The sequence below is a fragment of the Stegodyphus dumicola genome, chromosome 7 (genome assembly GCF_044657685.1).
Source record: "Stegodyphus dumicola isolate Sdum_Otavi_A_Nest chromosome 7, ASM4465768v1".
NCBI lineage: Eukaryota > Metazoa > Arthropoda > Arachnida > Araneae > Eresidae > Stegodyphus > Stegodyphus dumicola.
The window spans coordinates 177,187,310-178,340,742 of record NC_140774.1 but is presented as its reverse complement, the minus strand read 5'-3'; the positions used below and the strand labels follow the sequence as shown (position 1 = coordinate 178,340,742).

General features: G+C 33.3%; 5 protein-coding genes, 1 long non-coding RNA gene and 2 other non-coding genes across 24 annotated transcripts; 5 read left to right on the top strand and 3 right to left on the bottom strand.

Moving 5' to 3' along the window:
* The first annotated feature begins 63,276 nt into the window (after positions 1-63,276).
* Positions 63,277-81,835, top strand: LOC118191228 (uncharacterized). Its single transcript, XR_004758542.2, has 2 exons — positions 63,277-63,562; positions 74,771-81,835. It is a non-coding gene; the product is annotated as an uncharacterized LOC118191228 (long non-coding RNA).
* A 30,237-nt stretch (positions 81,836-112,072) lies between these two features.
* On the top strand, positions 112,073-133,935 carry LOC118191227 (uncharacterized). 2 transcript variants are annotated; one of them, XM_035362029.2, is made up of 5 exons: positions 112,073-112,203; positions 124,118-124,238; positions 125,653-127,047; positions 129,659-129,748; positions 133,219-133,935. In XM_035362029.2, exons 3-5 carry the CDS (start codon positions 125,656-125,658, stop codon positions 133,561-133,563), a joined length of 1,827 nt encoding a protein of 608 aa, XP_035217920.2. In that variant the 5' UTR covers positions 112,073-112,203; positions 124,118-124,238; positions 125,653-125,655; the 3' UTR covers positions 133,564-133,935. The 2 variants fall into 2 exon arrangements, with proteins under 2 accessions (XP_035217920.2, XP_035217919.2); XM_035362028.2 differs by lacking the exon at positions 112,073-112,203 and adding an exon at positions 122,977-123,227.
* A 374-nt stretch (positions 133,936-134,309) lies between these two features.
* Positions 134,310-170,893, bottom strand: LOC146996583 (uncharacterized). 2 transcript variants are annotated; one of them, XM_085821110.1, is made up of 8 exons: positions 170,566-170,893; positions 149,851-149,956; positions 149,678-149,746; positions 148,719-148,783; positions 147,947-148,049; positions 143,427-143,554; positions 141,122-141,214; positions 134,310-135,650 (listed from the first exon to the last, which is right to left on the bottom strand). In XM_085821110.1, exons 1-8 carry the CDS (start codon positions 170,605-170,607, stop codon positions 135,309-135,311), a joined length of 948 nt encoding a protein of 315 aa, XP_085677236.1. In that variant the 5' UTR covers positions 170,608-170,893; the 3' UTR covers positions 134,310-135,308. The 2 variants fall into 2 exon arrangements, with proteins under 2 accessions (XP_085677236.1, XP_085677235.1); XM_085821109.1 differs by lacking the exon at positions 170,566-170,893 and adding an exon at positions 150,338-151,092.
* A 40,237-nt stretch (positions 170,894-211,130) lies between these two features.
* On the top strand, positions 211,131-250,846 carry LOC118185534 (cyclin-L1). The gene is made up of 10 exons (XM_035355406.2): positions 211,131-211,430; positions 215,137-215,211; positions 220,327-220,436; positions 221,879-221,999; positions 238,131-238,192; positions 242,163-242,262; positions 242,372-242,476; positions 246,342-246,468; positions 247,018-247,102; positions 247,834-250,846. The coding sequence occupies exons 1-10, from the start codon at positions 211,212-211,214 to the stop codon at positions 248,297-248,299; spliced, it is 1,470 nt and encodes a 489-aa protein (XP_035211297.1). The 5' UTR covers positions 211,131-211,211; the 3' UTR covers positions 248,300-250,846.
* An 84,679-nt stretch (positions 250,847-335,525) lies between these two features.
* LOC118191624 (exocyst complex component 4-like) lies at positions 335,526-1,120,897 on the top strand. Of its 15 annotated transcripts, none has more exons than XM_085821101.1 (10): positions 335,533-335,840; positions 340,946-341,031; positions 589,739-589,787; positions 710,832-710,888; positions 850,993-851,327; positions 1,057,822-1,058,044; positions 1,064,402-1,064,610; positions 1,087,163-1,087,298; positions 1,109,452-1,109,655; positions 1,118,717-1,120,894. In XM_085821101.1, exons 3-10 carry the CDS (start codon positions 589,745-589,747, stop codon positions 1,119,181-1,119,183), a joined length of 1,674 nt encoding a protein of 557 aa, XP_085677227.1. In that variant the 5' UTR covers positions 335,533-335,840; positions 340,946-341,031; positions 589,739-589,744; the 3' UTR covers positions 1,119,184-1,120,894. The 15 variants fall into 15 exon arrangements, with proteins under 15 accessions (XP_085677233.1, XP_085677227.1, XP_085677228.1 ...); XM_085821098.1 differs by lacking the exons at positions 335,533-335,840; positions 340,946-341,031 and adding exons at positions 418,673-420,121; positions 543,886-543,938; XM_085821107.1 differs by lacking the exon at positions 710,832-710,888 and having other exon boundaries at positions 335,526-335,840; positions 1,118,717-1,120,897.
* On the bottom strand, positions 453,978-454,049 carry TRNAT-CGU (transfer RNA threonine (anticodon CGU)). Its single transcript has one exon. It is a non-coding gene; the product is annotated as a tRNA-Thr (tRNA).
* On the bottom strand, positions 462,252-463,646 carry LOC118185536 (zinc finger BED domain-containing protein 5-like). The gene has a single exon (XM_035355410.2). It carries the CDS (start codon positions 463,644-463,646, stop codon positions 462,252-462,254), a length of 1,395 nt encoding a protein of 464 aa, XP_035211301.2.
* Positions 532,949-533,021, top strand: TRNAA-CGC (transfer RNA alanine (anticodon CGC)). The gene has a single exon. It is a non-coding gene; the product is annotated as a tRNA-Ala (tRNA).
* Positions 1,120,898-1,153,433: the final 32,536 nt, after the last annotated feature.

Genomic DNA, 1,153,433 nt, shown 5'->3' with positions numbered 1-1,153,433 from the left:
TAAAGAGATGACAGAATAATATAAAAATAATGGTTTTTCAAGCAAAGCACTGCATAAGCTATGAAACACAGGTCCGCATTTCCGAAATTTGAGTTGATATTCGTAAGAAGGCAGTAGAAGTTGTGATTACTATTGAAAGATTGTACACTGGTTACAAATGCATGGCATTTTTCTGTAAGTTATAAATCTTTTGTTAACGATTTCTTAAAGACTCAACCAAGAGTAAAAGTTTTATATCACCAGTTTTCTTCATTGTAGCACATACTAGACTAAAAAACTTGTAACCAAAGAAAATGATCAGTGTACATGTGCAAGGACTGACGACTCGGGTTATGCCTTTGAATGCAGACACATCCAATATGGCGCAATGAGTTTCATATATTCAAATAGCAATTAGTTTTATTTAAGGGGCGGGGTAGTTTGTGCGCCTAATTTCTCATTTACCATCAACGCCTTTGTGCTAACTTTCAAGACAGCAGTTGAATAGTTTAATTAATTAATGCCCACATTCATGGTCTGATTTCTCACTATTTTTGCAAGAACATTAGCGTTTTCTACTCGATAGACTTTGTACATTGTTTGTTCATCTTCAATAGCTTTCCTTTAGAAATTTTAGGTATTGAAATCTAAATTGTTGTGTTATATATACCTATACAGTTTATTTTCATTACATTTCATAATTTTATACAATTTATTTTCATTCTGCATTGCATAATTTTGTATTTTATTTCAGGTGTGACGTCACTCTTGTCTTTTGCTATTTTCCATTTGATCAGCTTCCTTGTTGTTCATGAGACAGTTCATGAGTCATATAAGCTGAACTTCATCAGTGTGTCATGTACTTTTGTGTACTTTTGTCGGACACTGCCGTGTCTTTCTCTTATTTAGTATTTCAATTTTTCATTTCGATGATGAGGAAGAAATTGTCATTTTATTACAAAGGTACTTCGTAAACAAAACGCCCTTCCCTTCTCTCTCTCTCTCTCTTCTTTCCCTTCTCTGTTTTGCCTCAGCTCCTCTGAAGCAAAAAGTCTGCTTTCGGAAACTTCATCTGCTAGCAGAGAAGAATAGGACTGGCTTGACTGGCACGGTCAATTTGCAAAAAGACGCCGGCATGTTTTTGCAAGTTGGCCATCTTTTGTCAAGACACAACGGATTAAGGCGTTTTGTTTACGAAGTACCTTTGTAATAAAATTACAATTACTTCCTCATCATCGAAATGAAAAATTGAAATACTAAATAAGAGAAAGACACGGCAGTGCCCGACAAAAAGTACACAAAAGTACACGACACTCTTATGAAGTTCAGCTTATATGACGAACACTACGGAGAAATGTAGTCTTCAAAATACCGAGACGCCATATGAAGGTCTTGGCGAATGTTTTTTGGGGGGCGAGGGTTCCATTAAATATTTTCTTTCAATGAATTTATTTATTTATTTTTTATGCCGCATTAATCCTGAAATTATGATTAATGTTTCATCCCTTTTTAAATCTGTGATGATGAGGCGATGCTACGGTCCACTGGCATCTCGAGAATTTTTCCGAATGACTCATCCACCTTCATCTATTAGTAGATCAAAGTCTCAAAGGTTTTAATTTTTCTCATAAAGTCTACATAAGCAAAATCATGGTGTACCAATCCATTTACAAGAAATGTTTTGCTCCTGAAGTAGAGGTAACATTGTCCAAGCGCCCTCAAAACCGATAGAGTTTCATTCAAAATCTACATTAAACTAAGGCTGCTGTTTCTTCTAATTTTAAAATGTAATAGCACCTAGATTAATTACAAATCAAACATTACAAGAAACTAACTGCTATGCTAACGTGTCTTCTTTCGTAACTAGAAAAGAAATGCTCAACAACTCCATTAATTTAAATAACTATGAAAATGCTCTGGGCCTAGGTTGCCAAAGTTGTCTTTCTCTCTCTCTAAACTTAGATTTTTCTCTATTATTTAGCTAAACTCATTTATTTTGCATTTTCTGATGTGTTTTATTAAAACAGTAAAAGGCCAGGAAAGATTCATCGTAAGAAATAACGTACCGTATTTACGCGAATCTAATGCGCATCGTTTTTGGCCAAATGTAGTACTCAAAATTGGGGTGCGCATTAGATTCGATGGCGCATTAGATTCGAGTGCAAAGTTCGCCGATGACGTCAGCAGTTCGCCGATGACGTCAACCAAATTTAAATCGTAACAATGGATTACTCGACTACATTTATGGTTGACACATTATTGCATAGAGGATACAAACTGCAGAGTACGTAGTCACGAAATGGAGGGCAAGCAGAGAAGAATGTCATATGACGCTACTTTCAAACGTAAAGTAATTCTTTATCCTGAAAGAAATGGCAATAGAAAGGCTGGGAGAGAGTTAAACGTAGCTGAGAGCAATGTTCGCTTGTGGCGGCAACAGAAATTGGCACTGTTTGCAACTAAAACTAGCAGAAAGAATTTCACTGGCCCTCGCAAAGGAAGACACCCTAAAATTGAAGAAAAAGTTTTGGAATTTGTACGTGAAAGGAGGAAGAATGGACAACCTGTGACTAGTAACACTATAAGAAATAAAGCAAAAGAGGAGGCTGAAGTTCTTGGAATACCGAAACCAGAGTTTAAAGCTAGCCGTGGATGAGTGGATCGGTTGATGAAGCGGATGGGCTTATCTCTAAGACGCCGTACATCAATATGCCAAAAGCTTCCTGCAGATTTTGAGGGAAAACTACTAACATTTTAGCGGTATGTCATCACACTTCGGAAGGAAAAGAATTTTTCAATGGGGCAAATTGGCAATGCTGACGAGACGCCAATTTGGTTTGATATGCCTCCTAACTACACCATTACGTAGAAGGGGACTAAGGAAGTTATCATCAAAATAGTGAATAAAGACGTTTACTATTAATCACTGATTGTAGAAACTGTGAGCTAGATAGAAATGTTACGATTTATTTCATGTTCATACTTTACGATATGTACCGTATATACGGTAGTGGTAATTAACAATGATTGTTTCACATAACAATAGCCCACTAATAGGTTAATTCTATGTTCTGCTACTTTATGTATAAATCCATTGTTGTATAAAATATGGTATCTAAATTTAAATAAAATTATCATACCATTGATTGATAGTTTATATACAAATCCATTGTTGTATAAAATAAGATTCAATAAATTCCTCATACCATTGATGCGCATTACATTCGCCGACAAAAAATTGTTTTATTATTTAAAGTTTTAAAATGGGGATGCGCATTAGATTCGCATAAATACGGTATTAATTAAAGTAAATCTTGCATCAAATCTTTTAAAAATTTCATGGGTTTCGAGGATTCGAAAACCTATTTAATGTCACTGGCTATTTAGATAATTTTATTCTTATTCATTCAATTTTAGAAACGTATTTAGATGTGTAAATGCGATTAACATGTACCTAAAAGACAAGTAAACAGAACAGTTTTGATTAAGAAATACATTTAGGAGAAATCAAAATAATGTGTTCCATTTATATTTCATTTATATTGCTGATTCTAGTGTCTTTATTGAAATACTGTTACTAACATTTTCACGGAAGAAATGCGAAGAAATACATTTACCAAAATGAAGTCACGTCAGAATTCTCAGCAAACTCGCTGTTACTGAACCCGCAGCTTGATGTTAAGCGTGCGTTGTCTTCTCATCAAGTCCAGTCACGTGTGAAAAAGGCCTTAAATATCATTTCGCGTGCTCGACAATGAAATCCAGATTCAAAGTGTCTTCCGTTTTAAATCAGCGATAAGCGATGCTGGTAGCAACCAGTGAATTCGACCGAAGTTTTCACTCAAAGTAATTTTCTTTCAGTTTAGCTCATCGGTGGCTCATACACTGCATTTCCTGCGTTCGACACTTAAATTTAATTAATTAGTTCTTTTTCATGTCACTTCCAATTCTGTCAATAGTAAGATATTGAACTTTTCTAGCTTTATACATCTTTCCAAATACCTATTTTTCGCAGAAAAATTCCTTATCTGATAGTTATTTTTCGTTAAGTTCATTCATTTTCTGATAGTTATTTTCGTTAAGTTTTCATAAGTTCTTTTCGAAAAATAAGCTTCCTGGATATCCTTCAATCAACTATATGCATCATAGAACCGTATTTAAAATTAATTAGTACATTTTATGTCAATTTCAGTGCTGTTCACATATAAATGTTGAACTTCTTCAGCTTTATAAACCTTTCCAAATTCACCTAAAAATTCTTCATTGGATAATTCTTCTTTGCTAACCATACGTATTATTATAAACTATTTAAAATTTTGTACTTCACTAAACTACGTTTTTCAATTTTCAGGTGAAGTGCAGTTGAAATGAAAGCCGAAACATTCTTTTACCAAACTATTGGTATTAGTGAAGTTTACATCTGCTAATAAAAATGTTTAAGATACTTTTATACTGAAACGTGATACTGCGTTAAAAATCAAGAATTGTCCAAGTCCGCACAAACCGGAAGCTGGTGAAATTACTTAATTAATAGATTAGCTTACGTTTATACACCGTGTCCGCAATGTCCTTATTTTCGCAACCGTTGCTCATACACATATCGTTCCAGTTACAAAGATGTTTTAAATGATGCAAATATTTCAATTTTGGCATTTCTAAATTTAAAGAAATAAATTTTATACAAATTGCAAAACTTTTTATACATTTTTTCAGTTTTTATTTAGGAAAATTTTGTACTTGTTATAGAAGAGAAAAACACAAACTAGTTCCTATAGTGACTACTATAGAAAAAAAACTGACCGAGATATTTGTTATTAATATTGCATGAGTACTGGTTCCTTATGGACTCAATGTACACAGAACTGATGATAGCTGATAGCTTGACAAAATTTACGTTACCAAAAGAAACTCTTTACAATTCTGGCACTTTTCACAAAAATACTCGTACAGCTCTTCGCAGTAACACAGAGCGCAATCAGTAATTACACTTCAAACTACTAAGAACGTTAAACAAAACACAGTGCAAAGCGCATCTAAAGAGCGAAGCTCACACGGAGATATCTCAATATACCGAATCGAAAATTCATAACATTAAAGTCGGCGATCATATTCAGGGACCGTACACAAAACGAAGTGCGAAATGTTTGTATTTCTACGAAACTAAAAAAAAAAAAAAAAAAATTATCGGCGTAGGAAAAGATTTCTGATGTTAATAGTTTAAGTGACAAGCATTCCCATGAGATTATTCTGAAAAATATTGACTAATATAAATTTTTCAAAATGGAGTTGTTATTCCTAGAATGTTATAGAATTCGTGTCCTAGAAAACAATAGCAGTCTTTGGTTAGTATCGCACTCTTATTAATTAAAAATTAAAAATATTTGTAGTTTCATTAATTCTTTTTTGTACGATTACCAGATTATGATTCTAAAATTTTAATACATCATGAAAATGTTGATAACGTAATTTTAGACTTATAATTTACTTGTGTGAAAATTCTTTCGTTTCTTCCAAATGAACAAAATTATAAATTAAAGACACAAGTAAATGACAAAAGAATATCACTGGATGGCATTTAAAAGAGGGGGTTCAACCTCGAGTATTCTAGTTTATTTGTTAACTGACTCTCAATAAAAACTAAAATTGACACCAAAATTGCAAAATTCGAATATAGAAATCTCGGTCAATTTTTGTCATACGGAAGAAAACTTTTTGTAATAAATAAAACAATTTCTTAATATCCGTAGTATAACAATAATAATAGTGTTCGGAGGAACGTATAAAAAGTTAGATTTTGTAATGTTTATAAAATTGACGTCTTTAAATTTAAAAATGCTAAAACATGAATATTTAAGCCATTTAAAATATTTTTGTAACCGAATACATATGCCTTTAACCAACGGTTGCAAAAACAAGTAATATAAAAAAAAAAATTAGTCAGTTTCCTACTTAGGTCAATAAAAAAAAAAAAGTTACTTTTTATTAACATTATTAACATTTTATTTAAACTTATTATACTCGGAAACCTTTTTGAATAAAAGTTTTTTTAGTAAAAATTTTGTAAGTTAAAATTTTTCTAAACTGTAAAAGCTGTATTAACATCAAGTATCATCGACTACACGTTTAAAAAAATGTATTTGAACTTGAGTGGATGAATAAAAAGTATTTTATTAACGATAGAAAATTTGAATAAGATATAGATAGAGTGTGAGCTAATAGTAGGAATTTAATAAAAACCGTGTATGGAATTATGCGAAAACGATGTATGTTTAACATATAAAATAATGCGTGTCTTTTTGTCTTTCACCGAACAAGTCAGTTATGAACAAATGGGAAATTTAGTCATTAGGAATAATATTATAAGGAATATCACATTAATCATTCTATTTTAATTCAAAACTTTTTATAGCATAGTATAAAACAAAGTTTCTTAAATTGTGGGTCTAGATTCCCATAAGGGTCGCGAGACCTACAGCAGGGGGTCGCCAAAAGTTTTAGCAGTTTTGATATTTCTTTAACTTATTATAATAATTTTACAATTACCTAATATTTTTACACGATGTATCTTAAAATACACTCATGTCCATAAATTAAGGATAATGCAAAATCGGGAAAAGGAAGAGTTAGAAGCAAAACAAATTTGACTTAGTTATAAAGCTTATTTATTAAACAAAAGGTAAAGAGCAAAAAAACATGTTATATGTTTGATATTATAAAAAAAAATTAGCGATTTTTTCTCCCTGGAGCAAATTACAAGAAACACCTATTTACAAAAAACCAATATTACATGGTTGGTATGATTGTTAATACATTGTATGTCTCCCAGACGATGCAATACAGTCCGTACAACGCCTAGGTATGCTGAGTATCAAATTACCGATCTGATCTTGGGGGGATATTACACCACTCAAAAAGCAATGCTCTCCGAAGTTGCGGTAGACATGTAGGAGAAGGTTGACGGGCTGCAACTCGTCGGTCAAGCATGTCCCACACGTCCTCTACTGGATTCAAGTCTGGTGAGAATGCTGGCGGGTGATATCCGGGTGATATCCTCCGATTGAAGGCATTCGCTTACGATGTTTGCGCGGTGAGGGCGGGCGTTGTCATCCCTAAACACAAATTGTGAGCCCATGGCGTCCCGAAACAAACGTACATGTTGTTCCAGAATGACGTCCCGATAGATTTGTCTTGTCATGATTCCAATTTGAACATGCAGGTCAGTTCTGGAACCCAGAATAATTCCACCCCAAACGAGCACTCCTGCACCACCGTAACGGTGTCGTTCAATGATGTTTTCTTGGTGGTAACGGGTACCTGGAGCTCTCCATATGAAAGTCGGCGAGAATCAGACTGCAAGCTAAACCTGAACTCGTCGGAAAACATCACACAAGCCCACTGTTGCGGTGTCCACAATGCATGCTCTCTACACTAGGCTAACCGCAGGCGACAGTGAGTTGCAGTAAGTGGAACGCATCTGACAGGTCTACGAGCATATAGACCAATCTGCCCTAAGCGTCTGTACACGGTCTGCCTTAAAATTGTCGTACCAGTGGCTGAAGAGAGCTGACGAGACTGGTCTGAGGCTGTGCTCCGCCTGTTTCTTTTGGCAGTATCTGCCAAATACCGGTTTTCATTCGGCGTTGTAACTCTGGGGCAACCTGCGCTATAATGTCTACTCACATTACCATCATCTTCGAATCGTTGCCAAAGCCTGGAGATGACACTCTGGGCAATTCCAAGTTCGTCTGATACTTCCAGTTGGGTTCGCCCACATTCCAGATGGCCGATAATTCTACCACGTAAAAAATCATCCAAATGCGTCCTTTGTGTCATAACTATTCGGTTATTGCACTGAAATGCTTATAAAGCGCCTGCGAACAATTTTACTTCTTTGCCTGTATTCCTTATATATCACTCTCTTACACTCTCGTAATTGTGACCGGTGTCTTCCGGTGTCTTCTCGTAATCGGTGTCTTCTGGTTACTTCCTGAAATTTGCATATGATTCTTGAAGATGTGTGTAGTGATTTTACAGGTGATATATTTATTTTAGAGTTCGATTTCCGCGTGATTCTCAATTATCCTTAATTTATGGACATGAGTGTAGATAAAGATAAGATAATACAAACAAAGGAAAAAACGAAAACGTTTCGACGCATTCTTTTTATAATATAAACGTTCATTTTCCTTGCTTTGCACGTGAAGCTGTCATTTCGTCTGTTACTTATTCAAAATTTTCGCATTGTTCTATGTCTTAAAATTAGAAATTAAAGTTAATGATCTAAAACTACAATGGTATATTAACAGTACAAGTGAAAAAACTGACCGTTTCACTCACGCGTGTGTCGGATTTGAGCAATTGCTTTGGGGTCCCACAAAATTTTCGTAAAAATTATGGGGTCCTGTGGTCGCGAAAAAATCTTAATGATAAAAGGGGGTCGCGACTGAAAAAAGTTTAAGAAGTCCTGGAAACAATGTTCAGAATTTTTGAAAATTGCAGCATATTCCTACCTAATATCATAATCATTATACATTTCTATGCGTCTATCTATAGCTCTTCGAAGGCTATTTTTTTAATCTTAATGTAATTTTAGATGAACAAATTCATACTGAGATCTCAAGGCTGAATAAGATTTCTTATAAATTGAAGTGATCCGCCATTATGATACACATGAGGAAAACCACTAAACTTTTATGCATTGTGCAGCCAGCCCATTTAGCCGCCGGTAACTGATGTCGAGGGAAATACCTATGATTATTATTTTTAACGATTGATGAGTACTATTCTTCACACGAACTGGACAGTTTGTAAATATTAACTTAGTATAGCAAATTCGTTGCTAGGTTGCGAATGAGGTTGCCAGATTTACTTGTATAAGCCGTTGAAGCTCTGTAGTCTATGGTATTACAAATTCGGAAATTTTCAGGTCCAATGTAATGTACTTGTAGTAAAAAGTTTTAAAAATAGACCATAAATGTAGTCATTCTAGATTTGCACATTAATGTAAAACAAAATTATACCCAAAACAATTAAAATTGTTTTTGTTCACCAAAGGTTATCAGTTTTCTTTGTTCCTGAATTTTTTCCCTCTGTAAAATTCGTTTTAGCTTATAAAATCTCATTCTTTTCTTAACTGTCAATTAAGAGTAGGAGGATCGCATGAAGATTTTTGGAGGATTTTATGCAGTGATGAGCCATGAAAATTTTAATAAAGGGCTCGCCCCTTTACCTCATAAAAGATATTAAATTCGAATTAGATTTTTTACTTTTTACAAAATAATAAAATACAAATAATTGTAGATGAACAAAAACGTTTTAAAATTTAAAAAAATCTGATATGGCCATCACATGACCTCCCGTGATTTGCATGTTTTAAATAACGACAGGCTTTAAATACAAAACCTAATTTATTGTTCCAATAAATAGGAAGGCCTGTAATACGAAATTTTGGATTATATTTTATTAGGTATAATTAATTGGCCCGGTCTAAAAAATGATTTTTCTAAATTTATATCAGCCTAATCAAATGCCGCTTTATTTCTTTATATTAAAAATTGTACCTTATTAGGCAGTTGAATGACAAATAATTTCGTTCGTTTTTAATTAAAGGAAATTAAGTGTTTATAATATATTTAAAATAAATATTTTGAAAAGAATGCCGTAATTTAATTTTCTTATATGCTATGTCTTCAGTATCAGCAAACTTAAATTCATTTTGATCTCTACGTATATCCAGGCGATATTTAGGTATCAGTAAACACTGCTCATTAGTTTTTGGAATGCCAGCTGAACAGTTTTTACCGTGTATTTCGGGATCAAGTTAGAATGAATTATTTTTGATTTGCTTGAATTTATTTGCTCTTGTGCCTCGTAATTATCAATTGTGCTAGAGAATAAGAAGTGCAATATTTTTTGGGGGGCGGCATAACCCCCCAAACAATTCGCCTGCATTCCAAGAATTTTGAAGTTCTGCAAATGCTACATTTCTTTCTACGACTTCATATAAATAAATACTATGCCCAGATATAATAGAAATAGCCTTAATATGTGCTGAATTAGTTTAGATCAAACTCTTATTTTAGTGATTGTGTGTTTTTCTATGCCAAATAACTCCAATTATCCGAATCAATTGGAAGTGGACTCCATTCGGATAATCGAAAATTCGGATAATTGAATTTTTTCCGAAGAAAGGGTCTACGCACATTTTAACTAATTACTGTATATACTGTATGCTGAAAATGGTAATTATTTAAAAAACTACTTTTAAAGAAAAAGATGCTTTTATTAATTAAAATGAAAAGGCAACACTACGTACATGTTACACAGCGTACTGTACATGACGTACAAGTGCAAAAAGTCAATGCTTGCTGAGCATCTCTGTCAAAATAAGCTGTCTGATGGACACCGTGTCTGCATTTAAAATTTCTTAGCCAGCCGTTACTTGTTTTATAGGATGAACAACTAAACTTTTGAGCTAAGATCTTAGCTTTTTCACAAAGAATCGGACCCGAAATTAAGTTTCCTATAGAACGTTGCTGCAAAAACCACTTGAAAACGTTATTTCTATATTTTTGTTTGTTGCTGCCTTCCTTGATTTTCTTGACGAACTTCCATTTTTGTTTTCAAGCAATGACACGAAGTTTAGAAGCGTAGGTTTGCCCTTATTAATGTCTGAAATCGTTGATTGTCCAACGCTTCGTTTCCGTCTTATTTTTTTCTTAAATTCTGAAAGCAATTCGGATAATCAGCGATTCGAACAGTCGGAGTTCGGATAATTGGAGTTATACTGTATAATGTTTTCATTAAAAGTTGTTGTGAGCTTCAATTAAAGTACCATTTCCTGCTGTTATTAAAAACTGCAATGGTCTTCAAGTAAAGTACGATTTCTGTTTGTCCAGTTATAACTTTCTAAGTAATTTAATGTTCTTGGCAACTATAACTTTGGGGGAGAGTCTAGCGACTATTCGTTGGTCTTCTTACAATGATAAAGACAAAGTCCAAGAAAGGGCTAAAATATCCTTTTATTCGCTCAAAGAAATGCTTCACAGATGACCCCTCTCGGACTTACAGTAAAGCCTCCAGTTGGGCTTAAGCTAGAAAATAAGAAACTAACTCTAACTAACTAAAACTTAGCCGAAGCTGCACAGAAATAACTAACCGAGTTGGCCCGTAATTAAATCTCACCGGCAAATACTAGCAGGCACGTAAGACTACGACCGAACGTAGTAAGATAGGCCTAAAGCAACCAAGATTCTTAGAAGAACCTTCTTCGGAGTTCTAAGTTCTTCTAAGACTTTGTAAAAAGCAAAGACGTGCCCGAAAGAAGTACACGCCGTACTGAGAACTTCCAACTTCTAAGCTCCCTACGAAAGTGACTGAACGTCCCAAATACTGGTTCCACCACATAACCATAAAACACGATAGTGAAAACTCATTCTGTAGGGTGTTGTAGGTGGGAAACAAGAATTTTAAAGGTGGGAAAGAATTTCAAAGTTAAAAATAATGGTTAGGATGTTAATATAAGTCCTACACAGTTTTACACAAAATCTAATCATCTCTTCATATGAATGCAGAAAAATATTTTTAAATATCCTACGATTTATACCTATTTAAGGGATGCGATTTACACAACCTAACTCTAGTTTATTTTTTTTAAGCAAACAAGAACAAGGAGTTCGAAAATTGGGGAGAAATTTAACTCGCGCGTGCTTCCGCGAGCCAGGCATAGCTATCCCTTGCTGTGTTGGAATATTCCGTTACATACATTAACAAAGAGGAGAAAAACTATTAGAACATTCTGGAAAAATCTTCTCAAGTGGACTCGAAAGAATCCATTTTTGAAACCTTTCAAGCATAGCATATATTTGGTGTACAATTTTTAAAAGTTTTCAGGTGAAGAAACTGTTGAACTGGGTAACAGATCGTCAAATGTCACTAGGATCCGGTAGATTCTAACCGGTTATATTGTGCTTTTCCTTGTGCTGTTTACATGTCTGTATGCAGAATTGTATATAAGAAATAATAAATAATTAAATAATGAAACTTCTGAAATTTAAGATTGTAATAAAATAGAATGAAAAACAAATTTTAAATGAATAAAAATAAATGCATAATAATACAAACCCTAACACTGTAGAGTCATTAGGTTTTCAGAAGTAGGAGATGTCAAAAATCTCAGTGCCATCGCTGGGACTCGAAACGTGGACCTCTTGAATACGCGCCGAGTGTGCTACCGTTACACCATGAAGGCCTGCTGGAAGGAGGGAGAAAATGCCTTATAACACACCCAAATACAAAAAACATAAGCAAATAAGTACATAAATGTACAGTACTATTGATATCGAGGACGTCTTTATCAAGGCAATAAGATTTTTTCCAACATGTGCTATATATATATAAAGTGACCACATTTTCATTGAGATAAAGCGGAACAAATGGAGTGAAATGAAAATTATAATTTAGCTATGAAAGCAGATCATCAGGAATTAAAAAAATATATTTTATTATATACACTGGTGTGCAAAAATTAAGGACGAAGTCGAAAAATTAGCATATCAGCTGAACAAAGAGGCAGAGCCGACAGAAAGAACAATCAGGAGATTAAGTAAGGTGATGTACGGTAGCACATGCGCAGATATGCAGGTAGACGTAATGGGGAAAAGTCTGAGTAGTATAAAGCATGTTGTCGGTGTAAGATCAGTATTTCTGGCAAAGAGATTGCACGCCGTATAGCAATTAAAATCACACCGAGTTGCTGCCTCAGCGAGAAATGGCGAATAATCAATCTGTTAGACGACATCTGGATGCTTTTACCCGAGGTCGAATCATTGGGAAGTTGGAGGAAGGCCGCAGTGTGACAAGTTTGGCTGCAGAGTTCGGAATTGCTCACAGCATCGTTTCACGACTTTGGAGACAATTTCAAACTACAGGAACAGCTATCCGGGGGTTTAATAGTGGTCGTCCACGAGGAACCACACCCGCAGATGACCGGTATATTGGCTAGAAGAAACAGGCGGCAGACAGCGGGAGAAATCGCTAGACACGACACAGGCGACTGGACGACCGATATTGCGTTTTACCGTGGCCAGAAGACTGCACGGTGGTGGTCTGTTTGCACGACGCCCTGTACGCTGTGTACCTCTAACGCCTGCCCATCGGAGAAGGCGTTCTCTGTGATGCCGGGAACACCGGAATTGGAGAGACAATGAATGGGGACGACTACTCTTTACAGATGAGAGCAGATTCAGTCTGAGTAGCGATTCTCATCGCATACTCATCTGGAGAGAGAGGGGAAGCCGCAAGCATCCCTCGAACATCATTGAAAGGGACAGGTATGGAGGTGGCGGTGTTCTCGTTTGGGAAGGCATCATGCTTGGTAGTCGTACAGACCTTCACATCTTCGACGCAGGTTCAGTCAACGGGACCCGTTATTGTAACGAGATTCTTCTTCCATATGTGCGTCTTTTTAGAGGCGCTATGGGTCCGCAGTTCCTTTTCATGCACCATGTCATAATGCACCATGTCATCGCACAGTAGCTGCCGAACAGCTCTTAGAGAGTGAGGATATTGAACGTATGGATTGGCCGGCACGATCTCCGGATCTCAATCCCATCGAGCATGTATGGGATTTTCTAGGCAGACGCTTGGCAGCTCGTACCTTACTACCAGTAACGATTCCGAAGCTTCGATTGGCGCTGCAAGACGAATGGGCAGCAATGGCTCAACAACTCATTGACACCCTCATTCTCAGCATGGGCAGACGCTGTGAAACCTGCCTAGCAGTCAGGGGAGATCATATCCCCTATTAAAGACCGGATGTTTCTTGCTGGACACCCATCACAGGGATGTTTCGGCCTTCAGTCGCATTGCGCTCCATGCTACTTTTTCAATAAAGCTTCTTTTTATCCCTCTGATTTCTCTTTTAGTAAGTGTTGCTTACATTACTCTAGTCCTTACGTATTGGGGATCTTACGGTATTAAATGTGTTGATTTGGAAAGCTTTTGTACAAAGTTATATTGAAAAAACCGTCTCGTAATTAATTTTTGCACACCAGTGTACATTCATATAGTACTTGTATATAAATATATACAAAAATATATTTATTATTAACAATAGGTAACTATAAAAATACTTGTAAAAAAAATAATTTGAATATTATGTTTTTAATTAATTTAATATTTTATTAAAAAAATTATGATCTTTCACGGTTATATTTTTTATCCGAGTGAATACTTTGCAATGATTCGGATCTTTTATTAAAATGTGAACTTTCTCACATGAATTGATCAAATTATATTTTAGACTTAAAACAGATTTTAAAGTTTTTATGTTCAACTGCGTTTTTTTTTTTTTTTCATTTGTCCATATTTTATTGATACTATAAAAAACACGTTCTGTTGCTGCATTTGTTCCTGGAAGGGAAAGCGTGACAATTTTCAAAATATATTCATAAGGAATATTATTCTGTTTAAAATGAAGGAATAATTCCGTCCATTTTTTGTCTGTTTCCACATTTGCAGACAACCAACATTTAATTTTTTTCATCAATAACGCAACTTTTTACCTGTGACACCTCATCAAAAAGATCATTTTCCCAAATATTATTTTTCGGAAAATAGTTACTAATATATTAAAAAGATTTTTCCACATATTCCCATAAAATCTCCTTTTTTAATGTCACCCAATGAAAGTTTTTAATATCCTCGAACTGAACTGTCCGTTCTTCAAGATATTCCAAGCTGCTATTATAAATATTTCTGACTTCTTTCAGAAAATCAGGTAGTCTAATATGGTACCTTGTTCTTCCAACCTAGTGATGTCCTTCCGAATAACTAAAGGAACGTAATCTTTATCAATTCTTTCTCGCAATTTTGTTTTTAAATTATTGATTTCATTTGACACTTCCGTAATTAAAATTTTGTCCCCTTCAAAAATTTTCCCAACATTGTGAAATAATGTAGCTTGGTTGTGAATGAGCTGAAGACAAATTTGTGATGTGTCATTTTCAAAAAACAGCTGCAATATTCTTGGACATTTATCTTGTGATAAAAAGTATGATTTTAATGGTTCGTATATTTTAAAAATATTTACGAGTACTACAGCTGGTAAAAGAACTAGCCATCGCGTTTTGCTATAACCAATAATTCTTTTATATTCGATTTCTGCGCTTTCACAAAAATCATTCAAACTTTCGACGCGCACAGTATATATATAAAAATACGAATAAATTTTTGAAATAATATTTTCAATATCCACTGGAAGTAAGTCAGATGCTGTTTGAATAGTATTGTGTAGAGTGTGCTCTGCACAACCTACTCGAATAAATTTTTGGTTCAAACGTTCGTTAAGTTTCGTAAAAACGTTATTGATGCCTCTTCTAGATTTTCCACCAAAGTTTGCATTAGTGTCATCAACAATAAAAATTACTTTTTTTAAATAGTACTTATTGAATCAATTATTTATGAAGTTTCACCCGGCAGCCGCCCAGACGGTACAGTGGTTAGGGAAGCCTGACTGCAATAGCGAAGGGCCTGGGTTCGAATCCAGGAGAAGGTGTGGTTGTAAACGTCTGTGCCTTCATAGAAGGCAATGGTGGCCCAACTATTAGGTGCCTCCATAATAAAGAGACCATCACGTCTGGCCTTAGTATAGATTAATGGACTCTGTTACAAAACTGAAACTGTTCACAATCTGTCATTGGGGGGAAAAAGGTTTCACCCAGCAATGAAACAAAATCTAATATTCTAATTTTAATTCCTGTTTCTGGATCAAAAAGTCTAACAATTGTGGGAAATAATTTTAAATCTTTGTGGTTGGAAACATCATAATATATGGACATAAAATGTGTATTTATCTAATTATTTCTGCAATTGTGAAAACGAATATGGTGGAAAAACATTACAAATAATTGCTTCGGTTTTTGCCCTTGCATGTGCAAATTTTTTGTCGTACAATGTTTTGATCATTTGCGACTTCATTCAATTGACCTGAAACTTTGATTGTGGTTTATGGTGTGAAACCAAATAGACCTTCAGCTAATGTTAGCTGTTCCATTCCTTGACGAGACGTAACGACAATGATCGAACACCGCCGAGTAAATCTAACTCGTTACATCGCCTAATTTAGTTTACTCTGCATGCATTTTATGTGTTTTTTTATTTCTTTATCTTCACTATAATAATTAATAAATAATAGGTAATATATTTTTACAGTGCATTTAAAATAAGAAATGCAGATGCTTTCTAAAAAGCGGGACATTTTAAAAAATAGGCGGAACATGGGACAGTCCTCCAAAAAGCGGGATTGTCCCGCCAAAATCGGGACATGTGGTCACTTTATATATATATCATGTTATCTGCCATAACATCTCTCTTAATAATTTTCTTCTTTATGACATCAAAGCCGTTCGAACTAATGCTGTTGACATGATGCTGAATTGAAACAAAAAATAATTTATTGATGTCAGAAGTGCCTTCAGAGAAATTACTGTACGAAGACTAGTACCAGAGCGGGAAACGAGGAGCCCTACATAGGCTTCTTCGTGGTAACCAGGTTCGTCTGGGCTGATTATGTCGGACAACATCCCTGGGGTTTACTGGTAGGAATTTCCGCAACCGACCATTTTATAAGAGGAGACCTGGGGTTCTGTCCAGTAAATGACTAAACCAATGTCTAGACAACTTCGACTTCTGGGGTAAATGAAGAGTCTTCACAGGACTAGAGCCATCGTTTATTCGGTGGTAGGTTCAGGCTTGGCAGGAACCGTATTGGTACTGTCTTGTTTGCCCCTTGGTTGTGGAGACGTTACATCGTCAGGTATTGGGTTGTGTGAGGAGGGTGGGCTTTCCTTGGTTAACACTTGGGGACGGACGGTGTCTGATTTTGTACGAGTCTTGACTTTGTTTATATAAGCGTTGTTTTAATTAACCCAGACTATAGATATTTGAAGTCCCCTTGGGTTGACCGAAGGGGCGGCCTCTGGAGGTTGGGGCGTTTTTAACCGTGTAAGGCGGCCGATATCAGCTTACTAGGTCTAGGAGCCCCTTGCTCCGGTTCTCAATATAATACAACAGCACGCTTAGAGGAATGCGATAATTCTTTAAATTCTCCTCCACTTAAAGGGCGATCGATTAGAGACACAGGTATACTTAAATATTATCACTTTGACCGTGAAAGAAGGCTAGCATTGAATCATAAAAGTTCGCGAAATGCTGCCAAAGTTGGGCCAATCGTTTCTTTGCTATTCTGTCTGCAACTTTTAAATAAAGCATTCATTCATCTCTTTGCACAACCCATCAAATAGCTACTGCTGCGAAAGTATTCAACCAGGTTCATTTTCGTAAAACAGCTTTCGTCAATTTCTACTGTTTTGTTAGGCCAGACTCTCTGTTTACTACGCTATGAATGCAGACTTTCCGCTATTCTAATCTAGTGGCTTAACTAGTGGCTATTCTAACCTTAGTGGCTATTCTTAATCTATTAATATTTTGTAGGTCCTATCCAGCTGTGCTATCTCCATTCAACTGATGCCAATTCTGCAGATCAGATGAATTAGAATGCCATTACAAATATAATTCTACGGCCCTCGAACAACACCACCTCCATCGCAAACTTAAGTGCGAAGAACATGATATTTAATAAATAAAGGTAACACACAAAACGTTAAAAAAGCACCCCTTTGGATGTAATTTAAAATCTGAAACCTTTCAGATTTTTTTTATTTAATTAAAATCATCACGTTAATTTTTGTTGTTTTTGTTTTGTTAGTTTTTGTTGGACTCGATTTACTAATTTTTTTTTTTTAATTTGTCTCTTATTTCGCAATTGTTTTGAATTTCTCTCCTTTTTTCCTTTTTTTGATGCTACAATTTCTGCACTGCTTACTTCGGCTTACATGGGATTGGACTCATAAAGGCACAGATTGCTTTAATGTTTTTCTAAGATTATTTTAAATTTTGATTTTTAATTTGTGTGCTTGTCAGTTTAGAAACAGGGTATTTTATTTATTTACTTCTCTCGTAGCACAACTCTAATGAAGATGCAACGAAAGATATAAATACGTTTTTCCATGTTTGGTTTTGGCATGTTGCGTTCTCTACTTCTTGAGGCCTGCAACTGCATTTCTGTTTTTGGTTTTTGCATTAAGTTTATTCCGAACTGAATATTCGAGGGATTTTAAAAATATTTATTTTTATTTTATTTTGCATTATTGCCACCACTTGTTGCTACTCTCAGCACAAAGTTCGATTGGGTTTTGAACTGATTTTTACTTTGTATTATATTATATGTTTATATATGTAAAATAAAGATTCATATTAAAATTAAGAATTAAGAGACTCTTGCAAAAAAATATGTATATGCATATATATATGTGTGTGTGTGTAAGATAAAAATATGTAAATTAAAATTATAATTTAAATTAGCAATAGCTACTTAATTTTTCATTTAATTTAAGTATTTCCATTCTCTATTCTAAAAATAGTAATAACTTTTTCTGGATTGCGCCATTTCAAAATTAATCCATATCATGTGACTTGTACATATGTTACATAACGATAATGATGTAGCTAATTCGGAACTTGAACTCAAAATTTCGAGAACCGAAATCTTTTCTCTTAATAACCTTCCGTATTGAATAACTACGCACTTTGCCTGCCTTCCACTCGCTATGCTAAGATGCGTTGTTTCATAGCTTTGTTCATCTTTCTTTGTATGATTTTCTTATAGATTTCAGCGCTATTGGCAAGAAAGGAGTTTAATGGCCTAACGGCCAATGTAACTGGCATTTGACAAATAAAATTCTTCTCTGTCTTAAAAAAATAGGATATGCTATGAAAACCTGTGGAGGGGAGGGGGGCTTGTCGCAATCATAGTGATGTTTAAACAAGAATATGTGTCCTCAGAATTAGTTATCAAGAAATAAAATTGTGTCTTGTTACCTACGTCAGCCGTCTATAAGTTTCTTCTTCTCCGTTATTTTGTCATTTTACTTTGTATCTGTTACCGTGAAAGACCGAAATTGGGGAATGTCGTCTTTCACCGGAGAATATCAGCATTCACCAAATACGTCCGTGAAAGACCGAATATTTCACTACATTCTTGTATATTCGGACCCTCACCGGTGTATGTCGACAATTACAGATATGCTCTGGTGAAAGTCGAAAAGAGAGGTCATAAAGTGCCATAATAGTTCAAGTTGTTGCAATAAATAAGATTTGAATGACATAATTTAGTAAGTTTTTTATTACTGTTATTTTATTTTCTCATTTAGAACGTACTGATTAATTAAGTAAGTTTTTAACTTCTATTATTTTCCTTTCACATTTTGAATGTATTGTGTGTTTTAGGTTCTCATGTTCTTAAGTTCTTATTTCAAGTCTCAAGTGCGTTTATTCGCGACTGAATAACGGAGAAGAAAATATAATATTGTGATATGTTCAACATTCACCATTGGTACATGGTGAATGTCGACATTGACCGGTGTAAGTCAGAAATAAGAGTATTTGGAAAATATTTCGGACATACATCGAGAGACTATGTGAATGTTGACATTCACCGGTGAAAGTCCACATTCTCAAGATTTCGGTGTTTCACCGTAACATATCTACTACACTCTCTGCTAGTCCTGAAGTAATGTACAGAATTATCGCAATTAATAGTTGGGATTATTTTGTTATAGTTATGTAATGATTTTATTACAAAATGTATGATGGAATGTGAAAGCATAAAAAGAATGCGTAAAATTTGTTTAATCATCGGCCTTTATAAGGAATATTATCTGATACTTGCCAAGATTATTTAGACGAATACTTAAACTCTAATACAGCCATCACAATGACGAAGTAATTGGCGCACACTTTGGAAATGTCTGGGATGTCACGTATTCATGTAGCAGTGATGCTAATTCTAGCGAAAAGATCTTCAGGCGAATCAATTGCTTCTCATAAAAGAGAATTGTCGTCATTGTGATGCAAATTGTTGATCGTTCGTTTGAATAGTTCTTGTAACATTAAACACTATTTTTTGTAACTACTCGTGATTAAAACGAGTTTTCTTCCTTTATGTTCTTACTTTATCTCCGCGTTTACATTTCACACTGCACCAGTCATTGTATTTCGAAAATTCTTACTTTTGTCATGTTCTATCCCTCTTTCAATTGTGACCATCATTTTGTTACACCCTGTATCTATGTAAGACTTGTAAAACATTTAAATAATCGTGTTTCCATAAAGGGCAATTTTGCGTATTTTTTAAAAATGACCTTTTGAAGTAGCAACAATGAGAAAATATTCTGTTGTTGTTGATGATGGTGTGATTGATCTAACTTCAGCATTAGAACCAACCCAAGAAATTCGTTTTTACAAGGAATCTAAAATTACGCCTATCGTTCGTCAGAGCCTTGGACTGGCGAACGATCGATGACATTACGATTTTGACCAGTTCCACCCCCCCCCCCAATTTTTAAGGGCAGCACCATGCGGATGGGTTCGAGGGTCTACCATCCCTCTTTCCCTACCACTAAACCACACGAGAGACTTTCGGCTCACCATATATTTAGAGTGCCCCCATGCTGAAAGACGCTATACATTTACAAACATCCATGCCTTCTCCGGGATTCGAACCCCTGCCCTTAGGCTCGGTTGTCAAAGTAACTAACCACTATACCGTTGTAGGAATAAGTCGGGTTTCAACCAGTATTTTTGCATGTTCATGCATTATTTATCAATCAGTTTTTTTTTTATGTTCATAACATAAAATGTTTATATTAATTAAGTGTTCATCGAATCAAAATGTTAATTTATTGCATTGGTTTAAGCAGACGTAATGAGATTCCATATAACTTAACAACATTTTTAACGTTTATAATATTAGAGTAATTTATAAAATAATTTCTAATGCCGTATGTTATTTACATCCGTTCCGGAACTTTAATCCGCTCCGGAACAAATTAAAATAAAACTTTACATTTAAAGAGTAGCTGTAAAAAGACCATTTCATTTCATTTTCAATTTTGATATTAAAACCAATATTTTATTATTCTCTTTCTGTAAATAGTACAATTCCTATATTAAATGCCTCTCTTAAGTATTATAGTTTCAGAATCAAAAATGGTTCTTAAGAGCAGTTCTTAACTACCTACCCTAAATCATTAAACAAGCACTTTTCTGATTACGCACCCAAAAAGCAAAATGCTTTGAAAATCAAAGCAAATACGGGTGTTTCCAGAAATGCGCATATTTTCAAGTTCGAGACAATAAAGGCATTATTTGTAAAAGAGGAAAAAAGGCATTCCACGGTCACATAAAAATCCTTCAAATAACTCAAACAAAAAGATAAATGGGAGATCCTTTCTCTCATTGTCAAAATATGTCCTTGTATTTATTTAGGATTATTTAGATTTCTTTGAAGCTATCGCGTGTTTTTAATCTTCATCGCTTGTTCTGAATCGCCATCAAGGACACAAACTATAATGCTTTGTAAACACTTTTTAACTTATCTCAGAGCAGTCGGTTAGCATAAATTTGGGAGAGGGGAACCCTTGCTGTTACGTTTTTAATTGAATCGTTAGACATTAAAGAACTTTATTAAAAATTACAATATTTCAACAACTTTAAGCTTTATATAACCTCGAGGCTCATTCTTACTGACGTATAGATTGTAGAAAAGAGGAAGGCATATTCGTAAAAATTTTTGGATTGGATTTATTAGATTGCACAAGGCATACTAGAGCAATCTGCTTAAAGAAAGTAATACTTTCATCGAGAATTTTCCATAGGAAACTGGTTCATATACACGTCGCCCCCAAGTAGAAGACCACGGAACGCTCATGCAGCCTCCTTGTTCGCCGAGATTTAAGCTTGGATCGAATTACCAGTGGTCAGTGGTCTTATCCGCTCGGCCATCGGTAGGCCAAAGCTGTTGAAGAAACATGATTTATGGGCATTGAGAGGTTTACACGTAGTGTTTGAAGAAAGTGGCGACAGGATTTAGTTCTTTAATACTGAACCTAAATATATGTTTCTATTTGCAAAAATTTTCAAAATTAGCCGCTTGTGTGGCCAGCTGCCTAAAAGAGTTATTATAAAAAAGGAAAAATATTATAAAAAGGAATTAAAAAGGAAAAATAAAATGATTTTAATGAATCTGGGTAATGTAATTTCACACGATCAGCTAGTAATTAATAATAATTAAAATGAATATGTTTTATTGTTTTTAAATCGCTTAATTTGTTAATTACTAACGGAATAAATATGAAAGAAAAATTAAATATTACCTGATGCTTTGCTTAACGACAACACACTGCTGCGTGGAAGATAAAAATATTTTAATTCGAACAGCGGCAACATATTTCTTTTAAATCGATGAATCTGTTGATTAAATTCGAAAGAGAATATTGAGTTTTGACAAGTGGCAACACACTTCTTTTATATTGCTGATATTTTTCTTTTTAATCTGAAGCATAAATATCTTATGCGTTGCAGATTGGCAATACGAAGCTTTTAAATCGCCGAGTTTTTTAATCAAAAGCTCATTAAATAAAATTTTAAAAAAATTAAAAATTCGGGTTTCCAGTTACACATCTCCGTAAGGAGGACTATTTACGTTCAAACTTTGGTGGCTCTAGGTGCCGCGATTTTGCCATGACAAGAGGACTATACATAGATACATACATACATGCATATAGACTCTTCATTGTTTAATAACAGAGATAAGGTACAGAATGGTCTTTGAACAGCTTTAGCTCTGTGGGTGGGAAGGCTGCATAAAAACAAAATATCTTATTATTATTATTGTTTGATTTATTTTTATTTATTAAGTATTTATATTTTATACAAGGAAAATTTACAGTTAATATACTATTTATTATGTTTAATGATATAAAAACAAAAATAAAATTTCATAACTTGAAAATTCGCAGAAATATTCTAAAATGTATTTCCTCAATTGGGTCTTTTTTCCATTTCTGTATCAGTCACACATTAATCTTGTACTTTGTTCTCCTTTCCTTCTTACTCATTTAGATATAAAAGTAAAGGATTCGATATTCTATTTTTCGAAGTACTATGACGTATTTTAAGTCAGGGAGAGAAAAATTAACGATCATTGCTGGCTCTTTAAGAATTATTTAAACTTTAGTTTCCTTAAAACTATCCGAAATTCTTCTTCGTTTGGAGAATTAAATTCCATAATCATAAATATATCATGATGTTTTCTTTCCAAAACTATCTGAAAGTTTTAACTCATAATTTCAACCTTAATTCCTGATAGCGTTCTTAATTGTTGTTTCTTCTTCCATTTTTTCCATTTTCTTCTGTTCAGTTGATGCACCTGACATTAAAATAGCTGGAAGTATTTTTTAATCTTTGAAGAAAAGGCATCGGCTCACATCAGATAGTCAAATTACGCGATTTTAATATTTAAGAGAAAGTATGCAGATTTGTTAACGGCTCCGCGTACTTCACCATCTGACCATGGAGCAGCAGTCCAATGTTTGATAGGTTGAGTAGGTTCTAGGTCCAAGGGACTAGATCTTTGTAGTGACGCCTACATAAAGTATCATCACTGGAGTGTAAAGAATTTCCTCTTCTTCCATCATTGCCCTTCACTAGGCACGTTCCATTCCAAATAAGAAGGGTACAAAGTGCAATGAGAGGTACCCTTAGTAAGAATCAAAACTGCCTGAGTCTCGTGACTGACTCGGAATAGCTCATTTGGCACAGAATCTGTTCGAAGATTGGGATATCTTAGATTCACAATCTGATTGAGCCAGACTGGAGTTTTAAGCACTGCACTCTTTCATGAATCCCCGAAGCCAAGTTTTCCTCCAATTTTTAAGGCGCTAGGTCATGCTTTTTAGGCCTCGCGAGGATTAGACCTTGAGTCTGAGCCCTGGTCTATACAACCTGTTTCTTCTCTTTTCCGTATTTGTTGGGACAAATCCATGAAGAATATTGATTGGGAGATGAATGTGTCTATCTTTTATCTTGCTGGAAGTAGTCACCAGCAGTGACAATATTAATTTGCCCAACACATATACATAAGGACGCTTTCGTCCTTATGTATTAATTTGCCCAACCACATAAGGACGCTTTCGGTAGATATATTTTTGAGGATCTTGTTGCGGTTACTTATGACAATCCGAGCACTTACTCTATTCAAATCTTTATTTGTCAGTGTGACAGTCACCTTTTCTAGCTACCATATTTCTAGGGAAAGGGAACTACACTAACTTTTCCAAAAAGATTTAATGCAAGCTCTTTATAAACGCATTCTCTGAAGATCTATTTTCTTTTTAAGGCCCAAGTCCTAATGCCAAGGAAACAATAGATTAGAAAATACAGTGAAATCGCTCCTGATGATTACATTCCTAAGACAACCGCCTCTGAAAATTATAATCTCTGTGATTAATAAATATCAATACTGGCTATGACTCTTCTAAGCCTCTTCGAACGTTTTTTCTGAAGACCAGAATCGTCTTAAACCGTAAGTGGTCATCAGACAGAGGTTTACTGTAATAAATATACATTTAAAAAATGCTTATTTTAGATTCACCAGTATAAGTTACATTTAGCAAATAGAAATGCTAAATATTTCAGCTAACTTGAAAAAAATCATATAGAATCTCAGAATTGTTAATCTCTGTGATCTTACAACATGAAGTTGTAGGGTTTTCTTTAGTTCAAATAACCAGTTATTCAAATTTTTATTATCTTTCCTGAACTCCTCAACTTCCCCTCGTATTTCCTTGCCAGGATGTTAAATTAAAGTTAAGTGAAGTGAATATTTAAACGGTCGAATCTTGGAGCTTATTGAGAGCATGTTTTCGTCAGCCAGCGCACGTTTCGTTTCTGACCTTGTTGTTACGCGGAGTTGCTGATACGCCTTTTGGCCATTTGAATAATTATCACGCCTGGTAGGTTGTCGAGTCAATCTAAGTAGCATAACTTAAGGTGCTAGTCCAGCGCTGCTCTTTTTAGACTTGAGTTGTGTAACAATGCTTAAGTTCCACCTCAAGTTATCAGTGATACTGGTAAAGCTCGAAGTACGTGCTTTTCTGTTCATAGTTGAAAATAATAAAGGATTATTTTCCCCCTTCTTTTGTGCTGGTATTATTGTGCGAGAAGTCGCCAGGTTCATTAGTAAGATCTAGATTAGTTTATGTGGCCAAAGAGAGTTTTATCCTATAAAGTGTGTTTATATCAAAGCAAAATAACAAGCGCTGTGCATAGAAGAGAGAAAATACTTGAAATGAGCCTGAAACTTCAAAATTACATTCTACAGTCTTGGTTTTCCCTTTGCCATAGTCTCTCAAGTATTATCTTTTAATTTAGAACACCTTTTTTTCGTGGTACTAGGAATTCATACAAGTACACTAAAGGAAGTAAATACTGCAGATTTTTTTTTTTAGTTATTAATGTACTTTTTATCTGCAAAAACAATCAAAATTTAGTTGTGATAACCTTTCGATTTTCATTCGTAATTTTTTATCCGGGGATATTTCAGGTTATTACTATTTTATTTTCAAAGTTTAAGTTCCTAGCAAGGAAATAATGCTAAATAACAATGAATTTTAAACCTAGCAAATGCGAGAAATTGTTCTCCGTTGCTGATTTTTAGTTCTAACACTTGTTCAGCAAAAATGGTTTAAACGATTCAGTGTAGTGAATAGTTCTAAGTGATGCAATGAAATTCTCACGCAGAATTTGAGATCAGCACGGAAATATTTCAAAGCATACATTTCTTATTTCATTTTTCCCATCAGTCATAATAGAAAAAGTCATTTTATTGAAAAAGCTACAGTTTCAGAAATTAGAGAGTATTAGAATGCTTGTTCATCGTCTTTGAAGAATTAAATGCTATTAGTTCAATCTTTCAAAAACATCTGTAAGATAATCAAAAATAGTAAATATCTGATCCATGAAATTCTCCAAACTGTTAAGTTTATTCCCACCAGAAATATTCTTATCTTCCATAAATCTTATTTAATCTCTTTAGATTTCATAAATAATCGTTTTATCTTATCAAAACTGCAATGCAGCCTTGCATCTCTTTTCGGGTGAAAGCCATTGTACCTCTGTAGGTAAAAACAGTTTATCATGGTCTAAGCTTATTTTATAACAGGATTTTAAGTCATCTGTTCAGTGACATTATTGCCTTGATAAGGTTTAGAACACACGCTTTCTCTTTTAAACATTAAATAACTTAACACTGAACGCGTTCCTCTGTTATAGCTTCTCTGTATCGTAGTGTGGTTAAATTCTGTTTGAGAAGCAGTCTCTGAAGCTGTTCCTAACACGTTTTTCAAATTCTCTACTAAAAACATTGCACCCTCAATACAAATCCATATGTATTTGGCTAAGGTTTCTATAAAAAAATTAGAAGTGAAAATCTTTTGAAGTCACTCTGTATGTGAGTGGCTCAAGTATCAAAGTATCTTGCACAATGCCCTAATTACAGCAATAACTTACTTATGATAAAAAGCTGAGCTAAATATATTTGATCCAACTGCAGTGCTAGTACTGTATTTTGCTTTACAAAGTGCAATATATGTGATTTTAAGCCACTGAATAATCGCTTGAGTTCGTGTGACAGGAAACAACAAGATAGAAGGGTAAAATAACCCTTTATTATTCCAATTAAAGTTTAACCAAACTCCGTCTTGGAGTTGTACAATGAAGCCGACACTCGGGCTTCAACTTAAGAGACTAAGAATTAAATTTAACTAATCTTAACTAAAGAGATATAGCCGAAGCTATCAAAATTCTAACAGAGTTAGCCCCTTAACGCTAAATGACTGCGAAGCTATCAAAGGCCTAGAGTACGGCCGAGCGTAATAATAGCTTACGAGAGAGTAGCCTAAAAAGGTGGGCGCGTGCAACCAGAATATCTAGTATCTCTCTCACTAAGACTGTAGAACTTCGCGGTTATATAAAGCTCTTCCTCATTAACATTCAGACGTAATTCTAAAACTACGTTTTGACCGGAAGTAGTAAGTTAAAGTAAGAATCGATAGGAAAGGAAGTTTAATTCAAAATTTAACTGTTAATAAAATTAGCTTAATTCTTACAACGCTTATTTTATTGACTTTTTTTTATAATGGAACAGTTTTAAAATGATTTCCATACTTTTTTTCCATTCACAGTAGAAGCCACTTTTACTGACGTATATAAGACGAGAGTTTCACCAGTGTTATGCAGTTTTACTACATTTGTAGTTAGGGAAGAAGCTCCTAACGAGATATCTTTAATGGTTTTGTGGAGTCAATTAAAGGAGTCTCAAAAATTCCTCGTTGAACAACTATGATGTAATCGTGTCCTTAAAAATTAAACATTCTTATTATAAACTAAGAGTGTTTTTGTTCGCTGTTGCCGTTTTGTAGGAGAGAGATCATTTTCTGTTTAAAGTAAGTTAAAAAAAAAAAAAATCCATAAGACTAAGGTTCTTTAACAATGCTTCCTGTAGAAATAGATAAGTTCTCGAACATCGCTATTGTGAAGACATTATTGATCAATTTTTTAAAAGCAGAAAATAAACGCGAAATGTTTAAATTTATAAAGCATGATTGGTGATTTGTTTAATGACTTTGTACAGTTATTGTTATTTAAATTAATCAGTTATTTATAATTTCAGCCTTTACTAGAACTTCTCTTTTGCATTTCCTCACCAGAATGCAAATCACTGAGATAGCATTTAAACTGAGATTTTTGGATTAGATAAAGCGTGTTTCTGTCTTCACTTTACGTTAGTTCTTCTGCAAATGTTAAATTAGTTTTGCAAGTTATAATAAGTTTGTTATTATTGAGCTTTGCGTTACTGCTGCCGATATTTTGAATTTGATGCGTCGGTTAGCAGTTCTGAGCCGGCTTAGATTTAAATTTAATTGTGTGGGCTTTGACTACTATGCTACGCTTAAAAATAAAATTTGACTGTATTTTAATTGATCACCAAGAGTTGTGGTCGATTATGTTAACACTTATATTCTAAATCCTGTTTAAATAAAAAGGTTTATTTAAATCTTTCCAAGCCTTTGTAGTTATTTTCTGACATAGCGTTGATTCGCATCACGTCTGTTAGGGCTTTTGGACTGATTAACTTTTACCAGAGAAGGAAAAGTCCTATAACTTGGCACACACTTTTCTTCATAGCGAAAATTATTTTTACACCATTATTTTTGTATTAGTGTCTTTATTCTTTATTATTATTGAAACTTTTAAGTGATTTGATATAAGATTTCACTAAAGAAGACTCGCACAAATGGGAAAATGACAGTTCCAGGACAGGTGTGATACACTTTTAACATAGCATTCCTGAAAACTGATTTTCGCACGGCACTCTCCCTTAAGACTTGCTTTTTACTACACTGTAGGCCACCGGTTCTCAAACTGTGGTACATGTACCACTGGTAGTACATTACAATATTTTTAGTGATACAATTTTTAAAGAACAAAAATTAAATGAATGTAAAATTGCACTAATTTTAACATTTTGTTTTAAATTTTATTATTTAGTTTTAAGTTATGACGACTTTTCCAAGATCTACGAACAATTTCCCGACGTTAGGATTTCCAAGAATCGCAGCGGCACTTCAGTATACTCTTAGTATACTTATTTATATTTTATTGTAATGTAAAAGTTTCATTTACGAATATAATCAAATAATATATATTTGAAGGGTTTTATTCTTTGATTATATACACTGCATTTATGATGCATTGATTTTTAATGGCGAAATGCTTTTATGATAGTACATATATTTTTGATTCATATTTATAAGGTACAAAATTTGGAAATTTTTTGAACGCATGCTGTAGGCTGTAACAATGGCGGGAAGGTGTATTTGCGATTTTTTTTTAGTCCAAAGGGGCTTTGTTCCTGAAAGAATATTGCTTTCGTTTTTCGATTTTGAGTTGAAAGCTTTAAAAAGCTATATCACTTTTCAAATCGTTGCCACCAAATACTATTGCCCTGTATTATATTTGAAGAAATTAAATAATGAAGAATCTGCATAAATGCATATATGTTTCTCGCATTGCGATAAAACAACGGTACCTAAAGCCATCGAATTTTGAATGACGTAATCCTACTGCGAATATGGTCATCTGAAAACCCAAATTTGAAATTTGGAATTTGTTTTATTATCGACTAGCAGCTTCGGTGCAAGCCTTCGTCTGGCTTTTAAATGTACCGGAAAATGTCTGAAGGGAACACCAAACGTTAAATTTAAAAACTGCGTAGAATTCTACTCTGCAGAACAACTTCATAAAAAAAGTTATTACGTATAACAAAATTACAATGAAATAAGCAATATCCCTTAATACAAATATTAATTATCCTAATAAATAAATTAACCAACTTCCCTTTGCAAAATCTTAAGAACTCAAATGATATAAAGGGAGTTAATAACTTTGTTTACTAAAAAAATCACTCGAAAATTTTCAATATCTTAAAAACAGTGAAATGAGCAATAAATAACATAAAAGAATACAAAAAGCAAAAAATTAACAAAGCAAAGTATAATTAATGATATTTTATCTTATATTTTCAAGAGAAAAAAAATTACAATGAAATAAGCTATATTCCTTAATACAAATATTAATTATCCTAATAAAAAAATTAACGAACTTTCCGTTGAAGAAAAAAATTCATGCGAAACTTTTCAATATCTTACAAACAGGGAAATAAGCAAAAAATAACATGAAAGCATCTCAAAAAACATAAAATTCAGGGCAGAATTTTACTCTGCAAAACAACTTTATCAAAAAAAAAAAAAAGAAATCAATAAAAATGACAATGAAATATGCAATCTGTTAAAAAGAGTGACATAAGAAATACGATGAAAAATTGTTGCCAAACCCATATTTATAAAAGAATGAAACTATTTAAAATGATGCAATTTCATCAAAAATCTATCAACAACATTAAGACAGGAAAATTGTTGCCAAAATCACATTTTTAAAGATGTGAGATGTGAGAAGTGTACTCGGAAGCTTCATTTAAAAATTTTTTTTAAAATACAAAATATTATCATTTTTCCAAAATTCTTTTTGTAAAAGCAGTCGCAATGATGAAAGTTTAACATGTCCAAAAATCAAAGAAAAATAAACTGTACACTTTTAAAAATAAACTTGTTTAGAAAAAATCCCGTTGAAAAAGTGTTAAGCTCCCTTTTTTAAATAAATTCGTATTGAATCGATTTATTGAAACACGAAATTTATTTTAAGTTCGTAAAATAGCTAATTGCGTACATTTCATGACGATGTGAAAATAGAGTGTATAGAGTAAAATCTCGCTTTCCTATAGCCCATTATGTCTCAAAATGACGCGATTTCGTCACAAAACATAAAATAAAAAAAATTCGAATTCGTATTTCGAAAAAATCGCTTCGAGGTGCACTGGTTCTTGTCTAGATGCACCTATGTACCAAATTTCGTAGCCGTGGGTCTATTAGCAGCGCGAACGAAAGACACACATAGACAGACTCTTTCTTTTATTATATGTAGAGATAGAGATTTCCTGTTTTGTAAAACTTTAAAGAATTTTGGATTAACAAACTCAAGGATTTCAAAGCGAGCGATGGCAACGTTGTACAGAAAAAAAAAACGTTTTTATTTGCAGCGCGTGAGACTGCGTATCGGAAATTCTAAAGATATGCTCAGTTTAAAATTATTTTGCTGCTGAATTTTGTGGTTTAAGTGCGAAGAACTTGATATTTAATAAATAAAGGTAACACACAAAATGTTAAAAGAACGCCCCTTTGGACGTAATTTTAAATCTGAAACCTTTCAGATTTTATTTTATTTTGTTTATTTATTTTTACAAGCATTATTTGAAAATGTAACTCTAAAGCGCGATACTTGTTCAAGTATGATCGATTTTTACGTCATAGGGATAGAATATTTTTTGTAAGTATTATTGATGCCTCCATTTTAATTTTATCTAAGACTCGCCAGAACTTAATCCAGCACTGTAGTAAATACAATGTCAGTTCAAAGTGGATAATGATAAAATATTGTCGAATAAAGTAAATAGGATGACAATATGTTATTTAAAAGTAATAAATAAAAAAATGCAGTTTCTATAAAAAAAAGCTTTTACTTAAAACTCATAAAATAATTAATGACCTAAAAGGAGAAAAATAATTTCTCATATAGTTTAATGGAAACAAGGGATTGAACAATTCTCTTCAGAAAATTCATCTACATTTTTATATCAGTAAAAGCGTACACGCTTTTATTGTTTATGATATAAAACTGCAAAAGATAATGGCTTATAATTTGGTGCTGCAATTGGATTGGTAAATTTCGTTATTTAGGCACCGGCGCTTGTATTATTCGTGATACAAAATTGTAGATGAATTTTGTAAAGAGAATTATTTAATCTGTTGCTCCCATTAAACATATAACAAGTTATTTTCTTCCTTTTAGTTCAGTAATTATTTTATAAATTTTAAATAAGAACTTCATATCAACTGGAAGCGATAATTAAAAAAAAAAAAAAAAAAGTTTAGATTTGGCTTCTTACTAAAATAATGGATCTAATCTCAGGCACTAGTGTAAAGTTAGAATTATATATTTAAAGACAATATTGGGCTTACTGCTTTAAGATCTATTTAAAGAACTTACCCTTTTGAAATCGTTGGATATAAAGATGATGTTGAATCAACAGGTACAGGTAGAAGCTAGTAAAAGTCGATAGTACCTCCGTAATACCACAGGTAAGTGAGGTATTGCTGAACCTAGCTAACTGTTAAACTTTCCACCCCAATTCTGAGGGTGAACACCCCGGGGGGGAGTCCAAGAATATCCCGTTCCTCTTTTTTTTACCATCAACCCCTTGAGAGGACTTTCTGAGATCACTGATTTCTGGTATTATTAGTGCACACAAATCATACCGAGAAAAGACTGTCCTTGAAAAGTACAACTGAGGCTTCCAAAAGTCTACATATATGAACAAATGTCCTTTCTAAAGCGGAAGGTTTAATAAGCAAGTCTTTGAAGCCTCAACATAGTTCAAAACTTATGAGAAGCAAAAGGAAAGAAAAAATGTAAAATAATTTTATGAGACAACCAAAATGATCTGCATATGCTCGTCAAATTAAAATCCTTACGAGACTGAAGTTGTAAAATTATTACTCGTTAAGAAATCGTAATAATGTACAGAATTTATACTTTAAGTATTAGTTATTTTATAAAGTAATTTATTTATTTACTTTTCAGAAAATAGTGACTTTAATGTAAAAATTTATGTAATTTAACATAAATTTTTAATTAAAGTCACTATCTTCTGTTAATTTAAATGTCTTTGAATTCAGTTAACTTAAGGTGGGAGAATGCTGGCTATCGATATATAACGCCACTGTTTCTTACTAGTATTTAGCCATCATAGATTGGCAACAGTATTAAATTTTCTAGTGAGTGATATATGACCAAAAATTCTTACGAACCTGCATCTCTTTATAAATAAAGTTATGCTTTTGTTGCTAAAAGCAATCAGTTCTTGACATTTTTAAACGTATCTGACTTTGTGTGAATAACTGGTGTTTTATATTTTCTACTATCATGGCTTTTGAGGAAAATCACGTTTGCAGTCAATGAAAAACAAATGCAAACTTCTTGTGCTTAAAAAAAGTCGCAGTAGAAAAACATTTAGTCTATTCGCACAGCCATCAAAGATAGGAAAATGCAAAACTCGAACCCGCGATACAAGTATACCTAGACACATCTGAAATTGATTTTCATCATGTTTGTGACTCCCGCGAAAGGGCGTCTTAGATAGGAAGCTAGTTTTCAAACTTTATCAGGAAACTGAACAGGCATCTGTGCTACTCTGAATCTAAGATAAAACGCTTTCGAAGCAAACGCTTTATCAATTAGGCAACAACAGCAACCTAAAATTATTGTAGATTTTATGTAAGATTCAAAATCCAGGATTTTGAAATCTATCACTATTTTCACTCTATAGCTTTAGATTGTGTATATAAGTTATCAACCATATCTCATTTAAGGTTCATAACTAAGACTTATTACTCTTAATAAACTCGAGAATTTTTTTAGATAATTTATTAAGATACTCTTTTAACTTATACATTTTTAATTATCATATGAAATTTTTATTAAGATTAGTCCATTTGACTTTATATTTCCTTCAAGAAGAATTTTTGAAATCATATTCATTTAAAAACTGTAACATAAACTGGACATTTGAAACGCGATATCTGAAACTGACGCGGGAAGCCATTAAAAAGTTGAAATTAAGTCAGTTCCCGTGGTCTCTGGTCGTCCGGAAAATACTTTGTCTGTAACTACTTAAATACTTTGTCTGTAAAAGTTACGAGTTTTAGATATTTTTGTCCGCTCCTGTTTTAGTACAAGGAGTGAAAAACATTCCTTCTGTAGGAGAAGATTAAAAACATTTGACACGCGTTGAGTGTTTTTTAACAGTGAATGTAATGTCTCAGTAAAAATGAGTTACTTGAATCGGTAGTCTGAAGCGCCATCGATAATCTAAAGGCGAGTCAAACGCGATCAGTTGTAGTGGAAGCGTTAGGAGATTTTCAAAGTGTCATTTCCAGACTATGGAACTGGTTTTTGGAAATTGGAAATGTTCGCCGAAGATCGGGACAAAAGTCATACGTCTGCAGCAACACAAAATGAGGATCATATTTCACACTAACAGCCAGACGAAACAGCATAATGAGCACCATCATTTTCTCACAACAGCGCCTTCAAAAGGCCACCGGCGCTAGAGTTTCGACTCAAACTGTTCGAAGACGACTTCACCATGTGGCTTTGTATGCTTGTAGACCGATGATTTGTGATTCGTTGATACAAGACCATCATGCTGCTCGCGGAAGGTTGCAAAGAAGAATCTCAAATGGTGACGAGATGAAATGCTTTTCACGGGAAAGTCCTGCTTTAGTGAGTGAGTGAGTGAGTGCACCGCTATGATGGCTTCCGACCACGGACATGAACCAAACGGAATTATATACCATCACGGCGGGAAAGACTCCAGAGTAACAAGGTTGAATATTATAAACTAATAATAGTTTTTACATATTGTTAACTGCAAGGCACTAAGCGTTATTCTGGTTATCTGCTTTAAGTTCTGAACTTTTGAAACATTATAATATTATCCACGGTTGTTTCTGCTTAGGCAGTGTTCTGAGATTTTCTCTATTTTATCAAGGGCTATTCTGTTTTTGAGTGTGTTAGTCGTCCACATTGCCCAGGCACAGTCCGCTGGTTTCTTCAAGTGCCAGGTTCTTGTATGTACACAATGGAAGTAATAATGGTCCATGTCGCCTTCCTCTCCGCATTCGCAGAAAGGAGTATCCCTAAGTTTGAATCTGTTCAGGTATACTGGGAATGGTCCATGACCTGTCAAGAACTGTGTTAGGCTAGCACAGTGGGTCTTTATTTCCATGTTAACTTTTGGCAGTAAGCGAAATGTCCTTCGTCCTACCTCTGCCTCTGTCCATCTACTTTGCCAATTTTGTAGAAGACTTGTCAAAGTTGTTCGCTTAATATGAGACCAAGGAAGTTTAGTTGGTCTTTCTAATATATCCGTACAGTTGGCTGCCTGCTTGGCCAGTAGGTCAGCGGCTTCATTGCCTTGAATCCCTGTGTGAGCGGAAACCCATTTTAAAGTGGGTCTTTGCAAAATAGGCATTGTCAGAAGCTGTTTCTGAATTCTGTATACCAATGGACTCCGGCTGCTTTGACTTGCGATAGCCGTCAGACTTGATGCCGAATCACTGAGTATGGAGAATTTCTCCTGTTGACATGTGTTCGCATATCTAATTGCAGCACTGATAGCTAGAAGCTCTGCTTGGTATACCGAGTTATTCAAGCCTAATTTCCTTTTCCACTCGAATGTTACAACTCCATTTTCTAGTCTACAGAAGGCGCTGCCCGTGCCGTTCTCAGTTTTGGAGCCATCTGTGAAAAGGTTATTACTGTACCTCTGAATTGGTTGGTCGTTTATACTGATACCGTCAGAGAGATTAAAAGCTGCTGGATGAAAGTTATTGCAGTTGTTTTGCTCCTCGTAGTCCGAGTGGTGATAACTATGACCCCAGAGTGTTGAAGTTTGACCCAGCCTGGTAACCCTTACGATAGCTGCCTCCCTTTCTACTATCAAATCTAAGGGAGGAATTCCTGCTAGTTGTTGTAGGGCTAGTGTTGACGTGGTACGGTAGGCCCTGCATACTTGAAGTAGCTGCTGTCTCTGAATAGAGAGCAGGGATCTTTTCATATGAGAGGTAAGTTCACCACCCCAGATTGCTGCTCCATAAGTTATTACTCTTTCTGTAATGGTTCTATGCCAAATTTTTAGTAGCTTAGATGAGATACCCCATTTATGTGAAGTCATGCGTCTCATGTTGTTGCTTAGGATGCTAATTCGAGTCTTAAGATTCCTGATATGTGGCATCCAAGAAAGTCTGTTGTCGAGTAATAGCCCAAGATATTTCAATTGGGGGAAACATTTTACCGGTATCCCATGGAGTTTAATGCTTGGGTTGCGTCTTAGCTGCCTGCTGCGTCCTATGAGCAAAGCTTTAGTTTTCTCTGCCGAAATTTGAAGCTTATGTGCTCTGGCCCATTGGGAGAACAGATCAAGACAGTATTGAGATCTCATTTCGAGGTTACTCCTTCCTGCCACAACTAGCATAAAATCGTCCGCGTAGGCTATGATTCGAGCGTATTCTACGCTCTCAAACTGACGAAATGCCGAGTTTGCTACTATATTCCACAGTGTTGGTCCAAGGCATGACCCCTGTGGGCATCCTCTAAAGACATTTTTGACATAAATGCCGCTGTCTGATGTTACTTGTACACTTCGATCTTGAAGGTACGAGCGAAGGATGGTAATAATGGCTGTTGGGCACGCCATGTTGTGCAGCAAATTTATTACGTCTGGCCACCAAAGGGAGTCAAAGGCTCCCTTGATATCAATGGCTATTGCCAGTGAGTGCAAATTGTTATCCTTGTTCTGTTTGATAGTGGCCATTAAGTCTTTTATGGCATGTTCAGTTGAGTTGCCCATTCGGAATCTATATTGGTTGGGATGCAGGGCGTTGTTCCTTTGCAGGAAGAAGTCCAATCTGTAAAGAATTACTCTTTCCAATACCTTACCGAGCGCTGGCAGTAGACAGACTGGCCTGTAAGATGTAGGTTCTGCCGGAGTTTTGCCTGATTTTAGGAATAACGCCACTTCTGCCAACTTCATATTTTTAGGAAAGTACTGATGTTTCCAGCAAGCTGAAATGACCGCAAGGAATAGTTTTGGGAATTCCCGGTGTATCTCTCTAATGATGATATTATCAATTCCATCCGGACCTGGAGCTTTTTTGGGTGCCAGAGTACGTATGATGTTATCCACTTCCATTTGCGTAGGAGGGAGTTCGTCTCTTCTGGTAACTTGGCGAAATTTCACACTGTAGGTTTTTCTCGCTTCCTCTTGCTCCTCTAAGAAATCCTCTTCATCATCATCAGGAAAAACTGCATTTATGATCTCACTGATTACTTCGATGTTGGATGAGGCAGTGCTATTCACCATAGGCGAAAGGGTCGTAGGACGAAACACCTTGTTACATGTTATCTTTTGAGTAGGTCCAAAGGCTTTAGTGACATTACTACAGTAAGTTCTCCATGAGATTAACTTGGCCTCTTTAATTTTTCTTTTATATAAAGCTCTGGCTTTATTGTATGTTATCATTTTGAGTTGCCGTAGATATGGATCTACCGTGGATTGTGCTTTTCTGCGAAGTGCTCGAACTCTGCTCCTCTCTGTGTTAAGCTCTGGTGACCACCAGGATATCGAGTGTTTTGCCTTTACAGATTTCAAACGATATGCTTTGTGGGCGGCTTGCACTATTTTTGTAACTAGTAAGTCGTAGAGATTATCTAAGGAGTTTCTGTCCTGGCAGTTGTTGAAATCTTTGATAAATTTCTCTACGTGCGCTCGAATGTGTTCCCGTAAAACGGAATGTCCTCCAAATGCCGTTTTGAATCTTTTCTTTATTGTGTAGTCTATAGGAGTATCCAGCCTGTAAGTAATAATTTTGTGATCACTGAGTGACGGCAGGTCACTCACTGTCCAATCTTGTATGTACGGAGTTGTATTGGGAGTTGATATTGTTAGATCTGGCCACCCTCGAGCTCTAGATGTTTCAAAGGCAGGCGGTGAGTCCTGAGCGTTGATGACAATGAAATGCTTACTGTCCAAGAATTCGAGTACCGCAATTCCCCTTCGGTTCTCCGAGTCAGCACCCCATAGTTGACTGGTGGCGTTAAAGTCTCCTGCTATGATACAGTGTGACGCCCCAGTTAGAAGGTTAGAATTAAGTTCCTCTAATAGAGAGGTAATATCTTCGCTCGGGGATAGATACGCAGCAATAATATCAATGCTGCAATTACTAGTGTCTAGCCTGATGGAGACTGTATGCTCTGTGATTTTCATTAGGAGAGGGGAGAGAGGGCCACTGTAAATAATCGCAGCTAGCCGATTCTTTGAGAGAAACGTTCTGCTGTGTGTTGGAACACCAGGAATCACTCCGTTGTGAACGTATGGCTCTTGGAAGATTCCGACATTGGCAGCAGTATGTGTCATTACTTGCAGCGTATTTATGGTTGCTGCATAGCACTTCTGCAAGTTACACTGTAAAAATCGAAGACCTGCTATATGTTTGTTTAGTGTCATCTTGGTTTAGTTCTTTGCAGTGGTCCTTCTCAGACTCTCGAAATGGGCTCCATACACTGGGCAGGAACTTGAAGTAGCTGGGTGATCTGTGCTGAAAGAGGTCCCCTTTTCAGAATTACTACTGCAGCAATTAGTGCAACTCACTTTTTCCGAGCTACACTCCTGCGTCGGGTGGCTGTTACCACACTTCGCGCAAACTGGAGCGTTTTTACAGTTCCTGCTATAGTGACCGAACTCCTGGCAGTTGTAACAGCGTATGATCCTAATGTACGGACGGAGAGGACAAGACTCAAAACCCACTAAAAGACGGCCTAGCTTAACTAGGTGTTCTGCTGACTTAGGGTCTATGTCTATCACCCAGTTTTTCCTTCCGCTTTGCCCGGAACGGCTTGCTCGTATTTGAAAAGCACTGGGATTGAAATTGGGCAGTTGGTCTACAAGTGCTGCTGTTAGATCTTCTTTTCCTAGATTCTCAGGTACTCCAAAAATAATTACACTTTCCCTTCTTGGCTTGGGCTCCCGAAATTCAAGTGTCTCTAGTAGTGCTGGCCTGTCCTCGATTGCCTGTTTCAGGCGTAGCAGGTGAGCTTTTTCTCGACACCGGATGAGAAGCTCTCTGGACCTTGTCGGCCGAATCTGCACTAAAGTGATCCCTAGCTAGGAGGGTTTCAAATCTGCCGAAAGTTGAGCTTTAATCCCTTCGGGTGTCCGTGTGGAGTTCTTTGACCTTAATAATAGAACGTGCTCCGATAGAACTGGAGAAGATCTTGAAGGTGGAGAAGTTTTCCGCTTCTTTCGTGTCACCTCAGTGAAGGAATATTCTTTTGTGGACTGTTCTTCTGGGGCTGAGGATTCCACTGCTTGATAAGACTCGGAATGTTGAGGATTCTCGTGAGATGGCTGTAAACTGTAAGCGAATTGCTGTTGTTGCAGAGCCAAGACTTGTCCCTGTAGCCGGGCGAGATAAACCTCTTGTTCCGTTAACGTTATGCGAACGGTGTTCACAAAAGATGTAAATTGCTTTCTTTCAGAAGCGTTTAGTCTGCGAGATTCCTTTGCTTGTAAGATGAATAACTGGAGTTGGTTACAGATGTGGTTAATTGTTTCCAACCTGGAGTTAGGTGTCGATGTGCTAGCAGGCCCTTTAACAGCAGGGGGAGAATGTTGAATATTATGCTCCGTGCCGGCTGGTGATGAGGAAGTATCCGAAGGCATAGTAAGTAAGAGAACACAATGAAGATGCTTTCAGAGCATAAAAAACGAATGATGAGATGAATGATCGATACACGTGCACCTGCAATATTCCAGGAATACTCAGTTTACGCGATAGCACTGTAAGGAAAGGTAGCGGAACACAATGAACACACTTCACGACGCTAAACTTGAATGAGAAGATGCACGATCAGATCGCATGCACTTGGGCTAGAGTACTAAGCATGTACCGTAGCAATAATAGATTAGATAGTTGCGAGAACACAATGTGTGCACTTTCACGGCACTAAAGAGGATGAGGTGATGTATAATGAAACCTCAGAAGCTAATAGACTTTCTTGTATATTGAGTATGGGCTGTAGCACTAAAAGAGGAAAATATATATATATATTTGTTTTATATAAAATGTGACGCACACACTTTAACCTTATATACTAAACAGTTCTAAGTAAGCACAGACTGATAATCACGCACACTATTACACAGCACTGAATAATAACAAAATGACTATTAGAACACGATGCACACACTTTCTAGGACTAAACTCGAAGGAGAAGATGCGCAATCAAATCACATAAACTGACAGTAAAGTATGCACTATAGCACTATAAGATGAGATAACTGCAAAAACACTATACTTTCACAGCACTGAAAATTTGATTAGGAGATGAATGAAGATATCTCACAAATAAATTATCTTGCATAAATATTGAGTTTGCGCTGTAGCACTATGAAAGAAAAGATTAAAAAAAAAAAAGAAAAAGAAAGAGCAATAGCGTATGCACACTCACGGTAAGCACTGAATAAAAATTACGCGCTTGATGAAGAAAAGATGAATACTTGAGCACAATACACGCACTTTTCACTGCACTAAGTAAGTACTGAATAATATTCACACGCACTATATCAAAGCACTGAATAATATGATTAATACTGGAGCTCTTCGTAGCATTAAACTTGAATGAGGAGATGTACAATCAAATCGCATACACTGCCGATAAAGTATGTACCGTACTGCGAGAACACGATGCACAAACTTCCGGTATTAATAATGAATAAGGAGATGTTTGGTGAAATTTCAAAAATCTTCTTTACATATATTGAGTATGTGCTATAGCCCTAGTTCGGACTGGGGTATGTAAGAGGTAAATACTTCGTAAGCGTTAAAATCTCTTTCAAAATAAGCAATGCACACACTTTCACAGATATGAACTTGATGAGGAATTTCACTGTAGTACTAATAGAGGAAAATACTGCTTGAGCTGAATGCAAATACGCACTTGGCACGAATGATGTGTAGTACTAATAAAAAAAAAAAAAACATCAAATACACTGACAGTCGTAAGATGATTACTACTCTTATGTGGCCAAAGATGGCGGTTGACAATCTTTTCCTTCTTGTTTGGAAGGGGTAGATTTAGAGTAGTATTCGATTACAAGCGCACCCCTGCGCTGCCTGTATCCGAGACTGAGAGGAGGGGAGAATGCTAAAGTTCCTTTTTCTTATCAGTAGAAGGAAGGAGGGTCGGGTAACCGCGTTACTGTGTTAAAGTAACAACGGTCAGGAACACAAGCCGGAACAGTAATACTTAGAAAATTAATTAAATAATCACTGAATAATGATGAAACTTACACTACTGAAGTCCTAGTGCTTTGCTGTAACTGCAGATACAAAAAAATCTCTTGTAAGGCTGAATATTCCGTTCACCGTGAAGCAAAATGTGGGAGCAAAATACATACGACCTCTTATCTCTGCGTATAGACGCGCTCCTTGTCCTGCTTTAGTGTTCAACCTGACAATAAGCAGAGTCTCATCCGAAGACAACCTGGTATATGGAATACTCCTGCATTTGAGCATAAGTGTCCGATTTGGCGGTGGCGAAGTATTGGTCTGGCCCAGGTTTCTATCAATGGCCCGCACATTATTAGGAATGGAGCACTAACGGCTGAGCGATATAGAAATGAGATCCTCAGATCTATTGTAGTCCTTTACGTGGCATCAATCAGGGATGAATTCATTCTTATGAATAATAACGTCAAGCCACATCGGGCTCAGATAATGGACAATTTTCTTTTCAACTAAGGAACCCTTATAAAGAACTGGCCAGCATGTTCAGGCCCGCGCCGACAATAGGTGCAAGGTCGTGCGGCGCACAACGGCGCCGAGTTAAAAAGGCACCGGTCGTCTCGCTGCCTGTCTGAACAAGAAAATTCTTGTCTTATTTAAACACCCCTCCGGGGGTCGACCCAGGAAAAACCTGGGAAGCTACTGATTAGGATCTGTACCTAGGCAGTATCGGCCACGGGTGTTTAAAATCGGTCTCCAAAAAACAGGAGGCATCGCTAGCGATAGCTGTTTCAGACTCGGCGGGGAACATATGGCGTTCTCGTCCGTTCCGTTGGTTGTGGTTCAGCTATATATAGTCAGATATTCATGGTTGTCAGACCAAAATGATCTGCATATGCTCATCAAATTAAAGTCTATGAATTATTACCATGAGGCAACCAAAATGATCTGCATATGCTCGTCAAATTAAAATCCTTACGAGACTGAAGTTGTAAAATTATTACTCGTTAAGAAATCGTAATAATGTACAGAATTTATACTTTAAGTATTAGTTATTTTATAAAGTAATTTATTTATTTACTTTTCAGAAAATAGTGACTTTAATGTAAAAATTTATGTAATCAACAACCATGAATTTCTGACTATACAGTCAGATATTCATGGTTGTCCGGGGTGAAACATCCCCCGTCAGTGGAATCGGCGAATTCAGCGAGCTTTTAAACTGCTTGAGGTTTCCAGTAAGCGCCTGAAGCCTCAAAATTGCATATTCATATCCTTCCATGGTTTCCCCCTGGGGGCGCCTATATCCGGCATCTGTATACCATGATGTAGGGTTATCAGGCCGGATTGGTGGCCTGGTCTGTCTGACAGTGTTTAGGTGATTTCGTTGATCCCTTGTTGATGGCAGATGTTTTTACCATTTCTCCAGAACGGGGACATTGAATGTGAGTTGCTGGATATTCTTGTCGACTCAGCTTAGTCTTTGCTCGTCGGCTCGACCGATAGGTTAGCGACCTCTTGGATCACCTCTAGGGGTTGGGGCGTTTAACTGTGTTAAAGCAGTCTCGAGATCGCCAGGTCTGAGTGCCCCTTCCTCCTAGCACGCTGTCTTATTTGACCGAAAGTTATAACCAGGACAGGAGTTTGTCTCTTCTTTCTTATTTGAACGTGAAAATACGTGATGCCGATGAGTATGTAAGACGCATTCGACAAATTGCTTAATCTTTATTTTGTGTCTACTATAGCAATAATAGTAATTTGTTGCAACATTTATCTTTTTTGTGATTGCTTATTGTTATAGTTTTTCTAAATAAAAAAGGAAAGTGCATAATTTTAATTTGGAAAATCAACGATTTGAGCATAATTACTCGAAAACACTTTACCTCTCATCTTTAAACCATTGTCGTATTCTTGGCTGCGTAAATTATTAATATCTAAACTATTTTCCTCTAAGTGTTTAAAAAGAATTTTGTTCGTTATTCATCGGTCGTATCTGTTGAAACATGAAATACTAAAAACCTTTCTTCAGTACGCATGTCTGTACTTTCTAAATTAAGATACCTCATACAAATTAATAACTGCTCTTGATGGCTGGCATCAGGGGTACAATCAAGTAAAATAGAAAAATACTTTGCCTGTTTGACCTTACTTAAAATAATTTGTTTTATATTATTTCCTAATAAGCTAATTGTTTCATTTTGAATTTTATCTTCAAGCATAAATTTTTAGTTTGAATTTTATTAATAATATAGAGACATGATAGGGTCAAATTTTGTGGTCATTTCTATACACTTTAAAAATTATTATTTCTTTCGAATAGCTTGTTACTGGAACCACGGAAAGGAGCGCAAGATACGCCTGTCGTTGGCAACAGCCTTGAGCACCTTACAGATGAGAGTGCGATTTAGCTCAGTTCCGCCCCCCAATTTTAATGAAGTGCATCCTGGGGGGACGGGTCCCCCCCCAGGAACTCCCTTCCCTCTTCCTCTACCACCAAACCTTCGAAAGGACTTTCGCCGCACATATTTAGAATGCCCCATGCCGCACGGACATTATACATTTATTTACAAACATCCATTACATTGTTTCCTTCTCCGAGATTCGAACCCGGGCTCTTCGGCACCGCAGACAGCAACGCTAACCACTATACCGGTTGGGCGAGTTTTTATACCATAAATGTATGTATAATTCTTCAATAAATATGTTTGAGTGTGGGTTTTAATAAAGCTCAAAATGTTTGCATATTTAGACAAAAAATAAAATGTAATTTTTTTTGTTTTGTTTTTCATATTATTATGTTCATAATGCTTCATTTTAAATGTTAACCAAAAGCAAAAGGCGTCACTGCATAAAGGCGCTCGCTAGACATTTGCACAATGGCGCCGATTAGGCTTGGCGCGGAACTGAGCATGTTTCCCAGATATGAACCCAGTAGAACATCGTTGGAACATTCTACTGAGTCTAGTCGCTTTTCACCCCCAGCAACAATTCAGCAGTTTGAAAGCTGTCTTTTACAGAAGTGGAACAAAATACCCCAGTCACGCATTGGTTCCATCCTAGTAGATGTGCGACATTGGTTTCAGTCAGCAAAAACCATACCCTTTATTGAAGCTCATTTGTATCCGAGAAATCACATTTTTTGTTTACTGTATAATATGCACTTTTTGTTTATCGAAAGATGTTTATCAGTAAAAATTAATTATTTCTTGTTCGCTGCTTCTTTTCCTTTTCTGATATCTTACAACACCTACACATCATCTATCAGTCACTAAAACATTTCCTCATCCGAAGTTTATATCCAGAATCACAATATCCCTTAACTGTTTTGAGCAGTTAGAAGAGATAAGTAAAAAACTTAGTATGGTGCCACAGCCCTTAACAACCTTGATCGAAACCTTTATAGACTTTACAAATAATAAAATGAAGACGGAAAACTAAAAAAATATATTATTTAGGATAAATAATAAAGATTCTACTCTAATCACTTATCATAAACATCAACTTATGATGTTTTACTTGTTGGATAATTACCTATTACGAAATATTAGACATTTTCCTCAAAATGAGGGAAACTTTGTCGAGTAGAAATTTCTAGACCTTACCAAGTTGAATTAACTGCTTTTTCTTCTCGCTCCGAAGAGCATGACGGAACATTGAATGCTGCCTTTGGAAACCAGATCAACAATTACTTAGAGACGATTATGTGCTTATAAGCAATTTAGGTATCTAAATTCAAGTGCGATAAATTGACAGTTAATAAATTTCATTCACGGACAATGCATTTACGACTTCGAACAAGATGACCTTAGAAATGTTATTGTAAACTGCGATGTAATCTATTGTGATGTCTTTATTTGCTAGAAAAGTTAATTATCCGTTAAAGTTAAATAGTGGTTGAATGAATTATCCTGAGTAATGAAGTTCTTTATGATGTGCTTAAACGATGATCTCAAAATCTGGACACAGTCATTAAGAAAATGAGAGAAATCTATCAAGAAAATTTTAATAAGATATTTCAAATGTAATTCTTAAATTGTCCGAGAGATGGCAGTAAATGTACTTACGGTTTTTTGTCTCGAATGTCCTGTCAATAAAGTGGTTGAAAGGTGGATTGCTTATTAAATGTCTCCTCTGTACTAAATTTGCTTTCATGCTGAAAGTGGTAATAATGCATTTTTTTATGTTAAATACAAACGAGATATTTTTTATCATTATAACTTCATAAGAAGGAACTCTTTTACTTAAGTATGCTGTTTTAAGAGATAAAAAATTTAAAGAACATGTATCATGAACTATGTGTGCTTATTACTGGTATGAAAAACTCATTAATCGAATGGAAAAAACATGAACCACTTTCTAAACTCGATTATTCGGAGAACATGATTTGCCATATTGAACTGGGATGCGATTAAAGGTTGAAAAACTGAAACACATTATTACTACTTTTGACATGAAAGGAAATTTAGTACAGAGAAGATATTTTAAAGAACTTGGCAATTTATTTCTGTGTATATCTTCTGTTTATTTTTGTAAAGATGAATTACACCGTACCTTTTCTTTTAAAGTCTTGCGGCTTCTCTTTTTATTTTATTTATTTATTTTTTTTTTTAAATATACGATAATATAACTAAAAACATAAACGATAAAATATTCATTTTTCCATTTATGCTTTTTATATTATCATGCATGGTGAAAATACAGACTAGTTTTCTTCTGAAAATTCTTCAACAAGGCATCTTTTTCGTTAGGCAGATAACCCTTGTGGTTCTTTGTCGTATTCAAAGAAACAAATCAAGTTTGAAATCAACAAAATAAAGTATGAATGCTATTAATCAAGCGTTTTCGAATTCATAATATATTGGAAAAATTTTCGTTCAAGATCCATCAGTTTATCCTCGCCGTTGAAGGTTGACCGAAGAAAAACTGGAAGTTACAGTGAACCTTTTCGTGGCTACAACCCAGGACTTAGAAGAGACTTTAACCCTGAACCCAGGCTACAACCTCTGAATGTAACCTGTATTTCCGAAAACATAAATAAACATAGATATTGAAGACTACCTGAGTCGAACCATCCCCTCTATAAGATATTTCTCCTGCCTTCTTAGTATGTCTTCGCGCTGTAATGGTCAGCACGCTCGCCTCGTATTCGAGAGGACCAAGGTTCGAGTCCCGGTGAGGGCACTGCTCATTTTTCACATCTCCTACTTTCAAAAAATACCTAATGACGCTACAGTGGCGCCCGAACTAAAAATGGTGCTGGGTGATGATTCTTTACTACCAGGATTTGGCGATTGGGTCCCCGAATCCCCAGTCGCTCTTTAAAAGGGAGAGTATGTAAGGTAGTTATCCCGCCTTCTTAAATGCCTTCGTGGTGTAATGATCAGCACGCTCGATGCGTATTAGAGATGTCCGAGGCTCGAGTCCGGTGAGAGCATTGCACATTTTTCCCGTCTCCTGCTTCGAAATAGCCTACTGTCTGTACACCTCTACAGAAGACCAAAATTCCACTTAATGAAAGATCACTATTTTTCTTTTCTTCCTATTAATCAAGATGCCTTTACACTCTTCTAATTTTGTAACTGAGATTAATGTATACCGTGAAATCTCCTTAAGATGACTGACTACGATTTCAGAGGATTTGGGTCTTCAATTTGTATGGTCACATATTAGAGATTATTAGTGATGTTTAATACCTTATTTAATTTAGAAATGCTAATCAGTTTCAGAAGCAGAGGTTTTAGAGAAATTTCTTTATTTATATACACAAACAGACCAATTCTTTGTAACGCACAAATATATATATATATATATATATATATGTAATATTTTGGCAGTCGGGCACATGAGTGAAGCTTTGCAATCTGGTCACATCAGAATTCCGGACATTGTTGCGGCTGAGTGTAATCCAATGACGACACAGAAGAATTTAACTTTATAGCTCCATATCTTTATTCAATTCAAACGGCAGATCATTATTCTTTTAGATTAAATTCTACAAAATTACATATTCAATATTGATTTACTAAATACGAGTAAGATTAAATTTGCTGTATCATACTATTCGAACACTAGAAGGCTACAAACAGGAGAGATGGGAGATGGATGGGAAGAGCGGCAGCAAAGGTCTGATAGCAGCAGAAGGAGAAAGCAGTCTCTGACGCAAAATGGCGCGAATTCTTCATTTATAGGAGCGGTTACGTAATATGCTTGAATGTTCTCGAAAATACTGTTCTAGGTGGAAGATCCTGAAATTGCGGAAAGTTAATTAGAGGTTGCTTGTTCGCGTAGAGCAAAGTCATCGTATTTTTTATATTTTACATATATATATATATATATATAGAGAGAGAGAGAGAGAGATTTTAAGTTACATTGTTAATTACAAATTAAGCTCCTGAGCTTAGGCTCAAAGAAAAATCCGTATACACATGGAATTTTATTTATTTTGGAAAGAATAATCCCATACTGTAGATATTATTAATTAAGCCTATGCCACTTTTAATCGCCCTGCAGAAAAGACATGTGCTAGGGAAGCTCTTTTAGCATGTCTGGTTTAAGCACTATGCTGTCATACAACAAATAGCGGGCCCTGCTTTGATTTGTGCAGGGATTCTAAGAACATTGACCTTCATTTGTGCCATTTGTCGGAAAACACTGTCACTAACAACTAAGCTGCGTAGATCAACAACCATGTGGTTCTTATGACCAAATACAGATAGCGCAACGGAACCGACAAGGTTTCAAAACCAACCGCAGTGCTACACCTGATAATCCCTGTAAGTCTGTCTCTAGTTAAGATGAATTTGAGCTTCCGAATGAAAGAAAAATAGTATTGTTTCAAGAAGATGAAGGAAGTTATCAAATATAGTTCTCCAACGAAACAAAACAGAAAAAAAAAATGGCCAGACATAAAACGATATAGCAGCGGCTGCGTCAGAATGGGTGTCTAGAAAAATACTAATGCGCAATAATTACCAGTTGTACTTTTCATGTCTTTTTTACAGTCGTGGTTATAAATGAATCTCTGCTACATTTGATATTACTTCTAATTCATGTGGTGAATACCTTGCTTATTCAAAATTCCCATACAGGTTGAAGTGCTGATTCACTTGCCTGTGTTTGCAGCCTAAATTGAGACTTCGAATGGCAAAGCAATATTCAAGATAGTACTTTTGGACTCATTTGATACCCGAACATCCACGCCTGCCATATCTAGGATGGGTAACGGGGTCTTCGCGATGAACCGCAATCCTTATAAACAAACCATCTTAAAATTTTTGATGGCGTGCTACTCCTCCGATCAGTGTTGTGAAAGTATAATACTTTGCGGCGAGTATAATCGTTATGCTTTCATGGATGTAAAGTTGCGCGCTTCCAACCTGCACGCAACAAAGTGGTGACTGCTGAGAACTGGAAATAGACCAAAGTCTTGAGAAGGGTTTAAATCCCTTTTTATTCAACTTTATAAATTACAAATGAGTGCACTTGACGCTCACAAACTACGCCGACCCGGCGGTAAAATAAAAATAAGAAACTAAGAAAAGAATAGTAACAAGTGACTAACTACGAGGCTCTCTAAACGTAACTAACCTCCCCGCGTTCTAAAATACCGCTGTTAATTCAGCAAACTCTGAATATTACGTTGAAAGATTAACAAACTGCCGATATTCTTCCACCATAGCGCGGCCTGTCCTCTTAGTGCAGATGTGGCGATGGCAACTTTTTGTCTTTCAGGCACAGGGTAGAGCTGGAAGTGATTGTCGAGGTTTTCTAGAAATATCGCCACCGAATTTTTTCCGTCGAAATTGACTTTGGCTTGATTGACGCTCTCAACGTCTGGACCAGGTGTCCAAATCCTTCCAATTGGCTTGCCATTTCTTGTTGTTGTCCAGCAACTTCCATCCAATTTTCGGCCATTTCAGTTCGACAAGTGTTCGGGCGGCAATGTAAAGTTGCGCGCTTCCAACCTGCACGCAACAAAGTGGTGATTGCTGAGAACTGGAAATAGACCAAAGTCTTGAGAAGGGTTTAAATCCCTTTTTATTCAACTTTATAAATTACAAATGCGTGCACCTGACGCTCACAAACTACGCCGACCCGGCGGTAAAATAAAAATAAGAAACTAAGAAAAGAATAGTAACAAGTGACTAACTACGAGGCTCTCTAAACGTAATTAACCTCCCCGCGTTCTAAAATACCGCTGTTAATTCAGCAAACTCTGAATATTACGTTGAAAGATTAACAAACCAAACTGCCGAGGCAAGCACACAGGCCGAAACGCATGGTTCTTCAATTTCTAACTAGCCACCTCCACGCTCGTGAAGTAAAAAAGCACACATTCGAACTCGTTTCCTTTCTATTTAACTCAGAATACTTCCGCTGATAATTTGAATCCTTGCGTGTTCTACTAAAATTTACATACTCTGGCATTGGCAATTCCAGGGGAAAGTAAGGCTTGACAGGAAAGATAGTTTAAACTTAAAATAAATGTTAGTTAAAATAAATATAAACCCTACATGGAGATGCCTGGTATTTTCCGTTCGTTTTAAATCTAGCTGAAAAAACCATTAGCGATACTGTTGGCCGCATGAAATAGTCGAATGGAGCTACCATTTCATAGATTTGGAAAGCCTAGACCCTGTGGTATTTAAGTTGCTCCAGAAGCTATGCTCTGAAGTTCTAACATGTATTATTCCAACCTAAGATAAAGGGCACGTGGATTAACCCTTCGAGAAGTATGGCGACTTTAAGTAAGTATAATTTTAATCACACGTGACAGAAATATGTCAGATATGTTCAAAATTCTTCTATAATCTGTCTGTGCACCAAAGCAATTCTTGGATGTCGATTTACGATATTTAGATGATGCTATGGACCTTTATAACTATCTACGTTTTTCTAACTAACCACTTCTTCCCATCTCATTTCGTTGCAGCGCTATATTTGATAACTTCCTTCTGTCTTCACTAGGGGTGCTACAATCAGTTTTATTCAATAGGGAACGACCAAATCAATAGAAATAGATCTAACGTGTACAGTGGGGAGTTTGAGCAGAAAGAGCAGAGCCGGATCTTTGATTTTTCCTGTTTATTAAACAAATTAAAACTCTAAAAAGTTTTAATTTGTTTAATAAACACAGAAATAGATAGGTTTCAAGTAAAACCCTAAGCTCCATTTTATGCTAAATTCCTTACGTGCCTTTTTTTTTTTTTTTTTTTTTTTTTTGTTAGAAAGGAAAAATATGTACCAAAGTTATATACTCGTAGTTAGAAAATCGTCCCCTCCTAGGAGAACCACCTTTCTAGTGAAGTTAATTTCGGATTCATTCCTAATCCTAACTCTAATCCTGAAGTGCTTCTAACCCTCCAGTCCTCGAAATCATTCGTTTTTCCGCTCTAGGGGGGGGGGAAGGAACATCTCCTAAGCTTCTCAATATTCCGTGTTATTGCATACTGGTTAAATCACGTTAGGTCAGATTATATGAATATGGCAAAGACAGGAGGGTTTTCTGCTTAGCGGAGAGGTGCTTTCGTATAGGAACATTTTAAAGGAAACTGGCTCGTATTAACGTTACACATGAGGAAATCCAAAAAACAAACCATGCAGCCAGCCCGTTCGCCTGGATTTGAACCCAGGCAAGGTCATTTTACCAGTATTCAGCTGTCTTAATAACTCGGCCACCGCTGAGGACATTTGTCTGATTATTTACTATGTGTTTCGCCATTAGGCACTGCATGGAAAAGGAGAAATGCCCCGTAGAAAGAAAATTGTTAAGGAAACTAGCCCTTATGTATGTTGCACACGAGGAAAATCACGGAAATGTTCATATAGCCAGCACATTCACATATACTTGACCCTCGGATCGAACTACTAGTGCTCAGCGGCTTTTATTTCTCAGCCACTAATTGCATAAAAAATGTGAGCTATTGCGGAAAGAAAAAATTCTGAAAAGATTATACAGAATATGGGCTATCATTCAGAGTATTCGTGCTTCCTGTCTTATTTTTTATACTTCCTATTTCATAAGTAATTTTAAGTTTTTACCTGCCTTAACGCTCTTAAAATCTCACGGAATTAGTAACGAAAAATAAAATTTTACTCTGTAAGCCTTTTGTTCTGCAAATAAGTGCATGGAATTGTCATAATTCGATCTGCGGTTTGATTTTCGGTTGCCAGAATTGCGAGACTTGATAAACGCTCCTGGCTCACCGATGATTCTAGATATTTTTTAATATGTTTTAATTTTCTGAAACTTCGATCTGAACAGGTTGAAAGTGTTCGCGATTTATCCTCAAACGGTTCATCAGATTTCTTTTTGTGCTGTGGAATTAGAGTAGACTCAACTGCAATTTTTTCGGCTACTCTTGTATCCAATATTCCATAGGATTTTTCTCTCATTTTTTACAATTCCTCAGTTTTGGTCAGTTCTTTCGTTAACTACACAGACCGCGGAAGACGAATTCCTTTTGAATTTCTATATTTACTCGATTGAATTCTGGAAAAATATTAGCTCAAATTTTCAGGTTGATAGTAAATTAAATTTTTCACAGCAAGTACCAGATGTCTTACCTCGTGCTTTGATTCCGCGTCAAGAGCAGTATCTTTTAATTTCTTATAAATATTTTAATATTTCCGGTAAATTGATTAGAAGGACTTTCACAGCCACATATTATGCCCACCATCTTGTCTATCTGCTTCCTTTTAAGTTGTATTTTGTACATTTTTTCATAATATACCATCGAGTAGTGCATCCGACAAAAAAGCGAAGTATTTTCTGAGTAATTCAAAACAGATTAATTGCTTCCTGGCACAAAGAAGCACAATGCACACCGACAAGATATGAGGAGTGATCCAAACATGGCACAAATTCCTCCAGCTTATTCATTTCTGTAATCCTATCTTGTACTGTTTTAGAAATGCCAGCCGTATTAGACCCGTTGTCCTAAGACTGACACCAACATAGTCCAATATTTAAACCATCAAGCGTCAATTAAGACACTACTTTTCTACAATGCATTGAGAAATACATTCTCCTATCTTTCCACCAACTTCAATGAAATCAGTTAAATTTTCCTTTATCTCACACACATCACCATACGTTTTTACATATTGAATCACCTGGTTAATTTTTTTCTGTATGAGACACATATGGAGTGCAATCGATCTAGTGTGTACTATTTGGCTTCTTTAATATCGTTTAAAATGCTACTTCAGACTGTTTTGCCTTTAAGTTAATATCTTCATTTTAAATTATCTTAGATAAATACGATTCCTTTACCTTTGTTTGGTGCTTTGACTGGTGCTTAAGAATTGAATTATGTTTGGCAAGCGGAGAGATTAAATTCAGAAAATTTCCTTCGCTAGGTCGAAGACACTTTCTGAACAGGCTATTTGGGATATCATCAGACCCAAGAAAAGAACGACAGTTTGTTGAAAGATACAGTACCGCATCCATGACTATAGAGAATTTCTCTAAATTTTTCTTTCTCTGTATAAATGAGTCGCTCAGTGTCGTGATCGATGCCTTGGCACGATTTCATTTGTTGTACTCGAATTTTCCACTTAATGATGCAGCTCTGTGGATTCCAGACGCTTCATGCTCAGTTAATTTTCCTAAAACTTTTTTCCAATCAATGAATCCTGTAGCATAGTGTAGCGTCAGCGCACCATGTTTCTGATAAATCTTGCAGAGTGTACAAAAAATTGCATTCTTGTTTTTAGAATATGTAAACCAAGACAGCCTAAGCTTTTCATTATTTACTAATGTTTTGTATTACATGTCAAATGTCTGCCATCACGTTCAATGGGACTGAGGTTTATGTTTTCTGGATGTTTACTGGCTAATAATACTGACTGACTGCTTAAGAAAGATTGTTGGTTATCTTTTATTTTTGTCTATGACCAGCTAACTGCATCGGTCCAAATTTTTAGTTTTTCGTCTTTCTGCTCCGTGCCCCCATCTAAATGAAAAGATCTTTATAAATCATGGTTTCATGTCCTCCAGCTATTCGTTTGATGTCGATGAAGAAGGTTGTTCTTTCAAATGCTGACTTGTAGATTGTTTGGGGATGATATAGGCAGTCATGTTTGGTCGTGCAAATTGCAAGAAATATTAATATCCTCTAGAATCTCAGCATAACCGGAATTGCGGCAGGGTCTGACGGTTTACTTCTTCCGTAAAGTTATTTTTTCATCTTACCTGAAATTTGTTTTCTCTGTTTGGCCTTATCTTTGGCTCGTTTTCCAGTATATTCCGCTTTTCTCCCCCTCAGCGCGCAAATGGTTTCTTTTAATCTAAATAAAATTCACTATGAATTGCCTTAATAAGAATTGACGTAATTACACTGAACAGTCCTAAATAAATGGTCGCGTCTCGCTAAATATAGCGCGGGCTATTAAAAGCAAGCATATTTAAAAAAAGGAAAAAAAAAAAAAAACCCGAAAGAGTACAGAAGAGACCTGAAAACTAAAAAATAACCATAAAAATAATAAATCTAGCTTTAAAATCCAAAATACGCTCCACTGTTCCGAGTCAAACCAAAGGGGAGCCTATGTTGCCGACTGGCTGCAAAGAAATCTAAATGCCTTGCTTCATCTTGAAGGCCCACCAGCGGCCGAGCGGTAACGTCGCTGAACACTGGTAGTTCGGTCCGAGGTTCGAATCCCGCGAACGGGCTGGCTGCATGGGTGTTTTCGTGGTTTTCCCCATGTGTAACGTGTATACGAGCCAGTTTCCTTTAAAAAGTCCTTCACGAAGGCATCCCTCCCTTAAGGCAGATAGCCCTCGAGTGCTTTGCCGTAATCTAATAAACCAAACCAAACCAAATTAATCATCTTGAAGACATAATGATGGTGTCTTGTATATACTCGATGACTATTAATTTGAATTATTTCATTTGGCCGGGATGGCCCAAGGTTAGTTTTTTTGGATTAGATCTTCGAAAATAGTTACAAGGCTTCTCCATTTCCCAGCAGACGTTGCTATGGAAACCAGGCGACTTCTTCAATAAGCTATCGTTCCTATTTCTCATTTGAATATACCCCGGCCAGACAGGAAACGATAGAGGGACTTTAGACGTTACTGATAGGGTCAGAATGACTCCTGGAGTCCCTCTATTTGCGTCTTTCTGATCTTATATTTATAGTTGTAATCGGCTGTACTTTATTTTAACTCATGTTCCTTTAAAAGGGTTCTTAGCATTTAATTATAAATCTTCTTAAAAGAGCTTTTCAAACTTACTCTTAAAACTTTTAATATTGTACTAAAATTAGAAAGCTGTTTTAGCGAACAACATACCAAATACGATCCAGCGTTATATATGAATTTGCCGCTCACGGGAGTTGCCGCCCGGGGCAAGAACCCCGGTTTGCCCCCGCTAGATCCGGGACTGAGAAAGAGATGCATATGAATTTAGTTTAACACTCTATGTAATACTGTATATAATTATGTAATATAATATGTTGAACATTTTAACATTTATCATGGCTTTACAGTTTAAAAAAATGCCTTTTACTGCTAATGCAAAATCTCCGAAAGAGCGCGCATTTAAAATATGAAATTATTGGCTTGTTTTCTGGAAGCTAGTTAGTGTGTTATAGAATATTGTGTACCATGAGGGGGAATTATTTATTGATCAAGATGTTAAATAAAAGGAAGTTCGCATATTTTAAAACTGTTACATTCTTTTAATTCTACTAATCCTAGGTTGCGAATTCCCCTGTGATTATCCAGGCATTATGTATATATGTATGTGTGTGTTAAATAAAGAATATATAAGATAAAACTCGAACTATAATGAATTAAATCCTTAAGTCTCAGTTTTAATTTGGTTACAACAGAAATAAATCTACGTAAATCCCATATTGTAACCACCTACGTATTCTTCTTCAGCGTCTGTATTCTGCTAACATATAATCCGATTCTTCTCTTTCTTTTTTTTTTTCCCTTCACACATAATGCAATGAATATCTGAAATATACGAATGCAATTATTGAAGAACGGAACAGCTTTTTTTCACTAATTGAGCTATATATTTTTAATTCAATTTGTCAATTATTAGCTTTACTGAGATTAAAGAAGTGTTCAACGGACAGTAACTGCAGATATATCATTATGCACCAGCTCCATGATCACTGTTTTGTATCATCCTGTCGAATCCTGTCATATAGATGTGCACCTCGTATCGTTGTTATTGCGGAGACACAAATATTATATATGTGTATAAAAGGAAGTATGTGTATATATATGTGTATAAAAGTATTAGTGTGTATTATATATGTGTATAAAAGGAGGTATATATATGTGTATATATACATATATATGGTCTTTTGTGAAAGTGGCTTTTGTGAAAATGATGCTGTAATGTCATTTATTTATGTTCTCGGAAATACGGATCCTTTCAGTGGTGGTCATTTATTTATGTTCTCGGAAATACGGTTCCTTTCAGTGGTGGTCATTTATGAAAAATGGTCACCACAAGAATGTGTACTGTATACGTTTATATATATTTATTTCAAATTGAATCTAAATCTAGAACTGTCAATGCATCGGTATCATATCAGTTTTTGAAATCATGCCAGTTGAATTACTAATCCTAGGAGTTTCAATTTAATTTGTTTTTTATTTTTGGCCTGCCTTCCAATGTTGCTGCCAACTAAAGCAAACTTTTATAAATACATTTTCTTGCTGACCACAAATTCTGTTATTGACATTGATTCATACTGCGGATTAAACTTGTTTTGGAAGAAACATTTGTAACCACATGTGATCTACACTCACCTACTTTTATTTAACATTCTCCTTTGTTCAGTTCATTTATTAAAAACACTTTTAGATCAAAACACCTAGCTTTGTTGATCCAGAAAGCGAGTGATAAAAAGCAAAATTTAGCACCTACAATTTCATATAGCTATTCCCTCGAAATATAATATTTACCGTCTCTTGATTGGCCATCAGTTTGTTTTATTTTGCGGAGCCATCTTTCTGTGGTTAAACAAAGAAAAGGCGGAAGATTTCCTAATGCGTTATCATGTGCTATGCGCGTTTCTTGCCCGGCGTTTCATGATTCTCAATCGTAAAATAGCACATGGTCATCCACGTGAGTCACAAAATAGTACGATGAGTCAGCTGTCGAGATATGACGTAATATCGTTCATACAAAGTGACGTCATAGATGGAATTGCGATTAAATCTGTAGCAAACCTACCGCAGTTTCATTCTACGGGTTGCATTTGTCTGCTCCGTTTTCATGCTTTGTGTTTTTTTCTGATAAAATGCACTACAAATGGGTTATTTACCTTTCAAATATCGCTGAGTAAATGATCGTTTTCAAATAGAGGGTAAATATTTCGCAAGTTCTTTCCAAGTAGCAGCACTATTTGCTTTTGCGAAGAAGTTTGTAAACGTTTTCACTCTTGTCAACAACAGGAATTCTTCGTGGAAAGATAATTGAATTCTATTTCCTATTAACTTCTATAAAGAGAACTAGTAGTTTGCTGTGTTTTTCGCAGAAATCTAGTTTCTTTGTGGTAAGAAGTTCAAAGCGAAGTTAACGTTTTTTGTAGAGAGTAGTTCAATGGCAGGGATGCAGAGTTCGATGGCATATTCTGTAATCTGCGGATCTCCGACACACATATTTACATTTCTACATCACAATTACTTTTCTAATTTTTTTTCCAAGCCATCTCTGGCTTTGCTTGTCTAAATGTTTTTCACGCAATTCTTTTTTAATTCTGTCGCTGTTAAAATTCTTTCTCTGAAATTATTTACAAATTCTTTATCAATATACGTATTTATAAATCTAACTGTCATTGTCATCAACAGTGACTTTTTTTTAGAGATTAAACATTATTTTTACTGTCATTTGAGTATTACATAAAACCAATTCATTTATTTTTACTGCATTAAACGTTTCCCTGTTAGCTTAAATAAAATGAGTATTTCAGTAAATTCAAAAGATTTGCGATTCTGCATAATAAAGAATCATCATACTATAACATTTCTACAATAAGATTTCCATTACTATAGTAGTTCCGTTTTTCTGAATATCTACGCAAAAAAAAATTGGCAAAAAGTAGTACCGTTAGAACATATTATCATTGCACTGAAAAGTGTTAACATCGACGTGCAAAAATACCTTATCATTTAATCCTTAAAAACTGAAGATTGAAAATGCAATAGATTTAAAAGAGACTCTATGTATTTTCTATTTTTATTAACGAAATCGATGGCACGAGACAATAATCGTTTTGTAATAATTTACACTAAAATAATCATTGATACATGTGTAGTACACTCATTACTTCTGTTTTCACACGAATCCATCTTTATACGAATGTGATTTAACACAAATTCAAAATGAGCATTTAATTCTTTTTTTACGCATGTAGGCTTGATTTAATATAAGTGGGCCAAGCCAATTTCTAAGATTTTTTAGCCCGAAGGAGCGTTAGCCCAGAAGAGCTATTAGTCTCGAAACGGCATTTTGTGCCGGTTCAATATAAGCGACGTATCATTTTTTAAATTATTGCCGCTAAATATTATCGCCCTGTATTATATTTAAATAAATTAAATAATGAAGAATCTACACGAATGCATGTATGTTTCTCGCAATGAGAAAAAACAACAGTACCTAGAGCCATCCAATTCTGAATAGCGTAATCCTCCACCCGAACATAGACACCTGGAAGCCCGAATTTTGAATTTCGAATTTGCATTATTAACAATTTCACATTTTGTAGAACTTTAGCGAATTTTTGATTAAGAAACTTGACGATTTCAAAACGAGCTATGCAACACTGTACAGAAAAAAACAATTTTATCTCCAGTGCCCGAGAATGTCTGTCGGAAAGACATGCTGTTTTTAAATACTTTGTCTTATTGCTGTTGAATTGAATTTTATGTGGTTTTAGTTCGAAGAACATGTTTAAGAAATAAAGGTAACACACAAAACGTTAATAAAAATGCCTCTTTGGGAGCTAAAAGTTCTTCTTTTTTTTTTTTTTTTTTTTTTTTATGTAAGGGGGAAAGTTTTCATTTGTGGCACAGAGTACGCACGAATAGACTCCACAACAGTTAACGGGAAAAAACTGAAGCTTCTCCTAATAGCGAGTAATAAGTCCATGACTAAATATATTAGTTTTTTCTTTTGTTTCCAAGGTGTGTGTATTTAGAATTTAGAACTCAAACCGAAGTCTTCGGAAGACATTTAGTATGTAACTCTCTTTAAAGCATAAAAAATGTATAGTGAAATTTGCGTACATATAAATTAATTAATTTTGCCAAAAGTCAATATATTGTAAGTTTTCAAATATTTCTTCATACCTTTTTTATTAGCAATAACTGAGATGTTTTTCGGTAGCCATATTATAATCTCATATACTTCGAAAGGAAAGCTATTTTTTGTTGGAAATTAACATTCAAATTTTAGATAATTTTGAAACTTGACAAGGCACTGTGTCTGAAGGAAAGCATTTTGGTGTACATGAAGCTACCGTAAGGTGGTGGTGGTAGTGGATTGGCAGAAAAGGTTAATGATTATATGCGCCGAAAACATGTGAAGTTACCGTAAGAATTATTATGTGAAATGAAGCTGCAATTAGGAAGTCAGAATGTTCTGGAAGGAAAGTAAGCATTAATTTATCATCATATACAAGAGATTTGGTCAAGGAAAAAAAATGGAAAAAGGTCTAGTATGGATGGAAGATGTCACAAAAATGAATACCAGTAGATAGAAATGCCTTCGCCTCGTTGAACTATGTCCATGTATTCGGGCTCCTGTGTCAAACCAATATCCCAATATAGCAGCATAATCTATTTTTCGAATGTTAAGCATAGCATGAGAATGGTATCAAAAGTAGCTTTGGAAGTTGATAGCAATTATTTGGCAGTAGTAGAATTTAGCGGAAGTGATAAGGCATATGTTGTGATAGAAACGCCATCAAGAAAACAGCATTACAAAATTTATAGATAGATGAAAGAAAAGGAGAGAAGCATATCATCTCAGTCTTCCATAGATATGTTATTTTTTTACACTTATCGAACAGGAACCTAACGTATCTATCGTGTAAAAACAGGATTAGGTGTATATATATGGTAGCAACATTTTAATGCAACATTGTGTACATTTGCTGAGGTTTGACTTCGTTCCTACTTTGCAAATTTATAAACTGAGAAAGAAATTCAGAAATATAGATTATTGCTTTCAAGATCGAGTGAAGAGAAATTGCAGTGCCGTGCCACAAACTGATAAAAGTCATACTTAAATTTAACTTAAGAGATGACGATGTTGTACTCTGTTTATCATTGACCGGAAAGCAAGTGCAAAAGATTCAGGTGGATATGGGAGATTAAGTATCACGTTTACTCACATTGTTACCTCCGGAGATATTACAATTAATAGCAAGAGAATCCTAAGAAAGTTTTGAGAACTATATGTATATTAAAGGTATTTTGTTTAAGAGATTTAAAATAAAATTGGAAAACTTTTGGAAAAACTGTTTAGCAATATCCTGAAAAATCATGAAGAAACTTTAATTACGAAATGATGAATCATTTCCAAAAGTAGGGCTAGAGATTAAAAGGCTTGAAAGATTCAATAATGACTGATCAAGTGAACAATCGAGCACCGGAGAAGGGAGCATTTTCTTAATGAATGGGCGAAGAGAATTTTCCCTACACAATTAGCAGACGAGCTCGATGAAGTGGTCGAACAAACTTTATAAAGGTGACTAGGACAATTCCAAAACAGAAGCATACCGAAAAATGGCGCTTTGGCTTACCTCTGAGAAAAAACCCATGAAAATATTAAAAATGCATTTCAGAATTAAAAATTTCAAACACCACTAGTTACTCAACCTACGAAATTGGAAGCACCGGGACAGACTACCAAACGTGTATGCTATTCATGATTCTCGATTTGTTCTACCAAAAATAATCAGAATCAAACTGTTCACAGCAATAATGTGAAAACCTCAACCTCAAATCCAGTTGATGAAGCTGAATTGTTGTGTAGCAAATTTAAATTAATTGCTATTAAGGCTTTTGTCTAAATAAATTTAGTTAGAAGTAGATTAGCAAGGCAGTTTGAAAACTTTCCTTACATTCAGTTCTTATTGTTAGTTTTCTAGTGTGTATTTTTTTTAATACCTGAACTGGAAGGGGGCTTAAATTACTTGGTCAGTGTTTCTCTAACGGATTTTCTTAGCAAGTTGTAAATAGGAGTTATAGTGTGAAAGAAGGTTACCTTGTTGCTATGCTTTCGTTTGATTAAAGTTTCAGTTTTGAAAATAAATTGCGCTTCGATGCTTCAAGGAGCCGCGGGCGGTTTGTTAGTGTCCGGGTGACAAAGAAATAAGTTTTGTTAAGTACAATTAAAAGGATAGGTTTGACTTTCCTTCTTTGTATTAAGATCTCTTTGATTTTGGAAGATAGCAAGGGTCGAATTTTGTTCTCACGAATATTGTGACTCATGAGGGTTTAGATGTTAGGCTATTGACAGCAGTTGTGTTTTCATTCGTTTCGGGGGGAAAAATGAAAAAAAAAAAAAAATGGAGTAAATTTATCCTACCTTGGTTAGATGTTATATTTACTTTCAGCGTTAATTTTATGTTTGCTTTCAGACTTTGGATGGTCGTGGGAAACGAGATTTCGTTTCAGCTTGTGCGAGAGCGCAATTCAGATTTAGTTTGAGAGCCACTGTTTTAAGAACTAATACAAAAAAGAGAAAGCAACCTCGTCCATTGCTGGCTTGTCAGCACTGTCTTTGGTAAATTCTAAAAATATGCTGTTTTAAAATATTTTTATTTCAAAGAGTCCAGGTTTGATTTCTTGTGTCGTGGTATACTGGTTTCGTATGTCGCTATAAAAGCGCCAGTGAAATTGCGTTGCAGTATATGGTGACCGGAAAAATGCTCACAGAATAATGCTTACAGGTATAAAAGCTCACAGGAAAAAAGCCCACAAGAAAATATGTCCACATAGAAAAAAGCTCACATGGAAAAATGCTCACTTAGAAATATGCTCACACAGAAAAAAGCTCACATGAAATATGTTCACATGCACAAATGCTCACATTAACCTTTTCAGCGGCGGTAAATAAAAGCATGAAAACTGTAGTAAAATTTTGCATGTACTGTAATATTTTATACCACTGCCCCTGTACGACATTTTTTCCTGTAACTGCCAATAATTAATTTTTGTTTCCCTACTCTATTTTTGATGTGTATCGATAGAAATTGATGTTTGAATGTAGTTATTGAAGTTTGGAGCCAAAAAAGTTGTAAAATTTCTGCAGAAATTAAAAAATTTAGAAATAAAATTAACATTTTTAGGCATTTTGATGATGCCTATCAGTTGAACGTTATGAAGCAGCCTTCGAAAAATCTAAGACTACAAATTGTTGCAAAGGCTCTCATAACGCACTAAATTCATTATTTAATTGTAGCCATTCCAGTATGTGGTTTTTATTTGACGGGCTGAAAAAAAGATTTAGCCTCTCTCAACGTTTGTTTATTAGCTAATGTAAATACAGGATGTACTGAAGTAAAAAGAAAGAAAACATGAAAACTTACATTTGGTAATCGTGAATCATGTAAGAAAATATGACAAAATCGATGATAAAATTAAATATTTTAAGTAATTTAAATAAAATAATCATTCTAAATTCTCATTCATTGTTCTTCTAAATGTTTATATTATAAAATGTGTAACTTATATTTATTACTAGGTGTACCCGCCCGGCGTTGCCCGTGCATTTAGAAAATGCAGATAAGTGAATAGCGCAGGAATAGTAGTGTAGGACATGTAGACTGTCTCTCTCTCTTCCCCCCCCCACAAGCTACAAAAAAGAAATGAATTGTAATTAATCGATTTAATGTATCGTCAAAACAGCAAACTAACGCTAGAATAAAGAAATCAATTGTTACAATCGAACGTTATTTGAAAACAAATAATAATATCAGTGAGTCAAAAAAACCGTGATTAATTAATTATAAATAATTTTTTAAAAATTTTTCTAATTCAAAAATCGAAAATCGGGCTTCGAGGTCTGGTGGCCAGCCCCTTTGTGCTTCCGTATAAAAAATTCCAGGTCCCTGCGTGCGATAGATTTGGCTGGAGAGCTCGGTCAGACAGACAGACAGACACATTACACTTGCTTTTATTATTATAGATTATTTTATTTTTTAACAATTAAAATTGTAATAATTTTTCACTGTATAATTCTGTTTCATATTTACTTCCTTTCTTCTCTTCTTTTCTTAATTCAAAACGGCCCATTTGTTAATCTTGTGTAACAACTGAATCTACACATAAATTATAAAATTTTTGAAATATATACCATAGATGTTATGGTAATTTAAATAATTTTTCTTTAGAAAATTCAAGTAGGTGAACGTTGTTCAAATCGATTAATTATTGATTTTTTAATGTAAGGATATTTCTATGTGAATTATTTATCAGTGGGCTTATTTCCATGTGAGCATACTTCTGTGTGAGCTTTTTCCCGTGTGAGTATATTTCTAAGTGAGCATTTTTCCATGTGAGCTTTTTTCTATGTGGGCATATTTCTGTGTGGACTTTTTTCCTGTGAGCATTTATACCTGTGAGCATTATTCTGTGAGCATTATTCCTATGAGCTTTTTTCCTGTGGGCTTTTTTCCTAGAACCGTAGTTTATTTATGTCCCAAGCATGAGCCACCGCAGTGGAAAGGTTAAAGATTCTTTTAATAAGTAATCATCCTGCGCATCACCGAAAGTTCAAAAAGTTGTTTAGTTAAAAAAATAATTTTAAGTATCACCAAAATAATTTAATCTCATATATCTTGAAAGTTATAGACATTTGAACCGTCGAGTCCCACTAATAATAAAAACAGTTTCGAGATATAAACAGTTGCATATTCTCGCTTTTTTCGCCACTCAAATCTTTCGAATCGCAGTCTAAAATCCTATTAAACACTTTAGCTCGAAATTTTGACAAAATTAATGTAGTAATAACTTCCTGTAGAAGCATTCATTAAAACAAGAATGTATTTGATGTAATTTTAGTGAACTTGAGTCACTAGTATCATTGCGCGCCGCTCTGAGTTTTACAGTTTGGATTTCTGAAAGAATTTAGCATTCCATATTTAGTATTTATGTGTATTCGGTTTTGAAATATTTTCAATCTCGACTTTAAACTTGCTTTAATTTAAAAAGAGGATGCAGAAAAAAAAAACTGATTTCTCATTTAAATATATTTAGTCACATTATTTTGAGAAAAGGAGCCTCACGACTTGAGAGTATTAATTATTTAGTTCTTTTACTGAGTTTGATTAATATCCCCTTAGCATATACTATAACAAAAAAATCTGTATCCTGAAATTTGTTTTTTTTTTTTTATTATTATTATATGCTATTTCAAATTTTGCTTTAATCAAAATTTTAAATTGCAAACAAACGTTTTTTATTCTTTTTATAATAAAAGATTCAATTGATTCAAAAATCTTTAAGGATTTGGTTTTTGAATTTGAGAAAATCAAGCATTCGTGCACTTTCTAAAAAAAAAAAAAAAAAAAAAAAAAAAAAAATTATTCATGCCCTGCAATAAAAATGCATTTTACTTGCTCGGAAGACTTTACTGCTTCTGGTCTATTTCAAAAATGTATATTTTTGCCTTATTTTTACCCTTATTTTCACCTATATTTTCCGATCGACCCTCGGACCAAATATAACCTGCTTGACGTCATTACTCCGTGGATTCAAACTTCCGCGTCCCGCTTCGTTCCAAGACCTCCTACAACGGAAGGGAACAATCAGCTGCCTTCTGAGAGAACGGAAAGAGACATCCTGAAGGTCGGAAATATTAAGAAACATTTCATTTCCTCTCCGGTCAAAACAAACAATAGCTCCTCGGAGATAAAACAACTTCATACTTGTTGCTTGCTCATTGTCTTTATTTTTGTTTTCATTCTAGACATCTCGCTCTGTCGCTCTAGCAGCTCCTAACAGAGTTTTGAGTTGATCTGCATTCGTACAATCAGGGCCGTCGGAAGTGGGCCTGCCCAGCAGGCGGGCGCCGTCCAGAAAGGGGCGCCAGTAGACGATCCCTTGACAACAACCAACGACGGTAATTTTTATTAATAATTATATATTTATAAACAGATATTTGGGAAAGAACTAATCTAAAAAAGTATATAATGATATGAGTTGTATTTAATACAAATATAACTCTTAAACATCTTTACGACGAAATTAAAACTTATTACATATATTTTTAAGTACAAAGAGAATATGCAATTAAAACTTTTGAGCTTACAAAGTGCAAAGTTACATTGCACTGAGCTGGCGAATTTTGATCTACTTATTTTGAAAAACCGCGACACGCTACACCACCTTATCATGTAATTTAACACAACGGCCTTGTATGAAATTCCTTGTGATTCAAATTCTGTTAATAAATTCATGGCTGATGGTGGTAAATCGCTATTAACAAAAATGTTTGCATTAAGGGAGTTGCAAGATTCTTAATTGAAAACCCATACCACCTACTCTCAAGAATCATTCAGCATTTGGTACTCTTCTACTATCGGGACAGGATTCATAAATGTATGATATCTGCACGTGTGAATGTATGTTTGTGCGTTATATGTGTATGTTACATACGACCGTACTTAAATACGTGCATACATGAACACACACATGCATACATACGTACATTTCTGAAGAAATTCGTAAGTGAATCCGGTTCAGATAATAGAAGAGTACCCAATTTTTGAGGTCTCTAAAATTAAAACCACTTTTAAATCAACTGCTATTCTTCGAACTCAATAAAAAAGGATTCTATTTTTACCTATGTTTACCTATGCTGAGTTTTGTGCCCTCCATAATTTTCACGAAACTGGCACTGTTGTTTGCCCTGCTGTTTCCATTTTAAGAATTTTGTATTCATGTCTTAAACCAAATGTTTAATAGCTAGATTTCCTTATTCAAGATTTACAAAATGTTATTTTTAAGAATTAAACTTTTTAAACTGAATAAGAATTGTGAGATTTTGCTAAAATTAATGATTTTGGTTTTTAAAGTGTAACATTATTAGAACATTAGATTTTTATAAAAGTACTTTTTATAAACATCAACATACTTTTATATTTAAATTTTAGTGTGAAACAAATTAATGAAGCAAAAAACGAAGTTGTTCGATTTTGAGAATCTGAAATATAAAGCCGAAAATGCAGCTGGCACAAAAAAACAATCAGGTGTGCTTAATAAGTTTATAAGGTATTTTTTCCTTCCTTTCTGCATATCTTCATGGTGTGACGGTAGCACACTCGGCGCGTATCCGAGAGGTCCAGATTCGAGTCCCAGCAAGGGCATTCCTCATTTTTCGTGTTTCCTACTTCGAAAATCCTAAGGACTCTACAAGAGCCCTGACTATATCTAATTTGAATTGCAGTTCAATTATAAAGCTTCGCCAGGGGCGATTACTGAAGATGAGATGTCTGAATCATGCTAATCAACGAAATTAAATGACAACATTACTACTGATAAGATTCATTCAGAATTAGTAAATTATTCACGACCTGAGGAAATGTTAGATGATTGGGAGTCATTAGTGATTTTAGATTTAGAAGGCTCAGCAAAATGGCCAAATACTGGTAACAAATTACGAATGTTATTAGAAATATTAGAAACGAAACTTGTTCGAAAGCAAAGATATAGTAGTACTTTTTTAATAAGATATAGTGACAGGAAAAACTTTACGCAGGCACATATTAGATCGACACATTTGAAAATTCTCAAAATTGAATGAATTAACGAAAAGTCTAAATATAAGATATATGGTGGCTAAGATAAATTATTCAGAGAAACGAGCTTCTCCTTTATCTACCCGACCGAGCGGTAAAGTCGCTGAACACTGGTAGTTCGGTCCGAGGTTCGAATCCCGCGAACGGGCTGGCTGCATGGGCGTTTTCGTGGTTTTCCCCATGTGTAACGTGTATACGAGCCAGTTTCCCTTAGAAAGTCTTCCACGAAGGCATCCCTCTTCTTAGGCAGATAGCCCTAGTGTGCTTTGCCATAATTAAGTAAACCAAACCAAACCAAACCTTCTTCTACCACTGAAGGATTCCTAGCAGAAATATGTTTGACTGGAACCGATGCGCCGGATAACTACAAGGGACATTTTACAATCGAAATGAAAATGTTTCATTCAAAGCTGTGTCCCTCGTAGCTTTTTTCCAAAGAACTGGTTTTTGCGTAAGTCAACCAATCAGATAGTTCGAAAAGGAAAAATTGCGAAAATATTTCTTTTGATGTGTTGTTGAAGATAAGTAGTGATTGTCATATTGGTTTTGCTAAACCAGATAACCCCCTGCTAACTATCTGCGAAATCAAGCTGAAACTTTCCCTTTCTACTCGCTAACAATGGTAATATGTTAAAAGTAATGGAGCGTTCAACACGAAGACTTTGCGAATGGCATAAGTGATAGCAATATAAACCGAACTTCGTTGGCGATAACTTTCAAGCTATAGCAAACAACACAGACAGCAGTTGCAGCAACATGAAGAATTTGAGACCTAGGGAGGAGTAGTGGATAACAATAAGAACAGAGGAGATTCGAGATACAGGGGGAAAAAGTGATGATAGCGTATTATGTATTGTAATGTTAATATTACTATGCATTCTTACTTGAACGAAAGTTTCTCTTGCATAAATAATATTGTGATTGTTTCTGGTAGTTTGCCTAAGAATGCGTTAAATTTATTATGTTTATACTGTAACTGCATCCTTCAAAAATTAAATTATTTGCGTAATTTTCCCCTCTCAATTTTCATACGATAAAATTAGTAAAAATGGGTAGAAATATGTGAGTAAATACGGTATTTCATATCTTAAGCTATTCAATAATAATCTTAGATTTCACACCAAATGGAAGTAGTGCAGAACAAATAACAATTATTATACAATAAAACAAATAGCAATTATTTTGTTGTTTGAAAAGATAGTGGAATTGAAACCGCAGAACTCTTCTGGGTGTTTTGGGAAGCAAATGACAGGTCGTTGTCAGTATAAAACGGTGACTGAATGTTTAGAGAAATGTAGCACTAGAAAATGAGAGGTCAGAGTAATAGTAGCAAAACAGCAAACATGAAAGGGAAAAGAAATGTACTTCAAATTTTGTCTTTAATAATAAATCCTAGGAGGTGTTATGTTGTATGTGTTTCTTGTATACTCAGTTAATATTGTCACAGGAAAAAGCCATAGTAGACATATTCATTCAGTTCATTTTGCAGTTGTTTACAATTTAATATTTTTAACTCTTCTTCATCAAAGCTTTAGTCAATTCTTTTATGAAATATAATCAATTTAGCATTGAAGCCGCTACTAAATACCCTGTAGTAAAATAAAGTGGAAGCGATTTGTTCTCTAGGGTAGCAGCTAGGAGAAATTTACGATGCTGTTTAAAAATTATGAACAGTGACAATGATGAAAATTATTTTCTAGGGTCCAAATTTAGAACAGTATTTGCTAAGGTCCTCGTGCAGAAGTAAACCAGGGATAGACCATGGCCCGACAAATATCGCATTAGGAAATCTCGTGTACTTTTGGTTTTGTTTGTCCACGTTTGGAAAGAACTCGTGGGTGCGATGGTATGTTATCGCTTCGTCCCACCCTTGTTGCCAGATATTTTATGTCCTCATATCTAGTATATTCTTTAGGTGAATCTTGGTAAACGGAACATCAAGGAATTCTCCTGTTTGCTTCTGTGTTACCTCCTTTACAAATATCCCATCTGCAGCGTTGTTACCTCCGCCTCCACTGTGGCCTTTTATCCTCATGATTGTAATTTTTGTACTTTGCATGTTTTATTAATATTGGTTAATTTCGAGCGCAATTTGGAGTTGACTGGGTTACAAAGTGTTAACACTGCCGCTGGCTTTCTGACTTAATTATGATATGGAGGGATTATTTGGTCATTTGCTATTTTCCATGATACTTTTATTGTCAAAAGTTCTACCTGATAAATGCTGTTATTGTTTTTTAAGTATCCTTGCTATTTTATACAATTGTTGAGGTTCTTTAGCATAAGAATATAGACTGCACACTAACTCTTCTACATATTTTGCGGCCGTTCGTGAATGCTGCAGTTTTGTTGTTGATGGACTCTGCTGTTTCTTGCTGAAATTTTATCCTTGTACGCGGTACAGCAGGATATCTGTTACAGGGAGGGGGAGGCCATTCATATTCTTCAGTTTTATAAAGATGGTCATTAATGAAAATGTTCTGTTTTAACTGCATGACTGTTGTATAAATATCTTCATCTGTTGCTTGTAGGTGTAAAGGGGTTGTTTTGGCTAGGATGTTGAGAGCAACACTTGAAGTTGTATGAAATCCACGTGTTATTTATATAAAGTAAACTATCTCTGATTTGAGGTTAGAATTCTCTTTTTGCGTTCAGTCGTAGATATGGATTTCTCATTCAGAAAGCTCTTTGTAAAGTCGAAGTTTGCACAGAATATCGTACCATGCCTCGAATAATAATAAGAAGAAATGCTTATCAACAAGTGTCGGAATTCCACAGAGGCAGGATCATTTCCTACAGAGAGTGTGGATTATCGTTCCGTGATATCGTCCGTCGCACTGATCTACACCCAATCACTGTCACGCGAATATGGAATCAATGGGTTGCATGAGGGTCATACTGAACGGATATGTAGGATCTCAACGCCCGAGAAAACAGACATATTGTGATGCCAGCCCTGCAAAACCGTACAACCACATCACTGACCATTAGTCTGGAAATGGGTATGTTTGTAGCACGCCCAGTATCCGCTCGTACGGTGCGTCGAGGTTTGCAGCAGCGCGGACTATCAGCACGGCGGCCATTACTTCGGATTCCCTTGACAATGCAGCATAGAGACAAACAGCGACTCTGGTGCTCCGAACAACAAAGCTGGATACAGTAGTGTCACAATGTCGTCTTTTCAGACGAGTCCGGGCTCTGCAGTAGGACGCAGATCGGTACATTTCTGACATCTTACGGTGAGTGGTTGTACCTTATCTTTGAGGCCTGCCAAACGCCATCTTCCAACAAGATAATGCAAGACCACACGTTGCAAGTCGTGTTCTGACCTTCCTCGACACATACGGTACTCGATTATACTCGATTCAGAGTCTCCAGATCTGTCACCCATTGAAAACATCCGGTCATGTGTTGCTGAGAGACTGACCATCCACTCCTCTCGAGTTAGTACATTGATGAAGTGGGGCATAGACTTGAATTAGCATGAAATGAGTTGACCGTTTTTGTCATCCAAACCCAGTTCGATTCCATGCCTAACCAGGAAAAGGCCGTTTTAGCTTCCAGGGGTGGCAGCAGCTTCTACTAATTTCGCACCCCCTATAAACCCCCAAAAGGCTTACAAATTTAATCAATTTGTGTTCATGCCATTCTGTTTGCGTGCAATAAATATATTTTTTTTTCAATTTGCTTTCCTTCATGGTGCTGCAATTTTAATGGCAGCAGTATATTTTCGAATATTTCAATTAAGGTTCTGTAGTTTTCTTGGAATATTGCATGTAAGTGGCCTTTTACAACAAATGCGATGTCGTCAGCAAACGTACTGATTTTGGAGTGGAACGGCCAGTCTGAATTAGTTATTTTGTTGAAAGCAAGTGTTCTAGAGGTCTGCACTCATGCAGGAGAAAAATGTTGCAATGAGAAATCCATATCTACGACTGAACGCAAAACGAGAATTCTAACCTCAAATCAGAGATAGTTTACTTTATATAAATAACACGTGGAAGGCATCCCCGTGTTTGTTTTCGGGAGATAAGAGTTGCTATTATACCAGATAATGCTAGTATGGTTGTTTAAGAAGTCATTTTATGATACTGAAAATATTGTTTGGATAGCTGATGTTCCGTAAGAAATGGAGAATAGAGGGCCACAATAGAGAGTCGAAAGCATGTTGGAGGTCTAGGCTAAGTGTTGCAGAGTGAAGTTGGTGGCATTCGTGAACTTGGTTAACCATTGCTTGGATTGCGTGGATGGTTGAAGATTGCTGTTTGAAGCTTTACTGATTACTATTAACAATTCCTTTACTGTTGAAGTGAAATCGGAGACGTCCACTTTCCAGTACCTTCCACACGGCTGGAAAAAGATTGATTGGTCTGTATGAATTGAGGTTATCAAACGGTATATTTCCTTCAAAAACAGTTTTGAGGCGGTCAGAGAAAATTTTGAGCTCTAAGCATTTATTGCTAAATTTGGCTTTTTCCTGTTTAAAGTTCGAATGATCTAGGAAATTTCTTGCACGTGAAGGATGGGTTGTTTTTGGAGTTCGGAGGGCTGATGTCATTGCAAATTATATTTTGTTCTTTGGTATCCTCAACTTCACTATGATTAGTAATAATGTGTCTGGTATGGCATTTGGGGTTGCTGCTGTTGCGTCTTCAAGGCAGTTGTTGCTGGTGTTCTGAGATAGGAGTGAGGTTGCGGTGGCCTGAATAGTTTGCTTGTCACCATTTTGTGCCCCCCCCCAGTGGACCATATATTTTTTGTTATCGTTTCACTATTCATGCCATGTTTTTAACTTTTCTTCGATGATTAGTTTCTTCATATTCAGCCTTTTTAAAAATTCTTGTAGACTTTTATCCTTTTCGTTTCAAAAGCTGCTGATTTTAGCTTCCTGCGAAGGTCTCGGATCTTATGCTTTTCCTAGCGCAGTTCCTTCATCCACCAGTTTATTTCTGAATTTAAAAACTAGATTCTTACCTTGAATGCTTCTTTGTAGGTGTTTTGAATATAGCTAATAAATCTTTCATTTATTATATTGATTTCTTCTTTTGTTTTGCAGCTTTCTATATTTCGTATTCCTGCTTAAGACTCTTTTGGAATTTCTTTGTGTTATTTTATTGACCTTATATCGAGTTATACTTCTGATAACTGTAGATTCTCATAGGTTAAATGAAATGTACTTATGATCAGATTCTGCATGTTCGTTTAAGGTGCTTCTGTCTTGAATCTGGTTAGCTAGATGGAAGATTGTAATTGTTAAATCGGTCTAACCTTTGCTTCGGACATTATCCGAAAATGGCGTATCTGCTGCTCTTTTGTATAGGATTAAATTATTTGAGTTGAGAAATTCTTCTAGTCGTTCCCCTCTTGTATTTTCCGACTTATATCCTCAGAGGGTTTTGTGGCAGTTGAAATCTCCATGATAATGTGAGCATTTAAATTTCTGTTAAAGGCTATTAATGATGTTGAGAGATTTACCTCTTCTTTCGGGAAGATATAGACCTTGTTAAGAAAAGTTGAGACATTTCATTTCGGCAGTTATAATATCTCTTTGGGTAATGACTGATGTGGGGTTCCATTTATTAATTTAAAATTTTAAACACATTTAATGAATATTAAAGTTATGTTAGATTTTTCAAATATGGCAAAGTCACAAGGACTATCTTCCCAAGATGAGAGATGCCTTCGTGGAGGACTTTCTAAGATAAACTGACTCGTATTCACGATACACGTGGAAAAAAAAAACCATGAAAACCAGCCATGCCTCCGTAATGAGGACGGGCGTACAGATTACGTCCGAAGAAAAATGTGTTTGATCTGCTATAACAAGGATCCGAATCTTCTCTTCTAAAGTATTGTATATTTACACATATTGCGTTTGCGTCGTTCAATTAGTTCGCAGTTAATTAGTTCAGTTAGTTTTAAAATGAAAGATAACGTTTTATGTTGCGCCGAATGGCAACGTTTCTGAGAACTTGCAATTTTCTAGACCACTTGGATGATAAAAGTTCTTTGACTCATACACTGGCAGAATGTGACGAGCTATGTGGATGGTAAATGCACTAGTAACGCAATAAAGCAGATGCACAACGCAGTCAATGCAATAAAGCAGAACTCGAAATAAAAAGACTTAAATCAGAAAGTTTTAAACTATTATTCGCCGGCTTTTGGGTTCCGCGAGGGATTTTTCAAAAACTGAAATTTAATTTAATTTGAAAAAAATTCATAAAAGTTTCATACAACCCAATTCACTGGATTTAAGGATCCAACAAAATGCATTCGTAGGAAAGAGATCCTCGTCTTCATGAAGTTATTCTCATTTAAAACATAAACGTCTGTAACTTTAATGTAATTCAAATATTACTTGCGTCATGGTTTCCTTGCGTGAAAATAATGGATACTTTTTAGGCGACACAATTTACATTGTCGTAGTTTGCAGATCACGTAACGATAACTGACTTAAACAGCTAAACTTGAAACACGATTGACCAAAATTAAAAGTGTAGATGTAGAAATTTGCATATGAGGACGATTAACACAGAATTATTGCAGACCCAACCTGAGATGAATCTAAATTCTTTGGTTCTTGAAAAAAATTGTTGTTTACAGGATATCCAGGTTAAAATTGTTTAAAACATTACAGTTTTCTTAAATCTTATAAGTGGCAAACGGAAATTAGAATTATGCGAATTTGTTGATGCATAGGTAACTGAAAAATCTATGAAAAATAACCTCTTCAAAGGTTTTAAATAAACGAAATACAATCTAGAGATTTAATTAATGATTAAATTAGTAATAACATTTATACAGATTTTTCAGATTTCCTTTCAGAATTATTTTAATTATTCGCATTAAATTACAGGTTCATTTTTCAAAGAAATTACTTTCTTTTTCCGGGGAAGGAAACATGACAAATTAATTGTATAAGGTATTTCTCCTGCCTTCCAGCATGCCTTCGTGGTGTAATGGCGCGTATTCGAGAGGTCAGAGATTTGAGTGCCGGGGACGGCATTGCTCATTTTTCACATCTCTTGCTTCAAAAAAATCGTTATGTCTCTACAACTGTAATTTCAAAGGTATTCGAACCAGAGATCTTCCACTGCTAACTAGATTGCTAACCATTTACCTCAATAAAGCATGCGCGTGAGGAATGCGATAATTCCTTACAGTCATTCAAAAAGAAATCTTCTTGAGGTAGATATCCTCCAATGCTTTATCCTGCTAGCACTCAAGGATACCTGCATTAGGTAGTGAATAATCTACTTTAACTTGGATGTTATTTCAAAGGACGGACATATGCAATTTAATGCATTCGTCGGGAAAAAATGATTCTGTGTCATTTAGTCATTTAGCCGTCCTGTCACTGAGAACGTTTCCTGGGGTGCACCATAGGAAACACCGAATTGCACCCCACAAGAAAGAAGAAACTGTGTTAAATTTTGACTGAGAACACCCTGGGGGGGTGAAGGGATGAGAAGTTATCCAACTCCTCTCCTCTTTTCACCAAATTTCTCAAGAGAACTTTTCGTTTTGTCAGTATTTTAAGTGCCCTTATGCCACACAAGCACTGTATACTTCCACACATTCAAACCTTTTCCAGGACTCGAGCTCTTGTTAAAGGATGCGACACCCAGCAGTGCTAGCCATTATATCCATCAGGGCGGCAACGTCGATGTAATTATATTTGTTTTTCGTTTTTAAATTATAACCTTGATAGTTTTTATATGTTAATAGTCTAATTCCTTAAAAGAAACATTAAACAAAAATATTAAGTATTTTTAAATAAAAATAATTGTATTTGTATTTGGCAGAATTAAAAATGCTCTTAAGATTTAGAGATTTTTACATTCAAATTCTTAAACGAAGTTATTCCTCAATTTAAATTTTTAAGCGCATAATTTTTTAATTTATAATATAAGAAATAAGTAACTTGAAATTTTATAAATAATTTCTCAAGTAAAACTTACAAAGCAAATAATTTTCTAAATTCTATTAATAATTTAAAAAAAATTTAAGCATGTTACGTATAATTTTCTTGAAGTGATATGTTACATGTCGTATTAACAACTCTTTTATTTAAGTTTCACTTATCGATTAAAATATCACTTATCGATATCAAATATCACTTATCGATTCAAGAAATAATTATAAAATTCAAGAAATCATTTAATTTTTCAATAATTTATATTTTACTATACAATTGTACAAACAGATTTTTTAGCCTTAAAAATTTATTTAAAACATCTATTCATTCCTTTTGAGTATGTTACTCATTACATGGGAATTTGTCTTTTGAATTCAGCTTTTTAAAACACATTAGTAACTTTGTTAAGAAAATGCAAAGCTGCAATGAACAATGATAGTTTGAATTACAATAGAAACCTGTTGATTCCAGCATTAATTAAGCTTAGTTCCTCATTCTGAGACGCAAATATGTGAATGTAAATACTCTTTTTCTTATTAGTCATGAACATTTTGACGTAGAAGGACAGGAATCGTAAAAATTCCTCTACGGAAAATGTAGTAGCTATTAGACTCATATTTCAGCACAATGATGGCCAAAAAATTGTTCATACTCCTTTTCCTTCTTTTTTCTTTTTCAGAATTCGGTATTAAAAGCATTGTTTTTATCATTTTATTAGAATGTCATTCAAATACCAATAATTACTCCTTTATCTAGAAATATTCTGGGCAGAAATCTTTCACTTAACGCGGTTTGGATTAGTGTCTTCGAATTAACCCTTTTTTATTGAATGCAACTTGTTACTTACTTAACACGGGGTGAACTTTACGTAACACAATCTAAATAATATTTTTATGAAGGTCACAGTTACAGTTGAATCACACATATTTCCAGTTTATGGGCTTTTGATCTTGTTACTGATATGTATCGAAGACTGCGGTCAGAGTCGCATTTTAGTTATTGTTTACATTATTAAAAGGAAAGCTTTAGTTCAATTTTCCGCTTTGAAAGATGTTAACAAAGCTGTAAACAGAAATGATTTTCTTGGCAACTCTGAGTGGTTTGAAAATGATTTAAAATGTGTACTGGATTTCATAATATGAGAATTCTAGGTGAATATTCAAATGCTGATGTAGAACTGGATCCCAATATGAAAAAAGTATTCATTTTCATAATATGGCTGATAATGCAATGAACTGCTGTAAGGAAAAGTAGGAAAGAATAGATGTTCAGATTGCTTTAGTATTTTTTTTTCAATTCGCGTGTAGCCTAATTTTTCACCCTTCAATGTCAGTGTTTTTCTAAAAAATACTGTGTTGAACTTTTTCTTGGAGCCACAGCTCCTAGTGACTTTTTGGCGAGCTTACTACAATTTATCTTCTTCTCGTTTCATTAATTTTGCAGCATATTGCGCAAAAAAGTTTTAGACCAAACTGGTCTTTTTTTTATATAGTACTTACTACCTAGCTTTTTAATTACATATATACAGAGAGAGAGAAAAATTAAGCTGTGCTTGTATTATAAAAGTTATAATTTGTTTGTGTCTTACGATACTTTTTTTTAATTTCAGGTGAGCAGTTAAAGAAATGCATAGGAAGGAAATGGTAAGAAATGCAGGTGCTCCGAAAAGCGTATACAGGCTTTGACCGCTGACCAATGCACTTAATTTTCCCTCCTGCGTCCTTCCTCCTTCATTCATTATTTCAGGTTGGTTTAACCAACTTGAAATAAGGAATGAAATTAGATAAAGTTCTGAGACAAGAAAATGCATGTTAAAAATGCTGTAAATTGGCAAATGCTGTTAAAGGTTGCAAAGATAGTATAGAGTTTCAGACAATTCCACCTATGCAGATTACCATCCCTCTTAGAAAAGTTTGAAGCTGATGGAACTGTTTAAAATGTCCTCAGAAGTGTTCTGGAAGATAGCAAATATCGAGAAGCCACAAAAGGATATATGTAATGTTAGTAGTGTTATAGAAAAAATGAAAAGTCCCACAAGGAGGGGAACAAAAACAAGTCCCACAAGGATGAACAGAAAATATCAACATGCCCCACAAGGATGAATGCAGTGTTATAGAAAAGTAATGGGGAGCCCCAAAAGGGCAAGGAACGGAAAAACAAATCCCAAAAGGATGAATAGAAAATGTCACAAGCCCCACGAGGATGTTCTGGAAGGTAGCAAATATCAATAAACCCCTCAAGAATGAAGAGCCCCACAAAGACAAAGAACGGAAAAACAAATCCCACAAGGATGAACAGAAAATATCACCAAGCCCCACGAGGATGTTCTGGAAGACTGCAAATATCAAGAAACTTATCAAGGATGAATGTAGTGTTATTGAAGAGAAATGAAAAGCTCCCCAAGAATGAGAAATACAAAAAAAAAAAAAAAAAAAAAATCCCACAAGGACGAATAGAAAATATCAATAAGCCTGACAAGTTATCTGGACAACAGCAAATATCAACAATTCCACAAGCTGATGGAAACATATCGACAGATTTGAAGAAAATCTGTGTCACAAGATGGAAATTCAAAAGCATGTGCTCATCGCATTTTCAGCTTTGATATTGAAAATACAAGACATTTCAAGACTAATTCATACTCCCATAGTGCAGATAACCCGGATCAACGAATACGGTTTATGCATGTGGTACGTGACAAGATGTAGACAGGACACAGTTTCCAAAGAAAAATGTATGGAGCGAGGAAGCTACATTTAAAAGTAGGTGTTGAAAAAAGAAATTATTCATTTTCTCAGATTATTTGGAAAATAAACCATATATTACTAACTGACTTTATGAGCATTCAACGGATATGAATAACGTTTTCGCATACTGTGCAGCTAAATGAATAGCATATGTACAGTTGTTCAAAAAAGTCATTACTAGACTTTTATTTTCACAACCGATGATCGTAGACATATACTTTCAAACACAGAAGTGTTTTAAATGATGCAAATATTCATGATGTGGCATTTTTTAAATTAAAAAACATCAGTTTTATAAAAATTACAAAATTTAACTTTTGCTACAATCTTCCGGATTTTTATATTTATATTTAGGAAAATTTTATGTCCATTATGAAAAATAAAACACAAAACTTTTGACTCTCGGACGACAAAAACTGACCCAGATATTTAATTTGAAAATTTGAGTATTTCCAATTTACGTTGAGAGGCTAGTTAATAAATATATCAGACAAATTTTAGATTTATTTTTTCCTTTAAATGACATTCACTGATATTCTTTTGAGATTTACTAATTTATTTTAAATTCCAATTTTTGCCTATAAATGATAGGTTAGGATACGTTATTTGAATATGGCAAAGTACCCGAGGGCTATCTGCTTAAGGAAAGGAATGCCTTCGCGAAGAACTTTCATGGCTCGTATTCTTCATGTTACACACGGTGAAACGATGAAAACCTACGACGCAGCCAACTTTTTCGCCTAATATTGAATCCAGATCGAACTACCAGTATTCAGCGATCTTAATAATTGAGCGTCTGCTGGGGACCTAGTCAAAAAAGGAAAGTTTTGGAGCATTTAAAAAAGTACCATTGTGTCTAGTTTTTAGAGTCAAAAATGAAAAAAGTAATGATGTGTATCCAGAAAAAAAAAAAAAAGAAAAAAAAAATAGTGTCATTTATATAGAAGCTTTACCTAAAATATGCTTTTTAAGTAATTATTATGATTATTATTATTAGTAGTGGTAATAGCAATATTGTTATTTCCAGATAACTTCAACAGATCAAGTTTATACGTTATCGACCTTTAATACTTTTTTTATAAAGTACCTTCCCTTCTCGTTACACACTTTCAGAAACGCAGAACCGTCTTGTATTTGGATTAATGTGGTATTCAAGCGAACATTACCCCGAGCCAATGTTTATAAGACAATATAGCACTCGGAAATGTAAATGTTGACTTCTTTAGTGCTGCTGATATTTATAAAAATTATCATTAGATGCATTATAAAATAATATAAATTATACATAAAAAGACTTTATTGTACATATTTGTACAGATTATTAAAAATCGTGCTGTTCTTTAAATAGTTTATTTTCTACACTGTGATGTGCTTTTACTATAATCTGATAAATCAAGGAAACCAAATAAAGTATATGTTAACTAATAAGCATACTTAATTTTCAAAACTCTGTTAATAATATTGCCTGATAAGCGGATTGTACGGATTATACACCTATTAAATTATACACATTTTTTGTTGCACGTTATTTAAACTTATTTCCTCGAATTTCATTAGAGACATATTTCTAACTCAATCAATTCAGTTCTCACTTCGCTGCAAAGCAAAAATACATAACAAGTCAATCTTCATTAAAAATTGTAAAATACAGAAGAATCTAAAAACACCAGATATAGTTAAAAACAGTTAAAAAAACAATATTTAAAATTAAAATTAAAGTTTTTTCGTAAAATTAAGCAACTCGGCCAGCGGGCAGGAAGATGTGTTTTTGGTGCACAAAATCTAAAGCTTTCTTTTGATCTCACTTGGCAAAAAGACATTGAAATTGGTGCACAAACTGACTTAATTCACTATTCTATTCTATTAAGAGTTTCAAAAGTAAACAAATGGTAACCTCTTTAGGTTTAGTGCCACATAAATTTTTAAATTGTTGATAATTTTACAACTATTGCATGCAGAATAACCAAAGGCTTTAAAACTTTAACCCGAACATAGGAACAACATAATTCATACACTTTTAGAGCAAAAAATGCACAATTTACCACATATAAGACTGATAAAACTGAGCTCTTCGAGTCCGTAACAGAGTCTGTATATATTTATATATGTTTGGTGCAGCTGATTACAACCAAAAAGGGAGATGCACAACTACAGATTATAGCAGTCCAATATACAAAATTTCATTATTCTGAGGTTTCTCTTGATTTATGCAAATTGTATACACACCTACGTCCGTAGTACCGATGTCAAGGAAAAATAGTCTCTTCTAAATCCATTTTACAAACAGTTTTCGAAAAAAAAATCCTTTATTCTGTCCGTACGTACGTACAGATATCGTACATACAAAACGTAGATATAAAAACATCGTTCAAATGGATTCGAGAGCGGTCAAAATAGATATTTTCGTTGAAATATCATTTTTCATCACTCGTGCTATAAAAATATCCTAATGACTCTACACTTTAAGAGACAACGTGAATGATAGATATTCTATAATGTAACACAACGTGAAGAATGAAAAAGTACAGATAGTATTATGAAGTTAAAAAATCGTTTTTATATTAATAACTACATTATTTAAATAATATAAAAAGGTATTTTATGAGTTAAATGTAATTTAAGAGTTTTATTATCTTTAATCAAAACTATTAATAACAAATAATCATCTTGGAATGTTTGTGCTTCAGATTTTGATATATAAAACATGTTTTAATATTTTATTTCCCATAAATATTTAAATTCCTGTTTCTAATTATTATAACTCGATTTTAGTTGTGAATTACACAAGACTTCTAGGTAAGCAAATATTTATTCCTTACCTATAATTTCCAAATGAAAATGTGTTTACTGAACGAAATGTAAAGCAAGTTAGAAAACACGTTGCCCTGCATGTGAAAACTTTCAAAATGTCACTCCTAAACGACTGATTAAAAAAGAATACATAGTTGAGTAATCTTTTCAAGGTAATTCTACGTACCTTACAACTACCTTTTTCAAAATCTTTTTCATTTTTATGGAATGTTCTGACACATTTTATTGTTACTGAATTATTGATACTAGACAATTCTAATTTTTTAAAACTTTTTTTTTTTTTTTTTTTACTTTCCACAATTGATTTTTGTTTATTTGTTTGTTTTTTATTTTTTTCCTGTTTCTTTATTTTTAAATGTGAATCCAAGAATACTTTTGGCACAGACGTTTTTCTAGGAAGACGAACTAATGAAGGTGGGAAAAAAAAGTCGTTTGTTTCCGTTTGAGAAATAAAAGTTTGTTTAGTCTTCCATGGCATATTATTAACTATCACAAATTAAATGTACTGTGTGAAGTAAGATAGCTGAAATATATGAATATAATGCGTTACATAGCAGAAACTTCTTATTTTTATTAAATGAAAACATTTAGCTATAATTCTCTGATTAAGAAAAGTTTTTGTACTAAGAATTTAACATTTTTTCCTGTACAAAGGTCGAAAATATTTCCCTCCTGATACAGCTTCCGTAAAATTTTATCATACAAAATTTAATCAAGATTAAATTTATTGCTTGTGTTTTTACGGTAAAAATAAAATTTAAAAAAAATCTGAAGGTTTTTCAGATAATTCCAAACGGACTTTTTTTAACGTTTTGTGTGTTACCTTTATTTAGTAAATATCATGTTCTTTGCACTTTATAAGTACCTTCTTCTTTGCACCTTCGTACCTTTTTGGCGTGCCTTCATAGTGTGGTGGTCTGCACACTGGGCCGGTATCCAAGAGGTCCAGGGTTCGATTCCCGGCGAAGACGTTGTTAATTTTTCATCTTTCCTGCTTCCAAAACACCTAATGTCTCTACAGTGGCGCCCGAACTAAAAGGGTTGTGGGTGATGACTCTTCACAGCCAGGATTCGGCGATTGCGTCCCCTAAAAACCACAGTCGTCCTTTGAAAGGGGGAGTATATAAGGTATTTCTCCCGCCTTCTTGGCGTGCCTTCGTGGTGTAGTGGTTCTGCACGCTGGGCCGGTATTTCCAAAGGTCCGTTGTTCGATTCCCGGCGAAGGCGGTTGCTAATTTTTCTTCTTTCCTGCTTCCAAAAAATCCTAATGTCTCTACAACTTAAACCATAAAATTCAAATCAACAGCAATACCACAAACTAATTTAAAAAGAGCATATCGTTAGAATTTCTGATACATAGTCTCGCGCGCTTTTTTTTTTTTTTTTTTTTCCATACAGTGTTGCCATTGCTCGCTTTGAAATCCTTGAGTTTCTTAATCAAAAACTCGTAAATGCTTTAGAAAATATAAAATAGATAATAAAACAAATCCCAAAATCGAAATTTGGGCTTCCAGATATCCACATTCGGGCGGAAAGGTACGTTATTCAAAATTTGATGGCTCTAGATACCGTCGTTTTGTCACAATGCGAGAAACATACATACATTTATGCAGATTCTTCATTATTTGATTTCTTTAAATATAATACAGGATGATAATATTTGGTAGCAACAATTTGAAAAGTGAAACGCCAAAAAATGCCAAAACGAAATTAATAGCCCTTTTGAGCTAATACCCTTTGGTCAGAAAGTAAAAAAAAAAAAAAAAAAAAAGCTAAGCAAAACTGCCAGCTGAATTTGTCGATAAAAACTAAAATTTCAGCAACAACTTATAGTTAGCAAAGTATTCATTCTATTAGGTAGTTTACACTAAGAACAGAGCGGATATTAATGTTGATCCTCAATCTGCACGGTCGCATTTTTATTTCCGTATCACGTTTTAAGTCAAAAGTCGATCGTACATGCACGTACAGTAATTGGCCAACCCTGTGCTGTAGAATCCATGTGGTTGTCAATTTCTGTGAACATTTAAATTTTACTTGTACGCAACTGTTACAAGGCATTATCGCCTTTTCTTATACGTGATGTTGTTAAGTAAGCAATTAGCATATCCAACTAGCAGGTCGAATACCCGTGGTTCGAATTCAGGTGAGGGAAAGGTTGGTTTTTCCCCAAGAATTCTACCATACTCTACCAGTTGCAGAATAATTTTTGTTTTAAATTTTTCTGGATCAATGCTAGAGATAAAACTATAAAACGACATTGACAGACGAAGGTTAGAATTATTTTATCAAATATTATCAAGCCATTATGGAAGAAAGAAATTTGGATCCCAAACTAAAGCTGAAACCCAGTCTTTGCAACTTTAGAAGGTTGAGAAATCAGCTTAGGTTTGCTTTAATGCAAGCGGTTAAAATTAGCAAAGTTTGTTTCGGGTGAAATGATATTTTTGACCACCTTGTCCGTAATCAGGAAAGATATTAATACTTCAGAAGTTTTTTAAATGATCTGAAATTATCCGTAACTGAACATGAAAGCTAAGTTACAAATATTTCTCTTTCTTTTCTTTTTTTCTTTTGCCTAAACGGTGAGCTGGAAATTTTAAACAACATGCATCAAGGAAACAAATATGGAAAAGGAAAACAGAGATGGCGAATCTGCTAATTAAATAACTGGTTTTTATATTGTGACGTTTCTATTTATTCGAATTTCTTTAGATTTTAAATTTACAATGTGTTATGTATTTTTAACAAGGATTAAGCCATGTAATACATATAAGACGCATTATGTTAAGTATCATCTAAAAAAGTCACTACCTATTTAAGAAATATAATACAATAAAATCTCCATTTACGAACTTAATCCATTCCTGAAGGCCGTTTGTCAACCGAAACATTGGAATTAACGTAAAACGGATTAAATTTCGTCTCTGGACTACATGTAATTGCTTATTTAAACTTTGCAATAATACTTTGTGCCTAAGCTCATAACCCAAAACCAGTTGAAATCTATTGTTGTGTTGTTTGTTGTTGTGACTTACCTCGGTTGTCTGAGAACAACATCAGAACAAGCCTACGAAATTTCTCATGGCAAGAAGTACAAAACTGCGCTTATTGTTGGCAAGAGCCTTGAGCACCATATAGGCGACAGTACGACTTTGCTCAGTTCTGACCCAGATTTTGATGCAGAGCAATCTGGAGAGCGGGTATGAGGGTCTCCTACTCCTATCTCCCTACCACAACCATACGAGAGGACTTTTGGCTCATTGAGTATTTAAAATGCCTACATGCCGCACAGACCCTATACATTTACAGACATCCATGCCTTCTCCGGGATTCACACCCGAGCCCATCGGCACTGCAATCAGCGTCGCTAACCACTATCCCGGTTTGGCTGTACCAACTGAAATTTTTAAATATTAAAAAAATGATAATCATATTATTAAACAGATAAAATAGACAAAAACTGAATTTAAATTTACTGTATGTGATACGAAGAATAATTAAATACAAAAGTAGAATTTTTTTTTGGGGGGGGACACCAGATCCTCTTCCATAAAAGTGTTAAGTGGTTTTCTTTAGAAGGGATCTTCTTTTATCTTTGTCTCTAAGTGTGTCTGTGCTTGAGATTCATGCTTCTCTGTTTCGCACGAGATTTATCGGATGTAATTTGTTGTTACCCACGTTTTAAAACATTTCTAAAGTGAAACAAAATAAGATTTGACATTGTCACCTGAAATGATTATGCTATAGTATGCTAATGCTTTATGAAAGTGAAAACTTTGCATTATCCCATTTTGCACAGATTTCGTGGATCAGACAACTTTCTTATTTTTCTTTTTTCCTCTTCTTTTGAAAACATTTCTTCATCAGTTTTCTGATTCTGAAGTTGTAGTTTTTTCTTGTTTAGCTGATTTTATTGTCCTTAGGTAACTTCTCTACACCTTCATTGTAAACATCCTAGTATATGGTTTTGCCTAGAGGCATAGCATCATAGAAAACAAAAAACGTTCTGAGTGTCAAAGTCTCTGCCTACGGGTCAATCTGGTTACAATGTCTTGCATGCAGAATTTATGGTCCTATAAATCGTTTGTTGCAAGGCTTTGTTAATGAGAGTTAAGCAGTGGAAGCTATCAAATCTAACTTTCCATTCCTGAATGTTAATTGTGGCATAGATTGCCTCAAAACACCTTTGAAAATCATATGTTACCGACTTCAGTGAACTCGAAATAAGCTTTGTCGTTGGAGGCTTTATTTGTTTGCGTAATTTGTTTATGAACCTAACTGTTCTTGATGCGAGACGTTCGTGATCATAGTTTCTACCGTACTAGTGTAACAATTATGTTATAACAGTGTTTAAACAAGTAGTTAGAAAATGATGATCATTACTAAAGAAATGTTTGTATCCTGTAAATGTGTGTCAAGAGTGTTCAGAAAGCGGCTAAGATTTTATTTGCATAAATATTAATCTCAATATCTCTTTCCAACTGCAGAGTTTCTTAATATAATGCAGAGAATTGTAAGGGAAAAATTCTCATGCTTGCTGGGTAGGAGATAAGAGTTTTGTAAATGCAAAAGACTAACTCTTTGTGTATTCCCTATAGAGCAAAAATTCCAATTATTAAAATCTGGAATACGAAAGGTTAACACCGGCTGAAAATTTGCATTCGCATTTGAAAACGAATTTACTGACGCAAATCACATTTCAGTGCTTATTATTTATGGAAATTTGACCAAATTTACGAATCAAATCACTCAACTAAATTTACGAATCAAATTATTCGTTTAGTCGATTAATATTTTCCTATTCGATAAAGCAGCATCAGCTGTTATCTTTATCTGGCACATAAAATCATTTATACTAATATCTCAATGAATTTTGCATTTAAATGCATGGAATTTTTTTATGTTAATACATAATGTAAAGTACACTAATTGGAGTCTTTGATCTATGTTTTGTGCTTGCAAAAACCTCCTTCCCACAGCCTTGTTTTGGCAAAATTTTCTAATTTATTTTGAGAAAATTTGTAATTGAATGTACACCGACTCATATCACTTCCGACGAAGATGGGCATGTATATAATCATCTTCTAAGTCGACCGAGTTTTATTCAAAAATTTTGTATATCTGAGTTTTCTTTTCTACTTTCTACTTTAAATTCTATATTGGCGTGTTTTTCTTCCAATTAGATTTTTTTTTCCAAATAAACCGGCAATTTCCAGAAATTTCTCGCAGTTTCCTACTTTGTTGCGCCATTTTGTCATTAGTGTCGTCATTTTAATTTGATTGTGAATATTTTCGTTCTCGGAAGCCGCTGAGGTTTTAATTTTCCATTTTTATTTTTCATTTTTATTAATCCCGCTTTGACATTCTAACATTTTGAAATTTTTGTAAACACTTCATTAATTTGCTTACTTTACAAATGGTCATTTGTCATTACTTTTTTTTAATCTTTCTGTCATGCTGAACGTTATTTTGTATGCCTTCCCCCGAAGTTTTTAATATTTCAACCATTTCCTTCTTTTCCCTTCTACTTCGAGCTTTTGGTGTCTGCTGCTCCATTTTGTGTTTTCTTCTTATTATTATTTTTATTTGTTTTGTTTAACATGCCATCAGAAAACAAACATTTTTATAAGTTATGACTAACTCTCCGAATTTTTTTAACTTTTTTTTTTTTTTTTTTTTTTTTTTTAATTTTAGGCAAGAGACAAATTTGACGGAGAAAAATGTTTTGCTCTCTTCAAATCGGTAAAGTTTTAATTAAAATCTAGGCGACGTTACAGTAATTTTTTTTGCCTAATTAAACCCTATAAATTAATAATATTTTGTGAATTTCTTTCTTCTTATGTTCGAAGTTCATGAACCATAGTTTATACTCCAAGTTAACAAACCACAGTTAAGAGTTTAAAACTTAATTTAAAATGAAAACAGAATTTATTTATTAGAAAACAGACTTAATCGTTGATACCTTCAAGCACATAAATATAAGTTAGATATATATATGTTACAGTGAAAGACCGAAATTGGAGAATGTCGACTTTCATCGGAAAATGTCAACATTCACCAAATACGTCGGTGAAAGATCGAATATTGCATTGCATTCTTGTACATTCGGACCCTCACCGGTGTATGCCGACAATCACAGATATGGTCTGGTGTAGGTCGAAAAGAGAGGTCATAAAGTGTCATAATAGTTTAAGTTGATGTAATAAATAAGATTTGGATCACATAATTTAGTAAGTTTTTTATTACTATTATTTTATTTTCTCATTTAGAACGTACTGTATAATTGTAAGTTTCAACTTCTATTATTTTCCTTTCTCATTTTGAATGTACTGTGTGTTTTAAGTTCTTATATACTTAAGTTCTTATTTTTAAGTCTCAAGTGCGGTTTTTCGCGACTGAATTACGGAGAAGAAAATATAATACTCTTATATGTTCAACATTCACCATTAGCCCATGGTGAATGTCGACATTTACTGGTGTAAGTCAAAAATAAGAGTATTTGGAAAATATTTCGGACATACACCAAGTGACTATGTGAATGTTGACATTCACCGGTGAAAGTCAACATTCTTTAGATTTCGATGTTTCACCGTTGCATATGTTTATAAATGTACTAATGCGTAAATTCATTTATATGAAATTCTAACTACTTTTTCGAAGGCGATAATATGTTAAATAATCTACTAAAAATTAAATTATTATTATTTTATTATTTTGTGGCTTTAGCGCAAGTATTAAGAACTTTCTTACAAATAATTAACAATTAACTTGTTTATTTAAATCATATATATATACGTCAAAAATGAGGAATATTTAATTAATGAAAATTTATTAATTCAACATCTTTCAAATCTTTCAATATTGATGTCGCGCAAAATGCTGAGGAATTAATTAATTAAGATAATGTATATAGAATTACTAACAACCAAGAGAAGTATTTATTGTTAAATCCATGTTATTTATTTTATGTCATTTATTTTATTTTATTTATTTATTTTAAATTATATCTTCCTATGGTAGCTAAATCTCTGATTTGAATTCTGATTTTGAGATTTCCTTTAATAATCTCACTGTAAATTAGGTTAGCTCCTTATTTACTTTTATCACTTCCCTGAGTTATTTTATTATTTATAGAAGTTATATTTTGATCGATTTTTTTATTATTTTCTTTTCTTATTCATTCAAATATAATTCAGAAACGTGGTTCTGATGATAATTCTTTTGGTTGCTCCTTGAAAAAGACCAAGGAATTCTCAGCTTTATTCCATATCAATTATTACTCAATATTTAATTATTATTATTTTATTTTTTTGTATTAATTTATTTTTATTTGCTTTGATTTCCATGTTTTTACGTCAGAACTTGCACCTTCCTGTTAGATAGTTTACCACTTTCAGTTGATATTAATTCTATATATGTTATCTTTTTCTTATGAGTGCGTGTATATAGATAGCTAGATAGATGTACACGCACACACTCATTTCTGCAAATGACTTTCGCTAAATATGATGTAATAGTGCATCTATTTATTTCAGATAAGATACAATAATAAACATTATTTTCTTGAATGTTATTCTTCATACATTATGCACAAAACTATTGATTACCGTCACGCCGCGTTTCAGAGACGCTGTCTTGCTCGCAAGAAATAATCTTCCTTTTTTCGCTTGAAGCGCTGTGTTGTTCTATTCGCGAAAACATTGCTTTTCACCTGCTCTGTTATTTCGCTTTCAATTCCTGGAGAAGGAAAAAAAAAAGACAGGGAACGTGATTGCGGTCATGCACATGGGATTCAACTCTGTAAGGTGTACGCGTTTATTTTCCTCTGTTTAATGAGGCTCGATTAATGATTTCTGTGGAGGAGAAAAACGTGTGCTCGAGCACGTACCAAGTTCGGATATTTAAAGGATAAGAAACAGCAATCCCAGAAGATGCTATTATTGTTGCCATCTTTTGTATGACATCATAAGTGGAATTTGTTGACTTTTTTTTTAGTATTTATCATTAATTCAAGAAATCGCTCCTCTTTACTTCTATTATATTAAATATTTGTTTTTTTTAACTTCTCTCTCTATCTCTATCTCTCTTTTTTTTTTTTTCCTTTGCCTCTTTTTTTTTTTTTAACTATTTTTTGCCAAATCTTCCTTTTGCTTCTGGCGTTAAAAATTCTAAAGGTTTTTCAATTCTTCGCGTCACGTTGCCGTAATGCTATCAAATCAGCATTCACTATCTTCGCGCTGCTCCACTCAGCTTGGATGTTGCTTATTCTGAGAGTCATAATAAAGTCTTTCGTTTACCTTTCCAGTCATAGCACAACAGTCAACTCCTGTTATATGTCTACATGTAATCAAGAGATAATAATTAAATCAAAATAACATAATGAAAGGAAGCAGCCTTCTTACAGGAAATACACATATCAAAATTAAAGTAAAACCAATTCAGTAAATTTAATAAAACAGTTCACGAAGACTAATAAAACTGATGCAAAATAATTTTTTTTTTTTTTTTTTTTTTTTTTTTTTTTTTTTTGAAAATTCCTTGGTCTTTTTCCAGAAGCAGCCGAAGAATTTTTAGCGGAGCCGCGTTTCTGAATCATATCTAGATAATTGCTAATTTTTTTTTAATTTATACATTTAGTTACACGAAATTAAAGCCATTAAATTTCCAGTTTGACGCTAAGTTAATATCCAGCATTCTCATTTTTCAGTTTTACAGACTATATCTTTGCACCTCAACTTGTTCTTATGTTTAGCTATTTCCAATTACTGCACTTTCCCAGATGCAGACCAACTCGACTTTTTCTTTGAGATAGCGATCCCGAGGGTTACTCGGTAAATACCTGGTTGTAACAAAAGTTTTCCGCCAAAAACCGTTCTTAAATATTAACACGATTTGTTACACAAACCAGTTTTTCTCTGGACCTTGTGATTCCCCAAAACGTAAATCATGATTATTTGATTATTTAATATGTTTCTGATTCCACAGAAACAGCTTCGTTGTCGCATGAAGTAGAACTGAAAAATTCACTAGGACTGTACTTACGACATCTCGGAATATCTATAGCAGAGGTTCTCACACTGTGCTCTCCGGAGCCCTAAAGGCTCCGCTTACATTTCCCAAGTGCTCCGAGGCGGAAAGAAAAGACAAAAGAAGAGTCAAAATAAGGAAATTATAATTTGCATTCTGGAACGAAAATCTGCCAAGTTGCATTTTGTGCCTTCTCTGGACGATGCTCAATCATTCTGCTGCCACATATTTCCGAATTATCGTAACATAAGTCTGACGGACAACAACAGAGCTCTCCCTAGCGTATTTTAATGATATCTCTTGAAGTGAATGTTAGAAAAGCACATTCAAAAAATTTCTCGCTTACTCTCAACGCTTTCAGAATTCTGTAATCCGCTCCAAATTTCTGCAAATTTAGCCCCACATGAATTCGGTTTGGCATCACTTCACAGTGAATTTAAATAACGAAAAATCTGTGATTTTTAGGATTTTCCAATCCATATGACCTTTTTGTGAGGTTTAGCTGTATAGTAACCAAATATTAAGGAATTTAATGTTTTGTGTATTCATACATTCGAATCTAATTAGTTCTATGCATTTTCGGTAGAAAAACGTTATGTTACTGAATTTCGAAGAATACCGATATCATGTTTGATGGAAGTGGCAGAGGTAGCAGCATTTTTTATTGGACCATAACGCTCTGCTGGCAACGGTTTTAGATGATGATGACTGTGGGCATAAATTGGTATATTTGGCTGAAAGCTTTAACAAAAATGAACGAAATGAATTTATCATTGCAAGGTAAAAATGCCACAGTTTTTGAAACGTCGTTGTCTTTTAGCAAGAAATTTAGACATTGTTATGCTTGAGAAAGGAAGATGTGGATTGTTTACGTGCTATAAAAAGCTTTCTCGGTGAAAATAACTCAAGATTAAAAAAATGTACGAAAAATATTCAGGCGAAGATCTGAAAGATTTACATGAACATTTTTCCTGAAAAGATTAGAGATTTGTTAGCGACATGAAGAGAAGAGGCTTGGTATCTTTAAATGGGAACTAATTGTGTTGAGTGTGAAAAAAAAAACAAAAAAAAATGTATCCAGCTTCAACTCAGCGAAAAAGGAAATCTTCATATACTGGATATTTCACATATTGAACTAAAAATCGCGTCTACTCAAATTTTGAATGGTTTATAAAATGAATGTAAACTCTTGCCTAAAAAAAAAAAAAAAAAAAATTAATATTGTTGCTTTTTCAACTACATATTTGAGAAGTGAGATGTTTTTCTGACACGTGTATTAAACAAAATAGAGAAGCCGTTTAAATTAAGAAACAGATATTTTTCTACCAGTATCAACGACTGACTCTAATAAAAGAAAATTGTACAAAAATACACTCACTGGTGTGTTTTATTTTATGTTATATCTTAAGTAAGGCCTGCTGTTGCACTTCAATGTATTCTAATTACCATATTACTAAGCAAAATTAAATTGGCATTTTATTCTATAATGAATAATAAAACTTTGAATAACAGTGAATGAAACTGGAAGAATTGAATTATACTGTAGGCTTTTTATTGTTGCTCTCACTAATAATGTAAAATCTATTGCTAGGCAAATGGTTGAACTTTGAATGAGCTTTTTGACAAAAATTTGGCCATTGAAAAATTTAACTGTATTTATAGTAACTGAAAATAAATTAAGGTATTATGGTAAGTTTTTCAATTAAAACTTTTTTATTTTTAAATTTTTAATTAAAAAATATTTTAATCTTTAAATTTTAATTTTGTTGCACGGACGGTACACATCTGTTTAGACAGTTTTTTAGTTTTCAATTCCTTTTACTATCGTTGCACACTTCATAACCCCCAGTAACATTACTACTTAACGTCATTAAATTACGACACAAGAGAGGCCTAAATGACCCAGAAATTGTCACTAAAAAGCTCTTTCTAGTCAAAATGTTTGGGAAACTTTGATCTAGAGAATGTGAAACAATTTTCAAAACATATTCTGAAGCCAGATACTGAATTAAAATACTTCACAATCCGTAGTGTCTGGTCACTTTATGATAAAAGTGTCACGACAAATAGTAGTTCCTTCACCAAAACCAAGAAATAAAACGGTGACACAATTGATTAATCTTTACCAACTAATCGATATTTCTAATTTATTTCTCAGCTGTATATTTATCAGAGCAACAGAAAGAGTTATGTATTTCTTAACTATGTTGATGATTGATGATTTTAAGTGACATTTTTGCTTTTATATATTATTTTTATAATATTGTGTACTGTTGTATTTTGTTATTTATTGCCTCAAATGGACGTTAGCCCACAGGGGCTATTAGTCTAGAAACGGTACTTTGCGCCGAATCACTTTAAATGTCCGAATCGCTTTTCAAATTGTTGCCACCAAATGTTATCGCCCTGTGCTATATTTAAAGAAACTAAATAATGAAGAATCTACCTGAACGTATGCATTAAAAAACAACGGTACCAAGAGCCATCAAATTTTGAATAACGTAATCCTCCATCCGAATATGAGTGCTTGGAAGCCCAAATTTGGAATTTGGTTTATTGTTTATTTCATATTTGGTAAAACTTTAACGAATTTTTGATTAAAAACCTCAGTAATTTCAAAGAGAGCAGTTGCAACACTGTACGGGATAAATTTACATAATACACTTTTATCTCCAGCGCGCAAGACTGTCGATCAGGAATACGTTTAGCATAATGTGGTGTTAGCACAAATGCTTTCGAAACATGTATGTGTCTGTAAATGCAAAAAGCGCCTGTTTGGGCGTAATGTAAGATCTGAAAACTTTCAAGATTTTTTTTTTTTTTTTAAATTTTTATTTTTGTATTTGTTACTTTAAAGATGAAGAATGTAAGATTTATTTCATACATAATTGAATTTTCGGCTTCATATTTTCCTAACTTTAAGTCTTTATTTCTTATATTTAAGTTTAGGCCTTTCAATCTTAGGCTCTTTGGCTTTTTCGAATGCTTTAGTTAGTCATGTCATTTGACGAGCAGAAGTGAGAGAAACGAAGGCATAAAGAGAGTAGGGAATAGCTACTTTTTGAGTAGTCTATAAGTCAACGACGTCAAGAAAGAGCAAACGTTATAGCATGGAAAAATTTTGTAGGTTATTTCGAAGCAGGAGAGGTGAAAAATGGGCAATGCCCTTGCCAGGACTCGAACCACGCATCTTTCGAATACGCGCCGAGTGTGGTGATCATTACACCACGAAGGCATGCTAAGAAGGCGGGAGAAATGCCTTATTTAAAATCCCTAGCATAGAGTAAATGCACTTATCAACAGTTTAAGAAACCTTCAAGAATTAATAAATCTAATAAAATACTTCTTTTAATTACAAAAAGGCGCATATTTGGAATTTCGAAATATTATACCACATCGCTCAGCCTGGAAAGAAATTGTCACATCCCTCTCCATGCGTGCTCTTGCAGCATATTCATTGGTAATTGGACGATCCGCGGTGAGCTAATTTCGGTGAGTACACAATTACACAAATTTCTTCAGCGGAAAATATCTGATACATCTACAAACATCTTTTTTTTTTTTTTTTTTTTTTCAAATAAAATTTCTGAGTTTAGTGTCAACTTTTGACAGAACTTTAGGGCAATATTATCACCATAAATATTGCTGCTCTAAAATAGTTATATATATATTAATGGATTTTAATGAGTTAGTCTAATTTTTTTACGACTTTAACTAGTAATTAATAATAATAATAATAATAATAATGAATGAACTATGTTTATTTTTTTATACCGCTTAACTTGGTAACCAATAATAGACAGATTAAATTTGAAAGAAACATTAAATATATTACGCTTTGTCGAATGTCAATATACTGGCGCGGTGGAAGATAAAAATATTTTATTTTGAGTAGTGACAACTCATTTCTCTTAAAACTCTGAGTTTTCTTTCTAAAATTGTAACTAAAATATCTGATACTTTGCCAAGTAGAAACATTGCTTTTAAATCGATGAGTTTTCTAATAAAATTTAAAACAAATAACTAAACAAATAACGTTTTACCTAGCGGCAACACATTACTTTGAAACTGTGGAATTTGTTAATCAAAAATTGCTAAATTCGCACAAAACATGAAAGAAATAAAATTTTAAAACAATTTTTGAAATTCAGCGTTCGAGCTTCGGAAGTGTATATGTTAGGGTGGAGGACTACTACGTGTGTTCAAAATTTGCCGCCGTTTTCTGTAATGCTAAAAACATATATTAACACATCCATCCAGATTCTTCATTAGTGAATAACAGAAATTACGTAAATAAAGATAAATTCGTAATTGTACCTCAGTTAATTAATTACGATACTTCTTTCTATAATAGTATAAATCATATCTGTTACTAAACACATAAATGATATAAATGTATAAATGATATCTGTTACTGAAAGAAATGATTTCAGTTATCAAACAGTTAAATCAAGAGCACTGATTCTGCTATAGCTGATTGATTTGCTATCTATCTATAGCTTTTGTTTGCAAAAATCTTTATTGCCAGACATGGAACTAAAATGCAGAACTGATAACATAACGAAGCAGACAAAAACACTTAACGAAAAGTGTCAAGGTTTATTTATAACCACATCCGTAAGTACATAATTAGTTATTATGAGATGACAGCTTAAGAGTGTACATTCTATTATTCCATGCCCTTTTTTTTTCCTCCTGTAATCTCTCAGCGATTATTTCAGTCAGAAAGTTCACAAATTATGCCTAAAATAAGGCTTTATTACACGCGCGATGATTTTTATTTTTGGTTGAGAAATGAAGGATCATGAAAAATTAAACTGTTTGGCTTTTTCCGCAAACGCATTTTGCGTAATGAGATCTGCCGCAGCTTTTTAAAACCAAGCGTGACCAATAGCGTAACGTCAAGGACACACTAAAAGAATAACACACATTTCGTATGAAGTAAACAGTATAGTTTTCCTTTGACGTTAATATGTACGTGATACTTACATATCGCGTTTTTATGGATGTGTTTACCATTTCGTTAATCTTTTCTTGTTCTACAGCCTTTTGGTTCGCTCTTCATTGTAGAAAATAGGGTATTAATTTTAAAATCGTTCCAGCTATTTCGAAGTATTGCCTTCCTACATCAGGGTTTTCAATCGGGAGAAAATTCAAATAGTTTCAGGAGGAATGCGGTCAACCTCACTATATCTGCTTCTTGCTGCACTGTTATAAAATTATCTGAAAAATAACTATACATGTAATTTTCGAGATTTTGAAAGGAAGGAAAGAAATGATCTTCTAGCAGTGGTGAAAGGGCTGAGTTAGTCAAAAAAGGTTCAGAACCACTATTTTATGTACAACTATTCTATTGAAACGCCGAATATAAAGGGAACAGAGGGTAACTTTGTTTAAAGCAAAGTTTCTCAACCTTTTCTTGCTTGCAGACCCCCTGAGTCCTAACTTTAAGTACGTGTACTCCCATGTACGCATATAGAATATTCCTAAATGAAGTGTTTATTTGTAGGATTCTGAAAGCTAATGATTAAACAGTTAAACAATTTTTAAATGAAATGCTTATTTGTAAGTTATTTAAAAATAATAATTAAATAATTCCAATATAATAAAAGAAACTGTAAAATAAAAGCTGTACTACATTAATAAAAGCTATATGTATATAATAATGTCCGTAACCCAAAGAGAGTACTAGTAAAATTAAACTTCAAATAGGTATACAAAACTTAAAATATAAAATAGAATAATAAACAAAAAATATGCATTAATCTCCTCTGTTTAACGCTTCAAACAGAAATTGTCAGTTGTCAAGGGAAGAGTGTTTTGAGGCCTTAAACCAAGTTGATTAATGAATTCCGAATACATGTTTCGTTCCTCTGAATCATTTGAGACTCAAAACCGCTATACTCATCTCTCTCTCTCTCTCTCTCTCTTCAGTTATTTTTTTTTTCAAGTTTTGTATACGTATTTAAAGTTTAATTTTACTAATACTCCTTTTTTGGGTTACGACTTTCAGTGAGAAAAAATTGTTTAGGGCCTTCACGGGGAAGAAATTTTATTCTATCATTTACGTTTCGACTTTTCCTTTTTATTTTATTAATTTTATATATGATAGTAATGATGTAGAAAAAGCATTGATAGCGTAGATGTAAAGACATTGCCTTTCGTAAATGCTGAAGATATTGATCGATTATAAACAGCAAAATCGGCAGCCGAGGCAAATTAAATATTCCTATTTCAGTAAGCATTTGCGGCAACAAATTGGGGCACTACTCATGCCTATTTCAAAACGTTTATATTTTTCATAGCTTTGCGATAGAGAAGCAGCAAGCAGCGGTCTATCTAGGTCAAAGCCCAGGAAGCAAGTGTCTTGCATTTAGGATGAAGTCTTAATTCAGAATGAATTAGTTTCGGCTTTCAATGCATTTGATTGGATAATTAATAATGCTGGTAAATTATTATTAGCTGTTTGAATTTTTTAGTTCCACTTATATCACCAGCGTTATGTAAGAGTCATATGAATTCACTGCTCCACGTTTTTCAACTTAATTACTGCTAACGTGGACCGAGAAATGATCTTGACAATTCACTCCTTCATTACAAACCGGACTTTTTGTGTTTGTGTGAACGGTGCTATCTCCTCGTCTAGAAATATCCATAGCGGTATTCCGCAAGGGTCAGTTCTAGGACCTTATATGTATCTATTTTATGCTGCTGACTTTCCTGAAGCATCTCAAAATAACGCTATTTTGGCCTGTTATGCAGACGACACTGCCCTGGCAGTAAAGTCTGTTAATATGAATCACGCCATCAAAAAACTACAAAATGTCATTCCTAGCATTGAACGATGGTGCGCGCAATGGAAAGTCCAAATAAACGCAGCCAAATCTCAACTTCTCCTCATACGCAGAAATAAAAGGAACATACCTGTCAAAAGAGGACTTTATCTATTTAACGAAATTGTTCCAATTGTTCCCCATGCCAAGTACCTCGGAGTGATTATAAATGATCGCTTAACGTGGACTAACCATATAAATTACGTCAGGGATAAGGCCTTACAAATTATCAAATGTCTCTTCCCAATTATTGGTAAATACTCCACTCTCGACCTGGGAAAAAAGCGGCTCATCTACACGTCTGCGATCAGACCGATCATGACTTACGCCTCGCCAGCGTAGGCCGCCCTGACCAAAACTGACCTCAATAAATTATGTGTTGTGCAGAACCGCTATCTCAGGATTATTACGAATGCTCATTATTTCGTGACAAATAATTGTCTACAAGATGACCTCAAGATCGACCCCTTAGATAAGTTCATCGCAAAGCAAAATCGGAATTTCTTCAGAGAAGCCCAGGACTGCAATCATATGCGTCAATTTAACCTCTATGAATATGAAATATTGCACGAAGACAGGCACCTTAGACCATTTACTGCATTTATCCTCAATGAAAATCAGAACTTTCCAACCTAAGTTTTTACCCTGTGTTTACTTGGAAAACTAAAATGCTTAAAGTTAAGCAGCCACTATCGGGGTCAAGGCACGGGAGGGTGACCTCCCACGGGACTACGAACTAAAGTCTTATACTGCTTACTGTAGATCTCTCACTGCTCCAATTGGTTTCAAATTTCTTTTATTTTATTTAATTTAACTTCTAGTTTACTGGAAAATATGTTTTTAATGTCTCTGCAATTGAATATTTTGTAAATAGCAAATTTTCATGATTTTCGCATACACGTCTCAACAGCCAGTCAAAAGACCTCTACTAAGCGATATCTTTGACTGCTTCTGCTGGACTCCCTGCGTAATTTTACTTTTGTATATAGTCTTTCTAATTGTGAGAAAAATGCACTTTGATGAGTTTATGCACTGACTATTTGTAAAAATGCACACTGTACCTGAAACTTGGACCAGCATCTCTCCAGCCTACCAGACGCCGCTATAGCCTCACGTGACAAAGTAGTCACACCTTCTTTCATTTTGCATCCTGTCCTCCGGACACACTAATGCATTTGCTATACCTGCAATGTACTTTTTAATTCATGACAGCCGGTATACAGCTTGCTATCAGCAAGCTACACACGGCAATAGTGGGAAAAGGAAAGGAACGTTTTTCAACGATGAAGTTAAAGACTCTTTAAATCCTAGCAAAGCATGAAAAGCCTTTGCATATAATACTACTTTGTAAACATCCTGTAAACATGTTTTTTTCTTTTCATTGCTTTTGTATTGTCTGTATCTTCCAACTGTAATTTTATCAATCAATTTGTTTGTCTTTGCAACATGTATTCTCCACCGCCCCTATCCTTTAACTTCCAGGTCAACTGTTCATTTTTTCTGAATAACTCTAATTGGCTCCACAGAAATTTGACGTCTCCCAATTTCTGCTTGCTCCTTCAACGTAGGTCACCAGCTCAAACCGCTCTAATCGCTAACGGCAGCGCACCTTAGGGCTTATTCTCCATACGCCACCATTTGTCTAGGAGCAAATAGAAAGATAGGTTAAAGCCCACAGTGGCTAAATACTTGGGCACCACATCGATCCACAATAGGTTAGTCTCGAAATGACGCAGTGCAGAGAAACGTAATATATTTTTTGGAATAAAAAGAGGAAATATCCAAATTAGAATTAAACATTAAGGGCCTATTGCTAATTTAAACTATAATCTACTTTACATATGTTTTATCATTCTTACATTTATATATAAATTTTAAAAGTATCTGAAATGCAATATTCTTTTTGAAAGTAAAAGGGTTCAGCTGCACTATTGCTCACACATAAAACCGCTACTGTAGGTACTTATGGAAACATAGTTTATAAGAACTTTGAGTAACACAAACAAATGTCACCACAAGAATACCGACTGCTTACGATAAAATGAAGCGACTATCTCTGATTGACTCATTGGTTCTAAATTAGTGGAGCTTAAATAATGATTTCTTCTTCAAGAATTTTCTATGGACAGTATTTTTTTTTTTCTAACTAAAGATAGTTCCAGAAAGTACAAGTATATTCTAATAGCGAATTTCACACGTTTACACTTCGTATTATTTTGCTTCATCATTATTATTAAATCATTTGATTAATGATATTTCATTACAAAACCCTTCGTTCGTATTATGGACCTCCGAAATACGATTTTTTTTTTCTTGGGGACCCTCTCAAAGTTTCTGTAGACCTCTGGAAGACCACGTGGACCCCGGTTAGAAAATGCTGGTTTAAAGTATAATTTTAATAACTGATTCAGCTAAATTTAGTTTAGTTTGATACTCTTTCAGTTGCTGGCATGATATGGTAAGACCATCCCATGGCTGTATACGATTTCTCTCTTCTGTGCAGATGGTCGTCTTCGAATATACGAGTGATGGTGGTGTTCAATACCTTCACTCAGATATTTATAAATAGCTTTTGTTTATGTTTTCAGAGATAACTGTTAAATTTTAGATTATATCGTCATGAGAGTTTCATTGCAATTATTATAGAAATACACTTCTGTTGTTTCTAGTGTTCTTATAGTTGCTCCCAGTAAGCGGAATTCAGTTATCCACATTACAGATTAAAGAAACATGACTGTTCTGATTCAGGGAAACAAACCTCTCTCCGTTTCGCTTGCTTTCAATTTTAGATTTGGACCAATATGTCATATTTCATGCATTTCATATCTTTCTGAATATTGTGGAATCTCGGTATGTCATTAATCCCTTTCAGAGCTTTGGATTTATACCAAACTGAACGTATAGTGGACGACTTTTTCGATAAGAAATAAAGGGAAAATAATTAATCTGTTCTCATAAAAAAGCATATTGCTTTTAGTATAACACTGTTTATTACTAAAATATAAATGCTATGTTTGAAATATATACTGTAGATTGGTGAAAATTTACCAAATTTATTCATTTCTTTTTTTTTTCTTTCTCTGCCTCTTTTCTTCTGCCAGATCCTTACTTGGGCCTGATGGTTGAGAATCATTGTGACCTTTAATAAAAATCTGTTCGAAGAACTTTGCTTCAGCTACCTCCTCAAGATGTTTCAGAAATGTGATATTTCTTGCTTTCAGGAAATGCTGTTACGGCTTGCTAGAGCTTTGTTGGGATGGTACTTCTCCGCAACGTTTTTGCAAAACGTCTCGGGATAGCATCAGTTTAATTTGGCAAAGATTTGGTATGCCGTATATGCTTATTACCCCCATTGAGCAAAATTGGTCGCAACTTTGTCTGAAAAGAGGTAAACAACGGTAACGCGTTAAGTCGTGACTCACCGAACACCATATTCCAAACGAATATCGTATACCAAACAAAAATCGAACTTATTCTAAAGTGGATGTGAGGTAACACTGTAAAATACTTTTTCGAATAATTTGTTTCGATAATTATCCTTTCAAACCAATAGTAATAAAAAGCACTTAATCCAAAACTTTCAATCAATCAATAGATACCAAGAGGAACCATAACTTCTCTGTTCTTAATGTAGTATCAATATCGTAATCTTCATATTTTTCATGCTTCTGTGAGCAGGTAATAAGACGTCCACCGCCTCTTTTCTGTCGCCCATTACGATTCTGTGAATATGGAAAAAAATGAATAATTATGGAATACTAAAAGCGCTTGTTTGGGCCATTTCGGTTATATGAGTTTCAAAAATGTTTTCTCGGCTATTAAAAAAATGTTTTACAGATCGTGGCCGCCTCTTTTGCATAGCCATCCAACTCCCCCCCCGGGGGTCGACGTAGAGAATTCTGCGAAGCTGATGGCTATGATCTGTGCCTAGGTAGTCTCGGCCACGGGAGGATAAAATGTATGAACCTAGTTGAGGCCCCAGAAAGATCACTCATTGGCAGGCTCCGTGATCTGGCGTGTCCTAAAGTGGAGTAGCTCTAGTAGCCCGGCGGTAGCGCCCCGGGTTCGCTGGGTAATGTTTGTGCGACAAGCAGCCCGAGCGACTAGCAGGTAGCAAACAAACGACTGGTGTCGCCGTATGGCGATCGGCACTAGCATTCTCGCGGTGCGGGGAAGGGGGTTGAACCCCCGGAATCGTTCCAGGGTTTGTTGGCCATGTAGTGCCGACCCATAGTGGAACGGCGGAACATGTAGTCCGCAAAATCAAACCATCCAGCTTTAATTATCGTCATTTATGACAGACTCAAAATTTTCATCACTAACGTATATGCCAGGGTTGGCCAAACTTCATGTCAGTAAGAGCCGCACGTTTGAATTCAGGAATGTTCGAGAGCCGCATCTAGATTTTCTAAAAGCCACAAGTTCATATTTACATCATTATAGAAGTATTATAGAAGTAGTGGAGGAGGTTTAAAATGGAAAGAAATCCCTGATAACTTTGTAGAAGGAGTCTAAACTAATTAATTACTTCTTTTTGGACACTGAATAGTTTTAGTTTACCATATTTCATACATATATTTTATATGCATGAGCTTCACAAATTGCCTGCGAGAGCCATATCAGGCTCGCAAGCTGCACTTTGGCCACCCCTGATATATGCGTATATTTGCATGTTGTTATTTAATAAGTTTCAGACAATAATTTTTAATTCGTAATATCACACCTATTTATAGCAATTTTTAATGATAGGTTTTATGTCTAGGAAAATGAAACATACAATACATATTTTTAAAATGGAAAAACAAAAATGAATAATTTAGTCAACTAATGTGAAAACAGTATGCTAATTTTTTATTTTTAAGATTCTTTTACTCCGCTTCCTCTTATAACGGGAAAACTGTGAAAAAAATGCGGGAAAGACCATCAATTTTCCAAATGAATTTGGATAATTTGTGTTCAATAGATTGAATAGTACCTATACATCTAAGACTTTTCTTAATGAAGATCTCATATTTTTTATTTCCTAGAAACGCATCTAGCGGCCATCTTTGAACCCGACCGAATATGCGTGAGATACTTTAAAACGCAATAGTTGCAGCCTGTCAAATGCCTTTCCAAGCTGTACCGGATTTGAAACTCTGCAGGATGCGCTTTCAAAAGAGTGGCGTGCAAATTCCACAAAACTTTCATGAACACTTTGGTATATTCTATGAAATCAAGATGGCAGGTTTACATTACCGTACGATATACGGTCAAAGAAAACGTTGTTACAAAATATTTTTTTGTCATTTAGGAACTTCGATAAATTTGATTTTAAATTCAAAATTTTGAGATTAATTAGCTAGCAAATTTGGTAATTTATGCTAAGTAATATTTTTGTACAAATTGTTAGCCTCAAAGGGCTATTAGTCTCAAAACGGCATGAATGTATGTATGCATGATGTATATATGCGTTGTGAAGAAACAACAGTACCTATAGCCATCAAATTTTGAATAACGTAGTCCTTCACAGGAATATGGGCACCTAGAAGCCCGAAAATTTGAATTTCGAATATGTTTTACTATCTATTTCATATTTTGTAACACTTTAACGAATTTTCGATTAAAAAACTCACCGATTTCAAAGCAAGCATTGCCAACACTGTAGAGAATAAAATATTTTTGGCTCCAGCGCTAGAAACTGCCTATCATAAATTCTAAAGATATGCTGTATTTAAATATTTTTAACCCAAAGAGGAATTACCCCAAATGTTCTCTAAATGTGTATGGGTGTTTAAATGAAAAAAACGCCCCTTTAGGCGTAATATAAAATTTGAACACTCAGATTTTTTTAATTAGTTTTTAATAAATAACAGTTAAGTTTTTATTTCTGTTAGACTCCTTTAATTTTGACGAGCAGTGCAGTTTGATGCATAACAAATATACATATATATATATAGTTCATAGATACAAAATTATGCTCACTTGAAATCAGGTCAATCATCTGCATTATATTTAAAGCTCTTAAAAGAACGCAAATATAGGTAACGTAAAACGATTTTTAGTAAAAAACGATAGTAGTAAAACGATTTAAAACAAAACTGCTTAGTTTATTTCATCCACTTATTCGACTATATTTTCGTTAGACTGATGTTCGTAATCTTCTGAACATTTCAGCGTAATTTGCGTTCATGTATGACGCCGACCTACAAAAATTTCATAAACCCCGTGACCTCCGTAGAGATTATACTCAACTTTTAATAGGTTAAAGTGATGGAAATAAAAATCTTTTACGAGCATTCTCCCATGTAAAATATGTAGATGTTACGTTTTATAATCCTCGATTATTGAATAATCAGTTTCATTAGAACTAATTTACATAACTCTGCATAACGTAATAACAAATTTGACAGTTTTTATTATTTTTGCTTAAAGAATTACTGTTTACAAAATGTATTACTAAACAAAACAAAAACGTTTTAAATCACGTTCTAAGCAGTAGCGAAGTGGTTTTTTTTTTTTTTTTTTTTTTTTTTTTTTTTTTTTCATTTCGTCATTCTAGATTTCAAAACTGATGTTATTCTAAATCAGTGTAAACAGAACTGGTGCAAGTCAAGGGATGCCTTATTTCAATGGTCTTCAAATTGCGTTCTGCTGAGCCTCGGTGGTTCAGACTCCGGGGTTCGGCAAGTCAAAATAAAAATTCGAAAAGAAATTTATGAAACACTCACATTATAAATCACATTATAAAGAGCTAGCTGACTAGTGTTTATTAACTAAAAAATCTGATGTGGTCACCACATAACTTCCTTGTATGGCCTATTAAATTATACTCATTTTATCCTGCATTTCATTTAAACTTACTTCCCCGAATTTCATTCGGATATATATATTCCTCATTCAATTAATTCAGTTCTCACTGCGCGGCAAAGCAAAATACATAAAAACTCAAAACACCTTCATTAAAAATTGTAAAATACAGAAAATCATAAAACACCAAATACAGTTAAAACAGTTAGAAACCACAAACAATTTTTTACAATTAAAAATAGAGTTTCTACGCAAAAACAAGCAAAAACTACCGGCCAGCAGATTTTTCGGTGCTCAAAACTCAAAGTTTACTTTTGGTCCCACTCGGCAAAAAGACATCGAAGGTGCAGAAACTGACATAATTCACTATTCGACTAAGTTTCAAATGTAAACAAATGGCGGTTCGTAATGCTTAACTCGCCAGTTAGAGTTTTAAATTGTTGATAATTATATAACAATTGCATGCAGATTAACTGAAGGCACAAAATCTTAACCGGAACATAAAAATTACATAATTCAATCCATTTTAAGCCAAAAAAATGCACAATTTACCAACATATAAGAATAGAAATTAAGGTCACCGAGAAAGGTAACAAAGTGGGAATACACAGAATATATATATTTTATACGATTGTTGCTGCCGATTGGTGCACAACTACGTACATGTTCTAACAGTGCCATACACAAAATTTCAACGTTCTACGGCGACTCGTTCTTGAGTTGTGCGAGGTACATACGTACAGAAGTCAAGAAAAAAATCTCTTCTGAATCCATTTTAAATCCATTTTACATTCCTTTTTTTGGCGGTTTTGACAGCGATTGAAACGGATATTTTCGTTGAGATGTGATGCGCGAAATTTTTTGCGATTACAATGCTTCCTTTACTTCGTACAAGGAAGTAAAAATATGATGCATTTAGTTACAGATTAGTTTTAAAGCTTAAACACGGGGTCAGCACATGTCAAAGAGGATGCGAAATGTTTTGCAAAACTAAACAGTTTTTTAATGAAATATGAATTGAATTTAGACGACAGCGTTAAAAAATATACTACAATGAGACACCTCTTTCAATAGAAGAAAAGTAATATTATGAGAGAATATTTTCCTGAAAAAAGAAAAAGAAAAAGAGAAAGAAAACTACTTATGACAGGATAAAAAAATCCTTTCGAGTACTACCATAAATCAGAAAATTTGCCAGTGAAAGAAAGGGAATAACTTACCAACATACAAATAAATTCAACGTTAAAATTGTAGGGTTTACTTTACTTTTCTAATAGTTATTTTTACTTTGGAACAAGCATTTCCTTTACCTTCTCGTTTCCCACCTAAGTTTTCCGGCTAGAATGTGTTTTCCTTATTTTGATTTATGTAAATGAGGTAGAAACAATTGAAGCCTGAGTCACTTCAAAGGAAGAGGGAAGGAGAGCGTGTTGTGCCTTTCAACCACGTTGTTGTTGCTAGTCTTAGTATTATTCGGCCGTATAGTTACGTGCCTGCTAGTATGCGCCGCTAATCTTAAATAAGGGAAGAACCTGTTAGTTAATTCTATGAAGCTTCAGCAGGTTTATTTTACTTAGTATTAGATTAGTTTTATATTTTCTATCTTGAGTTAAGCCCAAGTGGAGGCTTACTGTAAGCCCGAGAAGAGGCCATCTTTTCATTTATTTTGAATTGGAATAAGGGGTAAATTTAACCTTTCTTTGAAATTCTTACTTCCAAGAACTTTGCAAATAGTCACTACACAGCTCTTCAATGTTATAACTCTCAAGAAATTTCAATTTAACTAGGGTATTACAAAATATAAATTTATGCAAGCGTTGCTCCTAAAGTTTTGGTTGTAGATTCATGCAGAACACCTAGAAATTTCCCACACTACAAACATTTTAATGCCATTCGGAACAACGTATTTAAGTGAAAAACATCTCTCAACGTATGTTACAACAAAAACAAAATGTAGAAGCAAATTAAATGCAGAATGTGCAATGCGATGCAGATAACATAAACAGAGCTGGACTTCGACAGTTTGTGTCAAAAAATGCAAGCACACCGCTGTCACTCAATATAATGCTGGGGTAGGTGACATCCAGGCACGAGTTAATGCTATTTATGAGTAAATTACATTAATTTTATGTTACAATTTTTTAATAAAAAATACAATATTTTTTAACTGCTATGATATAAAGTACCTATAACATATTGATCTACTTTAAATATTATTTTAAGATATATTTTTCTAAGGATGGGATGAGGTTCCCGGACTCCTTTGAGTTCTAAGGATTCCGTGAGTCGCCAAAGTTTGAAGACCATTGCTTTATTTAAATGAAATACTGATTTAAAACCTTTTTTTACTGAATTTCCTGAATTTCCTTTATTAATAAGATTTTAGAAATTTATAGTTTAGAAAACACAGCTATTGCGTTAGTCATGTTCATTTGTAATGGAATACTTTTTTTCCCTCTACAATTTATAATATTAAGAAGGGAAAAAAAAAGAACGACTCTTTAAAATTTGAAATACTTGCCGCTTGTATGTCCAGGCTCCTAAAATAGCTGTTATAAAAAGAGAATATATGTAATGATTTTAATGAGTCCAGCTAATAGAATTTCACGAGCTCATTTAATTAACAATGGTGGAAATGAAGAACTCTTTTAAATCGCTTAGCTTGTTAATCATAACAGACAGGTTAAATTTGACAAAAGATTTAAATATATGGCAAAAATAATGCAGATATGTCTGGATTTAATGAAATATTTAAAAAATTTAAATGAATGAACTTCACTCAGCGTTTGTTAAAAAAGAATTTACAGATATAATTCTCATATTCAGCATACATCACTTAAATCCTGTAATAGTTTAATCAAAAATTTCCATGTTTTCTTGCGGATCTTTGCGAAAATCAATGATTCGGATAATGATTAGTACATCAGTTTACATCTTTCGCAACTTAATTGTATATTATTCTTGAAAATTTTTCTTATACCCGTTCCCGTTTTTTCAGTCCATTCCTCCCAGATTATAATGGTTTCTAAGAAAGTCTCCCTCTACCTTATTTGGAAACCTGCTAGCTCTGGTAGTCCTTTTTTCAATCAACGTTTAAAAAAGCTCATTGAATTCCTTTCTATCAAATGTGAAAAATTATTAATTATTTTCACCGAATCGGCAAAAAATATACTTGGTGTAAGCTATGATGTCAATAAACTGATATACACTGAAGTGACAAAAGTCATGGGATACCTCCTAATATTTTGTCGGTCCTCCTTTTGCCCGGCGAAGTGCAGCAACTCGACGTGGCATGGACTCAACAAGTCGTTGGAAGTCCCCTGCAGGAATATTGAGCCATGCTGCCTCTATAGACGTCCATAATTGTGAAAGTGTTGACGGTGCAGGGTTTTGGGCACGAACTGACCTCTCGATGATGTCCCATAAATGTTCGATGGGATTCATGTCGGGCGATCTAGGTGGCCAGATCATTCGCTGGAATTGTCCAGAATGTTCTTCTAACCAATCGCGAACAATTGTGGCCCGATGACATGGCGCATTGTCATCCATAAAAATCCCATCGTTGTTTGAGTACGTGAAGTCCATGAATGGCTGTAAGTGATCTCCAAGTACGAGTAGCTGAAGGTTTCCATTTCCAGTCAATGATCGGTTCAGTTGCACCAGAGGACCGAGTCCATGCCATGTAAAAACAGCCCAGACCATTATGGAACCACCACCAGCTTGAACAGTGCCTTGTTGACAACTTGGATCCATGGCTTCGTGGGGTCTGCGCCACACTCGAACCCTACCATCAGCTCTTACCAACTGAAATCGTGACTCATCTGACCAAGCCACGGTTTTCCATTCGTTTAGGGACCAACCGATATGCTCACGAGCCCACGAGAGTCGCTGCAGGCGATGTCGGGCTGTCAGTAAAGGCACTCGAGTCGGTCTTCTGCTGGCATAGCCCAAGGAAGACAAATTTCGCCGCACTGTCCTATCGGACACGTCCCTCGTACGTCCCACATTGATTTCTGCGGTTATTTGACGCAGTGTCGCTTGTCTGTGAACATTGACAACTCTACGCAGACGTCGCTGGTCTCGGTCGTTAAGTGCAGGTGGTCGGCCACTGCGCTGTCCATGGTGGGATGTTATGCCTGAAATTAGATACTCTCGGCACACTCTTGACACTGTGGATCTCGGAATGTTGAATTCCCTAACGATATCCGAAATGGAAATGACATGAATGACTTGAATACAAATGAAAGCCCTGTCAAAGCACTTCGCATTTATACATTTTCTACGCGATACTACTGCCATCTTTATATTTGCATATTGCTATCCCATGACTTTTGTCACTTTGTAGAGACATTAGGATATTTTTTGGAGGCCGGAGAGATGAAAAATTAACAACGCCTTCACCGGGAATCGAACCACGGACCTCTGGAATACCGGGCCAGCGTGCAGAACCACTACACCACGAAGGACGCTTGGAAAGCGGGAGAAATACCTTATATACTCCCCTTTTTAAAGGGCGACTAGGGTTTTAGGGGACCTAGTCTCCAAATCCTGGGTGTGAAGAATCATCATCCACAACCCTTTTAGTTCGGGTGCCACTGTAAAGACATTAGGATATTTTTTGGAGGCCGGAGAGATGAAAAATTAACAACGCCTTCGCCGGGAATCGAACCACGGACCTCTGGAATACCGGGTCAGCGTGGAGAACCACTACACCACGAAGGACGCTTGGAAAGCGGGAGAAATACCTTATAACTTCAGTGTATAAGCAGTTTATTGTACCTTTCATTTCGTATGGCTGTCGTGCTTGGGGACATGTTCTTGCAAAGAAGGTTAACAAAAGAAATCTAAGAAAGATTCAATGGAGAATTCTTTGCATTATTAGTGATTATAGAACCTTTAAATTATGAGACTACATCTGTTCTTTCAGGAGTTAAGCCTATTGATTTCGAAATCGAATATAAGAATAACATTTTCGAAGCATTGGCAACTGATACTTTGGAAGAATGCATAAATGGAAATGTCCCCTTCCTTGATCTTCCTCATCCAGCTACTTTAGAGCCTATAAATTTCTGCGATTATACAGAGACTACTGAAATGAGTTTTCATATTGGTTTCTTTACAGATGGCAGCAAAATAAACAACAAGTTTGGCCTTGCATTTGTTCTTTTTGAAGGCCATTCACAGGTTTATTATTTTAAAAACCGAATACGTAATGAATGCACAGTTTTTCAAACAGAACTTCTGTGTGTTTATCTTGCCGTCAATAGATCAAGGATAATGAAACAGCATCCTCAGGGTACCTTATTTGTTCTGATTCTCTTTCTTCTCTTCACCTTCTGAACTGTATTACGAACAGTGACAAATTAGTAATCGAAACCCTATTAACTATCAGATAGCTTAGAAACAGGAGAGTTGATATTCATTTTGCTTATGTACATGCTCATCACAGATTCTGTGGAAATGAAAGAGCTGATTTCTTAGCTAAAGATGCCTAAAATTTACCCATTGATATCAATATTAGCATTCCAAAGAGCTATTGGAAGTCTTTCATTATAAGAAGCTTTTGGTTAAGTGGAATGAGGAATATATTTTATCTTGTAATGCTCAGGGCACCAAAAAGTTCTTTCCTTCCATTCAGCACAGACTGCATTCCGAGTCTTTCATCTCTATTAATTTTAAAGTTTCTCATTTTTTATCTGGTTACGGTATAGGGTATGCGTGTATTCTTTGGGAGCATACACTCTTAAAACCCTATGCCAAAGACTAAGTAGCGAATTCTCACTATGTCTTTAAGAATAAATACTGCAGATGAAAAGTTTAAATAATCTTATAAAATATTTCTCTCACCTTCCTAGCGTGCTTTCGTGGTGTATTGGTTCTGCACGCTGGGCCGGTATTCCAGAGGTCCTTGGTTCGATTCCCGGCGAAGGCTTTGTTAATTTTTTATCTTACCTGCTTCTAAAAAATAACTAATGTCTCTAGAACCTTTTTATTTAAATCTAAATTAAAACAAATACACTTCTTGCTCACAAATCACCACCACTTGTGGCTACGTAATAGAAAAATAAGAATGTAACAATTCAATAGTAATTTAAGATAATCTAATGACTGGCTCCTTAGCTTACTTAACGCTAAATCGACCTGCACACAGCAAAGCCGAGCCGAGGAGTATCAATATAAACTGAAAGGTGTCGAACACCGAAATAGAGAACTAATTTTAAACTCGCGGCGTAAACATCGGAACTAAGTTCGTTACTATTCCCTTGAACTCTTGAAAGGCAGCTTAAATACTGCTTTTGAAACACGTTTAAAAATTTACATCTAAGTCAATAAAATTTACATTTCGACAGGAAACTGAAAAATCAGAAGAACCAGAAAAGTCAAACTAAAAATAACTGGTTAGAATAAAGTAAAACCTTACAACGGTAAATTTGCAATTCACCTGTTTCGGTTCAATCTAAGATCAAATAATTTATGTGAATGTTCAGAAAAGTACCTCAAGATGTGGAATATTTGATTTTTTTATGCCGTATCTTTGATGGCTCTATATTATACTTGCAGAACGATTTGAAAATGCTCGGCGTGACTTGGCGAGTGTCGTGACTGTTTTCGTGAAGTCAAGACAGCTGCTCTCTGTTTTTGTTTATTTTATTTATGCATGTAATATTTAATCTTTTGGTTAATTTTCTTTTATAAGTCCCGTGTTGTACATTTGTGGTGCACAGGGAAATTATGTGTGTTTAAAATTAAGGGGGAAAAAATAGCTGAATTCTATGTCCTTCACTAGTCTTCTGATCCACCCCTGTGATCACGTGACTTTCCTGACAAATCTATTTGCTACTACATCACTTACCTGACGGAATGAGTTACCATCGAAAACATACGATATGTCCTTATCTGATACGAACTTTATTTACCATTGTTACACGGGGTTAGGGCTGTAGTCAGGTACACTTTTACGTGGCCACACATCACCTGATGGAATGAGTTACCAGCAAAATCATACAACATGTTCTTATCTATAGCGAACTTTATTTACAAGTGTTATATATGGTTAGGGCTGTTCCCAGGTACCTTTTTAAGTGACCGGGCCTTGATCTGAGGCCGCCTAAGTAACAATAAAAAAATTAAATAACTGACACTTTCGAATGACAATATCCTGTTGCGTGGGAGATAAAAGTATTTTGTTTTGGGTAGTGGCAACACATTTCTTTTAAATCGATGACTTTGTTTCTTAACTTCGAAAAATAAGTATCTTGCGCTTTGCCGAGTGGCAACACATTTATTTTAAATCTAATTGTTAATCAAAAAATTCATTAAATGCGCACAAAATGGAAAATAAATGTATTTTTTTATTTACTATCAGATCAGCAGCTGCACCGCCTTTAAGACATTCACCTTTTATGCTCAACCGATAGAATCATCTACCAACTGTGTTGTTATATATAAAATACAATAAAATTTTAGAATTTTGATAATTACATAATAAAAATTAAATATCAATAAATAAATAAATAAATAATACAATAAACAATATACATAAATAGATATAATGAATGTAAAATAAATATAAAAATTCCAAATTCGGTCTTCCAGGTGCAAAATTTCTGGTGAAGAACTATTTGGCTCCTCAAAATTTTTGACTCTAAGTGCAGCCGTTTCCCCACAATGCAAGGAGCAAACATATACATACATACATGTTCTATACATACATATATGTTGTACAATCATTAGGTTTTCTTTTTAAGCAGGAGAAGTGAAAAATCTGCAACGAAACGAGCGACACGTTTCAGCAAGACCAGAGACAATATTTTTATCTTACGTACTGCACCCTCTTCAAGGAGAAAAGGGCTTGGTGATAGAAAAGCCTCTTTTAGAGATAAAGTAATAGAGCAGCAAAAGAAAACTATAATTTTGGAAAAAACCTATAAAATTTTCATCTAAATACTTTTTTTAAATAACAAAATTTTGTATATAGCATTTTTGACAATAAAGCTTTGGAGTCTAATTAAAATTTTCAGTCTAATTTTAGAAGTTTATGAGTTCGTTTTCTGTCAAAATAATAGTTCTTCAAATTATCTCCCCTAATATATTAAAACTGTATTAAATTTGAAGTCTTAAAATTTTCAAGAAATTATTGTCAAATTTCACAGTTCTTGAATACTTGCTTGAATATCATAACGTAATTTTTACAGTCCTTCTCCTTGAATGTCTTTTACAAAACTTTTGTATTCAATATAAAACCCGAAATTTTCTTTTACATAGTCACGAAATTCTGTTAGAAATGTGTTGTTTACTCAATAAAAACAATCCACATTTTTTTTTATTGTAAAACAGTGTAAAATGAACTTTAGAAATTAGTAAACATAGAAAAGTAACAAGACGTAGTACAATAATAGAATAATAGAATAAACTTTGGTTAGAAATACAGGTAAGTTCTGTAGGCGTGGCCAAAAACACGACAAAAATGGCAGAAAAACCTGAAGACGCGGCTGACGAAAAGACATAATTTATTGCTGGGCATAAAACTAATCCTGTAACATACATTATGTCTACTACTAACCCGCAGTTGAACTCCACTGTAACAAACACGGCTTATAACGAAGCCCGGATATACCGAACGAATTTTTTGGTCCCGCGCGGTTTCTGTAGCCTTAACGTTATTATTTTATATTGCTATAGCGAACTTTCATAGGTATGAAAATTGGATCTAGTGAACTGTATGAATATCTTAGATTAAAACTTTTTTTGTGTTTTTCATATTTTTTTCCAGAATTTCTGTAAGTTTAAATGAAAAAATTACTAACCCTTAAAATCATCCATGTTTAGGATGTTAGGATCTATAATCCATCCATGAAGGTAAAAGCATTACGTTGCCTGCCGTTGGCAACAGCCTTGGTCACCATGCATGCGACAGCGCGACTTTGCTCAGTTCTGCACCGAATTTTGAAGGAGAGCACCCCGGGGAGGGGCAAGTTCGAGGATCTCCGACCTCTCTTCCGATACCATCAATTTCGAGAGAGAAATTTTGGCTCGCCGCATATGTGGAATGCCCCAATGCCTCACAAACACTATACATTTATAAACATCCATGCCTTCTCCAGGCTTCGAAATCGGACTCTACGGTACGGCAGTCACAGTCATTAGCCACTATCCCGGTTGGGCGGCACGCACCGATTTAAAAATAGGAACCTTAAAAAAAAAAAAAAAAAAAACCCTTTCAAAACTACTCACAGTTTTTACTATAGTATTTAATATCATCAAAGCTCTTTTGGTTGTCATTTCTGGCTTGCTCTGGCGCAGCCCATAAAGAGACCATGGGGAGACGTGAAGTCTGCCAGGAGAATCGGGCTGCGCCCCACATCACATAACACCATCAAAGCTCTGGAAAGAGTTTAGATTTGCAAAAGAATGAACTTTATAATTGGCAATAAAACAATATTGGGAACTTTGAGTCCTTTTATTTTAATCGGTGTTTGGTGTACTGCGTTAACCACGAGCCCGATTATTATCGGCCAGGAGGGTTGAAGTGATTTCGTATATTACATTACATTACCATCAAAGCTCTATAATTTCAATTCAAAATCATGACTGCAAGAAAAGCACTCGTTCATAGCTTACAATAATTAGCATCATTTTAAGGTGGCATCTTACTTCCTCCATACAAAAAAATGTTTCAGTATTCTTTACGAATGTCCCATTGATGATTATTACTTCTAACTCTTGCAATAGAGTAGATCAGGTTATTTCCAGGAACTTCAAAATACTATATGCTCTTACGAATGCATTTGACCAATTTTTTTACCATGTTCTCATTTATTAAATAAGAATAACATTTTCTGGTGTTAGAAATTATTCTGGAGAAAATTAGCAAATTAGCATCCTGTTTTGATATGAAAAATGAATAAACAAACAAAAATAAATAAATAAATAAAATAAAAATAAAACTAATTTCCTCGAATTAAGATCTTGTTTTGTGAGCAAGTGATTAATAATTTTTTTTTTTTTTTTTTTTTTTTGCGTTATCGCTTGTAACAAGTGGATGATGTCAGTAACTAGCAGTGCGTTAAGAAGAAACCGCTTTAGTTGTTAAATGCATTCATAGAAAATATCGATTTCTCTAGACCGCTTCTCGGAATTTACCTGTACTTACACAAACGATTTTGAACTTCTCGTTGTAATAGAACGATCCATGCACTGCATAGAACAAGATGCCAGGAAACATCAGTATCTGTATTCGGGAAGTAGAGAAAGTAAAAGCTGCGCACAGCCACCAAGTAATAAAATGCGCGAAAAAAATATTTTAGCAATAAAACTTAGTTTACAAAAAAAAATCGTTCAAAGAGCTGTTAACAGATTAAGGCGACGAATGAGCTGGTGATCAGACTTTCATTTATTAAATTTTATAAGTTCCATTATCACTTGCGCTTTGACATCAGAACATAGCTCATTAATGGACTTATTTTACTTCGTTTGGTATCTACTCTACTGTGCAATAGAATAGTCATCAAAGAAATTTATAATTAATTTTTTTTAATTGTTTTCAATTATTTCGTCCAACACCAAAGGCGAACATTTCCTTCGTTTTTCCTATCGCTGTCTCTAAAAATTTATCAAAATGAATGAGTGCTAGTTTTTACACTGAGTTTAATTAGCTAGATGTCTTTATAAAATTTCATCTTTTTCATTTCTCATTTTTAGGAATCGTATATCTCATCGTACGCCTACGCAAATTGGACGACTAGAAGAAGAAAAAAGGTAGCAAAGGATAAATGTTGTCTTGGAGTAAATTAAAGCATGAACAAGATCCACTAGGAATTGTCGACCTTTCAGTAAGTAATAACATTTCATTTATAGTTACGTTTCAGAAGAGGAATATTAGGGTAAGGTTGTTCAGGTCGTACCTTTTAAATATGTTGTTGTGACTTATGGCACTTGTCTGGCAGTAACATCAGAACAAGCCCACGAAATTCATCGTGGCAAGGAAAGCAAGACTGCGCCTGTTATTAGCAAGAGCCTTGAGCACCATACTGGTGACAATATGACTTTACTCAGTCCCCCCGATTTTGAAGGAGAGCACCTCAGGGTGATGGGTCCTAGGGTCTTCATCCATCTTTCTTTACCATTAGCCACTCGAGAAGACTTTCGGCTCGCCATATATTTAGTGCCCCATGCCGCAAAAACACTATACATTTACAAACATTCATGTCTTCTCCGGGATTAGAACCCGGGTCCTTTGGTACTGCAGTAGGCTTCTATAACCACTATACCATCTGGGCTGCACCTTTTAAATATTTGGTTTGAAATCACTGCAACTGCGCCTCCTCCAGCAAAACTAGTTACCCTCGTCAACTAGTATATTGTTTCACATCGTGTTCGTCTCCCTGTAATATTTGTGACGAAGACCGCGAAGAGAATGTGATTAAATGCCTAAAATGCAAAGGACGGGGACACGGCTTATGGGCTGGAATTAATGAAAAAATATCTTTGTGATCATTGTTATAATTAATTGTATAAATAATTAAGAAAAAAAATTTATTATAATTGTATGACTTTAAAAATACGACTTAAGTCACAGGTGGTAGGCTTATAATATTGGCTGGCTAAGTCGCATTAAGTTCGTGCTCATAAATTTTATAATTTTATCCAAGAGAGTGCATAGAATTTTATTTTAAATATCAGCAACGACAACACAATATATTACTACCACAGATATTTTTTTAATTTTTTTCATAGATCCAATTTACAATATTTTATGTTTTTTCTTCTAAATTTTCCGTTATTTGTCTTTCTAATTAATTTTCATTTTATTAGCATAATTATATTAACAAAACGATATACTTTATTTTCACTTTACTGTTTTCTAAAACCCTCCAGGAGCCCTGAATAGGGTAAATCGATGATCTCCATCATCAAGACTCATCTCAAGAGGAATGCCTCCACCGATGACCAGCACTCACCAATGCCTGAGTGCATAAAGTCGTTGAACACTGGTAGTTCGACCTGTGCTCAAAATCCAGAGAATGAGATGCTGTATGGATGCTTTCCAAGATTTTCACATGCACAGCATGACTACGAGCTAATATTTCTTAAAAAGGCCCTCCATGAAATCATCTCTTCCTTAAGCAGATAGCTCTCGTATATTTTGCGATATTCATACAAACAAATTAACAGAAGATTAAAATCGTCTTGAACCATCAGTGGTAACCTTAGAAAGGATTTGCTGTAATTTTGAAACAATAATGAAAGTTTTTTTGGTTTGTTAGTAAATGAAGTGATAATTGTCAAACACACACGAGCTATTTGCTTAAGGGGAGAAATATCTTCGTATAGACTTTCTAGTGAAACTGAATCGTATTTTCATTATGCATAGAGCCAGCAGCAGAGCGGTAATGTCACTGAACACTCGTAGTTCGGTCCGAGGCTAGAATCCCGCGAACGAGATGGCTGCATGAGCGTTTTCGTGGTTTTTCCCCATGTATAACGTGTATACGAGCCAGCTCCCTTAGAAAGTCCTCTACGAAGGCATCCCTCCCCTTAGGAAGATAACCCTTGAGGCTTTGCCATAATCACATAAAACCAAACCGTTATACTTAGAGAAAACACAAACAATCAACCTCTGTCCAGAAGTTTTATTCGTTCTACTACTTTATAGATAAGCAATATCGTCAAATTCGACTAACTCTGAAAGTTGTAGACGGTAGCATTACACTATTTATTTAGAAACACATCGACAACCAACATGCAGAGCAGCAAATAAATGAAAAAGAAATTTCCTTGTGATATAAATAATAAGCAACAACGTTAAGGATTATAAATTTACAATAGTTATTTTACTTTATTTAATATGCCGATGTATTAATGTAGGAAATTAAATAATTATTTATAGCGTTCAGTATTATCTGTAACTTTCCCTAAATATGATACGTTTTTGAAGCATATTGGCCATGGATAAAGAGATTCTGCTGTATGTTACATGTCATTGCACAGAACAAATTTTTCAAAATAAATAAATCTTGATTTAAAAAAAAATAAATAAATAAATAAAAATTAAAAAAAAAAAAAAAAAAAAAAAAAAAAAAAAAAAAAAACATAAACGTAAAACTTTTAAGATTCGTAAGAGTAAAATAGATACGAAATTCCGTAAAAGGATTTTTATTTTATAAGCGATAATTATCAAGAGTTTCGCCTTAATATTTAAAATGTTTTAATCAGATTCGTGGGCTGTCGTTTAATGAGCTCACTCGAATTTTCCTGTAGGAATAGAGACATGAATTTTGCTGAGATTGACCGAAAATGCTTCTTAGCTGAATTAGCCATCCTTCGGTAGAATGAAAAAAAAAAAAAAAAAAAAAAACAGTCTTCTGAATTTTCAATGTGTTTTCCATATCTGACTACGCAAATAACACAAGGATTATAAAACTTTCGCCTAGCTGATTTTAGAATGATTATACATAATCGATGCATCGCATCATTGCCAATTTAGATCTTCATCCATCACTGACGCTTTCTTTATGCTTGCTGCTTGCTCAGGCAGTTCAAAGAAAGAGGTGTGATTTTTTCCACTAGCGAATGTTATCTTCTGTAAAACAGGCAACTAGCCAAACCTATGTGCTGGAACCCCTACGACAACTAGTCGTAGGAATGAAATACGAACGGATTAGCATAGAGCTCATATGCTCGTGGTGCCCCCGAGCGAGCAAGCACGCAGCAGGTCCATGCGTTAAGACGTCTCTGTCTATTTTATGCGCTTCTGATGCTTAAGCTTCTGATGCACATCAGCCAAATGGCCAACATGTACTGCTGACGTAAAACTTTTGATGCACGTGTACTACTGAAGACTTAACGACGTGTACTACTGACGTAAAACTTTTTGTACGATTTGAATGCAGTACTTATTTGAACGTTTCAATTCAGATACATCCTCCAAGCTTTTTGATGATTTGCTACAGCAACAACTGTAGATTTGAAACAGCAACTGTAGATTCCACTTCTTACATAACATAATTACACAGTTGTGTACCAATTAAAGTTCTGTGAATGCAAATTCTTTTGAAACAATGCAAATTGAAATAGTACGTGCTTGTAACTTCATTAACCCACGGAAAGTATAAATAACAAAAATGCGAATGAATGAAATACAAAAGTGCATTAGATTTTTTGTTTGTTTAATCCATTTTGGTATGCTACAGCTATTTGCTAAATAATGGGACGTCTTCGTAAAGAACATTTTCAGTGTAACTATCTCGCATTCCCGTGGCATATGCGAAAATTCACAAAAGCGCATATGCAAACAGCCCATTACGGCCAGCACATGAACTCAGGTTGAATAATTAGAGTTCAGCATTATACACACGGCAACATGGGACACAACACATGTTAAAATTCTCTTTATTTTCAAGCTGTAAGTGTATTTATGAAACAGGAAGCATTTAGAATATTGCTTAATGTTTTATCGACATCATTTAGACCAGTATTTCCCATAAGTCGCAGAATCTTTTTATTTTGTAGAGCCTCTTGAGTATTCTTATAAGAATGATATTAAAAACGAATGAATGTGAGCAAAATATTTCTTCATACAAAGTCAATGACTTTAATAGAAAGTTATCTTCTTTCTCTGGGGGTGGCGAGAAATGAACGTTTGAACGTTTTGTCCTCTTTCGATGACCCATGAATAAATGCAACCTCTCTGTATATTACCCTTTAAAGGAAAAAAATGGTTATGTTTACTCTTATTTAAATTATTATTATGATATCAAATACATTAAGCAAATAAACGGAATTTGAATAATTTATATTTTATGTGTTAAGGAAGTTTTTTACAAAGCGGATAATTGAAACGCTTAGGTTGAAAAAAAATATGAGCAGGTAAATCTAACATTTCCGAAAATTCTTTGTATGCAGCAGAACTTTATTCAGTAGGATACTTAATATAAACCGACTATCGTTCGTTAATTATTCCTACTGGCTACTCATACTACGATCAGTTTCAATTTGGAAGAAAATATTTTGGGACTAAACCAGTTTATTGTTATTAAGCCAGTTTCGCTTAGAAAGTCCGCCACGAAGATATTCCTCTTCTTAGGCAGATGGCCCTAGTGTGCTTAGCCATATTCCAATATTCCTACCTTTCAGTATCCCCCTAGTTGCAGGAAATTATGTATACCCAAACATCATCCATTACTCAGCATTTAATATTACACAATCGAACTATGAACAGGATTTCCTTTTGAAATAGATTTAGAATTTGATTTATTTGACTAATTCAAAAGATCTTTTTGAAAATGGTACTCATATTGTAGCAGTTCTCAAGCAGCAAAAAATAATTTTTCCTCCTCAAATATAATAATATTAGATGCGTTTTCTGTATAGTATACTTTTACAGTCAATTATATTACCCAATTAACTAATTCATCTTTTAATTTAAATCGTGTAGCTCATATTATCAATACAAAGCGAACACATTTTCTATGCTGAAAATGTTTGCCTTTCCTAAAGTTATTATTACACCATTTGTTGATTCGAATTCTGTTTCATAGTTTTCCATTTCTTCACTTTTAACATAGGTTAATACACTATTCTTTCACTCTGATAAGTCCTGTCCACTAATGGTTAAGTAAGCACTGTCGAAAACTGCTGGTAGATCGACATGGGTTCGAATTCCCATAAATGGGATCGCTGCATAAGTGTTTTCGTGATATTACTCATGCGTAACATAAATATGAGTCAGTTTCCCATATTCAGTACTCCATGAAGTACTACAATACTCCATGATGCTCTATGAAAATATCCCTTCCCGTAGTTAAACGGTCGCTTGTGCTTTGTCATATTCAAATAAAGGTTCAAAAAACGTATTCTAGAGATATTTTTTATTTCGAAACTTATTGCTAGGAATTAAACATTAAATTCTAAGCTTCTGGTATTTCTGTTAACATTTGTAACCTTCTATGACCGAGAGATTAAAACTTATGAATTCAAGTAGCTTATTCCAAATCCGGTTCCCTATTATCGGGTTGGTTGCATGAACGTTTTCCCCATTTGTATCATGAATGCAAGCCAGTTTCCTTTAGGAAGTTCTCGACGAAGCATTCCTTCTAAGTGATCCATTCTGGAGCAATTTTTGTTCAATTGAGGTTGGAAAATAATACTTTTAAACACGGCTTTATTGCTAATATGACTTAATATTCACTCATTTGTCCATTCACCATACGTCATTGATTCTTCCCGAAATGGCTAAAATGTAAAAAATTTTGTGAGTTTGATATGTAACTCGTGAATATTTTTTTATTCTAACCGTCAACTGAGAGAGCACACATTTATGTTCACCTAGTTTCTCTTTCTGCAAGTAATAATCTTTCGAAAATTGCAATATTTAAAACATCTTTAGCAAAATCACATTTATTTACAATATATTCTTTTACATCAGTTTAGCTTAAAACCAGCAGAAGGAAATTTTAGACTATGTTCTTTTATATGCATTACCTTAAAATTAGCGGAGTTGAGCTAAGCTTTTTAAAATAAATTACTTTTATACTAATTACCTTAGAATTAGCGGAATTGAGCTGAGCTTCTTAAAATAAACTATTTTTATACTAATTACCTTAGAATTAGCAGAACTGAGCTGAGCTTCTTAAACTATTTTATTATCAACTATCTTAGAAGTAGCAAGAACATTTATCTTAGTTTTTCCATGACAAAATTCAAAACTTTTCCTTTCCTTTTTGATACTGCACATTTTTTTTAAATTGATTCCTATAAAAAAACAGAACAATTCAGGAAAAGGAGAAATCATGCCTTACTTTGTCTCTTCATTTGCTAGTTGTTAAACATCTTCCATGCCGAGATGTATCTTCCAACTATTTGTAGTGGTTCTTCAATTAAAGTTTCCAGTGATTCTTCAGATGAAATTGCTATTTATAGCAATTTTAACTTAATTTTATTAAAAATTTTATCCTGCTCAATAATAACTCTTTGCAGAATTCTATCTTAAAATCTAATTATTGTTACATTCAATAAAATGTCGTTAGAATATCTTCTGTTGCCATTCTGAGTGATGCACAGTTATTTTTTCTGTACTCGTTAATTTGCAATATATCGTCTGCAATTTAAAATCCATGAAACAGTATATTATTAATCTCGAGAAAAAAAGGAAACTAAGGTGCGATTCTAAATCAAACAAGCAGTGTTTATGTAAGTTCTAGCAGTAATTATAAGTGTAGCTAACTGTATATGTTGAAAGAGGAATTAAATATATATACAACAGGACAAATTACTCAAACCATGAACCTTCTTCAACGATAAACTATTTTGGAAAAATTTGATGTGGGCACTGCATGATTTCTTAAATTATACACATTTTTTGCTACATTTCATTTAAACTTATTTCATCGAATTAATCTAAACTGAATCACCGATCGTTCAAAGCAAGTTGAAAATGACATAAAAAATTGCAAGCTTTGAAATTACTATCCCGGTCAGTTTTTGTCATTTTTTCATAGCAAATATATACATATATATATATATATCCAATTATAAGTATATGAACTAGGAGACCAAAAGCTAGATTTTACTATTTGTCGAATCTTTAACCTAAAGGGCGTTATCTCAAGCAGGGCTATTAATTTCCTTTTGGCATTTTGCGTCGAAAACTTTAAATGTCCGTTCGCTTTTCAAATTGTTGCCACCAAATATTATAACCCTGTGTTATATTTAAAGAAATTAAATAATGAAGAATCTGCATAATGCATGTTTATGTGTTTCTGTATGCATGTTTCTCGCATTGTGATAAAACAACGGTATTAAGAGCCATCAAATTTTGAATAACGTAATCCTCCACCGAATATTGGCATCTGGAAGCCCTAATTTGGAATTTGGAATTTGTTTTATTATCGATTTTATATTTTGTAAAACACTTCAACGAATTTTTGATTAGCAAACTCAACGACTTCAAAACGAGCAACGGGAACACTGTGCGGGAAAAAAAACACACTTTTATCTCCAGCGCGCGAGACAGTATATCGAAAATTCTAAAGACATGCTTGTTTTAAAATTATTTGGGAATATTGCTGTTAAATTGAATTTTATGGTTTAAGTGTAAAGAACATGATATTTAATAAATAAATGTAATGCACAAAACGTTAAAAAACGCATTTAGTATATTGAATTACCTTTAGTGTTATTGCAATCGGCAGTACCAGGCGTGTATATATAAATATATACATATATATATAAATATATACACGCCTGGTATTGCCGACTGCAATAAAAAAAGAGGGGCACAACTAGATGCTATAGCAGTCCGATGCACAAAATTTCAATGACGTTAATTCAATTAATATTTTTTTAGTTTGGGAGGATACATATAAATATACATACATACACACATACGTACGTTCGTACCCATAGAAGCCACCCCCCCCAAAAAAAAATTAATTTAAATCCATTTTACGATCCGTTTTGGAAATATATTCAACAATAGTTTTGAATGCAACTGTAAAAGTATAATCTCTTTGCATTTGATTTGATTAATAACAACTAGCTACGTTTTTTGCTGAGATTTAATAGCTATATTGAAAAAGAAACTCGCCAATGTAAAATTCGAAGCTGAGCAAAAAAGCATTCTTAGATTGAGCAGATTTTAAATAAAACTCTTTCGATATCAAAGACATTCAGATATAGGTCTCTCTTTTTCAGAAGCAGAAAATTTTTGCAAAGGTGTAAGGAACGACAACCATCAACCATTTAGCATGGAGATCAAAGGGCACAATGGATTTAATACCATTAACTAGAGACGATGAATGCTTGTGAATGTGAAAAGTTTAAAGCAAATCTGTTTCACATACTGAAGAGGCATTATGGATTATTTTCCCCGAACCAAATTCAAAATTATGATTAAGTTCCCAACTATGCTTAATTATCGAAGACTTGTTTATTTTGCCCTTTCGATCATAAGATACTTGTTTCTTGACATGTGAAATTTTAATGCTTTTTTAATTTGCCGATATTCGAATATCTAACCTCACTGACCAGATATGCTGTAAATTAAAGTTGCATCAATCTAAGGTTGTTTTCTGGCCTAGTTTTAAGCTTAACAGATAATCTATAGTTGAAAAATTGGAAGTCTAGTCAAGAAGCACAAATTCCATGAAGCAATCGGCGTTGATTATTTGAAATCCGGCGTTTTATGTAACAAAGTTTTAAGCAATAATTCTATGAAGCCATTCAAGCTGGAGGATCATCTGAGAAGGTATCACCTTGATAAAACAGGTAAAAATCTGAAACACTTTTAAACACTGAAAGAAAAACTTCCGAAGAGATCCACGGTGGATAGTATGTTCGCTAAGACGTTAAAAAGTGACGATGATGTTTTACAAACATCTTTACAATAACTCACTGTTTACAGCAAACTCAAGAAAGCCGCAAAGAATTGAAGAACAGCTAATTTTGCTAGCTATTGGACAGGTTTTAAAAACTGTTCTGCAAAAACCTGCATATGATATACTCAAAAGAATTCCGTTGAACAACAACATAGTTTAAGGAAGTATTGATGAAATTATAGTGATGACGTCGAAAGCTTCTTTGATAATTATCTGCAAATGACACATTTTTTCATTCAGCCGGATGAGTCAATTTTACCTGGTAATGAGTCATTATTATTGGCCTATGTTCGTTATGTTATCGCCTAAGAAACCCATGAAGAACTGCTCTTCGCAAGAAATTTGATAACAGATACTAAAAGTAATTCAATATTCAATGTTTCGAGGGTTTATTTCATGGAAAAAGCAACCTCATTATCAAAAATAACGTCAACAGCAGCAGATGGAACACCTGTCACGTTTGGGCATTTTTGTAGTTTTATAAGCTATTAAAAAACAAAATGTACCCGGGGTGTTTGCAGTTCTCTGTGACTTCCGTCGTCAACATTTAGTTGCTAATAATCTGAGTGGCATCAATATCTTCAATTCTTCCTAACCTTATTAAACAAAATTCGGTGCAACACTTTGAATTCTAGTTTATTTGCACAGTTGTGTGAAGAAAATGGCGATAATTTTCACCGCTTGAACTGGCCAGACGGTATAGTGGTTAGGAGAGCGGACTTTGATTCTCAAAGGTTCGGGTTCGAATCCCGGAGAAGGCATGAATGTTTGTAAATGTATAGTGTCCGTGCGGCATGCAGACACTCTAAATATACGGCGAACCGAAAGTCCTCTCGAGAGGGTTGGTAGTAGAGCAAGAGGGGTGGAAGACCCTCGGACCCGTCCCCGGCGGGATGCTCTCCGTCAAAAGTATGGACGGATCTGAGCTAAATCGCACTGTCACCTGTAAGGTGCTCAAGGCTGTTGCCAACGCCAGGCGTAAATATGCGTTCATTGCCACGCAGTGGCGTAGCGGGGGGGGGACAAGGGGGTGTATGATGCCCCTGGCACCGCTCGCAGAGGGGCGCCAAATGGTCTCCAAACAAGATTTTCATCACATCACTGCGTTTTTTCGGGGGGTGGGGCAAAAAAGTATTTTGCCCCGGCCGCCAGTTATGCTCGCTATTCCACTGCTGCCACGAGAAATTTCGTGCACTTGGGCTGACTATAGGTCAGACAACTGAGCATTATCAACAGCAACAACAAACAAAATCAACCATCAAAAAAATCTGACGCTGTAATTACATCCTGAACAAAAACAAAGAAATGCTACGCCTGCAAACTTTTCAGGTATTGGATGCTGTGAATGCACAGAAGTAGTATGCTATTCATGGCTATGCATGGCTGCTATTCATGTTGAAAGCAACATGAATAGTAGACATTTTCCCGTACGAAGTAGCCAACCAGCGACCGAGTGGTAAAGCCGCTAAACACTGGTAGTTCGACCTGAGTTCTATTTCAGGCGAACGGCCATAAGCGTTTTCGTGATAGTCCCCATATGTAACGTGAATACCAGTTTCAGTGTTCTTTAGAAAGCCCACCACGAAGGCATCCCTCCTCCTAGGCAGATAGCCAGATTTCTCGTAATTAAATTTAGCAGTGGGCTTTGCCACAGTAAATTAAACAGTTAACTTTAATACAAAACAAAGTGATTCATTATTTGAGAATGAAGTGATTTGATGATAAGCCCTGCATTTCTTAATAGATTTAATCATCTTCCAAGAATTACGCCAAGAATGTTTTAATGTAATAGTAAAGATGATTTAAAAGATTAAAATGAATAATAAAACGTTGGAGATGAAACAGCACAATGAAAGTAGATTAATTAATGAAAATAAGAAATCTACTAGTAGGATATTGAACTATGAGCCACAGTTTACTTCCCTAAGGGCAATTTTGACTCATCCCCAAAGACTGAAAGATTCCGTTAGCTGGCTTGTACCATACGAAGTAAACAAGCTAATAAATTTCTTCATCCGAAGATGGAAGAGTAGTGAGTTTTTTAACTGTATACAGACACATGGAATTACGAATAAGCCGGTTAAAGACCCAGAACCATTGGAGGAAAAGTGAATTTCTTAAAAGCGTATTAATATTTTGGGTAAAAGTCATTGCCGCTAGTCGCTCTAAATCCTCCTATTTTGTTGTCAGGCTGGCTGGCACAAGGCGTGAATAGAAGAAGGCCTAGCAGCCGATAAGAGCGCAGCTCGAACGTGATTGGTTACTTTAGCTCCTTTCGTCAACCCTGCTTTGTTGTCAAGGTCTTCAATCGGTTTCTACTTACCAGCTGTATAGTGCGCCAAGCGTAGAAATCCCCATCTAGTTCTGAGTTTCGGTAGAGAATATATTGTAGTTTTCAATTCTTTGAAATTGACGTTCTCTTAAATTGGCGTTATTAAAGGAGCATAATTTCTCCCTGACCAACCAAGTACAAAATTTTGGTGTGTATGAACGCAGTTGTCATAATTTGACGTAAAAGCTGATATTGCTCATCTTATAAAATGTTTGTTTGTAAGATGTTTTTATCAATAGTCACGTGGTATTTATTTTCAGTAAATGGTTACTTTTTTTTTTTTTTTTTTTTTTTTTTTACTGTGTCTTCTCTACTGAATTTGATAGTGTAATTGATTATTTTTCCAATTGTTGTACCGGACACTAGTATAACCAAAATGAGGGAATACGGTGGGAGGTGGATATCTTTCGTGGTTTAGCTAGTATCTAGTGGTTATTTACAAATTTTATATTTTTCATATAAATTTACTTTTACAATTATATTATTTATGTTTGCATTTCATAAAGTAACAGTTATTTAATCTTAATTTTAATTATTTGTATTACTCGTTTGTTTGATTTATTAAATAGATATTTTACTTGAGATATGTTTGCATTGCATGCTTTGATTCAACTTTTTAAAAGCCAGTTTAAAGTCTAGTTTCATGTGCCTTATATTTCAACTAAAATATTTTTTTAAATGTGTGTTAAAGGAAGAGTCATTAGATTTTTAGTATGCAGCAAAGGGCTCTTTAACTACATATAATTAACTCATTGCATCTTTAAAATTATAATTTTATGAAATATTATTATTTTATCCCATTTTAATACATATATATACATACTTGTATTTTTTTAATGAAAATATTAATATAAAAGCTTATTATCCAAACAAAATTTTCAGGTAAAAGCTGCTTTAAAATAATGTCTAGCATGTTGTGTGTACAATAGTAACTCAACAGTGTTGTTTTAGTAATAGCTAGTGAAAAATAACTGTATTTTCCAAATCTTAAGTCTTGTTCTTGCAAGGTGTGTAAGAAAGAAATTTTTGTTTCTATAGGTTCTTCAGATATGAATGTTGTCAAAACTTGTATACACATATATATGACATTCAACTTTGTTACATGACGTTTGATCCTGCCTGATTTGTTGCCTGTAGTTAAAGCTACCTGTTAAAGGCTGTAAGTAATCTTTCATTGTTTAATGTCTGGGTATTTTTTTCATATTTTGTATTTTTAACGTAAATAATTTAATCTTAAAAAAATCTCTTTTCCCAAGCTGTATTCAAGAGATAAAAGCAATTTTGCATCAAAAAATGAGCTTATTTTAGTAGTATATAAGAATTTTTTTAAATATATATATATCATTGTTACAGTTTGTATCAGTTTAATATTTTTAAGAGTGTCATTAAAATTTTATATTAACTATTTAGTTATACTGTACCAAAGGGCGCAGGTTTGAATACCGGAGAAGGCATGGATGTAAATTGTCTGTCCCAACATAGACAGCGACGGCCCACCTATTAAGTGCCTCTATAATAAAGTGACCACTGCTTGTGGCCTTAGTTAGTGGCCAGTGTCTGTGATAACTTTTGCCCGCCATTGATATGGGGCACTATTTAGTGATCATACTTTTGTATTTTAATAATCAGCACTTGTTGAGAGAACCTACTTGTTATTCATATGCTAAATAAAGGCTGCATTTAAAATTATATACTATAAAATTGATTACAATAATCATATAATATATACAATAAAAAAGTCATTTTAGAAAATTAAGGAGTGCAGCATTGTAAATATAATTAGTAACGTCCATTTTGGTGAGTAGTAAAGCCATTCTGCATATTTATTGCAAGTATGACAGTTAGAGTGGAAATAATTTCTAAATTCCAAAGAACAAATTGAATAATTTATTTTTATAACATAATTTTGCCATGTCTTTAAAAATTTAAATTTACGAACGTATGATATACTTGACTGTAGATATTTAAAATAACACATTAATTCTGCCTTCTTTCTAGAAACAAAAAAAAAAAAAAAAAAAAGGAAGACTAGGAGAAGGAGCCAAATCTTTTATGTTAGCTAAACTTTTACCTTCTTAATGATATTCAGAGAAGTTTTGTCATTTCAGTCATCATGTTAAATTTGATGCAAGATATATTCATAATGTTTAAGTATATGATTACCTTCTGTTTTTGTGAGTGAAATCTGGAAGTAAAATATTTATCCAGAAGTAAGCAATCAAGAGTCAATTTTCTTGAGTTTAATTTGGGAACTAGTGTGATTTTTTAAAAGGTTGCAACTTCTGTAAAATATTTAATTACTGTATTTATGAGACTCGTAATTTATTATAATTAAATTCTGATCTAAATTACCTAATCTCCATTTAAAATTTTGTAGTATTTTTTATGTAAATGAAATAATGTGTCATTAGCATTTCTGAAATTGCTTATTAATGAAAATAAATGTCATATAGCTGTCATTAAATTTAATAAATTCTTTTATCTGTATGTGTAACATAAATATCATAATTTTTAGAACTATCTGTTATTCTTGCAAAATTTTTATACTTATTTACTCAAAATATGTATTTTAGACTATGTGCAAACACAAATCAGGTGGAATGAGCAAGCCATCGGGAGCTACCTCTCAAGGTGGTCTCACTGAGAGAACAACTGCCTCATTTTCTAGTCATAATTGTCCTCAAAATGCTAGTGGAGCCTCAAGTTCCCAAGTTTCCAGTGCTACAAGTGTAAATACAGATTCATCATACAACTCTCAAATGAGGAATTTTACTGTGGTACCTGCTGCTTCAAACTCTAATGCTGAAAGCTGCAATATTTCTTGTGATACGCACATCTTTCTTCCAAATGATGAAGCACAACAGTGCTCTGGTGGGAAAAAATATGAAAATATTTCATTCATTCCAAATGTTCAAGAAGTGGATTGCCATGACTATGGGGAGTCGGATGAGGATGATACTGAACAGTCGCCCATGCTTATGAAAGAAACATGTGGAATGTATTGTACTCCTGCAGAAACCTGGACTCCTAATATGCTTTCTGAAATGGAATTCAATAAGGATATCTTGAAACCCAAGCATTTTAATCCATGTGATCCATATCCACATTCTAATACCGAAAGAAGAGACAGAAATAAAGCTATGAACTGTGATAATTTTTCATCTTACCATAACTTTCAGCCTCAAAGTACTTTTCAAGAGCCGATATCTTATTTATCGACACAACGTGGTGCAATGGCTTGTTCTAATTACTTTGAAAATGCAATTAGTGATTATGATGATTCTCAGGCAGCTGATTTAAGTGACTATACATATGCAACGAAGTCCAAGAAGAAGTGGTTTCTCAATCAAAAATGTAAAAGTGCAGATAGTGAACCTGATTCTTTTGCTGGTCGTATCCCTGCTATTTGCAGTCAAGCCATGCCTGCAATCAGTTACACATATGTTCAAGATCAAAGTACAAATATCCCTAGACCTCTCATGAGTGATAGTAATAATTATCTGAAACCCACTTATGTTAATGGCATTGATCCAGTTGCTGGACCATCTGGTATACAAAGACCTAGCAGTATCAATTGGGAAATTGGTACAAATAATAGAGATGGAGAATTCCGTAGTAGAAGTTACAGCCTCACACCTACAGTGAATTTTGCAGTGTTTGAATCTGAATCTTCCAGTGAAGCAGAAGATGTCCAAGAGCCCACCATATCTCAACCTGCAGATGTTCCTATGAGCAATGAACTCAGTATAAAAACTATGGATGATCCATTTGAATTATCCATGATGTCATTAGGAAAAGTAATTCCCATTTCCCCTTCAGCTGCTCAACTCAGCATAGCCAGTAGTTATGGAGAAAATGGATCTCCTATATGCAAGATCTGTCATATGACAGCAAGAGAAAATGATCCATTAATTTCTCCATGTAGATGTTCTGGTACAATGCAATACATTCATTGTGGCTGCCTTATGGTGAGCAGGGTGTTTTTTAGCTTATTTTAAAAATGATTGAAAAAGTAATGTGTTTGTTTCTGTTTATTTAAACTGCTTTATATAAATATTTAATATGACCAGTTAAATATTTCTGCATACTTTAAAACAATGCTCTCACAATTTTGCTATTAATATATTTCTGAATTTGAAATATTTAAATTTATTGCTTTTGATATTATTCTCTATATGTTTCTTTGATATATATGTTATGTATGTTTTTGAATTCTGAGCCATAATCCTTTGTGTATGAAAGCAGTTTGGTGACTTGTAAATTTGGCACATTTTGAATTTAAAACTGTAATGAAAAGTCCATTTGAGGAAAGAAAGGTGTTTGGAAAAATCAGTTATACAGCATTTTTTTTTTTTTTATAGTGTATATTTGAAAAATAGCAGAAAAATCTCAATTTTAATTTTTATGTGATGTTTTCTGATAAGGAAAAAGAGAGTATTGCATAAAGCTCTCATGATAAAAATCATAAATAAAAAATTTAAAATCGTATATAATTAATTCTGTTGACTCAATTTTGTTGCTTTATTATAGTTTATGTACAAAAAAAATTCTTTTAATTATTTGTTTTTTCAAAATTGTTTGTTTTTTTAAAAAAAGATCATGTTAGACTGTTATTGTATATGTCTTAATTTAAATTATGAAGTAAATTTTTGAATTTTTACATATCTTATTTTCTTGCTTATTATTTTCTATGTAAAAATTGTTCTGACAAATCGGTAACTTTCGTCAAAAATTCAGGTAACATGTAAATTCATATTTTATTTTTATATTTTTGCTAACTAACTAAACCTTTATAATATTTTTATAGTTTATTATGAAAATGGTACTTAATCAACTTTTCAGAAATGTGCTACAATTTAAGGCCACTCTACCAGTAAAATGATTAATACTGAAAGTTTATCTTAACAAAGCTAGTAAAATGTTTATTATTTAAGAATCCAGTGTGTAAGCAATAAATTCAAGTATAAATATCGCTGACTTATCTTCTCCAAGATCAGAAGTTATATAGTTTCAAATCAAGCCTATTACAATAGTTTTAGATTATCAAAGTGTGTATCCTCTTATTAGGATTCTATTGAAGAAGAAAAAATAAGCCTGCTATAAATATTAATTTCATGGTTTGATTCACATAAGTAATAATTATCAGTAAATATCAGGCAGGTAATGTTGCTGAGCGCTGTTCCTTATTAATAAAGAGAGTGCCTAATTACCGATCTGATCTTGGTTGAAGTGGACAATAATTTTGACAAAAACTGCCCAAAAAAATTACAGATATTTAGTTGAGTGCTGGAATTGTTGAATAATTGGGTAAAGTGCAGAATCGCACACTTATTTGTTTGGCGCTTTTTACAAGAGTAAGAAGAATTGGATTTTTGTCAATTTTCTTTGACTTTCTAAGTGAAAATAGATCGATGTGTACATGGATAAAGTCAAAGGAGAGTGCAATGCCATTTTTGTGCAATTCTGGAATGTTTTTTTAAGTGAAAATAGGTCGATGTGTACATGGATACCACATATGTGCAATTCTTAAAAACACACCAAGTAGTGGGTGATTTTACACTTTCCCAGAATAATTATTTGCTTATTCCATATAATAAGTATTAAGGAATTATTTTCTGAAAGTAATTCTCTAGAATAAATAAGTACTGTATTCAGATTACACTACCTTTAAGTATTCTGATGAAAAAGGAAAAGCTCTATCCAGAACTTCAGGTTTTCTTTTGTTAGAAGCATTTTGATACAGCTGTAATTCAGCCATCTGAATTAAGCTTTAGATTTTCTCTCTAACAAAATTATATTAATTGTTCTATAAAATTATTAAAAAGTTAGCTAAATCTTTGCAAAATGTTCCATGCAAAGGTAATATACTCATTTTAACCTGTGTGTTTTCTTAGTGAGTAATTCATATCAAAAGCATGTTGATTACAGGTTAATCATAGAGCAGGGTTCAAAGTATTTATTTATCTGTTAGACATTTAAGAAGCAAGCTGGTACTTTTCTGTTTCGCCGCCGCAAATCTCGCCAAGCAGACTTTATTGGCGATAACATACAGTGTACACATAAAAAATTTTAGTTCTTAGCATTTTTTATTTTGAAGGCATAAACATTTTAATACCGTTCAAAATTTTGTAAAAAGGCCAATAACACGATAAATTTGTAAAAAGATATTAATTTAAGAATTTACTATGCTTTCATGGTTCAACATCCTGATTCACCTTTTCATATCACGTGTATTTTCGGGTGAGCGGTGTGATTGCATCCTAATTAATTACCACAAAAGGCCTTACGGCATAAAATTGAACTATCTGGTAAAAATTCTATGTAATTGTATGCCAGTATTGCAGAAACAATCAAGCTGATAAGAAATGACTGTGATTTGTTTTGAAAATGAGGCATAAAAGGTTACCAGCAAGGATATTTTATTTGGCATCAATTGTACCATTATTGGCGACTTTAACACCTGCACCGGCAAAACGGAAAAGTACCAACAAGCTTAATAATTTTGATACTTTATTTCCACTTATTTTATAATATAAATTACATTTAAGTGATTAACGAATATTCACTTTTATGTTATAGAGGTGGTTAGAAGTATGTCATAAACGTGGCCGCAGACCTGCCAGTTGTGAACTTTGCCAGTATCAATATCATTGGCATAAAAAATTCAAGGTATGTATATTGTTTAAATTTATAATTTAAAAAAAGAGAAAAAAAGTCCTGCTCAATTCCTGCAAACCAAGATGTAGGGAGTTTATTTTAATCATCTGGTTGTGTATATCTTTTGTTTTGCCCAATAATCATAGTAAAAATATTTTTACCTCTTAATGGATGAAAAATTATAAAGATATTTTCCTACGTGTACAGGCTATACTTGTTAAAAAGGCAGAATTATGTTTGTGGTTTGCATTACATTTATGCTAATTATTATTCTGTTTAATTAAAATAGAACAAGAAACTTTTATAAAGAGCTTGATGTATTAGAAAAAGTTTTATTGCATAATTTCTTTCTAAAAAAATTTTTATGCAATACTTTATTGCATAAATTCTTTGCAAAATTCCAAAACAAATTATTCAATATGGATCATATCCTATTTATTTTTCTAATTTGCATTTAAGCGAAAAGTTTTGATCTTTTGATACCTGTAAACAAGAGGAAATTGGATACTGCAGTGTTGATATGCCATTTTTGTTTTATCACTTTCTGTTGTTTTCCACTTGTAATTTCTTCTGTTTAATGTTTTCTCTTTCTCTCTCTGTTTTTTTTTTTTTTTTTTTTTTTTTTTTTTTAAATCCCGCTCCGAAGGATTCTCTTTGAATTGAATGTATACTTTTCTCTCACATTCAGTTTGAGACTACAAAGTAATGTAATATAAAAATTTACACAGCATTCATATGTTACATAGAATAGAATACCATCCACTGTGTATAAACATACACAATATTTAAAATTTTATATCAAATCATCTATGATTGACGAATAAAAATGATTATTATAATTGTGCTTTGTCTGAAGACCAATTGATATGGAAAATTATTTCTGTAGAGATCACTGATATATGTCTTTGCCAAAAATTTTCGAATACCCTTAGAAAATGTGTATATATATATATATATATTATATGTAATAGGTTGAAGAAAGGTTTATTGCATTGTAATAAATTGAAAAAGCTTTTCTGGGTAAAAAGAAGAATGACACTGCAGACAGACTCAGCTGTAGATTCACATAATATTATTACTGTATAAAGCTCTTGAGATACATTCTGATTCACACATTGTTATGAGTGCAGTCTGCATCCAATTTTCATACCATTCTTTGAAATGTACACTGCGCAAAAAAAAGGGGGGGACAGCTCTATATCTTCTGTTCTACTGGGCCGATTGACGAAATTCAACTTGCGTTTTTCATGTCTCGAAAGCGCGAATTAGGATATGTATTAGATTTATATATAGCATTGTTCTAATATAGGTATTTTGACACAAACATTGGACGTTTTCTGAAATAACATACCATTTTTTTTCCATATTTCGATTCTACGACTCAAATTACGCCAAACTACCAAGTTTTGTAAAAATCACACATGTAGTTTTTAAAAAATTAGCTCTCAAAATTTTAGCTCCTCAATGTTAGAGTTTGGTATATGTTTATTAATCTCTCTTTTTTTTATTAAACTTATTTGATTCTTCCTTTCACATTTCAAAATTTAGGTTCATTCCAAATAAAATTCACCCATTTTTTATGATTTATTTTAAAAACTTGAATTTTTAAATAATTGTTATAAATTTTTCAAAAAATATTTGGAATTATAAAATATAAAATGTTTACCATCATCTTAAAGTAGACTTATTTCTAAGCACACCTGCAAAAAATTCCAGTTTTTTATTCAAAATTTCCAAAGATACATGTGAATTTATATATTGGTGCGTTTTGAAATTTGACATTATTTGTTGAAAGCAATAAAACGTCAAATGTGGTTTAGACACTTTTCTAAAATTATTTAGAAGTAGAAATGATGTGACTTTTTTTCCGCTCATGCACAATGTAAAAAGGTAGGAATAAGGTGACTTTTTTTCTGCTCATGCACAATGTAAAAAGGTAGGAATAAGGTGCCTTTTTTTCCGCTCATGCACTATGTAAAAAGGTAGGAATAAGGTGCCTTCTCCCCCCCCCTGGCTCTACGTAATGGAAGGTAAAGGAAAATTGATTGCCACATATTAAAAATTCCCCAAGTGAATTATTCTTGGTAAAAACTGAAAAAATTGTGCCAAGATAAATTTTTGAATTTCTCCTTAAATTTCACACCAAATTTTACAAAATTTAATATCTAGGCATAATTTGAGTTGTAGAACTGAAATATGGGGGGGGGGGGAATGATATGTTACAGAAAAAGTCCAATTTTGTGTCAAAATACCTATGTTAGAACAATGCTATATATAAATCAGCAAATGTGTTTATGCATGAAAGAAAACAAGTGAAAAGATGAAGGGAATTTTTAATTTGCGTAAAATATATGAAGGCATCAAATGTGGGTAGCTGAAAACAAACAAGATGTTCTTTAATAAAACTCATTCGCAGTACGTACAAATTTTACAGCGATTGCAAGTGCTTTCCATGAGGTGATCATCTATTGCAGATAAGGCAGCCCAGTAAAATGGGAAATATAGAACTGTCTCCCCATTTTTTCCCCACAGCGTGAATCCTAGCACACAGTAAGTAAAACTGAAAAATATATTACGCCTGGTACGCAGGGGTAGATTCGAAAGGTTTTGTTTCTCAACTGAAATCTTATTTAGGGATTGGATAAAAGGTATCTATATTACATTGTTACTTAAGGTTTTATGGTGTGTATTCATTTTGAAATGTTGCAGTTTAAATACATTAACTATTTTTAGGACAGAAATGGAAAGTACCATATTAAAATGAAAAAGTCAAGTTAGTAATTGCTTTCATATTTTATATCTTATCAATATAAATAAATAAATATAAATTGCAAGAGTTTAGATCTGAATTATCATGCATACTGAAAGTCGTGGCTTATTACTGCACTTTCACTAAAGCTGAGAGCAAGGATATAGCAATATGAGCTTTATCATTCATAAATGCTGCAAAATTTAATAGTCTTTAAAGTTAAGAATAATGTTATTTTTTAACAGATCAGCATAATGCTGAATATACACCAGGAATAATCCAAAAGCAGAGCAATATATTCAGAATTCCAATACCATCAATAAAGTTGCAATAAAAAGTTTACTATAATACTAATAAAACAAAGAAACAAACAACAACAACAAACAAACAAACAAACAAAAAAACCTACTCTGCTACACTTAAAAAAGTAGAATAGGCATTTGCGTACTAATTACTTTCCACATATTTGTAAATATACCAAAGAACAAGTTTCTTTAATATTTACTGACTTTAGAAATATAACTCTGTGCAGTTTATAATAGTAAAAACTTTTTACTTACTTTTAGATTACCTTGTTTATAAATTTATCCCTTCCCCTAATTATATTGCAATGCAGTAACTTGAATCAAACTTTCCCTTTGCAATGCAGTATTTTTTTTTGATATATTTTGGATCAAAAAGTTGCTTTTTAATATTGAATCTATATAATAATTCTTTTTCTTAACATTCATAGGTTCGACATTGGAAGTTACCACCATGTTCTAGAAAAGATAAAGTCCTTCATCTCTTATTTTTCTTGGCTGTTTTGCTGATGGTTACATGTGCATCCATAACAGTCTTATGTTTTAAGCAGGACAATGGGACCAAAATTGACCCTAATCGTACAGAACTGACTCATTCAGAGATAGTGACTCTTGTATGTGGAGTGTTATTTTTTCTTGCATTTTTTATTGCTATGTATGTGGAAGTAAAATCTCATGATACTTTATATCAATTGCTAGTCAAGTTTATACACATAAATCAACAATGGTACATTGATGAATATGAGAAAAAGGAAACTGCACCGGTAGCAGTTTGACATTAATGATAATATGAGAGCATTTCTTAGCTCTCATATTATCTACATAAAACTAGAGGAGCAGTATTCCTTTCAGAACTCCTCCAATTGAACTTGCTTAAGCATTTTATAAGAATTTCTCTAGAAATACATATTAAATGAATATTCATTTTTTCTATTTCTAGTTCTTTCTTGATCTCTTAAAAATTTTTTGCATCCAAAGTATACATTTGCATGTTAATAGTATTACTGTTGTATTACTTGAATGATGTACATATTTTTCAACTTAACCCTGTATTAGCTGATTGTAATTTTAGTACTTTCACGTCTTAGGAATTTGAAGTTATCAGCATTAATACAATAGTGTATAATAAAACTGAAATTTTTACAAAATGTTGTTTTCAGTGGGTTTTTTTTTTTTTTTTTTTTTTTTTTTTTTTTTTTAAATCCTGAAACTTTTAAAATGTGTTTTAACTGTATTTATTTGAATTCAGTTTCTGAAAAAAATTTCATACATCTGTGAAACAATCAAAATGCAGAAAAGAGAAGATGGGATGTATTCTAATTCATAGACTGATGTAAAAGTATTAGTCATTGCAATTAGACCTCAATTTAATGATTATCAAAGGATTACTGAAAATTATTGAGAAAGTGAGAAACTGTCTTAGTTTAATAATAAACTTCATATTCTAAACACACCCACATGGCAAAAGTATTTGGCCTATTTGCTATAATTTGACCATCACAAATGCAGTCGTGGCTGGCATTTTACCAAAACACAGACTTGTCCAAAAGGAACGTTATTACTTGCTTCAACATGAAAGTCTTCTCTTCTCAAGAAAGAGAGAATTTATATGCTGAAGGGAAAGAAAGTCACCATCTTTCTACCCTATTTTGAGAATAATTCAGTCCGAATGGCGCATGCGTGTTTGTGCACATTTGTGGTCATGGATTGAGGTGGTCGAACTATATCAGTTGGTTCATATGCGAGCCATATATTTAGCTTCCTTAACTCTCTGAGTGGCCTTGGTTTTAGGATCTGTCATGAAAACCTGTATTTAAATAGTCTTTATTAGCTAAATACATATATTTACTTATTTTAGTCTCTATTTTCATAAACTTAATTCATCAAGATTCATCATATGTGGAATAGTGGTAGTTCCTTTATAATTTTTAATTGAATCCCATAGTAAACTGCACTCATTAAGTAGTAAGCTATAAGAAGCTCCGATTCGTATTTATATTCTATAAGAAGTATATAGCTATAAGAAGCTCCGATTCGATTTATTGGTGCATGATCTTAGGTTTGTATTTATTGTTTAAATAACAATCATATTTTTGATTAAAACAATCTTGAATTTTCATACTGGAACTAATTTAGTATGTGTATTGCTACACAAAAATATACCATTGGTCTGGAGGAAACAGTACTCTTTCACACATTGATAGATTTACGAAACCTTTAATATAGGATAATTTTTGATTACTTTTATGCACTGAAAATAATTGTTAAATTAACAATATCATTAAACTGGAATTGAATTGCACATTCCATTACCTGGTTACCTGCATTTGCATTTCAGTGTGTATAAACAGCTTAATGGATTATTGATTTGTATGCATGCTCTGAAGAGGTCACTTGTAAAAGTCTAAATCTTCAAAATAGAGTCAAGTTTTAAAAAGGCATGCTACTAATTAACTGTATTTTGTCCATTTTTAATATTGATTTTGATCACAAAAGCTTATATTTAAGCAATATAAATACTTTATCCTTTACTAAAATAATTAAAATCAAGATTAAACAGTTTCTTTTTTTGGGGATGAGCTGTTTCAGATTTATTAAAACTGTTTTCTGCATTCGTGTGGGAATCTTTTGCATCTGTTTGAATATTAGTTCTTTTCAGTCGCTTTATTTGTGGAATAAAGTCATTTTTATCCAAAATATCTTCTGTAGAGGAATTGTGTACTTCAGCAGAATTCAGTAGGAGTCTATTTAAAGGTGCACTAGTTTTAGATTTCAATAATTTTATCTCCATCTGAAGATCTTCTATTTGTTTTCTAAGAGCAGATGATTCTTCCTTTGATTCTCTCTCTAGTTTTAAATATTTCTGTAAAAAATGCACAAATTTAAAAAAAATTGATTTTCAATTTTTACTCTGCTATATAATTAACATAGGCATCTTACTGTTTTTTTTTTTTTTTTTGTTAACTATGTCAAAATGTATTTTATACTGAAGTGTTAGTATCTATCCCAAGTATGAGCTGAAATTTTTAAAATTATTTGACATGGTTTGCCCATGACGCCAAATTGAAATTTTTATTATGCAATGTATATTATGTTGAATTATTATTTACAGAAAATAATGTGAGTTATATAATCGTGCTTAAAGCATTTTTTATGGGAGGGTCACCGGTGACCCCCAAGGCACTGTAGACCATTGTTGCGATTTAATTTTTGATTTATTATTCTTCAAACCATTATAGTAACAATGATACTATTTAAAAATTTATCAGTATCGATATTTACTCTACTTATGTATTTTACTATTGGTCGCGTCACCGGTGGCACTAACGGCCATGTAGCCAAGTCGAGTGCTGGTCACCGGTGACTCCCACGGTAGTCGACGTGTTAAGAAACTAACTCTAATTATTCTTCAAAGCAGATAAGTGTAATAATAAAGGAAGTTGCAAAATCTTGCTAAATGGTTATTAAAAACTTCTGCAGCTATAGAAATATTATAAAAAATATAAGCTAGGACTTCCCTTTTTAATATTGAATAAATGTCCCTTAACTCTGAAGCAAAGATATGAAAATTTTGAAAAGTTGTGTGTGTGGTAACAATGTAACTTGATAAAAATCATTAATCTGCAAATTTTATCAGGTTAGCTGTAAATTTTTATTGATAGGAAATATTGTAAGTGAATTTGAGATATTTTTAATAACATTAATACATTTTAAATAATTTTATATATAATTTTATCTGAAGTATTATGTTCTATATTACAGTAGACACTGTTTAATGTTATCATTTGGCTATTGTTATTTAATTATTGAAGTCCCATCCAGCTGTATATTAAAAAATGAGAAATACATCTCTTATTGTGATCAGCAATTTAATTAATATAATCTAAATGTTACAGAATAATTTTTCTAAATTGAAGAAAAATCGCAAATAAGTCAAAATAGATTAAAAAAATTAGGAAGCGATAGAGAAATGTCACCAAATTAGGGATTAAGTCTCCAAACAGCTTGGTTACAATTTTAATCAACCATTTAAAACTAGGCCCCCCCAAAAAAGGGCAATTTTTGTATGGCATAATTTTGAAGAAGTCTGCTGATTTTCAGGGAAGTCGGACACATCTCTCTTTTTCAAGAGAAAAAAAAAAAAAAATTCTGAAGAATATTTTTCCACCCTTTTATTACTCCTGGAGGAAGAAATATATCCATAAAGCATTTACTAAGGTTGATTTTTTTTTCTTTGCTTAATTTTAAATTTTACATTGGCATGTTCTTTTTCAACTAAGAATGCCCTCCCAGTATTAAGATTAGGGGTTCAGCATCAGTCAAATAATTTACAGAAATGTTATGAGGAGTTGAACAATACAGAAATGTTATGAGTTGATGAACATTTGCATGAAAAACATTGTGATCAGTCCACAAATAAATTTTTGCCTTTTCCTAATTAAAATGCAGTGAAGTATATATTTATGTGTTTTTGGTTATGTTAAAATAGTAAAAGTTCATTGCTATTTCGAAGGGTATTTTTTTTCTCGTAGTTTAATGTTATCAAAATAGCAGTGGACAAATATAATCACATTAAGCACTGCCTACTGTACATAGTCAGATATCACAATGGAATCGGAACTTTACTCCTACTGCTTTTTAGTCCTCCAAGCTCTTAATTCATCTTATAAATTAATTATCTGCTAGAGCTAAGAATTTCAATAGGAATTTTAGTGGAACATTGGAAACAATGTAATTTTTAAGACACAATAACACGCCGAATAAATAATAATTCAGAAGTCAAACAACAAAAATCAGCATTAATTTGCAAAATTTTCACAGGACTAGTTTCGATGGTTTTACCGAACCATCATCTTCAGCTGCAAAACCGCAAATGAACAAGATAGGAAATAATGTTTAGATAAGATAAGAAAGCCTGGACAAGAATAAGCAAGTGGCGCCATCTGTTGGCGAAACCAGAACTAAAACATAATTTCTCTAAAAGCCGAAGGCAAATTTGGATTGGAATTAGGATCGTTAACTAGAACAGAAAGATTTTTATGAATGTGAAATGCCTCTAGAAAATCCAGTTCTCCAATGGAAGATGTTTTTTGAATAATTTTGGCAGCAGAAAAATTGAAAGTGTGATTTTCGGACCAACAATGTTGAGCAACAGAAGACTTCTGTGTTTCCTTTTTTCTAACATATGCCTCATGTTCTTTGACGCGAAATTTTAAGGCTCTCTTAGTTTGGCCAATGTAAATTAAACCGCACTGGCAAGGAATCCTATAAATACCCCAAGAATTCATATCCGGAATGGGGTCCTTGAGTATAGAAGTTGGAATTTTATTGATGGGAGAGTAAACAACCCGAAAGTTAAATTTCTGCAAAATATGTGCAACTTTATAGCTAATTGATGGAAAGAAGGGAATGACAACAGACATTTTATAATCTCCTAAAATAAGAGTGTGGCTTTTAGTGTGTTGAGATGAGAATTTTTTAACTGCTTGATTAATAATGTTGGGTGAAAAGTTCCTGTCAATAGCTATTGCTTTTAAATAATTTAGTTCTTCATCAAGGGCTAGTTTGGAGGAGCAAACTTGAAGAGCACGGAAAACATAGGGATAAAATGAAGCTAACTTTTGTTTAGTCGGATGACATGATTTAAAGTGTGGTGGAAGGCAAACCGATGAAGGTTTACGGTAAACTGTAGTACTGAAGTTGGATGTGTTACGTGTGACCAGAATGTCGAGAAACGGAAGAGAATTGCAAGTCTCAAGTTCAAAAGTGAACTGAATAGCAGGATCAATAGAATTCATTGTTGAAAGAACTCTATTTAAATCATCTTTATTACCTTCAAACAGGGTAAAAGTATCGTCTACGTAGCGGAACCATGCCGGGAAGTTTAAAGTTTCAAACAATTTTGATTCATAATAATGCATGTAGATATCAGCCAGGATGGGACTGAGGGGGCTTCCCATGGCTAATCCCTCAGTTTGCTTGTAATATTTATTTTGGAAAACAAAATGTGTTTGTTTCAAACAGAGTTGAGTGAGAGAAATTAACATCAAGCCAATAGTTAATATTTCTAATGTTAGTCTTTCAGAAGAACAAGAGAGAATTCTAAAATATAATTTTAACTTCTCACAAACCTGTAAACCCTCGATTCCAAAGATTTTGGCTCCTATCGAAAAAGCTTTCAAGTTCAGTAAAGTTTCAGATTCACAGAAAGAAATGATTAGGCATCTTATCGCTCATAATGTGAAATTCAATAATAAACCTTTGAAACCAAATCTAACTGCGAGAGAAAGAGCTACAATGCGCAAGATTCATTCTAACCCGGATATTGTCATTTCAAAGGCCAACAAAGGTGGCCAGATAGTCGTCATGGATAAGAACACTTGCATCGATGGTGTCACTAAACTCTTAAACGAAGGACCATATAATCCGATCCCTAAAGATCCTTCACCTTCGGACTTATCCAAAATAAAAACTGCAATCAAATCTTCGCAAATCATTTCAAGCAACTTAAAACATTCGCTTATCCCATCTGTTGCGAATTGTGCCAGATTATATGCTCTTCCCAAAATTCATAAAAGTGGTATTCCTTTCCGCCCTATTGTATCAAATTTAGGTACTGCCTCGTATCCATTAGCTAAATATTTAGTTTCTAGATTTTCCACTCTATTAGACAATAACATTTACACCATAAAAAATTCAATAGAGTTTGTAAAAAAGGTTAAAAACATTTCTCCTCGTAATTTACTCATGGTTTCTTTTGATGTAAAATCATTATTCACCAATGTCCCAGTGGAGGGTGCATTAAGATGTCTAGAAACCAGACTTCGCGAATTTCATTTCTCTTGCATCGAAATTGATGAGCTAATTTCTCTCACTCAACTCTGTTTGAAACAAACACATTTTGTTTTCCAAAATAAATATTACAAGCAAACTGAGGGATTAGCCATGGGAAGCCCCCTCAGTCCCATCCTGGCTGATATCTACATGCATTATTATGAATCAAAATTGTTTGAAACTTTAAACTTCCCGGCATGGTTCCGCTACGTAGACGATACTTTTACCCTGTTTGAAGGTAATAAAGATGATTTAAATAGAGTTCTTTCAACAATGAATTCTATTGATCCTGCTATTCAGTTCACTTTTGAACTTGAGACTTGCAATTCTCTTCCGTTTCTCGACATTCTGGTCACACGTAACACATCCAACTTCAGTACTACAGTTTACCGTAAACCTTCATCGGTTTGCCTTCCACCACACTTTAAATCATGTCATCCGACTAAACAAAAGTTAGCTTCATTTTATCCCTATGTTTTCCGTGCTCTTCAAGTTTGCTCCTCCAAACTAGCCCTTGATGAAGAACTAAATTATTTAAAAGCAATAGCTATTGACAGGAACTTTTCACCCAACATTATTAATCAAGCAGTTAAAAAATTCTCATCTCAACACACTAAAAGCCACACTCTTATTTTAGGAGATTATAAAATGTCTGTTGTCATTCCCTTCTTTCCATCAATTAGCTATAAAGTTGCACATATTTTGCAGAAATTTAACTTTCGGGTTGTTTACTCTCCCATCAATAAAATTCCAACTTCTATACTCAAGGACCCCATTCCGGATATGAATTCTTGGGGTATTTATAGGATTCCTTGCCAGTGCGGTTTAATTTACATTGGCCAAACTAAGAGAGCCTTAAAATTTCGCGTCAAAGAACATGAGGCATATGTTAGAAAAAAGGAAACACAGAAGTCTTCTGTTGCTCAACATTGTTGGTCCGAAAATCACACTTTCAATTTTTCTGCTGCCAAAATTATTCAAAAAACATCTTCCATTGGAGAACTGGATTTTCTAGAGGCATTTCACATTCATAAAAATCTTTCTGTTCTAGTTAACGATCCTAATTCCAATCCAAATTTGCCTTCGGCTTTTAGAGAAATTATGTTTTAGTTCTGGTTTCGCCAACAGATGGCGCCACTTGCTTATTCTTGTTCAGGCTTTCTTATCTTATCTAAACATTATTTCCTATCTTGTTCATTTGCGGTTTTGCAGCTGAAGATGATGGTTCGGTAAAACCATCGAAACTAGTCCTGTGAAAATTTTGCAAATTAACGCTGATTTTTGTTGTTTGACTTCTGAAATGTAATTTTTATTAGAAGTTTTATGTTAACAAGGCCACATTAAGAAGTGCTGTGTCCGACAATTATTATTATTAAATAATAAAATAGAAAATAATGTAACACTTTTATTTCTAATCCAGTTTCATGAGTAATGGAAATAATTTTTGACTGAAATTACTATACATGTATAAGTAACTCAGGAATGAAAATATAAAATTACCTGTCTAAATATGTCATAAGTTTTATAGTTATCATTTAATGATATTTTTTGCCTAGGTAACTGTGCCTTTATTCTTCCTATTTTCTCTTCATACTGGAAAAAAAATACGGATTTGAAAGCTAATTGAAATGAAAGATTAAAAGCAAGAATTTATAATAGCATATTTATATGAAAGATGGTAATCCTTAAAAATATGATTATTAATGTTACATTTAGTATTTACTAGATAAATATAGGCAATAAAAATAATGATACTAATAGAATATGCTCAAGTTTTATTTGGAGGGGATGAGTATATTGATGCAAGATTAAAATACAAAGACTTTTAGTTTAATTAATATACTAAAATATTACTAATTGTATATTTTTTCTTTTGGCTATGGCATAGACAGTGTTACTTCCCTTCTCGTAGAATACCAAAATGCATTTTATGTAAAAAGAATTAATATAATAAAAAATTTAGCAATCTAATATCTAATCTAAATACAAGGTAACCAAAGAGCTCTTGCTCTTTCTGATATGACATTGGAAGAGCGAACCCCAACAAAAAATAGTTGCCAAACCTGCCGATGAAGTGGTTAGGATGGGAGTCCAGACACTGATCAAGAGTATAAAAGCGTGTTGTATAAGTAATTCAAATGTAACTCGCACGGCGACTGATTGAAATGGACACATCAAGGCGCTCGTTTCAGAGTTGTTTGCTGTGCGATTTTAAAGTGAGCCTGTAAGCAGCAGAACCAAGTTGCCGAAATTGCCAAGCCTTTGGAGATGATGTCATTAACAAACAGACTGCTAGGCAATGGTTCCAGCATTTCAGATCAGGCAATATGTCTTTTAGTGATGCACCACGTAGCAGTCGGCCACAAGCGCTGAAAGACGAGGCCTTGAGAGCAGCCATAGAGAGTGACTGTAGCCAAACATGTGAGCTTGCTGCACACTTCCAGGTATGTTACGAAATGATCAGGCTCCATTTGCACCGCATACAAGCTGAACAAGTGAGTACTCCACTCACTGATGCAAACAAGCAACAGCGTGTTACTGCCTGTTTGTCATTGCTTACTTGGCACTGCAATGCATCCATACCAGCGATGAAAAGTGGGTCCAGTATGACACACCCAGATGTTCCAAACATTGGTTGTCACCATGGACCCTGTGCCTCACACTGCAAGACCTCTCCACCCACGCAAGATCATGCTCTGTATCTGGTGGACTAGTGACCAAGTGGTGCACTGTGAGCTCCTGCCAGTGGGCCATACTATCATGGCAGGCCTGTATTCGCAGCACTCTGAACATGTATATCAGGCACTGATGCATAAAGAGCATTGGTCAATCGTAAGGGTGTACTCCTCCTCCATGAAAATGCAAGGCCACATGTGGCTCAGGAGGCCAGGGACACCATCCAGTGATTGGGCTGAGACACTGCCCATCTAACCATATTTCCCAGGCTTCATGCCAACACACTACCACTACCACCTTTTCCATTCCCTGGACAACCATCTTCGTGGGAAATTCTTTAACAACTGGCCAGACCTCGAAAAGCCTTCGCAGACTTCTTTGTGTCCACGACTCCTGAGTTTTACCATGATGGCATCGCACAGCTAGCCACTGGTTGGCAAAAGGCACTGGATGCTGATGCTGATTACTTTGAGGATTAGTGGGGATTATTATTTGTTTTATGAATTTTTCTTTCTGTCTGTCCAAAATGGCGAGAACTTTTTTGGTTACCTTGTACATTTTTTTTTTTTTTTTTTTTTAATTTTTGATAAAAATACAGACTTATGCACAAGTTACAGGAACAGTTAAAGAAAGTATACAGTTGCTTATTTAAAGAAACAATTTATTTAAATCCCTTGCGATGAGTGTAGCAGCACTCTGAAGCACTCTGAGAATGATTAAACTCATGGAGCTGGTACAAGCTTATTCTGATTCGATTGTGAAATTTACGCATAAATTTTCTTACATTATATAAAAATATTTTATTAATAATGAAGACCTAAACTATATTTTAGATCTGCATTACTTGTTATTAAATTGGCTGCAATACAGATGATTTTTTAGAGGGAAGGGGAGAAGTCAATATATCAGACATAAGCATTTCTGAGGAATAAAAAAATTGATTAAAGTAGTAATCAAATCATTCATATATTAGTATTTAAATTAATGATTTAAGAAAAATATATAAAATTACTAATAGGGTATTTGATACATTTGCTGCTATCTTATTCGCTAATTTAATGAATGTGAACATAAAGATACTATTAAAATTACATTGTGCCAATTATTTTATGGTTATTTAAGTGCTTACTTCAAGCTGAAGTTTCAGAATTTCTTCTTTCTTTTCCCTCCTTTCTCTGGATAATTCTTCTTCTAATTTTAATATATGATCATCCTTTTCTTTTATTGTTTTCAAATAACTATCAAGTTTGGATGATGCTGCATATGAGTACAAAATAGTAAATAAAAAGATTAAAAATAAGAATAGAATAGAATGTCTTAATAAAAGATACAACTAATGTTAGAGATTATTTTTTTTAAATATTGCATGAATTTTTTTAATTTGTTTGTTTATTTATTACTACTTTCACAGCAAGCTACCATGTTACTGAAAATGTACAAATTTGCATTCAGATTCATTTTTAGGATTCCACTCCAGATGTTAAGGACAGGTATATATTTCAATTAAATATTTAATATATTAAATACCATTTGGAATACCTTAAATAAAAATTATAAAGAACATGGGATCCCAACATTATAGGCAGAGCTTTCGCCATTCTTGTCAAAGGACACCCAAAATCTATGAAACAGGAAAAGAAAAATTAAATAAAAGTTTATTTTTTAAATAAAACTTTGATTCAACATTCTCAAGTACTATTTTTCTTGTTAGCAAAATCATCAGTGATATTCTAGATGTTTATTTTGTTGTTCTATAGATAGTAACTTCAGTGGTTGTTCTATAGATAGTACAGTAAGATACTCATTTTTAGGACTTAGTCTCCATTCACACGATCACATAATGGTCTTTTGGAAATAAAACTTGTAAGTCAAGCTTTGTTGCTAAGCAACCAGATCTTGCTACATCATTAAAACTGGTTTAAGGATTTTGCTTAAAAGTTCTAACTTTTCAAATTCATGCCATCTTGGTATAAGTATCATCCAGTCATACAAAGCAAACATGAACTGACATTTGCTCGACAGTTTCACAGAGTCAACTGCATATTTTCCCATTCACAACTTTACATTCCCTATTTGGCTGTGGCTTAAATCCTGTGAAACAGATGTGAGCAAGCATAAAGACTTTTATGTTTTAAACTACAAAAGCTTTTTGAGCAAAAGCTTTTATCTGAATGAAATCTTAGGTACTTCTGAACTAATTTGAATTTTAGCAGAATACTACCACAAAATTAATCCTACATTTTCACAATTTTAAATCATTTGCAATAAATTAAAAAAAAACTTTATGGAATTAGTTTGGATAAAGAAGCTTGGCAAAACTAAAAATTTTTTGCTTTTATAATTTGAATCTTCTTTTTAGAAAATATTCTTTATTTTAATGTTTTCTTACGAAAGCAAACATCATTAGAAACTCGCAGGTTAGTTATTGATTTGCATCAAAAGCAAGGGAAATCTATTAGAAAAATTGCTTATATACTTAATGTAAGTAATTCTGCAGTTTTGGGTATAATTAAGTTACAGGTTATAAGATACAAAATCGTAATCAAAACAAAAGAAGACCTGGAAGACCATCTGAGTTATCTCATGAAATAAAACGCTTTATTCTAAGGAATATTGAAAAGAATTCAAGACTGAGTGCTCCTAAACTTGTTGCAAAACTTCGTGAATTATATGGAATATATGTAAATCTAGAAACTGTAAGAAGAGTAATGCGATCTGCAGGATATCATCAGTGAGTAGCATGCAGAAAATTTTACGTCAGTTAAAAAAAACTGAAAACTTCGTCTCGCTTTCACAAAATCAATGAAACAAAGGACACCCGCCTACTGGAAAAAGTGTTGTTTGTTAATGAAAGCACATTTAACATCTTTGGCTCAGATGGACGAGTGTTGGTGTGGAGAAAACTAAAAGAGGAGTTTCGGAAGCAAAACTTAGTACGAAGTGTTAACATTGGCAGAGGAGGAGTTATGGTATTAGGATCTATGGCACATTCTGGTCTTGGTAATATGGAGTTTGTAGATGGTATAATGAATCAGTATAAATATCTTGACATCTTGAAGCGAAATTTGGCATTGTCAGCACAAAAACTTACTATACAAAATAGTTTTTAAATCTACCAGAACAATGATCCAAAGCATAGGCACCACCTCAATCACTAGATTTTAATCTCATTGAACATATTTGGCGGAAACTAGAATCGAAAATTCGAAAACAGAGTATATCTCTGCGACAGCAACTGAAAGCAATGATTCAAGAGGAGTGGCATAAAATAAGTCCAGAAATTTAAAAAAATAAAAAAAAAAAAAAAGAGAGAGAAACTTGTGGAATCAATGCCCAAAATATGAAATTGATAATATTGTTTATCAAAATTCATGATTCTGAACTTATTGAAACTGATATTTATTCAGCATTTAAGAACATTTATCTTTTTTTAGTAGAGTGTATATTAGTATATTATATGTTAATCATTAAAAAGTACATATTTAGGCAGCATAATAGTTTTATTTTTAACCATATTTACGAATACCACTATCATGCAGTGCTTAAATTGCACCGGAGCCTGGCTCCGGTACTTCTCAATTTTTAAGATAAATTACAATTTTAGCCGGAGCGCACTGGAGCCCTAAATAAGATGAGCTCAGGTACTTCTTTTTATAAAAACTGAATCACAATTTAAAGGGGAAAAAAATTAGAATTCCTAACGTTTTAGTTTAACAATAAGCAGACTTTGCAATACTCTATTTTCCTAGAAATACGAACTCATGAGAACATGAGACGTTCAAGTAAAGTCCCATCGCTCACATTTGGAAACCTTTCCCTTTAAGAAGGGCAATGAATTTGCGAGAGTTTGTTTAGGAACACGTAAATTGCTCGCCATACCATAGTATCTAGTGTATTGTTATCGATGGTTAGTTATCCTCGCAGGAAGGAAAATTTGTGTTAAGTGACAGCGAGTACAATAAGAGTAAAATACTGAGATAAACTGCTCAAGCACGTCCTATACATCATCCTCCCACAGTATCCACTAATGTGGGGAAAAGCGTAAATAGCGACTTTACATTCATCCTTGGGAGTCAGATTCAGCCCTGATACACATCTGCTTGATGGCTATAATTATATCAGCAGAGAGCCGCGGTCAAAGAGAACATTCTCTCTCAGTAAGATTCCCCTCATTTTTTGTTTCCACCCACTCATACCCTCATTTTGTTTTGCCCTGGAATGTTCATCAGCTATAAGTATGTTTAATTTTTGTGATGATAAAAGAACTTTTTCACCCCCCTACGATCTGAGCTTAAATTGGGCCGGAGCCCACTGGATATCGGTTCCAGTGCTTTTTAGTTTTGGTAATAAATCATGATTCTAGTCGGAACACACTGGAGCCCTGAATAAGAAAGATGCGGCACTTCTTTTATGTAATTGAATAACAATTTCAGTAGAAATTTTATCTCGAAAATTTTATTTTAACAATAAAATTATATTAAAAATTGCTTATTAAATTTCAATTTATCTCTTTACATTTTTTAAAATTTTAATTATTTAATTATTTCAATAAATAATAGTTAATTATCGATTAAATTATAATTAATTATTTATCTAATAATTATCAATTAAGTTATTAATAATTATTAATAAAATAACAATTTATAAACATTAATTAAATGTCTATTAATTAATTTGATAATAATTAACTGTTTAATTTTAAAATTATTAATGAGCTTAATAGTCATTTTATTTATTTATTCTTGTTCCTCTTTGCTGACGATCTTCCATAGGGCTCCGGCACTTCTAATCTTAGAAATTAAGCCCTGCTATCATGTGCATTCAAACTAGGAATGTCAGTGCTATGTTACACAAAAGATAAACCATAAAATGCATTCCTACAACTTGCTAATTTCAGGTATTTGACCCAAGGTTGACATGACAGTAGTTAGCCATCTTATTCATTTGGTCATTGGTATGATGAAGAATTATGAGATGCTCACATGAAACTGAATTGACAAGATAACTGTTTTTACATTGGAGAGAGTATTCAAAGAAATTACAAAGTTACCTTCCTTCTGGTAAACTCAATCTCAAAAAATAGAATTAATTAAAGTTAAAATTCATTTATTTTAAAATTATAACTCTGTCAGAACTGATGAATTATATTCATTGCAATCATATCATTCAACTCATTTTTGCAATATTCATTAACATTTTAATTCTACAGCCTCTTTATTTTACTTATAATATTTTTTTTTCTTGAAAATGAATTAAAATTTATGAATTTCGTAAAATGGTTGATACTCAAAATGCTTGGAAATTCATTTTATGTGAAAGAAATAAAGATTTATTCTGATATGCAATGTTAAATGTATAATTTCAATGAAGGTAATATATCTGAATGAATAACATTTAAAAAATTAGGACATTTTTAACTAAAAACTAATTGCTTCAATTCGACTTAAAACTTTTCTTCAAAAAGTTTCCAGCCCCCCCCCAAAGTACTTCCCATCTTTAAAAAATAAATAAAAATGTCAAAATTCATTAAAATAATAGTGTGTTTGAAGTTTAAGCTATTCAAATATTACATTCTATAATTATATACAGAGTATAATTTTTTAATGTTTAAATGCTGTTTTAATAATAAATAAAACAATATTGATTTACCTTCAGCTAAAGCTTGTTTTAAATTACTTTCTGTTTTCTCTCTCTGTATTATCTTTAAATTTTCTAGCTCTTTTATAATTTCATTAATCTGCTTTTGATATTGCTAAAATAATAAAAAAGATTTTGTTATTTAAATGTTAGTCTAATGCTTAAAGTTTTTGTTTCTGCATTAGATATTATTAGTATATCTCAAAGCATTTACTTAATCTGTATATGTAGGCTCATTCAACAGTTCATATTCAGATGGTATTAACTATTTTGTAAAAACTCCTAGAGTTATAATTCATCAGAATGTATAAACTGTTTCCTCCATGATAGTATCATAGAAAAAAAAATTAATCTTCACATGTTTATTTTTAATTTTTTTATTAATCAAGTAGCAAAATTTAGTGGAAACATCATTAAAATCAGTTTCATTTAAGATACTTTTTCTCCAAAGTTTCAAAGGCCCACCAGCGGCCGAGCGGTAAAGTCACTGAACACTGGTAGTTCGATCCGAGGTACAAATCCCTCAGACGGGCTGGCTACACAGGCGTTTTCATGGTTTTCCCCATGTGTAACGTGTATACAAGCCAGTTTCCCTTAGAAAGTCCTCCACGAAGGCATCCGTCCCCTTAGGCAGATAGCCCTAATGTGCTTTGCCATAATGAAATAAACCAAACCAAATCCAAAGTTTATATAAAACTAAGATCACTACCCATTTATATGTATTATGTGCATATGTGGTGTGTGTACATATATATTTTATCATAATTACAAGCATTTTATTTACCTTCTCTTGCTCTTCTAAAATCAATTTCAATTTATTTTTTTCTTCTTCCAAAGTTCTTTTTTCGGCTAAAAAGAGGTGTTTTCAGTAATTAAACTTTACAAAATGTAATGATAACAAACATATTAAATTTCTTATAATGCCCATTTGATAAGCAATTTTATGACTATCTAAGAAATTTTCAAATACAAATAAATATTTCATGTATGCTTAAAACATTTATTTGGCAAATGCATAATCAAATATGTTAATCTTTCATTTTTAGAACAGTGACAAAACTAATATAAATTAAATGTCATACAACCATTAATTTTACGGAGCTTCATTGTTCTGTGAGCATTTTTAACATAAGTCTAATTTTTAAGCATAATAATAAAACTGTTGAATCAGCAGTTTAGAAAGTCGATTTGTTCCAATTATCTTTCACAATGCTTCATAATGAAATTCTTATTTGAATTTAAAATTTTTTAAATTGCTTATTATACGTATATATAGAGAGAGAGAGTAAGAAATTTAAAACCAATTTTACACAAAGACCCAAAAGAAGTGAAATTCAATACCTATAGATTTCAAAATATCCTATAAATATGCAAAATAAGAATCAAAGAAATGCGAAACTAAAACCTAAAACTTAGAGTTTTACATTTCTTTAATTCTCATTTTGCATATTTATAAGATATTCTGAAATTTATTGGTATTAAATTTCACTTCTTTTGGGTCTTTGTGTAAAATTGGTCCTAAATTTCGTACTTTTTGTCTATAGTACTGATAAATTTTCAGCAGCATATTGCAGGGAAATACTTGGAATAATTGTTTTCAAATAAAATATTCTGTGATACTATACATATAGCAAACTATATTTGTAAAACTATGATTATAAATATAATTAGCATTTAAAACAAATTCCTTCTAAAATAACATTTATTTTTACTCCTATAGTCACTAAATGCATTAATCCATACCTTCATTTGCTTCTAATCTTGAAACAGAAATCTGTAGTGAAGAAACTGCACTATTAAACTGGGTAACTTCTAAAAAAATAATTAGTGATTTTACGATTTGAGCAAAGACACAGATTTGTGTATAAAATAGCAAGATACTTTAAACTTGTTCAGTTGAAAATATACATTCGTACCTTGTAATAAAGCTAATCGAATTCCTTCTAAAGTTTCATTCTGCTTATTTACCTGAAGTATTGTTTTCTTGAGCTTTTCTATTTCTTCATCTTTTTGTCTCAGTAACTGGAAATGAAATAAAAAAAAAAAAAAGCATCATTTTACAATATATGTATATATCATGTTATAACTTACAATACTTTACTTTTAGAAATATATATTATAATACAATACTTTTAGAAAGAAAAACTAATTTTTTCTCTTTTTTCTTTTCTTTTTTCTTTTTTTTTTTTTTTTACAAAATGGACTTTTAGAAAACAATAACAATGTAATTAAATTTGTTCCTTTAAAAATATGTTAACAGACAATAACTTCATCAAAAATGTAGAAAATTCTTTTTCAAACATAAATTTTATTCTGTCATTTTCAAGGACACAAAAAACGAAAATTAAATCCAAGAATAATTTTATTTAATCTAAAAAGAAGCAAAAACGAAAATTCGCATACATTTTTCCACGAATAAATTTCTTCTAATAAACCATTTAACGCAAGTGTCATACTATAAAAAGTCAAATATTTATTTGATAAAAGTGTTCTGCTAACGGAGCCAACAGATTCGGAATCTTTTAACAGAGTAATCATTTCGTAAATAAATCCGATTCAAGATCCAGTATGGAAAGCATGCATTGCTGTTGTCATTGGTTGTGGTATGTCATGTGATGTGTCTTTGACGTCATAGCTTTTTAGCCATGGAAAGGTCCATGTTTTTAACCACCTTATAAGACATAGACAAAGTGGGTGGGGCGCGCATCACCGACATGTCGGCAAGAAAGAGTACGGACGATCTGGTTTACTTTAACACTGAAACCTATGACGTTTGCATCACATAACTCTTTTTAATTATTAAATGTGATACGTTGTATAGTGATGAGATTTTGAAAGCCACAGTTTTTTCCAAATAGGATTTAATATATCTCATTAAAGCACATTTACTGCATTTCGCGCATTTTTTTCACGCGTAATTTTTGTACAAAAATCTTTACTTTGGTAAAACAGTAAAAACTCTAAGCACACAATTTATGAACTTAATTTTGCGTAAAAATAAAGTAAAATTAAATAAGATTGATAGTACGCGATGCTTTGAAATAAATAAGATAAAATTAAACAAGATCTGATAATTATTTTAAAATTTAATGAACATTTTCAGGCAGAGATTTTTCAAACTATAATAACATTACAAAACGATCACATTGATTATATGATCATTAAATTATTAACATTAAAGTGGATTAGTTATTTTAATAATTCATAAAATTCGGAGCATAAAATTTTCTGAGCGTAATGAAGGAAAAAAAAAAAAAAGATAAAATCTAGAAGCACTCTTTTTTTAAAGTTTTGTGTGTTACTTACATTTATTGAATATCATGTTCTTCGCCCGTAAACCACATACATTTGAAAACAGCATATCTTTAGAATTTCCGCACTGGTGCTAAAACTGTTATTTTCCGTACATAATTAAATACATTCCGTTAATAAATAAATAAAAAAATACATTCCGTTATTTTCCGCTCTGAACTCGTTGAGTTTGTTAATTAAAAATCCGTTAAAATTTTACAAAATATGAAATAGATTAAAAAACATTCGAAATTCGGCCCTCCAGATGCCTATGTTCGGGTGGAGGATTACATTATTCAAAATTTGATGTCTCTAGATACTGTCGTTTTTGTCACAGTGCGAGAAACATACATGCATTCATGCAGATTCTTTATTATTTGATTTCTTTACATATAATATTTGGTAACAACAATTTGCACGGTGACACTTACATTTATAGTAAAACAGCGTAAAATGCCGCTTCGAAACTAACAGCCTTTCTAGGCTACCATCGCTTTGGGCTAATAAATTAAATTAACAGTAAATAAAAAATAATCTTATAGAGAACTAAAAATAAACTTAAAAAAATAATCACTATAAAATACAAGCAAAATTAATTATTACGGTTAAATACAATTTTAATATTAGAATTAAATGCATAAAAATTATTAAGGAGTCAAAAGATTTTATTACTATGATGTATTATGAGATATAAGTGAAATAAAATTCCTTTATAGAAATTGTGCTAGAATATTCATCTATAATTTTAAAAAAGCAGCACAGTTTAGAATTTTAATGAAAACTTTCAAAAATTCGTTTTTAAATATTTTAGTATTTTTTAATTTTTTACACTAATAAAAAGCATAAAAATTGCAAGAGAAAATTGCTTGTTTGAAATTTTCTATAGTTCAGATTTAAAATATTATTTTCTAAAAGAAGTAGTTACAAATTTCCTTTACATACAGCATAGGAAAAGCTTAAAAAATATCCAGCCCTGAAAGCATGCAATAGCTTTATAATTATTTGGAACGTTAATTATGCTTGATAAATATGCTAAATTTTTAAAAATCAATCTCAATTTTAAAAAAAAAATTGTAAAATTTGTAAAATGAGGCACTACAACCAGCTTTTTCTTGACAATTATACACGCTGCAATAGGCAACCAATGTTAAATTTCTGCAAGTCGTCCCTACTCCTCCGGATGTGATCAAGGTGACAGCCGGCAACGCCTTAGACGAGGGAGAAAACCTGTTTGGGTTGGTCTATCTGGTATAAGGTTCATGTTTTTGGCCATGGACCTTGTAAGAGATAGACAAACCCAGTGGGCGGGGCGCGGGTCGCCGACATGTTCGCAAGAAAGAGTAGGGACGATCGTAAGGCGTTTGTATCACATAATTGTTTTTAATTATTAAATGTGATACGTTGTATAAGTGATGAGGTTATGAGAGTCATAGGTTTTTTAAATAAGATTTAATATATCTCTTTAAAGCAATTTTTACTGCATTTTGCGCATTCTTTTCACACGTAATTCTTGTATAAACATCTTTACTTTGGTAAAACAGTAAAAACTTTAAATAAAAAAAATTATGAACTTACTTTTGAGTACAAATAAAGTAAAATTTAATAAGAATGATAGTACGTGAAGCTTTGAAACAAATAAAGCAAAATTAAACAAGATCTGATAAATTTTAAAAAAAATTTACGAGAATTTTCAGGCAGTGATTTTTAAAATTATTATAACATTACAAGACGATCAGTTATTTGATCATATGATCATTAATTATTGACATCATAAGATGATTATTTATTTTAATAATTCCTAAAATTCGGAGCATAAACTTTTCTCAGCGTAATGAAAATAAATAAATAATATTTGGAAGCACTCAGATTTTTATGTTGCGCTCAAAGAGACGTTTTTTAAAGCTTTGTGTGTTACCTCTGTTTATTGAATATCTTGTTCTTCTCACGTACACTACACAAAATTCAATTCAACAGCAGTATCACAAAATATTTGAAAACAGCATATCTTTAGAATTTCCGCGCTGGAGATAAAAATGTTATTTTTCGTACGGTGTTGCCATTTCTCGCTTTGAACTCCTCGAAATTCTTAATAAAAAATTCATTAAAGTTTTACAAAATATGAAATGGATTAAAACAAATTCGAAATTCGGCTGTTCGGATAGAGGTTTACGTTACTCAAACTTTGATGGCTCTAGATACCGTCATTTTTTCACACTGCAAGAAACATACGTGTATTCATGCAGATTATTCATTATTAATTTTCTTTAAATATAATACAAGGCGATAATATTTGGTGGCAACAATTTGCAAAGTGAAACCAAGGAGGTTAGAATAGAAGGAGGGAGGGTTCGCAGTTTCCTCCACTATCGGGGAATGAAACTCCGCCGAACAAGCGGCGTCCATGTTTGTGACTTCAAAACATTGCATTACGGCAGTGATATGTACGTGTTTCTAAGCTGTTCTGTGCATTTATTTTCCAGTAAAAATATGTTAAATTTATAAAGAAATCCCTCGCTATTGTTGAATTTTTGTTTTAAAGTAATAAAGATGATATCCATAATTTACTATGTACAGCAAATTATTAAGAAATAGTTTGAAATCTAAATGCATGCGCATAACATTAAAGCCTTTAAAAAATGATGTTTCTGCATATTTCACGGATTTGCTTAGGTTAGAAAATAAATCTTAATAAAATAAAACAGATTTATGTGAATTCATTGATTTCAGTTTATGCGCATTTCATATTTATTAATCTCAAAGAAACTGCCTTTAATAAAGTTGAATTACAGAAATACACCTATATAAGTTTTTGGATACATCTTTCCACATGTTCAATGGTGTAAATATTTTACTTAATTTTATCACTATACTGCCCAGAAATTTGTAAGTTTATGCAAAAAATTTTTAACAACAGAACAGTTTATCTTAACTTAAAAAAATAAATAATAATTAATATATAAAGAAAAGCATTGCTTTATTTAACACCTTTACAATTAATAAAAATAGTAACAATTGATTTCTTACTTTTCATGAAAGTTATAAAACGAATTAACTAAAACGTTCAAATTATACAATTTAAATCCTACCATATAGCATTGTATCTTAAGGAACGAAGATACCAGCTATAAACAGAAACATTAAAATGTGTTTAATATATTTTGATTATAGTTATATTAAATAACCTATTTTAAGTCCTTTTTTTCACATCTGGAAAGAAAACCACATGACATTGTGATATTTTTTGACATAGTTGTCATATTACATAAAAAAAGAAAATTAATACTTACGTGTGAAAAATAATGCCCGGAATTTTTTTCGAGAATCTATTTTTGCATCCATATGCAATACAAGCTGACATGCTTCAAAAAGAAAAGAAGAAAATATTGCAATGACAGACTTCCTTGCACAAGTCACGGTGATAACAGGAAGATGGCCGCCAAGCTTCACCGTTTGAGTTGAACCTTCCCTCCTTCTGTTCTAACCTCCTTGAGTGAAACGGACCTTTATAATGAAACAGCGCAAAATGAAGTCCGTTACAATTATGCGACTACAAACGCTGACGGTTTACGGAAGTTAGCGGGTCTCACGTGACTGGTGGCAACATACGTCACAAACTATTTGTCTGGGTTACTATAATTGGCTGTTTTCCACTTTTTTATGTGAATTTCGAGAAGTTTAGTTTATAGAAAATCCTTAATATCATGATGTAAACAAACACCGATGGCAAAAAATTATTTGGTAACTACATCCATTACGTATTGATAAATGTTTCGACATGATTACATATAACTGCATTAATAACCAAATAAAACAAACTTAGATTACAAATGCGTTATGTAATGGAGCATGTAACTGAAACTTCAGAATTGTAGAATCCGGAAGATTTTTTTTCCAAGTTAGAAGTATAACAAAATACGAGCAGTGTTCTAATAATTTTTAAATCTTCATATTCTTTAATATTACTGCTGTTTTTGATAACATGATCATAACATAATTGATGATCATTTAAAATAAAATCTAATTTAAAATAAAATCTAGTAATTCTGCTGAATACTGCTTTTCATGAAAGCAGGAGAATATTTTAATGGGATTATTAAAGTATCTGTAATAAAGAAAAAAAAAAAAAAAAGTAGGTTAGGAATAAACAGTAAGTAAAAGGAAGATTACTAATAATATATATTAACTATTGTATATATGTGTAATTTTGTGAATTGTGAAATAATGATATTTGTTCATTTTATAATTTAATAAATAAAAATTGTGAAAAAATTATATTTGTTCAATTTATAATTTAATAAATAATATGAAAAAGCTACGTACTTTTTAAAAAATCATTTGCACTTGTTTTTCATTATTGCATTTAAGTTTTATTCATTATTTGAATCAATATATATAAGAATATAAGAGAATCGTATACATTTTACAAGTAAAATATTATATGCAGTATGAATGGAGATATGTTACTGTAAGATCCTAAAGTCTGGTAAATCCTAGGTTTTACCAGTAAAACCTAGCTTTTACCAAAGTAGCTTGTTAAAAGCTCGAAGTATGCTTTAATATGATTCCACTTCAGCCTTTGAGGTAAAACCGAGGAGTTACCAATGCCTTCTGGTAAAATCCTGAAACAAGGGATTTAAATCAACCTTGAATAAGCCTCCGCACACAAATTCCGTTATGACACTTTTCTGTTCCTGCCTCTCCTTATTTGCACCATTCGCAGTCTAACTTGGACATAATTTAAACAAGTGTAAGCAGCTACGATCTAAAAAAGAAGAAGTTTGGGCGCAAGTGCAGAATCGCCCACTTATCGATGTTCACATGGACAAAGTCAAGGGAGTGCGTAGTGCCAAGTTTGTGTAATTCTCTGATGTTATTTTAAGCAAAAATAGGTTGTTCTGTACATGGACACTGAGTTTGTGCAATTCTTAGACTTGTTATTTTCAAGTTGGCGATTTTGAGAAATGCGCTAAGCAGGGGTGATTCTGCACTTTCCCTGAAGTTTGTTTCCATTTTTACATACTTTGCTTTTTTTATTTTGCTGATGGGAAATGAGTGATGTTATGCGGAAAAGATTATGACATTTTGTCTGAATTTGTAAAAAATAAGCCTGATAACTGCTTTTATTTAACAAGTGAGAAATATGTGATGGAGAAACAAACAGTTCATTACAGAAGGTTGAAATGCTGTCGTATTCTAATTGGAGGAAAGGACAAACTTATAATATCACTATTTGCAAAAATCCTATATTATGTTACAACTGATGACGTCTTCAACACAGCACTCATTGCAATTGGCCATGGTGAAAGAACTTGCATGATTAAAGAACTGAATCGTAAGTACAAGAATGTAACAGTAGAACCTATTTTCACATATTTAAGACTATGCGAACCATGTCAGAAGAAACAAAAAACTGTGAAAGATGGGATTGTAATTAAATCAGTTGTGCATAGTGAAATGAATTCTCGATGCCAAGTCAACCTAATAGATATGCAGTCCAATACTGATCATGATATGAAATTCATTTGAGTGCATCAAGATCATCTTACACAATTTGTCTTACTCCGAAGTTTACACAGTAAAAGAATTGTTGAAGTAGCATATCACTTTCTGGATATTTTCATAGCTTTTGGAGTCCTGAGCATTTTTCATTCTGATAATAGGAGGGAATTTTGCAACCAAATCAAATCATAAACAGTTTATGTGAAATGTGGAGTGATATAAAAATAGCTCACTGAAAACCGAGACACAGTCAGTCACAAAGTTCTGTCAAACGGGTGAACCAAGATGTTGAGAACATGTTGGAAACAAATAAGATAGGAAATTGGTCAGAAGGATTAAAATTTGTTCAAAAATAAAAAACAAAGCATATCAGGAGGGATTCAAATGTTCATCTTAATGAAGCTATCCTGTGATATCCTGCAAAGTTGTCTTATGAAGCTAGGACTTGCTAACTCAGTTTTGGAACATAATTTGATTAGTAACATGACCACTGAACAGGATTTAGAAAAAAGTTATAAGTATGTATTACTAATGAACGTGTGGTTAATACAGAAAATGGGAAAACTAATCTCGAATCAACAGTTGATTTAGAATTGCAAGATAATAATAATGCATATGAAAAATAATCAGACATAACAATGGAAGCAGATACTAAAGTTTGAATTGAAATGAAAGAACCAGATATATGCTCTGACACAACGGGTGCAATTATCAAGAAAACTCAAAATGTGAAAGTGTTTCGAGAGACAGTTAAGGAAGGACTTCAGAAGCAGGTAAAGAAGATGAAGACTGTGTCTACTAAAAACTTTCCGAAACCTACATTTGGACAAATACTTTTGGAAAAATGTTAAAATAAAAGTACCTGATATTGATAAATCAAAAATGGATCCAAAATCAATAATAGCCGTTATTAGAGATATTTAAGATGATGAGTTTTTATGTTTTTGATAGTAAGTTCGGTAAATTAAAATCGTTGTAAACAGGAAAGCAGTTTATTTTTTGTAAAGAAAAATTTTTTGAACATTGAAGAAGTTGGTATAGAAGAAGTAAGTGTATGTGAAATAGTAAAAAAAAAGAAAAAAAAAAAAAAAATTCTTTAGTTGGGGGACAAGGACTTAGAAAATGTAGCTGTTAAAAGAAGTGTACTACGAACATCTGTTTGTGCAAATCAGCTGATCTACTTTGTAAATCCAAATGCCATAACAATCAAACTTGTTGTAACAGGTAATAAAATGTATTAAAGTAATAGTACTAAAGAAAAACATGCTACAGTTTTCTTATTTTTTTAGTTACATGCTTATTTAACTCTACCTTATATGTTGTGGTATTTCAATTCCTAGGTTTTTAATCTTTTTTTTTTTTTTTTTTCCCCTTGTTTTCAATCTTAGAACTTTGTATTTATCAAGTAATAAAACAGAAGCTGCTTACAGTATCATCTGTATTCAGGCTTACAGTACTGGATATTAAGATCCTTCAAGATTCAGTGTTATTCAAGTTTGGCATGTTTGATAGTGAATACAAGTAAAATATGTTACGAATAAGAAATATTTGAATTTCAGTTATTATACTTGATACTCAAGTCATAAAAATGTTATTTATTCCTTGTTAGTTGAAATCATATTTTAGGATATTATGAGTTAAATTTCGTAAACTATATACTTAAAAAGAAAAACCTTTGAAAATTTGTCCTTAGGTGATAAAACAATATTAAAATATAGCATATAAGCATAAAATTAGAATTCAATAGCCAAGCCAGAATTTAAATTACTAAAGTTTAAAATGCTAAATTTAAATTACTAAAGTTTAAAATAGTGTGAAAAAAGTCTCATGTTATTTCCAGCTTCCCAATTATGTTTAAGTAGAGAATTCTTTGTTAGAGCAGGACAAAGAAGGAGTGATCACTATCCATAAAGCCAGAATGGCAGAGATAATCAAGACTATTAAAAATTCCAGTCTTACTCATGTGGACAGCCCAGCAATGATATTCCACTGATCAAAACACAACTATTGTATCTTCACAAGGGCACCAGTCTAGTAAATCATCAAAATCCTTGAGTTTTTCCCTCAATGTAAATTAAACAAAACCCTGCTGAATTTTAAGCTTCGTGGCTCAAAGTTTATCTGAGACATCTATGAAAGTCTAAGAATGTTGTTGAAACTTGAGTTGGAAATTTGTATCTCATGAGACATGCACAGTTGTCCAGTTCAGTATAAAAGTAACTCTTAGGGTTGTTTTTTTCAATGCCAGTCAAGGCGAAGAATCTGATTTTGCATTTGTTCTCTAAATCCTCAAAGGCAGTTATTAATTGAGTGCTGGAATATTTCATAACAGTAAGTAGGTTTGTAAGTTGTAAATAAAGTGGAAGTCGCATATCCCCACCTTACTCCTGTTGTTTAATTACATTGAAAAAATTATTTATCCTTAACGTTAGTTCCTCCACCCATTAATTCCAAGACCAATTCCTATTTAAGACAATTACCATGTAGTTAAATGTTTAGAAACAATTATTTCAATGATAATTCCTCCAATCCATTAATTCCAAGACAAATTTCTATTTAAGACAATTCCCATTTAGTTAAAAGTTTAGTATTGAGGCACATGGATATTATTATATAAAACTCCTAGTTAAAAGGCTTGTGACACAATACAAAAGTTATACAGGCTTTTCTGTTTCTATGCATGTTATTTAATTGGCACCAAGTACTCAAGTCTTCATGACATCATTTAATTAACTATTTCAGTGTACCTTTTTTGAGGATGGAAGACCATGTCACCAAATTTTCAGCATACATCAATACATTTACATCCCTATCTTCTTACATAAATATAAGGTTGTTGACATGTATATTACAAAGAAACAGCTGAACATAGTATCCTAGGGAAGACGGGACTGAAGTTGCTTGTGATGAGATATGAGTAAAGTGTAATGCAATATGTTGTGTTATTCATAACACAGTGCATTTATTATAAGACAGATCATTTAAAAAAATCATTATTTGAGTTTTGCATTTCTATTTTTTATTTTATTTTCTATTACTTGATTCTTCCTTTAAAACAACTGTAATAATAGAGATACAAGACTGAAATAATGATTTTGTTTCTTACCTGCTTTAAAATGAACACACTGTATGTCAGTGTTAGACTAATATCAAATTATATGGAACTAGAAGCATATCTTCTGTCCTTCATTTCTTTCCAAATTCAGTACCAAGCATCATTTCATCATGTGGTGGAATATGCGAATTAAACTGTTGGTCATACAGGTATAATTCCACTGCGCTAATGCTGCAGCCATCCAAATTTTGATAGAGAACACCCCTGGGGATACATCTGAGTGTCTTCCATTCCTTCTTTCCAACAAGCTACTCTAATAATTTTGTGGTTCAAATGTTCGTTAAGTTCCTAAAAACGTTATTGATGCTTCTTCTAGCTTTTCCACCAAAATTTGCATTAGTGTTATCCTCACAATAGGCAATGATTTTATAGTTCAAATTATTATTTTTTAAAGTAGTACTTATTGAATCAAAAATTATTTCTGAAGTTTCACCCGGCAGTGAAATAAAATCTAATATTCTAATTTTAATTTCTGTTTCTAGATCAAAAAGTTTAACAATTGTGGAAAATAATTTAAAATTTTTGTGGTTGGAAGCATCATAATATATGGATATAAATGTGCATTTAAAATCTAATTGTTTCTGCAATTGTGAAAACGAATATAGTGAAAAAACATTACAAATAATTGCTTCAGTTTTTGTCATTGCTTCTGCAAATTTTTTGTCGTACAATGTTTTGATCATTTACGATGTACAATCAATTGATCTGAAACTTTGATTGTGGTTTATAGTGTGGAAAGCAAATAGCCCTTGAGCTAATGCTAGCTGTTCCTCCATTAACAATAGATATTCCTTGACGAGACGTAACGACAATGATCGAACACCACCGAGTAAATCTAACTCGTTACATCGCCTATTTTAGTGTACTCTGCATACATTTTATGTGTTTTTTTTTATTTATGTATTTTTTATTTCTTTATATTTACTATAATAATTAATAAATAATAGCTAATATATTTTAACAGTACATTTAAAATAAGAAATGCAGATGTTTTCTAAAAAAGCGGGACATTTTTAAAAATCTGTGGGGCACGGGATAGTCCTCCAAAAAGCAGGACTGTCCCACCAAAATCAGGACGTGTTATCCTAGTAATTTTGACATTAGTAATAATGAGAGCAATAATTGCATTGCTTTAGCATTTTTCTCTTCATAAAAGAAATTGAGTAATGTACTTCAACATTGATGTGATAAGATAGAATCCTTCTGTAAGTGATGCCAAAGAACTGAAAGATCTGCTAGAGAAAGGGGATAATTATTTTATTTTAGAAAATATTCACCAAATCATTGCATCAGGGACTTGAACAATGGAGATCATAATTAATTAATCATAGTGAAGAAAAAGACCATGCATTTTGCTTCTGTTTTAGCTGTTTTTCAGTAATAAAAAATCACTCTCTTATGATGCATATAAGGACTTGGAGCATTTACATCTGCCTCTGAAAAAAAATAAAGACGTCTAAAAACCACCTGAAACCTCATCAGAGCTGGCACTAGAATCTGTGCGGTCACACCAGATGACATTATTTAGAAATAGGGGCCCACCAGCGGCCGAGCGGTAAAGTCGCTGAACACTGGTAGTTTGGTCCAAGGTTCGAATCCCGCAAATGGGTTGGCTGCATGGCCGTTTTCGTGGTTTTACCCAAGTGTAACGTGTATACGAGCCAGTTTCCCTTAGAAAGTCCTCCACAAAGGCATCCCTCCCCTTAGGCAGATAGCCCTCAAGGCTTTGCCATAGTTAAATAACCTAACCTAACATTTAGAAATAGTTGAGATTACAACAAGTGGAAAAAAAATCTAGTGTTGAAAAGGCCTAATCGTGAATCCCATAAGAAATGATTCACTTGTAATCTAAAATAAGAGACAGTAGATTCGATGCAATAAAATTATTAAATGTAGGCTTTAGTGTACAAAAGCATAGCAAAACATGTAATGGCTACTTCCCAAAGTTCAGCTGAACTTTTATATCCAAATTGTTACTGAAAATATCTAAAAGACTACTTTAAATTATTTCAGAAAAAAACATTAAAGTAAGTTGGTTTATTTTATTTCTGGGACTAAATAAAAGAAAATAATTTATGCAGAAAAGCATTAAAATATAATGATTTATTTTGTTTCTGAGAAGATAAAACAGAAGAAAAGTTATGCAGTCAGGAATGCTAAGTAATGCGACATATTTTTAGATAATAGTCATTAAATGATATAAGCAAAATACATTATAAGGTTTCTTAATGTGGATGAAGGTATGTTCCATGTATAAAAATTTCTGAAAATTTCACATATGAAAATATATTCTGAAAATTCAATTTAAACTGAATATTTATATTAACAAACATTTATCAGATGCAAATATACTTGTCCCAAACATGTGTGCTCAAAGTCATGACAATAGATACCACATGAAAAGAATACATTTAGGAGTTCCATAAATAATGCATTAGGGATTTGAAGCACAGAGCTGATTTTTATATTATCTCTTTACGTTCTCTGAATCATAAGAACTGATTGAATTGGAAATAATGCCTCAATGTTTTCTGGTGAAAGGTCTAGAAATTATGTGTTTTTATAATTATAAATATCAATACATATTTTTGAGGTTACACTGAGGAATTTTTAAAACATATATTGCAATGCTGACTCTAACTAAGTAGAGCATTACGTAGATATTTTTTTGCCTTAAGCAGAGGCATACCCCTATGTTTATTGAAATTAATGATATTTATACGCTTTCATATTCATTGAAGATAAATATTTCAAATCACAACATTCTAACACTTATAATATGTTCAATCATAGCTTTATATATTCAGAAAAATTATGTTACAATTAATGATCTATATTTATAAACTGAGAAATGTTTAAAAAATAGCAAATATCAAAGAAACAGAATAGTAAAACAGAACAATGTAAAAAATGCTGTACTAATTATGTAATTTTATATACAGTCAAAAGTCGTTAATTCGGACACCCATAATCCGGAATGATCTATAATCCGGACCTCAAATCTACAAACTTTCTGCGCATGCGTCGTTTTGACGCATGCGCGTAAGACCTTTACGGCTGCGAATATGCGTGTGCGCATGCGCATAATACGTTTACGCAAGCGCGTTTAACGTATAACGGACGGTATAAGCTAAGCTAAAATTATCTAATTCAGGTAATGTTGCAGATTGCGTTGTTCCTTAATCTTCGAATTGGATCCGGCTTATTATTTTTTGCAGACTGTTACAGCAATTTTATAAAAGTAAGCTTGAACTTTCGATTATGTCAAATAGAATTTCCGATATATATTTACTAATATGTAAAGAATCTACAAAGCGAAAGTATGTTTCGAAGTCCATTAAACCAAAAGTGGAATTGCTGCAAAAAATGGATAAAGGCATATCCTTTGATTATCTAATCATTCCGAAATATGTTTATCAATTTCACGCTGCTCTGCGGGGTAAGGGAGACGACACGGCGCGCAATGAATTGGAAGTTGATCTGTCAGCACTATGCTTATCTTCAGGGCAGATGTTTTTATTTTATTTGTCTTATAATTCCTTACTAAATGTAGTATTTCATCTCGATATACTCCGTCTTTGATATGATTTAAATCAAATTCCTCGTCATTATAATTCGCTTCCGATAGTGAAGAAAGTGACGCAGAGGTTATTGAAAACGAAAAAATTTCGATTGACAAATTAGTCGTTATTCTCGACACAGCAATTATAGAACTTGAACAGCGGAGCTTTGTAACTGAAGAAGAAATTATGCCTGTTTATAGAATTAAAAAGAAAGTATTATCACATAAAACGAAGCAACTTAAACAACTTACATTGAAAGAAATGTTTAATAAAGTAAACAAATAAATATTAAGCTTTTTTTTTTTTTTTTTTTTTGTAAATATTGATACCCTTTAGATCACAAATGTTCTTTATTTCATAAATTACGGTTTCATATTTTTAATTTTATAACTTCTGCATGCCATCTTACCAGATTTAAACTGATGATCTATAATCTGGAAAAATCGATAATCCGGAATCGCCGAAGTCCCGACGAGTCCGGATTAAAGACTTTTGACTGTATATAATTTAATTCTCCTTACCTTTATAGAACAAAATCATCAATATTTTTTCCAGAAGGAATTTGATAGCTTAATTCATATTCTATACAGAGAATAGATGAGGATGTTTCATAATTTTTTGTTATTTTAAGATTATAGAAGCTTCTCTTACCATCAGCAACAGTAACTGGGAATATTAGCCTTATTTCAGCTTCAAATTTCATTATGATTGAACTAGGCTGTAATTAGAGAATTATCTTCAAAAGATTTAAAGCAGTCTTACTGTTCAAATAACTGGTTTTTAAAGCTAGAAAGTTGTGATGAAATTTTTATTTGTATATCATTTAGGTATTTAAATGCTAAATTATAAGCTTCTTCATTTGGATAGCTTAAATTTTATTAATGTTAATTTTTCACTGATTAGAAAATGAAAGTCAAAAGATAACTCGTTAAATTTACATATCTCAGTTTTTTTTTTTTTTTGTTTGTTTGTTTGTTGTTGTTGTAAGATTAAAACGTATATTACTTCTTTCATTTCTACTACGAGAATTCCCCCCCCTCCTACAAAATTAGTTCTTTTATCAATTTATTACATTTTCACCTTCTCTTCAGATTAGGTTACTTATATTTAAAGCTAAATATCAAATTTCTAAAAAATGTTTTCAGAAATAATTTTATGTCTTCATTCTAATCAATGACAATCCCTCTTTTTTATATTTATATAAATAATTCAATTCAGTTGTAGATTGTCAGGATTTCTTTGATATGGGAGATGTGAAAAATTAGCAATGCCTTCGCCGGGACTCGAACCTAGACCTCTCGAATACGCACCGAGTGTACTACCATTACACCACGAAAGCATGCAGAAAGGAGGGGGGGGAAATACCTTAGGGAACCCAATCGCCAAAACCTGATCGAAGAATCATCATCCACCATCTTTTAGGTCGGGGCCACTGTAGAGTCATTAGGTTATTTTCGAGCAAGAGGATATGGGAAATGAGAAATACCCTCGTCAGGACTCGAACCTCGTCCTTTCGAATACGAAACGAGTGTGCTAACCGTTACATCACGAAGGCATGCTGAAAGGAGGGAGAATAACAAAGCAAAATAAAGGAAATTTTCTCCTGGGAAATTCGAAATGAAATTTAGAATGCAAAAGTGGGCTATTGTGGTAATAATTGGCAATTAAGAAAGCATTTTTAGATTTGAATATAAGCTACCAGATTATAAATAAAGGTACAGCAGTGTAAATAAAAACTAAATAGTAGAGTAAAGCAGAAGAATTATTGCTGATTCCATGGACAGATCCCGACTTTTTAAGGGGAATCATAATAACATACATATATATTGGGTTTTAACGAAACTTTCCCGCCACCGCAAATACCGTCTTCGCAAACATAATACGCTGGCGTGTTTAATCATATTTTGTCAAATGGTTTTTGGCATTTGAAAAAAAGAGATTTGCTTTAGAACACTCATAGAGATATTAGGTATTTTTTGAAAGCAGAACAAGGGAAAAATTAGCAAACACCTTGGCCGGGAATCGAACCACAGACCTCTAGAATACTCGCCGAGTGTGCTGACCACTACACTACGAAGGCAGGAGAAATTCTTTATATACTCTCCCTTTTAAAGGGCGGCTGGGGTTTTAGGGAACCCAATCACCAAAACCTGGGTGTGGAGAATCATCATCAACCACCCTTTTAGTTCGGGCGCCACTGTAGAGATATTAGGTATGTTTTGGGAGCAGGAGAAGTTAAAAATGAGCAACACCTTCGCCGGTAATCGAACCACGGACCTATGGAATACGCGCCCAGCGTGCTGACCACTAAACTGCGAATGCATGCTAATAAGGCGGGAGAACTAGCTTATACACTGTGTTGTGAAATTTGTAAAAAATTATAGTTACTATTAAGTACAAGGTGTCTGAAATAGAACTATCACGCTACCAGATTAGAACCATCATTTACTTCCAATTCTGTTTCAAAAAATCAGCTACAAAATGTCACCAAATCATATGCTACAGCTTTAGGTACTAATGTCGTAACATATGACACTGTGAAGGTTTGGAACCGAAAGTTCAAAAACAAGGACTGGGCTCAAAAGCAGAGCGCTCTGGCAGGCCTACTGACGTTGATGAGGCCCGCTTGCGAGAACTTGTAGAAGAAAATCAGTATAGAACTCATCGAAAGCTTACTAAGGAGTTAGACGTTAGTACCATATCCATTAGCCGCGCTATACGTCGCATAAACTTGATGTATAAGTTCAATCGCTGGGTGCCACATGAACTGTCTAAAAAAAGATAAGGATATACGTGTTCGGGCCTGCACTAATCTGCTCGAATATCAACGCAAGGACAAAATTCTGGACCGGATCGTCACTTGTGATGAAAAGTGGATTTACTTCAATAACACAGGCCGAAACGAGGGTTGTTCTGTGGCCTGTGAGCCCGTTGGCAGCGTCGCAAAGCGCAATTTCACTAACAAAAAGATACCTTCCAGAATACGTTGGCTCATGCGAGCAGTGTGTGGTCGGGCGTTGTACTGCTGATAGCATTGGCCACTCCCTGAAGGTACAGAAGTGTCAGCAGCCGCAGCACATGATCCACGTATCATTGGGCCGTCATAGTGCCTTGAATACGAACTAGAGGTAACCTGGAATCGTAAGCAGTTGGCCCCCAAACCATGATGTCGCGCAGTGGAGCGTTCCACAATTGCTGCCGGGATTGAACCTGTCTCCACATCGACGCCACACTCGTACGCGGAGACTATGATTGGAGAAACAGAAGCTTGTTTCATCCTGAGAACACGACCTTTGTGCCATTCCGTCGTCCACATCGCTCGAGCACGGCACCATTGCAGACGTTGGAGTGTATGATGTGGGGTCAATTGCAGTTTCTTAGCGGACGCCACGAATGCAGGCCACTAGCCACCAATCGACGGCAAATAGCTCTGGTCGATATTGGAGCATGCAGGTTGTCTTGAACATGCTGCAGAATGGAGGTAGAAGTGACTTGCGAGTGCACCACCTCCTGTCGTCGAATGCGTCGGTCCATACGTGCTGAAGTCACTCTGGCTGCACCGGCACCCGTCGAACTTGGCACATTTCCTTGTTCCAACCATCGTTGCCACAGCTGGTACTGTGGACGCATCAAGGTGTGTGTCAGCTGAGATTTGCCGTATGGACCAACCTGCCTTTCTCAGTCCGATCACCATGCCCCTCTTAAATTCTGCTGTAACTGCCTCCGTTGACGGCCTGGCATTCTCTGCTATTAGACGCGTCCTCTAAGATAAGAACAGATTTTGTACGATGATTTCCCTAGCAGAAATAACGGCACTAAAGTTGAACATTCTGCAGGTTCCTTCCCTTATATCTTTTTCAACGTGCGTTGGAGAGCTGCACATCTCACATCATTCGCATAATTCGGTGAGGTGCGTCTACCCTGAAATTTGCGTAATTTTTAGGCCTGTCCTGCTTGGTGCTGCATTTTCCAATGTTGGGTAATGTATTTTCTCTCATATCCTTGTTTTAAACAGTGCAGAATTTCGATTTTTGTACCGTTAGATAGGACGAAAAATAATATTCCAAATCAAGAGTTTTTGGAACTTCTAAAGTAATTTACCAAATTTGTACTTTAAAAAAAAAAAATCATTCAGTTTTTATTATTATTATTATTATGGCGTTATTCTTGATTGTGACGAATTTATGATTCGAAATATTTGATCCTTCGTTTTTAGAAACGTACAGTTTCAAGTGATGGGCATTTAATTTGCATACAAGTAGCATGAAAATGACAGTTCTGCATCAGGAGGAGCTGAGGGCATGGTCAATGACATCACAGAGGGCGGGGCCAAAGGCAACGTCATCACACTAGGAGGCGTGGTCACGAGTAGAGTTGAGGTGTTCGTAGACTGCTGGTTGAGTTGTAGACCTCCTGCTTTTCATTTAAAGTTAGTTTTTTTTAATTTGGCAACGGAGTCATGGCGTCCTCTAGGGACGAAAAAAGAAAATAATGTATTTAGGAATTGCTTATGGCGTCCTCTAGGGACGAAAAAGTGAATTATATGTTTTAGAAATATATTTTTTAAGTCTGGTGTTAAAATTATTCAATGCGCGACTCTGAAAACAATGTAAAAGAAACAAATATAAAAAAGACTTTCCTTTAATGATAGTTCATCATGTCATGAAAATGAAATTACAAGATAATTTGTTTTTATTACTCAATTTTATTCTGATACTTTTATCCTTTCTAGTTTTAAATGAAACTTTAACTTATTTCTTAGGTTTTCTGTTCATAATAACATATTCATTTACTGTCATATTTTTTTAATACTTAACACGTTTCTAATTTGTAATATTTATTTAATTTCCACATACTATTTTTTTTTTCATACCTTTCATAAATTTCAGCATACCCTGATTTTTAACTTATATGTTATATTTCACAAACGTTCCCGCACATGCTGTTTATTTGTTACATTATTTAATTTTAGATGCAATTTAACACTTTTTTTAACGTTATAATGTTCAATATATTCTGAATTTTAACTTCATTTACTTTTTTAAACCACTCTAGTATTCTATACACACTCTAACTTAGTGGTATGAAATTGTATTTAAAAAGAAACGTTTATTTTTCGTGATCTTAGTTCTTTTACTAAATTTTCTACAGAATTTCTAATTTCTTTCACGTGTTTAACAATATCTTACTTACATTACCGAATATTTTTTAAAAAAACTTAAGTCTATAACTGTTAATTGCTTTTCTTACGTTCATGATTTCCCTTCTGTGTTTATATTTCTTAATTCTAGCTTAACTTATTTATTATAATGTTTTTATTTCTGTCTCATCACTCGTAATTCCAACATTTTATCCCTTTTTATTCATTTTAACGATATGGATTGTTTTCATTTACTCCATATTCAAATATTTCCTTACAATTTTTATAATACTTGTTTTATTCCTCGATCATAATAGATCATCTACAGGTTTTACTCAGAAATTTCCATTCACAACTTTACAGTTTAATACCATTTATATCTAAATGTATTTCTTTCTCATATAGTTTTATGGTCTTCAAAGTTTCTAACATCATATTTAGTTTTAAATCCCGATTACCTTTAAGTGTGTTGATAATTTTCATTTCTAATTTTACAACCACGTTCAGTGTTTCATCCACACATACCAAAATATTTCTTACATTTTCTGATATTTAGTCTATGTCATATTTCAGTACTTCAAATGAATTTACACTGCTCACACTATTATTTTTTCATGTTTTAGAGACACTAACTATACTAATTTTACTATTTTTCCTGCACTAATTGCATCTATGTCTGCTTTCATGTTAAACTAGCAATTGTTTTGCATCACATGCATAAAGAAATTCTTAAAACCAACTTTTTCAATATCGTACTCAAATTACTGTTTTCCAGATGGGAATTACCAGTATTCTTTGGTTTTACTCTGTTACATCTTTTTAAATTTTAACATCTAACTTTTAATTCTAACATACATCTTTTAAACAGTTTTTTCTTTTAATGATAGCCTTACCTTATTTGTTCAAATTAATTCTTTCATTCACCTTCTTTACTACCTTTCAGTACCTTCATAATTCACTATGCAAACGCAATGTCTTTCACTGACATTCTGTTTAATAATACCACAAGTTTCCTTAATTGACAAAAAGCGAATTATTTCTCATTTCAAAATAGAACTACTATATTTTTGCACAAACATTACCTTTATCCATTCAAGCCACCCCTTAACCTGTAACTGACGTAGCGATAGGAAAGGAGATTCTTATCATATGCTCTTTCGACATTTGAGGTTTCTAGAACTTCTTTGACAAGTATATCAATACCATCAGAAAATATACTTAACACTTTTACCCAGTTTAAAGGCAACATACTGTTATAAGAATGGTTTTAGTTAAATTTATAACACAAATAAACGCATTTTGTGCTAAATAGGCATAAACATTTAGATTCAGAATATTTCTTTTTAATCCGATGTAAGACTTGAATTTCATTCATGATACGGATTGTCTCTTGATTTTCTTTTTGTTTACCTTACACTAATAGAAAATTTTTATTTTACAAGTTCAGCTTTTAATGAAATAGAAATAAAAACTACGATACACCTGCTGTTTTTAAGAAAAGGAACTTTGATATATTTCTGGAAATGTAAATGCTTTTAGAGTTTTCTTTCAATAACGTTGATTTTCATTACTTTACTAACTTCAATAATTCTCTTATTAGCTAATATGAATGAAAGAAGATTGTCAAAAATGTGACACAGTATAATTCTTACGAACATATGTACCTTTACCAGCATACAGATATTACCGATTGAAATGAAGAAAGATACAGATATTTTACTCCAATCTACATTAAATTTTAAAAAAAATATTTAAACTTTCATACATTCCAAAGAATAAACGAAAACTCAATAGATATTGTCATGTTTGTATATATGAGATAAAAATTTTATGAATGGTATCTAAAGTAATGCTTAGAACTTCATAAAAGCGAACATTCACTATGTTAATACACATATCATCAGTTATTTACATTAATCAATGTAATATTAATCATTACATGTACTATATGCACATATATTTAAAGTTTAATTGTCTTACAATTGAATAATTAACTATTGAGAGAAAGAGGTTCATATCTTACACTATTTAATTCACATGGAACAAATTTTTCCATCAACCACATTGAACCACGTTTATTAAATTCGCCAAAGCTCTTTTATTTCTGCATTTTCACACTCACGACACATTTTAAATGTAACTATTGATTACCATTTCAAACACCGATATCATAACTCAGTGTAAAACTACATCATAACTCATTTTTTCCCTACTAACTACAATTTTATATATTCAAGAAGTACATCTAAGACATGATCATTTTCTATGTTCTAGCAAATCGATTCAATTGCGAACATACTATTAAGACTTGCGATTTTAGAAGACTTGCATGTATTAACGATGTCAACGTTTCTTCGTTTTTGTAAGATTCGTATCAAACCATGTCGCATTCGAATGTGGTGTAAGAGATCACTTTTTCTTTTAAACACTTGTAAACAATGGATACAATTTATAAGAAGAGAAGTATCATGCTGTTTCAAAACATCATCATCAGCATATTTCTGTTTCTTTTGACACCAGCAAAATTTAAAAAAAAAAAAAAAAAAAGGTTCGTGAGATTTTCTTCAAATTCTGTTTTACTTGAAAAAAATGTCCGAACATTCAATACGATGTAAAGATTCATATTGTTTTAAATTCTTATGCTCACTAAATATTTTTTATCACGATTTACTCTTAAAAGTAACTTTATAAGTTTTCATATCCTTTTTACATGGAAAGAACTTGTGATTATTCACTACAAAATTCTAAGACGAGAAGCTTCGCGACTTTTCAAACTACAAACTTAAATTTCTTAGAACATACACTACATCTGATGTTTCTTTCATGAGATTTCAAATATCTCTTCAGATTACTCGTATTCAAGAAACCTTACAAATATATCACATAAGTTCAGCGAATAATCGCTTCATAAACTCTTAAATTTTCAACACGAGTGAATCACTTGAAGCATATACTGCACTGTAAACATACAATACTTAAAAAAATTGTTATAAAAAATAAAAATACATTCATTTCACCAAGAAGCTTTTCTATTTAAATACATTTATTTATTTCCAAAGAACAAGTTTCTGTATTTTACATAAAATATACTTAGAATTTTCTTTCATTAGTTAATATCAAATTAACAACAATATCCATTTACTGATATTTGATATACATGTTTGCTTTAAAATTAAAACTAAAATTTCAATATATTTCTATTAAAAAAACATAATGAAAAAAAAAAATACTCATAACATCAACCAAAGATAGAAATTTAAATAGAATAGCTGTACTTATATTAGTGCATTTTTATAATCTTCATAACATTTCGATTCAAAAAACCTATTACAAAATAAATGAAACATTTTTTTCTGCCTTAAAGAATCTCTTATATTTTTAAAATTAATACATAAAAATATATCTTCACCAATATATTTAATTCTGTCCTCAACGCTTATTATAATGCAATCATGTCTTGTTTGTGAAGGATGATTTACAATGCAACCTTCGCATTTATATAGCTTTTTTATCACTGAATTAAATTCAGTTTTGATAGAGTTTATGAGTTCTTTAAAAAGTTCATCATCATCACTTACCATATCCGAACAATTGTTTTTACATTTGATTTGCAACGGTAAAATAATTTCAAAAATACTTTTATATAAAGTATTAGATACATCAGGAATAATTTCTTTCAATTTTTTTAAAATATCACAGTTTACTTTTAGGTATGTAGGTTTTAGTTTAAAAGAATTTTCATCTTGTTCAAAAACTTGTTGAAAAATACACTCACCTTCTTTGTTGAAAACTACCAACTCATTATTGCAAATGATGCTGGCACTCATATAGACAAGATTAAATTCATATATTTTTGAGGAAAATTCTTGCCATGTTGCAGGAGTTATAACAACACCGCGTGTAGTAGGGTATAATATTTTATTTTGTTCCACACATTCACGTAGATGAATGTTCATTCTGTTTTCAAACTGATTTATGGACACAAAATATCCCCAACCAAGAGTCCACTGTGCAATCAACTTCGAACTTTCTTTTTTCTGTTCTCGATTATTCGGCATGAAGATATTTTCAGGAACAGACTTCATATAGTGGGCAAACCAGTCATCCTCTGGAAGTTCATCCTCATTATCTTCCAAGCGTCGTTTTTTAATTTTCGAAATTTTTATGTTTCGGAATGTGATACTAATTCTAGGATCTTTAACGTCAGGTTGAGAGGGTATTCCGTGCATCCAAAATTGATTCGTTGGGTGTTTCATTACAAGGAGAGTTCCATGAGTTAAGTCCACGCTTCGAGATGTGAAATTTCGCCTGGTAAATACCATTTGACGTTTTGCACCTAAACTGATGATAGGTATATCACTTTCAGGTTCGAGACAAGTTTCATTGTCTTTATGCGTTGAAATTTTCGCCACTCCGTCAGGATAATAGTTCAATAAAGCAAAATTATATTTTTTGCCAGTTATCGTTTCAACATAATCTTTTACATTTAGAAGAGTTTGAGTCCATGGTTCTGCACAAATGCTCGTTCCAGAGAATTCGTAACTAAGTCTTTCATCACCAAAACCGAGTACTTTTCTTCGTGGAACATACTGAGTCCCATTAATTTCAAAACTAATATTTTTAAAATCATAATTTGATAGTTCATCTAGCAAAATATCAGCTTTATTTCGTGAATAAAATTCTTCGTATAATTCCACATTTAACTCTGTATCACATATATTCCTCATATTCGCTTTTGAATCTAACGACAATTCTGAATGATATAGAAATACGTAGCAGTCTTAAATAGCAAATTTATCTAAAACATACATTAACGAAATGATTTCATCAACACTTATCGTAATACATTCTTGTCATGTCTTGTTTGTGAAGCCAGTCTTTCCGGCGTCATATGTGTAAAAATAATCATGATAGGATAGTGGGAAAGAGTTATAGTGTCCTAATGTTGTTATTCTGAACCTCGATATTACATATATGCATAAGGAGAATCTTAAAAGCATCATCCACTTATCATGATAGAGTAATGGAAAATTTCTAAAACTCTGATAATCATACGCGAAAGAATGTATTATCTTAAGGTTGTTGTTGCTATTCCAAGTTTGACAATACATACAGAAGTGAAGGAAGACCCTTGATGAGTGCTGCACGTTATCATGATAACGTGAAGTCGACAGCGCTTATCAAGGATCTTCCTTCACTTCTGTATGTACTGTCAAATTTGGAATAGCAACAACAACCTTAAGATAATACATTCTTTCGCGTATGGTTATCAGAGTTTTAGAAATTTTCCATTACTCTATCATGATAAGTGGATGATGCTTTTAAGATTCTCCTTATGCATATATGTAATATCGAGGTTCAGAATAACAACATTAGGACACTATAACTCTTTCCCACTATCCTATCATGATTATTTTTACACATATGACGCCGGAAAGACTGGCTTCACAAACAAGACATGACAAGAATGTATTACGATAAGTGTTGATGAAATCATTTCGTTAATGTATGTTTTAGATAAATTTGCTATTTAAGAATGCTACGTATTTCTATATCATTCAGAATTGCCGTTAGATTCAAAAGCGAATATGAGGAATATATGTGATACAGAGTTAAATGTGGAATTATACGAAGAATTTTATTCACGAAATGAAGCTGATATTTTGCTAGATGAACTATCAAATTATGATTTTAAAAATATTAGTTTTGAAATTAATGGGACTCAGTATGTTCCACGAAGAAAAGTACTCGGTTTTGGTGCTGAAGGACTTAGTTACGAATTCTCTGGAACGAGCATTTGTGCAGAACCATGGACTCAAACTCTTCTAAATGTAAAAGATTATGTTGAAACGATAACTGGCAAAAAATATAATTTTGCTTTATTGAACTATTATCCTGACGGAGTGGCGAAAATTTCAACGCATAAAGACAATGAAACTTGTCTCGAACCTGAAAGTGATATACCTATCATCAGTTTAGGTGCAAAACGTCAAATGGTATTTACCAGGCGAAATTTCACATCTCGAAGCGTGGACTTAACTCATGGAACTCTCCTTGTAATGAAACACCCAACGAATCAATTTTGGATGCACGGAATACCCTCTCAACCTGACGTTAAAGATCCTAGAATTAGTATCACATTCCGAAACATAAAAATTTCGAAAATTAAAAAACGACGCTTGGAAGATAATGAGGATGAACTTCCAGAAAATGACTGGTTTGCCCACTATATGAAGTCTGTTCCTGAAAATATCTTCATGCCGAATAATCGAGAACAGAAAAAAGAAAGTTCGAAGTTGATTGCACAGTGGACTCTTGGTTGGGGATATTTTGTGTCCATAAATCAGTTTGAAAACAGAATGAACATTCATCTACGTGAATGTGTGGAACAAAATAAAATATTATACCCTACTACACGCGGTGTTGTTATAACTCCTGCAACATGGCAAGAATTTTCCTCAAAAATATATGAATTTAATCTTGTCTATATGAGTGCCAGCATCATTTGCAATAATGAGTTGGTAGTTTTCAACAAAGAAGGTGAGTGTATTTTTCAACAAGTTTTTGAACAAGATGAAAATTCTTTTAAACTAAAACCTACATACCTAAAAGTAAACTGTAATATTTTAAAAAAATTGAAAGAAATTATTCCTGATGTATCTAATACTTTATATAAAAGTATTTTTGAAATTATTTTACCGTTGCAAATCAAATGTAAAAACAATTATTCGGATATGGTAAGTGATGATGATGAACTTTTTAAAGAACTCATAAACTCTATCAAAACTGAATTTAATTCAGTGATAAAAAAGCTATATAAATGCGAAGGTTGCATTGTAAATCATCCTTCACAAACAAGACATGATTGCATTATAATAAGCGTTGAGGACAGAATTAAATATATTGGTGAAGATATATTTTTATGTATTAATTTTAAAAATATAAGAGATTCTTTAAGGCAGAAAAAAATGTTTCATTTATTTTGTAATAGGTTTTTTGAATCGAAATGTTATGAAGATTATAAAAATGCACTAATATAAGTACAGCTATTCTATTTAAATTTCTATCTTTGGTTGATGTTATGAGTATTTTTTTTTTTCATTATGTTTTTTTAATAGAAATATATTGAAATTTTAGTTTTAATTTTAAAGCAAACATGTATATCAAATATCAGTAAATGGATATTGTTGTTAATTTGATATTAACTAATGAAAGAAAATTCTAAGTATATTTTATGTAAAATACAGAAACTTGTTCTTTGGAAATAAATAAATGTATTTAAATAGAAAAGCTTCTTGGTGAAATGAATGTATTTTTATTTTTTATAACAATTTTTTTAAGTATTGTATGTTTACAGTGCAGTATATGCTTCAAGTGATTCACTCGTGTTGAAAATTTAAGAGTTTATGAAGCGATTATTCGCTGAACTTATGTGATATATTTGTAAGGTTTCTTGAATACGAGTAATCTGAAGAGATATTTGAAATCTCATGAAAGAAACATCAGATGTAGTGTATGTTCTAAGAAATTTAAGTTTGTAGTTTGAAAAGTCGCGAAGCTTCTCGTCTTAGAATTTTGTAGTGAATAATCACAAGTTCTTTTCATGTAAAAAGGATATGAAAACTTATAAAGTTACTTTTAAGAGTAAATCGTGATAAAAATATTTAGTGAGCATAAGAATTTAAAACAATATGAATCTTTACATCGTATTGAATGTTCGGACATTTTTTTCAAGTAAAACAGAATTTGAAGAAAATCTCACGAACCTTTTTTTTTTTTTTTTTAAATTTTGCTGGTGTCAAAAGAAACAGAAATATGCTGATGATGATGTTTTGAAACAGCATGATACTTCTCTTCTTATAAATTGTATCCATTGTTTACAAGTGTTTAAAAGAAAAAGTGATCTCTTACACCACATTCGAATGCGACATGGTTTGATACGAATCTTACAAAAACGAAGAAACGTTGACATCGTTAATACATGCAAGTCTTCTAAAATCGCAAGTCTTAATAGTATGTTCGCAATTGAATCGATTTGCTAGAACATAGAAAATGATCATGTCTTAGATGTACTTCTTGAATATATAAAATTGTAGTTAGTAGGGAAAAAATGAGTTATGATGTAGTTTTACACTGAGTTATGATATCGGTGTTTGAAATGGTAATCAATAGTTACATTTAAAATGTGTCGTGAGTGTGAAAATGCAGAAATAAAAGAGCTTTGGCGAATTTAATAAACGTGGTTCAATGTGGTTGATGGAAAAATTTGTTCCATGTGAATTAAATAGTGTAAGATATGAACCTCTTTCTCTCAATAGTTAATTATTCAATTGTAAGACAATTAAACTTTAAATATATATGTATATAGTACATGTAATGATTAATATTACATTGATTAATGTAAATAACTGATGATATGTGTATTAACATAGTGAATGTTCGCTTTTATGAAGTTCTAAGCATTACTTTAGATACCATTCATAAAATTTTTATCTCATATATACAAACATGACAATATCTATTGAGTTTTCGTTTATTCTTTGGAATGTATGAAAGTTTAAATATTTTTTTAAAATTTAATCTAGATTGGAGTAAAATATCTGTATCTTTCTTCATTTCAATCGGTAATATCTGTATGCTGGTAAAGGTACATATGTTCGTAAGAATTATACTGTGTCACATTTTTGACAATCTTCTTTCATTCATATTACCTAATAAGAGAATTATTGAAGTTAGTAAAGTAATGAAAATCAACGTTATTGAAAGAAAACTCTAAAAGCATTTACATTTCCAGAAATATATCAAAGTTCCTTTTCTTAAAAACAGCAGGTGTATCGTAGTTTTTATTTCTATTTCATTAAAAGCTGAACTTGTAAAATAAAAATTTTCTATTAGTGTAAGGTAAACAAAAAGAAAATCAAGAGACAATCCGTATCATGAATGAAATTCAAGTCTTACATCGGATTAAAAAGAAATATTCTGAATCTAAATGTTTATGCCTATTTAGCACAAAATGCGTTTATTTGTGTTATAAATTTAACTAAAACCATTCTTATAACAGTATGTTGCCTTTAAACTGGGTAAAAGTGTTAAGTATATTTTCTGATGGTATTGATATACTTGTCAAAGAAGTTCTAGAAACCTCAAATGTCGAAAGAGCATATGATAAGAATCTCCTTTCCTATCGCTACGTCAGTTACAGGTTAAGGGGTGGCTTGAATGGATAAAGGTAATGTTTGTGCAAAAATATAGTAGTTCTATTTTGAAATGAGAAATAATTCGCTTTTTGTCAATTAAGGAAACTTGTGGTATTATTAAACAGAATGTCAGTGAAAGACATTGCGTTTGCATAGTGAATTATGAAGGTACTGAAAGGTAGTAAAGAAGGTGAATGAAAGAATTAATTTGAACAAATAAGGTAAGGCTATCATTAAAAGAAAAAACTGTTTAAAAGATGTATGTTAGAATTAAAAGTTAGATGTTAAAATTTAAAAAGATGTAACAGAGTAAAACCAAAGAATACTGGTAATTCACATCTGGAAAACAGTAATTTGAGTACGATATTGAAAAAGTTGGTTTTAAGAATTTCTTTATGCATGTGATGCAAAACAATTGCTAGTTTAACATGAGTGCTGACATAGATGCAATTAGTGCAGGAAAAATAGTAAAATTAGTATAGTTAGTGTCTCTAAAACATGAAAAAATAATAGTGTGAGCAGTGTAAATTCATTTGAAGTACTGAAATATGACATAGACTAAATATCAGAAAATGTAAGAAATATTTTGGTATGTGTGGATGAAACACTGAACGTGGTTGTAAAATTAGAAATGAAAATTATCAACACACTTAAAGGTAATCGGGATTTAAAACTAAATATGATGTTAGAAACTTTGAAGACCATAAAACTATATGAGAAAGAAATACATTTAGATATAAATGGTATTAAACTGTAAAGTTGTGAATGGAAATTTCTGAGTAAAACCTGTAGATGATCTATTATGATCGAGGAATAAAACAAGTATTATAAAAATTGTAAGGAAATATTTGAATATGGAGTAAATGAAAACAATCCATATCGTTAAAATGAATAAAAAGGGATAAAATGTTGGAATTACGAGTGATGAGACAGAAATAAAAACATTATAATAAATAAGTTAAGCTAGAATTAAGAAATATAAACACAGAAGGGAAATCATGAACGTAAGAAAAGCAATTAACAGTTATAGACTTAAGTTTTTTTAAAAAATATTCGGTAATGTAAGTAAGATATTGTTAAACACGTGAAAGAAATTAGAAATTCTGTAGAAAATTTAGTAAAAGAACTAAGATCACGAAAAATAAACGTTTCTTTTTAAATACAATTTCATACCACTAAGTTAGAGTGTGTATAGAATACTAGAGTGGTTTAAAAAAGTAAATGAAGTTAAAATTCAGAATATATTGAACATTATAACGTTAAAAAAAGTGTTAAATTGCATCTAAAATTAAATAATGTAACAAATAAACAGCATGTGCGGGAACGTTTGTGAAATATAACATATAAGTTAAAAATCAGGGTATGCTGAAATTTATGAAAGGTATGAAAAAAAAAATAGTATGTGGAAATTAAATAAATATTACAAATTAGAAACGTGTTAAGTATTAAAAAAATATGACAGTAAATGAATATGTTATTATGAACAGAAAACCTAAGAAATAAGTTAAAGTTTCATTTAAAACTAGAAAGGATAAAAGTATCAGAATAAAATTGAGTAATAAAAACAAATTATCTTGTAATTTCATTTTCATGACATGATGAACTATCATTAAAGGAAAGTCTTTTTTATATTTGTTTCTTTTACATTGTTTTCAGAGTCGCGCATTGAATAATTTTAACACCAGACTTAAAAAATATATTTCTAAAACATATAATTCACTTTTTCGTCCCTAGAGGACGCCATAAGCAATTCCTAAATACATTATTTTCTTTTTTCGTCCCTAGAGGACGCCATGACTCCGTTGCCAAATTAAAAAAAACTAACTTTAAATGAAAAGCAGGAGGTCTACAACTCAACCAGCAGTCTACGAACACCTCAACTCTACTCGTGACCACGCCTCCTAGTGTGATGACGTTGCCTTTGGCCCCGCCCTCTGTGATGTCATTGACCACGCCCTCAGCTCCTCCTGATGCAGAACTGTCATTTTCATGCTACTCACACACATGTAGATTTCAGCAGGTAAATTAGGTGCTAATTATGTTAACAGATGCGGGCTTGGAAGAGTTTGCCGCGTTTTAAAATATTTTGAATTTTTGGAGAGAGATTATGTTGCAATAAGACATTTTTAATCATCAAAGCGTTCCCTCAAAGCTATCGGCAAATAATGTTTACTTCTTAAATTTTATTTGAAATAAAACAGAGCCTGGTATATAACGCAATTCAAAAAGGAAGAATTTCCATATTAAAAATTAAAGGGCCTGAAATAAAAATAGAATTTTTATCTTATACAAACATACACATATACAAAGTGATTAAAAAATATCAGCGAAAAATGAAAGGCAGATAGAGGGAATGAAATAAAGAAATTTTGTAATGGAATATGTGTGCTTTGAGGGGATACAGGCCGTTGTTGAGCAGTAAGTAAAAGCGTTTAGCTGGCGAAAATCATCGTTACTCTTGCAGATTTGGAGCGGCATGCATCCCTAAAAAAACACGAAATTCGGCGGTAAAGCTCAGAACCAAGGTTACTGCCTTGCGGGATACTGGATCTTATAGGTCTTGGAGTTGACTTTTCATTTCCTTGTGCAACGAAGAATGTACAGTTTTGCAAAAAGAAAAAGATCAGAAGTATAAGTTCTCTAGGAAGTCCTAGTTTGATAAGCTTGAAGATGAGCCTCTCATGGCAGAGGCGGTCAAATGCTTTTGCCACGTCCAGCATAAGGAACGCAACACTTATTGTGAAATGCAGATCCGACGAATTCAACAATTCTCACGAGTTGGCAAGTCATGCTAAGATTTTTTCTGAAGCCTTATTGATCGTTAGGTAAAAGATGAAAAATATGGCTCGATTCTTGTAAGTATAATTCGTTCCTAAATTTTTCCTAGGCTGGATAACAGACTGATAGGTCGATATCCGTCAGGTTTGGGGAGAAGAATGGTCTTTGCTTGATAACAGAGATCAGGAAAGTAATTTAGTGTGAAACAGGCGTTAAGTATGCTGGCAAATTTACTGATAATATTTCTGGGCAAGTTACGAAGCATTTTGTTGGTATCTTATAATGTCGTGAAAAAAAGGAGTGCCACTTAAAAACAAAGGCCATAAATTATTGATGGGTAATTTCTTTTCATCCCCCAAACTTTTTTAAAATTTATTAAATGAAAATAAAACAAATGCATATTGAACTATTATTCTGTATAGGAAGCATATCCGAAATGATATAAGGGAAAAAATATCTGAATAGAGGAGAAACGAACAGTGCGTTTCACAAATGGGATGACAACTCTACGCTGGAAAAATAAGCTTGACATTTTCATGTTGATTCATATGCATAATCTAGTGGTTATACACTGACTACCAATAAGTATTTGGACACCTATGCAAATGATGATATCTGCGGTCCTAAGGTACGTCACGGACTCCGCAGGTATATATCGTGTAGGAAACAGCATCGGCTTTAGTCGCGTGCAAGATGCCTCGCAGTTCGGAGCTCTCTGATTTCGAGAAAGGTATAATTATCGGGTATCACAAACGTGGCCGATCCTTAAGGGACATGTCTAATGATCTGAAGTACATTGACAGTGTCCTATGTGATTAAGAAGTGCAAGGTGTGCGATGATTGTCGGAATGTGCCCCGAGTCGGCAGACCAACGAAACTGGAAGATAGAGACCGACGAGTGCTGTCCAGAGGAATTCGGAAGAACCACACCCAACCAATGTCCCTCATCCGCGAGGAGTTTCTACAGGCATCCGGGAGTATTGTTTCATTGAATACCATCCGTAAGGAAGCACATTTGCTTGGTTTTAATGGTCGTGATGTTGCCCATAAGCCTTTGATCACGAAGTCCAACTGCGCTGTTCGGTTAATGTGGTGCAAAGCACATCGAAATTGGACCGTAGATCAGTGGAAACGGGTTCTTTGGAGTGACGAATCAAGGTTCACCCTTTACCGTTCGGATGGCAGGGTCCGGGTCTGGCGTCTACCTGAAGAACGTCTCCTGCCAGAATGCATTGTGCCAACAGTCAAGTTCGGCGGAGGTGGAATTATGGTCTGGGGGTGTTTCTCCTGGTATGGGCTGGGACCCTTGGTCCCCATTCATGGTAAGCTCAACTCCGATGCCTACTGCACTATTTTGGATGATAATGTGCTTCCTACGTTGTGGCAGTTTTACGGGTTGGACCCCTGTTACTTTCAGGACGACAATGCCAGTTGTCATGTTTCGACGTTAACCAAGGCTTGATATGGTGCCAATGGAGTTCATCGAATGGACTGTCCTGCCAAGAGTCCAGACCTGAACCCTATCGAAAACCTCTGGGACGAGTTGCATCGCCGAATTTAGGGGTGCAATACCCGTGCAAAATTGGCGAAGGAACTTCTATGTCTTCTCCAAGCCGAGTGGAAGAATATACCACTAGCTGTCATACAAAGACTTGTGAAAAGTATGCCCTGGAGGGTCCACGCTATAATTACCTCTCGTGGAGGCTCTACCAACTATTGATTTTGAATAAAGTTAGTTTTTCTTTTCTATCACAGGTGTCCAAATACTTATTGGTAGTCAGTGTAGCTGCTGGCAAGTCAAAACTCGAAATTGCAGCTTGTTGCTTTTCCCTCGTGTCTAACGTGATTTATAAGCCGCTTTCTCTCGAAGTCTTCGACGAATTTAAAAGTTAAATTAATTAATTAAAGAAATTCGAGGACTATCTGTGTGGGAAGAGATGCCATCGTAGAAGACTTCCTAAGGAAAGCAGGCACACATTCACGTTTTATATGAGGAAAGCCATGAAACCTTTCATGTTCGCCTGAATTTTAACCCCGGTTGACCTACCAGTGTTCAGCGATCTTACCACTCTTTCGCTGGTGGGTTCCTCCACAAAAGTATCCATATTTTAGGCAACTAGCAATGAACTTCTGAAAACTAATGAGCAGATTTTAACGAAATTTGCTATGAATATACATTTATAAAAGATAAAGAGATGTACTATTCAAAAATCATATATATGCGCGATTGTCAATAAAGTTCACGATGCAAGGATGTCGAAAATCCACGTTGTGATATCGAACTAAAAATAAGTGTAATATGGGCTATGTGTCCCTCTCACAGCCAGACAGGTCGCGCAAGGTGACGCCATACTGGACATGAGGCAGTTAAGGAATCCCTGTGTCCGGCGATCCCACTTCTACAGCAAGGCAGTTTTCAACTTCGCTTTAGTTCTTGGAGGGGGAAATGGCGAGATTAAACTGGACTACCAAAACCGTCGTCGAAGAGATGTTTTATAGGATTAAGGTGAGGACATCTAGCTGGCCAGTCTATGTTGACAAATATACTTACTTTACTTTACAAGTAATGGTTGACTAGCTGAGCCCTTTATAGACGACCGTTATCGTTTATTAACAGGAACCCACCACCAACTGCGCTCCTGGAAAGTCGAAAAGAGAACTCTAAGGTCTCTCTGTACCTTGTAATAGTCTGGAAGCATTTGTCAAACACATGCAGGGTGTGTGGCTATTCAACATAATGCCTGTTCAAACCATTACACTTCCACAACCATAATGATCTTTTTTCTGATGAAGAGGGGATGGTATCTTGTTGCATACTCTCTCCAGATAAAGATACGCTAAGAATCAGTGCCCCAGGATGAATCGCGGCTCACCTGTGAAAAAGCACGCTGCTCCGCTGAAATCTGGCTCAAGGCACGTGTCATCTATACTATGCTAAACATGCTCTCTTCCGTGCTGCAGTGAGCAGAACGCAACCAGAGATTTTCCTGGCATACAGCCCTATCTCACGAAGCTTTGAGGCAACTGTAGACCGTAAACCTCGAGTTACATTGACGGCACACATCTCACGTAACAGCTGTAGCGGTCCTGTGTCGCCACCCTGAATGTGCTAAATTATGATTCTTTCATCGTTTTAAATGTTTGTGGACCTTGTCCAGGTCTTCTTGATATAGATCCATTGTGTACTTCTCGGAAGTGCATATAAAATAGGAACGATATAGATCCATTTAGTGAAACTACTTCCGGAAATTGCAAATGACACTGGACTTTACATTGCAGCCATCTGCGCTTTTGACTGTCCTATCTCCAATCTACTGATAATCCCCCCCTTATTCCATCATCTATACATTCTTGGCTACTAATTTTACCTGATACGACATAAAATTTACCCCTACTCTTGCGAGAAACACAGCAAATGTTGTGAAGAAGTACAAGTACACAAATCGCCGAAAACCCTTCGTGCGGCCTAGATACCCTCCGCAGATATGCGTACGCTTTATATTCGACATGTTTCATCATAATTCTTTAGAGCCATAATTAGTATCTTTGGTTCAATACTTTTTGTAAAAATAGACATAATTTGCAAATTTTCTTAATTTTGCACTTCAGTGTAGTTATGCCAAAACCGTCTTAACGCATGTGTCCGCTGAGGAACACATGCGTAACCTCAAGTGCATACGCCCTATAGCCCCAAATGCGTACGGGCCCTATGCTTATGCGTTTATATTTATATTTCACTTACATTTCATTTTTCTGAGCAGTGGCTAGCAACATATCTCTTCAGGTGTCAAACTGATGTTACGAAATTTTAGAATGTTTTTCATTCTGTAAATTTTACTACTTTCATGGGGAGGGCACAAATAACCACTATAATGGTTTGGTTTATTAGATTACGGCAAAGCACTCGAGGGCTATCTGCCTTAAGGGAGGGATGCCTTCATGGAGGACTTTTTATGGGAAACTAGCTCGTATACACGTTACACATGGGGAAAACCACGAAAACGCCCATGCAGCCAGCCCGTTCACGGGATTCGAACCTCGGACCGAACTACCAGTGTTCAGCGGCGTTAGCGCTCGGCCGCTGGTGGGCCCCTGTAATGACTCTTCTCATTAGGGAACAGTAATAAAGGAGGGCAGAAAAGTGATTTGGATCGTGCCTTTCTAAAGGGCTTTACAACCTTTTTTTCGCTGTTCTAAATCATGTTTTCCACGAAAAAGCGCGAATTAGGGAACTCAACAACATGTTTCAGCTGTTTTTAGAATGATGTCTGTTTGTGTGTGAAAATTTTTTCATCAACAATAACGCTTGCTGGAACTTCCAAAAATTCCCATTTTCCATATTTAAGCTTTCTACATTCGTACATAAAGAGTTGATTAGATTTTGGGCAAAATTGGACAACTAGAAGTGGTACTTTGCTTGAAGCTCATAAGGCCTGTTTACACTACTTATACTCCAACCAAGAGCAAAACTTGTCAGCAGTCAATGTGCGAATGACATTTTTACAAATTTGAAAATGTGCATATAAAGCATATTTTTATTACCCATTTATTAATTTTTAATTAAATCATTAATTGTAATCCATTTAATTAGATTAGCTTAAAATATCTCTCTATATAAAATTGAATAAATAAATCTTATAAATTATATGCATATTTTATTAGAAATTTTCCTTTTATTAAAGCAGAAATATCAAAATTTACTAAAACATTATTGATGCAAATATTTTAAATCACAAATAATCATAGAGAAAATTAGAATCCATAAATCATATATATTTAGGTTTCTGAATTCTGATTTCTACAGAAAAATAAAATTAAAAAAAAATTGAATTTTAGATACAGAAGAATAGTACATATAATGATCATAAAATTATAATTTCTTTACAAATAATGAATATAAATATTTATAGTTAGCATGCTTAGTAAGATTAAGCTCTAAATTATGGAATTTTTTAAATAAAGTTTCTTTTCCCATTATATTTAACTTTTCAATTAGAACTGCTTCAAGAGTTTTATGCCTAAATATGGTTAAAATCCGGTCTTATCTTTTTTTTCTTTTAATGGAAAAAAAAATTCTTTTGCAAGCTGTATTGGAACTTAGTATAAAAAAAGATATAAAGTAAAAAAAAGATATGAATGGGTGCATTAAATACAAAGTAATGCTTTTTGCTTTAATAATAAGCAAAAACTACTACTTTGTATTTAACCACTTCACCGGCGAGCAAAACTTCTATATTTTGTACCATTTTTCTCTTCCAAAGGTAAACATTTTGTGTCTGAAATTTAGCTCAGTTAACGAGAGAAATATTTCCTTCCCCCTTCCACTACTTGTGAGGTCTATTGAGAAATTCTATTGAAATGAACCTGAACCCCGTACTTGTCACACTCAAGGACATCAGTGACAACCCCATAAAGGCGACCATCGAACACAAAAGCTGGTACCTCGTAGAGGAGATATCATCAGCTTTGACCACACTACCATTTAAGACCAAGCTATGTCCTCCCTGGAAATCTGTTTTTATAATTATTTTAAATATAGGAATAATTTTAAAGTGTAATATATCATACATCATTTTATAAATAATAAAACTATATTCGTACGAAATATTCCTAAATTAAAAATCTTACATAAAAATAAATAAAATATCTTAATATCTTATATAATATATATATTCTATCTTTTCAGATTATATATTATACCTTATATATAATATACAATCTGAAAAGTGAAACAGTCATCTAAAGTGATTCGACGCAATAAAGTGATTCAAAGCAAAAATTCCGAAACGAGACTAATAGCTCTTTTGGGCTAATAAATTTAGATTAAAAAAAAGTCTAATATGTATTAAAAAAAGAGCAAATAAAATAACATGCAAAATGATAATCCCAGATTGTGGATAACATCAAGTGATTAGAAGTCTTGTGGAAATCAAACTAAAATGATAGCTTGTGCAGCCTGATTTGAAAAGCGACCAGAGCCTGTTTTTTGCAGATGCAAGAATTTTTCTTTTTACTTTTTGCTTTTCCACAAGCAAAAAGATTCTAATCTTTCGATTTTATTCTTATTCTGGGATTATTAATTTTAATATGAGTTTATTTGCTGTTAGACATCTTTTTGTTTATATTTATTTACTCTATTTTTAATTATTTAATTGTACTTATGTACTTATTTATCACTTTTATATTAATCCTCTGCCCTCTTATTTCTCTTCTCAAGAGATATTAACCACTCTTTGCTGTAGTCCTAATAAAGAAGACTTAGACGCTCCAGAAGGATTAAAAGAAATTTTTTTTTATTATTATGGATACAAGAAGTAGTCATTTTAGTTCCCTCCCTACAAGTTTTCCAACTATTTTTTTTTTTTTTTTTTCTGAAATAATAACCAAAGAAGAATAAATTAAGATTTATTCTTTCCAAAAATAAGTTAAACTATTGACCAAAAAATGAAAACATCTCGTTTATTTTTGTGAGCCCACCAGCAACTGAGCGGTAAACTCGCTGAAAACTGGTAGTTTGGTCTGGGGTTCGAATCCCTGCGGAGAGGCTGGCTGCATGGGCGCTTTCGTTGTTTTCCGATTTGTAACATGTATACGAGCCAGTTTCCCTTACAAAGGCCTCTACGAAGGCATCCCTCCTCTTATGCAGATAGTCCTCGAATGCTTTGCCGTATACATCTAAACCAAACCGAAATACTTTGGGGAATGATCAAAAAGAATAAAAAAAAAAACTGATGTGAACACCACAAGACGACTTATTTACATCATACATATTTTTTCTGCGTTTCATTTAAACTTATTTTCTCGAATTATTCTAATTAACCGATCCCTCATGCAAGTTGAAAATGAGGTGAAAAATAGCACTGAATATCCCGGGAAATTTTTGTCGTGCAGATGTCAAGCTTCTTGTAACTTTTTTTTTTTTCATAACGAGTACAGAACTAGCCTAAATAGGCATGGGAACCTGAAGAACACATTGAAAGATAGATTTCAATATTTATCCAAATAATTTTTTTTCTTTTAATTTGACATTGTCAAAACATGCATATTTTCATCATTTATAATACTTTCATAATTGGATATACATGACTACCACCAAAGATTGAGAAAATAAAATAAAAGCCGTGTAAAAACATTTAAGCTGGTAAGGGGCAGTATATATATATTTGGTACTACTGCCGATTGCAATAAAAAAGAGAAGTGCACAACTAGATGTTATAGCTGCCCAACATACAAAATTTCATTGTTATAGGACTAATCGTTTTTGAGTTATGCGAGATACATACATACATATGTACGTACCATACAGATGTCAGGAAAAAAAATCTATTTTGAATCTATTTTACTGTTTAACTACCCATTTAAGAAAAAATTACTTTATTCTGTCCGTACGCACAGTTGGAAAAGGATTGTGAAAATGGATTTGGGAACGGGCAAAATGGATATTTCCGATGAAATATGAACCCCAAAAATTTTCGCGCTTATAAACTTCCTTTACTTCTCACAGTAATAAAATAAAACAAAAGCGAATACAATCACTTCAACTAAAAAACAGCCAAATAACATGAAAAAGTGGTACGTTTTCAAAGTGAATTCATTTCTCTACATTCAAAAAGTTTAAAAAAAAATTCTTCAAGGAATCAAAATTAAAACAGAAAATATTTTATTTATACTAAGTTAATCATGAAGGGGTAAGGGAATTATTTCTATGCGAAATTCTTATTACTTCAGAAAGAGTTCAGAGTATACAGTGTATGTACTCAAAAAAAAAAAAAAAAAAAAAAAAAAAAAAAAGCCACGTTCGGATTTGAAAGGATAGCATTTAAAACCTTCAGACTTGTTTGTCAGTTAATGGGAAGGTGTGTGAATTGTTGTGCATCTCTGGAAATCTGTGTTAAGGGGGATTATTCCCTCGGAAAAAGCGATCCCCCGTTGTTTGCTTTTCAGGTACAATCTGTGGAGTGAGTCTGGTCAATTAAGCCATCAATCACTTCTTTTCCTTTTCCACTGGTACTGAGGGGTAGGAAAAATAAGAAGCGTCGAATCTCTCTCGGGGGTCACGGTTCATGCCAAATTTCACCTCGACGATAGTCTGCCGTCGCTGACGGTTAAATAAACATTTCAAACTGACGATACTCTATCGGGGCAAACGGTGAAGTGGTTAATGCACCCATTCATATCTTTTTTAATTTTACAGATTTCTCCATACTATATCAAATCTGCATCTTCTTACTTTCCAGTTTTGGCATTTAAGACTTATATCAATGGGAACAACTAGATTTTTCTTAATATTAATACACTGGAAGTGATACTTTTAACACTTGGAACAAGCTTTTGTAAAAAGACAAGAGAAACTTCTGAAATTTGGTATTTAAAATAGGTATGTGATTGAGAACAACATATTATATTTATAAGCGTTAAATGTATTTTGGAATTGTGCTAACTGCTATGAGAATAAATTCATTATGAAGGAATTAAATGTATTAGCCTTAGTCCATAATTTCATATTTATTTCACTTTTCCAATAAAAATGCTTCCACCAAATGTTACTGTTATGTGTTATTTTTAAGGATACAATTTAGCAACTATACAAAGAAATGGACTGACATAGTTGACACTATATTGAGAATTCTAAAGATTTAAAAAAATATATGATTAAGTCATTGATTTGTGAATCCGAAACCATATATGACCACAGGATGACTTCATGTATCATTATTTTTTTTTTTTATATTTGATGGGAGGAATGAATACTAAAAAATGACTAGTGTTTATAATTAAGACTGAGCCATAAAGTTAACAAATTAATTAGATTTCATTTATAAATGATCAACTAGATACTGATAGTTCACTTAAAGCTCGTTACTATTCTGTCAATTCCACGTCTCAAAATGGTTAGAGATGTGCTGGCCACATTTCTTAAATCTGAGGAATATTTAGTTGCAATATTTGAAAATAACAGAAATCTGGAATAAAAACAAGTGAAACATATCATCCATCTTCTGTGAAATATACCATCTGCTTTTTTAACAATTAACAAGAATTCAAATGTAACTTTACCAGATGTTCTTTAAATTCTATATGGGGAACATATTTTTATATGTCCTAAAAGCAATTATTTTCTGAAAGCTTTACAAATATATTGCACAGTCAATCACAAAAACAATTGCCATTGGGACTTAATCTCTTCTTATACTGGCATGGCATCCATCCATCCATATAAGAGATCATTCAGCTACCATGCAACTAAAAAAAAAAATTATTTCAACAAAAAAGTGTTTTAAAGCATAAAAAAATATGTTACATAAAGACAATAAAACTTAAATTTATAATTTCACTTTTAATGTTACACAAAATTTAAATCCTTAATAACAGCACAATCAAGATTAAATATCCTGTTACATTAAAAACTTCATTAATATCTAATTCATCAATCATCTGTATATTTTGTATGTAATCAGCCTTTATGAAACCAGTCATACAAGAAGAAATTCCCAATAAGTTACCGAAAAATAGAAATCTGGTTTCCATATAAAAAGCAGGAAATTATGCTTAATTCTTTTCAGTCATTTCCTAAATTATATTTGAAAATTCCAGAACAAGTTAAAATAGGTTCCCGGATAAAAGACCACTGGACAAATCCCATTGTGATACTTGCCCGTGCAACAAATACCTATGTGGATAGCAGCCAGTGACACACTTATGAATATAATTTACTTAAATAATTATTAAATACAGCAATATTATATATCCATAACACTTAAATGTTAAAATACAGTAAAAGCTGGACTATCAACTAACTGGAAAATTTTTAATTTCAGAAAATTTAAGTGACATATAAAGCAGGGACAGGCCTCCAGAAATCCTGCTGATAACTTCTAAATTGTGAACAGATTTACATTTACACACCTTTCTTACATTCCCTCTTCCCCACTGTTATATCCATCATACTGTTCTAAGAATTCCTCCAGAGAATAGGCCTCACCCAAGGCTAACAGTAACTATAATAGTCCTTATTGTTGGCTCTGATTCTGATTCTTCTCACCAATTGTGGGAAGTTACACAGTTCAGTTCCCATTAGAAGTCCTTTGTTACTACTAGAGGGGAACATAGATTTCTTGTGGTGAGCAAAAAGGACCATGGTCACTCCATAGAGTGGAATTTGGAAGTGCACTTGAACACAGGTGTTCTATCAGAAATTGTTTTCACTTGTTTTACTAACAGATTTTTCATTAAATTGGTCCTCAAGTTGAATAGGCTATAGGTAACAATTTCTAAACATCTTTTAGTGTGACAGGAAATTAATATTGTATGTATTTTGATTAATTATCCATCTACTGACTGAAAATCTTTGCCAGAACTTGACTGCAAAAATGGAAGATTCTTCAACATATAAAAAACAAAATAATAGTTTTGAAAAAGGTGAAAACAAGCAAAATTTAATGAAAGACTTTAGCATCGGATTAATTATAATTTATGACATTAAACTGGGAAAAAATAAATGAACAATGGGGATACAAAGTGCAAAATTATCATACAAAATTTAAGTTTTTGATATGCTATATCCTTAACTTGAATCATGATATTAAATAAAAATTGGCCACTTTCTTTAAGCTCCCACTGGAATGAATGGTGCAAATTTGGCAACATCTCCTTTAATTTTCATGATGACATTTAATAAGAAGATATTTTAATTTCATATGCCAAAAGCATAGCAAATACATACAAATTTATGTGTGAAGTTTTTTTTAAACGTTACATAATTTAATTGTAGGCTTTTGATTAGAAGCTGATAACAAATAAGAAGACAGTTTTTATAGTATTAGACCTGAAATTTCTTTCTCCATTAACAGGACTTTTTGCCAATTGCATTTTATATATTATTATCTGGAAATTTTATTTATCAAGAATTTGCATATCCCAAGCATTTCATAGTCCATCTCTTACTGTGTAATATATACAAGAGTCAAAATATGTATTATTATAGTAGTAAATGTGCTAATGAAATAGCAATAAAATCATAAACTTAATTACTGCAGTTAAACCGATTTTTACCATTTCATTGAAATTTTATTATCATTTTCACATATTCCTTTAGTTAAATTTTTTTTTTTTTTTTTTTTTTTTTTGTTCCTTAGTTAGGGATAGATAAAAGAGAAATCTTAAAAATTGCATCCCTGACGCTTACTGAATATACAAATTTTTAGTAAATGTGCAAATAAAATAGCAATAAAATCATACAAACTTAATTACTGCAGTTAAACCAAATTTTACCATTTCACTGAAATTTAATTATTTTCACAAAATATTTTAGTTAGGGAGAGATTTTTTTTGTTGCCTACATAAAAGAGAAAGCTTAAAAATTACATCCCTGATGCTTATTGAATATACAAATTTTATTTCATTTATGTACTGAATTTTTTGATATTTCAATCTTCACTTAAGTTACATACTCAGATTTATTTTGAAAAAATAATTTTACATTTTATTCAAGTTGGCTCAATCTTGAAGGAAATAATTCTTAATATTTCTTCTTTATTACCTATTGCTATTTAAGAAGCGTTTTTTTGCGATTCTTATTTTAAAGTTATTTGGGAAAATGCTTTCAGTTTACTTACACAGAGCATATTTCTTCATACCCTATGTATACATGAACTGATTTATTAGCTTAAAAACTGATCCAATATACATTCTTCCACTTATGGAATTTTTCAAAATAAGATGAAGACTGACTCCAAGACATTGAGGATTTTGATTAAAAAAATAACTTTTTCTATAGCTCCCAGAGAGAAAAACCTCCAATCAGCAAAATATGCACTGATCTGTTAAAAAAAATTCTATCTATGTTCGAACTCTGCGAAAGTTAATGTTTAATTGATTAACAGAACAGGGCATTGTAACGGCTTAAGCTATTGTATCGACCACCACAACATTCTGAGAAAAAGAATGGCGGCTTTGAAAGTTCCCATGGACAGAGCATTTCTTAACGAATTCTCAGAAAGAAAGTGACCAGCAACCACAAAACAAACTCAAGTTTTTGTTCCTCTTATAGTTGTCCGAAGAAAGACATTGTTCTGTTCCCTTTCATCAGTTTATAGGTGCGTTGTCTCAGACCACATGGTTTGAGTCCCCAGGCTGTCTTCATTATATCCGGTTTTTAATCAAGGTTCTCTTGCCAGTCAAGAGGCACTTTTAAAATTACGAACAAATGAGGATCCTCAATATTTTTTCAACATGCCCAGGACAACTGGAACAAAATCACGGAATACAGTTTTAGAGAAGGAGTGAGAGTGAGTTACAGTAAGTGAAGAGAGAAACCTTATCTTGGTTTTTCCAGCTTGGCTATGCGCAAATTTTATTTCGCTCTGCGTAGAGTGACATTAGTATCTCTGCCAAGAGTTTACAGTGAGGTAGCCGGGCTCGTGTTACCTTACCAGACAGCATCCAATTCAGTCCAGGAACCACTGACTTAATGGCGATTAATTCTAAACAGCCTCATCTTGAATTATTTTGAAACAAGAGCTTTTATCTAGAATCAGTGCTAAATGGAAACTTTATTCACAATGTCTGGTTGTTATAGTTCTCCCCCCCTCACCCTACAGTGAGTTTATTTATTTTTGCATATAGCCTAGAAAGAACCTCAATAAATTTATTTACACTACCTGTTGCCTTCTGAATTCGTCACAGCATGGAGGACTTCATAAAGACTGGCTCATATTTACATACACAGTATGAGCAAAGCTATAAAAGCAGTGTGAAACTAGCCTCTTTGCCAGCATTCAAACCTTTGTTAAGTGATAAAAGTTTAGAGCTGTTTTATTCACTTAGCCACAGGTAAAACTGATAGGTTCAACTACCCTCAGGATGTTTGTGACAGCAGTCGTATGCTTTTTTTTAAAATCAATTAACTGAATATTAAGAAGTTTTTATTGTGAAAATAGTACTTATTACAAACTAAGAGTCATCCTTTTTGAAAGTCGAATTCCTTGAACTAAAATTTTTGGTAAGCTGGCCCTTTCCCGAATTGCTTTACAACTGTTTTCTTACCTTCCTTTCTTGCTAAGTCAAAATCAGACAATATCCTTTTGCATTAGAGGTCATATAATGTCCTTTGTGAAATTTTGAATTACGAAATAGTTTATCTTGTGATCTTTTTAAGAGAAGCTGCATGCCTTCTTGTGGCAAATTCAAAAATGTATTAAAAGGTAGTTTTATAAATACAATCTACATTTCCTCCATTTGGAACACCATGAAAATTAACTATTTTAAATCTGCATTTTTATCCTAAGCTCTAAAACATTAATGCCCTAATTGCCAAATTTTTTATCTTGATGATAATCCCCAACTCTATGCAAATACGAATACCTTATTGTATTTTATTAAAATTAAAACATTTAAAAGTTGTGTTTTAGCTTCACACTGCTGGCAGTTGCTGTTTAACTCTACAGATAGCTACTGATAAACATATATTCGATTACCTGCTGGTTTTAATGGTTCATTTAAAACAGAAAATTTGAAACTAGTATATGCACTTCTGATATATAGCTATAAATAATAGATTTGATTAACAACTTGTCTTAATTTAAAAATGTCAATGAAATAACATCTGCTAATGAGTAAAGAAAGTATATCTGACAAGTGAAAAATTAAGACTACTCAGTCAGTTTAGGACCACCGTTGACTCTCCCAATATTAGTAATAATAAAAATTAAATTGAGATATTACGAATTTTCTCAGGGGGATTATCGAATACATTTTCTTTTTTGAAAAATAAAAATAGAATTATATTAAAAGAAATGAATTTACTCATTAACATATTTAAAATGGAATTAAAAGCGAAGTGCAATCAACAAACCAAGTAATTATTGTCCTGACCAGAAATTAGTTGACTTTTATAATTAATAGATGCGAAAGAGTTTCGTCTTTTTCTCCAGTAAAAATCAAGATTTAAAAAGCTGTTTAGTAAAATTATTCAAATTGCTCATAAAAGAACAGAAACTGGTCATTCTATCAAACTTGAAATGTAATCTTCAAATCGGAATAAATAATTCTTATAAGAGCAAGTTTTATTTTCTTACCTGAAAAAATTGCTTTATGACACTTCTGCCTTTGATTATTTAAAAACAATGCAAACTTTGTAAAAACAAGTGTACAAAAACATATTCTCATAAGACAAAAATGAAAATTTAACATTAAGAATGTATGAAAAAGAAATTTTACATGTACATTAAATATATTTATGTAAATAAAATTTAAAAAGTAAATTCTTCTAGCTATTGCCTATGAGCTAAAGTGATACTTTGGTTCCTTTGCTAAGTAGCATAAACACAAAGTAAAGATTCAATTCTAATTCAAAAAGTAAAAACATAAAATATATGAAATAATAGTTAAGAAAATTAGAAAGCTTAACTTGATTTAAACTTAAAAGTTAATATGTAGAATAAAGCTATCTCAAAACACATTAGAAAAAATACTACCCCCCCCAAAAAAAAAACTACAGCTAAGCAGCGTCGCCTTGCATTTTCCCATTTACCGCTGCTTAGTAGTAGTTTTTCTTTTTCAACATTTTTTGTAGTATTTTTTCTAATATGTTTTGAGATAGCTTAAACTTTATTCTACATACATATAAACTTTTAACTTTGAATCAAGTTAAGCTTTCACCATTTTCTAATTTTCTTAATTAGTATTTCATATATTTGAGTTTTTACTTTTTGAATTACAATTGGATCTTTACTTTGTGTCTATACTACTTTGCAAAGGAACCGAAGTATCACTTTAGATCATAGGCAATAGCTAGAAGAATTTACTTTTGTCGCATAGGCAATAACCACAGTGGGTTTATTTTTGGTGCTTTTATCCTTCTGTCACTGTTAAAAGGTTATAGTACTAGAAAAGCATAAAAACAGTATTTTAACACATAACACATTGTGAAAATCTAACTTAAGCATTAACTATAAAGAATACTTAAAATTTTTTTTTTCAAATCCATTGAGACAATATAAAAATACACAGGTTTCCATGCCACCCAAGAGGTACTGTGCAAGCTCGTTACCATGCTGGTTCCCCTAAACTAACATTTTTACATAGCTGTTCTTTTGGTAACGTCAATTCTGAACATTCAAAGAAAATTATATCAGTTAGTTGAAAGAAAAATGATAATTTAAGGCCTATATAAAAACTATGTTACAAGGCTTTAAACAGCCAATTTTGAAGCTAAGTACCATCAAGTGTTACTAAAAATAAGACAAGACCAATTTAATACGGGAAATACATTTCGGAATTAAATTTTACAAACACTCAATTCAATGTTTAAAGCAAGGAAAAAGAAAATTCATACTAAATGCAGTCTTTGAATTTACAAGTTACGACAGTAAAATATATAAAAAAGCTTAGAGCACAGGAAACAGAAGATAAAATACTACCTACGTGAGTTTAATCAGAAAACAAAAATTAAATAATATTTAAAACAAATGAATTATATATTTAACATCTATATTTTCACAATCTCTCCACCTAATTGTGTAAAAATAAACTTCCTAAATTCATATGAATTGAAAGCCTGTTTAACATCTAAATTTCTGCTAATCCGATAGGCATAATAACAAATGAATACTCCACAACTCATGCCATCATTCTGAATAGCGTGATTGGGAAACGAACAATACCAATTATCACATATATCTCTAAAACATTATTAAGGATACTTTGCCACAAATGAATTAATGAATACACAGAATTTTGAACGGCATTAAAACCAAGTGGATCATAAAACTGAAACTTTCTATCTTTAATCTTTGCAACAAGTAAAACACAATGATTATTATTGATAAGAGATGGAATAAAAAAGAGTGTATGGTAACATTTGGCAGCTATGGAAGAAGTATTATGAAGAATGGTAAAAAAAAAAAAAAAAAAAAAAAAAAGCATCAATAATATTGTCAGTAAGCCAGCCAAGCTGAAAATTATTATTTACAGCCTTCAGGGCTAAAATTTCTTCATTTGAAATATAAGTATCAAGAGATTTTATATCGAGAAATGTTAGAAGTGTTTCCCCAGCTCGCAGAACACATTTTGAAGTATCGGATACATTAAGCTCAGAGGTAAAAGAATTACATTTAAGTAAATTGCTACCCTTAACCTTAATTGTGGTATCCTGTGATGATTTATGATCATTCACATTAATATTATTTGATAACCCTAACAAACCTTCCTTGACATTTTTTTTTTTTATTATAAGTATCGGGATAATCTAGAATTTTACGTTTTATACCTTTCACAGATGTTGTACGAAACAGAGTTTGACGTGATAATTTTAAATTTGGAGCAACCTGAGTAAACGGCATTTTATCAGAAAAATCTTTCAAATGGTTTGATTTTATTGCACCTTTACAATTAGAAACTATATCTTTTAATTTCTTTGTTATACTAGGTATTAATATCTTTTGGATTGTCGGATGTGGCAACATAACTAATAATTCAGACATTAAAGTCTTACAAGTGTTAATTTTAGGTTCAGTGACACACAACAATATCTGAAATAGCATTAGATTTTTTAATCAATTCTAGAGGGGAGGAGTTTTCTGCTTTAAGGATATCTGTTGCAATTACAGAAGGACTTGGTTGCCTGCATGTAATTGAGTGTATTTTATGTACGTGTTTACATAGTGTGCTGAAGTCTGGACAATTACAATTATATAAATGATGACACAGATTTAGACAGGAGAGGTTAATACACTTTGAATAACGATGATCTGTTTCTGAACATAGTTCATGCAACCGCTTAACTGTATATTGAATATTTTTATGTGTCTGTGATTTTATAGACCACAAACAAGGACGTGTTTCTGTTACATCACTATCAGGTATTTTCATTCCAGATTCATGTCATTTATTATAAGTTGGCTGGTAGATGCTCTCTTTACAGTTAATTTCAACTTTATACTTATAAGCCATGTAAATATCTTCTTCAATTTTTAAAAGCACATTAATTAAATTATTGAGGCATCTGTTAAATTTGCGTTTTAAGTACATAGTTTTCAATTTATTGTGAAATGACTCGCAATACATGTTAGTATCTGTGAATGCATGAGGGAAGTTTCTGTATGCCATTGACCACAGACTTGCTCGGCAATAATAATACTCCTCAAAATAATTTACAAATGATGGTACAACAGCTCGAAACTTTTGAAGAAAATTATCCATCATAGAAATAAATAAAGAATTAGTTTCTTCAAGCAATATAACTAAATTAAAATAAATTTCATCCCTAAGTTTTTGACGTGAAACCATTCGAAATAAACTACGTTGCCATGCACGATGTACATGCCATTTACATAGTATATGTTTAATACCTGGACCAAATGGTTTTTCAAATGCAGGATGTGTAGTTTTATCATCATCTGTCATTAAACAATTAATATTAAGCTCAGGTATTACACATTTGATACTAAGAAATAAATTGTACATCGTATCCTGATCCAACTGATTTGAAATAAAATGTGCTACGGGGTAACTACTACCAAATTCATCTGGGACAATTAAATTTAGCAAATAAAAATCATACTGATTTGTTTTGTGAGTAGAATCTTTACATAAAATCCTGCTACAACCTTTAATCATCATTTCTTTTTGCTCCTTTGTCTGCAATCCTAGTGCAAAAGACAGTGTGTCAAGGCCTTTCATACCATACAATGTTGGTTTTCCTTGAGGTTTGTAAATAAGAATAGGGTCATACGATTCCTGCCTAAGTTTCTCAACTATGGCAGCAACAGAAAGTGAATCATCACTAAGAGAAGAAATCATTACATGCTTTACATAGTAATTTATAGTCCTACATATTACAAAATTATCTTTAATACTTAAGCTCTCTCTATTATCACGTGATCCACTTCCATCTCAGATAAATTCTTGAATTTGATCGATGGAAACACCTAACTGAGCATAAGTTTTGATTTGATCACGACAATTCTGACTAAGCTGTTGAAATTTGGTATTTTCAAACGACAGCTCATGATTGTGACCTGAATAAAAAATAGCCGTCGCAAGATCTTGTTCCTCAGAAACTAAAATTCTGGATGGACATCTGAAGCCTAATGGTAAAGAACCTTTAAGATTTTTTCTACTTGAAATTGGCACTGGTTTTTTTTGTGTTACAGTGAAGTGACAACAATAATAATGGTATGCTTTATTAACTTTATGTTTACTCCCAGAACACTTCTTAAAAGAACTGAATGTTTCCTTAGAATGACATTCTAACCACAGCTGAAACTCCACCATTGATGAAAATGTAAGCTCCTTCACATCCATCTCAGAATTGTGAAATTCAGCCAAATGTTTATTATGATCACTAATAAACTGGAAGGATGCCTTGCAGTCAGGAAAAACACACGGTTTACGAATATTTAAATTATTTTTAGAACAGCAAAACTCCTTATGATGAAAAAGGTTACTGCAGGTTTTACAGTCTATTTCACAGTTGTCACAAATATACGATTTTGAATCAATTTCAGAAGACACAGATTTACACCTTTTTTTATGATTAAAAAATGACTGTCTTGAAGCACGTGACGGCTTAATCCTAGTATCCGGTGCATACGGGATTTGGCTACTTTATGATGAGCAGTAAAAACGAAACATATACGATGAGTAGTAAACGGGTCATTCAAAGAATGTATATAGTTATACATAGTTACATAGTATGTACTATGTAGTGATAGTGTATAATATATACATAGACGTTCTTTGGGTCATTTTTGGTGTTGGCGATAATTTTCAAAATCGCGCCAAGGCTGCACCATATACTAGGATTTTACCCATATGACTTCATGCATACCTCGCACGTTCTTGGATATTTATTTTCTATTTCATCATTCTTTATGGTAGTACCTAAATTATCCTTATTTAAAATTTTACAGTTACGTTTGTGTCTTGATAAAGTTTCTTTACAAGAGAAATCTTTCTCACAACATGGACAAATTATAGTCTTTATATTTGGGTTAACAGAGGTAATAACTTTGCAGTTTTCTTCAACATACCCATTTTCAGATTTCTGTACATTACTTTTACCCTGATTAGAATCATTTGCACCCCCAAACTTAATGTTAGAACATTCTGAATAATTTTTAAGAATAGAAAACTTGTTAAAATGAAAATATGGATGGTAAGAATTAAAATTTGCACAAGAACCAACAACTGATGGGCAAGTATTGGAATTGGTGACAAGCTGAGTAGATGAAATAGAGCCTCAAAAGCCAGTAGGCTGAGAAGTGACTAACGACATAAAAGAAAATTTAGATACAGATATAGTAGCCTTCTGCAAATCTGAATCAGAGCAAACAAATGAACTCTTAAAAACTGGAAAATTCGACATGGAAGTACAAGAATTGAAACTGATACCAAGATGAGATGATGATGAATTGGAATTCGAAGAGCCTGCAGGTTGAGAATTAAGACACTGAATTTCCAGGAAGTTCAGAAATAGCTGCAGTATCAGGATGTTGAGATCCAGTAGAATTTAAAACACCTGATGTAGTGTGGACAGTACATTCGAGAGCTGGAAAATCCAATACATCCAAAACACTGGAACTGCTATCCAAAATCATACTAGAAAATCCATGTTTTAAAACATCTGAGTAAAGTGGCTTAGGAGGTGGATCCAAAAATTTACACTAGTGCCAAGTGAATATTCAAGAAGTGGAAAATCTGATAAACTCGGAATACTGGGATTAGTATTCAAAACAGAGCTAGTAAAACAATCATGCTTTAAAACATCTGAATAAAGCGGTTTAGAAGAAGAAACATGGCACAAAAAGTCTCTAGAATTACAAACCCGAACACTGGAAACTAAAGAACGTTTCACAACATCTGAAAAGAGTGGTTTGGAAACAGAAGCACCAAGATTACTACCCAAATGAGTACTCAGAGCAGAAGGAATACTGGTTAATGCTGGGAAACTGCTAAGGGATGTAGAACAAAATGGTGCACTTACCTCTGCAACGGTCAAACTTATCCTGATATCTTTTACAAAAATTTTCCCCAGCTGCTGATTACCTCTCCGATTTAGGTGTAAACCGTCTCTGGATAAACAAGTACTCCAAGAATAGTCAAAAGAGCTGCAAAAGAAAAACCCATCTTTACCTTCGTATGTTGCGAGAAATCTTGAATTTATGTTTAGTATCTTCCTATGATGATACGTGTTACAATCTCGATATAAATCCGGGCATCGTGGGAGAACATCTGAAAACAGAATGACCTTCGAATTTAATCGTTCAATTCCCTTATATAGACAACCAAATTTACGATGAATTTCATCTAAATCGTCATTTGAATTATTGGTACCAACGTGGACAAAAACTAAATGAAAATGGTTGTTCATAAAAGCAATCTCACGTGTCAACCCTTCAATCCTAGCTCCTGGAAAGCAAAGAAAATCAACTTCGTAATCAGGTAAATTCGCAGACAAATATTCTTGTAAATATTTAATCTTAATCTTAATCATAGACTCCACGATTATGAGTATTTTCATCTTTTTGGATTGCTTAGACAAACACATAACTAAAATAAGATAATTAAAACACAAAATATCAGCGCTAATACTACGTACCTTGCTTGCCCCACAGCAGCACGTGCAAGCAAAATGGCGAAAACGTGTATTGCTTACTTCGAAAAATTACATTTGGCTTCATTTTTCAATTTTGGCGCAAATTACGGTAACCTCTTAGTGTTGCCATCGGTCACGTGAGACCCGCTAACTTCCGTAAACTCTCAGCGTTTGTCGTCGCATATATCTGCAAACCTCCGCAAAATGCCGTTTACAAACTAATAGCCTTTCTGGGTTACCGCCCCTTTGGGCTAATAAATTAAATTCACAGTAAATAAAAAAATCTTATGCAGAACTAGAATTGAATTTAAGAAAATAATCACTGTGTGTAAGAAAATGTTAGCACAATTAACTATTACAGTTTACAATTTTGACATTAGAATTATATAATTGAAATAAAACTCCTTTACAAAAAATATGCTATAATATTCACCTATAATCTTAAAGAAGTAGCACAACTTAGAATTTTATGCAAAAACGTTCATTTGCAGGTACTTTAGTATTTTTTATTTATTTACCCCAATAAAAATGATAAGAGAAAATTCTTTGTTTGAAATTTTCTGTTAGTTCAGATTTAAAATATTATTTTCTAAAAGTAGTAGTTACAAATTTCCTTACAGCATAGGAAAAGCTAAAAAAATAGCCAGGCCTAAAGCATCCAAGAGCTTTATAATTATTTGGAACGTTAATTATTCTTGATAAATATGCTAAATTATTAAAAATAAATCCCTGTTTCAAAAATAAAAATATCTAAAATTTCTAATTTGTGAAATGAGGTGCTACAACCAACTTTTTCTTGACAATTATACACACTGCAATGGCCAGCTATTGTAAGTTTCTGCAAGTAGTCCCTACTCCTCCGGGTGTGGTCAAGGTGACAGCCGGGAATGCGTCAGAAGAGTGAGAAAAGCCATTTGGGTTGGTCGAGAAGGCTCATGGGAAGCATACTTTATAGAATAGAATCTCGTTTCTCGGAATGGTCCCGTCTAGCCGCGCGCGTCCCTTACGTCTGTCCAGTCTGGGCATAGTCAACACCCTCTTTAACACTCTTCTGTGTAAGAAGGTGTTGGCATAGTCCTGCAACTCTAGGAGAAAAAGAATACAAAAGGCACAGAACTGTGTTTTGCGTCAGATTTCTTACGTGCGCAATAATAAAATTCATGAGAAATTTAAAGTTGATCAACTCCGTGCTTGTTATTATTGTCTAGCCAAAACCCTACACGATACTGAACTGAATAACTACGATTACAGGTAGTTACAGGCAGTACTGCTAATAACAGAAGACCTGTGGCAATAACCGCACCGTAATGAAATATACTGACTTACAAATTTATTTCACTTTATTATATTGTGTACTCTGTAAATATTATGTATTTTTTTCTGACATCAAGTAATTCATGCTTATCTGGTCTATTTATGCATTCAACTTTTCAGACTCATACCTTACATTTAAATATAAATATAATATATATATTTAGATACCTTGTAAAAATATATAAATTTAGTGAACCAGATATTCTTGAAAATCTCTTTAAAAACTTGAGTTCTGTTCGATATAAGTTAGGGCTTCGCCCCCCCCGGACGCATATAAGCAAAATGTACACTGCTAGGACAACAGCTTAAGGTTGGCCAATGACAATCCAGATAAGGGTCACCATTAACTCCGCCCACATGAGGATGTCACATTTCTGACGTTTGCATTCTGTTATTCGGCGTTACGAAGTGCGTTGTTTGAATGAAAAACATTTTTACTTTGCAACGTAAATTTGTTCTAGTGACACTATTTTTAAAATTTTCTTTAAAGTATTATTTCCTTACTGTTCCAGAAAGAATATAAATTTATGTCTCAAACATTACAAAATTTCTCACTATATGCGTGAGTGTGTATACACACGCATGCTCACATACATATATTTTCAATATATAATTAATCATATGCTGAATTATATCTATCAATATGTTTGTGTTTTATGCATATAAATATGAGTGAGTGTGTGTGTATGCGTGTATTCATTTTTCAGAATGTCAGATTTCCTAGCAAATAGTCTACAAAGCTCTTTTCTCTTAATTTTTCCCATCTTCACATTCAGTTTTTTAAATAATTAAGATTAATGTATTCATATTTAATATTTCTGCACAACTTGATTTATCAATTAAAAATGAATTTATTTAATTTTCGATAAAGTGAGATGTTAATTCCAGTAGTATATGATTTTTAATAGTAGAATAATTTCTCTAAAGAAGCTTTTGTTTGTTTTTATTTTTTAATTCCTTTATAAGAAAATTACTTAATAATATTAGAAATAATTAATCTGTTACTCCTTACACATGTCTGATATATGTTAACAGAAAATTTTCATTCAATAGCTTTATAAATTTATTTTAAGCAGTATTTTAATTTAATAAGAACTACTGTTGATAAGTGAATTTCCATTGCTTTCTTTATACATTTAGTTTAAAATTCAGTTTTCAGTGCATGTAATTATTTTCCTTCACGGCCCTCGAGCCCAACAGCGCGAGCGGTAAAGTCGCTGAAAATTGGTAATTCGGTCCAAGGTTTGAATCCCGTGAGTGGGCTGGCAGCATGGGCGTTTTTGTGGTTTTCCCCATGTGTAACATGTATACGAGCCAGTTTCCCTTAGAAAGTCCTCCACGAAGGCATCCCTCCCCTTTGGCAGTTAGCCTTCGAGGCTTTCCCGTAATTAAATAACCTAACCCTTCATGGCCCTCCCCACACAGCCCAACAGCGGCTGAGTGGTAAAGTGACTGGAATGCTGATAGTTTGATTTCAGTTGGACAGGCTGGCTACATGAGCACTTACCTGGTTTTCCTATGCGTAACATGGATATGAGAGATTTCCTTAGAAAATCCTCCACAAAGACATCCCTCCCACATAGACCTTGTATGCTTTCCATAATCAAACAAACTAAACCAACCCTCCAAGAAAAACAGCTCCTCAAAAGAAATTCTTCATATCTGTCAAGCAAATGACATTCGTTAATGTAATAAACTGTAATCATACATACTAAATTAAACTCGGAAGTTGTTATTAATTATGCTTACAAAGTACTTAATACCAGATTTTGTTGATTAATTTGCATTTTTAGAAATAGTTGAATACATTTCTGACCTTTAATAAATACAGTGAACCCTCTCTATGATGACCACCAGCAGTTCTACATGATTTTAATTTTGTGTAAATCTTGTCATTTCAAAAAGAAGATGTTCAGTACCAGAATTTGTATATTGAGGAGAAGTAGTGTTTCAGAAGTGATCACAAAGAAAAAGTTTATTGTGTTAAAATGATAATCTGTTCCTAACCGTTTTCAGGGTTTGATTTGGTTTGTGTGATTTATAGCAATTTATAGCTATCTGCCTAAGCAGAGGGATGCCTTCATGAAGGACTTTCTAAGGGAAACTGGCTTGTATACATGGGGAAAACCATGAAAACATGCATGCAGCTAGCCTGTTCGCGGGATTCGAACCTCAGACCGAACTACCAGTGTTCAGCGACTTAACCGCTTGACGCTGGTGGGCCCCTTTTTTTGTAGGGAAGGAAGTGTAGGACATAACATATCTAAATAGTCCATGTTAAGATTTAATCTAGGAAATGAATAATGTTGAAGCTGAAATTAAAATTATATAAATTTGAATATCATGTAGTGTTAATTTCAAATTTCGTTTCCTGTGATGTGGTTTTTTTTTAATGTAAAGATCAGGCTCTGGTTTATTGATATATATATATAAACTTTAAATATAGTATGAAGTCTTATATTTGAGTATAATACTGAAAAAGGTTCGACATATGAGAAAATAAATATATGTTTTCTTCACATGTTATGGAATATTCATCCTTGACTTAAGGGAACATGAAGTTACACAGTTTTAAATTAAAGTTTACAGAAAAATGTATGATAGTCACAAGTTTGACAAAAGATCCTTTGCTCAAATGATAAAAGGCTTTGGGGAACATAGATGCTAATTAGAAATGTGTGCTAAATATAAGCAATTGGCATCCACAAAATTGCAGTGTATTAATTTTAATACTGTTTTAGGTTCTTACATTATCCCTTTGACCGGCCAAGTAGCATGATTTAGTGCCCTTGATTTAGTGATTTTTTTGCCCTCGGTTTGGTTTGGTTTATTTAATTATGCAAAGCACTCGAGTGCTATCTGCTTTTAACAGGAGGGATGCTTGTATGGAAGACTTTCAAAGGGAAACTGGCTCTTAAACACATTACACTTGAGGAAAACCATGAAAGCACCCATGCATTCGGCAAAATTGGAACCCTGGGCTAAATATCTAGTATTCACTGACTTTACCACTCAGGTGCTGGTGGCCTGGCCTCGGTTCTATTAAACTAAAATTCATCTATATTTATAAACAGCTTATCAAAAAAATGCACACACTTTAATAATAAAAGAAAATTCGGTTAATCTTCGGATTATGGTAACTTGGTGAAAATTTGGCGACCAACTCTGCTACCTACAGCAACTTGCTAGTTTTTTTGGGGGGGGGGGAGACGCCATTTCGTTTTCACAAAGTAAATGCTTTTTTTTTTTTTTTTTTAACTCAACATTTTTTTCTAACAATCTGCTAGCCGAATTACGCTTATGCTAGAACTTTTATGGAACAAAAGTGCTTAATCATGACGAAGATTAGGTGCGAAATTGGGAAAAAGTGCAGAATCGCTTGCCGCGTTTTTAAGAATTGCACATACACGGTATCCATGTACACGTCGACCTATTTTCACTTAAAAAAACATCCCAGAATTACACAAAAATGGCATTGACTTTATCCATGTACACTGCTAAAGTCCTAGCTAGTAACATTTATCACCTTACCAAAATGTCGCCAAACTACCTGTTACCATATTCCAAAGATTAGCCAAAAATTTTTGTGCTTTAGTATTGAACTTAATTATAATTAAATCATACATATCAGAGGCTATGTTAGGTTTAATAAAAATATTTATGAATATGTACCTGTACTGTTACTTAGATTGCTCAGTCACAGCGGTAGCCATTAACAGCTAGAGTTATAGCACAATACTGAGCAGCTATTTGAACAATGTTTAGTCGATGTGTCTGAGGCGACTGCTGCACATTCTGCCATAATTTTTTGATGAAGGACCTCTAGCCTAACTGATTTCTTGTACTACACAACATCCCTCAGAGTCCTCCAAATCCATTTTGATTCACTGTCATGTATTACATATATGCGAGAGTACGAACATGTTAAGGAAATATCATACTACATATTATAAAGATAATTCAACTTAGAAACCAATATATAGATATCATCTATTAAAGTTTCTATGTATTTTTCTGACAGATCCTGTATGTGAAGTTGTACATTTCATTAGTTTCACCTATTAATTAACTTAGGTATTTATTGTATGGAATATCTATGAAACTGAACTGATAAATTTTCATATCTGTTCATTTGTTTGCTTTTCATATATTTTTTAATAGTTTTATTTTTTATGTTGCTTTACATGACGTCAATTTAAACATAAGAAAGCAGAGAAGAAAAGAAATTCACACTGAAACTAAATTTAAAATTAGTCTGAAGATTACTGATGTAAAATGAATAGTGTCTAATTTATCAAAATTACATAAGAGGGCAAATAAATAATTAGCATATTCAGATATTTATTATAAGCAAAAACTCTAGCAACCATGCTCATAACAATCCTTTAATAGAACAATGTTGCCATTTTTGTATACATTCTTTGTGTTGTATTTCAAGTTTCAACATTTTTTATGAACAAATTGTGATATTTTTTGCCTTAATTTTAAAATATGCTCTTTGGAATTTATCAACAATGGAAAAAACTACAGTGGAAACTCTACAGGAATACAAAATTTCTAAAAGAAAGAAAAAGGAAATGCATTTGGTAGATAGCCAATGCTGCTGAAGTTTGTGTAATGCTGAGTCTCAGAAATTATTTAATTTTTTTTCCAAGCAAAAACAAACCACTTGGGGAAAAGAATAGGGCAAACCAATTACAGAAAGATTTGGAGATGAACATGCTTTATTTCCTAATTTAATAATTAAAATTTATATTTCAAATTCTAAAGTATGTTTTCTTTTCATAATTTGATAATCTTAGCCAACTTATGATAGATATCAATAATTTGGGTATCTATTTAAGAAAAGTTGTGAAAACCATCAACTTGCACCCAATGAATAATTTTTACATTTTCATGTGTTAAATCCAAATTGAGCTAAGGTGGTTGTGTTAATCTGTAGGTATCATTAATTTTACAGGCAATACACTGTATTCTTTTATATACTGTAATATTTAGTTTGTGCTGAAATTATGTAGTGGCAATAATTTTACTTAAGAGAGAAATTTTTCAATATTACAAGTTTACATTTTGGTTAATTTTTTTATGTGATAAAAAGCAGCATGTTAAAAGTTGGAGTTCTTAAATTTTGTAATAGTACTAAGTATTATATTTTAAATTACTCAATGACTAATCCAGAAATAAATAATTTAATTCTGTATACTCGAAGAAAATCATTTCTGACTGGCATAAAAATCAGAATTTTGAAACAGTAGTAGGAAAATCATTAAAAATACTTAGTTTTAAAACTCGAATGCAATAAAAACAGGTTAGCATGAAATGTCTGAATAAAAGATAACTTGTTATCATTATGTATATGTTACCGTGAAAGACCGAAATTGGAGAATGTCAACATTCACCAAATGCGTTGGTGAAAGATCGAATATTGCACTACATTCTTGTACTTTCAGACCCTCACCGGTGTATGTCGACAATCACAGATATGCTCTGGTGTAGGTCAAAAAGAGAGGAGTATATGTACATGCTGTCATTGCAAAAGAAAGTGTTCCATAAATAAATGCAGTTGTAAAAGCAAGGACCTCTTGTGCAATTCAAAGGGTAATAATAGTTTATGTTGTTGCAATAAATAAGATTGGAATCACATAATTTATAAAGTTTTTAACTTCTATTATTTTCCTTTCTCATTTTGAACGTACTGTGTGTTTTAAGTTCTTATTTTAAGTCTCAAGTGCGTTTTTTCGAGACTGAATTACGGAAGAAAATATAATATTCTTATATGTTCAACATTCACCATTGGCACATGGTGAATGTCGACATTTACCGGTGTAAGTCAGGAATAAGAGTATTTGCAAAATATTTCGGACATACACCAAGCGACTATGTTGACATTCACCGGTGAATGTCGACATTCTCCAGATTTTGGTGTTTCACCGTAACACATATACAGTCATTCTTATGTAAAATAAATGTTACACGATTTCTGTGTAGTAAATAAATAAGTTTTAATAAATATGTTATAGATGTCAATATGTTTGTTTTTTGTAACATATACTTTGAACATTTTAATTAAATAATTTTTCAATAATCACATCAATAATGTGTGCATATATTTTACTTATGATGAAGAGAAATTAACATTTAAAAAAGGAATTATAGACTGAAAGTATTTTGTAAAAGAAGATATTGGAAAAGGAAATTATTGCAATTCATAGAACTTGTAAATGAATAAATGTAATAATTAGTATCATATTGTTCTTATTTATTAAGAATGGATATTAAATTATTGATAATAGAATGGACTTATAAATGTGAAGCACTTATGCGAACAATAATACTAATTCATAACATTCTGATCTTGATTTCAGTACTTAATGTAAAGCATTATTGACAGCTTAGTGGAACTCATATTAAATAGTTACAGTGCAATCTTAAGTCCAGTGTATTTATTACAAGATAATGAAATTATAGTCTGGATTTTAATTCAAAACTCTTTTCGAAATCTTTAAAAGCCCAATTTTAACTGGTACTTTTCTGTTATCGGGACAGGATTCAGACATGTAATGTATGTATCCATGAGTGGTTTGGGTTTCATTTTAGTTTAGTATGGCAAAGTACACTAGGTCTATCTGCCTGTGGGAAGGGATGCCTTTGTGGAGGACTTTCTAAAGGAAACTGGCTGGTATACACTTTACAAATGGAGAAAACCACGAAAACGCGCATGAAGCCAAAGAATTTGCCTGGATTCGAATTCAGCGTTCAAAGATTTTACCACTCTGCCACTGGTGAGCCTATGCACGTGTGTATAAGTGTGTGTGCATACACACACGTAACATGAATACATCCATCCATCCATACAAAATTTGGTTCCGAAAATAAAATAGTACCTTTTAACCATATATCTTACAGTTTTAATTAATTTTATGTACTGTCATCAATAATACATCTTATTAGATACATCAATGCATCTTATTATCATTAATTTCTTACTAACAATTCAATTTCAATTGCCATGAGTTAATGCATGACTCGTACATATATAATATATAAGTTGTTTCAATATCAAGATCACAATATAAGTTACATAGCATATTTACAATAATTATTTATTACTCATACATGTAATGTATAAAATAAGGCAATAAATTGTAAAAAAATACTTTTAATGAAATTGGAAATAAATGAAAATATAATAATTTGCATGTGATTACAATTTTTAAATGCACAAACTTCACAGTTAAAAATACATACTAATGTAAGAAAATCAATATTAAATGCTTTTTCTCAAAAGAAAATAAAATTTTTGCCTGTTCAAGACATATTTTATCAAGTCCAACCATCAGTGGAAACCCAGGTAATCAGTCTTTAATATGACAAAATGTAAAATTTGAAATACAACTTTAAGTTATTTTTTTTAATCCATTCAGTTTTGACTTAACTAGATGTAAAGAACTGTAAACACACATTCACACAATTCACTTGAAGGTATGTTTCCAGGAAATAAAAGTATACTTATTGAAATCAATTCAACATTACACCTTAGAACATGTAATGATACCTCATTGTTAGGCATTTTTGATACTCTTGAAATAGCATAACATATCTTTCTAAATTCAGTTCTTGTTAAATTATGTTCAGCATTATTTAGCATTTGCAGTTTTATAACTAAATTAGATTTCAGTAGGTCTATTACACTAAGCACTTACAGTTATTCAATATTATTTTCTTTACATTTCAGAAAAACAATGAACTTCCTTTCTATGATTCCAAATATGATATATGCTTTACCAGAACCATAATTTGTCAGTTAATAGTGATTTAATCTTCATAGATAAGCATATCCAACAGTCTTGAAATATCAGAGCTGGTAGCATATCTTAAATATATTCAGTTCTTATTAAATAACATGTTCATCATTTAACTTCAGTAGTTTCACAGCTAAATTACATTCCAATATGTTCATTAGAGTGGACACAATTTTTCATCTTTTATACTTTCAACATTCTAATAATGAAATGCAGTTTATTTCTAAGAAAGCATATTGAATCCTGTAAAGCATATTGATTTCTTAATCAAAGCACAATGAATGTTGTAAATATTCAGATAGATATATGTGAAATGTATTTTAAGGATTTCTTGACACACATATGTCAATTCATTGCAATAGTTACTGGTGGCATTTTGATTCAAAATATTTACTGCATTAATTACTGATACAAAATAGCACTTGGATTCACTAACTTAACATTAACTTCACTTGGTTTAATTCCCGCAGGTACATTTTATATAGTAGATGATTTAAGTCATTATCACTTAAAAGTTTCTGATTATCAATATGCAGAATAATTTGTAAACCACACTTTACATGCATCTTCCAGCCATTAATAACTTCTATCTGACTAGACCTAATTTTGTATTGGAAGAGTAGAATAATCCTTAATATTCCGAAACAAACATTAAATCGATTTAATACAAATATATACGAATATATATACACTTTTATTCCGAAAAACTAAATGTACATTCAAAAAACGCACTTCGTAACTCTGAACAGTAGAATGTAAACAAACGTCAGAAATATGACGTCACTCATGTGGGCGGAGTTAATGAAACCCTCATCTGGACTGTCATTGGCCAAATTCAAGCCGTTGTCCTAGCAGTGTACATTTTGCTTATATGCCCCCCGGACACCTTGGCGCTGAGTGCTGTTCAAATACAGGAGAAGAAGAAGCTTCTAGTTAATCGACGCACTACAACTTCTTCTCGACTTGTGTCGTGTTTGTGAAAATGGCTGCTCTTCAGACAGGAGTTGTAAATGATGTTGATAAAAATAAATATCAATATTCTAAAGTTAGTTTATCATTGGAAAATTGTATTTTACCACCTGAGAAACTTTCTCCATCGCCATCCCAGCTGGATGGTCTTGAGCGTGAAGCAGAAATTGAGTTACGGATATTAGGATGTGAGCTGATACAAACTTCAGGGATTCTTCTCAGATTACCTCAGGTAACTACTACTACGAATATTATATAGAGTATTTGTATAAGTGTATGTAAATCATTTTGAAGAATATTGCATTCGAGTATTTTTAACAAATGTATAAATTATTGATGAGTATTTCGTGTTCCTAACCTTTAACGTGATTTACTCTTCCCTTTATTAGGCTTAATTGCACCTACCCATGTAACGACTTAAAACAAGTACTGAAATCTGTTGCAGAGAAAATAAATACTTGAAATCTTTCGTATTTAAAAAATTTAAAAGTAAAAAATATTTAATTCTGTAATTATTGTGTATAAAGTCTTATTTCGTAATAAGCACTGTTGATTAAAAATTGTGTACCATTGTGTTGATCAGATATATAAAATTCTGATAAAAATAATTTAACGGAATTGCTACTTTTCTGTTATCTAATCGGATGAAACGTTTCGTAAACTTTTTGGTCTTCGTTTAGAATTTATACATAACTATTGTTTAAGAAATTTCAATAAATAAAATAAGCGGGATGCATTCTGACCTTTTTGTAAAAAGTAATTTATTTAATTTCAGCATCTAAACAAGCATCATTTTGAATGTCTGGAATTGTACGAATTGTGCATAGAAATGAAGTCGTTTAACATCTCTTATTTTACCTATAATCTAATCTAGTTCCCCAAAGTAATTTTCTTAGGCTTGAAGTGCTTTAATAGCATAACTTAACAAATTTTGTAATATCTTTTTTCCTTACCTCTTGTAGTGTATTTTGAACGTAAGCGCAAACTAAAAGGGGTACAAGCATATAATTTGCTAAAGATTTTAATTCAGTTAATGACTAGAATTTTACTAAATTTTGTATATTCCAGTGCATTACCGTTTGATTAGAACTTTCCAGTAGCCAAGTGCAGTAAATTGTTAGTGATAATGAAATCTTAATTTAATGTTAAAAATGTGACACCATGAAAGAATTGTCGGAAATAAATTTATTCCATATATTGCTGATAGTGGTACAAATAAACAATCAAATTTACAAGACAAAAAGAAGTGAACATCGGAAGTCAGTAACTTTGTGTGTCCACCACGCTAAGTGATGAGAGCACCATGGCATTGAATCATACAGGTTCTGAACATAATGATGCGGAATGGCATTCCACATGGCTTCAACTAATGCCAAAGTTCAGTCTTAGTGTGTGGCCTACTAACTGTACTAGCGAATCGCCAACTAATGAAGTCCCAGACGCACAAGTCTGACACAAAACTTCATATGCGATATAACTTTACCAGCACTGCTAAAAATGAAAACTTCCCCAAACTGGAAGGCTTTGAAACTAAAACTGTAGGAAAGTGATCTTCAAAAGGGAAAACCGTGCAGATCACTTACTGGAGTATTTTTTATTTCGGCATGAAATGATGGCCGAGATTCATTACATGTATTGTAAATGCTTAACTGCTGTCTTGAGTAATTTTTTTAACAGTATAGTTTTTTGGAGGACAGATCCTTTTTAGAGCCATACAAATTTAATAATAAAGAATGAAATATTGTTATACATAAGTATTACTATGTATAATTCTTTTGCAATAATAGAATTAATCAGAAATCTAGTTCAATAAGAATATCAATATTTACTTTATTTTTTATCTTCTGCTAACTTCGATTTAACTAAGTATCAGATGTATACTAAATCTGATGAGGATTAACCAACTAATTTTTATATGTGTAATATTATCTTCAGTCCTGCTAACTTTATATGTGTTAAATATCATGTTTAACCAGCTAATTTTACTTCCATATGCTTAATATCTGATAACATAACTGTACACTGATAAAATCATGGCTGGTTGGCCATTTTGGTGAATAAAAAATGCATTACTGTTAACAAGTTCTTTGTGGTTTTAAATTCGAAAAATGTATTGAATGAGGGTTTGTTAGGAGTTTGGGAGGCGTGACATTTTAGAGAACTTCTAATTGTGCACTCATTCACTTTGAATATAGATGGTTGCCACACATAAAGGGGTTTCGCATTTGTTTATCGGCACTTTTATTTTTAAAATTTATTTGCATAGATCTTGTACTGAATATTGAAATATAGATTTCAATTTTTTCTCGTGTTTTATTACCTTGCTTGTTGTGGGGTGGGAATTGAAATATTTCTTGTATTGAAGTAATTGGTTCAATTTTGTTAATCAGTAACTCGCATAATATTCAGACATTCCAAATTTTTGTTGAGTAATGTTTTTAGTAATCTTGAGTCAGATGAGTAATGTTTTGTTAAAATCAGCGGGCATCTTATGTGTTGCCAAAGCCTCTGTATGCAGTGTGTGGATATGAACATTTAGGGCAACAGTTTGAATTCTTGCAATGAGTCCGTTATTATTTCCAACTGTACGTTTTGCTCCGTCTTATTCCAACAGATCTATTTCAATCAATTTTGTTCTGTTGCGTAAATTAATTCATAACATTGAAGATATTTTCTCCTGTTGTGTGACCTAATAAAGGCAGGCAAAATAAAAAGTCGTCATGAATTTCTCAATTTTTTTCGCATCTAATAAATGCCGTAAGATTTGCGATATCAGTTGAATCATCGATTTGCAGTGCATAATAAAGACTTTGAGAAATGTCAGATAACATCTGTTTGATATTATTAGACATATCAATAATTCGTTGATGAACTGTTTTATTTGAGAGAGAAACGTGGTCAAAAGTTTGTTTCGCTCTATGTTCTATCAGTACTACCATTATCTTGGCTGCAGGATTGATTAAAATTTCGCCAGCGTTTTCCGCTGCACTACCCTTTGAAGTCAAAAGTGACACGAAGTTTCTAGTATTTTTTGTTTGTCACATCCTGTCAAATTCCCCATTACTTTTCAACACTGATTTAAATCCTTAAGTTTATTTTCAAAACAACTATGGGTTTATCTTTGTACTGATTCTATCTCAAAATCGCACTTTTAAGTTGGATGGTTTCATAAGTGGAATAGGCTCATTTTCATCTCCAGTGCATGAAATTCAAATTTAGGATATTCTTGTACTTGCAAGTTTTCCTTGCTTTTTTCTTAACAGGTTCATTTAAAATTGAAATTGATTCGTCGTTAATTTCAGTATTTCGTGTTAGTTGATTGCTACTAGAATCATTATTTTCTTTCGGTGTAGTAGTTCAAGATTTTAACCAGTGATCCATAACCTATGTTAAGGATAAAAATTATATTTTATAAAAATAATTAAAATCAGTTGGACTTAACTAAAGCATATAACAGACATTTTCTGTAAGAAAAATCGCACAAAATCTTAAAATACACAGGTGCCTGAAGAAGCTACTAACTAATAACGAAGTAAGTTGTCTGTAAGGAAGTGTGGTATATTTCCGCCGAGTCACACCAAACCAGCTCCTGCCTCGCAAGACTTTCTTGACTTGCCTCGTGAGAACGTAGAATTCGGTGCAGTGCACCAAACTCTGGTGCAGTGTGTACCCCTGGGGGGTACACTACCACACTTTGGGAAACAATGGTGTAGATAATCGAGTAGAACTCATCTAAAAAGGATCAAATCTACCTCTAAAAAGCCGAAATGTCCAAAACTGTATTTATAATGTGCAAATAAGATATTTTTTGTCTTACTTTCGTCAAGTAATAATGAAAATAAATTAGTTATATAAACTTGCATAGTACTGGAACAATAAACAAGGAATTGTGCTGTAGGTACACTTAATTCTCATTTGAATTTTTTCGTATTTTGTAGGTAGCAATGGCTACAGGGCAGGTCCTGTTTCAGAGGTTTTACTATTCGAAGTCTTTTGTCCGTCATACAATGGAGGTAATAAATTTAGTTTATCTTCTGTGATATGTATTTTGTATTATTGTTTATTTTATTTTTCTATATTTACTAGATACTTTCCATTATTTTATCTTTCACTTATGTAAGTCATTTTATAATCTGTTATTTTATATTTACTCTGTACTTGCACCTTTACTTCTTTTTAAGCATTTACCAAAAACATAGTAATTAGTGATTAGTATTCTGAGTTATTAGGCTGATGTGTTCTAAGGGGTCAGAAACGAGAGGGCTGCTACCTGCCCTCTGAAACTTCAGTGCTGCAGTTCTTATAAATGAATGTTCATATATAATATACTAGCTTGTAAAGTAATACTGGCATGCATAAAAAGAATATTGTCTTGGTTAGCTTTGCGCTTTTGTTCTAGATTTGATGATTAATGGCAAAACTGCAGGAAGTTTTAATATTTTCTTCATTTGAAACATAAATATTGTATTTTTTTTGTATTGTGAGAGCTTTTACCTTCAAATAGAATGTTGCATGCATTTTCAGCAGAGAATCATGCAGTGGAAACTGTTAAAATGCATTAACACATTACCGACCATTAGCCTATTAATCGGCTTTTTATTGTCAACGCCTACCAACCAATAGCCTATTAATTGGCTTTTCATCACCAATGTCTACCGATCAATCGCCTATTAATCGGCTTTTTTAGGCACCGCCTGCCAACCGATAGCCTATTAATCGGCTTTTTTCGCCAACACCTATCGACCGATAGCCTATTAATCGCTTTTTTCTCGGGTCTACCTAAAAATAGCCTATCAGATGGTAGCCATGGCGATAAGCAGTTGCCATTTGCTATATCATCTGCATTTTATTATTAGTTATCGAGGTGCATCGCTCACTTGCGTTAAGTGCGTTGCTTCGTAAACTCCCACATTTTCACACTGTTTTGAGCGAAAAAAATGGTTCTGGAGAGTTTTATTTAGACGATTTATCGGATTGTTCTGACAGTTATTTAGAATATGAAGAATCTGTGGCTGAGCGACCAGTCGGACCTGCATATGCTGTTGAACCGCTAGCGGTCGGTAAAGTGTTAACATGATTTATGTAAAATCTCGTAATCATGGTAGTGGTATGATTAAATTGCCTTCTAGTTTTCTTTCAGAAATCAGTTATTCTTTACCTTTCTGTATTTTTGAGAAGAAATTCCAACATAGAGATCAAAATACGATTGGATCTTTCCTCATTAAAATTTTTTTATTAATGTCAAGATCTGTTTACCAGTTGATAACTGTAGCATTTTTAGGTGTGGGTAATATATAAGTTCTAGTATTTTTTTAATAGCTTGAGTAAATTATGAGTATATGTGTATTATGTTATTAAAGGAAAGATAACTAATTCTGCAGAGTTATAATATAAAGTTATAAATAATATGCTCTATTTATACACTCTTTTGCAAAAAAATCGAAGCACCAAGGGGTTGATCTTTAGATTATGGTAACTTGGCGAAAATCTGGCGACCAACTCTCCTATAGCAACCCTCTATTTTTTTTTCCCGCCGGTTTCTTTTCTTTTTATCTACTGAACACTTCTTCCAACAATCTACTAGCCGAATTACACTTATGCTAGAAATTTTATCTAACAAAACTGCTTAATCATGACAAATATTCATTGCAAAATTGGGAAAAAGTGCACAATACCATACTCCTTACGCGTTTTTCAAAATAACACATACACGTAAACCATGTATACGTCAACTTATTTTTACTTAAAAAAAATCCCAGAATTACACAAAAATGGCATTGTGCACACTCTTCACTATATCCATGTACACTGCTTTTTTCTCATAAATTAAAAAAATTTCACGAAAATACATGACAATTTTCTGAATCTTTAATCATATATGTTCTTTTTACCGGGTGGTAAAAAGAACATATATGAAATTACCTGATCGCGAAAAAGTATATACCCTTTCCAAATATGAACATTTTCACATATAAAATAAATAAAATATCCAAAAACTTTTACCTCTAAATCATCTATTATATTATAAACGTCACCAACGAATTCATACCGCAAGCATACAAATACTTAGTGTCAAATATTTAAATTATTTCCATGCACGTTTACTTCAACTAAAATGTATACCAAATTCCTACAAACATAAAATTCACAAAATAACTATCATTTAATTAAAATATCACTAGACCATGTACACGTCGACTTATTTTTACTTAAAAAAAAATCCCAGAATTGCACAAAAATGGCATTGCGCACACTCTTCACCATATCCATGTACACTCCTTTTTTCTCATAAATTAGAAAAATTTCACGAAAATGCATGACAATTTTCTGAATCTTTAAACCCGTTAAAAAGAACATATGTGAAATTACCTAATAACGAAAAAGTATATACCCTTTCCAAATATGAACATTTCCACATATAAAATAAATAAAATATCCAAAAACTTTTACCTCTAAATTATCTATTATATTATAAACGTCGCCAACGAAATCATTCCTCAAACATTACAAATACTTAGTGTCAAATATTTAAATTATTTCCATGCACGTTTACTTCAACTAAAATGTATACCAAATTCCTACAAACATAAAATTCACAAAATAACTATCATTTAATTAAAATATAATTAAATTCAAAAACACTACTTAAAATATAAATAAGCACATATATTAAATTAATAAAAATTAGCTTACAATCCTAATTACTTTAAACTAAATCATTGCTAATAACAATTTTCTCAATAATACCAAATTACTTTACTTCCACCTTACATTTAAAACAATGCATAAAAATAATATCCTCAAATAATTAAAAATACTAACTTACCTAATCTTCTTCAGAATCTTGATTACGTGTCCGATAAACTTTTCTTATTTCTGTTTCAGGATCTTTAAAATCATACTTATAATTCACAGCAAGGTACCAGGTAAAATAAATAACTTAATAAAACATCTTTACTTCTATCTCGCACAACCTTAAAGAAACACTTATTACTACCCCTTTCAATCCCACTAAATACCCCTTTCGAATTCACTTTAGTTAGGGCCATGGGATCCAAAAATTAACGAACACTTTCACACAACACAGAATATAGCCAAATACAAAATTTCCAGATTTTTTTCTGATTAAAGAACCGTAATTCGTCCATTAATATCACATGACATATCCCATGATCTCTCATTTCTCTCACACAAAATAATGCGTAATCGGAACTGAGTACTGCTCACATTATTACCAGGTAGGTACATTATTACCAAGTCCCAGGTAGTAACATTTATCGCCTCCAAAATGTCGCCAAACTACCAGTTACCATATTCTAAAGATCAGCCCACCAAGGACTTCTGCGATCATAACAAAATTTGGTATGCAAAAGCATCTTGATCGAACATGCAAATGATCAAAGTTTCAAGGCAAATGAACAGGAATTGTGAGCATAGCGTACATTTCTAATGTGCAATTTGCAAAGTATGAAACCAGTAATAGAGGCAGAAAATTTATCTTTTTTTGTTGCTGCCATTGTAATTCTGTAAAGAAGCAACTAATGATGCCATTACGACGATATCAAAGACCTTGCAGACAACCAAAACGAATTTGAACTTGGGCATACTGTAGGTTTGCGTGAAGCTAGGTGGTCATACCAAGCAATAGGTGAGATACTGCTGTGCAAAGATGTTGGCTGCAATGGTTGCTACAAGGAAATTGCCGGCAAAATGAAGGCTCTGGAGAGCCAAGGCAAAGAATGTCTATGTAAAGAAGGAAAGGCTCCATAGACACAATGTGAACTAGTTTGTCTTCTATGCCACTAGAAAGAAGGAAAATTCAAGGGATTTGATAACAGAACCTGTTGGCGAGAATTTTCCTCATTGTGATGTACTGGACCTGGCCGACATTTTCCTCCTCTGCGACGTGTACAGGAAATTAAGGAACACAGGTTAAGATGAATAAGAAAATTGGGTGAGGTTTCACTTTCACTGGCTGTTGAACTTGCATTATCAATATTGCAGTTTGATGTCTGATTTTATATCCATCAATATGGAGGGAAAAAATGGAGTCACACAGCTTTAAACTCTTGATAAATGTGACCATTGAACCTGTTCGAATTTCGACATCAGCTTCGAGCTTTGATGCCTTTTGGCGACAGATGTTTCATGCACGCGCAGCTGTTTCCCTTTTCGTTCGTAGGGAGACACTCCTGCTGCTGCGAAGTTTTCCTTCTTAACGATACATATTCTTTTGCCAGGGATCACAAATGCGAAGCAAGATAGGATGTTTGTTCGCCAGGCCCGAACCGTCTCCCAACGGTATCATTGTCGACTATTCAACGCACTGTACCACGTCTATACCTCCCATGGATCCTCCGTACATCTTTAACAGCTCAACAATATGTTGATACCATCCTGCGAATGGTTGCATTATTCTTCATGGCATGTTATCCTGGGGCCATTTTCCAACAAGATAATGCCAGGCCGCATATCTCTGGACTGTCTCCGTGCGGTTGATACTCTTCCTTGGCCAGCAAGGTCGCCAGACCATTCAACAATCAAGCATTTGTAGACATAGTAGGCCGCCAGATTCTGGCATCACAAAATATTGCAGATCTGGAGCAACAACTGATGAATGCCTAGCAGAATGACATTAGGAACCTCTACCACACTTTGACTCGACAGGCAGTTCGACCAACTACTAATTTGAATGCTTAGTGGGTAATGGTGAGCCGTAAACAGGTACTATGACCTTGATTTTTTAATTATTATATTATCTATGTAGGAGTTATACACATATTCAGTTTCATCAAAAACAACCACTTCCTTCATGATGCTTCGATTTTTTTTTGCAAAAGAATGTAGTATGTCAACTGTTTTGCCTTTTAAAACTGAATTAAATCTGTCAATACCGGACTAAATTATATTATATGTTAAGGAAGTTAGAATTTTTTATTTGTAAATTTTAACCTCTTCCTGCTGATCGTACCTTTCTAGCCCTTTTTTTTTTTTTTTTTTTTTTTAAGTCCATATGGAGATATTTTTTTTGTGAAATCAAATTGTAAAAGTTCATTTGTTTAAGAAAATAAGTTTGGGAATAGTTGTTAAAATTCATATGTTAAAATTACTTTTTATTCATTTTCCAGATCGTAGCTATGGCCTGTATCACTTTAGCATCTAAAATTGAAGAAGCACCACGTAGAATAAGAGATGTTGTCAATGTGTTTCATCACATAAAACAAGTCAGGGGAGGAAAGTAAGTAAATCATGCATTTATAACATTGATGCTTAATTAGAGGGGGGGAAAAGCAGATTTTTTCATGTATGTAGGCCAAAGGTGGAAAGAATCCATTAAATAAATATTGCAATAAAAATCATAACTTTAGGGTATTTGCTGTTAATTAAAGCATTGTTTTGTTTCATAAATGTTTTCATTTTACTAGCCAGAAATTTATGGTTTAAATTTTTTCATAGAAAGTATTGTTCTAATTAAATTCTGTCTTGTGCTGTTATTTTAATATTGTCTGTTGATATGAACCAACTTTTGAATAACTAGTAAAAAGTTGTTATATTATTCAGGTTAGAGCAAAATATTTTTGAGTTGATTAGATTTTGTGCCATAGTTCATATTTTATAAAGTATGGATCTGTTTATCTCATTTTAATAGTGCACAAATTTGATGTTTTTTAGATTATGTAGGGATTAATTATCTCATTACTCTGAAGTCAGTGTACAAGATCTTTTATCTATCTGCAGAATTGTAAAAGTGTGGTACTCATCAATGAAACAAAATTAATTCTTTAAAGATCTTAAACTTTGTAACAACATTTTATAATTACTTATTTCACTACAAGTTGCATAAATAAAATATGTTTCTAACATTCAGTAAGAGTTGCAAAATACCTTTGTGTACATCATCTTCTGCATTGAGAGTAAAATCTGATAATTATAATCAAAGATTGTTGCAACATAAAGTTTGCAAGCTGTCCAAATTGTAGAACATTTTGTATATTTTTGTATTTATACGATTTTATGTTTAAAAAATGCGGACAATTTTAAAATAGAATACGAATTATTTATTCAGAATTTTAAAATGTTTCAACTTACAAAAGTTAATTTTAGCAGTAAAAAGTTTTAGTTTAGTAGGTATTTTGAATTAAGAAGAAAAGTAAAATACTTATATAATTTCTGTATTTTAAAAATTTTTTGTTCAATGTTTGAGGTCTTAAAATAATTTTTTTTTCAAACATTCCAAAACGTTTATCCAAATCATGTTATTGTGTTATTTTTGCCAAGAATATGATTGATTAATGAAATGTTTCTGCAAAATTATTGAAATTCAGATGTTGGTTTGCAAAATATCAAGTAATATGGATTTCATGAAAGCCATGAGTTTTGTACTGGATTTTAAAATTAGGCAGGTTTCAATATATTAGTTTTATTTATGCATCTTGAAAAAGATAAATTTGTTTTATTTTCTCGGAATCCAGTGAGCTCAGTAAAACTGATGTCAGTTTGCCCAGTTTTAATATTTAATGTTGGTGTGCTTCTTATCTGATAAGTGCTTTTTCATTTAAATACAGTTTCATGCCTATATATGTGAATAGAAATTTTCTGAAATAAAGAAATTAAACGACCAGCGAAATGAGATTATTATATATTTAGTTCAATTTTATTAATTTCGTATTGTATTTTTAGAACGATTCAGCCTCTTATACTGGATCAAAATTATATTAATTTGAAAAATCAAGTTATAAAAGCTGAGAGAAGGGTTTTAAAGGAACTTGGTTTCTGCGTTCATGTTAAGCATCCTCATAAGGTAAGCTTGATTTTATAAGTATATATTTTGAGTTTTAAATCATTGTGAAATTCAGTTTACAGTAATTGCTTTTTAAATTCTGATATATTGCATTTTTAATACTACTACTTTATTACTTTCAATTATTGTAAACTGAATTCACAGCTACTTTCACATGTATTATTTTGAAAATATTTTGATAAATGTATGAAAAGTGTGTCGTCGATATATTACTTTCGGCTATCCTTGAGCCCTGTTTTATTATTTATTACCATGATAAATGACAAGTGAATTTCTAATCTTTCCAAAAGAATGCTGTGATAGCTTATAGCCATTTGAAAAGATCTAGTAAGTCTTTTTTAAAATAATCTAGTAATCTGAATTTAGTTACGGAGGTCTGATGCTCAACTATTAAATTAATGCTCACTAAATGAAAAAAAAAAAATATTCAACTTAATGTGGAACATGAATGACTGCTGTTAAACTTGTACAAAAACATCATTAAGCATCTGTAGCAGCTTATGAAGATTATTGTAACATTTTATTTCCCATGAAGATTGACTGGTATGTAATCGCATTTCATTTATTTGTCTAAGGATTAATTTGGGATTTGTGCTAAATGTGTATTGTAAATGACATTTCCATATATTTTCTAGTAAGGCCCTTTGCATTTAAGAAACTTGCTGATTGTGATTGTTATTTATTCTACAGGAACATTGGATGAAGACAACAGACTATTTGAATGTTCTGCTCTCACTCATCAGGAGATCTGATTGTCTTCAGAATCATCCTTCTGATTACACTTCTTAAAATTTTCATGTTTTTTATTTTATCACAGGTCCTGTATGATAAGGATTAAAAGCATATTTTTTACAAGTATGGCTTTGACCTATGACATCTGCTTTTAATTGAAACATTTGTCTAATTTCTGGCAAATGTATCTTCTCAGAGAATTAATATTATTGAGTGGCCTTATTTAATTATAAGTGTTAATATATCATGCTATTATTGCATGCATGTATTAAGTGTTGGGTTTTAAGGAAAAGGAATATTAATTGGTGTATTTGTAAAACATAATTAAAATAGTAAGTTTTTTAGAATTTTAGTGTAGTGATGTTTGGATAAAAGTAAGTATTAACTATGAGTTACAAGAGAATCCTAAGATATTTGTATATATTTATGTAAGCAATAGCTATATATTATTTCAGTTTTCCAATTATGATGTGAAATATTGAGGTTTTAAAAAATCACATCATTCCATGTATTTGTTTCTTACAAGAGGATTAAACAGCATGCTGAATATGTTGGCCATAGAAGTTTAGTTGGCTATCAAATGATATTTGTTTTCTTATAGTTAAGGTTTACTCTGTGTGTAGTCTGCTACATTAGAATTGGTGTTTCCAGGTAATTTCTCCTGGCTTGCTTTATGTAACCCTGGTAGCAGTGGCTGCAAAAAAAGGGTGGAATTCTTTTTTTGCTAAAATCGCCTGGTCTTCTGTTCGATGATAATCATAAATGAGAGAGGTGTTTATAAACCTGAAATGACTATAATATTGTAACTCAGTGGTCTCAAACTGGTATCCCTGATGCCCATTTCAGTTCTGTATTTTTTGTAAACACAGTTTTGCAAAAATTTCAAGATTTTAGTTATTTGAAGTCTGAGTTTATATCATTTTCATTTTTATTAAAAACAAATAGGAATAATGAACTAGAAAATTTTTGAACACTGCTAATTTTTAATCTGATTAAATCTTATTCCAAGATTTAAAGATATAGATTTGATTCACTTTTATTTATGCTTGTCAAAAAATGAGTACTCAGTTATGAATTTTTGCACTAAGAATATTTTCTTTGTTTAGTAGTACATTTATATGTGCACAGCTTTTTTTTTTTTCCATTTGGGGGGGTTCAGATTTACTGATGAACAACTAGTCTGTAAGGATAATTTTTAATAATTTCTCTTCAAGGCAGCAAACTTTATCAGAATCGAAACGGCTTCAGGTGTGAAGCTATAAGAAATAAATTAGTTTATAATTATTGCATACAAATGTGAATTTTTATGTATGCATCACAGAAAAATTTAATAAATAAGAGAAAGAGGCTAGGTTGTCATTTATTTTTTCTCACTTAATAAATTTTCTCAGAAAACTTAAAAAAATTTGTTTATTTTTAGATTAACTTATTAAATTGTAAATTAAACATGTTAGAATTATTTGAAAGAAGAAAAAATTTTAAAATTTGCTATTTTTTAATTTAAATTAAAGAAACTTCTTAAATCAGTAATTAAATATGTTAGAATTATTTGTAAGAATTTAATATTTAAATGTTACTATATTTGGATTCTCAAGTTACTATATTTGGATTCTCAAGTATAACCAGCAAAAATATCCTGGAAGTACCCAACTTTCAGATAGAAAATGAATGTAAATTTGAATTTTTTCTTACATTTGTGCTATGGTTGACGTTTGTTTTAATAAATATTTAATAAGCAAAATTTTTAAAAATGTGTAAATTTTTTTTTATTTTGTTAATAAAATTTGTCATTTTGTTAAAGAAAAGTTCTGGCCTGTAAGGCTGCTATTACACATCCGTTTGTTTCCAAAGAACAGCCATGTGGAACATTTTTTCTGCTTTGTTACAGCAGCCAATCACAACAGATTACATTCGGGTTAACATTTAAGGGGAAACTGGTTCTCCATTACAAACAAGCTGGTAGCTAATTGGTTGAAAATGGAACAACTTGCAGTTTTTTTCGAAAGGAAGGAAAAAATCGTGCATCTTTCTTTCAATAGTAAACCAGGCAAAAAAATTGTCCGAAACAGTTTTTCATATGAAACAAATGCATGTGTGATTTGGGCCTAAAATGAACAACTTGCAATTTTTTTAAAAAGGTAACAAATGCACATGTGATATGTATCTAAGCTATTTTCGTATTGTATATTCGATATACTTGCAGTTTATATGAGACCACTGATGTAACTGCTTAGTTGTCAAAATAGGGATATTATAGGTGTGAGGGGGTTGCTTTTGAGTTAGATTGTATTAGGGGAAAAAAAAAAACTGGCCTGTATTTTTTTTCACAAGGAAAACCTGCATGAAGCCAGTGTGAACCCTTTCTGTCGGACTCTGGAATAAAACTTGAGTTGACATTACTTGTGTTTGGCATGCTTATCTACTCGGCTGCTGCAAGTCTATTACAGAATAAGATTACATGTTATACATAATTTCCTCCAATGCTGTCTGAATAAGTTTATTGTCAACTTTGAAAGCATACATATTGGAAAATATACACATGCTTTATCATTATGCCACCATATCTAAAAAATATTGTGCATTATTTTAGTATTTAATTTTTTTAAAAGTATCATAATTAGCAGCTTATATGCATAAGTTATCTTAACTCTCTAAAAAGGAGAAAATGTGCTGATATTGAATCATGTCTACTCTGATTTAGAGTAGGCCTAGTGGATATTTAATGTTGACTTATTTTAAGAAAACAGGTTCTTGCAAAGAGCATTTCCAGTAGTACTCTAAGTTAAACTGTTCTGGCGTGAAAATAAAATTAAGAGTATTTCTTTAAAGTATTATATGTAATTGTTATATTTTCTATACTCCAGTTTTAAACATCAGCCCCTTTTTAAATAATAGATAATCAGTAATTAATGCTATTTTTCTTAAGGAAACTGTATAATGTGCAAGACATATTGAATAGGAATCAGTTCCAAATTTTTGCTACTGATAAGTGTGAATATATTCAAAATTTAATAATCTTTAGTTTTGTGTAATGTTAACTATGAATTAGCTTTTTGTCTAAATGCATTTTAAAAATTAACTGATGTTTTTAAAATTGACCACTTCTGCCTTTCCTTAGAAAATACATTATTTATCGATTAATGAGGTGCCAGTCAGTACCAAGTATAAACGACGGTGCAAAATCTAACTTGTTGGCAGAAACTCTAATGTTGCATAAAGCCTTAAGAAAAGATAATTATCTTGTATATGTAATGAATATCATATCATATTCATATACAGTGCAAAGTCTTTAATCTGGACTCGTCGGGACTTTAGCGAGCAGAAATAATAAAATTAAAAATATGAAACCGTAATTTATGAAATAAAGAGCAATTATGATCTAAAGGGTATTAATTTACAAAAAAAAAAGCTTAATATTTATTTGTTTACTTTATTAAACATTTCTTTTAATGTAAGTTGTTTAAGTTGCTTTGTTTTATGTGCTAATACTTTCTCTTTAATTCTATAAGACATAATTTCTTGTTCAATTACTAAGTTCCACTGTTCAAGTCCTGTAATTGCTGTGCCGAGAATACCAACTAACTTGTCAGTCGAAATTTTTTCGTTTTCGCTAACCTCTCTGTCACTTTCTTCATGCCTTTATCCATTTTTTGCAGCAATTCCACTTTTTGTTTAATGGACATCGAAACATGCTTTCGCTTTGTAGATCCTTTGGCAGCTCCGAAATCGGAAACTCTTTTTGACATAATCGAAAGTTCAAGCTTACTTTTTATAAAATTGCTGTAACAGTCTGCAAAAAATAAGCTGGATCCAATTAAAAGATTATGCGTAAAGGCTACGCATGCGCAAAAAGTTTGTAGCTTTGAGGTCCGGATTAAAGACTTTGTACTGTATATATACATATATATATATATATTAATTAAGATGACCTTGGAGTAAGCTGCAACAGTTTGATGATGTTTCTCTGCATTATCAGTGTTGTGCAGTTCATGCAAGATGGATTTATATAGAAATGACGCAATCCAGAGAACCTATTGTTATTTTTAGAATAGAGAGGGAGAATTGTGGGGTTAGCATTAATTTAAATTATAATTTTGATTTACATATTCTTACACACACACACACACACACATATATATAGATAGATAGATAGATAGATTGTTGCATTCTACGGGTTCATGGATTTGAAGTAATTGATGACAACACTTCATGAAGAAACGAAATACAATTTATTTACCAGTATTACTCAGGACAGTTTCAAAAACACATTTGCAATCGTCAAAGAGACTATGTTAAGCTCACTGAATCTATTTGCAGCATAGCCTAGGCTATGACGCTGAAGACAGATTCACGTCAAAGCACTAAAGTGCAGCTCTCGACTCGGTTCCATCGCTCTCAAGCTAATCTCAAAACACTACTATTGAACTCAACACACTTGACTACTACTCAAGATACTCTTGCAATACACTCCTACTTCACGTACAGGCTGGGTATTTATAACTTTTGACCTGTCTTCGAGACCATTTTAGAAAAAAACGTAAAAATTCGTTCTACAATGTTTTCGCTCTGTCTATGACATATCGCCAATTTTGTCGCCAACTGGATGATTTCGTGCCATATCGGGTAACCCTAAACTCACTTTGCAGGGAAGCTATCTCACACCAGTTGGGCATTTTGCAGCAATATGTGTGTATGTAATGCATTCATATGTATAACATTTATATGCGCAGATTAAACATTATACATATGTATATGTATATATATAATAATGTGCACCTATTCATGATAAGATATAATAAGGTTGCCACCTTGTTGACTGGTACCCTTTGAATAGTAAAGCACTAAAAATATTGTCACCTTTTATAGTGTGGCATTCATTAAAACATGTTCTGTTTTACAGCTGAACAAAGCATTACAAATTGTACTCCCTGGAAAATAAAACTTTATACTATTCCATAAGGTTTTGTAAAAATGTGACGTGACTGAAGAGGCAAGATGTACTTATGCATTTGCTTCCCCCTTTTTATTTATTGTGCTGACTGAAGTACAGCCTTTGTTTACTATAAAAGGAAAATTTCCCCATTTGAAATCTCGTATTACTCTGATTTATTTGCAGGTGTCATTAATTTATTTATCTTAATAAGATGGTCTAAATTTGCATTTAAACCTATTCTGAAATATATATGTCTATTTAGTTCTGAATAATATGCATTAAAATATTTTTAGCTGTTCTGTTGAGCAGAAAATTAAAAGACAGTTAACTTTTATGTAGGTGTTATTTAAATCTTTCAAATATGAATAGCCATTACTTGAATTTTAAGCTGTTATTTGAGAATCCTAGCTTTAAATTGAGCATTTATGTTACTTCGTTGAAAAGAATTTTAAAGTTTCTATGATTCATAAACTCATTTTCATTTGAACTTAGAGAACAAGAAGTTTTTATCTAATTACATGTAATTTTTTTTTTGTTAATTAAAATTCTCAAGTTATATAGTAGACAGTTTTATTTCTTCAATGTGTATTTCTGTTGCAGAATGTTATTTAAATGCTGTAATGCATTTCAGTGTAACATTTTTTTTTTGGGAACGAGTTTAAGACCTATTTTCAAGTAACATTCCATAGCCTAGGGAATTTGTTGTAAATAAGGGTTTTCTGTAACATAAAAGTTATGCAAGAATCTTTAATTAGCAAGTTTTTTTAAATATATAATATGCAATTATATTTTAGCTGTTGCAGATTTGGATCCAAAGTTACATAAGTCAGTTTAATGATTAATTTGTATAATTTTAGTTTGAATATTTTATTGCAATAAAAGTTAAGGTACACTTTGAATTCCAGTACTGACTATGTATAAGTATATCAAGATTTTATTGAATGTTATTCAAAATGTTGAGTCTAGCATTTCTTTTCAAATACAATATATAAAAGCTTCCTGATGCACTTAATAGATTTAATCCCCTGCTGCTGTGTTAGTATGGTTTAAATTTTTCTTCCTTGTGTGCTTTCATTTATATGCATAATTTACTGCACTGAATGCCGTTTAGGATAGAATTTTATAAATTAGCAGATTGCTAGTCATTAATAATTAATAAAAGACAACTGATATTTTTTGATTAATTTGTGTTACTACATCCCATTATATAGAATTTAAATTGATAGGAATCCATGTAAACAGGTTTTAAACTGGGTCTTGAAATTTTTATCACAAAATATTTACTTAGGGCAGTGGTCTCAAACTCGCAGCCTACACATTTGCAAATGTGATGCTTATAATTTGCGAGAGATGAAGTGAAGAGACTGAGCTTATGTGCAAGACTGCTGTTGAAGAAAAAAGAATGAATAGTTTGGGATTTAATTTTAGTTTATGAATATAAAAAACTAAAGTTTTTGGTATTTTATTAACATTTTCTGTACTTGTTTATGATGCACATTAAAAAAAATTAATTTAAACAAATGAATGTATTTGATATGATTTGATAAACAAATGGTTGAATTTTAGATCAAGAGATGGATGGTTGTCAAGCAGTAATGAAAGGGATGCTTGGAGCCAAAAAAGGGTGGGGGTCGAGAACCGCTAGTTTAGACTTCAGATAAAAATTAATTTAAATTTAAATTTTTCTTTTGTGTTATTATTAATATATATTTTGATAAATGTTAAAAGTGAAATTTAAAAATCATTTAGTTGTCTTTTGCGAAATAAAAAATTCTGACCTGTCAGCTGTTTTCAGGTAGAGAATTTCAGAAGATCTGCGTACAATTTGACCTCTCATTTAAGGTGCATGTCTAATTAGCATAAAATAGCAGTTTCTCAGATATCAGTAAGCTTGTTACTGAAGATTTTTTAATCAAAAATGAATTATTATCTATTTTAATGTTCTACTGGAGATTAATGCTCAGTTAAATTTGTGTGTGAATTCTGTAGTCCTATGTTAGTTTAAAAACATCCATTGGTCTTTTTTTAAACGTTTTTGAAAAAAGTTCTGCATTATATTATATAGTTATATAAATGGCGAAATTGACTCCCCCAATTATGAGTATATTAGAATCAGTTTAGAGTTTTACAGCATCTGTCTTACTAATAATATCTTCTAAGTTTTCTGAGAATGAATGTATAGGATTGTTAAAATAGATGAATGATAGCTAAAAAGAGTTAATATTTCATATGGAATTAATATTTATATTACTATTTAATTGTAACATTTCATATACAATTAATGTATATTTTGCTGTTTAATTCTAAGCTCTTAAAAATATATAGACAATGATACATAATGATTTTAATGCAGGGGATAACATTTTTTTATGGGAATGTTATTTTTATTGAGCATGACGTGAACTCCAAAAATGCTTCAATTTTTAATTCATTACTCAGAAATAAAATTCTTGTTAATTATAAGTTCCCTTCTGCCTTAAAAGCTTCAGTGTAATGTTATATTGGGTGGAACAAATTAATTGAATTATCTGAATAACTTTACAGCAGATTTGCTCTGAATTTATTCTGTGTAATTTTCCCCTTAAATAAGATAACCTAAATAATGTACTAATGTGTCAAATGCATTTGGCTTTATTCATCTGTCATTTATTACTTTTTTAATAAATTTTACTTCCTAGAAATCCGTATTTAAATTTAAATGTTTGGACAAAGTAAGTATTCACCCAAGAAGATAATGGTTAGAGATGTTTTTAGGATTTTGAATTATTTGAACAATGATTACAAGCTCTTTGATTATCGAATTAAAATCTGTGCAGTATGAAAATAATAGTTTGTAACTTAAGTAATATATTTCTGTAATAAAATATTACCCATCTTTATGATTTATAGTTTTCCTTTATAATCTGTATGGTGTTTTTTATTCAGCTTTAAATATTTTTATAATAAAGTGTATTAAATTTTAAAATTTTGTTATATATTATTTGAAGTCATTTACATATTTCGTAAATAATGTCACTGTATTGTTGGAAAATTTCTGTAAATTGTGTCATGAAAATATTGAGGATTAATTACATAAATACATATGTATTCAGTGATGCATTGTCATTTATTCGTGTTATTTAAATGATAAAATAGTGTATGCCAAGGATAGCCTTTTCACAAAAAACAGTTTGCACATTATTTTAACTTTAAAATTTAGTTTTCTTTTTAAAATTAGCAATTTAATTTCTATATATTTTGTACTTATTAGTATATGTATGCATGTATCTAATAAGCATAAAATCAAGTGTTCATGGTTAAATAAGAATGCAGATTTGAAATTTTAAAATTAGTTTTTAAAAGGTGTTATTTCTAAAATCTTTTCTTGAAATTATTAGAATTTTACATTTGTGTACATTCTGTGTGGAAATCATGGCTGTTGTGAGGCATCAGTTATACAGGCTTGCAGTGTACCTCACTCTAGTTAGAATTTTTTGTACTTGTAATAACTAATTTTCTTACCTATTGTAAGCAGTTTTCTCTTTGTGTTTTTTAAATGCATTTATAATTTAAAATTTTTAAATATTAGATGCCAGTTATTTTAATATTCGTCATCTTCACAAGTCTCCTAGAAATTTCCTTGCATGAGAAAAATTTTAGATTTTTCTCTGGATTTGATTTCTTATTTATGATGTAATCTCATGCAGGATGACCAATTTTTTTCCATTATTTTAATGCTGGGTAAGTTGAATTTAATCTAAGTAATTTACTGCATTTTTTGAAAAAAAGCTGTGACATAGTACCATTTCAACACCAGATTTTTCCGCATTTTTTTTTGTACATTAATAACATTTTAACACTAAATTTTTTCATAAGTTTTTAAAAGTTGTTGCATTATTTGATGAAAATTTATCAGTACAGTCGTCCCCTAGATAAATATCAATCAAGTTTTATTAAATGTTTTATGCAAGCTTATTAGCCTGTTACTGAATATAATAAATGCATTTTTGTATGCTTATGTGTAAAGTATGATTTACAACTAATGAAACTTAAGTATATGTAAATGAATAAATTAGTTATTTAATGTATAAATGTAGTAGATTATCTTAAGGAAAATGTATTATTTAAATGGCTACATAGCTCCTAATTGTCATTGAAAAAAGCACAGTAAGCTTTTCCAGATGGAATGTTTGTTGTCGATTGCCTTTATTTCTGAAACACCACATTAGCAATATTTTTGAAGCTGCATGCTATTTTAATATTTTTAGAAGACATCCTTTTCAAACAATTCTGTCAATGCATTATTATAAACGAAGTCATTTTTCACCATCGCTTTAAATAAAACACTGCAGTTTTTGCAGATTTTCATAAATTGCATTAGTATATAACATTATTTTGTTAAATTATTCATGGATATTGAAGTAAAATTTAGATTATGAATTTGTTGTTGGTTTTTTTATTTTTAATATTTGTGAGAGTTAATGCTAAAAGATATTTTCTGCAATCTGCACGTTTGTTAAAATCCAAATTCAGAAAAGGATGTAATAAAACTTTCCTGTAGTGTTTTTTTACAGACCAACTTAGCAACATTGAACTGTTAATATTCAGATAGTAAATAACACCTGTCTTCCTTCTGTACAATTATTGCATTGCTTTTCAGTAAGACAGAGATTAAAAAAATGCTTAATGCTTCTTTAATTTTAATGAAAAATCAGTGAAATTTAGACAATATGAAGAATTAAATAAATGCCTTCGTATATTTGTTGAATTTAAAACTGTGCTTGCAAGGTTTCTTAGATATTTCCGATTACATGCATGAGTCTTTTTACTATTATACTTTTCACTAAAATGAATAAATAATTTCTTAAACAATAATATATATTTCCAATTATTTTTATTAATTTGCTTTTTCTAAACATTTCTCAAAATTTTAGCAATGTATAGTCTTAATTTTAAATATTAGGGACGACTGTATTTTAGATGTTACTGTTCTAAGAGGACATTTAAAAGAAACTTGTATTTGCTGCATACCAAATTTTGATTCTAATGTAAAATTTTGAAATTGAAAATGGAGCTTCTTAAAAAAAACACATTTGTTAAAGATAAAGAATTTTTGCTAATTGAAATAAATTCATGGCAGTGATTTGTACAGCTGAAAAATTTTATTATGTTTGAGTTAAAATATTTGCTACAGACTAATCAAATCCAAAATAAAATAGAATTAAAATTTGGAAGCTTTGCAGTAAAATTGTACTAGATAATTATCCATGGTATCCATGGATTTTTCAAATTTTTCATAGCGTACGCTATGAAAAATTTGCTTTGTTGTAAATAATTATTAAATCTATGTAACTAACTGATTTTATTATGATTAGAAGCCTTTAGTGCCAAGTCTCCTCTTATCCATGTAGAAGCAATCTCTTTCATTCCTGCTTAATATCCCAATTTTCTTCAGTGTTCAGATGAGTGATAATCTTGTAATTAAAAGGTACGTGCATAGAATTTTTGACGTCAATGCCTAAAATTATTTTTTACAGATTATGTAATTATTATGGAGACACTAAAGATTGTATTGCCGATCTGTAATTTGTCGTCAAAACTATTTTTTAATCTTCTGTCAACATACATTTGAGTTATCATTTGAATCCAGCCTTTAGAATCAAAAACAAGTTCTTTCCCCCACCCTTTTTTAAGACTAGATTTTGTGCAAAAATTTCCATGATTTGTGTATCGCGCAACAGTTTTTAGCACAAAATAATAACAATCTTTTAAGTTGTTTTGGAGACATATTAAAATGAAGTATTTTTATTTCTTGTCATGTTTTTAAATGACTTATCTGTTTAGGAGTTTTGAATATTTGGATTCTAAAATTTGACTGAGGATAATAAATGCTACGAAACACAACTTTATGCAACAACAACAGAATTACTTTTTATAGCAAATGTTAATGAATTTATGGGGGGAAAATTTATTCCCTAACTCATTACATAATCTAAGAATAGAACGCCTAGTGGGCATACGTGGAGAATATATGTGTCTCATTTACATATATGTATGTAAAAATATGGTCTGAGAGTTGCAGGTAACTTTCAGAGGAGGTAATTTTACGGAAGCTGTAGCTGTGTGAGGGTAAAATGTGACATCCAAAAAAAGTCAAAGTATGACTTTCATAAAGATCATGCTTCTACCCTCCATTATTGGCGACTCCAGAAATTCTTCAGTAGTGTTTTGGAGAAAAAACATAGGCACTTTGAAAAATGGGAAAAAGTATTATAAAACCTAAATCTGGGAAGGGCATGGTTAGTTTTAACTGTAGCAGAGTCGCAAAGAAGGGACCATATATGCATCTGCCAGCTTTTATAGATTTTTCAGAACGCTTATGAAATTTGTTCTAACTTCATATTGTGCATAAAATAGATTTATGATTTTTTAGTTTTATAAAGGCACTACAAAGAGCCAGATTGATTGTCCATTATAGGTATTTAATTTGCAAACTCTTTTCAGACATTTGGTTTATTGTTTAAATTACTCTACATTATAAAACACACAGGCCATACCTCCTAAAAATCTTTCCCCCTTTTTTAAACACGAATGGGATTGTTACATATGGTAGTGTGTCAACATATTAACTACTTTAAGATCAAGTTGTGTACATAATTTTTGATTTCAGAGTTTCTGAGCATAAACATAACATTAGCATAGTTCAATTTTAATAGGTCATAAATGCCTTGATTCTGAAGATAAACAAGTAAAAGTTATCAAGCATAATTTTAAAATCACTTTTTCTGAAAGAAAAAAAAACTGCTGTAATTATTTTAAAATTACATGATTACTGTTTTCCCATCTGTAATTGTTTCAAGATAATCAGATGGATTTCTGTAGTAAATTCACTCCTCCCTGATTCCCACCCCCAAAATCAATTTTATAAAGTTGGCAGATATGACTGAGAGTTAACTGTTAAGGCAGTTTTTCTCTGAGGTTCTAGGCTGCATTCATATGAAAGCAAGACTTGTTATTTCACTGTTTGGAGCATTTTTTTGTAAAAAGCAGTTAAAGTTATTTGAATTTTCTTTGTTAAATTCCATCAGTGTAAGATATCAGACATATTTTCTTTGTCTTCTCTTCTGTTATGTTTTCTTAACGCACAAGCAAGAAAAATAAAAAAGTGGTTTTTCACATGGATAAAATCACATAGATAAGATATTTCTATGTTAATAGGCATTCAACTAACCAGAAGTAGAAATTTAGACTCCTGTTAAAAAGTAGGCAAATGAGAGACTTGTAAGGCCATCATAAAGAATGTGCAGGGTATTTTTGCCAGACAGTGGATAAGCATGTTGCCTCAGCACAGTCGTAAGATCTTCACCCTGGTTTAATGTATACCGTTTTATTCTCAATAAGCCAGTTTAGTTTATATCAAGAAATTAACAGCATTCTGAGGAGTTTTTTTAAGTTATGTAGTCCTGATATCAAGAAAAGTATCCGTTAATAGATACAATATGTGAACAGTGTGGATACCACTTGTAAAAATTATAAGCATGTTTGATTTTCTGTAATGCTGTCTGTAACTGTAGTTTAAGCAAAGAGCAAATGATCTGTTCATTTAAATTTCTACTAGAATGATTGGTGCAAATTTAGCAGCATTTCCACCAACTTTGATGGCTGGATTTCATTAACTGATGAGATGTTTTAATTTTCATGTCAGTTTTTATGTCTGAAATGTTCCTATAAGTAGCTTCCGTTGGCAGGCATTTGTGATCTATACAGCTTTAATGCTTGGATTACATAGTGGGCAGTGGCTTGTTCCACATTTCCTCTCCAATCAATCTCTATTGCTGCTAGTGTCTTATACCATTACAACCATGTCAACATTCTGCACAGCACTTGTAGCCCAGCTTCCCATGAAGATTGCATTAATTTTCACTACCTCTCCTTTTCAGTACTGCACAGGTATAAAGAGAATGTAAATTTTTGATAGTTACTAAGAGGACTTTATAGTTTTAGATCAGAAATTTTATCTTCCATTTATTTTTAGCTTTTTTGATAGTTACTAAGATGACTTTATAGTTTTAGATCAGAACTTTTATCTCCCATTTATTTTTAGCTTTTCTGCGATAAACTGTAATTTTTATGTACTCAGATATCTGGAATTTTCACTTATACGTCATTTGACATTTCCCAAGTTTCCCGGATAGTCTTTAAAAGTTTTTTTGGAGGGTTATTAATGATAAGTAAATCTCTTGAAATACGTGTAATTGTAGTGTTTAATGTAAATATTTAAAAACATTTTATTTCTAATGTTAACTATTTGATAATTTTTAGAGTTCATTTTATTTGTAGAATGGTATTATGTAAATGAAGTTGGTTGTCCAGAAAGTTGGTTTGGTATATTCAAGTCCCATTTGGTGATTTGTCCTTTAATTCTTTTTCCATTGATGGTCCGTGAATATTTTAAATTTCTCTGTGCAAGTATGTGTACGACTACTTGTATGCATTAGGATAACGCCATTTCAGTGATACTTAAGTATCACTGTAACCTTTATACTAGTGGTTCTAATGAACTCTTGATTTTCATTGTGACCCTTAATACCACCTGTTTTATAGGTATCTTTGTTTTGAGTTGTAAATCTGACCCGTGTCTCGTCCAACTTAATAGTATAGCATAAAAAACCTTGCTTATAGTCCTCCAAATGAGTTCTAATTATTTCTGCTTTTCCGACAGCACCACTATTCATGTTTTAAAAGCAGCTTATGTACAGTTATGGTTGATTGTAATTTTGTTTTTAATATTTCTGGATATTTCTTTTTCAGAAGTATATTTTGCTGGCCTTCTTTTTTCTAAAGAGTTATTTTTTAAATTCTAATTGTTTTCTAATTCTGCTTTGGAATTACTTTTTTTATAAACAACTTGCGCAAGAAAATAGTATAAAATAATGGGACTAAGTAATATCTAGGAACAGTTTTTATTGAATTATATGTTTCATAGTGCTGCGTATTCTCTTCAACATTTCAATGCAAATATTGCTCAGAATTAAGCCATTTTGGCGTAAAAAAAACTGTTTATTAAAGGTCTTAGCTGTCTTTGCGAGAGATTCTGGATAAAAGAATCAAATTTTTCATTGCATTTTAAATGTTTTGTGAAGAAACCATTTGCTCTTGTTTTGAGAAAATGAATTTTAAGCTTCATGACAACAATATCCAAAAGATTCACTTTTGTCGTAAACCTTTCTTTTTGTAAAATTAATATATATAATTTCAGTTTATTATTGCTTAATACATGTCTGTTGAAAAGCAAATATTTTATTTATATGGCCTTTCTTTTGTGTGCTTGAAATTTTGTCCTTATGAGGGGGAAAATACAAATATAATTTATTTATACACATTTGAAGTTTTTTCACTGTTTTGAAAATTGTTTGGAAGATGATTATTTTCACCGAGTCATCACATTTGTGTCATTTGAAATACTTCCGTTTTCCCCTTCCTCGTTTTTAAGGATTCTAGTATCATACTAATAAAGGAAATCTAGCTAATAAAAGCTGTGCTGCTGAGAAGATAAACTTGCCTGCATATTTGAGTTGTTTTAGGAAAAGTATTGAAAACTAAAGTTCTTAGGTATAAAAACAAAGTTTGGTAATAAGCTGTGCCAAAGGGGGAGGTCTAAAATTATAATTTAATGTATGTGTTAAATGTAGTTCTTTGTTTTTAAATAATTCCTTGGGAAAAGGGGAATATTATATAAGGTGAAACTTGAAAGAAAACATGTTAGAAAGATTTAAATATTATAGGTGAAAAGCCTAACCCCATATGATGTGTTATTTTAAAAATTTAAACATTTTTTACCAACTCCATGGCTGTTAGAATTTAGTTAAAAAGAAACAGGTATTCACATAACAGATTTTGGTCCTTGTTTTTATTGATTGCATTAAACATTTTAGAGAATTATTTAAGATCTTCTGATGTTATCTTTTACATGCATAACATAATGTGTTTGATTGTTATTGACAGGCCTCCAAGTCGATTTTTAGCTCTTTGAATTACTGATGATGAAAATAGAACTGTTTATATGTTCTTGGGGATTGGTGTCACAGGTGAGATATCTTGATATAATATCTAAAATTGAATGTGGTTGTGATTTAAATTATTGTCATCTGGAAACATCTGGTGTCTTGGTACTGTGTTTTGTAAGTCTTTTAACTATGTTCTCATTCTGAAAGCATATACGTCAGTAAAACTTTTGAAACAAAGATATTGTGAAGCTTTTTCCCTTTATATAATTGGTAAGTCATTCTTTACTTCTATTTTTTCAGTCTGCTTTTATTATTATCTACCAAGTTTTCATTTTTTAGATCATAAATTTTAGCTTTCCTAATACAAACGGAGCTAATAGCATTTATTAACAAGCAGTTTGGCCTGTTGGGAATGCTTTACAGCAGCCCTTTTCCACACTAAAATTAAATTATGTGTATAATTATTTCCAAATATTGCAGATTATTGTGACTTTGTTGGAAGTTCTGAAAGTGAAGAATAAGAAATTAATGCAAACGGCTTGGTAAGTGTATTTTGCATACATTTTATTATTAAATAATGCATAGAATATTAATGCAGTAATGCTCTCATAGCTTCAGGTAATAATTCTGTGTATATATATATATTACATGATACACAACATTTCAGATTATATGGGATACTGTGTTATTTGTTGATATATATTATATAGTGTTTGCATAATATATAACCTAACTACAGGGTGTCATAAAAAAAAGTTCGCTAATATATGATCCCCTAGCAGCATATTCCGCTGAGCGAATGAAAATGAAATTTTAGGTATTGCTATTTGAAGGTATGCACTTGAGATTGTGATTATTTAAAATAAGAAAACTCTCACAGTTAGTCACAGAAAAAAATTTCGAAACTTTCGAATGGAAATGCCGATTTTTTTCCCTGTGCAAATTGAGCAGCGCATTTGAGAAACCTTAAAATGGCATTAGAATGATACTCATATTAACAAAAATTACTTGCATAAAACATTTCATATGAAAGTAAAGGATTTTTATTTTGTCATATTCTCAAAAAATACATTGAAAGGTATTGTGCCTGAGCTGTATATTTTAAGTTATCATACCTGTGCTGCAAGCAAGAGTAACAGGGCAATAATTGTAATATATTGTAATTCCATAAAGAGTGAAATAGTTGCTTTTTTTATCACTGAATGGATATTCGTTGACTTCATATATTAAATTTTCATATATTAAATTTTGTTGATTATATATTAAATTATATAAACATATATTAAATTTTGTTGATTTAGATATTTAAAATGCTGTATTCCACTCTGGTCCACGTCTTAAGAGTTGTCATTTTTTCTGGTTAAGAACCGGAATATTTGTCTGAAGTCCATTTGAGAAACTGGGACATTTTTCTTACTGTAATGGTATTTTATTTGGTCAATAAAGGCAATAAAATAGCTCACCTAATTGTAACTTGTATGCTTTTGCCTCGGTGCAGTACTGAATTGTTGACAGAATGGTTGGGTGGAGTGATGGAATTGTTATACCTGATGAATATCTTGAAGTATCAAAGGGTGCCAGACCAGTCATACACAAGAAAGGTAACAGACACTGACATGGACATGTGAAAAGTAGCACCCAACAAAAGCAAAATTTGGTGAGAAAGCAGTTTTTCCAACTAGAAATCGGGAATGAAGAATCTATCCTATTTCCTGTTCCATCTTGTAAATTTTCGTATGAGGGAGAGAAGCAGGGGCCAACATATTTGGGGGGTGGAGAACATTATTTCGAGACATTGAAAACTATTATCAAAACTGGGACGTCCACCAGTATTTTCTGTAGTTACTTGTATTTAACTTACTAATTTATTTTTCATTTTCCAGAAAATGAAGAAACAGTAAACTTTTCAAATGGAGGAATAGCTATTAGATTTTGAAAATACAAATAGTACTAATCTTTAGAGTAACATGTAAATGATAAATGAATTTAGGTCTGAAATAGGCTCTGAGGAAATAAATTATATCTATTAGATATTTGGGAGAAAAATAGCCTATTTAGTCATTCACCTTGCTGTTTCACCTATTTTCATTATATACAAATGATGAGGGTACTTTAGTTCATTAAGTATAATAATAAGGAAGAAAAATCCCATATAGGTAAGAACCTGATATGCAAATCTTGTGATCAAATAAATGTGGAATTTCTTCTTGTGTAAATCACATTTGTAATTTGTTGATAAGCAGTGAATTCTTATACCCCATTAATCTTAAATATAGCATGCAAAAGATTTTGTAGTTTAAAGATTGGGCATAGGACAAAATAATGAATAGTTTGAGGCTGACTGCTTGATTAACTACTGCTGTTAACTCGGTGCTGTGCATTTGACTTGGTTGTATGTGTGGTACCTCACCTCCCTGCATGTGAGTGTAATATTGGTTACATATGTAATGTACTTTAGCCAGTATTCTTGATGATAAGGCTGCTGAATATGTGATTTATTCAGATGTTATTCCCAAAAAATGCTTAAATATTAAGTGTTCAACCATTAAAATTTAATAAGAAACATTAAAATACTATAATGAATGTAAATTTTAATTGTAAATTTCTTTTCATTATTAATAATAAATTTACATATTACAAAATTTATGTGATGCAATTTTTGCTAAAGAAACTGATGTTTATAAAATAGTGTCAGATGAGTGCTCATTTAGTGTTGGTTATTTTTTGGGGGGTAGGGGGAAACATATTTGTGGCTCGTTTTCTATGCAGTACAAGACTATGATTTCTTCACAACATAAAAACAACTCGAAATAGCTTGCAGTAAATCTTTTATCTCTATATTTGTCAGTATCCTAAACATTGCATAATTCATATGCTTAAATCTTTAGAAAGGTAGTCATAAGCTTAATCAAGAATACACACATGTCCAACACTAACGGAGCCATAAAGATGCATGTACATGAATAAAGACAATTTTCAGATATTAGGTAACAAACAACTTGCTAGATATAATAAATCAAAGTAATGGTAGTTATATATCAGAGCTAAGCATAGATGAAAGTTGGAAGCATAGTATTTACTAAAGTCCACACAGTTTCACTTAACTATTGAGTAGAGATTATATCTATTTCAGACTTTGATGGAGCAAATCACAGTGTCATGGCATGTTCAGGAGTTACCAAGTGGTTTAGAAGCTCAGGGACAGACTGTTCTGCTTCTCTTTCAGAGCATAGCTTGGTCTTGGTCGCTTTTTGATGTATGTCTGTGAGTACTGTTCCATCTGTTTATAACGTGCTGATGGGTGTCGAAATGCTTAGTTGGGGACTCAAATCTGGGTAATGCACAGGCTAATCAGTTCAAAGGATATGCTCCAGATTTTTCTTTACTGTGGTTCGATGTGGCATTGCTTTATCATCCCTAAAAGGAAATGTTTCATCAACATCAGAAGACATAAACATGGGCCTTAGGGTATCTGCTCACAGTAGTGTCATCTCCTGTGGTAGCTGAGTATATTTATCAGTTACGAAGCCATCCACTCCATTATCCCAGCACTACCATAGTAATATCATTCTTTTAATAATTTCTTACCATTATGCTTTAGTCTTTTCATATTATATGAAGTAATGTCAATAGAGAATAGAAGAGTAGCGTTTATTACATTTAGTTGTGTACATTGTTGTCTAGTACAGTTACATAAGAAATGTGACTGGTAGTGTACCTGAAATACATTTTCATCATTTGAATCATTTGAAGCAAAAAACCCAAAAGACAACACCTTATGATTCCAAACTTTTAATTTTGGAGCATCAACTCATATAATCCTTTCATGTGTAAAATTGAAATCTCTCTGAGCCATGTTACAAATTTTGCATTTGTAGATTTATTTTGTAATCTAAATTACTCGCAAACAGTGTTCACTGGTAATGCTGATTTTTATTTCTTTAAAATTGGCTTGTGCCCATATCGCATATTTACCAGCTTTCTACTGTGCATAATTTAATTATATAAACTGCAGTAAATTCAAATTATTTAGATAATGCAAACTTTTTAAACCACTTAAATTATGCAAAATTCATCATTTAATTATGTAAACTGCAGTAACTTCAAATTCTACAGTAATAATTTTGTAAAGGTGATGCATTTTTGATCATATGGGTATAAATTTTCTCTCTATATAGATATGTTTTCATATGGATATAAATTTTTTATTACTGCAAAAATATTCAGATTTGTGAAGTGACAAAAACTCAGTTTAATTAGTTCTGCACGTGAAAGAAAAGAGCAGCTGCGGTAACCTGAATGTAATTTTAAAATGTTTTTTATGCAAATAAATGAAAGTGATGCATATTTTACATAATTTGCAGTAATTGCAAATCTTGCAAGTTCTAGAAAAAATAATGTAAAAACAATATTGCTACTGGTTCATTTTTAAATGTAGAAGTGTTTGTGAATGCTAAAAATATAAAACTTTGTTAAAAATTTCAATTTTCTTTTCTTCCACTCTCTGTCTAGGAATTACATGAATGATAGTTTAAGAACTGAAGTATTTGTTCGTTATGATCCTGAAACAATTGCTTGTGGCTGTATTTATCTTAGTGCAAGGTTGCTACAGGTTTGTAGATTTGGTTATTTTATTGTCATTTGTTTTTTCTATTTAAAATTGTTTGTTTTTCATTTTTTATTGTCTCACTTTTAAATTTTGCATTTTTCATCCTTTTCAGATACCATTGCCAAATAAACCAGCTTGGTATCTTGTTTTTGGTGTTGCTGAACAAGATATTCATGAAATTTCTTACATAATTCTATCCTTGTATACTAGAAGAAAGGTAATAAATTTCTACTGCTTTCTGTTTAATTTAAGTGTTAAAAATATTTCTTAAACATATCACTGCTTTATAATAAATGGAAAATTTTTGACTAAAAATTTAAGTTTTTAATTTTGCAATGAAAAATGAAGAAAACTTAAATTCTATTTTATCAGTTCCTTTACAAAATTTATGCTCTGGTAAATGCAAAGGTAATATGCAAAACATGTATATACAGGGTGTCTCGTAAATGCTGCAACAAACTTCTGGGGGAGGTAGGGCACATCATAAGTATTAAGAATTGCATAGAAACCCATGCCCAGAAATGTCATTGTATGCCGTCAGGGTGTGCTGTACAGGAGAGTGCTCGTGAAAAGTGAAGATTGCCTTGAGTGGTATGTACAATACAAAGAGCATGGAATGTTATATGAACCAGGAACTTACAGACACGTATTTACTGTATAGAATAGCTGAGGGTAATGGACGAACCGCTGCACGCATTTATCAATAAAGCTTCTCCGACAGACACCAACCATACCACAGCTTGCACGTCTACATCAAAATATGTGCGGTTGCGGGTCATTAAGAAGTGACACATTTTCGACTGGATGTCCATAGCCATTTGAACAGATCATTCCCACATCAATGGATTAGGTGTGAAGAACCAGTTCCCTAGCTCACCAGATTTATAGAGCCTTGATTTCTTTTTGTGGGAAGCCATCACAATCCTGTTGTATCTGAAATGGGTCTCATGGCGAGACTCTCCTGCACAGCTACTACAATCAAAGAAAGTCTGGTGTGTTTAACATGTCTGGCAATCAATGGTCCGTCGGTGTCTGGCATGTTTGCCATCTGTTGTAACAGTCAAGCTGTCGTACACCATTTGTATTCATGTCCAATAAATGTTTCAAATTAGTCACTCTTGTTTCTTTTATCATCTTTTACTTCAGCTATTTACCCCTGACATTTCTGGGCATGGTTCCTATGGAATTTTTAATCCGTATGATGTGCCATACCTGCCCCAGAAGTTTTTCGCAACATTTACAGGACACCCTGTATATGTGTTCAGAACATCATTTAGAGCCTGGAAGTCAGATTTGTGTAGCAGGCATGTTTCAGTTAGGCATTTAATTTTTGTTGATTTGAAACTTCCAGTAGTAGGCTTTTTAAAAGTGGAGGAGCTGATTTTTAAGGGAACCACAAGATTTCTGTTAAATCTTTTCACGAATGGAGAGAGTATTTATTTATTTTTTTTTTTTTATGTTTACAAATTTGAAATAAATAGTGTATTAAACCAGAATTTCTTCTTGAGTATTAGTTGGTAGAATATTTGTTTCAAATAAGGTGGTAAAGAACTTTACAAGACATTAAGCTGAACAGTAACTGTACAGTTGCTATTAGCATATAAGAGGTAGAGTGAATATGTAAAGCTACTTTGCTTATAGGGTATTTCCAATGTTCTGGCAATTAAGATCTAGTTCAGTAGACCAGAGAACAAGTTTCTAGAACAAGTTGCCAGATAGGTTTTGACATGTTTATGCAGGATTATTTATGCCTATTCATTTGACTGCACAGGCACATTTTTGTAAGCATGAGAGATGAAGCAATCATTTTCTTTTTATGGAAAGAGGGTGTAAAAACTTCAGAAAATGTTCAGTGTCTGCAAGGAGTATTCTATTCACACACCTGTTCTTGCATTTGGGATTGGATTATTTAATTATGACAAAGCACACGAGGGCTATCTACCTAAAGGGAGGGATGCCTTTGTGGAGGACTTTCTAAGAGAAACTGGCTCGTGTATACGTTGCACATGGGGAAAACCACAAAAACGTCAATGCAGCCAGCCTGTTCGCGGGGCTCGAATCTCGGACTGAACTACCAGTGTTCAGCGTCTTTACTGCTCGGCCGCTGGTGGGTACTCTTGCATTTAGGAAAAACTTGCAGTGTTTTTTGATTTAATAATTTAGCCGTGCCATAAATAATGGGTTGATGAGATACCAAAAAGTTCTTTGAGAAAGACTTAAAAATTCCTTTTCCATTGGGATTCAATTAATTAGAGATGTTGAAAAACTGCATTGTAATATTGATGAAAATTGACAAAATAAAAATATACCTAGAGCTTTGGTTATTGTACACTCACTTCCAAAAGTTAAGCACAAAGATGTAAAATGGGGGGAGGGAAACAACAACAACAAATACTGCTTTGATTGACACAAAATTCGGCAGGAAAGTAACGTATATATTTATGCATAAAACAAAATCAATACTTATATACAGAAATGAAAACAATATTAAATTTTTGCAAGTTATCAGATAATGACATACTGGAGACTTAAATAGAATTATGTATAAAGGGAAAATAAACAGCATAAAATGAAAAAAAAAGGACATTATATTTGCCTCTCATCAGTATGCAAAGTGTGCACCTTGTGACATTGCTTTCAATTAGGTGGTGGTCAACCACCGCAGAATTAAGCAATCGGTATTCTTCTTGTAAAGCAGTTTCCAGCTCAATAAGAGTGGCTGGAGGTGGGAAACGGGAAGCTATAGCACGGCCGAGAGCATCCCAAAGATTTTCAATGGGATTAAGGTCGAGCGTATATGATGGCCATGCCATACGTGCAATCTCTTCACTCTCCAGGTAGTCTTCGATGATGTCAGCTCTATGGGGACGTGCATTATCGTCCATTAAAACAAAAGTAGGGCCAACTGCTGCAGCGTACAATCTCACAATGGGTTCTAGGACTTCATCTCGATACCGGACAGCCGTCAAAGAACCCCGTCTAAAGATGTGCAGGTCGGTGTGGTACCTAATGAAATCCATGCCCACACCATAATGCTTCCGCCTCGGAATGTGTGATGTTTTGGGACTGATTGCATGTTCATTGTTCATGCCATATCCTTATACACTTGTCATCTGGCTCCAGAGCAAATTTTGACTCATCAGCAAACATGTCATTGCCCCAGTCAGACGCATTCCAATTGACATGTTCCCGCCACCACTGTAGTTGCGCCCATCTTGATTGGACAAATAGAGGAACACAAACTCAAGGTACCTGGGCATACAGTACGCTCATATGTAATCTGCTTACAGTAACTGCAGATGTTGCCTTACCAATGGACGCTGTAATCATGGATGTCACCCGTTTGGAGGTCGCTGTGCGATTCCACTTGGCTAATATAGCAATATATCGATCTTCCGCGGGGGTTGTAACCATTGGGCGACCGGCTACGGGCCGTCGGACAACTGTCTGCAGGGTTTATAATTGTTTCTATAAACGTAAAATTGCAGAATAATAACTGCGAAGAAAAGAGCAACATCTGTGATCTACGAAAGTTTTAAACGCCTTCTATCAGCACTTATAATTAACTTCTGTAACCCTTCATAAAGACTGCCTTTTTTGCATATTTCTTGACATAAAAGCCCGATTGTCTGTTACCTAACATATTTGCATACTTCCATCTACTTCTGCAGCGAATTGCATCCTCTTCAATTCTGACTGGCTTCCGGAAAACAGCATTTTCCTCTCCGTGCTTAACTTTTGAAAGGGAATGTATTTACAGCGCTTTTAAACATGAAATAATTACTTTTAATAAATTAAAAATATGAATAAACTATTCCTGTAAATTTCTTGCTTCTAAAGTGTAGTCCTAGTAATTATTAATATGTTGAGTAAAGTATTGCTATTGGTGCTTATTATTTTATTTAAATGTATAGTTGTGGTAAGGTTACATTGTTGTTTTTCTGTGTAAAAAATAAACAACTAGCAGATGTTGTCCATTTTTTTTCCAGAATTTTTCTTTTAGTGTATCTATTACTGGTAAACCTTTGTTTTAATTATTATTTGCATTAATCTTTTATAATATTGTATATTTTTGTCTGCAGCCTGATCCAGAAAAACTGGAGAAGATAGTCGAAGAGCTACGAAAAACACACCAAGAAGCTAAATTGAAAGCAAAAGGAATTTCAGCTATAAATAATCTAACTAATTTATCTCCTGCATCACAGCCATGTAAGTATTGTCTTGTTTCATATTTTTATAGATGGAAGATCATCTTCCGGGAAGTGAATTAGTGAATTTCATTTTTGGTTTTGGCATTTGTATTGTACATTTTTAATATATTAAAGTAAATTTTTACTCAAATTCTTTTGCCATTTTAATCAAAATATTTTGGAATATTATTGAAGGGGGAAGACAATAATAGTCAGACTTGTGAGCATATATGGAAATTTTTTAGCAGGTTTGTTTTTGGGCAGGGAGAAGGGCAGCTGCTGCATTTAGGTGTATCACATTGGACGTTTATTGAGATCAAAAAGTCGAATTACTCATAGCCATATTATAAATTATATAAAAGCTATATTATAAATTATTATAAAATTTTTGTGAGTTGGAGGTATTTTTCTGTAAATCTAATAAATTTATTCAGCATATGTCTGTTGAGATTTATTAAATCGTGGCATACTTTTTCTGGATATCTTAGTTTGATGAACTGAAAATTTTATGTAGTTTTACTGTATCATATAATTTATTTGCTGTTTGGTAATTGATTTTTTTTAACAGGTTCACCTAGTAATGGCACAAGAGCTTCCCCAACTGATTCTAAGAAAGAGAAGAGTGATATAAAGCACAATAATATTAGTCCAAAGTATGTAGATACGTTTGAATCTTTCCTTAATAAGTCTTTTGTGTTTTGAAGATGTTTGTGTTTGAGAATGTGCTTTCTGGAGTATGAGAATAATTATATATTGTGGATTTTACTTATTGATAGAAATATCTGAATCCTCTTACAAGTTAGTGAATCAAGTTACAAGTTGACTTTATTTTATAATTCACATATTGTTATATTTTAAGGTTTTTAAATTTACTTCTCTATATTAAGATTTTAAAAGCAAAGTTTCTTTTTCATTTCGTTGAACTTATTAAATTAGAATCTTGGTTTTCTGGAACATTAATTTCATGCTTCCTGTATATTTCTCATTTGTAAGATGCATGCCTGTCAAGACAGGAGTAATGTACTCAAAGATTTGTAGATCCCCATACGCTGTGAAAACATTTTCATGTGCAGTTAATGGTTTGACCAAAATCATAAAAGAGATGAAATACTAATTTCATAATAAACATTAAGAAAATTAGAATAATTTTTTATATATTACAGAAAATTTACAATAAAATTATAAATCATTGTGGAATTAACTGTAATTGACTTTGATGAAAAAGCATGACTTCTTTTAGAAATACAGATGTCAAAGCAGAGTCTACTGTAGTAGCTTGAGTAAATTTTAGAGTTAGTAGATTGAAATTCATGCCTCTAGAATATGAGAATTTATGCAAGCATTTTTTTTTTATATATATATATATATATATATATATATATAGATTTAAGGAGTTGAATCACAGGAAGCGTAGAAGTCCTTCACCTTTGGAGGATGGTTACCAGAGTCCAAACGGTAAGAAGAGGGCCAAGACAAGCTCATCAGGTAGTGGAACAAGCCGTAGTCCTAGCCCAAAGCGAAAGCAGAAAACTCCTCCAAGAGGTTTTAAAGAATCACATCGATCACGCTCACGCTCCAGGTCTAAAACAAGGAACTCTAAAAAACCAAAGCATCGTTCATCGCACAAAAGGAAACATAGTCACAGTGTTTCTCCAGGAACCTCGCCAAGTCATCACAGTAGCAAAAAGGCTTACAAAAGTAAGCATTCTGAAAAAACTCACCACAATAGATCTCGCTCTCGATCTCATGAGCGTAATCATCATTCAGTTTCCTTGCATGAAAAAACGCACAAATCTCGCAAAGATAGAGCAAAAGAAAATCATCATTCCAGGGATAAGAAAAGAAGGTGATAGCTTATATATTAGATAGATTTTTTAATATATTTCACTTCATTTGTACATATATTGTATGATACCTTCAGGGTGGATGTAAATATTTTCATGGAGATGAAGCATAGAAGTGAAATGAACTTAATCTGTTTCATTGATGCATATTTGTCAAAATTCTCAAATATAATTTTTTTTTTTTTTTTTTTTTTTTTTTTTGGATAATTTGGCAAAGAGTTGCATGTATTCTGTCATCCTTATTTCTGGTATTTATGCAAATAGAGAAAATGAAAAATGTGCCATAGCTTTAATAATTATTTATTTTTCATGCCTCATACTAGAGAACCTCTTGTGGTTTCGCTATTTGTGAAATATATAGTACTTATATAGTAGTTAAATCATTTGGTGTTTCATTTTAATCTAAAATAGCATAAATATATGTTAGATCAAAATGGTAATTTTAACACAGTGGCAATAATTCATTTGTGTTACAAAAGTGCATTTAATTGTGATTTTCAGTTTTCAACAGCATCTCAGAAAATGTACAGGTCAGTTTACTTCAAAAAATTTTCTTTTAAAAAAAGCTTCATTATGTTCCATAGTAATGTGTTTTAAGATTTTATTGATTTGTAGTAATGAATGCAGAAATATTAGTTCCCTTTTCATTTTTTCATCTTAAAAATTTCTGTTATAGAATAAATGTGCTAAAATTAGTCAATTATTTCTTAAGCATGTTTCTATAGTATTATGCACTGCCATAAAATAACTTATTTTTTTATTTCCGTTTGAGTCTCTAATAAGATGCCCTCTCTCCAGCTTCTTCTAAATAACGTGTACCAGAATTTCATGTAAAGCATGTCAGATGCTTAAAACAAGGTCTGGCACAACAAACAATCATGCTAACACAATTATAAAATAGGACTAAAATTTATTTTATTCTGATTTAATCATTGACTGAAGAATTATGAATTAAATTTCTTATAAACTTGCTGCTATTTATGATATATAAATTACTTATAAGCAGAACAGTTAATTGAGCAATGACCATATGTATCTATGCATAGGCTGTCAACATATGTCTAGCTGAACTATTGCATTTGTTGTTTAGCATTGATTTTTAATTACAGTGTCAAATTTTGAGTTTTTATTATTTTGTTAGTAGGAATAATGGCCTAATAATTATTCTAAGTAAATCGTATGTTCTACTTTTTGTTTGTACTTGTTTAAATGCTTCTGAAGTGAATAAATACTGAGGAATTTAAATATAAGAAAGCTTAAAAGTATTGACAAAAAATAAATAAAAGTGTGCTGCCTGTATCATAATAGTAGCTATTAAAATGTGTTTAACATTTTTTATGAAGTCTGTCTGGAAGAAAATGAAATTAGTGCATATAACACAGCTAAATTGCATATATATATGAAGAAATGAAAAATGTAGGTAGATAATGAATAATGTGTAAATGTCATTTTAAAAGGAAATAAAAATCAAATGAAAATGTGAAGAATACTGATTATCAATATATTTTGACTAATTCAGTAATAAAACATTAAAGTACACACTGTACTTTCATAAAAAAGTAATTCCATTATTATACAGCTTGTCAGCATGAAAGGCCTAAGTATTAAGCTTAATTTATTGCATACATGATATTTCTGTTTTGAAATATATACAGCATGATCACTAAAAATTCTGATAATCTTAGTTACTGCTTAATTTTTTTTAAGGATACAAAACAGTTTTAATAAGCATTTAGCAACTGCTTTAAACACTTAGAAACTATAAAGTGCAGCAAATATTTTGCCAGACTGTATTAACAGTGATTGAATGTTATGAACTCTCTATAAAGTACATACATACACAGATATTTATTTGGTATATATACTTTTATCTTCCACACAAAAGAATAGTTTCATCTTAGGATAGCTTTGGTTTGCTTTGCTCACAGAACTCTGAGAAGGTAGTCAGTGAAACCTTGCACCTTACTTACACATTTTTGATATTCAGTGCATTTTTTATTTCTAGAAAAATGCGAAAAGGTCTGTATCTGCCATAGTTTTTAAAATGTCAAGATTTTTGTTTTTTAATTAAAAGGTTTGAACAGTAAGTTTATGTAGCAGAAATGATTGTTACATACCATAAACAAATCTGAAATAGGCATTCTAATTGTTCACCAAAATTTACCAGAATTCTCAGTCAGTTTTCGAAAAATTCCAGACCTCTACATTGCTTATCCCCCTCATATTGTCATTCTCTTCCAGAACAGTGACATGTAACTCCCTCATTATTTTTTATGTTGATAAATAAATAAAATGGAGAAAGGTAATGAAATTTCTGAAAATATGAAGTTTTGAATAAGATTTAGAAATCACGAAAAGGTATGGAGATTCGTGTCAGGTGCAAAAATTATTTAATTTTGCATATTTTAGTGTTTTAAATTGTTTGAATGTACACTGCTAGCATTTTCCTGGTTTATCTCTGGATATGTTTTCTCAAAATGTCTGATTTAAGAATTTAAACCCTATGGGTTTTGTAAATAATTCTTTTATGAAATAAATGATTTTCACTCTTTATTTTGTTTGTTATCTGCTGTGTTCATTTGATAGTGTCTGTTTTACATACTTGTTTTGTATTTGGCTAAATAGGAAATTGAAATAGGCATTCTAATGGTTCACCAAGAGAAAGTTGACATGTTATTGCTAAATCATGCGAATACTCACTAACCCTTCTTCATTTTTTAAAACTGAAAGCAACATATTAAAATCATGTGCTATTTATAAAAATTTGGTACTTCAGTGTGTGTTAAGCTTGATTATTCTAGTATACATGAAAAATGTTAACTGAACAGTTTCTTGCATATAAAATATGGTTTCCTAATTCTTGATGTCTAGGAATTTTTAGAGTGCAGAAGTCAAATTGTTACTATGGCATTAGTGTTAAAAGGTGGATTTATGGAATTAGTGAACCCATCTCTTCTTTTTATCATACTTAGTCTTCATAAATCATAACTTCATAAAAATAATGTATATAACTTAACCTTTTCATGGGGCTCTAGAAACTGAATTTTTATGTATTAAAGCCATTAGTCAATCAGCAACACAAGGAAAAAGAAATAGTCTCCCATTTTCTGTCTTACATTAAGTTAAAAAAAAAAAAAAAATTAACCTCATTTAATATAGTACATGCACAAGATATGTATGTCTCAGCCATCTGGAATAATTTTGAGCAAAGTGTCATTCATATGCAAAAGTATCTAGAGCATCTCAGTTTAGTTTGTATCAAAGTACAGAATTTTTTTTCTTTTTCTTTCTGTACTGCCATCCTCTAAATTTAGAATTAGATTTCGTTAAAAAATTTCAACTGGATTTGAGCTATGTATAGTCAGGGCAAGGTTCTTTAATATACTAAGGTTAGGCCAGGAACGGAAAAGCGTGCCATTGGTTGCTGGTAGTGACGTCACCCGGGAGACAAGATGCATCGGCCGACGCGTCTGCTACATGATTTTGGTACTGGAAAAAGTGTAAACTAAAGCAAAATGATCATTTTATATGTGGTAGATACACCGGAAATACCGGGTATATACTTTCCGATTAAGTATTTTGTTAAAGAAAATGTTTATTTTATGCACAGAATTCGTATGAATGCTGAAAATAATTGTAAACATTAAATTCTTTTCGTAAAGGAAAGCATTAGAAAATGAAAAACGATATTTAAGTTAATTAAGGGAAATAAATATTGTAAAACAAGGTATTTTTCAATATTTTTTCGTAGTATTGTTTGCACTAAATAAATCTTGTTGAACAGAACACATGATAGCATAACTGCTAAGACCATGGTAAAAACATAATCAAAAAGTATTATTCTATTTATTTTCATTGCTCATGCACTTTTTTTAATACAAATGAACTTTGACATTCCATGAGAAATATATGATCGTGATTTCAGTTTAAATTACATATCTCAAGCAAAAATATATATAAAAAGATTTGACTTAACAAATTCATATTTAAATACTATAAAATTCTACAAATTTCTTAATATCCGTCATTATACTTTTAAATAGTATACTTATCTCATTCTTTTTAAAGTGAAAAGTCACTTCATACTGATTCACTTCAGATTTTAGCAGAAGTGCGTATATTTTCAGTATAATCTAAAAGTACTCTTATAATCCCTTACACTCAACAAGATTTCTATATAACATTTATCCTGACGTGATTATTTGCTATAGTAAATAATCTTCGATATTGGCATCCTATTCTTCCTTCCATACATTAAAAATGGAACAATTAAAATACATTTTCTTACACATATACGCACAATTATAATAATAATAAACTTGCCCTACATCTTAGTTTCGGCCCACCAGCGGCCGAGCGGTAAAGTCGATGAACACTGGTAGTTCGGTCCGAATCCCGCAAACGGGCTGGCTGCATGGGTGTTTTCGTGGTTTCCTCATGCGTAACGTGTATATGAGCCAGTTTCCCTGAAAAAGTCCTCCACGAAGGCATCACACCTATTATGCAGATAGCCCTAGTGTGCTTTGCCATAATTAAATACACCACCACATCTTAATTTCAATTCAGCCTGTACACAAATTAAATATTTTTAATTACTAATGTATTTTTATCAGGTTATTTCTTAAAATACTTTTGTTATACTCGAAATATGTGTTCAATATTGAATTATTTTTCTTTCTCTTATAATTAAAAACAAGTTATATGGAATCAAAATTAAAACATATGCAGCAGTTAAATAACACTGAACCGAATATCTTACTTACTCTTTCGCTATTTGTATTCTGGCATTATACACAGATTTGTTTTCCTTCAGGTTCAAGCATGTGTAAGTTATATCAATTAAATTACATCACACATACCTGTATGCATCAGTTAAATAACACTGAAGGAAATATGTCACTCACTCATTCGATGTTTGCATCATAGTGTGGTCGAGAAATTGTTCTTTCCTCACGGTGAGGCATGTATCAGTTTACTTAGTTCGCAAAGCTTAACCCAGACGCTGCTTCAATACATAGAATTACGTTTGGGATGTAAAGAAAGTAACCAAAACATGTGAATGAAGTTGGATATGCGAATTTATTAACTAATCATTCAGGTACTCAGTATTGGTAAACATGACACTGAGTTTAAATATCTCACTATGATGTAAGTCTCATACACAAAATGAAGATTATGATAAAAAATGATTTAAAATGAGAAATTTTTCAATTTAAATGTAAAATAGCAGTAAAATGAAAAATAAATGTAAAATTATATCACATTTATGTATGAAAATTACATAAATTCATTTCGCTGTTTTCATTTTGGCAATAGTTTTACAATATTTTAAATCTGAAAAATAAACAAGGTATAATGCTATAAAGCACAATTTATGAAACAGCTTTTAGCAAAAGCAAAATTAGCTATGTAGATAATTAACCCTCTAAGTGGCAAGGTCGTATATATACGTCCTAGAATATATTTTGTGATATCTGTAAGAACATATATATATGTGCATATTAAAATATGTCTAAGAAATTAAGGCAATATATCAAAAGAAAACAAATCCAGGTATGAAATACCAAGAGAGTTTTCACATTAAAATAAAAAAAAAAAAAAAAAGTTTGTTCTCATGGTAGTTTTGGGAAATTTGTGCTTTCTTAGAGAAAACCCTGGCTGCTGAGAGGGTTAAAAATGTCTTGTTTTTAATTTTTTCATAGTAAGAGTTTTTCCCATGTAATTGTCTCAGAATATTCAAAATTCTCAGTTTTCTCTATAAAATTAATTTTATACTTTTTTCCAAAATATTTCTGCCTTTTTTCTGTTACAGAAATGGTAGGGATAATTTTTCTTTAGGATTTTAGATATTGCAGCTTGGAAAGTTTAGAAGGATTTGAAGGCAAGATGTATAGACCCACGATTCTAGAAGATTCGAGAAATACGTGATAAAATGAAAAATATCTCCATGGTATCAACACGTAGTGGATGTATTTTACAGAAAGTTTGCAATGAATTTCTTAATTTTGTGAGAACATCTGGAAGAACAATGAAAACATAATATTTGAATATTACTTCTGATGCTAGAATTTTAGCATGTTTATCTTCTGTTTATTTTCTCTACTTTTCACTAGACAGAAGCATGGAAAATATCAAAAATGCTTCTGATCTTATCACTTGAGAAGGCATTATAGAAAGGGATTTTTTTTATTAATAAAGAAATTGAAAACTTACAGTTTAAAAGATTCATCTAATATTTCTTAATGCATAGCTGGCACTAAACATTTTCCCACCTGATGCAATCTCTGTGCATCCTAAATTCTGTTTCCAGTGCTTGCTCTAAATTCTAAAAGTTTTGCCATTTCTAGATTTTGTTGTTCAGTGTGTCACTAAATTCTAGAAATACTGCCACATCAGCTCTGTAACTGTCCTTTACTATATATATTTCATATTGCTACTGAATGTTCATATTACTAAAGAAATAAAATTAGCCGCTTTTTCTGTACATTCTAAATGCATTTAGTGTTTTTTAGAATTAACGGAAATCCTTAATTAAATCCAAAAATTCTAAATGAAAAGGAAACGTGTTGAAGAAAGAAACTGAGTACATAAAGGAAATTATTCTTCAAAGATATGTGCAGTTATTATTATGTAAATTGCCCAAATGTTTATGATTTCAACCTTTACTATAATTTCCCATTTCTATTTCCTCATATGATAGTTATTGAGCCACATTAAATTAAATTGTATAATCTTTGACGACTAGTCCACATTTTTAGTTTGAATTTGACTGTTCTTGTTTAATTACATCACCGTAAGCTGTAATTGATTTTTTAGCGTAAGAACATGACTTTATGTTTTAAATAATCTTTTTAAATAAGAGGCTTATTTAAACCTTTGTCTGATATTGTAGTTACTTTGAGATGTAGCGATAATATGCTTCACGTCTGTCAGGGTTTTAGACTATTTAATTTTTACCAGATCAATTAAACCCTCATAGGTACATTATGGAGAGGTTGACAAGTTAGGAGATGAAGCACGCAGAAACTAGTGAGAGCATTGGTTTGCATATTGAGATAAGTCTCTAATTGTTAGGAAAGATGCTTAAAAGAGAAGGAAATTGATATAAATGGTCAAATAGGACCAACTATCATAAGTGTAAAATATTTATTGCTATTTGATAAATTGCATAGTTTATTTTATTCTCAAACTTATTAACAAATATGTTAATTCATGTTTAGTAATAATGTGTACTACTTAGGGATCTATTTTATTTTTAGGATGGTATTACAAAAGTGAAATTCAGGCATAGATAATATCTTCAATTGAATTTATTCGGTTCCCGTTTGCTCATAGGTGCCTAATTTTTTTCCTTAATGGTCCTTAAAAGTACTTAATTTCCGTGTACAGAAATGTGTACGAACCCTGATAGAGTCTTGTAGCAAACTCAGCTATGTGCAGTTGTAATACTCATTCTTAAAATGGTTAAAATATTTCTTTTTTACTCGGAACAAACCATTTATTTTTTCATACAGAATTAATAAAATTTCCTTCAGCAGCTTAAAATGAGAATTTAGAGCTATATTCATGTTTAGGATTTGCATTTTATGGCAAAGCCTGTGAGAACTAACTGCCTAAGGAAAGGGATGGCTTCATTTAATGCAATTTAAGTAAAACTCGTTCATGTTAGACAGGAAAAAAACCACAAACATTCCTATACAGTTGGCCCGTGTATGGGGATTTGAATTTGGGTCAAATTGCTAGTGGTCCGCGACTTTACTGCTTGCTCTTGGCCTTAAATTTATATAGCAAGGGTACGTTATTAAATGTTCTTCTTATCTGCCATTATGTAAATTCGATTACATCCATATACAAAATTTATTGTTAAATAATGCATAAATTTTAAAATTGAGTAAGTCGATGGCTCTCCAAATTTTCATAAATACACTTTAGTCCTGCTAAGTTGTAGCATATAAACAAGATAAAATTTCACCACAGATTTTTTAAAAGCCGTTTTATGAGTTAAATGAGCTCATATCATTTGAAAAAAATGTAGATTTCATGTTGGTCTGTTGACGGTAATGAAAACTAGGTAACAAGATTAAAATATATTTTACTGTGCAAGGAAAATGGAAATTATTATTGGAGAATTTGCATTTATGTAAACCAGTGGCATTATGCCAAAAACATGAATCAGCAAAATTGAGAGTAAATTTGGCCAATGCTTCATTTTTGAAAAAAACTGAGTAGCAAGCTCGATATTTTTCTATTTTGTTAAATGAGTTAATCACATGTGAATTATGTGATGTTGTCGAATTTTCTGTAAATAAAAAATGCTATATTCTTGTTATACTTTTCCAAATGTCTACTGACAGTTGCATGATTTTTACTTTCTACAAACACTTTTATAAAATTATTTTCATGTGACATGTTAAAAAATATTCTACTGTCAGGAGTCTATTGTCTATCAACTCTGAGCATTTTGTGTTTATATGCTATACTGTGTGGTTTTCTTATTAGAAGTGTCTGAATTAAGGATTATTCAAACAATAAGCACTTCTTCCACCTTTCTTTGAAGTATAATTTTTTTTTATTTATTGAGGGTTCGAGTTTCTGATTAGATCAATTCATAACTAAAATGGATATCAGATAGGGCAAAAGAGATTATCATACAATGTATATCAGCGTCCTTAGTTGTAAGGCCAGGTAGTGAGAATGTGAACATCATCAGAGGTAAATGTCATCAATCTTGAAGTGAATCACACTTCCAAACTTGAGTATGGTGAGCAGAGAAATGGCATTGCCTGGTGTATGTAATTCTTCTTTAGGATGTGATTATTATAGTTATCCTTCATTTGTTAGTATAGATAGATTAAGCATAATTTTTGTCATCAGTGGTGGCTTTTATGTGACATGCAACTAGATTAAATTAAGAGTATTCAGTGCAAACTTATTTGAAATGAATACTACAAGATACATAATTATAATTAATAGCAATAGGTATTTATTATTTCAGAACTTATTTCTGATTGGTAAATGTAATATTGTAGTCTGCAATCCCAAATCGTATTAGCTCTCGAATGTGCAGGAGTTGGTCGCAATTGGTTATTATTGTAACATCGCTGAACTCCTGATGGGATGGAAGACATTTCAACAGGCTGTCTTTTTAGATTTATTTTGAAATTTAACAAGTCAATTCTAGGCTAAAACAAGGTTTGAATTAGCATACAAAAGTAACAGTTTATAGCAATACTATTATAGAAGTAAAAGACAAAGGCTTCCCTGATACAAGACATCTTACCCTAGTGACATTTTCCAGATGATGCTTGTCCTTTTAATGCAAAATGATAAAACGGATACACAGAAAAGGTGTAGTTAAAATGTATTCTTTGATTAGTTTCACACATCCAATATTTAGGTAGGTGGAAGTGCCAGGGTTTGATAATAGGAAATTGGTGATTTGCAAGCACATTCACACGTATAGAATTTTTCAGCTATGCATACCTAAAGTGCATAAATAGCAAGGGCTTCAATAATTACTGTAAATTTATCATTTATCTACCAGTGATTGAGTAGCTAAAGCTACAAAGCATTTGTATGTAGTTATACAGTTTAATATCCATTAATGGAATGGACTTGCTACATACATGTATTCATGCTATTTTCCTACACTTACCTTTCTAGTCCAAGATTCTTGAGAAAAATGACTATGGCATTTTTTGCCAGAATTAATACATAATTAGTTGCCAAGAGTAATTGCATGAAAGCTATAACCTATGTTATCAAACATCCTATTTGTGAAATTGTCACTCTGGCCTTAATACTTATTTACCATCCGATTGAATATTGAGTATTAAAATAATTTGTCAGATTAAATATAAGCAAAAAAGAAAGGCTTAACTTTCCAAGAAAAAAATGAATGCAATTGCAGAGCATATACTGGTATTCAAAATAATTTTCATATGAATAAAAATAACGATATTTCATGAATAATCAATCAGTGTAGTTTACTTTCTCAGAATAAAAATCAAACTAAATTATCGTCATCCAACCTCATTTGATAGATCTTTTTCTGAAATGCAACTACAGTAAGCGTCACTTAATCGGGGTTCGTACGGTCCTTTAGAGTCCTTAGATTTTTGGTCCTTAAAAGTTCTTAATTTCGGCCAAAATCAGCAGAAGGTCCTTAATTTTAATCATCTGAAATTTCTGTCTGTTTTTATGACTACCATTTTGGAGGAATATTTTTGGCAGTTCACTGACATGTATGGTTATCTTTTGAATGGGTTCATGGGTTATAATTTGTTTCTATTTCTAATATAAATGATGGGATACTTAAGTTTCTAAGCAAGAAGTGAAATATAAACATTTCGAAATTCATTTTTTCTAATAAAGAGCTCTTAAACAATTTTTTGTATTTGGGGATGTGAATTCTTTTATTAAATGGTTCTAAATTTGGCGACTTTTCAACATTTTGGCGATTTTAAGCTTAGTTTCTATAGAAACATTTTAATTCCGAGATCTGAGGATTTTTCGACGATTTTTTTTTAAAACATCGTAACATTGATAAACTTCATTATGGTAATATATTGAAATTATATTTAAAAAATAACATTGAAATAAAACATTTTTATTTTTCGGTGTCGTATTATAAAGTTTCGTTTTGGCAACTTAGTATACAATATTTTGAATCTGAAAAATAAACAAGGTATAATGCTATAAAGCACAATTTATGAAACAGCTCTTAGGAAAAGCAAAATTAGCTATGTAATTAATTAAAAATGTCTTGTTTTTAATTTTTTCTTAGAGTTTTCCCCATGTATCTCAGAATGTGCATCAGTTTTCTCTATAAAATGAATTTTATAATTTTTCCCTCCTTTTTTTTAAAAAAAAATATTTCTGACTTTTTGCTGTTACAGAAATGGTAGGGATAATTTTTCTTTAGGATTTTAGACATTGCATGATTCTAGAAGATTTGAGAAATATGTGACAAAATGAAAAATGTCTCCATGGTATCAACACGTAATGGATGTATTTTAGAGAAAGTTTGCAATGAATTTTTTACTTTTTGGAGAAGTAATGAATGAAGTTTTTAAATGTTTTACTTGTGATACTAAAATTTTAACATGTTTATCTTCCCTTTATTTTCTCTACTTTTCACTAGACACAAGCATGGAAAATATCAAAAATGCTTCTAATCTTATGACATGGGCAAGCATTATAGAAAGGAACTTTTTTATTAATAAGGAAATTGAAAACTGACAATTTAAAAGATTCATCTAATATGTCGTAATGCATCATACACACAGCTGGCACTAGATATTTTCCCACCTGATGCAATCTCTGTGGATCTTAAATTTTGCTGCCTAGTGCCTTTCTAAATTCTGCTTCCAATGCCTGCTCTAAATTCTAAAAGTTCTGCCATTTCTAGATATTGTTCTTTGGTGTGTCACTAAATGCTAAAAGTTCTGCCACAGCAGCTCTGTAACTGGCCATATATATTTCATATTTCTTCTGAATGTTCATATTACTAAAGAAATAAAATTAAAAGCTTTTCCTATACATTCTAAATGCATTTAGTGTTTTTTAGAATGACAGAAATCCTTAATTAAATCAAAATTTTTAAATGAAAAGGAAACCTGTTGAAGAAAGAAACTGAATACATAAAGAAAATTATTCTTCAAAGATATGTGCAGTTATTATGTAAATTACCCAATTGTTTATGATTTCAGCCTTTACTATAATTTCCCATTTCTATTTCCTCATATGATAAAGTTACTGAGCCAGATTAAATTAAAATTAAATTGTATAATCTTTGACCACTAGTCCACATTTTTAGTTTTAATTTGACTGTTTTTGTTTAATTATGTCACCATGAGCTGTAATTGCTTATGTTAGCATCAGAACATGCCTTTATGTTATAAGTTCTTTTTCAGGGTTCATACGGTCTTTAAGAGTCCTTAAATTTTTTGGAATCGATTTTTGGTCCTTAAAAGTCCTTAATTTTGGCCAAAATCAGCAGAAGGTCCTTAATTTTAATCATCTGAAATTTCTGTCTGTTTTTATGACTGCCATTTTGAGTGTGAATCAGCATTTTGGAGGAATATTTTTGGCTATTTGGAGGAATATTATGGTTATCTCTTGAATGGGTTCATGGGTATGAATTTGTTTCTATTTCTAATATAAATGATGGGATACTCGAGTTTCTAAGCAAGAAGTGAAACATAAGCATTTCGAAATTCATTTTTGTAATAAAGAGCTCTTAAACAATTTTCGCTTTTGGGGATGGGAATTCTTTTATTAAACGGTTCCAAATTTCGCGATTAGTCAACATTTTGGTGATTTTAAGATCAGTTTCTATAGGCAACTTTTTAATTCCGAAATCTGAGAATTTTTCGACGATTTTTTTAAAACATCATAACATCATAAATTTCATTAAAATAATGGTAATATAAACAAAATATAATAGATAATATTTTCAATTGAATTCAGTTCCCATTTGCTCATAGGTCCTTAATTTTTTTCACTAATGGTCCTTAAAAGTACTTAATTTCCGTGTGCAGAAATGTGTACGAACTCTGTTAATGTGATCACATTTGTCCATATCTATTTTGTTACTTTGCAAATTTTACAATTTATAATAAACTTAACCAAATGATGACATGAAATGAAAAAATATTCAAACCAGCAATAGAATTTAACTAGTTTAATATTATATAAATACAAAAAAAATGTAACTAAGAGCATGCGAATGTAAAATTTAAAATTGGGCCAAAAAATTTTAGCATAAGCGGGTTTATTTATTTATTTTTCTTCTAAAGAAGAGAGACCTGTGTCTGATTATCCTTAAGATTTAAGCCAAATAAAGTTGCTTTTTTTTCATAAGTTTAAATGAAAATTGGAAATAAGCATTTTAGCAATGATATATCTTACTTGGCGACATTTTTCTAATTCTTTGTAATTTGTTGTCACCTTTTTTGATGACTCTTATTCAGAAACTATATTTAAGTTTAAAAAATGATTATATTAACTGAATTTTGATCACAGTAAGTAATGCATTTACCTTTTGGGGCGGTCTTACAAATGGGCAGACTTCATCAGTTCAATAATAATATCCAAATGATAACATAATCACAATCACATTAAGCACCGTCTACTTTAATAGCTAGTAATTTATGGTGCCGAAAGTTCTGAGGTAAAAAGCTGTTAGCCCTCCCTTTTTCTCTCGTGTGTATATATATATATATATACTATATATATATATATATATATAATCTGGGCAGACAATAGGAGTGGCAATATAGCTGACTGTTTGAAGATCGTCTGCCTTCTTTCTGATAATAATATAAATAAACTGAAAATATTAAGATTCCTTGTTGTTAGAGAGTTTGTGTATTTTGAGTCTTAACCTTTGTTGTGCTATTTTTTAGGGTTTTTGAAACATTTGGGGACTGAACTAGATTTTGTATTGCACCATATTCGCATATTATAATTGTACAAAATGTACAAAGTAGGGGAAGCTTCTATGTTCAGATTCCCCCATACTCCTGTATAACATACTTTGTTTATTCAGGACCTTTTAACAAGGCTGTAGGGAAAAATGGTCTTTAAAAGTACTTAATTTCCGTGTGCAGAAATGTGTACGAACTCTGTTAATGTAATCACATTTGTCCATATCTATTTTGTTACTTTGCAAATTTTACAATTTATAATAAACTTATAATAAACTTAACCAAATGATGAAATGAAAAAATATTCAAACCAGCAATAGAATTTAACTAGTTTAATATTATATAAATACAAAAAAATATAACTAAGAGCATGCGAATGTAAAATTTAAAATTGGGCCAAAAAATTTTAGCATAAGCGGGTTTATTTATTTATTTTTCTTCTAAAGAAGAGAGACCTGTGTCTGATTATCCTTAAGATTTAAGCCAAATAAAGTTGCTTTTTTTTCATAAGTTTAAATGAAAATTGGAAATAAGCATTTTAGCAATGATATATCTTACTTGGCGACATTTTTCTAATTCTCTGTAATTTGTTTTCACCTTTTTTGGTGACTCTTATTCAGAAACTATATTTAAGTTTAAAAAATGATTATATTAACTGAATTTTGATATATATATATATAATCTGGGCAGACAATAGGAGTGGCAATATAGCTGACTGTTTGAAGATCGTCTGCCTTCTTTCTGATAATAATATAAATAAACTGAAAATATTAAGATTCCTTGTTGTTAGAGAGTTTGTGTATTTTGAGTCTTAACCTTTGTTGTGCTATTTTTTAGGGTTTTTGAAACATTTGGGGACTGAACTAGATTTTGTATTGCACCGTATTCGCATATTATAATTGTACAAAATGTACAAAGTAGGGGAAGCTTCTATGTTCAGATTCCCCCATACTCCTGTATAACATACTTTGTTTATTCAGGACCTTTTAACAAGGCTGTAGGGAAAAAACATCAGTTTTCCAAGATCCTTTTTGCTTATCACTGCATGACTGAGCCTGAGGTCTAGTGTAAGACAAAATCAATAAATTTGGTTTTTATTTATTTAATACACTTTTTGAATAGCACATTTGAAAAAAATAGGTTATGAGGAACATGGACATGAAAGCTTTTCCTGCTTTGTATTTGATACAGTTTATATGCAAATATAGTGCAGTATAAGATTGCTTCAGTATCTGCAGTTTTCAAAACCCTAAAAAATAAGAACAGAGGTTAAGATTCTAGATACACAAAATATGAGGGCATTTCGAAAAGTAAAGATACAATGGCTCGCATTTCTTTAAAAAAAGTAAAAAAACATTTATTTAGAAAACGTTAGTTACATCTTATTATCTGGATTATTTATTATTTTTCGACATAATCACCCCCATTATCCAAACATTTGTCAAGCCGGTGTACAAGCTTTTATATCCCACACTCATAGAAGGTTGCCGCCTGTTGGAAACCAGCGCGTACACAATTTCCTGTACCCTAACTTGACAGTCACAACTTAATAAAGTTGTCATTGATACTTCCGGTATGATCTGATGCCATTCTTTCAATTTGAGACGTCTATTTGCACGAATTGCTTTCTCTGTTCTCTGAAGACTGGTTTGATTTATTTAATTATGAAAAAGCACACTAGGGATATCTGCCTAAGGGTAGGGATGCCTTCGTGGAGGACTTTCTAAGGAAACTGGCTCGTACGTTACACATGGGTAAAACCACGAAAACGCCCATGCAGCCGGCCCGTTCGCGGGACTCGGACCGAACTACCAGCGTTCAGTGATTTTTACCACTCGGCCGCTGGCGGGCCTGTTCTCTGAAGAAAGGCAACTTCTTGCAAAGTTCCGGGTTCGTAAAGCTACACTTGCCCCCTTAATTGCCCGGAACAGCGTTCTCTCTATTGATAACAAATTACTCATTTATAAAGCCATGTTGCGTTCCATCATCACTTATGCCTGCCCTGTCTGGGGGTATACATATGACACTCATATACAAAAACTGCAAGTGTTACAGAATATTGTGCTAAGACAAGCGGCGGGTTGTCCGTGGTTTATCAGAAACGCGGCAATCCACATCCACCGCGAATTTAACATACCATATGTAAAGGAATATGTGGCCACTCTGGCCCTCAGATTTTATCAAAAAATCCCCACTGTCTGTAATCCCACCATACCTGTATTGAATTATAATTATAACAGCCAGGCCTTCAAAAAAAGGCCTCTGGCCGTACTGAGACATCTTATATAACCTGTTGTTTCCAACTAATGTTTTCTTTATGTACAATGCTTTGTATTGTAAATATTTAAATTCACAAATTACCACCGTGTTTATTATATTATACTATTTTTTTTCATTTCTGCCTGTATGTACTCAATTTCTCGCTATGCTTATAATTTTGTGTGTTGTAAACTATGTGTATCACACTGGACTCTATGGACTTGGTTGCAAAAGGCGTCTCTTTTTCTTACTCCGCACTTGCCCTCGCCCGATGGGGCGTGTTAGCCACCGCGGTGGCCAGTCTCTTTGGGATCTTCACCAGATTATGCCATCTTCACGTATGATCATACCTGCGCCAAATTAGGAACTGTATTTGATCGAAAATCGCTTAGTCAGATATACTAGGGTAGCGCTTCACGCGCGGGTACCTGACTGCAACGTACTAACGTACTGTCGCTTGATCCGAAGAAAGGCATCAGAGATCACAGATGGCCGACCTGTTCTTTGTTGGTCATGAACATCGGCCCTGCCTTCAGAGAAATGACGACAGCATTTCGTTACATTTTGTCGATTCATAACGTTCGCATAAACAGAAACAATTTCTTTGTGAATATCCGCTGATCGCTGACCTTTTGCATAAAGAAAACGTATGACGGAGCGCACTTCACATTTGGCGGGATTCTGAACCGGCGCAGCCATTTTAACACAACCTACTCCAACCAGAACCAATGTTGAAATGCCGAACGACCGCGAGGAGAAAGCTAACGGTTCAAGGTTAGCACCTGTGTTGCCAACTTGCTCACCAAAACTTTTCTTTTCCTCTGGCGTATGGTGTATCTTTACTTTTTGAAATGCCCTCGTATCTTCAATCAATAAGAAATAGATCAGTTGCTCAACAGATGGTTTGAGATACTCAGCTGTTAAAAAGCTACTATGAACAGTAGATTCTATGAAGAAACTGATTCAACAAAAGTAGACAGCTGCCAACAATGCCTGTTGGTGATGATTTATTTTTTCGGGTGCTACTTTGGTAGACGGTTGCACGGATTTTGGCGAGCGATATGATTTATGGTAAACCCATTGCTACACAAGTTATTTATGGTAACCGATATTTTGTCATTTTATTAAAAAAATAATGCGTTTTATTATGCATAAATTGAGTGTTTTAAATATTATTTATGGCTTCTAAATATTAAAAATCAGTTTAATTTTGCATTTTTATTTGAAATAAAATATTTTTTGTTTATAATATTTTACGGAATTTTATGTTGTGGATGATGTAATGAATGACGTCACATTACTTTAAAAGTAATTGGTTTTAATATCTATATAAATCTAATCTAATGTTTAAACATTATTTATGGCTGATAAATATTATAATACAATTTAATTTTGCATTTTTTAAATGATTTTATTATGTATGATTATTTAAATAATTTAAATTCTATTCGTGATGTAATCAGCTCCCTGATTGGTTACAGAATATTTGTGCATTAACGAGTTGTAATCAGCTCCCTAATTGGTTACTGAATATTTGTACATTGCCGCGCTATTTTAAAATTTTATTATTCATCTCTTCGAATTCCTTATATTACATTTTTAAAATTTTTTTTCATTGATATCTAAATTATGATTCGGAGTTTTTTATGGTACTTATCAATATATGACAGGTTAAATGCTAAAAAAAAATGTAAGTACATATTTTTCTTTTACTTTATAATTGTATACTTCAATTTTTATTTAAAAAAATAATACACTGTTTTCAAAAATTGACGATATATTTATTGCCACATATGTTTTAATGTTAAATAATTATATCCTATAAAACTCATTTTAAAGGATTTGAATTAATGTTTTGAATACTTTACTATGCGTAAAATACGTAAAAACAGCGTTTTTCAAGATGGCTGACGATTGTAAATACCGCGCCAACGTAAATCGCCAAAAATTCGTGCAACCGTCTACCAAAGTAACACCTTTTTTCGTCCCTTTGCAATGAAATACCAAATTGCTGCAAGTTACTAAGACACAAAACTCATACGGAAAACACAGACTGATATGCATATCGAAGAATTGCTAGGAGTCTAAAAAAGTAAATGAAGGCGAGCAGCAATTCAATGGGTGGAAGGAGAGTTAGTTACATGAAGCAAGGACTGCTTATTCTAGACGGAAGAGTGGTGCCTGATCATTTACCCTTCGTAGTCTTCTACCCCCGTTATTGGACAGATAGTCAATCGCAGGTTGATTGAAGAACTGGCCTCATACTACGAGAGACAAAAGCTCCCAAGTACTGATCAAAGCTAGAGGTGTTTGTGTGTGTTGCCATTAGTAACTTATTCCATGTTGTATGATTGTTAGTTCGAATTCTATTAAGCAGTTAAACAATATTTAAACCTTTCCATAGATTGTCTTCATCCATAAGATAATGCAATCCTCTAGTGAGATCTTCAGAGTTACATATTGGAAAATTCCACCAATGCTTGACTGTCATAATCAGATTACGGGCATTTGACTGTGCTCCAGATTTTCAATATTTCAATGCAGCTGAGCACTTGAAATATATTTTCCAGAAACAGCTGCAGAAACCTAAATTCCAAGAACCAGTTGAAGGTTTTTATTCTTTTTTAAGCTTTTGCATTTGATTGTCTCCTCTAAGGGAACATCGTAAATCTGGCTTACTATTCGGATGTCCCCTCCAGGTCCGGATATAATCGAATTCAAGATTTTTTAATTCCTTAAATTCGAATTTATGAAATGTAGACTTATGGTCTTTCTCAAATTTAGTTTAGAATGAATATATCATTAATTTTTAGACTATGCAGCGGCTCACATTTGGTCTTGGACACTTTCATTTTTCAAATTTATTTGCGAATATCGATTACTGAACATTACTGAACGGCTTTATTTTTCTTTCACATATGCTACTGATAATTTTTTTTTAATCTGCTTATTTTGAAAGGAGTTATTCTAAACGATTTGGGGGGGGGCGAAACATAATTTATTGAAAATGTTCTCAAAGTGAACTCACATAAGTATTTGGACACTTGAAAACAACAGGTTATATTTAATAAAAACATGAAAATAACAAAGCAATCAATATTTCATTGGATAATCCTTTAGCTAAAATTACATTTTTTATGCACTTTGTCATTGATGCCACTAATTTTTTTTCATTCCTCAATAAGAATTGCTTTTTAGTAGAGCTTTAGAAGAAATATCATGTTTCATTAATCTTCCTTTAATTCATTCCATACATGTTCGATAGGATTTAACTCCGGAAAATACGGAAGACTGCATATTTGGTACCTGGCAGAAGAATTTTGAGTTTAAATATTACTGAACAATTCAGGCGTTTCAGCCAAGAATATTTTATTGAAACACTTTTGATTACACAGAAAACTTGTTAAAATTCTTCTGGACGAGATGGAAATGTGAATATCTTATGAACCTACAATCGATCAATTTTTCTCCAAATTTGACAACAAATTTAAAAAAAAAAAAAAAAAAAAAAAAGGAAAAAAGAAAAAGAAAAAATTTAGTCGCCAAATCCATTACCAGCTTAGCGATATCTCCCCAGTTTAAGGAACTCAATGTAAATTCGGCTTGCCCGTGTCGTCTTATTTTTTTTTTTTTTGGCGGACCTTCTTCTCTTTTAAGCATTTTATGTTACATTGTACAAAAAGTATTACAATTTCACAGATAATTTCGTTAAAACTATATATATATATATAAAATTCATAAGGATACTTTAAGTTATAATGTAATGCTTAAAGGGTACTTTTCCGTTTCGCTGGCGCAAATTTCGCCATCCCTCCCCTTAGGCAGATAGCCCTAGTGTGCTTTGCCATAAGTAAATACACACACATGAAAAATGGGTACTTTTCTGTTTCGCCGGCGCAAATCTCGCCAAGCAGACTTTGTTGGCGACAACATACAGTATACACATAAAAAATGTTAATTCTAAGAATTTTTTTTTTATTGTGAAGGCATAAACATTTTAATATGGTTTAAAATTTTGTAAAAAGCCAATAAATAAAGACAATAAATTTGTAAAAAGACATTAATTTAAGAATTTACTATGATTTCATGGTTCAAAATCCTGATTCGCCGGTTCGTATCACGTGACCCCAAGTGATCTCATCTCACGTAAACTACGCTACTAAAATTTAATTCGCTCAGTAATAATCTACATTAATTTTAAGTTAAATCTTAATTTGGAATACAAGTTTAAATGCAAGAATTATTTCAATTCGTACGAATAGCTTACTCAGAAATTATGTAAAACCGCAGTGGTTTACTTCGCTAGTGCATTCTCATTAGAATTGATGAATTTAACACTTGATTTCGCCTTCGGATGAGCGGTGTAATTGCGTTCTAATTGACTTAATTACCGTGAATTGTCTTAGGGGATAAAATTTAAATATCGTGTAAAAATTCTATATTATTGTATGCCAGTATTGAAAGAAACAATCTGATAAGAAATGGCTTCAACTTGTTTTGAAACTGAGGCGTAAAAGGTTACCAGCGAAGATATTCCGTCTGGCATCAGTTAAACCATTATTGGCGACTTTATCGTTTGCGCCGGCAAAACGGAAAAGTACCGAAAAATGTTAGCAAATGTTAGTTCTAAGAAATTTTTATTTTGAAGGCATAAACATTTTAATATCGTTTAAAATTTTGTAAAAAGACAATAAATGGAACAGCTTCAGTATAGCCCACCTTCAATGTTTGGCGAAATTTTTTTTGACGCCAAAGCGCGTCAAATGCGTTGTTTTGAAAAATGGCTACCACCGAGATTTTCGACGAAGCTCCGTTTTTCAAAAATGCCGGCCATCTTGATTTCACCAGAAATCGTGGATAATAGAAATAAATTTAAGACTATTTTACACGATTTTAAAAGAAAAAAAAAAAAAAAAAAAATGTTAAGGAATGATTAATGAAAATGATTAAGGATGTAATTTTAAAAACAATGCCGGAAAATCTCACCTTTGCTTAGCTATCCTAAATACACACACATGAAAAGATACCAAGGTATCTTACATTTTTCACAACAAGTTTTACGCTTCAATAATCCACAATCCATCAAAAATCCTCTAAAAAGGTCATACCCTCTTGTTAATTCATACATAAAATATCTATTTGGAATGCCTGACTTTCCCAAACTTTTACACTTGTTTGAAAACTCCCACCTTAAATTTTCCTTTAAAATCTCCTGATACTTAATTACAACATCACTAACAGTAGGTTTAAAGCAATCCATAACTAAATGCAAAAATCTTAGCTCCAAAACATTATTCTGCACAATATCTGAGCGTTAAACAATCGCCGAAAATAGTGTTACGAATTTTGTGTTTAGATAGTTAATTTTAGTAGAATTTTAATTAAAAAGTTTATCTACCCGTGCAATGCAGCGCGAGATAAATTTTAAGAAAGGTATGCCGAAAAAGTAAGAATACAGGGGCACGTGCATTTAACTGTGAGTAAATGGATATCTCGGTAATTTTTATTGAAATTTAATAAATGTTATTGACCACTATGTTAGCTGTAACCGTAATTCCATCCTCTTTAGAAATCAGAAATTTACGGTTGTTTACATTGCCTTTGCCGTATAGAATGGGTTACCACATGCTCGTAAACCGGTGTGGATTGCCACATCATATCATTAATCGCCATTCTTGGCGATATTTTTTGGTTAAAATTCTGGGTGCGCTATACTAAAGCTGTTTCCAATAAACAAAAACGATAAATTTCTTAAAAGACATTAGTTTAAGAATTTGCTATGCTTTCATGGTATAACATCCTGATTCTCCGTTTCATATCACGTGACTCAAAGTGATCTGATCTCACGTAAACTACGCTATAAAAATCTAATTATCTCAGTAAATATCTACATTAATTTCAAGTTAAATCTTAATTTGGAATAGAAGTTTAAATGCAAGAATTATTTCAATGCGTTCGAATAACTTACTCAGAAATTATGTAAAACCGCAGTGCTATTTCGCTAGTGCATTCTCATTAGAACTGATGAATTTAACCCTTGACTTTGCCTTTTCTATATTTTCGCCTTCGGGTGAGCAGTGTGATTGCATCCTAATTGACTTAATTACCGCGAATGGCCTTAGAGCATAAAATTGAACTATCTGGTAAAAATTCTATGTAATTGTATGTCGGTATTGAAAGAAACAATCAATCTGATACGAAATGGCTGCGACATGTTTTGCAAATGAGGAGTAAAAGGTTACCAGCGAGGATATTCCGTTTGGCATCGGTTGTACCATTTTTGGCAACTTTATCGCTTGCGCCGGCAAAATGGAAAAGTACCGGTTAAAGGTTTAAATGGGAAGCCATTGTCTACATTAAACTCTTGCTGATCACACTGCTGTATCAAATTATCTTGTTGATCAACAGTTAAGATCATTGTTTGCTCTTAACTGTTAACTATATTTGAAAAGATAGACAAGCAAGTCTAAAGCTAATAACCTGAAAGAAAGTTTTCAAAGCTGAATCCAGTTTGCGTTGATGTATATATGTATATTACGGTATAAATAAAGTCCTAGACTAAGTTTTATATTTTTGATTAATTTTTTTCTGTAATTTCGAAATTTTCAATCTACAAATTCGCGTTTAAGCCTCATCGAGTTGTTGCTAGGTCAGCTGCGAAAAGTGCACGTGATTAACACGCGTGAAATGTCACTATTTCGCGATAGCCTTGCCATGCATTACTGAAATCGATGCCTAAACAAATTACCGACGTATATGTTTCAAAAGGAAGTTCCAGCAAATTGGCGGATAAAACTTGCGTGCACATAAATATGTTGTCTCAACTTTTAGAATGAATTATACTTCCCGACATATACTGAAAAGCCCGCTGAAGATTTCGCAGCTTTTGTTATTAGCTAATGGAATACCTTATTTATTAAACAAGCTTGCTCACAATATAGCAAGCTAAATATATGACGCGCGTACATTTTTTTTGCGAAAAGGAATTGTTGAATTGATACCATAAGAATAAAATACTGATTGTGGTTTGAAATTAATGCTACAGGTTAAAAATAAATAAATAAATAAAAATATGAGCTCTTTCAGATTTTATATTACTCCCAAAGGAACTTTTTTTTTTAACGTTTTGTGTGTTGCCTTTTTTATTTATTAAATATCATGTTCTTTGCACTTTAACCACTTAAAATTCAATTCAACAGCACTACCTCAAAATATTTAAAAACAAAGCATCTTTAGAATTTCCGACAGACAGTCTCGCGCGCTGGTGATAAAAAAGGTTTTTTCCGTACGGTGTTGCCATTGCTCGCTTTGGAATCGCTGAGTTTGTTAATCAAAAATGCGTTAAAGTTTTACAAAATATAAAATAATAAAAGAAATTCGGGTGTTCGAGTGGAGGATTATGTTATTAGCATTTTGATGTCTCTAGATATTGTCAATTTTTCACAATGTGAAAAACATTCATGCATGTTCTTCATTGTTTAATTTCTTTAAATATAATACAGGGGATAATATTTGTTGGCAACAATTTAAAAAGTGACTCGCCGTTTATACTGAAACTCCATAAAATGCCGTTATGAGACAAATAGCCCTTTGGGCCAAAAAAATTAAAAAAAAAAAAAATTCTTATACGAGAACGTGGATGTAATTAAGTCATTGGATATAACTATAATGCCAAGATGATATGACTTTTTGCGAATCTGCTTTAATAACTTCACTTTTGGCACACTGCACAAAATGGATGTAGTAAAAAATGGATGTCTTTGTTGTAAAAATATGTGCAATTTATCCAAATTTTTTAATACATTTGATAAAATAGGCTCTAGAAGAAATTAATGGTGCTTTTCAGTTGTCCATTCATAATGCAAGACCTCAGAAATTTTGTCTTTTTGAAATATCTATCATTTTAGTCTGTCAGTCAATTGCGCAAATCTGAGGCATCGAATAAATAATCGCAATAACATTGCATGCTATTAGGTGCTGACAGTTTAAATTGCATATTGTTCTTCTTAGTAGAAATAGTGTAAACATAATTTAGCAGCTCGTATTTTAAAAGCCAGATTGACAGGTGACAGAATGCACAAATTATTAGAATTCGCATAGATTTTTTAAAAGGTTATGCATGGAAAAAGAGAGACAGGCTGAGTGGGTAACTGACAGTAACATTTTTGTTCTGAGGAAGCTTGAAAGCTAATTCTAAAAGTCTGTAATATTGCTGAGTGACAGCAGATGAGCGTATCTAGAACTAAATTTACATATGAATCTATTCGCGAATTTAAGTGTATGGAAAGCTATATGTAGTTCTCTAAAGAAAGACCTAACATACAAAATACATAAGCATTTCATCTATAAGTTAGTATTATCAGCAGTTTCAGCTATAAGTTAATAAGTTAGTGGCATCAGAAATGCTTTTAGGAAATGCTACAACGTTTGAGTATGTTTAAAAAATATTCCAAACGAGAGAGAAAAAAAAATTGATTACGAAAGAACCATGGAATCATATTCGTTCTAAATTTTCATTTACATGAACCCAGATTTATCATATTTTCCCCTCCTTTTCATTTTTGGAAATAAATAAATAAAAACTCTAAAATGTTTCAGATTTTAAATTACGTCCAAAGGCGCGTTTTTTTAACTTTTTGTGTGTTACTTTTATTTATTAAATATCATGTTCTACGTACTCAAACCATAAAATTCAGTTCAACAGCAGTATCACAAAATAATTTAAAAAGAATCAGCATATTTTTAGAATTTCCAATACACAGTCTCACGCGCTGGTAATAAATTTTTTTCCCTTTTTTTGTGTACAACGTTGCTATTGCTCGCTTTGAAACCCTTTAGTTTGTTAATCAAAAGTTCGTTAAAGTTTCACAAAATATGAAATAGATAATAAAACAAATTACAAATTTCAGATTTGGGCTTCCACATGCCCATATTCGCAGTAGGATTACGTCATTCAAAATTGGATGGCTCTAGGTACCGTTGTTTTATCACAATGCGAGAAACTTACATACATTTATGCATATTTTTCATTATTTAATTTCTTCAAATATAATACAGGGCGATAAAATTTGGTGGCAACAGTTTGAAAAGTGAAACGGACATTCAGAGTGATTCGACGCAAAATCGCAAAACGATAACAATAGTACCTCAGGGAGAAAGCCCCTTCGGATTAAAAATCTTAAAAGAGTTCAGATTTTAAGAATCGCCCAAAAGAATTTTATTTGTTAAGGTTTTTTTACGCTCTCGCTGAGCTCGCAGTCTATCAGTCTGCCGTTACACTCACTTCTGATATTGTTAAGCAACACTTTCTTCGCACTTACGCCGTATACGATTCAACAGCAAAATTACAAAAATTTTAAAAGCAGCATATGTTTAGAATTCCCGTTGGAGTGTTAAGTCCTGGGATACGTTTTTTCTATTTTTTCAGTCTTTTCTCAGTTTCCTTTATCAATCCTCAGATTTCTTAGTAAGATGGTTTACAAAACATTTTTGTGTGTGTTTTTATATTATTAACGTTTTATTTAAGACACAATAACACGCCGAACAAATACTAATTCAGAAGTCAAACGACAAAAATCAGTGTAATATTTTCAAATTTTCACAGGACTAGTTTCGATGGTTTTGCCGAACCACCATCCTCAGCTGCAAAAGCGCAAATGAACGAGATAGGATATGATGATTAGATAAGATAAGAAAGCCTGGATAGCTAGTGGCGCCATCTGTTGATGAAACCAGAACTAAAACATAATTTCTTTAAAGGCCGAAGGCAAAGATCTAGAGGCATTTCACATTCAAAAAAATCTTCCCGTTCTAGTTAACGATTCTAATTACAATCCATCTTTGCCTTCGGCCTTTAAAGAAATTATGTTCCAGGCTTTGTTATCTTATCTAATCATTATATCCTATCTCGTTCATTTGAGCTTTTGGAGCTGAGGATGGTGGTTCGGTAAAACCATCGAAACTAGTCCTGTGAAAATTTGAAAATATAACGCTGATTTTTGTTGTTTGACTTCTGAATTAACGTTTTATTTGTTAGATATCACGTTCTTTGCAATAACGTCATATAAACTTGAATTCAACAGCAGAGTCATAAAATATTTTAAAATCTTTAGAATTTCCAATAGACAGTCTGGCGATCTGGAGATAAAAATATTTTATTTCGTTCAATGCTGCCACTGCTCGCTTTCAAATCGTTGAATTTGTTAATCAAAAGTTCATTAAAGTTTTACCAAATATGAAACATAAAATTCGGAGTTCAAAATTCGCCCTTCCATGTGCCCATGTTTGGGTGGAGGATTATATAATTCAAAATTTAATCCTCTAGGTACCGTTGGTTTTTAATAACGCGAGGAACATGCGTACACGCAGATTTTTCATTATTTAATTTCTTTGAAGATAATACGGGCGGTAGTATTTTGTGGCAACAATCTGAAAAGTGATTAACCGTTTAATAGCGGACAACACAAAACCCCCTTTCGAGACTATGAGGACGAACGTCCTTTTGGTTAAAAATTCCTAGACATATCAGGGTAACAATATATTTTAATATAATGGTGTGAAATAAATTCTGAAGGAGAATGGAATTAAGCGTTTAAGGAGAAGAAGCGTATGTTGATAAAGAATGTAAATTCCTGCAAAAGCTTTGTTCAGTTCAGAGGCTTCTAAAAATTGTAGAAAAATACAAAAAATTAATACTACTGAAGGAACTATTAATTAAATGTCAAATATTCAAAGAAGAAAAACAAGAAAATTTTCTGTTCAAAGAATAAAAATTTTCAGTAGTAATGATTCAGTTTTGAAACTGTGCGAAAAATTAGTGTGAATTCTGCAACGAATCCAGGCCTCTCACATCATTATCAAAGATTAATTATATCAATTTTCTTAAAAAAAACATTGAGTTTATAATTTTTAAGAAAAACTAATCGTTATTTAACCTACTCTTTAGAAGAGGAAAAAATCTGATATGTGCATCACATGACTTCCTTGTACGTAATACTAAATTATATGCACTTTTTCCTGCATTTCATTTAAACCTATTTCCTCGAATTTCATTAGAGATACATTCTTCATTCAATTAATTCAGTTCTCACTTCGCGACAAGGCAAAAATACATAAAACCTCAAAATATTTTTACTTAAATTAAAAAATATGAAACACAAATACAGTTAAAACAATTTAAAGGACTTTTACAATTAAAATTAGAGTTTCTAGCCAAAAAAACAAGCAAATTAGTAAAAAAAAAGGGGGGTATTAGAATACTCGAGGAAAACGGTAGTATTCTGCCTCTAAAAAATACTGCAGTATCTGCAAAAGGTATGATTTCAATTGCAGGCATTGCCACAGAATCTTCTAAATGCTTGTTTGCGAATTCGAAGTTCGTAGCTAACGCGATTTGTTGATTTTTATGGGCTACGCTCGAAATCTCTTTGGAAACGCTTGGCAGTCCAGAGCACTTACCTTTACACAGGCAATCAGTGCTTGTGAATAGTCAATACCATCGCTGAATGCTCTGGTGGTTTGATGGATCTACTATATCGTACTGCCCTTGGAATGCACGTTGCACAGTATATAAAACGCTTTCTACTGTAAACTTGCCATTTTAAACACGGTATTCGCATTTGCTAGACAATATGTCGCAAGACAATGACGTCTTAAATTTTGCACTTGCGAATTGACGATGTTTTATCTAATTTTTTCTTTCTTTCTTTATTAATTTATGTGTATGTATGTTACGTGAATATCATGAATGTTTATGCTCGCTTTAATTTGAAAGCTAAAGGATAGTAAAACTGAATGAATTATTTGTGATTACTGTGTTTAGAAAAGAGCTTCTAACCGAAAACAGAACTTACTAGACTTAAGAAAGGGTTGTATAAGAGGTGAAGCGTTGAAAAAGTTTTAGCAGAATTTTATACTAAGTTATCTATTTAAGGAGCAATTATAATCATAATCTATTTATCAGAAATCATAACGAGATATACATATAAATAATTGCATTTTTTGGAAAAATTAAAAAGTCTTGTACTCTAAAATACAGAGCGGTGGAAGAACTTTATAACCGTTTTTGAAATCAGCTTAAAAAGTAGTGTAAATTTCAATATTTGAAGTCTTTATATAATAAGGTATATGTTAAAATTCATGGTAAATATACACAGTACTCCAAAAGTTACGCATTTCTTGCATTCTGAAAGTCATTCCATCGACTTCTCTTGTATGATAGAAAGCATTTTTCCAAATGGTTTATTGTGAAAAAAAAATTGATGTGGACACCACATGACATCTTGTATGGCCTATTAAATTATACACATTTTTTGCCGCATTTCATTTAAACTTATTTCATAGAATTTAATTAAAGACAAATTTCTCATTCAATCAATTCAGCTCTACTTCGGAAAAAGGCAAAAATAGAAGAAAAAAAAAAAAAACTTAAAACATTTTTATTAAAAATTGTAAAATACAGAAAAACATAAAAAACCAAATACAGTTAGAAATAGTTTAAAAGAATTTTTAGAATTAAAATTAGTGTTTCTGCAGAAACATTATGGTATTAAACATCTGCATCAAAAACTGAAAGTTTTCTTTTGGTCTCACTCGGCAAAAAGACAATGAAGTTGGCGCAGAAATGAACTTAATTCACTATTCTACTAAGTTCCAAATGTAAATAAATGGCGGCTTTGTTAGGCAACTTTTAAATTGTTTAATAATTTTACAACTATTGCATGCAGATCAATTAAAGGCATAAAAACCTTAACAGGAACAACATAATTCAATCACTTTTAAAACAAAAAATGCACAATTTACAAACATATAAGAATAAAAATACTGAGCTCACCGAGCCGGGTAAAGAGTGGTATATATATCGGGATGTAACGAAAGTTTCCTGCCACCACAAATACCTTCTGCGCAAACAGTCAACGTTGGCGTGTTTAATTATATTTTGTCAAACGATTTTTGGCATTTGAAAGAAAGAGACTTGCTTTAGAATTGTATCTGTAAAAATCTGAACTTACCTGTAAAAAAATATCGTTATCATTGAGTACAAGGTGTCTGAAATGGAACTATCACGCTACCGGATTAGACCATCATTTAATTCAAATTCTATTGCAAAACGTCAGCTACAGAATGCTATCAAATCATGTGTATAGCTTTAGGTACTAATGTTGTATCATATGACACTGTGAAGGTTTGGTTTGGTCACTGTAAAGGTCAAAAACAAGGACTATGTCATTCAAGAAGCAGAGTGCTCTGGCCGGCCTACTGATGTTGATGAGGCCTACCTGCAAGAACTTGTAGAAGATGAATTAGTATTCAACCACTCGAGAGCTTGCTTAGAAGTTAGACGTTAGTGCCATGTTCATTAATTAGTCGCACTATGCATCGCATAAACATGACGTACAAGTTCAATCACTGGGTGCCGCATAAGCTGACTCAAGCAGATAAGGACAGACGTGTTCGGACCTGCACTAATCTGCTCGAATATCAACACAAGGAGAAAATTGTGGATTGAATCGTCATTTATGATGAAAAGTAGATTTACTTCAACAACACAGGTCAAAAAGAGGGTTGGTCTGCTACCGGTGAGCATGTTCGCAGCGTCGCAAAGCGCAATTTGACTAACAAAAAGATCATGCTTCGTATCTGGTGTGATTGGCGGGGTATTATCCACAAAGATCCCTTGGGAAGTACCTACACTCCCTTGAGAAGTAAGTTTGTCCAGATGAGATGATTTGCTCACCGGCAAATCAGCGTGCAAAAATCTCTGCTTATACCAACAGCTTAATTAGTGTACGTCCCATAGATGAAAAATGAGGCTTCTGCCCCAACATGAAGCTCATGCGTTGAAGAAAAAAAACCCTGTAGGATTTAAACGAAACAATAATCTATCTGAGAGAACTAATGTTATTCTTTTGATGAAAGTCATATGGTTTAACCCTTCTTGAGTTGCTCTTTGTAGGCACCGACACCAATGCCAAACTGTGTTGTTAGCAACTACAGCGTCTTAGCCGCAAACACATGACGCACCAGCAATATTGTCTTTTCCAGTTTCTGGAAGACAGCACAAGACTTCATATGATTTAAGGGGACACTTTTAAATTTATAGAACTAATCTGGAAAATTTTGTCTCTCAGCTGTGTAGCTCGGTTACAGCCGAAAACATCGCGGACGAAAACGTCGCGGAGAAAACAACGCAAGGCAAAAACGTCGTGCGACAAAACATCGTGGGAGAAAACATCGCAACGAGAAAACATCGCAGTTCTAAAACATCGTGGTACAAAACATCGTCGTCGAAAATAAAGCGGTTCAAAAACTTCGCAGTTTAAAAACATCGTCGTCGAAAATATCGTATTAAAAAATAAAGTATCTACAAATCATCGCATGACGATAACATCGCAGACATGCTTCTTTCAAGCTTTAATAACTGTAAATGGATATTCCCATATTGATTTGTGATCGCAAGATGGAAAGAAGGATAATTTTTACTTTCATACTTTTTATTAACTAATAAATTTTTGCTGAGAAAATAAGAATAAAACTTAAGCATAGAAAATTAATGCAACTTATAGCACTTAATAGAATTTTAACCGACATAGTTAACTAACAAAGGCCATTAATAAATCTTTTTATAAAGTTTTTACTGGTAATTTTTCATGAAAAGTATAATCTATAATTTGCATTTAATTTTTTATGCTTAAGTTTCCTTCTTACTTTTTCAGCAAACATTTATTAGTTAATAAAATATGTGAAAATAAAAATTATCCTTCTTTACATACTGCGCTCACAAATCACTATGGGAATATCCATTTACAATAATTAAAACCTGAAAAAAAGCATGTATGCGAAGTTATCGTCATGCGATGATTTGTAGATACTTTATTTTTTACCACGATATTTTCGATGACGATGTTTTTAAACTGCGAAGTTTTTGAACCGCTTTATTTTCGACGACGATGTTTTGTAGCACGATGTTTTAGAACTGCGATGTTTTCTCTTTGCGATGTTTTCTACCACGATGTTTTGTAGCACGACGTTTTCGCCTTGCGTTGTTTTCTCCGCGAAGTTTTCGTCCGCGATGTTTTTGCCGCGATGTTATCGGCGGACACCGTGTAGCTCAGACCTACCACAGAAGATTGAGTCATTTTCTGAATGCTGGGCTACACCTTTGTAAGGCCCGGTCGTGAATGAAACTTTTATGAGTAGCGGTTTTCTTTGCTTGCCTATCACACTTATCGGTTCCTAAGCTTATCGGTTCCTAAGCTGACTCAAGCAAATATGGAATATGCCATCATTTGAGAAATTATGTGTAACTTGACAATTACTGAAATTTATATTTGCATTTTTACGCTGACAGTCTTCTAATAATGACATTATTATATATTATTATTTAACAAAATTTATATTAACTGTAAATTTGATATTTTAAAACAGAAGTACATAGTTAAATATGTCCCTCTCTATTGCTCAATAATTTATTATTTCTTGGCCATTATTACAGAAATTATACTTAAACTGAAATTCGTGCCAATAAAAATAGAAATCTTTTGTTTGTTCATTTTTGTGAAGCATTATTTTCGCAACGTAAGAAATCAAAAATTCTATAAGTCTTCATGTTGTTGCTTTCTATTTTGTGCTGGAATCGGCAAAAGGATGCCAGCCAGTTTAAGCATTCAGCCGTGAAATAGGAAACATCTCTAAGCACTGCGTCAAGTGCTTTCATCAGTTCGGTTTGTAACGCTTGGAGACAGTATACAACTTTCCAAATATCTATTTCTTTTGTTAATTGCTTTTCGCATTGTCATCGAATTCTGTTTTATGGGTAAGCTACTAAGTGTAAGAATAAAAAAATCTTTGAGCCATAGTGGTTTAGTGTCAGTTTAGCATGAAAATGTCAGAAAAGCACGATTTGGCACAAAATGAATGATCATTACATGAACATTTCATAATTTTATGTACAAAGGGTTTAATGTCTAAATTTAGAAGTGCCAGAGCCATAAGGAAGAAGCCATAAACAAAAGATAAATAGCTAAAATAGTAAATAAAACAATAAATAATAAATATTACAATTAAATAAATTACGTATACTAATAAATTAAATTAAATCAGTGATAAATAAAAGAAATAAAAAAATTACAGAATCACAGAAATTAAGTGAAATAATAAAAAAAATGAAAGGGAATAATGTTCCTAACTACTTCTTCTATGCAGCGATTATCAACCTTTTAAAAGTCGACAAATTTTTCAGCGCCCCACTTTGTAAAAATGCTGTAATTTATGGTATGGGAAAGGGGGGTTCCTGAATTATAAAATGCAAAAATTTTGATTTTGCCTGGAGGGTAATTACATTCCTTTTGCTAAAATAGAAATGCCTTATGCCATAAAAAATTGCTTAAGCGATGTTATATGTTTAAAAATTCTTTATTCTTAATTAAATAATTAAAAAACGAACATAAAAATATACGCTAAAAGAGTAATATCAATGAAACAATCAAATAATGATCAGTGGAATATTTTGCTTGATGGTTCAGTGTCAGTTTCTGAACGTTCGGTTTAATATTTTTAGAGCGATGAAGGCGCAAGCCCTCTTTCCACGATAGGGAGTCGACTTCTCTTTTTTGTGATTACATCAATCACAGCACTGATTCCTCTTTCGACAAGGTAGGAGGAAGAGAAAGCAGTTAAAAAAGTTTTGACGATAGTCACAATACTCGGTAGAGGCGATTATTTTGAAGCCAAAATTCTGTGAGACGATCAACATTCTGGTAGCTGGCTTTTAAAGTTTCATTAGTTGAAAGTTCCACAAGTTCCTCCTGAAGCTGAACCTCTGCTGTCTTAATATTCACAAAAGGGACTGAGGCCACTGAGGGACTTTCATGGACAAAATATCTTCAAAACGATCAGAAACGTCCTTGTGCAAAGATTAAAGGAATTAACAGTAAACGTGTTAACTCCTTTAGTCATCGAACGAGATTTCACTGCTCTGATGCGGATCAGAGAAGATTGGAAACTGGATAAACTCGTTGCGATCAAAATTCTGTTTTCACAAAGCGGATTATTTTTAGGAAGGCAGAAATAACAGATTTTGTTGTGATCAAATTGAGCTCTTCGGCTAGAAGCTGAAAACACATTCCAATGAATTTTGAGAATAAATCGGTCATGTAAGCAAAATTAATTTTTCTCTTCTAGGAACTCAAGTACAGAGTCGAAAAGATTTCAGAACGTATTGAGGCAAGCGCTTTTGAAGAGCCAGTGAACCTCGGTGTGTAAGAGCAAGCGACTGAATTCTTCAACGTCTTCCTTACTCAGCTGCCCAAGTAATAGGTCGTTGAGAGCATTACTGCGAATTTTATTCACAGTAGAGATGGCATATTATAATGACTGATGCAAATGGTCGCTGAGTTTTTCTGCAACTAATTGCTGTCTATGAATCACGCAATCAACGGCTAAAATACTTGGTACCTCTTTCTTCAAAAGGGCGATGATCCTATGATGATCACCCACATTGCAGGATCTCCATCGGTGGTAACAGACATAATGTTCCCAAGAGAATATTTTTCCTACTAAAATAATCTTTGACAGTACTAAAATAGACATGTATGTATATGTAACATGTATAAAAATTTTTGTGGCTGACAGACGTAATGAAAAAAAAACTCTTCTAAACCATTTTACAATCCGATTTGGAAAAAAAAAAGAGTCCTTCATTCTGTCCGTACATACACATGTGACGAAAAAAAAAAATTGTTCAAATGGATTCAAGAGCGGTTAAAATGGATATTTTCGTTGAAATATGATATCTCAAAATTTTCGCCTTTGTAATACTTCCTTTACTTTGTAGAGACATTAGGATTTTTTGGAAGCAAGAGAGACTGAAAAATTAGCAACGCCTTCGCCGGGAATCGAATCACGGACCTCTGAAATACCGGCTGAGTGTGCTTACCATTACACCACGAAGGCACGCTAGGAAGGCGAGAGAAATACCTTATATACTTCCCCTTTTAAAGGGCGACTGGGGTTTATAGGGAACCCATTCGCCAAATCCTGGGTGTGAAGCGTCATCATCCATCACCTTTTTAATTCGGGCGCCACTGTGGAGACATTAGAATTTTTTGGAAGCAAGAGAGATTGAAAAATTAGCAACGCCTTCGCCGGGAATCGAACCACGGACTTCTGAAATACCGGCTCAGTGTGCTGACCACTACACCACGAAGGCATGCTAGGAAGGTGGGAGCAATACCTTATAACTTCGTACAAGACAGTTAAAAGGGTTGACAATTTAACTTTTGTCATGGAAGAAGTAGAGCAAAGTAGGGTTAAATAGCTAAAGTAACTGGTATTAAATAATAGAAAGTGTCGGTAATATCCGGTTATAAATCTTAGGAAAGAGCTGCAAACAAAGACTTATGTGTCCAGCAGCAGCCGAGTGAATATGAACACTGGTATTTCGACCCAAGCTTTCAAACCTCGGAGAATGGGCAACTACGTAAAATGCTTTCGTGTTTTTTCCGTGTGTGACGGGATGCATATTTCACAAGTGCACATCAGCGGAGCCACTGAGGGAGGGGTTTCCAAAATCGACCAATGAGCTTCTTTGCTCTAGTGATGCTTAATTGTCGTGCATGTGAGCGTATGTTGTTTACTGTTTCGCAGTTATAAATGTATGGTGTAATAGTAGAAAATCTCGTAGTGATTGATATTCACGGCATATCATCGCTCTTTACATCGAGAAAATGACTCAAGCTACTATTAGCCTCGAATATTATGCAATTACTAACACCTGTGGATTCAGAGGATTTGAGTGTACAGTTTTTTTTTTTTTTTTTTTTTTTTTTAATTCAGCTGAGAAGGACTGGAAGTGTTACAATGAATTTAGTGTTTTCTTATTTCAGTGTTTGCATTCTTTTGATTTTGAAAGTGAATACAATACAAAGTGAAATTCAGAATACATATTACGTATGACCTGATTATATCTATTGTTAACATTAAAAGTTGTATGTGAATAAATTCAATATATTCGTTGTGAATAAGTGTCATTCTGTTTCATGAATTTTTCTTGTGTAGACAGTACATTTAAGAGTGAGCAGTTATTATTAAATGTGAAAGTTAACATACTAAATGTATATACGAATGCAAATTAGAAAAGTTCACTTTGAATAAAATTCTGCACTGGCTATTATTATAGAACAGCTTTTTCATATAGACTGCAATAAAAAGTGCTGACTCCTATTTACATATATAATTGGTGTAAATATTTTTCTCATATGCATAGATTTATGTAAAAATAGCACTTGGGCTCAGATGTTTAAAACATATTTCTTTCTTCATCTTATTTATCGCTACTTATTAAGTAATATTTCACGTGGATATTTTTGCGGAGTATCCAATATGTGTTTGTATTCATCTCAAATTCTTTCAACTAAGTACTGAAATCGTCACAATTGCTTATATTTATTACGCAATCGTCACAACTGCTTATATTTGATCTAATTTCGCAATAAAATTTTCAGAAGAAAGCGACGACGCTTTAATTATTTTAGACAGAAAATTGCGTGGCAAAATATTTTCAACCATCCTGCTTAAATATTAAGCGCGCGATAAGTAATGTGACATGGCATAAATATTACTGGATGACCATTGCTCCATCCTAGAAGCCACTCCCTCGGTGGCTACACAGATGTGCACTTGTGAAATATGTTGACGGGATCACGAGCCATTTCCGTTCGAAAGTCTTCTATGTAGCCCTTATTTCCCTCAGGCACATAATCTTTTCCTGATATGCCTTAGTAAATCTAACGAAATCGAAAACGTATTTAATTATTCCCGATTTAAAATTATTTAAAATGAGACTGAAAAATCAATATCTTATATTTCATATAATTTTCGTTATCTATTGTTGCTTAGTATTTATACGAAAGCTCAAAATACTCCTGTGAGCCGAAAATAGTAGCATTTTGATGCTAATTAATGAAAACATTATGTATGTTAATAATACAAGAAATCGAATTTAATACTGCAAGAAAAATAAAAGGTAAAATTTTGTAAACAAAAACTGTAACTGTGTCTGTAATTTCAATCCTGCGTAATGCTGAAGTTTCATACTAATGTATATACGAATAATTTCCTGGGTCCGAATGTTGATTGGACTTCCGTAGATTCCCTCGTATGTAGCGTAAATATCAGCCAGTTATATGCCCTTCGAAAGTTTTTCATAATGGCATCCTCTTCCTTAGCCAGATAGCCCTCATTGGTTTTGCCGTATTGAATTGAATAAAGAAATAATCATAATAAAGTGTAGAGACATGAGGATTTTTTGATAGCCGGAGAGATGAAAAATGAGCAAACGCCTTCGCCGTGAATCGAACCACGGACCTCTGGAATACCGGCCCAGCGTGCAGAACCACTACACCACGAAGGCACGCTAGGAAGGCGGGAGTAATACCTTATAAGAGGTTTAAGTTTAGGTTTATTTGATTGTGGCAAAGCACTTGAGGGCTATCTGCTTAAGGGAAAAGATGCCTTCACGGAGGACTTTCTAAGATAAATTAGCTCGTATACACGTTACACATGGAGAAAACCACGAAAACGCCCTGTCGTATATCCATCGTGAGGGGTGTTCCAGATATATTTAACATGAACGTGATGTGGGCATTTTCCCATAGCATACATATGAATACGACAATTACGTTATGAGGTATTTTTCCTCTCCTTCCCTATTTGAGAAGTCCAGGCTCAAGTCCCGCCGAGAGCCTTGCGAATGTCTTCAGTTTCCTGACTTCGAAAAATTCTAAAAAGACTCTGTAGAGACATCAGGTATTTTTTGAAGGCAGGAGACATGAAAAATTAGCAATGCCCTTGCCGGGACTCGGACCTTTCGAATACGCGCCAAGCGAGCTGTCCACTACACCACGAAGGCATGCTTAGAAGGCGAGCGAAATACCTGACATACTTCCCCTTTTTAAAGAGCGACCGAGGATTAGGGGACCCAATCGCCAAATCCTGGTGGCGGAGAACATCATCGACCACCTTTTTCAGTTCAAGCGCCGCTGTACAGACATTGGATTATTTGAAAACAGGAGAGATGAAAAAATGAGCAATGTCCTCGCCGGGACTCGAACCGCGAACCTCTCGCCGAATACGCATCGAGAGTGCTGAACACTACACCACGAAGGTATGCTGGGAAGGCGGAAGAAATACCTTATGTACTCCCCCTTTTAAAGGGCGACAAGAGGTTAGGAGACCCATTCGCCATAACTCTACAGAGGGGCCCAAACTAAAAGGTGGTGGACGATAATTCGTTACCATCAGGATTTGGCGACTGGGTCCCCTTATCTCCAGTTACCTTTTAAAAGGGGAAGTGTATGAGGTATTTTCTTCCTCATTCCAGCGTGCCTTCATGGTGTAACGACAGTACACTCGGCGCGTATTCGAGAGGTCCAGGTTCGAGTCCTGGCGAAGGCGGTGCGCATTTTTCATGTCTCGTGCTTCAAAAATCCTAATGAATTTACAACGTTATTATAACACGAACAAAACAAATATAATTTACATAAAGTTAGTGACAGTGACGAAAACGCTCCCCATTCGGCTAAAGTGTGCATGTTCATCAAATCAACAATTAAATAATTAAATCAAACAAATAATTTTGAAAAAAAAAAATACTGATGATTTTGCTTCATTAAAAGCAAGAAAAAATAAGCTATAAATGTTAAATTATTGCAGTATTTTTTCCATTAATTGCGTAATTACTTACACCATTTCAGATTATTGTTTGTATAATTTTTTTCAAGATCTAAGACTTCGATTAAAAATATTATAAAAATTAGAATATTATGTTTTAAAATAATAACCATCGATGAATATGAAGTCTTGATTTGGTTTGGTTTATTTGGTTATGGCAAAGCACTCAAGGGCTACCTGTCTAAGAAGAGGCATGCCTTCGTGGAGGATGTTCTAAGAGGAACTGGCTCGTATACATGTTACGCATGTGAAAGCGCCCACGTAACCGGGCCATTCGCAGGAATTCGAGCCCCAGATCGAACAATGGCTTTTGCATCTAATGGTTCTGTGAGACTAAAGGTGCATCCAAGAGATAATAAGAGGTTTTGTAAACAATAACAACATTTATTTACAAGAAAATATACGAGAATTTCAATCAATTATAGATATATTATTAGGCATCTCTGCCTTCCATGTCCTACACCTTTAGTATCCTGCCTGCCACTGACTATTAGGACGAACGCAGCGCCCTCTAGTCAGAATGACGCTGGAAATATGTAATAATGGCCAACGAGACCTTACCGCTCTCGACAGCTGGTGGCCCGAATATGATAGTGTACAAATATAGCTAATTTTAATATAAATGTGTGTTTATTTACCTCTTTACCTCAGGTGAAAAAATATCTAGGCCCGATTGTGATTAATATAAAAATATGAGATATGGAGGCAAAAATATCAAATCATCGCGTGAAAATTCAGATAAAATATTTTTTAGTCCATGTCTGTGATGTTATTTTCCTACTATTTGTACATGCTTTACTTTTCACCACGATGATGATGATGTTTTAAAACTACGAAGTTTTTTCCGGCGGTTTATTTTCTACTACAATGTTTTTATAATACGCTGTTTTTTTGGGGGGGGGGAGGGGAATTGCGATGTTTTCTCCTTCTTACATTTTTACCACGGTGTTTTGTACGAAAATATTTTCCCTTGCGTTGTTTTCTCCGCCACCTTTTTGCCTGCAAGCCGTCTAGCTGGCAAGTGGTTCAAATGCGGATGAAAATGTAGTTGATTTTTCACGTTCCGTTTTAATTAACTTAATCAACTTTAACAATTCCGTTTTAATCAGTCTGTGCAATTTCATGGAATGAAATTAATTTAAACACTCTATGTAGCTTAAGTCTTGCTAATTAAATGTTTTTTTTTTTTTTTTTTTTTTTTTTCTTCATAGAAAGCTGTTTATTTGAGAAATAAATTGTTCGATACTGAAAACAACATGTATTTTTAAAGATTGGTGGCAATTTAAGTCTTTTTACTCTATAGTTCTCTTACTATACACAATTTTATGACGGACGATTACTCGAGATTTAATGCTGCAATTGTTACTTAAGTATTTCAATTCAAATTTCGAAAGGTAAAAACATTAAGTGAGGATAAATAAAGCTAAACATAATTGCAATTAATCAAGAAATAAATCGTAAGAAAATTAATTAATGATGATCATGTTGTAAATTAGAATAATGCAATAATTTTTCTCCCACAAAAACATATCGATATTTTAAATGTTTCTTAATTATTTCCCTTTTTGTTTCTTAATTATTTATTTCTCAGCTATTTTTTTCTTTTCTAAGATAATGTAGTGAATTTTTTTTTGTCTTCTAAAAGTACTGAATGCTTTATTTTGCAACCAAAAAAATTCCTTACAATTTTAATTAAGCCCGAAGAGACAGCAACGATATTAAGTTGCCGCTTCATGTACTTGAAGTTTCTAACAAGGAAAAAAAAAACACGTAGGAAATGTTCTCAGAAACGAATCTTCAAAAGAAAAAACTTGTATAAAATAAAGGATTTAAATGAAGAAAAAAGTATATTTAAAATAGTCTCTTGACTAGTTCTCTCTCTGAATATTTATAATAATCCTACACTGTATGCTTCTGGGCTATCGAATGGCTTTAACAATGCTCTTCTATTACAACATTATCCGTCCTTCCAATAATGAATTCAAGTCATTGTTTTATCGTTCACGCGTTCGTTATGAATTAATCGAATTGACGTATGCATGTACGTCTTGAATTCTCAAATCATGGCTTTGTGGATCATAAATCCATATAAATATTTTAGTTAAGGTTCTAAGATGCGGCTTTTTTATGTTACATCTTCTTTCTTTCAAGGTATTTTAAGCTACTTAGATACAATCCAAATGTAATAAACCGAAATGGAAGAGACAATGAAATCCTATACTCTGATAATGTATCGAACAGATTGTTAGGAGCATATGTGTGAAACTCTACAGAGTGATCGAAAAGTCGCGGAAATCACACTAAGCAAGTAAAGTAAGTAAAGTTTTCTGGATTGCTTTGGCACAAAACTGTAGGACATACAGTGGTTATTATTAAAGTTTGTTGCCTTATATGGTGAAAATGCAACATCAAACCATGTCTATAATACAGGCTCGAAATTGCAGTTGTATTCAGTAAAGCCAGAGCGGATTTCTTTTTCTTTTTTCTTTTTTTTTTTAAGCCCAAAGGAGCAGTAAACCCAAAGGGCTATTAGTCTCAAAACGGCATTTTGCGTAGTTTCACTTTCTGTGTTGATTCACTTTTCAGACTGCTGCCACCAAATATTGTCGCCATGTACTGTACTCAAAGAAATTAAATAAAGAATCTGCATAAATACATGAATGTTTCCCGCATTGTGAAAAAAAAAACAACAGTACCCAGAGCCATCAAATTTTGAATAACGTAGTCCTCCAACCGAACATGGGCCCTTGGAAGCCCAAATTTTGAATTTCTAATTTTTTTCATTTATTTCAAATTTTGTAAAACTTTAACGAATTTTTGATTAATAAACTCAACAATTTCAAAGCGAGCAATGCAACACTGTACCAAAAACCCTCATTTTTATATCCAGCGCGCGAGATTGTGTATCGATAGAATATGATATTTATTGAATAGCAGTAACACACAAAACGTTAAAAAAACGCCTTTTTGGGAGTAATATAAAATTTGAACGCCTTCAGATTTACGGCGCTTTGTGTCGAATCACTAAAAGCGTTGAATCAGTTTTCAAGCTGTTGCTACCAAATATTATCGCCTTGCATTACATTTAAAGAAATTAAATAATGAGGAATCGGCATGAATGTATATGTTTTTCTCGCATTGTGATAAAACAACGGTACGTGGGGCCATCAAATTTTGAATAACGTAGTGCTCCACCCGAATATGGGCACTGGAGGCCCGATTTTTTAATTTCGAATTTGTTTCAATATCTATTTTATATTTTGTAAAACTTTAACGAATTTTTGATTAAGAAACTCAACGATTTCAAAGCGAGCAGCGGCAACACACTGTACGGAATAAAGTATTTTTATCTCCAGCGCGTGAAACTGTTTAACGGAAATTCTAAATATGTGCTGTTTGTATGCATTTTTAACTTAAAGGGGGTTAGTTTAAATTCTCTCAAAACGTGTACTTATGTGTAAAAAAAAAACTTGCTCCTTTGGGCATAATACAAAATCTAAAAGCTTTAAAAAATATTTATGAATTTTTTTAACCTATATATGAGGTGACTTTGTAGGAGCACCTGCATACTGATGTTGCTAACCCCCTATGTCTCCAAGTGTGACAGTGGTCTCAGACTCAAATTACATGCGGACTGAATGCACAGATTAAAAGTAATTAATGAGCCGGATTTTGTTTTTAGGCAAAATAGAAAAAAATAGCAAAATGAAAATTATTTAAATTAAAATTTGTAGATGTGGATCGAATACACAAATTTAGTTATAAAAAGTATCTAAAGCTGATTAAGACACAATAACATGCCGAATAAATACTAATTCAGAAGTCAAACAACAAAAATCAGCGTTATATTTACAAAATTTTCACAGGACTAGTTTCGATGGTTTTACCGAACCACCATCTTCAGCTGCAAAACCATTTGCGGTTTTGAAGCTGAAGATGGTGGTTCGGTAAAACCATCGAAACTAGTCCTGTAAAATTTTGTAAATATAACGCTGATTTTTGTTGTTTGACTTCTAAATTAGTATCTAAAACTGCCTAAAGTTTCACAGCTTGTTTTGTCTTCTGAGATCTGTGAGAATTTATTATCGGCAGCACGTCAGTTTAATTTTCTTCACTACACTAACTAACCTATCTTCATTAGTGGGATGATCAGTAATTAACACTTCGACGTCAACTGACACAAATTCGATAAAAACCTAATGAATCGAATTCGTTGACTTTTCATTTATTATCATTTTTCTTTTTTGCAATATTCTTTCTCATTTGTTTTGCTTTTTTCCTTATCCTTATCATTAGATGATTTCTTCTGGAAGTTTCTTGAAGCTTTCGAAGAAATACACTTTTGTTTTGATGCTGCATTTTGCTATTTTTTCCCTTTGTGTGTGTATACGTGTGGATTTAGCATGAGCCTAGTTATACCGTAAAGCTGTTAGGCTATACTTCAGTTTCCTTAATTTTAGTTCATCCATTATCTTTGATTTAAAGCTGATGGTTTCTGTAAGCACTACTTGGTGCCATCTAACTTTATTTGGATTGATAAAAGGGTCCTTTGCACCATTTCCCTGTCTCTGTGGTATTTATAAGACACAGTGAAAATTCACAAGTTGCCTTTTTAGCGTTCTTGGCTAATTGTAAGCTACCTAAGAAGGCCAGATTTTGCAAAATTATCTGTCTTATTTTGAGAAGTCTTTTAATTGGCAGTGTACGAGTACAAAATTAGTATTCAAGAGTACAAAACATAATTGGCATTTTCGAATATCTTGTGTGCAAAATGCCTAATTCGTTTTTTGATGGTGGTCTTACTGGCTATGCAGTTATTACGAACATGCAAACTCAAAACTTCTTTTACTCTTGTTGATTCATTTAAACATCTTAGATACTGAATTTCGTCAGCCTCGCCATCAGCTCACATCGTATGCAGTGTAAAAAAAGTTCTTTTTATCTTTTAACTCTCTCTTTTAGTGTCTGTTTGTGTCTATCAAGATGCATCATCTCATATAAAAATTTCCTTGTTATTACTCTCATCATCAAAATTAGTGTAATCCTTCTCAAACGCCAAGTCAAACTACTGATGCATAAAGTCAATATAACAGTATGCAAATGATAAGTGATGCAAATATTTTAAACAGCACTTAGGGGCAGTAAAGGTTTGTTAAATACCGATACCCCTAGTCTTCTATCAAAGATTGTATCTTCTTTTCTGATATTAGTTTCTAATATCTGTAGTCTGAGTGTTCATTATAATAACTTCGATGCTCTGACAGCGTTAAGCGTAAGATGTTTCTTTATCTGACACCATACGAAAGAAGATTCATTAATAACCTTACCAGGGCTGGTTGGCACATCATCGTATAACCACTGGTGTGATAACACATGGTGCATACGTTGATAGTGCGAAGAATATGTAGAATTACCATGTGCACACCTAAGTAAGAATCCAAGAAAGAATCCCCACATTGCACATGCAAAAACTGAAAGTTAGTCCTATGTCTTCGAACACCCTGAGAAATGTGTAGACCCGTGCCTCAGTTTGATCTGATACATGACGAGAAGAAAATTTAAAAGTTGAAGTCAGTTTCACATAATTTCTCACGAACAATTTCAATCTTTGCCTCAGTTATATCTCTCCAATTTATAATAACAATTTATTGTTTTAATATTAATATAAATGTTTATTATAGACCCGTGCCCACTGTTCGTGGCCGCATACATGTGGTTGGGCTTCATTCTCGACATCGTAGACGGTATGTATACCCTTAGTCCACAGTTAGGCCTAAGCCGTTTCCGCTAGTGCGAAGTCGTACGCAAATGGGCAAAAGGAAAGGAAATGTGCAGTCCTTGGTACAGATGTTCATCGAGTGTATATGCTAGTGAAAAACCTCAGGAGACGTCCATCCGATTCAGCCAATACAGAGCTTTCACCTGGTGTTTCGATGTGGGGCTCTGGGTAACTTATGATTTTCGGAATGCTCCAGTATTTATATTGGACAATCTAATTTCTCAGTGATACACAGATGAAAATGTTAGGCTCATCGAATCCACTACATGGCTACTATTCAAGGTGCAGTGTACAGTAACTGTTATATGGATGCGGCTACTGAACAGGTACAAATATTTTCCCCGATCGAGCAAGTGCGAGACCGCATGAGAAGATAGATCCGCTGCCTTCCGCAGGCACCAAAAAATGTTGTCATTTTATCTTAAGGAATTGAAGAAGCATGTTTTCTGTACACTGTATAAACGAATGCTGCATCGGGCCATCAGTTGTTGCAACATGCGTGAGGACGACATAAAATATTACAATTATATAGTTTTTCATGCTCTAATGATCTATTCATTTTCTAATGCTCGTGTCGTGTAACGAATATTGAATATTGTATGAACATGCAAATACTAAAATTTCTTTGCCATTTCATCAAAGAGTACACAAAAAGTCGTACAGATTTGTAAGCTGTACGACTGTTTGCGAGGATTGCATTATTTATGGTGCAATACATATGTAATCAAAGTGTATTCCTTATCGAATAAAGAATACTTAAATTACCTATTCAATGCTTTATAAGCTTAGTTTACTTTCTCATTTACGACAAAGTGATCCTGTTAAACGAATGAAGAAGAAATTGTCAGAATTCTACTGCAGGTATGACTATGGATTTTATAGGAAAACGTCGCTGTCAGTCAGATGACTCTATGTGTGTTTCTTACCACTTCAGTAATTCTTAAATTTAAAACATTTATTTTCATCAATATTTTTAAAAACACAATTTTTAAAAGGCTGATCCGATATATGAAGAGAAGAAAATTTAAAAGTTGAAAGAAATTTCACATAATTTCGCAAGAACAATTTCAAACTTTGCCTCAGTTATCTCTTTCAATTTATAATAGCAATTTATTGTTTTGATATTAATATAAACATTTATGCCATTTTATCAAATATTTTAAAGATTATTTGCGCAAAGATAACAGCATTACACGTAAAGTACACGTTACTTTCAATACATGTATTCATGTCATCAAAATTTAATAAAAAAGAATCAGATCCACTTGACGAGTAAAAATACATTCAAGATGCAACTCTGAAGATAAAATAAATTTAACCATCTATATTATCAAGATTTAGCTTGCTATAATATAATCTAAGTGTATGAAGAGGTTTTATTTAGCACTCATATGAAAAGCTACTTGATAAGCTTATCGAGATAAGGATAACTTCTTAAACAACTATCTCTGGAGGCATCACAGAGATGAAAGGAGGTTATATTGATTTGGCATAGCTTAGTTGCTTCGATGCAGCTCTCTCCTTAATCGGCGCTCCAGTCAATGATAAAAATAGTCATGTCAAAGTGGAAAGATTGGAATTTCGAAGAATCGGTGTCCTGCTTGTTAGAATTTGCATTTGCGCAGAATAATTTCGGGTTATGAGAGAAAATCGAATCCTTTTAAATTTCAGAAATATCTTGGTTTCGGCTATCGATTTCCCATTAATGATTCATTTCTCAAAGCGTTACCTTGGTTTAAACAATACATTCAAAAGTTTATAACTGGATATATGGATTTCAAAAACTTGGCTTAATAAGGAAATAGTGGAACATGAAAGCAATTTGCATGGAGAAAATATTTCCAACAGCGATTTTTATTTAATAAGTTGGCAATAGACGAAAAGAAACTGTGGCTGCATTCAATTCTACTTGGAAATCAGTAACAGTTTTTTTTTTTGGGGGGGGGGTCATACTGTCAGAGGAAAATGGGTTTAACTGTAACAAACTGTTCTTAGATTTTTCATTGGCAGTTCATTAAGCTGGTTATTTAAATACTAGAAAGTCCGGCGGTCATACGAAATGACCGCTGTTCTAGATATTATAAATTGTAATTAAAATTATTTGTGCAAGTTTCTAGGTAATTCATATATATATATAGTTAAATGCATAATTAGCAACAATTATATGAATTAAAAACATTTAAATATTCTTAAATACCATGATAATTTAATTAAAACAATAATAACTGCATGTATAGTATCAGTGTATATGGACTATTTGAATGCCATGGCAACTTCCCCCCATTGGCTAGTACAGTTACGCAAGCAACCAATAAGCTATCGGCGACAAACAGACACTTAAGCCGCATATAATAAAGTACGCAAGCAACCAATAAACTATCGCCGACAAACAGACGCCTAAACCGCATATAATAATAAAAATGATTAGTTAAGGTCAGATCGTTTAATAATAAGACTTAAATAAATCCTATGAAATCCCCGCAAAAAAAAATAAAGTAGCTGTAGTTTTTTTAAAATATATATGTGTCCAACAGATTACAAAAATGAGAAATAAATGAGATGAGCGGTTTTTAATATGTTAATTAATTTAGAGCTATTATGTTTTTAGCTTTAGTTTTGATTAACCCCTTCGAGCCGGGTAGCGAAAACGCGCGCTTATCGCGGAGGCCGGCAGTGTCTTTCGCGAGCGTCTCTCCAGGACCGGGGGCTTTTTTGCTACTAATCCATGAAATTTCCGAAGTATCAACGCATTGTTTAATAATGCTCTATAGAGTATTTAAACGGCTTATGCTTTATAGATATTTTTATATATATACTTTAATTACCTTATTTCTTGTTTAAATGAATATTTTACACATTTTATTTTAATTACTTACCATTTTATGACTTTTAACATTATAATCTGAAAACTAAATATATTACTTAAAATTCTCTTTTCGTATGAAAAATTTTAAAACAGGGATCTACACACAGTCCTACGTTACATTCCTTGAACTCGAATAACTCATTTGCCGTTTTGGAGGATTTTTCCGGGAATGTGAACAAACGAAGCATCGTCGTCTCATTTTCTTATCAGTCTCTTCTGAACAAAGTTTTGGAAAATGTCTTTCAGTTAATCTTTCAGAATCAATATCAGAATATCAGAATTTCAGAATCAATATCTGAAATATTTTGCATCATTTCTGCTATTTCATGCTCTGTTAAACATTTTCGACGCTTCGACATTGAAACGGTAAAAACAGAAAGAATTCACGTCTAACAAGATCTAATTATTTTCTAAAAACCTGAACTGTAAACGGAAATACTCAACGCTTTAGCGCATATAAAACTTCTACTTACAATAAACAACTACCACGTGCGAATAAAGTGCGATTTAAAGAGACGTCATAAATCACGCCATTCGGAAACATTTAGTTCCCCGTTTGTTTATATAATCAAAAACACGTGTATGTGAGTCATGCTTCTCTCATTTCAAGTAGAAGGTCTAATGCACATGTATCTGAAACCATATGGACATACAGTGCCATCTTGTGGCAGAAATTATAGTTTGAGAAACGTTCCAAGGTACTGGCACAAATACGTGACAGTCGGTAGAGAATGCAACAATGCTCTGGCACGCTTGCGTGTCGGCCGGTAGATAAGTGTGTTCGTTGCTGGCACGTATACGTGACAGTCGGCGCGAAGGGGTTAAGCAAGAAATATTTGTTTTTGTTTTGTCATGGCAGATTTTCTTTTGTCTGGTCAAATAAGGAAACTCAAAAGTAGAACGTAAATTTAAAACTAAATCTAAACTGAATAATCAGCCGAAGCTGCACAGAGCTATTTAAGGCGTAGTTGGCTTTCGGCTATTACCAACGAGGTAGATGAACCGACGATTAATATGCACGCTGTAAAATAGCAAACTTTAACTAGTAGCGAAGCAATGTGGCCGAATGGCGGAACATGCTCTGTTACTCAAACCTTAGCTTAAATAGTAGCTTTCTACCCTACTTTGCATAAAGCGAGAAACTGAACTCATTCTGGCATGAAAGCATGCTTTGGAAATGGGGTTCATGCTTTGGAATGGCTATTTCCGAAATAAAATTAAGTGTTATAATAAATAAATAAATAAATAAATAGAACCCCACAACTCTACTATGCTAGAATATTTTCTGTTTCTCAATGAACACCATAAGCACATCAATCATCTCAGGTAATTTAGATATTGTCCAAAAACGATAGTTAAGAGAACTTATAAAATTAGGTAACTAAATTTAGATTAGTTCACAGCATTAAAAACTGCGTTAATAATATTGAAAGTAATCTCAAGAGGAGAGGGGTGGGAGACCCCTGACCGTGCCCCAGGGTTCTCTTCCTCAAAATTGTGGTGGAAGTAGAACCTCGAACCTTCTTGAGTGAGATTCTGGCAACCAGTCTTCCATGAAATATGAACTCGAAAATAACAACAACAACGACTCTCACCACTAATCTTACCAAAATCATGATTCATAAAATTTTGTTTGCTACCAACATTATAACCGCTAAAGATATAACTTTTTGTAATTTTAATTGATCCCTTCACACACTAAAGGGATTAAAAAAAAAAAAAAAAAAAAAAAAAAAAAAAAAAAAAAGAGGAAAAAGAAAGGGCCTGCACCCAACTTATACGTTAATACGATTGATCCTAACATTCTTAATAAATCCAAAGATGATTAAGAAAGAGAAAACTGTTATACTCCTATTTTTAAAGTTAGTGAAGGAGACTTTTTCTTCTTCACTAACTTTCAAAACAGGCGTATAACATAACAGTTTTGTAAGGATAATGTTAATTTTATTAACAGTTAAATTTTGAGTTAAACTTCCTGTCGATTCTTACTTCAACTTAGTACTTCCGGGGAGAACGTAGTTTTAGAATCACGTCTGAATGTTAATGAAGAAGAGCGGTATTTAACCGCGAAGTTCTACAGGGACAGGGAAAAGTGAACGGAGCATCAGAACTTCGTCAGTGACTTTTACAGGTGTTGCTCTGCCGCACTACAGTACCCCGCTGGGCTTTTAGTTGGCCCGCATCGGATGCTAGCCTACCAAGACATTTACATAGTAATTTTACATTAATACTAGACTTACGTATTGAATATACAATTACAAAGACACAGTATACAATTATTACAAAGAAAGTCTTAGTGAGAGAGATAGTAGCAGATATTCTGGCTGCACGCGTCCGCCTTTTTAGGCTACTCTCTCGTAAGCTATTATCACGCTCGGCCGTACTTAAGGCCCTTGATAGCTTCGCAGTCTATTAACGTTAAGGGGCAAACTCTGTTAGAATTTTGATAGCTTCGGATATGTTTCTTTAACTTAGATTAGTTTAGTATTATTCTTTGTCTCTTAAGTTCAAATCCCAAGTGTCGGCTTTATTGTACACTCCAAGACGGAGTTTTGTTAAACTTTAGTTGGAATAACAAAGGGCTAGTTTACCCTTCTGTCTTGTTGTTTCCTGTCACACAAACTCAAGCGATTATTCGCTTATCAGTTCTTAAGATTCTTCACTTCCAACAGTAACTTAGAATTACACAGTAAAGAATCCTACAGTTTAATCAGAAAAATATTATTTCTTCCATAAATTTAATGAACTTTATTTTCGTTTGATCTCCATAACAGTCTGCCTTAATAAACGCTAAAGACATAATAATAATAAATTTGACAGAATAATAATTCTGTAGGTTTGCAGTATATTCCTATATCATAAATCCTATTCTTTCCATTTATAATCTTAAAAAAGGTTTGTTTTAAAGTATAGATGAAATATTAAAAAAAGGGCATTTCACAATAGTCCAAAACAATATTTCGTTCCTAACAAGCAGAATCAAACAATGTTCAAGTAACAAACAGGATTATGGATTTCAAAAATAGATTTCATATTCTCTAGTGAATTCTTCCATGCTTTTAAGAAGATTCGAGATTTTGTTTAATATACGAGTAATACTTTCGTTTCAGATCGTCTATAAAATGCAACTAGACGCAATTTGTCGAGGGCACCATTGCCTTACCGTGGGGTCAACAAGTGCTGCGCATCAACTGCAACTTTGCGTTAGATATTTTTTCAAACATTTCTCCAGAATTCATGTTTGAACAGATTTATGAGAAAGAATTCATAGTATACGGGAGGCTTTTGTATTTATTTCAATGCAAGGCTTATTATGATAAGTTTTTGTATAGAACGTAATATCTTTTAATTAAAAGCTAATGATTTAATGGGTGTTTTAGGAGTGTAGAAGACTCCAGGGCAGGGGAAAGCTGATGGCTATAATGGAGTTTCCTTCGGATGGAAGAATTCTTCATCAGGGATGACATAAATCTGTGTTTGCTACCATATTCATTATTTTGAGGATTTTTCTTCTGTGTTCTTTTCATAAGAAAGACAATATAGTATTTTGGATTTATTTGTGATGATAAATGTAGAAGCCTTTTATTATTGGGCATTTGAATAAACAATGTAGACAGTCTTTTAAGTCGCCGCAGATGCAGGTATCTCTTTATGAAATGCTTCTGGAGTAAAAGCAGATGGGGAATAGGCCCTGATCTGCTAGAATCCACTTTAATTGTGGAGTGTGTTAGCCTTTTCTGTTCTGTTTATATAATATATATAAAATATTCTGTAATATATGGTTTCCCTCGCGTTTCCTCGCCAGGATGTAAATGAGTTATGGTGAACGAAAGGATATTTAAACTGAAGTACCGAAAAGGTTAGCCAGAGCGTGTTTTCGCTATTGATTGCGTACGTTGTTATTTCTACCAGCTGTTTAAATTTTGAATCTTGGTATCGCATTCTTGCCGCCGAAGTTAGTATCAAACCGGTGTAGGTTCTGAGCCAGCTTTCTAGTTTAAATTAGTTTATGTATTTTTGAACTACTAATTTACCTTTTAATTTAGTTTGTTACCATTATCTTTAAGTTCCTCAACACAAGTGGCTGATGAAATTGTAAGCACGTAAGACAGTGCCAACTGCAAATAATTGAGTTCAATAAAAAGGTCTCTTAGAACCTTTCTTTGTTGTGTGTGTGTGATTATGGCAAAGCCTCGAGGGCTATCTGCCTAAAGGGAGGGATGCCTTTCGTGGAGGACTTTCTAAGGGAAACTGGCTCGTATACACGTTACACATCCTTTCTCTGTTGTATTCATCTTCTAGTTTGAGCGATAAGTTACTACACCAAACTTTCAAGTAGGTCTAGTAGCAGTGCATATTAGCAAAGACTAGATCTTACAGTATGATATTCCATACCTGTTGCCATGCTATCATTGATGTTCCAGACAGAAAAAGAGTTGGTTTATTGTAGCCTGCTTTTATATATAGAGGTATTATTCTTGTTGAAACTTATAATGTGAAGTTAGAAGTAGTTTTATATGTTCTTGATATATTGAGAAGAAAATGTCTTTGAATGCAAATCAAATGAGCAGCCTTTTCTTTTCTGTCACAGCCAAGCTGATGCTGCCATATGTGACCATTCTTTTCTATTACAGTAATAAATATTATTTTTTGAACTGCTGGTTTTAAACCCCAGTTAGAACCATGACTTGTCTCGTAGCAATGAGACAAGTTTTCTTCTCGGCTCATTATGGTGGAAAAAACTTATGAAAATTTGTTTTCGATTATTACATCTAAATATTTAATTTTGTTAGGAATTTGGATATTTTCCCCATTTATTGTTAAGTATCGGGCTACAAGTGATCGGTTAACAAAGTTTGTGGATGATAACTGCTTGAGAGTTTTCTTCGGAAATGATTAATTTTAATTCTTTGTGGATTAATTCTAAATCTACTTGTTTTAGTCTGTATTTTCATAAACTTATATTCATAAAGATGATATTCACATTATTAAGAAAGTAAGAAAATAAAATGTCCTAAATTATAAGCTAATATATGCCAAATAGCAAAACATCTGATGACTAGATAAAGGCGGTCATGATGTTCAGAGGGTTGCTGCTTCTTGTTTTTAATGCCCCATTGCATGTCTCCTGGATGCTTTTTATAGCGTTGTTCGTAATTTCATTCAAAGTGTTAAAGTTGTGCACATGAGGATTTTATTTTTTATTGGTAGCAGTTATGTTGCAGTTTTTGATGAATTTTTATTGTATTATTGGATAATTTACAACGTTTAATAATTTCTTGATAATAGGGCTTTTCTACCATAAAAGTTATGTATTTATGGTCAGCTAAGTAATCTTCCTATAGTGCGAATAAGTATTGGATATTATTAGATAAGTTAGCTGATGATAACGTTAGGTTTGGCCTTCCTTTACCATTGACAGTTTCAAACGCTGGAATGGAATTAGAAATGTTGTTCAATGGAGAGGTTGTTGCTTGCAGTAAAGTCTTTCAACCTTTTTGCTCTTTCATTAGTGTCAGAATAGCCCCAGCTAACACTGTGTGAATTAAAATCCCACTGACAATATGATGGGCAATAAGGAATGAAAGTAACATCTTTTATATTAGTTGTTTCTTCTCTCGCTTTATTCGGGGATGCATACACCTGGTGAATGATAACTTGTGAATCCTTGTTGATCATCACTTTTATTTCAACGAAATCTCTGTATGTAAATATTATTGTTAGATTCCACTTGTTGGTTAGTCAGATTGTCCCAGTGATACTGGAAGCTGCTGGCTGGACTTGAATTATTTTGTTATTCAAGTTCTAAAGGTTTCGTACACTCACTTCTAAAAGTTAAGCACGGAGAGGAAATTGCTAATTTCCGGAAGTCAAGCAGAATTGAAGAGGATGCAATTCGCTGCAGAGGTAGATGGAAGTATGCAACTATGTTAGGTAACAGCCAATCGCGTTTTCATGTCAAGAAATATGCAAAAAAGGCAGTCTTATAAAAAGCCACCTTTATGAAGGGTTACAGAAGTTGATTGTAAGTGCTGATAGAAGGTGTTTAAAACTTTCGTACAATTTGTTTTCAAGACATACGTGTTTGTATGACTTTCAGAAGAGGAATGGAAGATTCTGAGTGCTGGCATGCTGTGGGGCGCGTTGAAGCAGGACAGTTGACCACAGATGTTGCCCTTTTCTTCGGCGTTCATCATTCTGTAATTTCACATTTATGGAAACAATTCCAAACCACACAAACAGTTGTCCGAAGGCCCGTAGCCGGTCGCAGAAAGGTTACAACCCCCGTGGAAGATCGATATATTGCTATTGTAGCCAAGCGGAATCGCAGAGCGACCTCCACACGTGTGACATCTATGGTTACAGCGTCCACTAATAAGGCGATATCTGCAGCTACTCTACGCCGAAGATTACATGTGAGTGGACTGTACGCCCGGGTACCTCTAGTTTGTAATCCTCTATCCGTCCAATCAAGAGGGGCACGATTACAGTGGTGCTGGGAACATGTCAAATGGAATCTGTCTGATTGGGGCAATGTCATGTTTACTGATGAATCAAGATTTGTTCTGGAGCCAGATGACAAGCGTATAAGGATATGGCGTGAACAACGAACACGCAATCAGTCCCAAAACATCACCGAACATCACGCATTCCGAGGTGGAAGCATTATGGTGTGGGCAGGGATTTCATTAGGATACCTCACAGACCTGCACATCTTTAAACGGGGTTCTTTGACGGCTGTCCGGTATCGATAAACTTCTATTCATTAAGATGATATTCAGATTATTAAGAAAGTAAACAAAATGTCCTAATTTATAATCTAATATATGCCAAATAGCAAAACTTCTGATGACCAGATAAAGGCGGTCATGATGTTCAGAGGGTTAAAAACGGGCGTGCTGCTTCTTGTTTTTAATGCCCCATTGCATGTCTCCTGGATGGTTTTTATAGCGTTGTTCGTAATTTCATTCAAAGTGTTACAGTTGTGCACATGCGGATTTTATTCCTAGAACATTTAAGTCCTAGAATATTTAAGTCCTAGAACACATTGTGAGATTGTACGCTGCAGCAGTTGGCCCTACTTTTGTTTTAATAGACGATAACGCACGTCCCCATAGAGCTGACATCGTCGATGACTACCTGCAGAGTGAAGGGATTGCGCGTATGGCGTGGCCAGCATATTCGCCCGACCTTAATCCCATTGAAAATCTTTGGGATGCTCTCGGCCGTGCTGTATCTTCACGTTTCCCACCTCTAGCCCTCTTATTGAGCTGGAAACAGTTTTACAAGAAGAATGCCGATTGCTTAATTCTACGGTGGTTGACCACCTAATTGAAAGCATGGTCACAAGGTGTAAACTTTGTATACAGATGAGAGGCCTATTAATGTCCTTTTTTTCATTTTATGCTGTTTATTTTTCCTTTATACATAATTTTGTTTAAATCTCCAGTATGTCATTATCTGATAACTTGCAAAAATTTAATATTGTTTTCATTTCTGTATATAATTATTGATTTTGTTTTATGCATAAATATATATGCTGCTTTCCTGCCGTATTTTGTGTCAATCAAAGCAGTATTTGTTGATTTTTTTGCATTTCACATCTTCGTGCTTAACTTTTGGAAGTGAGTGTATGTTGCTTTTCAGAACGGTTATTTGTCAAAATGAAATCGAATTAATATTTTTCTTGAGTCAAGGACAGGTAAGAAGTAGAAATCGAAGTATGTTGAAGATTATTTCGCAGAAATTTTATGGCTTAGGTTCTGATGTCTTCGTGAATGCGGATTATTGGGGAATGCACAACTTTACTGAGAGTAGCTTGTGATCCTTTAATTTGTCGGTAAATAGCACTCTGTAAACTGCAGATGTCATTAAAGTATTATAATCCCATGCTTGTTATACTTATTAAATTAAGATGCTAATTTTATGCAAGAAAAGGCTATAGCTACGTTTTAATAAATTAAGCAGATCAGTTATGTAATTTTTAATCGCAACTAAACTGAGCCCGAACGTTGAGTCTTTGTATTGATAAACTAGATCGAGACGCTGAACCTCCTTTTGCCCTGGCACCCTTTGCCCGGAGAATGTGATATTCCATTTAACATCACATTATCATTTTGTAAGGAATTATCGTCTTTCCCCAAGCGTGCTCTCCGATTATGAATGGTTAACAAATCAAGCTAGCCACTGGAAGATTTGTCATGCGAATCCCGGCGAGCGTACGGTTAATTTTTCATATTTCCTGTGATTATTAAACGAAATTTTGCGGTTTTAAGTACTAAAAATGAAATAATAAAACAAGACTTGGAGAGACATTAGGTTATTTCGAAGCAATAAATGTGAAAAATGAGCAACGCCCTCGCCGGGATTCGAACCACGGACCTCTCGAATACGCCGAGTATGTTCACCACTACAATACGAAGGCATGCTAAGAAGGCGGGAGAAATACCTTATATACTCCCCTTTTAAAGGGCGATTGGAGATTAGGGGACCCAATCGCCAAATCCTGGTGGTGGAGAATCATCATCCACCACCTTTTTTTTTTAGTTAGGGTGCCAATGTAGATACATTAGTTTATTTCGAAGTTGGAGATGGGAAAAATGAGAAATGCCTTCGCCGGGAATTGAACTACGGACCTCTCGAATGTGCTGAGTATGCTGACTACTACACTGCGAAATGTGAAAAAGGCATGCGAAGAAGGCGGAAGAAATGCCTTATAGGCTTTCTTCTTGTTGTTGTCATGTTCATGTATTTCATGGACCAATTGTTGCCAGAGCTTCAAGGAGGTTCAAGGGCTTCTACTTACACCCCAGTTTTGAGGCACAACATCCCGGGGAGTGGTCTGAGATTCTTCCACCCCTCTCCCCTTGCGCCAAACTACATAAAAGGCTTTCGGCTCACCATATATTTAGAGTGCCCCATGCCGCAAAGACACTATAAGCAAAGCACCTATGCCACAAAAACATTTACAAACATACATGTCTTCTTCGGGATTCGAACCCGGGTCCTTCGTTACCGCAGTAGGCTTCCCTAACCACTGTTTCGTCTGGGGGGGCATACAAGGCATTATAATACAAATTAAAATACTTTTAAAGCATTTTTGTGCTTTACTTATATTGAACTTTCTAGTATTTATGATAATAAATTTGCCAACATTCAAAACCCAATAATAATATTTTCTATTATTAAAATGAAGAATCTGCATGTTCTTGTGTGTGTATTTAAGTGGAAGTGCGTTGTGGAAAATTAGCGTTACTTACAAATCCGATATTTTGAAAACACATAATTCTCCACCTGCGCATGAGCTACTCGAAGCCCGAATTATGAATTTCAAATTAATTTTTGGTTTATTTCATAGTTTGTGCGAATTCAATAAATTTTTTATTGTAAAATTCAGCAATGTTTAAAAGCAATGCTTTGCCACTGCTGAAAATAACACCTTATTTCCAATGCACTTTCGGCAAAATGTGAGATATTTACCTTCAGAATTTCATCAACAAACTAGGCCATTTAAAAGCAGTTTGCTGCCACTGCCAGAAATAAAATACTTTTAATTTCCACTTGCCAGTGGATTGCCATTCTGCAAAGTGAAATACATTTATCTTTAAAATTTAGTTTGCCTGTTCTTGATTAACAAAGTAAGCGATTTTAAAGCAATAAACGCAGTTCTTAAAAATATTTTTTCGCCCTTTTAATCATATTGATTTAAATAAATAATGCATTTAATTCATTATTAAAATTTTACAACATTAAATATTTTTAAAATTAAAAACGTTACACTACATCACGGTAACATAATAAAATAATAACAAAATGCGCAGAATAAAGTGATTAGTAAAGTAATAATAAATGTAATAATAAATGGTAAATAATAATAATAAATAATAATTAATTAAAAATAAAAAATATAAATAAGTATAAATAATAAAAGTAATAATAAATGGGATAAAGCTAAAATAATAATGAAACGTATATTTTCAGACAAAACAGCGAACGTTGTCCAAAAGTACGATGTCATTAAATGTGCTGGGCAGTGGAATGTGCACAAGGTTGTTAGACTAATGAGCCATGTAATTTAATAGCTTGTTTATACATTCCAGCGATCCACTGTTGCCCTATCCTTATTTTTTTACCTTCATCTTTACTTTCTTCTTGGGGCTTTTTTCTTGGTCACTCTTGAATCACCGTATCCGGTGACACATCACTCGATGCAGTCCGATAGCCTTATTGTTCTTATCTTCTTTCGACTTTCTATAATGTACTTCTCACTCGTTTCTATTTTGAAAACTTGAACGTCAGAAATGATTTATATCTATTACTTCTTCATTTTTAGAACCAATCGTTTTATACAATATCGGCTATTACTTTCTTGAAGTTTTTTTAGCCTTTCCTAGCTCTAACAAAGAGAGTCACTTCTTTGAAAATTACGATTTTGTTTGTGATAATAATTTTTAAGTTTTACTAACAGTTAATTGTTAGGCTTCAGTTATAAATCTCTGAGTTTAAAAACGGGGAAGTTTTCCAAAAATGCTGAATAAAGAAGCGGAGAATACTCTCATCTTGAGCGTTCTTTCTTCCGTTTCTGCAACCGGATTCTTCGATGGTGAAATATCTTCTTCTAAAATGGCTAAAATCTAAGATTCATCCGAATTCACAGCAAGGATCTGATATTTTGAAAACATTTAATCAAGCAATTAAAGTTACAAGCACATTTTACAGCCTTTTACAAACAATAAGGCAATTTTACAAAATACGAGGCGTATTCGGAAACTAAGTACCGTTTTGAAAAAAAAAAAAAAAATAGTAAAACAATTTTTTCGAATACAATTTTATTTTTACATGAAAATACATGTCTTAAACTATTTTTCAGTATAGTTTCCGCCAATGATCAAACCTTTGTCATAGCGGGTGACCAGTTTTTGTATACCATAGTCAAAGGAAATTCCCGCCAGTTTCGATAACCACGACTCCACAGCATTTTTCGTGTCATCGTCAGATCCAAAGCGCTTGCCACCAAGCTCGCGCTTCATGTGCAGGAACAAGTGATAGTCGGATGGCGCCAAGTCCGGGCTGTACGGCGGGTGATCGAACTGCTCCCAATGAAACTGTCGAATTAACGATTGAGTGACACCAGCAGTATGGGGCCGAGCATTGTCATGGTGCAACACAATTCCTTTACTGAGCATTCCTCTTCGTTTGTTTTGAATGGCACGCCTTAGTTTTGTTAAACTCTCACAATATCGTGCCGCATTAATGGTTTCACCTCTGGGAAGAAATTCAGTAAGCAAAACGCCTTTCCTATCCCAGAAGACAGTGCACATGATTTTTTGTGATGACATTGTCACTTTGAACTTTTGTTTTTTCGGAGAATGAGTGTGTCTCCACTCCATCGATTGTTGTTTCGATTCTGGTGTGAAATGACACACCCAAGTTTCATCACCTGTCACAATTTGGTTTAAAAAGTTTTCTCCCTCATCACTGTACCGCGTGAGAAATGTCAGGGCGCTACCAAGTCGCTTTGTTTTGTGAACATCAGTGAGCATTTTTGGAACCCATCGGGAACACAGTTTGCGATAATTCAAGCGGTCAGACACAATTTCGAACACAACAGTATGTGAAATTTGTGGAAATGCCTCTGAAAGAGTTGTCATTGTGAAGCGTCTGTTCTCATGAATTGCTTCATAATCACGGCACGAATCTCACAGTCAGCGGGAGAACTAATTGTCTTAAACATTTTGAATGTGCACAGCAAACTGAGAAAACAACATAGAGCAACCAAAATGGCGACAATTGAAAGTCGGTGAACAAGAAAGACTAGTGCGCATGCGCGGGACGCCTACCACAGCATTGCGACGGCGCTAGAATGAAAGTTTCCGAATATGCACTCAGAATTTTACGCGGATGAAGTTCCAAATCAAAACTTCCGAGTTCTCTGCAAAGTTACAGTTTCAGAGATAGGAGGACCTTCGCGATATTTAAGCTTAGTTTAAGCATTGCCTTGTTCTTTGGTTGACATTATGTATTTTTGCTCAAATCTGAGGTTAAAGAGGGTAAGAGCACGCGAAAGAGAGTTTAAAAGCTACTTGGGTTAATTACGACTCACTCATAGTGGAATGAAAACCAAAAGAGGAGAGTTACCGAGAATTAGCGAAATTTTCCGAGGTGGCGTCACTTTATCACTTGATATTGATAGTTTAATGAAGGTATTAATAATAAATGTAGAGAAAGAATTTTGCGCTGGGGGGATGGAAACACTGCAGCTTTCAGTGTCAGGCTTGTCCAAGCTTCGAAACCAAGCTTGTCGCATTCTAAAGAAAAAACAACATAAAAAGTCTGTAACTCTCTTACTTAACCTTGAGAGAAAACGGAAAATCATAATAAAAGAAATGCTAGGATTTTAAAAACATATTGTTGTAAATATACTGAACATACTAAAATAATTGTATGTTAAAATGCTGGAAAATGGCCAAAGCATTCCTTATTCCTCAATAGCTTTCCATATTAGCTCTATTTATTACGCCGTAGACTTCGAAAGGGAGTCCAACCTTCAAGTCTGCTGAATTATGGAGCTACAGCTGCTTTGCTTTGCTACAATCTTTAACCTTGATGTAAAGAATCGTTTCTACATCCATATGTTTTTGGCAGATTTTTCCCAAAAAGAAGTTTTTTGTATAAGGAGTTTAAGACAATACCCCTGAAATTTGATTGTTCTAACGATGCCGGTAAAGATCGAGAGGCCTCTGGTAGGTTAGGAGACTAGTCCATCATTCTCGATCCCGGCGGAGGGGATCTTTCAATCTTTATCTGCAAGTCCATTGAAACTTATTTGCTTCTTCCGTCTTTAATATCTGAATAATTTAGATATGTTTAGTAGCTTTGGGGTAATATGTTTTCATAATCTGGGTTTTTCAATTTCGATTTCGATTTTAATTTGATACCCAAAGATATATGGATAGAATTTGCCCAACTACCGCCACTGTTGTTTTCATGTTATTTATACAAACTGAAAATATTAGGAATCGATGAAAAGTTTGAAATTTTCTTAAAGTCTGCTACTGAATTGTTTTTACAATTATGCCCACCCAAAATTAGCCTGCATATATACGCAGATTAAAACTCAACACTGCATTGGTCCAATTTCAATGGGTTACAACGTAAGCTAGAATGTGTTACACACACAAAATAGTGATTAACTTTTTATTGAATATAACACTGAGAGATTTAAACGGTCTGTGTTTTAGTATTACGATTGCCAAGAAAACAAATATTCAGAAACTGTATATGATGGTTATTTCAACCAGCTACTATTTATTGTTACTTTAATTGCAATTCATGCAGCAAGAAACAATAAGAGAAAAAAAATTGATGAAAATTAAAAAAAAATCTAAATTTAAACTAATGCTAGCGTATTAAATTAATTCTTTTTACCCAGTCGTCGTTAGCTCGTCGCAAATTCTTAAGGACAGATATAGATAGGTAAAGACTTCAGGGTCGTATACCTATTAAATAAGCGAAGACCTATGACCTATTACCTATGTCGCAAATTCATAATTATTGGATTGTTTCTTTTCTCTGTTGCATAAAAGCAAGAAATTTTCATTTACCGGCTACCCGGACGATTTCATAAACTTTTATAAAGGTGGCAACATTTTCATTCAAATTAGCTACTGTTCCTCAGCCTTCAAATGGACATCCAGCTACTTGATAACAGTTGTTCTCTTCATATATAAATTGAATTTCGTAAGAGTGCCTGGCACCTTAGCATTTCAATACCAGGGCGTGTCTTAGCGAGAAAAGCCCAACTTTAAAGACGGGTGCTGGCACTTTTATATAAGTTGGCCACGCTGGTTAGACCAAATGATCAAAGCTAACCTTGCTGCTTCGGATAATTTGGCGCCAATATGTATTTGCTGGAGGTCGTAGAATTTCTGTTTAGTAAGTGGCTTTAAATGAGTAGTTGGTTGAAATGACCATCAAATACAGTTTCTGAAAAAATATTTCTTGGCAATCGTAATACTAAAAGACAGACCGTTTAAATCTCTCAGTGTTATCTTCAATAAAAAGTTAATCACTATTTTGTGTGTGTAACACATTCTAGCTTTCGTTGTAACCCAATGAAAATGGATCAATGCAGTGTTGAGTTTTAATCTGCGTATATATGTAGGCTAATTTTGGGTGGGCATAATTATAAAAACAATTCAGTAGCAGACTTTAAGAAAATTTCAAATATTTCATCGATTCCTAATATTTTCAGTTTGTATAATATGAAAACAACAGTGGCGGTAGTTGTGAAAATTCTATTCATATATCTTTGGGTATCAAATTAAAATCGAAATCGAAATTGAAAAACCCAGATTATGAAAACATATTACCCCAAAGCTGCTAAACATATCTTAATTATTCAGATATTAAAGACGGAACAAGCAAATAAGTTTCAATGGCCTTGCAGATAAAGATAGAAAGATCCCCTCCTCTGGGATCGAGAATGATGGACTAGTCTCCTAACCTACCAGAGGCCTCTCGACCTTTACCGGCATCGTTAGAACAAACAAATTTCAGGGGTGTTGTCTTAAACTAAAAATCTTCTTCTTGGGAAAAATCTGCCAAAAACATATGGATGTAGAAACGATTCTTTACCTCAAGGTTAAAGATTGTAGCAAAGCAAAGCAGCTGTAGCTCCATAATTCAGCAGACTTGAAGTTTGGACTCCCTTTCGAAGTCTACGGCGTAATAAATAGAGCTAATAGGGAAAGCTATTGAGGAATGAGGAATGCTTTGGCCATTTTCCAGCATTTTAACATACAATTATTTTAGTATGTTCAATACATTTACAACAATATGTTTTTTAAATTCTAGCATTTCTTTTATTATGATTTTCCGTTTTCTCTTAAGGTTCAGTAAGAGAGTTACAGACTTTTTATATTGTTTTTCCTTTAGAATGCGACAAGCTTGGATTCGAAACTTGGAGAAGCCTGACTCTGAATGCTGCAGTGTTTCCATCTCCCCGCGCGAAATTCTTTCTCTACATTACTGCGATATTACCATATTATTCTGGGTTTCTATTGACGGGGCAATACTTCTCAGACATTCACAGTGTTCCTTAAAAATCCTGAGACTAAAAAAAATACCTAATTTGAGAATGGTCTATTCCCTTTTATACACAGTTTCTTCTTATTAACTTTTATATCTGCATTTGAATCACTAAGATTGCTATGAGCGATAGGTGGAAAACAGGTACGAAGTTATTGGATTACATTTGGCAAGTTCTTAGACGTCTGATCTTTTAACCTTTAAGAGTTACAAAATGAAATGTCAGTGGATTAGTTATCACGTGCTATTATAAACACATGGTATGATATGAAAAATTTATTTCACCTCTTGTGCATATAAACTTTAACAGGATAAATCAAAAGTTTGTAAACATTTGGAAAAAATTTACATTGCAATGAATATACAGTGTATAGTTAATCAGTCAGTAAAGAACTGCAACTTTATCTTAAAGATTTCATTATGAAAATTTTTTAGCTTAGTTTGTAGTTTTATCCACTAGATGGCGCTGTAACTTAGTATCGAGAATATCTGATGCTGCTATTGAACTCATCGTAACAATCCAGTATCACATTAAGCTAGCGAGATATTCAAAATTGATCGACTTCGCATTCTAAAATCCGGGCTCTGAGTATACCTAAAATTATAAAAATGCGTTTCGGTAAAATTTTCCCTAAAACTATCATTTCCTTCCCTCCTAAAATACTTGCATGCTCCGTAAAATATACACTCATGTCCAAATCTACCTAATAAATTAAATCTGTTATTTTATATGCCTAAAAATAATGATATTCTAAGAAATATCCAATCGATTTAATTCATTTTTGAAGGAAATGTGTGAAAGACAAGCCTAATTATCATTATCCATTCAAAAAAAGTGATCAAATGGTTTCTGATATGTAAATCAACCATCTGATAGTGAATCAGATGGCGTAAAACCTTTTCGAAAGGATAAGTGCGTAAGAGCTTTTCAAGTAAATGATGAGTGAACATTTGAGTGAATTTCAATGCAACACTTGATTTCAGTGTGTAAAGGCTCAGAACGGTTTGTTGCGGCTGCGAATTATCATTCTAATGAATTTGTGAAGTGGCGAATCATCGGCCGTTTATAATCAAGGCAGACAATCATTAAAGCAGTAAGATGTGTAAATATTTCAAGACAGATAGTCTTTACGTAAGGAAACAAATTAAAAACTTTGGAACCTTCGTGAGGAGGCCTGGACAGGGTTGTAAACGAATGACGATTGCTTCTCCTGACCGATGTCTGGCAATAACTGCTCGTCGTAATAGAAAGTTTACTGCTCGGCAGTTAAGTTCAGAGCTTGCAGCCGCCACTGGAATTGCAGCAAACTGCGTACAGAAATAACAATAAACATATTACTGCAAACTGCATAAATTACTGCAAATTGCATTATTAAGCCAAACTGCATACAGAAGACTTAATGAGCCAAAAAGCCAAAGGTCATCTCAACAAAAGAAAGAGAGTTTTAATTGGTGCAAAGAATATCTGAATTAGAGTGAACACCAATATGGCCCAAACTGCATACAGAAAACTTAATGAGCTAAAAAGCCAAAGGTATGTGTTTTGCTGTCATCTTAACAAAAGAGAGAGCGTTTTAATTGGTGCAAAGAATATCTGAATTAGAGTGAACACCAGGCATATTGGTGGCAAACTTACTGCAAACTGTCAGTAAAGCAAACTGAATATAGATGTCTGGCTTAATAATTTATTGATTTACGCCAGAAAGCCAAGGGTATGCGTTTCGCTGTTTTCCGAACAAAAAAAGGTTCGGTTTAATTGGTGTAAAGTACATCAGAATTAGAGTGAACACCAATATAATCCCATGCTATCTTTACTGATAAGTCGAGATTTAGTATAACATCTGATATCAAACTTGTTTACATCTAGAGAGAGTCAGGCATCACGAATTCTTCCTTCGAACATATGCAACCTGACTGTTTCAATAATGCAGGTGTTTTGGTATAGAGAGAAATAATCATGGAAATGTGTGCACCCCTACACATTTTCAACCAGTTAGAGATATCGAAATGAGGTCTTATAACGTTATGCAAGACGTTTCGGAGGTGCATTTGAATCTGATTATTAATGAACGGTAATAATCGTTTACATTGAGCAAATCTTTGTGACGAATTCTTTGAAAGTGAAGACACTGAGCGGAGACTGAGGCCAGCAAAATCTCCGGATCTACTTGGAAAAGCAGATGCAAGGAGATGGGAAGTGTAAATCCCCTCCTGGAGATGTAAATACCTGAACTCCGCAGTGCTGGAGGAGAAAACATAATTCCCCAAACTGTGGTCAACAACGCTTTTGCCAGTATGAAACCACGTTGTGATATATATGTACAAATCAGAAGAAATCACATTCCATATTAAATTCATTAGCCTTATTTAATTTCTATTGAGTTATTGTTATTTGTGTTTTCTGACGTCTCTTTGTAACATACTGTTACCATTTTTATTGTTTCATGCTACAGTTTTATAATCATATCCAATGCTCTTACATTTATTTTGTATTTTTGTGTTATGATATATATCATTTCACAAAAATTCATAAAATAATAATTCCGTGATTTCATGCATGTAAAGATAATTATGGACGTGACCATATGCTAAAAAGCGTTTAAAATATGCCGATGTTGCTTACAGTTTATTCGGGAAATAAAACGGAAATAGTTATACCATTATAATTGCACTTCTGGAAACAGATCTATTTCACATTCCGTTACGTAAAATATCAACTGAAGTAAAAAATATTGCTTATTTAATTATTTTAGGTGATTAATTTTGTGATTCACATTGTTCTAAAAAATTCTTTAGCATTTTGATTTTGACTTTCCTTAGTAGAGCTGCATGCAGTTCTAAGAACATATTCTGAAAACGACTGCGTTAATTTAACCTAAGTGTAATCAGTTGTCAACTACGGTTGACAAACAGTATCAGAATCCACTGAGAAAGGCAGGTTCTGTTATAATTATAATTTATATTCAGAAGTAAGAAAATTTAGTTACCTCTTTCTTGTTGACAGTGCATGATAAATACCTTGTCGTGGTAGTGTCTTAGCTGTTAAAAAAATTTGAGTTACATGATAAACACTTCTATGCCGCCACTTTACATTACAAAGTATACCACATAAAAGCAATGAATGAAAATATACATTTGAGCGGCTATTCTATTGGAGCACACTGTCTATTTCGTATTGTATTATATGGCGGTTAAAATAAAAAGAATGGGACAGAGGACCTAACTTAATATTTAGTACATGTTTGTATCAGAACGAATAAGAAACACAATTAAACTTTTAGGCAACCATGCAAACAAGGTTAAATTTTTCTCACTAGTGAAAACCTGGCACCATCTAGTGAAGGAAAGAAATACTTAAAATAGATTCCTAACGCTGAGAATTGTTATATTAACCTATTTCGAAAGAGCCCTTTTTACTTCCTTGTACGAAATAAAAAGGAAGTATTGTAATCGCGAAAAGCTTCAGGCAGCATATTTCAATGAAAATATCCACTTTGATCGCTTTCGAATGCAATTTAACGATGTTTTTGCGTGATATCTGTACGTAAGGACAGAATAAAAGACTCTTTTCCTCCAAAAAAATTAAAAAAACTGCTTTAAAATGAATTCTGAAGAGAATTTTTCGTGGCGTCTGTACGAACGCATGTACGTACGTGCGTACGAACGTATCTCGCATAACTCAAAAACGAGTAGCCTCAGAACGTTGAAATTTTGTATATAGGACTACTATAACATGTAGATGTGCACTTCGTATTTTGGTTTTAATCGGCCGCGCCAAACGTATATAAATATATTTATAAATATATCCACTCTGTTACCCGGCTCAGTAATCTCAGTTTCTTTACTCTTATATGTTTGTAAATTGTACATTTTTTGCTTTAAAAATGATTGAATTATGTTGTTTTATCTTCCGGTTAAGGGTTTTATGCCTTTAGTAAATCTGTCTGCAATATTTTAAGAATTATCAACAATTTAAAAGTTGTTTAAGTGCCGCTAAGCCTATTTTGATGGCGGCCATTGCTTGTTTACATTTGAAATAGCTGAGTAGTGAATTTGTTGCCAATCTAGAGAAACGTAGCTTCGCAACAACAAAGATAAACGCCTTCATTTATTATTGCGATTTAAATCATGCTTAATCCTTTCTGGAATTTTTTCGAGGAAATAAGTATTTAAGATTTACTTAATTTTTAATAATTAGTAATTTTTAGTAGAGATATTTTGAGTTTTGCCTTGTAGCGAAGAGAGAACTGAATTAATTGAATGAGAAATACTCAATCGTCTGTGAAAAACTGTTTCTTTTTTGTTTTGTTTGCTTAATTTCTTTTATACATCGTTCTAGCTTTATTATAGTACTTGAATAGAACATGTGGCAACGATTAGATAATTCTTTAAATGATACAAATTTTGTGCATTCTGAGTTATAATATGAACGAAATATAATACTGTTAAGTGAACCTAGCGCCAGAGTGTCTCTATGGTAAACAAATAGAGTGAATATTAAAGAATGCACTTATTCTATTGGGGTTTATACGCTGTCGGCGAAGTAGATATAATTAAATCCAATAAGTTTAAACGAAATGCAAGAAAAAATGCGTATAATTTAATATTCCGTACAAGGAAGTCATGTGGTGTACACATCAGATTTTTTAATCTCCGAGTAAGGTAGCATTAGATTATGAAGTATTTCCTACCCCCTTTCCTCCGCATGTCTTCGTGATGTAAGTGGAAGCACAATCGACGCGTCTTCAAGAGGTCCAGGGTTCGAGTTCCTGTTCGGGCGCCACTGTAGAGTCATTATTATTATTATTGAAGCAGGAGAGGTGAAAAAGATGGAATGCTCTGCATAATGAAGATCCCATTAATTAAAAAAACTCATAATAAAATTGATGATTGATTACTCATTTATAAAAAGTTACATCACATAGTAAGGTAGAAATCATACAAAATAAATATAAGGAAAAATACACTAAAATGATTTAATATGTTTCTAAATCAATAATATTTTTTAAAGTACATAAATTTTCATACAACAAATGCAGTATGAAAAAGTAAAATACAAGAACATAAGAGAACAATTAAAAAAAAAAAATGCGAGGAACGTAAAATTCGAATGGAAAGAAAGAAACAGGTTGAATATTTTTAAATGAGTTGATTTAAAAATTAAATTAAGCAGTTTTGTGACAAATATTAAAAGAATTGCATCAATATATGAAGCTCAGTCATCACATTAATTAAAATCTAACTTTTATGCAATTAGAATCTGTGATTTTTTCCTGCAAACTTGTTTATATTTGTAAAATTAAAAATAATAATAATACAAAAAACATAAATCTAATAAATTATATTTTTAAAATTTTTATTCATATTCTTAATCTAATTGTTATCTTATTAGATTAAGAATATGAACAAACATTTTAAAAATATAGTTCAATACACTACTAAAAGTTATTTATTTATTATTTATGAATTGAAAGTTATTTATGTGCAGTTCTTTGTATTATGATTATGTTGGGGTTAAGAGGTCGATGCAAGAAAATGGTTGGGAATTTCTGCCCTGAACTCAGAGCCGGATTTAGACTTGATAAGGCCCTAAACTATTTGAGATATGGGGCCCTTTATAAGTTTGTTATACTATATATTAATACTATAATTGTATCATATTTTAATTATTATTTTTTTGGGGGGGATCGCTAAGCTATAGTTTGTCTATCCTGCACTGCCTGAACTGAAGAAAATGCTGTTTCTACTGCCCATGCAACTTAGTTCATCTTCGTATATTGCTCAATAGTAGCGACTGCACGATTCAGTATTTGATCAAGCATTTCGTCTTCTTTTATGTATGAGCACCATCTAGTGGATCTACTACTCATAAATTAAAAATTTGCATAATAAAATACCTCAACCCCTATTCCCGATTTTATGTATTTCTGCTCTAATTTATGATTGTTGTCTTCGCGGGCTAAAGCATGCTAATTTCTCTCAAAATGGACTTACGTCTGCTGAAAATTCATATTTTTTCAAGATTTCTAATCAATTGCATAGGAACTGTTATTATGATCTGTCGACAATATCAACTAAGAAAATAATTGTATGAAAGTTAAAGAAAATTGCTGTTACTGTAAAGAATCGCTACCTATTAAGGAGTTAAATCCAATGAACTTTCGAAACACCTTTCTGTTTTAGATTTAGTCTACTTGAATACCTAAAAATTCATACTTGCATTAACTTTTAGGTCTAGTGTATCGTCAGAATTTTCCTTGATTATAAACTAAGCATTCCTCCTTTAACTTTGCTACAATTTATGTAAATACAATCCTTTCAGAAAACAATTATTCATACTTCTGATAAAAAAATGACAAATAAATAATCATCAAGATAAATGGAATAATTCTGGAAACCCCTATCGTTGACAGCATTACGGTTACAGTAGTTACGAGTATGTTCCCCAGATTTTCCCTCTGTAGAAAGAACGTTCGATCTCATTCCCTAAAGTTGCCCCGAACACTCTCTCCCCCAAATCCTCTCCACTTCTCCCTCAAAACGCCATCCCCCTCACGGGAGGGCGGAAAAAATATTAAAAAAAATAATAAATAAATAAATAAAAAAGTGAAGAAAAAGAAATTGCGTTCGAGAAGTTAGGATCCCCTACATTCCCGCCTCCCCCTCGCGTTATACACCTACATTAAAGAATAAATAATAATAAAAGAAAAAAAGAAATAAAGAAGCACACCCTCCCTCTGGTCCCAAACTCTTCTTTCGTTTTCTCCTTTAAAAAAAATCGATTAGGAGTGTTGGGGTACTGCGACGCTTTTTTCTCGCTCAATCTGTAGCAGAACGAGCAGCAAAAGAAGAAATTCTATTCTAGGGAACTTGCGTCCTACGAGAAAAAGGCTATTTTTTTTCTATTTTTTTAAAATTCTCTTTCATTCTTTTTTCGTTCTCGTTCCTTTACCCCCGTGCGAGAAGGGGTACGAGAAATATTCATTAAAAATTGGATCGCGATTCTGCAGTAAAAGAAATAGGAAGGGAAGGGGGTCTTTCAATGGTATTAATACACAAAGGATTTTCCTAAGCTGTCGAGGACGATGCGTCGATATTTTCCTAGTACACGATAAAAGTTATTGGATTCGTTGCATGTTATATATATACAGCAGGCATGCTACGTTCGGTGAATATTATAACTTTCCTAGTACATTAAGAAAGATAAGAGATTCTTCAATGGGACTTAGCTACTTTAACAGCATCGATGGAATGTTCAGAGATCATTTTGTGTGGAAGAATCTCGCTCAAAGTGTTTCTAATTGTAAGTCATCAAACCTTTCTTTTTACACATGAAAATGTGCATGATATTAATACCATACTTCTTCAGCTGTATTGTATTCAAAATAATAAAATCCACGAAGAATTGAAAATTGGCACCGTGTATGTTTTCGCCACCAACTTAGTTCATAACTTCAAACAATTCTTAAATATCCAAAACAACGTAATTAAACTTCAGTGCCAAAACATTTCGCACGCCTGTGTAATGATATGTAAAGTTCTTCCAAGTATCTGTTTATCCGGCATTGTATCAATCATGTCAACGTGAGTCGTTGACAGATTATGTTAAGCAAGACGTATTCTGTAGCTATTTATAATACTGTTCTGTTTATTGACGTGTTGTCCATGATGGCACACTGTCTGTGGCAGCAAGGCATTTTAATAAGATGTTCGCAATGTCTCGTAAGTGCTCACCAGCGTTTCAGCAGTCGGATGAGGGGGCAGGGGTTTTAAGTATTCGAAACTGAATAGTTTTCCACTGAGCCAGTTTTGCAGAACTTGTGATTAGTATAGAACTGCAATTTGTGTCTGGTGTGAACCTTTACATTACGCGAGCACTGTGTTCATAAAAGTCTGGAAACTGATTACATTGACAAATGATACAAAATGATTTTTATATTTTGCTAGACTTCACTTGCTACAGTGGTCCTTGTTAACTCGAATAGAAAACATTACAGATAACGAAAGACATATTAGTAACTTGTTCACCATTTGCTGACAAATGTGATTTATCCTTCACATGGGAATAAATTCATATGCCTGAAGCAGCTCAAAATGGAAATATTTCGAGTAAGCGAATAGGTGCTAGTCAACTAATGGTCTAATCTATTGTTTCCAGCCCAAGTGAAGTTAATTACTCGAAGGTGTAATGTCATTGGTGGTAAATATGTAAGCCGACAATTTCCAGATCTAATGGAACGCCTCATAACCTGCTGGTGGAAAAACTTGAGTTTATTAAATATGATTGGACGCAATGTTCCCGCTATGTGACAGATGAACTTTGTTCTCAAATGAAAAGTGATAGCATTCCCATGTGGTTCCAATTTTTGTAGCACGCGTTGAGGACTACGGCTTTCACATGCCACTTATATTTGAAGTAATATTCTGGAACTGACATTTTCTGTCGTTGTGCATGAAAATGCAAGAGATTTCCTTACCTTGGAGATAGAACGGGCCTTACATCTGACTTATTTTATCTCATGTGTCAGCTGCCAAACGACGATAATTCAGAGATGATCAATAGTGTTTACGAGAATACATTGAAGTCCAACTGAAAAAAAAAACCACAAGTATTACGCTGTACATGTCTAACATTCACAATATAATACAACGTCCATCATTCAGTTACAGCCATTTCCACGGCGGATGTTTAGAAGTAGCCAAAAGCAGTCGTACTAAATGATTTGACAACTCAGTTATATGATTATGACTACGACAAAGATGAAAGCTAGAAATGCCCTCGGTATATGGTTCGACACCAACTCCATAAACTATTGTTAACTACTGCTATTACAATTTTAGCTTTTACTCAACTACTAAATTACACGGTTGTAAAGAGATATGTTTTGACTTCCCTACTTTCCTATTTTCATATCTGTTGGCCAGTTATGTATTCTTTTCTAGTTATACTCTCTAAACTGTTCGTACTTAACGTCATGTTTGGGTGAGATCGTATCTTGGCCTGAGATGTTCGAGAAATAATATTAGTTACATCACGAAGTCAACAAAGGTCACGAAGACAAAGGTCAACGAATTTCTGTAGAAGTCTAAATAGCTGTGACTGACTTTTACCAAACATTTTAGCTTTTTTTTTTAGGTTTATAACGTCTCATTTATTTTCTATCATAAACTAAGCTCGACGTTCGAAGACTGTTTAGGGAATAAGCCGTAAGGGTACGACAAAAGTAAAGAGAAGGATATAAAGGACCTTTTATTAACTCAGAAAAAAGTTACAGATGGCACCAACTCGGGCTTACAAAAAGCCATCACTTTTGGTTCAACTCAAAAGGTAAAGAATAACTTAAAATTAAACGAAGTTAGCTGAACAAGTTAATTACTTCACTGATTAATAATTATTAATTATTTCAAAACCAGATTTATCTTCCAGACATGGCTTTGGCTCGAAAACTGGCGTAAACAAGCCAAATCGCAAGAAGGGCTCAATGTCACAGAATTCTAATCGCTAGAAAAAGCAAGATAGCAGCGTGGCCTTCAGACAAGCAGAACACACTTTGAATTCACCTTCCAAAACCTTCCCTTAAATAGTAACTTCTTTCTACCTTATTTGAATACACGTGCTCTAGGTCATTTGGCTAGTCATGAAAGTGTGGGTTGAAAGCAAAAGCGATAGAAAAGCTACTTAAACATAAAATAACTGTTAAGTAAATTAAATAAAGCCCCACAAGCTGATATTTGGAAAACGCGAGTTGGAAATTCCTGACCGGAATTACAAGCGGAATTTTCCTAGCAAAAACGTTCAGAACATTTTGAAGTTGGCTGAAAAATTCATAGATGAACTGCGTAGCCTCGAAATACAGAAAATATTTAGAAAATGTTTCCATCTATCATGAATGCGTAAAACTACTAGTTTTCCATGAAATGATAAAATTCTTTTGTTATTTTAGATTCTGTTTTATCATTTGCTAAGAAAAGTATATGCAAATCTATCACAGAACATTTTCATTCATTATATCTAGTATAATGTCTGCCAGTGTGTGTGTGATAATAAATTGGTACGAAGAGATAATTTAGTAAAACTATTTACTAATCATCATGGCTAGAGTAGCGGAGACGGTGAGATAGCTTTGTATCATAGTAGAAATGACGGACATACTGGCGGCGTCTTACTGGATGTAACTTTTGAAGAATCACAACTCACTTGTTAATTGGAACACATATTTATTTCTTGTTGATAGCTCTATTCAGACACATTTTATTGTTATGAGAGCTGCAGAGAAGCATTTCTCTCCTCGAAAGGGGGACATGTAAAAAAGGTAAAAAATATTGTTGCGAACTGTGTACAGGTGCAAGTAATTTTAGTAAAATTGTAGCATATTTTGTATAATGTAACATGAAATAAATGAAAAAAGGAAGCTGTGCCGGAAAAATAAGGTTACAGATGCAAGCCTATTTAACATTGAGGTCTATCTAGCTAAATTAACGAGATATCACCAAGCTGGTGATGGTTTCGGCGACTAATTTTTGTCCCAAATTTAGCAAAAAGTCACCTAACTAGGAGACTATTTCGTGGCATTTTGGTCCGGTCGCTGTATAACTGTAACTTATAACTGTAATTGATTCTTATATATAACTCTAAACGTATCCGGCTCTTATATGCAACTTTAACCATATATGCCTTCCAGCAATTTTGAGAAATGGAAGGTACTAGAGATTTCTCGGCAGCCGGGAGAAACTTTTATAAAACCGAAGACAGCATCAGTGATCAGTTGTCAGTTCAGAGCTCACTTCGGGGTATTGAGATCTCCGTGACAGCTTCGCCTTTTAAATGCGTTTTACACTGTGTTTGACACATGATTTTGAATATTCAGCTATTAAACAACTCCTTTGTCGACTCAAAATACTTTTCATACGAGGAAGGTTTTGTTCGCATAAATATATGGAACCAAAAGCAAAAAGCAGAGCACATGCACTTTTCTTCAAACAATTAAATCTCTCAGGCATTGACATTCAACAGTTTAAAAAGCTGTTGATTAATCGTTAGAGTTCTCTTCCAGACCTTTTTGTAATTTCGTAACTTTTGCTTTCCATAATTCTGAAGATGTTAGTTCAATGCGTTCCATTTCAAAATTATCAACTTCCATCCACTCAAAAATTGACAAATCTGATGGAATTATTAATGGGTCTATTAAATATGGTATGATTAGGAAAGAAAATGCAGACATACAGGCTTGAAATATCTTTGCATTTTTTGAAAAATTCCTCCTTAAAAGCTTCAACGTAGGTTTAAAGTTCATCTTTGTTGAAGGTCGATGTATTTGCAAACGCTTTAGCATTTGGTACTAGTATTAATATCATGGGAAAATATATTTAATTTTGTTGATAAGCCTTTCCCATATTCAAAACGTTCAAGCACTATTTGACCCTTTCCCTGCAATCCTTAGTTCATTGAGATGTTTTAGTTATATCAGTGTGAAACATCAATTTGCATAACCATTCTTGATCGTTCAATTAGAGGAAATATCAGTTCTCCCAACCTTTTTTTGTGATGTGTCCCATCTAAGTCTTTCTAAAATTATGTCCCTTCAATTAAAAACTAAATAATAATAGTAATATGAACTGGAGTAGACGTAGACTGAAACTGCATGTTTAAATATATATGGCACATTCATCTCACTGCAAAATAACATAATTTTTTATTTGGCAATTTTTTCTGGAATTACTTCTAAAACCGAAAGTAATAAAAATTATCAGTTCCTGTGGGCATTTTCCGGTCACCTAATTTGAATTTGCATACCATTTATATATCATTTATATTTATGCAAGGTATATATTTTTTTAAAACAACGAGACTTTTACAGCAATTGAACGGAATGCTGAACCGGTGCATGCTGAACGTTACGGCGGAACACTGCAGAAACTGAGATGCCGCTCTTAGCATTTCGCGCCATTCAGAACACATAGAGCGAAATGCATAGTGTCGGCCCAGTATAACCAGTAATTTTACTGTAATGTTAACATGGCGGAGAGAAGTTGCTTATACTGGAGGCTCACCCAACTCGAGTAGCGACTGAGAGTAGCCATACGGTTAACTTAAACTCTGAATGAGTCCATTTTCGAAATGCCCCCTTTAACATTCTAATTTCCCTCTTGTGGGGCGTATGCCCCACCTTGGGAAACACTCCTTTAATGTGTTCCATGCATGACACAAACTTATTCAAAACATTACCTAGACTAAGCCAACGGACATTGTTGTATAAGAGGAGGGGGATTGTAACACAGGAACTGGTAACGGACAACGGACATTATTATGTAAAGGGATCCACGTACTCGCTTTCTATTTCTTCTAAAAGAGATTTAAATTGCCTGTGTCCCAATGAAGAATGAGACTCTATGAAATTTACTATTTTAACAACAGTTTTTATTACAGAAATTAAGCATTGTGTCGAAAGTTTGGCAACTAAACTTTCCTTGATGCCGCAGAGAGGAGAGACAGGGAGATTTATTTTTGCCTGACAACTTTGTAGAGTGATGTAGGGTGCCACTGATAACTGTACCGTGTGCTAAATCTCTCACGCACCCATTTAAAAAGAAATTAGAAAATCGCTCTATTAATATTTTTTACTCAGTTTTAAAAGGCGGCAAACAATTTTGTAATCCGTGGAAATTTCAAAACTTAATACTATACATTTCTAGGTGTTTAAATTTCAAGGTTATAAATGCCAAATAGTCTAAAACATCAAGTGATTTTCAAAAATTCTCCCAAAATTCAAAAATTAAGCTAAACGTGATAAATTATTTCCCACACCCCTTGTATTCCATGGTGCAAGTAGGAAAATTCAGATATGCTTAGTTTGTTCGTTAAACGTGTACATGCGCAAAAAGTCGTTTAAACATTAAATAAAAAGATTTTAATTGAATTTTGAAAAAATCTCGTCACCACATTGCTGTGTCATCAACAAACATTGTGTGCATAAAATTTTTACTAGATAGCTTATCAAGAAATAGGTTAAAAATCGGTGACAAAATTCCACTCACAGTGCAACTCCACAAGTGAACTAAATAAAAGCGTATAATACGCTTTTAATTAAGACTTGTACAATAATTAATGAATTAAAAGAAGAAAAAATCTGAAAGGTTTTAGGTTTTAAATTACGTCCAAAGGAGCTTTTTTTAAATGTTTTGTGTGTTACCTTTATTTATTAAATATCATGTTCTTTGCACTTAAACCATAAAATTCAGTTCAATATCAGTATCGCTAAATAATTTTAAAAATGAGCCTTTCTTTAGAATTTCCGATGCACAGTTCCGCGCGTTGGAGATTAAAAAAAAAGTTTTTTTTTCTCCCGTAGAGTGTTGCCATTGCTCGATGTGAAATCCTTGAGTTTGTTAATCAAAAATTCGTTAAAGGTTTACAAAATAGGAAATAGATAATAAAACAAATTCCAAATTTCAAATTTGGTCTTCCACATGCCCATACTCGCAGTAGGATTACGTCATTCAAAATTCGATGGCTCTATGTACCGTTGTTTTATCACAATACGAGAAATAGACATAAATTTATGCAGATTTTCCTTATTTAATTTCTTCAAATATAATACAGGACTCTAACATTTGGTGGCAACAGTTTGAAAAGGGAAACGGATATTTACAGTGATTCAACGGAAAATCGCAAAACGAAAACAATAGTCCTTCAGGGACAGAGCTCCGTTGAACTAATAATTTATTTTATAGTTTAATGGGAGAAAGATATTAAATAATTCTCTTTACTAAATTCACCCACGGTGAAACACCAAAAGTGAACTAAATAAAAACTTACACAGAGGCTGTTCGCACATTTTTAGACGACTTTCAGTGTAAATACACAAATATTTTACCTAAAACCTTTAGCTTTAAATGTTCTGTTTGATAACTCTTATTCTTCACCATCTTTATACACCGTATTTTCCAAGACAAGAAAGACTTTTGTAACATCGGAAGAGGTATTTTAGCCCAGTGTTCTCGAAGAGTTTTCCAAAGTCTAAGGAGATTGTAGGTAGACGTTTAAGTCTTTTTTGTCCGTTTTTTAAAGTCCAAAAGCGCAAAATTACATTGGTGATAGCTCAGGAGATTTAGTAGGGATATGAGTGAGTCTTGACACTCGTTTCTTGTTCCATTTTTTTCAAGAAAATTAACAGTAGATTTTGATGTGTCGCTGCTTGCTTTGTCTTGATGCAATTCTACTGATTGATCAAAATGTGTGTAAAGAGAAGGTATTTCATATTTGAAAATTGGTATAAAATATGTTTTCGATAATATATGGGGTTGATTTTAACATTTATTCCCTCTCTTTATTTTTATTTTGCCTTTATATGAAAAATTAGCAACAATCATAAATCCCTTCTAAAAACTTTCGCTAGATTCCTTGAACCATGTTTTAAGATTTTTCTCCCCTTTGATGATAATGAATTAATCTTTTTATTTCGGTGATTTAAGAACACCAAAGGTTAGTCTATTGTGACAATATTTTTCCATTTTTATCCGGATAAATGTTTCTCATAAAGAATTCTGGAGCGCTTTCTGCTTTCTGCGATATGTCGTGAAGAAAGACAATGCACATTATGTTGTTTCCCATTTTTAAGATTCAAATCACCATTAATCGCTTTGTCTACAGTTGACATTGAGCATTTTAATGATTTTAGAACTGTCTTTTGACTTCGCAGATTTTCTTTTAACATTAAAGATCTTACTTTTGCAACATTCGAAGCATTCCGTTTTTTTCCTTGGATACGTATTTGGAACAATGTGTAAGAATTATGTTAATTTTATTAACAGTTAAATTTTAAGTTCCTTTCCTGTCAAATTCTTAACTTCAACTTACTACTTCTGGCCAGATCGTAGTTTTGGGATCTTGCTGAATATTTAATGAGGAGGAGCGGTATTTAAACCACGAAGTTACTTACTGAGTCGGAGAGAATCAGAGTTTCTGATTTACGCGCGTCTGCCTTTTTGGCCACTCTTTCTCTCAAAGCTGTTATTACGCTCGGCCGTACTAAGGCCCTTGCTAAGTTTCGTAGTCAAATAAGTTAAGGGGGCCAACTGGTTTTGAACCTTGATAGCTTCGGCTATACTTCTTTAGTTAATATTAGTTTTAGTTTAATTCTTAGTCTTTTAAGTTTAAATTCAAGTGCGGGCTTTGCTTGTACACTTCCAGGCGGAGTTTTGTTAAATCTTATTGGAATAATAAAGGGTTAGTTACCCTTCTATCTTGTTGTTTCTTGTCACCGAACTAAAGCGAATATTCGCTTATCAGTTCTTAGATTCTTCACTTCCAACATTAACTTGGAATTCCAAAGTGAGGAACTCTACAAATGTTTCCACTTAAAGATAAATTTTGACATTTTTTTCCCTTCGGTTTTGACAAGATTACCTACCGTAGCTTTAGACAGCGAAAAACTATGGCTTTCGCAACATATTTTTAATAATTAGATATAATATTTTTTTTTTTGCAAAGAACACAAACATAGCCTTCCATCCATTGCTTCTTTAAAAGCGCCATTTTGCATAAAAACAAAATGTCAAGTAGCCGACTATAACTTATGCCTTCAAAAGTATAGTTGCAGTTAAAAAATTTCCAAGCAGAAGCAAAGCAAAATCGTCTGCAAAAGCGAGCAAACAGCCATTCTTTAATTTCTCCATACTGTTTCTGAATTCAAGCGTTAGCATCCTGAATATACGTTTTCATAAATTTTCAATAACAGATTCATTGACAATCAAATTTGAAGTACTTAAGTTTTGAAGATTCTTAAGAATACCCCTCTCTCTCATTTTAGTTTCCATTCTTCTTGTCTTTATAATCTTCAATAAAAGCATCAAAAGCTGCTTCAGTTTCTTCTTTGCCTAGTGTGCTGAGAAAAACGTATGGGCGTATTTTCCAAACGTTCAGCATTCGAAGAAAAAACATTAAGCTCTGACTGTAATTCTACCTCCCTTTTCTTTATAATTTCTTCTAAAACGTTGAAAGATTTCGTAAACACAGCTCTGTGAATCTTCTTGTCAAGTTTAATAGCTTATTTACCTTCCATTTCTATACTTTAGAATTCCAAACAAATGCCTTAGCAAAAAATATTGGCTTACATGTCAAAATAAACTATTAGTTACCAACGTATCGCGGACTCTAGAGACTAATAAACGTATTCTAACGTATAATTTATGCTTGAAAATGTGTTTGGATCTTAAATAAAACATCTCTTTGGTAAACAACAAATATTTTTAATAAGTCTATTAAACACACGTAGTTTTAGCTCATTCTAAATGTTGTTTTTGTTAAAATGTCCCAGAAACAGAACTACAGTATTAGTGGTGGGGAAAATGGAATAAATAAAATAAATGAAAGTATGTGTAAAATAAAAACTACATATCATCTGAAATCCAGCACATACTGTATGGGTGTGTGAGAATATATAAATCAAAATCAGATCATGTATATATTAAATGCAAATTTATTTGGTTAATATGATGACAAATAACGTTATGAATGCAATATAATGCCACGGAGGCGGGAAAGTGGTTATCGACGCTGATTACCATACCGAAGGGCCCAGGTTCGAATCCCAGAGAAGGCATGAATGTTTGTAAATGTATAGTGTCTGTGCGGCATGGGGGCACTTAAAATAGGCTGCAAGATGATAGTCTTTTCGTAAGGTCAGTGTTAGGGTAAGACGTGTCGGATTCGCCCTTCCGCCGGGGTGCAGCCCTTCGAAATTGGGGCGAAATTGAGCATAAAATCAGACTGCCATTTGTATGGTGCTCAAGACTCCAATGATAGCTGTGTGATGTTCAATGTTCCAAGGTGGCCAACGACATAATATCCATGGGCTTCTTCTGATTACATCAGGGAACTGAGGTTACTAGTAGTGTTATTAGTACAACAGTAACATACATTATAATTTATATAAGTTTTGTTAAAATGTTTTTGAAATTTTCAGCTGTAGTTTAACTTTTATAAATTTCCCATAAAACTGATTTTTTATTCCCTTGAAGTTTACGTTAATTGAGGCTCTCTTTTAAGTCATTGGCTGAATGAGATATTCGAAATGTAAGCTTTGTAGAAGAAGACTTTGAAGCTTGCTGAATCACTGTGTTTATTAAAAGTGCTAATTCTGGGGCTACATTATTTACACATGGTTTTAAACAAAATTAGCAAAACATATGAAACCGTAGTATATCGAGTAGTGTCTTAGGGTAAAAAAGATTTTAAGGCAAAACAACTTTTAAAACATATGGCTGTTCACAAGTAGGTATATCAGGGTGTTATATAATGCAAATTTAATAGATGTTATTGCACTTGTATTTTGTGTTCTGTATTTTTTAGGTGGGTTTAAAATTTCTAAAAAATCTTTTCCTTTCTGTCTGATTATTCAGGAATGTTTCCCACTGTTTCACCTTCAGAGGATTATCGCTTACAGCCGCACTATTTTCCAAGTATAAAGAAGAATAAAAATATTTTTTTATTCTTCTTTATGCTTGTTTTTATGCTAGCTAAAAAAATTAAATAAATATATTTTAGTAATATATGGAGATGAATAAGCATTAGATATGATAAATATCCAGTCCGAGTCTTTGGATATGTATAAGAACGTCTCTGATTTTGGCCCTAAGTTGTCTGTTCTTTATTGCATATTTCTTAAATGGTATTAAAAATTATTGTTGGTTAGGCTTAATCAGATGTTTACCGTCTGTTAGATTTCAGTTAAAAATGTAATGATCAGGGTCACCATTTTTGCCACATATGCAGAGATCCGTGGGGCACATGCCTCTGTCAACGAAGTAGGTGGGGAAAGGATATACTAATTCAGAACATGGTCATAGTGCAGTGCCTCTTTGTCAGCTCTTGGGAAAAAAATTGTAGACTTCTTCTTGCCACTTTGAGTCGACAATTGCATTCAGTGTAAATTTTATATGGGACTTGGGCCACGGGACATGAATCACCTCACTGTTGATGTTAGTCGTTGAATCTTTTGCAAGGAGGTCAGCCGCCTCGTTGCCGTCGTTCCCGTTGTGGGCTTTCACCCAATTGAGGAAAAACTGGATTTCTGGGCTTATTGTATTTTGAATAACTTGAACCAGTTGGTTCTTATTGTTTATGTCCTTCAGGGTATAGTGATAGTGACGGAGGACGTGGCCACCACCCCTTTACTATTAAGTTAATTAGCATATAGGGCCACGTCCGCCCTTATACAGAGTAAAGCCAGAGAGGCCACATGGGAGGCTTGCACAAGGCACCCAAACCCAACGCCTGGACCATCCGGTTGGCAGTTCCGCGAACCAAATGTCACCGGGTAGACACCCGTCCAAAGTGCCCGGGTCCAGTGATTTTGAATCTTCAAGAATAGCATTGTACATGGCTAAACAAGGGCAGATATACATTAATAGTTATTTACATGCTTCTGTTAATACATATTTGCTGACATGCAATCCAACACTGTTACATACATATATTTTCTAAATACCTACATGACATTACCTTAATTTGCTTTGGAATAATAAGACAGAGCTAGTATATACACTTAGCACAATAAAAATAAAAATAAAAATAGGATAATAATAATAATAATAATAATAATAATAATAATAATAATAATGATAATAATAATAACATACATTAAGACACGCTTGCCCACACTATATACACACATCGCAGACATACCTAGATTACTTATGCTTGAATGATACTGATTTACATTGAAATTTGCTGACATACTGACCAATTATATTTACACATGGCATAAGTCTGGACCCATGTCCATTAGCTTATCAATTATAGAGTAATTTTGTTGGTCTGGTGTCGCTGCTTGACCATAAATCTGTTGAATGCCTCCCTGTTCGTCTGCGGGAACGGAATGTGCATTCCCTCCGTGAGAGGACATTCATGAACGTAGTGTTCTGCTGTGCCCAGATCGCCGCAGCAGCACTGATCCGAATTGGAGATTCCAAATCTCTCAAAATATACTGGAAAGGGCCCATGCCCTGTGATGTAATACACCATTTGTGGCCGTGCAACCAGTAGTTCCCTATCTACTTTAGGCAGAAATGTATGCGATCGGCGGCCTGTGTCTTCGTTGTCCCACGCAGCCTGCCAGAGTGCTAGAGCTGTGGCGCGCAGATTCCGTTTTAAATGAGAAACCGGCCATGGGATTTGTACTGGGACTGCTTCGACGTTATGGGCTGCTTCTTTTGCAAGCCGATCTGCAGTCTCATTACCATGATTCCCGATATGGGCTTTCGTCCATTCTAGATTAATTTTTAATTCTTTATGAGCACGTAAGTATTCCTGAATAGCTGCTATTATCCTTCAGGGTATAATAACACATTGTTTTCAAATAGTTGAATTTATGGATTAAAATTGAAATATAACTATCTTAGGTTTTGATGAAGAGCAACAGCCTGGCGCGCTGAACATTGAAATGTTTTATTTTCAACAATATTTCCACTTTTCGCCTTGAAATCGTTGAGTTTGTTAAACAAATTTCCGTTAAATTCGTTTTACGAAATAAATCTAAAACTAATTCAAAATTCGAGTTTCGAGGTGCCCATATTCGGGTGGAGGACTAGGGTATGAAAAACTGAATGGCTGTAGTGCCGTCGTTTTCTCACAATGCCAGGAACATACATGTAATAATAAAATTCTATAGTCAAGAATACACTTAAAATTCTAACTGTATGTTTTTTTCATTTTTAATGGCGATGGTCTCTTATTTGAAAGTACGTGGAATTAAATCCACAGCCCCGTAGTCAAGTTGTTTTTCCCGCTTTTTCTACACGTACAGTTATAGAATGTTCTGGAAATATTTAAAGTGAACTGGAATGGCTGACGAGGCTGACATCATTTCTTGGAAGCTCCGCCTTTCCAGAGGCTATATATAGTGCCGTCGTTTTCTAACAATGCCAGGAACATACATGTAATAATAAAATTCTATAGTCAAGAATACACTTAAAATTCTAACTGTATGTTTTTTTCATTTTTAATGGCGATGGTCTCTTATTTGAAAGTACGTGGAATTAAATCCACAGCCCCGTAGTCAAGTTGTTTTTCCCGCTTTTTCTACACGTACAGTTATAGAATGTTCTGGAAATATTTAAAGTGAACTGGAATGGCTGACGAGGCTGACATCATTTCTTGGAAGCTCCGCCTTTCCAGAGGCTATATATAGTGCCGTCGTTTTCTAACAATGCCAGGAACATACATGTAATAATAAAATTCTATAGTCAAGAATACACTTAAAATTCTAACTGTATGTTTTTTTCATTTTTAATGGCGATGGTCTCTTATTTGAAAGTACGTGGAATTAAATCCACAGCCCCGTAGTCAAGTTGTTTTTCCCGCTTTTTCTACACGTACAGTTATAGAATGTTCTGGAAATATTTAAAGTGAACTGGAATGGCTGACAATGCTGACGTCATTTCTTGGAAGCTCCGCCTTTCCAGAGGCTATAAAAGGACTCGCAAAGGAATATCGGGGGCTTTTCTTTAATGTAACGATGCAGTAAACTTCATACAAAAAGTTATTAGTAATTCTTTTTATTTACTCCGGATATCTGATTTTGTAACTGCTATTTCTCCTGAATAATAATAAATGGATCCTGTTTTTTAAACTTATCGTCTGATAATTTAAGCTACGACTACATTTATGATTCTTCAAAAATCTATTTATTCCGGACAGAAGCTGGTACATCACATACATATATACAGATATTTTATTATTTAATTTTTTTTTAAATCATATATCGAGATAAAATTTTTGTGGCAACAGTTTGAAAGGCGATTCGGACAATAAGTGAGTTTCGATATTAATAGCTTTACTAAAAAAAGGTGTCTCGATATTAAGCATACGGTGATATAAATTATATACAGTAATTTAGAATGACGTATTATGTATGCCAAGGGTGGACAACTTTTACATATATATGATGGATTATTTTCTGAAAAATATGTCACGATCTACCTACTAAAATCTTTATATTTAATACATTCAGACCTGTGAACTAATAAGTGATAATAGGGGGAGGTATCAAATCAACATAATATTTTATTAATAATAAAGATTATTAATAAATAAAGATTATTAATAATAAAGATTATTAATAAATAAAGATTATTAATAATAAAGATTATTAATAAAATAATATGGTGATTTAATAAATGTTACTGTCATGTTAATTTAATTTTCAATTGAAAATTATCTATAGAAAAAATACAGATTAAATTAAATTTTATTATTTTATCATTGATCGAAAGTCTGCGTCTGCATGTTTCCAATCAAGCATTTATAATTTGATGTATATCCAGATAATAATAATGAATGAATATAAGATAATAATAATGAATCTTCAGTATGAGAACTGGTAAACAGGGAACAGTGTTTAGTCTTCGTGAACTTTGAATATGGATAAGCCGGTTCCCGTAAGTACGTCTATCCAAAAGAAGAATAGATAGTCGCTACATTTAGCGATATTGGGATATTTTCCTTGGCGTATTTGCAAAAAATCTTCCTCAAGTTCTCTAGCTTGTAAGGTTAGATCTGTTTGTAGAGTAATAATTTAACTTTCTGACCCCTTAATATTAAATGTGTAAGAAATTCTTTTGGTGACATTTAAATCCTTTCTAAAATGAAAAGATAAATACTGCACAATAATCGTTTCAAAATCACGAAATCTGACCTCAGTTTTTGAACCGCATTTTTAATATTGTTGCGGGCGTACGAGACACACACAGGTGCGGTGATAGGTTGATAAAATTTATCTTATCAAAAGAAACACGTCAGAGTTCTGGAACTTTCCACAAAAAATAATCGTACAGTGTTCACAGTACAATCAGTAGTTACACTTCAAACTAAGAACGTTAAACACAACGCAGTGCAAAGTGCATCTAGAAGACGAAGCTATCTCAGTACCCTGAAGGCGCACTGAACTAACAATTTACAAAACTAACAACTGATAACCACAACTGAGAGCACGTGCGAGAGCACAACTTTCATCCGGTCTTACACAGCTTTCATCCGGTCTTACACAGTTTCCCTCCGGTCACGGAGATATTTCTAGTACTTTTTGCTTTACAAAATTATTGGAAGGCATATGAGGACCGAATAAGGTTAGAGAGCATCAATTACAATTTAGATTACAGTTGTACTGGGACAGGATCAAAATGTCGCCAAGTTTGGAGATTTTTGGTGATTTCTATCCAAATTTAAAGACAAAAATTAGTCGCCAAAACCGTTGCCAACTTGGCGCTATCTCGCCAAACTAGCAAGATAGCCATTTACTCAGTGTAAAATAAACTTGCCACTGTATTCTTATTTTTCCGGTAGAGCAGCGTTTGTCTAGATTTTCATGTTACATTAAATGCAACAATTTCACATATAATTTCACTAAAATTATCTATCTGTGTAACATCATTGTAGAAAATGTTACGAATTATAATTTGTAACATTTTCTACAACGAATTTTTCAATGTAATAAATACATTACTGATGTTTTTGTAGCTGATTGGGCATACATTAATAAAGTGTTTCAAACTGTTTTCTTGTTTTAGATCTTCAGTTAGTATACTAATTTTTTTATGGATTAGTGCTACTGATCCTTTTAAGGATTTTCTTGTTTTTCTCTTACAATTCTAAATTTAGATTAGTAATTTCGAGGTAAAATCTGTAAGAAACACTAAATAATTGAGCCAAGTTTCATTATTAAAATTTGCATGTTCTTGATCTTGCTGTTAGAATATATTTTTTTAAATTTCAGTTACAGAGTTTGATTTGCTTTGGGAGCATATACTAGTTCCAAACACTAACAGACGTTAATGGAATTATGGCTGTGTTTGAAATTAACTACAAAGTCTTGGCAAGGTTTTAAAATAACCTTTTTATTTAAAAGCAAACATTGAATATACATGCACTTCTCGTGCCTAACAGTATCGGTCATCACTTGTGGCGATATTACTAAAATAACAGTTCAAATTCAAATGAGCACTAGTAATCAAAGACTACACACGACAGTTAATAAATCATGAAATCGTTGCAGAAATGTACTTTTACTAGTAAAATTTACTACTTTCTTGCATCAGTAAAATCTTTAAAGTAGTAAATTTTTACAAAGTAATATCGGTACTACATCTGTGTGTAATAATAATTCGGACTATCCTTCACTAAACTGCAACTCAAAGAGATGCCGTCTGAGGAAACTTTCTCGAAGGAAATGAATAATTTTGAAAGCTATGTCTATTTTTTTTTTTTTTTTTTTTTTTTTTTTTTTGTACTTAAATTTTTACTGATATTTAGATGATATTATTTCGGATAATAATTTCAGTTCAATTGAAACTAGCAATATTTACTTACACTAGTGTGCAAAAATTAAGGGTGAGACGGTTTTGTCAATATAACTTTGTACAAAAGCTTTCCAAATCAACGCATTTAATACCGTAAGATACCCAATACGTAAGGACAGGAGTAATGTAAGCAACACTTACTAAAAGAGAAATCAGAGGGATAAAAAGAAGTTTTATTGAAAAAGTAGCATGGAGCGCAATGCGACTGAAGGCCGAAACATCCCTGTGATAGGTGTCCAGCAAGAAACATCCTGTCTTTAATAGGGGATATGATCTCCCTTGACTGCTAGGCAGGTTTCACAGACCCATGCTGAGAATGAGGGTGTCAATGAGTTGTTGAGGCATTGCTGCCCATTCGTCTTGCAGCGCCAATCGAAGCTCCGGAATCGTTACTGGTGGTAAGGTACGAGCTGCCAAGCGTCTGCCTAGAAAATCCCATACATGCTCGATGGGATTGAGATCCGGAGATCGTGCCGGCCAATGCATACGTTCAATATCCTCACTCTCTAAAAGCTGTTCGGCAGCTACTGTGCGATGACATGGTGCACTGTCGTCCATGAAAAGGAACTGCAGACCCATAGCGCCTCTAAAAAGACGCACATATGGAAGAAGAATCTCGTTACAATAACGGGTCCCGTTGACTGAACCTGCGTCGAAGATGTGAAGGTCTGTACGATTACCAAGCATGATGCCTCCCCAAACGAGAACACCGCCACCTCCATACCTGTCCCTTTCAATGATGTTCGAGGGATGATTGCGGCTTCCCCGCTCTCTCCAGATGAGTATGCGATGAGAATCGCTACTCAGACTGAATCTGCTCTCATCTGTAAAGAGTACTCGTCCCCATTCATTGTCTCTCCAATTCCGGTGTTCCCGGCACCACAGAGAACACCTTCTCCGATGGGCAGGCGTTAGAGGTACACAGCGTACAGGGCGTCGTGCAAACAGACCACCACCGTGCAGTCTTCTGGCCACGGTAAAACGCGATATCGGTCGTCCAGTCGCCTGTGTCGTGTGTCTAACGATTTCTCCCGCTGTCTGCCGCCTGTTTCTTCTGGCCTGTAAGGCAATATACCGGTCATCTGCGGGTGTGGTTCCTTGTGGACGACCACTACTAAACCCCCGTATAGCTGTTCCTGTAGTTTGAAATTGTCTCCAAAGTCGTGAAACGATGCTGTGAGCAATTCCGAACTCTGCAGCCACACTTGTCACACTGCGGCCTTCCTCCAACTTAACAATGATTCGACCTCGGGTAAAAGCATCCAGATGTCGTCTAACAGATTGATTATTCGCCATTTCTCGCTGAGGCAGCAACTCGGTGTGATTTTAACTGCTATACGGCGTGCAATCTCTTTGCCAGAAATACTGATCTTACACCGACAACATGCTTTATACTACTCAGACACTCCCCCATTACGTTTACCTGCATATCTGCGCATGTGCTACCGTACATCACCTTACTTAATCTCCTGATTGGTCTTTCTGTCCGCTATGCCTCTTTGTTCAGCTGATATGCTAATTTTTCGACTTCGTCCTTAATTTTTGCACACCAGTGTATATTTTCTTAACAAAACTAACATAGATCAAAGCACCATTGGACTACTTAGATATTAGCATTCTTAATTACAATGAAGAGAACCGTTTTGACAAAAGAAAGAATTCTAACACTTTAAAGCTTATTAAATGGGAATCAAACATATATAAAAAGTCATAGGGAGTACAATTTTTATATGAATTCCTTAGAAACAAGAATATTTGTTGAATTATAAACAATATAAAATTTTGAAATTATGAACAATTAAAAAAGTTGTTTAAGTGATATTAAACCTAACGAAGCCGCCATTTGTTTACATTTGAAACTTTTAGTAGAATAGTGAATCAAGTCAGTTTGTGCGCCAACTTCAGTATCTTTTTGCCGAGTGGGTCCAAAACTAAACTTTCAGTTTGGTGCAGGGAAAAGTCTGTCTTCGTGTCCGCTGGCCGAATTGCTTATTTTTGCGTAGAAGCCCTAATTTTGATTGTAAAAACTGTTATTTTTTAAACTGTTTTTAAAGGTACTTTTTAACGGTTGGTGTTTTATGTTTTTCTGTATTTTTCAAATTTAATGAAGGTGTTTTGAGTTTTTGTGTATTTTTTGCCTTGCCGCGAAGTGAATGAATTGAATGAGAAATACATCTCTGATGAAATTCGAGGAAACAAGTTTAAATGAAATGCAACAAAAGATGCGTATAATTTAATAAGCCGTACAAGGAAATCATGTGGTGTCCTCATTAGATTTTTTATTCAGCTATGTGGATTTTTATAATGAGTAAAACATTTTCCGAAATGTATGTATAGAAATCGAAGAAACGTATAAAAATTTAGATTTTGAAATTTTTACAAAATTAATTCTTTTAAGTTAAAAATGCCCAAACATGAACATTTACGTCATTTAGAACAATTTTGCAACTGGAAACATATACCTATGACCGACGGTTGCGAAAATAAAGGGCCGGATAAAATATGCTTATAAAGAGAGAAAACTCTTTTAAACCCGAGCCTGTTTACGTTGGCGCGCAGGTTTCAGTGAACTGTAATAGTTAAGGCTAAAAGAGACATTATGTCTGCGTGATTCCTGCTTGGGATGATGCCAGGTGAGCCGAAACGAAATCATTTATTACGCATGTTTATGGAGCAGGTGAAAATCAACTGGTCTGCTCAAGTTTATTGACTCTCGAGTTAACCGGCGCTGAATAACATCCCGAAAACAGGTTCTGATGTTCACTAACTGTTGTCACATGTTCTCGGGTGAATTGTTCTTCCCTTCTCACTTTTCTGAAATCAACTCTGCATTTTAAACAGGTTCTTGCTGGTGACAAATATTCGATGACTATCTTAACAGATTCGGTCATGTTGCGATGCGCTTACCAAGGGTGGTTTTTGTAAGCATCCTGATATGGCTTGCTGCTGATAAATGCTAAAGTTCTTCCTACCAGACGAAATAGATTCCAAAATTAGCTTGTTTTACACATCAAGAGCATTTCAGAACAGAAGAATAATGTAAGAAGCTTCAGTATTTGTTTATTTATTAAGTTTAATTTTATTTTTAAAGAAAATTAAATAAATGTGAGCACTTTTCCGTTACAGCCATACCATGCATTTTCGTTGGCTCGACTGTAAGGTATTTTCGGGAAGAAACCGTCCCAACCTTAGAATAATATATCTTAAAATAATATTTAACGTAAATCAGGAGTGCATGAGAGAAATATAGAAAGAATTTTAAGGAAGATTTTAAAAGGAACTATTCAAATTTGAAAGATTTTGCAGAGACAATAATGAAAATTATAAATACGAACAAAGCTAGAATTGGAATTCGGCAATGAGACTCAGATTCTGCCCCCCCTTTTTTTTTTTTTTGTTTTTTCTGGTCAGTCTTATTTTTTGATCATACGGTCGGCTTGTGCCGGGCTGTACCCTTATAATAATAATAATGCTGAATGTATTTTATGTAAAGACAATTAAAGAAAAGTACTGTTCTTTTTATTAAAATATTGTAACATAAAATTAAAGTAGCTTTCTTATATTAATGAGAAGGTTACATTAACTCGTGTCCAGGTGGGTGTCACCTACCTTTGCATTTTCGCATTTAGTGACGGGGTTGCACTTGCATTTCAAAGGAAACTAAATTTATGTTTATATTTTTTAGTTAATAAACACTAGTCAACTACTGTGAGTGCTATATAATTTTCTTTCCGAATTTTTATTTTGACTCACGGAACCCTGAGATTTGAATCATGGAACCCCAGTGTTTAGCGGAACACAGTTTGAAGACCATTGCTGTTCGTTTTTTCATAACCCCAATCTTTTTTATATTTTCTATCTTTCTTTTCTTTTTACTACATTCCTGTTGGCAATTTATTTGGCGTTATCAGGGGCAAATGGGCGCCTGATAACCAGCGCCCCTTTTTTGCAATTTGTCTCTGTTCGCTAAGACACAATGTTTGCTTGTCATCCTTATAGAGTTTCATATCATGAACACTGAAATCTTCATCAAGATGCATGGACAACAGCATGTGAAGATCTAAGTGAATAGTCATCAACTTGCCTAAATGTGCCGGCATCGTTAGGAATTTATTGGGGTGGCGGGTTTGGTTGGTTTATTCGATTATGGCAAAGCACTCGAGGGCTATCTGCCTAAAGGAAGAGATGCCTTTGTAGAGAACTTTCTAAGGAAAATCGGCTCATATGCACGTTATACATGGGAAAACCACGAAAGCGTCCATGCAGCCAGCCCGTTCTCAGGATTCGAACCTCGGACTGAACTACGAGTGTTCAGCGATTTTACCACTCGACCGTTGGTGGGCCTGAGATGGCGGAACGTGAAAAATGTTCACTTTTATGTTATGGCGTAAGGAATTGGATTCCTTCAGTTATGAATTTGCGACAGGATAACCATGACAAGGTTTAGGTAATGAGTTTAATTCGGTTACTATTAGTTTACTTTCTGATTATTTTTAAATTTATTTTTTGAAATGTCGTAAACATTTTTCTTCTAATAAATTTATTGTTTTTTGTTACATTGATCCTGAAATTGTGATTACTACTTCATCCATTGTTAAACCATCGATATCTGGTGACAAGTCGGACTTAACAGCCACCGGTGCCTCGGGAAATTCGGAGAATTTCCGATAACCCCATTCTCTCCTCTCCTTAATTTCTGATTATTCATTTATGAAAGCGGCCCACCAGCTGCCGAGCGGTAAAGTCGCTGAACGCTGGTAGTTCGGTCCGAGGTTCGAATCCCGCGAACGGGCTGGCTGCATGGGTGTTTTCGTGGTCTTCCCCATGCGTAACGTGTATACGAGCCAATTTCCCTTATAAAGTTAAAACGAATTTTAAACTCTACTTTTCTTTTTGAAGGCAAATTTCATTTTAATTCCAATATTTTACAACTTTTTTGTTCGCAACATTATCCATGATATTGTAAATAGATTGATATTGTCTATTTGATTACTCCAGTTACTATTACTGCAGGCATGCAAAACTAACATTTGTAATTCTTGCATACCTTTTAAATGATTTTTATTTAGAAAACGCTTCTTATAACTATCAGCATTTAGAGCTACAGAGAAGAAAGTTCGCATTAGTATTACAATATTTGGAACTTTGTTCTGCAAAAATTCAAAAGACCTTTTTGTTTCGTTTCCCAAACAATACCTTAAATAAATTCTGAAATTCTTACTTAACGAGGAATTCTTTCTTCTAAATGTCACCGTGATCATAACTAAGTGAATATTCGTAATTTGCATTCAAAAGTTTCAACGGAATAAAGAAGGTACAACAAAAGCGTGGTGCTGTTGAAATCACGCCGCGATTTCTTTGAATATTTTATGCAGAGTTATAACTCGTTTCTTCTCAAATAATTCTGTATGACTAGTTTAAAAGCTACATATTCTTTACTTCGATAATTTACCTAACTCCTATAACGTTTCACGCAACAAAAAGGCCGCCCCCATCTAGCAAAGTGTTACACATTGTAAATAAGTAATATACTGTTGCATTCTATGAGTTCGTGGATTTGGAAAAATTATTTGACTGATATGTTTCTAGAAACTATTTGACTGATACTGTTTCTAGAAATTATTTGACTGATACTGTTTCTAGAAATTATTTGTCTGATACTGAGAAATACTGTTTCTAGAAATTATTTGTCTGATACTGAGAAATACTGTTTCTAGAAATTATTTGTCTGATACTGAGAAATACTGTTTCTAGAAATTATTTGACTGATACTGTTTCTAGAAATTATTTGACTGACACTGTTTCTAAAAATTATTTGATTGGTATTCTTTCTAGAAACTATTTGACTGAATACTGTTTCTAGAAATTATTTGTCTGATATTGAGAAATTATTTGACTGATATGTTTCTAGAAATTATTTGACTGATACTGTTTCTAGAAATTATTTGACTGATACTGTTTCTAGAAATTATTTGACTGATGCTGTACCTCGCATCTCAACATTTGTAGGGAATTCATGATTTCATCATGATCACCTTCAGAAAACTGAACACATGACATACCCGGATTTGTTTCAGAAAGCGAGGAGCAGATATCTTCTTATGACTTCAACGCTGCAACTTAAATTTTTTTAATCAATATGCATTAAATCCCTCACTTTCCATGTTGGTTGAAGACGCTGCCTTTTCTTTTTAAACGTCTTCTCTTTCGTCATTTATTAAAACGTTTTTAACTTAAAATGTTTCCTTATTACATTTTCTGAGATCTATTTCAAGACATGTTCAGTAACTAATATAGTACATTTGTTTTTCTTGAACAAATGTACTGTTTATTTTTCTTGTTAATTATTTTTCCTTTGTATCCATACCATTCACGGTAATGTAAAGGACTCTAATATTCATCTCATGGGAATAATATATTTTTTTATCATTCTAATAATCCACCGCTCGCATGGTTCCTCAATAGACATTTACGCTACCCGCTGTGCTGTCTGTAAGAAAAAAGTTATCCTTTGTAGAACCATTAAGTTTTTGATGCTAGAGTACATGAAAAATGAGTAATGCCCTCGCCGTGACTAGAATCTGCTCTTCTCAAATACGCGCCGAGTGTGCTACCGTTACACCACGAAGGCAAGCTAGAAGGAGGGAAAGATAGAGCTACTGGGGATTAGGGGACTCAATCGTCAAATCCTGGTAATGACAAATTATGGTTCACTACCTTTTAGTTCGGGAGGCGCTGCAGATTCATTAGGTTATTTTTGTAGTAGGAAACACGAAAAATGAGCAGTACCCTCGCCGCGACTCGAACCTGGACCTCGCGAAATACGCGCCGAGTGTGCTACCGTTACACCACGAAAATATGCAGAAATGAGGGAGAAAACATCTTATACCTTAATTCGTTATCCCATTTCAAAAGCCGGTTACGCGATCTTTCGTTATTTTACAAACTTTTCACTTTTTCAGTTTTAAGTAAGTATGTTTTTAGGGCAATGCACGATACTGAAGATCTGTTTCGTTTGCATTATAAATGTTTCCAAGACAGTACTTTGTAGACGGTTTAGGCCATTCATCTGACAATCATGTTCCCTGTGGCAGATAAATTGGCATCTTTTTCTTCACTATGAATGCGTTTGTTAACAATGTTTTTTCCTATTGTCTAAACCAGCCATATATTGCAACAAAAATAATCTTTATTTATTTTTATGATTAGTTCTTCAGCTTTTTGCCTCATGAATGGACCGCTAACTGTCACATCCTTTTTACGAACTTTTGTAATCTAAATCTTCTTTGCCTTCGTTTCCCCACTGCTTATTAGTTTCATATCTTCGTTTCAGTTTTGGTTTGATTTACAGGCAATACCTTCACGATTATAATATAATCTTGTATAAAAGGGAATGAGAAATATTTAACTAAAGAGCAGCGTTCAGCTGACTGATTTTTTAAGTGTATCATAGAGACCTGATAAATCGACTTTATCTCTCAAACTCGGATCATTACACCTTTTACTAGTCTCCAAAAGAAAGTAAAATCAGCTAAAAGTAAGAAAAAGTAACTAAAAATGCCTAAATAGAATAAAAACTGAGCGTTTCTTAAAAGCGAATATTCGTCAAACTATAAAGCTGAAAGCGAAGAGGATCTTAAGCGCATAAAAGAAAGTTATCTAGAATTCCAACTTCGTTAAACTGTTTAGTCTAGCAGATCTTCGTAAGACGTGGAAAACGGGCTACTTTGCACATGGTTGACTAACTCAAATAGGAAGAGAACATGGCATTGTAAAATTTAAAATTAGGCAAAAAAAATCAGTCTTTGTTTGACGTAGGTTTTTTATTTAGGAATTTGTTTACGCCCCTAAGAAGAGGAATCGCCCTCAGTGTATTAGAACTGCTCAAAATCTACGTAAAATTAGGTTGCTTTTACACTTAGCTTTAAACAGTTGATGATAAAAAAAACCAAGTTGACATTTCTTTGCCATTTAGCAGATTTTATAAATCTGTTCAGACTCTATTTGGCGACATTACTTCAGTTTAAAGTATCTGACCAAGTCCTAATCGTAAATCTCGATGAAATTTTTCAAAAAATTTTATTACTTTTTTTTAAAGCTTATACATTAAACTTCTTAAAACTACTTTTGTTTTGTCTTTCCAGCCGTTAGAAGCAGAATTGTGGTTGTTCTTGCTCTACGCCGTGAACCGGAGTTTTCTGTTAGAGAACCTGGAAGCTGATGTCGAAAGGTACGTAGGCTACTCTAAATAACTTTTAAATGAGAATTTTTTATTTGAATACTTCTGCTGATATTCAAAAGATGACTTTGAACCTTTCTGGGTAAAAATATATTTACGGGTGCCTTTGGCAAATATTTTCGATTTTTAGCGGTACATGGACACCAAGTTTTTGCAATTCTTTGGCTTGTAATTTTGGCTTTGTGTAGCGGCGATTTTTTCGCAAAATATTGCCGCTACACAAAGCCAAAATAACAAGTCAAAGAGTTGCACAAACTCGGTATCCTTGTACACATCAACCTATTTTCACTTAAAAAACATCAGAGAATTGCACAATTCTGGAATTGCGCACTCCCTTGACATTGTCCACGTACATTTTGATTCAAGTCAAAGGAGCAGCCAATTCTACACTAGAGCCAAACAAAAAATATATACAGTAAGACCCCGCTTAACGCGGGGGATACGTTCCATCAAAGTAGAGCGTAATGCGAAACAGCGCTAAACGAGGCTATCTTTACATGTAAATATTGGGGTTAGGGGAAGATGGCTAGGAAATTGGTTAGGTATTAAATTTAAAAAGTATGTTTTTTTAATAAAAATAAAACCAAACATTTATTTCTTAAAGCCCAAATTAATACCACATTATTATTTCTTGCAAAAATAAAAACAAAATATAAATAACAAAACGAATATTCTTAAAAAAAACAAATAAAATTCTAAGTCAGTCATATTTAGTTAGCCTTCCGCGTTTTCAGTGTTCTGCCTTTTTGTGACAAAAGCATCTAATGTTGTTTGCCTTTTTCTTTTGCGTTGTTCTCTTAAAAGTTCTTCATAAACGGATAGAGCATCTCTAACACCACGCCTTACTTTTGAGCTCCTGTCAAAATTCGGATCATTTTCAATGAATTGATCCAGTATTTCAGTTATGGTAGACAAACTCCTTTTTACAAACGCCATCGAAAGTTCTTTTTACTCTTCTTCTGAATCACTGCTGTCAACATTTTTGTTTTCTTCTTGTTCAGTTAATTCCTTGAGCTCATCATTAGAAAGACTAGCCGCTGCTTCTTGAATTGAATGTTTCCAATAATAAAAATATGTCTGTACAATACCGCACCAAACAAGAAATACAAGTACACTCTTTCGGATATGTATTTGAAACCTATCGCTGCATAATATTTCGGGGAATCCCCGTATGCTGCGAACGATTTCGTGGAATCCCCGGGTTGAAATAAAAGAGCGCTAAACCGAAACAGCGCTAAACGAAACAGCGTTAAGCGGGGTCTTACTGTAATCTCAATAAAGTACATTTTAAATCAAACTATCAAATAACATAGAGGAAATTCTTCTTAGCACTACACAAAGGAAATATCCACTTACCTTATTTAGAAATTTCCGTGTCTTCAGTCAAGCAAAATTCGTTAACAGCATCCAAAAGCTTCCTTAAATTATCTGAACTAGAATCTGTATACTGGCGTCACTACATAAGTTCACAAAAATAAGATGCAAAAACATCCTCCATAGGACCGGTATCCTCCGACGTTCGACCATACACATTTCCGTAGTACATACAGGATACTTGTAAAGGCTAATAAGTAAACCTTCATTTACACACCAGTCAATTAATGCTTTTTTTGCCTTTCGTTCCAAATCGTACAGAAACTTCAAATTAATCTCACCACATTCAGCCATTTTACCGTCTAAACCACAAAACAAGCACGAACTTCTTAACCTATAACACACATCTTATGTTATTTTATTACGGAGGCACCCAATAGGCGGCCACCTTTACCTCCTATGAAGGGACAGATAATTTGCGTCCATGCCTTCTCCGAGATTCGAACCCGAGGCCTTCGGTATCTCATTCGGCTTCCTTAACCACAATGCCATCTGGGCGGCCGTAACAAGATTTATTTCTATTCTGTTGTGTTCTTGTTTTTACGGGTAAAATATAGTTGTTCATTTTTGCTATTACTCAATTATGCCTGGACGTAAAAAAGACTGAATTTTTTGCTGGATTTAAATTGAAAATTTTTACTTTTACTGAGCAGTGCTATGGACGGAACTGAAGGTGATATAGTTTACAAATCAGATGACAAGGAATGGGGAAATGAGGCACATTTCATTCACCCAGACTTGCTTATAACAAAGAGAGACTTCCAAGAATTGCTAAAGTTCCGAGTAGGACACCGATATTTTGAAATCTGATTAATGTGTATTAGAATTAAATAAGTTAAAAAATAATATTTGTCCAGTTATTTAATTTCTAATATCATCTTTCTGATCGAGTTATTTGTAAATAATTTTGAGCTTCTATATAAACCAATTCCAAAGTCATTGAAAATTCCCGTCTTATGCACCGAAATACACAGTATTTTATAAATTAATGCACAGATTTATGAAACGAAGGAAATGCACGAAGAAATCTTTTATAAACTTTCTTCCAGTATATTTCGATTTTATTATTCCAGGTACGTTAGTAATGCAACGTTTAACAAGATTTAGCAGATATCGAAATTCATTTTGTAGGATGTCCCCGAAAATGGGGCAACGGGTACATGGCATATTCGGATGGCTAGAGGAAACAAAATGCCATTAAAAAAATTTAAGTACATGGCATCGTTCAAGAGATATTCGATTTCAGGTTCATATTCCAATGCCTGTTTAATAAACACCTATCCAATACAGGAAAAAAATTCTAATTAGCGAAAATTTGTGTTTGCCCGCATTTTTTTTAAACCCGTACAAACACTGAAGTAATTTCTTTTTACTGTAGTGTTATTATATAATAATATAAAATTTTTATACTGTATTCTGCCATTTAATTAAAAAGATGGTTTAGAAGATGAAAAGTACTTATAGAAGCAATACTGTTTATAAACTATCATGAATTATTTAAAACTCTTGAATAGTTAGCTATAAGAGAAAGCTATAGATCGAAATTTTCCAAGTAATAATTAGCATTAATTAGATGCTTGTGAGGCTGGTATCTCGCCTCAGTGCAGAGTAAGTTAACTTCATGCGGTTATTTGGTCTCTATAAAGCCAGTAATTTCTCTCCCCTCGCGCTCTCAATAAACATGTGGTTTGGTAATTTCTGATAATGACGCATAAATTTGCATTTTGATGTAAGAGAAATGAAGTAACAGCTTATCATATTTTGTTTATGTATGCGTTTCGTTCCTTTACGGTATAACGAATATTAGCGTAATATTTCTTCTGTGGCTTTTAATTTTAGTTAAATATTCTCGCTACCTTTATATACAATTGTGCCTTAAGAAAAGAGGATCTAAACTAGTACTATATGGTGCCAATTAAATCCGTTTCTTTTAAATAAATTAAATTTTTATAGAAAATCATAAGTGTAAAATAACACAGCATAAGCGAGTAATAACATAATTGTGTAACAGCATAAGCATTTAATGATATAAGTTGTAATAGCATAAGTATGTAATAGTATAACTGTGTAATAACATAAGTGTGGGTATGATAACTCACATAAGTGTGTAATAGCATAATAACTCACATAAATGTGTAATAGCATAATAACTCACATAAGTGTGTAAGAGCATAATTACCCGCATAAGTGTGTAATAGCATAATGACGTACATAAGTGTGTAATCAACATAACTCACATAAGTGTGTAATAGCATAATAATGTAATAACATATCAACTCCCATAAGTGTGTAATAGCATAATAACTCACACAAGTGTGTAATAGCATAATAACTCACGTAAGAGTGCAATAGCATAAGTGCAACGTAGCATAAGTCTGCAGTAGAATAAGTGTGTAATAGCATAATAAATGTGTAATAGCATAAGTGTTTAATAACATAAATGTGTAATAGCATAAGTGTTTAATAACATAAATGTGTAAGTTGGTGTATTTAATTATGGCAAAGCACACGAGGGCTATCTGCCTAAGGGGAGGGATGCCTTCGTGGAGGACTTTCTAAGGGAAACTGGCTCGCATACACGTTACACATGGGGAAAACCACGAAAACGCCCATGCAGCCAGCCCGTTCGCGGGATTCGAACCTCGGACCGAACTACCAGTGTTCAGCGACTTTATCGCTTGGCCGCTGGTGGGCTCATAAATGTGTAAGAGCATAAGTGTGTTATAACATAATAGCTCCCATAAGTGTATAAAAGCATATGTGTTTAATTACATAAGTGTGAAATAGTGTAACTTATATAAGTTTGTATAGTATATATGTGTAATAACATTAGTGTGTAATAGCACTAATGTTAAGTGTGTAATAACATAAGTGTGTAATAGCATAAGTGTGTAATAGCATAAGTGTATAAGTGTATAATAGTATAAGTATGTGCATAATAGCATAAGTGTGTGCATAATAGCATAAGTGTATAATAGTATAAGTGTGTGCATAATAGCATAAGTGTATAATCGTATAAGTGTGTAATAACATAAATGTGTAATAGTATAAGTGTGCAATAACATATGTGTGTAGTAGTAAAAGTGTGTAATAACATAAGTGTGTAGTAGCATAAGTGTGCAATAACATAAGTACGCAACGCATAAGTGTGTTATAGCTTAAGTATGTAATATGTAATATGTTTTATGCCGATGAGGTGAACCCGCCGACTCGGATCAATTATGATTTTAGCTGCCCGTTTCAGTATGCATCCACATATCTCCAGATACTGAGCATTGGGGAGAGCCGGTGGACAATAAATACTAACAGAAAACATAGCAGCGATTTAAAAAAAAAAAAAAAAAAAAAAAAAAAAAAAATCTCGGCTGTTATTCATTCTGCATCGCATCACTTACTTGCATGTTGCGAATGACATTTAAATGCCCCTAGTTTTGCATAATTTTGTATTTATAATATATTCCTTTTGTTTTTAGTGTGAACTTATTATGGATCTATTAGCTATTAGCTTATATTTTCTAGTATATTCATTATTGATATTGCACATTTATGTAAATTGCGTAGCAGTTTAATTACGGGGGGGGTGTAGCGAAAAAATTTAATATATTCTATTTTCTTACTTTAACAGTTAGCTCCCGATTCTCTAACAAATCGAATAAGCAAAAGGCGTAAAACTGCTACTGTATGAATTGCTTGAGGATGGCAATTCGAGAATTAAAAACTAGAGAACGAATTTAAGTTTAAAACTGTATATGCATTTTAAGACATGGCGATAAGATTAAACGAAGATTGAACAAAATTAAACAATAAATAAATTATATTAAATAAAGATTAAGCACAGGTAGATCAATTATTTTATTGTTATATTTTACAATGACTCAAACTCTTCACAAGAATGAGCAGTAAAGTTAAATTAAATCAACTCATGAAACTAATCAACAACTTCACTGTACACAAGGTTTCGAATAAAAGCATTGATAAACATTAATAAACACTGATCAGCTGAATGCGTCCACGCCACTCACATTTTTTTCGCTTCTCTTTTTCTAGTATAAGACAATTGAGTATATTTATTTGTGATTACCAATAATTTAAAATTATGAATAAATTGTTAATAATTACACGTATGTTACGGTGAAACACCGAAATCTGGAGAATGTCGACTTTCACCGGTGAATGTCAACATTCACATAGTCTCTTGGTATATGTCCGAAATATTTTCCAAATACTCTTATTTCTGACTTACATCGGTCAATGTCGACATTCACCATGTACTAATGGTGAATGTGCAACATATAACAATATTATATTTTCTTCTCCGTAATTCAGTCGCGAATAAACGCACTTGAGACTTGAAATAAGAACTTAAGAACATGAGAACCTAAAACACACAATACATTCAAAATGAGAAAGGAAAATAATAGAAGTTAAAAACTTACTTATTTATACAGTACGTTCTAAATGAGAAAATAAAATAACAGTAATAAAAATCTTACTAAATTATGTGATTCAAATCTTATTTATTGCAACACCTTAAACTATTATGGCACTTTATGACCTCTCTTTTCGACTTTCACCAGAGCATATCTGTGATTGTTGACATACACCGGTGAGGGTCTGGAAATACAAGAATGTAGTGCAATATTCGATCTTTCACCGACGTATTTGGTGAATGTTGACATTCTCCGGTGAAAGTCGACATTCTTCAATTTCGGTCTTTAACGGTAACATATACATATCAATTTAGTATTATTTCATTATTATATAATGTTCTTCTATAATTTTTATTTTCAACTTTTTTCATCAGCAACTATACCTACGTATATGTATCGCAATAAATCTTGGGTATATATAATATGTGCGGACGCTGGAAAATTTGGGAAACACTGCAGTACACATTTTTTCTTCTTGGTGGCTGCCTTAACATTTTCTTTTGTCTAGCTTGCTTTCAGTATCTAATGTCTGGAGCATGCAAAATGTATGTTAGACGACTGTTTATATTATCGGTAAGACTTCTATAGTCTACATCAGGCCATTAGTAGTTAAGCGTTTGAGTAATCAAATTTTACATATAGATTTTCGACATTTTACATACCGATTTCAATTTAATGTTTCCCCCCCCCTTGAGATTTCTGTGCCTTCAAAATCTTTGCTGTTGCTAAAATGTTCTTTTATATTAGTGTTTTCCTTAAATAAAAATAGTAAAATTTTTTATTTTATAGCTTCAGTGTTAATAATTATGTTGTTGGGACTTATCTCGCTTGTCTGACAGTAACATCAAAACAGACCCACGAAACTCATCGTGGCAAGGATTGCAATATTGCGCCTGTCGTTGGCAAGAACCTTGAGCTCCATACAGGTGATAGTATGGCTTTGCTCAGTTTCGCTCCCCCCCAATTCTGATGGAAAGCACCCCAGGGGCCGTGTCCGAGGGTCTATCACCACTCTTTCCCTACCACCAACCTTTCGAGAGGACTTTCAGCTCGCCGCATATTTAGAGTGCCCCCCATACCGCACAGACACTATACATTTACAAACACCCATGCCATCTCCGGGATTCGAACCTTCGATATGGCAATCAGCGGCGCTAATAATCATTGTGTCTATTATACATTACGGATATTGATAGAGTACAAGAAATTAACACTGAGTTTAGACAAAATGTTTGCTAATTATTTGTAGATAAATCTGTAACACACAAATACATATATATGTAATGTATTAATTATTGAAGTAGTATTCTTTCTGTTTTATACTACTACTACTCTTCCGAGATAAAAGCAGAGTTAAACATTAACGTGTAACTAGAGATATACACTTTAAGGATTTGGAAACCTAGACTTTCTCCGATTCTCTAATTTGAAGTCGAGATCTCATATTTTCTGGATTAGAGCCCCCTCCACCACCATTACTAACACTAACGTTTTGCGTATAAAACTGACAATAAAGGTAGGAACTTCACTAGCTGAAATTTCACTAAGAATCTCTAAAATTTTAAATTTGGCAAGCATTATACCTTGGAATTTATCTTATTCTTAAACAGTATTTAATGGTTTGACCTACAACTTCCTGATTTTTATATTGTGTTTTCTTTCAGATATTGCACATTTTTTTCTTGGTTTTCTTTCAATTTTTTCAAAATAGTTGAGTTATTTGAAGCTGTTGCTTACTATTCACTTTGATCCACAGTATGCACTTTTTATTTAAATGTTTTGGATGATTATATGTATAAATGACCTCGAATCTGAAGCGTTTCAGTATTATCATTAATCGATGTATACGAATTTAAAATTAATAAGTATTAGTATTCATATTATATATTCAGACTTCAATTTCAAATCAGAGGGCAATTTAAATTTGATAAATTTATAGTGACAAATAAATTAATCATCGTTTCTCACAAAGTCTGTAAAAAATCAAATAAACTGCTATTTAAGTTTATGTTTTATTTTTTTTAATCATAGATGGTAATTACCCTATAATGTCAAAATGCGTTATGACTTTCCAATAAAAGTACGCCAGCGGTGGCCGAGTCGTTAAGACCGCTAAAAGTTCCATCGGTTTTCGGATGCCGATGAACGGGCTTATTGCTTGGGAGTTTTCGTGGTTATTCGTAAGTGTAAAAGCGCTCACCAGCAGCCAAGTCGTTGAACACTGGTAGTTCAGACCTGGGTTCGATTCCAGGCGAACGGGTGACTGCAAGAGTGTTTTCGTGGTTTTCCCCATGTGTAACATGTATAAGAGCCAATTTGTCTTAGAAAGTTCTCCACGAAGGCATCCCTATCCTTAGGCAAATAGCACTCCAGTCCTTTCCATAATTAAATAAACCAAACCAACCCAAATGTAACGTGAATCGAGCTGCTTTTACTTAAGAAGTTCTCTACGAAAGCATACCTTTTTTTCCGCAGGCAGTCCCTGCGTACTTTGTATCAATTGTAAAACTCAGTAACTGTAATATTTTTTTCCTACAGTTTTTATATGTAACATTTGAGAGAACAGTAATAATTATTCATGTTGTTCTTGTATTTGTGATCATTACTGAAATGTAACTTGGCAGAGCAACAAAAAGGAAAAGTTGAGATAAATATTTGGATTTATTAAAACTTTCTTAGCATGAACTGACTAGAATCTAGGAAATAACAGGATGCAAATTAACTTAAGGATACTCAAAACATCCTGACAGGTTATATTTGAGACAGTTTCAGTATTGTGCTTAAAACAGTATAGTATTTAAGGTTACAGTTACGATTAAGGTGCTCATTTCTCAAAAAATAAGCATTTTAACTCATATACAAGCCTAGATATAAAGATTACTACATAATTGTTATCTTTTTATAATGTGGTAGTTCGGTGCATTTTTCTGCAAAATGACTGAATCCATTTTTACCAAAAATTAGTTCGAATGAAGAAAATAAGTTATTTAGCAATAATCTATTACTCTGCATTGATTAAAAAATAAACAAAAGTTCAGCTAGTACACCTGCATATTAGCGCTTAGCAATGATTAAATGTTAATGATTTGTGCGTTTTTGTGATTAATCGTTCGGGATGATGAAGACTCAGTTATTTCCGATGGCGGAAAATAAATGTGTTAAATGTCATTCAATGATAGGAAACCAGACTAAATATTAACAACAACAAAATTTTTCACCCTGGGTGTTTGAACGTGACCGCCTGATCTTTCCTCAGTATTTACAAAGAGACTCCGTCTGGATTTTCAGAAAGAATAAAAAGTGAATACGGCACACTGTATCTGTGTTTTCTGAATTAAAATCCGAACAACGGACTTAACGATTTTTTCTATAATTTTTAGGATCATAACTACTAAAAATTTAACGTTAATAGCTAATACTTAGATGCATTCAAAGCTATAACTAAAATACGTTGCTTTAAGATTACTTGAATTATGATGTTTTAGAACTGCAATGTTTTCTTCTTCCTTTATTTTTCCTCCACGACGTTTTGTACGAAAACGAAGACGTTGTCTTTCTTTGCGATGTTTACTAGACACCCTAAAATACTCTTCATTATAGCCCAGACTTGTTTGATTTCTGTGTACTTTTAAAGCTGAAAAGGTAATTCTATAGGAACAAATTTTCTTCTAATCAGAAAATGAAAAATGCGGCAGCAGCAATGTTAAGAGTGATGTCAGAAAACAGCGTATTTCATTTTTGATGAGTCATTCATAAAATGCTGTAAAAACTATAATTCAGAGACTCAAGTATAGAAAAGAAAAAGGAGGATAAAATACAGAAATTCCAGATTCATCTGAGTTTGATGAGTAGAATCATTTTATTTTTACAGTCAACTCCCATGTTAATTACATTTTTAGACATGTCTAACTAAGAGACCTGCCACAGTGGCCGACTAAGATCGCTAAATATTTGTAGCTCCTCTTCAGGTTCAGTTTCAGATACTTAATGAATGGTCGTAAAGAGGTTTCGTAGTTTTCTTTGTGAATGCGAGCTAGTTTTCCTTATAAAGTCCTTCATAATGTAAGTAAACTTTAAATCCTTTGCCGTATAAAGTATCTAAATTTAAGTATTATTGGTTAAAAATATAAGCTTAATTATTCACGAGATATATGGCATTATAAAAAAAAAGCATCTTTTATTTATTATATGAAACAATCTATGGGACTGAAATCGTTAGACATTCAATCAAAATCTACGACAAATTAAGATCTTCCTATAAACAATCTTTCATTAGTTTCTAGCATACCATCAGATGGAAAATAAAGAATTTCAGCAATGATAATATTGTATTGCGTATGATGATTAATAGGCATGTTTTTGGACCTGACTGAGAGTGGGAAAAATTCCCTAGTGACCTACAAAATAAATAAATAAGTAAATAAAACAAGAAAAACATATTAGAAAAATTAGAGTTCAGAATGCGTGTTATGTAGGAAAGCTTACAAAACTCATGTGGGTCGTGAGGCAGGTGCAATTTTTCAGATTTTCAAAACAGCTTCTAGACTTTATCTTGAAACCTTTATTCTTGCAACAGGTGCAGGACCAACGTCAAAGCCGATGCAACGAGGGTGGTCGCACAATGCAACAGAATTTAGGGATGGCAAATGTTTTAGACTTTTAAGAAGTAATGCGTAAAAAAATTTAGTAAGGGAACAAATTTTAGAATTTAAGGGAGGCACAGGATTTAGGAGTGGTAAAATTTTTTGAAATTGAGGAAGTGGTTAATTGAAATTTTGAAATTGAGGAAGTGGTTAATTGAAATTTTGAAATTGAGGAAGTGGTTAGAATCCGCAGCGACTTCACCGGTTCTAGTTCGGCCCTGAGCAGGTGGCAGAATTTTTGCTAACCAATAATTCCTGCAACCATAATGATATGCTGCTGAATATTTGCAACTCCCCTGCAAATTTCAAGGTTCCTAGCTTTATTAACATAGCATAATTTTTAGACAGGATATTGGAAATAATGACTGCATTTTCGGGCATATATCAAAGTTTTAGGCCAGCAATATAACTCAAAAATCTAATTTACTTATAATCCAAATATAAAGTTGATAGAAAAGCGCTCGATGGATATTTGCCTAAAGACAGAGATGACCTCGTGGAGGATTTTTTTTAAGGGAGTTGGCTCGTATTCATACTACACGTGGGGAAAATCTCACCAATTCCAGCCCGTTCACCAGGATTTGAGTCCGGATCGAACCATCAGTGTTCAGCGATTGCCGGGATTAAAATATCACAATAATGACCTTTTCTTTACATTTACTAATCAAGCTTATGATTGCGTTGAATAAAAGTAATCAATTACTAATGAATTTTATTTCAAATTATAATTCGAAATAAAACCTTCAATAAAGGAAAAATATTCTCAATTATCAAAGTTGTAAAAAAAGGTATTATTTTAGGAAAATTTTACGAAGAGACCAAAAGTAATGATGGCCTCTGTGCTTTCAAAACATTAAAAAAAATATCCAGAACCAAAATATTTCTTCTTGATTTAATCTTTAATTTAAAGATGCAGATTTAAAGGGTCAATCGTCTGCTCTAAAATTAAAATGCTTATTTAATTCCTTTTTATGATCTGAAGCAGCTGTTCATCACTGTATTTTTTCTTTCATAAATCGATAACACCAATTCAAGTACTTTTAAAATTTTTGACACTTGGAATGAATTCAGGACATGCGCGTGGCAATGTAGTCATTTTGCCAATTTTCTTAAAATCCATCTATTCACGTCAATATAAGCTGTGACAATGTAAATTCTGCGAAACTCCAATCACGTTTGCATAGCGAAAATGGTATAGAATCGACCATCCAGAAATGGTCTCTGTGGGTCCTCTTCTGACGTCTTCACTTCCCAGCAACCTCTCGACAGTCCGATGAATTTTATGTGCCCTTATTTTACATAATCACCACAATCACAAATATCCATGCAATATCTGGGATTCGAATGCCACTTGATCAGCGTAGGAACTAACTTCATTAAATACTTTAAATAAAGCGGCTTTTGTTTAAGGACTTTCTAAGGAACACCGTAGCTGTGCTGCGCTTGAAGCCTTTAAAAATATAGCAGAAGTAATATAAAAAAATATAATACCTTAGCTATCGAATATGCTATGACAATTTGTTTTAACTAACGGTATTTGTCAAGGCATGATAGATATATTCAGGTTTTTATCGTTAACTGTTTTTTTTCACTCTTTGCTTAAGAAAAACTCTAAGTAATTTCTGCACGAAAGTATTAAAATATGTTTAAAAAATACGTCTCAACACCTTCATTGAATCATTTAACAGCAAGCTCTTCAGTTCTTTATAGCAAAAGGAAAAGAATGTATTGATCAATGGCTTATTAGGGCTTCTTGAAAATCAAGAAGAAAACATCAGTTAAAAAAAAATACGAAAGAAGTTGCTTTGTGTCTCCTTCTCTAGGAAAAAAAAAATGCTTAACGAATCGGCTAATCGGACCTTATTTTTTTAAAATTTTTTTTCCGAGTTTGTCCTTGAATTTTTCGCATTTTTAATGAAACGAATTGTCTGACGAAAATCCTATTCCCCTCCCCTTCCTTCAGTCACACACTGGAACGACCACGTTTGTTTGCGTTTGAGAATTAGCTTGAGGGAAAAAAAAAAAAAAAAAAAAAAAGAAGAAAAAAAAAAGCTTCTCAACTGACCTTGAAAATGCATACTCTGTTCTATGAATATTAATTAGCCACTGGAGGGGGATATTTTTTTTCACCCTCCAAGCAGGAAGCGGTCCGAAATAGATTTTTCATCTCAGAGGAATTTGTTTCATGAAAGGGAGGGAACAGAAAAAGAAAAGTTTTTTCGGAGTTAGAAAAAGAATTTAGTTTATTTTACAAAATAATTAACGTTTTTAGACTCGTTTGACTTATCCATTTTATTGACGATGCACGCAAGTAACTTTCATGAAACAAGATAATTTATGCACAGTGTTGCCTATTTTGAAGATTGTTTTATTTGTAATTAAAAGGTGCTTTTAATTTAAGTTGCATCTTTAAATCTGAATTAACAGCAGTGGAGAAAGGAAATAAAATTACTGCATATTTTCCTATTCAGTTTAAAGGTAGAGTATCGTTAACTGTGATCGAAGTCGCCGTTCAACAGATTTCATTTAGGGTAAATGAAAGCTAAATGACTTTAGTAAATTTATAGTTTAATTTAAATTCAGGGGCAAATTTAGGAACTATGGGGGGGCTATCTCAGCTGAACTTACGCATATGAGTTCAAGAACAGAATGATGACCTGCGGGCATAAAAACACCTTAACAAATCCTCTGGTAATCCTCTTAAAATCTGAATCCCGTCAGATTTTTTTTCTTTTCCTTCCCCCCCCACCCTTTAAGTCTTCTTTTCACGGTTCATCATATCAATATTATTCTTAACAAAATGACTTACATAACTCTTTTTTTTAAGCCCAAAGGACCGTTAGCCCAAGAGAACCATTAGCCTCGAAACGGGATGTTGCGTTGAATCATTTTAAAAGACTGAATCACTTTGCAAATTGTTGCCACAAAATATTATCGCCCTGTATTATATTTAAGGAAATTAAATAATGCATGAATGTATTCATGTTCTTAGCATTGTGAAATTTGCAAGAATGTATGCATGTTTTTCGCATTGTGAAAAAAAAAGGTACCTAGAGCCATCAGATTTTGAATAACGTAGTCCTCCAACCGAATATGGATACCTGGAAGTCCGAATTTGAAATTTGTTTTATTGTGCATTTCATATTTTGTAAAACTTTCACGAATTTTTACTTAACAAACTGAATTTCAAAGCGAGCAATGACAACACTGTACGGGAAAAAACATTTTTATCTCCAGCGCGCGAGACTGCCTGTCGGAAATTCTAAAGGTATGATGTTCGTAAATATTTGGTGATTTTGCAGTTGAATTAAATTTTATGTGGTTTAAGCGTGAAGAACATGATATTTAATAAAGAAAGGTAACACACAAAACGTTAAAAAAACCCTCTTTGTGCATAATATAAAATCTGAAAGCTTTCAGATTTTAAAAAATGTCCCCTTGGGCGTAATATAAAATCTGAAATCTTTCAGTTTTTTTCCCGTCTTTGCCGTTATGATTGAAGATCACTTTCTTCACACTTACGCCACATAAAATTCAACAGCAAAATCACAAAATTCTTAAAAGCAGCATATGTTTATAATACTCGATATAGTATTAAATGTTGCTATTATTTTTTTCAGTTTTTTCTCAGATCAATTACGTCAGTGTCCTGTTTTCTTAATAAAATGACTTTATTTTTTTTCGATATTAACATTTTGTCTTTTTCAATTTATTTATTAAACATCACTTTCTTCGATTTACGTCACATAAAATTCAGCAACAATATCACAACATTATAAATTTGTGATAGTTAAAATCAAAACTGATGTATCACAATCGATAAAATTAAAAATTAATAAAGTCGTGAAAAATTGTATGGCAACACTTAATACTCTGTCGGGAATTCCAAGGAGGTTATAGCAAGGCCATTTTGATGGAAGATCCCATCAAGAGGGCCTTGTTTATATATAGATGGAGTAAGCATGACGTCACAAAAGTGAAGCCAAGGAAATGCCAGCCATGGACCTTATAAGACCTTTACGTTTCTTATAAGGCCCCTAGCAACGTGACGTCACGACTTAACATAGTCGCCGTGTAGCGTAAGGATAATACTAGAAAACATATCGTTAAATAAAATTACTCTTATTTTGAGAGCAAAATATCAAGTGGCTGGTGTCAACAGTCTTCAGGCATAATTTGCCTAAAATCCCCATAACCGGTAGAATCATTTTACTGGTCTTCTTAGTTTTACTATATATACATATCTCTTATAGTTATCATTTACGCATTTTCATGTGCCTAGATTTTATTAAATTTGAAACAGTTATTTGTAGTTCTTGTGATTTTTCTGTAAGATAAATATAAAATCATTTATATTAAATATATAAAAAATAGAAATGGAGACTTATAAGCTTTCAATGATGAGTAGCCAACATATAAATAACAACGATTAGAATGTAAACGAAATCAACCAGAAGTTCGCCTATGGCAGCGGCCATGATAAGTCGTGACGTCATACCGTGACGTATCATGCCTTCTTGATCATACGGGGAAGGCTTACTCCATTTATTCTAACCTCTTTGGTGTTATTCTAAGGGTGTCCGCCGATAACATCGCGCCAAAATCATCGCGTGCGAAAACGTCGCGGAGAAAACAACGCAAGGCGAAAACGTCGTGCTACAAAACATGGTGGGAGAAAACATCGCAAAGAGAAAACATCGCAGTTCTAAAACATCGTGGTACAAAATATCGTCGTCGAAAATAAAGCGGTTCAAAAACTTCGCAGTTTAAAAACGTCGTCGTCGAAAATATCGTGGTAAAAAATAAAGTATCGACAAATCATTGCAGGACGATAATATCGCAGACCTGCTTTTTTCAGGCTTTAATAATTGTAAATGGATATTCCCATAATGATTTGTGAACGCGATATGGAAAGAAAGATAATTTTTACTTTCATATTTTTTATTAACTAATAAATTTTTGCTGAAAAAGTAAGAAGGAAACTTAATACTTAAGAATCAACTGAAGCAGAACAAGAAATAATTTTCATTATAAGAGTATTAGATTGACAAAAGTCAAGAAAATAATCTCATAATTAGCAATTTTTTATAGATAAAGTCGTGCAGTTAATTTTAGATTATACTTCCTTTTTTTTTAAACATTTTTAGATTATACTTTTAATGAAAAATTACCGGTAAAAACTTTATAAAAAATGATTTATTAATGACCTTTGTTAGTTAACTGTGTCAGTTTAAAATTCTATTAAGTGCTATAAGTTGCCTTAATTTTCTATGCTTAAATTTCCTTCTTACTTTTTCAGCAAAAATTTATTAGTTGATAAAAAATATGAAAGTAAAGATTATCCTTCTTTCCATCTTGCGATCACAAATCATTATGGGAATATCCATTTACAATTATTAAAGCCTGAAAAAAGCATGTCTGCGATGTTTTCGTCATGCGATGATTTGTAGATACTTTATTTTTTACCACGATATTTTCGACGACGATGTTTTTAAACTGCGAAATTTTTGAACCGCTTTATTTTGGACGATATTTTGTATCACGATGTTTTAGAACTGCGATGTTTCCTCCCACGATGTTTTGTATCACGACGTTTTCGCCCGCTATGTTTTTGCCGCGATGTTTTCGGATGTAACCATTAACTTTTTATGTTTTAACTTTAAGACACAATAACACGCCGAATAAATACTAATTCAGAAGTCAAACAACAAAAATCAGCGTTAATTTACAAAATTTTCACAGGACTAGTTTCGATGGTTTTGTAAGGATCTTAAGTTTTACTAACGTTTATTTTATTTTAAATCTTTACTATCACTTCTTATTTTCTACTTCCGGCCAGAATTATAAGCGTGAAGGAGTTTATGCAAAGTTGTCTGGCGAACGCCAAGTATTTAAGTGTGGCCTTTTTGCCAAGCAGAAGAGAGGAAGCCGTGAGTTCGAAGCAGGCCGCTTACCTTAGAAGTTACGCAGTTGCTACTTTGCCTTCCAGGCCAGAGGTTTTAATCCTCTTGATAAATTAAACGTATTGTAGTGTTCACAGTCTCTGTGCTACATACGCTTTCTGTTATTATAAGGCCAATCTTATTCTAAAGTTAAATTAGAGTTTAGTTTTATTTTGATATCTTTTAAGTTAGACCCCGAGTGGAGGGTCATTGTATTCCGAAGTACGGAAGTCATTGTATATAAAGAAAAAATAAAGGGTTTTGTATACCCTTCGTCTGTATCCTGTCTACTTGCGACAATTAGTGAACATAGCTTTAGTAAGCTCTCTGTTCTAGTCAGGTCATTGTATGTTTCCGAAGAAGGTTAGAAGAAACTTTGAACCTGATAGTGGCGCCCGACGAAGAATAACCATGGCCGAGTTTCAAGAAGAACCTGTGCTGCCTGCAGAAACAGCTCAGAATCCAGAAATGCCAGCTGCCGCCCTGGAAGGATTTGGGTATATTGTCCAGACCATGCGCGCTTCGATGAAACCAGAAGCAACGTTTAATGGAAACTCACAGGTAACCAGTTTTTTGGAAAAATTGGATGACCACTTCATGCTCTACCCCGTGCACGAGTTTCAAAAAGTTACCTTAGCTACCAGCGCTTTGAGGGGCCAAGCGCTTAACTGGTTCAAATGTATCGGCAGAAGTCTCTTGGGTCAAGCAGGAAGTCCCACCTATACCTACGAAAATTTCAAGACTGCCCTACTAAAAGCCTTCCCTGTTGTAAGGGATCGTGCGAAATTAGAAACAGAACTTTTCAGTATATATCAACAAAGAATGGAAAACATGTCGAGTTTTATTTTAAGAAAAATTCACGTTTTCAAGCTCTTGTATGGAAACCGTCCGGATCCTGAAATAATTCAAGTGATTTTGCCGAGGTTACTACCCCAAGTGCAAGACTTTATTGAATTGAGAAATCCGACTACACTGGAAAAATTATTTGAGCTAGCAATCCAGTTTGAAAGTAGAAGAACGGCGGACGTCGAAAGAAGACGCCAATATCAACAGCGAAACCAATTTGGTACGCCAAGACTACAGCAAACTCAAGCACATGGCTACGGAGAAAAAGCGAATCAGTGGGCAAGGAAACCCGAGCATTCAAAAACAGCCGGCGAACGTCGACAGTTCAATAGCAACCCAGGAAAAAAGTCTCAAGGCCAGTGGAGAAAGAAGGAAAGCACCGAAAGAAAAAATAATTTAAACTAAAACGGATTTCTGCTGACGAGAGGGTGCGGAAATCCGAAGGCCACGAAAACCCCTCTTCCTACAAGTTAAATACAGTAATGGTGAAAAATTTAACTCTTCCGAAGATTGAAGTCTTGGTAAATAATATCCCGGCCACCGCACTCCTGGATACCGGCGCGCAGTGTTCCTGTGTGGCAGAAGTCTTTTTTAGAAAGTATTTTCGCAAATACCGCATATATAATGCGGATAATACAACAGTATTAGCGGCGCAAGGAGAACAATGTAAGTGCGTAGGTAAAGTACCTTTGTACATCCGTATCAAGGACGAACAAGTAAAGGTGATGTTTTTTATAGTAAAGAATTTGCAAGCACACTTAATACTAGGAATAGACTTTCTTTCAGACGCACAAGCTACACTGGATTTTAATGAAGCGTCTCTTAAGCTGACGATGAAACCAGTGCGTGTAGAAAAGGTTGAACCGCCGAGGTTAAATCTTGACCACCTGCCTAATGACGAGCAAGATAGAATCCGACAAGTGGTAAGTGAATTTGCTTCCTTATTTAGTGATATTCCAGGATTTACCCAGGTTACTAACCATAGTATTGACACCGGAGATGCATTGCCGGTTCGTCAAAAACCATACCGGTATGATAAGAATAAGGAAAAAATTATAGAATGGCATATTACCGATATGCTACGTAAAAAGATCGTAACGCCTATCTCAAGTAGTTATGCTAGTCCGGTGGTTTTATGGAAGAAAAATAATGATTATCCTTTGGAGCATCCAAAAAGGTGGAGATTCGCTATTGATTACCGTAAATTAAATTCCATAACGAAATATCCGGTATATCCGTTACCGATTATAGAAGAAATTTTAAGGAACATAAAATCAACCAAATTTATGACAACTTTAGACTTAACGAATGGTTATTTTCAAATAGGGATCAGGCCTGAGGACGTGCCTAAGACTGCTTTTATAACCAAGTCTGGCACTTATGCATTTTTGCGAATGCCGTTTGGCCTTTCAGGCGCCCCAGCAACATTTCAGCGATGCATGGACATTGTGTTAAGACCTGTTCTCGGAAAGTCCACATTTATCTATTTAGACGATATCATTATTACTAGTGATAATCTAGACCAACATGTACAGGATTTAAGACAGGTGTTTTCTTTATTAAATGAGGCCGGTCTAAAAGTTAATGTCGAAAAATGCAAATTTGCAGCCCCTGAATTAAAATATTTAGGTTACAAAATATCGCAAAAAGGGATCGAGACAGATGAATCAAAAATAATCGCTGTACAAAAGTATCCGACTCCAAACACGGCAAAGAAGCTCTCTTCTTTTCTAGGACTTTGTTCATATTATAGGTCCTTTATAAAAGATTTTGCGGCTATCGCTGAGCCATTGTTAAAATTAAAAAGGAAAAAGGCAAGATTCTCGTGGACGGCCGAAGCCAATAGTGCTTTCGAAAAATTAAAACAAGCATTAACGCAAGCCCCTGTGTTGAAATTTCCTGAAAAGGATGAAAATTTAGAAATTTCAGCGGATGCTTCGGATTATGCGGTAGGAGCGGTACTTTCGCAAAATCAGCAGCCAGTAGCATTTTTTAGCCGAACTTTAAATCAAACACAAAGAAACTATTCCGCGACCGAGAGAGAGGCACTTGCAGTTCTGTTAGCAGTGCAAAAGTTCCGAGTCTATTTTGGAAAGGCGCCGATAACAGTATATTCTGATCATGCGGCGGTAACTAGATTGTACTCTGGAAAAAAATTTATCCCCAAGGTTAATAAGATGGGCACTCAAGCTGCAAGAATATAATCTGGTAATCAAGCATACCCCCGGAAAGGAAAATATCGTAGCAGATGCCCTGTCACGAATTAAATTAGACGAACAGGGTAATACCGTAAAAGTTGCAATGCTGACAGCGTGTACAATAAATTCCCGTGAAACTGTAATAACCGAACTGGGTAAGGATCCTGAGTTTGGAAGTATTTATGAGTATTTGAAGGATCCTGAAAATTTTAGCCACCAAGATATTGTGGCGATAAGAAATAGGGCGGCCCATTACGAACTAATAGATGGTCTATTATTTTATACAAAAACTACGAATTCCAACAACGAATTTCGACCTGTTATCCCAGCTAGTCTTAGATTAAATATCCTGCAAGAGCTCCATGACAGCCCTTTAGCTTCTCATGCTGGTATTCGAAAAACTACTCAACGCGTACGCGAGGCAGTCTACTTTCCTGAACTGCAAAAGTTAACAAGGGCGTATGTCCAGTCCTGCCCAACATGTCAAGCCGTTAATTATATTAATTTCCGCCCGGCCGGGTTTCTAAATAGTATTAAATCCGAATTTCCAAATGAAATAATCGGCATCGATTTATTGGGCCCTTTCCCAAAAAGTCAGTTAAACAAAAGTCGCTATCTCCTTGTTATAGTTGATCATTTTAGTAAATGGACCGAAATTGTTCCCTTAAAACGAGCCTCCGCGAAATTAGTTACCGATTCTATTTTAAATAAATATATTTTAAAATACCGGGCGCCCCTAAAAGTTATATCGGATAATGGTCCTCAATTTGTAAGTAATATATTTGAAGACATGTGCCAAAAACTGGGCATACGTCATTTAAAAATGGTCCCGTATCGGCCGCAATCAAATATAGCGGAACGGGTCAACAGAAATATAGTGAAAATTATCCGTAGTTATGTTAAAAATTTTCATAAAAGCTGGGATAACTATGTCAATGAATTTGCTTTCGCCCTTAGGACCGCAAAACATGATACAACGGGCAAAACTCCTGCTGAGTTATTTCTAGGCAGAAAGGTTATAACACCGTTAGATAAACTATTTTATGTGCAACAAAGAGCCCCAGAATTTAAAATGGGTGATATAGAAAAACTAATAAAAGAAGCAAAAAAGAATACGGAAGTAGCACAAAGAAAACAAAAATTGTATTATGACTTGAAACGACGGGGAGTAACTTATAAAGTAGGGGATGAAGTACTAAAAATTAAGCATTCACTTTCTTCAGCACCAGAAGATAAAACTGCCAAATTTTTTCCACGCTTTGAAGGACCATATGTTATAGAAAAAATAACTCACGCTGTTGTAGTATTAAAGGCAAGAAATGGTGAAACCTGTTCCGCAAACATTGACCAGATAAAACCATTCTATGACCGTAATAAAATGCAAATCTTTTCAGATCTTTTGCAGGATCCGGTACGGCAGACACCGCAGGTACAAGTTCCAGAGGTGGGAAAACGACAAGTACAAGGCCAAGCCAATGAGAGACAGAAGCACGTGAAAAGAAAATTGCCCCGCGGAAAAATTGAAGGTACAAAGAAAAAGAAGCCGTTCCACCGTCCAAAAAACAGAGTTCACGAACACCCCCAGAATGAAGAAGGGAGAAGGACGACGTATGTGGAAAGGACCGGGAGAAAGGACGGCAACTATAACCCGGCTGTGAAACGGAAGATTGACTCATCCGACAGAACTCTCCGCAGCAAAAGTCGTCGAACTGCGGAAGGGCCATCAGCGGCGGAGGAAAAAGTACAAGAAAAATTTGAACGGCCAACAACGAGGTCCAAGCAGGATCACGACAGAAGTTTCCCGGTTCCACCAAGACCAGCTGCCTTCAAACGGCCAAGACCACAAGCAGAGGACAGAAGGAAGATGTTCAAGGGTGGCCGTAGTGGTGAAAAACGGAAGCTTCCAGAGGAAAGCACTGAAGGGCGAGCCCGTACAAGAAGGAGGATCAACCAAGCTACGGTCTGCAGCACCTTTAAAGATTGGGCCCAGAAAAGGATGTCTGAATATTACAAAGATAAGTAAAATTTTATGTTACTTTACAAACTTAAGTTAATCTTTCATTCTTACTGCAAGTGGCAGATTTCAAGAAGTTTTACCTCATGCGAGGTCTACCTTTATCGCCAAAAGGGCGAGAAATGAGTTGTGACCGATTTTCTTATTATGTTTTTCAATTACTCGCGCGTAAAACTAAAGTTGATGTATAATAGCGTTGTATAAAGACTTAAATATTGTAAAAAGTTATTGTATAAATTTTATTTAAAACATTCTAACAAGAAAGAAGTTTTAGTCTGAAAGACTTTTTGAAATGTAGTATTATTTCAATGTAGAAAGAATTGGCACTTGCTTTGAAAAGAATAGAAGTTAACAATGTACTACTAATGTATGTTTTCAAATGTGTAAAATTAACGGCATCTTGATATGTTCTTGTATACATGTGAACTGTTATTTTGAATGTTTAGAAATACCGTGATATGGTAAAAGTGAAAGTAATGTTAAAAAATTTGTTATTCGTGTGACTGTAAAGATTAAATCATGGTGAATATGTGTTAAAGGTTGAATGATGTAGTTAGGCTCTCTGACGCTACACTTTAGAGTTAGCCACTTTCAGAATAGTACCTCAGGGTCTAGAGTTGAAATTAGGGTGTGTTAAGAGGTCTCGTATGTTGAATTTTAACACGTTAGTGTTTTGATTGTAGGAGGAAGTGTTGAACACATAGACAGAAACACATTCGTGTTTGGTGTTTTTACAACACATGTCAGAGAGCACGGGGAGAGATAATTAAAATAGTCATGAATGAAATAAGAATGTTAAGAAAAGTATATTCTATATGTTATTTACAATGTCATTCTGTAACATTTCATTAAACTAGTTTTCCTTCCAGATCTCTGGAAGGAACCAGAATTGAATAAAGCTCCTGTTTTGATGCAGTACAGATGAAAAAGAAAAAAGATTGTTGTATATTCCGGGAGCTGCTATTGTAACAAATTTCTTTCTTTTAAAATTTTCTAGTTTCTAGCTAAGTGATGATTGTTAAAGGTTGGCCTCGCGTTAGTTTCTAGAGCTAAAAGTTTTCAACAAGGTCGTTTTAGACCTCAGTTTCAAACTAATTAACTCTGGCGGGAAGTATGTAAGGATCTTAAGTTTTACTAACGTTTATTTTATTTTAAATCTTTACTATCACTTCTTATTTTCTACTTCCGGCCAGAATTATAAGCGTGAAGGAGTTTATGCAAAGTTGTCTGGCGAACGCCAAGTATTTAAGTGTGGCCTTTTTGCCAAGCAGAAGAGAGGAAGCCGTGAGTTCGAAGCAGGCCGCTTACCTTAGAAGTTACGCAGTTGCTACTTTGCCTTCCAGGCCAGAGGTTTTAATCCTCTTGATAAATTAAACGTATTGTAGTGTTCACAGTCTCTGTGCTACATACGCTTTCTGTTATTATAAGGCCAATCTTATTCTAAAGTTAAATTAGAGTTTAGTTTTATTTTGATATCTTTTAAGTTAGACCCCGAGTGGAGGGTCATTGTATTCCGAAGTACGGAAGTCATTGTATATAAAGAAAAAATAAAGGGTTTTGTATACCCTTCGTCTGTATCCTGTCTACTTACGACAATTAGTGAACATAGCTTTAGTAAGCTCTCTGTTCTAGTCAGGTCATTGTATGTTTCCGAAGAAGGTTAGAAGAAACTTTGAACCTGATAGTTTTACCGAACCATCATCTTCAGCTGCAAAACCGCAAATGAACAAGATAGGAAATAATGTTTAGATAAGATAAGAAAGCCTGGACAAGAATAAGCAAGTGGCGCCATCTGTTGGCGAAACCAGAACTAAAACATAATTTCTCTAAAAGCCGAAGGCAAATTTGGATTGGAATTAGGATCGTTAACTAGAACAGAAAGATTTTTATGAATGTGAAATGCCTCTAGAAAATCCAGTTCTCCAATGGAAGATGTTTTTTGAATAATTTTGGCAGCAGAAAAATTGAAAGTGTGATTTTCGGACCAACAATGTTGAGCAACAGAAGACTTCTGTGTTTCCTTTTTTCTAACATATGCCTCATGTTCTTTGACGCGAAATTTTAAGGCTCTCTTAGTTTGGCCAATGTAAATTAAACCGCACTGGCAAGGAATCCTATAAATACCCCAGGAATTCATATCCGGAATGGGGTCCTTGAGTATAGAAGTTGGAATTTTATTGATGGGAGAGTAAACAACCCGAAAGTTAAATTTCTGCAAAATATGTGCAACTTTATAGCTAATTGATGGAAAGAAGGGAATGACAACAGAATTTTTATAATCTCCTAAAATAAGAGTGTGGCTTTTAGTGTGTTGAGATGAGAATTTTTTAACTGCTTGATTAATAATGTTGGGTGGAAAGCCCCTGTCAATAGCTATTGCTTTTAAATAATTTAGTTCTTCATCAAGGGCTAGTTTGGAGGAGCAAACTTGAAGAGCACGGAAAACATAGGAATAAAATGAAGGTACCGTAAACCTTCATCGGTTTGCCTTCCACCACACTTTAAATCATGCATCCGACTAAACAAAAGTTAGCTTCATTTTATTCCTATGTTTTCCGTGCTCTTCAAGTTTGCTCCTCCAAACTAGCCCTTGATGAAGAACTAAATTATTTAAAAGCAATAGCTATTGACAGGGGCTTTTCACCCAACATTATTAATCAAGCAGTTAAAAAATTCTCATCTCAACACACTAAAAGCCACACTCTTATTTTAGGAGATTATAAAAATTCTGTTGTCATTCCCTTCTTTCCATCAATTAGCTATAAAGTTGCACATATTTTGCAGAAATTTAACTTTCGGGTTGTTTACTCTCCCATCAATAAAATTCCAACTTCTATACTCAAGGACCCCATTCCGGATATGAATTCCTGGGGTATTTATAGGATTCCTTGCCAGTGCGGTTTAATTTACATTGGCCAAACTAAGAGAGCCTTAAAATTTCGCGTCAAAGAACATGAGGCATATGTTAGAAAAAAGGAAACACAGAAGTCTTCTGTTGCTCAACATTGTTGGTCCGAAAATCACACTTTCAATTTTTCTGCTGCCAAAATTATTCAAAAAACATCTTCCATTGGAGAACTGGATTTTCTAGAGGCATTTCACATTCATAAAAATCTTTCTGTTCTAGTTAACTATCCTAATTCCAATCCAAATTTGCCTTCGGCTTTTAGAGAAATTATGTTTTAGTTCTGGTTTCGCCAACAGATGGCGCCACTTGCTTATTCTTGTCCAGGCTTTCTTATCTTATCTAAACATTATTTCCTATCTTGTTCATTTGCGGTTTTGCAGCTGAAGATGATGGTTCGGTAAAACCATCGAAACTAGTCCTGTGAAAATTTTGTAAATTAACGCTGATTTTTGTTGTTTGACTTCTGAATTAGTTTTAACTTTGTTCATTAAATATCACATTCTTTGCACTTGAGCGACATAAAATTCAATTCAGCGGCAAAATCACACAATATATAAAAACAGGATATTTGTAGAATTTCCAATAGACATTCTCGCGCACTGGAGATAAAAATTTTTTATTTCATACAGTGTTGCCACTGCTCGCTTTCAAAACCCTTGAGTTTGTTTGACAAAGGTTGATTGAAGTTCTAGAAAATATTAAAGAAATGATAAAAACAAATTCGAAATTCAAAATTCGTCCTTCTAAATAACACATGTTCGGGTGGAGGACTGCGTTATTCGGAATTTGATGGCTCTAGGTACCATCGTATGCGACGAACATACATACATACATGTAGATTCTTCATTATTTATTTTCTTTAAAAATAATGCAGAGCAATAATATTTGGTGGCAACAATTTGGAAAGGGATTCGCCGTTTGTAATGAACCGACTCAAAATCCCATTTCGAGAATAATAGCTCCTTTTGGGCTAAAAATCACTTTTCGAAATTTCAGTTTAAGAATATGATATTTATATTTTACCTGTAGAATAGTAATATTATTTCTACATTGTAATTATACCACTGCTTTTATATTGTTGCGATCTACCTGGTTCGTGGATTTGGAGTGATTGATGACAATACAATGATGATGAAGAATCAAAAAACAATTCATTTGCTAGCATTACCCGAGACAGTTCCAAAAACACGTTTACAGTTTTCGAAAAGACTACGTTAAACACGCTGAAACAATCACCAACACAGCCTTCAGGCTACAACGGTGAAGACAGCTTCAAATCTTCGAAGTACAGCTTCCGACTCGGTTCGGTCACTCTCCAGTTAATCTCTGAACTCAAAGCACTGCTACTGAACTGAAAATACTCGAGATACTCTACTCTGCGTACAGGCAGGGTATTTATAGCTTTTGACCTGCCTCCAAGAACATTCTCAGGAAAACCGGTAAGAATTCGTTCAAGAATATTCTCGCTCCATCTATGCCATAACGTAATATGGGTGATTTTGCGCCAGTGTAGCGACCTTGTCTTTCCTTGCCACATTCTAGAAAAACTCTCTTTGAGGAGAAGCTATCTTACCGCATCTGGGCGTTTCGTAACAATACACATTTCATTTCAGCATTCTGCTTTTAGTTCGTTTAAAATATCATATTGACATTAAAAAAAATCTGATGTGTACACCACATGACTTCCTTGTACGGAATATTAAATTATATGCATTTTTTCTTGCATTTTATTTTAAGTTATTGGACTTAATTAAATCTACTTCGTCGATAGCGCATAAACCACAATAGAATAAATGCACTCTTTAAAATTCACTATATTTGCTTACCATAGCGACACTCTGGCGCTAGGTTCACTTAACAGCGTTACATTTCGTTCATATTATAACTCAGAATGCATATAAATTTATATCATTTGAAGAATTTTCAAATCGTTGCCAAATTTTCTATTCAAATACTATAATAAACCTAAAACGATGTATAAAAGAAATTAAGCAAACCAAGCAAAAAAGAAACAGTTTTTTACAGACGATTTAATATTTCTCATTCAATTAATTCAGTTTTCACTTCCCGACAAGGCAATAATACATAAAAACTCAAAATATCTATATTAAAAATTACGAAGTAAATTTTAAACACTTATTTCCTCGAATAAATTCCAGAATGGATTAAGCATGATTTAATTCGCAATAATAAAGGAAGGCGTTATCTTTATTGTTGCGAAGCTTAGTTTCACTAGATTGACAACAAATCCGCTATTTTGCCAACTTTGAAATGTAAACAAACATGTCCGCCATCGCTAAAATTATTAGGCTTAGCTGTACTCAAACAACTTTTAAATTGTTGATAACTCCACGAATATTCCATACAGATTTACTAAAGGCATAAAACCTTAACCGGAAGATAAGAACAACATAATTATATCATTTTTAAAGCAAAAACTGCACAACTTACAAACATATAAGAGTAAAGAAACTGAAATCACTGAGCCGGGTAACAGAGTTGATATATATATGCGTCTTGTGCGGCTGATTGTGCCAAAATACGAGGTGCACATCTACATGTTATAGCAGTCTTATATACAAAATTTGAACGTTCTGAGGCTACTCATTTTTGAGTTATGCGAGATATGTACGTACGTACAGACGCCACGAAAAATTCTTCTCAGAATTAATTTTAAATCAATTTGATAATTTTTTTGGGGAAAATTGTTTTTTATTCTGTCCTTACCTACAGATGTTATGCAAAAACATCGTTAAATTGTATTCGATAGCGGTCAAAATGGATAATTCGTTGAAATATGATGCTTGAAATTTTTCGCGATTACAATACTTCCTTTTTACTTCGTACAAGGAAGTAAAAATTTAATTTATTTAAAAAATTTTTAAAATTTAAATTGTATGTATGATATAAAAATGAGAGTGACCCTTTATTTCAGTACATAATCTTGAATAAATGACTTTTTTATTTCTTGAAAATTTAAACTTGGGCGCAGATTCAAATTATTTCGGAAAGAAAAAATTTAATATCATCTGATATACTGCTGTATTCTGAGTCTCTAGTAAAGCTCTAGGATGCAAAGGGCAAGCAGTGAGGTCCAGTTAAAACATACTTATCACATGATATAGGAATTAAGCCTGACCAATCGGTGTACGTGTTTGATCATCAGATTTCATTCTCTGTTATATACTTCCCAGCGACTCTTCTTCCAAATACGATTTGGATTTGAATTCTTCAGTATGGAATGTAATACTTTTTTCTCTCCAATCTACTACAGTGCAGAACTTTTCTAAATGCCATCGATAGATAGAAAGGACTTTGAGAAAAAAGGTTTCAGCTGCGAAAAGAAACTCGATACTCGATAAATAAGTCAGGGTAAAAAAAAAAAAAAAAAACGATGTAGATTTGAAGTTGTGCTCTGTATAATTGTTTTACTGTTAGGAATGAATAGGAACAAATGAAACTATGTATAAATGTTAAATGAGAAGCGCATAAATAGTGCTTCGCTGTATTTATGCTACACTGTCACCTTGGTTTCGAATCAAGTAGTCAGTGCCTTTAACTTAACTTTGCAATTTTATTGCGCCATTCGAATGAGCACTTTGAACGCTCAACACTGAATGATTTTGCATTTTTGAAATTTAATAATTTAATTTGCAATAACTGTGTCTATGTCCAATAGAATCTTACGATACTGTTGGAGAACATATCGCTCTTTTCTTCTTTTTTACTAATTTGCTATCGCTTCCAGCTTCAATAAAAATTTAAGTTTTCTGTTTACTTCCTTGTGTGAAGTAAAGAAATTATTGTAATCGCGAAAAAGTCGGTATTATATCTCAATGAAAATATTTATTTTGACGCTGTCGAATTCATTTTAACGATGTTCTTGTGTGACGTCTGTATGTACAGACAGAATAAAGACAGAATAAAGGATTGGAAAATGGATTTAAAATGCATTCAGAAGAGATTTGCTTCGTGATATCTGTACGTACGTGTGTATGTATCTCGCTTAACTCAAAAACGAGTAATCTCAGAACTTTGAAATTTTGCATATGGCTCTTCTATAACATGTAGTTGTGCATCTCCCTTTTCGGTTTCAATCGGCCACACCAAAAGTATATATGTATATACCACACTATTACCGTCTCCGTGAAATGAGATTTTTATTCTTATATGTTGGTAAATTATGCATGTTTTGCTTTAAAAGTCATTGAATTATGTTGTTATGTTTCGGTAAAGATTTTTATACCTTTAGTTAATCTGCATGCAAAAGTTGTAGAATTACCAACAATTTAAAAGTTGTTTAAGTGCGGCTAAGCCTAACGAAGCCACCATTTGTTTACATTTGAAACTCAGAAGAATAATGAATTAAGTCAGTTTCTGCACCAACTTCAGTGTCTTTTTGCCGGGTGGGACCAAAAGTAAATTCAGTTTTGTGCACCGAAAAATCTACGTTCCTGCCCTCTGGTAAAATTGCTTGTTTTTGCGTAGGAACTCTAATTTTAAATGTAAAATGTTTTTAAGAGTATTTGGTATTTTATGTTTTTCTGTATTTCACAATTTTTAATGAAGTCGTTTTGAGTTTCTATGCATTTTTGCCTTGCCATGGAGTAAGAACTGAATTAATTGAATGAGAAATACATCTGTAAGAGAATTCGAGGAAATAAGTTTAAATGAAATGCAGCAAAAAGTGGAGTTGGAGTATTTAATTATGGCAAAGCACACTAGGGCTATCTGCCTAAGGGAACACGCCTTCGTGGAGGACTTTCTAAGGGAAACTGGTTCGTATACACGTTACACATGGGGAAAACCACGAAAACGCCCATGCAGCCAGCCCGTTCGCGGGATTCGAACCTCGGACCGAACTACTAGTGTTCAGCGACTTTACCGCTCGGCCGCTGGTGGGCCCAGCAAAAAGTGTGTGTAATTTAATAGGCCGTATAAGGAAGTCATGTAGGTGTCCACATCAGATTTTTTTTATTTTGCTTTTCGCTCACGAGATCCTTATTAAAGCAACACGCGAGTATATGTTTAATGTTATGTCAAGTTATAAATATCTCGTTTATTTTTTATTCTTGCAAGTTATTGTAGAGATTTAATATGCAATCGATTTCACGCAGCTGTTAATTCATGGAAGTAAAAAAAAAGTTATTCAAACTTTTTCGCTTATTTGGACCTTTACAGACAATTTATTTAGTTTAGTTTAATTAATTGGAACCTTTACAGACAGGGTGAATGCTTACTCAAAACATTTTAATTTTCAACGTCTGAGAAAATTACGATTTCTAAAAGCAGACAGCGACCGTTAATGGCATGTTTGGAAGGCTTAAAAGTAGCACTTTTCGAACTTCAATTTCGCAAAGGCTTTTCTTGACTTGGACGACTGGATTTAAAGGACTGTGCGTTACCGTAGTATTGATTCGTTGTTACGGGAGTACTTCATGCTGGGAAGTGGTGAAGGCAATCCATTTCCTTCCCTCTGTGTCAACGTTCATTTGATAGGATCGCAATCAGTCAAAAGAGAGCGACAGAATAAGTACTTATAATTCTAAGAAAAAAATTTGAGGAGAACAGTGCCGATGCAAAAAATACGCACTTCGTTGTTAGATACTGTAGTTAATATGTTAGTGCAGTCCTTCTAAAAGTTTCGGTCTGTTATAGTTTAAACGCGGCAACAGCGACCTTGAGCACAAACATGCATGCAGCATTCAGACCGATTTATTTACGAAATAAGATGGATGAGCATGAATCATGTAATAGGGATTTTTCCGTTCTTTTTCCCCCCTCTGTTTATTTTCACTGCGTTCAAAGCACGGAGTCAAAGAGCTCAAACTTGAGGAAGCAGAGAATTATTTCTAAATAATCTGGGTTCAAAGTTATCCTTTGTTTTGATTTCCAGCTATAAAAAACTATATTTTTATTAAAATTTGAATTCGGTTTAATAGGTGTTGGAAGCCAAAAAATCTTCAAAAAATTACGATATGGAATTTTTGCATTTTCAAACTCTCTATACTTTTAGCTTTCTAAAAATACTTTAATCTCTATGAAAATTAGAAATAAAACAAATCTAGTTTTAATTTATCAGAGTTAATTTAATGGATTTAAATGGATTTAAAATGCATTCAGAAGTCAAACAACAAAAATCAGCGTTATATTTTGAAATTTTCACAGGACTAGTTTCGATGGTTTTACCGAACCATCATCCTCAGCTGCAAAAGCGCAAATGAACGAGATAAGATATAATGATTAGACAAGATAAGAAAGCCTGGACAGGAGATAAGCTACTGGCGCCATCTGTTGATGAAATCAGAGCTAAACCATAATTTCTTTAAAGGCTGAAGGCAAAGATGGATTGGAATTAGGGTCATTAACTAGAACAGAAAGATTTTTTTGTTTGACTCCTAAATTAATATTTGTTCGGCGTGCTTAATTATCATCGATAATTAAGCACGCCGAACATATCATTTGATAAATGAGGATTTTTACATAAGCTTGCGTTTTTCTCCAATTGTGATTTTTTTTTATACTGGATGTACCTCTTCTCAGGAACTGCTGCTGACAGGTATGTAAATTTTTATAACTTACTTATTATGTTTCCTAATATTTACTGAAATGAGCTTTTTATGATCAACTAAGAAAAAAATTTTTTACAATTTTTGTTTTGTGAAAAAAGTGCTAAATTTTACTGTGCCTAATATAACATTCTATAAATTATTCTGAAACCCAAAATGCTTCAAAAGCACATTTCAGTATATTCAAATAGGTGTACTTTAATTCCGCAAAAAATTTCAAACGTGTATCTACAGTAGATTTTGAGAAAAGGTACATCTAAAATGACCAATTTAACATTGTCAGTATAGAGGGTTCTGACTCCCTTTAAGGCAACTTGTTTTGCTACTTTAATTTGATCGCGTACACGTTACAAATCTTAAGAATAGCAATCAAACAGTCTGTTAAAGCACTTTCACTCTCCTCCTTCATCATGGATATCATCCTCATCAGATATTTCTGGAAAATAAGAAAAATCCTTTTGAAAAATTTAGGGGTTATTTTCTGACCTCTTTTTTTTTTTCTCCTCCTACAACTAGTCAGACGGAACGTTGGTGAATCTTTCTGTGGGAAATTACGTAAACTGCATAGAAAGTTAATAATAACATGTCGAAAAACTTCTCGCTCTGAAATAAAATGAGATGGAAATTTTTGATTTAATTTAGACAAATGTGTATTTATACGCAGGTTTCTTCTCATGTGTCTAAATTTGTTTTATCATATATGTAGACGGTGAATAGAATAAAATATTTTTTTTCCTTTAACTGATTATGGCCTGGATTATTATACATACGCACCAATTTTTATTCTCACGTGGGAAAAGTCTTTTAAATGCAATGTGCAAGTTACTTAACATGCTCATGTATTGTTATTTTCAAATTTAAATTTTAACCGAACAGAAAAAATTCGAGAATGAAGAAGCTTGAAGAGAATTACTGCGTTGCCACAAAGAAGAAATAAAAACTAAAAATTGGCCACGTTACCATAAAGAAGAAATAAAAACACGGTAATTTTGTTATTATTCGTCTTTAAGAAAGAGGATTCTGGCTAAGTGTTATTTTTATAAATAGTTTGTTTGTTTTGGGAGTCACTTTATATTGAACTCAAGGTCATTCGTGGTTGTTGGCCTTATCCTTGCAGACGATTTCTTATCCACAAAGGGCTCATAGCATTGATACAGTTGTTGAAAGGATGGAAGCCATCTAAAACTATTTCTGAGCTAAAGATATCAAGTGGTATCAGCAACATTTCCCGTGAACGATAACAGAATAGGGCATACATCCATGTGTTTTTGTTTCTATGATTTAAGAGCATTCTTTTTTGTGCCTATATATTTCCCAGTTTTATTTAGGTTTAATATTATTAACCTTTTCGGGCTCATATTCGAACTGTGAACTTCTATTAGAAGTTCTACATTTAACTATTAATAATTTATGACGTTTCAAAAATATTCTTGGAAAAAAATGAATGATTTTATTGAAAGGCAAAAGAATAAATTACTAGATTTCGAATTTATTAGCCCAGAAGGGCTTTTAATTTCGTTTTGATATCTTGCGTCGTCGACTTTAAAACGGCGTTTCATTTTTCAAATTGTTGCCACCAAATATTAGAGCCCTGCATTACATTTAAAGTAATCAAATAATGAAGAATCTGCGTATATGTTTCTCGCATTATGGAAAAACGGCGGAACCTAGAGCCTTCAAATTTTGAATAACGTAGTCCTCAACTCGAATACGGGCATCTGGAATCCCAAATTTGGAATTTTGAGTTTGCTTTATGATCTATTTCATATTTTGTAAAACTTTAACGAAGTGTTGAGTAACAAACTCGACGATTTCAAAGCGAGCAATGGCAACACTGTACGAAAAAAATCCCCACTTTTATCTCCAACGCGCGAGACTGTGTATCGGAAATTCTAAACATATGCTTTTAAAAATATTTTGTGATATTGCTGTTGAACTGAATTTTATGGTTTAAGTGCGAAGACCATATTATTGAATAAACAAAGGTAACACACAAAACGTTAAAAAAAGCCTCTTTGTGCGTAATATAAAATCTGAAAGCGAATTATTTAGGGGGCAGTTTCAGATAATACTTTTTTTCCTGTAAGTGGACCGTAAGTGGCTGAAAATATAGAAATAATTATTGTTTACACGCATCGTTTTCGACAATAATTCTGTTTTCAAAAGCATTTAGGGTAAAAAAACTTCAAACTTTCCATTTTAAACTCATAATTTACTTAAATTATACTAAGCAGATAATTAGAACTTGTAATTTTTCAAATAAATAAGTTTTTTATGTTAAGACTGAAATAAAACGACACTTCGCGACTTTTCTTCTGACAGCCTGGATAGCTAAAAACTGCCATTTCTCACTGAATGACAGATACTCACCTATGATATACTGCAAGAACTGTTTTAAATACTTATTCAAATATTTTGTGCTTAGTTTGTGATTCACTTTTGTAAAACTATTTTACCACCAAAAATTTCAGTTGGCATATACCGGCAATCAACTTGACTAATTAAAAGATCATGCCAATGGAGATTTCGTTACACTCATTATTTTTGCACATAAATATGCTGGGATTACTTTTCCTATCATAAAGTACATATTTACTTTTCAGAAGTGAGAAAGTAAAAAATTTATTTAAAAAAGGGAGGAAAAGATAGTTTTCGAGCTTACCGATTCAAAGAAGGAATACTAGAAAGTTTGCTCTTCCGTGAGATCACTGACTCATAGTCTTCTCAAAGGTAGCTATTCCCTGCTCCCTTTGTGGTGCTTTGATGCTTGCGTGCTTTTACAAAATTTTTTCTACTTACGTAGTACTTCCTCGTAATCTAAAATAATCCACAATAGGCTTCGCGATGAATTTTCCCTGAAGTAAAACTTAAAACGAATGAATATGAATGTGAGAACTCTTTTTGATTTCTTCTCATTTTATACATCAAGTGACGTCACGGAACTCAAGCTTTGGAAAGAGCCTAACTCCTTGTTTGTTTACTGACCTTGGATTCAATTTTGTTTGTGATTTTCTTCTCGATTTCTATTCTAATAAATAGCAGCCAATGAGATAATCTGATTATGTCGGCGATTTATCGGCCTGCTTAGACATAAGACCTTATGACCACAAGCCTAGTTAACACAAAGTTTCTCGGTCACTATACTTGTAGTACAGAATACACAAAATAAAGATTTGTTCCTGTCGCCAGTAAGTTGTGAGGTTGTTATCTATTTATTTTTAACTAATAGTTAATTTTAATTTCAGTTACTTTTCTATCACTCTCTTTTAACTCACGCATTTTATGCCAGAATGTAGATGAGGTAGCGTGAGTTTATTCAGATTGAGAAAGAAAGAATTGCTTATTTAAGTGAAGGTTCGTAAGTTATTTTTAGAGCGTGTTCTGCCTATTCCAGGTCACGTTATACCTTGACTATTAGCGATTTGATTCTGTGACGTTGAGTGCTTCTATCCATTCGGCTTTGTCTCGCCGGTTTTCTACAAACCAGAGCCCTTCCTGCGCTTTTGAATTATCCTGTGAGCAGTTACGCTAATCTATCACGTTTGAATTAATTCAACATTACGTTTTAAGTTAAGCCAGAATTGTTGGCTTGTGTAAACCCAGGTTAGGTCATTGTTATTTCTTTCTGTTCAAATAAAAAGGCTATCTTTTGACTTTGTCTGTCTACATTTTAAGGCAAGAGGAATATTCCTCTGTAGTCTTTCTAGAGATCGCTAGTTTATACTACCAAGGAAAGTGAGACTCCAGAAAGTGTACAGCTAAGCCCGTTTCTTTACAATTTTTAAAATCAAATCTGGAGGTCCTGAGAAATATCGGTTTTGAACTTCACATGGAACCTGGAATTTTCGTCATATGTCAGAGATAGCATTACGGTAACAAGCAAAATGATTATAGAAAAAAAAAATGAAGAAAGGCCTCACAACTATCAGAGTCGTAATTAATACTAGAAATAGACAAAGTGCTGTCTCAGATTCTGAACAGGATTTTAAACGGCTGGTTTAAAACCCTGTTCCTTCCTGAAGCCTTTCAGATTTTTTAAAAAAATGTTATTTATTTATTTATTTAATTTTATTTTTTAAGTAGAAATGAAGTTTTTCTTAAATTTTTACAAAAGAGGTGTTAGTAATTTTATAAACTTCACTTTTTTGTCCAATTTAATTTGTAATTATTCTTTTCTGCCCATACTACATTTGATTATTATGTCGTGTAGCTTTTTTAAACATTACATCTCTGTTTTCATTGAATTCCATAGAAAGATGTGGGAATTATATTTTGAATATTATTCCATAGATCTTGACAAGCTCATCTGAAATTTAATGAAAACTGTTTCAGGAAAAAAAAAAAAAAACATGTTCCGGTGGGAAATAAAATACAAGAAGCTGTATAAAAATTGTTATTAGTATTTGATTAAATATTTCAATAAACAATGAAATGAAAAAGGTCATATATGACCAGATGTGTAAATAATAAGCATCACCATCATCGCGTTTATATATAAAATCTCTTAAGCAAAGGACTCACTTTTAATTAATTGCTTTCGCGATTCAGTTCCGAATTACTGTTAAGATTATAATTTCCAAAATGTAAAATATATCTTATTCCAACTGAAGTCTTAAATATAAATGAATAGTGACTAAACCCCGAATATGCTTACGTGATGATGCATTTCAAAATAAAACAAATCAACTCTAGAGGACCCTGCAGTTTACTGCAAAATAGATCTCAGTGTTAATGTAAACACAAAATGTAAAATTAATAAAAAAAAAATGTATTATGGGTCTTTTAAAACGCTAGCACGACTTTTTCATCAAGGGTGTTCATTACTACAAGCAAATACACTGACTACCAATAAGTATTTGGACACCTGTGATAGAAAAGAAAAACTAACTTTATTCAAAATCAATAGTTGGTAGAGCCTCCACGAGAGGTAATTACAGCGTGGACCCTCCGGGGCATACTTTCCACAAGTCTGTGTATGACAGATAGTGGTATTTTCTTCCACTCGGCTTGGAGAAGACATAGAAGTTTCTTCACCGATTTTGCACGGGTAGTGCATCCCTGAATTCGGCTATGCAACTCGTCCCAGAGGTTCTCGATAGGGTTCAGGTCTGGACTCTGGGCAGGCCAATCCATTCGATGAACTCCATTGGCACCATACCAAGCCTTGGTTAACGTCGAAACATGACAACTGGCATTGTTGTCCTGAAAGTAACAGGGGTCCAACCCGTAAAACTGCCACAACGTAGGAAGCACATTGTCATCCAAAATAGTGCAGTAGGCATCGGAGTTGAGTTTACCATGAATGGGGACCAAGAGTCCCAGCCCATACCAGGAGAAACACCCCCAGACCATAATTCCACCTCCGCCGAACTTGACTGTTGGCACAATGCATTCTGGCAGGAGAAGTTCTCCAGGTAGACGCCAGACCCAAACCCTGCCATCCGAACGGTAAAGGGTGAACCTTGATTCGTCACTCCAAAGAACCCGTTTCCACTGATCTACTGTCCAATTTCGATGTGCTTTGCACCACATTAACCGAGCAGCGCGGTTGGACTTTGTGATCAAAGGCTTATGGGCAGCAGCATGACCATAAAAATCAAGCAGAAGTGCTTACTTACGGATGGTATTCATTGAAACAATACTCCCGGATGCCTGTCGAAACTCCTCGCGGATGAGGGCCATCGGTTGGGTGCGGTTCTTCCGAATTTCTCTGGACAGTACTCGTCGGTCTCTATCTCCCAGTTTCGTCGGTCTGCCGCCTCGGGGCACATTCCGACAATCACTGCTCAACTTCCACTTCTTAATCACATAGGCCACTGTTGATTTTGGGTACTTCAGATCGCTAGATATGTCCCTTAAGGATCGGTCACATTTATGATGCCCGATAATTATACCTTTCTCGAAATCAGAGAGCTCCGAACTGCGAGGCATCTTGCATGCGACTAAAGCCGATGCTGTTTCCTACACGATATATACCGGCGGAGTCCGTGACGTACCTTAGGACCGCAGATATCGTCATTTGCATAGGTGTCCAAATACTTATTGGTAGTCAGTATAACTACGATAGTAAAACAAGAAACTGCAAAATTTCGTGAGTAAGATTTCTGAAAGAATTTTAAATCACACACACACACACATATATATATATATATACTTTTCTCACAAATAAGAATTTTTAGAGTTAAAAAAAGATAGTACCTTTAAGTCTACGAGCTAGTTGATTTTTAACCTAACGTATGACTACTCGTAAAATCAAAATCGTAAAATACAACCTTATATTTAGCGTAGGTATAATGAAACACTCAATCGATTTCGAGGGCAGCTAAAGGTCCCTCCTCATCAGGAGAAAAAAATACATAGAAAGAAGAAAATATTCTTTCTATGTAGGTATATGTATTCATATATGTATGAAATATTTAGCGTAGGTGTTTCATTATACCTACGCTAAATATAAGGTTGTTTTTTACGATTTTGATTGTCACATTAGCGTGTTTCTCTTCTAGTCTACTCGTAAAATGTTTCATAATTTATATAAATAATGTTTTTGGAACGTTTTGGGTGCAGTTTTACTAGTTTTTCTTTCAGTTTATTTTAATTTAGTAATTTGTATGCTTTAATTTAATTTAATTTCACTTTAATTTTATTTGTTTTTTTTTATATTTACTGTGGTTATAATTCAGAGAGCGAGGAATAACATGTGTAGGGGTAGCTTTTTGACAGTAGAAAACTTTCTGTATTTCGAACAGGAAATCAGTTAACACAGCATCGAGAGGAATGAAAAATGTTGTTCAGCATTTATTAAACGACCCAATTTAATGTTTTAAATACTTACAGCTTGACAAGTTCAGTGTGAAGCATTAAGCAGGGGTGATTAATTTTTTTTATTTAGTTCTTAATATTAATGATTACACCACTGTTTAAACAAATTTCTTTACAACTGCAATATACCTTCACTTTTAGTATAACGATACCATAAATAGGCCCTACACCTTTTTCTCAAAAGGGATAATCAATCAAAAAATCTATTCCTTTCGAACTCAATCTCTCTCTCTCTATATATATATATGTACATGCATATGCATGCATGAAAGATAAATTTTAATTTGGATACTTCTCCTCTCTATTCTAAAAATAGTAATGACTTTTTCTGTACTACATCATTTCGAGACTAATCCATATCACATGACTTTTACATAAGGCTACTGATATGAATGAAACTAAAACGTAAACAGCCAATAATAATTTTATACAGCTTTATTAATTATTCAATCAAATGTATTGAAACAGAAACTAATCCATTCTGAATTAAAATTTAATCCTGAACACAAGGCACTTACTTCCTGTCTTCGGAAACCTTCTTCCTATCTAGACTACGCTGCTCGTTTCTTACTGTAAACAGTATCAAAAACGTAACTGTTCCGGAACAAGCAAAATCAATGCACCAAATATTTGTGGCGGCAAAAATCAATTGAAATAAAAATGAATATTTAATCTGTCTGCTGCGAAGCTTCGTATTCATTATAGACCAACATATTCAATATTTACGCTATCAATATTCCTACATCATTATATCTAAGTCTGCATCATTATATATATATATATATATATGGATATGAATGAAATTCTCATCTTCGCTACCCTTCAAAAGAGAAAAGATGGAGAAAGTTCTCCGTAATTTGATGTACTCACTGGAACTTCTTAATTGCAAGTAAAGTAGTCGCTATCGTACGTGCAGATGCATATTTTGTGCTTTAATGTGTAGTTGTCATCTGTTAAGCCAGAATTTTCCCAAAATTAGAGGAAACATGAAATAATCTTAAAGTTTATATGGATTGGAAAACATTTTACAAGCATTTTCATTTGGATCAAAATTTCTTTCCCAAAAATGTGATACATTGATTTTTGCAATGATCATTTAAAAAGAAGCTGAAATCCCACAAATTTGATTGTGACTTATGAACGAAATCGTGAATTATTACCATTCGATTATTTAAAAATAAAATTTTTAAAAAATCTGATGTGTACACCACATGACTTCCTTGTACGGAATATTAAATTATATGCCTTTTTTCTTGCATTTCATTTAAACTTATTGGATTGAATTAAATCTACTTCGCCGACAGCGCATAAACCACAATAGAATAAATGCATTCTTTAAAATTCACTCTAGTATTTGTTTACCATAGCGACACTCTGGCGCTAGATTCACTTAACAGTATTATATTTCGTTCATATTATAACTCATAATGCACAAAATTTATATCATTTAAAGAATAGAATTATCTAATCGTTGCCACATGTTCTATTCAAATACTATAATAAAGCTAGAATGATGTATAAAATAAATTAAGCAAGTAAAACAAAAAAGAAACAGTTTTTCACAGACGATTGAATATTTCTCATTCAATTAATTCAGATCTCACTTCGCGAGAAGGCAAAAATACATAAAAACTCAAAATATCTATATTAAAAATTACGAAGTAAATCTTAAACACTTATTTCCTCAAAAAAATTCCAGAAAGGATTAAGCATGATTTAATTGGCAATAATAAATGAAAGCGTTATCTTTGTTGTTGCGAAGCTAAGTTTCTCTAGATTGGCAACAAATCCACTATCCTGCTGTTTCAAATGTAAACAACCAATGACCGCCATAAAAAAAAAATTATTAGGCTTAGAGGCACTTAAACAACTTTAAAATTGTTGATAATTCTAAAATTATTACATACAAATTTACTAAAGGCATAAAACCCTTAACCGGAAGATAAAACAACATAATTCAATCATTTTTAAAGCAAAAAATGTACAATTTACAAACATATAAGAGTAAAGAAACTGAGATCACTGAGCCGGTTAACATAATGGATACGTTTGGTGAGGCCGATTGCAACCAAAATACGAGGTGCACATCTACATGTTATAGCAGTCCTATATACAAAATTTCAACGTTCTGAGGATACTCGTTTTTGAGTTATGCGAGATATGTACGTACGTACGTACATTCGTACACACGTACGTACATACGTTCGTACAGACGCCACGAAAAATTCTCTTCAGAATTAATTTTAAAGCAGTTTTATAATTTGTTTGAAGGAAACGAGTCTTTTATTCTGTCCTTACGTACAAATATCACGGAAAAACATCGTTAAATTGCATTCGATAGCGATCAAAATGGATATTTTCGTTGAAATATGCTGCCTGAAACTTTTCGCGATTACAATACTTCCTTTTTACTTCGTACAAGGAAGTAAAAATCTGAAAGCTTTCAGATTTTATATTACGCCCAAAAGCGGCGTTTTTACAAAAAACTTTTTGTGTGTAACCTTTCTTTATTAAATATCATGTTCTTCGCACTTAAACTACATAAAATTGAATTCAGCAGCAATATCGCAAAATATTTAAAAACAGCAAAACAGCATATTATAGAATTTCCGATCCACAGCTCGCGCGCTGGAGCTAAAAATATTTTCCTCCGTACAATGTTGCCATTGCTCGCTTTGAAATCATTGAGTTTGTTAATAAAAAAATCGTTAAAATTTTACAAAATTTGAAATAGATAATAAAACAAATTCGAAATTCAAATTTCGGACTTCCAAGTGGCCATGTTTGGTTGGAGGACTACGTTATTTAAAATTGGATGGTCTCGGAACCGTTGTTTTTGATAATGCGAGAAACATCCAAGCAGTTAGGCAGATTCTTATTTATTTAGTTTCTTTAAATATATAAAGGGCGATAGTATTTGGTGGCAACAGTTTGAAAAACGAACCAACGCAGAAAGTGAAACGACGCAAAATGTCATTTGGAGAATAATATCTCTTTGAGTCTATCATCCCTTTGGGCTAAAATTCAGAATGTAATCAAAATTTTGTAACTACTAACATGTTATATTATTTATTTATTTGGATACCTACTACTGCATAAATATTAATTATTTGAAAGGGAACACTTATCATATAGAGATTGATATCTTTTTAGCTATCTTACACTTTAATTAAACCTTTGACAGACGTCAAGCGACTTACCGCTGAGTAACCACAGGTGATAGGTGACGGGGACGCCTGGTGTTTAACAGAGGTAAACAGGCATATGTCCGGCGCACTTGGGAAGGATGTATAAGACCCTTTTATTTAACATTGAATAGATGAACAGAAGACACTCCTGGTGCTTGCAAATTCGCCAGCACTTATGGATAGAAACTCAAGATAGTAAGTCAAATATTAAAGTTAAATTTAAATAACTTATAGTCAAAGGCTGCACAGAGAAAATTAACTTAGCTCAGAACTTCACCGTCGTGAATTCAACTATCGGCAATCTAAATGCAAGGCCGAAGACAGGAACTCTTATCTAGAATATCAAGCCTAGCAGCGTGATTTTCAAGAGACAGAACACGCTCTAACTTAACGTCTAGAACCTCCCCTTAAATACACACGAACTCGTTTACGTTCTGGTGGGAAAACGATAAGAGAGAAGTGACTGTACAGATTCAAAACATAAAATAACTGGTTACTGAAATTAAAGGAAATCTCATGTGTATAATATTTTTGCTATAATTAAAAATAAATATTACACAATACAAAACTTCACTTCTACAACTGCATTTTTACTCCGTACCAATAAATTCATTTGAAATTTAATATCCAAACCAAAGTTTTCTAAAATATGGTTTAGCGAAATGAAGATATGTTTCAATATTAGCAAAAATTACATCTCCAAATATATTGTGATCATAATGTTGTTCGAATAGTGGCAAAAGATTAACCAACCGCATTTTGTTGAATGGACTATTTAATTTGGTTAATTAAAAATTTTACAAAGATTTTTTTTTTTTCTTGCGGTTCACTGAAATCAGAAACAGATGGGAAAACCTTCATCTCACAAAGAAACTACATTCGTACTAAAAAATAAGCAGCAAACGCTAAAAGAAAAGGTATGAATGAAGAGTTAAAAACATACAATTAGCGTACGAGATTGCATCCCGAATGCAAATATTCAACCAAAATTAGCATAAAACGCAATTCCGCAGTCACACTACAACGCCTTATAAAGGGGCATGCCGGATCTTTACGTCAGTTCGCAAGCAGCGGTAACTCCTTATAATCCAAGGTAGCCAAAGCGGAATGCATGAGCCGAAGACACCATATACACGAAGAAATGCCGTGAGATGTTGCAAGCTGGTGCAAGAGAATCTGCTGTTGCGAGAGAGCTGAATGTGCGTCGTAGTGTCACCAGTACGCTGTGGAATTGCTACTAAAGGGATCATATCCCCCGTAGAAGACGTGGGACTGGACATCGGATGATTACCACAACGACAGACAATAGCTTACTGTTGCTATGTGCAGGATGTCGTAGATAACTAACAGCACGACAGCTGGCGTCGCATCTGCAGAACGGCCTGTATCTCGCCAAACTGTATCACATCGACTGCTTGCAGATGGATTGTACACCCGACGACCTGTGGTTTATGTTCCTTTGTCTTTATATGTCAGACTCCGGTTGAATTGGTCCCGTGAATATTATAGTTGGACACCACAGCAGTGGCACCACGTACTCTTTACGAATGAGTCTCGATTTAACATCCAGAACGATTCCGAAGGCCAATGATTTGAACAGAGCCAGGGACATGCTTTCAAACGCCAACATCGTCCTGCGGATTACAGAGAGACTGCGTCCTACGGATTACAGAGAGACCATTACAGAGGAGAAGGGCTTACTTGTATGGGCTAGGATAACAACGAACGGCCTCACAGACCTCTACGGGATTCCTGGTGGTTCCGTCACAGCCGTCTGATATCGTGACGAAATTCCGTTCCCTCTTGTAAGTCCTTATCTCTGCAATGGGTACCGATACCATATTTAAGGACGTTAACGCCCGCCTACATAGAAAATGATGCGGAGTTATCTGGAGAGTGAAATTATTCCACATCTACCGTCGCCTGGCAGATCACCGGACCTGAATCCCATACAGCACGTGTGGAACATGTTGGAACGGCCGACAGATAGTAGGTCGCAGTTGACCGCCCGACATCCTCCTCGAGCTCCGACATGCATTATAACAGGAATGAGCGCTACTGCCACAACAAGCGATCAACGACACTATCGTCAGCTTGCCTCGCCGTTGTCAAGCATTCATTTCAGCTAGATAGTATCATACCCGTTATTAGCGTGATGTTTCCATTGTGTTTTCGTATGTCTTTGCATTAGTTTTGCTATGATGTGGTCTAGTGATACCAAAACAACCTCTTGAATCAGTTTCACTCATATCCATTAAACAGCTTTTGTTTTATTCCGTGTTTTGCCTTTGTTCCTTATTTTTTGAGCAAAAATGTATTTGAAAACTACCTGACTTGAATGTCAAAGTAATATTAATATCTTAGATTAATTAAATACTCTCACAGAAAACATGAAACGTGCGTTTCGTGATGTTTGAGGTTTATAAGTAAGTAATTTATTACCACATAACACGCGAGGACTGTCTTTCTGATAGCGAAGAAAAATATTTTCGAGAAAAAGCTTCTCAATCAAATTAGTTTGCTGTTGAGTTTAGACATGAGGAAATTCAGGAAAGCATTAGTGTAGATAGCTTTTTTCTGTTACTAATATTAGATTTCGGATTCAATTATCAGCTTTCACTGAGAATCGAAACAATGTTTGTAACGTTGAAAAATGCAACGTTTGGGCCCATTTAGAGACGCAAAAAGGTGCAAGAAAATCCCAAAATAGTCGTATGTCCCGGAGCAGTTTTTTTAGTAAGTTTCTATTTGAAACATTAAAACGTAATATTATGACAAATGCTTTTTATCACCTTTACGTCCAACGTTAAACGTCCTTACTCTATCTAGAAGCAATGTTTGCTTCTAGATAGACTAAGGACTCTAAGGAAAACTAAGGTTGCTCTTCGTTGAGGGGTGGGACAGATGTCATCTCATTTGCTGAATGTAAACTCATGAGAATATAATGTCAGAGAAAGTCGTTTCGACCGTCTGATGTTGGCCTTTGGATTACGACTATTGTAGACATGAATTTCTCACCTTTCTGTGGCCCACTTCGTAATTAATTTTGGATGAGTCGAAAAATGCCTTCATTTATAAGGTTTACGTTAAATAACCCATTATATGTATTATCTCTTCTGCTTTCGTTAGCTTTCACCAGGATGCGAATTAAATAAATGTATGTTAAAACAGATTAGTGAGAGAGCTTTGGTAACGACGCTGATCATTGTGATGTTTCCTCATCCAACTCTGCGAGTTACTTTAGATCGGCGCTAGCCTTTCTGCTAGCAGAATTTCCTCTCGCAGTTAGATCAAGTTTTAGCTAGCGCTTTGTGAATCTCCGGCACTAAATTACTTGGAATGTTAAATTACATCTTATGGACATCATCATTTAGTTTAATTCCCACAAATAGTAGATATTATTCTGTAAGCAGAAGTTGTGCATTTATTAAGTTTTCAGTAAAAGAGATTGTTAAAACTTTCTTCTGAGTTTCAGTTAATTTAACTGATGGGATACATAATTCACAAGTGCACATCAGTATCGCCACTGAGGGAGGTGTTTCAAAAATGGACAATTGAGCTTATTGCTCTTGTGACGCTGATCGTTGTTTACATTTTATTTTGCATTTGTGTCGCAGTTATAAATGTATTGCATATAAATACTGCTATCATTTTAGTAGAAAATCTCGTAATACTTTCGTTTATTTAATCTTCAACATTTCACATTCGCGAAATTTATCAATCACTGATATTCGAATTTTAATGCTCATGACATATTATCGCTCTTTATATCTAGAATTCAAACGTATAATTTTTTACCGACGTGAAAATAATTGGAAGTGTCACAACGAATCTAGTATTTTCTCATCTCCATGATTGAATTCCTTTGATTTTAAAATATAACATCTAAAATACATATTGTGAATGATCTAATTATACCTACCGGTTAACATTAAAAACTATTTATTGATAAATTAAATATATTCGTTTTGGATAAGATAAATTCATTCTGTTTGAGAGAGTATTTCTTGTGAAAGCAATACATTTAAGAGTAAATAGTTATTAATGTGAAATTTAACACACTAAATGTGTAGGAATGCAAATTAGGAAGGGTTTCTTTGAATAAAACTGTGCGTTGGCTATTATTACAGAACATCTTTTTCATACAGACTGCAATAAAAATGCTAGGACGTCTACTAGTTATATACATAATTATGCTTATATTTGATTTAATTTCGCACCGAAAATTGTCACAAGAAATTTACGATACTTTAATAATTATCTTCTACAGGAAATTACGTTGCAAAGCATTTTCAACCATTTTGATTAAAGCACGTCAAAGGTCATGTGAAATGACAGAAATATTATTGGAAACCCACTGGTCCATTCTAGAAGCCACTGGCTCCGTGGCGATACAGGTGTGCACTTACGAAATATGCAGACGGGAAGATAAATTGCCTTGCAGTCTTATTAGTGACCAACTTAGTTAAATAAGAGAGTTGAACCCCACACAGTTTTTGGAGTTGTAATCCTTCATCATGATAAAGAATAATGTTTTCACTTATACTTCACATCCTTTTACTTGATGTAAGTATTGTGCTTTATGGTGATTTTAGAATTAATTATAAAAATAGATTTGTGTTAAAAACTTTTATTTTGATAACAATGACTTTTCTGCTTAAAATTGCGAGGAAAAGAAATATTTTTCAAAAAATGATGGATAATAGAGAATTTTTAAAGCTAATTTCTGAGTAAATGAGGTTTAAATTATGCAGAATACATACCAGTCTTATAGGGAACATTTTACTGCAAAGCAGTGTATTCATCTTTTCTTTTTTACTTGACATTAACATTTTTCATTGCTGTTTGCATTTTTTTGTTTGGAAAACGCTGCATTTCTTCAAGGTTATCTTTATACAAATTACGACCTGTCTTATATGTTGGAAAAATAACCTCGTTGAAAGAATTTCAAACATTAAAAAAAATTAAATTTTTTTTGAAAGGGTTAAATAATATTTCTACTTCTCTAGCAACAACAAACTTTCGTAAAATAGTCTAGACTTTTTATGTTCAATTTTATGCTAAATTAACTTTGTTTTCTTAAATTTGTTGAAACTTCTTTTACAGTAGTTTTATTCTTACGTCAGCACACTCCACTGATCACATTTCTGGATGCAGATCATTTAATATCATTCTGAGCAAACAAGCAAAAAATTCAATAAAATCTAAGCCTTTGCAGTATCTTAATTTTTTCCTTAAATAGCGTTATAGCGTTGAGTAATATATTGCGTAAAAGCTCGGAAAAATTCAGAAGTAATTTAAGCATTTTTTAAAATAAAATATTCAGGAAGATGGGCACCAAATTTTTGGGATCAATAATTTTAACTCGAGGCAAGATTCGAAATGAGAAAAATATGATAATATTCACCAGTTCCGAAGCTTCGAATAAGTGACTGCTACTTCATTTTATTTTAGAGTTCGGCAGTTGAGAGAAATAAAATTTAAAATTAGTCAACCAGGAGGATTAAAATTAAATATCTTCTAATCCAGTATATGAAGTCTTTCTAGCAAAGAAGGATGGATATCAATGACTTTGAATTAAAAATGTAACCAACAGAAACTTCTAGCAATTTCTTGCACAGATTCAGACAGAAAACAAATACAAATTGGAATTTTTCCTTTTGCGTCATTATTATTGTTATTTATCCATGTTTAGATAAATATTTAGTAAATAGAATTTAGCTAAAAATTAATTTTGTTAAAAAAAAGTTCATTCTGGAAAAAAAATCGGCTTGTTAGCTGCTTTTATTAGATTGTGCATTCGGCCCACTTGCCGTTAAAATTTGAGACTACGCGTATATGTAGTCTATAAAAATTATGTTACGAAGTGGTCGTCAATTCAGTCTCAATGCAAGGAGATTTTGTTCTACATTATGCAATATAACTGTAGTGAGTTTTTGAACTAAATATTAAATATTACTCTTGCCCTATTAATTTAATTTTCGGGGTAAAGGGAAGTAATAACATCTTTGCTTAGTTAAGTTCAAGAGGAAAGATTGTGAGTTAAAAAAGTTTAATTGAACAGGAAAGATTGTAAGTTAAAAAAACTTTTTTTAATTTTTTTTTTGTGCTTAATTTTAACGCAGTAAAAATATAACTAGAATACGTATTTAGTTTTAAAAGCTACATGAACGAAAAGTAATTTCATTGCTTTATCTTAATAGAAACAGCTAAAGTTTTTATGCTTAGATAAATAAAAAATAATTTTGTTCTTTAATTAAGTCTTAAAAAAAAGTTAATTTGCTCGTTGTGTTACTGAAACAATTTATTTCTTTTTACTATAAACCCAAAACCAAGAAAACTGAAATCTGAAAATTTCAGATTTTAGTGTAACAATTTAAAACAGAGTTTGTTATTACAATTTTTACTTTCTTGTACGAAGTAAAAAGGAAGTATTGTAATCGCGAAAAGTTTCAGGCAGCATATTTCAACGAAAATATCCATTTTGACCGCTATCTCATGCAATTTAACGATGTTTTTACGTGATATCTGTACGTAAGGACAGAATAAAAGACTCGTTTCCTCCAAAAAAATTATAAAACTGCTTTAAAATTAATTCTGAAGAGAATTTTCCGTGGCGTCAGTACGAACGTACGTATCTCGCATAACTGAAAAACGAGTAGCCTCAGAACGTTGAAATTTTGTATATAGGACTGCTATAACATGTAGATGTGCACCTCGTATTTTGGTTGCAATCGGCCGCACCAAACGTATATAAATATATTTATATATATATCCACTCTGTTACCCGGCTCAGTGATCTCAGTTTCTTTACTCTTATATGTTTGTAAATTGTACATTTTTTGCTTTAAAAATGATTGAATTATGTCGTTTTTATCTTACGGTTAAGGTTTTTATGGCTTTAGTAAATCTGTATGCAATATTTTCAGAATTATCAACAATTTTAAAGTTGTTTAAGTGCAGCTAAGCCTTTTTTATGGCGGCCATTGATTGTTTACATTTGAAACAGTAGACCAGTGGATTTGTTGCCAATCTAGAGAAACGTAGCTTCGAAAAAAACAAAGGTAACGCCTTCATTTATTATTGCCAATTAAATCATGCTTAATCCTTTCTGGAATTTTTTCGAGTAAATAAGTGTTTAAGATTTACTTCGTAATTTTTAATATAGATATTTTGAGTTTTTATGTATTTTTGCCTTCTCGCGAAGTGAGAACTGAATGAATTGAATGAGAAATACTCAATGGTCTGTGAAAAACTGTTTCTTTTTTGTTTTGTTTGCTTAATTTCTTTTATACATCATTCTAGCTTTATTATAATATTTGAATAGAACATGTGGCAACGATTAGATAATTCTATTCTTTAAATAATATAAATTTTGTGCATGAGTTATAATATGAACAAAATATAATACTGTTAAGTGAATCTATCGCCAGAGTGTCGCTATGGTAAACAAATACTAGAGAGAATTTTAAAGAATGAATTTATTCTATTGTGGTTTATGCGCTGTCTGTTTATGCGAAGTATATTTAATTCAATCCAATAAGTTTAAATGAAATGCAAGAAAAAATGCGTATAATTTAATATTTCGTACAAGGAAGTCATGTGGTGTACACATCAGATTTTTTAAATTAAAAAAACCTACCGAAAAGCTTAAAAAAAGGTAAAACATTGCGAAAATTCAGAAAACAAACGATTCTCTTACAATTGCGTAACACATTGAGTTAGAAACATCTCGAGAAAGCAGCAAATTGTCCCAAAAATAGCAACTTAATAGGTATATTATAAATTAAGTTTATCTTAATTTGCATGAATTATATATATTATTAAAAAGTAAAATAATCATTTAACTGTATCTAAGAACTGTATTTATTACTTTTTAGACGCCTAATTTGTTAATCAATAACAGATTGACTGAATTTGAAAGAAAAAAAAAAAAAAAAAAAAACATACGCTTTTTCGATTGTTTCCCGGTTTGGGTACGAAATTACCTAGAAACAGAATATCTCGGATAAATTGTCGCGTGACCATGATATCACGTGTACAGAACGTCACATAGTTATCTTCATTTATGTTTAATAAAAATAAAAGTTGTTATCTTTGTATCCTAGATATCGAGCGTTAAATTCTTTTTACCTTATATAAGTTAGAATTAGTACTTTTTTGTTTATTTTACAAAATGTTTTATTTTACAGTTTATTTTTCCATTATGTGTCTCTTCCAATATTTTAGTCTGTCTTGTCTTCTGTACTCAGCGTAAAAATGCTAAGTGCTTTTTAGTGATTAATTCTTAACATTAATTCTTTAACGTACAAAGATTACATAAATATACTTAGAAGTGTATTATATAATTCAACAATGAAATGTAATAATAAACAAGCGTATGTTAAAGTTTACATTTTATTCATTTAATTAATCTATATGCAAATTATTTTGACTAGTTACTTGTTTTCGCACTAAATGAATTTAAGATCATATATATATATATATATATATATATATATATATATATATATAATCGAAATAGAAATTGGAAAGCTAACAAGTAATGTGACGTAAGACCTATCTATGTTAATATTTTAAAAAATACTGCGTTGAACTATTTCATGGAGCCACAGCTCCTGGTAACTTTTTAACAAGCTCACTACAATATTTCTTCCTATTATATATACAGTGGTGGCCAAAATTGTGGACACTTTTGGAAATTTTTATGTTTTTGAACTTTGTATGCTTATAAAAAACGTTACGTTTCACAAAATGCAAACTTATATATATATATCACTTTAAAGAGAATTTATTACTGAATTCAATACAAAACACAAAATTCAATTATTTGCAATACAAAAAAAGTTAAACGATAATAGTTATCGATATACATTAGATAATGATGATAGCAGTGAGTTATCAGTACTTAGTAGGGTACCCTTTATTTTTGATTACAGCTTCACATCGAACGTTTCATTGAACTGACAAGAGTTTTAAGCTCTTCTTTCGTTATTACATGATGCCAGGAAACAATTATAGCCTCAATTAGTTCCCTTTTATTTGATGGGCGCCTCATTCGGACAAGAGTTTTCGAACGGTGCCACAAATTTTCGATAAGATTGAGGCCAGGACTTTTTCCTGGCCATGACAACAATTTAATGCTCTTTGTACGAAACCAGTCTTTCGATATTTTGGCCGTGTGGCAAGGAGCAGAATCCTGCTGAAAAATAAACGAAGCATTGTTGGAAAAGAGATCTCTGATGGAAGGTAGAAGTTTTGGTTCTAGAATAGTGTCAATGTATTTTCTGGCATTCAGTGTCCCATCGATGACATGAAGGCGACCAATACCATCTGCTGACATGCATGACCAAATCATAACACTAACTGGGTTCTTCACTGTTGCTTGAATGCAGTCAGGATGTAGCTCTTCTCCTATTCTACGTCTTACATATTTTCGCCCATCACTTCCGAATAACGATATCTTAGTTTCATCACTCCATATAACTTGTGACCACTGACCATCTATCAAATTAATGTGTTCCTTTGCCTACTGTAGTCTTTTTTTTTCGTTGCTGAAAATTAAGATAAGGCTTTTTTCGTGGAATTCTACCTCTCAGTCCAACATCTGTTAATCTTCTCCTGATCGTTCTTGAACTGACAGAAACACCAGCATCATTCAGACCACTTCTGATGGCCGCTGATGACATTTTTCTATCTTGGAGACATATTCTTTTTATTCTTATCAATAGATGTGGTGAACCTTTTTCGACCTTTTCCTTCTTTGTTTTTTATTGAATTTATCTCCTGATATCGTAAACGAAACTTTCGGACTCCAGATATAGTCACTGAACCACCCACCTGTCTTGGAATTTCAGCATAGGAAAGACCACTTTCTGGTAACACAATAATATTACATCTTTTTCTAGGTGTCCAATCTACTCTTTTATTTGATGTCATTGCTTCTTGACTAAATATTAAAAATTTTTACAAAAATTCCTACTTGTAATTGCAGTGTATAAGAAACAGGTCCTCCTTCTACAGAACAAAGCAAAATAATGAATTGTTTCAAGTGTAAACATGATTTCAGTTTCTCCTGGCAGTTACTATCATTTGATTGGTTCTCAGAACAAGAACAGTGATTGGCCAGGAAAGCTAGACATTACAAACCACTTCATAACTGTGTTTTTTATTTATATTAAAGTACATATAACTTTTTTGTATTGCAAATAATTGAATTTTGTGTTTTGCATTGAATTCAGTAATAAATTCTCTTTAAAATGATATATACAAGTTTGGATTTTGCGAAAAGTAACATTTTCTATAAGCATACTATGTACAAAAACATAAAAATTTCCAAAAGTGTCCACAATTTTGGCCACCACTGTATATATATATATATATATATAAAGGATAACAAATATGAAAGCAAACTTCTAAATTTAATTCACTATAACCTCTTTTATTTATTTCATTTGGAAACTTCATCGCTCTGTCCTAAAAATCTGGATATGTGCGTACTAAGAGAAACTGTGGGATCTTCTAGCTTGTGTAAAATACGAAAATTGTAAAATGTAGTAGAAACTATAATTTCAATAATGCTAATACAAATGATAAAGTATTACTTATAAATGTTAAAACTGGTGTAAATTTTAAAATTTATGATCATTCGTAATAACTAATGGGTATATAAAATTTTTATAACTGTGATATTGTGTGTAAAATTTTTTGGAAATTCTTCCCTGAAGTATCAAAATTGTGAAAGTTCAGAAACAAGAAATTTTCACAGATTGGGCTCAAATCGTCATAGGACTTTAAAAATTTTTTATTGAACTCAAAATTTTACGTATTATAATTTTACTGGTCGAAATCTAATAATACATTTTCTATGTTTCAAAATTATATTTCTCATTTTTTTGCTATTCTAATGCTTTTCTCTCAAAAAAGGCTTCTCTATCGCTTCACCTTTTTCTTTTGAAAGGGGGGGAATGCGTAAGATAAAAAATATGAAAGCAAACAACTAAATTTAATTCACTATAACCTCTTTTATTTTTTATTTCATTTGGAAACTCCATCGCTCTGTCCTAAAAATAGCGTTGAAAGTCTAAACTGCGTTATTCAAATTAATCATGCGATCTTTCGTAAGCCTTAATGCAGATGCCTCTTGACAAATCACCGAATTGTAAACCAAAACTAAAAATTGAAACTTTTGACTTCCTCCCTTCTTTCTATGAACTGATGCATCAGTTTTGTTTGTGCTTTCTCATCTTGGCCAGACGTCTTTCTGCAATCATGTGTGTGCTGCTACTTTCACTACTATAGCAATAATATCAAAATTGTAAGTGTTCTTTAATAGGCACGAGTGGAGTGCCAAGTGGATTGTGGCCACAACTGAATTTAAATAAATAAAAGGAATTTAATCCGGCTCAACTGTTTCTTCTTCAAAATGGATGGACGCTCTAAGCATAAAGTATCTACGCATCTCATACGTCTCAGTGTTCTTATTTCAGTGCCTCCAAAGATGTTCTGTCGTTACATTCTTCGGCCAGGTCTAATTATAAAAAATTCTACACGAGTTTGTTAAGCTATGTTCACAGTGAATCATGGGAAAAGACCTGTTTCATCAGGAATTTTAATGCAAGTTCGTGCCGCATCCGTAATCAAATCTTTCATCGCGTGTCATCGAACCACAGTTTCATTACATATATACATAATTTTTGCCATGGATAATGTAAAAGGTGATGTAGCGAAGCATAAATGTATGTTTGTACTCACAACCAACCGAATAACTTGATAAATTATTTCAAATGTTTTTGAAGCAGATGTACACAGCAAAAGTGGCGGAAGACATGTGCGAAAATTACATGAATATTTTTCAAATTTATATGCAATGGGCAAATGTAAAGTGTGCATCAGGCAAAGGGGGCACGTTAGAATACTAGCAAACCAAAAGTTCTTTTGAGTGGGTTGGTGGTAGAGAGTTGGGAGATCATCGGATCCGTAACCTGGAGTATTCTCATAAAATTTCGCGGAACTCTACAGTTACTGTAGTGAGTGAGCGCCACTAAGGAAGACCACTGACCTGGCCTTAGCCTCACAGTTTGTTATCTTCCTGGCAGAAACCATCTACTCTCTGCTCTATCCTGCTCCGGGAAGCGTAATGGCAGACCGCACATTGAGTTGAACAGTGTTAAGCGAATTTCGCTTACTGCGCATGCTTGATGGTGTACCTTTGGCGCGGGGAGAAATATTGGCGACTAAGCAACCCTACGTTAGCTTATTCGTGATCTCCATGGCTGTCGAGTGTGTTCGAGTGATGTTTAAAATTGCAATGTTGAGGAACTTTGCTTATTAGTTATTTTAACGTCCATGCCGATTGCACTTGCTTATTTTTCTAATATATGTTTCATTTTAATTTGTCAATAACAGTGCATTTAATATTTGTTAACATATGTTCGTAATAATTCGTTATTTAAATGTAATTTGTTTACATGTTATAATTCAGTAATTGTAAACTGGAGTATCTCGCTTAGTTTGTTAGCGTATATTCGCGCTTTTATTTTGTCATTTCAAAGAATTTAATAACTAGCATTAAAGAATTGTAAAATTTCTTCAGTGTTATTTGCAAGCACTTGTTATATTCCTCAGTGTTTCTTTATGTATGTACGAATGGAACGTATGGTAAATCCTGAATTGTTTTTATTCTTTAAAAGTATAATGAATAAATTTTCAACTAATATATCCTAAATTTCAGTCTTTTTCTGAACGAAAATTTGTACAGTTCCAAAGGAATGTGCAGAATTTCATAAGTATTATATTTTACATTTTGAATGTAAACACTGCTTCACATTACTTCGCAATAATTTCAGCTTTCTAGTGGTTTGAGCAGTACAGCAAAAAATAGTATTTTAACACAGTAATTAATTTACATTTACATTATACTCTACGAAGATTTAAACGGCAGATTTGTTTACAATTAGATGGCGATACATCTACCATATACCGTATTTATCTTCTTTTCAAATCGCGCCAACATAGTAATTACGCCAAATTGTTTTCTGGGCATGCGCAGTATGCAACATTCGTTTAACACTGTTCAACTCAATGTGCGGTCTGCCATTACGCCTCCGGAACGCAGCCGAATAGACGGCTAAGAGCCTAATAAAGACTGCATGTAAGCTTGGATGTTGTTTTTACGGGGAAAGAGTATCCTGTTAGGAACTACGTAAAATTAAGCAAAGAAGCAATCAAAAGACTTTTAAGAATCGCTGTTAGAATAGACAGAAACTTGTGTTAGATAGTTACTGTAGTGGGATCATATTTGTACAACCAATGATGCAATTCTGTTATTCCGTCTACTTCCTGTCACCTCCTGTCCAGTGGTGTTCTTGGAGTTTAAACTTCAAGTTAATCGAAATTAAAATGTACTTAAGTGGCGATACGAGTATTCATCTAAGCACAGGAGCCACCGACTGCTTACTCGACGGTGAGGAGGTTTTACTGGATGAACATAATTCGCACACATCAAACTTCGTAAAACTGTAGATATGGAAGAAAAGCAGCAAAAAGCAAATTTGCAGGCTAGAGAAGATGAGAAGAAACACATTGATTCTGATATGGATATAGTTAGTAAAGAGTTTTACATTATCAGGTTCAATGTTTCTTCTAACCTTCTTCGGAAACATACAATGACCTGACTAGAACAGAGAGCTTACTAAAGCTATGTTCACTAATTGTAGTAAGTAGACAGGATACAGACGAAGGGTATACAAAACCCTTTATTTTTTTCTTTATATACAATGACTTCCGTACTTCGGAATACAATGACCCTCCACTCGGGGTCTAACTTAAAAGATATCAAAATAAAACTAAACTCTAATTTAACTTTAGAATAAGATTGGCCTTATAATAACAGGAAGCGTATGTAGCACAGAGACTGTGAACACTACAATACGTTTAATTTATCAAGAGGATTAAAACTTCTGGCCTGGAAGGCAAAGTAGCAACTGCGTAACTTCTAAGGTAAGCGGCCTGCTTCGAACTCACGGCTTCCTCTCTTCTGCTTGGCAAAAAGGCCACACTTAAATACTTGGCGTTCGCCAGACAACTTTGCATAAACTCCTTCACGCTTATAATTCTGGCCGGAAGTAGAAAATAAGAAGTGATAGTAAAGATTTAAAATAAAATAAACGTTAGTAAAACTTAAGATCCTTACATACTTCCCGCCAGAGTTAATTAGTTTGAAACTGAGGTCTAAAACGACCTTGTTGAAAACTTTTAGCTCTAGAAACTAACGCGAGGCCAACCTTTTACAATCATAAGTTAGCTAGAAACTAGAAAATTTTAAAAGAAAGAAATTTGTTACAATAGCAGCTCCCGGAATATACAACAATCTTTTTTCTTTTTCATCTGTACTGCATCAAAACAGGAGCTTTATTCAATTCTGGTTCCTTCCAGAGATCTGGAAGGAAAACTAGTTTAATGAAATGTTACAGAATGACATTGCAAATAACATATAGAATATACTTTTCTTAACATTCTTATTTCATTCATGACTATTTTAATTATCTCTCCCCGTGCTCTCTGACATGTGTTGTAAAAACACCAAACACGAATGTGTTTCTGTCTATGTGTTCAACACTTCCTCCTACAATCAAAACACTAACGTGTTAAAATTCAACATACGAGACCTCTTAACACACCCTAATTTCAACTCTAGACCCTGAGGTACTATTCTGAAAGTGGCTAACTCTAAAGTGTAGCGTCAGAGAGCCTAACTACATCATTCAACCTTTAACACATATTCACCATGATTTAATCTTTACAGTCACACGAATAACAAATTTTTTAACATTACTTTCACTTTTACCATATCACGGTATTTCTAAACATTCAAAATAACAGTTCACATGTATAGAAGAACATATCAAGATGCCGTTAATTTTACACATTTGAAAACATACATTAGTAGTACATTGTTAACTTCTATTCTTTTCAAAGCAAGTGCCAATTCTTTCTACATTGAAATAATACTACATTTCAAAAAGTCTTTCAGACTAAAACTTCTTTCTTGTTAGAATGTTTTAAATAAAATTTATACAATAACTTTTTACAATATTTAAGTCTTTATACAACGCTATTATACATCAACTTTAGTTTTACGCGCGAGTAATTGAAAAACATAATAAGAAAATCGGTCACAACTCATTTCTCGCCCTTTTGGCGATAAAGGTAGACCTCGCATGAGGTAAAACTTCTTGAAATCTGCCACTTGCAGTAAGAATGAAAGATTAACTTAAGTTTGTAAAGTAACATAAAATTTTACTTATCTTTGTAATATTCAGACATCCTTTTCTGGGCCCAGTCTTTAAAGGTGCTGCAGACCGTAGCTTGGTTGATCCTCCTTCTTGTACGGGCTCGCCCTTCAGTGCTTTCCTCTGGAAGCTTCCGTTTTTCACCACTACGGCCACCCTTGAACATCTTCCTTTTGTGCTCTGCTTGTGGTCTTGGCCGTTTGAAGGCAGCTGGTCTTGGTGGAACCGGGAAACTTCTGTCGTGATCCTGCTTGGACCTCGTTGTTGGCCGTTCAAATTTTTCTTGTACTTTTTCCTCCGCCGCTGATGGCCCTTCCGCAGTTCGGCGACTTTTGCTGCGGAGAGTTCTGTCGGATGAGTCAATCTTCCGTTTCACAGCCGGGTTATAGTTGCCGTCCTTTCTCCGGTCTTTTCCACATACGTCGTCCTTCTCCCTTCTTCATTCTGGGGGTGTTCGTGAACTCTGTTTTTTGGACGGTGGAACGGCTTCTTTTTCTTTGTACCTTCAATTTTTCCGCGGGGCAATTTTCTTTTCACTTGCTTCTGTCTCTCATTGGCTTGCCCTTGTACTTGTTGTTTTCCCACCTCTGGAACTTGTACCTGCGGTGTCTGCCGTACCGGATCCTGCAAAAGATCTGAAAAGATTTGCATTTTATTACGATCGAAGTAGGGCTTGATTTGATCCATATTTGCGGAACAGGTTTCACCATTTCTTGCCTTTAACACTACAACAGCGTGAGTTATTTTTTCTATAACATATGGTCCTTCAAAGCGTGGAAAAAATTTGGCAGTTTTATCTTCTGGTGCTGAAGAAAGTGAATGCTTAATTTTTAGTACTTCATCCCCTACTATAAGTTACTCCCCGTCGTTTCAAGTCATAATACAATTTTTGTTTTCTTTGTGCTACTTCCGTATTCTTTTTTGCTTCTTTTATTAGTTTTTCTATATCACCCATTTTAAATTCTGGGGCTCTTTGTTGCACATAAAATAGTTTATCTAACGGTGTTATAACCTTTCTGCCTAGAAATAACTCAGCAGGAGTTTTGCCCGTTGTATCATGTTTTGCGGTCCTAAGGGCGAAAGCAAATTCATTGACATAGTTATCCCAGCTTTTATGAAAATTTTTAACATAACTACGGATAATTTTCACTATATTTCTGTTGACCCGTTCCGCTATATTTGATTGCGGCCGATACGGGACCATTTTTAAATGACGTATGCCCAGTTTTTGGCACATGTCTTCAAATATATTACTTACAAATTGAGGACCATTATCCGATATAACTTTTAGGGGCGCCCCGTATTTTAAAATATATTTATTTAAAATAGAATCGGTAACTAATTTCGCGGAGGCTCGTTTTAAGGGAACAATTTCGGTCCATTTACTAAAATGATCAACTATAACAAGGAGATAGCGACTTTTGTTTAACTGACTTTTTGGGAAAGGGCCCAATAAATCGATGCCGATTATTTCATTTGGAAATTCGGATTTAATACTATTTAGAAACCCGGCCGGGCGGAAATTAATATAATTAACGGCTTGACATGTTGGGCAGGACTGGACATACGCCCTTGTTAACTTTTGCAGTTCAGGAAAGTAGACTGCCTCGCGTACGCGTTGAGTAGTTTTTCGAATACCAGCATGAGAAGCTAAAGGGCTGTCATGGAGCTCTTGCAGGATATTTAATCTAAGACTAGCTGGGATAACAGGTCGAAATTCGTTGTTGGAATTCGTAGTTTTTGTATAAAATAATAGACCATCTATTAGTTCGTAATGGGCCGCCCTATTTCTTATCGCCACAATATCTTGGTGGCTAAAATTTTCAGGATCCTTCAAATACTCATAAATACTTCCAAACTCAGGATCCTTACCCAGTTCGGTTATTACAGTTTCACGGGAATTTATTGTACACGCTGTCAGCATTGCAACTTTTACGGTATTACCCTGTTCGTCTAATTTAATTCGTGACAGGGCATCTGCTACGATATTTTCCTTTCCGGGGGTATGCTTGATTACCAGATTATATTCTTGCAGCTTGAGTGCCCATCTTATTAACCTTGGGGATAAATTTTTTTCCAGAGTACAATCTAGTTACCGCCGCATGATCAGAATATACTGTTATCGGCGCCTTTCCAAAATAGACTCGGAACTTTTGCACTGCTAACAGAACTGCAAGTGCCTCTCTCTCGGTCGCGGAATAGTTTCTTTGTGTTTGATTTAAAGTTCGGCTAAAAAATGCTACTGGCTGCTGATTTTGCGAAAGTACCGCTCCTACCGCATAATCCGAAGCATCCGCTGAAATTTCTAAATTTTCATCCTTTTCAGGAAATTTCAACAGAGGGGCTTGCGTTAATGCTTGTTTTAATTTTTCGAAAGCACTATTGGCTTCGGCCGTCCACGAGAATCTTGCCTTTTTCCTTTTTAATTTTAACAATGGCTCAGCGATAGCCGCAAAATCTTTTATAAAGGACCTATAATATGAACAAAGTCCTAGAAAAGAAGAGAGCTTCTTTGCCGTGTTTGGAGTCGGATACTTTTGTACAGCGATTATTTTTGATTCATCTGTCTCGATCCCTTTTTGCGATATTTTGTAACCTAAATATTTTAATTCAGGGGCTGCAAATTTGCATTTTTCGACATTAACTTTTAGACCGGCCTCATTTAATAAAGAAAACACCTGTCTTAAATCCTGTACATGTTGGTCTAGATTATCACTAGTAATAATGATATCGTCTAAATAGATAAATGTGGACTTTCCGAGAACAGGTCTTAACACAATGTCCATGCATCGCTGAAATGTTGCTGGGGCGCCTGAAAGGCCAAACGGCATTCGCAAAAATGCATAAGTGCCAGACTTGGTTATAAAAGCAGTCTTAGGCACGTCCTCAGGCCTGATCCCTATTTGAAAATAACCATTCGTTAAGTCTAAAGTTGTCATAAATTTGGTTGATTTTATGTTCCTTAAAATTTCTTCTATAATCGGTAACGGATATACCGGATATTTCGTTATGGAATTTAATTTACGGTAATCAATAGCGAATCTCCACCTTTTTGGATGCTCCAAAGGATAATCATTATTTTTCTTCCATAAAACCACCGGACTAGCATAACTACTTGAGATAGGCGTTACGATCTTTTTACGTAGCATATCGGTAATATGCCATTCTATAATTTTTTCCTTATTCTTATCATACCGGTATGGTTTTTGACGAACCGGCAATGCATCTCCGGTGTCAATACTATGGTTAGTAACCTGGGTAAATCCTGGAATATCACTAAATAAGGAAGCAAATTCACTTACCACTTGTCGGATTCTATCTTGCTCGTCATTAGGCAGGTGGTCAAGATTTAACCTCGGCGGTTCAACCTTTTCTACACGCACTGGTTTCATCGTCAGCTTAAGAGACGCTTCATTAAAATCCAGTGTAGCTTGTGCGTCTGAAAGAAAGTCTATTCCTAGTATTAAGTGTGCTTGCAAATTCTTTACTATAAAAAACATCACCTTTACTTGTTCGTCCTTGATACGGATGTACAAAGGTACTTTACCTACGCACTTACATTGTTCTCCTTGCGCCGCTAATACTGTTGTATTATCCGCATTATATATGCGGTATTTGCGAAAATACTTTCTAAAAAAGACTTCTGCCACACAGGAACACTGCGCGCCGGTATCCAGGAGTGCGGTGGCCGGGATATTATTTACCAAGACTTCAATCTTCGGAAGAGTTAAATTTTTCACCATTACTGTATTTAACTTGTAGGAAGAGGGGTTTTCGTGGCCTTCGGATTTCCGCACCCTCTCGTCAGCAGAAATCCGTTTTAGTTTAAATTATTTTTTCTTTCGGTGCTTTCCTTCTTTCTCCACTGGCCTTGAGACTTTTTTCCTGGGTTGCTATTGAACTGTCGACGTTCGCCGGCTGTTTTTGAATGCTCGGGTTTCCTTGCCCACTGATTCGCTTTTTCTCCGTAGCCATGTGCTTGAGTTTGCTGTAGTCTTGGCGTACCAAATTGGTTTCGCTGTTGATATTGGCGTCTTCTTTCGACGTCCGCCGTTCTTCTACTTTCAAACTGGATTGCTAGCTCAAATAATTTTTCCAGTGTAGTCGGATTTCTCAATTCAATAAAGTCTTGCACTTGGGGTAGTAACCTCGGCAAAATCACTTGAATTATTTCAGGATCCGGACGGTTTCCATACAAGAGCTTGAAAACGTGAATTTTTCTTAAAATAAAACTCGACATGTTTTCCATTCTTTGTTGATATATACTGAAAAGTTCTGTTTCTAATTTCGCACGATCCCTTACAACAGGGAAGGCTTTTAGTAGGGCAGTCTTGAAATTTTCGTAGGTATAGGTGGGACTTCCTGCTTGACCCAAGAGACTTCTGCCGATACATTTGAACCAGTTAAGCGCTTGGCCCCTCAAAGCGCTGGTAGCTAAGGTAACTTTTTGAAACTCGTGCACGGGGTAGAGCATGAAGTGGTCATCCAATTTTTCCAAAAAACTGGTTACCTGTGAGTTTCCATTAAACGTTGCTTCTGGTTTCATCGAAGCGCGCATGGTCTGGACAATATACCCAAATCCTTCCAGGGCGGCAGCTGGCATTTCTGGATTCTGAGCTGTTTCTGCAGGCAGCACAGGTTCTTCTTGAAACTCGGCCATGGTTATTCTTCGTCGGGCGCCACTATCAGGTTCAAAGTTTCTTCTAACCTTCTTCGGAAACATACAATGACCTGACTAGAACAGAGAGCTTACTAAAGCTATGTTCACTAATTGTCGTAAGTAGACAGGATACAGACGAAAGGTATACAAAACCCTTTATTTTTTTCTTTATATACAATGACTTCCGTACTTCGGAATACAATGACCCTCCACTCGGGGTCTAACTTAAAAGATATCAAAATAAAACTAAACTCTAATTTAACTTTAGAATAAGATTGGCCTTATAATAACAGGAAGCGTATGTAGCACAGAGACTGTGAACACTACAATACGTTTAATTTATCAAGAGGATTAAAACCTCTGGCCTGGAAGGCAAAGTAGCAACTGCGTAACTTCTAAGGTAAGCGGCCTGCTTCGAACTCACGGCTTCCTCTCTTCTGCTTGGCAAAAAGGCCACACTTAAATACTTGGCGTTCGCCAGACAACTTTGCATAAACTCCTTCACGCTTATAATTCTGGCCGGAAGTAGAAAATAAGAAGTGATAGTAAAGATTTAAAATAAAATAAACGTTAGTAAAACTTAAGATCCTTACAACATAATTTCTATTGGATTTAAATAAGGTTTTGGTTTGCAAAATTTAGCTCTATTATTGGCTGAAAAACTTTCCGCAGCATGTAAATATATGCGTGATGAGCTTTATAAAATCATATGACAAGGATTTATTCGAAATGGTGCATTTAAGAGATAAATTTATTATAAATATGTGGCTTTCTTAGGATAGAAAGGAGAAATAACGAAATTAAAAAAATGTGATGTGTACACCAATGACTTCCTTGTACGGAATATTAAATTATATGCCTTTTTTCTTGCATTTCATTTAAACTTATTGGACTGAATTAATCTACTTCACCGACAGCGCATAAACCACAATAGAATAAACGACTTCTTTAAAATTCACTCTAGTATTTGTTTACCATAGCGACACTCTGGCGCTAGATTCACTTAACAGTATTAATAATTATATAACAGTTAACTTATATAATAATTATATAACGGAAACTAAGTTAACTATTATATAATCCAATAATTATATAACAGTTAACTTATATATTTCGTTCATATTATAACTCATAATGCACAAAATTTATATCATTTAAAGAATAGAATTATCTAATCGTTGCCACATGTTCTATTCAAATACTATAATAAAGCTAGAATGATGTATAAAAGAAATTAAGCAAACAAAACAAAAAAAGAAAGAGTTTTTCACAGAGGATTGAGTATTTCTCATTCAATTAATTCAGTTCTCACTTCGCGAGAAGGCAAAAATACATAAAAACTCAAAATATCTATATTAAAAATTACGAAGTAAATCTTAAACGCTTATTTCCTCGAAAAAATTCCAGAAAGAATTAAGTATGATTTAATTGGCAATAATAAATGAAGGCGTTATCTTTGTTGTTGCGAAGCTAAGTTTCTCTAGATTGGCAACAAATACGCTACTCAGCTGTTTCAAATGTAAACAAGATCAACGGCCGCCATCAAATTAGGCTTAGCGGCACTTGAACAATTTTAAAATTGTTGATAATTCTAAAAATATTGCATACAGATTTACTAAAGGCATAAAACCCTTAACCGTAAGATAAGAACAACATAATTCAATCATTTTTAAAAGCAAAAAATGTACAATTTACAAACATATAAGTGTAAAGAAACTGAGATCACTGACTCGGGTAACAGAGTGGATATATATATATAAATATATTTATATACGTTTGGTGCGGCCGATTGCAACCAATATACGAGGTGCACATCTACATGTTATAGCAGGCCTATATACAAAATTTGAACGTTCTGAGGCTACTCGTTGTTGAGTTATGCGAGATACGTACGTACGTACGTTCGTACAGACGCCACGGAAAATTCTCTTCAGAATTAATTTTAAAGCAGTTTTATAATTTGTTTGAAGGAAAATCGTATTTTATTCTGTCCTTACGTACAGATATCACGCAAAAACATCGTTAAATTGCATTCGATAGCGGTCAAAATGGTTATTTTCGTTGAAATATGGTGCTTGAAACTTTTCGCGATTACAATACTTCTTTTTTACTTCGTACAAAGAAGTAAAAAAGAAGACTTAGAAAGTTATTACAAATCAAAGTTAAAACTTTATTTTTCATATTCTCTATCTTATTCAACTATGTAGGATAAAAAATACGTAACTCAAATACTAATATTCATTCGTAGTAGTCCCTTAACTCTCTACTAATGCATTCTATCCTAAAATTAGTAACTGCCTATATCAGGTATCTATAAACTGCGCCATTTTAAAATTAATAGCTCTCATATGCTTCTTGCATAAAGCTTATGATGCAGGTAAATTACATAAGGCTTCAGCCGATAATAGTTTTAAAAGTTTAAATATTAATCAGTCAAAACAAAGTAAACCGAAACTAATGTATTGTGAACCAAAACTCAAATAATTTTAACCCAATTTTCATTTTAGATGTGCCACATTCGCTGTCTGCTTCTTTTGCTAGCTAGCTACCTAGACTTTTGGCCTCTGTTTTCTTCAAATATATTTTAACACTAGATTTACCAAGGAAGACATTTTGACTACTTTTTAATTTCAATTAGAAAAACAGTTATATATATAATGACAGAATTTCGTAGAATTTTGTGACTTTTTGCACAACATTATAAATGCGTTTATTAATAATTGTAGTTATCTCTCCCTCTTTCATTTTCGGTATATATATATGTGTGTGTGTGTTTTACCTATATTGCTCAAAAGCAGTTATTTTGACTGCTTGGGAAATTTTAAATAATCAAATGACGCTTATTATTGAATTGAGTAAATTTCTTATATGACCAGTTCGGCTCTGTATTGAAATAACAGTTTTCATTTTTTTCGATTACCGTCACATGATAACATACAAGTGCATGATAAATTGTCGATTTGGGCGTATACTTGATAAGTTGTAGTTTCTCAATAAGCTAAAGTAATACTTGCTATTCGAATCTCAGTGAGCACGTTGTTCTGAAACTTGTCGAGCCATATACAAACTGTAGAAAAAATATCACGACCGATAACGTTTCCACTAGCATGGTTACTCGCGACAAAATTGTTGGCCATATAAACAACTCTAGTTGGAACTATTATAGGAAACAAAAGAGAATTCAAATCAGAGAAACAAACGAATGATAATATGCCTCGTTTTCCCACTCTGCTATATAAATCAGAGAATTGTGTTCTTACTGTAAGGGTTATGTTAGTTTTATTAACAGTTAAATTTTTAGTTAAAGTTCCTTTCCTATCAATTCTTAGCTTCAACTTACCACTTCCGGCCAGTACGTAGTTTTAGAATCATATCTGAATACATAATGAGGAGAGCTGTATTTAACCGCGAAGTTCTACGGTCTTAGTGAGAGAGGTACCAGGTATTCTGTCTGCATGCGTCCGCCTTTTTAGGCTACTCTCTCGTAAGCTATTATCACGCTCGGCTGTACTTAAGGCCCTTGATAGCTTCGCAGTCTATTAACGTTAAGGGGCAAACTCTGTTAGAATTTTGATAGCTTCGGATATACCTCTTTAGCTTAGATTAGTTTAGTATTATTCTTAGTCACTTAAGTTCAAAGCCCAAATGTCGGCTTTATTGTACACTCCAAGAAGGAGTTTCGTTAAACTTTAGTTGGAATAATAAAGGTCTAGTTTACCCTTTTGTCTTGTTGTTTGCTGTCACACGAATTCAAGCGATTATTCGCTTATCAGTTCTTAAGATTCTTCACTTCCAACAGTAACTTAGGATTGCAAAGACTCTACATTACAATATATAAAAACAAACCAAATAAAAAAGTAGCCGTTCTAAGCATAAATTTGTGAAAATTGATAAAAAAATGTTACCGGAATCTATTAAATTTTATAACAGCACAAAATTTGGAGTTGATAGGACGGATCAAATGGCCAGAAAATATACAGTAAAAGATAGTTCTAGTAGGTGGCCCCTCTAAATATTTTTCAATATTTCAGATTTGGCTGCTATAAATACTTGGATCCTTTACGAAGAAACGACAGGAATACAAATACAACGAAAAGAGTTCTTGTTCCAATTAGCAGAACAGCTTTACTCCGAATATAGAACTGCAAGACAGAAAAAGTCATCAGAACATGAAGACTCACAAAGATCCACTGCAACATCATTAAATGCAACCCATTCTAACAAACGCATTCCCACAACAATAAAACAAACAATATATATGAAAAATGTCAAAAGTATGTTTGCAGAAAATGCACACATAAAAAGATTTCCACTTTCATTTCCAAAAAATGTACAAATAATAATGCATGAATTATTTTTTTCCAAGTGAAGTAATTTATTTTAATGTTTACTAATAACTTGTTATATAACTGTAAATAATATAAAAAGTATTAAAATTAATTTTAAACAAATTTCTTTACACATTAGTTATTCTTTCACAATGCAGTCATTTTGACTGCTTTTTTGGGAAATATAGGTATATACTAAGTTTCAGTCTTTCTAGTGTTAAAATTGTAAGCTCTACCGATATATTAGTTCTTCAAGAATAGGCGCGCTTACTGCGCAGCGTTATCCATGTTGGGTTAAAAATATTTGTCAACGAAAATACAAAAATTAAAATCCGCCATGACTGCAACTACAGATTCTGTTAGCACATTGTTAGACGATTTTGTTTTGCTATAACAAAGAAATTGCCTGTTTGGAATTTTTTTAAACTGCAGCTATGTTTCTGAAAGTAAAAATTATCGTCTGCTACTTGACAGTTTTGTGTTCATGCAAAATGGCGCTTTTAAAGAAGCAATGGATCGAAGGCTATGTTTGGCTTCTTTCCGAAGAAAATTATTCGTATCTAGTTATTAAAATGCCCTTTGAAAGTCATGGTTTTTCGATATATAAAGCTACACTAGGTAACACTGTCAACAAGAAAGGAAGAAACGTTAAGTTTGGCTTCAAGGAGACAAATCCACTGGCAATTTTCTGAGAAATATGGAACACGAAACGGGTATCAAGACCATACCCTTAACTCATATCCCTACTAAATCTCCTGATGTATTTTACCCATGAAGTTTTGCGCTTTTGGACTTTTAAAAAGCGGATTGTCTAAAAATCGACTTACAACCCTCCTTGGAATTTGGAAAGCTGTTCAAGAGGAATGGGACAAAATACCTCTTCCCGGTACTATAAAAGGCTTTCTTGTCTTGGAAATTACGGCGTAGAAAGATAGCGAAGAATAAGAGTTATCAAACAGAACATTTAAAACAAAAATTTTAGGTAAAATATTTCTGGGACTACAATGAAAATCGTCTGAAAAATGTGCGAACAGCATTTGTATATTTTTAGGCCATCAATATGTGTTTCCAACATTCCAAATTACATATATACTTAATTATTAATGAAATATTAATACTGTAAACAAAAATCTTTTAACACTTTCGCAACCCAGCAAAAGTTTTTAAGAGATTCGGATTTTGAAAACATTTTACATTCTGCAACACGTTTCCTCTCATCTGACTTTGGAATCGCACTTTTATGGCCGTCCTGTTATTCCCAACGAAACTTCATCTGCGCGAAACTTTGAATCCTGTGTCTGTCCACGATGTTTCAGCTATGACATTTTGGGAGATTATCATGTTTCCCTGATCTGAAGTTTAATATCAGCGTAGCATTTTCTAAAATACACATTTTATATCCTTAGAATATCGTTAAATGTTTGAGAGAGAAGAGAAACACCGTTAGTGGCAAAATAAATATATAATTTTAGATTTCTGTATCGGAATATCCAGCGTTTTAATTTGAGCCTCAAAAATAACAAGACACAGTGTTCCTTTTCACCCTTTCCGGCACGCTACCTTTCAAAGTCGGAGTTTTGATTAAAAAAAAAAAAAAAATCTGAAATGTTTCAGATTTTGAATTACGTCCAAAGGGGCGTTTTTTAACATTTTGTGTGTTACCTTTCTTTATTAAATATCATGTTCCTCGCACTTAAACCATAAGATCCAGTGCAACAACAATATCGCAAAATAGTTTTAAAACGAGCATATCTTTAGAATTTCCGATACAGAGACTCACGCGCTGGAGATATAAATGTTTTTTCTGCACAACGTTGCCATTGCTCGCTTTTAAATAGTTGAGTTTGTTACTCAAAAATTCGTTAAAGTTTTACAAAATATGAAATCGATAATAAATCAAATTCCAAATTTCAAATTTGGGATTCCAGATGCCCATATTCGTAGTAGGATTACGTCATTCAAAATTCGATTGTTCTATGTACCGTTGTTTTATCACAATACGAGAAATATACATACATTTATGCAGATTTTTCATTATTTAATTTCTTCAAATATAATGCAGGACTCTAACATTTTGTGGCAACAGTTTGAAAAGTGAACCGACATTTATGAGTCCGACGCAAAATGCCAAAACGAAAGCAATAGTCCTTCGGGACTCAAGTCCCTTTGGACTAAAAAAAAGGTAAGTAGTCTAATTAGGTCTAGAAGAGTACACAAGTAAAATTTTGTGAAGATAGCACTTCTCATTTTAATTCTGTGGGTGTGTCCAAATTGGGCACACTAATTGAATAGAGCTTCGAAAAGATTGCTGGAACGAGCATTGTTGTCAATGAACTGACCGATGAGATGCGGAGAAACAAAGAATATAGACTCTCAGTTGTCCTAGATTATCGGTGAGCACGGTCTGCGCACATCTAGGGTTCGCCGTTTGATTTTAGACAAGATTTCAAGGTAAACATTTTAGCATACAGCCAAAAAAATAACATAGAAATTTCTTTTCAAACAATTGCTTTTATACCCTAAACAAATCTGGAAGATTTCTTTGAAAAATGAGGGTCTTAAAGAACTAAGCATGGCTAAAATGTATGACTGCCATCTACTATATATAAAGAAGGTTCAGATTAACCTATAGTAACCTATAAATTCTTTTTCATTCAATTTTTCTGTGCGTACAGAAGGAAACTTTTAAGTGTGTTCAGACCGGACACACTGTGCCGCAAAGGGTTAACTATAAATTCATATTATTTACTTTAAACTTAATAATATATTTATCGTAATTCTCCAAAATAAAATTTTAAAGTTTCTACTTAAAAATTTAATTCTTCTTTAGAGTCTTGATTTAGTAATTTAATTTATCACCCCTTTACTTATATATTTATAAATTAGTTTTTCATTTCATAGCTTTCACATTCTCAAAATTATTTATGTTTTACGCTAGAAGGACTTTACTCAAGGCTCTTTCGCTGTTCATGAATTCATTGTAAACAAGTTTTCCTAAATCCCTCAGTATCACCCGTTTAATTTTTGTTTTTATCTTCGTTTTTCTCTGTGTTTATTACAGTATATTTATCTTTTGTTATTTTAATTTTTATGAACGCTTATTTATGCGGATCTGCATACACTAAGAGTCTTTTCCTAACATTAATTATCTACAATTCAATAACTTTGCATTCCCCTCATCGTCTCTTAATATTGCAAACAATTTTTATCTTTTATTCCATGAAGACCTGTTCATTGATTGGACAGATTCACAAAATGTAGCTTTATCTTTAAGAAATACGAAAGAAATCTGTAAATTTTCTATTAATTTCTTCTACCTCAAGTTCTTTCTAGTCTTGCTCGAGAATGTCCTCTTATTTACTTCAGATTCCCTATTACGTTGAAGAAAAGAGTATTTTATTTTTTTCTCTTTTCTACGAAAGCCAATCGCTGTTTTGCAGATTTCGCACGACTGAAGCCATCTTTTTCAGCTGTCAGCGAGATTTCAGTCAAGAGTCATCGGTTCTGAGCTTTTAAATTTTTTATTTAAAATAATTTTGACACCATATGAGGGAAAGACAGGAAAATTTAAGCCAGCCTATTTGTTGTGCAATTGGAGTTTTTTACAACTGTATAAAACAAAAGCAATTATTTATATAAGTTATTATTATTATCTCCCGCCAACTTCTATACATAGGTAAGGGAGATTATGTTTCAGGTCCAGAAATTCGATAGTGAGTTTTCAGTAAGTAAGCACGAATTAGTCGCATCTCACAACACAATTTTACTATTTTTACGATGATGTCTGTCTGTTTGTATGTGTGTGAGGATTTTTTTCTTTTATGATAAATCCAATATCAAACTTCTGAACTGTTCCATTTCCGTTTTTAAATTTTCTGGAATTATATAGAGTTGATTAGGTGTTGGCTAAATTAGACAATCAGAAGTGAACTTTACGTGAACCCATAAAGGCCTGTTTATGCTAGTGGAAACGCACATAAACCTGATGGCTCAGCTAAAGGAAAAATATCTTATGTTGACACCGCTTCCTTGTACGGCCTATTAAATTATATCAATTTTTTCCTGCATTTCATTTAAACTTATTCACCTGAATTTCCTTAGAGATATATTTCTCATTCAATTAATTCTGTTTTCAATTCGCGGCAACGCATAAATCCATTTTACAATCCGTTTTGGAAAAGAGTCCTTTATTCTGTATACAGACGCCATGCAAAGAATCTGTAGTACGTACAGACGTCATTAAAAAAAAAGTACAAATGGATTCGGGAGCGGTCAGAATGGATATTTCTTTTGAAAGATGATACCGCAGACTATTTTAGCTTTTATTAATCCGTTTGTAGATTCAAAACCACTAAATTTTGAACACACGTTACTCCTCCACCAGAACATGTCGCATCGAAGCCGAAATTTTGAATTTCGAATTTGCTTTTCACTTTTTAATATTTTGTGTGAATTTGATGAATTCTTGGTGTCTTTTTTAATGAAACTTAGCGATTAAAAAGCACTGTGTTGCCATTTTGTGTAAGATATTTCTTTCAAGCGTCAGATATTTATGTTTCAAAACTGAGCAGAAACTTCGGGAATATAGATGAAGTAAGTTTACATTTTCAAATTTAATAAAAGAACTCAGCGATTTAAAAGAAATGTGTTGCAGCTGCCTGATATAAAATATTTTTCTCTTCCAAGCGCCAGTTTGCTGCCATTTAGCGAAGATTTTCTCTCAGATTTAATTTGTCTGTTGTTGATTAACAAACCAAGCGATTTAAAATGCAATTCTTCATCTCTGTTATTATTACCTACTATCTGGACCCGTGAAATAAGATTAGTTAGATTCATTAAAAACATTACGTAATTTTTTCATTTCATAATAACTACTTTAGACAGCTGGCCGCGCAATGGGCTAGTTTGAAAGATGAACGGGAAATTAAAGTCATCTACAGAATTTTAAATGGATCCCTTTTGGTAAATATAGTTAAGTAAGAAAACGCGGAGAGCGAGGAGCTAAACTTTTTCAAAAAATTATTTTAATTAAGAAGAGTTATCTGATAAAAATTTATTCAGATTTAGTGATAAAAGTTCAGTGAATTACTGTTTTTTGAAAAATGTGCGTAACAACTGAAAAATTGAAAGGTTATCCAATTATAAAGCTGGATTAAATGAAATGGACAGAGAAGTTATCTTAATTTTAGAATAATTATGTTTCTTCGAAATCTGAAACATTAAAAATTATGGTCTGTTCTCCGGAAATAACCTCACTAAAAATGTATTTATTTCAATAATAAATGCAGTGAGACCTCTCATAACAATCATAGCATCATATGTGTAGTTGCACACATTAAAAGTAAAAGGAACATTCTACAGCGTCTCGACGACTGTTACTTATCGTTCTGTATCTTATACTATCGTCAGGCTCCTTTCTTGGTATTTTTTCAATCTTCATTTAGTCCGTCCAGTCTAACTTATGCCTTATGCTATCGTTAGGCCCCTTTTTTGCTCTTTTTTTTTCAATTTTCATTATGTTTGGTTCGTCATGTTTACCCTATGTCTTATGCTATCGTTAGGCTGCTTTCTTACCTTTTTACAGTACTCATTTTGTTATAAGGTTCCAACCTTAAATTTACAGCTATGGGTGTGGAACTTTGAGAATTGGTAAGCAAATAATCGCTTTAGCCCAGGAAACAGAAACGTAAACTCAAGAAGGTTAATTACCCTTTATTGCTCAGAATAAGGATTAACAGATGGCCCTTTCTCAGGACGTACAGCAAAGCCTCCACTTGGGCTTGAACTCAGAAATAAAACTTGACTAATGCTTAACTAAAAAGACATAACCGAAGCTATCAAAATACTACAGGAGTTGGCCCCTAAATGCTAACTAAATAGCGAAGCTGTCAATGGCTTGAAATACGGCCGAGCGTAGTATTAGCTTAGAGAGAATGTAACTGAATGGCAAACGCGCGCTAGTCAGAATCTCTGGCTGTCTAACGAAGTGAGTGGAACTTCGACTTAAGTATTGCTCTTCCTTCATTTGCATTTAACCGCGATTCCAAAAACACATACTGGTAGGAAATTGTAAGCTGAAATTAGGAGGGATAGGAAAGAAGCTTTAACTAAAATTAACTGTTAAAAACTTAGGATAAACCTTACAGTGTTTAGTCCGTCTAGTCTACCCTATATCTTATGCTATCATTGGCTCCTTTCTTATTCTTTTTTCAATATTCATTATGTTTAGTCCGTCCAGCCTACCCTATGTCTTATGCTATCCTTAGGCTGTTTCTTGATATTTTTTGGATATTCATTTAGTCCGCCCAGCCTACCGTAAGTCTTATGCTATCGTTAGGCTTCTTTAGGGTGTTTTTTTAATATTCATTGTGTTTAATCCTTCCAGTCTACCCTCTTTCTTATGCTATTGTTAGGCTTCTTTCTTGATATTTTTGATATTCTGTGAGAGATTTATATAGAAAAGAAGAAAGGAAGAGAATAGAGAGGATAGAGGAATAGAGGAATGGAGAGGAAGAAAGAATAGAGGAGAAGAAGAAAAAGAATTTAAACAAATGTGTATGATGATGGTTACATAAAAACGATTATATCCCCTATCATTGAATTCACTGAAAAAAGGGGGAAAAGTGTGAAACAATCTGTATTGCTTATATAATAATTTAAAAGGAAATACTATTTCTCAATAAATATATAATCATTCAAAAGGAAAAGAAAATGTGAAACAAACTATATTTGAACTAACATCAGTCCTGCCGAGAGATAGAGTAAATAACGCTCTAAAATTAACATAAAAACATCTGCGAAGATCTAAAGGAAAGAAATAAGTTCATTCGTGTTTTTTTCTCCATGTTTTAATTGTTAATCAATGATATGCATTGAAAAATGATATAGCGTCTCTAAACTAATGTTAACCAATTATTGCTAATAAACAAAAATACTTAAAAGCTTCTGTTTTTCTTGCTAAAATCTATGCAACAGCTTCTCTTAAGACCTGTTTTCTTTAGCATTCAGACTTTTATTTTATGCACTTTTCAAATCAAATTTTAATCTCTCCTCACTCGAGATGATAAAAACGCCTGTGTCATTATAATAATGTGCATATGGAAAGAACACATGCACTGGTTTCATATTCACTTTTTTCTAATTTAAAATTCCTTTCGCATAAAAGATAAAATAAATAAAACAAAATTCCAAATTAGAGCTTTGATGTGCCATGTGTTCGGGGGAAATATTATGTATGTTCGAAGTTTGGTGCTTTAAATTCTACTGCTTTCCCCACAGTCCTATTAACTTACATACACACTCACGGATTCGTAATGTTTTTTTTAATAATAGGTATGTATGTACCTTAAATGAAAGATGATAGACATCATGGATTGGCAATAAATTCCGATATTTCTTTGTAGCGGTAAAAAAGTATTAAATGTAAATAATAACACCTCTTTCAGCTGTTAACAAACTCTCGAGATTTAGTGTTATGTAGGAGCCTAGAATACAGTTGAAACCTATTTTTAGGCAATTAAATGTAAAACAAAACATGTTTCATATTATTAAGCAAAAGTATTGCACATAAAATTTATATACAAATGCGTATTGTTCAAAATTATATAAAACTGAATTTTTAATTGCCACTAGTTTTATAGAAAAGTTCTCTAGACGTCATGCATAAAAAACTGACATGATTTCTCTGTCTTAAATGCACAGAGAGTTTTCTACGAAGCAAATTTAAAAACTAAGATTGAATTTTTTTAAATTTTAAAATTTTAAGCTGGTATATTTAGCTACTACATCGGCACATACGTTATTTAAAATTATGAACGATCTTCTTTTGAGTCCCCCCCTGCTGAGCTTGTACTAATGGTAACTATATTGTGCCAAAGACATCTTATGGTCAGGTATTTGACATCTGTCAGTTTTGCATACAGTACACCGAGGTCACTTATTTTCATTAAGAGAAATATGTATATGCATCAAAAGAATGAAGCTGCGAAAAGAGTTGGTTTTAAAAGAAGTTAGGAGTTTTCAAATATAGCGTTAATTTTCTACACGTTTCGGCTGAAAAGAATTCCGATTTAGCGAATTTCTATTAAGAAGAGTCAATAGTGAATTTTTATATTAATTTGCCACAAAAATGATTAGAATTAATCGGGAAAAAATGTTTGAATAAAAATGAACGACTTATCACATTATATCTATTCATAAGACTTAATCTTTTAAGTTTCAATTAAGCTCTTAATTCCATTTCAAATCAATCTGTTTTATTATAAGAAATATGTGTGCGAGGAGTGAAGACCTATAAAATTAGTTAATCAATCAAGTAATTAAAACTAATTCGTCATTACGGCTCTTTATCTGGGTTAAAGATCTATATGAATTAATTAATTAATTATTTCATCTAAAATAAAATCGGCATAAAATTTGTCAAATACTAGACTACATTCAGAAATGTCTAGAGATATTGCCAAATTTTTTGTTTACGTTATGTTACGCTACCGGGTTATTCATCGTCCACTCGATCTGGCAAGTGTTTGCTCTCAGACTCCATTTAATTAAACGTGCTAATGTTTTTGAGCAGTATGTAAGAAAATTGCTACCAGGATTAAGATGTCACTCATCTTGTCTGTTGCACGCAATTCACCATTACTCTTTACATTATAAGCTATGTGTTTTCAGCTAACGAAATAAAAGTTACGGTTAACACTAAATATTCGACTTGAAATTTAGAAATGACAGAATGATCTGACTTGATATAATTATTCTTCATATTTCCGGAGTTAAAAAATTAAGCAGTGTTTTTTTTGTCCAAATGGGCAATTTGCCCTGAAGGACTATTAATTTCGTTTTGGCATTTTGCGCTGAAAACTGTAAACGGCGATTCACTTTTCAAATTGTTGCCACCAAATATTATATTTAAATAAATTAAATAATGTAGAATCTGCATGAATGTATCTATGTTTCTTGAATTGTGATAAAACAATTGTACTTACAGCCATCAAAATTGGAATAACGAAATCTTCCATAGAATATGGGCATGCGGAAGCCCTAATTTGAATTTGAAATTTGTTTTATTATCGATTTCAGATTTTGTAACACTTCAAAGAATTTTTGATTCAAAACTAAACGATTTCAAAGCGAGCAATGGCAACACTGTACGAGAAAAAAAAAAAACATTTTTATCTCCAGCGTGCGAGACTTTGTATCGGAAATTCTAAAGGTATGCTTATTTTAAAATTATTTTTGCGATATTGCTGTTGAACTGAATTTTATGGCTTGAGTATGTAGAACATGATATTTAATAAATAAAGGTAACACACAAAGCGTTAAAAAACGCCCTTTTGACGTAATTTAAAGTCTGAAATCTTACAGATTTTTTTAAAAATTTTTTTATTTATTTTTATTGCAAAAAGTTTTTTTACAAATCATCATATTTAAATGATTAATTTATAAAACCTTTATTTACAAGTAAATGTACCGACATACCATTTGAAAAGAAGGAAATATAATTATTTTGCCTAAAAAAAGCGAGATTTTGCACAATTTGATTCTGCAATTAATATTAAGGGAAAAAAAAATCATACAAATAAGCAAATCTAATAAGAGCTAGTAATCATTGCGGAATTCAGCACATCACCTAACTTCAGTACACGTAACGGTTTTAATTTTATTTTTATGTTATAAATAGTCGTCTTGAATTTTATTACTCAATATTTAAATTTGTTAATTAAAATTATTTAAGAATTAATAAATTCAGTATTTAAATTTATTAATTAGAAATAATCTACATAAAAAGAGATACTTTTTTTGCGATTAGTTTAAAACACATTCAGTTAAAAAAAAAAAAAAAATCTGAAAGCTTTCAGACTTTACATTACGCCCAAAGGGGCGTTATTTTAACGTTTTGTGTATTACCTCTATTTATTATTAAATATCATGTTCTTCTCACATAAACCATAAAATTCAGTTCAACAGCAATGTCGAAAATTAATTTTAAAATGTTTTAAATTTAAAAATATTTTTAGAATTTCCGATACACAGTCTCGCGCGGTGGAGAGAATTTTTTTTTCTCAATACAGTGTTGCCATTCCTCGCTTTGAAATTGTTGAGTTTCTTAATCAAAAATTCTTTAATGTCCGTGAAAATATGAAATAGATAATAAAACAAAATGCAAATTCCAAATTAGGGCATACAGATGACCACATTCGTTGGAGGATTACTTTCTAAGGTATTTCTCCCGCCTTCCTAGCGTACCTTCGTAGTGTAATGGTTCTGCACGGTGGGCCGGCATTCCAGAGGTCCGTGGTTCAATTCCCGGCAAAGGCAATTGCTCATTTTTCATCTTGCCTGCTTCCAAAAATACCTAATGTCTCTACAGTGGCGCCCGAACTAAAAAGGTGTTGGATGATGATTCTCCTCTTCAAGATTAGGCGATTGGGTCCCCTAAAAACCACAGTCACCCTTTAAAAGGGGGAGTATACAAGGTATTTCTCACGCCTTCCTAGCGTGCCTTCGTGGTGTAGTGGTTCTGCACGCTGGGCCGGTATTCCAGAGGTCCGTGGTTCGATTCCCAGTGAAGGCAATTGCTCATTTTTCATCTTGCCTGCTTCCAAAAAATACTTAATGTCTGTACAACGTTATTAAAAATTTGGTGGCTCTAGGTACCGTTGTTTTATCACAATGCAAGAAACATACATACATTAATTTCTTTAAACATAATACAAGTCTGGAATAGTTGGTGGCAACACTTTGAAAAGTAATGCAACGCAGAAAGTGAATCGAAGCAAAATGCCAAAACGAAATTCTGGGCTAACGCCCTTTGAACTAATAATGTAACCATTCTAAGAACACATTTCTAGAAACTTGCTCCTCACAGAAGAAAAATAGCTTGTGAAAGACCTTTTTAAGTTTCTGCTTTTAACAGCGTTTTGCATTTGGGAGGGGGAACAGGCAATGGTTTTCAATCAACTACAGAACTTTTAATGAACCGAGTTGAAAAATGTGCTAAAATGGAAGAAGGTGGAGAAAGTTTTAATTTTTTTAAAGAAATGCGATGTTGATGGATAGTTGTCTGTTAACGAATTATTCGATGATGCGCCATTTTAAAAAGATTTATAGCAGCTGAAGAAACTGAACAGTGATCCGATAATAAAACTGAAATTGATGGGAAATGGACTGAGATTTTTAATCCTTTCTGTTTTCTGAATAATTATGTTGTTTTGAGTTGAAAAATTAATGAGTTTTTAGAGCGTACCGGAATAAAAGCAGCGCATCCTGTATTTTCCCTATACGTTCTTCACGACGTGTTAAAAGTGGTGCATGTTACGTTCATGTTCTTAGCATGTATATTTCAAAGTAAGTACAACACTGGTACTTTTCCAAACGTAGTAACCGTATTCTTAGGACATTCATTTGAAAGTAAGACTTTTCGAAATTTTCCTAGCATGTGCTATAAAGAACCCGGTACACTACGCGCTAAAGTGATACATGTTACAACCGTGTTCTTGGGCGCATATTTCACCGTACAATACTGGTACGTTGTTTTCAACATGTGCTATATAAAGTATATCCCTTCAGACGGCTCCTTTTCATTTAACCAGCCAGATTTCAAACCCTGTCAAATCTCACATTCCGTTTGTATCCCAAAGAACAACTTCACTGAAAGAAAGCTATGAATTTGAGTTTCTGAGAAATGAATTCAGTTTCGTGAAAATGTTTCAGTTAAGTTTACGTGAAAATAAAGCGTCGATAAAGGAGTAATAGATAACCGAAGTTATGTGTCATGATAATGAAAGAAACATTTTACTCCTACGAACGAATAGGAACAAATCGGGACAGAGTGAAAAGTCGGAATATTTTAAGCTCTCTCGAGACACCGGTAGCTAATGTGGAGGGTAAAATTTAAGAAAAAAATTCAGTTTTTACCATAGAATTTTTGTCCTAAGCAGGAGCTCATTGCAATAATTTATCCTAAGCAATTTCTGAAATTTCTGCCATTATGCTTTATATAAAAAATATCTTTCTTTTATTCAATGTACTGAGATCTTCATACTAAGGTAAATTAATAATTTTTTTGCGTTTCATTTAGTATTTGTTTGCCTGCTTTATTATTGCCGGTTCCGGGTAATACCTTAAATCCACTGTCGATTACATTTTAATATAAAATTTTCAAATAAATAAACCTATACATGATGTGATAAGAGTAAAATAAAATTACTTCACCCGTGAACCCCGTTCGAGCCGAGCGCGCGCGAATACGCATGCCATCTCTTCCCCGCGACGCTCGTTCGCCGCAATTCTTTACTTTGTGATAGAGCATCTCAACCCCGCTGCTGGAAGAAGCGGCGGCCCACGCAAATAATAATCGTCTGCGAAAAGCAGACACCACGTGATCCGCATGCAGAAGTAACCGAATAGCAAATGGAAAGATCCCGACGAGCAAGCGGAAACTCGGGTAGAATCTCCCGACAGTGGCAGCTCTGTTCGTAGAAGTGTGCGATACCACACTTCGGTTTCTATTTCCTATTCGAAGTATGAATTGGAGGTTGTGCTGGGGGTAGCTTCAGTTCGTTTCAATCACTTGGACGCCAACGTCGAGTTTCGACGGGTTATTGACCTTGGTGGCTGATAAAAGAAAGGGGGATAAAAAAATGGCTCTCTCGCTCGCTCCAGATACTACAAGCACCCGTACCCACTCCCCCCAGCAGGGGTTTTATTGTTGACTCGAAATCGGACTTATCACCACAACCAAAGGATTCGCGAAGTCGAAAACGAATAAATAAATAAAAAGCCGAACAAGTAGACCGGTCGGAGTTAAAAAATTCTCGTGGAAAAGGTTTGAAAGTGGCGTCTCTCTCTTTTTCTACAACGGCGACTTTTTTCATCGATCCGTCTAGTGCTGCCTCTGCAGCACACAAGACAGTGCAGCAACAGCCCGCCAGTCAATATCTTCTCTTTTTCCTCCCTCCCCTTCCAGACGCAGCAGCCGAACACCCACCCACCCTCCCCGTAGTCTGCAGCCTGCACGCGTGTCCCACCCGGTTTTTGCTTCCCCCTCTCCCCTCCAGCGAACCTTCCCTCCTCCCCTTTTTTTTCGTTCGTCCATTCGTTCCATCTCTCTCCTCTTCCTAACCTCTACTTTATTGATTGGAGGCGCAACCTGCGTCTGGCTTTGCCTGGGGAGGCAGGAGGGATTTTTTGCCCGTCCCAACGTTCTTTTCTTTCCCCGTCGTCTTCGCAGGGAACAGAAATGGATGAAGTAGTAGTTGGAGCCGCGTCCTGCCGCTGGTTGAAAAAAAAACGGCCGTAGGTGCCCCCCTTTTTTTGCTTGTTGTTGCCATCCATCCAACCCCCTCCTCTCGTAAAACTGACTAATTAACTTCTTAATGAGGTGTCAAAAAGTGCGTGAAGAGAGAGAAGGAAGAAATCAGAAAAAACAAACCCCCTCGTCTGATTAAGAAAGCAGCATCGGCCAGCGAAAGGGTGGAAGTTTTTAAGACTCACACACACAAACCCAAAGCGGAATAGAAAAAAAAAATGGTTTCACACGCTCGGCCATTTTTTTCAATCGAGTCGACCACCACCTAAAAGTTCTCTGGTGTGTTGGAAAACAAAACTCTCGGTGGAGGAAAAGAGCCCGTAAACGGCGGTTGCAGTGAAACGTGCGGGAATATAATTTGTGTTGCCACGCCGCGGAGATGCACGCTCTCTGGCGGAACAGCTGAGTAATTAAAAGATTTTTTTTCATGACTGCCAATTGACGCTAATGAAGGCGGCTGAAGACCACGTGTTCAGCGGGAAAAGCCTCTCTACAGGCGTCGAGTAAAGGATTGTGGAAAATGCAATTAAGGATGCGCGCATGAATTCTAAAACAGAAAGGTAAGAAAGCCTTTTACGCTTCCGCTCTTTGCTAATGGAATAAATTATCGTTTAAGAAAATGCTCATGTTCAAAGGAAAATGTCCAGTGTTGTTTTGATATCGAATATTGTCGTTTCCTTTATCGTTTACCTACACTGATGATTTGATCTGATTATGAAATTAATGAATCCGCGATTTCGGAACCATTTAATAACATCATTGTTCGTAACGATTTTACATTTTGAATTCTCGCCAGTGAATTTTAATCAAAACGTTGACAATGTTATTTAATTCAATGGCTGTCAGATTTAAATTAAATGATATATCACTTATATTATTTGTACATTTATATTAATAATTCATGTTTTTATTTCACAACGCATTATATTTCTAGTAAACGCCGTTAAGTACTCAGTTCTTTTTTTAAATATTTTTTAGGATTTTCATTTGTTTTTCGAAGTATGCTTACTCTTAAATTATTAATAACTCGGCACTGTTTATTAAATATTGCCATTATTTACCATATTTATCCGTAACTATTTTAGAATGTTCAAACTTTTGTTATTTTATTATATGCTTAAGAATGCTGATTTGTTGAAATATAAGTGTTTGAAACCTTATTTTTCTTAAAATAATTTTCCTGTATTATATCAGTTTTAACGCATTTTATGGTATATCTTAAAATTTCAAATTTTATGTAGAATATTTCAGTTTATTTGATTTGGGTCAGTCTATAATTATGCTATTTAGATGTTTGATTGTTAACATGAAATACTGGCAGTAGAAAGAAAAAAAAAATTGCTAGATAGAATGATTTAAATTTGTAAATAATTCAAGCATTCTAAAAGCAGAATTTTCGCCAGTTTAAATACGAGTTCATAAATTATGCTGTGTGCTACAAATATTAAAGAACGAATTCAGAATTGTAGAATTATTATTCATCATATATTACGAAAGATATAACTTATAGGAATAAATTTAAAATTATTATAAATCCCGAAAAGTGTTTGAATCATTCTGGATTCGATCAATTCAATCAACAGGTTGCCGAGTTCTCGATGTTTGTAAGTGATTCAATTAATTAGCGAATTTTGTTTTTAATTAACTTTAATTTTCTTTTCATAAAAGAAAAGCGACGATTTAAAAAAAGTAAATCTTTTCATTAAATTCTACTACAAATGTCAGTATGATAAGGAGATTTAACATAAATATATTGAAAATGGCGCTATGCTCAAACTCGCATTTTGATTGTTAAGTGTTTTAATTTCTAGATTTATTTATTTCTGTCAAGTGTTTGGTATGTTATTTAAAATATTATGCATCAATAAGAGTTAAATATTTGAATTTTATGTCAAACTAAGATTAGTAACTCATTGTTAGAATGCTCGTGTGTAATGGAAAGCAAAAACAGAAAATTTCAATACATACATATTGTGATTTATCCGTTAATTTACTATATTTAATGATGAAATGTTGAAAAAGAGTTAGTTTTTCTTTTAGAAACTTCGATTAGCATGAATACTCTTAGATTGCGTGATAATTTTGATGATGGTAGCAGCAATAATAATAATAACTCTTAGTTTGTAAAAACTCAAATTATAATCTACGGAATCTGAGAAGAGGATTTTATTATTCAGCTTCTGTTGCCAACGGATAAAACTGATAAAACTGAATTTTTATTAAAGGAAATAACCTAAACCAAGAAAATAATTGAATTTTAAAAGTTCTGGCATTGCTCCTCCACTTTTATTTACTTATTTATTTTGAACACAAATAGTACTCTGGTTTGTTATTACAAAATTTTGTTATTACCGTAAAATTTTATTTCTGTTCCTGTACACAAAGAGTAGATTTAGAAATTTTGCACTCGAACATTCTTTGTTATTTTTAATTTTTCGCAGGAAAATCTACATTGCACAATTTTAATTCAACTTTCTAAACTTTAATATTTAAATTTTAATTAATAATTTATTAATCAAAAACACTGGTGGTTTTACTGTTAAAATATGCAATTCGGGTTTAATGTCAGTGGACTATTTTCCTCAAAAAATAATGTGCTGGTTGGCTTAACCACTGCAAACTTTCTAAAGGCCCCGATGGCAACAATATATAAAATCAGAAAAGAATTTCAACGTGTGACTTAATTATTCAGAATTTAGAATGCATCTTTATTTAGACGTTCCTTTTTCATTCGTGCTTAATAGATAACTTTGCAAATTCACTCAATATTATGATTGTTTACTACACAGCAGATATTTCTTTTCTGGCCAAATCGCTATTATGAATAGGTTTAAAAAACTGAGATATAAGGAAGTTTTGCAATTTTTTTAACTCGAAATAAGGAGGGATCTAACAGAGGATATTTTTATAAAGGCCTCATTGATCACGAAATATCATGAAAGTTATCGTGGACAAAATGGTTACATGAGAAAGACATGCATATCATTTACAGTACAGGCGAGAGTCATAAAGCACTTTAAAAGAGGCGTAAAGTACTTTGTCTACTAATTAATGGGGCAAGTCAAGTTTGAATATGTATACTAAGAGACAGCCTTACTCAACATTAATCAAACTGATTTTGTTTTACTATGTTCTTGTGTTAGCAGCTGCTTCCAGATGTCACAGACAAAGCAGCAAATTCTACAAAATAAGGTTTTTCTCAATTTTCATAAGTGCTGTATGATTTTTCAGGAATCCCTTGAGGACCTAAAATCTACTTTCTTTAATAATGACATTCTGATTTAGTTTCAAGATCCCAGATTATCCGCAGGAATCATCATTCTGCTGTCATCAGCATCATTGAATGGTCATAAACCTGCTGGTGGTCAGAAACATTTAATAGATATTTTTCGTTACTAGGAACTGTAAAAAAATAATATAAATTTCTTGCCGTAATGGAAATGTTATTACTTGTTAGCTTAAAGGGGCGTTATCCCAGAAGGGCTCTTAGTTTCGAAACAGCATTTTGCGTCGGTTCACTATTAATGTCCGTTTCACTTTAAAATTGTTGCCACCAAATATTATCATTCTGTATTATATTTAAAGAAATATAAATAGCGGAGAATCTGCATGAATGTATATATGTTTCTTGCGTTGTGAAAAAATAACTGTATATCTAGAGCCATCAAATTTTGAATAACGTATTCTTCCACCCGAATATGAGCATCTGGAAGCCCGAATTTGGAATTTGTTTTATTGTCTATTTCATATTTTATAAAATTTTAACGAATTTTTGATTAACAAACCCAACGATTTCAAAACGAGCAATTGCAACACAGTACGAAAAAAAAAAAAAAAAAAAAAAAAAAAAAACTTGAAAAAAAATTCTTTTTTTTTATCTCCAGCGCGCGAGACTGTCTATAGGAAATTCTAAATATATCCTGTTTTTAAACATTTTTAGCCCAAAGGGTTATTATCCCAAATGCTCTCGAAACGTGTATGAGTGTGTAAATGAAAAAAAAACCTCTTTTAGGAGTAATACAAAATCTGAAACTTTCAGATTTTTTTTTCTTCTCTAATTTGAAAGGAAATAAAGAAACTAATAATGATTTTATGCAACGGTACTTGAACGACTGATCTGAATTTAGATCACGCCACGCTGCAAAATGTGGATAATTACAAATCATAATCTGAGCTAACAGAACTATCGCAAAATTACTTGTGGAGGACATTTCGACGAAAAATTTCGATAAAACTATTTCTTCTTAATATAACTAAATGCATTTTTAGAATTTTACAGCAATTAAAATCGGTGCATAGTTATAACCGATTTTATATGAGAATTCCATTTTCAGTGATTAGCTAATGAATTAATTATGTCGAAAAATAATATTTCTCAAAAATTATGCGCATCGCTATGAAATTTGTATACTGTCTGCTTGATCATGATAAAATTTTTTATACTTTGTATTGATCATGAGCCGTGTTCCAGACGCTCTCATACATAAGAGGATATACTCAATCAAAAGCACTCATGGCGGCGGCTGCGCTGTAAATTTGTTATAGACAAGAGACCTTGAGAAAGAGAAGGCTGATTCGTCTATGGGAGGAATGCGCAATATCAGAAACATTTTGCGCAAAAATGGCTGCTATACTGCCCCGGCCATTATTTCGAATTTATCTTCCATCTTCTATCATTTAAAATTTTGATACTGTAGTATCAAAGGCATGTTTGCTTTGCTGGCTATGATATTGAATAATATATAATTAGAATTAAAAGATTCTGTCAGTTTTTATTCTTTTTATAAAAATATTTTAAATAAAATATTATTTGAATATCTGTTAAAAATTTCTAACGAACTTCATGTATAAAACTGCGAATTTTTGAATGATAATTCAGTTGTCATATAGAGCTACTAACTTCCAGTTTGTCACGATCAGGATTTAAGTTTAAAGCTGCAACTCAAATGATGTAATATAGATGCTAAATTAGAAATGGTCTGTAAGAATTTTTGGACATTATTTCTTATTTTAAGAATTTCTCACTTTGTTGAATAAAATATATTAAATATTATTGAAATAGTTAAGCTAAAATGCCAATGGATCTCACTCTCATAATGCTAAAATTTATTTTTCAGAATTTTTTATTTGTTGTCCCATCGAATTTTTGACTTCCATTACTTTTCCAATTATTATGATTAGAATTTCTAGTTAAAACTTAATTCCGCTGTTCAAACCGAAATTTATTTTGCAACTGTGCTATTAAAAATTAGGCATATATTAAAATTAGGAACTGATATTTCAGAGGAAAATTTAGTAGATTCAATGTATAAAAATCTGAAGTTTATTTCCAATTAAAATCTAACTTTCATATCGAATTATAAATTTCTGTAATCTTTAATCTAAGGAGGTATCTAAAAAGTAAATTTTGGATCCTCAGAATTCTTGCATACATTTTGAGTAAATATTTTTTCAGCCCAAAGGACATTAGTACAGAAGGGCTATTAATTTCGTTTTGGCATTTTGCGTTGGTTCACTATAAATGTCGGTTCACTTTTCAAATTCTTACCACCAAATATTAGAGCCCTGTGTTATATTTAAAGAAATGAAATAATGAATAATCTGCATAAATGTATGTATGTTTCTCGAATTGTGATAAAACAACGTACCTAGAACCATAAAATTTTGAATAACGTAATCATCCACTGAATATGGGCATCTGGAAGCCCGAATTTGGAATTTGAAATTTGTTTTATTATCAGTTTCATATTTTGTAACACTTTAAAACATTTTTGATTAGCAAACTCGACGATTTCAACTCGAGCAATGACAGTACTGTACGGGGAAAAAAATATCTCCAGCGCGCGAGACTGTGTATCGGAAATTCTAAAGATATGCTGCTTTGAAATATTTTATGATTATGCTGTTGAATTGAATTTTATGGCTTAAATGCAAAGAACATTGTATTTAATAAATAAAGTTAGCACACAAAACGCTAAAAATAAAGCCCCTTTGGCGTATTGTAAAATCTGAAAGCTTTCAGACGTTTATCTCGGATGATTATCACGGGAGAAAAATGAGTAATCATGTAATATGCGATCTACCGCTTTTAGTTAATTATTTATTTCTTAGATAGCGCTACTAAAGCGTTATTTTTAAATTCGAACGTGCGTTAAAGTGGCGGGAAAGAGATATGATTAAAATAACAACCAATTTGCGTCGTCATCTAAAAAAATAAATAAATAACTGAAAGTGGTGGATCACATAACTAACTGATTACCGAAAAATGTATACTGTCTTTTCCGGTTACTTGAAACAGTAATTTATTTAGGACAAGTATTAAAGAACAAATTTCACAGGATTTCTTTGGTTATTTGGGTCATTGTACTTTTTAATTAGAACACTTTAGATTCAGAGACGTGGGTACCCCAGTATTTAAGATCTAAAATAACTAGTAATAGTTATCTGTGTGTATACAAAAATTTAGAAATTAAAAAAAAAAAAAAAAAAAAAAAAAATCTACTTTTCGAACTTTTATTTTCAGAAAGGTTCGATTTCAGATGACTTGAAATATATTCATCAACATATGTAAAAGGGCAACGAAAGCGGCCATTTTTCTGCATTTAGATGCCAACGTTCATATTCATTACTGACATCTAATTGAAAATACAAAGTCGAATAACTTGTATAGGTGCTTAAAACAGTAACTATAAAGAGCAATATTTGGACACAAATGTGCATTCTGAGACTTACTTGGAAACTTATTGCTCAACATTATCAATTATGTTGCATGAATTAAATGCGTAAAATCAATCATTTTTTTGAAAACTCGCTTTATTTTGCTTCAAGAGAATCAACCAATCTAAAGCATTCTACGAGCATTTAAAATTGATGTGTCGCAACATTTTTGCAGATTTCCTACAATTTGAAAAATCAAAGAATACAAATATCAGAAAAAATAAGCTAGATTTATGCCATAATGCATGAAAAGTTATTTTATCATGATTACGATGGAATAAATTTACTCAGATTCAAAACAAAACGTTTTTATTTTTTGTGTCTGATATAAATAATAATACTTGTAAAATTTAGGATGTTTTTCATCAAACAAAACAATGTTTCAGTACGGCGTCACAATCTGTGCAACCGATGGCAGAATTTAGGAAATGCATAGATTGCACCCGGTTGCAAATAGCTTAGAGCGAGTGCTGATAATATTTTAAATGTATTTTTCGTTTCCTTGTGAATTTTTAATTACAGTTTCATTCTTTTAGCGTTATTGTGAAGTCTCTCATCAGTAGGCTATTAGTAGTTAAGTTATAAATCTTCGATAGCGCGAAATTCAGCATTTAAAACTTAAGTTTGGTACTTACGTATTAGCGCAACCACTTTGGCGCATTCTGGCGAATTTTAAGAAGAAAAGCTGATTCGGTGAACTTTCGGATGCAACTTATAATGGATATGATTACCTGAAGAACTGTTATTAGTATGGTTGCCAGAGCTTGGTGACTTCGGAAAATTTGGTGGTGTATTTAATTATGGCAAAGCACACTAGGGCTATTTGCCTAAGGGGAGGGATGCCTTCGTGGAGGACTTTCTAAGGGAAACTGGCTCGTATACACGTTACACATGGGGAAAACCACGAAAACACCCATGCGGCCAGCCCGTTCGCGGGATTCGAACCTCAGACCGAACTACCAGTGTTCAGCGACTTTACCGCTCGGCCGCTGGTGGACTTCGGAAAATTTGGAGACTCCTGCTAAGGTAGTTGCGATAAATTTTGTTTAAGAATGAATACTGCTGCGAAAATTTAGTACAGAAACTGGAATACTGAAGAGAAAATAAGCGCACTTTTGATATTTTATCACTGAATATTTAACTGTGTTATAGTTCAATAAATATGCAATTTATATCTTTATCTAATGTTAGGTGACTTGTGACTGCTTTTTTTTGAAGAGATAAAAAAATGTCGAATATTTAGGGCAGTACCTTAAATGAGACATAATAGTACGGTCTCGACTTGTACCAAATAATTAAAACATAATGTACATGTTTCTTTAATATAATGGTTCTCTAACAGAAATATTTGGATACAACCAAAGTGTTTTATCGAACGCCATCTAGTGGCGACAAAAATACAACTTACAGCCATTCGACCTCCAGCTGCGATAAGAATGTTTCTTATATCTTCAAATATTATATCTCCGTGACTCGAACGTTAATTCTAAATGTTTAGTATTCTGTTTTGGAGTATGTTCTTGTTTTGGTGTCTATTTTCTTTATAACTATGTCTGTGCTTTATTTTAGAGCTAGCCGGCGTTTGTGTATAAAGAAGAACGATTACATTTCTACATACTTGGAAAAATCTTAGAATTTACTGATTGGTGTGACAACATTTGCAGACAAGCGGACGGTTTAAAAAAACTGTCGACTGTTAAACTAGTAAAGTAGTTTTTTTTTTTTTTTTGTTATGTTTATAAATTATGGCAAAGCATCCGAGGATTATCTGTCTAAGGGAAGAGATGCATTCGTGGAGGACTTTGCAAGGGAAACTGGTTCGTCTTCATTATTGCACACCTGAAAATTCACGAAAACGTCCATGGTATGGTATGGTATATTTAGTTATGGCAAAGCACACTAGGGCTATCTGCCTAAGAGAAGGGATGCCTTCGTGGAGGACTTTCTAAGGGAACTGGCTCGTATACACGTTACACATGGGGAAAACCACGAAAACGCCCATGCAGCCAGCCCGTTCGCGGGATTCGAACCTCGGACCGAACTACCAGTGTTTAGCGACTTTACCGCTCGGCCGCTGGTGGGCCACGAAAACGTCCATGCAGCCAGCATTTGAATTCGGCTGGTAAAGTAAAATGCACGTTTAGTTTCTAATAAAATATTTTTATTCCGAGGTTTCGGTGAGATATGTTAATAAATGACAATATGTGCTGCAAAAGCCCCGACAAAAGTACTCAAACGCATTGTTTTTGTAAGTATATCATAGCAACGTAAATTAAAGAAGCAAAAATATACCTTCAATACTTAAATTTATTTAATTTAATAAAATGAATTAATTTTTTTGATGCAAAATAACTTATGTCTAGACTGAAGATTGTACATATAGTCTAAGAGCGTTTGCATCTTTTTAATCGATAAAATATATACATTTTGATTAAAAATTACTGCTTTTTTATTGTTCATTTTTTTAAAAGCTCATGAAACTGTTTTACGCACACCATAATTCATCCCGATGCACCGAAAGCAAGACAACTGCTCACAGCATTAAAAAATAAAATAGGGAAAAACAGAGTTGCCACGTGAGATCAGTATAAAACTGGAAACTGGTTTGAACTAGCTTTAACTAATTTGCATCGTTAAAGGCAGCGATAAATATAAACTTCTAGTTTAAATTTTAAATCCCGTGTTAGATATTATAGACTTTTATCTTCAGATACAAGTAAAAGCTAGGATATATGAGTAGATTCTAAGATTTACTAGTGTTCGAACTTTTACAAATTTTATCTAAAAATCTTGATAATTAAACTAATTACAGTTATTAATTTAACTTTAATGATAAATAATAATAATTAAAGTTGAACATATTTATTTCAGTTAGGTACAGTTATTTTTATATTTTTGCATGTTTTATATCCCAAAGGGACAATTTGCCCAGAAGGGTATTAATTTCGTTTTGGCATTTTAAGTCGGTTCACTATAAACGGCGTTTAACTTTTCAAACTGTTGCCAACAAATATTTGAGCCCTGCATTATATTTAAAGAAATCAGATAAAGGAGAATCTGTATGAATGTATGTATGTTTCTCTCATTGTAAAAAAACGACGGTACCTAGAGACATCAAATTTTGAATAACGTAGTCCTCCACTCGAATGTGGGCATCTGGAAGCTCAAATTTGGAATTTCTTTTATTATGTGTTTCATATTTTGTTTAATTTTAACGAATTTTTTATTAAGAAACTTAGCAATTTCAAAGCAAGCAGTGGGAACACAGAAAAAGATATTTTTATCCCCAGCACATGAGACTGTGTATCGGAAATTCTAGATATGCTCTTTTTAAATTATTTTGTGATATTGCTGTTGAATTAAATTTTATGGTTTGAGTGCGAAGTATATGATATTTCATAAACAAAGGTAACTCACAAAACGTTAAAATAACACCCCTTTGGGTGTAATATTAAATCTGAAAGATTTTAGGTCTTTTTTTAGTTATTTGCATAGTTATGCATAAATATTTATCAAGTTATATATTTATTAAGATCTTTTCTGCGTGATTTTGTTGTTATTAAATTTGTTTATTATTGAAATAGTTTTCTTGACTTGCTTAGAAACATCAAATGAAACTTAATTATTTGACTATAATGGATTTCCGATTCATAATTATCTATATTAATATTATATTTAGTATATAAGTGTGTAAATATATATACGTACATTTATTTTAAGTTCAAAGGGCATCTTAAGGGCTCGAAATTTCAAGCTACACCTCAACTATTATAATTTTAGGGCGGTTTTTTTTTTTTTTTTTTTTGTTTAATCGAATTTATGGTCACATGTTTTCTATTTAAGTGTTTCTTTTATTCATAGAATTTCAATTCTGAGGGCAGCAGCGTTTTAATAGTAAAAATACCTCCATCAGAATGCGAGAAATCGGTAGATTCGTTCCTGACGAGCCTTAGCAACAGTTTTTGGAATCAAATTGGCAATATTTTCGTTAACTTGGTGACTTCTGGAAAACACATTTCTGAAGCCCTATGACCGATTCATCCAGAAGCTTACATTTATCCAGCTTTATCCAGGAAGTTATTTATCCAGAAGCCTATGATACAGCGTATATAAAAACGGAGTAAATTCACTAGAGTTAGGAGTGAGTTCTTAATCGGCTGTGAGATTAAGCGATTCGGTGAATTGTGATTTAGAATTTATTGGAATTATTTTTAGGAATTGACAAAATTTCTTTACGATAAGGAGAAATAACTTAACATCTGCGTTTATTTTGAGTTATTTGTATCTGCTTATTGCGCTGTGTGTTATAAATTTGTATCATAAATTGTCAGTTTCTTCCTTCTTATACGGATTATATAAAAAGATGTCAACGGAACTGTCGCTGGCAACAACATGGAAGATAACGTTTAGTTTAGTTTATTGAGATTACGGCAAAGCACCTTAGGGTTTTCTGGCTAAGCGGATGGATGATTTCGTGGAGGACTTTCTAACGGAAACTGGGTCGCTTGCACATTAGACACGAGTAAAAGAACACAAAAACGCTTATACTCGCGGGAGTCGAATATCGACCCAAACTACCAGTGTTCAGCGACTTTTATGCTCAGCCGCTGATGTGCCGTGGAGGGAAGAGGTTACAGTAAACGTCGATTGCAGAAAATTATTTTGGGTCTAATGCTGGGAAGGGAGGTTTAATTTTCCTGCAGCATTTTTAAATTTCATGTATAATTGATACAATTTCAAATGTAGCAAAATTGCGATATTATCTGAAGGTAATGATTTTACAAAATAGTGATTTTATCTTTTCATTAGTGTAGCGAACATCGGTTTTTTGGCTGCATCTCTTCGTATCTCATTGTGTTTCTTAGGGTAATAAGCGTATATGAGGCAAACGGAAAAACGTTATCGAAGATTACAAGAAACTGGCATTTCACATATTTGAAGATATTTATTTAGCTTTCGAAAATTTTACTTTACATTGTACGACTTTTTAAGGTTATAATGTTTACGAAGCGGGCATTGTAATCTTTGTGAATTATGATATCTTCAACATATCACGAAGCATCTAGTTTGAATCTTAGAATTCCATTTTCAACGACTTGCTGGGCAAGAGGATTACAACTTTATTCTGAGCTCTTGGGGGGACAACAACAATTGCGATTTTATTTTAAAAAGAGAATTAGTTTCTGAACATTCGCCCAGACGAGTGCGGCATTCAGTAAGACGAATCGAATCATTGTCAGAAGACGCATTCTTTTAGTTTCGACGGAGATTTCCAAATCCATCTTCTTTACAAGATAAATATTTATAAAAGTTTTGTGGGCATTTTGTACCAGTTTAAATTAATGCGTCTTCTTAATACGAGTTTTATGTCCAAACTGCTGCGAGATTTAATTGAATTTTTTGGGGAGATCCAGTCAGATACGCCTGGTTTCCTTGATCACAATTAAATAATCCAATTCATTCATTACATCTGCAATCTCCTCATTACTGATGTATAATCGACTGACTGTTAGTCCAGAGAGGCTTTGTCCCTGAAGGACTAATGTTTTGCGATTTTGCGTTGAATCACTATAAATGTACATTTCAGTTTTCAAACTGTTGCCACCAAATGTTAGAGTCCTGCATTATATTTGAAGAAATTAAATAGTGAAAAATCTGCATAAATGTATGTATATTTCTCGCATTGTGATAAAACAACGGTCCATAGAGTCATCGAATTTTGGATGACGTAATCCTCCTACGAAGATGGGCATGTGGAAGGCCAAATTTGAAATTTGGAATTTGTTTTATTATCGATTTCATATTTTGTAAAACTTTAACGAATTTTTGATTAACAAACTCAAGGATTTTAAAGCAAGCAATGGCAACACTTAAAAAAAAAAAAAAAAAAAAATTATCTCTTGCGCGCGGAACCGTATATCGTAAATTCTAAAGATATGCTCATTTTAAAATTATTTTGCGACATTGCTATTGAACTGAATTTTATGGTTTAAGCGCAAGGAACATGATATTTAATAAACAAAAGTAACACAGAAAACGTTAAAAAACGTAATTTAAAATCTGAAACCTTTCAGATTTGTTTTTTGTTGGCCAGTGTTTTTATTTATTAAAACAGAATTGACATTATATAGCCAAATTTACTTTTGCTTCTAATGATATTTAATCGCACTGTTTAATGCAGCAAATTCACTACTAAATTAACTTATTCAGTGAATTTCAGAAATCAGTCTGACAATTTAGTGATTTGTAAGAGACATGGGTGAATAGTAAATTAAAATTTTTTTTAAGTTTGAAAAGCTATGATGAATAAAAACGTGACATTTCATGTTTTACACATGCCAGTGTCTAACTCATTGATGTAATGTTTAGTCAAGTGGTTTTTCAACTGTCATTTTCTGAAGTATAATTCTAATTCTCTGGCAGATAATAAATAATTCAAACTGGGGGCTATTATCCCCTGATAGCTTTGCGACTTGCTGGTTTGATAGTTCCTGTCAGTGCTCTCGAAAATTATATTTGGAAACTTCGCAGCCCAGTAGTGAGAACTTAAGTATGATCGGGAAATAGAGAAAATATGCAATTGTACGCCTAATATAATGTGCCATTTAAAAACGATTCGCAATAGTTGATTCATATTTTTGAGTTTCAGGATAAGTTCCTGTATTGGCATGTTTATTTCTTTTTTGAAGAATAATACAATAACTGTTACTCTTTGCATAACAACTGGAATTCCAAGAATAAAAAATAAAATGTAAAAATCATCTTAAATGATTGTTAGCTAATTTTCTAAGTAGAAACAAATAATTAATAATAAAACGTTATAATTAACAATTATAAAACGTACAGATATTCTTAGATATCATTCTTCACAATATTTTTAATTAATTTCCTCACGAAGTATTTTTAAAAAGTTGTCGAGACAGATAACAAACAAGCGTGATAGACCGTCATGACCATTTTTAAGAAAATATTTATATACATTCTAAGCAATAATAAGAAATACAGATAAAAATGTAAGATAAATATGCATAATAAACTTATAAGCATAAATAGAAAAGGAATTATTTACTGTATATAGGCCCAAAGAATCGTGTCTAATCGCTAACTGTGACCTAGCCATACTATGTGTTTCGTTAAAAAAGAAGCAGATTAAAAATTATAATGATGTTTATTTTATCTTTACGCTGAGAATGTGTTATGCTGTTGTAACTCCAAATTTTTAACTAGCTTTTTGGATATAAGCGGGATTTTTTAATCTGGTGTTTATAACTTTTTTCCCTCAATTGCAAAGCGTAATATTTTTTTAACTGTCTAATTTTTATTATAGTGAGACCAGGACAAACAAAAAAGCAAAACTCTGTTATTAGTGTATACGAGCCAGTTTTCGTTAGAAAGTCCTCTACGAAGGCATACTTCCCCTTAGGCAGATAGCCGTAGTGTGCTTTGCCATTATCAGCTAAAACTGAATCAAAATTTTCAAAAATAAATGATAACGATAGCATTTTTGTTTGATTGCAAATATGCAATAATGAACATGACGACGCTTGCTTTAGACCCTTGAAGGAATGTATTGACTTAAAAGTCATAAAAATGTCTGCTTAGCAGGCTACAAACTGCAAATCAAATTTTATCGTATAATGTCTGGAACGTTTTGTAATCATCTTTGAATTCAAAGAATGGGTTTAATATTTTTCCTCGACACAGTCATCAGAATTTTGAAATCCTTTTCGGATTTTAATTTTTCTTTCTTTTTTATTGTTATTATTATTCGTCCTTCCTCTTTGTGGTTTTTGAAATCCATGATGGTGATTGTTGATTTAGATTTTAGTTAAAACGTACTTCTTTTTGTAATCTTATACCTTATGTACACGCGTATTCTCCCCCATCCTGTTGCCAGTTTTGTCGTATGATAGTCGAAAGGTTATGCGAATAGTGTCGTATGATAGTCGAAAGGTTATGCGGATAATTTAATTTTCGAAGGACGCGGCTACAATAAGAACAAAGTATACCTGAATAAATTACCGGCAAAGAGTAAAGTATTATTTATTTAAAAGAAACTGCATTTCAATACGAATACATAGTAATGTTACGGTGAAACACCGAAATCTGGAGAATGTCGACTTTCACCGGTGAATGTCAACATTCACATAGTCGCTTGGAGTACGTCCGAAATATTTTCCAAATACTCTTATTTCTGACTTACACCGGTCAATGTCGACATTCACCATGTACCAATGGTGAATTTTGAACATATAAGAATATTATATTTTCTTCTCTGTAATTCAGTGTCGAAAAAACGCACTTGAGACTTAAAATAAGAACTTAAGCACATAAGAACTTAAAACACACAGTACATTCAAAACGAGAAAGGAAAATAATTAATCACATAGCTAGAACTAAAAGCTAAAAACTTACTAAATTATGTGATTCAAATCTTATTTATTGCAACAACTTAAACTATTATGACACTTTGAATTGCACAAGAGGCCCTTGCTTTTACAACTGCATTTGTTTGTGGAACACTTTTTTTTGCAATGACAGCATGTACATAGACTCCTCTCTTTTCGACCTACACCAGAGCATATCTGTGCTTGTCGACATACACCGGTGAGGGTCCGAATGTACAAGAGTGTAATGCAATATTCGATCTTTCACCAACGCATTTGATGGATGTTGACATACTCCGGTGAAAGTCGACATTCACCAATTTCGGATTTCACGGTAACAGTTGTATTAATATTATGCACACCGACGGTTTATCGGTAAAATCGCTGAACACTGATAGTTCGGTCCGGGATTCGAATCCCGGCGAATGGGCTGGCTACATGGGCTTCTTTGTAGTTGCCGCTCAACTGGGATAGTGGTTAGTGACTCTGTGTGCTGTACCAAAGAGCCCGGGTCCGAATCCCCGGAGATGCAATATATGTTTGTAAATGTATAGTGTCTGTGCGGCATGGGGGACACTAAAAATTATGCAGCGAGCCGAAAGTCCTCTCGAGAGGTTGGCGGCGGGGAAAAAGGGGTTGAAGACTCTTTGCCACCGTTCAGTCTGTCTTTTCCCGTATAGTGATTTAGGCATCTCATTTTTTGGAGCCCTTCACTATTATTGCTTCATCCATTAGAACGTATGCACCCGAAACCCACGATCAACTCAATTAGTAAGACGAAAACAGTCGCTATTTACACGAATCCTTTTCAAAGGCTCAGTTCTGAACGTCTTGAGGAATCAGAAGCTTGAGCTAAAATTCTAAAGGAGAAATGCACGAGTAAACGCGGTATTAATTTGATTGGAACTTTCAGAATTTAATTAGATTGGTGTTTGAAGCGTAGAATGTGTTCTTTGGTATTTTATTTATGTCGCTAAATTATTTATTTTATACGCATAATAGAAGCATAAATTTAACCTCAAAACGAAACCGACTAACTAGTTGAAGACAGTTATCCGTAGTAACTGCTACAGATGATTAATTATAATATTTAACACTGATTAAATATGCTATTTGTCAATGATCAAAAGTAAGTGCCTGCTCTTACACGAAAGGTTCAAACTTTCACGTTTATACCCTGACGTATATAGCAGAAGCTTTTTTTTTTTTCGCACTGATAAATGCTATTATTCATCGTCTGACTTTGATCCATAGTATGATAATTATAATTGCTAATTTACTTCATCTATATTTATCACTTGATTAGTTTACTGTGTCGTATTGTATGAGAAAGATGTTAGGCTTCTGAGCGAAGTTTAAATATTTAAGTAGAATAACCACAGGAATTAAATCAGTTTTAACAATCTAAGTTACTAATATGGTTAATAGTTATATTTCAATGAGAAAAGACGTGATTAATTAAGTGTACGTTGAAATTAATGATTTTATTCATTGACCTATTGTTCAAGGATTTTGACTTATATTCTATCTATATATATATTGTTACGAATTTTGTATATATAAAAATAACTTTAGTGAAATTATATGTGAAATTGTAGCTTTTTTTTATTTATTTATTATTATTATTTTTTTATATAATGTAACATGAAAGGCTTTAAAGAGACGATATTCTCCCGGAAAAATAAGATTACAGGGGCATACATTTAGTAATTACAAACATTTAGTAAATGGTTGTCTCCCCAAGATAGCGATGGTTTTGGCGACTAATTTTTATTTCTAGAAGTCGCCAAACGTGGCGATCATTTGGCGACATTTTGGTATTCTGAATGCAATTGGTATTTTAACTGTAATTGGTATTGTGATTGAATAAATGTAATTGATCCCTATATGTAACTGTAACCGTATCCGGCTTTCATATGCCTTCCAATTATTTTGAGAAATGGAAGGTAATAGAGATTTCTTGGCGGCTGAGGGAAAACTATTTAAGACCGGAGAGAGTATAATTTCTCAGTTCGGTCATCAAATTCATAGCTGAATTCGGAGTATTGAAATATCCGAGATAGCTTTCTTTGCCTTTTAGAAGCGCTTTGCACTCTATCGTGTTTAACGTTCTTAGTAGTTCGAAGTGTAACTGCTTGTTGTGCTCTGTGATAGTAAGGTGATGTGTGATGTGTAATTTAAGAGTTTTGTATTTAAAAATTTTTTAAACATTTTATTATTATTTGATATTTTTACTGGTAAACTCTTTAGGTGTGTTACACTGCGAGATAAAATATTCGAACTGCAATTAATTTAATTTATGTACTTATTTTTATTTTGTAAAATGGGATCTTTTAAACCCTTTTAGGAAGAGACAAAAAATTAAAAGCAAGTGAAAAAAGGGTTGGAGGCTAAGATAGCAAAAATGTTTCTACTAATGCCTCAATGAAAGACATCGTTGGTCGTTGCAACATAAAAAAAAAACTGAAAATCTGCTGCTAATGTTATACAGTATCTCGCACGTTAAGACAATACAAACGTGAAAATTAGAAATTCATCTTATTAAGATTAGAAATTCATTTATGGAACGGATATTCTTTCACACAGAAAGAAAATCACTTTCTTACCGAAGGGTACTAATTTATACTGCCAATATTTATCAGTGACAATTGTCATGGAAGAAAATTAGTGGACAAAAGTTGCTTAATCTATGCAGATCCTTGATGTTCCGCGTTTTATGTTACACAGAGTTTTTCGAGAACCGCATAGCAAATTACGCTTTGCTTCTTTTCACCTTATACATTAGTTTCTTTCCTCAAACAAACAGTCTACTAAATTCTGCATTAGAGTTGTCAGGCAAAAGGGTACGGATATTGTTGGCAAACAGATTAGTGACCAAGTGGCTAAAACAGTGAAGCACTGGTAGTTAATCTACCTTGGGTTCCATTTCCGGTAATTGAAATGGCATCCAAGATGCCAGCCAAAGTGTTCGAGATTTTCTTCACGCATAGCTTAAAAATGAATACATTTTCACTGAAAACCCTAAATGAAGCTTCCTCCCTCGTAAGAGCGGTCGCTGATTGGTAGTTTGCTTCGAGGTTGGTTCGAATGCCGACAAACTTGCTGACTGCATGGGCGATTTCATGGGTTTTCCCCATGTATAACGTGTATATACGAACCAATTTCCCTCAAACAAGTTATCCACGAAGACAACCCTTCCCTTAGGCAGATAACCCTCAAGTGCTTCCCATAATCAATAATTCAAATAAACCAAACCAACCCGCCCTGTAAGCAAATAGCCATTGCATACTCTGTTTTTAATACATAATCGATTTGAATCATTGACCAAGAGACAGGAAACTTCACCTTTTGGGAAAACTTTTCTTCCAAAGAATTCGAGGGAAAATATCGTGTCTTGTATACACGCTCTCTTGTAGTGATTTTTAAACATTTCGGCTCGGTTTAATGGCTCTTACAGATAAAGAATACGCATTTTTAGGAGTGTGATTATTAGAATAATAATGGCATAATACTTCCGTATACAGTTTTATTATCGCAGTAAACCCAGTTTTACAATAACAGCATATTCTTTGAAGTAGGTATCATGTAACCATTCCGATCCTTCGTGTTGAGTTGCCTGGAATTTTGAAGAAATTTTTATTTTTAACCCAAGGGACGTTATTATATTCAAAGATATTAAATAATGAAGAATCTGCATGAATGTATGCATGTTTCTCGCATTGTGAAAAAAACAACAGTACTTAGATCCATCAAATTTTGAATAATGCAGTTCTCGCCCTGAACCGGAGCACTTGGAAGCCCGTATTTTCAGTTTCGAATAAATTTTATTATCTATTTCATATTTTGTAAAACTTTTAACGAGTTTTTGATTAACCTTTTCCAGGGGGCTGGGGCATATATGTCCCGCGCGTTCACTACTTTAAATGCGTCTCAAGAAATTTCAGTAAACTAAGGAGATTTAAAATTTACTTCTTAATATGGATTAGGAAGTGCAAGACCCTGTCTATTTGTTTTTCTGTTCCTTTCAGTTAAAATAAGTGACTAAATGGTCAAAATAAATTCGAAATTGGCCTCTATAGCCCACGGGAAAAGGTTAACAAACTCAACGATTTGAAAGCTAGCAGTGGCAACACTGCCACTGCTAGCTTTGAAATTTGCAACACTGTACGAAATAAAACATTTTTAGCGTCTGTCGGAAATTCTAAAAATATGCTGTTTTTAAATATTTTGTGATTTTGCTGTTGAATCGAATTTTATGTGGTGTAAGCGGCAAGAACATATTATTTAATAAATAAAGTAAGCACACAAAACATTAATAATAAAAAGACAACAAAAATCGTACAACCATCTTAATAAGAAAACGAGGTATTGATATTGTAGAAACATTAGCATTTTTTGGAAGCAGGGGACTTGAAAAATGAGCAATGTCCTCACCGGGAACCGAACCACGGACCTCTCGAATACGCGCCGAGCGTGCAGACCACTACACCACGAAGGCACGCTAAAAGGACGGGAGGAATACCTTATAATATAATGAACTAAGAAAATACTGGGAGGAAAAAAATGTATGTCAACACTTGACGCTGCTCCTTGAATTCTAAACGTACACTGTAATGTTGCTTTTAAAATTTTTGTAGTTTTGCTGCTGAATTGTATATAACGTAAGTGAGAAAGGAGAAAATGATGCTTAACAATAAAGCTAAAAAGGGGAAAAAGAGGGGAGTTAGCAGGAGTCAGTGTAACAGCAGACTGGTAAATTGCGAGCGGAGCGAAAACGTAAAAACCATAACAAAACCCCTTTTGGGCGACAGTTAAAATTTGAAACCTTTCAGATTTGTTTTTTTAATAATAAGTAGTATAGTAAAATTTATCAGTATTTTAACTTCATAGGTGAAAACGATGGGAAGGAATCCAAATGAAAGTTATTTCAAGTGCAGAGCAACAATACTGAAGACATGCATATAAGTAGTTTATTCCTGGAAATTTGAACGGTTTTTTGTTGCATGAGTTATTTTTCTCGCCTGCTGGGAAATACCACATATAGCTGTTTTCTAGGAAACAAGGGCGATTGAGATATTTTTATCTTGTAGTTAGTTGTCGGTTTATCACAGTTATTTGCTCTCTTCTTGATCTTTCTTTTTCTTTCTTTCTTTCTCTTTTTTTTTTTTTTTTTGATATATTTAGTGGAAACTGATAACCTTTGCGCAACCATTGAACTCTTTTTTTTTATCTATACATTTGCATAAGTTGGAAATCCGATTAAGTGTTAAAGAGATAAAAATTTTATTAAACAAAGCCTTCGACGAGCTGTTTGGCTTCATTAAAAATGTAGTTTTCAGTTGCGCTAAATTATTTAAGATTTAATATACAAAATTCCTATCGTAATTCAGTTATTAATATTCATTTTAAAATGCAGTGCCGTTAATCGTCTTATAAATATGTTGTATTTACTTTAAAAGTAAAAATTTAAATCAAATATGAGCATTAAATATTGACTCGCTGAATTTGTTTGAAAGCAATTATTTCATTCTGTTAGCAGCTAGTTAGGCGATTAATGTAACTAATATTGCTGCACGGGTGCGGGTTCGTAATAGATTTGCACACAGAACCTATGATAGCTTGATAATTTTTTTTAAACCAAAAGGAACATTTTACAATTTTAAAACTTTCCACAAAAATGCTTGTATAATTCTTCTGAGTATCACAGAGCACAATCAGTAGTGACATTTCAAACTGCTAAGAACGTTAAACACAAGTTAATGCAAAACGCATCTTAAGAGCAAAGCTCATACGGAGATATCTCAATTCTCTGTACTCGCGCTGACCTAAACAACTCAGAAACTGATTCTCTCTTTGGTCTTCCATATTTTTCCCTCGGCCTCTGAGAAATCTCGAGTAATTTACACTTCTCAAAATTACTGTAAGGCATACGGGGGCCAGATACGATTGCAGTAACATACATACATTAATTGCATTTTTTCAGTCACAATACCAATTACAGTTATATGTCACCAAACGGTCGTTAAGTTTGGCGACTTTTGGCGATTTCTCACCAAATTTGGCGACAAGAATGAATCGCCAAAATCATCGCCGACTTGGCGATATCTCGCGTATTTAGTAAGATATCCATTTACTCAATGTTAAATGTATGCTTGCCTCTGTATTATAATTTTTCCGGCAAAGCTTCGCCTCTTTAGATATCCATGTTAAATTATACAAAAGATACTACAATTTTACATGTAACTTCATTAAAATTATTTACATGTATAGAAAATACATAACAATAGTATTTGGTAGCTGTGTCTGTCAGCGGCCCACCAGCGGCCGAGCGGTAAAGTTGTTGAACACTGGTAGTTCGGTCCGAGATTCGAATCCCGCGAACGGGCTGGCTGCATGGGCGTTTTCATGGTTTTCCCCATGTGTAACGTGTATACGAGCCAGTTTCCCTTAGAAAGTCCTCCACGAAGGCATCCCTCCCCTTAGGCAGATAGCCCTCGAGGCTTTGCCATAATCACACACACACACTGTGTCTGTCAGCAACAGCATGTGATTTAATTGTACGTTATCTGGAATATATGAGTATTGCACAACGAAAAGCAAACGGTTCTACCGACATTTTATGCAAGCTTGAGTTCAATGATATCATTTTAAAGTTATCATTTTTAAAGTTGTAATGGCACTCTTTTCCAAAACACCATTTGTATTTTTCAAGCATGAACGTCTTTTTTATATAATAGCCTTATTATACCTTTTTTCATACTTTGCCTTAAGAGCATTTGTCATTCTATAGAATGCCTAGGTATTAAATACAGTGATAAAATGCCTAGGTAAAATGGATACATATTGTTACGGATTTTTTATTCAATTTGCTATTTTTAGGCGAATTATGATTAAAATTGTTTTAGATCCCCTTGCAATGCAGCACGAGACTTATTTGAAAAGAAAGCTACGTCGGAAAAATTAAAAACAGAGGAGCACGCGCATTTAATAAATAGATATCTCGCAGTTGTACTCTTTTGCTTTCCAGAAAAATCGAGAAATTACGAGAAGCTTCTCATGACAGACTAAAAAGCTTATAAAAGCTGGAGGAAAACATCTCACTTGTTTATGATGTTTTATGAGTCGTTTAGAAAACTTTTTTTGTTGACTGTAGCGAATTCGCGGTGAAATCGGATTAGCTTTCTCTGTTTTGAATTGTGTTCTGTAAAACATTTTAGTAGCTTTAAAATATAACTACTATGAGATATTGCGATATTGTATGATTATCCCTGAAGAAATTTTAAGCATTTTGTAGTTATTCTTGGGATAAGAATAAATTTTATTCACTTTTCATCGGACTTGTCATTCATTACGACCCTTACGGACGCATCAATATATTTACATTTACGTATTCCGCCCTAAGGCATTACACGGAAGGGAGAGATGCTTTCGTGGAGGACTTTAAAGGTTAGGTTAGGTTATTTAATTACGGCAAAGCATCGAGGGCTATCTGCCTAAAGGGATGGATGCCTTCATGGAGGACTTTCTAAAGGAAACTGGCTCGTATACACGTTACACATGGGAAAAACCACGAAAACACCCATGCAACCAGCCCGTTCGTAAAATTCGAACCTCGGACCGAACTACCAGTGTTCAGTGACTTTACCGCTCGGCCGCTGGTGGGCTCCGGACTTTAAAGGAAACTGGCTCATATTAACTTGCTACATATAGGGAAAAACACAAAAACTCCCATGCAGCCAGCCCGTTCGCGGAATTCTCATCTCGAACCGAGCTACCAGTGTTCAAGGACTTTACCGCTCGGCCGCTGGTGGTCCACCTAGGTAAAGTATGTAGTAATTCTCATATTTCATACTTTGCCTAAAAACGCAAGGGATTCTATAAAATGCTTAGCTATTGTGTAGAATGTAGAAACTTCATACTTTGCCCGTAATATACACTGAAGTGACAAAAGTCATGGGATACCACCTAATATTTTGTCGATCCTCTTTTTGCCCGGCGAAGTGCCGCAACTCGACGTGGCATGGACTCATCAAGTCGTTGGAAGTCCCCTGCAGGAATATTGCGCCATGCTGCCTCTATAGACGTCCATAATTGTGAAAGTGTTGACGATGCAGGGTTTTGGGCACGAACTGATCTCTCGATGATGTCCCGTAAATGTTCGATGGGATTCATGTCGGGCGATCTAGGTGGCCAGATCAATCGCTGGAATTGTCCAGAATGTTCTTCTAATCAATCGCGAACAATTGTGGCCCGGTGACATGGCGCATTGTCATCCATAAAAATCGCATCGTTGTTTGAGTACGTGAAGTCCATGAATGGCTGTAAGTGATCTCCAAGTAGCTGAAGGTATCTATTTCTAGTCAATGATTGGTTCAGTTGCACCAGAGGACCGAGTCCATGCCATGTAAAAACAGCCCAGACCATTATGGAACCACCACCAGCTTGAACAGTGCCTTGTTGACAACTTGGGTGCACGGCTTCGTGGGGTCTGCGCTACACTCGAACCCTACCATCAGCTCTTACCAACTGAAATCGTGACTCATCTGACCAAGCCACGGTTTTCCATTCGTTTAGGGACCAACCGATATGCTCACGAGCCCACGAGAGCAACACCACCTACGAGAGTCGCTGCATGCGATGTCGTGATGTCAGTAAAGGCAATCGAGTCGGTCTTCTGCTGGCATAGCCCAAGGAAGACAAATTTCGCCGCACTGTCCTATCGAACATGTCCCTCGTACGTCCCACATTGATTTCTGCGGTTATTTGACGCAGTGTTGCTTGTCTGTGAACACTGACAAACTCTACGCAAACGTCGCTGGTCTCGGTCGTTAAGTGCAGGTGGTCGGCCACTGCGCTGTCCATGGTGGGATGTTATGCCTGAAATTAGATACTCTCGGCACACTCTTGACACTGTGGATCTCGTAATGTTGAATTCCCTAACGATATCCGAAATGGAATGACCCATGCGTCTAGCTCCAACTACCATTCCGCGTTCAAAGTCTGTTTGTTCTCGTCGTGCGGCCATAATCACGTCAAAGCCTCTTCACATGAATAACTCGAACACAAATGAAAGCCCTGCCAAAGCACTTCGCATTTATACATTTCTACGCGATACTACTGCCATCTGTATATTTGCATATTGCTATCCCATGACGTTATTCACTTCAGTGTATACATTTTGAAATAATTAAAATAATGTATTTTGGAACTCGTTAGGTTTTTTTCTTTTTTTTCTGAAAATTTTTTGAAGTACAAATACCATGCCCTAAACATATGTGACATGAAGCATATATTTAAGCGAACATGAAACATATAGCTAAATGCAATAAATAATATTTTACCTTTTGCTAAAAAAATTGTTTCGATAATCAGTTTTCCTTTCAAATATTAGTTAAAACTGTGAGGTTTTCAGTTAGGAAAATCAGTAACTATTATTACATAAACTTTGAATAGGAATATTGGCAGTAAATTACTAAGAAACAAATTATATTAAGATATAAGGTAATTTCTCCATTCCTTTCCGCATGCCTTTGTGGTGTAACTGGAAACACAGTCAGCGCATATTCAGGAGATCTATAGTTCGAATCTCGGCGAGGGCATTGCGGATTTTTTCAGTTTCCTGACATAAAAGACTTCTTCAAGACTGTACAAGTGAGGATGGTGGACGATACTTAAAAGTGATGGACGATACTTAAAGGTAATTTGTCACCACCAGGTTTGGGCGAGTATGTCCCCTAACCCACAGCCGACCTTTAAAAGGGAGGGAGTATATAAGGTATTTTCTCCTTTCCGCGTGTCTTCGTGGTGTAACTAGGAGCACACTCTATACTATAACGGAGGTCTGGAAATCGAATCAGAGCAAGTTTTTCGCGTTCCTGCATCGATATAACCTAATATCAATTAACTTCTTAATAAGTCAATTAAAATTATGTAACTGAAAATTATGATGAAAAAAAAATATTTAAAATTATTAAAAAAGAAAGAATTAAAATTATATAAATGAATAAAGGAAAATAATGGAATTTAAGTATCCTGAACGATTTTTATTTACAATTTGCTACCCAAAATCCAACAATTCAAAACTTAAAGTTTATTTGTATAAATTATTTTTAGAAATGGTGTGATAAACTAACCAATAAGTAATCATGCGCTGAAACGTGGAATTTGCTTTGAATGATTCTTCCGTCAAGCAAATTTAAGAGCTAAAGCCCATGTAAAACCACGGGTATCACACCAAATTATAAATCATAACATTTTTCTTTATCGTTAAACTTGTTTTAATTCTGGAATTGTCTTTCGAAATTCATGCAATAATTATCATTTCTACCTCAACGCTTATGCAATATTTGATGAAATTTCTCCGTATAATCTTTTTATTAAGCATCTCTTATTTGAATATCTTTGCAAAGGGCGTGGTAGAAGAAAATCTTCTTAGCCTTGAACTTTGCTAATTATTAGGCGGATAGATTTTATGAAATGTCTGAAAATTCAAAATCAAGGCTAAGCATGAAGTTTTTTCTACTTAAATGTCAGCAATGCAATTTAGGTTTTCAGCCCATAGCTCTGTTGCAGAAGTTTTAAAATATGCCTCAGCCTTCTCGATAAAACTTCTAAAGATTATTAAAGCATATGCTGTTGTATTTTTATTATTGTAATAAGAATACAATAAATAAAATTGTAATAAAATAAATTGTTAGTGTAATAAAATACAATAAATAAAAATGTAATAAATACAATAAAATTGTTAGAAAACTTTTATTGTAATAAAAAGTAATAAATTGTAATAAAAATACAATAAGTAAAATTATAATAAAAATAAAGAAGAACATCTGAAAACTGAAAGGTTTCAGATTTTAAATTACGTCCAAAAATTGGCGTTTATTTAAACATTTTGTGTGATACCTTTATTTATTAAATATCACGATCTTCGCACTTAAACCATAAAATTCAGTTCAATATCGCAAAATAATTTTAAACTAAGCATATCTTAAAAATTTCCGATCAGTCTCACGCACTCGAAATAAAAATGTTTTTCTCTGTACAGGCGTTGCCATTTCTTGCTTTGAAATCCTTGAGTTTGTTCATCAAAAATTCGTTAAAGTTTTACAAAATATGAAGTCGATAATAAAACAAATTTCAAATTTGGGTTTTCAGATGCCCATATTCGCAGTAGGATTACGTCATCAAAATTGGATAGCTCTAGGTACCATGCGAGAAACATACATACATTTATGCAGATTCTTCATTATTTAATTTCTTCAAATATAACACAGAGCGATAATATTTGGTGGCAACAGTTTGAAATGTGATACAGCTATTTATAGTGTTTCGACGCAAAATCGCAAAACGAAAATAATAGTTCGTCAGGGACAAAGCCCCTTTGGACTAATTATTTTGGAAATAGAAATACAAAGTTTGTCTCAATGCGATGTAATGTTATTGGATATTTTTTCTTGATAAAAACTATAACGTTATTAGTTTAAAATTTATAATTAGAAATATCGAATCCTATTTCTCATTTTCGCCCAGTAGCGGCCGATCGATAAAGTCGCTGAACACTGGTAGTTCAATCTAACGTTCGAATCCCGCCGAACGTACCGGCGTTTTCGTGGTTTTGCCTATGCGTAACGTGTATATGAACCAGTTTCCTACTCCATGAAGCCATCCTTCTCTTAGGCAAATAGCCCTCGAGTGCTTTTCCGTTGTTAAATAAACCAAAATCATTTTTCTTCTGTATTAATTTTTTACCAGCCTCAGATGAAGAAAATGTGTCTTGTTTTAACACGAATAAAGTGAGTAGCGACCTCATTCGCGATATTTCATCACGGATCGAACTAGCAATATTTAGCAGCCTTTAATCTGTTGGGGCCTTGATGGACGCCCGTAAACGCTGAATATGAGCTGCAATAATTTTGTTGGCTTATTACACAGTTAACGCTCATCCTTTTATCAGATTTTCGGTCTGGACCAAAAGGAAAATAATTGATTTAAATTTCATAAAAATAGGGATGAAATCTTCGTCGATTTTTTTTCTGTTCGGCGACCTTTCCAAAAACTTGTATTTGGAACGTCGCCAAATTCAAGATGGCAAAGGCATTAAATCGAAATGGGAGACATAGGGCTTGAGTAAAAATTAGTAATTTGCTATAATTTTATTAATTATTAACTAATTTATGCGAAAAATTACTTTTACTTAACCCGTTAAGTAAATGCTTGTGGAATTAAATAAATAGATTTTTTTTTTTAATTTTAAGATTTTAGCTTCGAAAAACCTAAATTGAATTTTTTTTTGAATTTCAGGAATAAGTTTTATGGAATTCGTGAATGACGATTAATTGTTAATTCATTAAAAATTTTAATTCAGGAATAAAAATTTAACTTCGAATTGCTGTGCATTTTTTTTTTTTTTTTTTTTTTTGCGAAATTCTAAGTTTAAATGACTAAATCACCATTTTTTCACTAAACTATGAATAATTTTCATAAATATTTCACGTAAATCATTAAATTATCAGTTCCATTTCTTCAGATAAAAGCTGCTGTGTGCTGTAACATTCTGCATGCAAAGAAATTTTAAGCATACGATTAATAGGCAGTTTTGATTTGCAAGAAAATTCTGAATACTTTTTCCAAACTAAACATATAAAACTTGACCTTCTTGCAAACGAAAGCAGAACTAGAAATGTTTTGCTGCTGCAAACGTTTAATTGAACTGCTATTTAAAATGTGTGTTTGGTGACCTAGGATCATTTACCGCTGAGAAGAAAATAAGATGATGCAAAACACATCATTTGATGCGGCGAGAAATTAATGAGCTATTGAGCGAGTGATATAAGGAACAGTGATAAAATTCTCTTACATCCATGCAATTGCTCTTCATTGCTAATTTAAAGCCTTGAATATCTCTGCTTGCATATCTAAGGGTTATGTATTTTGTGCTCCACTGCGCTGTTCATCATGAGCCTCATTCCAAGTTAAATAGCATAGATTTGGAAAACGAAACATTGCAGCATTTGTTCTAACAAAAATTTATTGAGTTTTTTATTCCGGCCATCTTTCGAAAACCGAGCTGAAATTCAGATCAAATTGGCGACCTCAAAATTAACTATTCTAGATTTTGTGTTCTCCCTCCCTAAGTTCATCCTTTCTCCCAAATTCGAGATCTTTCTAAATTACAGCACGATGCTTGAAAAAGGTAACTGAAACTAAAATTAACCAATCACAGCTTAGTACTTTCTGCCTCTACTTGGTATAAATACTCTTTGCAAAACAACTACGTCATTCCTTTTTCTAACTTCTGCCATGCAAAAAACTCTGCTCATGTTTTCCTGCCTGAAATGACTTCCTATGTTTTTACCTTTTTCATTAAAATATTATATATATATGTAATAATAAAATTCCATAGTCAAGAATACACTTAAAATTCTAACTGTATGTTCTTTTCATTTTTAACGGCGACGTTCTCTTATTTGAAAGTACGTGGAATTAAATCCACAGCCCCGTAGTCAAGTTGTTTTTTCCGCATTTTCTACACGTACAGTTATAGAATGTTCTGGAAATATTTAAAGCGAACTGGATTGGCTGACGAGGCTTCTTGGAAGCCCCGCCTTTCCAGAGGCTATAAAAGGACTCGCAAAGCAATATCAGGGGCTTTTTCTTAAATGTCACGATGCAGTAAACTTCATACAAAAAGTTATTAGTAATTCTTTTTATTTACTCCGGATATCTGATTTTGTAACTGCTATTTCTCCTGAATAATAATAAATGGATCCTGTTTTTTTTTAAAACTTATCGTCTGATAATTTAAGCTACGACTAAAGCTGGTACATCACATATATATATATATGTGTATCCCACCCGTAAGAATTTGAATATTATTACGTATAAGCATATTATTGCGTACTAATCATTTGTTCCCAATTTCTTTATAAGGTATTTTCTCGCTCCTTCCAGCATGCCTTCATGTGCAACCGGTTGCACATTCGCCGCGTATTCGAGTGGTCCAGGTTCGAGTCGCTGCGAGGGCACTGCTCATTTTTCACGTCTCATGTTTTTAAAAAAACTAAACCTAATGACTCTACAGTGACGCCCGAACTAAAAGGCGGTGGACAATAATTTGTCAGCGTCAGGATTTGGCGACTGGGTCCGCTAATCCCCAGTCACCCTTTAAAAGAAGAAGTATATAAGGTATTTTCTTATAAAGGCATTGATGGCTCTTATGAAGTCTTTGAGACCTAGGAATTTTCTTGTTAACTATGATATCTGTGTCTGTAGGTAAAACCATGGACATTTTCTCCTTTCTTCCAGTTTGTCTTCGTGATATAATGGTAGCACACTCGACTCATATTCGAGAGGTCCAGGTTCGAGTCCCGGCGAGGGCATTGCCCCTATTTAACGTCTGAGACTTGAAAATAACCTAATGACTCTACATCGTGAATGAAGAAGTTGGTAGTGACGGCAAACTTGACTTTTATTGCAGCTTTAAGTCGATCTTACGAAACACAAAGCAGAAAGAAGAGATGTCTTTGTAGGTACAACTAAACATTTTTTAAACATGACAATACATTCCATAAATTAGTTTTAAAATACACAGAGATGCCAAAAGTAAAAGGCTGTGGAAATAGGAATTGTACGTAGGCAAATTCAAGCCTCCAACAAATTAAAAAAATTTCCCAGTAGGTGATGTCTTCAATCCTATTATAGGTACGAACTGTCGACAATTATATTCTCAGAAATTCACTAGCTAAAGCAAATAAGCGTAATTTTGCAGATAAATAAATATGTTATAAGGTATTTCACCCGCCTTCTTGGCATGCCTTCGTGGTTCGGTGGTCTGCACGCTGGGCGCGTATTACAGAGGTCCGTGGTTCGATTCCCGGCGAAGGTGTTGCTCATTTTTCATCTTGCCTGCTTCTAAAAAATACCTAATGTCTCTACCTTGACGACTAAACTAAAAGGTTGCTGGATGATGATTCTCCATATCCAGGATTTGGCGATTGGGTCCCCTAAAAACCCACTCGCCCTTTGAAAGGGCGGTATATAAGGTATTTCTCCCGTCTTCTTGGCATGCCTTCGTGGTGTGGTGGTCTACACGCTGGGCGCGTATTGCCGAGGTCCGTGGTTCGATTCCCGGCGAAGGAGTTTCTCATTTTTCATCTTCCAAAAAATACTTAATGTCTCTACAATGTAACAATTGTAAAAAACTTCAAAACACTAGAAAATGCAAGAAATGGATGAAACTGCAATAACGCAGCGTAAATTTGCAAGGATGAAAAAGCATTATAAACTACGATTTAGATTATTTTACATAAACAGATATACGAATACACAAAAAATGCTCACAAAAACGAACGATAAATAAATAGACGTGGAATTAGACGAAAAGCGTTAATATGTGAGTAAACAACATATTCGATATTTAAAAGTAAGGCAGTTAAATGATTGAATCTAAAATAGTGAAAGAAAGTTCACAACGTTTTATGAAACGAGTTTAAAATTCTCTCTTCTTAACAGAATTTAAAAGCTGCCGTTATATGAACAGAATGGAATAATTAGCAAATTGTTGTGTCCAGAAAGAGGAAAATCTATAATTATTCTGTATCATTAGTACATTTTTTTTTTTTCTTAGTAGCGTATCTCTTTGAAAAAGCTAGCTGTACTGCGAGAGAAGTTCGAATAAAAGGTGGTATCTTTTTCTGTCTCATGTCGTCTGCAGTTTTATCGATTTCGGTGCTGTGTTCTTTTCTTTCTCATCGCCGCTTCTTAGGTTGCATAAAACTAGCAGAAACTGAAGACGGTCAAGAATAAATCAGACGACAATTTAGCTACTTTTTACCACGCTACTACTTCATCCTTTTCGATCGTTTTATTATTTGCACTTTGTGTATTCTTTCTGATCTCGAATATTTATTTGCGTTTGTAAGATTTGTGAAAGCGCATTTATTATATTATGAATAGACAATCTTCTTTTCGTTAAGCCATATAGAGTTATAAGGAATTTTCGTATTTCCCCCTTGCATGCACTTGTGATGTAAGTGGTTAATGCCTCCAATTAGCAATTGAATTAACTATGGTTCGATTGCCGACGAGGATTTTGACAGCCCCATTGTTTGCGTTTAAAAACATAATAAACCTAATCATAATAAATAAGAAACATAATCTTGACGGAAAATGGAACCTCTCATGGTGATTGCTTCTAAATATGATTGGCATTTTTAAGAGCAGAGTTAAATAATGGAATATTAAACATCAGCGAACGTTATAATCTGTAAGGCATGAAGATAAAATTTTGTGAAGGATAAAGATGACTAAAGTTAGATAAAGAATATGTAAAAAAGCTAAATAAGGATAAAATTATATGGAACTGTGGACAGTCACGCTAGGGAAGGTTTCACTATAAATTTCCATTATTACCCTAATTTGTTTCCCTTCTGTTATAGCAAAAGACCAGTTCTGATAGCGTCAAGTTAGACACAGTTGTTGTTAAGGAAACATAATCCAGATTTCAAAACTTTTGCTGCAGATTATAATAATATCATGCATATATGAGTGAGGCTCTGGTATACAATAATGAGTTCCATTATATGACATAACAATTAAAAGGTACTCATCACTAATACTTCAAAGAATTAATGTAGCTTGGAGTCTTTTCTTTTATGGGACAATTTTATGTAAATTTGCAAAGTAATTTTTATCGTATGCTTTCTCAGAAAGACTTCCCATTAGAAGGCTGCTATTGTTTGTTTGTATATTAAGTTAATTTTAATCTCTTTTCAATCTTCTTTTCTCATGTCTTGGGTATCCTCTTTCCTCTTATTTAAGTGTGTAATTTATAGAAACTTCTTTTAAAGAGTATTGTGCCTCTTTTACAACAAAGTAGATTAGTACGTTCTTCTTCGAAATCTTCATCAGAGTTAATTGCTTTCCCAATTTTTGCGAAGATAATTTAGCTATTTTTTTCCCCTGCGTAAGAACTCTTATACTGCTGCTTTTGGAAGTAAAATTTAGCGCTCATCCTGTGTAGCATATGGATGCGTATAGAATTGTTGCGTTCTGTGGATTCGTGGATTTGGAGTGATTGATGACAACACTTGATAAAGAATAAAAACACAATTTATTCGTCAGTATTACACAGGATAGTTTTAAAGACGCGTTTCAGTCGTCGAAAAACTACGACAAACAAGCTGAAACAATCAGCAACACAGCCTTCATGAAATCAGGCTATAACGGTAAAGACAGCTTCACGGCAAAGCACTAAAGTACAGCTCCCGACTCGGTCGATCGCTCTCGAGCTAACCACTGAACCATCTACTACTGAATTTAAAATACTACTACTACTTTGCGTATAGGCAGGGTATTTATAGACTTGCCTTCGAGAACATTCTCGGGAAAACCATGCTCTCACTCCATCTATAGCATATCGCAATTTTGTCACCAGATGGGCGATATATCGCCAAATCTGGCAATCTTGCATTTCCCTGCCATTTTCTGGTAACCCTAAGTCCGTTTTGCGGGGAAGCTATCTTACTGCAACTGCGCATTTCGTAGCGGTATCCTGTTTACATGCTGGTTCATTGAAAGTATAGAATATGTCAGTTGCGTTTTATGTCCATGCTTGGATATTACAAAATTATTAGGAAATATGAAGAATAAGACATTACTGTGAAACCTCGGTTTACGAATTTAGTTCGTTCTTGAAGACTGTTCTTCAACTGAAATTCTCGAAAACTGAAACTGTTTTCTCCTTAGAAATTAATGGAAAATGGATTAATTCGTTCGTAGGCTGAAAATGATTGCTTATTTAAAATTTACATAATATCATGTACGCAAATTCATGATTCAAAATCAATGGAAATCATAAATTCCACGACAGAAGACTATAAACACTATATTAAAGATATAAAATAGACGAAAACTTAATTTTATTGAACCAGTACGAAGAAAAAAGGACGGGATAAGTAGAAAATGATGAAGAAAATGTTATTGTTTGAATTCGAAATTCCCTTTTCATAAAAATATCGTTATAAGTCATTAAGGGGCATCTTCTTTTATGTTTTCTTTGTCTCTACGTGGATTCTACTGTGCTTGAGGCTTGAAATTTTGTATATAGGACTGCTATAACATGTAGATGTGCACCTCGTATTTTGGTTGCAATTGGCCGCACCAAACGTATATAAATATATTTATATATATATATCCACTCTGTTACCCGGCTCAGTGATCTCAGTTTCTTTACTCTTATATGTTTGGAAATTGTACATTTTTTGCTTTAAAAAGGATTGTATTATGTTGTTTTTATCTTCTGGTTAAGGTTTTATGCCTCTAGTAAATCTGTATGCAATATTTTGAGAATTATCAACAATTTTAAAGTTGTTTAAGTGCCGCTAAGCCTTTTTTATATGGTGGCCATTGATGTTTAAATTGGAAACAGAGACTAGTGGATTTGTTGCTAATCTAGAGAAACTTAGCTTCGCAACAACAAAGATAACGCATTCATTTATTATTGTCAATTAAATCATGCTTAATTCTTTCTGGAATTTTTTCGAGGAAATAAGTGTTTGAGATTTACTTCGTAATTTTTAATATAGATATTTTGAGTTTTTATGCATTTTTGCCTTCTCGCGAAGTGAGAACAGAATTAATTACATGAGAAATGCTCAATCGTCTGTGAAAAACTGTTTCTTTTTTGTTTTGTTTGCTTAATTTCTTTTATACATCATTCTAGCTTTATTATAGTATTTGAATAGAACATGTGGCAACGATTAGATAATTCTATTCTTTAAATGATGTAAATTTTGTGCATTATGAGTTATAATATGAATGAAATATATAAGTTAACTGTTATATAATTATTGGATTATATAGCAGTTAACTGAGTTTCCGTTATATAATTATTATATAAGTTAACTGTCATATAATTATTAATACTGTTAAGTGAATCTAGCGCCAGAGTGTCGCTATGGTAAACAAATACTAGAGTGAATTTTAAAGAATGCATTTATTCTATTGTGGTTTATGCGCTGTCGGCGAAGTAGATTTAATTCAATCCAATAAGTTTAGATGAAATGCAAGAAAAAATGCGTATATTTTAATATTCCGTACAAGGAAGTCATGTGGTGTACACATCAGATTTTTTTTTTTTTCTGAACCCATTTCTTCCAAAATCGTCATTTTTCTATGTTTTTGAAGTTATTCCAAGCCTCTCTTGTTGAGGTGATTTATCTGGTTTTCCTAGTAGCTTCTCCAAGCTTTCATTATTTATTTCCTTGTAGACTCATTAGGTCATTTTGTAGCAAGAGATGTAAAAAGTGTGCAGTGCCCTCGCCGGGACTTGAACCCGGGCCTCTCGAATACGCGCCGAGCGTGCTGACCACTACACCACGAAGGCATGCTGGAAGAAGGGAGAAACTACCACGGTTTTAACCTAGAGACACATATCATAGTTAATAAAAACGTTCTAGGTCTTAAAGCCTTCTAAATGCACCTCATTCTGGCCATAATTTCCTCCAGGAATTCATTGTTTTGTAAGTCACTCACTGCAGGCTTTTTTAGTGATGGTTCATCAATGATTAAAGTGATGTTTCCAGAATTTTTTTGAGTTTATTATGTAACATAGCGTACCTCAAAACAGCTTTGAAAATCATTTGTTTCCGGTTTGAGTGTTGGTAACTCGAGACATAGTGCGTCATCCGAGGCGTTTTTTATTCGGATAATTTATCGCGATCCAAACTTCAACAGTATTTCAAAATTTGCTCAGATAGGGGAAAATGTTGTCGAGCATTATAGGAGATTTGTATACCAAGTAGTAAATGTGTAATATTTATTTTAGGCAGCTATTCTGTTTTCTTCTCGATAATTATTATTTTTATTGTTAATTTTTAGCTTAGAATTTATGTCAGAGCCTTATTATCTCTTTGAGAGTGGGCTATTTAAAAATAATATGCTAATCTAATGGCTCTCAAACGCAGTTCGCGGCATCCTTGGTGTATCAAAATTTTTGCCCAGCGTTCGAAGTCGAAATACAAGAAAATATAAGAGTCATACGCAGTTCATGCGATTTAAATTAAAAATAAATTAAATATGTCTTTCAAATTCCCGAACATAGCCCCTTCAATTTTCTGTTTCAAGCTGATTTTTCTTGCGATATTTTCTTTTTCATGCAGATACCATCAAAAACCCAGCTTTGCACGAACATGACATCGTACATGGATTATTCATTTTTTAATGGCAGCCAAAAATCATTTGATTCCATGCTATCGAATTTTGTCTTCAGTGCGTTTATAAGGAATTTCCCCCTTCCCAACTCACACTTTCACAGTGTAATTGGTAGCACATCCGGCTAACAATTGGATTGGAAGGTCTAGAATTCAAATTCCGGCAAGGTCATCGGTGGGTTTTCGTAGTTCCTGCTCCAGTAACTATCTAATTGTTCTACATAATGTAACAAGACACTTCCATAATATTTTCTAATGTCCTTTTGCTGAAGTAAATTCAAATGGAGGTTTGCCTCTGAAAGGGTGTTGAACGCACGCGAATTCGTCCCTATCAAGGTCAGTAGACAAACAATGTTAAGCTCTTCGCAGCGCTTACGTCACTTGCCTACAGAAATGGAAGAAACCAAGGTTAGGGAGAAACAAAGCATACAAAGGGTGTAGGGAGTAGCTAGGACTTAGAAGAGACTTAGAAATTAATTTGGGACGTCCACATTGCTAGAATATCGCTTCGCAACAGAGTGGAACTACAGTTTTAAACAGGCGAAGTCAGAGCAGACGCAACATAGTGATGTCAGTCTACTTCCTGTTAACTCCCCCTACTAGGATCCGGCGAGGAGTCACACAAAGGAAGCCCTTCTCTTTAACCCTGGGAGTTGTTGCTTTTGAGCAGACTAGGGGTCAGTGATGTCACACCAGAGCAAACTTTGTAGTATAGTTATAAGGTATTTCTCCCGCCTTCTTGGCATGTCTTCGTGGTGTGGTGGTCTGCACGACGGGCGCGTATTTCAAAGGTGCGTGATTCGAGTCCCGGCGAAGTCGTTGCATATTTTTCATTTTGCCTGCTTCCAAAAAATACCTAATGTCTCTACAGTGGAGCCCGAACTAAAAGGGTGTTGGATGATGATTCTTCTCACCCAGAATTTGGAGATCGGGTCCCCTAAAAACCCCAGTCGCTCTTTAAAAGGAGGAGTATATAAGGTATCTCTCCCGCCTTCTTGGCATGCCTTCCTGATGTGGTGGTCTGCACGCTGGGTGCGTAATCCAAAGGTTCGGGGTTCGAATCCCGGCATATTTTTCATCTTGCCTGCTTCCAAAAAATACCTAATGTCGCTTCATAGTATCGATTGGTATTTTTCAAAAATACACCTTTGTACACTGTATGTTAGATTTCTTCCTATCATAGCACCAACACATCAATAGTCCAGTTTTAAAATCACGTGAATTCTAAAAATCTCTATGGAAATATTGGAGTATTCATGGCACGGCACGCAATTTGGGAACTACTGTGCTTTATTATTATCATTTAAACATCATCAGTTACGTATTTTTGAATGTAATTTATAGTATAATGTAATGTATCTAATCGGTGATGCATTTGATGCATTAAATGGTGAAACTAGAGCATTTAATCTAGAATTTTTGATTATATATGATATACGGTCTGCTTTTTGTAATATATATCATATATATATATATTAACAAACATGTATATACGTAAAAAGCAAATTTAAAGTTAAAATAATTAAAAAATGTGCAAACATATAAAAGATTTAATTTTCGAACTAATCTTCAATATCATTTAAATTCAATTCGTGTTTCGTCATTCATGCAGGCAAGGGTAAAAGTCAAAACCAAAAGTAAATACATAGTGAAGAATGTCCAAAACGAAATACCAATAAAGTGGTACCTTGAGAAATTAGCAATGAAAATAAAGGTCTGAAAGGAAAATACCAATAATGAAGTATTTTGAGAATTACGCAATGTAAAGTAGTATTAAATTAATTTAAAAAAAATTAAATTAAATTTTTCAGAAAAATTAATTTAGAAACCAATGCATTTTAGAAACCCTTGTCTACAGAAACCTCCCCGACACGAATATGCATATCAATCAAAAAGAAACTAAAAAGGTACTAAACATAATTTATATAAACTAATAAGAAACTAAAAAGAACTAATTCATAATTTATAAAAAACAAATAAATACTTAAAATATAATTACATATCTAGAAAATACTTAAGTACTACATAAAAAATACTTAAAAAATACTTAAAAGCAAGTAAATAGTAAGTTTTAATTCTAACTTACCTACCATATAGCTTTGGGGTCTGTAAAAGTATTTCCTAAGTGATGTAAGTGTGTTCTGCAAATTATATAGATGGCGCTTATCTAAGTAAAGTTGACTGCCAAGCTGCTATTTGTTTTATTAAAAATTTTGTAAACTTTAATATTAAAATATTAAAATAATATAAATCTAGAAAAAATCAAAGAATATCCGAAAAGTATGTAATTCAAGTTTTAATTTTAATTGACTAACTATTTATGGTATGGAGTTTAGTAGCTGAGTCAATTAAGAGATGTAAGTTTTTCTCTGCAAATTTCATTAAAAGAGTACTCTAATTGAAGTAAAGTAGAGTTAAGTGGTTATTGTGAATTAATGAATGTAAACTGCTTGTAATGTTAAATGTGTGTTGCAAAATTGTGTAAATAATACAAATAAAAACGTTAAGGAAAAATTATTTTTTACAGAAAATTGCAAATTAAAAAGTAATAATTAAAAAGTAATTTAGCAAAACTGAAATGTTTAAAATTTAAAAATGTTTTTATGTAAAATTTAAATTAAAAAATATATTTTTTTAAAAATCTTAAAATGTCTTAAAAATTCCTCAATTTTTTTAAGTAAAATTTAAATTTTGAAATGAATTCCTAAAAAAATTTTATTTATTAAATTTAATTTCTTAAAAAATGTTTATTAAAAGCTAAATTTAAAGAAAGAAAATATTGAAAGTTTTAATAAACTTGATTCCAACTGGTATATTAAAACTTTACTAAACACTGGCTAAAGTATGGAAAATTAGAAGAAGATTAAAATCTTCACTCAATTCGGGCTATAATTGAGACTTTTGAAAAGAGTTTGCCCTTTATTAGTAAAAGGAAAGAATCCAGTATTGATTAAATATACATATTTACAAATTTATTTACAATAAAAATTTACAAGGTAATTCCTTTACTCTTCTATATCCTCCATTACCCTCCAGCTAAGATTTAAGGTAATGTTATCATACCATAAAGAGCCAAAAAATTATAAAGTTAATGCCTGCCTTTTTAATATATAAATTAATAAATTTTGGTGGTACTTGGTTATCAACTCGAACATTAATTAGCTTTATTATTTCTTCCTTTAAATCTTCTATTTCAGTACATATATTTTTTATTCTGATTATTTGGTTATGAAACGTGTTTTCTATTACTTTTCTAGAGATATTAGAGTTCCAATTAATTAGCTTAATAGTATGAAAATGGAAATTCCTTCTTTTATCATATAATTTAATTTTGCTGTGTTTAATAATTAGCAGGTCTAGGTATTCAATAGTATCTTGATTCGTATTCGTTTTATTAAGTGTTAAACTATTTGGGTAAATTTTGAATTGCTCAAAAGCAGAATTATTATTGAAAGTTATAATATCATTTATGTATCTAAATGTATGTGCAAATAGCTTTAATTCATTCTTATTTAAACTTAGTTGGAAATTATATTCATAAGTAAAAAGAAATAGGTTACATATTTGTGTAGAACTGTTTGCTCCCATAGGAATTCCTCTCACTTGCTGAAAGATTTTATTATTGAATTTAATGTAGTTATTAAATAATGCACAATTCAGATAAGTGTTCCATCTTTCAATACAAAGGATGCCAAGTATGTCAGGAAAAAGTTGTGGGAGTTGCATTAAACTAGTAAAAATTTCTTCTAATGGTAGAGAAGTATAAAGGTTTTCAAAGTCATAGCAGTTAATGTTCTTGATTTCTAAACTTTTAAATCTGCTGAGAACTGGAGCATTATTGTAAATAATCCAACTATAGTTGTGTTGTTTGTTAACGAGTTGTTGGATTAAATTACAGATTTTTTAAGTTTAATTGCAAATATGTAATCTATATTCTTTTTATAATTATTTGTACCATTAGCAATAAATCTAAATTTGCGTGGTGATTTATGAAATTTTGGGAGAGCATATAGATTTGCTAATCTATTGTAGTTAGATGGTTGTGAAATTTGCAGTTTCTTATGAAATGCTTTTAGCTTTTTTGCAATAACATTTTCTTGTATATTGGTGAGTTTGTAAGTAATGGCATTATTCAGTTCAGTATTAATTAATGAGACGTAAAACAATTTTCATATTATGCTAAAATTATTATTGGTTTGCCAATTTTGGTTATTACGAACTTTTGTTTCAAATCTTGCAATAGAGGAATGAGAATATTCCACGGTATATATTTTACAAAAAGCAGACTTGTTTGAACGTAAACATAATTCTTTTAAAATAAAAATAAAACTTAAAAAAAAAGTTTGCTTCTGAACATGTTTTTCTCAAACAGTGGATTACGAAGCATACGATGCTTCCAAAAACTGGCAAATATTTCCGAAGATACTCATCTTGGCAGGTGTATTTACCGTTACTCACTGAAAAATAGCGTTCTGGAATATCTTGTTTTTCTCGGTCGGCAGAGAAGGTCTTGTTCTTTTAAAATGAATTGTACCGGAAGATTATTTTGCAGTATATCTTTTGCTTCAGTCGTAAAGATATAATTGGTAAGTTAGAGCATGTTTAAAGAGTTAGGTAAGAGTTTAAGAATTAATTTGTTGGTAAATTCTTGTGAGGAAATATGAATACATAACGCGTTTCGCTTAATGTTAAGTGCAATTCATATGAAAATTAATATAATTATAGGAATTTTATATATATTTTATTTTTTATAGTTGTTAAAATTTTATTCTTTCAGATCTGCAGCAAAATGAAAACAGTGATCCCGCGAAGAGGGAGCCATTACTGCTTTCATTTCTTTTAGATTCATCTAAAACGGGAAAAATTTTATTTTCTGTTCTATGGAATATAATTTTTTTTTTCATTTGCGTTCCTAATTGTGATAACATACAGAGCGTTCTCTTCTAGAAAGTTACTGAGCTTTTATATGTAATTCACTTTAAATGGGGGGAACTCAAAACCCAAATTGAGTATTGCCATTCTCTATTATTATGTTGAAAGCTAGAAAATGTTATGCTGACTGTTTACTAGAAACACGCACTAGAATATTCTTATTAGTTACAACATTTGAAACCTCAATATCACATAATGATAAGAGGGTAATCCCAAAAAAAAAAGGTCTCCTATTAAAAAGGTCTCCTATTTTTTGGGGACGTAGAGAAAGTTTTAATACGGTTGTTGGCAACACTGTTGTGAGCGGTGCCTTCTCCGCTACCACATCAAGGAGGTTAGAATAGAAGGAGGGAGGGTTCGCGGTTTCCTCCACTATCGGGGAATGAAACTTCGCCGAAGAAGCGGCGTCCATGTTTGTGACTTCAAAACATTGCATTACGGCAGTGACATGTACGTGTTTCTAACCTGTTCCGTGCATTTATTTTCCAGTAAAAATACGTTAAATTTATAATGAAATCCCTCGCTATTGTTGAATTTTTGTTTTAAAGTAATAAAGATGATATCCAAAATTTACTATGTACAGCAAATTATTAAGAAATAGTTCGAAATCTAAATGCATGCGCATAACATTAAAGCCTTTAAAAAATGATGTTTCTGCATATTTCACGAACTTGCTTAGGTTAGAAAATAAATCTTAATAAAATAAAACAGATTTATGTGAATTCATTGATTTCAGTTTATGCGCATTTCATATTTATTAATCTCAAAGAAACTGCCTTTAATTAAGTTGAATTACAGAAATACACCTATATAAGTTTTTGGATAAATCTTTCCACATGTTCAATTGTGTAAATATTTTACTTAATTTCATCACTATACTGCCCAGAAATTTGTAAGTTTATGCAAAAATTTTTAACAACAGAACAGTTTATCTTAAAAAAATGAATAATAATTAATATATAAAGAAAAGCATTGCTTTATTTAACACCTTTACAATTAATAAAAATAGTAACAATTGATTTCTTACTTTTCATGAAAGTTATAAAACGAATTAACTAAAACGTTCAAATTATACAATTTAAATCCTACCATATAGCGTTGTATCTTAAGGAACGAAGATACCAGCTATAAACAGAAACATTAAAATGTATTTAATATATTTTGATTATAGTTATATTAAATAACCTATTTTAAGTCCTTTTTTTTCACATCTGGAAAGAAAACCACATGACATTGTGATATTTTTTGACATAGTTGTCATATTACATAAAAAAAGAAAATTGATACTTACATGTGAAAAATAATGCCCGGAATTTTTTTCCAGAATCTATTTGTGCATCCATATGCAATACAAGCTGACATGCTTCAAAAAGAAAAGAAAAAAAATGTTGCAATGACAGACTTCCTTGCACAAGTCACGGTGATAACAGGAAGATGGCCGCCAAGCTTCACCGTTTGAGTTGAACCTTCCCTCCTTCTATTCTAACCTCCTTGTACCACATAAACACGCAGGCGCTTCGCTCAGATGCTCAGTCTTGGCTTGGCAGCCATTCGAAATGGAGCTCCCGATAAACGTTACCGCCATGTGCAAAGTGCTCGCAGTTATTCGATTTTGAACGCAAAAGGCGTTAAACCAGTTGAAATTCACCATCTATTGACGGAAGTGTATGGACAGTCGTGCATGGATGTCAAAAGCGTTCGCAAGTGGTGTAGAGCAGCGTTTCCCAACCTTTTTTGGCCAAGGCACACTTGTCGCGGGGAAAAAAATCACGAGGCACACCACCATTAGAAAATGTTAAAAAATTAACTCTGTGCCTATATTGACTATAATAAAGTAATTCTCTTGAATAGGAATCAAATAAGCACAAAGAAAGTATTTTATAATTACTTTATTATGAAATATTAAGTAAACAGAATAGTGAAAAATTATAAAATACTTTCAGTGCGAAACCTGGGCCTGTTTGGCTGAACACAAAGCTGATATTCTGGCTGGAATCGAAGAAAGACACACACGTAGCTCTTCGTCAACAGTTCTCAGTCTCTCTCTGTATTTGGTTTTCATAGCAATCATGCTTGAAAAGCTAATCTCACACAGATATGTAGTGGAAAAAGGGAGAAATGTCAAAATAGGTTTGTTTGCCAGAAGGGGGAACTCCTTGGCTTTATCCAACCAAAAACTGTCCAAAGGTAGATCAGCAAATCTTAGCTTGCAACCACGATTTTGTCTCAGTTCAATTAGTTCCTCCTGCTTCTGTAAAGTCATTTCCTTTCCAACAACTGATGCTGAGCTATAAGGGTCCCTAACCCAGTCAAGGCATTCAGTGGAGACTGAAGAGAAATAAAATGACAACTTCTCCTCAAGAGTTTTTAAATGCTTAACTATTATCTCACACAGTGCAGCAGTGTGAACACCTTGCCATTGCATGGTGAGTGTGAACACCTTGCTATTGCATGGTGAGTGTGAACATTTCAAGATTGCCACTTTCCTCGTGTTGATGCCAGAGTTGCACCTTTGAACGGAATCCATTTATTTTATCTGTACTTGTAAGCAGGTTTTCATTTCGGCCTTGCATTCGGGTGTTCAATTCATTCAGATGATGAAATATATCTGCCAGGTATGCCAGCCTTGCACACCACTCATCACTTGCAAGCTGCTTTGCGTAATCTGACCCCTCATTTGTCAGAAACACTTTAAGTTCCTCCCGCAGCTCATACACACGAACCAAGACCTTGCCACGCGACAACCACCGGACCTCCGTATGAAACAGCAAGGTTTTATGCTTTGCTCCCATCTCCTCACACAAAGCTGCAAATATGCGACTTTTCATGGGTCGTGACTTTACAATGTTTACCATGCGCACAACATCATCCAACACATGAACTAAGGCTGATGGTAAAGTCTTGGCTACGAGGGCCTCGCGGTGTAAAAAACAATGCGTAATAATCACATCTGGATTTCTTTCCTTCACTCTGCTTACAAAGCCTTTGGTGCGCCCGACCATGGCTGCAGCTCCATCGGTGCAGACACTTGTGCAGTTTTCCCACTTAAGTCCTCCTTGTTCAAGGTATTCTGATGTGACCCGAAAAATTTCTTCTCCTGTTGTTTTTTCTGGCAATACCTTGCAAAAAAAGAAGTTTTCTCTAATTGCATCACCATCAACAAAACGCACATTAGCTAAGAGTTGAGCATGTCCACTGATATCAGTAGACTCGTCAAGGTGCAATGCGAATTTCTCATTGATACGGATCTTTTCCAAAACCACACTTTCGATGTCTGCAGACATGTCATTAATACGTCTGGAAATTGTGTTGTTTGAGAGAGGGACTTTGGCTATTTCCTTTGCTGCTTCAGGTCCGAGCATCTCCTCTACAATAGCTTTGCAGGCAGAAAGTATTAATGTCTCTGCCACAGTGTGCGACTTTTTTGTCTTGGCTATAAGTTCAGCAACTTGATAGCTAGCTTTAAGAGCTCTTTCATTTACCTTTGTTGTTTTTCTCATAAAAGTTGCCTGTTTCTCCATGTTGTCACGCAGGCGAACAAAATAGTCCACATTCTTGTTTTGAAGCAAAGGGTGTTTCGTTTGGAGATGGCGTTTAAGTTTGCTTGGGACCATAGCACTGTTAGCTAGCTTTTCACCACACACCACGCACAGTGGAGTTGGTTTGTGTTCATCTCCAGTGAAAGTAAATCCAACTGAAATATAGCTTTCGCTATATTGCCTTGCGCCAGAGAATTTAACCATCTTTGCTTTCTTTTGGCCCCCACTCATACTCGGGCTCTCATCTGGCTCCAGATTTTGTTCAGAGTCCAGTTCTTTCCTTTTCAAAAACTTGTCCATCACTGCAGTATCAGTGTCTCTGTCCTCACAGCAGCCGTTGTCTCTCTGACACTGTGTGAGGCGTCTGCCTGCGTCTCATGGGGGCGGGGACACGGCGGACACTTGTCAAGATTGGCAGGGGGAGGAGTTATAGGACTGCACAGCGCCGTGACCACCTATGACACTGGCGGGGGGAGTGACGGGAGGAGTTATAGCGGGCGAACAGCACCGTGACACCCAGACCCGGTGGCACACCACGGTGCTTCAGACGGCACACTGGTGTGCCGCGGAACAGCGGTTGGGAACCGCTGGTGTAGAGAGTTTACATCCGGTCGTACTGAAATTCATGACGAAGAAAGGAGCGGGAGGTCGTCAATTGCCGACGAGTTCGTATTCTTTGAGTTTCGCGATTGTTGAGTTCGTAAAATGCGTAAAGATCGGAGGATCATCTGGATGCTCCTGAAGCTCCTCAACACTTCCTGAAGGGCATGGCGGCAAGCTGGTATGACATGGGCATTGTAAAACTGCCACAGCGTCTACAAAAATGCATCGACCGAAATGGCGATTATGTTGAAAAATAAAGCATTCTTCAATCTTTAAAGTGATGTAGCAATTATAGAAAATAAACGGTTCTTTGTATATCTAAAAATATAGGAGACCTTTTTTTTGGGATTGCCCTCGTAGTAATTTATTGAGAATATCTGTAATAGGTTTGAGAGCAGTATCCACAAATATTGCAAAGATTTCAAGATTTTAGTTATTTGAAGTCCGAGTTTATAATATTTTCACTTCCATTAAAAACGAACATGAACATCAGAAAATATATAAATGGAGCGAATTAGTTTACAATGTAAATATGAATCTTATTCAAAGGTTTGAAGATGCAAAATTTATTAATCTTTATTCTTATTTGTCAAAAGATTAATCAGTTACGAATTTTTGCGCTAAGAATAATCGCTTTGTTTGGGAATATTATACGCGAACAGGTTTTTCTCACAGTTAGAAATTAATAAGAAAAAATCATTGACCGATAAGCATCAGCAATCCATGATAAGTGTAATTTCTAATAATTTCTTTGCAAGGGTACAAACTTTATCAGATTAGAATTACCATCAAGTGCCAAGCTTTAGTAAGAAATAAAGATGTTTATAATTATTAATACAAATATCGGTATTTTTATTATAATTCTGAGCCATAATCTTTTAAGTCAGCTTTTCGAATGAGATTAAAGCTGCAAAGGTTTGAGATCACTAAAAGGAATGAAGCAGAAGTGGAGGAACGTTACAGAACAACTGAAGAATTCTACTTGCGCAAAATCCTGTTCGAATGCAACTGGAAGGAGGAATAACAAAGTAAAGAGACAAGTTAATAGTTCAAGTTAACTGATGAAGATATATTACTGCTGTGTGAAGACTTACGAAGTCAGATTGGCTGTCCTACGTGGAGGAAAAGAATCATTATAAATGTAATAGGAGGGATATAAACTAATTTGTGACCATCTATAATCCCCCTGCTTTCCGTTCAGTAACAAAAATTAATGAATATACAAGCTACAGACAGGAAGTATTCTATGCTTTACTGGAAGTACTTAAAAACATGCGGTATGACGATAATAATTAAAGTGATTTTATTCAATGTACTTAATTTCTTCGCCGTCTTTGTGAGAGAGAAAGAAGTAATAATCTTTAAGAAATTTCTTTAAAAACGAAACATTTCGAGTAGTACTGGGTAGAGACATTAGGTTGTTTCGAAGCAAGAGACGTGAAAAATGAGCAATGCCCTCGCCGGAACTCGAACATGGACCTCTCGAATACACGTCGAGTGTGCTACTGTTACACCACGACGGCATGCAGAAAGGAAGGGGAGAATACTTTATACCTGTTATCATATAAATTAATTCATCGTATAATTATCATAGTAATATAGTTGCTAAAAGTCTCAGCATTTTAGTGGTTTTTTTTTAACTTTTAGCAGTACTCAATATATTTAAGAAGCAGGCTGTTGTTTCATTATTTGCATCAAATCGAACACCAGTTTTAAAGCGCAGAGAATGAAAATGCTGTTTCTTGAAGAAGCTTATTTCATTAACAGCGGCAAGGGTTTTAAAGGGGAAAGGAGCATAATATATCATGATGCATTAAAGAAGAACTAAGTACATGGATTGTACCTCTAAGCAGCGGATGACCAGATGTGATGAACGTGTAGTTATAATCGTACTCTCTCCAGCCCAAGTCAGGACATAACACTGGACAACCTGTGACATCGCCAGCGGGGGCAGAACTTGCGATGTTTGTTGCACCGTACAAAAGTATCACCTTGGCAACATAACGCCACCGTGAGCCTCAAGAAGGCGTAGTTAATCTGGATACTAGTGTGAGGGGCCTTTACCTACTTATTCAGGGCGAATAATAGGTGGCTTCTGCACATATACTTAACCTAACTTAACCATGAAAAAGTCATACAATTCTTTTTCAAGCCCTGACGGTATATTGTAATGATTAAAAATTATAGGAGAAACGGAGAACGATGTGTGCCTCTTTAAATAAAAATTATTGCTCCTGAGTGATGTTCAAGTCTTGCATTAAAGTGAATAAGTAAATATCTTAAAGCCGAAAGAGCGTGCAGATCAAATAATATACACGATAGATAAATATACATCAGAGATGTGAGTAGATAAATATGCACCATAGATGTGAGTGCACTGGTGTGCAAAAATTAAGGCCGAGATGTTTTTTTTTTTCAATATAACGTTGTGCAAAAGCTTTCCAATGAACAAAAATTATATCATAAGATACCCAAGATGTAAGAACATGGGTAATGTAAGCAAAACATCCCCAAAAAGCAATCAAAATGATAGAAAGGAATTTTACCCAAAAAGGTAGCATGGAGCACAATGCAACAGAAGGCTGAAGCGTCCATGTTACAGGTGGTCCATGTCCATGTGGAGGTTTCACATCATTTGCCCATGCTGAATATGAGGTTTTTAATGAGTTGTTGAGGCACTGTTGTCCCTTCCTCTTGTAGCACTAATCGCAGTTCTGGAATTGTTACTGGGGATCAGTTACGTACTGCCACGTGTCTACATGGAAAGTTCCCTACATGCTCGACGGGATTTAGATCCAGAGACCTTGCCGGCAAATTCATGTGTTCAATATGCTCAGTCTCCAACAACTCTTTGACAATAACTGTGCGATGAGGTGGATCACTGTCATCAAAGAAGAGAACTGACGACTGACAGCACCTGTGAAAAGACGCATATAAGGAAGAAGAACCTCGATGACTGAGTCTCCTTGGAAGATGTAAAGGTTGGTACGGCTACTAAGAATTATGTCTCTCCAAACAAGAACTTCGTGATGTCCAAACCAATCCCCTTTGATGATGTTGAAGAGGTTTATTGCATGTTCCTCGTTCTCTCCAGATGTGTTATGCATCTCGAGTCGCATCTCAGACTAAATCCGCTCTCATTCGTAAAGAGTACTCAACTCGATTATTTATCTGTCCAGTTCTGGTGTTCTCTGCGCCGCAGAAAACGCATTCTGCGATGAGCAGGCGTTCATTGTATACACCGTACAGGTCGTCGTGAAAACAGAGCACCACAGTGCAGCCTCCGGGCTATGATAAAACGCAATATCGGTCATCCAATCGCCTGTTCCATGTGTCTTGAGATTTTTCTCAAGCCTATAGGGTTTGCCTATAGGGCAATATACCTGTCATCCGCTGCTGTGGTTGCTCGTGGACGACCACTGCTGAACCGTCAGATAGCTGTTTGAAATGCTCACCAAAGTCGTGAACAATGCTGTGAGCAATCCCGAACTCCACAGGCATACTTGTCACACTTAGACCTTTCTCATTCTTTTCAATGATTCGACCTCAGATAAAAGCATCCAGATGTCGTCTAACAGATTTATTGTTTGACATTTCACACTGAGGCAGCAACTTGACATCGTTCCAAACTGATATATGCCGTGCAATAGCTTTAACAAATTGCTGAGCTTACACCTCCAGCGAACTTTATACCGCTCGGACACTCCTCCAATACGTCTAGTTGCATGTATGCGCATGTGCTAATGAACCTGACCTTAGTCGATCTCCTGATTAGTCTTCCAGTTTGCTCTGCCTTTTCGTTCCACTGATAAGCTAATTTTTCAGCTCCGTTCTTAATTTTTGCACACCAGTGTAGATAAATATACACCATATGTGGAAACGCTTGGTATTAGTTCCCGAGGCACAAGTTTTGTATTCACATATCTTTTACGATATGTTTTAAAAGTATCATGAAGAGTAGTGAATGAGAAATCGTAAAGTAAAATTTTACGTAAATACGAAGAAATTCCTTAGTTTCCTTTTTAAAATCTATGATGAGCTTCTTGATTCTTCTATTAAATATACTGATTTCTCTTTTAAGGGCAGGGTCCCAATTACGGTGCCAAAGTTTCAAAATTCTGTTTCTTTCTTTGATGATGTCTCTGATATTGCGTGGGAGGCGAATATTATTGTTAGTTAATTGAACCGTAACAGTAGCATCCTTCAGAGGCTTTCAGTATACTGTCTGTGAAGATTTGTATAGCAAGATCGATATTCTGCTTGGTGAAAAGCGAAGTGAAGACTGGGGGATGTTTGATTAAAATATTGTGAAAGGTAATGCAATCAGTGTTCCTTCTGGTAATAGGAGGGTCTTCTTTTGAAACATCAAGCGAAGTAATAACTGGTACGTGATCAGAGGTAAGTTCTGCCTTGACTTCCAACGAAATAGGGGTAGAGTCCAGGATGTCCGAGTGATTTGGTATAGCTGGACGATAAGTGGCTTCAGAAGGGACATGTAATGCAACTGGGTGATTGCAAATGAAATTATGCAATATAAATTATGCATTGGTGTTAGATCGTCGACAACCCCATTCGAGGTGCTTGGCATTCATGTCTCCTGCAATAATAACTTGCTGGTCTCCAGGAAGTAAATTTTTTATCATATTTTCAGAGAGACGATGTCTTGGTGGATTATAAATAGCCTGTAAAATGAATGGTACCAAATTGCCGAAGTATAACGGCAACAGTCACACTTTCACAGCCAGTAAAAGTGTTTGTAGAGACCAGGTATGATTGAAGAGAATTTTTAACTAATTGCAGCTCCTACTCGTCGTTGGGAAAGTCTATCACCTCTGTAGGTGCGATAGTTGGATACATACAGTCAATCGGAAGGAATGACATGAGTTTTAGAGATCGTGCAGATATCGATATTATATTCTATAAGAAAGTCCGAAAGTTCATCAATTTTTGTTTACAATGCCTGCAGCATTCCAATAACAAAGTTTAAGCGAATCTGACTTATTGAACGTGTTGGTCGATGCTAGTATCATCTGATCCTGCATTTGCAGCATTTTGACGAATGTAGAGCACTGCAGCTTTACCCGTAACTTAATTAATGATCAATACAGCTTTATTTGTAGAACGGTGGACAAAATTGTTTGTATCACTTGTTTGGTAATTTAAAATGCAACGATTTTGAACGACTGATTTTAGCTAATTTTTGAGCATTAAAGTCTCATACAATAAAAACAGAGAAGCTAAAATTTTTCACTTTATCTCGAGATATACAGAATATATCTAACTAAATTCAAGTTTCTAAAATATAATCTATACTATTAAAATCTGTGCTCGTTTGTCTGTTCATTTGTTTGTTTGTGGCATTATCTCCTTCGAAACGGCGGGGAGTTGAATTTCCAGAAAGGTAACCCCCGCCCCGGGATTCCAAAAATTCGTTGGAAGCCGTTTCGATCATTCTCATCTTCGTACGACTTTAATTAGAGGAGATAGTAATTAAAAACACTGAAAACACTAATTTTCGCCCTCATTTTTCCGAGTAACAACATTCTCGCACACTGGAGATAAAAATCTGCTTCATTTCGAGAAGTGTTGCCATTGCCCGCTTTCAAATCGTAGAGATTGTTAAAAAATTTCTAACTTTTACGTATGAAATATAAATAGTATTGCCAAACATTAAATATAATATTATTCGCAAATCCAAAAACTTATGGGAAGCCATTTCAACTGTTCCTATCTTCGTATGACTTTAATCAGCTGAAATAGCAGATTAAAAACTCTGAAAACACTTAATTTTCGTACTTATTTTTCCGAGTGGCAACGATCTCGCGCGTTGGAGATAAAAATACTTTATTTCGAAAAGTGTTGCTACTGCTCGCTTTCAAGTGGCAGAATTTATCAATAAAAAATTTGTAAATTTTACAAAATATGAAATAAAAATAACATCGCCAAACTATATTCTTCTTCGTATTATTATTATATAAGATCATATTCTGACGTTGAAGAGAGCACGCGATTGCATGTGACGTCACTGTGTGTCGAAAATTGTTCGTTAATGGTCAGAATTTTAAATGAATAGCTGCTGTTGGCAACTCTTTTGTTTCAGGTCAGCATAACTGACACGATATATTATTGCCACGTTAATTCTTTTATTGATATTTAGAAAATGTTGTTATATTACATTAAATTCATATCATGACGTCATACCTGTTAATCCGAAGTGTCAAAAGTTTTTTTATTTCCTGGTTCGGCAATAAAAAAAAGTATTTACGCATTGGCTGTTGCTTGGAAAGAATGAACTAGTTTCGTTCATACTGAAGTACTTTCATACATTTACTTTTCCAGGGGAACATAGAAATTACAAATTTTGCTTTGTCGCTGGTCCATTAGTCTATAATAAGTCCTACATGAAGCACTGTACACTCATAACGAATTGTGTGTGGAAACTTCGAAAACAATATGTTTGGCTTGAACACATAAGATTTAAAATATCTTATGAAAAAAATAAAGTACACATCATAATAGCCATGTTTCACATTCTGTTGAAACTGCCGGTCTTGACGAAACCGATTTTCCTCCCTGAAGAAAGAACTAATGGTATCTGCTATCTGCGTAACTAGTGATTGATAACTTTAGAAGATTAATGGTGAATCGATGCTGATGGGTCAGATCTCTTTGTACGAATTGCTTCGCCCTCAACAATTTTTGTGGTAGATTCCGTGTTCATCTCCCCAAAAAACGATTACTAGTTGCTCTCCGTTCAAGATCAGTCATCAAAGAATCGAGATAGATAACAACACGTTTCTTTTTAGTAATCAAATAACTTCCTGATTATCTTATTATCAGTTATCTTTCTTTAAGGGATATTCTACCCTAATTTCCCCCGTTTTTTAATATTTTAGATTTATGGTGTGGACCTTTGCCAACCATGAATTCTATCTTTCATCTCTGTTGCCAAAGTTTTATTAATAAATGATGTGTACACGCTTCATCGGCAAAGTTATAAATCTAAGTACTTTAAGTCAGTTCCAGTGTACTTGTCAAATAATAATCTATAATAATGATTGCGGACGTATTTCAACTTTTTTTCTCTCCTTTAAAATATCGTTAGCTTACGGAATGGAATTTTAAATAGAAAATTTTATTTGATTTTTTTTCCAGCCGATATATGCTGTTACAGATACAACGGCAGTAAGGAATTAATTGAAATAGCAGTAACGATTTGATTTGAAAGTGCTATAAGAATTTGGAATAAAGAAATGAAAACCAATAAGGATGTGATTTGATTAATAAGAATTTGATATGAAGAACGAAAAACAATAGGTATTTAATTGAAATAGCAGAGAGTTATCCTGATTTTTTAAAGATGCAAGTTAATGTTTTGCTCATAATCCACAGGCAAACCAATAGCAATTTGTACGGGTAAGAAAAAAAAAATGGATTTAACCCAAAGAAACTTCGCTTGTAGAAATTTTGAGTAAAAACTATGTTGATGAATATTTTGATCTATGGTGTTATCATGGAAACCGGTGGGGACAAAATTTAATAAATTAGACAAAATTAATGAGATTGAAACATTATGTTTTTCTGCTTACATGCATGATGTGCTTAGCTTGTAAGGTTTACTATGATTTGATTTTTAGCACAAAGATGCGTTAGCTCAGAAGGGCTATTAATTTCCTTTTGGTATAAGATCGACACTGGCATAAGATTAACACTGGATGAAATAGGCATCGGCATAGGATCGATACTGTATAAGACCGACATCCGCGCAAGATCGACATTTCTTAAGATTGTCACGAGCATGGGACCGACACTGCATAAGATCGATACCTGCACAGGATCGACAGCGGTCCGTAGCTGACGTATGCGTAGACAAGTCTCGTAATTAGCAACGGTGAATAACAAAAAGGAAAATAATTTAATTAAATTATTATATTTTTAGGATGTCTGCAGAATATCGACGCTAACATAGGATCGACACTGACGTATGTAGACAACGTTTCAGAAGAATTTTCATTCAATTGTTATTACTTTAGAATACCTGAGTAGAATTTGTATCAGCGTTATACGGACAACAGTATAAAATCGACACTGCCAAATAGGATAGAAACCGGTTTTTGAGCTGCTGTGTCGATCGTTTATCGGCAGAAAAACTGTTGATTCTACACAGTGTCGAATCTGTGCCGCATTCCCAGAGAAAAGAGAAAACGTAGCTGCAGAATGCCTCAAGAGTATTTTCTGCAGTGGCCATCAGTGTGTATTTAAAATGCATGAACAAAGATGTTTTTAAAAACAAGTTGTAAGTTGCCATCAAGGATCACTCTAGATTGAATCGAGTAAAATCTCATATGGAAAAATGCTACCTGCAACGATATATTTAGCCAAGAATATGTCTAAATTCCTGTTTGTACGCATTTCAATGTGCAAATAGCCGAACCCACCAGAAAGACGATAACTTTGGCATGCTTTTATGCGAGAAGAAAGAGCAATCTAGATCTTTATCGTCCTTTACTGGCAATAAATTACATACTCTCATAGTAAGAAGAGCCACATGGTGATTCGATCCATCGGACCCCGTGGCCAAAGAAGGAAAAAAAGATGTTGCTCTCTAGAACATGTAATTCATATTCACGAAATGGACAAGGTCTTTCAAGGTCATATGCACGCCTTTTTTCGCAATTTTTTCCCCCCAACTGGTTCGACGTTTATGCAAAAAGCAGGTTTTGAAACATGCAGATTATGTGCGAAAGAGATATTGTTGCTTTATTTTTTGATTCATTGGAGAGATGGATGGCGACGGTTGTCATTACACGGGACAATGTATTTTTTTTTTTTTTGAAACATAGATCTGGCAACATTGAAACGAAATGTTGGAAGATTAATAAAATGCTAATGATAGGGAAAAGAGAGAGAGAGATCAGAAAAGGCGTTGAGATCACAAGACTGAAAAGAATGTCCTCCGAAAATAGATAGTTTCCAATTTCAAGCTCTCATACTTTCGAATTAAAGGAACTGAACTTTTTTTTCCTTCTTTCTTTGTTCTATATCGTCATTTATAAAAAATAATACGTCATTTATAAAAAATATGTATGAATAGTTAAGTTATTTTGGAATTTTTTAACGTTTGACAATACTGAATGGATCTGGGAAATGATTTTAAATGAATTAAGATTATCAATCCATAATCCTTAAATTGTTTTAGGAATCCTAATCAAGGAATCAGTGAGTGAAAACATGAAGGAATCAAGTAACTCCAGTAAATGTATAATATATGATTTCATTGAACAGATTTTAAAAAGAGAACAAACAAAGTATAATAAATCCTGCTATGAATCTGCAATGCAAACAAATCTGTAATCAAGCATATTTTGCTAATAATTTTCTTTAAGGAAAAGACATCTGGAACATTTTAATTTCTCTTATTGAAAACATGAAAAAATTAAATAAGTGCAGTAAAGATACAATATAAAATTTCATTGAACAGATTATAAAAAGATAACAAACTAAGTGCAATAAATCTTGCCGTGTACCTAGAATGCAACCAAATCTGTAATCAATCATATTTTGCTAATAATTTTCTTTAAGGCAGAAAAAGAGATCTGGATAAGGTATATCTTATTTTTCTTTATCTTAAGAAAGATCAGGAGATCAGGTAAAGGTATATCTTATTTTTCTTTATCTTAAGAAGTAACAATTTGATCCGAATGTAAAACAAACTTACACTCTGAACATGTTTTACAATAAAATGAAGAAGCTTGCCAATAAGACGGTTCCATATATAGGAAAAAGACAACTGACGTTTTTCTGTGAAATAGGTAATTAGATGTTAAAAATCCAGTGAGCCATCTTTAAGGCTACCACCCACTGATCGCTTCAGACCACCACCACCAGTACACAAGATCAAAATCACTCCAGTCAGTTTTGGTCTTCTATGGTGGTTGTCGTCTGATAGAAGATGCATTGGTGATGGCAGTTATTGATTTACTAAATGACTTTACCTTGTTCAAGTTACTTGAAGTTTGTTAAAAAAGAGGAGAATCGCAGCACATATGTTTGTTAAAACCGTTGTAAAATTAGTTTTTTTATTATTATGATGTCACGTTCAGTGTGCAGCTAATGGTCTTAACGTAGTTTCCTAATTTTGGTTCTCTCCACCCCGTTATAATAAGAGAGTATTTGGAGCTGTATTTGGAAAGGAAGCCCATTCTCTTGATTCCATCTACAATTCCGCCACTATTTACAATTTATTTTTCCATTCCTTTATGCCAAATAGAAGTAAAGATTCCAAAATATTTCTCTAGAGGATTTCAATATCTTTTTATCCACAGAGAAAATCTCCGTGTTAACTGAATAACAAAATTCTAAGAGTCTCAATATGCAAAAGAGATTCACATTCCTGAGAATATTTTGAAGTCGATTTTATGTGTAAATTGGATTCCTGTTAAATGACATACTTGGTGTAATAAATAATAATAATAACAATAGTAAGAAAGATTCCTCTGTTCAAAAATGTTGGGAAAAAATGCTTCTATTTAAAAGTAAAATATTGTTTTCTCATTCGACTTCTAAGGAACATCCGTTGGAATATATATATACTTGCTACATTACTCCTACCATTTCTGGAAACAATAGTAGAAAGTGTTTTTCAGTATTTGTGACAGACTGACTTTAGCATCGTTTCGTACAGCTTGAAGAGAAAACAGTGGAGTCAGGAGAAGAATGAGAAGTCTGACATATAAGGTGGGAGTGGCATGACAACAATTTGTTTATTTCTGACCAACGATTCTCAAGCTTTTCCCTGAAAGATGCTTTACTGTTTGCAGTTAAATACGAATAACGCTGTCCTGCATCATGTCGCTTCATACGTTTCTTCTGTAGAGAGTACACTAACGCCAATTAACAGCTAAATGAATTATGAGGAGTCTTTTAACGCCAATTCACAGCTAAATTAATTATGATAAGTCTTTTACATACGATATTTTTGAGAACTTTATGAACAAAGGAGCGTAACTTTAATTATTAATTAACAAGGGAATTAATTGAAAAGATAAATAGCGAATGATCTAGCAAAACAAAATCAGGTAAAGGTATATCTTATTTTTAGTTTTCTGTGATTTTTAGTTAGAAGCAAAACAAATTTGACTTATTTGTAAAGCTTATTTATTAAACAAAAGGTAAACAGCAAAAAAGATGCTATATGTTTGATATTATTAAAAAAATTAGAGATTTTTTCTCTCTGGAGCAAATTACAAAAAAAAAAAAAAAAAAAAAAAAAAAAAAAAACCTATTTACAAAAAACCAATATTACATGGTTGGTATGATTGTTAATACATTGTATGTCTCCCAGACGATGTAATACAGTCCGTACAACGCCTAGGCATGCTGAGTATCAAATTATCGATCTGATCTTGGGGGATATTACACCACTCAAAAAACAATGCTCTCCGAAGTTCCGGTAGACATGTAGGAGGAGGTTGACGGGCTGCAACTCGTCGGCCAAGCATGTTCCACACGTGCTGTACTGAATTCAAGTGCGGTGAGAATGCTGGCCAGTCCATACGGGTAATATCCTCCGATTGAAGGCATTCCCTTACGATGTGTGCACGGTGAGGACGGGCGTTGTCATCCATAAACACAAATTGTGCGCACATGGCGCTCCGAAACAAACGTACATGTTGTTCCAGAATGACGTCCCGATAGATTTGGCTCGTCATGGTTTCAATTTGAACATGCAGGTCAGTTCTGGAACCCAGAATAATTCCACTCCAAACGAGCACTCCTGCACCACCGTAACGGTGTCGTTCAATGACGTTTTCTTGGTGGTAACGGGTATCTAGAGCTCTCCATATGAAAGTCCGGCGAGAATCAAACTGCAAGCTAAACCTGGACTCGTCGGAAAACATCACACAAGCCCACTGTTGCGGTGTCCACAATGCTTGCTCTCTACTCCAGGCTAACCGCAGGCGACAGTGAGTTGCAGTAAGTGAAACGCATCTGACAGGTCTACGAGCATATAGACCAATCTGCCCTAAGCGTCTGTACACGGTCTGCCTTGAAATTGTCGTACCAGTAGCTGAAGAGAGCTGACGAGACAGGTCTGAGGCTGTGCTCCGCCTGTTTCTTTTGGCAGTAACTGCCAAATACCGGTCCTCATTCGGCGTTGTAACTCTGGGGCGACCTGTGCTGTAACGTCTACTCACATTACCATCATCTTGGAATCGTTGCCAAAGCCTGGAGATGACACTCTGGGCAACTCCAAGTTCGTCTGATACTTCCAGTTGGGTACTCCCACATTCCAGACTGCCGATAAATCTGCCACGTAAAAAATCATCCAAATGCGTCCTTTGTGTCATAACTATTCGGTTATTGCACTGAAATGCTTATAAAGCGCCTGCGAACAATTTTACTTCTTTGCCTGTATTCCTTACATATCACTCTCTTACACTCTCGTCATTGTGACGTACCATCGGTGTCATCTGGTTACTTACTGAAATTTGCATATGATTCTTGAAGATGTGTGTAGTGATTTTACAGGTGATATATTTATTTTAGAGTTCGATTTCCGCGTGACTCCGAATTATCCTTAATTTATGGACATGAGTGTAGTTAGAGAATAATGTTTTAAAAAGGGAAATTAAACAATCTTAATTGCAAAAGGAAATAAATTTACTAAAACCCTAAGTCTGAGAATTCCAAAAGGATTATATTCATCTAATGAAGTTTGACGGTTTGATTTTATTTTGTGCATCTTTTTTTTAAACAGTTTGTATTAATTTTTAAACAGTTAAACAGTATATATAAAATACTCAGTATATATAAAATACATAAAAAAATTGAAGGCTTTCAGATTTTATATTACGCCGAAAGAGGCGTTTTTTTAACGTTTTATATGTTACCTTTATTTATTAAATATCATGTTCTTCGCGCTTAAACCACATAAGATTCAGTTTAACAGCAATACAACAAAATATTTAAAAACAGCATATCTTTAGAATTTCCGATAGACAGTCTCGCGCGATGGAGATAAAAAAGTTTTTTTCAATTTGAAATCGTTGAGTTAGTTAATCAAAAATTCGTCAAAGTTTTACAAAATATGAAATCGATAATAAAACAAATTCCAAATTTGAAATTTAGAATTTAGGGTATTAGATGAATATGCATTTAGACTAACATGGGAACTAACATTATATATCGTCTAAACATTATATTTAATTAGCATTATATATCATCTCTCTGTACTTAAAAACTGAAAAATATGTAATATGATCGTATAAAAATATTTAATGTTTTTAATTAGATATTTAATTAATTAAATGCAATTTAAATAAGTCACATTAAAATTTTTAAAAAGTAATATTTTTAAAAACTCCATCTATTGCTTTTAAATAGTTTAGTTTGTTACTTAATAACAGACAGATTAAATGTGAAAAAATTGTATCTTACATTTTTCCGAATGGTAACAGACTAATGAGAAGTGAAGATCAAGATTAATAGCCCTTTTGTTTAAAAACACTTTATTTGAAATATTATTTTTCGGTGCTGTAACAAATAAATCCGACGGTGTAATTAAATAAGAATTCTGTGATGATTAGTTTTATTCGTTAAATAAAGATTTAAAAAGAATATACAACACTAAATAAAAATATATCTATATCGAATTTTTATAAAATACCTGAAGATTATTATATTGTTATTACAAATAAATTAGCGTAGAAAATTTCAAGAAAATTGGATGTGTAGAATGGGATTAAAAATTAATTTGAAGATTTGTCTCTACTAAAGAAACAAGAGAAGAGAACAGTTGAGTAAAACAATGTAAAAAGACGCCGAACTCGTTCCTTATTGATTAGGTGGAAAAATCACGATAAAAGCATAGATTAATTTAATTTTATTGATCTAAAAATAGAGCTTAGTATTAATGGCTTCTTCCCCTCATAGCAAATAAACTGAGTCAAAGCGATACTATTTAGAAGAGCTTAGTTTGCAGCGACATAATGGAATTATAGCGGATTTTCTCCTTTAATGCTTTTATGATATTTCAAGGATGTACTCTTAAAAGAAAGCTAATTTCACAGGATTTCTTATATATTTATTTAGGCTGATAATAAATATATGAAGTTGGCAGTTTGATAAACGCTTTTGTGATTATGGTCGTAGGAGAAAAGTGGTGAACGATTCTCAAATTAATTCTCTGAATATTTTTATCTAAACTGTAACTGTCTTTCTCACCCGATTACGAACATGACCGCAAACATGCACGTGTAATTTCTTTTGTTAAATAAGGTGAAGGATCCCCGCGGCAGTCTTTTTCATTCCTTTTATCTGCCTATTCATTTTGTATAGCTTTGATAAAGCAAGACTGAAAGAATATATACTAAAAGATTTTAACTGTCAGAAAAATTAATAAAACTTTGGGTACTTTTCCGTTTCGCCGGCGCAAATCTCGCCAAGCAGACTTGGTGACAACATACAGTATACGCATAAAAAATATTAAAAAAATTTTAGTTCTAAGAATTCTTTTTTCGAAGGCATAAACATTTTAATATCGCTTAAAACTTTATAAAAAGCCAATAAATAAAGACAATAAATTTGTAAAAAGATATTAATTTAAGAATTTACTATGCTTTCATGGTTCAACATCCTGATTCGCCGGTTCATATCACGTGACCCCAAGCGATCTCATCTCACGTAAACTACTCTACAAAAATCTAATGCTCTCAGTAATTATTTACATTAATTTCAAGTTAAATCTTAATTTGGAACACAAGTTTAAATGCAAGGAATATTTCAATGCGTACGAATAGCTTACTCAGAAATTATGTAAAACTGCAGTGCTTTACTTCACTAATGCATTCTCATTAGAATTGATGAATTTAACCCTTGACTTTCCTTTTCTATATTTTCGGCTTCGGGTAAGAGCTGTGATTGCATCTTAATTGACTTAATAACCGAAAATGGCCTTAGACACAAAACTGATATATCTGATAAAAATTCTATGTAACTATACGCCAGTATTGAAAGAAACAATCAATCTGGTAAGAAATGGTTGCGACTTGGTTTGAAAATGAGGCGTAAAAGGTTACCAGCGAGAATATTCCGTTTGGCATCGGTTGTATTATTGGCGACTTTATCGCTTGCGCCGGCAAAACGGAAAAGTACCAAACTTTGTTATCTTGCTAAATGAATTAGAAGAATCGCGTAATTAAATACTTTCAGACGATTGCTTTTCTAGCTGACAGCGTAGCTGGACGGGTGTAAGGGTTTTGGTAAAATTCCAAAGAGGGTCGCACATTTCGTGGCTAAAATTACTGTGTGAGGCGACGTTTTAGAGCAGAATTCTGAAATTTAAAATTGCACACATGTCAAATGCACAGTCTTAAAGCAGCTGGTTAGAAAGCAATTCCTTTTAACAAAATAAAAAGTTGATTTTTTAACAAAATAAAATTTTTTATACTAAATTTTAAATTTTATTTATTAAATATTTTGTATATTCATCAAAACATATGTAAGTAGTAACAACAATGATGCAAAGAAAAAATTTGCACTTATTTTCTGTCTCAAATCTAAATGTTGTTAATCTGTAAAAAGTTTTTGTTAGCTTGTTATTCAAATATATTGACAGCTAAATATTAAAATTACAGAACGAGATGTATTCCAAATAATTCTATTATACTGAATTAACCACTAAATAACTTATTTTTATCTTAAAGTATCCAAAATTACGAAAACTTCCCAAGAGGAACAAAACTTAAGAATAAATAACTGCAAATTATTCTTTTAGTTTCTAAATTCTTTTTCGGCGAATACAGAAAGAATACATATTGTTACGTTATGTTCTTCCTTCACGTTCGTACGGGGTTCGTAGATTTGGAGTGAATAACGACGACACTGGATGAAAAACACTTTATTTATCAATATTAATCAGGACAGCTCCAAAACACATTTTACAGTCCTCGAAGATCTTCTATAAACGCGTTGGAACAATCAGCGACACAGCCTTCACATTGTCAGGCATTAACGGTGGAGACAGCTTCCTCCAAAGCAACCGACTCTGCTTTCCCGAGTACAGCTCCCGAACTTTGCTTGTTAACGTATCCTTGGCTTCATTTTTGTGATGTCATGCTTACTCCATTTATTTTGACTTCCTTGGTTTGGGCGCAAAATGCTGTTTTGAGACTAATATCCCATTCGGGACTAAAATCCCTTTTGGGCTAAAAATATTCGAACGTCGATAACAATCGTCATAAAATTTTATACGGAATGTTTCATACAGAACTAAAGCCGGATTTTTTACTTCCTTGTACTAAGTAAAAAGGAAGTATTCTAATCCCGAAAAGTTTCAGGCAGCATATTTCAACGAAAATATCCATTTTGACCGCTATCGAATGCAATTTAACGATGTTTTTGCGTGATATCTGTACGTAAGGACAGAATAAAAGACTCGTTTCCTCCAAAAAAATTATAAAACTGCTTTAAAATGAATTCTGAAGAGAATTATTCGTGGCGTCTGTACGAACGTATGTACGTACGTACTATCTCGCATAACTCAAAAACGAGTTGCCTCAGAACGTTGAAATTTTGTATATAGGGCTGCTATAACATGTAGATGTGCACCTCGTATTTTGGTTGCAATCGGTCGCACCAAACGTATATAAATATATTTATATATATATCCACTCTGTTACCCGGCTCAGTGATCTCAGTTTCTTTACTGTTATATGTTTGTAAATTGTACATTTTTTGCTTTAAAAATGATAGAATTATGTTGTTTTTATCTTCCGGTTAAGATTTTTATGCCTTTCGTAATTCTGGAAGCAATATTTGTACAATTATCAACAATTTAAAAGCTGTTTAAGTGCGGTTAAATTTTAAATAACATGGCGGACATATTTGTTTAAATTAGAAACGGCAGAATTGTAGATTTGTTGCCAATCTAGAGAGACTAAGCTTCGCAACACAAAAATAACGCCTTCATTTATTATTGCGAATTAAATCACGCTTAATCGTTTCTGGAATTTTTTCGAGGAAATAAGTGTTTAAGATTTACTTCGTAATTTTTAATGCAGATATTTTGAGTTTTTATGTATTTTTACCTTGTCGCGAAGTGAGAGCTGAATTAATTGAATGAGAAATACTGAATCGTCTGTGAAAAACTGTTTCTTTTCTGTTTTGTTTGCTTAATTTCTTTCATACATCGTTTTAGCTTTAGTAGTTGAATAAAACATGTGGCAACGATAATTCTTCAAATGATATAAATTTTGTGCATTCAGAGTGTCGTTATAGGAAACAAATATAGTGAATTTTAAAGAATGCATTTATTTTATTGTGGTTTATGCGCTGTCGACGAAGTAGATTTAATTCAATCCAATCAATTTAAATGAAATTCAAGAAAAAAAAATGCGTATAATTTAATATTCCGTACAAGGAAGTCATGTGGTGTATACATCAGATTTTTTTATAATATGCAAAAGTTGTTGGAAATGTTACCCTGATACACGTATATATTACATGTTTAGAAATGGTTTTCGTCCCCTGCTAGGCATATGCTGACGATGCGCTGCATGTTTTTAGTAAATCGGCATGATGAAGCGCCAATAATGTTGCTGATTTATGTTATTTGCCGCCCCCCCTAGATCTCACGCAGTGTATGGCTTCTTCAGAAAAAAATCATTTTCAAAGGTAAGCGGTAAGAAGTAGGACGATTATGGGAAGTCTTAAAAGTTCTTCTGTTTTCAATAGTCGCTGTTGAGATATGCGCAGCATGTCGCGTTCTCTTAATGGAAATATATTTCTGTGCCTGGTTAAACATTGTTCAGTTGTTCCGTAATTTTTTTTAATATCTCTACGCTAAAACTAGCACAAGCATGCATTCTTTTGTGAAGATTTTCTGTAGAGGACAATTAGCTTTCACCTGCAGCACAAAAAATAACAATGATGATAATAATAATAATAATAATAATAATAATAATAAACAAATTTAACGTTTGGGATTAGTCATCATGTTTTCTTCATTTTAAGTTTTTGTGAATTGACAGTTGAAAACAACATGTACTCTATACGCGATAAATCTCAAATGCAAATGAAGTGTTGCGTGATAATATCACCATGTCAGAACTGTTGTCATCTTTGCCAAAAATATGGTTATTAATCTTGTTGTCCGAAATGGCTTCCCACCTAGCTATCAGAAAGATTTATTTACACTTGCCAACCGAAATGGCTCCGGAAATGATCCATCAAACGAATTCCAGAGTTCTGGAAAGGATCCAATCATGTAACTCGGAAAGCTTGACCCTCACCATCAGATTTGGCGAAACTAGTCTCTCCATCAGTGGCACATCTTTGGAAAGTGCTAAGAACTTCGCTGTGCATTTTCAGCTAACCTTTATTATGGTCATTAACGAGCTCAACTCGCATTCCAGTTACGCATCGCAGTGGGCGCAAACGAACACAGCTCGTATTACAAATTTACAACTGACGGGGGGGCATTGTTTAATCTCGCAACTGCCGAAGTACAGTAGAACTCCAACTATCCGAATCAATTGGGACGTGATCCCATACGTATAATTGGAGTTTTTCCGCAAAAAAGGTCTACGTACACTTTAATTAATGTATATTGAAATGGGGGAAAACTATTTTTAAAGAAGAAAAGGTTTTAATTAAGATGAAAAGGCAACACTTTTACGTACATGTTATATAGCGTATTGTACAGTCAGGGCTTAATTTCTAAAATTAGAAGTGCCGAAGCCCTATGGAAGACCGTCAACAAAGAGGAACAAGAGTAAATAAATAAATAAAGTGACTATTAAACTTATTTTAAAATTAAATAGTTAATTATTATCAAATTAATTAATAGATATTTAATTAATGTTTATTAAGTGTTATCTAATCATTAATTATTATATAGTTAATTAATTATAGTTTAATTGTTAATTATTATATCATTAATTAATTAATATTTATTGAAATAATTAAAGATTAAAGAAATTAAATTAAATATAAAGAGATAAATTAAAATTTAATAAGTGAATTTTAATATAATTTTATTGCTAAAAATAAAATATTCGAGATAAAATTTCTACTGAAATTGTTATTCAGTTACATAAAAGAAGTGCCGCAGCCTGCTTATTTAGGGCTCCGGGGCGCTCCGGCTAGAATTATGCTTTATTACAAAAACTAAAAAGCACCGGGCTCCGGCCTAATTTAAGCTCTGATCGTTAGGGGGAAAAGTTCTTTTTATTCATCCCAAAAATTAAATACACTTAAAGAATAGCTGATGAAAATTCAGATAATCTAAAAACGGAGGGGGGGACAGAATGAAAGCGTAAGGGTATGAGTGGGTGGAAACAAAAAATGAGGGGAATCTTGGTGACACAGAACGTTCTCTTTGACCGCGGCTCTCTGCTGATATAATTATAGTCATCAAGCGGATGTGTGTCAGGGGTAAAATGAGTCCTGAATCTGACTCCTAAGGATGAATATAAAGTTGCTGGTTACGCTTTTCGCCCCCCTCCGTATTTGGTTGCATTAGTAGATACTATGGTAAGACGATGTATAGGACGTGCTTGAGCAGTTTACCTCAGTATCTCACTCTTATTGTACTCGCTGTCACTTAACGCACATTAAAGAACACAGATTTTCCTTCCTTCGAGGATACTGTAGGGTTTGACGAATCACGCACCATCCGTTCTGTTGTATCCTCAGCACTAACTTTTGAATATCCAAGAATTTTCAAAAGAATATGTCTTAATTCCTCAAGTGACACGTCATCTTCATCTTCTCCTGTCTCTTCCCTGTCCGTTTCTTGCGCTTCTTTTTCCTTGTTCTCCTTTTCCTTCTCTTCTTCTTAAATACCATTGATAACAACAATACGATAGATACGATGGCATGGCGAGAAATTTACGCTTTCCTAAACAAACTCCCCCAATTTATTGCCCTTCTTAAAGGGTAAGGTTTCCGCATGTGAGTGAGGGGACTTTACTTGAACGTCTCATGTTCTCATGAGTTCATATTTCTACGGAAATGGAGTATTGCTAGGTCTGCTTAATGCTAAACTAAAACGTTACGAATTCTAATTTTTTTCCTTGAAATTGTGCTTCTGTTTTATAAAAAGAAGTGCCGGAGCTCATCTTATTTAGGGCTCCGGCTAGAATTGTAATTTATCTTAAAAATTGAGAAGTACCGGAGCCGGGCTCCGGCGCAATTTAAGCACTTTACTATAGTACTTAGAAGTTCTGAAAGTCATAGCTTGCTGAACATCTCAGTCAAAATAAGCTGCTTGACTGTCTTCATCCTTTTTCAGGCAGCTAAGTCGCGCGTCTGCTTGATAATGATAGGTTGAAACTCGGACTGACACTCCACCCACTTCAACGCAGTTTCAAGGCCGGCAAACGCTTCACTTGCTGATGGTCCGATGTCAGCTTCAACTTCGACGTTAAGGTCTTCTTATTCCTCGACACTTTCTTCTCTCGCACTTTCAATAAGTTCATCATTTAGAATTTGAAACCCAGGGTCTGACGAATCACGCACCATCCGTTCTGTTGTGTCCTCAGCACTAACTTCTGAATATCCAAGAATTTTCAAAAGAATATGTCTTAATTCCTCAAGTGACACGTCATCTTCATCTTCTCCTGACTCTTCCCTTTCCGTTTCTTGCGCTTCTTTTTCCTTGGTTCTCCTTTTCCTTCTCTTCTTAAATTCTGAAAGCGATTCGGATAATCAGCGATTCGGATAGTCAGAGTTCGGATAATTGAAGTTGTACCGTATTAGGAATATTTTAACAGCATTCATCTATGGTTAAAAATTTTAAACTTTTATGGCAAATTTTGCGGAATATGTGCAGAAAACTAACTGCTAAAATTTTACTTTTTAAATTTTTTGGTATTTATTATTTCGAAATTCGAAAGTTTATCTGATGAGTAGCAATTACCTTAAATTGCTTAGTCTTAAGGGTTAAAGATGTGTTATTGAATTTACGCATGGTTGAGGCCTTTGCGTAAATCCATTAAGCATTTATGTCGAACAAGTGAGTTCATATAAAGTGATTAATACGATTTCAATGATTACAGTCTGCTGGCGATAAGCAGTGAATTACATTAAAAAAAACTTTGAGTTTTATTTAGATGGAAAGCAAGAGACAGAAATGAGAAAAGAATTACGGCGGTAAATGGGAAAGCATTTGTTTTAGAATCAGCGAAGCAATCACTTCTGAGGTAAATAAACGTACGTAAGTATATATTATACGTAACAATTATCAGTGCTACGTATACGTAAGACGATGACATAATACTACTCCTTGTGACGAAACAGTCTGCATTATTATTATTATTATTATTATTATTATTATTATTAGCGTTAGCTCAGAAGGGCTATTAGTCTCGAAATGGGATTTTGCATTAAATCACTGTAAAATGCTGAGTCACGTTTCAAACTGCTGCCACCAAATATTATCGCCCTGTATTATTTTAAAAGAAATTAAATACAGAAGAATGTGCATGAATATAGGTATGTTTTTCGCATTCTGAAACAACAACGGTACGTAGAGCGATGAAATTTTGAATAACGTAATCCTCCACCCGAACATGGTCACCTGGAAGCCCGAATTTTGAATTTCGAATTGGTTTTATTACCTATTTCTCATTTTGTGTAATTTTAACGAATTTTTGATTAATAAACTCAACGATTTTAAACCGAGCAACGGCAACACTGTACAGAAAAAAAAAAAAAAAAAAAAAAATCAGCTCCACTGCGCGAGAATATCTATTGGAAATTCTAAATATATGCTGTTTTTAAATATTTTTAGACCAAATGCTCTCGAAGCGTGTATATGCCTGTGAATGAAAAAAAAAAAAAAAAAAAAAAACCACCCGTTTGAAATCTACCCGATTAATTTTTTCCCTTTTTTATTTTTATTTGTGCTTTCAAATTTATTTGCACATTACTACAGTATTTAACATTTAAAATTTAAATAAATATACTAAAATGCAAAAAAATTTTTTTTAGCTATCATGACATGCTTTGTCATATATGCGAGTAAAATTAAAAGCATCAGCATTACATTAAATAATTCATTAACATAATTTCTAGGAATACTAGAACGTATCGGTTCAGATTTAAGTTTCTGTCAGAAATTTTTATTTTAAAATCCTCATCAACAGGGCTATGATTTAAATTTTAGCCACATGTTTAAGAATGTTGTGATAGTTAAACGAATATTTTTTATACTATTAATAAATTGATAATTTTAAAAGCCGTTTGGTTTATTTAAGGGGGCTCGTACACCTTAAAACCCATAAGGTGTTCGAATAGGTGACTGTTTCAAGAATTGGGATAACTTATTTATTTTAAAAGCAATTACTACCAACTTTTTGCAGCTGACTACATAATATTGCCGCTTTCTGAAATAGTAATCAGAAAGTTTGTGTTGCCACAAATATTTTTATAATTTAATCCGTTTTGTGACAACATTTTTCGTCATGTTTCCAACTTGCGCGCACAGTTTAAAACATTCTGCTTCATAATTTAATTCCATATTTAATATATAGCTTTTATAACATCTGGAATCTACTATGAATCTAAAATTCTAAAAATTTCATGTTAAATTTTTATTTTATTTTGAGTTGAGTTTATAAAATGTATTTTATTAAAAAAATTGTAATGTTTTCGTCCATAAACCTTTTCAATATTAAAATATTCATCAGATTGTTGGTTCAGTTAGAAAATAGTGCCCATATAAAGAATTCCATCCAATTTCAAGGATGTACCATTAGCCATTTTTAAAATATCATGCGCGCAAGGTGGAAACATGGCGAAATATTTTGTCACAAAGAGGATTAAATTACAAAAGTATTTGTGGCAACACAAACTTTCTGGTTACTAGTTTCCAAAGCAGCTATATCATGTAGTCAGCTGTAAAAATTTGGAAGTAATTGCTTTTAAAATAAATAAAATATCCCAATTCTTGCAATAGTCACATATTCGAAGATTATGAGGGGTTTAAGGTGCATGAGTTCCCTTAAATTATGGTCAGGTAAACGAAGGTTATCTGCCTTAGCGAAAGGATACCTTCGTGGAGTACTTTTTAAGGGAAATTTTCTAGTATCCCATGTTGCACATGGGGGAAAAACACGAAAAACGCTCATCCGTCCAGCTCTTTGGTCAGGATTTGAACCCGGGCTAAACTATCAGCGTTCAGCGGTCTTAGACAATCAGCCATTGGTTCACGCTTGCTCAAAAAGGTTTCCAATGTAAGTTTTGTTCTTAATGAATAAATATATATATTTTTTGCATAAACACTGCATTCAAATGAAGAACAAGTAAATTAAGGATTTTGGGGATATAAATTTTAAAACTAATTGCTATAGCGGATTCATTTTATGGCGACATCTTCTGAAAATGACCATCTCTGGAATAGACCAGTATTTCTGAGAAGGTAAATAAACATCGTCTCTATAAGGTGTCTATTTCCATATAAGATCGAAATTATTTGGTACCGCGGTTGACTGTTCCAAGGTTCGCAGTATATTTAATTATTTTACATTCAGTATGTATAATTATCTGTATCATGTTTATAATAAAAATTACGTATAAATTCCACATGCAATTTGAAAGGAAATCAATAAACTATAAAATACAAGAAAAGCTGTTAATTATTTCAGCTTGATATGCAAATGCAATGAAAAATAAAAATATCCTTATTTATCGCGGAAGTCAGGTGTATGCTCGAGTCATCATTGATTGATGCCTTTTCGTCAACGACTAGAGAAAAAATGATTTGTTTTACGGATGCCAGCGCAATTAATCGTTCAGTTGTTCGCTTCCATTGTGATCGATAATTTCTTTTTTCAGACTGGCAACACGTTGAAGACTTCGAGCTCTCAGATCTCACCGCTTGATTTAATTGTAATGCAGAGCTATTTGGTCGTTTTCTTGGATTTCCTTTCTGTTTGTGATTTTTCTGCAAAAAACAGACAAAAGACAAAAGATTTTTTTCCGGATAAGTCGCGGAAGAGAAAACAGCAGATTAAATCATGACAACAGGGAAACAAGCTGCTTCTTAAGTGATATTACCGTGATAGCATCTGTGCTTGCAACGCTTCGTCGATGAACGCTGACAATGACCTGAAACAGATAAAAACTGAGCTGATGACAGAGATAGAGTATTTGATGTTTTGTAATTCGCCGTCATTACTGTCGTAGACATCGAAGGCAAGATAAAATGTTTGACGTCACTATTTCCCCGCCACATGCTTTTTTTTTTAATGGCAACATCAAATGCAGTGAATCAATTCAAGACAAAATGATCGTCAGGACTTCTTTATTATTATTATTTTATTTTTAAGATTGTTCAATACAGGCAGTAAATTACTCTGATATTTCGTAATCCAGGAAGGAGAATGCGTATCCTAAAATAAATTTTCTCATCTTGTGTATCGAGGAGTAGCGACAGTTACAGTTTCTATCTTTGCGGATCCAAAAAGGGAAAATGGTTTTAAAAATATACATGTGGATTCGTTGTGTTTTTGAACTAACACTATAAATTAACACTTTGGTGCAGTAAATAAACTTTTGAATTAACACAAAAACTTTACTTTGCGCCAACGCACAAAAGACTATTACATCTTTAGAATTCTACCTCTCGTTCAACAGGAAAAAAAAAAAATTGTTATGTGGTCACCCACACGATTCCCTTGTACGGCCTATTAAATTATACACATTTTTGCTGCATTTCGTTTAAATTTATTTCCTCGAATTTCATTAGAGATATGTTTCTCATTCAATTGTTTCATTTCTCACTTCGCGGCAAGGCTAAAATCGTGATTAAAAATTGTAAAATATAGAAAAACGTAAAAGCACCAAATATAGTTAAAACAATTAAATTTTTCACTATTAAAACTAGCAATTCGGTATGGAATAAGCAAAATAAGCAATTCGGCATGGAAGACAGATTTTTCGGCGCACAAAATTACTTTTGGTTCCACTCGGCAAAAAGACACTGACATTGGTGCACAAATTGACTCAATTCTCTGTTGTACTAAGAGTTTCAATTGTAAATAAATGGCGCCTTCGTTAGGCTTAGTGCCACTCAAACAACTTGAGTTGTGTTTTAAATTGTTGATAATTCTACAACGATTGAATGCAGATTAACTAAAGGCGTAAAAACCTTTACCAGAACATAGGAACAACACAACTCAATAACTTTTACAGCAAAAAATGCACAGTTTATCAACATTATAAGAATATAAAGATTAAGCTCACCGCGTTACAGACTATATTTGGAACGGTCGATTGCAACCAAAAATTGAGGTGCACAACTGCATGTTCCAGCTCTCCCATATGCAAAATTTCAACATTCTACGGCTACTCGTTTTTGAGTTGTACGAAATAAATGCGTACGTACATATATACATATAGAGTGACGAAAAAAATCTCTTCTGAATTCATTTTAAATCCATTTTAATATCTGTTTTGGAAAAAAGAGGCCTTTATTCTATCTGTTCGTACAGATGTTACGTAAAAACATCGTTTAAATGGATTCGAGAGGGGTTAAAATGGGTATTTTCGTTGAAATATTCGAAATTGTTCACGATTACAGTACTTCCTTTACTTCTTGAAAAGAATTAAAAAATAATTGAATCCATTTTGCGATCCTTTTTGGAATAAAAAGTCCTTTATTTTGTCCGTACGTACAGACGTCCCAGAAAAAAATATTGGGGAAGGATCAAAATGGATATATCCGTTGAAATCTAATAACAGAAATTTTTAATTTTTCGTGATTACAATACTTCCTTTGCTTCGTACAAAGAAGTAAAAAGATTTTTTTTCAAGGATTACGGAGTGAAGTCAAACTTCTTACTGCGAATCCCTTTCCTAAGAAAACCTCTGAGAATTACCCATTACCGTCTTACTTTTCTAAGATCATATTCGAGATGATTATAGTGTTCTATCCAGGTAATCGCCTTAGAAACATGATATTCTGTGCCAATGTTTATTTATGTACTTCGAAATACAGTTCACCTTCAGACACGTTCATAGGAAGAGACACTTTTGATGGAGATGTTAGCACACGCGTGCAGTATGTGTTAGAAAAACCTATTTTATTATAATGTTTTTACAAAATAGCTTGCCGTAAAATGTTATTCAGAGATATAGATAAACTAATTTTTGAATAATTTACTCTGTTATGCTGATAAGTGTAGCATTTTACTTCCCTGTATGGAGTAACCCGTTTCAATGATGTTCAATGATATTTCGAACCCATTTCAATGATCTTCGTTTCGTGACATCTCTATGTACGAATAGAATAAAGTAGTCTTTTTTTTTCCCAAAACGGATTGTAAAATGGATTCAAAAGAGATTTTTTTCGTGTGGTCTGTCTGTACGTACATAAGTATGTATCTCGCATAAAGGAGTTACCACACAACGTTGAAATTTTGTATATGGTACTGCTGTAACATATAGTGTGCACCTCCCTTTTTTGGTTGCGATTAGCATAAATATATATTCGTAAATAGTGCATTTTTTGGTTTATAAGTGATTGAATTATGTTGTTGTTCTGGTTAAGCTTTCTGCGCCTTTAGTTAATCTGCATGCAGTAATTATAGAATTATCAACAATTTAAGAGTTTAAGTGGTGCTAGGTGGTTAAACATATATATATATATGATGTACCAGCTTTTGTCCGGCATAAATAGAATGGTGAAGAATCATAAATGTAGTCGTAGCTTAAATTATCAGACGATAAGTTTAAAAAAAAAACAGGATCCATTTATTATTATCCAGGAGAAATAGTAGTTACAAAATCAGATATCCGGAGTAAATAAAAAGAATTACTAATAACTTTTTGTATGAAGTGTACTGCATCGTGACATTTAAGAAAAAGCCCTCGAAATTCCTTTGCGAGTCCTTTTATAGCCTCTGGAAAGGCGGAGCTTCCAAGAAATGACGTCAGCCTCGTCAGCCAATCCAGTTCGCTATAAAATATTTGCAGAAATATTCTAAAACTGTACGTGTAGAAAAGGCGGGAAAAACAACTTGACTACGGGGCTGTGGATTTAATTCCACGTACTTTCAAATAAGAGACCGTCGCCATTAAAAATCGAAAGAACATGCAGTTAGAATTTTAAGTGTATTCTTGACTATGGAATTTTATTATTACAAATATATACCCAGTCTGTTAACCGGGTGGGTGAACTCAGTTTTTTTTTATTCCTATATGTTGGTAAAGTGTGCATTGTTTGCTTTAAAAGTGATTAAATTATGTTCTGATAGTTGTAGAATTATAAATAATTTAAAAGTTGTTTAAATGGTATTAGGCCTAACGAATCCGCCATTTGTTTACATTTGGAACTCCTAATGGAATAGTGAATTAAGTCAAACTTTAGGATCTTTTAGCCGAAAAAAAAAATAGCCGGTCTTTTAGCTATTTTTAACTCTATTGTGTATTTTATGTTTTTCTGTATTTTACAATTTTTAATGAAGATGATTTGAGTTTTTTACGTATTTTTTCCTTGCAGCGAAGTAAGAACTGAATTTCAATGCGAAATATATCTCTAACAAAATTCGAGGAAATAAGTTTAAACGAAATGCAGCAAAAAATGTGTATAATTTAATAGGCCGTATAAGGAAGTCATGTGGTGTCCCTATCAGATTTTTTTATAATATAATGAAAGCTGTTAGACTTCATTGACTGGCAGCAACTGATCTGCACTGTAAAAAAAAATCTGTAAGGTTACTAAGAAAACTCATGGAAACTGGGATGCCATGGGTTATTTGAGTAACAGAAACAGGTGTTTTCTTTGTAACATTACAAGAGTTTTGCCTGTAATGGTTACAGATCTTTTTCTTGTAATATCACAGCATATAGTTATGTAAGTAGAACATATTTTTCTCATGTAAATTCCCAAACGATATATCTGCAATGGTTACAGATTATTTGCGTGTAATATTACAGCAAATAATTATGTAAAAAGAACATGTTTTTCTCATGTAAAATCTCAACAGATATATCTGTAACCGTTACAGGTTATTTGCGTGTATTATTATAGCAAGTTATTATGTGAGTAGAAGATACTTTTCTTACGTAAAATTCCAATGGTTGTATCTGTAAAGGTTTCAAATTATTTCCTTCTAATATCCCATTAAGTAATTATGTGTGTAGAATATATTTTTCATTGATAATACTAAAGGATATGTCTATAAAAGTAATAGATTTTTTTGTCTAAAATGATGCTTATTATAATAAAATATATTGAAATCAAGATGTTTTGAGTAAAACAATATCTGCATGTGTATATCATTATACAGATATATGCAAGTGAAACATAATAGTTTGGCTTTTTAAATTAGTGAATTTGACCTCAGAATAGCATTAATTTAAAAGATGTGCTTTCAACAGCAATGTTCTTTTTTCAAAAAGTAACATTAGTCTGTTGCAGAGTATTTTTGTTTTATGAAGAGAAACTTATGTCTGATATTATTGAAAGGCCTTTCATATTATCATTTTGAGTAATTTAAAAGTTCAAATTGATATGCTACTCCTTATATTTGCCTTGTAAAATAGCTGAAAAAAATAGTATGTTTTATTTGCATGTTTTAGTGTCAGTTAATAAGATATGTTCTAGAACTTTCTTTTTAGTAATTTTAGCTAAAATAGACACATGTTGCTTTAGATTTAACTTATATGAGTAAACGTGTTGCATGTTGATATGATCATATTATTACAGTAAAAGACATTTTGTGAAATATTTCTAGGAAGAACTCAGAACAGCTGTTCTTCATATTTCAAAAATATATTCTCTCCTTCTAAAAAATGACATTTTCAAAAATGAATTCAATTTTCACAAATGAATTCTTTAATTTAAAAGAATTCAACATTGCAATGAACTTCATTTTGTTACTACAAGGAATTCAAATTTTGTTCCATACGCTTGAATTACAACGTCTAACTAATCTTTTTATTCTTATCTGCACTCAGTGTTTGTCAACAGTCTGCTATTGTTTGAAATAATGCATAACTTTTTTACTTACCTTCAAATAATTTCCTTTGAATTAACAGATAGAAGTCTTTCATTAAAAACCTAATGTCATGCTTTTTGAATAAGCATAAAACTTTGCCAACTGACCTTAATTTTTAAAGCCTTGTTTCCCTTAAAATTCTTAATACAATTATGCCTTTAAGAAATTTATTTCTAAAATTAATACTTCAGTTTAGCTTAAAATTTAATGCATTTTAATTTTACCTATAATTTTTTACAAACATAATATGTAAAAACTCTAAGCTTAATATTTACCATTTCGAAAGCGATACTAAAAAAGTATTCCTAGTTATTATAAATTTCAAGATTCGCATACAAAATTGTGAAATAAACATGTGACAACAGAAAACAAACTTTATGCTCTCTCTATATTACAGCATGTTAATTAAGAAGTTTATTGAATTTATAATTTTATTGTGAAACACTATGAAGCAAATAATATGCTAATTAAAATACAGAAGTAAAAATAATTTATTACTTAATTCATAAACTTTACATAAAACCTGAAATAAAGAATTAAGTAAAAAATAACATAATATAATTTAATAAACATTTCATAAAAATTCGTTTCGACTGCTTGGAAAAAATGAATGGTTTTTCCCCTCTTTGTAAACCATGTCTCCTAAATAAAGAAAAAAATATTTCTTTTAAAATCATAATCATGCTCTTAAAAAGCTTATAAAAATTATTTTAATAGATGTTTTAAACATGTGCTTATATAACACTTTTAATCATATTTCTTTATAATATCTTAATTAATTAAGAACAGCTTAAATTTTTTAAAAAATTGGATTACAGTGAACCGTCTCATTATGACAAGCTACCTCAGTCAATCACTTTTTAAATTTAACCAGCATTCCTCAAATAACTAATTATTAAACATAATTTCTCTAGGATGCCCACTATCATTTAAAGATCAAAATTTTCAGGAATCACGTATAGCTAGCTTAGAGAAGTTTCATGGTACAAAAACAGCCAATATTCAAATATTTTCATAAATGAAGCCACCATAGTTATTAAATATAATATACAGTATTCTTATATTCAGAATTCAGTACTTGAATAAATTTCTCGAACTGTTTTAGCATTCGAAAAATATTATATTTATTACCTTAAATTTCTAAAACAATATTACATATTCCTCCAAAGGAATCACTGGGACTCGGACAACATTTTCCCCCTAGCTTTCTTTTAGCACAGGATTCTGAATATGTTTTAATGATTTAGGTAATGTTTGTCTTCCTTAAGGCGCTCACAAAACAAGTTACCCTAAATGTTTTGTCCGCATAGTGGTCATTTTCATCTTACTAACTGATTTGCTAGTGGATTTTGGGTGCATGGCCTATCATTGATGAAACAAAAATTGTGAACAGCTTCAAGAAAATGGGGATATCTAATGCTCTTGATGCCATATTCCCACTTATTTTTACTAATTTTATCTTCCGAAAATTAAAAGGGAAAAATTAAACGAATAATTTAATTTCCAAAGGACACAGTCATAGTAGGAATATAACAAATGAAAAGTAATCATGGATAAACTACTACTATCACAATATTATTTATTTAAAAGAAACCTCTATTTCAATAAGAATACACATAATTGCAACAACTAATAAGTTATCTCATTTCTTCTTTATAATTTGAACTTCTGTCATTCTCATTGTTGTTCTTGCAAATCCTTAGGCCTCAAATCATACATAAATAATTAGAGAAGGTTGTGGTCCGATGCTTGCTAGGGTGAACATTCAGCTGATATGGCAAAATTGCACAGTGAATGGCAGTTGGTATTTGCTTTCACTATCATAGATCATTGTTTGTATTAGGCTGACATAATATTCAACAGTTAGAAGAGAAAGATTCAACGGGGCCTTAAGTGTGTAAAAGTTTGCCTTTGTTAGTATGACGAAAACAATCATTATTTTGATAAATCCATTTTAAAATCTTGGGATATTCATTTTCTGAATGCATTTAAAAGGGGGAAAATTATGTAAATATTTTTTTAATTTTCAGAATCTGGTTCTAAAGCTGGGTGGGGTGGAATATGCAACGCAATACGGTAATTCTGAAGATCATTGCTCGTGGCAGTACAAACTAAACGGTGATAACTTGCATGCTGTAGAAGAAGACACAAATTGCAGTTCCAGATGCATTAAATGCTTTGAGGTCTAGGGAGTAGCAGTGGGCAAAACTAAGAGTGAAATTCAAGGTATAGGGAAGTAGGAATGAAAATTACTTTTATCAGATAACTTAAATGGTTATGTTATTAAGCGTTCTTATTGGAATGTAGGTTTCTTTTAAATAATAATACTATGATAGTTACCAGTAGTTCATTCATGAATATTTTTGATTGGTTATGATCTTATTGTAATCACATTCTTCAAAATTAAATTAATTGCTTAATTTCCCCCTTGATTTTCATACTATAATATTAGTAAAAAGGAAGAAAAAAGTCTGCAAGTAAACATAACTCCTCTTTCTCCCTCTCTCTCTCTCTATATATATAGGTATGTATCTTCGTGTGCAACTAAGCAAACCAAATGTGACTTTTTCTTCTTTAAAAAAATTGTGTAAATAAATAGAATTAAGTTTATTTCAAAGACTTATGACACATGAAATATACATGATCAAAATAAATTAGAAAATTAAGTTCAAATAAATTTTAAGCTAAATTACGTGTTGCAATGTAAGTTGCAATAATTCAATTGTAATAATTAATACTAACAAAACCAAACATCATATTCCCATTCTGCAAAGTATAAAAATTCTTCTGCAAAACTGAAAAAATGACCAACACTTTGACTTATTTGATAACTTTCAAATTCACTCCTTTGTTTGCATTTAGAATTTATAACTTTAATTTTCCACAGAAATTTGTTTTTGATTTTAAAAAATTTCACTGGCATAATTTAATTCACTTCAGCATATATTAATAGATGCAGAAGGTTTTTGTACCTTACATAATTTTAAATCGTATGTAAACTAACGTAATTAATAACAAAATCAAAACATAGATCAGAAACAGCATAAAATTTAATTAATAATTACTACTAGTGTCACACAAAATGCTATGAAATTAATTAATAAAATAAGAATGAGATAAAATATATAGAATTAATATTCCACATGTGTGAAGTTTGGAAGTTTTACGTTAAATATTTTATTTTAATTAAGTATTTTTAAAAATGACCCCTTAAAGCATGGGACCTTTCGTAATTAGAACTTGCAAATCCACTTCGCTAGTCTTTCATAACATTGCTTTTCTTTTATTAACAAGAAATATTGCATTCAGTTATTTAATTTAAGATATCAAAAATAATGCTACTGAAAGGCATGAATACTTACTTAAATTTGAAATTAATTTGGTTGACTTAAAATAATATTTAAAAAATAAACCTTCATATATACGTCTAAAAATCAGACCTTATTAATTTTCTTTTATTTGAACGATATCTGAATTCTGCCTTAGTTTGGACTAGTAAATCATTGGGCAATTAAATGCCAATCTAAGAGAACTAATGTAGTTTACAAATGCACTGAATTTTATTTCCGGTATTAACTTTCAAAGAAAGTAAAATTTTCTGCATTTTTGCATCATTTGGATTGATAGAATATGGCAAAGCATGCAAAGGCTATCAGCCTAAAGGGAAGTATATATTCATGGGCGGTTTTGTAAGGAAAAGTAGCTTGCATTTCCATTTATTCATGTGTGTGTATATATATATATATATATATAATTTATCAAGCAAAGCAGTAATAACAATTTTGGTCAAGAAAACATCTTGCGCAATATGCTGCAAAATAAGTAAAAAATAAAAATTGTAGAAAGCTCGCCTAAAAGTTACCAAGAGCTGCTGCTCCAAAAGGTTAAAGACGTTTTCAAAAATTAATACACATGAAAAGCAAATCATTAGACATGTAAAACATAAATACAATAAAATTAAATAACAGAAAAAGTTAAAAAGTAAGCGGAAAATGGTAAATTAGCCCAATTCGACATCCAAACAGGCTTTTCAAGGGAAATTTCAATTATTTGAACGTCGAATCAAGCTAACCCCATTACGCGTTTCGCCGAAACAGACAATTGAAACTTTTTCGCTAAAAAATTTTTGACAAAGTGTCTTGGAAATTTTAATAGTCTCAATTCTCTGTTCCAATTTCCCGACGCGTCCGCTCAGAAAGACACATTAAGGTGTTAAAATATGTAAATCAAAATCAAACTTTCTAAATCTAGTCTAAAATTAAAATCAAAACGAAAATAAATAGCGATGAGCTATTAGTCCTTAAAATACAAATATATTCGGGCTGGGCCTGCAAGCTTAAAGATTAACAATTTAATTTTTAAAAACTGTAGATTTTATGAAACTGTAAGAAAACCTGTAGTTAATAATCAATATAAAATAAAATTGAGAAAAGAACAACTCAGTGGGTCTTGCTAAGACCAAGAAAAAGTTGTAACAAAAGAAACAAAAAAACTGACCTTTGGCGATGTAAAGCTGTCCCTCTGGAAACATGCAGAAAAATGGCTGCTAAATTCAAGCGTCTTATTTTTGGATGACGTAGGTAGGGGGGAGCGAAGAGTTGTGGGCGTTTAGCCAATGCGAAGTGATTTTCGTTATCTGTAACTCGTCTCCTATTATCGGAGGGGGCCGGAAACCTCGTGAACCGTGTGAAGAGCTCAAGAAATGGCGCTTGGCTTGTAGAAGGATGGAAAAAATTCTTTCGAAGTGAAAATGGCAAATTCAGCTAAAACTATAAAAACTTGGCCATTAAAGCATGAGAAAAAGGAAAAAACAGTAATTTGTTAAAAAAGTCGTAATTCTTCAAGCTAGCGGGCGATCAAGCTACTATGAAAAATGAAAAAAGCCCGATTTGTTAATAAAAGCAGTAATATTGGCCACTAAAGAAATTTAAATTTAAAAATATGTACATAAGAGTATTTAAGATTAAAGTGCCAAAATTTTTTAGGAGGAAAGAGAATGAATAAACGAGAATTTTCTGTACATTTTTACAATAGATTCTCTGAATTAGTCATCCTTCTTAAACCGTCCGAAGCTTTAGGTATAAAAAATCATTATCTAACTCAAAAAATCTATAATTAGGTAAGGTTAATGCCAGCTTTGGTCAGGGAATTTTTAATTATTTTATGTGGTATTTGGTTACTTTTTAAAATAGTTACGAAGTATAGTATTTCTTCTTGTAAGTGATCCGCAGTATTGCAAATTCTTTTCATTCTAAGTAGCTGAGAATAAATTGTGTTGATTATTACTCTTTTGGAAATATTTGAATTCCAGTTAGTGAGTTTAAGTGTGGAAAAATTAAATTCTCTTCTTTTATCGTAAACTTTAATAAAACGGTAATCAATAATATGTAAATCAAGGTAGACTATATCATGCTGTTCTGTATTGGTTTTATTAAGTTTTAAGCAAGCAGGGTAGATATTAGCGTTTTCTATTTTGTTGTAGTTATTAAATGCTATGACATCATCAATATATCTATAGATGTGTTGGAAAAAGAGACTTTCTTCCGTTCTGAGTGAACGTACATAGGTTAGTTCTTTAGTGAACAGGAATAATTCACAAACTGAAGTTGAAAAATTCCCTCCCATAGGTATTCCCTGAACTTGTTTATAGATGTAATTGTCAAACTGAATAAAATTATTGAAGAGAACGCTGGTAAGGAATAGCTGCCATTTTTCGTTGCTGAGAATGGTAGAAATTTGTGGAAATAAATCTGGAAGAGCAAGTAAACTTGTAAAAATTTCTTCGAGTGGTAGAGATGTATAAAGGTTTTCAAAGTCGTAGCATTGGATATGTTCTATTTGAAGGGAATTCAGAGTTTTAATAACTTGTTCATTACTAGAGATCATCCAGTTGCAATGCAAACCTTTAAAATCATAGTTATTGATTAGTTCACGAATCATACGAAGTTTTTGCGCAAAGAGATAATCTATTTCTTTGAGATAACTTTTAGTACTATTAGCTATGAACCTGAATTTAATTGGAGACTTATGAAATTTCGGTAAGGCATAGAGATTTGCAAACCTGTTGTTATATTTCTGGGGTTGTATTTTAAGTCTTTTATGTAGTGCTTTAAATTTATTTAGAAGAATCTGAGTACTGGAAGTTATTTTTTGGTAAGTGCAAGTGTTATTTAACTCTTTATGCAGAAGGTTGTAGTAGAAGTGTTGTCAAATAATACTAAAATTGTTGCTTGCTTTGTCAATCTTCGTGATGATAAAGTTATGTTGCAATTTTTGAATGAGATCCTCCAGGCGTTTTTTATTGTGTAAAGAGTTGAAATTAGGCGCCTTGAAAAGCAAACATTGAAATTCTTTTATAAGTGCAGCTTTCCATTCAAGAAAAGTTGTAGTGGGTAAATTGGATCTTGTGCTAGCAATAATAATAAATTTATCTAGATCATTATTGAATTGTTTGAGGCAGACGTGTCTATTAAGACTGAAAGTAGGACGAAACTTGGTGCCAAGTTGCATAAGGTTACGTAATTCAGTATTTTCTATAATATTAAGATCTCCTGTGACTATATGTTAGTGGAAAGGATCGACATATTTTTTGTAGACAGGCATTTGGCAGTAACAAGTGCTATTATCTTTTATAACGTGGTGGTTTATAACTAGTTGACCCAAGGTTTTTTCAAATTTAAAACAGGGTTGAATCTGGACAGGTTGGTTAGGAAGCAAGTGCTGATATTTTTTGAAAATGCTAGGAATTTTGAACTTATCGTAAGAAGGGTGTTTGAACTGAATAGTACAAAAAAGTTTTTTGCGAAAGAAATTACTGTTTTTTAGTTTAAAATTGCAGAAGTCTAAAATAAGATCCTTGACTATTTTGGAGCATTGAGACGGTTGATTTACTGTTTTAATCAGATACCATAAGGTAGTATTCTTAAAGGTATGAAGAAGTTTTATGGCATTTTTAACGAAGTCTTGATGTCCAAGGTAGGAATTAAGATTATGAATAATTAATTTCAGATCTTGTGACGAAAAAAATTTTTTGTTTTTAGCATCACCTCCTCTAGTTCCTCTGTTAGTAGTAGTGCTAAAAAATCTGAATTGTCCATATATAGAAATCTCGTGCTGCCTATTAGTGGTATTACTGAGATATGCATTCAGTCCGTAAGGATAAAGTGACTTATTTTGAAGTATGTAAATCGACTCCTTAAACAGTCGAAGTTTGGTGTTAGGAACAATATCAAGCACGTTAATTTCTATGTGATCAAAATTATGTTGATAATAATGTTCAAGAATAGCTGTAAGTTGATGATCTTTGGTGCTATTATTGTTATTATTTTTAAATCTTTTAATATGAGATCTATGGTTATTAATTCTGAGGTTGAGAGGGTTTTTAGTTTGACCTATATATGCGAGAGAACATTCTTTACAGGTGATTTGGTAGATGCAATTGTATGTCTTTCAAAGTGATTGTGTTTTACTTGCAGTAGAAGGAAGCGGAGTAGCATTAGCCTTACAGGTTTTTCAAAGCCTTACAGGTTTTGGTTGCTTCATTTAATTATTTTTATGTTATTTATCTGAGCCAGTGATTGAAAGTAAAGAGGGAGCTAGCCTGCTTTACAGTGTTTTTTGGGAGGAAGACTAACCTATCGTGGAAGTGGAACTGTTAACAGTTCCCGGCAACTTATAAGCTAAAGCTCAAAACTCTTCGCTCCCCCCTACGCCCACAACTCTTCGCTCCCCCCTACCTACGTCATCCAAAAATAAGACGCTTGAATTTAGCAGCCATTTTTCTGCATGTTTCCAGAGGGACAGCTTTACATCGCCAAAGGTCAGTTTTTTTGTTTCTTTTGTTACAACTTTTTCTTGGTCTTAGCAAGACCCACTGAGTTGTTCTTTTCTCAATTTTATTTTATATTGATTATTAACTACAGGTTTTCTTACAGTTTCATAAAATCTACAGTTTTTAAAAATTAAATTGTTAATCTTTAAGCTTGCAGGCCCAGCCCGAATATATTTGTATTTTAAGGACTAATTTAAGGACTCATCGCTATTTATTTTCGTTTTGATTTTAATTTTAGACTAGATATAGAAAGTTTGATTTTGATTTACATATTTTAACACCTTAATGTGTCTTTCTGAGCGGACGCGTCGGGAAATTGGAACAGAGAATTGAGACTATTAAAATTTCCAAGACACTTTGTCAAAAATTTTTTAGCGAAAAAGTTTCAATTGTCTGTTTCGGCGAAACGCGTAATGGGGTTAGCTTGATTCGACGTTCAAATAATTGAAATTTCCCTTGAAAAGCCTGTTTGGATGTCGAATTGGGCTAATTTACCATTTTCCGCTTACTTTTTAACTTTTTCTGTTATTTAATTTTATTGTATTTATGTTTTACATGTCTAATGATTTGCTTTTCATGTGTATTAATTTTTGAAAACGTCTTTAACCTTTTGGAGCAGCAGCTCTTGGTAACTTTTAGGCGAGCTTTCTACAATTTTTATATATATATATATATATATTTACATTGTTAATGCTAAAATCAATGCTTCATTAAAAATTCATTATTATTTTATTTTTAATACAACATACAGATACAGAATTGTTTTAAATTCCAATAAACAATAATAATTTATTTTTAGGAAAACTTATTTAATGATTTATATATTATATTACATGAATAAGAGAAACATTTGTCAAGAAATGTATTAAACTTGTATTAGCAGATTCATGCTATCCTAGTAACAAGACTATTATACTTCAAAACTGTATTAAAACTGGGCAAAATAAAATCAACATAAATTCTACATTAAATGTTTAAAAACTTATAAGTATGCAATGGTAGTTATATATACAATATAATATATATTGTCATTTATAAATTATTAATGAAATGATATTTTTGGAAATAATGCACAAAATTTTAGTTTTGTTTTATAATTAGTTTAACGAATTGTTAGAAAAATATTTTAGGTCATTTCCATTTTCCCCCTGTTGATATTGGTATATTAAAATATATGGAATAATTAAGTTGCATCTAGTTAGTAAAACAAAACTAAAAGTATGATACGGCATATTTTTAATCAATTAATTACTAAAAGTATGATACGGCATATTTTTAATCAATATAATTACTTCATTTTGGAATTATAATATTTTCGTAAGAAATTAATACCACTGAAAAAATTAATATTACACTAAAGGAATAAACGAGATTCTCGACCGCGTTGTTCAAGTTTTTGTAATTTTACTTCATAACACACTCGTACATAAACATATTAGACTGAATTATAAACCAGGTATAACTAATTAGATAATCCTAGAAAAAGAATAAACTAAACCTAGTAAGCAAAAAAATATATACATTACATTCAGAATTCTAAATATTTATATAAACGTTTCTCGCAAGGCCTGCCGGGAAAAAGATGTCAAAACGTTCTTTGGTCAGACGATTGGAAAAGAACACTAAAATGATTAGTTTTGTTTTCAACAACCACATTACCATTTCAATTATATACCACAAACAGTGATTAAATTTTGGAATAATTAGTTTTAAATAATAATACGGGCAATTTAAGGCGTAATTTATCGGATGCACAATGACAAAATACTACTATTAGATCTGCATTTGGAATAAATATTTTGCACTCTTTCAACTCATTAGACATTACGAACACTGATATTAATTAATCGCAAAGCTTAAACGTTTAAATACTTACTCACTACATATAACAGTGTAAAGTGCATGAGAATAATCTGCATAAAATGAACAAAAAATATTTCAAGTAGTAATTGTAAACATTTTCTTACTTACCTGCGCTATACAACCAACATGCATTCAGCCATGTTTTTTCCTGCAACTAGCTTTCAAACACTTTTCTCCTGATTGGCTAATTTCCAGTCAGTCACGTGATTCTTCCGCGCGGCTACTGAAACATTATTTGTAATGTTACAAGCAAATCAGCTGTTACCGCTACAGTTTGCTTTCAACCTGTTACCATTACAGGAAATTCTTCTGTAACTTTTTGATTTCTGTAACTTTACAAAACTTTTGCCTGTAAAGAGCGAACTTTTTTTTTTACCGTGTGTATCTGGATGAGACAAAAACCGTTCAAAATGAAAATAGTAACATGGTTGAGTTAATAAAAGGGCTAACACACACACACACACACACACACAAAAAAAAAAAAAAAAAAAAAAAAAAAAAAAAAACCCACTTCCCAACACCTTACTAAAAATATATATAAACCGACGCATTTCTGCAAAGCAGTCTACCCTTCTTTGTAAATAGACTAAATTTTTTAGCTCATGCGCAATAACATCGTGGGGGTTCAGCTTAACTCTTCGAGAGTGTGTTGGCTGGCTTAACGCATATAGGTTGCATATGATACCATCTTGGCAAATTTAAATATTTCCAAACACACTTGTTTATTTCGTAGTAGTAAACTACAAAATAGAGATCTGCTTATGCCGTCCTGATTGATCAGTTGGGGTGTTCGAACTGCTATTAATCTGCAGAAAATTTTCCGTTTTATTTATTGCTTTGAGAGGGGAGAGGGAAGTTCTGCATGTAAGAGAAGTGACGCAGTTTAAGCTCATCCTCTACAAGTGTCAATTGTAGCCGGTTTATTTTGTGCTTTTCTAACTTCGGAAGCTGGAGGAAAAGAGAATGATTAACAATGTTTTTTTTATCATTTTTACGGTTTATATTTCTTCTTTTGTTTAAATGCATTTTCGGTTTTGTCATGCCACGAGATAACGTATGCAAAATAACCAGTTGACCGGATTATATGTTAGATTTATAGTTTGAGTAATATACTGGGGTTGTGCGGCAATAAATTCGAAGATTTCCACATTCCACCTGAATACAGATTAGCAAACGCTCTTGTTAAAATTTGCCATCGAAAATTTGTCATGAATTAGCATGCATGTATGCACAGCTAGTCTAATTCTGAGCTTTTGATGAATATGAGCGATGTTGTATTAATAACCTTGTTCTACAGATTTTTTGGGATTATGCGATTTGTTTGAAACTAATGTCTAATCATGCATGTGAATGAATTTCATTTATTTATTTATTATTATTTATAACTATTCCATAGTTATGCTTAAATTTACGTTGTTACGTTCTTGTAAAACCAATAAACGTACCAATTAATGAACTAATTACATTTTTTACTTCCTTGTACGAAGTAAAGGTAGTATTATAAACGCGAAAAATGTCGGGTATCATATTTCAACGAAAAGATCCATTTTGATCGCTATCGAATACAATTTAACGATTTTTTTGCGTGACCTCTGCATGTAAGGACATAAAGAACTCCTTTTCTCCAAACAAATTGTAAATGGATTTGAAATGGAATCAGAAGAGATTTTTTTCGTAACGTCAGTACATACGTATGTATCTCGCATAACTCGAAAAACGCGTACCCTCAGAACGTTGAAATTTTGCATATAGGACTGCTATAACATGTAGTTGTGCACCTCTCCTTTTGGTTATAATCGGCTGCACGGAAAAGTATACAAATTACTCGGCTCGGTGAACTCAATTTTTATTCTTATATGCTGGTAAATTGTGCATATTTTGCTTTAAAAATTTATTGAATTGTGTTGTTTTTATCTTCCGGTTAGGGTTTTTATGTCTTTAGGTAATCTGCATGCAATAGTTGTAGAATTATTAATAATTAAAAAAAATTTTAAGTGTAGCTAAGCCTAATGGAACAGCCATATTTGTTTACATTTGAAACTTAGCAGAATATTGAATTATCAGAATCTTAAGTGTCCTTTTGCCGAGTGGGACCAAAAGGAAACTTTCAGTTTTGTGCGCTGAAAAATCTGCCTTCTTGCCCGCTGGATGAATTGGTTGCTTTTGCGTAGAAACTCTAATTTTTAATTGCAAAAATTGTTTTTTTAATTGTTTTATTTGCATATGGTGTTTTCGGTTTTTCAATATTTTTCACTTTTTAATGAAGATATTTTGAGTTTTTATGTATTTCTGCCTTGTCGCAAAATGAGCACTGAATTAATTGATTGAATGAGAAATATATCCCTCATGAAATTCGAGGAAATAAGTTTAAATGAAATGCAGCAAAAATTGTGTATGATTTAATAGGCCGTACGAGGAGTCATGGGGTGTCCACATCAGATTTTTAAAAGTTAATTATTTTGATTGCCTATGCTACATTTCAAATACTATTTATAATATGCTTCATATAATTCAGTTTCAAATTTTTTAAATCGGAGTTACTCTTCCTAAAAAGCATGTATTTTTCTTTCAGTTAAAATTGGGGTAACGTTAGCTTTTTCTTTTTGAAACCAGGAACGGGGAAAATCAACTGCTTCTTTGCCAGGATTCGAACTGCGATCTTGCAGCTGTTAGTTGCACCTACCAACGTACACGACAATAGCACGCTCGGAAGAACGCTATAATTTCTTATAAAATTAACGTAAATGTAGTGAAATAATAATTATTTATTTAATTCTGTGAAGCACAGCTTTGGCCTTCTTCCTTTAATCTTCCTGTTGATGGCATGAATACTTGCCAATAAAAAAGTGGTTGTGATTCATCTTCAGTTAGTTCTTATTCATCTTGTTGAAATGTTTTAATTAATAACTGATGAACTAAGGTAATTTTTAAGATTATAAATCTATGCTGCTCAAAATAATATCTTTCACAAAAATTATGGCAAAAAGGAAATTTAAATTTCATGGTAAAAATTCATTCTTTAACAACATTCTCATTAAATTGCGCGATGATTTTATAAAGATTCAGAAATATCTATTATTTCTCGAAAAGCACTGAAATGAAAGTCAGTTATGATGACGCAATAACGTTATTAAACATTTTGTTCGCCCGAAGGTGGCGTTAGACCCGAAGGGCTATTAATCTCAAAATGGCATTTTGCAGCGTTTCACTTTCTGCGTTGATTCATATTTCAAACTGTTGCCACAAATATTATCGCCATGTATTATACTTAAAATATAAATAATGAAGACTTTGTACCAATGCATGAATGTTTCTCGCATTGTGAAAAAACAACGGTGCCTGTAGCCACCAAATTTTGAATAACGTAGTCCTCCAACCAAACATGGGCACTTGAAAGCCCGAATTTTGAATTTTGAATTTGGTTTATTATCTATTTCAAATTTTGTCGAATTTTTGATTAGCAAACTCAAGGATTTCAAAGCGAGCAAAGGCAACACTGTACGAAAAAAAAAAAAAAAAAAAAAAAAAAAAAAACATTTTTATCTCCAGCGCGCGAGACTGTCTATCGAAAATTCTAAAGATATGCTCTTTATAAATATTTTGTGATATTGCTGTTGTATTGAATATTATGTGTTTTAAGTGCGAAGAACATGATATTTAATACGAGTAAATAAAGATAAAACACAAAACTTTAAGAAAACGCCCTTTTGGGCGTAATATAAAATCTGAAAGCTTTCAGATTTTTAGTCCAAAGGGGCAATATGCCCAGAAGGGCTATTAATTTCGTTTTGACATTTTGAGTTGTTTCACTTTTTAAATTGTTGTCACGAAATGTTATCGCCCGGTATTATATTTAAGGAAATTAAATAATAAAGAATCTGCATAAATGTATGTATCTTTCTCGCAATGTGATAAAACAACGGTGTGTGATAAAATTACGCAATATGACGTAATACTCGTGCGAATATGGGCATTTAGAAGCCCGAATTTGAAACTTGGAATTTGTTTTATTATCGATTTCATATTTTGTAAACCTTTAAAGAAATTTTTATTAACAAACTCAAGGATTTCAAAGCGAGCAATGGTAGCGTTGTACAGAAAAACATTTTTATCTCTAGAGCGCGAGATCGTGTATCGGAAAATCTAAAGATATGCTAATTTTAAAATTAATTTGCGATATTGCTCTTGAACTGAATTTTGTGGTTTAAGTGCGAAGAACACGATATTTAATAAATAAAGGTAACACACAAAAATGTTAAAAAAAAAAAAAAAAAAAAAAAAAAAAACCGCTTTGGACGTCATTTAAATTCTGAAACCTTTCAGATTTTTTCCCTTCAATCAATATAGAGCATGGTCGTTTTTAACATTACTTTGGCTTTATACTCTGTTTATTTTGTGAAACTGCTGGTGGTGAAAGAGCCGATGAATGGATGGTAGATTTTCTGTATCTTATACGTATACAGTGCACACTGAAATCCAGTCTTCATTTTCGAAGCTGTCGGTCGTAAAAATATACTTCCAGTTATAAAAATGCTTTAAATGGCGCAAAAAACTCCTGTTTTCGCATTTTTAAATAAAAGGAAACCATTTTGTATAAGCTACGAAATTATTCATGTACGTAAAATACGAATAATTTGTATAAAATACGTTTTACACATTCCTTCGTTCCAATACTTATATTTAGGAAAATGTTGTACTGATTATAGGAAATAAAATACAAAACGTTTGATTCGTGTGCGACGCAAATTGAACGAGATATTTAATTTCACAATTTTCAGATCGTATTCAGAGTTCACTCATCGATTCATGCTGTTTAAAAGCAATATCGTGGCAAAGTCATTAAAATTATGCAGAAGCAGTCTGCAAATAATAAAGAGAGTACTACACTCTTCCATAAAATGAACACCCATCGATAGAATATGTAGTGCTGTGCAGTTTAGAATAGTTAAATTTACTTACTCGTGATCAATGGATCTTATACATAATGTGAAGTAATATACTAAGTGTTATGTTACAATGTAAGCGCAAAATTTCCTTATGCAATATGCAGATTATTTCCTTATGTAATATGCATATTATTTCTTTATGCAAATTTCCTTATCCAATATGCATATATTTCCTTATGCAATATGCATATTATTTCCTTATGCAGTATGTATATTCCTTATGCATATTAAACTTAAAACTCTCGAACGTAAAATTTTATATGGTAGCGCACTGTCAACAAACAGTTAGGTATAGCTAACCGTGAAATCCTGGTGTTTTTGTCCACGTATTATTGTCCTGTCCTGATGCAAGAATGTACCACCAGCTTTATGATCTTTAGAAGGGAAATTGCTTTTTAGTTTCTGTTATAACCGGAAACCACAGGAAAAGTTTCCTAAGCATAACAGATTTTTTAGTAATTATTGAAATCTCGAAAAAGTTCGGGTATCATATTTCGACCGCTCTCGAAACCATTTGAACGATGTTTTTGGGTGACATCAGAACGTGCAGACAGAATAAAAGACTGGTTTTGCGAAAAAGGATTGTAAAATGGATCAGAAGAGATTTTTTTCTTGACGTTTTTACATACGCATTTATGTACGTATCTCGTATAACTCGAGCGATTAGCCATAGAACGTTGAAGTTCTGTATATGAGACTGCTGTAACATGTAGTTGTGCACCTACCTTTCTCGTTGCTATCGGCTGCACCAATCGTATAATATATATATATATAAAGTAAGAAATTTAGAACTAATATTTCACAAAGATTAGAAATTGAAATTCATAATTAATTCATTTCAAATAATCATATAAATGCAACAAAGAATTTTAGAATGTTAAAACCAAAATATTTCAAACAATTCCCACTCTGTTACCTGACTCGGTGAAATTAGTTTTTTTATTTTTATATATTGGTAAAGGAAGCATTTTTTGTTTTAAAAGTCATTGAATTTTGTGGATTTTATGTTTCAGTTAAATTTTTGACTTTTGTTAATCTGCATGTAAGAGTTGTAGAATTATCAACAATTTAAAAGTTTAAGTGACAAGTTAAGAAATTAAGAACCGTAATTTTGTTTTCATTTGAAACTCTGCAGAATAGTTAATTCAGTTTCTGCACCTTAAATGTATTTTTACCGTGTTGGACCAAAAGTAAACTTTCTGTTTTGTGCACCGAAAAATCTGCCTTCTATCCCGCCGGCTGCTTGTTTTTGCGTAGAATAATTTTAATTGTAAAAAGTATTTTTTTACTGTTTTAACTGTGTTTAGTGTTGTTTTTTAATTCATTTTTGCTTTACCGCGAAGTGAGAAATGAAATAACTAAATGAGAAAGATATCTTTAATGAAATTGGAGGAAATAAGTTTAAATAAAATGCAGCCAAAAATGTGTATAACTTAATAGGCCATACAAGGAAGTCACGTGGTGTCCAGATCATATTTTTTTTAAACAATTTAAACCCTGATCTTCTCCAGTTTAAGAACACAGTATCTTTACCGAAGAATCCTCTTTTGATTTCATAAAAGAATCCTTTGGTACAAAGCAGTGATAACCCACAAAGACTACCAGAGTTTCTTGTATTGAAAAAAATCGATTTCGGGAGACAAGAATTTGTGCAATATTTGTAATTATTAGACTGCAATAAATCCGACGCAGCGAATTTCTTTTCCTGAGAAACAGCGAACATTTAGTCATTGTCTGTCTCGAAGGGGCTTGTTTCATGTGGTTATAATAAGTAACCAAAGGCCTTTTTCAAGGTTACTTGAAATGGGTTTAAAGAATTATCGTGCAAGGTACAGTTGGCGAATCATAATTATTTAACCACGTATACTTTTCTGTAATGTTTTCTTCGCATGAGTTGCAAGACGATTGTCGTGAAGTTGCTGGCTAGCCAGTGAGGGCCCGCCAAAAATTTTTATCTTTCCTCCTTCTTCAAATAATTCCAACAAAAATCACAGAAACGTGACAATGTTTACTCCGCCTCCGTTTTTTAGGGGGGGGGGAGGGATAAAAAAACCGCAGGATTCCGGAAATTCGAGAAGGTGGAAAAAGTGGCGTGATTCCAGGTAGTTTTTGGAGCCTTCTAAAAATGATGTAATGACCATTAAAAGTGGCCACTTGAGAAGCCGTTCTTGTACGCTTTTTCCGCTTTCGTTTCTAACCGCGCTTTTACTTTCAATTAAGCCGTCTAGGAAAAAGTTTAATAGCTCTTCGTTCCGCCTCTCTCTTTCTTGGCCTTCCTTTGGTTTCTGTCCGGGTCTTCCACAGTACAGATTGTTGCGCCAATAATCACCAATTCTGTTCCGCTTTGTTTATAGAGATGATTTTCTGTATTACCGAAGAGTGAGTTTACATGTGAGTTTGTTTCAATTTGCGATGTTTCGCCATTTGGTAAGCTTTTGCTCATGGTCAAAGACGTTGGTTGTCTTGCTCATTTAAATTAAAAAAAAAAAAAAAAAAATCTGAAATGTTGCAGATTTTAAATTACGTCCAAAGGGGCGTTTTTTAACATTTTGTGTGTTACCTTTCTTTATTAAATATCATGTTCCTCGCACTTAAACCATAAGATCCAGTGCAACAGCAATATCGCAAAATAGTTTTAAAACGAGCATATCTTTAGAATTTCCGACACAGAGACTCACGCGCTGGAGATAAAAGTGTTTTTTCTGCACAACGTTGCCATTGCTCGCTTTGAAATCCTTGAGTTTGTTAATCAAAAATTCGTCAAAGTTTTAAAAAATAGGAAATCGATCATAAAACAAATTTCAAATTTCAAATTTGGTCTTCCACATGCTCATATTCGTTGGAGGATTACGTTATTCAAAATTCGATGACTCTATGTACCGTTGTTTTATCACAATACGAGAAATATACATACATTTATGCAGATATTTCATTATTTAATTTCTTCAAATATAATGCAGGACTCTAACATTTTGTGGCAACAGTTTGAAAAGTGAACCGACATTTATGAGTCCGACGCAAAATGCCAAAACGAAACTAATAGTCCTTCGGGATTCAAATCCCTTTGGACTAATCAAAATTGCCGAAGGCAATCCCTAGTTACCAAGATCTGACTTGAAGTTTTTTTTTTACCTTGGATAGTGCAAAAATGAAATACATTCAATACAAACTGAAATCGGGATTTTGAATTTTAATCTCATCTTGGATAGCAACATTATTGTACGGTGGCGTTTCAGAGGCAGGCAAACGGGATGTTATTGCGTGATACCGAGAAAGTTATGATTGTACAAACTGTACAATCAAATTTCTTCTTGAAGAATCCTATTCATTGTAAATCTTTAACGAGAATCGATCCCTCAGTGCCTTCTAAGATATTTTCGAGGTTTATGAGAAGATAAGGAAATTGATGGCCTTATTCTTGCAGCAATTTTATCTTCGTTTATTAGTGTTTCAAAAATTCTTTCGGCCAAGTGTGTTTTCAGGTAATGGTGAGTAAAAATGAAACCTTTTATAATTACGTTTTTAAACTTTAAAAAAAAGTAAAAATTAAAAAACAAAATCTGAAATGTTGCAGATTTTAAATTACGTCCAAAGGGGCGTTTTTTAACATTTTGTGTGTTACCTTTCTTTATTAAATATCATGTTCCTTGCACTTAAACCATAAGATCCAGTGCAACAGCAATATCGCAAAATAGTTTTAAAACGAGCATATCTTTAGAATTTCCGATACAGAGACTCACGCGCTGGAGATAAAAATGTTTTTTCTGCACAACGTTGCCATTGCTCGCTTTGAAATCCTTGAGTTTGTTAATCAAAAATTCGTCAAAGTTTTAAAAAATAGGAAATCGATCATAAAACAAATTTCAAATTTCAAATTTGGTCTTCCACATGCTCATATTCGTTGGAGGATTGCGTTATTCAAAATTCGATGACTCTATGTACCGTTGTTTTATCACAATACGAGAAATATACATACATTTATGCAGATTTTTCATTATTTAATTTCTTCAAATATAATGCAGGACTCTAACATTTTGTGGCAACAGTTTGAAAAGTGAACCGACATTTATGAGTCCGACGCAAAATGCCAAAACGAAACTAATAGTCCTTCGGGATTCAAATCCCTTTGGACTAATAAAAATTGCTGAAGGCAATCCCTAGTTACCAAGATCTGACTTGAAGTTTTTTTTTTTTACCTTGGATAGTGCAAAAATGAAATACATTCAATACAAACTGAAATCGGGATTTTGAATTTTAATCTCATCTTGGATAGCAACATTATTGTACGGTGGCGTTTCAGAGGCAGGCAAACGGGATGTTATTGCGTGATACCGAGAAAGTTATGATTGTACAAACTGTACAATCAAATTTCTTCTTGAAGAATCCTATTCATTGTAAATCTTTAACGAGAATCGATCCCTCAGTGCCTTCTAAGATATTTTCGAGGTTTATGAGAAGATAAGGAAATTGATGGCCTTATTCTTGCAGCAATTTTATCTTCGTTTATTAGTGTTTCAAAAATTCTTTCGGCCAAGTGTGTTTTCAGGTAATGGTGAGTAAAAATGAAACCTTTTATAATTACGTTTCTAAACTTTTAAAAAAAGTAAAAATTAAAAAACAAAATCTGAAATGTTTCAGATTTTAAATTACGTCCAAAGGGGCGTTTTTTAACATTTTGTGTGTTACCTTTCTTTATTAAATATCATGTTCCTTGCACTTAAACCATAAGATCCAGTGCAACAGCAATATCGCAAAATAGTTTTAAAACGAGCATATCTTTAGAATTTCCGATACAGAGACTCACGCGCTGGAGATAAAAATGTTTTTTCTGCACAACGTTGCCATTGCTCGCTTTGAAATCCTTGAGTTTGTTAATCAAAAATTCGTCAAAGTTTTAAAAAATAGGAAATCGATCATAAAACAAATTTCAAATTTCAAATTTGGTCTTCCACATGCTCATATTCGTTGGAGGATTACGTTATTCAAAATTCGATGACTCTATGTACCGTTGTTTTATCACAATACGAGAAATATACATACATTTATGCAGATTTTTCATTATTTAATTTCTTCAAATATAATGCAGGACTCTAACATTTTGTGGCAACAGTTTGAAAAGTGAACCGACATTTATGAGTCCGACGCAAAATGCCAAAACGAAACTAATAGTCCTTCGGGATTCAAATCCCTTTGGACTAATAAATCAAAGAAGATGTCCTGGGCTTTTTAAAAACAATATAGATTTAACTTCAAATGAAATATGCTGATATAGGTTAATGCAAATTTTCAGGGTTAATTTACGGCAAGTTTACGCTGTTTGGTAGATTATGTCTATTAGATGAACTTGTCGAACTCCCATATTTTCATTTTACGATGGGCTAATCAGAATACAGATTCGTTGAAAATCGAAAAGCTGGCCTTTTAATCGTGAGTGAATCTTAAAGATCGTATTTTCAAATAATTATGCCATCGAATATGTGAACAATAATAATTGCCATATTTAACCGTTTATGTGCATAAGCAGTAATTAGCAATAAACACAAACGGACGCAAATGCCATGACCGAATCTCGGATTTCAATTCCAATAAAACACCATCTCCATAGCATCAATGGAGATTGACTTATAACTGAAACCATTGTCAGAAATAGAATTGGCCATCAGAGAGGATTGAAAATTGGCAGAGAGGGCTAGAAAACCCACAGGAACTGTGATGACTGCCTGGAAACAGACCTAACCACCTGCCCACACTTTTGATTGCTCGGCCATTCTTGCTGAATTCTTAAAAACCGGGATCTTATTTTAGAAACCGATTCTCTATGATAATAACATTTTGTACATTGCCAGCGCTGTCATCTTCGTCCGTGGCACTATTCGAATAGGCTTTATCATATACAAGACAACAGCAACAAACAATAAACACGACAGTTGTTATATTAAGTCTGAAAAAACGCGAATTTAATTATTTTTATTACAATGAGCAAAAAATTCGGAAACTGTATGCAAATTTCGAAATAGCACAAGAATGATATACGTTTTAATGTTTAAATGGAAAAAAAAAATTAATTTCCATCTGTAAGAGCACTTTAATACAGATAGAAATGTAAAATAAATAAAGTAAAAATCTACTTTAAAACATCTGTTATAAAAGATATAATCTACGGTTTGTATGAAACATTTATTTTATTCTTTATTAGTCCCTCTGAAGGACTATTGTTTTCGTTTTGCGATTTTGCGTTGGTTCACTATAAATGTCCGTTTCACTTTCTACACTGTTGCCACATAATGTTAGAGTCCTGCATTATAGTATTTGAAGAAATTAAATAATGAAAAATCTGCATAAATGTATGTCTATTTCTCGCATTGTGATAAAACAACGGTACATAGAGCCGTCGAATTTTGAATGTCGTAATCCTCCTACGAATATAAATGTGTATGTTACGAATATAAATGTGTGTATATGTGGAAGCCCAAATTTGAAATTTGGAATTTGTTTTATGATCGATTTCATATTTTGTAAAACTTTAACGAATTTTTGATTAACAAACTCAAGGATTTCAAAGCGAGCAATGGCAACGTTGTACAGATAAACATTTTTATATCCAACGCGCGAGACTCTGTAGCGGAAATTCTAAAGATATGCTCAATTTAAAACTATTTTGTGATATTGCTCTTGAACTGAATTTTATGATTTAAGTGCGAAGAACATGATATTTAAAAAATAAAGGTAACAGACAAAAGGTTAAAAAAACGCCCCTTTGGACGTAATTTAAAATCTGAAACATTTCAGATTTTCTTTTTTATATATTTATATATTTAAAAAAAATTTTTTGTTGGCATGTATTCTTTTCTTTATTATATATATCAATTCATTTAGATATTCATAAACTAAAGAAAATAAACGTCCTCCATTAGAGACATTGTCTACATTCCTGATGCAACACAAAACGACTTCCACTGGAATCCTTAATCCTCTCAATTTTTTTTCCACAAAAGAATTCGTATATAAATGAAGTAAAAAATTAAATACATTAAAATGTATTGCGTATTAAATAAACAATTTGCTGTTTATTTTACCGCTCTTTTTTTTTGTCGAGTTTAATCGCACTATGCAAATATCATCAGTTCAATCCTAATTGTGCCTGAAAAGGTCTGGCGAGAAATCTGGCGACATCTGGCGAGAAAGAACAACACCAGTTTAGCCATCCGTTTGCAGCTATCAAGATATTGTTTTCTTTTATTGTTTTCTATTTTTCCTTATATGTTGCATTTTTAATACACGGAAGGTTAATACACAACACAAATTATAATTTTCGTTTCATATGAACATCAAATACCTTAATTATATTATTATTATTATTATTGGTTAAATTCTCTCTTTGGAAGTGGAAAAAAAAACCCTATAAAATTGTAAGATTATTATTATTGGTTAAATTATTATTATTATTGGTTAAATTCCCTCTTTGGAAGTGGAAAAAAAACCCTATAAAAATTGTAAAATTGGCATGCCTATTTCAGTTTAACACTTGCAACAATTTTAAATTTTAACAATTTTAAGCTATTTTTTTTAACAATAAGCAACAATTTTAAGCATTTGCGATTGGTCAATTATTTTAAAAAATAATCCCCAAGAAACTGAAGACTTCTAACAGAGCATCTTACATTTAAAAGAACGTATTCAAAATGGCAAAACCAAATGGTAGGAAAAAGGTTATTTACGGTATTGTGTTTTCGTAAATTGATATCAACTGGAGATTCATGCGTTTATTTAGTAAAGAAAAGACTTAATTTTTCAAGACGTAACTGAGCATGAATTTCTCTCGATTGCTTACTCATGAGGTTTACAACATGTATTTCTCTAAAGTTGTAATACTTTCTCTTTCGCAAGGGCGCAAAATCAGCAAAATGGAAGCAATAATAAAAAATCTGATGTGTACACCACATGACTTCCTTGTACGGAATATTAAATTATACGCATTTGTTTCTCGCATTTCTTTTAAACTTATTGGATTTAATTAAATCTACTTCGCCGACAGCACATAAAACAAATAGAATAAAGGCATTCTTTAAAATTCACTCTATTTGTTTAACATAGCGACACTCTGGCACTAGGTTCACTTAACAGTATTATATTTCACTCATATTATAACTCAAAATGCACAAAATGTATATCATTTAAAGAATTATCTAATCGTTGCCACATGTTCTTTTCATATACTATAATAAAGCTAGAACGATGTAAAAAAGAAATTAAGCAAGCAAAATAAAAAAGAAACAGTTTTTCACAGACGATTCAGTATTTCTCATTCAATTAATTCAGTTTTCACTTCGCGACAAGACAAAAATACATAAAAGCTCAAAATATCTGTATTAAAAATTACTAATTATTAAAAATTAAATTACTAATTATTAAAAATTAAGTAAATCTTAAACACTTATTTCCTCGAAAAAATTTCAGAAAGGATTAAGCATGATTTAATTCGCAATAATAAATGAAGGCGTTATTTTTGTTGTTGCGAAGCTTAGTCTCTCCAGATTGGCAACAAATCTACAATTCTGCCGTTTCAAATGTAAACAAATATGTCCGCCATGTTATTTAAAACTTAACCGCACTTAAACAGCTTTTAAATTGTTGATAATTGTACAAATATTGCTTCCAGAATTACGAAAGGCATAAAAACCTTAACCGTAAGATAAGAACAACATAATTCAATCATTTTTAAAGCAAAAAATGTACAATTTACAAACATATAAGACTAAAGAAACTGAGATGACTGTGCCGAGTAACAGAGTGGATCTATATATAAATATAGTATTTATATACGTTCGGTGCGGCCGATTTCAACCAAAATACGAGGTGCACATCTACATGTTATAGCAGTCCTAGATACAAAATTTCAACGTTCTGAGACGTTTTTGATACGTACGTACGCACGAACGTACGTACTTCACGAAAAATTCTCTTCAGAATTAATTTTAAAGCAGTTTTATAATTTTTTTGGAGGAAAAGAGTGTTTTATTCTGTCCTTACGTACAGATATCACGCAAAAACATCGTTAAATTGCATTCGATAGCGGTCAAAATGGATATTTTCGTTGAAATATGCTGCCTGAACCTTTTCGCGATTACAATACTTCCTTTTTACTTCGTACAAGGAAGTAAAAATTAGAAGAAATTTTCTTCGAGGTGTTTAATAATAATAAATAAAAAAAAAGGCAGCAGAAATTTGCAATTATATTGCAATAATAAGTATACACGTGCAATTTAATGCTGTACGAAAACAGTATTAAAATTAAATTAATAAGTATTACTCAAGGTTTTCAATAATCGTAATTACATTGATTACATTCTTTCATGAGCAGAAAATATGGAAATCACATCTAGAAATATCAGTTATCCATGCGGAACTTAATTACGGGCTAATGAAATTCATATTTTTAAAAACGTTAATTGATGTTTGCTATATCTAATGGCCGAGAACTAGTTGCGAATTCTCCGGATGAGGTTGAAATAAGTGAATTAATGAAAGACATTTTTACTTTGCAAACGTTATTAATTCCTTTTTCGAACGGTAAGAAATTATATTATGTAATCTTATATTAAGAAGGCTTAATGATAACGCCTGTTTTTCTTCATCTGATGTTTAATGTAAATAGAAGGTACCGAATATTTTTAACTGCCCAATTATGAATGTTACTTAAATATTTAAATGTGACGAACGGAATTATAAGTACTGCATTGATCTATAAAATGTTTAGAATATTCATCGAGCTGTTTGATCAAGTGAATGCTTAGATTAATTATGTTTACGTTTCATTTATGCACAAGTTTTACAAATAATAACACAGTTATTTATAGGTAATCCTATAAGGTATTTTCTCCCTCCTTTCCGCGTACCTTCGTGCTGTAGTTGGAAGCATACTGGACGTGCATTCGAGAGGGACAGGGTTAGAGCCCGGTGATAGCATTGCACGTTCTTCTCCTCTTCTGCTTCAAAATAAACTAATGACTCTTCAAACCTTATAAGTTTGTATGCTATTACTAGTTAAGGCATTGAGATGATACAATATTAATGGGTATATATATATATATATATGTGCACGTGTATGATAAAAAGAGAAAAAGAGGTAGCAATATTGTTAGAAGTAGAATACTGAAAATGCCAATCCACAATGAATAAGAAATTTGTCATTCGAGGCACTTTTAATTCCACTTTTATTTAAATCCACATTTATAGCCACAGTTCACTTGGCACTCTAATCGTTTCCATTTTCAGAAAATTTTCATTTTTTTTATTACATTTGTGATGGAAGTAGAGCACAGCGAAATAACGTCTAAGCAGCAACAGAGTTACAAGCTGAGTAAAGTAAGTAGTTATCCAATATGGGAGCTCACCAAAAAAGGAAGGTTTTGGTTTTTACAAAGGTTTCAACTCTCAGAGTTTAGGTTCCGAAATAACTACGTCATTAGCGTTACTCAAGCTTTGTGGCATAGATTAATCTAAAATGACGCAGTCCAGAAATGTTATTATTATTTTTAGGATGAAGAGGAAATAACGAAATTAAACATGAGGAATTAAGAGGCTATTATTAAATTAAATTACAAAGCTGATTTACATATTTTTTTACCTTATATATATGTCATATTTTGGCAGTCGGGCACATGAATTCAGCTTGGCATGAAATGACGACACAGAAGAAGTTAGCTCTTTTGATTCCACATCTTTATTCAATTCAAATTTCAAATCCTTATTCTTTAGGAGGAGAAAAGCAATTTGATGAAAAATGGCGCGAACTCTACATTTGTAGTAGCGATTACATAACACACCAGAATGTTTTCGAAAGTACTGGTCTAGGGGGAAGATCCTGAAATTGCCGAAAGTTAATTAGAGGATGCCTGTTCGCGTAGAGCAAAGCCATTGTATTTTTTTATATTTTACATACATATATATATATATATGCGTGTGTGTGTGTAAGATATAAAGCATGTGACTCAAAATTATTAGCTTTAGTTTGGTAATAGTCCTTTTTATTCTCCATTTTAATTTGGATACCTTCCCTTTCTGTTCTAAATTGCGTATAAGGGTATGATAATTTTTATGGAGTGCGTCTTTCCATTTCATGCTTGCTTACGTAATCATCCTGTATTGCGACAGCTCATATCCAATCGGAGATACATAAAGAAAGAAATCAAGTCTATAAATTGCTACTATAGCGTTACACCTTTTCTACTTCGCTTTGCTGGTGCTAAGATGTTTTGCTTTGCTGCTTCGCTTCGTTCTTTGTCTTAAAAAATGTTATATGGCGCGAAAAATTGCGGGGGGAGGAGTTAACCAAAGTGATGTGCTAACGAGAATATGTGTGCTCAAAGAATCATTCATTAAGAAATAAAAGTATGTGTCTTGTTATCTACCCCAACGTCTGTAAATTTCTTCTTTTACTTTCCATTTCATTTCTATGTTAGCCACATATGTAACCATCTCGGTCGTGACTAAAAAATAACTGATGTTTTCACTGCGACGCATGCTAAATTTATTACGGTCAATACTGGTCATCTCTTAAATTATTACATATATGTAATATAAATCTCTTGCGCTATCATGTAAGATGATGTCGGGAGCTGAAAGGTATTTTAAAATAATTCAAGCATTAAGCGTAATTCATAGAATAATAAGTATTACAAATCGATACAAGTGCTAAGACGGGTGGAGCTCAACTACTGACTTTCAAGTTTACATTTTACACCTTTACATTACTTATAGCTTATGATTAAGAGAAATGCAGATGGTATAGTGCGGACTATTTGAAATATGGTTTCACGTGCTGGAGATAAAAAAATGTTTTACTCCGGTCAGTGTTGCCACTGCGCGCTTTGAAATCGTTGAGTTTTTGAATAAAAAATTCGTTTACGTTTTACAAAAAATAAAATAGACAATAAAACAAATTCCAAATTGCATATTTGGGCTTCCAGGTGCCCATATTCGGGTAGAGGACTACAACATTCTAAATTGGATGGCTCTAGGTATACCGTTGTGTTTTCACAATGCGAGAAACATTCATACATTCCTGAAGATTCTTCAATATTGAATTTCTTCAAATATAGTATAGGTCGACCATATCTGGTGTTAACAATCTGAAAAGTTGTAGAGACATTAGGTAATTTTTGGAAGCAGACAATATGAAAAATTAGCAACGCATTTGCCAGGAATCGAACCTCGGACATCTGGATACGCTCCCAGCGTACAGACCACTACATCACGAAGGCCTGCCAAGAAGGTGGGAAAAATACCTTATATACTCCCCCTTTTAAAAAGCGACTGGGATTTCTAGGGGACCCAAACGCCAAATCCTGGGTGTAGAGAGTCATCATCCACCACCCTTTTAGTTCGGGCGCCACTTGTAAAGACATTAGGTATTTTTTGGAAGTAGACAAAATGAAAAATTAGCAATGCCTTCGCCGGGAATCGAACCGCGGAATTCTGGATATGCGCCCAGCCTGCAGACCACCACACCACGAAAGCATGCCAAGAAGGTGGGAGAAAGACCTTATAAAGTGATTCGACGCAAAATGCCATTTCTAGACTAATAGATCTTCTGGGCTAACGCCCCATTTGGGCTAATAAGAGAGAGAATTCTGATTGCAATTCACTAGGTAAAAACAAGTGTTAGAAGAAGGGAAATAATATAACTGTGACTGATTAAGAAAAATGCAGTTGTTTATTTTTTAATAAAGAGACATAGTATCACGTTATAGGATACTTATAGGACATAGTATTTGGTATTTTGGTTTGGTTTATGTGATTACGGCAAAGACTCGAGGGCTATCTGTCTAAGGGAAAGGATGCCTTCGTGGAGGACTTTGTAAAGGAAACTGGCTCGTATACACGTTACAAAACGCGAAAATCCTGCGCTATTTTTATGGCCCATACAGCCAGTCCGTTGGTGGAATTCGAACCTCGGACCGAACTACCAGTGTTCAGAGACTTTACCGCTATTATAATTCTCCTTCGTCTTATTATTGGTGAACGAAAGTTTTGTTTGAATTTTGCTGGGAAAGGAATTTAACTTTCATTTTCATCGCTTTTATTTCCGTCTTTCTTCATTATATGAGAATAAGACGATAACCATTAATTCGGGAATTATGCCTGTGACGGTCCTCTGCACACCTTTCAGGAAATTTAATCATAAATATGCTTTAAGAAGAAGAATAAGACAACCGTCTCTGAAAATTGCCTGGATCATTTCTCAGAACGTAAACGGTAAGAAGACCACCGCAGTTGACCGAAATCTTATAGAACCATGAGTGGCTGCCTTAGGCAAAGTTCACTATGTACATATGAATGCAGTATTTTAAGTAATACACACAACGAAACAGCTCTCTTTCCATATACAGTGTCTCACAAAAGTGATGGGACACTTGTGCTTTACAAAAGGAAACTGTAATAAAATAAATAAAAAAAAAACGTGTAAAATTTTTTTGGGTGTGTTTCATACTTAAATTTAGTAACAATAATTACATAATATACATTTTCTCAAAATATTAAAATAAAAATTTAATAAAAATACAATTGTTTAGAACGGAGCAAAAAATGGCTCACATAAGTGATGGGACACTTAATTTTCCATCAAATATTTATCCAAAAATTTTCCTTTTTAAAAGGTTTTAATATTTTGTTGGATATCCTTTTACTTTTAAAACATGATTTAATCTTCTTGGGATGGTTTCGACTAATTTTTTTGTGATTTCTGGTGTGATTTTACCCCATTCTTCTTGAAGCACCGATTTTAATTGTTGTTTTGAAGAAATGGTGTGTTTGCGAATTCTTGATTTCAATTCTTTCCAAATATTCTGTATGGGATTTAAGTCTGGAGATTGTGTTGGTGTTTTTATTATTTCAGGACAGTTATACAGCAGCCAGAGTCTAACGTTCAAAGCAGTATGCTTGGGGTCATTGTCCTGGTAGAATTTAAAATCGTTATGAAGGTTCAATTTTCGTGCTGAAGATTTCAAATTTTGATTTAAAATGTCCATATACTTGTACTCATCCATTATACTGTCAATAAAAACAAGATTACCAACTCCAGCGGACGACATACACCCCCACACCATAACTCCTTCTCCACCATGTTTTACTGTTGGCACCAAGTCCTGTTTGCGAAATTCTTCCCTGGGTTTTCTCCACACCAAGATTCTACCGTCAGAACCAAATATATTAAATTTACTCTCATCAGCAAATATAACTTCATTCCAGTAATCAGAATTCTTATTTATGTTGGATTTTGCGAAAGCCAGTCTGAGTTTTCTATTCTTTTCACTTACGAAGATTTTTTTCCTGGCTGCTCTACCGTGATATCCAGCAGATCGAATTACTCTTCTAATAGTCTCAGGATTAACAATTACTCCATATAATGCTTGTAAATCAGCAGCAACTTTAGGAGCACTCATTCTTGGATTTTTTTTAATATTTCGAACGATAATTCGTTTTATTCCATTGGATAGCTTTGATGGTCGGCCAGATCTTCTTTTATCCTGAATCATATGATTCTTTTTATATCGTTTAATGATATTGAAAACCGTTGAATGACTCAAGATAACTGTTTCAGCAGTTTTTCTAATAGATTTTCCACGTTCAATATGCAAATTAATAACTAATTTTCGAATTTCAGGCAAGGTTTCTTTTCGTTTAGCATTCATGGCTGCACAGAGCTACAAAACACAAAAATTCTAAAAAAAACTGGAGTGAAATACTCCAGACGATTTTATAAATTATTGCCAATTGCTTTTGAGTAAAAATAAAAACCCCCAAAATATTTTTATTGTAGTACGTAGTAGTATCTAATGGTGTCCCATCACTTATGTGAGCCATTTTTTGCTCCGTTCTAAACAATTGTATTTTTATTAAATTAATATTTTAATATTATGAGAAAATGTATGTTATATAATAATTGTTACTAAATTTAAGTATGAAACACACCCACAAAAATATTTACATGTTCTTTTAATTTTTTTTATTACAGTTTCCTTTTGTAAAGCACAAGTGTCCCATCACTTTTTTGAGACACTGCTCTTTAAACGACTTTTTTTGAGACTCTTTCTAAAAGAGGTGAATACGAAAACATACATAACGAACACCAACAATTGTCATGCACTCCAAATTACGTTAAAAGGATTAATGTTTTTACTTAAATAGTTCATAACATTCATTCATTAATAATGTGTATGAAAAATTCAAATATTTATAAATTAATTCAATGTAATTTACAAAAATATGATAATAAATCCTTTTATAGCAATCAATTAATTCGCATTTAAACTTACGTGCTTACCATCTTTCGCAAAAAATTTTATTCTGCTGTATAATTAATTATAACAAAGTGTTTTTACATATCATTGTTAAATAAATTAAATGTAATGACTGGAAAACGAGTTGATGAAGCTCGAAAGATAAAAATGAGTTCAAGCGGGAGGCTTTTGTTTCCATTCGCACTTTCGTGCAATAAGTTAATCCTTAGGGAAAAAAAATAAAAACTAAATTTTTTACTTTAAAGAAAGAAACAAAACCAGATCTAAAATTTGCATTATTTCAACACGCCTAAAGAAATACCAGGAGCGCTTCATTTTTCAGAAGCTTTTCTTTCATCATTAAGAATAAAATAAGCAACTCTATTTTGTCCACGCTGCGCCATTTTAACGGCTGTCTTCTAAATATTTAGATCATGGAAGAAAGAAATCTGACTTGGCGTGGTGCTATTTTTCAACTAAACAACGAGTACTTCATGATCTTTCATTTAGGTTTTCTGCTTGATTTCACTTCTTCTTCTTTTAAACTTTTCAGACGATCGCGTGTAAGAAGCGAATTTGGGAATTAGAATAAACTTCACACTTACAAAGCTTTACATTCTTTCATATAATACAACGTAGCTATCGCTGCCAGTTCACAAATTAATTCTCTTTTCCTCTTCTTATGGAAGCATTTAAGTGTCACTGAAATATCGTAAGAAAGTAGCATTTCTCGATAGGATGACAATCGTATATTAACTAACGCAGAGGAAATATAATTAAATGTAGTTACTTGTATCTTCTGCTTTTTTTCGTACCCTCAGATGTATTTCAGTGCATTCTAAATTAAGAGATTTTTTTTCCTTTATTTTTCCCTTGTGTTTTAAAGAATTGTACGACTGAGTATGTCTTGAATTAGTGATGACAGATTACGGCTTCGGTTTGTAAGATTATATACAGTAGGTTTCTCAGGCTGCATTGCATGGCGTCTGGTCATGTGACACTTCTTTTTAAAATTAAGTACGATTTAATTTTTCATTCTAAAGAAGAATTTCGAATTATTTCGGTATATTTAGCGTGTTTAAAAAAAAAAAAAAAAAAAAAAAAAAAAAAAAACTGAAAGCCTGTTTACATTACGTCCAACGGGCCTTTTTTTTAACGTTTCTTGTGTAACCTTTATTTATTAAACATCATGTTCTTCGCACTTAAACCATAAAATTCAATTCAACAGCAATATCGCAAAATAATTTTTAAATGGGCATAGCTTTAGAATTTCCGCGCGCTGGAGATAAAAAATGGTTTTTTTTTTCGTACAGTGTTGCCATTGCTCGGTTGGAAATTGTCGAGTTTCTAAATCAAAAACTCATAAATCTTTTACGGCCCACCAACGGCCGAGCGGTAAAGTCGCTGAACACTGGTAGTTCGGTCCGAGGTTCTAATCCCGCGAACGCGCTGGCTGCATGGGTCTTTTCGTGGTTTTCCCCATGTGTACCGTGTATACGAGCCAGTTTCCCTTAAAAAGTCCTCCACAAAGGCATTCCTCCCCTTAGGCAGATAGCCCTAGTGTGCTTTGCCATAATTAAATACACCAACACCTTTTAAAAAACACCATAAATCTTTTACACAATATGAAATACGTAATACAACAGATTCCAATTCCAAATTTGGGCTTCCAGATGCCCATATTCGGGTGGAGACGCACGTTATTCAAAATTGGATGGCTCTAGATACCGTTGTTTTATCACAATGCGCGCGGAGTCTCGCATACACAGTCTCGCGCGCTGGAGAAAAAAAAAGTTTGTTTCGTACAGTTTTGCCACTGTTCGCATTGAAAAAGTTAAGTTTGTTAATAAAAAAATTACTAAAGTGTTACAAAATATGAAACCGATAATAAAACAAATTTCAAATTCCAGACTAGGGCTTCCAGATGCTCATATTCGGTGGAAGATTACGTTATTCAAAATTTTATGGCTCTAGGTACCGTTGTTTTATCACAGTGCGAGAAAGATACATACATTTATGCAGATTTTTCATTATTTAGTTTCTTAAAATATATCATAGGGCGATAATATTTGGTGGCAATATTTTGAAAAGTGAAACGGACATTTAAAGTTTTCAGCGCAATATACCAAAATGAAATCAATATTTAGCCCTTTTGGGCTAATAAATAAAAAGAGTCCCTTTTCTGTAATGTGATAAACTGTTCCCTAGAGATTTGAATATAAATGTAATTTAAATAACTTTTTGTGACAAAGCAAAAGAGATCAAAACATCTGTTTTAGAGTGCCTAAAATTCCATTATATTAGACGAATATTCCCTTATTTAAGCATTACCGCAAACATTAATTCGAAACTAATCTTTATAATAAAATTTAGATAGATAATTCCGGGTGGACAAATTTGGTAACACAGAAGCCAAGATGCAATGTCTAAACTAAATACTGTACAAGTCTTTAAGGAATCAGTGTCCTGTCGACGTCCAGATGAAACCAACCGACAACAATTATATTGTATAGTACAATTGAGGAATTGGAGGTCCTGCTTAAACAAGAAAGTGAGGAACTGGAGAAAATTTCTTCTAGGAATAAGAAAGGAAACGTTATAGGGATTATTTTCTACTAAAGCTATGAAGGACCTAAAGAAGTGGTAAAAAGTCCAGACTACTAATTTGAATAGAGTGGCAGTCTATTCAATTTTTAGACAACTTCTTGAAACCAGGACAGATTCTTAAAGTTTCCCCTTCTCCGAGGAAGAATGGGAAAACTAACACTGAATTGAACTGAAAAATGTTGAGACTGTTCATAATATCTGAGATATTTTAAGAATGCAGAATCTCAGATGTAAAATTTTTTACGATGTTTCACAATTTTGGGCTGGTTATTTTGGACTAAGAAACAGATTAAAAACATTTCTGTTTTAACAAAAGTAACTCCCTCATAAAGAACGGCGTCTGACAACGAATTGCATTTGTTAAACCAGGCGCTACAGAATACTTGACACATTTTTCATGTATTTCAGCGTGTGTTTCGTTTCTTAATTTTACTTTAAAAGCCATCATATTGAAACGCATATACACTGTACAGAAGATATTTATAAAAATACATGCATTTCATTATACAAAAATGCATTAAATAATTCTTGATAACCTAAATCGTACCAATTATCTTTCTAAGTTACGCCTAATAAAGTTATGGAAGAGTATTCAAGTGCTTGTTTATCCGTCTAGAAACAAAACTGTAGCAATTTTTAAGCTATATTGAAAATCTTTGAAATGGCATTTGGGAACTTTTGAAATGCTAATAATATTTGGCGACATTTCGAAGTTTGGCGACAAAGAAGGCCTTTTTACTGTAGTCTTACCAATGATAAAATATCAAAAACACGAATGTGCTACTTCCTCTATTACAAATTCGCCTCGACTAATGGGGGAACCTGGATTAATCCAGGCTGTTTCTGCATCTTACAATGACTCGAGATCGTGATTTAAGTCTTATTTTGAAAATTCTCGCGAATAGAAGTTTTTATCTTCTGGTATAAAAAAGGCTGCAAGGTCATTTTATAATTTCAAGCAAAACAATGTGTCCTTCTCGTGGGCTTTTGAGGAATTTAAGTATCTCAGGAACAAACCTGGGAACGATTGAAGGATTTGAACAAGCTGTAAACCTTTTTAACGTTGCACGTGTCTTAAAACAGTTCACAAATTTTTTGTCTTCTTTGATCAGTTCACCGACATCAAAGACTAGTCCCCATTTGCACCTCTTTCTTTCACTTATACGTTTGTCACGTACATTTATTGCCCATTTGAAAAGCATCAATTTTTATGATAGCTTTACTTGTTTATTTGCCGTAACAGCATGTGAATGCTAAGGTTGCTAGGAAAAAATTAAATATTTTTTCCGCAGGAAGAAAATTTAAATGACGGCATAACCGTAAATTAATATGTAACATTAACAAAACATTTATAAATGTTAGGTGATTGCATTCTGTTGTGCTGAATAAGTACAGCGATTTTTTACAAAGCTATAAGAGAGTAGAAGCTTAGTTTCCGTAACAAACACTCTTCTGTACTTTTTTTAAAATTTGACGCATAATTTTTTAGCCCAAAGGGGCGTTCAACTAGAAGGGCTATTAGTCTCGGAATGGCATTTTCCGTTGAATCATTAAAAGCGTTGTATCACTTTTAATATTGTTGCCCGCAAACATAATCGTCTTGTCTTATATTAAAAGAAATTAAATACGCATTTTTAGGAGCGTGATTATTGGTATACCAACGGCATAATATTTCTGTATACAATTTTATTATCGCAGTAAACTCAATTTTACAATGACAGCATATTCTTTGAAGTAGGTATCATGTAACCATTTCGATCCTTCGTGTTGAGTGGCGTGGAATTTTGAAGAATTTTTTATTTTTAGCCCGAGGGACGTTATTATATTTAAAGAAGTTAAATAATGAAGAATCTACATGAATGTATACATGTATTTCGCATTGTGAAAAAAAAAAAAAAAAACAACGATACATAGAGCCATGAAATTCTGAATAACGTAATCCTCCACCCGAACATGATCACCGGGAAGCCCGAATTTTAAATTTCGAATTTGTGTTATTGTCTATTTCATATTTTATTAAACTTTAAACGAGTTTTTGTGTAACAAATTCAACGATTTCAAAGCGAGCAATGGCAACACAATAGGGAAAAAAATATTTGTATCTCCAGCGCGCGAGACTGTCTATCGGATATTCTAAATACGTGCTGTTTTTAAATATTTTTAATATAAAGGAACATTAGCCCAAATGCTCTTGAAACGTGTGTGAGTGTATAAATGAATAACAAATTGCCCTTTATAAATGTAATATAAAATCTGAAAGCTTTCAGACTTTTTTAATGTTTTGTTAGCACTTTTTTAATAGCTTTTGTTTTTATAGTATTACTAATTTTCTTTTAATTATTTTCATTTAAAAATTAGCTTATCTGTGTCGATGTAAAACAGATTTATTAACCCTTGATGCTGATATAAAAAAATAGTGGCCACAAACATCATTAATCATTATTACAGGTCCATTCACCTGACTTTTTGATTATGTTACTCGTGTTAACTAATAATTCACGTTTTAATTCTCATCACTCGTTTGGTTGAATGAGAAAACATCTATATCCTAGTCTACTCCCTTTTTTTTTCAGTGTGTGGTGTGTGGGGCATTATTATTGTTATTATTATTATTGATATTAAGGTATTTATCATCTTCTTTATATGAGAAATTTACTGCTCTCTAAGATGTTATTATTTAGCGTAGCGTAACGTTTATCATCAGTAATTTATTACGTACGTAGTCTGGAAACATAAAAGGTTTTCGAAATGTTTTATTTCACAAGGCTTAAGTTCTGTAGTTTAGCTTTTCGGTTAAAACAGTACTCCTTTCAAAATAGAAAAATGGGACAGCTCTCTATCTCCCGTTATACTAAGCCGATTGACTAAATTTAAACTTGCGTTTTTCATCTCTCGAAAGCGCGATTTATACAGGCTGTCTGTAATTAAAGAACCCTATTTCAAAGCTCTCTACAAGCGAAACCATTGATCAGAAAATTGTGAAATTTTGTGGCGGATTTAATGAAGGGATAAGAATTTCTTTCAGCGAAAAAAAATTTAGTTACAAATAGCGCCACCAGAGAGTATTATATTAATAAATTATACATTTAGGCCTATCTTTACAATAGCTTTATAATTTTACAAATTTTATTACAAAAAAACTTGTTCGACATGATGGCTAATCATTTTCAGCTACCATCTGAAATCGCAAGATGGCATGTTCCACAGTTGACCGACGTATGTGCTCTGGGAAATGTGCAGCACGTGACGTGAAATGCTGGCTTTAAGATTAAGTAAAGTTTTTTAATTGTCAAGACTTGTCAGGTGTTTCAAATGCTCTCAAATCCCAAAATCGCATGGATTGAGGTCTGGGAATCTGGAGACCACATTACAAAAGTGCCGGCTAATGACACTTTTTCCTGTAAAGTAACGGTTGAAAATATTCGTAACACACCGTGCAATATGTGGAGGAGCTTCAACTTGCATAAGGATTGTGCGTACGAGGCAATCACGTGCTTGTAGAGACGAAACAATTTCGTTCTCTAACAGCGTTTTTGTTTTACAATGATCGAGCATGTCAGTGGAGCTGTGGAAATTAAGTCCCCGAAAAAGTATGGGCCGAGAATAAATGACGCAGAAAATCCACACCATACCGTGACTTTTTGTGAATACAATGGAATCTCTAAGAAAGAATCTCTAAAACCTCTAAAAACAGTGTATCTTTAGAATTTCAGATAGACAGTCTCGTTCGCTGGAGATAAAAATGTCGGTTAATCTTTGAATTATGGTAACTTGGCGATTTTTTGGCGAAAATTTGGCGACCAACCCTTCTACAGCAACCTGCTAGTTTTTGTTTGGACGCCATTTTGTTTTCACGAATTAAAGCTTTTTTTTTTTTTTTTTTTTTTTTAACTCAACATTTCCAACAATCTGCCAGCCGAATTAAGCTTATGCTAGAACTTTTATGGAACGAAAGTGTTTAATCATGACGAAGATTAGGTGCGAAATTGGGACAAAGTGCAGAATCGCCCACTGCTTGCCGCGTTTTTACGAATTGCACATACACGGTATCATCCATGTATACGTCGACCTATTTTCACTTAAAAAAAACATCCTAGAATTGCACAAAAATGGCATTGCGCACACTCTTGACTATATCCATGTACACTGCTAAAGTCCTAGCTAGTAACCTTTATCGCTTTACCAAAATGTCGCCAAACTACCTGTTACCATATTCCAAAGATTAGCCAAAATGTCTTTTACCGTACAGTGTTGCCATAGCTGGCTTTGAAATCTTTGAGTTTATTAATCAAAAATTTGTTCAAGTTAAAAAATATCAAATAGGCAATAAAACAAGCTACATTATACTATATTACAGCTGCTTATAAGCAGTTATAAGCCCGGGTGAAAAACTATTATTCAAAATTTGATTATTTAATTATTCAAAATTTGATGGCTCTAGGTACCGCTGCGTAAAGGGCCATAATATTTGGTGGCAATAATTTGAAAAGTGATACAGCGCTTTTAGTGATTCAACGCAAAATGCCGTTTCGTGACTAATAGCTCTTCTGGGCAAAAAATAGACTAATAACCATTTGGGCTAAAAATATATGCTAACACATAATGCTGCATCGGAAATTGTAAACGTACACTGATGTGCTGCTTTTTAAATTTTATGTAATTTTGCTATTGAATTGTATATTGCGTAAGTGCGAACAAAAAAAAAAAAGCTTAATAATAAAGCTAAAAAGACAAAAAAAGTTTAAAAGGAGGGAGTGTAATAGCAGTGTGGTAGACTGAGAGCTCAGCGAGAGCGTAAAAAACATTAACAAACCCTTTTGGCGACCTTCAAGATCTGAAACCTTTCAGATTTTTTTTTATTTTTATTTTGATTTTTATTAATTAATTTTTTTTTCATTCTAATTTCTCTTTAAGGAAAATACAAAATTTTGGTTAAAAAGTGGACTGTTAGCCGTTTTGAAATTCATTTAACCGTACGTTCGTGCGCTTTCATATCCGGGCAGAGAAAGTTTGGTGGTAGATTATAAAAACGTTGCGTGTAATTTTAATGTAAGTTATATAACTACGCAAAAAAACCGAGAAAAATCCTAAAGCGCGAATAATTTTTCTAAAGCCAGCCAAACTTAGAAAAAAAAAAGAAAAAAAAAAAAAAGGGGGGGGACGGGTTGAATCTTCTTAGTGTTCATTTTAGAAAAGCCGACCAAGCAGGCTTGCTAATGATTCTAACAGAATGTTTAAAAACCGTCGAAATAGTAAAAGCTCGTAATTCCAAAAAATTTCAACTCGTTTAACTCCAAGCAAAAGCTTTTTATCTCATTAGAAGAAAAGTATGGAAAATTGTGCACTTTAAACCGCCGTGCTCTGTTATGAAGTTTAGCTTTATCACGCAAAATAGGAATGAAATTACTTACGCACTTTTTTTCTCCTTCAACAGCACATAATGCTAATTCAATGGAAATTCCTTTTCAGTGCTTTTAAAGATAGATAAAGTCTGATAAAAAGTTAAAAACTGTGAAAACGTTTACTGTCGCTATTTTGATAACAGTACGCTGGCTGTCTCATATTTCATTTGTTTGCAGTGATATCTTATCCCGTGTGTCTTAATGTGCATACAAAAGTTCAAAACTCATATACTAAATTTATTCTTATTTATACTAAAACTTTCCATTTGATAAGTTTAAATGGATAGAAAATGTTTTGATTTAAAATCCTAAAAATTGCCTTACTTCTGTATAATTAAAATCCAGAAATATCACTCAAATAGATTCGAGAGCGATTAGAATGGATATTTTCGTTGAAATATGATACCAAAATTTTTTTTTGCAATTGCAATACTTCCTTTGCTTTATAGAGTCTCGTATTCTTTAGCAGCATAAACTAACAAGCTCTAGAAAGATTGTAGAGGAATTATCCTCAGGTCTTATGACAATAGACAAAGTTAGACGAAGAATGTAATCTATTCAATCACATATATTTGCACAGACGGCTCCATTTGGCCTTACATAAGCCAAAACTTCTGCCTTAAACAAGACTGTTGAACTTAAAATAAAATGTAATTAAACTAGGCTAACGGCTCATAGGGTAATTTAAACGCACAGGTAGGCTCTGACTCGTAGAAGCCGGCGGAACAAACTTAATGGCTAGAAGCACTCAGCGCCTCAGAATCAGATCGCTATTAAGTCAAAGCAAAAATGTGGCCGTCAAGCAGGCATGACACGCTCTAGATTCACCTTCTGAATCCTTCGCTTAAATAGCACAATTTTGCTTCCTTAATTTGAATAACCGCGCGGTAACTGATCAACATTCTGGAAGCTAAGCGAGGCGAGTGAAAGGAAAGTTACTTTAACAAAAAATTAACTGTTAGTCAAAATAAATTATCTTCACAAATTTTCATACAAGGAAGTGAAAATAGATTTTAAAAAGATCGTAACGGAACATAAAATGTAAACACATAGTGCAGCTTAAATTCTAAATAATATGGTATTCGTTTCAGTTAAATGCTTGCGACAGAGAAATTCTGTTTCAGATATGTTGTACTAGAGCTATAAATAATTTATGTTTAATAACTGTGAATGGAGTTTATAAGCAAAAAGGATCTATAGGAAAATTATTTATGAAACAGTGACATCGTGTAAAATTCTGTAAAAGTTACGAAGCATTGTTATTTAGTTAGATATTTGCAATTTGTGAATTCCCCCTCCCCTTAACCATATATCAAATTCCATCTTGTAAAATTTAGTGACCTTGAAGCCTTTTGGAATTCTATCCTATTGTTAGATATATAAAACAATAAAATGTCCTATAAATTTTATTTGAAAAGTTTTGAAGAGCAGCGATGTTAGGTTTCGCTTGTTATGGTGTCTGGTCAAAGAGCTACGATGTTAAGTTGTGTCATTCTCAAAAGACTATCCGTATACTATTGTATCTTTCCTAGTCTTTCATTCATTTGTTTACGTGCTTTATAGAATGTAATTGCAATGCTTCACAGAGTAATAAATGTAAGATCTCATAATTTGGGTAATAATTATGTATTTTAATTTTTATTATTAATTATGTATGTATTGTATAAAGTATTGAAAAATCAATAGTAAATACTGGCTCAAGTAATATAGGTTGTCTGTAATTAAAGAACCCTCTTTCAAAACTACCTACAAACGAAACCAGTTGTCAGAAAACTGTGAAATTTTGTGGCGGACTTACTGAAGAAGGAGACTTATGTTAATTTTTTTCCGAGAACTTAATATGAGAATATCTTTCCGAGAAAAAACATTAGTTACAAATAGCGTCACGAGAGGGCGTTTTAATTTGAAAACCTGTAGTAAAAATGTAAATCTTTGTCGACGTCATGCAGCAGCTGTTATAAAACCTAGAAACATCCGCGGATGCCTCACCGCCAGGCCCAGAAAGGGATTAAATAAGAAACTGGTAAAAGTATAAGGTATTTCTCCCGCCTTTTTAGTATGCCTTCGTGGTGTAGTGGTCAGCACGCTCGACGCGCATTCGAAAGGTCAGTGGTTCGAGTCCCGGCGAGGGCTTTACTCATTTTTCATCTCTCCTGCTTTTATAAAATACCTAATGTCTCTACAAGAGCATTCTAGAATTACTTGCTGAACACCAGTATAACCCCACATGGTCGGTTTTTTTTATATTTTTTCTCATGTTAACACGAGATAGTTTTCCTCACAGAGTCCTCCACACTTTCCCCTCATGTGCTTTGTCGTACCCAAATGATCTAACCTGGTCAGTCTTTACATATTACATTCATAATGTTTGATTACAATCGCTGTCTGCAGTATTCAAAGAATTAGAAAAACTGAGAGGCAATTTGATGCATGGAATGCAGAAAAATTCATATTATAACATTATAAGTACGAGTATTTTCCCTTTCCTTCCAGCATGCCTTCGTGGTGTAATGGTAGCACACTCGGCGCGTATACGAAAGGTCCAGGTTAGGGTCCTGGCGAAGGCATTGCATATTTTTCACATTTTCTGCTTCAAGGGGAGGAGGAACTTATGACTCCACACTTGCGCACGAACTAAAAAAATGGCGGTGGACAATAATTCGTCCATTAGATAACTTTCACCCTTCCATCTTCAAAATAACGTAATGACTCTACAATATAACTGTGTGATAGATAGGTGCCGAAATTTTTTTAAATGTACGAAAGTACTGATGTTAACAAAATATTTTTTACAATAAACAGTACACAGCCAAAAGAGAGGTTAAAGAATAAGACAATAGAAGCTATATTAAAAACCGTAATACAAAACTATGTATTGGAACACTAAATGTTATGACAAATAGAAAGACTAAAATGCTATTTAAGATAAATATTGAAAGTAAATACAGTGCAACTCCGATTATCCGAACCGCTTTCAGAATTTAAGAAAGATTTTAAGACGGAAAGGGATTGCGATTCGCAAAATAAATTTGAAATCTCAATCGCACAATTTTGCTAATAAATCGCAAAATCTTCTGAATATGGATGTTCAGAAGTTACTATTCAGGATACAGCAGAATGGATGGTGTATGCTTCATCAGACTCTGCCCAAGTATCACGGCAACGTCGTAACGACGTTTCAAATTGGTCGCGAGTCATGTTGCAAAAACGTTGTAATATGTCGTCTAAGACGCCCAGAAGTCCGCGAAACTCCACTGTTTTGCAACTAGTGATGAGTCGGTACTACCGAACCAGGTATTTTGTAACGGGTACTTAGTTGTAACGGGTACTGAATCCAAGTACCCGTTACTTCAGTACCGAAATCGGTACTTTTCGGTATTCGTTACTTCTGTACCGAAACGGGTACTTTTCGGTATTCGTTACTTCTGTACCGAAACGGATACTTTTCGGTATTCGTTACTTCTATACCGAAACGGGTGCTTTTCGGTATTCGTTACTTTGTAACGAAAATATGCGTCTCTTCTCGGTATTTCGGTATTCGTTACTGGAGGATCGATGAGGGTTCAGCCCACTTCGATTTTGGTACGAGGACAGTAGTATCTGGTTGTATTTGCGAAATGGTGATATGCGCTCCTTGTGTCTATTAATGGTCTGCTCCTCAGACACTTCCGTAGTTGACATGTTTTCTGATATTCAAAATCTTACTCCGTAAAGATAAAAAATCAAACAAGTGGTGACGTGGCAGAGTTCCTTCAGTGCGCAAAATCGTTAGCTGCGTATTTCGGTACTCCAAATCGTTACTAGGGTACTCCGGTACAGTAAACCGTTACTAGGGTACTCCGGTACAGCAAACCGTTACTCCGGCATTTCGTTACTTCGGTATTCCAAATCGTTACTTGTGTACTCGGTACTTGAAATCGGTTTTCGGTACTTTTCAAAGTAACAGTTACTTGAGTAACGGGTATTTTGTACCGGGTACTTGTCTGTACCCCTTACTCTCGTTACCGGGTACAAGAATGTACCGAAGTTGCCCATCACTATTTGCAACCGTTGCAAAGACCTTTTATTACGTCTTTGCAGATGAGGTTTTTGTCGCATAGACGTCGTTATTGCGTCTTTCGCAGGCGATATTTTGGTTGTGAAAGCATCGTATTACGACGTCTTAACAACGTCTAAATGTTCTCAAAATTCCACCTTTTTGCAACAGTTGTAAAAAATGCCGTTATTATGTCCTTGTGTTACATATTGATTTATGTAGAAAAATAAGCTTAATTGGGTTTCAAATTCTAAATGATGAATTTATTGAAAGTGAGAGAGAAGAAAGTGTCGAGGAAGAAGATGACCTTAATGTCGAAGTTGAAGCACCATCAGCTAGTGAAGCCTTTAAAACTGCGTTGAAATGGATGGAGCGTTAGCCCGAGTGTGACCACATGCAACTTCTCATTTTCAAGCGGATGCGCGACTTTGGCTGCCCGAAAACTGATGAAGACAGTCAGACAGCTTACTTTGACCGAGATGTTCAGCAAGCAATGACTTTCAGCACTTGTAAGTACTGTACAGTACGCTATATAAAATGTACGTAAAAGTGTTGCCTTTTCATTTTAATTAATTAAAAACCTCTTTTTCTTTAAAAATAGCTTTTTTCCCCCATTTTGAACAGACAGTACATACAGTAATTAATTTAAGTCTACGTAGACCCTTTCTTCAGAAAAAATCCAATTATCCGAATTTCTGATTATCCGAATGGGGTCCCGTCCCAAATGATTTCTTATAATTGGAGTTGTACTGTGTTTATATTGCGACGATACAGGAATGCAAATCGCCTTTGCTAAGTGTGCCTAAATTTTTACATGGATTTCATTATTGAAGAATAATATTAAGTTTCACATGTTTATGTTATAAATATTTTTCTGTCGTCTTTCTGTCATAAATAACTGTCGTTTCATCTGTGCAACTGTAATGTACCGTTTTTGAATCACGGAAAGAAATATGATCAGTTTTTATAAGCATCCGTTTTTTTATCGATTTCTATGTTCTTTATTTGCTTTAAAAGTATATTACAAAAAAAAAAAAAAAAGTATTCTTTGTCTTTAAAACCTCAAAAATTTTTTGTCAAGGACATAAAAAGAAAGAACAGGTTTGAAGGGGGGGGACAGAATCATGCATACGAATCATTTTAAACACGAGGCTTCTCTCTCTCTATTTTTCTCTCTCTCTCTCTCTTTTTTTTTTTTTTTTTTTACTCTGAGGAACTTCCGTGTGCACGGCTCAGTCATGAAATTTTCATAAATGAAGATAAAGAAATTAAAACAGAAAGATAATTTAATAATTCATTTAATCTTCTCCCGTCCCTTAATGAAGCTTCCTCACAACGTCCGATTGTCTCTTTGCCCTTCAACACCTGCGCGACGGCAACTTGCTCAGAAGTTGGTTAAAGCTTTATTTTCGCGACTAATTTTTTTTTATCCCCCACCACGTTATATTCCCCCTTTGGCCCAATTTTGGACAACTTTCCTCCAGTGATTGGCTCATTTTGGTTACGAAAGTGTCTTGATGGTAAAAGAATCGGTGTCCAACTAGAAAGCGATCCTTTGTCTTTGTAAAGCAAAGAGTCCTTGTCATTTAATTCGAAAAGCTCGTCCTAAGACAAATAAGAGTAAAGTGTATGTGTGACGCTGATCGAAAGCTGGAATACTGAGCATCGGTCAAGCAACTTTTGAATAATTCTACACCTATCCATCATGCGTATTAGAGAAAAAGTGAGTTTTGGTTGTTTCTAATTAATAATTTATTTATTTGTTTATTTCTGCAGGAGAACTGGTTCATTCCATGAACGTTAGTTTTTTTCGTTTAGATTTTAATTTTTTTTTTAACAAGGAATGTTTCTGATGATGATGATGTTTTCACCCTCTGTGTTTTCTAATAAGAATTATAAGACGAAATGAAAATTTATTTTTGTAATAGTTTTTGCAGCAGTCCCAATTAAAACAATTAAAACAAGAGTCTCAATTAAAACAAACTCTCTTCAAGTGCCTTTATTAAATGTTCTGTTCAATGCTGAAACTGTAAAAATTAATTTATTTTTTGTACAACTTTAATTAAATTTACAATAAGACTTTTCACTTTCATTCCTGATATCCAAATCTCCAATTATTCCGACCACCCATTTTTCTTTCAAGGCCAAGCGAAATTAAGCTTATTGGTAATTTATATACGTGCTTTTATTTGATTTTTTAAAAAATTTATGATGTTAAAACAATTTCAGTTTTTAATTTTTGCCCCCTCCCTCAAAAAAGGGGGGGGGGAAAGAAAACAAACATTTTTCTAACCTATGTAAATGAAAGTTTATTTCATTATTAGCCCTAAGAGGCGTTAGCTCAGAAAGGCTATTAGTCTCAAAACAGTATTTTGTGTCGGTTCACTATAAACAGCGTATATATTTTTTAAATTTTTGCCACCATCGTATTTAAAGAAATCAAATAATAAAGAATTTGTATGAATGTAGGTATGTTTCTCGCATTGTGAAAACACGATGGTATCTAGAGTCATCAAGTTCTGAATAACGTAATCCTCCACCCGAACATGGGCACCTGGAAGACCGAACTTTCAATTTCGAATTTGCTTTTATTATCTGTTTCACATTTTGTAAAACTTTAACGAAATTTTTTATTAAAAAACTCAGCGATTTCAACCCTAGTAGTGGCAATGCTGTACGGAATAAAACATTTTTATCTCCGGCGCCCGAATCTGACCATCGGAAACTCTAAAGGTATGTTTTTAAGTATTTTTATCCCGAAGGTGCGTGAGCCAAATGCTCTCGAAACGGGTATGTGTGTGTAAATTAAACAAAAACTCTCTTGGCGTAATGTAAAATCTGAAAGGCTTTCATATTATTATCAGTTTAAGTTCAGTTCCCAAATGTGCCTATTAATCTTTAAACGGAATTTTCCCTTGGTTTACTATAAACGGCGAATCAATTTTCAAATTATTTCCACCAATTGTTTTTGCCCTGTATTATTTTAATTAAATGATGAAAAATCTACATGTGTGTATGTATGTTCCTCGCAGTGTGGAAAAACGAATTTTACTTTTCATATTTTGTAAGGTTGTAAGGAATTTTTCGTTAAAAAAAATCAACGATTTGAAAGCGAACAGTGGCAACACTGTACGGAGTAAAATATTTTCGTCTCCATTGCGCGAGACTATCTGTCGGAAACTCCAAAGATAAGTAAGTGAACTAATAAAGTAAACTAATTCACTTTATAGAGCGAGCGAATATTGCTGATTCGTCAAAAAATAGCCGTAGCTCTTTTAGAGTTCACCTATCGAAAACTCTATTTGGAAGCGTGCCAGAAAACTCCAATTCCCGTTTTCGGCAGAAAAGAAAATTTCTCTTCCCATGTTAAAAGTGAGTTTAATTTTTATCGTTTTCCAACTTTTTTAACATTTATTAAATTCCAGAATTGTATTGTTATTCTAAGTAGAAAGGAGATTTATTTCGAGACTACAGCTGAATGAAATCCGTCCACGGAGTTAGCAATTTAAATGAGTTGATTCTTCCGATCCCATTGCTCGTTTGATTCTTTCCGCTGTTCGCTCTTGAATCACTCCCTGTACTCGATTTTATTTATCATTGTTATTGTTAGTGAGCAGTGAGTTATGAAAAAGACCGTTCAATTCAGTGAGAGAAGAGTTCAGATTTAATCTAAAAAAAAAAAAAAAAAAAAAAGCGGTTTTGACTGCCTGTAACTGGAACTATTATCACGGTGGTCTTTATTTTGAGAACCGATGAAATGACAATTGCTGCGATACAACATTTCAGGTTGCTAAAAATCATTTTTATGTTTGCTTTGCAGGATGAGTGTTAAGTATCAGTGGAGGAGCGAAATAGTTGTCCAGGTTGGGAATATATGGTTCATAGGCATAGAGGATGGAAGTCTAAACAAAAAATCAATGATATTTCGATGACAATTTTTAATTGTGCTGGCATCCAGAGTCACATGGCTTATAAGGAATTTCTCCTACTTTCCTAGCGTGCCTTCGTGGTGTAGTGGTTCTGCAAGCTGTATAGTGTATTCGCGGTGTAGTGGTATTTCAGAGGTCCGTGGTTCGATTCCCGGCGAAGACTGTTGCTAATTTTTCATCTCTGTTGCTTAAAAAAAAATTCTAATGTTTCTACAGCGGCGCCCGAACTAAAAGGGTGTTGGATGAGAATTCTCCACACCCAGGATTTGGCGATTGGGTCCCCTAAAAAACCCTAGTCGTCATTTAGGCGCCATGTATTACTTGTAAAGAAAAAAAAAAAAAAAAAAAAAAAAACGACATGGAATGCCAAACAAAAGCCTCAATATACTGAGTATTTAATGTCTGAGTTTCAATAAAATTAGTTAACAAACAGAAGAGATACTTCCATGGAGAAACAGGGAGGGACAGTCAAGCCAGGAATTGTTTTTTAAAGGCAAAAACATTTATCATGAAATGCAGGACTAAAAAGTATGATAAATGAAAACAAATTATCACTAAAATATGTATATTTCCTTTATTTTGTATTATTACAATTATTAATTTTGTTATTATTATGATCTGCTTTCCATTTTCCGCATTATTTAATTTGATTATTTTTATTGCGTTTTTCAAATTTATTTATCATTACTATTTTGATGTTTTTTTTTTTTTTTTTTTTTTTGAATGATTGAGGGAATGGTTTTATTTGAAATGATGCATTTGATTTCAGATAGTCCACAATGGAATATAGCCCTATTCGAATATATATCCTTTAATCGAAATATATATCCTTTAAATTAAATGATAGTTTGTATGTTATACAGGATAATTTGGTAATTTATTACCGAAAGTTCCTTAATTATTACTTACGTAAAGAACAACATTTTGAACATAAGGTTAATAATCATTTTTCTTCTTTTATTTCTTTCACAACTCTTATGCTTTGTTCTAATCCTAATAAGAATGCGCAATTCCAACTCCTTGCAAAATACGGAGCATAACACAATCAATAACGCACCCCAGCCTAATATACCCAAAGGTATCTTTAAAACAACATCAATATAAATTCAATAAAATAACATTACATGCCTTAAACAGCCCAAAATTTGTGTTCGTGTAATTTTTCAGAGCTGTAAGAGCACTTTTGTTCATACACCTCTCTCTTTCTCATTACTGGTAAATTAAAAAGTCTAATGTGAACACTACATGACTTCCTTGTATGGAATATTAAATTATACGCATTTTTCCTGCATTTCATTTAAACTTATTGAATTGAAATAAATCTACTTCACCGATAGCGCGTAAACCACAATAGAATAAATGCACTCTTTAAAATTCACTATATTTATTTACCTTAGCGACGCTCTGAAGCTAGGTTCACTTAACACCATTATCTCTCATTCATTTTATCACTCAGAATGCACACAAATTATACCAGCTGATGAATTATCTAATCGTTGCCTCATGTTCTATTCAAATACTGTAATAAATTTAAAACGATGTATAAAAGAAATTAAACAAATAAAAAAGGAACAGTTTTTCACGAACGATTCAGCGCCGCATACCTAATGCGCATGCGCTACTCGTAAATATTCTCCTCTGTCCGAAACAGACTGGCGACAATATTTGCTGCTAATACAAAACACTTCTTTCCTCGAATTTCATTAAAGATATATTACTCATTGAATTAATTTCGTTCTCAGTTCGCGACAAGGTAAAAATGAATAAAACCTCAAAATATCTTCATTAAAAATTTAAAAATATAGAAAACAATAAAACACCAATTACGGTTAAAACAGTAACAACACATTTTTGCAATTAAAATTAGAGTTTCTACGCAAAAGCAAGCAATTCGCTCAAAAACAAGAAGCAAAGTACTAATATTTATGATTGCAGGGAGTGGTCAGGGCTTCTTCCTGCACGAAGCTCCATCCGCAAGAGGCGTGTTTTCATCTGTACTGAAGTACTTGGTGATATTTTCATCTGTACTGAGGTACTTATTGAAGTGCTAAGTACATCAAAATTAAAATGGTAACCACTTTTGAAATTCTTGAGTCGTTACCTAATATTCTTTGACCTTAGTTTACCCAGCATAATCTGCAAACTTAGCCGTTAGCTAAAAATATTCATTCAAATTTGTTACATTAGGGTTCTTTGTTTTGGCATTCATACTTACTTATTTTTTATTATTACATTTTTATTTTGGCTTCCATACCCTTTACTCCTGTATCCGTTCTCAGTATATTTCTGTTATATACTACTCCTAGCTATTAGGAGCTCTGCGATTTAAGTTTCCTCTACTCTAGATTTTTTGGCTATCTCTTCTAAATTATACATTTTTTTTCATTCCATATTCCTGCATTTGGCCTATATTTTTTGTTATTAAAATCACATTTCATCCAATCACAGATTCCTTCTACTAACGGATATCTGCATTTTGACCGTTGTTTATCATCCTTACTACAGTAATTTATTGCCTAAAAACTAATTTTTATTACTTCACAAGTTAAAGACTATCCATTCATAACTTGCGAAGAAGTAAAAATTTGTAATTAGGCAATAAATTATGCTAATGTTTTCGAATATTTGAAAATTGGTTATCTTATTTGCCAAGATGGAGGAGCACTCGCCCAGGAGCTCGAGGATGTGAAAGGTCACCTGAAGGTTCACGCCTCCAGAGAGAGAGAGAGAGAGAGAGAGAGAGATATTGTCCGTGCCGCGTTTATCTCTTTCACCTTTCGTTACATCATTAGCTTGGCCCCATATTCTCCACGTGCCCAGAGGTCATCGCCACTGTTTAGAGGTCAGCGCCGCAAAGGGCGTCTCTTTCCCGTTTGTAGGGCTACCTGATTGACCTAGCATGCGCAATTTGCATTTTACCTAACCGGCATGATGCATGCAGATCCCTACTTTTCTGAATAGATACGAATGTGCCGCATTTTCGGTACCAAACACGCGACCTGCAGAGATTGACATAGTATCAGTGGAATCGCTCAAATGTCACCGCAAGGTCAACGTCTTACTAATCGCTGTGAAATTTTGGAGAAAATTTCGTATTTTATACGTATATGTAGCATGGTCCTCTATAAAGATCTGACAAGTTTGCTACAAATATCAAACAATTATGTATCAGAAGTACGGTATGGGCGATGATGAACCGTAAGCATGCGGATTTGGAGGGAATCAAAGATACCAAATATTCAAATAAACAAAGGGAATTTCAGTTCAAATTTTCACTGAAGTGTCGACCCGTAGAAACAGTCATAAGAACAGTATGTGCCATAATAAACAGCTACTTCTGTTTACGAATACTGCATTCCCACATTGTTCTTACAGGCTTTTTCTTGGTGCTGCAGTGTACACATCGTCGTGAACTTGTCTTTAATGGCTGATGCTTATTTTCTTGAAGACGAATTGCTGCATCGACTACTGACTTATGTTTCTTGATTGGCTTATATTTCTTGATTGCCATCTAGTGAGTTACAAGGGAACTTCAGAAGCGGTCAGTCTTGAAAACCACTCACATGAGTAAGACGTTCATTAGAAAAGGTGGTTACTGTAGGTACCGCCCTTCAAAGAGTTAAGAAGGAATGAATAATTTTCAACATTATTCTGCTTAAGACTGTTATTATGCGTATGATAAGCGTCATCTACTGGTCATATACAGACTTCTTTTACGCCTGAGAGGGGAGGGACTATTAATCTGTTTCTGAGTTAGAGTAAAAGAGTATTTCAACTCTTCTATGGAGTTATTACTTACGTACAACAACTCAGCGAATACTCCCTGCAAACATAGCTCTTCAGTATTTTAGCTAGGATGTTACATTGTTTTTAATTAAAGCGTAACAGATATATCTCAAAGTGGAATTTTTTATTTTTTTCTCTGTAGAAAATGTATAAAGTGCTTTGAAAAGACTTCGCAACCAAATATTCCTTGAATGATTGGGTATTAGCTGTTAGTTCCAAGTAAAATGAAACAAGGAAGGTGAACTCCAAGATAAGACATTCTGGTCACATGTCTTCTTACAGAAAGAATGTACGAAACTTAAATTTTTATACTTTTCGTCAGGGAAGGGAGAGAATTATAACTGAACTAGTAAAAAAATTTTATGTTGCGGGCAAAATTATCTGGGTAAAATGTTTGCCCATGGTATATATGGTCACTTTACTTAACATGTTCCGCCAATTTAAGTTAATGGCACTACAGGGTTAGGAAGTCATCCTAGTCATTGCTAGCAGGAAAGAACTGCTGTCGAAGGTGCTCTGTCAGAGGGCAGGAGAGCAGGTAATGAAGTGCGTCCGCGTCTTCCCCGCGAAAACCGCAAGAACAGTTGACGTCCCGTCTGAGGAATCGTCTGTAATACGCTGGGAATTTCCCGTGGTTGGTACAGGCTTGGAGGAAGAATCGGTGCAAATAATACTGAGAACAGCCATGTATTTAATTTTCCGAATGCTAATAATTTACAAGATATCTTTTGCATAAAAAAATATCTAATCTAAGAGTTAAAAGTTCTATTATTCTATTTGTAGAAATGCTAAAATTCAAAAATATTTTTTTTTTATTCAACATGTTGGCCGTTGATGGATTTAGTTTTGTTTGGTTTATGTATTACGGCAAAGCCTCGAAGGCTATGTCCCTAAGGGCAGGGATGCCTTCGTGGAGTACTTTCTAAGGGAAACTGGCTCGTGTACACGTTACACATAGGGAAAACCACAAAAACGCTCAAGCAGCCAGCTCGTTTGCGGGATTCGAACCTCGAACCGAATTACAAGTGTTCAGCGACTTTACCGCCCCGCCGTTGATGGGGCTTTATGGCCCTTGAAATGAAACAACGTTTTCTTTTATTCCATGAATAATTTTAACAATTTTTTTCAGTGTTAAATTTTTTTTTTCTTATGTTCGTTAGTAAAGTAAGGAATGTTTTTCTTGTTTCAATTTTCTCTTTTGTAGGCACCCTATAAATAATATTTAAATTGCGTATATTCTTAATAGGATGCATCATGTGGCCACAACTGTTGATGCCTTTCACCCTTCAGAGAATCACAGTAGGTTTATATTTATTTATTCTTATTCCCTGAAAATTTGCATTTGTCAAAGCTTTACCCAGCAAAGTAGGCATAAAGAAATTTCATTCTGCTTGTCTTGTCATATTTCCTTACAATTATTTTCACTTATTTAATAGTATTGCAATTTCAAGATGACGAAATAGATGATTTTAATTGCGATTTTGTGACCGGCAAGGTTAATTAAAAGTTAATTTACCTGCATCTTCAAAAACCTGGTATCAGCAATTTCTCATAAAAGTGTGTTGCAGATTGGTAATATAGTTTTTAATTTCTTCCCCAACTGATTAGAAATTAATTTTGTGGCCAATCACGGAATAACATTGCTGTTCGATTTCGCCTAAAGCAGGAAACTTTGAACTGACTATTTATTTGGACACATGGTATATCCCTTAAGGTACAAGTAAGATTAGACTATGTTAGGTTGCATCACTAAACTATAATGCCGCCCAACTGGGATAGTAGTTAGCGACGCTGAATGCCGTACCGAAGGGCCCGGTTTCTAATCCCGGAGAAGTTTGTAAATGTATAGTGTCTGTGCGGCATGAGGGCACTCTAAATATGCAACGAGCCGAAATCCTCTCGAGTGGTTGTGGAAGGAGAAGAGGGGTGAAAAACCCTGGGACTCGTCTTTCCGGGGTGCCTCTCTATCAAAGCTGGGGGTGGAGCTGAGCAAAGTCGTACTATCATCTGTATCGTGGTCTAGGCTCTTGCCAAAGAGAGGCGCTAAGCTTGCAATCCTTGCCACGGTGAACTTCGTGGAACTGCTCTGATGTTATCGTCAAACAAGTGGGATAAGTTACATACACGCACGCACTAAGCTATACCTTTCAAAATTATGGAAATAAGCATGCGATTATTTTGAAAATATTCTGACATTTTTAAGGACATAAAATCTAAAAATTTGAGGGTATATAGCATTTTTAATGACGAATGTGATTTAAATGTACATTTGATGTAAAAACGGTAGAAAGTATTGTTTATGTATTCATAAAAAAGAGTTTTGAAAACTGACGAGTTTTTATGCTAATTAGTGGAAGTGATAAGATAAATCACAGTTCGATAGTAGGCTTTTTAACGATCATTTAGCGATAAATTGAGATGGTGCGCCATCCGATTCCAGGCTGGCCAGTTCCAAATGTTCATGGCCCACAGGCGATAGATTAAAAAAAAAAAAGGTATGTCTGTGGAAAGAATTCCGGGAAACTAATATCTTCTTTAGAAGATCAAGTCATGTTCGACCACAAGTAATAACAGCTTATCAAGATCGGCAAATGGCTTGAAGCAAACTGTTCCGTGGGCAACTGACAACAAGTTTTTTTTTACCTCGCTGCTTCATTGGAGTAACGGTATCAATGCAGAATTTGTATAGTCAAGAGGGAGAGGGGTTTACACTCGATGACTCTCGTATCTGCCATAGAATAGCCCATCGTATATTCGTTATAAGAACATGATTCGAGAACCAAAAATAATTAAGGCCAAGTTTTGAGGTGAGTCGAAATGCAGGGTGCAAACACGGCGCCAACAAATCTCAATTTATTTTCATGAATGGCAAGGCTTCATTCATACGTTAAGCTTCATTGGTAGAGTATTTGCTCGAGAAGGAGAATATTTGATGGCAGAGTAGCTTGCTAGATCTCGGAACTAAATCCTAGACAGCGTGAATGGAATTCTTTAGGAAGGCCTATCAAAACACACCAGTCTCTTAACTTCATGATTTAAAATCCAGTGCTTAAAGGAAGAGTGAAATTTATTGCCATAAGCACGTCTCAGCAATCCAGTCAGTCTTGTGTTTGTTGCGTGTTTATTGAGTATTTTATATTAATTAACCATTTATTATATTTAAACTTTCACTATAACTTCTCCTTTCCGTAGTCCTCCCCATAAGGCCTCACCATAAGCCAGATTAGGCGGTTTAACATTTAAGTAGAGGGATATGAATGTTTTGTAATTATTTAGCATCCTCGCCTATAATCGCCAGCTCTGCCAGTTACTTTTCCGGCGTTAGTTATTTCGCTAGCCGATGTTAAAAACGCGCCTTTAAAAGTAGATCAACTTGTGTAGTCTCCGACTACATCAACTTTAATCTGAAATTTCAACTTAAGCTATTTTGAATACGTGGCATCGTTTACTTGTACCCACAAGGTGTGCTTTCTGTTCATTTAAAGATTAAATAAAAATTGTTTTTTTTTTAATCCTTCCCAACACTTTTATCGTAATATTTAAGATGGAGCGATAACTCACAAGTCATTCTCATACAGGGACTTTATTTCGTAATTAGGACCCTGTATATTAAACAGACAGTTATGGAGTAGTTATGAATTTTTATTTTAGGCAGTAACAAGAATTTTACATAGCACCGAATGAAAAAATACGTTTATTATTAAACAGTTAAATTTACTGTCGTGCTTCATATCCTTTACATCAACTGCAGGAAACAACATTGGCCGTTGGTAGTGAAGAAAGCAGGTACAGAAACTCTGAAACCAGTGACTTGACAGACACAAATGATGATCACTGGTCTTATAAATTCTAGTCTTCCGCTTTTCTGATCACGATTTCTAATGAACTCAGTTTGACGGGTTATTGCCACTTCTTCTTAACTTGTGATCCTTTTCTTTAACTTTGGACGGCAACACTGTATTGTACGCATTATTCTAATTTGCACGGGCTATGTTTTTAGAATATCATTCTTGCTTTTAATGTTATTTATTTACACTGCTCAGTCAAAATATTATAACCACAACGAAAATGCCCTCTTCTGAATCACGTAGATGTTAGATTATGATGGCTGGAGGGCTAGGAACGAGTATTTCTGAAACGGCAAACTGTTCGTCGAGTGTCCCGAGCTGCCGTTGTTAATACCTCTAAAAATTGGAAGAATGGTGAAACCTGTAGCAGACTCCGAAATATAAGAATATCCCTGTCAGTGAATGAATAACTCGAAGACTTCTCCCTCCCCCAGTGAAGACAAATGGACTGCCGGTGGCTCAATTGACGATTGAATACTATGTCAGTCCGAACAGGCTTTGTTGGATTCAAGAATTCTCACAGACACCCCTTTCATATGGCTCTGTTAACGCGTTGTTTTCCTTCCTGTATGACAACAGTGGGCCCATGAAACTCTTGTTTGGATCATGTAACAATGAAGGACAGTTTCATGGTCGTATGAATCACGATTTCTATTATATCACATCAATGGCTATGCGCGGGTACGTCATGTTCCAGGAGAAAAGTTGATCGAGACACGTACTGCGAATGCGTGAAGGTATGCTTTGAGGGTCTTCTTATAGGCATCCCAGGGACCGTTGGTTGTTGTAGAACACGCTAAGACAAAAGACAGACTGAAAGAAAGTTGATTGAGACACGTACTGCGAATACGGGAAGGTATGCTTTGAGGGTCTTCTTATAGGCATCCCAGGGACCGTTGGTTGTTGTAGAACACGCTAAGACAAAAGACAGACTGAAAGAAAGTTGATTGAGACACGTACTGCGAATACGGGAAGGTATGCTTTGAGGGTCTTCTTATAGGCATCCCAGGGACCGTTGGTTGTTGTAGAACACGCTAAGACAAAAGACAGACTGAAAGAAAGTTGATTGAGACACGTACTGCGAATACGGGAAGGTATGCTTTGAGGGTCTTCTTATAGGCATCCCAGGGACCGTTGGTTGTTGTAGAACACGCTAAGACAAAAGACAGACTGAAAGAAATGTCCAGGCTGATCAGTTGCATCTTTTCAGGATTTCTCTTTTCTCCTCTGGAAAGTGATTCTTCCCGCAGAGCAATGCTATTTATTACACATCCAGGTTTATGTTATGTTACAGAGGTTTGACAAACAGGCTGATGACTTCCAGTTTATGTCCTGGCCTTGTAATCTGGAATGTCACGAAGCACTAGCTCACATCTCCCAACCACTTTCTCGTAATCAACGGCATTTGCTTGTACTTCGCTTGCAAAGCTGATTCAATCATTCTTCGGACATTTACGTAGGTCTTGTAGAATTTATGCTACTACGTGTCCAGTTGTTTTTTGGGGCCTAGGTGAAATAAGAGGGTATTAACAAGATGGTCATAATGTTTCAGATAATTAGAACTGTATATTACATACTTTCAACAATTTCATTAAATTAAATATTCGCATATTGTGTCGTGGTATATTAACAGTATTCTTGCAGAAGGATATATTGACATGTTGCAAAAGAATGTTACTGTCATAGAATTTTACATTTTAAAAATGCTTTCACATGTTTTATATGTAATAAAACTTTGTTTTTTTTTTAATTCAGCTATATAATTAATAAGATTTACTTCCTTTTTACATAATATGTTATCGTAAAAAGGAGGAAAATAATTCTTTTACTCTTTATGTTATTATTTTGTATTGATTTCGAAACTGGGGAATCAGGTACGAGATTATAATTCATTTTTTACTAATTTAGCAGTTGTCTTAAGCAACAACAACTATATACCTATAATCCGATTAAAATAGTTTGAGCGCTAATAATGTTTACAATTTTAATCCGATTATGCGATATGCTTTTTTATCTTTCAAACTGTAATATAATTTGCATTTTTATTAACCATTAACAAATCCTGCATTCAGGATATCAAATTTATTAGACGTTTTTCATTGAAGTGATTTCAAAATTCTGAAAAGTTGAATTAATTAAGGATTTAAAGACATATTCTAATTTTACGCGTTTTAAATTACCATTGTTTGCGAGTTTAATAAAACAAATTATGTAATTCTAAGAATAATGTATCAATTAATTACGTATGCGAAGATAATTGTCTGCTACAAAATGTAAACTAAAAGATGAAATTAATGTACTGTATTTCCGCTTATTGTGTATGATACTGATTTCTGCAGAAAATGTTTCCTTGCTATGGAAATCATTATTTTATTTCTAAAATATATTTTATGGTCTTTGTTTTACCCTTTTCATGGTAATATGATATGTAAAAAAAGAGTGCTTGCTTTCGTTGTAATCTCATTTGCAAACGAAGAATCTTGTGTTCTGCTATTTTAGAAATTTGATTTATTTTTCTCTTTTAAAACTTTAAAAGAAGCTTTTTGTCATCATGACGCATGTAAAATCGTATTCAAATAAAAAAAATTAAAACAATAAGTAAATAAGTAAAATAAATAAAATTTAAAAGCTGTCAGATTTTATATTATGCTCCAAAAGGGCCTTTTTTATTTATTTATTTGTTTATATTTATTTATTTATTTATTTACATACGGATACACGTTTTAAGAACATTTGACCTAATGTTCCTTTGGACTAAAAATATTTAAAAACAGACTATCTTCAGAATTTCTGATACGCAGTCTGGCGCGCTAGAGATAAGAATTTTTTTTTTTTTTTTTTTTTTTTTTTTTTTTTTTTTTTTTGTATAGTGTTGCCATTGCTAGTTTTGAAGTCGTTGAATTTGTTAATCAAAAATTCATGAAAGTTTTATGAACTATGAAGTACACGATAAAATATTTAAAACGTCTATCTTTATAATTTTCGATAGACAATCTCGCGCGCTGGAGATAAAAATGTTTTTTTTTTCGTACAGTGTTGCCATTGCTCGCTTTGAAATCTTTGACTTTGTTAGTCAAAAATCTGTTAAAGTTTTACAAAATATAAAATACAAAAAAAAAAAAAAAAAAAAAAAAAAAAAAAAAAAAAATCTGAAATGTTTCAGATTTTAAATTACGTCCAAACGTCCAAAGGGGCGTTTTTTAACATTTTGTGTGTTACCTTTCTTTATTATATATCATGTTCCTCGCACTTAAACCATAAGATCCAGTGCCACAGCAATATCGCAAAATAGTTTTAAAACGAGCATATCTTTAGAATTTCCGATACAGAGACTCACGCGCTGGAGATAAAAATGTTTTTTCTGCACAACGTTGCCATTGCTTGCTTTGAAATCCTTGAGTTTGTTAATCAAAAATTCGTCAAAGTTTTAAAAAATAGGAAATCGATCATAAAACAAATTTCAAATTTCAAATTTGGTCTTCCACATGCTCATATTCGTTGGAGGATTACGTTATTCAAAATTCGATGACTCTATGTACCGTTATTTTATGACAATGTGAGAAATATACATACATTTACGCAGATTTTCATTATTTAATTTCTTCAAATATAATCATTATTTTATTTCTAAAATATATTTTATGGTCTTTGTTTTACCCTTTTCTTGGTAATATGATATGTAAAAACAGAGTGCTTGCTTTCGTTGTAATCTCATTTGCAAACGAAGAATCTTGTGTTCTGCTATTTAATGTAAGGACTAATGTAAGGACTCTAACATTTTATGGCAACAGTTTGAAAAGTGAACCGACATTTATCCGTCCGACGCAAAATGCCAAAACGAAACTAATAGTCCTTCGGGATTCAAATCCCTTTGGACTAAAAAAAAAATCTGAAATTTTTCAGATTTTAAATTACGTCCAAAGGGGCGTTTTTTTAACGTTTTGAATGTTACCTTTATTTATTAAATATCATGTTCTTTGCACTTAAACCATAAAATTCAGTTCAAGAGCAATATCGCAAAATAATGTTAAATTAAGCATATCTTTAGAATTTCCGATATACACAGTCTCGCGAGCTGGAGATAAAAGTATTTTTTTTTCTATATAACGTTGCCATTTCTCGCTTTTAAAGCATTGAGTTTGTAAATCAAAAATTCGTTAAAGTTTTACAAAATATAAAATCTATAATAAAACAAATTCCAAATTTGGGATTTCAGATGCCCATATTCGCAGTAGGATTTCGTCATTCAAAATTCGATGGCTGTATGTACCATTGTTTTATCACAATGCGAGAAATAGACAATCATTTATGCAGATTTTTCATTATTTAATTTCTTCAACTATAATGCAGGACTCTAACATTTTGTGGCAACAGTTTGAAAAGTGAACCGACAATTATGAGTCCGACGCAAAATGCCAAAACGAAAGCAATAGTCCTTCGGGACTGAAATCCCTTTGGACTAATAAAAAAAATTCTCGAAATTCAAAATTCGGGCTTCCTGGTGTCCATACTGGCCGCCTACTTTTACTGAGCCAGGCTATCTGATCAAACATAAAACACATAGACTAAAACGAAAAAAAAAAAAAAAAAAAATCAGCGAAGTCAAAAGATAGAGAGCGAGGGGCAATTGCACCTTCACGCACCAAGTCTGAACCTCGAATGAGAGAGGCTGTAGACCTTTAGCTCCTGAACCAGGTAACTCATTGTGAGGAATAATACAGTCACATATTCGTCATCGTCGGTACATGATAGATGAAGAATTACGCGAAAGTCCGCGAAGCTACTGAAAATGTGAAAAAGTCATTGTATTTTTACCTGACTTCGAAGAACGGATCTTCTAATTGCCAGCAGGACGAGGTAACACAATAAGGGTACTTATTGTATAAGGGTACTTATTGTGTTACCTCGTTTATTGTGTTATTGTGTTACCTGTACACTGACGTTTTGAAGTCGTTGAATTCGTTAATAAAATATTCATGAAAATTTTATGAAATATGAAGTACACGATAAAATATTTAAAACGTCTATCTTTATAATTTTCGATAGACAATCTCGCGCGCTGGAGATAAAAATGTTTTTTTTTTTTTTTTTTTTTTTTCCGTACAGTGTTGCTCGCTTTGAAATCTTTGACTTTGTTAGTCAAAAATCTGTTAAAGTTTTACAAAATATAAAATACACAATAAAACAAATTCTCGAAATTCAAAATTTGTGCTTCCTGGTGTCCATATTCGGGTGTAAGACTATGTTATTCAAATGTAATTACATTCTTCCTCACTTAATGAGCAGTAGCAGGAGACTTAGTCGTACGTAATCAGAAACGTACTCTTCGACCTAGCTGGACTACTGTCTGGTGCTTCCTTCTTACTGCAAAGTTATCAAGTATGTAACCTTCTTGAAATAGGCACAAATAATGTGGTGCCAAGTTGTTTGTGGCCACAACATGTTTGCCGAAATAAAATAACAGATTTTATCTGCCTCGGCTACCAGTTTCCTATTCATTGTGGATATGCATTTCAGCGTTCTACGGCATCAAAGTTCCTGCTGTTTATTTGTCCAAAGGGACTTTGTCCCTGACGGACTATTGTTTTCGCTTTGCGATTTTGCGTCGAATCACTCTGAATGTCCGTTTCACTTTTCAAACTGTTGCCAGCAAGTATTATCGCCCTGTATTATATTTGAAGAAATTAAATAATGAAAAATCTGCATAAATGTATGTATGTTTCCGCATTATAAGAAAACAACGGTACCTAGAGCCATCAAATTTTCAATGAAGTAATCCTACTGCGTATATGGACATCTGAAAGTATATGGAATTTGTTTTATTATCGATTTCATTTTTTGTAAAACTTTAACGAATTTTTGTATAACAAATTCAAAGCGAGTCATGGCAACGTTGTACAGAAAAACCTTTTTTATCTCCAGCTCGTGAGACTGTGTATCGGAAACTCTAAAGATATGCTCAGTTTAAAATTATTTTGCGATATAGCTTTTGATCTGAATTTTATCTTTTAAGTGCAAAGAACATGATATTTAATGAATAAAAATAACATACAAAATGTTAGAAAAACGCCCCTTTGGACGTAATTTAAAATCTGAAACCTTTGAGATTTTTATTTTTTTATTTACTATTGTAATTCATTTCTTCCTACTGTACTTAGACGCGAATTAAATTTATTATAAATAATATATACAGTGTCTCAAAAAAGTGATGGGACACTTGTGCTTTACAAAAGGAAACTGCAATAAAATAAATTTAAAAAACATGTAAAAATTTTTGTAGGTGTGTTTCATACTTAAATTTAGTAACAATTATTACATAATATACATTTTCTCAAAATATTAAAATATTAATTTAATAAAAATACAATTGTTTAGAACGGAGCAGAAAATGGCTCACTTAAGTGATTGGATACTTACTTTTCTATCAAATATTTATCCAAAAATTTTACTTTTTAAAAGGTTTTTAATATTTTGTTGGATTTCCTTTTACTTTTAAAACATGATTTAATCTTCTTGGGATGGATTCGACTAATGTTTTTGTGATTTCTGGAGTGATTTTACCCCATTCTTCTTGAAGCACCGATTTTAATTGTTGTTTTGAAGAAATGGTGTATTTCCGAATTCTTGATTCCAATTCTTGCCAAATATTCTCTATGGGATTTAATTGCGGAGATTGTGGGGGTGTTTTTATTATTTCAGGACAGTTATACAGCAGCCAGAGTCTAACGTTCAAAGCACTGTGCTTGGGGTCAATGTCCTGGTTGAATTTAAAATCGTTATGAAGGTTCAGTTTTCGCGCTGAAGATTTCAAATTTTGATTTAAAATGTCAATATACTACTACTGATCCATTATACTGTCAATAAAAACAAGATTATCAACTCCAGCGGACGACATACACCCCCATACCATAACTCCTCCTCCACCATGTTTTACTGTTGGCACCAAGTTCTGTTTGCCAAATTCTTCCCTGGGTTTTCTCCACACCAAGATTCTACCGTCAGAACCAAATATATTAAATTTACTCTCATCAGCAAATACAACTTCATTCCAGTAAGCAGAATTCTTATTTATGTTGGATTTGCGAAAGCCAGTCTGAGTTTTCTATTCTTTTCATTTACGAAGAATTTTTTCCTGGCTGCTCTACTGTGATATCCAGCAGATCGAATTAGTCTTCTAATAGTCTCAGGTTTAACAATTACTCCATATAATGCTTGTAAAGCAGCAGCAACTTTAGGAGCACTCATTCTTGGATTTTTTTTAAATATTTCGAACGATAATTCGCTTTATTCCATTGGATAGCTTTGATGGTCGGCGAGGTCTTCTTTTATCCTGAATCATATGATTCTTTTTATATCGTTTAATGATATTGAAAACTGTTGAATGACTGAAGGTAACTGTTTCAGTAGTTTCTCTAATAGATTTTCCACGTTCAATATGCAAATTAATAACTAATTTTCGAATTCCAGGCAAAGTTTCTTTTCGTTTAGCATTCATGGCTGCACAGAGCTAAAAAACACAAAAATTCCAAAACAAACTGGAGAGAAATACTGCAGACGATTTTATAAATTATTGGCAATTGCTTTTGAGTAAAAATAAATACCCCAAAAGATATTTTTATTGCTTGCTTCAGACGATTTTTGTTGCATAGTACGTAGTGTCCCATCACTTAAGTGAGCCATTTTCTGCTCCGTTCTAAAGAATTGTATATTTATTAAATTAATATTTTAATATTTTGAGAAAATGTATGTTATGTAATAATTGTTACTAAATTTAAGTATGACACACACCCACAAAAAATTTTACATGTTTTTAAAATTTATTTTATTGCAGTTTCCTTTTGTAAAGCACAAGTGTCCCATCACTTTTTTGAGACACTGTATATAGTATATAAGAGGCTTGCAGTCGTTGTACAGATGAAGATAATAAACCATGAAATTGAAGAATTTCTCTTTATTTCCACGCATAGAAAATCATCTCCATAGATGTTTATACAATCATAATGAAATCAGAGACATTTCTATGATTCAATCATAATGAAATACGATAAAGTTTTATGTAGATTGATTCTTAAAATTAAGACGCAGGCAGTTTAGACCGAAAAGCAAAGCGAGGACTATTAGCAAGGTGGAAGCTAGGAAAAGAGTGACTCAGTTAGCTTGCCTGAGTATTTATACCAAGTTTAATGTACAACTACTGCTAATCTATGATTGGTTAGTTAGCAGCGTTACATAACGTCCAAATGTCTCGAATTTGGGAGAATAGATGAATTTAGGGGAAGAGAACCAAATTTAGAATGTTAATTTTGAGGTCGCCAATTATTTTTTAAAAGCAGCTATAGTATTTTGTTATATCTTACCTATACGTATATAATAAAAATATATAAATCAAAATTATAATTTAAACTAGAAATAGCTCCTTAATTTCGCCTCTCTGTTCTAAAAATAGTATTTCTGGATTACGTCATTTCTAGATCATTACGTATCATATGACTTGCATAACGCTGATGACATATCTAATTCGAAACTTTGACGTAACTAATTCGGAACTGAAAGCGAAACTTTTTCTTAATAAGCTGCCATACTGGAATAACGGCGCACTTTGCTTCTTTCCTTTGTTCTTGCTAAGACGCTGCTCTCTTCCTACCGTAACAGGATCAAAAATGTAAATGTTCTTGAATAGGCAGTACTAGAATTGTGGTCGGGAATGTCAATTGAAATAAAGACGAATATTTAAACTGCCTTGGCTGCCAAGTTATGGATCAACATTCTATGCCATCGTATTGCTATGTTTGTTTTATTACACACACATATATATATATATATATACACAAATCATATGTATATATATATGTAATAATAAAATTCCATAGTCAAGAATACACTTAAAATTCTAACTGTATGTTCTTTTCATTTTTAATGGCGACGTTCTCTTATTTGAAAGTACGTGGAATTAAATCCACAGCCCCGTAGTCAAGTTGTTTTTCCCGCCTTTTCTACACGTACAGTTATAGAATGTTCTGGAAATATTTCAAGCGAACTGGATTGGCTGACGAGGCTGACGTCATTTCATGGAAGCTCCGCCTTTCCAGAGGCTATAAAAAGACTCGCAAAAGGTATATCGGGTCTTTTTCTTAAATGTCACGATGCAGTAAACCTTCATACAAAATAGTATTAGTAGTTCTTTTTATTTACTCCAGAGATCAGATTTTTGTAATTGCTATTTTCTCCTGAAATATAATAAATGGATCCTGTTTTTTAAAACTATCGTCTGATAATTTAAGCTACGACTACATTGATGATTCTTCAACAATCTATTTATTCCTGACAAAAGCTGGTACATCACATATATATATATAGCGAGAGAGAGAGAGATCGCTTGAGCTAATTTGTTATTACTAACTTTTGAATTAGCTCTTCCCCTTTTTTGATAATTTACAAAGAACTTTGGAATGACTGCAGTTGCTTTAAATAATTACTGTTAGTTCTACAGTGGTCGTCCAGTAGCAGCAAAATATAAATATTATTTTAAAAATGAATGTTCGTTTAGGTTTTCTTTTTATGATTCCCAATTAAGTAAATTTTAAATTATTCTTATTTCATCAACGAGAAAGTAATTCTAGAATGAAACTGAGGTAGCTAAAATATTAAAAATTTTCTTCTTAAATGTACTTTTTCTTATTCTGGAAAGTTAATGAATCATTTTAATTAGCATAAATGTGTTAAAGAATGATGAATAAATGCAATAAAATGCAATATTATGCTCGAATCGACGTGCTCAGGTAAAAGGAAAAATTGAATTTTTTTCCGAAATTTTATTTTCATTTAATAATTAATATTCAGTGCCGCTCCTTCCATGTTGCTGTTAAAGAGTAAGAAACTTCTCCGAGGAATTAAGAAGTAGAATTTTACCTGCGTAACCTTTTTTTACGTCTGAGTAATCGTGCATAATTAATTACGATTATCTATGCTTTTCACATTTCAGGGAAAAAGTGATAAGAATACTCTCCTTTTATGACATTGCTGGATATACCGCGGTTTTGGATGGTAGGTGGGTGTTAAATGAAACCAGAGTAAATGACTCAGCCTCGGTATAAAACGCTTAAGGAAGATTTAAAATCTTCTATATGGCAACAAACCAAAGTTCAGAATTTTCTTACATTGTTGCCAAAACTAGATATGAAATACAATGGTGCCAAGGAATGCATTTTCCTTTGAAATTATTAAATTGGTAAATAAGTTGCATATATATATATAAGATAAAGGCATGTATATATATATATATATATATATATACATGCCTTTATCTTCTCTTTGTGGTAACCTGCACCTAACGTTATTTTACCGGTTTTTTTTAAAACTGTAAGTACCCAAAAAACGTTTGGCTATTTATTATTTACTATTGTAATTCATTTCTTCCCATTGTACTTAGACGCGAATTAAATTTATTATCTCAGTTTAATAGATACAATTTCAGGTGTAATTTATTTCAATATTTGCTATATATTTTCAATATATATAAAAACATAATTACAGATGTTTTACTTATTCACTTGTATAGAATTGCTTTGCTCATGTATAGAATTGTCATTTTTAAATTTGAACCATTTTTTTTTAATTTAGCAATTGCGTTTTATTGCTAATTATTATTAGTGTCTAACTTTTGGTTTTCAAAAGTGTTATGCCGAGGAGGCGTTTTTAATTTTCAGGGCTACAGAAAATGTTTAAATTAATTTAATTCAGTGTTTCAGCTAACGTTAAACGTAAAACATTTTGCCAGGGAAAAGAAATATTATTGTTAGATGATTTGATTTCTTCTTGATGACGTAAAGAGTCTGAAAATAATAAATAAGACGTAAAAGGCTTTTTCCATTTTGTATTTTATCACAGTCTATTATTTTATTTTAATATTTTTATTTGAAATAATTCTTTTGAACTTTATATAACTTTAATTTACAGAGACATTATGTTTAACTTAAGATTTTAAATAAATTATAATGAGTGTAAAAATGTTTTCTCTTTTTGCTAATATATTTTTGCCTGTTACTTTAATTTAAGCTTAATCAGTCTTTTTAGTAAATAAATTATTATTAACTTACTTTGCAGCAATTGCGCAAGTAGCAGAATTTTGTTTTCGCACTAAATGAATTTAAGATTATACAACATATATATATATATGTGATGTACCAGCTTTAGTCGTAGCTTAAATTATTAGATGATAAGTTTAAAAAAAACAGAATCCATTTATTATAATTCAGGAGAAATAGCAGTTACAAAAATCAAATATCCGGAGTAAATAAAAAGAATTACTAGTAACTTTTTGTATGAAGTTTACTGCATCGTGACATTTAGGAAAAAGCCCCCGATATTCTTTTGCGAGTCCTTTTATAGCCTCTGGAAAGGCGGAGCTTTCAAGAAATGACGTCAGCCTCGTCAGCCAATCCAGTTCGCTTTAAATATTTCCAGAACATTCTATAACTGTACGTGTAGAAAAGGCGGGAAAAACAACTTGACTACGGGGCTGTGGATTTAATTCCACGTACTTCCAAATAAGAGACCATCGCCATTAAAAATGAAAAGAACATAAAGTTAGAATTTTAAGTGTATTCTTTTATTATTATTATTATTTTAAGTGTATTCTTTTATTATTAAGTGGAATTTTATTATTACATATATATATATATATATATGAATTAACATGCATAACAGCGAATGTGTCGGGGGACATTTACTCAAGTATCTTGTAAATTTTACTACATAAATTCGCTTTTCACTCAAAATTTCTAAAGAATTTTGTATTAGCGAAAATGCTTCATTTATAATGAGTTCTTTGATGCTCTACTTTGGCTATAAATCCCATACAATTTTGGCCTAACTTAATTTGCCAGTTTGGCATCATCATTCTTATTTGAGTAAAAGACGAAACACCTTCGCATTTATTAATTATTGTTCACTAAACGGGAGTTGGTTGGTTCCCCTTGAAACGTCAACTAATTTCCGATCAATAGCGATAATTACTTGTTTTTTAATTTTTAATTTCTTTTTCAAAGTTTGAAATTTTGTTATTCACGATTTAAATTCAAGTTCCCTTAAAAAGTTTTTTTTTTTTCATGATTTACATTCAAGTTCCTTTAAAACACAATTTTCGGAATTAAACATCCTACATTGGGGTTCCCTCTTTTTGATACATTCTACTAAATTTATATTAGGAAATAATATAATCAATATTTCTTTAGTAAATATATATATATATATATATAAATACAACTCTACATGATATGAATTTGCCTGACAGATACAGTTTTGCTTGTTATAACTACTTAGCGTCCTTAAAAGAAAAAAAAAAGGGGTTAACTTTATTACGAGCGATTGCTATAATGAAACTATTATTATTATTATTATTATTATAAGGGCGCATCCCGATCCTCCTAGACGGCACAAGCCGGCCGTATGATCAAAAAATGGGATTAGCCAGAGAAAAAAAAGAAGAAGAAGAAAAAACAAACCAAAAAAAAAAAAAAAAAAGTCCAAAATCTCAGTCTCAGTGCTGAATTCCAATTCTATTTTTGTTCGTATTTATAATTTTCATTATTGTCTCTGCAAAATCTTTCAAGTTTGAATAGTTCCTTTTAAAAACCTTCCTTAAAATTCCTTCTATAGTTCTCTCTTGCACTCCGGGTAAGCGTACATTCATGGAGGAGGTGCCTGGCGTCCCCAAACTTGTCACATTTATTATTATTCTGTAGATGGAACTGATTAAAATAAGCCGGGAAACGCCCATGATTAGTTAGCACCTGATTTATATCAACATTATTTATAATATTCATGTTCTTGTTTAACTATTTTCATTAACTTTTTTTTTCCTATTAGACGACTCCCAGAAAAATTTCCATTCTATATAAATCAAGTTTTCCATTTCAGCAATGGTCTTGAATCTCGGATATCAAAATTATCGGTCCCATTCCCAAGTGCCGCCTTTTTAGCAAGGGCGTCCGCCCCGCTAAAAATTAATATTAAGTATGTATATTTGATATAATCTCATCAGCTTGAAAATTTTCGCACCGTTGCAATGGAAATATCGCTATAGTGAACGCGCTTTTCACAACGAACATAGACGCCGCCCTGGACGGTATAGTGTTGCTGGGTACCGTGTCGTTGGTTTTAGTCCCAGAGAAAGCCTGGATGTTTGTAGTGTGAATGTGCGGAGTGGTTATGAGGGGTGGGAGATTCTGGAATCCGTCACACAGGCGGTTATCTTTCAGATTTTGACCGAGCTGGGCAATTTCGTGCTTGTGTGCAGGTTGGAACCAACGAGAGATGCTATCCCATGCTCCTGCTGGCCCATGCTGGCCAAGGAAGATAAATCGCAATCCAATTGTCGACTTTATAGACGCGTATATTATCACATATTATTTACTTTTCTGTACTTTGTAGAGATATTAGTTTTTTTTTTTTTTTTTTTTTTTTTTTTTTTTTTTTTTTTTTGTAAAGCAGGAGGTATGAAAAACGAGCAATGCCCTCACCGGGACTCGAACTACAGACCTTTCGAATACGCGTCGAGCGTACTGACTACTACACTACGAAGCCATGCTAAGAAGGCCGGAGAAATACCTTATATACTCCCCCTTGCAAAGGGCGACTGGAAAGTAGGGGACCCAATCGCTAAATCTTGGTGGTGGAGAATTATCATCCACCACTTTTTTTAGGTTCGGGCGCCACTCTAGTGCTATTAGGTTTTTTTTTTTTTTTTTTTTAACAGGAGAAATGAAAAATTAGCAATGCCTTGGACTCAAACTACGGACCTCTCGAAAAGGCGCCGAGTGTGAACCATTACACCACGAGGGCATGCTAAGAAGGCGGGAGAAATACGTTATAATTTGAATTGGACATTAAATTCTTTCGTTGCTCCTTTCTTAACATCGAAATGGTCGAACGCAATATATAAAGTGTACTTTTAGATCTTCATTGTCAAAGAGAGAATGTTTTCTTGTATACCATGTAAAAATGCAATTTTTCATTCATAAATCTATTCAGTTTCAATATAATGTGGGTTTATTTCCTGCCCTGCCTCCGCCTTATAACGGGGGAGCAGGGTACAAAGAATACAAACAAGGAATATTCTAGCTTCTTGCTAAGTGCTTCGGCCCAAATAGAACGAAGGGCTCTGAATTTATGGTTAGTACGGCTACAGCCTTCCCCCCTTGTAACCTCATTTATCTTCATAATATCAACGACATATTCCGTGAAGCTATTCTGCCTGCTTTGGACTGAATAGATTTTGAGTAATTGTAAATACTCATGCATCGTTTATAAGATCATTTGTTATGACTAGTCACAATCCAGTTTCGGCCCGCAGATAAAATTAATCGAGTGTACAGTGTTTCACAAAAGTTCCATTTTGAGTTATTCAGTAAAAAACGTTTAGATTATAATTTATACATTAGATTTAAATTGTATACTAATTTCACTAATTAGCTATTTTTTTTTAGCTCAGCTGTTATTTGAAAAATGTTTTTAACATGTAGTAGAACAGGGCTTATTAAACTTCTTTCATCTATGACCCTCCTCTATCTTCGTGACTTTATTGCGACAACGGGTGTTAAATATAAAGTAAAGATATAAAAATAAATATTTTTTTCCACAAGTAATTTATTTCAAAGTTAGGTATTTGTAATTTATTTCAAAATTAGGTGTACAAAAATTAATGAAGAAAATCAAGTTTTAACGAAACGGATGTATTTGCTTTTTGCTGCATAACAATGTCCGTCTTGGTGTAATATTTGACACGCTGGGACGTAATGCATCTTCAGCGTTTTGAGTGTTAGTTCGATTTAAAGCCGAAAACAATCTTTGAGCTATTTGAATGTTCAACAAATTCCTGTTGGACTTAATATAGCAGGTAATAAAGCTCATTTTATGTGAATGAAAAATTCTGATGTAGACACAACATAACTTCTTTGTACGGCCTATTAAATTATGCCCATTTTTTTGTTGCATTTCCTTTAAACTTACTTCCTCGAATTTTGTTACATATATATTTCTAATTTAATTAATTCAGTTTTCATTTCGCGGCAAAGCAAAAATACATAAAATCTCAAAACAACTTTATAAAAAATTGTAAAATACAAAAAACATCAAACACCAAATGCAGTTAAAACAGTTAAATTTTTTTTAACAATTACAATTAGCGTTTGTTTGCAAAAACAAGCAATTCGACTAGTGGGTAAGAAGGCAGATTTTTCAGTGCACAGAATTGAAAGTTTACGTTTGGTCCCACTCGGCAAAAAGACTTTGAAGGTGCAGAAACTGAATTTTATATTCTACTGAGTTTCAAATGTTAACAAATGGTGATTCGTTAGGCTTAACTCGCCACTTTTAAATTGTTGATAATTCTAATATAACTACTGCATACAGACTAACTAAAGGCATAAAAACCTTAACCGGAACATAAAAACTATAAAAGCCATTGGAATTATGTGCAGATTTCTTCCAGTCATTGGAAAATTTTCTAACTTTAGTCTAAGAACCAAGAGACATATTTATACTACTTGCATCCGTCCTATTCTTTATTATGAATCTCCTGCTTGGACTACTGCTTCTCGAAATCAACTACATCAACTTCAAGTAGTGCAGAATAAATTTCTTCGTATTATCACTGATGCTGACTATCTAATCCGAAACGAACTTCTTCACAGAGATCTTAAGCTTGCAAGTCTTCAACTATGAAATACTCAGTGAAATCCGCAACATTAGACCACTTGCAGCTCACACTTTCGTGGGATGAGGCCACTGCTTCTTCTCTTGCTCCTCAGTCGGTGGCTGTCATTACTTTCATTTTATCTGAAGTAGACTATGCTCTAAGTTTTTTTTAATTGCTCGAGTGATGTTGTACTGACTGTTGCGTGTTGTTTTTCTGTTGTATGGGTTTTATTTGTGTAGTTTATTAAGTAGTATTGAACGTTTGCTGTTGTTGTATAGTATTTTGAACCATATTTTGCATTTGTCATTTCACTGAATTGTCATGGATCCTTTCGGATATTTCTTCATCTTTTCAAGTTCCGTTCACCTGCCAGATGCCTTTGGCCTTTTTTCTTTTTGGTACCCCTCGCCCTTTTCCTTTCCCCGTTTTCTCTTCTGAGATGTTATCCATGTCCAGATTCCACTACGTTATGTGCCCTTGGACTTGATTTAAGGAACCGGCAACGTTGCGCCTGCAATAGCTCGGTAATATAGATGTGTCCAAGTCTAAAAACTATATAATTCAGTCACTTTTAAAGCAAAAAATGCACAATTTACCAACATTTAAGAATAAAAATCTGAGCTCATCGAACCAGGTAATAAAGCGAGACTTATGTATACACGATTCGTGCAGCCGAATTCAATTGCAACCAAAAAGGGAGGTGCACAACTATATTTCATGGCAGTCCTATATACAAAATTTCAACGTTCTACCGCTACTCGTTCTCGAGATATATACACTGAAGTGACAAAAGTCATGGGATAGCAATATGCAAATATACAGATGGCAGTAGTATCGCGTAGAAAATGTATAAATGGGAAGTGCTTTGGCAGGGCTTTCATTTGTGTTCAAGTTATTCATGTGAAGAGGCTTTGACGTGATTATGGCCGCACGACGAGAATTAAGACTTTGAACGCGGAATGGTAGTTGGAGCTATACGCATGGGTCATTCCATTTCATCGTTAGGGAATTCAACATTCCGAGATCCTCAATGTCAAGAGTGTGCCGAGAGTATCTAATTTCAGGCATAACATCCCACCATGGACAGCGCAGTGGCCGACCACCTGCACTTAACGACCGAGACCAGCGACGTCTGCGTAGAGTAGTCAATGTTCACAGACAAGCAACACTGCGTCAAATAACCGCAGAAATCAATGTGGGACGTACGAGCGACGTGTCTGATAGGACAGTGCGGCGAAATTGGTCTTCCTTGGGCTATGCCAGCAGAAGACCGACTCGAGTGCCTTTACTGACAGCACGACATCGCCTGCAGTAACTCTCGTGGGCTCGTGAGCATATCGGTTGGTCTCTAAACGACTGGAAAACCGTGGTTTGGTCAGATGAGTCACGATTTCAGTTGGTAAGAGCTGATGGTAGGGTTCGAGTGTGCCGCAGACCCCACGAAGCCATGGACCCAAGTTGTCAACAAGGCACTTCAAGCTGGTGGTGGTTCCATAATGGTCTGGGCTGTTTTTACATGGCATGGACTCGGTCCTCTGGTGCAACTGAGCCGATCATTGACTGGAAATGGATACCTTCAGCTACTTGGAGATCACTTACAGCCATTCATGGACTTCACGTACTCAAACAACGATGGGATTTTTATGGATGACAATGCGCCATGTCACCGGGCCACAAATGTTCGCGATTGGTTAGAAGAACATTCTGGACAATTCCAGCGAATGATCTGGCCACCTAGATCGCCCAACATGAATCCTATCGAACATTTATGGGATATCATCGAGAGGTCAGTTCGTGCCCAAAACCCTGCATCGTCAACACTTTCACAATTATGGACGTCTATAGAGGCAGCATGGCTCAATATTCCTGCAGGGGACTTCCAACGACTTGTTGAGTCCATTGCACATCGAGTTGCTGCACTTCGCCGGGCAAAAGGAGGACCGACAAAATATTAGGAGGTATCCCATGACTTTTGTCACTTCAGTGTACACAGGTACGTACAGACATTAAGAAAAAAGTCTCTTCTGAGTCCATTTTAAATCCAATTTACGATCCTTTATGACGAAAACAGTCCTTTATTCTGTCCGTACATGCAGATGTCACGCAAAAACGTCGTTCAAATAGTTTCGAGAGCGGTTGAAATGCATATTTTCGTTGAAATGTGATACCCGGAGTTTTTCGCGAATACAATACTACCTTTGCTTCGTTCTACGAAGTAAAAATGGTTTATGAATCCAAGATACCTTTTTGAAATAAAAAATTCGTTATTAAAGGCGTACAAAACTATGTTTTCAGGAGTTTAAAATGATTTTAATAATTTTTTAAATTAAACGTTTTCCATTCATTATTATTATTAATTTCAGTTATAAAATTGTCGATGGTCGAAAAAGTTACGAATGAATATTTTTCGACCCTACTCTTCCTGATGCTGATCTTTTTAATAAAATCTTCAATTTTGTCATTCGAAGTAATATCTTTTTTTTTTTTTCTCTCCTTTCCTTGAAGAGATAAGCTAAGATCTTTTCGTTTCTTAAAAATATCTGGCAAACAGCACAGACATAATTCATTTTGAAAAAGAGATGAGATTTTTATTCTGCTAAATATGTGATAAATTTCATCTTTTCATAATAATAATCTTCGTAAACTTTGTCCCTTTCCTGTTCATATTCCGTCTGCGTCTAATAATAAATTATTGTATTGAGTCCATGTCTTTATAGAGATCTGAAAATAAATAGGTGTTAAAAAGGCTCTGGTTTTAATAAATTTTATAAGTATCGGGAGCATCATGAATTAGAATAAAACATGAGTTCTTGAAATTAATTCGTTTCCTGAAAGCCGTTTGTAGGCGTAAACAATTTCTCCCATTTATGTAAATCAGATTAATTCGTTACTGTGCCACATATGATTTCTTATATTTAAACTTCACAAGAGTATTTTGTGCGCCAGTTCGTAACCCAAAACCAGCAGAAATAATTAAATATAAAATAAACAGGTTAACACAATATTGAATGGCTAAAACAGATAAAAATCTATTTAAGTTCTCTGTACCTATACAAAATAAAATGGACGTATAAGCGTGAAGTGATGTGGAAGACGTGAAATATGAGTTTGCAATCTGAGTAATCTGATGGTGTAAGATTACATTAATTTACTAGCCCAAACAGCGTTTTGCGAAACACGATTTTGCGTTGTTTCACTTTTCGTTCGTGTTTGTTGCCATTCAGAAAAACGTGATACTATTCTTTCATATTTAAATTTTCTGCTATTAATTAACAAACTAAGACTATTTAAAAGCAAGAGATGCAGTTCTTAGGAATATATTTTTTTTTACTTTTTAATCTGATTGATTTAAATAAAATTGCATTTTAATTCATGATATATATATATATAATTAAAAATATTAAACATTTTTATAGAATTACATTACATATTTTTTCACTTTTAAGTGTACAGAAAATATATAATGTTCCCATGTTAGTCTAAATGCATAGTCATCTAATATCCTATAAAATGTTCCGCTATTCGAACAGGACCACTATCTTTTATTAAAAAGATATTCTATCAATAATAATCTAGAACCCTTTTGGACAATCTTTAAAATTTGAACCCTTCCAGATTTTTTGTTTCGCTTTTCAAACTGTTAACACCAAATATTAAAGCCCTGCATTATATTAAATAATGAAGAATTATTTAATTGTTGACACCAAATATTAAAGCCCTGCATTATATTAAATATAAAGAAATTAAATAGTGAAGAATCTGCAGGAATGTGTGTATGTTTCTCGCACCATGTGAAAACAACGTATAACGTATTTAACGGTACCTAGAGACATCAAATTTTGGATAATGTAGTTCTCCACTCGAATATGGGCATCTGGAAGCCTAAATTTGGAATTTGTTTAATTATCTATTTCATATTTTGTGAAACTTTAACGAATTATTGAGTAACAAATTCAGTGATTTCAAGATGAGCAATGGCAATACTGTAAAAAAAAAAAAAAAAAAAAAAAAAAACTCCGGCTAAAGATATGCTCTTTTTAAATTATTTTTCGATTTTGCTGTTGAATGAAATTTTATTGTTTAATTGCTAAGAGCATCATATTTTTTTGTGATATTGCTGCTGAGTTGAATTTTATGTGGTTTAAGTGCGAAGAACATAATATTTAATATATAAAAGTAATACACAAAACGTTAAAAAAAAAGACCATTTGGGCGTAATATAAAATCTGAAAATTGTTTATTTTATTTTATTTATTTTTCTTCTTTCTATTTTTCGTTTCTTATAGAATTTGCCAATTACAAAAACCGATTTACAAATTCTTTCATTTCATTTTTATATTTAAAAATCTTTTTGACAGCGAATTCTTTGAAGCATTAATCTGTAATCTTAAGTTTTTCCAATTAAGTAATTATATACTCGTATTATATGCAAGAATGTACATGATATATAAAAAACTATAGCCATCAATGTAAAATGCTTTAAAATAGTAAAGAGTTAAATTAAAAGCTTAAATCTGAATATGAACTGAAATTAAGTTAGCTAAATTAGTTAAATAATTAATTAAATGTGGCGTAATGCAGTTTCCGGCGGTAAAAATAGTTGCCGTACCTTTCAAATAGCTTGTTTCAAAATTAATAAAAATGGTGCACACAAAATGAAGAGATTTTATTTTATTTATTTATTTATTTATTTATTGTATTATTAAAGACTATTATCAACAAGAATAGTTTAATTCGTATCAGTTTCGTACAGAATGCAATGAATAATTAATCATTATAAAAGATATTGAAAAAAATATGCATCAGTTATAATATGAATATTTTTTACTTAGTAATTTAACAACATTGGTATAAAAACGAGGTGTTGTCATTTCATCGCTCGAAAAAAGTCGAGAGTTATCACGAGCGGTACGGTTATTATTTTTTTTTTTTTTTTTCTTTGAACGCCAAATCGACATCAGCAAGATATGAGTCATCTTTGAGCGAATTGATCTCCCCTCTTTTTTATGTTAGTATTTTTATTTTCATCTTATGCTGGTTTGATGACGGGAATAAAACATTAGCGATGAATGAGAATGTAAGAGCTCCCTACGCCATCTATCGGATTAAAATGACACCACAATATTCGGAAAGTGGTAAACTGGAATATAAACCCATTCTCTGGCCTTAATCATCCCCACTTCGGAAATTTAAGGTCTAGACAAGCTATACTTATAAATGTTGCATTCTGAAAGAGAACTATTATTTAAGATCATTACATTTGTTTTCTAAATGTTAAATTCTGACTGTGACGCAGTTCCACCAATAATTAACATGTAAAAGTTGTAAGTAGGGGGTGAAGCATTACGTTCAATCCATTTTATCGATCCGAAAAATCGATTTTTTTCGATAAATAAGCATCTCTTACTTGCAATGCTGCAATTCTGCATCGTTGCGAAACACGAACTAAGGGTATTTGGTTGAACAATTAATTTAAATCTGCTTCGCTTTGAAAACAAAAATTACTTTTTCTTTTCTTGTAATATGCTTTCAGATGAATAATAAAGGACTCTTCACATTTTTCATTAAGAGAAGGCGAAGTGGCATGCTTAAAATAATTTTTGATCTACTAGCACTTAATTTCGAGCAAAGTTATCTTTGTTTACCTTTTATAGTGTGTTATTTTGCGATCCAATAAACATGTTTTTTATCACATTTTTAGTGTGAAAAACATGTACTCTTTGCGTTTTAGCACTTGATCACAAGAGTAGTTCTAAGAAATTAAAAAAAATCATCATCCTTTCCTCACTTTTATGCCCCGTTTCAGGTTTTCCCAGATGAGGAATTTTTAAAAATCGCCCCATTTCAGGCTTTCTCGGTGGTGAAGAGTTATCATTTCAACCTTCTCATTAAAGATCAACGTTAAATCCTGAACATGCGATTGGAAGTCATATAACTGTGAAATGTGTAAAATAATGTTGCAGTGAATAGCTTCGGGTTCAGACAAAGTTACAATACAACATTAATATCATGTGTTGGTAATATATTATAGGGTAAAAGTGAAATTATCTTTTATTTGATTACAGTTCGGTGTTATCTAAATACGGCCACACTGATTTTCAATGAATAATTACGGTTAAAATATTTCGAGCATGCTGCACTTTAAATGATAGCGAAGTAACATAACATTTGAAGATTGGGTTAGCATTAAATCTAATTAAAATATCTAATGCTTGAAGGAATTGTGAAATCGTAAGTGATATTTTATAGTTTCATTATTTTAATGATTAATTATTTTAAAATGTGCTTTTCTTCGGAGAAGAGACTAATTAGACGACTGCCGGCTGTAGAGATATGTATTATTTACGACCATTTGCCAAAGAGAGTTACTGTGTCCCGTCAAGATCGCCCAAATTCTGCACAGCCAGATTTCTCACTTCGAATACATTAAAAATGCCAAAAGAACTGTACCAGTACGACCCATAGTTTTTGAAATAAATGCAAAAGCAAATCCGGCGCAAGGATAAAAAACTTTATTTGAAGTATGATCATCCGTATTTGCATATTGTTGCGCTTTTGTACGGCTTCGTGGATTTGGAGTGATTGACGACAACGCTTGATGAAGACACGATTTATTAAGCCAGTATTAGTCAGGACAGCTCCAAAATCACGTTTACAGTCGTCGATAAACTATTATAAACACGCTGAAACAATCAGCAACACAGCCTTCAGGCTATCAAGCTGTAACGATGGAGACAGCTTCACGGCAAAGCACCAGAGTACAGTTCCCGACTCGTTTCACTCGTTCTCGGAACTCTACGTACTGTCGAGACTCTCTACGCTACAACTCGCGATGCACTCGACGATAAGCGCTAGAGTACAGCTCCCGACTCGTTTCGGTCGTTCTCAGAGCTCAACATATTCAATATAAAACTAGACGAGGCACTAAACTCAACACACTCGCGATCAACTCGATAGACGAGACACTGACTGACTCACTCACTAGACTCACTATTGACTCTATAGATTACGAGACACTGCCGACAGTCTAGCGACCGACTACTACTCCACGTACCAGCAGGGTTTATATATCTTTTGGCTTGCGTTCCAGAACATTCTGGGCCAAACCAGTAAGAATTAATTCTAGAAGGTTTTCCATCCTTTCATCCATATCGCCAATTTTGTTGCCAAATAGGCGTTTCACGCCAAATCTGGCAACCCTGCCTTCCCTTGCGATTTTCTTGCAACCCTAGGCATTTCGTAACAAGATGTTCAAACCAAGGAGGTTAGAATAGAAGGAGGGAGGGTTCGCAGTTTCCTCCACTATCGGGGAATGAAACTCCGCCGAACAAGCGGCGTCCATGTTTGTGACTTCAAAACATTGCATTACGGCAGTGACATGTGCGTGTTTCTAAGCTGTTCCGTGCATTTATTTTCCAGTAAAAATATGTTAAATTTATAATGAAATCCCTCGCTATTGTTGAATTTTTGTTTTAAAGTAATAAAGATGATATCCATAATTTACTATGTACAGCAAATTATTAAGAAATAGTTCGAAATCTAAATGCATGCGCATAACATTAAAGCCTTTAAAAAATGATGTTTCTGCATATTTCACGGATTTGCTTAGGTTAGAAAATAAATCTTAATAAAATAAAACAGATTTATGTGAATTCATTGATTTCAGTTTATGCGCATTTCATATTTATTAATCTCAAAGAAACTGCCTTTAATTAAGTTGAATTACAGAAATACACCTATATAAGTTTTTGGATACATCTTTCCACATGTTCAATTGTGTAAATATTTTACTTAATTTTATCACTATACTGCTCAGAAATTTGTAAGTTTATGCAAAAAATTTTTAATAACAGAACAGTTTATCTTAACTTAAAAAGATGAATAATAATTAATATATAAAGGAAAGCATTGCTTTATTTAACACCTTTACAATTAATAAAAATAGTAACAATTGATTTCTTACTTTGCATGAAAGTTATAAAACGAATTAACTAAAACGTTCAAATTATACAATTTAAATCCTACCATATAGCATTGTATCTTAAGGAACGAAGATACCAGCTATAAACAGAAACATTAAAATGTATTTAATATATTTTTATTATAGTTATATTAAATAACTTATTTTAAGTCCTTTTTTTTCACATCTGGAAAGAAAACCACATGACATTGTGATATTTTTTGACATAGTTGTCATATTACATAAAAAAGAAAATTAATACTTACGTGTAAAAAGTAATGCCCGGAATTTTTTTCGAGAATCTATTTGTGCATTCATATGCAATACAAGCTGACATGCTTCAAAAAGAAAAGAAAAAAATGTTGCAATGACAGATTTCTTTGCACAAGTCACGGTGATAACAGGAAGATGGCCGCCAAGCTTCACCGTTTGAGTTGAACCTTCCCTCCTTCTATTCTAACCTCCTTGGTTCAAACACGTTCAAAATGTCTACCGTTCCTTTCGAGGCATGCATGCGCGCGCCGTGAAATAGCTGACTGCACAGGTTGCAGCAGCATAGTGTCCCCCAAAGAACACGCAGCTTGAAGGAAAAACTTATATGCTCCCCTTTTAAAGGAAGACCGGGAATTAGGAGACCCAGTCTCCAAATTCTGGTGGTGACGAATTATCATCCACCACTTTTTATTCCGGGAACCACTTGTAGAGGTCATTAGAATGTTTCGATGCCACGAAACAAGAATTCCGCAGTGTCTTTGCCGGGATTCGAGCTCCGGACCTCCCGAATACGCGTTGAGCATGCTTCCATTTAAACCAGGAAGACAGGCAGAACGGAAGGAAAAAATACCTTACAAGTTTAATATTTTAACAGTGAAATATACATGTTTATTAACTTTTTTGAAATTTCAAAATAGTAGAATTCTTAATTATAATTTTAATATGTTACCAGTTTTTTTAATATGAACAACATAAAACAATTTTATTTTTTACAAAAGACTGTCTACAATTTCGTTTTAAAGTTGTCTAAACCTTCGATTTTTTGAAACCCAAAGGAGCGTTTGCATAGAAGGGCCGTTAGTTTCAGAACAGGGTTTTACGTTGAATTGCTATAAAACTCTGAATCACTTTTCAAATTGTTGCCACATAATATTATCACCCTGTATTATATAAAGAAATTAAATAATGAAGAATTTGCATGAATGTGTGTATGTTTCTCGCACCGTGAAAAAACAACGGTACCTAGAGCCATCCAATTTTGAGTACCATAATCCTGCACCCGAATATGGATGCCTGGAAGCCCGAATTTTGAATTTGTTTTATTGTGTATTTCATATTTTGTAAAACTTTAACGAATTTTTGATTAACAAACTGGACGACTTCAAAGTGAGCAGTGATAACACTGTATGAATAAAAGATTAAAATCAGAATATTATTCTGTCTATCAGAAATTATAAAGAAAGGCTGTTTTAAAATATTTTTAACCTAAAGGAACATTAGCCTAAACGCTCTCGAAACATGTATGCGTATGTGAATGAAAAAAATGCCCCTTTAGGAGTAATATAAAATCTGAATGTTTTCAGACTTTTTTTTTTAATTACTAATTTTTTTTTTAAAGGAAACGAAATAAAACTATGCTCAGTAAAATGTGTTGTACCCGTTGAAACACTTTGACTTCGGTAGAAAAGCTTGATGCGAGTGGAAAATTACGTACTACACGCTCTATACAAAGAAGCATATCATACATTTGTTTGTAAGCATTTCATTGATGTGCTTTCGTTCGAGATTATTTTCGTTTTTACTCTAACATAAAGGAATATAAGAGGGTGGACAAAATTCTAAAATCATCTAAAGAACAAAAAAAAAAGTGTCAACACAAATTTTCGATGTTGTATAGTTTGTACAGTAAGACCCCGCTTAACGCTGTTTCGTTTAGCGCTGTTTCGGTTTAGCGCTCTTTTATTTCAAGCCGGGGATTCTCCGAAATTGTGCGCAGCGCTAGGTTTCCAAATAACATATCCGAAACAGTGTAGTTGTGTTTCTTGCTTTTTATCATTTGAAACAACATTTGTTGACATTATTGTAAGTTTAAATTTGATATATAATACTATAACGATTAATAATACAGTGACAAATAGTATGTATGATCTTTAGTTTTTATCATGGGTGATAATACGAGTAAAACACAAGAAAAGAAAGCAACCAGAAAAAGCATTTCACTGGAAACTCAAATGCAAGTGATTAGAAGATTAGATTCTGGTGAACGTCAATCTCAAATTAGCGCTGCATTGATTTTGGCAACTTCAACAATAAGGACAATTCTTAAGAATAAAGAAAAAATACTGTCATCGGCAACTGCAACTACGTCGAGCTCTGCAACTAGAATTACCCGTTCTAGAAATAACATTATAGAGGAAATGGGAAAACGACTGTCTATATGGATTGACGACGAAATTGAAAGCAATATGCCATTAAGCCAATCTATCATAATGCCTTCTTGACAAAAAGGCAGAAAATTGGAAACCCAGAATAGACTGAATGATCTGACTGAGAATTTTATTTGTTTTTAAAAATATATGCGTTTATATTGGTTTTATTTTTGTAAGAAATAAATGTTTGATTTTATTTTTATTAAAAAAAACATTATTAAATTTAATGCCTAACCATTTTTTATCCGTCTTCCCCTAACCCCATTATTTACATGTTAAGATAGCCTCGCTTAGCGCTGTTTCGCATTACGCTCTACTTCGATGGAACGTATGCCCCGCGTTAAGCGGGGTCTTACTGTACTTTGTAATTTTCATTTTCTCGTTTTATAAAATACTTAGCATTTTTCGTGAGGACATGTTGCATGATCTTAAAATAAAATACAGCTATATTAAAAAAAAATTGATGAATCTTTGTCGACCACACGACATCGTTAACGTGACTTTGAAATTGCTACAATGTATTGTTTGCCATTATGGTGAGCTGGTATGCTTATTTTGGTTAAAGCAAAATGAAATAGTATGCTTATTAATCTTGCTTCTTATTGGTGGCAAGAATGCTGAAGAAATTTCTGCCATTTGAAGAGTAAGATACACGCTGTAATCTCATTTTTATTTATTATAGATTAAATTTTCAAGAATTCGAATCTTAAAAAGGCTCTAGAATTCTGTCAAATAGTTCTCAAACTTCTTAAATTCTTCATTTAAAGATAAGATTAAATAGCAGAAAAAAAAACATTTTGCTTAATATCTATTAAAATTTTTAATTAAAATTTAGTGTTTGAAAACAAATTTAAAATTACAGTTTTTAAAGCACCATATTTAGCAACACGTACGAAATTACTGGAGCTTGATTGGGAAGTGATGTCCCATTCCCCGTATTGTCTCGACCTTACACCATCGGATTATTATTTATTTCGAAGTTTACAAAAGTTCTTAAAATAGTAAGAATTTCAGTAATAATGATGACCTGAAATGACACTTGGTTCGGTTTTTTGCTAATGAAGAGGAATTTTCGAACAGAATACAAGAACTGATTAAGATTAATTTTTTTGTTCAGAAAACATTTCGCGCTAAAAACCGAATTACTTTCTTGCGAACTCGCCAACGATGACGTGTAAAAATCTGATTTCATTTAAATTATTTTTGATCTTTAAAATAGTTTAAATATATAAGAAATGAAAGCACAAAAGTGTATTGAGAAAGACAAGAATAATGGAGGCTGTAGAATTTTATCAGATAAAAAGATGCTTAATGCAATGACTCAAGAAGAACGAGTACAGCAGCGCTAAGAGAATGATGAAGATGAGGGTAAAATGGAAACGGAGGCCTAATAGGGTACTGACATGTGTAGACGAATTGTTAACTGTGAGTGCGAAAAAAAAAAAAAAAAAACTTATGTTTCGAAATTAATGACATCATAGCTTTGGGCAATGTTTGCCATTTTATCCGAATAAATCGCGATTGACAGTCAGAAAACGAAATCTGACTTTTTTTAAGAAGAAAACTTGAAAAGCTGTGTTGTTTTTAAATAACTGTCTTAAATAGACTCTAGTTTGAACAGGAAATCACATGCCATTGATTTAGAAGCTTTGAACAGTGTCTTTATATATATATTTGTAATTTTACTATCCCCGTTTTGATAGTGTGCAAAAATAACTGTCTTTTGTGTTTATCCATATATATCAGTGCATTAATTAACAGAGCCTGACTAAGGCAGGAGCATATGGGTCAGTTGCCCCGGGCGCCCACATCAGAGAGGGAATCGAATAGAAAGCTTATTTTTCTTCTTGAATTAAAGTTTTTTAAACAAAATATCAGTACAGTGTAAAATCCGTCAGTTTTATGTTAGCTTCTTCATTAATCTATCGTATGAACACAAAAAAATCTATATTTCGTAAATCCATGGCTTTCTAGGGCGGATAAATGTTCGCAATTACGATGGACAAATTTGGCCAGTCAAACGCGGGAATTTTTTAATTTTCTAATTATAAATTTAAATAGAATTTTGGTTCTTCAGATGTTCTATATCCTTTTAATGATGGACATAGAATTGTCAGTAAATCAATAAAATGGACAGAACGATATTTCGTCTGACCATTGGAGGGAAGGGACTTTATAGCTATTTTAGGTTTAGTCAATTTTCTTGTTATATATCTATAATGAGGTGAAAACTTTAAATACCTCCATAAAGTTCGGTTCTTCATTATATAAGTAGTAAAGCGAAGGGGTGCTCCAAAGAAGTTTTTGCCCCGTGCCCCAATTAGGCTAAGTCGGGCCCTGGAGATTAATATTATCTTTAAGAAATTAAGTCTAAATTACACAAGGAATGAATACAAAGGATAATAAATCTATGCGATTTTTATTATCCTTATATTCTTACCGTTGTATATTGTTCATGCGTTTTTTAAAATTCTTTTCCGGCTACAAAAACATTGATGTTGACATTTTTAGATAGGATATTCCATTATTAACAGTATTCCCTCCATTTAATATATTTTTTAGGTTTGCTTAAAAAGGTGGTTACAGACTTCATTTTCTTAAATATTGATATTAAAAGAATATTTCCATTATAATGTCCAGTATTTTATGTACGAGGAGTCTTTAAATCTAAAATAATCTAAAACTCTGTTTTATTCGATCTTCGCAAAGCAAACGTTCCGATGACTTAAACAGTCGTTACACTTTAGTTAGTTAAGACGAAACGATTTCGCACCGTTTTGCGGAAAATTTGGAGAGATGTAGTTAATTAATATCTTAATAGAGTCAGCTGTAACTTCATTAAGAAATGCGTTTTTGCGATTATAAATCGTGAAAATCAACAACTTTTGTGGCTGGTGTATAAATTTGGTTCAGATATAGGGTTTTAACGAAAGTTTCCCGCCACCGTAAATATCGTCTGCGCAAACAATTCACTTTGGCATGTTAAATCATATTTTCTCAAACGATTTTTGGCATTTGAAAGAAAGAAACTTGCTTTAGAACACTGCGTTGTGAACTCTGTAAACAAATACCGTTATTATTAAGTACAAGGTGTCTGAAAAGGAACTGTCACGTTACCATATTTAGAATCATCGTTTACTTCCAATTCTGTTGCGAAACGTCAGCTACAGAATGTCACCAAAGCTTTAGGTACTGATGCTGCATCATATGACACTGTGAAGGTTTGGTACCGAAAGATCGAAAACAAAGACTATGATATTCAAGAAGTAGAACGCTCTGGTCGGCCTATTGATATTGATGAGGTCCACCTGCAGGAACTTGTGGAAGAAGATCAGTATGCAACCACTCGAGAGCTTGCTAAATATTGCGCGTTTGTGGCATGTCCATTAGTCTCACTATATCGCATAAACTTGATGAACCAAGTTTATTAGTCGTACTTGCAATCGCATAAACTTGATGAACTGTTCGAATATCAACTCAAGGGCGAAATTCTGGACCAGATTGTCATTTGTGATGGAAAGTGGATTTACTTCAACAATATACGCCGAAAATTGATCTGTGCCCAATCGGCAGCATCGCAAAACGCAATTTGACTAACAAAAAGATCATGCTTTGTATCTGGTGGGAATTACAGTGGTATTACTCACAAAGATTATCTGGAAAAAGGTAAAACCTTCGACAATAAGGTGTACAACAAGATGCTAGCCCGTGTTGTTGGTACTATTAAGGAAAAAATACCGAATCGTGTTCCGGCGCAAAAAGGTAATGTTACATCAGGATAATATAAGATCACATGTGTCAGCATTTACCAGCTGGACTCTGTACGGACTGGAATGGAATCTTTTGCCACAGCCACCATATAGCTCTTACATAGTTCGTTCGAACTTGTACCTTGTTTCTGATCTTGCTAGTGCTATCTTTCATTCTGCACAGGACGTCCGAAATGAGATTTCACAGGACGTCCGAAATGTTTTTGGATTCTCGGCCACCAAGTTTCTGGGCCGAAAGCTTTGAAAGACTACCAAAGCTCTGGCAGAAAAACCATAGATTTGAGCCGTGATTACTACCCGCACTAAAGGTACTGCTTTCATGTTTTATTTTCTAACTTTATTAAAAAAGTTTTTTGACAGAATACGTTCATAACAACCAGCTATTAATAGAATATTTTGTTTTATTTTTATTATTAATAATCTAATAGTAATAAAAATAAAACAAAATATTCTATTAATAAAGTGGCGTAAGTCAGGAAATTCATTTTAGAATATCTTCTCGGATTTTATTTTTAAAAATGTAAAATGTTTTTATTTGATTAGAGAAGGTATAATTAACAGTTTTTGTTAAGACTATGGAATGTTCGAGTCAAATAAGAAAACTTATACTTAAATAATGTATTTAAGTTTGTTATCTATTTAAGTTAAATGTTTATTTAAATCAATTACTTAACTTCGCTTCATTTCTTAAAATTTTTAAGACCGGAAGAATATTTAAGATGTACAGCGTTGGTAGGATAAGAACTCTTTTAAACGTATACAAAATATTTCTGTGATTTGGTATCTGACATACAGTGTCTCACAAAGTGATGGGACACTTACGCTTTACAAAAGGAAACTGTAATAAAATAAATTTAAAAAAATGTAAAAATTTTTGTGGGTGTGTTTCATACTTAAATTTAGTAACAATTATTACATAACATACATTTTCTCAAAATATTAAAATATTAATTTAATAAAAATACAATTGTTTAAAACGGAGCAAAAAATGGCTCACATAAGTGATGGGACACCATTACATACTACTACGTACTACAATAAAAATATTTTTTGGGGTTTTTATTTTTACTCAAAAGCAATTGGCAATAATTTATAAAATCGTCTGCAGTATTTCTCTCCAGTTTGTTTTGGTATTTTTGTTTTTTAGCTCTGTGCAGCCATGAATGCTAAACGAAAAGAAACTTTGCCTGAAATTCGAAAATTAGTTATTAATTTGCATATTGAACGTGGAAAATCTATGAGAGAAACTCCTAAAACAATTAACTTGAGTCATTCAACAGTTTACAATATCATTAAACGATATAAAAAGAATCGTATAATTCAGGATAAAAAAAGACCTGGTCGACCATCAAAGCTATCCAATGGAATAAAGCGAATTATCGTTCGAAATATTAAAACAAATCCAAGAATGAGTGCTCTTAAAGTTGCTGCTGATTTACAAGCATTATATGGAGTAATTGTTAAACTTGAGACTATTAGAAGACTAATTCGATCTGCTGGATATCACGGTAGAGCAGCCAGGGAAAAAATTCTTCGTAAGTGAAAAGAATAGAAAACTCAGACTGGCTTTCGCAAAATCCAACATAAATAAGAATTCTGATTACTGGAATGAAGTTATATTTGCTGATGAGAGTAAATTTAATATATTTGGTTCTGATGGTAGAATCTTGGTGTGGAGAAAATCCAGGGAAGAATTTCGAAAACAGACCTTGGTGCCAACAGTAAAACATGGTGGAGGAGGAGTTATTGTTTGGGGGTGTATGTCGTCCATTGGAGTTGGTACTCTTGTTTTTATTGACAGTATAATGGATAAGTACAAGTGTATTGACATTTTAAATCAAAATTTGAAATCTTCAGCGCGAAAACTGAACCTTCATAACGATTTTAAATTCAACCAGGACATTGACCCCAAGCACAGTGCTTTGAACGTTAGACTCTGTCTGCTGTATAACTGTCCTGAAATAATAAAAACACCACCACAATCTCCAGACTTAAATCCCATAGAGAATATTTGGCAAGAATTGGAATCAAGAATTCGCAAACACACCATTTCTTCAAAACAACATCTAAAATCGGTACTTCAAGAAGAATGGGATAAAATCACTCCGGAAATCGCAAAAAAATTAGTCGCATCCACCCCAAGAAGATTAAATCATGTTTTAAAAGTAAAGAAAAATCCAACAAAATATTAAAACCTTTTAAAAAGTAAAATTTTTGGATAAATATTTGTTGGAAAAGTAAGTGTCCCATCAATTTTGTGAGCCATTTTTTGCTCCGTTCTATACAATTGTATTTTTATTAAAGTAATATTTTAATATTTTGAGAAAATGTATGTTATGTAATAATTGTTACTAAATTTAAGTATGAAACACACCCACAAAAAATTTTGACATGTTTTTTTTAAAATTTATTTTACTACAGTTTCCTTTTGTAAAGCACAAGTGTCTCATCACTTTTGTGAGATACTGTATTTCAGTGACATCGAGAGTTGAGTTTTTCAATGTTTATACTTTATGCGAGGTTTGCTGGTACAGACTGACGTTCTTGTAGGAAAAGTAACCATTCATCTTCTTGCATTTAGTTTGAATTTTCCCCATGTATCGTTTTAACATTTTATAGGTGTGTATTAAAGGCGGCGGCAAATGATCGTTTCGGTGACAAAAGCTTTCCTATGCCACTGGCTGTATGATGACCTTTTTCTTATTCACCTGTTACCAATTATATGTTTTTGCTTGCAATAAATTAATAGTATTTATAAAGCTTAAGAAAAAAATAAATAATTAGCGCCATTTTCGAAGTCGTTGTCTCATTTTCACCGTTCACGAAGAAAAAGATTTAAGCGCGTTAGATGTAATATAAAATAGAACATAGTTTATCAAGTGTTTCACGACTGACGAATACGTTTAGCGTTTCTATAGCATTCTTTCAACATCGTAAAGGTCTAAACTCTACTTTTTAAAATAGAGTAATAGATAATAGTATCAGAAACCTTTTAGAGAAACAGATCAGAAATTATTATATCTAGATGAGTTTGTTACGTAAAATAAGAACCAGTATAAAGAATCTCATTACGATGAGATTTATTAGTATATTACATGCACAAAATTTGAATTAACTTCATCATCATAAGAACTACAGCTGTTTTCATTTCGATAGACAACGTGATCTGTATCTATGCAATTAATATTCAGTAGAAATATGAACTTTTTCCAAATCTGAAAAAAGATCACTTAAATGCAACTTTCTTTAAGGTGACAACACAGCATTAATAAAGTAAATAAATTTTTAAAAAATGGTTTCCGTTGTGAAGCTATTTTTTGCGAACTTAGTAGCTTATTTATTTGTTAAGTGGTAACTCCAGTTTGTTATTGCTGGGGGGGTTGTTAAGCAGATGTTAAAGAGAATATTATTATAGCTTATTATTAAAGAATTAATAATATATAAATATCACCTATTATTAGAAATGATATTTATGTATTTCTTTTTCAAAGTGTATTTAGCCTCTGTATGAAAAAAAACTGAGGAAAGTATGCTTTATATCCCATAAATTATTCATTTTAAATTATTTTTATTGTTATTGTTAAAATTACAGGCTTAGAAAAGTCTTAGAAAATGAAACTATATAAAGTATTAGGGATTAACAGGATTTTAAAATGAATTGAATGAAATTCAAGTTCTTAAATAGCTCGAAAAAAAAATCATGCAAAGATTCATAAATGAATTTAATTACCAAAATATAGGCTGTGATTTCTTTCATTATTTTAGAGATACGAAAGAGGAGGACTTTCTAAGGGAATAAACTGTTTTGCATTTGCACTGCACGTGGATAAAACCGTACCATCAAAATCCCTTTCAGACGCCCAGCCGGAATAGTGGTTAGTGACACTGACTGCCGTACCAAAGCGACCGGTTAGAATCCCGCAGAAGTTTTTAAACGTATAGTGTCTGGGTGGCATGGGGGCACTCTAACTACAACATTACAACTCATTACAACAGCAACAAATCGCACTCAAGTAGATCATTTGGCGAAAATCGAATCCGGATCGAACTATGGCTGTTCAACTGTCTTATCCATTCTGCCTAGGGCAGCAGTGGTGGCCATTTTATTGTAGAGGCATCTAATAGGCGGCCACCGTTACCTCCTATGAAGGGATAGACAATTTTACTTCCGTGCCTTATCCGGGATTCGAGCCCGGGCCATTCACTATCGCAGTCAGACTTCCCTAACCGCAATCCGTCTGAGTGGCTGGCCGAGTGATTAAGACTACTGAATGTTGGTATTTCGACTTGGATTCGAACCCAGTAAACGGGCTGACTGCATGGTTGGGTTTCATGGTTTTCCCCATGTGTAACGGGAGTACGACCCAGTTCTCTTAAAATGTCCTTCACCAAGGCATCCGTCCCCCTTAGTCAGATAAGTAGTTGATAGTTGTCAGATAAGTTGTGCTTTGCCATATTCAAATAACCATTCTTTCACTGATATGCCATTGACACTGTAATCTTTATTACACTTTCAGGTTCGTAAACAGTTTATTAGTTCATAAGCAGTGATTGATGATTAAAATAAAGGATCCATTTTGTTACGTGTTACGACTAAGACGCTCGAATAAAAACCTTAAAAAAAGTACTTTATCAATAAACATAAATTTCACTGCTAGTAATAGGAAAATACTGTTTAAACTTTAAAATTTCTGCAACAAGCTTAAACTTTTCTCGCTTATAATTTCTTGGAATGATTTTCAAGTGTTTGTAACACTTAGCAAAAAATAATTATATAAAATATGCTTTTATAATTCCGTCTCAGTGGGCGTGAGGATATGACTTCCAGAAACGAACAGGTAACCATTTTCAAATACAGTCTTAATTAAAATTCGTAAGTCACTGAGTTGACTCAGTTGCCATCCAGTTTGCAGTGATATATATCATTTTGCAAATGCCTTCTGTTCACAGAAAGTGAAAGGAAGGTGGAAAGGCAAAAGAATAAAAATTGTCTTTTAGGAGATAAATAATTGAAATTATGAACAACTAATTAGGCTTGAATGATACTTACATAAAATGTTGTCAAGGTAACATCCTAGCAGAAACAGCAAAACAACAAAATTCCCAATGTCATGCTGTGAAAGTATTATATTATTTTGTCCTAACTTACGTAACCCATTCATAAAAATCTTTCTGTTCTAGTTAACGATCCTAATTCCAATCCAAATTTGCCTTCGGCCTTTAAAGAAATTATGTTTTAGTTCTGGTTTCACCAACAGATGGCGCCACTTGCTTATTCATGTCCAGGCTTTCTTATGTTATCTAATCATTTTTTCCTATCTTGTTCATTTGCGGTTTTGCAGCTGAGGATGGTGGTTCGGTAAAACCATCGAAACTAGTCCTGTGGAAATTTTGTAAATATAACGCTGATTTTTGTTGTTTGTCTTCTGAATTACGTAACCCAGTTAAGATGCTAAATGTTGAAGGTTAGGATATGGATAAGTTGGAGGTTAGGATAAGGATAAGTTTCACGTTGGGTTGTGACATCGGTACAATCTTTTCAAAAAGCTTTTAAAGTTCTAAGACACAGGTGATAAAAAATATAATAAGGGGAAAAAAAAAAAAACTTAAAACCAAAAGAGAGCTTATCTCTCAGAAAAACAAAGGGATTAGAGGGATGTCTCTTCAGTCTGCTGATAACGAAATTTGACCCTTAGGTTTGTAATTTCTAATGTTCTTAGCTATCATACATTGCTACTAGACCTACGTAAAAGTCCTCGCTAAGGTGATTATAACAGGAGAAGGGTGTAAAAGACCCTTTTATTGAACTCAAGTTATTTAGAGAGTATTACAGTTATTACGGTCTTACGTGCTCATAATTTCACCATCCACTTGTGGTGAGGCACTTGAAGATAATAGTAATCTAAACTAAATTTAAAGATAAGCTAGTAGTTCAAGACTACAGGAATTGATTTAACGTAGCAGGTTGACTCTACCTACAGCGGCGTGATATTAAACTCGGTGGCAAAAATGTGAAACCGAGATTCCGAATTCAGACAGCTGGTAGAAATAACAATGTGCACACTCAACAGCGGAAACACGCTCTGACTGATCTTTTCGCTTTTTCAGTTTTAAATACACTCTCCTTCACACCAACTCATTCACAACTTGGCGAGACAACGCGAGGGAAGCCAGAAAAGACAGAAAAGGTTAACAAATTAAAATAACTGTTGTTGTTGTTGCTAATGCTCACTTGTCTGATCTATAGTCGGTCCAAGTCCACATAAAATCCTCGTGGCAAGGAGCACAAGTTTACACCTGCCGTTAGGAATAGCCTTGAACAACGTAGAGGTGACAGTGCGATTTAGCTCAGTTCCACCTCCAGTTTTGATGAAGGGCACCCAGTGGGTCGGGTCTGAGGATTCCCACACCTCTTCCCATGCCATCAACCTCTCGAGAGGACTTTCGGCTCGCCCCGTATTTAGAGTGCCCCCATGCCGCAGGTAACTATACATTTAAAAACATTTATGCCTTCTCCGGGATTCGAACCCGGGCCCTTCAACACGGCAATCAGAGACGCTAACCACTGTACCGGTTGGGCGGCGTAACTATTAGTAAAAATAATATAAACCCTACAGTTTGAGCACTAGAAGCTCTGTATTAAAAAACTGCAATATAAGTTACAAAATAAAAGTGACAGGTGTACGTATACGTACACACCCACCCACACACGTACGCACACATATATGTATATGTATGTAAGTATATAATCAGTATAACATTTAAAAAAATGTTTTACATTACATATTTTGATGCAAACACAGATAAAGCAACGGAAAAAGCGCGCTCTTTCTTTAATGAATTTTTATATTTTTTAAGAAAGCAAAAAAAAAAAAAAAAAAAAAAAGCAGCGATGGCAGAGTAATAAGGAAAAGAAGCATAAACTTATCCAAGATGATGGTGTATTTAATTATGGCAAAGCACACGAGGTATATCTGCCTAAAGGGAGGGATGCCTTCGTGGAGGACTTTCTAAGAGACACTGGCTCGTATACACGTTACACATGGGGAAAACCACGAAAACGCCCATGCAGCCAGCCCGTTCGCGGGATTCGAACCTCGGACCGAACTACCAGTGTTCAGCGACTTTACCGCTCGGCCGCTGGTGGGCGTATCCAAGATGAAAATACAGTTCAAAAAGAAATCTGTTTTAGTTCAGCTTCATTCTTAATTTTAAGTTTCCGATATCTAACTTGAAATTATTATTGGCTGAAGCGTTTTGTAATGAAACGTCAGTACCGTTATGTAAGAATAATGTGAGAAAATGAATTTTGAAATGACCCGGTTTAGAGCGATTTATTATAGGTAGTTATTATCCTTAGTACTAAACGATATTAAAATGAAGAGTTAAAGAACTACTGCAAATTAATGTTTGTTTATCTACTTTTTTATCTTACTATATCACATCGCATTTCTTTCTCAGCTTCAGTCATCCGCAAGCTTTATCTTCTTTTTGTAGATATTGAAATTCATTTTAGGATAACAAACATAAAACACGAAAGATACATTAAAGTACATTGCTGACTTTGAAACGCGCGTAAAGTAACAGTGAGATAAAGTAAAGTAACAGTAAGATAAAGTAAAGTAACAGTAAGATAAAGTAAAGTAACAGTAGGATAAAGTAAAGTAACGATAAGATAAAGTAAGATAGAGCAAGATAAATTAGTTAAAAATTAATTTCGCGTATATACGCTAAAATGAAATATTTAATAATGTAAGCTTTCCATTTTTAGTGTTCTGTGATGTTATTTAGACTTTAATTCAAAATGCGAAAAACCAATTTTTTTTAACTGTGATAATGCGGCATTTTAACTTCTCTTATTATTATCCGCTATCCTCAGGTGTTGGACTCATGCCAATATTTCTCGAAATAGCGTAATTATTAAGCAGTCGTCCCGATACTATTCGTCTAATGACTGCGATAACTGAAATTTAGAAATTAATTCTTTTGTCTCGAACCGTTTTAGAGCTTAATTCTTTTGTTCTGTTAGATTTAATGAAGAAATACAACTATTTTGGATCTATCTTGATCTCAGCGCTAAATATTGGTTGTGCATTTCGAAAAGGTTTCGCTTCAAAAAGACTTATTTTTTTCCCTTCTAAAAACAGTATAGTTTAAATGAAAAAAAAAAAGGCTTATCTCTTGAAATTAGGTTGTATTTAATGTATATATAATTGAAATACTGGAAAGTAAAATGTTTAAAAGAAGAGCTTTTTTTTCTTAAACGCATTGGATATCTACGAAAAATAAACTAACCTTCATCTCAGTTCGGATAGCATGCAGCAAATATAAATTGGCGGCCATTGTTTCTTAAATTGACAGTCTTATAATAAGCCAGAAGTTGTCAAACATTTTTGTATTGTTTTCCTCTGCATTCTAAAGAGTTACCTGGCGCTGTATATCAAATTTTCGCATTGGTGTAGAAACGGCGTAGTTGTAATAGAATTTCTTACGATCGCAAATATAATTAATTATATTATTTTAATATAAAAAAATTAAATAAATTTAAAAAATCTGAAAGCCTTCAGATTTTATATTACGCCCAAAGGGCTTTTTTAACGTTTTGTGTGTTACCTTTATTTATTAAATATCATGTTCTTCGCACTTAAACCATAAAATTCAGTTCAACATCAATATCAACAAATATTTAAAAGAGCATGTCTTTTAAAATTTCCGATATACAGTCTCACGCGCTAGAGATAAAAATGATTTTTTTTTTCACAAAATGTTGCCATTGCTCGCTTTAAAATCCTTGAGTTGTTAATTAAAAATTCGTTAAGGTTTTACAAAATAGGAAATAGATAGCAAATCAAAATCCACATTCCAAATTTGGGCTCCCAGATGTTCATATTTGCATGGAGAACTACTTACTCAAGATTTGATGTCTCTAGTACCCTCGTTTTTTTTACAATGCGATAAACATTCATACATTTATGCTGATTCTTCATTATATAATTTTTTTAAATACAATACAGGACTCTAATATTTGGTGGCAACAATTTAGAAAGTGATCCAGACTTTTAAAGTTTTCGACACAAAATGGCAAAGCGAAATTAATAGCCTTTCTGGGATAACGCCCTTTGGGCTAATAAACAAAAAGAACACTTAATGAACAAAATAAAAGTTAAGAAACATTAAAAATCTTAGGAACTAATCGTACGCATCTAAACCCAGCGGCCATTTGGAAAAAATGTAATAGACAGCTTCCGTGAATTCTTAGAGGATTCTTTAATTACTTTGAATATAATGCAGGGATTTAATATTTGGTGGCAACAATTTGAAAAGTGAAACGCCACGAGATGCCAAAACGAAATAAATAGAACTTCTGGGCTAACGTTCTTTGGGATAATAATAACTTTCTAAAGTGATTCTGTTACAGATACATTCAACCGTTCTTTGTTTCCGCAGATGCAAATAAAATCAAAAATATTCTTGGATTTATGCAATGGCCATCAAAGCGAACTTATGAATGGCATTTGCTTACATTTTGTTTACATTTACAGAAGCATCGCATCGCGAGATTTCGTTGAGCTGTAATTCATGAGTATCGAGCGCATATGGGAAATACGTTTATGTATTTCCACTTCACACATGTGAAATACTGATCCAGCCCATTGCTTATCTACAAGCAAATCAGATTGGTTAATTTGTGTTTTCATGACTTTGTAAAATACACTCATGTCCATGAATTAAGGATAATGCAAAATCAGGCAAAGTTAGAGTTAGAAGCAAAACAAATTTGACTTATTTGCAAAGCTTATTTATTAAACAAAAGGTAAAGAGCAAAAAAAGATGCTATATGTTTGATATTATTAAAAAAAATTAGCGATTTTATTCTCCATGGAGCAAATTACAAAAAAAAAAAAAAAAAAAAAAAAAAAAAAAAAAACCTATTTACAAAAAACCAATATTACATGGTTGGTATGATTGTTAATACATTGTATGTCTCCCAGACGATGCAATACAGTCCGTACAACGCATATGCATGCTGAGTATCAAATTATCGATCTGATCTTGGGGGATATTACACCACTCAAAAAGCAATGCTCTCCGAAGCTCCGGTAGACATGTAGGAGGAGGTTGACGGGCTGCAACTCGTCGGCCGAGCATGTCCCACACGTACTCTACTGGATTCAAGTCCGGTGAGAATGCTGGCCAGTCCATACGGGTGATATCCTCCGATTGAAGGCATTTTATTACGATGTTTGCACGGTGAGGACGGGCGTTGTCATCCATAAACACAAATTGTGCGCCCATGGCGCCCCGAAACAAACGTACATGTTGTTCCAGAATGACGTCCCGATAGATTTGGCTTGTCATGGTTCCAATTTGAACATGCAGGTCAGTTCTGGAACCCAGAATAATTCCACCCCAAACGAGCACTCCTGCACCACCGTAACGGTCTCGTTCAATGATATTTTCTTGGTGGTAACGGGTACCTGGAGCTCTCCATATGAAAGTCCGGCGAGAATCAGACTGCAAGCTAAACCTGGACTCGCCGGAAAACATCAAACAAGCCCACTGTTGCGGTGTACACAATGCATGCTCTCTACTCCAGGCTAGCCGCAGGCGACAGTGAGTTGCAGTAAGTGGAACGCATCTGACAGGTCTACGAGCATAAAGATCAATCTTCCCTAAGCGTCTGTACACGGTCTGCCTTGAAATTGTCGTAACAGTAGCTGAAGAGAGCTGACGAGACAGGTCTGAGGTTGTGCTCCGCCTGTTTCTTTTGGCAGTAACTGCCAAATACCGGTCCTCATTCGGCGTTGTAACTCTGGGGCGACCTGTGCTGTAACGTCAACTCACATTATCATCATCTTGGAATCGTTGCAAAAGCCTGGAGATGACACTTTGGGCAATTCCAAGTTCGTCTGATACTTCCAGTTGGGTACGCCCACATTCGAGACGGCCGATAATTCTACCACGTAAAAAATCATCCAAATGTGTCCTTTGTGTCTTAACTATTCGGTTATTGCACTGAAATGCTTATAAAGTCCCTGCGGACAATTTTACTTCTTTGCCTGTATTCCTTATATATCACTCTCTTACATTCTTGTCATTGTGACGTGCCATCGGTGTCATCTGGTTACTTCCTGAAATTTGCATATGATTCTTGAAGATATGTGTAGTGATTTTACAGGTGATATATTTATTTTAGAGTTCGATTTCCGCGTGACTCCGAATTATCCTTAATTTATGCACATGAGTGTATTTTAGAAACACGTATGTATATACGGAAATACTTTTTTATTTAATAGGAATGCTGTGAAAACTAAAACATGTTTCTGACACTTATAAAAAAATATGATGTGAACAAAAATATGACGTCTTTCATGCCAAGACCTTGCCTTGCCATCCTTGCCTAGATGATTAAAAGTGATATGAAATCCCATTTTGACTGTATCAGGAAAGATTAGTGCTCGTAAAAAATTTTTGCGATTAAAATTTAAAGTATATTTTAAACAATCTAATTGTTTATTTTAAGGGTAATTTTTTATGCAGTTTTCAAACATGATAAATATAAATAAAAAAATATCTGATGCGGACACCACATGACTTCCTTGTACGGCCTATTAAATTATACAATTTTTTTGCTACATTTCAGTTAAACTTATTTCCTCAAATTTCATTAGCGATATATTTCTTATTCAATCAATTCAGTTCTTACTTCGCGGCAAGGCAAAAATACATAAAAACCTCAAAACATCTTCATTTTGTAAAATAAAGAAAAATATAAAACACCAAATGCCGTTAAAAACAGTTAAAAAAAACAATTTTTACATTTAAAATTAGAGTTTCTACGCAAAAATAAGCAATTCGGCGAGCGCACAGGAAGACAGACTTTTCGGTGCAGAAAATTGAAAGTTTAATTTTGATCCCACTTAACAAAAAGACACTGAAGTTGGTGCACAAGCTGACTGAATTCACTATTCTGCTAAGTTTCAAATGTAAACAAATGGCGGCTTCGTTAGACGTAGCCAGACTTAAACAACTTTTAAATTGTTGATAATTCTACAACTATTGGATGCAGATTAACTAGAGGCATAAAAAACTTAACCGGAAATTAAAACAGCGTAGTTCAATAACTTTTGAAGCAAAAAATGCACAATTTATCAACGTGTAAGAATAAAAAAAGGAGCTTACTGAGCCGGGCATCAGAATGGGTATATATATATGATGTACCAGCTTTTCTCCGGAATAAATAGATTTATGAAGAATCATAAATGTAGTCATAGCTTAAATTATCAGACGATAAGTTTAAAAAACAGGATCCATTTATTATCATTCAGGAAAATTGCAGTTACAAAATCAGATATCCGGAGTAAATAAAAAGAATTACTAATAAGTTTTTGTATGAAGTTTACTGCATCGTTACATTAAAAAAAAGCCCTCGATATTCCTTTGCGAGCCCTTTTATAGCCTCTGGAAAGGCGGAGCTTCCAAGAAATGACGTCAGCCTCGTCAGCCAATCCAGTTCGCTTTAAATATTTCCAGAACATTCTATAACTGTACGTACTTTCAAATAAGAGAACGTCGCCATTAAAAATGAAAAGAACATACAGTTAGAATTTTAAGTGTATTCTTGACTATGGAATTTTATTATTACATATATATATTTGTATTCGCACTAAATGGATTTAAGATCATACAACATTATATATATATATATATATATACATGTGTGTGTGGTGTGGCTGATTGCAACCGAATAGGGTGGTGTAGAACTGCAAGTTATAGCAGTCCCATATACAAAATTTCAACGTTCTAAAGCTATTCATTTTTGAGTTATGCGAGGTATATACATACGAATGTACGTGCAGATATCGCAAAAAAAAATCTCTTCTGAATCCGATTTAAATTTATTTCACGATCCATTTTGGAAAAAAAAGAGTCCTATATTGTGCCAGTACGTATAGATGTTCACGCCAAAATAGCGTTCAAATGGATTCGAGAGGTGTCCAAATGGACATTTTCGTTGAAATATGATACCAGAAATTTTTCGCGATTGCAATACTTCCTTTACTTCGTACAAGAAAGTAAAAAAAAAAAAAAAAAAAAAAAAAAAAGAGGAAAAAAAGTATGTATAATGTGTTTTATAATTAACGATTAACACATTTATTGGATTTATATGCAAAAGAAGAGATGAGGTCACAAAAATGATACATACTAGTAGTCATATGCGATATGGGTTCAAAATGGCCGAGTTAAGTGGATCAGTATTTCATTTAACATTACATTTTGGAAAGTAGCAGTGCACTTTATTTTTGAAAGAATTTTGATTTCTTTCGAATGCTCATTTCATTAATTTTTGGACTAGTTTCGAAGCTGTTATATACATACATATTTTCTTTTTTATTTCAGAGAGAAATGGATGGATCCGATCGGCATTCTTTACCAACTCTCCAAAAAAGTAAGTCAATAAATGTGAAACACCTTTCGAACATACTCTTTTTTCCTTCTCTTTCTCTAATATATTCTTTTCAAAGTCATATATAATTTAATGAATTTTGCCGCTTTTTACTGATATCAGAGAAAACTGAGTTCGGAAAATACCACCAAAACTTTTTAAATGCTATTCCTCTTCAGATATTCTTTCTTTGGAATGATTCTACTGTATTTTACAAGGAATTAAAAGTTAAAAAATAGTTAACACTAATTTTTAGAACTATGGTAAGGAACTTTACCTGTTCTTTGCTGTCGGTTGGTTATTCTACTCTCCTTAATAAAGAATAAATGAATTCTTTAAAGGTCTTTGATTAATTGGTGTTCTATATAATATTTCTTCATTTTTTGATTACTCTTTCGAAATCATGCAGGTTTACTTTGAATTAATTATTATGAATTTTTTCCCTTGCAGAATTCTCAGATATTCTACAGATTTCATTATTATTATTTCGTTCTTCGGTATGATTAGATTTTTCAGTTTGTCTTTGCGAAAACGTTTCTGTCGCTGTGTGTAATATGGCAAAGGTAGTCTCTGAATGACTGCCTGTGAAACTTGTAACTGCGATGCTGGTAAACTGAGTAACAATCCTTCGGAATATAAAGCTGGCTAGAGAGTAAACTAAACGGATTACTACTAGTTTTGTTAGGTTTACGCTGATTCGTATTCATTTAAATATTTCTTAGGAAATGTTACTTAACAAAAAGTGAAGTATAAGTTCAAATTGTCATTAATATGACTTCTGTATAAATTAAAAATTAATATCGAAACTGAACGAATTCAAATTGATTCCACAGAGGTGCAGAATAAATTTATGCAGGGTTTCCCAATCTAAAGAAGACTCGGAAAAGTGTGATAGAAGACTTAGAACAAAATGCAATGGAGCCAAATTTTAACACTATATAGCAACGGTTCTCGACCTCTTGATTAACGTATACCATCTAAACAAAAATTGAAAAATCATAGTACCACCATTACATTTTACAGTGACTATTTTTCACTTTCTCAATAAAAATATTAAAAAAAATATTTTGCCATTTGCACAACCTATTTTCTATTCTTATTAAACATGCACACATAAAAATATTAGACTGAAAATTAGTTACCATTTGAGTTATCAAAATTTAAGTTATAATATTATAATTCTAAAATGTAGTGTGAAATTTGGGCCTGTTTAAGGGAGATAAATTTCTTTATATCTGGTCTTCACTGTCTGGATTTCACGGTGGATGTTATAGTATAATTCGTCAATGGTGCGTGTTTTGTGCTGGTACGTATAGCCTTTAAAGCAACTCCATAAAAGTGAAGGTGGGTCAAGTCTGGAAGAATGATTCCACCGGAGTCATACTCGCTATAGACGTGGGGAATTTTGTCCCATCTTGTTGGTCTCGGCCAATTGTCAGTTTCTGATTCTCCAAATGATTCAAAAATTCATGAAACAGTGCCTGGTACACTTCATTGGTGACAGTAGTGTAAAAAAAAATGGCCCGATGATGCGGCACACGGATAATGCACAGAACACGGCCATCTCCTGTGAATGAAGGGGTTCCTGGACGACTGCATACTGGTTGTCACTACTCTATAGACGTATGTTTTGTTAGTTCACGTTATCCTGACGAGTGGAACCTCGTTTCATCACTATATCAGGAGTATTCTGGCAGCAACATACACGAAGGTGCAGGCCGTGTTTAACCGTGTGCACAGGTGCGGGGGGGTCACCTCCAGTAACTCTTGTAACGTGTTTTCAATTCTCAAACATAAAGTAAACATGTAAAAATTTGGTTTCATTTCCTAGTTATAAGATTTTTAGCACACTTTTCTTAGAGCTCTTTTCGAGTGAAACACCCTGTATATTGCAGTTATGGTATTCTGTATTGGGAAATAAATAAAATTTTGGACTTTAATTATAATAAAATGCAGAGCAGAAAATTTATAACGTTTCTATCATTTCTGAAATAATTTATGAAAAATATTTATTTTGTAAACTGATTAAACTTGCTAGCCTTACATAATATGAATTTCGTTACGTAAGAGAATGTAACAGTGAAGTTAGCAGAACATCAGAAATGGAGATCCTGGGAAAAGGTTAAGTGATTTATACTTATAAAAACAAATTTATAGCATGCAGCCTATATACTGCATTTAATAAAAACTTTGCAAAATGTATTACTAATTAGAAAAAAAACTTGCCCAATAATTTCAGATGTTTAGTCCACTTACTTAATCCTCTGTCAATTTATTCTGCGTCTCGAATTTTGAGCACTCAAGTCGGAAAAATATGATTTTTTAAAGTGTTTTGAGTTAACATTCAGTGATTTCTCGAAATATCATTTTAATATTTTCCGTTGTGCTTAATAGTCATTAACAAAGCCTAGCAGTAAGTGACATACAGGACCAAATTCGGCCTGGAGGAAATTAACGCCAGAATGCGTTGCAGGCAGACACTTTCACCGATTTGCTACTTAGGGCGGTTTTTATTATTTATGATATTGTGTCTCTAGACAAAACCGAGTAAGTCTGCGATGTAGACGTGGAGAATTAACCAGAAGATCATAAAAATGAACTTAATGAGAAGAACCTATAACAACTTCAAATGGAGCAGCAAAAGATGATTGAAAAAGAAATGTTTTCAAAGGAAGGATAAGAAAGGATAATTTTCTAGTTCTCAGATCAGCGAAATTTGTGCAAAATTCTCACGTATCGTCGAAATACGATAGGTAATAAGAAGCTATGGTAAAAATAAACAGTAAAAAGCTACAGTTTAAACATTTTGAATGATGGTTTCATTTTAAAAACATTTTAAAGGGTAGGCAACAATGAATTATCACGGTGGATAAATTTTAGGTGAAATCGAGGCGTTTGAGTCTCTGTCAGAGTTGATTGTCGATAAAGACAAAGTAAACGAAGATGCCTCCTAAAGATAGTTATTTGATTTTATGAAAGGAAATTTTACGTCTAAATAATAACTTCCTCATCATTTTCCTCTCATGCTGTCCACGTTGCTTCATACTGGTGCAGAGAAATTACGTTTTCGTCTATTTCATCTGTTTGACATTGTGATAATCTTTTGTATTTTATATTTACTTGTTTCAATTGGTTCTTGGGTTATGAAGTTGCACGCAAAATATATTTGTAAAATTTAAATAACCCATCATATGCAGTTCCGTAAAATTAATCCATTTTACATTAAATGTTATGGGGAAAAGTGTTCTGGTATATGAGCATTTCGGCTCACAAGCAATTTACGGTAGCGAATTAAATTCGTGAATCGAAGGTTTCACTTTTAAATATTGTTAATTCTCGCGAGTTTTTAAGTGCGGACCAGAGAAAACTTTACTATTCTGTTCGTGAATATATTATCGTCAGTTCAATCACGATTGTCGTGCTTTACCTTGGATTTGAAAATCCAAGGTATGAATAAATCCAAGAATCCAAGGTTTGAAAATCCAAGAATGAAAGCAATTCATTCTTTCCAAGTAACAAAAACCAATTCGTAAATAATTTTTTTGTTGCCAAACTAGGAAGCAAAAACTTTTGAAACTTCAGGTTAATACGTATACGTATGACGTCATGATTTAAATTTAATGTAGTATAACAACTTTCTCTTAATATCAATAAAAGAATTAACGTGGCAGTAACATATGGTGTCAGTTATCCTAATCTGAAACATAAAAGATGGCAACAGCAGCTATTTATATAAAATGCTGACATTAACGACATACAATGACGTCACATGCAATCGATTGCTCTCTTCAACGTTAGAATATGACCGTATATAATGATAATAATATGTTTAATATTTGGCAATGCCAATTTTATTTAATATTTTGTAAAACTTACAAATTTTTGATGAACAAACTCTGCGATTTGAAAGCGAGCAGTGGCAACACATTTCGAAATACAGCATTTATCTCCAGCGCGTGTGACTGTTGCCACTCAGAGAAATGGGTGCGAAAATTAGCGTTTTCAGAGTTTTTAATTAATATCTCGGCTAATCAAAGTCGTGCGAAGATGAGAATGGTCGAAATGGCTTCCCAAGAATTTTTTAAATCCGGGGGGGGGGAGTACATCTCTCAAAGCTGAAGTCCCCGCCGTTCCAAAGAAGATGATGTTACAAACACACAGACAGACGCGCACATATAGCACTTAAACTATTGCGAAACATTTAACGTATTTTACATACAGCTGCTATAAAACTTATATAAGAAGCATCTATGTAAATAATTGGCAATCTTTTTACCTCTGCCTGGCAGTGATAAGACTTAGGGGCGGCTGAGAGATTTTTCTTTTTTTCTTTCTGAAAGGGAGTGCTGTCGTCTATGTCGCACTTGTCTCGCTACACACTTTATTCCACACTGCTCTAATTTCCGATAACCATGGAGCCCACCAACAGCCGAGTGGTAAAGTCACTGAACATGGGTAATTCGACTAGCGTTCGATTACAGGCGATCAGGCTGACTGCATTGATGTTTCTGTGGTTTTCCAGTTGTGTAATGTGGATACGACTTAGTTTCGCGACCCCAGCAGCAGGGGGTTTACAAAAATTTTAGCAGTTTTGATATTTGTACCACATTTTTTTTACACAATGTTTCTGAAAATAGATAAAGATAACACAGGAGACAGGAGACCACTGGGTGATCAGCTGTGCCGCCCAGAAGACTTTCAGCTTTATTGCTCACTCAGTGGGACCACGTTTATTTAAAATTTTACATCACAATAAAAATTTTGATTTTGATGTATACATAATTTTGACAAATTTTTGGCATAAATTGACAGAATTCATATAAATATTAACAGAAATTTTGATGGTACGTACATAGAATATAGAATGCATAATGTAGAATACAATTAAAGATTTAGATACAAAATTTTGATTATATACATTATCAGGTTCAATGTTCCGTCTAACCTTCTTCGGGAACATGCAAGGACCTGACTCGGAACAGAGAGCTTACTAAAGCTATGTTCAATAACTGTGGGAAGTAGACAGGATACACAAGAAGGGTATACAAAACCCTTTATTTTTCTCTATTTACAATAACTTCCGTACTTCGGAATACAAAGACACACTACTCGTGGTCTGAACGTAAGAATATAAAAATAAAACTAAACTCTAATTTAACTTTAAAATAATAAACGTGGAAGATTGGCCTTAGATTCACAGGAAGCCGTATGTAGTACAGAGAACTGTGAACACTACAATACGTTTAAAATTTATCAAGAGGATTAAAACCTCTGGCCTGGAAGGCAACCAGCAACTGCGTAAAACTTCTAAGGTAAGCAGCCTGCTTCGACTCACTGCTTCCTCTCTTTCGCTTGGCAAAAAGCCACAACTTAAATACTTGGCGTTCGCCAGACAAACTTTGCATAAATACTTTAAAGCTTATAATTCTGGCCGGAAGTAGAAAATAAGAAGTGATAGTAAAGATTTAAAATAAAATAAACGTTAGTAAAACTTAAGATCCTTACAACATAATAAATAAAATAGGATTTTGATGATTTGTTGAAATGTAATAATAGTTCACAGTTGATAAATAGTTTATAATTCATATTTAGTTCACTATTCATAAAAGTTCACAGTTCATAAATAGTTCACTATTCATAAAAGTTCACAGTTCATAAATAGTTCACTATTCATAAAAGTTCACAGTTCATAAGTCTGTTAAAGTTAAGACAAGATAAAGATAAAGATAAAGATAAGATAGTACTGACAAAGAAAAAAAAAACAAAAACCCTTCGACGCATTCTTCTTATAATATACACTTTCATTTTCCTTATACTTATTATGGAGTCCCTGTGATAAAAAGGGTTTGTGACTGAAAACAGTTTAAGAAACCCTGCTTTAGCAGATCCTCCACGAAAGTCTACCTTTCCTTAGGCACATAGCCCTAACGTGCTTTGCCATGATCGAATAAATTAAACTAATCAGATATCCATAAATTTAGCAAACGACTTCTCGGTATTTGAAGACGGACTACCACTGGTCATTCTGTTTTAAAGAACAGAATAATTTTCTGCCTTTTTATTGCTAATAAGTAAATAAATAAAAAGGAAGTAATAACTATAGTACCATCTGTTGGTTTAAACAGAAGTGAAAAAAAAATGAAAAACTTTGGTAGAAAGCTTTTGTATTTATTAATGTTTATTATTTTAGTAATGTATTTCTAGCAGAATAACTAGAATATTTTTATTGTTCGAAGAAGAACTCATGTGAGTCTCCCTCAAAAATCCTTCAAAATGTTAAGTTTTTTGTAAAATGAGCATCTATGCAAAGCTCGATTTAGCTGTACATGCTGTACATGCTGCCTGTTCCCAGAACGTCATCATTGGCAGCTACAGGATTGTTTCCTCAAGAATTTTATCTGAAGATTAATGGCATGGTTAAATATTTTGTCATGGCCTCGTGCGAGAGTTCCTTTTGACAACCCTGAGGCTTAGCTTGATTAATGGATATTAAATTGAATAATGATACCTAAGAAACTAATTCTACGACTTACACATTTCATGATCCGCCATAAATAATTTTGAAATGCCCCGACAGAATTTTGAATTACGAGCTTGTTTGTATTTTACAATTCTGAAACTTCCAAGCTTGTTTGTAATTTGTTACCAAGCGATGCAAAAGAAATTCTTTCTTTTTTGCTTTTTAACTCGTTAATTTTAGTTTGCTTTTGCAAAATGATTTTAATTTCTAAAATTATTTTATCAAAAAGGAATTTTGATAGGGCAGGTAGGATTTCGTATAATACAGCATCACTCGAGCATAGATTTAGACTACTGTTAATTCTAATGTAATATACTTCTCCAAAAATAGCATCTTATGCGGCAGAAGATTAAACTAAATATTGGAACAAAATTAACTTATAAAAAACTGCAGAAAAATTTCCTTATCTTGATCTCGCTTACTCATTGCTTGAGCGCTCGCAGATTAAATGTTTGATCGCCATCCAACCAGGTTTTATTATTAGTATTAAATTAAATTTCAGCAAAGCCTCGAGGGCTATCTGCCTAAAGGAAGAGATGTCTTCGGGGAGGACTTTCTAATGGAAACTGTCTCGTATACACGTTGTGGAAAGCCACGAAAACGCCCATGCAGCCACCCCGCGGGATTCAAGCCTCGGACCAAACTACCAGTGTTCAGCGACTTTACCGCTCGGCCGCTGGTGGGCTCCGTCCGACTAGGATAATGGTTAGTGACTCTGACTGCCATGCCGAATTGCCCAGGTACGAAGCCTGAAAAAGGCTTGGATGTTGGTAAATGTATAGTGTCTGTGTAGCATGGGGGGCTCTAAATATGCGACGAACCGAAAGTCCTATCGGGAATTCGATGGTAGGGAAAGAGGGGTGGGAGATCCTCGAGCCCGTTCCCCCGAGGTGCTTTTCGTCAGAATTTTTTTTTTGGGGGGGGCGGAACTGATCTAAAGTTGGGCTGTCTTCTATATGGTGCTCAAAGCTGTTGCCAACGATAGGCATATTTGACTCCTTGCCACGACGAATGCTGCAGGATTGTGCTGACTGTTGTCAAACAAGTGATTTTCCTTTTATTTTAGAACTGAAGTAAAAAATATACAGCAGATAAGATGACTTAGACCAGTTTTTCTCAACGTATTTTGCTACATGTACCCTTTTTACCACCGGTAGACTTTCACTGACCCCCTACGCTCCATTTCCAAACTCGAAAAATTCATATACATTTATTTAAATTTAGATTACTTTTTAATGTGTTTTATTAAATGAAACAATAAAAAGTAAAGAAAATCTTCATTAATACGAAAAACTGAATAAAAGTAGCGTTTTACATTCATAAAATAAAGCTAAGTGATTAAGAGATAAATAAAAGGTTGAGTGCATTTAACTCTGAGTCTATGAAACTCTTCCTGGGGATTCCCTTGGTTGAGAATTCCTGTTTCATAAGATTTAACGCACTTGTTAGTACCAGATGTGCTATTACTCTCGAAACACACTTTTTGTCCGAATCACTTTCCAAATTGTTGCCACCAAATGTCATCGCGGTGTATTATTTTTTAAAAAATCTGACGTGGACACTACATGACTTCCTTGTACGGCCTATTAAATTCCACACATTTTTTGCTTTATTTCATTTAAACTTATTCCCTCGAGAGAGATATTTCTCATTCAATTAATTCAGTTCTCACTTCGCGGCAAAACAAACATGCTTAAAAACTCAAAAATGTTCATTAAAAACTATAAAATTCAGAAAAGCATAAGACACCAAATACAGTTAGAAAAACAATTTTTACAATTAAAATTAGAGTTTCTACGCAAAACACAAGCAATTCGGCCAGCGGGCAAAGAAGGCAGATTTTTCGGTGCAAAAACTGAAAGTTTACTTTTAGCCTCACTCGGCAAAAAGACACTGAAGTTGGTGCACCAGCTAACTTAATTCACTATAGTACTAAGAGTTTCAAATGTAAATAAACGGCGGCCTTGTTAGGCTTAGCACCACTGAAGCAACTTTTAAATTGTTGATAATTCTATAACTATTGCATGCAGATTAACTAAAGGCATAAAAACGTTAACCGGAACATAAGAGCAACATAATTCAATCACATTTAAAGCAAAAAATGTTCAATTTACCAACGTATAACGACATCATTTGCAGTTAAGTCGTCTAGTTGACAACAGCTAGATATATTAATTACATTAAAATTCTTAAATTGGTCAATAATAAATTGATAACTAATTGTAATCAAGTACTGTAAAGAAAATTTACTGAATTAAAAAAAATTATACTAGTAAGAGGCAGGTGATATGGACTAGTCACAAATTTCCATGCAGGAAAAAACAGAGAACAGGATGCAGACTGATATTCTGTTTGGAGTTCAGTTAAGTATGGGGACAGGAATGGGGGGGGGATCTAACTAACAGGTAAAGTCTGCCATTATTGAACTCTTGATATTTTTGAAAAAATATATAAGAGTCGATTCATTTAAAAATTCAAGGTTGTAAAAAATTAGCTGCTGAAACGTAAGATAAGTAAACAAAAATATGCAGAATGTAACGATATTTAGTGATCTAATGCTATTTTACGATTTTCCATAATTTCAAAATATAAAGTAATTGATCAGAGTTCTTTTTCAAATTTTAAAGTCCTACCAAAAGCCGAGCAGTAAAGTCGCTGAATGCTGGTAGTTCGGTTCGGGGTTAGAATCCCGGAAAACGGGGCAGCTGCATGGGCGTTTTCGTAGTTTTTCCCGTGTATAACGTGTATACAAGCCATTTCCTTTAGAAAGTCTTCCACGAAGGCATCCCTTCCCTTAGGCAGATAGCCCTGAGTGCTTTCCCGTAATTAAACCAAATAAATTTTTAAAATCTAAGGTATAAATAAGAATTTGGTTTGCATCAAAATTCAACCCGTCATCGTGGAATGATTTAGAAAACATATCAGATAGGTTAATTTTTATTCGACATTCCTGCATCGAATATTTCTTCAAAGATAAGTGTGCTGTGCTTCCAGGAAACTTAACCATTTTCATTATCTTCAAAAATTTTTATTTTGAATCAAAATCTTACAAAAAAGACCTTTAATGCCATCTGAGAAATCAAAACTATTGGCTGCCATTGGGCGAAGTATAACAGTGGGGTTTTACTAAATATACTTACAAGGTGCAACAGCGGTAGTGCGAGCTCGGCCTGCGCTCGTTTCCATGCAAACGGGGTGGTTGCATGAGCACTTTCATGGCCTTCCTCATATGTAACGTGGATACGAGCCAGTTTTCCCTAGAAAGAATTCCACGTAAGTTATCCATCCTTCAACGCCCATAGCCCTTGAGTGCTTTACCATAAACCAAAATAAATGTCTCTATGAGCATTAAAATGATCGAACAAGGTGACTGAATGTTTTTTAATTATGTACTTGGTAGCAATCTTGCTTTTAAGCAAGAAGAAAGGAAGTGAGGACTTTGGCGAACGCCGTTTCCTCCAATCCGTGAGGAATTATGTACTTAACTAGCAGCTTTGCTGCCAGACCTCGTCTGGCTTTTAAATGGACTGGAAAAATGGCTGAAGGGAACACCAAACGTTAAATTTAAAAACTGCGTAGAATTTTACTCTGCAGAACAACTTCATAAAAAAAGTTATTACGTATAACAAAATTACAATGAAATAAGCAATATCCCTTAATACAAATATTAATTATCCTAATAAATAAATTAACCAATTTCCCTTTGCAAAATCTTAAGAACTCAAATGGTATAAAGGAGGTTAAGAACTTTGTTTCCTAAAAAAATCACTCGAAACTTTTCAATATCTTAAAAACAGTGAAATGGAGCAATAAATAACATAAACGAATACAAAAAACAAAAAATTCTGAAAAGCAAAGTAGTATAATTAATGATATTTTATCTTAGATTTTCAAGAGAAAAAATTACAATGCAATATCCCTTAATACAAATATTAATTATCCTAATTAAATAATTAACCAGCTTTACGTTGAAGAAAAAAAATCATGCAAAACTTTTCAATATCTTACAAACAGTGAAATAAGCAAAAAATAACATGAAAGCAATTCAAAAAACATAAAATTCCTAGCAAATTTTACTCTGTAGAACAATTTTATAAAAAAAAAAAAAAAAAAAAAAAAAAAAAAAAAAAAGTCTGAAATGTTTCAGATTTTAAATTACGTCCAAAGGGGCGTTTTTTAACATTTTGTGTGTTACCTTTCTTTATTAAATATCATGTTCCTCGCACTTAAACCATAAGATCCAGTGCAACAGCAATATCGCAAAATAGTTTTAAAACGAGCATATCTTTAGAATTTCCGATACAGAGACTCACGCGCTGGAGATAAAAATGTTTTTTCTGCACAACGTTGCCATTGCTCGCTTTGAAATCCTTGAGTTTGTTAATCAAAAATTCGTCAAAGTTTTAAAAAATAGGAAATCGATCATAAAACAAATTTCAAATTTGGTCTTCCACATGCTCATATTCGTTGGAGGATTACGTTATTCAAAATTCGATGACTCTATGTACCGTTATTTTATGACAATGTGAGAAATATACATACATTTACGCAGATTTTCATTATTTTATTTCTTCAAATATAATGCAGGACTCTAACATTTTATGGCAACAGTTTGAAAAGTGAACCGACATTTATCCGTCCGACGCAAAATGCCAAAACGAAAGTAATAGTCCTTCGGGACTCAAGTCCCTTTGGACTAAAAAAATCCAATAAAAATGTATCATATATGTATAAAAATGACAATGAAATATGCCAATCTCTTAAAAACAGTGACATAAAAAATACGATGAAAAATTATTGCCAGACTCGTATTTATAAAAGAATGAAACTATTCAAAATGATGCGATGTCATCAAAAATCTATCAACAACAGTAAGACAATAAAATTGTTACCAAAATCACATTTTTAAAGATGTGATATGTGAGAAGTGTACTCGGAAGCTTCATTTAAAAATTGTTTTAAAAATACAAAATATTATCATTTTTCCAAAATTCTTTTTGTAAAAGCAGTCGCAAGGATGCAAGTTTAACCTATCCAAAAATCAAAGAAAAATAAACTGTACATTTTTAAAAATAAACGTTTTTAGAAAAATTCCCGTTGAAAAGTTATTAAGCTCCCTTTGTTAAATAAATTCGTATTTAATAGCTTTATTGAAACACGAAATTTATTTTAAGTTCGTAAAATAGCTAACTGCCTACGTTTCATGATGATGTGAGAATGGAGTGTGTAGAGTAAAATCTCGCTTTCCTACAGCCCATCATGTCTCAAAATGACGTGATTTCGTCACAAAACATAAAATAAAAAAATTATAATTCTAATTTCGAAAAAATCGCTTCGAGGTGCACTGGCTCTTGTCTAGATGCACCTATGTACCAAATTTCGTAGCCGTGGGTCTATTAGCTTACGCGCAGCTCGAACAAAAGACACACAGACACACAAACAGACAGACTCTTTCTTTTATTATATAGATATATGTAAATATTATTTTATTATATAGATATTATATTTCTTTTATTATATAGATATTATATTTCTTTTATTATATAGATATTATATTTCTTTTATTATATAGATATTATATTTCTTTTATTATATAGATATATATATGTCTTTTATATGTAGAGATTTAGCAGCATTTTGCAAGCAACTGAAACATAGTTAATATTTCAGAACAGCTGCCAATTTTTTTAAACACACAACAATATGAGTTACTATTTATTTACCTTTGAAGTTTATTAACATAATAAAGGTCTTACAAAAATTATTTCTTGGAAGCTTAATTTTAACAGATCACATTTAATTAATATGTAAGTTAACACTTTAATTTGTCTAATTTTCATAAAGTAATATGCTTAATCTTTTCTTATGCGTCTAATACAAAATAACAGATTAAACATTATAAAGTTTTAAAAGCTAATTTTGGCATCATTATGAAAGAATACGATTCGTTATTCTTTAATATCATTTATGTTTGTAAAGAATAATTGCAAATAATTTCAGGACTGATTACAGGTAAAAGATTTATACATTTGTGTACACAATTTGCTTTTATGTTACTTTATACTTGAAAGTTAATCTTTTAAAAGCTTATGCTAACAGAAGATATGTCTTCAGTCTAATTTAAATACCATATTTAATGCACGCAGTCGGATAATTCGTGCGAAAATTTTAATGAATTTCTGTCTTTTCAGTCATATTTTATTCATCCGTTTGATGACATTTAGGAAGTTTCTATCAAATATTGGCGAAATAAAATATACGAGTTTGAGAAAAATCGAATTTGCTAAGATTGCATTGAAACGTTTTAAATAATTTATCATTTGAACTTTGACTACTTTCTTGGGATTTTTATTAATTCATCGGGAGAAAAACATTTTATCTCATTGTGCATATTGTTAATTTTAATTTGTTACAATTTTCTGATCGCAAATGGAATTATTAATATGAATACTTTTATCTCACATAGAATAAACGTGTCAAAATTATGAAGTTATGAATCGTTGCAATATGTAAATGTAATTATGTTTCATTAAAATCTATATATAGTGATTCGAAATGCATTAAATTTCAGGTTTAATGGTGCTATCAAGTGGCAAAGTCTTAATATTGTAACAAATATTTGTCTAATGACTACTCTTGTAATTTGTTAGGCGTGAAAACTGGATAGCATTGTTCAACCTTTATATTAGCATAAAAATAGTCACTCAGCAAAAGTCAAACTTCGAAAGCTTTTCTACCATTGGAAAGCATATGAGTAATATCATCATTATGTATTTAAGCCAAGAGAAAAAAAATGGCGCTAAGTATGTCAAAATAATAAGAATAAAGCGAAATAGGTGGGCTCTGAAAAATCGCTATAAAAATTTGATGTAAATTAAATAAAAATTCTGAAAATTTCAGATTTTATATTAGGCCAAAAGGGCCGGTTTTTTTTTCAATTACGCATACATAACACATTTCGCGAGCATTACGGCTAACGCCTCTTTGGGCTAAAAATATTAGAAAACAGTATACATTTAGAATTTCCGATAGACAGTCTTGCGCTGGAAATAAAAAAAAATATTCCACACAGTTTTTGACACTGCTCACTTCGGAATCCTTGAATTCTTTAATGAAATAGGTATGGATATGGATGTGGACATGGAGAAATGTGGTGGACACCCATTGTTTAACCATTGGCAAAATGAAATAGATAATAAAACAAATTCGAAATTCAAAATTTGGGCTGCCAGGTGCCCATATTGAGTGGAGGACTACGTTATTCAAAATTTGATGGCTCTAGGTACCTGTTTTTTCACAATGCGAGAGCCATACATACATACATTCATGCCGATTCTTCATTATTTCATTTTTGTAAACATATACACACTGGCTAATAAATTAGAAACCCAAGATCAATTATTTTATTGGACCACCTTTTGCTTGGATAACTGCTCTGATGGGCATGGAATCTACATGCCTCTGGAGTGCATTTACGTCCAGAGAATACCATGCATTGGCTTGCATTGTCCAGAGAATACCATGCAGCTTTTTAAATCTTGTAAATTAGATGGAAGAGGAGAGTGCTGTCCTGAGGAGAGTGTTTGCACCATGTCCCATACATTTTCTATAGAGTTGAAGATCCGGGCTATGCAGTGGCTAGGGAAGGTGTTGGAAGACAGACTGATGTTCAGCAAACCAATTTTGAATACTTCTGGCACAGTGTAAAGCTGAATTATCTTCCATGAAGTATCCGTCGCTATCAGGGTAAAAATGCAACATTGCAGATTGCACTTGATCTACCAGTATAGCTAGGTATCTCATGGCTATTTGTTTACCCTCTAGGAAGACCAGGGCACCACTTCCATGCCAGCAGAACATGCCCCACATCATGATACTCCCGCAAGACTCTTGCACAGTGCGAGTAAGGCAAGATGGCTTCATGGCTTCACTTGGTTTCCGCCAAATTCGACGTCTTCCATCAGTGCAAAATAAGGTTTAGCGTCCACATTACCCGTTTCCAATCGTCAGATGGCCAGTGTCTTCTTTTCCGACACCACTGGAAACGAATTTTTGCATGTCGGGCAGAAATGAGTGGTTTCCTCAGAGGCATCCAACTGTGCATTCCTGTCCTCTGCAATTCTCTGCGCATGGTTCGAGCCGAAATTTGTTGCGAAGAGCCTTGGTTGACGATCTGTGTCAGCTGAAACACAGTAGAGTCGCTGTTCTGCCGTACAGTTCGTCAGATCCGCTGCCGATCACTCTGCTGGAAAACTGCGCCCGAACCGCGGTTACGTCTTCTAGAGAAGGACTGTGGGTTCTAATTCCAACTTTTAAACCTTTGATATGGCTGCCTTTGAGAATCCAGTGAGATTAGCTGTCTCCGAAATCGAGGCCCCTGCTAAACGAGCACCAACACTAAGCCTTTTTTCAAATGGTGAAAGGTCTGTCGTTTTTCGCATTTTACTTCATTTATCGTGAAAAAGCACTCTTAGAGCTTACTTATACTAGCATTATAACCACGTAAAAATGTGCACACTTCATCCCTAGCACCCATTCAAATAAGTCTTAAAGGTTTCTAATTCATTCGCCAGTGTGTGTAATATAGGGCGATAATATTTGGTGGCAACAATTTGACGTTGAAATTCAACGCGCTTAGTGATTCGACGCAAATTGCCGTTTCGTGACAAATATAGCCCTTCTGAGTTAATGCTCCTTTGGGCTAAAATATTCTTCTGCACAGAAATTCAAACATTCAAGCGGAAAGATAATATTCTAGTTTTTTATCTACACCCATACTCCATGTGTTCTTATTACGAACGAAGTTATTCTTCGCCAGTTTTTATACGAGCCTTAAATATTCTTAGCATTAGAAGTTTATTGTATCCAAACAACATTTTGAACGATTTTCTGTTTTGATATAATAGAACTTCGAGATAAATTTTAGGCATTTTATGTTGTAGTTCTTACAACGCTTACTTCTTTTATTTAAGTATTTGGATTTAATCCAATATGACAATCCAAAATTCATAAAATATAATTTCCTTTTAAAAATTTTAATAATCCAAAAAGCTAACAAAAAGAAACGTTTAGTACACGCAATTCATGCTTGCATATTGCGTGCACGAACGTATAGAGTTAAATTAATAACTCAAAGTAGGACAATCTAAAAGTGAACTAATTATAGCGCATTGCAAACAAAGGATCATTCTCACATAACTCCGATTCGAGATTCTTTACAATAACACTTTGCTCTATTGCAATTAATGATAAAATTTCTGTTCTATCAAACACGGATGTCGAAAAGTATATTATTGCGTGCGCACAGGTTCGTAACAGATTGAATGCATACAGGTCCCATGATAGGTTAGTAAAATTAATTTTTATCAAATGAAAACACTTCAAAGTTTTGGAATTTTCCACAGAAATACTCGTACAGGTGTTCACAGTATCAGGGAATACAATCAGAGTTATTATTAAAAACTTTACTTCAAACTACTAAGAACGTTAAACACAACGCAATGCAACGCTCATCTAAAGAGAAAGCTAAAACGGAAATATATCATGCTGAACTAACAACTCGCTGCAGTAACAACAATAACTAAGTGGGCAGATTATCTCTCCGGCCTTATATAGTTTTCAACCGGCCGTCGAGATATTTCTAGTACTTTCTGCTCCTCGAAATTATTGAAAAGCAGTAATAAGGTTCGAATTACGGTTGCAGCTAATATAGTAATTATTATTCTTATTCAGTTGCAATACCTGTTTCGACGACACAAAAACAACTCAAATGTCGCCAAATAATCGCCAAGTTTGGCGACGTTTGGCCGTTTCTCGCCAATATACAGGGATACCTACTTATTCAGTGTTAAGTGGACTTCCTCCTGTATTTTTATTTTTCTGGAATAATTAATCTCTTTTATATTTTTCTTATGTTGCATTCATTACACAGAAAAATAAAACAATTTTACGTATAATTGCACTAAAATCATCTGTCTATGTACAAAATTCGTAACAATATTTTAGTCATGCATCACGTTCACAGTATATGAAATGAATTTTGTTTTTCTGCAGTCCATTTTCTTTGAATTTTTATTAAAGGGGTATCTACAAATATGGATAAGATGCCATTTATTTTGAAGAGATGTAATATTAACTTATGCCATATAATCCTTCAAAGTCTATATTTCAAACCAGAGGAGGCATTGAAATGCGGTACATGACAAAAGAGGCATTGAAATGTTTTCTTCTGCTAGTAACGTATTTTTTATCAAACACGACTGAAATTTGCTGTAAATTGCTTGAAACCGTACTATAAAAAAGTAAAGAAGCAGAAAACAAAAATATTTATTTTACGAATTTTTATATATTAAAGCTCCCATTAAATCATTTTCAAACAGAAGGATAAAAAAAAACAGCTGTAATAATTCGGATGTTTTAATAACCCTATTTATGTAGTGTGCGTAGTGTGTTCTTTTTTATACTGGATAAATATTAAAACCCTCGAACAAAATTTCTTTTTTTTATTTTTCACAAATAGGAAGAACGGTGAAGAAGGGGAAAAATTTCTTTTATAACTTCCCATCTTATTCTTTAGTTTTTTTTTCCATACCAGAAAATCCATCTAATTTCCTTTTTATGCTCAATATTATTAAGTGATGTAGAACACTTCTACAGAATTTCAGAAGATTTATTTTTTACGGATTTAGCCCAATAATGCTCATAAATATTCAGATCATGTCTTGGGCCAATATGATAATTGACTAGACAAGATATAAAAGATTTCAAATTGTGTGTTATTAGGCCATCAGTGAAAATCAATATTATCTTTTTCTATTTATCTTCCAAAAAGTAGATTTTTTTAAAACTTGCATGAACTATGCGTTATTTAATTGAACTTTGTCTACGCTTAATTCTAGCAGAGCAAAATTTGTATTTCTCATATCTCTGATAATTTTTTGGAGCAAAAAACATGTCAAAGGTTATGAATTTAATTCACCGAAGAGCTGCATGACGTGCACATACAAAATTTGCATAATTTATGCCTTTTCTTTTGGAATAGATGAAATTCCCAAGATTTTTTTACCGTTAAAATTTTTAAGCATCAAGCAGATTGATTGATGTGAATGTTAAGTAACTTTGAATTGAGTGTTACTTATCTACATTGCAATAAAGATTATCTTTATTGAAAGGAACTCTTCCAAACAGATTTATTTATATATGACAACACGAGAAAAAGGGAAATTTTACCTCTGGTATTAAATAATGAAACATCTGTTTGTATGTATGTTCTTTGCATTGTTAAAACGCAATATATTTGTCTTGGAGTCACTCCAAGATCCATCAAATTTTGAACACTCAACCTCAAAACTGCGCACTTCAAAGCCGGAATTTCGAACTTGTTTTTTTATTTATTTCATATTTTGTGCGAATTTAGTAACTTTTTGATTAACAAATTCGAGGTTTAAAAGCAATGTGTTGCCACTCGGCGAAGTGTAAGATATTTGTGTTTCAAATTTAACCACAAAACTAGAGCACATAAAAGAAGTGTATCGCCCTCGCAATATATTTGTCTTTAGAAAATTTAATAAACAAACTAACTATTTGGTACCACTGCCCAAAATAAAATAGTTTTATATTCTTTGGTCCAGTGTGTTGGCATTCTGGAAACTAAGATATTTTGTTTTTCGTTCGTATTTAATCTCTTTGTTATTCATTAATAAATTTTAACATGATTTAAATAAACAATAAATACGCAGTTCTTTTAACTAATTACACTTAATTAATATCGTCTCATAAATTTTCTTTTTTTATAATAAATATTCTAGGTGACTGCCAATGCAATATATATATAAACTTCCATTAAATGAGTTTTAACAGCATTTTCATTAACCTGTAAAAATTTTTTTTACTGATACGCATACTCATGGGAACAAACACATACAATTATTGAGACAGTTAATGAAAAGTTTCGCCCCTTTATTTTTAGTTATGGTTTAATCGTAGTATATGGTACACATGGGATTTGGCGACTCTTGGCGACATTATGATTAGCAGTAAACAAGTCATTTTTGTGCTGGGACAATTTTCAAAATTGCGCCAAAGCCGTACCGTGTACTAGGATTTTATCTTATTTATTTATTTGTAAATGAGATCGCGATTAATTCTAATTGTTTATTTTATTTTTTAAAAAGTGTGACAGTTAAGATTTTTTTCTACCTAGGAAACCGTAGAAAAATTTAAGTTTCGTCAATGTTTTATTACATGTGCCACGTGAACGAAATTGTAATACTTTGAAAGCCTATTTTATTTGATTCGTTTTTTTCACGGGCACCGTGGATCTATAACCGATCATCTAAAACGTATTTAGTTGTATACTTTTTTGAAACGTCCAGCTTGCAATAAAAATTGCATACAAAAAAAAGTTTAAAAAGAAATCACTTATATTATTTATTACGTGCTCCGTTATTAGGCACTATACGGAAGGGAAGGATGCTCCGTGAAGAACGTTTTAAGGAATACTGGCTCGTATCCACGTTACACACGTTCGCCGGACTTAAACCCCGTACCGAAATACTAGTGTTCTGCGGCTTTCGCCGCTCGGCCGCTGTTGGGCCTAAAGGAAACATTATGTACTGAATTTAAATAGAAACATAGCAATTCGTAGCAAAGTAAAGTTATTTTTATTTTTTATTTCTCTTTTTTAAAACATGGATAGTTAATTCTGTTTTTAAATGTTTTTTTATTTGATTTTGATAAATTGTATTTTAGGAAAAAATGCAGTCCTCTTTTAAAGTATTTACTTTGATCTAACACACCTTATAGTGTGCCTTTTCAAAAACTTTCATACGTATGCAATTTTTTAAAATATATTTTTCCTCAAGAAAAATTTCTTAGAATTGATATGTATAATAAATATGCTATTTAAGTTTTTCGAGTAGTTTTGACTTTTAAAACGTACATTTGGAACTCTAATGTCTCCAGATAAAAATTACACTAGCATAAGCACATAAAAACTATGAAAGTTCTTTTTTTTAAATCCAAACTATATTTAAATCTGCTAACTTATATGTGTTAAAAAATTAATATATTTAATTTCTTTGTGAATGATTTCCCATTCATTTTTATTTGAAAAATATTGCTTTGTACGAAAATGCGAGTAGTAAAGTTCAATAGCAATGTCTCAAAATAATTTTAAAATGAGCCTATTTTTAGGATTTCCGATACACAGTTCCGCGCGATGGAGATAAAAAGGTTTCCCCCCCCCCCCCCCGTAGAGTGTTGCCATTGCTCGTTCTGAAATCGTTGAGTTTACTACTCAAAAATTCGTTAAAGTTTTACAAGACATAAAATCGATCATAAAACAAATTTCAAATTTGATCTTCCACATGCCCATATTCGTAGGAGGATTACGTTATTCAAAAAATCGATGTCTCTATGTACCGTTGTTTTATCACAATGCGAGAAATATACAGACATTTATGCAGATTTTTCATTATTTAATTTCTTCAAATATAATGCAGGACTCTAACTTTTGGTGGCAACAGTTTGAAGAATGTAACGGACATTTATAGTGATTCAACACAAAATCGCGAAACGAAAACAATAGTCCTTCAAGGACAAAGCCCCTTCGGACTAAAAAAAAAAAAAAAAAAAAAAAACTAGAATTTCACATATAATTTCACTAAAATTGTCTACATAAGTACAAAATTCGTAACACGCATCTGCCGTTTGAAAATAAAATTTTACGGCATTTAAACTAAGAGTGTTAAAACAGCAAGAATAAGTATTTTAACGGAAATTTAAAATCAGAATCTGAAACTTATAAATTATCATCATGCATCAAGAAATGATGCACAGATTTATAAAAGAATCGCAAAAATGCTTGCTTTTCACAGATGTTAAAAGAAAACGCGAATATTTTTTTAGGAGTTTATAGTTTTTAATCATCTTTTTTTGTCGATGTTTTTAAACAATTCGGTCGTTCGTTTTAAAACCAAAAGCCAAATTTATTTTCAGAAACTACGCGTGGTGCTGACGAGCAATCCGGAGACGTTACTTTTGCCAAGTACAATCAAGTCAACTTTTTTCCTGCCAGTGTCGGAGGAAAGGGAAGAAGAGGGAAGTGGGGCAGTGTGAGGGAAGAGACGAAAATTCTAAAAAGAACGGGTGGAAAACCGCGTATTATAATCATCGCGTCACTGACGCTCAAGCAGCTCAGTAATTAGGGCTCAGGCCACATAGTATTATAATAGTAGTAGTAGCTGATTTTCAAACCGGGTTTGCTAAGATGCCCTGAGTCACACGGAGACTAGTTTGCAATGGTTATCGTGTTCGCAGCTAATTGGTTGCGCCTGGGAGTTTTTTTCCACGCTTTTGACTGGGTACATGTAATCCAGCATTGCGTTACGTCACTCATTTTCATCTTTTTATGCATATAATAAGGAAGAATTTTTTCCCCACCTCGTGGTAAAAAAGAAAAGTGACAAACAATAACTAGGAAGTTTTGCCATATTTGCATACCAGCGAACTTTCCCGGATCCTTTTTTTTTCACCGCAGTTGTATTTCGAGATTTATTCATCTGGAAATTAAATGTGTACTGCAATAATAAGAAATTTAATTAACTTAAGAAAACCTCAGTTCTTAATATTTTTAAATTTGGAAAGCAGTTTTACATTAAAAAAATTCGTTGGAAATGGTTTGACGTGTTAAAAGAATTATGAAAAATCGCAGAAAACGAATGACTTCTGCACACCGAGGTATGACATATGTGGCATTAAGAAACATCTTTTATTATCTACAGTAATACTGAAAATATATACTTACCGAATGGATGTATTATAAATTAAATTTATTTTTAATTATATTAGACGAAGAAGAAAGCTTTAAGTTATTAAAAGGTGCATTTATTTGTTGGTTTTGAATCGCTTATTTATAAGCAGTTTTAATTTAAAAAAATTAAAAGTCTTATACCATATCGAGTGGCAATATTCTCGAAATTCACTGTTTCGTGGAGGATAAATTAAAGATCTAACGTTTCGTGGCATGCCAATACTGCTAGACTTCGTAGACGATAAATAGTAAACTTCAAATTGCTTAGCTGATTTGCTGCTAATGGTTGATTTTAAATTTATACAGGTAGAGTTATAATCTCTCTTATGATTCTTGGAAAATGGGGGGAAGATTACAGTTTGAAATCCGTGTGTTTCTGTAATTATTGTTTTTACTCACTGTAATTTAAAGAATCAAGCAGATGACACTTAATATTTCAACTTACCTGAAATTCAGAAAGAAAAAGTAAAGAAAACGGTGGAATTGCATTGTATTTGATGTCTATTTTATTCAAAGTAACAGCAATCAGTTTTATTCTGCAATTTTCCCCTTCTGAAAAATGAAGATTGTATAACATTGGATCGCTTCATTAAGCCAAGACACGGAGTAAGCTTTATTCTAGATCAGGTTTAAGCATATTAACGGCTATTGTGCTTTATACTAATCGGTAAATTTGTTTAAAAATAGATGTTAATTACATTTTAAAACTAGTTCTGATTTTATATTTTTCCTCCGATGAATACGATGAATAAACCTATTAATGATTACTTTCCGCTTCGCAGTTTCTTGAATCAACAAATATTTTTTTCTCAAACGAAATCCAGAAATTTCATACGTACAATATGATACTACTCATCAGAATTTAATTTATATATCGCTTGAAAAAGAATGTAATTTTTCTCTTGTTTAGGAAGGATTAAAACTCTTCAATATTTACTGACTCCAAACTGAAGTTCATAAATAACTAACACGCAAATTTTCTTAATGTGTAATTTTAATACGGAAATCTTACGATGATAAGTTTGAAGTTAAAACAGGATGCTCATTTTCGATAATTAAGAACCGCTTATACTCCTAAACATCTCGTCCGAGAAAAGTCTACAGTTTAGTTACTGCTAATGAAAGATTATATCAACAAATGCTTTAGCACCGCTTAATTTGTTTCGGCGGAAGGTAATTGCTTAGAACCGGATGAAATTTACTGGTGGCATATAACCATTTGTTTAGAGTAATTTTTACGAAGCGTAGTTGATATGAAAAGGTGTTTAGAAGAAATGATTTGATACTTAGGGACATATTTCAGTGTAGACTTAGAACTTACGCGAAATTAGTTTGATGTTACTAATTTACTTCTGACAAAAAACTATTGATTACTGTCTGAGAGTGAACGTTAAATTTAAAGAAATTAAGTAATGAAGAATCTACATGAATGTACGTATGTTTCTCGCTTTATGAAAAACCAACGGTACCTATAGACATCAAATTTTGAATAATGTAACCCTCCACTCAACTATGGGCACCTGAAAGCCAAAATTTGGAATTTGCTTTATTATTTACTTTATATTTAATGGCAACACTGTACAGGGAAAAACTAATAAATAAAACATTTTCATCTACAGCGCGCGAGATTGTGTATCGGAAATTCTAAAGATATTCTGCTTTTAAATGTTTTGTGATATTGCGCTAAACTGAATTTTATAGTTTAAGTGCGAAGAACATCATATTAGTAAATAAATGTAACATACAAAATGTTAAAAAAACGCCCCTTTGGACTTAATATAAAATCTGAAAGCTTTCAGGTTATTTTAAATTGTTTTACGTATCATTTCAGATGAGTTGATTAGCCAGTTTTTTTAAAAAAAATTCTTATCTTTAAGAAATATACTGAAAAATATTTCAAGTTGTGTCCGAGGACATTCTTTGATCATTTTTTTTAAATATTAGAACGGCTGTTTGAGATCTTATTGTTTATATCTTACTCATCATTTCTTTGAAAATAAAATTTAAGTCGAGTATTTGATTTGAGATTTTTTACTTCCTTGTATGAAGTAAAAAGGAAGTATTGTAATCACGAAAAGCTTTAAGCAGCATATTTCAACGAAAATATCCACTTTGACCGGTTTCGAATGCAATTTAACGATGTTTTTGCGTGATATCTGTACGTAACGACAGAATAAAAGACTCTTTTCCTCCAATAAAGCTAAAAAACTGCTTTAAAATGAATTCTGAAGAGAATTTTTCGTGGCGTCTGTAGAACGTATGTACGTACGTGCGTACGTACGTATCTCGCATAACTCAAAAACGAGTAGCCTCAGAACGTTGAAATTTTGTATATAAGACTACTATAACATGTAGATGTGCACCTCGTATTTTCGTTTCAATCGGCCGCGCCAAACGTATATAAATATATTTATAAATATATCTACTCTGTTACCCGGCTCAGTGATCTCAGTTTCTATACTCTTATATGTTTGTAAATTGTACATTTTTTGCTTTAAAAATGATTGAATTATGTTGTTTTTATCTTCCGGTTAAGGGTTTTATGCCTTTAGTAAATCTGTATGCAATATTTTTAGAATTATCAACAATTTTAAAATTGTTTAAGTGCCGCTAAGCCTAATTTGATGGCGGCCATTGCTCTTGTTTACATTTGAAATAGCTGAGTAGCGGATTTGTTGCCAATCTAGAGAAACTTAGCTTCGCAACAACAAAGATAACGCCTTTATTTATTATTTAAATCATGTTTAATCCTTTGTGGAGTTTTTTCGAGAAAATAAGCGTTTAAGATATACTTCGTAATTTTTAATACATATATTTTGAGTTTTTATGTATTTTTGCCTTGTCGCGAAGCGAAAACTGAATTAATTGAATGTGAAATACTCAATCGTCTGTGAAAAACTGTTTCTTTTGTGTTTTGTTTGCTTAATTTCTTTTATACATAGTTCTAGCTTTATTATAATATTTGAATAGACCATGTGGCAACGATTATATAATTCTTTAAATGATATAAATTTTGTGCACTCTGAGTGATAATATGAACGAAATATAATACTGTTAAGTAAACCTAGCGCCAGAGTGTCGCTATGGTAAAGAAAGTGGATTTTAAAGAATGCATTTATTCTATTGTGGTTTATGCGCTGTCGGCGAAGTAGTTTTAATTCAATCTAATGAGTTTAAATGAAATGCAAGAAAAAATGCGTATAATTTAATATTCCGTACAAGGAAGTGATGTGGTGTACACATCGGATTTTTTTAAAAGAATCTTTTGTTGGCTTGCTATAATAAATTAGCCGCCAAATGAATAAATCAATCAAGCTTATGCCAGGACTTATCTATGACGTCAACAGGAGTTGATAATGAAATTGTATAAAATTAGATAATTAATATGAATATTAATAATCCATTCATTCATTACTTTCATCTCTTGACAGTTCTAAAATTGAAACCTTTCGTCTTAAAATACCTCTCTTTATATCATAGATTTACAACTCCTGTACCTCTTCCTGTGCTTTCGGATTTGCTTTTCTCGAGTTTAGTAAATATATTAATTTTTCAAAGAGGATTTCAAAGCAGTGTATTTATTTACACAAATCTGTTTATTCTCTTTCCAAACGAGATGTGTGAAACCGGCTCTGTCATCTTAATTTTAATTGTATTTCGATGTCTTTTTCCCTCACGAATGGAATACAGATTTACAGATTGCGGTCAGAGATCTCCTGTCATATACATGTAGCAAAGAGACACGTATGCGATGGCATGTCATAGCATTCCGAGTAAGAGTTTTAATATTCATATTTGTTGCTCGCTGAATTTTACTAATTGGTGAGGGCAAAACATAAAACGTTTAATCACTCTCATATGTCTTAGAACGTTATTATGTAATCTTTTGCGAAGGAAGCGTAAATCTTCTCTGTGGTTTCCGCGCTTTCGTGGTAAATTAATTAACGAGATGTTTAAGTATGCGTTTCAAACTGAATGACATTAATTGAGCGTTTGATGTTCGAAATGCTGTTCGGAAATGGTATTATAGCACTAATATGTGTATGTACTTCGAAAATTGTTTTAGAATTAATCTTTCATCTAAATTGTCTGAAAATTAGCATATTTGTGAAAAATGTCAGAGGATTTATTTTAAATGTTCGTTTTATTTTCAAAGAGCGGTTAGTGTGTTATTATAATTAATTCCGTAGTGTTATTTTTATCACATTGTAGGAATTTAATTTTAAATTAGTAGTTAAATATTATTAGTAATTAATTAGTAACTAACACTAGTTTAAGTTTAAATATTCTGTTAAAGCATATTTTATTACTTTGATTTTATACTTATTTTTTTAATTAATAATTTATTCGAAAAGGATTAATTATTTTCGGTATACTTTCTCTATTTTCAACATATACTTCCTTGTTTTCTCTTATGTATATTCCTTTTATTTATCGCAGGCATTAAGAGTTGAATTAGTTACTAGCATCAGAAGAAATAAATTTCCATTTCATTTTCCATTTATTTAATTATTTTATTACATACCATTTTAATTTATCCCATCCGTATTTATGGAATTTACAGAAATATTTTCAGTTTCATAATTTTCTACATAGCTTTCTTAGTATCATAACATCAAAATATTAATAATTGCTGAGTAAAAATATTAATAAATCGTCTTGCTAACTGCAATAATGGAGAAGGTATTTATAAAATCATAAATTAATTCTATTATAAATCACATGAATTAGATGCATTATAAACTACAGTTAGAGGTATTATTAAAATATATTCCATGGGAGGTACCCATAGGAACCTAAACTGTAAAACCTTTATTAGAAACCAAATAATTATTCAGCATCGAGGTACAAAATAAATGGTATTAAAAAGTCTTTCATTAATTACGGTACTGATAGCAAATGGTATTTATAAACTATTATTAATTAGTCATGTAATAAATTATATTAATTATATAGATATATAACAAATTATATCAATTTTATAGATATATAACAAATTTTTCAATTTTATAGATAATAACAAATTATATTTATATAATAACAAATTATATAAATTATATATATCATTAAATCACATAGAAAAAGATTTAATAATATTTTTTGTGATTTAATAACAGTTTTTAATTTAATAATAATTTAATAATTTTTCATTTTTTATGCTGCTCAGTCTATTAAGCAACTATTGCTGTGATTGGAAAACTGAGATCTTGTGCCACTTCCAATGGCACCATTCTTTGAACCAGTCACGAGGGAAGATATGTATTTCTTGTTTCTTTAAACGTTTAAATATGCCTTTAAAGCCATGTTAAAACTATGGTTAGTGCTTTCACCACTAACAAACTCGATTTTTCTGTAAAAATTCTATTTCTCCCTGCAGTAGACTACGGCAGTGGTTTAGCTGGGATTGTTGCACATCCCCTAGAAATGCCTAGAACTTTTCTATAAAACTAGCGAATATGAGTCTGAACTTTACTTAGTTTGAAAAACGATAAAGGAGTACTGTTTCTGAATATTATTCCGAATCCTACAGATGCCATCACCCGGTTGGAGGAGTGTTGAGGTCACTAGCTTTGAATTCTGCTTAAGACTTGGATTTTTGCGATCTTCATGCATGTGTGGGGCCAATGTTATAACAAATAAGGCTGTAGTAGACAAATAAGGCTGGGCTCTTTCCTACGCTCAAGTTCACTGACGTCATTTGACGTACAGAAGATGGAGAGACACAAAGAATAGTTTCTTTTGTGTCAGTAACTATGAGTCAGTGACGTCACAGAAGAGCAAACCTCATAGTTTTAACAACCTTGTGTGGAGTAACGAATTATGCTCGAGCGTCACTGAGCTCGAGCGTATTCATTTATTATTAATAACACTATTAATTATAATAGAAAAATGTTATTTCTGTTCATGAAAAGCGGTTTTCAACAATTGTTTTTAGTTAAGCTTCTTTATAACGAAATTAATGCCACTTTATAACGAAACAATGCCAGAAATTGTCAGGAAGTTGTGTTAACAATTTACGTGTATTTTCCGTGTACTTTTTTATGGTTTCTTTATTGAATACCCGTGGATTGTGGCTATAGAAACTTTGCAACGTTTATTCTTATTTAGCGTGGTTCGCTTCGTGGATTGTTTTAAATTTCTGTTCTGTCTTACCACTTCTATTCTTGTATACAAGAAAGAGCTACCTGGAAGAAAAGGGAAATAAATTAGCTAACGCAAAGAAGACGTTACGGACGGATCTAAGTTTTGTACTTTAACTGTAACTGATAATATTAGGCGACAAAGTTTAAATTATGGTCTTTTGCTCCTGCGTATTCATTTATTTTTTGTTTAATTATTTATTTATTTATTTAGTTGAATCTAAAGTATAAAGCACAATCATGATTTTTCAACTAAAACTTTACTTTTATTACCCTTGAAACTTTACCCGGGGTGGCACCTTTTAAAATTCATCTCCTTTCACTAAGAAATCGGGTAGCCTATAGTTGACCTATGTTGATGTAAATGATACGAAAAGATGTGATGTTTTGAGAAATAAGTTTATCTAAGTGTTAATTAATAATGACTGTAGCACTTCTTCTGTAAACACAAACGCCGATTAACTCTAAATGTATTTATTAACAGAGCACAGAAACGATTACAAAGAAAATATATATCAAAACAGAAGATACACCAAAACGAAACGCCTAACATTTAAAATTAACGTTCAAGTCACGGAGACATAATGTTGGAGAACCTATCCTCATCGCAGGTGGAGGTCGACTGCTGTAAGTTGTTCTTATTGCCACTAGATGGCGTTCGATAAAACAGCTCGGTTACATCAAAATAGTTTTGTTACATGACTAATATGAACACATATGCATTTTACGAATATGTTACCGCTTATGCACTTTTTGTCTAGCAGCAAATGGAGGAATTTTATTAAATTTTTCGAAATTTACATAAATCACTTTCCGTCACCGTCATCAGATGTAATCCCCCATCTTTGTTTTCGTTACATTATTCTGAAGAACGATGTTTGTAGTCCAGCATGTCTTGGTTCACTTTGCTGTTTTGAGTGGATGCACACTTATTGTTGATGTTGTGTTTTATCTCATTTGTCAGTGACATCAGGTCAAGTCCACGAATTTTATCGGGCTGTCAAGCGCAGGATTGCATCTGTCGTTGGTATGAGGATTGGATATCTTATATGTGATAACATGACTTCGCTCAGTTCTGTCCACATTTTGAAGGATCTGTCCCCCGACCCTTTTTTCTCGACTACCAGCTACTCGAGAGAATTTTTCTGCTCGTCATTTAAGTGACCACCATGGACAAAGACACTATACGCTCACAAACATCTAAATCTTTTCCTGGATTTGTCCCTATTCAACCTATTAGAACAAATGATACAGTAGCGCTAACCAGGGCGGCTCCAGCTTTCATCTAAATCTATTAAGGAGGACGTAAAGAATGTGCATTTAGAAGGGCATTTTGCTGTCCATATAGCAACAGTTTGTGCTGGTTTCTTCACAATGTCCACGTGGTCTTTCGAGCTTTAAAGAAGGAAAATTAAACAGTGGCACCGGAGATCTATGGATCATTACCTTCCGCGAAGCATTTTTAACTTATCATCTTTCAACAATATTATTACTGCATTATTTTTAATCAGAATAATCTTAAGTGGTTCTTCGTGTTTTAATACTCCTCAGTAGCAATGAGACTGTTTGTAAACTATCTGCCGCTTGAGCACCAGTCTCTGTTAAGTAGTTTAATGCAGTGAGTATTTCTCAAATGGCTTTACATAAATAGTAAAGCAAAGGAGCAAAATCATGGATCGAATGAAGATACAACCACCGTTGGGTGGGTACTACCTGTGGATCGGAACCTCCCTTATTTTGCTCATGCTTTCTGCCGCAAGGGATAAAATTCTAAGAATCAAAACATAATCTTCGCGAAATCCAAAAATCAAAATTGGGATGTGCCGGAGAGAGATACATGTTTTTCCTTCCGGCTAGATTTTCTTTTTTGGGGAAACAAGTATTAAAATTGTCATCTATCAACATGCTAGTCATCGCTTCAACTGAAACGTGCAGAGAAAATAATAATAAAAAAATATATTAGCAGTTTGAAACTTATCAAACGAATAAATAAAGAAATGTAATCACTTCGAATTTTTGTTGCTAAACCTCTTTTACCTTTTTTATTATTTTCCACGCTGTTCGGCAACTGATTATTATTAAAGCTTTTTTAATCTCTTTGAGCTCCCAAAGTATTAAAAATAAGGAGGAAAAGATAAATAAAGATGTAGCTTGCCTCAGAAGAGGAAGATTTTCTTCGTAACTTTCGTTTGGCGTGTTGTTTTCGCCTTTTTTATATTTTCCAATGTTTAATCGGATCGAGCAAAAGCTTTCTGATGGCCTTCTGTGTTTTGGATTTCTGGTTACGCTGAAGGTTATTTTTCTTGCTGGTTTGATTCTTGTTATGCTGAGCGATTTCTTCACCTGTCTTGACGAATAGCATTCATTGTCAAGTTGTAAAGTCATATACTGTTAAAATACAGCATCTTGCCTTAAGAACTTTCATTATAAGCTTAATTCATTAATAAGCTAAAAAATGGGATTAGTTACACTTTTCTTAAATCAATTCAGTTAAATGTAAATTTAAATAAATATGAATAAATAAAAACTAGCAGAATTACAGGGTGGCTCTTGAATCGAAATCGAAGGATATTTCACAGAATCTGTTCAAAATTACCCCCTTTCGCTTTATTTCGTATATACGTGAATTCATGTAACGTTCCAACAATTCAGTCTGATTATTGTAGGCTTGATCGAAAGGATAATCTTCTCAGTATAATCTAACATCTTAAATAACTAACATCGCTATAATAAAAGAAAGAGTCTGTTTGTGTGTCTGTCTTTCATTCGTGCTGCGCGTATGCCAATAGACCCAGGGCTACGATATTTGCATCTAGACAAGAGCTGTTGCACTTAGAAGCGATTTTTTCAAAATTCGAATCAGATTCTTTTTAAATTTTATCTTTTTTGATGGAATCGCATCATTTTGAATAGTTTCATTCTTTTAGAAATGTGGTTTAGGCATAGTTTTTCATTCCAATCTTTGTATACTGGACTGCTGACTGTTGAAAATATGAGATAAAATGCTGCTTATTTTCTTTTGATTTTTGGACACACAACAGGCACATCGCAATCTTCTTATTCTGACGCGCATGTGTCTCGAGAGGCACGACAGAAAGAATTTCCTTTTTTTTTTCTTCTCTCTCTTTCTCTTTATTAATAGCTAAAGGCAAAGACATTTGTATATTTTAAATTATATCATCCACAAAGCAAAATTTTGGTTGTTATTGCTTACTGATGATAGTTTCATTCTTTTAGAAATGTGGTTTTGGCAGCAGTTTTTCATTGATTGCTTTGGATACTGGACTGCTGACTGTTTTCTTTAAAATATGAGAATTATTGCTTATTTCATTGTAATTTTTTATATTACGTTTTAATTATATATAAGTTTAATTATATAAAAAGTTTTGCATGATTTGTTTTAGGAAACAAAGATTTTAACTTCCTTTATACCATTTGAATTCTTAATATTTTTCAACGGGAAGTTGATTAATTTATTTATTAAGATAATTAATATTTGCATTATGGGACATTGCTTATTTCATTGTAATTTTATATATATATATAATATATTTTTATTGAATTTTTTTGATAAATTTATTCTGCAGAGTAGAACTGTGCAGTTTTTAAATTTAATGTTTGGTGTTTCCTTTAAGCGTTTTTCTGGTACATTTAAAAGCCAACGACTAGTTTTAGATAAAAGAGATCTGATTATGGAAATCCAATGCAAAAAAAGCAAACGATGGAAGTAATCCTTTCGCGATTATCGCCAGTTATATTTGGCATCCAGTAAATGCTTCATATTGGCTAGTGTCGGTTGGTTATTTTTGGTATGTGAACTGCTTGACACTGGCTAGCGTCGGTTAGCTCGGGCATTCACAAAACGCGTCGCACTGGCAGAATTGGGTCAACGCGAAAACAGTTCCAGGAATATTTTTTTCGTATGATAGATATATGCTTGTAGATTGTGTATTGTTTATATAAATTAAAACCGGTGCATCTGTATTTTTGATACAGTTCGGTCTGAATTTAATCGAGCAAATACAACGAAATAACACCAGAAGATGTCCAGACGTTCTGCAAACTATGGTAATAATAATCAATCAAGACTCGTCAGAAACATCTACACCGTTTTACCTACAGGAAAAAAAGTAAACTGCGAAGATACGTTATTGGCAGTAAAATTAATTCTCTTTATCAGTGAGTGACTGACAAGCATGTGTGTCCCTGTTTTAAAATTTATTATACTCAAACAAAACTAAATTATATCTGTCATTGTTACAAAATTTCCAGTAAAAACCTCAAGGTTAACCTCAAACAAATTTGCTGCTGGCTTTATTTTAAAGTATCGAACAAGTCTTCAGCAACAATGCCTTTATCTATCAGTCCATAAGTCCTCTGTTGCTCCAAGGAACCTCTTAAAATGAAACATTGGGGAATAAGAAAATGTGAAACATTCTCAGCATGTACCATGGGAACTAATAGCACGACGGCTATGGGCACTAATAGACTGCTACTTTAGAACAAGTACTTGAAGGCAATTTTCTCTTCTGATCTTGCCTCGTAACTGTGGTAACGACAGCTACGGAAGGCGAGTGAATCTTCTAATTCCCTCCCCCTCGACTTCATTTCCCTTTAGCGTGGTTCACTTAGTGGAAAGCGCACTCATGAAGGTAAATTAAACTTCAGTCTCAGATGAGATGAAGGTAAAAGCATTGTGTGGTGATGATGACATTCATTGCGATCTTGCATGAGGGAGAGTAGGAACGACCTTGAAATGCCTATTTTAAGGTAATCGACTGTAGTAGTGTACTGATGGCTAGTTCTGCTAACGCGAAAGGATTTGTGCTGAATTTAATAATGGGTGTATCAACCCGTAAATTTATGCAGAAACAGCTTGTTGAATATGAAACGTGGCTTGTTAAAAAAAGCAACATTGTTTTTTAATGCGTGTGACATTTGATTTAAAATAAACTCGAAACATAATTTTGATATATGTACAACATGAATATACAGCAATTACCATGCGTGCATGCATAACGAGTAAACCGATTCGAAAATCGTGTTGAAACTATTTTTAAAATAACCGAGTTTTTACAGTGCCTGAGGTAGATCGTTAAATAGATATTATTTTCAAACTCTTTTCGAAACAGGAATGTTAATTTGGATAGGATCTTCCTTACAAAATATTATCTAGAAAAACAATAATGCTTTCTTTGGAAAGTTTTTGTTTTCTTATTGTATAACATTTTTATTCGGTATGGATCCATGTAAAATTTACGTAAAGTTGATAACTATGACACAAAAATTATAATTCTTTTTAACCTATAGGTTAAAATACCCAAAATGTGCTCTTTCATTTAATTATGTTATTTTTAGTATAATATGAAGTATTCTCATATGTTTAATTTTATGTTAAAAATAGGTTTTTGAGAACATTGTGATGTTTTGGGAACACTGAGTTGAAATGTTCCAAAAACATATATAACCAGAATTTCACCTGATTCCAAACCAAAACTGAAAATTCAACCCCTTTATCGTTTTTTTATTTCTAACTGTATTTGATCCTAAATATTAATGTGCAGTAATAATTAAAAGTAATCCAATCGACTACGTAAAATGTTCTTTCTTCCAAACCGGAATTATTATCAGTTTTGTGTGTTTTATTTGCTGGGCAGGAAATTCAAATTTTTTGTCTGACGCACGGGCGAAAAGAGGTCATTTTGACAAAACTGACACTTCTGAACACGAAAAGGACAGTAAAAGAGTTTATGTGTGATAAGAGTAAGGTAAATGTTTGCAAAGCAACACTGAAAAGCAAACATAAGGAATTCATTTCACTTGCAAATGATCCAAATTATATTGAATTTTGGAAATTTATACCAACAAGCAATTTTTCAATTTTAGATATTGTTGTAGGTATGGATTAACAAATGTTTTCTATTATGAACATAATAAAATTAAAAAAAAAAAAAACATATGTAAGCTTTCAGATTTCCCAATTACGTCCAAAGGGGCGTTTTTATTAACGTTTTGTTTGTTACCTTTCTTTACTAAGTATCATGTTCTTCGCACTTAAACCATAAAATTCAGTTCAACAGCAATATCGCAAAATAATTTTAAAATGGACATATCTTTAGAATTTCCGATACAAAACCTCGCGCGCTGCAGATAAAAACAGTGTTGCCATTGTTCGCTTCGAAATCGTTGAGTTTGTTAATCAAAAATTCGTTAAAAAGTTTTACAAAATATGAAATAGGTAACAAAACAAATTCCATCTTCCAAATTTGGGCTTCCATATTCCCATATTGGGGTGGAAACGTACGTTACTCAAAATTTGATGGCTGTAGGTAGCGTTGTTTTATCACAGTGCGAGAAACATACATACATTTATGCAGATTCTTCAGTGTTTAATTTCTTTAATAATAATGCACGGCTCTAATATTTGAAAAGTGAATCAACGCAAAATGCCAAAACGAAATTAATAGTCCTTTTGAGCAAATTGCCCCTTTGGACTAAAAATATCGTTTAATTAACTGATATGCACCTAAAACACCTAAGTTTATTGGCATCTTTAAGAACTATTCCTAATACAGTAGATAACTTGGTAAAAAAAAAAAACTACATATTCAGAAACTACATTTATTAAGTACCGATTGTTTAATATTTATTTAGAATTAAATGTTTCAAATTATTTATTTTTATTTTATACATAACCTAATTAATTGAGTATTTAAAAATGTTTATTTACAATAAAACTATAATTTATACTTGTTTTTATTTATTATATTTTTTTTTAAATGTGCATTGCTCAGACTTACATAAAAAATGTGCCATTTGCGTAAAAATCCAAAAATCAACCTAATAAATAACTTTTTTTTTTTTTCCTTTTTATATTTTGAGTATGTTGGAAAAATTGGAAGTGGCACGCATGACACATTTTTTTTTCAGATAGTGGCAGTCTTTCGAAAATTTGTTGGCCTTCTTTGGCACTAGGTGAAGCTTCTATTTACCTAATTTATTTTAAATTAATACGTCTTCTCTTATCATGATTTCTCAGCAAAAAATATGAAAATTATTGATTCATATTGATTTCGTTTTTCGTTTATAAACGCAACTTTCTTGATTTAAATATTTACATTATTTCCAAAAACGTCCAGGTCCGAATAGCCAGTTACCGTACAATTTAAACTCACTAGAATTAAAAAACTTCTAGCACATTTACATTATCATCCAAGCATGCACACAATAAAATTTTACATTTCTGATCAACCAAGCAATTAAATCACATACAGAGAGAGTATTTGGAAGTTAAATTGAGATAAATTCATAGGAAATTTTACAAATTATGTTTTCGCTCATAACGCGTTCATGAGTGAGATTCTTAAGATGAAAGGAGAAGAGAAAAGGAAAATGATTTCTGATAATATTCAAGTATTTTAAATTACTGCTTCCCACCGCTATTTCTAATTACAGAACAAATTCATGAATGCTGAAGTAATTTTCCGGATGATTTGTTCCAGAAACTTAAGAATTCGTTCTTCAAGACACGATTAATTGCAATGCCGATTAACTTTAATTGGCTGCCATTTTTCGAAGCGTTCCGCCAAACTCGCTGTAAACCTTCTTCGCGATATTACTGGGTCTGTGCTGCTTGCTTGCAAAACAAAATATGGGCTTGCGTGAAAATTAAATTAATGGATTGCTTCAACATATTATAATTTAGTATCTGTGATAGAGAGAAAGTATTTAAAATGTGGGTCTTCTTAATCAATCATTAAAAACATCCGTTTTTCCAATTTTTTATCTTAACGATGTTTTCATTATATGATGAGTTTCGGAATTTCAATATATTTTATTTCAGTTTAAAGGGTACGCTTTTAAGAAACGCACTCAGAATCCTAATGAAATGAAAGGAATTATGAATTCCATTGATTTACTTCCTCTGAAATAAAAAGTGAACTGAATTTCATTGATTTACTTCCTCTGGAAATAAAAAGTGATGAATATACTTTTACAAATGCGTTTGTGCTATAAATTTCATATATTTTCTGAAAACGAAACGGCCAAATGTTACATTATTTAACATTTGTTGCTGAAATTACGTAATAATAAATATGATCTCTGTAATAAATATCGCTTGAAGTAGTTAGTGACATCTTATGTCACTATTATGCCTTTGTTAGCTGCAGTACAAATGCCCATACACTTGGCAATTAAAAACGAATTTTATAATTACATTTATGATTGAAGCCGATACTATAGGTGGCCCATGTCTCCAAGCAAAAGCGGCATCAGTTTCATCTATAAGGTATTTCTCCCGCTTTCCTAGCGAGCCTTCGTGGTGTAGTGGTTTGCACACTGGGCCGGTACTCCAGAAGTCCGCGGCTCGATTCTCGGCGAGGGCGTTGTTAATTTTTCATCTTTCCTGCTTCCAAAATACCTAATGTCTCTACATATCATTAACTTTTTCTATTATGTTTGAGCTTGTTTTAATTCCTATCAAATATTTTCAAATATGTTTCTAATCAAGCATTCTAATTTCAATTTCACCTTCGGATTTACGAAATCTAACACACTATTAAAATAAAATGTTGAATAAAAATTTAGTATTCCCTTTAGAGTCATTAGAATTTTTGAAGTAGGAAGCACGAAAACTGAGCAATGCGCTCGCTGGGACTCGAACCTGGACCTCTCGATTACGCGCCGATTGTGCTACCGTTACACCAGGAAGGAATGCAGAAAGGAGGGAGAAGCCACTATGATCTGGATAGTACTTAGCAATGCTGACCGCCGATCTCTTAGCCGCGATTCGAATTTCGGAGAAGGGTTGGATCTTTACAAGCATGTCGTGTCTGTGCGGCATGGAGGCACTTAAAATAATGGCAAATCGGAAGTCCTCTGGAGAGACTTGTTGGTAGAGGGAAAAGGTGACCGCCTCTCAGATTTATCCCGTAGGGTATTGTCCATCAAAATGGGATGGAGCTTCCCCTTTTTTTCAAAACTGCAATTCCGTTGCACTTTGTGGTGCACCCTTAGCGACGTTCTGCATGATGAGATGGCTAAATGATCGATGACTATTGATCAATTAAGCTGTAAACGTCCAAACATTTGGAATAGCAACAACAAATATTCCCAATGAATACAAGTATCCTGTTTAAATTAGCACAAAAATATAACATATCAAAAAAGACTTTTTTTAATGTATAATATAAATACTAGACTACCCGCCTTCCTAGCGTGCCTTCGTGGTGTAGTGGTTCTTTACGCTGGGCCGGTATTCCAGAGGTCCGTGGTTCGATTCCCGGCGGAAGGCGTTTGCTAATTTTTCATCTTGCCTGCTTCCAAAAAATTATCTATAGTCTCTACAAGACTGTAAATTTAAGCTTTCTTGAATCGTAAATAAGTTAATTCATTGCTGTCAATCAATTCCGCAAGAAGAGCAAGCTAACAGTATTTCTATACTTGGAGCTTAAATCCTTAGTAGTTTTTATTCTGTTGTATTTACTTAGTATTCTGACGCTGACAAGTAAAGGTGGTACGAAAACTCGTTCTGGTCTAGAAGATTAGATTAGTGTTTGGTTGCAAGTCAAACTATATTTGACTATATTCAATATTACGTATTAATTACAGCTGCGTTTCCATTTTATGACACTTGCCGAAGGATTCATAGAAACGCTCTAACTTCTCCACCGCAGGAGAAATCTTGAATAACAGTTGAATAGATTGCTGACTGTAAGCTTATATATTCTTGTGACAATCTGCAAATTAATTAAAATCTTCGTTTGCCAACATTTGTGGATGACTTGCCAAACGTTTCATGAAGTCTCCATTAAAACAATCTCAAAATTCATAAAATATTTAATGGAACAAAAACGAGTGAATTCTTTTTATAGTATTTCTTTACCTAATTCTTTTCCCTTAAGGAAATCCAAACTGGGATGCAGAAAGTCAATAACCAGGTACTTCGACCTCGAGACCCAAGATCGCATAGGGGTACAAACAAGAATTTGAAAAACTACTCCCCTTTCAATGTTTACGGCAGAACTGAAATTAACCGCAGATGCATAGATGACAGCTGCTTGATGAGAAACTAAAGGGTTAGTTTCCTTTTTCTTTCCGACCTCCTCAAGTACCACCGGAAAATCTTTGTCTCGAATATCCAGATGCTGCGAAGAGGAATGGCGGCCCAATTCCCACGTTGAAATGCGGGTCAGTTTGATACCTTAGTACCGCATGCATAAACACCTGAAATCAAGCGTACTACTACGAACAATTATGCCTGTAATTTGCATATTAGTAATTAAGCCTTCTGTGGGAATCGTTACAAAGAGTTCTAGAAAAGTGTTGTCAGCCATTTATTTCTGTTTAGATGAGCCATTAAAATATGAAATTCAAAGGCTTTTCGAGAATTATTCCGCTCAAGGCAAAAAGACCTTTCTTGTTGCACCCTGTTTTGATAGGTTATTTGTTGGTTTGGTTGTTCTTTATATTGTTTGCTGCGTGGTTTAAGTATCACAGTATTGTTTACTAGTTATGTATAAACGTCTGCGTTTTGAATTTTAATGTTCGATTCTGAATTTAAAAAATCGCAGTCTTCAATAGATTTCCACAGCCCGCATTGTATTTCCTTTCGCACAATGAGCTTTGTTTTAAATTTACAGAAGGCAAACCATCAATAAAAAAAATCTGCCGTTTTTCAAATATATCTCATCAATAATAAAAATGTATACCGAGATGTAAGAAATAATATTCAAAACGTCAACAATTTCGATATGGATTTCAGTTGGGTAACAGTTAACGTCTTGCAAAGAAACTGAATGACTATATTTGTTCTAATTTGTTTATGTGTGTATCTATCGACGGAGTTGATACAGGCGATATTATTCTTCTTCCAAATCTTTGAATTTTTCAAAAAGCCTTCGCGTGCCACTGTTAAAATACTCCGTCATGTGCGCGGGTTGGCCATAAAACCTAGTGGATAAAAGTACCTAGTGGATAAAAGTTTTATACGGCTATCGTAAATCCTTTGTTGTGAGGGTGAATCGAACCTTGAAGAGCTTTAATGGTGTTTTGAAAACATTATTTCCGTGAAAAGTGCAAAAGCATTCCCAAAAAGTAATGCTCTTTATCTTAAAATTTTAGAAAGATAACGGATTATTCAGTTATGACAAAGAACACGAGGGCTATCTGCCTAAAGGGATTGATGCCTTCGAGGAGGACTTTCTAAGGAAAACTGGCTCGTATACACGTTACACATGGGGAAAACCACGAAAACGCCCATGCAGCCAGCCCGTTCGTGGGATTTAGCAAGATAAATAACCATTGCCGCTTCCCGAAACGATGAATTGAAAGATTCATCACGATTAACAAGGGCATATATTATTACGTTTCGTCAACATTTTATCTTAAGATTGTTTAACAATACTCAACAGAGCTCTAAAAACGTCCCTAAATTTTGTTTTTCAAATAGAAAGGTTACTTATAAGTTTAACGACCTGATATCAACATTATTCATACATTTCGAAAAATGCATCAAATGTAGACTTTCATTCGAAATACCTCTGATTATATTATCTCTTTATTGGGAATATAAATCTTATACAAATATATCTTATATAAGTTCTCAAAATAGCATAAACATTTCTGTACCGGAAAATAAAATTGAAGATCCAATTTAAAAGCATCAAGAATCTTCTTTCATCGTGGAATTTACTATTCACAGAATTCAGTATCTCAGAGTCGAAACACATTTTCCTTTTGGCTTGTCTAATCAGTTTCTTTTCTTTAAACGGAAATGCAAGTTTGAGTGAAACTTATTATGGTGTAAAAATGCCAATTTAATTTGCTCCATTTCTACCGCACATGTCAATCCCATTAGAATATTATTTTTTTTTTTTTAGAAAAATATACCAAATGTGCGTCGAATCTCCTTTTAAGTTAGTTAAATAGTCTTTTTAAAGAAATAAAATATTTCCACACTGAAATTTGAAATTCAAATTGCTGGTGGGTAGTCATGTTAATGCATATTTAGCTGCCGCAGATTCTGAAAGAGGAAATTTTCCCAACTCGTTTGCTTTTTATGTTATGAGAAAGTCCCTGGCATTCACCAAGGAGCACGAAATATTAAACTCAAGACTCCCATAATTATATACTTTTGTGATAAATGGAATTAAATTTATGATGAAATTCTTTTAGAAACCGTCTAAAACACAAAGGATGATAGTTATATTAAGCTTTCATTTCATAGGGCTTTTACATTGTGTGGTTAAACTATTCTATTAAATCTGGATAGAGCTTGTGTCAGAATAATGGGCATTTTTCATGATAAACTTTGAAATTCAATAGAAGTGTGTGTCTGATTTTTTCTTTGCCACAGTAGGTTTCCGCATTGGAATCACTGAAACGTTTTAAAACTGAAAATTAATCACTTGTAGGTAAGAAACAAGAAATTTAGAATCTAATCCACAAAAACACGAAAGAAATAAAATTCAAAACCAGTAAAAGTCAAAAAACCACAATAGATATGTAAAACAAGTAACCAATAGTATTGAATCAGAAGAATTAGAGATAGGAAATACAAAAATTACAAATATATAAAATACAAAAGATATGAAAAAGGAGAGGAATGCAATTAAAATCTGATTCAGCGTTATCAAGAGGCGGTAGATCAAATTCAGTTGACCCCAGGAAAACCACTCCGTTTCTGTTAATCCAAAATTAGTTGATGAACCACTTAAATTATTTAATTATAACAGTTCACCCGAAAATTCTGATTAACTCAGTAGTTTTCCTGGGCACAGGTGTTCAATAGAATCTGATCTAACTCTTCTTGATAACGATTAATCAGAAATTGATTGCATTCTACTCTCTTTTTATATCTTTTGCGCTTTATAGTTTCTGTATTTATCATATTTCTAGTTCTTTTGGTTTAATATTATTAGTCCCAAAGGGAAAATTTGCCCAGAAGGACTTAATTTCGTTTTGGCATTTTGCGTCGATTCACTAAAAGTGTTGTTTCACTTTTCAAATTGTTGCCACCAAATATTATCGCCCTGTATTATATTTAAAGAAATTAAATAATGAAGAATCTGCATAAATGTATGCATGTTTCTCGCATTGTGATAAACCAACGGTATCTTAAGCCATCCAGTGGACGGTACCAGTGGGCTACTATTATGGGAGAAAAAGAAGATGTTTCAGCTATCAATTTTAGTGAAATGTTAGTTTTTGTTTAAGGGAAAAACAATATCAACAGTGATTTCAAATAAGTTCTTTGCAATGCCAGTTTTATATGCGAGAATAAGCTAATTTGATACGCATCTGGAATAAAAGATTCCCGTCTTGTATTGCATTTTGTTGACTACAACTCTCAAACTATTTTCTAGCACCACATCTCTGAAGCTGCAGAAAATTTATGTTCTTTGGTAATTTTGGTAATTCAGCTTTTTTATGCTGGAGATTAGCAGTATTTGTTAATGTCGTGTTCAATTTTTTTAGTCTAAAGAGGGGTTTGTTCCTGAAGGACTATTGGTTTGGTTTTGCGATTTTGCGTTGAATGACTATAGATGTCCGTTTCACTTTTCAAACTGTTGCCACCAAGTGCTAGAGTCTTGCATTATATTTGAAGAAATTAAATAATGAAAAATCTGCGTAAATGTGTGTTTATTTCTCGCATAGTGATAAAACGACGGTACATAGAGCCATCGAATTTTGAATGACGTAATCCTCCTACGAATATGGGCATGTGGAAGACCAAATTTGAAATTTGGAATTTGTTTTATTATCGATTTCCTAATTTATAAAACTTAACCGAATTTTTGAGTAACAGACTCAGCGATTTGAAAACGAGCAATGGCAACACTCTACAGCAGGGGAAAAAACCTTTTTATCTGCAGCGGGCGCGGAACTGTGTATCGGAAATTCTAAAGATATGCTCATTTTAAGATTATTTGCGACATTGCTACTGAACTGAATTTTATGGTTTAAGTGCAAAGAACATGATATTTAATAAATTAAGGTAACACACAAAACATTAAAAAAAGCCGCTTTGGGCGTAATATAAAATTTGATAGCTTTCTTTTTTTTCTGAATTAAATAACCTTTATGTGTCGGAAACTAGAATGGCTTTCCTGTTGTCTTGAAAAAGTAAGCATTATTTGTTGCAAAGTAATTGATATAAATTCTTGTAGAGAATTTAGTTTTGTTCAGTTTTCTGTGAAAATTAATATGTGAACTTTTTCGTGCCTGCAACGGCATATGCCATAATTATTTATTGCTTTGAGATCAAAATATTGTTGCGGGCGAACAGATGCGTAATGGACTGAATGCATGCAGAATCGATTCCGCACAGATCGGATGAGCAAAGTTATATAATATATTATTGTATAGGTTATATTGTATATGCTTAACATAAAACTCTAGACTAATAAACATAATTTCATTAAAATATTGCTCTGCAGTCAGTATCATATGGTAGTACCATAGCGAACTATGACAGTAACTGATCTGCAAAAATAACTTTAACACACTCCGACTCGAATCATTAAGGACTATGCATCGGCGCTATTCTTTAAAGTTTTATTATTAGTCTAGTGAAAAATATTAGATTTTTCTAAAACTAATTAACAACTAAGAAACTAACTGTTGACTGTGGCTTTGAAACAAGCATGCAGGATTTTACCTGAATCTGGGAGAACTCTAGGCCTTGGCTGTGTGTATACATAAACGCATGGTCTCTCCTGTCTTATGTAGTTCTTCCCCGGCCGCCGAGAAATCTCTAGTACCTTCCATTTCTAGAATTGCTAAAATGCACATAAGGTTAAAGTTATATATAAGGGTCGGGTACGGTTATAGTTACATGTAGAGATCGGTTACACTTATTCAGTTGCAATATGAGCAGAGTTATACAAAGAACCAGACAAAATTTCGCAAAAGTTGGCGATCTGGGCCAACTTGGCGATATCTCGCCAATTTAGCGAGACAACCATTTATCTCAATGTTAAATACACTTACCCCTGTAATCTTATATTTCCGCCAGCGCTGCGCTCTCTTCAGACTTTTCATGTTGCATTATGGAAAAGGTACTGTAATCTCACATATAATTTCACTAAAATAATTTTACATACAAACAAGATTCGTAACAATGCTTATAATTCGTATTTCGTTGATTTTACTTCAAATCTGTTTCTTTACTTGATCATTATTGTGTAGAATCTGAACTTAATGGAAGAAAAGGCGTATTGAAAGCGAAACTACATCAGCTGATAATTGTTCCGAAGTTTGAGTAAATTACAGAAGAAAAAGAATGTAGAGGAATTTATTTACCTGAAATTGTTTAAAAAATTCAAATTTCTGATCAATTTATGACGTTTTTTCGTTATCAATATGTTATGAGTTCTGAAATGACTGGGTAATATCCAGGATCTTCTAGTAATTTGAATCTATGTACATGTTTGCTCCCTTGCAGATGTATCATAGCTGACCAGCAGCTGTTTCCTGATAATGTTTATTTAACGACGAAATTTAAATGGTTTGACTTGCTTGTCTGACTGATCTGAATGTGAGACGAAGTGCATATATCAGTGATATATTTTTAGAATATTTGAATGATAGTAAAGGTTAGGCTATTCAGAGGTTAGTATTTCACATCGCCCTGGATTTCATTTCCGAAGACATGCTGATCTAGTTTCAGTGTATACTGATAATCTGTCTGTTACAATGTTTTGAATCTAGGCTGTGTGAGAAACCCCGCTATTGAAATAATTATCTTTTATGTTATTTTCCCGCCTTTTTTTAATAAAAGAATTCCTTTCAGGTGCAGGGCCGTAGCTAGGGTTTTTCAATGCCCGGACACAGCTGAATATTTCATGCTCCTCCTGTTTTCCAAGAATGGGAAGCATTTCAAATTAAAATTTCATAACATCTGCTCAGCGCCCCCTGGATGCTGCGCCCAGGGACAGGTGTCCCCCCATTTGCCCTACCCTATTTACGCCACTTCAGGTGGTGCATAGGCTGTGCATTTTTCTTCCCAAAATATTATACATAGCCTCATCAGATTTAATACGCTTATCATTCTTGACTTCAGTGACTACTTTCTTTACTTGTCGGGTGGGGGATTGTTTGTGAAATCACTTGTTATTGTTTTCGCTATGAGAAAAAAAATGGCTCTGTTACCGTGAGTGTACAGACGCAGGAAAGGAATCCTCATTGTAAAACTGTGGAGCTAGTTCACTAGTGTAATAAAATCAATTCTCTGATACAAATATGTGCTTTTTAATAACAGTTTCTCAAATTTTATTAAGTTTGACCGTTAGTGTAGTTAGTAAAAGACGTTTTTTATGCCATACGATAAGTATCTCGATCAAAATTTTTAATATTGTTTTATGTACCTATTTAGTAGCTCTAAATAAAATCTAATGTTAACGGCGACGTTCTATAATTGCCTGAAGATTACATTCGTCTGCGTAGAATATTTTCTTATTTTATTTAAATATATATGTAATTTTAATAGTCTGTTCTGTTTACACGTTTTTTTCACACCTGAAAAGGAGGTCAGAGCCCGAGATTAGAAAGTGAAATATATTTTTAGTTGAATTTTAGTTTTATTGAAGGGTAAAAATTTGATTTCTTGTGGAATAGAATAATTGGAATAATTAGAATTGTAGAATAATTAGAGTGGCAAGAGTATATATATTTTACACAGTTTAAGACGTGAAGCTAAATATCCGGTGGATCCCAAAGGGGTATTTTATGCATTAGCGCAACCTCCTTAATGCAGTTTGACAAATCTTACAGAAGAAAAGAATAATGACTTATAATTTTAAAATTTATGTATTACATACAAACATACCATTACAGACGTATTTTAAGTAGGTTAATCTATTCTATCCGAAAAATAAACCTATTTACAAGCTGACATTGTTTTTTTTTTTTTCTTTTTTTTTTTTTTTTTTCACAAAAGAAACAAACAGATGGAAGCTTGCAAATAGAAAATTTTGTAGCAGTCACTTTAAGAACAGATTCAAAGTACTTGTTCTGTTTAACTATTTTTCAGCAAAATGCTATAATTCTACAGAAATTTTACTGCATCCTTCTGATGCAGGCAAATCCCACAAGAGCATGTTTAAAAAGAGAATTCAAGACAAAAAATATCACTTTTTCTCTAGTCGAACGTTTTCGATTACAACAAAAAGAATGCATATGGAAGATTGCGAAGCTGTTTGTTAAAACTTTGAAGAACTGTCATTCGCATTGTTTACGAAAAAATTGTTGAGTTTTCTAGAATTTGACTTTTTGAAACTTGACAGTTTCTACTAAGATGATTGGGATAATACGTAAGTAACCCACGAATAGCACGATAATAATGTATAAATGGGTTAAATATGGAAAATTGTGGTAGTTACAATTTTAAAGTAATAACTTTCTTCTGTTCTTTGCAAAAACTGTACGTAATTTTATCAAATTAAAAATTTAATAATTATTTTTTATATTGAAAGCTACAGGGCTAAAGCCTATGTTAAAGAAATTTTAACATGTTTGGAAATTACAGACGTATTTACTTTAAAACAAAGGGGCGTTTTTTTTTTTCATTTACACATACATACATGCTTCGAGAGCATTTGCGCTAATGTCCATTTGGGCTAAAAATATTTAAAAACAGCATATCTTTAGAATTTTCGATAAACAGTCTCGTGCGCTAGAGACAGTTTTTTTCCCGTACAGTGTAGCCATTGCTCGCTCTGAAATCTGAGTTTGTTAATCAAAAATTCGTTAAAGTTTTACAAAATGTAAAATATACAATAAAACAAATTCCGAATACGGGCTTCCAGGTGCCCATATTCGGGTGGAGGACTACGTTCTTCAAAATTTGATGGCTGAAGGTACCGTTGTTTTTTCAGAATGAGAGAAACACATACATTCATGCAGATTCTTCATTATTTAATTCCTTTAAGTATAATACGGGCGACAATATTTGGTGGCAACAATTTGAAAAGTGATTCTATGCAAAATGCCGTTTCAAGACTAACAGTCCTTCTGTGTTAACGTCCCTTTGTGCTTAAAATTCTTTTCTCAAAATTAAAAATCCGCGACCCAGAATACTTGGGATACTGGGAGGCGGAAAAGTTGCTAAAATAAAAGAAAACGTCTAACATCAAATACTGCCCATAGCGAATGAGTAATATTTTAGCAGTAGCGTACAGATTCTGGATTAAATACGTATATTAAATTTCATTTAACATGCGTTTTAATATGCGTATGGAGTAAACGAATGGCAACTTTCATTCATCTTATTACAATGGAAAAGAGATGGAAAGTAGTAAATATATATCAATGTAAAAAACGCAAGAATTACGTATGCAAAACGGCTGTTAAATATCAAAAACTACTTCTTAAAAAATTACTTGAGAAGGCTTGTCTCCATGCAGACATTTGAATTTTCATTTACACCTTGCAAAATTTTACCAATTCAAGACACTGCAAAATTGTCGTTATTCTCTTTTTATCTAGTTCTAACGTTCTGCATGGACTGATTGTGCAAAGAATAGCTAGTTGATTTGGTATTTTTTGGGATGAGGTGGAGAAAAAACGAGTTGTTTCGTCTGTTTTGACGAGAGCTTGTGTTAAAAAAAGTAAAAAAAGAAAATTGTCCATCCACAGCGTAACCAACCAACGGTTGTTGATGTAATATCCTTGGCATGCAATAGGACTACTACGGATGCTCAGACGGGGAGAGGCGGCTGTTGCCTACCCTCCCTTCCTACTGCTTTCTACTCTATACACATCACGTGACCAGTCTGGCAGGATAGGGTTAAGGCTTTTCCTTTGGCGCGAAATGGCTACTCGCCAAAAAACTCCACTATTCGCAGTTGCTCGACGTAAGGTTTAGTCCCGGGGTATTTTTTAGGATTCGGTTTTTTTATATCTCGAATTTAGTTGGAGCCGTTGCTGCCATGACAAAGATACCCAACGGTAAGTTGAGTCTTGCTTTTTAAGTTTTCAAGTGGGTCACCTAACATCACTGGCTTATTAGTCGTCGCTTGGCGTCATATGTTTTTTCTGCGTGACACTGACCAATGATAGAGCGAGAGAGGAAGAAGTGTGTTATAATAAATGATGACTCTCCAGCCGTTTCGTATACGTTTTTTTTTTTCTGTAATCGTAATTTTTTAGTGCTCTTTGAGGTGTGGCTAGCATTGAGTGACGGCATGACGTCAGCTGTTATATTATTTCTGTTTGTTTATTTACTTCTTCTAATATTGTTTGTCTGTATTTTAGAAGAAAGACAAAAAAAATCTGCCACATTGTCATACTTAGCATTCGTCGCAGAGCTCGTAGCAGGATTACCGCGCGTAATGTTACGGGGCGCACGTGATCGTCATATGAAATTTTTATCATCACTTTCTATCTTGCTATAGAAACAGATTTGGTGACAATCGATGCGAACACCGATTATCGTCTTGGAGAAATTCTGTTTATCCTAGTATTTATGGAGAATTAATGGCAGAGACTGTTGATCGGAAGTTCTTCAAAAAGCGTGTTTTATTTATTATCGTTTTAGCACGTTCGTAAAACGGGGAAGCTTCTGAGATGAATCCCAGATAAGATATAACTAGGTGAATGTCGTGAAGTTATTTTTTTTTTTTTTTTTGGCTGATGAGGGGCGGGGGGGGTGCCGGTGCGTTATTTAATATAACTTGTAGTGGAAGAACTGCTGTCAATACTGAAGTTCCAAATTTCTAATATGTTTTATAAATCCTATTTTTCAATAAAAGAAATAAATTAATTAAAGATGACACCACACGTATTAGATACAGTAACAGGTTTGAATGAAATTGTGTTAGATCATTAGAAGGCATATTCATATATTATTTATATATTATTGTTATACATTGTTATTGTTTTTCCCAAATCCAGAATTATCATACTGGTTCATATCAGAGACGTGTTTTTTCCCCTTTTAAAATGTGTTTTGCATGCCTAAAAATGAAAAGCATGTTAAAATAAAATTTTCAATCATTGCTTAGAAAAATGTATTTATGTACTTTTAGTTACTTAAATCCTTTAATAATGCGTTTGTAGAATATTTTCCATATATCAAGCTCATTTATGTGAGGCTATTTTACTATTCAAACTTTTATCCTCATAAAACATCTTAAAATTTGGCTATCCGATGCTTAAACTTTGCTTCTAAGTACTTCATTCAGTACTAAAATTTATTGTTTTGATTCATATACTGCATTGAAGAAATTAACTATGCTATCGTTATGCAGATTACGAAACGAGAATTTCTTAAAGTTAGAATGAAAAGTCTGCTCTGACATTACTGACGCTGTTTAATTTTTTAAACTTTATTTTGGAACTGTGAGTCAAAAAGTCAAAATCGAACAAGCTGACAAATCGGTGTATGTGTGTGTGGGGGGGGCGGGGAATGGTGAGAACAAAGCATTTCTTTCTATAGACAATAGACTTCACTGTAGTTTAAATGGTGAAAACATTCAACAAAGAAAATAATCAATCAGGAGTTTCTCCCACTCCATTTATTCGATTTAGGTGAAATCTTACAAACGGTCTTACTAAGTCGTAGTTTATATTAATATTTATTCCACTTAAATTTTCTGGGCATTGTTACTGTAATTTATTAGAGAACTGTTTATTTAACACGCAGTATTTAAAAGTATTCCTGCGTTTAGAAAAACGATGTAATTTAAAAAGCGTCATCGTGATACCGAATCATATTTTTAAATTGCAGTTATTGACTGTGAAATTTGTAGCAAGACAGGAAACCGTCAACTGCTGGAACATCTATATTAAAATCGTGAAATTTCGCTCAGTGCCTTCACTGAAAGTAATACAAAACATATGAGATGTTATTTAATATATTAGTATAGTTTTTCTGGAAAACATAGAGCGATTGTTTAAGTTAATACGTGATTCATTATTGTACAAATCTGTAAGAGTTTTAAATATTGAAAAAAAAAATACATCTTATGTTACTCGTAATTTTACTTTGATTAAGAACTATCGAATAAAATAATATTTTGTGTGATACATGAATAAGAATACCTTAACTGTATGTAGATGTAAATGAATGCTAAATAGCTAGTAATTTTTTAGAATTTAAAATTTTAATCTACCGTTTCAATGTTCAATATATTATAAGCTTGACTGAATATCTAATGTCAAGAATATGACTTTTGGGATCGCAATCTTAAGTAAATGCGTTAGTTTTATTGGTCTGACCATATTTTTATATGTGTATCTTATAACTATTTAATATATACGCTTTTGTCTGTTTGCTTGTGACATTCATCATCTCTTCCGGAACGGCGGGTGAGTTTCGAGAGAAGTACAACCGTATTCCAAAAATTCGTTGCAAGCCATTTCGACTAATCTCATCTTCGTACGACATTAATCAACCGAGATGTTAATTAAAAACTCCGAAAACGCCAATTTTCACCCTCATTTTACCGAGTGGCAACAGTCTTTCAACTGTTGTCTTGCTGGAGAGAAAAATCTGCTTTTATTTCGTGAAGTGTTGCCACTGCTCGCTTTCAAATCGTAGAATTTGTTTATTTCCATTTGCCAAATATATTTTGGCCTACGTCGGAAGCCACTCCGCTGGAAAATTTTTTTAATAAAAAGTTTGTAAGTTTTACAAAATATGAAATACAAACAGCATTGCCAAATATTTAATATATTTCTTCGGATTTAAAAAAATTGTGGAAAGCCATTCGTCTATTTTCATCTTCGTACGACTTTAATCAGCCGAGATATTAATTAAAAACTCTGAAAACGCTAATTTTCACGCTCATTTTCCCAAGTGGCAACAGTCTCGCGCGTTGGAGATAAAAATGCTTTATTTCGAAAAATGTCGCTACTGCTTGCTTTCAAATCGTTTGTTAATAAAAAAATTGTGAGTTTTTCAAAATATGGAAAAAAGTAGCATTGCCAAGCATTAAACGTATTAGTATTATACAAGGTAATAAATATTGTAACGTTGAAGGAAGTACGCGATTGCACGTGACGTCATAGTATGACGAAAATCTTTCATAAATGTCAGCATTTTAAATAAATAGCCGCTGTTGGCAACGTTTTTGTTTCAATTTAGTATAATTGATAGGATAAATTATTGTCACGTTAATTCTTTTATTGATGTTCAGAAAAAGTTGTTATATTGCATTAAATTTAAATAATGACTTCATACGTATTATTAACCTGAAATGTAAAAAGTTTTTGTTTCCTGGTTTGGCAACAAAAAAACTATTTACGAATTGATTGTTGCTTGGAAAGCATGAACAGACTTCTTTCATATTCAAATGTTTTTATACCTTTGCTTTTCATGGGTACATACAACTTATAAATTTTGCTTTTCTGCAGCTCGCTAGTCTATATTTATTTATTGTATCAAAACTATTTATAAATTTTTTGTACACGGCCGAAATTTGGTAGATTATTTGCCACTTTGCAAGCAAAGATGCTACACTTTGCAGGCGAATGGGCTTCTCTCTTCTAATAAAAGAGTTCTAATTAAAAAAAATTATTCGATGAATTCATATGAGAATATTTATTTCATTATGAAGATAACATTTCATTAGATATTCTTTGTTATTCTTCAAGCTAAAAATTTTCATTTATCAAGCTGCTTCTATTTTTTTTTACATATGAAAAACTCGAGTTCTCATCCACTTCAAATATGTGTTTTTGCGGTATACTCAGAGGTCTTATGCGCAGTTAAGCAGGAAATTAATCATTTTTGTCAATCGATTCATTACCTTCTGTATGCAAAACAAACAATGAAATTCAATAACGCAAGATTGAAGAAGAATAGTTTCAGATTTCTTGTTTGTAAAACTAGTTCTGGTTTTACTCGTAATCTTATTATGTGTTAATCAGTTGAATAAATAATCAATCAAATCATTTCATTCGAAAAATTGTATGTGATCGGTCTTATTCATTTAATCCAATTAATAAAAGTATAAAGTGACATAAAAGTGTTTTATTCCGGGTTATATTTTCACCGGAATCTACTCTTATATTCCTTGTGTTTATTTCCGATCTTTTTCCTAAATTTGTATTTTTTTTTTTTTTTCTTTTTCTAGCCTTCACTTTTTTGTGAGCAAACATAATTGGCTTTACAAGATGTGTTGATATAGACCACGTGTATGTAAAATATGTTAATGGAAATATTTCCCCCCTAAGCTGATTGTTTTTTGATGAAAACGTAGATGGGCCAGTATTAGTTGATTATGTATCGCCATAATTTTTTAGGAGAGAGGTGAAAAATCATTTTACCTACGAAAGCCAATTTAAGAAATACGTTGGTGCCATATGTATGTGGCACTTTTTTCCAGGATTTAGAACTATCCTATGGAATAAAGAGGATGAGTTATTTCAACAAATTAGTAATAAATATTCCAAATTATGTTTAGCCCAAATAGGCGGTAGGTCAGAAATGCTATTTGTCTTGAAACTGCATTTTTCGTCGAATCTCTGTATCACTTTTTAAATTGTTGCCACCAAATATTATCGCCCTGTATTATATTTAAAAAAACATCCACTCGACCATGGGCACCTGGAAGCCCGAATTTGGAATTTGTTTTATTGTCTGTTTCATATTTTGTAAAATTTTAACCAATTTTTTATTAAAAATTTAACAGTTTCAAAGCGAGCAGTGGCAACATTGTATTGGATAAACACTTTTATCTCCAGCGCGCAAGACCGTCTGTCGGAAATTCTAAAGATATGCTCTTTTTAAATATTTTTTCGACCATTGTTGCGTTAGCCCAAATGCTTTCCAAAAATGTATCTGTAAACATTTAATACATTTTGTTGTCAAAACGAGTCACAAACTTCGCGGTTGCCAATTTGTAATTTCACTTTTGATTTTGATTCTGTTTGAAAGATGCGTTAAATACTATGAATTGCGTATTTAATTTGTATGCGTCTAACTTGGCTACCTATCCCCTTGGCCGAGAAGCGCACCATTTGAGAGGACCCTCGAGGGCGGGAGAGACGATGCATAAAGATTCTGAGGACGGTAGAGGGAGCCGTAACCTCAGATAAGAAATAAGAAATATGAAAAGAGAAACGTATACATGAGTTATACGACAAATGGCTTTGTGGCGGAAATTGATGCATCTACCTTTTTTTGATAGAAGTTCAATGGATGCGATCATATTTATGTTTACCATTGTTCTTTTTACAATTACCTAATCGGCTGCCCTTAATTTTCCTATATAAATTCTTCAGTGTTAATCCCATTCCAAAACTCTCGAACCCCTCTTTTATTTTTGCCTGTTATTTTTGAACTAGCAGTTGTCTTACGTTTTCGAAAATTTTTATTGCTCGAGTTGTAGTATAAATTGGTATGTATAAATTATGATAAAAATGATTACGGAATTGATTGTGAAGCACAAAGCTGCAAATTTTTAGGAACAGATTTCTCGAGAAATCAGTCTAAAAAGCATGTTATTAAGTATGCAGTAAACATTCACAATCAGTATAACGCAATGCATGAATGTAACGATCAAAAATTTTGTTAAAAATGTATGTTTCATCAATATGAAAATATTTACACAGCAAGAGTTAAACAATCTATTGATTGAACTATTTAAGGTATTTCTCCCGCCTTCTTAACATGCCTTCGTGGTGTAATGGTCAGCACACTCGGCGCGTATTCGAGAGGTCCGAGGTACGAGTCCGGCAAGGGCATTGCTCATTTGTCATGTCACCTGCTTCTAAATAACCTAATGATTCTGCAGTGGCGCCCTAACTAAAAAAGGTGGTGGATCTTCACCACTAGGATTTGGCGATTGGGTCCCCTAATCCCCAGTCGCCCTTTTAAAGGGGCAGTATATAAGGTATTTCTCCCGCCTTCTTAGCATGTCTTCGTAGTGTAATGGTTAGCACACTCGGCGCGTATTGGAGAGGTCCGAGGTTCGAGTCCCGACAAGGGCATTGTCCAATTTTCATGTCTCTTGCTTCCAAATAACCTAATGACTCTACAGCATATTAGACTAGAAGATACATTTAGATATTTTCATTATGTTATTTAGTTAAAGTATCGCATTTTTTCCCGTGAGGCACACAAATAATTTCAGTTTTACATCAACACAGAAAATAGCACTCAAGCGCTTTCAGCTTGCGAATTTTATAAATTTTATCATTTTTCAACAAATGTCGCAACAGTAGTCTATAACCATTAGGCTATAACCAATCCGAATTTCACTCACGTTTTTCGTTTAAAATCTAATCATAGCCGTTAAGAACTGAGGCACATTTTTGCTGTAATGTTGCTTAACCGTTTGCGGCACAGTGCGTCTGGTCTGGACACACCTAAAACTTTCCTTCTGTACGCACAGAAAAATTGAATGAAAAAGGATTTATAGGTTACTATAGGTTACTCTGAACCTTCTTTATTTATAGTAGATGGCAGCTCATCACAAACCAGTCCATATATTTTAGCCATGTTTAGTTTTTTAAGACCCTCATTTTTCAAAGAAATCTTCCAGACTTTTTTTAGGGTATAAAAGGAATTGTTTGAAAATCATTTTCTGTTATTTTTTTGGCTGTGTGCTAATCCCTTATTCTGTATTAGTTTTAAATTTTTACCTTGCAATCTTGTCTAAAATCAAAGGGCGAACCCTAAGTGTGCCCAGACCGGGCTCACCGATAATCTAGGACAGATGAGAGTCTGTATACTTTGTTTCTCCGCATCTCATCGGTCATTGACAACAATGCTCGTTTCAGCAGTCTTTTCGAAGCTCTATGCAATCAGTGTTCCCGTTTCGGGCACACCCACAGAAATAAACGATAAGTGCTTCACAAAATTTTACTTGTGTACTCCTCTAGGCCTAATTAGACTGCCTACCTTTTTTTTAAAAAACACTTTTTTTTAAATCAAAACTCCGACTTTAAAAGGTAGCGTGCCGGAAAGAGTTAATACGCTCCGGTTTAAGATATTACAGTGGTATTCTTTAAAATCCGCTTCTTGAATACCCGATTTCAGACGATAAAATTTAAATAGTCAGATTAATGTTAGCATATTTTACAGTTTTAAGAATATCGAGGATGAAGGGGTAAATGATAGAACATTTTGAAATCAGCATTTCAGACGCTTGCAGCAGCGTATCCATTGATGCCACAACATGGAATTTAAATGTGGTTTTTATTAAACCCACGCATTTATTCATAATCAGAAATCCAATTTAAGAATGAGCTAAATGAAGTTGTAAATTTTGAAATTGTGTTATAAAAATTTTATACAACGTGCCTTGTGATGTAATTTTTTTAATTTTCATGTTTAGTATTATTGGTTGTATGTATATATTTACTTTTTGTATAGTATGTATTATGTTTGGTACTTTTTAAATTCATCGAAGGAAATCTGTTCGAGGTTTTTATTGCTTTTAGTTCGCGAGTGTCTTGACAAAATCCAAAGCATTGCCACTTGAATTAAATATTTGTTAAAAGTCTCGTACTCAAACGAATCAGAGAAATAAATGCACACCTATCATGCTTACTGTAAATAATGGTACATTTTTACTTCTTTATACGAAGTAAAAGAAGTAGTGTAATCGCCAAAAATTTCGGGTGTCATATTTCAACGAAAATATTCATTTTGACCGCTTTCGAATCTATTTGAACGCTTTTTTTTGTTGTTGTTTTTCGTAATATCTGTACGTACAGACAGAATAGAGGACTCTTTTCCCCAAAACGGATTGTAAAATGGGATTATGAAGAGATTTTTTTCGTGACGTTTACGCACGTACGTACGTATGTATGTTAACGCATAATTTAAAAACGAATAGCCTCAGAACTTTGACATTTTGTATATGGGACTGCTATAGCATGTAACTGTGCACCTCCCCTTTCGGTTGCAATCGGCTGATGTATATATGTGTATACCTACTCTCTTACATGGCTCGGTGAGCTCAGATTTGTTATTCTTATATGTGGTAAACTGTGCATTTTTTGCTTAAAAAGTGTTTGATTTATGTTGTTCTTATGTTATGGTTAAGGTTTCTGTGCCTTCTGCATGCAATAGCTGTAGAATTATCAAACTTTAAAAGTTGTTAAGTGCTATTAAGCTTAACGAAGCTGGTATTTGTTTACAAATGAAAATCTTAGTAGAATAGTGAATTAAGTAAGTTTCGGCAACTTCAGTGTCTTTTTACGGAGCGGGACCAAAAGTAAACTTTCATTTTTGTGCACCGAAAAATCTGTCTTCTTGCCCGCTGACCGAATTGCTTGTTTTTCCGTTGAAACTCTAATTTTAATTGAAAAAAAACTGTTTTTAACTGTATTTTGTGTTTCATGTATTTCGATATTTTACAATTATTAATGAGGATGTTGAGTTTGTGTGTATTTTTGCCTTGTCGCGGAAATAGAAGAGTTGATTGAATGAGAAATACAGGGGTTGGACAAAAATATGGAAACACCTCTAAAAAACATGTTTCTTTGCTTAATATGGTGTAGGAAACCCGTTGGCATCCAAAACAGCTTGCAGTCTTCTCGGAATGGATAAATACAGTTCCTGTATGTTTGCCAAGGGAATATTATACCATTCTTCCTGCAAAACGGTGGCAAGTTCAGATAACGTGTTGGCGGTGGAAACGAGAACGCACTTTCCGTTCCAATGTAGACCACAAAGGTTCGATAATATTCAGGTCTGGTGACTGTGGTGGCCAGGGGAGATGGGACAACTCATCCTCGTGCTCAGAAAACCAGTCCTTGACAATGTGAGCTGTGTGAACAGGGGCTTTGTCGTCTTGGAAGACACCATCACCATCGGGGAACAAAGTTTGTACCATGGGTTGAACTTGATCGGCCAAAGTGTTCACATAAGTCTTGGCAGTCATGTGCCCTGACACAGTTATCATGGGGCTAGCAGAGAACCACGATATGGCTGCCCAAACCATAACAGAACCCCCGCCATGTTTCACTCTTGGCAACAAGCAGTCTGTATTATAGGCTTGAGATGGCGTTCTCCAGACGTAAACTCGGCCAGAAGTGAGAAACAATGTGAAAGAAGTCTCGTCAGACCATATTACTCGCTTCCACTGCTCTATAGTCCAGGCTTTATGACTTAAACACCACCTTTTCCTGTTACGGGCATTAGCATCACTGATGAGTGGCTTTTCAATTGCAGCACGGCCAGCAATTCCCTGTTTTTGAAGCTCCCTTCTAATTGTTTTGGGACTCACAGGGTTCGGTAACACAACATTCATTTCAGCAGTAACTTTTGCAGCTGTGGTCTTCTTATTTTTCGTCACAATTGCCCTTAATGATCGTCTGTCACGATCACTCGGGACACACTTTCGTCCGCGCTGTGATTTAGCAGATGATGTTTTTCCGATTTTCAAATATGCGGAATAAATCTTCGATACAGTACCTCTTGAAACACTAAACACTTCGGCTACCTTGCTTACGGAAGCACCTACCATACGTGCTCCAACAATTTGCCCACGTTCGAAGTCTGTTAACTCTGACATAATGCAATGACAACCTCACATAACAGTACTCCGACAACAACTGAACTGTTTAGCACATTTACGAAGTTGTATAGGTGGCGTCAGTAGTCAAAAACGCCAGCGCCACCTACATATTTCATTAAAATCAATCTTTCTTTTCAAACATGCATTTCATAAGGTGTTTCCATATTTTTGTCCATCCACTGTATGTCTTTAATGAAATTCGAGGAAATACGTTTAAATGAAAGGCAACAAAAAGTGTGCATAATTTAATATACCGTACAAGGAAATTATGTAGTATCCACATCATATTTTTTAAAAATCTGTTATTATCAGTAATACCTGAAGGAAGAATGCGTTTTATTTATTTTGCTGAACGACAGTTTCTTTAACAATTTCAGTAGCGTAGCAAACTGTCGAAACATGCATTTCTCGTCTAACCCGGTGAAGATGATATGAAAATTATCTGTGCTACCTGAGTTCCAAAATCGATTCTATAGTCATGTTTTAACAAGTTCGAAACAAAAGATATAAATTCAGATGAACAAGTTTCCAAGAATTCGAAGACCTGAGGCGCCTATTAAAGATAATCAATACAATTTGGATCTGGTATTTTGTTCGTAATTCCTGCATTTGTGGAAATGTTTGAAGAGAATTCTTGTGGAGTTTTCTCTCTGTCTTACGTGACTGCCATCTAAATAGTTTTGTTTTTAGAGGTTATTTATGAAAATAAATATTTAAAATTGTTCATTGTTTATTTAACAGTAAATATTTTACCCAATATTTGTATTCGAAATTTCGTATTCTGCATATTACATGCGTTTATGACAACTTCGAATAAATAATCGTGATAAATAGTTACAAAGTAAAGTGAAGTTTGATTTTCCAGATTTTATGTAATGTTAATATCATATCCAACGAATTTTTTAACTTTGCAAATGATAGACTGTAATAAAAGTTTTGCGAAAATTTATTTCAGAAGATAAAAGAGAAGGATAAAATAAACGTAGTGTATATTTTTAGAAACTGTTTCTTTTTTATTTCCTTGTTGAGTTATTTTAGAAGAAAAACAATTTTTTTTTTAGCCCATAGGGGCAGTTTGCCCAGAAGGGTTATTAATTTCAGTTTTGCGTTTTGCGTTGGTTCACTGTAAACGACGTTTCAATTTTCAAATTGTTGCCGCCAAATATTAGAGCCCTGCATCATATTTAAAGCAATTACATAATGAAAAAACTGCATGAATGTATGTATGTTTCTCGCACTGTGATAAAACGACGGTACCTAGAGACATCGAATTTATTTTGAATAACGTAGTTCTTCACTCGAATACGGGCATCTGAAACCCCAAATTTGGAATCTGTTTTATTATTAATTTCATATTTTGTAAAACTTTAACGAATTTTTGATTAACATCGAATTTCAAAGCTAATCATGGCAAGACTACGGGAAAAAATATTTTTATCTCCATCGCGGGAGAGTGTGTATCCGAAATTCTAAAGATATGCTCTTTTGAAATTGTTTTGTAATATTGCTGTTCAGTTGAGTTTTATGGTTTAAGTGTGAAGAACATACGAGGGCTATCCAGAAAGTAGATTACGTTTTGGAATAAAAAAATAAACAAAGTATAGGAAACAAATTTTATTATATACAGATGAAAGCCACACTCAAATACTACTTTTCTACATAGTCACCATACAAATTAAGGCATTTATCGTAGCGATGTACGAGCTTGGAAATTCCTTCGTCGAAAAATTCGGCCGCCTGCGCCTTCAACCACTTCGTTACCTCTTCTTGCAGCTGTGCGTCGTCATCAAAACGCTGCATACCCAGCCACTTCTTCATTGCTGGGAATAGGTGGAAGTCGCTCGGTGCCAGGTCGGGACTGTACGGCGGATGAGGAAACAACTCCCACTTAAAAGATTCAAGAACTTTACGAGTGACATTTGCCGTGTGGGGCCGGGCGTTGTCGTGAATCAACAAGATCTTAGAGCTCAACATTCCTCTGCGCTTGTTTTGAATTGCTCTTCTGAGTTTTTGGAGAGTTTGGCAATACCTTTGAGAGTTTATTGTAGTGCCTCTTTCCAGGAAGTCCACCAAAATTACACCTTTTCTGTCCCAAAAAACAGTCGCCATCATCTTCCTTGCCGACATTGTTTGCATGCATTTCTTGGGTTTTTGGGGAGAACTTGTGTGCCCCCACTGCATTGATTGCAATTTCGTTTCACAGTTCACATGTTTCACCCATGTTTCGTCACCAGTAACGATGCGATCGAGTAAAGAGTCACCATCCTTATGGTAAGCGTCCAAAAAGTTCAACGCTGCAGCCATTCGCTGATTTTTGTGGTCCTCTGTCAAGATTTTTGGAATCCATCTTGCACAAAACTTGTGGTAACCAAGCTTTTCGCTGATGATTTCGTGCAACAAACTTCGCGAAATTTGTGGAAAACTCAAAGAAAGTTCTGTTATTGTGAAATTTCGATTTTCACGGACTTTAGCATCGACTTTTTCGAGAAGTTCGGCGGTCACTATGCTGGGTCTCCCACTTCGATCTTCGTCATGAACATTGGTTCGGCCATTTTGAAATCTTATGACCCACTGACGCACTCCACCTTCAGTGATAATGTTGTCCCCATACACTTCACGAAGCTGCCGATAGATTTCTATCGGTTTACAGTTTTTTGCAGTCAGAAACCTTATTACTGAGCGCACCTCGCAGCTCGCGGGATTTTCAATTAACGCAGACATTTCAAACCGTCACAGTATCTGAACGGAGCACAGCACGAACCTCTCACTAGCACGGCTAGATGCAGACTGAGCTGCGCAACGCTCTGACCCCAAGATGGCCGCGCTAGCCCCGCCCCTAGCGGACACAGACGGAAACGTAATCTACTTCCTGGATGGCCCTTGTATTTAATAAATAAAGGTAACACACAAAACTTGCCCTTTTGGGCAAGTTTTGTGTGTTACCTTTATTTATTTATTATTTATTGTTTTGTGTGTTACCTTTATCAAATAAAAAAAATGCCCTTATGGGCGTAATATAAAATCTGAAAGCTATTTCAGATTTTGTTTATTTATTCATTTTTTTTTCAGTCTAATATAATTGTGGTTTCTGTAGTTTATATTGCTTCTAACAAATATTTGGTGTCAATGTCGTAAGCTTAGGAATCTGAATCCTGTCAAGTATAAAAATAGAGAGAAGCAATTATACCGGCGTATTGCACTGTTTCCCTCTGTTTTCATTGGTTATTACCGAAACCGATTTATTCTGAATCGGTGTTTCTGTGAACTTTTTTGGCACATTTCGTTAGGTTTTGTAAATATAAAAGGAAGTCCCCCCCCCCCATTTTACACTGCTTTGTTTGCACCTTACTGCCATTTTACACTGTACGCTTAGGCTTTATTTTAATAAGTTTAAAGTTTCATTATGTAGCATGTATGTAAGGTTGCGAAAATTCTGGCGTTTTTCGATGTCACTGATTTATCTTTTCAGTTCGCCCAGTTTTTAACACGTCACGATTACAGAAAAATGTACGTGTGTATAGAATGTTAGGATTTATTTATTTTTAACTAACTAGTTATTTTATGCTCAGGAGATTTTCTGTCTTTCTCGCCTTCCGTTTTCCTGCCAGAATATAAATTTTAGTTCACGCGTATTCAAATGAAGTAGAAGAGATAAAATTAAAAGGAAGATTCTAAATTGTTGAATCAGAAAGCGTGTTGCGCCTGTTGAAGGCCACGTTACGAGCTGAAATCTCCTTGATAGCAGTCTGACTGCGGCGTTGCTTAATTCTCGCCGTTAGGATTGTCACGCCGATATTAAGCTTGAGCCAACTTGCGGTATTCTGTGTGGCCTTCGGATAAACTACGACGTAACTTAGTTTAATTTAAATTCACCAATCTTAAGTTATACATTAAATGCTGGCTGGCTCTGTAAGCATAAGCAGTGCTTTCTGTTAAATTACTTAGTTCAATAGAAGGGTCTTTTACACCCTTAGTATATCTGTGGTATAAGTTTCAAGGCATAGCGATAATTTGCATACGTCTTCCCTAGTCTGTAGTTAGTTTATGCTTCCAAAGGAGGTGAGACTATATAAAGAGCTCCGAAAGTAATGTAGTTCTGTCAAAACGGTGGCAGTTTGCTAGTTGGATGTTGAGTTATTTTTATTTCCATTACACAGGTATCTGGAACCATTGACTTCAGAAAATATAATCGACATCGTTACGTCTTTTTGACGAAATCAATTTTGAAAAATCGATTATAAATTTTTGATGTAGTTATAATGCTTTGAAATCTATTTGGACACTTTAATCGAGACTCAAACTGTAAACGAATGAAAACCAATCTCATGTTTGCACCACATGACTTCCTTGTACTGAATATTAAATTATACCCATTTTTCTTGCATTTCATTTAAACTTATTGGATTGAATTAAATCTACTTCGTCGATAGCGCATAAACCACAATAGAATAAATGCACTCTTTAAAATCCACTATATTTGTTTACCATAGCGACACTCGGGCCCTGGGTTCACTTAACAGCGTTACATTTCGTTCATTTTCTAACTGAGAATGCACAAAATTTATATCATCTTAAGAATTATCTAATCGTTGCCACATGTTCTAATCAAATACTGTAATAAATCTAAAACGATGTATAAAAGAAATTCAGCAAAGAACAACAACAACAACAAAAGAAATAATTTTTCACAGACGATTCAGTATTTCTCATTCAATTAATTTAGTTCTCACTTCGCGACAAGGCAAAAATACATTAAAACTCAAGATGTCTGTATTGAAAATTATGAGGTAAATCTTAAACACTTATTTCATCGAATAAATTCCAGAATTAATTATTTTATTTCCATTACACAGGTTCCAGATACCTGTGTAATGGAAATAAAAATAACTCAACATCCAACTAGCAAACTGCCACCGTTTTGACAGAACTACATTACTTTCGGAGCTCTTTATATAGTCTCACCTCCTTTGGAAGCATAAACTAACTACAGACTAGGGAAGACGTATGCAAATTATCGCTATGCCTTGAAACTTATACCACAGATATACTAAGGGTGTAAAAGACCCTTCTATTGAACTAAGTAATTTAACAGAAAGCACTGCTTATGCTTACAGAGCCAGCCAGCATTTAATGTATAACTTAAGATTGGTGAATTTAAATTAAACTAAGTTACGTCGTAGTTTATCCGAAGGCCACACACAATACCGCAAGTTGGCTCAAGCTTAATATCGGCGTGACAATCCTAACGGCGAGAATTAAGCAACGCCGCAGTCAGACTGCTATCAAGGAGATTTCAGCTCGTAACGTGGCCTTCAGCAGGCGTAACACGCTTTCTGATTCAACAATCCATAACCTTGCTTTAAATTTTATCTCTTCTACTTCATTTAATTCGCAATAATTAAAGAAGGCGTTATCTTTGTTATTGCGAAGCTTACTTTCTCTAGATTGGCAACAAATCTACTCTTCTGCTGTTTCAAATGTAAACAAGCAATGGCCGCCATGGAAAAAAATTATTAGGCTTAGCGGCACTTAAACAACTTTTAAATTGTTGATAATTCTAAAAATATTGCATACAGATTTATTAAAGGCATAAAAACCTTAACCGGAAGATAAGAACAATATAATTCAATCATTTTTAAAGCAAAAAATGCACAATTTATAAACATATAAGAATAAAAAACTGAGATCACTGAACCGAGTAACAAGAGTGGATATATATATATATATATATATATATATATATATTTATGTACGTTTGGTGCGGCCGATTGCAACCAAAATACGAGGTGCACATCTACATGTTATAGCAGTCCTATATACAAAATTTCAACGTTCTGGGCCTACTCGTTTTTGAGTTATGTGAGATACGTACGTACGTACGTACGCACAGACGCCACGAAAAGTTCTCTTTAGAATTCTTTTTATTTCCTTGTACGAAGTAAAAAAGAAGTAAGTAATCGCGAAAAGTTTCAGGCAGCATATTTCATCGAAAATATCCATTTTGACTGCTATCGAATGCAATTTAACGATGTTTTTGCGTGATATCTGTACGTAAGGACAGAATAAAATACTGTTTTCCTCCAAAAAATTATAAAACTGCTTTAAAATGAATTCTGAAGGGAATTTTTTGTGGCGTCTGTACGAACGTTTGTACGTACGATCTCGCATAACTCAAAAACGAGTAGCCTCAGAACGTTGCAATTTTGTATATAGGACTGCTATAACATGTAGATGTGCACCTCGTATTTTGGTTGCAATCGGCCCCACCAAACGTATATAAATATATTTATATATATATTCACTCTGTTACCCGGTTTAGTGATCTCAGTTTATTTACGCTTATATGTTTGTAAATTGTGCATTTTTTGCTTTAAAAATGATTGAATTATGTTGTTCTTATTTTACGGTTTAGGGTTTTATGCCTTTAGTAAATCTGTATGCAATATTTTTAGAATTATCAACAATTTTAAAGTTGTTTAAGCCTAATAATTTTTTTGATGGCGGCCATTGCTTGTTTACGTTTTGAAACAGCAGGATAGTGGATTTGTTGCCAATTTATAGAAACTTAGCTTCGCAACAAGAAAGATAACGCCTTCATTTATTATTGCGAATTAAATCATGCTTAATCCTTTCTGGAATGTTTTCGAGGAAATAAGTGTTTAAGATTGACTTCGTAATTTTTAATACAGATATTTTGAGTTTTTATGTATTTTTGCATCGTCGCGAAGTGAGAACTGAATTAATTGAATGAGAAAAACTTAATCGTCTGTGAAAAACTGTCTCTTTTTTAATTTGTTTGCTTAGTTTCTTTTATACATCGTTCTAGCTTTATTATAGTATTTGAATAGAACATGTGGCAACGATTAGATAATTCTTTAAATGATATACATTTTGTGCATTCTGAGTTATAATATGAACGAAATATAATACTGTTAAGTGAAACTAGCGCCATAGTGTCGCTATGGTAAACAAATAGAGTGAATTTTAAAAGAATGCATTTATTCTATTGTGGTTTATGCGTTGTCGGCTAAGTAGATTTAATTCAATCCAATAAGTTTAAATAAAATGCAAGAAAAATGCGTATAGTTTAATATTCCGTACAAGGAAATCATGTGGTGTACACATCAGATTTTTTAAATTAGTTTTACAATTTTTTGGGGGGAAAAGAGTCCTTTATCCTGTCCTTACGTACAGATGTCACGCAAAAAACATCGTAAAATTGCATTCGATAGCGGTAAAAATGGATATTTGCTTTGAAATATGATGCTTGAAACTTTTCGCGATTACAATACTTCTTTTTTACTTCTTACGAGGAAGAAATTAATATTCTTAGTGATGTGATTTTGCAGGGTTTTGTGTTGTGTTAAAATAATAATATAAATTTATTATTCTAACTAGTATCAATACACTGAAATTTCAATAGCGATGATAAAATATTAATATATTCTAATTTCAATATTTACTGCGACTCATGCTTTGAAAATTATCTGAGACTGTATCCAGTGAACTGCTCTTAGCATATGGCAATAAAGTTTTGTTGCGATTTTCTTTAAGCAAATAAATTGACAGAATCCCGAGTAAAAATGTTTCAATCTCATAAACGGCATGTTATTAATTTTTGTTTGCAGACGGAGTAATTCCTCCAGACTTTCTTTGCTATTAAAAAACACATAAATAAAGTAAAGTTTCATGTTTAGGAGATATTGCATTTTGTTATTTTTCTTTTGCTCTCTCTCTTTCTCGGTCTGTCGACGACCGAAGATATGGTATCTGCAGACCTTTCCGAAATTTACGGGATTTCGAAACGATCCGGGAAACGAATCTTATTTTATTTATTTATTTTTTTTGAGTTTCCAGACAGCTTTTATCTCGAGATCAGTGACCGTCTGCTGAGCTCTCTCATAAAATTCCTTATCTCTCTTTCTCTCCCTGTCTCACTTTTTCCCTCAAATAATTATCGATTTCTTCTCTAAACGACTTTTCATTTTCCAGGTTCTTTGAAATCTGTTTTTCTGTATTACACTCGACGATACATGTCGTAGTGCTCTTTTTCGCTGATTGAAAGGTTTACTGAAATTATCACCCAAACAAAATGTTCTAAAAGATGAACTAATTTTTTTCGCAAGAAAAATGTATCTCTGAAAGTTAAATATGTTCATAATATTTATCAAAATATTTGTTTTATTGGGAAAAAAGTGTAGATATACCTCAAGTTCGTTTTTGTTCCCTCTTGAAATAGCGTTCACATGAATGCTGAAGCATGCTGGTCCACTTATATGTGGAGTTTTGTCTCTAAATGTTGTGGAAAATGTTTACATGATGGCAAAAATTAAAAAAAAAAAAAAAAAAAAAAACTTGCCGACTATTTTTGTATTTTAGGAGCACCAAAAAGAAGATTAAGAAAATCCGTTAATTATTACCGTTAAATTAAATATTGATAATAAATTGTGTTACTATTTATTTACTAGCATAAAATATACATAGATGTAAAAAAAGAGTGTATATTGGCACAATATATGTTAAATCTGTAAGTTCCGTTGTAGAAACATAAGGATTTTTTTATAGCAGGGGATGTGAAAAATGAGCAGTGCCCTCGCCAGGACTTGAACCCTGGACCTCTCGAATACGCGCTAAGTGTGCTACCGTTACAGCACAAAGGCTTGCCGAAAGTAGTGAAAAAATACCTTATACTGTTCTGAAGATTTGTGTTGTTGTTTTATCTGTGAATTTCATGGAAGAATGGTTGTCAGAGCCTCAAGGAGGTTGGATTTCTATTTCAACCCCAGTTTTGAGAAAGAGCATTTCGAGGGGTGGTCCGAGGGTCTCCCACCTCTCTTCCCCTACCACCAATCCATACGAGAGGACTTTCGGCTCACCATATATTTAGAGTGCCCTCATGTCGCCAAGACACTATGCATTTACAAAGATCCATGCCTTCTCTGGGATTCGAACCCGGGTCATTCGGTGGGCTCCTTCTATCCACTTATACCGTCTGGGCGGCTAAAGATTTGTGTCTTTCAGAAAAGATCGAATGGACAAAGAAGAATGGATTTTGAAATGCGTCTTGCAAGTTTTACGTAATTCCGGTTCTTATGGTTGATTTGTGGCTCATTTTCTAATTAACAGGTATAGCATTAACAGGTACAGCATATTCGAACCCTCCCAGAAATTTTGCGAAAGATTCGAAATTTGGAAACTGGAATCTTACGCTTTACATTGTTCACATCTTTCGAATCCTTAAATCATTAGACTTTGAAAAGATATATTTTATTTATTTCCAGTAGAAGCCTTCTTTTTTTTTTAAAAAAAAAGGGGAGCGCAATTGTAGCAGTTTTAATACACTTTGAAACACTTATGTCATTTTGTGGCGACCTTCATTGCAGCACTGTCAATATTCTGGAGAGAATTTAGTGTTTAATTTAATATTTACCTTTTAAAACTTGAAATAATCCTTTTCTTCCTACATTTGCTTTCATTAAAAAATAAAAAATTACAACTGTTTCTCAAATATTTTATTTCAAATTATGTTAAAAAACTTACCGTCAAAAGTTGTAATTATGCACATAATATATTGACTTTCATTTACATGTTAAAAAGTATAGTTGTATTTTTAAAATACGTATTCTTAATTTCTTTTATTAAACGCAGATTTTAAGTAGTATTTTATTTAAAAACTTCTAAAAATAAGCAAAACGTTTTGACTCTTCTCATTGTAATAATATGTGAAGGGTTCGAGAGATCGGAGAAATTTCTAGGATTTACATTTTTGGGAAATTTAGGATTAGTCGCATGTACATTAATTAATTTCATTTAGCTTGTCTTTCTTAGCACACGCAGATCAATTAGAAAAACTTTTCTAAAACATTTGACAGCTGGTATTAGTAACACATATAAAATTTACAATTATCTTAGTATAAAAAAAGATGCTATCCATTAATTATTGACAGGCGGATATTTCATCTTGCAGACCAAGGACATAGAAGTCACACAGATCTGTGAGCCTGTCCAATATAATGCCTACCATTAAATCTCTATTGCCAAACTGGTCCCTTTCTTGGGTGCAGGGCAGGCGGTGGGTTCCTTGTTCTCTGCAGATGAATATGCATCGAGTATCAGAGGCTAGCCTGCACTGGGGCCGATGTGTAAAGAAAACGGTCGCCCATTGTTGTTTGGTCTCAAATCTGTATTCTCTGCATCATACTGAACGAGCTGTCGTGTGGCACGGAAAAAGCAGGTTTTATTGCAAGGATACGAGATCTTAGAGCCCTGTTTTCGTTTTTTTTAGAGTTGTAATTGGCCCTCAGTTAATTGTTGTGGACGACTATGCTCTTCTACGTAGGGCTAATATGGTGATTTATTTTCTGAACCGGAAGGTTTGGTCAGCTAAATCTCCAGACCCGAAAAAGAATATGTCTTGAACGTTCTTACGAAAAAAAGGGCAACTAGCTATCCATTCCTCCGAGCCATCCAGAACCTAAAAAGAGCGTTGCTGCTGTAGAGAGACCAACTGCTACAGGGACTGATAATGTGCCCCATTTCCAGTATGAAGTCACGTTATGTAATCTATATGACTGTTAGGGATGTCTACTTTCCCACGCACGATCATGCGTATACCATGACTGTTGTATAACATTTGTTTTGTGTTATATCAAGCTATGTCCATATTTTCGTTAATAGTTTGCCCATCGGTTCTGGAGATAATCGATCGAGTGTGAAAATTCTCTTAATTTTGAACACCAGCGTATTTACTGAAAGAAATAAGGTAATAAAAATTTTCTCTGCTGTTGTATTTGTGTAAGAGTTTTACCACCAAGTTTCATAAATATTGTATTTTTTAGGAAAATGGCTACGTACATCTCTTGCTAAACGGGATAGTTTCGTTTTCTCTAATAACGAATAAACTTAGAGTTGTAACACAGATTCATATGTATTCTAGTTTTCATCAGACTAAATCTCTTATAAAACCTTTTTGATCTTGAAGCTTGAATCTGTTATTAAGACACAATAACACGCCGAATAAATACTGATTCAGAAGTCAAACAACAAAAATCAGCGTTAATTCACAAAATTTTCACAGGACTAGTTTCGATGGTTTTACCGAACCATCATCTTCAGCTGCAAAACCGCAAATGAACAAGATAGGAAATAATGTTTAGATAAGATAAGAAAGCCTGGACAAGAATAAGCAAGTGGCGCCATCTGTTGGCGAAACCAGAACTAAAACATAATTTCTCTAAAAGCCGAAGGCAAATTTGGATTGGAATTAGGATCGTTAACTAGAACAGAAAGATTTTTATGAATGTGAAATGCCTCTAGAAAATCCAGTTCTCCAATGGAAGATGTTTTTTGAATAATTTTGGCAGCAGAAAAATTGAAAGTGTGATTTTCTTGTTCATTTGCGGTTTTGGAGCTGAAGATGATGGTTCGGTAAAACCATCGAAACTAGTCCTGTGAAAATTTTGTGAATTAACGCTGATTTTTGTTGTTTGACTTCTGAATCAGCACTTGAATCTGTTGCTTATCATGGGAGCAATGCTAATTGGAAATGTTTACTAGCCTGTTAATAAAAGAATATGAAGTATTTGTATCTTTATTTGAAATCCTGTAGTTTATTATTTGATTTCGTATTTATCTGTAACGAAATTTTTAATGCAGGTTAGAAACTGCGTTTTAAAAATTATGCTTTAGATAGATATTTATAAATAAGTTTGCATAAGTTATGAAGTGAAGTTAAAAGGTGAAATATGTTTGTATTAATCTAACCCTAGCGTTAACAAATCAGCCATTATTATAACACAGAAGTTTATTTTAAGTGTTGTCACGCAGTTAAAATTGAAATAGTTTGATGTAGTTAAAGATTTACGAATGCTGAAGGTAGTTTGTGACTTGGTTAATTTATTTCCATTTTTTGCAGTGCATCTGCACATATTCAGTTTCACTGTTCAGAAAAGCAACATACTTAAATACTGGGAACTGTTAATTTATCTTTGATTTTCTTTAGCCAGTTGATGCTAAAGAAAATTCTCAGTGGCTTGATGAATTTTTTGCATAATGTTTCTTAGAACAGCATGGTTTTTTTGCATGCCACTTAATTGGGTTGTGTTCATATTGATTTGCTATTTTTTAAGAAAAGCATGCGCTTTTATTTAATTCCTCCTCCGAGCGTTCAATGTCTCTATAGTGATGCAACTAATCAAGATATCTCCCAATTTTGTTCTTATTTTGGCCAAGGTTATGCCGTATTTTATGTTCAAATTTATAGACTAAATACGGATTGTTTAAATATTTGGTCAGCATAAGAACTTCCTGGCATGAAAAAATAGTGTAGGTTTCTCAGTCACTGAAGCACTTGGTGTCAATTAATATAAATTATTTGTTTATACAGGAATAAACAATCAAGTTTAAAACAGCTTTCTCATCTCGGCAAGTGCTGAAGCCCGGTCGATGGCGTATGAAAGATTGCCAGCTCTGATTGCTGAATTGTCCTACAGTAAAAGCGATGGGGACAGACATAGAACGCGAGCAAGGGTGCAGGAGCGCTTTGATGTATGCAATGCTAGGCTCGATCAACTCGTAAAGGAAAATCGAGAAATTATATCAAAAGTTGTGGAAACTAGCAGTAAAACAATTCAGTTGGTGGCAGTCGCTAAGTTCAAATGCCGCTCACTGAAAGAACGAATATTGGCTTGCAAAGAGAAGCTTCAATGTAAGCAAGATGATCTGCGGAAACTTTGGCTAGAATCTCTTCAGCACCAGTGTGCTCACAAAATGCTAGAACAAATTGACAATCTAAGAAATGTTCTGAGAGACATAAATAACGACTTGCATGATAAAAAGTTCTTGCAGGCCACGGATGTTCTCGCATCTTCATTAAAGCTTATGGAAAGCGAAGACTTTCGTAATACCGATGGTCTTAAAGATATAAAGTCAGAGTTGTATCGCCTCCAAGAAAAAATGTATTCCGTAATTTTAGATGAGTTACGCCAGGAATTATATGCATCAGCTTTCGATGGTGCGTTTAGAAAGTTTCAGGAACAGATGAATGTAACGAATGGCGAAATTGATTGCCATGAATCTCCTGTGAATGCGTTTACAAGATGCGTAAGTGAAGAAAATTTTGGTTTGGCACATGTTGCTACCCTTTTGCATTGTATTACAGTTTTAAAGAAGTTACCAGAAACAGCTGAATTTTTAAAGGAACGATGCGGCGAAGAATTTTTGAATATCATTAAAAAGGCGTCTATATTTTCATATGATTATATTAAAAAATCTTCGGATATTCCGGTACTAGATTTACCCAGTGAACAGCAATATTCATATATGGTCGGTTTGCTGGAAGTAATTTTGGATATTTTTAGGCAGATCTTATTAAATCACAAAATGCTTTTGTGTGTTATGAAAGAATCAGATGCTTTTGAAGGATTTTATCAGATAGACAATATTTATTCACAAATTCAAACCGCTGTTGAACATTTCATAGGTCGGTATTTAGAACTCCAGCCTTCAACAACGTCACTTCGCAGAAATACTTCTTTCCTTTCTAATTCTGAAAATGTATGCGATTGGTCGTCGTTCTTTCTGCCGAAGAAGCATTACGAAAATAAACAACCTGTGCTTTTTAGCTTCAGCAATTCCTCTCCCGAATTGGGCTTGGACACCCAGAAAATCCAAGGAGGAAACGAAACTAACAGGTCTGAGAATGACTCCAGGAAAATGACAATGGTATGCAAACCAGCGCTTAGAAACATTGTTTTTATATTTCGTCCCCTTAAATCTTTCATTACGGAAATAGAGAAATCATTGCAGTTGGAGCCAGGCATATATTGCCCGTTACATGTCTTTTTGTCTGACTGCGCTAGTTTATTTTTAGATCAAGTGAGCAGTGAAGTCAACAGAGTTTTCGGGAGTCTTTCAAATACAATGGAAGCGTGGAAAGTTGTAGTAATTAATGAAAATTTTACATCAAAAGCTGGTACAGAAAAACAGATTCTAAGCAGTACTTTAATCTTAAGTAATTCCTTAAAAGAATTGCAAGATTTAATAACTTATCTGCCAGATTACGCCAACCATTTTTTACACCTTATGCATTATATAATTTTAGATTACAAAGAGTTAGTTCACAAAGCATTTAAAAGTTTAATTGGCGAAGATCAGACCATACTCAGCGCTTCATGGGCCAGAGATCCAGACATAAGACGCCTTCTAAAATCCTTTTCAAACTGGAAGTACATGCAAGGTGGGGACTCAAATGATATTATAGAATCACCGGAAGAAATTCGTTTAAGAAATAAAGAAGAATCGGAATTGCTTATTCGAAATCTGCATTCGGAAGAGCTGTCTTCTTGGGAAATTATTAGCGATCCCAACAAACTAACTTACCTGTCTCTTCTGCAGGAAAGTTTAGAATGGTTTACACCCAAGATCTTTAATTTAATAAAAGGTTTTGAACTTGAGGATTCTGTCGCCGTTACTAGTGAAGAATCGAAAGATATTGATGTTGAAACTATTTCATTGATAATGATGGGCTTGAAAAAGTTAGCTAAAGAGTACGATGATTTGGCGGACGTGTGTCTGCTAACACTTCATTTAGAGGTACGAGCGCACTGCTTTTATTACCTTCTAGCATTCTCTGGTCGTGATCCAGCCACAGATTATAGTCTTAACCAAGAATTGGTGAATTCTGTACAAAATTTGTCTTCAGATCTCTTAAAGATAGATGAAACGCTAATGCCATTTTTATCCACAAACAAACTGAAATATATATTTGAGGGCGTTGGCGAACTGTTAGCATCAATTGTTATATTGAATATTGCAAATCTGAGCAAAATCAGCGATAATCTATTCCAGAAAATACATCGTGCCATTTTTATTTTACAGTGCTGTCTGGGTAATATAATACTTACTAGAGAGTTATCATTAGAGAGAGCTAAACAGTATATTGATCTTTTGAACTTCAGTTATAATGAGATACTGAATCAGATTGTTGAAGAAGGACCGAGGTTCCGAGAACACGAGTATGCTTCAATTTTTAGACTCATATCTTCTAAAGGAGGTGATACGAGTCCTAACATGTTAAATGATAACTTGCTAAAATTAGCTCAGATTTTTAAAAGAATTTCGGTCACGATATAGCGTTTTTTACGTACTCTCAATTTCTAGAATTGGAGAATGGTTTCCTTTGGAATATTTCTTCGAATATAAGTTCTCAAAGCGGCAAGTTGTTTTCCTTTCAAGCCTTAGAACATTTCTTTTTCATGACTGATAGTTATCCTTTGTCTGCTTAGTTTCGTTTTTCGCGTTTTTCCCTCTAACGGCGGTGGTTTGTTATGAAAAGGAACTGAAAATTAAATATCAATTTTAGAAAACTCATGTTATTTGTTGAAAGTATGGAATGGATTTTTCTTGCTATTTACATATTTCTGATGTATTTTCGCTTTGTTGTGAAACACACTAAATGTTCTAGTGTATGTTCAACTGTTGTATGATAGTTATTTTGAACTTTGAGCGAAATTTGTGCTATAAGATGCATTTTGTAAAAATAAAACCCTTTGAACATGTTTCTCTCTCTCATTCTCTCTTTTGTCTGTTTCTTTCTTTTTTTTTTCTCATATCATTTCTGCCAAATAAATATTAATCGATTTCATTTAGGGAATGCAGATTTTACATGACACCAATATAGAGTTCATTTCATGATTTATGATAAAGTATTCAGAGAATGGATATATGAAGAAAATAACAGCCTGACTAACTGGAAGGAAAAAGAATTATTTGGTTTAGGAATTTAAATAATATTTTATGTTAAAATTTAAAACCATACATGAGAGTTATATTTGGTCATTCTAGTCATCAATCTTCAGAACTGATAACTGATAAAATTCAAATAGCGTATTAATTATGCCTCGATATTTATTTTTATTTGAATATTTAAAATACTATGTAAATCCAGAATTGAACTTTAAATTGGCTTTAATAATAAAATTCCACGAATTTCGAGAGAGCCTGACACACATCTCTCTTCATGAAAGAACAAAATAATTCCGTGTTTATAGAAAATATATATTTAAATAGGTTAAACAAGCAAGTGATAATAAAGGAAGCAGCAGTTCTAACGCCGCTTATTGAGTAAAATAGGAAAGGAGGTTATAACTTGTGCAATAAAGGTTTTAAATGATATTAAAAACAGATTTTAATTAAAATCATTAATATAAGTTGATAGGTTTTGCTAAATGGAGAAGGCTTTAAGAGTATCTAATTTACCGATTGAGGAAGTATTTTTTTATAATTTTAGGTGCATTGAATTTAACAGAATGGTTAAGGGATGTGCAACTTAGTTTATTCCTTCTTATAGTTTCTTCGAAACACATATATTTTTTCTATGAAACCAACCTCAATCATAAGTTGAATTTTCTAATTTTAAATTTTGGTGTATTTCCTTTGCAAACGCACATTAGTTATATTTCTTCAGTAAAGATAATATATAATTTTTTACACTTATAATACCTATTTTAAAGGTTTCAACATCCACCACTTCATGTGAAATGGCGCAAAACATTTACAGTCTGAGCAAAGCTAATCAGAAGGTGTATTCTGAAAAGGAAAATCCATAGGAAAAGTGCATATCTGCCAAGAAATATTTTGCATAAAAATACGATGTTAGAGATAAGATATTCATTACGTATTACAAAGATGCCAAGTGTTCCTGTTTTATCGGGAGATTCCGGTTTTTCATTACCTTCCTTGTAGATGACCTAATCTCCCATTTTTTAATTTTTAAGCCCTTAGTAGGGGAATTTGCTAAAGAAAATGTTTCTCAGAGATAAATAAAACTTAATAATGAAATTTAAATTTTATAAAATTTATTTCCCCGCTTCAGTGATCTCCAGCATAATTTTTCTATTGAATTTTAATTTGGTTTGAATTAACGTAATCTATTGTAAACATTTGTAGAACCTTTTATGAAGATTCAACCAATGTTTGATCAATAAATATTTGTGTTTAATTTTATTTTACATCAGTTTATGGTTGGTAGATTACTAAGATTATCCACGCAGTAGTACAGGGTGGTAATAATTTACCCTACTTAGACTTACGTAGAGCCCGTTTTGATACACCTATTTAGTTGAAACTTGGTATATTCGTTGTTATGGACCACGGGGAAAAGAAAATAACAATAAAAACTATTTATCAGTAGAAACTGACAATCAAATTTCGACCCCCAGCTGAGAAGGGAGTACACTGAGAACAAAAAACGTAAAACTTTATTTAATCATAGAATTTGTTCAGTTTGTATTCTATTTGTGGCAATCACACGTTCAAAGCGTGTTATAGGGTGTTTAACAGTAGCGCAGAGGGATTCTACATCAACTGCAGGAACGTGCCGTGTCAGGCATAGACCGTATGCTTCATCCATAGACATGATCTTTTAAGAATCCCCACAACCAGAAGTCACAGGGATTCAAGTCCAGGAGGATGGCAGTCGGAAAACTTCTCAAAATTATTCGATCGCCTCCTAAGTGGTATGAAGCAGTGCCTTCACTGGTCCTGTGATGTGAGGTGGTGCACTACCTTAGGTGAAGACAGCAGGCCCTAAACTTTCTCGTTCTTATAAGGCAAGAGTGACTTGCTTTCGAAGAAGTTCGCAGTAATGAGCCATCTGTGATGGAACACTTTTGAGGTTTGAGGGCCTTGCGGAGTGTTCTCCTTTGAGAAAAAGGGACCAAGAATGAAATCAAAAGCAAAGCCATATCATACAGTAATGTAATCAGGATGCAGCGACCGTTTATGTACAACATTAGGACTTGCAGTACCCTTTTATGCGACAATTTTGAGTATTCCACTATACTGAAAAAATGAAGGCTAGCAGCATCAGTGCGTTTGTCCGGGTCTGTAGGACGCAGCTCTTGCAAAACTTAAATGTTGCGTGAATACCACTTTACAATGGCTACCTTTCGTACTATTGAACAAAGGAGAGACAAATCACGTGACACCGCTTGAGCACTTATCGAAGAATACTGGGAACCGGATGCTCTTTTGAAGACTGCAAGGACTTATTTCAAATTTCCATTTGAAATTCGTTTCTATCCTTTTCTCGCTGTACCCAAAACTCTCCAGTCTCTTCAAATTTAGTAATCACCTTTTTCAAATCATGCTTCAACACAGGCGTTATCATATAAGTGGTAATGTATGATTCACTTTTATGAATTATTCAATCATACAAGTGAATTTAAGCGATTTTGGAATTCTTTCGAAATGCCATCACCGCGCAGCACGAAAAACTTCCCTTCCCTATCCGGACCTTTCGATTACGTGTCGGACGTCTTTCCGGGTGCTCCACGAAAGCATACGGAGAGGAGGAAAAAATGGCGTCGCCTATTATTATTATGGCCATAAGACCAATTTGTTTGGTTAAGTGGGTCGGGCTGCCCCTGCTTCAGTGGTACCAGCCCCTGCTTCTGGTACCTCATATACTATCCTTACTGTGGATAAGTTTACCCAGTCGCCAACTCCTGGTGGTGACGAATTATCGTCCACTACGTTTTCAGTTTTGACGCCACTTGAATCATTAGGTTATATCGATGACGGAACATGAAAACTGTGCAGTGCCCTCGCCGTGGTTCGAACTTTGGACCTCCCGATTACACATCGGACGTGTTTCCAGTTATACCACGGAGGCATGCTGAAATTAGGGAAGGGCATGAGGGAAAGAATGCCCTATGCCTTTCATACCTTGTACCTAATATCTTTCACAGATTTTTCTGAATTTTAAGATTTTATTTTAAGAAAAGAAAAAAATGTTGTCTGTGCAATTCCGTGCATTATATAATGACTGGGTAAATTTTAATTTTTTTCAGTAAACCAGCTAGAATGGTTTCAAATATTTCCTAGGCTGCTGTAGTACGAAACACTCATGCATCCGATCTATTAAACTGATGTAGAATGTAATTTTACTTTGTATTGTACTTATTACTTCGTTCCCCAGTTGTTTTTGACACTGTGCTTATTACCTTGTTTATTTTTATATTGTTTTTACTACCTTGTTTTCAAGTCATTTTGCCAGATGCTTTATAAATTTCCCTTATCAGCATGCATTTGCATGAAAGAATCTAGAACTAATGAAAATGCCATTAAGGTTCAATTTTGGAGATTTTAATACCTCGCATTTCAAACAATGAATTTTCTGCTGCATTTATCACGAGAAGTGTTAAGTGTCTGTTTATGATTATAAAATTGCATATATATCTTAATCTTATGTATTTGATATGTGTCTTATCGGAGGACAGTATCGAAAATTATTATTGATTATTTCGAAAAACGTGGTTCTTTGAATTAATCTAATTTAAAAAGCCTTATTTTCGAAACGTACCAAGTTTCTGTTCGTTCTGAAGATAACTATTTAGAGAATTTTACGAGAATTACACTACAATTGCAATATTTCAGACATTTCTTTAGTTTAATCATGCTATAGAGTTTAATTGTTATGTGTACTGCGCATATTCTTAGTAAGATTGACGTCGAGTGCAAAAATAATCGCAGTACCTTAAATAACTTGATGATTCTTTGGATGATTAATTATATCGCATAAATTCTTTATGTTAGAGCGCGTAATTAATTTAGTCTTCGCATACTTGTTCCTTTTTTCACTCAGTGATATTTCCAGTGATTTTCTCGTGTGGTGGCAGTTATGTAGATTTCTCATAGTTAGACACGTCAAGACGTTTTCGCCTCTATTTTGTGAAGCAGTCATAGTTTGCTGTGCTAGAAAATTCTAACTTCCTTTCTGGAATTTCTGTTTAAATATCATTCATGAAAATTTTACAGTAATTTAAATAAAAGCCTAACTAAGAGGAGGGCATAATTTAAGATGCATTTTTGTTACTGGTGCCAGATATCAGTATTTTCTGTTGGCAGCTGTTCTCTTTCAGAATATTGAGACATTCTTTAACAGAAAAAAGTTATAGTTCAGGAAAAAGTTATAGTGCGATTTACATGGTGGTAAATGGTTAAAAATGTACAGAAAAAATACAATCAAATAAAGACAAGTATTTACATAAACTTACAACATTATTTTCTAAAATTATTACTTACATAACACAAATTTTACTTTTTACGCTATCAGAAAGCTTTGCTGACATAATTATAAATTTTAAATCACTGATTTTCAGCGAAGCTTTCTCCCCTTCTTCATTAAAGTAAATTCCTTCTGTTTGGTGAAATATTTTGTAAATAGAATTCTCTTAGACAGGTGAGTCCAAGATGTGTTGCATAATAAAGTTCTCAAGAATCTCCATTTTCGGTTTTCTTAATTGTATATAAAATGGGAAAAAAAGCCATCTTTCTTTTTTCTGAAGAACTGATTTATGGATTTCAACCCAAATTTTTTAAAAATCTAAACAACTAATTGAAGATTATTAATTTAAAAAAGTACATTCGTAACAGTAGATGATATTTAATTCATTGTAAGAATTATTTTTAATTTAAAACTTTAGTTTTTTGAAACGACACGGCTTCTGTATTATCTCCCCATTTTAACTTGGCTTTGACAATGATGATAGAAGAGCTGTTGCCACCTTCGAAAGTCTTTTACTATAATTACAATTAACTTAGAAATTGTTTAATTAATGATTAAAAATTTAAGAGCATATTAGTTTCTTGCAATTATTACTTTTCTTTCACTAGATTCACATATATAAATAATTCCTTCGTAACGTTAATAATACTGAAAAGCTGTCGGAATTTATCATTCAGGTTTTGCGATTTTGGGTCTTGAGAGGTATTGAAAAAAGTAACTCTACTTCAAATCTAACAATGAGAACCACTTCAAATTAAAGTTGCTTCAATTGCGGCAAAGCCATACTTCAAAAGAAGACGTATTGTTATATGTGACCATTGTTTTATTACTATGTTACAAGCGATTATAAAGAAGAAATTTTAAGCATGGAAATTAAATAGCAGATTGTTATTTCAGAAATTCGCAAAACTTTTTTTTTTGTCCTAAGGGTTGCTTTTTAAAAAACGTGTCATATCTTTTAGTTGTGAAAGGAGAAGAAAATAAAATATTACATTTTAATTTATAAGTCGTTCAAATGTTTAAAAGTTTTGAGCTGTACTTGCAGTGCAAATATGATAATGTGTCTGCTTAAATGTTGAGGGTCGAATCAATCTGAAGCTGGGTAGAGGTAGAGATGCTCAAGTTTCTATTTTTAGCTTGTCAAAGTTGCTTATAATTAGTTGACCACTGTATGTGATGCATTGAATTGGTGAATACGTTGGTAAGGCCTGTAACTAAAATTTTTACTTTAATCCTTGGTAAAATATCAATTAAAGAGTTGTTCCAGATTGTAAAATCATTAATATCAGTATTTAAACTTAACTACTATTTCACATATCAGTATTTAAACTTAACTACTACTTCACGTATGATTTTCAACTTAATGTTTATGATTTCCTTTTTCCTGTTGTTGGAATGGCAACGCTGGTTGTTTCTTCTAATGATGATAGAATGTAGTGCTATACTTACTTGGTGCTTTGTAGCTAGCAGTGCTAATTTTAAGGTACATTTAACGGAATAACTAGTTGTTAATTTTTAATATTATTGTATTTATTCTTCTGGGGAACTTATAGTTCATTTGAGTGGAGTGATTTAAAAGGCATCCGTTACGTTTTGTTTTGCTGCTGTTATTTACAAAAGTATTTATGTGTGCAGTATTCAAAGTCAGAAAATAAACATGCACATATTTTATTCTTTAAACAAAATTTTCAATAAATTATACTGTCATCATCGAATTAAATGGACATAAATTTCCGATTTCACGGAAAGGAATACATGCAGTGCCGTTTTAAGAATATAGATTATTAATTAAACTAAATGTAAAGGAAAAGTAATATACAGAGTGTTTCAAAAAGAATATACGTATTACGAAGTGTTATTTTGTCCAAACTTTCACTGCACCTCGGCTCGGCTATTGGCGGAACGAATACATAGTCTAGTTTATATTAATAGCCGCTAGATGTCAGTTGTCCTCTGTTTTGCGTGGTAATCGTCACATGTTTAAAATGGCTACTCCTCAGAAAAAACCAATTTGTGTTCTCGAGTTTGAGAAGTGATATTCCGTGATTACAGTGCAAAGGCGTTTCAAGTTGAGGTACCAAAGTGATCCTCCGAATGGGTGGAACATTCGCAGATAGTATTGGCAGTTTGCAAATACAGGATGTGTATGTAAAGGATGTATGATGTGTACGAAAATGTTGCAAGAATTCAAACTGCTTTCCAACGTAGTCCTTCAACATCAATTCGTCGAGCCAGTCGGGAGTTACAACGGCCTACAACAACAATTTGGCGTGTTTTGAGACGTCGGTTGGTTATGAAACCTTACAAGTTACATTTGTTGCCGGCTGTGCAGCCTGATGACAAACACCAACGTGTGGCATTTTGTAACGAGATTATTGATGCTATTGAAAATGATAAGACTTTCGCACAACGCATCGTGTTCAGTGATGAAGCGATATTTCATGTTAGTGGTCATGTAAAGAAACACAATGTTCGAATTTGGGCCCTACAGAACCCACATGATTGAACATGTGCGCGATTCGCCCAAAATCAATGCGTTTTGTGCGATATTCCGATCATTTGTTTACGGCCCATTTTTCTTTGATGGAAACACGGTTAACGGTCAGCAGTATCTCGCTATGTTGCAAAAACTGGTTGCTTCCGAGACTGCACGAAGACAGTTTCATTTTTCGACAAGACGGGGCACCCCTCACTGGTGTCGCCAAGTGCGTGATTATCTGAATGAAACTCTACCGAACCGTTGGATTGGTCGTCAATGAGCTGGCTACTTGGCATGTCTCAGCTAGCCTCCACGGTCACCGGATTTGGCACCCTGAGACTTCTTCCTGCGGGGTTTCATTAAAGACAACGTTTATCTACCACCACTCCTGCAGAACCTGGAAGAGGTGAAGAACCGGATCCGTAGTGTCATAACATCAGACGGACATGCTTGCCCGAGTATGGGTGGAATTTGAGTATCGACGTGATATTGTTCGTGTTGCTGATGGAGGACATACTGAACATCTGTAACATCTGTAATCTGAACTTGAGAGGTTCGTACATATGTGTGTAAAGTTTCATATTCGTATGTCATACAGTTAAATAAAAATATATGCACTCAAAATACGTATATTCTTTTTGAAACACGCTGTGTATAGAGAGACAGTCGTTTTAAAGCAACGCACAAACGATTATTCTACATGGAAGTGTGTATGTATGACGTTACGAATATATTTTATTGATTACAATAATAGTAAAAATGTTTATAAATGTTACCGATCAGATATATAAATTATACGAATTATATGTAATATAAATTCCGTCATTTAAATGTATTTCTGAAAAATGAAATAAAGGAGTAAGTAATGAAATAAAGGAAATAAACTTACTAAAGAGGTATCGTTGGCTGCTGAATTATGCAGGGTTTGCGGGGGGGGGCTAGCATACCGCGCACTTCCAAATCTGCATTACCTTCCCTGAAACCTTGTAGAGTTATTAGGTTTTCTTGAAGCAGACGACGTGAAGAATGTGTACTCTCTTCGCCGGGACTTGATCCCTGGACTTCTCGAATACGTGTCGAGTATGATTTCAAATACACCTCGAAGACATGGATGGAGAAAATATCTTACATACTTCCCCTGGCTTGTCAGTAATGTTCCTCATAGGCCGTTGTGTGTTGTCCGCTCTGGCGGCAATTCCAAGCTGAATATTATGTACGCATACTTCCCCTTTTGAAGTGGACCCAGTCGCCAAATCCTGGTGGTGGCGAATTTTCATCCACCACCTTTTAGTTCAGGTGCCATTTGTAAAGTCATTTTCTAATTTAAGTTTTCTAATTTTACATCGATCATTTTTATGATCGATTAAATATTCAAAATGATCAAATAAGTAGATAAAACTTAATTTTAATTTTAGAACATTCTAAATAATTTATAAAGTTTTGTCGTAAAATTTTGCTAAAGTGTCTTAAATTTGTTACAAATAATTTCACTTAAACAGAAATTCTTTGTTGCATTCCTACATTTAAAATTCATCATTTTTGTACTTCCCTACTCTCATTGTCTTCAAACTTAAATACTTAATGATGTAATAAAATCTAACAGGAGAAACCTGTAGAAGAACTAAATGTTAATGAAATTAGTAGTAACAAGAATAATAAGTAACCGGAATTTCGGTATAACATTGAGTAAATTTTCAGGACCGTAATTTCGAATGTTAAATAGAAAAAAATTAAGTTAAATGATAGCTAAATAATTTAGCTAGATTCGAAGTAAATGATAGAAGATTTTTATGTCAGTCAACTTAACTTCTAGAATTTTTTTATGCTGCTTTCGCGTAGGTACATGTTTCTTATATTCATTTTGAGCCCAGCAGCTGAAGAGGAAGTTTTTATTTAATCTTCGACACTGGTAATACTGTAAATTTACTCACACTATACGTTGATTCCTGTTGCTTACGATTCTCTCTAACATATTTATATTGCTTTAAAATCTCTCAGTTTGTTTATCAATCTATATTTAAAAAAAATTTATTGATAAGTATTTGTGCCGTATGGAATGACAACATCTTCTAGAACTGCCGGTGAGCCTTATCGCAAACACATTCTAAATGCAAAATTTTAATTGTTAATGTAGTCAACTTTGCTGATAGAATAAGCATACTTGATTTCGAAACTGCTTTGTTAAATTGCAACCAAACCAAACTAACTTGAAGTTAAGTTCTCTAACAGGAAATCTGATATGTAGTATAATTTTAGTATATACTGATATTCATACCAGAGTAAATTTATATTCTGCGTAAAACTTGCCGCGACTGAACATTGTACATAAAGAGAATTTTACATCAGTTTAATTTTGCCACTAAACGACGAAAATGTCTAATCAACTTTTCTTATTCCAAGAATCCTGAAACGTAAGTAGAAACTCCATGTATTTACTGTCGCAAACTAAGAAGTAGAAAATGGTTAAATATGGAGGGGATCTTGAATTGACGAGATGACAAAGGATTGAAATTCGAGCAGCGCGATTTGAGCGACATCTGTTAGTCGCATTGTGCGCTAGATTTTCTGTTTTGTTTTCAATAACCGAAAACAAAAACAACGCTGTGAATTCTCTTTCATTTGTACTTTTTTAATGTCCCCTTTGAAATGGATCTTTTTTGTTTCTGTATACACAAATATATTAAAATATATCTAGGAATACTTATTTTAACGAATATGTTTAGAAGTGCCGATAACTTTTGAAAATTAAATTTTTGCTATTATATTTTATAAACAAATGTATAATTATTGTTTCATACTTGTTGTAAAAAATAGAAATGTATCTAATGGTTAAATTTAAATTTTCACTCCTTCTTCTTTATAATCTGAAGAATTCTCTGTTTCAAGTAATGGTATTCCAATCACTGATGTATAATATTGATAATAAAGACAGACAGTGGACTTAAAATACAGTACTTTTTGCAACATCTTTTGAGGCAATTTGAATAAACAGTATTTGAGTTAAATAGATGCGTATGAAAGAAGTGACATGTATTTTCTTCAGTTAAATAAGAAAATGAGAATATTTGTATTTTTTTAATATTTATTTTTGTCAAGAAAAGACCATGTTAATCCTCTTTGAAACAAGTTTCATCAGAACTTTATTCTAGAATTTAAAAAAAAAAAGTATTCTGAAGATTTTCTTCATCTTCTAGCTTTATGTTAATCATTGTAACGAAAAAGAAGTTTAAAAAAAAGATTGGTTTGAGGAAGGAGAAGGAAAAATAAAATAAAAATAAAATATCGCTACGCCTTCTACCATATGAAAGCGCCCCCTATCGACCAACTGTGACTTCGCCGCACGTTTTGAGGTTACCATAGCAACGGACAACCCTTTTCCGATACCGAGCGTTGCAGAAGTTACCCGCCGTTACTCTGTGCTGAAGAGACAAGTTGAAAAAAATTTTTTTCGTCTTACTTTTAATCTGCGCCATTTCCAAAAGCATAACCCTGGTTCTTACATTATTTCTTGTTATGTTCTTTAATGGTAGCCATTTCTACTTTGCACAAATAACAATTTCTTTTCTGTGCAACGTATTTTGTTAAGCTTATACTTCATCGATTCATTGTCTTATCTGTAATTTCTGATTGCAAAATTTTAACAAATTTAAAGTTGGCAATAGTGATATATTATAAAGATCGCACTTAACATGTATATACTGTAATAATAACATAGAAAATTTAAATGTAGTGCCATCTTGATTTTACGGAAATGTTAGCGTTTTTAAAGCTAAAGCATTTAAACAATATGTGAGAAAATTAAATGAAAAAATAAAGCTCTACTATAGTGGCCTTTAAAGATAGTCTTTTAGTCGTGAAATAGCTATGCTTTTGTGTATAGTGCCTTTTTGCAGAATGCAGGCTTTGTTCTTTAAGCTCTACTGTAATATTTAAAAACATCTTTTTTAAATAAATAAATAAATAGGAATTTTTGGCCATTCAAGCTTAAATGTTCTGGTTAAAAATTTAATTAATTAATGATGTTTTTAAAGTAAAGAAAACTAAAATTCGTACTTTGAACGTCAATAGAATTTCAGTAATCTCACGACAAAAGCACACAAACGTAGGCTCATCAATTTCGCTGAAACTGTGCATAATTATGCAGAGCCTTATGAGTACACCTCAAATTTCTTTGTACACACCGCTCAAAAATAAGCAAAAAATTGAAGCCTAAAGTTGTAAATAACGTTTGTTTGCTGTAACCCCGACAGCGTAGTCAGTAACGTTCAGTGTACATAAGCAAGCGTAGTCAGTGTGCTAACATAAGCAAGAGAATCAACCCTAAATGTTTAAGCAATATAGTTCAATTTAAGTTCAGTTGTCTGCTGTAACTCCGACAGCATGGTTATAGTTTGTTACTTTATAATAAACATTTCTTTTATAATAAACATTTCTTTTTCTCAAACAATGATCAAAACCTGTGCGACGATAACAGCAGACGTCACAATCGCAAAAGAAGGGAGGGTCGTTATGACCTTGAAGTGCCTATTTTAAAACAATGAACTATAGTAACGTGCGAACAAACGAAACACCTAAGTTCAAATCCAGCTTCTCGTAGCTTTTTCCCCCTCTCGGTATTATTATTTCAACGATATTTTATTTAAAAAAATAATTAAAATGTTCTTTAGATACGTTGAACCATGTTCTAAGATTTTTTCTTCTCTTTGATGATAATAAATAGATTTATTTTATTGCGATTATTTAAATATACCCAAAATTCATCTATTGTGACAACACTTTTCCATTTTTATTCGAATAATTGTTTCTCATAGAAAATTCTGAAGCGCATTCTGCTTTCGGCGATATATAATGGAGGAAGATGATGAATATTACGCTATTTTTCGCCTTTTCAGACATTCAAATCAGCATTAATAACTTTGTGTAGAGTTGGCAATGGCCATTTTAATGATTATGCCGCTGTCCTTTAACTTCGCAGATTTTCTTTTAACATTAAAGTTCTTACTTTTGCCGCATTCGAAACATTTTGTTTTCTTTGTTTGAACAAATTTGTCTCCTTGAAGCCAAACTTTGACTTCCCCCCTTTCTTATTGACAATACTATCTATCATTCCTTTAAATACAAAAAAATCATGACGTTCACCGCATTTTTTAATAACTAAATGCGAATAATTTTCTTCGGAAAGAGCACAAACAGCCTTCCGTCCATTGCTTCTTTAAAAGCGTCTTTTTGCACGAAAAAAAAAAATTGTCAAGAAGCGGACGATAATTTACACTTCCAAAAATGAAGTTGCAGTTAATTTTTTTTTTTTTTTCCCCCAGGCAGACGATTTTTTTATAGCAAAGCAAAATCGTCTAAAAAATGTGTGAAGAGCCTCTACAGTGTCTCACAAAAGTGATGGGACACTTGTGCTTTACAAAAGGAAACTGTAGTAAAATAAATTTAAAAAACACGTAAAAATTTTTGTGGGTGTGTTTCATACTTAAATTTAGTAACAATTATTACATACCACACATTTTCTCAAAATATTAAAATGTTAATTTAAAGAAAATACAATTGTTTAGAACGGAGCAAAAAATGGCTCACTTAAGTGATTGGATACTCACGTAAGTGATGGGGCATTTACTTTTCCATCAAATATTTATCAAAAAATTTTACTTTTAAAAGGTTTTAATATTTTTTGTATTTCCTTTTACTTTTAAAATGTGAATTAATCTTCTTGGGATGGATTTGACTCATTTTTTGTGATTTCTGGAGTGATTTTACCCCATTCTTCTTGAAGCACCAATTTTAATTGTTGTTTTGAAGAAATGGTGTGTTTGCGAATTCTTGATTCCAATTCTTGCCAAATATTCTCTATGGGATTTAAAACTGAAGATTGCGGTGGTGTTTTTATTATATCAGGACAGTTATACAGCAGCCAGAGTCTAACGTTCAAAGCAGTGTGCTTGGGGTCATTGCCCTGGCAGAATTTAAAATCGTTATGAAGGTTCAATTTTCGTGCTGAAGATTTCAAATTTTGATTTAAAATGTCAGTATACTTGTACTGATCCATTATATTGTCAATAAAAACAAGATTACCAACTCTATCGGACGACATACACCCCATACCATAACTCCTCCTCCACCATGTTTTATTGTTGGCAACAAGTTCTGTTTGCGAAATTCTTCCCTGGGTTTTCTCCACACCAAGATTCAGCCGTCAGAACCAAATATATTAAATTTACTCTCATCAGCAAATATAACTTCATTCCAGTAATCAGAATTCTTATTTATGCTGAATTTTGCGAAAGCCAGTCTGAGTTTTCTATTCTTTTCACTTACGAAGAATTTTTTCTTAGCTGCTCTACCGTGATATTCAGCAGATCGAATTACTCTTCTAATAGTCTCAGGATTGACAATTATCCATATAAACGCTTGTAAATCAGCAGCAACTTTAGGAGCACTCATTCTTGGATTTTGTTTAATATTTCGAACGATAATTCGCTTTATTCCATTGGATAGCTTTGATGGTCGGCCAGGTCTTCTTTTATCCTGAATCATATGATTCTTTTTATATCATTTAATGATATTGAAAACTGTTGAATAACTCAAGTTAACTGTTTCAGCAGTTTCTCTAATAGATTTTCCACGTTCAATATGCAAATTAATAACTAATTTTTTAATTTCAGGCAAAATTTCTTTTCATTTAGCATTCATGGCTGCACAGAGCTAAAAAAACACAAAAATTCGAAAACAAACTGGAGAGAAATATTGCAGACGATTTTATAAATTATTGCCAATTGCTTTTGAGTAAAAATAAAAAACCCCAAAATATTTTTATTGTAGTATGTTGTAGTATCTAATGGTGTCCCATCACTTATGTGAGCCATTTTTTGTTCCGTTCTAAACAATTGTATTTTGATTAAATTAATAGTTTAATATTTTGAGAAAATGTATGTTATGTAATAATTGTTACTAAATTTAAGTATGAAATACACCAACAAAATATTTTTACATGTTTTTTAAATTTATTTTATTACAGTTTTCTTTTGTAAAGCACAAGTGTCCCATCACTTTTGTGAGACACTATATATAAGATGCAAGCTAGTTTATTGACAGAAATACGATGTATAAACGTCTATTTGATGAAATTCTAACATTCAAGTGCACGTAGTAGAAAATGCATTTACAGAAATTTTCGTTGCATACACATTAAATTCACTAGTTGCTTTTAATCTGCGAATGACTTTTCGCAAATTTAAAAATATCATTTACAGAATATTTTGCAGTCATTTGCGAATTTAAACGAAGGCTTCGGTACGTTGAATTAAAGTGAATTGGGATTTTATTAATCCGTAGGGAGTTAATAAAAGCAATGAAACGAAGTTCTTAATGAAAAATGGCAATTCTGCCTGAGGGGCCGCTGTAAGAAAACGCGTCACATGATCAGCAGTCATTAAATGTTAACTTGGAAATGAGCCAGATTGGCTTGGTCGATTTGCATATAAATACATCTCTTGCTGTGAATTGTTTTTGATATTTGTTGTAGCAGCAATATGTCGGAATGGAGTAATTGAAATATATTATTTACAAAATAAATGGAATATTTATATTTATGAAATATTTATGAAGTGTCATATTAGTGATATTAAAAAATATATATTTTAAAACGCGTTGTTCTTGTTTCGATTTGCAAATAAACTACTTTTTCAATTATACCAGTTTATCTTAAAATCTAAGTAGAAGCATTGTGTGTGTGTATTTTAATTACGGCAAAGCACACTAGGGCTATCTGCCTAAGGGGAGGGATGCCTTTCGTGGAGGACTTTCTAAGGGAAACTGGCTCGTATACACGTTACACATGGGGAAAACCACGAAAACACCCATGCAGCCAGCCCGTTCGCGGGATTCGAACCTCGGACCGAACTACCAGTGTTCAGCGACTTTACCGCTCGGCCGCAAGTAGAAGCATTGTATTTTGCGTTTAGATTTATAAGTGTAGTATATTATTATAATTAAATTTATGTATTCTTTCAACAACTTACTTGAGGTTACAATCTGTACTTGCTTGAGGAGATAATCGAAGTGCTAATAGCAGGATAAATAGCAGGAGCAAATCTTCAATTAATTTATTTTAGCTCATCTATATGAAAAAAAAAAATAAAATAAAAAATAAAAAAAAGGTAAATTACAAGACATGACAGAAATTTTCATCAGAATGGAATGCCAAATTTCTTAGCAAATGAAAAAAACTAAAAAAATGAAAAAAAAGGGGGGATATATTAGAAATGAATAGATGAAATTTATTCGATGTATTCAATTCTAAACATGCTTCGCCGATTTTGGGGAATTTTTCTAAAACATTAAGTTTTTCTTCCATATTGTTACGTTTCTTACGCGTTCGTGGATTTGGAATGATTAACGACAACACTTGATGAAGAATGAAAACACAATTTATTAGCCAGTATTACTCAGGATAGCTTCAAAAACACGTTTACAGTCGTCGAAAGACTACAACGAGCACTCTGAAACAATCAACAACACAGCCGGCTATAACGGTGAAGACAACTTCACGGCAAAGCATTAAAATACAGCTCCCGACTCGGTTCGGTCGTTCTCGCAACTCAACGTATTCTCGAGTCTCTCCACGCTATAACTTGCGATACACTCGACACTAGACTGACGATCAACTCGATAGACTACGACTCCACTTACAGGCAGGTTTTATATAGCTTTTAGCCTGCCTTCAAGAACGTTCTGGGCCAAACCCGTAAGAATTCGTTTTAGAAGGTTCTCCATCCGTCTATGACATGTCACCAATTATCGCCCAAACGGGCGGTTTCGTGCCAAATCTGGCAACCCTGACATCCTTTGCCATTTTCTGGCAACCCTAAACCCGCCTTGCGGAGAAGTTATCTTAGCGTAACTGGGCATTTCGTGACAATATATAGTATATAAATTTTGTACTAGAAAATGTCTCATTTTTCAAGCCTTCATGATTTTTCAAATTATAAAACTAAACTTTTGTCCTTTTTTTAAAACAAGAATGACAAAATACATTAAGCAATTTCTTTAATTTGTAATATGCTGTTTTAGGATTTAACAGCGTTGCTGCTGTAATCACACACGTTGGAAAAAATGGCGATGTCATATAGAGTTGTGAACAATAACTGGCAACTTTAAAAATATGCCTGACTGCTGCTTCCAAATTATATTCGTAAATTAGTTTTAAAGGATCTGAGATTATAGATATTTTAATAACTAAGGCACATAGCTCTGGTGTTCTTTGCCATTCTCAGAAAAACTAATCTAACCTAACTGTCCTAAAATAAATAGCTTCATGTACTTTACTATAATTAATTAACCAATAAACTATTCTTTAACATTCGCACATCTTTTAATCGGTCAAACAAATAAATTTTTGTTACAAGCAAAGGTTATTTTAATTTGAGCAGAACTTCATACTAGTTAACTCTAATTAAAATATGGCGAAACATCGGTTTTCAGATAATATTTTTATACATTCCGTTTTCATTATATCGCAACAATATAAGTACAGTTCTAAAATTGGTAAGATTTATTGATGCTTCTTGCTGTGTCTTTACTCTTACTCTGTCTCACCTGTTAGTTCAAACAACTTAAATGCGTTATGTGCTACGTATCTGCGACTAACTTTTATTCACAGCGATAAATTACTTTGCTACACTGGTCTGTGGTTTTCTGATGCTTTAATTTCAGTATTTTTAGTCCAAAGGGGCTTTGTCCCTGAAGGACTATTGTTTTCGTTTTGCGATTTTGCGTTGGTTCACTATAAATGTCCGTTTCACTTTTCAAACTATTGCCACCAAATGTTAGAGTCCTTCATTATATTTGAAGAAATTAAATAATGAAAAATCTGCATAAATGTTTGCATATTTCTCGCATTGTGATAAAACAACGGTACATAGAGCCATCGAATTTTGAATGACGTAATCCTCCTACGAATATGCGCATATGGAAGACCAAATTTGAAATTTGTTTTATAATCGATTTCATATTTTGTAAAACTTTAACGAATTTTTGATTAACAAACTCAAGTATTTCAAAGCGAGTAATGGCAACGTTGTACAGAAAACATATTTTTATCTCCAGCGCGCGAGACTTTGTATCGGGAATTTTAAAGATATGCTCAATTTAAAATTATTTTACGATATTGCTCTTGAACTGAATTTTACGGTTTAAGTGCGAAGAATGTGATATTCAATAAGTAAAAGTAACAGACAAAATGTTAAAAAACGTCCCTTTAGACATAATTTAAAATCTGAAACCTCTCAGTTTTTTTTTAATCAACAGCTTAAGTTTTTTTTCTCTTCCTTCATGTTTCAATCTTTAGTAAATAAAAAAAAATCAGGATCTTTATTTGTATAATCTGTCATCTATATTAACTGACAATTATTTCTTTATCAGAATTTCTGTGAACTAACTATTAACGCAATATTTTTGTTGAACTGTAAAAATATAAGATAGTCTGGAAGGGAAATCCTTAAGGGTTTCTCTGCTTTTATTTGAATGAGACCAAATTATTTATTCAGAAAGTCTCTTAAAAGCATGTGCTTAATATCCTGGTTCCGGGAAAGAGTTGCGCAAAATTTATTCACGCAATAGAATGGAGCATTATATTTGTAATGTCTGGTAAGAAGCGTTCCATTTATAATGTAAGCAGGCGATATCGTACTACATATATCAAGAAGCGCATTTCAATAATATATACAGAATTTTTTTTTTTTTTTTTTTTGGCTGAAGGATTTTTGAACGCGAAGGAGCAAAAAGCAAAAGGATGTTAAAATAGCTCATTTAATATTTAACAGGAGGCTCTTTTTTGTGTTTCGGTTATACTTCAAATGTTTTGTTTCCCAATTGTTTAACATGTTTTTATCTGCAGAAATATTCAAAAAAAAAAGAGCTTAAATTGAAACGCTTGTTTCAGCTGGAGGGAAGAGATGGACTTCAATGATGGTTGGCGACTAAGGTTGTAAATCTTGTAATAAATTTTCGATTTAATGTGTACTATAGTATCACCGTGATGTTGTTAATAATCTCAGTGATGTCGTTTGCGTGAAAAAAATGCAATGGATTGTATAACAACACATTTGTTGGGCATTTTTTTCATTTATCATTCATGGTAACATTTGAATTCTAAAGTTTTTAAAATTCTAAAGTTTTGTTTTAAAAGTAGGTTTTTTTTTTTTAAGTCCAAAGGGACAATAAGCTCAGAAGGACTTCGTTTTGGCATTTTGCGTTGATTCACTACAAATGTTGTTTCACTTTTCAAATTGTTGCCACCAAATGTTATCGCCCTGTATTATATTTGAAGAATTAAATAATGAAGAATCAGTATAGATGTATATACGTTTCCTCGCACTGTGATAAAACAACGACATTTAGAGCCATTCAATTTTGAATAACGTATTCCTCTTACGAATATGGGAATCTGGAAACCCAAATTTGGAATTTGTTTTATTATCGATTTCATATTTTGTAGAACTTTAACGAATATTTGTTTAACAAATTCAAGGAATTCAAAGCGAGCAATGGCAAAGTTGTACAGAAAAAAACTTTTTTATCTCCAGCTCATGAGACTGTGTATCAGAAATTCTAAAGATATGCTCAATTTAAAATTATTTTGCGATATTGCTCTTGAACTGAATTTTATAGTTTAAGTGCAAAGAACATGATCTTTAATAAATAAAGGTAACACATAAAATGTTAAAAAAGCACCCCTTTGGACGTAATTTAAAATCTGAAACCTTTCAGTTTTTTTGTTTGTTTGTTTCGCAAACCATACATTTTTGACGTAAAAATCGATGTAATTAATGAATTTCAGGGACCTGTTCCGAACATTTTAGATTTAGGCATCTTTATGATTTCCACATTTGATGAAAACGTAGTCAGCTACGAATTCATCAAAATGGATTAGATGAAAGACCCGAACACAAAAAGCGTTAATTCTAAAATTGGAAAAGGTGTCTTGTAAAATGATAAGAAAATATAGAAAAAAAATATAAGCAGTTAAGAAACTGAAGATAATAAATAACGAGCAAGTATAATTAAATTTAGTGAAATAATAAATTAAATTAAATTAATAATAATTATAAATTTTGTGATAATATTGGGAATCAGTCATACTATACTTTACCTGAGCTCATCTTATTTTAATTTTCGGCTTGAATTACGGTTTCTCTCAAAAAGCCCAGGATCCGGGTTCTGACTGAATTCCAAGAGATAATTATTATCGTTTATTGTTTAGAATTTGATTATTGAGTCCTGAAAATTATCTATCATAAAATGGTTTTTGGATGCCGAAATATAGTCTCATAAACAAGAGCGATAATTTTAAATTGCGGAACATTCTGAATAAGTGTTTTCCCCCTTTGTTTTACACTTAACTGTTTCTGAGTTTGATTTGGTGATTTCTGTGAATTTTCGTGGCTGATCTGAGGTCATTTAAGAATAGTGTAATAAAAATAAACGAAACGCAGTTATCAGATTGGAAACACATAAATATAAAACAAAACCGATATATCCAGATTCTTATGATTTTTCTTACAGGTTCTATGAGTTTTAATTGCCCTTTCTGCTTTTGAGTTAAGAAATTTGTATTATGGTGTCCAGCAGTGGCGTAGTGGGCAAGATCCCTGAACACTGATAGTTCCACCCGGGTTCAAATCCCGGCGTACGTATTCACTACAAAGCATTTTCGGTATTTTCTGTGTTATTTAAATGCGAGTCAGTTTCCCCTAGAAAGCTTTCCATGGAGGCATCTCTCCCTTAAGAAGATGGCTTTCACGTGCTTAATCAATTAACCATCCAGCATGTATTAAAACTGAGACAAGGGAAGAAGGATGTATTTCTTTTAACTCTAAGAATGTTAATAGAATTTATACATGTATGAGGTTTATGCATCGTCAGTAAACTTAAAAAAACGTTATTTTTGAATTTTCAGCAACGGGTATGAATGTGTACTATACTATTCTAATTACTAGAGCTTTATAAAACCGAAATAAAATTATTTATAATATTGTCCCCACGTTGGGAGCGATTTTGTAACCGTTCTTCTATAGACACAAACGCCGGCTAGCTCTAAAAAGTATTTATTAAGAAAGCACAGAAACAGTTAAACAGTTGCAAAGAAAATATACACCAAAGCAGAACATACACTAAAACGGAAGACCTAAAAAACATTTAGAATTAACGTTCGAGTCATAGACATACTATTGGAGAGCCCAATCTTCATCGTAGCTAGAGGTCGACTGCTGTAAGTTGTCCTCTTCGCCACTAGATGGCGTTCCGTAAAATAAGTCGGTTACATCCAAAAAGAGTTCTGTTACATTATAACATTCCTTGCGTGGAGGTTCTTTTAAACATAATTGGGAGGCATGCTTAGCGCGAATTTCAACTATAAATTTCGTGTATTTTTAAATGACGCCTTGACATTTCAGAAATATGGAAATTATGCCAGAGTGTTTAATAAGTTCACCAATTTAAAATTTTTTCCTACCATTTTTTTAAAAATTTCTTTTCTAAATTTGCACTACAACTGCCGGGTAAAGTTTTCTTGCTTAAACGATATTTAATACTATCTCTTATTAGAATTTACGCAAAACTAAATAAAATGTCAAGAGACAAGTAAAAATATTTAGCTATTAAGTTAAAATAATGACAGATAGGTGAAAACTAAATTCGGATATCAGTAATGATAAATGAAAAGTAAGTAAATTAATAATGAAATTTAAAAAGCAGCGTTAAAACCAATTCAACGAATGCAACAAATGCAAACTTTTGAACCTATGGGTAAAATAAAGTTAAATATTTGAAACAATATTTTTCGTAGTCGGATAAGCTTACTTTTTTTATTTTAGCTTCTAACTTACTTAAAGTTTTTCTGCCCAGTACAGCTCAAGCTTTCTTGACCAGATCGATGCAGCTATAAAAATTGCTTCTTCTGAAGACATTGTATTTCGGCAATGGGTTTTTTACCTCAGCCGTTCAAAATTTCCCGCGTATTTTGCACGTTTCAAGGAACGTGTGACGTACATAAGAAATGAAATTCAGTTCAAAGCACCGGATCTTGTCGTACTCGGGCTTAGGCTGAGATTCTGATTTCATTAAATAATTGAGATGCATGGTATACGGGTTCCTGTTCGCTCTGGCTGAATTTAAGCACTAGATTTTCTTTAAATAAAATTTAGAATGTACTACATAATAAAGAAATTTAGAAGTATAATTAAATATACCAAGCCATGCTTTTCAAATGGAAATCTCAATCTCATACAATAGTGATAATTGCAATTTAGGCGAATGATTTATTAATAGTTCACGCCATACGAATATCACAAATCTGCACATTTGTTGTTATACATCAATTCATTGTATTATTTTTCGATATTAAGCTAACAGAAATAGACGTAGTATATTATATAGGAAGTATATGAGAAGAATTTGTTATAGTTATAGTGCAAGAGTCATTACTCAGTTGTCCTCAAAACAAAGCACGAGTCAAACCTTTAAGCATATCTTTCTCGAAGCAGTGATTTTATAGATTTGTGGTTTGGGCTTGATGCCGACGAAGTCTAAGTTTCGATTAACAAAATGTATAATACATGGTATCTCGTTATAAGTTAACAATATACCTTGATGGAAAATGAAATACCAACAGTAACAAGAAGTTGTGCTGGATAAATGAAATCTGGGAGAAGTGTTTGCATATTTGAAAGCTGATGTCTGTTCAGATTTCGCTCTACACGAATAAGTGTGGCGCTGGTAGCACCACTGTCAACATGGAAATCACATTTGCTTTAAATACGCGATGTAAACTTCATGTGCTTTATATTTGTCCTCCAGACTCGATGTTGTGAGAAAGATCTGAGTCAAGAATGCCTTTAGGGAGACGAAGAAGAGAATAGCAGCAGCTTATTGAAATTGAAAGTGGCCGTGTAATATGAAAAGGTGTATTTTCTTTTCGCGATACTGCAGAAAGACTTTTCAGGGATGTATTCACTGCGCATGCGATTTGGCAGCAGTAGTCACGGGGAAGTGTTCCGGATTGGGGGTTTGTGAGCGAGATTTGAGTCAAGTAGACGAAGAAGGCAATGTCAGCAGTTTATTGCGTTTGAATGGAGCCGTGTAATAGGATTGCGAGAAAGTGTATTTTCTTTTAGCAATATTGCGGAAAGTCTTGGCAGGAATGTATCTACTGTATATGCGTGCTGGCAGCAGTCATTATGGAAGGATACTATCTCAAGAAGGCCGAGGTCCGGACGTACACGTGCCACCACTCAAAAGATATTCGCTGCATATCTGTGGTGCATCGCACTGCATCTGCAGCAGACATTCGAACATCTGTTGGCACCAGAGTCACACAGCGTACTGTAACAAATCGATTACACGAGGGACAGCTTCGAGCCAGACGCTCTGTATTATCCGTACTACTAACTCCAAATTATCGCTATCTTCGACTTCAAGCTCGAGCTAGAGTCAAGCTAGAGCTTATTGGAGGGCGGTGGAAACCTGGTATGTTCTGAGATTACAGCTGTTTATGACTAGTTGCCATTGATGGCCATATGTTAGTTAGAAGGAGATGAGTGTATGGAACCAAACTGTCTGCAGCGTACACATTTGACCTACACTAGGAGTTATGGCTTGAGGAGCAATTTCCTATGCCCACGCCTGTCGTTATCCCACACCTGGACAGCAAATTTTTACGTCAGACTGATGATTGTGCACCGGTTATGCTGCTATTCTTGAGCAATATTCCAGGAAGTATAACAGTATAATGCACATTCCTGTACCTTTGCTATTCCCCAGCGTGCTCTACGGAGTGTCAACATGTTACCTTGGCCTGCGAGATCACCCTATCTTTCTCCCATAGCATGTATAGGACATAATTGGGCAACAAATCCTGCATCATCCACCACCAGTACGGATCGCTGCTGATTTGAATACCAAGTACAATAAGCATGGAACTCCACCACAGAAAATTAAATACGACACCTATATGCCGCAATGCATGCGTCTTTGCATGCTTGCACTCAACACTGTGGCGACTACGACAGTTATTAACGTACCACCGTTTCACATTTGATATGGCTTTTTTCGCGCGTACAACCTGTGTCCTTGAACCATCAATCAAATAATTATGTTACATAGACAAGTACTTTGCCTGCATTTAATTTCTGTAAGCTGATTTTTTTTTAGTGCTGAATTTTCAATTTTCTTCAGTGTCTAAAGTATTTTTCCATCCTTTCTGCATGCCTTCGGGGTGTAACGGTAGCACACTCGGCGCGTATTCGAGGGATCCGGGTTCGAGTCCCGGCGAGGGAAATGCTCGTTTTTCATAGCTACTGCTTCAAAATAACCTAATGACAAGTGTAAGGCTAATTTCTGTTATCTGTTCTTTTGAAATTCTAGAGAAAATCTTCAGTTGGGAATGTTTTTGTGCGAAATGAATCTCATGCTGCGGAAATTTCACTTTCCTTCGCGACGAATCGCGAATTTTTACCCCCTTTTTTTTCAGATAAAATTGTTGTCCTTGAGTTCGATTATTATTTTAAGGATTTCGAAAGATTAAAAAAGATAAGAAACGCTCCTACGGGAAAAATAAAACCAATTTTTTAAAATTGTATGTACAGTTTCATTTTTTTCCCATAGTTATTTAACCTCTTTTTATTGAAACAGAGTAAGCACACTCTTATCCTCTTCTACGAAACCATTTAAATATACGTTTTATTGCTTAGATTATTTATGTTTTCCTTTTCATGCATAAAATGATTATTGTATTCGCTGATTATGTGCGTGCAGAAGCGTCTCAGAATTTAAATATCCATAAATTATTTTATAAGCATTTTAAATGTGCATCGTTAAAGCAAATGAGATAGGATTATTACGTAATAGAAAAAGTGGGATTTGAAATTACGAAATAGCCAATAAACTGGTCAGCTACTATTTTTTGATGTTGCAGAGAATGCTGATGAAAAATTATCAGTAGTTATTTTTAAAAAAGTAAATTTGTAGTTGTGCTGTTTGAAACTTGAAAACGGTGTTTGTTATTCTTTTCAGATAGCTGCAATATTTTGTCCGTTACAAATGAAGGTCAGAATACGTGAGGACGCTTTTGTCATTTGATGATCTTTCATTTTATCTTCACTTCGTAATAACATTTTATAACAAGTGTTATAATGTGTTTCTTTTTTAATTTTATTCAAATAAATTGCTTTTTAAGTATTGTAATACTATTCTTTTGCATATACCATTTTCGTTTAAAAATGAAATGCAGGAAAGAAAAGCTGAAACTTTTATAAGTGAAATTCTTTTCGAAATTAAATATTCCCCCCCCCCGAGTATAAAGATTTATTTTTTATGACTTATGTAATATTAGATATTATTTTTATTTAAGAAAAGTAGTGAAAATTTTGATATGAAATTTGCTTTTTTGAATATGTTTATGTATTGAAAAAATTTAATGCTAATCTCGAAATAATCGACTGTAATCTGAATCCTTTTAGATAGCAAGTATTTTCCTTTACTTTTTTTTTTTTTTTTTAAGATTTAAAGTTTTTTTTAGTGGGCGTTCACCGATTGATTTAAAAAAACTAATTTTTTAATTTTCGGAAAGCTTTTGTTACAGTTTTATTTAATTTAGTATGTAAAATAAATGTATACGTGATGGCTCCTCTTTTTTTGCCTGATTTTAATTTTTCGTTTCCACTTTGCGAAGTACAGTATCGTTTTAGCTGAAATATTAGAATGTCTTATACATGAGATTTGCATTTTAAAAGGCATAAGGGAAATAAAAAGATAGTGTGAGCTTACCTAGTATAAGGTGAACTTATGTGTGTGTCACTGATGGGTTGAATGTGTAGTACAAGACTGATAAATAGTTTAAGTAAACGATAATCGCAAACAATTTCGGGTATCATATTTTAACAAAAATATCTATTTCAATAGCTCGCAAAACCATTTGAACAATGTTTTTGCGCGACATCTGTACGTATGGACAGAATGAAGAACTATTTTTGCGAAAAAAGATTGTAAAATGAATTGAAAATGGGTTCAGAAGAGATTTTTTTCTTGACGTGTGTAGGTCGTAATTACGTATCTCGCATAACTCAAGGTAACTAGTCGTAGAACGTTGAAATTTTGTATATGGGACTGCTATAGCATGTAGTTGTGCACCTCCCTTTTCCGTTGCAATAGGCCGTACCAAACATATATAAATATACGTATATTTCCCACTGTTATCCGGCTGGGTGAGCCTAGTTGTTTTATTTTTGTATGTTGGTAAATTGTGCATTTTTTGCTTTGTGTGTTTTAATGTTCCGGTTAAGGTTTTATTTCTTTATTTAATCTGCATGCAATTGTTGTAGAATTATCAACAATTTTAAACTTTAAATGGCGAGTTAAGCCTAAAGAACTGCCATTTGTTTACATTTGAAACTCAGTGGAATAAAGAATTAAGTCAGTATCTGCACCTTCAATGTCTTTTTGCTGAGTGGCACCAAAAGTAAACTTTCACTGCACCGAAAAATATGCCTTCTTGCTCGCTGTCCGAATTGCATGTTTTTGCGTAGAAATTGTGATTTTAATTGTAAAAATGGGTTTTTAACTGTTTCAACTGTGTTCAACTTTAGTGTTTTTCTGTGTTTTACAATTTTTAATGAAGGTATTTTGAGTTTTTATGTATTTTTTACTTTGCCGGGAAGGGTGAGCTGAATTAACTGAATAAGTATATCTCTAATGAAATTCGAGGAAGTAAAAATTTAAGTGAAAGGCAACAAAAAATGTATATAATTTAGTAGGCCATACAAGGAAGTCATGTGGTGTTCGCATGAATTTTTTTTCGTCTGTGTGTGTGTTTGTGTAATGTTAAAATGTTATATGTTGTTTTTATTTTAATAAAATAATGTATAACGTTAATTTTTTAATTTATTTGCTTATTCGTTGCATTTAATGTAATACTGTTAGCGTATAGTTTTGTTTAATGGAATCTGTGGCCAGGTATTGTGTATACAAGAATTTATTTCACAGAATTTTAGGCCTTGTGATTCTAAATTGATCAACGTTTAATTAGGAAACAGCTCGGTTAGAAGCCAAAATAATAGGCACTTGACGGATTTTGGCAACTATGCTAATTTTTACCGCCAAGTTTGCGACATTTGGCGATTTCTCACCAGTTTAGCCACTTTTCAAGTTCCCGGAGAAAGCATTTTTTTTAACCCGTAAGAAGGATTCGTCCCAAAGTTTCTAGGAGACCGGACAGTCCTATGTAAATGATTGCGTCTGAGCTCTGAGATTCTATTTCAGAGACTTAGTTCAGTTCAAAGAGCTGAGTTCATCGTGAATTCCAGAATTGTGGTTTAATGTTTACGGTACTTTAAGTGCTTTAAAGTTACTTTAAAGTAATATCTGTAATCTGCGATATTCTTGCTGATTAAAGATAATTTATTTTATCTCTAAATTTTCTTTGGGTTAGTGTTTGTTTTGCTATGCTTTGTTATTTGCCGGAATAAATTTTCAGTTTGTTCATGCTCATCTGGTGTTAATACAGAAGAGATCTTCACGAATCCACGGATCAATATATATAAATTAAATGGGAAGGCTGTACTAAAAAGCATAGTGAGATCAATAAATTTGATTTTCATAAAGATCTTTCAAACTTACATTGAAAGATATGTTATCTCTACACAGATAGGGTATTAAATAGCACACATATTTACAAAAACGTATGCTGCATTTTACAGATGCAGTACTGCTACGTCATCTCCTACAGAAGTGTGCCGTCTAGTAACAATGAAGGGGAATGTGTAAGTCTTTCAATACCTGTCATAGATGTTGCATGCGCTCATCTGACAGACGTTGATATATCAGACTTGATAATCTCAGAAAGAAGCATTGTCAAAGAACAGTTAGCTGGAGCCTCGTTTCGGAAACAGCAAAACAGTTTCGGTGTACAAGAAACATGGCACCAGCCATTTTGATGGCGTTAACGAAAGATGGTAAGATGGCACATTGGAAGACCAAGCTAACTGATAACGACCGGCAGAAGTTGAAGAGCATAGTGGTTCGCAATTACTACCTCAGGTAAAATCCGAAATGAACTCTCATGTGAATCAGGGATTTTCAGGACCTTGTTTCAGCTAAAATTGTTTGAGGAGAATCCTGTGTTGCGAACATGTATGGCAGAGTGGCAATTGGTAAACCATAGATGATATCAGTCATGCTCTCAAGTGGGGCAGAGCTCACCAAGATGTGCCATGCAGTAGTGGCAACAAGTCATCTCATCTGATGCGTCAGCATTCACCGTAATTTAGACCACTGGGAGCGTTTATATCTGGAGAACGTCCGGAGATCTGTTTATGCTAGCCTGAACTGTTGGTTTTCGGTGAGATATCTTGGCGTGATCTTAGTCCACTTGTTATTATGCATTGGGTATCATGTTCATCCCTTTAATTATTCGTTATCACTTGGAAACTGATTGCTTTTTCAAGACGACACCACATTCATTCACACTGTTAGGTTTTTTCAAGAATGGTCCGCAGAGCTTGACGATGAAATGCAATATATTATATCCTTGATTGTACATTACTGAATATTTATGTGGATATTCAGAGTCCGTACTTTGTGCTCGAATTCTTCCAATTAGAGGCTGCTCTGCGGGAGGAATGTCTTCATATTCCTTAAATGTTGTGCAGAACTTCTATGCGCACATCTCACGTCGCACACAATGTGTATTTCTGTCAAAGGGTTTCCTTGTCCCCAATTAATAAAGCTTTCTCTTAGTTTAGAGATGTTTTTATAATTTTGTGATCATCTCTGTCTATATATATAATGAAACATTAACCGGGAAATATGTTATTAGCATTTCTTTTGCCACTAAAAATATCAAAACATTATCGAATTAACATTGTTTGACGTACAGTAAGTAGTATATCGTTTTTAATATTGCTTACCATTCTGTTTGAAAGATACATTAAAGACGCCGCATGATTGCCAATAGTTAATCGATTTTTAATACCGCTATTACATTTTTTCCGTGATCGGTGATTAAAAAAAGATGTCGTCACGAATTTAAGCTAAATATTTTACATAGGGAAAAACAGGTAATTATGTATGCGTTTATTAAGTTCTTTATAAGCCCTTTCTCCACAATAAAAAATCTTTTACACCTCGACCTTCCTCCTTAAATGAAACTGCCTGTGAGTTGCTATGGCAACAAGAAATAATTTAACATCCTTCAAATCCTTTCGTCCTCAAATACTATGTTATTTTTGCGGATTGTGATAATCTTTTAGTTCTGATGTAGCGTAAATCATTTCATAGCTATCGAAAGTGGACTTTTGTTAACAAAATAGCAGTAAATTATATAATTTTAATATATAAAGTCAGTAAAAGGAATCTCTTGAGAAGCTCAATAAAATTTGCATTATGAATTGAAAATATGTTTTTTACTGATGTTAGTAATATTGCCAATTTGTATTTACGTATGACACGACACGTTAAGGTCTAGTGAGAATTCTTTATAATAAATTCTCTCCTCTTAAGACCTTCACTTTTCAAACATTGTTTGTGTAGGTGTAATAATTCATTACTTATGACAACCCTAGACATTTAGAAGTAATGTACTTTTTAATATTTAAATTTTCTATCATTAAAAGATTGCGAATAGAACGTTTGTCATTAGAACTGTGTCTTTCGTGGTCTGTTTTATTGTTATATGGGAATAGATTTGTGAAATGTTAGTGTTAGTTATGTATTTAGGGAGAATTAGAAGTATTTCGTGCAAGCGTTTAAAAAACATGTTGAGAAAATTTTAATATATAATCAATAGAAGACGTATCGAATATTATAAAACATGTATCTGGGGTGGGATGCAATATTTATATGTATTTTTGATTATCGCGCGCTTATCCTATTCTTTCATTTTTGGTTAAAAGAATAAATAAAAGTGTAAGAAAAAACTTTTTACTGCGTGTTAAACAATTTTAATTTGTAACCCTTAAAAAAGTTTAAATTTAATGATGTTTTATTCATATCTGAAGTGCATTAGTTTAATAGTGAAATTTAAATGTTTTTCTTTTCTTTTTTTACTTTCGAATGTATTATAAAATTGTTAGCAGGATATGTGTGTCTCATTCAGATCTGCACCTGTTTCATTGAATCGTGTTTCTATCAAATCACCACCCTGAAATAAAGAATCTACAAAATCGTTGTTTTGTGGACAGCGCGTTTAAAGGTTCGGCGTACTGTTTATATGTCTGAGAAAAACGAATTGTTTGGATTGTTTAATAATTCTAATGCATTTATCTTATAAAATGCGCATCTGTTTCTTTTAAAATATACAAAAGGTCCAGTGTACTTTCTTATGACAATAGAGGAACACGAAAAAATAATGTAGGAAATATATATGAGTCAAAACTGAATGAGGGACGAATGCACCATTTTCGCTTAGCGTCGATGGTTTGCATTCAGGACAAGATTTACGACAACTTGCAACTGCGTTTAATCTATTAATGCTTTATAATGTCTCGTATTTTTCTACTTAGTTGATATATTTTTAATGTACTATATCACTTTTATATCTATTATTGTATCCTTTTATACAGAACATATGAAAAGTTCTTTAAACAATTCTTTTTTTTTCTTCCGATGGCGGGCAGTAGCCATTATAGGCGTTGGCCACTAGTAAAGCCAGAAAAGGCGATCACTTTATTATAGAGGCACTTAATAGGTGGGCCACGGTCTCCTCCTACGAAAGGACAGACAGTTAACATCCATGCCTTCTCCGGGATTTGAACCCGGACCCTTCGTTACGGCAGTCAGAGTCACTAACCACTTTCCCGTATGGGCAGCTGAACGATAATTTTACAATGTTGGATTTCCAACTAATTTTATTTAAAGATAGAAGAGTAAAATGCGACTTTTGCATAACTTGGTTTCGACATAAAATGTACCGACGTCTGTGTGAAGATTTTAAGTGGAAACAAACCGACTATAAATATGCCGGCACTTATATGGAAGTTACCGTTCGGTTTTGAATCCCTCAACTCTGGTTATGGTGCCTACGCAATAAGAATGGCAAACCGTGATGCAAATAGGGTTTAAACTGCTTTCGTAATTAATTTTAAAACAAAAGACGCCAAAAAAATAAAATCATGTTTATGCAAATCAATTTGTCGGCATAACGATGCCAGTGTTTTTATACAAATAAGTTTTTTTTTCACCTTCGCTATACCCACACTTCTATCCAATACCTTCATGTTTCATAGCATTATGAGTATCTTATGGAAGCGTACTTTTTGTGTATAAAGAGCGCTGGCATGTCATGTGCTGAAGTGAACCAAATTAATACGATAGATTTTGCATCTTGGAACGCATTCAAGAGCTGCAGTAGTTATATTGCCGTTAAATCTGCTTTACAACATTAAAAACCTTCTTTTAATCAAGCTGCGAATCTAATGTACATACAAAAGCAGATGTGATCTACAGGTTTTTAAACATCTTGAAGGAAGAACCTTCTAAGTGTTAATTGTTCTCAGTTCCCCGAAATGGTGTCCTGACAAAATTGAGTGTACTGGCACTGGAAAGAAATTCGCAAGCCATTCAGTGAAATAAACGTACAGCTGCATCTTGAGCAATTAAATCTTTTCTTTATTAAATAAGAACTTCAATATCCACATGGCTTTCATTTGTGTTGAAATTATTTTCTACCATTTGGCTTTTAATTTTGAATATAAAATTTTATGTCTTTAATTTTTGAGGATACAGATTCTTAAATTAGTAGACCTACGATAACAACTTAGCTTCAAATTCTTTCAAATATTAAACTGGAATCTGCGTATCAAAGTTAAATTGCAGTTTTTGTTCAATGTTATTTTTAATCTTTGTAATTTTCAATTCATTTAAATATATATATTTAAAACTTTTTGGAACCTGCATTGCAAACCTTTCGAAATGTTATAATTATCAAGTTCTCAAACTGCAGTTTTTTTTTTTTTTTTTTTTTTAAAGAAAACATTTTATATACTTGTTTGACTTGTGATCGTTCTTTAGACTAAATTTCTTCTTACTTTTGCGTGACTTTTAACCTGCTATTTTATTCAAAAAAAGTATTGCATCAGACATTTTTTCGTATGCTTTTTCTTAGCTTTTCACGAAAGGAAAAATTAAGTGTCACGAACTGTAATTTTGCGTTATGCTATTCGATTGTTTTTTTCTTAAAAAGGCTAGATATAGCTCACTTATCATTGAAGAAGCTGAAAATTTTCATTTTATAAATATATACATATGTATCTTAATTCCTAACGTATACTTTTAATCAGATTTTAATTCAATCTTCTTCAGTCTCATTTGCACAAACTTGAATATACATTCCTTTCGTTCCTATTTACGTCTGATCGGATTTTACATAATTTTTCTTCGGCATTATCTATTCTCCTTTCCTTTCATGTCCAATTTATATATGCCTCGATTATCGTGATCTTAATTTGCATATTTAACCTGCGAAGATAAGTTTTACCAAATACATTTTATCTTCTCAAAAGTAATTCCTGTCGAAGATGTTTCTCTTTAAACTGTTTCCATATACAGTGCCACATTTAGTATTTCCCGCGCAGAATCTTGTTCGTGGACAAGAATCGTCAACTAATTTTATTAAAATTGTAGTTTAATTTATGAATTAAAACAGTATGTATTTATATTTAACTATTCTGTGTAATGTAGTAATAACAGTTTTTAATGTAATATATACCATTATCGTTAGGTCGTTCTGATTTATGATTATTTTATTATAAAAGCAAGTAATTACTTCAAATATCAAAATTTAAGTATTTTTAAAAGGAAAAGGGCAGTATAATGTACTGTCATTCTTTCAGTAACTTGTAAATGTTAACTGATAATTTAAGTATATCTAATTTTCTCTGAGCTCAGACCTTGGTAATAGGAATTGGTTTGTGAAAGCAGTTCGATCATAAATAACATATTTACTCTTAGTCTATAAATAATATATTGTTGCTTGAGTATGGGTTCGTAATAGATTGAATGCGCACAGGTCCGATGATTTATCAAAAGAAATATTTCATAGTTCTAGAACTTTCTGCAGAAATACTCGTACAGGTGTTCACAGTATCACTGAGTACAATCAGTAATTACACTTCCAACTAATAAGAACATTAAACACAAGACGATGTAAATCACAACTAAAGAGCGAAGCTATACTCGGAACTCATGCTGAACTAAACAACAACTGAGGGGCTGATGCTCTCTTCGGTCTTCTGTAGTTTTCACCAGGCTGCGAGACTTTTATAGTACTTTCTGCTGTTGAAATTACTGGAAAGCAAATGAGAGCCTAATGCTGTTACAGTAACACAAAACATAAATTACAATTATTTATGCACAATACCTATTTATAGTAACACAGATGTAGTGTCCAACTGATCTGTATCTTTGCGTGTTCCTTGATTAATTCCACAGAGACTTTTACTGTACATTTATTTACAGTTATATACAAGTCTTACGCCACGTGGCATGTATATGGTACAGTATACTAGCTTTCTGCCACCTGGCAAGTACAATGCATTATATCATTAGCGGTAATACGCCCGCCATTTTGGCATGTCCGCTCCCTTAATGTTCTATTTATAACGTAACTGTTTGTGAGGAGTGCCCTCTGGTAAAAATCACCACAATCGGAGAAGGCCAAAACAACAGGGACCAAATTGTAGCAAATTGTAGCCAAATGGTCGCCAAGTTTGGCGAATTTTGGCGATTTATTGCTAAATTTAGCAAAAAATTAGTCGTTTAACCCGTTGCTAACTTGGCGATATCTCGCCAAATTAGCGAGATAGCCATTTACTCAGTGCTAAACACGCTTGCCCCTGTATTCTTATTTTACCGGCAGAGCATTATTCCTATCAGCTTTTCACGTTACACTATGTATAAAAATACAACAATTTCACTAAAATCATCTATATATGTGCAAAATGGTGTCCGCCGATAACATCGCGGCAAAAACATCGCGGACGAAAACGTCGTGCTACAAAACATCGTGGGAGAAAACATCGCAGTTCTAAAACATCGTGGCACAAAACATCGTCGACGAAAATAAAGCGGTTCAAAAACTTCGCAGTTTAAAAACATCGTCGTCGAAAATATCGTGGTAAAAAATAAAGTATCTACAAATCATCGCATGACGATAACATCGCAGACATGCTTTTCTCAAATTTTAATAATTATAAATGGATATTCCCATAATGATTTGGGAGGGCAAGATGTAAAGAAGGATAATTTTTACCTTCACATTTTTTTATTAACTAATAAATTTTTGCTGAAAAAGTAAGAAGGAAACTTAAGCATAGAAAATTAAATGCACTTATAGATTATACTTCTCATGAAACATTACCAGTAAAAACTTTATAAAAAATGATTTGCTAATGGTCTTTGTTAGTTAACTATGTCAGTTTAAAATTCCATTAAGTGCTATAAGTTGCATTAATTTTCTATGCTTAAGTTTCCTTCTTATTTTCTCAGAAAAAAAAATTATTAGTTAATAAAAAATATGAAAGTAAAAATGCCATGCTAAAGCCTGAATAAAGCATCTCTGCGATGTTATCGTCATGCGATGATTTGTAGATACTTTATTTTGTACCACGATATTTTCGACGACGATGTTTTTAAACTGCGAAGTTTTTGAACCGCTTTATTTTCGACGACGATGATTTGTACCACGATGGTTTAGAACTGCGATGTCTTCTCTTTGCGATGTTTTCTCCCACGATGTTTTGTAGCACGACGTTTTCGCCTTGCGTTGTTTTCTCCGCGACGTTTTCGTCCGCGATGTTTTTGCCGCGATGTTTTCGGCTGTAACCGTGCAAAATTCGTAGCAATATTTAAAATACTGACGTGTCAGACTTCAGTGAACAGTTATAATCACCTCGCTATCTGAAGATCAAGACACTGAGGTAATGGCCCTCAGCATGAAAGGTTAGTCTTTTCTAGTATTTGTGAGATTATATAAAATATCGCGTTTTCCCTTTCTTTTTACCAATATTATTTATAAATGATGTGATATAGGAACTGAGGCATAGGTCAGCGTATTGAGTAGAAATATGCTTTATAAGCTACGAAAAAATATGCTTTATATTAAATATGCAAATTCTGCAATTTATTTCTATAAAAACAGTCATTCATGCCCCAGCCATGCAGGTTTTCAGTTAATGTTACTTTTTACTCTTTTATCTGAAAAACATAATATAAAAGCCCATTAAAGATTGTTAAAAAGCAACGGTGAAATGATTTTATTATATCATGAGCATAAGCATTAGCATCATTCTAATTTACGTTCATGATCATTTTGTTATCTGATCTTTGTGAAACATGTTAAAATTCGTTTAAAAACTCGTACAAAATTCAGTACTTTTAATTCATTTTTTACAGAAAATGCTCGGATAGTTTAAGGCTTAGCTTCCTGACCTTTCTACTGGTTAATGTTGGAATTGAACCATAACGGTAGTTACGGTTGGTAGAGAGAACAAATTATTTTGATCCATTTAATGCAAGTCCAGATAACTTCTTTTTTATGCATTAGAACATTACCCCTTCTGCACTTTTCTGTATGTTTCCTGGAAGGGTGTATTGAGCAGATTCAGATCTGAAAACCATCCTATGAGAGAAAGTGTTTCCCCCCCCCCAAAAAAAGCGGTACTATTTTGCCAAGTTTTCTTTCATAAAGAATATTTACTGTTAAAATGAATAGGAAGTTTGATATAAAAATTAATTAAAAAGTTCTTAAATTAGCAATAAATTACTCTTTTTCGTGTAAATTTTATTGCACATGGTACTGATTTTTCATTTTTTGAACACATTACTTTACAGATTAAGTTATTATCATAAACGTATTCTCTCTAGGAAAAGCTATGCCAAATTCTAAGCCGAGAGTTGTTTAGCTTCTGTTTTCTTATTAATAAAACTATTTAAAGAAGTTACTTCTATTTATTACAGTAATAATTACAGGTGCCGTTATTCAGCGTTTCTCCACTAAAAACTAATATGTAGACTCGTTACTTGCAAATATGCATTCGTGGCACCACGATAGGTCCCCTAACGTAAAATAAACAGACAACAACAGACACGCCGAGAAAGCTTGAGCTATACAATGCGTTGCGCAATATGCATGATAATACAGACAACCGTCAGATTAAAAAAATTTTCTCTTGTAAATGAGGTATATTGTTATGATACTTCTGAATTTGGAAGGACCGACGAATAGTGTTTGCGGACCGGCAGTTGAGGAACACTGCTTCAGATCAGTGGTTTCAAATTGTCGGTCCGCGTCCGCAATGCGACCCCTAAGCAATTTAATGCAGCTCGCGAAGACATTTCAATTACGTGTTTGTTGTAGGTACGGTGTAACAGAGATTTCAAGATATTAATTATATGAAATCCAGTTTATATTTTTCTCATTTCCATTAAAAAAGAACACGAATAACGCACCAGAAGATCTATGAATGAAGCTGAGTAATTTACAGTGTGATATAAATCTTATTCAAGATTGGAAGATACAGATTTAAGTAATTTTTATTCGTACTTGTCATAAACAAATAAGCTTAGTTACGAATTTTTGCACTAACAATAATCGCTTTGTTTAGGAATACATGTCGAATTTAGGGAACAATAAGATGGCTGATTTATTTCTGAAACTCAAACTGTTTTAGAAAACAAGCGATTAATTGAAGAAAAAATTCAAGCTTAAAAATTTCATTGCATGAATCCTGAGTGTTTTTGAATTGACTAGAAGCAAGTTGTAATGTAGTTTCTGTAATTCTTTCGCGCACATAATATATATTTTCCGTGTTGTAAATATTAATATCGTTATGTGCGTACGGGTTCGTAACAGATTGAATGCATGCAGAACCAATGGCAGCTTGATGATATTTACTTTTCCAAAAACAACAAAAGGAACTTTTTAGAAAAAATGCTTTTTTCAGTATGACAGAGCACAATCAGTAGTTGCCACTTCAAACTACCTAAAAATGTTGAACACAACGCACTGCAAAGTGTATCTAAAAGCAAAACCTAATGCTCTGTCCGGTCTTGTATAGTTTTCCCCAATCCGCCGAGAAATTTTCAGTACCTTCGAGTTCTCGAAATCACTGGAAGGCATACACAGTTACACAGAAATACGACGAAAATGTCGCCAAATGGTTGCCAAACTTGACGACTTTAGATATTTCTCATCAAATTTGGCGAGGAAAATTAGTCACCAAAAACATTGCCAAAGTGGCGAGATAGTTAGTCATTTACTTCAATGTTAAATTATCTTATCCCTGTAACCCTATTTTTCCAGTAATGCTTCGCATTCAGATGTCTTTCATGTTACATTACGCAAGGGATTCTACAATTTACATATATTTTGACTAAAATTATTGACATGTTACAAAATTTGTAATAATATATCATTGGCTAAGTCTTTTTATTTTGCTGTTCTAGTCTTAATGATTATTTTATAATTTTGTTAATGTAACGTTATTAATAAATTAATATACCGCACTTCTACGCCAATATATTTCTTTAATATACTCCAAGAACTTAGAATAAGATTAATTCATTATGGAAATGGATAATTTTTATCATTGATAGTCGTCCACTTCCACATACGACAGAATTTATCGCGAGTAGTCATCTTAGAGAGGGTACATTGTGTGTTTTCTTTTCATATGTAAGGAAAAATATGAAATATTTATAATTAATTAGTCCCGTGTTTGCGAAATATAAGAAATGCCGAAATAAATGCAATAAAAAATGGCGGCAGGTTGTTTTATTAGGCATCTGCGTAAGTAAACAATCGGTTAGAACTCCGAAATTATCATAAAAACCGTTAGTGCCAAGGTCGACTTATTTCCCCATTCACTTAAATATAAATATAAAAAACTTTGCCCATCATACAAGATTCCAAAAATCGGAATTGACGTATACAGTGCCCGAGAGTGGAGAGAGGGTTTCTGGAAATAAATTGCTGTACCCGGTTCTTGATCTATACCAAAGATTTAATGCGTGACATTCACCGAATATCCATTTGCATGAAACATTACCGCAAACACAATCTCGCATGGCTGCAGCACATTCATTTGATTTGCACATTTCCTGTTTTGTTGAAAAGTATAATATTTTCGAAACACGAGAGTTTTACGTTTTATTTTCCTTATGCCGTATGATATTAATTGGGAAAACAAAAACTCTTCTTTTTATAAACGTTGTTGCAGTAGACTCAGCCGGAAACGACGTCAGCGGTTAACACAAAAATCAGATTAATCCAACAGGCTGTTAAAAAATTGTACGGAAAGGGGGATAACCCATATTATAAGTGCTAACAATTTACATGTATTTTAAAACTGGTTATATGGATAACAAAAGTACATTTGATTATGTTAATTAGATCAGCATTCAGAATAATGAGAACACAGTTCATAACAGAAATAACAATGTTTTTGTTTATGCTATTGGTCCTCTTTTGAATACGGCTGTAATATTTTATCATGAGTTATTGGGAAATAGAAGATCATTGTTTCTATTTTTACTTTATTTTTATTATTTAGCAATTTACTTTTAACGGATGATTTAACAATGTTTATGTACTCTATGCAATTAAATTACGTATAGTTATTAATAAAAGCATGCCTAAATACTATTATGACGTCATCTGCTACCACTTCTGCTATTCAGGGCATTTTATTTTCTTGTATTTTCAATAGGAATTTTCGTTTATCCTAACGGTTTGTAATATCATTGTGGGTAAAAAAAGGCTAGCTTTCCGCAGTAAACAAACTTAACGTTTTTTTAGACGAGTCCCGATTGATTCGCCCCCTATTAACTGGTAATCAATTGTATTTTTATTTTTCACTTAGTAGTAATCCATTACTTTAAGTATTTATTACGTAATTTTAATTGTTTATAATTTTTTAATCTTTGCAGTAATTTACGAATTTTTAATTTCTTCTTTAATTATCAGAGAATAAAAAAATCAAATATTATTTAAGGGTGAATTATGATTATAAACGCGACCTGATTTGTCACAGAACTTTTATCTAACAAAAATATATTCTGCTGTAATAAATGTTTTTATATGTTCCCTTTATCTTCACGAATAATGAAATCATGTAATAAAATTATAACCGTTATATTGCTGAACTGTCTCAGAAGGTGTTTAATTAACTATTTCATGGATTTGCTCCAATTTTATTTCTTCTAAGTTATTTTACATATTCCTAGAGGAATATGTTTATTTTGAAGCCTTTGTATATATAGATATAGTCTTTTTTATGCAAGGCTAGTGTTTCTTAATCAAGAGCCATAGTTCTGATGAAGTTTATGTTAGATTTTGACATTTGCATTAATGAATGGAGAGCCGTACTATTTGGATGGGTAATGTAGTTTTATTCTGAGCATTACTTTAATCAACGTAATTTTCACATATATTGTTAATTTCAAGAATATGTCAATCAACATTACGATGGTATGGTTACATGGATGTATAATAATGTGTAATTATTTTAGATGTGTGTGTATGTATTTTTACACATGCAAAAGTTAGACTTTTTTTATGTTAAACAAAGATATTTATTATATATGTGCACAACATATAAGGAATCGTTAGAATAATGCAAGACGGTCCAAAATGATTATGATAATAGACTAAAAGAGCCTTAAAGAATACGCGTGGCCTTGAAGGCGCGTGGCACATGCGTAGCTAACTCATGAAAATAGGAAAATATGGGGTCTTGAGGTGCAGCGAGAACGCACGGCAGCAAGGATAGAGGTAACAAGCAAATACGAGGAAAGATTTCTGAATAAACTAGAACAGCTGTAGAAAAAAATACAATGTTTACAAAAGCTACTTTCTACTTAGCAAAAAAGGGCTTTTGTAAAAGTTCAACATAAGAGGCTAATGGTCGGATGGAATGGTCTTCTTGAAGAATCACATGTTGGAAGATATTGTAATTATCAGAGTTACGATAAGTCATTCTTAAGGAAGAAAGTGTTAAGTTTTATGAGATAAACTCTCATGTACTGGAGGTCACGATGAACATTTCTGTTGCAAATAAAGTAAGGCGAATCCGTAATAAATACGAAGTGCTTTATTTTGAAGCCTTTGTATGCTTTTAATATCGGTTGTTAGAAACAATGTTCCATGTGAGAGAGGCCTAGCTGAAATTAAATTTTAATTTGAAGCTGGTTGTCGATTGGAAGCACAGGCTTGCATTCAGTGATAGAGGATGCATTGGAAAACATTACGGCGGTCTTGTGGTTAATATGAAGAGTTGAGTTTATTATTTGAGTTTGAGTCTATTATTGACCATTTGAGTTTATTATTGAAAAATTAAACTTTGTTTTTTGCACCCGAGGTACTTTAGTGTTGTACAGGAGAGGAAGAAGCTACTGTTAATAAGGTGCCATTTCCTTTCTCAAAGTTTCTCTGTGCGGAGAAGCTGTGTGTGAATTTCTGTGGATTGACTGACTGCATCCACCTTCTTATAATAAAAATATATTATTATACTTCTGCTGTAATATGTAACAAGACTCCATTTTTACTTTGAAGATGCTGCTTGTCATAATGTGTATGCACATCAATTTACTCCCACTTGCGCATGGTCTAGCATGTGAATATGCATGTTTCAGCTTGCCAGTCTGGTACTTACCAACTACATATTCACCGAAAAATAGTTGAATCCGTCTGTTATCACACCGTCTCATAAACGAAAAAGTGTCCAGGAATGCACCGGAAGAACAACCAATATTGAATTTGTAGAGCAGACGAGAGACAAACAAAGCTTTACACAAGATTTCGAAATCTGCTCGTACTGAGTGAATTATCGTCCTGGCAGTCAGTTTTGTAAATAGCCATCTTTATTGCAAAGAAACGATTGTTGTTTTGAGGGAGTGCCCCGCAGTCCTGTCTAGGCAATGTTGGGGAACTCTTACAATCCATGACGCATACCATTTTTAACATATAATCCAATTTTCTATTGGCGGATGCTCGCAGCACTAACAGTTTTGTCCATTCTCAAAGGATGCTTGTGAAATTAAAGTGCATTGGTTCTTACATTGGTTTGGAGATTCAGGAGTAATGGAGGATTAATGGGGAGTGTTTGCTAAAGAGGAGTGTGACTATTAATAAACGTTCCGAGCCATTTCAGAAACAGTAAATGATATTTCTTAATATAATCTTGATATTTTTGAGTTGTGAAAATTATCTTTAACCTGAATTACTGTTGAAAACCGAGTATTGAATTTTTTAGATCATCATTTATTTTAGAAATTTATGCGGTTAGCATTAATTAATGGAAGATTTTGTTAAATTTGCTTGCACATTTTTTGTTTAACTCCGATAAGGTGACCCACAACGCCCCACCGATAAGATCACTGAACGTTGGTATTTCGACCCAGATTCAAATGCTGGCGAATGGGCTGGTTGCATGGGAGCTTCGTTATTTTCCCCACGTGTAACATATGCGTATGAACCAGTTCCCTTTAGAAACCCCTCCTCGAAGTCATCTCTTTCCGTAGGCGGATATCTGAAACTGTCTATATGCTAGTAATTAGTATTGTAAATTACCACCCGTACAACTACGTTTGACTATTCTGAATGTATAATTAAGTATTCACATTAAACTGTATTTTACTTTCAGTTGTCTTTTAAATATAGCTGAAACATAAATACGGTAAAATGCTTCTCGTGTTTTTGGAAAAAATATTTTATTAAAAACGAATGTGGAATTAATAATGAGATTTTCGTTTGAAATGCAGATGAAATTAGAAGAATAATTCAAGCTTTTATGGCATTTAAACTTTGTCAATTTGTAGAGAAACCAGGCCATTTCGAAGCAGGAGAGAGAAAAATGAGCAATGCCCCCCTCCGGAACTCGAACCACGAACTTCTCGAACATGCGTCGAGCGTGCCGACCACTACCACAAAGGCATGCCATGAAGGCGGGGGAAATACACCATAAGTTTCCCTCATAACTTCTGATTTAAATTAAATTTCCTGTATATTTTCAAAATAATTTATATGCTTTGCCTACAACTAAACATTATGCGAAATTAAGATTTCTTTTACCTTACAGCGGTATGAAATATTTACACCAGTGGATTTATTTTCGGTTTCACTTCAAAAGTGATCATAATTTCTTGTTCCCTTTTCTACGTTAATTTAATTAAAATGACATTGAATTATAATTACGTTTTATGTCTTACCGATAAATATATCTGTAATTTTGCTTAAAACGGAAACGTGCTTTTGCTTTAATAAATCAATTCATTCGCTTTATAAATGGAACTGTTAAACGCAAGAAGCTGAAAAAAAAAAAAAAAACAGGCAGGTATCTAGGAGTTTTTCTCCCGTCAGCGATGGAATGAATAATACCACTGAATGCTGGTAGTTCGTCCTGGTTCTGATTCGTACTGTTTGAACGAGCTGGCTCCGTGTGGAATTCGTATTTACGTGTAACGTTAATAGAAGTCAGTTTTGCGTAGAAAAACTCAAGCTTTGAAAAGAAACTCTGTAATTACAGATTGTTCTCGAATGTTTTACCATAATACTTATCGAATTTACTGAAAAAAGCTAGTTTTTCCTTTGAAAGTTTCAATGAAAAGCATCTTTCATTTACTTAATTTAGAAAATTATCCAAAAAATTTTAAATAGCTTAAAATTAAATTTAATTTAAGATATTTTAAAGCAGAATATGTTTTTTGCTTTAAAATCTGTGAATAAAGAAGTACATATATTTTGAATAACTTAGGTAGTGAGATTTTTATTTTTCTTTCGTTCATTTTCTCATTAAATTCCCCCTTTTTTTTCATTTTCGCACTAAATTGTTTAAATAGTTATTTATTTTGTCTTAAATATTGCGTAATATTGTTATTATATGTGTTTAAAGAATAAAAACGTTTTTTAGCCTTAGCGCTGTAATTTTAATGCATATTATTCCTTTCTTTGTCTCAACGAACATAGCTCTTCTTTTACCTTAAGAATGAATAAAAAAACTTCTGTACCAACACTGAATGAAATTCTTTAGCTCGCTTTTTTGACAATTAATGTGTCTACCTGAGCGTTTGCTGGAACTAATTTGATTAAAGGTGTTTAAGAATATATGCTTTAAAAACTGAAAAGAGTTTGGACTTGGAAATTAGACCAGAAGAGATGATTATGAAGTCATCCGTTAAGTTTCTTTACTTTAAGATAAATTCTTTGTATCATAGGGTCATTAGAAAAATATGTATTCAATTCTGACACAAAAACTATAAACTATGCCGTATAGTGGGCAGAGTATAATAAATACACTTATAAAGGACTTAAAAAGGAAAATTATTGCATTAGTTAGGTTTTCACACTTAAATGATTTTGTTAGTCCTCTAACAAAATCTTTGTTTTTCTAATTTATCGTTTTTCTTCTAAACAAATCTGTGTTTTTCTAAAATGTATGATTAAGTTTTAGCTTCCATTAATATTGGATGAAAAACGGGTATTTCAAAACATTCTTGGCATAGCTTAGAATTTTTATTCATCAAATGATCTTTATTTTCAAATTTAACGTTAGAAAGCATACAACCGCCCAGACGGTATAGTGGTTAGGGTAGCTTACTGCGGAACCGAAGAGCCCAGGTTCGAATCCCGGAGAAGGCGTGAATGTTTGTAAATATATAGTGTCTTTGCGCCAGGGGGCACTCTAAATATATGGCGAGCACGAGTCCTCTCGTGTGGTTTGGTGGTAGGGGAGAAGGGTAGGAGACCCTCGGATTACCGCCGGGGTGTTCTAAATAAAAACTGGGGGGGGAGTAGAAATCCAACTTACTTGAGGCTCTGGCAACCATTCTTCCAAGAAATACATGGACAAGCCAACAACTAAGCATACAAGTAACTTCGTTAACAACAGTCCCACAAGTATTAACATAATGAAACGCTTGTTTGATCCGCGTTCGAATCCCAGAATGGTAGTTCTTGTGGTTTTCCTCATATGTACTCTGAAAAGGAGTCGTGTTTTCTAAAAACGTCCTCCACGAAGCCATCCCTTCGCTTCTGCAGGTAGCTTTTGAGCGCTAGCCGTAATTTGCATATAAATGGCCCACTAGACTCTATAAAATCTGCATAACAAAGAGCTAATACAAAAACACGCTCCAAAAATTCACGTTTTTCTTTCGTAATTAATGTTATTAATAATAGCCAATAAATAAGTTGAAAATACTAATGAATTATCAAATATATTAATCTTATGGAATGCACGGTAGGTAATGTTTTATTCTTCATGGTTAAATACCATCTTGCTAAATAGTATTCAACAAGATCCTCTTTTGGGGGGGGATTTGTCTGCAGCTTCTTGACTTTGATGTTCTGTTTTGTGTAGAATTTAAAGTGACTAATTTTTCATTATAATCTTGTAGAATTCACGGTAATATTTTATTTTTCATTGTTAAATACCCTTTATTCTTCATTGCTAAATAACATTCAACAAGGTCCTTTTGGGGGGGGGATTTTTCTGCAGCATCTTGACTTTGATGATCTGTTTTGTATAGAATTTAAAATCAATAATTATGCAGTATATATCTCATTTTAATTTCTTTTTGCGTTTCCTTGACATATTTTAGTGTTTCGTAATATAAAGCTAAGGATTTGTGAAGTTATGGTTTGAAATTGACGCTTCTTTCAGAGAAAGAATCTGTATTTAGAATATAAAACTGTTCCTTTATATTTACCTATATGTATTATAAGGTAAACGTTCAAATCCCAAAATTTCTTCGGCATTATTTATTACCCTTTGAATTTATAATGATTTATAGTAAACTGGTGTATTTAATAAATATTAATTTAGTTCCTTTTTTTTTTCTAGTATAAATTTGGCATTAAGGTATAGCCTGGCGTTTTCTTCTCGAACGATATTAGAGAGAAACTGTGCTGTAGAAATACTATATTATTCGAAGGTTCCAAAATGTATAATCATATTAGAGTCGTGTCCAATGTAGGACAATCTGGATTCCTTGACACAGTATTCTTTCAGAAGCTTTTCATGAATTTCCCCTTTCTGTCATGCATTTTGAAAATAACTACAAGAGATTTTGGGATAGTACGGGCTGTGGACTCGGGTGTAGGACGCCTCTGTGGTAATTAGGCCATGATTACAGCAGGGGTGTTCAGATTTATTCTCACTACTCGTATAAGAGTTTTGCTTCAAGTAGTGCATTCTTAATAAAAGGTTATCATAAAAATATTTATATGGATAATATATAAAGCATATAAAAATACCAATGAGTTTCCTAAATGGTCATTCCGATAGATAAGCGTCTCTGAAAGTAGAATATAAATGAGAATCAGAATTGATTATCCCTAAAGCAGTTATTAGTTGATACGACCTTTTGGGGTGTCTTTTTTATTTCTCTTGCACTTACCATCCTAAGCGATGGGTTATTGCCCATATTTTCGCAACTAGAATGAATAGCAGATCTATAACGTTCGCCGTTTTGCCGCACCCTTTATTTGATCATTCTAAGACATTCTGATGTGAGTGGACATATCACCTGTAGGACTGTGATGCTTAAAAATATATTGTTGGCGATTTGTATTCATAAAATGAAAGGACCGATCAGATATTTGAATTCTTAATCAATTAAATACATGTAGATGATCTTAAGAAGTCCTTTGACATTCTAATGAATCGAATAAGCGAACTCGTGAAATTGGCTATGGTATGGACTGCATAGGAATGAGAATGGAAGAATTAGAAAGTAGAGAATAATTTGTATTTAAAATTGTGTATAAATTTGAGACTTAGCTGTAGTCATTAGGTTTGTTTTGAAGCAGGAGATGTGAATAATATGCAGTGCCTTCGCCCCGAGTCGAATCTGGACCTCTAAAACATGGAGGTAGGAAAGGGAGGAGGGGCCATTCCGCGCTAGAAGTGAAGCACTGCTTTGAAGCTTGGGTCACCAGACGGGGTGTTCTTTGTTTACATTCAGAAGCTCGCTTGACAAGATTCTGATAGTATTTCGACACACGACAGTTCCATAGAAATCGAAAAAGGGACACTCTCGCATGAAAGAAACATTCATAGTGTGATGGATAATAGCAATTTGTATACGAGTAGTTTACTGACATTTACGCAAAAATCACATCTTGGTTATTTTTCGATAACTAACAACAGCGATTTTGATTATGAATTTGTTTTATAAAATTCTAAGCTGTTGAACTACAAAAATATAAATTTTAACAAAATTGTTAAAAGAGATCTGCTAAAATTTATTTTCTAGAAGATTTGAAAAGTTTGAAACTTGATGGCTAAATGTAAATATAAAATTATGTATGTTAAAATATTTGTAATTAGGCACATAGGTCAGATTAAGTTTTTATTAAATAGAGTAACGCATGCAAGGGCTATCTGCCTAAAGAGAGAGATGCCATCGTGGAGGAATTTTGAAGAAAAACTGACCTTTGAGTGGGTATTAAAAATAATACTTATAATTTTCATTCAAATTATATTCATATATATTTTTTATGTAAAACTTTCGGGTGTATGCTAAATTAGTGTAATTTCTTTACACGAAAAATATAGTGAATGCACAGAAATTAAAGATTTGCACATGCCGGAAATGATAAATAGGAAATATGTATGGGTATTTATGCATGTGCTTGGAAAAAGCACGTATCTGCCTTTGACAAAATACTTAAATATTCATTAAATTGTTTATAAATGTATTTGAAATGAAGAATTTATTCACTTATAAACAACTGTGAAAGTACTGTGAAGAAATCTAATGATTAAATGTATCTAATTTATAATGATTATAAATGTTATCTAAATATATAATAACCTTAATATTGAATTGTAAACATAAATTGAAATCCTGTTGATAAATACGTTATAAAACTATTTAAGCAAGAATTGTTCGTATTGTAAAGCAATCTGTTAAAAGGTATTGTAAAGCAAATGCTATGAGATGCGCACTTAAGAACGTAATAAAGAGTTTTAGAATATGTATTGTTGAAATGAACAGTAAAAAAAATCTGATAAGTATAATTAAAAGAATTATTCCCTTTACATTTTATAATAACTCAGTTACAAGTTTTAAATAATACTTAAAAAAAAAACTTATTTTATTCCCTTTCAGAAATGTTCAGAGAAAGTCAAATACTATTTAATACCTATTTAATTATTAGGAATTAGCGAAATACTTATTTAAAGTATTTCGCTAATTCCTAGTAATTCTCTAATTTAAAATGAACCGAATAGAGCATTAATTATAAATTGACTTACATTTTTCGATTTAAAAGAAGCCAAAAATCATGTCATATTTAAGAAAGTATTTTAGGAAGAAGCTCTATAAATAGAAAAGAAATAATGCATAATTTTAATATTAATAATACAATGAACTTTGATCTTAATTTTTGTACCTTAACCGAATAAAATCGAATTATCTTAATTTTTTTTTCTAATGTAATTAACGAAAACTTGTGAAAATATTTCATTCAAATTAAACCATTCTGAGAAAATTGTCCTGCGAAAAGTATAGCATTAAATTCCGTTCAGAATGAAATGTTGTTTAAAAATATGCTGTTTTCACATACTTAGGACTCTGAAGTGTTGTAGAAAAAGAAAATATATACATGTATATGTATATTTACGACGTAATTACAAAATATTTACACCCGAACGCATCAAATCCCATAGAACTCAATGGTAAATGACCCAATGTTTTGGTCACCACGTAGGGATCGCCGGTGCTTCAGAGCAGGGTACGGAGAAACTTGTTTAGGGCGACTCCATCTTACTTCCTACCTCCATGCTCTAAAATACGTGCTGAGTGTGCTACTGTTACACCACGAAGGCATGCTGGAAGGAGGGGAAAATACTGTAGCTGCTAACTGTTTAATAAAGAAAAATAATAAACCTTATAAAGTCTCGTATGTACTTTAAATTAAAACGACCAACACAAGTACCTATGTCCTGTCCAACGTTAGTCCTTGTTTTCTGCCCCTAGTGATCTGTTTCGAATAATTTTTTTGATGCTTTAATTTTGAATTTAACTAGTACAACGAATATTGAGAATTAAACATTTTTTGACTAATCAGTGTTGATGTTAATTCGTCGAGCACATGGAGAGAACTAATTTTTTTTTACTGCTCAGTTATCTGTTAGACTGTTTTTGATTACTCTCATTTTCGAAAACATTAGACTGTTTCTGATTACTCTCATTTTCGAAAACATTAGACTGCTTTTGATTACTCTCATTTTCGAAAACAGTATTTATAAACGTAAACATTCATCACTTGATGACATTTTGTTTTCTCTTTGACTTTCTGAATCATATTAACCAACATACTGATACCTGCTAATGCTGGAAATAATAATAGCAAATAATAACTAAAGTAGGAAACTCATGCTTTGAAGCTCGTTCGTGTCATAATAGTGTTACGAATTTGCTATTTAAAAAGCTAATGTTAGTTCAATTATAAATTAAATGGTTTTATTTCTCGCGCAGTGCAGCGCGTGACGAATATTAAAAGAAAGCTAAGCCGGAAAAATTAAAAATACAAGAGCGCGTGCGTTAAATAAATAAATATCTCTTTTTGATTTCGAGAAAGTACTGGAAAATTCTAGCGCGTGATTTTAAAATCTTATAAAAGGAGGAAAACATCTCAGTTCGTAGTAGTTGCTCGCTTAGTTTGTTGTTGTTTAGAAAACTGCTCTTGTTGATTGTAGCGAATTCGCGGATTAGCGTTCTTTAGCTGTTTTGAATTACGTTCTATTGGATATTTGAGTAGTTAAAAGATAACTACTGTGAGATATTGTAATACTGCGTGATAATTTGAGAAAATTTAAGCATTTTTGTTGTGATAATAATAAATTTTTGTTCATTTTTCATCGGACTTGTGCATTCATTTCATAACGAACCCGTACGCACGCAACAATATCTTAAAACTAACATCAAAACACTTCGTAGAATGCATATCATAAAATAAGATCATCATAATAAGGCTTATAACATCCTATTGAGTGTATTATTGGAATCTTAAAATTCACAGTCTGAAATATATAAAAATAGCATCTTACCTGTCTTCCAAAATAAAAGTCTTAAAACTTAGGATTCCCTTTTAAATTGCTTTCAAATCATTGCCATCCTCAGCTTCCAAACAAAGAATAATTAAATTAAAAAATTTGACATTTTCCAATGTTTTCATGTATTGATTTAGTATTTTTGTGTGTTAACATTTCGTACAAAATTTGTGAATAAACATACAGCTGGGTGCATCCACATTACACACACATTTTTTTCTTTCAGATTTCAATAATTATTGAAATTTAATAATTAATTCAATAATTTTAATTTCAATAATTAATTCAGTAAATTCAATATTTAGCGAAAGGGTGAATGTAGTTCTAGTTTGAAAGAAAAAGTGAGAAGTAATTTTTGCTTGTAGTTTATTTTTGTTTCATTTAGCATCAGTTTAACACTACAACTAAGGCACAGATTGTATAATCTTACAATCCAATTGTATAATCGAAGAATTCCAGTTCCGCTTTAGTGCTTTGTAATAAAAAAAAAATTCATGAAAATTGCGTTACATTTCTTTGCGCATGAATTTATAGATTAAATTCCACCTCCCTATTTTTAAATATGTTATTGAATTACTTCTGCGCATATACTGCTTAATATCTTAAGTTTTGTACACATGCGTCATCAAATAATACCGTGGAAAACGTTTTGCCAGAAATGTTTAATGTATGCTTTTATTATACAATGTGTAGCAGCATCACAGCACGTTGCCACGACAGTTCTGCATTGAAGACAGCAAACGGCACATCCTACTTCTTCGGTTTATACAACAGAAATCAATCACAGTTCTTTGTTTTGTTTCCGTTTCCCATTGGGGAAGCCTTTTTTCTAGGAATCTGAAAAACATTTCCCAGTGGGATATGTTACTTGAACGCGTGCTTTCTAAGTATTATTTGGCTTTTATCTTTAAATTTCTTTTTTTTTATAATTATAATTTTTCTTATTCTTTAGTTGGCACAGCTCTGTTTTATTCAAGCTAAGGAACGATGTCTTGATAATTTTATATATTATTTGCATCACTGCGTAATTTCTTTTTTTCTTCTTCTTGGACAACTTTTAGAACAATAGAAAAGTCAAATTGCCTTTAGGGTGAACGATTTATCCCAAACATTAGTCTTTTAAAATTTAGAAGAGAAAAGGTAAATGATTGAGTTAAATGTTAAATTTTTTTCTCCATGTATATGAATTGTTATTTTAAACCTAAAACAATCCAAACAACTAGTTCCCTCCCCCCGTTTTTATCCTGAAAAATAATTTTTTGCCGTAAAGTTGCTTCTAGGCTTGATACGTAATGTCAGCTTTTATTTTTTCTTTCTTTCATTTTGTTTTTATTATTTGTTATTTGATTTTTCATTCATATTATTTAATTTTATTTATTATTTGTTTAATTTTATTTTAATTTTTTTGAGTTTTATTTTTGCTTTAGTCGCCTATTTAATTGCAGCTTCCCAGCGATTCGCCGAACCTTCCGATTTGGAAAGATCGCTTCTCGACCCCTATGGTAAATATTCCAATTTTTTATTTTTATTTTCAAAATTCTGAATTGTTTTCTGCAACACTTAATTCTGCAACACAAAAGAAAGTATTCCACATAAGGAACTTTTATATTTAAAATGTATTCCCCCCCCTACAGCTTTGTCCGATGTTTTCCTTCCAACCAATTAAAAATACTTTGCTCTCTTAGTATCTAAAGCTGCAAAATTACAAGAACAGTAATTAAATCTAATAAAAAATATTGGCTTGAATAATGTTGATTAAAAAACACCGAATCAGCAACATTTAAGCATATTTTCGTTATGGTATTTTTGGCATTAGATGATGCGAAAAGAAAAAACAAAGTTCTAGACCTGACCACTTTATCAAGTAGAAGATACATTTAAGTCTTTTCTCAATTAGGTTCAGAAAATAATGTTGAATAATCAGCGAGTAATGATTGATCATTAAGCAATAATTTATTAACTATCCAATATTTTTATGATTATTTGTTTATTTAGTGAACTAGTAATTAGTAAAAAAATATTTATCCATCATATTCAAACTAGTCACATACTGACAAGTTAATACGAATTTTACTGTTTAAAGACTAAAAATGTAATCGACTAAATCTAAATGTTATTTATATAGCAGTTGTGATTGATTATTAAAATTTTCATTTACGTAAAGTTCACTAATTTAAATGGATTTCATACAAGAATAATTGTATATTTATTGTAGAATTTTTTACCTATTAAAGATTGAAGCAAAAATATGAATAAGTATAAACAGAGGAGAAACACAAGCAACAAACAACCTTGTGTTTACCTTAGATTTAGTCAAAAACTCAATCGATTTCGAGGGCAAACAGGAATAGGTCCCTCTTCATCAGGAGCGAAGAAATCTGCAAGTCTGGCTAAACAGTCCTAATTTTTAATTATTACTTAAAAATGATTCATTAATTTGATACTTTTATCCCTTTAAAAAACCATGCTTTTTTAATGTAACTCAGTTTTATTTGCTTACATATTCCATATTGATTTATTAGTCTGTAGTATGGTATTAGAGCTTAGTAACTTCTGTATAGATTTTTTAAAGTGTACGAAAAGGAGACTTGTGAATTTTTTATTGCTGAAACCTAAAATTAGTTTTCTTATGATCATAACATTGAAGAGACATTAGCTAGGAAGACCAGGAGAAAAGGTAATCTTTCAACGTAGGTTTAAGGTACAATAAAATTGTCTCCCTTTTTGCTGATTTTTTCCCTCCGTAAAGATGGACATATATCATGTGCTTTCGAGATGGATAGAGGTATAAAATCTACATGAATCTAAGATTGACCTTTTTTCTTTGTGTGTAATTTTATAGGACCACAATGTAATGGAATGAATGCTTAATTCAATTGAAACCTCAATACAGTGAATACCAATTCAAATGAAACAACTGACAATTGAATCCTCTGATTGTTAGGATAACAACTTCATGGATAGTTGAGAAATAAGTTTCGGAAAAAATAACTGCATAATGAATATTTCATTTCTTGAAATTTTGTTGTGCGGTGACCATATAAAGAACGGATGTTAGATTTTATATTTACTGAACACTCCTATTGCCTCGATGCTAAAATTATTTTCAGAAAACCATTTTATTTATGTTGAGGAACTTTGTTATTGGGGGTACTTATTTATCATGAGTATTTTAGAAAATACGGCTGAAGCCATCTTTTTCAAATACTTCGTTTGCAGCATCACCTCCCTAACAACTCGATTTCATGGTGTTTTGATCTACCTCGAATATTTAATTTCGAATGGGTTTTCATCGCTGCCGTGCTTAGTTGTGCAAGAAAATACTTAATTTGCAAGTTTCCTTTATATGTTTCTAAACATTTCTCTAGCAATTATGCAATTTCTCGAGAAAGGAGAAATAAAAATGTATTTTCTCTGAAGAAGAAATACTAACGATACGGAATAATGTGTAACATAATTATGTTAAGTATAGTTCTGCATCTTTTCCCTTTGTTTCCTCAAGCACCTTCATGGACCATGAATGGGTTTTTAAACTTCGATACTTGTATTATATATCAGTACTTACAGAATTTCCGTGTTGCATGTTTCGTCTGTGTTTGAAGAATTCTGCTTTTAAATAATTAAAATGAGAACTAGTACAAATGGAAAAAGAAACTTTTGTGTCCAGGTGAGATTGATTGTCCTTCGAAGTAAAACTGGTATGAAAATCTATTAAGTTATTGAGGAGAGAGTAGTAACGTGAAAAATAAAGCGGTTAAGCTAGAAGATCTTCTTGTTTGAGACTCGTGACTACTTAAACCTTGACCTTCATAATCATGAGAACGGAAAACTTTAGCTACTCCAATTTTATTTTTAAGACATCGTCTAACAGGAAGTACAAAAAAATGATAGATGTCACTAAGGTTTTTAATTCATTAGGAACTCCCCAACCGTAGGCTTTACTCTGCATATGACTAGAGTACAGCCTAAGAATTATAAAATTTTCAGGCGTTGAAATTTCCTAAGTCGAATGGTACAACAGCTGAAATTTCGTCCAACGACTTTTCCGCTTCTTTTCCTGAGAAAGTAAAAAAAAAACGTTTTTTTTTAATTGTACCCTGATTTCACCAACATGCCGGGATTCAGAAGCAACACTGCCTAGTTTTTACATGGCTGTTACCTAAGTTTAGTTCATTTTCTTCTTCTTTTCTTATATTAACACCTGCAAGAAATACATAAAGCGAACATTTACTTGTTCTTTTGAGAATAAAAGCTGTACAAATATGTTTTTCACCTAGAAAGATTGCAAAGGTATTACTTACATTTGACGTATTATGTATGCTTTGTCTTATCATTAGAAATTATTTTTGATATGTGGCAATAGAATCTAATTCGAATCTTAAGTTTGAAATAATTTTAAATTTAAATCTTTTAAATTTAAGTATAGATTTCAAAATTTCCTACTCGTTCTGATTTTTGTGGGTATTTTCGTATCTTTCGCTGTGTGTAATGTAAATATAAGCCAGTTTCCTTTAAAAAGACCTCTGAGCAGACATCTCTTTTCTTAGGCAAATAGCCTCCGTGTTAGCCGAATTCAGTCAGAAAAACAAAAAAGTGCTTTGAGTGCTGATTATATAAAATTTTATATAGTAACGTTATTTAAGTATATATTTATTATCTTTGTATATTAATATATAATTTGAATACTCTCAGGAACACTGAATTGTCAACGAAAGTTCATCAGTGACAGTTATTACGCTTTATAACTCTATGTCTGGTCATTGATTAATTTTGTGAAAAGCTTTTAAATTGATAACTGTTTGACATCGATTTCAATGATTGTTTTTGGAGACATCGATTCCTCTAATATCGATTCTAATGATCTTTACTTACTGGCAATGCTGGAACACATTGAACACTCACATACTGGTAATGTTGGAACTTAATTTTTTTTACCAGATAACAATAACAGAATGTGTGATAACTACGTTATCTACTCTACGTTATAAGAATACTGCATTTTTCTACAGTGTTTCCATTTACGTAGTAAAAGACTGTTATATAAATATATAAAATGAAAATGTTTTGTGGAAATTACTTTAGAGTGCTTCAGTTTGGTCTGAGACAAGTATTTTGGGAATTAACGTTATGGCTTGCATTGTATGCATTTGATGTTCTTAGTGTAAATTATTTTGTAAGAGAGACTTTGATGCATTGCCATCCTAATAAACTGCAATCCAAATGAAATTCCGAGGGCCCACCAGCGGCCGAGCGGTAAAGTCGCTGAACACTGGTAGTTCGGTCCGAGGTTCGAATCCCGCGAACGGGCTGGCTGCATGGGCGTTTTCGTGATTTTCCCCCTGTGTAACGTGTATACGAGCCAGTTTCCCTTAGAAAGTCCTCCACGAAGCCATCCCTCCCCTTAGGCAGTAGCCCTAGTGTGCTTTGCCATAATTAAATAAACCAACATTAAATGAAATTCCAACACATCAGAGCTATACAGGCGTTCCACAAATGAATGCAAGATTTTCAGTTATTCATTAATTAAAGAATTACTTTATGGGCATGGACTTGTTATCTGGAAGGTTCATTCAAATAAAGCCTAGAAATGAGATTCCAGTACTAAACGGATTCATATATGCGGTTTGCGTTAAGACCAAGCGAGACATCTGTTGGGTCGTATTAGTTTTGTCGTAGAAAATATTATGAACATTGTATGAGCTTTTACTAAGCATATAAGATTTTACTCGTATTGTCTTTAGTGGGCAAATACCTCACGTACATCTTGTTATACCTCAGTGGGTGGAACTTGAGATAGGTACATTGTCGTATGAAATGGACAAAACTAATGAAAGTTCATAGTATTCACATATGAGTCCAAGTACTGACTGGATATCATTACCTGACACTATTCTCTTTTGAATGAATCAGACATGCACTCTCATCAAAGTAACATGCCTCAAAGAGGCAGTTATTTAGGTTACATGCCTGTCTGAATAATATTTGTTTGAGTAGATGCATAAACATCCGTGTGAAGGAAAACGAAAAAGTTAATTTTCAGAAGTACTGAGACGATATCCTGGACATTTAAGTCTTTAGGTCCAGATTAGAAGATTAGTCATAAAGCTAGAAAATAATGCTTTTTGTTTATACCGACCTCAACTAATAGAGGAGGAAATAGATCTAAACTTTAAGAGAAAACTAGTGAGTATCTTGGTTTGGTAAATTGAAACTGAGCCTATGTGGTACGTTCTCAGAAACTGTGATGCGTTCATGGATATTTCTAACATAGATGTACCGTCTTTACCCGTCTTTCCTCTCTTTTAAAATAGACCAATAATGGTACCATAGAATTTCGCGTCTTAGTTCAGTGTAAGATTAATGAAAGGATTATTTACGAGTTGTATACTTTGCACACATACACACAAAAAAAGGGGCGGGCAATTTTATATCTTCCGTTCTACTGGGCCGATTGACGAAATTTAACTTGCATTTCTCATGTCTTGAAAGCGCGACTTAGGATATATGTTAGATATATACATAGCATTGTTCTGACATTTTGACACAAAATCGGACTTTTTCTGACGTGACATACCATTTTTTCCCATATTTCGATTCTACGACCCAAATTATAAATATTAATTATATATAATTATTTATTTTGTAAAATTTGATCAGAAACTTACAGAGAAATTAAAAAAATTATTTTGGCGCACTTTTTTTTTTTTAGTTTGCGGCAAGAATAATTCATTTGGCGAAATTTTTAGTATATAGCGACCTGTTTTCGTTTCTTTTTTTCATTGTGCATGAGCGGGAAAAAAAAAGTGCAGCTTTCATACTTTCAAATAATTTTAAAAAAACGTTTAAACCATATTTGGCGTTATTATAGCTAATAACAAATACACCAAATTTCAAAGGCCCACCAGCGGCCGAGCGGTAAAATCGCTGAGCACTGATAGTTCGGTCCGAGGTTCGAATCCCGCGAACGGGCTAGCTGCATGGGCGTTTTCGTGGTTTTCCCCATGTGTAACGTGTATACGAGCCAGTTTCCCTTAGAAAGTCCACCACGAAGGCATCCCTCCCCTTAGGCAGATAGCCCTAGTGTGCTTTGCCGTAATCTTAATAAACCAAACCAAAACTAAAGCAAACCAAATTTCAAAATCCTTCAATATATAAATTCACGTGTATGTTTGGAAATTTTGAATAAAAATACTTATGCTTAGAAATTAGTCTACTTTAAGATGATGACAAAAATTTTATAAGTTTTAAGCCAGAAATCTTTTCGAAAAAATTATATAAATTACTAAAAAAATACAAATTTTAAAAACAAATGAAAAGATAGCTGCGAATTTTATTTGGATTGAACCTAAATTTCGATTTGGGAAAGACGGAATAAAGTAAGTTTAGATTAATAAATATATACCAAATTCAATTAACACTGAGGAGATAATATTTTGAGAGCTAATTTTTAAAAAACTACTCGTGCAATATTTACAAAACTTGGCATTTTGGCGTAATTTGAGTCTTAGAATCAATATATAGGAAAAAATCGGTATGTCATTTCAGAAGAAATTCGATTTTGTGTCAGAATACCTATATTAGAATAACGCTATATATAATCAAATATAAATCCTAAATTAAACTTTTGAGACATTAAAAATGCAAGCAAATTTCAGTAGAAACAGGGATATAGAACTGTCCCATTTTTTTTTTTTTTTGGCTAGGTGTACATCGTATCTCCTCGAATGTGAAACGCCAGCTTCTGTCTCTGAAAATTCTCTCCTGAAAAACACTACTACTATCTTAAAAATGCGGCGTAGCATTTCAGTAACTGGATAATTTCAATAACATAAGATAATTTTTCTAATAGCTTTATGTTTGCCTTATAAATGTATATTTTTACGTTACGTACATATGGGGTTCGTGTGGATTTGGAGTGAATAACGACGACACTTGATGAAGTATCGAAACACACTTTATAAATTGGTCAGTATTAATCAGGAAAGTTCCAAAACATGTTTTACATTGTCGAAGATCTACTATAAACTCGCTGGAACAATCAGCGAAACAGGTTATCTGGCTATAACAAGGGAGACAGCTTCACTGCAAAGCACCAGAGTACAACTCCCGACTCTGCTCGGTCGTTCTCGGATATCCAGGTACTCTCGAGACTCTCCATGCTGCAACTCGCGATGCACACGACGACACACAAAGCTCTTCGGTTCAGTCGTTCCTGGAGCTCAACACACTCTCTCGACAATGCACTAACCGCGATACACTAAGAGACTCCTTCGGTGCACCCGACGACCCACTCGGCACTCGCTGTTCGGCTGTCAACTCGATCGACTCCGCACGGACTGACTGTCTCGCACTATGATGAGACACACTATATCGCATTCTGACTCTCTGCGTACCAGCAGGGTTTAGATAGTTTTTGGCTTGTGTTCGAGAACATTCTGGGCTAAACCGTTAAGAATTCGTTCCAGAAGGTCTTGCATCCGTCCATGGCATATCGCCAATTTTGTCGCCAAATGGGCGATTTCTTGCCAAAACTGGCAACCCTGCCTTCCCTTGCCATTTTATAAGGCAACGCTAAAACTGCTTTGCGGAGAAGCTATCTTACCGCGTCTGGACATTTCGCAACAATATTCATTTAATTTTACTCCAAAGTAGGCAATATCATTTAATTAGTATCTTTCATTAAAACTTTTCACAAATTTAAATGTGATAAATGGTCTTGCAGTCTTGTATGCAAGACCTTTCATCTCTTATAAGACATCTTACAAAATACAAAGTCGTCTTATATTCCGCGTATTACGGACACTTGTGTCATTTTAATGCCAATCGTTTTAGGAGACTATAGCATGTATACAAGGAAATTGAAAACTCATTTGTAGCCAGAAAGCTGCTTTAAAAAAAACTGAAGTAATGAAATTTCAACGATCTCTGTTTGCAATATTATCCCATATAACAACAATATTATCCCATATTCATCCGTGAAGCCTTAATTGAAAGTATAATAAGAATTTAAAAAGTCATGGTAAATATACATGTCAAAATATTATGCGATGTCAAAAAATATTTAATTCTGTGATTTTTAAATAGTCATCTTTGTAACCATTTAGATTATTTTTTATCGTGTAGATTATTTATCGTTTAGATGCGTTTTACGAAGCGCGTTAAAGTAGCAGTAGCCTAATATTGTTTTATTCTACGTTTTTGAAGGTAAACACAAATGCAGTATTTGTCATCAAAGATTAAAAATTTTATACTTGCAAGAGTTATAAGTGAAATAGTTGGAGCTAACATACTAGATAATTTTTCTCTTAATGGCTAGAAGGAAAGTGTAACAAGATGATTAAAAGTGATACAAAATCCCATTTTGAAAACATCAGAAGACATTAGTGCACTTAAAAAAATTTAGCAATTAAAATTTAAAGTATATTTTAAGCAATTTGATCGTTTATTTTAAGGGTATTTTTCTATGTAGTGAAACAATAGGTTATAAAACATGATAAATGTAAATTTTAAGAAATCTTGATGCGGACACCACGTGATTTCCTTATACGGTCTGTTAAATTATACAATTTTTTTGCTGCTGGTCATTTAAACTTATTTCCTTGAATTTCATTAGAGATATATTTCTCATTCAATCAATTTAGGTCTTACTTTGGGGCAAGGCAAAAATATATAAAAAACTCAAAACATCTTCATTAAAATTGTAAAATAGAGAAAAACATAAAACACCAGTTACAGTTAAAAACAGTTTTTGCAATTAAAATTAAAGTTTTTACGCAAAAAGAAGCAAATCGGCGAACGGGCAGAAATTTTCGGTGCGCATAAATTTGAAGTTTATTTTCTTTCCAACTGACACGAATATATTAAAGTTGGCGCACCAAGTGAATTAATTCACTAAGTCCGCGCCACGTTAGGCTTAGCTACACTTATGCGTTTAAATTGTTTATAATTCTACAATTATTGCTTGCAAATTAACTAAACAAAAATTAATAACCTTAAAAACCTTAAAAACATAATTAAGTCACTTTTAAAACAAAAAATGCATAATTTATTTTTCCCGCGTTCTTGGTATGCCTTCCTGGTGCGGTGGTCTGCACGCTGGGCGCGTATTTCATAGGTCCCCGGTTCGATTCCAGGCGATGGAGTTTGCTTATTTTTCATCTTGGCTGCTTCCAAAAAAACCTAATATCTCTACAGTGGCGCCCGAACTAAAAGGTTGTTGGATGATGATTATCCTCACCCAGGATTTGGCGATAGGATCCACTAAAAACCCCAGTCGCCCTTTAAAAGGGGGTATATAAGGCATTTCTCTCGCCTTCTTAGCGTGCCTTCGTGGTGTAGTGGTCTGCACACTCAGCGCGTAATTGAGAGGTCAGCAGTTCGATTCCCGGCGAAGGCATTGCTAATTTTTCAGCTTTTCTGCTTCTAAAATACCTAATGTCTTTACAAGTCGCGCCCGAACTAAAAGAGTGTTGGATGGTGATTCTCCTCACCCAGGATTTGGCAATTGGGTCCATTAAAAACCCCAGTCGCTCTTTAAAAGGGAGAGTATATAAAGTATTTCTCCCGCCTTCTTGGCATGCCTTCGTTGTGTGGTGGTCTGCACGCTGGGCGCGTATTCCAGAGGTCCACGGTTCGATTCCCGGCGAAGGCGCTTGCTTATTTTTCATCTTGCCTGCTTCCAAAAATACCTAATGTCTCTACAAATTTACCAACATATAAGAATCAGAGCTCACCGAGGCGAGTAAGAAGGTGGGTATACGTTTGGCGTGGCTGATTGCAATAAAAAAGGAAGGTGGACATTTATATGTTATAGCAGTCCCATTCAAAATTTCAGCGTTCTACGGCTAATCGTTTTTGAGTTATGTGAGATACATGCATACTTACGTACGTTTTCCTTCAAAAAATCCCATTTGAATTCATTTTAAATCCGTTTTGGAACCCATTTGAGAAAAAAAGAGTCCTTTAGTCTGTCTGTACGAAGAATAATCAACGTCAAAAAGGGTTCATGATGAATTCATTACGGGAATATTTGAAATTTGCCTAAGTCTGTGCTGCGCGCGATTATTGGTGAAATTTTCTTTTTCTTTTAATGCATTTTTGAAAGGCAAAACAAGTTTTGTGCTACAGCATACGACAGATCTCATATTTCATAAAACTCATATTTAGCTTTCCACAATAGACTTCCCTCATTATCACAGTTAGTTAAGTCAAGAAGATTATAGCAGTCTCTTGTGCTGCTTGAATATTTCTTTTGACAATGCCGTCTAAAAATGTTGACTGGCAATTAAAAAAAAATTCTTTAATCTTACAATGTGTAGTGACGTCCTATAATTATTTTTCAGCGCAATAAAATAGCTAGTAAATCATTATCTTAATGGCTAGTTTTAAATAGGTCGTGGTATCAATTATAATGATTCTAAAGATGTGTTCATGAATTCTGCCTCGTTGGGGCTGAAAGGTTAATGGATTCGAAAATTTATCCCACTAATATTTAAATATATCATGAAATATAATTTAGACTCCGGTTTATTTTTTTAGCTGTATTATGTAAGTGTATTTTTATGTATCTATTTTTACCATTATTTGTCGAATGGTAGACAGAGCATTGCAATTTATTTAATCCATGATTCTTATAATTTTCTTAAACATAGTAAGACACGTTTCTTTTTCCTGCAGCATTCTGGAAATAATATAGGCTTGAAATCTCTCAACAGTGTATTTTGATGATCGCGGTTTTATTTATTATTTTAAGATGGAAACTAATCTAATTAATTAATGTACTCATGGAGAACAGTTCCAAACATTAGCCCCAAAGAACTGAGAAGTGAATATTTCCGAAGAGCTTAATAATTTGCACAGTTATTTCCAGCCTTACTGTGTTCATCTGTTTACATTTTCACACGAATTCATCTGTCTAGCCGGAACTCAGCTGCCAAACTTTGTAAGGAATTTTTACCTTCTTCCATGTCTTTTGTCATGCTGTAAATGGCTATAGTTTGTACAGCTAGCCCATGAAAGATTTTTAAGTCGAATCTCGGTTGGAGCACAGTTAATTTCTCATGTTTCATGTTTGAACATTCTAATGATCTACCTCTACAGTTTTTTGTTGGTTTTTCTGTCGCTTCAACTTGCATTAAGTGAACTTGAGCGAAGCATGTTTGCTATACCTTGTTATCAGTTTCTTCTTACAGCAATCATTTAATTTAGTATCACTTTAATAGTTATTTATATCATGTTCAAATTAAGTTTTTTTTATATCATGGGTAATATGTACAGAATATATACTTTTCATAATCGCATTACGTTTTATCAAATGCAGAAGATCAGGTATTAGTTGTTGCTTGTTAAAATTTCACTTTTCTCAGTTTCTTTCTTTTTGATAAATGTGATAATTTAATTGCTAGGAAATTAATATTTTGCATTACCAAACTGTTTTTAGAATGAAAGCCTATTAAAGCCAACACATGTTTCGCTGGCTATTTTTAAGAGTTAGTGTCAAATGAATTTATAAGTACAGCTTTTACGATTCTTCATTTATTACAACGTAATAAGATGCAGACAAAATCTTACTATTCCAAGGAATGTTTGACTGAAATACAAAAAATAAAAAGATTACCATAACTACACCAAATATAATTTTATTCACCAACTCAGTAGTCGAAAATTCATTTTCACTTATTTTTAACAAATTGGATTCTAAAGATAAAATCTGTTGCCAAAAGCGATAATACAATAATATGCAAAGTAAATATTTATAAATATCATTTGTGAGTTACTTTCAAGCTAATTATTTACATTTTATGCTGTTCAAGTTCTTTCACATATATCCACTTTTATATAATATATTATCATTTTTCATCACGTCCAGTTAATAATAATTCAGGGCTTAAAATCGCCGAACAGAAGAAGTTTCTTACCAGTCTTGGTCCAGGTGACGAATTGAGCTAGATTTGAATGTTACCGAAGTGACATCTATCGAGTAATAATGGTCGGTTGTTCTGAAATGCGCGAGGAAAACTTTTAAAAGAAATTGTTTTGTATTTATAAATACAGTTGGATAAAAATACATAAAATAATCGAGGACGGGTTTAGGTGTGAGAAATGATGTTCATTTTCCTGAAATCGAACCCCAGATCTTCGGAGTACTGAATCGTTGTGCTCACCAATGCACCATTAGAAAACATGATAAGGGTATACCTTACAATATTAATATAATCGTTTAGGTTAAGTACAGGAGTTGTCTTGCAGATTCATTTGGTATTTGGATACTTTTACGCTGCAGAAGAGAACTGCTGACCCTACAACTAAAATATTTGCTTCACAGCAGTATTGTCCTCCTTGCAGAAGTGATCTAATGATGCTGCGTCGCCTCCGCAGGAAAGCCGGCAGAACAGACTGCTACAAACATATGAACAGACTGCTACAAACATATCAAAAGACTGCTACAAACATATGAACAGACTGCTACAAACATATCAAAAGACTGCTACAAACATATAAACAGACTGCTACAAACATATCAAAAGACTGCTACAAACATATGAACAGACTTCTACAAACATATCAAAAGACTGCCACAAACATATGAACAGACTGCTACAAACATATATGGTATTTGGATGCTGGAGAAGTGAAAAATGAGCAGTACCCTGACTGGGACTCGAACCTGAACCTCTCGAATACCTGCCGAGTGTGTTATCTATACACCACGAGGGCATACAGAAAGGAGGGAGAAAATAACTTATAGTCTTTGAGTTTGTTTTTAATATTTCATTTTTATATAATTTATATTTTTAAAGAATTCTCTGTAAAGTTTCTATAAAATAACAGGTTGGTTCTGAAGAGTTTGTTTCTATGTTTAGGTTGGAGATGAAAATAACTCTTAAAATTTCATTTAGAAAACTTATTACGTCTCATCATATATTTAATTATGTTAATCTTTGCAAGCAGTAGAGGTTTCCTAGGCTGGATATGAATTAGAACAAAGAAAACGCTCACATTGTTTGACTAACTGGTGTTTTTTTTCCAGGTAATGTTCGGAGCGTTTTGCCAGCACGAATGAATTCCTTTCGTGATGAATAATAAAAAGGCCTCGTAATATGCAAAAATGTCTTTATTACAGCTATATTTTAAGACATTTAACAAGTTTTTAGTTAATAGTCAGTGAAGCATTAACCAACTTTCAAGACTTCAAAGAGCCTTCTGAATGTCCTTTGAGATTAAAAACTTCAGAAACAAGATAAAATTTTCATTAATGATTAAATCACAGCTTTTTTCGATATAGCGAGCTTCAATAGATTGAGTTGATTCATATTCTTCGCTTGAATAAAAAAACAATTTATCAATGTATCAAAAGTTAGGTCATCAATTCAAAAATGTCATGCATTTACCTTTAAGACGATCCTACGCTCAGATTTGCACGTGGAAACGTTACGAAAGCCCATGAAAGGTATGATGTTTAGCCGCAAGTTATTACATTGTACTCTTAGTCAAAGGCAGGAGCTTTTAACTAAAATTGGCGCACAAAGATTGTATAGATATATTGTACTGGGAAAAAGCTGAAATTTAGTCTCTTTTTAGTTAGAGTTCAAAGAAGTCTTATTTTTTATTTACATTTTATGTAGATTTTATATTTATAAAGGTTATTATTTTTACTGTGTTCTAAAACTAAAAGCATATTTATAATTAATCTCTATAAAGTCTGTCTTTCTAAAATTAATGAAATCATATGATCCTTGTATAACTCTAGTACACACACATTCTTGTATAATCTAGTAACACACATACTATGTATTTAACAGCAAAAGTGGAGTCATTTATAGAATAGGATTCATAATGAAAAATTTAGCTACAAGTAATAATCAAGTGATATTATGTACCTCTATGGAGATATAAAATTACTTTGCCATTTTTTAATCTATCACAGTATGAGAGAAGCGGCGAGATGACAGCCTTCACCTTTAGAATCCCACCTTTTTTTCCGACTATCGAGAAGTTAGTTTTATAACTTGTCAGGAGGTGTTGTTGTTGTCGTGTCCAGAAGAAATGAAAAGAGGAAAAGAAGAGTGAAAGGGGAAAAAACATTGGAAGGAGTTGAGACAGGAAGTCAAATAGGGCCCAAAGGCATGAAACACTACCCTGACCGTGTCCTCGACTTTGTCCGTGAAAAGAATGCCTCTGGTTCAGTCAGTGTATCCCTCCAGAAGAGGGCCGCTGCGACGGCAGGACAGGTCAGGAGATGTCCGGAGTCCAACTTTGTGTTCGGGTGGTGCATACACTCCGTGTATAAACTAATGCCATCAGGCAGGATCTTCATGCCCCTTAGGTGCCCCGTTCGTAGTCTTGCGTATGTGGTTGTGACATCTCGGGTACAGTTTAACTCATGTATTGGAAATTTCGGCCGAGGATAGGCAGAGAGCCTCCGCTTTGTGTCAACATTCGCATCAGAAAGTGTGGTAGACAGGATGGCAGGTTCGCTTGCTTGGTGAGAGAGTCAGCTTGCTTATTCCTGTCGATGTTCACACGAGCTGGGATCCATTGAAAGGAGCATGATTTCTTCTCTTTCGCAATTAAAAGAAGCCAGGAGGTGTTTCCATCTTATATGAATAGCTTTAGATATGGTCGGGATGGCATATATACGAATTTAAAGGTGTCAGAATTGTGAGTAGTTGTCATTATACACGTCTCAAGCTGTCAACTTCCTTCGCGACACTGTTCTATCGCTTGCCTTCATGTAAAAGTCTGCAACATCTAGAACAGGGGTTTTCAGCCAGGGCGGAATTGCCTTCCTGGGTAGGATTTCATAGTTCCGGGTGTTTGGGGGGGGAACCGTCAGCTTTTTATAAAGCTGTTTAGTGTTTAGTTTCAGTTTGTAAATATAGAAAACTCCTTTTACTTACGTTTTGGTACTTATCAACATGTTCTATACTTTTTGTTACTTAATTTATGAAACACATTAAAAATAACTTAAATCTAAATGAATGTAGGCGTATTTTTTCAAGTTTTGTAAAGGGTGGTTGACCTTGTAGCAGTAGTGAAAAGGCTGCATGGAGAAAAACAGGTTGAGAATCACAGGTGTAAAATGTAATGTGACAACCCCTTTCATCTCTTCCTCCGATTCAGCATATAATAAAATAACTTGGAGAAAGCTGCAATGGATTGGCGGTGATTCTGCGTTATAATTTGAGAAACTTCACTGCGCAGAAAGATGACACTGGAAGTAGAGACATAAAGAGAATCGTAGCCAATCGAACATTATTTTTATTACTGGACACGAACTAATTATCGAAACATATTCTTCATAACACACATGTGCGTAATACGCACCCCACAATTTTATGTAGAGTATCACATTTTAGATAACGGCATAGTTAGCAGCACGACAAAGGGAGCGAAGTAGCATCCTGAGTGCAAGAGAGCTGAAGATATAATGCGCGATTATCTAATATGGAAGCTAGTTCACAAAGGAAAGGTTCTGGTTGAGGTTAAAAAGTTTCAGTTCTCATAATTTTTAGTTTAGAATCGAATTAGCTACGTCGTCAACGTTACGCAAGCCATACGAAATGGAATGATCTAGAAATGGCGCAGTCCAGAAAAGTTATTACAATTTTTAGAATCGAGAGGGGGAGTTAAGTGGACACCCCTAATTTAAATTATAATTCTGATTTACATAATTTTCATCTTACATATATATTAGTTTATGTAGCAACAATCGTATTCCCTAGCATCAAAAATTATGTTGAATGTCGATTCCTTTCTTTTTAATGTGCATTTGTAAAGTTAAACTTTGTCTATTTTTTCGTGGTTTTATATCTAAATAATCTGAGCTATTATCTTGGAATCATTTATTGCTAGAAGGAAAATGTAAGCATATTCTCAGTAGAAGTATTATCTAAACAATACGTATTTTGCGAAATCCTATAATTTCTTGGTATTAAGATTAGATTGAAACAAATGACAGGGAAATTTTGCAGGTTCATTAACTAATACGTATTTTGTGAAATCCTATAATTTCTTGATATTAAGATTACATTGTAACAAATAACAGGGAAATATTGAAGGTTCATTAATTTCCTGAATATTTTAGGTCTGTGCTTTCAGAAGTAGCTTCATTCAGCGTCCTATGTTGCAAGAATGTAAACATAATTTCATTGATGCTTCTGAGATCTTTAGTAAACGTCCTTACGTCCTTAGTTTGGGTGTAACCACACTAGACAGACCTATTCTCATTAACACTGTTATTGTTTCGTACGGCGAATAAAGGCGCGGTTTAGTTATGTTCCGTTGACCAGAAGCTTGAAAACGCCACTCTGTGATGATAACTCTGTTTTCCATCGGAGCTGTTGATGCTTGTCAGGAAAACATAATTCCTGAGCCATTTCTGTTGATTAGATTTAGTTTTCCAACGCACTTTTGTTGTGCAGAATTGCTTTTGCATTTCAATTTGTGAAGACTGTGGGATAAAGAATTTTCCTCTATTTTCAATGTACTAAGGATTTGAAGAATTAATACAAATTATATATTATTTTATAAGATATTTCTCTCGCTTTCGTAGCGTGCCTTCGTGGTGTAATTTTTCTGCACGCTGGGTCGGTATTCCAGAGGTCCGTGGTTCGATTCCCGGCGAAGGCGGTTTGCTCATTTTTCATCTTGCCTGCTTCCAAAAATTCCTAATACCTCTACAATATAGTCAAATCAAATTATGTTAAAAATTACAGACAGTGAGAGAAATGCTGATTTCACAGATCTAGTCTGTTTCATTTATGTTTCATTTTCGGATATAATGAAAATCGGAGAAACTCTGCTGAAATATATAGTTTCTTTCTTTCTTTTTTTTTTTTTTTTTTAGCGTCTATTCGGTAAGACGGAGCGAATGGGTATGAAGCCACCAGATGCTGATAATTCGTCCCAGGTTCGATTCCCGATGCTTGAAGAAATTCGCAGCATGGAGCTTTCGTTGTTTTTGTCGTGTTTTATACACGTTTCTTTATGGTTTGTTTTGGTTTATGTTATTACGGTAAAGCGTTGTGGGCTATTTGCCTAACGGGACGGATGCCTTCTTGGACGACGCTCTAAGAGAAACTGGATCGTATATACATTACACATGGGTAAATTAACGAAACCTCTTATGCAGTCAGCCTATTCGCGGAATTCGAACCTCGGACCGAACTACCAGTGTTCAGCAACTGTTCGACCGCTGGTGGGCCTCACGTCTTTTTAAAGCTTAAAGCGCATGAGTGAAAATACAGTCTTCCGACTTGACCCATGTATATTTTTTAGTATTTAAATTGATCGCAAAAAATATGCTTTGTTAATTTGTACACAATTTATTACTGTACCATACTCGTATCCCCGTCAAAGACACAAGACCTGTTCTAGGCTAAATATTTATCTTTATATACAGCTATGTACAGATTAAAATTTAGACAATTTTAAAATACACTCATGTCCATAAATTAAGGATAATGCAAAATCAGGCAAAGGAAAAGTTAGAGGCAAAACAAATTTGACTTATTTGTAAAGCTTATTTATTAAACAAAAGGTAAAGAGAAAAAAAAGATGCTATATGTTTGATATTATTAAAAAAATTAGCGATTTTGTCTCCCTGGAGCAAATTACAAAAAAAAAACCTATTTACAAAAAACCAATTATACATGGTTGGTATGATTGTTAATACATTGTATGTCTCCCAGACGATGCAATACAGTCCTTACAACGCCTAGGCATGCTGAGTATCAAATTATCGATCTGATCTTGGGGGATATTACGCCACTCAAAATGCAATGCTCTCCGAAGTTCCGGTAAACATGTAGGAGGAGGTTGACGGGCTGCAACTCGTCTACCAAGCATTTCCCACACGTGCTCTACTGGATTCAAGTCCGGTGAGAATGCTGGCCAGTCCATATGGGTGACATCTTCCGAAAGAAGGCATTCGCTTACGTTGTTTGCACGGTGAGGACGCGCGTTGTCATCCATAAACACAAATTATGCGCCCACGGCGCCCCGAAACAAACATACATGTTGTTTTTCCAGAATGACGTTCCCGATAGATTTGGCTTGCCATGGTTCCAATTTGAACATGCAGGTCAGTTCTGGAACCCAGAATAATTCCACCCCAAACGAGCACTCCTGCACCACCGTAACGGTGTCGTTCAATGATGTTTTCTTGGTCGTAACGGGTACCTGGAGCTCTCCATATGAAAGTTCGGCGAGAATCAGACTGCAAGCTAAACCTGGACTCGTCGGAAAACATCACACAAGCCCACTGTTGCGGTGTCCACAATGCATGCTCTCTACTCCAGGCTAACCGCAGGCGACAGTGAGTTGAAGTAAGTGGAACGCATCTGACTGGTCTACGAGCATATAGACCAATCTGCCCTAAGCGTCTGTACACGGTCTGCCTTGAAATTGTCGTACCAGTGGTTCAAGAGAGCTGACGAGACAAGTCTGAGGCTGTGCTCCGCCTGTTTCTTTTGGCAGTAACTGCCAAATACCAGTCCTTATTCGGCGTTGTGATTCTGGGGCAACCTGTGCTGTAACGTCTACTCACATTACCATCATCTTGGAATCGTTGCCAAAGCCTGGAGATGACACTCTGGGCATTTCCAAGTTCGTCTGATAGTTCCAGTTGGATACGCCCACATTCTAGACAGTCGATAATTCTACCACGTAAAAAATCTCCAAATGCGTCCTTTGTGTCATAACTATTCGGTTATTGCACTGAAATGCTTAGAAAGCGCCTGCGAACAATTTTACTTCTTTGCCTGTATTCCTTATATATCACTCTCGTCATTGTGACGTACCATCGGTGTCATCTGGTTACTTCCTGAAATTTGCATATGATTCTTGAAGATGTGTGTAGTGATTTTACAGGTGATATATTTATTTTAGAGTTCGATTTCCGCGTGACTCCGAATTATCCTTAATTTATGGACATAAATGTACATTTTCCCTAAGTAGAGCACGCAAACCAGCGTTCGCTCTTTTCTCTTTCACATCTCAATCTCTTTTTTCTCTCACCTGCAACCAGGGGGGGAAAGTCCACTCCCTCTTCCGGCCGAGGCGAGAAGAGGGTTTTCTGTCCCTTCTTTTAGGGTGGGTGACCAAGTGTTCTTCAGAGAATGGGAACGTTACGTTACTAATTTTAATTAATATGATAAATATTTTCCTGTAATATTTTGTTTTGAATGTTGTCTAACTTAGTTTTCGAACTGCTCTTAAGTCTATAAAACTTTCTCAATTTCATTTTGGTATAAATTATATGCATATTGTGGATTTAAAGGTTTGGCACGCTCCAGTCTTGTTTGCATGCTTGGTTTGGTAAAATACCCATATTTTTGTTTTAGCACTCTGTAAAATACCGGAAAAAAATAAGTCCAGAATATGAATCTAATCGTAGTTTTGATGCAGTTCTTAGCTGTGATTCAAATTTTGACTGCTTTTGCATTTTTATGATGAAAATTAATTTAAACTGCTAATTTCTTTAATTTTTTTCAGCGCTGCTTCCTTGTGTAGAGAATCGTCGGATAAGATGAATAACTGTATCTTTAACGGTAATTCGTTGATCCGCGATTTGAAGTTGGGAAAGGAATCAAATAAGATAGGCATACAGACTATAATAATTTTGGTCAGGATAATACATTATAGTAAAGACTTACGAAAGATTAATTTTGGATCAGACCTTTTCCAATTAAGTTCATTTCCAAGTTCAACTTGCTAAGTTGTTCCTTATACTGACAAAGATAGAAAGCCAAACGATATGTGAAATTGAATTTAAAAAAATGTGCTAAATTCTATTATTTCAACTGTTTTTTATGGAAACCAGTATATGATTTAGTAGCGATTCAGAGGTCATACAAAACTGAATTTTATTTGATAAAAAAGACCTCGAATTTTAGCATTTCCACAAAAGGGAATTTGAAATGTGCTTTTTTCCGAGAAAGCTTTCTTTTTGAAACTTGCATCAGCTAACTTAACACGTGTAGCTAGCTGTCTAAGACAATATACAGTGACGAACCGGGACCGAACTACCAGTATTTAGCGACTTTACCTAACGGCCTCTGATGGACAAGGTTTGACGGGTATTTAATTCTACTGTATATGCGTAGATATATTTTACATATCTTAAATCTGTTTTGTAGTTCAGTCGTTTGGAAATGAAAATTTAATTTTAATTACGTAATTTTTTATTAATTACCATTAATTTGGGGGTAATTAAAGTTAATATTTTTTTATTTATGCACATGTTTACACTGGTTCTATAGAAAAGATTTATGCATTTGCTAGGAAACAAACATGGGGGTCATTTTTCTTGAAGAGCGAAAAACATTTTGTATCATTTTGCCGGAAATATACCACTTAAATAATAAAAATAAAACTGGTGAAAATTGAAGTTAGTTTAATACGAAGAATCAGCATTAAAGTTTTCCTTTGGTATATTCATATATTTATATGTCACCTATTTAAGGACATATTTCCAACAAATGACACAGAATGAATGCTATTAGTCCTTAGAGAAGAGAGCTTTGAAATTCTTAGAACTTTTTTTATGAAACTGACATTAATATAAGACTGCATTTTGAGCAATGGAGATATTGCATAATTAATATATCTGCAATGTAAATTGTAAAAGGTGTAATTCAAGAAAAAGAACACGGAAATAAGCAAATAGTTAAAGTTTTGTTATTTTTCAAAATATTAAGTTTAAATAAGTGTTCTCAACATTTTATAGTCTATCGTAAAAAGTACTGCAAGAATGTAATAATGTTATTCTACGAACGTGTGCACTGTTAAGAATTTTCAACTCCTAAAATAGTTAAGAAATTTTATTGGGTGGATTATAATAACTAGGAATATTTTATGTTATTAAATATTTACTGTTAAATATTCTTAACTATTTTATAATAGTTTAAACTTTTATCCACTATTTTAGAATGTTCTAAAGCGCTGTATGTATCTGCAAAACACACTTCATACATCTTTAATGATTAAATAAAATAACACGCCGAACAAGTATTAATTTAGAAGTCAAATAACAAAAACCAGTGTTATATTTGCATATTTTCACAGGACTAGTTTCGATGGCTTTACTGAACCATCGAAACTAGTCCTGTGAAACTATGCGAATGTAACGCTTATTTTTGTTGTTTGACTTCTAAGTTAATATCTGTAATGATACTAATTCAGAAGTCAAACAACAAAAATCAGCGTTATACCTACAAAATTTTCACAGGACTAGTTTCGATGGTTTTACCGAACCATCATCTTCAGCTGCAAAACCGCAAATGAACAAGATAGGAATTAATGATTAGATAAGATAAGAAAGCCTGGACAAGAATAAGCAAGTGGCGCCATCTGTTGGCGAAACCAGAACTAAAACATAATTTCTCTAAAAGCCGATGGCAAATTTGGATTGGAATTAGGATCGTTAACTAGAACAGAAAGATTTTTATGAATGTGAAATGCCTCTAGAAAATCCAGTTCTTCAATGGAAGATGTTTTTTGAATAATTTTGGTAGCAGAAAAATTGAAAGTGTGATTTTCGGACCAACAATGTTGAGCAACAGAAGACCTCTGTGTTTCCTTTTTTCTAACATATGCCTCATGTTCTTTGACGCGAAATTTTAAGGCTCTCTTAGTTTGGCCAATGTAAATTAAACCACACTGGCAAGGAATCCTATAAATACCCCAGGAATTCATATCCGGAATGGGGTCCTTGAGTATAGAAGTTGGAATTTTATTGATGGGAGAAAAAACAACCCGAAAGTTAAATTTCTGCAAAATATGTGCAACTTTATAGCTAACTGATGGAAAGAAGGGAATGACAACAGAATTTTTATAATCTCCTAAAATAAGAGTGTGGCTTTTAGTGTGTTGAGATGAGAATTTTTTAACTGCTTGATTAATAATGTTGGGTGAAAAGCCCCTGTCAATAGCTATTGCTTTTAAATAATTTAGTTCTTCATCAAGGGCTAGTTTGGAGGAGCAAACTTGAAGAGCACGGAAAACATAGGAATAAAATGAAGCTAACTTTTGTTTAGTCGGATGCATGATTTAAAGTGTGGTGGAAGGCAAACCGATGAAGGTTTACGGTAAACTGTAGTACTGAAGTTGGATGTGTTACGTGTGACCAGAATGTCGAGAAACGGAAGAGAATTGCAAGTCTCAAGTTCAAAAGTGAACTGAATAGCAGGATCAATAGAATTCATTGTTAAAAGAACTTTATTGAAATCATCTTTATTACCTTCAAACAGGGTAAAAGTATCGTCTACGTAGCGGAACCATGCCGGGAAGTTTAAAGTTTCAAACAATTTTGATTTATAATAATGCATGTAGATATCAGCCAGGATGGGATATCTACATGGCTATCCTGGCCAGCCAGGATGGCTATATATCCTGGCTGATATCTACATGCATTATTATAAATCAAAATTGTTTGAAACTTTAAACTTCCCGGCATGGTTCCGCTACGTAGACGATACTTTTACCCTGTTTGAAGGTAATAAAGATGATTTAAATAAAGTTCTTTCAACAATGAATTCTATTGATCCTGCTATTCAGTTCACTTTTGAACTTGAGACTTGCAATTCTCTTCCGTTTCTCGACATTCTGGTCACACGTAACACATCCAACTTCAGTACTACAGTTTACCGTAAACCTTCATCGGTTTGCCTTCCACCACACTTTAAATCATGTCATCCGACTAAACAAAAGTTAGCTTCATTTTATTCCTATGTTTTCCGTGCTCTTCAAGTTTGCTCCTCCAAACTAGCCCTTGATGAAGAACTAAATTATTTAAAAGCAATAGCTATTGACAGGGGCTTTTTACCCAACATTATTAATCAAGCAGTTAAAAAATTCTCATCTCAACACACTAAAAGCCACACTCTTATTTTAGGAGATTATAAAAATTCTGTTGTCATTCCCTTCTTTCCATCAGTTAGCTATAAAGTTGCACATATTTTGCAGAAATTTAACTTTCGGGTTGTTTTTTCTCCCATCAATAAAATTCCAACTTCTATACTCAAGGACCCCATTCCGGATATGAATTCCTGGGGTATTTATAGGATTCCTTGCCAGTGTGGTTTAATTTACATTGGCCAAACTAAGAGAGCCTTAAAATTTCGCGTCAAAGAACATGAGGCATATGTTAGAAAAAAGGAAACACAGAGGTCTTCTGTTGCTCAACATTGTTGGTCCGAAAATCACACTTTCAATTTTTCTGCTGCCAAAATTATTCAAAAAACATCTTCCATTGGAGAACTGGATTTTCTAGAGGCATTTCACATTCATAAAAATCTTTCTGTTCTAGTTAACGATCCTAATTCCAATCCAAATTTGCCATCGGCTTTTAGAGAAATTATGTTTTAGTTCTGGTTTCGCCAACAGATGGCGACACTTGCTTATTCTTGTCCAGGCTTTCTTATCTTATCTAATCATTAATTCCTATCTTGTTCATTTGCGGTTTTGCAGCTGAAGATGATGGTTCGGTAAAACCATCGAAACTAGTCCTGTGAAAATTTTGTAGGTATAACGCTGATTTTTGTTGTTTGACTTCTGAATTAGTATTTATTCGGCGTGTTATTGTGTCTTAATTAATCTGTAATGATGTTTAGTAAAATTTCTTTGTTGATTTTCTTTTCTTTTTTGAAATCAAAAATCGGTCAAATGCTAATTCTCAGTGAAATGTTTATAAATTGGTAAAGGTTTTTATGCCGTTTCTAAAATTTTTCTTATTTAAAAAGGTTTCTTAATAAAAATCATTTTCTCAAAAAGTGTATGCTGAGAGCACTGTAATTTAATTTGACTCCTTATCAAATTTTGATTTAACTTTACTTTTAAGAGTGAATGGTTATTTTGAAAAACAAAAATTATGATTAAATAGAGGATATTTACTCATATTAGCGATTCTCAAACTGTTGTCCACCGATCTCTGGAAATTTATCGATTGGGATTTGGACTTGGTAGGCAAGCTCACTAGAGCTGTTTGCTTAACCGAGGATTCCTGACTTAATACTTAGGAGTCTACAAGTGAATTCCCGAACCAAAATTTGATTTTTTAAAAATTTAAGTATGAAAAACATTTACTGCAGAATTTAAATATTACGGATCCAGCAACATACACACAGCATGAAAGGGGTCCTGAACCTCATAAATTTTAAAAATCACTGGCCAAGATTATTGTGGAAATCATTTACTGTTATAAAGGCCTTTCTATTTGCCGTGTTTGAGAACAGCTAAGAGCATAACGACCAAAAATTATTTTCTTTGTCGAATCCTTCCTGAGCTGCGGGGTTTGTGTAATATTCTAAAAATCTGTCTTCAAATTGTGCAGTCATTTGCTTTTTGTGAGTTTGCCTCTTGAGGAACATCCGCGACCTTGCAGTATATCAAACCCGACACTTTGCAGTTACTTAGCTGGATGAGTTGCAAGGAGACATGGAAGGAAATTTCCTTGCTGTGTTAAATTGAAAGAATTGTTAAAAAAACTGACTGCAGAAACTGACTTAATTCATTATTCTTCTGAGTTTCAAATGTAAACAAATGGTGGCTTCGTTAGGCTTAGCCGCACTTAAACAACTTTTAAATTGTTGGTAATTCTACAACTTTTGCATGCAGATTAACTAAAGGTATAAAAATCTTTACCGAAACATAACAACATAATTCAATGACTTTTAAAGCAAAACATGCATAATTTACCAACATATAAGAATAAAAATCTCATTTCACGGAGACGGTAATAGTGTGGTATATACATATATACTTTTGGTGTGGCCGATTGAAACCGAAAAGGGAGATGCACAACTACATGTTATAGAAGAGCCATATGCAAAATTTCAAAGTTCTGAGATTACTCGTTTTTGAGTTAAGCGAGATACATACACACGTACGTACAGGTATCACGAAGCAAATCTCTTCTGAATGCATTTTAAATCCATTTTCCAATCCTTTATTCTGTCTGTACATACAGACGTCACACAAGAACATCGTTAAAATGAATTCGACAGCGTCAAAATAAATATTTTCATTGAGATATAATACCGACTTTTTCGCGATTACAATAATTTCTTTACTTCACACAAGGAAGTAAACAGAAAACTTAAATTTTTATTGAAGCTGGAAGCGATAGCAAATTAGTAAAAAAGAAGAAAAGAGCGATATGTTCTCCAACAGTATCGTAAGATTCTATTGGACATAGACACAGTTATTGCAAATTAAATTTCAAAAATGCAAAATCATTCAGTGTTGAGCGTTCAAAGTGCTCATTCGAATGGCGCAATAAAATTGCAAAGTTAAGTTAAAGGCACTGACTACTTGATTCGAAACCAAGGTGACAGTGTAGCATAAATACAGCGAAGCACTATTTATGCGCTTCTCATTTAACATTTATACATAGTTTCATTTGTTCCTATTCATTCCTAACAGTAAAACAATTATACAGAGCACAACTTCAAATCTACATCGTTTTTTTTTTTTTTTTTTACCCTGACTTATTTATCGAGTATCGAGTTTCTTTTCGCAGCTGAAACCTTTTTTCTCAAAGTCCTTTTTATCTATCGATGGCATTTAGAAAAGTTCTGCACTGTAGTAGATTGGAGAGAAAAAAGTATTACATTCCATACTGAAGAATTCAAATCCAAATCGTATTTGGAAGAAGAGTCGCTGGGAAGTATATAACAGAGAATGAAATCTGATGATCAAACACGTACACCGATTGGTCAGGCTTAATTCCTATATCATGTGATAAGTATGTTTTAACTGGACCTCACTGCTTGCCCTTTGCATCCTAGAGCTTTACTAGAGACTCAGAATACAGCAGTATATCAGATGATATTAAATTTTTTCTTTCCGAAATAATTTGAATCTGCGCCCAAGTTTAAATTTTCAAGAAATAAAAAAGTCATTTATTCAAGATTATGTACTGAAATAAAGGGTCACTCTCATTTTTATATCATACATACAATTTAAATTTTAAAAATTTTTTAAATAAATTAAATTTTTACTTCCTTGTACGAAGTAAAAAGGAAGTATTGTAATCGCGAAAAATTTCAAGCATCATATTTCAACGAATTATCCATTTTGACCGCTATCGAATACAATTTAACGATGTTTTTGCATAACATCTGTAGGTAAGGACAGAATAAAAAACAATTTTCCCCAAAAAAATTATCAAATTGATTTAAAATTAATTCTGAGAAGAATTTTTCGTGGCGTCTGTACGTACGTACATATCTCGCATAACTCAAAAATGAGTAGCCTCAGAACGTTCAAATTTTGTATATAAGACTGCTATAACATGTAGATGTGCACCTCGTATTTTGGCACAATCAGCCGCACAAGACGCATATATATATCAACTCTGTTACCCGGCTCAGTGATTTCAGTTTCTTTACTCTTATATGTTTGTAAGTTGTGCAGTTTTTGCTTTAAAAATGATATAATTATGTTGTTCTTATCTTCCGGTTAAGGTTTTATGCCTTTAGTAAATCTGTATGGAATATTCGTGGAGTTATCAACAATTTAAAAGTTGTTTGAGTACAGCTAAGCCTAATAATTTTAGCGATGGCGGACATGTTTGTTTACATTTCAAAGTTGGCAAAATAGCGGATTTGTTGTCAATCTAGTGAAACTAAGCTTTGCAACAATAAAGATAACGCCTTCCTTTATTATTGCGAATTAAATCATGCTTAATCCATTCTGGAATTTATTCGAGGAAATAAGTGTTTAAAATTTACTTCGTAATTTTTAATATAGATATTTTGAGTTTTTATGTATTATTGCCTTGTCGGGAAGTGAAAACTGAATTAATTGAATGAGAAATATTAAATCGTCTGTAAAAAACTGTTTCTTTTTTGCTTGGTTTGCTTAATTTCTTTTATACATCGTTTTAGGTTTATTATAGTATTTGAATAGAAAATGTGGCAACGATTTGAAAATTCTTCAAATGATATAAATTTATATGCATTCTGAGTTATAATATGAACGAAATGTAACGCTGTTAAGTGAACCTAGCGCCAGAGTGTCGCTATGGTAAGCAAATATAGTGAATTTTAAAGAGTGCATTTATTCTATTGTGGTTTATGCGCTATCGACGAAGTAGATTTAATTAAGTCCAATAACTTAAAATAAAATGCAAGAAAAAATGCATATAATTTAATATTCCGTACAAGGAAGTCATGTGGTGTACACATCAGATTTTTTTTAATGTCAATATGATATTTTAAACGAACTAAAAGCAGAATGCTGAAATGAAATGTGTATTGTTACGAAACGCCCAGATGCGGTAAGATAGCTTCTCCTCAAAGAGAGTTTAGGGTTTCTAGAATGTGGCAAGGAAAGACAAGGTCGCTACACTGGCGCAAAATCACCCATATTACGTTATGGCATAGATGGAGCGAGAATATTCTTGAACGAATTCTTACCGGTTTTCCTGAGAATGTTCTTGGAGGCAGGTCAAAAGCTATAAATACCCTGCCTGTACGCAGAGTAGTAGAGTATCTCGAGTATTTTCAGTTCAGTAGCAGTGCTTTGAGTTCAGAGATTAACTGGAGAGTGACCGAACCGAGTCGGAAGCTGTACTTCGAAGATTTGAAGCTGTCTTCACCGTTGTAGCCTGAAGGCTGTGTTGGTGATTGTTTCAGCGTGTTTAACGTAGTCTTTTCGAAAACTGTAAACGTGTTTTTGGAACTGTCTCGGGTAATGCTAGCAAATGAATTGTTTTTTGATTCTTCATCATCATTGTATTGTCATCAATCACTCCAAATCCACGAACCAGGTAGATCGCAACAATATAAAAGCAGTGGTATAATTACAATGTAGAAATAATATTACTATTCTACAGGTAAAATATAAATATCATATTCTTAAACTGAAATTTCGAAAAGTGATTTTTAGCCCAAAAGGAGCTATTATTCTCGAAATGAGATTTTGAGTCGGTTCATTACAAACGGCGAATCCCTTTCCAAATTGTTGCCACCAAATATTATTGCTCTGCATTATTTTTAAAGAAAATAAATAATCAAGAATCTACATGTATGTATGTATGTTCGTCGCATACGATGGTACCTAGAGCCATCAAATTCCGAATAACGCAGTCCTCCACCCGAACATGTGTTATTTAGAAGGACGAATTTTGAATTTCGAATTTGTTTTTATCATCTCTTTAATATTTTCTAGAACTTCAATCAACCTTTGTCAAACAAACTCAAGGGTTTTGAAAGCGAGCAGTGGCAACACTGTATGAAATAAAAAATTTTTATCTCCAGTGCGCGAGAATGTCTATTGGAAATTCTACAAATATCCTGTTTTTATATATTGTGTGATTTTGCCGCTGAATTGAATTTTATGTCGCTCAAGTGCAAAGAATGTGATATTTAATGAACAAAGTTAAAACTAATTCAGAAGTCAAACAACAAAAATCAGCGTTAATTTACAAAATTTTCACAGGACTAGTTTCGATGGTTTTACCGAACCATCATCTTCAGCTGCAAAACCGCAAATGAACAAGATAGGAAATAATGTTTAGATAAGATAAGAAAGCCTGGACAAGAATAAGCAAGTGGCGCCATCTGTTGGCGAAACCAGAACTAAAACATAATTTCTCTAAAAGCCGAAGGCAAATTTGGATTGGAATTAGGATCGTTAACTAGAACAGAAAGATTTTTATGAATGTGAAATGCCTCTAGAAAATCCAGTTCTCCAATGGAAGATGTTTTTTGAATAATTTTGGCAGCAGAAAAATTGAAAGTGTGATTTTCGGACCAACAATGTTGAGCAACAGAAGACTTCTGTGTTTCCTTTTTTCTAACATATGCCTCATGTTCTTTGACGCGAAATTTTAAGGCTCTCTTAGTTTGGCCAATGTAAATTAAACCACACTGGCAAGGAATCCTATAAATACCCCAGGAATTCATATCCGGAATGGGGTCCTTGAGTATAGAAGTTGGAATTTTATTGATGGGAGAATACACAACCCGGAAGTTAAATTTCTGCAAAATATGTGCAACTTTATAGCTAATTGATGGAAAGAAGGGAATGACAACAGAATTTTTATAATCTCCTAAAATAAGAGTGTGGCTTTTAGTGTGTTGAGATGAGAATTTTTTAACTGCTTGATTAATAATGTTGGGTGAAAAGCCCCTGTCAATAGCTATTGCTTTTAAATAATTTAGTTCTTCATCAAGGGCTAGTTTGGAGGAGCAAACTTGAAGAGCACGGAAAACATAGGAATAAAATGAAGCTAACTTTTGTTTAGTCGGATGCATGATTTAAAGTGTGGTGGAAGGCAAACCGATGAAGGTTTACGGTACCTTCATTGGCCAATGAAAAAACCGCTGCTTCTAATTGGGTGGGAATTGCTTGTAATATTTGAGTATGTTTTCCTGCAATTATATTCTGCCACTTTACTCGATAAATAATACTGAGCGATAATACTCGATCAAAAATACTGTCCAAATAATTACTGAGCGAGCAAATACTTAAATTAATTATTTAAAAACATTTATGCAAAAATTCCATTGTTTTAATGACAACTTAATTAAAACTGATTTTCTTAAATAATTCGCTTCAAGGATCAAATAATACATTATTGTTTATATTAAAATCATAGTTTGGAGGCATTTATGATTTTAAAAAATCCTTTGATGTTGAGACTGTAGAATTTAAAATAGCTAAACTAAAAGTCCGAACATTTGCCATTGCAGAGACTGGATTTATGAATAAATGCAAATGAGTTCCTTAGTGAAGCAGATTATGTAAGATAGAAGTAAATTTTCTTAAATGGAAATCATACAGTTTTTATTCTCGCAACATTTTCTATAACTGTATGGTAATTGAAATGGAAACTTATCTAACTGGATTGTGACGCCAACAAAGACGGGACAAAATCTTTTTATTTATGTTCATTGAAGGTTATTATTAGAACTGTTTTAATTTAAATTAAATTAAATTTGAACTTTTCACTTTCTTTATCGTAACAGTACATTACGTCGCCTAGGACCATTCGATTAGCTTTCAGATTTCATCGTATGGAAATAAGCTGACACAGATAAGGAATGGTATAATGATTCATCTGAACGTTTCACCTGTTTATCTTGCTTTCTTAGATATTCAGAGTAAAGAGAAAATTACTAGACAAGTAATTGGGACAAGAAGTGACTTGATTTATTACCTGTTAGTGCTAACCTTGAAAGTATATATTCTTCCCAATTATTTTGTCTTCATTGCTACAAGAAGCAATTAATGAGACTAAACGTAAAGCAATGGTGTTTTAACCATCTGTAACTTCAGCTTAATGTTACAACACTTTTGTATTTTGTTATTCCATTAGAATTAGTGATTAGTACAGTTCCATTTAATACACATATATTTTTTGTAGTATTTTGTTTTTACCATATACTAATTTTCTTGTTTTTACCTCTGCAAGAAGCAACTGTTGAAAGCGAAAGCACATTATTTAACATTAAAAAAATATATGGAATTTAGGCTTGTAGTTATAATAAATTTGGTTATTCAGAATTTTTGAGTAGCACTGGTTTCAGATATTACTAAGGCCTTACACTGAATGAAAATTTTTGCTAATCAATTAGCCCAAAGGGGCAATTTTCCATGAAGGGCTATTAATTTCGTTTTGACATTTCGTCATCCACTATAAAACGACGTTTCAACGTTCAGATTGGTGCCACCAAAATATTAGAGCCCTGCATTATATTTAAAGAAATTAAATAATGAAGAATCTGCGTGAATCTATTTATATTTCTCGCATTGTGAAAAAATAACGGTATCTAGAGACACCAAATTCTGAATAACCTAGTTCTCCACTTGAGTATGGGCACCTGGAAGTCCGATTTTGGAATTTGTTTTATTATCTATTTCATATTTTGTAAAACCTTAATGAAATTTTGATTAACAAACTCAACGATTTCAAAGCGAGCAATGGCAACACTCTACGGAGAGGAGGACATTTTCACTTCCAGTGAGCGAGACTGTGATCGGAAATTCAAAAGATATGCTGTTTTCAAACATTTTGTGATATTGCTGTTGAATAGAATTTTTATGGTTTAAGTGAGAATAACATGATATATAATAAATAAAGGTAACACACAAAACGTTAAAAAAAGCCACTTTGGTCGTAATATAAAATCTGAAAGCTTTCAGTTTTTATTTATATTTTTATATTTTTATTTTTATCGTCACAATAAGCAGTGAATGAGAAGAAAGCGAAATGGTTTAAGCCCAAAAACGTTTCAAGTTGTTGTTTGGACTTTAGAACTTTATACTTTGTTGCTTCAATTAGTTTAAGAATAGTTTTATCTTAAATACTTAATTTCGCTCTCAGAATCTGATATAAGAATTGATTTAAAACCGCCAATAAAATAATTTGTAATTCAATCGTATCTCTATATATGCAAACAACACCTACGAATTTATTGCGATTCTAAAGCAGGATGGCTTGAAAGTGGTCTGACAATTAAAATTAAACACACCTTTTGAAGTTTCTAATATTTAAGGAATAGAATATATTTATATATATATCTTTTTACATTCCTTTTCTTTGAATTTGGTGTGATGAAACGCGTGATCCCATAATTCTGTCTTTTATCTGTGGCTTAAAATTGAGCGACATATTTCAACCTTAAATTAACATTTTCGTTTCTTAATCAAAATACATTTATTTTATAGGTTACGGCCAGTTTTATTTTTTACTAATTTTATCTCTTTTACCCAAGCAAGAAATTATCTTTGTGGGTTGCCATTACATCTATGTAGTCTCTTGCTTCAAGAAATATAATTAATCGAGCGTAAAATAACGTTGAAAAACATTGAGATTTAACACGGCATAACGATTCCACTTGTTAGGTTTTTACATAATTGTTTTTTGTACTATGTCCAAATAAATAAATGGCTTTGGCATATGGGAAATATATAACGAAACGTTAAAATTAAAATGGAGTTGTTTAATTTTCAAAATATGAAGCTTCATGTTTTATGAAAATGCTAATCTAAATCAAAAAATTAACAGCTATCACTCCAACTACGTTTTCAGTTATCATCGAATAAGTAGCCTTCTCCTATTCACACGTAGTGCCCCCCCCCCAAAATTGTTCGTACACTTACGAGTTTCAATGAAATATTGCTTTATTCATTAATAAAACTTAATGTTTGAGAATTTTTTAATAATATCTATAAATTTCTTTTTTCTATAAATTTCATAGCAAATTGTATTAGTTATTTTATGAACACAGTAAAAGTTTTTTTTTTGCCGGAGGAGATCAGTGATAAAAAATTAACAGAAAAGTTACCTCACAAAAGTTTTCGTACACTTTAAAGAAATGTGCACATATTAATAAATACTGTAGTAGTTCAGTTAGTTAGTATCTTGTAGGATATCTTGCAGCATTTACGACAGCTTTTTGAACGTCTGAGCATAGAGTTCACCAGTCAGTTACAGAGGGGGATGGGTTAATATCTGCATCAGTGTTCCTCCATTCTTCCATTCTACCTGTTTTTAGTTCTTTGTATGTTATGTCTTCGTACTCTAACCTTTAATTCTCCCCAAATTCGAATCTACCGGGTTTTAATCTAGTGGCTGAGGTAGTATTTTCAGAACTTGTGGACAATGATATTCACCCTAAAGACGAACGTTGACAACCATGTGCTTAGGATCGTTATCCTGATAAAAAAAATTGTTTCCAATACCTAAATTTGGGCGCTTAATTTTAAATTATCTTTTAAAATATTTAAGTAAAGAGCAGGTTCATTATGCCATCAATAAATACTAAATTACCTAATCCTGCTGACATGCACCCAAGGACATTTCCATCGCCATGCTTCACAGTTCCAACCAAGTTCCTAGGATTAGTTGCTTATTTTGTTCTTTTCCACACAATTATATGCCTATCGGAGCCAAAAATGTTAAATTTGCTTTCATCTGCAAATAGGACATGATTGCAATACGCTTTGGGTTTATTTACCATTGATTTTGCGAAAGAAAGAAAAGCTTTTTATTTTTTGCACTTACAAAATATTTTATTCGAGCAGAGCGCCAATATTATCCAGCTGATCTAAGTACTTGTGGAATAGTTTCAGGTGAAATTGAAGTAGAAAAATTTTCAGTAAATTCTGCAGAAATTTTTGCAGCACTCAAACGTGGATTTTTCACAGGTTTTTTAACTATAAATCTCTGATCACGTTGAGCTAACTTTGCTAAACAATCTGTTCTTACTTTATTTTCGATCCGATTACCTTTTTTAAAGCGTTTTATCAGATACTGCACCGTAAAATAGGATAAATTTACTAATTTACAATACCCCGGATCGATTTTCCACCGTTATGATGAAAAATTATAAATTTTCGAATGATATGTATTGTTTCCTTTCGACTACGACCCATTTTGAAATATTAAATAAGACGTAACGAAGTAAGGAAGGAAACAATAAAGGTAAGCGAATTTTTAAACGTCATCAAAATGCGAAAATAAAAAAAAAAGTGGCTGACGGTAATTTTATTTATGACATTTTACGAAAATATTTCAGTGTGCGATCACTTTTGTGCCGTGTTTTATCTATACCTCCTTACATTTTTCAATTTTAGAAAAAGAAAATGCGTCAGTGTTAAAAAAAGTTTAGTTTTATTCAAAATCGTATGGAAATGATATGAAAAAATATTGGGCTTTATATTCGAATTCATTTCCGAGCTATACAGCACCGCTTTTTTCTACAAATTCTTAACCCTTTTTGGCACGCTACCTTTTAAAGTGGGAGTTTTGATTAAAAAAATGTAGGCAGTCTAATTAGGCCTAGAGGAGTACAGTAAAATTTTGTGAAGATAGCACTTATCGTTTTAATTCTGTGAGCGTGCCCAAAGTGGCACACTGATTGAATAGAGCCTCGAAACGAGTGCTGAAACGAGCATTGTTGTCAATGAACTGACCGATAAGATGCGGAGAAACAAAGAATACAGACTCTCAATTGTCCTAGATTATCGGTGAGGCCAGTCTGGGCACACCTAGGGTTCGCCGTTTGATTTTAGGCAAGATTTCAAGGTAAAAATTTAAAACTAATATAGAATAAGGAGATTAGCATACAGCCAGAAAAATAACATAGAAATTTCTTTTCAAACAATTCCTTTTATACCCTAAAAAAATCTGGAAGATTTCTTTGAAAAATGAGGGTCTTAACAAACTAAACATGGCTAAAATATATGGACTGGTTTGTGTTGAGCTGCCATCTTCTATAAATAAAGAAGGTTCAGAGTAACCTATAAATCCTTTTTCATTCAATTTTTCAGTGCGTACAGAAGGAAATTTTTAAGTGTGTCCAGACAGGACACACTGTGCCGCAAAGGGTTAACGTGTACGAACACTCTTCGGAGCCACTATATATCAGAATTATTATCTTAGAAAATTCAAAGGGGAAGAAGTTACGAAAGCTCGAATTTGAAAATATATATTGTGCCTATACAATTAACGTGAGTAAATGAAGTTAGGAATATTTTAGTAAAAGAAATGATGTGCTTGTTCTTATGAAAATATGTTGCGTGTGTAAAAATTCCTTCTGTAAATTACCTTGCAGTAGTTACATTATTCGAGGACGATTACGCTTTGATATAATCTAATTATATTAAACAAACGTACACAGGAGTTAATACAGATCGCAGTTATAATGAAAGAAACTAATTAAATTTCGTTAATAATAATTAGTTTCTTTCATTATAACTGCGATCTGTATCATTCCTAAACTCTTTATTGTAATGTCTGTCGAAATTCGTTAGCTATATTGTGTGTCGTCACCTTAGTTTTTTGAAAATATGTGGTTGCTGTGTCAGTCAACACATTATTTTTTGGAGACAATAATTCCACTTATTCTAACAAATTTTTATATTCACTAAATGAATTATAATTTTTATTTTACTAGTAATAAAATCAGATCTTGTTTAAAGGAAAAAACAAGTTTGATTTTTCTCAAATCTAATATGTATTTTAATATATAGAATGGTTTGTTATTCTGTTTTTTGAATATTTTGTCTCAGAACCCATCATTGTTTGTAATGTTAATTTAAAAAATTGTTTTTTATTTTGCAATTTCATAATTTTAATTTACACTTTTTATTCTGAAATTTCTAGTATTCTAAAATGTTAATTTAATAGACAAAAATTATTTTACTAATATTAGACGTTTTATTTGGTGTTTGAACTTCAATTATTATTTGGAGAATTCCCAAACAGTGAGTCTTTTTATTTCAGTATTATTTTATGTAATCATTTCACCATACTAAAAGTATGTTTGTAAATCATTACATATTGCTTTCATGAGTAATTTCTTTCGTATTATTTATTAGTTATTTTAATTAAATTTATTTAATTAATAAAGTTATTCATTAAATATCTTTTTAAAACAGTTTTTAAAGATTTCAGTATTTTTCCCTTCATTACTTAAGCTTTTTGCTTTTGTTAAATAACTTCAGCATACAATTTTTTTTTCATAACGTTAAATAAATTTTCTAGATGTAAGGTTTGGATTTATTTCATTCTTGATTTCAAGGTTTCCCGGAATATTTTTTTACTATAGTGATGGAAAAAAAAGAGTAATTATGTTAGTGGCAAAAACATTTTTAACTACAATAGATATTTCTGGCTTAAAACAAAGTAAAAAATAAACACCAATTTTCCCCCTTCATTTAGTTTGAATATTCTAAGATGCTTTTGTAGAAAAAATTTCTTAAGATCAGTATAAGAAAAAAAAATCCTTCGTTTGAAAAAAAGTAAAAATTTTATGAACAAAAAAATATCTAACCTAAAGAGAGAGAAAAAAAAAGGATGACCAAAATAAAAAAAACTAAAAAATAAAAAAAAGGAGGAGAAAAAAAAAAGAGGAGGAAAAAAAACCGAAAAAGAAAAATGGAGCTAAAAAGAGAATGCAGATGAAGAGTGGTAGAACGATGCCCGTTAAGTCGTCGTATGTGTGTATGTGTGACGGCGAGTCACGTGACGACGAGAGTTAACCCTTTGATGCTGCGCGGAAATTGGTGTGCTCCAGCAAAGTAATTAACGGTCGAAAGCGCGAGTGTGTGTGTGTGTGTGCGTGCATGTGCTCGACTCTCCTTACCTCTTTCGCCCCGCACAAAACAGAGGGAGGAGTGGGAAAAGCAAAGCAGCAGCCGAACAGAGAAGAAAAGTATACGCACAGATGCGCCATGACAGTTCTTCCATAACATCGATTTCGCCGACGGAAAAGATGCAACCGCGTTCCGCTCTTGGTTGTTCCATCTCCGTTATTTCCCTGCAAAAACTCAAGACTTTCCTCGAACAGCCAAAATACCGGCCGCCGCTTCAGCAGCCGCCGCCGCCGCCGCCACCGCACCCGCCGCAGAACAACAACAACTTCCACTACCCGACCCTACCGCCGTTACCTCCGCCGCCACCACCGCCTCAACAGCACCATCAACAACAGCAATATCAACAACACCATCACCATGGTGAGTTTAGTTGTTTTTTTGCCCCTCCTAGATACGGGGACTTTTTTTTTCCCTTCCCTTCTTTCTTACCCTCCCGTTCTCTCGCACTCCTCTTTTAACCCTTCTTTTAAAAAGTGCTAAATTTTAAAGAGTTACGTTGTGTTGTATCATTCCTGCCTTTATATTGTATGTTAAAATATTAAATATCACCGTAGAATGGGCAGCGTTCTGTTAAAAAATGCGTGCACATGTTCGGCATGCTTTTGGCATCAAAGGATTGAAAATACCGTGCTCAAAGGGTTGCGAGAGCGATCTCGTTCTAAAAGGCGTAATGGCGGCTTCTTCTTCCTTCGCCCGCTTTTTAAAACTACTGCTCTGTTAATGAATTTTAATTCAGGCACCGTCTTCTTCCTCTTTCCATTTCGATCCGCGTTCCGCCATTTTTTAGCCCGTTTTTTTTAACATTCTACTTCCCCCGACGGCCATGTTTTTTCCCCCCACCACCCGGTCGGTTATTTTTGTTTCTGGATTCTGATGCATGCTTCTTTTTCGGTGCTCAAAGGGTTTAGACGGGGAGTTTTTCCACTAGCTCTCGGTATTGATTATTGATTAGGCGGAGTGGCTGCCATTAAAAATGCTGACATTCTCCAGCGAGGAAGTTCGCAATTTCGGGAAAGAAGGGTTAAAGGGTTGTAGTTGTTTTAAAACGGAGGACATAAAATGGAAAATGGTGTTTTCTTCTAATCTGGTTTTCTCGTTGTCTTTGAAAGAAAGAATGCCGAGAAAGGGTTGTTTTGTTTTTGGTTAAAATGTTGTTGCCGAAGGATGTTTTCTTAGGATAAAAATTTGGAAAATATATTTTCTTCTTTTTTTGTAGGAAGTTTCCTTTTTATGGCAGTTTTTTTGTTCTTACGAACTTCTGCAGTTGAACTGAGTACTGTGAATATATGTCCACACATACTCATATATATTGAAGATTTTAAGGGAGTAATTGTAAGAAGATGCTTCTTTTCTTACATAATCAGACATGTGATGAATTTTTATAGCAAACGCATGAATTTTAAATTAATATTATTTATTGTACTCAGCAGCCTTTGTTTTAAATTCAGAAAACCGCCTCTGCTTCTAGCGCTGTAGCTTTAATATTAATTTGCAAATAGTCTGGATATTTCATGAATAATTCACTCTTGAAAAGCTGTTCTTGAATGTCAAATGAAATTATTTTTGATTTGAATATTGTATGTGTGCAAAACATCACGTCCTGCCCCATAAAATAATGTACGTTCAATGTAAACTTCCTATGGAATATTTTAAAATATGACAAGAAAGTAAATAATGGTAGCTCAGAGAACATTATGAAATTACGTTTCAACATTTTTTTATAAGGATAAGGAATAGCAAGCAATATATTAATATCTATGAGTTGTTCCACAGATGTTTAATATTTTATATTTTAAAGTTCATGATGACATCAAGTAAAAATAGATAGTCATTAAGTTACCTTGCGTTTGTATGAAAGAATTATATAAATTTTTGTTTGCAGTCTGTTAAGTGTAGTCTTATATTTACGGTAGCTTAGATTTTACTATAACTCATAATTTTTTCCTTTCATAAACTACGATTTCTCACTTTTGTGTACCGACTTTAGAATTTTAAAAATTAATTAGAAAGCCAGTGTTAATTCTTCTAAAATATGTCGTAATTTGGTGATTTAATTAGGATGACGAAGAGAATGATATGATATCGAAACCTTGTTTATAGTATTATATGAATTTCTTTAGATATAGCTCTGCATCAAGTAGCCGAAGATAGTTTGACATAAGGTGTATATCATCATTTTAAATATCCATTTTGAGGCTTAACATACCGCTTACAAGATTTAGGAATGCAATATTTATGTGTATATCAGCTGGAAAAGATAAAATAATTACTTGTACGAGTGCAGTATACATTGACAGATCGATGTTAATGGAAATTTTGAAATTATTATTTTAATTTGGGTTATTTTAATAGAATTAATGCGTTTGATGAAATATGTAAAATTAATGTAGCAAGTTCTCTGCTATTAAATTGTATCTTCTGTAAACAAGCGCTACAGTTTCTTAATTATTTCTTTAAGCCAATATAAAATGTATTGTAAGTTTTCTTAGTGAACTTTTAACACACAGAAAGCCCAAAGTTTTATTCATAGAATACATATGTTCATTTAGTTCGAATCTAAATTCGAATGTTTGTTATAGTCATTATTTCTTTGCAAAGTAGATTGTAATGTGCATTATATACTGTTTCATATTCATCGTTTTCACTTTTACAACGAGCAAAATATCCCACCGATAAAATGTACTAAAATTACTTTATATAAAATTTATTAAAATTACTTTATATAAAATTTACTAATATTACTTTATATAAGCCGTCCTAAAAAGCGTTCTCTATAAACTTGTGTATCTGTTTATTGAAGTCCGGTTTCTTTCTGCGAAATTTATATAAATATTTTTACATTACCATGGAGGTTACATTACCATCGTTTACATTACCTTGAGTAAATATTTTTAATTAATGTACAAGAGGAGAATAAATGTATTTATTTCGAGTTCTTGAAGAAAGCATTGCTAAGATATTTTTCTTCAAAATAGTCATCTTTTTCAGAGGATCATGGAAAATCGCAAAAATGCATAAAAAAATAGAAATATTTATGCAAAATAAAATCAGAAGTATTATAAAATCTATATACTTATATGTGTGGATCAAAATAAAAAGTATTGATGTATTGTGTTTCAAAGGAAATTTCAGCATGAATTTTTGCTAATTTTACTTCTTTTTCACTATTTATAAAGAATGTAAGAATTTATTTCCGCTCCTAGTTATTGCTTCGTGTATACTCACACTGGAATCAAAGCGTTATATAATTACGTATTATCTAAACAAAAGTCAGTTTTTGATACCTTTCAAATTTAAATGAACGATTCTGTATTTTTTGAGCAGTTAAAACAGTACTCAACCTTAACAGTATAAATCCTATTTTGCACCCTTGTTCACAGAATGGAATTAGATTTTTAACTATTAATAATTTAAACTAATTATAGAGGCAAATAATCTATTCCATAATGAAGTCCCTACTATTTTATGTCCGTTTGCTTGGCAAACAATTTATGGAATCATGACAATTCAGTTGTTTATTTTTTCATATGTACTGAGGATTATAAAAGCAATGCCTGATAAAAGGGCAGACATTGGGAATTAGAGCAGCTGTCAGCTATATTTTATGGCAGTAAAAAATATTGAAATTTATGACTGAACAAAAATTATGTAATGACTTTTAAATCTTTTTTCATTCTTCGCTTTCAAGGGTATATAAATTCTCTCAGTTTTCTATAAAACATCTTAAAACTATAATTTTTAGCCAAGTTTCTCACACCGTAATGTCTTATATGAACTGATGAGGTAAAAGTTTAATACAACTTTTTAGTGCATATAAATTAAATTATTTTAGTTAAAAATGTGATTAAAATGACATAATGATAAAAATAACACTTATATAGTAAGTACGTTCGTTTGTTATTGAGTAATTTTCATTTCAAATTAATTTGAAAGGTAACTTAAAATGCTATTATATTGGTAACACTCATAAGTTTGGAAATTTGATAGGAAATCTGTACTAAAGATGTTTGGATTCAAGATTAACAGTAGTAACATCATGTTCAAGATTTATGTTCTTCGAAGAAGGCTTTTTTACATAAAGGTTGTACTAATGTATTATGTAAATTCAAATTCTCTCGATCAATAAAAGATAGCAGTACAGTTATTTTAGAGAAGAAGAAAATTACTGTGATAAATGTCGAAGGAAGTAAATAGGGTCATTCATAACTATCTGAATAAAAATTTTTATTAAGTTATTATAAATATAAGCCCGCTCTAAGATGAAACAGGAAACAGGAAAACAAAATAAGTAAATCGTTGTTTTCTCAGTTTTTCGAGCATTGATGAAGAAATGCCTAGTAGCATCGGTTTAAAGAATAAAAAATAGGCTTACGACGTTCCTTTTGAATTTTTATTATGACTAAAGGACTGATTTTTATTAACATTAGAATTAATAAGCAATAAAGAAGTATAAATTTCAATCGAAAAGGAAAATCTGTGGTTTAAGAAGGAATGACAAATTTATGCCAGATTAATTTATAACTTAGAACTGCACATTTTTATTTTTGTGTTGGGTTGCCATCTGTTGAGAAGAAAGTTATAAATACTATTTCTGTATTGCATTATTTCCATTTGAAGACACCAACATTTATCTCTTACATTTTCGTTCTCTTAAAAACAAAGATGTGCTCATAGGTATGCAATGAATATATATAGGTATGCAATGAATTAGAATGCATTATCTTTCCAATGTAATAAATTAATCAATTCCTTTCACGTCATAAGCGAAATAAATGAGTTATTGCTTAAAATCTAAAACATAATTAATTTAAAGACTTTCTACACTTTTTTCCAGTATTTCCAGTATATTTACAGATTTACAGGTTACAAATGTTTTATAATATATCATAGTAGTAGAATTTTAAGAAATTTGCAGTTTACTTAAAATTCTTCTCTGTATTAAGGTAGTTCTCTCCAATGAACTATTTTCCTAACATATATTTATACTTTCGTATTATTTAAAAAATACCTGATTAGTTAAAAAAAGCTTAAATTAAAAAATAGAGATATTTTGATATTAATAACAGTTTTCTAACAGTTTTAATAAGGTTTCGAATTTTTATTAAAGAATTTTCGTAGTTAAGATGAAGTGTATGTTCTACGATGCATTAAATTCTAAACGTTCTACAGTGGCTACTGACGTATTAGATGGTAAGGAAATTAAATTAATGTAAATTAAAATGTGCATTTTTATTTAAATTTAAAGGTTCAGAATTTTTAGAATAAATGAATTTATTAGAATAAATAAAATAAAGTATTTCTAATCCGTAATAGATTTATTTGAATAAATAAGATAAAGTATACTAATCCAAATAGAATTAGTAGTACACTTTATAAAGTGAATCCGATTCTTTTTTTCAGTAGAATAATAGTTCATTGAAATAAAGATAAAATTTAGGTTACAGTAAAGTCAAATTTTAATTAGATTTTATTGCGGAGAAGTTAATTAAAATATTTTGATAAGCTACTTAGTGTTGAACCTTCATTACTTTAAAATGTGTGAAAGTTGAGTACTTCTGGTTTTCTTGTAATATAATAAATACTAATTTGTCTGGTAATATAATAAGTACTAATTATTTGGATAAGTTTATATTTTTGATGCGTTGAAACTTTACGCTAACAAAAGTGAAAATATACCATTTACATTGCCGTACATTCGTGAAAGTGAAATGGAAACATCTAGCAATTATTCATGCTTTTATTTCAGATTAGAATTATCATAAAAGCCAGAATATAAGATGACGGTTCTTCTTTCTAGAGATGTATTTCTGGATATCTGTTATATAAGCGTAGAATAAAATAAATTATTAAATTAATTAATATTTTGAATCCTTAACTCTCACATGAAAAGGAAACGTGCAATAGAACTAAAGTTCTCCCGACTAAAAGAACTACCGCTTTCTCAGATAACTGGAAAATGAGTGGTTGGGTTTTCCTTTTATTATATACCATATATTTATCTGTTCAGATGTAGAGTAAGAATTTTGCTTCTTCGTTTGTTATTTTTTCTGTTGGCGAAAGTTATAGAACTAAAAAAATGAAATATTTTTTTTCCTGCAAAACAAAATGTAAAGCATATTCTTTTTGGACAGAAATAAAAAATTAGCTTTTCTTAAAAAATCTGTATAAACCTATCTGTATAATTTTTAAATCTGTATAACCTATTTATATTTCAAGTAAAAGAGAACAATGAAATTTACTTTACATCTTGAATTTTTTTATGTGAGTAGACCTTTAAAACTAAGCACATTATATTATTATTTTTAAATAGTTAAAAAAGGTATTTATTTTAGTAAAACAAAACACGTAACGTATTTCTGGTCTATTAAAATTAAAGCTAATGTATTCTTTATATAATATAATGGTATGTAAGTAAATAATGTAAATTGGGGTAAAGTAATAATAAAACTTTTGTATTACTTTTAATAAAAAATTTAAAATATGTAAGTAAATTAGCAAAAGGCTGAATCTTAATTAACTTGAAAGCGATCCGGATCCTTAACAACAAGCGATCCGGATAAATGGGATTAATATAATTGGAGACTTTCTATGTTTACTTATTTTATTTTATTTTTAATTAATTTATTATTTTTTAAGTATGATATTTATGTCATGTAATCATCATTTTTTAGAATGTGTTCAGCAAACCGTTTTCTCCTTTGCTGAACAGTTGTGAAATAGAGAATTCTTTTACATATGAAGCGTGTCACAATATTCAGGTCAATTTTTTACTAATTACAATAAATTATTAACACTATTTATTTCTATTACCTAAAATATGAATTTTGGAGCTAATATGGTTGATGTTCCTTCCAATAATTTTAGATATCCACGATTATATCAAAAAGGCAGTTAATAAATATAGAGATTTGCGAAGTTTCTAATTTTGTTTAATTGTTTAATAGACTGTAAAAAGTGAGACCATTTGTTTATAAACCTTCATTATTCACTGAAAAAGTTTCGAATTTCTTTTTTAAAATATCATTTATTCTATGAATTTTAGTGAAACTCCCATTTGATATTTAGACTTCTGTGCGCTGCTTGAATATTTTATTTCCTGTGCAAAAGCAATTGCTTTTTATTTTCTGTTTTCTTTGTTTGTTTTGCTGTACATCTTGAATTTCGTGATTAGCAGATTTTTGAAAACTAATTAGAAGGGATTCTTGTTTGCTGTTTCTAGTAATATTGCAGATTAGAAGTATAAGAAGAAAGTGGTAAGATGTAATTTGTTGGGAAATTAGTAGATTTTTTGTGGGGCTAATTTTAAGAAAAGTATATAACTTTTTAAGTATCTATTAGAAATCAGAAGTTAATCATACTTTTGAAATAGCTTGCTTATTTGAAATTTTATAATTAAAGATAATAGTAGAACAGAATTGTTTTCTTTACCTTTACTTCTTTTAAGTTATTATAAAAGTATCACTATAATAATATGATTCCAGAATAATGCGTGGTTTTTTATTAATGTCATGATGAATTGTAAGTTTATAATGACTGCTTGTTGTTGCTAATTTTTGTTACTTTTAAAAAATAATGTAAAATATTTTGAATATAATCTGATATCAGAATCTATTTATAAGAAGAATATTTATATAAATACTTACTGAATTGGCTCAAGTAATTATTAGCCCAAAGGAACGTTAGCCCAGAATGGCTATTAGTCTTGAAACGGCACTTTACGTTGAATCACTTAAATGCGATGCATCACTTTTCAAATTGTTCTGCGTGAATGTGTGTATGTTTCTGGCATTGTGAAAAAACAACAGTACTCAATCGTCATCAAATTTTGAATAACATATTTTGAAAAAAATTAGTCATCAAATTTTGAATAACATAGTCCTCCACCCGAACACGGGCACCTGAAGCCCGAATTTGGAATTTGTTTTATTGTCTATTTCATATTTTGTAAAACTTTAACGAATTTTTAATTAAAAAGCTCAGCAATTTTAAAGGAAGAAGTGGCAAAACTGTAGGGAATAAAACATTTTTATCTGCAGCACGTGAGACTACCTATCATAAATTCTAAAGATATGCTGTTTTTAAATATTTTTTGCCCAAAGTGGCGCTAGCCCAAATGCGCTTGAAACATGTATGTGTCTGCAAATGAAGAAAACGCCCGTTTGGGCATAGTATAAAATCTAAAAGCTTTCAGATTTCTCAAAGCTATATTTTTACATTTTAAAATTTTTTATCATTATAATTTATGTATTAAAAGTACGATAGTCATACCTGGTTCTTTTAACTCTAAATGGTATCACGATAACTTAGATATGTAAATAAGTATGCTATTTTCATTCTTGAAAATCATTATTCTCTGCTAAGAAGAAAAATACTACCGGTATGTGTTTTTATTGAAGTTCAGTGAAGTGGAAGTAATGCTTTGATTATTATTTCTCACTTCGTAATATACATATCTGTCAACGCTGAAAAATTTATAAAAAGAGTTGTTTTACTTTTTTACTACATATCTATGAGTTCAAGATAACAATGCAGTGTGGAATGTCAGTAAAATGTGCTAGGTTATCCAAAAAAAATTTGTATTTTCTTGAAAATGAAAGAGTTGACCAACAAGCGTTTAATTTAAATCTTTGTATTTTTCGTACTTTTTACTATATTTCAAAAAACAATAATAGCAATAAAATGTTAAACAAAAATTTTGCTATAATTTACGAATGCCTTCTAACTTTTATTTAGATGGTATATTGTTCTTAAAACTGTATAGTGTTCTTTATGGGATAAATATCTGAATTATTAATTCAGTTTTTTCTTTCATACTTAGAAAATTTTCAAAATCCAAGATTTTCCTAATTTGTTCCACACAACTTATAAATAAACTACGTTTTATAATGTACTTTTTTTGGACTAAAACATATAGTAAAAAATTTGGAAATTATAAAATACGTATAAATTCTTATTTTGACTGAATAATAATGTTGCCACCTACGTAAAAGACTTAAAACTATTTTTCCTTATATATTAAGACTATAGTTTAAATCAAAACATACTGTATAAAAGTAGTCAGTTTCGTAGGTTTTTTTTAGAAGTGAAATGTTTAAATTCTGAAATAAATTTTATCTTTGTCTTTTCTCTTTAAAGGAGTATTTATATAAGCGACGTAGAAATCTGTTGCATAAGAAGCTGTGCGTTATTTAATAATTTTTTAGCTGAATGCCTTTTTTTTTAGTTATTTTTTGAGACTTGATTCCTGCGATTAGAAGTTAAATTCCACGCGTCATTAAAATTAACTCTAAGCGCATTACAAATTGTGCATGGAATGGCTTTTTTATGTTAGTGTGCTAAAAGAAATGTATACTGTAGAGTAAATTAAAAATCTTATTCAGTAGTTCTTTTTCTAGGAAAGGAGGCTTTCTTTCGTAATAAGATCTAATTTTGGCGAAATATCTCAAAAACTTTGCAAACTTTAACTGGATATTATGTATTTCACAGAGGCGAATTGTTAACAAACAGCTGGTAGTTCATAATTTTCTGCTTAATATTGATAAATAACGGCCAGTTCTTAATGTTATACTAATAATAAGTAAAAACAAATCAGTCTTTTATGAACAGAACTATAATGTCTTTGATTTTTTCTAATTAAATATTTATCAATATGAATATAAGAATCTTGGTGTCTAGCAACCTTTGTGTAACATTATGTAATTTACTTGAAATTTTTGCATCATGTTTTTAAACGATATAAAAATCATCTCAAACCTAGTATTGTTGTACTTCCATTCAGTTTTTTTAAATGTCTGCTACTTGTTGGTTATCATTAATTCATTTAAAGAAAAAAAATAGACGCTTTTAAAAAATTACAGCAATTTAAAAATAGTTGTATAACTTAGTCTTATGAACAAGACTTTCAATTTAATACCTCGTTTACATATTAAGAAAGAAAGTGCTGCTGGAAGGAAATATCAGAATAAACGTACAAATAAATATAATTTGAGATTTTTCTAAAATAAAGTATTAAGCCATCCCTCTAACCTCTGTCCAAAGGTCTGACATAAAAATCGATTTTTCTTCTGTTTTAATTATTAAAAGAAAGAGTTTTGTTTCTTCATTAATTCAGTTTTAGCGAAAATGTCATATTCTTTTGTAGTTTCTGAAGAAAATACAATGAGACGCATTCGAAGACAAATCAAAGTCAAAGAAAAACAAAAGAAATCTCGGTTTTATTAAGAGATTGTTTATATAAATAAAAACTGTTTAGAATCAAGGTGAGCTGAACTTGGGTATGTACCAAATAGCCCAAGAGTCCTTTCACACGTGCAGTTATTCATTGTAACTTTAATAACATTTACAGTTATTTGTACAAAACATCCGTATCTGCCTCACCATTACCCCTGCATAGGCTTAATATGCCTGAATGTTCTCTTACTCATCCACTTTAGCAGTTGCTACATGCTGGAAGGCTTCGAGCTGAACCGCAGAGCGTCATTGTCCACGTATCGCTTCTTCTTGACGTATGTTTTAATGATCCCCCAAAAGCATTTTCTGGTATCAAGGTTCGGACTTCGAAACGTCCAAGGATAAGGAGCTGGTGAGTTTGGGGACCCATGTCCTATACATTTGCCAGATAAAAATTAACTTTTAATACATATTATGTATTTCACAGAGGTGAATTATTAACAAACAACTGGCAGTTAATAATTTTGTGCATATCATGTTGATTAACAATTCATTCAGTCTTTCTTGAACAGCAAATGCGAAATAGGCGGTAGCCATATCGTGTTGATTAACAACTATTTCTTTGATGCCCCGATTCTGCAGTTGTGGAAGATAACCATAATTCAGCATCTTCAGATAAGTAACCTGGGTCATGTAATCTAAGCAAGTACACGGACCAAAGATATGTTCTTCAGTTATTCCCTCTCAAAGCTTTCTTTCCCACTGTGACTGCTTGGAGGCTTCTTACCTCGTTCACGAAACATGTTCATCGCCTATTTCATACTTTCGTTGCTGTGCTTCCTTTCATGGAACCACACACACTCATAGAGCTTTTTAACCAATTTATTGGAACCTTAGTATTTAGCTTAGTTACAGAACTTAAGTAACATTTTGAGTGCCTGTATCTGAAATTACTGCTTTGCACAATATGTTTGCGATACCGGGTGTATCATGTGGTAAGAAATATCAGAGGGAATGTTCATTATGCAGTGCGATTGTTGTTAATACCTTAAAGAGGCTGCTAAGCTTATGAGCAAGCCATGAGTTGGAAACATTAGCGCCGTTGATGCCCATTAAAATGAGTAACGGATAATTGAACTGGCAAAAAAGTTGTTTGAAATCCTTTAGTTTGTTAAATGATTGCATTCAGGCTCAGAAAATACTATTTTTTATTGCTTTAGGCATGTAATAGTTTTGTTTATTCTTTATTGGTTAGAATTCTTGTTTGTAGCTAGTATCTCCTGTGGCATTTATTAAACCCTTCAACACCATATGCCATTAAAATTCACGCTCATTGTTGAGATTTTGGCTTCATTTATTAATTCAGTATATCTGAATTTTTTAACCGTGCATCATTCGCGATATCTTGCTATCTATATTATAAACTTTGCCTACCTAAAGCATTTATAATACCATAAGTGAGCAAAGGAAACTGTATATATTTAATAGCTAAGCTACAGAAAAAAAGTAACTTTCTTTTCATGTAGACAATGCAGAATCTTAATTCCTGCATCTCAAAATTGGCTTCATGGAGGACTTCATTCACGCGAATATTAACAAACCTTAATTGTTAAGCTAAACCCGGACATTATTTCTGTAAGCGTTAATCATAAGTTGCGTATCATATTGTCGCTATAATAATGTCTCTTAGCATATTATGATTACAGTATAGTATACTCCTCAATTAACCATGGACGGATTAACCGGGCTGCCAAAAGAGTTTAGTTTGTTTCTGAAAAATGATAGAAAAATTAGTATTACAAACCATCAGCCTTAAACAAAATTATTTACGAAAAATACAAAAAAGATGAAGAAGCATGGAAAAACAACAATGATAGAAGATGGCGTTATAATTTTCGAACATTGTTTTTATCTACAAATGTTCGTAATCCGGAATATTTTTAAGCAATGTTAAGTTATTCATGAAAAGTAAATTGCTCAAAACCTAAAAATAAATCAGTTGTAGATCCATCCATTAATCTTGCATTTCACGATTAATGGTTTCAGTTCTTACTACTAAAATCCTTCTTGATTACTTGAAAGGGCAAGACGACAGTCTACTGAGTGACAAGATGGAGTTTTTCAGGATAAGAATGGTTGATCTTAAAAAACGAGAACTCTTTGCAAAGAGCAAACAGTTCGAACCGATTTTTCTACCTGAATTTGAACCCAGTGATATTGTTCTTTTGCAAATATTGTTCTTTAATGCTATTTATAACTTTTTCATTTTTAGTTGTGTGTATTCTTTCGTTATTTATAGTATTTTGAATGCTTTTTTGTTTTGAATACTGTTTTGTAACTACGTAAACTTAGGTAACAGATTAAATTGTTAGAAAATACATATAAATTCTTATTAGTAATTTTTTATTAATTATAATATCTTTCCTATATTTTTGACTGTCTTTGGATGAACTGTGATTTTGAATTAGTCGTGGACGTCCTTCCTAATATTACTCCGCTTAATCAAGGCACTGTTGTACTTGCATTTCAAATGTACAAGAATTTCTAAACTGATACCCAAAAACTTTACAAGAATATGTAGTGCATGTTTTGTAAAAATTGCGAATATGAAATTAAACACAAAACTATTATACTTGCATACAATTAGGCTCGTCACAACGGTTTATCGCCGTATCCCAGCAGAACATTAGAGCTCCTAGGGACAATGGTTGAGGAATACTGGTTATATTGCTTATGTACAGTATGACATTAATATGTGTGATGGTGAAGATGACTGAACTGTCCAAACAATCATTTTTCATTTTTAGAAAACCGTTCGTTTCTTTTAGCTAATATCGCTTCAAATGATAGTACAGTTTGAGATCAGAGATTTGCATAAAAGGTTTCAAGTTTCATACTGCAGTGATCTCAAACTCAAATCCATGTAGGCCGAGTGAAGGATCTGTAACTGCTGACGGGGCACAGAATGAAAATTTTTATCTACAAAACAAAGCGTATTTTCAATAAATTTAAATTTTGATTTGCTAAATATTTATCTTGGTACTTGCAAAACACTTTTATTGATTACACTTTGTAATTCAAACGCATTGACAGCTAGGTCCATTTGTAGATCTTCTGCTGCATTATTCATGTTCTTTTTTAGCGGTAATGAAAATAATTTAAAGTCGAATTTGAAATAACTAAAATTTTGAACTGTTTACAGTATCGTATTTGCAACAAATGCATAATTTTACGGCCTACGGTCCGCCACTTTGAGATCACTATTCATACTGTATTGACGGTAAGTCGTTCAGGTCTCTCTAATCGAGGTTCGTGGTAATCTTGCATTAAACAAGCTTTCATTTCTATTGCTTCTGCACAGTGCTTATTGTTATCTGATTAGAGATAGAAGTGTTGATATTTATTTTACTCCAACTGCTTCCATTTTATTTGTGTTCCTGAAAATTTCCAATCCGTGGAGAACTTGAATAACTGTGTCTGTAAACATTGCATTATTGAAGACGCTTCCTCAGCATTGTGATGAAAATCTTCTATTTTTGAACATAATAATTATGCTAGAAAAAATAATCATTATCTGTTCAACTAAATTATAAACGCCTTCGTCGCTTACAATTCTTCAGCTCATATATCACTTAAGAATTCATGCACTGAAGAGCCAAAACATTATGACCACCTACTTAATAACGCGTTCCGCGATCTTTGGCTTGCAAAACAACTGCAACTCGCCTTGGCATGGATGCCACAAGTTCTTGGTAGATGACTGGACGCAGATTGTACCAAATGTTTAAGCAGCAGTCACGCAAAATCGAGATATTCCGACGTGGTGGTGTTTGACAGACAACTGTCTTCCACTTATTCAGGGTTCAGTCTCGATGATCCCGGGCCCACTGTAGGCGTAGTTGACAATGACGCTTGGTCTACAGAGGCACACGAGTGGGACATCTGCTACGCTGTCCCATATTCAACAGTGTCCGCTGAACTGTGTGTTGCAAAATACTTGCCCTTACACCTGCATTGTATTGGGATGTCAGCTGAGCCACTGTCTGACGCCGATTTTGCTGTAGCAAGCGGGACATTCTCCGACGTCCTTTTTCTTTGATGATATATGGATCACCTTTGATAATGGCAAAAATTCTAAATTTTATGAACGTGCTGTGTATTCCGTAAATAGTATGTTTCATTAGAAAAGTCTCATTGCTTAAAAGCATGAAAAGATTGTTAATTTGTGAAAGAACTGGGTAGGTATTTCCGTAAACTTATATACCATCTTTCAGTTTTGTATAATTTTATGAAGTCGTATTTTGACGTTAGATCATTCCAATAAATTACTTTAGTTGTTCAATTGTTGGAGATGTTAAAACAAATTTCCACCCTTTCAGCACGATTTGAGTTCACATCTTACTCAGAGTAAAACTGAAGTCTTTGTAAAATTGATCTTTATAAAATTGAAATAAAGAGTACGTTCTGTGAAGTGTGATAAGTAGATATCACTTTGCTGAAAAACTATAACAAAACATTTTCATTTTCAAAACTTTAAATTTAGAAAAAAGGTTTCACTTACCCTTTTATCTTCCAAAGGTTCAGAATCCGGGACGAGCTTAAGAGGTAGAAAATCATCAAGCAGTAAAGTCTACTTTTTGTAGAAAACACTTTTATTTCTCATGAGTTTTTACGTGTCGAACATGAAAACAAACGTAGCTACAAAAACACAGCATATCTACACAAAATCATAGACGATACTTAAAGAATTACAGCCGACGTCAAATGTCTCTTTTTTTAATTGAAACTACTGTTGCCAATTTAATAAACAGAAATGTCTATTCCTTTTTTTCTTTTGGAGGCCATTTTCGACACACTTAAAAGATACGGTTATAAGGAAAAGAGGAAGGCAATTTTAAAATGATAAAAAAAAGGGTGGGGCAGCGGAACCCAAGTTTTACACTAAAGGGAATAAATAGTAATTTATATCCAGCTACTGCGATACGTGTTCCTAAATAGTTGTTCACGAGAAAAAATTCGTGGAAAGAAGCGTTAAGTCGATGGCTCATTTTTTGTCTTTCTAGGTTATCTTAATTGTAAGCGACGTCGTGGTGCATAATTTTAAACACACACTGAATAATTTCAGTACATTTTATCAGTCTTAAAATTGCACTATAATTGGAGAAATATACTTTCGTTCAATGATGTTAAAACACATTTCAACGTCATTCATAGGTTTATTAATATTTCGTAATATATTTCAAATATAAATTTTTACGATGAAATAAGGCAAAGTAGCGTAAAGAGTAATCTAATATTAACTCGGAACATTTTGAAGAGTTTCACGATAAAATGTATTCTAGTTATTCAAGTCTATATTTTGAATTGACTGCTTTAAAATCATTTCAGACGTTAATTATATCCATGTGAGAGATTAATATTACCGAAGAGAATTTAAATGGTTGGCATTGTAATTCATGCTACTCTTTGATTAATTAAGTGGTGAATTTAACAGTAAGTACATTTTATAGCAGGAATTTTATTTCGAAATAAACTGTAAATCAATATAGTAATTTTATTTTCCTCCCTGCCGGAGAAAAGTATAGCTATTCTCTAGTGCCACTGTAGCAAGAAAGCTGTTTATAAGTATCATTTGTGGAAATGTTATGTGCACGTTATAAATACTGTAATATTAAATTCAGCGTGTAACTTTATTAACATTGTAGAATGATGGATAGTAAATTTCTGTGATTTTTTTACATTCATTAATTGTAATAAAATCTCAGAAATCACAGCCACAGATTAAAATGCATGTGGCTGTCGGCAGGCATTTACGAAATTGATATAAGTGTGAATTGAACAAAAGGGTGTTACGAAGAAAAGGCTATAATTGATGGACTATATTTGATGCTGCATTCTACATTCTAGTGGTTTATGCTTTATTTCTTGAATAAGGTATTCAGGGTTTGACTTATTTTTTATTAAAGCTGCAAAGTAAGTACGTTCAAGACATGGTGACTGCCGTATCGTTAGGCCTAGACTCCGTGGAGAAGGCATAGTTGTTTGTAACTTTATATTATCTGTAATGGTATGGGGCACTTAAAATGTTCGCATTTTTGTAGTAGGGGAAGAGGGTGATAGACTCTCGGATCCGATTCTTGGGGTGCTCTCCATGAAAACAGCGGCAGAGCTGCACAGTTGGTGTGTACCTGTATGACCAATTATGAAATTTTAGTACAGTCTGTTTATCATAAGAAAAGCTCTTGCCAGTTAGTCTGCAGCTGTCTGTTGCCTTAGAAATGAGTCTTGATCCATTTTCCGTAGGGGTGTCTTGAAGACGAATGATAAACTCTTTTTCCCTCAGCAAAGAGTCGTCAAAAACAAAATAACAGTATAAAAACTTTTGGTTCTTCCTATTTGAAATATACTAACCCTGTTTCTATAGCGACCGCCACCCGCCAGACACTGTGGCGGGAGTAGTTCTTCTCGTAGACAGACAGTATACCTCCCACTTCTGCATTACCTGCCAAAGGGAAAAGAGATACCTCCAGCATCATTGAACATATTGTATAAAAATTCTGAACATATTGCATAAAGGGTCAATAATCCCCAAATATAGGAAAAGCAGGATTTAAAAAACTTGAAAAATTCATCGAAAAGAAGCATAGCCAGAAAAGCTTAGTTGTAGCACTAAAATCAGAAGCTGTTTCATTGAGCTATACTAGAGGTTCTGTCTTCATTGGCTACTGGTAAATGTTATTTAGCCTTACATAGGATTCCTCGTCACTGAAGGCTTGATTTCCAGGATTTTCTTGTAACCTTTCTTCACAGTGAGCATAGAAAACGCATATGCGATTGCATAAACATTGCACGCAAAATCTCAGACAGGCTGGAGTAATTCTCAGCCACCATCCTCGTCACCAGCACAGCCCCTGTATGCTCTGTACCTGTAGTGAACTAATTTTATCTTAAGTTAGCTTATTCGGCTTTTCTTATTCCCTGTATATATTTATCTCCTTGAACTGTAAACCTTGAATTATGAACCTTGAACTATGTATTTTTCCTTATTTTATGTATTGTTTCCACTGTTTTGCCTTTTTTTAAATTTTATGTATTGTTTTACTTTCTAGTATTTTACTTCTTATTACTTTTAGTATTTGTAACCACCTATCCATTACTCTGTAAATACGTAACTGGAATTGTTCTTCACGCCCGCAATGCACCCTTCTTCCATCATGCACTATCGTCTTCGTCCAGCATTTGTTTGCACTGCCCCCAGCAGTCGTCTTGAGCACAATATGTATTTATAAGTGTGTCTTTTGTTCAAGTTATTTCCGTCAGCGGGGCTGCCTGGCCGATATGCTAACTACCCAGTGGACCGGCTGCCTCGCTGTCGGTGGAAAGAAAGAAAGAAAGTGAGCATAGAAATTTAAAGCTATAAATATAAGAACCTTCCAAAGATCCTCAGATTTAGCGAGTTTTTGATGAATACACCGAGTACTGCAATTCTGAGAAGGAATATCTACACTCTTTATACCTTTCTAACAAAACTTGGAGCTGAAATGGTAATAATAATCAATAAGTGCATAAAACGAAGGTAAGAGTCATCGAAGTCAGAGGTTTGGTTTTCAGCTCAATAAATCAGAAAGTAAATACACAACTGAAAGAAAAATTCGCAACCATATAAAATTTCGAAACCGAATATACACAAATTTGCTGTGTATAAATGAGAAACAAATATACTTTTAGGAGCATAAAACGCGAATTTAAATGCAGATAAATTTAAAATAATGCAAAACAAATACAAGCAAACATTTACGATAATCCGCTGTACAAATATTTATGCATGTATCTGCTATGATAATTATTTCTAGAATTTCATACCAATACTTTCTTAGTATTCTTGACATTTGCTTTAAAAATTATTCGAGGGAATGAATCCAGATAAAATTTGTTGATACTTTTAAATGAAATCAATTTGTGCATATGTTTGCAAAAATAAATATTTGCACAAATTTGTTTGTGCTTTTTTTGGACAAGATTATTTGAATTCGTAATTTAAGTCTAATTATATTTTAAAAGTTTGGTTTAATTATACAAAATAAAAGAGAATAATCAGCCCTCATTTGTACGAATTCAAAGAATGGAGTTTAAAATCCGTGAAATAGAAAATGTACTATGATCATTAATTTAATGATTTCAACGTTTATAAAAATTCGTATCTTATTTTAGAAGACGGAAAAATAAAATTTTCTGTATTTAAAAATTGCGATCTTTATATACATGCAAAAACAAAAATTCATTCTTTCACGGTGATAATGGAAACCAATAAATTGTGAATTTGGATTACATGTTTATTATGTACATGCCTTATCAATTCTTATAATGCATTAGAATAGTTGAAACTTAAAACCTGCGATCTTAATTTAATAATACGTTAATTTCAAAAATATCAGAAATCCATTTTGGATGAAAAATAAAAATCATCTGGTTATATGTAGCCTTAAAATTCTAAATCATCATCTGAATATCTACAGCGGAACCTCTCATGGGGGACACCTATTTTCTCGATATAAAGAGCGATAATATGCCACGAAAATTAATCCAAATATCAGTGCGTGATAAGTTTCGTTGAAGTGAAATGCTGGCGATTAAATAAACTTATAAAATGAAAGCACTACGAGATTTTCTACTAAACTGATAGCAGCATTTACACGTCATATATTTATAACCGCGGTACAGATGCAAAATAACAGCAACAACAACATACGCTCATATGCAGAATTTCGAAGATTCACAGGTAAACAGCAACATACGCTCATATACGCATTTTCAAAGATTCAACGTCACAAGAGCAATAAGCTCATTGGTCCATTTTTGAAATCCCTCCCTCAGTGGCGATACTGATGTGCACTTATGAATTATGACTGACGTGCAGATGGGACACAGCTCATTTGTTTTACGAAAAAGTATAAATTACTTCAGTTGATTTGTTTTAATTATAAAACCGTTAAAAAATTATACACTTACGTTTTTAGAAAGAAAAGTGAAAGATGCTAATTAAAAAATCTGATGTGTACACCACATGACTTCCTTATATTGGAATATTAAATTGGAATATTAAATTATACGCATTTTTTCTTGCGTTTCATTTAAACTTATTGGATTGAATTAAATCTACTTCGCCGACAGCGCATAAACCACAATAGAATAAATGCATTCTTTAAAATTCACTCTAGTACTTGTTTACGATAGCGACACTCTGGCGCTAGATTCACTTAACAGTATTAATAATTATATAACAGTTAACTTATATAATAATTTTATAAAGGAAACTAAGTTAACTGTTATATAATCCAATAATTATATAACAGTTAACTTATATATTTCGTTCATATTATAACTCATAATGCACAAAATTTATATCATTTAAAGAATAGAATTATCTAATCGTTGTCACATGTTCTATTCAAATACTATAATAAAGCTAGAATGATGTATAAAAGAAATTAAGCAAACAAAGCAAAAAAGAAACAGTTTTTTACAGACTATTGAGTATTTCTCATTTAATTAATTCAGTTCTCACTTCGCGAGAAGGCAAAAATACATAAAAACTCAAAATATTTATATTCAAAAATTACGAAGTAAATCTTAAACACTTATTTCCTCGAAAAAATTCCAGAAAGGATTAAGCACGATTTAATTGTTAATAATAAATGAAGGCGTTACCTTTGTTATTGCGAAGCTAAGTTTCTCTAGATTGGCAACAAATCCACTAGTCTGCTGTTTCAAATGTAAACAATCAAAGGCCGCCATAAAAAAAAAAGGCGTAGCGGCACTTAAACAACTTTAAAATTGTTGATAATTCTAAAAATATTGCATACAGATTTACTAAAGGCATAAAAACCTTAACCGGAAGATAAAAACAACATAATTCCATCATTTTTAAAGCAAAAAATGTACAATTTACAAATATATAAGAGTATAGAAACTGAGATCACTTAGCCGGGTAACAGAGTGGATATATATATAAATATATTTATATACGTTTGGTGCGGCCGATTGCAACCAAAATAAGAGGTGCACATCTACGTGTTATAGCAGTCCTATATACAAAATTTCAACGTTCTGAGGCTACTCGTTTTTGAGTTATGCGAGATACGTACGTACGCACGAACGTACGTATCTCGCATAACTCACGCACGAATGTACGTACGTACGAACAGACGCCACGAAAAATTCTCTTCAGAATTAATTTTAAAGCAGTTTTATAATTTTTTTGAAGGAAAAGAGTATTTTATTCTGTCCTTACGTACAGATATCACGCAAAGACATCGTTAAATTGCATTTGATAGCGGTCAAAATGGATATTTTCGTTGAAATATGCTGCCTGAAACTTTTCGTGATTACAATACTTCCTTTTTACTTCGTACAAGGAAGTAAAAAGGGGGTATAGAGAAAACTAGTTTTCATACTCACTGGTTCAGTGCTATTATTTCTCACTATTTCGATTAAGCAAGATTAGGCTAAATGCGTTTTGCGTAAATTATTCTGGGAAAAACTGTAGTATTTCATTTACGATATAAAAACTGACCGATCAGGGATGGACATTAATAAAATGACAGACGTCGAACTAAAATAAAATAGAACTTGTATGTAGCTAACATAAATATGAATAAAATTTAAATTATAAAGAAACCATGCTAAAAATGACATGCTGCCTTGATTTGTTTTTGAATGAAGTCGTCGTCGTTCTTTTAAAATGAAACGTGCAATTAAGTAGTCATAAATAGTGTATGCTGCAAACAGATGGGAAAACCTTTAAGACTGAATAAAGGAATACACCTATCAAAAATGGGGAAAACCGCGTGAATGAGGCGAATTTATTTGAAAGTTGAATTGTGGAAAAGGGGAATAACCTTAAAAAGAATTTGAAGCACTTGAAAACAAAGAAAAGCAAAGGAAGCAAAAGGCCAGGAGGCGCTAGTTTATTCAAATCTAACTGCAGCTTATAAAAAACAGAGAATGTTTGTTTAATACTTCGCTTTTCAAATACAAATAGGTCTTCTAAGATTCGAGAAATTTACTGTTGTTGATTAGATATAGTACTGTTTTGGTATAATATTTTACACACACATTTCCATTCAGCAGTGTAATGCAATTTAAGTGAGCATGGGTTTTTACCGCATAAGTTACTATCTTTTCGGTGAACGTTTTTAAGCGGAATCTGTGAAACTCCTCGTTTTAATATTTACATTTTTCATTCGTAGTATTCACATAAAAGTTTTTCTTTCAAGCATTTTATTCGGATATCAGCAGTTCCTAAATCCATTTTAATAGTTTTCATATGATGAAGAACAAATTGGAAGATTATAAAAAAGATGGATAATTTAAATGAATATATTGCGCTGAAGGATTCTTAACAAAGTAAAAATTAATTTTTCTTGAGCTTGTGTAACCGAAAAAGTAATAATTTCCTTCATGGAAAAGCAAGATTTCGTTTTAATCCCCACCTTGACGCGTAGACGTTTTTTACTTCCTTGTACGAAGTAAAAAGGATGTATTGTAATCGCGAAAACTTTCAGGCAGCATATTTCAACGAAAATATCCCATTTTGACCTCTTTCAAATGCAATTTAACGATGTATTTCCGTGATATATGTACGTAAGGACAGAATAAAACACTCTTTTCCTCCAAAAAAATTATAAAACTGCTTTAAAATGAATTCTGAAGAGAATTTTTCGGGGCGTCTGTACGAACGTATGTACGTACGTATCTAGCATAACTCAATAACGAGTAGCCTCAGAACGTTGAAATTTTGTATATAGGACTGCTATAACATGTAGATGTGCACCTCGTATTTTGGTTGCAATCGGCCGCACCAAACGTACATAAATATATTTATATATATATCCACTCTGTTACCCGGCTCAGTGATCTCAGTTTCTTTACTCTTATATGTTTGTAAATTGTACATTTTTTGCTTTAAAAATGATTGAATTATGTTGTTCTTATCTTCCGGTTAAGGTTTTTATGCCTTTAGTAAATCTGTATGTAATATTTTTAGAATTATCAACAATTTTAAAATTGTTTAAGTGCCGCTGAGCCTAATAATGTTTTTGATGGCGGCCATTGCTCTTGTTTACATTTGAAACAGCAGTCATAGCGGATTTGTTGCCAATCTAGAGAAACGTAGCTTCGCAACAACAAAGATAACGCCTTCATTTATTATTTAAATCATGCTTAATCCTTTCTGGAATTTTTTCGAGGAAATAAGCGTTTAAGATTTACTTCGTAATTTTTAATACGGATATTTTGGGTTTTTGTGTATTTTTGCCTTGTCGCGAAGTGAAACCTGAATTAATTGAATGAGAAATACTCAATCGTCTGTGAAAAACTGTTTCTTTTTTGTTTTGTTTGCTTAATTTCTTTTATACATCGTTCTCACTTTATTATAGTATTTGAATAGAACATGTGGCAACGATTAGATAATTCTTTAAATGATATAAATTTTGTGCATTCTGAGTTATAATATGAACGAAATATAATACTGTTAAGTGAACCTAGCGCCAGAGTGTCGCTATGGTAAACAATGTGAATTTTAATGAATGCATTTATTCTGTTGTGGTTTATGCGGTGTCGGCGAAGTAGGTTTAATTCAATCTAATAAGTTTAAATGAAATGCAAGAAAAAATGCGTATAATTTAATATTCCGTACAAGGAAATCATGTGGTGTACACATCAGATTTTTTAAGTAAAGACACACACTTTTAAAGAAGAAAATGCAGTGCACTAGTGATATCGTATCCTTAAGTCCTTGCAGGGAAATCTGAAGAATTATTCTTTAGGTCCAGTCATCGACCTTCGATTTGAATTCCCGTATATGGTCTGTAGCTCTAGTGAGCTACGGAACACTTAACAAAGGCTCTTACTTAAATTCTGGTTAAGCAATTTGCTTTTAGAACACACAAATAATTGCTTGTGAGCCAAAAAACATTCAAAAAAATCTTTGGAATTAAATATTATTCTAAAAAAAATCACAAAATGTCACAGATATTCTATAAAATATCTAATAATTTAATTATTCCTCGTAAATCGTTAACTTCTTCCACTTGCAAGACCAAGCGTTACCTTCAAAAATATTTTTAGATAACATTTAGGACTGAATTCTTTTTTTTTTTTTTTTTTTTTGGTTTTCCATTATGTCATTAAATTTTAAATATGTTGTAAAATGAAAGATCAAAGTCGAAGTTATACAATCTAGGTCAAGTCATTAAATTTTAAATATGCTGTACAGTCAAAGATTTTTATAAATGTTGTACAGTCAAAGATAAAATGTCGCGAAATATCTTTCGTCGAGCTGAAAGCTCCCGGTACTAATACTATACCTTCTACACAGCCTTATAGACTGTACTTCTAGACTCTTCGAGACAGTGTTGACCAATAAATTTGAGTTTTATTTCCATTAAAAAGGGTTTTGTTATGCAATTTTTCTGTTAAAGCGATCTCAATGAAATATCGAAAATAATTAATTTTTATTACATACTATTATTGGAAATAGAGTCAGTTTGAATGCCTAGCAGACATCAGACCACATTACATACTATTATATAAATTCAGTGGTTGTCAAAATATGACTATGACACACAAGACAAATGTTTTCCTTGGAGGAAATAAACGAAGAGTTAGAACTAGGCGATCGAAAATTAAAAGCAAATTTAACAAAGGGTTCCCTATAAATTTGTTTAGAAACATCCGAGAGGCATAATGTTACATCATACTAAGGCATGCTAACTTCCATAAATACATTAATCCTTGCTGTCCTGTGTAGCGGAATGCATTTTTGTCTCCTTATTAGGTCTGTCTAATCAGAAAATAATAATACCTTGCACGATCAATAAGTTCCGAATCATTATTCTCGCAATTTATATAAGATGGGCTAAATTACTGTGTATATCATTGAGAAAGTAAGAGCTAATATGATCTTTATGGGGAATAGAGTTCCTGATAAACCATAGTTCACTAGTTACGATTTAAACAGTTATTACAAAGTGCGTGACAGCTGTCCATAAAATAAGGAATGCCTTCGTGGATAACGTTTCTAAAAGATGACAAATTCTTTGTCATTTTGCTCGATCGAAAATTTGAAAAACGCGCATATAATAAGCCTCTTCCTGGGGTTCGAAATGGGATTTTGTTTTGGAAGTCCCACAATAGGTTTCTGTGTGTTTTTTGATGAAGCAACCGAAACTGGAGCAGCCTGTATTATAAAGCTGCTTTGATTTCGATACTGAGACCCGACTTGCATCTGAAGTGAGAGTATATACGCTTATAAAAACTTCGTGAACTTTGTACCTTGTATAGAGAAAATAACTTTGTGTGTCAGTTTTTCATCTAATATAGCCTCGAGTATTTTGTGTGGATGCACTGAGGTGCTGCTTTCCTTTGATATGGATGTTCGCTTTTAGATTTCTTTGTTTTGTGATGAGCGATTACTTCTAAGATAAACGTAGAATTATTGCTGCGTATTTTATTTGAAAAATATGTTCAGACTATAGCATTTTGCAAAAAGCAGTTTGCTGTACTTGGTTTTATTGACGGCATATAAGACGCACCCTTATTTAGACGGTCACACACAAGGAAAAAAATTTCAATAGCGTGGTTTCTTTTAGTTCTCACGTTTCGTAAGAGCCAAATAAACAATTATTGAATGCAATTACCTTCACGTATAAGACGCAGGTAACTTTTTTGAGACCAAATTTAGGAAAAAAAGTGCGTCTTATATGCCGTCAAATACGATAGTTTTGAAACTTATTTTCTTCAAACTTTCTTAACCCTTTGAAGCCAAAATGGCCGAGACGGCCTTTCATTCAAACGACCACAACCGCCTGAAACGGCCGAGATTGCGATGTTGTTTACTTCCCTCCCCCTAAGATATGCAGTGGCAGGTTCTCCAAATGCATTATATCAGCTTATGGCAGACATCTTGTCCTAAAAGGCTAATGAAAGCTTCTTAAGAAGTAAAAAGGATGTCATTTGAAATTTTCACACGTCTTTGTCGTTAATGGATGGAGAGGGGAGCAATCGAATGGGACAGGTAATAGACGAGAACGGACGTTTTGGTATTTTAAGCATACAAGTTAGAGAAGGCTTCGGTTTTCTAAGGGTTAAAAACTGAAAGGTAATAAAATACAATTCCAATTTTTCATTTTTATATCTTGTTGTTACTTGGGCGTTCGGAACGTTTTGAATTGCTGTATCAACCAGCAAATAATCATTAAGAGAAAACAATCTTCTTCTTCTCAGTTGAAGATTTTTTGTTCTAATACAATGATCTGTATTGTTATTAAATATAGAAGCTGATTAATGTTGCTTCATATGTGCCTATAGATGCTTTTATTTTGAATGAAGTGCATAATTTTAAATTTCTAAAGCTGTTCAAATCTGTTAATATATAAAATAGTTAAGATTTATAAGCATTTTATATCCGCAATATAATATATTTATAGGCGCATTATTATTGGGGGTAATAATAAAATTGTATTCTTTAATATGCTGTTTATTGCATCCGTATTTCTTCATTCGAGTGTTTCAACTCGTTTTCTACATTAGTTAAACAGGATTAATAATTGATTAATCTATTCGTTGTTAATTAAATTTCAGTTTCCATTTCATAAAAGTGAGTTGAGTTGTATGATCTTTTACTCATATTTATTTAAATTAAAGTCTTCTAGAGACGAGTTTTCGTACAGAAGAGGAAGATTTCTTTTCCATTTATAAGATCTTTCATCTCATTAGTGAAGTATACTCTCGGATTAGTTAACGCGAGATATTCAATATTTAATTTCCTCTGTACTGTGCATAACTCTGTAACTACTCTTTTCGTCTTGCAAGGGTTGAGAATGATTTGGTGAATTTAACATATAAATTTTATTTAGAGAATATGTAGTTCTGTAATATTTGAATAAATTAGAATACGCATATATTTATATATTCTTCGTATTATCATAACCTATTCCTTTCATAACGGATCCATTTAACAATGTTACTTAGTTAGTGAGAGATCAAATAACGTTCTTAAGTAACGTATAGATGAGAGCAAACAAGTTCATCACCAGTTTACCGTAGGGTCATACTATTCAATGGGCAATAAATAAAATATTTGATAATTTCTCTATTATATATCAGAATTAAGAAAATTAAAAACTTGTTTGAAAATTTAAAGGGTTGCTGGTATTCTAAATAAAAAAATTTGATAAGTAATATGTTGGCAATGTTGAATTTAAAAAGATGCCATTTTCATCACAACCGGGCTCTTAGAAGCATTCATACGCTGAAGCTAAGACTTGTCGAAAAAGCAAAAAAACTTGGCAAAAATTCGCATAAATGAGGCAATTTAAAATTTCATCATACGCTTAAATAGCTGTAAAGATGTTCTACGAATTAGAATAAGGCATGTTTTGCAATGTTATCTCGAAAACTCACTGAGGTCATATTTTTTCCTTCTCCGCATCTTAAGGACGACAAGCGTAGTATCTAGAAAAGAAGAAAAAAGGTAGATTTTTTTCCCCTAATTTAGTACATGTAAATACTTAAGTTTAAAAAGTTAAAAGTTTAAAAACTACCGAAAATTAATGTTGCTCCATATGTGCCTATAGGTACCTTTCCTTGCCCCTTATTTAGCATTAAAATAGAGTACCACTTATTAGCATAGAGTACCACTTATTTAGCATTAAAAATCATCCGCTTTAATTTTACTTTAATTAAAAATAAGTAGTTATTTATGCGTAGCCAGTTAGTTACTACTAGTACTTGACAAGTATATTGTTACGAAATGCCTAGCTGCGGTAAGATAGCTTCCCAACAAAGCGGATGTTAGAATTGCTAGAAAGCGGCAAGGAAAGGCAGTGTTGCCATATTTGGCGCGGAATCTTCCATTTGGCGACAAAATTAAATACAGCGATGTGTCCGTAGACGGAGCGAGAACATGTAGAACGAATTCTTACCGGTTTTTCCCTGAATGTTCTCGAAGGCAAGTCAGAAGCTATAAATAACCTACCTCTACGCAGAGTACCAGTTTATCATGAAGAGTATCTTTAGTGTGTGTTTTGAGTGCAGTAATAGTGCTTTGAGTTCGAGTGAGAGCGATTGACCGCATCGGGAGCTTTACTTTAGTGATTTGCCGTGAAGTTGTCTTCACCGTTGTAGCCTGAAGACTTATGTTGCTGATTGTTTATCGTAGACTTCGACGACTGTAAACGTGTTTCTGGAACTCCTTTGTGTTTTACTGGCGAATAAATTGTGTTTTGATTCTTCATCAAGTGTTGTCATCAATCACTCCGAATTCACGAACTCGTACAACGCAACACTATAATTTCAGATGATAAACTAAGAGGCAAATTAAAATAAGCATTGGTGCTTAAGCACCAGCATATGTTTTGTTTAGTCTATATTTGGAAATACATTCTGTAGTAGTAAACATAGGTTATCTCTAGATAGTAATTATATTTACCTGAAATTATGTCTACAGAATTATTTGAAGACAAAACTGTTGCAAATGAAATGTAACAATACGCACATAAGTAAGAGTGTCGTTTTGGGTATGTTTATTCTTTAATATAAAAAAAATTCTCTTATTTGATGAATTAATGAAAACACATTAATCAAAAAGGCGATCATGCGAAGCAAGAAATTCATTTGAAGTAAAGTCAGTATTCAATTGTATGCTATCAGAAGTATGCGCTATGCAATGCATATTCGTACTGTCTACAATTTTATCGAAAAATATGTAAATATACATATAAATGTACACACATCAGAAAGTACACGTTTAGTGATAATAATATTAATAATGACTATGATAATGACAACAGTAAGTTTTGTTAATGAGAAAGCGTAGGAAAAAGATATCACAGCCCGCATATGGCACGCAGATTTATTGAATGTTATTGAACGAAATACTAACAGAAAATATTATTAAACTCACTCCAGAAGAAAAATTTTAATTTATAAGGAATTTGCTCTTCTGGAAACGTAGTTAGTTACTCTAAAGAATTAACACAAAGTGTTGATGTTTATTTATGTTCCAAAAAATATTGCCTATTTTCGGAAGTGGCTATTATACGGCAGGTTACTGTTAGAAGAGGTTTTTTTTTATGTTTGTTTTGTTTGCTAATTTTATGCTGCTTCAGTCAGGCGTTTGATAGCACCTGAAAATGGACAACTAAGTAGTGTAATCAAAGTACAATACATTAAAGTGATGAACAAAACTGCTTATCAGATTTCCATTTTTATGTGATGTACTGGTTTGGGTATTTTTATGCCTGAAGTTTCATGTAATTCGCATAACGAATTTCTTGCTGAATATATTGTTCTTTTCTTTCTTTTTGCTAAATGGCGAGTTGAATATACACTTAATCAAAGACAGAATGTATGTATACTCTCTTCCTGTAGTCTCACATGTTTTTCGCCTGGCATATTTGTATAATTAATTTAAATCATCGTCCAGACTGCGCATTCTATGCATCAGGAATTTTTTTCTATAAAACATCGTGGCCCTTGCTAAAATCCCGAATTATCTTGTGCGAATAGGCCAATTTGAGTGAGCTGCAGATTTTGTTTTCGTATTTGTTTTTGAAGTCGTTAAACATTATGAAAATGGGGACAAAGAAATTTGAATGAGGAACTCAACTTGTGTATATAAAATTAAACTTATGAGTGAAGTAATGAAAGGTGTTGAAGAATGCTAATGGAACAAACTGGTTTTGACTGTTATTTTTTATCCCGAAACGTCTTGAACTTACGGAGAAGCCCATTTAACTTCACAGAAATTATTTAGATACTTAGCGGATTTTTTTTCTCTCAGCATTTAGTTATTCAGCACTTTTTAACATAAATCAGATAATTACGATGTATTTTCTTTCAGACAGTGAACTTAATCATATAAATACCCAAAGGACAAGACAGGATCGTCTTTACAGTGAGTTTTGAGAAGAGGAATCCATCTTAAGATAGAATGCACCGATATGGTGGCAATTGCGCTGATAAATATTGAAATATCAAGTTTTTAAAAGTTATTAAAACAAGTATCTAAATTATGTGCGGGAAAATTAACGGAGGTTTTTAACCTCATCATTTATTTTACTTAGAATTTTGGTGATGGGTGAAATATTTATTGTTATTATATTTCTTTTATTATAGACAGGTACATAAAATAGTCTGTGTTGCTAAATTAAATTATTGTATTTGATGCGCATTTTATTATTTCAGCAAACATTTGATTGATTAACTTGGTAATATAAGACTAAGATCAAGTAAATGTGGAATTACTATTATACAACCGAACGCATCGCTGCCGCGTTGGGACCACAGGTTAAGGAAAGTGGTTGACCTAATGTCTAGGAACATTTTCGTAGAACATCATGACTACTTTTTTTTGAAAGGTGGTGTTGGTGTATTTAATTATGGCAAAGCACACGAGGGCTATCTGCTGCCTAAGGGGAGGGATGCCTTCGTGGAGGACTTTCTAAGAAAAACTGGCTCGTATACACGTTACACATGGGGAAAACCACGAAAACGCCCATGCAGCCAGCCCGTTTGCGAGATTCGAACCTCGGACCGAACTACCAGTGTTCAGCGACTTCACCGCTCAGCCGCTGGTGGGCCCTTTTTTGAAAGATATTCGGGAAGCAACAAAATGCTGTCTCTGAACAAATTTCTCTTTTTCTTAACATATTAATACTTTCATATTAATACTGTCTGAGGTTTAAACTAGTTTTGTTCATAGTAATTCAGATTTAGTGTCATGTAAATACCATTACTGCAGACATAGAAAGCAATATAGTTTTAATGTAACATATTTGTATCAATCAAACTGCATAGTTTCTTAAATACAGAAAAGGGTAAATGGAAAACTATACAATTTGAAAAATTCAAAATACTGACGGAATTATCTAATTTATATGATTTCGTGGGGATACTTTAATGCGAAGTTGCAAAGATATTAAATTTTAATTCTTTTATTAGGTATCTCATGCAAATATATATAGTTTTAGTTTCTTTTGTGCTTGGGGTCACAAAACAATGGGGTCAAAGATTTTAAAAAAGATTTGAAAGAATTTCCATCATTCTTGACTCTTAAGCATACATATTTGATTCAGGTTCGTTGAAAGAGAATGTTGGGATTAATAAAATGAATTATTGCAAAATAGTTTAACATATCGAATAACATTCAAATGTTAATATGCTAAAAAGTTGTTTTTTAACCTTGACTGAGATTTTACGTGATTTGGTATTTCATGTGTCATGTGTCATATGGCAGTCGAAAAGTGTTTGATGGTATGCCAAATTCGGTGATTTACGATGGTGCGTAGATCAGCCTTTTGGCCTACCAGAAATCAAGATCAATATCAAGAGTTCAAAATACCTATCAGATATATAAAACGATTGTACTAGCCATCGCAGTGAATTTGATTAATCAGATTTGGGACAAGCTTGAATATAGTTTTAATTTCTGCTACGTAAAAAATGGAGCATATGTCAAAATATACTTACGTAAGACAAAAAACAGGCATTTTTTACTATTTTAACGTTTGAATAATTTGATTGTGTTGTTATAGTTTCTGGAATAGGACTTTTTTATAATTCCATTATTCTTTTTGGATGATACGTATTTTTTAAAAATGTATGTACTTCTGCCTAATATTATTAGCCCAAAGGCTGTTAACCCAGAAGGGCTATTAATTTCGTTTTGGCATTTTGCGTTGGTTCACTATAAACGGCTTTTCACTTTTCAAATTGTTGCCACCAAATATTAGAGCCCTGCATTATATTTAAAGAAATTAAATAACGAAGAATCTGCATGAACGTGTGCATGTTTCTCGCACTGTGAAAAACAGCGGTACCTAGGCACATCAAATTTTGAATAACGTAGTCCTCCACTCGAATATGGGCATCTGGAAGCCGAAATTTGGAATTTGTTTTATTATCTATTTCATATTTTGTAAAACTTTAACGAATTTTTGATTAACAAACTCAACGATTTCAGAGCGAGCAATGGCAGCACTGTACGAAAATAAAACCATTCTAATCTCCAGCGCGCGAGACTGTGTATCGGAAATTCTAAAGATATACTCTTTTAAAATTATTTTGCAATATCGCTGTTGAATTGAATTTTATGGTTTAAGAGCGAAGAACATCATATTTAATAAAAAAAGGTAACATACAAAACAATCATTTTCGCCAGAACGTTTAAATATATACAAAATATATATACATAATATATACAAAACGTTTAAAAAAATTCTCTTTGGGCATAATATAATAAAATCTCACAGCTTTCAGATTTTTTTTCCTCCTAGTTTTTTAATTGAGATGCAGTAATGCTAACAATTTTCCACCAATTCGTTATCTCTAACCGAACAATATGATCAACCTTGTGCTTACAGAAGCATTCAACTTAATGGAATGAATCACTTCAATAGCTCGTTAAATGTTAACATTTTATCGAGCATTGAGTCTTCAAATTTGCGTTATAGTTCCTCGTTATTGCGCGTCGTATTCAGCCAGAAGTGGATTAATGCTTCTCCGTGATGATGGAGAATCAGACGTGTAAAGAGTTATTCGCGGCCACCGTGTAAATGCTCAGTTATCCGAATTAGTTATTGAATGACCGCAGCGATAATGAATATATAAATGAGTACGCTTTACTTGTGTGGAAAATCAGGAAAGCTGAAGGCGCCCCCTGTCGGCAATCCCGCGAGACGATGCCCAATTATATATAGCCTTCTGAAGCCTATATCACGTCGAATTGTTGGAATTAATTGTCGTAAGTGAGGCCGTCTGGCGAAAATGATTGTTAGTTGTTCGACTTGTATTAATTTTCTGTTCCTTCGGGATATTATTGCAATAATTTTATTTCTCTAAAATTGTTAGAAAATAGACCAGTGTCTTAAACGGCAGTAATGGAATAGCAATAGTAAATCATGCTACTGTTCTGTTGTTATTCGGAAATTATGTGTAGCCTATTCCTTTCCTTTTAAAACTGGTCTATTTTATTGAAATTTTTTCACCTGTAAATAATAGGCTTCGTGTTTTTGCCGTATGTTGTTGAGATTATGATTTGAATATGCTTGACTGTTAGAGATAAACTATGATTAAACTAATGTTTTAAAAGAAAATAATGTTTTAATGTAAGAATAGAATAAAATTTTGATCTATTTCCTACCATATCTTATATTTGTAAAATAACTTGTAGTTTATCTTTCACTCATATAACATGTTCTTTAGAAATCGTCATAAAAGAAAACAAGTCTATGAAGAAAAAAATGATTTCTTTCATGCTAAATTAAAAATAATTGTTTAATATGTGTACAATTTTACTTGAACTACACTTTTTTAATAGATGTTACTTTATTAATTATTTTTGATCACCTTTGTCTAATAATTTGACAGTTTAAGAACGGTTTAAGTTTGAGAGTTTATGTTTAGAACTGCTTAAGAGTTAAGAACTCTTTAAGTTTAAGAGAAGAGAGAGTTTAAGTTTAAGAGAAGTTTTAAGAACTGTTGAAAGTTGTTTTTGTTGTTTGACTTCTGAATTAGTTTAAGAACGGTTTAAGTTTGAGAGTTTATGTTTAGAACTGCTTAAGAGTTAAGAACTCTTTAAGTTTAAGAGAAGAGAGAGTTTAAGTTTAAGAGAAGTTTTAAGAACTGTTTAAGTTTAAGACTTTATGAACTGTTACGTTTAAGTGTAAGAACTGTTGTTCGGAAAATTGTTTTTCTTCAAAGTAGGTATAATCTCACTTAGCTGTTTTTAATAGTGATCTTTAATGATCTTAGAGAGCATAAGGAAAATATCTTTTTTTTGTGTACGAGTGATTTGAGAACATTGAATACAGTGAAAAACATTTGAATAATTTTTATCTATATTTATGTAATTATTGACAGAAAAAATCTTTTAGAGAAAGAAAATATTGGGTTTCACTATGCGTATCTTAAATGTAAGAAAAATTCCTTATACTTAATAGCAATCAATGATTATATTAGATTTAGTTCGCAAATGGTTTTGGTATGTCATAGATACATTATTCAATGGCGATGTATGTGTTATTAATTATAAGCTTATATAAACTTAACAGAGTTATATTAATATAACCTTAACAGAGTATCAAACCGATATTAAATATTTAACAGTGTACTGTGATTTCGAAAGCGCAATTTATAAAGTTAGGCCTTCTTTTTAATAGCATAAACTGCTATCAAACTCCTAACAGAAGTTAAACGAATGATCACTGTGTCTGAAATGAAGACAGAGTCTTCAAAAGGTTAAAAAAACCTTTTCTTTTAAGTCAGAATTTAAACATAAAATGCACATCTCGTGATCATATAATCAGCCAATAATTGTGGCAGTGAACGTAAAGTAACAGTATTTCGGAATTCAAATTACGCCTAGTATTCGGTTTGGTTTGGTTTATTTAATTATGGCAAAGCACACTATGGTTATCTGCCTAAGGGGAGGATGCCTTCGTGGAGGACTTTCTAAGGGCAACTGGCTCGTATACACGCCTAGAATTCGGAGACTACACAATTCACTTCAAGTTGGCTCAGAACCTCTCACTGGTGTGCAATGACAGCAGGTATAATACGAAGCCAAATAATTTCAGTCTAGTTAAAGCTGGCGAAACTAGTAACGTGGCCTCGAAAGGCAGAAGCACGCTCTGTCGTAGAATCCAAAAACCACAACTTAAATACTCTCTAACTAATTTGTATCTCTGGTGAGAAAACGGAAAAGGAGAAGTTATGCTATAGATCTAAATCATAGTAACTGGTTGTTTAAAATAATAATAACCCTATAAATTGAGCAAATTTATTCATAGCATTGTGATTCAGACATTCAAAAAATGTAATCTCAAATGACCGTACTATTTCTTATTCTGCGGATGAATTTGATTTCAGATTGTATAGGAGACAGAAAATGCATAGAAAGTGTTCGACGAGGAGATAAAATATGAAAATGATTATCTTATCAAAAAGGCCTGGAATAAAGGAAGTTGCTTTAGAATAATCTGCGGTCCTCAAAGTGCCTTTGTGGTTTCCATAGATTTGAAAAAATATCCTGTCATTTGTAAACGAAATAAACAAGATGCTGATGACATGTGGCTAATCAGGAAGATTGTAACAAGACCCTGATGACATTTGGCATCAGCAGGGTTTGTTGCGGATGACTCGTAGCTAAGTACACCGCCATATATTCCCCAGAACTCAGTGTATTTTCAAAACTAACTGAACTAAATGTCTGTTAATAACTTTCCTTCTATTAACGTAATTGATTAATACCGATATAATGAATTTTAATTAATTGCATTTTTAGACTATAAGTATACAGGCATTAACATATTTAGACCATAGATTTGAAAAAATATCCTTATTCCTGAATTCGATTTTAACGTTCTTGTCATTATTTTTGTTTGCGTTAAGTGTGTAACGAAAAGGATTAGCATAATGTCAGAGAATTTAACTTCCGTGCCATTATTCTTTACCTCCCTTTCAGCTTTCGTCAAATAGATTAAGTTTTTGATAACTTACAAGAATGTCAAATTTCTAAAGCAGTTACTGCTGTGTTTCAGTGGCAGTCGCGACGTGAATGCTTAACTCCCGTGATAAGGCAGTGCAAGGTCGTTGTATTTATGAAATAAATGGAATGTATGTGTTATGCACATCGAATTATTATTATTATTATTATTACTATAACTATTATTTTTGTTATTGCTATAACTATCATTATTTTATTCTTTGATTTATAACAGAGAAGAAATATTTTGATAACAGTTGCATGCAGTTGCAATGCTATGCCAGTGCATAGTTATTTTTTCCTATTTGACACTTTTGGTGATTAGTTGTATTATTTAGGCCAAGTGCCAATGCTTCTGCGTTTGAACAGTAATTGAAGTAAGTAAGTTGGTCATATTTCTTATAAAATCAAATGGTAAGATAAAATACTAACTTTAGTTTGCGATAGTTGCTTTGCTGTCCATTTTTAATTTGATTATTTCCCGTTTGTCCTTAAAACATAACTGCTTATAATAAATCACTCGAAACTGCGTCATTTTAAAACTAACCCTTGACTACGAATTAAAAAATATTACCCCGTTTTCTATCCAAGTGAACAAAATTTGTCATGAATAAGGACAAACGGTTTTCATGCCAAAGGCTGGTACATATATATCCTAGCCGTAGTTAATGATGGGATACATATGTCCAACACGTAGCGATCGACTTATTCTAAGTACACCTATTATTCTGGAAAACTTTTATTATATGAAATAGATTTTACATCGCATGGTAACAGGATGGAGCATTCTTTGTACAACCCGACATTATACATTGGGTAACTCATATTTGTTCTTTTCTCTATGTCCATTTCTGTACAACGAACACAGCGGCGTCTTGATTTTCCAACTATTGGAAGATGATTCTCAACATTCATGAGATTTTAAGTACTTTCTAACCCAGCAGTAATTTTTAAACCTTTAGTGGGACATGTCCCGTAAGTAGTAAGATTGTTAATCCATGTCGTATAATTCTTATATAACGCTCAGGACGTATATGTTTACTTAACGCTTCAGCCAACAACGGTTTAAAATTTCCAATTTGTAACAAAAATCAGGAAATAATAAAAAAAAGTAGAGTTAAAACTTTACCAAACCTCCATTTGGAAACTACTCATTTTTAATCTGCTACTCCACTTCATAAGCTTTCTGTCGCCTTTGTTTTCTTGCTTGATTCAAAAATGTGAACAAAATGTGTGTGTATTCAAAAATTCATTAAGGAACGGCCGCGATGAGTGCCAGTTTATCACTGTGTCCATCAAAGGTGTGATGCCAACAACAAAAGGATCACTCATCTTGTCGTGATTGCTAGTATCTCCGCCTTCAAGATCTAAATCAAAACACAGATATTCTGAAATAAAATGGCTTACACATTTGCTTTCCTAAAAATGAAGTTTATTATTATATTTAGTGCTAGCTAAAGTCAGATATTAGCTGTGCGATCTTTTAATCCCAGCGCTGAAAATGATTTTTATACAATTCATTGTTTTCTTGTTTCTGCAGTTTCTGAAATAACTATGGAAGAATGAATACTATTTTTTTCTTGCGTTCTTGTGTTTCCTATAAAATCTAATACTTTTTCTTTTATTTTAAAGTTATTTTTCTAAAGTTTCCAAATTAATTTTATTCTTCGACAAATGTACCCTTGAGAAGTAGGTTGCAGATATATTCTCTTTTCATCCTTTTGTTTACATTCAATCTAAATCACTGCCTCCCTAGAGACAAACTAAATCGGTATTTTCTCTGTGCATTTCTTTTCCCACTTTTAATTTATTATTTTAGAAATCCCACGAGGTGCATGTATTAAATTGTGAATACTTATGAAAAAGCATTTTGGGGAAAAAAACATTCATGGTGCTAAAACTTTGCAATTAAACTTATAATTTTTAAAATTAGATAAATATTTTATTTTGATTTATTGACTGTGTCTTTTCTACACTTTTCAAGCATAAACGCTCGCTTTAGAAGCATGCAAATTTGATAAATATAAAAATATGAAAGCCTGCAGATTTTATATTATGCCCAAATGGGCGTTTTTCTAACGTTTTGTGTGTACCTTTAATTATTAAATATGTTCTTCGCACTTAAACCATGAAATTCGATTCAACAGCTATATCGCAAAATATTTAAAAAGAGTTTATCTTTAACGATATAGAGTCTCGAGCGATGGGCACTTTTTTTGTCCGTACAGTGTTGCCATTGCTCGCTATGAAGGAATGAAGTTTGAAGTTTGGTAATGCTAAGAATGAAGCTATGAAGTTTGGTAATTGAAAATTCGGTAAAGTTTTACAAAATGTGAAGAACATAATAAAACGAATTCCAAATTTGGGCTTCCAGTTGCCCATATTCGAGAGAAGAACTACATTATTCAAAATCTAATGTCCCGGGTACCTTTGTTTTTTCATAGTGTGAAATTCATACATTTATGTAGAGTTTTCATTATTTAGTTTCTTTAAATATAACGCAGGGCGATAACATTTGGTGGCAACAATTTGAAAACAGGGGAAACAAATGCATGATATATCAACAGTAGCAGATAATATCGCAGTAATTAAGAGCTGATATTCATAGTTCTTTGTATTTTTAAGTGTGTTCTTGGTTTGAATAAGGTTGTAAGGTATTTCCTCCCTCCTTCCAGTATGCCTCCGTGGTGTAACGGTAGCACACTCAGCGCTTATTCGAGAGGTCCATGTTCCAGTTCCGGCAAAGGCAGTGCATATTTTCTTCAATTTCCTGACATCGCAAAAAAAAAATTGTCAATGCCTCTACAGTTACGCTCGAACTAAAACGTCGTGAACGACAGTTCGCTACTAACAGGATTTGGCGATTGGGTTCCGTAATCCTCTGTTGCTCTTTGCAAGGGAGAGTATATAAATTAATTTCTCTCTCCTACCTGCATGCCTTCGTGTTGTAGCGGTAGCACACTCGGCGCGTATTCTAGAGGTCCAAGTTCGAGTCCCGGCGAGGGCATTGCACATTTTTCACTTCTTCAGCATCAAAAATCTTAATGACTTTAAAAGGTGTTTTGGTGCACTGAAACATGGAATTCTTTAAAGTAGAGTTTCTCAGACTTTTCTGTAATGGAGACCACTTTTGTAAACTAGAATGTTTTACGAACCACCTAACATTTGTCCCCTTCGAAAGCAGTTTTTTAGCATATGTTAGTGCCTGTATACTTATAGTTTAAAAATGCAATTAATTAAAATTCTTTATATCAGTATTAATCAATTAAGTTAATAGAAGGGAAGTTATTAACAGAGATTTAGTTCAGTTAGTTTTGAAAATACACTGAGTTCTGGGGAATATATGGCGGTGTACTTAGCCACGAGTCATCCGCAACAAATCCTGCTGATGCCAAATGTCATCAGGGTCTTGTTACAATCTTCCTGATTAGCCACATGTCATCAGCATCTTGTTTATTTCGTTTACAAATGACAGGATATTTTTTCAAATCTATGGAAACCACAAAGGCACTTTGAGGACCACAGATTATTCTAAAGCAACTTCCTTTATTCCAGGCCTTTTCAGAGCATAATTAAAAGTAACTTTTACATTGATGGAGCTATACAATGAACTACAATATTTACTGTATAGCTCAGTGCATAATTTCTACTGCATTTGAAGTCTAGCAACGGTGGACTGGACCGCTTGATTAGATTAGTTTAATTAAAAAGTGATAATTTTAGGTTATTATTAAAATATTTTTATGAAATTATACTACCTTGACGCAGTTTTATTACTTTAACTAGACTCATTACAATCATTATATATATATATTTTATTTTTCATAATATCAGTTTTAAGTGGCAGGCTGCGCAAGGGATTTGCTAATATTGAAAAAAAAGTACATTTAAAGTTTTTTTATTGTTCACATTGACAGGATAAGTTTATATTTGCAAATATTCCAGCTTCAAACTGGAATATGATACTTCAGAAGTATAATTCATCTATGAAAGATTAGGCCTAATGTTGTGCTTATATAACTAGTATAGTAATTCAGTTGCTTGTTTTAAGAATATAATTAAGAGATCAAAGTCAACAACCGATGAGTAAAATGCGTTGATTGTTGCTTCGGAAACAGAATATTCTTTTCTCCTGGACGTTTCCTTTTTTGAGAGTCACTTGTGAATCATTAATGAAATTACAGAGAAAGGCTTTCACAATTAATGTCTGTCTGATTGCCTTTTAACTGTATTATTAGCAATAGATAACAGAAAACATTTAAAAGGCAGCAAAGGGATTTTCTTTAAACCATTTAAAATAGAATAGATAATATCCTTTCTTGTTTGTCAATAAACCGGGAATAAAAAACCGCCTAGATGTATTTAATGCTCAATTTGTGAGCTGAAATAAAAAATAATCCACTCTAAGTTTTAAAAAGATTATTTTTAATCAGGTAATTCTGCGCAGCGTTTTTTACATTTGCTTTGTGTTCTCTGAAGAGCCCTCGGGATCTTGGACGCTCTTAAAAACCAATTAAGAGTATTTGTTCAGATACTTTTTGTCTGCAGTGGCGATAGTTATTCTTTTGCTTTGGGAAAGAGAGCCTATGATCTACAAGTTTCGTTCTTTTTAAACACTTGCACCAGGTTATCCTAATTTAACGTTTAAGGAGTAATTTAGATCTAATTTGCTAATTATTCTCAATGTAAATATAATTATTTATATTGTAAGTAAGTTAAGATCTCCATTCGGCTGACAGTGATAGTCAGACGAATTTAACATCATTTAATATTTATTTAGTTGTAAATGTAAATCCGAAAATGTAATAAGAGAATCAACATCAAACATTGATCTTTGTTATTTGTAGATATTTCTCGACTGGCGAATTGTATTTTAAGTCCTCCATCAGATATTTTGAGGATATTTCCTGATAATATACTTTGTATTCTTAAGGCTTTTGTTCTTAAACAGAAACAGAAGTAATCGCTAGCGATACTTCTTCTCAAAAGACCCCCGAAAGAAGTTTAACTGTTTTTTGTGTCGCTTCACATTATTGATGCTTAAATATAAAAATTAAGAAAACCCTTTTTTTTTTTAAGTAATGATAAGATAAGATAAGAGTTTTGGCTTCCCTGCTCCGAGAACTCAATCTCACTGCAGGTCCACTCCCCCTTTGAGCACATCGTGGAAGTTCAACTTCCACTATTACCCTCCAGGAGAGCAGCGCTTCACCTGGATACGACACCAGGCAGCATCGATCGTCTAATGCTCCTACCAGTCGCTTGGGCGAGCCCGTCGCAGCGGGACATTACCCAGCGACCCCGGGGGAGACCCCCCCCCCCGGGTTACTAGAACCACGCAGCGCTAGGACGTGCCAGACTCCGAGGCCGGCCAATAAGTGACCTTTCCCAGAGCCTTCAGAACCACCAAGTTCATAAATTTTATACCCCCGTGGCCGAGACTGCCTAGGTACAGATCCTAGCCAGTAGCTTCGCAGAGTTCTCTACGTCGACCCCCGGGGGGAATTTTTTTAAGTAATGATAGAGATTCCAACGAACAAAGGACTTGAAAAGAGTTTTTAATAGTAATTCAAGTTTTAAATCTGATTAAAATATTAGAAGATAGGATAGCAAAGATAATGATTTCAAAATTGCGAAGCAGTGGTGGAAAATTGATGAAAATTGATTAACTCAGAGTCGATACTAGTACTTCGTATTTGAAAATGCAAATGACTTGCAAACTTCATCCTTCGTAACTATTTAAGAGTTTAATTTATTTATATTACACTTACAAATCATATTGTTAACGAAATAAATTAATTTATAGCTAAACGTATACATGTATTCAAGGATAAAATGGCATAGCTTTATAAACGAGGTGACACACCAGCGCAGTATCATCGACATCAGATAGGTAGCTCTGCTCAGTATTCATTTATAATTTTAGAAAAACACACAGCATATGATATATGAAGCGGAATATGTTAACATAATGTTATAAAGAAATTTTGTAGGATATGTTCCTAAAAAATTTCTAGGCTGTGTTAATATGAAGAATTAGTAAATATAGCAAGTTTATAAATATGGTAAATGAAGATTGTTATCATGTTTTGAAATTCTCGGAATTCCTAAATATTTCAGAGAGCGTGCAAAATTGAAATAGTAAAAAATACAAGTTCATATAACGCAAATTTAAAATTCAAATATAGAATGGATGAAATATTTCCTGAGAAAGTGAATTAATGTTCTGTGAGTAATTTATATTAAGCATGACATATGTCAGTTCCATAAGTTGATAATAGCTTTATAACAGGATTAATGTTTTGGCTAAACTGTGAATATTAAGTTATACAGCGTGCTAACTTTAAAAATTATTGTTCAGAAATGTGCATGGAGGTTCGGAACACGGTAACAGGCAGTAATCGTATAAGAACAAAGCGAATGCGCAATCTCCACGCGCTACACTTCCGAAAAAACACAGCTAAAAAGACGCAAGACAGGTCACAAATAATGAGGGTTTATTAGAGAAAGAAAAATATTCCTTCGAATAAAACTGTTAAAGCAGGTATCGCGGCTTGCATGTGAGGTACACGCCTCACAGCGACGACACATCGATCGAGGAACGTTTGCAAGAACGCCAGGTGTATCACCAACAACACCATTTGCAGCAACGGATGCGTGCCACTAGGTCCATCTCCGATTCCAAAGTTTTTCACATAACCCCCAAAGCGCTTTCTGTAGCTTCATCCTGGCCAGACATCGTCCCGGCGTTCCGTCCCATCTTGCGAAGTTGGGGTCGCGACTCTATGTTCCTATATGATTATGGTTTGTTATCATGTTCCGGACCTACTACGTGTACATTTCTGAACAGTAGTTCTGAAACGCCCTGTGTATTTAATGTTGGAGTTCTATGTGACGGATTTTTGAGCTGAAAATTCTTTATGATTGGTACAGAAAAGAAGAAAATGAACCTTATAAATTGATTTAATGAAATAGTTTATGAAATAGTTTTCATTATTAATTTTTGATAGGTAAACGGTATACGAGAATGGTATTCATGTCGTATAGTATCCACCACCAGTCTGACTGCCACTGCAGATTAATTGTCTGGGTTTTTTGAAGCATATAAAGCGTGACTGCCAAGGCAAAAGCCAGATTATGTTTCTCATGGAGAAAATTAATTGGAATAACAAGCTTCTCAAGTCTTTTCCGTTTTCAAAAGATTTTCCTTGATCGTGCAGTTCCTTCACTCTGACGACAATGAAAATTGCCTCCTTCCCTTTTCAACTTGAGGAAAATATGGACTGTATTTAATTACAAGAAGAAAATAATTTTCAGAAATTTATATGCTATATAAGATACAGGGGTTGGACAAAAATATGGAAACACCTTTAAAAAAACATGTTTCTTTGCTTAATATGGTGTAGGAAACCCGTTGACATCCAAAACAGCTTGCAGTCTTGTAATGGATAAATACAGTTCCTGTATGTTTGCCAAGGGAATAATTATACCATTTTTCCTGCAAAACGGTGGCGAATTCAGATAACGATGTTGGCGGTGGATAACAAGAACACACTTTCCGTTCCAATGTAGACCACAAAGGTTCGATAATATTCAGGTCTGGTGACTGTGGTGGCCAGGGGAGATGGGACAACTCATCCTCGTGCTCAGAAAACCAGTCCTGGACAATGTGAACTGTGTGAAGAGGGGCTTTGTCGTCTTGGAAGACACCATCACCATCGGGGAACAAAGTTTGTACCATGGGATGAACTTGATCGGCCAAAATGTTCACATAAGTCTTGGCAGTCATGTGCCCTGACACAGTTATCATGGGGCTAGCAGAGAACCACGATATGGCTGCCCAAACCATAACAGAACCCCCGCCATGTTTCACTCTTGGCAACAAGCAGTCTGTATTATAGGCTTGAGATGGCGTTCTCCAGACGTAAACTCGGCCAGAAGTGGGAAACAATGTGAAAGAAGACTCGTCAGACCATATTACTCGCTTCCACTGCTCTATAGTCCAGGCTTTACGACTTAAACACCACCTTTTCCTGTTACGGGCATTAGCATCACTGATGAGTGGCTTCTCAATTGCAGCACGGCCAGCAATTCCCTGTTTATGAAGCTCCCTTCTAATTGTTTTGGTACTCACAAGGGTTCGGTAACACAACATTCATTTCAGCAGTAACTTTTGCAGCTGTGGTCTTCTTATTTTTCGTCACAATTGCCCTTAATGATCGTCTGTCACTATCACTCAGGACACACTTTCGTCCGCGCTGTGATTTAGCAGATGATGTTTTTCCGCTTTTCAAATATGCGGAATAAATCTTCGATACAGTACCTCTTGAAACACTAAACACCTCGGCTACCTTGCTTACGGAAGCACCTACTATACGTGCTCCAACAATTTGCCCACGTTCGAAGTCTGTTAACTATGACATAATGCAATGACAACCTCACATAACAGTACTCCGACAACAACTGAACTGTTTAGCACATTTACGAAGTTGTATAGGTGGCGTCAGTAGTTAAAAACGCCAGCGCCACCTACATATTTCATTAAAATCAATCTTTCTTTTGAAACATGTATTTCACAAGGTGTTTCCATATTTTTGTCCATCCACTGTATGTGCTGATAAGTTTATTCCCTCAGTCTAAAATTGTTCATTTTAAGATATCATTTCGCGTTGAAAATTATTTTTGCAAATGCTTAAAAGGCATAGTAAATATTCCTTGTTTGTTTCACAAATTTTGCAATCGTGAAGTAAATTAAATTAAAGGTTTTATTACACGTGGAACAGTGTTGGTCAAAATTATTGAGTCTATTATCTGACCTCTTTATTTTGGAAATTAACAGAAGAGAGTGACAAAATGAAAAGGAAACTGTGTTTTTTTACTTTAAAGTACTTTGCTTGACATTCGTTTCTCGAACAATGTCAAATATAATTAGTCAGCTTATTGCATAGTTGCAATGCATCCTTTGTTAATTTTCCTACAGAAGTAATGGGGTTTTTGAGCTCAGGTATACAACTATGGCACGAATGTAATATCTTAAGCCAAATAAAAACTTCGCATGGCCAAAATAGGTCTGGGAAACCATCTATTGGAGTCATTAGGTTACCTGCGAATAATCTGGCGCCCATGAAGTATTTCGTTAAAGAAACAAAGTTTTATGCATGCATTTTGATGATGTACCTAAATTCGAAGATTTCCTTTTTCATTTGAAATGTATCCAACTATAGGACGGAATTATGCTGATTTGAATGTATGAGTAATTTTCTTTGAATGTATGAGTAATTTTCTTTGAATGTATGAAAAATATTCAGTGAATTCAAAATTTAATATATATGTATATATATATATATATGTAATAATAAAATTCCATAATCAAGAATAAACTTAAAATTCTAACTGTATGTCTTTTCATTTTTAATGGCGACGTTCTGTTATTTGAAAGTACGTGGAATTAAATCCACAGCCCCGTAGTCAAGTTGTTTTTCCCACCTTTATTTTTATATATTTTCCCGCCTTTATTTTTATTCCGTACAGTTATAGAATGTTCTGGAAGTATTTAAAGCGAACTGGATTGGCTGACGTCATTTCTTGGAAGCTCCGCCTTTCCAGAGGCTATAAAACGACTCGCAAAAGGAATATCGGGCTTTTTCTTAAATGTCACGATGCAGTAAACTTCATACAAAAAGTTATTAGTAATTCTTTTTATTTACTCCGGGTATTTGATTTTGTAACAGCTATTTCTCCTGAATAATAATAAATGGATCCTGTTTTTTAAACTTATCGTCTGATTATTTAAGCTACGACTAAAGCTGGTACACCACATATATAATATACATATTTAATTTAATTATACATATTTAATTTAATTTAATATATACATATTTAATTTAATATATATATATATGTATTAGATATATGTTTATGTATTAAGCATCTGGCCATTTTGGGGGGTAGGAGTCCAATATGTTCAGCATTCAGTATTTTGTATTCTAGAGAGCTGCTGTAACTTGTGTTTTGCAAGATTCCTTTAAACCACCTTCAAATTTGCTTGATCTTTCTGGCGAGTTATTTGTTTTGTATTTAATGTGGGGGCCACTGGGTAGTTAGCATATGCTAACTAACCAATGGACCGGCTGCCTGGCTGTCGGTGGAAAGAAAGAAAGAAAAAAGCCTTGAAAAAACTGTGTGCTTTTTATACCCTTCACAATTGATTTTATATCCGTCGCAATTGGTTATTTTATAAGGCAAACTACTTTAGGATTCCTGCATATTTGTTATGTCTTCTGCAAATAATTCAACTGCTAAAAACCTTTGCAATTTAGCGCCTTAAATCGAGGAAATCTCTTGATTTACAATAGGGAATCCGATCTTAACTATAAACGCTTTACCCATTTAAAGCCACCAGATCGTTTGATCGTTCTCACTGCCATCACAAAACCATCCCTCTCTTCCTTCCATCCCTACTTCGAATAGTTCGGCTCGCCAGCCTTTCCTACTGGTCACTTCGGAATAGTTCGAAGTGGTCTGCGTCGCATTAACAAAAGCTCGGTCGCATGAGAGATAATATTAGACGTAATTCGGGAGGCGTATAACATTGCGAGAGACATCGCTTTGGGGAGGGGAGGCATCTGTCGTGATACTTAAAGGGTTGGGGAGAGAGCTTGGTGCTATTGAGCGTGTAAAATCTGCGGCCGGATTAAGCACGCGAGTCCTCGAAATGACCGGAAAGACAAACAAATTGAAGCTAAATGGCCCTCAAAGGGGATGCCGACAGTACTTCGGGTTGGCTCTATTCTGTGAAGCCAGAATAGAACGGCGTAGGTTAGGGCATTTTTATTAGTACAGCTTACGAGGGAGATTTAACTGCTACTTGTATAGTTTACAAGGATTTTAACTGTCGCTGCGAGAACTCTTTATATGTGGAGCAAATTTGAGATGTAGATGAATAATTTAGTAGGTAGTTTATATAGCGGTTGTGCAGCACAGCCTTATTTGTTTATTTCATTATATATTTCGGTAAATGTTGTTCATCGTATTTGTCTCTGAATGTTTCCGGTCAGGCTTTAAGTGAGGTTGTTTCCATACGCCAGATCTATCTGTTAAAAGCACAGCGTATCTAAACCGGCACTTGAAGGGATTTTATAAAGCTACCTTGTATGTATCTGCATTTATTACAGTTTATTCTAATTTCTCATCTGCATTATTCATTTGTGTTATGAATTACTGCCAGCTGAATATTGTATATGTGTTCTCTCCCTCAAGACAGATTTAACCGTTAGTGAAATTTCTCGGTGTCCATTAAATCTTCGTTAGTATAGTACATCAGATTTAAATATCATTTATTCTAGCTTTATGGATTCTGTGGAAGATTTTCTTGAAGAACTTAACGAAGAATACAAATTGGACTTGTATAACAGAGCGGCTTGTTTGAAGAAGACCAGCTGATTAATTTTGTGAAGTTTGTGGAGTTAAGTGTTGATGAATTTACCAAGTTAACGTGTTGCCACAAACTTTGCTGTTAATTATAGTCGGTAAACTGTATGAGGTTTACCAGTTTCTTAGTTATTTATGAGTACGTATAACCGTCCTTAATATTCGTTTATCGAATTCCAAAATTTATGCCTAAACTTCATTTAGTTTATTTTTGTTGAGGCATATTTTAAAGATACTGCTGAGTCGTTTCTGCTTAACCTTGGTAAAGTTAACCTTTCTGTAAAACGCGTGTAATAATAGTCTTCTGGTTTCTGAGGATAGGTAAAAGACATATATATATATATGATAGTGTATATAAGAATAAGGTTCTTTTTCTTTCTTATCATTTACATCTTCACTAAAGCTGTATTTTTAATGTCCTTCTAGGACTCCTTTGCTTTCACGTCTCTGCTAACTATTTAGATAAGAAACTTATTTTTTATGCATCTCCGCATGTCTTTCTAAAACTGATGAATCCTTTCTGCTTTTGGTTTAAAACGAGAGCCGTGCTACTCTGCATTTCATTTAAAGAAATTTTACGTTTATTATAGTACTAAATAAAATACAATATTAACTAAAAACCTTGAAATATTCTAAGAAAGAATAGATTTTATATTAAATGGGCCGTATATTTCGTCGTATAACGCACAGCGGTGTATAACGTGTGCTTATAATTTCAAACTACATTTTTTTAATTTTTAGGTATATTCGCTATATAACGTGTACCCTTTCGCCAAATACGTCATGCTAGTGTAGAAATAGTGAATAATAAAAGCATGGAATGAAATTAAAACTGACATAGTTCAAACGCCTTTTAAAAATGTAGTATATCTAACAATCTACAGAGGCTGTTCACACATTTTTAGACGACGTATATTGTATTCACAAAACTAAATTACATAAAATTTCCTTGTTTTAAATGTTCTAAGTGCATAATTGCTCTCTAAAAGATTATATCCATATTTTTATTGCTATCTTTATTATTTCCTAAGAGATTCTACCGACGATTTGTGAGACTAAAAATTCTCTCCTAACGTGATTCCTTCAGACTCTGAAAATTTTCGAAGTTGTTGTCTCACTATTTTTGTGGTAGAAATCAGGCAATTTTCTTGTTCCTTATGGATTGCCTAAAGGATTTCGACCTTCTTTCTCATGTTACATATTTGAGCTTCTTTATTATATATGTGGCTGAAAGAGAAGGTAGCTCATAATTTTACAAACATTTGGACTGAATACAGAGGCTGTTCACACATTTTTTAGACTATGTATATTGTATTCACAAAACTAAATTACATAAAATTTCCTTGTTTTAAATGTTCTAAGTGCATAATTGCTCTCTAAAAGATTATATCCATATTTTTATTGCTATCTTTATTATTTCCTAAGAGATTCTACCGACGATTTGTGAGACTAAAAATTCTCTCCTAACGTGATTCCTTCAGACTCTGAAAATTTTCGAAGTTGTTGTCTCACTATTTTTGTGGTAGAAATCAGGCAATTTTCTTGTTCCTTATGGATTGCCTAAAGGATTTCGACCTTCTTTCTCATGTTACATATTTGAGCTTCTTTATTATATATGTGGCTGAAAGAGAAGGTAGCTCATAATTTTACAAACATTTGGACTGAATACAGAGGCTGTTCACACATTTTTTAGACTATGTATATTGTATTCACAAAACTAAATTACATAAAATTTCCTTGTTTTAAATGTTCTAAGTGCATAATTGCTCTCTAAAAGATTATATCCATATTTTTATTGCTATCTTTATTATTTCCTAAGAGATTCTACCGACGATTTGTGAGACTAAAAATTCTCTCCTAACGTGATTCCTTCAGACTCTGAAAATTTTCGAAGTTGTTGTCTCACTATTTTTGTGGTAGAAATCAGGCAATTTTCTTGTTCCTTATGGATTGCCTAAAGGATTTCGACCTTCTTTCTCATGTTACATATTTGAGCTTCTTTATTATATATGTGGCTGAAAGAGAAGGTAGCTCATAATTTTACAAATATTTGGACTGAATACAGAGGCTGTTCACACATTTTTTAGACTATGTATATTGTATTCACAAAACTAAATTACATAAAATTTCCTTGTTTTAAATGTTCTAAGTGCATAATTGCTCTCTAAAAGATTATATCCATATTTTTATTGCTATCTTTATTATTTCCTAAGAGATTCTACCGACGATTTGTGAGACTAAAAATTCTCTCCTAACGTGATTCCTTCAGACTCTGAAAATTTTCGAAGTTGTTGTCTCACTATTTTTGTGGTAGAAATCAGGCAATTTTCTTGTTCCTTATGGATTGCCTAAAGGATTTCGACCTTCTTTCTCATGTTACATATTTGAGCTTCTTTATTATATATGTGGCTGAAAGAGAAGGTAGCTCATAATTTTACAAACATTTGGACTGAATACAGAGGCTGTTCACACATTTTTTAGACTATGTATATTGTATTCACAAAACTAAATTACATACAATTCCCTTGTTTTAAATGTTCTATTTGACATCCCTTATTCTGAACTATCTTTCGAGACCGCTATTTCCAGGATAATAATGCTTTTCGAAGTGGCAGAAGAGGTATTCTATCCCATTCCTCCCGAACAGCTTTCTAGAGTCCTGTTAGGGCTTTGGGACAACGTTTGGATAATGCAGTTTTTAAAAGTCCGAAAGCACAGTGAAGAGTATGGCCTTGATACCAGTTTTTTGTTCCATTTCGTTTAGGAAATTTACAGTGGATTTTGATATGTGACTGCTAGCTTTTTCCTGATGAAGTCTCACAGATTGATGGCACTGCGGGTAAAGCGATGGTATTTCATTCAGACAAATTGGCGATAAAATATGTTCCTGATAGTATTTGGAGTTAATCTTGACATTTGTTTGCACTCTCTTTATTTTTAACTTGCCATTATAAGAAAAACCAGCAACAATCATGAATCCCTTAGGAAAACTTTCTTTCGATTCTTTGAACCATGTACGTAAATTTTTTCTTCCCCTCTTATGATAATAAATGGCTCTTTTTTTGTTATAATCATTTAAATACACCCATGCTTCATCTATTGTGACAATTGTTTTCCAGTTTTCTTTGGATAAGTGTTTCTCAAATAGAATTCTGCAGCGTGTCCTGCGTTAAGCGATATGCTTTGGAAGAAGACGATGCACATTGCGTTTTTTCGCTTTCTTAAGATTTAAATCAACGTTTATCATTTTGTTTACACTGGACACCGAGCATTTTAATGATTTTGCAACAACTGTCCTTTGACTAGTGGGATTTTCTTTTAATATTAAACATTAATATTAACTCATTTATAGTTTAAGATAAATTTTCAAGAGATAAAAATGTAGGTAAAAGTTTAATGAAAACATTTTTCTGATGAAATTTCATTTGTTTCTGGTTAGAATGGAAGATAAGTAAGTGACTTAAATGGATTCTGTATTTTACTACAACATAGAAATAAAAATGAAAAGTTAATGATTTGTTTTTAGGTGTAGATGTAACCAATACAATAAATGTAGGCCTAACCTAAAAACGTTCAACTAGACGTGGGTTGCGTTATTAGCGGTCGATTATGCAGTTTATGTACGCGATAATTACCAGTCTTATAATTTAGTATTTAAACAATGTGATTATTTTATATAGTATGATAATTAAGACTCGTTATTTTTCATTATACAATTTCATTTATTGAGATTACCGATAATAAGTACCTATCAAATTGTAAACCAATTTAATCAAAGTAGCTGAAAGCACAATGGAGGCTAAATAATGTTTGAAATATTCAGCTTAAATTAAATGCAGCATGACAAGTATGTTGCTGTAAACGAGATCATTAGTTTCGCTTCCTTTTGATGGGAATTGAGATAGCTGGCGGAACACACTTTATTGATCGAGCTTCACGGTGTAAACAAGCATATTTATCAGGAAGACTGTGATATGTGTTTCTTGTTCTCGGTATTTGTTCCTGTTGAGCAAGTATGGTCGTCAAATCAGTAGTAAAGTCAAAGATTTCAAAAGTCGTCAAACTCTGGCAACGATTCGCATAACAGTTTTTTTAGGTCACCACATATACTGTAAATTGCAGTTTGAAAATTCTCCGAATCGCCTTTTTCTTCTGTAAAATACCTCAAAACTGCGTCAAGGGGGTTGCGCTAATTCGTAAGTGCCAATAATATTTGTATATTATATATATGCCAACAATTTTCAGTTACTGTTTTTTTCCGCATATTGGCAAATGTATAACGGCGTAGCTCTTGTATGGTTATTTGTATGTATGCTTGTTGATTTTTTTTTTTTTTTTTTGAATTTAAAAAGTGCTTGTAGTTAAAAAAGTATCCCAAAACTAAAAAATATATATTAATATATAAAACTAGTATATAACTTATATGTGGGATGGCATCGTTCATTATAATCGGATGACGCGACAAGCTGTGAGAATAAATCTTTTACTTATCCAATGATAGAAGGCAGACGATTCCGCCATTAAGATGATGACGCGACTAAAAGATGTTTGCATCTAAAAAGACGATTCCTTCTCTTCATCTGTAAATAATCTCATCTATTTCCTTCTACATATGTAATTACTTTGTAGTTTGTAGCAACTATTCATGTTTCATTAAATATTCAAGTTTTACATAAATCGGACTAGTTTATTAGCCCCTAGACAGCCACAAAAGGAGTAAGTTTACAATATATTCCTAGACAGTAAGTTCCGATTCTACAGATTTGGGCGCTCAGGCCGCGATGAGCTTAGGAAGAAGCATTATGAATATTACAAAATAAGAGAATTAAGTTTTGTTTCGATTATTGCCACATTGTTACTTCTAAGAATAGTGTTCTATGATACTGTGAATTAAGATGACTACCTTAAATTCTATTCCTAGAAATTCAAATTCTTTAAAGACTGGGCCTACTAAGTCAATTAAACTTTTACATCAAATTGAGTTTGGAACTTTGGGTGATTGAAAGAATAGAGCTAGATTGCGTAACTTTTGCGGTTTTCCATCTGATTTTAATATTGAAGAAACAAAACAAAAATTACTTAAAACTCTTACTGCAAATGATTTTATTTCTGTGTGTAATTTGTTACATCTTAATTATGATTCAAATACTGATAAAAACTGTGATTTAATATTGAATAGTCTTTGTGATTTTAAGCTTCTAAAATCCGAAAGTGATGACGATGATGAGTTATCTGAAAACGAAAGTGTTTATGATTCTGATAAAAATGATGATATTAATTCTGTTCGGTCAGAATCACCTCCCATAAATAACTCAGTGGATGAAAACATTATAATGCCTAGCAATATTTCCTTACATTTTCGTGATATCTTAGAAACTGTTTCTGAATTTAATGGCACTGATACATATCCAGTTGAATCCTTCATTGGTGATTTAGAAGAATCTTTTAAATTATTTAAGTTATCGGAATTACAGAAAATTGTGTTTGCTAAAAAATTGCTTACTGGTTCTGCTAAAGTATTTATTAGGTCTTTGAAAGGTATAATATCATGAGACAAATTAAAAGAAAATCTTTTATCTGAATTTGGTTCTAAAATAAACAGTGCACAACTTCATAATTTGTTACAAGAACGACACTTAAAACCTGGTGAATCACTTTCCGAATATTTAATTGCCATGCGTGAAATAGCCAGTCGCGGTTCTGTTGATGATTCATCAATTCTTGATTATGTAATCAATGGGATACCAGATCAGAGTAGTAACAAAATTGTTTTGTATGGGTGTAAAACTATTTCTGAAATTCAGAGGGACTTTATCGAGTCTAGAGAAAATCTACGTAAAGAGGCGAAAGAGCAGATTCGGAAGATCCAGGAAGAGAATCGAAAGACTTACAATCGAAGTCGAAAACTCCCTCGTAAATACAAGATCAATGATATGGTAGCTATTAAACGCACTCAACTAGGGCCAGGTATAAAGCTAAAATCCAAGTTTTTAGGTCCATACAAAATCACCAAGGTGAAACCTAATGACACATACGACGTGGAGAAGGTTGGTTTTACCAAAGGACCTTTCATAACTAGTACCTGTGCTGAATACCTGAAACCATGGACAGACAATCTTTGACAATGAAATACCAATTTTGATGATTCCTGATTATAAACTTTTTCCCAGGTTGACAAATTTCTCCCGTTTTGGCTAATGGACTATTATTTTAAAGACGTGAACTAATTTAAGAAGACTGAAGACGATGTCTAAGGATGAAATGTATGAAGGAAGACGGCTTAAAGAAGACGATTTTAAGAAGACGCATTCGAATGACGGATCTTGAAGATATCTAAGACACATTCAGAAGACGTATCCAGACGGTATCTAAAAAGACGCATTCAGAAGACGTATTCAGACGATGTTTAAGAAGACGTAAATACGAAGATGAATTGTTCCAGACAACATCAAAGGAAGAGGTGTTTGTAAAATACATGTATTCAGATAGACTGTTGAAGATGAACGAACACTGAAAGAGCATTTAAGAAGAGCTAACGCCGTTATTTCTGTAGATGTTAACATGATGAGAAAAGATGGCTGAAATAAACCTTTTAAGACGACTTTTCCCTCAATAGTAACTAAAAACTTTTTTTTGTTTTTTTTTAAATTTTATTTTTCAGATCCCTAGATGTAGATGGTGGTGCTACGAGAATGCGAGGCCGCATTCCATCAGGATGGACGAGCATTTGTGGGATGGCATCGTTCATTATAATCGGATGACGCGACAAGCTGTGAGAATAAATCTTTTACTTATCCAATGATAGAAGGCAGACGATTCCGCCATTAAGATGATGACGCGACTAAAAGATGTTTGCATCTAAAAAGACGATTCCTTCTCTTCATCTGTAAATAATCTCATCTATTTCCTTCTACGTATGTAATTACTTTGTAGTTTGTAGCAACTATTCATGTTTCATTAAATATTCAAGTTTTACATAAATCGGACTAGTTTATTAGCCCCTAGACAGCCACAAAAGGAGTAAGTTTACAAGATATTCCTAGACAGTAAGTTCCGATTCTACAGATTTGAGCGCTCAGGCCGTGATGAGCTTAGGAAGAAGCATTATGAATATTACAAAATAAGAGAATTAAGTTTTGTTTCGATTGTTTCCACATTGTTACTTCTAAGAATAGTGTTCTATGATACTGTGAATTAAGATGACTACCTTAAATTCTATTCCTAGAAATTCAAATTCTTTAAAGACTGGGCCTACTAAGTCAATTAAACTTTTACATCAAATTGTGTTTGGAACTTTGGGTGATCGAAAAAATAGAGCTAGATTGCGTAACTTTTGCGGTTTTCCATCTGATTTTAATATTGAAGAAACAAAACAAAACTTACTTAAAACTCTTACTGCAAATGATTTTATTTCTGTGTGTAATTTGTTACATCTTAATTATAATTCAAATCCTGATAAAAACTGTGATTTAATATTGAATAAATAGTCTTTGTGATTTTAAGCTTCTAAAATCCGAAAGTGATGACGATGATGAGTTATCTGAAAACGAAAGTGTTTATGATTCTGATAAAAATGATGATATTAATTCTGTTCGGTCAGAATCACCTCCCATAAATAACTCAGTGGATGAAAACATTATAATGCCTAGCAATATTTCCTTACATTTTCGTGATATCTTAGAAACTGTTTCTGAATTTAATGGCACTGATACATATCCAGTTGAATCCTTCATTGGTGAATTAGAAGAATCTTTTAAATTATTTAAGTTATCGGAATTACAGAAAATTGTGTTTGCTAAAAAATTGCTTACTGGTTCTGCTAAAGTATTTATTAGGTCTTTGAAAGGTATAATATCATGAGACAAATTAAAAGAAAATCTTTTATCTGAATTTGGTTCTAAAATAAACAGTGCACAACTTCATAATTTGTTACAAGAACGACACTTAAAACCTGGTGAATCACTTTCCGAATATTTAATTGCCATGCGTGAAATAGCCAGTCGCGGTTCTGTTGATGATTCATCAATTCTTGATTATGTAATCAATGGGATACCAGATCAGAGTAGTAACAAAATTGTTTTGTATGGGTGTAAAACTATTTCTGAAATTCAGAGGGACTTTATCGAGTCTAGAGAAAATCTACGTAAAGAGGCGAAAGAGCAGATTCGGAAGATCCAGGAAGAGAATCGAAAGACTTACAATCGAAGTCGAAAACTCCCTCGTAAATACAAGATCAATGATATGGTAGCTATTAAACGCACTCAACTAGGGCCAGGTATAAAGCTAAAATCCAAGTTTTTAGGTCCATACAAAATCACGAAGGTGAAGCCTAATGACACATACGACGTGGAGAAGGTTGGTTTTACCGAAGGACCTTTCAAGACTAGTACCTGTGCTGAATACCTGAAACCATGGACAGACGATCTTTGATAATGAAATACCGATTTTGATGATTCCTGATTATAAACATTTTCCCAGGTTGACAAATTTCTCCCGTTTTGGCTAATGGACTATTATTTTAAAGACGTGAACTAATTTAAGAAGACTGAAGACGATGTCTAAGGATGAAATGTATGAAGGAAGACGGCTTAAAGAAGACGATTTTAAGAAGACGCATTCGAATGACGGATCTTGAAGATATCTAAGACGCATTCAGAAGACGTATCCAGACGGTATCTAAAAAGACGCATTCAGAAGACGTATTCAGACGATGTTTAAGAAGACGTAAATACGAAGATGAATTGTTCCAGACAACATCAAAGGAAGAGGTGTTTGTAAAATACATGTATTCAGATAGACTGTTGAAGATGAACGAACACTGAAAGAGCATTTAAGAAGAGCTAACGCCGTTATTTCTGTAGATGTTAACATGATGAGAAAAGATGGCTGAAATAAACCTTTTAAGACGACTTTTCCCTCAATAGTAACTAAAAACTTTTTTTTGTTTTTTTTTAAATTTTATTTTTCAGATCCCTAGATGTAGATGGTGGTGCTACGAGAATGCGAGGCCGCATTCCATCAGGATGGACGAGCATTTGTGGGATGGCATCGTTCATTATAATCGGATGACGCGACAAGCTGTGAGAATAAATCTTTTACTTATCCAATGATAGAAGGCAGACGATTCCGCCATTAAGATGATGACGCGACTAAAAGATGTTTGCATCTAAAAAGACGATTCCTTCTCTTCATCTGTAAATAATCTCATCTATTTCCTTCTACGTATGTAATTACTTTGTAGTTTGTAGCAACTATTCATGTTTCATTAAATATTCAAGTTTTACATAAATCGGACTAGTTTATTAGCCCCTAGACAGCCACAAAAGGAGTAAGTTTACAAGATATTCCTAGACAGTAAGTTCCGATTCTACAGATTTGGGCGCTCAGGCCGTGATGAGCTTAGGAAGAAGCATTATGAATATTACAAAATAAGAGAATTAAGTTTTGTTTCGATTGTTTCCACATTGTTACTTCTAAGAATAGTGTTCTATGATACTGTGAATTAAGATGACTACCTTAAATTCTATTCCTAGAAATTCAAATTCTTTAAAGACTGGGCCTACTAAGTCAATTAAACTTTTACATCAAATTGTGTTTGGAACTTTGGGTGATCGAAAAAATAGAGCTAGATTGCGTAACTTTTGCGGTTTTCCATCTGATTTTAATATTGAAGAAACAAAACAAAACTTACTTAAAACTCTTACTGCAAATGATTTTATTTCTGTGTGTAATTTGTTACATCTTAATTATAATTCAAATCCTGATAAAAACTGTGATTTAATATTGAATAAATAGTCTTTGTGATTTTAAGCTTCTAAAATCCGAAAGTGATGACGATGATGAGTTATCTGAAAACGAAAGTGTTTATGATTCTGATAAAAATGATGATATTAATTCTGTTCGGTCAGAATCACCTCCCATAAATAACTCAGTGGATGAAAACATTATAATGCCTAGCAATATTTCCTTACATTTTCGTGATATCTTAGAAACTGTTTCTGAATTTAATGGCACTGATACATATCCAGTTGAATCCTTCATTGGTGAATTAGAAGAATCTTTTAAATTATTTAAGTTATCGGAATTACAGAAAATTGTGTTTGCTAAAAAATTGCTTACTGGTTCTGCTAAAGTATTTATTAGGTCTTTGAAAGGTATAATATCATGAGACAAATTAAAAGAAAATCTTTTATCTGAATTTGGTTCTAAAATAAACAGTGCACAACTTCATAATTTGTTACAAGAACGACACTTAAAACCTGGTGAATCACTTTCCGAATATTTAATTGCCATGCGTGAAATAGCCAGTCGCGGTTCTGTTGATGATTCATCAATTCTTGATTATGTAATCAATGGGATACCTGATCAGAGTAGTAACAAAATTGTTTTGTATGGGTGTAAAACTATTTCTGAAATTCAGAGGGACTTTATCGAGTCTAGAGAAAATCTACGTAAAGAGGCGAAAGAGCAGATTCGGAAGATCCAGGAAGAGAATCGAAAGACTTACAATCGAAGTCGAAAACTCCCTCGTAAATACAAGATCAATGATATGGTAGCTATTAAACGCACTCAACTAGGGCCAGGTATAAAGCTAAAATCCAAGTTTTTAGGTCCATACAAAATCACGAAGGTGAAGCCTAATGACACATACGACGTGGAGAAGGTTGGTTTTACCGAAGGACCTTTCAAGACTAGTACCTGTGCTGAATACCTGAAACCATGGACAGACGATCTTTGATAATGAAATACCGATTTTGATGATTCCTGATTATAAACATTTTCCCAGGTTGACAAATTTCTCCCGTTTTGGCTAATGGACTATTATTTTAAAGACGTGAACTAATTTAAGAAGACTGAAGACGATGTCTAAGGATGAAATGTATGAAGGAAGACGGCTTAAAGAAGACGATTTTAAGAAGACGCATTCGAATGACGGATCTTGAAGATATCTAAGACGCATTCAGAAGACGTATCCAGACGGTATCTAAAAAGACGCATTCAGAAGACGTATTCAGACGATGTTTAAGAAGACGTAAATACGAAGATGAATTGTTCCAGACAACATCAAAGGAAGAGGTGTTTGTAAAATACATGTATTCAGATAGACTGTTGAAGATGAACGAACACTGAAAGAGCATTTAAGAAGAGCTAACGCCGTTATTTCTGTAGATGTTAACATGATGAGAAAAGATGGCTGAAATAAACCTTTTAAGACGACTTTTCCCTCAATAGTAACTAAAAACTTTTTTTTGTTTTTTTTTAAATTTTATTTTTCAGATCCCTAGATGTAGATGGTGGTGCTACGAGAATGCGAGGCCGCATTCCATCAGGATGGACGAGCATTTGTGGGATGGCATCGTTCATTATAATCGGATGACGCGACAAGCTGTGAGAATAAATCTTTTACTTATCCAATGATAGAAGGCAGACGATTCCGCCATTAAGATGATGACGCGACTAAAAGATGTTTGCATCTAAAAAGACGATTCCTTCTCTTCATCTGTAAATAATCTCATCTATTTCCTTCTACGTATGTAATTACTTTGTAGTTTGTAGCAACTATTCATGTTTCATTAAATATTCAAGTTTTACATAAATCGGACTAGTTTATTAGCCCCTAGACAGCCACAAAAGGAGTAAGTTTACAAGATATTCCTAGACAGTAAGTTCCGATTCTACATATATATAAAAATATATTAGTTAAAAATATCCCAAAATTAAAAAATATCGTAACTACATCTGTCGTTGATATGTATGTTCGTGCTTATTTCTATCGACATTATAATTACATTTTTAAAAGGTCAATTTCTAATATATTAATGTTTATTTCGGTAAGATTAAGATGGTCTTTAGAGTCTCATTCGATTTAAAACATTTGCTCGTGTGTGAATGTTCCTAAGTTAAGTACTTAACGATCACCTTGAATGATAACGATTAAGCTGATGGTTATCATTTGCATCGATGGTAACTTTGTAATTATGTTATTATGTGCGACATGATGCTGTACGTTATCTTGCGTGAAGGTTACTTCATTGGTAACTTGTTATTCTTGTAATCGAAATAGATTACATTAGAACTAAATCATAGCTGCTGGCAACAGGGTTCGGTGAGTATATTATTAGTTACACTATTAGTATCTATCGAGGAATTTTGCTTTTGTTACTCGAAAAGAAAACTCTTGTGACTAATAATACTGAAATCCAAGGACACTCATGAATCACCCAGAAGGACTATTAATTTCAATTTGGCATTTTGCGTTGGTTCACTACAAATGTTAGTTCACTTTTCATATTGTTGCCACCAAATATTAGAGCCCTGTATTATGTTTAATGACATTAAATAATGAAGAATCTGCATAAATGTATGTATGTTTCTCGCATTGGGATAAAATAACGGTACATAGAGCCATCACATTTTGAATATTGAACGTTTCCACCCGAATATGGGCATTTGAAAGCCCAAATTAGGAATTTCGAATTTGTTTTATTATCGATTTCATAATTTGTAAAACTTTAACGAATTTTTGATTAACAAACTCAACAGTTTCAAAGCGAGCAGTGGCATCACTGTACGGAAAATACCTTTTTATCTCCAGAGCGCTAGACTGTGTATCGGAAATTCTAAAGCTATGCTTTTTTTTTTTTTTATCTTAGAACAGTAGTATTTTGCGATATTGCTGTTGAACTGAATTTTATGGTTTAAGTGCGAAGAAAGTGATATTTAATAAATAAAAGTAGCACACAAAATGTTAAAAAAACGCCCCTTTGGGCATAATACAAAATCTGGAAGCTTTCAAATTATTATTATTATTATTATTTGGTTTTCTTCTTCTTCGCATATTATTCTGAGTCACTGTCAGCTTTATTACTGATTTCATAAAGTCACTCTGCTTACTCGTCATGGCAAAGAAACTCCCGTACCGTATTCATCCCAAATTTATGACATTTTTTGAAAATATCAGCCCCAGCGCGCTTCTTAACTTTTACTGATGTAATGCTGAAAATGCAATGATTAATGGATTTCGCCAAGGGAACTCAAACTGCACTCTGCTCTGGCATGTTAGTGAAAGCGAAATATACTTTTAACATATCGATCGAAGCCTTCATTCTTTGTGGCGGCATAGCGTGACTTTGGAAAGTTTTATTCCGAAAATCGAGACTGATATGTGTGTGGCAACCCGTATTTAAAATTTCGGAAATATCTTTTCAACACAGTCAGCTACTTTCTTAACACAAGTATAGAAATAAGCTTTTGTCACTGGCGTCAGTGATCCAAAATTAATGCCGTGGGTTATTAAATAGCATCCAGCATGTACAGGCAAATCCAGTGTTCGGAAATATTTAACTTCCTGTATATTTTATAAAGCTTTGTTGCATTTGGTAGTATTTGCATAATAAATCGGAAATATGCAACTGACTATATAAAGTGAGTGTTGTAGTTTCTTTTGAAAGCTGTAACCATATTTCTTTCAAGTTGGTGTGGTTTCAAGTTCTGCTTGGTTGTAACCCGCAAAGATACCTGTAAAGGAGATTTGGAATGGATGATAGTAAGGTTAAGGTTTAAATACTATGCCCTCTGTAATTTAAATGTTGTTTATCTGTGATAATCTGTGGTTTAGCGGATACAGTGTTGTTGATAGTTATTATAAAACCTGCCTTTTATCCCTAGTTGTTTTCAAATTGTTATTGGGTTATTTGTGTTCCAAAATTTTATCGAAACAGAAAATTTCGATTTCTATTTACGATAAAATGTTTGAATTTTAGTTACCATTACCCTTTAAGCAAAATGAGAGAATTATCTTGTACTAAGGAATTGATTTTTTTAGGGGGTAATCAAATCTGGATGTCTATTCATGTTAATCATGGTATCCAAAAGTATTAGAAGAGAATCATGAAGTACATATTTGTCATCCTGGTGTTCTTAAAGTTTAATTAATTTTGTATTTGAATTCAACGGGAAAAACGATTGTTTTAGAAGACACAGAAAACCAATTCGAGATACCAGACTTTTTTAATATTTCAAATAATTCATAACTAATATGAAGCTTTTTGAGTGCGAATTGAGTTTCGCAGGATTTTTGATGAATTAAAATCAGTGCATTTACAAAACTTCAAAGACTGACTTCATAAATTATCAATGTTTGAAGAAAATATATATAGTTATAAGGCAGGTAGGTATAGCGCAGTCCACCCAGAGCCCAAGCTCGCCTTATGGCTTTTCTAGACCGGCCACGAAGGAAACATTTTTCTGCCTCCTTTTTGTAACAGTTAGCACACTCGGCGCCTATTCGAGAGGTCCAGGTTCGAGTCCCGGTGAGGGCATTGCTCATTTGCCACGATTCTGGCTTCGAATAAATCTAATGATTCTACCGTTTCGCCCGAACTAAAAAGGTGGTGAATGATGATTTTTCACCACCAGGAGTTTGCGATCCCCTAATTCCTAGTCGCCCTTTAAAAGGGAGTATATATTTTCTCCCTCCTTTCTGCATGCCTTCGTGGCGTAACAGTTAGCACACTCGGCGCGTATTCGAGAGGTCCAGGTTCGAGTCCCGTCGAGGGCAATGCTCTTTTGCCATGACTCCTGCTTCAAACAAGTCTAATAACTCTGCATAGTCTTCTACCTATATTCCTGCTGATGCCATACATCTCTTAGGAATTGTCTTGTATAAATCAACTCAGATCTCGTCATTACGTTTTCAGGCTTTCCTAAGTGTTGTCGAAATAGGGTCCATTAAGATGAACGCTCACTTTCTGGACAACAGGTACCAAATATGAGGAGTTGGGGGGAGATATTTTTTACAACAGTCACGTTTGTAACAAGCTACTTGGCGACAGTTTCATAGTGAGAAGAAAATTTTCTCACTTCTCACATGCATGACGGCAGGTATCATTTGCATAAAATTAGCCCAAGTATTCCATTCAAAATCATGTTTGGAACTGGGCGATATTTAAATGATAGATTAAAAACGTTTTACCTCTAACTATCCTTGACAGTTTCACTGGTGTTAGTTGGAAAAATTTAGTCTTAGAACAGTAGTATAATACGCTTGCTGACTTTATATATCCTCAGTCGTATGATGAATTGGAATTTTTTAAAATATATTTAAGTATTATTTAATTATGCAAAGTTAATTATTAAAAATATTTCATGTAATTAGAGATAAGAATACCATGTAATATCAGTTTAATGTTTTAAACGGTCTTAAATATTCGAATATTTTGAGCATAAAATTTTCTATTAAAGCGAGTTGGATATTATAGCAGAATAACAAGAGTAAAGAAAATATAAATTAAAAAATATCATGGCAAGCTATGAAGAACACGCAGATTAAAGACATGCCATGCATGGTGTTGCTAGATAGGTTCATGCTTAATGTATGTCTTCAGCTTTTTTAAATAATTAAATTATTGTCATATATCGATAAATCTTTTAGGCAAAGAAATATGACGATTCTTACATTTAGTTATAAATATTCTGATGTATAGATGAATTGTTAAAATAGGGAAAATAAAATATAATTTGGGAAATTTATAAACTAAATATTCATCAAATTATTTTACAATAGGGCCCAGCTTTTAATGATTCTTATTTTCTTTAATGATTCTTATCTTTCTTTTTTAAAACAGTTGCTAGCATCTTCTTTGCTCTAAATTCCACTTAATAGCAGAATTTATGACTAAAGCTACGAGTTGATCGAATTAGTGTATTCAAAGTTTCCCTCGCAATATAGATGTGATTTTACTATGCAGTTTATACTTGACATCGAATCTTAACATTCGGCAGAACCAATAATCCATTTCAACCTCAAATATGATGCGCAGTTAAAAGAAATTGCTTTTCTAAAATATTTTGAAAAGAGCATGTCAATTTTCATCCAACCAAAGATATATTCACGCAGTAAAATGTCCATGTTAATGAGAGGTCTGGTAGTTAAAAGTGTTCTTTTGTTATTGGTATAAAGGGGACTGGATATTTGAGATTTGTTTCTTCGCGTGCAACTCTTCTTTGCTTCTATATTAAGTTAACAAAATAAGTAACGGTCATTTCTGAAAATATTTCATTTGCTGCTAGATATTAGAATTCAGGATATTGGTTTTACATTACGCGGAAAGTCTTATTTGTTTCATCTGATACATATTATTGAAAATTACTATCTGCCTTCCTTTTATATTTTAGCATTTCCACCTTAGGTTTCTTTAATTTTATTTCTAGAAATGTGAAGTTTGTGTCTTAAATGCATAGAAAATTCATTACGTATAACTGCATCATTTTTTGAGCTTGAAAGATCAAATTTCCATAAGATAAATCGCGTATGTTTGACCTTTCGATGTCCCCTAACGATGTAATGGACACGAAACAGCGCAAAAGGAGTGAAAAACAATGCAATAAAAAATAGCCCGTAAAATCTACGCCTTTAAACCCTTCTTCCCCAGGACACGAACATGCTTTTTAAGTTCGCATGGACCCGTTACCTTGACTACCCCATCCAAAGCATTTTCTGATGTCTTCGTGTTGGTGCTTGTCTTGAGCAAACCATTTCGAGATGTTTATAGGTTTAATAAATTACTTCAAGACCGCGTCACCATTCTAACTTTCCCTAGGTGGCCGATTAGCCGCGGAACAAGTGCAAAAACAACACCGAATGCAGCGATTATTGTATTCTTATGTGGCATTGTCTTTCGCAGAAATGGCTGAGAATTATGCATGCACGCTATCTGATGCAGCTACCTACATTGGAGGAATCGCCATTCGCTAGGTAAAGATCCAATTGGAAAAAAGGGGTTTTTAAATCGTTTGATGGATCGCCCGATTGTAGTTGGTAGTACCTCCTTCTTCTACTGCCATAGTTGGAATTTTTTTACAAAATGGCCGTCACGTGATACAAGAATAGTTGAAATCGCCCATAGGATGAATCTCGTTTAAGTGCTTGGCAGGCGGTCATGCGTACTGAAAAACACGGATTCGTAATAAGTAGGTATTTTTACCCCGGAAATTAGAGAAGATAATGGAAATTTACTCTCTTCGAGATTTATGGTATTGCAGAAGTGCCGAGAAAATGCAAAGTAGTGTTGACATTTGTCTTTTTGACGCTTCTGGAGAACAGAAATGGGAAACGTTTCTGAATGGGATAGGATGCTGAGGCCTGTTGACGGAAGTTAAAGACTTTCATACTTCTAGTGATGTTTATTCACAGGCTTTCATTAAGTCTGGATTGAAAGGCATATAAGCCAGTAATTGTGTACGCGCATTTTATAGTTGTTTTTATTCCCATTCATACTTCATATACAGGAATACATTTCTTCTTCCCTGCCCCATAATTTATAACATTTGTAGTTAATAATTGAATGGCACACCTGGAGCATTTTTCTTGTGCTTTAAGAATATTATTCGTACTGAATGAGAAACTTTATGAATGCTAATTAGCACATCTGCTGTGAAGAAGATGAATACATTTCGAAACATGGAGCAAAGGCTAATTAATTTAAAATTATTTTATATACTGATATGAAAATTTTAGAACATAATAAATGGATTTTAATAGTATTATGTCTGGTTTACTAAATTAAATATCGAAAGAAATATTTCAATTTTCAGAGTTTTTTACACTGGTCACCCAGTGTCTTTTTATACGTAAGGTATTTTCATAATTGGCGTTTATGTGATATTGTGTTGGAATAGTCGACATGTAAGGATGCACACATGCATTTCTTATTTTATCTTTCGTCCGTTTATTTTATAAGAATCACAAACTTCGCCAGCGACTTTTAATATGCTTCTTTTGGATGAAATTTGTATCATGTTATGTTTCTTATTATGCAGTATTATCTTATGTAGGTTTGTGTAGAGTATTTGTGAAAATGAAAGGACTAATGGAAATGGGCATTTGTTATAAACAAGATTATGTGTGCTGTTGCTTCGGTTTCTTCCTGACTGAAATTAATTTATAACTATGTATATTCTGGAACACTGCATTTTCGCCTTTTTTTATAGGCAGCCTTTCGACGTTAATTATTCGTATTTCGCATACGACGCCAGTTCGACATACCATGTAGTTGGCGTTATTAAATGGACATCTTTGTTAAAATTTACGTAACATTTATTAAAACGATAAAAATATTAATTTACATCGAAGTAATTATCCTATCAAAAGTGATCTCTCAATTAGGATCAATGTGGTTTTTGAATTTCTAGAAAAAACTGTACACCAGTTTAGATTTTTCTGACGTCTTTCCGTAGTGTTAAAAACATGTAATACTGAAGAAGCTTATTTGCTGTGTTATTTGCCGGTCAGTTATAAAAGCCTAAGTCTGTATGATTACAGACTTAGGCTTTTATAACTGTTATAACAAAACGAACTGTATGATTACAGTTCGTTTTGTTATTCATGTTATTATTTTGCCCAGAAACAAAAGGTAAAGGTAAAAGTATGGGGGACACCAGCGATGTACCATAGGTCAACTGGTAATGCCTTCCCATACTAACTCTTTAAGAGAGAAAAAAAGCGGGGGGGGGGGTAATTGCAAATTTTATAAGAATTTTCATAGACTGAAGCTTTTCAAAAGGTCTAAGGTTTGCCTATTATGGTACATCGTGCAATTCCACAGTACGCCCCGTATCCAGTATTTATTAAAAATAATGGTGTAGGGCATAAGTAGATTACAAAATAGTAGGAATACAATTTGAGATTCACAAGATAAATTGAACATCTGATTTGGTGCAACGAAAATAGGAGATAAACATAATTAATAAACAAATAAACATAATGAGATAATTATAATTAGTACTGGCAACACAATGTTAAATGAATTGTTATAATAATGCTAAAGAGGTAGGTGTCCATGGGTTATTTCAGATATATTGGTTTATTGCAGTTTATAAAGTTCACGAGCGGATCCATTTTGTTCATAATCACAGCATGTAAAAGTTCACTAAGTTTAAACTGTATGTGGACTTACACTTGACAAAGCCCAGAAACAAAAGCGTGCTTTTACTCAACATTTGTTAATCAACTTGTGGAAAGGGCCCACCAGCGGCCGAGCGGTAAAGACGCTGAACACTGGTAGTTCGGTCTGAGGTTCGAATCCCGCGAACGGGCTGGCTGCATGGGCGTTTTCGTGGTTTTCCCCATGTGTAACGTGTATACGAGCCAGTTTCCCTTAGAAAGTCCTCCACGAAAGGCATCCCTCCCTTTAGGCAGATAGCCCTCGTGTGCTTTGCCATAATTAAATACACCAACACCAACTTGTGGAAAAAAGCAATTAGGTTAGGTTGTTATCCGTGTCACAGAAACGTGCGGCGCTTAAAAAAGTGACCAACGTTATACCTTTTCATGTGTTTAAATAACACAATATACCCTGAAACTTTGTCACGGAATAATTTTGAATGTAAATAGTAATTTTCAGATAGACAGGAAGAAGTGAAATTGAGAATATTTTCATAATTTACCTTTTTAATTTTGTTTTAAACTGTGGTGCACTCTGCAGAGGTCGTTACGTTCAATTTTTTTACTTGATGTAATTCTAAGTTTGACGAAGTCTGTAAACGTTTTGCATATATTTAAACTTTCTTTAAAGGTAGTTCGCATTAGGATTAAAATTTACTTATGTATTGGAGGGGGCGGCTTTAAACCACTGACCCTTAAATCTTATAGCAAGCAAATAATCATATTGCAGTGATTAATACTTTAAATAACTAGCCCTGGAATTCCATTTATATAATACTGTAGCTAAAATTAACTAAGAATTAAAGCACGAACAATGAATAGGATCCTGTACGTCTTATAAAAATAGAAACTGGACATCTACGAGATTATAAGGTATTTTCTCCCTCCTTCTAGCATGCCTTCCGTGGTGTAACGGTAGCACACTCGGCTCGTATTCAAGAGGTCAAGGCTCGAGTCTGGGCGAGGATGTTGCACATATTTCATATCTCCTGCTTCAAAAAACCGTAATGATCCTACAGAGGCAACCAACTAAAAAAGGTGGTGGACAATAATTTGTCACCACCAGGATTTGGTGATTGGGTCCCCAAATCCCCTGTCACCCTTTCAAAGGGGAGTGTATAAAGTATTTTCTCCCTCCTTCCAGCGTGCCTTCGTTGTGTAAAGGTAGCACACTCGGTTCGTATTCGAGGAGATGCAGGTTCGAGTCCCGGTGAGGGCACTGCACACATTTCACATCGTCTTCTTCAGAATAACTAAATGCCTTTACAAGATATAACATGAGTTTAGTTAAAACCTTTCCCTGAAATTGTTAATTCGTTCCATTCAGTATTGGTAATGATTATATTCAGTAGCTGTAAGTTTTAAAGAATTGAAAATTCCACACGATGTTAATAAGCCCTGTAATGAATCCCAACTTTAGATTTTGCTAGCGAAGTGCAGTTTGTCTGAGAATATTGTTTCAATTAAATACACAGAGAAACTACACACAGATACACTTTCCCTGAAATTGTTAATTCGTTCCATTCAGTATTGGTAATGATTATATTCAGTAGCTTTAAGTTTTAAAGAATTGAAAATGTTAATAAGCCCTGTAATGAATCCCAACTTTAGATTTTGCTAGCGAAGTGCAGTTAGAATGTCTGAGAATATTGTTTCAATTAAATACACAGAGAAACTACACACAGATACACTTTCCATGAAATTGTTAATTCGTTCCATTCAGTATTGGTAATGATTATATTCAGTAGCTGTAAGTTTTAAAGAATTGAAAATTCCACACGATGTTAATAAGCCCTGTAATGAATCCCCTGAATGATGTTAATAAGCCCTGTAATGAACTTTAGATTTTGCTAGCGAAGTGCAGTTAGAATGTCTGAGAATATTGTTTCAATTAAATACACAGAGCAGGCATAAGGTACTATTGCTTTAGTATGCTGCATAAACTTGTAAGAATATTGATGTTTTTCCAAATCTGTGCCTGATTTTCTGCAAATTGTAATGCAGGATTATTACAAACGATTCATTAGATTTTAAAGTCTCATAAAATCCAAGTTATGGATTGCGCATGTTCTTGATATTAACGTGCGAAAGAAAATATGAACTTTTACACAAATACTTTTTAAATTATTTGTTCGGCAAGTAAAACATTAAGCTTGGTTTGTATTTAATCAACCATTTTAAAATTAAGGGGGAAAAAAGCAACCTTAGTTTGTATTTCAATAACTCTGTCGATTTTGTAGGCTGTCAGACACAAGTCCATTTTATTAAGGAACAGAATAAAGTTCTGCAGAATTTTTTCTTTTCCCTTTTGCTTGCTCCTGAACAAAACAAAGCCCTATGAAATCATTTAAGGATGCTTTACTTTGCCTAATTTTCACTTTTACCTTGGCATATTTTGTTTCAGCGAGGGATGCCCTGCATGTATTAAGGTTAGAGATTCATTATCGGTCAAATAATTTCCAAAAATTTTATGAATTATTAAATGAAGTTATATGTTAAAGTTCGTAAACAAATTTTTGTCTTTTCCTAATTGAAATGCTGTTAAAAACTTATTTATATGTTTCTGGTTATATTTTTATTAAATTAGTTAAATTACTTTGAAGCCATAGCTATCAATTTTATTTATCTAATTTTATTTCCATTGCTATCTATATTTTTCTTTCGTAATTTAATGTTATCATTCGATTACTGTTATCAAAACAGTCGTAAATAAACGTGATCCTATTAAGCGACGCTTATCGTATAGCATCAGTATTTTTTAAGCCGTTTAATGATTTCTCAACCATTAATAGTATAATTTAATGAGCATTTAAAACTCGGAACTTTTTTTTAGAATTAATTTTCCCTAGACTTCTTGTACATGAATTTAATCATTGATTTGTTAGTTAATTAATTATAGCCAAGCACTACCTGCCCAGGAAATGTCGCCTTCAAGCGACGTTCTAAGAGAAACTAACTCATATTTACAAATTATGATATAAGCTAAGAAATTTCGTGCTACAGACAAACTACGAAATATAATCAAGAAATTTCATGTTCACACAGTCTGCCCATTCGCCCACCAAACCTCCGGCGAAGTTATCCTCTCAGCCTCGCTGGCATTCTTTAGTTCAGTAGATGCCAGACCTTGTTGTAGCTGTAGTATTATTGTAATACAACGTAAGTAATATAAATATTGGAGACTAACTCATTTACCTGAAAACTGCAAGTGTATAATCACATCTTCACCAATTGCCTATAAATATATTCATTTATAAAGTACGTAATCGCTGTGTAATTTTTTTTAAGTGACCTGCAATTTGTAGGTAGATCTTGCACCTTTGTATCTAGGATATTAACTGTAGGTATTGACCAGCCAGATACATCCAGATCTAACTCAGTAGAATGTGTTCGGGATACTCTTGAGAAAGCAATTACAAATCGTCTTTCGTCTCCCAGAACCCTCCAGGACCTGAAAGTAGTATTGCAGAAATGAGAGTGAATGTGAATGCACAGATATTTTATGCTTAGCTTAATAGTAATAATTGCCCGAAGAGTCTAATGATACTAGTTTTTAAATCAAGAGATGAAACAAATGAATCTTTTTCTTGCCTTTTAAGGTCGCACATGCCCTATTTTTCTCACCAAACACCACAAGTTTTTGATAGATGTCTTTGTTCAGTTATATCACTAACACAAACGTGCAATAATCTTATAAAGCAACTAGTTTTAACAGTGATGCATCAGTCACAGCATAGAGATTTCATTGGCGGCTTTTGTAATGCTTACGTTTGAAGTAATTCTTGAATTTATCATTAGCTTCATTCATGCAGTATTAATTACAGGAATCGGAGGAAGTCCATTCATATCGGAAAGTTAAACTGGTCTGAACTTATTTTGGATAAATTGACAAAAAGTGTCTAGTATGACAGCTGGCCATTTTACGTACCTCGTTTGTCACGTTATATCAAGTCCACAAATACTCCATTGCCAGTAGCATAAGGATTGTGTATGTCAGTGACAGAGGCCTTGGGCTCATTATGGTTCAAATTTGCCCAGCGCCATTCTAGGTTTGAAGGAAAACCCCGGGGCGCGGCAGGAACGGATCTAAAGGTTTCTAATATATCTTTTCCTTCGACCAACCTTTCGAGAATATTTTAACCCCCCCCCCGTGCAGCGAGGCACTATCTACTTGAAAGTTCACTTACCACTTTGTGACCATCCTGACAAAAATAATTCTTCTTCGTGGAATCCTGGAGAGGCCTGTATAATTTTGGTGACTGGTATTTTTTATATTCATTATTTTGAAGTATTCAGAAGATGATTATCTAATTATATTTATCATTGAGTGATTAGAATGGGCAATAATTTTAGGAATTTAGTCTGTTTTATACACAGATTGCTAATTCTTGCAATGTCTCAGACTTTTTTTATTGATAATGCATCAAAATTAGAACTGTAATTAATTACCTAATTGCCTGAAGTGTAAGGTCGAGCTGCATGTCTCACTGCTTAAACTGAATGACTAGAGAAGAATTGTAAAGATGAACTGAGTACTGAACATAATAAAAAAACTGCCCTTTTTCTAAGCATGTTATTTGAGACATGAAAGCAGAGGAATTGTTCTTACTGAATTAGTTAGGTTAATCTAGGAAACAGAGAAATGGTTAATTTTCACTGTATGTAATATAAACATAGCTTTTACTTGCACAACTATATTGAAAATATCATGAGGTTTGTTATTGTCACACTGTTCCCGGATACTGGAGCCAAACCTCTAGTATCTGTAAGGGTGCCTGTTCAGTGTTCTTTGTGCTGAAGAAAATAACAAATTTCTCTTTCTCTCCAAGGAATTCACAGTTGACAGTCGTGACATTTTCAAACTAATTTTAAGAAAGCTTTAACTTTTGTTGACGTAGGAAGAATATTGTCCAAAATGCATCACAATATAGGTTGCGGCCTAAGCACGAATCTATGAAATCTGTCCAATTTGCAGCCACTAACTTTGATATCCTGATGGCAATCTCTTCGTGCGGGGATATCATTATGTTTGTGGTTCCACTGGATGGTTGTGTGTATTCAATACTACAGATCTGTCTTTCGCGCTTGGCATCGAAGCACGAGATTTCCTTCAAGCTGCGCCGCGTGTTACCCTCGGGCCACAAATATCTATTATTACGTCTGTCTGTCTCAGAAGATTATATTATTATCAAAGTCTGTGATCGGGGGCATCCGAGTGTGGAAGACACCGAACAGAGATGGGCGGTCCTGGGAGAAGATGGTCGCTGGATTTTAATTTAGCAGGTCATTTTCGGAATGTTTGCATTTTGTTCTCTCGCTTGCAATCGATCTTTTCCAAAAGGATACGTTCGTACTTGCATTCTCAGCAGTGGTTATTGAAGATTTATGTATCTTTAAAGCCATGGTGTGTTCCTTTGGATGTTTTTTTTTCTTTCGTTAAATTATGTGAATTTCGTTAACTTTTGAGGTCCAACTACTTCTTGAGATGATATTCTTGAGAAGAAGTGTTGTTTTATGGTGCAGGTTTCATGATGCTTCGAGAAGGAGGGGGGTCAACACATTTTGTTTTATTTTGAAAAAGGAAATGTTTATTGTTAATACATACGTATATATAAAAAGAAATAAAATATTAATACACGTTCGGTTTTTATTTGGATTTATTTACAAAAATTTACGAAATAAAGTTTTTTTTTTAAGAAATTGGAATGCATGTAAAGAAATTAGAAGATTGGATCTAAACAATAAATCCCAAAGCAATTAAGTTTTTTTTCAAACAAATCACAAAAAAAGTTTAATTAAATTTTAATATTATTCTTATTCTCGTAACTATATATTTACATTTTGAAACTTTATATGAAATAAATTATCAAATATAAAGGAGATAATTCAGTATTACGTCAAGAGAAAAGCTGGGTAAAGCCTGAGACTTAGTGATAGAATTAAAAACTAAATTTTGCCACTTTATAGTCAACCTCATTCGGAATTCTGAAGTGGATTTGTACATTTCTTTTTCCATAAATATGTTATAATATCAACTAAATCGTTTCCACTATATTTTTCTATTTATCTTAAGTCTAAATCTGTTTTTGTTAACACATTTAAACTAAATGAAATAAAGCTTTGTTAAACAAAAGAAAGACTATTTACTGTTTTATGGTATCAAACAGAGGCTAATGTGTTTTAAACAGAATGCTCTTTTTTTTTTTTTTTTTTCTCAAAATCAAAGTTATAATGAAAACTTTTATCATGTGCTACAAATGCGAAGTGGAGTTTTTCTTAGTAGGAATATATTTTCAGAATCAAATTCAAGCCGAGAAGTTTAAAAATGGGCTGTTTAAATAACGTTAGATTAAAACACATTGCATGAAATAACAATCGTCTTATATCTCGTAACATTTCTTCTCACACTGGACTCAGTCTTACAAAAGTCATGTTTCTCAGGTATCTGAATATTTCTGAACTGTTCTTAGGATATACATTCTAGTCCTCATAGCATTTGCCATTCAAATACTCCTTCATTTTTCAACAAAGTCAAATTAACTAGCAGGTGCGTAGCTGGAGGGGGGGCAAACAGAATGGGCGGAAAGATCTTCATTTATCCCCGGGCGCTAAAAACCCTAGCTACAGCTGTGTTAACTAGAGCCAGGTCAAGAAAATAAAAAAAAAGTTTGAGCAAGATTCATCGATGAGTTTTTAATGGACAACATCCATTGAAATTTCGGAAAAGAATGAAGAACATCCATTGGAATGTTATGTTCATTACCAACAATGGTCATCTTCTGCTGAAATTCACAGAGGGTGGAGAAAATTATAGAAAGAACAACTGGGGTTATTTAAATTATTTCCATGAATTAAAATGAACCTTTCGCCTTCCCTTTCATAACACCGTATCAACAAATACTCGTGGAAGTAAGTCTACAGCAGCGATTCTCAACTGGTGGTACGCAAGAGAAAAATAGGTGGTATGCAAGAAAACAAAAGTATTTCTAACTATTACATTGGTACGCAAGAGAAAAATAGGTGGTATGCAAGAAAACAAAAGTATTTCTAACTATTACATTGGTACGCAAGAGAAAAATAGGTGGTATGCAAGAAAACAAAAGTATTTCTAACTATTACATTGGTACGCAAGAGAAAAATAGGTGGTATGCAAGAAAACAAAAGTATTTCTAACTATTACATTTAAAAATCTCATGAAGAAAGAGAACACTTGATAGAAATTTTCTAACTGAAGATTTCAAAACTAACACTCTTGTTAACATTAGGCTGATCCGTAAAAAAATAATTTAAAGGCATTTCAAATAAAGTTATTAAATTTTTATTGCCTTTTTTCACAATGCGAAGAAGGATTTTCTTCCATGTTATATTTAAAAAAAAATTTTAATTCAAAAATTGAAACAAAATAAAATTAAAATTGGGTTCTAATTTACCGTTAAAAGTAAGTGAAACAAGACCAGACATAAAGAAACTCATCCCTCCTAACCAGGCCTAATTTTTCACACTAAATTTTAAGTAATGCAAATAGCCAATAGGTTATGCAAATGGCAAAATTTATTTTTTGTAATATTTCTATTGAGAAATGAAAAGTAATCATTGAAATGAAAGTAATCTTAGTGGTGGTACTAAAGATTTTCAATTTCTTGTTTAGATGGTACCCACTAGTCAAAAGGTTGAAAACCTCTGGTCTACAGTATTCTTATCATATCCTCCATTTCAGTTACACACAAAATTAAATTAAAATAACTTGATAGCTTAACTAGTTTCATTTGTGAAAGGAAAAAAATATAGTACAACCGGATATGTAAATAATCTATTTCTCCCCAACGAAGGGTGCAGACCTTGAACTCAGTATCTACTCAGTTATTCTGCTCGTCTTCCTATCTCTTCCGTTTAGGTCTTCTTTATTGTTGCAGCTGTAGATAATTTAAATATTGTCTTTGTCGAAAGTATCTGATAGTCTGGAGATTGGCAGTTGATGTCTGAATCGAAAGAAAGTTTGAGACAGGTGGAAATACAACTTAACGAGATAGGCATTTTCGAGTTTCAAAAACAGTTCGCTACATTTAGTAAACTTTTATTTATGAAACGTGTGAGCGGAGAAAGCGATATAATGTTTCATACGGAGCCATATCCGATTTGTACGATTTTGCTCACGAATTTCACAGACAGGAGCATTGCAAATGTAATCTTTGCATTATATTTTCAATACTACCTTGAACTAAAACTTTTTTAAAGAATACTATTTTATAATGCAAACAAATATGGATATATTATATGTACATAGGCCATTCGCAAATTTTTTAGACGATTTTCATAGTATTTACAGAAATATTTTACCTAAAATGTTTGTGTTTTAAATGCTCTATTTGATAGCCGTTATTCTTCACTATCTTTCTACATCGTAATTTTCAAGACAATAAAGCCTTTTACAGTATCGGAAGAAGTATGGTACACCATTCCTCTTGAACAGCTTTTCCAAGTCCAAGGAGTGTTGTGGATCGACGTTTGGACAATCCACTTTTGAAAACTTCAACAGCGCAAATTTCCATGAGGTAATTACCGGGTAATTTAGTAGGGATATAAAGTGAAGGGTATAACCTTGATACCCGTTTCTTGTTCCATTTTTTCCAGGAAATTAACAGTGGATTTTGACGTATTGGCTGCTTTCTTTGTCTTATACAGTTCTACTGATTGTGGTAAAGAGAAGGTATTTCATATTTGACAATTGGGTATCAAATAAGTTCCTGATAATATGTGGAGCTGACGTTAACAGTTTTCTCCACTCTTTTAATTTTTATTTGTCGTTATATCAAAAACCAGCAACAATCGTAAATCGCTTTGAAAAACTTTCTTTACATTCTTTGGACCATTTTTTAGATTTTTATCTCCTCTTTGATGACAATAAATGGATTTCTTTTCATTGTATCATTTAAATACATCCAAGATTAATCTATTGTGACAATATTTTCCATTTTTGTCCAGATAAATGTTCCTCATGAAGAATTCTGCAGCGTGTTCTGCGTTCCAGTTGGCATTGAGCATTTTAACGATTTTGCAACTCTCCTTTGACTTGGCGGATTTTCTTTAGTCGTTAAGGATCTTTCTTACCTTTGCAATATTCGAAACACTCCATTTTGTTTAACGCTTCTTCCTTTCTTGTTGACAGTGTTACCTATCGTAGCTTTATATATAGAAAAGCCATGACTTTCACAGGGCGTTTTAATAACTAGATACGAATTATTTTCTTCGGAAAGAAGCCAAACATAGCCTTCCATCTATTGTTTCTTTAAAAGCGACATTTTGCATGAAAAGAAAACTGTCAACTAGCAGAGGAAAATTTATTCTTCCCAAAATACAGTTGCAGTTAAAAATCAAATTCCAAGCAGAAGATTTTTTTACAGCAAAATCGTCTAAAAGGTGTGCAGACAGCCTCTTTATAAACACTGAACTACGATAGCTCTTTACGATTGGGGTCTTTCAAATATGTGTTCATTGACGGATTCGAACAATTAAAGTTTGTATGATGCTGAAAGAGTTGCCCTAATGATTAAAAGCGACAGCATGTTCATCAAAGTTTCGTATAAATTGTAAATTATATTCCCCGACAAAAAATTAATTTAAACTCCTGGGTCAAGTACAAATTCCATGGAAGTAGTACGTATACCTGGCGTAAGAAACGTCTTTGATATATGGTATAAAGGCATTTATAATTAACATCGTTAAAATGCGCGTAAATTGTTTTTAAATCGCTCAATTTGTTACTAGCAATGCTCTAAATCGAGAGATAAATTGGTTACCTTTGCAGCGTAGACTTGGTTAACCGCTTTTCTAAACTAGTAGTTTACCAGAGTATGTTGGTGATAAGATGATGGCAATTTGTTTTGCTTAATACGACGTGAATGCAGCATGCAGCGAAAATTGGTAATACTGGGGTATAGACGTTTCTGATGACTAAACTTTCTGCAGTTTTTCTAAATTATCATTCTCTGGGAGAATTTGATAGTGACCTACTGCCAATACTGGCAGAATTCCAAATGAGAATTTTTAACATTGGGTTTAACTTCTTTTTCGTCCTGAGGTTTCTTTTCGAAAATTTCGAGTTTACCTTTTCTGCAGGGAGGAAGGGAGGGATAAAATTTTATGCGCATAAATTCCAGAACTGTTAATATTCATATTTCCTTTTTTTAATCTACATAAAAATGTATAATAGTTGTTGTAAAAAAAAACATTTTTACTACCAGTTAGAAATGTCTGTATTTTCACTGTGAAAGTATCACTGGAAAAGAACGACTGAAATGAAAATAAAAATTATGTATTGAAGAAGCATTTCTGAAATTTGCTATATGTAAAATGTTTTCAATATTTTTGGGAGGGTATGGATGTCTGGGTGTATGTTATAAGAAAAAGGAGTTTCTCAAAGTCCTGTACATCAGTGTAGTATTTTTAATTGTCTCATTAAATAATTTATTGGTTAATTTTTTTTATCCAGTCTACAAAATAATATTGTTGCGTTCTTATGGATTCTTGGATTTGGAAAGATTGAAGACAACATTTGATGAAGAAACAAAGCACAATTTATTTAGCCAGTAATTACTCAGGACAGTTCTAAAATCACGTTTACAGTCGTCGAAAAACTATCAAGCTGTAACGGTGAAGACAGCTTCACGGGAAAGCACTAAAGTACAGCACCCGACTCGGTTCGATCTTTCTCTGAGCTCAACACACTCAACATAAAACTCTATAGCCTCAAGGACGCACATTCTCGATGCACTACAAGACACTCTCGCGATGCACTAACTTGCGATACACTTGACGACCAACTCGACACTAGACTGACGATCAACTCAATAGACTACGAGATAGACTGGCGATCGACTACGACACACTACTTGACTGACGATCAACTCGTTAGACTAGGCACTGACCGACTCACTTACTCACTCAACTCCGCGTGCGGGCAGGGTTTATATAGCTTTGGACTGCCTTCGAGAACATTCTGTTCCAAACCGGTAAGAATTCGTTCTGGAAAGTTCTCCAGCCGTCTGTGGCATATCGCCAATTTTGTCGCCAAGTGGGCGATTTCTCGTCAAATATGGCAATATGGCCCTGTCTTCCCTTGTCAGTTTCTGGCAACCCTAAACCCTCTTTACGGGAAAGCTATCTTAACGCGGCTGAGTGTTTCGCAGCAATATTTTGCGAGGTAATGGATTTTTAAAACCGTTTTTCAGAATCTTGCTGCTTGAAGGCTGATTGGCAAAGTCTATGTACAATGCAACTTAAAAGCAATATGATGCGTTAAAATGGTTGACAAAACATCAAGCAGTGCAAGCTTTTACTAGTTTTACAGGGCAACCTCGGAAAGAACGAACTAGTTGATGAAGAGGGTCGTGGACTCAAAAATATCTGCTTGACAGCTTGTGGTCTAACGGTTAATAAATAGTTAAAATATATATAAATAAATTGCAAGGTTTATCGTCTTCAAGACGCACACTGATTAGCTACAAAAAATGAAGCAACGCAAATACGATCGAAAAAAAATTCTTTATTAACTATGACCTGTAGTTCACAAACCAAGACAAAAGAATGGAAATTTTCCTAAAGTTGTACAAAATAAAAATTTATAAAAAAATATTCAGTTTCCAGAAACACACAGCTAAAATCACAGTTAGCAGTAACAGAGCCAAGGAACAGCATTTAACGTGTACCACTCAACGGTTTCCTTGATCTGTATGATCACTAAAATCAAACAGACATGTTATAAAACCGGTCGTCCAACAGCCAGGCTGGATCTCTCGTCAGCATGCCTGAACTGTTTATCTTTTTGTATCTGAGAACAACGTTTCTCTTTTTCTGACTGAATTATTTTGCATAAGCTGAAGTTCATGCTTAGATATTTAAATTTAGAAAGGATAGAGCAAAGTACTTAAGAACTATCATAAAAACTTCAATAAACGTACAGTAATAGTTGTTCAGATGCCGCTAGGCAATTTTTTTATTCAAGTGATTGATTCAGAGATTGTTGTGTGAATAATTAGTCCTTGATAAATTGTACACACTCTTGTCAATACATACTAGTCTCATCTTCCCGAACGGCTTTCTTTTTATCTTCCTTTCGGAGAGGTACTCCAGACTTGTAAAGCCTTTCAAGATAAGAGTAGATGGGAAGTTAGATTCTCGAAAGTTAGTTATTGTTGTAGAGAAAATGTTTAGTCTTCAGAGTTTACTGCGTTATCTTCCTACTTGATCTCCATTGAATTTATTTCCATCAGATAATGAACAACAACATACTTTTCTCCGTGACGGGATTTACGGCAGCGGTTGAAGAATTTAAAGAATTCCAGAGAACTTACCTTTTCTGAAAATACCCCATTTGCTTGATAATTGACTTGAGATCCGGCATCTTGTATTATGTTTGCTATTTGTTTTGAGGAATTGAACCATTTTAAAAGCATCGTTTTTAAGGCTCAGATATTAAACTAATGCTGCACTTGATGATCATTTGCGATTCTTTTTATTATGTGCAGCTGACCTTTGAACACTGAGGGGAGTGTTAAGGACGCTGCAGTACAAAAATGGATTTATCGATACATATATATACGCGCTTAGTTTTGAATATCAATTACCCATATGTCTTCCTCTGTGTTATTATATATGATTATTATCACTTAATTTTCTATACTTAAAATCAGTATATTTTTACTTCCTTGTACGAAATAAAGGAAGTATTGTAATCACGAAAAATTTCGAGTATCATATTTTAATAAAAATACCCATTTTGACCGCTATCGAATGCACTTAAACAGTGTTTTTGCGTGACATCTGTACCTAAGGACAGAATAAAAGACTCTTTTTCCCAAATTCGACAGCAAAATGAATTTAAAATGGATTCAGAAGATATTTTTTTTTCCTGACTTCTGTACGTATGTATCTCGCGTAACTCAAAAACGGGTAGTCTTAGAACGTTGAAATTTTGTATACAGGACTGCTAAAACATATAGTTATGCACCTCCCCTTTTGGTTGCAATCGGCCACACCAAAAGTATGTTCGCCTCGGTGAGCTCAGTTTTTTTTATTCTTGTATGTTGATAAATTTTACTTTAAAAATGATTGAACTACGTTGTTCTTATGTTCCCCATAAGGTTTTTATGCTTTTAATTAATCTGCTTGCAATAGGTGTAGAATTATAAATAATTTAATTGTTTAAGTGCAGCTAAGTCTAACTTAGCAGCCATATTGGTGTACATTTGAAACTTAGCAAAACAGTGAATGAAGTTAATTTCTGTACCTTCAGTGTGTTTTTGCCGAGGGGGACTCAAAGTAAACTTTCCGTTTTGTGCACCAAAAAGTCTGCCTTTTTGCCCGCTGGGCGAATTGCTTGTTTTTGCATAGAAACTCTAATTTTAATTGTAAAATTTGTTTTTTTAGTTGCTTAACTGTATTTGGCGTTATGTGTTTTTCTATATTTTTCAATTTTTAATGAAGATAGTGTGAGGTATTATGCATTTTTGCCTTGCCGCGAAGTGAGAACTGAATTAATGGGATGAGGAAATCTATCTCTAATGAAATTCGAGAAAATAAGTTTAAATGAAATGCGTATCAAAAGATTCGTATAATATAATTGGTCGTACATCGCAGTTATGTGGCGTCCACAGGAGACTATTTTATTCTAATGTCCATGGTGGATAAAGCTGCATTCCAGTAAAATATTTTAGTAATTATCTTTAGTAAATATGTAATATTAATTTCTTGGATTTTAAAAGGATATTCTCACTTGAAAATCCAAATGAAAGCAAATTCCCATACAAACATCCCAAATCATGCAAACATATAACATCCCGAATCATCCCATACCATCTCTCCTTTACAAAATAAACTAACAGCCTTCAAGTTTTATTGCATATTTTTTTAATATCTGGAATGTTTAATTTAAAAAAAACTCTTGCTGTGCTGTTAATCTTCAGATTAAGTCAGGATAAATATTAATATAATTAATGTAACACCGTAATCGTTCGATCTGTGTAAGTCTTTGGCCACCAATTTCTTGGTTAAAAAGTAATAGTAAATGGTTCATTTTTGGAACAGTTAAGAAAGGATTCAATTTCAAACTGTATATATATGAGTCTTAAAGAAAAAATTAAGTTAATGACATTTTATTACACAAAGTTTTTAATTAAAGTAATTAAAGTGATTAATTTATTAATTAAAATTTTTACTTGTATAATATGCGCATCATGACTGTATTGTCCGGACAACATTATTACACTTGTAAAATAAACTGTAAAAAGAAGATGGTGTTTAAGGGGGGCGGGAAGACGCGAAAATTCCTAGTTTTAGGTGTGTCCAGACCGGACACACTGTGCCGCAAAGGGTTAATTCTCTCGCATCGGTAGAGATTAAGATCTGTTCCTCTCTAACATCTGAAACGCCCATGTATAGAATTTTTGTTGCAATATATTTCCTTTTCCCATGCCAGCGTTACAATGCCCCATGCCCTTACAGTGTTAACAATGTGTCTTTGTGCAGTTTAACTCAATGTGATCAGTTTTCTCTTAGGAAGGGGTTGAAACTGCCAGCATCAATAGCTAAAACAGGAGAGGAAAAGTGCATTCAAATAACAGAACTACTTTTACCCGCTTCAAACGAACGATTAGCATGTCATTTAACAACTCCCGAAACTAACGTGATGGGGGAAAGCATCAAGTAGGAAATAGATGCAGGCTTTGGAGTGACCTGCCGATGTCTAAATGCACGGCCGTTTCGGATGACTTCGCTGCGAAAGAGTTGCGTTAACTTGTATATTTTCGTCTCCGACTTAGAATTTCTGCTGAAAGAAATTCTTTTAATAGAAAATTAATTAGGATCTTCTATGATCGATAAATTGAAGCAGAATTAACTCATAAAATCCGAAGTTTTCTTCAGTGCTGTTTGATTTAGATATTTTTAATCCATACTTCATTTTTCCCTTCTTTTAAATTAGGTTTCGAATGAATACACTATTAAATAAGGTAAAGACAGATCACGTAAATATCTGTCTTCATTGCTGACAGTCATTTGTAGGTGGAGGAGGGGATTTAATTTTTGCTAAGGGGATTTACTCAACACTTTTTATAAATCAGTGCGCATTTAAAATCAGAACCCAGTGTGACATCGTGAGTATCCTAGATGTAAAGAAGATAGCATTAGTGATGCATCAATCTTTTATTTACATCACTATCACAATACGCGAAGACACAGACATAAAATTTAACTTATTAGCTTAACACACATTTAACTTAACAACTTATTTATCTTAACATTAAACTCAACACACATTTAGAAATATTCATAACTTACCGAGCTGGTGACATGTTCAGAGACGAAAAAAACTGGCTATGATGGCATCTGTCACGCCTGACTTCGGCAGACGAGAAATCTCCACACTTTCAGGGGTAGCTTCCGATCTCTCTCTCTCTCTCTGAGACCCAACGTCGAACACTCTGCTGTACTGCTCGCGCTGGCGTAGTACCTCCGAACAGCCTGGTTCCAATCCAGAATTATGGAATACTGTCTAGAGATTGTTATAACAGTCTGTAAATGCAGTGTTATGGTTCTTTCATGCTTCATACAAAATGTTATGGACATTACATGTATCCCCTCTGCTAAATATAAAAAAGAAAAATTTTGCTAATCAGATACTGTAAATTTTTTATAATAAATCTTAAAAGAGAACATTCTCCATACGCAGTCGTCGCTTGGATTTAATAGTGCAAGAAAATAGCAAGTGAATTATTAATTCGATATCTTTTGTCGAGTATTAAGCTCGAACTGTGGTGATTCCATATTACAGCTAAAATAATTCAGTTTCATTTTTGGATGTATATTTATGCATTAAGCCATTTTATCAAACAATAGGTCTATGTTTCAAGTCATAAATAAGTGAATGTATTCATCTTCTTGCCAAGGAATAGGAGGTCGGTCTCTATGGTATAGTGGATACATTTTATATAATTAGCCATTTTATTTATGGGTGGAATTCTACGTTCAGGCACATGCGTATCTGCTTATGCTTTAACCCTTTCCGGCACGCTAGAGGAGAATATACAAGTAAAATTTTGTGAAGATAGCACTTATTTATTTCTGTGGGTGTGCACACTGATTGAATAGAGCTTCGAAAAGAGTGCTGAAACGAGCATTGTTGTCAATGAACTGGTCGATGAGATGCGGAGAAACAAAGAATACAGACTCTCAGTTGTCCTAGATTATCGGTGAGCCCGGTCTGGCCACACCTAGGGTTCGCCGTTTGATTTTAGGCAAGATTTCAAGGTAAAATTTTAAAACTAATATAGAATAAGGAGATTAGCATACAGCCCAAAAAAAAAAAAACAACGTAGAAATTTCTTTTCAAACAATTCCTTTTATACCCTAAACAAAATCTGGAAGATTTCTTTGAAAAATGAGGGTCTTAACAAACTAAACATGGCTAAAATATATGGACTGGTTTGTGTTGAGCTGGCATCTACTATAAATAGCGAAGTTTCAGAGTAACCTATAAATCCTTTTTCACTTAATTTTTCTGTGCGTACAGAAGGAAATTTTTAGGTGTGTCCAGACCGGACACACTGTGCCGCAAAGGGTTAATTCTCTCGCATCGGTAGAGATTAAGATCTGTTCCTCTCTAACATCTGAAACGCCCATGTATAGAATTTTTGTTGCAATATATTTCCTTTTCCCATGCCAGCGTTACAATGCCCCATGCCCTTACAGTGTTAACAATGTGTCTTTGTGCAGTTTAACTCAATGTGATCAGTTTTCTCTTAGGAAGGGGTTGAAACTGCCAGCATCAATAGCTAAAACAGGAGAGGAAAAGTGCATTCAAATAACAGAACTACTTTTACCCGCTTCAAACGAACGATTAGCATGTCATTTAACAACTCCCGAAACTAACGTGATGGGGGAAAGCATCAAGTAGGAAATAGATGCAGGCTTTGGAGTGACCTGCCGATGTCTAAATGCACGGCCGTTTCGGATGACTTCGCTGCGAAAGAGTTGCGTTAACTTGTATATTTTCGTCTCCGACTTAGAATTTCTGCTGAAAGAAATTCTTTTAATAGAAAATTAATTAGGATCTTCTATGATCGATAAATTGAAGCAGAATTAACTCATAAAATCCGAAGTTTTCTTCAGTGCTGTTTGATTTAGATATTTTTAATCCATACTTCATTTTTCCCTTCTTTTAAATTAGGTTTCGAATGAATACACTATTAAATAAGGTAAAGACAGATCACGTAAATATCTGTCTTCATTGCTGACAGTCATTTGTAGGTGGAGGAGGGGATTTAATTTTTGCTAAGGGGATTTACTCAACACTTTTTATAAATCAGTGCGCATTTAAAATCAGAACCCAGTGTGACATCGTGAGTATCCTAGATGTAAAGAAGATAGCATTAGTGATGCATCAATCTTTTATTTACATCACTATCACAATACGCGAAGACACAGACATAAAATTTAACTTATTAGCTTAACACACATTTAACTTAACAACTTATTTATCTTAACATTAAACTCAACACACATTTAGAAATATTCATAACTTACCGAGCTGGTGACATGTTCAGAGACGAAAAAAACTGGCTATGATGGCATCTGTCACGCCTGACTTCGGCAGACGAGAAATCTCCACACTTTCAGGGGTAGCTTCCGATCTCTCTCTCTCTCTCTGAGACCCAACGTCGAACACTCTGCTGTACTGCTCGCGCTGGCGTAGTACCTCCGAACAGCCTGGTTCCAATCCAGAATTATGGAATACTGTCTAGAGATTGTTATAACAGTCTGTAAATGCAGTGTTATGGTTCTTTCATGCTTCATACAAAATGTTATGGACATTACATGTATCCCCTCTGCTAAATATAAAAAAGAAAAATTTTGCTAATCAGATACTGTAAATTTTTTATAATAAATCTTAAAAGAGAACATTCTCCATACGCAGTCGTCGCTTGGATTTAATAGTGCAAGAAAATAGCAAGTGAATTATTAATTCGATATCTTTTGTCGAGTATTAAGCTCGAACTGTGGTGATTCCATATTACAGCTAAAATAATTCAGTTTCATTTTTGGATGTATATTTATGCATTAAGCCATTTTATCAAACAATAGGTCTATGTTTCAAGTCATAAATAAGTGAATGTATTCATCTTCTTGCCAAGGAATAGGAGGTCGGTCTCTATGGTATAGTGGATATATTTTATATAATTAGCCATTTTATTTATGGGTGGAATTCTACGTTCAGGCACATGCGTATCTGCTTATGCTTTAACCCTTTCCGGCACGCTAGAGGAGAATATACAAGTAAAATTTTGTGAAGATAGCACTTATTTATTTCTGTGGGTGTGCACACTGATTGAATAGAGCTTCGAAAAGAGTGCTGAAACGAGCATTGTTGTCAATGAACTGGTCGATGAGATGCGGAGAAACAAAGAATACAGACTCTCAGTTGTCCTAGATTATCGGTGAGCCCGGTCTGGCCACACCTAGGGTTCGCCGTTTGATTTTAGGCAAGATTTCAAGGTAAAATTTTAAAACTAATATAGAATGAGGAGATTAGCATACAGCCCAAAAAAAAAAACAACGTAGAAATTTCTTTTCAAACAATTCCTTTTATACCCTAAACAAAATCTGGAAGATTTCTTTGAAAAATGAGGGTCTTAACAAACTAAACATGGCTAAAATATATGGACTGGTTTGTGTTGAGCTGGCATCTACTATAAATAGCGAAGTTTCAGAGTAACCTATAAATCCTTTTTCACTTAATTTTTCTGTGCGTACAGAAGGAAATTTTTAGGTGTGTCCAGACCGGACACACTGTGCCGCAAAGGGTTAATTCTCTCGCATCGGTAGAGATTAAGATCTGTTCCTCTCTAACATCTGAAACGCCCATGTATAGAATTTTTGTTGCAATATATTTCCTTTTCCCATGCCAGCGTTACAATGCCCCATGCCCTTACAGTGTTAACAATGTGTCTTTGTGCAGTTTAACTCAATGTGATCAGTTTTCTCTTAGGAAGGGGTTGAAACTGCCAGCATCAATAGCTAAAACAGGAGAGGAAAAGTGCATTCAAATAACAGAACTACTTTTACCCGCTTCAAACGAACGATTAGCATGTCATTTAACAACTCCCGAAACTAACGTGATGGGGGAAAGCATCAAGTAGGAAATAGATGCAGGCTTTGGAGTGACCTGCCGATGTCTAAATGCACGGCCGTTTCGGATGACTTCGCTGCGAAAGAGTTGCGTTAACTTGTATATTTTCGTCTCCGACTTAGAATTTCTGCTGAAAGAAATTCTTTTAATAGAAAATTAATTAGGATCTTCTATGATCGATAAATTGAAGCAGAATTAACTCATAAAATCCGAAGTTTTCTTCAGTGCTGTTTGATTTAGATATTTTTAATCCATACTTCATTTTTCCCTTCTTTTAAATTAGGTTTCGAATGAATACACTGTTAAATAAGGTAAAGACAGATCACGTAAATATCTGTCTTCATTGCTGACAGTCATTTGTAGGTGGAGGAGGGGATTTAATTTTTGCTAAGGGGATTTACTCAACACTTTTTATAAATCAGTGCGCATTTAAAATCAGAACCCAGTGTGACATCGTGAGTATCCTAGATGTAAAGAAGATAGCATTAGTGATGCATCAATCTTTTATTTACATCACTATCACAATACGCGAAGACACAGACATAAAATTTAACTTATTAGCTTAACACACATTTAACTTAACAACTTATTTATCTTAACATTTAACTCAACACACATTTAGAAATATTCATAACTTACCGAGCTGGTGACATGTTCAGAGACGAAAAAAACTGGCTATGATGGCATCTGTCACGCCTGACTTCGGCAGACGAGAAATCTCCACACTTTCAGGGGTAGCTTCCGATCTCTCTCTCTCTCTCTGAGACCCAACGTCGAACACTCTGCTGTACTGCTCGCGCTGGCGTAGTACCTCCGAACAGCCTGGTTCCAATCCAGAATTATGGAATACTGTCTAGAGATTGTTATAACAGTCTGTAAATGCAGTGTTATGGTTCTTTCATGCTTCATACAAAATGTTATGGACATTACATGTATCCCCTCTGCTAAATATAAAAAAGAAAAATTTTGCTAATCAGATACTGTAAATTTTTTATAATAAATCTTAAAAGAGAACATTCTCCATACGCAGTCGTCGCTTGGATTTAATAGTGCAAGAAAATAGCAAGTGAATTATTAATTCGATATCTTTTGTCGAGTATTAAGCTCGAACTGTGGTGATTCCATATTACAGCTAAAATAATTCAGTTTCATTTTTGGATGTATATTTATGCATTAAGCCATTTTATCAAACAATAGGTCTATGTTTCAAGTCATAAATAAGTGAATGTATTCATCTTCTTGCCAAGGAATAGGAGGTCGGTCTCTATGGTATAGTGGATATATTTTATATAATTAGCCATTTTATTTATGGGTGGAATTCTACGTTCAGGCACATGCGTATCTGCTTATGCTTTAACCCTTTCCGGCACGCTAGAGGAGAATATACAAGTAAAATTTTGTGAAGATAGCACTTATTTATTTCTGTGGGTGTGCACACTGATTGAATAGAGCTTCGAAAAGAGTGCTGAAACGAGCATTGTTGTCAATGAACTGGTCGATGAGATGCGGAGAAACAAAGAATACAGACTCTCAGTTGTCCTAGATTATCGGTGAGCCCGGTCTGGCCACACCTAGGGTTCGCCGTTTGATTTTAGGCAAGATTTCAAGGTAAAATTTTAAAACTAATATAGAATGAGGAGATTAGCATACAGCCCAAAAAAAAAACAACGTAGAAATTTCTTTTCAAACAATTCCTTTTATACCCTAAACAAAATCTGGAAGATTTCTTTGAAAAATGAGGGTCTTAACAAACTAAACATGGCTAAAATATATGGACTGGTTTGTGTTGAGCTGGCATCTACTATAAATAGCGAAGTTTCAGAGTAACCTATAAATCCTTTTTCACTTAATTTTTCTGTGCGTACAGAAGGAAATTTTTAGGTGTGTCCAGACCGGACACACTGTGCCGCAAAGGGTTAATTCTCTCGCATCGGTAGAGATTAAGATCTGTTCCTCTCTAACATCTGAAACGCCCATGTATAGAATTTTTGTTGCAATATATTTCCTTTTCCCATGCCAGCGTTACAATGCCCCATGCCCTTACAGTGTTAACAATGTGTCTTTGTGCAGTTTAACTCAATGTGATCAGTTTTCTCTTAGGAAGGGGTTGAAACTGCCAGCATCAATAGCTAAAACAGGAGAGGAAAAGTGCATTCAAATAACAGAACTACTTTTACCCGCTTCAAACGAACGATTAGCATGTCATTTAACAACTCCCGAAACTAACGTGATGGGGGAAAGCATCAAGTAGGAAATAGATGCAGGCTTTGGAGTGACCTCCCGATGTCTAAATGCACGGCCGTTTCGGATGACTTCGCTGCGAAAGAGTTGCGTTAACTTGTATATTTTCGTCTCCGACTTAGAATTTCTGCTGAAAGAAATTCTTTTAATAGAAAATTAATTAGGATCTTCTATGATCGATAAATTGAAGCAGAATTAACTCATAAAATCCGAAGTTTTCTTCAGTGCTGTTTGATTTAGATATTTTTAATCCATACTTCATTTTTCCCTTCTTTTAAATTAGGTTTCGAATGAATACACTGTTAAATAAGGTAAAGACAGATCACGTAAATATCTGTCTTCATTGCTGACAGTCATTTGTAGGTGGAGGAGGGGATTTAATTTTTGCTAAGGGGATTTACTCAACACTTTTTATAAATCAGTGCGCATTTAAAATCAGAACCCAGTGTGACATCGTGAGTATCCTAGATGTAAAGAAGATAGCATTAGTGATGCATCAATCTTTTATTTACATCACTATCACAATACGCGAAGACACAGACATAAAATTTAACTTATTAGCTTAACACACATTTAACTTAACAACTTATTTATCTTAACATTTAACTCAACACACATTTAGAAATATTCATAACTTACCGAGCTGGTGACATGTTCAGAGACGAAAAAAACTGGCTATGATGGCATCTGTCACGCCTGACTTCGGCAGACGAGAAATCTCCACACTTTCAGGGGTAGCTTCCGATCTCTCTCTCTCTCTCTGAGACCCAACGTCGAACACTCTGCTGTACTGCTCGCGCTGGCGTAGTACCTCCGAACAGCCTGGTTCCAATCCAGAATTATGGAATACTGTCTAGAGATTGTTATAACAGTCTGTAAATGCAGTGTTATGGTTCTTTCATGCTTCATACAAAATGTTATGGACATTACATGTATCCCCTCTGCTAAATATAAAAAAGAAAAATTTTGCTAATCAGATACTGTAAATTTTTTATAATAAATCTTAAAAGAGAACATTCTCCATACGCAGTCGTCGCTTGGATTTAATAGTGCAAGAAAATAGCAAGTGAATTATTAATTCGATATCTTTTGTCGAGTATTAAGCTCGAACTGTGGTGATTCCATATTACAGCTAAAATAATTCAGTTTCATTTTTGGATGTATATTTATGCATTAAGCCATTTTATCAAACAATAGGTCTATGTTTCAAGTCATAAATAAGTGAATGTATTCATCTTCTTGCCAAGGAATAGGAGGTCGGTCTCTATGGTATAGTGGATACATTTTATATAATTAGCCATTTTATTTATGGGTGGAATTCTACGTTCAGGCACATGCGTATCTGCTTATGCTTTAACCCTTTCCGGCACGCTAGAGGAGAATATACAAGTAAAATTTTGTGAAGATAGCACTTATTTATTTCTGTGGGTGTGCACACTGATTGAATAGAGCTTCGAAAAGAGTGCTGAAACGAGCATTGTTGTCAATGAACTGGTCGATGAGATGCGGAGAAACAAAGAATACAGACTCTCAGTTGTCCTAGATTATCGGTGAGCCCGGTCTGGCCACACCTAGGGTTCGCCGTTTGATTTTAGGCAAGATTTCAAGGTAAAATTTTAAAACTAATATAGAATAAGGAGATTAGCATACAGCCCAAAAAAAAAACAACGTAGAAATTTCTTTTCAAACAATTCCTTTTATACCCTAAACAAAATCTGGAAGATTTCTTTGAAAAATGAGGGTCTTAACAAACTAAACATGGCTAAAATATATGGACTGGTTTGTGTTGAGCTGCCATTTACTATAAATAGCGAAGTTTCAGAGTAACCTATAAATCCTTTTTCACTTGATTTTTCTGTGCGTACAGAAGGAAATTTTTAGGTGTGTCCAGACCGGACACACTGTGCCGCAAAGGGTTAATTCTCTCGCATCGGTAGAGATTAAGATCTGTTCCTCTCTAACATCTGAAACGCCCATGTATAGAATTTTTGTTGCAATATATTTCCTTTTCCCATGCCAGCGTTACAATGCCCCATGCCCTTACAGTGTTAACAATGTGTCTTTGTGCAGTTTAACTCAATGTGATCAGTTTTCTCTTAGGAAGGGGTTGAAACTGCCAGCATCAATAGCTAAAACAGGAGAGGAAAAGTGCATTCAAATAACAGAACTACTTTTACCCGCTTCAAACGAACGATTAGCATGTCATTTAACAACTCCCGAAACTAACGTGATGGGGGAAAGCATCAAGTAGGAAATAGATGCAGGCTTTGGAGTGACCTGCCGATGTCTAAATGCACGGCCGTTTCGGATGACTTCGCTGCGAAAGAGTTGCGTTAACTTGTATATTTTCGTCTCCGACTTAGAATTTCTGCTGAAAGAAATTCTTTTAATAGAAAATTAATTAGGATCTTCTATGATCGATAAATTGAAGCAGAATTAACTCATAAAATCCGAAGTTTTCTTCAGTGCTGTTTGATTTAGATATTTTTAATCCATACTTCTTTTTTCCCTTCCTTTAAATTAGGTTTCAAATGAATACACTGTTAAATAAGGTAAAGACATATCACGTAAATATCTGTCTTCATTTTTCTCGAACAGACAGAATGTCTCTAATTTATTATGTTTATTACATTTCAAAAATAATTATATTCTCTGCGTTAAAAAAAAAGGGACTATTTTTATTTATGATATTTAGCTTTTCGGCTTTATATAAGTTGTATATGTGTATTTCTTTTTAAAACAGTGAAGTTTACTGTATGATTTTTATTTATGTTTTAACTTAGGAGGGACATTACTCGTAAATATTACTAGCAAATTTCATAGTACTTTCGCAGATATTACAAGCACTTTTTTATTTCTGTTCATAGGTTTGAAATTATATAACAATACACATTATTACTAATAAATGCATCGAATAGCGTGGCTTTTGTCTCCACCTACGGATTCTTAAAAAAAAAATAATAAGTAAAAACGGGTGAACATGCTGAAATGTTTCGTTTCTAATGATTCTTATGTTTCAAAGCTCACTTGTTATGCCATGTAAATGCTTATTGAAAACTTATTACAGTTGCCATGACGACTGGTTTTTGTACTGCTTATATGTTATTTGTGCATACTTGCAAATTTGTTGCTATATTTGATATTGTCACCTTCTTACAAAGCGCATATTTACATAACCGTAATTTGTCGTATTCTGATTTTTATCTGCAATTGACGGGTATCAGTTTTTATGGAAGGCTTCTTGTGATTTGCTCCGTAAATTTAGACGCTTTATGCTTTAAAATTTATGTTTTCTTGCAAAACATTTTAGCGAAATTCCGGAATCACAAATTCGGGGATCATGAATATAAAATAAGGATAAAAGCTCAGTGCAGATAACTTTTTTGGTATTGTTATTAGTTTTATGTCTTTGAATATGCATGAAAGAAGACAAGATTTGTAACAACATATTTACATTTTCATTTTTTTCTATTTGTTATGTTTTATTGACTCTTATTATTAGAATTTCATTTTTACATCTTTTATTTTGAAGCGTTTTTCTAGAAAATATTTTAATTGGTATTCTCTAGTTATTTTCATTATAACAAAGAGGAGCATTAATTTTTTTTAAATCTTTCATTACTGATCATTGATCTCTGTATCACGTTTTTTCTTCTATAACGATTTATAAAATTTCTTCACCTAGCAATTCCTTTCTTAATGCCTTCCATATTCGTCAAAAATCACGCAGTGACTATCCCAAAAAAGACGTTAGTTGTGAATGGGATATTAGTCTCGTTTGATTTAGTTTATTAGATTACGGCAAAGCACTCGAGGGCTATCTGCCTTAAGGGAGGGATGCCTTCGTGGAGGACTTTTTAAGGGAAACTGGCTCGTATACACGTTACACATGGGGAAAACCACGAAAACGCCCATGCAGCCAGCCTGCCTTAAGATTCGAACCTCGGACCGAACTACCAGTGTTCAGCGACGTTACCGCTCGGCCGCTTATATTAGTCTCGAATCACTAAAAAAAAGTATCACTTTTCAAATTGTTGCCACCAAATATTATTGCCCTGTGTTATATCTAAAGAAATTAAATAATGAGGAATCTGCATGAATGTAATGCATGTTTCTCGCATTGTGAAAAACCATGGTACCTACAGACATCAAATTTTGAATAATTTAGTGTAACTACATTTAAAAATGCCAAGCAGTGAATACTGGCCGCAATGGGCGAAGAATACCTGCGGCAACAAGCAGACGAGAACTAAAATAAAGGAGGTACTCAGGCTATGCTCAGCAAGGTACTAAGAAATTCTTCCCCTCCCTTGAGAATTGTATCTTCGCAGCATAATTTTAATAGCAATTCAAAATACTACAACAACTGAATATCAACACTAGGAAAATAGCTCAGCCCGTAGAATAGTAATAGGACTGTAAGAGCAAAACTATTCTAATGTAAGCATATTACTATGCAGTTTGTATGTACTTGATAAAAATAATATTGTAAAGCAGTTTAAATGATAATGAAAATCCAGTCAATGTGTAAATGAATTACAAGTTTACTTTGATTATCTCAGTAAAAGTATTGTAAATATGAATTCAGATAATGTTTAAATGTACACCTAACTGTCATAATTTTATGTAACTATCACATGTAACTTGTGCAAGACAATGTTTGTAATCAACATATCTATGCTTATACACAGGCCTTGTATGCCCATGTAATATTTATATTTATATTTTTACACGGAGGAAATATTCCTTTCTGCCAGGATGACTATTAACATTGTAAGACTTTTACAACAAAGTCAGGTCAGTGGTTATTTCAGGCGGCACTCAGTGTATAATAATAAATTTTGAATAATAACTCAACTCGAACATGGGCATCTATCTAGAAGCCCGAAATTTTGAATTTCAAACCTGTTTTATTATCTAATTTCATATTTTGTGAAACTTTAACGAGTTTTTGTTAACAAAACGATTTCAAACCGAACTGTGGCAACAATGTACGGAATAAAATACTTTTTTCTCCAACGCGCGAGAATGTCAATCTTTAATTTTAAAGATATGCTATTTTTAAATATTTTCTGAGTTTTCTGTTGAATCGAATTTTTTCGGCGTAAGCGCCAAGAACTTGATGTTCAATAAATAAAGTAAACACACAGAAGCTTAATAATAAAAAGACAAAATCTTTTGTAAAGCTATCTTAGTAAGAAACATTAATATGATGAAATGAGAAAAGACAGAAAAACAGAAAAATATATGGTGACCTTTAACGCTGCATCGGAAATTCTAAACTTATACTGTCATTCTGCTTTTAAAGTGCCCATGTTCGGTTGGAGGGTTACGTTATTCAAAATTGGATGGCTCTAGGTAATGTCCTTACTTCACAATTCGAGAAACATTCATGCATTCATGCAGATTCTTCATTATTTCGTTTCTTTAAAAAGTGAATCGACTCAAAAGTGAATCGACTTTCAAATGTGAATCGACGTAAAATGCCGTTTTGAAATTAATAGTCCTTCTGGGCTAACGCCCTTTGGCCTAATTTATCATCAAAGATGAACGCTTCCCATGACAGAAAATTTTAAATCTTTCTACAAAAGCTAAGAGTTATATAGGTAATAAATATTAACTGAAATAATGGCATGTTTGTAATTAAATATCTGACTTCTGTTAGGAATATTGCTTCTGAACTTCATTGTAAAGAAACAGGTTTAAACAACTCTATGCTACCAAGAGAAAAACAGTTTAGAAAATATAGAATGACATTAATTAATGAAGGCTTTCTAGCCTAATTAGCACTTCCGGAAAAGATGGAGGCGAGGGATACATTCTAATTTCTATTTGAACTGCCAAGAACAGATGACGCCTGAAATATTTCCAATTTAATATATATCCTAAAGAATTGAATTAAAATTTAAAGCCTACAGCGTATAGGCGGGGCTTACGTTGTCAGGCTTTTCAGTAAATACAAGCTCCTTGGCGATATGCACGAAGGTATAGAATAATGTAATGAATAAATCCTATGCATGCCACTAAACTCATCGCACACCCGGTTACATGCCTCACTTGCAAAAGAATGTAAGATGTAGCTTGGAAGAAGGGGGGGATCTCGTCTATTTTTAGACTCTCGAGTTCTTCCGGATCCGAGTTGCACAATTTGAATACTATATTATTTTCAGCAAATTATATATTGATGGTGAGATGTTTTTAACATCATCATATGAAATTACTGCATAGGTAATACACAAAGCGAAAAATACTTCTCGAAATTAGTAAATCGTACATATGTTGGAATAAGCAGTGCAGTTTTTTTTAACTGCTATCAATTTTGATCAGATCATTCTCTCCCGTTCCTTGATATCTGTGTTGAGACTTGGCATCTTGATTACTTTTGCCAGTGTCTTCCGTTCTCTTTTCGCGAGCTTTGAAATTTTAATTATAATGAAATGTTTTACATTCCATTATTTCACGTTTACCTAGGAGAAATTTTTTTTTACCTAGGAGAAATTATTATTTGTAAAACATTTCATTATTTTCCCCATATTTTTAAGCCTTGAACCGTTTTTACTTCCTTCTCCAAAGTAAAGAAAGTATTGTAATCGCGAAAAATTTCGGGTATCATATTTCAACGACAATATCCATTTTCAACGCTCTTGTATTCATTTGAACAATGTTTTTACGTAACATCTATACGCACGGACAAAATAAAAGACGCTTTTTCTCAAAGCGTGGTGTAAAATATATTAAAAATGGATTCAGAAGAGATTTTTTCGTGACGTCTGTACGTACGTATGTATGTATCTCGCATAACTCAAAAATGAACATCCTCAGAAATGCGTATAAAGTTTGCATATGTGACTACTATAAAATGTAGTTGTGCATCTCCCTTTTTGGTCGTAATCGGCCTCACCAAATGCATATAAATAATGTATGTGTATATACACTCTGTTACCGGGCTCGGTGAGCTGAGTTCTTCAATTCTTATATGTTGGTATGTCGTACATTTTTTTGCTTTAAAAGTGATTGAATTATGTTGGTCTTATGTTACTGTTAAAGTTTTTATGCCTTTAGTTAATCTGCATGCAATAGTTGTAGAATTATCAGCAATTTAAGTGCGACTAAGCCTAACGAGGCCGACATTTGTTTACATTTGAAAATCTTATTAGAATAGTAGATTAAGTCACTTTGTGCACCAACTTCAGTGTCTTTTTGTCGAGTGGGACTGAGAGTAAACAGTTTGGTGCATCGAAAAATCTTCCTGTCCGCTTGCCCGAATTGCTTGTTTTTGCGCGGAAACTCTAATTTTAATAGTAATTTTTTTAAATTGTTTTTAACTATATTTTAGGTTTTTTTGTATTTTGCAATTTTTCATGAAGATGTTTTGAGTTTTTATGTATTTTTGCCTTACCGCGAGCTGAGAATTGAATCGATTGAATCAGAAATATATCTCTCATGAAATTCAAGGAAATACGTTTAAGTGTATAATTTTAAAATGTGTATAATTTAACAGGCCATACAAGAAATTCATGTGATGTCCATATGAGATTTTTATAATCATTATTAGTCTGGGATTTAATTTTGTATCTATAATTCACACTTTTTTTCAAGCAAAGCAAAGAATGTTTTATTTTGGAATGCTGCAGAAAATCGAGCAGGAATGCCATGCAGTGCAAGAACGGCTCGATCATTCCAAGTCCCTCGCTTTTCCTCCCTTTTTTGATGTGGACAGGGAAGTTCGAATTCTCAACGTGAAGTACATCATGTAAATCCAAAATCCAACTAGTTCTTCGTGGAGAATATATGGGAGTATTTAAATAAAATTTCGACTCAAATTATGCCATATTTCCCTTCTGAATTAATCTCGTGTAGCTAATAAACGTTGATCTTCGTACTGATAGCAAAATGTCAAACAGTTCTCATTCTTGATTCTTTATAAACACCTGTATTCGTTTTAAAAATCAAACCTAACTTTTGCGTCGGATAAAATTCCATTGATATGCCTTTCGAATTAAGAAGCGAACTAACAAGAATTTCTTGAAAATTAGTCTGAAGATGATCCTCAATTCAAAATACTGATACAAAGTGTTTTGTACGTGGATAGTAAATATATCCACGTAGATGCAACTGACAGTTACGGTTAGTAACTGAATGTTCAGAATGGTAACAACAAAAGAACGTATTTTTTCCTGCTTTATGCTTTTAAAGGATTAATAGGCATTTATATACTTTTAATTCAGGACAAAAAGATGACTAAAAGCATTTGGATGCAGTTTTGGTCTCTCAAAATTGTGTGAGCTTGAATTCTGTATATATTGTTTTCAATTCCATTTCTCCAATTACTGCGCAAAATTTCGTACCTAATGCATGGGAAAATAGATTCGTTGGTTTGCTGTCGTAAACAATCCATTATTCCCAACAACAGCCATTCCCTGAAATGTAGATGATATAAATGAATTACTTTAATTAAAATTTTTCCTCCCGTCGTGCATCAAGGATTTCTCGTGGGCACTCAAATTCCCAACGATCCATTGCGTGTCTTTTGTCTTAATAGGCAGGATTATTGTTCGTGCATTCAAAGGTGGCACGAAATTCGTTTAACACGAAGTTTCTTTAAATATAAGACTTATGAAGTGGCATGCTTTAAATCAAATAAATTGAATAAATACTGACACATTTTTATATCTAAATTAACAAAATTTATTAATTATAAGTAGAAGAGAAACACGCACAATGTAAAATTTAAAATTAAGCGAAAAAACAAGATTAGTAAGACTTTTGCTAATATTCAGAATGGCACAAATCCCTGTTTTTCAGGAGCTATAAGATTTCTACTCCTGAAGAGGAGGCATTATACTCGTAATTTATCTTATAATTTACTTTGCGTCTGCTTCCATTAACAAAAGTAAATAAATAGCTAAAACTATTCTTTTTTATTCTGTTTTGTTCTGATATAAAAAAATTTCAAATTTGAAAAAATATTTAAATTTGCAAAATAAGAATGGCATTGAATTCTTATTAAGTTAGATTTGTCGTACGTGCTGATGTTAAATTTGATATAACTTTTATTATATTTTATGTGGTTATTTTCATGTATTAATGTTATCTCAGATTTACCAATATAACATGAGCCTAAACGCATTATCTGATAGCTTTACATTTCAATATTTTGCTTGCAGTGATGCATATCCGTTGTTACAACCGCCCACTAAGAGACTAGATATAAATACTTGCCTTGATAGGCAATTGCCAAGTGTTATAACATATTCTAGCCCAAACTTCATGATGTGCTAAATGCATTGAAGTTAGAAATTTGTTATTGGCTTGTGTACTGATTCAAAGAACCGATTCACTTTACTGAGCGAGGCAAACGCTGATTCCCCTAGAAAGAGCGATAGCTCTTTTGGAGGTCACAGGCCGAGAGTTCTTGTTGGGAGCGTTGCCAGGAAACTTCGATTCTTATTTTAGAAGGAAAAAAATGTTTATCTTTCCATGTTAACAATGAGTTTAATTTTTATCATTTCCGAATTTTTCAGTATTTTTTTGTTCTAGAAATTTAATGTTAGTTCCAAATAGAAAGGAGGTTTTAAAGAACCTCAAAAGAACAGTTGAAAAAAGGTCAGTCTAGGGAGTTTGCGATTCGATTCTTCCGATACCGTTTCTCATTCGATTCTTTCCACTTTCCACTTTTCGCCCCATCTCCGCTCTCTGCTCTTAATTCACTTCCCGTTTCCAATCTTACTCATAAAGATTATTTCTAATGGGTAGCGAATCATGAATAAGAACCGATTCAGTGCAGTGAGCGAACGGTTCTCATCTAATCCCACAAAAGAGTGGCTTTGCTTATCTTTTAATTGAAATAGTAGTAGTAGTAGTAACGGACGACGTGGGCACCATTCCCCCTACCATTACGGTTAATCGGTTCTGCCCACGTCCGCCCTTATCTAGTATTTATTAATAAATAAAAAGTTTTTACATTGCCATATAGTGTGCCATATAGTGCCATATAAAAAAATAAAAAATAAAAATCTTAAAGTAGTACTTTAGAGTCCTTCATGAAGTGTATCTTTGTAAGTAATTCTTTATAAAATGTCGAAAATAGTCCTTAGTAAAAAAACGTTTGAAACTTATTCCTTCGTTCTTCTTCTTTTCTTCGTTCTTCTCTTTCCTTTCATTTAATTTTCGTTAAATCTTCCTTTCTTCTATCTTAATTTCTTTCCTCCATTTTACATGTATTTTCTTTATCTTTTTACTTAATATAGTGAATAAGAAATCCATCTTTATATTTACTTGTTAACATATTCTTTCCACCTTCTACAGTAATTTTATACCAATGACATACTAACATAAATTGGTATAAGTATAATTGAAATAGTGAATTCTCTCAGAGTTTTATGAGTTCTCTCTCCCAGTGCATTTATCTCTGACTGATGTTGTCGAAGGATGAAGATCATGGTAGGCCAAAGAAAAACTTTGAATGTAGGAGGGTCGTATGACACAACAACTGCTGACATTGCTTTTTATTTCTTTAATCTGAATGAATTTGCGCGGTATGTGTGGTACTGAATGAATGCATATTCAAGTACTGTTGATAAAATTTAATTTTATATTATTTTTATATCATTAAATTCCCAAGAAGTAAAATTTAGACATCCTCTCACTTCGTGTTGTTGATTATTTTTAAAAAAATAAAAAAAAAAAAAAAAAAAAAAAAAAGGCTGCGCCTTAAAATATTTCATTTGGAAAGGGGTGAGGGAGATGGATGAGATGTCAAGCAACTCCTTCTGTTCTCACTCCATTCTGATATCGTGTTAGAAAGAGAAGAGGGAGGGGGGCAAAAAACTTTCGAAAACTGTATAGAGCTGTAATGAGTGACGGTGCGAAAAGACGCCAATAAAATTAGGGGCTTGTTTCGCATGGCATTCGGAAGGCATCCTTGCAGAATTTTCTGGCAAAGAGCCCAAAATCATTGAAAGTTTTTCCGAGAGACCGAAGAATCTCCTCTGTTTCGAAAACAGATTTCTCTTTGTTTTCGTATAATTTTGAAGAAAATGAGCAGAAAAATAATGTTTAATGACACTGTCTGAAAAGGGTATGTCAGTGGATTTTAAGAATAATTTACGAACTTCACAGTGATAGACACTGGCCTATATATTCGGAAGGCAGAAAATGCCTAAATTTGTTCTTTTTTGTGTATTAGATGTTATCTAAATAGCTCTGTAGGACTTATTATAATAATGCCAGTTGGCAGTATTAAGTAAACACATGTCTGTATATCCCAAATTTATGCAGAACTGGGGGAATTATTATAACATTTGTAAAGAACTCAAAGATTATTCGACTGAAGTAATTCGTAGAACAATTACGGACATCGACACATTCGTCGACTTGAGCGATGGTACGATAAATCATTCCCTTTTGGACACTTCGACAGCATATGTCTAGTTGTGAGAATGAAACTCGAGAGTGGCAACTTTGGTAGAAAATGAGGTAATTGAAGATTAGGGGAAATGATATTAGAAGTTACATCGCACCGGATTTATTTTTGTTAGACAAGTTATTTGAGAAAGCTGCATGGGATAGCGACTGTAATAGCAGATGAACTGTGCCCCAAATCGGAAAATTCTAACAGTCCTTTGTTTTGCGCGAGTTTAATTTTAATAAGGTTGTTTAAATTTTCTTGTAAATATTATTTGTTAATGCCTTATGTACTTGTAACTCCATTTATAACGGTGTTTATTTTTCTTTATTATGTTCTTTTGGTTTGAATTAAGTAACCAACATTCTTATCCAACCAAATCCTTATCCGGGCTCACCAGCGGCCAGCGGTAAAGTTGCTGAATACTGGTAGTTCGGTCCGAGGTTCGAATCCCGCGAACGGGCTGGCAGCGTGGGCGTTTTCGTGGTTTTCCTCATGTGTAACGTGTATACGAGCCAGTTTCCCTTAAAAAGTCCTCCACGAAGGCATCCCTTCCCTTAGGCAGATAGCCCTAGTGTGCTTTGCCATAATTAAATAAATCAAACCAAACCAAATCCTTATTCTCCTGATCAAATTGCTTCAAAATACAAGTCAAGTACCAACAGTTATCGTTTTTTCTTGATTGTAATATCGGTTATTCCTGTTTTCTGTGTTTTTAACTGGTTAAGCGTGAACTTTATCCCCGGTATTTCGGAAATAGAAATATCCTACGATTGATCAGAAATTGACTGTATCCATAACTGTGTGCGTTGAAAGGGCGAATAAATATTCAGCAAAACGTTTTTTAGTAGCAAAGCACAGTGCGATAATAATATAGTATCTGTACTTGTTTAACCCTCTGCATTGAAGCATTCTGAGTTAGAGCATTCCATTGTTTAGTCTGCAGTTATAGATTATCCGGCCGGTCTGCGGTTATAGGTATCCGGTAGTCTGCAGTTATAGAATATCCGGGGAATAGGTCTAATTAATCCGGCGTTAAATAAGTAACTATGTTCTTGAACTCTCAGTTTTAATATTTTGATGTTATATGTATTAAATCTAAAATTTTTGCTGTATTTTGATATTGATAGAAGTGCAAAACGTAGAAGATAAATGTGTGGGACAACATCCGTGATCGCAGATAAAAGTCCTGTTATTTTGAAATTGGTTTTTGTCCTCCACAGTACGTAATTTAATTGTGTAAAATCTGGAATATAAAAACATAGTTAAATCATCCATTAAAAATAAATCACTAAATCATAAAAATAAATTAAGTGTACAGTGAGTAATATTTTGTTTCTTATTGGCTCCTATTCAAATACAAGAGTAATAATATTAAAAAAATACATTATTCTCTCTGTTTTGAAGTATGTTCTTCTTCATCCCGCGAACGGGCTGGCTGCATGGGTGTTTTCGTGGTTTTCCCCATGTGTAACGTGTATACGAGCCAGTTTCCCTTAGAAAGTCCTCCACAAAGGCATCCCTCCCCTTAGGCAGATAGCCCTAGTGTGCTTTGCCATAATTAAATACACCACACCACACCACCACCATTTGATTAACGGACAATAAACACGTATGTATATGAATTAAGATATTCGTTTGTGTGATTAAATGAAATACTCTATTTTACGATCTATGAAATCATTAAACATTATTTCTTATGAAATTAATCATTAATTCTTTCATAATTGCCTTTTATGAAGCTCCTTCTATTGCTTTGTCTATTTTTTGCGTAAAATTTATTATGATCTCCAAATCTGAGTACGTCTAGGAGTTGAATGAATGCTGACTGATTAGAATTCTTTAATGAAAACCTTCACGTCATTTTTGTTTATCACTTTGAAATATTTGCTTGAAATGATTCTTTGAAATTTTATTGGGCTTAAGTGCGTGTATTATAATATGAGATATGCGAGCTGTATGAATTGGGAAGGAAATTTTCAAAATATGTCTTTTCTAAGGTTAAAAAAACGGCGTGAGTATATATATGCGTTGTATTTTTTAGATTGTGTATTGTTTTATATGTAGTCTGCGGGAAATTAAGCTGCTGGAAAATTGTTAGTTTTCATACCCAAGTATAGTGTATTACTTTAAACTAGGCACTTTAAGGCAATTGCCAGGATCTTCTTCCCCGCAATTGCGATTGTGTGATGAAGTGGGGAAAAATTAAATGACTCCATCTTTATTCCGCAGCTGCTGTTCTCATGATTACGAACCAAATCGGGCGTCAGCTCGGTTGAGTTATTTGACTACGGTAAAGCATCGAGGGATATCTGCCTAAGAGGAGAGATACCTTCATGTAGGACTTTCGAGGGAAACTGACTCGATATTCTGAAATCTTTTGACGAAAAATAACTTTGAAGTCCTTGTTTTAAAGTAGTAGACTATAATTCATTTCGATTAAAAAACTTGAATTTAAAATTGTTACCGAAACCAAATATCCAATATTTTTTCAATCCATTTTGCTGCTAGTAGGCTGAAATGCTGTTAATTACAACGAATTTTATTACTTTATATTACAGTCATTTTTCAAAACTATTTTATTAAGCAAAAGTAGGCGCTTTTATTTACAGGAATTTATAGTCATTTCCTTATAAGTGAGCATTTGCATACTTTTATTGGTGACAGTATCGCTCTTATGTTCTTCAAAATTGCTTTTCTTTTCATATACGTTATCTGATATCCTAATTAGATATGTGTCTGCATTTCTCATTTACCTGAAAAAGTGCTTTTAAAAATTGCTTTTATAAATTGGACGTGGAGGGTTAAAAACACAGTTTCATGTCCTAATCACCAGGAATTCAAACTACTATTAAATATTCTTCCTTCTTACTTCCTTGTACGAAGTAAAAAGGAAGTATTGTAATCACGAAAAGTTTCAGGCAGCATATTTCAACGAAAATATCCATTTTGACCGCTATCGAATGAAATTTAACAATGTTTTTGCGTGATATCTGTACATAAGGACATAATAAAATACTCTTTTCCTCCAAAAAAATTAAAAAAACTGCTTTAAAATGAATTTTGAAGAGAATGTTTCGTGGCGTCTGTACGAAAGTATGTACGCACGTACGTACGAACGTATCTCGCATAACTCAAAAACGAATAGCCTCAGAACGTTGAAATTTTGTATAGGACTGCTATAACATGTAGCTGTGCACCTCGTATTTTGGTTGCAATCGGCCGCACCAAACGTATATAAATATATTTATATATATATCCACTCTGTTACCTGGCTCAGTGATCTCAGTTTCTTTACTCTTATATGTTTGTAAATTGTACATTTTTTGCTTTAAAATGATTAAATTATGTTATTCTTATCTTCCGGTTAAGGTTTTTATGCCTTTAATAAGTGTGTACGCAATATTTTTAGAATTATCAACAATTTTAAAGTTGTTTAAGTGCCGCTAAGCCTAATAATATTTTTGATGGCGGCCATTGCTTGTTTACATTTGAAACAGCAGAGTACTGGATTTGTTGCCAATGTAGAGAAACTTAGCTTCGTAACAACAAAGATAACGCCTTCATTTATTATTGCGAATTAAATCATGCTTAATCCTTTCTGGAATTTTTTCGAGGAAATAAGTGTTTAAGATTTACTTTGTAATTTTGTAATACAGGTATTTTGAGTTTTTATGTATTTTTGCCTTGTCGCGAAATGAGAATTGAATTAATTGAATGAGAAGTACTCAATCGTCTGTGAAAAACTCTTTCTTTTTTGTTTTGTGTGCTTAATTTCTTTTATACATCGTTCTAGTTTTATTATAGTATTTGAATAGAACATGTGGCAACGATTAGATAATTCTTTAAATGATATAAATTTTGTGCATTCTGAGTTATAATATGAACGAAATAGTATAATACTGTTAAGTGAACCTAGCGCCAGAGTGTCGCTATGGTAAACAAATAGAGTGAGTTTTGAAGAATGCGTTTATTCTTTTGTTGTTTATGCGCTGTCGGCGAAGTAGATTTAATTCAATCCAATAAGTTTAAATTAAATGCAAGAAAAATGCATATAATTTAATATTCCGTACAAGGAAGTCATGTGGTATACACATCAGATTTTTTTCCTTCAGCATCATAAAAGTTGCAAGTATTTTACATATATATAAATACTAAGCTAGGCTAAAATTCTGAAATCATAATTAAAATAATTGTATTTTTTTGCAGGAAATATGAAAATATAAAATCAACCATCTTGCATCAGCCTGATCTTCCTTAGCTTAATTTGTACTTCCTCAAAAATATGAAATATTTCTTTTATCTTTTCTGAATAATCCGTAATATAAAATTTTCTTGACGTGCTAATGAAATGTTTTCCATTTCGTTGTACAATTTTACTAACCTTCCAAAATTTTACCTCTGAAGTTTCATTATGATTTCCTTCATAAATGAATCCGAATTCTACGTACCAGATAGACAGCTTAAAATTAAACTGCATGCTGGAGTACTTTTAGAAGATTAGATACTTTTTATTGAAAAAGTAGTGTCTTTTGTTTTAAGATTGGTATTTTAAGAATGGTAGGGGGTAAATAAATAATAGGGAAAAATAACTGGTCCATTGAGAAAAATGAGTTAGCATTTACAAATATTACATCTATTTTACAAAACTATTTTTAAAAGCGCCTAATAAATTCAATATGTAAAGCACGGACATCTTTTCTATCAGATCTTTTTAATTTAAAAAGAGTTTTAATAAGAAAGATGACCGAAAAGTTGGAAAAACATCTTATACTTTTTTTTTAACTAATTTTTATCTGCAGCTTTTCTGAAATATTCTGTACAAAGTTGGTTCTTCAGTTAAATGTTAATTAGTGTAAGAGACAATATCCTGCATTCTAGTTGCTTCTCCAATTAGCTGGAAAATTAAATTGTAAATCTGTGTGTAAATAAGTACCAAAATAATTCAGCTTTACTATATTAATTAACAAAGATATGCGAAAGAGAAATAAAATGATTCTATGCAACGAGGAATAGCTTATAAATTGCTTTATTCATTTGGTAGAGAAAGAGTAGAGTTGTCATTCGAGTTTTTTCAAGTTATAAATCGTAAAATGTATAGATAATTAAATAGTGAGAAATGGATGCTGTTTATGAGATGAACATTTTTAATTGTTACGTTTACGGCGGGGAGAGGGGCGAACTAAACGTTTTCAGATTTTATATTACGTCCAAAGGGCCATTTTTTTAACGTTTTGCGTGTTGTCTTTCTTTATTGAATATCACATTCTTCGCGCTTAAACCATTAAATTCAGTTCAACAGCAGTATCACAAAATAGTTTAAAAAGAGCATATCTTTAGAACTTCCGATAGACAGTCTCACGCGATGGAGATAAAATTGTTTGTTTCTGTACACTGTTGCCACTGCTCGCTTTTAAATCGTTGAGTTAGTTAACCCAAAATTCGTTAAAGGTTTACAAAATATGAAACACATTATAAAACTAATTCCAAATTCCAAATGTGGGTTTCCAGATGCCCATATTCAGGTAGAGGATTACGTTATTCAAAATTTGATGGCTCTAGGTACCGGTGTTTTATCACAATGCGACATAGATTTATGCAGATTCTTCATTATTGAATTTATTTAAATATAATACAAAGCGGTAATATTAGTGGCACCAATTTGAAAAGTGATACGCCGTTTATAGTGATTCGACGCAAAATGCCAGAACGAAATTAATAGCCCTTCTGAGCTAATGCCGCTTGGGCTAAAAATCGATGCTCTTCATTATTTGAAACCTAGACGTTATTTGTATTATTGGACGTATTACACACTAAGAGAATAAAGAAGTTAGTTTTACTGCGTGAAGATTTTAATTTCAGTAACATAATTCTAACAAATAACATTTTTCAAAGTTTAACATGCTACAAGCCTTTCTTTTAATCTCTTGTTTTGCCACCTATGATTTTATGAAAATGAGTTTTCAGGATCGCGTTTTATGTGAATGAAGTAGAAACGAGTAGTATATAGCACTGTATAGACAGTGCTCTATACAGTTTGTAAACCTTTTCTATTAGTTTTACCACAAGACAGGCATAACATATTTGGGATGTAGAATGGATTTATAAGTCTGCAACGCTTGTTATCGGTATATACTTTTTTTCATTGTGAACAAACATCTTACTGGTTTTCATTAGTGGGTATTGTAAAAAAATCTCATTTCATATAAATGATATACGAATCAAACAAAATTAAATTATCTTTTATTGTACACAAATAAGCTCATTTTATTTCGGAATACTTTTTGTTTATTAGTAGGTGTTATGTATTATATCACTGGAACGATTCATCTAAATAATTTCGTCATCATAATTAAACTTCAGCATAGCAAATGTATTAAGTATAAAAAATTTAAGTAATGTAAATGTACTGAAATGGTGTATTGATAGTTTGTGGAAAATAAACTGGAGGAAAGTTCTGTTAATTTAAAATGGAAACTGAGTACTATACCTCACTAAGTCTACTTTTCCATCCTTTTCGTTTTGCTGTATGATTTATCTTCATAAATACTGAGTTTTCTTTTTCCGTTTTGCAGATTCTCGCAATATCGAGGAGAATCTACAAGGAAATGTGGATTCCTCCCAGATTCCCAACCTCTTTGGAAACCATGGCAATGCCAACAATACCAACCCTGCCAACGCTAATAACACCAATAACGCCAACAGCCGAGTCAACAACCATAGTGGGCAAATGCCTTCCTTGCAGGTTCCCAAGAAGAGCATGCTACCCCAAATGGTGCCTCCGCAGGACGCTGTGGCCATGGGGCCCTTGCCTACGAAGATGTCACCCCAGCATCAAAATCCCAATGATATGAATCCCAGTGCCAACGGCAGCACCGGAAGAAAGTACCAGTGCAAAATGTGCCCACAGGTAAGCGAAGATCTCTTACGCTGTCTTATATTGAGTTTGAATTTACATACTGCTTGTTGTTATGCATCATTAATCTTTTTTAGTATAACTAATGTTTTGAAACAAAACCTCATCTTGGATTCCTTCTGTTTGTGCTATTGTTTATTATTTGTTAATTTCACGGTTAATTGAAAAATGATTTATAACACAATGGTCCAATAATGGTATGCGGAACATTTTGCTGCATTTTTAAAGGATCATATATTCCTAAGTACAGAAAAAATTTCTAACTCAGATTTCTTATATTCTTCATATTGATAGGAAGTTTAAGCGTTTTGAAGTAATAGATAATTTTGAAGCAGGTGGTAATTTTCAGCAGAACTTTGCGTAGGAGGAAATCACCTTGTTGATATAATCGTAGGTTGGAGTCAGATACATTAACTTAGTGTGCATTAAATACCTACAGTAAAATCGCGTGTTATGTGATTTTGATATTTTGTATCGTCATATTAAGATTCCATTTACACGAGTCCTTGAATTAACCTTCTTGAATGGATCATAATGCGAATTGCACATATTTAATCGTTACCTAATTTATGATTATTAAACTAACATTTACAATGCAAATTGCAAATCAAAAACTATTTCATTTTAGAGTTCAACACCTGCAATAAATATGATCGCTAGAGGTGATTTTTTTATCATTCAGAGGGAATTTTGAAAAGCCATATTCATTACGAGGACCTAACTGTATTGAGTATGATAAAGGAACCCGATCATTAACAGCCCTCAGTCATTTTTTTTCATGCTGCTGCGACCCGCTTACACCATTTGTTTCGTTCGCGCCACGAAGAAAGGATGTGGGGTTTCTTTCCTATTTTCCCGCACGCTCGTCTTGAGGTAGGTACACTACTGTGCAAACATCTCATATAATCGAGAAGGACCGTTCGACGCCATGCAAAAGAGTCGGCAAACAAAGCTTCTGTTGACAAAGTAAACAGAAATCCCTTCCTTTTCTAAATGCTCTTTGACTTTCTCTCGACGTCTTTCAGAACAAATATAAGATTTTTCGAACAAACCACCGCCCTCTATCTTCTCCAGCTGAGAACTCGTTATTTTTCAATTTTAATTTCTGCAGTGGCAATTTTTTTATCTTATTATTCCCAATTTACCTCCTGGAGTATTCGCTTGTGCAAGAGGTTAAAAATTTCCCAAGTACCGAACCCGAGTTTCAATTGTCAAGAGTAATTTACGGTTTTCATCTTATAAGCATAGGTTGTGAAGGCTCTCTTTAAATGTTTCTCGCAGTTTCAATTAGTCATTTTCTAAATAAATAATGGAGCGTCGAGTCGGAGTTTTACACTTAATGAATCGACAATACGAAGCATATCGTTGTTTACGTTAAATTGCACTGGAAATTTTTCTTTATTTCTGGAGATATAAATGAATATCATATTTACGAGCCTGGGGGGATGCTACCGGAGAAGAGGATCGAAATTTATTAGATGTAGCGATTCATTAGGAATCATATCTTAACTGGAGTTCATTTGGGAAGGCGAAATAATGACTGTATGCGCTGCAGCTCTTTTTCATTGGCGCGTTATTTGTTTGATGTGGAATTAGTTACAAGCTGTGTATATTTTAATGAAAATATGTTACGTCGAAGTGATTTACTTTTATTTTATAATTCTTTTATTAGATGAAGATGCAAGCGATTTACTGTTTGAACTCACTGGGACAACTTTGTTATCTTTTATTAGGTACATTCAAATATGTTAAAAGTTATTTGCATTTTATATGAATTAAAATGCCTATAGAGCTTTCTTATGAAGACATGAGATTTTCCGTACTTGCATTATTTTCTTCGTAAAATTATTAGTCGTAGGAGGTCTACTGATTTTAAAAATGAAAATAATTTTAGGTGGGAGTCATAAACACCTAATTAAATTAATGCGATTCAAAATATGATGCACATTTTGTGTGCTTTATTTTAATTACGTCTCGTTGCCGCTGGTTGTTATTTTAAATATTTTGAGGTATCAAATGTAAAATTTGAAATAAATCTGAACTCTCTTTAGTTGTTATTCAGTAGTTAATTATTTAAATTTGTTTCAAATTTTAATACATGGAATTGAATAAGAGTTAGTATTTCCAATCAACTTTTATTCAATTGTACAGCTGGTACTGACTAAAACTTGTTACTGAAAGCAAAACTGGTTTCTAGTAACCGAATTTATTAAGTATATATTATAACTTCTTTATGTATTTTTTTGCATATTTTTCATTAATTATATATCTGTACTTTTGCAGAAAGAGAGTCAATGTCTACTTTGTAAGGTTATAGAAAAGCTAATTTTCTGCAAGGTCTTAGATAATCGATGCAGAAATCAAAGAAATTTAACGGGCCTAATTCGTATTTTATAAAAGAGAAGGCTTGGGAAGAGGTTGGCGAATAGAGGGAAAATAAAGAAAAAGAGAGAATTGATGTTACTGAATACGATAAATGAGAATCGGGAAAAGAGAAAAATGTTCCAACTGTAATATTTTTGTTGTTATTAATACTCTTATTATTCGAAAAGAGAAAAAGTAATAGATTTGTTGAGTATATTAAAACGTCAAAATCTAATAAAAAGTACTACAAGGGATCACTTTGTTTGAGAAGAAATCTCTTTCGAAGGAGCTTTACGTCGCTACATGATGGCATATGAGGCTGAAGCCCTGGTTGTATAGTAGCTAAGTGATGCTGATTACCGTATCATTGAGCCGGTGTTGAAATCTCGAAGGACACTTGGATGTTTGTAAGTGTACAATATCTGCGCAACATGGGGCTCTTAAAATAACGGCGAGCCGAAGCTTTTGTTGAGGGCTTTAATAGTGAAGAAAGAATGGTGAGAGACCCTCGTATCCGTTCCCCCGTTTGGTTTAGTTAACTACGGCAAAGCACATGAAGGCTAGCTACCTAAGGGAAGGTAGTAGTATAAAAAGCTTCTACCTACCCATAAAAGAGCTTTTATACCACAAAAGTATAAAAAAGCTACCTTCTCTTTTATACTTTTGTGAAGGACTTTCTAATGGAAACTGGCTCGTATACACGTTACCACGAAAACGCCCATGCAGCCAGCCCGTTCGCTGGGATTCGAATTGCAAACCGAACTACCAGTGTTCAGAAATTTTACCGCTGAGCCGCTGTTGGGTCCTGTTCCCCTGGTGTTCTCTATCTAAACTGGATGGTACTTCCTTTTAACTCACCGATGTAATTCTCTTGTTCGTTGTGTTGCATTGTGGAAAATGTTCTGGAGAATGAAGCAGCTAACTGACGATTTAATGGTTAGCTATTTCAACAAATGCATTAAGTTGCAAGTGTCCGGCCATTTGAAATAACAACAATAACTTCAAATGTATGTATGGCTAAAAATCATAGTGCTCGTTATTTCCATTTCATACTGTATTTCGGTATGAGGATGGACGCAGATATAATGCTTTACAGAGACATTGGTTTTCTTTTTTTCATCTCTTTTTAATAGCATTTTTCGTTTTAACGAACGCATCACCTGAATGAATTTTTGAGATTGAGTCCGATATTTTAATGCAAAGAACAGGACATTAGCGCTTTTTATCGTTTGAAGATATCTAAGATTTCGATGTGACTATTGCAAAAATCTTAAATTTATGCTAGCAGAGCTAAGAGTGATGTAACAGTACACTCATAGTATATGTGCTTTCGTGTGGTGCAATCCGAGTGATTTTCGATAAGCCCCCTTTTGTTTTTGTGAACAAGGATATACATTAACTGTTATTGTTGTAATTTTTTACTGCATTTTGAAAAATCAATTATTAAAATTTGGGGAATGCATTCTACTGAATAGTAAGCAGTGGATTATTTTCAAAGTTAATATGATCCTGCCTTAAAAAAATAGTGATTAATGGGCACGTTATGATCAGCTGAATACGACCACCAAAACTGTAATAGATTGAAAACATTACCTGAAGCCTTTTTGTTTTTATGAACAAGGCCATCAATTAACTGTTATTGCAGTATTTTTTCTTGCATTTTGGGAGGAAAAAAGAGAGATTAAATATTTGGGACAAGCTTTCAACAAAACAGCTGGCAATTAATTAATTTCAAAAGCTGTGTGATCCTACCATAATATATTTATGGACACAAGATAATCAGCTGAATGTCCGACAAAGTATTAACAGATTGGAACAATTTTCTTTACTTCGGTAAAATCGGAGGATTTAATGAAGTAGAAATCGACGAAATACTTTTTACGGATTATAAAAACAAAGCAAGGCGAATAATACGTAAGTAACAAATAACATTCTTTGTATAAAATTATGTGTAGCACATCATCTATTAATTTGTTAATTTGAGTTCTTTGAGAGAGGTACTTTTTCTAAACGTTGTTTACGTTTCTCATGTTCAGACTTAAAATTCGTCCTTGGCAGAGGATATATCTAACTGGTTCGATCCCGGGTTTCGGCACCAGATATTAGGAGATAGTATTTTATACTTATTTATTTCTATCATAAACATGAAGTATAGAACAAGCAAAAGAACATTTATAAATACAAAAACGTAAGTGATGCCATTCACAAAAAGGATAATGTTATTTTTAATAGTTCGCTGGCTTTGCCGCAACAAGCCGTACGATGGCTTGCGGTTTCATATAATATTTATCCCCCCTGCTATTATTCTCCTGCTATATGAAGATGCATAATAGCAGAGCTAAGCACTTTTTTTAGATGTTATTTACATTATAATAAATATCTGCTTTTATAAGTTAAATCTGAAGAATTGGACTTAATTTGCAATTTCATATACAAGTATGTTTGCCTGATATAATTTAATTTAGTAAAAAGAAAAAAAATGCAAATTCAGATTATCTTACAAATACCTCACATATTTCCTGCTTAACCTTTCATTGCAGCATCACATGATATTAGTATATTTTATCACTGATGTATTTAATTGGTTGCATATATTCGTCTAATATATGTTACATATATTTTGGTATGAAATAAATAAATAAAACAATGCGGAGAAAATGTTTGAAGGAAACTTTGTTGTTGCTAAAGAAATTAACTATCCCTATGAGCGGGAGGGAGTTCATGTAAAACAAACTACAAATACGCATAAATTTTAATTACTTTTAGGAAAAAAAGTACATATAATGCAAGTCGTCAGAAGTATATATTTCAGAAATAGTATCATTTTTATGATATTTCACTTTACAGGTGCATATCAAGAACAAACAGGAAAAGCCGTTTTCCTCATTACGCAACATGTCTTCGTATAGCCTTTAAAGGATGATTAAAATAAAACGTATATGAAAGGAGCTCTCTAAAGGAGGCTTAATCCTTCCAAGTTTGTGGACACACCTGGCTGACTTTAATCAGCTTGCCAGAATAAACGCCAGAGTCACGTTTTATGCAGATTTTAGCTTAAACCTTGAATTTGTGCTGGCTTAGTTCGTAAATATTGAATCTCTTAAAACGAAGCGTAATCAGGAAAACTACTTACGTTAAGTGAAGTGGTAAAAGAATTGCAACGGTTTTTCTTCATTAAAATGTTTGACTGAATGAAAATTCGCGTTACGATTCTTTGTGTGTATGTTTTTTTCTTAATCCCACAATATAATAATATTTGCTTTCTTTGCGTCTAGTTCTTATTTTACATTCTGATTTTTATTTTGAGAATCCGAAGCTGAAGGATATTATATCATAAGTTTACATGTACATGTGTGTATATGCTACGGTGAAACACGGAAATCTGGAGAATGTCGACTTCCACCGGTAAATGTCAACATTCACATAGTCGCTTGGTTTATGTCCGAAATATTTTGCAAATACTCTTATTTCTGACTTACACCGGTCAATGTCGACATTCACCATGTACTAATGGTGAATGTTGAACATATAAGAATATTATATTTTCTTCTCCGTAACTCATTCGCGAAAAAACGCACTTGAGACTTAAAATAAGAACTTAAAACACACAATACATTCAAAATGAGAAAGGAAAATAGTTTATGTGATTCAAATCTCATTTATTGCAACAACTTAAACTATTATGACACTTTGAATTGCGTAAGAGGCCCTTGCTTTTACAACTGTATTTATTTGTGGAAAAATTTCTTTTGCAATGACAGCGTGTACATATACTCCTCTCTTTTCGACCTACACCAGAGCATATCTGTGATTATCGACATACACCAGTGAGGGTCCGAATGTACAAGAATGTAATGCAATATTCGATATCTTTCACCGACGTATTTGGTGAATGTTGACATTCTCCGGTGAAAGTCCACATTCTCCAATTTCGGTCATTCGCGGTAATATGTATATATTAATTATACATAAAAAGTTAAAAAAATGGAATCAAAATCACAAAGACATGAAAGGAATGAAATTCAAAACCAGTAAAACCCAAAATTCCCTATAAATATATGAAAAATGTCAACCAATTGTCACGAAACCAGAATTACTGTAAACTACAGATGTGAAATATTAAATTACAAAAAATATATAAGAAGAGAATGCAATTAAAATCTGATTTAACGTTATCAAAAGGAGATAGATCAGATTCAGTTGAACCCTTCACCCAAGACAGGGATGGGCCAATTACGGCCCTCCGGAAGGTTCTTCGGAAGAATTTTAATTTGCCTGTCTGAGGCAAATTAAAAGAAACATATACTTATATATTATATATCCCATAAAGATTTTGCTTGGATTACTGGATATTTTCCTTATTATTACTTAAAATTTTATACATTTAAGAACAGTACAGCCTTCAAAATCTTAATTTTCGTTGGATGATAATAGAAAAATTGTTTTGCATTACCACATCCGAATGATTATATAATTCTTGTTGCATGTTTGGAAAACTGCAGTCTTCCTCTTAACCAGCATTTCCTTGGGGACTAAGGATAGTGTTTCATGAACTCACAAATAGCATTTCATAAAATGAAATAATAATAATGATGAAAAATTACGTAAATGCTATTTACATAAAGGAAATGTCTTTGTGCATGACATCCTAAGGAAAATTAGCTGATGTTCAGGTTGCACGTGGGAAAAGCACGAAAATGTTCATTCAGCTAGGCCGTTTGCCAGACTTAATTTCAGATTGTTGTAGGATTGATTTTGGTTTAGATCATTATGGTAAAGCACACTAGGGCTGCCTGCTTTCGTGAAGGACTGTCTAAGGGAAATTGGCTCGTATAACACGTTACACATAGGGAAAATCACGAAAACGCCCATGCAGCTTGCCCATTCGCCTGGATTCGAACTACCAATCAGCGATTTTACCGCGCTGCCGCTGGTGGTCCTAGAATGTCGTAGTTACTTTGCACTTAGTAATTGAGATCATCTTTGGGTCAATTCGCTTTTACTACACAACTTTTATATTTGTTTGCAAACTGCTTTTGTAATTGTAATCCAGAATCTACATACTATTACATCAGCTCTAACTGCGAATCCTAACTACTTCAATATTAGAAAACTGTGCGCAAATAAAGACCTTTTCTAAATTAGCCAATATTCTAGGCATCATCGCGCAATTATACCTTTTTGTAAAAGAAAAGGAAAAGAATGATGCGGATCCAGTTCAAAGAATAGATCCTATGCGAAACATTTTATACAATAACCTAAAATATTACTTCAGCATCTGTTTCCTATGAGGTCACGGGAAATATTTGGGAAAAAATAATTGATTTCTACTCTAACTTTTGTCGATTGAGATTGCAATCTGCCGCTGTACTGAATAAAATCGGAACACTTTTGCTAATGTATACAAAATTTGAATAATCTGTTTAACAGTTAACTTTGTAAATAAGTTCAATAAGTTAATTGTAAAGCTGAGTTTACATTTTAAACTGTAAGCATGAGTTGTTCAGCATGAATTTGAATGCTTGTTAAAATGATCTGATACCTTAATTGAAACTTAACTTTTTTCCCTGACAGGCCAGTATGTAAATGGGTTGCATTTATTTATAATGCATTAAAAAAGAACAAAAGACTAAATTGCTTTCATCTTGAAAAAATATAATTTTCAATTTTAAAACATCTGGCCGAAATTCAGGGAAACTTTTGGCTCTGTGATCATTTTTCGCGCCTTTCCCCTCCCTCCTCCTTGTATATAATACTTAAGAGTCCATTAAAGGTTAGCCCACTAGCGGCCAAGCGGTAATATCGCTGAACACTGGTAGTTCGGTCCGAGGTTCGAATCTCGCGAACGGGCTGGCTGCATGGGCGTTTTCGTGGTTTTCCCAATGTGTAACGTGTATACGAGCCAGTTTCCCTTAGAAAGTCCTCTACGAAGGCATCCCTCCCCTTAGGCAGATAGCCCTAGTGTGCTTTGCCGTATTCTCACTACACACATACACACCATTAAAGTTTACGAACAATTTAAAAGTATTCCTTGATTAACTTTAATTGAGAACTGCTGCTGTTAGACCCCCCTTCCTAAAAAACCTTGAATGTTGTGCCGTAGTTTGAACTGGTTGACTTATTCTAACAGCAATGCTGCTGTTGTTTCAACTGAAATTTCTAAATTATAGATACAATTTTATATTGTGGCTCAACCTCTTTTTTCCCCCAGTTTCGAGAACGAATAATAACTGTACTGAAATTATGATGAAATTCATGAAAAACTGAATTATCGAAAATAGTTCTAATTTAAATGTAATGTGAATTTTGTATATAACGAGCGGATTGGATAGTTGGCTTTAATTCTGTCATCTAGTTTCGTGGTGATCATAAGTTTAGTCCATCACTGGCCACTGCCGAATTTTCCACAGTCCGTATTTATCGTGAAGATGCCAAAATCACGAATCTGCATATTTTTGTTGTTTTTACTTCATTTATTCTTTATATTATTTTTTGACATTTTCTCACGTTAAAACAGCGAGATGCACATTTTATGAAATGAATGTATAAAATTAATGCGTTAAAGTAATAAATAGATTTTTCTTTAAAGTGGATGAATTCTATATGCTCCTCTGCAAAAAAGTCATTAGGGGTTTCACGACAGTGTGCCCGTTCTACATTATCAGAAGGGTCTTGTTCTAGAATCGCAAATGATAGAAATTTTACTGTGTAATTCGTTCAGTCAAGCTTTGTTATTACTTGGTTTTGCTGAGAAGAATATATTGTATTTTAGAAGGAAAAGTATACAATTTCTTATGAAGAGGAAAAGTAAATACTAAGAGATAAGCACTTTCTATTGCCTTTATAAATGCGAAATAAAACTTAAAATTTCAGTACAGGATATGTAAGCTTTATGTGTGTAATTACGTGTTAAGCGTCTTAAGCTTTACAGTAATTTTGCAGACTTATATATTATATGAAACCTGTTTGTTGTCTCTTATTGCGAAGAGTATGTAGTATTGTTTCAGCCGTAATGATTAGAATTCTAGAATACAAAGGGTGTTCACACATTTTTGTAACGATTTTGCAAAGATTTATATATAAACATTTGTATTACTATACCTTCGAATACATACCTTAGAATTTTATTCTCCAATATGTTTGTTCACTCTGATAACCCTTTTGTTGAACTTTCCTATTACATCTTGATTTCCAAAATTAAAGTCTTTTTTTAAAAAAACTTTAATTTTGGAAATCAAGATGTAATATGAAAAAAAAAAACAATACTGATGTTTTAAAAAACATCAGTATTGTTTTTTTTTCACTCCTCCTTTACAGTATTGATTTTATTCCACTCCTCCTTTACAGTCTTCCAGTGTCCATCCAATATTTTGGGATGCCGCTTATGAAGAGCTTAATTAATTTTTACATGCTTTCTACTTTCCTTATTTTATGCTTTCCGTTATAACAGAATTCAGTAATAACCATAAAAACTTTAGAAAAACTTACCTTTTTTTTTTCCTGAACCAACATATTAAGTCTTCTTTTTCGGTAGTAAATCAATCTTTTTCTATTGCAATCAAATAAGTATAGACAAGCCTCATCCATTGTAGCTATATATTTCCATTTTTTACCTGCCAAATAATTTTCATATAGCAATCTGCACATAGTCTTACGCTGAGAAATATGTTTCTGCGTTAAGCGATGAAGATCATCTTTTTTTTTTTTTTTTTTTTTTTTTGTTTTGTTTTGATTAGCTTTAATCAGATTGTTAGAATTTTGTTCACAGTTCCTACAGAGATACTTAAAGATTTTGCAATAGCTCTTGGGCCGGGAGGGCTGGTTTTTTCTTTAAAACATGAGATGCGACTTAAATAACCGTACTGAATAACAAGATTTAGGTTACAAGATTTAGTAAGAACTGTACGTACCCTTTGTTGAATATACACTTTTTTCTGTAAACTTTGACGTTTCTTTCCTTTCATATTAATTATGTCATTTATTTTACATGTAGAAATATTAAAACCATGCTTCTCACATCTTTTTCTTAATAATTGAGTAATTTCTCTTCGGACAGCTCAAAAATATAGCTTTCGATCCATTGTTTATTTTTCAGCGACATTTTATACAAAAGAATATTTTTAATGCTGCACACGATAATTAAACCTTATTCCAATTTGATGCCAGTCACGTTTGTATTTTAAAATTGATATTTAAATTCACGGAGAAAATCACAATCGTTACAAAAATCTGTAAACACCCTCTGTATATTTCATGAATGTTGTAAAGCCTGTAAGAGAAGAATCAAACGGTGTAATTTCAATGGCACGCGATGATCATGCTACCAGACACCTTTTTATGAACCTATTTGCTTGGTGAGCGGTTACGGAAGTTTGTGGCCTTAGCTTCATTCATTAGGTCATAAACATTTGCTTCATGTTGCTAGTAATGTAAGCATTCATTATGGTGAGATCATTAATATCTCCTGCACTCTAAGATGAACACTAATAGTAAATGGCCTGCATTTCAAGAATCGCCGTCTGTAAGTAATATGCTGTAAAATAACTTATAATATTGCATTTTGGAAATAAGATCAAAACTTAATCTGTTTCACTACATTGTTGAATTCAGTCAAATTTTCACACATACTGCTAGTTATTTTCTCTACTTCATATGCTATGCCTTCTAACGTTTATGCCTTTTCGTATTCGCTGTATTATGGTGAACGAAAAACAGAAGTTAATACAAAATAGCGAATGGAAGAAATTCAGGAAGAATAGGCACGCTAATATACAAGTAAATAAATAAGGGTATATATTTTATATGATGTTATTTGGTAAAAAAAAACTAGGCTGTACTGCTATGAGATGTAGCTCCTTCTTAAATTCTACCTTGAAAAGCATATATTTTAGACAGTAGTAACTGCTTTTCATGTATTTATATGCTACTCGGCTAGCTTTTGACAATTAACATTTCTCTGCGGGGCCTTTTAATACATTCACTAATTTCTGTTTCCTACTCGTCTGTGGTCAGTACGGCAACATGTCTTATGGGAAATCGAAGTTTGCCTTTACCTATTGTTCAGTTTTGTCATAGATAAGTCACTCATCCATTTGTATTAAGAAAGAATTTACGACATACTATGCTAAGAATTTCCCATCTCATTCTACCTGCTTTTATTATCGTAAATGGAAAAATCTGGAAGAGAAGGAATAATAATGCTAACCCCGCGTAATAAACTTTATTATCGATCCGCGAAATCAATCACGTGTGTCGATCACGAAATCTATTGTAGATATTGAAGCGGACGTCAGTCAAGCTTCGATTGATAGAATGAATTTTTGCAGCATAAAATACCGTAAATTTCAATCGAAACATTCACGAACACAGATGAGACAAGACAGAAAATGTTCCATTGGGTAATAAATTTGTTTTTAAGATCCCGAGCACAAACCAGGAGAAGAAAGTATATTGTGTTTTTGCAGTTTCTTTTACGTCTTTATTACATAAATGATGAACCCTTGGAGAGGAAAAAAAAGTTGTAAAAATAAATCTTATTTTTCCTCTACATGAGGTTTTAATGTTTTTTAAACCTGAAGATTTTTTAAGAGCATAATAGGACATAACATTATTAATACTTTTCGTGCTTGCATGACTATGTTGTATTTTAATGATGTATAATTCATCAAAAGTTCATATGGTATATCTTTAATATATTTTGTGTAAAAGATTCTAATAAACAAATATCTCTTTATATATGATTATAAGTTATAACGCTAGCGGATTGGATAGTTGGCTTTAATGAGTTTCCAGTCCGCTAACGTCAGAAATAATTTTTGTACCAGCCACACCATGCCTCATCCATGTAAGTTCTCGAGTGTTTAGCTGCAGATGAAACCTGCCTGGATATACGCGATTATTTCTTTTACTTTTTTCTTGAAAAAAGTAATGGGATTTAGAAAAAAAAATGGCCTGGTGTGGCAGGCCGGTAACTCGGCTATTGGAAACAAAAATAAAATTTAATAAAATTGATTGGACCTTTTCAATTTGAATGACTTTGCGTCTGCTCTATATTTTTGCAGATTTTTGGGTCCAAGGCAGACCTGCAGCTACACACTCAGATTCATATGCGCAATGCCAAACCGTACAAGTGCTCCCAATGCTCCAAGACTTTCGCCAACTCGTCGTACCTGTCTCAGCACACCCGCATCCATCTCGGCATCAAGCCTTACCGCTGCGAGATCTGCCATCGCAAGTTCACCCAGCTTTCTCACCTGCAGCAGCACATCCGGACACATACGGGAGATAAACCTTACAAGTGTCGCTACCCGAATTGCAACAAAGCCTTCTCTCAGCTCTCCAATCTACAGTCTCACTCGCGCTGTCATCAAACGGACAAGCCCTATAAGTGCAACAGCTGTTACAAGTGCTTCACAGAGGAAGCCGCTCTTCTCGAGCATATACCTAAGCACAAGGAATCTAAACATCTCAAAACTCACATCTGCCAGTTCTGCGGCAAGTCTTACACCCAAGAAACCTACCTCGCAAAACATATGCAAAAGCACTCCGATCGAATTGACAAGCACGGCGGCATGATGAACTCTTTGGTTCTCGGACCAGCTATGGCCTCCGTTCAACAGTTCCAACCCGATGTACTCTGGCAGAAAGCCATCCATGCCAAAGTAGTGGAGAATGTTTCCAGCCTCGGGGACGAATCTGGAGGTCCCAATTCTTCCGTGGCGGCCATGGCAGCCGTTGTAGCATCTTCCCAGAGACGCAGCGTTATGGACACGAGCTTACAATCCCATCTGATGGACCCTTCCAGACTAGGACAGCATGTAGACAGCGAGCAAGAAAATCGGATGAACAGCAACAATAACCAAAGTTGCGACCGTTCCGGTGACCACAACGACCTCATGCCTACTAGTCAGGGACTTTATGATTCTCAGCCGTCGATGACGATTGCCAATAACAACAACAGCAGTGTCAAGTCTTCGTCAGCTTTTACACCAATACAAACGAGTCTTCTGCCGATCTCTTCAGGTGGTAACCAACTCAACATCTCGGGGACTTCTTCTGGCAGGACATACTTCCCTTATGCTGACTCTATAAACTTCAAGAACTCTCACACGCCTGAAGTCAAGTCCGTGCATGCCTCATTTCCGAATCAGCTCATTTCTCTGAGGCAAATCAGGAGTTATGCATCAATGCCTGGAATTTCAGGAGTGGATCACCCGATTAGTTTGAAAGGGAAAGGACCTAATTAATTTTTGTTTTGTATTTTTCCCAGTGCTCGATCTCGGCGCCTGCAGCTGGCCGCCTCACCTCATAAGCTGGCTCAAATACTTTGTTTCATAAGGTGATGTGTATGTTCTTTGTAACGGGCCGGCCAGAAAATTAAAAAAGATGTGCTACCAGCTATTTTTACAATTCATAGCTCAAATTCCAGGAATGTAGCTCAGTTATTAAATAGTAAGAGGTGCAATATGTTGGGAATGATTCATGATATGTTCTGAAGAAACGAGATGCGAATGAGTTTAATGTGTATTGTCATGGAATATTTTAGGATTATGAGCTTCAGCTCTGTGCTCATTAAATAGTTTAGACATATAGTAAATGTGACGTTTCACACTTTCGTTCTCATCAGTGTTTTCCAAACGTGTGTTTCTTTACGCATATCTCGGAGCTTTTTTACTGAAGTTAGTCATACCTAATGCTTTTTACATCCCGAAAGCATCTTGGGGATTTTAATTGCGATTGAGCTTTTAAAAAGGAAATGATAATAAAAAAATACTAAGTAGTTTTATTTGACTATAAAAAGTGGTGGGAAAGGTACGTAAAGCTTTTGTAGAAATCGATAGAGAATTTTAAAATACTAAAAGCAAAATCATAATTAAAAGTGGTTCAACCAGATAAAAATTTAAATTTCAGTTATTTACTCATATACGTGATACAAAATATTTAAAGCATTTAACTACATTTTTAAATGAAAAGAACTAAGCTGAAATGTGGGTATAGTATTTTATAAGAGTTACTTTTATACACTTTTCAGTAATTTAGACACAGTAAAGGTATTAAGCCGAAATTATTTATAAAGCAAATTTGAGCTTGTCAACTGGTCTAATTCATATTTCAACAAAAAATATACGAGTAAATTAGGTTAAATTAGGTTATCATATTTACTTATTCAAAGAGAGTTATCTGCTCTAGGAAGAGTGCCTTTTAGAGAACTCTCTAAGGGGAACAGACTGCTATTTACGAAACTTTATTTATAACAATCTTAATATTTTATTTTTGTTAAAGAAAATGCATAACAATATAAAAGTATATCACATCGTATCATATATTCTACATAATGGTTTGGGAAACACTGTTTAACCAAATTATGAAACACATACTTAACGCATGAAGACGAATATCTTGATCGGGAATTAATATTGCCGAAGTTTCGCTAACTCAGACCTAATTGATAAAGGATGAAAAGAGGAAGGTAAGTTTTTCGGTATTTATTCCAAAATGCGAGTGTTGTTTGTGTAAATATTATATTTTAAACATTTCATTCTTGTATATATACATACGATTAATTGTTGAATGAATGGAATAATTAGTACCTTTCAGTCTCAGGCAAATGGATTATTATAACCAGCGTACATCCTCAAACATATACTGCTATACATGGTTTCATGTGTCATATTTTGAATAAAACTATGCATTTGTATGAAAATCAGGAAATAATGTTCAGGGCATATTAATCTAGCTTTCGTGAAGTGTGATAATACTTTATCTAATCGGGTGAATGTCAGGTTAAACATACTACCTTCTAAAGCATATGCTTACATAGTTCATTTTCAGGGACATGATGTATGTGGACAGAATGGTATTTCCATTATAAGCCCTGTATGTATCCAAAACTAAGGCAGTTAACGGAAGGATAATGAGGAAATATTTTCTCTTCTCATTGGCTGTTAAGCATTGGCCGATGTTAGCATTTGAAAGACAAGTGCACGAGGGAAGCAGTATCAGTAGCTCAGGGTCGAGATCTCAGGAGCCTGGGTCTAACCATAGTACAATAAAGTTCAAATTTAGTTTTATTTTTTGTTTTAAGCAGCATACAGCGTGATATAGTACTAAGTTATTAAATGCATACATCACATATATGAAAAGGACAACAGTAAAAAACCTCATGACTTTTATGTGAAAAATTTCAGCATAGTACAAATACAGTTTTAGGACGCACAAGTTTTGGAACAGAACAGTGCGACAGGGCATAAGCTCTACACGAATAAACACAATCCTTTTTGCAATCTCCATGCCTTTGTTCTTTATGTATTTTAAGTAATAAAATGTTTTATAAATCTGATGTTTTATCTTTTGTCTTTGAGTTGTTTACTGTATGATATTTAATCATTTATTAATTGATCAGATTCAAGCTAATTTCAATAGCTTGATAGCAGGCTAATTTCAATATCTTGGTCAAGCTACTTTAGCAATAATTTCAGATGCCTCAAATATTTTCAATCCAAATTAATACCAAGTTGAGAAAGAAAGTTCATCAATTGTTAATTCTCATATTACTGAGAATGTTTTACATTTAGTATGTCTTACAACCTTTTAAAGTTGAAAATGGTTTAGTATTACAAACATATATAATTGAAAATGTTTTCTTTGGAACTAGGTAAAACTATATCCTTAATCATTTAAACAAAATAATTCAGTTACAGAAACCAAAGTAACTAAATAAAGTTTTAAGAAGTTTTTATGAATGCTTACTTTAAGTACATTTTCTTTTTAAATCAACTGTTATAAAATTGAATTATCCGAAACAGCTGGGATCATATTGGGATATTCGAAATCGCTATATTGTGTAGTATCCCTATCAGGATATTAGTTAAAAAATCATTTTCTTTCAGTAAAACCAAAATGCAAAACTTTATTTTTTTGTAAAATTATGAAATTATTTTTTGTTTCTCTAAACACAGAATCTGTTTAAACTACAATTAAAGAAATTAACTTAAATTTTGCCCTAAAATGAAAAAAAATCTCTTTTTTTTATTTTCGAGAAAGTAAAATAATAAAATGATTAAATCAGTAATGTAATAAATTCATCATTTTAAAAAATATGTTGTAAAATAATCATCATTTTAAAAAATATGTTGTAAAATATTTTTTGTTTGTTTAAGAAAAACTCTTAACTAACTAAACAATATCAGCATTTCTTTGGACTAGGCACATATGATTCGGAAAATTGGAATGCCGGATATCTAATATCCGAATGATTATAACTATGCTCTACATTTTCACAATTTCGAAGAATTTTTCAAATGCACTGGAATTTAATAAATATATTCAGTACTACTAATTTTCTTAATAGCCATGGCAGTCTGTTTGATTCATTTTACAATTTGTAGAAAAATTTAATCTCTTCATCTGAGATTAAATATTTAAATTGCCGGTGTTCTCTGTTATATTGTACTTAGTAGTTACTAAAATTAATGAAAGTATTTATTAATCATTTACAGAGTTATTTACATTAATACGTATTTAAAAGTAGTCTGAATGGAAATATTTAATTCCAGTATTTCATTTAATTATTCCTCTAGGTAATTTTAAATTATACTTTAGGAGCTAATGCAAATATTACAAGCCGATTAATACAGTGTTTATCATTATTTCTGGAAATCATAAAGCTTTTCATCAGCTTTTCCATAGTTTCTGTCTTTCAAAATTCTTGCTTCTTCGCACATTTCTTTAAATTAGAAAATAGGTGATAATCCAAGAGTAATCAAAAGACTAAAAAAGTGCTTAAAAGTTTCCATTCAAAGTATGTGAATTTGGTCACGCGAATTGCACAATACACTGCATTATCATATAGGAAAAGTGCAGCTTTTCAATTCGCTAGGTAAATGTAAATTTATGCAATAGTGTTTCATGAATCTGCCATAATGGGCATATTGGTAATAGTGGTCTGCTCAGATGGTAATGTTTGGTGAAAATTGTAGCTTAGTCCACCATACTCATGGGGAAGTATTGTGCTGCTTAATGCTGAGCATTCAATTCTCTGGTACAGCGTCATTAAACGATAACTAGATTGCTGTACAAGATTAATTTTAAATACCTAACAGTGTACAAGTGATCCAATTTCGCAACAGGAAGCAATCGTGAGTAAATAATCAGCTAAGCCTGCTTCTTAGTAAAAATCATTTCGTAATTTGTTGACTGATAGCAAAGCGCGCAAGGGCTATATGCAGATTTGTCTTCATACAGGACGTTACATTTGTGAAAGACCACGAAAGCATCATGCAAGCAGTCCGTTAGTTGAAACTGAAGCCGGAATCAACTATCAATGTTCAGCTGTCTTACCTACTAAGTCTACCGCATATGATCCCATTTCATGGGGTATCCATGTTCTGAACTATGTGCTGTTTTATGTTTATTAAACTTGTTATCTTATTATTTTACCTTTATTGTAAATTGATTTTTCGTGGGCTACCACGAGAATGCTTTGAGACTCCAAAAGATGGTGAATTATGCCTGGGCAGGACGAGGCCAGAGGAAAATCTGGTTGAGCTCCGAAGCGGTTCTGACATGCAAATCGGTTGTCAGATCCGGGCCTAGAGGTGAAAACTAATTGAAACATGTAGTAGCTGGTTCTCTTCAAAGTTTCCCTCAAGACAGGTGACAGGTGACATCAGGGCCGGACACCCGGACGGCTTACAATGACTACTCGGGTGCTGTCCGAACCCTGCAACTATCTATAATGCGACACACTAATACTACAAAATGCGACACACTAATACTACAAAATGCAACACACTAATACTACAAAATGCGACACACTAATACTACAATATACTACAAAATGCGACACACTAATATTACAATATACTACAAAATGCGACACACTAATATATAGACTAATATACGTTGACACTAATACGTGAGTACGATATGCACATAAAACACATTAATAAAATTATTCTATTATTTTACAGTAACTTACACATGATTACGATACACTGATATATGTAGACACTTACACTAAGGTACGTAGACACACTATATTACGATACGATATGTATAAAATTAAGTATTGGTACACATAGATACTGCGTAAGTTCGACATATTTTGAATTTGTGTGAATATTAATAATACACTATACTGCTACAGGTGTTACTCTGTATGTACTTATATCTTGAAACATGACAACATGATGCTATAGTACATTTATAGACACAATACACCAGTGACACGATACGTCAATGTACATAATGCTGTACGGTAAGATACTGTACACTAAAAGATAGACACAATACGCCAATGCACATAAATGCGACACACTAATATACTATACACCAGTATTATATACACTAATATATTATACACCAGTATGCTATACAATAATTCACTAATATACTATACACTAAAAGATAGACACAATACTCCAATGCGCATAAATGCGACAGACTAATATACTCTACAAATGCGACACACTAACAAACTATACGCTAATACACGATACACTAAAATATAGACACAATACACTAATGCACATTAATGCGTCACACTAATATACTTTACACTTATATACCTTGACACTAATACGTAAGTACCATGTACACAAAAATACACGTGGAGAAGATTATACAACTATTCAATTATACTACTGTAACATACACCTGGATACAATACACTGATAATACGTGAATACAATACACGTAAATAAGATGAAACAATTATTCAATTATACTACTGTTACATACATGTGAATACAATACATTGAAATATGCAGGCACATACGCATATTAAAACACTAAATACTACGTGGATTCGACATATTATGAAGTGCACATTAATGTGAGTATTTAACACATGACTGGCTACAGGGGTTAAGCCTGTATGTGCTTAAATCTTAAAACTTGACAACATGATATTAGAAATTTACACTTTGCCTGGTAGAGATGTACATAAGAAACAGACGGACATAAAGTTGTAAAACAATTCTACACTGCACTATATACTTGTCTATGCATTATTCTTTTGGTGCGTGCACGATGGGTGGTACAGTGCATGCTGAGGTACGTTGTAAATGCGTTTGTGGCACGTTGAGCATACATGCTAGCAAGGTACACACTTTCACACGTATGTTACGGAAACTGGCATGGCACCTATGCAGGGTTGCAGAGCTTCTGCCCCAGTACTTCTAAGTGATCCATAATCTTTTTGATTTTGTTCACAAGTCGTGGTTGTTTTAGCACGAATCTTTTAAAGACCACCACATCATTCGACGGTAGTTTAATGTGCCATTGTGTGGTGAGTTGACACTCCGTCACGTAGTGGTCAGGGGACGCGACTTTTCTGCAGACACATAGGTCTCTGGAGGTTATATTTCTCTCTGCGAAGTAGGTCGGGAACGGCCCATGTCCTATGATAAATCTTGTTAAAAAGGGCGCAGATATGAGTCGTTCCGTGTCCACTTTTCGTATGAATTCGAAAGTTCGCCGACTCTGTGGCGACATATTCCATTCCTGCTGCCGCTGCGATAGAGCTGACTGCCAAGTCTGCCGCTTGAGAAGTAACTTTGATAAAGGTGGGTTTATTTGCACCGCATCCTGATCCTGTGCTGCCTCTTTTGCCAGGGTATCTGCGCGTTCGTTGCCCTGGGCACCAACGTGCGCTTTTACCCAAGAGATTCCAATTTTTTTTTGGACTGAACTCGTATTTCTTAGTGTCTCCTGAATTTGGGACACGAGTGCGACAGCTGGCTTTCCTTGCTCAGTCTTGCCCGATAAAAGCAAATGGGCCGAAATGACGCACAACGTTGTTTCTATTATTACCGCAAACTGCGGAATTATTTACTGTTATTACACGGGTTGTATAGCGGTCGGGCTGAAGACCTAATAAAAAGGTTTATTTTAAACATTCTTCGAGTTGGATTACTTCACTTAGAGGCTAAGACAGGGCGATAGGTCGCCTGACTGTCTTCGCAGAGCCAGAAATTACCATTTAAAGTAGTTAGTATCCATACAACTTTACCCGAGCAAATCAGTTTAAAGGAATTGTTTTGCCATTGACATATTGGAGTACAATATTTGGTTTTGAGTATTAGTTCCCCCATAATCTATAAAAATAGTTGTGATTCACATAGCGTTTCTTCAAACAAATCGTCAAGAAACAAAACAAAAACGGTACTTAGGTATTATCCCATCGACCATGAAACCATCGTTGACAAGCAGCGAGATTTAGCGCCAGTTATGGATAAGCATGAAATAAGAAAACACTGCGTTTTCATCTTATGTAATTCCGATAGATTTTGGATAAGCCTAGTTTCATTTTAATGAACAAGAATATAAATTAACTATTATTGCTGTATTTTTTCATGCATTTTAAAAAAAATATAAACATTTCAAACTTGTCTTCTAAGCAGCAAACAAGTGGATTATTTTCAAAGTTATCTGTCTCTTCCGCCAAAAAAGGCGAAAATCGACAGCATATGGTCAATATTGACAGTGTTTGTAAATGGCCAAAAAAAAAATCAAAATGTTACATGCGAGAAGTTTGTACTCATGGAATTCTAAACAGAGCTTCCGGTAAAATCTAGAAGCGAACAAAAAACTGGAAATTGGCAAAAGCCTTTTTACAAAGCGCAAAATCCTAGTATTTCGAATACTGATTGCTTATTAAATGAAGAAGCGTCAGGTCTTTCATTAATCACGCAGGAACGAACGACTGGCGTAACTTTGGCAGGATCTTCGCAAACTTGCATGGTTCGAAGGTAGCCAACTTTCGCGGTCAACAGAATATTTATGTAACCAAAAAACTTTAAATCACATTTGAGCATTAGCAAACATTTCCGAAAATTTGCCATGGGCGTTAGTTCTCTTATTTTCTACTTTAGAATGCATTTTGTTTTCATTATCACTAAAATTCTTATAGTCTTTCGGCCTGTCAGCGGTCGAGCGGTAAAGTTCCTGAACTGTGGTAATTCGGACCAGGGTTCGATTCCAGGCGTATATTTATTTGTTATTTGGGCCTCATTTTATAAATTTTTAAAATAAATATGATGGAGTGAAGGACTGTTCTAACAGCTGACTTTTACAAAATAATCCAGAAGCAAGCAGTGATAAAACAATAATTAAGCAGACGCAAACAATGATAAAATTAATTGGGTCAGATCTCGAGTTCTAAATTCAGTCTTAAAACTTTGCCGACATACTGTGTGCATAAAATTCTGAATTAAAATACCAATGAATGTGAAGTAAACAGACTTATTTATTCAGCATTATTTGTCATTTCTACAATGTGTATACATAAAAATTAGACAAGCATCCTTGTCTTATCAATACAGAAATCCTGCAGATGAAAATAAGAGAGGTTGTGTTTGAATAATCTTTTAACTTTCACCATGGAATGTTTACGTATTATTATTTCACCGGAATAAGAATGTGCAACGACAGAGATATAATTGTTTAAACAGATTTTCAGCAATCCTCTGTTTCCTCAGAAATTCAAATTTAACTTAAACGCTTATTGGATTTTCTGATGAAATTTCTATTAAATTGACTTTTTGAATTTTCTATTGAATTCTGGAAGCATCGAATGATGGAAGTAACCAAATGACAGTTGCGATGAGAAGGTAAGTATGTAAAACTAATAACAGATTAATAGGTTAAATTTAGAATATTTTGTTAAAAATTCGAACATTTAAATACTAATGCCATAAAGAACGAATGCCAAATAATATACTCCATGGAGCTTAACTTCTGTGTAATTAAATTTCCAAAGAATTCTCAAAATGGTTTCTCATGCGATATATTATTTTACGAGTAATACGCATGTTATTTTCAATTTTTGTCTCAGTTATTAAGCAAGTTAGGCCTAAATTTCAGATATTCATATTCAAACAAACAATGATAGTCAATAAATTATTGACATTAAAATTTGCTTCAGAAGGTATTCATGTAGATATGTAATCACTAACACATATACACCAGTTTTAAGCTGTTGAATTAAAATTTACTTTTCAGAATTCAGTCTTTCGAATTAATGAAAGGAATCAAAGTGAATTCAGTGATTTGGTAAGTATAATCGGAAATTTACCTGTTTGTAGATGGGTCATTTCAGGATTTGATGCGTCAGTTTCTCTCATAGGAGTTCTTTCTATCCACCATCCGAAACAAGTAAATAACTTATGTGTGTTCTGATGTGAAATGTCGTGAATGCCCCATTTTCGAATCGTGATCTTGGGGTTAATGGCCTAATTACACCAAACACGATGTCACCACATCTTAAACTTATGATTCACTGCATACTCCATAGAGGTAGCATGCTGATACTATTTCCAGTCTCCTTCTTCTATGTGATCTACGAAGTAAATAACTTAGACATAGATTTTATTACTAATACATTTTAATTCAGTAAAGGGTCCTAGAAGGATGTAATCAGTTTTAAATGGTCATAAAACTATTAATATTTTTGCGAGGCATGGTTCATTGATATCTATATAAAAATCATTCTAGATAAGCATGAAGAAACTATTTATTTTAAATATTAACGGCAAACAGCACAATAAACAGAACACCAGAGAAGAACCCCTGACCTGGATCTAGTTATTTGCCGCACAGGGAGTTGCGTCCCTACTCTGGAGACTGTCCAAGGAGGCGCGGCCCCCGTGGTTCCCCTTTGGCTGCTACGAAGCATAGGACCGAAGAATTCTATGGCGGATTAAAGAACGAAGATTTTTTTTTACCTTGGGCACCACTCCGGGATCATCGAATATTCAAGAAGGTGGCCCATACTTAACAGACTGCATGAGAGCAGACCCGAAAAGACAGCCACATATCGTAGGATGTAACAACCCCACAACCAAGGAACAAACAAGACAGTACCAATACGGTCCCTGCAAAATCTGAACCAACCCTGAATAAACGGAGGTTCTTGTCCTGTGAAGAGTGATTATATACCGTCGTGGTTGAGACTGCCTAAGTACAGATCCTAGTCAGTATTTCCCAGGAATTCTCCTTAGTCAACGAGCACAAAAAACAGCTGGAAATATCTCAAGTAGAACGTGGATATCAAGCAGTTTTTCTTTAGCGCACGAGGAGTATCGTCCATTCCCCAAATCACTCGCAGAGTAAGCTCTGAATCGAAATTCAGCTAACCCTTATACCTGGTAGTTGATTGAATTCCTTAGTTTTCTGACTTCACCGACACAGCAGCTGGTCTTCTTGGAGATGGTACTTATCAGCCTGTTTAAATCTTGACAATGATTCTAATTTTATTCCACATTCAGATAAACAGAGCTGTCTTTATAGCAAAGGGCAACGAAGGTACAATGTTAAGGAGTTAAATTCAGCCGTGCGGGCTAAAGCAGTCTGCTTTGATTGTATTGTATTGCTTTCAGTAGTATTTGCTTTGTAAGCTGAAGGGTGCAGTGCATATGCTTTTCTTTTGGTTTTGCTTTAAAAATAAAGTTATCTTTTTGTGGACTCTCGAAACACTATACTACTGCAAACATACTCATTTGAAAACAGATGCATGGCTATAAACTATGACACATATACAAATACTATAATACTGTGTAATATATAATACAATTCATAACATAAGCACTTAAAAATATTGGTGCAGTACCAAAATGCCGGTGCACCAGTACAAGTGCATACATATAGCAGTGTGATACAATTATAATATTAGTACAATATTATAAGAGACTATTATATTCCAAATTCTACTACACTTTACAAATCTTATGTACTAATGCTGTTATGCAGAAAGTAAAACCTGAAAAGATTTAATTTGCAAAATAAATAGTCTTTGTAATTTTTGTAGTGCTGAAGGCAATGCACAGTATTTCGTCGAAGACTGCGTATTGTTGCGACATGTTAGGGTAAACTTGGTAACGTAAAGGACTTGTTTTGCCGCAGGATAAAGTTTAGATTTGATGAACTTTCTGCGTTGAATGTTCTGCATTAAACAAGAGGTCGATTATAATCGGACAGGAGGGTTGCAGCACACTCGTACGTTACGTTACATTACTGTTATGCACATTTTTTATTGGAGATAGAAGTTGTCAAAACAATACTTAAAAAGACATCATCTTAAAAAAAATATGCATATTGTGCATTTTGCAAATTTATGGCCTTTCGTTTCCTGTGTAGTTATTTAGTCGATCTGAGATCCCAAACACTATATCAGTGCATTTCTGGATACGTCTGAGCGCGTATGTGTAGCAGCTGATGTTATTTACCAATACATGTTTGCTTTCAACTGATGAAAACCACTTGTTTCAGGGCAGTCAAAAATATAATGTCATTGTCTCCAACCCATCCACATATTCACTGCGCACTGTCTCGAAAGCCGAAGCGAAATAAATAGCTCATGTATGGGCCATATCCCGTCAGGAATTACATAGCGTAATTTATTTTTGGATCTTCAGAAAAGTAATTATATACTCTTCTGCCAGCGTCGTCGTTATCCCAGGAACTTCCACACTGCTGCATCAAATAAGCTCTGGTGGTCGTTTTTATGTGCGACTTCGGCCAGGGTGTTTACAGTATCCGTGTGCACTCGTCGTTGCATCTAATTTGGCATCATAGTCCGCCTTTTCTTTGCAGTGTGTGTACTGACCCATTAGAGCTTTGGCCTGATATTTGACGGCAAGGAGAGTAGATTTTTCTGAATCTCTTTGACTACGGTGTTCCAACTTTTCTAACCCCGTACAAAGTGGAGACTTGGCGCTGATCCAATTTATGGTTAATTTGTGACTAGCTAGAATGCTATAGTGAACTGTTGATCTAAGAACTGAAAGCTCTGTCTGAAACTCTGTACTGGCAGTATTTAGTTTTCGTGCGCAGGTAAATACACTGTTGGTGCCTCGTGTCACACAGAAGCCACAGCCTATGGTTCCCCTTTCATCCATCAAGTATGTACGAATATACATGTTTCTCTTATTGTGAAAAAACAACGGTACTTAGAGCCATCAAATTTTGAATAATGTTGCCCTCCACCCGAACATAGGCACCTGGAAACTCGAATTTTGAATTTCAAATTTGTTTTATTAACTATTTCATATTTTGTTAAAGGAGTTTTGTTTACAGACTTAACGATTTCAAAGCAGTGGCAACACTGTTCGGAAGGAAAGCTTTTTTATATCCAGCATGCCACACTGCCTATCGGAATTCTAAAGATATGCTCTTTTTAAATATTTTGTCATTTTTCTGTTGAATCGAATTTAGCGGGCGTAAGCAGCAAAAATATGGTATTTAATAAATGAAGTAAGCACAGAAAATGTTTGCAACAAAAAGACGAAAAAAATTGTAAAGTAACGCTGCATCGAGAATTCTAAACGCATACCTTTTTAAAATGTTTAGTCCAAAGGGGCAATTTGAACAGAAGGACATATTAATGGGGGGTTGTTTACTCTCCCATCAATAAAATTCCAACGTCTATACTCAAGGACCCCATTCCGGATATGAATTCCTGGGGTATTTATAGGATTCCTTGCCAGTGCGGTTTAATTTACATTGGCCAAACTAAGAGAGCCTTAAAATTTCGCGTCAAAGAACATGAGGCATATGTTAGAAAAAAGGAAACACAGAAGTCTTCTGTTGCTCAACATTGTTGGTCCGAAAATCACACTTTCAATTTTTCTGCTGCCAAAATTATTCAAAAAACATCTTCCATTGGAGAACTGGATTTTCTAGAGGCATTTCACATTCATAAAAATCTTTCTGTTCTAGTTAACGATCCTAATTCCAATCCAAATTTGCCTTCGGCTTTTAGAGAAATTATGTTTTAGTTCTGGTTTCGCCAACAGATGGCGCCACTTGCTTATTCTTGTCCAGGCTTTCTTATCTTATCTAAACATTATTTCCTATCTTGTTCATTTGCGGTTTTGCAGCTGAAGATGATGGTTCGGTAAAACCATCGAAACTAGTCCTGTGAAAATTTTGTAAATTAACGCTGATTTTTGTTGTTTGACTTCTGAATTAATATTAATATCGTTTTGGCATTTTGCGTTGGTTCACAATAAATGCCGTTCACTTTTCAAATTGTTGACACCAAATATTAAAGCCGTGCATTATATTTAAAGAAATTAACTAATGAATAATCTGCATAAATATACGTAGGTTTCTCGCACTGTGATAAAACAACGGTACTTAGAGCCATCCAATTTTGAATAACGTACGTTTCCACCCGAATATGTGCATCTGGAAGCCCAAATTTGGAATCTGGAATTTGTTTTATCATCTATTTCATATGTTGTAAAACTTTAACGAATTTTTGATTAACAAACTCGATGATTTCAAAGCGAGCACTGTACGGAAAAAATAACATTTTTATCTTTAGCACGCAAGACTATGTGTATCGGAAATTCTAAAGATATGCTAATTTTAAAATTACCGTAATTGAATTCTATATGGCGTAAGTGCGAATAAAAATGATACAAAGTTGTAAGGCTAAAAAGCAAAAAAAAAAAAAAAAAGGGTTAGTTGGCGTGAGTGTAACAGTAAACAGGTAGTTGCGAGCTCATTAAGAGCGAACCTTAACAAACCGTTTTGAGAGACCGATAAAACTTAAAACCTTTCAGAATTTTTTTCGGGGGGGGGTCGTCATGCTTGTTTAGAATTTTTTAGTTAGTTTCTTCTTCGTTCTAATACAAACATGGAAGAAATATTGATTTACGGTGTTTGGCCCACTTTTATTTTCAAGTATAGCAAGTAAATATATATTTTCTTTCAATGTTCTACGTCCTGTTGTATAAGTAACGGTAGAATAAATGCTTGTGTCATCTAGCACATGAAAATCATTTTTACGACTCACACACCACCACTATCAGGTTATTTATCATGCCTTGTCAACGGCAAAGTTTTCATACTTATAAATATAAAATATATTAATTATTACCGAACCTGATCACCGGATTCTGAAATCGTTTGTCAAGAGTAGTTGATGATTGATTACGGAAGTATGATTTAGGCACTATTGTTTCAAAACGTTCGTTTCATTTGTAGTTTAATGGAACGCACATGTATACTGCTAATACTGCTAATAACTCTAAATTGTATTTAATATGGAACTGAATTGACGTCTTAAGCAGAATAAAGTGTGCATGAGAAAAAAACATTTTGCTTTTAAATGAACTATCTTTTGGTCTGACATTTTATTTTTTTCGTAATTTTAATACTTGACACAACCTGATTTTAGCTAAATATACTTAAATTTTGTGTAACTAAAATTAGGAGGCATTTTTAAATGGGATTTCTTTAATTTTTGAGGTGCGTCAAAAAACAAAGAAGATGACAGTAATGAAGCATTTTTATTCAAACCTATACATAACTAAAACCATTTTAAACTATATTTGTAATAAGAGGTAATAGTTTTTCCCCCTCTCATAATTTTCATTAAACTCGATTTAACAAAATTTTCCCTCTGAATCATCCCACATTTTGCATAAAAGCCATCTCATAAATTGCAAGTTGGAAATAATTATACCCAATGAATTTAAGCTTACAGTACAAGAATAACTTCAAATCCTAAAATAATTAATCTTTTTTTTTTCATTCCTGCAGATTCTAACCTAATTAGTCTCATAAAATTGTGCACAAAATTTTAATAGCCCACAGTTAATAAGAACCACGATGAAGCAAAACAGATTATTTAAATTTCAAAATCTCTTACGTAACTAACCTTGCATAAGTACGTTATATAAGAAACTCATAATTAATAAATATATATTCGCTTCACATTGAAAAAGAAGAATAAATTAAGAGAAAAAAAGAGGAAAAGAATTCATTTGCCTTTTTTCGGTTTGACAGGGACATTTACATCCAAGCAGAATCTGTGATACGTAAGAATGTTTCAGCATAAGAAATTTATACCTAGTGACGTAATCGACGCAGAAACGCTCAGTTTGCAGTTAGATTCCCAGCAATCTAAACTTCTTTTTTAAAAAAATAATTAAATTAAATTAAAAGTAAGTAAATAAATTAAAAATGTAGATTTTTGTTCGAGATTTTCGACAGACCAGAGTATTAGATGAGAAGTGGTTATCAAAAGCTAAGATAAAACTATTTTGAATGTTATTCCGAAGAGAATAATAATTAGTCTGCGCTGTTATTCATAAATATATTATATTCCTCGCTATGTATGAAATGGATCATACTATTTTTCGTAGTTTTGAACTTAGTTTTAGGGGAAAAGTGTTATATACGTGTAAATTGGAGAGGAAGAAAAAAACCTGAAAGCTTTCAGATTTTATATTACTCCCAAATGACGTTTTTTTAATATATATACTGACATCCACACTTCGAAAGCATTTGGGCTAAAAATATTTAAAAAAAAAAGCATAGTTTTAGAATTTTTGAATTTCTTTTAGAATTCTTTAGTCTCTCGCGCTGGAGATAAACATGTTTTTTTCCGGACGGTGTTGCCATTGCTGGCTTTGAAATCGTTGAGTTTGTTAATAAAAAATTAATTATATGAAGCAGGTAATAAAACAAATTCAAAATTCAAAATCCGATCTTCCAGGTGCCCATATCTTGTGAAGGACTACGTTATTCAAAATTTGATGGTTCTAGGTACCGTTGTTTCTTCTCAATGCGAGAAATATACATACATTCATGCTGATTTTTTATTATTTAATTTCTTTAAATATAATACAGAGCGGTAATATTTGGTGGCAACAATTTGAAAAGTGATACATCGCATTTAAGTGATTTTAATGCAAAATACCGTTTCGAGACTAATAGCCCTTCTAAAACTAACGTCTCTTTGGGCTAATAACAAATTGGTCTGTTTAAAAAATTTCATTATCATCTTCTTGTATTAGTGATTTAATAGTTTACAATCTTAACGTGTTTGATTCTTTCGTTAGTCTACTAGAGGTACGTGTTTAAAGTTATTGTATGTGTATAAGTACCGAACTAATTCATTACTTCGCGAATACTGCGTTTGGAGTATTTTTCAAAATTAAAAAATGTCGATTTACGCTACATCTTTCTCAAAACAATATCTAATATTGATCTATAGGTGTGCAGATCCCATGTAACAGCTCTTCTGCCGATGCTGCAAAAGAGGGTATTCGCGAAAAAAAATCATTCCATAAATAATTATTTCTAAGATTTTTCTAGTTTGTCACATGATTGAGAGAAAGCAATGATATGAATTGTAATTTATTTTAATAGAAGAACATCTTTTCTTCATAATGTTTTTAAGATGCATTTAAACTTAATATATTTGGTATTGACACCAGATGTCTTAATTGTAGGGCCTATTAAACTGCATGCAGTTTATATTGCACTTCATTTAAACTCATTTTCTAGAATTTCATTCTCATTCATTTCTCATACAAACAATTCACTTGTCCCTCCGTGACTAGACAAAAATACTTCATTAACATCTTCACTAAAAATTATAAAATATAGAAAAACCTATAACACCAAATACAATTTTTAAAAAAATATTTTTTACAATTAGTGTTTCTACGCCAAAACAAACAGTTCGACCAACGAGGAGGAAGATCAAATGTTCGGTGCACAGAATTGAAATTTAAGTATCTGTACTGGGCAAAAGGACATTTGAGTTGGTGCAAAAACTGAATTCATTATTCTACTAAATTTCAAATGTAAACAAATGACGGCTTCGTTAGGCCTAGTTCAACTTTAAACTTGATAATTCTATAACTATAACTATTGCATGGATATTAACTAAAGGCATAAAAACCTTAGCCGGAACATAAGAACAACATGAATCAGTTATTTTTAAAGCAAAACGTTCACAGTTTATCGACATACAAGAATAAAAATACTGAGCACACCGAGCCATGTAATAGGATGGGATATATATATATATATATATATATATATATATATATATATATATATATGGAGCTGCCGATTCCAGACAGGATGTTTTGCGGCTCATGCAAGAGGTTCAGCGCAGTTTTGTGCAGTAAGAAGTGATTATTTCGTAAGCCTTCGTTATCTAAAGCGCATAATGTGAAGCGAGCGCTGCATATTCTTATCTACTGACTGTCTGACTGAACCATCTCCCATACAGGGTAGTTGTTAGTGATGGTGACTGCCGTATCGAAGGGCCTAGGTACGAATCTCGAAAAAAGCATGGATGGTTGTAAGTATATCGTGTTCTGTGAAGCAAGAGGACACTCAAAATACACGGCGAGCTGAAATCCTTTCGAGAGGTTGATGATAGGGTAAAAGGTGTTGGAGACCTTCGGATCACCTCTTAGGGCTTTCTCCCTCGAAATTCCATATAGGGTGGAAGCAATGAAGAAGGCCGGGCGTTACCTAATATGCCTACACTGATACATAGATGCTGCCCATGCTTCGACCTGTACATCTCCGACGGGCATCCTCCTTCAGTTGAATGAGCTAAGATTTAGTTTATCTGGCTACGTAAGATACGATTGAACTTCGACGATACGATCATTTAAGGTTGCTTATCCCTTACAGTTTTTGATTTCTCTTTCTTTTTCGGTTTTCTCAAACTCTTGATTCTGTTGAAAAAGAAATAATCGGTTACCGAACTATTTCTGAAGTAGAAAGACATATGCATCCAACGCGCTAAATCGTAACCATAGTGTTATCTTAACAATTGTTTAGAAAGGATTAAACTTCCATCCTTCTCTCTCTCTGTATATATATATATATATATATATATATATATTTGCAAAAAAAGTTTTTAATAAAATAATATAATCGTGCCAAGTATTTTTGCTCATTAAGCTGCTGAAAAATTATCAAAGGCCAAAAACTGAAACTTATAAACAATAAATTTCAAAAAATCCTATAAGTGTACAAAAGAAGAATTTATCAAATGTTAAAACTAAAATACTTTAAACAAATCCAAAAAATTTAAAGAACAGAAAAGAATATAAAGCAGAGAAATTCAGTCAACTCCAATGCCACTTCATCAGGAGGAAAAAACAATGCAATGAATTAAACTCTCTCTTCCTTAAAAACTTCTTGCTTTTCTATATCTATATAGCGCCCTCACATGTCCAAAAGTGACATTTCATCGTCGTGATGCTTGTATAAGGCTGTCTATCCGTAATTCTGTGGCACTTAATTTCCGGAGCGTTTGTCGCCCAAAACTTGTTTTGACGAACACAGTAGCATGTTGCTCTTTTAAAAAAAATTGATATTAATAATACACATTTTACCAGACCATTTATGCTATCGACCTCTTAAAACTTCAAACTGATTACTCTTTCTTTAAAACTCTGTAACTTTCTCTTTTAAGATAGAAAGTATATATTCAAGGAAAAGATGCAAAACTGATCACAGAATGATGCAAAAAAGTTATATAAAAAATAAGCCGTTACGTTTCTGAGAAGCGATTATTCTGATCAGTTTCAGAGCTGAAGCTGTGAAAAGTAAGCTGGGCACTTGCTGAAATTCCAACCTTAGATCTGCCAATAGTTAGCCAGACTACATTAACCAAACGCTCGGGGAACTGTGGTAATTCCGTACAGATTAGCCAAATACAGAAGCTTCTCGCACATTTTTAGTCGACTATAAAAAATCTCGTACTTGGAAATTGATTTAACTGCAACTATATTATTGAAATTGTAAATTGCCGTATGCTACTTGACATTTTGTTTTCATGCAAAATGGCACTTTTAAAGAAGCAGTGGACGGTAGGCTATGTTTGTCCTCTTCGCGAGGAAAATTATTCGTATTTATGTATTAAAAAATGCTGTGGAGGCCATGATTTTTCAGTGTATAAAGTAAGGATGGATAAAATTGTCATAAAGAAAGGAAAAAGACGTCAATGTATGGCTTCAGGGAGAAAAATGGTTCAAAATACATATCTAAGGAAAAAAACGGTATGTCACGAATGTTGCAAAGAACCTTAATCTTAAATGAAAAATCGCGAAGTAAAAAAACAGTTGCTTAATCATTAAAATGTTCACTGTCAACTGTAAACAATGTGATAAATGCTGATTTGAATCTTAAAAAGGCAAAAAAATTTGCATCGTGTTTATCCACGACATATCGCCGAAAGTAGGACGCGCTGAAGAATTCTCTACGACAGCGATTTCCAACTGGTGGTACGCAAAAGGAAAATAGGTATCCTGTTTAAGTCTTTTTTCTAACACTCGTAAATGTATGAGATCTGAGCTTTCTTCAAGGTCAATAGCCGCTCATAGACATAAGCAAAATAATCCGTTTTTATTTTCACAAATATTATTTTAGTCACAAACATAACAAAATTTCTCATCAATGATGTCTTTAAAAGGAGTAATAGACATGGCTATTGTATTTAATAGGAAATAAAATTATGTTCGTATAAAATGATAATAGCATCTCATTAATACTTTTAGGGTTGATTGATTTATTAGTATGCTTGCACTTTATGCGGCTACCATTTCCGAGCTCAAATTGCTCTATTTTCAATTTTTCAATTATAATAATGTTTTACTTTGATTTGCTGTCTCTAACAGCAGGTATCTTCTCAATGTGTTGTTTGCGATGAACTGTTATCCAATCAAAGTATGAAACCATCGTTTCTTAAAAGGCATCTTGATTCTAAGCATGCCAGTTCGAAGGATAAATCTGAAGAACATTTTTAAAAGGAAATTATCGGAGTTCAAAAATAGTAAACAAGTAATGAAAGGTTTTGTTACTTCAATTGAAAACGCTTTGGCAGCTAGTTACCCAGTAGGCCTAAGAATTGCTCAGACTGGGCCAGCTCACATTATTGAATAAAACCTTATGTTACCAGCAGCTAAAGATATCGTTTTAACATTACTCAATGAAAAAGCGGCTCGTTCCGTCATCAAATGGTACAGTAAGTTGACGAATTCATGAAATGGCAAATTTCATAAAAGAGACACTTATTCCAAAAATAAAACATAGAATTTCGCATTTCATTTGGATGAAAATACCGATATAACGAATTTTGTTAATTATTAGTTTACATACGTTTGGAGGAAGATAAATGAATTGCCGAAGAGTATTTATTTATTTTGGGAATCTCTTCATGATAGAGGAACTGCAAATGAAATTTTCAAACGTAAGTGACAATTCTATGTTTGAGAATGATATTCCTTGAAATAAGCGCGTAGGTGTATGCAGTGACGGAGCTCCGGCTTTAACAGGAACATATTTCACAAATAAAGAAAATCCCACCTGAAACTAAATTCACTCATTATTCCATTCATCATGAAGCTTTAGTAGCCAAAGCAATCCCCGAAAACCGTTTTGAATTAAGCTGTGAAAATTGTTAATTTTATTAAAAGCCGAGGTTTAAATTCAAGAACTTCTCTGGTTATCCAAAGTTTTAAATCGTCTTTTTGAACTTTGATCCGTAAATTAGGATCCTTTGATCAGAAATTCAAATTTCCCTCTGTTATTCAAAATCCGAATTGCAAAGATGCTTATTTAGTGAATTATGGTTGGAACGTTTAAGCATATTCAGCTGATATTTTTGGAAAGTTAAATGAATTTTATTTAGATTTACAAAGTGTTAATTTGTTTAACATTAGGGATAAAATAAATGCAATTATAAAAAAGCTCTTGCTAATAACCAAAGAAACTGATAATAGTCTTTTTACCGCTTTTAGAAAGTTTTCTAAGCGAAAATAATTTGAAACTAAAAGAAGAATTAGCATCCGACATTAAAATGCATTGTTTTTCATTGATAAATTATAATTTCAACATATATTTTCCTGAGAATTATGAAAACGAAAACTGGATTAAAAATCCATTTTGTTCAAATGTACCCGAAATTTTATCTCGTGAACAAAAAGAACAGTTCATGGAAATTTCTTGTGAACGAACTCTAACTGAAGATTTAAAAAATATCGCATTTGTTAGTTTTTGGCTGAATCGAACAAAGGAAGCTATTAAATTTTTCTTACATTTTTGCACAACTAATTTGTGTGGATAAGGATTTTCTAATAGATATTCAAAAATAAATACAGAACAAAACTAAAAGTCGATCCTAATTTACGGTTTAAAACTACTAAGTGAAATAGGACCAGACATAAAGAAATTTATCTCTCTTTAACAGGCCCAAATTTTGTACTAAATTTTACAATTAAAGTATTATAATTTAAATTTTGATAATTAAAATGTTAACCAATTTTTAATCTAATATTATTTATGTTTAAACTTAGGACATGGTTTAAAGAATCTAAAGAAAGTTTTTAAAAATGATTAATGATTGTTACTGGTTTCTGATATAATATCAAATAAAAATTAAAGAGAGTGCAGAAAACTGCTAAGGTTAACTCCATATATTATCAGCAACATATTTTATGCCGAATTTTGAAATATGAAATAACTTTTCTTTACCCACAGTGCACCAATCAGTAGAACAGCTTCGAGGCAAAGCAAGCAGCCGCATGTCAAAATCTTCTGGAAAAAATGGAACAAGAAACGGGTATCAAGGTCATAACCCTTCACTCATATCCCTACTAAATCTCTATCATCCACGGATGTTTGCGCTTTTGGAGTTTTAAAAAGCGAATTGTCCCAACGTCGACCTACGACTCTTCTTGGACTCGAGCCTCTTGGAAAGCTGTTCAAGAGGAATGGAATGAAATACCTCTTTCGATACTTAAACAGGCCTTACGTATTCGTCTTGAAAATTACGGTGTAGAAAGACAGTGAAGATTAAGGATTATCAAATGGAGCATTTCAATCCAAAACATTTTAGGCAAAATATTTCTATAAATGCAATGAAAATATAGCCTCGATAAGTGGGCGATTAAATAAATTTACTGAATTCAGTAGCGTAAAAGCTGAAACGATCGAAGCATCAAAATTCACATAATCATCAGATATTTACTTAAAAATTGGGGGTTTATGCATTTACTTAAATTATTTAACATTTACTTAAAACTTAACTCTTAAATTTACTTAAAAGATCAGTAATTTGCTTAAAAACCAGGGCAAATCAAAAAATGTCAAAATTGGGAAACCTGGCGAAATTGCCTTTTATTCTTCGAATATCTTCTTAATTGATAACAATAAAACTAAAAACATTGTAAAGGCATTAAACGCTGTCGCATTCGCATACATTTCAATCTTTAATAATCAAAACAAACAGTCACAAAATCAAAATGTCTTAGTATTACCATCCGCGAAATAACTTTATCTTCGAATATTCCCTGTTTACATTTGTATGAGCATTGCATCCCATATTTCACCGTGCCGTTCGTGAGACTCGCGGCGCTGTAAATGCTAAGCAGATGTCATAAATACGAAACGCGAAACACATGTGGCATCTGCTCTCTTTATTAAAAATTCATGGACTTTTCTAGTTGTGTTGAACTCACCATTTTTCGGACATCTCTTGGGAATAGGGTTGAATTTGTAATGCTAGATTATATATGTCCTATTCAAACTATGTATAAATTACCCACCTATGTATAAAATTTCAAGCCGATACATCTAGTTTTTTATTTTTTATTTATTTATTTTTTTCCAAATCCGGGTCGGAAGCACAAACATATACACAGTACAACTTACGGGTGCAAACGTACACACAGTACACGTAAGAATTTCAAAGAAAATAAATTCTGCGGCAACAAAATATTTTGAAATCGTCAGTATTTTCCAGTAATACCAAACAGGTGAAATGAAGTAATATGATTTGTTGTGACTAAACTCGCTTCTCTGGTATCAGAGCCAGCCCTCAGAGTTCATCGTGGCAAGGAGGCAAGATTGGGGGCCTGCCGTTGGCAACAGCATTAGGCACCATACAGGTGACAGTACAACTTTGCTAGATTCCACTCCCCAGTTTTGATGGTGATCAACCCGGGGGGACCAACGACTTCATATAACAGGTAGACGGCTCACCCACAGAGAATTCGTCTGCTAGGGTGTCTCCAACATATACCACGTGACTAATGTTCTTGGCGCTCTTGGGGAGTGATAGCTTAGGCTGTTCATCGCCAGTTTGGCCCGCTTTTGATATGGCAGGTAGTACTTTTTATTTCCGTCTGCTAGCAGTCAGCTGACAACGGCCTCGATTTTTTACAATTATATTTAGATATAACTTAACCCCTTTTTTCCTGAATATTTTATCTATATTTTTAATAATTGCTTTAAATTATTTGCACCATTGTTTAAGATGGTTAGGTTAAATAATTTTAGGAAGAAAATCTAAAATAAATAATAAAAAATTGAGATGGAAACTTTAATTTTGAATAACGTTAAAAAATTAATTGCACTACTGTTATAATATTTGAGAAGGTAAAAAAATCTCGTTTAATTTTAATGCATTGCATCCTAAAGAGAAAAAGAAAATCACATTGTATTATATGTATTTATGCCATTGATTGCCTTTCTTTTCTTGAGATTATATTACTGGAACAAAATAATGCACTCTCTTTTCTTGAGATTATATTACTGGAACAAAATAATGCACTCTCTTTTCTTGAGATTATATTACTGGAACAAAATAATGCAATCTTAATTACTGATTTCCACACTCATGTGTATGTCATGGGGCGGATCAATACATCTTATTAACTATAAAAATTATTTTATATTGAATATGTATCAAACGGTAACAAACTTCAACTCAGTATTTATTATTAGGATCAAAACGATATTACAGTTAAAAATTCTCTCACTCTCCTTTTTTTTTTAAATACTATTTAAAATATGGTAAGTTTTTCACATCGCATTTTTTCAATTACAATAAATTTCTAACAGCATCGTAGATGAGACAGAATTATAATCCAGATTATTTTTATTTTAATTGATTTTATAGAAAATAATGCTAAAGCATTGAGCTTTATAAAAGTAATCTGATTTTTAAAATAATGCTCTTTAACTGTTTATGTTCAATGTTGCATGAATCAAGATCTTTAGCTTTTTTTTTTTTTTTTTTTTTTAACAAAGTAAACATATCGCACAATCTTTTCTCAATAATTTAATGCTAATAATAGCGTTTTTCTTTTTTTATCGCAGGCAGTAATTGTTTATGAAATCAAAACGCGTACGACTTGGCGAAAAAAGGTTAACGCCAATTGGCGCAGCTTTCTATTTGAACGGAATACACGGAAAAAACATACAAAATTCAATTATTTGTAAAGGGTGATTCCAGTAAATAGTGTCACGGTATTTAATACATTTTGATGCTAATAATACATGCTGAAAATGTCATATACGGCGGCAATTTTCTTATACAATATGGCTGAAACTTTCCAACCAATTCAACAGAGATAGTAAAATGACAAAAATACTGAAAATAAAATAATAAATCATGCAGTTTTAACTTACCTATGAAAGGTTACAAGTCCTCCTTTCACGAAACTTTCTTTACATCCGTAGGCGCTGCAGCGAATAACCATTTTTACTTAAATTTTATGTGACCAAGCAGAGCAGCAGTCTTTTGTCCCATAGAAAGCAATGTAAAGTATTTCCGCACTTTCGGAATTCGCGCAGCAGTCACGTGACACTAATGTTGAAACCGGTTGAAGGTTGCAATACGCTCTCTACCAGTATATTATCTCGTTGGGGGGGGGACGGGTCCGCGGGTCTCCTACCTCCTCTTTTCCAACCAGCAACCTCACGGGAGGATTTTTGACTCGCCGCATATTTACAGTGCCACCATGACGCACAGACACTATACACTTACAAACATCCATTAGTGTGGTAGTCAACTTCGCTAACCGGTTGTGTGGCTTAATACGATTTTAGATTTACTAAGTCAATTTATCATACCACCGTTTTGTTTCTGTATTAAAGCGTAAATGTATAAGTTATCATTGCAACCAAATAATACAATTAAAGCAAATAAAAAAAATTTACACTTAAAATTATAGTTTCTACGTAAAAACAAGCAGTTCGGCAGCGGGCAATAAGACAAATTTTTCGATACACAAAACTGAAAGTTTACTTTTGGTCTTACTCGACAGAAAGACACTGAATGCGTAGAAACTGACTGAATGTTTTGTGGACGCTATGCTGAGTCAATATATAGTATAATTTAATAACTTAAATGATAATTCCAGAATGGATTAAGCATGATTTAATTCGCAATAATAAAAATATACGTTAATTTGCTATTGCGAAACTTACTTTCTCTAGATTGGCAACAAATTCAGTATTTTGCTAAGTTTTAAATGTAAACAAATCTGGCTGCTATGGGAGGGGGGGGGGGAATTAGGCTTAGCCGCACTTAAACGACTTTTAAATTGTTGATAATTCTACAACTATAACATGCAAGTTAAAAAGGGCATAAAGGCAAAAAATCCTTAACCGGAAGATAGGAACAACATAATTCAATAATTTTTAAAGCAAAAAATGCACAATTTACAAACATATAAGAATAAGGAAACTGAGCTCACTGAGGCGAGTAACAGATTGACATATATTTATATACTTTTGGTGCGGCTGATTGCAACCAAAAAGGGAGGTACACATCTACATTTTATAGCAGTCCTACATACAAAATTTCAACGTTCTGAGGCTGTTCGTTTTTGAGTTATGCAAGATACATACATACGTACATATATACGTACGTACAGACGCCACGAAAAAAATCTCTTCTGAAACCATTTTAAATTACTTTTATAAGTCTTTCGGGGAGAATGAGTCCTTTATTCTGTCTTTACTTACAGATGTCACGCAAAAACATCGTTAAATTGCATTCGATAGCGATCAAAATGGATATTTTCGTTGAAATATGGTACTCGTAATTTTTCTTGATTACAATACTTCCTTTACTTCGTACAAGGAAGTAAAAATTAAAAACTTATGAACGATGTTCTTAATTAAAAGTAGCGGATGAGTTATTGTGTACTGATTTGGATGATTCATTGTAAATGGGATTTAATAATAATTCTGTAATCAGAATTTCTATTTATTTGTTTGGTTCAATCAGAAATGTCGTCTGTTTCCGCGATAACATGCATAAATCTGCTTCCCCAGATTTGTTTTTCAGCTGTGGTTAAAGAATCAGTATTTTGATCCATATTTTCGAGTAGCTGAAATCATTGATTTAATTTAGAAAATGCTTCAAATAACTCATTTTGTAATAGTTTGTTCTGATGGTTTTTGTTCATCTTAATTGCTATAAATTTATTCTTCTCCAACAATTTCTGCTTGGAAGCTAATCAAATCGTCATTAGTCAGATCTCATTCTTTGTGATCTGCTAATTCTTCTACATCTTCTATAGCAATATTGTAGCAGTAATATCCCGATTACGTGCTGTTTCAGCTACCTTATCGTTATTTTATTCCAAGATATTATAATTTTCCTGCCTTTACTGCGGCAGTAACTTTTTATACATTATTTTGTAAGGAACGGCTGACTTATTAACTTGATTCTTAGTGACACTGTCGAAAATGGCCTCCAACAAAAAGAATAGATAATTCTGTCTATTAGAATTGGCAACAGTTAAAAAAAAAAAAAAAAAAAAAGACATTTGACGTCAGCTGCAATTCGTTTAGTATCGTCTGTGATTTTGTTTAGATATGCTGTGTGTTTTTGCAGCTACATTTGTTTTCGTGTTCGACACGTACAAATTATGAGAAATAAAAGTGTTTTCTACAAAAAAAGGCTTCAAATTCTGCTTGATGTTTTTTTGCCTCTTAAGCTCGTGACGGATTTTAATCCTTTAGTAGAAAAATGGGTAAGTGAAATCTTTTTCTTAAATTTAAAATTCTGAAAATGAAACATTTTGTGGGTAAAGTGCAGAATCGCCAACTTATTTGTTTGGCGCTTTTTATAAGAGTAAGAAGAATTGGATTTTTGTCAATTTTCTTTGACTTTAGTGAAAATAGGTCGATGTGTACGCGGATACCGGGTATGTGCAATTCTTAAAAACGCGTCAAGCAGTGGGTGATTCTGCACTTTTCCCAATTTTCTTTGACTTTTTAAGGGAAAATAGGTCGATGTGTACATGGATAAAGGGAGTGCGCAATGCCATTTTTGTGCAATTCTACAATGTTTTCCTTAAGTGAAAATAGGTCGATGTGTACATGGATACCGGGTATGTGCAATTCCTAAAAACGCTCCAAGCAGTGGGTGATTCTACACTTTCCCCCATTTTGTTATAATTTTTCAACAGAAACTGCCAGATGACTTATCATCCCGTCCATTAACGTTACTAAAACTCAGAAGGTAAATAATCTTTTTATTAAATTTTAAACGGAACAAATGAACGGTTTTTGTTTGCAAAACAACTTATCGTAATTTGCGGAATTTAAAATAACATAAAGTGTAAATTAAAAGTTGAAGTAATCCAACGGGTGAGATTCAGAAAAACCTATCAAGCATTGGTTCATATAATTCCAGTTGCGTGAGCAAACTCGGCTAGCAAAAGCATTAGTGTTAAGTAATGTTTAGATTTGGGCGAGCAAAAAATATCACAAAGGTCAGCGTCGCTGACAAAGCTCTCCTTCTAATGTTCAAGAACCCTGTTCTTATATACATACGTAATTAATTTCAGTCCTGGTAAGGTCTGAGGAAAATAGAAGTGATAGCATAGAAAACATTGTAAAATAATCGATTATTTAACATAAACTTTGCAATTCAACTGAATTGTTTTGATAATTCTTTCTACCAAATTTCAGTATACCAGCATCATATTGTTTCGAATTTTGTACGTATGTAAATAATTTTAGGAAAATAGGTGAGAAAGTTTTTTTTTTTTTTTTTTTTTTTTTCGTTTTTGTTTTGTTTGCTTGTTTAATGTAACATAAAATACATGAAAGGAAAGATGCTATGCCAGAAAAATAAGAATACAGGGGCAGGTCTATTTAACATTGAGGGGATGACAAATTGGCTAGATATCGCGAAGGTACTAATTTTAACACCTTGGTCCCCACCTTGACACCTTATCGGTATCTCGACACCTTGGCGACTAAGTTTTGTCGCCAAATTTGGTGATAAATCGACTAAAGTCGCTAAACTTGGCGACATTTTGGTCCAATCCCTGTATAACTGTAATGGGTATTGTAATTGATCTCTGTGTGCACCTGTAACCGTATTCGGCTTTCATATGACTTCCAGATTTATATATATTTCGAGAATGGAATATACTGGAGATTTCTTGGTCACCGGGAGAAAACTATATAAGCGCTTGAGAGATAATCAGCTCTTAGTTGTTTAGTTCAGTATGAATTCAGAATATTGAGATATCTCCATATGAGCTTAACTCTTTCGATGCGGTCTGCATGGCGCTATGTTTTTCGTTCTCAGTAGTTCGAAGTGTTGCTACTGATTGTACTCTGCGATAAGCTGTACGAGTACTTTTGTGGAAAGTTCTAGAACTGATAGAAAATAAATTTTTATCAAGCTACCATCAGTTGTGCATTCAATCTATTTCGAACCCGTACACACACACAAATATTTTTTCCAAAAATCACGTAATCTACATCACGCCTGACTGCAAATATATAAAGTGTCTAACGTGTTCTACTATTTAGCACAGCAGTAAATAATGTGGGGAGGGCATCAGCAGAGCTTACGTAACATTTGACAGATGCAGCGACGTTTTAAAATTCACGCTGCTTATATATATATGCTTGCGGTAAATATAAGCTGGAAAAATTTTAATCTTAGTTTTTGACCGTTCCTAAAAAGCGAGTCATTGTATGTCGGGGCGTCCTATGTCGAGGTTTCGTACACGCTACCAGAAATGATTAGATTGGGTTTATGTAAGAATTTATTAATTGTGCATGCAAGTACTCCATCCTGTGAGAAACAAAGGTTACAAAAATTCAGTTTGCCCAATTTTCAGCTACCTTTTTTACACTAAAGTGCACATCCCGTTTTGGTCGCAATCGGCCGCACCAAACATTTATATATATATCTATATATGTGTCCCACTCTGTTTTCTGGCTCGCTGAGCTCAGTTTTTTTTATTCTTATATGTTAGTAAATTGTGCACTTTTTGCTTGATTGAACTATGTCAAATGTGATTGAGCTATGTTTTCTTATGTTCCGGTTAAGGTTTTTATGCCTTTATCTAATCTTCATCCAATACTTGTAGAATTATCAACAATTTAAAAGTTGTTTAGTGATAGTAAGCCTAACGACGACGACATCTGTTTACTTTTGAAACTGTTAGTAGAAGAGTGAATTCAGTTTTTGCCTGACCTTCAGTGTCTTTTTGCCGAGTGGGATAAAATGTAAACTTTCAACTTTCAGCACCGAAAAAATCTGTCTTTCTGTCCCCTGGGCGAAGTGCTTGTTTTTGCGTAGAAACTCTAATTTTAAGTGTAAAAATTGTTTTCTTTTAATTGTTTTTAACTGTATTTAGTGTTTTATTTTTCCTGTATTTTACAGTTTTTACTGATTATGTTTTGAGTTTTTATGTATTTTTGCTTTGCTACGAATTGAGAACTTAATTAATTGAATAAGAAATATATCTCTAATGAAAATCTGGGAAATAAGTTTGCGTGAAATGCAGCAAATAAAATATGCATAATTTAATAGCCCGCACAAGGAAGTCACGTAGCATCCATATTAGATTTTTAATAGTTATGGGAATTACAATGCACATCTGGATTTTTATGACACATAGGAATAGTGGAGTATACTCATAAGAATCATTGGTGTACTATAGGCAGTTACAGCTACATGTTTGGCTTCAGTCGTTTGGTTTAAATCTCTGTTTACGGCAAGTCAATCCAACTTCATTTTTATTTGGAAAACTTTATATATCAATGTTATATTTAAAAATTACGGCTTTCGCAAGTTACCAGAAACACAGACAGTTAATAATAACTATCCAAATAAGAAGTTGAGGAGTCGTATAAGTTTGAGAATTTAACTGTAACAGGGAACTATTTTAGGTGATGGTAAACGATGCGTTAAAAAAAGTAGTGTCTGGGTTCACTGTTCTGTGACCGTTGTCTTCTAATGTCTAGACTGCCGTCCATGTTCACCTTTATTTTATTTTATTTTTATTAAAATTCGGAGATGCTGTAGATTTATTTGTACCGTAACCTTGTAAAATCCTTTCCTTGCCCCTTCCTAAAATATATAATAGAAGAAACTTATAATTTTCTCACTTTATGAGTGTATAGCTAAGATTCAGACGTTAGAAACATTTACAGCGTACTTTTTCCATTTTCTCATCCCATTACGTTATGTTATATATGTGTGTGTAAGAAAGATAAAAAAATATGTAAATATAAATTTAAATTAAAATTAGCAATAACCCCTTAATTTGGGTATTTACCCTCTGTTCTAAAAATAGTAATACGTATTTTTGCACTGCGTCATTTGGCTACTAACCCATGTCATATGATTCCTGCATAACGCTGGTAACAAAACTCAAACAGTCAATAATAATTTTATAGCAGTATTATTTATCCAGTCAAATGCATTGAAAACCGAAACTTAATTCTTTCTAAATTAAGATTTCATCCTGAACGCAAGGTACTTGCTTTCTGTCAAATTATTTGCGGCTACAAATTGTTTACCGAAATCAAAATGAATATTTAATCTGCCTCGGCTGGCAAATTGCTATTTATTACGGATCAAGATGTAGGAAATGCAGCATCTTCAGTATCTACTAAATTAAAATTTCTATATCATCACATCTAAGTTTGCGTCGTTAAACATATATATTGTTTAATCTTATAGATTTAGAAAATTAAAATTGCTATTTTCTCAAAGAATACGAGAATTCAAATGTGATCTTATGCTTGAAAATATTCCTTGTAATTTATTCATATTTTTTGATATGGTAGCGTGCGGCTGATTCTTTTTCAAAATTAATTATTCCAAATTCGGCAGCAGCGTTCTTCTAAGTTTTCAATCAGACATTAATAAAACAATATTTTAATCAAATTTCGAAAAATTTGCTTCGCTGTTCTGAAGTGAAGTACAGTTTGAAATTAAATTGATTAGCATTAATTTTGTGATGTGTAAGAGGTTATTAAAAAAATTAATAAAATGTTCTATGTGGCATAACATTCTTCAAACTTTCTTTTTATACTGTGGAAGTTCTGTCTTGAAATAGCCTATTTCAAGGAATGCTTCACATAACCAAATTTTATATTTTATTTTGATGTAAGTATTGAATAACATTTCTTTCTTAAACATAAGCTCAATGTTGTGATTGTCGTTCCGCTATTGATGTGTCAGTCTCTTACTACGAACAACAAATTTGTTATTGTGTCTTGTTAATTTGTTTTTGTTCAGTTTAATTCCTTTATTTGTGTTTAAATTAAAGAAGTAAGATGTAAAAATTTGTGAAATATTTTCAATTCTTAGTGTTCTTCTTTATTATTATAATTATTATTTTACCAAATTGCTTGCGCTAGAGTTCTGTTATTAAATCATCGTTTTTAAGTACTTTCAATGAAGTTCAACAGAGGGCAGCACGAGCGGCTGTTATTTTGTCACCTCATTATTATTATTTAGCTTGTAAATAAACTGTTTCTATGGTTTGGTAACTCTACATTAAACACCGATTACGTTGAAAATGAAAATTTGTAATTGTTCCTTATTAAACAAATTTCTAATATTTCATAAATTAAATTTATTATTTTTTTAAATTCAAATTTTTAATGATTTGCTTCTGAGATGAGTTTTCTGTGTTTTCCACTTAACAAACTATTTTAAGTGGGATTCATAGACAAAATTGTATAGTGGTTGAATTTTTTTCTTTTTCTATTTTTACTGCAGTATGAATTTTTCATATATTCAGCTATCAAATACTTGAGTTTGACGAAGTTTGATGCTGGTTACGTTATATAATGTTAATGGATTTATCTTCAATGCAAATAAAATTAAACACATTGAAAATATTAAATAAAAATTTGTATCAAGAAATGAGTTACTACAGCACCAAAAAAGATAATTCATTTTACTTTAGTAATGGGCTTAATTTCCTCTCTCGTATTTTATTATATTCTAATTATATTTTCGTATTTTATTCTCGTATTTTAGGTAATAATTAAGTATTTTAGAAATAAAATACTAAGATATTGAATATTTCTTTCGTTTAATTGCATTTCAAAGCAAAAATTCAGTAGTGCAATCGATATGAAAGCAAAAGACATAACAAAATTTTATGTAAATTCTTCAGAAAATAAAAAATAGGTATTAATAATTTTCTTTAAATTACATTTTTATTCTTGTATAAAAAGGCAACATGTTATATTAAAACGTGTTTTGTAATTCGTGATTAAGTTAAATTTAAAGGTTTTTCAAGTTTGACGAATCTGGGATTTTCAAAGCAGTTATTAAGTTTACTTCCAGTTTAATGAAAGCAAATGTTTTAAGAAATATAAATCCATAACCAAGTATGACAGAATAGTTGGGTTCCTGATAAATGAATTATGTGAAGTCACGTTATATTGAAATAACTCATTACACAAAAGATAGGGTTTCGCTTCATAAGCAGATTAAGCCCACTGTTTTGTTTAAATACATATCACAAGAAAAAATTCTTACAAATATCGAACATTCAATAAAAATATTGTGCATTAATAGATACGGACTTATTTTCTCTCTATCAACGTTAAGTCAAATTAAATGAGAAAATTTTCTGTAAAACAAATTATCCTAGTCTGCTTTTTGACGTTAAAAATTATTTTAAAATCTTATCATGCAGTATTACAGTACATTACCAAAGTATTGATCATTCATGCCGGTTGGCAAGTTCACGGAGGTTTTACCATTTGATATACAGCTTTTACTATAAAACTGCAACTTTTATTGTTCGTCAAGAATAGCTAGCCTGTTCGTCATCTCGCCTCTCATCACCGAGAACATTATCCAGGATGCACCACAGAGGGCGACCGATGTTGCACCCTAGAGGAAGGGTGAAGAATACACACAAATAACCAGCCAGCGTCGAATTCGAATCCGCATCCTGGGGTTCGGACTGGTCATTAAACCTTTCTGGGCAGCTGAGAACATTATAAAGAATTACGTTTATCGCTTTTAAATTTCTCTATTTGTTATGTTTGTAGTTTTAAAGATTAGGTGTTGCCATTCAATATGCAACTTATAAGTTATATTATCCAGTTGCAAATTTTAGTCTTGTAGAATAATAAACAGCAACTCTATGAGAATTTTGTTTTTAAGTTATTTAAAAATTTTTTTCCCCTTTGCAGTATTAACACTGGCTAGATGGCGTGGATGATAATTGTTCTGAGTCTAACGTTATAAGGTATTTCTCACGTTTTCCTAGCGTCCTTCGTGGTGTAGTGGTTCTGTCCGCGGTTCGACTTGTCAAGTACGAATTCGTACTTGTCAAGCTGTAATAAGCTCAGTTACGAACTTTTTCATTAAGAGTAATCGCTTTGTTTGCGAACAGCTTTTTTTTTTTTTTTTTTTCCTACTTTCTAAAATTAATTAGAAAGGAGCTCCATTCATCGATGAGCATCTATGTACAGTCCATCGATATTATTTTCTAGTAATTTCCTATCCAAGGCTATAAGCATTATTAGGATCGAAACGCCAACAAGTGTCAGTGTATCGTAAGAAATAAGAATCGTTATAATTATTTATAAACAAACGTACATACTTTTATTTATGTATGGAAGGAAAATTTGATAAATAAGAGAAAGGAACTAGTTTTTGTTATTTATTCTGAAGTTTTGTCCCACTTCGTAAATTTTCTGTGGAAACTTATAAAGTTTTCTTAACTTGTTTATTTTAATTTAATTTAAAGTGAGTTATTTAATTAAACATGTAAGAATTATTTGAAGGAAATGCCTATGAGTTTAATATTTAGCTATCAGTATAGTTGAATTACAAAGTACCAAATTTACAGATACCAAACTTTAGATTTCAGACGGAAAAGAAATATAATTTTTTTTATTGCTGTATTGTTATAGTTAATGTACGTTTTGATAAATATTTTGTAAGCGAAATTTCAAGCTTATTTAAAATATTTTTTTATTTTTTTAATAAAATTTATCATTTTATTTAAAAAAATGAATGTTCTGTCAGCTGTTTTTAGAATATGCATCTGGCCCGAATGCAGTTTGAGTTTGAGACCACTAATAGCCCTAAATGACTACTTTTCTAACGAATGTCAATTATTTATGTTCAGTTTTGTGAATTGTCTCACTTTTTATTCGAGGCTAATTCCTCCTCATCCATCGCAATTTCGGCTTGGCTCTGCTGATGCTCGTTTCCTTATATATGGATGAAAAAATTCTTTTTTTGATTCCAGTAAAGTTAAAAGGAAATTTAATGGGTACTGTTTTCATTTTTTACTAGTTGTAATTTAATACATTAAAAGTATTACTGTTTTTTTACAGGAAAGGGATTCATAAATAGCTACCTAAAGAATTTTAAACTATGTATGAAATAAAAGAAATAACATAAAGATTCTTGTAATTTGTTCGGAAGTTTAACAAGTGTTATTACGAATTACTGTAGTAAAAATGATATGTTATAAGAGGGATATTAGGCTTGTATCTCAAAGTGATATTAAGCATTTTTATATTTTGCACATCTAATTTATTTAAAAAAATATTGCATCTATTGTAATCCTTTTCATATCAGTTGTGTTTATTCAGTGAAATTGGAAGTGCGTATATTTGTTTTGAAACGGAGAGCGTGAGAAGCTTTTAAGGTATAATATAGTGAAACATGTAATGGCGAACTCCCCTGAGATGACTGTTTCTGAAAGTATTTCGAAGGACATAAAAAAAAACATTGGTAATGAACGCTTCTTCCACGGAAGATCAAATTCCTCTGGACCAGTACGTGATCGTCGTGGAGAGTTATTAAGGTATTCCTAGATGTGTATATTACTTTGTTGTAAGGTAAATTGAAAGCAATTTCATAGTACCTCAAGTAGACATGGGCTATTCGCTCGCGAACTGATTCAAAATACCGATTGACTAACTGAGCGAGATCACCATTATTCGTCAAACGAGAACGGAAGCTTTTTTAGAGTCCACCCAGCTTTTGTTGGAAATGTGATACTTTATCATTTCCACACTTTTTTAATATTTCTTATTCTAGAATTTATTGTTAGCTCTAGGCAGAAAAGAAGTTTTAGGGAATTTCGAAACTACAGTTGGAAGAAGGGAGTCCAGGGAGTTAGCGATTTGACTGAGTCGATTCTTCCGATTCCACTGCTCGTTCAATTCTTTCTGCTCTTCGCTTCATCCATGGAGACTGTTCTTGATTCACTTCCCATTCTTGATATCATTTATCAAAGCTCTTGTTAATGAACGGTGAGACATTACAAAGAACTGATTTAGTCTAGTGAGCGAACGGTTCTGATCTGATCCCACGAAAGAGCGGTTTTGCTTAGCTCTTCATAGAAGGAATTCCATACTGATTCGAAAGAAGACTAGGAGGAGATTCCAATTTAGTCCTTAATTTAGTCCAATTTAGTTTCAAGATGGTTACGAAATATCGTCCATTATATTTTAGTTTGAGCCCTAATATAGGGTTATTTGTTGTTCTGGAAAAGAACATCTTGAAGCAAATCAACAATGCCCTCGCTAATTGCTGTTAATTAACTAAAATGTAGTCGATTTTTTTTTAAATTAAAACTGAGGACAGCTTTACAGCCCTCCTCTTTCCCTTTTTGTCAGAGGACTTTCTTTTAGCAAAGATTCTGTGATTTAAACACTATATTTCTCAAGCTTAAGTATGAAATAGAAACAGTGTTTGCTTGACAGCTTATATTGGATACCAAACAACAAAATATAATAGAGATAGAATACCAAATTAACTCTGCGTGGCAACAGCTCTCAGATCTCTTTCTTATCTAATAACATCTCAAACAACCATTCTTTTCGCTGTCAAAGGTGAACCTATAGTTATTTTTAACTTCATTATTCATTGAGTATGCTTTCCACATCGAAAATACAAGCAGAGTATTTTGCTTACTACTTGAATACTTTAACTATTACTTGGCGTTAGTCAAGCATACATTAACGTCTTATCGTGAGGCTCCATCTTTAGTCCTGCGTCAAAATAGTTAGAAATTGTTTAAAGAAGTTGTTTGTAATATTGATAGTGTTATATTTTCATGCAATTTTACAAAAGTTAGTATTGTATTTTTATGCTAATATTTATTTTTTCTAACGTTTTAAATTACCTTTGTCGTTTTTAATGAGAATTTTTAACTCAAAATTATGCACACAAAAAAGTGCGTTATGTAAATTTGGTATTCTAGTTTTAATTATTTAATTGGTATTTCAATTTTCAAGAAATAGCTACAAAAGTTTATCTTCTTTCTTGATGTATCTTGAATGAAAATCCATTTATCGAGCAAACTTCAGGGAAAAGAAGACAGAACTGATTTTCAAGTCATATTTATATTAAAATCTTATAAAGCCTTCTGAGATTAATAAAGTTTACATGTTTTTCTGACGTTATCGTATAACGAAATTATTTCAATTAATAAATCAATCACATATTTTCTCATTGAATGATAATACTACAGATATAAATTTTTTACTAGCTTTTGTGTAGCTTTTCATCTAACCATGTGACTATTTTTACTAGCAATTTTAATATTGTTAAAAACGTTTTACCTCAGGTTTTTATGCAGTTTACCATATTGGCATGGACCGATTAAAACATTCGAGGGCTCAAGCACAAAACTCTTTCAGTGTCCTCAGATGTTTGCCTTGTTTTCATGAGAGAAAAGGGGATTGTGGGGAAAAGGAGAATTATAAGATGATTTAGAAGCCACCTAAAACTAAGGACCCTAGGCCTTGCCCTTATATGGAATTAGGCGGTAATCAGTCCCTGTGTTGTACATATATATTTAGTTGAGTGTGGATGTTTTTTTTTATTGATATATAAATATAAAGAGATACGGTTGAATACGTGTTATACAGAATATATAATTCAAGCAGGAATATGAAGCTATTTCTTATAGAGCTATGATGAAACGTCTTATTTCATAGAGAATCGGAAGGAAAGGCATAGTTATCAGAAGAAATTATTTTCAGCTGTTACTATTTTATACCACATAATTATTTGTTCCGAGAAATAATTACAATTTTTGAAGTAAGTTAGACCTGCTGCTTCTCTGTATAACATCTTTATATTTAAAGGCAAATAAATTTGATTACTTAAAGAATCAATGATAAAAAATGGTTAATTATTGAAAGAATATACGCTGAACTTGTTCTAAGATATACTGATTAAGTCAAACCAGCGTTCATAAATAGATGTAAAAAATAACGGTACCGGTATTGAATACTAGAATAAGCTGTTTTCATTAATAAAATTTGATAATATATTAGAAAAAAGATTTCACATAGTTCAATAGAATCTTTTAATCGGCAGCAACGGGAGCTCTCGAATTCCCGATAAGAGATCTTTCCTTATATCTGAGTTTGTATTTTTAGAATTTTTCATGTTTTGTTTTCACTTGTTCATGTTTTGCAATGTCATTTGTAGAAATTACAGCCTGCGAAGTTTTTTGATTATGTTTTTTGATCTGTCGGTCATAATTAAATGAACAGTATCGAAAGCCGTAGAGCTTATTTAAAATTAAAACATATTAACATGATTTTTACTTCAAAAAATATATCTCGTTCCTGTCTGTTACCTGGCTCATTGGATCTTAGTTTTTGTTGGTAAATTGTGCATTTTTTGCTTTGAAAGTGATTTAATTACGTGGTTTTTATGTTCCGGTTAGGGTATTTGTGTAATTAGTTAATCTGCATGCAACAGTTAGAGAATTATCAACAATTTAAAAGTAAGTGGCGAGTTAAGCCTAACGAATTTGTTAACATTTGAAACTCAGTAGAATAGTGAATTAAATCAGTTTCTAAACCTTCAGTGTCTATTTGCCGAGTGAGAACAAAAGAAAATTTCCGTTTTGTGCACCGATAAATCTGATTGCTTGCCGAATTGTTTGTTTTTGCGTAGAAGTTCTAATTTTAATTGTAAAAATTGTTCTCTTTTTAACTATTTGAACTTTATTTGGTGTTTTATGTTGTATATTTTACAATTTTTAGTGAAGATGTTTTGAGTTTTGAATTAAAATGCAGCAAAAAATGTGTATCATTAAATAGACCATACAAGGAAGTCATGTGTTGCCCACAGGCTTTTTTTTTTTTTTTTTTAAATAACGAGTACCATATTTTCACTATAAATATAGGGACAATAAAAACGCGTAAAATGTTAGACATTGTAACTTTTACCAAGTTGATTATTTTAAATTTAAAAATGGCAAAACAGGAATATTGGCGTCGTTTAAAACATTTTTGCAACTAGGCCGAACAAGGACTTTTGTGAATCCGGTATGTGTGTAAACGAAACAAGCAACATGAGTACAGCACAGGTATGCGCAGGTATAATTTAATCTAACAAGTTTGGAAACTCATTCTTGGGTTTCCAAACTTTCTCAACATCTGCATCAGATTACAAAGTCGGTAAACTTTATTTTTAATCAATTTATTGTGTCTCAGATAACTTTCTTATCCGGAGACACTTCTACAAATTAACAGTAATATAAATTTTACAGAAGGTAGTAAACTGTGATCTCTCTGTGTTGTTTTGTCTTTTTGTCATTGTAATTATTATAACAAAATATAGTTATATAAATAAGATTTCTTTTTCATCTAAAAATTATGTTTTTGTTGGCATCGAAAAAATTGTTTTATAAAAAAAATAAAATAAAAAAAAAATAAAAATAAAAAATCTTTCAGTCAAAGAGATTCAAAAATCAGGTTTCATAATTAAAATAATAACAAATACGTAAATAGATAAATGTCTTGCCAGTTATCTACGACAGCATAATACCTGACAGTGTCATGTCATAGGATAATATTACTTGACAGTATAATAATAAATAATTTGACAGTTTATCTCCGAAGTCTAAAATGTAAACTTTCTGATATCAGGGGAAGCATATTTAATTAAATGTTTTATTCTGATAAAAAATAATACTCATTAATAATTACGAAGAAACAAGAAGATTTATGAAATTTTTAATATATTAGAAAGCTTCTCTGGGGTAGAATTGGACAACATCATTTAAACAGTCGTAGATATTTCGTAATATAAAAAGTCGTAAGAATCTTATTTTAAACTAACCAGTTGCTATGATTTGGATCGTTACTTCTTATTTCCATATTCCTCACCAGAATGCAGATTTGCTTCTTTATGTATTCAAGCTGAGATTTTTGGACGTTGAGAGAGAGAATTAGTTTGTTACAAATAGCAAAGCGTTTAGAGAATCAGCAGATTAGTTTAAGAGAATTAGCAGATTAGATTGTTTATCTATTTAATCTGAGGTTTCCAGATGTTGAAAGAGAGTATATTTTTGGCATGCGCGATATGCCCTAACATTTTGCCAGCTCTGGTTAGATCTCGGCTTTGCATTCTGTCGCCGCCGATGCTTTAAAATTACTCCCCGTTGAACAATTGAGCTATATTATAGCTTAATATTTAACTGTGTAATCTTACACTTCTTATCAACGCTTAAATTTATTTAACTATTCTTATTTATTTGCATCACCACAAGCTGTGGTTATTTCAACTAAAGATCGTGCCCTTCTGCTCAAGGTTAAAAAGAAAAAAATGTTTTAAAACCTTATATATATAGTACAGTATAGGCTTCTGGAAGCTTATGGAAAAATCGATTATATGGCTTCGAAAATGCGTTTTCCAGAATCTTCCAGAAAGTCGCCAATTTGGAGAGAAATCACGAAGTGTCACCAAGACCCATTGGGAACGAATTTGCCAATATTTCGCGTTCTGCTTGAGCTCTTTTTACAATTCAAACTTCGTTGCACTCAGCATTGAAATATCTACAATTCTGTACACGAATTGTATTTATAAATACGAAACGTGTGCTTGTAAATTCAATAAAACACAGAACAAACTCTAAAACTATCATCCTAAAAGCAACAAATAAATAAATAACGAAGTAAAACAATGAAGGACACTGCAGCAACACAGAAATCAACAATGCAATCAAGAAGACTTTAAATTATTTATAGCACGATTTTTAAGTAATATTCAGAAGTATAAAACTTACATTTTAAACTTTTGAACACCAGTATATATATATATATGAAATGTAATTTCTCATACATTATTTGTTTTATGCAGCCGGGGCAACAGGAATGAGACAAATTTTGGAATATAAAGTGGTAGGTTTATTTTAGCATCCATCTGGTAAGCGTTCTCCTCGTACCTTGAGCAGAAGCCCTACTTATACATATGTGTACGTCACGAGGCTCCTCCAATCAGCGATATTAATTGAAATCACGAGGTGACGCTATCTTCTCATCAGGAGTGTTCTTAAGTACTTTATGTAATATGACAGATTTATGAGTTTGGCGATTTGGCGGGCGCCAACAGGTTAATATATTTTATACTAAAGAAAGGATTTCGCCAAAATTTAGGAACAGGGATGCAATTTAGGTAGAGAATCGCCAACACATTATTAAGCAATATTAATAGAATTTAATTTAATCAATTGCTTTAAAAATATCATTACATATATATATATATATGTATATATATGTACTTGCTTATTTATGGCGGCTACGCTTGGTTGTTTATACGTAGTTTTTATGTACTGTGACATCAATCACTATCTGTGCTAAAACCCAACTAGTTTGAAAAATGACTTTTCCTGCATTAACCAGAAACTTCAATTGCATTTTATGTCAATAATTAAATGAAGGAATTTAAGAAATTATTCCAGACGTTTGGGAGAATATGTAGCGGATAAGTAGTGATACACTAATTGGTAGTTACTTGCAAAAGGAACTTTTCTTTTTATGTGTGTTGCTGGCTGAAATTTTCTTTTATCTGCTATCGAGCGTTTGAAAAGAATTAAGGTGAAAAACAAAAATGTGCCTCTAAGATACGTGCAGCATATTTCATACGCTTTGAATGAATGCAATGTCATATTTAAATAAACTGTATATTTTCCCCAATTTAACTCGCATTATTTTTATATTTCTGGTTGCTGTCTAACTCTAAATATTTTTCAACTTCATTATAGAGCCATGAAAACTTTTTCGAGTAAAACCTTGGTTGGGTTTCCAGATTTAATAAGATCCAGAAAATTAAATTTCACATTCTGTCGAAGAACTTGCGTAGATTTATATCATAGTTATGATTGTAATTAAAATGTGAACGTAAAACTGTTTTTTGTTATACAGATTCTTTCCGGTTTCACTCTTTTAAAAAAATATTTAGGAGTTATTTAAAAATTTGGTAGATGTATTTTATGGTAAGTTTCAAAGTTCTTTTAGGTGGGAGCATTTTAACTTAGTGTACATCTTCTTTTTAATTACGCTTTTGCATGTTTTCCCCCTTTTAAATGGAACATATGGAGATGAATAAAATTCCCTATAACTAAAATTTTTTGTATCGGCTTTTAATTTATGAAGAAGAAAGCTTTTCGTCTTTTATTAGTTGCTTATTATCTGTTTTTTGCTAAAAAGTATTTTATTCTGCTACTCAAAATAAAGAACAGCTATTACTTAAAATTATAAAAAAAAGTATTTGGTGGTAGGCAAACGAAGAACTTAAATTATGGCGTTAGAAATATCTTATATTGATACAATTGTTTAAAAATGATCAACTGTATGTATTAAAAGTCAGTGGTCTCAAACTGACTCCCGCGGGCCACTTGCGGCATCCCAAGCAGATTGATGCAGGCCACGAAGACATTTCAGTTATGTATTTGTTGCTGAGATTTCATGATTTTAGTAATTTAATGTCGGAGTTTATATTGTTTTCATTTATATTAAAAACGAACATGAATCATGCACCCGAAAATATGTAAAACAGAGCTACAGTGTGATCTAAATAATATTCAAAGATTTGATAACTTTCATTCGTACTTGTCTTGCGCTAAGAATAATCGCTTTGTTTGAGAAAAATACATTTAAACTTGAATAGCATTTTTTATCACATTTGAAAATCAATAAAAGACCCCGATTGACCAATGAGTGTATATTTACAATCCGTCAAGATAATTTTATCTCACTGATTAAATTTTCTCTGTAAAGTTAGAAAATTTTCATAATATGCTTATATTTAATTTAAATTAACGTAAGTTGTTTTAGGATTAATTAAACATGTAATAATTATTCGAAGGAAATAACAGTGTATGAATTTAATATTTAGCTATCTGTATATTTGAATTACACTTGTAGATATGTTTTTGTACATAGCAAACTTTAAATTTCAGATAAGAAAGAAATATAAATTAATTTTTCTTCTTCGCTGTATTATTATTATTGTTTATATATGTTTTGATAGATATTTAAAATTTATGTGAAAAGGGTTTTATTTTGATAATAAAATTTTTAAGTTTGTTAAAAATTTTGGCTGGGCCGTCTGCTGGTTTTGGATAGTGGATATGGCCGGTGTGTAATTTGAGTTTGAGTCTATGGTTATAAATCACATAAATTAGACATATTATGTGTTAACTGTATTTTTTATGATATAATTGATTATTCGTGATCTAATGTTTGTTAACTTTATTTATTAAATATCAAGTTCTTTGCATTTACGAAACATAAAATTCAGTTCAGCAGCAAAATCTCAAAATATTTAAAAACACCATATCTTTAGCATTATGCTGTACAGTGTTGCCACTACTCGCTTTCAAATCGTCGAGTTTGTTAATCAGAAATTCACTAAAGCTTAAAAAACATGAAATATAAAATTCGAACTTCCAGGTGCACATGTTCGGGTGAAGTCTTACATTATTCAAAATTTAATGGCTCTAAGGACCTTTTTTTTTTTCAAAGTGCGAGGAACTTGCATGCAGATTCTTCATTATGGAATTTCTTTAAAACTAATACAGGACGATAATATTTCGTGGCAACAATCTGGAAAATGATACAGCCATTTATAGGGATTCAACGCAAAATCTCGTTTCTAAACAAAAATAGCTCATTTGGGGTAGAAAACTTTAGGGAAGAATAAAACACAATATGGTAGTTTAGAAAAGCTTGAATTAGTTTAAAAAAAGTGTTATAAATAAAATAACGCATAAAATAGTTATTGATTTGACAATACTAGAGCAAAGAACGGTTCATTATTTTTCAAATTTTAAATTAAAAAAATTCATTGGTTTCGAAATTTCTGCCAAGTGACACGTCCGTATATGAATCAACTTTGAAAGAGGGGTAAGAACTAATTTCGGACATTTAGAAGAATCAAATAATTCATGTTGGATTAATCTTAGATATGATTATCCGACAGTTTCACAAATAGCATTAAGCGTGTTATTACAATTTTCCACAATGCTCGAATTCGGATTTTTGGCTTTATAAAACGAAGAAAAAGATCCAGACTTTTAAATCTGATTCACGAAATAGAGTAGCATTATCATTTTTAACCTCAAATAAACATGAAATTAAAAGCACCAAACTCAAATTTCGCATTAAACGTAATTTGTAATTTAACAGTAAATAAACATTTTGTTTACTTTTTGATACAATTTCTTTTTATATATCGTTGAAAACTGTTATTGTATGTTATTTTTACAAAATGAAGTGTTAGTGTGCCGCCAATAACCTACAGTTATACATGTCAAGTTCACAACGAATTTGGGCAAACATTTTCCCCTTCACATTACGTCAATCCCGAAAACTATTGCTAACACGGTGGTGAAGGAACTAGTTAAAATCGTGACTTCCTACTTATGACGTCAAACAACCGAGCCATTCACTAGTTTCCTTGTCTGTAAAAAGCGACCAATGGAAAAGGAGCACAGCATAGACAACGTAAAGCACCATGTCTTTGTTTAATCTTTCCTTCTATTTTTTATAATAGTTGAAAATAGTTATTTAGATTTTTCCCTATAAAAATCCCTATCTATTCCTTCTAATAGCTTCCTTTCTGTTCATATGAAGCAACGCAAATTTATCCTCTATAGCTTTGAAAATCCTTAACCATCAGCACATTTTTAGGCTTTTTTTTCCGCGTTTATCAGTTTCATTAAAATTTTAGTGTTCAATACTCAGACTAGTTACTTAAAACATGGAGCCATTTACGTTTGCTAAATAGTCAATTACAATATATTGATTTCCAATGCGATAATTAATTAAGTCCCCACTCCCAGTTTTTTTTTTTTTTTTTTTAATAGCTAACTCTGGAATTCGATGACGAAGAATAAATTATTAAAATTAGACAATTCCAAATATTTCAAAAACTTTTATTACTTTTAGGGTACTTAATGGAAACATTGGGTCATACCAAAAGCTCTATCGTTTTTCAAATCGAAGCGTGCTCCCTTCTAATAATTTTGCTGATAATACGCAGTGATCTTGATTGAAACGGATGTTTAAAATATGATAAATGTGATATTTTCTGCTCACGTTGCAGAACTGTGGCATGTATTATGTAGCGTACTTTTAGTTTCTCTGCCGTGCTAGGAATGCAGACTGCTGTTCCTTTTTGTTTTGAAAATGAGAAGAAACTGCTAGCCATACTGCTGTTAAAATTTATGCTATGCGGAAAAATTGCTATCTCTAAAGATACAATTCAATGTACTTTGAAAATGAGCAAGGAACGTGGAAATTTTAGCCTGGAGCTAAGATCATCTTCTAGGCTGCAATTTCAGCGTGGAAGATGATGCCCACTCTAAACAAGGACGATCCGCTCTGTGAACAAGGACCTGTTACAGAGGAAGACCATTCTTTGTAAACAAGGATCTAATATTAAAAGAACCTGTCGCTGAAAATCTCAGTTGGAGGAATTATCAGATATAATAAATGTTCCAAAACGTGACATCTGATCATCAAAAAATATCTGATCATTTGAAGAAGAGTGGAAGCTACTTTGATGTATGGGTACCTCATGCATTAACGGAGCAGAATATACTTGCTTGAGTTTTGGCATGTGATTCTTTGCTGAAAAAGGTAAGGAAGCTCCTTTTTTGTAACGGATCATTACTAAAGATCGTAAGTGGATACTAGACCAGTAATATTACAAGAAAATCACCAGAAAACATCTGATTATTTGAAGAAGACTGCGTATGTAACCTAATACGATATATGAGTACCTCATGCGTTAACAGAGCAGAAGCTTGAGTTTTGGCATATGATTCTTTGCTGAAAAAAATGAAGATGCTCTTTTTTTTAAATGAATCATTACTGGAGATCATAAGCGGATATTATACAATAATATTACAAGAAACAAATAATCGGGTAAGTCAAAAGGACCTCTTTTAGTAACATCGAGAAGGACATTGCATTCCAAACCTGCAATGCTTTTTGCTTGTTGGTACTATAGAGAGTAACTTGTTACCACCAAATCAGACAATAAATTCGGAACAATAGTGTTTCCGAATGGCAGTTTTAAAAGCAGAAAACATTTATTGCTGGAAAACGAATGTGAATGAGGTTTACTAATCCACATTTTGGTGTTGATTGAAAATGGTCAGCTCTTTTGTGAGACTACATAGCTTTGGAACACAATGCTGTTTTTATTGAGTGTCGGAAGTTGTCCTGATATTTTTGCGAAAATGCATAAATCAGCAAGTCCATAATGGTTCTTTGAATGCTACCGTCATCATAATGATGGCTTATCGGGTAAAATTTTAGTTTGGAGAAAAGAGTAAAACCAACGGAATTGAAATCAGATGAGCTGCGGTTATTTGCAACAGTCAAACTTCTGCTCACTAATTTGATTCATTCCTGAAAGTCTTTCATCAACCGAAATGTTCGTAAGAAACCGAAGCATTTTCTCCTTAGGAATTAATGTAAAATGGATTAATTCATTCCTGGACCTCAGATGATTGCTTATTTAAACTTTACAATAATACTGTCAGCGCAAGTTTTATAACCAATTAAGTCAAACTTTAAAACCACTGGAAATTAATAAACATTAAAATAATAATAAAAAAACTTACTACCGAACAGATACAACAGACGAAAACTTAATAATTTTCTTAATAATAATAAACTTAGTAATTTTCAAAGGACATCTTTCTTTATCTTTTTTATGTCTCTAAGCTCCACTTGATTTACCAACGTTGTAAAATGTTCTCTAAAGCACTGGCACTGAAAATACTTATGCTGCAGCTGTCTTTTGATTTATCAGAATGATATCGTTACATGAAAACTTTGCATCTTACTCTATTTTGCATAAATATCGCGGCTTAGAGAACTAGTCTTTTTTTCCTTTTTATTTCTCTGAAAACTTTCTTCTACAACCGCCTTTTGGTACTGCTTCTGATTTTTCTTGTTGAAGTCATTTTTGTTGTCTTCTGGTTACTTCGCCATGTCTTCATTGTTATGTTTCCAGCCCATGGTTTTGCCGAGATGTGCAGAGATAACAAAAAAGTTCCCTGAGCCCTCAAAATCTTTTTCCGCAATCGAATTTGGCCATATTTTCTTCCGGGTCGAATTCATGGTCCTGTAAGTCACTTGTTGTCAGGATTTGTTAAGGAATGGAAACTATTAAAATGGTATTTTAAGAAGTCTCTGAGTGCTGATTATCTGGCATAGGCTACCCCAAACACCTTTGAAAATTATACACAGCCATCTTGAATGTTCGTAACTCGAGTTAACGTTTCGTATCCGAGACGTTTTTATTCAGATAAATTGTTCATGGGGTTCCGAGGTTCCATAGTTCTGGAATGCCATTTCCGGTTTTTTTTTTAAAGTGGTGATAAGTAATGCAGTGTTAATAGATGTATTTTTATGTTAAAGGATTAACCTGTCTACGATTTTGGCCAAACATTGTGAACCATTTTAAGCACCTTACATTAATTACATTGAGTCTTCTTGGTTTTTGGACATTTATCGATGTTTCTGGCGTATGAAATCTATCTGAGCGCGTTTTGTATTCTATAGTTTCATACAAAATTAAATTGTGCCTAATGAAAATGTGCCCTGTCGATTGGATTTTCTCTTCATACACTCGCGTCATATTATGACGTTCATAAAATCCCTCGTATTCATTACGTTTTACGCGAAATTAGAACGCAAATCACTAATCATGATTTTTGTGCTTCATTTATTAATACGTCATTAGTGCGTGTACTAACACTAAACTGTACATTATCACCAAATAATCCTTGAGATCGCACTTCCATTGACCAGGCAATAAAGGTTACACATACCTTCCCCGCTGCCCAATCGTCTATTTGCTGCTTATATAGAGTATTCTAGAAACGATCTCATTCTTTTTCTGCCATATCCTGTGCATATATATGACAAAAATGTTATGGAAAATTTACATCTAGTGTTTCCTTGGTATCTAGGAAAAAGGTTAAGAGATTTCCTATCAAGAAACGAATTTTGCAAACTTTGATTTATTATCTTATCATTGTACTTCAGAACACTCTACCATGAATTTTGATTGCCAAAGATGTAATTCTGACTTTATTTCGCAAAATGTCAGCTATCATTATATAAATGGCAGAATATCTAATAGGTGTGCTGAATATAATTTATGAAATGTAATTTGCGCAGTAAAACGTACGTGTTCATGAAACTGACATATTGGTATAGAATTTCTTCAATTGTAATTTTATCCAAAAAAAAAAAAAAAAAAAAAGGTGAATAATGAATGACCTACAATAGTGAAAAAAATAAAACTAAAAAAATCTGAAAGCTTTCATATTTTATATTACGCCATATATACAAGTTTCGACAACATTTAGGCTAAAATTATTTAAAAAAAGTATATCTTTAGAATTTTTGATATACAGTCTCACGCGATGGAGATAAAAATGCTTTTTTTCCTATAGTGTTGCCACTGCTCCCTTTGAAATCGTTGAATCTGTTAATTAAAAATTCTTTAAAGTTTTACAAAATATGAAAAAGCTAATAAAAAAATTCCAAATTCTTGCTTTCAGATGCCCATATTCGAGTGGAAAACTACGTTGTTCAAAATTTGATATCTCTAAGTATCGTTTTTTTTTTTTTTTTTTTTTTTTTTTCAAAGTGCGAGAAATATACATACATTCATTCATATTCTTCATTATTTAATTTCTTTAAATGTAATGCAGAGATTTAATAATTGGTGGTAACAATTTGAAAAGTAATTCAGACTTTTATAGTGAACCAATGCGAAATGGCAAAACGAAATTAGTAAGCCCTTCTGGACTAATGCTCATTCGAGCTAATAAAAATAAAACTTTATTTTTGTTGCTATTTTTATACATTTAATGTTTCATTAAAAGATTTAATATAGAATTTCTGCACTGCGTAAGTATTAGAGAGAGATTTTAATAATCTTGAATAATGTCGTTCATTTATTTTAAGCATTGGAATAATTTAAAGCTGTATGTAATGGACGTTGAATTTAGTCACTGGATGAATTATTAACACCAAAATTATCTGCAGTATGCTTAAAAAATATAATAAGTTAGGCAATTTAAGCGCTTGTGACCACATATTTAGTAATTAGAAGGATATATATACTTATTTGTTTCAATACTTATTTGTTAAAGCAACTAGTACTCAACAATTGTATTTAATATCTCTTTTGAAAGTGGAAGTTTCAGTTCAATTTTGATTCTGAATTAAAGAAAAGTATAATTTAGTATTGCCCTTTTCTATAAAGCTGGCCTTGCAATCTCCCTAAAAGTTCTAGATGATAGAATGTGCTGAGCGCGAATTCTATTCTTGTAATATTCAGTATTTGCTTCGTCATTTTTCAGCCTCCAATAAAGCCTATTCGTTCAATGTGTCGATGGACTATTCTTTTCACACATTTTTGCGCCCACGTTTCACAGGAATCAGTACTGATGTGTGGGCATGTGGTCATAGTTGGTATCACACAGCCTTCTGCGTCTTTTATCCTCTGGAGAACAAGTGATTATAACGTGGATGTTCTTTCCAGATGCCAATAACCCTTCGTGCATGTAATAAGCATATTGTTTAAGATCCTAATTTTACACAGTTTACTTTGTGGTTACGTGATTAAGATAGTCACTGTTCTCACCGTGTGCGGAATTCTTTATGAAGCTGTAAAATCCCTTAAAGTTCGCTCAGAGTCTCTTGAGGAAATGATTACAGTTGGCGCCGTTCGATGTGATCACGTTTGCAGGGGCATAACTAGAGCGGGGTAAGGGGGGATATTTGTTCCTTTGCGCAGCATCCAGGGGGAGCCAAACTGATGTTACGATATTTTAGAATTAAATATTTTCCATTCTTAACAGACAGGACAGAGCGCGAAATCTTCAGCTGTCCCTGGTCGCTGAAAACCCTAGCTACGACTAGACACGTTTGTCCACGGCTATGTTGATAGTATCAAAGGATGAGAAAAAAATCCAACGGAATTTAATTTATTTAATCTAAATATAACTGGAATCATAAAAATAGGCAGTTTCATGGAATTTTAAATAAGAAAATGCAAGAGTTTGTTTATGAACTTTTCATAATGTTCATAGTGCAAAAGTTCATTTATGAACTGTTCATTATGTTTCTGCAAATTATTTGACTGATGCTGTATCCTAATCTTAATTCTCGGAAGGCATCTATCCCTCATTGAAAGAGAACTTGCCAAGTGTCAAATTTAAAATTAAGCAAAAAAAGCAAGCTTAGTTTGACATAGATGTTTTCGGAGAAATTTGATTTCAGGGGAAAGAAATCTGCAGAATTTTTTATTACTTCTGAAGAAGAGAGACTTGTGTCTGATCACTCCAAAAATTGATACTTATTAAAAAGTCTACGTCACACTAAGATTTTTGGGGGGCCTAATTTAAAATAATTGACTTGAATCGAAACTAAGTTGTTTGGCGACTTAATTTCGTACTTGGCGACATTTCTTTGTCACTTAGCAATTTTTATTATCAATTTTGTACATATTTGGCAGCTTTACTTCAGTTTAAAAAATTATTTTATAATATTTTGATTATATTAACCGAATTGTTGATAACATAAGTGATATATTTTCTATGTAAGCGATATATTTTCTATGTTTTTGTATACAAACGAGCATGATTTTGGCAGTTCGGTAATAATATCCGAAGGATAACGTTAACCGCGACCACATTAATCGCCATCTATTATAATTCTAGGACTTTCGAACAGCCATAATCGAAGTGGCTGAAAAAATTCGTGAAACGTTTTTACGAAGTGAGAGAGACAGAAAGAAGTACAGGGGGCATCAAAACATCGCCATGGGCAAAACTGGTATCGCCTCCGGGCATTTGTTTACATTGTAGCTTTCATAATACACAATTATATATTAATGGTGCATAATTTGCATTGCAAACAATATTGTCTAAGATATACTTATATCTTAGACATCCCCTTTGGCGTATATTACGGAAACTTATATCTTTGGCGTATATTGCGGAAACTTATATCTTTGACGTATATTACGGAAACTTATATCTTTGGCGTATATTACGGAAACGTCTACTATTCTGGCCATACACCTTTCCAAATTGTATAGGCGTTAAAACCTTCCGACAAACCGTTGCGTAAAACTTTCTGTGAGAATCTGCAAGATATAAGCTGAAGGTAGATGGTATCACGAACAGACTTGTCTTAAGGGATGTAGCCACTTTTAACATTCATGGCAAAGTTAAAAGTCATAATTTACGATTTGGGCGCCCCAAAAATCCACATGTTGTAACGGAATATGACCAGTTCGCCAAAGGTGAACGGTTTCTTCAGCACTTCTAACAGCTGCGTTTTTGGAACTTTTTTTTTTCCTTCGTGGAAAAGTCAATTAACGTGTGCATTTGCCAAGATTTGCTAACAGAGTTGTTGTTCGCTTAGTTGGCGGAACCAGTTCCCGACTTCATTTTGTACCACGTTGGTGCTCCACTACTCTGGCATAAAAATGTGCACTAGTACCTGAACCATACTCTATGTCATCTTTGGTTTGTTCGTGCTAGTTCAACCCCTGATCTAACCCCTTGTGATTTTTCCTAAGGGCTTTTGTTAAAGACTGAGTGTTCGTGTCTTCATTATCCCAGGACTTATAGCAACTGAAGCAGCGGATAACTAAATTGCTTTAAACATTAACAAAGGATATTCTAATACGCATATGCCAGGAGTTGGAATATCGCATAAATATTTGCCCTTTCATCGGAGGGGCACAGAACATTACAGAGAACATTTACAAAAACTTGGATAACTATAGTTCCACTGTAAATTTGATTTATCAGAATAAAGTAATTTTTTAACAAATTAAAGTAATTACAACGTTCACAGGTATTCTTTCTTTTTGTCCCATTCAATATGAAACACCCCTATATCTATAGTTTCTTTTAAGCAGTTTCTTTGAGTGAGTTTTAAGCACATATCCAATTACTTTTGAATATTATACAAAGAAAGAAAAAGCAATGGCATTTAAACCCCGACCTATTTGTATTTAGGAAATTCCATATTCATTAAATTGCTTTTGTTATTCATCCATCATACTCTTCTGACAACTAATAAATGCGTAGATTTCATATGCAATCCAGATGCGTAATGAACTCCAGATTATCACAACTAATTAGTACAGGGGTATCCGCGGGTAATAAAAAAGGGCTTTCTAAAAGTGTAACTGACTCATGAAAACCTAAAACAGTAATTTTTCATTAATTCAATGTACTTGTAATTTTAATGCATTTTATACTATTTAAAGTATAATAAAATTCGTGTGGATTTTCAATTTTTCTTCCAGGAATGTCTGGCGTTTTTATCTTTTGAAGGCCGTGTTGATATTCTTTCAGACAGTGTGGCCAGTCTCATCCAAAGTAGTACTACTTTTAAGATCTGAACACGAATTATTCACACATTGAGTGTAACCAGCTTTTTTGCACTTTTCTGTGCCCTGCCATGGTCATCCACATCTTGGCTTACACCTTCTTCTTCGCGATTTTATGTATTGTTCTTCTGAGTCCTTCAGTTAGGAATACCTTGGTATGAAAAAGGCGTAAAGTTATCATTGCTTTTGATTTTCTCCATTCACAATTCGAAGTATTTTTCAATATTTTGAGTCTTTCAATGCCAGAAATAAATAATTTTAACGAAACCTGGGTGCAGCTACTTTTGATCAATAGTTTAAGAAATCAGATTTTACAACATCCTATTTTACGTAATTAGCTTCTCCATGAACTTATTTTAAGCTTTTAATTTCACTTTAAGTCTTAGAAATCAAATTCTTTGCGTCTGAAATTCTCCAAAAACGTCTCGTCTTCTTCAGTCTAAGAATTTTTTAGTGACGATAACACTCTACTGTATTTAAAAGTTCTTTTCCCTTTAGTACAATAACCTTATTAGACTTACGGATGCTAAGTGCAACAAGAACTTTTTCACAGAAAAACGCACTCCTCCAAAGAAGTACAAAGGAAGAATTCTCAGTAGTATACACAGATGCAGATCTACCTCTGATTGGTTGATCTACGATCTATGCGAAACAAAGCGTCCAGCGTAACTTTTTCCACAGCTCCGTAAAAATATGCATACGTCCGTAAAACAGATCACTAAACATTGGCCCCAAAGTTGCGGGTAGAAACCCGCCGTTGAAGCTTTAGGTTTATTACATTAAAATAGGAAACGTAGGGTCATTTTTGGCCGCCCGACTTGCTTCGTAACCATGGGAACGACAGCTGTAGCAGATGCTTCGTATCTTCTATTTTTCCCCCCTCACTTCATTTTTGTTTAGCATGCGTCGGTTCATGAACAGTGCACGAACGAAGATTCGCTTGAACTATAGTCTCAAATGAGATGGAAAAGTAAGTGTTATGCGGTAATGACATAACGTTACTACCGCGAATGGGGTAGGCTGACAGACGGCTTGAAATGTCTGTTTTAAAGAAGTAGATCGGGAGCAAAGGGTTTCGCGGAGAAGATTTTTATTGCTTCCGTACGTCTTAAAGGTCATAACTTCTGTGGGTGTTTCTTGCGGATATCTCACGACTGAATTCAAATAAGATGATATTTATTTTTCAGTATCGGTCACTAATATTAAGGGAAACGAGAAATTATACGAAGTGTGCATTTTACTTGAAGATTAGAGAATATTCTTTTTTGATTGTACGGATTGTATTGTTTTTTAAAGTCTTCGTATTTTATTCTTTAGGTTTTTTCATTTTCCGCCTCTCTCTTTGCAATGTATTTGCACAATTTGATAATTTTGATAGAGTAAACGATAAGAAGCTGCCTGATTAAATATCATCAAAATGTAAAATCAATTTAGTTTTACTAGTAATATATTCTGTCATACTAGTTCATATAATAATGCTTTGATAATAAAAAGAATTTCAAGTGTGGAAATTTAACTGATATTAACTACATATATTTTGCCTTTATAAAAAACAATATATTTATTATATTATGTTTTTTCTTTAGTAGGTTCCAATTCAGTTCTGTCGCATAAAACTGCCCCAGTAAACAGTTGTCTTATATAAGCTTCGTTTTTTATTGTACCGTTTTTTCCATTAGAGAAGTATCCTAATGAAATTTTTGAAATGATGAAATTTTGTTTAAAAGTATTCTCAAATTTCCGATAAAAGGGACATGGCAGTTAAGAAATTCCAGTTTAATTGGAATTTCAAATTGTTGCTACCAACTATTATCGCCCTGTATTATATTTAAAGAACTTAAATAATGAAGAATCTGCATGAATTCATGCATGTTTCTCGCATTGTGAAACACTAACAATACCTAGAGCCATCAAAGTTTGAAAAACGTAGTCCATGAACGCCTGAAGGGCCGAATTTTTTTTTAAATTTATTTCATATTTTGTAAAACTGTAACGAATTTTTGATTAACAGACCCAACGATTTGAAAGCGAGCATTGGAATACGGAACAAAACACTTTTATCTCCAGTGAGTGAGACTGTTTATTAGAAATCGTAAAGATATGCTGTTTTTAAAAATTCTGTGATTTTCTTGTTGAATCGACTTTTATGTGTCGTAAGTGCTAAGAGCTTTAATAAATAAAATAAACACACAAAACATTAATAATAAAATATGAAAAAGTTTTGTAAAGAGTTCTTACTTAAGAAAACTGAACTTTGATATGATAAACTGAAAGACTGGTGGGGAAAAAAAAAAAAAAATTGTATGCCAACATTTGATGCTTTATCGAGAATTCTAAATGTACACTGCTATGCTGCTTTTAAAATTTTTATAATTTTGCTGTTGAATTAATTGTACGTGGCGTAAGTGTGAAGAAAATTATGCTTTAATAAAGCTAAAAGAACACCCCCCCCCCAAATGGATTAGTAGAAATGAGTGTAACAGGAAACTGGTTTACTGCGAGAATAGCGAAAGCGTAAAAGACCGTAACAAACTCTTCTGGGCGAACGTTAAAACCTGAAACCTTTCAGATTTTAAAAGGAAAGTTTTAAAAAATTTTTCGTGTTTTTGTGTATCATTTTTTTAACTTTTCGCTTTTTCATTTATAATGCATTTGCACGATTTGATCGTTTTGATATTTTTAGCGGAAACAATGGGATGTTTATTAATTAAATATCATCAGATTCTGCCATACTTGTAAAATTATTCTAGTTTACTAGTAATACATTCTGTCGTACTAGTTCGTATTATTATGCTATGATAATAAAAAGAACATCAGGTATGGAAGTTTAATTAATTGCAGCTGCATACGTTTTGCATAGCTCAAATTAGAAAAAAAAACCTGTATATTCACTTTATTATTAATATTGTCGTATAAGGCTGCTCAGTAATCAGCTTTTTTATGTAAAATCCTTTTTCTATTGTCCCTTTTCCATAATAGAAGTATCCTTATGAAATTGTTCTTGTGTTTGTCAAAAAGAAATATACAAGTTTAGATAAAGGGGAAGTATAAGTAAAGGAATTACAGTTTAATCGGGATACTGAAATTCAAGATTCAAGATTCTGTAGGATAAAAACAAATCCTTCAGAAAATGTTCATATAGTATTTCGTATTTTTTTATTTATCTAAAATTCTTCAATTTTTATATGCATTCCAATTCTTTTCTTTGTTTAATTTAAACTCTCCGTGTAAATATAAGAAGTAATATAATTTGTGACCCAATAAATATTCCTTCCTTTATCTTAATCTTATTTGTATCAGGAAGCCTTTTCTTAAATAAAAGAATCAATCTCTAAGAGAATCAGTCTTATCTAAGGCTTGGATTTAAGGAGATCCAATTTTATTTACAATTATAATAAATAAATATTCTTTTCTTCTGTACAACGATTTACTATGCTACAGTATACACATCAAATGCAGTATTTTCATGTAAGTTTCCCATGTATTGCGTATTTTATGAAATAACAGTTACCTTTCATTCAACTCCCCCAAAATCCCCGGATGCCCATAAACGAAAATACTTTTTAGAATCATTAGGTTTAAAAAAAAAAGGGGGGAGACATGAAAAATATGCAGTACAGTCGCCTGGACTCGAACCCTGAACCTCTCAAATACGCTTCTAGTTTGTTTCTAATTACATCACGAAAAGCATGCCGAAAGGAAAGAGAAAATATTTTGCAACTTAAAATATATTTGCAGTCTTACCAGTAATGTCAGAGCTTTAAATTCAATATAAGCATTCCTTTGATGGTCTTTATTGTGTATATTTTCAAGTAGCGCTCGTGTATTGTAATTAGTCCGCTTTATGTCTGAAGCTACAGGATTAAAAGGAATTCGCTTATAAAACCTCAATTGCCTTTAAAAGTACTTTTTTGAATGAGTATATGAAAGGTCTGAACGTTTTGCAGCAACTACATTAATATTTAACTGTTTTTGAAAAAAGGAATTTTTTTTTTTTTTTAAATTCTACCACTCGTTAGGTATTTTTCAAACTTTTAAGTAATATCTATTTTATTCAGTTGTAACTAATTTAATATTAGGAAAGATGAGTTTCCTTTTATCTTGGAATTCTTTGCTTTTTACCTTTTAATTTTTGTCATTCCATTTCTTCATATTAATATTTATTTATCTGTAACGTTCTATCGTTTTGATTTCTTTTTCCTGAAAATGTGCTCGGAAGTCATTAAGTTAAATAATTGCAGGTACACATAGCATGTTTACTTTAATTCATTTACCACGTTTTGTTGGTAGCAACGTTATGCGTATTATACAAGAGAATTTTTTTAAAACGTTTCATTTGATACTTTTCACATGCGTTTTTGCATATACATATATATATGTTTTTTACATCAAATGGATAATTTCATAAAGTTGAAGATTGATATTTCCATCTAGACATACATGTACGTGCCTTTGATGTGCCCTAGCTGTCATGCAGCTTTCTATATCACGGTTCCGAATATTAAGCATATTTTTAAATCATAATTAACTGTAATTGCTTGTATCATATGTAAGCATAAGGTGTCAAGATCTCAGATTTAAGTGCTTGCAATCAGTGCTTAATGTCTCTCGCTTCTTTTCCACAAAATTTAATTAAAAATTCTTTAATAATCTATTAATAGCGTTTTAAGAGTACGAATTTTGAATATAGCAAATAAATCCATTATTGAAAAGAATAATAAGTACATTATTACAAATAAATTCATTACTGAAAATAATAATCAAAACATTATTGCAAATAAATTTGTTATTGAAAATAAATGTATATGAGGTAAAAGTACTGAGCATGAAGAACCGTCTTTTTTCAAATTGGTTTTAATTTTCTTCTAACTGGTTAGTGGTAATAATAAAAGTAGGTCCATGATTATAATGACGCCGCAGTAATAATAAAAAAAAATAAAAGGAATTTCCAGTACTTTAAAAGTAATTGATTTCGGTGGGTAAAAAAAGTTGATGCGAAAGATATTCTGAATCTTCATCTGTCGAACACTAAATTTTGCTGTCTCCATTTACCGCGTGCTCATCCATTGCATCCAGAACTCCACGAGTCTGTCTGCATCCAAGCGCGTGTTTCCCTTAGACAGGGAAAAAGAAAAGTCCCTACGCGTGGCAAGGGAAAGAACAAAAAGAAGCATTTTTAAAAAAGAGAAGAGCTGTAGAAACAAATTTAACTCTTTATTTGGTTATTTTTTTCTACGTCATTTGGGCCCGCGTTGTTTTGACGGAAACGGCCAAGGGAACAATAACCCTTAACCAAGTGGGCTGGATCATCGCAGAGAGAAAGTAGATGTTTTCTTTTTTTATTTGATATGCAAGTTGTTTGTTGTGTCTCGTCCCTTCTCCCCGTTTGCCAGTTATTAGTTCCGCAGCAGTCTGTCCGTACGAGACCTCTGTCTACAGACCCGCTTTTGGTTTCATCCATCCATAGTTCTTTCACAATTCTTTTTTACTTTCCTAAAATAAACTAAGGATTAAAAAATATCTTGCATGGAATACGTTTTTACCTTCTTTTGCCAAGGACCCTTGGATTTGAAAAATTGGAAATATTTACTTCTGTTTTAACCACGTGCTTTTAAAGGATTAGCCATGGCAAATGATTTTTTGAGCAAAAACATCGCGCTGCAGTCATTGGTAAGTTAAACATTTTTCCGGTGATGATGTGTCTTATATTTTAATTTTACCAAATTTTTGTTTTTCAATTGTACTATTTATAGACGTTAAATATTTTTCTGTCTAATTTAAGCTAATATGACTTTAGTTGATTATTATTATGTATGACCAATTTTTATCATTTATGACTTTACATTCTTCGATCTGTGAATTGTTTTACAGTTGTTAATTTTTAGACTCTCTTAAAATAATAAATAAAAATAATAAATGATTAATAAAAAAATTATAAAGCAAATAAGTAAACTGTAGAATTTGATGTAATATTTATTTCTATTGAGTTAACAACAAAATGATAAAATAATGTGCAATATTCACAAAATCCTAAAAAATATGATTTATAAATAATTCATTAAATTAATTAAATATTTTATGATTTTTTTTAGAACTGATTTTACCAATTTTTTGTTATTTTTGTTCAGAAGAAATAAAGAGACTATCAAATATTTACCATTAATTCGTAAAAATATGTAATGAAACAGGACCTACGTGGCATATAATGACTAACAAAGAAATAAAGTTTCATATTTGAAGCTATATGAGATATGTTGGTAATAAAAAGTAAGCGTTGTGCTAAACTCTTATCAAATGATAACCAGAAAGTAGTCTCTAATTAGTCTTAAGATAGTTTAAATGCCATTTAGAAAAATAAATTTTTAAATAGTGTACACTGTTATATATATAAAGATAATTAAAATCAGACTAAAAATTTATTTTTGGTTAAGTTATTTAATTTATGTTGAATTTATCTGAAAGCATTTTGATTAAATATAAAAATAATTTTCCAAGTAAACTGCCGAAACATTTTGCTGCATCAAATTCTAATGATTTTCATTAAAGATATCAGTTGATAAAATAATTAATTTTAAGTAAATAAGATACTATTTCAGTCACTTTTTTATTTAATAGTTATTTTGCCATTTTACGTTTTCAAATTTTATTTGAAACATTTGTTTAAAAAAAAAAAAAACAACTGGTAAGATTAATTTTAGTTTCTAAATTTAGGGAGAGTAATAAAAATTTTCGATTGCGAAATAATGTTCTTTTAGTCGGATTGTTTTCATCGTTGTAAATTTCGATCCTCTTTTCTAATTCCGATTTGTTTGGAAATACAGTTTTCTTCTATTTAATTCATTCTCATTTTTACTCCAGTTTTTCTTTTTTTTTAATTCACGAATTATATTTAAGTTTATCAATATATTTTATATTTCTGTTTTTAGCATTTTACTCAAATTTATTCTTTTCTTATGCAATGCGATGCTTGAATTTTACATATCCGACATCAAATATCAGTTATAGAATATATCATATCATATAACAGTTAAATATATCTAATCGTATATTATTTTTAAAATCTATTACGATTTTATTTCTATACGATTTAAAGATCTGAGCATATCTAGAAATATCCGAAAAATGGCGGAACTCGTGATAAAAAGACCTTGAATATTATATTAATGTGAATTTTAAATTATTGTGAAACATCTCTTCAACATTTATTGCTAGTTCTTAAATTTGGTTAAAATTTCATATAAGTAATTTCATTTGTAAGGTTAAGCATAAACTGACATTTTCCTCTATAGCAAAAATTCAGTTAATTATTAATTATCAAGTTAGAGTTGCTGTACAGTAAGTGAACTAACTACTTTTTAAATTCATGCGCCATCTTGTTCTCATTTTAACTAATGCAAATATTCCGCATGGATGTTTTAGTAAATTATGTTACCTAATTTTCAGAACAAAAGTATGCAAAAAATGCTAGAATAGATGTTCCAAAGCTTCGATATTGCGTCATAAACATAACTTTTTTAATATATTCAGAATTTCATAAGCTTTATAATTCCATTTATGATAATTAAATACGTATTGTTATTTTGGTATTAAGAAACTGCAGTGACGAAGAAATATGAATCTTAAAAGTGTTTGAATGAAATTAATTTCATAAAATTTACAATCCAGAAATTCTTCCGGGAATCGGATTCGTTGTTTCATAATAAACGCTTAATACTAGTATAAAATTTAAAAAAAACGACACGCTAAATTTGAAAAAAATGCTTATATACTATATATATTTTTAAGCTTTCTTTATTTTGCTTCATAAAAATGAATGCTTTAATTAAGAGCAGATAAGTAAATGTAATATTTTTTGCAAGGGATGGTTTGGTATTTATTCGAAAATAAGTAAAGTGAAAATATTTATTCAGGACTTTTGACGACATCCGTTTGAATAACTTTTTCAAATATAATAAGTTATTGTATTAAAATAGCTTCAGTTCATCTTTCGTGTAATTTCTGTTTTATAAATTTAAATAAATAGAGTTTTATCGTGTATTAAAATGTTTTAATACTCAAAATTTAAAATGGAATTTTATTTGAATAGTATTAATAAAGGCATTTTTTTCATTGTGAAAAGTGTAGTTCTAAAACATCATTTGAATAGCGTTTAGAAAGTCCTGAATTACATTTATTGTATATATGTTTTTGCAGTGATATAATAATTATTATTTTTATATTTGAAAGCGAATTGTAGGATAAAATATTTATGCTTCTGATGAAAGGGAATTTACAACATTTCTTAAAATTCATTGCATCTTTTGTTCATTGAAATTAAAGCAAAAAGAGAAATTAATACACATTTTCTGCATCTATTGTTACTTTGTGCATACTGCCTGACCAAATCATAATTATAATAATGGCAAAATGAAAGCAATATTTCCCCCATTTTGATGTTTTATTAATTGATGAGTTTTAAATATATAATATTAAGGAAAATTGTATGAGTAGTTAACATCATATAAGATGGTTGTGAGATTGTATAAAATCATAATATAGCTCAGCTGAGTCTCAGCAAAAATCTTTACATCTTTATTATGGCAGTTATGTAGCAATACTCTGAAACAAAATATTATCTTTGAAACGGATGCTCATTTTGTGTAGTTTAGAAACTATTAACTCAGCAATAGGCCTTAAAATGTTGTATCACCAACCTATTAGTTGTTTATTAATTAAAAAAGGCCATTATTGGCTAGAAGAAAAAGAACGGTAACTGAAGCAAACATATTTCATCATAGGCCAATTATAAATTCGTTGTTATAGTTAGTTATACATACGCAAAAAAGTATAGTAGCTATATAAAGCAGGAAATAAAGCTTTAGAAATAGTGCGAAAATATCATTGCCATGATAGTCAAGAATTTTTGACTGAACGTTCTAACTGTTATATAATTAGTAAAAATAGACTCTTTCCATTGGCTAATCCCAAACAGATTAAAAGCAGTTTTTCTTTCCAATGTGAGTGAATTTTCTTATATTCCTATTGCTTATGCAGTAAACGTCAAAGAGACTATGAACAAATTTTAGCATTACATCACAATGCACCCTCATAATTATCAACAGAATATCTGTGATTTAAATACTGCACTTTTATTAGACGTCGCCCAATGCTATTATCTTTTGAGCAATTGGACTAATCGAGGGTACAACAGGCTGCATCATTTAAATTTAAAGGGAAAAAAATGCATCATTATAAAAATTACTATGCTATGTTAAGTCTTAATACAACACAGAAAATGCTCAGTTTAATATGAACCTGGGTAGAATTAAAGTGTTTCGTCAAAGCTATAAGGAGTTTGGATTTTAAAAGAAACGAGTTTAATTTTTTGAAAGTGTGTTTGGAAAGGCGATACTTGGTTACCGTTAGTAAATACCTAGTATTCCTTATACTTATATTTGGTTACCATGACACTGATGAGGGATAATGAGAAATAAATGTATTGTTGGTTGTTAAATTCATAAGGAATCAGAAGGAACAGGGTTTCTTAAACTTTTTTTTTCAGTCGCGACCCTTTTTTATCACTGAGATTTTTTCGTGACCCCCAGGACCGCATAATATTTACAAAAATTTTGTGGAACCCCATAAGTATTGCCCAAATCCGACACACGCGTGAGTGAAACTGTCAATTTTTTCACTTGTACTGTACTACTGCAGTTTTAGTTCGTTAACTTTAATTTCTAATTTTAAGACACAGAACAATGTGAAAATTTTAAGTAAGTAACAGACTAAATGACGGAGTCACGTGCAAAGCAAGGAAAATGAACGCTTATGTTATAAAAAGAATGCGTCGAAACGTTTTCGTTTTTTTTTTTCCTCTGTATTGTCTTATCTTTATCTATTTTCAGATACATTGTGTAAAAATATTTGGTAATTGTAAAATTATTATAATAAGTTAAGAAATATCAAAATTGCTAAAATTTTTGGCAACCTCCTGCTGCAGGTCCTCGACCCACAGTTTAAGAAACCCTGCTTTAGAAGATTAAAGATCAATCGCATTTTCATACGTTTAAATCATGAATACTCCCATATAAGTAAAATTTCGAAAAGTATTATTAATTTCCTCTAGAACTGCAATATCGCATACAATGAAGAACTGCCCATTTATTAGCTGCCCGATGTTTATTTGAGAGAACAATGAATCTTCATTCCTTCTTTCCCATTTTGTGATGGAATAACATGTCAGGAATCACTAACTTTTAAAGTTTTATTTTCTTTTAAAAATCTTTTTCCCGAAGTTACTTAAAAAAATAAGTGAGATTAGTATTCTATAAATGTAATAAATCATAAATATCATGATATCAGAATTATCATGTTTACCATTTTTTAAAATGAAGAAACAAATTGCTCATTTTCTGAAACGGTATTTGGGAGAGGACAAAAAAATCTTTGAATGAAAAGCAATTTAATGGCAATAATGTTCTACAACGTTTACGAGATTTATGTCATATCGCAGTCTACTGTTGTTATTACTGTGCTTGAAATCCCGTAATTTCTATAGTACGGTGCTATAACAAAAAATTTGTTCATAACACCATACCATGTGCGTTTTTTAACCATCCTCTTTGTCTTCAGCAGCACCTTTTTACTTCCTTGTACGAAGTAAAGCCCAGTGTGATCAAAAGTTAACTTTCAGTTTTGTTAACTGAAATTTTTTTCCCCTGCATGTTGGCCGAATTGCTTGTTTTCGCGTAGAAACCCTAATTTTAATTTTAAAAATTGCTTTTTTAACTGTATTTGTTTTCTTTTTAAGGTTTTTCTGTATTTTACAATTTTTGATGAAGACTGAGTTTTCATGTAATTTTCCCTTGCCGCGAAGTGAGAGCTGTATTGATTGAACTAAAAACATACAAACATATCTCTAATAAAATTCGAGGAAATAAGTTTAAATGAAGTGCAGTATAAAATGTGTATAATTTAGTACGTTGTGCAAGGAAGTCATCCACTGGAGATATTTTTATTATATTCGTTTCTTTTTCATGTTTTACTCTACTAGAGACCAGGTTTCGAATCTCAAGGTTCTTCAGGAAGAAAAAATATGCTGTACCTTCCTTTTAAATTTAAACAAATTTAAATTCTTAACAAATACGTATAAAAGTAAAAAAGTAAAAAAGATTTTTTCTGGAGATTCTTTCTGGAGACCTCTTGCTTGTCCATTTAAAAACCCGAAATAGAAATGTAATTGCACCTAGATTTTCACGGAAATAAAACTTGCAGTTAAACATGTAGTAATAAGAAACAGTTCGAAGATTTTGGAATTGTGAAGGGATATCTAGATCCTGGCAAATCAGAGCTTTCGAATGGCTTTGGATGGTCAACAATATGGAAATTTTGCTGACAATTTGAAAAGTCGAGACATAGTAAGTACAACATTTACAGTAATTTCTTAAAATTATGGGGGGAGGGGAAACTATATACAAATTTAATGATTGTGATAAAATATTTTATGCGAATTTTTATTAATCTAGAGATTTCCAAGATAATGTTACTATTTAAGAATTTTAATGCCAGTTGAAATGTTTTGTAACATTTAATATTGTATAAAACCTGAAAAGATAGTATTTAGCCGTTTAAAATAATTTAGCTTCGATGCAGTTATTACGTGGTATATATCCGTGGTAATGAAACGATAGATGCATTCGAAAAAATTGCTGTTCTTTTCAAGTTTCTTGGTATTATTTCTTCCTTAATTGAGAGAATAGCCAGACGTTTGGTTTGAAAAGATATTAAAGAAACAAAAGGGCAAGAAAAACTGGGAAACAGAAAGAAAAGTATGGAATGGGCTAACCAGAATTTCGAAATAACTTCTGTATTCATATTTCTGTCTAACGCAGATAAACGCAGATGTCTAACGCAGATTCATATTTCTGTCTAACGCAGATAAAATAACTCCCACAGTATGCCGTTCGAAGTTTTCAAATGAGTATATAGGATGTAAACGTGAAAAGACGATGAGAATTTCGAAATGACCAGTTTTTTAGCAATAAATGAAGAACTAGATTTCTAAGTATTCTTCCTTCAGTATGGTTTTTATCTCATAAAATCATTACGTAAACAAAAGTAAAATAATAAAACAAATTTTACACAGTATTGTGACGGAACTGTTTGGCTGTGATCAAACTACATATTTTATGTAAAATGACGAGCGCTATTTTGTAACCGTTCTTCTATATACATAAACGCCAGTTAGCCCTAAAAGTATTTATTAACAGAGCACAAGAATAGTTACAAAGAACATATACATGAGAACAGAACAAACATAACATTGAAACGGAGTACCTAACATTTAAAATTAACATTAGAATTACGCAGACGTAATGATGGAGAACCTATCCTCATCGCAACTGGAGATCGACTTCCTGTAAGTTGTTCTCAATGTCACTAAATGGAGTTCGATAAACTATTCGGTTACAGCCAAATAGTTCTTTTAATCTATACTATTAATAATAAATAATTGTTGGAAATAGTTTGGCCTTTCTTAAGAAGAAGCCATTAGAGCCCCTATTTATTTAGTTCTGTTCTGAATCTTTTTTCTAAATGTTTGATTGATATCAACATGAATATTTTCTTCATACTGTGTTAAAGCTACATAAATCGTTGCTTTTGCTATTTGACTATTTTTGTAACATTTAAACACAGTCATTTTACTTCTTTCGGTAAATAAAGTCGCCTTATTTTATTCTTAATAGCTTTTATTAAACGTGGTGCCATTTTATAAACATTTCTAGTATTTAACTGAAACTGTTATTGTTTTGACTAGAAAAATTTGTGTACTGGCTCACATATTCGATCTATATAGTTGTACCATTCTTATCCACGATCTTGTTTACTTTTAAACATATTATCTGAAACAGATTGTAATATTTTCAGCGTCATAAAATTATTGTGTGTTTAAAAGTATTTTCTTTATAGTATGACTATTACATATGAGTAGATATATTAAATAGCATTTTTAAAATACTGTTCCCGAGTTAGTGTATTCTTCTATGTATTATGATGGTAATTTTGACCTTTGGTTTTAATTTCATAAACAGTTGCCTTAAATAATTGAGGTTAAAAAATTATATAGCAAAGTTATAAAAATAATCGTTATCACTGACTATTAGTTCCTTAAACGTTTAAAATTTTTGCCTTCGTAAAAAACGTGTACGTACAATAATATTTTTGCATCAAAATAATTAAAACTATTATATCATTGCAAGAAATATTTCAACGAGATTTTGTGCCAATCTGAGTTAAATATATTTATTTTTTCTAAAATTTTGTAATCTTCCTGTAACTTAACATTTTTCAAAATCTTTTATTGAATAGCCGGAGAGAAGAAGATTATTATCTTATTTTATTTAAATTTAGCTTTACAAAACCGAGAGTTAATTCTGAGTTAGTTTTGTGTTAGTTGTACATAATATTTGGAACTATTTCATGATAATAGATATGTGCGGCTTCTGCAGCTTTCACATATTAGTTTCTGCGTGTCATTGAATGTACACGCAAAGAAAAAAAAAAAAAAAAAAAAAACGGAAGCTTGCTGACTTAAACTACACTCATGTCCATAAATTAAGGATAATTCGGAGTCACACGGAAATCGAACACTAAAATAAATATATCACCCGTAAAATCACTACACACATCTACAAGAATGATATGCAAATTTCAGGAAGTAACCAGATGACACCGATGGTACGTCACAATGACGAGAGTGTGAGAGAGTGATATATAAGGAATAGAGGCAAAGAAGTAAAATTGTTCGCAGGCGCTTTATAAGCATTTCAGTGCAATAACTGAATAGTTATGACACAAAGGACGCATTTGGATGATTTTTTACGTGGTAGAATTATCGGCCGTCTGGAATGTGGGCGTACCCAACTGGAAGTATCAGACGAACATGGAATTGCTCAGAGTGTCATCTCCAGGCTTTGGCAACGATTCCAAGATGATGGTTATGTGAGTAGACGTTACAGCACAGGTCGCCCCAGAGTTACAATGCCGAATAAGGACCGGTATTTGGCAGTTACTGCCAAAAGAAACAGGCGGAGCACAGCCTCAGACCTGTCTCGTCAGCTCTCTTCAGCCACTGGTACGACAATTTCAAGGCAAACCGTGTACAGACGCTTTGAGCAGATTGGACTATATGCTCTTAGACCTGTCAGATGCGTTAAACTTATTGCAACTCACTGTCGCCTGCGGTTAGCCTGGAGTAGAGAGCATGCATTGTGGACACCGCAACAGTGGGCTTGTGTGATGTTTTCCGACGAGTCCAGGTTTAGCTTGCAGTCTGATTCTCGCCGGACTTTCATATGGAGAGCTCCAGGTACCCGTTAACATCAAGAAAACATCATTGAAAGACACCGTTACGGTGGTGCAGGAGTGCTCGTTTAGGGTGGAATTATTCTGGGTTCCAGAACTGACCTGCATGTTCAAATTGGAACCATGACAAGCCAAATCTGTTGGGACGTCATTCTGGAACAACATGTATGCTTGTTGCGGGGCGCCATGGGCGCACAATTTGTGTTTGTGGATGACAACGTCCGTCCTCACCGTGCAAACATCGTAAGCGAATGCCTTCAATCGGAGGATATCACCCGTATGGACTGGCCAGCATTCTCACCGGACTTGAATCCAGTAGAGCACGTGTGGGACATGCTTGGCCGACGAGTTGCAGCCCGTCAACCTCCTCCTAGATGTCTACCGGAACTTTGGAGAGCATTGCTTTTTGAGAGGTGTAATATCCCCCCCCCCAAGATCAGATCGATAATTTGATACTCAGCATGCCTAAGCGTTGTATAACAACTGTATTGCAACTGTCTGTATTGCAACGTCTGGGAGACATACAATGTATTAACAATCATACCAACCATGTAATATTCGTTTTTGTAAATAGGTTTTTTTTTTGTAATTTGCTTCAGGGTGAAAAAATTGCTAATTTTTTTAATAATATCAAACATATAGCATCTTTTTTTGCTCTTTATCTTTTGTTTAATAAATAAGCTTTACAAATAAGTCTTATTTGTTTTGCTTCTAACTCTTCCTTTGCCTGATTTTGCATTATCCTTAATTTATGGACATGAGTGTAATTTAATTGTAGATATTTGAAGTTGAGAGAATAATTACATTGATAGTAAAAGGAAAAGGGGATTCAGAATGATGATGAGGGAAGGAAATTCAGAAAAATAAAATTTATTTGCAAGTAAATTATATTTAACAGGGAAAATTTTTTTGACTGCGAGACAAAATAATTTTTAAATAGTTGATGTATTTTTTATTGTTGAATGCAGTCCGAGAAACAGCGTGCTTTTAACGTAAAATAGTATTTGTCATAAGTAGTGTTCTGATTGTGTTAAGATATGTACGTCCAAATCTTAAATATGGTAAGTTATTATTTCCATAAAAAGGTGTTTGAAAACTTAGTATGTGTTTGGTTCAAGTTGTGACTATAATAATTTCTGTGTATAAGTCTTAAGAGAATATGCATTTCTGTTTTTCAACATGATGCTGACTTCAAAAACAAACCTAAAAAATGCAAAGCAGTTTATTCTATATAAAGCAGGTTTTGAATTAGTGTGCGTACCATATCATATATGTGTGATTGCATAGGAAAGCGAGTAAATTAATTTGAATGCATCCAATAAAAAGCATTACTTTTATTGATTTTATTTAAACCAATGGCGGGCCTTCAGCCAATTTCGGCTTGGCCACTCCCAAGGCCTGAAGTGGTGGTCATTTTATTATGGAGGCACCTAACAGGTGGACCTCCTATAAAGGGACGGACAGTTACAACCATGCCTTCTCCGGGATCCGAACCTGGGTCCTTTGGTATCGCGGTCGGTTCCGCTAATCACTATACCGTCTGGGCGGTACTTTTGTTCGAATATACAAAATTTAATAGCTAACGTTATATAAAATACATGGGATTCATTTTGATGACTTTCAAACATTGATCATTGATTCCCCAGTTTTTCACACATCTGTTTCACCTGATCGTCATGAAACCAAGCTTTGATAGTTCTCGAAGAGATTTATTGATGTAGTATCTTTTGTTTTCAGCTTTCATTTCATGACAGGCCAAAGATTTTCGATTTAGTTGAGGTCAGGTGAGTTGTATAACCATTGAATCACACGTATGTAAAGCTTCTGAAAAGTATTGTCTTGGTTGGCAACGTTTTTGGATTTGTGTGTTTATGGTGCAAAATCTTGTTGCAAAATCCCATTTCCATCAAACTATTATTTTGTCAGACTGTTGTCTTCTTTGAAAAATGTTTTACTAAATACATCATAGCGGAGAGGAGTACAAGAGGTCCTGTAGTAAGATAGAAAAAGCAACAATAGAACACTTTTTTCTCTGGTTGACGTGCTTTGCTAAGCCATTTTTATACGACTTTCTTGCATACCATAAATGCGACCTCAGGACAATAAAACGCGTTTGATCAGAAAAAAAGGATATCCCCCTAATCATTTAATTACCATGCTGAATAATGCTTTGAGTAGAACAACTTATTTATCTTCAAAAGTTGTCGAAAACTGCTTTTTCTGAGATCGAATAATTGTATTGCTGGCTTCGAGAAGTCGTTGTCGAACTGCAGATGCACGCACATGGACTACAGAGTGAACAATTCTTTTTGTAGTCAAATTTTTCTTTTGGTGTCAAATACCGGTATTTTTATAAAGTATATTGTTAACAATCCCATAACGTATTTCACTTATCTTGGATGTATATTACATTGCAATATGTTCCTTAAGTCACAGAAGTGTGTTCTCTTAACAAGTAATCTTAATTCTCTCTATCTTGCAGTCCTATAGACTGCAAAAATCATAACAAAAAATCACTGTGAGCGAACGCTCAAAGTTTGCGTAAGGAAAAATAACAGATGTGTTTGACAAAAAGAAACTCAAAACAGCATATGGAAGAAGTGTCGCTATGAAAAGACGAAAACTGGAGGAAGAATTCATAATTACGCAGTGTTGCCTTACACGAGAAATGAAATGTTTTAAAAACAATCTTTTATTTTGATTACCTAGTAGATTTCTAACTAGCAAGGTCTGGTTTAATAAGGAAAAAAATCATTGAAAACCTAGTATGTGGAAAGCAATTTTCAGTATATACCAGTTTAGGAAACCTGTAAGAAAAAAAAAAAAAAAAAAAAAAAAAAAAAAAAAAAAAAAAAAAACAGCTAATGTAAGAGGGAATGAGGGACACGAAAATAAGGAATTTTCCAGAGGAACCCAAACCAAAAGAGAAACTTGAAAGGCAATTATATATAAACCGATCAAAATCCAAGATCAGTGGTTCGAAGCAGTGAGTGATAAATCTCTGATTTTAATTAAAATATTTCTCATAGATTTTGAAAAATGTCTCACGTTTTAAATAAAGACTTGAAATATATTATAAATGCAATGCTTCTGGTTATGAAGTACATGGCATAGAAATACGAATGTGCTTTCTATCGGAAGTGACATAAATAATTTCACTTTATAGCGGAAAATTCTTATGTATTCTTTCACTGACCTTGAGCACCTTACAGGTGACAGAGCAATTTAGCTCAGTTCTGCCCCCCCCGTTTTGATGGCGATCACCCCGGGGGGGGACGGATCAGCGGGTCTCCTACCCCTTCTTCCCCTAACCGCAACCTCTCGGGAGTACTTTCGGCTCGCCACATATTTAGAGTACTTCCACACCGCACGGACACTATACATTTAAAAACATCCATGCCTTTTCCGGGATTCGAACCGGGGCCTTCGGCATGGCAGTCAGCGACGCAAACCGGTTGGGCGGCTCCCAAAAATACTTTAAATAAAGGTTTAGAGCAGTGCTTATCTAATTGTCTAGTCTTGCTATCCTTATGCGTGTAAAACGAATTATCTTTGTCTACTAGCATATGGTAGCTCGTGGGCTTTTGGGCGGAGTGAAGAAAACAGAGAGACTAAAAGGAGTCTTAGAACAAAAATAATGTAATAATGAAATATTAATCATCTGTAATATTAGCAATAGTTAATATCTACTATATATTGTTAACTGTACAGCAAAACAATTATCAGGAACCTTAATTGGTAACTCCTTGTAGAGGAAGTTATTCTGTTGACTGAATGTGAAAACTAACAGTATTAGTTCGGCAAAGATTTCGAGGGCTCTCCGCCTAAGGTGACGGATGCCTTCGTGGACGGCTTTCTAAGGGAAAGGGCTCATATACACATGACACATAGGGAAAACCACTAAAACGCCCATGCAGATAGCTCGTTCGTAGGATTCGAACCACGAACCGAACTAGTAGTATTCAGCAACTTTACCGTTTGGCCGGTTAACAATTTTGAGAAACGTGTAAAGAGTAAAACCTTAATAATTATGTTATATTAATATACAAGACACCAAAATTAGAAAAGGAAGAAATTTACGAATATCTACAGTTAAAAAAAAGATAAGGAAAGATCTCGTGACGGCCTATTGTCTTACGTGCAAAAGTGACCATTTAGGAAAGAAAGAATGAAAGTTAAACGCAATTTTGAAACAAGTAACTAATCCTCTTATCTGCTGACGAGAAGCTGAAATAAATCAGTCGAAGTTGTAACTTTTCAAAACTAGGAGCGGCGGCCAGTGATGCATGAATAAGAGTGAAAAGTATGATATGTAAAAGATATAGGTTCCTGTCACAAACAGAGATGTGACTAAGCGCGGTCTGTGGTGTTAGATAGTTGCGACTATCTAAAATGCAAGTATTATTTTTTCGTCTTATATTTGATGTGAGTATCAGAAATATTTTTAAAAGCACGTAGAAAGCACACAATTTATTAACCCAAAGAGCTACTAGTCACAAAACTGCATTTTGAGTATTTTCAATTTCTGTGTTAATTCACTTTTCAAACTCTTGCCGCCAAATATTATCGCCATGTATTATATTTAAAGAAACTAAATAATGAAGAATCTACATGAATGCATGAATGTCTCTCGCACTGTGAAAAAACAACGGTATCTAGAGACGTCAAATTGTGAATAACGTAGTCCTCCATCCGAACATGGCCACTTTGAAGCCCGAATTTTGAATTTGTTTTATTATCTCTTTCAAATTTTGTAAATATTTAAAGAATTATTGATTAACAAACTCTTGGTTGCAAAGCGAGCAAGGGCAACACTGTACGGGGGGAAAGCATTTTTATCTCGAGCACGCGAGACTGTGCATCGGAAATTCTAAAAAATGCTCATTTCAAATTATTTTGCGATATTGCTGTTGAATTGAATTTTATGGTTTAAGTCCGAAGAATATGCTATTTAATAAATAAAGGTAATACAGAAAACGTTAGAAAATCACCTCTTTGGACTTAATGTAAAATCTGAAAGTTTCAGATTTTTTCTTCTTTCTTTATTTTTTTGCATCCTATCGTTATATACTACCAAGGTGATGACCGAGCCCATAGTTTGTTTATAGTTTAAGTATTGTTTAAAACACTACCTAAGAAACACTACAATAGATGGTTAAAATTGGGCCCGTTAAGGAGGGAAAAAGAAAGGCAACTTGTGCAAACTTTACTCATTCAAAACTTGTCCTGTGGAAAATCCAATCGGAAAGAACTGCGTCTTACGCTGTTTGGTACCGAAGTCTCATACTTCAGAAGAAACATGCTTCAACTGTAGAATCATTATTTAAATTGATCACTTATTTATAATTCTAGCCTTTACTGTAACTTGACCTTTCCATTTCCTCACCAGAATGTAAAATTATTTAGAGAGTATTTAAGCTGACGTTTCCGGATTGTACGAGAGAATGTGGTTTTGCTCCTCCTGGCCACGTTACGTCGTTCCTGCCAGCTGTGATTCGGCTTTGCGTTATTGCTGCCGACATTTGAACTGTTATGAGTTTTTGACACATTTGAACTGTTATTAGTTTAGATTTAAATATAAGTGTGTCGTGTTTGGCTACTAGTCTACGTTTTAAATTTGAATTTGAGTGTTACTTTAGTTACATTGCCACACTTGGTGTTTGATTCTGCTAAGTTTTGTTATATAAATATAACATTATACTTTAAATATAACAAAGAAGTCTGTTTATGCTCTAATTTCGGTTAAATAAAAAAAGTCTCTATAGTTAAACAGTCTCTAGAGTCAAGTTTTTATAGTTACTTCAGACACAGCAATAATTCGCGTTATATCTGTTAGGAGTTTGGTTCTAGTTAGACTAGTTTATGTTCCTTAAGCAAGCCAAACTGTATAATGTAAAGTTTGAGAGCTTGCAAGCCTGTATACATTTGCTCAAGCTGTAGAGACATTAGGATTTTTGTAAGCAGAAAAGATGAAAAATTAGCAATCGCCTTCGCCGGGAATCGAACCACGGACCTCTGGAATACCGGCCCAGCGTGCCGCGGGAGAAAATACCTTATATACTCCCCTTTTTAAAGGGCGACTAGGGTTTTAGGAGACGTAGTCGCCAAATCCTGGGTGTGGAGAATCATCATCCACAACCCTTTTAGTTCGGGCGCCACTTGTAGAGACATTAGGATTTTTGGAAGCAGAAAAGATGAAAAATTAGCAATCACCTTCGCCGGGAATCGAACCACGGACTTATGGAACACCGGCCCAGCGTGCTACCGTTACTACACGAAGGCACGCTGGAAAGCGGGAGAAAATACCTTGCAGTGAAGAGTGAATGATGTTCTTTCCATTTACTATAAAATCGAGAATTCTAATAATTTTATTTTTGAATATTCTGAGTAAATTTGTTCGTTTTGGTGTAACGAAAAAAATTTTAGTCCCTACAAAGGCAAAACTAACACATTCTTTAACAGAATTTTTTTATATGAGGTCAGTCTATGAAGTAAAGGGGCTGGCTGAAAAAAGGATATTTATTTACAATTTGTGGAATACTTGTTGTTTGTCTCCTTCTTTATATTTTCCAGTGGCACACATATATTGAGTCATTTTCCGCTGGTCGAAGGAGTATTGCATTTCATTCTCTGATTACTGTTTTAATATGAGACATATGACTCAAAACAGCTTCATTTTACCACAGATTGTATTTCGGGGAAAAGACAAAAGTCACAGGTTGCTAAATCAGAAGAATATGAAGGGATGTATCAGTGTAGCAATCCATTTTTCAATCAATAACTGCTTCACAGAGAGCGCTGTGTGTGAAAGAGAATTTTCTCGGTGTAGAATGAAAGCATTTTGTCAGAGTTCCTTAAATTATATTTTGCTCTGACAAGCTTTTTCGGTTCTTGGGAAAGAGTTTATCTAATGCATGGATCATCTTTTTATCCCCGTCATCGCATCCCCTGCTCCCGCCAGTTGACTCTTGTTGCTTTGAAAGGGACAAGGCTAGTTCCATTACTTTATAAACAGATTTTCTATGCGTTGGTGTAAATGCTTTCAAAAACTTCAGTATTTTTAAAAATAGCCTGTACGTTTTCTGGTTGAGCTTTATAAACTTTTGTCTCATGAACGTAGAAGACTTCTTAAAGTTCCTTGACTTCCTTCTAGAAAACTTGCTAATGTCAAATTAAAACTAAACTGAGTAATGGCGTAAACTTCGAATTACAGAGCTAATGCATCAGGAAAGTAACACAAGCAACGGTCATTACGCTTCATTTTAAAAATTAGAAAGTAAAGCTCTCTTCTTCAAATTTTCTTACTTCAATTTGATAAGGATCATTAAACCTGAACAATGATCAAGGATTTAAAAGGATATGAGAAAAGACTTAAAAGTTTACCTTGAAATTATAGGCCAGTTCCATCATCTGCTTTAAGAGACAATTGTTATGTATAGAACAGACAAAAAGACTAGAAAAAGAATATGAATTGAGGTAAGAATTTCTTCAAAGAATTAATTATTTCATATCATGTTTTACGTACAAAGTACGGTAATTTTTAATCATTTTCAAAATTAATTTATATTGAGTTACATGATGAAAAGCAGTGCAAGGCGAATCAATGCTGCTGGTGTTGTTTTAACATAAAATAATTTATGCGAAATACCATGAGTTATTTAGTAGTGGTTAAAAAGTATTGCTTCCCACATAGCATTGGTCTCAAAACTTAAGAATGCATGCAGGTCGAATCCTTAATCTGAAAGCAACTGACGGGTCAGAACATCTTTTACAACAAAATTTTAAAACATTTTTAAAAAATAAATTTTTTATTGAATATTTATTAAAACATACATAAACAATGATTGATAATAGTAACACAAAGGGACAAAATTTCTAATTTATATTTATTTTCTATCTGAAGTCTAAAGATTGGTACCTGTATGAGATTTTTGTTTATCGTACTCTGTAATTCAAACGTAGTGATAGCTAAGTATTAAATTTTATTGACATTTATTTCAGGTAATTCCAATATGTTAAATTTTCAGAAAATTGCAGGAAATTTCAGAAAACTGTAGCACCACCAGCTGTCGGCTTGCAAACTAAACTTACTGACTGTACCAATGTGAGAAATCCTCTCTTCCCTTACGTGGCATAGTGTATAAGCCTATACTGGAAAAAGCCTCAATCTATTTATGCTATTTTTTTCCTTTCACTAGCAGTCGCGCGTAAGCACAGTCCATATCTATATGTCTCTAAAACTATAAGCACCGTAATTGTTACAAATACATAACTGAAATGTATTCACAGGCCGCATGAAATTTCTTCAGGGACCGTGAGCCTGAGACCACTCCCACACAGCACAAAAGCATCCTCAGTATATTCTAAGGAGGTTGCCCACAGGATATGCGCACATCATCAGAATAATCCTGAATATTCTCCTAACCTCTAAACATGTGTTCCTATTATTTAATATCAAGTCCCAGAATTTCCTCAGAACATCCTCTCCAGCTCCCATCGACAGAGTATGGAGTCGAGTTTCTAGTATTTAATATCAAGTCCCAGAATTTCCTCAGAACATCCTCTGCAGCTCCCATCGACAGAGTACGGGGTATTATTATTTGAAGCCCTCTTTAGTACATCCTCAGGACATTCTGAAATTATACTCCTAAACTTTTGAACACATTTTTCAGTGCTTAAAATGTCGCATCCCAGTATATCCCCAGGAATCTTCGTTAGGTCGTGTTGTTATGCTATGCTTTTCTATGATTCATTGTACACGAGGCGGGACATTGTTCAAAACTATGCTTACTTGCATATCATTTTCTGAGATCCTCCCAGTCGTGTGATCGTTGGAATTTCCAAATACGATATGGGAATATTTTCCTTTTTCTTTAGTTATGGCAGTCTCCAGTTCACGAGAACGTGCTTCTGCCGGCCATGCTATAATGAATTTTCGAGTAAGTTCCGAGCATGAATTGAATGAAGCATATTACCTACTTAAGGATTTTCACATCTTGAAATTATTATTATTTATTAATGTGTCGACTAGTTGATCTATGAGATTCATGAGATTTCATGATTAAAAATATTATTAGAAAGGTTAATTTAAGTTGATTGCATGCTCGAAAGTATACAATAAACTCTCAATAATCCGAGGGAGGATTAACTGAGTTCCTAACTGGTGGGCCGTTTTTAAAAAGAAGTCAAATTTGTTATTGCGGAAAGATGGAAAATATTACTATCCCAAACTATCAGCATAAATTAAAACGAACCGTCTACGAGGAAATAAGAAAAGGAAAAGAAAGTATATGCGGTAATGGCAGATGATGTCTTAGTATTTGGGATTTATTTTTATCCGCAATTGTACGTAATTTAACTGCACATTATTCTAAAACCAGAGTGAAGAAAAGCGGAAAATAACCGATGTTTTTGTGTGAATGTGCACTCGATGACATTGTTCAAATTCTTTCTTAAATATGTTCTTTAATGCCGTTTATAACTTGCTTTCTTTCTCTCTAATGATGTTTATTCATTCGTTATTTACAACATATGGCTTATGTTTTCCATATTGATTTAATTTCCGTAATTTTAATTTAACTTATTCTTCAAATTAAATGACTTGAATGTGCTGCCAAATTGTAAACAGTTTGTTTTATTAATTGCAAAAAGGTTATTCATCCCTCCCGTGTTTTTAACTACCTTCGGATTAACTGTTATGAGTTAACAGTGGCCGTCATTCCCAATATCACCCTGATTAATTAAGAATTGACTATATATATGGAATGTACAACTACTAGAGTCTCGTTTTATTAGGTATCATAAACTAACAAAAGACTTTAACAAAGACTGTTTGGGGAATTATCCTCAGGTCTTGACAGCAACAAAGTCAGAAGAAAGGTGTAAAGAAACCGTTATTCAATCACATTTAGTTGCACCCGCTTGGGCTTACGTAAGCCAACACTTCTGGTTTTACTTTAAATAAAATGTAATTAAACTAGCGTACCTGCTCACAGAATAATTTAAACGCGCATGAAATCTGTGACTTCTAGAAGCCGGGGAAACAAGCTTAATGGTTAGAAATACTCAACGCCACAAAATCAAATCGCTAGTAAGTCAAAGTAATAACGTGGCCTTCAAGTAGGTACAACACGCTCTAAAATCACCTTGTGAAACCTTTGCTTAAATAGCACTTCTTTCTACCTAATTTGACCTCCCGTGTGGTGTTTAGTGACCCTGAGTGCCGTAGCGATGAGTTAGGAACCCGGAGAAGGCATGGTTGTAACTGTTCGTCCCTTCATAGAAGGCAACGGTGCCACCACCTATTAGGTGCTTCTATAATGAAATGATCACTACTTCCGGCCACTTGTAATAGTGCAAGCCTAATAGCTATTAAATAAAGCCCGGCCATATATATATATATATATATATATATATATATATGCAAGCTATAACAAAATATGATAGCTGTTTCAAAAAATAATTGGCGGTCTCAAAATTAACATTCTAAATTTGGTGATCTGCTCCTAAATTCATCTCTTCTCACAGGTTCCAGATTTTTCTATCTTACGTAACGTTTTAATGCTCTTGTCCAATCAAATTAATTGTAAACCGAAACTCTGAACTGAAACTTTTCCGACTCCCACCCTTGTTCCTTCGAAGTTCTATGATACTCTCCGCTTTTACGCATAAGCTCTCCTGCCGGTAGTGATGGGCAACTTCGGTACATTCTTGTACTCGGTACGAGAGTAACGGGTACAGACAAGTACCCGGTACAAAATACCCGTTACTCAAGTAACCGTTACTTTTACCGAAAACCGATTTCAAGTAACGAGTACCCAAGTAACGATTTGGAGTACCGAAGTAACGAAATACCGGAGTAACGGTTTGCTGTACCGGAGTACCCTAGTAACGGTTTACTGTACTGGAGTACCCTAGTAACGATTTGGAGTACCGAAGTGCCCTAGTAATCATTTTGAGTACCGAAATATGCAGCTAACGATTTTGCGCACTGAAGGAACTCTGCCACGTCACCACGTGTTTGATTTTGTCTGTACGGAGTAAGATTTTGAATATCAGAAAACATGCCAACTACGGAAGTGTCTGAGAAGCAGACCATTCATGGACAGAAGGAGCGCATATCACCATTTCGCAAATACAACCAAATACTACTGTCCTCGTTCCTCGTACCAAAACCGAAGTGAGCTGAACCCTCATCGATCCTCCAGTAACGAATACCGAAATACCGAGAAGAGACGCATATTTTCGTTACAAAGTAACGAATACCGAAAAGCACCCGTTTCGGTACAGAAGTAACGAATACCGAAAAGTACCCGTTTCGGTACAGAAGTAACGAATACAGAAAAGTGCCCGTTTCGGTACAGAAGTAACGAATACCGAAAAGTACCGATTTCGGTACTGAAGTAACGGGTACTTGGATGTACCGATTTTCAGTACCCGTTACAACTAAGTACCCGTTACAAAATACCCGGTTCGGTAGTACCGACTCATCACTACCTGCCGGCAAGATGCTTTTTGTGTATGCTGCTGCCGCTTAGTTGCTTAAACGACGTCGTACTTCAAAATGGAACTTACTGTATTCAAATATAGTTAGGAAAAATTTTGTCTGAAAAGAGGATGATTTGATATGCATAAAAAAATAAAGATTGTGATTTTTCAAGATACGTTGTGCTAAATTGCGTCATCATGCTTTCCGTTCTGCCACCTTCAACCCACCTGGGTATTCTCGGTCATCTAAAGTATCTAAGCTATTAAAAGTTCTACTGTTTTCATCTACGCATTTTAAAAGCATTACATACATACATACATATATATATATATATTAAGCAAATTATGGTATATATATATATATATCTATATATATACTCTTTTTCAATAAAATCGAAGCACCAAGGACTTTTGTGATCGTGACGAAATTTGGTATTCGAAAACATTATGATCAAAGTTTCAAGGCAAATGAACAGGAATTGCGATCATAGCGTGCATTTCTAGTGCGCAATTCGCAAAGTATAAAACCAGTAACAGAGGCGGAAAATTTATCTTTTTTTGTTGCTGCTATTGTAATTCCGTAAAGAAGCAACTAAAGATGCCACTACGACGATATCGAAGACCTTACAGACGGCTAAACTACTTTGAACGTGTTCGCATTATAGGGTTGCGTGAAGTTGGTTGGTCATACCGAGCAATAGGCCGCCACCTGCAGCGTACAGTCACTGCTGTGCAAAGATGTTGACAGCAATGTTTGCTACAACAAAATTGCCGACGACATTAAGGCTCTGTAAGGCCAAGGAGCACAAATGCGAGGCAACATAGGATGATTGTTCGCCAGGCCCTAACCGCCTCAACGGTATCATTGTCGACTATTCAACGCACTACAGCCACGTCTATATCTCCCGTTGGACCGTCTACCATCTCACGGCGCTTGTCTGAGGCGGGGTTACGCTCACAGGGGCCTTTAAGACATTTGCCTTTGACTCCCCAACATCGGCGGAGTCGTCTAGAGAGGTGTCACAGCCGATCTTCATGGCTGCCATCAGACTGGCATCGTATAGTGTTCAGCGATGAATCCCGCTTCACGCTTGAAGCAGATGACCACCGTGTTCGTGTCTGGAGAGGACGGGGCCAGCGTTCCCAATCATCCAATCAAAAGCAAAGAGCCATAACCCCGGGTGTGATGGTGTGGGGCGCTATTTCTTATGAAAGCATGTCATCTTTAGTCATCCTCCGTACATCTTTAACAGCTTAACCATTCTGCGGCCGGTTGCATTACCCTTCATGGCACGATATCCTGGGGCCATTTTACAACAAGATAATGTGAGGCCACATACCGCACGCATATCTCTGGACTGTCTCTGTGCGGTTGATACTCCTCCTTGTCCAGCAAGGTCACCAGACCTTTCACTAATCGCGCATGTCTGGGATATGGTAGGCCGCCAGATTCGGGCACCCAAAATATTGCAGATCTGAAGCGACAACTGATGAATGTCTGGCAAAATGTGTCGCAGGATGGCATTAAGAACCTCTAAACACTCCTTGCCTCGACGAATTCAAGCATACATTTCCGCCAAGGGCGGTTCGACCAACTACTAATTTGAACACTTAATGGGTGATTGTGAGCCGTGAACAGGTACTATACCTTGATTTTTTAATCATTTTACTATCAGTGTATGAGCTATACACATATTCAGTTTCATCAAAAACAACCACTTCCTTCATGGTGCTTCGATTTTTTTGCAAAAGAGTGTATAAACGTATACCATAATTTGATCTAATTAGAATCAATCAAATTAGACAGTAATCTTTCTGAAAAAAAGTTAACTATTAGTCAAAATAAATGAATCCGCGCAAACTTTAAAAAATTAAAAATTACTAAAGTTCATTAAATATTAAAAATATATTTTTAAAAAGTAATTACTAGCATTTTTGTGATGTTGGTAATATATGTATTAATTATTAAACATTTAATTTAAAATTGTAAAAGAATATGACCTAATGATGCTCAAAGTATTTTAAACAAAATATATGCGAATTCTGTTCTTTGTCTAATTGTTCTGAAAATATATATCAGAAACTATCTAGAATACTAGTCATGTATTCTGTCTGTCAGATTCTTACTGTCTGGCTTTTTGGTGACATACGTTTTTCGTGATCATCAAATTAAAATTTTTGAAAAATTCGAACTAATGCATATGTACTAAAATTGTTATGAAAAATGATGCAGCTGAAATAAAAGAATATATTTGTACGTCGTTTGCTTCACCATCTGCTATTTGAAAAAAATCCTCCAGATTTCCTCTATTTTATGCTGATAGCAACATAGTACTGCTTCCTCGAAGCTTATGACTAGTCGTGACTAGCTCTGACATGATATAGTGACAATGTCTACTAAATGTCTAAAGTTTAGAATTACTTATCCCAGACACGATAGAATCGAATTCGCTACAGTTTTTCTCTTCCTTATATGTATTAAAATATTTGGTTCCCCGATTACGTGAAAACGAAAATCGCCTCAGATGTGATTTCCTGCTTTAGTCTATTTTGTAGCAAATATTACTAATATTAGTGCATGTTCGAATGGTTTTCAGACCATTAATAGTAATTATTGATTAACCATTAATATTAATTCATCTTTCTACAATTTAAAGAACTGAGAAAATTAAGTAATTGCGATTTTTCTTAAAATTTAGTTTCTAAATTCTAGAGTGAGAGAAGTCTTGCTTTACCAAAACTTAAAATTACATTGTAGCGCTTAATAGGAAATTATACCGTTAAATGGATGATAATATGTGTTCATGAAATTATATCTTTTTTACGAAATAAATTAATACTCAAATCAAAACAGGAATTTCAGTTTTTAAAGTTTCAACATTTGTTTCTGAGTTTATTTTTTAATGTAAAACACGATAATGTGTCGCACAAACGTGATCGGACAAGTTCGAAATAATACCAACAATTTTAAATGCATTAAACTGTAAGTATTTGTTTTCTAGGAAGTAAGGATTTACCTAATTTTCATATTATTATATTAAACATTTTCTATAGAAATTGAAACAAAAACTGATTTTTATTATTATTTTTTATTCTGAAAATTTATGTCGTGAATCCCTTCAAAAACACCTTAAAACAAAATCATCACGAACAAGAAATATGCAAATTTATAAATTTATCTGCTTGCATTCTTCGTTATATATTTTTTAGAAATTTTACAGTTTACGCGTTTTTCTAATCACAGTCGCTTCAAGAAAGCATATAGGATTAAAAATTCAAAGGTTAATATAATTTTAATGTTATATTAAAAGAAGAGAAATATAGTAAAAAGGTTCTTGAAATGATTAATTGAAAGCTATTGAACTATTGGAAATAATGAAATTGTAATTGAAATCATATTATTTCAAAGTTTTTACATATAAATATGCTTTTTATTTTTTGGCAGAAATTAATTCATTAAATTATAAAATCGATCCTTAAAATTACGAAAAACATTATATTAAACACAATAAAACATTGGAGCAAAAACATTGAAAATTTTAGAAGAAAGATACTTTAATCGTTAAATGTTTCTTCAAAAAATTTAAATTATAAAAAATTAATGGCAGTTTTTTTCCCGCCTTATATTTATTTTTCTCACAATAACCTTTAGCAATATTCATAAAAGAAAACATAAAATTTCTTAAATTAAAACAAAATCGTTCAAAATGTAACTGATTCCTTCAAAAACGTTGTGTATGCTTATTTTTCGCTCATAAATATGTTATTTTGTATTAAGAAGTTTTAAATATAGCATTGTTTTACGCACTAATAATATAGATATGTTATCGTCGTCAATTAACACTAAATTACGTAAGCTGTACTCAATATATTTTCTGGTGCTTTGCCTTTTTCATGGTATTCGTTAGTCCACGTAGCAGAGAATCCCAAACAGTTGGGTACCCATGGCTTAAGCATTAGTTCTCACATATATTGGGGGGAGGGAGGGGAGATCTAACCTAATTTAAAGGGAGTTACATAACTTAGCTATGATGCTGATAGTAAGTATTGAATTTCATGTTAAAAATAAGGTTGTTTGATTTTATCCGTGGAATAATGGCATCTGCCCTTCCTGGCTGTGCTGAGGAATGGGCAGCAGATCACGATATTTGCATGGTCGGTCGCTCATGCGGAATGACTGTCGCAGACGAGACAAGGACTCACTAATTTCAGACGATGATCAAAGCGGGTTTTTTTCCATTAAAATATTGAAATTGAAAACCTTTTTATAGCTTTTCTTTTCCTTAGACAACGACGCTAGAGATAAATATATCGAGCCCTTATTTATATGCATACAATAATATATTTTTTCAGTGCTATCTTTTAACTTCACTATTTTGTTTTCTTCCTGATGCCTGTAAAATAAATGTATGCGTTGTAATAAGCTTAATCTTTTTCTGTATAAAATTACAGCTTTGTTCGATTTTTAACAACTTTTAATCGATAACCAATCTCTTTACGTCTCTTACAATGTTACAAGGTAATAATAGTATATAGCTGAAAGATTACAAAGTATCTTGATATATGAAGAGATAATACAGTTGCTTGCAATTATTAACACTTTGTCAAAGTTGTACCAAGATTGTATGACATCACCCTAAGTGAAATAGATGAAAGTTCTTAATTTTCTGTCTCATCGGATTCTGCTCGAATTCGATGCAGGAAATCCAGTTAATTACAAATATGGAACAATTAAGAATGGGAAAAGGTGATTCAGGTAGCTCATACAGTCGAAGACTGACGAAAGCTGATGTAACTCAAAATGCTAATTTTAATTTGCAATAGTTCCTTCCTTAACTCTTCATTTTAATTTGGACATTTCTCTCTTTCCATCCTTAGGTAATACTTCTGACGCAGATAATTCGGAACTGAAACTCGAAATCGCAAAGCATAACTTTTCTTTTTGAACTAAGCTTCTATCTTGAAACATACAACATTTTCTTTTCCGCTGAACTGAATAATTAAAATATGAATGGCACTGTAAAATTTCTTCTCATTTTCAAAAATGCAGTACTCAAATTATATGTTCAAGGTATTATTTGGCACAAATTTCATGGTTTATATTTCTTTCATGTTTTAATGCTTTAATACCTTTTCCTCTAGAAAGGCTTTTCTATCCCTAAGCCTTTTTCTCATTGACGGAAGAGGGAGAATATGTAAGATAAATAAATATATATAATCAATTTGTTTTAAAATCTTAATTTGAAATTGTTCCTTAACGCTTCATTTCAATTTGGATATTTTCCTCTTCTGTCCTTTAACTGACGCTGATGCAGCAGATAATTCGGAAATAAAACTGTAAAATGTAAGTCACAACTTTTTGTTTTTAAACTAAACTTTCAACTAGGAATCCGTCACATTTTCTTTTCGCTTCACTTCTGCCAATTTACTGCTGTATGCTGTTCTCAAAATTTATTTTAAAAATGTAACGGTCCCAATTTAGTTCTGAAGAACAGCCGCCATTGGGCCAAATTTATTTTGTGTTGGCTAATGAAAATGTATGCCTGTCGAGAAGAAAAAGAGAATTTTATTAATTTGACCACGTCTGAAACTTCGTCATTATGCACCGACAACATTTCGTCTATCTTCAACGCTTTTCTAGACTGTTACAGATTCTTCTCTCTCCCTCCTTCTCTCTCTTTCTTTCTCATACACACACATATACACTCATGTCCAAAATTATCTTTACATAACCAAAAATGATGATATTCAATGAAATATCGAATCAATGTGATCCGTATTTGCAGGGAATGTGTGAAAACCAAGCCTAATTAGCATTATCCAATCAAAAGTAATCAAACGGTTTGTGATATGCAAATCTAGACGTTATGTCATCCAAGGGTGAATCAAGCGCTTTGCGCAAATTGAATATTTGAGTGAATTTCTTCAACATAGCGTTTGATTTCAGTGTGTAGGGTCTCAAAGCGGTTTGTTATGGCTTCAAAGTATCATTTGGAATAATCTGTAAAGTGGCGAATTATCTGCCGTTTAGAAGCAGGGCAGTCAATTATGGAAACAGCCACATGTCTGAATATTTCAAGACAGACAGTCTCTAAGCTATGGAAACAGTTTCAAAATGATGGAAGTGTTGTAAGGAGGCCTGGACAAGGTCGGAAACGAATGACAACTGCTTCTGAAGATCGGTATCTGGCATTAACTGCCCGTCGTAACAGAAAGGCTACTGCTCGCCAGTTAAGTTCAGAGCATGCAGCCGCCACTGGAACTGTTGCATCACGGCAAACAATATACAGAAGGCTTAATGAAAAAGGCCTTTATGCCAGAAAGCCAAGGGTATGTGTTTTACTGTCTTCACAGAAAAAGAGGGATCGCTTTAATTGGTGTAAAGAACATCAAAACTGGACTGAACATCAATGGTCCCATGTTCTCTTTACTGATGAGTCGCGGTTTAGTTTAACTGGTGATTCTAAACGTGTTTACATCTGGAGGGAGTCAGGAACACGAAATGATCCCTCGAACATTGTGGAACGTGACCGTTTCGGTAGTGGAGGTGTGATGGTATGGGGTGGAATAATGATCGATGGACGTACGCCCCTACACGTGTTCAGTAGCGGATCTGTGACAGACCAGATATATCGGGATGAGGTCTTAGATCCTTATGTAAGACTTTTCAGGGGTGCATATGGACCTGACTTTTTATTCATGGATGATAATGCCCGTCCACATTGAGCAAAACTCGTTGATGAATTCCTTGAAAGTGAAGACATTAAGGGAATACCTTGGCCACCAAACTCTCCTGACCTTAACCCGATAGAGAACTTATGGGACTACCTTGGAAGAGCAATTGCATGTATACATCCTCCTCCTAGAGATGTAAATTCTCTGAAGACGGCATTGCTGGAAGAGTGGAAATTAATTCCCCAAACTGTGGTTAACAACGTTATTTCCAGCCTTAAAACACGTTGTGATATATGTGTACAAGTCAGGGGAGATCATATTCCATATTAAATTCGTAAGACTTAATTCTTTTTCTGAATTATTCCTTTTTTTCCTTAACTCTCTTTGTCACACTTTATTACCATTTTTATTGTTTCATGCTACAATTTTATATCATATGAGGTGATCTTCAATTTTTTCTTTTGCATTTATGTGTCATCATGTTATGTATGATTCTACGAAAATTCATTAAATTATAAGTCATAGTCTCTGAGAAATCCTTGAATTTATGCATGTAAACATAATTTTGGACATGAGTGTATAATATATATAGAAAAGCTCCCTACCTTTCAGAGGAAACTGAAATCTCTCTATGCAATCACCAACAGTTCACTTCGTCCTTTCGCATATCTGAACAAAAATCTTTTTCCAGTTTTAAATTTTCTGATCTTATACTACTTCCTCATTTTTCTGAGTGGCAACAGTATCGCATTATTATTATATAATGTCATATTCTGACATCGAAGAAAGCACGTGTTTGCATGTGACGTCATTGTATGTCCGAAATGTTTCGGTAAATGTCAACATTTTAAATAAATAGCAGCTGTTGGCCACTTCTTTGTTTCAGGTTAGGATAATTGATACGGTATATTATTGTCACGTTAATTCTTTTATTGATACTGAGAAAAAGTTGTTACATTACATTAAATTTAAATCATGACATCATACGTATACGTATTAACCTGAAGTGTCAAAAGTTTTCGTTTCCTGGTTTGGCAATAAAAAAAAATATTTACGAATTGATTGGTACTTGGAAAGAATGAACTGATTTCATTCGTATTGGAATATTTTTATGCATTTTCTTTTCAGGGATTGACAGAACTTATAAATTTTGCTTCGGCTGCAGCCCGTTCATCTGGCGAGTTTGCCCGCTAGTCAGTTTTATAAAATCTGAATTTAAATCTTAAATGATTTCAGAAATGCGAAAAACATTTCCCAACGCGATGATAGACAGTTAATATCAAAAATAAATACAAATAAAAATGAAGATAGTTTTCATTCAGAACAAACAATACATACATTTAAAAATAAGAATAAATGTAAAAATATACAAAAAAATTAAATAAAAATAAAGAAGCAAATAAAATGAAAGACATACACAAATAAAAGTCAAATAAACAGTGTGTTTTTACATATTAATAAATTTTAAGATAAATATTTGGATTCCTTAAAGTATTTCTCCTTGTATTTATTTACAAATTATTAACAGATATATAAATTCAATACAGTTCTCATAATATTTACAATTATGTGCAATTCAGTCGATTCACTACTTACTATACATACTAACTATTGATAAACTGTTTCTGAATTTCGGTTAATATTTCTGTTTAATATGTGTCTCATCTTCCTATGAGAAAGCAATTTTTCTGTTAGTAAAGGAAATGTATTTCCACTTTAAAAATATGTCACTAAATTATGCATAGTAATCTAAAGTAATAGGAAGGAATCTTTGCAACGTCTTGCCATAAACTAACACTAAGTAGAATAAAGATAGGTACGGTTTAGTTATTAAAACGTCAGCCGAAAACTGAAATGAAACTGCATATAAATAGTCTGGCTTCTTTCCTTTTTTTAAGTCGCTTAAATAAGCAGGCAATGCATGGCATTACAATAATATAGTCGCTTCTCGATGTCAGAAGGTTGATGAAAAATTGAAAATGCTTTCTCCAAATACTCGAAAAAGATTAAATGTCTGATGTATTGAAATGAATAAACAGCAGTGATATACCATTACATTCTACGAGTTTTTATATTTTGCTCTGCTGGCACAGCTTTTTGCTCTGCTATTATGCTGTATGAGTACGTAAATGTGGACATAAATTCCTTGTATTACCTATTAAATTATACACATTTTTGTTGTATTTCATTTAAACTTATTTCCTCAAATCTATTTCCCATTCAGTTAATTCAGTTCTCTCTTCGCAGCAAAGCAGAAATACATAAAAACTCAAAACATCTTCATTAAAAATTGTAAAACTCTGAAAAACATAAAACATCAAATACAGTTAAAAAATTAAAAAACAATTTTTACAATTAAAATAATTAAGAGTTTCTACTTAAAAACAAGCAATTTGGCGAGCGGGCAAGAAGGCAGATTTTTTTGGTTCACAAATCTGAAAGTGTAGCAAAACTCACTCCGCAAAAAGACACTGAAGTTGCAGAAACTGACTTAATTCACTATTCTGGTAAGTTTCAATTGTAAGCAAATATGACTTCTCCGTTGGTCTTAGTCGCACTTAAACAACTTTGAAATTGCCGATAATTCTACAACTATTGCCTGCAGATTATCTAAAGCCATAGATACTTCAACCGGAATATAAAAAACCACATAATTCAATTACTTTTAAAGCAAAAAATGCACAATTTACGAACATACAACACTAAAAAAACTAAGCTCATCGACCCAGATGACAGAGTGGGAATATATATTTATATACGATTGTTGCAGCCGCTTTTAACGAAAATGGTAGGTGCACAACTACATGTTAGAGCAGTCATGCAAAATTTCAACGCCCTACAGCTACTCGTTTTTGAGTTATGCCAGATACATACACACGTACATACGCACAGACGCTCAAGAAAAAATCTCTTCTGAATCCATTTCAAGTCCATTTTACAATCCTTTTTGGCAAAAAGAGTTTTTTTTATTCTGTTCGTACATACTGTGATGCAAACACATCGTTCAAATGGTTTCGAGAGCAGTTGAAATGGGTATTTTCGTTTAAATATGATACCCGATATTTTTTGCTATTACAATAAATCCTTTACTTCGTACAAGGAAGTAAAAAGATACTGATTTAAAAAATTTTTACTTTTACTGAAAAACGAAACTTAACGAAATGGCAGTCAGTAAGAGACAACTGATGAATTTGACAATAAGAAATTTAATTTCGCGTTTATTTGGAATTGAAATATTGTAACAGAACTATTTAAGTTTTATTGAACTATTTTATTCAACGCCATGAACTCGTGAACTGTAACCGAACTATTTTATTTAAACGCCATCTAGTGGCGATATGAAAAAAACGTCAGTCGACCTCCAGCCGCCATGATGATAGTTTACTGTGTCTCTGTTATTCTAATGTTTGATGTTCCATTTGGTATATGTTTCCTATTTTATGTATATTTCTTTTGCTTGTAACCGTTCCTGTGTGCTCTGTTAATAAATCCTTTTAAAGCTAGCCGGCATTAGTGTATATTGAGGAACGGCTACATTACATTGGCGCCCAACTAAATTTGAATCCAAAATGGCGCAACAAAATGTTTAGAATTTCTGTTTGGCTTTAACAAGCCCTTACTCCCAAATTTAACTTTTAGTTGCTGGAGATCGGCTCAGTTTCTTTTCAGATGTGAACTGCTGGTAAAAAATTCTGGAAACCAATTCTGGAATTAAAATTGTCGTGCCGTGCTGCTAGCACATCGAATTATCAACTGAACACTTTCAACGGAAAAGATAAGTTTCGGTTGCATTATCGTTTAATCTGAGTTTAAAGTTCTTTTAAACTGATTATTCATTATAAGCTACTTCTTAAAGCAAATGTAAATTCCTTACTGAAATCTGATTTCTTGATATTACATAAAAGTATTAAACGAAAGCAAACGGCAGAGGGGGGGATATAACAGAACTATTTAAGTGTAATTGAACTATTTTATTCAATGCCATGAACTCATGAACTGTAACTGAACTATTTTATTTAAACGCCATCTAGTGGCGATATGAAAAAAAGTCAGTCGACCTCCAGCCGCCATGATGATAGTTTACCGTGTCTCTGTTATTCTAATGTTTGATGTTCCATTTGGTATATGTTTCCTATTTTATGTATATTCTTTTTCTTGTAATCGTTCCTGTGTGCTCTGTTAATAAATCATTTTAAAGCTAGCCGGCATTAGTATATATTGAGGAACGGCTACATTACAATATTTAAAATTTTTTTCAGTTGCTTTTCCTTAAAATTTTCGGATTCATGTCTTCAAAAACAATACGGAGGACAGCTGCACGAAATTACTTTTTTTTAATTTTCATTCTGAAATCTGCACAAAAGCTCAGTTTGCCAAGAAGCTCAGTCAAATGTCTTTATATTACCTGCTTAACTCCAAACTCCCGTTTCCAAAAGTTATGCTTTCTCTATCCTTAATTCACGCCGTGTCTGACTTTCTGATAATTGTGACAGAAACTGCTGATGGTAATGAGGGTCATTTAAAACCAATGATGCATTAAGATTTAAGAGTTTCGATATCTTGCTTGTTGATAGGTCAAAGAATCAGAAGTACACGTCAAAACCTTTTAAAGATTCTGGAAATTTTGATTAAAACGTATGCACCCTTTGTAAATGGTTGTTGGACTTCAATAAAACGCTTCTTTGGGCACAAAGTGTCCGAAACAAAAGCCAAACCCTCAATGGTGGTTTTGATTAGTATATTTTCAGCAACTTTTCATCAGATGAGTCTAAATTTAAAAAAAAATTATTTAATTTAAAGGTTTTGTAAAGTTTATTTTCGTATTGCTTTCCAAATTTTTCTTTTCTATCTTTGTCTTCATCTGTACCACGAATACTAGCTCTGAGATTCTTTTGGACATTCTCCATGTACTAACTGAGTTATACTCGAGCATTTAAAATAGAAATACTGTAAATCACTTCCAGCTGGAGGTAAATTATATGAATTGCCATGAAGAACGATACTGTAGTTGTTTTTGTAATTTAGTATTGTGGAGACATTAGAATTTTTTGGAAGCAGGCAAGATGTAAAATTACCAACACCTTCGCCGGAAATTGAACCGCAGACCTTCGGAATATGCGCCCAGCGTGCAGACCACCACACGACGAAGGCATGCCAAGAGGGCGACTGGGGTTTTTAGAGGACCCAATCGCCAAATCCTGGGTGCGGTGAATGATGATCCACCAACCTTTTAGTTCGAGCGCCATTTTAGAGATATTAGGATTTTTCGGAAGCAGGTAAGATGAAAAATTAGCAACGCGTTCTCTGGGAATCGAACCGCGGACCTCTGGAGTACGCGCCCAGCTTGCAGACCACCACACCACGAAGGCATGCCAAGAAGACGGGAGAAATACCTTATAGTATTTAGGAATCTGTAGTTCATTAACGTTTGCTACTTACTGTCCATTTTTGGTTTTTTGATTGTTTCTTAGTTTTACTGGTTTCCCAGAATTGGCAGTACGGTTGTAAGTTTGAGTTTAGGTTTAGGTTTAGATTTTGCTCGTTTTTATCCATTTAACTTTGTACAAATTTACTCCAGGACTTTTCTGAATGTATTCCGTTCTTCCATATTTTGTAGTACTGTTTATTCCATATTTGTCTTCACTGCTAATACGAGAAATGCATGTTAAATTACTTGAGGAATTGCAACTTCTGTTTTTCGTTCAGTTTAACAATTTCCAGTTATTTTGATAGCTGCTGATATCACATTAAAATATTTATAATTTCATTTGTACTTTTTTAAAAATGAAGACAGATTTGAAAAAGGCAAACTTTCAAATATTCCAGCAGACTATAAAGAATAATAAAGAAAATTACCATCTGAAAACTTTATATTACACTGTAACTCTTCGAAGTGTTTACCATACATATCAATGCTTCTTTCATAATGTTAAAAAATATGAAAATCATGAGATTTGAAACGATTTGAAATCTGATCAAATATTACTCTAACACCTGAAACACTTTCAAGGTAATCTATTGCGATATACCTACTAATTTAAGAATCATTCTCCCCAAAAATTAAGGATATAGAACACAGGAAATCATATTTAAAATGAGCTGTTCAAAATCGCAAAGGGGAAAAATGTGACATTAGTTTATTGTGAATTAAAGCCAGTTGGAGCTTTTATAAAATAAAGAAGAGACTTAAATATTGAAGATATTGTAATATGCTGGCTAGATTGGAGTTGCTTGAGAGCTAGGATATTGAAGAACTGTGTAGCGACTATTCGCTGAATTCTGTAAGAAGTCCAAACATTAACCTTTATTCCAACTCAAAATAAATGTCCTCTTCTCGTGCTTACAATAAGCCTCCACTTGGGCTTTAACTGAAGATAGAAAATATTAAACTAATCTAATGCTATCTAAAACACACCAGCCGAAGCTGCACATAATTAACTAACAGAGTTGCGGCCCTTGTGTAAGATGACTGGCGAATACTATAGCAGACACGTAACTACACAGCCGAATAATAGAATGCTTAAACTAGCATCAACAATGTGGCCGAAAGGCAGAACACTCTGCCCTACGCCTTTCTTTTTGAAGTGGCCCAGACTTCAGCTTAAATACTCGTTTCTAGCTCATTTACATAAATCGAAATCCTGAAAACTCATTCTGGCAGGGAAACGTTGATGGGAAACGAGACAGTAAATGAAAGGCTTGTTCTAAAGTAAAAATAACTATTAGGAAAATAAAATAAACCCTACAATATAATTATTTATTTATTTCTCTGGATCGCTTGCGTAAGATATTTGCAATATATTTTTTTTTTCAAATGTCAATGATTTCTGTGTTTTTTAGGATACCAAAGTGGCGAAGTGAAAAAAATGGAATAGAAATAAACGCATGGAAATTGTTTCCTTAGAGGTGTTCAAAAATAAGTATTTTTATCAAAATTCTCGACAAGATACTTTTAAGAAAAGGAAATTTTTGTTCCTTGAAGAAGTGCATAATCTTGAGCATAAATCCCTCGAAATGCAGAGATTTTTTTTATGAAGCTATCGTCAATATTAAATTCGATTTCATGTGAGTTTGAAGTAAATGCTGACCTTTCGTCGTTTTACAAAACGCTAAAAAGTTATTTGTAAAACTGTTATACTGCAGTGAATTTATATTCGATGCATGGAAACAAACTGACACAAAATGAAAACGTTTCATATTAATGTGACAAAAAATAATTTATTTCGGAATATTTTAATGTTAAGATTTTCACGCTTAAATATGTTCTTACACTTAAACAATGAAAGATGCAGTTTCAAATCTAATGCAAAGTGCTGGTAATAAGAATATTTATTATGATGCGAATGTTAAAAATAAAATAAAATAAAAATATAATTTATGATATAAAATATCTAAAATAGAAATAAGTGTATGGGAATCATGTTTTCGAAAAACAGTCTACATGGAAATTGCAACAATTTTTTTTCTGGTAGTTCTTTTGTAATCTTGTGTCTTAATAATTCCAATTTTCATGTCACTTTAAATTTAAATCCTATTCATTCTAACTGAAACACGGAAGTCAGTCACTTATTTTGTATTCTGCTTTTCCTTATATCACGCATTTCCGCTATTTTAACTCAGATTTTTTTTGTATGTTTTAAGAACATGTAGTGCAAAAATTCGTTGTTGTTAGGAAGCCATTTCTACAGACAATGAGTTTGTATCATTTTTGTCGCGTGTGATGAGTAAGAGTTTTGATACTTCAGTTTTACCTTTCGCAAGGATGTACGAGAAACGTAGAATGAAATGTTGTATATTCGTGTACGAGGGCTATCCAGAAAGTAGATTACGTTTTGGAATAAAAAAATAAACAAAGTATAGGAAACAAATTTTATTATATACAGATGAAAGCCACACTCAAATACTACTTTTCTACATAGTCACCATACAAATTAAGGCATTTATCGTAGCGATGTACGAGCTTGGAAATTCCTTCGTCGAAAAATTCGGCCGCCTGCGCCTTCAACCACTTCGTTACCTCTTCTTGCAGCTGTGCGTCGTCATCAAAACGCTGCATAGCCAGCCACTTCTTCATTGCTGGGAATAGGTGGAAGTCGCTCGGTGCCAGGTCGGGACTGTACGGCGGATGAGGAAACAACTCCCACTTAAAAGATTCAAGAACTTTACGAGTGACATTTGCCGTGTGGGGCCGGGCGTTGTCGTGAATCAACAAGATCTTAGAGCTCAACATTCCTCTGCGCTTGTTTTGAATTGCTCTTCTGAGTTTTTGGAGAGTTTGGCAATACCTTTGAGAGTTTATTGTAGTGCCTCTTTCCAGGAAGTCCACCAAAATTACACCTTTTCTGTCCCAAAAAACAGTCGCCATCATCTTCCTTGCCGACATTGTTTGCATGCATTTCTTGGGTTTTTGGGGAGAACTTGTGTGCCCCCACTGCATTGATTGCAATTTCGTTTCACAGTTCACATGTTTCACCCATGTTTCGTCACCAGTAACGATGCGATCGAGTAAAGAGTCACCATCCTTATGGTAAGCGTCCAAAAAGTTCAACGCTGCAGCCATTCGCTGATTTTTGTGGTCCTCTGTCAAGATTTTTGGAATCCATCTTGCACAAAACTTGTGGTAACCAAGCTTTTCGCTGATAATTTCGTGCAACAAACTTCGCGAAATTTGTGGAAAACTCAAAGAAAGTTCCGTTATTGTGAAATTTCGATTTTCACGGACTTTAGCATCGACTTTTTCGAGAAGTTCGGCGGTCACTATGCTGGGTCTCCCACTTCGATCTTCGTCGTGAACATTGGTTCGGCCATTTTGAAATCTTATGACCCACTGACGCACTCCACCTTCAGTGATAATGTTGTCCCCATACACTTCACGAAGCTGCCGATAGATTTCTATCGGTTTACAGTTTTTTGCAGTCAGAAACCTTATTACTGAGCGCACCTCGCAGCTCGCGGGATTTTCAATTAACGCAGACATTTCAAACCGTCACAGTATCTGAACGGAGCACAGCACGAACCTCTCACTAGCACGGCTAGATGCAGACTGAGCTGCGCAACGCTCTGACCCCAAGATAGCCGCGCTAGCCCCGCCCCTAGCGGACACAGACGGAAACGTAATCTACTTCCTGGATGGCCCTCGTATTTTAGCATATTTGCTTTTTCTTTGGGAGACTAAGAATTCCTCATTTGATATTCATGCATTTTTCAAATTTAAATTTTGATGACAGTTGTAAAATTACTGTTGTAAAATTATCACCGGAAAAACTTGAATACCATAGCTCACAAAATTTTAATCTAGAAATATTTTTTATGAATTATAAAATATTGAGAAGATTATTTTTAAAATAAATTTGCTCGCTTTAAGGGGTATCAGCAACCCCTATACCGACAATGTTAAATTGGCCATTTTCGATGTATCTTTTCTCAAAATCTGCTGTAGATATACAGATTTTGAAATTTTTTGTGTAATTATTGTATATCTATCTGATTATACTGAAATGAGCTTTTGAAACATTTTGAATTTTAGAGTAGTTTACAGAATATTTTGTTAGGCATAGTAAAATTTAGCACTTTTCTCACACAAAAAAAATTTAAAAATTTTTTTTCTTAGTTTATCACAAAAAGCTTATTTCAGTAAATTTTAGAAATCCTAATAAATAAGCCATACAAATATTAGATACATGTGAGCAGTAGTTCCTGAGAAAAGGTACATCGAGTATAAAAAAATCACTTTTGGAGAAAAACGCGTTTTTACAATAAAATTCCTCATATATCAAAGCCTTCGATGACAAATTAAAACTAGATTTTTTTACTTTCATAGAGATTAAAGAATGGGATTTTTAGAAAGACAAAAGTGTAGAGAATTTGAAAATGCAAAAATCCGAAATCACCATTTTTTGAAGATTTTTGGGTTCCAACACCCCTGAAATTGTGAAAGTTAATTTTTAAAAGAAAATATAAATCTCCTTCCTCATATATTCCTCATTCCATCTGTAAATGCAGCATTTTCTGCACATTTAAATCTAAATGCTTAATTGTGTTAGTTGTGCCATGTTTATATAATAATTTTATATAAACATATATTTATATTATTTATTAGAGACAGTATATTTAATCATTCAGCTATGATTCTGTATATAATGCGAGGTTAATATCTTCCTTTATATCCCCTGTGTACTAAAAGCATAGCATTTTTATTTAGGGGAGAGAGAGATAACGTCTTCGCTTTTGTTAAGAATCTCTTGCAAAACCTGCATTTCCTTGCGTTTTTCACGTTGCAAATGCGTACATTGAATTGCAAAAGGAAAAAAATCTGATGTGGATACTTCGTGACTTCCTTGTACGGCTTATTAAATTATACACATTCTTTTTGCTGCATTTCATTTAAACTTATTTCCTCAAATTTTATTAGAGATATATTTCTCATTCAATTAATTCAGTTTTCACTTCGCAGCAAGATAGAAATACATCATCTTCATTAAAAATTGAAAAATATAGAAAAAGATAAAACACCAAATGCAGCTAAAACAAATTTTTCCCCAGTGTAAACAAATGGCTGCTCCGTTAGGCTTAGCCGCACTTAAAAAACTTTTACGTTGTTGATAATTCTACAATTATTGCATGCAGATTAGCTAAAGGCATAAAAACCTTAACCGGAACATAAGAACTACAAAATTTAATCACATTTAAAACAAAAAATGCACAATTTACCAAGCTATAAGAATTATTGCAGTCCCATATACGAAATTTCAACATTCTTAAGCGACTCGTATTTGAGTTATGACATCAAGAAAAAGTATCTTCTGAATACGTTTGAAATCCATTCTTTAAACTTTTTTGGGAAAAACGAGACTTTTATTTTGTCCGTACATACATATGTCACACAAAAGCATCTTTCAGATGGATTCGAGAGCCATCAAAATGGACATGTTCGTTGAAATATGATACTCGAAATTTTTCGCGATTAGAATGCTTCCTTTATAAGGATATTAAAAATAACAAAATATTTTGCGAACTTAAACAGAATGAGAAACCGCTCGAGAATACAGTTCTTTATGTAATTTTTCAATTTCAAGCTCCAAACGCTGCGCCAAGCGAATAGATGTGCGTATTAATTCAATCAAAGAACACATCACACGATTTCCAACTTGGCAAATCTTTTGTATGCCTTGGTCACTTTAAGATACTTGTAATCAATTGTATTGTACCGCTATTGCATTCAGTTACTAAGTTTGGTACGAATCCTGTACCATAATTGGTAGTAACCAATGTATCGACCTTTGTATATCTTAAACACAGTTGCATGCTAAATATATTTTGTATAACATATTCCTTTTTCCTAACTATTGTTGTACTATAGGGATTGAATGCGTACCGAGATCAAATTATATTGTACGCTACCTACTTCTTCTGTATCACATCACTACCTGCGGTATTGTAACATGACTTTGTCATAGCGAATATCTAGTTTATTACACTGACTTTCAATATGTTGCTATGCAATGTATCCCGATCCAGTTGTTAGTCTTCTGAATTAAGTCGAATTCTGAATGCTTTACGCATTTCCCATATATCAGTACTTCCAGTCACACACTGATGGCTATTGTATTATTTTATTTTTATTTCTTTTGGTATATCCTCTGTGTATTGCTGTAATCATTTACATTCATTATGTCACTATGTTCTCTATTTTTATGTTATATTGTCATTAAGTCTAATTCTACTGTCTATATTTTACTCATTGTATATTATTGGGCTGCTCAACATCAGACTGTACTTTAGCTTATGTACATTCTATATTTGTGTGTATTACACCTTTGTAAAATTTTTGCTTATTGGTGATTCCTCTTTAGGCTCTAGATATAGGTGGACGTGGTGCTATACCGATTAACCTTTTGGTAAAGGGACAGTCCCCACGTCCTCCGTTGCTTATCGCTTAAGATACTTGTAGGTCATCATCAAGAAATGAATTCCGATTTCATTGATATCTCAAAATTTCGTATTTTCAGTAAATGGCATGGTAATTTTTAGTATATTTTGTTAACTATAGTGTTTTGTAGACTGCAAAATCAAATGCAGCTTTTTTTTCATAGTAAATACTGATGTTCTTCGATTAGTATATTTATAGTGAATAAATATTCTATAAGTTTGTCACAATTAATAACCATCATCATTATAACACGGTGCATAACTGAAAGGAGGTTTGAATACTAATTTTTTCTAATCATTTTATTTTAGTATGTGTGTTATAATAAACTAGATGCTTAAACAGTTTAAGAACTATATTTGTAAAAATTATATAAACTTTTGTATCTAAAATAAGGGAAGTTAGAAGTAAGAAGTTATTAATTTCTTTATAGTTTTCATTTGGTTGAAAAAGGGAAAACTACATGAAAGCTCTCCAGTTTCTTTCCTTGTTTTGGGGCATATAAGGTTTGCTAAATAAATAAAAAAAACAGGAGATAAAGTTTTTTTCCTCATTTTAATTGTTCTAGTCAACACATAAAAACCCAAAGAATAGTATCTAATAGCCATTTAAATTTTATGATAGTTAAAGAATGGATCAAGGTCCAGGATAAGGAAAAAGAATAATAGTCTTTTGTTCTGCTGATACTTATTGCAATATGTTTAAACAAAAATCTGCTAAATTTTAACTTTAAAAACCTTCAACTTTATAAATTGACTTCAATTTATTCAGTATTCATTTTATTCTAGCTTTATTGCTGTCTATCTCAAGTTTATAAATGTTGATAATTTTAATTGTGGATGTAGTATTTATTTTGAATACGTTTTGTAATTTATTAATTAGTATTAAGTAATTCATATGGGCGTTCATATATTCAACCACAATGTGTATATATGTATATTTTTTAATAAAGATAAGGGTGGATGCGACGCTATATATTAGTTAAACATATGGTAGAACCATGGTGCTCGCGTTCTCCCGGTCAAAGCTATTGGTCAAAGCTATCTCGTTGTCGAAGTTAGGAGTTAAGTTAGACGTTACTTTAAGTTAGGGGAGCAAAACCAATGCTTATACTAAAAAAGTAGAGATGTACTTATATAGGCAGCTAAATATGATCAAACTGTTGTTTACTTCAGAATGTGAAATTAGAACAAGATTTGGAAAATAGAGCATAGAAAATAGCCGAAATTATCTTTAATTTGATTATCTCATTTAACCCTAATTCACTCCAAACTATGAGAAGAGACAGGACATTGCACATGAAAGACTATTGAGATACTAAATATTGTTAAGATGTGCTAAAAAACCGTCTGGGCTTTTAAACTTGTGTACAATAAAAGCAGTTTTCATTGTGAGAGAATCAACAATTGAGTTTAAATTTAGGCTTAAAATGTCATACTGGCATCCAGCCAAATATTATTAACTATAAACTAGAGCTAGACACAAATCATATAAATGGAAACTATGAATATCACGTTATTTGACATAGTTATAAATTTTAAGCACGAAGATCAACCCATGAATACAATTTCGTTTCCTGAATTAATATTTGTTCAGACCGATCTGCATCATTTTTAAAAGCTAGAGGTCAACTTAAAGTCACATTGTATCAAATTTAAAAGGAATTTTCTTCCTCCTTTTCGCATGCCTTCGTGATATAACTGGAAGCACGCTCGATGAATATTAGGGAGGTCGAGAGTTTGATTCCCAGTGAGGGTATTGCACATTTTTCACTTTCCTAGCATCAAAAAACTCTAAATGACTCCTCAAGTGGTGCCCGAATTAAAAAGGTGACGGACGACAATTCGTCATCACCAACATCTGGCGATTGGGTCCCCTAAGCCCAGTCGCCCTTTAATAGGGACAGTATATAAGGTATTTTCTCCCTTCTTTTCGCATGCCTTCGTGATGTAACTGGAGGCACTTCGACTCGTATTCCGGAGGTTCGAAGTTATAATCGTGGTGAGGGCATATCACATTTTGCACATTCCTGCCTCTATATAACCTGATGATTCTATAATGCAACATTCAAAATTGCTTGTTTCTGGTAATCTTAACCCTTCAGCAGACGCGCATCACTGCGCTACGTTAGTACCCGCGCGGGACAAATTTTACCCCAGTGTTTGTTTTTCGGAGTTCACCCCCCAACGTGTAAATAAATGCATTTTCTTTGTTTTCAATGAATGGATAAATGACTAATAGCTTTGTGAATTCTGTTAAACCTTTTTTCCAGTTTTAATTCGAGATAATCTTACTTTAAGTTATACTAACATTGCCATACTGGTTACCTAAAGTAAGCCATAAAAATCGAAATTTATGCAAAATTACTAACTTATATAAGATACATACATGATTTTTTTATATTAGGAAAATCCGTTTTCATATATACATATTTTTTAAACATAACTGTTTATTATAAAGAGTGGTTTGATAAAGTACTAGAGGAATATGAAAGGCTGCATTCTTACTAGCTTTTTTCCTTAAAACTCAATATAATGTCATACAATTATTCATATCAAAGAATAGATTCTAAATAAGAATATTAAAAAATATAAATAACACATAGTTTTTCCGCCCCCACCCCTCCTACCTGAGTTTATTATTCAAATAATCTCTTCACATTGAACAATCCTCACATAGTATAACAACATATTTTTACAAACGCTTGAGTGCTGCTCTCAGCTATATAAACCTACTTCATCTATTATATCCTACTTCATCTATTATATTACGCTGGAGTGCTGCTCTCAGCACTCCAGCGTAATATCTCAGCACTCCAGCGTAATATAATAGGAAAAAACAACACCTTCAATTCAGCTACGTTTGTCTCTTGTGCATCACATTCTTTAGAGAATTTGTTTCTTATTGATGAAATAAAAATATTTGTTGATTTTACCAAATCTTCCATTATTTATTCATCAATAATTTGCAATAAACAGTCAGTTGGATGTTTCAAATTTCTAAAGCTTTTCTTGACACTATATTGTGCGGCCGTGTCCGAACGTTTTTCGAAGGTAATTTTTTACTTCAAATTGTTCCATCTATTCAAACATAAAAATTATATGATGTCAAAGAAGATCATGGGAATCATCATATCACTGGTTTAGAAACAGTTTCGTGAGCACTTTCAGAAATATTATCGCACTCAGAATCGGAATTTTCAATTTCGCTATCAGTTTCAACACTAGCGAGAAGAACCCACAGTCGTTACTATTCCCGCTCGTACGCACTCATCTCAATGAATGTCTCCCTGGAAGTGAAACTTTAGTACACGCACGGGGTAGCTACAATCCCGTTGCACATGCCTTCCCCGAAAACACAAAAATCCCATGGACACGGGAAAAATTCCTTTGGACGACCACTTCCTAACCTTGATCTTGAAAGGTACATAAAGTACTAGAAAGGTCACGTACGACCTTCCCTTATTTTCTAAGAAAAGACTACATGTGGGGTGGATTTTACCCCAGCGCGTGTGCTGACGGGTTAAATAAGGCAAAGTACATGATTTACCATTGTCTGATCAAGCTTACTTTTATAAAGGGAATTACTTGTTTTGTAATGAATAATAAATTATCTAATGTTGAAGTTTTCCTCTGAAGATTTCATTGCAATACTGATTGGGAATGAGAATTCCTGTTTATTAGTGGCCTGTTGTGTTTTCACCCTCGGAGGAGGATGGTATGACAATCTATTATCAACGAATTACTTATCCACAAAAGTCTGATAAACGATTTTAATAGCAATCATTCTTTATGGCCTCAAAACAACAGCAACAAACAAACAAACGAAAAGCTAGCAGAAATTACAATAACTTCCAGCTAATAGTTTGTAACAATCCTCATGCTGTACCTGGGTAGATAAAATTATTGACCGACATAGTCTTGTCTAAACTTTTGGTTGATATTAATATTCAGAACTGTTATACTTCTGTCGATTTTTAAGAGACCACAGCAGGTTTTCTTTGAGATTATTAATTAGGTTTGGGTTTTGATTTATTTAATTATGGCAAAGCACTCGAGGGAAGTCTGCCTAACAGGACAGATGCCTTCTAGCATGTTCGCCGGGATTCTAACCCTGGATCGAAATACCAGTATTTAGCGACTTTAACCTCTCACCTGTTGGTAGGCCCGATCGTTAATTAGGATATTGACTATTAGGAAGTTAAATCACGTAGGTTAGTTAAACCTCAAAGATTTACTGTTTAAGACTTTGCAAAATTTAAAATCATTTCAGATAATTCTGCAAATTTTTAATCATGTCTGTAAACGTGCGAGTGCAAAAGATTTAAAATGTCCATATCTAACACTGCTAGAATACCAGTCTCCCAAATGAAAAAAAAAAAAAGGCAAACTGTCTGCAAATAAGGAAATGCCAGTCTATATACGTAGTACTCAAAACGTAGAAATGTAATGTTTAAAGAAAACCTAAGTAATATCTAAATGAAATATCTTTGAAATTCTCTTCAAAATTGCGACAGATAAATGTACTAAGCTTTATCTAATCTGAATCGAAAATGTTAAGTATACTTTAGTTGACCATATGAGGCAAGTGGTGAAATAATAAAATGTCATTTTCCTGACGATCTGGCTGAAGATAGCGAAATTTGTTAGTCTGAAATTAAAGACAGGGTAGAAAATATACTACATGCGTCATTCTGTAGATGACCTTCCATTAGCAAGAAATTCATAGTCCATCTAAATGGTTAAACTCCAGTCCCAGACTTCCCTAAATCTTGGAAGGTAGGAAATTTTATTCTGTTTCCCGTATGGGGAAAGTATCTTAGTACTCCAGTTGGATTATTGGACAGTGTGCCTGCCCATACGAAACGAAGTACTGTATAAATTGCTTATCTTAAACTTGATATTGTTTGCATGCTAAGAATGTAATTTTTCTGTCTAATCCAGTAAGGACACTGTCTAAATGATAAGCAGTACAGTAAATTCATTTGAACACACATTTACTTTATATATTATTCTGATATTAATTCATGGAAGAGTACCTTCAATCGTTTATGGTGGCGAGACATATATTAAATATTTGACTTATCGTCATTTAACGTGTTAGGAATTATTTTGAGTTTCATTCACATTATCTCAGTGATCATTTAGTGACTTTTTATATAATAGAGATGAAGTATTAGTCACAAAATCGTATTGGAAGATTATATTCACAGGTTCGAATATTGGTCCAAGTCAGTAAAACCGGATTACTCGCAATGTACACTTTAGAAGTCACTCTTTTAGTCACTCTTTCTGGCAACTTTATTGGTTCTGTTAGACACAGGGTAATGACTGAAATAAATCAACAAGGGTATGATTTAATAAAAGATAGTGATTAAAAAAATAAAGCAAAAAATAAGTTAAAATTATGATGTTGTACACATAAACTTGAAATCAATCTTAAAAAAAAATACGTATTTGGAAAAAAATTCGGTAGACCTTCCGAAAGTTATTAAGTACAATTTTGCTCCAAAAATTAGGAAGGCACTTTTATATACGCTGCTTTTGGCATGAAATGGATGGTTTTGGCTTCACTAAACATCACGACGACACCAGTGTAAACGGACTCGTCTGGAAGCTGGAGTGAGTGAGACACAAATCATTGGTTTTCCCGCATACAGTCCAACTCCTTAAGTCTTCATGCATGGGATACAAACGCTAGTTAGAGATCTTATGGCAGATTAAAGATCCAAAAGCAAATCGGTTTTAGCCACTTCGCGATTTGTTTGAGCCGTCAAAAGACAGAAAACGTTCTTCTGATGCAGCTGTTGCTCTTGTTCGCCCTTGACCAAGTTGTATATCAATTCAGTGCTTACAACAGCTGTAAACTCTTAATATGATACTTTGTAGGGTATTCAAATCTTGGGCGATCTTCATTTGTGTTTGACATTCCTCGATTCTACCTGTCATTCGCTACTTTTTATGTTCACTTAAAAGATGCCTTTGAGCCATAACTACCGAATCCGGAGGATCACTCTCAGAAACCATATTCATTTTAAACAACACTACAGACCGGAATTCCAACATGCGTCCATTGCGCACCACATTGTCAGTCACCAAATTTGCATATTTCCGCGCTCTCATGCGAAATGCAATTTTGTGCTCAGTTGTATTTAACTAATGTAAATAATTATAGTATTCGACATTGGTCGCGCATTAACTCGGTGAGCATATTTTTTCTCATCATCCTTTAATTTTGATGACCAGTGTACTTCTGAATCCGACAGCTGAGACTGAGCTTGCGTATTATAATAATAAATCCATTTCTATTCAGGTCGCTTAGCAACGAAGTATCAGCTTTTGAAAGCAAATTGACGTCTTTATCAAACATATATTTGATTTATGAATGGCTAAGAAAGTAGATATCGTATATTTTACAGAATTGTTCAGAATGTTCTAACAGAATTAAAATCATCTAATAACTAAACTCGAAGAATTTCTATAGCAGAAGAACTGTACGATCTTGAAAATATAATTTCTGTACCTGTGTTATGAGCTAAGAGTTACCGCTGCTTTAATGATAAAGTGTAAAAATTTCTATAAGTTTAGATATCATTGATTTCGTCTACTCCAGCAGAATATGTTAAGACTGCATTTTGTCAGAAAATATAAACAATATGGAAACAATGATGGAAATTCGAAACCAAAACTACTTAGATATTAGCTCGATAAACTGATAGAGCGTATCACACGAAGGACCGAAATCACTTGAAGTGATGATAAATTTACCATGGCATACCTCCTGCTGATCTAAAAGCAAATTTGCTGCATTATGTAGTATATGAGTGTCCTACAACTCAATCCAGGACGAATAATTACTCTTCACATTTCACAGGAACAATTATGCAGCTGTTATTTAAAATAAGAAAAATTATCTTTAATCAAGTAACAATGAATTCTTCATTTGGAAAAGAACAGATATACTTATGTATTTTAGATTTTACTAGGTGTAAACGTCAGGCACCTAGAGAAATAATGATTAATTAAAAATTACTGAAATCTAAGAGACTAGATATCAGTATCTGTATTAAACTTTAGGAATTGCAACATAAAGTAAAGTCATTATATAACTCAGATCTATTATTATCCGAAAGGGCGTTAGTCCAGAAGGGCAATTAATTTTGTTTTGGCATTTTGCATTGAAAACTTGAACTGTCGATTCATTTTTCAAATTGTTCCCACCAAATATTAAGCCCTGTATTATATTTAAAGAAATTAAATAATGAAGAATCTGCATAAATGTATGTATGTTTCTCGCATTGTGATGAAACGACGGTTCCTAGAGCCAGCAAATTTTGAATAACGTACGTTTCCACCCGAATATGGGCATCTGGAAGCCCAAATTTGAAATTTGTTTATAATCTATTTCATATTTTGTAAAGCATTTATGAGTTTTTGATTAAGAAATTCAATCATTTCAAAGAGAGCAATGGCAACACTCTACGAAAAAAAAATTTTATCTCCAGCGCGCGAGACAGTGTATCGGAAATACTAAAGATATGCTCATTTTAAAATTATTTTGCGATATTGCTGTTTAACTGAATTTTATGGTTTATGTGCGAAGAACATGATATTTAATAAATAAAGGTAACACACAAAACGTTAAAAAACACCCCTTTGGGCGTAATGTAAAATCTGAAAACTTTCAGATTATTTTTTAGAATTAATATTTTTATATCTATTATTTTATATGTTTATTGCATATGAATATTGTCTTAGTCTTTTGAATTTATGGTAAGCTATATTACTTTCTAGAGTTTAAGATTAGATTATCAAATGGAATAATATTATTGTATTATATTTTAGTAAATTTTATGTGAATTAATAAAGGCTCAAATGAGATATAGTTTGTGATGCCAGTCACTGATCCAGCACAGAAATAACATTTTCTCAAAATTTCAGTCTTTAGTTTTACACAACAGTTACAAAGTTTAATTTGTTTCAGTTTTTATTTCATTTCCGTGTCAAGTAGCAATATTGAATATTTTTCTTGTCAGTCTGTTATTCTATTCTATTCTTTATTTTCCTTTAAGATATGGTCTCTTTTGTTTAGAGATTCTGAATACATTAATAAAGTCTAGCTATAGAAATGAATTACCTCTTAGTCAGATTTCAATATCTGTTGGAGAGTTTTCCTCTTAGACAGTAGTTAAATCCAGTTTTGAAACCGAAACTTTAAATAAATATATATCAGTAAAATAAACGTATAAAATATATAAAAAAATAATTAAATTATCCAGTGGGGATTTGACGAACAACTAAAATAATAATAAATAATAGCTATTATTTACAGCCTGGTAGAATAAGCATCCTGTGTAGATAACGCCGAAGGTAACTAGTAAAATCTGAAATAAACTAGGCTGTAATTACCAGGCTAAATAGAAATAATTTCTAGAAGGTTAATTTCTTTGGAATAATTAAGCAATGGATGTAATCACAAAATCAAATGCTATCAGCAGGCTAATTGACGCTTGCTATCAGAAACCGTTGTTTGATAAATTCATCTAGTTAGCAAATCAGGAGCAGCTGTTATATTTAGTGTATCGTTTAGATTATTCTACGATAAGAAACAAAGAAAGAACGTAATAGAAAATATAAGGCGAACTTATATTTTTCTATCCCGTTCTTTCAAACGAAATCAAAATAACGAAAATGCTTACAGTGTAAGGGAATTAATTTACTATTCATATGAAGAAATCTAGATTGGAAGAAATTGTTCCTGGAGCTATTTTGTTTGGAATTCTTATATTCGAATTCCTTTCTAGGCCGAGATTTTATAATAATATATATCCAAATAGAATTAAAAAAATATCAGTTGTTATTACTAAGCAAGGGGCAGAATTCTTTGCTTCCAAGAATAGGGGCAGAAATTTTGAAAAACTGTGGAAACTTCACTGGTGTGCAAAAATTAAGGACGAGACGGTTTTTTCAATATAACTTTGAACAAAAGCTTTCCAAATCAACACATTTAATACCGTAAGATCCCCAATACGTAAGGACAAGAGTAATGTAAACAACACTTACTAAAAGATAAATCAGAGGGATAAAAAGAAGCTTTATTGAAAAAGTAGCATGGAGCGCAATGCGACTGAAGGCCGAAACATCCCTGTGATGGGCGTCCAGCAAGAAACATCCGGTCTTTAATAGGGGATATGATCTCCCCTGACTGCTAGGCAGGTTTCACAGCGTCTGCCCATGCTGAGAATGAGGGTGTCAATGAGTTGTTGAGGCATTGCTGCCCATTCGTCTTGCAGCGCCAATCGAAGCTCCGGAATCGTTACTGGTGGTAAGGTACGAGCTGCCAAGCGTCTGCCTAGAAAATCCCATACATGCTCGATGGGATTGAGATCCGGAGATCGTGCCGGCCAATCCATGCGTTCAATATCCTCACTCTCTAAGAGCTGTTCGGTAGCTACTGTGCGATGACATGGTGCATTGTCGTCCATGAAAAGGAACTGCGGACCCAAAGTGCCTCTAAAAAGACGCACATATGGAAGAAGAATCTCGTTACAATAACGGGTCCCGTTGACTGAACCTGCGTCGAAGATGTGAAGGTCTGTACGACTACCAAGCATGATGCCTCCCCAAACGAGAACACCACCACCTCCATAACTGTCTATTTCAATGATGTTCGAGGGATGATTGCGGCTTCCCCGCTCTCTCCAGATGAATATGCGATGAGAATCGCTACTCAGACTGAATCTGCTCTCATCTGTAAAGAGTACTCGTCCCCATTCATTGTCTCTCCAATTCCGGTGTTCCCGGCACCACAGAGAACGCCTTCTCCGATGGGCAGGCGTTACAGGTACACACCGTACAGGGCGTCGTGCAAACAGACTACCACCGTGCAGTCTTCTGGCCACGGTAAAACGCGATATCGGTCGTACAGTCGCCTGTGTCGTGTGTCTAGCGATTTCTCTCGCTGTCTGCCGCTTGTTTCTTCTGCCCTGTAAGGCAATATATTGGTCATCTGCGGCGGTGGTTCCTTGTGGACGACCACTACTAAACCCCCGGATAGCTGTTCCTGTAGTTTGAAATTATCTCCAAAGTCGTGAAACGATGCTGTGAGCAATTCCGAACTCTGCAGCCACACTTGTCACACTGCGGCCTTCCTCCAACTTCCCAATGATCCGACCTCGGGTAAAAGCATCCAGATGTCGTCTAACAGATTGCTTATTCGCCATTTCTCGCTGAGGCAGCAACTCGGTGTGATTTTAACTGCTATACGGCGTGCAATCTCTTTGCCAGAAATACTGATCTTACACCGACAACATGCTTTATACTACTCAGACACTCCCCCATTACGTCTACCTGCATATCTGCACATGTGCTACCGTGCATCACCTTACTTAATCTCCTGATTGGTCTTTCTGTCCGCTCTGCCTCTTCGTTCAGCTGATATGCTAATTTTTCGACTTCGTCCTTAATTTTTGCATATCAGTGTTGCTTTAGCGCATGTTGAATCCGTACCTTATGTCGTGAGCAAAAATTCTTACTTTTCATACCTGACTGAAACAGGCTGTGACTTAGAATGTATACTCAACATCTACAAATTAAAATCCATTTGAAATTTTTTGAATTCATTTAATAGATTTCTGTTCACATTTATATTTTCAAATTATACGCAACCACAATAACATAAAATTTCACTTATCTGATCGACGAAAATAAGCCTAGCGTATGTTTCTAAACTTGAGAAAACTTTTGTAACTTAAATACCACACACTTAAGGGGACTCATACACCTTAAACCCATCATGATCTTCGAATATGTAACTGTTGCAAGAATTGGGATATTTTATTTATTTTAAAAGCAATTACTTCCAACTTTTTACAGCTGACTACATAATATCGCTGCTTTGGGAACTAGTAACCAGAAAGTTTGTGTTGCCACAAATATTTTTGTAATTTTATCCTTTTTGTGACAAAATATTTCGCCATGTTTCCACCTTGCGCGCATGATATTTTAAAAATGGCTAATGGTACGTACTTGAAATTGGATGGAATTTTTTATATGGGCCCTATTTTCTAACTGAACCAACAATCTGATGAATATTTTAATATTGAAAAATTTTATGGACGAAAACATTAAATTTTTTTTAATAACATACGTTTTATAAACTCAACTCAAAATAAAACAAAAATTTAACATGAAATTTTTAGAATTTTAGGTTCACAGTAGTTTCCAAATGTTATAAAAGCTATATATTAAATATGGAATTAAATTATGTAACAGAATGTTTTAAACTGTGCGCGCAAGTTGGAAACATGACGAAAAATGTTGTCACAAAGCGGATTAAATTATAAAAATATTTGTGGCAACACAAACTTTCTGATTACTATTTCAGAAAGCAGCTATATTATGTAGTCAGCTGTAAAAAGTTGGTAGTAATTGCTTTTAAAATAAATAAGTCATCCCAATTCTTGCAACAGTCATCTATTCGAACATCTTATGAGTTTTAAGGTGTATGAGTCCCCTTAAGGTGTCTTCATCTTCTAAAACGCAGCAAATTGATAAATATCCCTAATATCCGCAGCGAATTTCATTTCATCCAAACTAGAACTCAATTGCGTAACGCGATCGAATCGCAAGCAGAATTGGCTGCAAACAAAAATGTACGGAATGTTATCCGCTGTCGCCATTCAGGCAATGCACAATTTTTTCTACTACAGTTGTTGCCAGACAACTGTAGTAGAAAAAAATTATATGCATTACTTATATGTTGGAAGGAATCTTTATCATGTATTTGTTTGGTGCTGCATTTTTTTTAATATCTGTTACTAAGTTTCATACAGATTTTGGAATAAAGAAAGGTATAATTGGCACAGAGAAACTCCAACAAAATGGAGCCACATACCTCGCACGATCACGAATTTTGATGACAAGAATAGAGGTTGTTTTCGGTGACTGCATAATTTCGCAGAATTTCTTGACACCGTGACTTCCCTACGTGATCAACTTAAACTCCTTTTCGTGACACGATATTAAACAAATAAATTAACAATGAGATCAGAAGCACTGATGATGGCAAAAGCAACAGGCTCTTCAACTTCTTCCTTTCAGTGCACGGAAGGCATTTCCAAAAATACACATGGATTCTGATGACTATCTATATATTTGTTACTGATCTGGTACAAAACTTTCCGCGCTCTGTTTTTTCATGAATTATCTTATACAAAAAAAATTTCATTAGCTTAATAGTCATGAAATCCTTTTCTAGGCAGGAAAAGACTTGAAACCGAATAGTTACGGCACCGATTTTTTGCTTTTTCTCTGCTTCTCCTTTATAATGCGAGGGCTGAAACCAAAGTTAAATCCATGTTATCAGGCCTCTTGTCTTATACTGAAAGTGAATGATTTCCCCAATTAAAAAAAAATTAATATTCACGTAGTGTAAGAAACATATTTAATGATGAATTTCAAAAAAAAATTCTTATGCATTTTAATCAGCAGATTAATAGGTATTAGTTAAGCACAAACTACCGTACAAAAGAGAAATGATATTATTATGAAATGCCCAGCTGCGCTAAGATAGCATCCCGTGGCAAGGAAAGGCAGGGTTTCCAGATTTGGCGCGGAATCTCCCATTTGGAGACAAAAATTACCGATATACCATAGACGGAGCGAGAACATTCTAGAACGAATTCTTACCAGTTTTCCCGAGAATATTCTCGAAGGCAAGTCAAAAAAGCTATCTAGAGTATATTGAGTTCAGTAGTAGTGTCTTGAGTTCAGAGCTCAGCTCGAGAGCCATCGATCGAGTCGGGAGCTGCCTTGAAGCTTTCTTCACCGTTATAGCCTGATAACCTGAAGGCTGTGTTGCAGATTGTTTCAGCGTATCTGTCGTAGATTTCGACGACTGTAACGCTTCTTTGGAACTGTCCTGGCTAATATATTTGGAACTGTCCTGGCTAATTGTTTCAGCGTGTCTGTCGTAGATTTCGACGACTGTAACTCTTCTTTGGAACTGTCCTGGCTAATATTGGCGAATAAATTGTGTGTTGATACTTCATCAAGTGTTGTAATCCATTACTCCAAATCCACGAACCCGTAAAACGCAAAAATATCAAGAATGCAATTAAGTACATACAATAGAATACGTACACTTCAACTCCTGGTTAACCAGGGGCTGATAAACTGGGTAGCTGATTAACTAGTTTTTTTTATAAAAAATTAAATTTGTTTATTTCAGAACGATACAAAAGTTACCATAACAAACTAACAAAATAAGACAAAATTTCTATGGGAAATACTAAAAGGAGAACAAAACATGCGGGGCATGACAGCAGTGATAGATGATGTCAAAATATTTAGGAATTGTTTTTATCCACATCAGTATGCAACTTAATTGCATATAATCTAAAATATGTAAAGATTGTTGAATCATCCATTAAAAGTACATTGCTAAATCGTAAAAATAAATTAAGTGTGCAATCATTAATCTTTTGTCCACATCGATTGTTGTCGAAATACAAAAATAATTCATCTTCCTGTTTTGAAATGTGTTCTTCTTTTCTGTGCTGATTTAATTTACATAACTAAATGAACTTATCTTCTGAATTAACCTGTTAACAATCCTGATAAACTGTCAATAGTATTTTTCTGCTAATTATAATATAGATTATTCCTCTTTCCTCTTTCTTAACTTTTTTAACGGGATTAGTCATCATTTGAACGATTTTTTTTTAATTAAGATCTTTCATCAATTTTTTGTGAATCTTATTAATTTTGCTTAGCAAAATGATCTTAAGCTTAAATTTTTTTTTTGCCTGTAAATTTGTTTTTAAATTCAAATATTTTCAAGAAAAATTTAAAATATTTTTCTTTTCCTAAAATTAGCAATGTTTTTATCTCATTTGTTTAATTGTATTTATTATATTTATTTTTTATTGTATTCTTAATAACTTTACGGATCAATTTTACAATTATTGAATTAGTTTCCGAGGAAAAATAAAAAGCATATTTACATGTGAAAAAATGTGACTTCAATTACGTTTTCACTTCCCATAATTTTTTTCTTTCCAGTGTTTTTCAAACCCCATTCTTGCTTAAGTATATAATAATAAATAAGCATTAAAATAATAACTAGGACTTACTTAAAGGAACTTTTACTTAAAGGATTTATCGAAAATATGCAAACTGAGAAAACGCAGTTTAAAGAATGTAAACTTTGTAAATGGTCATTAAATTATTTCCAATTTCTTAAATTTTTTTCTTACTGAAGTTCGACATGTATGTATTTAAAATAAATCTTATTAATATTCAGTTGATGAATGTAAACATAAATTAAATTTTATTTGAAACCTATCTGACGGGAAATATTGCAAGAAAATTCATAAAATGCAAATAGAATTTTTCTGTACTTGTTTTTGTTTTGCGAAACACGTTCAAAACAATTATGATATATGAATTAATTATAAGATATTTTCTAAAACCTTTATAATGCAATATTCATAATATTATTTGTCTTTTTGTTCATCTTTTTAAAAAGTAAATTTTGAAATTTAAACAGGCATAAAACCTTTTTTTTATTTTAAACTGCTGTGCAGTTAGTGTGGTTTCATCCCTTCTTGCAAACATCCGTTCTCGCATTTCGTATGCTTTTCTTATCAATTAACTACTCATTGTTTACCTCTTTAGGAAAGTTACTGGCAAGATAAGAACTAATCTAAGTTCTAAGCCCCTCGCCTCCCAAAAACCCCTCATCCCAAAAAGGAAAAAGACCATCTTGTAGCTAATATAACACTTCATATTTTTAGATTTACATAATCCAACAACATTCTACAAGTTCTTTGAGTGGAGTCGATTTTCGAACTTTTAGGAGACCACGCATGGGTTTTTAAAAGAAGAAGACTATATTTCTTGAATAATTAATGTCGTGCTATATGATGTTAAAAGCGCATGCGTTATATCAGAAAACACCGCACATCGATCTTCTGTCGAAACATGAAGTACTGTATTTTCTCGTATTTCACCTGCAAGAAAAGATACGAAGTGTTTCCGATGTACTGGTTTAATTGAGCTTGATAAGGAATAATTAATTAATTACTCAAAATATTTCCTATAAAGAATTATGAATTAGTATTCGAAGGATAATGATAATTCGTTGCGAATTACAGATTGAAATCATCATATATTGTAAATTTTATACTCTTTACCAGTAAGAGTGATATTTTTTATATAAAATTGTTTCTTTTGCTCCTAAATTAATATTCTAAAAATAAGGTAATTTGTTTGCAACTTGGAATTTATTGGTATTTTTCTTAGCTTGGAAATAATATCTTGTCATTTTCTTTAGATTCAAACTCGCAGTGTTCAGAAACAAAAAAAAAAAAAAAAAAAAAAAAAAAAAAAAAAAAAAAAAAGATCGTTTGTTTTTAAGACGGGTGGGTAAAAAGTAAAAATAATAGGAAAGATACGTATGACTTTTCCTCCCTCCCCTTAATTTAAACCTTCCGAATAGCGAGACTAGGGAGAGATGAGTCAACAATTTCAGTGGTCGCTGCAAAATTGAAGAATAACATTGGGAATTTTTCTTCCTCGTTTAAGTTTCCTTCCGTTCTGTGTTATTTTTTAACTTTCCGGCGCATTTCGAGAGAAGTTGAATCTGGAAGAAGATGAGGAAAGAAAACAAAGGGATTGCCCCCTCTCCCTTTTAAGGACACATCTCGTCAAACTATTATTAATACAGCGAATCGAAAATTTCTTGCTTTTAATCCGCTTTTTCCAGAAATAAAAGCTTAGTTTAACTGTTCTTTGGAGTGAAAATTAACGACCCCGAGTCAGGACACGACAAATCGAGAGTTATTACCATCTTTATCATGCAACGTCACATTCATTTTTCCTAAATAAGAAGGTTATAAAAAATAGTCTTTTCTTGTCACAATTTCTTGTGAGATTATGAAAATTATTCTTTGTAGATTCCAAAAAATAGCTTTGTTTTGAATTAGGAAATAAGCGTTTATAACGGTTGAATAATGAAACTAAAGCTCTTATATCTGGGTTGTAATATTTTATTAATACATCGTAAGCGCAACTTGGAGCCTTGTAATGCGATTGTGTTCTTATTTTTTAAATAACTGCCACAAATATCATGCAAATCATTAAATGTACTTTAGCCATTCTTCTTGATAAACTGCACCTATTTCATTTCATTCTGATGAACGTGGTAAACGTTTTAACGTTTCCCAGCTGTGTCCACTAGCATATCCCAGAATCCGTTCAATAATGTGGAGATTATGAGATCATGCAAGAAGGATGGAAAATGTTCAAGCTGACTTTCCTCTGTTTGGCAGTGTCAGTTAATACATTTTCATCCGGATACTCGGCATTTTCTTTGGGATATTACGTTTGAGCGAGTGGACAGATTGGCATTTTGGAATAGATGAACAGTTTTTGACAATGATATTACCATGAAGATTTATTTGTGTTTCCAAAGACTTTCTTGATACTGCGGCCCAAATAGCAACCATTCCATCTCTATGCTTCCCTGGGTATAAGACAATCTGCAACTCTAAAAGATTTATCACCACAAAAAATGCTTCCAGTATTGGGAAAGACAGTGAAATTGGACAGATCACTAAACATTACATATTTTGCATCGTGCTGTATCCAAGTTTTGCGTTCCAAAAACCAGCGCTTCACATAAGTGCTTGTTATTAAAATGTATTAATATGAAATGGAAGTAATACAGTCAAAAGAGAAACAATATACATTTTATTTCGAAAACAATAAGAGCATTATGTGCTATTTGTCATTAATACTGCAAAACAGTCTATTTTTTCTGTTCTACCGTAGTCATATATAATTGCAACATGTTATCATAGCGTTATAAACATTGCGTTGGTATTGTTACAAACGTTCTCATTTTGTTATAAATTGATAAATTATGAATACGATTTTCATATCATATAAACTGTTGATGCCTAATTAAAAATTTATACCGTTTTCTGAGGTTCTTTCTTGGTTGTGCTCGGGAGTTTTCAATGGTCCAAGATCTGTACGACTTGTGGTATGCGCATGACTAAACGTCCTTGACGGACGAAATTACCATACACATAGATTTTGGAACTATGGGTATGCCCTTGCTTTCTAATATTCTTGGAAGTATAAATTGCAAATTTCAAGATTTAATAAGTTTTTTTAACCACAGCATATTATCAAGTAATGATGGAATGTGCTGTGGAGTTAACTTGCATGTAGAGTGCCAGTTGTATTAGAACAGTAGTTGCCATTGATGATCATAATAAGTAAATATTTAAATATATTTGTAGTATGTAATTACTTGTGTATTTTTACCAAGGGTGACCCACGCTGTTATTATTCGTGATATAAAATTATAGATGAATTTTGTTAAGAGAATTGTCTAATCTGCTGATTCTATAAAACTGTATGATAACTTATTTTTCTATTTTGAGCTCATTAATTATCGTATCTATTTTAAATGAAAGCTTATTGCATAAAAACATTTTTTATTATTTATTTATTTATTAGTACTGAGTAGTTATCAGTGAGTAGTTCAGTAAATTCTTCTTTTCCCTTTTAGTATCCAAGGGCTCATAAATATTGTCGCTATTTCTAAAGTTTATGCATGACCACCAAATGAAATACATAAGTACACATGTTTCATTATGTCAACAAATTAACATAATGTAAAAGCAATGTAACAGAAATAAAAATCTATGGATTCTGCTGAAGCTGCCAAAGTTATTAACTATTGCCCTACTTGTGACAAACTGATAAATGTGAAGAAGAGAATAGAAACCTGATTCGTTTGCTTAATATCACTGACAAAGAACGTTTGACTTGTTTAACTAGTAAGGAATGTTTTTTTGTTCCATCTGTCGAAATGACATCTGGCTGAAAGTGGGAGTTAGTTATAAAAGTAAAAACCTCATGTTTCAATGATTGATGTTTTTTTTTCCTCTAATCTAACTTTTATTTAATCTGTTCTGTGTCTTTACCGATTTTCTTTATGTTGATTAAGTATGATTTAAGACTACATTCTCAAAGATTTGCGTATCACTTTGAATTTTAAGAAAATTAGACATTTTGCGATAAGCGTGTTAAACCCGAACACGAAAACAGCCGAACTTTATTCATATTTTATGCTACCTATTATAAATATTATATTTAAAGGAATGTTCACATTTAAGTATCTTTCTTTCTGATGTTTTGAAAAATATTTTGAAAAATGGCATGATCATATTTTTCATTTGCTAAAACTGAGATAAAAGGTGAATATTTTGATTTGTGAAAGGTACTATAGCATTGTACTGTGAACTTTGTACTGTACTCTACTATAGAATTGTACTGTGTGAAGGATGCTGTAGAATTTTACTGTGAATTCTACTGCTCTTCTCGTTGCTGTTAATAGCTAGACAACACAGTATTATTCCTTTAATTTATCCACACAATATTCTATTTACATATATTCATTCAACCGGTAGGGTTACGGTCGAAAACATCGCGGCAAAAACATCGCGGACGAAAACGTCGCAGAGAAAACAACGCAAGGCGAAAACGTCGTGCTACAAAACATCGTGGGAGAAAACATCGCAAAGAGAAAGCATCGTCGTCGAAAATAAAGCCGTTCAAAAACTTCGCAGTTTGAAAACATCGTCGTCGAAAATATCGTGGTAAAAAATAAAGTATCTACAAATCATCACGTGACGATAACATGCTTTTTTCAGGCTTTAATAACTGTAAATAGATATTCCCATAATAATTTTTGAGCGCAAGATGTAAAGAAGGATAATTTTTACTTTCACATTTTTTTTATTAACTAATAAATTTTTGCTGAAAAAGTAAGAAAGAAACTTAAGTATAGAAAATTAAGTGCAACTTATAGATTATACTTTTTATTAAAAATTACCAGTAAAAACTTTATAAAAAATGATTTATTAATGGTCTTTGTTAGTTAACTATGTCGGTTTAAAATTCTATTAAGTGCTATAAGTTGCATTAATTTTCTATGCTTAAGTTTCCTTCTTATTTTCTCAGCAAAGATTTATTGGTTAATATAAAATATGAAAAACAAATTATCCTTCTTTCTATCTTGCGCTCACAATTTATTATGGGAATATTTATTTACAGTTATTTAAGTCTGAAAAAAGCATGTCTGCGATGTTATCGTCACGCGATGATTTGTAGATACTTTATTTTTTACCGCGATATTTTCGACGACGATGTTTTAAAACTGCGAAGTTTTTGAACCGCTTTATTTTCGACGACGATGTTTTGTACCACAATGTTTTAGAACTGCGATGTTTTCTCCCACGATGTTTTGTAGCACGACGTTTCCGCCTTGCGTAGTTTTCTCTGCGACATTTTCGTCCGCGACGTTTTTCCGCAATGTTATCGGCGGACACCAACCGGTAGGTAGGATATCTAAGAAAACACATCATCATTACACGCGTTCACTGTACTCATTCTGAACCCTCTATCGGCATCTCTTTCACATTATGGCGTCTGTCTTACTATTGACAAATTAGAGTAGTACTATGAATGAATTTCCAGTGTTCTGAATGTAGGATTACTTAAAATCCGATTTGAAAGTTCTTCGAAGTTGTTGGAAGGGAGAGAGGGGTACAAGTTCTTCCGGTTCTCTCTTACTCGGGTAATCTTGAAAACAATTGCTAGAAAGATGCTGTTATCACTCGTACAGAAGGTTGGGAATTGATGATAGATGTTCTCCATGCTGTTCTTTTATCATTTATTATGCTTTATGAATTACATAATGACGACATGTTCCAGTTTGTTCCAACATTAATTTTATTCTAAATTTGCTGTTTTATCTGATAATTAAGAAATTGATGTGGGTATAACATTTGCGTTCTTTGTGAATGCAAATATTTGTTTTATAAATTCTATTACTGGGCTGCTATCAGCAGAAGTCTCTGTTAACCGAACGAACAATCCGTTCAAAAAAATAATTGGAAAACTATAATAGCATTAGAAAGAAAACAACAAAAATTAATCATATTTTTACGAATGCTCATTCAGTAGTTAATTGTTTGGCCTTTCTTATCAGTGATAGGCGTGATGGTCCACTTCAGACTTTGTCACTTCAGGTTTGGGGAAGGAGACAATAAAAATCGTGCCTTTTCAGGTTTTTCTTTGCTTCTTTATGTTTTCAAATTCAAAAGAAAAGAAATCGTACTATTTCAGTTTTTTTTTATGGCTTTAGGTACCGTCGTTTTATCACAATGTGAAAAACATACATACATGTATGTAGATTCTTCATTATTTAATTTCTTTAAATATAAAACAGCGCTCTAATATTTGGTGGCAACAATATGAAAAGTGAATCGTTTTTTAAAGTTTTCAACGCAAAATGCCAAAACGAAATTAATAGCCCTTCTGGGTAACAACCCTTTGGGCTAAAAATGGCATGTCTATAAAAATATCTTAATTTAATGCTAGCTCAATGCTCAAAGTTATTATTATTCGCTTTCGTTTAAAATGCAGAAATTCTCAAAATATTTAATCGCGATTGTTCTCTATAAAGTGGGGTGGTGTTACTTAAGCTAGCACTGAATTGTAATCGAATCATTTTTTTAATGTTGACTATTTTAAGGTATTACTGACAGAAAGACTAATATTGTATATAAATACTAGCATCCCAGCCGGTCAGTTTAGGATTTACGTATAAACTATCGAAGATATTGGTTAGGGCCACAGCTTTCTTGGAAGGCCCTAAAAAACCGTCTAGGTATCCGAAAATCAGATTTGGTACTGACATATAATATCTGGACTTATAAAGGGCTCCATATCTCAAATAGCTTAGTCTAAATCCGACTCTGTAGCCGGTATAATGGTTAGTGACACTGACGGCCGTGACACAGTGACGTAATAACAAAAGGATCGATAGTCCCCGCTTTCGCGGTCCGTATTCGTACTGAAAATCAAGATCAAGCCAGCTTTTGCCCGGCGAGGTTTCTGTCCTCGCTGAGCTCGCCTTAGCATACCTGCGTTACCTTTTGACAGATGTACAGCACCAATCAAACTCTCCGCCTGACACTGTCCTCAGAGCGATGTTCCTGGGGACGGCATGGATGTTTGTAAGCGTATAGGGATTCTGCGGTAAGGGGGCACTCAAAAATACGGCCAGCCGACAGTCCTGCAATCAACCTTCAGAGGTTGGTGGTAGGGGAAGAGACCTGGAGCATTCTCGGACCGTTCCCCGGGGTTACACAGTTATTGCGGCAGGATTATACCCGTACGACCAGTGGTGACCTTCTGGTGCCCCGCCCACCTCTACCTGTACCTGTTATACATAAATACTGTTTGAACGAGACGTTTAAGGCAAGGATCGTCATTATGACATCATTCCATACATATTTCTCAGTTGCATTTTCGGATGTGAAGGATTTAAGATGTGGAAATGGGACAATTTTGCAAGAAGTCTCATCTTAGAAAGCCTGAAGCCGGGCATAACCGTAATAGGTCTGCTTACAGCTTTTTCCGGTTTTGCATTATGATAATAAAATGTGGTTTACGTATGTTAAAGGTGAAAGCAACACTAGCTGAAAATTTAATTCGTGCACACGTACAGCGTAAGAGGTTAACACGTACAGCGTTTCGTGCAGCGTAAGAGGATGACATTTCGAAATTGATAAACGTAGAAAAGAGCATAACAAATTTTGAAGTTTTGAGTGTCTATGATATCATTCGTGCCGTAGATCCGGAGAACAGTAAAAATTACAATATTGGAGGAATGATGATGAAACGGAAAGAGTTAAGTGTTGTGTCTTGGTTCGGGTGTATTTTAATTATGGCAAAGCATGCCAGAGCTCTCGTGTAAACCTAAAGCAAAAGATAAAATGCAAGCAGTTTTATAATACACAAAATACAGGGGGAGGGGGAGGAATAGACGCACTATATCGAAAATATAAAATTTAACTTTCAAAATCTGTTCATTTCTAATCAGGAGAAGTTATCCTTGGAGACCAGACAAAGTTATCGCTATAGTCGAAGATTTGTTGCGCATGATAAAAACGACCAGAGGGCTGAAGATTATTAGAGTTAAGTAATTCAACCGACATAAACCCCTGACAGGCATAAATTCTCTGTTATACTGAACTGGCGACGTGGTAATGGCTGTGGACGCCGGTCAAGCATAAAGTCTGGGTCTCGATAGCACGTGATAATCTTGTCACGTGACAGATCGTACAACAGAGCACGCAATACGATTCTCATGATACATGAAACTCTGCATTTTAATAAGATTTTAACGTTAGCGATTGCAGGTTAAAGAAAGAAATCAGAAGTGTCCTTTATGCCCTTTGAGGCCCAGCGCAAATCAGCTTATTATTGTGGTTGATTTAATAATTGTACCAATTGTTTGAAAGATAGATGTTTAAGATTAATCTTCTTTCCTTGATTTCAAAGAGAATATGTACAGTATGGAAGTTAGATACTTATGATCTTTACAAGTTGTTTTGCTTTAAAACGGTTCATTTTAGCCTCAATGTGATAATATGAAATGTTGTATGATGTACTTTGCTAAGTTCATCACCATAACTATCCGATTGGACAAGACTGATGAGAATTACGACCATGGTGATTCGATGATGCATGATGAGCAGTTGGAACAGTATCGAATGTGCGTTTTAAATTTAAAGGTGTTTTTTTTTTTTTTTTTTTTTTTTTTTTTTTGCTTCGGTTTTCTGGATGATTCAGTTACAGTTCAAAATTATTGAAGCTTTTATTCTAAGTTTCTCTATATCGGCTCAGTAATCTTTGCTTCTGTTTAAGCCTTAATAATATAGATGGAAACTTTCGTTTATGTTAATTAAAGGCACCTAATATTTTGCTATGATCTTTTCCAAAAGTGTTTCATTGATTATAAGGTAGTAGTGGAATAATTCTCTTTGGATTAATATAGAGAATTTTGTTTAACATTCTTTTTCAATTGATGAAACTTTGATACCGAGGCCGCGGACTTTTACTATAATGTGGGTACATAGTGTGGACTACCATCCTTCTCTAAGTTTAGTCTTAATTGCACATCAAGCAGAATGACAATTCCTTTAAAAATCTCCGTAGATTCCAGTTATATTTTGAATAGAGGATTTTCTGCGAAATTATCATTTCCGTCTTGTATAAAGTATTTCTATGTTATACACCACATTCAGAAATGGGGATTGAGGTCTGAGGTTTCAGTTTCTTTAAATATTTTCTATTAAAAGTTTAACAAAATAGAGTACACAGTTTTACTTGATATGTTACGGAACCTGCTAAAATATCACCACTATTAGAAATTCTAAATATGACCATTTTATAGTAACTTTTTGCAGTATGATACTTGTGGGAGGAAGCTGTTTAAGTGATTCCCGTTTTCAAACGAATGTAGAGCTCAGAGTAGCCTTGAGTAGGAACTGTTAACTGTTCTAAACCTCTGCTAAGGTTTTAAAATTTTATTAATAATAAAAGTATTTATTTTTCCCACTGACTGCTGATTTTAAACGAACTATTACATAACTATGTGTCAATAAAGAAATGCTTCTTTAAAATAAATATGTTTGAATTAATGGTTCAAACAATTTCACATCGTGCCTAAAGATTTTTAGAATTTTAAAACACGTTTTGCGCATTTTACGTTATGCCTAACCATAAAGAACTTAATATACGTAAAACCGTTTAATACATCAAATTTTTTTAGCTTTCTTTGAGAGCTGGGCACTGTGCTAAGTTTCTGCAGAGAGTAAGTGTAGGATATATCGTAAATATTTGAAAAATGACTACGCTACATGCTGCTTAACGCATCCAAATGAAATGCGAGATCTAAATTGTGTAACATTATGATCATGGTGCAATACACACTGCAAGTAAAGTAATTACGTCAGGCCAAAAATATTAGTACTTTGATTAATCCACTGTTTAGTGATTGTGCTTAATATGTTGCAATAACTTGGCCATCTGAGAACATGTATTTGCTGAGAGGAAGGTGGGAGGAAGGGGAGTGCGAGGAAGGGATTTTGATTTTTCGCTAAAAATTGTTATAAAAAGTCATTGTAAAGTTCATGTTACTAATTGTAAAGGCTCAGTTCATTCAAAATTCTCATAGAGAGGGTCATTGTAAATTCAAGCAAAATTTACCGAATACATATTAAAATACACAGCATTTTTCTTTACGTGGTTATAATTCATTGAGCAACAAGCTTGTTTTTGTTTTGTGTTGTCTTTCTGTACTTCAGTCCGCGGCATTCGATTTCACTGATATGCTGGCGACCGGAGATCTGTGTAGAATATTATACAAGATAGATTTGATAGAAGAATATAATTTTTTCAGTGGTATATCATCAGTCAACAGCGGCTAACGCGTCTTGAACGAAATGTATGCGTTCAATCACCAGTGACTGACGAGGTTCGAACGGAAAGTATAGTGTCAGTCACCTGTGACCGACATCGCGCTTAATGTGTTAAATAGAAGTAGGTGTGTTCCAATGAAGAACGTAAGATGAGAAATTCATTAGGAGTAGTGAATTTAAAGTAGGCACTAGTGCACCTTTCGTTTTCCATAGTTTCGAAATTCGCATATATTTTGGTAAGCAAATTTAATTATATTTTAATATTTTTTCAAACTGAACTGAATTTCGAAAACATATTCTTATGACCTTATTTATATTATACCAGTAGGAAGGAAATATTTATTGGTTGTTAACTGGTGATGTGACCTGCTTTAAAAATGATATGAAAATTAGTTTTGTTTTCTTGAAGAAGTTCAGTGTATATCATGTTAATGAATGTAAATCAAAATTTAGTTAATATGATATAATATTTTTGTTTTTTTTTCATCTTGCCTTTACGTTTTCAAATGGTCGCTCTGCGTTGTTGCGCTCTTACTTTAAACTACTAAGAACCTCAAAGTAAGACTCTAAATAAAAGAGCCCACCTGGGTTCGAACATTGTAAAGGTACTGAACAGTGGTAGTTTGACCTGGGTTCAATTACATGCGGACGAACTGGCTGCAAGGCTGTTTTCATAGTTTTCACCATATATAGCATGAATACGAGACACTTTCCCTTAGGAAGTCCTCCGCGAAAGCATCCAATCCTTCAGTAAATAGCACTAATGCGTGATTTGCCTTAATACCTCCTGCCCCTCCCCACCAAAATAGAATCTTGTAAGTAAAAGAATCTCATACAAGAAGCTTAAAACAAAACTATTAATTTGTTAGCCTGATGGGTATATAATGAGTTTAAATTTTAAAAGAAACAGAACTTCGCTAGATTGTGAATAACCTGAACACACTTTCAAACTAAATTGAATGGAAGCACAAAATTAGCATGCCCAAATAAACCTTGGCTGGGCTTTAACTAAATGTTTGCGAAGCAGTCGTGGCTAGGGAAAGCGTACGTCGGTAAGTTAAATTCAACAGCACAAAAACTAAAGCAGAACGCCGTCAGTCTATGCTTCCAGATGCTCTTTAGAATCTCCAAAACTGTGGACTTATTTTTATTCTACTAATCTGAAAACTGAGTGGCGAAATCTGGTGAAAACCAATGGAAATGGAAGTTAAAATAAAGTGTAAACAATAAGATAACTAGTTTAACTAAACAACTCTTATGTGTTAACAATTATTGAATGAAACAGTTATCACAAGAGTTGGAAAGAGTTATTGTAACATTGCAACAGTTAGTAAGCCTTGTGTTACCTGTGAGCCGAAAGGTACCCTCTAATTCAGTGTTTTGTTTTGATTGAATAATAATACAAAAATAAAATGCAAAAAGCTAAATTATAGTATTAACTCTTTAAAGACCGTAACGCCCCAGACGGCCCTTCATTCGAACGACCACAACCGCTCTAAACGGCCGAAATGCCAATGTTATTTTCTTCCCTTTCCCTAAGGTATGCAGTAGCATGTTCAGTTTTCCCAAATGCATTGCATCAGTATTGCAGACAGCTTGTCCTAAAAAAAAAGGATTTATTTGCGGTTTCTTATCTTTATTAGAAGTAGAAAGGATATCAATTGAAATCTTCACACTTCTTTGTGCGTTAATGAATGGGGAGGGGAGGAGATTGCTGTGACTCTCGAAAACTATTTCAGGCGGTTCTGTGGTTTAGCGAAGGCTTTGGTTTTCAAAGAGTTAAGAAAAGTGGCGCTAATTCAATGCATATAATAATCTTTCGTGAAAGACAATTCCGTGCAATTCCTGTTTGATATCAAAAGGAAACTGAATTGTTTTAAAATTATTTGGAGAAGCTTTATTCACAGGTTATTTTGGATTTGAAATAAAGTTCATAAACTGCTTGTTATCTTATTAGGAAATCATTGCAAAAAATATTCAGTTCTGTTTGTGTATTCTAAGAGCGAATCGTATTAGTGATTAACTTTTTTCCCTTAATACATAATTTAATTTTAGATTTGTTTGTTTGTTTGTTTCTCAACCACATTATAGTCTATGTAAATTTTAATGGCGGTAGTGAAATGCGACGAGAATAGTTTATCAGAAATTCAGTAGTAATTTTATAGCACCTTAGAATTATTTATTCATTTGGCATAAGAATCTAAGAACGAAATATGTTTTTAATGCGTCATGCATGCATCATTGTTTAAATTCCCATTAAATCGTATATGCTAATGTGGATGTCTAGACAGTTCAGGAAGCTCTTTCGAGATAAACATAAGCTCTATCGTGTGGTTCCTGCTACAAAAATGTTTAGGTCTTGATTGTTTGCTTCATTTCGCTGTTAAAGCGATTTTTGATAAACTGCGTTACAATTTAAGGTGATGTTGCTATGTGTAATTTAATTCTTAAGCTTTTACGTGTAACCCTTTAAAGATCTGAGACACAGTAACAGGTTTTCGCCCTTTTTTTCCTTGTCAGTGTATATTTGATGATTGAAGCAAGCGTGTATAAATTACGTAGATTTTGCAAACTCTGATAACTAAGCTGTGTTTTTTTACATTAAAATATCTACTTTTTTACAGAATTAGCCGCTTGCGCAGCCAGTCGCCTAACATACGTATAATAAAAAACAAAAAATATGTTTAATGATTTTACAAATCTAGTTAATGTAATTCCACGGTTCCAGCTATTAATTAATGATTGAATTGAATCTTCGATTATTGCTCTTAAATTGCTTAATTTGTTAATTAGTAACATAATATATCTGAAAGAAAATTAAACATTTTATACTGTATTGAACGACAGCACATTGCCGCGTGGAAGAAAACATTATTTTAATTTTATTTTCATACTAGTTAAAAATATTCTGTCAAATGAAGCTCAATTTTTTTATGTAGACTATAGAATTTGTTGTTTTTTCAAAAATTATTCGTTATCATCCTTGTGCTAACAGTGGTGAAGTTTAAAATCAAGTGGTTTAATCTTTCATTGTTCAATCGCCATGATTTTAAGTGATGGAGAGACCGGATTTTTAAATCAAACAGAAATTTAAATAAATGTAAATTTATGCCATCAACTAGATTGGAAGACCTTGAAAAAATGACGTCATGCATGCATCATTAATCTTCCTGCATTCAAAAGCAGTGCTTTTCGTTCTTTGTCATTTTTTTCGCATTTTGTAGACCGAAAAGCGTATAAATGAACTTTTAGTTACACCGTTTAAGCTAAAGGTACTAAAATCTAAATGTTAATGCCTTAGTTACCAAAATTTCATATTTTGTGTGGCATATTTTGTTCTCAATTTGTGGTACACGGATCGCAAGTGGTTCTCAAATCCTATCCATGTGGTCCTCCGATATTTCCAAAAAAGACAAAATCACTAGACCTCATTACCGGTGAAAACGGAAAATAGTGAACTGTTTAATGATGGTTTAAAAATCATAATTCAGTTAGCTTCTACGTATCTGTATGAAAAATATGTTTCCATCACTAACTCAAATAAAAACAGAATACAGAAATCGACTTGATGTAAATGCTAGTTTCTGACTTAAGCTTGCCAGCATACATCCAATAACAGAACAGCTGTTCAAGAGACAGTAAACGTATCCATCTCATTAATATGAGTACGAACATTTATTTAATTTTTAGATAAAGATAAGCAATAAAGATTTAAGATAAATATTATCTAACCTATTATTTAAATATTATATTATCGCTTTAAAATAAAATTATCTGATCTCTAATACGAGTAATATTGAATTATTAAAAACGAATGTAAATTTTCTTCTATTAACTTAGCTACTCAATACCAATAAAAATTAAATGCATTTTAATTAATTCGTTTTTTAAATATAAATATACATTTAGTAACATATGTTAAAAAATTTATTTCGAAGGGGATAAGAGTTAGGTGATCCGGAAATCATTTTAATTTAAAATGTGGTTTCCACTTGAAAGAAGTTTTAAAAACGCTGTTGTACGAGAATTAAAATAAAATCATAAGGCACCCGTTGTTGTTATTGTTGGGCAGTTGTATTCGGATATTGCCTTAAATTCTACCATGGTTTAGCGACATTACTATTTTAGTTTTAAGTCCATATAAATAATAATAGAGATGAAGAACTGTGTTTGTCGTTTTTAAATCACGTAGTTAGTTAATCAGCAAGAGGCAGATTAAGTATGAAAGAAAAATGTCTTATGGGTTAGCAACATACTAACGCGTGGAAGAAAAAAATACTCTATCAGGCAGTCGCTATACATTTCTTTTAAATCGCCGAGTTTGCTGATTAAATTTGAAAGGCAAGTTTTTTATACTTTGCCGAGTGACAAGACTTCCCCCCCAATAGCTCTTTTTTTTAAGTTAAACTTAAATTATATATGTCTTATATTTTTCGTAGTGCGTCAATTTACTTTTAAATTTGCTGAGTTCATTAATGAAAATTTTATTAATTTTTCATAAAACGTAAACTTAAAACAATTCGAAATTCGAAATGCACATGTTGGGATGGAGGAATACGTCTCTTCAAAATTTGGAGGGCTCTAAGTGCCGCCGTTTTACCATAGTGTGAGGTATATACATACATATATACAAATTCTTCATTATTTAGTGCTAGAATTTGCAAATAAATTATGAAGATAAGGAGTAATGGGGAAAAAATAAATGTATAAATATAATATACTGTAATATATAATATAATGATAAATAGGGTGTTATGAGCAAAAATTAATATATAAAAAACTAGGAGTCTTTTTAATTATCTGAAATAGCGTTTAATACATAAAACTGAGTTTACATATAAATGAAAAAACATCACAAAAACTTATGAATTACGTTACAAATACCCATTATTCTCTATTCGTCCAATAAAGCTATCTGTCTAAGTGATTTTTATCTTTTGGTTCAGAATTTTCCTTTCTGAAGCAGTTTGAACGTCACAAAATAAATCAATAATGTTACCATTTAATAGATTACGATTTAGTTGCTTAACCTTGTACGGAATTTAGAATTTAAGAAGACTTAGGACATATCTCCACCTTTCTCCACTATCAGAATTCCTTCAATTTCTTTAGAAGTAAAGGTATTGGTCACGCATTTAAAAACTATCTTTCTAGCTTCAGTTCTAAGCTCAACTCATTATTTCAGTTTCACGTCGATGTCATTAATTAGTTATTGACGTATTACGTCTTCATTTTTGTTCAAAACTAAAACTTATGATCTACACTTTCATGTAACTCGTAGGTAATGTCCTTATTGTCATTCACAGTGTAATATGCTTCTATTTACGTAATTTTCGTAATTCATTCATCTACATATTTTGCTAAAATGACAAAGGCTGTCAACCATTCTGCAAAGCTGGTACAGTACAAAGTCCGAGATCCGGAATGATCTAAAACCGGACCTCAAAGCCACCAACAACTTTAAAATTTTTTTATGTATGCTTTACGCATGCGCATTTGATCCCCCCCAACGCATTTATCACCGCATGTTTATCAACACATGGCAACTTGAGTAATAACTCATGTAGGGTTGCTTTAACAATTTTTTTTCATGTTAGTAATCTTCTATTTCGTAAATGCACTAAACAAGAACATCTTCAAATCTCCTGAGTTAATAGTTGGATAAAAATAGATGGATGCTAGAATAAATCTTGACTGTCTATTTACAATTATATCAACTATACAGATATTGCCTGCTTCTGAATCTTGTATTCTCTTACGCTGTTTAACAGTAAATTCTAGTGATGGGCAACTTTGGTACTTTCTTGTACCCGGTACGAGAGTAACGGGTACAGACAAGTACCCGGTACAAAATACCCGTTACTCAAGTAACCGTTACTTTGAAAAGTACCGAAAACCGATTTCAAGTACCGAGTACCCAAGTAACGATTTGGAGTATCGAAGTAACGAAATACCGGCGTAACGGTTTGCTGTACCGGAGTACCCTAGTAACGATTTGGAGTACTGAAATACGCAGCTACCGATTTTGCGCACTGAAGGAACTCTGCCAGGTCACCACGTGTTTGATTTTATCTGTACGGAGTAAGATTTTGAATATCAGAAAACGTGTCAACTGCGTAAGTGTCTGAGGAGCAGGCCATTCATGAACACAAGGAGCGCATATCACCATTTCGCAAATACAACCATATACTACTGTCCTCGTACCAAAACCGAAGTGAGCTGAACCCTCATCGATCCTCCAGTAACGAATACCGAAATACCGAGAAGAGACGCATATTTTCGTTACAAAGTAGCGAATACTGAAAAGCACCCGTTTCGGTACAGAAGTAACGAATACCGAAAAGTACCGATTTCGGTACTGAAGTAACGGGTACTTGGATGTACCGATTTTCAGTACCCGGTACAACTAAGTACCCTTACAAAATACCCGGTTCGGTAGTACCGACTCTTCACTAGTAAATTCTGTTGGTTGGACAATATGCTACACTCAGCAAGTTTCTATAAATCGCAACACCATTAGTTTGGCGAAATAAAATGAAATACAGTAAGCACCATCCCACACTGATTGTCGCAACACCATTAGTTTGGCGAAATAAAATGAAATACAGTAAGCACCATCCCACACTGATTGTCAACGCACGTCTGTCTACTAGATGACCTTGCCATTCATACGGCATCGCGCTTGGGCATGGAGCTCCACCAAAATTTTGCTGTTTTGGATGCGCTACTAGGCGTTATACCCTTTGTCCAATTTTTTAGTCCAAAGGGATTTGAATCCCGAAGGACTATTAGTTTCGTTTTGTCATTTTGCGTCGGACTCATAAATGTCGGTTCATTTTTCAAACTGTTGCCACAAAATGTTAGAGTCCTGCATTATATTTGAAGAAATTAAATAATGAAAAATCTGCATAAATGTATGTATATGTCTCGTATTGTGATAAAACAACGGTACATAGAGTCATCGAATTTTGAATAACGTAACCCTCCAACGAATATGAGCATGTGGAAGACCAAATTTGAAATTTGAAATTTGTTTTATGATCGATTTCCTATTTTTTAAAACTTTGACGAATTTTTGATTAACAAACTCAAGGATTTCAAAGCGAGCAATGGCAACGTTGTGCAGAAAAAACATTTTTATCTCCAGCGCGTGAGTCTCTGTATCGGAAATTCTAAAGATATGCTCGTTTTAAAACTATTTTGCGATATTGCTGTTGCACTGGATCTTATGGTTTAAGTGCGAGGAACATGATATTTAATAAAGAAAGGTAACACACAAAATGTTAAAAAACGCCCCTTTGGACGTAATTTAAAATCTGAAACATTTCAGATTTTGTTTTTATCATTATTATTTTATTTTATTTTTTTTTATTTATTTTTGTTTAATTTTATTTATTTATGTTTGATTTATGTGTGTAATATTAATACCTATGTTTATTATATGTGAGTATGTTTTATTAATACCGATGATGATGCGTGCGTGCGTCCTGTGTTTGCTAATGTGCTCTTTCATCTATCTAATGATGTAGTTAGATTGATAGTAACATTTGTAGTTTCGAAGATGTATTTGCCATCACCTCAAATGGGGTCTTAATTTTTGCTTACCCATCAGACTATTATATAGGAACTTAATCCCACGTTAAAATTATCTTTAGCGACATGCTACAGCTACAGCAATTATGGTTTCTAGGAACTCAATACAAGACTAATAAAAAAAGTCCATTCTTAATTTTGCTTCACCAGTCTTGGAGAAATTTGTTTTCATTAAACGAAAATGTTCTTATTTTGTAGTAATTGCCTTAACAAAGAAGGTTTTCAGTAATCCTAAACTGGTGAAGCAATGGCAAGTATATTTCCTTTCTACAGCGTAAGAACCCTGAAACTACATTCTTAATTTGTAGAATTTGTGTCTCCAATTCCAGGGTAGAATTTTTTTATGTATACGTTAGAGCACCGTTTACGTCAGTTAATCATGCGAAGCCATTTTAGGTAATCCCCAGAAAATGGCAGTCGAGCATTGAGTTAGTGCCCCAAAGTCTTAGTAACAACTCAGTGTCATTTCAATGTTCAAATCATTTTTTGATGAGAATAATTCTTTTTAGATTCTAATGCCTTTGATGAAAACTACTTTGTCTTTTTCTAGGTAATTTATTTTGAATCTTGATGCCTATGTCAAGTACGATCTTTTGATGAACTAAAGATTGTAAGATAAGATTGTAATTAAGATATTTAAGCCCCATTGACTGAAAACAGTATGGTTCGTGTGCGGTGCTCAAGCCGACTTTATACGACAACATTAAGCAATAGCCAGATCTTAAATTGCGCCGGTACTTCGCAGTTTAAGGTAAATTCTAATTCTAGCCTGAGCGCATCGTAGCCCTAAATAAAAAGACTGAGGCACTTCGTTTATGTAAATAAAACACAATTTTAGCAGACAAATTTTATTTTAATAAGAAATATGCTTTAAAAATCGATTTTAACTTCTGAATGCATGTCTGGCTTTCCCGAGGGAATAAACACTTTTGAGGGGCTTGATACTTTTATGGACAGCAAAGCCCTCACCCACACGTCAAAGGCTTATTCTCCAGGTAAGTGCAATGAAATTATGACAGGAATAAAATTTTTCGTTTACCTTGGAGTGCTCGTCTAACTCTAGTGACCTCTCACAGCAGAATTCCTGAACCATTTAATTAAATACGAGGGATGAAAACTGTCACTTGTGCAGACCGCATTTGTTCTTATGTTCTTATCAGATCGGATTCGGGGAAATTTTTTTTTTCACAGTCGCATTCTGCTTGACAGCAAGAATTACATAGGCTGGGCTTCGCGGTCGGAAGGTATTGTACTTTTTGTTTCGAATGTACCCTTTCCATTTAATATTTCTTTCCACCACTCTTATACTGTTTCTAGCATTCTCTCTATTCTCATTATTGTCGCTTTTCTACTGGTGTGCTGGGAAAAGAATGTTTTTTCCCCTCTCTCAGCCCTTGGAATGAAACGTTGTACCATGCATCAGGTTTTAAATTCAGCTGGAGGCCGGTTGAACTATTTCTTAGTTTCTGAATGCAACTTTAAGTCCAGTCGGAGCACCAAATAGGACGAGGTCCGATATTTTAGTTTTGTTTGACTGTTTATAATGAATTTAATAATTGATTAAATTTATATTTATATCTTTATATTTTATTAATTTTTAATTATTTTAATTTTTGGCTATTATTTTTTCGTTTCATCTTGACTGCCTTCCATAGGGTTTCGGCACTTCTGACTTTAGAAATGAAGCCTTAGCAACCGCATCAATCGAGCTTTCTATTGCATAAAACGGGGGCGCAATGAAGAAATTCTAATTTCATAAGTGAAATCTGCAGCGCTAAAAACAAGAATAATTTAGCATGGAGATCTTTTTATATATTAAAAAAATCATACTCTGTTGTAATACTAGAATTTTGGCATACGTTGTAAGGATCTTAAGTTTTACTAACGTTTATTTTATTTTAAATCTTTACTATCACTTCTTATTTTCTACTTCTGGCCAGAATTAAAAGCTTTAACTTATTTATGCAAATTTGTCTTGCGAACGCCAAGTACTTAAGTTGTGGCTTTTTGCCAAGCAAGAGAGAGGAAGGAGTGATTAGGAGCAGGCCGCTTGCCATAGCAGTTTTACTCGGTTGCTGGTTGCCTTCAAGGCCAGAGGTTTAATCCTCTTGATAATTTTAAACGATCGTAGTGTTAACAGTTCTCTGTACTACATACGGCCTTTCTGTTAATATACGGCCAATCTTCAAGTAGACACTTGTTTATTAATCCAAAGTTAGTTTAGTTAGAATTTAGTTAATATTTTTATATTCTTACGTTCAGACCACAAGTGGTTGGTCTCTGTATTCCGAAGTCCGGAAATCATTGTAAAGAGAGAAAAATAAAGAGTTTCGTAAACCTTTCCTGTGTATCTTGTCTACTTCCCACATTTATTGAACATAGCTTTAGTAAGCTCCCTGTTCCGAGTCAGGTCATTTAATGTTCCCAAAGCAAGTAAGAAGGAAAACTGAACCTGATAACGTCAGTACGCTTCAAGTTTAGATTTATAAATTTTATAGTTTAAATTTCATTTGTTTTCGGCGTATGAAAGCATAAAACAAAAATCCCAATGGATTCTTGAATCCAAAAAATAGCCCCTCAGAGGGAAAAAAAAAAAGAATTAATACATAAACTTTTACCATTAACGTAATACCGCATTATTTGCTGTTGAGTGTTCTTTCACCGAACAATCCAGCTCTCACACTGCTTTATTCCCTCTCTCCCCCACAAGCAACATTCATTTTTTGGCAACCCTGGGGGGACGTAGTCCCTCCCTTCAAGGACCCGTCCGTGTACCGGCCCATTCGATAAACATCTGCCTTGGCGTTCATATCTAGTCCGAGTTGTGTTTAGTTTTGCTTGCTCCAATAATGATTGAATTAGAAACTGTACAGCAGTGATGAGATTCATTTTAATTTCTGGCTTGAGATCTCTATTTATGCGTCCTGGTATATCCGGCGGCTGAAATGCTTCTTTGATATAATGTGGTGGTAAGTGGGCTGATTATTAGTTCTTCAAAGAAGAGTGCGCTTTCCGGTTCCTGGCCGTTCAGCAGGAAGTATGCCCGCAACTGGGTCATTGGGGGCCTTCTGGATTTAACGGTTCCCTCATCGCATTCTAGGGAAAAGAAGTGCAGTGAGTATTTTGATCTACTAACTGAAATTCATTATGACAAAAGTTACCAGTCGATGGTTATTTTAAAGTATGTTTTACTGTATTTTGATGGGAGTTTCGAAGATTTTCATTTTTAAGGTGCTTTAATTCTAGTTTTCAATTATATTAATCAAAATACATTTTATAAATACTTTTTTAAACCTGTGTTAAGTTTGTTCACAAATTCTATAAGAATGTCATAAAAATTATTTCTCATCCTTCGCATAGCATGTAGCCCTATTTTTGCCATTTGTTTAGAGCTTCATTTCAAATACGTTATACCATATATTTCGTGTATAGCGAGAGTTTTTTCTAGAAAGTAATACCTGTGTTTTCATAACGGCTTTCTTAATACACTAATTTTGTTTTTTATTAAAATTTATGTTTTTTGCTTTAAAAATGCATTAGATTAGCTATTCTCAACCGGTGGTACGCAAAGAAACAAAGTATTTTTAACTATTAAATTAAAAAATTAAATGCGCTAACCTACTGTTCAAGTTTTTCTTTACCTCTAATATTCGTTAATTTCTGCTATCTGAGCTTTTTTCAAGGTCAATAGCCGCTCATAGACTTAACGAAAATAATCCGTTTTTATTTTCACAAATATTCTTTTAACAATAGACATAACAAAATTTGTCATAAATGATGTTTTTAAAAGGAGTAATAGAAATTGATGTTGTTTTAAATAGGAAATAAAAATAAGTTCCGATAAAAAGGTGTTAATATCTAATTAATTCTTTTAGAGTTGATCAATTCATTAGCATGTCTACACTTTATGTCGCCATCATTTCCGGGCTCATATTAGTGTATTTTCAATTAGAATCATTTTTTTATGTCGATTGTCTCTAACAGCGGGTATTTTGTCTTGTTGCTTTGTGTTTCTTACTTTTCTCCGCGATTTGAGAATATCGTCGTTTGTTTTTGAAGAACTCTTAATATAGTGAGCATTTAAATATTTGCGAAAAAATAGTAAAACCTAAAACAAATCTAGATTTTCAAAATGGAATAATGGGTAGGACTGAGCAAAAATGTGGTGATTCACAAGTGATGGATCCAGAAAAATATATTAACACTAAGAATATTAAAAAGAAAAATCCTTTACAGAAAATATAATGAAAGTTATTTATCATTTAGGTTTGCTTAGAATGGAGGTAAAATGGACCATCATCCTCAATATGTTGTTTGCGGTGAACTATTATCCAATCAAAGCATGAAACCATCTTTTCATGCTTTGAAAAAAAAAAAAAAACCGTATGGCAACAACGTAATACTGCGTCGGGAATTCCAAACATGGGCAGCTTTTAAAATTTTGTAATTTTGCTGTTGAATTGTATACGGCGTAAGTGCGAAGAAAATGATGCTTAACAATAAAGTTAAAAAAAAAAAAAAAAAAAAAAAAAAGCTAGCAGGCATAAGTGCAACAGTAGACTGCGAACTTAAAGAGTTAAAAAAAAAACTGAACAAACCCTTTTGGGCGATCGTTATAATCTGAACTTTTCAAGATTTCTTCCTTTCTTTATTTATTCTTAAATATATTTTTAGGAGTAGGTTTAGTTTTATATTTATTTATTCAGCTTTATGGGTTCAAAGATGTGATGATAATAATTTGTATGTGTTTCATGGAAAACCAAAATAATTTTCTGATATACAGATACGCTTCATAAAGTATGAAGATCATTTAAACATCCGTTTGCAACATTACCCCCCTTTCTCCAATTAATTATTTTCGAAAGGCGTATTTATGCTTTTTCTTTCTAAAATTAAATTGAAGATTTACACGGAAATTACGGCGCAATGTAAATGCTAAGTTGCTTATTTGCAATGCGCCTTCAGCGTATGAAATTTTATTTTCAATCACATTTTCTAATTTAACCGTGAGAGTTAAAAAAACATGAGATATTTTCTTTCGTTTCTGCTCTTCTCCTCACATAAAGTGAATATGAGTTCGCTTTCTTTAAAAGTTTTAACGAAGCATTTATCCCCCCTTAGGCAGATAGCCCTTGAGAGCTTTAACGAAATCCAATCTATCTCTTGTTTTTGTGGGGAAAAAGTACTGGAATCAAAATCAGTAGAAGTTTCAATGGTTTTTTAACCAATTTGTCTTGTGAAATTTAAAGCCAAACTAACCATCTAAAATTTTATTTTTTAGATCTTTTTTAAAGACCAAAAAACTACTAAATCCAAAAATATTGTTACTTTTTTTCTTTCTGCCACCAGTTGTTACGTTATTTTCTTCCTTCACATCTGTACGGGGTTCGTAGATTTGGAGTGAATAACGACGACACTTGATGAAGTATTGAAACACAATTTATTTAGCCAATATTAATCAGGACAGTTCTAAAACACTTTTACACAGTCGTCGAAGAACTACAATAAACACGCTGGGACACTCAGCGACACAGCCTTCACACTGTCAGGCAATAAAGGTGGAGACAGCTTCACTGCAAAGCACCAGAGTACAGTTCCCGACTCTACTCGGTCGTTCTTGGAACTCCACGTACTGTCGAGACTCTCCACGCTACAACTCGCGATGCACTCGACGACACACAGACCACAGCTCCCGACTCTTCCGTTGAATCGTTCCCGGAGCTCAACACGCTCTCTCGACAATGCACTAACCGCGATATACTACAAGACTCTTTCGGTGCACTCGACGACCCACTCGGCACTCGCTGCCTGGCTGTCAACTCGATCGACCCCGCAGGGATTGACTCGCTAGACGAGACACCGACTCGATACGAACTATCTCGCACTCTAGACGAGGCGCACACACAAACACAGATTGCGGACCAGCAGGGTTTATATAGCTTTCGGCTTGTGTTCGAGAACATTATGGGCTAAACCGGTAAGAATTCTCTCCAGAAGGTTCTCCATCCGTCCATGGCATATCCCCAATTTTGTCGCCAAATGGACGATTTCTCGCCAAATGTGGCAACCCTGCCTTCTCTAGATATTTTATGGAAACCCTAAAACTGCTTTGCGGGAAAGCCATCTTACTACGCCTGTACATTTCGTAACACTGTCCCCTCCCAAGGACTGCATGTCCCGGGCAGTAAAACCCTTGGTCAGAAGCATAGTTCGATACAAACAAAAGGTTCTAAAACGAACAAATAACATAACTAAAGAAGTAAATATTTACACTATATACAAGTTATATACACAAATTAGATACATAACAGTTTTAAATTATATACATTAAAGTTCAGAATGAATTGCAGTTTCAGTCTTTTCATTAAATATACCTGGGTCAAATACTTTTCCACTGCAGTTCTCGGATGTATTTCTGTTTTGCATATCACAGTCTGAAGATTCAGTCCTTTCAGACTTTTCATCCACAAGAAGATCTGAAACAGTTCGTTCACCACTCTGTGGTTTATTCATATCATGTATACAGTTCACCTCGGTATTTTCACCAGCTGGTATATGCTTATGTTCCTCCATTTTCTGGGAACTAGCTCCAAATTCTGCATCAGAGTCAGGAACGGAACCCGATTCTTCACAAACACAAGTATCCAGGTTTAGAATCAAGTCCTTGTCTGCACAATCAGCACTATGAGACGCACACATAATTTGCGAGGTGAGTGAATTTTCTTGCAATATTAAAGCACACTGCTTAAGCTGTACATCAGCTTCTCCCATCTCTGCATCACAATCACTCTCAGATGGTTCAACACTTGTTGACTGCGTTTTCATAACTTCACTATCAGTTTCTAACAGCATGACAGTCGCATTTTCATTTCTTCTATCTCTACTTCAGGCACGTGAGAATCAAAATCTTCCTTCCCGTCTTTTATTTCTTCATGTTTTCGTTCTTTATCTTTAATCCCGTTAGATATTTCATAGATTATTTCTGGATCTTTCTCAGGCAGTTCGTTAGCTACTTCTTTCATTTTTTTCATCCTTGAATTATCCAGATGCCACTACTGTTATTTTCACATTTTCTTTTATGTTTCTTCTGCAAACTTCGGCCCACCAGCGGCCGAGCGGTAAAGTCTCTGAACACTGGTAGTTCGGTCCGAGGTTTGAATCCCGCGAAACCTAACCATCTGCAAGCTCCACTTTCAGCTGTGGAGTTGCTCTCGCACCTTTTCTTGGCCGACATTTATTTCTTCCCGCTTGGCTTTCTTATCTCCAGTCTCTCTTTCATCTCTTTCAGTGCGGCTTTGATTTCAGCCTTTATCACTTCCTGCTCGGCTTTCATCTCAGCCCCCATCTCGGCAAAGTCTTCGTTTCCTCCGCCATAGCTTTCCTCTGCAGGCAGGTCACTGGCATTCACTCGCAAATCCCACTTCTGACACCAGTTGTTGCGTTTTTCTTTTCTTCTGACACCAGTTGTCACGTTATTTTCTTCTTTCTCATTTGTACGGGGTTCGTAGATTTGGAGTGAATAACGACGACACTTGATGAAATATCGAAACACACTTTATTTAGCCAATATTACTCAGGACAGCTCCAAAACACTTTTACACAGTCGTCGAAGAACTACAATAAACACGCTGGGACAATCAGCGACACAGCCTTCGCAAAGCACCAGAGTACAGTTCCCGATTCTACTCGGTCGTTCTCGGAACTCCACCAACTCTCAAGACTCTCCACGCTACAACTCGCGATGCACTCAACGACACACAGACCACTGCTCCCGGCTCTTCGGTTCAGTCATTCCCGGAGCTCAATACGTTTTCTCGACGATGCACTAACCGCGATACACTACAAGACTCTTTCGGTGCACTCGACGACCCACCTGGCACTCGCTGCCTCGCTGTCAACTCGATCGACTCCGCAGGGATTGACTAGACACCGACTAGACGGTCTCGCTAGACGAGACACCTACTCGATACGAACTATCTCGCACTCTAGACGAGGAGCACACACACACACAGACTGCGGACCAGCAGGGTTTATACAGCTTTCGGCTTGTGTTCGAGAACATTCTGGGCTAAACCGGTAAGAATTCGTTCCAGAAGGTTCTCCATCCGTCCATGCCATATCGCCAATTTTGTTGCCGAATGGACGATTTCTTACCAAATGTGGCAACCCTGCCTTCCCTTGCCATTTTATGGCAACCCTAAATGTAACATATATAGGTTTGAATCATCAGACGCTAAAAATGCTGTCAGTAAATTAAGACAGCTAAACCTAAGCTAATACAGCCATGTTCCTTTTAAAAAAATAGTTTTTATTAAAAGGTTAGTTTTTTAAAATGTTTAACTGAATCTTTTTTACTTAAAGGGTCAGTTTAATTGTTTAATTGGATGTTAAATGTTAAATATATTGTTTAAGTTAAATGTTTAAATAAAACTCCCCCCCCCCCAATTATTAATTTTTTGGGTGGGAAAAATATACGCATGAGCATTTTTTTACAAAATCAAGTCTATTAGCTCCCCTCTCCCCCCCGAACAAAAAATGTTTTCAGAGATACAAGTTCGACAGAATTTTTATTGTAGTGCATTCCTAGATGCGCTCGAATCGAACGGAATGAAAATTCTAAACTTAGTTTTGATCTGGTATTACATAAATTTTTGTGAACGAAGACAAACTGTTATTTCAAAAACTTGATTTGTTTTCTTTAATTGACAAATAAGCTTAATCTGGATTAAATATAGGCTATTTTAAGTGCATATGGGGCAATGAAATCCTGGTTTTTCCTCCTCAGTGTATTAGCATTGATTAAAGGTTGCGAAGTACGATCAGCATAAAGAGGAAGAAGACTAAATCAATAGCCAATGGAAGTAAAAACAAGATGAGCACTTACAGTTTCATTCATCACTGATTTCTAGCGGAAACGTTGACACACCAAAATGAATTAAATGGTTTTAACACTGTAGCTCTCCAAATGGTTTTAAAAGTGCTGATAAGTGAGGAATAAAGAAGCTCATTTCGATAGAAAATTCTCTATGAAATAAATATATCCCTCCCAAGACTTGGAAAGGATGAATTTCGTTTACTTTGCCATGATGGATTTAGGGGATCGTTTTTTAAACTGTGAACTGTTCTTTATGATAAAAGCCATATTTGTTTATGTTCTGTTATTTAGTGTTGCGTAAAAATTTACAAAGAAAAAAAATTACAGAATAATCTGAATAACTTCAAAGAAAATTTTAAATCAAATCAATCATTACGCTTTGCCCAATGCCAGTATTTTTGGGAATCTGCTATTCACTTGGGCACATAGATGGTAAATTAAAAAATTTTAATTTCGTCCTATGGCGTCGTTTACCAAGGGTTACTTATATTTTTTTTTTCTTTTAAGAAAGAATTTTATTGCTAACACAGGAGTTTATATATTTAGTTATACAGGGTGTTTCAGAACAGCGTTAACAAACTTTCAGGACAGATAGAAGATACCTAGACGATGAAAAATCATATAGCATGATGTTATGTTATGTTATGTAGAAGTGAGGGGGGCCACCTAATATTTACCCTAACACATAGCATGATTGAAAATCGTTCACAGAGCATGATCGAAAACGCTTTCCTGGAGCTGCAGTCATAACACAAAACACAAGAAAGGAAGGACACGAACAGGGTAAGCAAACAAGTTTATTATGCTTAGTACTTAGAAACCAAGAAATAGAAACAAAAACAGATAACGATCGTCATCAAGGTGTTCGAAATTACGAGCCCAGACCGTGATGCAGGCCTTACATCTCCGGCGCATGGAAGATCTGATGTTCTGGAAAATACGGAGTATGTCCCGGACTTCCCCAGCAGCTACCACGATGCGCGCAACAAGTTCCTCAGCACTGTTAAACGGGCAGTTTCGTACACCATTGTCTTGGCGTTACCCCCGCCCCAAGAGGAAGTATTCAATGCAAGTGAGGTCTGGCGATCTTGCTGGCCAATGCACTGGACTACCCCTGCTGATCCAATATTGAGGATACGTTGCATTCAGATGAAGATGCACATCAAGGTTGTAATGCACAAAACGGAATCAAAGCTGTAATGTGCTTAGCTGTGATTGATTTGTCGTTTCCTCACTGGTGTTTCGTGTTTTCACTACTGCTCCTGGAAAGCGTTCCCGGGATGCATTGCTATATGATTTTCCATCGTCTAGGCAAAGAATATGTATGTCGTCTAGGTAAAGAATATGTATATCGTCTAGGCAAAGAAATATGTATGTCGTCTAGGCAAAGGATATTGTATAGGTGTACTCCGTCTCTCCTGAAAGTTTGTAACCACTGTGCTGAAAAATCTTGTATATTAAGTGTTTTTATTATGTTTATATAATAAGAGGATATATTAAATTATAGATTATAAATTAAGAGAAAATAGTAATAGTAATGGCTTTCAATACATACTTACATAAGCTGGACAATGGTTTTTAACATTTGCATTCTATATAATTTTTTTCAGTATTTCTAAAAGTATTTTAGTATTTTTTAATGATAATTGATTTTTTAAAACTACGTCTATTCTGTTCTCTTTGAGTTATGATTTTAATTGAAAAGGTGATAGAATAGTTAATTACTAAAATTATTGAAACTTTGCCGTCCAGTGTCTTATATTTGATTCAGGTATGCTGAGTTGGCAGTGAACTGTTCAACACCTTTGTACACTTTGTCGTCAACAAAAATTTGTGTCTGTGATAAATCGTCAATAAAAATGTGTAGGCTATATAATATTTTTAATTCTAAAAAAAAGTTTTATTCGTTTATTTTACCTTTAATTTTCCCGGTTTGTTTGCAGAGACATTAGGATTTTTCGAAGCAGGAGTACATAAAAAATAAGCGGTACCCTCGCCTGAACTCTAACTCTGGACCTCTCGAGTACGCATCGAATGCGCTAACCGTTACACCGCATAGGCATGCTGGAAGGACTAAGAAAATACCTCATATGCCATTGAGGGCAAAATGTTTCACTTAACTAGCATATTTATAAAAATTCTGTGTAAACGTTGTAAATTATTTATAACTTACTATCCCTCATTCTTTTTTAACTCTTTCATGCATCATTTAAAAGTTCGCATCTATATTGTGAAAAGATTAATCTGATCTCATGATATGTAGCACTTTAATTAGTTCGTTAAAGGGATGTCGGAGCTGTCCTATGTCTTCTTCTTTTTTCTAACTTTCCTTGTTCCCAACTTTATCTGTAGAGGAACTTTATCGTAACTGCGCAAGAACGAGCCATAATCTCAATTTTAATAATCTCCTGTAATTAATTGCTCCTTCTCTGGCGAAGTCTTCAGACTTTTTTTTTTCTCCTTTTCTCAAACCTCCTTTGATCTGCAGTCAAAGTTACAGTGCAGGAAATCAGAAAAATGTAGAAAATTAAAGTGTTAGCAGCCGACGTGGACCTTCCTTCTATGCCGCAGTTTCTTACTGACGTTGCGCTGTTTAGTTTTACGGGAGCTTTTCGCAGCTTTTGCTGTATCTTTGGAAATGTTTTTATTTTGTCACTCCTTCTTTTCTTCCATCGGTTATAAATTTCGCCCAAAGTGAAGGATGGTGGGAAGAATTATTAAATTCGGTGCTAATTTCAAACTAATGAAAAATTGTCGAACTAAAAACGTCGTGATCAAATGGGTATTAATTCGAAGCAATAAAAGGGCTTTAATTAAAAAGTTCATTTTATAAAGATCAAATGATCGTTAATTGCATTTTGTAAATTTTTCAAAGGATCAAATCTAGCTTTTAAGAGAACCTGGTGTATAAACTCTGGTCCATAAATCTGTTTTCATCATTTTTCGTATGGGGGTACAATAAATTAAACACAATTTTATGGCGCAGTTTCAATATTCTTTTGCTCTGAATTTGTAGTTGTAATAGTACCCTGTGGAAATGAAAACCAATATTTCACAAAGCTCGAATATCGATATTCTAAGAATCGTTTAATAGACTAAAAACTATTAATTAAAAAAAATAACTGAAACTTTTCAAATTTTAAATTATGACCAAAGTGGCGTTTTTTGTAGCATTTTGTGTGTGGCTTTTATTTATTAAATATCATGTTCTTCGCAGTTAAACCACAAAATTCACCAGTATCGCAAAATAGTTTTAAAATGAGCATATCTTTAGAATTTCCGATACAGTCTCGCGCGCTGGAGAATGTCCCCCCCCCGTACAGTGTTGCCATTCCTCGCTTTGAAATCGCTGAGTTTAATCAAAAATCTTTAATGTCTAACAAAATATGAAGCAGATAATAAAACAAATTTCAAATTAGGCCTCCGAATGCCCATTTTCGCTGGCGATTACGTTATTCAAAGTTTGATGGCTCTAGATACCGTGTTTTTTGTCACTATGCGAGAAACATGTATACATTTATGTAGATTCTTCATTATTTAATTTCTTTAAATATAATACAGGGCTGTAATAGTTGGTGGCAACAGTTTGAAAAACGAAGCAATGCAGAAAGTGAGTCAACGCAAAATGCCAAAACGAAATTAATAGTCCTCCTGGGCAAATTGCCTCTTCGGACTAATAACTATTTTTATTGAAGAAAATAAATAGTTGCTAAACTTTCAAATGATATTTGCGTTTTTTTTAAAGAAAGAGCCATTATGTAAGAATTTAGCGCCTATATGGTAACTTTTTTATGAGTAATTTTATAAAGCCTCATTTAAGTTCTCTTCTTATTGGTTATTTTACGTTAAAACTACTCTCTATCTCCGTCATTTCCGTTTTCCATCCAGATCGTAAATGTCTAGCTCTCTTGATATTCAACTGAGAGGGGGAAGAAGAGGTATTTAAAGGAAGGTTTTTCAGAGGATAGAATAAGATCGTATTCTGCCTGCCACGTTGCTAGTTTGATTTCCTTGCGAGTAGTATTCTGTAGCTTTGCGTTATTCACGCCATTAGGTTTTCTACGCTTATCATAGGTCAAAGCCAGCGTGTGCGTTGTTCTATTTGTGCAGCCGTTAGTTTAACTTACTTGTCTTTGTTTTAGTTCATCCATTATCTTTGGTTTAAGCCATAACTGTTGGCTTCTGTAAGCACAAGTAGTGCCGTCTGTTAACTTTGAGTCAATAAAAGGGTTCTTTGTATTCTTTCCCTGTCTCTATGGTACTTACAAGACACAGCAATAATTCGTTTGCAGTATTAAGCGTTCTCGTACATTTGGTATTACCAAAGAATACAAGACTCTATAATTTAATGAAGAAATGACGTTGATTTTTTATTGCTAATAATTAATTTATTGTGCATTCTTAAGTTCGGCAGGTAATTAAAACAATACAGTATGTCTTATTTGATCTTATAATATACAGTAGTGGCCAAAATTGTAGACACTTTTGGAAATTTTTATGTTTTTGAACTTTGTATGCTTATAGAAAACGTTACGTTTCACAAAATGCAAACTTGTATATATCATTTTAAAGAGAATTTATTACTGAACTCAATACAAAACACAAAATTCAATTATTTGCAATACAAAAAAAGTTATATGTACTTTAATATAAATAAAAAACACAGTTATGAAGTGGTTTGTAATGTCTAGCTTTTCTGGCCAATCACTGTTCTTGTTCTGAGAACCAATCAAATGTTAGTAACTGCCAGTAGAAGCTGACATCATGTTTACGCTTGAAACAATTCATTATTATGCTTTGTTCTGTACAAGGAGGACCTGTTTCTTATACACTGCAATTACAAATAGGAATTTTGGTAAAAATTTTTAATATTTAGTCAAGAAGCAATGACGTCAAATAAAAGAGTAGTTTGGACACCTAGAAAGAGATGTAATATTATTGTGTTATGAGAAAGTGGTCTTTCCTATGCTGAAATTGCAAGACAGGTGGGTGGTTCAGTGACTACATCTGGAGTCCGAAAGTTTAGTTTACGATATCAGGAGACAAATTCAATAAAAAAACACAGGTGGGAAAGGCGGAAAAAGGTGCACCACATCTATTGATGACAGAAGAATAAAAAGACTATGTCTCCAAGATAGAAAAATGTTATCAGCGGCCATCAAAAGTGATCTGAATGATGCTGGTGTTTCTGTCAGTTCAAGAACAATCAGGAGAAGATTAAATGTTGGACTGAGAGGTAGAATTCCACGAAAAAAGCCTTATCTTAATTTTCAGCAACGAAAAAAAAGACAACAGTGGGCAAAGGAACGCATTAATTGGACAGATGATCAGTGGTCACAAGTTATATAGGGTGATGAAACTAAGATATCGTTATTCGGTAGTGATGGGCGAAAATATGTAAGACGTAAAATAGGAGAAGAGTTACATGCTGACTGCATTCAAGCAACTGTGAAGAACCCAGTTAGTGTTATAATTTGTCATGCATGTCAGCAGATGGTACTGGTCGCCTTCATGTCATCGATGGGATGCTGAATGCCAGAAAATACATTGACACTAATCTATAACCAAAACTTCTACCTTCCATCAGAGATCTCTTTCTCAACAATGCTTCGTTTATTTTTCAGCAGGATTCTGCTCCTTGCCACACGGCCAAAATACCGAGAGTGGTTTCGTACAAAGAGCATTAAATGTTGTCATGGCCTCAATCCTATCGAAAATTTGTGGCACCGTTTGAAAACTCTTGTCCGAATGAAGCGCCCATCAAATAAAAGCGAACTAATTGAGGCTATAATTGTTTCCTGGCATCATGTAATAACAAAAGAAGAGCTTAAAACTCTTGTCAGCTAAATGAAACGTCGATGTGAAGCTGTAATCAAAAATAAAAGGTACTCTATTAAGTACTGATAACTCACTGCAGTCATCATTATCTGATGTATATCGATAACTATTATCGTTTAACTTTTTTTGTATTGCAAATAATTAAATTTTGTGTTTTGTATTGAGTTCAGTAATAAATTCTCTTTAAAATGATATATACAAGTTTGCATTTTGTGAAACGTAACGTTTTCTATAAGCATACAAAGTTCAAAAACATAAAAATTTCCAAAAGTGTCCACAATTTTGGCCACCACTGTAGTACCGAGTTTTTTTTTTTTTTTTTTTTTTTTTTTGGATACCCCGAAAAAAAACTTATTTATGCTAAAAACTAGTTTTTTTATTGTTGATGAATCGTGTGTTATATTCAGAATAAATTTCGATGTATCATTAATGATCGGTTTTGACAACAGCAGTTGTGACTTCTAAATTATGTTCGTTGTAATCCGTTTTCTAGCAGTTCAGTGTCATGAAAGTTATTCTTGATATTTTTACTTCGTTATACTTTAGAAAGGTATTTTTTTTTTCTGATTTATCATATCACTTCCTCGATTCGTTATTAATTTTTTCCTTTATATAATAACATGGCCCTCGCAACTCTTCACTTTTTCAAGCATTTTATTTGCTGAAAAAACGCTATGCAAAAAAGGAAAAACATTCTAGTACTATACTCATTCTTCCCTTACACTACCTCTCTCTCTGCTGGTGGTTACCATTCTGCGTCGGTACCCGACAGATACACCTTCAGTCACCCACCTGTTGTATACTATACTTTCTATACTGCATCTTTATCCGCCCAGATACGGTATAGTGGTATAGGCGGTATAGAAGGGCTCGGGTTCGAATCCCGGAGAATACATCGATGTTTGTAAATGTACTGTCTTTGCGGCATAGAGGTACTCTAAATATATCACGGGTCGAAAGTCCTCTAGCGTGGATTGGTGGTAGGGGTGGGAGACTCTGGGGTCCCTCCAGGGTGCTCTACCACAAGATTGGGGTGGAAATAGAAGTTCAACCTCCTTGAGTCTTTGGCAACCAATCTTCCATGAAATTCATGGATAACAACATTACTTCTTTAAAAAATAATATATGGCGATAAAAGTTGGGTTGCGTTAACCTGACTCTTTTATCTTGTAGGGTTTATATTTAATTTAAGTTATCTTTCCTGTCAAGCCTTACTTTCCCCTGGAATTGCCAATGCCAGAGTATGTAAATTTTAGTAGAACGCGCAAAGTATTCAAATTGTCAGTGGAAGTAATTTGAGTTAAATAGAAGGGAAACTAGTTCGAAAGTGTGCTTTCTTGATTCACGAGTGTAAAGGTTGCTAGGTAGAAATTTAAGAACCGCGCGTTTCGGCCTGTGAGCCTACTTCGGCAGTTAGTTGAATCTTTCAACTTCTTATTCAGAAAGTTTGCTGAAATCTCAGCTGTATCTTAGAACGCGGTTAAGTTAGTCACATTTTTAGAGCCTTAGGTAGTGACTTGTTATTTATTCATTTTTAGTTGTACTTTTCGATTTTTAGTTAACCGCCGGGTCGGCGTAGTTTGTGAGCGTCAAATGAACGCATCTGTAACTTCTAAAGTGGAATAAAAAGGGAGTTATACCATTCTCAAGAGTTTGTGTAATTCCAGTTCATAGCAGTCACTACTATTGTTGCGGGCAAGTTGGGGGCCACGCAACACCACAATCTACTTACTGCGCGCTTTTAGCCCAGAAGGACTATTAGTTTCGAAATGGCGTTTTGCGTCGAATCACTAAAAGCGTTGAATCGCTTTTCAAATTCCTGCCACCAAATTTTATCGCCTTGTATTATAATTAAATAAATCAGATAAGGAAGAATCTCCATGAATGTAGGTATGTTTCTCGCAATGTGAAAATGCAACTGTGCCTAGCTAGAGACATCAAATTCTTAATAGCGTAGTCCTCCACCCGAATGTGGGCACATAGAAGCCCGAATTCCGAATTTGTTTTATTATCTAATTCATATTTTGTAAATCTTTTAACGAATAGATTTGCAAATTCAACGATTTCAAAGTGAGCAACGGCAATACTGTCCGAAATAAAGCATTTTTATCTCCAGCGCACGGAACTTTTTAAAATATTTTTAGCCTAAATGCTCTCGAAACGTGTGTGTGTGTGTGTGTAAATGAAAAAGAGTCTCTTTGGGCATAATATAAAATCTTAAATCTTTCAGAATTTTTTCCCTTGTGTAATTATAAACGTTAATTGAAAAACGAGAAAAGTGCCTCTTACAACTGAAGAGAATTTTTAGCTAGATAAGTATGAGCTGATGCAACCTTGGGAAGCAAAATCAACGAATGTTTCTGCAACGAAACTTACAGAATATACAATGGCATGGAAAGGTCGCCGGCTCTATATCTGACCTAGACTTCCTTGTCCACTGGCAGGTGCTACTGAGCTATTTGGAGCCAACGGATCATTTAGTCCCGCTAAATAAGAGATAATCGCTACTCCATATATCAAGAAATATTACGTTTTTCATCATATCAGTGCTGATAATATATCAAAAGCGAAATTTGGTGCTGTACGTATGCAAATAATAGGATGGCTTCATAATTTCTCTGACTACATTCATTATCTGTACCAAACATCTCACTTTCCAGAGTTGCTGCTGAATACACTGATAGTACAACAATCTAAAAGGTTGGACCATGCAATTACGTAACAGTCACAAACGGAAAAACAGTAAACGTTTTGTATAAATTAAAATCTACTTTTGTGTCCGAGTTGACGATAATCATTAGTAGATATCCCACCATATAAATCTCTTATATGCTGGCGCTCGTCTAATTTTTAGAAAATTTTCCGAGTTGCATAATAACACTTTTGCGCTGCATAGTGTTTAAACTGCTTCATTACTTGAGCGTGTCAACAGCAGGCGCGGCTACACAGCAAAGATCGATACTCTACCCGTCATAATGATGTTAATTTACTGTTACTCCTCAGTTTCTTGAATTTTTGTCTGTCAGAACTTCATATATTAGGTTATTATACTGAAACGTTTGCTCATGAATAAATAAAAATTATAATCTTCAAGTTAATATATCTTCAAGTTATATATTCTTTATTAATTAACTGAATTTATCTGAAATCTTCAAAAATCTTAAAATATAAATTTAATACTGCCAGAACTGAGCTGTTTCATATTTACATGTAAACTTTCTGTCTTGCAAATTATTATTTTAATTCTGATATATGTCACAAACATGATTCAGTTCCACCTTGATTCCAAGACTTATCTGTTTAACTAGAAGCCTTCTCCTTAACTTCTGCAATCCATTCCTATTTCGTTAGTAGTTTCAAAGAATTAAAAGGGAGTAAGTAATTTTAGATATAGTTGAACCTTTCGTTTTATATATCTTATATTAAATGCGTTGAATGCAATGAACTTTGTGAAAATGAAATTTTCGAAAATTATATGGCTAACTTTAATCTATATATTTTTACACTGAACTTTCATTCCACTGAAAGGCAAATAAATGTGGAAATGTGGAATTTTGTGGGATTCATTATTATCCTAAAGTGGCGTTATCCCAGAAAGGCTGTTACTCTCCAAATGGCATTTTGCTTCGAATCACTATAAAGGTCTGTGTCACTTTTCAGATTGTTGCCACCAAATATTATCGCCCGGTATTATACTTAAAGAAACTAAATAATAAAGAATCTGCACGGATGTATGTATGTTTCTCGATATGAGAAAAAACAACGGTACCTAGGGTCATCAAATTTTGAATAATATAGTCCTCCATCCGAACATGGACGCACCTGCAAGCCCGAATTTGGAATTTATCATATTGTCTATTTCATATTTTGTAAAACGTTTAACGAATTTTTCATTAAAAAACTCAACAGTTTCAAAGCGAGTAGTGACTATACTGTAGGGAATAAAATATTTTTGTCTCCAGCGCGCGAGACAGTTTATCGGAAATTCTAAAGATATGCTGTTTTTAAACATTTTAGCCCAATGCGGCATTAGCCCAAGTACTCTCGAAACGTATATGTGTCTGTAAATGAAAAAAATAGCCGTTTGGGCGTAATATAAAATCTAAAAGTCGCCAGATATTTTTTATTTATTTATTTAATTTTATTTTTATCTGTTTAACAGTTTTGTATGTATTTATTTCTTAAATTTTAAAGGCCCACCAGCGGCCGAGCGGTAAAGTCGCTGAACACTGGTAGTTCGGTCTGAAGTTCGAATCCCGCGAACGGGCTGGCTGCATGGGTGTTTTCGTGGTTTTCCTTATGTGTAACGTGTATACGAGCCAGTTTCCCTTAGAAAGGTCCTCCACGAAGGCATCTCTTCTCTTAGGCAGATATCCCTCGAGGCTTTGCCGTAATTAAATAACCTAACCTTAAATTTTATAAGTTTTTATATGTTTTTTCCTGACAAATAATTCCAGACCTGTTTGCTCTTTAATTAGAGATTAGGAGGCAAATATTATCAAAAAACAAAATAAACGCGAAATTAAAAGAATCTCTCCTTGTATTAATCTTTGTTTAACCTTTACAAATTATAAAACAAAATTATAAGCTGTCTTCAGTATGTGTTTGAATCATAAACAGTTTCTTTTGAAATGTTTTGCTTGATCAATTAAATTGTAATTTATCGAAAACCTCGAGCATATTCATTTTACCTTAATGAATTGAATGTATGTAAGAGTAACTTCCTGTAAATAAGCGCTGTTTTGAAGACCAAAGGTACAAGAACGTTGCTACGCTTATTTTTTATCCATTAAATAATAAACATTTTTATAAAGGTAGCATTCAAAACATCTGCCTTTAAATTTAAGATCCAAATATATTTATTTAAATGAGACAAGTAATGAAATAAACATCTAAAAATTAATTTTTTCTAGAGTAAATATGCAGTTTGTTAAATAATAAATGAAGTAAAAGAAATTAAAATTATTTATTTACATTCTCAATTTTAATCAGATAAGTTTAATGTAAAAAAGTCTATTTTTTAATAAATTATGTCTTACTCGATTATTTAAACTTCGAATTTAATATCATTAAATTTTCTCTCTTCAGTTACTTTATATTTTGCGTAATAAAGTCAACATTCAAAATTAAAAGAAGGTTGAGTTTTTTAAATAACATTTATTTTAATCAAATAAATTTTTTTTAATATCAAATAATTTTTTTTTATTTGTCGAACAAAGATTAATGTCTCTCAGTTAACGATTTGTATCGTTTTACTTATTCTCAAAATGCAAAGAATGAAGTTTCAACTCATGTTTTATCTCTGTTCCATCAAGATTTCGAAAGCCATTACTTTTGACAAATTAATTTTCAGAATTGTTTACCTGAGCGTAAAGTTTTAAATACTTCATTTATCATATTAATCTTTGAAATTAAAACTGTAATTTTAACGGAATAACTTTAATGCCTTTCAATTATAAAAAGATTGCTATCTAATTTTACTTTACTTGCCTATTGTATTATTCTATGAAGCGGTTTTACGTATTATTTTACGTAGCAGTTTTACGTAATTCTATGGCTTTATCATTAGCGACAGAACATACAAGCTACATAACGATATTTCTACCCCATATGGGTTTCTTATTCTTTCTCACTTTGTATTAGCTATATACAGTAATTTATCTTTTTTTTATCTTACTTGCACACACACACACACATATATATATACTATAGCTTTTATATCTCAGATCTTTCCTAATCATAAGCTCATCAAACTAATTGACTAATAGTTTTGACAGCTTTGTGATTTACTGCGTAGCATAAACTTAACTAGCAATTACTGTAGAAATTCTGTATAGTTAAATAACAAAACTAAATTTTGCACGGACCAGAATGCTATTTATAGCAATTCACTCAATTGATGATCAGCACTGGCTGCTAAGGTTTAATAATAATAATAATAATAATAATAATAATAATAATAATAATAATAATAATAATAAAAGAATTCGTCAGGCATTGTTGCTATAAAAGTAAATTAAATTAGGTTATGGCTTAATCTCAGATCTCTCTCCGCACTACGTACTTAAATTTTATGTTGTGTGCTGAAACAATCAGTGGCGGGCGAAAATTGGTTACACAGCTTTTAATTACTAATTTCTATATCCTGGCACTCTTTGCGTCAACGTAACTACTAGTTAAATTTAGATACTCTTGGAGTATCGTTACCAGAGAATTTCAAGAAGTTACGTTTTCTGATGTCAATTTGAATTATTCTATCGTGTAACAAATTTGGCCAAATATATTTTAAAAAAATCTGATGTGTACACCACATGACTTCCTTTGTATGGGATATTAAATTATATGCATTTTTTCTTGCATTTCATTTAAACTTATTGGATTGAATTAAATCTACTTCGCCGACAGCGCATAAACCACAATAGAATAAATGCATTCTTAAAAATTCACTCTAGTATTTGTTTACCATAGCGACACTCTGGCGCTAGATTCACTTAACAGTATTACATTTCGTTCATATTATAACTCATAATACACAAAATTTATATCATTTAAAGAATAGAATTATCTAATCGTTGCCACATGTTCTATTCAAATACTATAATAAAGCTAGAATGATGTATAAAAGAAATTAAGCAAACAAAACAAAAATGAAACAGTTCTTCACAGACGAATGCGTATTTCTCATTCAATTAATTCAGTTCTCACTTCGCGAGAAGGCAAAAATACATAAAAACTCAAAATATCTATATTCAAAAATTACGAAGTAAATCTTAAACACTTATTTCCTCGAAAAAATTCCAGAAAGGGTTAAGTATGATTTAATTGTCAATAATAAATGAAGGCGTTATCTTTGTTGTTGCGAAGCTAAGTTTCTCTAGATTGGCAGCAAATCCACTAGTCTGCTGTTTTAAATGTAAACAATCAATGGCCGCCATAAAAAAAAGGCGTAGCGGCACTTAAACAACTTTAAAATTGTTGATAATTCTAAACATATTGCATACAGATTTACTAAAGGCATAAAAACCTTAACCGGAAGATAAAAACAACATAATTCAATCATTTTTAAAGCAAAAAATGTACAATTTACAAATATATAAGAGTATAGAAACTGAGATCACTTAGCCGGGTAACAGAGTAGATATATATATAAATATATTTATATACGTTTGGTGCGGCCGATTGCAACCAAAATACGAGGTGCACATCTACATGTCATAGCAGTCCTACATACAAAATTTCAACGTTCTGAGGCTACTCGTTTTTGAGTTATGCGAGATACGTACGTACGTACGTACATACATTCGTGCAGACGCCACGAAAAATTCTCTTCAGAATTAATTTTAAAGCAGTTTTATAATTTTTTTGTAGGAAACGAGTCTTTTATTCTGTCCTTACGTACATATATCACGCAAAAACATTGTTAAATTGCATTCGATAGCGGTCAAAATGGATATTTTCGTTGAAATATGCTGCCTGAAAATTTTCGCGATTACAATACTTCCTTTTTACTTCGTACAAGGAAGTAAAAAATTAGCCATTCCTCTGTGCATGTAAAGACCTTAGTAAGTCGTGTGTAATACTGCGCCCATATATATTGAACAATATATTCGTTATGGTTTCTGACTTCCTAGTGCGAAGTAAAGGATGTATGGTAATCGCGGGAAATTTCGACTATTTTATTTCAACAGAAATATCCATTTTGACGGTTTCCAAATCCATTTCGATTATTTTTTCCCTTAACGTTTATACGTACGGACAGAGTAAAGGACTCTTTTTTCTAAAACGGATCGTAAAATGGATTCAAAAGCGTTTATTTTTGTGACGTATGTATGTATGTACGTATGTATGTATGTATGTATGTATGTATGTAAGTATGTATGTATACCGCATAACTCAAGAAGGATTAGCCATAAAACGGTGAAATTTTGTGTATAGGACAGCTATGGTGTAGTTGTGCACCTTCCTTTTTTGTTGCAATCGGCCGCACCATATATACATACACACACACACACTCATATATATGTATATATATATATGTGTGTGTGTGTGTGGTTAAGTTTATCCAGTTCGGTGAGTTCTTTTTTTTATTCTTATATGTTTATAAATTGTGTGTTGTTTTCTGTGATTAAAAGTGATTAAATTATGTCATTCCTATGCTCCGGTTATGGTTTAAGTTTTAGAATTATCAACAGTTTAAAATTTGAAGTGGCACTAAACCTAACGAGGCCGCCAATAGTGAATAAAGTCAGTTAGTTCACCAACTTTAGTGAAATTTTACGCAGTGGAACAGAAAGTTGATTTTCAATTTCGTGCACCGAAAATTTTGTCTTTCTACCCGTTCGCGGAATTGCTTGTTTTGGCGTAGAAACTCTAATTTTAATTGTAAAAATTGTTTTTCTGTTTTTAACTGTAATTGGTGGTTTAAGTTTTTCTGTATTTTATAATCTTTAATGAAGATGTTTTGAGTTTTTATGTATTTTTCCCTTTCCTCGTAATGAGAAATGAATTAATTGAATGAGAAATATATCTGTTAGGAAATTCAAGGAAATACGTTTAAATGAAGTTCAGCAAAAAAATGTGTATAATTTAATACACCGTACAAGGAAGTCGTATGGTATCTATTTCAGATTTTGTTATTAGCCAATAATTCCACTAAATTGACTGAAACAGGTTCTTATATTCATTGATAAGCTTGATATTTGTTCTCTTCGTCATATCAATCGCTTAAGGGGACTCATACACCTTAAAACCCATAAGATGTTCGAATAGGTGACTGTTGCAAGAATTGGGATAACTTATTTATTTTAAAAGCAATTACTACCAACTTTTTACAGCTGACTACATAATATAACTGCTTTCTGAAATAGTAATCAGAAAGTTTGTGTTGCCACAAATATTTTTATAATTTAATCCGCTTTGTGACAACATTTTTCGTCATGTTTCCAACTTGCGCGCACAGTTTAAAACATTTTGTTTCATAATTTAATTCCATATTTAATATATAGCTTTTATAACATCTGGAAATTACTGTGAACCTAAAATTCTAAAAATGTCAAGTTAAATTTTTATTATATTTTGAGTTGAGTTTATAAAATGTATTTTATTAAAAAAATTTGTAATGTTTTCGTCCATAAAATTTTTCAATATTAAAATATTCATCAGATTGTTGGTTCAGTTAGAAAATAGTGTCCATATAAAAAATTCCATCAAATTTCATGTATGTACCATTAGCCATTTTTAAAATATCTTGCGCGCAAGGTGCAAACATGGCGAAATATTTTGTCACAAAAAGGATTAAGGTACAAAAATATTTGTGGCAACATAAATTTTCTGGTTACTAGTTTCTAAAGCAGCTATATTATGTAGTCAGCTGTAAAAAGTTGGAAGTAATTTCTTTTAAAATAAACAAAATATCCCAATTCTTGCAATAGTCACATATTCGAAGATCGATAGGGGTATGAGTCCCCTTAAGGTTCTGACCGCGTAAGTAATGAAATTTTGCGAATAGCTTTCTTATTATCAAAACTGTTGATTGTTTTTCCTGCAAGCTTCCTTCGGCTGAGTGTGATAGATTATCCAATTCGGAAGCTGACGAGTTTAAGTATTAGCTGGATATATAAAGCTGTACTCAATATAGTTGTGCTTTCCATCGATGTATCATAATGTAATTAATAAGGAAATAATGCATTTATTTCTGTAAGCGTTTGTGGGAATCTAGTTTATACGTAAATGGTTCGTTTACTTTTGTGGTTGATTTACTTTTGGTCGTTCACTTCTGGTTGATTTTCCGCAGTTGAAGAATAGCCATTATAATTCACATTTCTTTTCCTTTTGTAAAATGTCCTAAAATGAATTAAAAAGAAAAAGGGAGAAGTATATAAAATTTAAATAAAAATATTAGAATTTATCACGTTTAATTGTTGCAAAGTACATCATTTTGGGAATCTGCCATTGTTATTTTTTGTTAAATAACAAAAAAATCTGCCATTGTAAGATAATTGCTTCAGCTTGGAAGTAACAGTTAGATAGCTAGCTAGGGTATCGGTTTTTAATTTGAGTAGTTATTATAACTGAGTAATGAACAAAGAGATCCGAGTTCAGCAAGTGTAAATTTGATTAGTTTGCATAGATTTATATTAAAGTAAAATCTAGTTAACACTCTTTGCTCAACTGCATCTCAGTTTGATTAAAAATACTCCGACTTGTAATACAACTGCAAAATAGTGTTATTAGCCCAAAGGAGCGTTAGCCCGCAATTAGTCACGACACGGCATTTTGCGTCGATTCATTATAAACTTTCGTTTCACTTTCAAATTGTTGCCACCAAATATTATTTATCACCGTGTATTATATTAAAGAAATAAGAAATTAAATAATGAAAAATCTGCATGTATGTATGTTTCTCGCATTGTGAAAAAACGACGGTACCTAGAGCCGTCAGAGCTCTTCACTAGCCATTTTTAGGCTTTCGCCTCTACTTAAGCCGGAAATGGTGGCCATTTTATTATGTAGGAACCTAATAGAACAATCACAGTCGGCTCTCCTAACCACTATACCGTCTGGGCGGCGAATTCAGGATACATATTGATTTAAAAATTAGCATACATCTTGGACTGAAGAATTTTTTTTTAAATTTGGAATAGAACGTATGGCTTACATTCGCTTTAAGATATATTCGTTAGGATAGAATAAGAAGAGTTCCATTTTTTGGCTATATTATAAGGTATTTCTCTCACTTTCCTAGCGTGCCTTCGTGGTGTAGTGGTTCTGCACGCTGGGCCGGTATTCCAGAGATCCGTGGTTCGATTCTCGGCGAAGGCGTTTGCTAATTTTTCATCACTCCTGCTTTAAAAAAATACCTAACGTCTCTACAATATTGTTAATTAATGTACTCGTACATAAAAGTTGCTTATTCACAATGTTAATAATTTGACAAAATTTGAGATCTGTATGATGTCGTCTTTGGCTGCCATTTTGGCTTTGAAAATTAATACTTATCAACATTACCGACCTAAGTACTTCTAACTGTAAATTACCTATTATGCAATACAGCTCTTACCTGAAAATCTACCAAGAACTCATCCATGAGGAGGTATCGTATTCCAAGTTTTGTCTTATCAACCATCAATATGAACACCATATACTGGTAATGAGAGCTATACTTTAATTTTCATCACGAGACCACTCTGAGCTTTTGTTGTTGCCTTCTTGATTTTGCTGCGGTCTATAATATTTGCTGAATATTTTTTACCTAAAATATCTGTATGCTTTAAAGCCGCTGACCGCTCAATCACATGTCAGAGCTAAACATTTTTACTTTCATTCTCATTAGAGGAATTGGAGATTTTATCACTGTTGTAGGCTTTCTTTTCTTCTCATGCATAAATTCATTATCGTCATCGTTGTCAGAAGTATAAGTATGAAGAATGAATAATATGCTCAGAAGAGAAAGAAGAAAAGACAAGAATACACTCGCGCTAGTCCTACTTACTCACAAATGAGCTATTTGAATTCTTTCTTCCATCTTTTTTCCATAGGAACTACTGCAAAACTGATGATTACATTCTTGTACCACAGACTATTGCTTATTTAAAATTTACTATAGGACCTTTTGCACAAGTGTTTATTAAAAAGTCAGTGGAAATTATTGAATCTGTTACTAATAAATAGAAAAAGAAATTTTAAAAGCTCAAAGTTACATTGAAATAAGTGATGAAAATTTCTACCCATACAATTCGGATTGAACAATTTAAGTTTACAGTGATGCGAAAGATAAAAAGAAGAGGTATTGTTTTGATGAGGAACGCCATGAATGTCTTTCCTGTCATGAAAGTGTATCAGGCAATTAATTCTCTTTCTAAGGCTTTTTCTTTTATTGTTTCGGCATCTCTTATTGCCACTCGACACTGCTTGAGACCCACTTTACTTCCGTTTTACTCAAAATGTTTCACACTTGACATGTTATTGTCTAAGTTTTAAAAGGTTTCTAAAGGGAGACATGGCATTATCACTGAGATTGTTTACGCTGTAGGTTTGCTGCTGCTTTATCAGGGTGATATCATTACACGAAACTTTTCATTCGTTGTATCCATAAGCCCTAAACCAGTGTCTCTCAACCGCGGGTTCACAAAAGATATTTGCCGGTCCACGAAATATCCAGCTATCTGTGCAAAACCCAAAGTGTCATAGCCCGACTACCGATATTACAACAGCACCTACATTACAATAACAATAGTTTACTAGTTTAGAAAATAATATCATCGATGATGAAAAATATAAAAAAACTGGCAACTATGTACCTAATCGCCTTTCATAAATTGCCGTGCCGTACACTTAGTTAGTTTGCCTTGAGTATCGCTGATTATTCGAACGTTGAATTTCTGTCGAAGTGTTTAAGGCGTTTTAGGTTAGGTTTCCCTTTTTATTTTGCTTACATTCTTCTGCACGCTTGGACAACTGAAAACTATACATCAGCGTATGTTTTTAATAACCATGAAATTTAATACTGTGCTATAACTACTATTTCTTTAACTATACGTAGATTAAAAATCAATAACCAGGATGAGTAAGAAAGAAGCGAAAGGAGCATTACTAAATTTCATGCAAAGACAGGATTCTCCAAAACCAGGTACGTCGTCCGCCCCTTCGAATACAGATGAAGATGAATATAGTCCACAATCTGCGAAAAAAAAAGAAAACGCTTTGTGAGGTACTATATCGCAGACTATTTGAAATATGGTTTTGTCCTTTGGCCACAATCAGAAGAAAATTGTCCAAAACCTGAAAATGTGTTGTTTGTAGATAGAGATGTTCTTACCAGCGAAAGCATTATTATGAATTCCGATTATTTCAGTTTTTGCCACTTGAGGACGAAAAGAGGCTGACAAGTGGCGCTTCAGGTATGATAGATAAGGGATCTTCATTCGCTTGTCCAGAGACCGTTACTGATCCGTTTTTATATGCAAGATTTTTTTGTGATTATTTTTTTGTAATATTGCGTGATTTTTCTCAAAGGTTTATTTACTTACATATAATTTCTAAGGGTACCACTTTATTGGAATTACTTTTCGTTTTGACTTTTACCCTTGCCTGCATGAATGACGAAACACGAATTGAATGATTGGAGAGTTAGGTTTGGAGGCAACTTCCCCTTGATAAGTCTGTCTCCTGCCTACTCTACGATCATTCACATATGCATTTTTTAAAAAAATTGTTTAATTTAATTTTAATTTATTAAATTAGTAGATTTATTTTCATGGATAGATTTTGCACTTGATTTGCTTATGCTTCTGAATTTAAATGATATTGTAGATTAGTTCGAGAATTAAATCTTTTACATGTTTGCATATTTTTTAAATTATTTTAAATTATTTTGGCTTTTTTCCTTTTTTTAGAATTTAAATTTGCTTTTTTACTTTTTTACTTTTATACGTATTTGTTAAGAATTTAAATTTGTTTAAATTTAAATATAATGATAATTATACTAATATGTAATCATTTTTAAATACTTACTTATCTTTATATTTAAACATGATTGTAGGCAAATGGTAATAAGAATATTACACTTATGTAGTAATTCTTGAATACCGTGTAAAGTTTTTTGGGGGGGAGGATGGGGGAAAAAAGACCGGTTCGCGAAATTTTTTCGTAAGTTTTACCGGTCTGCGGACCAAAAAAGGTTGAGAAGCACTACCCTAAACGACTCTGTAGAAACATTAGGATTTTTTTGGAGGCCGAAGAGATGAAAAATTAGCAACGCCTTCGCCGGAAATCGATCCACGGACCACTGGAATACCGGCCCAGCGTGCAGAACCACTACACCACAAGGGCAAGCTAGGAAGACGGGAGAAATACCTTATAACTCTTCTAAAAGTTCCGGGGCTAACTTTTATTGCAAATCGTTCTATCTGCTAAACATTTTTCAGCGCTAATTTTTGGGTCTTCTTGGATTTTTCATTGTATGAGTCTGTGATTTCTTAATGTTAGCTTGGCATTTTGTCCAGACTTCAGTGCATTTTCAACAATTCCACGGATTTTCCATCGCTTTATAACATCAAAGATTGTTAAACGCCTTACATCAAGGATTTTTCGATATTTCGGATGTTTTTACCATCTTTTAAAAGATGACTAAATTTTTATCAGAACTTTTCATTAATTTGTACCGTCTTGTCATGTTCATTCCAGATCTGGAAATTCTGATGTATTTTTCTTACCAAGTCATAATTTCCAAATGCAGACGATAATTCTTGTGATGTATTTTCGTGTAAAACAAAGAACTTTAACAAGAAACATTGTCTACAAAAAACATCTCAACAAAAATTTGGAGTGAATTGAATCCGAATATGAATGACTGATTAACACTTCTGTAATAAATTGTTATTTTATTACAAGGAACATTTTGATGATATCGATTTTGAAGCAAGCAAAATTTAAAATAGAGAAGATATAATATATTATGAAACATTTGTAGTCTCTATTTCAATATTTAGTACAAGATCTATGCAAATGAATTTTAAAAATACAATGTCGGAAAATAAATATGAGCCACTGTATTACTCTATTAAACTACTGACAATCCATGATATTAACAGTACGAGGACAGTACAATTTCAAGACACGGACATTTATTCAACAACGATAAGGAACTATAACATAAGATCGCATACATTTAACTATCTGCGCAAGGAACATCATAAATCTTCTCGGTATCTAATTAATTTTATAATAATACCTCATTTACTCAAGTCGTATTAAAAGACAGGTTTAATAATATTATATGCTGGTATGAGTATTAACAAAAGAACAAATCGAAACATTTCTTCTCTTACTGCCAGAACGGAAAAGTATTTTTCTGGCGTAGTGCCAACGCAGCCACCTACTGACCCGCAATCAGGCTGTAGATAGCTTTTATAATTGTGCCTACACGAAACTACATAATTTTCATGTAATTTTTAATCAGTTGTAGTAACTATACGTTTATGAATTTTTCGAATTCAGAATATACATTGGTTTGCAAATGCTCATTTATCTTGGACACAATAATTTTTTTTTAATTTGGCATAGAACGCATGGCGTAGGTTTGCTTTCAGATATGTTCATTAGGGTAGGTAGGGACGTTGCGAATATATTTTGAACTATACTTTACAGGGTTTCCTCAAATAGTGATTTAGTTCAGTAGGGCAGCACCATAGCGCTTCAGTCGCTTTTTATTATTTGTAAAAGAGCCTCGGGTTTACCACCAGTATATACCTGTGAGGCGTAGGAAGTGAATGTGATATTCTTATTATGTGTATAAGGTATTTTCTTCCTCCTTTTGTGCATGCCTTCGTGGTTCGTATAGCACACTCGGCGCGTATTCGATGTTTCCATGTTCGAGTCCCGGCGATGGAATTGCTGATTTTTCATGACTTCAAAATAACCTAATAAAACTACTGTGGTGCCCGAACTAAAAAGGTAGTAGATGATGATTCTTCACCACCAGGATTTTGCGATTGGGTCCCTTAAAAGAAGAAGTATATAAGGTTACAAATGAGAGGAATACGACCGGATCCAGCTGGTCTAAAAATAGACCTTATGATCTTTTTTGGGTCGCCTCTGGAATATATAAGTTATTTTCCTCTTCCTTTCTGTATGCCTTAGTGGTGTAACGGTAGCACATTCAACGCATATTCGAGTCACATTCAGTCCAGGTTCAAGTCAGGCGACAGCATCGCTCATTTTTCGTGACTTCAAAATAACCTAATAAACCTAGAAAGGTGCCCGAACTAAAAGATGGTGGATGATAATTCTTCACCACCAAGATTTGGGGATTGGGTCCCCTAATCCCGATTCGCCCTTTAAAAGGGGGAGTATATAAGGTACTAGAAGTGAGCGTGGCCCGACCCACCTAAACAAACAAGTTAGTCTTATGGTCAGAACAGGCTTTTTCTCCCTCTTTTCTTCATGCCTTCGTGGTGTAACGGTAGCACACTCGGCGGATGTTCGAGAGATCCACGTTCGAGTCCCCTTTTCAGGTTTCCATCTATGAAAAATCCTAATGACTCTACATGTGTATTACTTATTTTGAAAGGGTTGGAAATGGATGTTGTGTTCCTATTACTTATTTTCATATGAGTACACCCAAATAAAATGGATAGCTTTCTCAAAATGAAATGTAATACTGAAGAATCCCATTCTGGAAATAAACAAAAGTTAAGTGCAAATAGGAAAGTAGAATTGCGACCTACTCGCAAATATAATGAAAGTCATTTAAGCTTTGGTTTCACTAGGACCGGAAGTGAAGATGATCCTTCGCAGTTATTTTTAGAATGAGGATGTAAAATGGCAAATGAATCATTACTTCTTAATAAACTGAGTAAGCACTTTATACACTGTAGTTTACAAGATAAATCTGTTAAGTTTTTTAAGAGATTATCTGAACAGAAAGCAAAAAAAAAGCTGCTAATTCTTTTAAAAGTATAATGAAAGTTTCTGATGAAATTCCAATCACCTTTTATCAAGTTAGGAATGATAGCAAAAAAAATATGAAAAGCTCGTACCTTAATTGAGTCACTTATTTCGCCTGCATGCAAAAAACAGATGGTCATTGCAATGCTAGGAAGTGAAGCAGCAATCAAAATAAGCAAGATTCCTCTATCCCATGATGCAATTCGTGGGCGCATTATAGTAATGTCTTCTGACAATGAGAAAAATGTATGCAGTAACAAACTACAGTATTAAAATTTTGCATTGCAAGTTGATGAGTCAGCAAATATTACCAACAAGATGCAACTCGTCCGTTTTGTTTGAAGATCGAATAGGAAATCAGTTTCGTTTTTGCAAAGAATTCAGTGTTTCTACAAAAGGAAGGACGTTTTTAACATTCTGAATAACTGTCTTGATGAATAATAATAATAGTTATATATTATAAATAATGCAATAATAACTATTAATATAATAATTATATATATTATGAATGGTAGTTAAATAATGTATAATTAACTTCAATAATGGTATTTAATATTAATAATTTAACGGTAATTAAAACACAATAACACGCCGAATAAATACTAATTCAGAAGTCAAACAACAAAAATCAGCGTTATATTTACAAAATTAACCATCGAAACCAGTCCTGTGAAAATTTTGTAAATATAACGCTGATTTTTGTTGCTTGACTTCTGAATTAATATAACGGTAGTTAATAATTACTTAATAGTATTAAATGCGTAGGCATTTGTACAGGTGGAGCCCTTTCCATGGTAGACTTTGTTTTAATGGCCTTACATCTTTTGTAGAAAAATGAAATGAGAGTTTTATTGCAACTCATTGCTTTCTTCATAGGGAGGTTTTGATGGGGAAAAAAAAAAAAAAAAAACATTGTGAGGAAATTAAGGAAGTTTTAATCAAGTTGTTTAGATGGTAAACTTTATTAAAGCAAGACCTGTCAAATTATGTTTATTCGAAAAGTTTCGTATCGATATGGATTCATAACACAGAGACGTCTGCTTTTACACACTCAGGTGAGGTGGCTGTCAAGGAGGGAGTTAATACTTAGTGTGCACATATTACGACAAGAACTTCTTGCATTTTTTGAAGAGATGAAACAATTAACATTTTTGTAACTTTTAGGTGCGAATTTTGGATTGGCAGGTTACAGTATTTGGCCGTTGTATTTCAGTAGCTCAATATTTTGAATAGTAGCATGCAGTGGAAAGAAGACAATATTGTCGCATCCTTTTTGACAAAATGAAAGCGTTTCGAAGATAACTACAGATTTGAAAACGAAAAGCTGTTGAATGTAATTTGGAAATGTTTTCATTGGTAAGTGATAAATGAAACACTTCCAAATTAGTTAAACATTCAAGACGTTTAGAAGAAAAATTAAATCCTATTTTCCATTAGTTAACACTGAACAATACAACTGGATTAGAAACCTATTCATGGAAACTTCAAGGAATTTTGATTTAACATTAACAGAACAAGAACTAGTAGCTGTATCCACTAATCAGTTCATGATTAAACATAAGGCGTGATCTTTTGAAGCCTTTTGGGTCTCTAAAGAAGAAGAATATGTGTCAATATCTAAAAAAGCTTTGAACATTTTACTGCAGTTTTCAACACCACATTTATGCGAATTAGGATTTTCTACCCTCGTCGCAATTAAATGTAAAAAGAAAGGAATTCTTCTATGTATTGACGAGTAAGTAAGAGTTTGCGTTTCAGATATATGCCCAAACATTAAAGAAATCATTAGAACAAACGCATCAGGCTGATGTTCCTCATAAACACAAAGAATAAATAAATTGAAGGCACGTTTCATTTTACGTTTACTGCACTATTTTCCCCTGTAATATTTGATTTAATCGTTACTATATATTTCTTTGAAATTTGTATATAGTGCGCCTGCAGTTATTTGTAGGATTTTAAATGCGCCTTGTCTTCAAAACGTTTAAGAACCGCTGATTAAAGAAAAAGACTATATCCACAATAAAACCTTTTACTTTTAAAGAAATACAAAAAATAAAAGTAAATGATGCAAAAATAACGTTTTTGTTTTAAAAAATTGAAAGAAAAGTTGCCTTTTCATCATCTTAGAATGGTCGCATTTTCCCCATTCGCAGCTTTAAAGCAAATGAAAGGGAACTCAAAAATAATTTTCTCGTTAAATCGTTCTTTTACAGTCACAAGTTCCTTTTACACATATGCTAGTTCCGGTTAAATAATGCATTTTCAATGACGGAAGGGGGGAAACGAACTGAAGATGCCTACCCGTATAGTAGTCAGAGCAGCGTCCGCCCTTTGTGTATTAACCCCTTCTGCCCAAATGCATGTTTATGTTTTCCGTTCAAGAATTAATCCGCCGGAGAGGAGGAGAGGTTTTAACGCCTGGAGGTCGAAACTTGGAATTCTGCATTCGGTAATACCAGACGACAATAGTACCTAACTACACCGCGATTGGAAGGAATTTTTGTTTACCGAAGAGGAAATCACGCGGGGAGAGGGAGGTTACCAATGACCTTAGTAGTCTGACATAAGGAGGGGGGAACCGGTTTTTTTCCGCCAAAACAACAACTTGGCCAGACAGTCTCACTTTTTGAATCGGATTAACAAAATAAAATGTTACCACCCCGTCTAAAGGCCCATTAAAAGCCGATGCATATTACTTTAGATGCTAGTTATGGAACTATATTTAAAAAAAAAAAAAAAAAAAACTGTATTTTGTGGATTTCCTTTTTGTTGTTACTGTATTACCTTTTTGCTGTAATCCTCGCGTTCTCTCGTCTGTAATGGCTATTTGAGTAGTCGCTTTCTTAATCCTGGTTTGTCATCAATCATGCCAATCGCTTAGAAGTCTTAAATGACGTCTAAAATTGACCTAGCTGAGGTGACAGAAAGGAAACGTGAAGGGGAGGGATCTTTCGTCACGTCTCTTTCTCAGCATACCATAAAAAAAATTGCATCTTCGTAATACTTACTGTAAGGTTCTTCTAACTCCAGAATGTCGAACTTACCTTGAAAATGCTTAAATTTGGTATTAATTAAGGCCCGAAGGTTTCAGATATTAGGCCAATAAACTTTGCAGTTTTTAACTAGAAATAATTTCTGTATTATGATTATGATTCTGTATTTCTGTATTATGATATTAAAATTTATAATAGACATTCGGATGTGGTAAATTTTAAAGTAAACGTTTAAGTCGTGTCAACTCTCTTATTATTAGATTTTAGTATGTAAAACTTTATAATTAAATGTAAGATAATATTTCTAAATAAGCTCAATAATAACGGAAACTTTCTAAATATGTATAACTATGTTTTTAGATACTAAATAATTTTAATGTAAATTTTTTAGTCATTAAAGTATAAAAATTCATAAGGCAAAATGCTATTATAAGTTTTGGCTCATGCCTATAATATCGGGAGTAAACATGGCTAGGATAAAGATAAAGCTTATTCAGATCAATATAAATGTAAATAACATGGAGAAAATTATCAGCGGTCGGCTGATAAAAGCTCTTTCCTAACTTCAAGCACTTTGTTCTTATACACTAATTTGCATATTGATGAGAGCCAATGAAAGTTGAAGTGACACTAAAGATATAAATATTAACATAATGGATTAATAATCGTGAAAGTTATTTTAAGAATTATATCCTCGAGAATTCAAGATAAAAAAAGACAAATCATATATTTAGCTTTGCTCTTAAAAATACTGATTATAAATATAAGTAAAATAATAGAATAGAAAGAGAAAAATAAATAAAAACTATCGTGAGACTTTTAAAATTTTGTTAAAGATGCAGAAAGGAGATGAGCTATAATTCAGTCTGTTTGCTGCAGAGAAATCTCACGAGGGCCCATTTCCTTCAAGGGATTAATTTTTTCTTCTTCTTCTTCTTCTTCTTCCTTTTTAGTCCAAAGGGACTTGAGTCCCGAAGGACTATTGCTTTCGTTTTGGCATTTTGCGTCGGACTCCTATAAATGTCGGTTCACTTTTCAAACTGTTGCCATAAAATGTTAGAGTCCTGCATTATATTTGAAGAAATTAAATAATGAAAATCTGCGTAAATGTATGTATATTTCTCACATTGTCATAAAATAACGGTACATAGAGTCATCGATTTTTGAATAACGTAATCCTCCAACGAATATGAGCATGTGGAAGACCAAATTTGAAATTTGAAATTTGTTTTATGATCGATTTCCTATTTTTTAAAACTTTGACGAATTTTTGATTAACAAACTCAAGGATTTCAAAGCGAGCAATGGCAACGTTGTGCAGAAAAAACATTTTTATCTCCAACGCGTGAGTCTCTGTATCCGAAATTCTAAAGATACGCTCGTTTTAAAACTATTTTGCGATATTGCTGTTGCACTGGATCTTATGGTTTAAGTGCGAGGAACATGATATTTAATAAAGAAAGGTAACACACAAAATGTTAAAAAACGCCCCTTTGGACGTAATTTAAAATCTGAAACATTTCAGTTTTTTTTTTTTTTTTTTTTGTTTTTTTTTTTTGTTTTTTTTTTTGTTATAGCTGCGACGGATCCTATCGTCCTTTACGTAGTAATGGAGATTACAAATTTTTTATCAAACACAACATTCTTGGCTGATTCTCAGAAAATAAGTCCATTGGGATAAGACTATTTTAAACTGTTTTTATTACTAAGCAGATCGCCTGCATTGGTCTACGCCAGAGGTTAGTCAACGTGGTGGCTTCGAAGCAATTTGTAGGTGCTCTCTGTTCAGATATCTAAATTCTAAATTTTAGATATTTGGTCTGTGAACACTCGTAACTGTAGTGAATAATTTGAGTAAAAATTCGATTGATACTTAAATCGTTATTTTAACAATTGTACACATTGTACAAATAAAATTCCTCAGAAACTGAACTTACAAGCTGGTATCTATATAACAAACACTACATGACTAGATGGATCAATTTCGGTTTCTAGAAACATCTCATTCCACTTACAGTGAACTATATTCTGTATCCATCATCCAACTCCGTTATATCTCTAACCTCTGTTCGTACATAAATTATCATTTCATGAATTTTTATGCAGGGTATGCATTCTTCTCTTCATATTAAAAGATTAAGAAAAGAAGGCAACGATGCTTTTGCAATGGTTAGTCCTAAGAAAATAATTTCATTTCAGTGGACAATAGAGTATTAACAACTTATTTCATTTGCAAAACAACAACCTCCAGTTTTCTTTCTTGGCCAGCAACAGTTATGAGAAACATAACATACTATGGCAACATTTTTTCATAAACGTTTTCACAATACCAAAAAAACTTTTAGAACTTTACAACTTATACAAATCCATATAAATTAACTCGTATTTTTATATAATTATATATTTCTTATTGGTGTATTAACCCGAACGGGTTATTACTTTCGAAGCGAGATTTTGCGTCGTCTACTATAAACGGCTGTATCACTTTTCAAATTGTTGCCACCGAATATTATCGCCTTGTAATATTTTTAAAGAAAACTAAATAATGAAGAATCTGCATTTATGTGTATATGTTCCTGGCATTGTGAAAAACCAGCAAATTCTGAATAACGTAGTCCCCCACCCGAACTTTCGCAGTAGGTTATATCGATGCTGGAATATGAAAAATGTGCAAGGCTGTCGCAGGGATTCGAACCCCGGAAATCCCGACTACGCTCTGAGCGTGCTTCCAGTTACCCTACGAAGGGATGCGGAAAGGAGGGAGAAAATACCTTATATAATCCCTCTTTTAAAAGGCGACTGGAGATGAGGAGGCCAATCTCTAAATCCTGAGGGTGACGAATTATCATCCACCACCTTTTAGTTCGTACGCCACGCTAGAGACCGTTTATAATTTTTTTAAGACAAGAAACTGAAGAGATCCGCAATGCCGTCTCCGGGATTCGAACTCCGGACCTTCCGAATACTCATCGAGCGTGCTTCCAGTTACATCACGTAAGGCATGTGGAGAAAAGGTGAAAATATCATAAACAAAGTCGACAATTTTGAAAGCGAGTAGTGGCAACACTGCATGGAATAAAACATTTTTATCTGCAGCGCTTGAGACTGTATATCGGAAATCCTAAACATATGCTGTTTTTAAATATTTTGTCATTTTACTGTTGAATTGAATTTTCTGTGGTGTAAGTTGGAAGATTGTGATATTTAATTAATAAATTTAACACACTAATTGTTAATTATAAAAGTTTCGCAAACCATCTTACAAAGAAAATTAGACATTGATTTTGATTGCGAAACTGAGGAAAGACTGAAAAAATAAAAAAGTGCAGGCCAACACTTAATATTGCTTCTGGAATTCTAAACATACGTTTGCTGCTTTTAAAGTTTTTTGTAATTTTGTTCTTGAATTTTATATGGCGAAGAAAACGATGCTTAATACTGAAACTAAAAGACGAAAAAAAATGGATTAGCAGGAGTGAGTGCTACAGCAGATTGATAGACTGTGAGTTCAGGGAGAGCGTAAAAAAACCTTAACCAACCCTTTTGGGTGACCGATAAAATCTAAACCTTTCGGGCTTTTGCTTTTTTCTTCCTTGTACGAAGTAAAAAGGAAGTATTGTAATCGCGAAAATTTTCAGGCATCATATTTCAACGAAAATATTCATCTTGACGGCTATCGAATGCAATTTAATGATGTTTCTGCGTGACATCTGTACGTAAGGACAGGATAAGAGACTTGTTTTCTCCTCAAAACTAGAAAACTGCTTTAAAATGAATTCTAAAGAGAATTTTTCGTGGCGTCTGTACGTACGTACATTTCTCGCATAACTCAAAAACGAGTAGCCTCAGAACGTTGAAATTTTGTATATAGGACTGCTATAACATGTAAATGTGCACCTCGTATTTTGGTTGCAATCGGCCTCACCAAACGTATCCATTATGTTAACCGGCTCAGTGATCTCAGTTTCTTAACTCTTATATGTTTGAAAGTTGTGCATTTTTTGCTTTACAAATGATTGAATTATGTTGTTCTTATCTTCCGGTTACGGTTTTTATACTTTAGTAAATCTACATGCAATATTTGTAGAGTTATCAACAATTTAAAAGTTGTTTAAGTGCAGCTAAGCCTAAACTTTTTATGATGGCGGACATGTTTGTTTACATTTTAAACTTGGCAAAATAGCGGATTTGTTGCCAATCTAGAGATACTAAGCTTCGCAACAACAAATATTATTGCCAAATAAATCATCTTTAATCCATTCTGGAATTTATTCCAGGAAATAGTGTTTAAAATTTACTTCGTAATTTTTAATATAGATATTTTGAGTTTTTATGTATTTTTGCCTTGTCGGGAAGTGAGAACTCAATTAATTGAATGCGAAATACTGAATCTTCTGTGAAAGACTAGTTCTTTTTTGTTTTGTTTACTTAATTTCTTTTATACATTGTTTTAGATTGATTATAGTATTTGAATAGAACATGTGGTAACGATTAGATATTTCTTCAAATGATAGAAATTTATATGCATTCTGAGGTATAATATGAACGAAATGTAACGCTGTTATGTGAACCTAGCGCCAGAGTGTCGCTGTGGTAAACAAATATAGTGAATTTTAAAGAGTGCATTTATTCTATTGTGGTTTATGCGCTATTTACGAAGTAAATTTAATTCAATCCAGTAAAGTTTAAATGAAATGCAAGAAAAAATGCATATAATTTAATATTCCGTACAAGGAAGTCGTGGTGTACACATAAGATTTTTCCTTTTTATATTATTATGATTATTATTAGTCCAAAGGGGCTTTGTCCCTGAAGTACTATTGTTTCCATTTTGCGATTTTGCGTTGAATCACTATAAATGTCCGTTTCACTTTTCAAACTGTTGCCACCAAATGTTAGAGTCCTCCATTATATTTGAAGAAATTAAATAATGAAAGGTCTACATAAATGTATGTATATTTCTCGCATTGTGATAAAACAACGGTACCTAGAGCCATCGAATTTTGAATGACGTAATCCTCCTGCGAATATGGGCATGTGGAAGCCCAAATTTGAAATTTGTTTTATGATCGATTTCATATTTTGTAAAACTTTAACGAATTTTTGAGTAACAAACTAAACGATTTCAAAGCGAGCACTGGCAACACTCTACCGGTAAAAAAAGACTTTTTCATCTCCAGCGCGCGGAACTGTGTATCGGAAATTCTAAAGATATGCTCATTTTAGAATAATTTTGTGATCTTGCTATTGAACTGAATTTTATGGTTTAAGTACAAAGAACATGATATTTAATAAATTAAGGTAACACACAAAACGTGAAAAAACGCCCCTTTGACGTAATATAAAATCTGAAACCTTTCAGATTTTTTTTATTATTCTTTCATTTTTTTAATAATTATTTTATAGTTTTTATTATTTTTGTTGAATATTTATTTTATTTAACATTGATTTTATTATTATTGTATCCACCGCACGGCACCTGTCTAACTGCCGCATTTCTTCTTTTTTATGTTTGACTAATAAAAAAGTGTGCGGATCTCTGGTCTACACCTTCTTACTTTAGGTTTCGGTGCTGATAATTTTTATCTACATCATTATCATATATACTTTATCAAAAAATTATATGTTTATCTCTCAGCATTTAACACTTAACTCTACAATCTAGGCATTCGTTTTCGAAGACTGTAAAATGGATTATATTGTCTTTAAAAACTTTCATGAAAATTATTTTATCTATCGATTTATGAAAGAATTGAGGTTTAAAATATAATGAAGTAATGAAGAGTGAAGATTAAAAAAAAATACATTGATCTCCATTTTTATATCGTACGTAGCAATGAACAAACGATTCTGTAAGGAATTTTATGATGTTAAAACTTTTTTTTTATCGTTTTTGTCAAAGTGAGATTTTTTTTGTTCACTATCATTTAAGTAATATTATTTAAACAGGTCTTGTCGGTTTCAATTTACGGTTGTTTAACAGAAATACTGTTGCATTTTGCATAGTAGAACAGTAAAATGTGTAGGTTTCTTCATTCAAATCCAATTCTATTTTTAACTTTGTTAGAAATTTCCTTTCTTGAGGAAAAAGACGGAAATCGTAAAAACACGCAAAACATAGCTATGTTTCCTTTGTAGAAGGTCACAGTGATGAAATCATAACCACAATTGGGCGGTTTTTGTATTTGGGGAGGAGAGTAGAACCGGTATCGGCATCTGAGGTGCCGCACCAGCCCTTGGAAATAGTGAAGTCAAACTTGCTGTCCCTCCTTCCTGTGAAATAGTGAAATAATTGCATATCTGAATACTTCCGCACATTTCAGAATTTTTCATATTCATTTTTTTCTCCTTTTATTTGCTAAGTTTGAAAAAAGAATGTATTAATGAAAGATATCAGACTCTCGGTTCCGCTTCTTTTTTATGTTTTTAATGGACCGTAGCTGTTTATCCGTATATTTATTTTTATTTTCAAATGCTCTGTAATATTTTCTATACGATGTAAATTGAGGGAATTGTAGTAATTTAGATTTTGAGTTAAAAAATGCTTTTCGCATTTATTTAGAATCAGCATCTTTCAGTTTTAATTAATAAACTAGGCTGTGTGAAAGTAGTGTGCCGCGGTTTGAAATAAAATGCTTTTATTTTCTCTGTACCAGCATGTTTCCATTCAGTTGTAGAGATATTAGTTATTTTTTGGAAGCAGGCAAGATGAAAAATATGCAACGCTTTCGCCGGTAACCGAACGGCGAACCTCTCAATCAGGCGCTGAGTGTGCTGACCACTACACCAGGAAGGCTCGCTAAGATGCTGGGAGAAGTACCTTATATACTCCCTCTTTTAAAGGGCTACGGTTTTTTTTAGGGGAACCCAATCGCCAAATCTTGGGTGAGGAGAATCATCATCCAACACCCGTTTTAGTTCGGGCGTCACTGTAGAGACATTTGGTATTTTTTGGATTCAGGCAAGAGGAAAAATATGCAACGCCTTCGCCGGGAATCGAACCGCGGACCTCTCAGTTATGCGCTGAGTGTGCTGACCACTACACCACGAAAGCTCGCTACGAAGGTGGGAGAAATACCTTATACATTAAACGCTAAGATACTTTCAAATTTAATCTGAAATGTTACTCAGGAATAAATTAAGCGATTTAAAAGCAATAAACATATTTCTTAAGAGTATTTTTTTATATTTTTTATATATTTAAATGCGATCGACTTAACGTGTATTAAAACCATGAGACTTCTAATTAGATATATTCAATATTTTTATGACATTACACCAGTTGGACTCGTTAAAATGATTATATACTTTTTTATGATAACTATTTTAGATTGGTTTTTAAAGAAATAATATAACGAATATTAAAATGTGCATGGCAACCTCTAACACTCTGTCGGGAATTCTAAAGATATGCAGTTTTTAAATATTTTGTCATTTTGTCGTTGAATTGAATTTTATGTTGCATAAGTGCGAGGAACGTGATATTTGAATAAAGTTAATGCATAAAAATTTAATTAAAAAAAGACAAAACAATTTTTTTGTGAAGTGTCTTACCAAGAAAATTGAATATTAATAAGAAAACTGAGAAAAGACTGAAAAAATATAAAAATGTATGCACTCGATACGTAATTCTGCATGGGGAATTCTAAACATATGATGCTACGCAGCTCTTAAAAACTTTTACGATTTTGTTGTTGAACTGTATATGGCGTAAGTGAGAAGAAAACAAAAGCTAGAGACCCTCTCCCAAGAAAGGGGGTTAGCGGGACTGAGTGCATGGGCAGACTGATAGACTGCAAGCTCAGCGAGAGCGTAAAAAACCTTGACAAACCCTTTTGGGCAAATTTTAAAATCTGAAACCCTTTTATTATTTCTTATTCCCTTTTTCTTCCTCCCCTTTTTTTTATAAATTTCAGACAGCGAATTGGTGCCAAAATAATCAATCTGTCAATGCCAATTATTGGACTTCCCTTTTTCGTTTTTTCTTTTAAATTTTAGACAGCGAATTGAATTGGTACCAAAACAATCAATCTGTCAATACCAATTATCGGACTAACCAATGCTAATTTATTCCATGTTTATATTTTTAAAAAATCCTACGCCATCAAGTTAGATTAACAAATGACCGTAGTAATCAAGTTATTTTTATATTCAGTGATAGACCTTTCGCTTCTCTACCATTTATCACTTCCAGCCTGTAAGGTTGGTCTCAAACTGCTGTTCTTTACTTTTTATGTTGGTAATGAAATAAGTAAGTTGTTAGCTTACATAACATGATGTACATTTAAAAGTATAGATGTAAGGTGCTTTTAATTATTATTAATAAGAAGTTTAAGACGAAAACCTCTATGTATTTGATAAATTATTATTAAATATTAAAAATGAAAAGCCGTGTTCTGGCAATGTATATATTATTTCATTCAAGAAGATAAAAAAGGTGTAGGAATTTTTAAAAAAAAATCTGATGTGTACACCACATGACTTCCTTGTACGGAAAATTAAATTATACGCATTTTTTCTTGCATTTTATTTAAACTTATTAGATTGAATTAAACCTACTTCGCCGACAGCGCATAAACCACAATAAAATAAATGCATTCTTTAAAATTCACTTTGTTTACCATAGCGACACTCTGGCGCTAGGTTTACTTAACAGTATTACATTTTATTCATATTATAACTCAGAATGCACAAAATGTATATCATTTAAAGAATTATCTAATCGTTGCCACATGTTCTATTCAAATACTATAATAAAGCTCGAACTATGTATAAAAGAAATTAAGCAAACAAAACAGAAACAGTTTTTCACAGACGATTGAGTATTTCTCATTTAATTAATTCAGTTCTCACTTCGCGAGAAGGCAAAAATACATAAAAACTCAAAATATCTGTATTAAAAATTACGAAGTAAATTTCAAACGCTTATTTTCTCGAAAAAATTCCAGAAAGAATTAAGCATGATTTAATTGGCAATAATAAATGAATGCGTTATCTTTGTTGTTGCGAAGCTAAGTTTCTCTAGATTGGCAACAAATCCACTAGTCTCCTGTTTCAAATGTAAACATCAATGGCCGCCTTTATAAACAGGCTTAGCGGCAATTAAACAACTTTAAAATTGCTGATAATTCTAAAAATATTGCACACAGATTTACTAAAGGCATAAAATCCTTAACCGGAAGATAAAAACAACATAATTCAATCATTTTTAAAGCAAAAAATGTACAATTTACAAACATATAAGAGTAAAGAAACTGAGATCACTGAGCCGGGTAATAGAGTGGATATATATATAAATATATTTATATACGTTTGGTGCGGCCGATTGCAACCAAAATACGAGGTGCACATCTACATGTTATAGCAGTCCTATATGCAAAATTTCAACGTTCTGAGGCTAGTCGTTTTTGAGTTATGCGAGATACGTACGTACGTACATACGTTCGTACAGACGCCACGAAAAATTCTCTTCAGAATTAATTTTAAAGCAGTTTTATAATTTTTTTGAAGGAAAAGAGTATTTTATTCTGTCCTTACGTACAGATATCACGCAAAGACATCGTTAAATTGCATTCGATAGCGGTTAAAATGGATATTTTCGTTGAAATATGCTGCCTGAAACTTTTGGCGATTACAATACTTCCTTTTTACTTCGTACAAGGAAGTAAAAAAGATGATTTATGCTAAGAATTAACAACAACATTTAAGAATGCATTTATTGTCGTATGATTAGTTGTTGCTAAAAAGGTTAAAATAGTGGAAATAGAAACTTTACAGATGTTAAATAACAGAATCGGTGTGCATTTTGTCGCCGTATCGTAGATGCAAATTCTTTCGACTTCAACAATTATGAAATTTTCATTTTTTGAAGGTAATGAATATATTTATTATTCTCCAAGCCCTAAAATTAATAAATTCTGTGATAGATCTGTAAATAGTGATAATAACGTTTGCTGTTTTTGGCGTATTGATAAAAATTGTTAGGGAAGCCGACTGCGATACCGAAACGTCCAGATTCAAATCTCCGAGAAGAATGTAAATTGTCTGTTCCCTCATAGCAGGTAAGGATAACCGCCTATTAGGTGCTTCCATAGTAAAATGACTACCAATTCTGCCCTTAGTAATGGCAAAAGTCGAAATAGTTCGTGCCCGACATTAAAAAAAAAAAAAAAAAAAAAATTTATACATAGCTTATACACTACTTGTAATTATTTTTTATTTGTGTGTTCTATTAATCTTTCTAACCTATTTTAAAGTATGGAGAATGTTGAATTTTTCTAAATCCATATAAATCATTTTTCATATTTCCAAATTTTTCATTTATTCAGCAGATCTCATTAAAATTTTTCTGTGTACATTTTTCAAGGTATTTTCGTTCAACTGAAAAACTTTTTTTTAAAATTACTGCTATTGTTATACTGTGTAGTTAGAACTAACTTCTTAAAATTTTAAATAGTGCAAAATTAAATCGTTTTGATTACAGTATGGTATCCCCGCACAGAATTCTGTGTGAAATTTTCTAATCGAAATTCCGAATTGTTGTAATTCGACGCTTTTATCTGTAAAGTTTGTTTCTTGGTAACCATTTGTGTCCGGCAGTATAAACAGCGCGCTGAACACTTCCACTGGAATCGGCTAATCATTAATAATAAATATGCGACATTCCTTCCCCTTTATCTGAATTAACTGTTTCCAAATTATTATAAAATGTAATTTAAAGAATTTAAAGTAATTATTTAAACAGGCATGTAAACAACTTCTCAGTCTCATATAACGAATTTATTTAAACAGAAAGTAAACGACCTTAAAAAAACAAACAAGTCGTTTTTTAAATATATTCTTGCAGTGCTTCTTATATGAGATAAATAAAAATGTATTTTCGATTTTAAAATAATGCTAAAATGTGTGTAAAAGCTATAGCATTGTTAGAATGTCCTTTTTCCAAATGTGGCATCATAGAACTTTTCTTATTTTTTATAGCATATTTGTCATTGGACAGGTGAACATATACATTTAAATCTGTAACGATTATTTACTCTTCTGAAGTCTGAACACGAATTAAGAAATATTCTTACTTTGTCTCGTTTTTTTAAATATCATTAGACTTCTTCAAAGTGATTGTGCTGCCACTTGATTGGTGAAATTCTTTAGCAGGTGAAATTCTTTAGCTGCCACTTGTATGATGCAGTTATGAAGTTCGAGTTTGCTTCTAAGATTATGGTATATAACTACGTTCGACAGACAAATTTTGGAAAATAGTGCAAATAAATCTATTATTGGTGTTATTTTGCAGAGTACTACCTAAAATAATAGAAACTACAGATTAACATATTATCAAAGTGTACTTTTTTTCACATTTTGTGTTAAAAACTTGCTAAATTTCAGGATTACTAGATACGTTCCCGCAAAAGTATTTATCACCATTTTACTTTTTGTCACTTATATTTATTAAGGTGTAAGGAGTTATATGGACTGAAATCTAAGTGTTAATGTAAAATGTCTGTTAAATATACTTCATGCACTAGCTATGTTTCGAGAAATTTCTCTGTTTTCAATTACAAAATTGTTTGAAAAATTTTAGATACTAACATAAACCTAAACTTTTAGTCCATTTAATTCACAATATTTCATAAAATATTTCTGAAAATTTTCATAAAATTACTATTGTAATGTTTAAGTCAACGCTGTTTTCGTAACAGGAAAGTTGTAAAAAATCAGGTTTTTCAAAACGTAGGTATAATATAACGCAAACACAAACAGAAGGAAAAGAAAATCTTGCCGAGTAATAAATTTAAATTGCAAAATTAATCTTATTCCCGAGCACATAATAACAAATAGAAATGTTTAAAATTATTTTTTTGAATATGAGGAAACGTATTCAAATAAAAAATTCTCATTTTAAAGTTGTATTGAGTAGTCCTATACCTTTAGACACCATCTTCTGGGTTCTTAAACAGAAACTTTCGGCTCACGGCATAGAACAAGAACAGTGATAATTCTGCTTCTAAAGATAGAAGCGATAAAATAAAATTAGTTTTAGGAAGCTTGATGTATAAGCTTTAAAATGAAGTAATAAAAGTTTTTTTGAAACATTTCCATCAAAATTGACGTTTAAAACATAGTTGGATACCTTAAATTGCGAAACGTTTATATGAACATTGAACGAAGTTAACAGAAGATTTATAGAAGATTTCTTAGATCGATGATGTCATTGAAAAATCGTTTTTATTTATTGAAATAACGAGAAGACATTTCTTTTGATAATAGTATTACGCTGATGCGATCGTATGAAATTATGAAAAAGACGATACGCAATTGAATTCTCTTTATTACACTTTTTAGAAATCTAGATCAACTGCATTAGTAAATGATCTGTTTCCGTTTTGTTTCATCATTTTGTTTTTATTTCAGTGTGCGGGTATTTATGAAACTGTTATTCTTTTTACTATTTGCTTGAAGCTTTAGCTACTTTTTTAGTGTGATAATAAGTTATGTGCAACAAAAATAATAAGAATTTAAGTAATTTTTTTTAATTTTTAATTTTTTTCTGATGCAATGTTAATTCGCCATGGCTTAAAATGATTCTGTAAAATATAACTTGGGAAAATGTTTTATGCACCTTGTCTTATCTATAATTTAATCCAAAACAGTTATGACCTTAGCCAGTTTTGAAGTTACTGCAGAAAGGGCCAGGTTTAGAATTCTTCTGTTTTGGTACTGTAGATATTATTATCCTTGGAAAAATATATTATTAATTGAATGAGGTTTATTCGTTCCCTTATCATTACTGTTACCTCTGTATTCGTTATTTATTATGCCTTTTAATTAGAACAGCGAAAAATAATTCGATGTTGCTTAAATCAATTAAATTTACCCACAGAATTTTATTGTTAGAGTGAGTTTTCTCGAAACGCCTTAGAGCAAAACGCCTTAGAGCATTTTGTTTAAAAAAACAAACTAAATTAAGCTTTAATAGTTTGAGAAATTACGTGTAAATGTGAGAAAATGAACCTTTTCTTACCAATTAAATGAGGCAATTATTTTCCCGTGAATAAGAAGAAAATTTAATATCTCAATAAGCCGACGAATGATTTTATTTTGTCTGAGTTAATGGTATCCAGATTCTCTGTCATGAGAAACGCAAGTCTTATTGGGATGAAGAAATTTTCAAAGAACTAAGTTTCAGATTTTTTTTAATGAAGTTAACCTTGGAATGCACAACGTATTAAAAATAGCAAAGCTAATTCGGAGATACTCAATGCTCCGACTCACTATTCACTAAAAACCGAGAGATAGAGAGAGAGAGAACGGAGGACCAAACTGTTAATCAATATAGCACCACGTCCACCACTATCTATAGCACCCCTTCAAAATGCATAATGCCACCTGAAAGGCGTTCAACGTGCACGGCAGGACATACAAAATAACATGTTACAAATTTACAGATTAATATTCAAGATACATTACTGGTACATTACTGATGCATATATAACTGATGCAGAACTGATACAAGGCTGTTATAATATTCATATTAATACTGATTAATACTGCTGCAGTACTAATTCATTGATATAACTCTGATTATTAATACTGATTAAATAAGAATGATTTTGCACAAGTCGGTAAATAAATCCACGAAATAATACGTTACAGAGACTCAAAATATTGCGAATTAAAATATCACAGATCAGTGTTCTAATGTTACATTACTTGTAAATTAATGATGAAATATAACCGATACACTACTGATACAAGGCTGATATAATACTGATACAATACTCTACTGGTATTAATACTCATACAATACTGATTAATTGTAAATGGGAATGATTTTGTACAAGTCGATAAATAAAACCACTGAATAACACGTTAGAGTCAAGCTGTTGCGAATTAACACATCACATATGCATTATCGATACATTGCTGTATATTACTGATGCAAATATGACTGATACACTACTGATACAAGACTGATATAATACTGATACTGATAACTAAAAACCGAGAGCAGATACTCCTTTCCGGCCTTATATGGTCGGAATATAATGCCTTATACGGCCTTATATGGTCGGTCTTATGTGGTTTCATCCGGCTGCCGAGATATTTCTAGTACTTTATTACTGTAAGTCATATGAGGGCCGAATTACGGTTACAGCTAAATAAGACATCAATTACAGTTATTCAATTACTATGCTTCTTACGGTGATACAGGGACCGGACCAAAATGTGGTCGCGTTTGGGGACTTTTGTGGAGATTTCTCGCCAAAGTTTCTGTGGGCTACAAAAAATAAGTTACCGAAACTTTTTCCAACTTGGTGATATCTCGCTAAATTAACGAGTTTTTACTCAATGTTAAATAAACTTACCCCTGTATTTTTACTTTTCCGGCCAGATTCGCTTATTTAGATTTTGATATTACATTATACAAAAGCGATACATCAATTCCACATATAATTTCACTAAATTTATCTATCTATATGCAAAATTCGTAACAGTATATTAGTCGTGGAAACGTTTATAACGCGTTACTTCGTATTATGTTATTCTGTTACAACATTATGAGGTTTTTAAATTATCTTTTAACTTAGATCAATGTTTATTACTGTAATAAAATGAGCAGTTTAAAAACAGGATGTATATTTCTTATTAATTTTTATGCTTATCTTTATTTTTTTTACTTTTATACTTTATATTTTTATCTTTGATGTTAGACCAAAATATTTCTTATCAGGATCAAAAATTACGTATTGAAAAATAATGTTTTGCATTAAATAATAGTTCTGAGATTTTTATAATTATTGTATATTATATTTTATATAATGGTTAGCTTTTATAAACAATTGCAATATTAACTTAATTAACAAAAAGCGTTTCTGACGCATATATTATGAGCCTGTGTGCCTAGGTTATCGCTCAAAATCTTTTCTTGTGTCGCAGCTTTGCAGATAGTGGTCCATAACTTTAGCCATCTTTCTGTTTTCAGGAAGAGTTTTAATTTACACTGTCTAATGCAAACTGTTGGCGCATAAAAAGATATTTACTCATTTAACTTCCGACAGTACAACTGTATTGTGGTTTTATTTCTAAAAGTATAATAAAACAGCTCTTTAAATTTGAGAATCAAAATTATGGTGTCTTTAAGTAATTTTGAAATACAATTTAAGTCGGATGGAAGAAAGAATCGATCGAAAAGTTAAGCTCATTAAATGATTAAAACCAAATGAATGAACAACATTTATTAATGCTACGTACCATAATAATTTCACAATATACTCTTCTTAAATGAACCTGCGTTCATTTGCGCTTTTGCAGCTGAAGATGATGGTTCGGTAAAACCATCGAAACTAGTCATGTGGAAATTTGAAAATGTAGCGTTGATTTTTGTTGTTTGACTTCTAAATTAATATTTGTTCAGTCGTGTTATTGTATCTTAAATATACTCTTCTTAATTATAAAAATTATACTTAGGTAATATATCAACTAAATGAACGATTCAAACTAATTAATACATTTTTATAATGTTTTTTCGTGGACTTTTATTACTATTATCATTTTTGTTATTTTTATTACTGTGCATTCATTAATCCAGACAGGATTTCTTCAAAATCCATTAAAAGTTCAAATCATTTCCATGGCATGTGATTAGTGGACACATTAAAGATTGTAGCAAAGAAGAACAAAAATTCGTATATACAAATTTAAGTGAAATTATATGTAAAACTGTAGTATCTCTTGTGTAACATGAAAGGCTTCGAAAAGGGAAGCTCAGCAGGAAACTCAAACAACTCTATTTTTACTTTAGAGCTAAATTTTGAAGCAAATAAGAGCAGAAGTTTTGGGGCTTTTCTGAGTCAAAGTAAACACTGTCAGATTGTTTTTGCGTACTGTATTACAATAATCAGTGATACATATCACCTGCATCATGTCAAAATTGCGGCTGGAAAATCGCTTTCAAGAAAACCGTCTGTAAAAGTTTGGCACGCTCCCTGTTATGAGAACTGTTGATTTATAACTTCTGCACAATACTATTTTTCATGTCTTTTCTTCTCTCATAGGATTATAAAGTATTTCCCCCGTATTCTTAGCATGCCTTCGTAGTGTAGTGGTCTGCACGCTGGGCGCATATTCCAGAGGTCCATGGTTCGATTCCTGGCGAAGACGTTGCTCATTTTTCATCACTCCTGCTTCCAAAAATTACCTAATGTATTTACAGGATAATGTAAAAACAATATTCAAAATGCCAATAACTAGAAAAAGGAAAAGTTACGGATTCGTGTTTGGGACTTGATGCGGATAAATAGTTATTGTAAATTATTGAATTATAAAAACACATTTAATTAAACATTTGAGTTCTTAGCATACATGTGTGTGGTGTGCTATGAACATTTTAACGTAGCATGGAAAACGATGGTGAAGTGGATGTTGTTGCAGTCATAGTCAATTGAACATTTCTTTACCTTTTACAAAGCATGCTTGAATTAAAAATACGCAGCTTATTTGGCACAAGATGGTAACCCGTTCTTCAATAATTACATTCGTACGTTTTACATATTTAGAACAATAATAATGTAAAAAGAAGTAAGAAATAAAAGCGGCGGATTACATATTAGCAGGACACAGAAGCGAGAGAAGAATGCACAGATTACGATATTGACAAAACTAAGGAGCAAGGACTAGAGACTTCTTACATAGTTCTTATTTTTGATTTTTTTCACGTTTATATGTAAAATAGGAAATTTGAAAGGCACTTAATTGGTACTTTAATTTTCTAGTTTCCAATAAAAGTACTACCCCTTCATGCTCTTTCCCAGTCGCTGTGCAGGAATGAAAACAAGCGCTGTGAGGTTATAAATACTACTGAAACTGCTACGCACTCTTTTGTTTTTGCTGCCTACGACTGATAGTTAAATGACGTCTCTTCTTGGCTGCTTCTGTTCATTATTAAAAATGTAATGTGTTGTCAATCAAAATTATGGGATGCAGATTGTCCCAATTATGCTGGACCATGTGTCATACACTAATGAACAAGTAATAAAGATATATTTAGATTACGAAGTGATTTCATAATTTTTTAGTTTCGTAAAGTTCCCGTCCATTTTCTACTACGAAATTTTCTATCGTAAGCTACATCTAGTCTTTTTCCTCTCTGGCCATGCTTGGAAAATAATTGGTGTCTTTCCCTCTTCAGGCACTCATCTACTATCAAATTGTCTGCAACGAAACAAATTTTCATCTCATATGTATATAAATTTCATCTCATATGTATATAAAATCACAGGGGTTCACCCCTTTGGGATACGGTCAGCCTTTCATTTACCTATTAAGTATTTAGTTTTAGTTTAAGAATATAAAAAAACTACTTTGAGTACAGTTTTGGTATTTAATCAGCATTTTCTGTACTTTTTCTTGTTTATAAAAATAAAAATAATCTATATTTAAAGATTGAAATTTTGAAAAGGAGGGAACGATCGTCTAAAAATGGTGTTGGTGTATTTAATTATGGCAAAGCACACGAGGGCTATCTGCCTGAGGGGAGGGATGCCTTTCGTGGAGGACTGTCTAAGGGAAACTGGCTCGTATACACGTTACACATGGGGAAAACCACGAAAACGCCCATGCAGCCAGCCCGTTCGCGGGATTCGAACCTCGGACCGAACTACCAGTGTTCAGCGACTTTACCGCTCGGCCGCTGGTGGGCCTAAAAATGGTGAAAGGGGCTCAAGGTGCCCCTTTCTAGACTCAATTCTTGAATTCAGTTCCCCTTTCACCATTTCTAGACTCGATTCTCTCAATCATTTAAGAATGATTGAGAACACCGTTCTAGCAGTATGTATGTATGTATATAATTACCCTCTGCATGGTTGGAAGTACAATTTAAAAAAGTTATGATCTTCTTCTCAGTGGCGTGATCGTCATTTTACGAAACGCTTAGGGAAAACGTAGAGTAGAATAGTAAAAAGATTTAGCTATCCGCACTTTGTGTGAAAGACGAAAAATAGAAAAATGAAATGCACTTGTAAGAGAAGCACACCAAAATGAAATACAAAATTAGGCAATAACCAGTATTGCATTAGCATTAATTTACAAATTAAAGCAATTGTAAGGTTGATTTTTCCCTAAATTTACACATATATAGTTGTTTTTAAAATCTTGTTTAAGTACCTAATTTGTCAAGTAGAAGTTATTTACAACAATGCATATGTCAACAATATCGTAAATTTAGATATATCCCATATCTGCATTTTTATAGCATGAATACAATATGTATCTTACTCACATATATTTAATTTATTTTAAGCATTGTGTGTAAATTGTGTAAAGAAATTGTCTTTTGCTTTATAAGGCAATCAGATAAGCACCTATATCCAACAAGATCGCCGCCCAACCATTGAATCTGACTGCCGTACCGAAGGGCCCGGGTTCGAATCCCGGGGAAGGCATAAATGTTTTTAAATGTATAGGGTATGTGCGGCATGGAGGCAATCAAAATCTGTGACGAGCCAAAAGTCTTCTCGAGATGTTGGGATGGGGAAAGAGGGGTTGGAGACCCTTGGATCCGCCCCCCGCCGCGATGCTCACCTTCAAAATTGGGGGTGGATCTGAGCACCTGGACGGTGCGCAAGGATCTTGCCAACAACAAACGTAATCTAAACTTCTTGCCACGATAAATTTCGTGGGTTTGCTCTGATTTTAAACCAGAAGGATTAGTCACAACAATAACAACAGCGAATCTTCCTTCACCTTTAGCTAGCAATTTGCACTACCTGTTGAAGTCTAAATCGATTTTTCTTTCTCTTTTTTTTCCCTTTTCTTTCCCCCTCCCCATTCATCAAAGCGAATGAGATTCAACGATACGCTTCCTATCACCGTCCTGCCTCAGAACGGAATTTTTCCTGATTGACAAAGAGATAACCATGCGTGTAAATTTAGGACCATAAAATTCCTCAAAATGCTTTACAATAATTTAAATGCCTATCTTCACAATGGGAACAAAAGCATGTTCTCTAGCATTGTTTATATGTTAAACAAACCTGGTAATTGCATTTCCAAAGACAAAGAGAAGCGTTAATGCTACGCGTTTTTGGCGGCGACGATTTCGCAGCTTTACTAAAATATCCCGTCATCCTGTAAAATATCTGATCAGTTGATTCAATTTGTTTTCTGACGTTTATTTAGCTTTTGTTTCGCCGATTTTATATATGCCATTATTCTTGCTTCAGATTTAACAATGGCGTTTAAATTTCGAAGCAGTGCTTAACCTGAGAAATAATCCATCAGCTCAACCTATCCTGAATTTCTTTTGCTAGAATTAGTTAGCGTGCGATGCTGCCAAATTGGGTTAAATAAAATTCTGTCAATTTTTTTTAGTATTGAGAATACGTTTTGTTTGCTATTTTTGTCAACTTATCCTTTTATTTATTTATTTTTTCAAAATAACTTTTTGTCAAATGGCACTTAAATATTTTAATTAGTCAGCTCCGATTCTCTAACCAGTCGAATAACGCTTTAAATTAGAATGACCAACCAACGTGCCTGTGTTCTGTACAACGTTCAAGTCTTGTTTTCAGACCTCAATGATCTGTCTTGAATAATTTTTTTGATATGTTAATACTGAATGATCATTCTCAGACTGTTTTTTATTACTCTCATTTTCGAAATGTAAAATGTAAACATTGTTAACGTAAACACTGATCAGCTGAATGCGTAGTGGTTTGTAATCAAAATGTCAATTTATTTTCATTTTCTTGCGCGCATTTTTAAACGTATTTTTCTTCCTTGTACGAAGTAAAAAGGAAGTATTGTAATCGCGAAAAGTTTCGGGCATCATATTTCAACGAAAATATTCATTTTGACCGCTATCGAATGCAATTTAATGATGTTTTTGCTTGACATCTGTACGTAAGGACAGAATAAAAGACTTTTTCCCCCAAAAAAAATTATAAAACTGATTTAAAATAAATTCTGAAGAGAATTTTTCGTGGCGTCTGTACGTACGTACGTACGTATCTCGTATAACTCAAAAATGAGTAGCGTCAGGACGTTGAAATTTTGTATACAGGACTGCTATAACGTGTACATGTACGCCTCGTATTTTGGTTGCAATCGGCCGCTTCAAACATATATAAATACATATATATATATCCACTCTGTTACCCGGCTCAGTGATCTCAGTTTCTTTACTCTTGTATGTTTGTAAATTGTGCATTTTTTGCATTAAAAATGATTGAATTATGTTGTTCTTATCGTCCAATTAAGGTTTTTATACCTTTAGTAAATCTGCGTGCAATATTTGTAGAGTTATCAACAATTTAAAAGTTTTTTAAGTGCCGCCAAGCCTATTATTTTTGCGATGGCGTCCATGTTGGTTTACATTTGAGATTTTGCAGAATAGCGGATTTGTTGCCAATATAGAGAAACAAGGCTTCGAAACAACAAAGATAACGCCTTCTTTTATTATTGCCAATTAAATCACGTTTTTATAATTAATCATTAATTCATAAATTCCAGAATGGATTCATTCTTCGAGAAAATAAGTGTTTAAGATTTACTTCGTAATTTTTAATATAGATATTTTGAGTTTTTATGTATTTTTGCCTTGTCGGGAAGTGCGAACTGAATTAATTGAATGAGAAATACTCTGTGAAAACTGTTTCTTTTTCGTTTTGTTTGCTTAATTTCTTTTATGCATTGTCTTAAATTTATTATAGTATTTGAATAGAACATGTGGCAACGATTAGATAATTCTTTAAATGATATAAATTTTGTGCATTCTGAGCTTTAATATGAACGAAATATAATACTGTTAAGTGAACCTAGCGCCAGAGTGTCGCTATGGTAAACAAATAGAGTGAATTTTAAAGAGTGCATTTATTCTATTGTGGTTTATGCGCTATCGACGAAGTAGATTTAATTCAATCAATAAATGAAATGCAAGAATAAATGCATATAATTTAATATTCCGTACAAGGAAGTCATGTGGTGCACACATCAGATTTTTTTTCTCTTATATCTGTAAGATTTTTTGGAATCTCTACTGGTGTCGAGATTATAATTGTTTTTTAGTAGCTTAGAATGACAACCAGAAATAAAGAAGAAGAACCAAAACCTTTAAAATAAAATGTATTATTGAAATGTTTTCTTTTTCAGTGTTTCGTTTTACTAAACAATAAAGTATATAATTATTTTTGGGATACCTCTAATTGATGCTACTTTTCCATGCCACACATAGTTTTTCCCTCCGCCTTTCTGAAACATGTTAACCAAGATACTGATATTATGCTAACACTAAGAATAATAACTAAGTAGCAATAAATGATAATTAAAGTAGGCAATTGATGCCTTAAAAGTAATTCATCTCATAAAAAGCTAACATCAAAACAGTTCAAAGGAAGTAAATCATAAAATTAGATCATTATAGGCCAATAATATAATTCCAATAATATAATTCATAGGCCTATGAATATAATATAATTCATAGGCCTTATAATAAGGCCTATGAATTATATTATTGGAATCTTAAAATTCACAGTTTTAAATATTTTAAAATAAAATAATAAATTAAAAGTTTAAATGTATAAATATAACATCTTAATTGTTCGCTAAAATAAAAGTTTTAAAACTTAGGATTATGTTTTAAATTGCTTTACAAATCTCTGCCATCCACAGCTTCAAAACAAAGAATAATTAAATGTTTTGATAATTTCTAATACTTACAGATACTGAATTAATGTGTTAACTGTTTGTATAAACTTTAAGATTAAACATGCTGGAAAGGGGGGGAGAATTAACTGAAAATTTGGATCCTTTTCTACAACCCCAGAATTAATTTTCACAGGTGAAGGTAGGTGGACCAAATTATTCGGATGCTTTTATCAGTTTACAAACCAAAAATAAATAATACAGAGAATATAAAAAAAAGTATGTCAGCATTTAAAACTACGTCGACGGCCCACACATTCGTCTTTTCTAATATAAGATTACTTGTTCGCATAAACGAGGTTGCCTGTTTGGGAGCAGTAGAAATTTTTGTTTACTTCGTCTGCTCTTTGCATCTTATTGGTTTATTTTTTAAAAACTTTAATGAAAGTATTTATGTGATGAAATGATTTAAACTTTTTTCTCTTGAACTGAAACAAGATTTCTGCTCGACAGTAAACTTTTGTCTGCAGCAGAAGTTGGAATTTAATGCCTGAAGCATGGCAAGAAAAATCCTTTGTTCCCAGTTTATTTTCTCGATGGTTTGTATGCTTAGTCAGAGGCCAAAGAAAGTAAAATAATTTTTATACCTCACGCGAAAATATTACGGTCTGAAGCTTGATTTTTATCTATCGCCATTGAACATTGTCATTTACAATAAAATAAAAACGCTGCCTTCTCAGATGGCATCTCATTGGCTTATCTCTTGTATTTACGTTAATTAACCAGTTATATGTTCCGAATCTATACTGTCACTAATCTCTTTCCTGTTTTCCTGTCAGAATGCAAATTTTAGCTCGTGTGATTTTAAGTAAGGGTTTGAGATTGCTTTAATCACAGTGCGTTCGGCCTGTTGAAGGCCACGTTACTAATTGATATTGTACGATAGTATTCCTGTCTACCACGTCGCTTTAATGTTGCATATACTTCTGTAACAGCGGATACGTTATAAGGCATAGATTTAGTTTTAATTTTAAATTCAACTTTCTAATTTACACCATAAATGCTGGCTGGTTTATACGCACCAGAAGTACCTTACGTTTAACTTATTTCAGTTACTAATAATAGGGTCTTTTGCACGCTTCTTACGTCTCTCTTTGCTCAATTAGACATAACGATAAGTCTCTTGGAGTCTTGACTTAGTGTATATTATTAAAACGAGTGACATACTCTCTAATGACAGTGGAAACATCCGAGTGATGGAATGATTTGAAATAATTTTTTTTTAATTTTGATTTACATCCGTCATCAGTGTTCCAAATTTTGTTAAATAAAGTAAACTAAGATAAAATGTAAATAAATTTTGCGGATGTATTAAAACAGTCTCATCTTCTGGACTGCTGGTATAATACTTCTTTGAGAGGTAAAGGACGGACAAATAAGTTTTGTCCATAAAATGACTAATGTTGAGCTCTTTTAGGAAATCTAAACCGAGCTTTTCGTTTTTGATTCCGTGTTTAGTCCAAAGTGGCTTTGTCCCTGAAGGACTATTGTTTTCGTTTTGCGATTTTGCGTTGAATCACTATAAATGTCCGTTTCATTTTTCAAGCTGTTGCCGCTAAATGTTAGAGCCCTGCATTATATTTGAAGAAATTAAATAATGAAAAATCTGCATAAATGTATGTATATTTCTCGCGTTGTGATAAAACAACGGTACCTTGAGCCATCGAATTTTCAAAGGCGTAATCCTTCTTCGAATATGGACATGTGGAAGACCAAATTTGAAATTTGTTTTATGATCGATTTCATATTTTGTAAAACTTTAACGAGTTTTTGATTGGCAAACTCAAGGATTTCAAAGAGAGCAATGGCAACACTCTGCGCGGGAAAAAAAACCTTCTTATATCCAGCGCGCGGAACTGTGTATCGGAAATTCTAAAGATATCATTTTAAAATTATTTTGCGACATTGCTACTGAATTGAATTTTATGTTTTAAGTGCAAAGAACATGATATTTAATAAATAAAGGTAACACACAAAACGTTAAAAAAACGCTCCTTTGGACGTAATTTAATATATGAAATTAATTTTTTTTTTTTTTTTTTTTTTTTTGTTCACTTTTTCAAAGTTTGTGCCCTGTAGTCATCTGTACGAAGATGCATATTATAGCATCATATCCTTCTTCCGTGCATTTTTAAATTTCTGACCATTTATCAGCCTTGATAATTAGTGATACATATTAGAAGAAATAAAAATATTTCAAAAACAAATACGTTTTTGTATGCGCCAAAAACTGTAAGGCATAAATGTCTTGGAGTTTACATTGCTACACAAAAAGTAAGTAAGTGGAAAAGAGTAATTAATTCAATCGTTTTTACTTTCTTGAACGAAGTAAAGGAAGTACTAATTAACAGTAATTGCGAAAATTTTTCCGTTGTCATATTTCAGCGAAAATATCCATTTGACCGCTGGCATACGATATTTTTGTGTGCCATCTCTACGTATGCACAGAATAAAGGACCTTTTTTTTCCAAAATGGATTCGTGACATCTGTAAGCACGTACGTACCTATCTCGCATAACTCAAAAGTGACTAATCTCAAGACGTTGAAATTTTGTATATGGGGACTGCTATAACACGTAGATGCGCACCTTCCTTTTTAATTGCAATCGGCCGCACCAAAAGTATATAAATATATGTATAAATATAACCACTCTGTTACCCGGCTCGATAAGCTAAGTTTTTTTATTCCTATGTACTGATAAATTGTGCATTTTTTTTTTTTTTGGCTTTAAATGTGATTGAATTATATTATGTTCCGGTTAAGGTTTTTATTCCTTTACTTTCTCTGCATGCAATAGTTGTAGAATTATCAACAGTTTAAAAGTTGTTCAAGTTCCACTAAGTCTAACGACACCGCCATTTGTTTACATTTGAAACTTAGTAGCATAATGAATTAAGTCAGTTTCTGCACCAACTTTCTTTTGTCTTTTTGCCGAGTGGAACCAAGGTTTTTTAACTCTATTTGGTGTTTTAAGCTTTTCTGTTGTATTTTACAATTTTTCATGAAGACGTTTTAAATTTTTATGTAATTTTGCCTTGCCGCGAACTGAGAACTGAATTGATTGAAAAGGAAATATATCTCTAAAGAAATTCGAGGAAATAAGTTTAAATGAAATACAGCAAAAAATGTTTATAAATTAATTGCCGTACAACGAAGTCATGTATTGTCCACATTAGGTAATTTAAATTAATACAGTATTTTTGCCGGAATTGAAGTCAAAACATTGAATTTCATTTTCGACGCCATTGTAGTCCGAGATGTATTTCTGATATTAATCGTATTAGATTTGAGATACACGTTCTCGGATCAATCTTTAGAACGTTATATTTCCGACTCTACAACATATAATCTAAAATATATGGATAGTTAAAAGCTGTAAAAATCATATAACTTGATTTCCAAATAAGTTACTATTTTTTCTCCTGTAGCAAAAATGTTGATTCACGTAACCTGTGTTACACCTAGTGGCTCTGAATTCTGTAATCGTTAACAGCTTTCAGCCTACAGCTAGAAAAGTGTACACGGTACAACAAGCACGTTATGTTCATATATAGGAATAGTATCCAAAAATAATCGCTTATCTCTTGTTTAGCATTTGATAGAGGATGCGTAAAAAGGTAATTCACCTTGGCTGCAGTCTGCGTTTCCAAAAATGTATAGAATTGATGGTACGGTGCCTGCCTAACACACTCTTCGGGTGAACGCGGCATCATTTGCATTCATATCCGTTCTTCCTCTGTCAGAACGGAAGACAACATCATGCACGCTCTGTGATTTTTTTTAGATGTTCATGTACTTTGATTCAGATGTCGTCAACGGCACGTGTCGCCTGATTTTATCAAAAAATGTGCCGAAAATAGACTACAAGCATTTTTTTTCTTGGCAGCTGTTCGACTTGAGTGAAATTGAATATTTCTTCAGCCATGGGGATTTTTCATATATGTATTATAACTGCAATTGTATCGTCATCTGTGGAATTAGAGATTTGTATTTGATGGAACAATTTTAATGCGGTATGCTTAATTGAGTAACTCCTAATGCAACACAATCCTGTTTTTACTTTCAGTTTGCCTATATTTTTCCTCCTTCGCAGCGGATCATGCAGACAATAATCCTTTTTCATCGCTCTGCAATCTGGTTTTTAGTAATAATCAATACCTGGATGTGCAATGGAAAACAAGAATAAGTTGTCTTATGTATAGTTAAAACTGCGTCCTATGTATCTTGAAAGTAAACTGTGCAGTGGTTTTAAATGAATGATACGCTGTTTAAAATAGAGTTTAATCAAATAATAATAATAATTTGTATAGGTTTTGTTAAGCTCATGTATGTGGTATTTCTAAAGTTGCTTTAATTAAAAAGCAATTCCAGAGGTACACGAGAGAAAGCAGTGTTTTTCCATTCATAGAAAACTTGAAATTAAAACGCCTTCCAAGCTTTTTAGGTTTACTATTACATAACGCAAGCATCAAAAGTTTCCAAGATCGCCAAAGGACAAGCTTCTTCTTCTTCTTCAAAGGACAAGCATTTTGCGCATCTGAAAATATTAAGATTTTCTTAAGGCTTCCATAAGTTATTTTTTGCTTACATTCTTGTATTTGAAACTGTTTTATTGTGATAGATTTTACAACTGTCTTCTGTCGATCAGATGGCTGGCTTGGATTGCAAACTGTTATGTAAAGATTTGACATATAAGAAAAAAAAATTCCTCAAGCCAAACCCTTCTCCAAACAAATACTAAAAGCATTAGGTAAGCAAATCTTCAAGTAATAGTTACAACCGAAATCTGGTATGGGAACGAATACGTATGTTGTAACAAAACATGGCACTGAAAAAGATCAAATGCTTCACTACTCACTAGCAGTACTACTACTACTGGCTATTGGCTTCACTACTGGCTAACAATAGCTACTGGCTATTCTAGCAATAATTGTCCACCTCTCTAACCACCTCTTAAACGTGACCGTTAGAAAGGTAAAAGTCTGTTATGTTATGGGGCATTTAATTTTAAACATATTCTTAAAGCGCACGGCAGAAATGTTGCACGAATAATCGGGTGTTTAATTTATCACATTCACCATCTTGATAGAGGTGGTGGTTAGCGATACTGGTTTCCGTACCCTCTGGATTCAAACCCCAGAGAAGGCATATGTGTTTGTAGTGTCTATGCGGCATGAAGACATTTAAAATCCTGTTGAACCTAAACACTTGTTGAGTGGCTTGGTGGTAGGGTAAGAGGGATACATCACCATCGGACATGCCTCCATAGAATAAAAATATTTAAATATAAAAAGTAATGTAATAATTATAATAGAAATTAAAAAGTAGCATGACAAAATCCAGAATTCGCGGATTTATTAGATATTCTTTAGATATTACATTAAAATCCTATAAAATTCCATGGAATACTCGAAATTAATCGCCAGAATTCTTTCTGGAAGTTTCTGCTCTTCTCATCAGAATTAAAATTTGAAAAGATCTTAACTGATGTGCCTGTGCGAGAATATATTTGGTTACATTTAATAATACTTTCTGTATTTTACAGGCATTTTTAAGCTGTTATAGAATAATAGCGTGTAGTTCAGACTTTAAGCCAAACAAACTTCTAAAGTTTTGTTAAATGTTACCAATTCTAATATCGACACTATTAGGTTCTAAATTTAATTTCTACGTTTTTGTCATAAAAGCATTTTAATGTACGTTTTAAAACATGCCTATATATATATCCGATGTAAAATCTTAATATTTTAATAGGGAAATAAAGAATAGCTTCTGGTAATTTATTTTAGCACAATATGTTTGAAATTTAAATTAATGGAATATTTTCGCAGTTTTCTAAGTCATAACCAAACTATGCAAAGGTTCAAAAAAATATTTGAAGTAAAAAAATGGTTTCACTTTAGTGTCAAGATCTGATTACTCTTAAAAAAGAAGGAAAGCGCACTCACTGAACTGCATTCGAAAAAAAGTTCCGACACTTTGCAGATTCTTCGAACCATTCTTTAAAGTACACCATATCACATGCAGCTATTGCTATTTTCGTTTTTGCATTTGTAACCAATTCACCACGTTATATGCACATCATTCATCATTAGCAGAAGACGACGGTTTATTTGAGATTAGAAACCACGGACACCCATTAGGAATTCTTTTGTTCCTTCTTGTTTTCGCTATGCATCACGAATTTAACTTCTGAAGAGGGGAAAAAAACTTACAAATCATACAAGTATTCATTCAAATATGTTTCGTGTGTTTACGACGAGTGCACTAACAATTGCTCTGATAACCCTTCAAACATACATAGGTAGAATGAAACGTTTTTCGGACCATTGAATAAGAAAAACACTCATCTCGTCGGTTGTTGATTTCTGATCCGGTACTTCGTAAATTTTATATTCAATCGCCGTATGGTATACCGCGCATATGCAAGCAGATTTGTTTCACACCATTTTTATTAGAAATTAGCAGCTGCCTGCTTCAATAAATAACCCTCCAATTCTCCTCTGATATCATCTTCAACCATAATGAATCGGAAAACTTAAAGTTCAATATAACGATTAAAATGATGTCATTAATTCAATCTGCAAACTGTACCAGACAATAGCACAAGGGCAAATAGAACGGTTTGAAACTCTCGGTTTCAGAGAACTGTTGAATTTTGCTGCAACCGCTGAGCACTGGTAATTCGGTCCAACGTTCAAATCCCGGCTAACGGACTGGCTGAATGGGTGTTTTCTTGATTTTCCGCATGTGTATAGTGTATGCAGTATCTTCTGGATGCATACGAGAATAAAGCGGGCGCAGCTCGCGCAAAACCGTTAAACGCTGGTAGTTCGGTCCAACATTCGAATCCCGCCAAGCGCGCTGGCTGCATGGGTGTTTTCGTGATTTTCTGCATCGTGTATGCATTGTCTTCTGGAAGAATACGTGAATAAAGCGGGCGGGGGCATCGGAAAACCCTTGAACGCTGGTAGTTCGGTCCAACTTTCGAATACCACGAAGGCATCCATCCCCTGAGGTAGCGGGCTTGCCCGCTAGTAATTTATTATATTGAAAGTCACAGTAGAATTTCGATATACGTCATTAATCCGTTCCAGATCCTTGGACTTATATCAAACTGGATGTATACCAAACGAACGTTTCCGATGAGAAATAAAGATAAAATAATTAATCCGTTCTGATAAAAAAAAAACCTATTGTTATTATTATAACACTGTTTAATTCTAAAATACTTATTCACTGAGTGAAAAATATACTGTATTGTAAATAAAATATTGTACATAAATAAATATTGTACGTAAATATTTTTCTTGTCTTCGAGATCAAAAGCATTTTCTTAACATGCTCTAACGTCTCTGATTTTTGGTGGTGAACGATTCACCCCCTTCGCAGCGTTGGCCGATTTAATAGAATCTTAGTTTTTCATAATGGTAGCTACCAGAATACGGTATGCAGTAGACAAGCCCCTCATCCGCAAGCCATCTCCATACCTTTTAGCTGCAAATAACTTAATTCAAATTAATACAGCAGATGCTCTTCCAACGTTTGATAATATGTATGCACAAGGTTGGCCAGACCATACGTTTGCTACAACATCACCCGCAGCCGCACTTATACAAGATTCGACGGCGGTCGAAGAAATTAGCTCATCGGACCATAATTACATCACCTATAAAATCGATAGAACTATCACTACGACTTTTATCAAAAGATATTACTTGCCAGGAAGAAAGAGCATTTATAAAAATAATAAAATTACGACTTTCACATTCCACAGACGCCTAAATAATATAAGATCTACAGCAGACACAGAGCATTTTATGTATGATTTGATAACTTCTGTATATGAAGTATGTGAAGAACAGCTCCCCATAAGAACAAATAAATAAATTAACAAGCTGTAGTAGTGGAAAAGTGAGCTACGCATACAAAAGAAAAAGTGCCGCGCGCTGAGAAGACGTTGAAAGAAGAAATAACGAATAATATTGAGTCTAACACTCTCTCTCAAAAGAAACGGCTTTATACAAACGGATGATTATCGGAGCAAAAATAAATTTGGGAAAAGTTTTGTACATATAATACTGTTACATTTGCTATTTACCCCAAGATTGTAATGGATAAGCTCTACAAACCTTCGCATTATTTTAAATCGGCGACCCCTCACCCTTCCCCATACCATTTTTGGGGTGCTCTAGACAAGGGGGGGCGCGGTGCTATACCAATTAATCGCTGTGGTAGAGGGGTGGTGCTCGCGTCCTCCGTGACTTGCCATATATTTTAGCAGTTTCGTTTTTCGCCTCTGTGGTGATCCTAATCACATTTTTCGTTGCTTGACTTTTCTCATTAACTTTCATTGTTAAGGACTTTAACAAAAACGTTTACTCAAAAAAAAAAAAAAAAAAAAAAAAAAAAAAAAAAAAAATCTGAAATGTTTCAGATTTTAAATTACGTCTAAAGGGGCGTTTTTTAACATTTTGTGTGTTACCTTTCTTTATTAAATATCATGTTCCTCGCACTTAAACCATAAGATCCAGTGCAACAGCAATATCGCAAAATAGTTTTAAAACGAGCATATCTTTAGAATTTCCGATACAGAGACTCACGCGCTGGAGATAAAAATGTTTTTTTCTGCGCAACGTTGCCATTGCTCGCTTTGAAATCCTTGAGTTTGTTAATCAAAAAGTCGTCAAAGTTTTAAAAAATAGGAAATCGATCATAAAACAAATTTCAAATTTCAAATTTGGTCTTCCACATGCTCATATTCGTTGGAGGATTACGTTATTCAAAATTCGATGACTCTGTGTACCGTTGTTTTATCACAATACGAGAAATATACATACATTTATGCAGATTTTTCATTATTTAATTTCTTCAAATATAATGCAGGACTCTAACATTTTGTGGCAACAGTTTGAAAAGTGAACCGACATTTATGAGTCCGACGCAAAATGCCAAAACGAAACTAATAGTCCTTCGGGATTCAAATCCCTTTGGACTAAAAAACACAAAGTTAAGTTAAAATTCAGAGTTACAGCGCAGTTTGTTTACTGAATAGTATTAACAGACCCATTACAATCACTGTCTCGAAAAAAGTAAATAAGTATAGCGGGCTCAGTCATGACTCATGAAACGCGAGTCGTATTCCAAACAACTATCATGTACCAAACAAAAAGTCCAAACAAGACATATATCAAGTCGGACTTATTTCAGAACTTACGTATATCGAGATACTACTGTATTTTCAATGTTTGCCTTTCAAAAAGGCCTAATATTTGTGATATTGTTTGCAACAGCTTCTATATGACATGCTTATCTTTTTTTCAGATTTTTATGCACAAGTCTGCAATGCAACACCATTCCCGAGAGGCTCATAGGGGAGATATCAAACCCTATCAGTGCCAGCAATGTCTGAAATCTTTCTCTTCCAACCATCAGCTACTGCAGCATATACGAATCCACACGGGGGAGAAGCCCTATAAATGTTCCTACTGCGACAGGCGATTCAAGCAACTCTCCCACGTGCAGCAGCACACGAGGCTTCACACAGGTACCCTACCCGTTTACTAACTCAGTAAAAGCAGAATGGTTATTCTTTTTGAAATTATACATTTGCTTTGATATGTTATTCATCTGCAGTGCTGAAGGGTTACTGCTTTGTTCTTCGTTTTCTTCCTACTGCTTTGTTCTTCGTTTTCTTCCTACTGCTTTGTTCTTCGTTTTCTTCCTGTCATTGTTACGATGTCCGAGCGCAATTTTAAGAATACCTACTTGGGCAGAAAGTAAGACTTTTGAGTTTTGTTTCTTAAATTGCTTAACAGTATTTTGCATTAAGTTTTTGATAGTATTTCACATGCTCTAAGTATTCATCATTAATTCTTATTGATTTCCGTCACGAGATATCTGACCATTACTTAGAAGTATTTGATGCCATTGACTGAACATGAACACGCCAACATTGACAGTTAATAGTGTTCAACGTTGTGTTACAGTTTGGCTGGGAATCTAAGTCTTGTAATAACTGAAGTAATTATTTTTGCCTTTTACGATACTTAAATTTTAATTATCTACGGGTTATGGGTTTGAAATAATGCGTGGGTGGCATATACGGTCAAAGGAGCTGACAGGCAGATACAAAAGGCTGTTTTTAAACTGAATGTAGAAATAAATTGCACAAATGATATTTTTCTGAAAAAATCTGTGCTTGCTACGTTACCAAGAAGTAGGTGCTTTGATTCCTTACAGATATCCTTAATCTTTACGAAAGGGCCCCCCAGCAGCCGACCGGTAAAGACGCTGAACACTGGTAGTTCGGTTCGAGGTTCAAATCCCGCGAACAGGCTGGCTGCGTGGGCGTTTTCTTGGTTTTCCCCATGTGTAACGTTTATACGAGCCAGTTTTCCTTAGAAAGTCCTCCACGAAAGCATCCCTCCCTTTAGGCAGGTAGCCTTCGTGTGCTTTGCCATAATTAAATAATCCAAGCTAATCTTTACGAAAGAAACTGTATAGATAATTTTTTCACTACAGCAACTCTGATAATCAGAAGAAAATTCTGAAAAGTTTCAGATTTCATTTAATGGCAGTTTTTTTCATTTATACACGCATACGCTTTCGAGAGCATTTGGTCCCTAACACCCCTTTGGGCTAAAAATATTTAAATACAGCATATCTTTAGAAATTCCGATAGATAGTCTCGCGCGCTGGAGTCAAAAATGTTTTTTTATCATACAGTAGTGCCAACGCTGGCCGAAATCGCAGAGTTTTTTAATCAAAAATTCGTTAAAGTTTTATAAAATAATAGGTAATAAAACAAATTCGGCTTCCAGGTGCCCATGTTCGAGTGGAGCACTACGTTATTCAAAATTTCATGCCTCTAGTACCGTTGTTTTTTACAGTGCGAGAAATATATATGCGTTTCATCCAGACTCGTCATTATTTAATTTGTTTAAATTTAATACGGGACAATAATATTTAGTGGCAACAGTTTGAAGAGTGTTTCAAAGCTTTCAGTGTTTCGACATAAAATGCCGTTTCAAGAATAATAACCCATCTGAGCTAATACCCGTTTGGGCTAATAAATTTAAAGCCATCTGCAGGAACTCATTAAAATATTCTCAGGCCCTAAGCACAGCCTTGCTTCACGTGCCTTCAATGCTTCTTTCATTGTTTCCATGAGATTAAAACAAGTTTACAAGCAATTATAAGATGGTGCCGCGTGAAACATAGGGCTTAGTCCCTGCCTTGTAGCCCCAGTGATAATCAGGGCTTGTTCTTCAAATATTCTTTAGGTCCTTTGAAATTTCTGCATCATACGTTAATGGCGATGCATGCTGACAAGCATATCGCATATCGATTGTTATCATATGTTATCATATGTTAAAAACTGTACTATAAAATATATAAAGTAGTAAATGATTTTACACATCTGAAGCTAATGCAGTTCTCTTGAGTGCTTTTAAAATTAGTTTATCTAAGTTATGATATTCAGAGGTTTAGGTACGTATTAAAACTACTTTGGATTTAGTATTTTGAATTCATTATTATTTTGGACTCGTGATTATATAAACGTAGTATTATTATATAGTATCTTGTATAAATGCTTTCCTATTCCACTCACATCGCAGTTGATATCTCAAATTATAAGAGACTAAATTTCCAAAATCATTATTCTTCAAATACTTACATTCAGTTTAAAGTAGCATTCTAAGCAGGCGCAATTCAGTTAACACATTAAAAGAAAATTAGTACATTTTTCCTTCAATCAATTATTAATTTATATTACCTTCTAAGCATTTAATTGTAGTACCAGCCATTTATTAATATAAAATAGTTGTTTTAAATAATAATGTATAACAGTTAACTCAGAGGAAAGTCCAGAGTTTGAAATGATATGCAATTGTTACGTTTTTCTTCACGTACGAGTTCGTAGATTTGAAATGAATAACGACGACACTTGATGAAGTATCGAAAAACAATTTATTAGCCAGTATTACTCAGTACAGCTGCAAAATCATATTTACAGTCGTCGAATAACTACTATAAACGTGCTGAAATAATCAGAGACACAGCCTTCAGGCTATAATGGTGAAGACAGCTTTACGGCAAAGCATCAGAGTACAGCTCCCGACTCTGCTCGGTCGTTCTTGGAACTCTACGTACTCTCGAGACTCTCCACGCTAAAACTCGCGATGCACTTGACGAAACACAAGAGTACAGCTCCCGACTCGGTTCAGTCGTTCTCGTAGCTCAACACACTTTAAGATGAAACTCGACGATGCACTAACTCGCAATACACTAACAGACTCTCTCGATGCACTCGACGATCAAATAGGCACTAGACTACGAGACACTCTCTCACTGACTCGACTAGGCACTCTCTGACTGACTATCAGCTCTTTAGACGAGACACCGACTGACTTTCCGCAGGGTTTATATGGCTTTTGGCTTGTGTTCGAGAACATTCTGGGCTAAACCAGTGAGAATTCGTTCAGAAGGTTCTCCATCCGTGTATGGCACATCGCTAATTTTTGTCGCCAAATGGGCGATTGCGGGGAAGCTGTCTTACCGCGGCTGGACATTTCGTAACACAATATTTCACATTATAATAGTTCAGCGATTTCGGATGTGCTTCCATAAATTCGACACATATAATCATCCATACGATTCGACGATTTTCAGCGAATGTCCGCTAATTTGCCTGGCGAAACAGCCTCTGGCTTGACCTACATAACAGCCCGTACAAGCGATGAGAATAATGCATTTCACTCTGGTCGGTACCAGGGAATGTTAAGATAAAATAGTACTGTTATCTCTGATTGTTACACCATATTCAGAGATGGCCTAGGCTCCGTTCAGACGGTGGTATAAATGTCATAACTGGTTTAAACCGAGCATCGTTGCTAGGTAACCAGACCTTGCTACGTTACAAAAACTGGTTTAAGGGTTTTGATATAAAGTTCGAAGTTTTCAGCCTTTTGCCGACTTGGCATGAGTCTACCAATCACAGTGAAACCTATTGACCGGGAAAACAGAGCTGAAAATGGTGCGGACAGATCCACACATGCGTAAATTTAGCTTGTCTTATTGCCAACGGATTAGACACTGTCTTGCAGGTGTGAAAGGAACACCCGCATTTTATGACTATGCCCCTATGGCATTTACAGCACCATCTGAAGATGCTTACTTTTCAAAATGACCGAAAAATACATAGGTTCATTTGCAGAATGAAATTAATCAAAAGGAGCACATTCGAAACCTTTTGGCGTATCTGGAGACGACGTTATGCCTCGGAATCGCCAGTTCCACCTCTGCGTTCCTTTCTTTTACACTCTACGCTTGACATGTCAAACAATCTGTAAAATCTGATTTTACGCCTTTTACTTGCAAAGGCGATCCACCCCTGCGGCGGAATGTTTCATGTTTCTCTGATTGTTACACCATATTCAGAGATGGCCTAGGCTCCGTTCAGACGGTGGTATAAATGTCATAACTGGTTTAAACCGAGCATCGTTGCTAGGTAACCAGACCTTGCTACGTTACAAAAACTGGTTTAAGGGTTTTGATATAAAGTTCGAAGTTTTCAGCCTTTTGCCGACTTGGCATGAGTCTACCAATCACAGTGAAACCTATTGACCGGGAAAACAGAGCTGAAAATGGTGCGGACAGATCCACACATGCGTAAATTTAGCTTGTCTTATTGCCAACGGATTAGACACTGTCTTGCAGGTGTGAAAGGAACACCCGCATTTTATGACTATGCCTATGGCATTTACAGCACCATCTGAAGATGCTTACTTTTCAAAATGACCGAAAAATACATAGGTTCATTTGCAGAATGAAATTAATCAAAAGGAGCACATTCGAAACCTTTTGGCGTATCTGGAGACGACGTTATGCCTCGGAATCGCCAGTTCCACCTCTGCGTTCCTTTCTTTTACACTCTACGCTTGACATGTCAAACAATCTGTAAAATCTGATTTTACGCCTTTTACTTGCAAAGGCGATCCACCCCTGCGGCGGAATGTTTCCATGTGCCACAACACTCAAGTTGATGATCACGCAAAATATGAAGCTCTCTTCCCCCCCTTTTTTTGTGTGTGTGTGTGTGTTTGTTTGTTTGTTGTTGTTTTTAAGCATCGAAGACGCCTCTGTTTCTCAATTGAAACCTCCTGCGAGTTGTCACGCCTGCGAGCTGTTGGTTCACATAGAAAATTAAAGTTTAACCCAAGCAAATCTCTTATTATTTGAGCCCTCCTTTATCAATTGGAACAGAGCGATAGACCGCAAGAATTTTCTTTAGGAAAATCCAGTCTCCTGGGAAAAAATATCCAAGTCTTTGTTTGCTCCAAAACAAGAGTTTCTGTACGCCTAACATTGCATATGCCGAAAAGTTTTCCTTTTCTTTCCCCATAGGGCAAACAATGACAATCGCCAGCTTTAATTGCAAGGGAACGTTCTCATGGGTACAGTTACCTCCCCTCCCCCCGCTTACTTGCGCTTGATTATCCCTTCACTTTCCAACTTCAAGTGGCACTCCTATATCTTTTTTTCTGTTAATCTTAGAAAGTATTTCACAAAACTGAGATTAAGGTGTTCAAACACTAAAGAGCTCAATAAATCGCTTACTAATTTAAATTTCTTAGTAATTAACAATTAATACATTGATTTAACTTTCTAACAATTATACTTTGTATATTAAACCATTGTAGTTCGGTCTAGGGTTCGAATCCCATCGAACGGGCTGGCTGCAGCGTTTCCATGTTTTTTCTCATGTGTCAGTTATATACGAGCCAGTTTTCCTTTGAAAGTCCTCCACGAAGGCATTACTTCCCTTAGACAGATAGTCTTCTTGTCCTTTGCCGTAATCAAATGCAGATTACACCACTATCGAAGTTGTATTACAGAAGACTGAAAACCTTTATAAACAAAGTAGAACTTTAACTGTGAACTAACTCGCAAGTTTTTTGAAGCAGATCTGTAAATATTTTGATTGCCTTTAAAAAAATATGTGAAGGAAGATAAAGAAAAAGTTGAATCTAAATCATCAAGCACACTGCTCTACTATTTCAAGCCTCCAGCTCAACGCTAGCCACTTATAGCCAACCTCTGACATCGAGGAAGCATACGTAGAAGCTTAGCCGTAGAATCTCAAGCGAATCAAATCTTAAAATTTTCATAGTTGATTGATTCTGTTCTTTTTTCTCTCAAACCCTTTTTTTTTATATTTTCGGCCAACCAATCTTTGATAACTAAGCCTAATATGCCATCATCACAATAAACTGTTTCCAGTCCTTCTTTCGTACTGACTTTCTTTCCTATTCCAGACTGTGTTATTATACTGTACATGTGCTAGTTATGTATAACAAGATTATTATGTAGATTATTATTATAGTATATGTATAATAACATGTTAGACTTACATTAGGTTCTGTCTGTTATGCATTAATTTTAAGGTCTAAGAACAATATTTATTTCCTACTTAATTTTCCTACTTAAAGGTAATACCTATTACGCATTTTGTCATTTCGGTTTAGTAAATATTTTACAGTAACATTGTACTTTTTGTAAGGCAGGGAAAACTGTGTTTTAGAAATTAGATGTTCATTTGTATATGCATTTGTTTGTGTATTTTATATCCTAAGTAATTTTTTTCAAGCTTCTCTTAAGTAACCGACTCTCAAAATGTATTTTGTATTGCTTGTTTTTATGTAAGACTTTTTTTCCTACATGAACATATCAATCATTCTTTCTTGTATATATATCTGCATAGGTAATTTACTTCTTAGTTTCGGAATCTTTGGGTTCGGAATGTTTTTTATACATTAAAAAATATTTCTTTCCTTGATAATGATCAGTAAATAATTAAAAGTAATATGAGAAAATTTTCTTATGTGATTTTTTTTTTCAGGGGAGCGACCTTATAAATGCCACCTCCCCGAGTGTAATCGGGCCTTTATTCAGCTGTCTAATTTACAACAGCATCTACGAAACCATGAAAGCCAAGTCGAAAGAGCCAAGAACAGACCATATGTGTGTAACACATGTGGTAAATGCTTCGCCACCGACAGCAGTCTACGGACGCATGGCTCTAAAGTAATGAGCTGTAGCCAAAATAACGTAATACACCATTTATTTTGTAGATTAGATTATATTTTTATTTATTTGAACCTTTTTTACTTGTTTTGCAGTTCGTAGTTTATGTATCTTAAGCCTTTAGTGCAGATGAAATATTAGAAATGAATGCATGATGTGAATACTGTGCTAACTAATACTTTATTGCTTTCCCGTGTAACGTTAAGTAGGCATTTTTCGCAGTGCTTCAGGTAAATGTATTTTGAATCAATCTTTTATGTTCTTTATGCTTGCCAGTGGCAAAAAAATATATATAAAATAATTTATGTCTAAAAGTAATTGCATTTAATTAAAAAGTTTTTACTTCTTAAGATGCGGAAATTGAGCTATGGTTCAAAATTGCGAACAAAATCTATTTAACTCTGTCATGTGTCGAACTGTGCTGCTTTTTTCCTAACCTGCACACCAGCGGCCGAATAGTAAAATGGCTGAACACTGGGAGTTCTGATCTGGGCTGGATTACAGGCAAAGGGGCTTGATGCATCGGCGTTTTCGTGGTTTTCCTGGTGTGTAACGTGTATAAGAGCAAGTGTCTTGTAGAATGTCCTCCAAGAAAGCATCCCTCACCTTAGGCAGATAGTCCAAATGTGTTTTGCTAAAATCAGCTAAACCAAACCAAACCCACTTTCCTAACCAGATGACTTCAAATTGACTGATCTGCATTTTATTACGACTGAACAAATATGTTTGATTGTTTAACAACGCACCTGTAAATAACTCGGCTTTACTTTGTCTCTCCCAGCTATACCTGCATCATTGATGTAGGTTCATTTGAAAGACACGATTCTTCTTACAAACAGAAGACTTAAGGAGGGAAAGGATAGGTGTTATTCTTTTATCCCTATTAACTACTTCTGAGCATTAGGATAAGCAGGCGCTTTATCAAGAATCAAGACACCTTTTGCAGCTTAGGAACACAGAAATCCTGATTTTCAGGAACACACAAATCCTGATATGGTGGCCTTTCTAATACTAAACGGTTGAAGAACCAGTTACGAAAGGTATCACGTGTAAATCAGGTGCGTTTTGAATTGGAATAAATGGCTGTCAACTGCTTCATGATATTCTTCAAAGTGGAAAGTTTCCTTGCTTGTTCCGACAACCATATGTACAGACTGAGCCCTATGTGGGCAGCGTATACTGAGCCCTATGTGGGCAGCATATGATAGGGCAGCTTTCCATATTTAGTTTTCGTCCACGTATGCTGTATTTATGTTTGCACGCAAGGGTATTTTCAGAGAGAATAGTTATTTGACATTTCTAGCCTGGTGGCGAGCCGAGATTCAGAATGAACATTGATTCTCGGCGGATCTCTATCTGTACCATCCCTCCCTTATCAGGGGACAGGATCACTACAGTGGATATAATTGCTTGGAGAGGAATTATGTTGACCAGCCGCACAACCCTGCATGTGTTTGACAAAGGTTTCCTGACTCTTATGATGTATAGGAAGGAGATCATAGAGCTATATGTTCGACTTTCCAGGGGCACAGTCCTGGGTTCCTTTTAATGGAAAACAACGCCTGTCCACATAGGGCTCAGTTGGTAGACGTTTACCTAGAAATTGAGGATATCCGCCATATGGTTGGCCAAGCCAGACCTTAACCCTATAAAGCATGCCTGGAACACTATTGGGAGTACAACTTTATCTCTCCATCCTCCTCCGAGAGCCATTCCGAAGTTAAAAACTGCCTTGCTACAGAAATGGGATTGACTGCCACAGAGACTTCTAAACTGCCTCCTCTTCAGTACGCTGTCACGCTGCCCAGTATGTCTCTGGGTGTGAAGAGGGGACCATACGCCATATTAGACTCATTTTCAGTTCGCTATCATAATGTGGATTTTTGATTTCCCTGCACTATAAGCTTTACTGAAAATCATGCGTACATGAAATGACTTTTGAATAGTACATCTCTTTCTCTGTCATAAATTAGTAGTCATACCAAATTTCAAATTTCATTAAAATTTGCCCCATTAGTTTTTCAGAAATTTGACATAATTTGCAAATTTTCAGTTTTCCTGTCCACCAACGGCCGAGTGGTAAAATCGCTGGACACTAGTAGATTCGAGACGGACGGGCTGGCTGCTTGGGCCCTTTCGGGGCTCACCTCATGTGTAAGGGGTATATGAGCCAGTTTTCCTCAGAAAGTCCTTCACGAAGGTATCCATCCTCTTGTGCTTTGCCGTAATCAACTAAACTGAAACTGAAACCTCTTAATTTTGCTCCCGAGTGTGCATTTGTCAAGTTCTGTCTAGTGGTTCGGAGTTCGGTGAATTGAGAGATTTTACTGGGTTAGTTTACGCACGCTAAACGTGATCTGTGTGCCGTTTTAATGATTATGCGACTGTGGATCAGAGGTGCTCAGTTGGCAACAAATAAGAAGAAAAGACAAGCAGCAGTGACACTTGTTGAAAGTTGCATGCCGCATGTTGTCATGTATTGTCCTTTTTTTAAATCACCCTGATGTGCCTCTGATAGATCGATGACATACCTAAGCACTGAGCCCATGAAGCAGGATGTTACCGCACCTTTTAAGGTAGTCCTCAGATCATTCTGTAATTCTTCATAACCATATTTTCTTCTCATAGAAATATGAAAAGTGGGCATAATTGCCTTCTGAAAGAATACTGTGCCTAAAGGCCTGACCATTTTGATGGAGTCCTAAACGTAGGACTGAAGGCTCAAAATATCTGTAATATGTATTAGGGCCTGAATGGTAATGGAGACCATCGGCACGCTGCACCATAGTACCAGAGCAGTGACAGACGCATCAATGTTGCGTTTAGAAGTGAGGATGCAGTACCAAACTTTTGCGCGTGCTCGATGATTTTGGCTTTATCCTATTCGCAATCGCCTGTCGTGGCAGTGAGAGCTGAAGCAATGATCACCTAGCGAAAATCTCATTGTTGTTGAAGAATTCGCTCTGATCGGTATAGTGGTTAGCGATGTTGGCTTCTGTATCATTGGACCGAATTCGAATGCCAGAGAAGGCACGGTTGCATTTAAATACTGACGAGTCGAAACTCGTCTCGAGTGGCGTGGTGATAGCGGAAGAGGAGTGTAAGTCCCTGGGATCTGTCTTTTGCAGTTTATTCTTCAAAATGGGGGCGGATCTGCACAGTCGGTGCGGTGGAACTATCCTGCATGACCAATGATGAAATTCTAGCGTCTCTACCACTTCTGCCTATATAACTGCTGTTGCATCCCTACATTTACACGCTACTTACTGTGCAAAGCTTATGCGCCAAGTTGACTGATTTGGTTGTTTTCTTAACCTGTAGTTGTATACTCCATCTCGTTTGTGTGTCTTTCGTGTTAGTGAATCGGTCCGTCTTCAGCTCATTGAAGTTATATTCTGATACCTGATTTCATTCAATACAACATCCATATTTCGGTAGAAATTGTGTTTTCTCATAATCTCGTAATAAGTTTTCTTTGATCAAAACTTGAAACTTTGTTTAACACCTTGCTGTATTTTTTTAAACCTGAACCCTTTAATGGGCAACGCTCAATAGCGAACACAACTTTAGAGCTTCAAACCTACTCGGTGTCCCTTCCACTTTTACAATTCAGGAGCCCACTACTTTCGGAACAGAAATCTTCAAGTCTGTCGAATGTATGCTTTTTGATGTTGTACGTTTGATGATATGTAGTGCAGAACTCTTAATTAAACCTGAGAGAAAATAGATTCCCTTTGTCACTCTCGACAAGACCTCAGTAAAAATTAGCCCAAATGCTGCATTTCGAAATGTGAAATGTACCTTTCTTGTCATCATTATACGTAGGTAAGTTGAAAAATAAGTTTTCCCTGTCGACTGTGGTCAGAGTTGTGTATGAAAGTCAAAAAATAGAATGAGACATTAAAGATATGACATACCTTTATTTTTCCACATAGGTACCAAGTACATTGAGACATTTGTCATATCGCTTGATAAGCTTCAAAGAGTCCTCCAGGAAAAAATCAGGGCTTTGCATATGGAAACATCCGTCATCACCTGTCCGAAAGAAGTTCAAGACAACTCCCTCTGCAGGTAAAGTGCTCCTCACAGTTTTCTGGAACGCCCAAGGAGTTTTGTTGCTGGACTTTTTGGAGGTTGGAACCATCAATACTACGCGCTAGTGTGACACCCTGTCGAAATTGAAAGAGGCAATTTGGAAAAAGCGGCCTGGCCTTCTCACATCTGGCGTTCTGCTGTTGGATGACAATGCCAGACCAGATTCGGCGACGGCAACGCAAAACGATATTGCAACTCTTGGTTGGGAGCGTCTACACCATCCGTCATAGTCCTGATCTCGCACCAAGCGACTTCCATCTGTTTCCGGCTTTGAAGAAAAATCTCGGGGGAAGGCGCTTTGGAAGCAATACTAAAGTGAAACAAGCCGTTCAACGCTTCTTCCATATGCAAAGCCCTGATTTTTTCCTGGTGGGCTTTTTGAAGCTTATCAAGCGATATGAAAAATGTCTCAATGTACTTGGTACCTATGTGGAAAAATAAAGGTATGTCATATCTTTAATGTCTCATTCTATTTTTTGACTTTCATACACAACTCTGACCACAGTCGACAGGGAAAACGTATTTTTAAACTTACCCTCGTACCATCAACATTAAGGATTCCTTTCTAACTAGAATAAGATTATATACCGAGTTGAAGCTTTACTAAATATGTATTATAGTAGAGAAAGCGGGCCCACCAGCGTCCGAGCGGTAAAGACGCTGAACACTGGTAGTTCGGTCTGAGGTTCGAATTCCGCGAACGGGCTGGCTGCATGGGCGTTTTCGTGGTTTTCCTCATGTGTAACATGTATACGAGCCAGTTTCCCTTAGAAAGTTCTCCACGAAGGCATCCCTCCCTTTAGGAAGATAGCCCTCTTTTCCTTTGCTATAATTGAATGATCCTAATCCTAATCCTACAGTAGAGAAAGCCTTTCTTACTAATTTAACTCCTCGAATATGTCATGTATCAGACTGAAAATTAACAAATAACTTCGAGAAGTTTTATTCTGTTTGTTGCAGTGGAATGTTATGTTAGTTATAAAAAAACTGCTCAATTTATTTTAGTTCTGTGTATTTCATAACTGACATTTCAAGCTCAAAATAAATGTGTCAGGAATTAATATTTTGAAAAATGTACATAGTTATAATATTGTGTAAATTATGAAATATTCATTACAGATACTTTAATAGCATAAAAAGAGTATTATTTTATTATTTTTATGTATATATTTCTTACTTATTGTCCACTTAATGAATTCAACACGTTTTTAGGACATTTTTGCTATCATTGTCTACATTTTGCGCTGTATGAATGAATTAGATTTACTCTAATAGTATCGTCTGATTTTGCCCTTAACGATTGTAACTTTCCCAGCTAAAAATTGTACATTGTATTATTTACTTTGTAGACCCATTTTACAGAAATTCTTTTAGAATCTGTTGTTTTGAGCCATCTGTTGTTGTTCTTTTTCTGAATTAATAATGGCCTTCGCATTATTTACCGCATATCATTTACAGTTTACATGTTTACCATACTCGTATCGATCAACTGGAGTTTTCTTCTAGCACGCCTTGAAAGCTTTTCATGCGATATGTAGACCTGTTTCCTGTTGAAGAAAACGAGTTTCTGTTCTATATAATTTTTTTCTAAAATAAACATCTGTTGAAATATTGAGAAAATGATGTTGATGCATTTGGAATGAAAGATATTTTTCCTGCCATGAGGAAAACTAGAAAGCAAATATATCATTATGCAAATAAAAAGTAAACTATTCAACTCTCGCAGTCCTTTTATTTTGTTTTGAAAGAAATGCAAGGACTGACCAAAATATTCAGAGTAAACTACTTAAAATTTGTTCAAACAAAACACTGAACCTATGAAAGTAAAGGTGATGAGCAATAATTTCGCTGTATGTTCGTTAGTATAAAGAATAACATTATAATAAATATTCTACTTGAATGTTTGTATTTGATGCCTAAATTTCTGATGTTATTCGTTGCTGGTGTTATTTCTTTGACTAACAAATTACTAGCGTTTCTGTAACTCCCCATATCATGGTCAGGAAGCATTCACCTATAATCTCGTAGTCCAGAATAGATCTGATCAATGAACGGAGTTTACTATAAATTATTGATTACAAACAAAGCTTCATGAAGTTGATGCGTGCAATTTCTGTCTTTTTATTAAATAATGGAGAATTTATGTGTCTATGTGGAAAAACGGAGGCATTTAGAACAACTAAATTTTGAACACATGTAGTCCTTCACTCAAACATCTTCACCTCCAAGCCAGAATTTTCACAGATTTATATTAAATTTATTCGTATTTTGGGTGAATTTAATGAATTTTTGAATAAAAATTGAATGATTTAAAATCAGTGTTACCACTTTGCAAAGCGTAATATTTTTAATTTAATCAGAAATCTCAACTATATAAAAGAAGTATGTTGCCACTTGGCGAAACATAATATATTTGCCTTTTGTAATTAATCAGTAAACTCATCGATTGAAAATAAATGTATTGCCACTGCCCGACTTAAAATATTGTCGTTCAGCTGAGTAAAATATTTAAATATTTTTCAAATTTATTCTCTTATTAGTTAATAAACTAAGCGATTTTAAAGTAACAAACACAGATTTATTTCACTTAATTATTAATTTCTAACTAGACTCTTGAAATTACATTTAGCTGGATTCATTAAACTCATTATATATATTTTCTTTTTTTAATGATAATTATTCTAGACGGTTAGCCGCGCAGGCGGTCGCCTAGAATAGTTGTTTTAAAAGCGACTACGAATTAGAATAATTTTTATAAAAAGTGCAACAAATTAAGATAGTTGTTATAAAAACGAAAAAAATCTATTAGATATTAGATCTATTAGATTTAATGAAAACATTATTAGTTACTACACACTATGAAACGGTTACATTCGTGGAAATGGATGGATATTATTTACAGATGTAGAGAAGTTACCGTCTTTCACATGCAAGTGTCTTTTATCTTAATGGCTTCCTCATCTTAATTGCGAAATCGTCTGAATTCTACCACCAGAATAAAAGAGTTTTTTTCACACAGCTTGCCATGCCTCTGATTATTGTGGACGATGCCATCCTATATATATAAAGTGCATTTGCAGTTCTTTTAAAATTATTTACTTTCAGGACATTGCCATTGACCGTTGGCAAAATCATTCAATCTTTTTTTTTCTTTTCAGGCTTTAGTATTTTGAAATACAATTAATCTATAGATTTTATTTTATTGTCTGTTTATTATGAAAACTAGAAGAAAATTTGTTTTAGTAATATTTTTAGTTCTGTTTGTTCAGTCTAATTTTAATTACTTTAATTAGGTATACAGTACTTTAAAATACATTAATTATATTAGTGAATTTCAGCCTGTAATAATGTGTACTCAGAATTTCCAGAACAAATGCTATTATACATACAGACATATACAGGAAAATCGGATAATTCGAAATTTTCATTCGAACGAGAACTTTCAGATCTTGAAAATCTCGATTAAAGAGAAATGATTTACGAAATAATTTCGAATAACTGGAATTCTTGATAGTTCGAACAGGTTTGCTATTTCGTACGAGTTTAGATTAAAAAAGATCCACGGTAATTAGATTGTGATATTTTGATTAGAGATATGCTTAGGTTAAGGCATATATAGCCATACTATAGACAGATATGCTATAGAACTGTTAAATCTGCGTTTCTGAAATCCTATTGCACGAAACCTAAAAATTCCGTAAGTAGAGTAAGAGATCTCTCAGTAGAAGTGCATCATTGAAAAAAATATGTATAAACTCTAATGAACAAATCTCAGAAGACAATTTCATAAACATATATGTGATTTTTTTGAAAAACTAAGCGATTTTAATTAAAGTAAGTTTAATTACGTTCTTGTCGTGTAAGTGACATCAATGAAAAAGGAGTTTTTAGTTTCAAATGGCGGGGAGAATCTATTTCATATCCCATACTTTCATTCACATCCAGTCTAGAAGAAATTTGTGTGTAATTTTAGGTCTGCTTTTGCGTAAGGTAAAAAATTCAAAAGACACATGAGAAAAAGTAAACTAAAGCATCATTTGTCTATATCATTAAATTACATTAATATTTTCTAAGAAAGTAAAGACTTAAAACAGACATGTGCATTATGCCAAATAATCAAATCAGCAAACCTATTAAGCCAAATAATGAAATCACCAAAAATATTCTTTATTTAAAAGAGCATCAGTAATTAATTTCGGATTATTAAATCTAAAATTAATCGCTCTAAAATAATAACAATTGCTTTCGTAATAAGATATGGAGATCTGAGAGTTGGAAATTAGGTATAAAAAGAGAGAAAAAAAATTGTGGTAGCCTTCACCATTTATGTTTAGAATGAGTCTGATATATTACACTCTTACACACACACACACACACACACACACACACACAAAAAAAAAAAAAAAAAAAAAAAAACGACGCACCAAGAAGTTATCCGAATCGGATGAAAATCGATAGAAGTGATGTGTATGTACAGAAAAACAAATTATTACACTTAGAGAAAAATTGGATGATATAATTGAAGTGATAGAGTAAAAAAGTAACTCGTTTGCCCACTTCCGGGCCGTATGCAAGCAGTTATTCGGCTTGGCATCGATTGATAGAGGTTGCGGATGTCCTCCTGAGGGATACCATGCCAAATTCTGTCCAACTGGCGCGTTAGATCGTCAACATCCCGATCTGGTTGGAGGGCCCTGCCCATAAAGCTCCAAACGTGCTCAATAAGTAAGAGATCCGGCGACCTTGCTGACCAAGGTAATGTTCGGCAAGCACTAAGGCAAGCAGTAGGAACATGTGCAGTGTGGGGGCGGGCATTATCTTGCTGAAAAGTAAGCCCAGGGTGGCTGACATGAAGGGCAACACAACGGGCCTTAGAACTTCGTCGACGTACCGCTGTGCTGTAAGGTTGCGACGGATGACAACCAAAGGGGTCCTACTATGAAATGAAATGGCACCCCAGATCATCACTCCTGGTTGTCGGCCAGTCTGTCGGAAGACAGTCAGGTTGGTATCACACCGCTGTCCGGGGCGTCTCCAGACTCGCCTTCGCTGGTCATCAGGTCTGAGTTCAAAGCGGGACTCATCACTGAAGACTATTCTACTCCAGTCAGTGACATTCCAGTGCGAATGAGCCCGACACCACTGCAAACGGGCTTGACGTTGTACAGAGGTCAATGGTAGTCGGGACCTCAGCCCCCTTTCTGTGAGCCGTCTATGAATGGTCCTTGCGGTTACTGAAGCACTAGTTGCACGTAGAATCGATGATAATGATGCATCTGGGGCTGTGACTGCCGCTCTGACGATTGCTCGGTCTTCATGTTCTGTCGTTTCTCATAGTGGCATCGCTCCTGCTCAAATGTCGAGCTATTCGCCGATAAGACCAACCGGCTTCTTCGAGTCCAACTACTCCACCTGACCTGGAATCGTAATTTCTCCTCTTAAATATGCTGCCAGTTGCGCAGATCAGATGCACTGTAGCGACAACCGTTCATTCATTGTCATCCAAAATGTAAAATTTTGCATTTTCCGTCGAAACCTGTATGCATATCAATTTGTGTCCAATTTGCTTTATATCTTCTCGGTGCTTCATGTTTTTTGTCTAAGAGTGTATTATAGTTTTGTTTTCTCATAAGCTTCCGTCATTTACCTTAAAATTAATGCAATTATTATTATTTGTAAAAGTGAGAAATAAGAAGTTTTTTTTCGATGCACAGTTTCTCATATATCGTCTGTCATGATTTCAACTTAAATAGTCTGTCATACTGATGTTAAATATATAAATTGCCTGTTCTCTCTCTCTGCTGAAAATTATGCACAATCTCACCCCTCCATTGAGTAAATAAACTATAATAGAGTTCATGGAGTTAGTCTGATTAGTGTAACTCGAGCTGTGAGAAAATCTGCATATTGCTAGACTTAAACATTTAATCGTGCCGTGAGTACACATTCCTTTATGAATGGCACATGAATTAAACCCCAACTGAGAACCAGCAAATATATCCTCTTATACGTTTCATTTAATGTCAGATTCATGTAATTAATGAACACTGGAATTATTCATTTAATGCAATTCAAAGTGTCAGCATTACGTAAAATTGGCTTGTTGGTAAAATTAAACGTCCAATTCAATAATTGTATATTTATCATTCATCCTATGTTGTCAATGATTCTTTATCAGCTGATGTTAAAATGAATCTTTTAAAAGTGAATAAGTTAAAATGGTAGTAAGAATTGTTCTACAATAATAATGAGGACAGTAATCTTAATTTTTATCTACGACATCGATTTAATGTTATGACATTATTATGTACTGAGACTAATTGTTTATAAATTCTCTGTATCATTTAGTTTATCATTCTTGAATTACGTGTGTCGGAAATAAGATCTTTTCATCTAATAATGTGTCAAAAACAAAATCTTATCTTTAAAAGAATAAGTAGGTAAATTCTTTTTCATTCTTTGATTCCATCTTCTTATCATTCAGACCAAAGTTCTGAAATTCTTAATAAATGGAAATAATTCAATGATTTCGCATCAGTGCTTATGAATGAAAATGAAGGTGAGTGAATTGCAGTCATAATTTAATTTCGCGTAATTATTTTCAAATTAAATAGTACAATATAGTCACAAAAATGGTATTCATGAAAAAGAAATTTATAATAGCATAGCCATTTTTATCCGAATATGCTTTCTCTCTGAATCAAAACCAAACGATTCTATTGGTGTTATCCTAATATTTCAGTATTAATTGATGTATCTGAAAATCAATTACGGTTAGCTGTATGAAATAATGTGTAATTTTTAATTTAACGAATGCGAATATACCTTGTTGTGAGAAATAAGTTGCCAGTTTAGTTATTTGTAAATTGTATCTAATTATGGCCTATTCTCTCAGCATTTTGATTGGAGAGTCAATGATAAATGCTAATTTTTCCAAACATAAGAAACTACATTTTTCTATGAGTATGTTATTCAAAAATTTTTAGTATAAAATGTTAATGCACTTATCATCATGAGCCAAGATCTGTCTTCTTGTAATAATCATTTTGTATTAATCCGCCTTCAATCAGGTATCCATTTGTGTCTTTCCATATTCGAGTCTTATTAGCTTTAATAATGATATCGTACGTAATTTTCTTTGTGTTCTAAGCACTGATAAATGAAATATATTTTGCCGTTTTTTATTAATTATATTAAGTCATTAACGTTTATTTGTACCCAATTTTTAGAAGATTTAATAATTTTATGAACTCTTATTTTGATATATTTTCTTGTTATATATTTGTCTATTAGTATTTAAAACCTCTTCTGTAACAAGATTTTTTTTCAAATTTGTAATGTCCTAAGTTTGATTCTATAGGAAGAGTAAATTTAAATGGTTATGAATAAAACTGGACACTCCATACAAACTGAGAACATCAGTTTATTTGAATGAAATATGAATATGTGCTACTAAAAGATTTACCAAAACTAAACTAAAAATCATACAGATGAACATGTTGGAAATAATATTTGAGAATTAGGAAATTAGCTATTTGTTCTGTTTTCATCAAAATGGCGGAATAATTAATGGTAAAGTTTTCTGCTTTAGAAAAGGTAGCGTTTCCAAATTCTAGAATAATAAATATGGGTCGAAGATTTTAGAAATTATTTAATTTTGGAAAAATAGTGCTAATAATTTTGTAATAATATTTCTAAAGCGTAGATATCGAAAAATGAGAACTTACAAAGAAAAAAACAAATCACCATTTCATAACCTGCTCAGTTAAACTGTGAAGCATTTTTCCCATTGCACTGTTGTGTCGTTTGTCTTGTCATCGTATTTCAGCACACCGTGTGCTCCGTAAATAGAACTTGTAATAAAACAGAACTTCTATTCTTCTAAGTAGTTGCCATATTGTTTGCATAACTCTGCCAAAAGACATTTCTAACATCAAAAATATATGTAAAAGATAGGAAAATGTTCAGAATTTGATTGTACATAAAATCTAATGTCTCTTTGATGCTAAAATGACGTTAGTTTTTCTGAAATTAAAAATTTCCTCTGGCATTTTCAAATATATATATCCTTTTATGGAGAATTATATAACAGTAGAAAAATAAACTTCGTTGACTGACGGTAATGATATAAGAGGGAAATAGCCGACAACAAAACGAGATTTTACACTGCTCTTAAAAACATGAACCAGATTAAATACATGCTCTTTTGGTTTCATAACATGTATTTAATCTGGTTCAACTATTAATCTAAAGCGCACAGCTTACATACTAATGTAAGATTAAACAGTTTCTTCTCGTTTGGCTCTCGCTACGTCCAATTTTTCCTAACGCTGCGGTATTGAATGCACAAAGCTCAGCCCGATACGAAATATTACTGCTGAAAAACTGAAAGCATGTTCTAAAGTTCTGAATTCCAGCCGTATCTCGTAGTTGCATGGCCTCGAACGTTCCCATTTCGTACATACTGGACAACAACGTGAAGTAGCCAGGCAGCCTTTTTTGTGTTTCATTACCTTATAACATTGGAAAGAGTTCATCTACTGTCTAGACACTGTCTCAAATTCGAAGTTCGCGTCGAAAACGTACTCAGTCGAGGAGTGGTTTGGGCCATCACACCAAAATCGCGTCTCGCTGCATGTCTTCTTGCGATATATACATTACATGTGAATAATTGTAAAACACTTTATTGTGGTTTTATCGTAGAGGTTACTAACTTCTACAGGTATTTTCTTGCTGACTTTTTAAGTAGGCGTGGCTGTCTTACAGTTTGGGTTGTGGGAAAATCTTACTAGTTTGTGTAGGCTTTATTTCACGGTTTGGTGGTTTTCTATTTCATTTTTTTCTGGTTTTTAAGATCAGATGATCGCGTGCATGAATCCTATATTTTGAAGTTTTACAGTGGATTTTGTAGAAATAATTTTAAAAATAAAAATTTTTTAATATTTACAGAGACAGTAATGGGTGCTTTATGAGCAGATGTGTAATCAGTTTAACGAGCTGACTTAGAATTTTATAACAAGTACTTATTTTAAAACCCTTTCTATTGTATAATCTTTAGTTTTTAGTTCTTTTCCCACTTTTTGTTGAAAAAATCTTTTAAAAGAATTACAATCTGAAGGTTTCAGATTCTAATGCAATACTTCGAATAAGTTTACCATTACTTATTTTTATTCGAGAAATATACCAAAAAAAAAAAAATTATACAAATAGGAGATTTTTCCCCCTCCTTAACAAAAATAGTATTTACTGTTGCCAGCTCGTTAAACTATAGGGTCAGTCCATAAATTCGTGCGCATTTTTTGGTAAATTTTTAAATAATATAAAAAAGCATAATTTAACATTTTAATCAATTATATATTTTCCTCCATTATCTGCAATGTCTCGCCATCTTACAGGCAGCTTTTTTTATGCCATTGCTGTAGAAAGACTGGTTTTGATGCCAAAAAAACTTGAAAGTTCATTGTGTACATCCTGTGTGGAATTTAATTTTTTTCCCAGTAAAAATTTTGTAAGGCACGAAATAAGTGAAAATTCACTTGGTGCAATATCTGGGGAGTAAGCAGGATTAGTGAATTTAATTGGCAAAAGCTCCCAATTAAATTCACTAATTTTTTGCAACCTTGTTCGAGCCGTATGCGGTCTAACATTATCATGATGAAACAACACTTTCTTGATATTCACCAATAGTGGGCGTTTTTTGATCAATTCTGAGTTTAGACGGCAAAGTTGTTCACTATAAACTTCTGAATGAATCGTTTTATTTGGTTCTAACAGTTTAAAACCTCCTGAACGGGGTTCATCATCATTCTGCTTTTTCCAATTTAAAATTTTTTAAACCATTTCTGGGCAGTCCTTACACCAATAGTGTGTTCACCATGTACACTGTTAATTTTTATCGCTGCAAACCTGCCAGATTCACCTCACGAAAATAAACAAATGTAGCACAGCACGTTTGTACTAATTATCTATATTCATCTTCTATGGGTACTAAAATGCGTTCGATATTTACGAAAATTGGTGATGAACTGAATAATATGTTCTTCAAAGGATGGCAAGTTTCAACAGGTTAAAAATTGTATTGTTTTAGTAAATGCGTCATAGTGAATTCCACGCATACTCTTTATGCGCACGAACCTTTGGATAAATTTTGACAAATGAGCAAAATTAAAAAGAACTCAAAAAAATTACAATCTTATAAGTTCTGGCGATTGTTTTGCATTTCTCTTTTGAACATAAAATACTATAAACATAAAAATATCAAAATTCTGTAAAAGTATATTACTGTTTGCACAAAAAGTGTTTTTAAAAAAGAAGAAGAAATAAAGGCTTTTGATTGATATGTCACTACAAAGTTTTATTATAACTAGATTTCCTTTCCAATGCAGATAAAGACTAGAGTCAGCAGTCTTGCAGTTCACTTACTATGCTCAAAATATGCTTTATTTATGATGCTCACAATAATAACTGCAGATAATAAAAAAAAATTAAAGAAAAAAGGTTAAGTGTTGTTAAGGAAAGCATTTGCTAATGTTTGGAAGAAGAGGAAATTTTGCATTCTTCTTCCAAATAAAATATCTTTTATAAATGCAACAGTATCTCACTGAATTCAGTTCATTCAACAAAACTTAAAACTCAATCTGTGCTTAACAATAGCATTGTAATAATGTCGAAAATAAATCAAAGATCTTATGTGTCATCGAATGGCAGCAAAGTGTGTTTATGACGAACAGATTTTTTTGCTAAATAAAAATTTACGTATTTCGAGGTGTTACGAAAGAAAGCATTAAATTGGCAATATTCAAAAGTCTGGCTAAAAACTGTTAAATTCCCTCCAGTAACTTGACATTAAAAAAATTAGGCAGGTAAACAAAATAGTTAGATCTTTCAACTAATGCTATGTGTCTTATTGGCTGGGCTAAGTTTTAATAGTGTAACAAGAGCAGTTTTAATAGTGTAGCTTTAAAGTTAGCATTTTCATTTTTTGGCGGATTTTTAACTTTGAATGAGCTATTTCCACTTCGTAATACTTTCTGATAATCAGATTCCGTAATTAAACTGCGTGTGATTTTTTAATCCTTTCAACTTCAAATTTTTTGAAACGTCATCTGCCCCCCCCCTCGAAAAAAAAGGGTCTGAAAATATTGTTTTATATGTATTTATTTGCAGAAGAACTCCTTTGCAACATATTAACGAGTTCCTACTGAAATTGTAGAAACTAGGATATCGTGACAATTGTCACCATCAGGTTTCAAGATAAAAATTCATGAAAATATAAGCATAAATTGTAATATAACTAACATTAGATGGAATTTTACTGTAGATGGCAGTTTTACGGGTTGGACCCCTGTTACTTTCAGGATGACAATGCCAGTTGTCATGTTTGCCAGTTAACCAAAGCTTGGTATGGTGCCAATGGAGTCCATCGAATGGACTGGTCTGCCCAGAGTCCAGACCTGAAACCTATCGAGAACCTCTGGGACGAGTTGCATCGCCGAATTCAGGGGTACACTACCCGTGCAAAATCGGTGAAGGAACTTCTATATCTTAAGCCGAGTAGAAGAAAATACCACTAGCTATCATACAAAGACTTGTGGAAAGCATGCCCCGGAGGGTCCACGCTGTAATTACCTCTCGTGGAGGCTCTACCAACTATTGATTTTGAATAAAGTTAGTTTTTCTTTTCTATCACAGGTGTCCAAATACTTATTGGTAGTCAAAGTTTATATTGGCCAGTGGTCGAAAGTTGTCATATCTAACGTCACGTGTTTTAAATGTTCATTTGATAAACCTTATCTTCATTATCTTTCTACACCGTAATTTTATAAAAGTCCAAATGCGCAAACATCTGTGGATGATAGATACATCAGGAGATTTAGTGGGGATATGAGTGAAAGATATGGCCTTGATATCCGTTTCTTATTGCATTTCTTCCAGGAAGTTAACAGTAGATTTGGACCGGCGGCTGCTTGCTTTGTCTTGGCGCAGTTCTGATTGATGGCATTGTGGGTAAAGAGAAGTTATGTCATATTTGAAAATTGGGTATAAAATATGTTCCTAATAATATGTAGGGTTAACATGAACAGTTTACTGCACTCTCTTTAATTTTTATTTGATATTGTATCAAAAACCAGCAACAATCATAAATCCCTTTGAAAACTTTGCTTAGATTCTTTTAATCATGTTCTAAGATTTTTTTTCTTCTCTTTGATGATAATAAATGGATCTTTTTTATTGCGGTCATTTAAATATACCCTGCATTCATATACTGTAACAACATTTTTTTAGTCCAAAGGGGCTTTTTCCCTGAAGGACTATTGTTTTCGTTTTGTGATTTTGCGTTGAATCACTATAAATGTCCGTTTCACTTTTCAAACTGTTGCCACCAGATGTTAGACTCCTGCATTATATTTGAAGAAATTAAATAATGAAGAATCTGCATAAATGTATGTATATTTCTCGCATTGTAATAAAACAATGGTACGTAGAGCCATCGAATTTTAAATGACGTAATCCTCCTGCGAATATGAGCATATGGAAGACCAAATTCGAAATTTGGAATTTGTTTTATGATCGATTTCATATTTTGTAAAACTTTAGCGAATTTTTGAGTAACAAACTCAGCGATTTAAAAACGAGCAATGGTAACACTCTACGGCTGGGGGAAATAAGCCTTTTTATCTCCAGCGGACGCGGAGCTGTGTATCAGAAATTATAAAGATATACTCATTTTAAAAGTATTCTGCGACATTGCTACTGAACTGAATTTTATGGTTTAAGTGCGAAGAACATGATATTTAATAAATAAAGGCAAAACGTTAAAAAACGCCCCTTTGGACGTAATTTAAAATACTTCTGCAGCGCGCTTTGCTTTCGGCGATATGTCATGGAGAAAGGCGATGCACATTACGTTTTTTCGCCTTTTTAAGATTTAAATCAGCCTTAATTACTTTTTACAGCTGACACTGAGCATTTTAATGATTATGCAACTGTCCTTTGACTTAGAAGAATTTTCGTTTAACATCAAAGTGCTTACCTTTGCAACATTCGAAACATTCCGTTTTTTCCTTGCATATGTATTTGGAACAATTTTTCTCCTTGAAACCGGACTTTGACTTTTTTTCCCTTTCTTATTGACAATATTATCTATCGGTTCTTTACATGGATTTCGCAGGATTTTTTTAATAACTAGATGCGAACAATTTTTTTGAAAAGAACGCAAATAAAGCTTTCCGTTCATTGCTTCTTTAAAAGCGCCATTTTGCATGAAAACAAAATTTCAAACAGCAGACGGTAATTTACACCTACAAAAATATAGGTGCAGTTAAAAAAAATTCCCAGCAGGAGATTTGTTTCTAATAGCAAAGCAAAATCGTCTAAAATATATCGGAACAGCATCTGTATTTTAAGCTATTTTTCTTCTTCCTTATTACGTAATTTCAGATAGCATTGAAAGCTCCTCAAACTGGCAGTCGAGAGGTCTGGAGTTCGAATCCCGGCAAGAGCATGGTATATTTTTGACGTTTCCTGCTCTGACAAACCTAATAAGCTCTGCAGTATACTGCCCGTGATATTATGGAATCATTTAAGGGTTTGTAAAACTAAAGTAAGATTTGTAAAATTTTGTACAAGTAAGAGGGAAAAAAATCAATTTAAATGTGAAAAATAAATTCTTCTCTTTGGAAAAAGAGTGCATTTTGTGTAAAATATTATTAAATTACTCGAGGCATCTCTGAACTAAATGCTTTCCCTTATGGGATGAGTTTCCCGACCTGAGACTCTCCTGCACAACTAAAATCATTACTTAGAGTAATAATTAAGGACAATTGTTATCTTTCACGGATATCGGTTTGATTGTAAAGAATAGTTAATAACAATACTGTCTGGATGCTTCATAATTTCAGGTACTAGTACTTGTGGTATATTGTATTATCACGCAGGATGCACAGAAATCCTAAAACAATACACGCAAAGCATCCACGTTATTGTAACGTATTTTTGAAATGTAGTTAATAACTTTAATAACCATGTCACGTAATCATCGATGCAGTGATCGTAACATTTACTGCTTGTATATCCAATTTTCCGCGATGGGTCTTACGCCTCAGTTGATATGTATTTTTTTATTCCACTGTTAATTTTTGTCAATTCAGTGTTTTTCCTTTGTCTTTGTTTATCATTAAAATTCGTCGTAGAGAATAATATTTGGGTATTAGAGCTTGGTATTACATTGAATAGATAAGCTTAAAGTCGAAAAAGGTTATAATTCGGTATTATTTCAATGACAGATAATAGTTGTAATCGGTTTTTATCTTCACACAGTACCATTGTCCGGGACACTAAAACATCCGGAAGGCTAGAATTGTCAACTTCTGCGAAGGGGGAAATCTTCCAGTCAACTCAAAATCTACGAAGCAAATTCCATGTTTACAAACTCGCGAGAAGAGGGCCAAAGGATCGGAGCGAAAATATAAAATCAGAAGTGTCCATGAATTGAAAATGGATATTTATTTTGAGATTCGTAACAACAACAGCAGCAGTGTCACCCTGGACGGTTAACTGAGGCTGATGGTTAGCTCAAACTCCAAAAGAGCGAATTCGAATACCGTGCAAGGTTTGGTTGCTATCTTCCTTCCCATTTTGCAAGTCGGTCTTCTTCCTGTAGTGCACCCTAGGCAACACTGTCGCTGATGAGACTGTTAAATCATCAATGGATTGGCTTTTCCAAACAAACGACAACTTGAAAACGAAGTGCCCGGTCATTTAAAAATTAAATAAACAAACAGATAACGATGGTATGATTTCTTTTGATGACTAATTTCGTAGAAATAAAACAAAACCTTACCATACACTACGAATTTACACTGAACATTCATTTGCAATTAGCATTACCCTGTCTTTCAATCACGAAGTTTAACTGCAATGTCTTTTTGCCATCCTTTTGCGTATTCTTCTGCTTATTCAAAGTTCAGGCTCATTTAAAACCATTCTGTGGGTATTTTCATGCTTATTTAGAGATGCTTTATTATCCTGCTTATTTCAAAGTTACCTATTATCCTGATTATTTCAAAGCCATTCTCTGCGTATTCTCTTGCTTACTTCAAAGCTGGCTACTAGCTATAAATATCAGTGTGGAACACTGATAAGCATTGATAAATGTTGAGAATAAGCACTAATAAATGCTGAGAAGTGTTATTAGCGCAAAGGGGCGTTAGACCCAAAGGGCTATTTAGTGTCAAAACGGCATTTTGCATCGTTTCGCATTCTGCATTTTCAAACTGTAGCCACCAAATATTATCGCCATGAAGAATCTGCATGAATGCTTCTCGCTTTGTGAAAAAAAAAGTACTAGAGCCATCAAATTTTGAATAACGTAGTCCTCCAACCGAACATGGACATTTGGAAGCCCGAATTATGAATTCCGAATTTGTTTTACTATCTATTTCACATTTTGTAAAACTTTAACGAATTTTTGATTAACAAACTCAACAATTTCAAAGCAAGCAATGGCAACACTGTACGGACAGAGACATTCTTGTCTTTAGCGCGCGAGACTATGTATTGGAAATTCTAAAGATATGCTGTTTTGAAATAGGTTATGATATTTGTGTTGAATGAAATTTTGAGTGGTTTAAATGCGAGGAACAATTATTAAATAAAGGTAACTTACAAAGCGTTAAAAGAACGCCCTTTTGGTCGTAATGTAAAATCTGAAAACTTTCATATTTTTTTAAAGAATTCTTCTGAATTGGTTGACGAACACTGTATCGTGTTTCAAGCAATAATAAGTCAAAACTAAATATTTGGACTTCAAATTTTACTATAACAGTATTTTAAAATATATGAATATTTGTGTATTAAAGAGGTCAAAACAATTACGCATAGGTGCCATTTTGAGAATATTTAGATGCAGAATAATTTCAGAGAAAATAAAGATTTAAAAATAGGATTCTTTTTTTTAAATACCTAACATTTCTTTTTTCCGCGTATAATAGATATCTATTATGAAATGTCTATTGGCATTTAAGTTGTTTAGTTTTTTATCCCCAAAGTAGTACTTCAAATCAAAGCAGTGAAACACAATAATTTGCTAAGTTAAATTAGTTTATAAAAATAATGCGGATATGTTTAGGTTTTTAACCTAAGCATATAGCAAAATGTAAGTAATTTTCGCAAAACTCCTTTTTATTTTACTCTGCATTCAGTTGAGACGATTGTTCAAAATAGTTTAGTTGGAATATAAACGATCTTTGATTTACCTAATAATAGTTTACCATTATCTATAAAGCCGCATTTAAATGCTTTTGATTTTATGATAATACGCTATGCATCAGTTGAAGCGCTGTCATTTAATGGTAGTTTAGTTTTTCAATCTTCCGTAAATTTTCATGATAGAATTTCCCACGTTTCTAAAGTAAGTATATTATAAATCAAAATTTAATTTTTCGTGGGAAAGGAAGTTTCTATTAATCATTAAAAGCATAAATGCAGCTTAAATTTCATAACTGCTGACTAAAAAAATGTCTTATCAATGCAAGATACCATGCGCAACTGGTACAAGCGTAGCATATAAAAAATATTTCTTAATTTTCTCGTAATGCTTATGTAAGCAAAGGAAATTTTATTATTAATAATTCTTATGCTTATATTTTTTTTATCTTATGAATCATTGCGATTACATTGTTCACTTATGATTTTTTGAAAATTTAAAGAAAAAGGATGAATTTTTATTCTCATTTCACATATTTAATCGAACTGAATTTCTGAATAGGACGCTGTTTAAATATGTCTTCGCATCAATCAATGGTTAAAAAAGTAACGTCGCAAATAGCTTTGAAAAGGCTTCTGTTATTAGTGCACGTTTTTCAAGTTTGCTTCATATTTTATGCTTCAGTGATACACTTAGAAACACTTTTAGTTGATATACTTAGAAAATGCTCTAACTATCTTGTATTTTAAAAACAGATTCCATACCCAATTGGCATATTTAAAATAAATAATAACTGCCTTCGTGTTGGTGTCCGCCGATAACATCGCGGCAAAAACATGGCGGACGAAAACGTCGCGGAGAAAACAACGCAAGGCGAAAACGTCGTGCTACAAAACATCGTGGGTGAAAATATCGCAAAGAGACAACATCGCAGTTCTAAAACATCGCGGTACAAAATATCGTCGTCGAAAATAAAGCGGTTCAAACACTTCGCAGTTTAAAAACATCGTCGTCGAAAATATCGTGGTAAAAAATAAAGTATCTACAAATCATCGCATGACGATAACATCGCAGACATACTTTTTTCAGGTTTTAATAATTGTAAATGGATATTCCCATAATGATTTGTGAGCGCAAGATGTAAAGAAGGATAATTTTTACTTTCACACTTTTTTATTAACTAATAAATTTTTGCTGAAAAAGTAAGAAGGAAACTTAAGCATAGAAAATTAAATGCAACTTATAGATTATACTTTTCATGAAAAATTACCAGTAAAAACTTCATAAAAAATGATTTATTAATGGCCTTTGTTAGTTAACTATGTCGGTTTAAAATTCTATTAAGTGCTATAAGTTGCATTAATTTTCTATGCTTAAGTTTCCTTATTATCTCAGCAAAAATTGATTGATTAATAAAAAATATGAAAGTAAAAATTATCCTTCTTTCCATCTTGCGCTCACAAATCATTACGGGAATATCCATTTACAATTATTAAAACCTGAAAAAAGTATGTCTGCGATGTTATCGTCATGCGATGATTTGTAGATACTTTATTTTTTACCACGATATTTTCGACGACGATGTTTTTAAACTGCGAAGTTTTTGAACCGCTTTATTTTCGACGACGATGTTTTGTACCGCGATGTTTTATAACTGCGATGTTTTCTCTTTGCAATGTTTTCTCCTACGATGTTTTGTAGCACGACGTTTTCGCCTTGCGTTGTTTTCTCCGCGACGTTTTCGTCTGCGATGTTTTCGGCTGTAACCCTTCGTGTTTTCTGCATAATGCCAAAATTTAAGCGGTTTTTCCCCAAAAATTTTATTTAGAATTTTAATTTGAACTTATATTACTTCCTGCTTGCATCCCTTCTGTTAGAATTTATTCCTTAATAAGTATTCATAAAAGCACATTCATATATATTTTTTCGTGGCTAGTATTTTAAAAAATTACAGGAAGTCTAAATTTTAAAATTAAATTGAAGATTTTACCTGTTCCCGAATGGCAGCATTCTAAGATCTAGTTTTGTGAGATGCGCAGAGAACGTAAATTAAATGTCTCGTCTTTTACGCAGTGGCTGCACTTAACTAAAACGAGTGAATAATATGTGAGAGGTAACGTAACGCAATGTGACCGTTCAGAAAACTGTGGAAAGACTCCGCTAAGGACGTTTTTAACATCTATGTCTGCTTCTTTTGTTCTTTAAATGTGTTTTAAGTTTCGAGTTATAACATAATATTTTATAGAATATGATTGACCTGCGTCTTCTTTACAGCAGCACGTGGCTCTGATCTCGAATCCTTTCGCTCACGTCTGCCCGATGTGCCATAAAAGCTTCGTCAGTTCCGAGTCTCTGATGGAGCACATGCAGATAATGCATAAGAGCGGGAACAACCTCGGCATGTCCACAAGTAAGAGAATTTCTTGTTTTATAATTATATAACTAACGATTTTGTTGTCTTAACTTTTTCTGTTATACCCGTAATGAAATTCTGTTGTCCCGTCCACTCATACCTTTCAGATGCTTTTTCAATTTTTTTTCATACTGTGACGCGATGCATGAAGTATCCCACAGGTTTCAGGTTTTTGCTTATGACTAAACTTCATCAGTTGTAAGAAAATAGCTCTGCCATGTAACTTACTTCTGACGGAGAAATTTCAAGTTACAATTTTTACAAAACTTTTATTTGACCTCTGTATATTAAAAATAGCAACAGCCATGTAAAACAAACAGAAGCAGCAGCTAGTGACTTTCGAATTTTGTGATAGAAAATTAAACATGCTGGTAAATGTTTATATATATTGGCTCGTTCAAGTATTGTTAGGCATCCAAATGATTTGAGAATGGGTCTCAGGGTGATAACTCCTCAAGGTTAGATATCAGGACAAAACTCACGAGCTACGCGCCGTGAAATCAGATGATGCAATTTTCTGAGGGATAAACATAGAGATTGAATAACCTGTGAATAAAACTTATATAAAAATTATAAGCTTGTTTGTTTTAGTTTCGAATTGCTAAAATTGCCAGTATCGCTGAATACAGCTGTAGCGTCATTAGAGTTTTTGGAAGTGGAAGACATGAAAAATGAGCAAAGTCCTCGCCGGGACTCGAGCTTGGACCTCTCGAATACGAGCGAGTGTGCTACCGATACACCACGAAGGTATGCTGGAAGAAGGGAGAAAATACCGTATACAGCATCTGCTGATGCACTCTTGAAGGTTATTATTATCATTATAATTAATACTTAGATTTTGCAATTGTTTTACAGTATCCAAAATTCTGACATAATTATTTGAATTCTGTTCCTCTCTTCATTTGGTATAAAACTCACGTCAACTTTGCAATATCCCAAGAAACCTAATGGAGTTCATATTTGAGAATTGTTTCTTTATTGCTTCAAACCGCATATATCGCGACATACGCAAAACATGCGCTTGTACATTCAGATATGTTTATGTGTGAAAAAGGTTTGATTGGTGTCATTCATGCGGAAGAGATTTTTTATGTTTTACGTTTTTTTTCCGTAAAGAAAGCATACATTTTGTCGCTCCCGATTTTGCTCAAACTCCGTGCTATTATAAATGACTATAAAAGCAATTTATCGGAAACTGCCTCGCGCGCATACCTTACATCAGGAAAAGGAATTAAAAAATCGCATATAAAATTCTAAGTAAGTTATACATCAGATAAGTTTGCCTACTTCCAAATTGTGCCATAGAGATAACATACTATAACGGTTTGAAATGTTAGATTCACTGTTTTGAAACAAAAAATGCGTGGCTGTTTTCATTTCCTGTTTTCTTAATTTTCATTTTATCCCGAACGAAAACTTTTCCATAAAGTTATTTTAACGGGACAAAATGGAGCAATCGGCAGATTCAAAGAAAAATAAATTTTGAATTGTTTTCATTCATTGTGCTTTTCTAGTTCACAAGATTTTTCATACAAATCAATTTACGACCAGTATGAGACCTATACTATCTACCAATTCCATACGAACCTCCTCGGATGGACATTTTCCTCACCTAGAGAGGAGGATTTATCCTTTTATGTGCTACATCGATGCAGAGCTGTACTTTTCTTGCGAATATTTTACGCATAGGTGACCGCTTCAAATATCTGTTTGATCACTAGTCGAGTCTGGAACATTCTGGTGTGTAAATGAGGACTCTTCTGTTGAGCTATATAAAAGTACTGGCCAACGTTTTTCGATTTAAACATTGTGCATCATATGTTATGTACGCTTTCAAAGAGTCCGATTAAAAAATGTGTTAGCCATGTGCAACAAAATAGGAAGCTGATAATAATAATAGTAATAATATTTTAAAAAAAACGCCAGAGGCCTTAAATTCGTTATTGAGTTTTCTAAACTCCATCATAAAACCAAAAGATATAATCAGCAACTGACAGTTATACGAAAGCTAAAGTTTTTGTCACATAAACTAGTGGCCTGCGGGGCGTGTGCGGACTGCGAATATATTTCATTTATGTAGTTGTTGCAAACAACGTATTGCAAAGATTTCAAAATTTTAATTATTTAAATTCCAAGTTTACATTGTTTTCACGATCATTAAAAACGAACATGAATAACGCACTAGAAAATCTATAAATTGAGGTACTTAATTTACGGTGTGATATAAATCTTATTCAAATATTTGAAGATACATATTTTGTTAACTTATCAAAAAATAAATAAGGTATGTTACGAATTTTTGCTCTAAGAATAATCACTTTGTTTGAAAATGCATTTATATGTGAACAGCTTTTTTTCATAATTGCAAAAATAAGAAATAAAGAAGTTTGTAATTATTTACATATGAAACGTACTTTTATGTATGCTTGGAACTAAATTTTAACGAGAAAGAGACTAAATTGTTATTATTTAATCTCAAGTTTTGTCCCATTTGGTAATTTTTTTCTGAAAACTTAAAAAGTTTTCATAATGTGCTTATTGTAAGTGTAAATTAAAGTAAGTTATTTAACGATTAATTAAACGAGTTAGAATTAATTGAAAAAAACGTCAGTCTAAAAATTTAATGTTCTTTGTCAATATATTTGAATTGCAAGTAATGAATTACATTTATTCAACATGTCACTTCACATTTCAGACAGAAAATAAATATAAATTAAAAATTTTCTCTTTGCGATATTATTATTATGCATGTTTTAATAAATATTTAGTAAACGAAATTTAAAATTTATTAAAAATATTTTTTATTTTGTTAAACAAATTCTGATTCAACATATATTTTCAGATACCGCATTCGGCCGGCATGCAGTTTGAGTTAATTCGTTGTTATTTCTGTAAAAGAAATTAAGAAATACATTTTTGAAAATTAAGTATTAGAAGAAATAGTAAGCTTTCCTACTAATTTAAGATTCTAAAATAAAAATTTTCTATCCAATCTTGATCTTATATCTACATTCTTCAAATATTTTATCAAACGTTTGTGTTATTGTTAAACAAAGGAGAATATGCAGATATTATCTTCAATCTTTCTCGAAATTTTAAATGATAAAAGTAGCATGTGATTTATAATTCATTCTATCTATTTTGCTTTAATATGATAACATTTACCGAGTTAGAACTGTGTATTAAATTTCATTACTTTAAGTGATCGCAGACTTCAATAAAATAAAAATAAATGAGTTAAATGCTTTATTACTTAACTAAACAACTGTTCTTAAATTATAGGACCGAAAGATACAAAATAAATTTAAAATGAATGCAAAGTTGTTTAATCTCATTTTTAAAATTACTTCCTTTGCATGTAAATGTGTAAGTGTGATTCATTTTCTTCCTTTTGCTTAAAAGCAAGTGTGATGTTAGAATAAACGAAAGATTTGTGTTACCAAAAGTCTTGACGATGAGAATGATGAAATGTTTTTTTTTAATTATTCGCGAGTAAAAAGAAAACAATAAAAGCTGCAGTTGCCTTGGGTTAAATTGAAATTGTCAAACCTCGGCTAATCTTGTTATTTTACGAATAAAATGCATTTTGCTACAAAAGGTAACGTTTGCATTTAATTAAAGATATTCAAAAGTAAAGGGATGTCAGTTAAGCTTATTTTTGCAATTAATTTGTTTTACGAAGAAAGGAAGATTTTTTTGTGCAATGAACATGTATCTGAAATAAAATACGAAGCATTTTATCTGAGATATACCATTATATTATATTGTATATATTATTGTCTGGTGAATGTCCAAAATATTTGCTATATTTCGTTGTTTTACTTACACTGGGAAATGTCTACATTCAAAATGCAGTGATGGTGAATGCTGGATAAAAATATTTTTATTACGTTAAGACAAAAATACAACTTTTTAAATAATACCTTATTAGTTATTGTGACTTAGTATTTCACTTGTCTGACTGTAACACCAGAATAGGCCCACGATATTCATCGTGGCAAGGTGTTCAAGATTGTGCCTGTCGTGGGCAAGAATCTTGACCATCATACAGTGACAAATAAAATGCTAAGTAAAGATGATGAATATAAAGCGTCAGTGATTGGGATTATCGGCATAAAGGACGCCATCTCGAAATTTTCAAATGAAAAAGGAGAGGTGTGTTATACATGAATTTCGGATCGAATTATCTCAGAAATTCATAGGCAGTTTTTTTTACATATTTAAACCTTAAGAAGATAACGATTTATGAAATTAACATAAATGGACCATAACAGATATTGTTTCATTCCTGGTAATTCTGTCTGGTACTTGCGGTTCAGAAAAAACTGAGATCTTCTTTACGAAAGATATAGAAGAAGCTCCAATGTAATGCTGATGAATTTAACAATCTATAACACCAACAGTTTCAAGTTGTTACAAAATTTCAGTCAGATGGGTTTGATGATAAACACCAGAAAACACGTTCAAAATCTGCAATAAACGAAGTAACTTCTAATGCAGTTCTCGCTACTGTGAACAGCCCTAAGTACCTCTGTAATGCATATTAGGTACCTCTGTAAACCGACGTGATCTAAAGTTGGATTATATGATTGTTATACTCAAATCAATGATGTTATGCACAAATTAAATGAAGATAATTTTCATGTACATCAGAACCATACATACATAGGGCTTGAAATCGTAAAATTCACCGAAGGTTTCAAGTTCAGCTTGAAACCATCGAAGGTTGACATTTAGTGACGAGGCAGTTTTCTTTGTGAATGATAAAATTACCAAGCAAAATTGTAGATACTGGTGTAATTTAGAAATCTGTCTTCTTCTATCTGTCAGTGACCTAGAGGACCACATGGAATGACGAAATAACAAACCAATTGATGGTAGATTTATAACAACTTCATACAACATTATTCTTTTAACAAATAAGTACATAAAACATGAACTAAATTATGTTTCCTCGAAAACTTCTTGTTTATATTAATGGATTACATGGAATTTTTATCATATTTTAAAATTTTCGGTTAAGCTTTATGAAGTCAAGCGTACTGCTTATACCCTCCAACAAGTAGAGCTTTTAACAGATTGATCTAATCAGTATTTAGTTTCGGTTCTTGCAGCTGTTCAAAAAATAGAAGGGTTTTCTGAATACGGAATACTTTCATATTACATATACAGTGGTGCCTCACACAACGAACTTAATTCGTTCCAGGAGCAAGTTAGTTATATGAAAAGTTCGTTATGTGAAACGCGTTTTCCCATAACAATACATGTTAAAAAAAATAATTCGTTCTGTAGCATAAAATATGCTAAGATGACATAAAAAAAGATAAATTTTCTGTTATTATTTTTATTTTGATACATCTAAAAACATAATTTAAAAAAAAACACACATATTTTTAATTTAAGACAGACTAAGTAGAGTCTACCGAATCTTGCACATCTTCATCCATTTTCTGCTTTTTGGCCGATGGTTTCATGAAAAACCTGTCCAAAGTCGTTTGTTTTTCTCTTTTCTCCAACATCTGCCGGAAATAACGGACAAGAGTATCGGAGTAAAGATCGTTGATCCTGTTTGCTTCAGCTGAATCCAGATAGTGGGCATTGGTAAACTCCTGAACTGCTTTCCATTTGACCAGGATGTTCTTGATGTCAGCAGTTGGGATTGGTTGATTGTTTGATTGTTGCTCCTCGTTATCAGATGACGCTTCCCTTTGAGCATTGTCCTGTTGCTGGACCAGAAGTGCTTGGAGCTCGTCAGTTGTCAGCTCTTCTTCGTGTTCCTCAATAAGCTCCTCTACATCCTCTTCCTCTATCTCTAATTCCAACCTTTGGGCCACTGTGATGATGTCCTTCACTACTTCTGTGTCATCAACTACTGCTTCTAAGCTAAGCTCGGGCGAAGCAGTCGTGGAAGCTCGGGCGACTTCGTTGTGTGAAACGAAGTTCATTGTATGAATCATGAAATGAAGTTCGTTGTGTGCAGCGTTCTTTATGCGAGGCACTACTGTACAGCACAAATTGCTTATAATAAGAATAAGCGCAATAACATCCTTCTTAAGAGAGCTAGCTGTTTTCTCTAACAGAATACCATCTGTTTATTATTATTATCGTGGTTGGTTTTTAGATTATAGTAATTAATTTATCGGATGGTGCGTTTGGACTAAATATCGGGTTATTGTAAATTAAATGACCGATGCTAAAGATTATTGAAAAAGAAGAGAAGAGCAAGAAACAAAAATACCTGTTTAATCACAGCAATGTCCTGCTGCTATTATTGCATCGTTGTTGGTGAGGTTATTTGTACCACATTTATAAAAAAATCAATGCCTTCAAAAGTGATGGAAAACCCCCGACAAATTGATAAATCGTTGGTAAAGCATTTCTTGGACAAAAATAACTGAAGTGTCCGAAACGAACAGTCATCTGTTGGAAAAATATAGAAAATAAGGTATTATTAATTTGTTGTATGATTCACACAGCCGTATGTTGTCGGAGTTATTCTAAAGCCATAGGTCTCCATATCTGTTCACAAATGATGGTTATTTTAAAACGTGACGGCCTGAAGTCCGCATTGGGCCCTCAAAGCATATTACTCGGTCCGCGAATACATTTCCCGTAAATTAGTTAGTATTATTATGAAAAGAATTTGAAGAAATGTGTAAGATTTTAATGATTTTGAGTCCAATTTTACATTATTTTCCTTACCATTAAAAAAGAAACGGAGTAACACCGCAGAAAATGTACAAATGGAGCTAATTAATTTAAGCTGAAATAAAAAGATCTTCTTCAAAGATCTCAAGATACAGTTGTGATTCACTATTTTTCGTACTTATCATATAAATAGCTTCACAGTAACGAATTTTTGCAATAAGAATAATTCTTTTTCTTGGGAGTACATTTATTTTATGTGTGAAAAGCTTTTTTCCTTAGTTTTAGGTTTAGATTTATTTAATTATGGCAAAGCACACTAGGGCTATCTGCCTAAGGGTAGGGATGCCTTCGTGGATGACTTTCTAAGGGAAACTAGCTCGTATACTCGTTACACATGGGGAAAACCACAAAAACGCCCATGCAGCCAGCCCGTTCGCGGGATTCGAATTTCCATAGTTAAAATTAATAAGTATAGAAAAAGAAACAGAGTCACTTATGAGCGTCTACAGTTCGTGTTGAAGATAGTTTCTAGCATTTTTTCTCCACTGTTTCAAAGGAAAATTCAGTAAATAAATAGGTTGTCATTATTTAGCTTTGTCCAGTTTGGAAAGTTTTCGTAATTTGTGTATTTATGTAAGTTATTTAGTTCAAGAATTTAGAATAAGCATAAAAATAATATAGTTAACAATAAATTTGAAATAAATGTGTACAGTCATTAGGTTTTTTTTTTTTACTTCCTTGTACGAAGTAAAAAGGAAGTATTGTAATCGCGAAAAGTTTCAGGCATTATATTTCAACGCAAATGTCCATTTTCACCGCTATCGAATGCAATTTAACGATGTGTTTGCGTGACATCTGTACGTAAGGACAGGATAAAGGACTCTTTTTTTCCCCAAAAAAATTGTAAAACTAATTTAAAATGAATTCTGAAGAGAATTTTTCGTGGCGTCTGTGCGTACGTACGTACGTATGTATCTCGTATAACTCAAAAACGAGTAGCCTCGAACGTTGAAATTTTGTATATGGTGCTACTATAATATGTAGATGTGCACCTCGTATTTTGGTTGCAATCGGCCACATCAAAAGTATATAAATATCTGTATATATATATATATATATATATATATCCACTCTGTTACTCGGCTCAGTGATCTCAGTTTTTTTTATTCTTATATGTTTGTAAATTGTGTGTTTTTTTGCTTTAAAAATGATTGAATTATGTTGTTCTTATCTTCCGGTTTACGTTTTTATGCCTTTAGTAAATCTGTATGCAATATTTTTAGAATTATCAACAATTTAAAAGTTGTTTAAGTGCCGCTAAGCCTAATAATTTTTAGATGGCGGCCATTGCTTGTTTACATTTGTTGCCAATCTAGAGAAAGGAAGCTTCGCAATAACAAAGATAACGCCTTATTTTATTATTGAGAATTAAATCATGTTTAATCCATTCTGGAATTTATTCGAGGAAATAAGTGTTTAAAATTTACTTCATAATTTTCAATACAGACATCTTGAGTTTTAATGTATTTTTACCTTTTCGCGAAGTGAGAACTGAGTTAATTGAATGAAAATTAACTGAATCGTCTGTGAAAAATTGTTTCTTTGTAGTTGTTCTTTTTCTTTGCTTAATTTCTTTTATACATAGTTTTAGATTTATTAAAGTATTTGAATAGAACATGTGGCAACGATTAGATAATTCTTAAGATGATATAAATTTTGTGCATTCTGAGTTAAAAAATGAACGAGGAAAAAAACGAGTATAATTTAATATTCCGTAGAAGGAAGTCATGTGGTGCAAACATCAGATCTTTTTTTGAAGTAGGAAGCACGAAAAATTAGCAATGCCCTCGCCGGGACTCGAACCTGGACCTTAAAAAAGCCTTTTTTTTTTTCGTTAAACAAAATGCCGTTAACTGCATCCAGATAGTCCATTCGGCACGCATGCAATTTGAGTTTGAGACCAATGGGTTAAGGCAAAACTAGTCATGCATTTGCTACATATCTGTGCAATATCGAATTTCATCTAGCATTTTACCTCGTGGGTGGAATGAGTAGTGAACAATACCAACAGATGGTCCATCATACAGTAAACGACATCTTCTTTGGATACAATGGTGCTTTGGAGTTTTTGTTGAACAACTTTGACTCCTAACCCTGTGAGTGCGATTGTAATACAAGGTGTGGCAGAAAAAGCGCCTCGATTTGGGAATAGCATTTCTACAGTTACGGAGGAGATACACTTATGGCAAGCATACTGTCGAATAACCAGTTAGTTGGCATTTTAGAATAGACCACAACTTGGAAAGGTGAACATTTCGCTTTTGTTGTAAAGCAGTTTATTCACAATGGCTGGTTGCCAACAAGGCAATTCAGCTCGACTTTTGTATCAAATCTCACTTGCCCGACGAGACCCTAGTATCGACAAAAAAGCGCTTACATCTACAGGGGTTGGACAAAAATATGGAAACACATTTAAAAAACATGTTTCTTTGCTTAATATGGTGTAGGAAACCCGTTGGCATCCAAAACAGCGTGCAGTCGTCTCGGAATGGATCAATACAGTTCCTGTATGTTTGCCAAGAGAATATTATACCATTCTTCCTGCAAAACGGTGGCAAGTTCAGATAACGATGTTGGCGGTGGATAACGAGAACGCACTTTCCGTTCCAATGTAGACCACAAAGGTTCGATAATGTTCAGGTCTGGTGACTGTGGTGGCCAGGGGAGATGGGACAACTCATCCTCGTGCTCAGAAAACCAGTCCTGGACAATGTGAGCTGTGTGAACAGGAGCTTTGTCGTCTTGGAAGACACCATCACCATCGGGGAACAAAGTTTGTACCATGGGATGAACTTGATCGGCGAAAATGTTCACATAAGTCTTGGCAGTCATGTGCCCTGACACAGTTATCATGGGGCTAGCAGAGAACCACGATATGGCTGCCCAAACTATAACTGATGAGTGGCTTCTCAATTGCAGCACGGCCAGCAGTTCCCTGTTTATGAAGCTCCCTTCTAATTGTTTTGGTACTCACAGGGTTCGGTAACACAACATTCATTTCAGCAGTAACTTTTGCAGCTGTGGTCTTCTTATTTTTCGTCACAATTGCCCTTAATGATCGTCTGTCACGATCACTCAGGACACACTTTCGTCCGCGCTGTGATTTAGCAGATGATGTTTTTCCGCTTTTCAAATATGCAGAATAAATCTTCGATACAGTACCTCTTGAAACACTAAACACCTCGGCTACCTTGCTTACGGAAGCACCTACCATACGTGCTCCAACAATTTGCCCACGTTCGAAGTCTGTTAACTCTGACATAATGCAATGACAATCTCACATAACAGTACTCCGACAACAACTGAACTGTTTAGCACATTTACGAAGTTGTATAGGTGGCGTCAGTAGTCAAAAACGCTAGCGCCACCTACATATTTCATTAAAATCAATCTTTCTTTTCAAACATGCATTTCACAAGGTGTTTCCATATTTTTGTCCATCCACTGTAAGTGTCCAATTTTAAAAGCTCTCAAGATAGCGTACCACTGGAAGTAGCTCCCATAACGCCCGAAATGACTCATCGAGGATATTTGGATAACTATCGAGAACCTTATTAACTTTGAAGCCAAACAACAAAAAATCAGCGTTATATTTTCAATTTTTTTTTTCCCTGCCAAAATTATTCAAACAACATCTTCCATTGGTAAACTGGATTTTCTAGAAGCATTTCACATTCAAAAAATCTTTCTGTTCTAGTTAACGACCCTAATTCCAATCCATCTTTGCCTTCAGCCTTTAAAGAAATTATGTTTTAGTTCTGGTTTCATCAACAGATGGCTCCAGTAGCTTATCTCTGTCCAAGCTTTCTTATCTCATCTAATCATTATATCTTTTCTCGTTGATTTACGCTTTTGCAGTTGAGGATGATGGTTCGGTAAAAATATCAAAACTAGTCCTGTGAAAATTTGAAAATATAGCGCTGATTTTTTGTTGTTTGGCTTCTAAGTTAATATTTGTTCGGCATGTTATTGTATCTTAATTATAGAGAACATCTCAGTCAGTGCATAAATAATGGAGCCCACCGCTTGACTGATGCCTTGTTTAAAACGAGAAATCACATTGATGTGAAATGGCATTGTACGTACTTTCAAATTATTTAAAAAAATCATTATCTTATATGGTTTGGATTTTTTTAGCTTCCGAAATCCGGAAATTCTTTCTTCCGCACCCTGTAGAATACCTACTTCTCCTCCACAATCATAATTTATTGTAGGAACCTTTCTTCTTTACTTCTTCTTAAGAGAAAAAAACACACTTCCAAATGTCATGCTTATGTTCATTCCCATGTTCCGCCAGATGCCGAGAAACAGTTGGAAAGTGTACATATACTCTCTGAGCTATCTCTCGTAGGCTTATTGTGTACTCATTTTTCTATTAAATGCTTTAATTCATTAAAATAACTGTACGAAGGATAATGGCCGTTGGGACCTGTTTTGTAGCCTCAAATACTACTCTAAGCAAAATTTTGCTAGCGGAGGAACAGCAAATGGATCTCTCATTTAATTGTTCCTGTGTTTTACTGGAGCCGCTGCTGAATTTCGTAATTTAATTCGTAAAGATATAGCAGCATTAATAGGCTATATTCCGTGATTGACTTGATGCCGCTAGTGTTCAATGTTTAACGCTTGTTGAACGAAGGAATACTACAGTTGCATCATCCATATGCGAAGTAGTTAAACATAACTTAAAAATTTGCAGAAATCTCAGCGCTCTCTTTTGTCCCCAACCAATAAAACCTTTATGCTATTCAAATGCACTTGTGTTTGCAACAACGTAATATACATAAGCTACACTGTAATTTCTAATAATTAATGAAAAAGGTAAACAAAAAAAATTTGAAATGTTCCAGATTTTAAATTACGTCCAAAGGGGTGTTTTTTAACGTTTTTTGTGTTATCTTTATTTATTAAATATCATGTTCTTTGCACTTAAACCATAAAATTTAGTTCAATAGCAGTGTCGCAAAATAATTTGAAAATGAGCATATCTTTAGAATTTCCGATACATCGTACGCTAAAGATAAAATGCTTTTTTGTGTACAACGTGCTGCCATTGCTCGATTTGAAATCCTTGAGTTTGTTCATCAAAAATTCGTTAAAATTTTTCAAAATACGAAATCGATAATAAAACAAATTCCAAATTTCAAATTTGGTCTTCCACATGCCCATATTCGTAGGAGGATTACGTCATTCAAAATTCGATGGATTTATGAACCGTTGTTTTATCGCAATGCGAGAAATATACATACATTTATGCAGACTTTTCATTATTTAATTTCTTCAAATATAATGCAGGACTCTTTTGTGGCAGCAGTTTGAAACATGAACCGACATTTATAGGAGTCCGACGCAAAATGCCAAAACGAAAGTAATAGTCCTTCGGGGACTTAAATCCTTTTGGACTAAAAATGTTAAAAAAACGAAAATGAAATGGACTCACCTGTTTAAAGGTGAGAAACATGAATCATTGAATTAAATCTAACAGTGCTCAGGTTTTGATATTGAAAGTAAACAAAAATATTAGGAATGCTATTAAAGCAAAAAGAGAAAATTTTGAAACAACTTACAATAAAATTTTTGAGCTATACTTTTTATTAGCTAAGAACTATTAATTTCGTTTTGACTTTTTTGTTGGTTCACTTAATTTCACTAAATTTTTTGTTGGTTCACTTTTCAATTTGTTGCCACCAAAAATTAGAGCCCTGCGTTATATTTGAAGAAACTAAATAATGAAGAATCTGTGCGAACGTATTGTTGCGTGCGTACGGGATCGTTACGAAATGAATGCACAAATCCGATAAAAAATGAACAAAAATTTATTATTATCACAACACATATGATTAAATGTCCTCAAATAATCGTGCAGTATCACAATATATCACAGTAGTTATCTTCTAACTACTCAAGCGTTCAAGAGAACTTAATTCAAAACAGCTAAAGAAAGCTAATCCACGAATTCGCTACACTCAACAAGAGCAATTTTCTAAACAACAACAAACTAAGCAACTACTTCGAACTGAGATGTTTTCCTCCTTTTATAAGATTTTAAAATCACGCGCGAGAATTTTCTAGTACTTTCTAGAAATCAAAAAGACATATTTATTTATTTAATGTTAAATGCACGTGCTCTTGTATTTTTAATTTTCCGGCTTAGCTTTCTTCTTTTAATATTCGTCACGCGCTGCACTGCGCGGGAAATGAAACCATTTAATTTATAATTGAACTAACATTAGCTTTTTAAATACCAAATTCGTAACACTGCCCCCTTCCCAAGGACTGCATGTCCCGGGCAGTACAATCCCTGGACAGGAAGTCATAACTGAGGCATAAATGCAACTGAGGCATAAACATTACATTACAATATCAAACAACATGAACAATAAATGCAATAACTTACTTAAACAAATCAAATGCTATCAAATACTAAATACAAATCAAATCAAATACGCATTTAAAAACAAAAAGGACCATATTTACAATTATTTACATTACGTACTATGGCCATAGTAATGAGCTAACCTGTCGTAATGAACGACTTTAGGTTTAGTGTTCGAAGACTTACGAATCCGAACCACGACGTCATTCAGTCTGTTCAGCACTGTATATGGACCATACGAAGGTGACTGTAATTTAGGACTGAGTCCTTTTCGTTGAATCGGGTTCCACAACCCCACCTTGTCTCCTTTGTTGGATCTATGTCTAGTAGCTCTCGTGTCGTATCTGGTCTTCACTTTCTCTGTCGCCAAATTGACTCGCTTTCGTGCAGAACGGTGCATCCCCTCAAACTGGGCCTGGACATCTTGGATGTGTTCCTGAGGCGATGAAGGCGCATCCGTAGGGCGACCAAACAGGCGGTCACAAGGCAGACGAAGGTCTCGACCGAAGAGCTTCTGGGATGGAGAATAGCTGGTAGTCTTGCGTTTCTTTTCGACCGTAGCATGATTTCGGCGGCTTCCCGAGCTGGGTCTTTCGGACAAGGCGTCAGCATTTCTAGGTGAGGATCTCTTCTGAGGATGGATAGTCATGTCACCAGATGCTGAAAGCAGCTTGTTGTTTTTGAAGTCTAAGGAAAAATTGTATTTCCTTAAAAAGTCCAATCCGAGTATGCATGGATCTGTAATATCCGCCACATAAGCCGTGTGATGGTAGGCGGCACTTCCAAACGTGATGCTCACGTTTAACTTCCCAGTTATGTCGATCTTATCACCAGACGCATTCTGAAGGGTAACACAGGATGGCGTCCAAATAAGTTTATCTTTAAACTGTTCAGCTAAATCTTTCCTAATGATGGTAACATTAGCTCCTATGTCAATGATCATATTGCAAGGAACTCCATCGATGTGCCCCTTGATGGACAGTCCGTTACTGTTGTCACTCACTATAGAAATCTTGAGCGCTTTTAAACAAGGTTTTCCATTATCTGGCAACCTCCGTTTCTCGATATGGTCATTTATTTGTTTCCTGCGTCGTTGCTGAGAAATGGTCTCAATGTTCGTACCCTGGGGTGTTCTGCAATTCTTTCATACGTGGCCTTCAGCTCCACAGCTCCAGCACTTTGGTTTCTTGTCAATTCTTTTCCATCCCACTGCATTTAATTTTCTGTTTAAATCGTATGCCTTATTTTTCGTGCTCTGGGGTGTTCTGCAGTTCCTTCGTAGGTGGCCTTCAACACCGCAGTTCCAGCACTTTAGGGTTGGTTTCTTTTCACCACTATTCCGTCTCAAGGCATTCACTGGTCTTGTCAAATCATCCGTTTTATTATCCGTGCCCTGGGGTGTTCTGCATTGCCGTCGTATATGCCCTTCAATACCACATTTCCAACACCTTAGAGCCACTTTGTTCTCACTCCTACTCCGTATCAAAGAATTGACTTCTCTAGATCTGCTCTGCGACAGAAATATTGGATCGTTAATGGCCGAGAAATTGTAAGAAAAATAATTTGGAAATGTATAAAATGTTTTAAAAATCGAACAAGCACATCCAGTCAGATAATGGGCGACCTACCTGCTTCTCGCGTATTGCCGAATAGAACATTCTCGAATACAGGACTAGATTTTGCAGGCCCCTTTTTAATTAAAGCTAGGAAAGGAAGAGGGGGAACGAAATATAAATGTTATGTTTGCCTTTACATATGTTTCACCACAAAGGCCATTCACCTAGAAGTGGTCAGTGATCTAACAACTGAAGCATTCCTAGCATCTCTGAAAAGATTTGTGTCACGCAGAGGAAAACCCAAGAAAATCTTTTCCGATAGAGGCACCAACTTTGTTGGGGCTGATCGAGAATTAAGAAGATACATAGCTACACTTTCCTCTGACGAAACATTTCAAAACTACCTGAGCGGTGAAAATATTCAATGGATCTTCAATCCTCCTGCTGCCCCTCACTTTGGAGGCCTTTGGGAGGCTGGAGTGAAACAAATGAAGATTCACTTAAAGCGGACTATTGGTATCCAGGTTCTGACATACGAAGAATTTCACACCTTAATTACACAGATCGAGGCGTGTTTGAATTCAAGGCCAATAGTTTCCATCTCATCTGACCCTGAAGATTTTAATCCTTTAACACCTGGACATTTTCTAATTGGGACTACATTAACAGCAATTCCTGAACCTGACCTTACAAATAATAAGCTAACCCCTGCTGAAAGATGGAAATTGACACAGAAAATTTTCCAGAGCTTTTGGAAACGTTGGTCTAGAGATTATCTTTCACAATTACCAGGGCGTACCAAATGCTTGAGGGATAAACCAAATTTAGCCCTCAATGACTTAGTCTTGATACAGGACAAAAATTTGCCTCCATTAAAGTGGCGAATTGGACGAGTAATTGAACTATATCCTGGTGCTGATGGAAAAGTCGAGCCATCAGTTGATCCACTGGCTCGTGGACTCGCATAGCTCTGACTGGGTAGCGATCTATACTAGTTGCTTGCTGGGCTGCCTCGAATTTTATGGCGTACAACAGAGCGCTTTTTATGTCCCTCACATCTGCCATTCGCAGTGCTTTCTGTATTTCAGGGTCCCGGATGCCATCGATGAAATATTGCAAGGACAGGATTTCCCTTGTTTCTGTCGGGCAAAGGCGTGATGTGAGAGACTTTCAACATCCGTGGCGAGCTTCTGAAGTGTTTCGGTGGGCTTCCGCTGACGGGATTTTATTTGAAGCCTGCTGTAGTCTTTTAAACATTTCTCGCCAAAGCGTAGCTCCAATGCGGCGGACAGAGCTTCGAAGTCTAGTCTCTGGTTTTCGGGAAGCGTCTGCAGGATATCCGCTGCGTCTGCTCTCAGAGAAGCGGCGAGATGACAGGCCTTAGCTTGGGAATCCCATCCATTCGCATCCGCAACTATAGAAAATTGGGTCTTATACACTTGCCAGGAGGTCTTCCCATCATAAGTGGATAGTTTCAGAACGGGACGAGCAAGCATCGTTAAAAATTTAAAACTATCAGAATTGCTTCCTGCCGTCGCTACGATCTTCTTTAAAGTATCTATTTCTTTGGCAACTGCAGAAACTCTCTCATCAATTCGTTGTTTAAGGGAACAAACTCTTCCTTCTATTTCTTCTTTGACCGAATCAACTCTGTAATTTATTATTATCACAACAAATATGATTAAATGTCCTCAAATAATCGTGCAGTATCACAATATATCACAGTAGTTATCTTCTAACTACTCAAGCGTTCAAGAGAACTTAATTCAAAACAGCTAAAGAAAGCTAATCCGCGAATTCGCTACAATCAACAAGAGCAATTTTCTAAACGACGACAAACTAAGCAACTACTTCGAACTGAGATGTTTTCCTCCTTTTATAAGATTTTAAAATCACGCCCGAGAATTTTCTAGTACTTTCTAGAAATCAAAAAGACTTATTTATTTATTTAATGTTAAATGCACGTGCTCTTGTATTTTTAATTTTCCAGCTTAGCTTTCTTCTTTTAATATTCGTCACGCGCTGCACTGCGCGGGAAATGAAACCATTTAATTTATAATTGAACTAACATTAGCTTTTTAAATACCAAATTCCTAACAATATGTTTGTTTCTCTCATTGTGAAAAAACAACGGTACTTAGAGACATCAAATTTTGATTAATGTAGTCCTTCACTCGCGTATGGGCATCTGGAAGCCCAAGTTTGGAATTTGTTTAATTACCTATTTCATATTTTGTAAAACTTTAACGAATTTTCGGTTAACAAACTTAACGATTTAAAAGCGTTTCATTAACTTTAACATCACGTGCACCTTCAAGTACAGATATTTTATGCGCGAGGTTTCTTTACGTTTCTTACTCGTACTGTGTTGGTAGCGTAGCAACGCAAAAGACGTTACAGTGTCTAACGGTATATTGCGTCGAATTACTTTGAATGTCTGTATCATTTTCCAAATCCCGTTTTGAAAAATCCCCGGGGAAAAAAAACGCCCCTTTGGGCGTATTATAAAATCTGAAAAATTTCAGATTTATTTTTAGTCCAAAGGGATTTGAATCCCGAAGGACTATTAGTTTCGTTTTGGCATTTTGCGTCGGACTCATAAATGTCGGTTCACTTTTCAAACTGTTGCCATAAAATGTTAGAGTCCTGCATTATATTTGAAGAAATTAAATAATGAAAATCTCCGTAAATGTATGTATATTTCTCACATTGTCATAAAATAACGGTACATAGAGTCATCGAATTTTGAATAACGTAATCCTCCAACGAATATGAGCATGTGGAAGACCAAATTTGAAATTTGAAATTTGTTTTATGATCGATTTCCTATTCTTTAAAACTTTGACGAATTTTTGATTAACAAACTCAAGGATTTCAAAGCGAGCAATGGCAACGTTGTGCAGAAAAAAACATTTTTATCTCCAGCGCGTGAGTCTCTGTATCGGAAATTCTAAAGATATGCTCGTTTTAAAACTATTTTGCGATATTGTTGTTGCACTGGATCTTATGGTTTAAGTGCGAGGAACATGATATTTAATAAAGAAAGGTAACACACAAAATGTTAAAAAACGCCCCTTTGGACGTAATTTAAAATCTGAAACATTTCAGATTTTTTTTTTATTTAGTATTGCAATTTATATTCCATTTTTATCACTTCTTTAGCATTTATTCGTTGCTGTGTTTGTGCTTTATTCTCCACTGACTTGTATCGTTTAAATACGCTTCCGTATTGTATTAGTACTCCTGTTTAATTTGATTTATTTTTATTCTTCAAGCTCTCACAATCTATTAATCTGAAGCTGGTGCCTCATTCGCTTTACGACCCTATAGAGATGTACGGCTTAAAATGTTTATACCAATTTGTTTCAAAATTCATTGCTTCTTGCTAATAAGGTGTTTATTTCTGCTGCTCGCTTCCAGAGCCACTATTCTAAGTGATTTATTGAGTTATGATTCCCACTCTCTGTCGAGAAAATTATAAGACGACTAATTTCCTTTTCGTATGTTTAATATGTGTATGCTGTCTTTCTTAATTAATAAAAAGTATTTACTGTAATATGGATTTATTCTGGAAAGCGTTCAAAAAGCTTAACGTGTTTACAGCGTTGCAGTATCTCTGTTTTTGGTTATTTTTCAAATTTGCAAAAACTAACCTTTTCGTAACTTATATTTCTGTGGCTCTTATAAAATTTCTTAAGTTTTATGACGTCAAAGAAATTTACATTTGGGGAAATATAAATTGCATGCATTTTTCTTTAAAATATGTAGCTTACGTATTTTCTGATGAGAATTGAAAATATTCTCCTAATAAGAATTGAAAATATTCTTCCTGATGAGAATTGAAAATATTTTCCAATTGACTTCAAGGGAAGTGTATGCCTCTGAACTCATTGATTTCGCCCAGATTATGCATAAATTTAGAGAATCTTAAAAGGAATGTATGCTTAAAGTAAGTGTTTGTTCTTTCAAAAGAAAAAGAGAAAGTTGAGGTTGAAATTCTAAGTAACATCCAATCCAAGTTACTTAAATTCCTCATCAGCTATCTTGAATCTACAAAAATCTTTCAAAACAACATAATATTAAAAACAACAACAATAATAATAATAATAATAATACCAATTAAAAAAAGCGCTGGTGCGAACTAGATTCTTTAAAAATAATTTTCGTTCTAAATTTCTTTTCAAAATTAAATAATATTTTAAAAATTGGTAACACCAATTGGAAAATGGTTTGGGCAGCAACTGGATTCGAACTGGAGAGTTCCTCTAGCACTCAGATTATCGACTCTGACAGTTAAAAGGAAGGATTGGATTGGGTTAGATCGGATAATGCGAATATGATAAAATACACAAGGGCTATCTGCCTAAGGGGAGAGATGCCTTCGTGCGAGGGGGGTTGTTTACTGAGATTACGGCAAAGCACACTAAGGCTATGTACCTAAGGGGAGGGATGCCTTCTTCGAGAACTTTCAAAGAGAAACTGGCTGATATATACTGTAGTTGTGGGAAAAACCGCGAAAACGCCCATACAACCAGCCCGTTTTCCTGGAATCGAACCCAGGTCGGAACTGCCAGTATTCAGCGACCTTTACCACTCGGCCGCCCGTCTTGGGAAACTTTGGATAGGAAATTGGCTCGTATCCACGAAAACTGACCATGCAGCCAGCCTATTCGTCTGAATTCGAACCCTGGTCCAGCTACCGGTATTCAGTTGTCTTAACCACTCAGCGAATGATGAGCACAATTGAGAAAAGAATACACTGACTACCAATAAGTATTTGGACACCTGTGATAGAAAAGAAAACCTAACTTTATTCAAAATCAATAGTTGGTAGAGCCTCCACGAGAGGTAATTACAGCGTGAACCCTCCGGGGCATACTTTCCACAAGTCTTTGTATGACAGCTAGTGGTATTATCTTCCACTCGGCTTGGAGAAGACATAGAAGTTCCTTCACCGATTTTGCACGGGTAGTGCATCCCTGAATTCGGCGATTAAACTCGTCCCAGAGGTTCTCGATAGGGTTCAGGTCTGGACTCTGGGCAGGCTATTCCATTCGATGAACTCCATTGGCACCATACCAAGCCTTGGTTAACGTTGAAACATGACAACTGGAATTGTCGTCCTGAAAGTTACAGGGGTCCAACCCGTAAAACTGCCACAACGTAGGAAGCACATTGTCATCCAAAATAATGCAGTAGGCATCGGAGTTGAGCTTACCATGAATGGGGACCAAGGGTCCCAGCCCATACCAGGAGAAACACCCCCAGACCATAATTCCACCTCCGCCGAACTTGACTGTTGGCACAATACATTCTGGCAGGAGACGTTCTCCAGGTAGACGCCAGACCCAGACCCTGCCATCCGAACGGTAAAGGGTGAACTTTGATCCGTCACTCCAAAGAACCCGTTTCCACTGATCTACGGTTCAATTTCGATGTGCTTTGCACCACATTAACCGAGCAGCGCGGTTGGACTTTGTGATCAAAGGCTTATGGGCAGCAGCACGACCATGAAAACCAAGCAGATGTGCTTCCTTACGGGTGGTATTCATTGAAACAATACTCCCGGATGCCTATTGAAACTCCTCGCGGATGAGGGCCCTCGGTTGGGTGCGGTTTTTCCGAATTTCTCTGGACAGCACTCGTCAATCTCTATCTCCCAGTTTCGTTGGTCTGCCCACTCGGGGCACATTCCAACAATCACCGCTCACCTTCCACTTCTTAATCACATAGGCCACTGTCGATTTTGGGTACTTATGATCGCTAGATATGTTCCTTAAGGATCGGCCACATTTGTGATACCCGATAATTATACCTATGCGAACTACGAGGCATCTTGCATGCGACTGAAGCCGATGCTGTTTCCTACATGATATATACCGGCGGAGTCCGTGACGTACCTTAGGACCGCAGATATCGTCATTTGCATAGGTGTCCAAATACTTATTGGTAGTCAGTGTATAAATAGTACGAAAATTACTTGAAACATTAGCCTCGATTTTTTAGTGTATTTAGTCTAAATTTTCAGAAATTGGACAGAAATGTTACGCTTTTAACAATTAAATGAACTCAAGTTAGTTTTGTTATATTCCTAGTTAGTGTTGTTACATTTTTCGTGATTTTCTTTGAACGTAAAGGTATTCGAAGCCTGATGAATGAAACGCAAGTTTATTTTAAATGAAAAAACAAAAAATTAGTTTTCTGCATAATACTTGCTACGGTCATTGCACTAAACGTCGAATATCAGAGTATAACTGTAATTCATTGCAGAGATCAGTATTATTTCATTCTGAGCATATTTCAGAGAACGTTTTGCAGTAATTTTCCATTTTATTTCATCAAGTTCACATTTATTTGCATTAAATTTTACTTATTAGGATTTTCTGTATTAATTTTCAATTTTTGTAAGTTTCTAAGAATAAATATATGCGTGAAATATTCACTTTCCAATTATTTCAAAAATGTTATTTCTACTATGTAGCTTTACTGTGTCTTGACATAATTAAACAATCGAATGCAATTTTCATATATATGTAACTTAAATTTCTTAGAAATTGTAACATTATGTTATGTTATTTTTTTTTTAATTTTATTTATTTATTTTTTTTTTTTTTTAGAATTAGCAACAAAAATTTTCGAGTTCCATATCTAAAGCTATGTTTTGTACACTATTTTAGCTTTTAGAAAGCATTGCTTGTATAATCCATCATAATTTGTTTTTTAAAAATCCGATGTTTTAAGTTCTTTCAAGCAAAGGTAAAAGTCAGTCACACACAATAAGCACAATTATAGATTTGCGTTAACTTTAATGGCCTCGTGTCATATTTTCAGTACAATATATTGAAGTTTATTTTTTGCTACTTTTTTGTTAACGGGGCGCCACGTAGTGCTAAATTTAAACGTTGACGTAAAATTTTAAGTCGATAGCATTAACGCTTACGCTGCGTAAAGTTTCATGAAAAGAATGTTTACTAATCCAGAATAAATATAAAAAATAAAGATAAATACAAACATACACAAAGTATTTAGCAGATTAATATGAGATTACATAAGAGGAATAAAACCGCTGCTTTTAATTAGCATTATCGAAGATATTTGCATATTTTCGTGCAGTCGCCGCCACATGAATTCGATGAGATATAAGAATCAAGATGGCGGTGACCAGTGCTGCGCCGTTTTGCACATGGCATGCCATATCAGGATCGGTAACTTTGCATTTGCGGGTCACTTGCAAGTGTTCACATCCTGCAGAAGCGAATTCATCCGCTTAAGCAAACTAAAAAATCCAGGGAGAAGATTCCCGATTTATATTCCTTCTTACCGCTTATTCTCAGCAGCATCATTTCGTAGCTATTCATGACGCGATATAAACAGGTTACCGCATTTGGCACTTTGGCGCATATTTGGTGACTGACGCCTCGTTAACAGAAAAGTACCTTTTTTTTATATATATATATATATATACTGCATATGATTTTTGCTTTTTTAACAAGATTTAACAGAAGATCAGTAAATGTTTGTATTCCAGGTAAGCGACGAACTGGAAGCCATCAATGCCCACTTTGCGGCAAGACTTATGTCAACGAGGGATCCTTGAGGAAGCACATCGCATCCCACCAGGATCCCGCGGCCGCGGTGGCCGCAGGCTTACAGGGCCCTCCTTTAAGAATGTGGCCTTGTACCGTCTGCCAGACAGTCTTCACGCAAGAGGCCGGTGAGTACTTTATGTTACTTATGTCTGTCTACACGGACACGATACAATAATGGAATCATCATCTATAGAAGTGCATTGTATTTCAAATGGATTTAAAGTCACTTTAATTCGTATGTAAAAATAGCAGGGAAAAAACGTAATATATATGAAATATTTAAATCAACTTTTTGTTATTCTTATAATTCTAAGCAATTGTTTTTTCTTGTTCAAGCAAGGTAGGCGCCTTTTTTATTCGGGTGCCACTGTTGAATCATTAGGTTTTTATTTTTTTATGCGGAAGACGTGAAAAATTAGCAGTGCTCTCGCAGGGACTCGAACCGAGACCTCTTGAATACGCGCCGAGTGTGCTACTAGTACACTACGAAGGCATGCTGGAAGGAAGGACAAAATACCCTAGAAAATTATATGATGACTAATTAAAAATATTAGATATTTCCCGAAGTAGTTGGATTCAATAAAATCGTTATGTATTCTTTTATATGGTAACTTTTAGACGGCTGGCTACCCGAGCGACTGTTTTTCAAAAAAAATTAATATAGAACATATAAAAAATGTATGGCAACCCCTATCGGGAATTCTAAAGATATGCTATTTTAAAATATTTTGAGGACTTGCTCTTTTATTTTATGTGGAAGTGCGAAGAATGCGATGCTTAATATTAAAGTTGAAAAGACAACAAATTCTGTTAGCAGGAGTGAGTCCAAAAGCAGACTGGTAACCTGTGATACTCAGCGAGAGCGTAAAAGGCTCAACAAATCCTGTGATGTGACGTTAAATATAAATCCTTTAAAATTTTCTTTCTTTTCATAAAAATGTTTTAGCACTTACTTTTTCGCGGAAAAAAGTAGTATTAAAAGAGATTGGAAAAATGAAGATAAGTAACTCCAAGAGGTTATCTGTATTAAAGAAGTTAAATTAATTATCTGATTGTAAAATTACACCCATAAATTAAGGATAATGCAAAATCAGGCAAAGGAAGAGTTAGAAGCAAAGCAAATTTGGCTTATTTGTAAAGCTTATTTATTAAACAAAAGTGCAAAAAAAGATGCTATATGTTTGATATTATTAAAAAAATTGGCGATTTTTTCCTCCCTGGAGCAAATTACAAAAAAAAAAAAAAAACACCTATTTACAAAAAACCAATATTACATGGTTGGTATGATTGTTAATACATTGTATGTCTCCCAGACGATGCAATACCGTACAACGCCTAGGCATGCTGAGTATCAAATTATCGATCTGATCTTGGGGGGGATATTACACCACTCAAACAGCAATGCTCTCCGAAGTTCCGGTAGACATGTAGGAGGAGGTTGACGGGCTGCAACTCGTCGGCCAAGCATGTCCCACACGAGCTCTACTGGATTCAAGTCCGGTGAGAATGCTGGCCAGTCCATACGGGTGATATCCTCCGACTGAAGGCATTCGCTTACGATGTTTGCACGGTGAGGACGGGCGTTGTCATCCATAAACACAAATTGTGCGCCCATGGCGCCCCGAAACAAACGTACATGTTGTTCCAGAATGACGTCCCGATAGATTTGGCTTGTCATGGTTCCAATTTGAACATGCAAGTCAGTTCTGGAACCCAGAATTATTCCACCCCAAAGGAGCACTCCTGCTCCACCGTAACGGTGTCGTTCAAGAGATGTTTTCTTGGTGGTAACGGGTACCTGGAGCTCTCTAAATGAAAGTCCGACGAGAATCAGACTGCATGCTAAACCTCGACTCGTAGGAAAACATCACACAAGCCCACTGTTGTTGTGTCCACAATGCATGCTCTCTACTCCAGGCTAACCGCAGGCGACAGTGAGTTGAAGTAAGTGGAACGCATCTGACAGATCTACGAGCATATAGACCAATCTGCCCTAAGCGTCTTTATACGGTCTGCCTTGAAATTGTCGTACCAGTGGCTGAAGAGAGCTGACGAGACAGGTCTGAGGCTGTGCTCCGCCTGTTTCTTTTGGCAGTAACTGCCAAATACCGGTCCTCATTCGGCGTTGTAACTCTAGGGCGACCTGTGCTGTAACGTCTACTCACATTACCATCATCTTGGAATCGTTGCCAAAGCCTGGAGATGACACTCTGGGTAATTCCAAGTTCGTCTGATACTTCCAGTTGGGTACGCCCACATTCCAGCGGCCGATAATTCTACCACGTAAAATATCATCCAAATGCGTCCTTTGTGTCATAACTATTCGGATATTGCACTGAAATGCTTATAAAGTGCCTACGAACAATTTTACTTCTTTGCCTATATTCCTTATATATCACGCTCTTATACTCTCGTCGTTGTGACGTACCATCGGTGTCATCTGGTTACTTCCTGAAATTTGCATATTATTCTTGAAGATGTGTGTAGTGATTTTACAGGTGATATACTTATTTTAGAGTTCCATTTCCGCGTGACTCCGAATTATCCTTAATTTATGGACATGAGTGTAATTTAATTAATTCTACAAAGGACATTAATTTCAGATTTTGAATACTTAAGTATCCTTGTTTTTTCAGTAAAAATGTATTACTTAGTGAAAAAATATAAAATATAGAAGTAAAAACATTTTTCAGATCTTCTTTCACTTATATATGATTACGTGAACATGCATTTAAACTTTTTAAAGTCTGAAAAACTCATGTCTGAGATGTTATCATCATGCTATGATACTTAAGTGCTTTATTTTGAACGACGATGTTTTAAAACTGCGAATTTTCTCATACCATGTTTTATGGACCAGTGTTTTAGAACTGCGATATTTTCTCCTTGCTTTCCTTTCTATCGCATTGTTTTATACAATGCTTTTATATATAATTTCTTTCTCGTAATTTTCAGGTTCTGTTTATGAAAAATTAAGATTTTAGGAAACAAATTTTTTAGTTTCTTTTTTAATTTGTTTACATTAAACTTGGATGTTCGACGAATACCATTTCCTTCAACTGAACGTCTAACTTTCTTTTATGAAAAGCATATATCAACATATAAGCGTCAAAAATATGCGAATATTTTTCAGATCGGGATCTTTATTATGTTTTAAACTAAGCTTACAGTTCTAAGTAGATTATTAGGAATTCGAAGATAAGCTGCGGTTAACACGGCAGCTATCCAAAAATAATTTGGAAGTCTGAATTCAAAAATTAGAGCCTACTCTTTTTCCCGGTTAGCTCTTTCTGCAACATCCTTTAACTATGAAGTATATCAGTTGGATCAGTTATGACAGCACGTTTAAAAGCCAATTGCACTAATTCCCTGCTTAAATATTCTTTGGCATTGTCACATCTAATTTTCCTTACGGAAGGATTTTAAGAAAGCTTTCATCTTATCGTCATCATCACTATTTAGTAAGCGAACATAAACCTTTAACTGCTGTGACAATTATTTGACATAATTACTATGAGCGGTCTCACAGATGGCTTTAAAGAAACGCGTAAAAATACGTACTTTTATGGTATTCTAAGGACTCTTATAGATACTTTATGCATATTTATGGAATTCTAATTTATTTAAATCAATATATTTTAAACATAAATCATTTAATTTTGCGCTGTTTAATTGATATAAAAAATCACTATTTCCTTTATTTTAAGGAAACGTTTTTAAAGAAGAAAGATTTTATAAAACATGCATGAAAATATGTGACTTAATTAAGTATTACTGTCAATTAAATCATAATTCTATAATGAATTTAATTACTAATAAATAATATATTAGTATATTTTTGTTTACAAGGATAAATCATAAGATGATATACAGTCAAAAAACATTTTTTGAGAGCACTGATGACACACTTATTCCTTGCATTCCAAGCATTTGTATGCTGTTTTTCTCTTCTTACAAGGTGGGCACAGACTACATGTTTTTCTTTCTTCTTGATTTGATAAATCCATTCTCTTAATTTCCTTCTATTCAAGGATTCTTCTGATTGTTATCTTCAGTTCCCTTGGCAAAACAGCAGAAGTTTTCCCAACTTTCAAATGCGGTTTAATAAGCTGACTAGCTAATAAAAGCATAAGTTTTTTCCTTTTCAGTTTTGTAGCATCAGGATATGACTGGAACAATATGTATGAACATAAATTACAAGTATCTTCGGGCTCTGCTCTAGAGCCTATTTTTGCAGGATGTTTCAGACCAGAGAGCGGATCTATTATGTTATGTTTTGGTGTTTGCACCACCCGTGGTGCGAATTTTGTGTTTTGTATTGAATTCAGTAATAAATTCGCTTTAAAATGATATATACAAGTTTGCATTTTGTGAAACGTAACGTTTATAAAAATTTCCAAATTTGGCCACCACTGTATGTGGCCTTGTGGGACGAGTTTGTGAAGATATGAGAAAGGACAGGGACCATTCTCCTTTTTTAGGGGTAGAAACAACGGTTAGAAAATCCTCGGCGGTCTCTCAGACCGCTCACAGCAGTCAAAGGTTAATAAAACGTGAAAAATCATCGGACATATCATAAGATGATGGTTCTCATGCTTGTGTGAATGGCATAATTGAACCGCGTGTATCTATGTGTATTTTAACTATCTGATGGTAGCCTATGCAAGGAAACACAGCACCATTAGCACTTAGTCGTTCCGACCCTTAGTTGAATTCATGCATAGGTCACCATAAATAAAACGGACTGCCTTTTATAACGAACACTGATGATTTAGGTTTATTTACCAGTTATTTTTCCTTCGAAATTCTTAACTTATAGTACATATTTGAGAACAATAATAGCGGGGTTATTGCATCTTTTATAGCGGGATTTTCTAACGACATCTTTTTAGGGGCTATGTGGGACCGAGATACTTTTGGAAATGTATCCCCTCTGTATCCTCTCTTATGTATGTGGACCTATGGCCCAGTAGAAAAAGATGTGGAACTAACCTAAAGTTCTTTGTGCAGTGAATCCACAATGGAGAATTCTGTACCAGTTTTAGGGATTATGTGGGACAGAAAAGAAGATAACCTTTATATTGAAATTAAGACTGTATTGGTTTCGGACAATTTGTCTAAAAGAAAGGTTTTGTCATTAACGCAGACAGTGTTCGATCTTTTCGGTTTCTTGATACCTGTTTTATTACCTGCAAAGTTACTGCTACAGGAAATTTGGGCGATAAAAGCAGAATGGGGTACTCCATTACCAGATAGTATCAAAAGTAAATTTTCGAGGTGGTATAATAAATTTCAAATCTTGAGCAAGTTGAGAATACCGCGACGTATACGTTTTGGAGAGAGAAGTTCCTGGACATTTCATGTATTTTATGATGCTAGCCAGCATGCTTATGCCACAGTAGTATTTTTGAGATGTGAAACTAAGAAATAAATATTAGTCAGTTTTGTAGTGGCTAAGTCAAGAGTCGCACTCTTAAAAGAACTTACTATTCCCCATATAGAACTTATGGCATGTCTTTTGGACGGGCGTCTTTCCAAGTATATGACAAGCTCTTACAATAGATGACATCCCAAAATATTTTTGGACTGATTCCATTACGACCATATCTTTGATTCAAAGAAATGATGCGGGGGGGACTTTTGTGGGCAATCGCGTGGAGGAAATTTCCACTTTCAACTAAAGCAAATCAGTGGTCATATATATACCGGGTCATTCTAACTCAGCTGATTTACCTTCTCGTGATTGTTCCCCTCTTCAGTTTTCAGAATTAAATTGGTGGAGAGGGCCTGTTTGGCTCAAAGATGCTAGAGATAGCTGGTCAAAATTAGAGGTTAAGCCAAATGAAACTTTAGTTTTTTTTCAGAGCGCAGGAAAGGCATAAATTTAAGTGTAAATCTTAGTATAACTACAAAAGCGGATAAAGTGATGTGAGAAGTTCTCTAAATTTTCAAAAATGCTAAGAGGTTTAGGTTGGTTAAAGAGATTTATCAAAAATTGTCGAAAGAAAATTGTAAATAAAGAGTCTTTCCTGTCTGCTTCTGAGATACAGGAATCTAAAATCATATTTCTTTCACTTGTTCAGGAGGAGAGTTTTCCAGAGACTGGATACTCCATCAATGATCTTTTGACCGTACGAGATCAGAGTAGCATAAGAAAAGTAAAAACGAAAATCACCGAACGAGGTGATTCTTATGCATTCCGGTACCCGATTTTAGTACCTTCTAAGCATTATATTGTTGATTGTTTAATTAGAGCATTCATTAAAAGTATTCTCATGCCGGCGTACAAGCATTAACTGTTATAATTACAGAAGAATTCTGGATTATTTGTGCAAGACGCCGAATTAGATCGGTGGTATGACGGAAGCGTCCGTTGAAAACGATTTTCAGCTAAACCTCCAGCTACTGCGCTGATTCAATTACCATTAGACAGAGTTCGATGATGCTTTCGCATTTGAAGTTACCGGAATAGATTTATGTGACCCTCTGATTCTCAAAAATAAAAACAAAGCCTGGGTAGTACTGTTTACATGTTCTGTGTGTCGATGTGTACATTTGGATCTAGTGACATCCGTAAGTACCGAAGGCTTCATTCAAGCGTTTCGTCGGGTCATAGCCAGAAGAGGTCGGCCATCTATAGTTTACTCAGACAACGTCACAAATTTGGTTTGTACATCTGCATTGCTGAAAAAGGTCGACTGGGTAAAGGAAACTTTGCATCCCATCACTTGGAAGTTCATTCCGCCCACTGCTGCTTAGTGGGGCGGATAGTAGGAGTGTCTAATCCGCAAAACCAAAAAACAAATTTGATTATGAGAGTCTTAGGACAAGCTGCAGTCAATTTCGAAGAGTTACTCACTATCATCTGTGATGTGGAAGCCGTAATAAACTGTCGACCACTTACTTATGTGTCAAATGACTCTGAGGATCTTCTACCATTAACGCCTTCCATGTTCTTACAGGACATTAAGGTTTCAGGCACAGAAGATTTGGATACCTTAGATAGGAATAAACTTTTGGCTAGTCAGAGTTTCTGCCAGGAGCTTCAAGAACAATTTCGAAGCCGTTTCCGCAAGGGGTATCTTTGACAGTTAGTACAAAAGCATGGACAAAAGGACTGTGAATTGGAAAAGTTGGAGACATCGTACTAATAGGTTGTGAGAACCTTAAAAGAGTGAACTGGCCAATAGTTCGTGTCTAAGAACTTTGTACAAGCAAAGATGGACGTGTAAGAGTTGTTAAACTAAAAACTAGAACTGGTATACTGATTCGCCCTAAACGTAAACTGTACCCTCTTAGAAGTGTGTTTCTGTACTAAGGATATCATTATTTGATTTTTGATTTTGATTCAGAAAATCAAAAAGGTGGGAGTGTTGTGAAACTGATTAGTATCTTACAAACATTAAAAATAAATTTCCCCTTCATTTGATGTACGAGGTACAGATGGCGTTGGCTGTCATCGAAGTAGAGAATAAAAAAGTTTTTTTTCCCTCGTGAGGTGAACGGATTGAGATGTTTAATGTCTCAGAAATTGTTATAATGTATATATTTTCGTATAATTATATTATGTTGTAGTGTAGATATAATATAATAATAAGATGAATCAACTTCTTCGAGTTTTTATTTCCCATGGATCAGCATTGGTTTCGATTCATCATCACACTACCCAGGTAAGTAAGTAAGTTTTGTCTTTTGTTTTCTGGATTGCTCTGTATCTTTGGATGAGTGAAAGAAATATTTTTATTTTAATGATGAAGCTATGTTTTAGTAATAATACCCTCTGTTGGTGCACTATGCAAGGAAAATTGGTACTGTTTGTCTTAGTCGCTCAGAATCTTAGTTGAGTTCATATATAAGGTTACCATAAACAAAAGGAACTGCCTTTTATAACGAACCTTGATGATTTAGGTGGTATTTTTCACTCATTTTGCCTTCAAAATTCTTAACTTTAAGTGCATATTAGAAACCAGTAATAGCGGGGTTAGTGCATCTTTTATGGCGGGATTTGCTAGAGATATCTGTAGCCATACTGGAGCTTCGGCGGTTATGTGGGACAGAGATACTTTTAGAAATTTATTCCCTCTGTTGGTGCACTGTGCAAGAAACTTAGCACTGTTAGTGCGTAGCCGCTCAGAACCATAGTTGAGTTCATAAGGTTACCATAAATAAAAGAGACTACCTTTTATAACGAGCATTGATGATTAAATTGTATTTTCCAGTCATTTCCAGTCTATTTCAGAACAGTCATGGAAATTGAACAGGGACAGGGATGGATTATGTGTTGGTGCGAGCCTTAGCGATAAAACTCATGAGGAACCAATAAATGATGTTTTTATATCCCCATCTAAAAATCTAAAAATAGAATATATAAACATGATTAAACGTAATATAGTGTTTCTATTTCAAAGCATTGTCGTATTTTTTATTTTTAATAAAACAGGCATAAAATATATAAATAATGAAAGAACGAAAACTACAATAGATTAACCATATATATTAAGAGCATAAAACGTATAAAATGAAGTAAAATGCTAAATATTTTTTTTCTGATTTTACTTTAAAACCTTTATTATTATGGAGTAACCGATATTACTCAGAATTGTTTACTGCATATACAACAGCAAGATACGTATAAATATTTCTTCTGATATCGAAACTGAATTATCTTTTTAACGTTTTTTACATGTAGAATGTTCTTTCGTACAATTAACTGGAGATATAGGATAATTGTTTAGAGTAGATAGAGAATTAAATTTTATTCCATGCTTTTACGAAATATAGCAAAATTCTCTAACGTTTTCGAGTTCAATTTTTACTAGTTACGTTTTTTTAAAACATGTGACGAAAAGCATTATTGTTTCTTATTGTTATTTAAAAAATCAGTTTGTTTTGATCTGCCCAGAAAGAAAAAGTGTTCAGTCCTTGATGAATGTGTGACCTCAGGAACTCCGGCGTTTTTTCCCCTTAACATGAAGGCTCTTTTCGGAGTCGGAAGCAGGAAATTATTTCATCCATCTCAAAACTTGTATTCAAAAACATTTTTCCATTGTAAAACTTTGACAATAATAATAATAATAATAAAATAAGAAGTATGTAACCATACGTTAGTTATGCCACTATGTGTTGATGTAGAAAGGTATCTTCTTGTATAATTATGAAATAATTGACTGCTTTTTTGCTCTATAGGTCTTTTGCACCACATGGAGGCCATGCGAACCGATCCCAGGCACCAGTTCGCCGCTCAATATCTCCTAAGTCGTGCTGCTGCCGAACGACGGATCAAGGACCCTAATGATCCATCTAGTTCTGGCATGCCACCATCTTCTTCGTCGGCTGAACAACAACAAGCTCATCATGCCCACATGCAGCAACAACAGCAACAGCAACAACAGCAGCAGCAACAACAACAACAGCAGCAGCAACAGCAACAACAGTGCACTAACATGATGACGGGCATGCCACCACCACCGCCTCAGCAGCCCCAGCCTCAACAGCAACAGCAGCAGCAGCGTCTAGGAAGCAACAATAGTAACAGCAGTAACTGCTGCAGCTCTGATTCAGAAACGGATCCCAACACTAGCCCAACTACGGCCAAATCGGACAACAGCATGCAACCGCAACAGCAGCAGCATTATACGAATATGCTGCATTAACGATAATTGACGTTAAACATGTGCATATTTTGCTGCCATTTTAAAGAAGATTATTATATTACACAAATAAGTTTCACACACGTACAATACTTAACATATATTTATAATATATGTATAATTAATAATGATTATATAAATAGTTCATGACATTTTCATTTAATCGTAAGTTTTTTTTAAATATCTGACATTGTTATGAGCCATTTTATTCATACCATTTGAGCAATTCCATTACTGTTATTTTTATAAAACTTTTGAATAATTTCCTTCTCTGGTGACGACATTTATGATTTAGAATATACCTAATCAAATTACCTAAATTACTTTTATTCAGAAACGTTTTAATCAGAGATTGATGAATAGAAATCTCTTTAAAATTGTTACTATTAAATTACTCGAAATCGCAACTGTTATGTGTAGAAACGGGGAGAGAATACACTGCATTTTGAGAATATAGTTTTTATTTATTTATTTATTTATTATTTTTTAATGAGACAGCAGAATTTACTAATTGTCCTTCATAGCAGAATGCTAGAATAAAATGATTATTAAATCCCCTCAACGTGAAGTTTATTACATAGCATAACATTTGCCGTAGATATTTGCGAGTACCGTTTTATTAATGAGTAACAATTAAAAGATGGTTCTGCATTTAACTCTAACCAAGAGGTGTTCTTAAATTCATCTTCATTTTTAAAAAATAATTTTTGAGTCATGGTCTTGCTGTAAAAAAGGAGTTTTGATTACTAACATTGGTTGTGTATGCCTGTAGCTTCTTTATTTTCTTTATATTGGTTGAGGTGTAAAATACAGATCAGCTTTATCATTTCTGTGATTAAAATCATGTAACATGTTTTTGATCATTTTGGTGACTAAAATTCGAGAACAATCACCGTATGACTGATTTTATTTTGTCGAAGTTTCTAAATGCTAATTGGTATTTATAAATGTTAATTTCAATATCATGTTAAGTACATCAAAACTGTTTCAAGACGGAACCCAGTAAAATTTTAAAAAAAATTATAATTAAAATACCTTTGTCTTATAAATAAGTGCATTGCGAACACTGAGCTGGCTTTCGTAAGAGTATTTGAGCATTTTATTGTAATAAATTAGTTCAAATGCTGTATTACGTATACATGTCAATAATGAAGAATGGTTTCTTCAACTGTAAAATAACTTTAAAAAGTTTTTCGAATTAAATGACCACATCTGGTAGGTTAAAGTATACGTATGTATAAACACTTAACCAAAGACCAAATTGGAAGAGAAACCGCGAATGTAAAATTTAAAATTAAGTAAAAAAGCAGCGTTAATATTTTGAATAAAACATATCGATTCCGAGGGCGATCACTGGCCCTCTTGTTTAAGGCAGATTTGTTTTTTCCTGAAGAAGAAGTACGGTGTCTGATAACCCTCGAATTTTTTATTCAAAGTAATTCATTTATTTTATTCAAATATTTATATTCAAAATATTTCTCAAACTAAGAGGGCATTTTTGCCGTTTTAAACTTACCAAAGTTGTTTTGCTTTTAATAGTATTATGATTTTGAAGCATACTTCCTCGGCATTTGTAAATAAATTCATTTGATTTTCTCTCTCTCTTTGAGTAAACGTGTATTATATGTATATAAATATAATTATTTAAATGTAACAATCATATTTTTAACAAAATATCTGTGATTTCACTTCTCCACCGAATTTATATAATGAAAAATAAAAGCTGTTTATATTAATTTGGCTTTCAAAAATCTTAAATATGAGTTTCATATTTTTATTATATATCTCTAATGTTATGAATCCTTTTTGCTTTTTGAAAAGAAGGATGTCTTTCATTTAATTGTTTTAGCCTTTTTTTTTTTTTTTTTTTTTTTTTTTACTGAATTTAATAGTAGTACAGTATAGAATTATCAGTTTTTAAGCTGGATTAATTTTTCTGCACATATTTTATAAATATTTATAAATATCTGTTATTTTAATAAAATTTGTTTTAGTAGTAAATCTATACATTTCAGGCTATAACTTCATGAATTCTTGTTATCATAAAGTGTACACAATGTTCAAGACTATTTAATGAATTATCACTAACCCTTTTAAAGTACTAGAAATTCAGGAGAAGTGTCTATAGAACCCTTTATTAACTGAAATGAAGTTTAACAGTCGGCACCAACTTGTGCTTACAGAAGCCATTACTTTTGGCTTAAATCAAAAGGTAATGGTTAAACTTAAAATTGGTGAAATCATGTATAGTCAGTCTAACTGCTTCACAGTTTAACTATCGCACAAGCTGGCTGTGACTCGAAGTCGGCATAAACAAGCTTATTGGCTAGATTGGGTTTCAACCAGGCAGAACACGCTCTCATTTCACCCTCCAAAAACTTCCTTTAAATACTTTCTTCGTCTATCTAATTTGAAAAGCGCGCGTGCTAGAAATTTGCTGTCTGGCAGTGAAGACAGGAAAGGTGCTTTAATTTAAAATAACCGGTTAGGAAATTAAATAATAGTTTACAAAGCAATATTTTGAATGTCAGTTAGACGTGATAATAACTTTTATATCGTTGCTCCTAATTTAATTAAAAATTTCAGTTAACCTTACTAAAATCCTTCACTAGCCTTCTAATTGTTTTCCTTCTGTTGCTATTTTTTTAACAATTTTTCCTGTTCGTCTTTTTGCATAATTTCGTAACATTTTTCAGAATTTAAATGTACAGCTTCATGAAACTGTATTGTGCATTATTTATAATAAATCTCCTCGAATGCTTTTCTCCGCTGAAAGTACACTGTTGAAGATGAATAGTTGCGTATTGTACTCGAGGTGTGTTTGAAATGGAGATCTTATTAAAGAGAAAGGACTCACATTCCCTTACAGACGAAAGAGACCGTATGCCATGAAATGCTACAGTTCAGTTAGCAATCAATATTTAAAAATATTTGAATTCATTGTACATTAAAATTGCAGAAAGTTTTCCTGATGTGTAGAAACCCAGTAGTAGCCAAGTGGATAAGAGTGTTTCAAACTGTGGTAATTCGAGTTAGGTTCAAATCTTTACAAACTACCTGGCTCCATGAGTATTTTTGTGTTTTTCACGCAACGTAAATAAGAGTCAGCGTGTTTTCGAAGGCATGCCCTCCGCGAAAGTACGCTGAGACTAGAATAGACAGCCCGAGTGTTCTTTGCCATAATCCAATAAATGCAAATCCTTAGGAATAGATTTGGTAAACAGAAGTTCTTCTCAAAGTGTAATGGGTTAAATTAAATACGTTTTCTCCTTGAAAAAGAATTAGAAACTAAGCGGTAGAAAGTATAACTTTTTAAAGCAACATGTCGTCACCAGAGATATATAAAATAAACTGATTTTAAACTGTTTTCTTCTGACGTAACAATTTTAAATCCACCCGTAAGCACATGGTATCATGTGATTACGTTTTAAGCATGACATTCCTGACTGTCAGTTCAGCTACTTTGATTGGTCAAGATACTGATCTTTAACAGTGTTTCTCAACATGCATGTTCTGTATCAATAGTTCATCAACATCCATACTTTTGTATTATATTTCTGTTTTCTCAACCATTGGGGAATGAAAGTGGTAAAGCAGTTCTTGGTGACAATATTATTAAAATATTACTCCCTCTGTCCAGAAATAAGTCTGAAATATGCGTTTTTTTACGATTAATTAATTTTGTTTTTCTAAAAAATAATTTAATGTACAAAATTGTAAAACACATTAAATAAATTTTGTTTACATAATAATTATGTATGTACTATATCTTGTATACTTTTGGAACAAGATCGATGTCATAGGTAATAGTAAGCTTGTTGTTGTCAACAAGCTGTAATAATGAGTAATATAGAGCTTGTCTGTTTGGAGACAACCTGGCTGTCTTTTGATAATTTGTAGCCAAAACAGTGTTTCTGTCGCCCATATTTAAGTTGAAAGAAAATTTATAATTTTTCTGAAAAACCAATAATAATTCTAATTTATAAATAACTAAAAAAAACTTGACGTATTTATAAAAATTAATTTCAGTGTCATAATTGATTTATGAACTAAATGCACCAAAGAGCAATTGTTGAGATACTAAAGCAACAAAAATCAGCATAACTTTCTTAATTTTTCAGGACTAGTTTCGCATGTTAAATAGAACCTTCTTTTTCAGTTGTAAAAAATGAATGAGTGAAAATGACAAAGGAGAAGCGTATGCTCACACGGTAAATAGTGACCTAAAAATTCGAGGAAATTCCAGCTAAGGAAGAGAAGAAAACTACCGTTGCCATTTATTGACAAAGAATGAAAAAAAACTATGAAACGATTTCTTTAAAAGTTAAAATTAAAGACGGGTTGGGTTTATGAAATGTACATTGATTTTGCTGCTTTAGAATCTTCAACATTTGACATCTAATACTTGAAAGCCAAGGCTTCCTCTCTCTTTAAAAAATCGTCAGTAAGACATACTTCTGGACAGATGCAGTATGCAATTTTATTATTATAGTATTTATAAAATTTTCTTTATATAGTTTATAAAAGTTTATAAAATTGTCATTCAAGTTTCTCATTATCGCAACAAATACTACAGAAAAGCAGTAAGAGTTTATTTCTTTTGTATGTATACTTTTGTTCCACGTTATTATCTTTTCATTGTGTAAAAGAATCTGCAAGAATATTACATGTCTCTTGATTACTGATAGCTTTGACTATCCCATGATTTCTCTTCATTGTGTTTTTCATTAAGTTTGCATTTCAAACATATTCTATTCTTATTTTTTAATCAGCTCGTATGTGAAACTAGAAAACATTAAAAAAAAGCCCTCAGCAATATGATCGTGTTTCATAAAGAAACTTTTACCTATTTTATACATAATATGCAAAGGGGCTCTAAACTATAACCTTTTAAACAGAAACTTCAAAAGTAAGTTAAAAAAATCTTGTAATAATATTAGTAGTAGTAATAATAATAATAGCAATAGTAATCTAAAAATTTAAGAAACAAAAAGAAATTATAACAGATTTCAACAGCGAATTTTATTACAGAATAGTTTCTTTTTTATTCACCGCTTTTAAACTGTTCACAGATTTAAAAGGAAAAACGCACTCTTAAAGTTATATATTATTAAAACTATTCTTCTGTTAATAATAATAATCTTATTTCCTCTTATAATCCTAACTGCACAATTCGTGTATTTTTTGTAATAAAATATTATACATTACGCACCGAACCATTTCAGATACTGAATGAACTTGTAGAATATTCTTTATTAAAACTGGCAATGAAAGCATAATGTAAATTAATTAATTTTATTATTTGGCCACTTTAATTAATTCATTCTTTCATTTAATATATGAATTATTTAAAATGTAACATTTCCTTTAAGATGACATCGAATTCGAAATTGAATGTTTTACAATTTTTGTTCAGTTTTTAACTAGTCACTATTGGTGAGGTCACTGATCACCATTTAAAGGTTAAACTGAATCATTATTTCAGTGTGTTATGCATCAGATAACTGTAACTATTTATGAGAAATTCTCGTTATCATTTACTAGTTACTTAAATACAGAATGAATTCTTTTTATCTATCTTTATTCTAATTAATGGTTTGAATCTGTAAAGTATAATTATTTATATATCTTCGAAAATGATGTGGTTTCTTAATTTTTTTTTTTTTTTTTTTTTTTTTGTATAAACATTTAAGAGCTTGATTGCGTTACATTAACGTAAATGTAAATTTCTACAAAAGTATTTTGAAGCATTCAACTGATTATTTTAACACTTAACTAATAATACGGTTTTTATAAGTAAATATGACGAAATATGTTGTTAGTTAGTTCTAATAAGATTTAGTAAAATTCTGAGTTAATTCCTGACTTTCCAAATTAGTTTCCCTGTACTTTAATCTATAAATTTCTTTATTGTTTAATTTTGCGCCAGACGCGGAATTCAGAGAACTAAAAGGAAATGAAAAAGTAAAATATAATAATAATGTTATTTTAAAGCTTGTGTTGAGCCGTTTCAGGAAATAAGTTTGGTTAAAATATAATTTAATCACCTCATTATCCTGTCGTTCAGGAAATTTTATTTATTTATTTTTTACTCTGTGTTGTTTTCTGTGTCTGGTAACATTATATTATGTTCTACAAAATGTTCCGTTTCGAAAATATTCTTAGTCTGTCGTTAAAATACGATAACGATATGGATCTTCATTTCCAAATGGTAATTGTAGATGGTGAACGCATTCTTCTTAATTCCCACTTTAAAATCATAGAAAAATAATTAATGTTCTTGCGTAACTCCATTTTTTTTCCTAATATTTATTCTACGCCAAACTACTTGCAACTGACCAATGAAAAATCGTCTGCTAGGCAAAAATAATTAATATTTTCAAAATATTTTCAAATCTAACCATTAATTTTTTCTGCCACTTATCGTCTGCGCGTATCTAAAAAATTTAAGAGTGACCTACGTATATGCATAAATAATCAGCAAGCATATTATTTGTGCACAATGTGGTATAAAGCATGTTATACCACATTGTGCAAGTGATGCCATTGATTTTGTGGCTAACAACTTGGTTTCATTGAATTAGCTTCTGTCAACGTAACTCAGTGTATCGAATGGAACACTGAGGAAATCGATAATGAAATAGGGTATTAATATAGATGAACAATGGGAGGACAACTTAGTCAATAAACTATGTTGAAGTGCCTGTACAAGAAATAACAGCTCATTAATTCTAAAAAATTACTGAAATGGCTGAAACCTTGTAAGAGATATGGATGTTCACGTAATATTGAATGCAGCCTTACGGTTCGCCGAAAGATAAAAAATGCAATTCGTTGACACAAAACAAAACATTCGTTTCAAAATAAAAGGGCAAAGAATTGCAGTTTTCAGAAAATAAAAAAGGAAAAAATGCTACAAAACAAGCTACAAAAACGTGAAATTGTTTTAAATTACTTTTAATATAAAGATGTTTGAATTCAATAAGGAATTAACCTATTATTTAGTGATAAACCGTGAGATTTTTTTCTTTGAGTCAGTTATCATCTTTGTATTTAGTTCCTTAGACCGGTTTCAAAAACTTTGCCTTTAAAGTCTTTCATGAAAGCATTCTTTCCTTTAGGCAGGTAGCCCTCGTGTACTTTGCATTAATCCGAATAATTCTCTAAATCAACTATTCAGCCATATTGGCGGACAGTGTATCAGGATTATGCGAGGTACTACTTCATATTTAAACAGACAGCATATCTTTTATTTAGTCTTTTACATAAAGTTTTGAAATCAGTTTCATCTCATTTCGATCATCTTTATTATTGTTTGCACTATTCTACGAACACATATTATGCAATGTAATATTTCCTGAGAAACGTTTAGAAAGTCAAAGTAAATTCCCTATTAGCTGTCATTATTATGTGCTTCACAAGTAAGCACAAAGAATATTTTTAATGTATTAATTCTAAAAACTTGTCCCTAATTCTGGTATAATCACGTATGCAAAAAAATATAGTATGCATAGCTAAAACTGTATTAGCAGGGCATAACACCTCTTTGAAAATGAGGGCTTAATTAATGTGAATGTTAATGTAAATATGATCGGAAGAAGAATTGAAAGGACGCGTAAGTCATTTCATGGAGCTGATCTTCAAGAAGATCATTGTGAAGGACATGTTGTTGCATTTAATGCTTGAAACAGGGTAATTAAATGGGCTATTATTTATTAAATTTAAGAAATTTCACGTTCCTGTGCCCTCTGTATATACAATGTGAAGCATCTCATATTCTTTGAGGATACTTGTGCAGAATGTTTGGACGTCCAAAGAGAGCATTACCGTCTGAAACATTTTCTGTTATTTTTTTAAGTGGTTTGTTTATTTTCTTATGTCATGACAAATGGAATGTATGTAAGTTTAATGTCGCTCATTAAAGTGGCCATTTCTGAAAATCAGAAGATTATAAACTGTAGATTTTCTGAAGAAGAAAATTAATATCTATTATTAACGGAATTATTACTATTAAAGATAATTTTTGCATTGCAATTCTAATTCCAAGCATTTGTAATGTATCATGGATTTTTTTCCATTCTTAAATTCATGCTATTAAGATAATAATAAACTACAAGGCTTAGGAAATTTGTGAATAAAAAACTTGGAATTTTTTCTGTTTTCGTTCCCAAAAATAATTACTTATAGTATTATTATTCTTGAAAATGTCTGTCAATAAAATTAAGAAATGGCATTCAAGTAATCATTATTTTTTTTCCGAAACATAAAGAACTTAGCTGCAGAATTAGATGGTTAATGTCAGTGAATCCACAGTGGTTTCGTGGACAGAGCTATCGTCTGGTGCAAAAGGATTGCAAAATTATGTAAACTAAAGTGATATAATTTAATTTATTTGCAATTATTTGTTTATTAATTTACAACTAATTAAATTAATTATTAACTTAATTTAGATTTAATGAAATTTTTTATTAGCTAATTAAAATTATTGGTATACTTATTTCATAAATTTTAGTGTGCTTTTGCTTAATTTTATTCTCAGTCTTATTACAAATTAGATTATAAATATTTTATGTCAATTCAGTTATTCTATACTCTTTTTTGTGATTCTAATTCCACTTTTCTTGTAATTTCTAAATTCCTTATTGAGAAAACTGCAAAGTATGCGAAAAAGCAGTCTTCCTCATCCACTGGGATATACGCACAATATTATTTAAGAAATCATTTTCGAAAATTTTCATTCTTGGAAGTTAAATGTTTTATTTAAAGGTGTTTCCTCGAAAGACGTTCTTCATTTATGTATATTTTCTTTCATTGTTCGCCAATATTATCTTATATTGCAAGAACGAGTTTAAGAATGAGTGTTAACCTCTAGCTTTGAAAGTAATTAAAAAAAAAGATAAATTTATGTAAGTAAACATGTTCGTATATTTTCATTTAAGCTGATATATTTGTAATTCAAAAAGACATGAGTTTAAATCCTCAAATGTTGTAAATAAAAACGTTAACATGTACCTACCGATGACTATACATTATATAGTTTAGTATAGTTATAGACTGTTATTTTTAAAATTAAATTAATACGATTTTTGTTGTTTCATAACGCAAAATTATTTCTTAAGGAAATCTGCTATTTACGTATTATTTAAAATTTTGTGTTAGTAGGTAATTTTTAAGAAAATCAAAGGCACAGTTGTAGAATTTCTCTCCAATTTTAAATCTGGGTATGATGAGCTATATCACTACAAATTAAAACCTTTAACAATAATAATACAATACAATTTTTATTAGACATTAAGGTATCATTTTCTTCTGTTTTGTATTTTTTAATCTGTCTTTTTAGTTACTAAATATGATATTATAGAAAGTTCTATTGATTAGCTTTAACGTAAATTAAAAATATTAAATATTTAACATATATAAATGCATAATTTTATAAGCGTGCACCTTATATTATTAAAGAAAAATTAACGCTAAAAAAGGCTTCATAAAGTTTTTTATATGAACATATCGATGACGTTTGACATACAACTATTTTCTCATGTAACAAATTAAATCTAAAGATAATTTAGGATCATGCGTCTGATAATTTTAAATAATATTTGGAATACACGTCAGTAAATTTTTATCAAATTCTTAAACATTTTAAGCTGTTTTAAAATATAGTGTATAGCATATATTGTGACTTTTGAATAAATCCCCAAATTTTTAAAAATAATCTTAGTAATTATAATTTTTAAAAAAGTGTTATAGTCTAGTTTTGAAGACTTTCTAAAAACTTTGTTTAGAAAATAGTTTGTCATTTAGATTTTTACTATCAGTGACATTTTATCCAATTTCTAACGAAAAAAATCAGATTTTTTACATTATATCATGTGTACTTAATACAAATTTCTATTTCGTTTCAAAATTTCAGAACTTTTATTGAAATATTAAAAATGCATAGATTGTTATGTTAGTCTATTATTATTTTTTAAGGTTATTAAACATTTACACAAACAGTGAAAAATATTACAAAACGATTTTTTAAACCTACCCTTTTTTTTTTAATGTATTCGACACCTTTATATCATTGTGGATTGTTACTGCTTTTGTTCGCCATATGTACCTGCTGAAATATTTTATTCGTTCCGTCTAAATTGATTAATACTCTAAACTACAACAGAAAAGGCTAACATGGAATGCCGAGCGACGTTCAATCTTTCAAGCATTGTTAAAATTATGAACACAAACTTATTTTAGTTGATTTAATGAAATATTAAAAGATCAGCAGAACTGTTCTTTCAAGAAAACGTCGATAGTCTGTGATAAACTGAAGTCAACTGCGCATGATCGCTGCGCCGTTATTTGAAAGGCAATTTACATGTATGCCATCTGGTGGACTGAGATTTTAAACAGTAAAGTGACGTTAGTGTGTCCAGATTGTGAGAGTTTTGTTTTTCTCCTATTCTTTTCTTTTTTTGTAGAGTTTGTGGTGTGTACGTTTGCATATTCAAACATATATGTGTGTATTTCTTTTTCAATGTACTTTCGGGCGTACGAGAACAGAAAATTGTTATTAAATTTGTGTTTTACGTCGTCTGATTTGTCATGTTTCTTTTCCTCTTGTGAATATGTTATACTCATAAGAACAAAAATTAATTGCATATTGATTTTTGTGCATTACAAACTTTAAAACATTTCAAAAAATAAATTTTAGTTACTTGTGCCGTAATATATTATTTTATCAATTACTTTGTGAAAATACAGTCCAAAGCTCTAATTTTCGTTATCTATAATTAATATAACATTTAATGTAATTCTGTTGTAAATTACATATTTAACTCAGAAAAGCTGAAAATTAAATATTAAAATGAAATATCTGATGTGGACAGCTAATGACTTCCTTGTAAGCCTTATTAAATTATACACAATTTTTTATTCCGTCTAAATTGATTAATTTAGACGGAATTCATACGTTAAATTTTAGTCATAATTTAAATCATCATATAACAAAGTTTTATCATTATCATGCGTTTATTTTAACAGGATATACGAAATTTTGGAAAACAGAAGTTTTTTTAAAAATACAATATTAGAGGTAAAAGTACTGAAAGTCGCATAAAAATTAGCTTTGTATGATAAATGTAATTTTATTGATGAATAAGGTTCATTTTAAGAATGATAGTTGAATAAAATTTCTTAAAATTTTGAACTGCTCTGTTAGAAATCATGCTTTATATAATTCAACATCCAAACAAAGAAACATTCCAAAAAAACAAATAACCTAAAATTACATAAAATGGTTTATTTTTTATGGCAAATATAATTTTTTAAATAATTTGTAAAACTGTTTTCTGATTTATGTATTATAATTTAATATGCTTCTGCAATTTTTTTCCATTATTCCATGAAATATATCGTAGTTAATTTATTTGCAGTACGTATATTCTTTGACTATTCTATAAGTTCTGAAATTTATATATTTTTCTTTTTATTCAAAATATCTATACAAAACATGTAGACATTTTAAGTGTATATTAACTATAATTTAATCCAAATGATGAGCACATATCTACAGATTCGCTTTCTAATTATATTATTTTAATGCCAGTGTTTATTGAAGAAGTCTTTCAACTGCATTTTCTTACCCTGCAATGAGTAAGAGATCAGTAATCTGTGTTACAATATTTTATTTTTGCATGTAAAACTTGAAATCCCATCAACAATTCCTTGTCTGAACGTCATTGTTTAATATACTGTTGTACTTTCTGCTGTATATCTTTGTAAAGTTCAGAGTATTTGGTGTGTCATGTTTTTAATTTTTTGCTCAAAATATTCCAGCAATAAAATAAGCTACAGATATTTTATTGTAAAAGTTGAGAAACACTGACATTTTGTGTTGCATGTGAATTTTAAAGTTCCTGCACTTATTAAATTTCAGACATTAGTTTTAGAAGCTATGAAGAAATATTTTATATGTGCAGGTTACACATATTTTTTCATGTGAAATTTTCGGCGGGGTTTACATTTGCCAAACATGTTCGTTGACGAAACATTTTTCTTGATGTATTGTTAACGAAATCTATACGCAATGCATTTCTTTTAAGTGCTGGAAAAGCTTAACTTGCATTAAACAGTTTAATTATAAACACTTCCTTTTCTCAAATGTAATTTCCTTGACAAATGTTTTCTAAAATATTTCTTAAATCTGTAATTATTACAATAAGTGACTTTGCTAATTGATCGCAGAGATTAACTAATTGATCTTTTCATGTGGAAACAATTTTTGTTTTCCTTGAAATTATCGTTTATTTATTTAATTTATTAATTTTTTTTACTACTCTTAAATTGCAGTTATTTATATTGTATTCATTTTTCATACTATACATTATGATCATATAGATGTTAATATTAAGTCTTTTAAATTATTCTAATTCATCATAAGATTAGAAATTTGAAATGTAGTTTTTAATTTGAATCCCGCCGAACAATATTATTTGAATTTTTGTAACTGAAAAATGTTATTTGTATTTATTGCAATGATGTTTATAAGATGGAGCGTTGCATTCGACGGTGAAAACGCAGTTATTCCATATAAAACAAAAGCTGGTGCCATGTTTCAAAAAAAGAATTCACAGAGAGAAATAATTAATATTTGGCACTGTGCAACTTAATGGTAGCTAGGTGATGTTTAGAATTACTCTAAACTACAACAGAAAAGGCTAACATGGAATGCCGAGCGACGTTCAATCTTTCAAGCATTGTTAAAATTATGAACACAAACTTATTTTAGTTGATTTAATGAAATATTAAAAGATCAGCAGAACTGTTCTTTCAAGAAAACGTCGATAGAGTCTGTGATAAACTGAAGTCAACTGCGCATGATCGCTGCGCCGTTATTTGAAAGGCAATTTACATGTATGCCATCTGGTGGACTGAGATTTTAAACAGTAAAGTGACGTTAGTGTGTCCAGATTGTGAGAGTTTTGTTTTTCTCCTATTCTTTTCTTTTTTTGTAGAGTTTGTGGTGTGTACGTTTGCATATTCAAACATATATGTGTGTATTTCTTTTTCAATGTACTTTCGGGCGTACGAGAACAGAAAATTGTTATTAAATTTGTGTTTTACGTCGTCTGATTTGTCATGTTTCTTTTCCTCTTGTGAATATGTTATACTCATAAGAACAAAAATTAATTGCATATTGATTTTTGTGCATTACAAACTTTAAAACATTTCAAAAAATAAATTTTAGTTACTTGTGCCGTAATATATTATTTTATCAATTACTTTGTGAAAATACAGTCCAAAGCTCTAATTTTCGTTATCTATAATTAATATAACATTTAATGTAATTCTGTTGTAAATTACATATTTAACTCAGAAAAGCTGAAAATTAAATATTAAAATGAAATATCTGATGTGGACAGCTAATGACTTCCTTGTAAGCCTTATTAAATTATACACAATTTTTTATGCATTAATTTAAAACTTTATTTCCTCGAATTTCATTAGAGATATAATTCTCATTCAATTAATTTAGTTTTCACTTCGCTTCCAAAGAAAAAATACGTAAACGCTCAAACAATCATTTAAAATTGAAAAATGGAGCAAAACATAAAACGCCAAGTACAGTTAAAAATAGTTGGAAAAAAAATTTACAATTAAAATTAGACTTAGCAATTCGGCCAGCGGGCAGGAAGATAGACTTTTAAGTACACACAATTGAAAGTTTACTTTTGGTCCCTCACCGCAAGAAAACACTGAAATTGCTGCACAAACTGACTTAATTCACTATTAGAGTTTGCCTCGTTAGGCTTAGTACCATTTAAAAATTTTTTAAGTTGTTGATAATTCTACAACTATTTCATGCAGATTAACTAAAGGCGAAACCTTAACAGGAGCAGGTGACGAGGACGGGGACATCTGTTGTCTAACAAAGGTAAGCAGGTATATTATGTCCCGCGCCTTCCACTATCTTAAACCGGCAGCTCCCGAGGCCCAGGAGGCTTGCCTCGGGAATTCGTTTGTTTCTCTGTGAAGTCGCATGAAAAACTGGGACCTGGATGATGTTATATGAATGCTTTAGCTGGATTGATATATAAGCTTTAGCTGCATGAATATATAAGCTTTAGCTGTTAGAGTTCATTGGTGATGCACTTGGGCACACGCTGCCATAATTCTTGCATACATCAAATGTAAGAATTATGGCAAAGTGGAACTACTACTACTACTACTAATAATAATAATAATTCTTAAATACATCAATACTTGCAAAACTACATTAAATATGCTCCATCAGTTAGACACATTAATACACTGAATACATGATTAAGTTACATGGATACATTGGTTATATACTTGAGAGCTTGAGTCTTAACCGAAACATAAGAATAACTTAATTCAGTCAGATTTAAAGCAAACAATGCACAGTTTACCAATAAATATGAATAAAAAAAACTGAGTTAACGGAGCCGGGTAACAGACTTATATATATATATTATATATATACTTTTGATGTGGTCGATTGCAATAAAAAAGGGAGGTGCACAACTGCATGTTATAGCAATCCTTTATATAAAATTTCAACATTATGAGATACGTACAGACGTCACTAAGAAATGTTTTCTGAATCCATTTTGGGAAAAAGAGTCCTTTATTCTGTCCATACGTACAGATGTCACGCATGCAAAACAGATGTTCAAATGGACTCGAGAGTTGTTAAAATGAATATTTTCATTGAAATATGATACCCGAATTTTTTCCCAGATTATAATACTCCCTTCATTTGCAATTTGATAAATTAACTTAAAAAAAAGGGAAGAAGAAAATAGAAATGCATGTTTATAGAAAAAACTCTTCTACAAAGTTACTTTAATCGTTTGCTATCTGAATGCAAACAATCTCACAAACAGAATGGTAATATTTCCATACACTATTACATATACTAACTAAATTATAGTTATTAGTCCAGAAGAAACTGAATGAACTTAGACTCGTTTACAGAACATTAGAAGTCTGCATAAATTTTGGGAAATGTATAAAAATTCTATGGCTGAGGAATTTTCTGAATAACAATCATAATAAGGGCGCGCATGCTTAGGTTGCAGAAAAGCTTTTATAGCGGTCTCGAGTCTAAGATAATACGTAAAGAATAAATAGCCACTCTACATATATGTAAAAGTATCCTATAGCTAATTAATATAAGGTTTGCAGAAATGCAGATCTGCAAAAATTGCTCATATAAATCATTTGTTTGGGTTGTTACTTCAGCAGAATTATTCTATAGTTAAAAGGCTTTCACAAATTCAAGACAGCTCCTTAAAATAAGTACAAAAATATTGCTTTATTAAACAATAATCTTCAGAACAATGCTACGTACGGTAAGAAATATTAAGATTAGTTATTTAATGCGGTATGAATTTTATATACTTAAAATTATAATTACATAAGATTTGTAGCAATGAAAATGTACAAATACTTATTCAAGAATACATTTATAATGTTTTCCATGCTTTTCAAAGATTTTTAAGTATTACAGTCGTTTTAAAAAAAATCCCAGATAATTTTTTTTTTATAATACAATCAATTTTTACATAAATAAATTATTACATCTGTCATTTGGAAGCAATTTAACTTTATAGCAGTTGCATTAAATCTGATTAAAACACTGTTATTAATATTGCGCCTTTTATAATAAGTATTTGTAAAAGCCAATGAAGTCCTGGTTCTAAAATATTCAATACGGTCACTAGATGGCGACAGTGGGCTTTTTTAATCGTAAAGCGATGCAATGTGGAGATAGCCAGTAGGCTTTGTTGTAACTATCATTTCTATTGCTCGTGAAAACAGTAAAACCTTAAGTAGATACACTTCCAGTCAATGCAAGTGAATAATGATTATTTAATGACAGCTGAAAAGTTTTATGGTAAAAGTTGAAACTATTCTAATTAATGCAAACATTAACTGACGCATTTGTCAATTAAATTCATTCTTCTTTAAATCATTGTTACTAACAACTAGTATGATTGCTTCATTTCTTGAAGTCTTTCATAGGAAAAATGAAACTACTGTCTTTAAATAAAATTAGAAGAAATAATATATGAAAGCAATTTTAAAATAACAATCAGATCTCTGTTTGTGAAACGTTTTCATCTGAAGACAAAATGCAGAAGATATTGTTAAGAATACATTAGTTTTTTTAATGTTTATTATTTTGAATTTTATATTTTCTGGTTCAGGAGCAACCCTGTCTTAGATTTTGTTAGTATAGTTTGGTAATTTGTGTATGGCAACAGTGATAGATATTCAAATACTAGAACGATGTAGCAGCGTTATTGCTTCTTTCGTGATAATAAAGTGTGTTTTTGTTGAAACTGATTTTATTCTGTGAATAATAACTGCATTATAGTTTTTTAAGAATAGTGACTGTTTTAAAACTATGATGCGAGTCTTTCGGCTACTTCGTATTGAAGTGTGATTTGTACCTTTAAGTAGTGAAAGCTAGAAAAGTGAGTGATATTTTTCTTGTGTGCTTTAACAGATATAAAGGTTTAAATCTTAATTCATTTAATTTAAAAACTTACAATATGCGTTCCCTATATTTTTTCTCCTGTCATATTTTGCATAGCATATTAGAAGTATATGCTTCAGTTCTCATAAAAAAGTAAAGTGTATACTGAATTTTGACCGAAGTCAAAGAATTGCGGATGAGCGATCTACCATTAGTTAGTTATTTTTTAAATGGTACCAATAAAACACTGTTTTTAAGTATGAAAATAAATCCAAATAATTAACACTACATAAATGAAAATGATTCTATTAATGTAATAGCACATTCAATTTTAATTTGATTAAATTTCAATAACTTTTAAAGGGAAAAAATTACTATTATTCTTTAATAGTTTCATAGAATAAAAAATTTAATAGGTTTCGCATTCGAACGTGCGATAAAATGGCGAGACAAAGAAATTATTAAAATAATACAATTTTAACAGCACTATTTGAAACATTAGTTCGTGTATGTTTAATTTTTGGTTGAAATGCGGTTTAGCCCACTACTTGGCGATTGTTTTTCAATGGGCAATAAACGCGCCAAAATGGCTAACCCAATGTTTAGAAGCTGTGTTGTTATTCTGTTGCCACAAGATGTTATCGCTCTGTATTATATTTAAAGAAATTAAATATTGAAAAATCTGCATAAATGTTTCTCGCATTGTGATAAAACAACAGTACCTAGAGCCATCAAATTTTGAATAACATACGTTTCCAAACTAATATGGGCATCTGGAAGCCCAAACTTGGAATTTAGAATTTTTTTAGTCCAAAGGGATTTGAATCCCGAAGGACTATTAGTTTCGTTTTGGCATTTTGCGTCGGACTCATAAATGTCGGTTCACTTTTCAAACTGTTGCCACAAAATGTTAGAGTCCTGCATTATATTTGAAGAAATTAAATAACGAAAAATCTGCATAAATGTATGTATATTTCTCGTATTGTGATAAAACAACGGTACATAGAGTCATCGAATTTTGAATAACGTAATCCTCCAACGAATATGAGCATGTGGAAGACCAAATTTGAAATTTGAAATTTGTTTTATGATCGATTTCCTATTTTTTAAAACTTTGACGAATTTTTGATTAACAAACTCAAGGATTTCAAAGCGAGCAATGGCAACGTTGTGCAGAAAAAACATTTTTATCTCCAGCGCGTGAGTCTCTGTATCGGAAATTCTAAAGATATGCTCGTTTTAAAACTATTTTGCGATATTGCTGTTGCACTGGATCTTATGGTTTAAGTGCGAGGAACATGATATTTAATAAAGAAAGGTAACACACAAAATGTTAAAAAACGCCCCTTTGGACGTAATTTAAAATCTGAAACATTTCAGATTTTTTTTTTTTTTTTTTTTTTTTATTATTATTTGATTGATATTTTGTAAAACTTGAACGAATTTTTGATTAACAAACTCAAAGATTTCAAGGCGAACAACGGCAACACAGTACGTAGAAAAAAAAAAAAAAAAACATTTTTACGTGCAAAGCGCAAAACTGTGTATCGGAAATTCTAAAGATATGCTCATTTCAAAATTATTTTGCGATATTGCTGTTGAACTGAATTTTATGGTTTACGTGTAAAAAACATTATATTTGATAAAGAAAGGTAACACACAAAACGTTAAAAAAACGCCCCTTTAGGCGTAATGTAAAATCTGAAAGCTTTATTTTTATTTTTATTTATTTATTTATTTATTTATTTTAATTTTTACTTGCTAATTTGAGCAGTTAATTCTGTTGCGGTTTGAATGTTCTTATGTGGTGGTTCTTTTTTTAATCGAGTATTTTTCCCCCTGTGGGTTTGTGCCTTTTTTCTGCATATGTTACGGAAAAGGAGTATAAAACGTTAGTAAATTTATTTAAAGATGAGGGGGATCCAAAAGGGTTAAATTCAATATACATATATAAAACTCCTCAAAAACCTTTTTCATTTTTCTTGAAAAGGGTAAGTGAAAAAAATTTTCTTGTATGGTTCGTTTTAAAGTTGCTTATTTTTAATATTTTGTATTTCTTTTTGGCTCGATCCTAGAAGATTGGAAAAGCTGAGGTTGTGCAATTCTCTGATGTTTTTTAAGTGAAAATAGATCGATATGTACATGGGCAAAGCCAATACAGTGCGCAATGCCGAGTTTGTGCAGTTCTCTGATGTTTTTTTAAGTGAAAATAGATCGATGTGTACATGGGCAAAGCCAATGCAGTGCGCAATGCCGAGTTTGAGCAATTCTCTGATTTTTTTTAAATGAAAATAGATCGATGTGTACATGGGCAAAGCCAATGCACTGCGCAACGCCTAGGTTGTGCGGATGCCGAGTTTGTGCAATTCTCTGATGTTTTTTTAAGTGAAAATAGGCCGATGTGTACATGGACAAAGCCAATGCAGTGCGCAATGCCGAGTTTGTGCAATTCTCTGATGTTTTTTTAAGTGAAAATAGATCGATATGTGCATGGACAAAACCAATGCAGTGCGCAATGCCGAGTTTGTGTAATTCTCTGATGTTTTTCTAAGTGAAAATAGATCGATGTGTACATGGGTAAAGCCAATGAAGTACGCAAGGCCGAGGTTGTGCGCGATGCCGAGTTTGTGCAATTCTCTGATTTTTTTAAGTGAAGATAGATCGAGGTGTACATGGGCAAAGCCAATGCAGTGCGCAATGCCTAGGTTGTGCGCGAAGCCGAGTTTGTGCTTTTTAATCCCGCACGAGAACATTCCGATAGTTTCTCGATTTTTCTGGGTAGCAAAAGAGTACAGTTACGAGATTTCTATTTATTAAAATATTAAATGCGCGTGCTCCTGCATTTTAATTTTTCGGGCGTAGCTTTCTCTTCAAATAAGTCTCGTGCTGCATTGCACAGGAATATAAAACAATTTAATTTCAGTTCTACTAAAAATAGCAAATGAATACAAAAACCGTAACAGCCCACCAGCGGCCGAGCGGTAAAGTTGCTGAACACTGGTAGTTCGGTCCGAGGTTCGAATCCCGCGAACGGGCTGGCTGCATGGGTGTTTTCGTGGTTTTCCCCATAACGTGTATACGAGCCAGTTTCCCTTAGAAAATCCTCCACGAAGGCATCCCTTCCCTTAGGCAGATAGCCCTAGTGTGCTTTGCCATAATTAAATACACACACGCACAAAAACCGTAACAATAGGTACTTACCGTGGAATTTGTGAATGCTAGACGTATTTTCCTTCTTATTGACGAAGAACTTTCTTCTTTCTGATCGCACTCTGTATTCATTTGCTCGAATGACAGTTCTAACAGTTTCAAGGTTAACTTTTATTAAAAACTGTTCTTTTAAATCCGGGCCCACCAGCGGCCGAGCGGTAAAGTCGCTGAACACTGGTAGTTCGGTCCGAGATTCGAATCCCGCGAACGGGCTGGCTGCATGGGTGTTTTCGTGGTTTTCCCCATGTGTAACGTGTATACGAGCCAGTTTCCCTTAGAAAGTCCTCCACGAAAGGCATCCCTCCTCTTAGGCAGATAGACCTAGTGTGCTTTGCAATAATTAAATACACCACACACCACATCTTTTAAATCCTCGACAAGTTTCACAGCACTAATTTTGGGGCCTTTTTTGATTTTTTACAGGATAAATTTCTTTGTTGTTAGTTTGGAATATAAACCGGACTTCACTGAATTTTGAACAGTTTCACGTTCTAGTCATCATTTCATCATTTTAGTAACATCAAAAATAGTTAAACGTTTTACACCAAGAATATTTTTGATATTTCGAAAGTTTTACCATTTTTATCACTTTGTTGCATACAAATAATCTAGAGAAGTTAAACGAAAATGTTTGTATTTTTTCTACTTAAAATAACCTTAGTAATAATAAAAAAATTAATTTTATTCAAATTTCGTTTTAAATAAATGCTACAGTTTGTTCACTACAGTGGACAACATGCATATATACGTACATGCATACAAATCTCTTCCCAACGATTTACGGTCATTGCATTTGAAATCATTTTCTGCCTTGTTTTCAGTGATCATTACCATCTTCTAAATGGTAAATCTACAACTGACATGTACATACAGATCTCCCAAAATACCTTCGTTCGTCGATTGTGATTGAATTCATTGTTCTACAATTTTGTAAACCTGTACCTATTGGATTCAAATGTCAAATGTTCTAGAAATTCCTTGCCAAACATAAACATTTCCAGTGGTGTTTTGGCTTGATAAGCACAGTACAGTTGGGTTTCAATTCACTCTTTTCGATAGATCTTTATCTACTCACTCCACAATTTTTTCAAACTGACATTTAAAATAAAATGTCTAAAATTACTAATTATGAATACAAAATGGCAATATAAGAAAATGTAAGCAATGTTATATAATGTTTACTATGAGAAATTGTACTAACTTGGAAACAGAAATAGCATCCATTTTACAAATAGCAATGCTTTACTGACGTTCACTTCTGATATAAAGCTAAAGTAAATTTTCATAAATGAGTACTAAAATACAAATATTGACGATGAATAATTGGATTTTCATTTAAGACAAAAATTTAGGACAAGAAACGTTATCTTCCAAAACATTTCAGGCCCACCAGCGGCCGAGCGGTAAAGTCGCTGAACACTGGTAGTTTGGTCCGAGGTTCGAATCCCGCGAACGGGTTGGCTGCGTGGGTGTTTTCGTGGTTTTCCCCATGTGTAACGTGTATACGAGCATTAGAAAGTCCTCCACGAAGGCATCCCTCCTCTTAGGCAGATAGCCCTCGAGGCTTGGCCATAATTAAATAACCTAACCTAATATAACCGAAACATTTCAGCAAAACTTTGAGGTATTTCAATTACTGTGTGAGTTATTGATTAATACTTTTGAATAAGTTATTTTATTACTCTAAATATGTTGATGGTACTTATTTTGCAACAAGAGAGTCAGATAATAGAACAAAAATAATATGTTAGAAAAAAATTTGAAAGATATGTTTAGTACAAGATCTACGCGAATAAATTTAAAAAATACAAGTGTTTTAAAACAAATGTGAGCCACTATATATTTGAAACCTATGAGCCAAATTGTGCATCGTATTCGTTCAATCAAAAAAAATTAAATAATGTAAATAATTAACACCAAGCTTAAATTTATTAAACGAAGAAAGCATAATAAAACGAACCAAATAATTAGAATTTTAGATTAACTAGAATTCGAATAACTGTTCCATATCCATCCATAAGATATAGATGTATCCATATATGTATACCTGTCTGTTTTCTTTCTATAATCATCAAGAAATCATTATTATAATCTGAATGTTATGAAAACAAATGATAAATTAAATAAATCTGTAAATTAAAATAATAAATATTAACCTACCAGAATCCTACGAGAGAGGTTCTAAAACGTATCTCCAATCCTCTTAACCACAATACTCTGAGCTTAACTTTTTAATTTAAATTGCTTTAATTAAAAACTTACCGATGCCATACTTAATTAATTTAAATATTATGATAACAGAGTTTCAATATTATTCGTTTTCTGCAGAAGTCCTTGGAGTTTATGCCAGGAATTTGAAATAAAAAAATGACTTAAGAGTGTTTCTTTTAATGCAAGACTTCGTTTAAAACTATCTTTTACTCAATAGTGAATGTTATTAATTGCAAATGAAAATTCTTCAATGATACGTTGATAATCAAACATAAAAGTATAATATTGTTACTTGGGTACGGGTTCGAAATAAAATGAACGCACAAAGAACGGATGATAGCTTGATAAAATTTTGCCTTACGGTCAAAATACCGAGGTAAATTGCATATTCTCTTAAAGTGAATCGATTATTCATTTCTTACATATATCTGTCTCGAAGAAGGAAATATAAAGAGAGGAAGTATATTGAAATTAAAGAACTAACTTGCAAGATAAAACTTTCTTCTAGCAATAATGAAATTCTTAGACATCCTATCTATCTAATTTTGAGAGATAATTTTTTTGCTTCAACATTATTTACTAAACAGCATGGAAATGACCCTCAAGAGAAGACCATCTCAGAATCTGATCGATAAGATGGGCGTCCAGATACTGACAGACATTAATCTGAATACTGATCGCAGTTACATTTTCATCAAACTTTATTTTAACAATTTATTTCATATGCTAGTGGATGCAGCACTGATTTAGTAAGTTTAGTATTTGCTTGCTTTGCTTTCTGTATAATAACAAATGGTAATTATTTTTCATTAAACTACTGCAACTGAAAAATTTTTAAGATTGGAAACCAATTTTATTTCTATTTAATTAAAACGCATAACCTTCCATTGTTCCTAGAATTACAGTCCGGTTCAAAAATTTGTCAACATTGCAATGGTTGGAACAAAACAACACTTACACTCTGATTGCTCACACTGTGTCGAGAATAAACGGTTTATAGAGCTGAGAAACGTCAGGATTGTTGCAGATGTTAAAACGTCCTTCAGTTTATTAAAAGCCTCCTCATATTCTTTGTCCACAAGAACTTTTGTTTTCTCTCTGTCTGTTTGTGAAGGGGATTTTGCGATGCAAGAAAATGTCGAATGTCGCCGGGGCATTGCATAATTTAAATGACATCACTATGAACTTCTAATGTCCTTGTTCAGTAGTAAATGCCGTCTTTTCTCGATCATGGGGTTATATCTCCAAGCGTTTCCAGAATATCGTCAGTTTTAGGAAGAGGGTGGCTGTCTTTCTTCGTGACCTCGTTCAACCGGCGACAGTCAACGCAAAACCTAGTTGAACCATATTTTATTCTCACCAGGACAATGGTAGAGGTCCGAGACCTTACCGAATCTCGATAACATCACTTTCTGGCATGTTCTTTAGAAGTTTTCTTACATTTTCCTGTTTGACAATCGGTAGATGTCTTGCATATTTCTTGGCTGGTGGGTGTCCCCTGTATCAACATGCCCTGTGCGTTTATTTGCCTGGTTAAGTCATCTAGACGATCAATCACTTGATCCACTGGCTTCTGGACATGAACAGCTCTGAATGGGTGGCGATCTCTACAGGTTGCTTTCTCGACCGCCTCAAATTCTATGGCGTACACTAATGCGCTTTTCAGATCTTTGATATCCGCTATTCGCAGGGTTTTCTATATCTAAAGATCTCGGATGCCATCAACGAAGTATTGCTGGGACAGACTTTCCTTTATTTCTGTTGGGTAGTCCGAAAAGGTGAGATGAGAAAATATCCGTTGCGAACTCCTGGAGTGTTTCGAACCGTTCTATCGGCAAGATGTTAACTGCTTTAGTCTTTTAAACACTTCTTGCCAAAGTACCACTCCAGCGCTCTGAATAGAGCTATGGAATCTAGCCTCTGGTTTTCGGGCGGAGTTTGAAATATATATGCTGGATATATCAGGGAAGCGGCTAGATCGCAGGCTTTAGTTTCAGAATCCCATCCATCTTTTTGCGTTCATAAGTTTGAGAACTACTCATATATTCCCCTTTTCAAATTACAAATTTTTCCGCTGGGTGGCAGTCATGATGTTATGCAGCAGCATAATGCAAGCAGAAAATCACTGGTGAACAAAAAGCTTACTGCGTATAAGAATTCGCCGGAGAGTCTATTTTAAAAATATACTAGAGATTTTGTGCGAAACATCAAATACAAGCACCTACAAGCAGAGAAGGCATTTTATGTATAGTAAGTTCAAAAACCCTGGCTGCTTCTGAGATGCAAAGAGCCGTTTTCCATCGGCTAAAATCGCAGTCAGCTGCGGAGCCATTCGTTGGACTCAGTGGAATATGCAGCGAACCACTCAATTACTGGTGGGGTCATCTTACACAACATACCCTCTCAGCGTTATGAACGTAAACTTCCGTATAGAAGTGTGATTTTCTTATTCGTTACACATGAGAATTTCTGCCAGCTTTTAATGCATTCGATTTCGGGTTGGATGCATATTGGAAAAAAAGGAATTAAGGTACAAAATGAGTCAAATATTAATTATAATCTAGTAGAAAATACCATTTCTTTATGACATTTTGAGGAACTTTAAAATTTCAGGGCTAAATCTGTAACGCTTGAAAGGATAAACTTCGCTATATCCATATATTCTTTGGGAGCATTTTCATGCTATTAAGTGATGTTTGCTGTCAATACAGCTACAGGTAGAAATGGGCGGGACACCAGAATTTCTCCATTGGTCGTACAGGAAGAATCCCATTGTACAAAGTGGGCAGTTCCGCCCCAAATTTGAGAAAGAACACCCCAGGGGGAAGAGGTTTGAGGTCTTTCACCCCTCTTCTCCTACCAATAACCACTCGAGAGAACTTCCGGTTCGCCGTGTATTTTAAGTGTCCCCTTGCCACACAGACACCATACGAGTAAATACACCGTACCTTTTCAGGGATTCACACGCGAGCCCATCAGTAAAATGCTATCTAAAGATATATCTAAAGATGTATCTAAAATCGTCATAATGAATACACAAAATGTAAACATTTGCCGTTTTTTCATAACTTTGCTGACCAGAGTTATGTAAACAAAAAGACGGACAAACTTATTTATGTAAAACAGAATGCACAACTTTGTAAAATAAACACTTTTAAAAATTAAAATACAAACATATTTATTTGTTAAGAAATAAGAACCTTATGAACAACAACACATGTCTATTTTAGTTTCAGATGAAATAAAACAATGAAAAAAATTTTCAATAAATCTATGAAACAAATTTTTATTCATGTAGGTCCTAAAAATTAAATTTAAAACCTTTTTATTCTTTTCACTGTTGTTCTTAAATTAAACAAAGACATTACTTGTTTTATTTGCATAAAGCGAAACGCTTTGTTCTCAACAAAATTAAATTAAGACATTATTTTTATTAACATAATATGTAAAAGTAAAAATATAAACACATATCCCGAGTTCTCGATCGTCAATGCATATATTATCCCTTTTTTAAAATTGTCCTTGCATCACCTCAAATTCTTTGTAAATGGGACTCCAAGAAAAATAAAACCTTCGTGTCATTTTGAAGAAACACAAAATTTTTCATACAATGAATTTTCAGCGCTAAGGACTTGAATAAATCTAATTCAAGAAACGCTAAAAAGGAAACTAATCCCTTACAGCTTAAAGCAGCAAGCTTCGTTCGACGAATGGATAACAATATAAGGATTAAAACTAGTCCTAATACTGAAAGAATTTTAAAATATAAGTGAAAAGTACAGAATAGTGGAGGGAGAAAAACTAGAAAGTTAAAAAGAATTTTCTCATGCATTCTTAAGATAATGGCTCGTGAGAAGCAAGCAGAGGACTGCGACAAAGGAAATGAAAATTAAGATGAAATATAACAACAGCAGATACGAAAACGTAAAACTGGAATATGCAACCGAGCTGTTAAATTTCACGCATGAGTAAATTCAGTTCGAATTTAACGAAGTGCAGTTCTGAAGGGTGTTCGCCATATTGTCTGGAAGCGTGTCGAGTTGGCTTTCAGTGACCAAGCTTTCTCAGAAGAAAAATTGAAAATGAGTAAATTGTGTCATTATTGGAATTAAATCCTATGTTAAACTCTGCGTTAATTCTGAATATGTATTAATTAAAACTTCTGAACATACGATTATTTTGTGGTTGTTGTTGTCTTGTCTATGATAAATCCTATTCAAATAGTGCCATAGGCGAAGATGACAACAGTGGAAGTCTGTAAATTCCTGTCATCATAATGATTCGATCTCTTAAACAAGACCCCAGGTTTGAACACTTCAGCAAGGATGGCTGGACAATGAAATATGTGTACAATTGTCAATGCAGTCCTCTCGAGGAAGCCTGTAACCATTAGGGAGCGCGTCTCCAGGTAATGGATACGGGAATGCCTCCATTGGTAATGGAGGACCAATTTTGTTGGTTTTTCATTTGGATAGTAGAAGAGAAATTAAATAACTTCCCCGGACCATTAAGGGAAACATAAATGCAAACATTCGGTCAATGGTACTCCTTTTCTATGGTGAATCTAGATTTTGTGTGGTACCCTTATGTTAATATATTACACGGGGTCATTCTGAGATTGTTCTTTGTCTTCGTACTATCCATGCATACTTGTGCATTAATTAGAATGTATAAACCAAATTTCAACATAATATTAATTTTTTTCTCTTGTGAGAAATTTACGAATTCAATGAAAAGTGTCGTTTTAAAACAAGAATGAATTAAAAATACGTTTAATTGTTTCAAAAGGATATTGAATTTAAATAAATTTAATTTAAATACAAATTTAATTAATTCTTTGCGCCATTGCTGCAAGGAATGAAATTTAAACAAATTTAAATTTTAACAAACATGTATATACGTAAAAAAGCAAATTTAAAGTAATAATTAAAAAATGTGCGAACATGTAAAAGATTTAATTTTCGAACTAATCTACAATATCATTTAAATTCAGATAGCATAAGTAAATCAAGTGCAAAACCAAACCATGATGATTGAAGAGTTAGGTTTGGGGGCAACTTCCCCTTGATAAGTCTGTCTCCTGCCTGCTCAACAGTCATTCACGCATTTTTAAAAAAATTTTTAGATTAATTTTTAATTTGCTAAATTGGTGAATTTATTTTCATGGTTTGGTTTCGCACTTAATTTACTTATGCTATCTGAATTTAAATGATATTGTAGATTAGTTCGAAAATTAAATCTTTTATATGTTTGCACATTTTTTGATTATTACTTTTAATTTGCTTTTTTACGTATATACATGTTTGTTAAAATTTAAATTTGTTTAAATTTATAAATTAATAACATATTTAATTTTGCTTGCCATAAGAAGATGAATAAGCAATTCGGATAACCTGGGCTTAATTTCTAAAAGCAGAAGTGCCGGAGCCCTGTGGAAGACCTTCAGGAAAAAGCAACAAGTGTTAATAAATAAATAAAATAACTATTAAAATCATTAATAATTTAAAAATTAAATTATTAATGAGTATCATACTAAATAATAATTATTTATTTGATATTAATAATTAATATTTATTAATTAGTATTTAATTTATATTTATTATTTAATTAATTCGTAATTAATGTATTATTATTAAAGTAATTAAATCATTAAAATTAAATAAAATGTAAAGAGCTAAATTAAAATTTAATGAGCGATTTTTTATATAATTTTATTGCTAAAGATAAAATTTTTCTAGATCAAAGTTCCACTGAAATAATTGTTTAGTTACATAAGAAAAGTGCCGGAGCCTTCTTATTTAGGGCTTCGGTGTGCTCCGACTAGAATTAGAATATGTCCCAAAAACTAAGAAATGCCGCAGCAGGGCTCCGGAGCTCTGCAGATGTCTAGAAACTGGAGTAACTAACATCCATGTAATTGGGTTTCTTTTGCATATAATTTTTAATAAGTTTATTGAATAATATATGAGATTAAGAGCTAGACCGATATTTTTTAAACTGATATATAACCACCAAACCTTAGTCTCGGTTATCGCAATGTGACGTAACCGATAATCAAGATCTGGATTTGAATACATAGACTAATCTAAAATTTAATTATTTATAAAACTATGTATAGTACAGTAAGACCCCGCTTAACGCGGAGGATACGTTCCATCGAAGTAGAGCGTAATGCGAAACAGTGCTAAGCGAGGCTATCTTAACATGTAAATAATGGGGTTACGGGAAGACGGATAAAAAATGGTTAGGCATTAAATTTAATAATGTTTTTTCTAATAAAAATAAAATCAAACATTTATTTCTTACAAAAATAAAAACAATATAAACGCATATACTTTTAAAAACAAATAAATTTCTCAGTCAGATCATTCAGTCTATTCTGGGTTTCCAATTTTCTGCCTTTTTGTCAAGAAGGCATTATGATAGATTGGCTTAATGGCATATTGCGTTCAATTTCGTTCGCCAATCCATATAGACAGTCGTTTTTCCATTTCCTCTATAATGTTATTTCTAGAACGGGTAATTCTAGTTGCAGAGCTCGACGTAGTTGCAGTTTCCGATGACAGTATTTTTTCTTTATTCTTAAGAATTGTCCTTATTGTTGAAGTTGCCAAAATCAATGCAGCGCTAATTTGAGATTGACGTTCACCAGAATCTAATCTTCTAATCACTTGCATTTGAGTTTCCAGTGAAATGCTTTTTCTGGTTGCTTTCTTTTCTTGTTTTTTATTATCACCCATGATAAAAACTAAAGATCATAATATTTGTCACTGTATTATTAATCGTTATAGTATTATATATCAAATTTACAATAATGTCAACAAATGTTGTTTCAAATGATAAAAAGCAAGAAACACAACTACACTGTTTCGGATATGTTATTTGGAAACCTAGCGCTGCGCACAATTTCGGAGAATCCCCGGGTTGAAATAAAAGAGCGCTAAACCGAAACAGCGCTAAACGAAACAGCGTTAAGCGGGGTCTTACTGTAGTTACATTTAAGAAATATTAAAATGCATCTTTTCTACAACGGAGCGAGAGAAACCCCACTTCCGTTTTCTTTCCGTTCAAATTCCAATCTCCGTCTTAAGTACGACACCTATGACGGTGAAAAGTCCGCTCCTTCCGGCAGAGTCGACGAGAGATAGCTCTCACCCGTGTGAAGATTTATGACCGCTCTTCAAGCATAGTGAAACTAAGGCACGAAAGTATCTTCTTGTCTCCAACATCTTTGTTGGGGGGGGGGGAATAAATAGATAAAAAATAAATTTTTTTATTTATTTGAATCTGAAGGCTTTCAGATTTTATATTACGCTCAGAAGGGCATTTTCTTAACGGCTTTGCGTGTTAATTCATTAAATATCATAGCTTTCGCACATTGCTTATCGTTCGGCGTACTGTAAGGCTATGTTCGATAACGGTATCGATTTCCATACTATGATAGGTTTCAACAATTCTAAAATTGTTTGATAAAAGTTATGTTGTTAATTCACGTGAAGGCACTTTAACACGGTCGCCATTGTGTAAGTTGTCCTACCTGTCTTCGTAAACTCGTTGTTCATCTATATTAATAAGTTTTAGCGTAGATGAGAATAAACCGCACAACAAGAGACTTGACGGAATGGAGGGAGGGTAAAGTTTTTTATTTTTTGTGTGCTAAATGCACAAATACGATAATCAAATACCCCCATGCTATTGCTCTCCATTATACGGTAAACCTTCCTTTCCCTTTCGTGCTGTTTTACTTGATTATCCCTTATTTGTAGGCGTTTAAAACTTCCTTTCTGTTATCTAGATAACAAAGAGAAATTTTGAATTACCTGATAATGGACAGAATTTAACATTTTGAATACTCAGCCTGTTTAAACAATTCTAGTGATTCTGCTTTTGTTCGCTGATATACCACTATCTTGGTAAAAGGAGCATATTACGCATTTTTCAAGTTTATGGCCTTTACTTTTACTGACCTTAGCTATAGTAGGATGCTGTCTAGTTATTTAGTCGATCGGATATTCCAAGAGCTATTTTAGTGCATTTCTGGATGCGTCTGAGCGCGTATGTGTTGCAGTAGATGTTATTTGCCCAAACAGTTTTGTTTTCAGCTGATGGAGTGCGGAGATGATAAGCACTTGTTTCTGGACAGTCAAAAATGCAATAGTAATCAGTGTTTCCAACACCTCCACATATGCACTGCGCACTGTTCCGAAAGCCACAGCGAAATAAATAGCTCATGTATGGGCCATGTCCCGTCAGGAATTGTGTCAGCTTAGAAGTGCCACTACGTAATTTATCTCTGATTTTGGTATATTATATGCTCTCCAAGATCAGAGCATCATATAATTATATGCTAATAATATACTCTCCTACGAGTGTCGTCGTTATCCCAGTAACTTTGCCACTACTCCATCAAACATTTTGAATACTGTTGTGAATTGTGAAACATGTTGAATAACCAGCGTTATATAGCACATCTTTCCAAGTAACATTATTTTCACCGCTGAAGAAATACCCAGTTCCATACAGTGAACCAAAAAGGGCTTAGTGGCTTTCAGCGGTTAATTCTCTTTCCATCGAAGCCATGACTAGAGACTGAGACAGTTTAGATAGTAATTATTGAATGATTTTTAAAAGTTATATAAGCTACAAGTCCTAGTAGTTGTACATATTTTAGAATTTACATCTGAGTTTCTATAGATGTAAAAGGCATCAAAATATGTCATATACTATAAGGAATACAGTATTACGTAGCATACACTTGAAGTAATCCAATATATATATTTAAAAAAACCACAAACATAGTAATTCATAAAAAGAAAACACCATATAATGAATAGCATTGAAACATGAATCTGTATTAGCTTATGATGTTCAGTTTATGTGGTGTTAAAGATACAGTACCACAATGAATGAAATTACATCGATTGGAAATGCATTCAAGGCTAAAATTAAAATTCACCAGAGATACCCGTACACGTACACCACCAGAGATGGTTACTGACCCAGGTAGATTGTCACACAGTGTGTAGATATTTCGGCGGATACCATCTACTATCTGCAACCCACAGCTAGGTTGGGTTAACGGATAAGACGGCAATTCTTTAATATCGACAGAATTTTTACAGAGGCAACAATGCCTTCATGAACATAATATTGTTACGAATTTGGTATTTAAAAAGCTAATGTTAGTTCAATTATAAATTAAATGGTTTTATTTCTCGCGCAGTGCAGCGCGTGACGAATATTAAAAGAAAGCTAAGCCGGAAAAATTAAAAATACAAGAGCGCGTGCGTTAAATAAATAAATATCTCTTTTTGATTTCGAGAAAGTACTGGAAAATTATAGCGCGTGATTTTAAAATCTTATAAAAGGAGGAAAACATCTCAGTTTGTAGTAGTTGCTTAGTTTGTTTGTTGTTTAGAAAACTGCCGTTGTTGATTATAGCGAATTCGCGGATTAGCGTTCTTTAGCTGTTTTGAATTACGTTCTATTGTACATTTAAGTAGTTAAAAGATGACTACTGTGAGATATTGTGATACTGCATGATAATTTGAGAAAATTTAAGCATTTCTGTTGTGATAATAATAAATTTTTGTTCATTTTTCATCGGACTTGTGCATTCATTTCATAACAAACCCGTACGCACGCAACAATTTTTGGTGTCAGAAGTGGGGTTTGAATGCCAATAACAAGAGGGATGGAAGAACAATTGAGACAGCTCATTACTGCTTTTGCTGCTTTCCAAGAAAAGATGGAAGCTGGCCAAACATCTTTTAAAGAAGAAATTAAAGAGAAAATGGATGCTTGTCAAAGGTCCGTTAAAGAAGAAATGAAATTGGGCCAGGAATCCCTCAAGAAAGAAATGAAAACGGCACAGGAACAAATGAAGTTGGGCCAGGAATCCGTTAAAGGAGAAATGAAATTGGGCCAGGAATCCGTTAAGGAAGAGATGAAATCTCTTAAAAATGAGATGAAAGCAGGTCAGGACGAAATGAAAAGAGAAATTACCTGCACTGTAAAAAAAATCTGTAAAGTTACTAAGAAAACTCATGGAAACTGGGATGCCATGTGTTATTTGAGTATCAGAAACAGGTGTTTTCTTTGTAACATTACAAGAGTTTTGCCTGTAATGGTTACAGATCTTTTTCTTGTAATATCACAGCATATAGTTATGTAAGTAGAACATATTTTTCTCATGTAAATTCCCAAACGATATATCTGTAATGGTTACAGATTATTTGCGTGTAATATTACAGCAAATAATTATGTAGAAAGAACATGTTTTTCTCATGTAAAATCTCAACAGATATATCTGTAACCGTTACAGGTTATTTACTTGTATTATTGTAGCAAGTTATTATGTGAGTAGAAGATACTTTTCTTACGTAAAATTCCAATGGTTGTATCTGTAAAGGTTTCAGATTATTTCCTTCTAATATCCCATTAAGTAATTATGTGTGTAGAATATATTTTTCATAGATAATACTAAAGGATATGTTTATAAAAGTAGTAGATTTTTTTTTGTCTAAAATGATGCTTATTATAATAAAATATACTGAAATCAAGATGTTTTGAGTAAAACAATATCTTCATGTGTATATCATTATACAGATATATGCAAGTGAAGCATAATAGTTTGGCTTTTTGAATTAGTCAATTTGACCTCAGAATAGCATTAATTTAAAAGATGTGCTTTCAACAGCAATGTTCTTTTTTCAAAAAGTAACATTAGTCTGTTGCAGAGTATTTTTGTTTTATGAAGAGAAACTTATGTCTGATATTATTGAAAGGCCTTTCATATTATCATTTTGATTAATTTAAAAGTTCAAATTGATATGCTACTCCTTATATTTGCCCTGTAAAATAGCTGAAAAAAATAGTATGTTTTATTTGCATGTTAGTGTCAGTTAATAAGATATGTTCTAGAACTTCCTTTTTAGTAATTTTAGCTAAAATAGACACATGTTGCTTTAGATTTAACTTATATGAGTAAACGTGTTGCATGTTGATATGATCATATTATTACAGTAAAAGACATTTTGTGAAATATTTCTATGAAGAACTCAGAACAGCTGTTCTTCATATTTCAAAAATATATTCTCTCCTTCTAAAAAATGACATTTTCAGTAAATTAAAGAATTCAACATAGCAATGAACTTCATTTTGTTACTACAAGGAATTCAAATTTTGTTCATACGCTTGAATTACAACGTCTAACTAATTTTTTTATTCTTATCTGCACTCAGTGTTTGTCAACAGTCTGCTATTATTTGAAATAATGCATAACTTTTTTACTTACCTTCAAATAATTTCCTTTGAATTAACAGATAAAAGTCTTTCATTAAAAACCTAATGTCATGCTTTTTGAATAAGCATAAAACTTTGCCAACTGACCTTAATTTTTAAAGCCTTGTTTCCCTTAAAATTCTTAATACAATTATGCCTTTAAGAAATTTATTTCTAAAATTAATACTTCAGTTTAGCTTAAAATTTAATGCATTTTAATTTTACCTATAATTTTTTACAAACATAATATGTAATAAATCTAAGCTTAATATTTACTATTTCGAAAGTGATACTAAAACGTATTCCTAGTTATTATAAATTTCGAGATTCGCATACAAAATTGTAAAATAAACATGTGACAACAGAAAACAAACTTTATGCTCTCTCTATATTACAGCATGTTAATTAAGAAGTTTATTGAATTTATAATTTTATTGTGAAACACTATGAAGCAAATAATATGCTAATTAAAATACAGAAGTAAAAGTAATTTATTACTTAATTCATAAACTTTACATAAAACCTGAAAAAAAGAATTAATTAAAAATAACATAATTTAATAAACATTTCATAAAAATTCGTTTCGGCTGCTTGGAAAAAATGAATGGTTTTTCTCCTCTTTGTAAACCATGTCTCCTAAATAAAGAAAAAAACATTTCTTTTAAAATCATAATCATGCTCTTAAAAAGCTTATAAAAATTATTTTAATAGATGTTTTAAACATGTGCTTATATAACACTTTTAATCATATTTCTTTATAATATCTTAATTAATTAAGAACAGCTTAAATTTTTTAAAAAATTGGATTACAGTGAACCGTCTCATTATGACAAGCTACCTCAGTCAATCACTTTTTAAATTTAACCAGCATTCCTCAAATAACTAATTATTAAACATAACTTCTCTAGGATGCCCACTATCATTTAAAGATCAAAATTTTCAGGAATCACGTATAGCTAGCTTAGAGAAGTTTCATGGTACAAAAACAGCCAATATTCAAATATTTTCATAAATGAAGCCACCATAGTTATTAAATATAATATACAGTATACTTATATTC

What these genes read in the sequence shown, in the direction of transcription:
- LOC118191624 (XM_035355407.2), top strand. Translation starts at nt 658,179, where the DNA reads ATGGCGTATGAAAGATTGCCAGCTCTGATTGCTGAATTGTCCTACAGT.
- LOC118185534 (XM_035355406.2), top strand. Translation starts at nt 211,212, where the DNA reads ATGGCTGCTCTTCAGACAGGAGTTGTAAATGATGTTGATAAAAATAAA. An exon ending in ATGTTAAGCATCCTCATAAG is followed by an intron (nt 222,000 to 238,130) that starts GTAAGCTTGATT and finishes CAAATATTGCAG; the next exon opens with ATTATTGTGACTTTGTTGGA. An exon ending in TTAGTGCAAGGTTGCTACAG is followed by an intron (nt 242,263 to 242,371) that starts GTTTGTAGATTT and finishes CATCCTTTTCAG; the next exon opens with ATACCATTGCCAAATAAACC.
- LOC146996583 (XM_085821109.1), bottom strand. Translation starts at nt 150,472, where the DNA reads ATGATTACTCTGTTAAAAGATTCCGAATCTGTTGGCTCCGTTAGCAGA. An exon ending in AAGATTAGAAGCAAATGAAG is followed by an intron (nt 148,784 to 149,677) that starts GTATGGATTAAT and finishes ACCTCTTTTTAG; the next exon opens with CCGAAAAAAGAACTTTGGAA. An exon ending in TTTTAGAAGAGCAAGAGAAG is followed by an intron (nt 148,050 to 148,718) that starts GTAAATAAAATG and finishes TTATTATTTTAG; the next exon opens with CAATATCAAAAGCAGATTAA.
- LOC118185536 (XM_035355410.2), bottom strand. Translation starts at nt 463,646, where the DNA reads ATGGACAAGTTTTTGAAAAGGAAAGAACTGGACTCTGAACAAAATCTG.
- LOC118191227 (XM_035362029.2), top strand. Translation starts at nt 125,656, where the DNA reads ATGTGCAAACACAAATCAGGTGGAATGAGCAAGCCATCGGGAGCTACC. An exon ending in TTCATTGTGGCTGCCTTATG is followed by an intron (nt 127,048 to 129,658) that starts GTGAGCAGGGTG and finishes TTTATGTTATAG; the next exon opens with AGGTGGTTAGAAGTATGTCA. An exon ending in ATTGGCATAAAAAATTCAAG is followed by an intron (nt 129,749 to 133,218) that starts GTATGTATATTG and finishes TAACATTCATAG; the next exon opens with GTTCGACATTGGAAGTTACC.